The sequence below is a fragment of the Felis catus genome, chromosome X (assembly GCF_018350175.1).
Source record: "Felis catus isolate Fca126 chromosome X, F.catus_Fca126_mat1.0, whole genome shotgun sequence".
Lineage (NCBI taxonomy): Eukaryota > Metazoa > Chordata > Mammalia > Carnivora > Felidae > Felis > Felis catus.
In genome coordinates this window covers 57163344-58234599 of record NC_058386.1, presented here as the reverse complement: position 1 = coordinate 58234599, position 1071256 = coordinate 57163344, and the positions used below count along the sequence as shown (strand labels likewise).

At 41.7% G+C, this 1071256-nt stretch overlaps 22 protein-coding genes and 4 long non-coding RNA genes across 96 annotated transcripts; 12 read left to right on the top strand and 14 right to left on the bottom strand.

The window, feature by feature from the left end:
* Positions 1–7346: 7346 nt before the first annotated feature.
* Positions 7347–37641, bottom strand: ITGB1BP2 (integrin subunit beta 1 binding protein 2). Of its 15 annotated transcripts, none has more exons than XM_011291798.4 (13): positions 36996–37637; positions 36698–36747; positions 36553–36609; positions 36329–36474; positions 35130–35224; positions 34967–35025; positions 34756–34826; positions 34538–34637; positions 34197–34310; positions 33886–33948; positions 30383–30421; positions 12085–12160; positions 7347–7503 (listed from the first exon to the last, which is right to left on the bottom strand). In XM_011291798.4, the coding sequence occupies exons 1-12, from the start codon at positions 37057–37059 to the stop codon at positions 12122–12124; spliced, it is 897 nt and encodes a 298-aa protein (XP_011290100.1). In that variant the 5' UTR covers positions 37060–37637; the 3' UTR covers positions 7347–7503; positions 12085–12121. The 15 variants fall into 15 exon arrangements, 10 of the variants coding, with proteins under 10 accessions (XP_011290100.1, XP_019679511.1, XP_006943870.1 ...); XR_002152606.2 differs by lacking the exon at positions 7347–7503 and adding an exon at positions 13853–14036 and having other exon boundaries at positions 36996–37639; XR_002152607.2 differs by lacking the exon at positions 7347–7503 and adding an exon at positions 28843–29014 and having other exon boundaries at positions 12145–12160; positions 36996–37640.
* Positions 37642–37690: 49 nt separating this feature from the next.
* NONO (non-POU domain containing octamer binding) lies at positions 37691–52902 on the bottom strand. Of its 2 annotated transcripts, none has more exons than XM_019823949.3 (11): positions 52878–52902; positions 46110–46269; positions 44955–45148; positions 43474–43775; positions 42358–42453; positions 41977–42173; positions 41547–41631; positions 41047–41149; positions 40428–40467; positions 40092–40201; positions 37691–38718 (listed from the first exon to the last, which is right to left on the bottom strand). In XM_019823949.3, the coding sequence occupies exons 2-11, from the start codon at positions 46258–46260 to the stop codon at positions 38584–38586; spliced, it is 1413 nt and encodes a 470-aa protein (XP_019679508.1). In that variant the 5' UTR covers positions 46261–46269; positions 52878–52902; the 3' UTR covers positions 37691–38583. The 2 variants fall into 2 exon arrangements, with proteins under 2 accessions (XP_019679508.1, XP_004000663.1); XM_004000614.5 differs by lacking the exon at positions 52878–52902 and adding an exon at positions 52733–52871.
* Positions 52903–67300: 14398 nt separating this feature from the next.
* On the top strand, positions 67301–83256 carry ZMYM3 (zinc finger MYM-type containing 3). Of its 4 annotated transcripts, none has more exons than XM_023248884.2 (25): positions 67301–67337; positions 69157–69842; positions 70837–70880; positions 71216–71288; positions 71698–71992; positions 72206–72383; positions 72731–72949; positions 73242–73392; positions 73637–73752; positions 73912–73998; positions 74134–74284; positions 74575–74747; positions 74951–75116; positions 75782–75879; positions 75963–76125; positions 76410–76522; positions 76672–76846; positions 77031–77177; positions 77647–77750; positions 78076–78244; positions 78624–78775; positions 79259–79373; positions 79881–80135; positions 81542–81659; positions 81778–83256. In XM_023248884.2, exons 2-25 carry the CDS (start codon positions 69176–69178, stop codon positions 81968–81970), a joined length of 4122 nt encoding a protein of 1373 aa, XP_023104652.1. In that variant the 5' UTR covers positions 67301–67337; positions 69157–69175; the 3' UTR covers positions 81971–83256. The 4 variants fall into 4 exon arrangements, with proteins under 4 accessions (XP_023104652.1, XP_006943869.1, XP_004000661.1 ...); XM_006943807.4 differs by lacking the exon at positions 67301–67337 and adding an exon at positions 67704–67756; XM_004000612.6 differs by lacking the exon at positions 67301–67337 and adding an exon at positions 68243–68401 and having other exon boundaries at positions 71222–71288.
* A 14564-nt stretch (positions 83257–97820) lies between these two features.
* GJB1 (gap junction protein beta 1) lies at positions 97821–105583 on the bottom strand. 3 transcript variants are annotated; one of them, XM_019823947.3, is made up of 2 exons: positions 105440–105583; positions 97821–99333 (listed from the first exon to the last, which is right to left on the bottom strand). In XM_019823947.3, exon 2 carries the CDS (start codon positions 99315–99317, stop codon positions 98466–98468), a length of 852 nt encoding a protein of 283 aa, XP_019679506.1. In that variant the 5' UTR covers positions 99318–99333; positions 105440–105583; the 3' UTR covers positions 97821–98465. The 3 variants fall into 3 exon arrangements, with proteins under 3 accessions (XP_019679506.1, XP_044906911.1, XP_004000658.1); XM_045050976.1 differs by lacking the exon at positions 105440–105583 and adding an exon at positions 103128–103357; XM_004000609.5 differs by lacking the exon at positions 105440–105583 and adding an exon at positions 99728–99842.
* A 34383-nt stretch (positions 105584–139966) lies between these two features.
* Positions 139967–167536, bottom strand: NLGN3 (neuroligin 3). Of its 10 annotated transcripts, none has more exons than XM_045050469.1 (9): positions 167184–167324; positions 164425–164499; positions 163846–163989; positions 163145–163204; positions 159085–159144; positions 157148–157297; positions 149727–149912; positions 146868–147657; positions 139967–146236 (listed from the first exon to the last, which is right to left on the bottom strand). In XM_045050469.1, the coding sequence occupies exons 3-9, from the start codon at positions 163949–163951 to the stop codon at positions 145393–145395; spliced, it is 2196 nt and encodes a 731-aa protein (XP_044906404.1). In that variant the 5' UTR covers positions 163952–163989; positions 164425–164499; positions 167184–167324; the 3' UTR covers positions 139967–145392. The 10 variants fall into 10 exon arrangements, with proteins under 10 accessions (XP_044906404.1, XP_044906403.1, XP_019679500.1 ...); XM_045050468.1 differs by lacking the exon at positions 167184–167324 and adding an exon at positions 165063–165902; XM_019823941.2 differs by lacking the exon at positions 167184–167324 and adding an exon at positions 167517–167536 and having other exon boundaries at positions 163846–164499.
* Positions 167537–169330: 1794 nt separating this feature from the next.
* MED12 (mediator complex subunit 12) lies at positions 169331–192557 on the bottom strand. 8 transcript variants are annotated; one of them, XM_004000604.6, is made up of 45 exons: positions 192235–192556; positions 191600–191704; positions 191200–191391; positions 190904–191063; positions 189729–189910; positions 189431–189541; positions 189053–189307; positions 188543–188689; positions 188061–188160; positions 187800–187936; positions 187468–187599; positions 186738–186864; positions 186055–186284; positions 185516–185596; positions 185212–185382; positions 184864–185008; positions 184647–184697; positions 184194–184312; positions 183828–183971; positions 183185–183348; positions 182876–183007; positions 182226–182453; positions 181906–182050; positions 181613–181733; positions 181132–181233; positions 180913–181026; positions 180485–180660; positions 180122–180301; positions 178774–178845; positions 178185–178318; positions 177861–178022; positions 177236–177347; positions 176999–177088; positions 176405–176514; positions 176081–176216; positions 175651–175812; positions 174013–174387; positions 173633–173783; positions 173281–173477; positions 173029–173106; positions 172722–172939; positions 170550–170781; positions 170117–170251; positions 169839–169920; positions 169331–169606 (listed from the first exon to the last, which is right to left on the bottom strand). In XM_004000604.6, exons 1-45 carry the CDS (start codon positions 192331–192333, stop codon positions 169563–169565), a joined length of 6540 nt encoding a protein of 2179 aa, XP_004000653.3. In that variant the 5' UTR covers positions 192334–192556; the 3' UTR covers positions 169331–169562. The 8 variants fall into 8 exon arrangements, 2 of the variants coding, with proteins under 2 accessions (XP_004000653.3, XP_044906400.1); XR_006592876.1 differs by having other exon boundaries at positions 170117–170781; positions 172722–172809; positions 172885–172939; positions 173272–173477; positions 192235–192557; XR_006592871.1 differs by having other exon boundaries at positions 170073–170781; positions 173272–173477.
* A 2070-nt stretch (positions 192558–194627) lies between these two features.
* IL2RG (interleukin 2 receptor subunit gamma) lies at positions 194628–198385 on the top strand. The gene is made up of 8 exons (XM_004000602.4): positions 194628–194789; positions 195010–195163; positions 195378–195562; positions 195801–195940; positions 196356–196518; positions 197084–197180; positions 197438–197507; positions 197852–198385. Exons 1-8 carry the CDS (start codon positions 194675–194677, stop codon positions 198035–198037), a joined length of 1110 nt encoding a protein of 369 aa, XP_004000651.1. The 5' UTR covers positions 194628–194674; the 3' UTR covers positions 198038–198385.
* A 306-nt stretch (positions 198386–198691) lies between these two features.
* CXHXorf65 (chromosome X CXorf65 homolog) lies at positions 198692–201028 on the top strand. Of its 3 annotated transcripts, XM_004000648.5 has the most exons (6): positions 198710–199168; positions 199291–199377; positions 199563–199697; positions 200009–200077; positions 200559–200665; positions 200891–201028. In XM_004000648.5, the coding sequence occupies exons 1-6, from the start codon at positions 199144–199146 to the stop codon at positions 200996–200998; spliced, it is 531 nt and encodes a 176-aa protein (XP_004000697.1). In that variant the 5' UTR covers positions 198710–199143; the 3' UTR covers positions 200999–201028. The 3 variants fall into 3 exon arrangements, with proteins under 3 accessions (XP_006943862.1, XP_006943861.1, XP_004000697.1); XM_006943800.4 differs by lacking the exon at positions 199291–199377 and having other exon boundaries at positions 198692–199168; XM_006943799.4 differs by lacking the exon at positions 200009–200077 and having other exon boundaries at positions 198708–199168.
* Positions 201029–201510: 482 nt separating this feature from the next.
* FOXO4 (forkhead box O4) lies at positions 201511–208835 on the bottom strand. Its single transcript, XM_004000601.6, has 3 exons — positions 207938–208835; positions 203332–204391; positions 201511–203006 (listed from the first exon to the last, which is right to left on the bottom strand). The coding sequence occupies exons 1-3, from the start codon at positions 208397–208399 to the stop codon at positions 202999–203001; spliced, it is 1530 nt and encodes a 509-aa protein (XP_004000650.1). The 5' UTR covers positions 208400–208835; the 3' UTR covers positions 201511–202998.
* Positions 208836–230130: 21295 nt separating this feature from the next.
* On the top strand, positions 230131–240361 carry SNX12 (sorting nexin 12). Its single transcript, XM_004000599.6, has 4 exons — positions 230131–230409; positions 236722–236817; positions 237971–238095; positions 238494–240361. Exons 1-4 carry the CDS (start codon positions 230245–230247, stop codon positions 238594–238596), a joined length of 489 nt encoding a protein of 162 aa, XP_004000648.1. The 5' UTR covers positions 230131–230244; the 3' UTR covers positions 238597–240361.
* Positions 240362–270995: 30634 nt separating this feature from the next.
* On the top strand, positions 270996–273735 carry LOC123383454. The gene is made up of 3 exons (XR_006593196.1): positions 270996–271275; positions 271588–271723; positions 272950–273735. It is a non-coding gene; the product is annotated as an uncharacterized LOC123383454 (long non-coding RNA).
* A 97638-nt stretch (positions 273736–371373) lies between these two features.
* On the top strand, positions 371374–376818 carry SLC7A3 (solute carrier family 7 member 3). Of its 2 annotated transcripts, XM_004000597.5 has the most exons (12): positions 371374–371627; positions 372607–373006; positions 373402–373560; positions 373744–373921; positions 374126–374238; positions 374365–374587; positions 374763–374902; positions 375003–375105; positions 375350–375510; positions 375698–375864; positions 376214–376322; positions 376460–376818. In XM_004000597.5, exons 2-12 carry the CDS (start codon positions 372637–372639, stop codon positions 376588–376590), a joined length of 1854 nt encoding a protein of 617 aa, XP_004000646.1. In that variant the 5' UTR covers positions 371374–371627; positions 372607–372636; the 3' UTR covers positions 376591–376818. The 2 variants fall into 2 exon arrangements, with proteins under 2 accessions (XP_004000646.1, XP_044907022.1); XM_045051087.1 differs by lacking the exons at positions 373744–373921; positions 374126–374238.
* Positions 376819–388839: 12021 nt separating this feature from the next.
* On the top strand, positions 388840–633703 carry TEX11 (testis expressed 11). Of its 3 annotated transcripts, none has more exons than XM_045050778.1 (31): positions 388840–388959; positions 389719–389776; positions 409465–409586; positions 410260–410344; positions 413737–413816; positions 418938–419018; positions 419107–419226; positions 429051–429131; positions 440693–440778; positions 461928–461982; positions 465392–465487; positions 467417–467498; positions 471398–471476; positions 506120–506271; positions 509217–509302; positions 516430–516567; positions 543480–543582; positions 547422–547546; positions 550265–550350; positions 554535–554591; positions 558249–558289; positions 559447–559530; positions 566144–566214; positions 567646–567762; positions 582275–582347; positions 611830–611979; positions 612774–612896; positions 613377–613485; positions 614390–614510; positions 632410–632574; positions 633466–633703. In XM_045050778.1, the coding sequence occupies exons 2-31, from the start codon at positions 389740–389742 to the stop codon at positions 633535–633537; spliced, it is 2877 nt and encodes a 958-aa protein (XP_044906713.1). In that variant the 5' UTR covers positions 388840–388959; positions 389719–389739; the 3' UTR covers positions 633538–633703. The 3 variants fall into 3 exon arrangements, with proteins under 3 accessions (XP_044906713.1, XP_044906712.1, XP_006943859.2); XM_045050777.1 differs by having other exon boundaries at positions 388843–388959; positions 559444–559530; XM_006943797.4 differs by lacking the exon at positions 612774–612896 and having other exon boundaries at positions 388851–388959; positions 559444–559530.
* Positions 633704–650153: 16450 nt separating this feature from the next.
* Positions 650154–708768, bottom strand: DLG3 (discs large MAGUK scaffold protein 3). 8 transcript variants are annotated; one of them, XM_019823936.3, is made up of 20 exons: positions 708065–708768; positions 704426–704476; positions 703882–704006; positions 703515–703684; positions 703079–703215; positions 702596–702740; positions 701832–701991; positions 700055–700211; positions 699539–699641; positions 677827–677941; positions 662533–662709; positions 662225–662300; positions 659378–659423; positions 657617–657658; positions 656222–656272; positions 655502–655603; positions 654724–654896; positions 654195–654304; positions 653470–653561; positions 650154–652382 (listed from the first exon to the last, which is right to left on the bottom strand). In XM_019823936.3, the coding sequence occupies exons 1-20, from the start codon at positions 708419–708421 to the stop codon at positions 652276–652278; spliced, it is 2496 nt and encodes an 831-aa protein (XP_019679495.1). In that variant the 5' UTR covers positions 708422–708768; the 3' UTR covers positions 650154–652275. The 8 variants fall into 8 exon arrangements, with proteins under 8 accessions (XP_019679495.1, XP_011290097.1, XP_011290098.1 ...); XM_011291795.4 differs by lacking the exon at positions 659378–659423 and adding an exon at positions 661305–661404 and having other exon boundaries at positions 708065–708436; XM_011291796.4 differs by lacking the exon at positions 657617–657658.
* Positions 708769–718406: 9638 nt separating this feature from the next.
* LOC123383300 lies at positions 718407–721403 on the top strand. The gene is made up of 2 exons (XR_006592855.1): positions 718407–719104; positions 719793–721403. It is a non-coding gene; the product is annotated as an uncharacterized LOC123383300 (long non-coding RNA).
* On the bottom strand, positions 720011–730621 carry GDPD2 (glycerophosphodiester phosphodiesterase domain containing 2). Of its 3 annotated transcripts, none has more exons than XM_004000595.6 (16): positions 730376–730621; positions 728659–728772; positions 728273–728376; positions 727893–727986; positions 727655–727714; positions 727321–727419; positions 727050–727143; positions 726758–726903; positions 726550–726632; positions 726302–726452; positions 723839–724060; positions 723477–723625; positions 721278–721425; positions 721052–721134; positions 720782–720810; positions 720011–720691 (listed from the first exon to the last, which is right to left on the bottom strand). In XM_004000595.6, the coding sequence occupies exons 2-16, from the start codon at positions 728761–728763 to the stop codon at positions 720639–720641; spliced, it is 1620 nt and encodes a 539-aa protein (XP_004000644.2). In that variant the 5' UTR covers positions 728764–728772; positions 730376–730621; the 3' UTR covers positions 720011–720638. The 3 variants fall into 3 exon arrangements, with proteins under 3 accessions (XP_004000644.2, XP_044906361.1, XP_019679493.1); XM_045050426.1 differs by lacking the exon at positions 730376–730621 and adding an exon at positions 728982–729000; XM_019823934.2 differs by lacking the exons at positions 728273–728376; positions 728659–728772; positions 730376–730621 and adding an exon at positions 728404–728421.
* Positions 730622–732294: 1673 nt separating this feature from the next.
* Positions 732295–853978, bottom strand: KIF4A (kinesin family member 4A). Its single transcript, XM_004000594.5, has 30 exons — positions 853844–853978; positions 853615–853729; positions 849537–849727; positions 848100–848192; positions 844686–844852; positions 844352–844446; positions 808066–808182; positions 807280–807455; positions 801031–801092; positions 793960–794092; positions 792194–792252; positions 791982–792087; positions 787444–787491; positions 785907–786092; positions 777766–777869; positions 776443–776587; positions 775586–775696; positions 772960–773043; positions 772277–772390; positions 752317–752472; positions 752096–752196; positions 747638–747767; positions 746292–746462; positions 745802–745909; positions 744706–744783; positions 744251–744349; positions 743530–743712; positions 734984–735100; positions 733358–733480; positions 732295–733089 (listed from the first exon to the last, which is right to left on the bottom strand). The coding sequence occupies exons 1-30, from the start codon at positions 853961–853963 to the stop codon at positions 732889–732891; spliced, it is 3693 nt and encodes a 1230-aa protein (XP_004000643.2). The 5' UTR covers positions 853964–853978; the 3' UTR covers positions 732295–732888.
* On the top strand, positions 733221–749650 carry LOC123383301. Its single transcript, XR_006592856.1, has 4 exons — positions 733221–733956; positions 739464–739555; positions 739783–739933; positions 749379–749650. It is a non-coding gene; the product is annotated as an uncharacterized LOC123383301 (long non-coding RNA).
* Positions 853979–854452: 474 nt separating the features above from the next.
* Positions 854453–879162, top strand: PDZD11 (PDZ domain containing 11). 11 transcript variants are annotated; one of them, XR_002152598.3, is made up of 10 exons: positions 854453–854582; positions 855298–855397; positions 855847–855930; positions 856203–856259; positions 856556–856654; positions 857121–857181; positions 874725–874829; positions 875770–875918; positions 878002–878042; positions 878806–879157. XR_002152598.3 is itself a non-coding variant. In XM_019823932.3 (9 exons), the coding sequence occupies exons 2-8, from the start codon at positions 855311–855313 to the stop codon at positions 875874–875876; spliced, it is 600 nt and encodes a 199-aa protein (XP_019679491.1). In that variant the 5' UTR covers positions 854453–854582; positions 855298–855310; the 3' UTR covers positions 875877–875918; positions 878806–879156. The 11 variants fall into 11 exon arrangements, 7 of the variants coding, with proteins under 7 accessions (XP_019679491.1, XP_011290088.1, XP_011290092.1 ...); XR_002152599.3 differs by having other exon boundaries at positions 854491–854594; positions 878806–879162; XR_002152600.3 differs by having other exon boundaries at positions 854521–854614; positions 878806–879162.
* On the bottom strand, positions 862889–876840 carry ARR3 (arrestin 3). 10 transcript variants are annotated; one of them, XM_019823921.3, is made up of 18 exons: positions 876455–876835; positions 875751–875812; positions 875480–875517; positions 875176–875206; positions 874781–874841; positions 874537–874581; positions 868349–868548; positions 868163–868222; positions 867915–867982; positions 867137–867272; positions 866863–866947; positions 866528–866600; positions 865993–866130; positions 864337–864432; positions 864076–864099; positions 863851–863903; positions 863566–863575; positions 862889–863057 (listed from the first exon to the last, which is right to left on the bottom strand). In XM_019823921.3, the coding sequence occupies exons 2-18, from the start codon at positions 875751–875753 to the stop codon at positions 862961–862963; spliced, it is 1218 nt and encodes a 405-aa protein (XP_019679480.1). In that variant the 5' UTR covers positions 875754–875812; positions 876455–876835; the 3' UTR covers positions 862889–862960. The 10 variants fall into 10 exon arrangements, with proteins under 10 accessions (XP_019679480.1, XP_019679487.1, XP_011290096.1 ...); XM_019823928.2 differs by having other exon boundaries at positions 864369–864432; positions 876455–876834; XM_011291794.3 differs by having other exon boundaries at positions 864337–864420; positions 876455–876585.
* Positions 879163–884004: 4842 nt separating the features above from the next.
* On the top strand, positions 884005–891341 carry P2RY4 (pyrimidinergic receptor P2Y4). The gene has a single exon (XM_004000592.5). It carries the CDS (start codon positions 887893–887895, stop codon positions 889099–889101), a length of 1209 nt encoding a protein of 402 aa, XP_004000641.2. The 5' UTR covers positions 884005–887892; the 3' UTR covers positions 889102–891341.
* A 19835-nt stretch (positions 891342–911176) lies between these two features.
* On the bottom strand, positions 911177–917239 carry AWAT1 (acyl-CoA wax alcohol acyltransferase 1). Its single transcript, XM_004000591.5, has 7 exons — positions 917036–917239; positions 915980–916087; positions 915640–915710; positions 914559–914763; positions 913703–913874; positions 911950–912149; positions 911177–911730 (listed from the first exon to the last, which is right to left on the bottom strand). The coding sequence occupies exons 1-7, from the start codon at positions 917109–917111 to the stop codon at positions 911576–911578; spliced, it is 987 nt and encodes a 328-aa protein (XP_004000640.1). The 5' UTR covers positions 917112–917239; the 3' UTR covers positions 911177–911575.
* Positions 917240–940429: 23190 nt separating this feature from the next.
* On the bottom strand, positions 940430–965596 carry DGAT2L6 (diacylglycerol O-acyltransferase 2 like 6). Of its 2 annotated transcripts, XM_004000645.3 has the most exons (7): positions 965351–965596; positions 947873–947983; positions 947274–947344; positions 946708–946912; positions 945147–945321; positions 941586–941797; positions 940430–941160 (listed from the first exon to the last, which is right to left on the bottom strand). In XM_004000645.3, the coding sequence occupies exons 1-7, from the start codon at positions 965433–965435 to the stop codon at positions 941006–941008; spliced, it is 1014 nt and encodes a 337-aa protein (XP_004000694.1). In that variant the 5' UTR covers positions 965436–965596; the 3' UTR covers positions 940430–941005. The 2 variants fall into 2 exon arrangements, with proteins under 2 accessions (XP_004000694.1, XP_019679479.1); XM_019823920.2 differs by lacking the exon at positions 947873–947983.
* Positions 965597–977806: 12210 nt separating this feature from the next.
* On the bottom strand, positions 977807–1010981 carry IGBP1 (immunoglobulin binding protein 1). The gene is made up of 6 exons (XM_006943790.4): positions 1010646–1010981; positions 1009969–1010262; positions 1001618–1001813; positions 993941–994020; positions 993154–993266; positions 977807–978301 (listed from the first exon to the last, which is right to left on the bottom strand). Exons 1-6 carry the CDS (start codon positions 1010834–1010836, stop codon positions 978156–978158), a joined length of 1020 nt encoding a protein of 339 aa, XP_006943852.1. The 5' UTR covers positions 1010837–1010981; the 3' UTR covers positions 977807–978155.
* Positions 1010949–1031452, top strand: LOC123383361. The gene is made up of 4 exons (XR_006593020.1): positions 1010949–1011087; positions 1012869–1012939; positions 1028345–1028532; positions 1028919–1031452. It is a non-coding gene; the product is annotated as an uncharacterized LOC123383361 (long non-coding RNA).
* Positions 1031453–1047402: 15950 nt separating this feature from the next.
* OTUD6A (OTU deubiquitinase 6A) lies at positions 1047403–1050474 on the bottom strand. Its single transcript, XM_004000589.4, has one exon. It carries the CDS (start codon positions 1049762–1049764, stop codon positions 1048883–1048885), a length of 882 nt encoding a protein of 293 aa, XP_004000638.3. The 5' UTR covers positions 1049765–1050474; the 3' UTR covers positions 1047403–1048882.
* Positions 1050475–1071256: the final 20782 nt, after the last annotated feature.

The following is a 1071256-nucleotide window of genomic DNA, read 5'->3' as shown; positions in this document are numbered from 1 at the left end:
GTGCTCACAGCTCAGAGCCTGGAGCCTGCTTTGCGGATTCTGTGTCTGCCTCTCTCTCTGTCCCGCCCCTGCTCATGCTCTGTCTCTCTCCCTCTCTCAAAAATAAATAAAACATTAAAAAAAAAAAAAAGAATAAATAAGAGACTCTTAAATACAAAGAACAAACTGAGGGTGGAGTGGGGGAAGAGGGAAAATGGGTGATGGGCATTGAAGAGGGCACTTGTTGGAATGAGCACTGGGTGTTGCATGTAAGCCAATTTGACAATAAATCATATTAAATAAATAAATAAATAAATAAATAAATAAATAAATAAATGCCTGTCAGGAAAAAAAAAAGAATAAATATTTTTAAAAAGATGGGGCGCCTGGGTGGCTCAGTCGGTTGGGCGGCCAACTTTGGCTCAGGTTATAATCTTGTGGTCTGTGAGTTTGAGTCCCGTATTAGGCTCTGTGCTGACAGCTTGGAGCCTGGAGCCTGCTTCAAATTCTGTGTCTCCCTCTCTCTCTGCCCCTTCCCCATTCTCACTCTGTCTCTCTCTGTCTTTCAAAAATGAATAAATGTTTAAAAAAAATTATAAAAAGAAAATGAGCTAGTGAATGAATTAGGGTTACTGTCACTATGTATTAATTTGCATTTTCTAGAGTTTTCTGTAAATGGAATCATATAGTATGCACTCTTTTTTTTAGCAACTTTGTTGAGATCTAAATTCACATACTGCATAATTCACTAATTTTAATCCTGCAATTACAGGGGCACCTGGCTGGCTCAGTCAGTAGACCATGTGACTCCTGATCTCAGAGTTCTAAGTTCAAGCCCTAGGTTGAGTGTAGAGACTACTTAAAAATAAAAAATCTTTGGGGCGCCTGGGTGGCTCAGTCGGTTAAGCTCCATCTTCGGTTCAGGTCGTGATCTCGTGGTTGATGAGTTTGGGCCCCGCGTCGGGTTCTGTGCTGACAGCTCGGAGTCTGGAGCCTGCTTCGGGTTCTGTGTCTCCCTCTCATTCTCTCTCTCTCTCTCTCTCTCTCTGCCCCTCCCCCACTCATGCTCCGTCTCTCAAAAATAAAGACTGAAAAAAAATAAATCTTTTTAAAAATTGTACAATTCAATGCAGTTTTTGTATATTACATTATTTTTTAAGTTACTTTGTTTTTATTTCATTTATTTATTTTTATTTTTTTAATGTTTATTCCTTTTTGAGAGAGAGAGGGAGAGAAGAGCGAGCAAGTGCAAGCAGGGGAGGGGCAGAGAGAGAGAGACACAGAATCTGAAGCAGGTGCCAGGCTCCTAGCTGTCAGCACAGAGCCCAACACGGGGCTCGAACCCATAAGCAGTGAGATCATGACCTGAGCCGAAGTCTGATGCTCAACCGACTGAGCCACACAGGCGCCCCTTAAGTTTCTTTATTTACTCTGAGAGAGAGAGCGAGAGAGCACAGGAGAGGGGCAGAGAGACAGAGAGAATCCCAAGCAGGCTCTATCTCACCAACTGTGAGATCATGACCTCAGTTGAAATCTGGAGTCAAGCCACCCAGGTGCCCCACATTATTCATTTTTTAAATTGTGGTAAATATGTATAACAAAATTTGCCCTTTAAACCATTTTCAAGTGTACAATTCAGTGCCATTAAGTATATTCACAATGTTGTGCAAAATCATCACCATTGATATGTCCAAAACGTTTTTTATCGCCCCAAATAGTAACTCTGTATCCATTAAGCAATAACACCTTATTCCCTCCTGCCCCCAGCCTCTGGAAACCAAATGTCTGTCTCCATGAATTTGACTTTTCTAGCTACTGTTCATCTTTTGATGGACATTTTGGTTGTTTACAATTTTTGACTATTATAAATAATGCTGCTATGAATATTGCCTTACAAGAATATGGTTTTGTTGATTTTCTCTATTGTTTTGTTTTTTATTTCACTGATTTCCACTTTGATCTCCATTAATTATGTTACTATGAGTTTTATTTGCTCTTCTTTTTACTGAAGTGAAAGCTGAAGTCATTGTTTTGAGACATTTCTTCTGTTCTAATACAGGTTTTTAGTACACAAAAATTACCCCCTAAATACTGCATTAGCAAAATACCATAAATTATACAGTGTGGTTTTTTAAATATTTATTGAGTTCAAAATATTTTCTATTTTCTCTTTTGATTTCTTCTTTGACCCATGGGATATCGAGAAGGGGATTGTTTCATTTTCAAATATTGAGGAATTCCCAGAGATCTTTTGGTTGTTGATGTGTAATTTAATTCCATTGTTTTTAGAGAACATATTTTGTATGTCTTGACCCTTTTGAATTCATTGAGTCTTTTTTGTGGCCTAGAACATGGTCTATTCTGGTAAATACTCCATGTGCACTTGAAAAGAATGTGTATTTTGATATTAATGGATGGAGTGTTCTAAAAATGTCAATTGGGTCAAGGAGGTTGATAGTGTTGTTCACTTCTACTATATCTTTGCTGATTTTATGCTTACTTTTTCTATCAATTATTGAGAGAAAGCTGTTGAAATATCTGAATATTCTGACTAGAATTGTGGATTTGTCTATTTTTCCTTGCAGTTTATCTGTTTTTGATTCATGTATTTTGAAGCTCTTATATCAAGTGTACATGTATTTAGAAATGTTCTTTTCATTTATTGACCCCTTTACATTATGAGATTACCTTCTTTTTTTTAATGTTTATTTATTTTTGACAGAGACACAGAGCGTGAGTGGAGGAGGGGCAGAGAGAGAGAGAAAGACACAGAATCTGAAGAGGCTCCAGGCTCTGAGCTGTCAGCAGAGCCCGACACGGGGCTCAAACTCACAAGCCATGAGGGGCTCAAACTCATAAGCCATGAGATCATGACCTGAGCCGAAGTCAGATGCTCAACCAACTGAGCCACCCGGGCGCCCCTACCTTCTTTATTCCTGGTATCTTTGCTCTGAAATCTACTTTCTTCCATACTAATATAGCACCCCCCCCCCAGCTTTCTTTTGAGCAGGGTTATCATGGCACATCTTTTACATACTTTTACTTTTAACCTATTTGTGTCTCTGTATTTAAAGAGCATTCCTTATAGGCAGCATATGGTTGGGTCTTGCTTTTTTTATTTTTACCCAGCTTTACCATCTCTACTCTGTAACTGGGGTGTTTAGACCAATCTACATTAAAAGAAAAAATTTTTAAATGCTTATTCATGTTTTGAGAGAGAGAGAGAGAGAGAGAGAGAGAGAGAGAGAGAGAGAGAGAGACAATCATGAGTGGGGGAGGGACATAGAGAAAGGGAGACACAGAATCTGAAGCAGGCTCCAGGCTCTGAGCTGTCAGCACAGAGCCAGACGCAGGGCTCGAACTCATGAACCATGAGATCATGACCCAGCCAAAGTCAGATGTTTAACCAACTGAGCCACCCAGGCATCCTTAGGCCAATCTACATTTAATGTAATTGTTAACATGGTTAAGGGTTTTTTTTTATGTTAATGTATTTAAGAGAGAGCATAGAGGAAGGGCAGAGAGAGAGAATCCCAAGCAGGCTTTGTGCTCAGTGCAGAGACCAATGCGGGGTTTGGTCCCACAACCATGAGATCATGACCTGAGTCAAAATCGAGAGTCAGACACTTAACCCACTGAGCCATCCAAGCACCCCAATATGGCTAAGTTTGAGTCTGTCATCTTGCTTTTGTTTTCCCTTTGTCCCATCTCTTCTTTGTTCTCTTTTTCCTCTTTTTTCTACCTTCTTTTGGATTGATCAATATTATTTTAATTCCATTTTATCTCCTTATTGGTTTATTAGCTTTACATCTTTGTTTTATTATTCTAGTCGTTGCTTATAGGTTTATTATGTACAACCATAACTTAACAGTCTACCTTCAAGTGTTATTATACCACTTCATGAAGAGTTATAAACTTATGTTAATGTACTTCAATTTCTGTCTTCCTGGACTTTACATTATTGTTATGCATTTTACTTGTACCTCACAATACACTCTTATTATTTTTGTTTAAACAGTTAATTTTTAATAGACTTTTTTTTAAGTAAACTTTACCCCCAGCATGGGACATGAACTCATGACTCTGAGATCAAGAGTCACATGCTCTACAGACTGAGCCAGCCAGGCACCCCAGTAGACTTCACTTCTTACATCAGTTTTAGGTTCACAGCAAAACTGAGCAGAAAGTACAGAGAATTTCCATATACCCCCTGCCTCCAAAAGAGTCATAGCCTACCCCACTATCTCAACATCCCACACCACCAGAGTGGCATATTTGTTACAGTTGATGAACCTACATTCATACATTATTACTACCCAAAGTCCATAATTTAGAGTTCATTCTTGGTGTTGTATATTCTATGAGTTTTGACAAATGTATGATGACATATATCCACTATTATAACAGCATACAGAATAGTTTTCCTCTTCTAAAAATCCTCTGTGGTCTGCCTATTCATTCCCTTCTTCCCCCCCAATCCCTGGCAACCACTGATCTCTTTACTGTCTCCATAGTTTTGCCTTTTCCAGAATGTCATACAGTTGGAATCACAAAATATGTAGACTTTTCAGATTGGCTCTCTCACTTAGTAATGTGCTTTTGAGGTTCTTCCATGTCTTTTCATGGACTGATGGCTTGTCTGGATTTACCACGGTTTATTTATCTGTTCACCCTCTGAAGGACATCTTGGTTGCTTCCAGGATTCAGCAATTATGAAGAAAGCACTATAAACATCTAAGTACAGGTTTTTGTGTGGTCATAAGTTTTGCTCATTTGGGCAAATTGAGTGTGATTGCTGGCCCAAATGGGCAATTATCTTTTTTTTTAATTTTTTAAATCTTTATTTATTTTTGAGAGAGAGAGAGACAGAGCACGAGCAGGGGAGAGTCAGAGAGAGAGGGAGACACAGAATCCGAAGCAGGCTCCAGGCTCCAAGCTGTCAACAGAGCCCAATACAGGGCTCGAACTCATGAACCGCGAGATCATGACCTGAGCCGAAGTTGGACGCTCAACAGACTGAGCCACCCAGGCACCCCGGGCAATTATCTTTTTAAAACATCTTTATTGAAATAAAAATTTACATACAATTAATTCACTCATTTTAAATGTACAATTAATGATTGTCAGTATATTTACAATGTTGTGCTATCATCACAATATGATTTTAGAACATGTTCATCACCCCAACAAGATTCCTCTTGCCCAGTTGCAGTCACTCCCTGTTCCCAGTACTGGGCAACCACTAATCTACTTATTGTCTCTACAAAGGTGTCTTTCCTGAGTATTGCCCATAAATGGGATCACACAATATATCATCTTTTTGTATCTGATTTTTTTCATTTAGCATGTTTTTGAGTTTCACCCACATTGTAGCATGTATCAGTGCTTCATTCCTTTTTATTGCCACCTTACATTTTTAATCAAATTTACAGAGATATAGTTTATATGCCATAAGCTCATTTTAAGTTTACAGCTTGATAACTTAAAAAATTTTTTTTCTAAGTTTTTTATTTATTTAAGGGGCACCTGGGTGGCTTAGTCAGTTAAACATCCAACTTCAGCTCAGGTAATAATCTCATGGTTCTTGAGTTCAAGGCCTGCATTGGGCTCTCTGCTGACAGTGCAAACCCTGCTTGGGATTCTCTTTCTCTGCCCCTCCCCTACTCTCACTTGCTTTCTGTCTCTCAAAATAAATAAATAAATAAATAAACTAAAAAAAAAAAGTTTTTATTGAGACGCCTGGGTGGCTCAGTTGGTTAAGCATCAGACTGTGGCTCAGGTCATGATCTCACAGTTCGTGGGTTCGAGCCCTGCGTCGGGCTCTGTGCTGACACCTCAGAGCCTGGAGCCTGCTTCAGATTCTGTGTCTGCCTCTCTCTGCCCCTCCCCCACTCATGCCATGTCTCTCTCCATCTGTCAAAAATGAATAAACGTTAAAATTTTTTTTTTAAAATACCAGCCAGATGTCACAAAAGATGGCAGAGCAGGACGCTCTAAGAATCCATCCATCCTCCTAAACAATTATTGAATTGGCAGGAACTTCAATTGTAACAATTTGGAACTATACTTGCAGAGTCCAGGGGAGAGCTTGATAAAGAGGCTTATCAATTTTAGTAAATTTCTTCAAACATTGGCCTTTTACCCAGTAGTTTTCATCCCCCAGCACTAAGGCAGGTAGGTAAGGGAACAGTTCCTAGTGCAGCCTCCTGAAGCTTGAGTGGGCAATAAAGACATTGTCCTTCAACTATCAGGATCATGTGGTTTGATTGCTGATTGATGTTTTTGATGGCTGAGAGACTGGCACAGAGGCTGACCATTGTTTCAAACCACGTGGACTGAAGCAGACTACAGGGGGTTTAAAGAAACAGTACTTGAGGGGCGCCTGGGTAGCTCAGTCGGCTAGGCACCTGACTTCAGCTCGGGTCATGATCTTGTGGTCCGTGAGTTTGAGCCCCGTGTCGGGCTCTGTGCTGACCGCTCGGAGCCTGGATCCTGTTTCAGATTCTGTGTCTCCCTCTCTCTCTGTCCCTCCCCTGTTCATGCTCTGTCTCTGTCTCAAAAATAAATAAATGTTAAAAAAAATTAAAAAAGAAACAAGAAACAGTACTTGGGTTTTTTGGTCTTTTGCTTCTTTCCCCACTCTGGGGACAGAGACATTTAAGGAAATCTTTGTCGGGTAACTGGCTGACCACAGAGATAACTGAACAGAAACTTCAGTGACCATGTACAACAAAGTACACACTTTACTATTCAAAATGTCCAGTTCTCAAAAAAATTTACAAAATATACAAATAAATATGAAAGTATGGCCAAGTCACAGGGAAAAGAGGATTTGAAAGAGGAAGCCCAGACAGTGGAATTACTAGTCAAAGATTTTAAATCAACTGTCTTAAATATGTTCAATAAGCTCAAAGAAACCATGGATAAGAATTAAGTGAAATCAGGTAAACAATGTATGTAAAAAATGAGGGTATCAATAAAAGAGAAATTACAAAAAAAAAATCAAACTGAAATTCTGGAACTGAAAAGTACAATAACTGAAATGAAAAAACTCACTAGGGGTCAACAGAAGATGTGAGAAGGCAAAAGAGATCAACAGACTTTAAGATGAGACCACTGGGGTGGAGGATGAGACCACTGGAGGGAGGGGAGATGAGACCATGATTTCTTTGAAATCATTCATTCCAAGGAAAAAGAAAAAAAGGATGATGAAAAATGAACAGAGCCTCAGTTGGTTAAGCATCTGACTCTTGATTTTGGCTCAAGTCATGATCTCATGGTTCATGAGACCAAGCCCCACGTCAAAGCCCCACATTGGGCTCTGCACTGACAGTGTAGAGCCTGCTTGGGATTCTCTCCCTCCCTCTCTGCCCCTCCCTGACACTCACGTGTACTCTTCTCTCCCTCTCTCTCTCTTGCCTTCTCTCTCAAATAAATAAAACATTTTAAAAAAATGAATAGAGCCTGAGGGACCTGTAAGACATCATCAAATGTACCATGGTACACATACTCCACATAGAAGTCCTGGAAGGAAAAAAGAGAGAGAAAGCAGAAAAAATTTTTTAAAAAATAATAGCCAATAATGTCCCAAATTTGAGTAAATACATGAATATATATGCCCAAGAAGCTCAATGAAATCCACATAGGACAAATTCAAAGTTCTATATCAAGATATATTATTAAGTTATTGAAACCCAAAGACAGAATTTTTAAAGCAACAAGGGAAGGGCACCTGGCTGGCTGTCCATTAATCATCCAACTCTTGATATTGGCTCTGGTCATGATCTTGCGGTAATGAGATCAAGCCCTGCATTGGGCTCCATGCTAAGCATGCTGAGCATGGAGCCTGTTTGGGATTCTCTCTCTCCCTCTCTCTCTGCCCCTCCCCTGCTCACACCCTTTTTCTTAAAATGAGTAAATAAACTTAAAAAAAAATAAAAAGAAAGGAAAAAGTAAAATTATCCCTGTTCACAGATGGCATGAGCTTATATGTAGAAAACTCTACACACACACACACAACTGTTACAGCTAATAAACAAATTCAGCAAAGTTGTAGTCTACAAAATCAATACACAAAAATCAGCTGCAATTACATACACTATCAATGAAAACCACAAAGCACTGCTGAACTAAATTAAAGAAGACATAAAAGAATAGAAAGACATCCTGAGTTCATGGATTGAAAGACTTGGTATTGTTATAAAAATATTCCCCAATGTGACCTACAAATTCAATACAAATGTAATCCAAATTAAAATCCCAATGTATTTTTTCTTGAAGAAATAGAAAAATCCATCCAAAAATTCATGTGGAATCTGAAGGGACCCTGAATAACCAAAACCATCTTGAAAAAGAACAAAGTTAGGGGCGCCTTGGTGGCTCAGTCGGTTTAAGCATCCAATTCTCGCTTTTGACTCAGGTCATGATCCCATGATCCGTGAGATTGAGCCCCACGTCGGGCTCTGTGCTGACAACTCAGAGCCTGCTTGGGGTTCTCTCTCTCTCACTCTCTATCTGCACCTTCCCTGCTTGCATGCGCTCTCTCTCTTGAAATAAATAAATAAACTTAAAAAAGAAAAAGAAAAAGAACAAAATTACAGGACTGACGCTTCCAGATTTCAAAACTACAAGCTGCTACAAAGCTACAGTAATCAAAACAGTGTGGTACTGGCATAAGGATAAACATATAGACCAATGGAATACAGAGCCCAGAAAAAAATCCTCAAATATATAGTCTACTGATTTTCAATAAGATGTCAGAAAATTCAATGGGAGGGTAGCCTGGGTGGCTCAGTCAGTTAAGCTTCCGACTTTGGTTCAGGTCATGATCTCACAGTCCATGAGTTCAAGCCCTGCATTGGGCTCTGTGCTGGCAGCTCAGAGCCTGGAACCTGCTTCTGATTCTGTGTCTCCTTCTCTCTCTGCCCCTCCCCCACCTGTCCTCTGTCTGTCTCAAAAATAAACAAACATTAAAAAACAAAAAAGAAGATTCAATGGGAAATTGACAGTCTTTTCAACAAAAGCACAGACAACAAAAGAAAAAATAGATAAACTGGAATTTATATAAAAATTAAAATAGGGGGCGCCTGGGTGGCTCAGTTGGTTAAGCGTCCGACTTTGGCTCAGGTCATGATCTCATGGTCCGTGAGTTCGAGCCCCGCGTCAGGCTCTGTACTGACAGCTCGGAGCCTGGAGCCTGTTTCAGATTCTGTGTCTCCCTCTCTCTCTGCTCCTCCCCTGTTCTTGCTCTGTCTCTCTCTGTCTCAAAAATAAATAAACGTTAAAAAAATTAAAAAAAAATTAAAGTATTGTGTGTATCAAAAGATATCAAGAAAGTGAAAAGATGGGGTGCCTGGCTGGCTCAGTCAGTAGAGCATGCAACTCTTGATCTCAGGGTTGTGAGTTTAAGCCCCACACTGGGTGTTGAGCTTACTTAAAAAAAAAAAGTGAAGGGGTTACTGGGTGGTTCAGTCAGTTGAGCATCCGACTTTGGCTCAGGTCATGATCTCTTGGTTCATAGGTTCAAGCCCAGTGTCAGGCTCTATGCCCCGAGCCTGCTTAGGATTCTGTGTCTCCTTCTCTCTGTCCCCCCTCTGCTTGTGCTCTGTCTCTCAAAAAGAATAAACGTTAATAAAAATTTAAAAAATAAAGTTAAAAGACAACATATAGAATGGGAGAAAATATTTGCAAATCATTTATCTGATAAGAGATTAACATCTAGAAAATAGAACTCCTACAAGTCAACAACAAGAAAACAAACAACCCAGTTCAAGAATGGGCAAATGACTTGAATAGATAGGTCTTCAAAGAAGACATAGCCAAACAGCCAATAATCACATGAAAAGATGCTTAATTCAGTAGTCATTAGGGAAATGAAAAACAAAATCACAGTGAGATAAAACTTGAAACTCATTAGGATGGCTATGACTTAGAAAATGGAAAATAACAAGTGTTGGTGAGAATGTGAAGCAATTGGAACCCTAGTCAATTAATTTATGTCAAAGGAGGCAAGAATACACAATGGTGAAAAGACAGTTTCTTCAGTAAATGGTGCTCAGAAAATTGGACAACCATAGCCAAAGAATGAAACTGGACCACCATCTTACACATTATACAAAAATTAATTCAAAATGGATTAAAGATTTGAAGGTAAGACCTGAAACCATAAAACTCCTAGAGAAAACACAGGTAATAACCTCCCTGATATCAGTACTGGTATTGATTTTTTGAATCTGACACCCAAAACCAAGGCAACAAAAACAAAAATCAAAAAGTGGGACTACATCAAACTAAAAAGCTTTCACACAGCAAAGGAAATCATTACCAAAAAGAAAAGGCAATCTACTGAATAGGAGAAAATAACTGCAAATCATATATCTGATAAGGGGCTAATATTCAAAATATACAAAGAACTCATACAACTCAGTAGCAAAAAAAGAAAAAAAATAATCTGATTTAAAAATGGGCAGGGGTGCCTGGATGGCTCAGTTGGTTAAGCAATCAACTTCAGCTTGGGTCATGATCTCACAGTTCATGGGTTCAAGCCCTGCATCAGGTTCTGTGCTGACAGCTCTGAGCCTGGAGCCTGCTTTGGATTCTGTGTCTCTGCCCCTCCCCTGCTCACACTCTGTCTCTGTCTCTCAAAAATGAGTAAACATTAAAAAAAACTTTAATGGGCAGAAAATCTGAATTAGACATTTTTCCAAAGAAGACATATAGATGGCCAAATTGTACATGAAAAGTTGCTCAATATCATTAATCATCAGGGAAATGTAAATCAAAACCACAATATCACCTCACACTTGTTAAGATGGCTGCTATCAAAAAGACAAGAAATAAAAAGTGTTGTGAGGATGTGGAGAAAAGGGAACCCTTGTACACTGTTTGTGGGAATGTTAATTAGTGCAACTATTACGGAAAGCAGCCAGGAGTTTCCTTAAAAAGTTAAAAATAGAACTACCATATGATCGAGCAATTCCTTTTCTGGATATTTAATTTTCTTTTTATTTTTGTAAGTAAACTCTACTCCCAACGTGGTGCTTGAACTCATGACCTCGAGTTCAAGAGTCACATGAGTTCTACCAAGTAAGCCAGCCAGGCACCCCTCTTCTGGGCATTTATCCAAAAGAAATGAAAACACTACTCAAAAAGATATATGCACCCCCTTGTTAATTGCAACATTATTTTCAATAGCCAAGGTATAGAAACAATCTAAGTGTCTTCCAATGGATGAAAGGATACAAAATTGTGGTACACACACACACACACACACACACACACACACACTCTGAATGGAATATTATTCAGCCACAAAAAAGAATGAAATCTTGCCATTTGTGACAACAAATGTGACAACAAAATAGATGGATCTCAAGGGCATTATGCTAAGTGAAATAAATCAGATAAAGAAAGACAAATACTCTATGATCTCTCTTATATGTGGACTCTAAAAAAAAATAAAAAGCCAAAACCAACCTCATAGTTACAGAATACAGAATGGTAGTTACAAGAGGCACAGTGTGGGGGGGGTGGGAGAAATGGGTGAACTGTTTGTGTGTGTATGTGTGTTTAAACAAATTGGATAAAAATTTTAAAAAATAACTGGAAACATCATGTATTGCTGATGGAAATGTAAAATGTTTATAGCCACTGTGGAAATTGGTTTGGTGATTTCTCAGAAAGTTAAAAAAAAAAGTTACACATAGGATTACCATATGATCCAACACTCCTACATATATACCCAAAGAAATTGAAAGCAGAGACTCAAACAAATACTGGTTCATCAATGTTCACTGCATACTTGTACAGCAACATTCGCAAATAGGCAAAAGGTAGAGGTGATCCAAGTGTCCATTAACAGATGAATGCATAAATAAAATATCGTATATGCATGCAATAAAATATTATTCAGCTATAAACAGGAATACAATTCTGATACATGCTATAATAAATACAAACCTTGAAAACATGATGCTAAGGCACAATAGTTCAGGCACAAAAGCTCAAATAAGCCAGGCACAAAAGTTCAAATATTGTACAATTCCACTCATATAAGGTACTTGGAATAGGCAAATTCATAGAGACAGAAAGTAGAATAGAGCTTACCAGGGGCTGTTGGGAATGGACAATGAAGAATTATTGTTTAATGGGTAGAGTTTCTCTTAGGGATGATGAGCAAGTTCTGGAAATAAATAGTGGTGATGGGTTATAAAACATTGTGAATGTACTTAATGCCACTGAATTGTACACTTTAAAATGGTAATTTCATGTTATATATATTTGCCATTAAAAAATAAGAAAGTAGGGGCACCTAGGTGGCTCAGTCGGTTAAGAGCCTGACTTTGGCTCAGGTCATGATCTCACAATTCATGAGTTCGAGCTACACATTGGGCTCTCTGCTGTCAGCATGAAGCCTGCTTTGCATCCTCTGCCCTTCCCCTCTCTGCTTTTCCCCTGTTTGTGCTTTCTGTCTCTCTCAAAAATAAAGAAAAGAAAACAAAAAAAGAAAAGTCAAAAGCCACAGGATAAACTCAGAAAAAAAAAATATATATATATATTTTAATTTTAGAGAGAGAGAGCACAAGTGGGGAAAAAGGGCAGAGAGAGAGAGAGAGAGAGAGAGAGAGAGAGAGAGAGAGAGAGAGAATGAATCTTAAGCAGGCTCCACACTCAGCATGGAGCCCCACACAGGGGTCAATTCTGCAACTCTAGGATAATGACCTGAGCCAAAATCACGGGATGCTCAACTGCCTGAGCCACCCAGATGCCCCTCAGAAAATATATTTTAAGGGAACCTGGGTAGCTCAGGTGGTTAAGTGTCCTACTCTTGGTTTCAGCTCAGGTCATGATCTTATGATTTGTGGGTTCAAGCCCCTCATCAGGCTCCATGCTTGGGATTCTCTCTCCTTCTCCCTGCCCCTCCCCTGCTCATGCTCTCTCTCTCTCAAAATAAATAAACTTAAAAAAAGAAAATATATTTGAACCCATTTGACAAAGGCCTGATTTTCTTAGTATACAAAAAGCTTTCCAAAGCAATAAGAAAAAGCAAAATGGAAAACTAGGCAAAGGACATGAGCAGCATACACACACACATTCACACACACACAAAGGAAAGACATGTGACTCTGAAGCATATTAGAAAGAAACTTAACCTTACTCCTGATAAAAAGATTGTGTTAAAAATACAATGAGATAACACTCTTTTCCTATAAAAATGGCGACACCAGAAAGTTTGAGAATACATTGTTTTGGCAAGGGTGTAAAGACACAGACACTCTTGTATTTTCTTGTTGGAATTGTAAGTTGGTGTAACTTTTGTAAGCCAACTTATCAAAAACTTTTAAAAGTATATTTGATTTTTTAAAATGTTTATTTTTTATTATTTATTTTTTAATGTTTATTATTTATTTATAGAGAACGAGCCAGGCAGGGAGCAGAGAAAGGGAGACAGAGGATCTGAAGCAAGCTCCATGCTGACAGGAGAGAGCTCAATGTGGGGCTCAAACTCAAAAAATGTGAGATCATGACCTAAGCCAAAGTCCAACAATTAATGGACTGAGCCACCCGGGTGCACCAACATTTGACTTTTTAAAAACATGTTTGTTTATTTATTTATTTATTTTGAGAGAGAGAGAGAGAGAGAGAGAGAGAGAGAGCGAGCGAGCAGGAGAGGGGCAGAGAGAATCCCAAGCAGGCTCTGCACTATCAGCACGGAGTCCAATGCAGGTCTTGAACCCATGACCCTAGCCGAAACCGAGACTCTGGCGCTTAACCAACTGAGCCACCCAGGCGCCCCACATATGACTTTTTTATAGGTAACAGAAAACCCAACTACAATAGGCTCAAACAATAAAGCAGATTTATTGGTTCATACAAATGCAAATTCCAGGGGATCAGAGATCTTTGCAGTTGATTTAATTCCATGGATCAACAATATCACCAAGGACCTAATTTCTGTCAGATCTGTCTTCCAAAGTGTGAGCTTCATCATAAATTTCACTTCCTTCTTGGTAGCAAAAGGAATGCAGCGTTTGCAGCTTCCCATCAGCCACACCACACTGTCCAAAAGAAGAGACAAAGCTGGCTTCTGTTCTCTCTCTCAGAAGATCAAAGAACAAAACCAAAACCAAAAACCTTCCACCAAATACTTCAACAAACATCCTCTAATATTTCATTAACTTGAATTGGGTCAGTGGCCCATTCCAGAACAATCCCCTTGACAGGACAAGGGTATGCATTCATTGGCTATAGCCTGGTTGCCTGAACCAATCACTGAGGCATGAGGGATGGGCTCACCCTGATTGGGTTACAAGAGTGGTACACCCCAGCAGAAGCTGGGGGTGAGTTCAATACCACCCCTTCAAACTTTACCACTGGTAAACAATGGGGAAGACACAGAATGGATGTTGGGCAGGGAATCACATCAACCACTAACTAGTTTGATCCAGCAACCATACTTCTAGGAATTTATCCTATAAATGTACTGGCACTTGTCTGCAAATAAGTATGTTCAAGGAGATTATAATAACAGGATATTGGAAATGACAAAAACGCCTGGGACTGGTCAGATCAATGATGAGGTAGCCATCAAAAAGAAAAGACAGCTATAAATGTTTTAATGACACAATCTCAAAGATATGTTAAGTGAAAAAAGCAGAGTGAATAGCCTGCTGCCATTTGTGAAAAAAAGGGAGAAGAGATGCATATATATATAGATACATTTTTTAAGGGGAAAGAGGAAAGTAAACTTCCATTTTCATCAATAAACCAGGCCAGATAGACAGAGATATCCAAACACATGTGCACGTGTGTGTGTGCGTGCACACACACACACACACACACACACCCATTTATACTTGCATATGCATGATTTGCATAGAATATATCTGAAAGATTCATGAGAAACTGACAATAGCAGTAATCTCTGGAAAGGGAACCAGGGGAACTAGGGACTAGAAGTAGGGGTAATGTGTAACTTTCATTGGGGCGCCTGGGTAGCTCAGTGGGTTAAGAGACTGACTCTTGATTTCCACTCAGGTCATGATCTTCTGGTTTGTGAGATCAAGCCCTGTGCTGGGACCCGTGCTGTGAGCACAGAGCCTGCTTGGGATTCTCTCTCTCCCCCTTCTCTGCCCAACCCCCACTTGCATGCATGCTCTACCAAAGATAAATGTTTAAAAAAAAAAAAAAAATATATATATATATATATATATATATATATAAAACTTTCATTGTATATCCTTTAATTTTTTTATTTCTTTTTTTTAATGTTAATTTTTGAGGGGGGAGGGGCAGAAAGCGAGGAAGACACAGAATCAGAAGTAGGCTCCAGGCTCTGAGCTGTCAGCACAAAGCCCAACGCAGGGCTTGAATTCACAAACTGTGAGATCATGACCTGAGCCAAAGTCAGATGCTTAACTGACTGAGACACCCAGGTACCCCTGTATATCCTTTCATATTGCTTGAATTTTCTTACCATGTGCATGTATTTTTACTTAAAAACATGTATTAATTACAGGTTTCTATGTGTTACTTGTCATGTTGGCAAAGGTAAAAGTATTTATTTGTTAATAGTTGGCAAAGATGGGATGCCTAGGTGGTTCAGTCAGTGGCTCAGGTCTCACAGTTGATGGGTTCAAGACTCGCATCAGGCTCTGAGCTAACAGCTCAGAGCCTGGAGCCTGCTTCCGATTCTGTGTCTCCCTCTCTCTCTGTTCCTCCCCTGCTAACACTGTCTCTCTCTCTCTTTCTCAAAAATAAATAAAGATTTTTAAAAAATTTAAAAAAAGGAAGAATTCTACAGAGCAATGAAAAAGAACTACTGATATATTCAACAAACATAGATGAAACTCACAGAAAATGAATAAAAGATGTCAGAGGCAAAAGAGTACATACCATTTATATGAAATTCAAGTACAGGCAAAACTAATCTATGACCATAGAAGTCAGAACTATTCTTGGGAGTGGGTAATAACAAATAGGGAGCACAAGGAGCCAGCCTTCTGTGGTGCTGGAAATGTTCTGTATTTAGACTTGGGGGGAGATTACATAGATGTATACACACATAGAAAGATCTACTTAAGATTCATGCATTTTACTAGACAAGTTATACCTTATTACATGATAAAAAGGAATGAGGTAGATTATATAGTGATATGGAACAAATTTCAAGATATATTTTTAAGGGTGTGTGATTATATATATATATATCATATCCATTCCATATACACATATATGGTGCACTGACAGTAAAGTAAACAATGAATAACCACAACTCTGCTGGGTAAGTGCTAGAAAAAACTTTTGTTCTAAAGTCCTCTGATTCCTGGTAGCCTACAGCATACATTTAAAAGGCCTCATGCGGGGCGCCTGGGTGGCGCAGTCGGTTAAGCGTCCGACTTCAGCCAGGTCACGATCTCGCGGTCTGTGAGTTCGAGCCCCGCGTCAGGCTCTGGGCTGATGGCTCAGAGCCTGGAGCCTGCTTCCGATTCTGTGTCTCCTTCTCTCTCTGCCCCTCCCCCATTCATGCTCTGTCTCTCTCTGTCTCAAAAATAAATAAATGTTAAAAAAAAAAAATTTTAAAAGGCCTCATGCTGGTGCAGCAGCGTGGCTCAGTGGGTTAAGCAGCTGACTCTTGATTTTGACTCAGGTCATGATCTCTTGGTTCTTGGGATCGAGCCCCAAGTCCAGCTCTATGCTGACAGTGTGGAGCCTGCTTGGGATTCATTCTCACTCTCTCTCTCTCCCTCTGTCTCTCTCTCTTTGTCTCTGCCCCTCTCCTCTCACATGCTCTCTCTCTCTCTCTCTCTTTCTTAATAAAGATGAAAAATAAATAAATAAAAAATAAAAGGCCCCATGCTTACAAGTGTCCAATTGGAGTTCAGATGAAGAACAGAGAAAACAGTGGAACGGCAGTATTTGAAGAAAAAAAATAGCTGAGAATTGATGAATCAATCCAAGATTCACGAATTCCAAACAGGAAAAACACACAAACAAACAAAAAAACAAAAAAAAATCCCCACTCAAACACATTGTAGTGAAACTTCAGAACATCAAAAAGAATATTTTAAAAGAAGCAAGAGGCTTGGTGTCTACCTATAAAAGTATACAACACTATACCTATGACATATTATTGTCCCCCAAAAGAGGAAAAAGTAAAACCTGAATCTAAATCTAATCAAGGCTTAGATCTAATCAATATTCAGGAAATAAAAAGAACAGGGAGTAACACCACAGGGATGCAATCACTAAAATCCATTCTATGGGAAGCACTACAGGACGAACAACCCAGTTTCTTCCACAAATAAATCCCATGGGGGTAAAAAAGGAGGGAAAGAAGGAAGGGGCATCTATAGATTAAGAAATTTAAGAAACAGGGGTACCTAGGTGGCTCAGGTGGTTGAGTGTCCAACTCTTTTTGTTTTAATTTTTTTTAATGTTTATTTATTTTTGAGAGAGATGTTTATTTTATTTTGAGAGAGAGAGTGCGAGCAGGGGAGGGACAAAGAGAGAGGGAGACACAGAATCTGAAGCAGGCTCCAGTCTCGGGGCTGTCAGCACAGAGCCCAACGCAGGGCTCGAACCCACAAACCGTGAAATCATGACCTGAGCTGAAGTCAGACGCTTAACTGACTGAGCCACACAGGCGCCCTGAGTGTCCAACTCTTGATTTCAGCACAGGTCATGATCCCAGGGTTGTGGGATAGAGCCCCGCATTGGACTCCATGCTCAGCATGGAGCCTGCTTAAGATTCTCTCCCTCTCCCTTTGCCCCTCTCCCCAACTTGCTCTCTCAAATTAAAAAAAAAAAGAAGAGCACCTGGGTAGCTCAGTAGGTTAAGCATCCCACTTCAGCTCAGGTCATGATCTTGCAGCCCATGAGTTCAAGCCCCATATCGGCTCTGCTGACAGCTTGGAGCCTGGAGCCTGCTTTGGATTCTGTCTCCCTCTCTCTCTGCCCCTCCCATCTTTCTCTCTCTCAAAAAATAAACAAACATTAAAACATTTTTAAAAAGAGAGATTTAAGAAACATATCAACCGGGGCACCTGGGTGGCTCGGTCAGTTAGGCCTCCGACTTCGGCTCAGTTCATGATCTCGTGGTTTGTGAATTCAAGCTCCATATTGGGTTCACTGCTGTCAACACAGAGTCTGCTTCGGATCCTCTGTCTCCCTCTCTCTCTGTCCCACTCGCGCTCTGTCTCCCTCAAAAATAAATAAAATATGGGCTCCTGGGTGGCTCAGTTGGCTAAGCGTCTGATTTTGGCTCAGGTCATGATATCGTAGTTCATGGGTTCAAACCCTGTGTGGGCTCTGTGCTGACACCTTAGGGCCTGAAGCCTGCTTCAGATTCTGTGTCTCCCTCTCTCTCTGCCAAAAAGAAATAAAACATTAAAAAATAAATAAATACAAGGGTGAGTAGGTGGCCCAGTCAGTTAAGCCTCTGACTTCGGCTCAGGTCACGATCTCACGATTCATGGGTTTGAGTCCCATGTTGGGCTCTGTGCTGACAGCTTGGAGCCTGGGGCCTGCTTGGATTCTGTATCTCCTTCTCTCTGCTCCTCCCCAACTCATGCTGTGTCTCTGTCCCTCAAAAATACGTAAACATTAAAAAAAATTTAAAAGAAAAGAAACATCAACCAATTGCAGTGTATAGTCCTCATTTGGATCCTGACAATCCTTGACAACAAACTAAACATATAAACGTTCATGAGACAACAAGGAAAATGTGAATAGTGACTGCACATGTGATGATATTAAAAGAATTGTTAATTTTCATTATCAACAATAGCCAAACAATGGAAAGAGCCCAAATTTCCATAGACTGATGAATAGATAAAGAAGATGTGGTATATATACACAATGGAGTATTACTCAGGCATCAAAAAGAATGAAGCTTGCCATTTGCAACAATGTGGATGGAACTAGAGTATATTGCGCTAGGCAAAATTAAGTCAGTCAGAGAAAGACAAATACTGTATGATTTCACTCATATGTGGAATTTAAGAAACAAAACAGATGAACATATGGGGGGGGAGAAAAAAGAGAGAGGGAAACAAACCATAAGAGACTCTTAAAGATAGAGAAAAACTGAGGGTTAATAGAGGGAGGTGGGTGAGGAATGGCCTAGATGGGTGATGGGTATTGAGGAGGGCACTTGTTATGATGAGCAATGTGTGTTGTATGTAAGTGATGAATCACTGAATTCTACTCCTGAAGCTAATATTGCACTGCGTGTTAACTATCTGGAATTTAAATAAAAATTTAAAAAGACAAAAACAAGAATTGTTAATTTTTAGAGGTGGTGGTTTTATTGTAACGTTTAAGAGAAGTCCTTATATTTTAGAGATACATACCAAAATATTTATGGATAAAATGAAATAATATGATGTATGATATTTGTTTCAGAATAATCTTGGTGGTGCAGATAGGAGAGCAAGGGTTAGGGAAATATAGATGAAACAAGACTAGCCATGAATCTGGGTGACAGGTACATGGGGATTTAGTATACTATTCTCTTTCACTCTTGTATGTTTCAAATATTCCATAATTAAAGTAGGAAAAAACAGAGCTAGAAAGATAGATTACCTACAACGAAACGACTGACAGCTGATTTACCAACAAAAAAGAAATCAGTGTTTAGAAAGTGTTTATAGTACGACACTCTTTGTGTAAAAAAATAACATCAACTTATATATTTTTTTGCATATATTCTTGTATTTGCATTGATTTATCTCTGGTAGTTCACATAAAAATTGTTAATAGGAATTACTTCTCAGTAAGGGAATTGGGAAACTGGGGAACAGAGATGGCAACTCTTCACGTACCCTTTTGTACTATTTGAATTTTTTCGCTTGTGTTTGTAATACCTTAAAAATATTTTCTCAGTAGGCTAGGAACAGGAGAATTTATAACTTGATACAGAGTATAGGTGACAACTAAAATCATCATACTCAATGGTGAGATATAAGGGGCATTCACCTTTAAGTCAGAACATATCAAGAATATTTTTTAATGTTTATTTATATATTTATAGAGAGAGTGCATGCGTGCACATGCAAGCAGGGGATGGGCAGAGAGGGAGAGAGAGAATCTTAAGCAGGTTCCACGCTGTCAAGGCAGAGCCTGACACAGGGTTCCATCTTGTGACTGTGAGATCATGACCTGAGCTGAAATCAAGAATCAGATGTTTAATTGACTGAGCCACTCAGGTGCTTCCAAATCAGAACTATTCACTTGTTTTTACAAATACCATGCAACACTGCTCTGCAGGTTCTAGTGAAAACATTAAGACAAAAGAAGGTAAAAGTTATAAATATTGTAAAGGAAGAGTCATAAAATGTCCTTGCTTACATAGGATATATAATCTAAGAAAATCAACTGAGAATTAAAATTAAACAGGAAAAGAGTTTATTTTAAATCAATAACTTCTCTATCTAAAACTGCTGTCTATAAAAATATCCAATTAGAAAATATAATGGGAAAGAAGATTCCATTCATAGTAGTGGGAAAAAATGACGGAAATAAATCCAAAAAGAAGTGTATAAAAGGGAGTGCCTGGCTGGCTCAGTTAGTAGAGCATGTGACTTCTAAAAAAAATTTTTTTTACGGGGCGCCTGGGTGGCTCAGTCGGTTGAGCACCTAACTTCGGCTTAGGTCATGATCTCGCGGCTCATGAGGTTCAAGCCCCGCATCAGGCTCTGTGCTGACGGCTTGGAGCCTGCTTCAGATTCTGTGTCTCCCCCTCTCTCTGCCCCTACCCTGCTCTTGCTCTGTCTCTGTCTCTCAAAATAATTAAAAACATTAAATAAATTTAAAAATTTTTAACATTTATTTGTTTTTGAGACAGAGAGACAGAGCACAAGCAGGGGAAGGACAGAAAGGGAGACACAGAATCCAAGGCAGGCTCCAGGCACTGAGCTGTCGCCACAGAGCCCGACGCGGGGCTCGGGCTCATAGACTGCAAGATCATGACCTGAGCCGAAGTCGGATGCTTAACCTACTGAGCCACCCAGGCACCCCAAGCATGTGACTCTTGATCTCGGGGTTATAAGTTCACCCATGTTGGGTGCAGAGATTACTTAAAAATAAAATCATAAAACAAAGAAATGTACAAAACATTTACATGAGTAAAACTACAAAATATTGCTGAAGGCTATATGTATGAAGATATGAAAAATAGACGTACAATATTCCTGAAAGACGTTTCAGAAGTGAAAAAAATTTCAAATAACTATCACTTTCTATAACAATCTCATTGGGGTTTGGGGGATAGGGTGGGAATACCAGACAAGTTGGTTGTGAAGTTTATCTGGAAGAATAAAGTCAAAAACTTGTTAAAGATGGAAATAAGGGGGGGAGGGGAAATAAGGGAAGGCTTGCCTACCAAATATCAAATTACTGTATAAAGTTGTGATATGCTTCAAGAATAGACAAACAAATACGTGGAACTGAATAGAGAGGCAGTTACGTGTGGGAATTTATTTATTTATTTATATATTTTATTTTTTTAAGTAATCTCTACATCCAACGTGGGGCTCAAACTTAAAACCATGAGAGCAGGTCTCATGCTCCACTGACTGAACCAGCCAGGCACCCCTTATCTGGGAATTTAGTGTATGACAAAAATTGCATTTCAGAACCCTTCTGAGATACCACTAAAAGTGGTACATAAAATATGTACCAAAAGGACATTTGGTACCATTTGCCCAAAAGGACAAAAAGTTTCAGGTATTCTCTAGAGGCAGGAAAGCCATTTGAGAAATGGTACCTGAAACAGTAGCTAGGAAGAAATTCTGGTCTAGTGCAAAAAAGGATACAGATGAGAAGGGGCCATTTTGCCAGTAAAACTATGGAAAGGCTCCAGAATCTGAGACAACAAGGTACAGCAGAGGGTGAGCATGACATACAGGACTGAGAACTAAGTGTAATTAAAAGCCTGTACATGAATATTCAGTAAGACAAAAATGTTCACCCTTTCTTGTAATCAGAGGAAATGCAAAATAAAAATGAGATACCATCATTTGCACATCTGGTCGGTAAAAATGTTTTAATTGACAACAAAGTGTTGATGAAGGTACTGGGGAAACTGGTACCTCATATACCGTTGGATGGCCATGTAAATTGGAACAGTCTTTGTGGACGGAAATTTGAGCAGTATCTATTTACATACGTACATACATACATACATACATTTTCAGTAATCTCTATACCATTGCGGGGCTCGAACTCACAACCCTGAGATCAAGAGTAAAATGCTCTTCCGACCCAGCCAGCCAAGCATCCCTCTCTCTATTAACATTTTAGATGTATATGCCTTCTTTCCAGCAATCCCACTTCTAGGAATCTATCTTCAAGAAATATTAGCACAAATAATCAAAGATACATGTAAAATGGTTTTCATTGCTGCTTAATTTGTAATAACAAAAAATTGGAAACAACCTAAGTGTCCATCAGTAGTGGAACAGATAGATAAATTATGGCATATATGTAGAATCAAGTACTTTGCAACACAAAAAAGAATGTCAGTGATGTATACATATTGATGTGAAAATATCTTCAAGGACTATAAAGTGGTATGTTTAATGACTAAGCAAGTTACAGAAAAATATTATAGAATGATTCCAAATTGACCAAAAAGAAAAAAACAAGTTTCTCCATATGTATATAGATAGCTACTCATACTTTTACTATGTTCCTACATGTTATATGCCAATATGCTTGCAAATGCATTGAAAATATTTGAAAGGATATACACCAAACTAACACTGACTTCCTCTGAAGAATAAATTTAAGGATTCAAATATTTTATTCTCCATTTTATTCACTTTTGCTTTTTTTTAACGATGAAGGAAGGTCATTACCAGAAAGTTGAATATTTAATTGTCACATTGAAGATGGTTCTCAAATCTATTTTCAATGCTTTTTTCATGAATTCCAATTTTGCATTTACAATTAACTTTCTGCTAGCAACTCCACTCATGTTTTGCCATCATTTCAAATTCATATCTAAAATAAAGTTCATTATCAGGGCATGTGGGTGGCTCAGTCAGTTAAGCAACCAACTTCAGCTCAGGTCATGATCTCACGGTTCGTGAGTTCAGGTTCATGAGTTCGGGACCCGCATCGGGTTCTGTGCTGACAGCTCAGAGCCTGGAGCCTGCTTCGTTTTCTATGTCTCCCTCTCTCTCTCTAAAATGAATAAAGAATTAAAAAAATAAAATAAAATTCATTATCAGACTATTTAACTATTAGTTCTAGTTCCTGCCTCTATTTTTGTTAAAAGCACTAGCTTCTACCTATTAATATTGAAGTATGCATCTTATTCCATTCCATCCCTTATCAGAAAAAAAAATCACTAAGTCCAAGGTTTATTTCTTCATTTTTAAGAATATCTCATATGTCTTTTTCCTGTCTATTCTTTACCATTCTAATTCAGACCCTTCATTCAACAAATATTTATTGAGCATGTATTATATATGTGCTAGGCAGTTTTATGTTCTGGGAATAGTGAATAAATACAGAATTATATTCTGGTGAAAGAGAGAAATAATGTACAAATAAAAAGCCAATTATTCATTAACAGTGTTAACCTTTTTATAATGCTTATCCTATACCAGGCACTATACTAAGCTCTTTAGACATGTTAACTCATTTAATACTACTAATGACTTTATGATATAGGCACTGTTATTAATCCCATTTTATAGCTGGGGAAACTGAGGCACATAGCTCTTAAGTAGTCTAAGGTCATATAGCCAGTAAGTGGAGGAGTCAAGATTTGAACCCAGGCAGCCTGACCTTGGGTTCATCTCTTTGGTATGACTATAGGATAGACACGATGTCTGACGTCTCTTTATGACCTTAGAAGCTGTTGATCCTTACTATTTATATCTATTTATCAAGGATTGCCAAAGTAATGTTCTGATTTTATTATTTCTTTTTATTCATTGGAATAGTTTTGTAAAAAGATACATCCCCCGGGGCGCCTGGGTGGCGCAATCGGTTAAGCGTCCGACTTCAGCCAGGTCACGATCTCGCGGTCCGTGAGTTCGAGCCCCGCGTCAGGCTCTGGGCTGATGGCTCGGAGCCTGGAGCCTGTTTCCCGATTCTGTGTCTCCCTCTCTCTCTGCCCCTCCCCCGTTCATGCCCTGTCTCTCTCTGTCCCAAAAATAAATAAATGTTGAAAAAAAAAATTAAAAAAAAAAAAAAAGATACATCCCCCCATCTACTATTTTGTTAGTTCAGATTGGAAAGGCAGGATAAATGTTTGATTCTTTTTATTGATGAATTCTCTTTTTAAAAAAATGTTTTAAGTTTATTTGTTTACTTGAGAGACAGACAGAAAATCCCAAGCAGGCTCCACGCTGTCAGCACTGAGCCCGATGCAGGGCTCAAACTCAAAACCGTGAGATCATGACCTGAGCTGAGAGCAAGAGTCAGATGCTTAACCAACTGAGCCACCCAGGTGCCCCTATTGATGAATTTTCAAGATAATGAATTGGTGACCTATCATGAACTGAGACATGAATGACAGGAAGGAGCCAGTTATTCAAAAACCTGGAAGGAGACTATTCCAGGCAGGGGAATCAGATATTACAGAGGCACTGAAGAAGGAGTGAGCTATTTAAGTTCAAGTAACACATTACTTTCACTCCTACCTGTGGAACTATTTTGTTACAGACTGAATATGTCCCCCTAAAATTCATATGTTGAAATCTTATCCCCCAGTATGATGGTTATTAGGAGATAGGGCCTTTGGAAGGTAATTAGGATTAGATGAGGTCATGAATAAGGTAAGATTAGTACCCTTATAAGAGTCATGGGAGAGCTTGCTTCCTCTCTCTGCTCTCCACCTGGTAAAGGGCCCTCATCAGAATTCAACTGTTTTGACACCCTGATCTCAGATTTCCAGCCTCCACAACTGTGAGAAATGAATTTCCGTTGTTTATAAACTACCTGGTCTATAATACTTTGTTACAGCAGCCTGAACTAAGACATATCTCTTAAATCTATGACTCTCTCCTCCATTCTTATGATCACACCCACTTAAGTCTGGGGTCTTATCTTTCTCCCCTGGACCACTGCCAATGATCTTCAATTAGTTTCATTGTCTCCAAATATCTCTTCTACCCTACTCAACTCTTTACTCATCAAAAGTTTTCAATTCAGTGTATCATTATTTTTAGTGATAATGCATCTATAATTTCATAACAGATTTCACTGGCAGATAGGATTCATTTAGTCGAGGGAAGTGTTTGCTGGAAAGTACTACTTGGACACCAACGAACACAGGCTTTGTAGTCAAGACCTAGATTGGAGTCCCAGGCTCTGACTCTTGATAGCTGTGTGACCTAGGGAAATTTATGTAACCTCCCTGAACCTCAATTTCTTCATGTATTATGAAAATGATAATTATCATGCTTTTAGGGGCACCATGCTTTTAGGTGGTTCAGTTGGTTAGCATGTGAGTCTTGATTTTGGCTCAGGTCATGATCCCTGGGTTGTGGGATGGAGCCATACATCAGTCTCCATGCTAAGCTTGGAGCCTACTTAAGATTCTCTCTCCTTCTCCCTCTGCCCTTCACCCCCCACTCTGTCTCTCTCTAAAATAATAATAATAAGGGGCGCCTGGGTGGCTCAGTCGGTTAAGCATCCAACTTCGGCTCGGGTCATGATCTTGCGGTTCGGGAGTTCAAGCCCTGCGTCAGGCTCTGTGCTGACAGCTTGGAGCCTGAGGCCTGCTTTGGATTCTGTGTCTCCCTCTCTCTCTGCTCCTTCCCCGCTTGTGCTCTGTCTCTCTCTCACTCAAAAATGAATAAACACTTAAAAATAATGATGATGCTTTTAATACACTGTTGTGAGAAATAATATATATTATCATTTGAGATACATGTGTATAATATACAGAGAAACAAAAAAGATAAAAGAATAGACAGATTATTATTACAGTGCTTAGATCACAGTAAAGGCTCAATAAAGAGTAGTTTCTTTAATTTTTTGTTACCCCTTCCACCATGCCTCTTGCAGAAGCTCCAATTTTAGTGATGAATTCCACCTGCTTAAAAACCCAGTCATTTGCGAAGAGCTGTTCTAGAACCATTTGAGAATACCCAAAACTTAAGGACCCCACTGGGGTCCTAGAAGAGGAGCTTGATACCATGCCCCTCTAGCTTAAAAGAGTCCCTTTGACAAGCCTATCTAGGAACCAGTGAGGTCCTTGGTTAATCAATGATATCTCACATTGATGTAACACTTTTCCAAACAACTTTTAGGTCTCTGATTTCTTCATCTCTAACCTCAGTGGGACCCTTACATACTTTACCTCTCACTTCATCCAGATCAGTAATTAATTATCTCCCAGTTACACCATATTCAGTGTTTTGGTCTCTGGGATCCCTGCTTCCACTGTCCCCTCTCTCCCTTTCTGCTCTCCAAATCCCAGGATACTGCTACAGGGAGAACCAAGCAGACCAATATAACTTCATGCTGTCCAATTTCAACTTGGCCCTTGCAGCTCTTTTATTCATTTCATACATTCCCTGGCACTCTCCCCACAGAGGCTGTTTCAGACCTTCCTCATTCTCCTCAATCTCCCTGCTTCTACTTCCACAGAATTCATAGTAGACAATTTCATCAGATTACCTGGCACACCTGCAACAGATCAGTAAATTCTTTCTCCCTTCCAGCCCTGTCCTCTAGCCATCCAGTTCCCTTCTTGGAAAAGCAATCAATATTCTTGATCTCTTATTTAACCTTTCAGAGATATTTTATGACCCTACAAGCAAAAATATGGAAAACAGAGAACTTTCACTGTTCATTAAAGATAAATAGGATTTGGATACAGGGAGAGAAAGGAGGTAATATTCTAAGCAGAGGAAACATCCAGGGCAAAAGCACAGAGGTGGGAATGAATGAATAAGTTATATTTAGAAAACAGGGTAGGGGCGCCTGGGTGGCGCAGTCGGTTAAGCGTCCGACTTCAGCCAGGTCACGATCTCGCGGTCAGGGAGTTCGAGCCCCACGTCAGGCTCTGGGCTGATGGCTCGGAGCCTGGAGCCTGTTTCCGATTCTGTGTCTCCCTCTCTCTCTGCCCCTCCCCCGTTCATGCTCTGTCTCTCTCTGTCCCAAAAATAAATAAACATTGAAAAAAAAAATTTTTTTTAAAAAGAACAGGGTATATAGCAAGTAGAGTAATCCCCTGAGAAATAATCCCAACTGCTGCCTCAAGTACTACCTCTCCTTTCCTAGTTCTGACTTCAGCCTGATCAGTGCTTCTTTGCCTGTTCTGTTCCACATACCAACAGAGTGGAAATCTGACACTCCATGGCCCCTCACTCATCCTCTCTTGCCTGGATCTCAGTTACTATTTATTGAGGTCTGACCCCAACCATCTGTTTCAGTGCTGCTAAAGAGTCCTAGCTCTTTTCTGAGTCACTTGCCAAGCCAAACACCTTCCGCTTCTTTGGTCACATGGACAATTTCCCCACCCTACTGAAAATAGGACAATGAATATAGAAGATGCATTGTATAGACATTGATTTTGCCAATATACACAACAGAGGTCAACGAAATATGTTAGACTATACAGCAGAGATGCAATCAGCAAAACTCAGACTGTGTGAAGCTCTACTGAAAAATGATCTGAGTTCTTCAATAAAAAATTGTAAGGAAAAAAAAATAGATGAAAAGGAACCTTTAGTTTAAAAGTGACATACGGGGTGCCTGGCTGGCTCAGTGGCTGGAGCATGCAACTATTGATCTCTGGATCGTGAGTTCAAGCCCCATGTTGGGCATAGAGCTTACTTAAAAAATAAATAAAATAAGATAAAATAAAATGAACAAATAATATATATCCACCAATCACAATGTGTGGACTTTATTTGGATATTGAATCAAATAAAAAACCTGTAAAAATTCCTTGGATATTTATGAAACTATTGGAAATTTAAATACTGATTGGTAATAAATGATATTAAGGGAATATTGTGCTTATTTATGTGTGCTAATGTTATTACAACTATGGTTTTTTCTTTTAAAAAGGATCCTTACCTTTTAAAGAAACATACTGAAATCTTTAGGTATGGAATATCATGTCTGGGATATGCTTCAAAATGATGGGGAAAGGAGGAAATGATGAAACAAGTGCATGGAGTTGATACTAGTTGAAGCTGAGTGTTTGGTAAATTGGGATTCATTATAATATTCTGTCTACTTTTGTACATGTCATAAATTCTCTATAAAGAAGCTTTAAAACAATGTTATTGAATTGTCAAGCATCTTGTGAAAGTGTGTATATGTGTCTAAAGGAGCGGAACAGGAGGAGCTGGAATTTGAGAAGAGGAAGGTCTGTTAAGATCCTCTGTGGGATGAGTGCCAGGGAACGTAGGAGACAAATAAAAGGGTTGCTGAGCAGCTTCCAGGGCCAAGTTGAAATTGGACAGCATGAATTTATATTGGTCTGCTTGGTTTTCCCTCTAGCAATGTTGTGGAACTTTGTGAGCAGAAAGGGAGAAAGAGGACAGTGGAGGCAGGAATCCCCAAAATAGTAACACTGAATCTGGTAAATACATTGGAAAAGTGTTGCATCAACATGAGATAGCACTGATCAAAGGCCTCACTGCTTCCTCGATAGGCTTGTCAAAGGGACTCTGCCAGGCTAGAGGGGCATGGTGTCATGTTCCTCTTCTAAGGCTTCTTTTTTCAGACCCCAGTTGGTCCTTATGTTTTGGATGTTCTCAAATGGCTCTATGACAGCTCTTAGCAATGACTGAGGTTTTAATTAGTAGCTATGTTACTTCCAAAGCATGCAATTTCCTTCCCTGAGTGTTGCTTTCCTCATTTATAAAACTTTGGGATAATACCTACCTCACAAGGCAGGTGTGAAGATTAAGTAAAATAATGTGGGTAGAAGTGGTGAGCACCGTGGCATTCTATACATGAGACTTTATTCCATCAGCAGGTGAATACAATCTCCCTTAATCCTGGAGCTGATGCAATGGTATGTTAAATATGTTATCACTTTGTAGACCAGCAAGACCTGTCAAGAAAATCCTATTTTCTTATTGAAACATTATAAAATTGGATATTGGAGATGTGTCCCTCCTCTCCAAGAGAAAAAAAAAACACCCCAACTTTCCTAATAGTCTGAAGTGAAAGCTTTTAGTAGAGAGAGGAATAATAGTAGTACTAATAATAGCAAACAGTTATATAGTGCTTACTATATATGTCAGGCGCTATACTAAATATGGGTTAGCTATTATTTTTTCTAAGTTCATTAACTTATTTTGTGAGAGAGCACGCGCGTGCACACACAGCAGGGGAGGGGCAGAGAGAGAGAGAATTGTGTCAGCTATTACTACTATAATATACAAATCTGGATCTCAAAGGAAAGATAAGGTCTAAAGATAAAAATGTGTGAGTCATCTACATATGGGTGGTATTTGAAGTCATGGGCATAATTGAGAGTGTCTAGAAGAGTCATATATAAGAAGATAGGAAGATCAGGACTAAGTCCTGAGGACCTTCATCATTCAATGGCCAGGTAGAAAAGGAAGAACCCTGCAAAGGAGACTGAAAGGAATGGCCAGAGAAGTAGGAGGACAACCAAGAGGAGTGATGGGTCATAGAAGTCAATGTATTAAAAGTATTTTATGGAAGAAGCCATCATGAGTGTCAAATTTTGCTTGTGAGATCAAGTAAGACAAGGACTAAAAGCATCCATTAGATTTAGTGACTTGATGGCCAAAAGTGACCTTATCACCACAGACTGAGTGGGTTGGAAGTCAGATAGAGTGTGTTTTGATGGTACCAGGAAGGAGGAAATAGAAAATCAATAGTTATTTCAAGAAGTTTGCTTATAAAGGAGAGAACAGAGTTAAGTAGCAGTTGAAAAGGGTTGTGTAGTCAAGGAAAAGTGTTTTTATAAAATTGGAGAGACCCGAGCATGTTTAGATGTCAATGAAAATATCCAATGAAAGGGAAAGCTTGAAGAAACAGGAGAGAGAAAGGATAATTAATAGTGTAAAGTTTCTGGGAAGGCATGAGGGAATAGGATACAAAGCACAATGGGAAGAAATGAGAAAGTGTAAAGGAGGTAAGGAGAGAATTCGTGCTAATGTGAACGAATATGTACATCTGACGGTGAGAAGTGGGGGAGTAAATGAGGTAATGCAAGCAAAGCACTTAACACAGTGCCTGGCAGGTTAGTTTGTATGAGAAGAGGTAGCTATGGTTATTGCTGTTGTTATTACCATTAATGTTATGTACCTGCTTTACTGTCTTACATTTTAGGCTTTGGACTGCATAAGATGAGGAAGTACACTACTTTATTAATTCTGTGAACTTGAAATTTTATATATCAAGTTTATATACAACAAAGGTTACTTGAACTTTTTGATTTCCTCACCTTCATCCTCTCCAGGAATTCTGGATAGTTGCTGGTCTCCTGATTGTGATAAGATAGAAAAAAGTTGTACATTTAAGGTTAGTGCACTTTATGCACTTTTCTATATGCATTCTACACCTCTAAAAGCTTTAAACGTCCACCAAAGCCCCTATCGATGTCAACTCATCTGTAGAAAAATAACATTAAAAGTAAACTGCCGCCAGGGTTGGAAAGGATCTGAAGGGCTTGAGTCAAGGGGGAAACTTTATTTGCACCTCAAATCCATAGAATGAGAGCAGAGAAATGAGCCAGATTTGTTGACTATCCTGGAGGTCCAGGAAGCCCCTTGACCTCTGATCAAACTTCTCTGTGAGGCAGAGATGCATTCTTTGGATACATTCCCCAGGATCCCTTAATCTTGCCTCAATCTCCAAATCCTCAGCCATGCTATCCTGTGATCCCTTACCTTTGCTGCCCATGTCCATTCTCTCACTCCCATCTTACCTCTAGCTCCCGACAAGACCTTATATTCCTTGAATCGGAACTGAGAGAAAATTGTACTATGAAAAGAACTTGAGATCATTTTGAGGTTTGGTGAAGCTTCCTACTGAGGTTTCTTAGACTTTGAATCTCCCAGATTCCTGGCCACTCTGTTGAGGGAGTAAATCTCGCTCAAGAAAAGGGAGACTCAAGAAAGAGATGATCACTCCTCTGTTTAAAAATCTACATTAAAAAAGGGCCTACACTGCCTTTCTAACTCTGTTTTAAATAATGTTCAAAATCCTTCACCTAGAATTTTAGGCTCCTCCCAATCTAGCTACACTCAGCTAATTTTTTTGTCCCCTCCCTTAAACATACCCCCTGATATGTTAGCAGTGGTTACAAACAGCAAAGGGACTAAGCTTGGAGAGAGTTTACATACTACATACTTCTGCACTGAGCATTTTACAATGACAATGTATTACTTCTGGAATTTAAAGTAAAACACCTTCCTGCCTCAGCTTGGCTCTCCCTACTCTGCCATATCCATCCAATTCTCATTCCTACAAGTTTCCATTAAAAATTTATTTCTTACCCGTTACATTCATGGTCGGTTGATTTTAAACTAGGGTACCAAGACAAGCCAATGGGGACAGAATAGCCTTCTCAACAAATGTTGCTGGGACAGCTAGATATCCATATGCAAAAACAAACTTGGACCCCTACCTCATGCAACATACAAAAAACAACTCAAAATGGATCAAAGACCTAAATATAAGAGCTGAAAGTATAAAACTCTCAGTAGAAAACAGGAACAAATCTTCACAACCTTGGATTAAACAGTGGTTTTTTTGCCTAGGACATCAAAAACATAAGCAACTAAAGGAAAGATAAATTAGACTTCATAAAAATTAAAAATTTTTGTGTATCAAAGGACACCATCAAGGAAGTAGAAAGGCGAAACAGAATAGGAGAAAATATTTCCAAATCATCTACCTGACGAGACTTGTCTCTGGAATATATTTAAAAAATTCTCACAACTCAATAAAAAGACAACCCAGTTAACAAATGGGCAGAGGATTTGAATAGACATTTTTCCAAATAAGAACACAAATGGCCAATAAGCATATGAAAAGATGCTCAACATCATTAGCTATCAAGGAAATGCAGTTAAAACCACAATGAAATTCCACTTCACACCCACTAGGGATGGCCATAATAAAAAGTACAAATAGCAAGTGTTACTGAAGATGTGGAGAAACTGAAATGGTTTTACACTGCTGATGGGAATGTAAATGGTACAACCTCTTTGGAAAACAGTCTGGCAGTTTCTCAAAAGGTTAAAGTTACCATTTGACACATAAATTATACTCCCAGTTATATATCCAAGAGAAGTGAAGACGTAAGTCCACATAAAAACTTGTACATGAATGTTCATAGAAGCATTATTCATAATAATGGGAACAAACCAAACTTTACCTCAATTGATGAAACAAACATAATGTGATATATCCATACAGTGGAATATTATTCAGCCATGAAAAGGAATGGAGTTCTGATACATTTTATAACATGGATGAACTGTGAAAACATTACGCTAAGCAAAAGAAGCCTTTTGCAAAAGACCACGTATTGTAGGATTCCATTCATATAAAACATCCAGAACAAGTAAATCCATAGAGGCAGAAAGTAGATTAGTGGTTGCCCACAGCCATGAGTTTGGGGGTGGGGGAGAACTGGTAGTGACTGCTAACACGTACAGGATTTCTTTTTGGAGTGATGAAAATTGGTTGTGGTTGCACAATTCTGAGCATACTAAAAAAAACACTGCATTTTACACATTAATGGGTGAACTGTATGAAATGTGAATTGTTTCCCAATAAAGCTGTTAAAAAATGTTCTTCCACAGAGCTCTCCCTTTCTAATGCAGTCCACATTAATCGCTCCACTCTCAACTCCTCCAGCTCTTAATAATTGTACCGTACAAGTTAACACTCAGCTAAACTACTTGATGTTTTTTAATATTTCATATAGATTAGCCTGTCGGCCAGACTATAATTTTCCTGAGAGGAGTAAACAAGCTTTCTGTTTCTCAGATAGCTCTAAACCACCTAACACACAACTGGGCATACAGTAAGTACTCAGTTGATAACCCGGTGATTATAAAGAACAGGTTGACTGTGCATGTGCTTGTTTTCACACACGTGTGTTAAACACACACAGAAGTTGGGGGGGATGAATAAAATCTCAGGTAGTGAGGTGAGAGAACGACACTATGTGAAACTGCAGAATACGAGATTTATTTAAGGGAAAAAACAGCACGGTTTGGACACTTTTGTTCTCCCCTCCTTCAGCCTGCTGCTGCTCAATAACAACAGGACATGGCCAACCATATCCTGGTCTCTGACATTCTAAGGGAATCACTGAGGTCCTATCTAGATAGTTGACTGGTGTCACTATTCCCCCATCGCTTCCTCCTCCTCCTCCTCCTCTGTCCAGCTCAGATCATCATCTGAATCCTCAGATTCTTCCTCATCCATCTCTAACCCAGTCCCTGCCTTAGCCTTCTCAGCTAGTGCATCAGGGTGCTCCAGCTGGGCCCAGGATCCTGGGTCAGCCTTGACCAAGGAGATTTCAACCCGAGATGGCATCAAGGAGACAGAGCTCTGCTCCACGTTTATGACCTGAGGAGGAGGAAAAGATAGAGGAACACAGAAGAAAGAGAAAATGAGGGTTTGTGGTCAGGGTGGGGTGGTGATGAATGATGAAGAAAAATAAACAAATGTAAGGTGTAGAAAACAAGACGGGGAGGAATAAAACAATACAGTAAGAAAGAGAGAAAGAGGAAAGAAACGGGAGAAGGAGGAGGGGAGAGAAAAAAGGGAGGGAGAGGGGGAGAGTGAGAGAATATCAAAGCAAATGAAGAGAAAACCTCCACTTTCCCACTATAATTCCTTCCCTCAAGACACCCTCTATTCATTCCAATCTGGTCCTTCTTTTTACCCCATCTTCCTCCCCCTCCTGTGCCCCTTATCTTCACTTACCCCCCAGAGCTTCATCTGTGCTTGGAACACACGGTTACCATCAAAGACAATGTGGACATGAAGCTGAGAGAGAAGAATTACAGGGGTAGTAACAGTCTCAGAAGGTCAGAACAAGTTACTACAACAGAGAACCACGCCAGAGGTGTGATCCCTACATCAACAGGTCAGCCAGACAGCCCTGATCTACCAGCTCTACCTTCCTCTCAGGGAACTACGGAGCCCACATGTTCACTGCACACAGCAACTCTGCCTGTAAAATTGTAATAGCACCCAATCCACCAGCCTCCCATCCAGCATCAGACATTCCTCACCTCAGTTTGACTGGCCTTCACCCAATTGAACGCAGGAAGTGGAATCTGGCCATACACAGTCACCACTACTAAGGAATCTGTCTGGTGCCAATCATGACGGCAAGATGCTGGCAGCTAAAGAGAAGATGTGAAATGTGGGTGGTAAGAATGAAGTCTTAACCCAAGGGGAGGTCTCAAGTGTGTCTAGAGAAGAGACACGGAATCCAAAAAGATTAATACTACTTCATATTGCAAAGCCTCTGGGCTGTTGAGGATAAGGAGAAGAATTTTATCTGGTATAGGAGGGAAAGTTATTTCCGGAATTTGGTTCTAATCAAAAGTTCGGGAAAGTTGGGGCTTACCTGCTTCCCCCAGTCATGCCTACCAACTCTGCATCCTGGCTGTGCCAGGAATGCCCCAAAATCCAGGGTCTGGATGCCACAGCAGCTCCAGGACTTCATCCTGAGGTGGGAAGATAATTCAACTGAATCTCCTCCCCTCTGCCATGAGCCCTAACTCCCACCTTATGATCAACATTGGGAGAAACCTGTCTCATAGGCCCCCCAGTCCCCTCTCTCACCCCTCATGGAATCGAGGTGCTCCTGGGTGGTAGGTACATGGAGTAGCATCACTCTCAGGGCTTTGGTAAACCTAAGATGGATAAAGGAGAAACAAGAAAATAATTAGGTCATTCTAAAGTATACCCCACACAGCCTCATATCTATACCCAGTCATCCCAGGTACAGGATTTCTCGGCCACATGCTTGTGCCCCCTATAAGCTCTCACTCACAGCATCACATCCTGGATTCTGGCAGCTGGAACCACTCCGGATCAGACTACTGTCAAGACCTGGGCAAGGGAAACAGAGTCAGAACCTATCCATTCCCTCCACCTAATTGCCACTTTCACTATATCCCAGTCTGCACAGCCTGTCCTACTAATGACCCACTTACCTGCTCCAGGTTCTTGGTCTAATTCCTTCTGTTCCAATGCCATTTCCAGGGCTTGGGATATATTTAGCGGAAGAAGCTTTGGAGGTAACTCTGACCTAGGGGTTATAGATGGAGTGATTTACTTCTGACCCATTAACTATGATCAACAGGTCCAACACTCCCACCAGTGGTAATGGTGTCAAAGTCTGGTGAAAGTGGGGCAGGATTGGAAAAGTTGGGTAGCAACTCCATCGCCAGTTTTTTTTTTGTGTACATCCCAAGTCCCTGAACCTTGGGGAAATCCCTAGGGCTTTTCTTGCCCATCTACTCAGTTGCTTTAAAAATTTAACATTTCTCTGCAGAACTGTATCATATCCTCATCCTTTCCTAATTGTGGACCTAACATGACTTTCTTCTGTTGCTCATACTTCTTCCAGAAAACTATTCTCTGAAGCCTCATAGCTGCCAACACTACATCTTTTTCTTGATGTAAAACTCATTTCAAAGCTTTTTTCCAAGGGGCACCCTGGTGGCTCCATTGGTTAAGTGTCCAACTCTTGATTTTGGCTCAGGTCATAATCTCATGGTTCGTGAATTCGAGCCCCATGCTGGGTTCTGTGCTGACAGCATGGAGCCTGCTTGGGATTCTCTCTCCTCTCTCTCTCAAAATAAATAAATTTGGGGCGCTTGGGTGGCTCAGTCGGTTAAGCATCTGACTTCGGCTCAGGTCATGATCTCACAGTTGGTGAGTTCGAGCCCTGCGTCGGGCTCTGTGCTGACAGCTCAGAGCCTGGAGCCTGTTTCAGATTCTGTGTCTCCCTCTCTCTGACCCTCCCCCGTTCATGCTCTGTCTCTCTCTGCCTCAAAAATAAATAAATGTTTAAAAAAAAATAAATTTTAATTAAAAAAAGCTTTTTTTTTCCAAAAATAAAAATAAATCAAGTCATTCTCAACAATCCCCCTTGTATTATAACTAAGTATGTATTTGTGAGGGGCTAGCTACCCTGTTGACTCTAACTACCTATCCCATCACCCCATACCAAACTTAAAGCAAAGGACAGTACTCCGGACACAAATTTTCCCTTAAGATCTAAAATATACACAAAGCCCTGACACTTGGCCCTCCTCACACCCCTAGTCCCCAAACCCCAGTGACCCGTTAATCACTTCTAGGAAGCTCCAGAAATGTAGGAAAAACCCAGGGACCTCCTCCTCTTTACTTGGGCCTCTCCCGACGCAAAGTCTCTGCTGACTTTGGAATCGTATTCAGAGGTTTTTGCTCCTGAAGTGAACTGCTTGTGGCAGGCCCCTCAGGTTGAGGGGCCTCAGGGAGCTTCTCAGCACAGTGTGGTCCCACAGTACAGCCCTAGTATAGATAAGGAGAGAAGGATTAGGTATAGAATCCTTCTATTAGGGGCAGAATCCAAGGAAGTAAATAATTTACCTTGATGTTTAAGAACTCAGAGAAATCTGCAGTTCGCTTCCGGCAGCAGGACCAACCCTGATAACGAAAGACCCAGCGCAGCTCAGATTCCCGGGTAGATTTCCTTTGGGAAATGTTCTTACTGTCCCCCCTTGCTACTCCTCACCTTAAGTGCATCATGGAAGATTGGGACCCCAGGGTGATGGCAACAGGAATCTGTGGATACCAGCAGAAGGATCAAAGAAGGGCAACTATACCAACTATCACTTCTTATCTCTCCCCCAGATTTATATGCTCATGGGTTTTCTTTAGAATAAAAAGAAATAAGTAAAGATTGAAGATCACCCACACCAATTAAACTAGGGTAGATACACTCAAATTTCTCTACTCTCTTAATGGGCTGCCCACAGCTGACCACTCCCCCAGCACTCACAGAAACCCCTGGCACAGTCAGGATTACTCACCAGGAAGGTTTGCATTGGGGTCAAAGTGCTGCCCACAGCCTTTGTTATGGCAGAACAGAGACATGGAGGACGTTGGTAGAATTACTCAAAGGGTATTTCAAGGAGTCTGGCTGACGAGTGGGAAACACCTCTTAGTCTGGAGGCTTTTAGCTGCCTGGAAGGGCCAGCTGTTTCTATCTTTAGTTCAGGAGGCGTACACCTCCTAACATGGGCAAGGGAACTTCAATTGGTCTTCTCAACCAATCAGAAGGAGCTCAGGAGCATTTTAGCTCTGAGGCTCAAGAAAAAAGGATCAAGCAGAGTAAGGCTTGGAACTTGGGTGAGGTCAGCTAACCACTGCTGAGACAGTTTTAGATTTACCAGGCCGATTCCAAGCCTCTGACATGCCAGCAGCTGCTCAGAAATGAATCCCAATTTTTAGACCCCTCTCAGCTCAATGAAGGTACCCCAGTTCCTCCAGCTCACTTTCTTCCTCTTTCAAAGCAGTAGCTTTCTTGTCATCCTCATTGCGTCTATGTACCGCCAATAGCACCAATCTTTGTCAACCACTTAAGCCATAGTATCCATCCAACCTCCCCAAGTTTGCCTAAATGGATTCATACTTTTGAGCAAAAGGTGATAAAGGCTTAGCCTTTGCTCAGCTCTTGAGTCAGAACGCCCCTCCCTCCATTCCCTTTCAAAAATAGCACAGAAAATTAAAAGGCTTAAAATGTATTTTAATAAGTTGATGCTGCATTACTGCTCCATTTCTCAGAAAAACTCCAAAGATATCAGGGACAAATCAAACATGGTACACCAATAAAAAAATGCACAGCGTAACTACCTAAGATAGGCAAGGCTAAGAGCTACTGTCCGACCTTCAGCATACAGCAACTCTGTTCCCAAGATTGTACTAGCCTATCAAGAAAAGCTGTGAACAGCAACATCATAGACACAAAAGGGCCATTCCTGGGTTACCCTTACCCAAGAAAAAAGATGGAGGCAACTTAACACAAGATTTTTCTTAAAGATACACTAAAATGAAAATCTCTAAGAGAAAATGTCTTCCTTAGGACACGAAGGGGTAATATATGGGATATAACAGAACCGTATGTATGTGGTCTGTGACCTCTGTGGACATTTGCCTGAATTCCCACCTGCCAAGTGGAGCAATGGGGCTAAGGTCATTGGGGGATGTTTGTTTTTGTGGTGTATGTGGCAGTGTCTCTGAGGTTGGAGGGTTTAAGAATGAGAAAGCAAATAGAACAGGATGGACAAAGAATGGAATGATCAAGACTAACAGGGGGTCTAACTGGATCCATTTTGTCATGGTCCCCCCCCCCCAGGCCCTCAACAATCACAGGAGACTTCAGGAATGCACCACACAGAATCAATTAGTTAGACGATATACCACACAGAACTGATTTGTTAAATTTTATCGCCCCTCCCTTGCCCTCAGCCTCCAGCATACTCCCTTAGAGTAGTACAGGCAAGGAAGACCTAACTATTGGGAGGAATCCCTAACACTTTTTCCAGGGCAGAATTCTGGCTAGTCCAAAAAGGGTCTTTCTTTTAAGGGTTTTTGGGAAACTAGACACTGAAATTTTTATTAGTATCGGCGACGTTTGTTTGGAGCAAATTCAGCTCCAGGAGCTGCACGGTTGAACGCAGGAGGGGTTCCACCAATGGCCCCAATTCCTTCCATGGTAGCAGCCTGGCCAAAGCGTTCAGTTGTTGGTGGGGTCTTTTAAGAGAAAAAGAGAGCAATGTTACAATAGAACCTATGCCCCAAGCTTCCCACTCATCTGTAATACCTCCCCTGAAGGCCATTTCCACTCAACTATTCAAAGCTCTTTTTTTAAATGTTTATTTTTGAGAGAGAGAGAGAGCACAAGTGGGGGAGGTACAGAGAGAGAGGGGGAGAGGATCCAAAGCAGGCTCTGCACTGACAGCAGCAAGCCTGATGTGGGGCTTGAACTCATGAACCGTGAGATTGTGACCTGAGCCGAAGTTGATGCTCAACCAAATGAGCCACCCAGGCACCCCAACTACTCAAAGCTCTTGATGTGCTAGGGGTGACTAAGCCTGTTTAAAATCCCAGTGGACATCCTTGGGGCACCTAGGTGGCTGAGCCGGTTAAGTTTCCAACTCTTGGTTTCACCTCAGGTCATAATCTCCCGGTTTGTGGGATGGAGCCCCATGTCTAGATCTGCGCCATGCGGAGCCTGCTTGGGATGCTCTCTCTCTCTCTGCCCTTCCCCTACTCATGCACTCTTTCAAAATAAACATTAAAAAATAAAGAACTCAAGTGGATATCCCTGAAAAGAAGGCTGTCTGAATTACAGACCCACCCAACTATCCTACCCTTATCTTTTTATCCCTATTCCTATTGATTAAATAATATTACATCCTGAATTCCCAGGTTGAATAATTTCTAGTTAAGTCTTTTCTCCTGAACTAAGTATATGAACAAGGACATGCCATCATTCTTCGGCAACATTAAGCCATCCAGTTTTAAAAAATTCTGATGCGGGGCGCCTGGGTGGCGCAGTCGGTTAAGCGTCCGACTTCAGCCAGGTCACGATCTCGCGGTCCGTGAGTTCGAGCCCCGCGTCGGGCTCTGGGCTGATGGCTCAGAGCCTGGAGCCTGTTTCCGATTCTGTGTCTCCCTCTCTCTCTGCCCCTCCCCCGTTCATGCTCTGTCTCTCTCTGTCCCAAAAATAAACGTTGAAAAAAAAAAAAAAAAAATTTAAAAAAAAAAAAAAAAAAAAAAAAAAAATTCTGATGCTATGACTATTAATTCAGGATTGTATGAGCCATAAAGCCTTGTGGATTTACATCTATTTTATGTGATAATACCTAAGTTTCATTGCCTTCCCTCCAAAAAAAAAAAAACCCATTAACCCAAGGTAGCAACTAAACAGAAGGCATTTACTTAACTCCTAGACAAAGTATAGTTTGAGAATGGGTTTGTTCAAATCAAGACCTTGAGATTCATTTAATGGAAAACAGTGGTCTTAAAAACTATAGCAAAACTGTGGCAGACAGGGACTTTGAAAGCAAAGTCCTTTCTCCTATCATCATTTAGAATTACTGTAAGGCTCCACAGTTTATTACCAATCCCAAGGTTCCATCTGGCATCATAGTGGCAGGTCCTGGAGGAGCTGGGGTACCAGCTGGCACTGGAGCAGGGGGCATGGCGCCTCTGTTGTTTATGCCCATAGCACCTAAAGCAGAGCAGTGTGATCAGTACAGGAGACAGAGATTGTCAATCTCTGTGCGAGAGGAAACAATTCAACAAGACCTCTGAGCTAAGGACACGTTACCCCACCCAAAAACGATGCTCCCAGAAATGTCAGCCCCTTAAATCTGGACAATGTCCGAGAAGCTACATAGTTTACCAGAAATGAAACAAAAAAGGAAATCAGAACCATTAATCTCGTAAGTCCTTACCTCCCATGGCCATCTGGCCCATCCGTATCTCCTGTTCTCTCTGAAAAATAAGAAATACTCAAGACAGTCCAAGACAGCACTGCATTCTACCATTCACAATATACTGAGGACACACACTAAGGGAAGCAGATAGAGTGATCAACACGTTCCAAGTACACGGAGACCAAGCTGAGGAAAACCAATATCTCCTTGCTAGTTGTGCAGTGGGTTCAAGGTTAGACCTACAAGGACTCAAGTCAGAGTCCCCTATTAGGAACAAAAGGAGAGGTAAAAGCCAAGGGGAAAGACAGTTGATTTCTTCTAGGACCCCAGTATGTGCAACAACTCCAAGGACACCAGAGAGCTAGTCAAGGCTGCTATAGGACTGGACAGCTCTCATCGGGCAGTCACTGAGTCTAAACAGTATATACTGGCCCCAGCTCTTCATCCTAAATTGCCTATGAGACAAGAACTCCTCTTCAAACCTTATCTTTCCTTCCTATGAATTCTTCTAAAAGAGGAGTTTCATAAAATACAAAAACTGCTCATAACCTGTAATGTTTTAAAGTCCAAGTGGACATTTGGTGGGTCTGTCATATCAGGACTGCCCTGGCACATCATGGGCACACGGGAGATATACCGCATCAGGGAATGTTCCCTTGAATCCTTCCTGCTGTCGCCGCATCATTTCTTCCTGCTGCCGCCGCATCTCTTCTTCACGGCGCCTGCGCTCTTCCTCCTGCCTACAGAGAGTCACCAAGATATTTAGGCAGAGACATTCCAGAACTTGAGCAGATTATCTTTCAACAGGGACTCAGCCAAGGAAATTAAGAGCCTACTGAAAACTATCATAGCTTTCCAAAAAATTCACTGTAAATGTGTCCAGCCCTAAAGCAAGTTCTTTCACAAAGGAGCCTCATGAGATCGGCACTCAGCTGCTTTACCTTTAGTGCAGCTCTGGATAATTCTTAGAACCATGGGCAGTCAAAACATTTCCCATCCAAAGGGAGAACTTGAGAAGCAGCCAGGAAATATTTGCCAACACATTTACAAATGCATGAGGTAGCACGGTGGTAGGAAACAGTAATGAGACATTACCTTTTAGAGGGATCAGAAAAAAAGGGTTTGAGAGTTAGTTACCTGAGCTCCAGTTGCTTTCGTTTTTGCACCTCTTGGTTGTGCAGCTCTTCCATCCTCCGGAGTTCTTCTTGACGCCTCATCAAATCTAGAAAAACAATAGACTAATTTAGAGTATTCTTCATTCTCTTCATACAGACCCAATAATTTTCCATAAATAAAGATCCAGAAAGCAAAGGGGATATATAATCCCTGAGTGGTCATCTGAGCTATCCAGATTCCAAAAATGAAGTCAAACGTATGATTTCTTTCTCCATAGAATCCAGTATTCTCTGCCCCATCTCCAAGCTCATTTGACTACCAAGATCAACAAAATATTTCAGAAAATAAAAGCAGAGGTTTAGGCCTTTTTCTACTGAATGATACAAAGACCCTTCTGAAAAAAGCCATTTTGTTCTTGTTCTAGGTTTAAGACTTACAGGCCTATACTCACCCTGTCTCATTAACATGACTTGGTGCTCATGGCGAGCAGCCTCCATCTCCATCTCCAGCTTCTCACGAGCTTCCTTGATGTTGCGGTCCACTTGGTCCTGCTGCTGCTTCTCCATCTCAATGAGTGCCTTCCAGCGCATGGCATACTCATACTCAAAGGAGCCAGGCTGTGCAAATCTGGGTGGCTGTTCTCGCTCCCTATAGACAAAGTGCCTGGGCTATTAAAACTCTGTCAAAGATTCCCCCAACTAAGCACTGCATTCCTCCTGAGGGCCATTGCCAGTGAATACATATAGCAAAGACCTGCCTCTTTTATACATCCCTTTACAAGCTTCCTTAAGAATAGACAAACACCTAACACGGAAGTGATGGGACCACATACTTATGAAATTGCTGGTTCTTTATAACCAGCTTCTCTGGAAGTCCCTCTTCATCATCCAACTGGTCCATGGGCTCCACAGTCACAGGCCGAGGAAATCTGGAAGCAAGCAGCTCAGCATTAATCAAATTATACCCTATACCAGGCTTCCTCTCTATACCGGTCACTGGCACAGCAAACCAGTCAGGGGTCAGGACTGAACAATTAAACATATTTCTGAAGGGGTTTTTACACCAAGCCCCAAGTAACCAAGGTCTTTTGATGGCATTATGTGGAAACTGGGGTTGAAAGGATGGAGTCAAGCTTTAGATCTCTGAATATAGCCTCAAAGATGTTCAAAGTAAATAGGATACTTAAGTACAGCCTAAATATCCAGTATCTAGAGAATACCAGACAATCACTTAGAATAAATACATGCACATGTGTTTTGCATGCACAAAACAACTTTTCAGAATTCTTTTTATTACTTTTTAAATTTTATTTTTGAGAGAGAGACAGAGACAGAGAGCAAGCAGGGCAAGTGCAGAAAGACAGAGACAGAATCTGAAGCCGGCTCCAGGGTCTGAGCTGTCAGCACAAAGCCTGACACGGGGCTCAAACCCACAAGCAGGGAGATCATGACCTGAGCCAAAGTTGAATGCTTAACCGACTGAGCCACCCAGGTGCCCCAACTTTTCGGAGTTCTAAGACTTCAAGGTAAAGGGAGATTTAACGCTGACTAAATGACAACCTACTAAAAGACTAAAAGGTTTTTTTTAATATTTATTTATTTTGAGAGACAAAGAGAATGTGTAGGGGGAAGGGGCAGAGAACGGGAGAAAGAATCCCAAGCAGGCTCTGCGTGGACATGGGACTTGATCTCATGAACCAGGAGATCATAACCTGAGCCAAAATCAAGAGTTGGGCACTTAACTGACTGAGCCACCCAGGCTCCCCTGAACGGTTTCTTAATCCTCATACTATTTTCATTAATTTTACACTGAAAACCCTACTAGAGAGCTGAAGTAGTATCCAAAGTCTTTAAGTGAACATAAGAACATGGTTCCTAGGGGCCAGCTCTCCATACCACTGAAAGAAGTAGCAATCTAAATTCTATTTCTAAAAGCAACCCCTACTTACGTGGTTAACAGGAAGGAGCCTTCACTGCACCTGTCCAGAGCTTTCCGAGCAGCTGGCTTCCCTGAGAATTCAACAATGCCTTTTCCTGAGGGCCTTCCTCTATCATCCACGATGACTACAGCCCTTTCCACTTGGCCAAACACAGAAAAAGCTTCCTCCAGCAGTTCGTTAGAAACATACTGAGGAAGGTTTCGGACCGTAAGCGATGCACTATGGCAGGCAAAGCGCACACGCAGCTGCTTTCCACGAAGTGGCATGTTGTCCAGCTCTACTTTGGCAATCTCTGCTAGGGTTCGTGTTTCCTAGGAAGCAGACAGACATCAGAATAACTCAGTTTTGACAAAGACCACATCACAGCCATCAAGAGTCTAAAGTAGCATAGCTCAAAACAAAATGCCTCCCCCCCTAAAACCTTGACAACACACATATAAAGGAACCTTGATAGTACTGAAAGAATAGAGCTAGGTTTCAGATAAATCTTTGGATAATAAATAGATAAACCTAACTGTTCTGATAGCCTTGCAATAAATCAATTGGGAATTCTAGAAGTAAATACTACTTACATGGTCATCAGTATCATAGGTTATTCTCCCAAGTGGTAATAGATCAGTGGGACAATGATGAGCCTAAAACCTACCCTTAAAATAGTAGCCAGAATATTTTAATTTCAGCTAGCTACATACAAGTTTAATGAGAATCATGTATGACCTCTACAAGACCTTTTTAGAACCACAAACCCTAATAGGAACCCCCTCTTATATTACTAAAGAGGAACCTTGAGTCCCGGAGAAAATGACTTGCCCATATACTCTTGTTAGTGGTAGATCTGGAATGGAAATTAGTTCTAACCGCCACTTCTAATAACCTTGCTAGCATATCATGTTCCTTGTTTATGTAGATAATGTCTAGAAAAGATTCCCCCTATACACTTAAACATGTTTCCTAATTAAATCAGATTTTATGAAAAAAGATCTACAGTTAAAAATGGTTACGATAACTTTTTAGCACAACTTAAAAATTTTTTAAAAATAAGATACAAATAAAATTGTCCCCTCGTGATTTTAAAAAGTCCTATGTAAGAACTTTTCAAAGAAATTATATAAACCCTAATCATTACTAAGATAAAATAAACTATGAGTTGATAATTATTGAAGCTGGGCATTAAGTATGTATAGGTTCATATACTACTCTGTCTACTTCTATATGTTTGAAATTTACCAATTAAAAAGTTCCAACAGGCATACTTTAGTTTTAGCGTCCAAGGCAAATAAACCTATGTTGTCCTTGAAACAAAGCAAAAACCTATGAGGAAAAATAAAAACAAAATCTGCATTTTCTGTCCTGTGCTACCAACTCCAACTATAAACATTTAACAAACAGACCATCTGAGAATTGTTTCCACTGTCTAATTTTCCAAGCCCATCATTCCCCAGTTTCCCCACCTTTTAGAGCACACATTCTAAAAACCCATGGTTGCTCACCAAGCGGATAAAGCCAAAGCCCTTATCCTTATGAATGAAGACTTCGCCTGCCTTCCCGTATTTCTCAAATAGTTTCCTCATCTCCTCCTCAGTGATGTCAGGAGGAAGATTGCCCACAAAAAGCCGGCTACGTTGGGTGAAGGTCTTCTCTCCTGGTTTCCTAAAATTCTTCAGGTCAATAGTCAAGCCTTCATCTGAGAGAAGACATACAGTCACTCAAAGGATTGGACAAAGAGATCTACAGTCACTTTCTCAGAGCTACAACTGCTCCCAGATTACTAAACCTAACTGCTGTAGAGAAGTCAAACACCATTTCCCAATGCAATGTATCCACTAACCACTCATCAGTAAATTGTACCTTAAAATGTGAAAGCAGTATGCAGACATCTGAGAGGACTCAATGGCACTACTATGGGCCAGGAGCCACCCAGATTAAGTCAGAGACAGAAAGACAATATAGGATCTATTGGTCAAAGGGAAAATTAAGCAAGTCAAGGAGACTTATGTCAGTAGGGATCAGCTTTTTAAATTTAAAACATAATTGCTCCATTTTCCCAATCTCTCACCAATCTTCATAACCGTTTTTTTTTAACCAATCTTCATAACCTTAACAGCTCCCATTCTTTCATGCTTAGGTTAATGGAATGAAAGGAAATGAGTTAGGAAACAGTATTCTTTGTAGGGATTTCTGGAAATAAAAGACGGGTAGGTTGGTTTTAGTGTTAGAGGCACACAATAGGTGCTCAAAGTTGGCTAAATGAGTGGGAACGTGCCTTTAAAGAATGTTTACTCTGATTAAAAACAGGCTGTACAGACCCCAGGCTAAAAGTATAACACTCAGTACCAGCCTTCTTTTCCATTAAAGGCTTGCTCTGTATTTTCTACCAGTCATCTGATGATCACCTCTAAGAACCAAGCTCTGAGGTAAAATACAGACACATCTGTTTGGCAGTAGACTGCCAACACAGCACAGCAACTTGTACTCATCTGCTATCCAACACGTCTGCTTCTTGTTTCAGAGAATCACCCTTTTTCTATCCTAAGAAGTATTAGGAGATAAGTAGGGAAAAGAAGAACAAAGGTGTGCCACAAAGGCTTATTCTTATAATCTCAAGACACTAATCTAAAACTACCCACTTACAAGTGTGAACTCACTTTGGCTGCTGGCTTGTTGCCCATTTGCAGGTATTGGTGGCGGTGGTGGCTGTTGCTGTTGCTGTTGGTGGTGCTGCTGGTGGTGATGCTGATGATGCTTCCTTGGAGTATGGTTTTGCTTCTCCAAGTTAAAGGTTTTATTGCTCTGCATTTTTGCACCCTAAAAGGAAAATGTGGACCGTCAAACATTATCAGGGCTTATCAGTCACCTTCCTGATGACATAATGTCACAAATCATCTCTGACGTCCTGGCTTTTGCCAGATTCAAACAACCGGGTATGTTGAACAAGTATAGCAAAGGAGTACCATTCAAAAATCTAAGAACAACCAGACATTAGCAGTTATGTTGCACACAGAAACTAGACAAGTACTGAATGAGAACAGGTTCACGAGAGTAACTGGAGGAAACTTCCAGTTCACTAATTCTATACATTAATTGGAAGCTACTTTCCTCAAAGAAGCCATCCCCTAAAAAATGGCCCTAACATAATATTAAAACACAATGAAATAGATTCTAGTTACCACAAGGACAAGAACTAGTAGTAAATCTTGTTCTCCAGCACACTGCACAGTCCTAGCCTATAGTAGATATTGTGGAATCAACAGCAGAAAAAGTATGAACTGTGGAGTTAGACTTAGATTTGAAGCATGGTCCTAATACTTAACAGCTATGTACTACTTAGTAAATTACTTCTTCACAAATTCCTTAAGCTGTTATAAAGGGGATAATAAAAATACCTACCTCTCAAGATGGCTAGGAGCATTCATAAATATGTGAAAACACTAGTTCAGTACTGGAATTTGGTAAGCACTCAGTAATTACTGTTATTAATCACAATAGAAAGATAAAGGACTACTAAAGCAATGAAAGCAATACAAAAAGATGAATATACAATTGTAATTTTAAATCTCATCTAAAAAATCAATGTAAGATAAAAAAGAAAACAAAATGAAAATTCCTGGTACAATCCAGACTGAATTCACAAGTTGGTTTTAAAATGGAAATTTTCTAATTGATCTAGTTAACAAGCTGAGAACCATCTTCCTCATTCAAGGACAGTTCTCCAGTAATTAAAGGAAAAAGCCAATCCTCAATCCTTCCCCCTAAACACAAGACCTTCTAGTCAGAGTTTAGCTGAAGGAAAGATGTGGAGAAGGACCTTGTCATGAATACTTGTTGTTTCCATGATATGAATCCTTTAAAATAAAGAAAACTATTTCTCAAAGAAAATGTGACAATGTCTTGATAACTATTGATTTTGGATGATGGATACATGACAATACTTTATGTATATAAAAACTTTCCTGATATATTTCATCATATCCCGCCAAAACTAGAAACAACAATTATCAAATTCTATATCCACAAATTGTTTTATAAGACAATAATAAGAGCTATCAAGATGTTGGGGTGTCTGGGTGGCTCAGTCGGTTAAGCGTCCAACTTCAGCTCAGGTCATGATCTCTCAGTTTGTGAGTTCAAGCCCCCCATTGGGCCTTCTGTCGTCAGCACAGAGCCATCTTTGGAAACTGTCTCCCTTTCTCTCTGCCCCTCCCCTGCTCTCTCTCTCTCTCTTTCAAAAATGAATAAACATTAAAAAAAAAGAGCTATCAAGATGTTAATATTCTGTAACTTAAGAAGTTCTACTCCTAGAAATTTATCCTAAGAATGTAATTTTAAAATTTAAAAACCACATCCATGAAATAGTCACTTCAATGACCTTTACAGTAACAAAATGACTTAAAATACCCAAAATTAAAAAAAAATTAGAGGTATGGTTTTTAATAAATTATGGTACATCTATTCAATGGAATGTTATACAGCATTAAAAATAATGAAGACTATGTAAACAAGAAAAATGTTTGATGTTTTAAAAGGGAAAGGTTTAATAAAGAGGAAAAGGGTATTTTTTTTTCAAAGATATGAATGAGAAACCTGGGTAGCTCTTGATTTCAGCTCAGGTCATGATCCCAGGTTGTGGGATCGAGTCTCATGTTGGGCTCCATGCTTTGTGTGGAGCCTGCATAGGACTCTCATTCTTTCTCTCTCCCTCCTTCCCCTGCCCCTCTCCCCTGCTCCCACTCTCTAAATTAAAAATAAATAAATAAATAAATACATGAATGTAGACAAGAACAGAAGGCAAGCAAAATGAAAACTGTCCTGTTTATACGTTATTGACCAGTTTTCATATATACATATATATATGTATACACACACACAAATTGAAATATATTTCACTAACTCACCCAACAAATATTCACTGAATGTTTACTATTTATTTGCTAGGCACTATTATAGGTGCTTGGGACGCATCAATGAATAAAGCAAAGATTCTTGACTTCAGTTGTGCTTACCTTCTAGTAAGACAAAATACACATAATTATATAGTACTTAAGAAAAAATAAGTACTACTGGAAAATAAAGAAAAATGAGAGGGGGGAGTGGATAGGAAGTGAAAGGGATAAGACTGCAGGGTGCCTGGGTGGCTCGGTCAGTTAAGTGTCTGACTCTTGATTTCTTCTGACTCCTGATCTTGGCTCAGGTCATGAACTCACAAATCCTGAGATTGAGCCCCTAGTTGGGCTCTGCCCAACAGGGTGGAGCCTGCTTGGGATTCTCTCTCCCACTCTCTCCCCTCCCCTGCTTGCCTGCATGAGTGTGAACTCTCTCTCAAAGTAAACATTTTAAAAAGGAAGTAAGGCTGCAATTTTATTTACTTTTTTGAAAGTTTATTTACTTTGAAAGAGAAAGTGAACTGGAAAAGGGCAGAGAGAGAGAGAACCCAAGCAGGCTCCCCACTGCCAGCGTGGAGCCCAACTCACCAACCGTGAGATCATGACCTGAGCCAAAATCTAGAGTTGGACACTTAACCCGGTTAACTGAGCCACCCAGGTACCCCTAGACTGAAATTTTAAATACATCTGTGAGAGAAGTCTAACTGGAAAGTTGACATTTAAGCCAAGACTTGAATCTTATTTATATCATTTCATCAATCTTATGTTTCTCATTAATAAGGCATCTATTACAAAACATAACTTTAATATAGAAAACTTAGAAATAAAAAAAAAAATCCAAAGATCCACCACTAGAAAATACTCAACATTTACCCTTCCAGTCATTGTACATATACATATTTGTATATTATAGACTATTTTGCAACCTGCCTTTTCTACTTTATTACACGATAAACAACTTTTATTTATATCGCTAAATCTTCTAAATTAAAAAATTTTTTTTAATGTTTATTTTTGAGACAGAGACAGAGTGCAAGTGGGGGAGGGGCAGAGGGAGAGGGAGACACAGAATCCAAAGCAGGTTCCAGGCTCCATGCTGTCGGCACAGAGCCCGACGTGGAGCTTGAACACACCAACTGTGTGTAAGATGATGACCTGAGCCAAAGTGGGACACTTAACCAACTGAGCCACCCAGGCACCCCCAAATCTTATACATTAATTTTTAATGGACATAGTATTTAGCCATCAACCAAGCACCTATTGTGTTGGACACTTGGGTTGTTCCTAGTTTTTCAACATTACATATAAACCATGTTCATAGCTAAATCTTGGAACACATCCATGAGTAAATATTCCTCCTACAATTTTGATTTTTACTTATTTACCTTCCAAAACATACAGTATCATTTCAATATAATGCAGTTATAATTTACCATTGTATATTCAGTTTTTCTTCACTTTTAGTGTCAGTATAATTTTTAACAGCTATACAAAGTCCATGTGGATATACACTAATTTACTAAACTATGAGACATTTAGATTGTTTTCAGCTTTTTCCTATTATAATGCTGCAGTATCTTCTTGCTTATTGCTTTTCTAAATTATTTCCTTATAATAAATTCTTAAAATTAGAATTGAACCTATTTTTGTGACTCTTACCGCATAGTGCAGCACTGTTTCCTCTAAAAAAGGGAAATCATGTTTGTAAAAATAGGATATTATAACATAAAAATTTATAAAGTCTACTCCAGCAACAGTTGGGGTTTGGGTTAGGTGGGCATTAGAATCAGATCTCTATTTGAGTCCCAGCTATTAAACACCTCCCTCTTCCCTGACTCCAAATTGGCCTATCGCAGAAACTTGAGTTATCTTCACAGCCGTTTCTCCAACTAGGTCCTCTTACCTTCTTACCCCTGGCTAGAATGCAAGGAAACTGTTTTTTTTTTCCCTTCCAGTCTTTAGTTTGGGAGTCAGTGGCCCCAACCTCAGTATCTTGCATCCCATTCAGAAATCCACTATATTGTGGATTAAATTACACATTACATTATATATATAATATTACACAATTTACACTATGGATTTATATTACACATCAATAAAAATTCTCATAGAGATCTATTCAAAACAAATATTAAAAACTCTGTATTTGTATTTACATCCTAACCAAACCTCACCACTCCATTTCAGAAAAACCATTTTACAACTTCTAAGAAATGATCTGCTTCCTTGAGGATAAAATGCTAGCACGTTCTAAACCACTTAAGATTAAACTTCAAGGGAGATTATTTTTGGTTTTAGAAAGTGGAGCCTGGTAGTTGAGATGATAATACCAGATATTTACCAACCACTATATGCCAGGCACTGTGCTAAGTCTGCATTATCTCACTTAATGCTCAAAACTATTACTCTCCCGGATAAGAAAACTGATGCCCATCTAAGGTCACTCAAATGTGGAGCAAGGAGTGGAACTCACATCTATTTAACTCTAAAGCTCATACTCAGCACAATGATGCAAGCTTACTAATCAAAGCTTGATTTCAAAGTTTAGGGTCCAACAAACTGACTAGCCATGTCACCTAACTTCTGAGCCTCAGTTTACTCACCTATAAGAAGAGGGTAACAACAGCAACTTCACAGGGCTAGTTCCTTTAAGGACTAAAATGAGATCCTGACCACAGCAAGCATTTGTTCCTGCTGGGAACCACTATCCCTATTCCTACATTTGATTGGTGCTCTAGTTAGACAAATGTCATTAATTTACATGCTTCCTCCTCTCTTTTGGATTCTAGGAAAAATCATTTTTTACAACCAAAGTGCTTACCTTAGTGTTTTTGAATAAATGTCTCCACAATGCTAATCTTTATAATTTTCCCTCCAGTTTATTCTTTCCCAAGAAGGCATTCAATGGTGAAGACTAAATAATATCGTATAAATCACTTAAAACAGTGCCCGGAAAGTACCAAGTACTCAGTTAAGTACTGGCCCTGTCACTTATTTCTGATGATGACCACCAACAGAATTTGGAATTAACTGCAGAAATTTCTTGTGAGCAATAAATTCACTGCCCCCTAACCACTGGGCCTCTGAGAACTAAGCACAAAGATCAGCATCAAGGATTTGTCTACTTACCTGTCCCAATGACTAACTCAGATAAGGACTTTTGAGAGAAAATATGTACTGCTGATTTAGAAAGACTGGGGCTATTGGACACAGTACAGTTGCACAAATGTGGTTTAGGTATAAGACCAAACACTACACCATACATATCTGAAATCCATTTTCAGGAAAAGGATCAACTTTGTAAGTGGAACCTGTGGGGGAAAACTGGTAAACATCTACTGACCTAGATGGCTGCATGGATATGAACTTGCCTGAAAGCTGTACAATGCACTGACATGGTAAGGTACTTTTCTAAGTGTTTCTTAGGACCTTTCATTTATTAACAAGGAAGTTGCACAAACACACAGTATAAATCTAGCCAGATTTACAATATAAAGATACACAATATACAGTTAAATTTGAATTTCAGATAAAAAAATGATCTTTTAGTATAAAGCCCAAGCAACGCATGCTAAAAAGAATTTGTTTCCTATGTGAAATCCAAATTTAACGGGGCGTCCTGTATTTTAGCTGGCAATCCTACCCCCTACACCTACCTCAACTTTGGCTGAAGATAAAGTGCCTCCCAAATCCTCCCTAATCTCAATCTCTCTGTTAAGAACACAAAGAAAGGTTTCAGGGGACAACAAGTTCCCCCAAGGGGAAAATACCCAATAGGAAATCCATGAAATTAATTTTCATTTTTAAAAAGTGATGCTGTAAACGGGTCGAGTAGCTAGGCAACAAGACTTAAAAAGAAAAAAAAAAAAGAAAAAAAAAGAACCTGATTAGGAAAACCGCGGTGTCTGGACTAGGAGATGAACTTCCCAGCTTAGAGTTTTGACAAAGAAACATCGCTGGGGGTGGGGGGGACGGCACTTCTCATTCTGAATTAATGGCCTCGCGAGGCTGAGAGGAGGAGCGCCGGCAAAGCGCCTCCTCCTCCAGCAGCGACTTCAGGGCTCTCGGATAATAGACCCCACACCCTCAGGCCCAGGGCGGGTAAAAGGCCGGGGAACTTACTGACAGAACTCGGATTCGAAGACGAGTCGCATAAAGAAACGGAGCGGGAAAGGCAACGGGAGCCAGTCAAACAAGAAAGCAAAGCGAGCTTAGAGCGATGGGCCCCTGCGGGTGGGCTGAGGACGCCGTGTGGCGGCGGGGACAAGGCCTCAAGGGGCCTTGGAACGAACGGCCAACCTCCCTCCAAACCTAGCCTCGCCCTAGCCTCTTGTCGCAGGAAATCCTACTCCCCACCCAAAGAAGAACTAAGTCGTCCCAAAACTCACCCTCTACCGACTGTTCTCTCCTCAGAGTAACGGCGACGCTACACGGCCTCTACCGTCCCGAGAAAAGAGCGCGCGACCGCCGGAAACGAGACGACGGAGCTCGGTGCCTCCCAAGGGGTACAAAATGGTGTTCTTCATTGGTTACCTGAGTTGCCAATCAAGGTTTATCTCCAAAGGCGGAATCGGTTTTCCGCCATTTCTTCAACCGTATTGGCTACTGAATGCGAAAGGTTTGAGTTCGTGTGAACGACAGATGGGGACAAAGAGCGGGGCTGTCCACTTAATTCGCATGCGCAAACTGCCGCCTGCTCCAGACGGAAAAGGAAGGGGGAGGGGGATAGGTAGGGAGGGGGATGGAGGGTCGGAAGGAGAGACATAAGCGGGCTGACGGAAAGACTGAAAGACCCAGTGATGGGAGCGGCAAAGGAAAGCGGAAAAAAGGGAGAGAGAGGAAAGTGGAAAGAGAAGGGGAGAAAACATGCGCGTAGGCGTGCTCTGAGAAATCTTGCACTGCGCCTGTGCAAAAAGCGGGAGTAACAATGTCATTGTATTCAGCATGGTAGATCTAGCCTTTTCCTTCTGAAAAAAATGCCCCGCCATGTTTCTTTTTTCACACTTCCTCATTAGGGCTTGCACTCTGACACTCCATCCTTAATCAGGTTTCTAGTTGCTTCTGCTGCCAGGTCTACTCGTGAAGCCCAACTGAAACAGTCATCACTATGGTTATGGTTATGATTATGGTTATGGTTCTTGAAAGGGATGGGGGAGAGGACGGGGGGGGGGGGCGGGTTGATACTTTAGTCTCTGTGATTGCACATAATTGTAACCAGCACCTATTTCCATGGTAACCAGGCAACCCAGCAATCCAAACACCACTATTGTCCTTGCAATTTACAGAGATTCAACAGGTGTCTTCATTGCCATGGATACATTGTATCCATGTACAGGTATAGCCTGATTCTCTTTTCTCTAAGATGCCAATCAGGTAGGCACTTTTCATTTTTCAGGATTCAAGTTAATCAAGAGCATAAGGCTCAACTGATTGGTGTTTGTAGTTCTCACTAGTTAACTATTTCACACTCAGGGTTTCAGGGTGCCCAAACTGGCGTCACCTTATGTGGGGTCAGTGATCTAGATCTGCACTGTCCAATGGGAACTAATGCAAGTATAGAAAGGTTATTTGCTCTGTTCAATGCAGTAACTACTGGCTATACATAATGTGGCCACTGAGGGCTTGAGATATGATTTGTGTGGCTGAGGAACTGAATTGTGTCTTTTAAAATATTTTATTTTTTTAAAGAAAGATTCTCTTATTATTTTTTTAATGTTTATTTATTTTTGAGAGAGAGAGAGTGTGAGCGGGGGAGGGCAGAGAGAGAGAGAATCTGCAGAAGGCTACAGGCTCTGTGCTGTCAGCACAGAACGCAACACGTGGAGCACTTAACTCACAAACCGTGAGATCATTACCTGAGCTGAAGTGGGACATTTAACTGACTGAGACACCCAGGCACCCCTTAAGATTTTATTTTTTAAGTTTATTTTTATTTGTTTTGAGAGGAAGAGAGAAAAAAAAGCATGAGTAGGGGAGGGGCATAGAGAGAGAGGGAGGGAGAGAATCCCAAGCAGGCTCTGCACTGCCTGCAAGGAGCCCAATGTGGGGCTTGAACCCTTGAACCGTGAGATCATGACCGGAACGGAAGTCAGATGCTTAACCAACTGAGTCATCCAGGCACCCAGGTACTGAATTGTTAATTGTATTTAATTTTAATTAGCTAAAATTTAAATGCTTTCTTTTGAGAGAGAGAGTATGTGCACATGCAGGCAAGGGAGAGGGGCAGAGGGAGGGAGAGAGAGAGAGAGAGAGAGAGAGAGAGAGAGAATCTTAAGCAGGCGGAGCCCAACAAGGAACTCAATACCATGCCCTTGGTATCATGACCTAAGCCGAAACCGAAATCAAGAGTCGGACACTCAACCCACTGAGCTACCCCAGGCGCCCCTATGTTTCTATTTTCTATATTTGTACTGACTTGGTCAACAAATGTTCATACTTTTTTATATACATAGGATTAAGCTAAACTATACATACTTTTCTGAGTCATGACTTTCTCACTTTAAAAAATAATTTAGCTTTCTTTGCATATAAGTGTATAAAGATCTATGAGGAATTTTTAATATCAAATATTTTACAGACACCCAAATGATGGTTTTTAGTGTCTCTTGAGTGAAAAATACAAATTATAAAAAAAGCTATGAATTCAGTAACACTTCAATGAATGTATGCTTTGTTAAAAATCACAACAGCTGTTTATATCGGAAAATATTTGGTAGCAAAGTAAAAGAAAAATTGTACATTTGTGTATCTCAAGACAATCACAACATAAACAGAAATGTTGATGTAAACAAATAATTGCAATACTCTAGGCAAATAATAACAGCATATTAGAGGTAGCTCATATTAGTGGTAACTCAAAGGTAGCAGGGCTCTGCATGAGTGGATCAGGAATGGTTTCACAGGAAAGAACACTTTTGAATTGGGTCTTAACCAAGAGGTTGAAGTCAGACCGATTTGCAACGGATCAGAGGCAGAATGACCTATGTTTTAGGTAATTTGGCATAGTTGAAGAAAAGTAGGGAAGCTAAGTCATAGGAAATTAGGCAAGAGAGATAGGCATAGGCCAAATTAAGGGCCCGTGCTGTGCTTAGAAGTTTGTACTTTGTAGGTGATGGGGAAACATTGAAAAGTTTTGTTTTTATTTTTTGAGAGATAGAATGAGTGGGGGAGGGGCAGAGAGCGGAGAGGAGAGAGTATACGAAGCAGGCTTTGCCATAACAGGCTGACAGCAGTAAGCCCAATGTGGGGCTCGAAGTCACGAACTGCGAGATCATGACCTGCACTGAAGTTGGACGCTCAACCGACTGAGCCACCCAGGCGCTCCTTGAAGAGTTTTTTTTTTTTTAATAATTTATATTGTTTTTTTCTGATAATAAAAGTAATATATGCTTTTTGAGGGCAAAACTTGAAAAGAGAAGTACAAAAATCATAATCCCATTATGGAGAAATTGTTGTTAACATTTTGGTATATTTTCTTCCAGATTACCACAGACGTGGGCATGCGTGCCTGTGTGTGTGTGTGTGTGTGTGTGTGTGTGTGTATTTATTTGTTCATTTATTTTTTAATTTTTTAATGCTTATTTATATATTTTGAGAGAGAGTGAGCAGGGGAGGGGCAGAGAGAGAGGGAATGAGAGAAAATCCAAGGCAGGCTCCACGCCAACAGCGAGGAGCCCCATGTCAGGCTCGAATCCATGAACTATGAGATCATGACCTGATCCAAAACCAAGAGTCAGACGCTTAACTGACTGAGCCACCCAGGTGCCCCTTATTTATTTATTTAGTTAGTTAGTTAGTTAGTTATTTGAGAGTGAAAGAGACTGAGAGACAGAATAAATTTTTTCTATATCTGATAGGTTTGAACTTCAGAAAGATCACTGTATTACTGTCCTGAAGCTGTTGTAAAAAATTACCACAGATTAGGTGGCTTTAAAAAACAGAAGTTTATTCTCTCACAGTTCTGGAAGCCAGAAGTCTGAAATCACTATCACTGGGAAGAAATTAAGATGTAGGCAGGGCCATGATTCTTCAGTATCTCTCAGGAAGCTCTAGGGGAGACTGTCTTGTCTCTTCCAGTTCCAGTTCTTGGTGGCTGCTGGCATTCCTTGGCTTGTGGCTGCATCACTGCAATTTCTGCCTCCATGGTCACATTGCCTTTTCCTTTGTGTGTCAAATCTCTCTCTGCTTCTCTAAGAACACTTGTCATTAAATTCAGGGCCCATCTGGATAATTTCCCCATCTTAAGAGCCTTAACTTAGTCACATCTGCAAAGTCCTACTTTTTTGCCATGTGAGGTAATATTCACAAATTCCAGGAATTAGGACATGTATATCTTTTGGGGGCCATTATCAAGCTTCCCACAATCACCCTTGCAACAGTGTGTAGAAAAGATTGGAGGAGATAACAAAGGAGATCAGGTCACCAGTTGGAATACAATAATAATTTCAGGTGAAAAATGAAAGCCTGAACTAAGTGGTTGTAGGCATAGAGAAGAGGAAACCGAATCCAAATATATAGAAGGCAGGATCAAAGGGGACTTAATAGCCAATTAAATGCAGGGGTAAGGAGTGGAAGATTAGAATGATTCCCAGGTTTCTGTTTGTGGTGCCTGGTCATCTGATTATGCCACTAACTAAGATAGGAAACAGTGGAGGCAGAGCACCATTGGGAGGGTGGGGCAAGGAGTCCATTGGTGCACTTTGGCCAAGTCAAGTTCAAGGTGAGAGGAGCCAGCCAAGCAACAGAGGAAAAGAGTTTGACCTCTGAGAGGTCAATATTTTATAATTATTATTATCAATCATAATATTTATTGAATACTTTCAAGGTATTGAACATAATAATATGGGATGTATCAGTACTAAGTATGATTTCTGTCCTCAGTAAGTTACCAAGTAACTAAATAAACAGAAAACATTAATCAAGAGAAAGTGGAAAAAGGGGGGCCTGGGTGGTGCAGTCGGTTAAGTGTCTGACTCTTGATCTTGGCTTAAGTCACAATCTCATGGTTTGTGAGTTTGAGCCCCACATCCGGCTCTGTGCTGTGATGGTCTGGAGCCTGTTTGGCATTCTGTCTCTCCTCTTTGCCCCACCCCTGCTTGTGAACTCACTCTCTCTCTCTGTCTCTCTCTCAGAATGAATTAAAAAACTTAAAAAATTTTAAAAGAGAAAGTGAAAAAAAAGCGAATAGCTTGGTCTCCAATACTGTTTTAAGAACTATAAGTGATCATCACCTGCATTCAACGTTGTACTAGAAGTTGTAGCCAGGGAAATTGGCAAGAAAAAAATAATAGGTGTCCAAAATAAAAAGGAAGAAGTAAAACTATCTCTGTTTGCAGATGACATGATCTTGTATATAGAAAACCCTAAGGAATCTGCTAAAAAAATTATTAAAACTAGGAAAGAGCCCAAGTGTTCATTCATATATATTAATATATACACAATGGAATATTACTCAGCCATAAACAGTGACATCTTGCCATTTGCAACGGCGTGGATGGAACTAGAGTGTATTATGCTAAGCAAAATAAGTCACTGAAAGACAAATACCATATGATTTCACTCATGTGGAATTTAGGAAACAAAAATTGGGAAGGGGAAAATAAGAGAGAGGGGGAAACAAACCATAAGAGGATTAACAATAGAGAACAAACAGATAAAAACAAAAAAATTAAAATAAATAAAAAATTAATTTAAAAAAAGAGAACAAAGTGAGAGTTGGTGGAGGGACGTGGGGGGAGGGCTAAATGGGTGATGGGTATTAAGGAGGGCACTTTTATATGAGCACTGGGTGTTATATGTAAGTGATGAATCACTAAAATCTACTGAAACCAATGTCACACGATATGTTAACTAACTAGAATGTAAATAAAAATGTGGAGACTTTGGAAGAAAAAAACTATTAGAACTAATAAATGAGTTCAGGGTTGCAGGATACAAGATCAATATGCAAATGTAAATTGTATTTCTATACACTTACAGTGAAGAATTTGAAAATGAAATTAAACAAATCCATTTACAAAAACATGAAAAGGAATAAAGTGCTTAGGAACAAATTTAACAAAAGCATAAAACTTACACTCTGAAAACTACAAAACATTGCTGGAAGAAATTCAAGAACATCTAAATAAATGGACTTTGATTAGCAGATAACAAGTGTTAGCAAGAATGTGAGAAACTAGAAATCTCCTGATGGATATATAAAATAGTGCAGCTACTTTGGAAGATAGTGTAGCAGTTTCTCAATTAAACATAAATGTACCACATGATCCAGAAATTCTCCTAGTTATATACCCAAGAGAAATGAAAATGTGTGTTCACATAAAAACTTGTATATATGAATGTTTATAGCAGTATTATTCATAATAGCCCAAAGGTACATCAACTGATAAATGGATAATCGAAATATGGTATATCCATACAATGGAATAATATTCAGGCATACAAGGAATAAATTCTGACACATGGTACAACATGGATGGACCTTAAAAACATTATGTCAATTGAAAAAAGCCAGTCACAAAAGACCACATATATGATTCCATTTATATGAGATGTCCAGAATAGGTGAATCTATGGAGACAGAAAGTAGAATGGTGCTTGCATAAGGCTATGGGGGATAGAGGGATGGGAGAATATAGCTAAAGCATACAGGTTTTCTATTTTTTTTAATGATAACAATGGGTGGAGATGCAAACTGGTACAGCCACTGTGGAAAACAGTATGGAGTTTCCTTAAAAAAATTAAAACTAGAACTACCCTGTGATCTGGTAATCACACTACTGGGTATTTACCCAAAGAAAACAAAAACACTAATTCAAAAGGAGACATGCACCCCTATATTTAAACAGCATTATTTACAATAGCCAAATTACAGAAACAACCTAAATGTCCGTCGATAGATGAATGGATAAAAAAAATGTGAGATACATATATATATGTATATATGTATACATATATAAACATACAATGGAATATCATTTGTCCATAAAAAATGAAATCTTACCATTTGCAACAACATGGATGGATCTAGAGAATATAATGATAAATAAAACAAGCCAGTCAGAGAAAGATAAATACCATATGATTTCACTCATATGTGGAATTTAAGAAACAAAACAAATGAACAAAGGGGGAAAAAAGAGACAAAAAACGGACTCTTAACCATGGAGAACAAACTGATGGTTCCCAGAGGGGAGGTGCATGGGTGAAATAGGTGAAGGGGATTAAGAGTACACGTATCTTGGGGCGCCTGGGTGGCTCAGTCGGTTAAGCGTCCGACTTCGGCTCAGGTCATGATCTCACAGTTTGTGAGTTTGAGCCCCGCGTCGGGCTCTGTGCTGACAGCTCAGAGCCTGGAGCCTGCTTCACATTCTGTGTCTCCCTCTCTCTCTACCCCTTCCCTGCTCGTGCTGTGTCTCTGTCTCAAAAATAAAATAAACATTAAAAAAAAATTTAAGAGTACACGTATCTTGATGAGCACCGAATAATATGTGAAATTGTTGAATCACCACATTGTACACCTGAAATTAATATAATATGGTGTGTTGATTACTGGAATTAAAATAATAAAAAAATAAATGATGACAATGTAAAACTGAGGTAATCGTTGCACACATCCGTGAATATACTAAAATCCATTGAATTATACAATTTAAATGGGCAAATTGTACAGTAAATGAATTCTATCTCAATAAAGCTCTCATTTAAAAACAAAGTGTAAATGGAACTCAGAGAAGTAATATTAATGTAAGTTGACTTCCCAAGGGATAGTGCCATAGCAGAAAGTCTAGAGACCTTGGGACCCACATATATCCTAGAGTGTGTCTTATAAAGTCAGTTGATCTTATGGGAGTAAATTGGGATATGTTGCCTCCAAAGTTGGGAGAGATGTTTGGACAGGACAGAGGGAATGTTAAAGAGGGGAGTATAGTCAGAAGCATACTAGGTCAGATTGCCATAAATGGACTTGCTACTAAGGAGGAATTTTTCACTGCATTTCACTAATCCTTCTGTTTTCTAATTTTAATTCCAGTTAGTTAACATATAGTGTTATATTAGTTTCAGGTATACAATATAGAGATTCAACAATTCCATACATCACCCAGTGCTCATCATGACAAATGCCCCATCACCTATTTAACCCAACCCCTTCCCCTCCCCTCTGGTAACAATCAATTTGCTTTCTATAATTAGAAATCTGTTTGGGGGCACCTGGGTGGCTCAGTAGGTTAAGCGTCTGACTTTGGCTTAGGTCATGATCTTGCAGTCTGTGAGTTCGAGCCCCGTGTCAGGCTCTGTGCTGACAGCTCAGAGCCTGGAGCCTGCTTCCAATTCTCCCTCTTTCTCTGCCTCTCCCCTACTCACACTCTGTCTCTCTTTCTCTCAGAAATAAATAAACATTAGGGGCACCTGGCTGGCTCAGTTGGTTAAGCGTCTAACTTTGGCTCAGGTCATGACCTCACAGTTCGTGAATTCAAGCCCCTGATAGGACTCTGTGCTGACAGATTGGAGCCTGGAGCCTGCTTCAGATTCTGTGTGTCTCTCTTTGTCTCTCTCTCTCTCTCTCCCCATCTGCTGCTCATGCTCTGTCTCTGTCTGTCTCTCTCTCTCCCAAATATAAATAAAAAATTAAATAAATATTAAAAAAATTTTTAAATCTCATGTATAAATTCTAAAAAAAATCTGTTTCTTGGTTTGTCTCTTTTTCCCTTTGCTCATTCGTTTTGTTTCTTAAATTCCACATATGAGTGAAATCACATGGTATTTGTCTTTCTCTGACTTATTTTGCTTAGCATTATACTTTCTGGCTCCATCCATGTCATTGCAAATGGCAAGATTTCATTCTTTTTTATGGCTAATATTCATATATATATGTATATATAACACATTTGTCTTTATCCTTTCATCAATCAATGGACACTGGGATGCTTCCATATCTTGGCTATTGTAAATAATGCTGCTATAAAAATAGGGTGCATGTATCCCTTGAATTAGCGTTTTTGTATTCTTTGAGTAAATACCCAGTAATGCAATTACTGGATCATAGGGTAGTTCTTTTTTTTTTTTTCTTAAAGTAAGCTCTATGCCCATCATAAGGCATGAATTTACAATCTCAAGATTGAGTCCCATGCTAGGATAGTTCTATTTTTTAACTTCTTGAGGAACCTCTATACTGTTTCTACACAGTGGCTGCACCAGTTTGCATTCCCACCAATAGTGCACGAGTGTTCTTTTTTCTCCACATCCTCGCCAACACCTGTTGTTTCTTGTGTTGTTGATTTTAGCCATTCTGACAGGTATGAGGTGTTATCTCATTGTTCTGATTTGCATTTCCCTGATAGTAAGTGATGTTAGACATTTTTTCATGTGTCTGTTGGCCAGCTGCATGTCTTCTTTAGAAAAACGTGTGTGTCTTCTGCCCATTTGTAATTGGATTATGTTTTGGCGGTGTTGAGTTTTGTAAGTTCTTTATATATTTTGGATACTAACCCTTTATCGGATATGTCATTTGCAAATATCTTCCCGCATTCTGTAGGCTTTTATTCTTCTGTGCAGAAGGATTCTGTTTTGATGTAGTTCCAATAGTTTATTTTTGCTCTTGTTTCCTGTGCCTCAGGAGACACATCTAGAAAAAAGTTGCCTCAGCCTGTGTCAGAGATTACTGCCTGTGCTCTCTTCTAGGATTTTTACAGTTTCAGGTTTCATATTTAGGTCTTTAATCCATTTAGAATTTATTTTTGTGTATGGTGTAAGAAAGTGGCTAAGTTTCATTCTTTTGCATGTAGCTGACCAGTTTTCTCAACACCATTCGTCCTTTTCTCATTGGATATTCTTTCCTGCTTTGTTGAAGATTAATTGACCATATAGTTGTGGGTTTATACTAATCCTTCTTTTTAAAGATGAAGATTCCTTATTTTTGCCTTCCTGCCTTTGCTCCTCTCTTATTTCACTCTTATCTTTTTCCTTGTTAAGCCTTACATTATAGAAATAGTACTACAATTTGAGTTCATTGGGGGCTTTTTCCCTCTCTCTGTCCTTAATTCACTCATCCACCAATTCATCCAATAAACATTTACTGAGTATCAGGGACTATGCTAGATGCTGGAGATAGAGATGAGTAAAAACTGGTCTCTATTATTGAGGAACTGACAGTCTAGCATTTCCCAATGTCTCCCTAAATACATATTTCCTTTTCTTCATTCCAGGGTACTTCAGAATGGTATAAAACATTAAGAATCCATGTGTTTCCATACTTGGTTCTAAGGGTGAACTTCACTCTATCAAATGATCGCCAAATAGCACTTCCATTTATTTGACCAGGTTATATGTAGGTTTGCCTGTGGTGAAAAAGTAAAAGTTTGAGGGGCGCCTGGGTGGCTCAGTTGGTTGAACATCTGACTTCAGTTCAGGTCATGATCTCACAGTTCGTGAGTACAAGCCCCACATCGGGCTCTGTGCTGACAGAGCCTGGAGCCTGCTGCAGATTCTGTGTCTCCCTCTCTCACTGCCCCTCCCCAGCTTGCATTCTGTCTCTGTCTCTCTCTCTCAAAAATAAACATTAAAAATTTTTTTTAAATTGTTTTAATGTTTATTTATTTTTGAGAGAGAGACAGAGACAGAATGCGAGTGGGTTAGGGGCAGAGACAGAGGGAGACACAGAAGCAGAAGCAGGCTCCAGGCTTTGAGCTGTCAGCACAGAGCCCGACGCGGGGCTCCAACTCACGAGCTGAGATCATGACCTGAGCCAAAGTTGGATGCTCAACCAAATGAGCCACCCAGGTGCCCCTAAAAAAATTTCTTTAATAAAGTTTGACATCCAGGAGTAATTAATTAAAGCATGGTACATCCAAATGATGAAATAATACACAGCCATTACAAATATGTTCTAGAACATATTGTACAAGATAATTCCAATTTTGTAAAAAATATGTATGCAAAAAAAGGACCAGAAAGATATACATCAAATAGAGCAGTGGTTATCTCCGGGTATAATAGGTAGAATATAAGTGATTAGTGCTTTCCTCTTCAGGTTTTTCATGTTTTCCAAAATTTTTGCAGTGAACATTTGTATTTTTGTAATCAGAAAACATATATAAGTATATATATATATGTGCATATATATACACATGTGTATATATTACATATATATGTAATATATATTATAATTATATATATAATTATAATATATTATATAATTATATTATATAATTATATATAATTATATTATATAATCATATAATATATTAATATATATTATATATAATATATAGTATATATAATATATAATTATATAATATAGAATATATAATAATATATAATATATATTACATATATACACATGTGTATATATATTATATATAGACACGTATATACATAATTAAAATGAAAGAGCTCTCACGAGGACAGGGATAGAGATTTTACCTGCCTTATAGGGCTTGCAGCACTTCAGGAGTGCTTTGTAAATGATGACTAACAAGTAACACAATTGAGAACTGTGTGGTAACTAACAAAGCTGAAAATGACGGTGTTGAATTGCAGGCCACACTCTTACCCAACCCCCACCCAGTTCTATATTACAGCCTTTTATCTGTGGCTGGTACATATTCAGATCTATCTACTGTGGGCATTCTTGGCTTAAAGACAAAAAAAAATATTTATACGATATGAAGGTTTCAGGATACAAAGTCCCAGACCATGCATGAGGTCAGATATATTTCCCTTTCTTTTTAATTTTTTTTAAGGTTTATTCATTTTTGAGAGACAGAGTGCAAGCGTGGGTGGGGCAGAGAGAGAGGGAGACACATAATCTGAAGCAGGCTCCAGGCTCTGAGATGTCAGCACAGAGCCCGACGACGCAGGGCTCAAACTCACAAGCTGTGAGATCATGACCTAAGCCGAAGGTGGACGTTTAACCGCTTAACCGACTGAGCCACCCAGGTGCCCCTATTTCTCTTAAAATGACAATAGTAACTGGGGCGCCTGGGTGCCTCAGTTGGTTGAGCTCCCGACTTCAGCTCAAGTCATGATCTCACAGTTTGTGAGTTCAAGCCCCACATTGGGCTCTCTGCTGTCAGCACAGAGCCCACTTTGGATCTTCTGTCTCCCTCTCTCTTAACCTCTCGCCCCTCTCAAAAATGAATAAACATTAAAAAGATAATAAAATTATAATAGTAACCTATTAATCAGTACCTATTAAATACCTACTATAAGTCAGACAGTTGTACACCCCACTTAAGTGCATCCCTATGAGGTATAATCTCCAGTATTTCCTTCCAGTGTTTTTCTGTGTATATATGTACAATTGACCCTTGAACAACATGGAGGTAGGGGCGGTGACCACCCTGTGTAGTTGAAAACCTAAGCAGGGGCTCCTGGGTGGCTCAGTCAGTTAAGCATCTGACTTTGGCTCAGGTCATGATCTCACAGTTCATGAGTTCAAGCCCCACATCAGGGTCTCAGCTGTCAGCTCAGAGCCTGCTTCAGAGCCTCTGTCCCCCTCTCTTTTTGCCCCTACCCCACTTGCATATGCACACATACTATCTCTCTCTCAAAAATAAACATTACAAAAAGAAAATCCAAGTATAACTTTTGACTCCCCCAAAACTTAACTACTACTGTTGACTGGAAGCCTTACTAATAACAGTTGATTAGCACATATTTTGTATGCTATGTGTATTGTATAGCATACTCTTACAATAAGCTAGAGAAAAGAAAATGTTATTAAAAATCATAAATAAAATACATTTACAGTACTGTACTTATTTAAAAAAATCCACATGGGGTGTACCCACACAGTTCAAACCCATGTTGTTCAAAGGTCAACTGTATATAGAATTTCTCTACAAAGTTAGCATCGTATTTTAACTCCTTTTAAAAAAATGTAACATGGTGAAGGGGGAGCCTGCCTGGTTCAGTCGGTAGAGCATGGGCCTCTTGATCATAGGGTTGTAAGTTTAAGCCCCACACTGGGTGTACAGATTTAAAAAAAAATAAAATAAAAATGTAACATACAGGAGCATTTTTGTGTGTCATTAATTCTTTTAATAGATTAAAGTCTATGTTTTTAAAGATTCTTTTTAAAAAATGTTTATTTTATTTATTTTGAGAGAGAGCACAAACAAAGGAGGGGCAGAGAGAGACAGAGAGACTCCCAAGCAGGCTCCATACCATCAGTGCAGAGCCAGATGTGGGATTTGATCTCATGAACAGCAAGATCATGACCTGAGCTGAAACCAAGAGCCAGACGCTCACCAACTGAGCCAGCCAGGTGCCCCGACTAAAGTCTATTTTTAGAGCAGTTTTAGATTTACAGCAGGAGCAGGCTGAAAGTACAGAGAGTTCCCATATACTCCTTGCCCACCCCATACTCACCCCAGGGCACAGCCTCCCTTGACTATCAACATTCCTTACCAGAATTGTACATTAGTTACAATTGATGACGAATCATTATTATTCGAAGCCCATAGTTCACATAGGAGTTTGCTTTTGGGGTTGTACATTCTATGGGTTTTTATGATGTAAATATGTCTCCATCATAATAGCATACAGAATAGTTTCAGTATCCTAAAAATGGTCTGTGCTATGCTGTCATTGGTTTTTTTAAATGTTTATTTATTTTTGAGAGAGAGAGAGCAGGGAAGGGGCAAGAGAGGGAGACAGAGAGGATCCAAAGCAGGTTCTGTGATGACAGCAGTGAGCCAGTGTGGGGCTAGATCATGACATGTGAGATCCTGACCTGAGCCGAAGTCACCCACCCAGGTGCCCCAGTCATTGTTTTTTTAAAATGTTAATGAGTATATCCATTGTATGAATATAGACAAAACTGATTTAACTAATCCCCTATTATTGCACATTTAGATTGCTTTCTTATCTCTGTTTTAAAGATGAGAAAATTAAGACCTGGTGACGACCTTGTGATTTGTCCAAAGTCAACTGACTAAAATGCAAGCAGAGTTGAGATTAGAATCCTGGTCTGTTTCTGTCTCCGCAGCCCACACGCTTTTATGCCACCACTCTGACACCATTAATCCTTCCTTAAACTGTCTCCCTTCAATTTGAAACCGGGTGTTCTGCACAAACAGACCAGCCAAGGATCCAAGTATGGGTTGAGAAGGGCCAGCAACACAAAAGAATGAGGTGGACCAACTGACATGGAACAAATTGAAAATGAGAAGGGAGGTACAGGGACATAGAAATAAGCAGAAGGTGGGAGGTAGGTACACAGAATACTGGTTACAGTATAAAGGACACTGGGTTTGGGAAACTGAAGGGGAAAACTCTTGCTTTTATCTCTGTATGTGGGAGAGAGTAAAGATAATCTCAAGGCCATGTGGGGAGCCAGGAAGGATTAAGGTTTCTGGGAAAGTAAATGAGACGAGGGAGGATAAAACTCTCTGGGACTAGAAGGCTAGGAGAGGCTTAGTGTGGGAAGGAAGGCCCAGAGCAAAGAGGCAAGCTAGAGCAGGCACTGGACACCAAGCCTACACGTTCCTAAATCTGTGGCAGGACTCCCCTCCAGCCTAAGCCTCCTCCAGTATCTCAGACACTAGAAGCTCTCCAGCCCTTAGGGGTTGGAGGAGGAAAGTAGGGGGCAGAGACTGCAAAGTGCACTAACTATAATGGGGACTGAGGAAGGATCCTGGCACACATATACATATTTTTTAAACCAGTAGGCCTAACGCTAGTGCCCCCTCCCCCTCCCCCACTTCTCAAGCTTCACCCTCAGCCACACCCACACGCTAAGGACCATCCGGGAGTGGAGGGAGGGAGGGACAGGGAAAAGCGTGTGTGTGCGCGCGCGCGCGTGCGTGCTCGTGCAAACGAGAGGCAGAGGGACCGGAGACAGAGACTGAGACTGAGACAAAAAGAGACTGGCAGAGAGAGAGAGAAAGAGAGAGAAGGAGGAGGAGGAAAGAGACTGACAAGGACAGAAGGAGGGAGGGAGGAAGAGAGGGGCTGAGAGAGAGAGAGGAGGAAACACAGCTCTCGGCCTTGGTGAGGAAAACTACTGTAGAGATAAGGCAGGGAGCTCCTGCTGGAAGACTCTGGGAGAAGATCCCAGAACTTACCCTAAGACCGTTGAGGGAGTGGGGGAGTGTCTTTGCGGGGCCTGGTTTTGGGGTCATCAGGCAGTAACGGTTACTGCATAGGCGTTGTCACTGAGCCAGAGCCATTTAACCCGCCCTGGGTGGCTGGAAACCAAGCCTAAGACACCCCACAACTATGACATTCAGAATGGTTAGGGGAGCCCAAGGCTGCAGACAAGGGAAGGAGGGGCACGTGAGGGCTGGGTCCCTGCCTACCCCCCCTACTCCGCTGTCACTCATTACCCCAACAGTCTCCCAGGGGGCGGGCCCCGGAGAGGTGGGGTTGGGGGGAGGGTAATCTTGGCAGGCGCCTGCTGCATGGCGTAGGTAGGGACTGTCGGGGGGGGGGCGGACGCTGGGGGGTTGAACACGAGTGGGAAGCGAGGAGAGACACGGGGAGGGGGAGGGGACCGGGAACCATTTGAATGAGAGGAGGGGATCACGGGTAGAGTGGGCTCCAGGAGGTAGGGCGGGCACGGGTGTGACGGGGTGGGGGGGGAAGGGGAGAAGACTCTTGAGCCAGGTAAGAGAAGCAGGTGCGTAGATGTATTTTTTGTGGGTTAGTGTACTCTGCCGTTCCGTGGAGAGGGGGTGCCGCCTTTCCCGAGGGCGGGCTTCAAAGCTCCAGAGGCTAGCTTTTCCTCCTCAACTAACGGGGCCCCGGGCGGGGGCTCAAGCTCCATCTCCAACGACTACGCTCCACTCCGCAATTTCCAGGCGGCCACTGGGCTGGGAGTCTCGCGCCGGGGGCCGGCGCTGTCTCGCGAGCCCCCTCCACGAGCCAGCCAATGGGGTTGGTTGCTGGCGCCGCCCGCCCGCCTGGTGCAGAGCGCTGGGCTCTGTGAGCGGCGCTGCCATTTAAAGGGGCCGCGACCCCTGTCCCGGCTGCTAGGGAGGGAGGTGGAGAAGGAGCGCGGGGCCGTCGCTGTCTGCAGTTCTAGGCTTGTAGCCGGTACACTAACCCTGCCGCAGGTAGGGGTCGGGCCTGATCAAGCCGAACCGAACCTGCAGGCGGGATTTCGCCGTAGCCAGGAAGGGGGGGGGGGTCTAAGGAGAGATCGTAGCTCCAAAATGTCTTCCTGTAAATGCCTGAGGTGGGGGGTGGGCAACAGGAGAAGGAGGACTGGGGGAGCAATAGGAAGGGGGAACGGGGCTGAGGAAGTGGGCGACCCTGAAAGGTAACTGGGGGGAGGGGTTAGGAAGGGCAGTTTGTGGGGGCGAGGGAAGGGCTGAGGGGAGGACCTTGCAACGCGGGGAGGGGGGGTGGGGCCAGACAGGGTGGGTAAAGACTGGGGAGCTGAGGGGCTCTGGGAGAGAGGGGAGGAGATAAGAACTGAGATCGCGGGGGTGGGAAAGGCTCTTGGTGGCAACAGCCCTAGGAGACTCTAAGGGGGGCGTTCAGCCCGAGTTGGGGGGGGAGTGAAAGGTAGAGGGGGAGGGGAACTGGGAGTTGCAGTGGGGTGGCGGGGGCAGGCGGGAGGGTGGAACGACCGACTGCCTGGCTAGTGTGGGCACGGGGCCAGGGCGGGGAACGCCTCTCCCCACAGGGGGCGCTGTATGGGGGGGAGTGGTCATTGGGACTAGAGCCAGTGGAAATGCTTGTCGGTGTGGTGGGGGCTGTTCATGAGAAATCCAAGTGGGTGATGGGGTGTGTCTCAGAACCTATATAAGAAGGAATTCTGGCGAAGACCACCTCTTTTGCCCCTTCTTCTACCCCTAATCTACAGCCCATATCCAGTCATCCTCATGGACCCCAGTGACTTTCCCAGTCCGTTTGACCCATTGACCCTGCCAGAGAAGCCCCTGGCTGGAGACCTTCCAGTAGACATGGAATTTGGAGAAGATCTACTGGAATCCCAGACTGCCCCAACTCGAGGATGGGCGCCCCCTGGCCCTTCTCCATCCTCAGGAGCCCTGGACCTGCTTGATGCCCCTGCTGGCCTGGAAAAAGACCCTGGAGTCCTGGATGGAGCCACTGAGCTGCTGGGGCTGGGGGGGCTGCTCTATAAAGCCCCCTCTCCCCCAGAGGTGGACCATGGTCCTGAGGGGACCCTTGCTTGGGATGCAGGAGATCAGACCCTAGAGCCTGGACCAGGGGGCCAGACTCCTGAGGTGGTACCACCTGAGCCAGGGGCTGGGGCAAATCCCTCTTCACCACAGGGGTTACTAGAGCCTTTGGCTCCAGATTCGCCAATAACACTGCAGCCCCCCCATATTGAAGAGGAGGAGACCACCAACATAGCTACAGGGAGAAGGGGCTCCCCTGGGCAGGAGGAGGAGCTTCCCCAAGGGCAGCCACAGAGCCCAAATGGTCCCCCCAGCCCTTCAGTGGGAGAGACTCTGGGGGATGGAATCAACAGTTCTCAGACCAAACCTGGGGGCCCTAGCCCTCCTGCACACCCATCCTTGCCAGGTAGGTCACCTAATCAGCTGGAGAATCCAGGCTGGGGAGAGGGTAGGGGTAAGTAGGGGTGGTTGTGTGTCTGGGGAAAGCGTAAGGGAGGGGGAAGAGGGTGGACAGACAAGAGTAGGGATATGTATGGAGAAGGAGTTGGGAGCTTGGACGGGAGGACGAGGGGCTGTGATGAAGATTAAGGAAAGTAGGGGTAGGGAGGCAGCTCAGTGGCTATGGGAGGGTAATAGGGGGGAGGTTTCAGGGGGTGGGTTGGGAAGAGTGGATTTGTTGGGAGAGGTTCCCTTTTTCTTACCCCCAGGGGGCTGTTGTGCCAGGGTCCTTTCTTTACAATTTGGAGAGGACACCAGGCTTCTTGGTGCTAAGATCTTTCCAGCTGTTTTGTTCTAGAAGAGAGTGGGGTTTCTGGGTTGGATGAATGATAACTAGGTTCTGGAGCCACCAACAGCATAGTGATTTCAGGGGAATGGTAGAAATGCAGGGCCTGGAATTGTGTCTCTGATAGGGGAGGAAGAGCCTGGGCTTGAGAGTCTCTGATTTCCCCCCTCTTTCTGCCTAGTGGTGTGCCTCTCCCAGGTTGTGACCAGGGTCTTGGGGCTTATATAACCACCTGAGTCCAGGGGAACCTCTCCATACATAATGCTTCCTTTTCCCTTTGCTACCTTTGGGTGCTTGCATTTGTTGTCAGTGAACTATATAAGTTCTCTGATGAAAGACCTGTTATCTGTGTTTCCTTAACTCCCAATGATTGGGACAGAGGCTGGGGGGAAGGCTAAGATTTTTTTTTTTAATGGAGAATAGCTGCCCCCTCCCCTCCCTTAGAACAGAGCTTGAGGTAACCCTGAGAGGGGCCCCAAGAAGCCACAGGCACTTGAGTTTTCCCTTTCAGTTTTGAGTATGTTCTTCCCCAGGAGTGGAGGCACGGAGGTTGGGCCAGAGAGGGGGGTGGTGAGGGCAAGCTCAAGATTTAGGCTGTTTTCTGCTTCCTTTGCAGGAGATGGCCTGACTGGGAAGGCGAGTGAGAAGCCGCCTGAGAGGGTGAGGGGGGGAGGGGACTGGAAGGAGTCTGGTTCCCCCTATAGCTCTGGGAAGGACAGACCCTTCATTTTCCCTCCCAGATGTTGTTCTGGGGAGGGCTTGTGCAAGGAGAGTTAGGAGGAAGCGGGCGGGGGGTGGGTGGGGGAGCTCTTGTGTCTCCTGCTTCTTAAGGAGAAAGTCCAGCCTCCTTTTCTCCCCTCCTCTCAGTCCTGGGCTGAGGGTCCCTACTCTCCCTTCCCCCTCCCATCTCTGTACCCCCCCACACCCTGCACCAGTACAGCAGGCCCTTTAGCCTGCCCCTGGTGTCAGCTTTCCTCCCCTCCCATGTTTCCAAGGTGCAGAAGAGAAGCGAGCGCGTTAGAAGAGTAGAGCCTCCAAAACCCGAGGTTGTGGATTCCACTGAGAGCAGTGAGTAGGACTTGAGGAAGTGTGACCGAGTGGGATGTGGCGGGCCACAGATCTCCTGGCTCCCATAGTGCTGCGCCCTGCAGAGTGTGAAGTGCCTATCTCTGCTGTGGGTTGGCATGGGAACCAGGGGCAGTGGGGGAAATTGAAAACAACAGCAGCGAGAATGGAGTTTCCTGTTTCAGCCATGCCATCCCTGTCCTGAATCTTCTCACTCAGAGCCCTCCTGGGCCCTCCCAGGGAGAGTGCCACCAGTGGCTTAAGATGCCAGCATGATGCGGGTGGGGGCGCAGAGGAAATAACTAGGGGGATGGGGCTCATCCGAGGAGCCAGTATCTGCTGAGCTGCCCGTTGGTCAGAGGAGAGCTGGTCCAGTAGCTTTTGCTCATGGTCCGTGCCCCCACTTCCACAGTTCCAGTGTCAGATGAGGATTCTGATGCCATGGTAGATGACCCCAATGATGAGGACTTTGTGCCATTCCGGCCCCGGCGCTCCCCTCGCATGTCCCTACGCTCAAGCGTGGCACAAAGGGCCGGGCGCTCTGCAGTAGGCACCAAGATGACCTGTGCTCACTGCCGGACGCCACTGCAGAAGGGGCAGACCGCCTACCAGCGCAAGGGGCTGCCTCAGCTCTTCTGCTCTTCATCCTGTCTCACCACTTTCTCTAAGAAGCCTTCGGGCAAAAAGACCTGTACCTTCTGCAAGAAGTACGTGAAGGTCCCCAGGGTGCAGGGAGGGCAGGGATCAGGCCGGGAGTAACTAGTGATCCGGGGACTGTGGGCAAGAAGCTAGCAGAGTGGAACTGGGAGGAGGGTCCGAGATTACTCGGCCCTGTGGTCATCGATCCCTGCGGAGGGGTGGGAGCTGATGAAACAAGAGGATGGTACTGAGTGAACATTCCAACCTGCTTCCACCTGCAGGGAGATCTGGAACACCAAGGACTCGGTTGTGGCACAGACTGGTTCAGGAGGCTCCTTCCATGAGTTCTGCACATCCGTCTGTCTCTCCCTGTACGAGGCCCAGCAGCAGCGCCCAATCCCACAGTCTGGGGATCCTGCCGACGCCACTCGCTGCAGCATATGCCAGAAGACTGGAGAGGTGAGGAAGCTCGATGGGGGCTGATTTGCAGAGCCTGGCTAGCCCTGACCTGCCCCTGCCATCCTGGGGCTGCAGGGGCCAGGCCCTGTGGAAGAGGGGAGTGGGGAGGAAGGGCAGCCATCGTGAGGGAGCATATTCAAGGATAGAGCTTCTCCAGGATGTATGCAGCCGGCCTTCCTTGCCTCCCGGGACCTCACCATCAAGTCGGCAGCCCGATGTGCAGGTTGGGGGGTCCCTGGGCCCACTGTGTGCTGTGAAGGTCTAGGGTGAGGTGGGGCGGGCCGTCCTTGCTTCAGGGTGGGTGGTGGTGCCCAGGCCCTGGCTCAGGGTGTGTGTGTGTACGGCAGGTCCTGCACGAGGTCAGCAACGGCAGCGTGGTGCACCGGCTCTGCAGCGATTCTTGCTTCTCCAAATTCCGGGCCAACAAGGGACTGAAAACCAACTGTTGTGACCAGTGTGGGGCTTACATCTACACCAAGACCGGGAGCCCTGGCCCTGAGCTCCTCTTCCACGAGGGCCAACAAAAGCGGTTCTGCAACACAACCTGCTTGGGGGCGTACAAGAAGGTGGGGCCGAGGGAGTAGTGCATTAGAGGGCTGTGGACGGGGGTGCGGTTCCTGGGTGACAAATAAAGGTGCCTGATGGGTCGAGGGTTGGGAAGAATAAAACAAATAAAGGGGGTTTCAATTGTATCTGTTATGTTTTATTTTTGAAGCTGGCTGGTGGATACACAGGTCTTTGTTATATCATCATCTACCCTTTTTTTGTATGCCTGAAATATCTCATGTTTTAAAAAATTTAACAAATAAAAGCGAAGGGACAAATCCAGCCTCAGCCTCTCCTTCCCCATCCTCACAGAAAAACACACGTGTGTACCCATGTGTCTGGTGCAAGACCCTGTGTAAGAACTTTGAGATGCTATCACATGTGGATCGTAATGGCAAGACCAGCTTGTTCTGTACCCTGTGCTGTACCACCTCTTACAAAGTGAAGCAGGCAGGGCTCACTGGTAGGTGCAAAGCCCTCTTCTCTGAGACCCCTGCTGGCCTTCCTTCTACCTCCCGTACTCCCTTCTAAAGTGATCCCTGCTGCCCAACCTCAGCCCCGACCACATCTTCCCATGGATTTCCTGTTCCATCTCTGCACTGCCTTACACCTTCTGTGTGCTCTCTCTCTCTCTCTCTCCTTCTCTATCTCTCTCTCTCTCTCTTTCTTTCTCTCTCTCTCTTTCTCCTTTTCTCTCTGTGCCCCAGGCCCTCCCCGACCCTGCAGCTTCTGCCGCCGCAGCCTCTCTGACCCCTGTTACTACAACAAGGTTGATCGCACAGTCTACCAGTTCTGCAGCCCCAGCTGCTGGACCAAGTTCCAGGTACTCCAAACCCTGGACCAGGGATGAAAGAAGGGTGTGGTGACACAGAGAGGGTATGAGAGTTGGGGCAGGTAGGCCCGGGCAGAACTAAGAACGAGCCTGACCCCCCCCTCCCCACTGCCCCCACACACCTCCCTTACTTGTCTTCCTTCCCTCCAGCGCACAAGCCCTGAGGGGGGCATTCACCTGAGCTGTCACTACTGCCACAGCCTCTTCAGTGGCAAGCCTGAGGTCTTGGACTGGCAGGTAAGATCCCCACCCCCGCCGACATCCTGCCACATAGACCGGACAGCTGTCTGAAGGGGGCCTTCCCTCCACTTGGCTCTCGCCAGATCGGGATGTCACAGCTCTGTCCTCCCCGCCCTGTGCCCCTCATCTCAGGACCAGGTGTTCCAGTTCTGCTGCCGAGATTGCTGCGAGGACTTCAAGCGGCTCCGGGGTGTGGTGTCCCAGTGTGAGCATTGCCGGCAGGAGAAACTCCTGCATGAGAAACTCCGGTTCAGTGGGGTGGAGAAGAGCTTCTGCAGCGAAGGTAAGGAGGTGGGGAAAGGCGCAGAAGGGCCTGAAACTTCCAGCCAGAGAGGGTGGTGGGGTAAGGAGGAGGGCTTGCAATGTGGCACTTGGGGGGCGGTCGGGGGTCCTCTGGTCACTGTGTTGTCCTCCTCCCATCCCCTCCCCCTCCGTCTGTCTCTCTGTCCATCCAGAGGCTTCAAGGTACGAGAGGCTGGTGGAGGTTTTAGGTGGACCACCTTGGAAAGGTTGGGCCTCCTGGCCATGGTGATCTCTGGGTCTCTGGACTCTCTCCTCTTGCCCTCTTCCCAGGCTGTGTGCTGCTGTACAAACAGGACTTCACCAAGAAGCTGGGGCTGTGCTGTATCACTTGTACCTACTGCTCCCAGACCTGCCAGCGTGGAGTCACCGAGCAGCTGGATGGCAGCACCTGGGACTTCTGCAGTGAGGACTGTAAGAGCAAGTACCTGCTGTGGTACTGCAAGGTAAGGGGGGCAGGACACTGGAAAGGAGGGAAGGGGCGCCAAGGGGCACAGGCTGTTACACTGGCCTCAGGGTGCGGGCCGATCTCCAGGGAGGGGGCTCTGGTTGGCCCGACTTCTGAAGGGAGCAGCACGGCCTCTCCCAGGGCAAAGGGCCCAGCCCACTTTAGGGAGGCAGGTCTGACTGTCCTGTTGACGCCCCCCAGGCCGCCCGGTGCCACGCCTGTAAGCGCCAGGGGAAGCTGCTGGAGACCATCCACTGGCGTGGGCAGATCCGTCATTTCTGCAACCAACAGTGTCTGCTGCGCTTCTACAGCCAGCAGAACCAACCCAACTTGGATACCCAGAGCGGGCCTGAGAGCCTCCTGAACAGTGAGTGCTGGGCAGGGGGCACGCTCTGTTAGCACTGGCCTGGACCCTTTTCACCCTAGGCCCAGCCCCTCTCTCCCTTCTCTCTTGCTTTCACCTCATCCTTGGCCAGACAGAGCTCCTTGTACTATATTCTTTTTCAGCTTCTGGACTGTGCGGGTACTAGGGGGAGCCTTGTTTCAAGGTCCCTAGAGTTCGAGTCTACTCGAACTGTATAAAGGATGTGTTTTGAGGGGATGGACACTGACCCAGGTGGGATGGGGCATGTGGGGGGCTGTGGTTAATTTTCAGAGAGCTGGAAGTGTCGGCATAAGCTCTACCTTTGAGGAGACCGAAGACTATTGTTTCTAGAATGTCACCTCAGTCTCTCCACTGCTTCAGGGGTACCAAACTTCCGAGGGTCATCTGAGTGGAAGGTCTCCAATTGTGCGTCATTGGGGGAACTGTCTTTTGGTCTTCTTGGCAGCCAGGAGCAAAGAACCTTCTTGGCCAGTGTTGCTGGGGCCTAGAGAAGACTACATCTAAGGATGGGGGTTGGTGAGGAGGGGATATTCTAGATCTCCCATTTGCATCTAGTGTGCCTTTCAATGGAGCTCTTGTGGAATGGGGATGAGGAGAGCGGAGAGCAAGTTCCTCAGATGAGAGCATTCATTTGTTTTGATCTATAGGTCAGTCTCCCGAGTCGAAGCCTCAGGCACCATCTCAAACCAAAGTGGAGAACAGCAGTACAGTGAAGACCCCAGAGGAAAATGGGAATCTGGGCAAGGTCAGGGCAGAAGCCAAGGGGGGGGGATGGCCTCAGAGGAGGGTATGCTGGTTGGCAGCTCTAACATTCCTTGGTCTCTGCAGATCCCTGCCAAGACCCGATCGGCTCCCGCTGCTTCCACCCCTCCTCCACCCCCGCCACCCCCAGCAACACCCCGCAAAAACAAAGCGGCCATGTGTAAACCACTGATGCAGAATCGGGGGGTCTCCTGCAAGGTGGAGATGAAGTCCAAAGGGAGTCAAACAGGTGAGCCAGGGTACCTAGACATCCCAGGCTACATTCCATAGTCCTAGGCCTCCAGCCCCGTGCCTGGGAACTGGACAGGGGGTTTATGAGATGGCTGAAGCATTGTGCACATGGTTGTCCCAGAATTCTCGAGTTGTCTCTCAACCTCTGGTTCTAGGGCAGTTTTGTGACACTGAGCACGTGTTAGAGCTTTTGGGGTAGAGGGGGACAGGCAAGCGTCAGGCTCTGGGCCAGATGTGGTACATCTAGCAGAGGCTCTGAGAAGACCCCTTTCTTGTCAACAGAAGAGTGGAAGCCACAGGTGATAGTGCTGCCCATCCCAGTGCCCATCTTTGTGCCAGTGCCTATGCATCTGTACTGCCAGAAAGTCCCGGTGCCTTTCTCCATGCCCATCCCGGTAAGTTTCCCTGCCCTTCCTGGTGTGGTCTCCTTTACCCTTTCAGGATTGAGACCTATGTTCCCCGCCTCCCCCCCCTTAGTCTCATCAGCTGTCCCTCTCATTCGCTGGGGTGGTTGTTGGTGTTCAGTTGGGATTCCTGCCTCCAGGTGCCTGTGCCCATGTTCCTGCCCACCACCTTGGAGAGCACAGACAAGATTGTGGAGACCATTGAGGAGCTGAAGGTGAAGATCCCTTCCAACCCCTTGGAGGCCGACATCCTGGCTATGGCAGAAATGATTGCAGAGGCTGAGGAGTTAGACAAGGCCTCATCTGACCTTTGTGGTACGCCATGGGGGGTGGTGATGAGGGAGACAGGGTGCTACTGGCCTGTGTCAGCCTAAGGGGGAGGAGTGTGGTAATCTTGGTGCCTTAGAAGGACTGGGGAGTAGTTGGGATTAGCCCCTGAAGGCCTGTGAGGGTGCTAGGCAGGAGCTGCAGTGACCAAGCCACCTTCCCTGTCCCCCAGATCTTGTGAGCAACCAGAGTGCAGAGGGGCTTCTGGAAGACTGTGACCTGTTTGGGCCAGCTAGAGATGATGTCCTGGCCATGGCCGTCAAGATGGCCAATGTCTTGGATGAGCCTGGGCAAGACTTGGAGGCGGACTTCCCCAAGAGTGAGTGGGACTTGAAGTGTGTCCACTGGGTGCAGTAGCATTTGTGCCGAGAGGCATGAAGTGTCCCTTGTGATCTGAGCATGACCCCAAAACAGTGCTCCTTGTGACCCTGTGACAGAAGGTTCTCACAGGGACTAGTGCTAGAGATACCGGGACAGGCGCAGTGTTTTGCAGTTGTGTCTAGCTTTTGTTTAATCGCGGCAGAACACATAACATAAAATTTATCATCTTAACCGTGTTTAAGCATGCAGCTCGGTAGCGTTACGAACATTCCCATCATTGTGAGTTTTTGCATTTATGTGCCTCGGAGCGTGTTCTTGGTACAGCTTTGCTGCTTCCTACCGAGTACAGTAAGGCTGTATAGGAGTCTCATCTCCAGTCAAGTGGCCAAGTGGCAGGGGTAGGGTGTGAGGACCACAGGGTTGAGATCTTAAAAAAATTGATTTCTTCCTCCTTTCCTCTCTAACAGACCCTCTGGACATTAACCCAAGTGTAGACTTCCTCTTTGATTGTGGCCTGGTAGGGCCCGAGGATGTGTCTACTGAACAAGACCTTCCCCGCACCATGAGGAAGGTGAGGGCCAGGGCTGCTAAATCCACAGAAGGAGGAGGCTCAAAGAGTTTTTTTTGGGGGGGTGGAGGCGGCTCTTGTAGTCAAGCCGGTGGCCTTAGTTTGACTTTCCTAACCTCCGTTGTCTGCCACTGTGAGTACCAAGAAATAGCCACACTTTCTCTCTTCACGAGGTCACCAGGGCCATTTCTGGGGCTCTGTGCTGTGGAAGCTCGCTGCATTCTTACATCAGGCCCTTGCTTCCCCAGTGGTCAATACTATCCTGACTGGCTTCCGTGGTGCCCCTGGCCCTGCTTCTGCCACCCCTTTCCTTTCTCTTCCCCTCCAGGGTCAAAAGCGGCTGGTGCTTTCGGAGAGCTGTTCCCGGGATTCCATGAGCAGCCAGCCTAGCTGTACTGGACTCAACTATTCATATGGTGTCAATGCTTGGAAGTGCTGGGTGCAGTCAAAATATGCCAATGGAGAAACCAGCAAGGGGGATGAACTGCGCTTTGGCCGTAAGTATGGGGTGGGGGTGGGGAGGAAGGTACCCCGTGCTCAGGGGAGGGGCCCCCACCCATTTACCTAAAACACAGGGCCCCCTCGATGTGGGGAGAGGAGGAGGGCCAGAGCTGCAGTTCAGCTGAGGATGTGAGGATGTCTAGGGGTGATAAGGCCGTGATCACCGAAGGGTGTCCTGTGAAGATGGGGAGGAGTTGCAAAATAAGGGGAGAGGCTGTCTAGGTTTAAAGGCTGAGGGATTTTTTTTTTTGTAATGGGTGGGTTTGTTCTGGAGCTGGATGCACTAAGGGATGAAGGGATTAATGATGGAGCTAAATGAAATTCTCCACATGGAGTTCTCTTAATCCCATCTACCTCCACTGTGTATCACTACAGCCAAACCTATGCGTATCAAAGAGGATATTCTGGCCTGCTCAGCTGCTGAACTCAACTACGGTCTGGCCCAGTTTGTGAGAGAAATCACTCGACCCAACGGTGAACGATACGAACCTGACAGCATCTACTATCTGTGTCTCGGCATCCAGCAGGTATCCCTGGCACGCCGCCTCGCTTGCTGTCACTCTCAACATAGCAGGCAGGATCCCACCGTAAATGACTCTGTCCCGGCCCCTGTTCCTCACCCTGCCTCCTACCCTGAGCAGGTCCCCTTGGTAATCCTCCAGAACCATTCTAGGAAGGGAAAGATGGGTAGAGCTGAACTCTTTGGGTGGCGGGGTGATGTGTAGTTTCCCCTGCAAGAGGTCAGCCGCATGTTGTCTGACGAAGGAGGCTGGGCTTGTGAAGAACCAGTGACAACACAGCTCCCCAAACTTCCTCCTCTTCCAGCAGGGCCCCGGTATCTCAGAGTGGGGGGGGGTATCCCTGGAGAAAAGCACTCTGGGTCACCTAATCAAGCAGCGCTTTCCCATTGCCTCCTCATTACCGAGGTTGCCATGCTCGGGGCCTTTGGCATCACGTCTTTCCTCCAGAACCTAGAGTCTAGCTTTCTGTGCATGTTTTTCTTTCTTCAGTACTTGCTGGAAAACAATCGAATGGTGAACATTTTCACAGACCTTTACTACCTGACTTTCGTTCAAGAACTCAACAAGTCTCTGAGTACCTGGCAGCCCACACTCCTCCCCAACAGTAAGGGACAGGGACCTTGCAACCCCTCTGCCCTCTTCTCCATGCTTTCAGTACACCGTTCCAAGAGTCCTGGGCTGTTTGGTCTGCCACTCTCCACAAAGTGTCTGAGGGCAGGGGTTACATCCCTGGGGGGGCCTCGGGGTTGAGAGCTAGAGGGGCCAGAGCCCCCATCCTTGAACACGACCTAGGTCTAGGTCTGAAAAAGGTGGCTTGGGTTTTGGTGGTGAGTGAAGAAAGAAGAGAAGGCACTGTGGGACTCCTTGGGGTTTACATCTCCCTGCCTGTAACTCGAGGGTGGTAAGAGAAGCTCCAAATGCAAGTGGAAACCATTTAAAAAGCCCAGTTCACTGTCTACTGTAGCAGGGTGTCTGCGTTCTCTGTGCAGTTGTCACTTACTGGCCAGCGATGGGGTGGGAAATGCTCGTGAGCGGGGCGTCTGGGATCGGAAGTGGCTGGGTGGGGGTGTTTGATCACTCCTGACTGGCGTCTCCCCCTTGACCATTGCAGATACGGTGTTCTCCCGCGTGGAGGAAGAGCACCTGTGGGAGTGTAAGCAGCTCGGGGTCTACTCACCCTTTGTCCTCCTCAACACCCTCATGTTCTTCAACACTAAGTTTTTTGGGCTCCAGACAGCCGAGGAACACATGCAGCTCTCCTTCACCAACGTGGTGCGGCAGTCCCGCAAGTGTACCACCCCTCGGGGCACCACCAAGGTGGTGAGCATCCGCTACTATGCCCCCGTCCGCCAGAGGAAAGGGCGAGGTACGAGGCTATCCCCCGACCCCTTTATCTTTCCCCCTCCCTGCTTTCCCCTCTCAGGCCCCTCCATGACTGCTGGCTTGGCCCTCTCCTTGTCTTCCCTACCCCTTCCATTCCTGTGTTTGCCAAAAAGGCGAAAATAGCCAGTCCTGCAATCTGCTAGGCAGTGGCTCTTGCAGAAATAGGAGGTCACTCAGCTGCCTGTATCCTGCTCCCCTCCTTTTTTTCTTTTTCTTTTTCTTTTTCTTTTTCTTTTTCTTTTTCTTTTTCTTTTTCTTTTTCTTTTTCTTTTTTTCTCTTTCTCTTTCTTTTATTTACTTATTTTTAAAGAAATATTTCTTTGTGACCTTTTTTTAAGTTTATTTGTTTATTTTTGAGAAAGACAGAGACAATGTGAGTGGGAGAGGGGCAGAGAGAGGGGGAGAGAGAGAATCCCAAGCAGGCTCTGCACTGTCAGCTCAGAGGCCAATGTGGGGCTCGAACTCATGAACCATGAGATCATGAGTTGAGCCAAAACCAAGAGTCGGATGCTTAACTGACTGAGCCACCCAGGTGCCCCTCTTTTTTTTTTTTTTTTTTAAAGCTCAGTCTTTTTTTTTTAGAGGTTTATTTATTTTTGAGACAGAGAGAGAGTGAGCAGTCAAGGGGTGGAAAGAGGGAGACAGAGGATCCGAAGTAAGCTCTGGGCTGACAGCAGAAAGCCCAACGTGGGGCACCAGCTCCTGAACTGTGAGATCATGACCTGAGCTGAAGTTGGATGCTTAACTGACTGAGCCACCCAGGCGCCTGGTGACTTTCCTCCTTTCAAGGCAATGTACTTTCTTGGGGTGGATGGTAGACAAGTAGGAAGCTGCTGGGTGTGTTCAACTGTGGGGGAGAGTTGACAGGGTGAATAAGAGGCTTTCCCTGGTTCTGTGCTGCTGGGTGTGACAAACTGCACCTTGGTTTCCATTCTGGCCCTGGAGTCCCGTGCCATCTGAGTGCGGTTCCCAAAGTCTCTTCTCTGGACCTGAGCCTCTGCCTGGGCTGAGGTACTGGGGGCTGGGACCATTGCTGTTTCCCTGTCCCGGAAGGCTAGCCCAGCCTTGCCATAGGGTCTGTTTTGTCACTATGCATGCAAAGCTTCTGAGATGATGTCTTCAGGAAATCATTTTGGGGAGATTATAAAGGGAGACCTTGGCAGTGAGAACCAGGGAGTCCCACAGAACAACTCCCCCCCCCCCCCCCGCTGTCACAGGACCTGTTTGCTTGACGTGGGGAGACTGACCGACCCTTCTTCTGCCTTTATTTCTCTGTGAGACTGTATTTGGTGTCCTGAGGCCTTCCCCCTGTGCCCTGGACTGTGCTCTTGGAAGTGGTTCATTGAGGCTGTGCTTGTAATGACTCTGGGTCATTTGCTTCATCTGCAGACACGGGCCCTGGGAAACGGAAGAGAGAAGAAGAAGCTCCTATCTTAGAGCAGCGTGAGAACCGTATGAATCCCCTCCGCTGCCCCGTCAAGTTCTACGAATTCTATCTCTCAAAATGGTGAGTTGGAAGCTTTGCAGGCGTGGCATTAGCATGAGGACCCAGGGAATCTACTTTGCCCTGGTAATTGATCTCTGTCCTCCCACCCCTCCCCCCACCCACCTCGCCACTATTATAGCCCTGAAAGCCTCCGGACTCGCAACGATGTGTTCTACCTGCAACCTGAGCGGTCCTGCATCGCCGAGTCACCTCTCTGGTATTCCGTGATCCCCATGGACCGCAGCATGTTGGAGAGTATGCTCAATCGCATTCTGGCTGTGCGTGAGATTTACGAGGAGCTGGGTCGTCCTGGGGAGGAAGACCTGGACTGAGCCCATGTGCTATCCGTGTCTGTCTTTCACACCAACATCTGGCCTGGGGCCATGTCCCACAGGGCGACTGGCCCAGGAACCAATGCTACTCATCCTGAAGGGCCCTGACTGCCCTTCTCTACTCATCCATTCCCTGCCTTCCCTAGGAACCCCTGGCTCTTACCTTCTTCCACACCACTTGACAACCACAGGGCCCCAGTCCTCTGCACCCAGGGGCTGGTCTCCCAGCGATGGGCAAAACCCAGCTTGGCCATTTCCTTTATGCTTCAAAGTGAACCCCTTCTCCTGGGGGCCCAACTCTGGGTGGAGTGTTGAGAGCTCTGGTGATCCTGTTGGCTTTGGGTTTCCTGACCCATCCCATGTAGGTAAAGCTTCCTGTTCCTAGGTTTGGCCAAGGGAAGAACCCAGCTGCCTTCTCTGCCCTGTGCCCATCCCCTCCGTTTGCTCTTCCCTGGTACCACGCTAGAGGGTCTTGTATGGACGACGGGAAAGAAAGTATGGCAGTAATGAGGGGACCATTTACCTAAACCACAGAGCTTAGATGCTCTTCCCCTCCCATGAGATAACTAGTTGTTGGAATCCCCGCGCCACCTCACTCCCCCTCCCCACCCCTGCAAGCACCAGCCCTTGGTGCCTCCATTTAAAAAACTTCCAAATGCTTTCTTTCCCTCAAAGGCAGAAGATGACTCTAAGTGTGGGGAACTGACTCCTGTCCCCTTGGTTTATGTGTTTGTCGCTCTCTGCCGTCTTAGGTTGGCATGAGCCATGGTGTCAACATGCTTAGCCCCCTTCTGTAACTGCCTCCCTTTAGTTCAATGGACAGAGTTTCCCAAGGCAAAAACTACCTTCTGACTTGGATTGGGGCTGGGTTTCCCCACTCGTGTTCTCCCCCCATCATAAGAGCCAGGCCAAGCCTGTGGGGGCCCTGGGTCATACAGGATGGGATGTGTGGTCAAAGGATAGGTGAAGAACTGTGGGCATGGGTCCTGTGCCCACTGCCTGCATCTCTCTTCCCCATCTTGCCTTCATAGTTCCAGAAAACTATTAGCGTCCAGCAAAGGGGGTACCCAGTTCTTTCCCTGTTGGCTTTGCTGTTCCCCAGCCTCCTTTTTGTGTTTTTATAACTGTTACCAGTTTAGCCACTGTTTAAATTGTATATATTGTTCTGAGGCGCCTGGCCTGTCCCTTCAGTGAGCCATGCCCACCCTTGTGTTGTAGTGAGAAGCTGTTGTCACAACTAACCTCTGTCTCTGGAATTGTTTGTTTCAAATAAAGAGTTAAAATTGTCCTTTGCCTTCTCTGGGGGAGGGAGAGCGGTATCAGGAGAGGTGGGGGCCTTAGTGGACCAGTGCCAGACCACTTCAAACTCTCAAGGGAGTAAAGAAGTGAGATGTCCCACCTCAGTTTCAAGAATCATTTTTACCTGCCTCGCTGAATGAATCCACTAGGAAATATGGTCTTTTTATTTTTCTTTCATTTTTTGAAAATTTACTTATTTTGAGAGAGAGAGAGAGAGAGAGAGAGAGAGAGAGACAGCGCGAGTGGGGGAGGGGCAGAGAGAGAGGAGAGAGAATCTCAAGTAGGCGCAGAGCCCGATGCGGGGCTCAGAGTCACAAACCATGAGATCATGACCTGAGCTGTAACCAAGAGTTGGACGCCCAACCAACTGAGCCACCCAGGTGCCCCATGGTCCTTTTTAATAACAAATTTCCAAATACTTAGAGGGGGAAAAATCAATTTCACAGCCATCTGTTGAGGACCTACTATGTGAAGGACCTAAGATTCCATGCTTCAGAGAAGACAAAGATTCATGAGACCAGGGTCCTATCCCCAGCAGGCTCCCAGGCTACAGGGGAGACAGACCACTGCACAGTTAGTTGTCAGACAGGCAGAATGAAATATCTAGTGCTGTGGGAGAATAGGGAGGTAATTCATTTCAAGTTTACAGGGATGTATGTGCAACTGAGTGAGCTCGCTGGGGGCGATGGCATATAACCGGGGCCTCAGGGAATAAGTGGGAGGGGTTGGGGGGACCAGTACAACCAAAGCCATAGGGAAGCCAAGTGTGAGGCTGAAGTTTTCCAGCCAGGCAATCTGCAGCTTTAGGGAGGAGATCCTCACAACAGTATAAAGGATGGGGGGGGGCAGGTAAGAAGTGTGGCTGATAGATTCTGTGGGCCTTGATGGGGGCTGCGGGGATAAAGAAGGAAAAGGGAAGATGGATTCAGATATTTCAAAGGTCAAGGCTATAGGATCTGGAGGAGAGGGAAGCGCTGAGCATGAATCCCAGGTTTCTAGCCTTGATAACTGGGAGGGAGAGTGAGATGACTTTCACCAAGTTGGGAAACAAGAGCAGGGTTGTTCTATTTTTGTTGATGTTTTTTGCCAGGGAGTAGGGGTAACGGGGTTGGTAACAAGTTGAGGTTTGGGTCATGTTGGGTTTCTACCGAAACACTCAAGTGGTGGGCTGTGCGACATAGCAAAAAGAACACCCAAACTGAAGTTTCTAATCCTAGCTATGCCACTGAGAGTTGGGCAAGCCTACCTTTTTGAGCCTCACCTTAAAAATGCATTCATGAGGCACCTGGGTGGCTCAGTCTGTTAAGCGTCCAACTTCGGCTCAGGTCATGATCTCATGGCTCGTGGGTTTGAGTACCGCGTCGGGCTCCCTGCTGACAGCTCAGAGCCTGGAGCCTGCTTCGGATTCTGTCTCCCTCTCTCTCTCTGCCTCCCACTCTCAAAAATAAATAAACATTAAAAAAACGCATTCATATTCTGCCCTGACTTTCTCACAGAACTGCTGCAAAGCCCAGGTGAGAAAATGGATATGAAAGAGCAGAATCGATGCTAGATGTTACCATATATACTAGGCAGTTGGGAATGTGGGTCTGAGGCTTAGAAAAGAGATGAGGTGTTTATTCTTTTTTTTTTTTTTTTAATTTTTTTTCAACGTTTATTTATTTTTGGGACAGAGAGAGACAGAGCATGAACGGGCGAGGGGCAGAGAGAGAGGGAGACACAGAAACGGAAACAGGCTCCAGGCTCTGAGCCATCAGCCCAGAGCCCGACGCGGGGCTCGAACCCATGGACCGCGAGATCGTGACCTGGCTGAAGTCGGACGCTTAACCGACTGCGCCACCCAGGCGCCCCTGTTTATTCTTTTTTAGGCTTTACTGAGGTACACTTGACATATAACATAGTATAGGTTTAAGGTGTAGAGCTGTGCCGATTTGATACGTTTATATATTGCAAATGATTACCACCATAGTGTTACCTAACACCTCCATCCCATGGCAAAGTACCATCTCTTTTTGGGGGGGTGAGAACGTTTAAGATCTACTCTCTTAGCAACCTTCAAGTATATAATATTGTTAACCATAGTAACCATGCTGTACATTAGATCCCCAGAACTTGGGGTGCCTGGGTGACTCAGTTGGGCCTCTGACTTTGGCCCAGGTAATGATCTCATGGTTCATGAGTTCAAGCCCTGCAATGGGGCTCTCTGCTATCAGCACAGAGCCCGCTTTGGATCCTCTGTCTCCCTCTCTCTACCCCTCCCCTGCTCGCTGTCTCTCAAAAGTAAACATTAAAAATATTTTTAAAAAATCCCCAGAATTTATTCATCCTATAATTGGAAATTTAGAGCCTTTGACCAATGTCTCCTCATCTCCTCTGCCTCCAAGCCCCTGGAAACCACCATTTTACTCTCTGTTCCTAGGAGTTCAGCTTTTTTAGATTCCACATATAAGTGAGATCATACAGTATTTGTCTTTCTCTCTGACTTATTTTACTTAGCATAATGCATGAGATGTCAATTTAAAAGTCACCTGCCAAGAACTAGCTAACTGAAGCTCTGGGATTGGACAGGGTCGTTATTAAAGGAGAAACTGAATAAGAAGAGAACCAAAAGAAAAAGAAAAAGGTACCTTGGGGAGTATCTCCAGTTAACCAGCGAAAGGAACAGAGAGGGAGGGACCAGAGAAATAAGAGGAGCCCAAATCTGCCAGATGCCACCTGATGAAAAGTTGTCCTCATCCCCAGGCTGAGATGAGGTCCATTAAATTTCCCTTCTCCTCCCATCCGCAACACGGCCTAAAACCTTCTGGCTCTCTTCCTTCCTTTCCCTACTGGAACAGAGCAGAGTCTGATGTCATTAGTTCAACTAGATTTCTATCGTGTGCCTAGCCTTGTGCTAGTCATTAGGGATACAGAGCTGAGTAAAAACTTGGGGTCTGCTCTTGCGAAGCCCCTAGTCTAACAGAGAAGACCGGGGCTTGGACTAGGGTGAGGCAATCAAGTGCAAAATATAAGAAGGCCCTCACTGTCAGGGTCATACTAGTACAGGGAAGGTATTTGCACAACCCCAAGAGTGAGTGCCTCCTTAAACTTTACCTTTTAGGTGCCTCAATTGGCTTACTCTAGTCGTGACCCTGGCGAAGACTCACGTGTCAATAAAATAACCAAGGTGGAATGTAATCGTTACTTATTCTCTCCCAAGAAATAGAGAGAGCCCACTGAGGTGACCTGGGAGCTCACTTCCCATGAAGAGTGAGCGTAGTTTTTTAGGCAGAGTAGATGTGTAGGGATTAGTGTGCACCAACGGCACAGAGGTATGAGAGAACACACAGTGTCTTTAGGGAGGGGTGGTTGGGCTGCAGAAGAGGTAGAGAGGGCACAGTAAAAAGGGTGAGTAGTGGTGGGGGTGTTGCTGGGAAAATGGGGATCAGGGTGTGAAAGGCATTGAATGCCATGCCTTGCCCTGCTAAGGTAACCAACCATCTTAATTTGCCAGGGACATCCCCAGTTTGTTTGCTTTTTTTTTCTAATTTTTTAAACGTAATCTTGGGGCGCCTGGGTGGCTCAGTCGTTTAAGCGGCTGACTTCGGCTCAGGTCATGATCTCACGGTTCGTGAGTTCGAGCCCCACGTCGGGCTCTGTGCTGACAGCTCAGAGCCTGGAGCCTGTTTCAGATTCTGTGTCTCCCTCTCTGTCTCTGACCTTCCCCCATTCATGCTCTGTCTCTCTCTGTCTCAAAAGTAAATAAATGTTAAAAAAAATAAAATAAAATAAAAATAAAAAAATAAAAGTAATCTCTAAGCCCAACATGGGCTTGAACTCATGACCCTGAGATCAAGAGTCGTATGCTCTACTGACTGAGCCAGCCAGGGGCCCCAGGACATTCCCAGTCTTGGCAATGAAAAGCCAGCATCCTGGGAAACCCTCTGGTGCTGGCAAAGCAGACCAGTCATTTCTCCTCCAAGTCGTGGAAAGCCATTAAGATATTTTCACAAAGAATCAGCAAGATTCAAGCTTTAAGGGGACTCCAGCGTCTCAGCATGACGTGGAGGAGGACTGGGTACTGAGGAAACCTAGGAAGCCAGTTGCAGGGAGGCAGTGGTACAGAAGTCGTTATGTGCTTCACCTTTGACATCTGGCAGATGTGAGTTCCAGTTCCCTAGCTCAGCCCCTTATTTCCTAGCTGTGGGGCCTGGGCAAGTTACTTAACCTATGTAGGCCTCAGTTTCCTCTCTGTAAAATGGGGACAATAATGGTATTTAGGGGCATCTGGGTGGCTCAGCCATTTGAGTGTCCAGCTCTTGATTTCAGCTCAGGTCATGGTCTCAGGGTCATGGGATGGAGCCCCGCATTGGAATCCACACTGGGCGTGGAGCCTGCTTAAGATTCTCTCTCTAGGCGGGGTGCCCGGGTGGCTCAGTCAGTTAAGTGCCCGACTTTGGCTCAGGTCATGATCTCACACTTTGTGAGTTCAAACCCCAAGTCGGGCTGTCCGTTCTCAGCAGAGAGCCCACTTCAGATCCACTGTCCCCCTCCCTATGCCCCTCTGCCCTGCCCTTTGTCACTCAAAAAAAAAAAAATTATACTAATAATGGTATTTACCTCAACAAGTGATGAGGATTAAAGGAGACACTTAGAAAAAAATTTTTTTAATGTTTATTTTTGAGAGACAGAGTGTGAATGGGTCGAAAGGCAGAGAGAGAGGGAGACACAGAAGCCAAGGCAGGCTCCAGGCTCTGGGCTGTTAGCACACAGCCCAACATGGGGCTTGAACCCATGAACCGTGAGATCATGGCCTGAGCCAAAGTCGGACGCTTAACCGACTGAGCCGCCCAGGCACCCCAAGGAGATACTGTTTACCACAGTGCCCAGCACACACTAAGCACTTAATAAATGTTAGCTTTTATTGTCCAAATGATCAGTTAGGAGATAATTGCAAGGCCTGAAGGAAGGCAAGAGCACAATGGGAGTGCTGAGGAGGAGAGGGGCTTGGGAAAGTTTTGGGAAACACAATCACCGAGACCTTGTTTGTTGGCTAGCTGATTATATTTTAGCATGAATGATTTTTAGTTGGCATGAATTCTCTAGGGAATCTGCATTTTCAGACTAACTTTGGAATGAAGGGCTTTGTCTCTTGAAGGGAAGCTGGAGGAGAAACAGAAAGGGGCAAGGGGAGACTGGTGAAAAACAAAGTGTGACTTTGAGATCCCTAAGGTTAAGGCAGAGAAACAGTGGAAGTTTGAAAAGTTTATCTTGATTTAGGGGTTGGGCAGGTAGGGCTTTTTTGCTTTTGTTTTGTTTTAAATTTATTTTATTTTATTTTAAAATATTGATTGATTGATTGATTGATTGATTGAAGAGCACAGCAGGGGAGGGGCAGAGAGAGGAGGGACAGAGGATCTGAAGTGGTTTCTGCACTGACAGGCTGACAGCAGTGAGTGAGCCTCACGTGGGGCTCGAACTCACAAACCGAGAGATCATGACCTGAGCCAAAGTCGGATGCTCAAACAACTGAGACACCCAAGTGCCCCTTAAATTTATTTTAGTGACAGACAGAGAGTACGAGCTAGGGAGAGGGGCAGAGAGAGAGGGAGAGAATCTTAAGCAGGCTGCATGTTTAGCTCAAAGCCCAATGTGGGGCTTAGTCTCATGACCCTGGGATCATGACCTGAGCCAAAATCAATAATAGGATGCTCAAATAACTGAGCCACCCAGGCTCCCCTTGTTTTGTTTTTGTTTTGTTTTGTTTTGTTTTGTTTTTTAAGTAATTCCCTATGCTCAATGTGGGCTGCAAACTCACGACCCTGAGATCAAGAGTCACATGCTCTACTGACTGAACCAACCAGGCGCTCCTTTTAAATATTTTATTTTATTTTTTTAGGCAGTGGTTGTGAATAACTGTTTCTCCCCATCTTCCCTGCACTCTTCAAATTACCTTGCTTCCTGGGGAGAGAATTTCTGAATCCTGTTCCAGGCAGAGATCCCTGGAGAAGCCTTCTCCCTCCAGACTGCCCTTCCCTGTCTGAGCACAGGACAGCCTCCTCCTCAACTTTTACCATTTCTCTCTCAACCTTAGGGATTCCCAAACGCACCTTGTTTTCAAGCAGGCTACCATTTAGGGATATTTTTATATCATACTGAGGCCCTCCCACCCACCCCTGTATCCTGAAACTTTTCCTAAGGCAGTATAGAGTGGTTACATTAGTATAGAGGAGACAGCTAGATTTTGGATTAGGATAGGCCTAAGTTTTAATTCTAGTTCTGCAGTTTTAGGTTGTGCAAACTTTATTTTTTAAGTTTGTGTATTTTGAGAGAGAGAGAGAAAGAGAGAGAGAGCATGGGGAAGAGGCAGAGAGATGGAGACAGAATCCCAAGCAGGCTCTGCACTGCTAGGGCAGAGCCCATCTCAGGGCTCAATCTCATGAACCATGAGATCATGACCTGAGCCAAAGTCTGACGCTCAACCGATCGAGCCACTCAGGCGTGCCCCTTTCTTTTCTTTCTTCTTTTTTTTAATAGACTCCCTTCCCAACGTGGGCTTTGAACCCACAACCCTGAGATCAAGAGTCACATGCTCTACCAACAGAGCTACCCAGGTGCCCCTACTTACATTATTTCTAGGTCTGGTAATAAAGCTTAAAGTTTCAGACTATGATCGAGGATTGAGACACATCCTTTTCATTAAGTGACATTAAGAATTAAGACACTCCCAGGGCGCCTGGCTGGCTCAGTTGGTTAAACATCTGGCTCTTGATTTCAGCTCAGGTCTTGATCTCAGGGTCCTGAGTTCAGGCCCCACATTGGGTTCCACGTTGGGTGTGGAGCCTACTTAAATAAATAAATAGAAATAGAAATAGAAATAGAAATAGAAATATATGTACATATACGTACAGTCCCCTCACAGCCATTCTCCCACATATCTGTAAATATGATCATACATACTGACATATATGTAAATATGGTCATATGTACTATGACATATGTATGCAAACATACAGACTTGCTTACTTACAAATACTCACATGGCAATTGCCAGTCAAGAAAGCATATTATTGTTTTCTCTGGGTATATACCCCAGTAATGGAATTACTGTATCATAGGGTAGTTCTATTTTTTCTTTTTTTTTAACACATTTTTTTTAAATGTTTGCTTATTTTTGACAGAGAGAGACAGACAGAGCATGAGTCGGGGAGGGGCAGAGAGAGAGGGAGACACAGAATCTGAAGCAGGCTCCAGGCTCTGAGCTGTCCGCACAGAGCTCCACGTGGGGCTCGAACTCACAGACAGCAAGATCGTGACCTGAGCTGAAGTCGAACGCTCAACAGACTGGGCCACCCAGGCACCCCAGGGTAGTTCTATTTTTATTTTCTAAGGAACCGCCGTAGTGTTTTCCACAGTGGCTGCACCAATTTGTATCCCCACCAACAGTGCACGAGGGTTCCTTTTTCTCTATATCCTCACCCAAGACACATTATTTCTTGTGTTTTTTATTTTAGCCATTCTGACAGGTGTAAGGTGATATCTCATTGTGGTTTTGATTTGTATTTTCCTGATGATGAGCAATGTTGAGCATATTTTCATGTGTCTGTTGATCATCTGGACATCTTCTTTGGAAAAATGTCTATTCAGGTCCTTTGCCTATTTTTACTCAGAACGTTTGGGGGTTTCCTGGTGTTGAGTTCTATAAGTTCTTTATATATTTTGGATATTAACCCCTTATTGGATATATCATTTCCAAAAATATATTCACTCCTATGTTCATTGCAGCATTATTTGTAATAGTCAAGACATGGAAGCAGCCCAAATGTTCACCCACAGATGGATGGATAAAGAAGACGTGTTTAACACACACACTAGAATATTACTCAGCCACAAAAAAGAATGGGATCTTGCCAGTTGCAATAGCATGGACAGACCTAGAAGGTATAATGCTAAGCGAAATAAGTCAGTCAGAGAAAGACGAATACCATGTGATTTCACTCATATGTGGAATTTAAGGAACAAAATGGATGAAAAAATAAAAAAAAGAGACAGAAAAACAGACTCTTAAATACAGAGCACAAACTGGTGGGTACCAGAAGGGAGGTAGAGGGGGAGAAATAAAGGGGATTAACAATACATTTATCTTTATGAGAATTGAAAAATGTGTATAGAATTATTGAATCACTATATTGTATACCTGAAAGTAATATAACACAATGTTAATTATGCCTCAAAAAATACACACACACACACACACACACACACAACCCCAGGGGAAAAAAATAAAGTTTAATGTAAAAGTCAAAAAAAGAAAGAAAGAAAGAAGCAAGCAAGCAAGCAAGCAAGCATGTTACTTTGGTGAAACAGAATTTAGCTCAATATCTGAGAGAGTCAGTGAATACGGTTGACCCTTGAACAACACCGGTTTGAACTGCATACACAGGTCCACTTCTATGTGGATTTTTTCCCCAATAAACACAGCACAGTACTGTAATGTATTTTCTCTTCCTTATGTTTTTCTTGATAATATTCTCTTTTCTGGGGCACCTGGGTGGCTCAGTCGGTTGGACAGCCGACTTCAGCGCAAGTCATGATCTCACAGCTTGTGAGTTTGAGCCCCGCATCGGGCTCTGTGCTGACAGCTCAGAGCCTGAAGCCTGCTTCAGATTCTGTATCTCTCTCTCTGTCTTGTCCTTCCCTGCTCACACTCTCTCTCTCTCTCTTAAAAATACATAACATTAAAATAATAACATTCTCTTTTTTTTAGCTGACTTTATTAAAAGAATACAGTACATGATACATATCACATCTAAAATATGTGTTATTCAATTATGTTATTGGTGAGGCCTCCAGTTAACAGTAGGCTCTTGGTAGTGAACTTTTTGGGAAGTCAAAAGTTATACATGGATTTTCGACAGTGCAAGGGGTCAATGCCCCCACTCTCACATTGTTCGAGGGTCAATAGTAGTTGAAGGATGGCACAGGTAGTAAGAGAAAATAATGATAGCACATACTTGTATAGGGCTTACTACCGACTAGGCACTGTTCTAAGTGCTTTTTGTATAATCATTACATCTAATCCCCACTACGACCCTGAGATACAGGTGCAATTATTATCACTGTTTTACTGATGAGGAAACTGAGATCCAGAGAGGCCAAGCAACTTGGCTAAAGTCACACAGCTAAGGAAGTGGAGCACACTCTTAATCACTATGCTATACTGACTTTCCAGAGGGGTTTCAGTTGAAATGGCAAACCATCCTGGCATGTCTGGCTGACTCAGTCAGAGGAACATGTGACTCTTCATCTTGGGGTCATGAGTTCAAGCCCCGCATTGGGTGTAGAGATTACTTAAATAAATAAACTTAAAAAGAAAGAAATGGAGAACCATCCTGTGTAAATTACCCCTTTCTCAGTGAGGTCCACTATCAGACCACTCTGCTCTTTTTTTTTTTTAATTACACTCTTTTTAAAAAAGTTTATTTATTTTGAGAGAGAGAGAGAGAGAGAGAGAGAGAATGAGTGGGGGAGGGTCAGAAAGAGAGGGAAAGAGAGAAAATCCCACGCAAGCTCTGTGCTGTCAGCACGGAGCCCAACTTGGGGCTCGATTTCACGAACTTTGAGATCATGACCTGAGTCAAAATCAAGAGTTGGATGCTTAAATGCCGAGCCACTCAGGCACCCTCAGGTCACTCTGCTCTTTCTTCCATAGTTCATCATCACCCTTAAGGCATCTATTTGTGCCAAGATCTGTCCTGACGTGGATCTCCTCAAGATCTTCACAGTCTGTCTATGGCAGCAGTGAATTGCCTGTAAGTCTAGTAGGGGCTAACTTTAAGACTCCTACACGTGATAGTTCAGAGCCTAGGGTCCTGCACACTTTTAGCTATGGCATATGAGACCCCTCACAGACTGGCCCAAACCTACTTTGCCAGTTCCACTTCCTACTATGACCTACAACCCCATCCCACGCATTCTCTGCTCTAGTCACACTGAACACACTCTACTCTTTCAAGACTCTGAACCTTTGCCCCCGCCTATATCCACTTCCCCACTGCCCTTAATTCAACAGGCTAAGCACCTACTATGTGTTAAGGCTAGGCATGCAATTTCCACACAATTTGATAAGCACTACAATGTACTGCAGTTCAGAATGAGGGGAGGACTCATTCTCTCGGAGGGACTTGGCAGGGGACGGGGAGGGGAGAAGAGAGGTGAATCGTTCACACAGGAAATGACATTTGAACTGAGTCTTGATGATTAGGAGTCTGCCAGTCAAGGAAGGGGAAGGAGATCTAAGTCCTATGATATTCTGCATCCAAAGTGTCTCTCACGTGTGTCTCCTCTTATTCCTTCTGCCACCGTCCTGGTCCTACAGGCACCATGTGGGCTGTTGCAATAGCCCCGCAACTGGCCATTCTGCCTCTCACCGTTTCCATCCCCAGTCCGCTCTCCATGTGGCTGCCAGAGCCAGCTCCCAAACCACAAATCTGAAGGTGGCATTCCTCTACTCAAAGCCCTTAGTGGGGGGTGCCTGGGTGGCTCAGTCGGTGAAGTGTTCAACTTCAGCTCAGGTCACCATCTCGCGGTTTGTGCGTTCAAGCCCCTTGTCAGGTTCTGTGCTGACAGTGGGGACCCCTGCTTGGGACACACTCTCTCTCTCTCTCTGTCCCTCCTATCTCTCTCTCTCTCTCTCTCTCTCTCTCTCTCAAAAAAAATATTTTTTTTTAAAAAACAAGAAAGAGTTAAAAAAAAAAACCTTTAGTGGTTTCCATCACTGGTGGGACAGTCTTAACCTCTTATAGTGACACACAAGGTCCATCATAAGCTGGTCATACTGTCTCTTTCCCATCTCCCCTTTAGCCAATCCTCACTTCTCCAACTCTCCACAGTAGACTATTTGTCTGACTCGAGACAACATCACATCCATACCCTTTCAGTGTTGCTTTTTAAAAAATGTTTATTTGTTTTTGAGAGAGGGAGAGAGGGAGAGAGAGAGAGAGAGAGAGACAAAGAGAGACAGAGCGTGAGCAGGGGAGGGGCAGAGAGAGAGACACATACACACAGAATCCAAAGCAGGCTCCTCTGAGCTGTCAGCACAGAGCGCGATGTGGGGCTTGAACCCACGAACTGTAAGATAATGACCTGAGTCTAAGTCAGATGCTTAACCGACTGAGCCACCCAGCCACCCCCCCTTTCAGTGTTTTTTGCCCACCTTTTCCCCCCTCCCTAGAATAACACAATCCTTTCCCCACCTGATGGGTTCAGCCTTGCCTAATCCAGGAATCCAATGGAGCCCAGCTTGGTGGACCTTTATGGCCCCTTCTGTACCATAGGTCATGTCTGCGTTTGCATATTGTAGAACCAGTAAATGGAACAAGCGTTCTCCTCTAGCTACCACTGTGTGCACCCAGGCTATCTGATTGGGTATCTGAATCAGTTCGTGGTTGCCATGCCAATTCTCTGTGGATACTGCAGCCTGCTTTGAAATCCCAACCCAGCTGGCTGGGGCCTTGACTATTCTCCTAGTGCAGCCGGCCACTGCCCTCATGCAAGAGCTGACTCTTGTCCTTGCCCCCAACTCCTAGGACCTCCACACACGGATGCCTCTAAAAGACCATAAATGTCCCTAAAAGCACCAGTACCGTGAGAAAGAGTGGGTAAGAAGCTCCTGTAACTTGGCTTTTTCTGTTCCCAGATTAGATCCCTTGACTTTGCAACATGTCTTGGACTTTGCTGTTTGGACTGCTGTCCACTCTGTGGGGGAGCCAACCCTGTTATCGCCAAGTTCTTCCCACTAGCCCTGGTCCAGCTGAAGCACCCTCACTCCCTCCTGGCTCACTGCAAGTTCTAGCATGCCTTCAGGCTGTGGTCTCTGTGCTTCTGACATATTATCTTCCCTCCCTTTACAGTTTATAACCAGCTTCTGAACACATCTTATTTGATTCTCACCAAAGCTCTGTGAAAGAAGAGATAGAGAAGTTATTATCAACCCTATATCGCAGATGAGGAAACAGAGACTCAGAGAGGGTAGGCCTAATGTGTCCAAGGGGATAGAGCTAATAAATGGCAAACCAGGTCTCTCTCTCTTTTAAATTTTTTTTGTTATTTATTTTTGAGAGAGAGACAGAGACAGAGACAGAGCGTGACTGGGAGGGCAGAGAGAGAGGGAGACACAGAATCCAAAGCAGGCTCCAGGCTCTGAGCTGTCAGCACAGAGCCCGATGTGGGGCTCAAACCCAGGAACCATGAGATCGTGACCTGAGCTGAAGTCGGACGCTTAACGAACTGAGCCACCCAGGTGCCCCCAAATCAGGTCTCTTCATTGCAAAGCCCTCTTCACTACTGCGGTCACTTAGTACTTTGTGTGGCAGGTACTATGCCCACTTGCCTCCTGTTTCTCCCTTACAGACACTCTGGGGACAAGCCTCAAATAAAAAGTCAATCCTGGGTTAGCCCTACCTACCCTCTCCCCTCCCTGAAACACTGTGTATTCCAGCTTCCCTCAGGGTCCTTTGGCCCTGCTCCCATCTGGTTCACAGGACACAAGGCTAAGTGTCCTCCCTTGGGCTGTAGAGCCTGCTCATAGCTTTGTTGTCCCACCACTGCCCCCTGGAGAGGAAAGCCTCGATCTGGAGTTGGAGCCTCTTTCCAAGGGAGATTTGTAGAACCTTCTGAAGAGAAACTAGATATCTGAGGTGATGATGGATGTAGCGTTTCTTCATGTGTGTAGGGCAGGAGGTTCCTTTGTGGAACCAGGAGGAAATTTTTAAAAAGGATATCTTTTTCTTTTTTTAAAGCTTATTTATTTTTGAGAGAGAGAGCAGGAGAAAGGCGCAGAGAGAGAGGAAGAGAGAGAATCCCAGGCAGGCTCTGTACCATCACCACGGAGCCCAGTGTGGGGCTTGAACCCATGAACCTCAAGAGTCGGACACTTAACCAACTGAGCCACCCAGGTGCCCCATGGAAATCTTTTTCTTGATGGCCTTTCGGATGGAGAAGAAATGCTCTGTGTTTGTTGTGCTCTGTTCTGGGGGCGGGGGCGGGGAACAGGGGGTGGATTTTGATAAGAAAAGGAATCTCTCCCACCTTGGGGGACCTGGGGGTGGGGGCTTGTCTTCTCACAGGATATGATGTCAGTTTCTAAAAGGAAAGGAAATTTCTTGCAAGAAAGGAAATTTCTTGTTTCTAGAGAACAATTCTGACACGATTATGCCTGATTTCCTCTTCCTTCCTTTTTTTTTATTTTCTTAAAAATTTTAAATGTTTATTTTGAGACAGAGTGAAGGCAAAGAGAGAGAGGGAGACACAGAATCCGAAGCAGGCTCCAGCCTCTGAGCTGTCAGCACACGGGGCTCAAACTCACAGACTGGGAAATCATGACCTGAGCCGAAGTCGATGCTTAACTGATCGAGCCACTCAGGTGCCCCTTCTTCCTTTCTGATGTACTTCTCACACAGAGTCAATGTACTCTGACAGGGAGGGGCAGATCTTTTTTTTTTTTTTTTTCTGTCAAGAGGTAGGGGAGCTGAGGTGAGAAACTTGCTGAGGGGGCAACTTTTACTCTGAAGAATCAGTGGTGAGGACAGTGACTCTGACATGGGGAAAATCCTGTGAGCCCGGGGAAGCCTTTTAGGGATCCCAGAAGTCCAGAGTGCTACAGGGAGCTTAGAGATGTGCTAGGCCAGCCCTTTGTTTGCTCACAAGGAAACTGAGGCTTGGGGAAAGGAATGGGTTACTCCTAAGTGACAGAACTAGAACTCAAAGCCAGCTGTGTCAAGTCCCAGGTTGGGGCTTTTCCCCTCACAGTTGACACAAGGCGGGGAGGCTACCTGCTGCTTGGGAGAGTGATGTGAGTGAGGAGACCTGGCTAGGAAATGTCTGACCTGTGTTGGAGACATCTCTGGGGTGGGAGGCATTGATTCCTGGCATAGGAAAACAGAGGAAGAGGATAAAATTAGGGGCTATGTCTAAAGGAGAGGGGTCAAAGTCACTGTGCAATCTAACAGGTGGCTTGTGGGGCATCAGTTTGCAGTGAGTGCTGAGGTTCATGGGAGGACTGGGGTGGAGGGGTGAATATTTCTCCTAGGAGTTGGGGGGAGGGGGATGTGTGCTCCCCTCTCCGACTTGCGAAATTTCTCTATCATTTCCTGTCTCTCTAGATGGAGTTGTCATTTTAATGTTTTTCTGATCAGAGGAAGGGGCCCAAGGAAACTTCCTGAGGTAATGTAAATGTTTTATAATATATTGTGGTCACGTTTACAAAACTGCACGCAACTCTGAAACTGCCATAAACTATACTTAGAATGGACAAGAAAAAATAAAATTAAAGGAAGGGCATAAGGGAATTTGATCCCAATGAAGCTGCTATAAAAAAAAATGGTCCCCCCCAAAAGCCAAAACAACAACAACAACAACAACAGGAACAACAAGGCAAGAATGGCTTGGGGTCTTGCTATTTCTGTTGCCTGTTGCTTTCTAGATCAGCAAAAAAACAAGGCCAGCTCATCTGAGGGTGGGGGGAGGTCAGAGGTTGCAGGAGAAAGAACTTGACAAACACGCAAGCCACCTCTTCATTTACTGTAAAATCCTGTTTAATGTGTAACATTTCAGGCAGAGAGAGGCCTTGAGAACCAGAGGCAAAGGTGGCCCTGACCAACCCCCACTCCAACTTATCTGCCTGCGTCTCCCTCCCCTAATTCCTCCACCCCAGATGTGTCCTGCTTTTCCTTGTGGCCGGCAAGTGCTGTTCCTCCTTCCCTCGCGGGCACTACCCTCCCTTCTCCACCCACATGTCCACGGCACCCTCCTTCCATTCCACTTTGCCCACGTCCCTCCCCACTGATGTGACTCCAGAAATAGGGTATCTGACAACACGGGGTTAAGATTAGTTTCACAATTGGAGATGCTGTCAGAGCATCCTATCTCTTGTCCCCAGCGGCCCCAGGGAGAGGGAGAGGGAAGGGAAAAGGGGGACGGACAAGAAGAGCTGCCCACACCCCCACAACCTTGAGCACTGGCCGTGGGTGGCCTCCAGCTCCCAGCCTGTTCGGCCCCTCAGGCGGAAGGCCCTGGGAGGAAGGGAGATGGCAGGGCAGGAAGATGTTGATGGAGCAGTCCCTAGCAGGCAGAGGCCTGCACGCCGGCAGGGGAGAAGAAGGGGTAGGCCCAGGGCAGGGTTGGGGGGGCGGGATGGGCGGTTGCCTGGTGCGTGGCATCAGCAGGCCGAGCAGCGGTCGCTCTTCTCAGCCAGCCCAGCCCCGGTGCCCGGGCTGCGGCGCAGTATGTCTTTCAGGGAGCCGTCCTGCTCACTCAGCAGCTTGTTGATCTCGTTCTGCTTGTACTCAGGTGACAGGCGGTGGCCGAAGCCTGAGCCCTTGCGGGAGGGTGGATTGGAGCGGCGCTGGGCTCGGCGGGCGCAGGCCCGGATGATGAGGTACACCACCTCGGCCACGTTGAGGATGATGCAGATGCCAGAGGCGGCCAGCATAAAGACAGTGAAGACGGTTTTCTCAGTGGGGCGGGACACGAAGCAGTCCACAGTGTTGGGGCAGGGGTAGGCCTCACACTTGACAAGCCGCACCATGGCGTAGCCCGGGTAGAGCAGATAAAAGACATACATGAAGGCGGCCTCGAACAGCAGCCGGAAGACCACGCTGATGACATAGGTCCACCACAGTGTCCCTGAGATGTGGACCTTGTGCCTCTTCACCTCCTCCAGGTGGAGGGGGTCTCCGTGACCCTCGAGTCGCAGCATTTTCTTTTCTATGTGCTGCTGGTGAGCCACGTGCATGGCTACGAGAAGAGCCGGGGTGGAGACCAGGATCAGCTGCAGAGACCACAGCCGCACGTGGGAGATGGGGAAAAAGTGGTCGTAGCAGACGCTGTTGCAGCCGGGCTGAAGGGTGTTGCAGATGAAGGAGGACTTCTCATCACCCCACACACTCTCTGCAGCCACCACCAGCACCATGATCCTGAAGATGAAGATGACCGAGAGCCATACCCGACCAATGGCAGTCGAATGCCGGTTCACGCCACTGAGCAAGGTGTACAAACCTGTCCAGTTCATCCTGCCTCATTCACACCTGCAAAACAGGAGCCACAGAGCAAGCTGGCAGAAAGCTGGGGCAGAAAAGCTGGGCACCATCACACTGCCTGACACACCCCCCCCCACCCCGTCACCCCTTCCAAGAGCCAGTGACAGGAAGGGAACAAGGATGGTCATCGCTTTCCTCATCACCCCATGTCCCTTGCCAGCCTCTACTCCCCCTCCTCCTCCTCCCCTTCCTCCTCCTCCTCCTCACTTGACTTAACCTCCCTGAGCCCCATCTCCCTTCTTCGCTTTCATCCAACATTCTTTCTTCTCCAGCCCCTTTCTTCGCCAGGCCCTTCTTGTTCTGTCATCAGCCATCCTCTTTAGCTCCCCACCCCCCAGCTCCTTAGCTCTGGACCTGGGGCAAACCCAACAAAGCCCGTTACCTTGGGGAGCGCCTATCCCTGAGGCCACCCAGACAGGTCCCCTATGGTCTCATGTCTGTGCAGGGGGAGTGGTCCCTGGGTCCGCGCCTGCGTCCCAATTCATCGCCGCCCGGTGCTGGGGAGTCATATGCTGCTTTATACCCAGTGTCTGCACAATGGGACCTTTGTGGGGCTCTGAACAACGCCCTTTAGAATTCAGATCAAACGCCCTGACTTCCGCCCACCCTACACACAGAGCACTTGTGTCCCAGCGCCGGACACCCAGCCTGCACCCACCTGTTCTGTGCCCGCCCGGTCCATCGCCGCACCCGCCCCACAGTCCCACCAGAAGAATGGCTACGGCGGGGGGTGGGAAGAGATGGAACAAAGACAGGTGCATGCAAGAGGGGACCCAAGGGGACCAGGAGGCTCTAGGCTGAGGCCCTCCCCTGTGACTCTACTAGAAACTGAGGGTCAGCAGGATTTGTCCTAGGTTGAGATCCCCTCCAGGGTATGGGTGAGCTCTCTTAGCTCTTGAGGGGGAAAGGGAGCTCATATTTCTCAAGCCAGGGACTGTGTTAAGCTTTCTCCCCCCCCCCCCATACATGCTCTCTTTGGACCCACTGGGCAAATCTCTAAGGACTTTCCCCCAGTCTTTCCAGATGAGGAAGCTGAAGCTCAGATGAGTTAAGTAACTTACTCAAGGTCACACAGCTAAGAAGTGTTAGAATAGAATGAAACACAACAGTATCTGAAGAGGAAGTTTAGGCTCTTTCCACGGTATACTCTTTATGCTTTTATAGATGGTGTTGGCAAAAGCAAAAGCCAGCCATTAAGAATGACAACAGGGGCACCGGGTGACTCAGTTGACTTCAGCTCAGGTCATGATCTTATGGTTCATGAGTTTGAGCCCTGCATTGGGTTCTGCATTGACAGTGTGGAGCCTGCTTGGGATTCTCTCTCCCCACTTGCTCACTCTCTCCCTTTCTCTCTCTCTCTCTCTCAAAATAAACTTTTCTTTCTTTCTTTCTTTCTTTCTTTCTTTCTTTCTTTCTTTCTTTCTTTCTTTCTTTCTTTTTTCTTTCTTTCTTTCTTTCTTTCTTTCTTTCTTTCTTTTAAAGAACGACAACAGGGGTGCCTGGGTGGCTCAGTCTGTTAAGCATCTGACTTCAGCTCAGGTCATGATCTTATGGTTTGTGAGTTTGAGCCCCACATCCACTTCAGGCTCTATGCTATGCTGACAGCTTGGAGCCTGGAGCCTGCTTCAGATTCTGTGTGTGTGTCTCTCTCTCTGCCCTTCCCCTGCTTGTGTTGTGTCTCTCTCTCAAAAATAAATAACCATTAAAAAAAATTTTTTTTTAAAAGAACGACAACAAAAGCAAGGACTAATGCGAGCCATAAGATCACGAGAAGAGTGGAAGCTGTTGACCTGTGAGTACTTTCCAAGTCCAGTGTCATGGAGCAAACCCTGACCATCCCTCCTGGAGCTTCCGGGAAAGGAGCCCCTGGTGGACAGGTTGGCACATGGTGAGTACAAACCAGAGGGAGAAAGCAAAAGTTAACCGAGCAAACAGAAGGTTAGAAGATGGAATAGGTAGGAGTCATACACCTTTGGGTTTGAATCCTGGTTCTTCGCCTAATACCACTGTGGGCTACTTACTGAACTTCTCTGAGCCTGCTTGCTCATCTATAAATAGGGTTAATACCCAGGGTTATTGTGAGGATCAATGAAGCAACCTTCAAAAGGTTTTCAGCTCAGCTCCAGTTTTTCATAGCTGATAATCAAGGGAAGTAAGCATCTTATCAGAAAGAGAAAGCAATGTTGTTTTGAGAGAGTGGGTGGTCTGCCAGACCCATTATCCCCTTTTTCTTCCCAAGGCTGATGTTGACCTGTAGTATCTGTCCTGAGATAGAACACACTGTTCCGTGGCTGTCCTACCCCAACATCAAGTGTACATTGTAAACTCCTGGTTTCCTGAGCTTGCCAGTTGCTCTAGGGAAGAAATTCCCCTCTAGGCTTTAGGCAGGCAAAGAAGGCCTCCCTGTACCTCCTACCAGCACTTCTGCCATTAAGTTCAAAGTAGATCATGCTGGGAGCAGGGAACTGGATGTGAGGAGAGAGCACACAGGCCTGGACCTGTAGGAGATGCAGGGGGTTTCCTGCCCCCGAATGCAGGGGCAGTGGTTGTGACAGAAGGCCTGCATCCAGGTCTAGGTGCTCTTCTCTGTTGTAGGAAGGAGGGGGGAAGATATTAGACACAGAAAAGTTGGGGAAGGTGGTGAAAGAAACTAGGGGATGGAGGGATGGTCCATGGGACAGAGATTACTTCTCTGGACAAGGTTGTCTTTTTTTTCATTTAACTTTAAAAAAATGCCTTAGTAAAGAAATGCTTCATCTGGTGAGACACAGTAGGTTCACAAACAGGTGGTCATTCTTGAAAAAAAATTTTTTTTAACATTTATTTATTTTTGAGAGACAGAGCACAAGTGGGGGAGGGGCAGAGAGAGGGAGGGAGGGAGACACAGAACCTGAAACAGGCCCAAACACGGGCTCGAACTCACAAACCGTGAGATCGTGACCTGAGCCGAAGTCAGATGCTTAACCGACAGAGTCATCCAGGCACCCCAACAGGTGGTCATTCTTAAGAATAACCATTTACTGGGGCGCCTGGGTGGCTTAGTCAGTTGAGCTTGATTTTGGCTCAGGTCATGATCCCAGGGTCAGGGGATTGAGCCCCGTGTCAGGCTCCGCACTGGGTGTGCTTCAGATTCTCTCTCTTTCTTCCTCTGCCCCTTTCCCCTGCTCATGCTCTCTCTCTCTCTCAAAAAAAAAAAAAAAAAAAAAAAAAAAGAATAACCATTTACTGAGCACCTGTTACACCAGGCCTTGCATGTGAACTACTTTATATAAACCTCACTACAACTCTGTGAGGTAGGTATTCTTTTTAATCTTCATGTCACACATGAGGAAACTGAGGTAAAGAAAGGTGAAGGGATTTGTCCAAGGGTCACATGGGTCCACGCAGTTATTATGTGACAGAACTGGGATTTTGAGCCAGGCCAAGCTGACTCCAGAGCCCATACTTTTCCCATAAGTTCTACTACCTTGGCTAGAATTATAATTTTTCTTTCTTTTTATTATTATTATTTTTTTTAATTTTAAGTAAGCTCCACGCCCAACGTGGGGCTGGAACTCATGACCCTGAGATCTAGAGTCATGTGCCCTACTGTTTGAGCCAGCTGGGCACCCCTATAATTTTTCTTTCTGTGAGTGTTTTTAGAACCAGGGGGATTAAAAATGGGTCTGGCTTTTATTCTCCTGTAGCTCCTTCCCTTTCCTATCAGCTGGGAACTCTTTTCCTCTCCTGCCTTCCCAGGGCTTTCCACTGCCTCCTGATCTGTTCTGTTTTCCCTTCCTTACCTTTCTTGAGCTGCCTCCTCCAACTCCAAAGCAAATGCCAGCTGTTCTCTCCTCTCTGCTCCTCAGTCAGCCTGGCCTTTCCTGGGTTTCTAGGTTCTTGTAGCTCTCCACCACTCCTCTTCTTGCACGCTCTGGGGCATAGCCAGGAGCTCCATTTGGGGGCCCCTAAGCACCCTTGTGTGGGCACTGGGATCTCAATTTTGCTCTCCCTTTTGGATGGAGAGCTTATGCCTTATCTCAAGGGTTTCATTTTAAAACATCCAGGGGAGTGACCCGGTTTTGAAATCCAAACCGTTTTTGTGACTTTGGGTTAAAGTCCAGGTATTGATAAGCTCTATGTGGCTCCAGGCGTGTTTTGCTCTCATGTTTAACTGGACAAGACTTCTCCGGCTATGTCAGGCCCTGGCCTTGTCCTCGGATCCAGATTTGCCCAGGCATTCGAGCACAGTTCAAAATCAGGAGATCACACTCAGTCCCTACAACAGTCCTGTAATATTATCCCCATTTTTCAGACAAGGAAGTTGAGGTTCAGAGAGGTTAAACAACTTGCCTCAAAGGCAGCTCTGCTCAATGGTAGAGTCAAGTTTCAAATTTATTTTCTCCTGACCTCAAAGCCTTTGTACATCGCACCGCCTTTGATGGCCAGCATTCTGACTGAGACCAGGCCCACAACTCAAAACTTCCACTCCTTCCCACATGTGTTTGCATGTGTGGGCATGCGCGCACACATGCACATGCAAGTGTGCACAGCACACACGTTCATCGAGTGTGTCTCTCTCTCTTTCTGCCCCCACCTCTTCCCTGTCCCTCTTTCCAACTACAGGAAATCCTGGTGGTGTTTTTTTTTTTTTTTTTGTTTTGTTTTTTTTGTTCTGGAGGAGGGCCCCGGCTGGACTGGAGGAGGTTATATTCAGCCCCAGACTCCATACTTCCTCCCCCAGTTCACAAGCAGTCTGTGGCTGGGAAAGGACAAGGGGCTTTCTTTGGGAATTCTTTCTGAATCTCAGGCTGCCTTCATCAGTTTGGTGTGGTTCAGGCCAGACCTCTGTAGCCTTCTCCCTCTTCTGTTTCTCTCCCCTGCCTCCACCCTGTGGCCCCACAGCACCCGTCACTTCCCTTGTCTTCTCCACCCTGCCATATGTATTGTGTGGCCACACTTGGGTCAAGGCCACTCCAGCTCATTCCAGTTTTCTCCTTCTCTCTCTGCCATTGTCTTTTCATAGAACTGTTAATGTCAGCTCCCTTACTCACTGTGTGGACTACACCCTCTTACTCCTCAGTCAACTATCTGACTTCCTGTTGCTCTCCACTTGGGCTTATTATAACAGCCACCATTTATGGAATGCCTATGGTGCTCTAGAAGCACCATATGTATGTTCATTAACTCTCATCCTCATAACAAGCCTGTGAGCTGTGGCTTGCTGTCTGCAGTTCACAGATGGACCAAAGGAAGCTCAGAGAAACTAAGTAAATTATCACACAGCTGGTAAGCAAGTGCTGGAGCTCAACCTGGGACTCATGGTGACCCCTCACCAAAGTGTGGGTCCCTTCCCCATTCCTCATCCATAAGTCTCTCCACTCACGCCCCTCTTGTCTGTATTCTCCTCTCCTCTCCTCCTTTTTTAAGTCTGTGCATACTGCCATGCCATTCCCAACAGCTGGAACAACTTTCAAACAGCTGGGAAGCCACCCCTCCTTTAGATCTCCAAATCATCAGTTACTCAAGCTCAGCTTGAGTCTGCCTACCCCCTCAAGAAAATGGAATCCCATGCCTCTGTATCCCAGCCCTGCTGGCTGTACCTCTGCACCTGCTAAGTGCACTGTATTCACCCAAGCGCAACCCCAGGTTGGTTGTACGCCTGGTGTACCTTCTAATCAGGGAAGGAAAATAGCACCTGGCAGTGCCCAATGGTCCCACCGAACCCTAACCCTCTGTGGCACGAAACATCTTCAAGAGACGAACTTGGCCACCTCGCACCGAGGGGACCCCTCAAGTCTTCCTGGGAATTCTGCCCTCCCTGTGAGGATGAATGGAATCCATGGCTGGGAATAAAGGGGGACAGGGGAAGCAGCTCTGAGCTTGGAAAGAGGATAAGAGTTGAAACTTAGAGAGAGAGGCTAAGCAAGCCTGGAACCTGGCAGGAAGGGCCTCACTCTGCCCAGAGGGAAGCACAGAAGGGGTCTAAGTGGCTTAGTGCTGAGGCCAAGAGAAGGCAAAGCCCGAACCTCTCCCCAGCCCCCATTTCTGCCCTCCTGTGCCACACCAGCTCCCCCTTCCCGGCCCCACCTCTCCCAGTCCCCAGCTTCCTCACCTGGCTGCTGCTGTCCTTTCCTAGGGAATGTCTGCAGGCGTGTCTGCACTGTGCTACTAGATACTGTCAGCCCAGTCCAGGGGAGGGACAAAGAGCCCAGGGCCAGAGCCAGATTATGGCCCACAGCCCAAGAGGAACCAGACAAACATTAACCAGCCCCGCCTCCTCATGCACACAATCATTAAATAAGATTGATCCCCTGAGCTCCCAATGGGTTTGGCGAGACAGATCACATAGCCTGGAGTTACTGCCCTATCCCAAGGGGAAAGAGGCATCATTGTCACCCAGGTGTCCATGTTTAGTCTATCCGGGAGACTAAATGGGACCTAGGCTCATCAACAGCCCTCAGGCTTCCCCCATCCCCCAGCCATATGTAGACCAGTGTGTGGGTAAGTTGCAAGGAGGGCTCCTGCACTGGGTACCATCCCTTCCATCCCTTACAGATCCCAGCTTCTGAAATGATATGACCATAGGGAGAAAAAAAGACATGGGCAGTGCTTATTGACACCTTGAGGTCAAGATAGGGGATGGTGGTGCTTCCTCCGTATGGCAGTACCATGGTGTTCTTTCACCTTTTGCTTATTGTCTGTGTCATGAGTGGCTGGGGGTGGACCAAAGGATTTCCAAACCCATTCTAGAACCCAAACACCTCTTCAAAAATTGCCTTTTACCCTCAGGGCCAAGGCAATTGAACTGCAAAGTATATCATGTGCAGAACAGATCTTGGCAATCATTAAAGTAAACAGAGAGTGTCAACCATTAACTGAATGGTCAGTACAGTTTGAAAGACGATTTACCTGAAGACCCTGCTAATTCTGTGGCCTGAGAGGCTGCGCAGAAATGGGTAAGGTCAACAGAAACCGCCCCCCTGGCTTCTGCTCCTCAACATAGCCTGAGCTCACTGCCAGAAAGAGTGCCAGAACCTCAGCTTCCCTTGGGCAAACCCAGGCACATGGATACACCAACCAATAAATCTTTACTGGACACCTATTGTGCACTCAGCCTGAGAAAAGTAAGGAAGGGGTAGGTGGCAGAAAAGGGGAAAACATCCCAGCTGTTTTTTCAATGTGTTTTAAAATTTAGTTTTGAGAGAGAGAGAGAGAGAGAGGAGCAGAGAGAGAGGGGGACAGAGGATCAGAAGTGGGCTTCTCGCTGACAGCAGCAAGCCCCATGCAGGGCTCGAACTCACAGTGAGATCATGACCCGAGCCAAAGTCAGACCCTCAACCGACTGAACCACCCAGGTGCCCCATGTCCCAGCTGTTTTTAAGGAAGTTATCAACTTCCTGAGGAGACAAGACCAAGACTCAAGAAGTCACCGTGAAAACTATCCATGTATGTTCAGTTATGTGGTTCTGACTTTCACTGCTGAGGAAGTTTGAAGAGGAAGAAGATGAGAGTTGACTGAAGGAATCAGGGAAGGCTTTCTAGAGGAGGTGAGGCTTGAGCACAAAAATAAAGGACGTGTGGGAGTTTGAAAGGGGAAGGGCAAGATTAGCATTGCAGGGAGGAGGAGGAGTGTGAGTAAAGGCACAGTGGAAGGAATGAGAAGGAATGAGTAGGGCGCGTCTGGGGACAGAAAGGAGGCAAGGCTTCGTGGGGTGGCTGTGGAAGATAAGATCAGTCAGCTAAGGGGATCAGAGTAGGAAGGACAGTTAAAGTCAGGTAGGGAATTCCTTTAGTGAGTGTCTGGCAAACTTGGTATAAGGCAAAACTGAGCTACACACCATGGGGGTGAGGCTGACTGCCATTCTTCGGCACCTGGCAGCTCCTGCTGAATGAGTCTACAGTGGTGCTGAGTGGATGGAGAGGAGTAGCACTTCTTGAGTACATAATGCGTGAAAGGCAGCGTTCAAAGTACTCTGCAAGTATTGCTTTGATCCTCAAAATAGCCCTGTGCACTAGGCATTACTAACATTCCCATGTTACAGGGGATTGAGGTACACTGATGTTAAGTAACATAACTGAGGTCATCCAGTTAGTAACAGAGCTGGTTTGAACTCAGGCGGTATAGCTCCAGAACTTGTTCATCTCAACCACTACCTCACACAGCTTGATGAGTTCTACAGGTCCCATTGAGAATCAGAGTGAGGACCAGTTCCTGATGCTAGAAGGTTCTCAGCTAACAGGAGAGATGAGTACCTATAACAATGCAGTATGTCCTAAATGTCATATGTAGATATGAGGTGCCCGAAGGCGTTCCGATGTAGGAGAAAATGATAGGTTTCATGGAAGAGGCAGAGTTGAACTTGGGTCATAAAGGAGATGGAGAGTCCAGGCACTCCTGGTGACAGCAAGCAGTGAGATGTGTTTAGGGAATGGTGGGCAGACCTGTTTGACCAGAAGAGAGAGAGCTCCTACGAAGGGAAACTACGGGCCAATATCAGTGTGTACTCACCATTCCTTGGAGTTCTGACAGGGTTTCTCTGGGGCCAGTGTAGTTCAGCATGTAGTTCTAGGCTTCTGGAAATCTATTTGAATAGTTTACTAATTTTATTTTATTTATTTTATTTTTAAGTGTTTTTTAAAAATTTGTCTTTGAGAGACATAGAGAGAGTAGGGGAGGGGCAGAGAGAGAGGGAGACACAGAATCTGAAGTAGGCTCCAGGTTTCGAGCTGTCAGCACAGAGCTTGACGTGGGGCTCGAACCCATGAACCATGAGATCCTGACCTTGGCTGAAGTCAAACGTTCAACCAACTGAGCCACCCAGGTGCCTCTGAATAGTTTATAGCTGTATTAAAAAATTGTTGGGGCGCCTGGGTGGCTCAGTCGGTTGAGCGTCCAGCTTCAGTTCAGGTCATGATCTCATGGTCTATGAGTTCGAGCCCCGTGTCGGGCTCTGTGCTGGCAGCTCAGAGCCTGGAGCCTGCTTCAGAGTCTGTGTCTCCCTCTCTCTCTGCCCCTCCCCCACTCATGCTCTGTCTCTCTCTGTCTCAGAAATAAATAAACATTAAAAAAATTGTTGCTAGAATTGACTTGTCCTCTTCCTATTTACTGCCACTTGAACACATCTTCTGGATAGGATCCTGCTGCTGCAGGAGAGCAAAAGAGAGAGGAAAGGCAAGGAGAGAGAAGGGACTGGCATGGGCAGCATGGGCGGGGGAAGAGGAGAGGAAAATGAGGAGAGGAGAGGAGGAAAAGTGTACTAGAGTGAGCAATGTAAATCTATTTGCTCCTGGAAAGCAGCTAAAATCAGCTTCTGCCTTGAATCCTAAACACACTTTCTTCTTACAATGGGTGTTTGGGGAGAATATTTTAAAATTTTACATCAGCCTATTTATTTCCGCAGAGTCACTCAGGGAGATCTTCTTTCGGTCTTGAAACACAAAAGAGGCCCTAAACATCAGCCTGCTGCCTCCGGCATGGCTCAGACATCAGCCCAAACAAGGGCTTTCCCTATTCTCGTTCCACCAAGGACCGGGACAGTAGATGGAGGAAACTGATCACACGATTGAAGAGCACATCTCACCAGCCACATCGTCCAAGTTCAGGGCTTCGGACCTCCTCAGCAGAATCCGCAGGCTTGTGGGAGCTCTGATCATTACATCACGGAGAAGTGTGGTTGCCTCAGCACAGCAATCGTGAGGCTTCCTCACATGGCATGCAGCACGCCTGCCTCGCATGTGGAGTCCATCATCTAGCCAATCCCTGGGCCTCATTACCAAACAAAATGGGGTATTTCGTATGGCTTTGATCAATGAGACAGCATTGCTGTATGGCTCAGAAATCAAAGGGGACAACTTCCAATATAAATGTTGCTTAAGACACACAGGCAAAAAACTCTTCCTAAATGGGTCCATAGGATTAAGGAAATGGCTAACCCTGAACATTTGCAAAATATTTCACAAGTCCCCACCCCTACAGCTCAGGCTGTGGAGGGTTATGCAAACTGTTTCCAGTAAGGGCTGCTAGGGAAAGATGGAAGTGGTCCTGTACTCATAATTGGTATTGTTTTTCACAAATCCTTTTCAAAAAGACACATAATTATAGGAATGGGTCTGTGCCCCCAGGGATTCATATCCTAAAAGAGGTCAACTAGAGGGAGTTATCAATATTGTTTCAAGGGGACCTCTGAAGACCTATACCCAGATAGTGCACCAATTCACTTGACAGGAGTATCCCTTTTGATATAAGGACAGTTTGGAGGGGAGAACAAAAGCAAAGTTGTTTCAGACCCTCCCCTCATCAAAAAACTAATCATATGAAATACCCTGAAGCCAGCTTCACATAGGACAACACACTCATTCTACCAACAGTAAAGCCTAAAGGTGAGGTGGTGCTAGTTGGAGCTAATAGATTTCCTGGAAATAGAGCCTTAAGCAACACCATATCCACTCCCTGCAATTTGGAATTCATTTTGCTTCTGTTTTTGTGTTTTATGAAGACCCTGATTCCTGGGGTTTGAAGAATGGTACTATGGTTCGCCGATATCTGATCAGTGCACCAACAGAGGATGTGCTTGCCAAAGATCTCAGAAAGTTCCACATCCTTTCATTAGACTAGGCAGCCAAGTGAAGAAAGTGAAATGGAAAATTGGAACTTTTGGTCTCCTGTCTTTTTTTTTCTTTACGAGAAAGAGAGAGAGAGCACACACAAACAGGGGAGAGGGGCAGAGGGAGAGGGAGAATCTTAAGCAGGCTCCATGCTCAGCACAGAGCCTAACATAGGGCTCTATCTCACATCCGTGAGATCATGACCTAAGCCAAAATCAAGAGTCAGATGCTTAACTGACTGAGCCACCCAGGCGCCCCTTGGTCTCCCATCTTAATGTTGCTTGTTTCAGCCAATACATCTTCATGCCCATTTCCTGATCTTTCTGCTCTTGGGGATAGAGTGTGCAATGTAGCACCTAGAGAGTTCTGCAGGGGTAGCAAGTTCCCAGGTTAAATCCAGTCCTGGATTTTTACCCAAGGGGACTAGAGGTAGCATGGTAGGGGTGAAGAATCAGAGAGAAGTCCAGGTCACAGCCAGAAAAATAGGGCCAAGTGTCAAGTTTGAAGGGTGAAGTGAAAAGGACACAGAAGAATTTAGCTCCTTCTGCTTATCCAAGTTTGGGGAGTCAACTTGATGGGCTGATAGCATGCCCATTAAGCTCTTAGTAGTTTAGTACTTTCCTTCTATTTTTCTTTTTCTTTATTTTTTAAGTTTATTTATTTTGAGAGAGAGAGAGAGCACGTGTGGGAGGGGCAGAGAGAGAGAGAGAGAGAATACCAAGCAGGCTCCACACTGTCAGTGCAGAGCCTGATGAGGGGCTCACACTCACGAACCATGAGATCATGACCTCTGCTGAAATCAAGAGCTGGACGTTGAACTGACCGAGCCACCCAGGCACCTCAACCCCGTTTTCTTTCTTTATATACACATACCCATCATTGAAATTATATTGTATATGCAAGAGATTTTGTTTTCTCATAGGAACCATTTTCAGGTCTTCCAAAAAGACTCTACTGGTCTATCACCCACCCCCTCAAACTAATGACCCAATAGGAACATGTAAATGGGCCCCAAATAGAAGCCATGGTATTCACCCTTTCTGTTTACTCTTTGGACTCCTTGGCCCTTCCGTCCTTGGACCTCAGCCAAGTTTGCCAACAATAGCACCACGAATGCCTCATCTAGAATCCGCCCCCTGCCTCAGTAATCACAACCTCTATTCTTACTACTTCCCTGAACCACCCAGCGCTACGAGGTCAATAGCTAGGGAAGTGCCAGGCTACTGACGACACCCTGAAGGCCCAGGCTTCTGCTGATAAGCACTGCTCATAGGAGATGCGGTGAGCTGGCCAGGTAGGTTTTGTTCCTACCCTACCTGCCCCCACCAACCCTGCTACAAATTAGAGGACTGATTTGTAGGCTCATTCAGATCTGTGAAACCATTAACTCCACTGCCTTCTGCCTGAAGCTGTCCCACCTCCCTGCCCAAGAACATCCACTCAGTCTGGGGCAGAGAGGGAGCCATAACGTGTGTTACAGGGATTCCTGGACAGCCCCACCAATGTGAATTACAGCACCTGGTCCAGGGAGACAACTGCAGGCCAGGGGGGCATCAATAAGAGCTTGAGTTCAACACTAACTCCCATCCGTGATGCTTTGTGCCTTCCATGGAGCCAACTCAGCTCCAGCCTCAGTCAATTCAGTGTGTGTGTGTGCGTGTGTGTGTCTCAAAGGGAAGACAGGATCTAGTCCTGTATACCTTCTTTCTTAAATTTTTAAAAAATTTATTTTATTTAAAAAATTTTTAATGTTTATTTATTTTTGAAAGAGAGAGAGAGAGCATGAGTGGGGGAGGGACAGAGAGAGAGGAAGACACAGAATGTGAAGCACAATCTGGCCTCCGAGCTGTCAGCACAGAGCCCAATGAACCGTGGGGCTCGAACTCACAAACTGGGAGACCATGACCTGAGCCCAAGTTGGACACTGAACCAACTGAGCCACCCAGGCGCTCCTCCTGTATACCTTCTTTAGGCTGCCAAAGCAGTCCCTGCAACAGCTTCTGAGCACCATATGAAAGGGTAAGTTTTGGGGGACGCCTGGGTAGCTCAGTTGGTTGAGCATACAACTCTTGATTTTGGCTCAGGTCATGATTCCAGGGTTATGGGATTGAGCTCCATGCTCTTAGGGATTCTCTCTCTCTCTCTCCCCCTCTGCACTTCTCCCCTCCTCTCTCTCTCTCTCTCAAAAAAAAAAAAAAAAAAGGAGAGTAAGCTTTAATACATCGTCATCTTTTACAGCCTTCATTCTTTTTTTTTAATGTTTTTATTTATTTTTGAGACAGAGAGAGACAGAGCATGAGCAGGGGAGAGGGAGAGAGAGAGGGAGACACAGAATCCGAAGCAGGCCTCAGGCTCTGAGCTGTCAGCACAGAGTCCGACGCGGGGCTCGAACTCACGGAGTGTGAGATCATGACCTGAGCTGAAGTCGGATGCTCAACCGACTGAGCCACCCAGACGCCCCATTATAGCCTTCATTCTAACTAACCTACTTTCCTTTACCTGTTCCTTGCACCTGAACAGGACAATCCTGGTCCCAAGCTTCCCAAGCAAAGATTTTGTCTTCTATGTCCATCCTCATCTTGCCTTTTGTTTAAAGATTATGGTTCTCCTGCATGGCTTTGCTGCCCTGGGCCTCCTCCAGGGAAACCCTCTTCTAGTTGGGTGTCCCCAGGATTCTCTTCCCTCTGCTTCAAAAGCAGACGCATCCAGAATAAGGATTCTATAATCTGCACGGATGTGCTTCAGATGTAAAGGAAGAGTTTCAGATCCTTTGAACAGGCCTCCATTTTGGCTGTTTTTGTTCCTACGAAAGACAAGGATGAGCTACGTCATTGCCTCCCAGGAAATCGGTGCTCAGTGGCGTTGGATTTGCCAGCACGAGGGTGCTTTTCAGAATGTCAAGCAGTTATTGATTTCTGAATCTGAGCTGCTGCTTTACAATAAACACAAACTGCTCTTTCTCACTGCTGATGTCTCACCTCACGGAGCTGGGGCTGGGTTGAGCCGTAGAATGCACTGAGGCTTGGCATTACTCCTAGAGAACAATACTGTCTATAGAACTGAGCTACACACCTTGATAAAGAAGCCCTGACTGTTATCACATGAGTCACAATAACCTCCACAATTATTTCAGACTTATCACAAGCTTTTTTGGGGGGGGCTCTTTTCCAAAAATTCACCAGCTTTCTAAATTATGTAGCCATGTAAGTAGCATTGGAGTGTTTCACTCAGTCTTAGTGATGCTACGTTTGCCTCTGAGGCTTGAAGAGCAATTTCTTTTTTTCAGCGTTTTTATTTATTTTTGGTACAGAGAGAGACAGAGCATGAACGGGGGAGGGGCAGAGAGAGAGGGAGACACAGAATCGGAAACAGGCTCCAGGCTCCGAGCCATCAGCCCAGAGCCTGACGCGGGGCTCGAACTCCCGGACCGCGAGATCGTGACCTGGCTGAAGTCGGACGCTTAACCGACTGCGCAACCCAGGCGCCCCTTGAAGAGCAATTTCTGATGTTGATTCCCTGAGCTGGCCACTGCTCCCAATTCCATACTACACTGTACCACTTACCCTGCAAATATGAATGTCAAAAGGCCTTCACAACCTACCTCTCTTCAGGGCAGTCCAAGCCCCCAGTGCAGCATTCTCAAACTGGATGGTATGTATATATTATATATATATTATTACATTAATATATATAATATATATTTAATATATATTAATATATATATAGAGAGAGTGTGCAAGCTGGGGAGAGGGGCAGAGAGAGAGAGAGAGAGAATCCTAAGCAAGTTCCACTCTCAGCACAGAGTTCCCTAGCACAGGGCTCCATCCCATGACCTCGGAATCATGACCTGAGCCAAAATCAACATTCGGATGCTCAACTGACTGAGCCATCCAGGCGCCCCATCAAACTGGATGGCATCTTAAACTGGGCTTTTGCCCTCTCTCTTTGCCTTCTTAACCAAGTTTTTTGAAAGACACTTCTATACTTGCTGTCTCCACTTCATCATCTCCCGTTCGCTGTTCATTTTCACTCCCATCTGTCTTCTGCCCCCAGCCCCTACACCATTGAAATAGTCTTCACCACAGTCATTTTGTTGCTAAGTCCATGGACACCCCTCAGACAAGTCTTACTGACTCTGACGCATTTCATTCAGTTGACTATTCCCACCTTGAAACTTTCTTCTCCTTTGATTTTTTTCCCTGTCATATTAGTTTTCATGTTTGCTGAATACACAAGTAACACATGTTCTTTGTGGAAAAACTGGAAAAGACACATGCAAAATCATAAGAATGAAAAGTATAAGTCTGTAATACCACCACCCAAAGATAACCTTTACTAACAGGTGTGAAACCTTACATTCATTTTTCAGTGAAAAAAATACACATATATATTTGTAAAATACAATTGTCATCATATGATACATACTTTTTATTGAGGTGTAATGGACATATAACATTATATTAGTTGCAGGTGTACAAGATAATGATTTGATATTTGCATATACTGAGAAATGACCACCACAATAAGGCTAGTTAACATCTGTCACCATATATAGTTTTTTAAAAATTGCTTTAAATCTTTATTTATTTTTGAGAAAGAGAGTGTGAGCGGGGGAGGAATAGACAGAGAGGAGGACACAGAATCCGAAGCAGGCTCCAGGCTCCAAGCTGTCAGCACAGAGCTTGACACGGGTCTCGAACTCACGAACCTCAAGATCATGACCTGAGCCAAAGTCGGATGCCCAACCGATTGAGGTACCCAGGCACCCCTGTCACCATATATAGTTAAAGACATGCTTTTTTTGGGGCGCCTGGGTGGCTCAGTCAGTTAGGCATCCGACTTCGGCTCAGGTCATGATCTCGCAGTACATGAGTTCAAACCCCGCGTTGGGCTCTGTGCTGACAGCTCAGGGCCTGGACACTGCTTCAGATTCTGTGTCCCCCTCTCTCTCTGCACTCCCCTTCTCTCTCTCTCTCAAATAAATAAACGTTTAAAAAAGAGACATGTTTTGGGGCACCTGGGTGGCTCAGTTGGTTAAGCGTCCAACTTCAGCTCAGGTCATGATCTCACATCTCGTGGTTTTGAGCCCCTCCCCGGGCTCTGTGCTGACAACTCAGGGCCTGGAGCTTGCTTCAGATTCTGTGTCCCCCTCTATCTCTGCCCCTCCGCTGATCATGCTCTGTTTCTCTCTATCCCTCAAAAATAAAGATTTTTTAAAAATGTAAAAAAGACGTGTTTTTCTTGTGATGAGAATTTTTAACATCTACTCTTTCAACAACATTCAAATATGTAATTGGCTACAGTTTTGATGCTGTCCACTACATCCCCATGACTTATTGATTTTATAACTGGAAGTTGGTACCTTTTAATCCCCTTCACCTTTTCATCCACCCTCCATCCACTTCTGGCAACCACTAATCAGATTTCTGCAATACATATTATCTTAGATCATCCTTCACTTGCCATTATATCAGGACCATTTAAAAATGTAATTAAAGGGGTGTCAGGAGTGCCTGGGTGGCTCAGTCAGTTAAGCGTCTGACTTCAGCTCCGAAGAGCCTACTTCGGATTCTGTGTCTCCCTCTCTCTCTGCCCCTCCCCTGCTCACGCTCTGTCTCTATCTCAAAAATAAATTTAAAAAATTAAAAAAAATTTTAAAAACTGGGTGTCTGACTGGCTGAGTCAATGGAGCATGTGACTCTTGATCTTGGGGTTGTGAGTTTGAGTCCCGTGTTGGGCGTAGAGACAACTTAAAAATAAAATCTGAAAAATAAAAAAATGTCTTTACATATTTCTCTAAAACATGGTTTATGAGTACATAATCTCCTTCAAATTTTGTTACACTTTTCTCTATTAGTCTCTTTCTTCCTTCTGACTGTTCCATGCTTGTCTCTCACTCTGCCCCTTAAAAATTTTTGCATTAAGTGGAATTTGAGAAACACAACAGATTAACATAGGGGAAGGGAAGGAAAAATAAGATAAAAAGAGAGATGGAGGCAAACCATAAGAGACTCTTAAATACGGAGAACAAACTGAGGGTTGTTGGAGGGGAGGTGGGGAGATGGGCTAAATGGTGATGGGCAATAAGGAGGGCACTTTTCAGGATGAGCACTAGGTGTCATATGTAAGAGATGAATCACTGGGTTCTACTCCTGAAGCCAAGACTAACTGCACTGTATGTTAACTAACATGAATGTAAAAAAATTTATTAAGTAGGCTCTACACCTAATGTGGGGCTTGAACTCACGACCCCAAGATCAAGAGCCACATGCTGTACCAGGGGAGCCAGCCAGGCACCCCTTACTCCACCCCTTAATTGTTGATGTTCCTCAGAGTTCCATTCTCTCTCTTCTCATCACTCTTCAAACTCTCCCTGAGCAGTCTCGTCCACTTCCATGGCTTCAATTACTGACAAATCTGTATCTTCAGGCCACACTGACTCCTGATCTCCAAATACATATATATCGAATGCTAATCTCATCTCTCTTGCTCTCAAACCTGCTGCTCCTCTAGTGTTCCTTAATCCCATTGAACAGCATCACATCCACTGAATTGCCAAAGCCAAGAATCTGGGGCGTCGACATGAACTTCCCTCTCCTGTTCACTCTCCTACACTCCATATTCAATAAAGACCTAAGCCCTGTAGGGTTTATGCCCTCATATCTTTTGACTCCTTCTCTTCTCTCTTTTTTTTTTTTCTCAAGTAGGCTTCACGCCCAGTGCATAGCTGAACACAGGGCTTGAACTCGAGACCCTGGGATGAAGAGCCAGACACTTAGCCTGCTGAGCCACCCAGGCACCCTTCTTGCTCTTTCTTTTAATTTCACCTCCACTGCCCTGGTACAGACTCTGATAATTTTACAATTGGATTGATAAACCAATTTCCTGTCTCCCTATCTCCATTCATGGCCTGTCCCAAGCCATTGTCCATTCTTCAGAGTGGTCTTTCTGAAATGTAGATCTAATCATGTCGCTCCCCTGCTTAAAATTCTCCATTGGCTCCCCACTGCCTTTGGAATAAAATCTGTCTATAACAACTTTTCCCTGTTTCTTTATAACCTCTTCTTCATTCTCTGGAACTCAGCTTAGATAGTCTAGTCTTCACATACAAAGGCGCAGGAGTGGTGAGAGGTAGCCAGAGCCTTTTGTGCTAAATTCAGGAGTTTGGGTTTTATTCCCTCCACTTTCTTGATCTCCCTGTTTCTCCACTGCACTGTATTTTTCTGTGATAGTACTTACAATAGCCCACCATATTGTCTGTTTACCTGTGTGTCTCCTCCATTAGAATAATACTATTTTTTTAAGTTTATTTATTTTGAGAGAGGGAGAGAGAGCATAAGCTGGGGAGGAACAGAGAAAGAGGGAGAGAAAGACAATCCCAGGCAGGCTCTGCACTATCAGTGCAGAGCCGGATGCAGGGCTTAAACTCAGGAACCGTGAGATCATGACCTGAGCCAAAATCAAGAGTCAGACACTTAACCGACTGAGCCACTCAGGTGCCCCTAGAATAATACTTTTTAAGGGCAGGGGCCATTCATCTAGGTATCAGAACCTATGTTCCTGGAACATAGTAGATATCTGATAAATGACAATTGAATGAATGAATGGAGGTGGCCAACAAAGGAGAGAACTTGAAGCCTTTCTCTAAGGTGTCATATGAATGCAGTCATCTTTTATCTTGGCCATACCCCAAGCATCACTTCCAGAATTGGAATGATCTGCATAGCAGCCTTAGCTAAAAGCTGTGTCCAGAATGGTCTGGAACAGATCCTGCTACTGAGAAACCATAAAGGCGTGCCACACATGCCAAGCTACTGGACCTGCATCACCCATTGCAGTTACCCACTCTTCCAAGGGAAATGATCCAAGGACCTCAGTCAAGATTCCCCTTGCAGGGAAAGATTAATTTCTGGATTAATAACCTCTTTTTACAAATGACTCCAAAGAGCTTCTGCTTCCACCTCCTCACCTCCTCAGTACCAATCACTGCTTTTCAGTTATTTGTAACCCACTGGCTGGGTGGCAATGGGCCTGCATAACTTCAGCTTACTTTAAAGAATGTGCGGATAAGAATTTTACCTGCCGGGTTGAAAGCTACCGAGGCTGTTTCAAAGCACATTGTTGGAGATTTACCAACAAGGTTTCCCAGATTTCTCTTCTCTCGACATGTCACTCCATGTTGAACAACAGGAATTGGTCTTGCTGAATTACTAATGAGGTTGTATCTCAAGACTTGGCTCCATAGTTTTCAATTCATTTCATTAAATATTTGCTAAGTGCCTATTGTGTGCCAGGAACTCTGTCAGGGGCCACGGAAGATGCATAGATGAAGGAGACAGGTCTCACTAGTTGTTTAAATAACCAGCTCTTGGGGCGCCTGGGTGGCGCAGTCGGTTAAGCGTCCGACTTCAGCCAGGTCATGATCTCGCAGTCTGTGGGTTCGAGCCCCACGTCAGGCTCTGGGCTGATGGCTCGGAGCCTGGAGCCTGTTTCCGATTCTGTGTCTCCCTCTCTCTCTGCCCCTACCCCGTTCATGCTCTGTCTCTCTCTGTCCCAAAAATAAATAAAAATGTTAAAAAAAATTTTAAAAAAAAAATAACCAGCTCTAGGGGGCGCTTGGGTGGCTCAGTTGGTTAAGCACCTGACACTTGATTTCAGCTCAGGTCAGGATCTCACAGTTCATGGGATCAAGCCCCACATGGAGTTCTGCATTAACAGCGCTCTCCCTCTTTGCCCCCACCCCCAACTCGTGCTCTTTCTCTCAAAATAAATAAATAAATAAATAACCAGCTCGAATATAAGATAGTGACATAAGTGTTAAATAGAGGTATAAGCAATATGTTGTGGGAACACAGGTGAAAAAAAGGAAGGGAGATGGGAACTCATGTTTTCTACACACCTATCTATGATGGCAACTCTTGTCACAGATATTTTCATGGAGAGTATTTCTCACTAGGGAAATCTGAAAAGCCTTCATGCCCTAGGACATTTGAGTTGGGCCTTGAGTAAGAATTTGACAGGAGGGCAGTGCCTGGGTGGCTCATTTGGTTAAACATCCAACTTTGGCTCAGGTCATGAGGTCACGGTTCATGGGTTCGAGCCCCGCATCAGGGTCTGTGCTGACAGCTCAGAGCCTGGAGCCTACTTCAGATTCTGTGTCTTCCTCTCTCTCTTCCTCTCCCCGCTCATACTCTGTCTCTCTTTCTCTCAAAAATAAATAAGCATTTAAAAAAATTTAAAAAAAAAGAATTCAACAGGAGGAAAATCAAAGCGAGGACACTCAAAGTTCAGAGAACAGTATGTAAAAAGACAACAGGGCATGAAAGTACATGAGCTGTTCAAGGATCATAGAGTATTGGCATGGCCGGGCCATTTGGTATAAGATAGTATGGGTCAATGAAGCATGACAAGATTGGCTGAGACCAGATTTTGGAAGAGTTTTGATGTGTAGCTTGGACATTTGAATTTTATTTAGTAGGCAACAAAGAATCACTAAAAGCTTTTTAATGAGGGGAATGACAAGATGGAAATGATGCTTTAGGAAATGGTGGAAATGATGCCAATTAACTAGGCAGAAGGAACTGGGGATGGGGTAGACAAGAGGTTGCAAGAATAGGTACAGATGACTATGTCAATGATCCAGGCATGAAGTAATAAATACCTTATCTAGGGAGGTGGCAGTAGTGACGGATCCAGTAGGGTTACAAGAGGCAATATGGTGTAGTACAAAGTGCACTGGACTGGGGCTTCATTCGCCCTGGGTTCCAGTCCTGACTCCTCTTTGCAGACTATGGGGATTTATTTTTCAGGGATTCAAATTTCTTTTCTTTTCTTTTTTTTTTTTTTATTTTTTTTTCAACGTTTATTTATTTTTGGGACAGAGAGAGACAAAGCATGAACGGGGGAGGGGCAGAGAGAGAGGGAGACACAGAATCGGAAACAGGCTCCAGGCTCCGAGCCATCAGCCCAGAGCCTGATGCGGGACTCGAACTCACGGACCGCGAGATCGTGACCTGGCTGAAGTCGGACGCTTAACCGACTGCGCCACCCAGGCGCCTCTCAAATTTCTTTTCTGAAAAAGGTGAAATTTGGGGAAATCAGTATCATTGAGGTCTCTTCCCCAGTTCTAATGGCCTCTGGTACAGACTAAGTCACTTACCCAAGATCACAGAGCCGGGATTTGGTCCCAGGTAGTTTTGTCCCTAATGGCAGTGTGCTTAACCAGTGGACTACATGGACATTTATAGAGGACTAACCATTCAGATTTAGTAAGTGGTTAGCTGACTAGGAGAATGAAGGTGCCATTAATAGGATAGTGGAGTCAAAGAAAGACTCCTTGTCTCCTTGTGGAGAACGATTATGTTTCAGATATGCTGAGTGTGAAGTATTAATGGAACCTCTAGTTAACTGTTGTAAGGGTGGAATAGCAGCTCTGGAGAGAGGCAGGGTAGAAGATTTCAGTTTGGCAATCAAAAACCTGAAAGCAATCCTGAAAGCTAGACAAACAGATGAGTTTATAGAAAGAGAAAGTGAGTATTGGAGAGTAGAGAGCAAAGAACTGTGGCAAGTGAGAAAAGGGGGGAGAAGACAAGGAAGGAACAAGTGAGTGTGAATCTTGAATAAGCTACTTCCATTATCTGTCTCTTTAGTGTCCTCACTTGTAAAGTGAAGGGGTTGTAGCCAGTAAGCTACAAGGCTTTTAGCTGAGGCACCCCATGCATAATCAGAGAAGATAGAAGAGAACAGAATGCCGTGGAAACTGAAGACAGTTTCTTTAAATTAAAAAAAAAGTTTCTTTATTTTGAGAGAGAGAGAGTGCATGAGCAGGGGAGGGGCAGAGAAAGGGGGGACAGAAGATCCAAAGTGGGTTCTGCACTGACAGCAGAGAGCACGATGTGTGGCTTGAACTCACGAACTGTAAGATCATGACCTGAGCTGAAGTTGGAAGCTTAGCTGACTGAGCCACCCAGGTGGCCCCTGAAGAAGAGAGTTTCTAAAAGAAAGCTTGAAGAGGTCACTTGCATCCAATGCTACAGCAGTGTCAGGGACTGAGGACTTAGATGAAGCCACTTTTTTGGCGATTTGAAGATCCTCTCCAAGGTAAGGCCCTCTCCCTCCCTCTAGTGCTACGGATTTTCTGGACCCTTTCTTCTACCTCTTCTAAATGTGACTATTCTGCAAAATTCCATTCTCTGCCCTTCACAGAGGCTCAGTCACTCTCTGAGATCAACTGTTATCTCTACAAGGTGAGTCGGAAACCTCTGGCTTAATTTTCCTTTTGCACTTCAGTTCACATTTCCCACTGCCTATTGGATATTTCCATCAGTTACTGAAATTTAGCTTGCCGTAAAAGTAATAATACTAAAAATAATAGCTAACACTTATTGAGCATTTACTCTGTTTTGTCCTATATGGTAGGTAGTTTATCATCCCCATTTTGCAGATGAAAAGGCTGAGGCTCGGTGATGTTAAATAACGTGTTTAAGGTCACACAACTGGAATATTGCAGAGCCAGGATTCCTCCTGATTCCAGAACACAAGAGCTTAACAATGTCACCATGATCAGCCTAAAATCGTCACCATTTTTATTTCCTAAATGAGCTCACTGCCTTACTTCCCTATTTCTGCTTCATTCTCCTCCAACATCTTGACTCTCTTTTAGAATGGGTTCTCATCCTCTTGTGCTCAATTATGGAACTTTCTCAGTTGGTCTCCCCACTTGCAGTTTTACCCTTCCAATTCTGGACACGTGACTGATCTAGCTTTAAGAAATTCGGAAGACTTCCCATTATCTACGTTAAAGTCCAAACTTGCTAACATGGCCAAAAGACCCCCTTTACAGTCCAACCCTGCACTTTATCTGAACTGAACCCCTAGGCATCACCAAACATCACAGAGGCATTTATATCTGCAAGCCTTTGCTTACGTGTCCCTCCACCTGGAATGCCCTCCCTACCCTTCACCAGGAGAACTTCCACTAGTCTTTCTTTCTTGTTTTTAAAAACCTGTGTGTTATGTATTTATTTATTTATTTATTTATTTATTTATTTATTTATTTATTTATGTTTGAGAGAGAGACAGAGTGTGAGAGGGGGGAAGGGCAGAGAGAGAGGGGGAGACACAGAATCCGAAGCAGGCTCCAGGCTCCGAGCTGTCAGCACAGAGTCCGATCTGGGGCTCGAACCTGCAAACCGTCAGATCAAGACCTGAGCCAAAGTCAGATGCTGAGTCACCCAGGCGCCCCCTGTGTTGTTTTTTTTTTTTTTGAGTGTATTTATTTATTTTGAGAGAGAGATCAAAAGAGCACACGAGCTGTGGGTGGGGGTAGGATGATGAGAGGGAGAGAGAGAATTCCAAGCAGGTTCTGCACTATCAGTGTAGAGCCCCACGTGGGGCTTGATCTCAGGAACTGTGAGATCATGACCTGAGCCAAACCAAGAGTTGGACACTTAACCAACTGAGCCACCCAGGTGCCCCTCCATTACTCTTTCAAATCCCAACTTTAATATCATTTCCTCTGTCAAGACTTCTCAGATTCCCAATCCTCTGTGCTCCCAGACAGTGATCATTTCTGGATATAATGATGTCCATCATAAGCACATTAAGCTGAGGTGAATGAATTCACCTGAAGATATATATATATATATATATATATATATATATATATATATATATATAGTGAGAGAGAGAAAAATAGTTAAATAGTCCAGATCCCACCTCTGTTCCCCACACCAACTATTCCCAATTAATAAATATGTACCCTCTGGGTGCCTGGCAGGCTCAGTCACTAGAGCATCTGATGCTGGATCTGCAGGTCACAAGTTCAAGCTTCATGTTGGGTATAGAGATTACTTAAAAAAAATAAATAAACATGCACCCTGTAGTGAGGTACATAGGAAATGTGGATCTACTGTTTTTTCCTAATTGATCTCCAGCCCCATGGGAATTTCATGACACCAGTTGGGGCTCAAATTTATGGATTTTTTTCAACAACATGGGTCCTAATTGCATTTCCATGACTCAACTAGGACTCAACTCATGAAATAGCAATCTATCACAACTTGATTGTGTGGAATTTCTTGAGAGATATGTTGGTATCCAGAATGACATCTTCTTCACAGGTTTTTTGGGGGTGAGGAGGGTGAGTTAAACTGTTGTTTCTTAGGAATTTAAACTGTTAAATTCCTTAAAGGCAATTTAAAGGAAAATGTTGATTAAATAATAGTACAAGTGGTCACATGGATATGACAAAAATGTGAAGGTCATTCTTGAATGACTATAGTTTGGGAAATATTACCAGTCATGTGAGAACTGGGCTATTTTATGTCCTTGGAGGGTCTAGAAAGACACTCTTGCACTGACTGGCAGAAATGATTACATTATAATCTAATGGGTTTATGGAGGGTGGATTCCTGGTCCTGACTTGCTGGTCTCTAGTAGAGGGCTGAGGTAGCCTATACCAAGAGGCAGGTACGTGGGCAGGCCCATCAGGAAAAGCTGGGTTGGGGCAAGGACTGAGGCAAGGACAGAGCAGCCCTGACCTTTGTAGCTCTAGATCTGTTTCTCATGGCCTTTTAAACATCTCATGGATGTTCCTCAGCACCTCTATTGTTATGTTGGAGTCAGCTTGTACTGACAACTGATCGTTATTAGTCAGTTAGTTAGTTAGGAGGCTTTGTGCCCAGCATGGCGCCCAATGAGGGGCTTGAACTCACCACCCTGAGATCAAAACCTGAGTTGAGATCAAGAGTTGGACACTTAACTGAGCCACCCAGGAGCCCCTGTTAATTTTTTTTTAAAGACTTAGGTTTTTTAAGAGGTGTTTTAGGTTCAAGTAAAATTGAGAGGAAGGCACAGAGATTTCTCATGTACCCCTGCCTCCATGCATGATGGCCTACTCCATTATCAATATCCCCTACCAGAGTGGTACCTTTGCTATAATTAATTAACTTACACTAACACATCATAATCACTCAAAATCCATAGTTTACCTTAGGATTCACTCTTGGCTTGGTACATTCTATGGGTTTAGACAAATGTATAATGACATATATCCACGATTATAGTGTCATCCTGAGTATTTTCACTGTCCTCCAAATCCTTTGTGTTCTGCCTCTTCATTGCTCCCCTAACCCCCAACCCCTGGCAACCACTGATCTTTTTACTGTCTCCATAGTTTTGCCTTTTCCAGAATGTTAGTCAGAATCATACAGTATGTAGCCTTTTCAGGTTGGCTTCTTTCACTTAGTAATATGCATTAACGTTTCCTCCATGTCTTTTCTTGTCTTGATAGATCATTTCTTTTTAGCAATGAATAATATTCCATTATTTGGATGTACCATAGCTTATCCATTTACCTACTGAAGGATATCTTGGTTGCTTCCAAGTTTTGGCAATTATGAATAAAGCTGCTGTAAACATCTTTGTGCAGGTTTTTTAGTGGACGTAAGTTTTGACCTTTTTTGGGTTGAAAGGAGTGCAATTTCTGGATCATATGGTAAGAATATGTGCAGTTTTATAAGCAATCACCAGACTGTCTTCCAAACTGTCTTGCATTTTGCATGCCCACCAGCAATGTATAACAGTTCCCGTTGCTCGATATTCTCCCCACCATTTGGTGCTGTCAGTGCTCTGGATTTGGGGCATTCTACTAAGTGTGTGGTGATATCCCATTGGGTGATATCCCAAATGCATTTTGCATTTCCCTGATGGCCTATGATGTGGAGCATACTTTCACGTGCTTATTTGCCATTTATATATCTTCTTTAATGAGGTATCTGTTAAGGTCTTTGGCCCATCTTAAAATCAGGTTGTTTGTTTTCTTCTTATTTAGTTTTAAGAATTCTTTGTATACTTTGGATAATAGTTCTTTATCAGATGTGTCTTTTGCAAATATTTTCTCCCAGTCTGTGGCTTCTGTTCTCATTCTCTTGGTATTGTCTTTCACTGAGTGGTTTTTAAAATTTAAGCTTATCAACTCTTACTTTCATGGATCGTGCATTTGCTGTTGTATCTAAAAAGTCATTGCCATGCCCAAGGTCATCTGGTTTTCTTCTATGTTACCTCCTAAGAGCTTTATACTTTTGTGTTATACATTTAGTTCTATGATCCGTTATGAGTTAATTTTTGTGAAGGGTGTAACGTCTGTTTCTAGATTTTTTTTTTTTTGCATAAAGATATTCAGTTGTTCCAGCACCATTCATTGAAAACACTATCTTTGCTCCATTGTATTGACTTTGTTCCTGTGTCAAAGGTCAGTTGACTGTATTTATGTGGGTCTATTTCTGGGCCTTCTATTCTGTTCCATTGATCTCTTTGTCTATCTTTTGCCAATGCAACAAGTCTTGATTACTGTAGCTTTGTTTATTTATTTTTTATTTTTTTTAAGGTTTTATTTATTTTTGAGACAGAGACAGAGCATGAACAGGGGAGGGGCAGAGAGAGAGGGAGAAACAGAATCGGAAGCAGGCTCCAGGCTCTGAGCCATCAGCCCAGAGCCCGACGCGGGGCTCGAACTCACGGACCGCAAGATCGTGACCTGAGCTGAAGTCGGACGCTTAACCGACTGAGCCACCCAGGCGCTTAACCGACTGAGCCACCCAGGCGCCCCAGATGACTGTAGCTTTATAGTAAGTCTTGATGTTGGGTAGTGTCAGTCCTCCAAATTTGTTATTCTTCAATATTGTGTTAGCTATTCTAGAACTTTTGCCTCTCCATATAAACTCCATTAAAATCAGTTTGCTGATATCCACAAAATAACTTGCAGGGATTTTGAGTGACATTGCTTTGAATCTCTAGATCAAGTGGGAAAGAACTGACACCTTTATGGTATTGAGTCTTCCAGTCCATGAGCATGGAGTATCTATTTAATTCTTCTATGCTTTTGTTTATCAGAGTTTTGTAGTTTTCCGCATATAGATCTTGCACATATTTTGTTAGATTTATATCTAAGTATTTCAGTGGAGGGAGTGCTAATGTAAATTAGTATTGTGTTTCTAATTTCAAGTATCTCTTGTTTGTTATTTGTATTTAGGAAAGCGATTGACTTTTGTATATTAACCTCATATCATGCAACCTTGCTATTAGTTCCAGGAGTTTTTTTGTCAATTCTTTCAGATTTCATGGACAATCATGTCATTTGCAAACAAAGACACTTTTATTTATTCCTCTTCAATCTGTACAACTTTTGTTTTCCTTTCTTGTCTCATGTGCATTAGTTAGATCTTCCACTACAATGTTGAAAGGAGCGGTGTGAGGGGGACATCCTTGCCTTATTCCTGATCTTAATGGGAAAATTTTGGGTTTCTCACCATTAAGTATGATGTTGGCTGTAGTTTTTATTTTTAGATATTATTTGTCAAGTAGAGGAAATTTCATTCTATTTCTAGTTTATGGAGAGTTTTTTTTTTTATCATGAATGAGTGTTCGTTCTTATCAAATGCTTTTTCTGCATCAATTGATATGATCATGTGATTTTTCTTTGTTAACCTATTGATGTGATTGATTACATTAATTGATTTTTGAATGTTGTACCAGCCTTGCATGCCTGGAATAAACCCCACTTGATCATGGCATATAATTCTCTTTATACCTTGTTGGAGTTGATTTGCTAATATTCTGTTGAGGATTTTTGGATCTATGTTTATGAGAGATCTTGGTCTGTAGTTTTCTTGTAATGTCTTTGTCTGGTTTGGGTATTGGGGTAATTCTAGCCTCATAGAATGAGTGAGGAAGTATTCCTTTTGCTTCTATACTTTCAAAGAGATTATAGAGAATTGATATAATTTTGTCCTTAAATGTTTGGTAGAATTCACCAAACTAGTGGGTCCTTCTAGGTCTTGTGCTTTCTGTTTTGGAAAGGTTATTGATTCAATTTCATTAATAGATATAGGCCTATTCAGTTTTCTATTTCTTCTTGTGTGAGTTTCAGCTATTTGTGTGTTTCAAGGAATTGGTCCATTTCATCTATGTTATCAAATTTGTGGGCATAGAGTTGTCCGTGGTATTCCATTATTCATTACCCTTTTAATGTTCATGGATCTGTAGTGATTACCCCTCTTTTCATTTATGATATTAGTAATTTGTGCCTTTATCCTTTTTTTCCCCTTCTGTTAGCCTGGCTAGAGGCTTATCAATTGTATTGATCATTTCAAAGACTCAGCTTTTGTGTCACTGATTTTTTTCCATTGATTTCCTGTTTGCAATGTCTTTGATTTCTGCTCTAATTCTTCTTATTTTTCTTCTGCTTACTTTGGATTCAATTTACTCTTTTTTTTTTTCTAGTTTCCTAAGGTGGAAACTTAGATTATTGATTGTAGATCTTCCTTCTTTTGTAACATGGGCATTGAATGTTATAAATTTTTCTCTAGGTACTGGTTTTGTTGCATCTTACACATTTCAATGAGGTTTTATATTAATTTTAATTTAGTTCAAAATATTTAAAATTTTGTCTTGAAGTTTCTTCTTTGCCCATGTGTTATTTAATACTATGTTATTTAATCTCCATGTATTTTGGATTTTTCAATTATTTTTCTGTTATTGATTTCTATTTTATTTTATTTTTTTAAGTTTATTTATTTATTTTGAGAGAAAGAGAGAGCACGAGCAGGGGAAGGGCAGAGAGAGAGAGAGAGAGAATCCCAAGCAGGCACAGGCTCTGCACTGTTGGTGCAGAGCCCAATGTGGGGCTCAAACTCACGAGCCATGAGATCATGACATGAGCTGAAGTTGGATGCTTAACCAACTGAGCCACCCAGGTGCCCGTTGATTTCTATAATTCCATTGTGGTCTGAGAGCAGCCACTGTGTGATTTCTATTCTTTTGAATTTGTTAAAGTGTGTGTGTGTGTGTGTGTGTGTGTGTGTGTGTGTGTGTTTGCCCTGAATGTGAATGTCCCAGTGAATATTCCATATGAGCTTGAGAAGAATGTATATTCTGCTGTTGTTGGACAAGTAGTCTATGGATGTCGATTGTATCCAGTTGATTGATGGTGCTGGTGAATTCAACTATGTCCTTACTGATTTTCTGCCTACTGGATCTGTCCACTTCTGATAGAGGGGTGTTGAAGTCTCCAACTGTAATAGTGGATACATCTATTTCTCCTTGAAGTTTTATCAAATCTTGACTCACATAATGATAAGGAAGACTTTTTCAAGATAGGAGAGAAAGATTGGACTTAACCCTGAATACAAAAAATGACAAGTGGGGATTTATAGCCAATGAGAAGAAAGAATGGGTCAGTGGGTGGAAAATTACCAAGAGGAGATGTCAAGGATGGAGGGTTCTTGTTAAATTCACCTAACAGTCTTGCTAGAGGCAAGCCAAAGACTTGCACGTCAAGTGTAGGCACTGAAGAACTTGATCAGATATCAAGGGTGGGAGAATGACGTAGCAGGAGTCTTTGCTAAGACTGGGTTGCAAAGGCCAAAGACAGAATGAGGGCCATGGTTGAGGTCTAGTGAAGAGAGGACTCACAGGAGCCTAAAGTGTGGTCAAGGAGAGAGTCTTTGTCAATCCTACTGTTCAAAGAAAGAAGAAATATTCTTCTTTCCTGTAAACAGTTTAAGTCCAGGGGCGTCTGGCTGGCTCAGTCGGTAGAGCCTGTGACTTCTGATCTCAGGGTCATGAGTTTGAGCCCCACATTGGGTGTGGAGTCTACTTTAAAAAAAAATTTAAGTCCATTTAAATTTATTATTCATTAAGGACCAGTTGAGATTTGGTAGTAGAAGATATTTGTTGGATGGTGTGAACCGTCAGGCATTTAATAAGGGGAATTTCTACAAAAACAAAAGGAAAGCAAAGATTAATGGTTACAGAAGATTATAAATCCAGTTCCTGAGTCTGGAGGGCAGCTAATCAAGAAAATTTGTAGGCACTGGGCTCAGAGCATCTTTCAATGGTGGAATGAGGACAACAGTGGCAATCTGACAGATTTCCTGGTTTACAGTTTGCAGGGTTATTTCCTGGAGGAGAGCATGGAGGATGCAGATCTTCCAGTGAACGTCCTGCATGGCCCACACAGCAGCAGCACAAAGGTTGCCCATATGTGATCTGCTGTGGTGATGCCTTCTTTGAAGTTTATATCAAGTTGTCCAGCTTCAGCTTATAGGGCTTCTTTAGATCCAGGGAGTAGGCCAGCTACAAGACAACCTGGAGTCCCAATAACATTCTGGGCAGTCAGGTTTCAGTTCTCACTGGCACCAAGTCAGGAGAGTGGGAGAAAAATTGGAAATGCCAGCTTGGAGAGTTATAGCCATATATTGAAGGAAACTAAAAGAATTAAGACTTGGTAAGGACTGGGGTGCCTGGGTGGCTTAGTCAGTTAAAACATCAGACTCTTGACTTCGGCTCAGGTCATGATCTCACGGTTAGTGAGATCAAGCCCCTTATAGGCATGTCCTCAGGGTGTGCGCTGACAGTGCAGAGACTGCTTGAGATTCTCTCACCCTCTCTCTGCACCCCCCCCCCCCACAGGCTCATATGCACAGACTCTCTTCTCTCTCTCAATATAACTAAATAAACATTAAAAATAAGAATTAGTGGGGCGCCTGGGTGGCTCAGTCAGTTGGGCGTCCGACTTTGGCTCAGGTCATGATCTCGTGGTCCATGAGTTCGAGCCCCGCGTCGGGCTCTGTGCTGACAGCTCAGAGCCTGGAGCCTGCTTCCGATTCTGTGTCTCCCTCTCTCTGACCCTCCCCCGTTCACACTCTGTCTCACTCTCTCTCTCAAAAATAAATAAACATTAAAAAAAAAAAGAATTAGTAAGGACTGACATACAGTGTGTAAGACAATAAGATCCAGCCCAATTCACAGATAGATAACAAAGTAGTAAGTAAAATGAGTTACCAAGAGTGGAAAAACAGCTCAAAGACAATAAATGGGAGTAGAATCTAATAAGCCACAAAGGTATGCTATAGTTTTTGATTGAGACATAAAATTTCTCTCTATAGTCACCCCACCTTTTTTATTCTTGCTTTCATAATGAACCTGATCTCATTAGACTTGACCTGATTATTAGCATAATGTGGCAAGAAATAGGCCTTTTTAAGTTTCCTTTGCTGGAGCATCTCATAAGGAATCTCACATTAGACCTTTAAAAGCCTTCTGGAGGCTCGGAAGCCAAGCCAAGAACTTGCCACCAGATCTCACCTGCAATACCTATAGATTTGGGCAAAATCATCTCTTCTTGAGACTCCTCCTCCCAAATAGCCTAAGATTCCTGGGTCTGCCAGAAAGTGCTCCCCCCCCTTACTCACCTGTAAGGCTGGCAACCCTATTAGCCAGGTACCAGGCAGTTTTCCGAAGACGACTTTGTAAGCTTTGGTTCCATAAAGTGAGCCTTAGTTCCTTAAAACTGGCCATATCTGATTCTATGCACATCATTCTCAAATATGACATTCCAATAAAAGTTTTGGTTATATAGGCAATGTTTCCAATTATGTCTTATTACGAGGAGTACAGAGTCTTATTGAACTTATGCAAATAATTATATTGCCACGGAAAATAAAAATACTTAGTAAGAGCAGCGCCTGGGTGGCTAAGCATCAGCTAAGCATCCGACTCTTGATTTCAGCTCAGGTCATGATCTCATGGTCTGTGAGTTGAGCCCTGCATCGTGCTCTGTGCTGACAGTGAGGAGCCTGCTTGGGATTCTGTCTCCCTCTCTCTCTGCCCCTCCCCCTGCTCTCGCGTGCATACTTGCTCCCTCAAAAATCAATAAACATTAAAAAAAATAGTGACAGATTTCAAATTCTGGAGAGATTAGTTAGGGAGAAAAGATAAGTGTTTCATTGCTGTTCACAAAAGAATAATCTACTAGTTGTTACCACTATAGATACATTAAAAGAAAAGAGAAAAGTGTTCTTAAAACCAGCAGCAATATTCCAAACCAAAGCCATAATTATCCTTCAGCAGTTCCCTCAGTCCCATGGAATTCATTCTTGCTCTGCTTGATCTTGTGTTGGCAGTTTTATGAACCCATTAGCTTCTCCACTGGCGTACTAAAAATCTTGACTCAGTCCAGTGGTGTGGTCTCCAAATCATTTAAGCAATGCCAGCAGAAGCCTGTGCCCCAGTCTACCTGGCACAGTCCTTTCCATGGGTCTCTGAGACTGCTAAATTTTCAGGAGTTTTGTGAATGGGTGACCATCACATTGGTAAACTTGAAGTTGACCAGGGTGGTCATTTTTTTTTTCAACGTTTATTTTTTGGGGACAGAGAGAGACAGAGCATGAACGGGGGAGGGGCAGAGAGAGAGGGAGACACAGAATCGGAAACAGGCTCCAGGCTCCGAGCCATCAGCCCAGAGCCTGACGCGGGGCTCGAACTCACGGACCGCGAGATCGTGACCTGGCTGAAGTCGGACGCTTAACCGACTGCGCCACCCAGGCGCCCCGACCAGGGTGGTCATATTTACACCATAGTAACCAATAAATAAAGTCTCTCTCCACCAGCCAGACCTGGTACTTAAACATTTACCAGAACACCACTGACCACTTCCAACTCAACATGTCCCAAACTGAACTTCCTACCTCTTCCCATAAAACCTGCTTCTCATCCTAAATTCCCAATCTCTTTGTGAATGATGTCACCATAGACCTAGTTGTCAAACAAGAAATTTCGAGTTGTCCCTGGTTCCTTTATCCTGGTCACTCACCCTGTCAATCACTTCTGACTCTTGTCAACTCTCCCTCGGGAATGTTTTCCTGAACTAATCCTCTGTCATTATCTTAGTTCACACCCCCATCATCTCTTGCCTTCACAATGGCAATAACCTTTTGAGTGATCTTCTTACCCCCAGTGTATCTGGATGTTATTTTCCCTGTAATCTTCCGAAAACACCCCAGTGCAAGCCAGTCACTTGCCGACATAAAGACTATAGGTGGTGGGGCACCTGGGTGGCTCAGTCGGTTAAGTGTCAGACTCATGGTTTCAGGTCAGGTCATGATCTCACAGTTCGTGGGATTGAGCTACGCATCGGGCTCTGTGCTGACAGTACGGGGCCTGCTTGGGATTCTCTCTCTCTCTCTCTCTCTCTGCCCTTCCCCTCCTCCTGCTCTCTCACAATAAATAAATAAACTTCAAAAAAGACTATAGGTGGCTCTCCTTTACCTGTGGGAGCATGTCCAGGACCTTCAGCAGTACCCACAAAAGCCTGTATAGTGTGGCCACAAGTCTTCTTCAGACTCATATTCCCACCTCTCCCTACCATATACCCCATGGTCCAGTATGAATTGCTTATTGCTCCCTAAATGTGGTCTACTCTTTCAAAACTTTGTTTTGGTCTGTGTTATTCCTTCTGTGTGAATTCTTCCCTACCACTCAGAGCCTGGGAAATTTCTCCTCTTCTTTAAAGATCCAGCTCAGGGCTAATATCATTTGGGAACTCTCCCAAGAAAAGTTAGTCTCCTCCCCCCACCACATACACAGTCTGTGCCTCTAATATAGAACTAATCACACAGTGTTGTCACTACCTGTTTTAAAGGTACATAAAGACACTATACTGTGTCTTACCCCAGAGACTAGCACAGCACTTGCAACATGGTGAGAGCACCAAAAATGTTGAAAAAAGAGACAGGAAGGTGAATGAATGGAGTTGATTCCTAACCCTGATAACTGGGATGTTTCCTGATCTGTTGTATAAAAGCCCCTACCTTAAGTCCCTACTCTGGTGCCCCAGCTTCTTATTCCTACCTTGGTGCCCTGCGTGGCACCTTAGTCTTCACAAAAGTACTTCTTTATCTAGCTCTTGCCAGACCTTTTGATGGCTGGCCTCCTGCTCTGGAAGCCCAGGCCCCACGGCATAGCCTCCTGGCTGTCAACCACCTGCCTGCCTGGGCTTCCTTCTAGTGTGTGCTGCATCCCAGATGCTTGCTCTACCTGCCTGTCTAAATGGCTGGCTGGGGTCCCTGCTGCTGCTCCTGGAAACTTCTGCTTTTCCCTAATCTGCTCTCAAAGTTCTGGTCATCTCTATTCTCCCTTCCCCTGCCACCAAAGGAGTCCCATTTTTACTTGCCGATTAAGTAGAGCACGCCAATTAAATTCATGGGCTCCAGACAGTAACTGCCTAGATTCAAATCTCACCTCCTCCGCTTATAGCCAGTTGTGTGATCTCGGGGCAAGTCACTTCAGCTCTTGGAACCATAGTTGGCTCATCTGCAAAATGGGCATGATAATGATAGCTACACCATCAGGTCAATGTGAGATTTAAAAAGGATGATGTGGTCAACATAGTACCTGGCATATAGTAAATACTCAATAGCAGCTTGCTGTCATTATTATTTTTATGTTTCCAGTATCTAGGACAGAGTTGGCACTCAGAAATGTGTGTTGAGAGGGGAGGAGGAGAAAGAATAACAATCACTGGCTATTCAAGTTTTCCTGATTAAAGTCGCCTCCATCTGCAAATTTCACTCCTACCTCAGGATGTAAATACATTATGACCATCTGGTTCTGTCACTCAGCTGAAGTCCCACCTCCTCTAGGAATCCTTTGCAGTTGAGAGCCAATAGGTTCGTTCATTCCAATCTGCCTGGACCTAAAACTCTCACAATTGCTCACTCCTACTTTTCCCTGCAATTACACACATTTATCCTGATTCCTTAGCCCCCAGTTGCGATGACCCCAGGTGCATCCGTGGGGTGTATCTCTGGACTATACATATTATACTACATCTTAGCCCACTTCTCACTCCCCCACGTGTATGTGCTTTCTGCATTTTCGGTGTCAGTCAGCCCTTGTTGCCACTGATTGTCAGGGCAGGGACTCTGTGTAAACCATGGAGAACAGACAGAGCCTTGGACAGCGAAATGCACCAGAATTGCTCTGTGATGGAGAGAAGGTGGAAGCAGAAGGTGGGGAGGGGACAAGATTTGCGTCTCCACTTACTTTTCACCCCAGCAGGGGCAGAAAGCAAGCCGCCTCTTTCCTGCTCTGTTGGCTACATTCCTCTCAGAGGCCAGAGGGGCAAGCCTGGACAATGCAAATGAGCTGTGGATGAGACTTAGCCAAGGGGCCTCCAAAGGGAGAGCAGAGGGGCTGGCTAGGAGGGAGTAGAAAAGGAAGGTAACTGCCTATTTCTCAGCACCTTCTTTGTTTCCTCAAGCGGAGAGCTACTTCTTTTCTCCTGAAGACACAATACCAAAGTGCAAAAGCTCCCTCTCAATAGATGCCCGAGTCCGAGAGCACTCTGCACACTGGGTGGTCCCTGAGTCTCTAGCCTTTGGTCTGATACTCAGACTCCCAGGAGTTTGTTGTGCACCCACTATGCACAGAACCCTATACAAGGCAGTGTAAAGCCTAGGCGGAACTGGAAGCTTTCACTCACAGGCTTTAGCGGTGGCATAAGAGACACACAGCAGAGAAGTGGTGATGACTGTGTGAGCATGAAAGAACAATTGAGCCTACAAGCGCCCAAAGGGGACCCATTTAGCCAGTTCCTTGCCAGCTTCCTGGCTATAGATCTACTGGCTTCACTTGGCCTTACCCAGGAAAGTGTGCTGTGAAGACGTGCACGGGCAGAGCGTGGCTAGGACCCCTTGCCCAGGTTAAAGTCCATTCATTCACCTGTTCAAGTGGACTGGGTCCAGGACAGCTTCTTGGTTCAGTCTCAGCTCCTACTTGTCCTTGCGTCCCCGCTTCCCTCTCCCCACTCATGAAGGACTCATGGTCTGTCCCCTCTTTAGGGCGGTGGTCTCCAGCAAAGTTGCCATAGGTGCCCAGTACAGATGCCCAAGACCCACAGAAATGTCTGAAAACTCCCAATCCCAATTGTGCCTCCCTCGGTGAGGCCCGCCGTTGGAGCGGGGCAGCTTGACCTTTGCTGGGAACTCAGAGCTGCCCGGGGCTCGGAACTGAATGAGAACAGAGGCAGAAGCCCTGCTGGCGTTTCTCTCTCACCCACCCCCGGCGTGTGAAAGAAAAAGCTGAAGGAGCAGTGACGGGTTAAGCTCCTTATAAGGAAATGAACCTCCTCTTTCCTGTACGGCGATCGTTTTTGTGCTCCTATATGTTTCAAGGACCCTGCAAAAACTATGCCCGATAGGATTCGCCAAAACCATTCCCCCGGGGTTTGGGGGCCAACTAGGAGCCGAGGGAGCAGGGACGGGCGGGGCGGGGCGGGGCTAAGGAAGGCGACTGAGCGAAGATTTTGAGGGATGAGTCATCAAAAAGAAGCTGGGAAAGAGAGCGGAACTAGTAATCTGAGCTGGAAGGAGACGAGCGTTCATTAGTCGCAGATCGTGTCAATCACGTCCGCTCCACAAATGACCTGAGAGCCTTCCGGGCCTCTCAGACCGGAAAAAAGGGTCTCGGTGGGCGGTCTAACGGCTTTGAAATCGGAAAAGACCGAGCGCGAGTGGCCGTCCCCGGGGCCTGATAGCACAGGCAGGCTTTTCAGAAAGATGGCGTTTGCCATCAAGGTCACATGGCCGCTTTAAGGGACTAGACGAAATACTAGCTGAGAATAATAGGGACGGCCCCCGTAGGATCCAGATTTTCAGAAGCAGGCTCAGATCAGAACATTTTCCCTATGAGACCCAGAAGCACACTTTTTTGTCAGAACACACGTCCTATGAAACATCAAAACAGTATGTGAAGGGGTGGAATTTCACCGGGACTCTTCTCTCTCAAGGAGCAGGCAATGGTCGGGGAGCCCAGGGGCCAAGGTGACTGCAGAACCAGAAGGCAGCACCTATGGTTTAACCTGGGACCACCAATCTCACCAGATCCACGTTAGGCTAAAGGCTAGGCAACTTGGTCTAACCTCTGACCTCTCACCTGTTTTGAAAGGTTGCCTTGTACGTTGCACCAGAGAAGGTCACGTACAGTTAGGCTTTAGTTGATCCAGGACAGAATGAGAAATGTGAGTTACCCCATAAACTCATTTGTTTGTATGTACTTTTGTTCATATTCTTAGCCCTTAGTCTCCTAGCACATGTTACTTTTGAAAAGTGGCAACCCTGTTGTCACTGAACTACGGGATAAAAAGGGATTTGTTAACTTCTTGGCCTGTCCAGATAGGGGGCCTCCGCTCCTGCCGCCCTGTATTGTAGACACCAGGGAAGAGTGGGGCATGTAAAAGTAGTGATCCAAGAATGGAATCACTCCAATCTGAGTCCTTCCTTTTGCACTTAAGCCGTTTTCATGCTCCCGCCCACAATGCACACTCCAAACCGAGAGCTGGCCCGGGACTCATCAGCACTCAGAAGAGCCTGAAAAGGCAATGTCTGAAAGGGTAGCGCACAACAGAAAATAAGACTTCAAGGGTACCTGAGAATGGAGGCAGCGGTGTGTGTGTGTGGGGGGGGGCGGAATTAGCCTTTTCACTAGCTCAGTCTTGTGCTTACTCAGCTCTGGCCATCCCAATTCAAGCCACCCCCTCAGTCTACCCTCTACTGTTGTCCCATTGTGAGGCATCCTCAGACCAATCTGCTTTTAGTTTGATTGATGGCTTTGAATCTATTCAAGAATGGAGCTTGAGGGGAAAAGGGGCCACCATGTATTCCATTCTGTGAGGCCCTGGCTCTCCCTCCCCTAGCCTTGCGGAGAGAAGGGCTGCAGGAATGCTAAGTGTGGCCTCAGGAGTGGATTTCTTTTGGGCTCATTCTAGAAGAGCTCAGGAGGAAACAAAGCTTAAACCCCAGCTCAGGGAGGGAACAGACCCTTATACTATGACTCCCTTGGCCGCCCTGGGGACACACAACTATTTCTCATGGTCAAGTCTGAAAGAGAGCTTCTATCATCTGTCACAGATATTCAAGCCATCAGGAGAGTGTGTGTGAGTTAGTGGTGGGTGGAGGGTGGGGGGGGGGGACATGGCAAACACAATCCTGTAGTACTTGGTGGGGGGAGGGAATACACATTCCCAAGGGTACTCTGAGGAAAAGAGAAACTTTGGTGGCAGAGGAAAGGATGGTTATGAGGCCTGGTGTAGCACTTTTCCTTTTTCTCTTGTATTTTCCCTTACCCAGACCCCAGAGTGCCCCCTAAGTGAAGGAAGCCAGCCCTATGTCTAGTAGCTGGGCGGCAGCTCGGTGCTCCAAACATGGGAAGGAGGCTGCGGCAGCAGCATGCTATATTCCATCTCTGACACCAGGTGGCACCAAATTATAACCATAACTCCAAGGAAACCAGGAAATGGACCTTGAGAGCCCTTGAACTATTTTTCTCTCCCTCCCTGCTCCCCACATGGAATTGAAGAAAAAGAAGAAGAAGCCTTTTGGATATGGTGGAGAACTCTGCCTCAGCAGAAACGCTTGAATCCTTGAGCTAGAGCCACTTCCGGCTAAAGATTCCTAGGATTTAAATGTGGCCTTGGTCTCTGCCCTTCCTGGAGACCTGTTTCTCAGCTGCAGATAAGGAAAAAGGTGATTTTCCTGGATTCTTTCCAGATGCCTCCACCCTGCAGAAGAGTTTTTCTCCGAGGAGGTGAGCTGAAGAATAACAGACAGGAGACCGAGGAGGCTGTGCTCAAATGCCAATCCCCATTCGGAAGGACTAAATGCTCCATTGTGGGGATGCTGCGAATGACCATGTCCACAAAGGTGGAGATGTAGCAGGCCAGCCTCATCGCCTCTTGCAGTCAGACAGGACTGCTTCCAGCACCTCAAACACACTCTTCAAATTGCCAACTCCTAGGCTCCTCCACCTCAAATGTTGTCCTCTCTCAGCCATTTCTATTTGTCGGATCGGCCCACTAGATTTCCAGGAAGCCCTCCTGGATTTCCTCCGGTCTGAAGGAACCCCCCACCTCTTCTAAATTACCATAACAACTTGTGCCATTTGCCCTATTCTTTTCCTTCTTAGTATAGCTATTTGGGAACAGACCTCCCCTACAAAATTGTGAGCTCGCTGGGGGGAAGGGCTACATCTTGTCTTTTTATAACATGTAGTCATGAACTTGGTAGGTACTCAATAAATAATAATAATAATAATGTCTTACATTTGGATGGTGCCTACTGTTTACAAAGCACACTGGCATCCGTTTCCCCCACTTAATCCTCAGGACAGCCCTACGAGGTAAGTGTTCCCATCCCTATTCTACAGACGAGCAAACAGAATCAGAGAAGTGAAACAACTTTCCCGAGATCACACAGCTAGGCAGAGGCAGAGATGGGTCTGAATGCAAGTTTTCTGACCCCCAATCCAGCTTTCAGCTTCCTACAGCTGAGCTGTTGGCTGGAAATTGCTTCGTGGAGACTGAAGGCAAGGGACTCATGGCGACGACTGGGGAAAAGGAAGATCTAAAGGTCACATTCCTCTTGTTTCATTTCTGCTTTCTTCTCTCCTTGGTCCCTTGTTTCCTTTCTGGTTTCTTCTCTCCTCAGTCCCTTGTTTCCAAAGAGGATTGCAGAATGCAACCTTATTTTGTTTAAGAATGTCCTGGTGTGAGATGTCTTTGTGGATAAGAAGGGAAAATGTGGGGTGAAGACAGGACAGTAAGGTGTATTCACAGCTGGTGACTAATGGATCTTTGTCAGCCTGGAGGGAGGTCCCTGGCCTGTCCGATAATTTAAGTAACAACTCGGATCAGGACACTGATGGCATGCTGATCAAATTTGTAAATGACATGAAGCTGGATTCCGGAAGATCCCGGGATGCCATAATGAACCAGGCAAAAGAAATGTAAAGCTTCATAGTCTAGTTTGTCAAACCAAATGCTTAAGTGCAAGGTGGGGGAGATGTGACTTAATGATCTGTGTGAAAAACGTTTCAGTAGTTTGAGGTGCCTTTAAGCTCATTATTTTTTGACAGTCACTACCCCAAATGCTAATATGGGGGGCGGGGGGAGGCCAGGATGCAGGAGATCACAGCTGTGCTTTCTTCTCTGCTCTTTAGACCACAGTGGAAGGTTGTCTTCAGCCTCGGACACTACACAGGAACAGAGGCACTAGCAACCTAGAGCATGCACAAGAGAGAGAGACCAGGAGTGTGGGAGGATTTAAAATCATCATATATGAACTACTGGAGCTGTTTAACCTGGAGAAGGGATTGCCAGGATGGTGGCGGCAGTTCAGGAACTAGTTTTCAAATATTGGAAAGTTCATAATGTAGTAGAGGGATTCGCCTTGTTTTCCTTTGTAAGCGGGTGCCATCAGGAGCAAAAGGGCGCATGTTATGGGGAAACGTATTTTGACTCAACCCAAGGAAGAACTTTATAATAGTTTGAAATGCCCAAATATTGTGCAATGGTCTGCGTTGAAAGAACAAGATTTTCACATCACTGGAGGTATTTAAGCAGAGGCAAGATAACAATTTGGCAAGGAGGTTGCAGAAGGGAATCAAGCATCAGATCATAAGGGAGGGGAATTAGGCAACCATTATGGCTGCTTTTGACACTGTAATTTTGAGATGGGGGGGGTGCTGGAGGTGAAAATAGTCTTAGCCTTCAGAGTAGGTACCTCTTAACCTGTTATTATCTCTGCTTCTAGTTTCTCCTTCTCCAGTCTGCCCTGCACCTAGACTCCAGAAATATTTCCCTGAATACTCTACCATGAGACCTTCCAGCTCAAGTATCATAGAATCTCAGTAACCCTAGTCATCTGGTTTGGTCCTTTATCAGATGCTTCCATTGCCTTTGCATCATCCGTATGGAGTGGTTGTCCAGTCACTGCTTGATCATCTCTGGAGCTGTCTACCTTTTGGGACAGGCCATTCTAATTCCAGAGAGTACTACCAATCATTAAAAAGTTCTTCCTGGGGCGCCTGGGTGGCTCGGTCGGTTAAGCGTCTGACTTCGGCTCAGGTCACGATCTCGCAGTCCATGAGTTCGAGCCCTGCGTCGGGCCCTGTGCTGACTGCTCAGAGCCTGGAGCCTGTTTCGGATTCTGTGTCTCCCTCTCTCTCTGCCCCTCCCCTGTTCATGCTCTGTCTCTCTCTGTCTCAAAAATAAATAAACGTTAAAAAAAATTTAAAAAAAAGTTCTTCCTAAACATACCAATACGCTTATATTAGGATGTTGAGATTAGGATCTTTTTTCTGCTGTGTTTTTAAAACTGTTGGTAATAAATTCTACAAAGACTTCAAGAGGCTGAGATCATAAGCTGAAACTTTTATTATGATTTTTTTCATTATAGAAAAGAAAGAAAAAAAGAACCTTCCTTATGTTGAACCAAAATCTGCTTTCCCCTGACTTTCACCCATTAGATCTCAGCGCCCTTGGAGTCATACACAGAACAAATCTGCAGCTTCCTCTTCCCCCTTGAGTCCAGCAATGATTTGCTGACAGTAGACAAATCTCTCTCTGGATTTGCCAGTTCCCTCGCTGCTCTCACCACTTTTTCTCGGCGTATACTTTTGTTGACATCTCCTTTGAGGTGTGATGCCTGCACTGAACAGAGCAGTGCAGAGTGGCACAAGATGATCACCTCCTTTATTATGGACAATATACCTTCAGTAATACAACCGAAGGTCAGAATACTTTTTGTAGCAACAAAACTGTGCTTTTGACTCATCGCTCATGATGAGCGCTCATTTACTCTGAAACCATTTAAGCCATCCCTCACATCCTACATTTGCAGTATTACATTTGGGAGTTCAAATAAATGACTTTATATTTGTCCCTAGTAATTTTCATTTTCCTATAGTGTGTCCATTACACCAGCCTCTTGACATCTCTATGAATTCTGGTTCTGTCATCTCACCTTTTGGGTCTCTCTTTCATTACATCATTACAAAATATATGTAATTTTCAAATTTGATCTAGTGACATGAAAACAGAACCCTTTTGTGTGTAGTCATTCGACTGGCTAATAACCTGCCTAAGTTTATCTTTATCCATTCCACATTTCTCCATATTGTCCCAAGACTGTCACGAGAGGACGTTTTGTTGCACTCACTCCAGATACATTGGAGGTATAGGATTCTCCTCATCTACCCATCCAGGCACCCTAGTGACGGAAATGAGCTGAGTGGGGAATTATTTGTTTGGCCTCCAGGCGAGGGCCGAGAGATCTTTGCTTCCTTCTGTAAGTGCTCACCAACCGTCCTTTTAATCATTTGTTCTAGAATCTTGCCCTCGATCAATATTAAACGTATTGATCTGTAACTTGTGGGATTGATCTCTTCCCAATCCTAAGAGTGTGGAGTCACATTTGCCCATCTCTAAGCTGCAGTGTGCATCTTCTTTGCTCTCCATGGGGTTTCCTAACTTGAGGTGCAAGTCTTTGCGATGCCCTGGGCTGCTATCGACCCACACTATGAGATGGAGTTATCCAGAGCCCCTAAAGGCTCTCTTGGCCTAGACGGCCTTCAGGAGTCTCTCTGTGGTGCTGCTTTGTCCTTTCCACTCTGAAAATCCTCCTTGCAGGAGAGAAGGGACAAAAGGGGAGCTGAGGGGATTCTGTTTTCTCTCTCTAAAGCCATTAGCAAAAGAGTCAGGGTGTCCTATCCCGTGTCTGATGACGGTCAAACGCTTCTGCTGCTTCTGCTGTTATGAAGACCTCCACGACCTGCCTTTCCCATCTGATTCCCCCCCCCACCCTTTAACTTGAACCCTCTGATTCGGTGAAGCCAGTCCCCTCACTGCTCCTCAAGCATGCCTAGATTTTCTCATCTTCCAAGCTCAGGCTGAGGCCTTTCTCCCAGTTTGGAGTGCCCGGTCTTCCAGCTGCCCACTCAAATGCCACTGGAGAAATGTCTCCAGCTACTTTAACCTTCACCATGCAACTGAAGTCACATGCTAGACTCTGCACTTCATTTTATCATAGTTCAGTTTTGTATTCCTTTTTTAAAAAACGTTTACTTATTTTCAGAGAGAGGGAGAGCATCCCAAGCAGGCTCAGCGCTATCAGCGCAGAGCTCGATCTTCGGAACCGCGAGATCACGACCTGAGCAAAAATCAAGAATTGGGTGCTTAACCGACTGAGCGACCCAGGCGCCCCTCAGTTTTGTATTCCTAACAGTGTACACCCCCAAAGGGGCTGTCTTCTATCCCTCATAGTATAGAAACTAGCATCGGGCCAGGTCTACAGTCCTGATAATCGTACTCACTTCCTATGGAGACTTCCACAGTGACCAACCTCTGGCCCTTCACACACACCAGTGGCTAAAATCCCAAGGTAGCTGTGTCCAGCTCCCCGAAGGACTAATCTAGAAACCAGATAAATTGAGGGATGCAGGCTGGACCCAGTCTAGGCACTAATGATTTTTGGATTGTGAAATGAAATCCAACTACACCCTTAGCCCCCCTGCAAACAAGGGGCTGGGTTTTTAGCTGGGGCTCAGGGCTGGTAGTCAGTAATGGGGCTGAGAACACTCAAGCTATTTGGGCACAGCATTGACTGCCAATTAGATTGAAACCTTGCTGTCTTGAAGCCTACCTCTTGGAAAAGTGTGAAAGACTGACTGTAATGTATTATTGATGGGTCCGAAAAACGATTGGATCTGGGTTTGCTACAGCACCTTCAGTTCTTCAGGGAGAGGCAATGTCTAAATCCTCCCCCAAATCGAGAGCCTTCTAATTTGCAGGTATGCGCATGTGCGTGCGTGCGCGCACGCGCACACACACACACACACACACACACCAGAAAAGGAGGCCCAGTTTGGTAATACCTAAGATGGAGCAGTCACAGGATCATAACAACAAAGTTTCTGAATTGACCTGAAAACTTCATGTAATCCAGCCCTCTGCTTTTAGGAAGATGAACACCAGTGCTTTCCTTAGTAAGTCATTTCATTTAGTCACTATTATAGAGGACTTACTGACTGCCTTAGCAAAATTTCTCCTCATGTCTACTGTAATCTTTTCCCTTCTGCCATTCTCAGAAAAAATGGAGAAGAGACCATCAACTCTGTCCTTATCTAGGAGTTCAATTTTTGAAGATGATAGAGCACACTTGGCACATAGTAGGTCTCCACAATTATTGAAGTTTGCCTCATCAGCTTCTTCCTTTCTAAATAATAATAATAATTTATGAAGACCTAGTCCTTTGGCACATTGGTTTTGCTCTTCTCCAGACCCTCTCCAGCTTTTCCACATATGCTGGAAATGTGTTGACCAAGGATAGACCCATTAATGCTTTAAAAGGCCAAAAAAAGAAAAAAAAAATGACCATAGGAAAGGTCATATATGATTGGACTGGATCCTAGGTCTGTTTCTAACACTAACCTTGATGTTGGGCTTTTCTGGGCTCATTTCCCCAATTATGAAATAAGTGGGTTGTACTATAGTATGATTCTGAGGTGATTTCTAATTCTAAAACTCACACTCCGATTACTTCCTAGCAACTCCATGCTATATTTTTGTTATTATAAGCTAGTATTCACATTAGTTTGGGAAAGAAAAAAAGGAGGGAAAAAGGGAAGGAGGAGAGGGGCAGAAGGAGGAGGGAGGAGAAAACCAGTTCTACACTATGGACTCATTCAACTTGTGACCCATCCTGTCACTCTCCCCCCAGTTCTTTCTTTCTTTTTAACTAAAGTGTGTCCAGCCAACCACTGCCCAACTCTCTCATCCCCATGTACCATATTAGCATATTAGTTCTCAGTTTTGGTCTTGTGTTGATCCCATCTGAACATCATCCTGTCGTGTTGGTTCATCTCCCTCATTTTGTCAGGGTCACTTTGAAGAATTCTATTCCTGGTTTCTGAGGTGTCAGCAACCTTGCCCAACTGTCACACTTGATGAGCAGACTCCTGGTTCAGTCCTTCAAGTCGCTGAGAATAATATGAACTACCATAATGCTAACCCTGTGGAGCCCCACTGAATCTGTCCCCCGGGGTTGACAGGGAGCTACTGATGATAACCCTGGAGAGAAATCTCTTCCAGGGGCCCCAGGGCCTTCTCCAATTTTAATTCACCGACCAGAAAACAAGTATCCCTGGGGAGGAGAGGGCCCCTGCTCTGTCAGTCACCCAAGGCCAGGGGGCATCCACATATCTGATGCTACACTGGATTCAGTCATGTATGAGAAAAAATGTCAGCATGTTAGAGGTCACACCTCTTCCTAGCCCGCAGTCTAGGATGAGGGCAGGATGGTGGTGATGGGGGCAGTGGCAGAGGCATTGGTGAGAAAGTGGGGGAGGGGGAGGAGAAGGAGGAAGAGGGGAGGAGGAGGAGGAGGAAGTGTTATTTTTGCCATTTCATTAGGAGACCTGTGGTGCTGAGAGAAGGCTTCAGCTGCAGGAACCCAGAGTGTTGGGGGGACTTGGTGGGGCGTGTTATGGGGGCAGCAACCTGCTTAAGATTGGACAGGCCTTGATGTGTGCAGGGGGGCCAGCAGAGTGCAGCCCAGATTTGTCTCAGCTTAAAGTCATGGGATGCAGAGGCAGGCTGGATTCCGAGCCCACAGGGGTGCCCTGCTGGGGGCATCTGTTGGGGCAAGGCCTGTGCAAGGGAGGCAGGTTGGGAGTGCTAACTGGATTTTTTATTTTTATATCAAGACACTGTGTTTAAAATTTTACAAAGGACAAACTCCATGGGTTTCCGTTAGTGTTTTAAGAACTTTTCTTTTAAAAAAAAAAAAGCCAACAACAACAAAAAACACTGCCTTTTTGAAAGAGAAATGACAGACACAAAAGAGACTCTGTAAAGAAAATGGGGTGAATTTCTGATACCATTACCCCAAGGGCAGAGGCGGAACCCAGATTACACCCAGGGGCCCAATATTGACATGGCCTCCACTAGAACCTCATTCACCAAATCTAGGGTCCCCTGGTCTAGCCAGGCCAGTGCATGTGGCCTTTGGGGAAAGCAGGTCACCCTGCAGTCTCTGCAGCCCTCCACAGGGGCACAGAGATGGCTGGAGGGTTCTCCCCCTATGGCCTCCAACCCCATCCAGAGGTAGCCCCTTCCTCCTTCCACCCCATGGTCTTGTTCGAATCTGTTTCTTTCTTGGGGTCATGTTTCTTGGTCGGATTGTGTGAGTGCTAGGGGTTCCAAAGACAGAGAGACCTGGGCCTGGAGCCTCCCTTCCAGAGCCTTTTGCACTCATGGGTTGGAGAGGCATTTGTTCCAAAATTGTTTTAAAAATCAACAAAAACAAGACCCAGAAAAAAGACCAAGTCTGGGGGAGAAAGAGCTACCCTGCTCTTTAAAGCTCCCAAGTCTGGAGTTGGTCGGTGGTGCAGTTCCAAGAGAGGTGGAAGGCGAGCACCAAGGGGGGTGTCCAGCTGGTGCTTTCAGGCCCCCAGGAATGTCTGTGGTCAGGCTCAGGGAGCTGGCTTCAGCTGCTGTTCCACGGGTCCTCAGTTTCCCAAGGACTCATTTGCGTCCCCGTTTGAAGGGTTTGTTCAGGTTTACTTCCTTATTTGTGTTTTTGTACATGCGGGTGCATGTCCACGTCCATCTGTTTGTGCAGGTGGGTCTGCTGTTGGGTGTGGGTGCGTGCGTATACATATATGTCTGAATGTGTGTGTGTGTATGTGTGTGTATGTGTGTCTGTGGCTGTGTGTGTGTGTGCATGTGTGTTTGTGGATCTGGGAGGGAGGGAGCCAGGAGATAGGCTGTGCTCTAGGCTGGAGCTATACCCGGGTAGTGGAGTGTGAGTGGGGCAGGCCAGTACTGTTGAACCCTGCGGCAAAGGTGTTATAAGGGTGCAATGTCTGCAGCCCTACCAGGGAGTTGGGAATCATAGTGATGGTGTTGGGTGTCATGAGTGGGATGTCATCAGGGGAGCGTCGCAGGGTCAGCGTGTAGTCAGGCAGTGCAGTGAGGCGCAGTGTGTCATGGGGGGGACCAGACTCACATTCATGGTGGGTGGGGCCCAGTTGTAACGCTGCCAGCTCCTCCTCAGGAGCAGCTCCCAATTCAGGGGCCCCAGCTCCCCTCTGAGGGCTAGGCTGCCGCAGGGGCTCCTGACGCCGTTTGTCCTTGCGGTAGTAGAGGGCAGCGAAGGCCAGAACATTAAGGAACAGGAGGGAAGCCCCCACAGCGATGGTGACACTCAATTCAGTGGAGTAGTCACGAGGGTTCTCCACCAGGAGTGGCCCTGCATCCTGGTCCCCGTTCCAGGACCCTTGGGCATTCTCATTGCTGTAGGCAGGGGAGATTGCTGGCCGCTTGGTGCTCCAGGTCTTGCCGTTGGGCCTGCGGGTGATGTGGGAGCTGTGGGTGGTATCCGGGGGCGGCACTTTGGTGGTTGTGGACGTATAGTGGAACATGTCATGCAGGTTGTATAGGTGGGGCACCAGGTGTTTCCAGAAGGCCACCTTAGTGGCCCGGTAATGATCGCGGACCCTTGGTTTCAGCCCGATGTGAAGGTAGAGCTGGTCTCGGGGATTGTATTTGGACCAGGCCACTTCCTCAAAGCGGTTGGCCTTGGTGTGAATGAACTTGGTATCTTGGGGGACCGGCTTGTTGGGATCCCTGAAATACCACATGGAAATCTGGGGTCACCACTCTACCTACATGAGGAAAGGGCCCAGAATTCTTCCTCTCACACCCACTTCTGAACCTCGTCCCTAGTCTGTAACTGCCCACCATTTCCATGTTTTTCAGGGTCCCTCCTTCTGTCCATACCCCTCCTCTTCCCCAAGCCCTGAATTCCTATTGCCCACTGCATCATGGAAACTCATCCTTCCCTGTGCCCATCCTGTAAAGTCATGCTGTAGATGCTTTTTCTTCTCACGTGCTACGTTGCATCCATCAATCTTTTCAGCTGCCTAGTTTTTCCAAGAACCCTTGAAAGGCTCTTTATGCATGTACTTTATTCCCACCTTACCAGGCCTCTGACCATCTAACCTTGAACCCCAATAGGTCTGCTGGTAACTCTCATTCCTGCTTGGTCCTAGTGCTAGGTGAGTTCTGAGCCTCAACAAAATTTTCGAGAAATGGCACGACTCAAAAGGAGGAAGAAGGAAGGGGGTGGAAGAGTTTACCAAGCAAGATTTTGGGAGTATCTTTAAAAAAGGAGATGATGGAAGAGGTTCAGACAGAGGAGCAGAGGGGAGGGCATGCTGGGGTCCCAAAGAAGAACAACCCCCCAGTTTCTCCTTACCCGGTCTTGGCAAAGTTGGTCCAGTAGGTCATGACGACAGCGCTGAGCATAACGTCATTCTTGGAGAAATTGCAGGGGAAGAGGTCAGTGGGGCCTACCATAGGGACACCAAAAACATAGGGTACTTCGTCCCCATGAGCTGCATCTGACCAAGCAGGCTTCATGAGGCTCTGGCAGTGATGGTAGAAGGCGTAGAAGTAGGTAGGTGAGCCATAGCGGGCATGCAGATCAGCGGTCACCACCGAGGGCTCCACCCACTGGTGGTCAGTGAAGAGCGCCACCAGTGTTTTGCGGCGGGTCTCAGGATTGTCACGGTCTGCCCAATCTGTGTACATGAACTTGATGGTCTCCCGCAGGGTGTCCTTACCCTCAGGATAGCCATACAGATTGTCTACGAAGTTGGAGACTGAGTAGTCAAAGTCAGTGCCAGAGACACCATCCTCAGGGTCCACCACCCCTTCCACAAACTTGAGCCCCTCGCCCTGGTTGACACCTAGCATGATGTCATAGTTGAGAAACTCGCCCTGCTCCATGAGAATCTCAGGGTCATCAGGAATGACATCACCATCAATCACAGGGCCAAAGGCCACGTGGTAGCGGGCTGGCTGGATGTCCTGCTCTACCAGCTCCTTGGCACTCTTTTGACGAAGACAGTCCACCATGTCCACCGTGTCTAGCACGTTACAGCCTACCTTGTCTGCCAGCAGGCTGGTATACTTCACTGGTTGGTAGTTCACAGCCCAGCTGGACAGAGCAGAACCACTTTGGATGATGGCCCTCTGGAAAAGCCCTGCAGAAGACAGGCGGCACCACATCAGACCTGTCATGTCACCCACAGCCTAGGCCTCCCTTGCCTGTCCCTGAGGGACACACTACAACACTTCCTCACTCCTTTGTTACTGAGGCTGCCCTATGGGTGGAATGAGCTACACAAGAAGAACAAACCTTTTGGCTGGGATGATGGATTAGGACCAGCAGAGGGGTTGCCGGGCCCCTGCACCGACTGGACCCCTGCCTGCTTTCTTGCTTCCTTGTTCTGGGAGGACGGTTGGTAACTTGAGGGTTAAGGGAATGCCAGAAAGAATTAACCCCTTGGGTCCCAGACATCAGCTTCCTTATGCTCACTCTCTTTATCTGTCCTTGTCTTCCCTCCTTGCTTCCTGCCCAGCTGGGCCCAGCTCTGTGCCAGCGCACCACCAGGGAGCTGGCGCTTCCGCCACAAAGGGGTCTTTTTCATGAGAGATGAGAAATGCAGGCAGGAGAGAGCCTCACATTCTGGGAGTTTGGGGAACGATTCCCGAGGGCAAAGGCCTTGGGGTCTGAAAGTCTCCAGGGAACGTGCCCTCCCAGGGTGTAGTCTCCACAGAGAGTTTCCTTTTGCTAAAGCTACTGATGCCTCAGATCCAGTTTCCCCCTGGCCAACAGAGAGCCAGTCCCCCAAACTCAAAAAGTGGGTGATTTGTCCCCCTCCCCGGGGGGGGGAAAGGGGTATCATGATCTCCTTGGCCCCAACATTCCCAAGTGAGGGATAATAATCTGGCCTCCAGGCACACAATTCCTTTCCTCTAAGAGAAAGGCAGTTTGCATGGGTAGAAAGAGAGGGAAAGAAATATAGATTGCTACTTAAGAGACAGCCTTGCTTTTTCTCCATGAATCAATTGCAGAAAGGCAGAGACCAACCCTTTGCAGCAGCCAGGACCCTTAGGAGACAGAATACAGCACCACTCCAAGAAAGGCCTTCCCTTCCCAGGGAAATCGGAAGAGCCACCGTTCCGCTTTTCAGACAGGGACACCCTCACAGCCAGTCACTTCACCCTCCTTTGTGGAGAAAGAGATTCCCATCCCCATTACTGTCACCTAGAAACACATTCTAAGGCGTGATGCAGGTCCCACAATGGTGTTCCCTCACCAGGGTAGTCCCTGGAGGGACAGAGACAAAATTTCTAGGTCAGAGAAGGTGATTTTTCTCTCTCAGAGTGACAGGCATTCTTCAAAGAGAGACTGAAAGTCTTCCTGTGACAATATCACTAACTCACAGGGTTGACTTCGACAAAAAACCTTGTCCTCTCCCACAGATTTCCTCACTTCAAAGAAGGGCACCTATTTCAGGAAGACCTCTTCTTCATGAGAAGCTCACGTTTGCCTCTCAGAGATAGAATGTGCTCTAGAGTTCAGAGGTGAAGAGAACTTTTCCTGCTGAGCCAAAAAGGGCCTGTTTGGCTCGCTTGGAAGAGTCACTGGCAGAGGGACCCATGGCAAGGATAGAGGCTTTCCTTCCGGTAAAAATGAGAGTCTCCGTAGGAGGGTAATACAGCCCTGGGAGGAGGTCTGGAGTTTGCTAACAGACCCCCAATCCCTTAGAAAAAGCCCACCGCGCAGGTCAGTGATCCTCACTTCAGACCCATCTCCTCGCTCAAGGACGGTTCCCCTCTTGTACAGACTTGCTTTTCAGAGAAACGCAGAGAATGAGTGTTTCTTACACCTAAAAATGAATTCCCACCCCGGATATCTACCCTGAAGTCACATGTCCTTCCCAAACTGAAAGATTTCCCCTGCCCCCCCTCCCCGGCCTCCCAAAAACCACTGTCCCTTCAGAGAGACTGTCTGCTCCCAGTCACCCAAATCTGACTCCCACATCAGAAAGAGGATCTTACTTTCTCAGGATATAAACAGGATTGTCTCTTTCCCTCTCTCACACTGGGCGAATTCCTTCTTCCCCCTAGAGAAACATTTCCAACCCACATCTCCCCACAGGGATACCAAAATGTCAGAAGAGGGCCTGCTGATCCCCCTGGGCACGCTGGAGCCTTGGAGGCCCGACACTTCTCTAGTTCAGGTTTTGCCCCAAGTGTTACTCACCCTCAGAGTGATGCGACAACGTGAGGAGGCTGACACAGGATGCGCCGATGCCTGAGCCAAAGACGGTAATTCGGCGGGGATCACCACCGAAGAAGGCAATGTTCTCGCTCACCCAGCGGAGGGCCTGGATTTGGTCAAGGAGCCCATAGTTGCCCTTGGCAGCCTGATCACCAGTGCTCAGGAAACCTGGATTCAACAGAGGGCATGAGGACAGTGAAGGCAGAGGGATGGCAGATTTGGGTTATAATGGCAGGCAGGAGATGGGGGCACAAGGACAGAGGATGAGCACGCAGCGTGGTTCTTTCTGCCTAGCTACCGTATACCATTGCTTCTTTCTGCAAGGCCCAGCACCATCCATATAGGAAGGACCGGCTCCTGGCCCCCCACCCCCCATTCTCCAGTTTGAAGGGAGGGGTCTGCACACTATCCAAGGGGATGCTTCCAGCTGCGAGTTGGGTAACATGCAGGAAGTGAAGAGCAGGGGCCCTGGAGTCAGATGGTCCTTGGTTCGAGTCCTGGCTCTACCGCTTACTAGCCATATAGCCTTGGGCAAGTTATTGAAAATCTGTGGGCTGTAATTTCCTCTTCTGTACAATGGAGATAAAAATGCTTCAAAGGGTTGGGGCACCCAGGTGGTTGAGTCGGTTAAGGATCTAACTCTTGATTTCGGCTCAGGTCATGATCTCACATGTTGTGAGATCCAGCCCCGTGTTGGGCTCTGTGCTGACAGCACGGAGCCTGCTTGGGATTCTCTGTCTCTGTCTGTCTCTCTCTGCCCCTCCCGTGCTCATGCTCGCTCTCTCTCAAAATCAACAAATAAACTTTTAAAAAATGCTTCAAAGGGTTGTAGCAAGCATAAAATGAACCTAAGCATCTCTAATATGCTTAGCACTTGGTAAATCTAAAGTTACTTCTCTTTCCCCTTCCTCCCCTCTCTGAAGGAAGTAAAGATCCCAAGAGGCAACAAGCTCTCCCTGCCCTTCCTGTATGAGGTAGTCCATCTGCACCTCATTCCCGGGCCTCAGGTGGCCCCTCTCCTCTCATTGTCAGGACAGGTTCTCATTTCCCTTCCTCCAAGACCTAATGAACCAGAAACTCTGGGGAGGAGGCCCAGCAATCTGTGTTTCTAACAAGCTTTCAGGTGATTCTGATGCCTGCTAAAGTTAGAAAACCACTGGGTTGGACCATGTTTTTCATCTGGTGGAGAAATGGGGAAGTCGGTGCAGTGTGTTACCACAGAAACAGGCCTTCCCGCCCGCCCACCCACTGGGATTTGCTGCTGAGGAGACATGTCACCATGGAGACTACCTTCCCACCCACCTGCTGGGATTCGCTGCTGTGGAGACTTGTTGCCATGGAGACTACCTTCCCGCCCACCTGCTGGCTATCCCACAGAGATGTCCTATATTCCCCCCCACCACCCTGCTTCCATTTCAAACTGATCCTGCTGTCTCATTTCATCTCTGTTCCTTGATCCCTAGGCTCCTTGGAAGGCTCTACCTTCTGCCCTGGGCTTTTGGAAGGGTTCTTCCTAGGTGCATAGCTGTGGTACTCCTACACGTTAGAAACCCATACCTGGCTCAGTATTTTTTGACCCTACATTTCAAAGCTCAGTGGCAGCACCTGGGATGAACTTTGTGCGAGGCCATGTTCGAGGAGGCTCCCTCCGCTCACAGAGAGCTCTTTGGCAGTCCAGGGGCAGAAGCCAGGTTCAAATGGATTCAGGCAGGCACAAGACCTCATCACTGTCTTTCTCAAGTCCTTCTGTTTCTAGCTTCTGCAGAAGGGCTCATTTCACCCTCTTCAAGGGCGTTATTAATTTATGTTTGGTACAATTAAGTATGTAAAGCACTTGGTTATTCCTCTCAGGACCTAGCCACAAGCCCTCTTTAGCTTCAGGTTCCTGGCGAGGAAACGTGAAAGAATTAGAGAGAGCCTGAATAAGGATGAACGGAGGAGCCCTTGTTCCTCTAGACAAGGGAACCAGCTTCTCCTTTGCCTGGCCCATTCACAAACTGAAGCTTCTGCTGCGAGTCTTAAAAAGTGTGCTGACCAAGACCCAACCCAGCTGTCTGAGCCTGAGACCCTCTGGCCAAAACCACCATGTGCTTCTCTTAGCCCGCCTGTCCTCTCTCCCTTCCTTTCTCCCTCCTCCATATTTTCTTTCCCTTTTCTATTATTTAAGCAACAGTAGACTTGGCTTCAGCCTTGGCCGAGGTGAGGTATCGTTCACTGAAATGTGTCAAATACATCTGTCCTACCAGAAGAGCCTGCGCTTGAATGTGGTAAAGGAGATTTGTGCAACATGTATCGATTCCCTGGGTTAGGAACAAAGGCCTGAAAGGGCTGGGTGGAGGAGTCAACCATCACTTTCTGCTCCCATGGCTCCCATGAACCTCGGGATGAGAGGCATAAAGCACGTGGATGACGCCATGTCAAATGTCCCTACTACAACAGTCCTGCGTGAAGAGCTATTATCCGACGGGATCAAGCTGGATCTAACGTGACTGGCCACTAGCACACAAAACCTGGCAGTCTGGGAGAGCAGTCACTCGCTGCTAGTTCCCCAGTAACTCAGCCATCCACGGAAACCACGTGAGGGTGAGGGCTGAAATCCCAAACTCCGTGAACTGTCAGAACAAATCTGAGACAGTCTCCCTGGGTCCAAGTTTAAACTGCAGCACATGGTTAGCTGCTTGTCAACAGATGAGGGAATCTGGCACAGTGTACCCAAACCAGATATCTCTGCCACTCAACGCTTGACGTTTACCAGGTTTTCAGTTTGCCTGGAGGGTACCTGAGCAAAGATGTAGGATTAAATTCTGACACCCAGAATTGGCAAGCCCCTACTTCCTCAGCCGCAGGGATGTCCACATCCTATATCCTGCTGGGGTCCTTTTCTTTTGTTGGTCTCAAGCCCCATGGGGGTTCCTCAAATAATAGGATGGGATCCACGGACTGGCCTGTGACATTCTCCAAATAAATGAATCACTCAAGATGTCCAAACAAGCACCTCAGAGTAAGCCATCTTTTTGGGCTCAGTGCTTCCAGAGAAGCCGAAGGGAGACTGAATGTTTGCATGTAATTGGAGTCCAAAACTGGCCGCCTGATCTGGGATGCTTTGAGAAACAAAATGACAGTCTCAGCTACACAGCAAAGTCCCCAAGTGTCAGGGACAAATCTACGTTCTGCATCTGGCATCAAGAGACAAAAACATCTTGTATGGGCCCAGAATCCAATCAGTGGCTCATTGATTACATTTGTGTTCCAGAGCAGGCAGTGTAGGATACACAGGAAGGGGTGGGGAATTTCTGACCGAATCTCAGTTTATGACTCCTGAGGTCTGGGTAATATTATCATGATCATTAACTGCTGAAGTCCAAAGAATAATACGGTGGAACCTTGGATTGCGAGTAGCTTGTTCTGTGAGTGTTCCGCAAGACGAGCAAACACCTCTAATAAATTTTAACTTGATAAACGAACGATGTTTTGCGTTACAAGTAGTACGTGACGCCAAACTGACATTCATGATCACAACTGGAGCCAATGGTTCTTGAAATTCACTTTGATATACGAGTCCTTTGGATTATAAGCATGTTCCCGGAACGAATTGTGCTCGCAAACCAAGGCTTTATAGTATTCCTGCCCCCAGATGTGCTGTTCTGGTTATCCAAATGAAAGGAGGTGGTAAAGTGGCAGTGTGGGGGGGGGGGGGGTCTTAACCTGAGTTCCAGGGATGAGTTTTGGTGGTATCCATGGAACCATTTCTATAGGTTTGTGTGTGCACATTTTTATGGGGCAGAATCCATAGCTTTCATTAGAATCTCAAAGGGGTCCAAGACTCCCCCAAAGGTTAGGAAGCCTAAAGGATATAGAAGCCCAAAGAACAGTTGTGCAGTAATCGGCAAACCAGAATACCATAGGGAGCACTCACTCGCAACAGCCTTCTGTGCAGCCCACAGCTCTCAAGTGATGCTTCAAATCCTGAATCTCTCCTTCTGCCTCCTTTCTCTGTGTCACTCTTTTCCCCATTTCTTCCCCCCGCCCCTCTCCTTACTTTTCTCCCCTCTTTTCCCCGCTCCTCCACTCTTTCTTCTCCTGCAACCCTAGCTGGTCCAATAATATGGAACTGAAGCATATTCTTGGTACTCTCTGGGCTTTCCAATAAAAACAATAGAATGGAGCTTTGTGTTCCTAATTTTTAAAAGCAGCTGAGGCCGCCTGGGTAGCTCAGTTGGTTGAGCATCCGACTTCGGCTCAGGTCATGATCTCACAGTTCATGGGTTTGAGCCCCACATCTGGCTTTGCGCTGACAGCACGGAGCCCGCTTTGGATTCTCTGTCTCCCTCTCTCTCTCTCAAAAATAAACATTAAAAAATTTAAAAAAAATAAAAGCAGCTGAATGGAATATTTTCTATCACTCTCACTAAGAAAATAAAGTAGTACAGGCGCCTGGGCGGTTCAGTAGGTTAAGCGTCTGGCTCTTGATTTCTGCTCAGGTCATGATCCCAGGGTCGTGGGATCGAGCCCAGCATCAGGGCTCCTTGCTGAGTGTGGAGTCTGCTTGAGATTCTCTCTCTCTCTCCCTCTCACCCTCTCCCCGACTCGCAATCTCTCTCAAATAAATAAAGTAGCAAATTACTTTTGGCCTTCAGCTACTGGGTATGTGTGCCTGTATACCTGTGTGACCTTACTCCTGTATACCCTTCAGGGACTGTGCAGCCTGAGTGTGTGGATTTACAGCCACCTTCATGGTACCATTGTTACTGTCAGAGACTCAGATCCCCTTCCTCAACAGGACAGAACACTTAAGGGAGCCTTCCTGTGATGTCTGGGGCAACTCATAAAGACGGAGGAGCAGCGGCAGAATCACGCAATGCAAACCCAGTAGCTAGCCAAGAGAGACCAGGGAGAGAGGCCCTGCACGCTTCATGCCCACTATCCAGATGCCACTGAAGGGACATGGGCTCCACTTTTTTCAGGGAATATCATGCCTCCAGTCTGAAACCAAAAAAAGGTGTCTTGCTACCCCACATAGCGTTAAGAGTAAGTCAAGAAAAGTTTGCCTTTCTGTGTTCATAAACTGCTCCCGGAACTGAAGCACCAGGGCCTCTGGGATTAGAACTGGCAAAAACAGTACACTCAGAAGCAAATTAAAATAAGGTCCTGTAAGCTTGGAGCCTGAGCCTGCTTCCGATTCTGTGTCTCCCTCTCTCTCTGCCCCTCCCCGCTTGTGCACACTCACGCTCTCTCTCTCTCTCTCCCTCTCTCTCTCAAGAATAAACATTAAAGCAAATTATACAAAAATAAAAAGTAAATAAATAAAATAAGGTCCTGTCAGCCAACTGGCCATGGAATAAATCATGCCTTTGCTGGTGCGGCATCCAGGCCTACAGACCTGATGTACAGCCTAGACCCCTCACTGGAACTTTGAAGATACAAGCCCTCCAGCGAAGAAGTTGTCTTCCTCATGAAACTACAGGATATGTGACCGCATGTGCCCTCTGAGGCCTGAGTGGGCATCTGAAAGGGAGCAAGACCCTGTATGTGTAGTCACACACTCTAAGGTACTTGTTTACCTCAGGACCTTGGCCACAGATAGGCAGTAAGAGTCACCAAGGAAAAATAAAAATAAAAAAATTAAATTAAAAAAAAAAGAGTCACCAAGGAAGATACAGCACAGATTTAAATGCATATACATTTAAATCACCCAAACAAGCGGGTGGACGGCAGACTACGGGTGCGGAAGGGCACATGGGTATGGATGAGGAGGCGTTTGGGAAATTAGTGTGTATGTGTGGCAGTACATTTGTATAATGGGGTGGGAGTATAAGGGGAGGTAGGCATGGAGAGAGTAGTAGAAATGTGTCTGTGTGTATATACAGGGTATGGACATGTGGGGTATGCTCAGGTGTGGGGGTGAGTACAGGCGTGTGTGCACAGATGGGTTTGGATGGCCAGGTGTGGGTATATGGATGTGTACGTATTTGTTGGGTAGGGTGGGGGAATATGTACATATGTACACTGGCTGTATGTATCCAGGGTATGTATGGGAAGAGTGTCTATGTATGTATGTGTATGTGAGAATGTGGGTACATGTGCTGGAGGCCTATGGGTATCTACATATGGTGGGGAGATACATAAGTGTAGTGTGCAGGATGCGTACATAGATGTGGAAGCAAGGATAGGAGGTGTGTGTGTGTGTGTGTGTGTGTATGTGTGTGTGTGTGTGTCGTATTTGTGTAAGCGTGGGGTGGGGAGGTGTGGATGTGCAGGTATGGATGTATATGCATAGGGAGGGGGGAATGTTGGCTTGTATTCATGTGGGGAAGGTGAGGGACATATGTGTATGTGTGTGTTGGAGTAGGTGTGAAAGTGGGCTGTGCAGGGGGATACAGGGATGTGTGTGTATGTGTGGAAGGAATATGTATATGGATTTAAGGTATACGTGTGTGGGGTTTATGTGTAGATGTGAATGTGCGGGGTGTGGGTCTTTGCATAGAGCATATACATGGGGGTAGAAGGAAGTGGGAGTGTGGGCGTGTGTAGTGTGTATGAGTATAGATGTGGATATGGAGATGTGGAGGGAGAGATCTATGGGAATGGGGGGAGTGGGAGATAACTGTGTACGTATGGGGTATGGATGTAGAGTGTACAGAGGTATATGGGTACGAGGATATGTGTGTGTGGGAAAACTGTACGTGTGGAGAGTATATGGAGTGGCAGGGGAACGTGTGTATGTGAGAGGGAGTTTGTAGGTGTGGATGTGGGGGGCCTATATGTTTACAGTTGTATGTGTGTATTTGTGGGGTACGTGAGAAATGATCATAAGCATGGAGGTATATGGTGGGAAGTGTGGATGTGTGAACATGTGAGGGTACGTGGGTGTGTGGATATGTGACTGGCTAGGAGGAATATCTCTGTATGTGTGGAGGTTTTAGGGATGTGAGCATGGGTGGGCAGGGATGAGGGAAGGACACCAGAATATTAATGGGCCCTGAAAAACTCAGCCAAGCAAAAGTCTGAAAGCAGAGACCTGGCTTGAGACTTAAGAGAAGGTGTGGAGGTTGCATCGGGCTTGCTGCTGTCAGCACAGAGCCCGCTTAAGATCCTCTGTCCCCCTCTCTCTGCCCCTTCCTCACTTGGGCTCTCTCAAAAATATATACAAAACATGAAAATAAAAACAACAAAATACATTTTAAAAAAAGACAGAGAAGGTGTGGGGGTTGAATTGAATTTCCAGTGGCAGCTGAACATTCCAGGAGCTTCCAGCACTTGGGGAGGGGCCATGTGGTAACAACATTTTGACTATGGGCATTAGCACCAGCTAGAGAACCAAGGCCAGCATTAAGTCCCCAGCATTCTTTCCTCCTTCCCTGAGAACCCAGGCTTCCTTCTAGGCACCTAGCAAGGAACCGTACCTAGCACCCCAACACGATAGTTGAGGGTGATGACGATGACGTTGCCATAACTGGCGAGGACGCTGCCATCAATCATGTTGCCCGTCCCTTCCATGTAAGAGCCTCCATGGATGTAGACCATGACGGGCTTAGCGCCACTGTCCCGAATGTCTGCAAGGAGAAGGGGTAAGACACAGGCTGGGTAGGATGCCCTTCCTCCCTCACCCCCGCCAGCCAGCCCTGGGGGGGTGTGGGTAGCAAAGCTATCCCAGGTGCCAGGACACCACCGCCAGCTCTGAGGGCAGGACTCGTGGGGACTGCTCAGCCTGGAGCTCAAGCATCAGCCAGAGACTTGGCCAGAGTTGGACTTGAGTGATGTTTGTAAAGACTCTGGTTTCAGCCTCACAGCTGAAGGCAGTCAGCCATGCCTGGTACATCCAGGCTCAGGTAGGCCATGGCTGGGCTCTGGGGACGGGGAGCAGGAGGAAGAGGAAGGGCTGTTCTCTTAGGTGAATCGAGTGAGTCCCTGCCCTGGGCACCCAGGGGTCCTGGGACCTGACATGGCTTCAGAGAGCAGGGGCTGGGGAGCCCTGAAACCCCCAAGATAGACCAGTTACATGGAAATACGGCCATTGGCAGCAGCTGGCCCCCCAGTGCAGACAGAGACAAGAGGGGTGGGAATAAGGGGTGGCACAGGGAGAGAACAAGGAAGGGTGTGGGTAAAAGGGGGTGAATGGCAGAGATGGGGTGGGGGGAACCTTACTGACATGGTTTCTCAGCCATGTGCTCATTTACCCCATTCTCCCCGGGCACCAGGCAGACTTAACTGGAAGCACAGGGGATGGGGAAGAGGAGAGGGCCGGAACTAAGAAGGAGAGAGACCCCCGCCCCCAGTCAGCATTAAGATGAAGGTGGAGCCTCCCCAGAGGCCATTCAAGGAGAGACCTTCAAGCCGCCTGCTCCTAAGTCCAGGCGGCACAGCGGCACTGGGGCTGGGCCGTCTAGAGAAAGCTCTCCACCTGACCACCTCCACCTGCAACCTCTCAGTGTGTGAGCTGGACCAACAACACTCTTCCCCAGCAGCACGGCCCTACCAGCCACCAGTGGGGCTCCCCCTGAGCTGCTTGGCCCCCCCAGGGGTGGGGGGGCAGGGCCAGGGCAGGGAGGTGGAAGGGGATGTTCCCTGCTGCCAAGCAAACACACCCTGTTTTCCCAAGGAGGAAGGAAGACTGGTTCAACCATCACGCAAGGATCTCATGCCATCTACTAACTGGGCTGTGGTGTCCTGGCCTCAGCCTGGCACTGTAGCCCTCAGCCTTTCTGGCCCGGTCCTGAGCCTATCACAGCCCCTGGCCCTGAGGCCGAGTCTCTCTTTCTGGGAGATGGCCGGGGAGTTCTTGGTAGTGCTATGCTCCAGCCCCTTCGGTTGTCACTGCCTCACTCCTCAGTGCAACATCCTGCTGGGCCCCTCTCCCAGGAGCCAGTCTCTCCGTAACACACAGGGGCCTCCGCAATGAAACACAGGTATCTCCTCGCCATCCAGTTTCCTTCATGCCTCTCCTCGCCCTCCCTCAGCCCTGCTTTCTCTCCACTCTCCCTGCTGATCAGTAGGGGCAGGTGCCCATGAACCACAGAAGATGGGGGAGGAAGCTGTCTCTGGCAGTGGCTGCTTCTACTGGAGGACTGAGGACGGGGCAGGGGGCGGTAGGGGACCGGGGCGAGGAGGATGCCTTCCCCATGGCTCTGTTTGTGGTCCCCTGCTCCAGCCAGCCGTGTCCATCACCCTGGAACTCCCAGCGGCCAACCAGGCCAAAGATGGATGAACAGCCCAACAGCCTCATAGAGGAACAAAAACACACCAACGGACGGACAGACAGACAGACGGGGCTTCTCCCCATCGAGAGGGGGAGGGGCTCTGTGCCATGCACCAGCCGCCGCACCCTGCAGCCCCCAAATACCTTCATCTTCATCCCCGTCATTATCCGCTAAGTCCTCGCCCTGTTTCTTAGCGCCGGATCCTGGGGACCAGACACGGGGAGACACAACAGCACAGAACAGAGAACAAAACAGAGAGAGAATTCAAAAACAGCATGACTGCAGTGTGGCCCAGCAAGCCAGCTCTGGGCTTGGGCCCAGGACAGGCAGGAGGGATGGCAAGAACTGAGGGAATGGGTGGGCTGAGGCCCAGACCTTCATCAGGAGGATGGTGTTGCAGGCCCCTGTGGTGCTGGCCTCCCTGCACCTCCCTACCCCGCCTCCCTGCCCCCAACAGCCCATTTCAACCAACTACCTTCCCAGTTAGGAAGGAGGTAGCAGCCTGTGGGCCAGGGCACAGAGCCAGAGACCCACTCAGGGAAAGGATTTCCTCCGGGTGGGAGGGGCTGCGCACGTGTACGTAGGCAGGCTGAGCTGGAGAGCAGGGGCAGGCACTGAGGGTGAGAGGTGGCGTCGCCAGCATGTTGGACATGGACATGAGCTATTCGGGCAGAGACGGGTACTGGGGCGCCCAGCCCTGAGCTACCTGGGCCCAGTGGGAAGGCTCAAGCTGGGCCTCAGCTGACCCTGATTCTCAGAGGAAAAAATTGGGAGATGAAGCTTTCCCTCTGGTCTTCCTCATTGGGGCCCCCTGCTCTGGCTAATGGCAAATGGGGTTCCTGCTCACAGGAACCAGGCCTAAGAGCAGTAAGTGCTGCTTTGAGATCTAGAGAGAGCCAGAGAGGGAGGGAGGGAAAGAAGGAAAAGGGAGAAGGAAAAAGGGACGAGAGAGAGAGAGAGAGAGAGAGAGAGAGAGAGAGAAATAATGGTAATAGCTCCTACCATCTACTGAATATTTACCATGTGCCAGACACTCTACTTCTGCCATATGGTTTGATCCTTACACCCCAATGAGGTAGGCACTTGTCTCTATTCCTGTTTCACTGATGGGGAAACTGAGGTTCAGAGAGGTAAAGTGACTTGCTCAAGATCACATAGCTAGGAAGTGCTAGAGGTCAGATTCAAACCCAGATCTACTTGACTCCAAAGCCCATGGTCTTTCCACTGCACCATGCCACCCTTCCAGGATGGGGTTGGTGGGGGGTGTGGGGAAATGGAAGGAAAACATCAGTGAGAAAGAGGTGGAGCATGGAGGGGAGGGGAGAGAAGGGAAGGAGAGAAAAGAAGGGACCGGAGGAGAGAAGAGAGACATTTAGGACCTGTGGGTAAGCTGGCACCAACTCTCCTTCCTGTTCTAAGTTGATGAGAGGTGCATCTTGAGCGTGGCTGTGGAGAAAGAGGACCTACTGCCTGGAAGCTGGTCAGAGTAGGGAGACTGAGGTCATTCTGCCAGCACCCCAGGGCTTACCCTCTTGTCTATGACACCAGATGCTCTCAGCCTGGAGGCAGCAAATAGCCCTCTTTCTCAGCTGGTCCAGGCTCTGGTGACTGAATTCCCTCACAGCTATTAATCAAAACAGGAACCGCCCTCATATTACAAAATGGCTAGGGCAAGAGCCCGGCCCCGAGGGGCAGAAACTGCCTCCGGCTTCCCGAACTTTCAGTGGCACCTACCGTCTTAACACCTGCCAGTTACTGCCCTCAGAAACCCTGTGGGGCACAGGACAGCATCATCCACGCAATGGACAGAACCCCACACGGAAAGGAAGTCCTCATCCCTAAACGTGAATTCCCTCCAGCTTGATGGGGGTGAAAGTGGGGGGATAGGGCAGGTCTTCCCCTGGAAATCCCTTACTTCCTGTGGGCACTGACTTAGAAGGTGAGTCCGCTTTGCCCCCACCTCCTCAGCACCCCCAGCCCCCGCCCCCCCCCAAGTGTCCCTGGGTTGCCTTATGGTCCCAGCCTCCTCTGCACAGATGCCTTTGCTCCTTCAGCTTAGCACTTGCTGAGCAACTCCTTGTTGCCATGGCGGTCACCCGGGCCAGCCCGACCACCATACCCCGTCCCAACACTGTGCTGCTGCAGGATCCCAACCAGGCCAGTCCTACCTACCCTACGCACACCACAATCCTAATGACCTCTGCGGGCGTATCTCCCCCAAGAAGCAGGGACTGTAATTCCGTTCCAAATGGCCACCAGGCCCCAGATAAGGAACTGATCTAAGCAAGGAAAATGACCAAATGCTCTCCCCACACTGTCTGGAACTCACTTCCCAGCTTGGCCTGTGGGGCTTAGCTAAACCAGCTGAGTTCCAATACCAGGACAGGAGCTTCTTTGGAGTAGTGGTGAGGCCTTTACCTATTTCTAAATCTTTCCTCTGCCTCATATCCCTCCACAGCCCCACAGTGCCCAGCTCGCGGGCATTGCCCACAGTCAACAATCATGATAGGGAAATGTTTGCATTTGAGTGGAGCTGCCAGGGAGTGCTATAGCCAAACTCTCAGGACTGGACAGCCCTGGGCTCTCGCTGGCACCCCAGGGAGATCATTCCTCCTAGGAAATGGTTATCGTGAATGTCATTACCGTCCTCTCGCCAACCACCGCCCCTGGAAGTAACCCATGAAGAGCTGGTTTACAAGACCCTCTTCCTGAATTCATTCACAAGCCAACGGAATGTTAAGGCCACAATGGTCCCCTATGCCCTCCTTCACGCCCCCCTCCCCGCAGAGGCAGATGCAGAGGCTCTGACGGGGGAAAAGTCGTGCCTGAAGTCTCTCACTGTGAGTTAGCAGAAGAGCTGCGACTCAGTCAGGCTTTGTGGGTCACAGACCTGTAGTCTTTTTTGCAGCACCGTGAATGCTCCTTCCTTTGTGCAAAGAAGCGTCTACTGATGGCCTAGTGCATGTGAGGTCCTGGGCAGGGTGTGGGGATGTAGTGGAGCACTATCCCAGAGCAGCAGGCCCGCTCGGTGCATCAAGAGCGCATGGAGAACACGCTCAGCATGTGGCTCAGCATGTGGCTTCCCGGAATCTGCCCCTGGAGACACCTCCTCAGCAGGGGAGCATCCGGGCCGAAGGAATCCTGATGGCCCCACTCAGGGAAACCCTGCCCTAGGATTTCAAAGGAAAACAGAATCCAAGCTTGCCAACAGGTTGTACGGAGCAGGCTGTGATCTTCCACCTGTTCCTTAAGTTGTTCCCGGTGCCAATTTGGCCCACCTCATCCACATTTCACCATTTTTTCCAGAGGCAAGGAGGTGAAAATGAGCAGATAGGAGTTGCCTTGCGTTCTACAGTGGAAAGAACACTGCCTGCCCCAAGGGTCAAGAGACCCAGGTTTGGGTCGCAGCTCCGCCACAGACCGGCAACAGGGCCTCGAGCAGCAGCAAGTCACTCCCCTGGGCCCGTTTCCTCATCCGTAAAATTGGGAAACTTATTCCTGCCTTAGAAGCTTCCGGAAACGTGGGGAGGATTTTATGAGCTAAGCATGAAAGCGCTTTGCGGAAAACAAGACGTGGTAAACGGACGGGAAAGATCCTTGACCCAGGGGGACCAAATTCCTCCCGAGCAAGAGGGTAAATTTAAAATTCAGGATCTCATGCCTCCTTCAGAGTCCTTAGTTCCCAGGGACCCCCATCGTCTGCCACCAGACTAGCCAGGGTCAGTCGGCCAGGCTTCTGGCCAGACGTGGTGGCAGGACAACTTTGGTCTAAACTTCAGGGTCAGAGAGCTGAGTCTAGACTTTGGACCCAGGAAAAAGCACGGAGGGATGAGTTGGTGGCTCCCCAGCCAGGAAGAGAGCAGGGTCCCTGGCTCCTCTCAAATGCCTAGAGTTTCCCCCGAGGTGGAACTACCAGGCTCTGTTTTTGGCACATGCACTAAGGCAGAACTTGGGGCGGGGGGCGGGGGGGGCGGGGACCGGCAGAAATGGGGTTGCTGCTTCTGCTCTGAACCTGCCTTAGACCACCAAATCCTCCCTGAAAAGCAGCCAGGGCCCTTGGATAAGGTAGAGCTTATGCCTGCTCACCGACCGCCCCCTGAGCCTGGGCTACTTGAAGGAAGGCTGGGTCTTCAGGGGCAAGGGCAGGTGGGCAGGCAGCCCTCCCTCTCTCTCTCTCTCCCTCCCCGCCGGCTCGCTACCTACCTCCTTTCCTACAAATTTTCTTGTTGGGCTTTCGGGCGCATTCCTTGGAAATCCGCTTTACTGTAAAATGAATAAAAAACTAAAAAATAACAGGAGGCCTCTGCCCAGGGGCATGCACCCCCCACCCACCCCCAGGCCCCAAGAGCTGCTCTGCGGGCGGCACATGGCAGAGAGCCTGTCCGCCATCTCCTTGTTTCTGTCACTTACCTTAGTGTGACCCCCGCGGGAGGAGGCATCGGCTAGCCAAAGAGGAGGCACCTAAGCAATGCCCACCAGGCTTGCCCCCCGCCCCCCACACGCACCCAGCTCCCTTGGCCACACACACCTACCACCTTTCAAAGCAGGCGGAATGGCAACAGGGGGGCCTGGTGGAGCCAGCATCCTCCCGCGGGCAGCTGCCAACAGTGACCCATACTCCCCCGGGGAACCCCCATCCAGCACTCTGGCCCTAGATCTGTCAAAGCTCTCAGGCCTGGCCAGGCCCCTCCTGGTAACAGTGTCACTCACACATGGGAGCTCAGACAATGCTGGGAGAGGGAAGAACAGGGAGGAGGAAGGGGGAGGCCGAGCAGAGTGATGGTTAGAAGCATTTTCACAGACAGACAGATGCATGCTGCAGGGCACACGACCACATGCGAGCCACAAACACAACAGGGCAGGTTGGAGGCGGGGAGGGCACAGTGCCTGGCCACAGCACTCACCATCCTCCGTGGGCACATAGACATTCAGGTAGAGGCAGTCTTCATTGGGCTCCTGGATGTAAGTAGCGACAATATCCAGGTTGGCAGTGAACCAGACGGGCAGCATGACTTCGGGCACAGCCGTGTGGATGTTCTGGGGGCACACTGGGGGAAAGTGCGTGGCGTTCCGGATGCCCGACCAGGATGGGGGTGGCTCGGGGGGCAGGAAACGTTTCTCGCCGATGGGGGGAGCTGCGTAGGGCACCCCCAGGTATTGGTCCACAGGCCCCAGGATCTCACTGGGCAATGGTACCCGGGCACCCCTTAGCTTCCCAAAGTGAGTATTGACTGTGGGCGCTGGGGCCTGGGTACTGGCCCTCAGCACCAAGCTGAGGAACCACAGGGTGAGGCACAGACTCCGGCCAACGGTGGACTTGGGGCTCAGGGACAGCGAGGGCGGGCCAAGCCGCAGCCACATGTTCCGGGCAGGGGGACTGGCAGGAAAGGCAGACTCCAGGGTCACAGCATCAGCCCCATAGGCAGCCCCTTCATGGCCACACTGACTTGAACCTCAAGACTGAGCTCTCGAGGGACACCTACAGGTGCCCCGCAATGCAGAGAGGTCGTCCAAGCACCACAGCTTCACAAAGGGGACTCCCTCAGGGCCAGACAGGCCTGTGGAAAGAGGGAAGCATGCGTCATCCAAGATGGTCAGGGAGGGCTACGGAGCCTAGGAGCCTAGGAGCCTAGAAGGGTCTTTGGGGCCCTGCTGGGCTCGGGCTGCTCTCCTACAGTTAGGAGAGCGCTCCCGTGCCAGGGCTTTGAGGGACCCACGGATGATCTCCACTGCTGGTCAGAACCAGTCTAGGTGCCTGGCATGGTTGGAAAATCCTAGGGAACTGGCACGGTGACAGTTGTTGCCACTGCAAAGCTCCTAGTCCCCAACTCTGACTCCTCAGCTGATGGAGCTCATCGGGGTCAGCTGGAGCCAGAGCAGCATGTGGGAGCAGGGGGTGGGGATGACTGGACATGGAGCCCAGGTTCCAGCATGCCACAAGTGAACACCGAACTCTCTAGACCCCCGGCCCCAGGAACCCCACACGGGGACCTCCCACACGAGGAGAGGGTAAGATTGTGAACCTCACTCTGGGGTTCTGGAAAAGCAGCATATAGGCAAAAGGTCCCACATAGAGACCTCTTCACCCTCAACCAGGGCAAGGGGCAGGATAGCCACTCACCAGAGTCCCCAGACCCTCCTGCGCCCCTCCTGTACATTTCTCTTCAGCCCTCACTGCTCCCAAAGTCTTAAGCCTCGGTCCTTTCTGTCGGCTATCTCTAATTCACACTGAGTGCCAGAACTGAGGCAGAAACCGCTCTGCCTAGCACCCCAGGCATTGTTGATGCTCAGCCAGTGTAAAATAAACAACGGAGTGTGGGGGACACACACTCAGAGCCTCATGGAAATAAACTCACAAAGACTCAAAGAGGGAGTGAGAGAGACCAAGCCAGGATCACAGACACTGCGATATTCACTCACAGAGACATATATTCCAAACCCACAGAGATCCCCTCATATAGTCCCACATTCTGAGACAGAGAGCCTCACAGAGCCAGAGAATCACAGAGAAATACATTCAGAAACACACACAGAGACTTACTGAAGCAGAATCACACACACCACATAGGTAAATATCCAGAGACATACACGGCATAATGGTGACACATAGGTGGAGACAGAAACAGAAATACAGCACACTCAAGATATATGGGCTTTCTGACACACAGTTATACAGTCAACACATAAACACAGGCACACACAGACACTGCTGCATGGACACACACACACACACACACACACACTTTAGTTTTCCCTATTTCTGCCGCCTTCCCAGATTGCCGGCCTGCTCCTTTAAGAACTGGCTGAAGGGGTGGGGGAGGGAGATTGGGAACGCCCGGGAATCGGCTACCAAGAGAGGGGAATGAGAATGTGTGTGTGTGTGTGTGTGTGTGTGTGTGTGTGTGAGAGAGAGAGAGAGAGAGAGAGAGAGAGAGAGAGAGAGAGAGAGAAAGGCAGAGAGACAGAGAGACAGAGAGAGCGGAAGGGAGAAGGAAGGAGAGGGAGGGAGAGGGAAGGAGAGGGAGGGAGACAGAGAGCGAGCTAGAGAGAGAGAGAGAGAGAGAGAGAGAAGGAGAAAGAGAGGGAGGGAAGAAGGAGGAGGAGGAGGGAGGGCGGGCAAAGCAACTGAAGGGGTGGAGGCTCAGAGGAAATGGGGAGCAAAGTATGGGGGTTAGATCCCAGACACTGCCCAGAATGCACCCGGGTTGGGGGGAGGAGGAGAAAGGGAAGGAAGGGGTAGGAGTAGGGAGGTGGGGCAGGGGGGAGTGGGTGTGTGTGTGTGTATGGGGGGGGGGGAATAGTCCGCAGCTGAGTTCACACAATCCCCCCATTCACCGTCTCCATGGCAACTCTGGGGCACAGACCGCTCATTCACACGGCTTCCCCGCCAGCAACCCCCCCACACCATTAACCCCCTCGGTGCCGCCCCTCCCCACAAATTCCATTAACCCTTTCAGGATGCTTTCCCCAGTAACCCTTCAGTGCCAAATGCCAGTCCCCCTAGAGTCAAATCCTTGCAGCCCCTCCCCCGCGAACACCTAGACAAATCCACCGACCCCCAAACGCCCTCTGTACCCTAGGACCCGCTCTGAGTCCCTAAGGCCAAGATCTCCATCCTGGCCCAACTTGCAGTTTGGGAGAAGATAAGGGGAGGAGGCAATGCTGGGGATTAGAGTGGCATCTGGGGTACTTTTGGGGCTGGAGCAGTATTGGGCGAGGGGCATTGTGCAGGAATGGACTGGTATTGAGAACTGCAGTATTGGGGGCTACGCGGTTTGGGAATGGTATTGGGGGACAGAGCTGCATCGGAATGGGGGAGGATAGGATAAAGGCCTGGGGGGGGAGGGGGGCTGCAGAGAGTGGGGGAGGGAGCCTGGCTGTGAGATGCTATGATGGAAGAGGGATGGGGCTGCACTGCGGGGGAGGGGGGACTGGCAATGTGCAATACAGGAATAGGGCTGGGGGCCCTTAGTAGGGGTATTTTGAGGAGCATGCGGCCAGGCTGTGGAAATAGAGGTACCACGGGTGGTAGGATGATAGGGATGCGGGATTCAAGGAGGAGGTGGAGGAGAGAAGCGGAGGGGGGTTGGATTGGAGGGTCATGGGTGCCGATGGAGAACATGGGGTTGAGAAGGATGGGGAACACTGGCTGGGGAGTGGAGAAGCCCGGGATTGGGAGGGGATAGGATCGGGTCAAGGTATGGGCAGCTAGAGGATGAGAGACCGGGGCAGGCGGCCTCACCTGTTCCCCGGGCTGTTGCGGGCGACTGAACCGGGCCGCGGACCACCCATATCGCCTCCAGGCCAAGGGCTCCGCACCTGAATCCCCGAGATCTGCTCTCCGGCAGCCTGGCTGCTGTGCCCGCGCACCGAGGGGGCGCGCTGCGCGTGCCCGGACACGGGGGGGCGCGGTCCCTGCCATTAACTCCTTTTGTGCCAGAGATGGCTCAAGTCCTGGGGCATGGCCCGATTCCTCCTTTGCTCAAGCACGCTCTGCTCACCCTCTCTCCCTCTCACACGCACACCTCTCATTTCAAGACAGGTGATCATCCAGGGCAGCTAGCTCAAACTTTACCTGCAACCTTGAGACAAAGGGAGAAACTGAGGCACTGTCTGCAGGAACCCCCAGTCGTGCTCTACGAAAGACAAGCCTCCACCTGGCTCAGCATCCGTCGCCTCTTCCCTCCTCAGCACCAGCGCAACTCTAGCAGCAACCAGCAGAGGGTGGGGGCACTTTGCTCTCATCCTGTCACTCTCTCAAAGGTCAATGTTGTTCCTTCCTGCTGCTTCTGCTGGAGCACGTCAGACATAGACCAGCAGCCTGCCACTTGTCCCACCACTGGGTCTCTCCCCTCCAGATCCGGCCCTCTTTGGGTCTCAGGGTTGGGTTTCTGTATACGTAGTGCACCTGTCCAGTTTGTTTAGCCCCCACCCCCCACCCCAAGTCCCTCGGAGTGTCCCTTATCCCAGCTAAGCCCCTAACCCTGTAGTCCCTCAGAATGTTCACGGCACGATAGAATAGATTGGAAGAAAGCCCTGGCCAGGTCTGCCTTGACCCTGCCGGGGAGTTCCATTCCTTGTGTGCACAACTCTTTAACTCAGTAAGTCCCATGTGAGCAAGGGCATTGTGGACCTCAAAGTGGGATTTTACTTTATTGTTTTATTTTTTAGAGCTTGGGTATTGATTGGTGCTCCTGGTTTTGCCAGCACACTTGACACTTCCCAGTGATCCAGTGCAACTATGGCTTGGATGTTACCCTGAAGTCGTCAAATCATCTGGTACCACCCATCCACGAGGCTGAGGCTGGTCCTCTTCCAGCCCCAGCTGCGCACACCAGAAGACCCCTTTGTAGTAAACCATTTGGCTCTCCTGAATAGCCTTAGATCTAGGGCCCCAAACCTGAAGGCAAAGGGGTTGAGAATGACCCTGCCACAGTTCCAAATGTGACTCTGGAGCAACAGTTTTGGGTTTTCTCTACAGTAACAAGGGAGTAAGCAACAGTCACCCTGGGAAACTGCCAAGGTGGGTCACTGGAAAAACAAACAGTTCCAGCAACAGAGCAGAGAGAGGAAAGGGTCCTTCCTGTTACTGGGTCTCTCTTCCTCCTATAACCACACCAACCTTCAACCACCAATTCCATGGGGACACTTGCCAACTGAGGGAAAGTCTTCATCTCAGAAATGGAATTCTCAGGAAAGTGCTCTGTCTAGGATACTGCTTGGTGCCCAACAGGGAGCGCACAAGGTGGCAACAAGTGTAGGCAGTGTCTGTCACACCCTCCACCCTGAAGCTTGTGGGATGGGTGGAAGAAGAATCAGGTTCCACCAATTCCTACCCCCACACACACACCCCCCACTGGCCTTCCCCCATCCCAGTGGTATATCTCTCACGGAGAGAAGCTATAGAGAACCTGCAACACCTCACTGAGAAGGTAAGCTGCCCTTCTTAAGAAACTAAGGGCCCTTGGGGCACCTGGGTGGCTCAGCCGGTTAAGCATGGTTAAGAATCTGACTTAGGCTCAGGTCATGATCTCGCAGTTCCCGAGTTCAAGCCCCCAAGTCAGGCTCTACACTGACACGGAGTCTGCTTCCGAGCCTCTATCTCCCCCTCTCTCTCTGCCCCTCCCCTGCTTGCGTTCTCTCGCAAAAATAAATAAACATTAAAAAAAGGAAAAGAAAAAAACCTCAGGGCCCAAACCTATATAATATGTTGCCAGGCTGGAGAAGGAAGGAGAGAGTAGCAATCCAATTAGAATCAAGGAATTTAGGGGATAGACGGCAAACAGGGGACTTGATCTGAACGGAACAGAGGCTCCGACTGGTTAGTCCAGTCCCCAGCACTCTCCCGAGAGCCCGCCCTTACTGGACATGCAGAACTCACACACTCCCTTTGCAAAGAAGCTCTGTGTATTGGGTGCAACAGCTCTGGGGTCTCTATATAAATAATATACAAAACCCAACAGCTCAATGCCTCACGTTAACAAAAATACTAAAAACTTATTAAAAATGGAGCCTGAGGGAAGAGCCCCAACCACTACTGGTGCTAGCCCCAGAGGGGGATTGGGAATTGAGAGGAAAGGGTGGGGCCACATCCAGTGCACAAGCGGTTCTTCCAGGTGGCTCAGTAGCGTCCAAATATGTTGGTACTGGGCTGTGGCTGGGTATCTGTGAAAAATCAGAGATTATCAGGGGTGGGAGACCAAGTAGGGATGTGGGTATGCACGAGGAAAGCTACTCAGGTGCCAAGGGAAGGGATGGGACGCCATGCATCCCCCCACAACCTGGGCCTGAAGCATTCAGCTCGGCTCCTCCCCACATCCTCCTTCCCCCCTCCCCCCCTCCCCCCCATTCAGTCCCCTGGAGGGGGGGCTCTCTTCAGGGAGGAAAGCAGGCTTACTGGAGAGCTGTTGTTGGAGTTGCCTGACCAAAGCTGCTGTCTGTTGCTGTTGCTGTGTCTGCTGAAGCCCCTGGCGCTGGAACTGAGGAGGAAAGGAGGAGTGGAAGATTGAACTTGAACTTTCTGTGTCCTTCCCCATCTCCTGACCCCCTTTTTGGAGCACTAGGCCTTTGTCTCCCACCTCTAACCCTCTGAACACTGTTTCCATCCCAGTTCACTGGCTGTGTGCCCAACCTGGGCAGCTGTCCCTGAGCCAGGGGTCGTAGTCCAGCAGCTACCTGGGGCTGGGACTGGGGCTGGGGCTGGGGAGGGGCCGCCTGCTGCTGCTGCTGCTGTTGTTGCTGTTGCTGCTGCTGTTGCTGCTGCTGCTGCTGTTGCTGCTGCTGCTGCTGCTGCTGCTGTTGCTGCTGCTGCTGTGAAGACAAGAGATACATCTAAGGGGAGCAAAGGAGCTGAGCCCCAGAAGCGGCAGCAGGGAGGGGACCCGGGGCCACTGCCCTCCCTCCTCCCACCAGACAACTCCCAAATCTCTCCCACCAGGAACCCCGGAAAACAGAAGGGGGAGGGGAGGAAAGCGACTCCTTAGGCCCCTGCCGCTTGCCACAGCCACTCTGCCAGAAGGAATGACCTGGAGGAGCTTGACCTGGAGGCGCTTGCGGCCTCTTCCCCTCCTGAGGCTCTTAGGGCCCAGCTGCCATCCCAGGGCCTTACCCGCAGGATCTGCTGCTGCTGCTGCTGCCGGATGTGGTACTGCTGCTGCTGCTGCTGCTGCTGCTGCTGCTGCTGCTGTTGCTGCTGCTGCTGCTGCTGCTGCTGCTGCTGCTGTTGCTGCTGCTGCTCAGGCAGGATGGAAGCCGATCGGACGCCGGCCTGGACGCCCTGTGCGCCCAGCGGTGTCATGGTACCTATCATGGGTGTCTGCTGCAGGGTCTGGTGTGAAAACCTGCAAAGACCAGTGGTCCAAAGGTCAAGGCACTGGAGCGGGGTAGGGACATAGGAGTAGAAGTAGAAGTCCTGGGTCCCTGAACGGAAAGAAACATCAACAAGTCATTTCATTCATTTCTCCTGTCACTAACCAGAAGGACCCCTTGGGTTCGGACAGATTTCGAGGTTGGGGAATAAGGGGCAAAGACAACACCCCATTTTAGTGCCTCATAACCTCCACAGTTAAGAATCTTCCAATCCTGTTTTAGCTGTTTTTCTCTTACAGAAACAAAAACCGGCCTCAGCACAAGATAGGCATTCTATAAACACCCACTGAGGTGGTTTCTGTTGCTGTTGATGGTGGTCCACCGATAACATTCCAGACTATGAAAGATAGGAGTTCTACCGTTCTCATGCCTTCCCATGTACATCACTGCAACAGGCTACCTACCAGCTGGGCCCCCTTGTCTCTGGTCTTCCTTCGCCTTCCCTGTGCATCCTATCCCTGCATCCTATGTTAATCTGTCAACACACCAACACACCATATGGCTTTCCTGATCAAAAGAGCTCTTGGTGGGACTGTGTCTCAAGTCTGTATCGGGCACCCAAGGCCCCTTACCAGCCTGCCCATCCCTGGCCTGTCTCCTGCTACTGCCCCAGCATGAATTTTACACTCTATCCAAGCTCTTCTTCCTATCCTCCCAGCCACCCCCCTCACTCTGGTTCCTATGTCTCTGTTCATGCTATGTCCTCTACCTGGACTCCACTTCCCGATCCTCCACTCAACAAATCCAAATCACAGCGATCCGTCAAAAGCCAACTCAAGGGGAGCTTGGGTGGCTCAGTCGGTCCAGCATCTGACTTTGGCTCAGGTCGTGATCTCATGGCTCGTGAGTTTGAGCCCCGCTGCTTGGGATTCTCTCTCTTCCCCTCTCTCTCCCCCTCCCCTGCCCTCTCTCTCAAAAAGAAATAAACTAAAAAACAAACAAAGGCCAACTCAGATCTAACCCCCTTCGTGAAACTCTCTGATGACTCAGGCCCACAATGCCATGATCTCATACCTTCTCTGAATTCCCATGTACTTCACAGCACACGACTGCGCACCTGATTATCTCTCTCCTCATCGTGTTTTTTAAATGTTTTTCCGTGTCTCATCTTCCCAGCTAGAGTAAAAATTCCCTGTGGTGAGGGACTTTGTATTTTCTAAAATCTCTACTCACCTTACCCCATCCCAGAGCAGTGCTGGCCACACTGGCCACACAGCGGGCAGCTGACACATATCAAACATTTATTTATTTATTTTTGAAAAAGAGAGAGAGAGAGAGAAGACAAGCAGGGGAGGGGCAGAGAGAGAGGGACACAGAGAATCTGAAGCAGGCTCCAGGCTCTGAGCTTTCAGCACAGACCCCAACACGGGGCTCGAACTCACAAACCGTAAGATCATGACCTGAGCTGAAGTCAGATGCTTAACCTACTGAGCCACCCAGGCGCCCCAATTGATACTTCTAAATTAAAGGACTTTTCCTCCAGTCCACTCCCCAGCATTCTAAATCCTAAGCTGCAAAGCCTCAAGACATAATTCCCATGTCTTAACTAAGGCGTGAGGAGCATTCAGCATGGTAGGAGGGCTGGTTGGCTAGCCTGTTCCAGTGTGGAACTGCTCTACTACTAGCTTGATGACTCCTTACCACACAGTACATCTAAGAACCCAGGATCTTTCCTCATCATAGTTGTGTGAATGATTTCTCCTCTCTGGGCCTTGAAGAAATATCGGGCAAGCGGATGTGAGACTATTGGTCAGCAGGGTCCCTTCCAGCTCCAGCATTTCGCGGCCAGGTAAGTGTTCTTTGCCTTTCTGAATGTTCTGACTAGTCCCGTCACCTCCTGGCATGGGTTTTCCCATTTCAGATGCTCCCTGTCATCTCAGTGTGTCTCCATGGCCCCCACTGCCCTGGGTACCTTTGAGTGGAGGTCAGCCCATGTCCGTAGGTTGGGGCCTGCTGGTGCACATAGCCACTGGGCCGCTGTTGCAGGTGGCGAGTAGGATCTACAAGAGTAGGATTGGTAGAAGGGTGGGTGCTCTGATAAGGCTGGCTGGAGTAGCTGGGGGGCACCATGGTACCTGCGGGGCCTGCGTGTTGCTGCAATCCCACATGAGAAACATAAGGAGTATAGCCCTGCAGAGAAGGACAGAGGGGGTCAGGGCCAAGAGTGTGCACAGCAGCCTGCCTTAAGGCCCCTGGCTTGTCACCCTCTGTGCCCTCACCTGGGAGGTCTGCAAACCGTAGGAAGAGCTGGGAGTCATCTGATGGACAGATGATTGTCCCAACATCCCCTGACTCTGCTAAAAGGAAAAAGGAGACAAACTCAAACTCAGGAAATGCTTTCCGCCATCTCGTTTCTCCTATCTCCCACTCTGGAAGTCCTTGTGAAGATCCCATGTGTGTCCTCAGTCCCGTGACCCTCAAAAGCCCCTCTCCCTGACGGCCCTCCCTACTGCCCCTCTCACTATCTTTGCCTGGAGCTGTTGGCGAAGGCGCTGTCCTTGGGGCACCGCGGGCTGCTGCTGTCGGTAGACAGATGTCTTGTAGGAGGAGGGTTCTAGTCCCATGACTCCAGTCATGGCCGTGGGCATCACTCCCGGGTAAGGTGGTCGGGTTGACAGCTTCTGCATTGGTAATCGCACGGGGCGGTACGGGTCCACACGAGGGCCACCTGGAAAGGGGAGTGGGCTGACCTCTCTAGGCTCCTCATCCCCCTTCATCCCCTGCTCGGTGTCCAGGTCATCCACAGATCCTCACAGATGTGGCATCTTCCCTCAGGCAGGAGGAACGTTCGGGTAACCCTCCGTCCTAGGGGCTGGCACTCACCTGCCGGCAGCGGCTGGTTCTGGGTGTACAGGCCTATGGAGCCCTGCCTGTAGCTAAGGTGGGATATGGATCCAGGGTTCGCATGGTGCAGGAGGTCTGGAGGCACTGTCACACCATACGGGCCGCTCCTTCCTGGGCCCATTCCATAGTCCTGTGTGAACAGCAGAGGACGAGGGTGAGTGGACCGCAGCGGGGTGGGGTGGGGTAAGGGGTATCCGGGGTCAAGAGGAGCTAGACCCATGTGGCTAATCTTCTTAATTCCAATGGCACCTCATCCCCACCTCCCTACTCCCGCCCCCAGGAATCAGAAACTGTACAGAATCACGGAGAGAGGGGGGCTGTGGAAGAAGCGTAACAGGAGAGTGGGGGGCCGTGCTAACCTCTGTCTTGGCGGCTGGCTGGCTGCGTTTCTTGCCCTTGGTGGACTTCTTCTTGCGTTCCTCGGTACTAGGTGGAGCGGCCCCAGGTTTGTCAGTTTTGGGGGGCTCTGGAGCCTTTTTCTCAGGCTCGAGCAGGGTGGGAGCAGGGGGCTCCTCATCTTCTGGTGGCAGTGGCAGTGGTTCCAGGTAATAGGCACGGGGCCGGGGCCTCAGATGCGTGTGGTAGAGCAGCAAGCGCTGCTGTTCCTCTCCTCGGGCTACTCGCCGGTCGACCCGGACTGTTCCAAACCAGCCCCAAGAGAGCGGCGCTGATGGCTTCAAGCCTTCAAAAAGATCCCAGGGAGAGATCTTTTGTTTGGTGGAAACCTGTAGACCCTGCTCCAGAAAATGAGAAACAGTGAGCTGCTGAGACCTGGAAAACAGAAGATAGACCTTGAGGACTGGTAAGAGAGGGGGAAATGTCTGTTGGCAGCAAAAGAAGAAAAAAGTCAGGGGTAGATTCAGGGGAGGTGATGAGAGAAAAGACAGCCGGACACGGATATATATATATACCAGCACACATGCACACTCGTGGGGAAGACAGAGAGGAGGGGAGAGGGCGATGGGCAGGGGCAACAGAGACAGACACCGACACTCAGAGGAAGACACGGTCAGAAACAGGAAGGTGGTGAGAGACTAAAGACAGGCAAAGACAGAAGCAGAGACAGGGAGACAGAGAAAAACAGGAAGAGAGAGACAAAAAGGTGAGTGAAGAGACACAGAGAAAAGCAAAGTGAGAATCAGGCAGAGAGAGAGAGAGAAAGAGAGAGAGGGGGGGAGAGAGAGAGAGGGAGAGAGACTCAGAAAGACAGATGGGCTAGGAAAAGAAATGAAGACAATGTATATATGACTGGGTTGGACTGTAGATTTCAGACTCTGCATCCTCCTTCCCCTCTCTCTGTCTGCTCTCCACAATGATTATGGTTACTCAACAAATACTGCAACTGACAGAGGGTACAGAGAAAGTTGTGCAGAGGTGGGTGGGTAGGGGCAGAGGAGTGCAGGGATAAAACAGATATGGCAGTTGGCCAGATGGGCGGGGTACAGGCAAGGGTGGAGGCGGCCAGGAGGCAGGTGGGGCAGAGGAAAGAGGAAGACAGGGTGCTGGGAAATGGGTGGTACGTCAAAAGGTGGGTGGGGATGGTGGGCAGAGGTGAAGGGAGAGACTGAGGAAAGAGGATGAGACTCCCAAGATGGGGAGCAGAAATGTACAAAAAGTTCAGTGATCATGGGACGCCTGGATGGCCCAATCAGTTAAGTGTCTGACTCTTGACTTCAGCTCACGTCATGATCTCATAGTTGGTGAGTTTGAGCCCCGCATTGGGCTCTGCGTTGACAGTATGGAGCCTGCTTGGGATTCTCTGTCTCCCTGTCTCTCTGCCCCTCCCTGCTCACACATACCCTCTCAAAAAAATAAAGAAACATTAAAAAAGAAATTGAGTGATAAGCTGAACACCCCTGAGATGGCTCCCACCAGCAGAGCCCGATGGATTCCCTGGCCTGATGAGCCTGTCGCAGCCACAAGGTTAATGCAGGGAAAGTTCTTTCCCAGAGGGGGAAAAAGGCTAGGTGTGGGGATGGGAGGAAAATGGAACGTGCCTCCTTCTTGAAGATGGAATCGAAGCCGGCAATCTTGTTGCCCTTGGTGTCAATAAGGGAGCCTTGTGGCTCACATGTGATGACATCTCGGGTCTGCTTGGGCAGTGGCAGCAGCTGGCGAACTTTTTCCAGACTGTCCGACTGGCGCTCCCCCAACTCTTTCTGCGGGCAGAGAAAGATGGGATGAGAGCTCAAGAACATGGAAAAAGAGGGATTAGAAGTCTCTGGGGAGAGCCCAGAACCTGGCAGGAAAAAGACACAGAGCAAACCGTCGCCATACAAATACCAACGAGAAAGTGGACGTCAAAGGGGAGGGTGGGCGGCTCTGGCCAGGATGAAGTCCCTGAGGCTACTCGACACCCCCAGAGTCAGGGGACAGGGAGCCCAGATCCCAGTCCCCTCAAGCCTCGCCCTGGCCTCCTCTACTCACCCGCAGCTTCTTCACCAGGTTCATGTAGGCGCGTTTGTTTTCCTCCATGCTGCCTTGAGAGATGCTAGACATGTCCGCAGCCAGGGTCCCATTGATGAGCACGCTCAGCATGTCCAACACGGTGGTGAAGAGCTCGCTGTGATGAGAAGTCAGGAAGAAAACCCGAGAAGGAGAGAAGCTAAGACACAGACCAGGGCCTCAGGGTGGGACGCGAGTGGGGACACCTACACGGATCGCAGCGGGTCGGCGGGTCGTGCACCTGGGGTGGGGGAAGGGAGTTCCTCTCGGGTAAAAAACTGAAAGGAGGGGGTGGGGATGCTTTACTTGTTGGACTGCATGTCGACAGTGCCGCTGATGATGATCTCCAGGAGCAGCACAGCCCACTCCGTGGTCTGCTGGGTGCTGCGCTGCACCGTGTCAAACATGCCCCCCACCTGCCAGGGCCACAAGTCAGTCAGATGGCTCAGGGGCAAAGGCTAGCATTCAGGGAAGGCTTACATTAGAACCTGGCTTGGTTGTGACTTAGGACACATTAGGCCATGGTCCAGCTGTAGTTATGATTTGTTACATGATTTCAGGCCAATGACTCAGTTCTTGACACCTCTGGGCCTCAGTTTCCTGACTTCTAAAATGATGGGAGCTGGACGAAAGGATGTCCAGAATCCCATTCAGCGTTCCACAGTGGGTTTCTAGGGCTTAGTATCCAGAACCTGGGACACCGAGGCAGGGTCCCTGTAAGGATCCAGTCCCTCAACCACTTTTAGGTCCTGCATCCTTAGGAGGGACAAGTTAATACTTGAAGACCCAGAAGAACTTGGGCCCTCCATCTCTGTGCCCACCCTCCCCCAGGCAGGGGGCTTCTTTGCGGTGTAATTCTAGTGCTACCCGCTTCTTTCTTGTCCCCGGCTGCCTTCTCACCAGGTTGAGCCGCAGCTTGAGCGCCTCGTGCATTAGCTGCTTTGGTTTGCAGTCATCTAAGTACTGGTCATCTCGCCAATTATTCACAATCTGAGACAGAAACAAGGATAACACATGGCTCAGGGATCTTCTTGCTTCCATCCCCAAACACCCAAGGCATTGATGAGAAAGTATTGAAGGTTCCTGGTGCACCTTCTCTGCCCTCCCGCCCAGCTCTGCAGTCCCAGAGACCTGTACCTGGTGCACCTGGCTGTAGAGGGAGGTGAGGAGTCCCTCACGCTGCTCATCTTGCCCTTTCAGACATGTCAGCACCAGGGATAAGAAGGGCTGCTGGCTCAACAGGGACATGCTGGAGAAGGGAGGAAAAGAAAAAGAACGGGGGGCACCTGGGTGGCTCAGTTGGTTAAGTGCCTGATTTTGGTTCAGGTCATGATCTCTCGGTTTGCGAGTTCGAGTCCCATGTGGGGCTCTGTGTCGACAGCTCGAAGCCTGGAGCCTGCTTCGGATTCTGTGTCTCCCTCTCTCTCTCTCTGCCCCTCCCCTGCTCACGCTCTGTCTGTCTCTCTAGAAGATAAATAAACATTAAAAAAAAAAAGAAAAAGAGAAAGAGAAAGAGAAAGAAAAAGAACGGGACCATGGGATAGAAGTCAGGAAACTTCCAACCCTATCACTCCAAGCCCCAAACTCCACTCTCCTAAGTTCTAGCCTCTTGCTCAACCATGCCCACCTCCTACCCTCTGGTTTTCCACTCTTCTATGGTTTTTATTCCCACCCCTCTGTCCCAACTCCTCACAACTTTTCTTCTTCCCTGGGCCTGCCTCCTCTCCTGTCTACCCCTCAATTCCAGTCCCCTCTGCTTTACCTCTTCTGCTTTTGGCGATCGCGTTCTTTGCGGGAAGAGGACCCCAGATGCTGACCCTTCTCCAATTCCTCCCCAGCAGCCTTTAACACATGCCCCTGGACTGAGGTGGGCAGTTTGGCAATGAGGGGGGCCACCAGCCATACACCGGAGCGCTCAAGAGAGCTAGAAGACAGACGGAGTACACAGGGTTCCAGAGGGGTCAGGCAAGGGATGGGACATTCCATCTTTGAGGGACATGCCTAGTAGCTCCATGAGGCTGAAATAATTTACGCTACCGGAAGAAAAACCCATACGGGGAGGGTTCCTAACACGTTTCTACCCAACCTGAGCACAGGCTTGGTCTTGCTGCTGCTAGGCATGTTGCTTGCAGTGTTTCCAGAAGACGACCCTGTCTCTGCCGACTGTTGGAAAACCTCGATTGTGGCCTTAGCGATGTTCTCTAAGAGGGAGTTCATCTCCTGGGGAGGGTAAAAGGCACAGGGGTGCTAAATAGTGACTGGGGGTGAATGGAAAACAGATGGTAGGAGGGATAGGAGGTGAGGACAGAGAAAGGCATCGGGAGGGTAACAGGAGGGTAGAGACACAACTCTGCTGGGAGCTGTGCCCTTCGGCACCTCCGTATTTCTCCAATTAACCACTGTCTATTCCTTGTATGCCTCCTTACCGTTGTGACCACAGAAACAGCCTCCACCACCGCCGCCGCCATCAACCTTCCCCCACAGCTCAGAGCCCCAACCCTCCCGACCCATTTCCCTATTCATCGGCCCCATGCATCAGCCATCTTCCCACACTCTCTTATGTCTCCCAGCTCAAGAACCCAAGGGCAGGACACAGGTTCTTCTATGGTAGCCCACCTCCCTGGCACATGGAGCTGGACATGAGCATGGGAAAGAGGGTGCCGGGCACCACTCACATTGTTAGGGGTCTGCTTGATCATCAGCTGCAGTTCCAAGGAAGACTGGCGCATGGTCCACTGGTCCAAGTTCTGTGACAGAGACACCACCCCCACACTAAGTCACCACTGACACCCCCAGCTATTATCACCCCGAAGCCAGTTCCTGATCTCTCATAACCTTGAGACACATATACCTACGAGCCTGAAAGGAACCTCTGCGTCCCAGTCTTTGGGAAAGACTGCACCGAAATGATCCAAGATGGTTGAAAACCTTATCCTATTTCAATTTGTTTTATGTTTGTATTTTATTTTTGAGAGAGAGAGAGAGAGACAGAGCATGAGTGGGGGAGGGGCAGAGAGAGAGGGAGACACAGAATCTGAAGCAGGCTCCAGGCTCTCAGTTGTGGGCACAGAGTCCCACGCAGGGCTCGAACCCATGAGTCGCAAGATCATGACCTGAGCTGAAGTCGGATGTTTAACCAACGGAGCCACCCAGGCGCCCCGAAAATCCTATCCTATTTCAAAAGCGGTTCGAGAAAGGCTTCACATCTCTCTCTAGTCTCCTGTTCCAGAGCCTCACATTCCTTAGCATCAGGAAGTTCTGCCTAACGCTTGCCCTAAATCCTCGATGTGAAAGTTGAAGCCTGCTTCTCCTGTTTTAAACCAGCTGCTCAAAGTCCTTTACAGACCCGAAGGCTACTGTGAGTTAATCTCTCTTTGACATTATCTCCTCTGGGCTGAAAAGACCTCATTCCTTTAGCTCTTCCTACCTAATGGCTTTACTTTCCCACCCCCCAGTTACCCACATGTCTGAAGCAGTACGGCAAGGCAGAAAGGGCACAGGGACACCTGGGTTCCCATGCTGAGTCTAAACTTACTAGTGTGGGACCTTGGGCAAACTATTTAACCTCTTCAAGCCTCGGTCTGTCCCCTCATTGGTCAAACACAGCTACTCCTACCTACTTTACAGGGTTGTATGAATTAAACGAGAAAATGTGCACAGAGGGCTGATCACGATACTCGGCATGAAGCAGACAGTAACTGGGAGCTATTCAGTAGTACTCGTGTTAGTTACTGAGCCGCCAGATGAGTGAGGCCCAAAACTAGGCTTCCCAGATGTCATGCCTCCCACTGATAAGCTATGGTCCCACTCCAGGTAGCTGTGCCCTCACCCGACAGTTTACTCCAGAGTCTAAACCATACGAGCTTGACTTCTAAACCCATGTCGGGGCTCACCACCTTTTGCCCACATCCTTGTTCACCTTCCTACTTGACTCCTTCCCTCTTTTTCTCTCAGGGTTCCCATTGTTTCACCCCAGGCCCGGGCCCCACTGCTTCTTCTAAGACCCCCATCACCTTGGCCTACCTGGAGAATACGCTTAATGCGTTGCCGCTGGGGGTTTTCCCCATCCTCGTTGTCCAGTAATCGATGTGGGTAGCAGATGAGCTGCATGAGGCGCTGAGCCTGGGCGCTACTCAACACCGGGTCTTGTAGGTCATTGCTGTCTTCACACAGTGATTTAAGGCAACGTTCTCCTACCCATTCCTGAAGAAGCTGATAATCAGGGGACTGGGGCAACCAGTGAGTGGGGTAAGGAGTAAGGGGGGGAACGGGCTGGGGTTTGGTGAGGGACATGACGTATGGCAGGAAGGTGGCATGATGGTGGCTGGAAACAGGACTATATTGTATCAAGGCACTTAGGAGGTATGGGGGGAAGGTGAGACTGACCTGTTGGCAGATGCTGCGTAGCACGTACTTGGCATAGACATCCAGACTGGCTGTCTCCACAGAGATGTTGCGGCCACCCTGCCTCCGACCGCCACTGCCCCCTCCTCCCTCCTCCTCTGGAAGTTCTTCTGTTCCTCCTGTCACAGTGAAGCCTGAGCCCTTCAGTTCCGCATCCCCTGTGGTTCACGGGCAGGAGATAGGGAGGGCAGAGTGAGATCTGAACACAGTGTAGAGACCCACCCCGAACCCACAGAAGCAGCAACTCCCCAAATCCTGCCCTGCAGGACAGAAATATACTTCCCTCCCTCCTCGCCTCCCCCAAAGGGCAGAGAGACCACTTTCAGGAGAGAGAAAGACTGTCCTTTGTAGTTTAGCTGGCACTCCACCCTACACACACTTCTGGCACCACTCCCTTCCTACCCCCATACCAAGTACAAACACAGCCTTGAGAACAGCAAACACAGCTCCATCCACTATGCGGTTCTGGGAGGCAGCCAGCAGGTGGCGGTCACAGGAGGACCGGATTCCTACGGTAGGCTTGTCTGCGGAGGGAGCTCAAATCAGGGGAAGCAAAAGTAGAAATGGCAGGGGGTGGGGTAGCCGAGCTTTCTATTGCCCTGACGCCAACTCAGATCCAGGTCACTTACTCCCATCTGACTGGCAAGGATTGAGTTGAGGTGTCTTGAAAAGGTGGAGGAGGATGCGGCAGGTAAGCCGAGCCCCCGGCTCAGAGTCCTGTTCGCTGCAAGCTAAAAAAAGGAAAACAGAGCCAATTGGACAGGGTGAAGGCAGACCGTAAGTGGTTTTGTGGGCGGTGAGGGCCTGAGAGGGAAGATGAGGTCACGCAAAAGGAGAAATAACCAGATAATGCTGGAGGAGAGGTACAGAGGCAAGCTGTCTTGCAGTATAAGGGGAGTACCTCGAAAGGTCAAAAAAAAAAAAAAACTGGAAAGATCAGGGCAGCCGACACTGGGTTAGAAAGAGGCCGCTCCCAGCCTGAGACACACCACAGGACTGGCCTCTGGTGAAAGCAGGGAGCCCCGCACCAAACAACGAGAAATGGGGCCATCGAATGCATAGTAAAATTCGGGGTCCAGAAATTCTAGGGGTTACGGATTGGCAGTTCACCAGCATTAAGGAGTGAAGGGATGGCAGCACAGCGAATCAGATCCTCGAGGAGCAAACACTGGCGAGCGATGAGGATGGCGACAAAGGTAGCCAGGGAGTCGTGAAAAGACAGGTCACTAACCTGGAGGAAAAAGCAGATGGACACCCCAGACTCAGTGTGCAGACAGGGCGCCAACTCAAAATGGTACGCCTCCACTCGATAGCTCTGCCCCCCTACTACCTTGATTACTGTGACCGGTCCCCTGCCCTGGTAACAGTTCCGTGCCCCAGCAGGACCCCGGCCCAAGTCTCACATCCACATTGCAGAGAAGGTCGTTGAAACCACAAGTGCCATTGTTAGAGGAGCAGCACAGGGCCTTAAGAACTCCTAGCCATTCGGCACTCAGTGACTTGCAATAGCCGGTCAGCTCCGCACACAGGATTGCGATGTCATTCACCCTGGGGAGAAGTACAAATGCCCTCAGGAAAGCCCTTGTTCCACAAAACCTCAGACTCATTAACTTTTCATCGCCACCCCAGCAATAACCAAGGTTGCAGTACCTCCCAGGCATCTCATCCCTCCCAATATCAGGCAGGAGCACGGTGCCCGTTCCTCACTCAGTACGCCCCATACCTATCGGGATCATGGTGCCCCACACAGACGTGCATAAGGGCATTGCAGACAAAGCTGTAGCGGTTAGCAGGGTTCTCACTAAGACTCTTGCCTAGCCCCGTGTATGTGAAGGTGTGAGCTGCAGGGTTCTCCAGAGTGTCGATCATGAACTCGGGTGCCCAGCGCATGTTGGATTCTGATGGCTCCACGTTGCAGTAGATAGTGTTCTTCACCTTGGAGCAGAAGTCACTGCGGTGGGGGAGAGAAAGGAGATAGTAGTATCGAAGAGGATCTGGTGAGGTAGTGGGGATGGTCGGGAGAGGGGAGGAAAGAAAAAAAGTGAGGGACCAGCGACCTTGGGACAACAAAAAGGGAGATGGGACAAAGCAGATGGGTCAGGAAAGGGCCTCAGGGAGAGTAAGGCGCAGGGGCCTCTGCAGGCAGGGAGGAGGACTGTGGGCCCCGCAGAGATGGGCTGGAGGCCAGGCTGATAAGGAAGAGAAGGAGGCAGGCCTACTTTTAGGAACCAAGAACTTGTGGAGGACACAGTTCCCAAATGGCCCTGCAGGGACAGCAGGGTCCCGGGCTGTGCTCTGCTCCTGAGTTGAGTGGTAACAGAAAGGAGATGGGACAGGGTCCTGCTCTCCACTCTCACCTCCCACCTCTCTTACCTGAAGAGCTCCCCAAATTTGCTCTTTAAATGGCTACAGGAGGTGTACAGATCATAGAGATAAGCAAGGATACAGCGTTCTGCAGAGGAGCCATCTGACCGGTTCATCCCATGCTTCACTACACCACACAGCCTGTCACGAGGCAGCAAGGTCAGGAGGTTCAGCGGGTGGTGTGCACGGGCCAAGGCACAAAGGTCCCCGCACACGGATGGGTTCAAGGCTCTTGGCAACCTTCTCACCCTGTCCACCCAAACGGCATGCACTTCCCCACAGTGAGAGCCCCCCATGTTCTGCCAAAGCCCTGCTTACCCCTCAAAGACCTGTGCCATCTGGTCCTGGTTGAGGATAAGGCAGGCGTGATAGTGCCGCAGGACAGCCACAATGCACAGGCACAGGCTGGTAGTGTAGCTGCCCACCAGATCCGAGGATTTGAGCAGCAGCTCGGCCTCAACTACGCTCAGTTCATTCAGCAGCTAGCAGAGTGAGTGTGGGGGGTGGGGGAGAGGAAAAAATGAGAAGAGGCCCTACATGGTATAGGTAACCCCTCCTTCCTGCTAGGACACTGCCAAGGCAGGCCTGGGCCCCTTCCTGCTGGAGTTGCCTCAGTCTAGAAGAGCTCTGTTGCCATATGCCACTGTCCTTTATTCTACTAATGACACAAGCCGCATCAATGATCTAACCAGTCTCTAGGATACAATTCTATGAACTCCGCAGTGGGAGAACAGTCTGTGCCCAACGCTCTAATCCATCTCCTAGGCCTCCCTGCGGATCACTTGGGCCTCTATTCCTGCCTTCTTAGCTCATATTCCACTTCACCTTCCAGCCCCCACCACGCTAGCCTTTCTGCCCCTCCAAGTAGCCCCAGGATACCGGCTTGAGCCTCTACTCCTGACCTGGTGGCCCTATCCGGCACAGACTCCTTCCTCCACCCCCGTCTCCCCCACTTCCCCACCTGAATGGCAAAGTCGATGAGGCCACTGATGCTGAGTGAATATTCCATGAGGTCGAAGATGAACTGCACATGCTGCACCAGAGGCAAGTGGTATGACATGCCAAGGGCAAAGCTCGTGATCTGCTCCAGAACATTCCGGGAGACCTGATAAGGGCAGTGTGAGTGAGACGGGAGTGGAGAGAGGTGGGAAGAACCAGGGAAGCAAGAAAGGATGGTGGTGGAAGGGGATGAGACCGGGAGGCTTAGCCTGCCGGCGGGAGGGGGGGGGGGGAGGGGAGCGGGGGGGGGGGGGCAAAAAGATAAGGAGGAAAGGAAAACAGGGCAGGACGCCAGAATGTGGGAAGGGGGCTGGACTTAGGCCCACACCTGAGCTGTGACCTGGTGTTGGTCATAATGTGAGAGGTGCTGGAACTTAGCAAAGATATCTTCAGCAGTGGGGAAGGCTTCAGGCCGGTTGCGCCTCCGCTTCTGCCCGTCCTCCCCACCTGAGGGGACAGTTGAAACGGACCAGTCAGGACAGGGAAGATAACTAGTTGACTGGGGGTAGGGAGGGGGGTATGGAGAGAAGGCTACAGGTGGGGGGAGGGAGGGACAGGGGAAGGAAGGGAGGGAGGAAGGGTGTGAGGGAAGAAAGGAGAAGGGAAGGGAAGGGAGGGTCAAGGAGGGGTTGGGGGAGGGATAAAGGGAAGGGGACAGTGAAGCAAAGGTTTCGAGGACCACAGGCTACGTGGACCTTAGAGGCATACATACAGGGAGGTGCTAGGTCAAGGGAGGGAAGGGAGAGGGAGGGCGGGCAGTATGGGGCTTACTGTGAGGTACCTAAGAATGTCAGGTCTCCAGGATTCAGAGGCACAATAGGAGCAAGCTGGTCTGCAGAGGGGGGGAATGAGGGGGGAAGTTTCAAAAGGACTAGAGCTCTCAGGAGACTCTAAGAGACAGGACATTGGGACATGACTGGGGGTTCCCTGTGCTGGGGAAGGGGAGACTGACTAGGGCACTCTTTTGGGGAGAGCTGTTCAAGGAGCCTCAAACCCACCAGTTTCTGCTGTCCCCTTGCGGTTCAGAACCTTCAGGATATCCTTGGTTATTTTCTTGATGGCATGGCGGGCATCATCTCGCTGCTTTCCCACCCCAAACAGTACGACCAACCGCTGGTTGCACTCATGGCTGCATGACTCCTCCTGCATCCCAGCAGCACCGTCAGACTCCAGCATGGATCTCTTGCCCTCCTCTTAAAAGCATGCTCCATGCCCCTCAGCACCCCAGTGCTCCAGTCCTTCCCAGCACGCCACACCCTCAGGACCAGCTCCAACCCCTCGGCACACTGCTTGGACAGAAACCTGGGCTCAAAATGGATGGTCTCAAGGTGCTTGGGGAACGGTACCTGGGGGATGGGAAAGTGTGTGGCGTACTGCACGTGCCGCGGCTGGTCATAAAGAACCCCGAGGGTCCCTTCTATCTTCTCCTTGGGTGGGGGCTTCACCTCCTTCTCAACATCTGGTTTCTCAGGGGACGGACTGCCCTTCCCCTCACAGGGCATAGTAGGGGAGAACAACTAAGATAAGGCAAAAGGGCAGAACATTTAGAAGAAGAAAAGGGGGCAAGGGGCATAAAGAAACTCCCCAAAGAGGTGTAACAGGAGGACCTCAGGAGCTGAATTCTTCTACACAGGGATCTAACTAACTTACTGAGAAATCAGGCTTCTCCATGTCCTCAAAGAGCACACTGGAACTAGGGTCAATGTCCATAGATTCCGAGAGCCCTGGGTCCTGAGGGCACAGAATATAAGCAAGGTTGCTTTAGCCCCAGGGAGCTGCTCCCCACCATCTAGAAAAGTTGACAGGTAAGTTGGAGAGAGGATACCATGTTGGGAAAAGCAATGGCTCTGTGCTCAAGCTTTTGATGGGTCACACAAACGCCATGGGCCATTGCCTTCAGCTTTAAAATGGGTGCAGGCACCTGGGTAGCTCATTCAGTTAAGCTTCCGGCTTCGGCTCAGGTCATGATCTCGCGGCTCATGAGTTCATGAGTTCCAGCCCCGCGTCAGGCTCTGTGCTGACAGCTCAGAGCCTGGAGTCTGCTTCAGATTCTGTATGAGAGGGCTTTGCCAGCCCCAAAGCACTAAGCAAACACTACCCTCGCTATTAGGTAAGAGATTCGCAGAGGACACTGGGAGCCAGATGGGAATGTCAGAAGAAACTGGCTAGCGCAGGCACAGCCCACTCACCTCCAGCTTGCTACTGCTGCTGCCCTCAGCTTCCTTGCGCTCAGAGTCATCAGCGGGGTCATCAAAGGGAGAGGGGGGCCGGGGACCAGGGGCTCCAAAGGCAAGGTCCCCTCGGGAGATGAGAGTGCAGGTATACATGTTGTGGGAGAAAACATCATGTCGAATCAGTTCACAGAACAGCAGTACCAAGTTAAAGAACTCCACTCGTTCACTCTCACTTCGGGGGTCCGCTGTAGGGAGGGAATGAGAAAAAAGGAATTGAGATCACAAGAGATGGGTAGCAAGGGAGAGAAACACACCTAAGGCACAGTGTTCCCAGAGTACCTGAGATAGGCAGAAGGAATTATCCCCCCAAAAAAGAAACACCCCGAACCTGTTGAGGGACAGAGCACAGTTGGTTACCACCCCCTCCTGCCCCACACCCCATCTTGGAAAGGAATACAGTATCCTTGCTGCTATTTATATGTGAAAACGCTTCCATCGTATGTTCTTGTTTTTATTCTTCTATTTCTTTATTCCATTAAACTGTAAGATGATCAAAGACTAGAATTATGTCCAAAAATCATTCTGCATAAAGCCCAAGACAGAAATATATACCAGAAACCCTTAGTTATGCTTCCTGGTGACAGTGGTGGGTAAGTGGGTCTAGGCAGAGGTAACCAGAGAGTGGCAGGGGTCCATACTCAGCATGGGAGCCTGGGTATCCAGAAACTGCAGGAGGACATCCTGGAAAATGGGAGCACTGGGAGCCGAAAGGGAGCCAGAGGCAATGGAACCCTTCTCATCTGCAGCTTCTGATTCTCCACAACGCTGTAAGATGAGAGAACAAACCATAGCATTGCTTTTGACCCGGGTCTTTACTTCTCCACGTGTAATGCACGAACTACCACCTGTTTTGCCTCCACCCCAAGCTTTTCACTCCCATCTCTGCTTCGACCTCCATTTTCATTCCTGCCTCCCAACTGAAGCTTTGACTGCTTCCCTAACTCTAGCACCAATCTACTCCTTTCTACTTTGGCCTTATGTCCTCAACTTTCCCTTTAGATTCCCTACCACTTCTTTATTCCCACAACTTTATTTTTTAATGTTTATGGATTTTTGAGAGAGAGAGAGACAGAGAGAGAGAGAGAAAGAAATGGTGCACAAGTGTGGGGGGGGGAGGGGCGGAGAGAGAGGGAGACAGGATCCGAAGCGGGCTGCCCGTTGACAGCAGAGAGCCCAATGTGGGGGCTCAAACTCACGAACCATGAGATCGTGACCTGAGCCACAGTTGGATGCTTAACCGACTGAGCCACCCAGGCGCCCCTATTCCCACATCTTTAACTTGGGTTCCACTACCAGCTCAGTTGGTCTCCAGCCCCAGTTGCCCCTGCCCCATCAGCCAATCGCATTCTCTTATCTCTGTCCCCTAACCTCAGCCTCAATCTCGGCCTGTCTCTTCTCCAGCAGCTTGGCGACCACCATAGCACGATGCCGACCAGAACGCTTGCAGCTGACAGCCCACTCACACAGTAATGATACTACGGCATCATCATCGGAAGAGATCTGGAGACCAAAAGGAGTTGGGGGTGAGTAAGGTAGGGCTGAGGATAAAGAACCAAGCTCCCCTTTCTTCAAGACTGGGCCCCATCTTAACACCATCCTAGGCCCGGTAAGATAGTCTCTTCGGACATCCCTGGTCTTGGTGCCCCTCCATGTCTTCCCCTCATATGCTTTTTTCTCCTTCTGTTCCCCTTCTCGCTTACCTCATGCCCATCCTTGCTAGGTCCCAATCCAAAGATTCGGTTGCAAAGGGAGTCAAGAGAGTTGCTGAAGTCAGAGCGCTCAAAACTATGGCTGTCCAACACTTCCAAAGTATGGAGCACCCGTCCAATGGTGAAGCCTCAGGAGGAAAAGTGGTAAAGGGGCCTTAACTAGAGACCCGATGCATTCCATCTCTCAGATCTATATGTCCTTACCATTCTTTCCTCAAACATCCTTCTTTCTATCTGTCCTCTGGCACCCACCTGCAGTAGCTTCCTGGCACTTATCAAAAGACCAGCGAACCTCAACTGCCTGTCCTCGCTCCTTGATCTGCTGTTCAATCTCACGCAACTTTGCACGGACCTGCGACATGGAAAAGGAAGGCTTTAAAGATGCACCAAGGCATGCATAAGGCCAGGGCCCAGGCTAAGAGAATAGCACCAGACTCCGAGTCATTATTTCTTTTGTTTTTTTTTTAAGTTTATTTATTCTGAGAGAGTGTGTGTGTGTGAGTGGGGGGGGGGGTGCAGAGAGAGAGGGAGAGAGAGAATCGCAAGTAGAATCCCATTTGTGCTGATAGCGCAGAGCCCGATGCAGGGCTCGATCTCACAAACCATGAGACCATGACCTAAGCCCAGATCAAGAGTCAGACGCTTAACAGACTGAGCCACCCAGGCACCCCCAAGTCACTACTGCTGAAAGAGCAATTCACCTTCACATCCCAATCCAGGGGTACCAAGCTTACCTGCTGAGTAAAGGCACTGTTGCCCTCTGGCATGGGCAGGTTGGAGGGGGCAATAGGCAGGTGGTCAAGTGGTGAGCCAGTCTTAATGCGGCTATCAGTCAGTGAGTAGTGCCAAACCAAGGCACTAGGACAACACAGGAGGATGGTCTGCCAGACAGGAACAGCTAAGTCAAACTCCATTACCATGTCTGTGTCTCCAGAATCCCATTATAAGAGCCAACCCTTAGGTTTCAGATGCAATGTTATTCTGAGCCCTGAGAGTAGTACCATTCCATCTCTGAGCCCCTCCCCTCATCCACTCTCCTAAAAGGCTTTGGGCCTACTATTTCATCCCGGGGAGAAACTAACTGAAAAGGAACCAGCATCCCATGAATGAAAAGCAGCAATCCCCACGCAAGTACCCGGTGCCTGCTTTCACCTCCAATTTAGAATCTCCCTGTTCTCCAGGACAAACACCCAAATCTTCTCAGAATGCTTCTCCCTACTTCCTTGGGCCCACCCAGTACCTACCTGAAGGATACAGCTGAGGCCAAAAACCAGGGGCCGGTGCTGAGGGCACATCAGCAGGTCACTAAAGGGTGTAGAGGGTGTGCTGCTAGTTGGGGGCTGAGGAGTGGGGGTGGTGGGCAGTGTGCTTGTCGACTGAGCAGACATAACGTGGGAGGAGTGACTGCTCACACCATCCAGTTGCAAGGCCAGTCTCCGGGTACAGAAGTAGGCAAGGCGGCGGGAGAGGTATGCAGACTGAACAAATTCCCCCGAGTACTGTGAAGACATGCCGATCAAAACCCCTAGTTCTCCCCATGGGACATGGCACTCACATTTTATTCCTCCTCCTCCAAGCCTCCCTAGACGCCCCCACCCCGCCCCGCAAATCCCAGGCCTTACTCGAAGCAGCAGGGGCAGCAGAAGTTTAAGCAACTCATCTTCTCCTGGGCGGATTTTCTCAAAACACTCAAGTACCCAGGTCAGGAACTCATGTCTGTCCAGCATTCCATCCTATGGATGCAAGGGGTGGGAAGAGTATCCATGTACCCAGGGACTGTTAGAGCTAAGGCAGATAAAGTAAATGAAAGGAGGAAAAGAACCATGGCTGGGGCAAACTGGCAGGCAGATTCCGTCCTACACTGGCAGAATGTGAGGCCAGGCTCCACCAAGGGCTTGCACGACATGCCCTTCTTCCTACCTGAAACATGAACATGGCCAGCTTCTCGTTGTAGTCCCACTGCCGGATTGCCACCTCTACATCATGGGGCAAGGGCCCTATAGTGGAACCACAGCCCCCACTGCCTGCAGGCCCTGGCCGGTAGTATTCAGCCATCTTTTGCAGCTGCTCCCATAAGTACTTGGTGATGATCTGAGTCCACTCTAGGAGAAAGATGGGAAAAGGGCTATTTTATACCCTCTCTCCCCTTAGGACATCTTCTGTCTCCCCTACCCCCCAGCACCCACGCCCCCAATTACCATACTTCTAAAATCATATTCATTCTCTTAGGCTCTGGTCGAATGCCACCTTCCTAAAGCCTTCCCAGGTGTCCCCAGAAGAAAGTAATCTTTCTGGGGCACCTGGGTGACTCAGTTGGTTAAGCATCCGAGTCTTGGTTTCGGCTCAGGCCGTGATCTCGCAGTTCGTGAGTTCCAGCCCTATGCTGGGCTCCAAGCTGACAGCGCAGAGCCTGCTTGGGATTCTCTCTCTCCTTCTCTCTCTGCCCTTCCCCTGCTCACTCTGTCTGTCTCTCTCTCAAAATAAATAAACTTAAAAAAATTTTAAGTAATCTTTCTGTCCACTGAAGTCTCAAAAAACCTTCTGCTTTCTCTTTTGACAAATATATATACTGTATATATACATACACACACACTTCCTACATATAATTATGTGACTCACACATATGCCTTACCATCCTTACCCGATTATAAGCATCCTAAGGGCAGGAATAAGGTACCGGTCACCTTGATAGCCCAGTACATGCACACAGTGGATAGTCAAGATACCCAATGTTTACCGAGTGAATGCAAGATACAGCAGAAGCAAGGAATACAGGGGCGCCTGGGTGGCTCAGTCGGTTAAGTGTCCGACTCCTGATTTCAGCTCAGGTCATGATCTCACAATTCATGGGACCAAGCCCCACATCGGGCTTGTGCTCACAGCACAAAGCCTGCTTGGGATTCTCTTTTTCCCTCTCTCTTTGCCCCTCCCCCGCTCATGTGCGTGCTCTCTCTCAAAATAAATAAACTTACAAAATAGTTAAAAAAAAAAAAAAAAGAAACAAGAAATACAGAGGAGGAAGGGGAATGATTCCAAGCATCTATCACTCCTTGATGCGATAGGTGGTGGGACCCCTGGTATTAGAAGTTACTCACCCATGAAGGGGTCAATGACATGTCTCTTCTTAACCTTGGTCTCACTGATTGCTGCATAGTAGGCACAGGTCATCTTAATGAGCCAGGCAGCCCGCATCACAGGCACTGTGTATTTGGCTAAGTACCCAAACACTTCTTCCTTTTTACTGAAAATGGGGACCTGGATGGACATCGCAAATAGTGAGACCTCTATTACCTCCACAAACTGGCACCCACATAGCTTAATCTGAGAATAGGATGGTACTTCGTACCCATGCTCCTAACCTTGGCCTGAAGAAGACAAAACAGTACCTCACCTTTTTGGCTAGTTGTGTGAGTGGCTTGGTGCCAGCCAGGTCAGTGAACCAGGTGTTAATGGCACTCTGTGATCGTGCAGTCACCAGCCAGAAGTTGTCCTTTTGGTTCACTTGGGGCTTCCTGCGACCAGTGTCGGGGAGGGTGTTACAGCGTAACTTCTCTGCAATGATGCTGCTGAAGTTGGAACTGATCTGAGGGAATAAAAGTATACGTCAGGGTGGGAAAGAAGGGGCAGAGGGGTGGTCATGCCTTTGATGGGCAAATGCCAATGTGGCAGCATTAGGTTACGAAGGAAATCTCAGCCATTTAGGTCATCCCTTCAGGTCTTCCTAACCCAGGGCCTTTGCTCCCTCTCAGATTCTTCCAGCCTTTTCCCCCAGCCTGGCAGGGTTGTCTCACCTTGGCAGGATTGAAGTTGACGTTCTTGGCACTGCCATGTTCATCCCCAGAGACGGCAGGCTGGTTATTGAAACCTTGTTTTACATTCAAGGCCGTCAGTTCATCCTGAGGCAGGAAAACGTCATTTTAGCTTTTTTTCCCCCTTGGGGGTGGTGGTGGTGGGAGAGGAGGGCAGGAGAAGAGAAGGGAACAACGGGGGAAAAAAAGGTAGGAGGAGGATTCTGAGTAGAACAGATTGTTATTTAAAGCTAGGCCCTTATATTCATTTGGACCCCACCCTCACCCCCACAGCCACTAAGATTTCCAATCACCCGGCGCTCTCTCAACATCACTCTTCCTTGCGAGCTTGCGAGCAGCTGCAGCTCACCAAGCTGCCTCAGACAACTTTCTGAGGTGTGTGTGTGTGGAAGGGGGCGCCTCCAGCGTGGCCCCTACATCATTCCCTGTTCACACCCGGGAACCCACCCCCACCACCCAGGTCGCACTCTCCCACACCAGCCCACTTTACTCTTACCCCTTTTGGGACTTTGGCTCTCACCAAACCGCCCCGCCCCCCCTTCCCCAAACCATCAACGCTTCCTCTTATGCCGATCGCTTGCCTCAGGCCCCTCCAGAGCCCCGATTTTTGAACGCACCTCCTTCTGTTTGGGATCTTGAGGGTACACATCGGGAGGCCCCAGCCGCGGCCGCTTCAGGGGCCGGTGTTCGTAGCTCAAGATCCCGAAGGCCGCCATCTTGCCCAGCCCGTAGCGCCAGAGGCGCCAGCCGGGGCCGGCGGACGGGGGAGGGGGAGAGGGAACCGAAAAGGGGGGCGGCGGTTGGGAGGACGGCAGCCGAGAGACAACAGGGGGCACGTTAGAAACTCTCGATCGTTGCCGGAAACTACCGAGGGGAACCGAGGGACGCCGGGAACCGTCGGACAATACCGACTGCAGCGGGGGCGGGGCCCAGCCTGGCGTGGGGCGGAGCTCCGCGGCCGCGGAGCATTTGGGCCCGCGCGGCTCAAGATCGATTTCATTCCCCAAGTATCTGCGAAACGTCCTCGAGCCGCTCAGTGTGCCGCGGGGTGCGACCCCTTGAGGCGGGAGGCGGCCGCCGCGCCGAGCTCTAGCTGGAACTGGGTTCCCCATGCCTCACGCAGTTCTTGGCTTGGAATCGGTGCTCAAGGGTATTTGCATTGGTGAGGAACTCTGCCTTCTTAGTAAAAACCACTTCTTCGTTTCTGAGTTTATGCATCTGAAAAATGGGTGTACTGTTCCCTCCTTCAAAGGCTATTGTGAAGATTAGAAACTGTTTGCATAAGAAAGCACCTATTAAAACCCTGGAAGGCCAGCTCTAATCCCTCAAGGTCGTTAGGTTCTGGCACTGAGGTTCTTAACCTTTTCTGGTGGGCAACTCCTTTAAGATGCTGATAGACGCTATGGCCCTTCTTCCCAGAAAAATGCAGAGGTGTACAAAATGTTACCTACTTTCCAGGGAGATTCTTAGAGCCCTTTAAAGCTTATTGATGCATCTCCTAAGTGTCCATGAACTCCAGGTTGAGAAGAACACTCGCTCTATCGAAAGAGGCACCTACTAAGTGTCAGATACTTTCCAGACATCATCTCCTTTAATCTGCAAACAGCCCCACTGTTAGGGATTGTAATTGTCTCCATCTTGTGGATGAGGACGCCGATTTTTCAAAGAGTAAAATTTCACTTGTGCGATATTATCCAGGTACTGAGTAACAGAGCTGAGACTAAGATGTCTCCTTGACTCTTGGGCCAGTACCCTTTCTGCAATGGCATCGCCCGTTAAAAGACAGAGTGCTATAATAAAACTCACAGACAACAATTAAAAAAAAAATAAAACTAGCAAATAAATAAAAGTAACACTAACAAAACGCTATTGAAGCACAGTAGAAAGACAATATTATTTCTGACTGGGGAGAGGAGAATATACTGGGGGAGGTAACACTTCCTTAACCCTAAGGAATTTTAACCCACAGAAAATTAAGGTGCATTAGAACATAAGCACAGTGCCTGGCACATATTTAGGGCTTAATAAATGTTTGCTAAATAAACAATTTCTATAAACAGCATCTCCAATCAGATCTTGTGTTTGGGGGAAGAAAAATCTGGCAATAAGATGAAGAATGGGTTAGAGAGCAGGGGGCCTTTAGAAAGGGAGACCAGTTAGTGGGTTCTAGGAATAATCACAACTACAGAGCATGAGAGGCTGACTTAGCACAGTGGCTGTGCTCATGGAAAGGAAGACACTTCTGGGAAAAACAACACACGTAGAGCTGATTGGGTTCTCAGGATGAAAGAGAGGGAGGAGTTGACAACGATTTTGAGGTTTCAAGTCTGGGTGACTGAGAGGGTGATGATACATTAACTGAGATAGGGAACACAGGAAGAGAAGCAGATTTAGGGGAAGATGAGTTCGAAGCCAGTATTGTTCCTCCATTTCCAGAATCTACTTCTAAGTCAGACCTCCTCACCAGTCTCAACAGGGACCCAGATCAGGCGGCAGCTCAGGGTGGATATTCTGGTTTGGGTCAGGTCAGAAGAAAGACAGCTATACATGTGCTCACAGGAGCCAAGACTGTACTTTCCACCCAAGACTGTGGGGCTTTGACCGAGGTTTCAGGGTGACTGAGTCCCGGAAAGAGCATAGCACAGGAGGGGGAGGAAGGACCAGACCCTCCACTCTACAAGATAAAATGACTTAGATGAGAAGGTGGTTGGGAGTGGTCATGGTGATGCTGGTGGTGGTGAACAGATCCTTCCCAGGATCTAGGTGGTCTGAGGATTCTTGAGTCTGTGACAGTATTGTGTGCCCACCCTCAGTCTCTACTTATAATGCCACTTTACAGCAGTGGTGGTACACCTACAGATTAGATTAACACTTAATCTCCCAGAGGATTTAGCCTGTGTCATAGCACACATTTGCCACACCCTCTGTAAAGCCCTGGTTTCTAAGGTTCTTTCCACCGGAAGCTATGACAGAAGGAAATGTGTGGGTGGGGAGGGGTAATGGGTGAGGGGCCCAGGTTCCTGACAGTCGACACCCAGGGAACGAAGAGCAAGCGCCATGTTGAAGCCACCATTGCCACTCAGATCCCTCTTATTCCTGCAGCTGCCTCTGCTGGGGGTGGGGCTGAATTCGACAGGCCCCAAGCCCAATGGGAATGAAGACATCACAGCTGGTGGGAAACCTGGGACTGAAGGGGGTTGGTGAGAAGAGAGGCTGTGGGAAGGGGCCTTACGGAAAGCTTGAACCTGCCATGGGACGTTAGAATGATGCGGGTAGAATTTAAGAGTACTGTGTAGAAGGAAAGGGGAAGGGTTCTCTGCCTCCTGCTGCTGCTTCTCCTGACCATCATTTCTTGTCTTCCCCTCCCCCACTTCGTTTTCTCCCCAACCTAGATTTCTTCCTGACCGCTACACCCCCTGCGGCCCTCAGTGTTTCCACTCTGCCCCTCCCAGAGGTCCAGTGTTTTGTGTTCAATGTTGAGTACATGAATTGCACTTGGAACAGCAGCTCTGAGCCCCATCCCACCAACCTGACTCTGCACTATTGGTATGAGAAGGGAAGAGGGGAGCACAGGGGAGTAAGAGGAGGTGGGCTGGATGGGACTTCGTGGGGACCAAGAAAGAGGGTAGCCAGCATCCCAGCCTCCCTACCATTTTCCCATGGGGTAAGTCATACGTCAGTTCGGAGATGAGGCTGGGCTGTCTTATCTGTAGTCCCCAAGTTTATACCACTGTTCCCCTTCCTCTCAACCCTTCTCTAGGTACAAGAACTCCAATGATGATAGAGTCCAGGAGTGTGGCCACTATCTATTCTCTGGAGAGATCACTTCTGGCTGCTGGCTGCAAAAAGAGGAGATACATCTCTATGAAACATTTGTTGTCCAGCTCCAGGACCCACGGGAACCCAAGAGGCAGTCCACACAGAGGCTGAAATTGCAGAATCTGGGTAATGGGGAAACGGCATCAAGAGTCCAGGGATATATTGTGGGGGTGCCGGGGAAATATTGTGGTGTGCTGGAGTGTCCGGAGTGGTTTTCTTTCACCTTAAGGGTACTTAAGCAGAAAGGAGGAGGCGAGGGATCCAATAGGGAAGGGAGAAGGGATCAGGGGCACTACCTTTAGGATCCTAACTTGTCTAGACCAGGGGAATGACCACACACACACACACACACGCATATCTCCAGTGATCCCCTGGGCTCCGGAGAACCTAACGCTTCGCAACCTGAGCGAAACCCAGCTAGAACTGACCTGGAGTAACAGACACTTGGACCACTGTCTGGAGCACCTTGTGCAGTACCGGAGTGACTGGGACCGCAGCTGGACAGTGAGTGACTGGGGTTATGAATGTAGCAGCTGAGGCCAAGCAAATGGGGATAAAGTATTCAATCAGCCACATAGGGGGGCCTGCTGTCAAGCTCCTGTCCTCTGCCTCCCAGTTCCTCTGCTCTGTCCACCCTCATCCAACTCCCTTTCCTATCATCACCTGTGACTTTCCATTAACATTTCCGTACCCATAGTTTCTTCAATGCCTGTTAAGCAAGTAAACAAAAGGAAGCCTTCAAGGGGATCTGGAGGGGAGGGATTAGATTCTAGTCAGTGAAGGGAGCAATGTGGCTTGAGCAGTCCAGAGTGGAGAGAAGAACTGGGGAGAACCAGATGACATGTGGGGAGGGGCAGCAGTTTTAATTCTTCCTTCTTTTTTAGACACCTATCTCTCTCTCACCCTCTTTCTCCCCAAGGAACAATCAGTGGACCACAGACATAGCTTCTCTCTGCCTAGCGTGGATGGGCAGAAATTCTACACGTTCCGTGTCCGGAGCCGCTATAACCCACTCTGTGGAAGCGCTCAGCGTTGGAGTGAATGGAGCCGCCCGATCCACTGGGGCAGCAATACTTCAAAGGGTAAAATGGGCCTAAGGCACCCCCCTACCCACGAACCCAGCACCCCAGCCTTTCTAGCATCTCTGCCTTTTGCTCTACCGCTCAACCCCTAAGCCCCCAATTTTGGTGGCCCATCTCCCCTCACTGTTGAACCTCAACCCTCAGGTAGCAGGGCTTTTCTGTGTAGGGTTGGGTCAGTATGTTGTTGGAGTGTGTGTGTGTGTTGGGGGGGGGGTTGTTGAGAAGGAGACAGAGGGGATATAGAATGTATAAGATTCCCCTACAGCACTCCCAGAAATCGTGCATGGTAAAGATGGCTTTGGAAGCAGACAGATCTAGGGTTTAAACCTGCCTCTGCTACTTACTGCCTCTTTGACCTGGGGCATATCACTAACCTCTTTGATTCTGTTTCCTCATCTGTAAAGTGGAGGTAACAATTGTTTGTCCCTCTCAGGAGTCATGAAGATTAAGTGTATGGACAATGTCTAGCACTGCGCCAGGCACCAAGTTGGGGCTGTACAAATGTTGGCACATAGTAGGGACGCTACAAATGTTAGGTCTCTTTCTCCTCCTTTTTTTTTTATAGAGAATCCTTTGTTGTTTGCAATGGAAGCTGTGCTTATCCCCCTTGGCTCCGTGGGATTGATTATTAGCCTTATCTGTGTGTACTGCTGGCTGGAACGGTGAGATTTCAGATATACCGGGAAAATGAGGTGGGGGGTTGCCGCTGGGAATAAATAGTAGAGGAGGATTATCACAGGGTCTCCAGGAATAGAGGGCAGGACAGTAAGGAATGAAGGATCACTCCAGTGCGCATGCTGCTAGAAGGAAGCCACAGGAACAGAGAACACAGAGTCCCTTCTTCATTCCATCTGGGAGAACTGGGAGACGGATAATAAAAGAGCATAACCTGCTGTGCCCCCTCTTTCTCCTCTGTCAGGACGATGCCCCGGATTCCTACCCTCAAGAACCTAGAGGATCTGGTTACTGAATACCACGGGAACTTTTCGGTGAGAACATTGTCAAAGGCAACTGCAGTTTGTCAACTAGCGACTGCCTGCCAGCAAGTCAGACAGAGTATGGGGAGCAGAGGGAATGGGAGGGGGCCTGCACTAACAGTCAGGATGTGGCCAACCGATTGGGGGATGGGCTGGATGGAGACACACAGAAGAACTGGTTACAAATTGGTTGAGGCAGATGGAAACAGTGGTACTGGGGGCCCCAAGAGTCTGTGTGTCCCTTCCGTGATCACTGCAGTTGCAGATGTTGGTTGTAAGAGCTCCCTTGGCACAGAGCATGGGTCTTTTACCCCCTGCCCCTAATTGACCCCTGACCTGGAGATATCTGTCTTTAGGCCTGGAGTGGAGTATCTAAGGGACTGGCGGAGAGTCTGCAGCCAGACTACAGTGAATGGCTCTGCCACGTCAGTGAGATTCCCCCAAAAGGAGGGGCTCCAGGGGAGGGGCCTGGGGGCTCCCCCTGCAGCCAGCATAGCCCCTACTGGGCTCCCCCGTGTTACACCCTGAAACCGGAGCCCTGATACCCTGACAGTACCCCAGAGTCCTGTAGTCCTAAATTGTACTAACTTCCCCTCATCCAGCCAGCATGGGTCCAATGCTCACCTCGCCCCACCGTGGCTGATTCTGAATTTTATGCCCCCTATAACACCCCCCCCCGCCCCCGCCAACCCGCATTCAGTTTCTCCTATCATCCAATTGGCCCTTTGCCCCCAAACCGAACCGGGTTTCTCATCTTCCCCAATCCAGCCCCTCTTCCTCACAGGATTGTTTCTCCCCACCATCCTTCCATCCTTCCCTCCCTCTTTTCCATCTACCCTTCAATTATTCTTGAATCAATGAGAAATAAAGCTTCTGTCGATAATCATCAAGAATGTCTGTTGTTGGGGCAGGGGCAAGGGAAACGTGGGGTGCAATAAGCAGGGGAGGCATGGTGCTGACGGTAGGAAAAAGGAGTTATAGACTCACGATGTGGAAGCAGTAGTACCACAAATGAACTAGAGAACAGGACTGTTCCAGAAACTTGGCTTTTCTCTAGGGGTCCTGCACTCCTTCCAGGATGCATTCTAGAATTAGATTTACCAGGGCACCTGAGCGGCCCAGTCGGTTAAGCGTCCGACTCTTGGTTTCAGCTCAGGTCATGATCTCATGGTTCGTGGGTTCGAGCCCCACAGCAGGCTCTGCGTTGGCAGTGCGGAGCCTGCTTGGGATTCTCTCTCTTCCTCTCTCTGCCCCTCCCTTGCTCATATTCTCCCTCTCCCTCTCTCAAAATAAACAGATAAACATTTAAAAGAAGAATTAGATTTACTGTGGTGCTCCCACTCCCAGCAAATCTTTCACAGACCCCACTCAGGTTCTTCTCTCCTTATCCTTACTCCACCTTCTGCCACACATACCACTTCTGACCTCATAATCCCTCAACTGCAGCCTCAGGCCCCACCCCTAGGGATGCTGGTTATCCACAACTGCCAATAGCTCTCTCTGGGCCCCTTCGGCCTATGCAATCCATCTACCTCTCTAGATCCCCACTCCTATGGGCCCACTTCCAGCTCCCCCAGGACCTCTAGAACACTCTCCTTCCAAATGACTCATCAGGCCTCTATCTGAAGAGTGAGAAGATCTTGAGAGCATGTTCATTTTCATCACACATGGAGGTGAGGGGCATCACAGAGCTGGAGTCTGTGTGTAGGGCCTGGGAGGTTTGAGGGCAGTGGAGATCACAGGGATGGCATGTATACTAGAGAAGGGCCACATGGCCCATCCCATGTCTTCTCAGATAATCAGCAGTTTCTGGCCAATATCAATTGCTCTGTCCTTCTGTTGATGCACTACACCCGCAGAAAAGTAGGGTTGCCTAAAACAGGTGAGGAGTTGGGGGAGGGGACTGATGGCAGATGGTCAGAAGTAAGTAGGATCATTTCTAGCTCCCAAGCCCTCTGACTGGCAAGAAGAGAGCTCCTTGAATCTAACAGCTCTCTCCAACCCATTCAGGATAGGATCCCACTCTCCTTCCTTAACTACCCCAATTACCCTATGGCCTCCCTCCAGACACCATCGACTTGTGTGATGAAACAGGGACAATGAAGATGTTTTTCGTGATGAAGACCCCTGGAGACTATGCCAGCAAATTCCTTACAGCTCGAAGCACCTACTACGTTTGTAAGGTGGAGCGTGGAGCACGAGGTAGAGGCTTGGGAGCACTCCTGAGAGAGCAAGGCCCTCAAAATGGATTGTGAACCTTGTCCTTAGCATAGGGTCCGCTCAACCAGATCCAAACTGACCATCTCTAGTCGGCCTAAGAAAGAGCACTGCCTCTATGACAATAGGGTAGGCTTACACATATTATGCCCCCCACCTAGAATTAGTCTTGAGGGGAGGAAATAGGGTACATCAGCTCAAGGTCGTGTTGAGTGCTAGGGTCCTGACATCTTGGGTTTTGGAAGGGTGGAGACTGGGTGGCAGGGGCTGGGGATAGCACACTGCTGTGTTCATAGGAACCCGACTAGAGAATGCCTACAAAGCTTTTGTGCCCCTTCTGAAGAATCCAGAACCTGAGCTAATCGGTAAGGAACATGATGGAGGAAGGAGAAACATGGAAAAGACCTTATGTAGCTGGATGATATAGTATATTCTCTGTATAGAGTGGGAAAGGTGTGATATGGCAGGTAGGATCACAGGATCCTAGGAAAAGGGGAATACAGCCTAGGTCCACTTTAGGATGGATGTGTAGCTCAAACCAGATGGAGTTGTATGTGTCACTCACCCCTACCCCCACCCCCATTTCTCAAGCATTGTCTTGATATATTTCCCTATCAAAACCCCATCGTTTCCATCTTGCTCTTGATCCTTTTCTCTTGGAGTCTTGGTGACCCAATTCGCAATTAAAAGAGCAAAACCTAGGCACCTTCAGATCACTCCTCAGCCTAGCTTTAGGCCCATTACTCCAAGTGATCACCGGAATTATGGGAGGGATGGGATGGGTAGATAAGATCTCTAGTCCTCAGAGGCAGGGGGGATGGGGGGGTGCCTTTTCCTGGTTCTTAGAAAACTTGCGCTCACAATGTGATGTCATGGAGAAGAATCGATTGAAAATGCTTAAAATCCAAGAAGCCAAGAAAGTCGTTGCAATCGAATCCACTGCGAACGCCCCAGTAAGGCTCCCCAAATGTGCTCTGCCCCCCCCCCCACTCCCCCCTCCCTCCCAGCCAACACAAGCCTCCTGCACCTTGGCCCCCTGGAATGAATTTCCTTTCCAAGTCCAAGGTCCAAGCCCAAGACCTACCTCCAACCTCTTTTGGCCTGCCTCTGGCCCTAGTTTGTAGAAAGCTTCCCTGCAGGGGCCTCTTTATCTACTTATGGACGTTTTCCTTTTCCAGTCTAAGTCTACCGGAAGATCAGATGAAGAGGGGCCCCCTCCCCCTCGCAGGGGTCTGACCTTTAAGACCAGAGCAGACGTTTTCAGTAGAAGGGATAGACATCGCTAACTGAATAAAGTGACCAAGTGAGAGCAGTAATATTAGGTATGGAATTGCTGGAATTTTATATGAGGCCCCTTTTTCAAGAAAAGACACCGTCTCCCAATATCTGTACCAAGGCTTGAGTGTGCCAGGCACCGTGGAGGTTCTGAGGGTTCGGAGGAGTGGCAGGAGAGGGCTGGGGTGGGGGAGCACATGGGTGGGGGTGAGGAAAAACCGTGAAGTCTCCTACAATGAGCCTTTGAGGGACAGAGTAGGGGGTGGGGTCTTCTCCAACCAAACTACCTCCCCTCCAGAGAGGCCTATCACTCTATCCAGAGAGCCTGCCTACTATTGCTGGGGTTAGGTGACGGATTGGCATCTTCCCTCCCCACCACCACAATCTACCGACTCCTCCTGCTGAAATTCCCCAACCCCCTACTTTTCTGCCTCCTCGCTGTCCCTCCCGCCCGTCCTCTGCCTTTTCCCCACCCCCCCCCCACCTCTTATCCGAGGGGAGCAGAAAGGCAGCAGAAACCAGAGCTGGTTATAGGCATTTATTGAATTTATTCATTTATTGATTTGACACACTTCCCCACTCCAATCTAGCACATGATACAATCTGGGTAGGCCAGGCGCTGACACAGGAAATGATGGGAACCCACAGCAGGGGCGGGGGGGGGGGGGAGGAGGGGACAATGCAAAGGGGACTGGGGGAGGGGCTGCTTTGGGGTGGAGAAGGAGCCCCAGATGGCCACCCTGGCAGGTGCTAGTAAACCTGATCCACATTCTCCTCCATCCCGCTCATTTCCCAGACCCTCAGCCAAGCTCCCCAGCTCTCCCTTCCCTGTTCCGCCCCTCCCCCTGCCTGCCACCACACACACTTCCACATAACCCCTGTAGTCAGGCAAGGGGAAGAAGGGCAGGAACAGCTGTCAGGGGCCTGGAACAGGGAGGTCTCTGTGCCTAACTTTACCACCCTAAATCCTTCCCTCTTCTCCCCCTCCCCTTCCCCGGCCGCAAACTAATTCCAGGCCTTCAATGCACTCTCCCACCATAGCATTAACCCGCAGTGGGTCATTCGAGAGTGTGGCTGCACCCCAACACCACATGCTCCCAGACACAAGGTGAATGAGGGGGCCTGGCTTAGCTTTTTCCATAGGGAAACTCTAAGCTAGTTCCGCCCAGACCTTGTTCTCCACATCTCCACGTCTCCATGTCATCGTTGCTGGAGTTCTTTCCCCTGCTCTCCACTGCTGCTCCCCTGCCCCCTGCTCTCTGTCGGCCTGGTGTTCTCTCATCCCGTTTCCCATGCTTCCCCGAGTAATGTCTGTAGTGTTTGTATCATGTCACTATGACAAAGCCTTCAAAAAGAAAAAAAAAAGCATTCTCCCCACCACTAGCACCTTGCCACTGTTAAAAATCTCTATATTTGTGTTTATATTTCTTTAAAAGTTTATAAAAAGCCTTTCTGTGATCTGCAGCCTTCCAAGGGTGATTTGGCCTGGTGAGCCTCTCCAGTGCTCAGACCTTGGCCCTTCCAGGTCCCTATTACCCTCCCCCCCACCCCACACCACTGGCCTAGGGGGCCACTGCATAAAAATCCAAGGCTTAACCTAGCCTGGACCAGCTCAGATAAGACTACAAAAAATCCTGCTCCCAAAGGCAGGGGTAAGGCCACTGGTGACTTCACATTTCCAACAGCATTGCCCACCCCTGCTATAAAACCTAGGGAGTGGGAATCGGGGGGAGCCTAGGAAGGCTCCCAAGAGGGGGCCTCACCCCCTAATTGGCACAGTGAGAATAAGCCCTTTCTCCCTTTCCCCCACCCCTTTCCCTCCCTCCCTCCCCCCATAGTTCCCATATGGGGCAGTTTTATCTTTCTAATTTCCTCAACACCTGTGTGAGCAGACCCCACCCTAGCTCTAAAGCAGGGTCCCAAATTCCCAGGGAAGGGTCAAGGGTAAAGAGTGGATATGGGCACGCCTGGCTCCACCTCTGAAGCAGGGGACAAAGCTTCTAGCCATGGCTCAGGGATCTGTGGGAAGAAGAAAATAGAAGACAACATAAGAGGCTGATCTGGGCGTGACAACTTTCCACCATTAAGGTCACACGCCCCCAAAACAGAGACAGCCCTTCCCCACACGTTTTCCTGTGCTAATACTAGGGGTTGGCTTTGCTGAAGGGCCTGGAGGTCTCATCTGGAAACTCCGCCTCTCCACTATGATACCCTCCCAATTCCCCAGGAGCTCCAGCTACTCCTTGCTCTAAATCTCCCTCTTGCTCAGCTCATGGGACTAGCTGGGCACCTAGGGGGTGGCCAGAGGTTGTGAGATGCTACTGTTGATTAAGAGGTACCATACCTGGCTCAAAGTTGAAGTCCAATCCCTCGCCCCCATCCATGAGGTCACTGATGATGTTATCCACGTCACACTCCAGGTTCTCCATGTACATATCGAGATCTAGATCCTGAGGCATTCTGTCTTGGCTTGCAGCTTCCATAGCAGGTGTGAGCACAGGAGTCCCCAGGGTCTTGGGGATGGGAGCACCTGCCATGACTGGAGGTGGCGCTATCATAGAGAGGGTGGGAACCAGACTGCTGGGGCCTGGGGCCTCTAGGGGCTTGGGACACAGGCCAACCCCTGTGGCTAGCTTACTGGAGGAAGGTATGCCCCCCAGCAACAGAAGTGTCGGAGCCTGGGACAGAATGGGATCTACCTGGGTCATGAGGACATCAGCAGGGGGTGGTGGCGTATCAGAGGTGAGCAGGGCCTCCAGAGACTGGGAGCTTGAGAAGCACCCTTCTCCTGCTGACAGGGGCCCCTCTGCTGGGCTGAAGAGGGAGGTGCTGTAGGTGTGTAAGGGACCTGTCACCCCAGGATGCTGCAAAGAGAAGCCAGAGAGACTACTCCGAGATAGCAGGGAATGGGAAGATGTGAGATTGAGCCCATCTAACAGCTCCAGATCTTCATTTAGGGTGGGAGGGACACCCCCTGCATAGCTGCTGACGGAGGCTGGTATCTCCTCCTCTGCCAGCACCTCAGACTCTCGCCTCATGGGGGAGTGCCTTGTGCTGACACTGCTAGCATTTGAACTGCTTCGTGGACGGAAGGTGGTCCACACATCTGCTTCTTCAGGGTTTCGAGAGCAAGGGCTGCCTGACCACTTGGTGAAGTGGCCAACGGGGCTGGTTGGAGTGGCACCTTCAGGCGGGGCTGGCAGCACGGCTGGTTTCTTCTTGGGGGCCTTGCTGCGGCCCCGAAGCAGCTTGCTGCTGCTATCCATGGAGGCTGCCCGGCGGCGGGGAGCCTTGCCGCTCTTGCCTCCCTCAGGGTTCAGCATCCACCAAGAGCTCTTGCCAGTAGCCTCGTTGTGAACCTTGATGAACTTGCTGTGCAGGGACAGGTTGTGGCGGATCGAGTTCTGGAGGGGGCAGAGGCAGCAGGAAAGGGGCATGAGGTATGTGCAGGGGAGGTCAGTGGCCAGCAGTCCAGCCTCAAAGGATGCTGGGACATAGCAGGGGCATTCCTCGAAACTCAGAGCTATCCAAGTCCAGAGGAGAACAGGCAAAGGTAGGGGCGGGGAAGGAGGGTGTGTGTGTGGGGAGACCATACACAGTTCCCACCCAAAGGCAAGACACTCAGCCTCTGCTCCAGACTTTTTGGCACAAGGGCCCAGGAGACAGCCTGAGTAACAACCTACTGCAGAGGGCACTGGGCCTGCTCTGGAAAAGCTCACAGCACTGCACTCCTCCCAGGTCTCTGAGGGGCTGTCTGGTGTTGGTGGTCACTGGGGAGACACACTCCTGGTTCAGCAAGAGCTAGGATTAGGTGGGGAAAGAGAATTCCACAGTTCCAATCTCTTTCTTGAGCGGAGGCTTGGGTGGAGTTTACGGGAAAGTGGCGTAACACCAGCCCAGGACTGACCGACCCTGTGTTGAGCCAGTTCTCTGAATAGGCTGAGGGGCTGGACCCTCAACAGAGCTGGCGCTCTACTCCCCATGGGGCACTGGAGCCCCAGCTCTCCATAGGATTTGCAGATTCCTTTGTTCCTGATTCCTCCCGATCACTGGGCACACACCCTCAACTTCACTCAGGCCAGGCTTCTCACCGTGCCTCAAATCCACAAGGCACATTCCTTATCCTAGGAAGGATCTCCCCTCAGTAAATTCTGCTAGTTCCTCAAGACCAAGCAGAAGTCCCCTCTCTTCTATTAAGTGGCTGCCTGACTGCTGCTGCCAAATTTCTTGTGTGGTATTTTTAATCTGTTCTACACCACCTTACCCAACCTATATTGTACTATTTACCATCTCATGCAATTACACGCATCAAGTATAAGTGCCCATGGCGCAGGCCATGTTGTCCAGTCAGGCAGCCCTCAAACGGTGCCCCCCTCAGAGTGCCAAGCTGCCAGTACATAATCGATATGTTACCTTATTGGTGGGTGGCCCCTTGAGGCTCTATCAGCTTTGGAGTGCCTCGGGTATTGGAAGCTCCATGTTCTCCCTTCCTCCTTTCCTCCCTCTGTTCTCCCTTTCTCCCTCACTGCTGATATTCTGAGAGAGATAAGTTTTTTTTTTCCTCAGGGGCCTAGGGAGCTGAGATTGGTAGCTTCTTGAGCCCCCAGAGCAGCTTATTGCTACTGGTTGCCCCAGGCTAGTTACACCATCCTTTTGTGTCCCCGCCCCCCCCCCCCCCACCTCCCTACTCTTTCCTACCTCCTTTCCCCTACTTCTCCTCAGGAATTTGTGCCTAAGATCTCCAACCTTAGGGGCATTTGACCTCCCACATGGAGCTCTTCAGTGTTTGGAAAATCAGGAGGAGCCCAGAAGGGCTTGGAGCAAAACTAGAGGCTGAGGCTATGGACAGTCAGAAACACATGAATTGATTTCTGACTGGTGCTCCAGATAAGGAGACCCTCTGCCTGGGGAAAGATGCTTAAGTAGCTTCTTGTTCCAGGGCTCTTGAGGCAAAGAACTCCTTGTCTCCCTGGGACCCTTCAGTAATGGCATTCCTAACCACACTGGCTGCATTGGTACTCCTGGTTCTTTCGAGGAATCCCACTTGTCCACCTACACAGTAACTGTCCATCCTTAGTAACTGAGAACCACTGTGACTTCTGGCACTGTGACTCCCCACCCCTTCCATCCTTCAACTCTGGGTCTGCTGAGAAGGTCCGTTCCTTTCTCCACACTCAATACCCATGAGGCCCATTCTTCTATCCCCTCTCCTTTAGGCCTCAGAACTAGTACAACCTCCTACCTGGAGAGGTCAACTCCTTATAATTCTTACCTGTTAGAAGTGGGGGGAGTGACTCCCTATAATTCTTACCTGTTGGAAGTGGGGGGTGACTGGTAATTGTTCCCCAAGCCACCTAAACTAAGCTTTCTTGTTCTAAGTGAGTGCCACCGCCCCCCCCCCCACCGTGGGGTGGGAGTAATCTCAGCACATCCCCAGAGAAGCCAGTTCAGGCTGTGAAGCTTACTCCTTGGAGTGGGGGTGGGGGGTGGGGGATGAGAGCCTTGAAGGCCCAGCACTCAGCCCAATGAAGAGAATTTGGTAGCATGGGCTAGCAGAAAGAATATATGATTTATAGTTAGACCTGAGTTCAAGTCCTCACTCTGCTGATATTAGGCGAGCTTCCTGACCTTTCCATACCTTAGTTTCCCAGTATGTAAAACGTGGAATCTCAAGAATTGCTGGGAAAATTAATAAAACAAAAAATGTCAAAACTACTTTGTAAACTAAAAAGCAGCAAATAAGTGTAAATTATAAGGAGGGACTACACTCCCACAGCATAACTAACAACTCATGATTATTTCTTCTACCCTGGAAAATGAACCTAAGGGAAAAGAAAAAACAGCTGTGTAGGCTGGGTCCAAGGAGGGGAGGGAGCTCTTTATGAGCTGAGACTGTGGCATGGCAGTCTACCCAGAAATAGTGCCAAGGGTCCCAGTCAGCTGTCCTGTTTTCTGTCCTGCCCAACTCCTAGGAATACTGCAGATCTGATCCCTCCGTCCATCTACTCTACCTAGGGGAGGACCCTCTGCTCATTCAACCCTCTGTACTTTCTTGTACGCTGATGTCACCACCTACAGGGGTGCGGGATGTCAAGGAGTTGAAGCTCCCCATTTCACGATTAGGGCCCCTTCTCAGGACAAGTTTTCCGAGCATCTAGTGAAATCTTTCCTCACAGTTTCTTCATGGAAGGCCAAGAGAACTCCCAACCTTTTGCTCTAAAGTCAGAGCCTTGTCTCTCTCTCTCTCTCTCTCTCTCTCTCTCTTTGTAACTAATATTCCTCAACAGTAAATGAAAACTCTTCTCCTCCCAGACTTAGATAGCACCTTACTAGGGAGTTTCTTAGCACTACAGGGTAAACTGAGGCAGGTAGCAGCTCATGCCCCCTTTTTTCCCTCCTGGTCCGTAAGATCAGCTACCTTACCCCATGAATATCACCTTTTTTTTTTTTTAACCTATGCCACTCTACCTCCTCTTCCTGGGTAGAGGAGTTCTTGAACAGTACCTCTACCCTGAGGTATTGAGAAGCAAGCAGGGAATCCAAGTAATCCCACAGGAATGGGAGAAAAGGTGTTGGGGTGGGAGGTGGGGGAGGAGGGAAGGCCAGGTTCATGTGGGGAATCCACACAGTTCCTGCTGTACATAGGATAAAGACTTCTCTGTGGGAATAAGTGTTTGGGGCAGCTCAAGCCAAAGTGCTGGGAGTGCTGAGCAGTGAGCAGAGAATTCAATTTTCTCCAAGGCAAGGACAGTGTCTTATTCATCTGCGATCCTCCAGCATCAAGCACTGAGCGTGGTATATACTATGTCCTAAGTAAATGTTTGTGTAATTGATGATTGAAGGTGGGTCTCTCGGGTGGGGCCGTAAAAGGGGCCCCAGAACGGCAGCAAGGAAGCTAGGGATCCCAGGGGCAGATGGTATTGGGACAGAGGTAAGGGGGTCATAGTTACCTTCCATCCTGCTGAGCTGTTGCTGTCACCCTTGTCCTTGAAGTAGGGCACAGTGCGGACCATCCACTCATAGATCTGGGCGAGTGTCAGTCGCTTCTCGGGGGCGCTTTCAATGGCCTGGCTGATGAGTTCTGCATATGACTGATTTCCCCAGGCATTCCGGCGGGAGCCTCCCTTCCGAGGACCTGTTACAGCCCCCAGGATCCCGGGCTGGGGGCCCCCTGCCGGCTCGGGGAGCTGGGAGGGCAACAGGATCGGGTCTGAGCGCCCCTCCGTGTGTACCTTCTCTCCCAGACCCGGCTCCACCTCGGGCGGCTCAGGCGGCTCGGACGCCTCGGTAGCGAGCTCTGGTCGGGGAAGGGGCCAGGTGCAGGAGCGGGGACGGCTCTGGGGTTCGAAGTCGGGATCGAGGTCTATGATCGCAGCAGCCTCTGTGGCTGAATTCTCATTCCTTGGATCCATACGTGGAGTTGGACCTCCGCCACTCAGCGTTCAGAGGAGCCTGCCACAGTCCCTCACGATGCCTCCCCCCAGGGGGGAAGCACCGAGGGCCAGGAGGCACATTCCTGCCGGTCCTCAGAAAGTCGCGAACTTCCCCCTCGCCCCAGGACGCTAGCCCCCAAGCTGTCCCTTCTACACAGTTCTCTGATCCTCTTCTCGACTACAAGCGGACAGCCTCAGAGCTCTTTCTGAGACACCACCTGTAACCTCCGCCTAGCGAAGGCACTTTTTTTCCAACCTCTCACTCAGCTTCCTGCTCTTTTAAACCTGAGGCACCGTATCCCCTCATACATTGCGCTCCCATCACCAAACGTCTCCTTAGCCGCGGTTCCCTCCCCCTTTTAAGTTGCTGCCCCCCGGACACTCCTCCCAAATTTCCTCCACCCGGATCACTGCCCTCCCCCACGCCCCGCTCCCCCGCGTCACTTGCCCCTCCCCTAGCTGCCCCTCCCCCCGCCTCTTCCTTTCCCTCCACTCTTAATCGGGTCCACGTCCCCGCGGCCCCAGCCTCTCCTATTCCCGCACCAATTCCCCTATCAACCCCCCCACCCCCCGCCCCCCGGGTTTCCTTTTTGTTTTGCTCCCAGCCGCAGCCCCCGCCTGACGTCTCTGTTTACCACTCGCCGGGGCAGCCATCTGCGCACGCGCCTGGAGAGCCAGTTGGGAAACCGAGTTCTTCAGTCGTGCCACCCTACTCGGCCTCAAGGACTACATTTCCCGTCCTACTTCGCGGCCAGGAGCCCGATAAGGGCGGCTGGAGAGCGGCGTGGCAGGATATAGGGAGGTGGAACTTTAATTAATAGAGGTCGTTGCGGACTTTTTCTTTTCTTGAAAAGTCGTTTTCCTCCTTTCTTCCCCCCTTCCCACCTCCTCCCGTGTGACTCCGGGTCGCCTAGGTGACCATGTTGAGGGGTGCTAGACCTTTCCTTCTTTTAGTGGAGAGAGGGCAGGAGGGAAAAATGTGGTCTCTACAAGAAGCAGAAAACCGAGAGGCAAGAAGCAAAGAATGGACGGGCTTGTGTAACATAAACAAATACTGATGATAGTGTCTCCTCTACCCGCCTCTCCCCACCCGCAAGCCCCCAAGTGCAATTCACGGTGACCGTGCGGTGGCTGACCAATCAGTTTTCTCCACTGGCTCTTCTGGCCTGCCCTTAAATATTGATATTTTCCAGGTTCCCGTCTTGGGCCGCTTCACTTCTCATTCAACAGGTCCCAAATTTAACACATCTGTTCTTGCACCCACACCCCTATGCTCTGGCTACCCTTATCTCTGAATTTGGTCAATAGTAGTCCCGATCTACCCAGTCTTCCAAGCTAAAATACCTTTTGCCTTTTCATCTCTTTAACTTCTCACATCCAATTCGCAGTTGCATACCTTATTTATCACAGGATTAAATTGCAATATCATCTTAATTGCACCTCCTGCCGTCAGTCTTTTCCCCCACTATGGTTTTATGTTCCATGCTGCCAACAAATCACCCTTCTAAGAAACACTCCTGGTAATAATAGTTAAAATGTATGGAGCGCTTATTATGTGCCAGGCGCTGTACTAATTGCTTTACATACATTAGTTCATTTACTCCTCAAATCCACCCTGTAAAGCAGGTACTGCTATCAACCCCACTCTACAGATGAAGACACTAATGCTCAGAGATTCGGTGACATACCCAAAGTCACAGCTAGGAGGCAGGGGAACTAGGATCATAACACTTATTTATGACCATAAAATCTCCCTGCTTGAAACTTCCTTTGGTTTTCCCTATTGCCTATGCGATAAAGTTCAAACTCTCGAGCAAGGTACACACAGTATCTTCAGTTTCAGGCCACTTCCCACCTTTCCTGCTTCATCTTTCACTGGGCACACTAAGTTCCAACCAGAGTTTTGTACTGTTTCCTGGAAATGCCATACCCTTTTATACCTCCACCTCCTAGGGTGTCCTCCCTCTCATCGTCCCCTCCCCAAGTCTCTTATTTTGGAACACTCCTATTCAGCCTTCCTTGTTCCCCTCAGGTGGAATTCTCCCTTTTCTGCATTCCCAAGCACTTTGTGCAGGCTTGTGTTTTATACCACAGACCATATTGTATTGTAATTATTTCTTTACACATACATCTCTTCCACTAAACTGAACTCCTCGAGGGCAGAGAGACAAGTTTTATGTATCTCTGTGACCCTTAGCAAGGGGTCACATTGGACAAATGCTGGCAGAATGAACGGGATCCGGAATTGAATGACATTGCATTTGTACATTTGACAACTTTTTAAAAAAATTTTTAATGTTTAGTTTTGAGAGAGACAGAGCATGAGCAGGGGAGGGACAGGAAGAGAGGGAGACACAGAACCCAAAGCAGACTCCAGGTTCTGAGCTGTCAGCACAGAGCCGGACACGGGGCTTGAACCCACAAACTGTGAGAGCATGACCTGAGCCGAAGTCAGATGCTTAACCGCCTGAGCCAACCAGGCGCCCCTTGACAACTTTTTAATAAGCATATCATGTGTACTTTCTGTCTGGCCATGTCTCAATTTTCCTGCTAGACAGCATAACTTGTCTGTACAGTGCCTAGCATTGTACCATTTGCAGTGTTGCTTGATATGTGCTATGTGATGACAAGGCCTTCCTCTTGTCAGGAAGGACAGCTATACAACTTGGCATTTTCTAGAGGTGGCGGTACATCGAGGCTTCAAAGAGATATTAGGCTACTCACGGTAGGTAACGTAACCATCTTGGTTCTATATATTCCTGCCTCCTTCTACTCCAAAGTGCATTTGTGCTCCATTTGTCATGTACAGGGTAAATAGAAGACCATGTATCCCTACCTGAGGTCCAGACTAGAGAGATGGGACATAGTTGCTCACAATGCCTGTAAACATGTCCTGTGTGTGTCTCTTCCTCCTGCAGTACACAGCCTGGTAAGTGCCGCGGGAATGGTGAGTTTGATAGAGGAGAGGGCCTGGTGGCCACTAGGTCACAAGGAGCTCTCTTCGAACTGAAACAGGTGTAGTGACAGATCATGCAGAGCTGCTGAGCCAGGGAAATGGCAAGGGTGGGGCAGGCATCTGTCCTGGCTTGAGTTCTATCTTGTGTTGTCTGTGTATTTGTTTGGAAAGGTCCACTTCTCCACCAACTCATGTCCATCACCTCCTTAAATTTCCAATTCAAAGCTCAAAACTTACATGCTCTTGGAAACTTTCTCCAACTAGTCCAACGTGACAGATCACTTATCTGCTTTGTGTCTCCTGAACTTCTACGAGCTCAGTTTGTATTCTTTAATTTTGTCCTTGTGGTTACATAGTTTTTCATCTCATGAGGGCATATTGTCTCCCCCACTCGATTATAAACTCTGAAATAAATCAACAAATACTTCCTGAGTCTTTACTGTTAAGATGAGAGTATGGCTTGAAATCCCAGAAAGACAAAAATTACCATAACCCATAAGACCAGGTGATTTAGGAGGGAGAGTTAAAGAATCTGTGCAATGGTAAAAAACACTGCTACTTTAAAGCATGTATCCAGAGAGGTCAAGGTTATTCACCTTATTACTGTGGGAATGTTAGAATATACATTAGAGTCACCTGGGTGGCTCAGTTGGTTAAGCATCTGACTTTGGCTCAGGTCATGATCTCTCAGTTCGTGAGTTTGGACCCCATGTCGGGTTCTGTGCTGACAGCTCAGATCCTGGAGCCTGCTCTGGGTTCTATGTCTCCCCCCCCCCTCTCTCTGCCCCTCCCCTGCTCGTGCTCTGTCTCTCTCTCAAAAATAAATAAACATTAAAAATATTAAAGAAAATAATATACATTTGTTGAGGGACAGAGTTAGCAAGGTAGCCTTGGAAAATAGAAAAGACATTGGTCAGGAAAGAAGACTAACAGGAGGCCTCCATAAAACCACTGTAGTAATAAATTATGAACAGATATGGCAGGATATGGGGGGGTGACACAGGCCTTTTTCCCAGTTGCAACCCCTGAGTTTATGGACTCAATTGGCTCCCCACTCAGGACTTGCTTTTTCCCTCTTGAGGATCATAGAGGGGTGTGACTCTCTTGCATCTTTTGCTGCTACTGTACACTTTTCTACCTGGGTGCCACCCCCCCCCCAACCCTGCTGCCGAACTGGCTTTATTAATTTGAATTGAGATAGATATTTCCCCACTTCTTTATTATCCTGCCCAACTCTGAAAAATCACACAACCCCCACCGAGGGTTTGTATAGGATTTTTTTGCTAGTAACTATAGGGAAAGATGCAAGGGTTAACAAAAATAACAATGAGAAAGTTCGAGGAATCTCAGAAAGCACAACCTCTACTTGTCTCTGGTCTTCACAGACACATATGGAATGTACATAGTTTTGGTAGCCCTCTTCCCCAAGTCCTTCTTTATGTGCTTCTGTGAAAGATTTCTAGTCCTTTTCTTAGAAACCAGTACCACCCTCCCAACCCTGTCACTGTTTTTAAAAATCTTCTTAAGAAAGCTTATATATATATATACATATATATATGTATATATAAGCTTTCTTATCTATCTATCTATAATTAAAATACTTTTTGATGTTTATTTATTTTTGAGAGAGAGAGAGAGAGAGAGACAGAGCATGAGCAGGGGAGGGGCCGAGAGAGAGGGAGACACAGAATTTGAAGCAGGCTCCAGGCTCTAAGCTGTCAGCACAGAGTCCAATGCGGGTTCAAACCCACAGACCGAGAGATCATGACCGGAGCTGAAGTTGGACGCTTAACCTACTGAGCCACTCAGGCTCCCCAAGAAACCTTTCATAAGAGCCTACTGTTTTCCAGACACCAGGCTAAGTGCTTTTACATAAAGTGCACCCCAGACTAAAGTCTTCAGGTTTAGCCCCAGGTAGATTTGAGTTGGTACCACTACTAAGTTCAAGGCAACTTTCAGTCCTTTCTGGACCCTGGAACTTAGTTCAACACAGCGAAAAGAACACTAGGGGCTCCTGGGTGACACAGCTGGTTAAGGGTCAGACTCTTTGCTTCAGCTCAGATCGTTATCTCACGGTTTGTGAGTTCAAGCCCCACATTGGACTCTGCGCTGGCAACATGGAGCCTGCTTGGGATTCTCTCTCCCTCCCTCTCTCTCTCTGTCCCTCCCCTGCTCTCTCTCTCTCTCTCTCTTTCTCTCTCTCTCCTCTCTCTCAAAATAAATAAACTTAAATAAATAAATAAATAAGCCAGAAATCTGGATTAAAAAAAAAAAAGAGCACTAGCTTGAGTCAGGATATCTGATACCTTGTCACAGTTCTTTGTTTTAATGTTTATTTATTTTTGAGAGACAGAGACAGAGACAGAGCACGAGCAGGGGAGGGGTAGAGAGACACAGAGACACAGAATCTGAAGTAGGCTCCAGGCTCTGAGCTGTCAGCACAGAGCCGGATGTGGGGCTCAAACTCACGAACTGGGAGATTATGACTTGAGCTGAAGTCAGATGCTTAAATGACTGAGCCACCCAAGCACCCTGAGACCTTGTCATAGTTCTGTCACTAACTAGTTGAATAATGATAATAATTACACTACTATTAAAAAGTAACATTTATTGAGTTTTTATTAAGTGTTGGGTACTGTGCTCAGTGCTTTATGTGGATTATCTGATTTAATCCACACAATACACATGTAAGTTAAATGCTTTGACTACGTTCCTTTCACAGAGGAAAATGAGACTTGGAGAGAGTAAAGACATCTACCTATTGTCCGCTGTTACTAAGTAGTAGAGCAGAGGGACAGATCCAGGCATTCTGACTCCAGAGCCCACACAAGTCAATTTGTCTGCCTTCTGGCTTTGGTTTCTTCAGTTGTAAATGAGCATATTATGTTAGATGACAGCTAACATCTTTCCTAGCTCGAAAATCCTATTTCCTGTGATCTCCGATCTAGGTACAAGACCCCGGATTGCCCTTCTGGCCTCAGGCTTCCCCGAGATTACACTTCACACCCACACAATTCGGTTCTGGCCCCCTGCAGAAATAAGGTCTACAAAGCTTCATCTCTCAGTTTTTGGGCTCACCTGAACTTTCTGGCTCTTTCCGGCTTTGTCTTTTTTTTTTTTAATTTAATGTTTATTTATTTTTGAGAGAGAGAATGAGAGCAGGGGAGGGGCAGAGAGAGAAGGGGACAGAGGATCCAAAGCAGGCCCTGGGCTGACAGCAGAGAGCCTGATGTGGGGCTCGAACTCACCAACCATGAGATCATGACCTGAGCTGAAGTCAGACACCCAACAGACTAAGCCACCCAGGTGCCCCTCTAGCTTCGTCTTTAACCCTTCCTGCAGCCTCAGTGGTTCCAACCTTTGGAAGTCCTACTGGGGAAAAAAAAAAAGAAAGTCCTACCAGCATGATATTTACCAGGGTTATTAACCATAAGAGTCTCCAATACAGGAAAACATGTTTATGTTTTATTTTATTTATTTTTTTTACATGCTTATATTTTAAAGTTATATGAAAAGAGCAGGATGTGATACTTTATATGTATATGCTCATAATTTTGTTTACAATACATTGAGGAAAAAATAGGAAGAAATACCAAAAAGTGTTACCAGTGAGTAGCTTTTTTCTTGTTACTGTCTTATATATTTCCAATTTACTATGTGTATAATTTTTAAAGTGGGAAAAATGCAAGAAAGAAAGAAAGAAAGAAAGAAAGAAAGAAAGAAAGGAAGGAAGAAAGAGAAAGAGGGGGAAAATGCTTTATATTTTGCCTCTTTCTATAAGGGATTTGGGCACTTTACCAAAAAAAAAAAAAAAAGTACGAACATTATAAGATTGTAGAAATAGAACATCAGAGGCATGGAAAGGAAGAAGGAGCTAAAGTGCCATGACCAGTCATTAAGTCCATCTTTTGGGGCAGCCAGGGGAAAGGGGGAACATAACAAATTGTTATTGGAAAGAAAGACACATAGCAATTCCTCAACACAGAGATTCTCATGTCACTAAATTCTTTTTTCTCCCAATCGCAAAGACAGGCTGACAGCAAGCAAAAATTCTTGAAAAAACAAAACATTTGCAATCCCATTGCCCTTGTACAATTTTCATCTTTGCCTATCAGCTTTCGGTCGTCATCCATAGACACAAATAATTTTACATGGCTGCAATTAGAGTCTATCTACCATTTTGTGTTGTTGTTGTTTTCAAAGAACATATCATAAACACGCTTTCATATTTAGTCTTCCAGAATTATAATTTTTAACAGCTACATAATGGTTCATTGCTGGCACTAAATTCCATAAGAAATTTCTCATGTGGGATTAACATAAAGGACAATGTCCTCAGTAACAGTTTCATAGCACATCACAGAAGAGATTTTCGTATTACTTGTTGGTAACTACCCTGGCTAAAAGCCAAGGGTGTAACATTAAAGCATTTCTGCAGAGGCTGAGCTAATATGGTTCAGGCATGTAACCTTCTGGTGCTTTAACTTGATCTGAGGGCACAATTTAAAATGCCACCTAAAGGAGTGGATGGATAGAATGTCCCTTACAATATATTCCATAAATATCTCTTCCCACAGTCAAGCTTTTGACAGGACCTCAGAGGCTGACTACACTTCTCTGGTGAAGGCCAGAAGTGTTGGTATGCTCTGTTGTTGACTGAGGCAGGATCCATATGTTTTGGAAGCCAGCTGAACAGGTGGTTGGGTGACAGGGTTTACATTCCGGCTTGAAAGTTGAGAAGACTGACCAACGTTGTTGTCTTCCACGGAAGTTTACCTCACGTCCCTGTGGAGGTAGGGTGCAGGTGAAAGCCGGATTTTTTGTAGGAAGCAGCTTTTGGATCTGAGTTCCACACAACAGAAGAGGGCTTTTTGATTTGAGCAATTTTCAAAGCCCATAAGCAGTCAAGCGGTCTGTTGTATAAGAAGGGAAGTTTCATAAATATTCTAATGGAACCTCTGGTTTTACGAACTGTAGGTCCCAGTGTGCCTGCCGGTATGAATTAGCTGCAGAGTGGGGTTTTATATTGACCAATTGAATTTTGGAGACTGCCACCAAGGACAATTAACTATTTTTTTTTTTACATAAATGATGTTGAACTGTTATTTCTGGCACTAATCATGTACCAGAGCCAATTGCCTCTTGAGAGCTACACCTGATATGTGATAATACTATGTCTGCAGCAGAAAGGTGGATTCATTTTTTATTTAAAAAATTTTTATTGAATTAACATTACAGCCACAAGACAAAAAAACTCTTTAAAAATAGGGAAATAGAAGAAAATACCCACAATCCCACCATTTCAACATGATTGTCATTAGAGTTTTGTGTACTTTTCTTATTTTTTCACAACCATATTTTTTCATGTTTATATTCATATTTTGTATATAAATTTGTGTCCTGTTTGAATAATTATAATTACACAAGTAATACATGAATATGTTTTCCTTTAAAAATTTAGAACATTACAGGGGTGCCTGGCTGGGTCAGTAGGTAGATTGTGCGGCTCTTGATCTTGGGGTCGTAAGTTCTAGTCCCATGTTGCGTGTAGAGATTACTCAAAAATAAAATCTTTCTAAAAATGTAGAACATTGTAGAAACAGTTAAATGTCCCTTTGGTCCCTTATCCCATTTACCTTTACCCCTCCATTAAGTTACCACTGTCATGAGTTTGATATGTTTTTGTCCAGATCTTAAAAAATAATCCCATGGAGACAAAATACAGTTTTGTTTTGTGTGCAAGAAATGATTACAATCAGCAACTGGCTTTTTTCACACAAACAGTTTTTAAGATTTATCCTTATTGATACATGCAGTTCATTCCCCATAAATGTTATATAATATTTCATTTAATGACTATGCTACATTTATTTAGTCATTCCCTAAAGGAGAATTAGTGTGTGTGTGTGTGTGTGTGTGTGAAGAGGGCTAACAAATCTGCTGAACTTTTTCAACTTCCCTAGTCACTCTGAGCATATCAATGCAAAGAGACAATGTGAAGTAAGAAAAAATAAGTCACGTTACCTGCAGTCACAGAAATGCTTCGTCCCCACATATCACCATTCTGTGAGGCTAGATTCACAGTGCTGTCCAGTAGAACTCTGTGATGATGGAAATGTTCTATATCTGCCCCGTCTGATATGGTAGCCATTAGCCACATGTGCGTATTGAACATTTAAAATGTGGCCAGGAAACTGAGGAGCTGAGTTTTAATTTTATTTAACTTTAATTTAAACTTGGTCACATGTGGCTAGTGGATACTGTATTGGATGGTACAAGACTCTTGCACAGCTCTTGCACAGGATAATGGAAGCCACAATTCTATATACTACAAATTACATGATCAGGAACTCTAAGACAATTGCATCCACCCTCTAAAAGTCAATGGATGATGCTAAGATCTTGTATTGGCACTTTTACATGTCCTTCTTTTAAGGTTAAGTCTCCTTGTTCCTAGTTCCCAGATGGGTTAAAAAGATGGATTATCAGATGGAAAAAACAAAGTTGCCAGAAATCCTGCCTTTCTGGGAATGACAATACTCACACCAAACCATGTAGAAAATCATTTCTAATCCTAACACCTTCCTTGACATTTAATAAAATAAATACCCCATCAGTCATCCCACTAGCCCAGTAAAATCTTCAAAAATGTCAGAAGTAATATATAAAATCAACAGAATAATACAAACATCTTACAAAAACAGTCTAGGCTACGAGTCAGCATTGTTCAGTTAGTTGAGTTGTGTGTCATTGATGGGGTTTAGACCCAGATGGAACTGATGTACTTTCTTGTTTTCCACAAACACCTCTGGGACTCTCTGAATCCCCATCCAGATCTCCTTTATCAACCAGAAGGTTCCTGACTGTCCCATATAACTTGCTAAATCTATAGCTCACACAGATAGGCACGTGGTTATGCAATTTTCTCTTAGAGTAGGCTCCAGAATGTCCAGATCTAATGTCTAGCTGATCTTCCCTGGCAGCATCAGGCAGATATGACAGCACGTGTTGGCTGAAGAAGTACACAGCCTGCCCCTGGAAGGAATAGTGAGGCACAAAGCACAAATACACAAACTTTTAATACAGACAATAATAAAATAACATGAAAAATATGCTAGCTATGCCTGTCATAAAAATCCATGACTAACTCCTCTTTTTCATTCGGATGACAATGTATGAAAGTATACCTATCCTCTTGTCTTTCCTTCCCCCCTCCCGTTTCCTGTTCTTTTATGTTTACTTTCTCTGATCTCTTTGCTTAGTCTCTTTTTTTCCTGCCTCTGGCAGTTTCCACTGTTGATCCCCTTTTTTCTTTTCCTGAGGCCAGTCTTCTAGCATCCTTCCATAAGGTCATGCACCCAGTTAATCCGTAAGTGGTATGAGGCCATTAAGATAGAAGTTAAAGAGAAAGAAGGCTTAAACACAGTCCTGTTTTCCTAGAGACTGTGGTCTGGTGTATACCAGGGGACTTCTACCTCCCTTGAGACTTTCTCCCCCACCTACTATAGGAGTGATGCGTGTTTATTAAAGAAAAATTGTAAAATGCAGTGAAAAATATTTAAAGTACCCATAGTGCCATCACCCAATGAAAACTACAGTAACTTTCACTATATTTCTTTCCATTGTTATTTTTTCCTTCTACATAGATATTTTTTAAGTAAACTCCACCACCAATGTGGGACTTCAACTCATGACCCTAAGATCAAGAGTTGTATGCTCTACTGACTGAGCCATAGAACAGGCGCCCCTGTTCTATGTAGAGTTTTAAAAAACATTGTTATAATCGCACTATATGAATAATTTTGTGTTTCAGGTTCCCCCCCAACATATAAGGATGTTTTCAAATTATTACACAGGTTGATAAATATAATTTTAGTATTGGCATAATAGTCTATCAGTTGAATGTACCATAGTTATTCATTAGCATGTTGCTAGCCATTTATCTGGAAGTAGTATTAAAATGAGGATTTTCGGGGCGCCTGGGTGGCTCAGTCGGTTAAGCGGCCAACTTCGGCTCAGGTCATGATCTCGCGGTCCGTGAGTTCGAGCCCCGCGTCAGGCTCTGTGCTGACAGCTCAGAACCTGGAGCCTGTTTCAGATTCTGTGTCTCCCAATCTCTGACCCTCCCCCGTTCATGCTCTGTCTCTCTCTGTCTCAAAAATAAATAAACGTTATAAAATGCGGATTTTCACAAGCATTAATTGCCAAGGATCTAAGTTAAGTACATATAGATTGCCCCCAACCAGTAACTGCCCATGTAATCATAGGATAATGATAGTTCAATCAAAGCTGCAGTTTTTCGGAGAACAGTATATTTCTCCATAAAGTTTAAGACAGTATAGTAATAGTGAATCTTATAGTAGTGTCAGGACCTTTAAGGACCTTCATGTTACTTTTCATGATGACAGCATGGTGTGGAATCAGATCTTTTTTTTCCCCTTTATTCAGTAAATATTAATTGAGGGCCTATTACATGCCAGGGACTGTAAATACACCAATAAGAAAAAATGCTTGCCCTCATAGAGCATATAGTCTAGTGGATTTCACAGGCAATTAAACAAGCAATTACATACAGCAGGATAAATACTAAGACCGGGAAAATATGAGGGGCTAGGTGTATAAAAGACGGGCATCTGGGTCGCCTGGGTGGCTCAGTTGGTTAAGTGTCTTACTCTTGATTCTGATTCAGGTCATGATCTCACGGCTGATGAGATGGAGTCCCACATCAGGCTCTGTGCTGACAGAGCAGGGCCTGCTTGGATTCTCTGTCTCCCTCTCTGCCCGTCCTCTGCTCACATGCTCTTTCTCTCAAAATATATAAATAAACATTTAAAAAATAAAAGAAGGGCATCTAATTTGGCCTTGGAGGATCAGGATGGATTCTATGAGGCAAGCTGAAGATAGGGAGGGGAGTGGGGCAGAGACCATTCCAGACAGAGTGAACAGCAAGACTAAAGACTTACAAGCATTTGGGGTGCCTGGGTGGCTCAGTCGGTTGAGCATCTGACTTTAGCTCAGATCATGATCTCATGGTTTGTGAGTTCACGCCCCGCATCGGGCTCTGTGCTGACAGCTTGGATCCTGCTTCAGATTCTGTGTCTCCCTCTCTCTGACCCTCCCCTGTTCATGTTCTGTCTTTCTCTGTCTCAAAAATAAATTAAAAATTTTTAAAAATTTAAAAAAGACTTATAAGCATGAGAGAGACTCTCTTTTACCTGAAACTGTCTTTATTTTGCTTTTGTTCTTGAAGAATATTTTTGCTGAACATAGAATTCTGGTTGACAGTGATTTCCCCCCCCAGCAATTTATAGATGTTTTTCTGCTGTCTTCTAGTATCCATAGTTTCTGAGAAGTCCATTGCTATTTGGATCATTATATGTAATGCATTTTTTTCCTCTCATTGCTTTCAAGATTTTCTCTTGATCTTTGGTTATCAAGAGTTTGACTATGTTACACATAGGTGCAGTTTTCTCCATATTTATCCTATTTGGGCTCTGCTGAGCTTGAATCTGTAAACTTTTTTTTTTTTTTTTGCCAAATTTGAGAAGCGTTCAATCATTATTTATTCCAATAATGGTTCTGACCCATTTTCTTTTTCCCCTTCTTCAGGGACTCCAATAACACATATTTTAGACTTCTTGTGCTGTCCCACAGGTCTGCAAGACTCCGTGCACTTTTTTCAATCCTCTTGTCTTCAGGTCACTTTCTATTACTATATCTGAAAGCTCATTGACTCCTTCCTCTGTTACTTAAACCTGCTTTTAAGTCCATCTAGTTAATTTTTTATTTCATATATTGTGTTTTTCAATTCTAGAACTTCCTTTTAGTTCTTTTTTATATTTTCTATTTTTCTGCTGAAGTTTCCTGTCTTTTCATTCATTGCCGGGATATTTTTCTCTCTTCAAGGGTCATCATCTCAGGGTTAGCTTCCATCAGTTGTTTTTTCCTTTGAGAATGGGTCACATTTCCCTGATTCTTTATATCTGAATAATTTTAGAGGGTTTCCAAGACCTTGTGAATGTTCTATTGTGGAGACTTGATTCTGTTATATTCCTCTGAAGAGTGTGGACTTGTTTCAGCAGACAATTAGCTTAGTTAAATTGTAACTGAGAACTCTGCCTTGCCTGTCACAGGTGGCAGCTCAAATCTCAGTTTTGTTTGTCTTAGATTGAAGCTGCTTTGAGTCTGCCCCATCAATGCATGTGTGGTTCAGGATAAGTCTTGAAAGATTTCATACAGATAATGTAAGGCCCTTTTCTCAGATCTGTTTCTGAAATATTCCCTCACTTTCTAGAAACTGTGGTTGCCCCAGGCCCTGTCCTCTTGTTCTTCAGGTTAGACAGATGAGGGTTTCCTGATGTAGTTCTGGTGGTGTGGATGATGACTGCTGTCTGCCCTCAGGCTAAAGCCATAAAAATGGGAAACTTGTTCTATGCTGTTCCCTTGTTCTAAACCCCCTTCAATATCTGCCTGCTTTTTGTTCACTGTCTGGAACTTTCAGGTGTGTGTGTGTGTGTGTGTGTGTGTGTGTGTGTGTTATTCAGAGTTTATAGTTGCTATCTATTGAGAGTTTACTCAATCAAACTGAGAATGGAATCTGTGAGAGATTCTCAGATGAGCTTACTTCATATTTTGGGGGGAAAATTATAGCCCTCAACTTCTCTGTTTTTCACCTTAACGTTTCTCTAAATTATCACTCATACTCTCTTCAGAGGAAAAAGGGGTAACTTGTTTTTCCCATCACCTCCTGTTTTGGGCAGGAACTACAATTCATCCATCTATTCATTCAGCTATGCAAAAAATATACATTAAGTCAGGCATTGTGCCAGGCATTAGGGGTAACAAGAGTAAGTAAAAATAGAGCCTACTTCACTGAGACTGCTCTCTTTAAGGTTGCCAAAGGTCTGTCTTCTTAATCACCAGATCAAATAAATTTATCTCAGTCTTAGAACTGTAACTTTATTGCTCCATTCTCCATTGACTCTGGTGACCAGCCTCTCCTTACAACTCTCTCTTTTGTCTTCCAGATCTTCCTCCTCATTGATTTCTCCTCTCATTTTCCAGGTAGAGGAATTCTCAAAGACTTTGTCCTTGATGCCTTTCTTTTCTTGTCCTTGGCAGTCTTACTCAATCTTAGTGTTTCAACTACAACATACATGCATGCCAAGACTCCTAAATCTCTATCTTCAGCCCTGACCTCTCTCCTGAGATTGAGACCTGAATTTAAGCTGTTTGTCTCCACCTGGTTGCCTAACAATCACATTAAACTGCACGTAGTCAAAAATCCAACTCATTATCTAGCCCCTGAACCTACTCTTCCTCCTATGTTTCCTATTTTGGTTAATTCCTGATACTGGAAGCATATAATTAAATAAGAGCTGGATCAGGGCTGTTGAAAAAGGGACTCTTGTGCTGGGTGGGAAGTTTGACAATAGGGAAAGCTCTAATGTCTCTTCCAATTCTATGATTCTATTATGTTCCCAGCACAGTGCTATACATTTCCTTTGAGGAGCTCACAACCAATTTGAGGGAGATAACAACTGAGTGATCACTAGTCCTGACTTCAAACGCAGCAGGAATTCAGAGAAAGGAGATAGTATGCATTGAGTTAGTAAGAGAAGACTAATCTAAGCTCTTCAAAGGTAGAAGCTGTATTCTTCTATTTCATTTCTGTCCTCACAGCACCATTCTCTACACACTGTAGAAACCCCATGAAGACTTTTTGAATGATTTTGTAATCATTATTAATGTTTAGTAAGTACACATTAAGTGCATAGTTCTTTATTAAATGATGCACGGGTTAACCAAGTTTTGATACAGACTCTGACATTTTTCAATCACTCAGTCAACCAACAAATATTTACTGTCTATTATTTGCAAGACACTGTGCTAAGCATTATGGGGGACACAAGATGCAAGAGAAATAGAAGTTTTAGTCTCTTCCCTTGAAGAGTTTACAGTATGGTTGGTAAGATGAGACATAAAGGCACACAAGGTTGATTAAGAATGCAAGTCAGGGGTGCCTGGATGGCTCAGTTGGTTAAGCTTCTGACTCTTGATTTTGGCTCAGGTCAGGATCTCATGGGTTCGTGACATCAAGCTCTGCATCTGGATGGAGACTGCTTGGGATTCTCTCTCATCCTCTCTCTCTCTCTCTCTGCCCCTCCTGTGCTCAAGCGCACATTTTTTCTCTATCTCTCTCTAAATAAATAAACTTAAAAAAAAAGAATGTGAGTCAGATGGGCGCCTGGCTGCCTCAGCTGGTGGAGCATGAGACTCTTAATCTCAGGGTTGTGAGTTCAAGCCCCACATTGGGCGTGGAGCCTACTTAAAAAAAAGAAAGAATGCGAGTCAGAGCCAAATGAACATTACAGACAAGAAGTCTGTAAAAATTTTAAAATTTATTGTAGACTGGACGGATATGGAGGCTTTACGGAGGAGGTGGGATCAGCACTTGGCTTTGAAGGATGGGCAGAAATTAAATAGGTTTGAAGTTCCCATAGTTATTAAGAAAATAGAATTCAACACAACATGTTTCCGGCAAAAGACCAAACAGATAAAGAACAACATCTAGGCAACAGTAGGCAGCTTATACCAGAATGTTACTGAGCAGTTGTTAGTAACATTCTACCCCTTCCCACTATATACACTTTTATTTCTCTCCTTTTTTCCTTTTCTATTTTTTTCATTTTATTCCCTTTATGGTGACATACAGGGCTAAAAGAATCTTCTTTGAGAGGCAGTTTAAAAACCTGAGCTCCAAAACCAGCCTGCCTGGGTTCAAATCCTGACTTTACCACTTATTAGCTGTGTGATTTTGAACAAGTTGCTTAATCTGTCCATGCATCACCAATAAAATGCAGATATAAAAATGGCCCACATGTCATATGCTTGTTTTGAGGATTAACAGAGTTAAAATATATAAAGTACTTAAAAGAGTGTTTGGCACATAGTGTTCAATGTTAGCTTTTGTTTTTTTAATTAAAAAATATTTATCTTTGAGAGAGAAACACACAGAGCGCTAGCAGGAGAGGGGCAGACAGAGAGGGAGACATAGAATCTGAAGCAAGCTCCAGCTTCTGAGCTCTCAGCATAGAGCCAAACACGGGGCTTGAAACTATGAACCATGACATTAGCCAAAGTCAGACACTCAATCAACTGAGCCACCCAGGCGTCCCAATGTTAGTTTTTATTAAGGAAAGAAAGCTGACTAACTGAAACATTATTATCTTTTCAGGTCTCATTGTTGCTGGATAATTCATTATATAATTAACAAACATCTATACAGAAGCTGCAGGACAGACAGACTCATATCAGCTAAAGAGTTAGGTCTTTGGCAACCCACCCTTGACAAACCTGCATAGATGCTCACACACTTAGGCCACATCACTTTTCCCCAAATTGCTCTCAACCCTAGGCCAGAGAGATTTTAGTAAAATAAATACAAAACCAACTTAAGTAGACAAGTTGGGTATTTAAAGGACACTTCATCAACACAGAGAGGGAACTGACAACTTTCAGAAGGGATTTAAAATACAGACTTATCCCTGGGGAGGTGCCAGTTGAAATTAGGGTTAAATGAACTTCAGGAAGGGGAGAAGTCAATAATAGTAGTAGGCAGCTAGATAGGTGTGTGTGTGTGGAAAGAGAGCAGGGCTCTATAGAAAGGCAGCTAAACTCTGGATCCACATTTCCTGGAGTAGAGATTGTATGTTATAAGTGCTGCTCTCCGGTTTTCCTCACTGACCTACCTCTTTTACACTCAGACCTTCTCCCTATTCCCTCCTTGCAGTTCCAGACTCGTACTCCCAGGAACACAAACACCCCAAATTATGGGGACTTTTGGTTTGCCATTTCCTCAGGACAGCCTGAATAAAGACTAGAAAGAACTTCTTGTCAGTATGATTGCATAACACTGAGTTGGAGATTGTGCAATCTCCTTTTGGAAAAATTGAAGAGCAGGAAGATGGATAGGGTTTTTTTTTAATGCCTATTTATTTATTTTGAGAGAGAGACAGTGGGGGAAGGGGGAGAGAGAGAATCCCAAGCAGGCTCTGCACTACCAGCCCAGTGCCCGAGGCAGGGATCAATCCCACGAACTGTGAGATCATGACCTGAGCCAAAACCAAGAGTTGGATGCTTAACCGACTGACCCACCCAAGCACCCTGATAGGTGTTTGATTAAGGTGCAGTATTTTTTATGGGCAGGAGGGTGAGATTCCTTCAAATTCAAGGGTCCGACATCTCTGTCTTTTGTGGGTTTTTTTTCCCCACTCTGGACTCCTTCTAGCAAAGAATGAGTGTGATCAAGGAAACCCAATGTGACCATTGAGTTTTGATGTCACCTGTTTGCCAAGAGATTTGACTGGGCTATTTTTTTCTTGGTGTGATAATTGAAGTACACAGGATAACTGTGCCTTGTTCAACATCACTTGGTAACTGTGAAGCTCTGTGCCTCTCATGAAAAGCAAAAAATTATGTGTGTGCGCACGGGCCCTGGTAAGCCAGCTGGTAACAGCTGTTATCTGTTGTTACTGCAAAGGATTTAATTAGCCCAGTACCCTCTACTCTGCTTTCCCTCCCCATCAAATCTTTCTCTTAAAAAAAAAAAAAGAGCATGTCTTTACACCTCATTATGAATTTAACTTGCACAATTCTCCTAGGGCTATTTGATTTTAAGCCTTATCCCTTCACTTACCTGTATATTCAACTTCCCACTTTCACTGACATCCCTCCCCCCCACCTCTGCTTTTAAACACAGTCAAGTCTCTCCTCCCTTTAAACAAACAGACAAACAAACAAACAAACAAACCCTTTTTTGACAAAGCATTGCCCTCTAGCTACTACCTTTCTTTCTTAGGCAAGCCTCTCAAAAGAACAGTCTCTACTAAATGTTTCCACTTCTCCATTTCTGATTGGATTCTCAGTCCACTGCAGTCTGGGTTCTACCTCCCATGCTCCACTGAAACTGCTCTCATTTAAGCAATTGTCAAATTTAGTGGACAGCTCCCAGGCCTTATATTATTTGACAGTTGCACTGTGTTAAACACTGTTAACTACTCACTTGCTCCTTTTGGAAAATTTCTTATCCCTCCCGCTCGGATCACTATTGTCTCTTGGTTCTCTTTCTACCTCTTGGACAACTTATTCCTTCCTGGTCTCCTTCACAAGCTTCTCTTCTCGTGCCTATCCTTTAATATGTTTCCCAAATGGAAAATTTTTTTCCGATTAAAAAAGAAATACATGTTCATTATGTAAAAATAAGACCTTTTAGAAAATTATAAACATTCCAACGGAAAAATTCCAATGGAAACCTCACCACACAGAAGTAACCACTATTAACATTTTGGCTTATATCCTTCCAGTTGTTAAAAATTGGTATATATATCCTATCCAGTAATACAAATGGCATCACATTACTATATGTTCTACCAGGTTTTTTCTTTTTTGTTTTTTTGTGGGCATCATTCCACCTCAATGAGTATAGAACATTGTTTTAAATGGATACAAAAGAGGGGGCTTGACTGGCTCAGTCAGAAGAGCATGTGACTCTTGATCTTCGGGTCGTGAGTTTGAGCCCCACGTTGGGTGTAGAGATTACTTAAATAAATAAATAAAAACTTAAAAAAGAGAAATTATAAGTGGATATAAAAGAGAACACTGAATTTGGCCATTTACACAAAAGACTGTTTTATGATGGAAGTGACTGAGATATGAAGTCTGCAAAATGTAGGACCCACTACTATGTGAGACTTGCCATATAAACAAATTTGCAAGTTAGGGGAAAAAATGGCTACAAAAATATTTCATTGCATAAAATGAATAATTATTTACTCTTAGAGACAAGCTCTGTGTACTTGTATCTTTGTGTGCCTGATTATTTTCTCAGGATAAATTATTGGAAGTGAAATTTCTAGTCAACAGTTTCAGTAAATAACATTAAAACTTTAAAAAAAATTTTTAAGTTTATTTATTTATTTATTTTGAGAGACAGAGCACAAGTAGGGGAGGGGCAGAAAGAAGAAGAAACAGAATCCCAAGCAGGCTCCATGCCATCAGTGCAGAACCCGATGTGGGGCTCAAACTCACAAACTGCAAGATTATGACCTGAGCTGAGATCAAGAGCTGGACGCTTAACCAACTGAGCCACCCAGGCCCCCCCCCCCAATTTTTAAAATACAGGGGCACCTGGGTAGCTCAGTCAGTTAGGCATCTGACTCTGGGTTTTGGCTCAGGTCATGATCTCACGGCTTCGTGGGTTCGAGCCCCACATCGGGCTCTGTGCTGGCAGCTTGCAGCCTGCTTGAGATTCTCTCTCTCCCTCTCTCTCTGCCCCTCCCCCACTCATGCTGTCTCTCTTTCAAAATAAATAAAACTTAAAAAAAGTTTTTTTAATACAAAAGTGCTTAAACATAAATGCAATGAAAACGAAAAAACAAGTCTCCCTGCCATCCCTGACTTCTGTTCTCCAGAGACAACCAGTACTACAAGTTTCTTGATGTCAAGTTTTTTTTTTAATAAATACTGCCAATTTGCCTCCCAGAAAAATTGCACAGATTTTATACTCTCATCAACATTGTCTGCTTTCACTGATTTTTAAATCTTTTGTCCTTGCCTCTTCACATTTTTCTTTCTGCACTGTATGCTAATAACTCCCAAATCTCTATCTCTAACTCTGATCACACCCTCGAGTTCCAGGCCAGTATTTCTAGCTGGACATCTCCACCCAGGTGTCCTATAGACATCCCAGACTTTTCTAGACTGAACTCATGGTCTTCCTTCCCACACTTACTCTTCTTTCTGTAATTCCAATTTTGATTGGTGGTGCCAGCATCCATCTCATTACCTAAATCAGAAACCTAGGAGTCATTTTCAATTTCTTCCTCTCCTTGCAAATAGTAATAATAGCTAATAGTTACTGAACACTCACCATTCACACATATTTTGTTTCATTTAATTCTCACGAAAGCCCCAGAGGTGGCTTTTAGTCTTATCATTTCCATTTCACAGTTGAGGAAAACTGGATAACTTGCTCAAGGCTATACAGCTAGGAAGCAGGGATTTAAACCCAGGCAGTTTAAGGCCATAGCTCACACACTTAAGCCCCATACGATACTACCACCATATTTCATCAGGTACAAGTTTTACCTATTTCCTCACTCTCAGTCCTGTTTCCTTTTCTCCATTCCCACCACGACCAACTGATTCCAAGTCTTATTATCAATACTCTCATCATTAGTCTCATTCAATTCATCTTCCATGTTGCCTGAAAAATAATCCTTCTTAAACACAAATATGACCATGTCTTTTTTTCCTGTTGAAAATCCTTCAGTGGCCCCCTATCACTTACTTTGTAAAGCCAGAGATCCTTTGCTTCATAAAGAAGGAGCACCCTCATTGCCTGTCCCCAGCCGGCCTACCTCTCTAAGCACTTTCTTTACAGGATCTGAATTGGTCACAATTGCCTAAAAACATGCTGTTTCTTATTGGGATGACTTTGCACATGCTATTCTCTCTGCAAGAAATTGCCTTTCCCCATTTCCACTCCTATTTGTCCTTTATGTCTTTTCATGTCTGTCAAACTCAGATGTTTCCTCCTCCAGGAAGCCTTCCCTAATTCCTCCAATTATTCATGTCCCATGTGCTGCTTTAAACATTCACTTATTTTGTATTTGTCATTAGTTTTATTTTCTTGTCTCCCTTTCTAGAATGTTAACTCTTTGAGGGCTGGGTCGCTCTTATTCAACTTTAGTATTTAGCATGTTGCCTAGCACATAAGTAGTTGCTTAGTAGATATCGGTTAAATTGAATTAAATAACTGTGAAAATTTGGGCCTTGTACTCTGTTGAAAGGATTTCAGGCATCAGTGGTACAGGAAAAATCAGAAGAGGCAGGTGCAGGGAGGAGAAAGGATGACCTAAAATCACCACTGTTAATGTGGGGCACCACCCCTTCATGTGCGCCATGTACAAATTAATCATATAAATATCAATATGTCTAAAAAATATCAATATGTCTATGGATATTTTCTCATTTAGATACGTACTCTTTCTCCATTATGGGCTGCAAGCAACCTCAGAGCAGTGCCAAGTATGGTGTTCTGCAGAGTAGAGACAGAACACATGAAATAAATGCCTTCAATATGCTGAGAAATATATCTGAGTACATCTGGGCTTAAGCTTTCTGTGGTAACAAGTGGAGGATGAAGCTATGCCCCGATTTTCCTGGAAAGGGAGAATGAGCAATCATATTTATCCCATCCCCGCTGCTTCCCTGGCACCATTGTGCAGAGTGCTCGGTTGCGGGTGGAATGAATTGAAATGATCAGTGGCACAAGTGGCAGGGCTGCGTTCTAAGTTCTTAGTATTATGGTTGGAACCCCTCCCTCTGGAGAACACCCTTCTATTTTCGCGCAAAACCCTGACTTATTCAGGTCACGGGGCTTCGGCCTATCACTGCAAGGTCCCCGTTTGCGGGGCAGTGCCCGCTGCCGATAGATACTGGGTAGAAAACAATTTCTTGGGTTGAGGAGCAGCGATTGGCGGATCCCGCCTCTAATGCTTCCCAGGACATCGGGCGCTGCGTGTCCGAGATGCCGGTTCCGGGGCGGCCACAAACACCACCCGGAAGCCTGAATGAGGCCTCCGAAGTACAGGACTCACAGCCCTCAGCGTGGCCGCTATTCAGGGTGCCGGGCCCGGGGCCAAGGCAGCGTGCGCGTGCGTGCGTGCGTGCGTGGGCGCGCGTGCGCGGCGCCGCTGTCTGTGGGTTGGCTGGTTATTTTGCAAGCGGGAGGGGCTGTGCGCGCTCCTGCCTCCCGCCTCTGTCCCCCACCCCCTTCCCCGGTCCCAGTCTCTCCTTCGGAAAGATGTCGGACACGGCAGTGGCTGACACTCGGCGCCTTAACTCGAAGCCGCAGGACCTGACCGACGCTTATGGGCCGCCAAGTAACTTCCTCGAGATCGACATCTTTAATCCACAGACGGTGGGCGTGGGCCGCGCGCGCTTCACCACCTATGAGGTTCGCATGCGGGTGAGTCACGGGGTGAGGGAGACAGCTGAGGGAGGACCAGGCGGCTGGGCGGGGGCTGCCAGAAGGCGCTCGAAGGGGTCATTTGGGGGTTGGGGGCAGAGGTCTCCAGACTCGGTTGTGGCCCTAGGATACAGAAAAGTCCAGAGGGGGACATCGGACTGGGGTGAGGGAAAATAAGTACCTATGAGCAAGAAGTGAAGCCTGGCTGGATAGGGTGGGGAGGATGGGGAAGATTAGAGTGGGGAATTCAAGGAAATAGGAACCCTGAGTGCAGCGACAGAGGAAGGGAAGGAAGAGTGACAGAGGGCTGCGGAATGGAAAGACAAGGCGATATATCGCTGGGTCCCATAACTAAACTGGGTTGTGGGAAGTCAATACGAAGAGGGAGGGCAGGAAGCCCCGATTTCTTCCTCATGAAGTCTCCCTGGGATGATGGAGTTAAGCAAAGCCTGCATTGAAGGGAAGATAGACCCCAGGAAAGGGGGAGAGTGGGCTTGGTAGAGCAGAAATAAGAAAGGGAGTCTCCCTGACACCGAGTGCTTCCCAGACTTGTGTGGAATTAGCATCTGAAGGAGAGAAATGTTTTCTGCTTAAGTTTTCTCAGGTATCACATGCTGTGTCTTATGGTGAAATCTGGCCTTGCCCTGGGATTGGTGGATTGTCAGTTGGTACTCAAAGCATCCTGTGCTGATCCTTTAGATTTGAAGTAGCCAGTATTTCAGTATTGGCTCCCATTTGGGCTTTCTGTATACAAATGGCCATTTGCCCTTTCTGTTCTAGATTAACTTTTTGGATTAAGACTGTTGTCTGCGGTTACTTTAATGTATGACATTTCGGGACTGCCCAGGAGTGGCTTCTTCCAATGTGCACTACAGAGGACTTTATTCTCTAGTTCTTAGTCCACATTACAAGGATGGAATGTGCAGATAAAGTAGTGGTTTGCACGTTCTTTAGCCCAGTTGAAGTGGTTACAGGAAGAAAAGTTAGAGGCCCATTTTCTAATTTTCCTTATGTTTTTTTTTTTCTCAGACTAGAGGGCCAGAATATTCTCTATGGACAGCATGCTGCTCAAACAGCATTTGAAGACCTATAAAAGAGTGTATGTGCTTTCATTTTTGACTGAATGAATTGAATGAGAGAGTGTGTCTCCTACATGGGCTTTGAAATTTAATTGAGAAATGGTGTCCAAATTCCAAGTTTCACAAAGTCCAAACTGAAGAAAGAAAATCGAAGCAAAAATTGAGAAAAACTCATCTATATAAGAACTACCTGAAATCAACTCTTTGGAGAAGAATGGAAGTTAGATCCCTCAAAATATGATCAAAAGTCTGGAACTGTTAGTGATAGAGAACTTAATTACCTGAGGAAGCTTGGGCATAACTTGTTCAGTGTGAGGATTCTCTGCTGTGGGGTTTTGGAGACAACATCTCCATCCATTACCCAAGAGCCTTAGGGATTATGAATGAAACAGCTCTCTTCTTAAGGCATTCTAATAACAACAGAGACTGTTCATCCAGTGCCTACTATGTGCCAGGCACCGAACTAGGGTTCAGTTTCTAAATCCTTACAAAAATGACATTTTACAGATAGGAAACTGAGGAGGAATGCAGTTTAAGTAACTTGCCCAAGTACACATAGCTAGTAAGTGACAGGGCTGATATTTGAACCCGGATCTGACTGACTCCAAAGCCCATCATACTCTTTGCATTACACTTCAGTCTCTTTGGCAATGCTTAGTTGCAAAACTTTAGTGCACAATATTTTTTTACCCACCAAGCTTTCCATCTATCCTTTTCACAATTTCTAATTGTACGGTAATGATAGGTTTGATGGCAGTTCCTAGTTGTGTGAATTTTAATTTGTATTGTTTATATTAATTTGTATGGCTATCTAGACTTAATATTTTAATTTAATTCTGTGTAGGGGAGAAGTTGGTAAATTCATTTAGTTTTTAGTTGCTATATTAGGTGATTGATCATGGTAGGCATTTTAGGGAGTATGAGACTCAAGAGACTGGGCTTTGGGAATTAAACATTGTGTATGGTAGAAGCAGATGGCACTGACTTTCTTCTTTATATAATAACTAAATATTTCTAAAGGTGTTCTCTTATTTTGCTCAGGAAAGAATTCCCCCCTCCCACCCTTCCAAGAAATTAGGAATCTGGAGAGGTATCCTGGTGACTTCACATAATGTGTATGGAACTTTTCAAATGTCAGTTGTCCTGTGGACTTGAATTTTGTTTTTGTCTCTCCTTTCCCTTGACTTTGTGTTGATCAGAGCCAACGACTCTGTATATCCTGTACTACACAATCCTGTCTTCCTCAAATGATTTGTAGGTTGGAGCTGGGAGACTATCTTAGTACATAGTGGCCCCTTCCTTACATGGCTAGGTGTGAAGATGAGAGGTCATTATTGTCACCATCCTGTGGGGGTAGGGGAAGAATAGGAGTTTTGTGAGTCAAAGGAAGAAGTCCACAAAATGGCAGTGGATGGTTTCACTATGCCTTGGAAGCAGCTACTCAGCATTTTTCCCCCTTTGTTCTGTTAGCTTCTGTAAAAGCCTACTTGTTAAGGTTCTACTCTTTGGGGATCACAGTATTTGTAATGAATTCTGGTGGAAACCTAGAATTACATGATACCAAAGCACTTCTTTTTTTCTTGCAGTATTATTTTTCTCCCCATCTTTGTTGAGATGTTATTGACATATAATATTGTGTAAGTTTAAGGTGTACAATGTGATTATTTGATACTCATACAGATTTCTTGCAGGGTTCTGAGTATTTTCTTTATAATGTTTTCTTTTAAATGGTTAAAATATGCACATGGTACAAAATTCAAAAGATACAAAAAAGATGTACTGTAAAAACTAAGTCTTCCATCCTCTGCCCTCTAGAGGTTCCCTTTTCCAAAGAAACCATTGTTTCCAGTTTTTTCATTTATTCTCCTAAAGAATAGGTTGTAATAAAACATTGCTTTACCTGTATCTCACTCTTCTTCAACTCATTGACATTCCTTGGACCTTGATCATAGGTGGAGTTGTAACTAGTGTAAGTTGGCTAGTTATTTAGGTTTTGATGACCTATACCTAGAACTGGATCCTGGAAAGACAGTTTCCAGACATGAGGACTACAAAGCATGATGTAGTGAGGACTGTGTGAAGCTCTAGCATAACTGGGAGATGTTCTTTTCCTGCCCTGAGGCAGTTGTGGAGGCTCAGGTCATAGTTCAGGAGAGAAACTAGTTCCTTTTATTTCCATCTGCTGATACGAGTTGGCTGGTGGAAAATACAGTCAACTTTAATACATGTGGTTAGCCATTTCTATTTAGAACTTGTAGACAGGAGTGAGGATCAGGGCTTTTTGTTTGTTGGTAGTTCATGTTGCCATTAGAGCCTTGGGAAAATTATCAATGATTAAGATGTGGGAATAAGCTGATCTATATGAGGGAGCAAGATATGGTAACCCAACTTAATGTAATTGCTATTTCTGCAGTACTTTCTAGACAGGGAGAAGGTAAACATACCTAGGGCTTCTATTAATCAGTTGAGTATTTACTGAGTAACTTGCATAGTCTGCATTTAGGGAGATGCAGAAGTAGTGACAGCTTCTGATTTCAATGAAATTATAGTTTAGTTAAGTAGCAAGACTAACATGATGCATAAAACAATAGTGTGTCAGACACTACTAAAGTATAAATGTCATAGGAGTTCAGAGGAGAAGGAGACCAGTAAATTAAGCTGGTGTGTTCAGGAAGATTTCCTGGATGAAATGGGACTTGAGCTCGGACTTGTAGAATGGGGACAATTTGAGGAAATTTGAGGAATGGGTATGATTTGAGGAAATCATACCTTGGAGGTGCTTTTCTCTTATTCTTTTACAGGGAACTTAAATTCACTTTTGGGGACACCTGGGTGACTCAGTTGGTTAGGTGTTTGACTCTTGATTTTAGCTCAGGTCATGATCTCACTCACAGTTCATGAGTTTGAGCCCCATGTAGGGCTCTGCGCTGACAGCATGGAGCCTGCTTGGGATTCTCTCTCACCCCCTCTCTCTGCCCTTCCCCCGCTCACGTGCACTCTCTCTCAAAATAAATAAACATTAAAAAACTTTTCAATTGAAAATGTAATACATGCATATGACAAATTCAAATTGTTCAGTGAAAAATGTGACCCTCCCACCCATTCCAGTTGTTTAGTCTTATACTCCAAAACCAGTCACTGTTATGAATAAATATTTTATTCATAAATACAAATATATACACGTATACATATCCCTTTTTAAATTGAAGTATACTTGACACACATGGTACATTAGTTTCAGGTGTTCAACGTAGTGATTTGACAAGTTTATACATTACACTATGCTTACCACAAGTATATGTGGTATGTATACTGTGTGTGTGTGTGTATATATATGTATATGTGTGTGTGTGTGTGTGTGTGTGTGTGTATATATATATATATGTATATATATAAAACTATATTTCCTGTGTTCTTATTCCTATGCCTTACTCATTCCATAACTGGAATTCTATATCTCCATTCCCGTTCACCCATTTTGCCCATACCCCTAGCCCCCTCCCCTCTGGCAACCAACAGTTTATTCTCTTTATTTATGGGTCTGCTTCTACTTTTGTTTATTTGTCATGTTTTTTAGATTATACATATAAGTGAAATCATATAGTATTTATCTTTATCTGTCTGGCTCATTTCACTTAGCCTAATACCCTCTAGGTCTATCCATGTTGTCACAAATGGCAAGATCTCATCTTTTTTTCTAGCAGGGTAATATTCCACTGTGTGTGTGTGTGTGTGTGTGTGTGTGTAGCACATCTTTATCCCTTCATATTTTTATTTTATTTTATTAAAGTTTATTTACTTATTTTGAGAGAGAGTGTGTGAGCAGGGGATGGGCAGAGAGAGAGAGAGAGGGAATCCCAAGCAGGCTCCGTGCTGCCAGTGCAGAGCACAGTGTAGGGCTTGAATCTGCGAATAGTGAGATCATGACCCCAGCTGAAACCAAGAGTCCAATGCTTAACTGACTGAGCTACCCAGGCGCCCCCATATTTTCTTTTTAAAGTTTATTTCTTTTGAGAGAGCACGCACAAGTGGAGGAGGAGCAGAGAGAGGGAGACAGAGAGAATCCCAAGCAGGCTCTACACTGTCATTGTGGAGCCCAACGCAGGTTTCAAACTCACAAACGGAGATATTGTGACCTGAGCTGAAATCAAGAGTCTGACACTTACTGACTGAGCCACCCAGGCACCCCTCATCTTTTTTTCTGTTTATTTATTTATTTTTGAGAGAGAGAGCAAGCAGGGGAGGAGCAGAGAGAGAGGGATACAGAGAATCCCAAGCAGGCTCTGTGCTGTGAGCACAGAGCCCAACACAGGGCTTGAACCCATAAACCATGAGATCACGACCTGAGCTGAAATCAAGAGTCAGACGCTTAACCGACTGAGCCACCCAGGTGCCCCACATCCATTCATCTTTTGATGGACACTTGGGTTGCTTCCATATTGGGTTGCTTGGCTGTTGTAAATAATGCTACAATAAACAAAGGGGTTCATATATCTTTTAGAATTAGTGTTTTCATTTTCTTTGGGTAAATATACATAGCCTTTTTTTAAACCAAATAGGGGTAAACTGTATGTACTGTTCTGTAACTTGATTTGATGCTTAATATATTTTCATACTGGCACATGTATATTTCACATTCTTTTCATAGCTGTATAGTAATTCTACTGTATAGGCATAGCATAATTTATTTAACCAATTGTCTATTGATGAACATATATAATTATTACAAGTAAAGTACAGTGAAAACCCTTGTATATACATATTTGCATACAACTTCAAGTCTATTTAAAATTTGTTTTTACGTTTTATTTATTTTTGAGAGAGAGAGAGCACAAGTGGGGGAGAGGCAGAGAGAGAGGGAGACACAGAATCCAAAGCAGGCTCCAGGCTCTGAGCTATCAGCACAGAGCCCGACGTGCGGCTCAAACTCACAAACCGTGAGATCATGACCTGAGCCGAAGTTGGACGCTCAACCGACCGAGCCACCCAGGGGCCCGAACTTCAAGTCTATTTATAGGATAAATTCTAAGCAGCAAGTGACTTCTAGTCACCATCTGTGACAAGGCTGGATGTGGTAAGGATTGGTATTTACCTGGTGGTATTTTAAAGGAGTTATAGGAGCATGGTCCACAGGAATTATTTCTTCATTGGGACCTAAATGGTTCTGACAGGTGGTCACTACAGGCTGAACGTTAGTTACCATCTCTCTTCTCTCATTTTTCCTTCCCTGTAGACAAACCTACCTATCTTCAAGCTGAAGGAGTCCTGTGTACGGCGGCGCTATAGTGACTTTGAGTGGCTTAAAAATGAGCTGGAGCGAGATAGTAAGGTATGACCCCATTCCCTGTGTGGAATCTTTGGAGGAGGAGATCTACATAGGCTCATAAGGAATAAGATTCTAGTCTATAAAATATTTAAAAAAATTTTTTTTAATATGAAATTTAGTATACTCTGGTTTCTCTTCAGATCGTCTAAATCTTTCGCCTTTTAATATGAACTTTATTGTCAAATTGGTTTCCTAAAAAAAATTTTAACATTTATTTATTTGTGAGAAACAGAGAGAGAGCAAGAGCAGGGGAGGGGCAGAGAGAGAGGGAGACACAGAATCCAAAGCAGGCTCCAGGCTCCAGGCTCCAAGCTGTCAGCACAGAGCCCGATGCAGGGCCCAAACTCACAAACCGCGAGATCATGACCTGAGCTACAGTTGGCCTCTTAACCGACTGAGCCACCCAGGTGCCCCTGTGGTCTATAAAATCTTAAAGGCAGTGGAGAGGCTGAACACTATCAAATCCCAGCACATTGGATCTGGGTGATACCCTTTGAAACTTGAAAGTGGTAAGTTCAGGACAAATTTTAAAAGAAAAAATATTACTTGAATCAGTGGTGAGTAAAGTCATAAAACTTAACTTATATAGGTACTAAAAATATAAGTGTAGATTGTGTCAGAAAAGACCTAGCTAAATTCTTGGATACTAGTGGATTGTTAAAGAAAGAGGAATATTTGGAGTTTATTTCCTTTTTTTTTTTTGAGGTGGTAAATCTGTCCTTCCATAAAATCACTTGGATTTTTTTATGTTTGTTTATTTTTAAGATAGATACAGAGCACGAGCAGGGGAGAGGCAGAGAAAGAGAGAGAGAGAGAGAGAGAGGGAGAGAGAGAGAGAGACAGAATCCAAAACAGGCTCCAGGCTCTGAGCTATCAGCACAGAGCCCAACATGGGGCTCGAACTCAGAACGGTGAGATCATGACCTGAGCTGAAGTCAGATGCTTAACCGACTGAGCCACCCAGGTGCCCCTGGATTCATTTTTGACCTAAGCCATCATTAACTGTTCTTATGGCCTCAGTTCTTACAAGTTGCCAGCTGTGGGATAAGATAGACCCTGGCTAATAGTCTAATAAGAAATGAGGTATACAGTGCTTCACCATCTCGTTCCCTCTTCATCCTCTCCCATGTGGCTGATATTTTGTGTCTGCCTGCAGATTGTAGTACCACCACTGCCTGGGAAAGCCTTGAAGCGTCAGCTCCCTTTTCGAGGAGATGAAGGGATATTTGAGGAGTCCTTCATTGAAGAAAGGAGGCAGGGCCTCGAACAGTTTATTAACAAGTAAGCCAAGTTCCTGGGGACTCCTCTTGCTCCTTTTGCCATCATGGTCTTTCTGTGTTTTGTCTGTCTCCTCTTTTGTGATGTGTAATAAGATGTGTTGCCGGTTGTGTGGTGAGCTGACTGGACAGTAAAACTCCATTCCTTCGAGCAGAATTCTGATCCTGTACCTCAGGGCCTGTAAAGGCCTTGGATGTGTTTGGGGATTTTTCCCTACCTCACCTGTCTATCTCCCTTCTCCTACAACATCAGGGTTGGAGTGGTGCCTCGTTGCTGTCCTCTACTTACTTGAACCTCTGGAAGAGCTGATGTTGCCCTTTCTCCCCTGTCCACACCCCCATTGCTCTGTGAATTCTCTCTGATCCCAGATACTACTGATAACCATCTTGGTCTCTTTATAGAATTGCTGGGCACCCACTGGCTCAGAATGAACGCTGCCTACACATGTTCCTGCAGGAGGAGGCAATTGACAGGAACTACGTCCCTGGGAAGGTGCGCCAGTAGGAGCCCCTCTCACCACTTGCCCTCTACTTTCCTGCTGAAATGACATTGATTTTTACACTAAGCCTCTCTCTCTGTCTCTTTGATCTGAAGTTGGCTGCCCATCCCCTGGCCTGATAGACTGTCTGGCATTGTGTTTCTTGGTACCTGACTACACCGTGGGCACTCTGCTAGGATCCTCTTCTCTGAGAAGAGGTGGGAGACCACAGGCAGATGCTCTTTGCTTGGGGTGCGGGTGGGGGGATTGGACTGGAAGGCAATTCCTTGGGCATTTACCCTTGCCAGAAGGCTAATCTTATGGGGGGTGGGGGTCTTGTGCTGGTAGGGCACTCGGATACATACTGATGCTGCAAGTCCAGGGGATTTTCTTACTCTTAGGTTTAACCAGAAATGCTGAGCAGGGAAAAACCCTGCCTTTCCTACCTGCATGAACTTTTTTCTTTTGGGGAAGGTGGTAGAGACCCAGAAGTTCTTGTTTTCTCTAGGCCTGCTCCCAGTTTTCTCAACGGTTTCTTTTGTTCCTTTCTCTCTCCCTTGTTGCTTTTCATGGCAGTAAATCCTCCTGAGTCTAAGCAGTCTGTTGTGTGGAGCAAGGTGTGTGGGTTTTCTGGGCCCCTCATCATGGCTGCTTCAGAGTCAGAAGAAAGCCATAGGGCAGTAGGGGAACTCTTGTTGTCTAGCCCCTCTCCTTTGTGGCTCCCCACTCTGGCTGCCTGTTCTCGCTCATCAGCAGGTGAGTCAGTACAGGCCAGCAGTTTCCACCCCCCCCCCCCACAAGCCCTTGCTACTTTATAGGTTACCTTTGTGGGTTTGATGGCTTGAGGGGTGGGGACAACTCACCACTGCCAGGTAACTCCCTAAAGGGTGGGAGTGGATCATTTTCTAGGTACCTCCCAGTGGTTGGGAAGGGCATCACCACCCTCTTCCTTCCATTCTTCCTCCCCACCCCACCCCCGCCATCCCATTTAGTGCTGCCACAAGGCCGAAGCACATGAACAAACCACACAGTCTCTGACTTCTCCTAAGCACTTTGAGCTGTTGAATGGGGCTCAGGGGCAAGAGTTGTCGCTGCCCTCCCCAGCTTGGTCACAGGGTTACTGAACTGCCTGTACCTGTTTCCCATGGAACTCCAGTAGTCTTCCCAGAATTTGAGCTAGAAATAGCAGCTGGGTATGGATGTCCCAAATCTTAAGAGTCTGAAGCAGCTTTCCTGGGCTTCTGTCTGGAGGATAGTGGTTTGTTTGCTGGGGCCTGATATCTCTCTCCAGTGGTGGGATGGGAGCAAGTTAACTGGTGTCATGTCAAAAATGGGGACTCTTTGCTTAGACTCTCTATCATGGAAGGATCGGAATTGTCTGTATGGGGTCTTGGGGAAAAGGATTGTGGAGTTGGACAAGACCCTGATCAGAGAGTTTAGGATTGGATTTTGACATGGGATTTGGAGTCCTTCTCAATGTTGAAGTTCCCTGAGACAGATCAGCTCTCCAGCTGCTGAGCCTGTACCAGGGGCTGAGCAGCCCCTAGAGAGAGGCTGTGCTCCCTTTCCCACCTCCCAAATGTTGGTGTTGTTGCTGCCTTTTTGATTTGTATCCTCTGTTATTGACTTTTTTTTTAAGAATTCTTTCATTGTGCACAAGTGCTGAAAGCCTGAGGCCCCATTTCTGCTGTGTATATATCCTGACTCGGGGCTTTTATTCAGCAAACTGTTCATTCTTCTGTCAGACAATGTCATATTCAACTCTGTTCATATTAAACCACTGTGAAGCAAGCCTCTGTTTTCCTGCTTAAGTTGTAGTATTTTTTAGTGTCTAGGATATTCTTGGTATTGTGCAGAAATCATACAACATGGTCAGTATCCTGAGGTGATAAGTTAAGTTTGGCATTTAAATTAAAAAAACAACAACCAGAATCCTAGCTGCCTGTAGGGATATTTACCTATCCTTGCAACTCCCAATTGACTTTGTCACCGAGGTAATACGTCTTCTTGCAGGAAGTAGCCATAGGGCTCAATACCTGTGGTTTGGTTCAGATTTAGTAGATTTGGTTTTTAACCTTGTGGGTTTCCACTAATTTGGGCAGAATATATTTATAGTGTGTGTGTGTGTACATATATATGCATATGCTATATGTGTACATAAACACGTGTGTGCAAGTGCTCATCATCCAACCTACCACCTACAAACACTATTTCTTTTATAGTTTTTTTTTACCTCAATTGAGACTTTTTTCTTTCAAATAGATTTGATGCAGGCAGAAAGGTGAATGAACTTTGAGAACTTTTTTTTTTTTAACTCTGAGAACATTTTTTTTAGGTTTACTTATTTATAAATATAAATTTATTTATTGAGATAGAGACAGTGTGAGTTAGGGAGGGGCAGAGACAGGGGGAGAAAGAGAATCCCAAGCAGGCTCCACACTGTCAGCGCTGAGCCCGATGTGGGGCTCGAACCCATGAAACTGAGATCATGACCTGAGCCGAAACCAAGAGTCGGACGCTCAACAAACTGAGCCAGCCAGGTGCCCCTCTGAGAACTTTTGATGGGTGGATATTTTCATCTGACCGATGTGTTCTGAAATGGCTTCCTACACAAAGTGGCTTTTAGTAAAGGTTTGGAATGAGAGGAGGTAGGTGTCTTGTCATTTGGGAAGTCAAAGCAAGTTTTAATCATGAAGTTGAGCGTGGAAAGAAGGTATAGAAAGGGATGTGGTCAAAACACGAATTAAGGTGACATAACAATGTACTTGGGTGTAAGTAGAAGAGTGGGGGCTGAATTGAAGTTAAGAGGTTTTGGTAGTTCGGGAATTAGATGACTAAAGGTATCTGAGGGGATAGGGAAGAATAGAAGTTTCTGTGAGATAAAAGAAAAGAAGAATAATTAGAGAAATGCAACCTTCATAAACAGCAGTGTTAGAGAATGAATTAGAGAATAACTAGAAAAGGCAACTATAGAGTAAAGTTTCAAAATTTTGGACAAATGACATTCATTTAACAAGTACCAATTCTTAGCCTTCTGTGTGCCCAGTCTTATGCTAAAAGCTGGATGGGGTGGGGTGGTTGTGGTACAAATAAAAGAGGATTGCATTCTCTTTTCTTCATAGACTTTATTTTGTACACTTTGTAGACTTTATTCCCTCTTTGGAGTCAAATGGGTCACGTTAGCATAGTAACCTGGGTCCTGAAAGAGCCCCAAATCCAAGCCCTCGTACCCACCAACACCAAGGAGAAGGTTTCTTTCATGAGGAATTCACATTTCTGCATGTACCTAAATGTTTATCACTAATTCCTTTTATTCAATTAATTCCTTTTATTCATAGCACTGAAGCAGCTCAACCTTATACTGGGACCTGGGCGACAGAGGCTAACCAAAAATTTTAAACATAGTAGCTAGACCCAAAAGAAGTCTAAATCTTCACATTCTGGAGATGACTTATCTACTACCCTTTGACCCATTCTTTGACATGAGGAGTTGAGCTGGTAAAGGATGGAAGAGGTGAGCGGCCTTCAAACTGCGCTGGAGTTTTTGTTTGATGAGACATCCTAGCTGAGACAGTTCTATCTTCAAATATATGCTGTCATAATTTAAGTAAAATTACTTTTTACTGTGGAAATGCAGACCAACTGCTCACTGAAATGGATATTTCTTCATATCCTGAAGACTTTTGAGTCACCTCTGGTCTTCTCTTCTTAGACACAATAACAGTTCTAATTTTTCCTCACTTGGCTCGTTTTTTACCCTTTTAACTTTATTATTCTGAAATATCTCCAAGGTCCTTATATGTCCCTAAGTCATAGAGTCTAAAACTGGACACCACTTTAATTATAGCCTGAAGGTTAGGTGGTTGTTAGTCCATTTATACATCGTAGTATTCAAGTTTACTTTTAAAATATAAATACTTTGTGACTAATTTAGCTTGTGGTTCTCTGCCACTCCCTTCCCGACCATCCACCACCCTTCATTCCTCTTATCTTTTGTTTTGCTTTGCTTTTACAAAAAGAAATAATTGTTCTTATTTTTATTTTCTCTTGCCTGCCTATCTATCTATCTATCTATCTATCTATCTATCTATGCTTTTGAGAACAGAAAGCTCATTCCTTACAAAACAAATTGGATAATTATTAACATTACACGGAATAAAGGATTTTTTAATTCACAGCAGGTTTTTGTTAAATAGGTGTTTCCTGCAGTGGTTTTAAGTGTTTGTATATAGATCATCAACTACCTGATACAGAGAAACTGAATGTACAGGATTAAGAGGTACTGCCAATTGAAGAGCAATCAGAAATTAGATAAAACAGTTCTTAAGTGAACAGTGAAATACATTTAGAGTCACAGAAATTTATACATTACTTTTCAGGAAAATGTTATTTTACCCATAATGTTTTTTATCCAAATACAGTCAACTTTTGATCATCTGTGCCAATGGAGAGCTTTTTATTTTGTTATGCATAAGACTTTAAAATATTTCCTAATATGTCATCAGAAGGAGACTCAGGAAGATCTGAGAAGTAGAAAAGGAATAGTAGGCCCGGAATAGAAACCTGGGTCCTGGAGCCAGCTATGCTAGTTAGCTGGCTATATAGCACCTACAGGCAGATTGCTTCACCCATCTGGACCTGTTTTCTCAACTGTAAACTGAGGGCATTTGACTGAATGGTTTCTGAGGTATCCTAAATCTCGATTTTTTTATGATTTCCAACTCTTGCCCTAAGGAACTGAGTAAACCCTGGAGGTGATGCTACCAAACAGGCGGAAGCAAAGTTTTTCCCATTTGATGGGGTTTGCTGTAGTGTAGTTTTCTCTCCCAGAAATGAATGACCCTTCACTTACCCTGATTAGAGTTTGTTTGCCCACATCCTGTAGTATCAAGTCATGAGTAGTACCACATTGAAACTCGGTGTTGAATTGATTTACAGTTGCCCTAATTTTATCCTAGGTCTTCTAGTTGAAATTTTTTATGTATTTGTTTTTTAAAGATTTTATTTTTAAGTAATTTCTATACCCAGTGTGGGGCTTGAACAACCCGGGCTTTACAACCTAGACAGGGGTCGCATGCTCTACCCGACTAAGCAGCCAGGCACCCCTAAATTGAAAATTTTAAATGAAATAGTCACCTCATTCCTGTATGGAATTATTCTTATTTAAAATGTAGAAATTGTCATTTTGTTCATTGTTCTTATTACAAAAGTATCTATTTTGTTAAAATGTTTTATGTGGTGATAAAAATTCAAAAGTAATTAATGCTAGTTGACAAAGTTGAAGAAAACATAAGTGTGTAAAAAGTGAGATTTCTCTTTATTCCCCTCCCTACACCCATTCTCCAAAAATAACTTAATTTGGTATGTGTCTTCCTGGACTTTTTTCTATGCACAGATATATGTATGTGAATATATACATATATGTATGTATGAATATACACATACTCATACACATGTACATGTATGAATACCCACACACTTGTATGTCGTGTTTTTTTTAACAAAATGGGATGCTGTATGTATGCAACTTATGTTTTTCACTTTGCAGTGTTTTGTGGACTTCCTCTCACATTAGTATATGGAAATTTACCTCATTTTTAAATATGGCAGCATAACATTTCATGATATGGTTGTAAAACAATTTAGTGATACAGTTACTGTTGGAAATTTGTCTCCAATCATTCATTATTACAAGGAATGCTACATATAACTTTGCTCATGTGTTTAAGTATTTCTGTGGGATAGATTTTGAGAGAAATAAATGCTGGGTCAAAGGATGTGTGTTACATTAGGCCCCCGCTTACAGCAAATGACAATGTCTGTTTTCTTACCAAAAGTGGAGAAATTGCCATTCACCCCTGCCCAAAGCTGCTTTACCCAAATGGCACAATATTAAACAACTGGTAATTATGCAAACTATTTAGTGAAAGTGATATTTCTTAGTTTTAATTAGCATTTTCTGATACTTTTAGTTGTAATGATACCACTATCAGGTTTTTAATTTTTTCCCCCCGCGCACACACACACACACACACACACACACACACACACACACACACCATAATAAAAATTTCCCACCCATTTCATTTTAGTCATTCTGGAAGCAGTATTTATCGCTGCTAATTGAGCATCCCTAACGTTCCTCACTGTAGATAAACCAACACTTCATTGAAGCCCCGATGTTCCCACCTGACTTTGGGGGGAAGTGAAGCAATAAGCCTGGTGGCAAAGCAACATTATCTGAAGCGCTCTCATGACGGATACTTTTCTCAGGTCGGCACTACTTGAGGCGAACGCCAGAGCAGCACTGACAGCTCAATTACAAACTCTTCAGACCTCGGAACCAACCTCCTTGGAAACTCTGGGAAATATTACTTTGCCTCTTGAGCCACCATCTAAAAAGCTTGGGCCTCCTTTTTGGTTATTTCTCTCAGGTCCAAACCTTAGATTCCAGGCAGGGACGGGACAAGGACAGGGACCTAGACCGAGATGATGACTGAAACAAGAGGCCGAATCACCAGGCTCTTCTGGTTGGCTGTCCACACGTCAGTCAGAAGTGAGCAAGTTTTTAGTTGGTCCTACACAGTGGGAAACACAAGACCCTCTTCTGATTGGCCTTTTAACCGAGGGGCGGGCCACAGAGAGCTGCTGGTTGGGCTGGAATGGAAGACCAATGGGAGCGCTATGGCGCTGCTTTCGAAAGCGAATCCTACCCGAGGGCACCTGGGAGAGTCAGCGAGTCTGGCCTCGGAGCTCCTGTGGCTTACTTGGTAACTGCGTCCTCCTGCGGCGTAGCTGCCGGCTACTCTCCGCCTCCTGTCCCTCGGTCACCGTTCCGGTGTTTCAGTGTCTACCGGTGTGCCGTGGCGATTCAGCGCCGTGGTCTCCTTTCACCACCGCCTGCCCAGAACTCTTTCTCAGATGTGGCCGCCGAGGTCCTAGATCAGGACCGGGGGAGTGGGGATCGGAGACGGGGAGTAGGATGAGAGTTACAGGGCCTCAGGGCGAGATTCATGATGGAGAAAGCGGGAGAAGCTGACCTCTGTGGCCGTGCAGGCCTTCTTTGTATTAAGTCCCTGGAAGGAGGTGGGAAGTGTCTGACCCGGAAAGTTCCGCCATCTAGGTGGCCCTTACCGTTTCAGCCAACCATACCCTCCGTCGCCTGATTTCATCCCTCGTGACTCCCTCCTAGACTTCACAGCTGCAGAACAGCTGCAGCAAAAACACTGGTCCTCTCAGCCTGGACTCAAAGCGAGTCCCCTTTCTTCCTCAATGTCTGGGCTTGATCTTGTTGCTTTATTCCTTTCTCCTAAATATTTTTAATTGCACTAGTACATTCTCCTTTTTAAGAAAAAAACCCTCAAAACATTGCACAAAGATGGGGCTAAAGTATGCTTTGGTCATTACCCACACTCCTAGTCCTTCTTTACCTTCCCAAAGGTAGCCGCTCTTTACAGTTTGCTGTGTGTCCTGGTAGCCTTCCAGGTTTTGTGTTGGTTTGCTAAGAAAACACATTGTGTTGTGTTTTTATTTGTACAAAAATTATACCATACTGTACATATCCTGCAAATTTGTTTATTACATGTTTTTGGAAATATTTTTATTTTGCTATATTTAAATGTTTTCATTTTCTACTGGCATAATATGCCACAGTATGGCTATAAAATGGCTTATTTAACCATAGCTTACTGATAGACTACTAGATTTTTTCAATTTTTTGCTTTTCTAAATAGTACTGCTATGAACCTTCCTGCTCACAACTCCATGTCAGAGTTTCTCTAGGGTAGTGGTTCTCAAACTTTTTGATCTCAGAACTCCTTTATACTCCTGAGAGAAAATGTTTATATAGGTTTATATCTATCACTAGTAAATGTGTTAGAAATTAGAAGGAAAAGTTTAGCTGTTTATTCATTAAAATTAACAGCAATAAGCCCATTCAATGTTAACAAAAATAATATTTTTAAATGAAAAATAACTTGTCCAAAGCAAAAGATATTAGTGAGAACAGTAAAATTGTATTGCATTTTCTGAAAGTCTCTTTAATCAGCTTAATAGGAGACATCTGGGTTCTCATGTCTGCTTCTGCATTTGATTATAGTTTTGGTTGAAGTATATATCACACAGATGTGTACTTAGAAAAACAAGGAGTAGTTTAATAGCCTTTAAGATAATTGTGGCTATTTATTAATACTACATCAATCTTTAACAAGTAGTAGTTTCTTAAAGATGACTTTTAATGCGAATTTTGAAACCATATCAATCATAAATAAACTTGTCATACTTGGTTACATTGAAGTCCATTGGTCTGCCTTGTACTTTAATATGTTGTGTTTTTTTTTTAACCAGTGCATGACTTTTTAACATAATGCATTGACAATTTGGAAGATATTGGTTCACTGAGTCATGCAGAACTTTCAAATGTTGATACAGTTCATTATACGGTGTCAAAAAGTTGCATTCATTAATATCACCACTGCTCTCATCAGAGAAGTCTTAAAAGTATTGGAAAGCTGCTAAGCCTATGGTAGCAGTACAAGTTTTCCAAAGTTCTAATTTTTGCTTGAAAACTCAAGTTTTACCATTAGCACCAGATGCTATCAGTTCTTGAAGTGACAGGCTCACTTTGTTTATTTCTGAGAAAGTGTCTGCCAAATACCCAAGTCTGAATAGCCACAGTTTATCTGTCGGTCATTATTTCAAGAAAAATGGTGTTCCATGAGAAAAGTGACTTCAGCGCACAACTCAGTCTGACAAGTGCTTTTCCTTGGGACAAACATTATACTTGAGTATGCAACAGAAGTGCTTTTTCTGTACTTTCTGTTTTGTGACACAGAATGTTAGAAAGCCATGCATTTAGGCATGGAGATTTTAACAACTTTTACTGCCTTATCAAGGACATTCTTAAGTGTGTGATGAGGAAAAATACAATGGCACAGGACAGTTTGGTGACACCACTATCTTTGATGAGCTTTAAGGCACCAGCAGTTTTATACATCTTTGCTTTTTTTTTCCTCCCACTTTTCCTTTTGCATCATCAGTGCAGATGTCAACACAATAAAAAAGGCAAACAACATCTTAATACTATTATGAAAATAGCTTTGAATCTCAAAGACCCCCTGTTTTCAGGGGGAACCACCTGGGAACTCTGGACTACCTTTTGAGAGCATCTGAACAACTCTTCTAGGGCATATACCTAGGAGTGGTATCGTAAACTATGTGCACTTATCATCTTAGTAGATACTGCCCAGTGCCCCTCCAAATGGCTGGATTTGTGTCATCTTACAGCTCTGGAGGTTGGAAGCCTAAAATAGGCATTATGGGCTAAAGTCAACATGTTGGCAGGTCTGTGTTCCTTTTGGAGGCTGTAGAGGAGAATCTTCCTTGTCTTTTCCAGCTTCTAAAGACTGCCTGCATTCCTTAGCTCACAGTCCCCTTCCACCTTAAAGCCAGCAATCTCTGCTCTAATCTACTTCTGTCTTCACATCTCTTCTCTCTTTCACTTTAAGGACCCTTGTGCTTATGTTGAGGCCACTAGGATAGTCTCCCTATCAGATCTTTACCTTAATCATCTCTTCAAAGCCTTTTATTTTTCTTCTGCAAAGTCTCTTTTGCCATGCAAAGGAAGATATTCACAAGCTCTGGGGATTCAGACTTGGACATCTTTTGCTCTTTGGCCTACCACAGTGAGTTACTTCAGAAGGCTATGCTTATTCATTTGATACCAATTCACAGTGAAGAGATAAGTATCTTTCTTTTAGGTTTGCAGGATTATTTGCAATAGAATCTGTAACCCTTCCATAATAATTTTCTAATATTCTCTCTGCCTTTGGTTGGATTATAAGAGGAAGCAGGAGGTAGAAGAGCAGAAGTTCACAAAGGAAGCTGAGGAATGGGAAGAGATGGAGGAGGAAAAACAGGAGAATGAGATATCCTGAAAGCCAAGGGAACAGTATTAACGGAAGGAAGGGAGGAGTACATTTAATACTGTATTAAATGCTGCTGAGACACCAAAATAAGATGAGGCCTGAAAGGCATCTGTTAGATTTAGTGACCTTTGCAATAGCTATTTTCGTAGAGTGATGGGAAGTGGGAAGAACATTGAGTACACAGCTCAAACAAGAATATTCTTTAAAAAAAAAAAAGAATATTCTAGGGGCGCCTGCCTGGCTCAGTCAGTAGAGCATATGAATCTTGAGTTCAAGCCCAAAGCCCCAAGCCCCACATTGGGCCTAGAGCAAATGTTAAAAAAAAAAAAAAGAAAGAAAGAAAAAGAATATTCTATTTTAATGTTTTTTTTTTAACATTTATTTATTTTTGAGACAGAGAGAGACAGAGCATGAATGGGGGAGGGGCAGAGAGAGAGGGAGACACAGAATCAGAAGCAGGCTCCAGGCTCTGAGCCATCAGCCCAGAGCCCGACATGGGGCTTGAACTCACAGACTTCGAGATCGTGACCTGAGCTGAAGTCAGACGCTTAACCGACTCAGCCACCCAGGCACCCCGAAAAAGAATATTCTAAATTTTTCTATGAAGGAGTAGAGAATGACAGAATGGATTTGAGAAAGGACTTTTTCCCCCATAATGTTGAGAGATACTTGAGCCAGTTGAGAGGGTAAGGTTTATGATATGGAAGAGACTTTGAATTCTCATGGTTTCAGTAACCTGATTTAGAAATGTGTGGTTATAATCAGACATCTCTTCCATGTTCCAAACATGTATAATCCAACTCCCTATTAAACATGTCCACTTGGAAATCCTTCTCAAACTTAAAATGTCCAATATTAACCCTCTCTTGTTCCTCGCCTGCCCCCCTTCATCAACTCCCACCCCCTTTTATCATTTCTCTTCTGGATTACTAAAGTAGCTTTCAAAGTAGCCTTTTTGTGTCTATACCTACTATCTAATTCATTTTATGCACAGCAGCTAGAGTGATCTTTCTAAAACATATAGGCAGGGGGGCCTGGCTGGCTCAGTCAGAAGAGCATGTGACTCTTGATCTCAGGGTTGTGCGTTTGAGCCCCACATGGGGTGTAGAGATCACTTAAATAAATAAAACCTAAAAAAAAAAATAAAACATACAGGCAGATGACTTCTATCAGCTTAAAAAATTTCCTGTTGTTTTCAGTGTAAAAGCCAGATTCTGTACTTATCTACATAGATTCTATGCTTTAAGCCTGGTGGACTATTTCCAGTTCTTAGAGGAAGCTATGTTCTTTTGTACCTCCATGTGTTTGCACATACCATTCCCTCTGCCGCTAATACCCTCTCCATCTTTGTGTTCCCACTCACATTTTATTTTTTGGATAATTTCTAGTCATCTTTCAAAACTCATTTGAGGCTTTCCTTTCTACTTCCTCTGAGAAGCCTCCTTGTTTTTCCTAGGATGGGATTGGATACCTCTCTGTATGCTTATAGCATGTGTACTTTCTTGTATACCCCTGTATCCCTACAGGACCTGTGCCGTCTTTAGTTACCATACTACATGTTTTCTGTGGTTGACCCATTCTTTTAATTTTTTATAAAAAACATGTTAATTTTTCAAATAATACATGAATATGTTTTTGTTATTGTTGTTGTTTAAGTCAAACATAGTTCTCCTTTCCAACCCCCTGATGCAGGTCCCTGTCCCAGAGGAAACCAATGTTATCAGATTGGTATTTGTTATTCCAGATCATTTTCTTTGTATTTAAAAATAGAAATATAGGGGTGCCTGGGTGGCTCAGTTGGTTGTCTGAGTCTTGATTTCAGCTCAGGTCATGATCTCATGGGTGGTGAGTTCAAGCCCTGCGCTGTTAGTGTAGAATTCTCTTTCCCTCTCTCTCTGTCCCTCCCCTGCTTGTGTGCATGTGCTCTGTCTCAAAGTAAGTAAATAAACTAAGAAATCCCCACACATATATGCTTATTATTTAATTTTTTAATGTTTATTTACTTTTGAGAGAGAGAGACAGAGCACAAGCAGGGGATGGGCAGAGAGAGGGAGAGAGAGAATCCTAAGCAGGCTCCATGCTCAACATGGAGCCTGACACAGAGCTCGATCTCACAACCAGGAGATCACAACCTGAGCTGGTGTTAACAGTGGGACACTTAATCGACTGTGCCACCCAGGTGCACCCATTTTAAGAATTTTTAAGTATGCAGTTCAGTAACATTAAATACATCCACATTGTGGTGCAATCATTACCACCATCCATCTGCAGAACTTTTTTTTCATCTTCCCAAAATGAAATTCCTTACCTATTAAATAATAACTCCTACTACCTCCTCTCTCCAGCTGCTGGAAACCACCATTGTACTTTCTGCCTCTATAAATTTGACTATTCTAAGCACCTCTAGTGGAATCACATAGAATTTGTTTTATTGTGACTGGCTTATTTCAATTAGCATAATGTCTTCAAGGTTTATCCATGTTGTAGCATGTGCCAGAATTTTCTTCCTTCATAAGGTTGAATGATATTCCATTGTATTTATATACTCTGTTTTGTTTATCTGACTATCCATCAATGAACACTTGGGTTGCTTCTTCTACCTTTTGGCTGTTGTGAACAATGCTGCTTTGAACATGGGTGTACAGATATCCTTTCAAGTCCTTGCTTCTAATTCTATTGGGTATATATACAGAAGTGGAATTGCTGGGTCATATAGCAATTCGTTTTTCCCTTTTGCTGGACATTTAGATCAGTGCCACTCAAACTGTATTCCAGGGACTGGTGCCGGTCATGAACAATAAAGTAAGTACAGAAGTTGAAAGTAAGCATTTAAAACATTTGTAGTGGGGTACCTGGGTGACTCAGTTGGTAGAGCATCTGACTCTCGATTTCGGCTCAGGTCCTAATCCCAGGGTAATGGGATTGAGCCCCATGTTGGGCTCTGTGCTGAGCATGGAGCATGCTTGAGATTCTCTCTCTTTCCCTCTGCCCCTCTCCCCTGCTTTCACTCTCTCTTTCTCTCTAAAAATAAATAAATAAATAAATAAATAAATAAATAAATAAATAAATAAATAAAACATTTGTGGCAATTTAATGTTGCTGTGACATCTGAGCACATGGTCACTCTTCTAGTAATTCCTTTTTCACTTGGAAATTTACAAAAAACAAACAAACAAGGCAACCCCACCCCAAAACCCTGGTCCTTGACTGCATATATCTTGAGAATCCTGAAGGGTAGTTTCTGGGTTTTTGGTTTTTTCCCAAAAAGCACACAAGTGTTTCTCTAGGATGGGTAAATGAAGAATAGAATTCCTGGGTTGAAGGGTACACACATTTTACATTTTAAGGTAATACAAAATTGCTCACCAAAGGCCAAATACTTCTTTGTTTTTTTTAAGGCCAAATTAATAACAACAGTATGTGGGAGCACCTATTTCTATAGACCCCTGCCAATACTCACTATCAATCTTCTTTTTTTTTAATTTTTTAATGTTTATTTATATTTGAGAGAAAGAGACAGAGACAGAGCGTAAGTGGAGGGGGTGGGGAGAAGGAAGGAGATAGAATCTGAAGCAGGCTCCAGGCTCTGAGCTGTCAGATGTGGGGCTCAAACTCACGAATCCCAAGATCATGACCTGAGCCAAAGTCAGATGCTGGATGCTTAACCTGACTGAGCCGTCCAGGTGCCCCTCGCTATTGATCTTCTTAAACTTTTGTTGATCTGTTAGGCAAAAAGCGATGTTTTAATTCATAATTCTCTGATTGCTAGTCAATTTATGTAGCCTCCTTTCCTGTGTTTATTAGAATTTGCATTTCCTCTTAGTGGTTGCTTGTTATATATTTTTCTCATGTTTCTATTGGGTTGTTTTTTCTTATTGATGTGTAGGTGTTCTTTATATGAATGTTAATTATCCATTGTCTATATATGTTACAAATATTTTCTTCTTTATTTTATTACTAAAAAAATTTTTTTAGTCTTTATTTTTGAGAGAGAAACAATGTGAGTGGAGGAGAAACAGAGAGAGAAGGAGACACAGAATCACACAGTAGGTTCCAGGCTCTGAGCTGTCAGCACAGAGCCTGAAGCCGGGCTCGAACTCATGAACCACAAGTTCATGACCTGAGCCAAAGTCGGATTCTTAACCAACTGAGCCAACCAGGTGCCCTGAAATTATTTTCTTCTAATATGCCTTTTCATTTATATTTATTTACAGTGTCATTAAAATAGAAACTTAAGGGGTGCTTGGGTGGCTCATCAGTTGAGCTTCCAATTTCGCCTCAGGTCATGGCCTCAGGGTTCATGAATTCAAGCCCCAATATGGGCTCGCTGCTGTCAGTTCAGAGCCCACTTGGGATCCTCTATCCACCCCCCCCCCGCCCCTCCCTCACTCACACTGTGTCTCAAAAGTAAATAAAACATTTAAAAAAAGAATAGAAACCTAAAATTTTGATATAGTCAAATATATTATTCTTTTCCTTTATGGCTTTTCCTTTTATTGTCTTGTTTAAGGAGGCTGTCACTACTCCAAGGGTTTAAACATACTCACTTATATTTTCTTCTCATCCATTTCTTCCTCCTTTAAAAAATTTGCTTTTAATGTTTATTTATTTTTGAGAGAGAGAGAATGCGAGCTGGGGAGGGGCAGAGAGAGAGGGAGACACAGAATCCGAAGCAGGCTCCAGGCTGTCAGCACAGAGCTGGACGCGGGGCTCCAACTCACGAACCTTGAGATCATGACCTGAGCCGAAGTCGGATGCTCAACCGACTGAGCCACCCAGGTGCCACTTTCCTACTTTTCTAACCTTGTATGTGTGCTGGCGGCTCAGAGACTGCTTCGGATTCTCTGTCTCCCTCCCTCACTGCCCCTCCCCTGCTCACGCGCACACACGCACACTCTCTCTTTCAAAATAAATAAAGAAACATTAAAAAAAATAAAATTTAAAATTTCCTAGTGACTAGTGATGTTGAGCATCTTTGGTATAGTGTGCTCAAATCTTTTGCCCACTTAAAAAATTGGATAATTTGGTTTGTTATTACTGAGTTTTTGGAGTTCTTTTTTTTAATGTTTATTTTTGAGAGAGAGAGAGAGAGAGAGAGAGAGAGAGAGAGAGAGAAAGGAAGAACACAGAATCCGAAGTGGGCTCCAGACTCTGAGCTGTCAGCACAGAGCCCCATGCAGGGCTTGAATCCACTAACCGCACTCAGGTGCCCCGTGAGTTTTTAGAATCCTTATATATTCTGGGTACAAATCCTTTATCAGATGTGTGGTTTGCAAATATTTTCTCTCCATCTGTAGCGTGTCTTTTCGTTCTCTTACCAGTGTCTTTTGAAGAGCAGATGTTCATAATTTTGATGCAGTTCAGTTTATTAATGTTTTCTTTTATGACTCACGCTTTTGTTTCATATCTAAGAAATCTTCGTCCAACACAGGTTGTTCCTGAGTTGGTTTTTTAGGTTTTATTATTTAAACTTCAGCAGCACGTATACTAAAATTGGAACAGTGCAGAGAAAAAAACTGTCTACAATTTGTTTTTGTGAATAGCATGAGATATTCCTATAGCTTTGTTCCAAAAAATAGCTGATTGTCCCAATACTGTTTATTGACTTCCTCCAGTGATTTGAAATACCACCTTTATCACGTACCAAATTCCCTTATACACACGAGTCTGTTTCTGAACATCTATTTTGTTTCACTGATGTATTTGTTTGTACTTACACCAATATCAATGTCATATCAATATTAAAACAACTACTGTGGCTTTATTATATATTTTGATATGTGATAGGGCAAGGTTTTCCTTGTTGTATTTAAAACATTTCTTCGCTAATCTAGCTCATTTTTCCTCCACAAGAATTTTTAGTATCAGTCAATAAATTCCACAAAACATCTTGTTGAGATTTTAGTTGAGATTACACTGAACTTTCAGCCTAGTTTGGGGAGAGTAGATGTCTTTACATTATTGAGTTTTCCCAACTAGAAACATGGTATATCCCTCCATTTATGTAGGTCTTCATTAATGGTATGTGTCTCTTTTTGTTTAGGCTTCTTTTATGTTTTATACTATTTTGCAATTCTTTGCTTCTTTCTCTTTCTTATCTGTAAACTTTTCAAATATAGGTACCTTTTTGTTTCATCTGTGTATGTATAGTGCCTGGCATATATTAGATTGCTCAATAAATGTTTGATGAATAAGTTACATTACAGTAATTCTTTAAGAATTTGATTAAAAACTGTGGGCTTTAAGGGGTGCCTGGCTGGCTCAGTCAGTAGAGCATGCAACTCTTGATCTCAGGGGCATGAGTTTGAGGCCCACGTTGGGGACAGCGATAACTTAAAAAAAAAAAAAAGAAAGAAAAAATTTTTAAAAAACAAACTGTAGACCTTCCCCTCCTGCTGAAAAAACGCCCAGAGATACACAGAATTTTTTATGAAGCTTGAAGGGACACGTGGGCGCTCTCCTTGCTGCCCATCCATAAATCTCATGTTAAGTACCCTAATCAGAAGTGATAACTCCTGTAATAGTGGTTGTATAAGTTGCTGTGGAACTTGAGGGAAGTATTTCATGAACTAACACAAGGTATCAAGGAAAGCCTCATTGAAAGATACTTTTTGGTCTGTCACTTAATGATTGATTAGGGGTTTCTGGACTATCAAGGGTGGGGGAAGGGCATTTTAAGTTGAAGGCTCCAGTTAACTTGAAAGCCAGTTTATCCTGCAAGCCTCTTTGCTCATTTGCCTGTTTATTCACTCTTTTTTGAACCCTTTTGGGCTTCCTGCTACCCTTGTATGCCTTCCTTTACCCCCATTCATCCACCCACTGTTGTCTCTCTTGCCAATCTTTGCACTGTGTTTTCTGGAAAATTGATTCCATTGTAAACAAACTCTACTGTACCCTAGATATCCTCCCCAGATTATCCTTCTACTTTTTTAAATGTTTATTTATTTTTGAGAGAGAGAGAGAGAGAGACAGAGAGACAGAGAGACAGAGAGAAAGAGAGAGAGAGGTGGAGGGGCAGAGAGAGAGTGAGGGAGACACAGAATCAGAAGCTGGCTCCAGGCTCTGAGCTGTCAGTATGGAGCCCTACGCGGGGCTTGAACTCACAAACTGCAAGATCATGACCTGAGCTGAAATCACACGCTTAACTGACTGAGCTACTCAGGTGCCTCTCTACTTTTTTTTTTTTTTAACTGAAACCTCGCTTCTCCTCCCAAAGTATGCCTCCCTTATTGCTGTGGCCCTCCAGTGCAAGTCTTACATAATGTATTTAACCGATGTTACTTACTGATGAAGGTTTCCATTGCTTGCAGTTTTTTTATTTTGGTATTACAAACAATGCCACAATGAACATCCTTACATGTATGTTTGTGTATGTGTTAATGTATTTGTAGGATAGATTTATGGAATTGGAACTGCTGAATTGGATGGCAGGAACATTAACAAATTTGATAAGTACTGCCACATTGTTATCCAGAAAATTTTTTCTTATGTGCCTTCTTACCAACCTTAATGAGAGTGCCCATATTCTAATACCTCACCAATATCACAGGGTTACTAATCTTCTTTAGTCATTGGTCATGGTTATTGGTTTCACAGAAGACATCATTATCATCTTTACCTTCAGATGAAAAGTCTCTCCTTTGAGGCTCCTGCCTTCTGGCAGTATTACCTTTTATTTCTTCTTGATGTAGTCACTTATTAACTTCTTTTTTATTTCCTTATATTCTTTGAGGACTTGGGCATCTGGCTCATTTTCTCCCCTTTACCCAAACTCCTGCCCTTCTTCACCTGCTAGCCAATCACAGTGCTCTGTGCTTGGATTGGCCAAGCAACACTTTAGTTTCACAGGTCCCTGACCAGCTAGTGCTCATCTTCTGCATGCTATTCCTGCAGCAAAATTGTTCCAGCAGATGCAGGATTTGGTCATTTCCAAGAATTACTCTACTGAAAATATAAAATTCCATTATTTCATTCTCTGTCCTCAACTTCAGATTGTTCTAGCTTTCTCACTAATTTAATCCTTTTGTTACTGACCTTCAGACCCATAACCCCTCCATTTTTTCTAAAACGTGCTCTAATTATTTTTAAAATATCATGTATTATAAAAGATTTACTTCGGAGTGCCTGGGTGGCTTAGTCGGTTAGGCATCTGACTGGCTCACATCGTGATCTCACGGTTCGTGAGTTCAAGTCCAATATCAGGCTCTGTGCTGACAGCTCGGAGCCTGGAGCCTCCTTTGGATTCTGTGTCTCCCTCTCTCTCTGCCCCTACCCCACACACGCTCTGTCTCTCTCAAAAATAAACATTAAAAATTTTTTTTAAATACTTTTATTTATCTATTTTGACAAATAAAAATTGTATATATTTAAGGGGTGCAATGTGATGTTTTGATTTATGTATACATTGTGAAATGATTACCACAATCAAATTAATTAACATACCTTCCATAGTTACCTTTTTGTGTGTGGTAAGAACACATGAGATCTACTCTTTTTTTTTTTATTACTGAAGTTTTTCTTTATTTATTTTGAGAGAGAGAGAGAACAAATAGAGGAGGGGCAGAGAGAGGGGGGGAATAGAGGATCCAAAGTGGTCTCTGTGCTGACAGCAGAGAGCCAGATGCAGGGCTTGAACTTATAAACTGAGATCACGACCTGAGCCGAAGTCAGATGCTTAACTGACTGAGCCACTCAGGTGCCCCGAGATCTCCTCTCTTAGCAAATTTCAAGTATGTAATACATTATTAACTACATTTGCCATGCTGTCCACTAGGTTTCCAGAACTTAATTATCTTATAACCGAAAGTTTGTATCCTTTGATCAATATCTCCTCTTTTCCCTCATCTCCCAGCCTCTGGTAACCACCATTTGTTTTCTGATTCTGTACCAACTAATTCACTTTAACATCTGCATACTGTTCCATTGTATACATGAACCATGATTTTATTTAGCCAAACCTACTGATAGGCATTTGGTTTATTCTAATGTTTATTACAAATACTGCTATGTTGTTTGTACAGATAGCTGTGTGCCTCTGTGAATATTTCTGTAGGATAAATTTTTAGAAATGTATTGCTGTATGAAATGGTATGCACATTAGAATTTTTTAACTAATTTTTTAATGTTTATTTATTATTTTTGAGAGACAGAGAGACAGAGTGTGAGTGGGGGAGGGGCAGACAGAGAGGGAGACAGAGAATCCAAAGCAGGCTCCAGGCTCTGAGATGTCAGCATAGAGCCTGACGTGGAGCTCAAACCAATGAACCGTAAGATTGTGACCTGAGCCGAAATCAGATGCTTAACCGACTGAGCTACTCAGGTGCCCCAACAATGATGACTTTTAAAATACATCTCTAGTTCTACATTTATTAGTTAGTATTCTACTGTAAAGAAGAGCTTTCCCTTTACACCGTGCATTGATTGATTGATTGATTATCAGTATGGACTTATGGATTCTTATTTAGTGAATAGGTTGTGTTTTACTGTCATTGTTCAATTTGATGCTTAAATATGGCCAGTGGGAGCCCCTTAAGCTGATGTCTGTGTCCACTGACACGTGCCCACCATTCTTTAGCACTTCCTTACTTTCTGGAACAACAAGAATATCTCCAGGCTTATCCTGTATTTTCCTGCCCTAGCCCTGGAATCGGCTATTTCTTTAAGGAGCTCTGGCTCCTTTAAGTGAGGAATGATATTTAGAAACCAAGATCTGGGTGCTAGGTTATACTTATTGTTACTGGGGTGTCACAGCTTTGGGGCTTTTGTTGTTAGCAGAGAGACCTAGGAATTATCCTAGGCTTTTGAATCCTTCTCGATATCCCTACCAAGTCATTACCTAGGTCTGTACTTGAACACTTCATTATTTGAGGATATTGCTCCAGAGATAGTCTCTGCCACTATCAGTCAGCTCTGATATTTGATAACCCTTTGTATATGAAAACAGTGATCATTGGTTTCTTCTACTAAGTCTTGCTTTCTCTGTGCTAAGTATTAGCAGTTCCTTTACAGCCATTATTCTCCTGGTAGAGTTTTAAGGTCTACTCATCATTCTGGTTATTCCGTTTTGTTCTGTTCATACTTCAGTTCATTAATATCTCTCTTTAAATGTTGACATCTAGAATGGAATGGACTGTTTCAGGTACACGTTCTGATCAGTACAAAGGAGTGGGTCAATGACTTTCTGTGTTCTAGACCTTCTACTACTACTTATGCAGGCCAAGATTAACTTCACTTTTTCTTTGTTTTGACAGCCGCATGAATCACTCTGTTGACTTATATTGAACCTATAGTTAGTTGAAATCTCTAAGACTTTAACTCTGCAGCTTTGTTCATCCGTTTGGTACTTGCACAGTTATGTTTTTTAAAAAAATTTTTTTTAGTGTTTATTCATTTTTGACAGGGGGAGAGAGAGATACAGCATGAGCGGGGGAGGGGCAGAGAGAGAGGGAGACACAGAACCCAAAGCAGGCTCCAAGCTCTGAGCTGTCAGCACAGAGCTGGACGCGGGGCTCGAACACACAGACCGCAAGATCATGACCTGAGCTGAAGTCGGATGCTTAACCGAATGAGCCACCCAGACGCCCCTGCACAGTTGTTTTAGAACCTAGCACAGGTCTTCATTTCTTTCTTTTTGGCTTGTTAAATTTAGTCTATTATTCCTGCTTGTCAAGCTTATTGTGGATCTCAAATGTCATCCAGTATACTAGCTATCTTTTCCAGTTTACCATTTGTAAGGTTGATTAGTATGCCATTAATGTCTTTATACAAGTAACTATATAAAAATAGCAAGAAGGGCAAGGTGGAGCTCAAATCTTTTTAGCCTGACTTGAGACTTTCTCCCATGTTTAAGTCAATCCATCCAATAAGGGTGGCTGCTATTCATCTCCCTTCAGCTGCTGTTGTGTATAGGGTATGAACACACAGACCTGTCACAATACAAAAAAAAAGATCCAATCACTAGTTTTTTCATAGGGTCAGTGCTTCAAGATCATAGGAAGGCTTGTTTATTGTAAAATGGGTGTCTTTCACATAGTCCAGACTTATTCTTGAGTGGAAATTGGCCAGCCTGGCTCAGTCTGTGTCCTCTTTGTTGCCAGAGGCTAAGAGAAATGTTTCAGAGACCCTAGGCTATTCTACCTTAATCATAGAAATTTTGTTGAATCTAAGGAATTTTAGGGGTCAACTAGTTCAAGCTTCAAAAATCTTTCTGATAAAGCCTCCTATTAATGTGCCCTTCATTTTAAATCTGCTGTATCAGTCACGAATACTTACACACTTTATTAAAAAGGAGGAAAGGTGCCTTATAGAAAGGTGCCTCAGAATTACAAATAAGGATTGGAAAAGGTCATTGTCTTAAAGTAAAGTAAAATTAAATGTAATGGATAAAAGTAGCTATCTGAAAGCATACATGTACAGAATTTCTTTTTTTAATATCAAATATAATTTATTGTCAAATTGGTTTCCATACAACACCCAGTGCTCATCCCAACAGGTGCCCTCCTCAATGCCCATCACCCACTTTCCCTCTCCCCCACCCCACCTCAACCCTCAGTTTGTTCTCACTATTTAAGAGTCTCTTAATATATGTACAGAATTAACCTACCCTAAGAAAGAGCTTCTAAGTTTTCTTTTAATGAAACTATTTTTCAAGTTGCCATCAAAGACCAGAGTATAGTTTCAGGAGGAAGAGAATGAAATGTAATAATGCAAAGAAATCCTAATTTATTCAATTGCCTTATAACTTGTCCACCTGAGATAGTGTTCTGGTGAAGAGAAGGGTGATGGGTGGTTATCTGCAAGGAGCCTGGAGGGGAAAGAATAACATTTGGTTTATTTAGCCTTTTCTGGGTGTTCTTCTTGTTGTTTATTTTTAATTATATAGGTAATATGTAAATACTTTTTTTTCATTTTTTGAATGTTTATTTATCTCTTAGAGAGAAAGAGAGAGAGCGTGCACACGCAAGCAGGGGAGGGCAGAAAGAGGGAGACAGAATCTGAAGCAAGCTCTAGGCTCTGAGCTGTCAGCACAGAGCCCAATGCAGGGCTCAAACTCACGAACTGCGAGATCATGAGCTGAGCTGAAGTCATTTAACTGACTGAGCCACCCAGGTGCCCCACCTCCTCTTGTGTTTTTTATCTTAGTGAATGGCACCACTGTTGACTCTGTTGCCCAAGCCTGAAACCTTCATATCACCCTCCCTCTAGTTATTCTACTACCAAACCCTTTCAGGAGCATTTGCTAAATATGCATTGAATCCATACGCTTCTCTCTATTCATACTGCCACAACCCTAGTCCAGCCCACCATCACCTCTCACCTGAACTATTGCAACTGTTTCCTACTTTATCTACCTACCCTTTCTACCTATCTTTCCCTTTCCTACCCCAATTCATTCTCTGTACTAGAGCCAGGGAACGCTTTCTAAAACACACCCTTCAGAGACTTCCTAGTCCCATTAAGAGAAAGTCCAAAATTCTTGGAGTAGCTTTAAGGCCCTACATCTTGGTCCTGCCTCGGTTCCATTTACCAAAACTCTCCATCTTAAACTCTGTATCTCAGTCATTCTAAACTCTGTTTTGCATTCTGGGAGAATGCTATGCTCTTTTCCTCAGAATCCAAACCTTCACATGTGCTGTTCCAATGTCTGGTTGCTCCAATTTTAGTGATGTGATTAAGGGATGAGTACAGATTGGTGACCTCTTGACTCTTCCATTGTAAAGTTTCTCATTTGTCTTTCTCTTACTGGTTTTAGCATCCATTGATGATCATCATTCAAATCAGTGATTTTTCTAGTCCTGTCATTCCTTCTACACCTATTAGCTGGAATTCTTTTGTATAGAATTTTCCTTATTGACTAGATCTATTTGGTATCCTAAAATACAGTGTGTACATGATTGGAAAGGTAAGTGTTTGATTCTTTTGTGATTGTATCTTTTAAGTTTATTTAAATGAATGATTTGGAGTTTGGGGCAATTTTATCAGAGAAACCATTTACAAGTGGGATTTATGTTTCCAGAATAGCAGATAAAAGCCTACTTAACCCACAGCATAAATGAAACATTACACATAAGCAATGAAAAATAAAAATATTTTTGTAATATTAGTTATTAACATAAAATTGAATATGTTTTTAAAGTTTAACTTAAGTACTAGTACTTGAGAGAAAGGCAGCCTTAATTAGAGGAAGAAAAGGTAGATGGATACTTATGGTGATTTGAAGGGATCTGCTGAGTGCTTTCAAGAGCTTTTAGAATTTGATGGTACTTGTTCTTATGCCTAATTTCAGTAAGGTTTTAAGCTATTTCCATTTTTGTGACTGGTGTAATACCAACACTGCTCTTAAACTCAGCAACCAGGGCCCACAATCACGGCAAAATTTCAGCTTGCAAATGGAGACAGGCACATTTTCCAGCATGCCACGTATTAAAGGGCAGTTAGGTGGATGTAAGTGAGTGAAACTGAGCTGAGAGTGGTAAAAGATAAGAGAAAGGACTTTAATGCTAGGACTGTAAGGTCTGAGGAGGGACCAAGGCCAGGACTAGGGAGAGACAAATGAGATGCCTGTAGTGCCCATCCTACACTCACTTGGACCTGAGGGTGAGTGCCTTCGTAAATGTTGTGCCCTATGATAGTGACTCTGAGGTCCGTCAGTGGGAAAGAGAGCAGTGAGAGCCATGGAAGGACTAGATACTAAGGCTTCTATGAATTCCAGTAACAGGGGTCCTGGGGACAGGAGTTCAAACCTAAGCAAAGACTCTAAAGGCTGCAGATAGGAGCCTAGGCATTTTGTGATGGGAGAATAAGTTTCAAAAAAACAAAGTAGACTAAACATTGGAGGTCAAGAAAGGCTTCACGGAGGAGGCTTGTGTTGGAATCAGAAGACTGTTCTCAGGCCAGAAAGGTGTGGGAGGAAGTGTGATAATGAAGATGGAGGAAACAGTAGATGCAGAGGCATGGAGATATGAAATAGGTTTAGTGGCTGTAATTTAGGGCGTGGTAAGTGGTGAGGCTGGGGACCATGTTATGGAGGGCTTTCTAGACCCTGTTGTAGATTTGAACTTCATGTCTGTGAACCTTGAGGAACCACTGAAGGTTTTTTATGATTGGAAGTTGCATGGTCGGATTTGTGAATTTAAAAAATTATTAAGTATTTTCAGGGGCTGGCTCAGTCAGAGGAGTGCATGACTCTTGATCGCAGGGTTATGAGGTCAAGCCCCACATGTGTAGAGATTAATTAAAAATAAAACCTTACAAAAAATTAAAAATAAAAAAATATTAAGTATTTTCAAATGTGCTCATAAGTAGAGCAAATAGTACAGTGAACCCTCAAATGTTAACCACAATGTTAACCACATTCAGTAATTATCAAGATTTGGCTGATCATGTTTCAGCCATCTCTTTTTTTCCTTTCCTTTCTTTTTAAAAATCTGCTGAAAGGGGGCACCTGGGTGGCTCAGTAGGTTAAGCGTTTGACTTTGGCTCAGTCATGATCTCACAGTTCATGGGTTCAAGCCCCACGTCAGGCTCTGTGCTATCAGCTGGAGCCTGGAGGCTGCTTCGGATTCTGTGTGTCCCTCTCTCTCTGCCTCTCCCCCTCTCACATTCTGTCTCTATCTCTTGAGAATAAATAAAATGTTAAAAATTGTCAAACAAAATAAAAATTTGCTGAAGTATTTTAAAGCCAATCTCAGACATTATGTTATTTCATCCCTGCTTATTTCATACGCATGTCTCAGATGTAGACATTTTCTGGTGTAACCATGCTGTCTTACAAAATTAGTAATAATTAATGATAATAATTAATTAATATTAATTAATTAATTAATAATTTCTTAATAGACTCTAATACCTTAGTTCATTATAAAAATTATCATATTATCTCAAAAGATTATCTAACAGTTGGGGCGCCTGGGTGGCTCAGTCAATTTAGTGTCTGACTTCTGCTCGGGTCATGATCTCACGGTTCATGAGTTCGAGCCCCATGGCAGGCTCTGTGCTGACAGCTCAGAGCCAGGGGTCTAGCTTTGGATTCTGTGTCTGTCTCTGTCTCTGCCCCTACCCCGCTTGTTCTCTCTCCCTCTCTCTCTCTCTCTCTCTTTCTCTCAAAAGTAAATAAAATATTTTTAAAAAGATTATCTAACAGTTGGCCCATACATTACATTGGGTTACTGTCTCATTTTTTTCCAACTTTATTGAGGTTGCTCTAGACTAAATGTTTGTGTCTCCCACGCATTCATATGTTGAAGCCTACCCCCCCCCCCATGTAATGGTAATCCCAGGTGGAGCTTTTGGGAGGGGATTAGATCATGAGGGTGAGCCCTTATGGATGGCATTAGTACTCTTATAAAAGAGACCCCAGAGAGATCCCTCACCCTTCCCACCATGTGAGGACACAGGAAAAAGAAAGTCAGCTATGAACCAGGAGGCAGGCTTTCACCAGACACTTAATTTACCAGTGCCTTGACTTTAGAATTTTCTGCCTCTAGAACTGTGAGACATAAATGTTTATTGTTTATAAGCCACTTAATATATGGTATTTTGTTATAGCAGCCCCGACAGACTAAAATAAGGTATAATTGACCATTAAAACTTGTATGTATTTAAGGTGTGTAACTTGGTGATTTCATATATTTGTGAAATATTCACCACAGTCGAAGGGGAAGGGGGTAAAGCGGGAAAAGTTGGTCAAGGGATACAAAGTTTCAGTTGTGCAAAATGATTATTACTTTTTAAGTTTCTTAATCTAGAGCAGTCTACACCTCACTTTTTCTCTTTTAAGCCATTGACTTATTGCATAAAGAGGGTCAGTTGTCCTAGAGAAAATCCCACATTGTGGATTTGTCTCTTCTCTTTCTTATGCTGTCATTTACTCTGTTCCTCTGTACTCCATATTTTTCTATAATGGATGTTAGCTTTAAAGGCTTGATCATATTCAGATTCAACTCTTTTTTTTTTTTTTGGTTAAGAATACTTCACAGAGGTTGCTGTGTAATTCACTTAAAACATTTTTTTTTTCACTCTTATGTGGATCCTGAGAAACTTAACAGAAGACCATGGTGGGGGGGGGGGAAGGGGAAAAAAAGTCACAGAGAGGGAAGGAGACAAACCATAAGAGACTCTTAAAAACTGAGAATAAACTGAGGGTTGACCGGGGGTGGGGGGAGGGGAAAGTGGGTGATGGGCATTGAGGAGAGCACCTGTTGGGATGAGGGCTGGGTGTCATATGGAAACCAATTTGACAATAAATTTCGTATTAAAAAAATAAAAAATAAAAATTTTTAAAAATTATTTTTTAAATGTTTATTTATTTTTGAGAGAGACAGACAGACAGATTGTGAGCAGGGGAGGGGCAGAGAGTGAGGGAGACACGGAAGCCTAAGCAAGCTTCAGGCTCTGAGCTGTCAGCACAGAGCCCGATGTGGGGCTTGAACTCACGAACCACGAGATCATGACCTGAGCCGAAGTTGGATGCTCAACCGACTGAGCCACCCAGGCACCATAATTCACTTTGAATCATATCTGGAGGCACATGTCTATTAATGAACAAGTGACACCTGATTCTTTCATTATGATATTTCTGATCCATCTTTTATCTAATGGTTTAGTCCATTGATGATCATTGGCAAAAGTAATTATTTTACTGGGAGTTTCAAAATGATGATTTCCTAATTCTATCTTCTACATTAATTAGAAGTTTCTGAAAGTAAACTTTCCCTCACCAACTAGGGTTTATGGATTACCTGTAAAGGGAAGGCAGGAGAAATGCTTGAATATTGATCTTGGACTTGATTGGCAATTTTCAGAATAAAGTGTTAGTGCCCTAGTTACTTATTTTCAGTGATATCTAATGTATTGTGCTTGTTCTCTATCATTGTGAACTCATTTTTTAAAATGTATTCGATGGGTTTCAATTGATTGCATTCATTATTCTTGTTAATGCTCAAATTGTCCCATATTTTGCCAGAGCGTTATCTCCTATATCCATCCCTCTGACACTGCTCATTAGGGTTCCATATTTGCTCTATTTCTGGAACAAAGCTTACATGTATATTTCTGGCTCCAGACCTGCCATTTCTTTTTTCTTTTTTTCTTTTTTTTTAATTTTTTTTTTTCAACGTTTATTTATTTTTGGGACAGAGAGAGACAGAGCATGAACGGGGGAGGGGCAGAGAGAGAGGGAGACACAGAATCAGAAACAGGCTCCAGGCTCTGAGCCATCAGCCCAGAGCCTGACGCGGGGCTCGAACTCACGGACCGCGAGATCGTGACCTGGCTGAAGTCGGACGCTTAACCGACTGCGCCACCCAGGCGCCCCAGACCTGCCATTTCTTTAAAGAACTCTAGCTTAGTTGTATTTTCTTTTTTAGCAATATCTTTATTGATGTATAATTTACACAACACAAAATTCATGTATTTAATTTCTTTAACGTTTATTTATTTTTGAGAAGAGAGAGACAGAGCATGAGTGGGGGAGGAGAGAGAAAGAGGAAGACACAGAATCTGAAACAGGCTCCAGGCTCTGAGCTGTCAGCACAGAGCCCGACACGGGGCTCGAAGTCAGGGACCGTGAGATCATGACCTGAGCTGAAAATTCATGTATTTAAAGTATACAGTTCTGGGTGCCTGGGTGGCCCAGTTGGTTGAGCGTCAACTTGATTTCAGATCAGGTGATGATCCCAGGGTCATGGGATCAAGCTCTGCTTTGGGCTCTGGTGCTGAATGTGCAGCCTGCTTAAGATTCTCTCTCTCCCTCTGCCCTCTCCCCAGCTCGCACTCTCTCCCTCTAAAATAAACAAACAATTCTATGATTCAATTTAAATAATATAATTTAGTAAATTTACACAGTTGTGCAACCATGACCACAATCCGATTTTATTTATTTTTTTTTGTTTTAATGTTTATTTTTGAGAGAGAGAGAGAGAGAGAGAGAGAGAGAGAGAGAGAACAGGGCAGGAGCAGAGAGACAGGGAGACACAGAATCAGAAGCAGGCTCCAAGCACAGAGCCTGACACAGGGCTCAAATTCACAAACCGCAAGATCGTGACCTGGGCTGAAGTCGGATGCTCAACCGACTGAGCCACCCAGACGCCCTGACTACAGTCCAATTTTAGAATACTTTTATCAGGCTACAAGATCTCATGTACCCTTTTCAGTCATTCCCCTTTCCCACCCCTAGCTCCAGGTGGCTGCTAACCTGCTATATGTCTCTATTGACTTGAATTTTCTAGAGGTTTCATGAGTGGAATCATACACTATATAGCCTTTTGCATCTGGATGCTTTCATTTAGCATTAGTTTTTTTTTTTATTGAGATATAATTCACATACCATAAAATTCACCAGTTTGAAGTATATAACTCAGTATTTTGTAGTATAGTCACAGGTTGTGCAACTGTGCCAGTATCTAGTTCCAGAACATTTGTTTCACGCCAAAAAGAAAGTCTGTACTGGTTAGCAATCACTTCCCACTTCTCCTTCCACTTAGCCCCTGGCAACCAAGAGTCTATGGATTTGCCCACTCTGGACAGTTCATATAAATGGAATGATACCACATGTGGCCTTTTGGCCTGGCTTCTTTCACTTAGCATAGTGTTTTCAAGGTTTGTCCATGTTGTAGCAGGTATCAGTACTTCATTCCTTTTTATGTCTGAATAGTAGTCTATTATATGAATGCACTGTCCATCTTAAAAGTAAAATAGCCAGTTATTTCACCAGCAAAGGGGGTTTATTCAGGAGTAGCAGAAGAATTGCAATTTGGGACAAACGAGCTATAGCAAAAGCCATAAGCAAGTCCAGAGAACAAAGGAGAGGAAGGCTCCTTTTTAGAGAAAAGGGGAATGTTGGGAAGGGCTGTTATAAACAAAAAATCCATTGGAGTAAACTGGTAATTTGAAGTGTAGTGGCTTTTCATTGGCTGAGTTGTAATAGATTCTCATTGCCTGGGCTGTTGCTGGGCAAGGAGAAAATCTTCCTTCATCCTGCTGGGATAGTAAAGTAAGTTTCTTACCAGTTGGGTCTACAGAGGGTTGCAAGGAGTGGTATGGCACAAGAGCTTCCCCTTCTGGCTTCCTGACTGCTTTTATTTTATTTTATTTTATTTTATTTTATTTTATTTTATTTTATTTTATATGTTTATTTTGGAGAGAGAGAGAGAGTGCAAATGGGGAAGGGGCAGAGAAACAGAGAGGGAGATAGGGAATCCAAAGCAGGCTCCAGGCTCTGAGCTGTCAGCGAAGAGCCCCCCCAACTCAGGGCTCTAACTCATGAACTGTGAGATCATGACCTGAGCCGAATTTGGTTGTTTAACCTGACTGAGCCACCCGGGTGCCCCTGTTTTTTTGTTTTGTTTTGTTTTTTTAATGATTTGCCTGGACTAATTCTGTACATTCTGTTTTCACAGAATGTACACACTGTGTGGCCCATTGATGTTTCTCTTCAGTTTTTAAAAAATTCTTTTTATTTTTAAGCCTGGCTTTATAGGTGTCCTACCTGGGTCAGGGTAACTTAACGGTCGGCCAGTGCTTTTTTAGAGGTTGTCCTTAAACACCTTGGACCAGTATTGTCTTCCACTATTTGTTGATGGCATTGTGTGTGGATTGGGCCACAAATTCAAAGTTCAAGGAGTTTACAAGTCTTCCCTGATTTTTATTTTGTGCTGGGCTTTCTCATGTCTCTTCTGTGCCTAAGCAAGACTTCACATTCAGCCAGAGAAATGTAGATAACTAGGGCCCTCTCCAGTACCCTGAGTTTGAGTGCAGCCTTGCACATATGCATAGCCTTCTAGATCACCAGGGATATGAGTGAGCTTATCAAGTCCCACTAGTGCTGTCTTGTTTTCTGGATCTCTCTGCTGAACTTCGGCAGGCCTGCTCTTCTGTGGCTTGCCCCAACCAATATTGTGACCTCAGGTAACTTGATGTGTTTTTCCCTGATCTAGGGAGTTTGCTATTGTTTTCAATACCCCTGGGCATAGGACTTTTTTGTGCTCATTCCTGAACAAGTAATTCCCCTCTAGCAGCTAAGTTGTTAGTTTTTATGGTTTGTCTTGCCCTGCCCTTGTAAAATCAGCTCCCGTGGAGTTGGGAAGGGGGTTGGCTCGGGGATGTGAACAGCCTCAGGCTAAAAACACCATAGATTCCCACTGTTCTTGCCCAAGGTTCAATAGGTTTTCTTGAACATTTCTCAATTTATTGTTTAGTTTTTGTCTATTTCCAGAGTCCTGAAACGGCTGTTTTTGACAAGTTTTTATGGTTACATTATTGTTTTTGATGTGGAGAGGATTTGCTGAGCCCCTTACTCTGCCATTCCTGAAGTCCTGCCTAATTGATATCTTATTTTATAATTTTATTTATTTTGAGAGAGAGAGCTAGCAAACGTGGGAGGGACAGAGAGAAAGGGAGATAGAATCCCAAGCAGGCTCCCTGCTATCAGCAGGGCTCAAACTCGTGAACTGTGAGATCATGACCTGAGCTGAACTCAAGAGTCTGACACTTACCTGACTGAGCCATCCAGGCGCCCCTAATTGATATTTTATTTTTTAATGTGTATTTATTTTTGAGAGAGAGAGAGAGTGCGCGCATGAGTCGGGGAGGGGCAGAGAGAGAGAGGGAGACACAGAATTCAAAGCAGGCTTCAGGCTCTGAGCTGTCAACACAGAGCCTGATGAGGGGCTCGAACTGACGAACTGCGAGATCATGACCTGAGTCGAAGTTTGACGCTTAACTGACTGAGCCACCCAGACGCCCCCGCTAATTGATATTTTAAAAGATAATTCTGACAGCAGTGGAATGTCAGTTGGGTGGTGGGGAAACTGGTGGTTGTTGGGGGTATAGGATTTTACTCATTAGTACTTTGTTATTTGTAAATAGGAATGGAAAATGTAAATAGTTGAGTTGGTTTGTGAGATTGGCAGAATGGGTATGATGGAAAATCAAGGGAATAGGACAATTGAGAGTGCTGGTTATTGAAGCCTTTCTGTCCCTGGAATGTTTCCTACGTAGAGAATTAAGTGCAGTTCAAAGGGACATGGTGGCCTTGAAGAATAGGTAAGAGGGCTGATGAATTAAAGGCTTTGAAAAAGTTGAAGGGTAAATTTAAGGAGTATAAGATGTAGCAGAGGTAGAAAATCAAGTAGTTCTGAGAGTAGACTTTGTGTTTGGTGTTAGGGGTAGAATCATTCCAGGTATCACTACAGAAACAAATGACTGAAACGGTTGAGATGAAGAAATTAGAATAGAATGTGTCAAGGAGCTGTGAAATTTGAATGTTAGATCATCCAGGGGGGATGATGAAGGCTTTCAAGATGAAAAAGTGAAAGGAAAGCAGTTAGTATTAAAGTCCTCAGTAAATGTAGGTGGGGGAAGAGAGACCTGGAAGTTGACATTTAACATTGAAAGGGTGATAAAATTGACTAGTAGGAACTTGGAAGAAAGAAGGGTTGTTGAGGGAAGATGGTGAAATCATACTTTGGGGATCCAATAAAGAAGACATAGGAAGATGCTAACCTGATTTTGACTTATAGGAAGTGGTGAGTAAAGGAAAATGAGCAGTCTCTGATTAAGAGCTCTGCAAAGGAAACAGTAGAATTTGGGACACAGAGTTAAGAAGAGGGGGTGGAGGCTCAATGGATGAACAAGACCAAAAGCAAGAAGGTTTTAGGAAATGGTGTATAGTTTTGATTTGTTTTTGTTTAAGCATAAGGTGCAATTAGGGGTATAATAGGAGGTAATATTGGAATCTATGTGATTAGTTTGGATCTAAAATATAACTAGGGTTGGGACGCCTGGGTGGCTCAGTCGGTTGAGCATCCGACTTCGGCTCAGGTCATGATCTTGCAGTCTGTGACTTTGAGCCCCGCGTTGGGCTCTGTGCTGACAGCTCGGAGCCTGGAGCCTGCTTCAGATTCTGTGTCTCCCTCTCTCTCTGTCCCTCCCTCGCTCATGCTCTCTCTCTCTCTCTCTCTCTCTGTCAAAAATAAGTAAACATTAAAATATAACTAGGATCATTATTGTTTAAAATATTTATTAGTTAGATGGTATACGAAGGCAACTTTTTGAAGTTCTTTTGCTTAGATCTTAGAGAAATTTTCGAATTGGTATTCGTAGCCAGGAAGCAATTTGACAGCTTTGGAATATTTTGACTGTGACAAGTGGGAAATTGGTATATATTTGGTAAGTTATTAATGCTACCGTTGGAATTGAAATTGACTATGGATCATAATTTTGATAGGAATGTGTCTAGTAGACTGTGATGAATTTTGGCCTTTTTGTAATTTGAAGAGTGGAGCTTTAAAAATGTATTGATTTTGGGGCGCCTGGGTGGCTCAGTCTGTTGGATGTCCGACTTTGGCTCAGGTCATGATCTCACGGTTTGTGAGTTCAAGTCCCGCATCAGGGTATGTGCTGACAGCTTGGAGCCTGGAGCCTGCTTCAGATTCTGTGTCTCCCCCTCTCTCTGCCCCTCCCCTGCTCATGCTCAGTCTCTCTGTATCTCTCAATAAGGCATAAATGTTAAAAAATGTATTGATTTTTTGGAATAATCTTTTTCTGTTCTTTTCCAGAACCATCTGAAACCCACAGTATTTAGGAGACTGTAGGATCTGCTTAGTGTGAGCGTTTTGATCTCAATTGCCCTGACTCTGTTTGATATGATTGTGTCTATGTCCGAGTAAGATATTTAGCTAGAAGCATATGGGAAGAGAAAACATAAAGCAAAAATGAGACTGAATTGGAAACATCAGAGCTCCAGTTATGAAAACCTTAAGAAGATTAACTGCTGTGATGGTAATCTGGCACATATTCAGTTCTAGCTATCATTTGTTATGAACTGAAAGAACATTGAAATAATTGGATGCTGAGGTGCATAATTGCCAGCAACGGGCTGGAGGAGGGGAGTTGGTTAGCTGGCAAGGAGCTGCAGAGCTGTTTTTATATTAATAGTGTGTATTTGGTATTGGTTGATAGCAGCATAAGAATTATTTATGATCATGCTGGGGCCTTATTACATTGATTTCTACTCTGTAATAATATGAAAGAGGTTAATGGTTACTCATAGACGTAATATTTCTTTCTTTTTTCTTTTTTTTGTCATTCTAGCAGCCATCAGGAAAGAGATCACAAAAGAGCTATTGCCTGTACAATCCTCTTCATCACTTGTGACCTGGGATATTGAGCTCTTGGGCTGGCAGAATTCCAGTTCATGAGACAACCTGTGTCGTTCTGGTCTAGCTAGGTGAGTAGTCCCTATGGACTAGTTTCTTGTTCTCTAGAAAAGAACAAGGAAAAATAGCAAATAAAGGTAATATGGAAAAATATAGATATGAATCTTAGGCCCTACAGGATCAGTTAAGGCCTGGGCCATAAGCAAAAACAGGGGGAGAGGACCCTGGGGGTTATGTACAAGTTTGGTAGAGTGGTATTCATGAGATTTTATAAACACTGAGAGAACTAAGTCTGTTTTGGGACCTGGCTTGGCTTCAAGAATGAGGAAACTTAGATTGAACTGCAATAAAAATATCTGTGAAGGCAAGGTTAAATAGGAAGGAAGTATGCTTTTGGAAGTATGCTTTGAAGCTGAAATGGATAGAAATGTAATTGTAATGAAGTGTCTTTTTCCGATGGAATATTAGCTATATAGAGATGATAATCATTCTTTAAGGATTTCTTTATGATTTTTTTCTTTCTTTTTTTTAACGTTTATTTTTTAGAGAGAGAGAAGACAGAGAGCGAGCAGGGAAGGGGCAGAGAGAAAGGGAGACACAGAATCCAAAGCAGGCTTCAGGCTCCAGGCTCCACACTGTCAGCACAGAACCCGATGCGGGGCTCGAACTCATGAACCATGAGATCATGACCTGAGTGAAGTCATTCGCTCAACTGACTGAGCCGCTCAGGCACCCCAGGATTTCTTTATGGTTTAAGAGTTAAGAGAATGAATCCTGGCTCTTACTTACTAGCTGTGTGATCATGGGAAAGTGACTTACCTTCTCCAAACCTCAGTTTCTTTACCTATCAGATAGATTAAGGGTACTTAAATGGTTATTGTAAGAATTAAATGAAAAAAATATATAGAGAGAGTGTGTAGCATGATGCCTGGCACATACTTAGAACTCAATATATAGTCACTGTTATCAGGCAGTGGAAGGGAGAGTTAGCAAGATGGATGTTCAATAATGAGATGAATTATTCTTCACAGGTAGGTATGCAATTAGTTATTTCTTGTCAGAGAGGCTTGTGGCAAGTAGTTTCAGGGTCAAAATCTCTTGGAGATCAGGCTACAGTGAGTGCTAATTAGGCCAATTCAAAGGTGGCTGACTTCCTGTTTCCTGAGTTTGTAACGAACTAGGTCTCCCGTACACTTTCTTTCCGGAATAGTGCTTTTAACATTAGCATTCTTACATAGATTTACCATCAGTGTTTTTTAATATTTGTGTTTGTTTGACTCGGATCTTAACTTTTCAGGAGGAAGGCAAAATGGCGGACAAGTTAGGTGGACAGGGCATGCTGGTTGAAAACACAGAAGATGGTAAGAGTGTAAGAGTGTAAGAGTGTAAGAGTGTAAGTCTCCATAGTTAGTGCAGATCACCTTCTGGATTGGATTTATGAGCTCACTTGTCTGGGAAGAAGAATGCCTGGAGCTGAAGTGTCACAGAGGTTCTAACGAGGGTCTCTGGCCAACCTGTTCAAGTTAAAGAGGAGGAGGTCGGCCTCTCAGTCTATAGCAAAGGAGGACATGGACTGTGCTTTTTATGGACACATAAAAGGCCGAAAAAGGAGCCATGGAAGAGAAAGTTTAAAGGTACAGGATTTTTGTTAAAGGTACAGGTTGTTATTTCACATTCTGTTTGAAGCATCTCTGATTTTCATTTTTTTCCCCCTAAGTGGGCTTTATTTTTAGAGCAGTTTTAGGTTCATGTTAAAATCGAGCTGAAAGTACAGAGAGTTCCCATATACCCCTGACCCCTTACCCCAGCCTCCCTCACAGATCAACACCCTGCACCAGAGTGGCACATTTGTTACAATCGAGGAGCCTACATAGACACACCGGTATCATCCAAAATCCATAGTTTACTTTTAGGGTTCACTCTTGGTGTTGTGCATTCTGTGGATGGTGACAAATGTATAATGACATACATATAGAAATTGTATGACATACATAGACAGAAATTGTATGAATCCTATTCCTTTAAATTCTGTTCTTTAAATTGTTAAGGTGGGTCGCCTGGGTGGTTAGTCCGTTAAGCATCCAACTTTGGCTCAGGTCATGATCTCATGGTTCGTGAGTTCAAGCCCCGTGTCAGGCTCTGTGCTGACATCTCAGAACCTGGAGCCTGTTTCAGATTCTGTGTCTCTCTCTCTGCCCCTCCTTCACTTGTGCTCTCTCTCTCAAAAATAAGTAAACATTAAATTTTTTTTTAAATTGTTAAGGTGTGTTTTATGGCTCAGAATGTGATCTGTCCTGGTGAATGTTCCATGTGAACTTGAGAAGAACTTGTAATCTGCTGTTGCTAGGTGAAGTAGTCTACCAATGTCAATTATATCAAGTTTATTGTTGGTGCTGTTGAGTTCAACTATATCCTTATTGATTTTTTGACTGCTGGATCTGTCCATTTCTGACAGAGGGGTATTGAAGTTTCTAATTAAGACACTTAATTCATCTATTTCTTTGAAATTTTATTAGCTTTTGCTTCACATAATTTAATGCTCTGTTGTTGGGTGCATACTCATTAAAGATTGTTACTATCTTCTTAGGAGAAATGACCCTTGTATCATTATGCAATGCTCTTTTTTATCCCTGATAACTTTCCTTGTTTTGAAGTCTGTTCTGTATGAAATTAATGTAGCTACTCCTGATTTCTTTTGATTAGTGCTAGCATGGAATATTTTCCTCTACCTATTTACTTTTAATCTATATGTCTTTATGTTTAAGGTGGGTTTCTTGTAAGCAACATATAGCTGGATCTTGTTTTTTGATCCACTCAGACAGTCTCTTGTAATTGGTACATTTAGACCATTAACATTCAAGTGATAATGTTTACCACTTTTGTTAGTGTTTTCTTTGTTATCCTTGTCATTTTTTTTTCTACATTTTCTTCTACTCTTTTTCTGCCTTTTGTGTTTTTTTTTTAAATTTTTAAATGTTTATTTATTTTTGAGAGGTAGAGAGACTGAGTGCAAGCGTGGGTGGGGCAGAGAGAGAGGGAGACACAGAATCTGAAGCAGGCTCCAGGCTCTGAGCTGTCAGCACAGAGCCCGACGCGGGGCTCAAACTCATGAACTGCAAGATCATGACCTGAGCTGAAGTCCGATGTTTAACCAACTGAGCCACCCAGTCGTCCCTGCCTTTTGTGGTTTTAATTGAGCATTTTATATGATTCCATTTTGTCTCTGTTCTTAGTATATCGATTATATTTCTTTTTTTAACCTTTTTTTAGTGATTGCCCTAGAGTTTTCCATATACATTTACAGCTAATCCAAGTCCACTTTTCAAATAACAAAATAACAACACTATATCACCTCACAGGTAATGTGCATACCTTATAATAACAAAATAATCTTAATTCTTCCCTCCCATCCTTTGTATCATTGCTGTCATTCATTTCACCTATGTTAAGCATACAGACGTACACGCACACACATACACACACACACACACACACACATAATTGAATACATTGTTGCTGTTATTATTTTGAGCAAACTGTTAGATTACTTAAGAATAAGAAAAATTTCTTCTATTCCTCTTCCTCTTTCTTTTCCTGGTATTCCCATCATGTATACATTATACCTTTTTTGTTTACCCACAGTTCTTAGATTTTTTGTCCCCTTTTCTTAAGAAAGTCTTTTTCACTTTGTTTTTCATTTCTGGAGGTTTTTTTTTTTTTTTTTTTTTTAACTTTTTATTTATTTATTTATTTTTAAGAGACAAAGAGAGACAGAACATGAATGGGGGAGGAGCAAAGAAAGAGGGAGACACAGAATCTGAAGCAGGCACTAGGCTCTAAGCTGTCAGCACAGAGCCTGACGGGGGGCTCGAACCCACGAACTGTGAGATCATGACCTGAGCCGAAGTTGGATGGTTAACTGACTGAGCAACCCAAGCGTCCCTCATTTCTCGATGTTTCTATTGAGTTAGTTTCAAGCTCAGAGATTCACGTCCAGTCTACTAATGAGCCTGTCAAAGGCATTCTTAATTTTCGTTATTGTATTTTTGATCTCTAGCAATACTTTTTGATTCTTTTTTAGAATTTCCATCTCTCTACTAAAATTACTCATCTTTTCTTGGGGTGCCTGGGTGGGTCAGTCAGTGAAGTGTCTGACTCTTGATTTTGGCTCAGGTCATGATCTCACAGTTTGTGAATTTGAGCCCTGCGTCGGGCTCTATGCTGACAGCTCAGAGCCCACTTAGGATCCTTTCTCTCTTTCCCTTTCTCTCTGCCCCGCCCCTACTCGTGCTTTCTCTCTCTCTCTCTCAAAATAAATAAACATTAAAAAATTTTCTAAAAAAAACATTACTCATCTCTTCTTGCATGTTATCTTGCATGTTATGCCCTTGGCATATTAATCATAATTGTTTTAAGTTTATGTTCTGATCATTTCAACATCTGAGTCTGGTTCTGATGTTTGCTCTGTCTCTTCAAACTGTGTTCTTTGCCTTTTGGTATGCCTTGTAATTTTTGGTGGAAACCAGACATGATGTGCTAGATGAAAGGAACTTTGGTAAATAGGCCTGTAGTAATATACTGGCAAAGTGTGGCAGGAGGGTAAGCATTTTATCATCCTATGATGAGGTCTCAGTTTTTTAGTAGCCTGTGCCCCTGGGCTGTGAACTTGTGTCTCTCAATTTTTTCCTTCTACCCCTTAGGTGATACAGGGTGGCTAGAGGGGTCAGGAGTTGGGTATTTCCCTTACCCCATGTTGGTTATGCTCTGATAAAACCCCAATAGGTTAGGCTGTCATAAAGTAGTTTCTTTTCAAGGCCGGTCTTGTTAGGTAGAACAGAATGACATGGCATATTTTTAAATGATTACATTCCTCTCCTCTTGCTAGAATCCTGAGGAGATTTTTTTATTAGTATGCCCTATGAGAATCTGGAGGTAAAACTCACACAATTATGGGGATCCTCCATGACTGGGTCTCCCTGGATTTTTTAATCTCTCAGGCTTGTCCACTCTGAGCCTCCAGCATTTCATCAATTATAGTTCAGATTTTTCTTCTATTTTTTAATGTTCATTTATTTTTGAGAGAGAGAGATGAGGGGAGGGTTAGAGAGAGAGAGGGGACAGAGGATCCAAAGTGGGCTCTGCACTGACAGCAGTGAGCCTGATGTGGGGCTTGAACCCACGTATAGTTCAGATTTTTCTATGCCAGTACTGGTTCCTACAGAAGTTTCTGTTCATGGGTTTCTGTTGTGGCAAGTTATAATTCTCTGTGTCTGCCTACCTCTCCAATTTTGGGGGCAATGGTTAGCCTTGTGACCTTACTTTTCTGACAGATCCAGGAAGAGTTGTTGATTTTTCAGTTTATTAAGCTTTTTACTTGTTAGGACAGAATGGTGACTTCTAAACTCCTTATATGCCAGACTGGATATTGGAAGTCTCCTTTGACAATTTTTTAATTGGACTATTTATCTTATTATCAAGTTGTAAGAATTTATATACTAGCCCCTTAACATATATATATACACATATATATATATATATATATGTTGATTTTATATATATGTATGCATGTGTTGATTATATATACGTTGATTTTTATATATGTTCATTTTATATATATGTTGATTTAAAAATTTTTTTTCAACGTTTATTTATTTTTGGGACAGAGAGAGACAGAGCATGAACGGGGGAGGGGCAGAGAGAGAGGGAGACACAGAATCGGAAACAGGCTCCAGGCTCTGAGCCATCAGCCCAGAGCCCGACGCGGGGCTCGAACTCACAGACCGCGAGATCGTGACCTGGCTGAAGTCGGACGCTCAACCGACTGCGCCACCCAGGCGCCCCTATATGTGTTGATTTTATATCTATATCTATATATACATATATATGTGTGTGTGTGTGTGTGTGTGTGTGTATATATATATATAATTCGCATGCAAATATTTTCTCTCGTTCTGTGAGTTGTCTCTCTCTTTTTTTTCTATTTCTCCCTGAAAGTTTAGTACCTTCTTTCCTCATTGTCCTGGAGAAGCTCAACCTTATCCTCCAAATTTGAGTTATTTTTCCCCATATCTTTGAACCACTTTCTCTACGAAGACCTTTTGATAAGCTGTCATCTCTCAAACAAGATCTGATGGCACTAACTGGGGGATTTTTGTCTTGCATGTGTTTGATAACTTCTTTTTTTAGGTTCTGTGACATAAAAGTCATTGAAGTCCTTGGGTTAGGGAGCCAAGATTCAGGACACATGGTGTGGTCACTAATTTAGAATGGGGAGGTTCTAACACCTCTCACATTTTGACTCTTGAAAGCAGGGAGAGTAAAATACAACTTACTGTTTAAATAAATCATCTTCTGAATTCTCCCTAAGTAAATTTTTATGCTTTAAAACATAGTTTACCTGCTGAATTGTCTTTTTATTTTTTATTTTTAATGTTTATTTATTTTTGAGACAGAGAGAGACAGAGCATGAATGGGGGAGGGTCAGAGAGAGAGGGAGACACAGAATCCGAAGCAGGTTCCCGGCTCTTAGCTGTCAGTACAGAGCCCGATGTGCGGCTCGAACTCACAGACCATTAGATCATGACCTGAGCCAAAGTTGGACGCTTAACTAACTGAGCCACCCAGGCGCCCCTCTTTTTATATTTTTTTTAATTTTAAAAACTTTTCCATAAAGTTTATTTATCTATTTTGAGAGAGAGAAAGAGCAAGGGAGGGGCAGAGAGAGAGAATCCCAGGCAGGCCCTGTGCCATCAGCACAGAGCCCAATGCAGGGCTCGAACTCACGAACCATGAGATCATGACCTGAGCCAAAACCAAGAGTCAGATGCTTAACCCACTGAGGCACCTGTGCACTGCTTTCCCAAAGCAGTTATTCTCACAAGTAAAGTAGTGTCTCTGATATGTTGTATATTTTCTCTGAGCATTCTAAAATTTAGGCATGTGAGATTACATTCAAGGATAAAGTTAGATAAGCTGATTGCATTTAGAGAAAACTTCATAATCCTAGTTGTTTTGGGCTTAAAAACTATAAGAAAATAATTTAGATGCAGTCTATAGCTACGACTTCTTTCTCCTCCTTGTTTAAGCTAAGTCTCTGTTTATATTGGGTATTTCATTTCTTATCCTCCTGGGATGAAGAGGGAGAATCTTTTTACTCTCTTGATATGTCCTTTGAAGCACCAGAGTTTTAAATTTTGGTTAAGTGCAGCATATCTGTTTTGTTTTTGTTTTTGTTTTTTGTTTTTTTTTTTTTTTTGGTTACTTGTGTTTTGGTGTCATACCTAAGTATTCATTGCCCAATCCAAGGTAATGAAGATTTACGTTTATGTTACCTTTAGGTATTTGATCCATTTTGAGTTAATTTTGTCTATGATGTGAGGTAAGGATCCAATTTCATCTTTTGCATGTGGCTCTCCTGGGTACCTTGAATTTCCATATGAATTTTAGGTTCAGTTTATAAATTTCTGCAAAAAACCCCCAGAATTTTGAGGGAGATTGCATTGAATCTGCAGATCAATTGTGGGGATATTCACATTTTAACAATGTTATATCTGATAATCCCTGAAATGGGATGCCTTTCCATTTATTTAGGTCTTATTCCAGTTCTTTTAGCAATGTTTTTTTTGTTTTTGTTTTTGTTTTTGTTTTAAATTTTTTTTTCAACGTTTATTTATTTTTGGGACAGAGAGAGACAGAGCATGAACGGGGGAGGGGCAGAGAGAGAGGGAGACACAGAATCGGAAACAGGCTCCAGGCTCTGAGCCATCAGCCCAGAGCCTGACGCGGGGCTCGAACTCACGGACCGCGAGATCGTGACCTGGCTGAAGTCGGACGCTTAACCGACTACGCCACCCAGGCGCCCCTAGCGATGTTTTATAGTTTCCAGAGTATAAGTTTTGTACTTCCTCGGAAATATATTCATAATTGTTTTATTCTTTTTAATTCTATTGTTAATGGAATTGTTTCCTTAATTTCATTTTTGGGTTGTTCTTTGCAAGTGTATAAGTGTATAGAAAGACACTTATGTATCTCATATTATGCAACCCTGCTAAATTCACTTATTAGTTCTAATTGCTTTTTAGTGGATTTCTCAGGATTTTCTACATATAAGACAATGTCATCTATAAACAGAGATATTTTTACTTTTTTTACAGTCTGGATGCCTTGGATTTCTTTTTCTTGTCTAATTGCCCTGGCTAGATCCTCCAGTACAATGTTGAATACAAGTGGCAACAGTAGACATATTTGTCTTGCTCCTGAACTTAGGGAAAAACCTTCATTCTTTCACCATGAAACGTCATGTTAGCTGTTGGTTTTTCATACATGCCCTTTACCAAGCTGAGGAAGTTCCTTTTGCTCCTACTTTATTGAATGTTTTATTATAAAGAGGTTTCGTCAGTTTTCTGTGTCTATTGAGATGATTATGTGGTTTTTGTTCTTTATTCTATTGATATGGTATTTTACACTAACTGATTTTTGGATGTTAAATCAACATTGCATCTTTGGGATAAATCTTATTTGGTTGTGGTCTATAATCCTTTTTAGTGTGTGTGTGTGTGTGTGTGTGTGTGTGTGTGTGTGTGTGTATTCATGAGAGATTCTGGTCTGTAATTTTCATTTCCAGAAACGTCTTTGATCTTAGTATCAGGGTAATACTAACCTCATAGGGTGAGTTGGGAAGTGTTCCTTCTTTTATTTTTATTTTTTTGGAAGAGTTTGTGAAGAATTGGTATTAACTCATAAGTGTTTGGTACAATTCCCTAGTGAAGCCATCTGTGTCTGGGCTTTCCTTTATAGGAAATGTTTTGAGTAATACTTCAATCTTTTTACTTACTTAGATGTATTCAGATTTTTTATTCTTCTTGAGTCATTTTAGTTATTATGTATATTTCTAGAGATTTGTCCATTTCATCTAGGTTATCTAATTTGTTGACATACAGTTGTTCATAGTACTGCCTAATAATCTTTCTTATATTTCTAATGTGAGTAGTGATTCCCTACTTTCATTCCCAATTTTAGTAGTTTGAGGCTTTTTTCCTTTTTTAAAAAAAAATTTTTTTTTCAACATTTATTTATTTTTGGGACAGAGAGAGACAGAGCATGAACGGGGGAGGGTCAGAGAGAGAGGGAGACACAGAATCGGAAACAGGCTCCAGGCTCTGAGCCATCAGCCCAGAGCCCGACGCGGGGCTCGAACTCAAGGACGGCGAGATCGTGACCTGGCTGAAGTCGGACGCTTAACCGACTGCGCCACCCAGGCGCCCCAAGGCTTTTTTCCTTTTTTCCACATCAGTCCAGCTAAAGGTTTGACAGTTTTGTTGATCTCAAAGAATTGACTTTTGATTTTTCTCTATTGTTTTTCTAGTATCTATTTTATCTTATTTTATTTTTTTAAAATTTTTTTTAACGTTTATTTATTTTTGAGACAGGGAGAGACAGCATGAACGGGGGAGGGTCAGAGAGAGAGGGAGACACAGAATCGGAAGCAGGCTCCAGGCTCTGAGCCGTCAGCCCAGAGCCCGACGCGGGGCTCGAACCCATGGACTGAGAGATCGTGACCTGAGCTGAAGTCCGACGCTTAACTGACTGAGCCACCCAGGCGCCCCTCTTATTTTATTTCTTAATGTTTATTTTTGAGAGAGAGAGAGCACATATGCATGCGTGAGGGAGGGAGAGAGGGGCAGCGAGAGAGGGAGAGAGAGAGAGAATCCCAAGCACACTCTGCGTTGTCAGCACAGAGTCCAATCCAGAGCTCAATCCCACGAACCTGAGATCATGACCTGAGCTGAAATCAAGAGTCAGATGCTTAACAGACTAAGCTACCCAGGCTCCCCAAAAGTGGTGTTCTATGGACGTATGTTTGGTCTAATTTGTATATAGTATTGTTTAAGTCTTCAGTTTCTTTTGTTAATCTTCTGTACTGTTTTTCTATCCATTATTAAAAGTAGGATATTGGGGGTGCCTGGGTGGCTCAGTTGGTCAAGTGTCCGACTTCTGCTTGGGTCATGATCTCCCGGTTTGCGAGTTCAAGCCCTGTGTGGAGCTCTGCACTGACAGCTCGGAGCCTGGAGCCTGCTTCGGATTCTGTGTTTCCCTCTCTCTGCCCCTCCCCTGCTTGTTCTCTCTCTGTCTCTCTCTCCCTGTCTCTCTCTCTCTCTCTCTCTCTCTCTCTCTCTCACACACACACACACACACACACACACAAATAAATAAATAAACTAAAAAAAAGTGGGATATTGAAGTCTCCAACTATTATTGTTGAAATGTGTATTTCTCCCTTTAATTCTGTCAGTTTCTGCTTCACATATTTTGGGGTTCTTTTGTTAGGTGTGTATATATTTTAATTGTTATATATTCTTGATAGCTTTATTATAAAATATCCCTCTTTATGTCTAGTAACATTCTATTCTTTTTTAATGTTTATTTTAGGGGGGAGAGAGATAGAGAGGGGGGACAGAGGATCCAAAGCAGGCTCTGTGCTACCAGCAGAGAGCCCAACGGTGGGGCTCGAAATCAGGAACCGTGAGATCATGACCTGAGCCAAAGTTGGACACTTAACCGACTGAGCTACCCAGGTGCCCCATAACATTTTATTCTTAAAGTCCATTTTGTCCAGTATTAGTCTAGCAGTTCCAGCTTTCTTATGGTTGCTGTTTGTGCAGTATGTAGTTTTTGATCTTTTTACTTCCAGCCTGTTTGTATCTTTAAACTAATGTTTCTCTTTGGGGCGCCTAGGGCACTCAGTCGATTAAGTGTCTGACTTTGGCTCAGATCATGATCTTTCAGATCGTGAGTTGGAGCCCTGCATCAGACTCTGTGCTGACAGCTCAGAGCCTGGCGTCTGCTTTGGATTCTGTCTCCCTCTCTCTCTGCCCATCCCCCTTCACAGGCCGTCTCTCTCTCCCTCTCCCTCTCTCTCTCTCTCTCTCAAAAAATAAATAAACACAAACTAGTGTTTCTCCTGCAGATAGCATATAGTTGGATCTTATTTTTTAATCCATTTGACAATAACTGCCTTTTGATTGTATTCTCTAATTCATTCACATTTAATATTACTGATATAGTTGATTATATCTGCCATTTTAGTTTTGTTTTCTGTATGGTTCATCTCTTTTTTTTTCTTTCTTTTGTTTCTCCAGTCCTCCTTTACTGCTTTGTTTTGTATTAAGTGAATATTTTCTAATGTAACACTTTAATTTCTTTAATTATTTTTGTAGTTGTTGTATCTAATGAAGGATACATCTAATGTGCAGCCTTCCAGGTGGCTTGATATCCCATGAATTTCTCTGTATTTAATTAGGATTTAGAAAACAACCTTCCTAGGGGCACCTGGATGGCTCAGTCGGTTGGGCATCGCTCAGGTCATGATCTCATGGTTCCGGGTTCAAGCCCCCTGTCATGCTCTGTGCTGACAGCTTGGAGCCTAGAGCCTGCTTTGGATTCTGTGTCTCCCTCTCTTTCTAACCCTCCCCCCACTCATGCTCTCTCTGTCTCTCTCTCAAAAATAAATAATAAACATTAAAAAAAAAAAGAAGAAGAAAACCTTCCAGACCACCTAGGTGGCTTAGTTTGTTGAGCATCTGACTCTGGATTTTGGCTCAGGTCATGATCTCATGGTTCATGATATTGAGCCCTGCTTGGGGTTCTGCACTGATGACATGGAGCTTGCTTGGGATTCTCTCTCTCCCTCTCCGCTCTGCCCCACCCCTGCCTGCACAGGGGCACGTGTGTGTGCACTCTCTCTCAAAATAAATAAATAAACTTAAAAAAAGAAAAGAAAAGAACCTTCCTCTTCTTAGAAGGAGTATTAAGGTAAGTTGAAACTAAGATTAAAAAGCCTTAGCTTAGGGGTACCTGGGTGGCTCAGTCAGTTAATCGTCTGACTTCGGCTCAGGTTATGATCTCATGGCTCATGAGTTCGAGCCCTGAGTCGGGCTCTGTGCTGACAGCTCGGAGCCTGGAGCCTGCTTTGGAGTCTGTCTCCAGCTCTCTCTGCCCCTCCCCCACTCACACTCTGCCTCTCTCTCTCTCTCTCTCTCTCTCTCTCAAGAATAAATAAACATTAAAAAAAAAAAGCCTTAGCTTAGAGGGGCACCTGGGTGGCTCAGTTAGTTAAGAATCTGAGTCTTGATTTTGGCTCAGGTCATGATCTCATGGTTTGTGAGATCAAGCCCCATGTCAGGCTCCGTGCTGACAACATAGAGTGTGCTTGGGATTCTCTCTCTCTCTCTGCCCCTCCCCTGCTCTCTTTCTCTTTCTCAAAGTAAATAAATAAACTTAAAAAAAAACCCTTAGCTTAGAAAACTTGTTTCAAATTTCCCCAGCTCCTTATCTTCCAAGACCCCTTTTGGCTAGCATAGTGACTTGTTGCAAAGTGTGTTTAATGGACACCAGAGGGTTTTAGTAGTAGTTGGTAGCACCTAAAACTAATACTAAGAACAGTTTGGGAAAATTGATGATTTGGGCGAAGCACATAGGCAGGAAATTACAGATCTTTTTGTTTCTTCCAAAATGACCTGAGAAAGTAACATACTATATTAAGGCCAGATCACTTCATTTGAAGAATGTATTTATCAGAGTTATTACAAGAAGTTGTTGTGGGGGTAAAAAGTTGTTGTGGGGCATCTAGGTGGCTCAGTCGCTTAAGCGTCCGACTCTTGATTTTGACTCAGGTCATGGTCTCACAGTTCGTGAGTTCGAGCCCCACATCAGACTCCATGCTGACGGTGCAGAGCCTGCTTAGGATTCTCTCTCTCTCTATCTCTGCCCATCCCCTGCTTGCTCTCTCTCTCTCTCAAAATATATAAGTAAACTTAATAAAAAAAGAAATAAATTGGACAGGTGAAGCTGCTACCTATAAAGGAACCATTCTTAAGAGCTGGATTTTGGAATATAGGGCAGTACCTAGTATACTTTTTTCTTCTTGGGTGAAAACCATCTAGCAAGGGTCCTTCTAAAATATTTGAAAATGTAATATGTACAAAACTTTAGGGAATAGAAAGGTCAATGAAATATAGCTAATGGGGGGGATAAAAAATATATTTTGTATTAAAATTAAATTTCCTAGTACAAGCTCAACTTATTCCCAGTCTTGAGTAAAGTCAGCCATGTTCTGGGGCGCCTGGGTGGTTCAGTCGGTTAAGCGGCCGACTTCAGCTCAGGTCATGATCTCGCGGTCTGTGAGTTCGAGCCCCACGTCGGGCTCTGTGCTGACAGCTCAGAGCCTGGAGCCTGTTTCAGATTCTGTATCTCCCTCCCTCTGACCCTCCCCGTTCATGCTCTGTCTCTCTCTGTCTCAAAAATAAATAAACGTTTAAAAAAATCATTTAAAATAAAGTCAGCCATGTGCTTTTGCCCTTATACTTCCAACATGCCCAGCATTGCTGTAGTAAATATCATAGTCCTACTATGGATCATAGTATGGATCATAGTCCATACAGTAGTCCATATAGGAGCACAATTAGTGTTCCCAGATTCAGTTGGGTTTGCCATACTGTTCTGCAGCCTTGTACTTTTCTGTTGTCAACCCTTTCTCACTCTCCTGTCTACCTCTTCTAAGAATTTGTCCTTCTTTTTTTAAGTTTATTTATTTGAGAGAGAGAGAGAACAGGGGAGGGGCAGAGAGAGAGGGAGAGTGAGAATCCCAAGCAGGCTCTGAGCTGTCAGCACAGAGCCCGATGTGGGGCTCGAAGTCACAAACTGTGAGATCGTGACCTGAGCCAAGATCCAGAGTCGGTCACCTAACAGACTAAGCCACCCAGGTGCCCCAAGAATTTGCTATTCTTCTTAAGCCCTCCATTGTGGCCTTATTCTTTCATGAGCCTGTCTTCTGCTTCAGAGAACATACTAATCATCAGATGAGAAATTTCCTCTCTTTACCTCCAAGCTGACTAGTGGTAGCACTCATCTTTCCCTCCTTCTCTTTAGACTCAGGCCTTCTTGTCTAAAGCTAATGCTTCCACCTGTTTTTTTTTTTTTTAATTTAAAGTAATTAACTTGCTGGTTTTACAAAAATGTTACACACTTATTATGGAAAGTTAAATAATATAATAAATACAGAAAAGCACTGTCTATCTTAGCTCTTGATGATCCCCTCCCTGTTTCTCCATATCTTACTCCATCAGATATCATCATCTCTCTTGTATTTTTATTCTCTTCCTCTTCATTGCTTTCTTCTTCCCTCTCTACAAATATATTCAAATCCTTAATTCAAAAACAATGTTCTACTTCTTCTCAAACTATAATTTTCCTCTTTCCTTTCACTCAATTTTTGGATAAATGTCAAAACATTGATACTGAGGCACCTGGCTGGCTCAGTCAGTGACTGAGCATGTGATTCTTGATCATAGGGTCATGAGTTCGAGTCCCACACTGGATGTAGAGATTACTTTAAAAAAAAAACAACAACATTGACACTGGGTATCTGAGTCTGCCCTTTCTCACCTTCCACTAGTTTTCTTCTCAACACACTGCAAGATGTCTTCTACCTCTCCTACTCTAGCAAGGGAGACCCAAGGTAGGTCAGTATTGGTCGTTAGTTCTCTGACTTTGATGAACTTTGGACAGCACTGAGAAGTAACAAGTGGTGAGTGGCTAGGACTACTGGCAACTGCTAACCCCTATCAGTGCTGTGGTCATTGGAGAAGAGTCCAGTAGGGCTCTAAGGAGACTATAAGAAAAGATAATAGTCAGAATTTCATCTTAAACAGATAATTGTGGTGGGGGGAGTGAAGAGCCTTGGCCAAGATCCAAGGCTAGGAGACTGGTGAGGATACAATTGTTATACCATGTACAAGATGATGAGGGCCTGAACTAGGGCAGTTGGAGGGTTGGAGAGGATGCATTCAAGATCTTCAGAAGAGTAGAATAATAGCTAATGAGAGGGACACCTGGCTGGCTCACTCAGTAGAGCATATGACTCTTGTTCTTGGGGTCATGAGTTCAAGCCCCACGTTGGACATAGAGATTACTTAAAAGAAAAGTGAAACCCTAGTGAGGAGTAAGATGTGTATGTTGCTAGCAGCACTGTTGAGTAAGAGGGTGACTTTCAGGTTTCTGGCTTCACCTAGGAGGAAAATTGTACCACCAACTGAGATGAGGAACATAGAACGAACAGGCTTGGTGGTCCGGGTGATAATAAGTTCAGTTTTTGACATGTTTAGGAGTATTCAACAAGAGGCATTAGTCAGGCAATAGGATATGAGATTTTGAAGTTGAGAGGAGAGACGAAGGTAGGAAGTCGAGATTTAAAAACTCTCAGCACTGGGGTACCTGGGTGATTCAGTCAGTTAGGCATCCAACTTTGGCTCAGGTCATGATCTCACAGTTCATGAGTTCGAGCCCCACATCGGGCTCTGTGCTTCAGCTCGGAGCCTGGAGCCTACTTCGGATTCTGTGTCTCCCTTTCAGACCCTCCCCAGCTCACACTGTCTGTCTCTCCCTCTCAAAAAAAAAAAAAAAAAACAAAAAAAAACAAAAAAAAAAAAAACAACTACCTATCAGCACTTACGTAATTGTTAAAAGCATGGGAAATATGAGTTGCTTAGGGTGATTATAACAAGAGGAATGGGCTAAGGTTGGTTCCCAAAAGAATGTTTAGAGGATGGGTTAAGGAATACCCCAGAAAGGAGATTTCAATCCTTGATTCTTTTTTTTTTTGGTCTTATTTACACATTCTCTGTGAGAAAGCTCATTTATACCCATGGCTTTACCCTTTTTTTCAAGATCCATTTTAATATTTAACAAAAATTTTAGCCACCCAGTGCTCATCACAAGTGCACTCCTTAATCCCTGTCACCTGTTTCACCCATCCCCCCATCTCCCCTCTGGTAACCATCAGTTTTTTTCTCTATAGTTAAGAGCCTGTTTCTTGGGTTGCCTCTCTCTCCCTTTTTTCCCCTATGTTCATTTGTTTTGTTTGTTAAATTTCACATATCAGTGAAATCATGTCATATTTTTCTTTCTCTGACTGACTTATTTCGCTTAGCATAATACTCTCTAGCTCCATCCACATCATTGCAAGTGGCAAGATTTCATTATTTTTGATGGGTAATAGTCGTGTGTGTGTGTGTGTGTGTGTGTGTGTGTGTGTGTATCACCTCTTCTGTATGCTTTATCTGTCAATGGACACTTGGGCTGTTTCCATAATTTCGCTATTATAGATAATGCCGTTATAAACATCGAGGTGCATGTATCACTTTGAATTTGTAATTTTGTACTCTTCGGGTAAATACCTAGTAGTGCAATTGCTAGATAGGGTAGTTCAGTTTTTAACTTATTGAGGAACCTCCATACTGTTTTCCAGAGTGGCTGTACCAGTTTGCATTCCCACCAACAGTGCAAGACGGTTCCCCTTTTTCTACATCCTTGCCAACACCTATTGATTCTTATGCTGTCGATTTTAGCCATTTTGACATGTGTGAGTGATAGCTCATTGTAGTTTTTTTTTAAGATTTTATTTTTTAAGTAATCTCCATATGCAATGTAGGACTCAAACTCACAACCCCAAGATCAAGAGTTGCATGCTCCACTGACTGAGCCAGCCAGGTGCCCTGATAGCTCATTGTAGTTTTGATTTGCATTTCCCTGATTATAAGTGAATTATAAATGATGATGAGCATCTTTTCATGTGTCTGTTGGTCATCTGTATGTCTTCTTTAGAAAAATATCTGTTCATGTCTTCTGCCCATTTTTTAATCGGATTATTTGGATTTTGGGTGTTGAGTAGTATAAGCTCTTTATATATTTTGGATGCTAACACTTTATTGGATATATCATTTGCAAATATCTTCTCCCATTCCATAGCTTGCCTTTTAGTTTCGTTGATTGTTTCACTGTGCAGAAGCTTTTTATTTTTTAAATTTTTTGTTTATTTTGAGAGAGCATGAGCAGGGGAGGGGCAGAGAGAGAGGGGAACAGAGGATCTGAAGCAGGCTCCGTGATGACAGCAGAGAGCCCGATGTATGGCTCGAACCCACAAACCATGAGTTCATGACCTCAGCTGAAGTCTGATGCTTAAGTGACTGAGCCACCCAGGCAAGGGCAACACTTTAGAAGGATATTCCAAAATGAGGACAGGTTTACCTAGTAGAATAGAAGAATATTAGTATTCTAGGCAGAGGGAACAGAAAATATGAAGACACAGAAGTACAAAAGGGAAGTTTTACATTCAATATGTTTAGAATATTTTTAAGAGGAAGTGCATATGTATTGAGACTATAGACCTTTTTAGCTGCTCTTCCTTGCCTCTGCTGGTCTCTGTGCCTGCAATGTTTCCCATCATCTACTGAAAACCTACCTATTTGACAAGGGCCAGAATAGTCTCATCTCCTATTGCTACCTTTTCTGATCGCCATGGCTGGAAATAATCCCTTTCGTGTTCTGTTCTCTATTATAGCATGAGATTTTAAGATCAATAAGATCCAAAGATTAATGAGAACTACTCTTCACCTTGAAAACTCTGTCACCGTGGGGGCTCATAACATAGGACAGGGGTTTTCAAAGTCTAGTGAATAAAAGTACCACGTAGAGGGATGGTTGAAAATCTTTGGGGCCCACCTCCAAAGATCCTGATTCAGTAACTGGGGGTGGGACCTGGGAATTAACAATACTTATTTTTTAAGTTTTTATTTAAATCCCAGTTACTTAACATACAGTGTAATATTAGTTTGGGGTATACAGTGTAGTGATTAACACTTCCATGCAATATCCAGTGCTCATCACAAGTGCCCTACTTAATCTGCATGACCTGTTTAACCCATCCCCCCACCCCCTCCCCTCTGGTAACCATCAGTTCTCTATAATTAAGAGTCCATTTCTTGGGCACCTGGGTGGCTCAGTCAGTTAAACGTCCGACTTCAGCTCAGGTCATGATCTCACAGTTTGTGATTTTGAGCCCTGTGTCAGGCTCTGTGCTGACAGCTCAGAGCCTGGAGCCTGCTTCGGATTTTGTCTGTCTCTCTCTCTCTCTCTCTCTCTCTGCCCCTCCCCTGCTCACATTCTGTCTCTCTCAAGAAATAAACAGTTTTATAAAAGAGTCTGTTTCTTGGTTTGCATGAGGGCAACACTTTATATTTTTTAATTTTTTTAATGTTTATTTATTTTTGAGAGAGAGAACACAAGTGGGGGAATTGAGAAAAAAAGCACATTAGGAATAAAAATATGAATAGGACACAGCTTTTGCTGTAAAGGAAGAAAGAAAATGTAGTAGTAGGAGGAACATAAATGTAGAAAATGTGATAAAGTGTAACAATGGAGAATGAGATTAGAGACATCCTCACAGAGAAGGTAATTAAATGGAGATAGAGAGTGGGTAAGCATTTACTAAGTACACAAGGTCAGGAAGGGCATTTCAGGAAGATATTAAATTACCCAGGCATGCTGTCGTAAAGCAGCATGGCCCGTTCTTGTCACTGAGAATGGATTGTATAGCTGAGAGGCACCTGGCAGGCTCATTTGGGGGAGCGTGCAACTCTTGATCTCAGGGTCCTGAGTTTGAGTCCCACGTTGGGTGTAGAGATTACTTAAAAGAAACAAACAAACGTTAAATTGTATAGCTGAACTAAAGGTATGGAATGAGGAATTGATAGAAGACGAAGTTGGATAGGTAGGCAGGGGTCAGAGCACAAAAGGGCCTTGCATGCCAAACCATGAGATATAATTGTTATCTACTGAGGAATTTTAAAGGGGAAAGTGAGCTGTGTTTTAGACACCTGTTTACATTGTGAAGAATAGAGTGGGTAGGGGAAAGATCAAAGGAAGGGAGACAAGCTTAGAAGGCTGTTGGAATTGTCTCAAGGGAGGAATGAGGTCCTGAACAAAAGAGAGGCAGTTATAGATTCAGGAAGGTATTTTTTTTTAGGTTTTTTTAAAAAGTTTATTTATTTAAAGCTTATTTACTTATTTTGAGAGGGACAAAGAGAGAACAAGTGGGGAAGGGGCAGAGAGACAGGGGTACAGAAGATCCAAAGCAGGCTCTGTGCTGACAACAGAGACCCCTATGTGGGGCTTGAAATCATGAACCGTGAGACTATGACGTGAACCGAAGCTGGAAGCTTAACCTGCTGAGCCACCCAGGCACCCTCATTTATTTATTTTGAGAGAGAGAGTGCACAAATGGGGGAGGGGCAGAGAGAGAGGGAGAGAGACAGAATGTCAAGCAGGCTCCATACTGTCAGCGCAGAGCCCGATGCGATGCGGAGCTTGAGCTCCCGAACCGAGATCATGACCCGAGCCAAAGTTCCAAGTCCATACTTAATGGAGTCAGACGCTTAACTCAGACACTTAATTCAGGGAGGTATTTCTGAGGAATTGATAGGCCTTTGCTGACGAAATGAATATGGAGAGTATGAGAAGAGTTAAGGGCTTAAAACCATGAAATGGCATTCGAATGGCTTACAGCCTGAAAGGGCCCTGGTGTAGGAGCCTACGTCTATGGTGAGACCATGAACTAAGAATGAGACTATTGGCAGTAAAACAGTAACTAAGAAGTAAAACCAGTTTGGAGCCTGGTGACTGGGTTATAGTAATTGCTAACATTTACTGAGAGCCCACAGTGTGGCAGGCACTATACTAAATGCTTTATATGTACTTGTAACGTTTAATTCTCGCAACAACCTTAAATGAGGTAAGTAGTACTATACTAGTATTTAAGAGGTAGGTAGAGAATGAGGAGTCAGTGAAGGAGATTGAGTTTATGTTCATTGAATATTTATGAATTTTGTTCATTTAATTTTATACACTCATCAGCTTGGGAACATACTTATTTGGGTTCTTTATGCCCAGTGCCATGCCAGGTGCTTTGGGAGCTCTGAGATACCTTGTGTGCTCAAGGCTACAGTGATTGAAAAAAGCATTACCGAAAAGGTGGGACTAGGGTGGGTTATTAAACAAGAGAGGGTTTAGATAGAGAGAGGTGATGGGAGGGCCTTCTAAGAAGAGGAAACAGTATGACGAAAGGTATGGAGACAGGAATGTTCCTGGTGTGATCCAGGAAGAGTGAGGAGGAAATTGGTGTAACAGTATTGGCAGTTGCAAGTGTGAGAGTAACAGGAAATAAGGTAGTATTGTGTTTGTAAAAGGAGAGCAAACAGTAGAAGACTCAATAGCTGTGTATAAGATATTCTGGAAACCAGCAAAGGGAGACCAGCTGGAAATCTGTCATGGAAATCCTGTTAGGAAGCAATGAGATCCTAGATGGTAGTGGCCCCAATAACATTGAAGAAGAATATATGAGACACATTAGGATGGAATAAATGAGAAATTGTGTTTTTTGTTTTTTGGATTTTTTTTTTAGAGAGAGAGAGAGCTTGAGGGGGACGGGTTGAGGGAGATGGGGGGGGGGGAATCTTAAGCAGAGTCCACGCCCAGCGCAGAGCCCAATGTAGGGCTCGATCTCATTACCCTGGGATCATGACCTGAGCCAAAATCAAGAGTTGGACATTCAAACGACTAAGCTACCCAGGTGCCCCAAGAGATCTGTTTTTGAACCCTGTATCCAAAGATGAGGCCAAGACTTTTACCTAAAATACTGGAAGAATTGTGGTACAAAGGACAGGAATGATATATTTGAGAAGGGGAGCCCAGTGTTAGGGTAAATAATCTATTCTAAATTATTAAAAATTCACAATAGCTGTGGCTTGGTATATGATGTTGATTCTCTGAATTTATCATCTTCCTAAGATACAAGTAGGAACTAGAAAATATTAGAACTCTATATTTTTGTATGTCATTTATTTGTTCACCCAACACCAATTTACTTGTAGTCTGGTGAGATTAGAGTGAGAGTTTGGCACAGTACGAGTTCAGTTGCAGATAGGCTAGACAGAAAGAAGGTTATCAAGGAGGACGATCCATGATGTGCTAAGGAATTTTGACTTTATTTTGTAACGGGGAACCATCAAAGGGCTTTTGAGCCCAAAGGGAAACATAATCAGATCTCTTTTTTTTCAGCACTAGACTTTGAGTTTCTTGTGGACAGAGACCATGTATTATTTATCTTTGAGCTAGTCAGTGGGGATGACATATTGCCTTTTGTTTATTAAACATCTACTACGGACCAGGTACTGTCCTAAAGGTTTAGTGGTAAGTAACAGAACCACTTGCTACTCTCAAACAACAAACAAAAATGCACACAGATTCTGTTTCTCTCCATTTCTACTGCTACCACCCTACTCCAGGTTGATTAAGTTCTACCTGGATTATTATTATTTTTTAAGTAGGCTCCATGCCCAGGGTGGAACCCAACGTGGAACTTGAACTTATGACCCTGAGATCAAGACCTGAGCTGAGATCAAGATTCAGATGCTTCCAACTTCGGCTCAGGTCATGATCTCGTGGTTTGTGGGTTCGAGCCCTGCGGAGGGCTCTATGCTGACAGCTCACAGCCTGGAGCCTGCTTCTGATTCTGTGTCTCACTCTCTCTCTGCCGCTCCCCTGCTTGTGCTCTGTCTCTGTCTCTGTCTCTCTCAAAAATTAATAAACATTAAAAAAAAAAAAAAAGAGCCAGACGCTTAACTGACTGAGCCACCCCTGTCTGGATTATTGCAATAGCCTAGTTTCACTGCTTCCACTTTTGCCCTTCTGTAGTCTGTTTTCTCAGAGTAGATATGCTAATCTTTTCAAAAGGGTACGGACTTACGCTTCTCATTATGGTCGAATAGGAAGGCCTGGCTTACCCTTTGGCCTTAACTATAAAACTGATTAAAATATATGAAACAACAGTTCAGAGAGAAGGAACCTAGCTAGAGCCTAGCAGTCTCTCTAAGTTTGGGAGACAGAATTGAATATTCAAGAAACCTGAAGTGACTACAGTTTGCAGGGCACAGTACCAAAGAGAAGATACCTGCAAAGAAAGATTGAGAGATCGAGGTCGAGAGAGAGAGAGAGAATATTGACTCAGAAGTGGAGACAAATTAGTTCTAGACTAAAGGTTACTCTGGTCCTGCCTAAAAAAACTTAAGAGAAAGCCTTGAAAGGATTAAACTGTTTTTGAGTAATTTAATTGTATCCTAGAACAAATTTCAAAAGTATTTACAAGAGCAATAAAGAAAAGAACCCAGCACACAACAGTATCAAATCCACAATGCTTTGCATCCAATAAGAAATGATAAAGTATACAAAACAGGAAAATATGAGGAAAAATCAATCTACAGTTACAGACCCAGAAATAACACAGATAGTAGAATTAGTAGATAAGGACATTAAAACAGTTATGAATATACTCTGTGTGTTCAATAATGGAGAGGAAAACACTAATGTGTAATCATGTCGAGGAGGGACAAAGAGGATATGAAAGACTGAAATTAAACTTGTAGAAATGATCAATACAATGTCTGAGAAGATATACTTGATCAAATTAGACATTACTGAAAAAAAGATTAGTGAACTTGAAGACACAGCAGTACATACCACATTTTCTTTATCCATTCATCCATTGATGGACACTTAGGTTGTTTCCATGTCCTGGCTGTTGTAAATAATGCTGCTATGAACATGAGGTTACAGATATCTCTTTGACATAATGAGAAACTTTGTGTTTTGAAACAATTAAGACTTATAGAACAGTTGTAAAAATAGTGTATATAATTACCTTATATGTTTCACCCAGATTCCACAGATATAAATACTTTACCACATTTACTTTATCATTCCCCCCCTCGTTTCTCTTCCTCCTCTGTTCTTTCTCCTTCTCTCTCTCTCCAATTATTTCTGAATCACACAAATTGCACACATAATGCCCCTCTACCCCTAAATATTTCAGAGCATTTTTCCTAAAAGAATAAGACATTCTCTTATATAACTATAGTACAATGATGAAAATCAGGAAATTAGCATCAACACGATACTACTATCTGACCTGCAGACCTTTCAAAGTTATAGTTAAGGGATTGAATTATTCAAATTTTACCAATTATCCCACTAACATTCTTTATTTTTTATATGAAATTTATTGTCAAACTGGTTTCCATACAACACCCAGTGCTCATCCCTACACAGGTGCCCTCCTCAATGCCCATCACCCACCCTCCCCTCCCTCCCACCCCCCATCAGTTTATTCTCAGTTTTTAAGAGTCTCTTATGGTTTGGCTCCCTCCCTCTCTAACTTTTGCACTGCAAAGGAAATAATCAACAAAACTAAAAGGCAACCAAGGGAATGGGAAAAGATATTTGCAAATGACATATCAGACAAAGGGCTACTATCCAAAATCTATAAAGAACTCACCAAACTCCACACCTGAAAAACAAATAATCCAGTGAAGAAATGGGCAGAAAACATGAATAGACACTTCTCTAAAGAAGACATCCAGATGGCCAACAGGTAAATGAAAAGATGCTCAACATCACTCCTCATCAGGGAAATACAAATCAAAACCACTAACGTTCTTTATAGCAAAAGAAAAAAAAAAAGTCTAGCCCAGGATTCAAATCAGGATAATAAGTTGCACTGAAGTATCATGCATGTCTCTTTTAGTTTATTTTTTCAAAATTAAGGTAAAAATTCACCTAACACTGTGTTAAAGTAAATGACCAATTGGCATTTAGTACATTTGTGATGCTGTGCAACCACCACCCCTATCAAAAATGCTGTACAATCACCACCCTTATAAATTTTGAAATCATCTTAATTACCCCAAAGCAAACTCCCATATCCATTAAGCAGTGTCTCCCCATTTGTCTCTCTCCTTCCCCTCCCACCCAACACCCAGTGTCGGGCAACCGCCAACCTGCTTTCTGTCTCTGTGGATCTGCCTATTTTGGACTTTCGTACACATGGAATCATACAATATGTGACCTTTTGTGGCTGGCTTCTTTCACTTAACATGAAAGTTTTCAAGGTTCATCCACATTGTAGCATGTGTCAGTGCTTCACTCCTTTGTGTGGCTGAATAATAATAATCCATTGTTTGGATACACCACATTTTGTTTATCCATTTAGTCATTGATGGACCTTTGGATTGTTTCTACCTTTTAGCCCCTGTGCATAGCACTGCTATGAATATGTATGTCAAAGATTTTGTTTCAACACCTGTTTTCAGTTCCTTTGGGTACATACCTAGGAGAGAAATTGCTGGGTCATGTGGTCATTTTATGTTTAGCTTTTTGAGGAACCATCACCCTGAGTTTCTTTTAATCTGGAGCGGTTTTTCAGTCTTTCTTTGTTATTCATGGCTTTGGTATTGTTTTTAGTACAGACCAGTTATTTTGCAGAATTCCCCTCATTTTGGACTTATCTGATTTTTCCACACTGTGAGATTCAAGTTATGCATTCTGGACAGGAATTACCACAGAAGTAATTTGTGTCTTTCTCGGTGTATAATATCAGGAGGCACATGACACCTGTTTGTGCGATTACTGGCGATGTTAGCTTTGATCAGTTGGTTAAAGTCTCCCAGGTTTCTCCGCTGTAAAGCTACTGTTATTCCCATTGCAGTAAATAAGTAATTTATAGAGGGATATTTTGAAAATACCTTGTTTTTCATCAGACTTTCACCCACTAGTTTTAACATTCATTGATGATTTTTGCCCCAAATAATTGTTATTGTGGTGGATGCAAAATATTGCACAATAAAGGCTTTTTTAGTATCCGAACCTTATTTCATACCAGTATTGTGAATACTATGACTACCTTTACCTTCTTGAGAAGATATCCCTTAATCAGTAGCTAACCATATGCTAGGCTAAGGAACAAATAGGGACTTGGAGAGAAAAGAAACAGAACAATTCGTAGAGGGGGAAGCAGATACATAATTTACTCTTCTAAATTCACTGTCACTAATGTCACATCACTGTTGTATAGAATCCATTTGCAAATTACTCATTAACACTTTTGCATAGTAAGTTTTTAATAATATATCATACCTACTATACATAGCATGATTACACAGATGGACATAAAGGAGCATGGGTTCTCGGTAATTTTATTAAAACTCCGAATCCCACTGCACCCTGCTATATCCCACTGGTGGTGTACAGACTGCTGGGTGAGAGGGAGATTCAGAGAGATAAGAAGACAGTAGTGTCAAAGAAGCTAAGGGAAGTAGAATTTCTAAGGTAGGAAAGGTGAATAATAGCAAATGCTGCGAAGGTCAACTGGTTATTCACCCTTACTAGAACATGTCCATGTGATTTGGCTTTTAAGAAGTAGTTGTTGACCTTACTGAGCAGTTTTATTGGAGTGCTGTGGTTCAGAAGCCAGTTTATGGTGGGCTGACTAGTAAGGTAAAGTACAGTCATAAAGGAAATGATTAATACGTTTGACTACATTAAAATGAAAAACTTTTAAATGATGGAAAATGCCAAACTCATGAAAAATTCTTCAGTTTTCAGAGATTTTGGATTTCAGAGTTACAGTTAAGGGATTGAGGACCCGTACAACCTCTTTGGAAAGCAACGTGGCACTGTATATAGTAAAGTTGAAGATGTCCTCACTTTTCAAGCATGTAATTCCACTCCTAGCACAAAAGGACTGCTACAGGAATGTTCATTACAATATTGCTCATAGTAGTGAAAACCTAGAAGCACAAATGTTCTTTAGCAAGTGAATGGGTAAATGAATTGTGGTACAGTCCTATGAAAGGATTCTTTATTAAAATTCATTTAAAATGAATGAACTACAACTCTATGTGAAAATCACATCATGAAGAAGCAATGCCATATATTGATATGATCCTACTGATATAGATACCACTCCAAAACTACTTACTTAAAACAACATTCACTGTTTGCTCAAAATTCTGTAGACAGTTTGGACTAAACTTACCTGGGCACTTATGTTGGTCTTGCCTAGGCTCCGTGATGCTGTGGCAGTCAGTTTGGTGGGGGCTGGATGATTTAAGATAAACTCACTCATGCCTGGCAGTTGGCAGGCCTAGATCTTCTCCCATGTGTGCTCTCTAGAAGGTTTGTACCTCTTCATAAGATGGCAAGCTTCAGTGTACAAATGCCTTTCAAACTTCTGCATGTATTGCATTGGTAGATATCCAAATGGCCAAAGTTGGGGCGCCTGGGTGGCTCTAGCCAGTTAAGTGTCCGACTTCGGCTCAGGTCATGATCTTATGGTTTGTGGGTTCAAGCCCCGCGTTGGGCTCTGTGCTGACAGCTCAGAGCCTGGAGCCTGCTTCGGATTCTGTGTCTCCCTCTCTCTCTGTCCCTCCCTTGCTTGTGCTCTGTCTCTCCCTCTCTCTCAAAAATAAATAAACATTAAAAAAAATGAAAAAAAATCATGCAGCAACCCAAAAGGCTATAGCCAGAGAGAGGCTTTGGAATTCATTTATACAGTTAATACCTACTGAGCACTGATAATGTGCTTAAAGCACATACAAAGAGTAGGGAAACTTTGTTGCTATCACTATGGATCTTACAGTCCAGATGGTGGCTGAATAATATTCCATAGTTTATCTATCCCACTTTTATCCACTCATCCATTGATGGACACTTAGATTGTGTCCACATCTTGGCTATTGTGAATAGTGCTGCAATGAACATGAGAATGTAGATGTCTGTTCTCATTCCTTTGGATATATTCCCAGAAGTAGGATTGCTAGATCAAATAGCAGGTCTATTTTTAGTTTTTTTGAGGAATCGCCATATTGTTTTCCATAGTAACTGTACCAATTTGCATTCCCAACAACAGTGTACAAAGGTTCCCTTTTCTTTACATTCTCATCAACACTTATTATCTCGTCTTTTTTATGACAGCCATTCTTATACATGTGAGATGATTGTGGTTTTGATTTGCATTTCCCTGATGATTAGTGATGTGAGTGCCTTTTCATGTACCTGTTGGCCACCTGTATGTCTTCTTACAAAATGTTCAGTTCCTCTGCCCATTTTTACAATCAGATTTTTTTTACTATTGAGTTGTATAAGTTCTTTATATATTTTGAATATTAACCTCTTATCAGATGTACGATCTGCAAATCTTTTCTCCCTGTGAGTAGGTTGCCTTGTCATTTTGTTGACTGTATCTTTTTCTGTGCAGAAGGTTTTTAGTTTGATATAGTCCTACTTGTTGATTTTTGCTTTTGTTGCTTGTGCTTCTGGTGTCATATCAAAAAAATCATTGCCAAGACCAGTGTCAAGGAGCATTTTCTCTATGTTTTCTTCTAGGAGTTTTATGGTTTCAGGTTTTATGGTTAAGTCTTTAATCCATTTCTAATTTATTTTTGTAACTGGTATAATATAGGGATCCGATTTCATTCTTCTGCATGTGGATATCCAGTTTTCCCAGCACGATTTATTGGAGAGACTATCCTTTCCCCATTGAGTATTCTTGGCTCCATTGTCAAATATTAGTTCACTGTATGTGAGGGTTTATTTTGGGGCTCTTGATTCTGTTCCATTGGTCCATTTATTCTATTCTATTCTATTCTATTCTATTCTATTCTATTCTATTCCATTCCGTTCCATTCCATTCCATCCCATCCCATCCCTTCCCATCCCATCCCATCCCATCCCATCCCATTCCATTCCATTTGTCTATTTTTATGGCCAGTACTATACTGTTTTGATTACTATAGCTTTGTAGTATATTTTGAAATCAGGAAGTGTGATGCCTCCAGCTTCATTCTTCTTTCTCAGATTGCTTTAGCTACTTGGGATCTTCTGTGGTTCCTACTAATTTTAGGATTATTTCTATTTCTGTTAAAAATGCCATTGGAATTTTGATAGGGATTGCATTGATTCTATAGATGACTATGGGAGGTACAGACATTTCAACAGTATCAATTCTTTCACTCCTTGAATATGGCATATATTTTCATTTGTTTATGTCTTCTTCAATTTCTATCATCAAAGTCTTCTAGTTTTCAGTATAGAGATCTCTCACCTCCTTGGTTAAATTTATTTCTAACTATTTCGTTTGTTCTTGATGCTATTGTTAATGGGATTGTTTTCCTCATATCTTTTGACATGTTTTATTGTTAGTGTGTAGAAATGCAACTGATTTCTATATGTTGATTTTGTATCCTGCAACTTTACTGAATTTGTTTATTAGTTCTAACAGGTTTTTTTTGGTGGCGTCCTTAGGATTTTCCCTATATAAAATCACATTATCTGCAAACAGATGCAATTTTACTTCTTCCTTCCTAATTTGGGTGCTTTTTCTTGTCTGATTGGTCCCGCTAGGATTTACAGTACTACATTAATTTTTTTAATGTTTATTTTTGAGAGAGAGAGAGAGAGAGAGAGAGAGAGAGAGAGAGAGAGAGCAGGGGAGGGGCAGAGAGAGAGGGAGACACAGAATCCAAAGCAGGCTCCAGGCTCTGAGCTGTCAGCACAGAGACCTACGCAGGGCTCAAACTCACAGACCATGAGATCATGACCTGAGCTTAAGCCGGATGCCCAACTGACTGAGCCACCCAGGAGCCCCACAATACTATGTTGAATAGAAGTGTTGAGAGTGAACATCCCTGTCTTCTTTCTGATCTTAGATGAAAAACTTTCAACCTTTCACCACTGAGGATGATGTTAGCTGTGGGCTTGTCATATGTGGCCTTTATTATGTTGAGGTATGTTCCTTCTATACCTAATTTGTATTTTAATAGTTTTTATAATGAAAGGATGGTGTATTTTGTCACATGTTTTGCCTGCAACTATCGAGATCATATGATTTTTTTTTCTTTCATTCTATCAATGTGGTGTATCACATGGATTTGCCTATGCTGAAGCATATTAGAATCCCAGGGATAAGTCGCTGTTCATCATGGTGTATGATCCTTTTAATGCACTGTTGAATTCAGTTTGCTAATATTTTGTTGAGAAATTTTGCATCCGTATTCCTCAGGGGTATTGCGCTGTAATTTTGTTTTCTTGTAGTCTCCTAATCTGGCTTTGGTATTGGGATACTGCTGGCCTCATAAAATGAGTTTGGGAGTGTTCTCTCTTCAATATTTGGAAGATTTTGAGAAGTATTGACATTAATTCTTCTTTAAATGAAACCATTGAAACCATCTGGTTCTGTGCTTTTCTTTGTTGTGAGGTTTTTGATTACTGATTCAATCTCCTTACTTGTTATTGGTCTGTTCCTATTTTATATTTCTTCATAATTCAGTCTTGGTAAGTTGCATGTTTCTAGAAATTTATCCATTTCTTCTAGGTTGTCCAGTTTGTTGGCATATAAATGTTCAAAGTAGTCTGTCATGATCTTTTTGTATTTCTGTAATATCTCTTGAAATGTCTTCTCTTTCATTTCTGATTGTATTTAAATTCTCCTTCCATTTTTTCTGAGTTGGTGTAGCTGAAGCCTGTCAATTTTATTTTTTTAATTAAAAAATTTTTTTTAATGTTTTTATTTATTTTTGAGACAGAAAGAGACAGAGCATGAGCAGGGGAGGGGCAGAGAGAGAGGGAGACACAAAATCTGAAGCAGGCTCCAGGTTCCAAGCTGTCAGCACAGAGCCCGATGTGGGGCTCGAACTCACAGATTGCGAGATCATGACCTGAGCCGAAGTCGGACACTCAACCGACTGAGCCACCCAGGCGCCCCATTGTTTATTTTTTTGAAAACCAGCTTGTAATTTCATCTTTTCTATTGTTTTATGATCTCTCTTTCATTTATTTCTGGTCTGCTCTTTGTTATTTTCTTCCTTCTACTAACTTTGGGCTTAGTTTATTCTTTTTTTCCTAGGTCCTTGAGGTGTACAGTTAGGTGGTTTGAGATCTCTCTTTGTTCTTTTTCTTAAGTGTTTATTTATTTATTTTTGAGAGAGAGAAGGAGAGAGAGAGAAAGCACATGGGAGTGGGGGAGAGGCGGAGAGAGGAAGACAGAGAACCCCTAGCCGGTTCCACGCTATCAGCGCAGAACCCCATGCAGGGCTCAAACTCACGAACCGTGAGATGATGACCTGAGCTGAAATCAAGAGTCAGATGCTTAACTGACTGAGCCACCCAGGCATCCCTCTCTTTGTTCTTAATATAGGCATTTATTTCTGTAAACATCTCTCCTAGAAGTCCTTTTGTGGTATTCCATACATTTTGATATGTTGTGCTTCCTTTTTTTCCCCCAAGATATTTCTTGATTACTTTTTATTTTTTCTTTGACCCATCAGTTGTTCCACAATGTGTTGTTTGATTTCCACAAGTTTGTGATTTTTCCAGCTTTCCCCCTGTTACTGGTTTCTTGTTTCATACCATTGTGGTCAGAAAAGATACTTGGTATGATTTTAGTCTTTTTAAATTTGCTAAGACTTGCTTTGTGACCTATCATATGATCTGTTCTAGAGAATGTTCCATGTGCACTTGGGAAGAATGTGTATTCTGCTGCTTTTGGATGGAATGTTCTGTATGTGCCTGTTAGGGCCACTTGGTCTAAAGTATGCCGCAAGGTGAGCATTTCCTTGTTGATTTTCTATCTAGATGATCTATCCATCGTTTATGGTGGGATATTGAAGTCTCTTACTATTATTTTTGTCTATTTCTCTGTTTAGATCTGTTAGTATTTGCTTAATACGTTTAGGTGCTTTGATGCATGATACATATACATTTACAATTGTTTTATCTTGCTTACATACTGACCCCCTTATCATAAAATAACCATCTTTGTTTCTTGTTACCGTTTTTGGCTTAAAGTCTATTTTCTGATATAAGTATACCTTCACTTACTCTCTTTTGGTTTCTGTTTGCGTGGTGTATCTTTTTCCATCCCTTCACTGTGAGCCTGTGTGTGTCCTTAAAGTTGAATTAAGTGTCTTTCAGTTAGCTGTAATTGGGTCTTGTTTGTTTGGTTTTTTTTTAATCCATCTAGCCACTCTATGTCTTTGGACTGGAGGTTCAATCCATTTACATTTAAAGTAATTAGTAATAGTTAAGGACTTACTAATGCCACTTTATTAAGTGTTTTCTAGTTCCCTTTTTTCTTTCTTCTTTTCTTTCTGCCTTCCTTTGTGAATTGATTTTCCATAGCAATATGCTCTGCTCCCTTTCTCTTTATCCTTTATGAATATACTGTAGGTTTTGCTTCATAGTTACCATGGAACTTACATAAAACATCATTCATTTATATATATTTATATATAATATATTCATATTATATATCATATTATATGAATATATATATGTATGTGTACATACACACAGTCTGTTTTATGCTGATAACAATATATCACATACAAAAACTTTGCATACAAAAACTCTATCATTTTACTTCCCTCCTTTTATGTTTATGATGTCATTTACATATTTTTATGTTGTGTATCCATTAACAAATTGTTGAAGCTATAGCACTTTTTAATACTTTTTGTCCTTTAACCTTTATACTAGAGTTAAGTAGTTAACACGTCACCATATTACAGTATTAGAGTATTCTGAATCTGTCTATATACTTACTTTTTACCAGTGTGTTATATTTTTTTATGTTTTCATATTACTAAATAGCATCTTTTGTTTAAGCCTGAAGAACTCCTTTCAGCATCTCTTGTAAGGCACATTTAGTGGTGAGCAATTCCCTCAACTTATATTTATTAAAGAAAACCTTTGTTTCTAAAGGATAACTTTGCTAAGTAAGTATTCTTGGTGTGAAGTTTCTTTCTTTCAGCCCTTTCAAAATATCATCCCATTCTCTCCTGGTCTGTAAGGTCTCTGTTATGAAACCCACTGATAGTGGCATCTGGGTGGCTTAGTCAGTTAAGATCAGCTCAGGTCCTGATCTCACAGTTCGTGGGTTTGAGCCCCCACATTGGACTCTGTGCTGACAGCTTGGAACCTGAAGCCTGCTTCAGATTCTGTGTCTTCAGCTCTGTGTCTGTCCCTCCCCTGCTCATGCCCTCTCTCTCTCTCTCTCTCTCTCTCTCTCACTCAAAAATAAACAAACATTAAAAAAATTTTTTATAAAGAAACCCACTGATAGCCTTATGAGGGTTCCTTTGTATGAGAGGATTTTTCTCTTGCAGCTTTTAAAGTTCTTTTTCTTGATTTTAGATAGCTTTATTATTATATTTCTTGGAGAAGATCATTTGAATTGAAATTTTGAGATGACCAATTAACTTCATGAACTTGGATATCCAAAACTCTCCCCAGGTTTGGGAAATTCTCAGTCATTATTTCTTTAAATAAGTTTTCCACTCCTTTCTCCCTCTTTTTTCCTCCTGGGACTCCACTGATGCATATATTATTTCTCTTGATGGTGTTCCATAACTCCTGTAGGCTTTCTTTATTCATTTTGATACTTTTTTTCTTTGGCTCTTCTGACTGGATAATTTGAATTCATCTGTCTTCTATCTCATTGATTCTTTCTTCTGTTTGGGTCTGCTATTTTAGCTCTGTATTGAGTTCTTCAGTTCAGTTATTGTACTCTTCAGCTCCAAACTTTCTGGATTTTTTTTCTATTTTTTAACTAATTAATCAATCAATTAATAAATTAATTAATTTTGCTAATCTCTACATACACTGTGGGGCTCTAACTCATGGCCCCAAGATCAAGAGTCACATGCACAGGGTACCTAGGTGGCTCAGTCGGTTAAGTGTCCGCCTTTGGCTTAGGTCATGATCTCACGGTTTGTGGGTTTGAGCCCCGCATCGGGCTCTGTGCTGGCAGCTTAGAGCCTGCAGCCTGCAGGCTCCCTCTCTCTCTGCTCCTCTCCAGCTCGCACTCTGCCTCTCTGTCTCTCTCTCAAAAATAAATAAGCATTAAAAAATTTTTTAAAAAGAGTCACATGCTCTACCTCAAATTTCTGAGTTTTTACATTTTTTTTCTTTTCATTGAATTTCTTATTTTGTCCTTGTATTGTTTTCTGATATTGTTAAGTTGCTTATCTGTGTTCTCTTATAGCTCTCTGAGCATCTTTAGAGCAATTCTTGGAATTCTTTATTGCATAATTCTTGGATCTCCATTTCTTTGGGGCCTGTTCTTAGAGATTTACTGTATTCTTTTGCTGGAATCATGCTTCCTGTTTTCTTTGTGAGCCTTGTAGCCTTGTGTAGGTACCTGCATATTTCAAGAAGCAGTCACCTCTTACAGACATTATTGACTATCTTTGGTAAGAGAATCATTTCACCTGGGGATGCATGCTCCCTTGACCATGCTGTGACTCCAGGTCTAGTGGTGTAGGGCACCAAGTGCAGGGGCATGTGATAGCCCTGGGTCCAGGGTTTGTGATATTTCTTTGGCTCAGGCCATGCGGTTCCACAGCATGGACAGCTCCATGGTCCTTGGTGATCACTGTTGGTGGTCCACAGTGGCTTCAAGGGGTATTAGGACCCTCAGCATCATCTTCTGTTACCATGGCTAGGGACCAGGGCATGTGTCAGTACTGGCGGTGGTTGGAGCCAGTGGTTATGTACATTTAGTTATGGAAGTCAGCTGCAGGTGCCTTGGTAATGGCAGGGGCCGGATGCAGTGGTGGAGGCCAAGGCATGTAACAAAGGCTGGGACCAATTATGGACTCTCTGGCATCTGTAGGGGCCCTGGCTTTCTCATGTCCATACAGTCTTTCCTAGGCATGTACACTGCAGTGGAGACCAGTGATAGACGTCAGGCCAGCAGCATGCAGGTACACACCTGGAAGAGCTAGACTCAAATGTGCACGTGGCAGCAAGGGTCAGCTGTGGGGGGCCTTTGCTGGTGTCTTGCACTTATACAGCCACAGAGGCCTGGGCTGGATGCCAGTGTGGTTCCTCGGCTTTGGTGGGAGAGGGGGGTGGAAAAGGACTTAGACAGCTGGTGGTGTCAGTGAGAGTGAATACCTGTAGGGCAAAAAGATGGTGAAATTTGTAGATCTATGGCAGCTGTGTTGGCTTTTAGTTTCTTTGGTGGTCAAATCTCTTGTGTTTTTCTGCAGAGCAAGTCACCATGAACCATGATTGTTTCCACTGTGTGACTGCTTAGGTAACTCCTGCTTTTCTTCCTTGTTCCTAGCCATCCCTTTATGTCTCAGCTTTGCTGGTCTGGGTTGAGCGAAGCTGAAGTGGGACCTTGGTGCAGTGCCCAGAATGCTGGGCACTGACCCTATTCTTCGTTACCTGGTGAAGGGAACTCTTTCTAACTGGAAAGTTCTTTCTTGGTGCTGAGCAATGCTGACTTGGGGGATGGGATGATACAGGCAAAATTAAGCTGTCTTCTTTCTCTTTCTGTGTGATTATTCTCAGGTTTTTTGTTCCACTGTGTTGCTAAAGCTTAAGTGGATTCCAGGGGCCCCTGAGTGGCTCAGATGATTAAGCGTCTGACTTTGGCTTAGGTCATGATCTCATGGTTAGTGAGTTCAAGCCCCACATTGGGGTGTGTGCTGACAGCTCAGAGTCTGGAGCCTGCTTTGGATTTTGTGCCTCCCTCTCTCTCTGCCCCTCCCCCGCACTCTCTCTCTCTGTCTCTCTCTTTCTCTCTCTCTCTCTCAGAAATAAGTATTTAAATTTTTTTAATTATTAAAAAAAAATAAGTGGATTCCAGAGCTCTCCTAGGCTGTTTTTGTTAACAGCTGTTTGTTGATCTATGTTGGGAGACAGAGGCTGGGATCTCCTACATCACCATTTTGGTGACTTAGATAAATTTTATTGTTCGAATTTTTTCTGTTATAGCAGTTATCTTGTTTATTTTAAATTGTTTAGAAAATATAGGTAAGCATGGGACGCCTGGGTCTCTCAGTCAGGTAAACATCTGACTCTTGATCTCAGCTCAGGTCTTGATCTCAGGGTTGTAATTTCAAGCCCTGCATATAAGTAGGCTCCACACCTACTTAAAAAAAAAAAGAGAGAAAGAAAATACAGGTAAACAAAAAAAAAAAAAGAAAAAGAAAAAAGAAATGAAAACTGGTAACCCTATTCCCCAAAGATAACCAATGTTAATATTTTGGTATATGTTCTTCTAGTCTTTTTTTCTATGTGCAATGGCTGTGCATATAGCCAACCCCCAGTACCACTTCCACAGGGCTTCCTTCTTTCAGATTCCAAATGGTCCCACTAAGGTTTCTGTATTATTTATTTGATAAGCCACACAGTTCACTGATTATGATGTTATTTCCTCTGGGAATCACCAGGGAGTCTCACATTTTTGTTTTCTGTACATCCTAGATTTGAAAGCAACATATCACTAAACCATCTGTTTCAAGGATTCTAATTTTTTCTTTCCTGCTACTGGACATGAATATTTTATAATTCTCACTGGGAATTGATTAGTGAATAGATACTGTCAGATGAACTGATTAGTGTTATAATGAGTATGTTGGAAGCTAAGAACTTGGAAAAAGAAATGTTGAAATTTTAATAACAGTAGTCATCTAAGAGATGAGATTAGCCATCTGTAGTAGTGGTTTACAAGTATGTTGCTAACACAAACATGGGAAACAAATATATTAATCAAGGTACAACTTTAGAAATGGGAGATAACAAAAGAAAGCATTTCTGTAAACATTTTATAGGCTTTTAAGATTACTACAGTATTTCCGCATGTCTTTTAGTTTTTAACAAAAAAGTATGTAGAAATATTTTCTTGTGTACATATTACATCTGCCTCATTTTTTTTTACTGTGGTAAAATGTACATAGCCTAATTTTACCATTTTAACTATTTTTCAGTGTGCAGTTCAGTGGTATTAATTAAGTCCACATTGTCATACAACCATCACCACTCTCCATGTCCAGAGCTTTTTTGTCATTCCAAACTGACACTCTGTACCCATTAAACAGTAATTTCCCCATTCCTCCCTAGACCCTGGAAACCACTATTCTTTTTGTCTCTATGAACTTGACAACTCTAAGTATCTCATATCAGTGGAATCATAAAATATTTGTCCTCATGTCTTCACACCTCACCCGTGTATCAGAATTTCCTTTCTTTTTAGGGCTGAATGATATTCCATTGTATGTATATGCCACATTTTGTTTATCCATTCTGTCGATGGACATTTGTGTTGTTTCTGCCTTTTGGCTATTGTGAATAGTGCTGCTGTGAACACAGGTGTACAAATACCTGTTCACATTCCTGTTTTCAGTTTTTTTCAGTCTATACCTGAAAGTGGAATTGCTGGATCATATGGTAATTCTTTCTTTTAATTTTTTAAATGTTTATTTATTTTTGAGAGAGACAGAGTGCTAGCAGGGGAGTGGCAGAGAGACAGGGAGACACAGAATTGGAAGCAGGCTCTAGGCTCCAAGCTGTCAGCACAGGGCCCAACACCGGGCTTGAACCCACAAACCATGAGATTATGACCTGAGCCAAAGTTGGACACTAAACTGACTGAGCCACCCAGGCACCCTTCATAGAATGGTAATTCTATGCTTAATTTTTTGTGGCACTGCCATAGTGTACCATTTTACATTCCTACTAGCAATGCATAAGTGTTCCAATTTCTCCACATCCTCAGTAACATTTGTTGTTATCTTTTTTTTTTAAACAATAGCCATCCTAATATTCTAATGGGTGTGAAGTGATATCTCATTGTGGTTCTGATTTGTATTTCCCTGATGATTAGCGATATTCTCCATGTTTTCATGTGCTGGTTGGCCATTTGTATATCTCCCCAGAGAAATGGCTATTCAAATCTTTTTTTTTTAATTGGGTTGTTTTTATTGTTGATCTCCTTCACTTTTGAAGGATAAATTTGCAAGATGCAGAATTCTAAGTTGGTGATTTTTCTTTCAACACCTTAAATGTTTCACTGCACTCTCTGCTTGCTTGCATAGTGTCTGAAAAGTCTGATGTAATTCTTATCTTCATTTGTCTATATGTAAGGTGTTTTTACCCCTGAATTCTTTAAATATTTTGTCCTTGTCTTTGATTTTCTGTAATTTAAATATGACTTTCCTGGGTGTAGATTTGTTTGGTATTTATTCTGATTGGTGTTTTCTGAGCTTCCTAGATCTGTGGTTTGTTATCTGTCATTAATTTTGGAAAACTATCAGCCATTATTAGTTCAACTATTTCCTCTGTTCCTTTTTCTCTTTCATCTCCTTCTGGTATTCCCATTGTAAATATATTACAACTTTTATAATTATCCCACAGTTATTAGATATTATATCTTTTTCATTCTTTTTTCTCTTTGCATTCCAGTTTTAGAGATTTCTATTTATATATCTTTGTATTCACTGATTCTTTCCTCATATATGTCCTGCCTACTGATGAGCCTATAAAAGGCATTCTTCATTTCTGTTATAGTGTTTTGATTTCTAGCGTTTTCTTTTTATTTTATCTTAGCTTAGAGTTTCCATCTCCTTGCTTACACCACCCTTCTGTTCTTGTATGTTGTCCAGTTTTTCTAATAGAGCCCTTAGCATATAGTTATTTCAAATTCCTGTTCCAGGAATTCCGCAATCTCAGCCATATCTTAGTCTGGTTCTGAGTTTTTCTGTCTGTTTATACTTTTGTTTTTGCCATTTAGTATGTCTCATAATCTCTTGTTCAAAGCTGGACATTATGTACCGGGTAAAAGGAACTCAAGTAAATTGGCGTTTAGTGTGAGAATTTATTTTTATCTGACTAGGAGTTAGGCTGGGTTTGCTGTTTACTGTAGCTGTGTCAGAGATAAAATTCCCTCTGGTGCCCTTGTTTTTATCATCCCTGTTGTCTTTGGATTTCCCTAGAGCGTTGTTTTTAAGTAAGGTCCGAGATGTACAGTTCTTTCTGTTGTAATCCTGTTATTATACAGGAGCCTTATTAATATGGTGGTATGGTGTCAGAGGAGGATTCTATATTCCTGTGTTTAGGTCTCAGTCTTTTAGTGAACCTGTGTTCCTGAACTGTACTCTTTATAAGTGCTTTTCATTCTACCACATCCCCCAGCTTAGGTGAGACAGGGAAGCTAGAAGGTGCTGGGATTGGCTATTTCCATTCCTCCAGATTGGCCAGGCTGTGGTACAACCCAAGGTGGTTAGGCTCTGGTAAAACAGATTACCTTGAGTGCAGGCTTTATTTTGTTAAGAACAGAATATTCTCAACATATCAGAATGGTTCCCCTCCACAACCATCAAAATTTTGAGGGAATTTTTCTCCAGTCTTCACACTGAGAATTTAGTGGGGCTCATGTAGGTAAAACTCAAGAAAAGTGTCGGGGCCTCCCTAAGATTGGGCCCTTCCTCTGGATTTTTTAGCTCATGCTTGTCCACACCGAGTTTCCAGCAATTGGTCAATTACAGCTTAAGTTTTCCTATTCCAATACTAGCTGCGGTGGTGGGCTTCTGTTCTCAAAAGCTGTGATTCTCTGTATTCACCTGTCTCTCTACTTTTGGAGGCAGTGGTTTGCCCTGTGACCTCAATTGTCTGATGAACCTAAGAATAGTTGTTGATTTTCCCATCTTTCAGCATTTTTGTGTGTGTGTAAAGATAGGAGTGATGACTTTCTGAGGTCTTTAGGTGTTGGACCTGATGTTTTTGAAAATAATTTTGTTCATGTTTTTCCCTCATGTTCATCATTTTTTACTGTAGAGAAGATTAGGATGGCATCTAAGGTTCTTTCCAATACTAAGATTGTTTTTTACACAATGAAAGATTTCAATCAGCAGTGAAGTCTTACAGAGTGATGCTTTTGCTAAATGCATTCCTATATCGCAACTGGTTAGATCTACTGCACTTTTATTTTCTCAACTGTGACATAATGAAGCTTAAATCTCATTTGTACTTTGTCATTTCTAATGCTTTCCTACAACCTCTTATATGTGTGAATTTTTCTTTTCTCTTTATGGTTGCAAAAAACACACAACAAAAAAGTTACTGTTTTAACTGTTTTAAAATGTATAACTCAGTGGTTTTAAGTATATTCATGATGTTGTACAACCATCGCCTCTTTCTAAGTTTTTCATCACTCAAAATGGAAACCCTGGACCCATCAAGCAGTCCTCAGCTCTTGGTAACCACTAGTCTGCTTTCCATTTTAGGATTTACCTAATCTGGATATTTCATATAAATGGAATCGTACAATACATTATCTTTTATCTCTGACTTCTTTGACTTAGCATGATGTTTTCTCTTTTTCCCTCCAACTTTATAGAGGTATGATCGGCAAACATTGCATATATTTAAGGTGTACCATGTGATGTTTTGATATATGTATACAATGATATTGTATACATTGTGAAATGATTAGCCTGATATTTTTGAGACTCATCCACACTGTAGCATGTACCAGGACTTCATTAATTTTTATGACTGAATAATATTCCATTGTAGGGATACTCCACAATTTGTTTATCCATTCATTCATTGATGAACATTTGGGTTGTTTACACCATTTGGCTATCATGAATAGTGCTGCTATAAACATATATGTTTAAGGTTTTGTTTGGGCTCCAGTTTGTAATTCTTTTGAATATATACCTAAGAGTGAGATTGCTTGGTCATGTAGTGATTCTATGTTTAACTTATTGAGAAATTGCCAAACTATTTTCCACTGTTTCCCACAACAGCTTGTATCATTTTGCATTTCCACCAGCAATATGTAGGGGGTTCCAATTTCTCCATATCCTCACTAACACTTGTTATTATCTGTTATTTTAATCGTAACTATCCTTGTGGTTTTGATTTGCATTTCCCTAATGATTAGTGATGGTTAACATCTTTTCATGTGCTTGTGGGCCATTTGTATATCTTCTTTAGACAAATGTCTATTAAAATCTTTGCCCTTTTAAAAATTGGGTTATCTTTTTTATTATTAAGTTGTAGGAATTCTTTATATATTCTGGATACACACACACACATGTGTGTATGTGTGTGTACAACCATATATCAGATATATGATTTGCAAATATTTTCTTCTATTATGAGCGTTGTGTTTTCATTCTCTTAATATATTTTTTCAATAGCTGCTTTATTGTTATTATTACATAATTCACATACTATACAGCTTACCCATTTAAGGTATACAATTAACTGGTTTCTAGTGTGTTCACAGAGTTATACAACTATCACCACAGTTAATTTTCAAGTATTTTTATCTCTCCAAAAATAAACCCCATACCTATTTGCAATTGGTCCCCCACTGTTCTGTTCTTCAAGGAAGATTTTACTTGGTGTATTTGTAGTTGACCTTAAGAGCTGCTGAGCTGTGTAGTCAGCCTGAGAGCTTATGGTAAAGTTTCCTAGTCTGTAATATAGAGAAAATAGCTTTCCTGGTATAAATGGGTTTAGAGTATTTGGAAATTATCTCCTGAAATATTACTTTATAAAAACAATAGCCTTGAAATTATATGTCTTAAGAGATCCATACCCTAATTAATCCCATCAGAGGCCAAATACACACACTAGAGTCACTTTCAGAAGACCCATTCATTTCAAGTGGATTGTTTTATAGAAGGATTATACTAATTGACTTCTCATGCTTCTTCTATCTCTGAAATTCATTCAAGAAAGTACTGAAAGGAAAAGAGGTAGGAAATTCCTTATTTCTAAATTTAGTATTCACTGTTCCTAAAGTTGGAGTTACCCACACTGCAGCTTAAAGAGAGATCAGAAAGGAGTCAGTAGGCTGCTTTACACGGAACCTTAAAGATGCCATTATCCTTGTGGCATTTCCTTTTTTTTTCTTAAATGTTTGTTTATTTTGAGAGAAAGAGAGGGAGCGAAAGCGAGTAGGGGAGGGGCAGAGAGAGAGGCTGGGTCCTTGCTGTCAGCACAGAGCCTGACATGGGGCTTGATCTCATGAACTGTGACATCATGACCTAAGCTGAAATAAAGAGTCTGATGCTTAGCTGACTGAGCCACCCAGGCACCTATCCTTGTGGCATTTCTAAGACCAAGGTCTGATCTGTTGTTTTGTAGGTCCAGAAACCTAGTTTGGTCAATTCATGCAAAGATGATCAGATTCAAAACTAACTTGAATTCTGTGGCCAATAGATCAGAAATACCACTGTATTAATTTTTCTTAAACGTTGTAGAATTTTTAAGTAATCTCTACCCCCAATGTGGGCCTCAAACTCATGACCCCAAGATCAAGAGTTGCATGCTCTAAATGTATATATCATTTTTTATCTTTCCTTTCTAATAACTTTTTTGTAATGAAAACTAACACATTTGGGAAAAAAAAAGTAAGTTGAGAGGCAAAATCTAAAATATGATTTAAAATACAAAATAGCAGTCCCACTCCTGGTTATATACCCAAAAAAATGAAAGCAGGGACTTGAAAAGGTATTTGTACATTCATGTTCATAGCAACGTTTATCCACGGTAGCCAAGAGGTGGATGCCACCCAGGTGTCTATCAATGAATGAATAGATAAAGAAAATGTAGTTTATACACAATGAAAACTGTTCAGCCTTAAAATGAAGGAAATTCTGACACATACCACAACACGGATGAGCTTTGAAGACATAGTGCGTGAGATAAGCCAGTCATATTAGGACAAATATTGCATGATTCCACTTACATGAGGTACCTAGAGTAGTCAAAGTAGAATGTGATTGCCAGAGACTAAAGGAGAGGGAATGGGAAGTTTTATCTAATGGGTATGGAATTTCAGTTGAGGAAGATGAAACAATTCTAGAAATGGATGGTGGTGATGGTTGCACAACAGCATCAATGTGCTTAATACCACTGAAATGTATGCCTAAAAAGAGTTAAAATGGTAAATTATATATTTTGTATATTTTACTACAATAAAAAGCCATTCACCTAGATTAAGTTCTAGTAGAACCATTCATACTAGATTAAGTTCTAGTATCATTGCTCTGAAATAAATAGCAGCAGTTGAGAAACAAAACAAAAACATGATGTCCCTAGTGCCACTTAAGGAAGTACATATATGTCATATGGCCCACCATACATGTGGTTAGTAATAGTACCTACATCTTAGAGTTGTGTGAATTAAATTAAATCAGCCGTATCATAGATATAGTTTAATCTTTGAAGCATAAGCAACATTCAGTAATTGTAAGCTATTAGTACTTGTATCTACTAACCAGGTTCTTCCCTTCATGGCTAGCCCTGGAAATACACTGACATATTGTTTTCCTGCTCCATTTTTGCCTAGATGGCATATAGACAACTTCCTTTCTATTAATACTTCATTTTGGGGCGCCTGGGTGGCGCAGTCGGTTAAGCGTCCGACTTCAGCCAGGTCACGATCTCGCGGTCCGTGAGTTCGAGCCCCGCGTCAGGCTCTGGGCTGATGGCTCAGAGCCTGGAGCCTGTTTCAGATTCTGTGTCTCCCTCTCTCTCTGGCCCTCCCCCGTTCATGCTCTGTCTCTCTGTCCCAAAAATAAATAAATGTTGAAAAAAAAATTAAAAAAAAAAAAACTTCATTTCTCCCAGATAGATTACAATAGACTTAATTAGGTTATACCATCCTTCAGTTGATCATACTAACTCATTCTAAATCTAGTACAAATTGGGGCATCTGGGTGGTTTGGTCGGTTAAGCATCCAACTTCAGCTCAGGTTATGATCTCATAGTTTGTGGGTTCAAGCCCCAGGTAAGGCTCTGTGTTGATAGCTCAGAGCCTGGAGCCTGCTTCGGATTCTGTGTCTTCCTCTCTCTGCCCCTCCCCCACTTGCACTCTGTCTCTGTCTCTGTCTCTGTCTCTGTCTCTCTCAAAAATAAATAAACATTAAAAAAAATGAAATCTAGTACAAATTTATATAAAAATATTAAGTTCTCAGTAGCTTATCTACTCATTTCTCTAGTAGGAAATACAGGGAAGTGTCCTCTACAGTGTCTTCCCTTAAAATAGACCCCTTACTACCATACTCTGTTTACCCAGTCTTGGGCAGAACTAATTGCTCTGAGATTTGTATCCCTATAATACTGTATGCATACTTCTACTATTGCATATATTCTGTTTTATTATGGTGTATAGCCTGTGAACTTCTCAAAGATAAGAACTGAATTTTAATTTATTTTTCTATCCCAGATCTTTAGCATGGTTTCAGGGACATAGTAAGAAGTCACTGTTCACTGAATGACTAATGACTTCAGTTTCGAACATGTCGAGTTTGAGGCACTGGCAAGGCACACAGTATCTTGCAAGTAGTTATAAACTTGTTTCTGAAACTCAGAGAGGTTGAGGGTAGAAATAAACATTCATGAGCTGTTCATATGAGTGAGACTGTGAGTACATCAATGGATAAGTTTGCTGAAGGAAAGAAAGACAGAATAAGAGGAAATTCAGAATCCTCTATTAAAATTTTTTTTCACTGTTTATTTATTTTTGAGAGAGAGAGAGACAGAGGGTGAACGTGGGCGGGGTAGAGAGAGACACACAGAATCTGAAGCAGGTTCCGGGCTCTGAGCTGTCAACACAGAGCCCGACAGGGGGCTCGAACTGTGAGATCATGACCTGAGCCAAAGTCAGCTTCCAACCGACTGAACCACCCAGGCGCCCCAAGAATCCTCCATCTTTATACTAAGGATGAGGCCTTAGGCCCATGTTCTCAAAGTGTGGACCTTCTGCATTACCTAGCATGCTTATGTAAAATACAGAATCCCAGATCTACTTAATCCATTTCTTGGGCTAGAATCTAGGAATGTGAATTGTAACAAGCTTCTCTGTTATGTGTATTAAGACTTCATGTGATTTTATGCACATTAATGTTTGAGAGAGCCTGCTTTAGAGAGTGAATATAGACAGGATCACCTGGAGGACTTCATTTGCCGTATTTTCTATAATGAACAGGTTTTATTTTATTTTATTTTATTTTATTTTATTTTATTTTATTTTATTAATTTTTTAAGATCTTATTTTGAAGTCATTTCTACACCCAACATGGGGCTCAAAGCTACAACCCCGAGATGAAGAGTCCCACACTCCACTGACTGAGCCAGCGAGGCACCCCTAAAGCATGTATCATTTTAAATGGAAAACATCTTTTAAAATATTGGATACTGATGTTTAGTGAACTCTCAGGTTCATAGTTCTTTTTACACACCCTATACCTTCACATTTGCCTTTTTTTAAAGTGACGCACATTTCCCTTCTTCCTGTCCCCACATTTGCCTAATCCTGTCTGGCTTTCAAATTCAAGTGGCTAAAGGAAGAAAAGCTTAGTAAAGAGACTTAGGTTTGTTTTTTTTTTTTAATCTACTACTTCTTTCTTGGTACCTTTTCCCATTCCCCAAACAATAACTAAAAAAGCAAACACTAATTCTCAATGTAAACCCTTTTATATTAAGTTTCATGGAAGGTCAGTGTCATACTGCATATTCATGGATTGTGGGGGCTGTAGCCCTGCGTTTCTCAAGACAGGGAGCCCCTAGACAGCTGGAAACATTTGACCTTGATGCACTTATTCCTTTCTCAAGGTGCTCCAACCAAAGATCACACAGAGATAGTATACCACAAGGGTTGGTATTTAGTGTGAAGAGAAAAATAGGCATATAGAGGGATAGCTCCAAGTCTGTTACTTCCGGGACCTGCAGCCTTTTCCCAGTTCTCTCTGCCTGCCCAGTCAGCATTCCTACAGGAAGTAGGACTATCATCATGGCTGACCTTAAGCCAAAGAGTTTAAATGTTTTCTGTGTAAGATTTGTATGGTGATAGTCAACCTAGTTCTCTCTCTTTCCTCTCACCTGCATCTCTGTTCCCTACTACCACTAGCAACCTTTTACAACTACTCTGCCTTATCTACAAGTGAAATACCAATCCAGAGAGTTCCCAACTCCAACACAGAAATGAAACTTCAGCAGAGCAATGTCCATTCTGTTACTCAAGTCCGGGGCCCTTTTTGCCGTTCCCAGAGGCAGGCGGAGGCCATAATTCTTGAGTTTATTCTTCCCAGATAGTCAGAAGAAACCAGACAGACAGAGAAGATGGGCAAGGAGGCTTGGTCCACAGAGACAAGTGAGTGGGCAGAACAGTCAACTTAGTGCCAATTGAAAGTAGATTGGTCTCACCTTAAACCCTTCTAATCAGTTCTGTCCCTATCCTTGAAACCTTCATGACTCTGGCCTTTGTATTATTTTCTAGGTGACCAGAGTGATGTCTAAAAGAACACAGGAAGCTGTAGTAACATGCAAAGTAGACTTGCCTTTAGGGAATGCTCTCCTTGGCTCTAGATTCCAGACTTCAGTCTTTTCCATTTAACTTACATTTTATGTGCACTTCTGTATGCCAGGTATTTTCTGAGACTTTGAGATAAGAAGTTGGGTAAGGTTTAGGCCCTGTCCAGTAATGGTTCATAATTTGGTGGGAAACACAAAAATATGAACAAATAATTACCACATTATAAAGTACAAGTACTGTGGGTCGCTCAGCCAGTTAAGCGCCCAAGTCTTGATTTTGGCTCAGGTCATGATCTTGCGGCTTATGGGTTTGAGCTGTGCATGGGGCCCTGCGCTCTCAGTGCAGAGCCTGCTTGGGATTTTCTCTCTCTCTCTCTCTCTCTCTCTCTCTCTCTCTCTCTCTCTCTCTTTCTCTCTGCCTCTTCCCTGCTCGTGCTCTCTCTCTAAATAAATAAACTTAAAAAAATAAAGTATGAGTACTAGAATAGAGCTGCTATAGGAGTACTGTTAGAAAAAAAATCCTCAAGCCAGAATCCAATTTTAGGTCAGATCCAATCTAACTCTGGCTGGTTTTCTGACCCAGCCCAGAGAAAAATGCTCAGGTGGAGTCTGAAAGCTCTTAAAGCTAATGCTGTGGAGCTGGGATGGGTGTGATGGACTTGCCCACCACCTCCAGAGGCAGTGAGGGGGTGATGAGCTCAAAGGGATCAGCAGGTGCCTTCTGGTTACCTGTTGTTCCTGGGGGCCCTTGGGACTCTCCTTCAGTTCCCTCTTCTGACACTAGTGCTGTTGGAAGATAAACTCAGACATATTAAAAATTTTGGAAGTTGGGGCACCTGGGTGGTTCGGTTGGTTAAGTTTCCAACTCTTGGTTTTGGCTGGGGTCATGATCTCGCAGTTCGTGGGTTCGAGCCCCGCATTGGGCTCTGTGCTGACAGTGCAGAGCCTGCTTGGGATTCTTTCTGTCTCTCTCCCTCTCTCTCTCCTCTCAAAATAAATAAATAAACCTGAAAATATTTTGGAAGTTTGAGCAAAAATCTATTCAAACTGGAGGTGGTTAGGACTGATAGCTTAAAGCCTGGGTGGCTGTTTGTAATTGAGGGTCCTTAATGTTTGGATTTGGTAACCCTGAGGCATTCATAGGCTTAGATTTTGGTTTACTTACGTAGGCCACCATTGGCATGAGAGCGGTCTGATAGCCCCCTTATTTAATTAATTTTACAACATACATATAAATATAAATGTATCTGTATTATGCTCAACATGAGTGTATACTGATGTCTCCAGTTCTTATCTATTTCCATTTGGATCATTTTAGCCTCTTTCCTTTACTTATCTGTACACTCCCATTCCCACAGTGAGACACCTGACTCCCACAGTCCATCATCTGGTTATTTAATTGTTCAATTTCAGTATACACGTATAATGGTTTTTAAAATTATTAGCGTGTAACTTCATAGGAAACAACTGTTTTAACCACAATGGAGTGCTTATATATAGCCCCTTTTGCCTATAATCTTCCAGACCTCGCCCATTTACAAAAGTTCCTTACCTATTTCGGCAAGGTTATTTCATACATTTGTAATATATTTAGATTCTTTTTTCACATTCTACATTCTGACCTTGTATCCCTTGATCTTCTAAGTGATTTTTTGTTTTAATTGCATGCATTAACTTTCACTCTTTGTGCTGTAAAGTTCTATAGGTTTTGAAAAATGTGTAAAGTATCCACCATTACAGTATCATGGAGAATAGTTTCACTGCACTAAAATATTCCCCTGTGCTTCACCTTTCAACCCTCCTCCTCTTCCCCAAATTCCTGGAAACCATTGATATTTTTACTGTCAATCTAGTTTTGCCTCTTCTGGAATGTCACGTAAATGGAATTATACAGTATGTAGTCTTTTCAGACTGGCTTGTTACACATAGCAATATGTGTTTATGATTCATCCATGCTTTTGCATGGCTTGATAGCTCATTTCCTCTTATCACTCAAAAGCATCTCATTTTTTGGATATACCACAGTTTGTTTATCTGGAAAACATCTTGGGGTGCCTGGCTGGCTCAGTCGGAGGACTGTGTGTGACTCTTGATCTCAGGGTTGTGGGTTCAAGCCCCACGTTGGGTGCCGAGATTACTAAAAAGTAACAAACTTAAAAAAATCTTGGTTGGGGGCACCTGGGTGGCTCAGTCGGTTAAGCATCTGATTCTCGGTTTCGGCTGAGGTCATGATCTCACAGTTTGTGAGTTTGAGCCCCACATTGGGCTCTGCACTGATGATGTGGAGCCTGCTTGGGATTCTCTCTCTCTCTCTCTCTCTCTCTCTTTCTCTCCCTTTGTCTCTGCACCCCCCCTTTCAAAATAAATAAATAAACTTTAAAAGAAATCTTGGTTGCTTCTGGGTTTCAGTAATTATGAATAAAGCTGCTGTAAACATTCACATGCAAAAAAATTCCTCACAGAAAGAAATATTTGACCTGAATATTGAAGGGAAAGGAGGAGTTTACTAGGTACAAGAGTAGAACTGCATGAGGAGGGGCAGAGAAGAATGAAAGAACACGGCATGTTTGGAGGTCGTCAGAAAGTTCTTTCTCTTTCTTTTCTTTTTATTAATCTTTACGCCCAATGTGTCAAACTCACAACCCCGAGATTAAGAGTCGCATGCTCCACTGACTGAGCCAGCCAGTTGCCCCAGAAAATTTTTTCTAATTGGAATGGTGCATTTATTATTGTAAATTTGGAAAGGTAGGATGGGACCCAACCATAAAAACTCATGGAGTTGGGCTTTATTCTTGTAGACCAACTTCACTGAATCATATCCTACCTTCACCATTTTAATTTCTTAAATTTAGGCAATAATATCTTAGAAATCTTTTTTTATTTATGTTTTATTTATTTTTGAGAGAGAGAGAGGGAGAGACAGAGAGACAGAGTATGAGCAAGGGAGGGGCAGAGAGAGGGGGAGACACAGAATCTGAAGCAGGCTCCAGGCTCTGAGCTGTCAGCACAGAGACCGATGTGGGGCTTGAACTCATGAACTGTGAGATCATGACCTGTGCTGAAGTCAGACACTTAACCAACTGAGCCACGCAGGTGCCCCAATATCTTAGAAATCTTGAATTTAATACATTTTCTTATGGGTGATGGGCATTAAGGAGGGCACTTTTAGGGATAAGCCCTGGGTGTCATATGTAAGAGATGAATCACTGGGTTCTACTCCTAAAACCAAGACCACACTGTATGTTAAACTAACTTGAATTTAAATTAAAAAAAAGAAATTTTAAACCAAAATATGCCTATTAAAATAAAAATATATTTATTTGTGTACCAACAGTGGTACACTGTAACTGTTTAGAAAGATAATTCTGGGAACATTGTGCAAGAGAGATTGGGTAGAGGAGTAAAACAGGGGATCATTTTAAAAGCTATCGAAACACTGAGAGATGATGTCCTGAACTAAAAAAAAGCCTTATTGGCAGAGGTGGTAAAGAGAGGAAGGGATTTAAAAAGAGATTTAGGAACTAGAATAGACAGGATTAATGATTAATTAGAGGAAGATAGGATATTTATGAACTAAAATCTGGATCTGGTGACTAATTAAGTAGAAGGGTGGAAGATTACAGAAAAGGAAGGATCTAGAATTACTTTTAGGTCTCTTGTCTTGAGAGTGAATGAAGATACCGATTCACTAAAGTAGAGAACAAGAGCAAAAGTAAATTTGAGGGAAAAAAAATTTCCTCAAAAATTTATTTGATTGCAATTTTTCTTTTAAATTACAAATACAGTATGTTCTCACTGTAACAAATGAAATAATCCAAAAATACAAGATAAAGTTAACAATCTTTTTATATCCCCCTCCTGTCCCCCTTGTAACATTGAGGGGACCAATTTGTGTAGCCTTTCACACCATCTTCACGAGAGTGTATGTGTATATATATGTATATGTAGGTATACGTATGTGGCTATGTGTGTATGATTTTGATGATTATTTTTTTTATAAAAATGAGGTTATGGGTAGATATACATATAATCTTGCAACCTGATTTTCTCATGAATACTTCAGTGGATTGTCCCAGATCAATATATTAATCTAACCCATGCTTTTTTTTTTTTAATTTTTTTGAATGTTTATCTATTTTTGTAGGAGAGAGAGAGTGTGAGCAGAGGAGGAGAAGAGAGAAAGGGAGACACAGAATCCAAAGCAGGCTCCAGGCTCTGAGCTGTCAGCACAGAGCCCGACATGGGGCTCAAACTCACAAACCGTGAGATCATGACTTGAGCCAAAGTCGGACGCCTAACCCACTGAGCCACCCAGGAGCCCCTAACCCATGCTATTTTTGATTCAGGTTTGCATGGTTTATCGTTGTACATACTTTTACTTTCAACCTACCTATGTCATTGTGTTTCAGGTGAGTTTCTTATGGACCGCATATACTTACTTCGTGTTTTTTAATCCACTCTGCCAAGCTCTGTCTTTAAAAAAAATTTTTTTTCAACGTTTATTTATTTTTGGGACAGAGAGAGACAGAGCATGAACGGGGGAGGGTCAGAGAGAGAGGGAGACACAGAATCGGAAACAGGCTCCAGGCTCTGAGCCATCAGCCCAGAGCCCGACGCGGGGCTTGAACTCACAGACCGCGAGATCGTGACCTGGCTGAAGTCGGACGCTTAACCCACTGCGCCACCCAGGCGCCCCACTACATTTGTTTTAAGAAAGAAGAGACTTGATCATTTATGCAGAATGAGAGGAGAGGGGAGAGGTTTAGAGAGTTTTTTTTAAGTCTAAAGCAGAACTCCTGATTTCCCTTCCAAACTTGCTTCTCCCCCAAGACTTTCCAATCTTAGTAAATGGCATTACTGTCGCTTAGTTGCTCAACCCCCAAACCTGGATATGACCCTTGAGTCCTCCCTTTCATTCCATTTTCTGAGCAAGTGGGACAGTTCGGAGAGCACCAAATTTCTTTTCTTTCTTTTTTGTAGTAATTTTTTAGTAATTTTATTTTTAAATAATTTCTACACCCAACCAGGGGCTCTAGCTTACAACCTTGAGATCGAGTCATATGCTCTGCTGACTGAGTCAACCAGGTGCCCCAAGGGAGGACCTCAGTTTTTAAATACCCTAACAACTTCACCTTGCCTACAGAAGCCCTGCCAAAGGAGAATGTAGGAACCACGCAGGTCAGGGTCAGAAAGAGTGTGGGCTTGCTTTTTATTTCCTGACCATGTTCAAGGATAATAGTCCATTTTGAGAACAGGGTAGATGCCCGCCTGAACTAGCTAACAGAACTTCTTTTGATTGTTAAGAACAATACATTGGCTTCAGTGCTGTATTTAGAAATAATGATGAGAAGCATTAGCAAAAATGGCACAAACTGGTGATGTAGCTCCTCTTCATAATAGGTATTAATTCTGCTCTTCCTTCCAGTTCTCTGGTAAGGAAGAGAGGATTAGGACCCTGTCTGATAATAATGAAAGGGAAGAACATGGCCGGGAGGGGTGGCGGGACTGTGAAGGAAATGAGCCTTTGTTTGAAAATATACCACGTATGCCTTCAAACTCACTAGACTTGAATCTTTAATAGCAAGCACCCTGTCTCTACCTTCAACATCTGGCACATAGTGTAGGTGCTCAATAAATGTTTGAATCTAAACCATTAAATTACCTCACTGAATCCCTGCAGTAATTTAGGAGGTCAATAATTTTATTTACACTGTACACAGTAGGATACAAAGGCTTATGGAATTTAGTAGCTTGCCCAAGTTCAGGCTCACGGGCATGCACACGCGAAAAATCTCGGCAGTGCAGTGCATATGCTTCACTCTAGAGGTGGGTCAGTGGCTTGGGGTAAGGAGCGAAGCTGTGGCATAGAGGGTGGCTCTTTCTCTTCCCTGATCCGCTTTACAGCAGGGTTTTACAGCCTTGCAACTTGCTGTTTGCAGCTAATTCTTTGTAGTGGGGGTGCTGTCCTGTGCTTTGGAAGATGTTTACCAGTACCTCTGGCCTCTCCCCACTAGGTGTCAGTAGCACACCCTTCCCACCCGACTATGTTGTGAAAACCAAAAATGTCTCCAGACGTTGCCAGGGGTTAAAACCACCCCTAGTTGAGAACCAGTGCCTTAGAGGCTCACAGAACAAGGCCAGTGCTGCCCAGGAGCCTCTTTATACTGAAAGAGGGACTCTTACCCAGCCTTTTCTCCCTACAAAGTCAGTCAGAGGGAATTCGATGTGAGCACTAGTTGACCTCGACCAATTCTAAATCCTAGCATTTTTCCTGTGCCCTTTACACTCCTCCCTTTCGACATAGATTTCTGTTTGTCCCTTCCTTGGGATACCCCACCTCCATCCCTGCCCCAGCTCTTTCTCCCATATAAGGCCAGAGTTGTGTTTTGTATGAGAAGAGCACCCCATGAGCACTAGACTAGCAGTCACTCAGAGTGTGTTTGAATATTCTGGTGTAATCCAGGCCCTTTCTGCTACCAAACTTTTCTCTAAGCCCGGAGGCTGTTTGGCTCTCTCCCTCATGGTCTCCTTTGTCATACGGAGATGCCAGTCATATTTGTGAGATTCCATCCATTGTTAGGAAAAAAGTGGTGGAGTCAGATCTATCTGAATCCAAGGCCCATCTCCTTTACCCCAGTGTTTTCCAAACTTTAGCATGGATCAGAATCTTTTGGAGGCCAGGTTGCCAGATTTAAGAAAAAATAAAACAAAAAACAAACCAACACAATGCCCAGTTAAATTTGAAGTTGAGTATAAGTATGTCCCAAATATTGCAAATATTTATACTAAAAAGTTATTGGTTGCTTATCTGAAATTCAGCTTTAACTGGACTATCTTGTATTTTATCTGGCAACCTTGCCTAGAGGGCTTATTAAAACACAGATTGCTGGGCCCTACCCCCCAGAGATTCTGATTTCAGCAGCTGTAGATGGGGCCTGAGAATTTGCATATGCTGGTAGAGGGAAGATGCTTTGGAGACCCCTTGGCAAATAGGTTAAGTGGTGCAAGTTAAGAGCGTTGCCTCTGTGAAGCTTTCCCCCACACCATCAGAGCAGAAAAGAAGAAAATAGCTACAATGTAAAGCAGAGTTTTACTTTTTTTTTTAAGTACTGAACCACCTGATCAGAAATCTATGTGTGAGAGGGTATATGAATTTGTATTGGTAACAATAACCCTCTAACTATTCAGAACTATGGATTTTAAGCAATAATACAAAAGCAGTCTAAAATTCAGTTTAGGAAACTCTTCTTCTTGCCATTTATCAAAGCCTAGTGTTAGTCCTTGCTTCATTTTGATTAAGTTGATGAGAATGACTCATTTTATAAAATGGTTCTTGACAACTGTGCTATTATCACAGTTCTTTCAAACATTTTTTTCTGAAGTTTATTTATTTATTTTGAGAAAGAGAGAGAGAGAGAGAGAGAGAGAGAGAGAGAGAGAGAGAGAGAACACGAACAGGGGAGGGGCAGAGAGCGAGGGAGAGAGAATCCCAAGCAGGCTCCAGCCTTCAGCACAGAGCCAGCCCAATGTGGGACTCGAACTCATGAACCATGAGGTTATGACCTGAGTGAAATCAAGAGCAAGAGTCGGACACTTAGCCAACTGAGCCACCAGGCGCCCCCAAATGTTTTTTCTGTAATCACTGTTTTTACTAATTACAAAAGTAATACATGCTCATTAAATTTTAAACAACCTAAAAAGTTGCAAGTTTGAAAGAAGAATTCTCTATAATCCAATCCCCAAGAGATCAACCCTGTTAGCAGTTTGCTATAACATTTGTAGACGCCCTTTGCACAGTGCTAAATATGTATAGTTTTATTTCTTTTTTAACAAAAATGGAATCATTGTGACCTCACAGATTTCAACATTTGACATTTCGTACTCATCTTAGACATTTCCTGCCCCAGAACTAGAATCAGCCACTTTTCAGAAAAGCCCTGGTTTATTTTAAGTGAGACATGGTATTTCAAGGCCACAATCTGGATGCTAGCAGTGCTCAAAGCTACAGGCTGACCCTTGTTTCCAAGCCTTTTAAGACAAATGCCTCCTGGGGCGCCTGGTTGGCTCAGTCGGTTGAGCAGCCGGCTTCGGCTCAGGTCATGATCTCACAGTCTGTGAGTTCGAGCCCCGCATCGGGCTCTGTGCTGACAGCTCAGAGCCTGAAGCCTGTTTCAGATTCTGTGTCTCCCTCTCTCTGACCCTCCCCCGTTCATGCTCTGTCTCTCTCTGTCTCAAAAATAAATAAACGTTAAAAAAAAGATTAAAAAAAAAAAAAGACAAATGCCTCCTGAGTTCACTAAGACACTTCAATTCAAATTCAGACCTACAGGGTTTTCCTTAACTTTCATCTTATATCTGAATCTCCTTTCTTTCATGAAAGAAAAGAAGATCTTCCCAAAGATATAGGGGAGAATAGAATTAGAATATCCCATAATTACTCCTTCGCTTTATCCCACTAACATACATAACTGTCCCAGAATAATAGTATTAATACTAGCACCACCAATGTGATTATAAAAACTATTTTATTTTTTTAATAAATTTTTTCATGTTTATTTATTTATTTTGAGAGAGAGACAGCATGAGCGGAGGAGGGACAGAGAGAGACATCCATTCCAAAGCAGGCTTCAGGCTCTGAGCTGTCAACACAGAGTTTGACTCAGGGCTGAAACCCACGAACTGTGAGATCATGACCAGAGCTGGTCAGAGTTCATGACCTGAGCCACAGTCGGACGCTCAACCGACTGAGCCACCCAAGCACGCCTACAAAAACTATTTTTAAATGTCTTTTGGGGCGCCTGGGTGGTTCAGTCGGTTGAGCGTCTGACTTTGGCCCAGGTCATGATCTCACAGCTCTCATGGGTTTGAGCCCCGCATCGGGCTCTGTGCTGACAGCTTAGAGCCTGGAGCCTGCTTCGGATTCTGTGTCCCCCCTCTCTCTGCTCTTCCCCTGCTTGCACTCTGTCTCTTTCTCTCTCTCAAAAATACATAAATGTTAAAAAAATTTCAGATGTTTTTTGCATATTCTCTCTCCATTTTCCCCCTTTTGTGGCAATTACATACCATACTATTAATTAGAACTTTCACTGAATATTAGTTCTACATGTGTGTGTTATATTTATTTTAGTGCTCACTACCAGTACCTATGTCCATGTCTTTCTAGTTATTTTGGTTTTCTGAAGTTTATGCTCTAGTACATACCTCAGGAAGGGTTCATGAGAGCAGTCTTTCCTGAGTGTTTGCACGTTGATATTAGTTTGTAGCCTCTATTTTAGAGAGTCAGTGTATTAGTTTGCTAGGGCTGTCATAACAAAACACCACAGACTGGGTGAATTAAACAACAGAAATTCATTTTCTCAGTTCTGGAGGCTAGAAGTCCAAAATCAAAGTGTTGGCAGGTTTGATCTGTTCTGAGGCCTCTCTCCTTGGCTTGCGGATGGCTGCCTGCACATGGTCTTTTCTGTGTGCCTGCATATCCCTGGTACCTCTCTGTGTCCCATTTTCCTCTTATATGGACACCTGTCATATTGGATTACAACCCACCTTAATGGCCTCATTTTAACTTCATTACCCTTTAAGGCCCTGTCCCCAAGTATGGTCACATTCTGAGATACTGGGAGATAGGGCTTCAACACATGGATTTTGAAGGGACACAGTTCAACCCATATCAGTCAGTTTGGCTGGATATAAAATCTTTGGTTCACATATTCTTTCTTTGTGTGTCTTGAATACATAACTTTATTTTCTTCTGGTGTAAACCAGTGCTGTCAATATACCTGATGCCTGGCTGGTTTTCTCTTTTTTTGTTTAAATTTTGATACAGTGCACAAGTAGGGAAGGGACAGAGAAAGAGAGAGAGAGAGAGCATCCCAAACAGGCTCCACACTGTCAGCATGGAGCCCTATGTGGGGCTCAGACTCACAAACCTTGAGATCATAACCTGAGCCGAATTCAAGAGTATACCAACTTAGGCACCCATTCGCCCCTGGCTGATTTTCTTACCCTTATTTTGTTTTGTTTTGTTTTGTTTTGTTTTGTTTGTTTTGTTTTGTTGCCTGGATCTGTAAGGTTTTTTTCTTTAAAGTGCAGTAATTTTCCTATGATATGGTCATTTTTAGTTATACAAATTTCTCTCTTAAATGTTATGTCAAGCCTCATCAAAAGTTATTTCACAAGGCGCCTGGGTGGCTCAGTTGGTTAAAGGTCTGGCTCTGGACCCTTACAGGGCTGATGGTGCAGAGCCTGCTTGGGATTCTCTCTCTCCCTTTCTCTGCCCCTCCCCTGCTTGTGCTCTCTCTATCTCTCAAAAGAGATAAATAAACAATTAAAAAATACTTTATTAAAAAAATAAATAAAAGTTATTTCGAGAACTTTCTCTTTTTTATTTTTTTAATATTTTATTTATTTTTGTAAAAATTTTTTTTACATTTATTTATACATTTATTTAGACAGATACAGAGCACAAGTGGGGGAGGGGCAGAGAGAGAAGGAGACACAGAATCTGAAGTAGGCTTCAGGTTCTGAGCTGTCAGCACAGAGCCCGATGTGGGGCTCAAACTCACAGACCTTGAGATCATGACCTGAGCTGAAGTTGGATGCTTAACCGATTGAGCCACCCAGGCGCCCCTTGAATATTTTATTTTTAAGTAATTTATTTTTAAGTAATTTCAATACCCAACATAGGGCTCAAATTTATGTCCCCAAGATCAAGTTCTACCAACTGAACCAGCCAGCACCCCAAGAACACTTTTGTATAGTCTTTATTATTCATTATGTTCTCCTGATTTGATTTTCTTCTATGTATGTTGGATTTTCTTTAACTATCTTCTAAATTTATCACTTTTCCTCAGATCCTTTTTATATCTTTCTTTTTTTCTTTCTGGTTTAAAAAGTTTTCTCTTTTCCTTTTCTGCTTCTCTTGGGGCACTGTGTGTCGAGTTTATTTGCTCTTGTGCTCCTTCTAGTTTAAAATTCACTTCTGATATATTCTCTTATTTCCAACTCTTTCCTTAGTTCTATTGCCTAACTTTTGAGTTTTTCTAATTTTGATTCATGTTGTTCTTTTATATCTTGCATCTTTTCCTTAATGTCTTTTTAGTTGTTTTAAAATAGTAGTTTCCATGATGGGTATTGAGGAGGGCACCTTTTGGGATGAGCACTGGGTGTTGTATGGAAACCAATTTGACAATAAACTTCATGTATTGAAAAAAAATAGTAGTTTCCATGTTTTGTAGTGTAATATTTCTGCCATGCTTTCATTGTCAAGGGGTGTCATTATCCTTACTCCCCTTTTTATTATAAATGTAACCTTTATCTTTTTCTGTCACTAATTTTTACGGAAAAAAATTTAATTTTAGGAGGGCGAATTTATTTATTTATTTACTTTTTTTTTCATATATGAAATTTATTGTCAAATTGGTTTCCATACAACACCCAGTGCTCATCCCAAAAGGTGCCCTCCTCAATACTCATCACCCACCCTCCCCTAGGAGGGCGAATTTAAAGTAGATTCTTTAACTTCATGGCTTTTGAGCTCCCTCTTCTGTTGCTTTTGTGTAATATTTTAAAAAATTATATCCTGGTGCTGCTCCCCTCCCCTACTTTCATGAGGCCTTTTCTTGCTGCACTTACCAGTTTACATTCTATTCCCAGCAGCCTCTCCTCAATGTGGAGCTTTGTTCTGGAATGGAGCATTAGCTGGTTAGTGTTGAGAGTTCATGGGACTCACACTGCTCCAGGGCCAGATTATTCTGGCCTCTTTAGGTTTTACTACTGCCCTGCTTTTGAAATATGCAAAAACTTCTTCCACTTTCAACTGCTGTCCTCAAACTGGCCCTCTAAACTTTCCAACAAATGGGGCACCTGGGTGGCTCAGTCGGTTAAGCATCCAACTTCAGCTCAGGTCATGATCTCACAGTTTGTGAGTTTGAGCCCTGTGTGTTGGGCTCTGTGCTGACAGCTCAGAGCCTGGAGCCTGCTTCAGAGTCTGTGTGTGTCTCTCTCTCTCTGCCCTTCCCCCATTCACGTTCTGTCTTTCTGTATCAAAAATAAAAACATTAAAAAAATTTAACTTTCCAACAAGTAACTTTGGCTATTGGGGGGTTCTCTGGCATGCCAAATGCCTACTGCTTCCTTCTGCTTCCTTCTGTACAATTGCTGATTCCATACATGTCTTGTAGCTGTGGTAATTTGTCCCCTTGCCTCATATTTTAGGGTTCATGAAGATATCTTGTTACCTAGTTTTGTTGCAGATACAAACTACAGGTTTTTAGTTTTGCTACCCTATTTTCTCTGTTTTTACAGGACTTGGGGGAATTAAAAAGCTATGTCACCTTACCACCTTTCAAGAATCATCCTATCCATTGAGTTTTAGCTGCAGTTATTATATTTCTCATATTTATAAGTTTTTAAAGCAATTTAACCAACTTTTTGAAGTACTATTTACATATACAAAAATGTACCTATTTTAAACATACAGTTTGATGAGTTTTAACAAGGAAATACACCTGGGTGGCCACCACCAACATCAATAGAGAACATTTCTATTATTCCAGAAAGTTCCCTTGTGCCTTTTCCCAGTCTCCCCACCACCCCTACCGCTGTGGCACCAGGCAACCCATTCATCTGCTTCCTGTTACTATAGATTTGCTTTTTGTAGAATGTCATATGAATGGAATCAAACAATATATACTTTTTGTGTCTGAATTTTTTTTTTAATTTTTTTTTATATATATATATATTTTTTTCAACATTTATTTATTATTTTTGGGACAGAGAGAGACAGAGCATGAACGGGGGAGGGGCAGAGAGAGAGGGAGACACAGAATCGGAAACAGGCTCCAGGCTCCGAGCCATCAGCCCAGAGCCTGACGCGGGGCTCGAACTCACGGACCGCGAGATCGTGACCTGGCTGAAGTCGGACGCTTAACCGACTGCGCCACCCAGGCGCCCCAATAGCCCCTTTTTAAACCTGAGTATATTCCTTTGCGTGGATTATGCCCCCATTTATTCATTTATTCTTCTGTTGATGGGCATTTGGATCATTTTAAATGTTTGACTATTATGAATAAAGCCACTATGAATATTCTTTAATGTGTTTTCTGATAGATATATGCACTAATTTTTCTTGAATGTCTACCCAAAAGTGGAATTGCTGAGTCATAGAGTAGATGCATGTTTAGCTTTATTAGATATTGCCAAATAGTTTTCCAAAGTGGTTGTACCAATTTACATTGCCATTAGTAATTATCAGAGTTCAGATTGCTCCACATCTTTGTCAAAAGTTGGTATTTAAAAAATGTTTTTAATGTTTATTTATTGTTGAGACAAAGAGAGAGAGAGAGAGAGAGAGAGAGAGAGAGAGCATGAGCAGGGGAGGGGCAGAGAGAGGGAGACACAGAATCCAAATCAGGCTCCAGGCTCAGAGCTAGACTCGGGGCTCGAACCCACAAACTGTGAGATCATGACCTGAGCCGAAGTCAGATGCTTAACCAACTGAGCCAGCTAGGTGCCCTAAATTTTTTTTTTAAGTTTATTTAATTATTTTGAGAGCAAGCATGAGAGGGGCATTATTCTGTGAGGGGCAGAGAGAGAGAGAGAGAGAGAGAGAGAGAATCCCAAGCAGGCTCCACACTGTCAGCCCAGAGCCCCATGGGGGCTTGAGCTCACAAACAATGAGATTATGACCTGAGCCAAAATCAAGTGTCGGATACTTAACTGACTGAGCCACCCAGGCACTCCCAAAATTGGTATTTTCAATATTTTTTAAGTTTTTAAAAAATTTTAATTCCAGTATAGTTAACATACAGTGTTATATTAGTTTCAGGTGTACAAATATAGTGATTCAACATCAACATACTTTTTAAATAACCTTTCTCAAAAAAGTAAAGTAAAATAACCTTTCTGGTGAGAGAGAAGTGTGTTTTACTAATTTTTGACAGCTGCTCATTTTCCTTAGAAAATTATTCATGATCATTTTTTTTGGAGTCCTAATGTTCCAAAAAGGAGTTTTATTTTTTTTAATATATGAAATTTATTGTCAAATTGGTTTCCATACAACACTCAGTACTCATCCCAAAAGATGCCCTCTTCAATACCCATCACCTACCCTCCCCTCCCTCCCACCCTCCATCAGCCCTCAGTTTGTTCTCAGTTTTTAAGAGTCTCTTATGCTTTGGCTCTCTCCCACTCTAACCTCCTTTTTTTTTTCCTTCCCCTCCCCCATGGGTTCCTGTTAAGTTTCCCAGGATCCACATAAGAGTGAAAACATATGGTATCTGTCTTTCTCTGTATGGCTTATTTCACTTAGCATCACACTTTCCAGTTCCGTCCATGTTGCTACAAAGGGCCATATTTCATTCTTTCTCATTGCCATGTAGTACTCCATTGTGTATATAAACCACAATTTCTTGGGGCGCTGGGGTGGCTCAGTCGGTTGAGCGGCCGACTTCAGCTCAGGTCATGATCTCGCGGTCCGTGAGTTTGAGCCCCACGTCGGGCTCTGTGCTGACAGATCAGAGCATGGAGCCTGTTTCAGATTCTGTGTCTCCCTCTCTTTGACCCTCCCCCGTTCATGCTCTGTCTCTCTCTGTGTCAAAAATAAATAAACGTTAAAAAAAAAATTAAACCACAATTTCTTTATCCATTCATCAGTTGATGGACATTTAGGCTCTTTCCATAATTTGGCTATTGTTGAGAGTGCTGCTATAAACATTGGGGTACAAGTGCCCCTATGCATCAGTACTCCTGTATCATGATCATTTTTTTTTGAGGCCACAGGTGAAAGGGCATTCTTTCAGAAAGGGTTTGTGTTTGCTTCTGCTAGGCACTTACAGACAATGGTCTGGGACCATGTAAACTAAATGAAGTTTTTTGAACCACCAGCTCGTATGTATTTGAGCTGTAAACTTGTGCAAGGGCCATCTTATTGTTCAATTTCTCAAGTACCTGATTCTCTCTTCTGCTCTGTTCAGAGCAAAAGCAACCTTTCCTTCAGTCCCCTGGAACTGTGGAAGTGTGGTTTGGTGAGGTTACTTTCTAGTTTGCCCTTACTTAAGGTTGTAGTCCTTTCAAGATCGAGCTAAAACCCAAGGGTACAGAAAGAGGGCCTTTTAAAAAGACTCCCTACGTTGCATGGACCTAGGAGTCCATGAATATTTTAGCTGAAGGTTACCAGGTTTGTCCAAGGCAAAGGCAGCTTCAGTGTACCATATCTTTATGGATTCTCTTTTATTTTATCTTAATAATGCCTTACTTACCAGTTCTTTGATGCTTTTAATAAGGTGCTCTGTGTTTTATCCAGTCTCTTAAGTGTTTTTTTTTTTTTTTGTGGGAGAGGTGGTTCAGATACCTAGCCTACCATATAACCAGGAATGGAAATCTTGCCTCATATTTCTGTAACTCTTTTCTTGTATAGTTTGTTGTTGTTGTTGTTGGAGTTTCTAATTGCCTTTTATATTTTCTTTTTGAGGAAAGAGATATGATTCCTTCATATCGTTAGCATTTTCTAGCTTTTTAACCTATCGCTTGGAATAGTCTTCTTGAAGACATTCTTTTTGTAGCACCCTAAATTCTTATTCTAACTTGGAATGGTTGCTTTCCAAGCTTACTTCATAGTTGTTATCTTGGAGTTTTTTGGTCACTGGATTTATGAGTTAAGTCTACTATTTCTTGTCTTTTTCTTTTTGGGATTTACCCTAGTTTCATTGGAATACATCTTCAAGTAACATACAAAGAAAGGGTATATATGGAGATATTCTTTTGAGTCCTTACACCTCTGAAAATATCTTTTTGTATTCCTACTTGATTGGTGATTTGGCTAGATTTTAATTTCCTGGTTCAGAATTGTAAAGTGTTATTCTAGCACTTAGTGTTGCTAATGAGAAATCTGATTTTGGGGTGCCTGGCTGGCTCAGTCAGTGGAGAATGCAACTCTTGATTTTGGAGTTGTGAGTTCAAGCCCCACGTTAAGAGTAGGGTTTATTAAAAAATAAAGAAATCTTGGGGCGCCTAGGTGTCTCAGTCGGTTAAGTGTCCAACTCTAGATTTCGGTTCAGGTCATGATCTTGCAGTTCATGAGTTTGAGCCTCATACCCAGCTCCACACTGCCAGTGTGGAGCCTGCTTGGGATTCTCTCTCTCTCTCTCTCTCTCTCTCTCTCTCTGCCCCTCCCCAGCTTACTGTCTCTCTACCTTTCAAAGTAAACAAATAAACTTAAAAAAAAAAAGATATTTTTTTTTTCTATGGGTAACCTATCTTTTTTCTGGAAGCACTTAACAATTTTCTCTTTTTCTAATATTGCAAAACAGTATAGTGTCTATATTGTTATATTTGGTTTTTTCTCCCCTTTGGTCTTAGTAGGCCCTTAAAATCTTCTCCTCTTTGCATTATCTGTTTCCTCTAGGGTTAATTCTGCTTGTTTATCTTAGCCTTTATTTTCATAATGCTGTTTTTTTTTTAAGTTCTTTTTTTTTCATAATCTTTACATCTAATGTGGAGCTCAAACTCACAACCCCAAGATCAAGATTTGCATACTCTTCTGACTGAACCAGCCAGGCACCCTTTCAATGCTGTTTTTTCACATTTCTTTTTTTTTTTTTAATTAAAAAATTTTTTTTTAATGTTTATTTTTGAGAGAGAGAGAAAGAGAGCATGAGTAGGAGAGGGCAGAGACAGAGGGGCAGAGAATCTGAAGTGGGCTCTATGCTGACAGCAGAGAGCCCACTGTGGAGCTCAAACTAATGAACCGTGAGATCATGACCTGAGCCAGAGTTGGATGCTTAAACGACTGAGCCACCCAGGTGACCCTCTTCACATTTCTTATGGTCTTTTTATAAATGAAAGAATAGGTAATTGATATAGGTTCCTCTATTTCATGTATGTAGATCCACTTTCTCACTAGATTCCTCCTCTGGATAGGGGATTGGACTACATACATCAGTGTAACTGGTCAGGGCTTATGACTAGCAGACTTCTCTTTAGACTTGGATTTGGAAGCTGCCTTTAGGCTGGGGTCCCTAAATTCCAGGTTGAGAAGAATTTTTACTCAGTTGGTAGAGCATACAACTCTTGATCACGAGGTTGTGTTTGAGCCCTATGTTGGGTGTAGAATTTACTTAAAAAATCAATAATTATTTTTTAACAAAAATAAGAATTTTAAAACTTGCTCTGGGGCACCAATACCTATACCACCCTTCACTTTTCTCCAGGTTTCTACTGTTTCTACTGAGTTTTTCTTTCTCTCTTGCTTTCTTTCTTTCCTTTCTTTTCTTTTTCTTCTCATCCCTTTTCTTTTCTTTCTTTTTTTAATTTTTTTAATGTTTATTTATTTTTGAGAGAGAGAGGGAGAGAGAGACAGAGCATGAGCAGGGAAGGGGCAGAGAGAGAGAGATGGAGACACAGAATCTGAAGCAGGCTCCAGGCTCTGGGCTGTCAGCACAGAGCCAGGTGCAAGGCTTGAACTATCAGTGAGACCATGACCAGAGCCGAAGTCAGACACTCAACCAATGAGCCACCTAGGTGCCCCTCTTTCCTTCCTTCCTTCCATCCTTCCTTCCATCTTTCCTTCCTTCCTTCCTTCATTTCTTTCTTTCTTTCTCTTTTGTTAATTAGTAAAGATTGGGTTAACTATACTGAGTATGGGTATGATGGGTGGAGGGATCATAGGGAGCCAATGGGGGCATTTGATTCATAGACAGGCTTTCAATTCACTCCCTAGCTTTCAGACTCCCTTATTTTGACCTTGAATACTTGCCAGCTCTGAAATGGGAGCCTTCCTGGGATTCTGCCAGATACATTGGCTTGTTCCATTCTGTTTCATCAGTTGACACATTTCCAATCTTCAGAAATTTGTTAAGCCCATTTTTTTCACTATTAAGGGCTTATTCCTTTATTAACATTTTAATGGGATGTCAAAATGGAGGGAGATAAGCACATATCTTTAGTTGGACATCTTCAATTAGAGCTCTCTTATCTTTATAATGGCTTCATGGCAAACCTTTGTGTGGATGTAATATAGTTTATTAAATGCCCAGTGGGTCGACATTTGGGTTCTTTCCAGTTTTTCACTCTTCAAACAATCCTGCAGTGAATATCTTTTGTATGTACATCTTTGGGCACCTGTGCAAGTATTTCTATAGGATAAACTCATAGAAGTAAAATTGATAGATATTGCTAAATTGCACTCTTAAAACATTGACCCACTCCATGCTCCAGTTAGCAGTGTATGAGTATCTCCTTCCCCACATCTTCACAACACTATTATTAATCATTTCCATCTTTGCCAATCATGTGAGCATAAGTCTGCTCTCTCATTGTTTCAATTTGTATTTCTTAAATGAGTAAGGTTGAGCATTTTTTTCATATGTAATTTCTTCTGTGAATTGCCTGTTGGTATCCTTTGCCCATATTGTTTCTTTTTCCAATTGATTTGTAGGAGTTTTTTTTTTATATTATGAATCACAATTCTGACTCTGGGTTTATGTCATTTATATGTTTGGAATAAGCAGAGTAAAACAAAAATTAAGGAAACTTTTTTACCACAGGATTTTTTTTAGTTTATTTATTTTAAAAGTTTATTTATTTATTTTGAGGAAGAGAGAAGATGCACATGCATACAGATGCGTGGGGGCAGGGGAAGAGAGAGAAGGAGAGAGAGGATCCCAAGCAGGCTCCATGCTGTCAGCACAGAGCTGGATGTGGCACTCAAACTCATGAACCATGAGATCATGACCTGAGCCGAAACCAAGGGTTGGATGCTTAACCAACTAAGCCACCCAGGCACCCCTTACCACAGGATTTTTAAAAGCCTTTAATGTGATAATGTCCATTGTGAAGACATGAATTCAGTATACATTTCTGAAACTAATCTGGCCACAGAACTTTTTCCTGGAGTATCTTTAGGAACTAGTTTTAAGGGACCAGTTTGGGAACTGCTGTCTCATTTAGTAATTAAACTTAATTGAAAGTGAAGACTGTGTCTGTCTTATTCACCTTTGTATATCCAGCCTCCAGTACCTGGCATGTAGTAAACTTTAAATATTTGTTGAATAAATGAGTGAATATATCTGTTAATGGCCCATAAATGAGCTTTTTTTTTTTTTTTGCATCTACTATATGGTATAATGATAGGTACATTCAAGATGTACCCTTGTTGGGGCTTCTGCGTGGCTCAGTTGGTTAAACAGATGACTCTTGATTTCAGCTCAGGTCATGATCTCACAGTTGTGAGATCTAGCCCCATCTGTCAGGGCATGGAGCTTGCTTAGGATTCTCTCTCTCCCTCTTCCTCTGCCCCTCCCCTGCTCTTTTTTTCTCTCTCAAAAGAGAAGTACCCTTGTTTCATTCATCACTAAGAAAGAACAAGACACTACCAATTAAATTATAATATAATTGGAATTTATATTTTATAATTATTTAGAGTGTTCTTTAAGACTTATTTTAGAAATGGGGGCGCCTGGGTGGCTCATTCGGTTGAGTGTCCGACTTCGGCTCAGGTCATGATCTCACAGCTTGTGAGTTCAAGCCCTGCTGTCAGGCTCTGTGCTGACAGCTCAGAGCCTGGAGCCTGTTTTGGATTCTGTGTCTCCCTCTCTCTCTGCCCCTAACCCACTCATATTTTGTCTCTGTCTCTCTCAAAAATAAATAAACATTAAAAAAAGTTTTTAAAGACTTATTTTAGAAATGGATTTTTATCATATATCATTCTTGTGCATACATTACAAGAACACTGAAATGAAATAAATTGGTTAGGGTATTCCTAAAACATCTTCACATTTGGAATTTGACTCTTCTGAATTACTTTTTGGCTCAGGCAACATGTTCTGGATTTTCCACATAATGTTATTCTCCCTGTCATTAAGAACATTGGTGATGTAGTGTTTATGGGGGGAAAAGTGTTCTATTGTTGTACAGGGTTTTCTTCAAAGTTGCTGACAGCCATTCAGCATTTTTTTAAAGTAATCTCTATACCCAACGTGGGGCTCAAACTCACAACCCTGAAATCAAGAGTGGCATGGTCTCCCAACTGAACCAGCCAGGTGCCCCCATTCTGAAAATTTTGATGCTGGTGTTTTATCTTACCAGAATGTGTCAGACAATGACAGCTATATTACAACTGTTGCCTGGCCAACAGCAGTTGTGAGATTCCATTAATTAGAAGATGCACCTCCATTTCCAAAATTTTAAAAACATTAAGAAATGTGTATCTTTGAATTGATGAAATACGCTATTAGATATTATCACTGTGCCCTTCTTGAATTCTGCATTTCTCTTTAGCTCAGTGTATTTTTCCCTCTTTTCCCTCATAGCCCTGCTTTTCTTCCTCTTTTTTTGTAATATTTATTTATTTTTGGGAGAGAGAGAGAGAGAGAGAGCGAGCAGGGAAGGGGCAGAGAAAGATGGAGACAGAATCTCAAGCAGGCTCCAGGCCCTGAGCTGTCAGCGCAGAGCCCTACACAGGGCTCAGAACTCACAAAGCAGGAGATCATGACCTGAACCAGTCGGATGTTCAAACGACTGAGCCACCCAGGCGCCTCAGCCCTGCTTTTCAAAAGCATAGTCATATTTACTGTCTTCCTTTCCTCCCTTTTTGTTCCCTCCTTAATCCACTGCTTTCTAACCCCTATCATTTCAGCAGTGGGTTGTTTGCAGTCCTTATACAGATCCATTCACCAACCAGTGACTGTGTAGTCTATTTGGAATGATGAGGAGCAAGTCAGAGAATTTCAGAGCTAGAAGCCCTCCTAATTCTGCCCTCTTTCATATGGCAAACCATCAAATATTTGACTACTGTCTATGGCTCCCTTCTCACCTGCCCATTCTTCAATTCACTTTATATAAGTTTAAATAGCTCTAGCTTCTCCAGCAAGTCCTCATGTGACAGTGTTTCCAGAAAACTTACCATCTTAATTTCCTTGTCCCAAACTTACACTGCAGCTGGCAGTGGCCTTCCTGAGATGTGGAGCCCTGGGTGCAGTGCATGATGCTGCCAGTGAAGACATAGTGGAACCACAATGACCGTTACTAGGCAGCTTTTGCTCCCATTCCCCATAGATGCTGCTTTAAATCTCTCACCTCTCTTCTCAGGTTGCCTGCTCCATCCCCATTCCCTCTGTTTCTTTTTTTTAGCATTTGTTTATTTTTGAGAGAACTCATGAGCCATGAGATCATGACCTGAGCTGAAGTCCGAAGGACTAACTGACTGAGCCACCCAGGTGCCCCTTTTTTTTTCTTTTTTAAAGTTTATTTTTGAGAGAGAGAGAGAGAGCACGAGCGTGAGCAGGGAAGGGGCAGAGAGAGAGAGAGAGAGAGAGAGAGAGACAGCACTCTAAGCAGGCTCCAGGCTGCAAGCTGTCAGCACAGAGCCCGACACAGGGCTTGAACTCAAAACCCTGAGATCATGACCTGGGCTGAAGTCAGCCACCTAACGAACTGAGCCACCCCGTTGTTCCCTCTGTTTCTGAAGATGTTCTTGCCTTCCCTTCATAGAGAAAACTGAAGCTGAATACCAGCTTCTCTACTTCAAAATTTAGTTATATTTATGCTCAGCATTTCCTGTCTCCCTCCTTCTGTGAAAAGCTAATCGGCTGCCTGTGCTGAGTCCTATATCCTTCCATCTCCCCACAGGGTCCTGGCTAGGTCAAAGTTATTCTTTTTTTTTTCTTCTTTTTTTTTTAGAGCACAAGCAGGGGAGAGGGGCAGAGGGAGAGAGGGGGGTGGGTAGAGGGAGAGGAAGAGAAAGGCAATGAATCTTAAGTAGGTTCCATGCTCAGCATGGAGCCCAACACAGGGCTCCATCCCACAACCCTGGGATCATGACCAGAGCTGAAATCAAAGAGTCAGGATGCTCAACCTGACTGAGCTACCCAGGCCACTCCTTCTTTTTCTTATATCTTCAATCTTTCTATCCCCTTTATAGATTCTTGCCCTCAGCTAGTAAACAAGCTTTAGTATGTAGTCTTTTTTTTTAGCATATGTGTGAACGTCCCCCCCTCCTTTTTGAGAGACCTGTATGTTCCTCTCCACTTCACCCATTTCACCCAACCCCGCCAACCATCATGGTATATACTATCTTATGAGAAAAAAGTATACTTCATTAATCCTACATCCTAAATTTGCTTTCTTCCTTTTTTCATAGATAAACTTCATTTAAAATTTTGTATTGTTTCCTTTTTGGTTCAAAATTCAAAAGTTATAAAAGGGGAGCACCTGGCTAGTTCAGTTGGTAGAACTTCTGACTCTTGATCACAGGGTTGTGAGTTCAAGCCCCACATTGAGCATGGAGGCTACCTTAAAAAAAAAAAGTTATAAAGGGCATACCAGGAAAAATTATGTTCCCATTCCTATCCCAGCTGGTAATCAGGGTTTTCAGTTTCTTGTTTATCCTTTTGCAGCTCATTCCTAATGCCCTAAAGCATCCATTGTATGAAATAATTGAAGTTACTACCCATGCTTCTAGAATGGTGTTAGTCTTTTGCAGTTCTTGAGAGAATTGAGAGAATAGTCACACAAATAATTTTCTATAGGGCTTTATTCTGTGAACCTTGGTTGAGAAAAGCTATAGAGATAAATTGTGCATATATAAGCAATTGTGGATATATATGTAATTTTTCTTCTTTAAAAGAGAACTGGTACAATCTTACATGCTGCATCTGTATTCACTTAATGTGCATTGGACATCTATCTATCTTCTCTTTTTTTTCTATCTATAATCTATTAGAGACAGATAGGTAACTATATTTACATGTATCTCCAAACCTAAAGAGATCCCTCATTTATTTTTTTTAATTTTTTAAAATGTTTATTTATTTTTGAGAAAGAGAGACAGAGCATGAGCAGGGGAGGGGCAGACAGAGGGAGACACAGGATCCAAAGCAGGCTCCAAGCTCTGAGCTGTCATCACAGAGCCCGACGAAGGGCTCGAACTCAAGAACCCTGAGATCATGACCTGCCGAAGTCAGACGCCTAACCGACTGAGGCACCCAGGCGCCCCAAGAGCTCCCTCATTTAAAAAACTCACCTCTGTCTTGTTATGCCCAGAATTCGTGATCCCCAAAGACCACCAGGGAGCCGAGTCCGATGCAAAAGCAAAGAGCCTTTATTCGAGCTAGCTCGAGCTCAATCCCCTACCTGCACCGACGCAGCGGTGAGATGCCAGGGAGAGAGAGCGAGTTTCAAAAGCACAAAGGTTTTATTGGGGTCTGGGGCAGTTGGTGAGGTAATGGCTGTGGCCTCAGCTGATTGGCTGGGGAAGGGTCGGAGTCCTGTTACGCAGGTCGCCGGGAGTGTTTTGATCGGGAAGTTTGAACTGGTGAGCGGGAGGTTACTCAAGGGGAGGAGGCGTGGTCAAGGTGAAGGACACAGAACAAGATGGAGTCCGCCGGGGTAGGCCCGCCCTTTCATGTCTTTTCTATTTTTATTTATTTATTTACTTATATGTTTGTTTGTTTAATAGTTTTTAAGTTTATTTACCTTTTATTTTATTAGTTTTTATGTTTATTTATTTTTGAGAGAGAGGGAAATAGAGTATGAGCTGCAGAGGAACAGAGAGAGAGAGACACACAGAATCCGAAGTAGACTGCAGGTTCTGAGCTGTTGTAGCAGGGTTTTCGCACAGTCGTGACACTGAGGCTTTTCTTTCCAGGAAGCAACTTTATTCCTACCGGCACAGTTCAGTTGGGTTCCTACCCAAAGAACTGAGCCCCGAATGCCACATGGCTTAGTTTTTTATATATTTTTTACTTCTTTGTCTCCCATATATAGTAACACACAAACATGCAGTCTGATTAAGTGGTCTCATGTTACAAGGTCGTGAGGGATGTTGTCAAGTACTGAATAGCAAGGTTGCCTTGAGGTTTGTTGTTTTTTGTTTTTTGTTTTTTGTTTTTTTTTTACCTTAGGGAGAGGACCCTATCACACTGTCAGCAGAGAGCCCAACGCGGGGCTCGAACTCAAAGACTGCAAGATCATGACCTGAACCATAGTCAGATGCTCAACTGGCTAAGCCATCCAAGCGCCCCTAAGTTTATTTATCTTGAGAGAGGGAGAGAGCACTGGCGGGGTAGATAGAGGGAAAGAGAGAGAGAGAGAGAGAGAGAGAGAGAGAGAGAATTGTGAGCAGGCTTTTTGCTGTCAGTGCAGAGCCTGAAATGGGGCTCCAACCCCCAAACCATGAGACCATGACCTAAACCAAAATCCAGAGTCAGACACTTAACTGACAGAGCCACCCAGGTGCCCCTGTCTTTTCTTTTTTTAAAGTTTATTTATTTATTTGGACAGAGAGAGAGAGAAAGAGTGCATGAGCAAGGGAGGGACAGAAAGAGAGAGAGAATATACCAAACAGGCTCTTTGCTGTCAGCTTGGAGCCTGACATGGGGCTCTATCCCATGAACCATGAGATCATGACCTGAGCCGAAATCAAGAGTCAGATGCCTAACTGACAGAGCCACCAGACACCCCTAGTATCTTTTTGATCATTGCCATCCTTAGTGGGTATGAAGTGGTATCTTACCGTGGTTTTGATTTGCATTTTCCTGATGGCTAGTGACCTCAAGCATCTTTTCATGTTTTGTTCATTTGCATATCTTCACTAGAGAAATGTTTATTCAGATTCTATGCCCATTTTTAAACTGAGTTATCTTGGGACGCCTGGGTGGCTCAGTCAGTTAGGCGTCTGACTTTGGCTCAGGTCGTGATCTTGCAATTTGTGAGTTTTAACCCCCGCATTGGGCTTTCTGCTGTCAATTTAGAGCCTGCTTGGAATTCTCTGTCTCCCTCTTTCTCGGTCCCTACCCAGCTTGCACGCACATGCACTCTCATCCTCTCTCTCTCTCTTTCAAAAATAAATAAACATTTAAAAAATTAAAAATACATAAATAAATTGGGTTATCTTATTTTTTTTATTGTGGCAAAACATATATAACATAAAGTTTACCATTTTAACCATTTATAACTCTACATTTCTGTGGCATTAAGTATATTCATATTGTTATGCAACCATCACCACCATCCATTTACAGAACTTCTTCATCTTCCCCAACTGAAACTATACCAATTAAATACTAACTCTCTCTTCTCTCTCCCCAGTCTCTAGCAACCACCATTCAGTGTTCTGCCTCTATGCATTTGACTATTCTAGAAACCTCATGTAAGTGGGATCTTATAATATTTGTCCTTTTGTGACTTATTTTCCTTAGCATAATAACTTGAAGACTCATCTAGGTTGTAGGATATGTCAACGTAACCTTCCTTTTTAAGGCTGAATAATAGGGTACTTGGCAATCAAAAGAATGAAAGCTTATCATTTGCAACAACATGGATAGAACTAGAGTGTACTATGCCAAGCAAAATAAGTCAGAGAAAGATAAATATCATATGATTTAACCCATATGTGGAATTTAAGAAACAAAACAGATAGGGGAAGGGAAGGAAAAATAAAAGAAAGAGTGAGGCAAACCATAAGAGACTCTTAAATACGGAGAACAAACTGAGGGTTGCTGGAGGGGTGTTGGGTGGGGGGATGGGCTACATGGGTGATGGGCATTAACGAGGGCACTTGTAGGGTGCCTGGGTGGGTCAGTCGGTTAAGCATCCAACTTTGGCTCAGATCATGATCTCATGGTTTGTGAGTTCAAGCTCTGCGTTGGGCTCTGTGCTGACAGCTCAGAGCATGGAGCCTGTTTCGGATTCTGGGTCTCCCTCTCTCTGCCCCTCCCCCACTCACACTCTGTCTCTATCTCGAACAAAAATAAACATTAAAAAGATAATAAAATAATTTTTAAAAAAGGAGGACACTTATTGAGATGAGCACTGGGTGTTATATGTAAGTGATGAATCACTAAATTCTCCTGAAACCATTATTACACTACATATTAACTAACTTGGATTAAATAAAATTTTTTAAAAGGCTGAATAATAGGGGTGCCTGGGTGGCTCAGTTGGTTAGGCATCCAACTCTGATCCGGCTCAGGTCATGATCTTGGGGTTTGTGAGACTGAGCCCTGCATTGGGATCTGCGCTGACAGCATGGAGCCTGCTTGGGATTCTCTCCCTCTCTCTCTCTCTCTCTCTCTCTCTCTCTCACTCTTTTTTCCCCCCCAACCCCTCCCCCACTTGCACTCATGTGTTCTCTCTCTCTCAAAATAAATAAATAAACTGAAAAAAAGGCTGAATAATATTCCATTGTACGTATATACCACATTTTGTTTATTCATTCGTTTTTAATTTTTTTTTAATGTTTATTTTTGAGAGAGACAGCATGCAAGCGGGGGAGGGGCAGAGAGAGAGAGGGAGACAAAGAATCAGAAGTAGGCTCTGAGCTCCGAGCTGTTAGCACAGAGCCGGATGCGGGGCTTGAACTCAAGAACTGTGAAATCATAACCTGAGCCAAAGTCAGGCGCTTAACTGAGTGAGCCACCCAGGTGCCCCTCTCCATTCATTTGTGTATTTGTTGTTTTTTTTAAAATTTTTTAAACATTTATTCATTGTTGAGTGTGAGCAAGGGAGGGGCAGAGAGAAAGGGAGACACAGAATCTGAAGGAGGCTCCAGGCTTTGAGCTGTCAGCACAGAGCCCATGCAGGGCTCAAACCCACGAACCTGAGATCATGACCTGAGCCAAAATCGGACGCTTAACCAACTGAGCCACCCAGGTGCCCCTGTTTTTGTTTTTGTTTATAATAGTCATCCTAGTGGATATGAAGGTGTTATCTTGTTATTATTAGATTGTAAGAATTCTTTTTTTTAAGTTTACTTATTTTGAGAGAAAGAAAGAACCAGAAAGGGAGGGGCAGGGAGAGAGGGAGACAGAGGATCTGAAGCAGGCGCCCTGTCCTGACAGCAGACAGCATAATTTGGGGATCGAACTCACAAACCATATATTCATGACCTGAGTTGAATCGCATGCTTAACTAACTGACTGAGCCACCCAGATGCCCAGAAAGAATTCTTTATATATTCTAGATACAAGCCTTTTATCAGATAAATGATTTGCAAATATTTTCTCCTGTTCCATAGGTTGTCTTTTCACTTTCTCGATGGTATCATTTGAGGAACAAAAGTTAATTTTGATGAAAATTGATTCATCTATTTTTAATTCTTTTGCTAGTGTTTTGTTGTCATATCTAGGGCTCCATTGCCAAATCCAAGGTCAGGAAAATTTATACCTGTTTTCTTATAAGAATTGCATATTTTCTTTATTTTTTAATGTTTTTTAAACATTCAATGTAGGGCTTGAACTCATAACCCCAAGATCAAGAGTTGCATGTTGTACTGACTGGGCAAGCCAGGCACCCTAAGAATTTTATATTTTTCAGCTCTTTGATCAATTTTGAGTTAATTTTTTTAAGTAGGCTCCATGTCCAATGTGGGGCTTGAACTCACGACCCCAAGATAAGAGTGGAATGCTCCACCTACTGAGCCAGCATGATGCCCCAATTTTGAGTTAATTTCTTAAAAATTAAAAAAAAAGTTTTTAAAAATTTTTTAATGCTTATTTGTTTTTCAGAGAGAGAGCATGAGTGGGGGGAGGGTCAGAGAGAGAGGGAGACACAGAATCCAAAGCAGGCCCCAAGCTCTGAGCTATCAGCAGAGCCTGACACGGGGCTTGAACCCCCAGACCGTGAGAGCATGACCTGAGCCGAAGTCGGACACTTAACCGACTGAACCACCCAGGCGCCCCTTTGGTCTTCTTTTTCAAGATTGTTTTGACTATTCTAGGTCCCTTGAACCTCCATACGAATTTTAGAATCAGCTTGTCAGTTTCTGCAAAGAAGACAGCTAGAATTTTAAGGGTTGCCTTATGTCTACAGATCCATTTGGAGAGTATTGCCATCCTAACAATACCAAGGCTTCTGAATCAAAAACATGGGATAGCTTTCCATTTTTTAAAGTCTTTAATTTCTTTCAACAATATTTTTAAAAAGATTTCTAATGTCTTATTTTATTTTTGAGAGAGAGACAGAATGCATGCAAGGGAGGGGCAGAGAGAGAGGGAGACACAGAATCTGAAGCAGGCTCCGAGCTGTCAGCATGGAGCCCGATGTGGGTCTCAAACTCATGAACCGGGAGATCATGACCTGAGCTGAAGTCGGAAGCTTAACTGACTGAGCCACCCAGGTGCCCCTGCTCTTCTTTTGATAAACCTATTACTAAATATTTTTTTGATGTGTTTATAAATAGAATTTTTAAATTTCATTTTTGAGGATGCTTGGGTGGCTCAGTCAGTTAAGTGTTCAACTTCAGTTCCAATCATGATCCCATGGTTTGTGGGTTCAAGCCCCACATCAGATCCTCTTCAGATCCTCTGTTCCCCCTATCTATGCCCCTCCCCCGTCAGAAATAAATAGACATTAAAAAAATAAATTTCATTTTTGGTTTATTGTTTCTGTATAGAAATACAATTGATTTTGGTATATTGATTTTGTACCCTACAACTTAGCTTATTAGTTATTAGAACTTACCTATTCTGTTGGTTTTTAAAGTTAATATATTTTGAGAGAGAGAGAGAGCACAAGCAGGGGAGGGGCAGAGGGAGAGAGAGAGAATCCCAAGTAGGCTCCACACTGTCAGTGCAGAGCCCCACACAGGGCTCGAACTCACAAACTGAGAGATCGTGACCTGAGCCAAAACCAAGAGTTGGATACTTAACCGACTGAGCCACCCTAGTGCCCCTACTTCTTCTTGTCCAATACAGATGCATCTTATTTGTTTCTCTTGCCTAATTGTTCTACCTCAAGCTTCCAATGTTGCATAGGAGTGGTAAGAGTAGACATCCTTGTCTTGTTTCTAATTATAGGTGCAAAGTATTCAGTTTTTCATGATTAAGTATGATGTAATTGTGGATTTTTTATAGTTCTTAAGGACTGCCTCTCCTCCTATGCTGAATCTCTGAACCTCTACTCTGGAGATCTGGACAGGGACAGTAAGTAGCCTCTTGGAGTAATGCCTCTGTTTTATGACCAGGGCACTGGAAAGGACTGGTAGCTGGCCTCTGGTCTTCTTGGCTTGCCAGTGTGAAATTTCTGCCCTACATACTAGCTGGGATGGCCTTCAAGGCTGCAGTATTTTTGCCTTACTGGTACCTGGGAAGAGCCTCCAATCTATGATTGGGATCTGGGTGGAGGAAGGGAGCCCTCCCCCCCCCATCTCATGGCCTCAATTGCTGGGAATTTGGCCTCGGCCACTTGATCTAGGAATGGTTGAGAAATATTGGAGGCCTGCCCCTCCTGGGAAGATACCATAATCCTTGACTGGAACCTGAGAGGAGAGGACATCCTGTTTTTTTGACCACATCTGCCCAGAGTGGATCTTCAGTCATGCTGAACTAAGGTCAGGGAGGAGGTTGTGGGTCATTGCTCAAGTGTCACAGACTCTTACTCTTCTTAATAAGATTTTGGTTTTCTTGAATAATTTTTTTTTCATTTGCTCTATGCCCTTAGGACAATTTCCAGAGAGTTTAAATGGTTGTTTGCATGTTTAGAGAAATAATTTTTACCACTTGTGGGTGTTTCATTTGGGAGTGGGTATGCAGAATTTCCCACGTTGCCATTTGGAAGTGGAATCTCCTCCATTTTAAAAATAACTACAGTTGGGGCACCTGGGTGGCTCGGTAGGTTGAGCATCCAACTCTTGAATTTGGCTCAGGTCATGATCTCACAGTTCATGGAATGGAGCCCAGTGTTGGGCTTAGCTCTGACACCATGGGCCTGCTTGGAATTCTTTCTCTCCTCTCTCTCTCTCTGCCCCTCCCCTAGGCTTGTGTGTGTTCTCTCTCAAAATAAATAAACATTATAAAAAATACCTACAGCTGACCCTTAAACAACATGGGTTTGAACTGCGTGGGTCTACTTATATGTGGATTTGGGGGGATACAGTACAGTAATGTAAATGTATTTTCTCTTATGATTTTCCTTTTTTTAAATTTATTTTTGCCAGAGAGATAGAGTGTGAGCAGGGCAGGGGTAGAGAGAGAGGGAGACACAGAATCCGAAGCAGGCTCCAGGCTCTGAGCTGTCAGCACAGAGCCCAACACAGAGCTCGAACTCATGAACCGCAAGATCATGAATGACCCAAGCCGAAGTTGGACATTTAACCGACTGTGCCACCGAGGTGCCTCTTCCTTATGATTTTCTTAACATTTTCTTTTCTCTAGCTTACTTTATTGTTAGAATACAGTATATAACACATATAGCATGTGTTAATTGACTATTTGTGTTATCCATAAGGCTTCCAGCCAATAGTAGGCTTTTAGTTAAGTTTTGGGGGAGTCAAAAGTTATATGCAGATTAAAAAAATTTTTTTAATGTTTATTTTTGAGACAGAGAGACAGTGCAAGTGGGGGAGGGGCAGAGAGAGAAGAGGACACATAATCTGAAGCAAGCTCCAGGCTCTGAGCTGTCAGCACAGAGCCTGATATGGGGCTCAAACTCGAGAACCACCAGATCATGACCTGAGCCAGTCAGATACTCAACCAACTGAGCCACCCAGACACCCTTAAGATTTTTGTAAGTCAACTCTATTCTCAACATTGGGCTCGAACTCATGGCCCCGAGAACCCATGACCCCAAGATCAAGAGTCACATGCTATACTGACTGAGCCAGTCAGGTACCCCTATATGCAGATTTTTGTGCAGGGGTTGGTGGCCCAAGATTATACAATGGTTGGCTAGCTAAAATCAAACATGGAGATTTGTGGTGGGCTGCAGTTATGCTGTTAGGCTTGGGAGGGACCTGGGTCTCTTGGAATGCCAGAGGCCTGCTTAACTGCCCTGACTGAAGAATGCCCCAAGGTGGGCTCTCCCAGGTGTTTCTTGCAGTCCTTGGGGAACTCAGCTATCTACACATAATATACAAAGTTTAACAAAACAATAGGACCCATAGACCCTTGCTGTGTATCTCTGATTTGATTAGTCTCTTGTGAATGTGCACCTTTAAGTCCTGCTCCCTTTGTTTTTGCATGCCTGAAATGTTATACGCCCTGTGTACACAGCAAGGCAACTGAGATTTGTGATTGGCCTGACACTGCAAGAAAGGAGAATATGAGTGAAGTGAACCATGTCTTCCACCACGAGTGTTGACCCCATGCCTTCTCCTCTCTTTCTTAGCAAAGTGTGGAGTAATCTTTCATCCATTGGCACAGAGTTTGCTGGCCATTCCCGGCACCTTGAAAGGACCATACTTTATGTAACCAGTCCCATAGGGATTAATATTTAGATTTTTAAAAATACTTTACCATTGGGGCATCTGTCTGGCTCAGTCAGCAGAGCATGCTACTCTTGGTCTTGGGGTCATGAGTTTGAGCCCCACACTGGGCGTAGAGATCATTTTAATTAATTAATTAATCAATCAAAATACTTTACCATTAAAAATCATGTGTAATTAATAACCCCTGTGTATGCTAGTGTAGCTGTAATACAGATTTCAATTTCTGGGTCAAATAATATGAATAAAAATAGCTTTGATAGATGTTGCCATATTGCCCTCTGAGAGGGCTTCCACCAGGAACATAAGGGACTATCTATTTCTTTATACTCTGACCACCATAGTGTGTTATCAAAATTTGGGGTCTCCACTAGCCATATTATGTGACAAATGATTTAATTTTTTTTAATTTTTAAAAATTAAATTTATGTATTTATTTATTTAGAGAGAGAGAGTGAGTAGGGGAGGGCAGAGAGAGAGAGGGAGACACAGAATCTGAAGCAAGCTGAAGGCTCCAAGCTGTCAGCACAGAGCCTGACAAGGGGCTTAAACTCATGAACTGCAATTAAGAGTTGCAGGCTTAACCGACTGAGCCACCCAGGCACCCCTCTTTTATTTTTATACTGTAAGGGTTAAATTGTAGTGTAGGGCTAACCTGTAGCCTTAAGACATAACAGCTTTGTTTTAACACTATAGGTTAAGAGATGACAGCCTTATCCTATCAATCCAAGGATGGATTAGTGTTTGATTGGATTGGGGCAAGGGCCTGTTTGAACTGTTTCTACTTGGGAACTATTCCTTTGTTCTGTTCCCAGGTGATAAGACGATGTGGTCAGCTATAAAAACTCTGTACCCCGACTCTGGTCAAGAGTGTCGATCCCTATCCATCGGTTTGCCTTGCCTCTCATTGCAATAAACTTTGTTGTGACTGTCACTGGTGCCTGTAGCATTCTGTTTCAGGAGTTGTGTGGATGCAACAATATGGTCAAAGTCATCAATCTTTTATTATATGATTTCTAGGTTCAAGTCATACCAAGAAAGGCATCACCCCTCCCTGCTCTGAGATAAGAAAAATTTTTTTCCCATGATTCCTCCTAGTACTGTTATGCGAAACAGGGTGCTGTCGAAAAAAAAACACCAGACACCGAATAGAAGCGAGGCAAGATTTTATTCACGGCTGTGCCAAACCTGATCTCCTGATCTTAAGGAGAAAAGTGCGGAGAATGGCCCCGAACAAAGGTAGCAGTGAGCTTATATGGATTTTAGCAAGTCAGAATACGTCGTTATTTAGTTAACCAGTTACAATTTACAACATTTCATGGTAGCCAATTATATTGTGACATACAGACGTTAGTTTTGGCGGGAACCTATCAATTTAAAGTTCTTTGTCCTAAGAGGGTTTAAAATGACTAATCATAGTTAGACACCTAAGATACCCCGGGGCAGTGAGTTCGTGACTTTTTACATGTTGGTCTTTGCCTAGGCCAGATCTTGGTAGAAGGGATGGGGGAGCGTTTTGCAACTTAAGTTATCCATTTAGCAAGCAGGCGAAGTTACAGAAGTGAGATAGGGCAGTTAGTAATTTCCGATAACCCTAATAGGGAACTACATAAACTTTTATCTTAATTATTCATGAGAGGTGAGTTTAAGCTGAACTTATATACAATCAGCTTTCTGATATCTTATAAGTTGACCTATTACATTATGGTTTCATTTTTATATTAAAATTGTTTTCATCCAAACGTAATCTATTTTGCTGTATTTTGGTGTAAGTAGTATCTATGTATCCAACTTACTTATTTCTAGATAGCTACCTATTTGTCCTCAAGTATAGGGATGAAGTTCCTTGCCCATTGCAATCATCTGTAAATGTTGTTTGAATGAACAATATGGATACTTTACTTTTTTTTTTTTTATCATATTTAGAGCCTGCTTTACTATGATGGACATACCCTAAAATGACCCCCAATTCTTCACCCACTGTATAATCCTTTTCTCTTGAGTGCAGGTAGAATCTGTGACTTGCATCTAATCCATAGAGTATGGCAAAGGTGGGGGCACCTGGGTGACTCAATTAGTTGTCTGCTTCTTGATTTCAGCACAGGTCATGATCCCAGGGTCGTGGGATCGAGCCCCGCATTGGGCTCTGCACTGAGCATGGAGCCTGCTTAAGATTCTCTTTCTCTCTTTCTGCCCCCTCTCCCACTGTTTCTCTCTCTCTCTCTCTGAAAATAAAATGAATCTTAAAAAAAAGAATATGGCAAAAGTGATGATTTTTCATTCTCATGATTACTTTAGGTTACATAAGAGCCGGAGAAACAGAGCTGGAGAAACTCTCCTGTTAGCCTTGAAGAAGCAAACTGCTGTACAATAAACTGTCTATGGAGAGGGCCATGTGAAGGGAACTGCTGGTGGCCTCTAGGAGCTGAGAATCTCAGTCTTAACAACTATAAGAAACTGAATTCTGCCAACAACTATGTGAGCTTGGAAGAGCATCCCAAGCTCCAGATGAGATCCCTGGCCCCGGCCTATACAGATGGTCCCCGATTTATGATGGTTTGACTTACGATTTTTTGATTTTACAATGATGTGAAAGAGATACACATTCTGTAGAAACCATATTTTGAATTTTGATCTTTTTCCAGGCTAGTGATACACTAGCATCTCATGATGCTGGGCAGCAGCCGCGAGCCACGCTCCCAGTCAGCTATACAATCACAAGAGTAAACAACCAATATACTTAGAACCATTCTGTAGCCATGAAAACATTGTTTTTCACTTTTAGTACACTACTCAATAAATTACATGAGTTATTCAGCACCTTGTAAAATAGATGCTGTGTTGGATGATTTTGCCCAACTATAAGCTAATGTAAATGTCCTGAGCATGTTTAAGGTAGGCTAGGATACAGATCTTCCTTGACTTAGAAGGAGTTTATGTCATAAGTTGACATATTATCGTAAGTTGAAAATATTGTAAGTCCGAGCTATGTAGTTTAGGTGTATTAAATTCATTCTCGACTTAACAATATTTTCAACTTATGATAAGTTTATTGTGCTATAACCCTCTTCTAAGTCAAGGAAGGTCTGTATCTTGATTTCAGCTTAGTGGGATTCTAAGCAAAAAGACCTAGCTAATCTGTGATGGGATTCCTGACCCACAGAAAGTATGAGGTAATAAATGGGATCCTTTTAAGTAGCTAAATTTGTGGTAATTTTTTACACAGGAATAGAAAACTAATACATTTAAATTGTTGACCCATTTAAAGCTTGTCATAAATGAATACCTACTGGTTTTCTTAATATCATTTTAAGTCAGTGCACTCCATTTAACCCCTTTGAGGTTAACTATTCATTTATTTTTAATTTTTTTTTAATGTTTATTTCTTTTTGAGAGACAGAGAGAGAGCATTAGCGGGGTAGGAGCACAGAGAGAGGGAGACACAGAATCTGAAGCAGGCTCCAGGCTCTGAGCTGATAGCACAGATCCTGTTGTGGGGCCCCAACCCATGAACTGTGAGATCATGACCTGAGCCGAAGTCAGATGCCCAACTGACTGAACCACCCAGGTGCCCCAAGGTTAACTGTTTATTTATTTTTGTTGTTTATTTATTTTGGGGGGGAGGGGCATAGAGAGAAGGGGACAGAGAATTCGAAGTGGGCCCCACACTGACAGCAGAGAGCCCGATGTGGGGCTCGAACCCATGAACTGTGAAATCATGACCTGAGCAGAAAGATGCTTAACCGACTGAGCCACCCAGGCACCCCTGAGATTAAGTTTTTAAACTGAATACATGAGGGGCACCTGGGTGGCTCAGTCGGTTAAGCATCTGACTCTTGATTTCAGCTCGGGTCATGGTCTCAGGTTCATGGGTTTAAGCCCTGCATTGGTGCAGAGCCTGCTTGGGATTCTCTCTTTCTTCCTCTCTCTCTGCTCCTCCCCTGGCTCATGCTCTCTCTCTCTCTCTCTCTCAAAATAAATAATATATGATTTTTAAAAATATTTATTACCATTAAATCCCATCTTCTTGATTTAGAATCAGTATTCTAGCGTGTAGATTATTTGGTAGGTTTCATCTCCTCTGTGAGTTCTCCCTGGATGGCTTTTCTCTGCCCTTTTCCCTGAATACACTGTGGATTATTCTTTCTTTTGAGATTTAATAGCCCTTATTATAGTGCATTGGAAATATCTGCTCGCATGCTCATCCTCCCCACTAGACTGTGAAGTCTTTGAAGACCTTGACTTTTCACATCTTAGTGCAGGGCCTGACATGTAATAGAAACTCAATAATTATTTTTGTTGAATGAATAAAATGTAAGACAAGGTAATCAGCAACAAGAAATTCTTCAGAGGACTTAAGCATAAGATATCTAAGTGACATATGATTTGAGGTCTCCATGAAAAAAAATTCAAGCCCCCTCTGAGGTACGTTCTGATCTTATTTTCTTTTCTAGTAATTATTCATTCATTCATTCATTTAATTGCAGAATAATTGACATACAAAGTTTGAGGTGTACAACATAGTGATTCAATATTTATACATGTTATGAAATGGCCACCACAATAAATCTAGTTATCATCTCTCACCCCCTGCCCTCTGGCAACCATTAGTTTGTTCTTCCATATTTTCTCACTTAAGGATAGAGTTATGATCATAGGCCTCCCTATGTCCTTTGCAGCTTATGGGGCCCCTTCCCTGACCTAGCTGTACTTGACAGGTACATATAGTTCAAGACTATGCTTCTGTACCCAATTGCAATGTGTCAGTTTTCTCCCACACCACCAAGCAATTCTGAGACACCACTGGGGGTCCTACAATTCCACACAATTCTGACATTATCTACTTGGAGATAGCATTAGATCCCATAGGCTCAGTCCTACAAGATTGTACTCCCCACAACTTCGGAAACCAATTCCAAGTCCAAATTGTCACCTGTGCTTCTGACCTACCAGCTATAGATTGGAGGTTCCAATGACACCCTCCTTGGGTTTGACTGATTTGCTAGAGTGGCCCACAGAACTCAAAAACATATTTTGCTTACCAGATACCAGTTTATTACAAAAGGATATAAGTTAGGAATAATCAGATGGAAAAGTTGCATAGGGCAAAGTACAGGGAAAAGGCTTGGAGCTTCCAAGGGTATCTAGGGTATCAGTCTCTCCAAATCTCCACATGTTCACCAGCCCTGATGCTCTCTGAACCCTGTCCTTTTAGGCTTTTATGGAGGCTTCATATCATAGAATGATTGATTAAATCACTGGCTATTCGTGATTGATTCATCCTCCATCACTTTCCACTCCCCTGAGACCAGGGGATGGAAAAAAGTTCCAACCCTGTAATCACGTGGTTGGTTTTCATGGTAACCAGCTCTCAACCTGAGGTGTGGTCCAAAAGCCACTAATTAACATAACAAAAGACACCTTGATCTTTCTAATCACTTAGGAAATTCCAAGGGTTTTAAGAGCTCAGTGTCAGAGGGGTGAAGACCAAGCATATATATTTATTTTAAATTATGGTATCACAAAGACTTTCTCGTGGCAGAAACTAATGGAGCCTGAATACCTGAGTCACAGTGGGATAGGTTAAATATACTACACTGTCTATGGAATTGTTGCCACCTTCTCCTCTAACTCAAATTTATACCCATGTTTATTTCCTACTTTGGGGTAGTGCATTCCCAAGAGTGGGGAGCAGACTTAAGAAATGTCACCCTCTGAGCAAAGCGTAGTACTTATGAGACAAGGACATTCTACAAATTTTTGTCAAGAGAACCTGAATATCTTCTCCCCTCTAAGGAAGAGCCCAGAGAAATTCTCAGATCTAATGGAGGGCTAATCCTCACAATGGGAATGTGGAATATAACTGATATAGAATGAATTCACTTCATCGTATTATAGTCAGTTTGAAGTTACCAGAAAGTTGTGTTCTTTGAGAATAGGAATAATGGAACCCAAAGTGAGAATTTGTGAGTGTATCACTACGCTTGACCTTGAGAACAGACATAAATTTCTGCAGAGTGCAGTAGAGGAATTAATCCAATTATAATTTTCTTAAAGTAAGCCCCATGCCCAAGGTGGGGCTTGAACTTGGGACCCTGAGACCGAGAGTCTGATTAGCCACCCAGGTGCTCCTCAACTATTCATGTTTAATGAAAAATATGTCAAAGAGGGGGCACTTGGCTGGCTCAGTCGGGTAGAGTGTGTGACACTTGATCTCAGGGTCGTGAGTTCAAGTCCCACATTGGGTGTAGAGCTTACTTAAAAAAAAATTTATATATATTATATATATATATGAATATCCAATTTCCTATTCATTGAAACATTATTTATAATAGTGAAAATGTGAAAACAGCATAAATTTACCTTAATGGTTATTTTAGGATACTTTATTTTTTTAAGTTTATTTATTTTGGGAGAGAGAGAGCAGAAGAGAGGCAGAGAGAAAGGGAGAGAAAATTGCAAGCAGGTTCTGTGCTTTCACTGCAGAGCGCAATGCAGGACTCGATCTCACTGTGGGGCTCCTTCTCAAGAACTCTCAGATCCTGACCCAAGTGGAAATCAAGAGTCAGATGCTTAACCGACTGAGCAACCCAGGTGCCCCTTAGGATACTTTAAAAGGATATTACAGTAGATTTTGTAGACTATTCAATGGCAAGTTTAATAGTTTACTAGAACTGCCACAATAAAATAACACAGACCGGGTGACTTAAAGAATAGAAATTTAGTTTTTCATAGTTCTGGAGTCTAGAGGTCCCAAATCAAGATGGCAATTTGGTTTCCTCTGAGGCCTCTCTCCTTGGCTTGCAGATGGCCGCCTTCTCGCTGTGTCTTCACATGATCTTTTTTCAGTTATGTGCCCATCTCTGTTGTCTCTCTGTGTCTGAATTTCCTAAGGACTCCTGTCAGATTGGATTAGGGCCCACCCTAATGGCCTCTTTAACTTCACTTCTTTAAAGGCTCTGTCTCCAAATACAGTCACATTCTGAGGTACTGGAAGTTAGGGCTTCAAGATACACATTTTGGAGAAACACAGTTCAGCCCCTACAACAGGAAAAATTTTCAATATGAGTAAAAAAAGCAAGTTGGTGTGACCCTAATTCTATAAACATATGCAGGAAAATATTGGAAAGAAATACTCAAATATTAACAATGGTTTTCTTAGGGCTTGGGAGTTATGAATAATTGAAACTTTTTTTCTTCTTTATACATTTCTATTTTTTTTCCATTTTCTAGAGTGATCATATGGGTATTCTATAATGAGAAAAATGCACTACAAATTACATTTAAAATTCTAAATTCTAGTTCTTGAATTAGAGACACTTTACCTAGTTAGACAACCTAAGCTACCCTCACAGAGAGCAAATCAGAATGCACCCCATCTGCTGGCACTATGGCCTCAAAACCGGGAACACAGGAAGAGCTGAACTATGCATACCCAGTACGCATAGTCTTAAGTCACGTTCATCAGTTTTCTTTCCATAGAGGAGCAGTGAGGAGGCAGAAAGAAAAAAAAGGTTCATTTTCCTTACCCTTTCTGATTGTGTAAGCCAATACAGTCTCCTTTTTGCTTCTAGTAATTTGAGTTGGATTTCTGTTTCTCCTTTTTTAAAATTTCAATTCCTGGGGGCGCCTGGGTGGCTCAGTTGGTTAAGCGTCCGACTCTTGATTTCAGCTCAGGTCATGATCTCACTGTTCCTTTGAGCCCTGTGTCGGGCCCTGCCCTTACAGCACAGAGCCTGCTTGGGATTCTGTCTCTCTCTCAGCCCCTCCCTTGCTTGCACAAGCTCTCTCTCTCTCTCAAATAAAAATAAACTTAAAAAATGTTTATTCCTGTATAGTTAACATACACTGTTATATTAGTTTCAGGTGTACAATAGAGCAAAGGATTTTTGCCTGTTGTAATAGAAAAAAGGCCTGCGTAATACAGTCTCGAAACGTGAGTAGGCACTTTTAAGCTGAGAAAGGAGGAACATTTTAAACAAGAGACAGCATGGGCAAAAGCCTAGAGGTTTGAAATGTTCACTTGTGGCTGACATGATGCCAAATAAAAGAAAGAATTGAAAATGAAAGAAAACATCTCATGTGGAACAATGTTGTAAACATCTATTCCTAATAAAGTAATTTTAAAAAATAGAAATAGAAGGATGTTTTCTTTTTTCTTTCTTTTTTTTTTATTGAAGGATGTTTTCTCAGTGTGGTACAGAGAACCCCAAACAGTCACCATATGTACTCCCTTTTAAATTGCAAATAAAATAAGGATGCCTGTTATTGCCATTATTATTCAATATTGTGTTGGGTGTCCTGGCTAGTGCCATAAGATTTGAAAGAGAAATGAGAGGAACCAATATTTGAAAAGAAGAGACAAAACTAATACTTACAGATGACGTGGTTGTATGCCTAAGTATTTCCCAGGTAAGAAAAATATACAGAAATCAGTAGCAATCTTGTACACCATAATTAACCAGTTAGAAAAAAAAAACAAATAAAAGAGATCCTATGCATGATAGTAATTAACATATATGCATACAATATTTTGAAATAAGCTCAATAAGAGATACGTATGGCCTAAGAAAAACTACAAAGCTTAACTGAGAAATAGAAACATCTTTTGTTTCCGGTTAGAAAAACTAACTATAGGGGTGTCCAGGTGGCTCAGTCGGTTATGCATCTGACTTTGACTCAGGTTATGATCTTGAAGTTCCTGGGCTCAAGTCCTACCTTGGGCTCTCTGCTGTCAGCACAGAGCCCACTGCAGGTTCTGTGTCTCCCTCTCTCTCTGTCCCTACCCTGCTTGCTCTCTCGCTCTCTCTCTCTCTCTCAAAGATAAACATTATAAAAAAAGAAAAACTAAATACAAGAATATTAGTTCTATAGGGGCACCTGGCTGGCTCAGTCAATAGAGCATGCAATTCTTCATCTCAGGGTCGTGAGTTAGAGCCCCACATTGGGTGCAGAGTTTACTTTTTACAAAAGAATATTAATTCTCTTAAAATAAATTTATGAATTTATTGTGATTCTACTCAGAGCCTCAACAAAACTTTTCTTGAAACTCAATACAGTCAATTCTGCTCTAAGCAACATGTGCATTTCTTTTTTTTTTTTTAACATTTATTCATTTTTGAGACAGAGAGAGAGACAGAGCATGAACGGGGGAGGGTCAGAGAGAGAGGGAGACACAGAATCCGAAACAGGCTCCAGGCTCTGAGCTGTCAGCACAGAGCCCCACGCGGGGCTCGAACTCACGGACCGCGAGATCATGACCTGAGCTGAAGTTGGATGCCCAACCGACTGAGCCACCCAGGCGCCCCTCTTTTTTTTTAAGTTTATTTATTTTGAAAGAGAAAGAGAGAGAGAGAGAGAGAGCACACGTGGGAGAGGGGCAGAGAGAGAGGGAGACACAGAATTCCAAGCAGGCTTTGCACTGTCGGTGTGGAGGCTGGTGTGGGTCTTGATCTCACAAACGGTGAGATCATGACCTGAGCCAAAATCAAGAGGTGGACACCTAACCAACTAAACCAGCCAAGTGCCCCAAAATATGCATTATTAAAAATCACCCAGCTATGCAGAATTGTGCAAAGCCACATGGGTTATAGGTAAGGTAGGATTAGAGGTACAACGCTAAAAATCTGTGTCAGTGACATAAAAAAGATAGGAGGCTAATAAAAATGGATATCACAACTTTACACATGTTAAATGATAAGAAACCTATGAATACTACAATAAATATGCAAGTTACCTTGAAGAAGACCTAAAGTGCACTCGTGGAATTGGGCATTGAATGGTTTTAGCTTGTGAATTATTGTGAAGCTGTGGAAAAGGAGTTTTCTGAAATTTGACAGAAAGCTGTAACACCAGATGTGGGTGGGTGTGACTCATAACATACTGATGTAGCTGGTAGATGTCTGCAGTGTATGTAGTGTGTTCATTATGTGTATTCCTGCATGGCTTGGTTAATCTGGGTGCAGTTTGCTGCATTCATTTACTGTTTCCCACACATGAATTACACATAAGCAAAGGCGAGATTCGCATTTTGCTCAAATTGTTGCCTGATACATCACTTGCTTTGGAACAAATTCTCATTTTCTAAATAAGCATTATAGCAGAAATGACTTAAAATGACTTTGAAAAATAAACTGCTTGAAGTACTTTGTGAAAAGAGCAAGTCTTGCTTTAACAAATGTTAAAATATGGCAAAGCACTTATTATTTCCAAGGTTGTGCTGGGAAAAGAAACTTAGAAACTACATGAATGTGCATAAATAGGGCAGTGGCTAAATAAATTATGGGTCCTCCAAACTGTGGAACAGGAGCGAGCCATTTAAAAAAGTGAGGGGGGGGTGGTATCTATGAGTACTGGTTTGGAAAGTACCAAAGTATCCAAAGTATACTTTTAAGAAAAAAAAGTAAAGAGCAGAAGAATATGTATATTATAATCATATTCATATTTTTAAAGAATATATGTGTTTATATTACACATATAGTTTCTTATATAAACACAGAATCTGGAAGAAAACAAAATAAACTGTTAACAGTGGGGCTATCACACTGGGTGGGAGTGGATTTTTACTTTCTTTCTCATGAACATGTTTTGCTTTTGTGATTTTTTTTAATTAAAAAAGTTTTAATTTGAGCCCCCAACGTGGGCTCAAATTCATGACCCCGAGATCAAGAGTCACAGGTTCTACCCACTGAGCCAGCCAGGTGCCCCTAGTTTTGCAATTTTTAAAATTTTAACTTAGGTGTACCTGACTGGCTTAGTGGGTAGAACTTGCGACTCTTGATCTCGAAGTCATGAGTTCAACCCCCCCTTTGGGCATAGAGCTTACTTAAAAAATAAACAAAAAAAAAAAGAAAACCAAATTTAATGTGCTGGCCCAATAGTAGACATAGATCAATGGAAAAATGGAAAATTCATACTATATGCTAGTATATTTAAGAATTTACTATATGATAAAGTGGGCATCATCAAACAGTTCAGAAAAGAATGACTAATGAATTGTATTAGGCCAGCTGATTTGTATTTTGACAAAAATTCAAATTATATATAATACATATGGATATTATATATAACATATATATCACATTTCATACACCAAAGAAAATTCCAAATGGATTACAAAGTAGAAAAAGTGAGATATTATCTATAAAAGGGTGATCATTCTGAAATTTTTTAAAACATTCAAACTTCTGGATAACTTGAGTAGTATAATGAATACCCGTATACTGATCACCTAGATTCATCAATTGTCAGCATTTACCATGTTTTTTTAAGAATTTACTTTTAATGTTTTTTAATGTTTATTATTTTGAGAGAGAGAGAGCACAAGTGGGGCAGGGGCAGAGAGAGGGAGACACAGAATCCGAAGCAGGCTCCAGGCTCCAAGCTGTCAGCATAGAGCCCGACCCAGGGCTCAGGCCCACAAACTGCAAGATCGTGACCAAAGTCAGATGCTTAAGTGACTGAGACATCCAGGCACCCCAGCATTTGCCACGTTTTGCTTTCTCTTCTTCCCTCTAAACACACTTTTCATGTGCATGCATGTTCACACACATATATGCACATTATTTTGCTGAACCATTTGTGAGTTCATGACACTTCATCCTTAGCACATATCTCCTAAGAAAAAGGACATTCTGCTACATAACCTTAATGCCATTTTCCTGCAGAAGTTAATGTTGATACGATATAATCTAACACACGATCCACATTCAGATTTCCCCAATAGTCCCAATAATGTCCTTTATAGCTGTTTTTTGATATCAAGTAAAGTTCCAATTAAGGCATATGCACTTTATAATATCACGTCTTTTTAGTCTCCTTTTTAAAAAATGTTTATTTAGTTTTGAGGAGAGAGAGAGAGAATGTGTGCAAGTGTGCCAGTGCATGCACGTGGGTTGGGGAGAGGCAGAGAGAGAGGGAGACAGAGAATCCCAAGCAGGCTCCACACTGTCAGCGCTGAACTGGAAGTGAGGCTCAAACTCACGAACTGTAAGATTCATGGCCTGAGCTGAAATCAAGAGTGGGATACCTAACCAAACGAGCTATCCAGGTGTCCCAAGTCTCCTTTTTTTTAAGATTTTATTTTTTTAAAGTAATCTCTACACCCAATGTGGGGCTGTAATTTACAACTTTAAGATCTAGAGTCACATGCTCTTCTTTTTTTTTTAAGTTTATTTATTTTGAGAGAGAGAGAAAGTGCACCCATGTGTGCAATTGGGGGGGGGGCAGAAAGAGAGAGAGAGAGTCCCAAGCAAGCTCCATACTGTCAGTGCAAAGCCTGATTCAGGGCTCGAACTCATGAACCTCGAGATCATAACCTGAGCTGAAGTTGGACACTTAACCGACTGTGCCACCCAGGAGCTCCAAGTCACACACTCTTCTGACTGAGCCAGCCAGGCGCCCCTCTTTAATCTTCTTTAATCTAAAATAGCCCCTCTGCTCTTTTTCTTTTGTCAAGACATTTGCAGAGTTCTGGCTAGTTGTCTTTTGTCTTGTAGAATGTCTCACAAGCTGAATTTGTCTGATTATTTCCTTGTGACTAGATTCAGAGTAAAAATTTTTTGGCAAAAAAATGTCGTAGATGATATGTACTTCTCATTACATCATACCTAGAGTCCCATAATGTCAGTTTGTTCCAGTATTTGTGATTCTAAGTTTGATAATTTGGTTAAGGTGGTTCCCCCAGATCTCTCTACTGTAAAGGTTCTGTGTTGTAGGCAGAATTTTGACCCCCATGATCTTCTCTCCCAGTGAATGTGTTACATAGCAAAAAAGGACTTTGCAGTTGTAATTAAGGTTACTAATTCTTAAAATAGGGAGATTGCCTTGGATTATCTCAATGAGCCCACTGTAATCACATGAGGCCTTAAAAGTAGAAGACGAGAGGGGCACCTGGGTGGCCCAGTCAGTTAAGTGTCCAAGTCCTGATTTGGCTCAGGTCATGATCTCATGGTTTGTGAGTTTGGGCCCTGCATCGGCAGTGCGGAGCCCGTTAGGTATTCTCTCTCTCCGTGTCTCTCTTTGCCCCTCCCCTGCTCATGCTCTCCCTCTCTCTCTCTGTCAAAATAAGTAAATAAATCTTAAAAAAATATATCTAAAAAAGTAGAAGAGTGGAAGTGACAGAGATTCAAAGTGGAAGGATTTGATGCATTGTGGCTTAGAGATAGAGAAGACTACATGTTAAGGAAATGGGGACCTCAGTGCTACAGCTGCCGGGAACTAAATTCTGCCAACAACTTGAATGAGCCTGGCAGTGGATTCTTTCCCATAGTATCTAAAAAGGAATGCAGAGACTTCGGTTTTATCCCTGTGAGACTCTGAGGAAAGAATCCAGTAATGCAGTGCCGGACTTCTGACCTACATAGTGTACAATAATAAATTTGTGTTGTAAGCCAGTAAGTTTGTAATGTGTTACAGCATAAACAGAAAACTAATAGAGGTATCTTTTCCTGTGTAATTAACATGTAATCTGGGGGCACCTGGGTGGCTCAGTCAGTTAAGTGTCTGACCTCAGCTCAGGTCATGATCTCACAGTTAGTGGGTTTGGGCCCTGCATCACTCCCTGTGACAGCTCAGAGCCTGGAGGCTGCTTCAGAGTCTATGTCTCCTTCTCTCTCTGCCCCTACCCTGCTCATGCTCTGTGTGTGTGTGTCTCCCTCTCAAAAATAAGCATTTAGAAAAAACTTAAAAAATATGTAATCTGTGGGGTAGTACTTTGGGATCATGTGACTATCCTGTTTCCCAACATTCAAGGATCATTTATTAAGGATCCTTGTCTGAATCAGTTATTACTTTGGTCAGTGTAAAATAATGATTTTCTTTCTTTTTAAAAACATTTTTTTATTTATTTTTGAGAGAGAGAGACAGAACATGAGCAGGGGAGGGGCAGAGAGAGAGGGAGACACAGAATCCAAAGCAGGCTCCAGGCTCCGAGCTGTCAGCACAGAGCCCGACATGGGGCTTGAACTCATGAACCACAAGATCATGATCTGAGTTGAAGTTGGACACTTGACCAACTGAGCCACCCAGGCACCCCAAAATGATGATTTTCTAATTCTAACATTTTTTGTAGATTTATTAGCTGGCATTCTTCTATAAAGAAGAGCTCCCCACCCTGGCCTTTTTAAAGTGTTGCTATGAACCTATGACATCTTTTAAAATTCATTGTATTAGTACTATTAACAGTCTTACAAAATTGAGATGGGCAATTTTGAACATAAAATTTCAAAAATTGAATATATTCTCTGACTCAGCAAGTCCACTGCTAAGTCTATATCCAACAGGAATGTGCACTTGTGTCCAGCAAATAATATGCACTAGAATATTCATAGCAGCACTATGTATAGGAGCTAAAAACTGTAAACTAATGAAAAGTTAATCAACAAAGTAGGAGGAATAAATTGTGATATATTCCCACCAAGGACTACTATACACCTGAGAATTAATGACCGGCAATGATGCACAGCAATATGGATGAATCTCAGAAAGTTAATGTTGAGTGAACTTCCTCAGTCTGGTAAAGGGTGTCTACAAAAACCACACAGCTAACAACATACTTAATAGTCAAAAACTGAGTACTATCCTCCTAGGATCAGGAACAAGATAAGGATGAGTACTCTCACTATTTCTGTACAACATTGTACTGGAAGTTTGAGCTAGAACAATTAGGCAAGGAAAAGAAATAAAAGGCATCCGTATTGGAAGAGAAGAAGTAAAATTATCTCTATCTGCAGATGACATGAGCTTGTATATAGAAAGTCCTGAGGGGCGCCTGGCTGACTCAGTCAGTGGAGCATGCAATTCTGGATCTCCAGGTCATGAGTTTGAGCCCTATATTGGGAGTAGTGATTACTTAAAATAAAATAAAATTGGGGATAGAGATTACTTAAGATAAAATCAATAAAATGGTTAAAGTGGCAAAGGTTATGTGTAATTTACCCCAATTAAAGAAAAGGCTTAAGGAATCCAGTAAAACATTATTGGAAAGTAGTAAGTGAGTTCAGCCAGGTTGCAGGATACAAAATCAATATACAAATATCAATTATATTTCCTTCTTCATTTTTTCTTTAAAAATTTTTAATGTTTATTTTAGAGAGAGAGAACGAGAGAGAGAGAGAGCAGGGGACGGCCAGAGAGAGACACACACACAGAATCTGAACCAGGCTCCAGGCTCTGAGCTGTCAGCACAAAGCCTGATGTGGGGCCTGAACCCATGAACTGGGAGATCATGACCTGAGTTGAAGTCGGACACTTAACTGACTGAGCCACCCAGGCACCCCTTTTTTCTCTTTTTAGAGAAAGAGTGTGTGTGTGTGTGTGTGATGAGGGAGAGGGTCAGAGGGAGGGAGAGAGAATCTCAAGCAGTCTCCATGCCGTATGGAGCCTGACTTGGGGGTCAATGTGGTTCTTGATCCCACGACCCTGAGATCGTGACCTGAGCTGAAATCAAGAGTCAGATGCTTAACCAACTGAGCCACCCAGGTGCCCAGTCTTTCTTTCTTTTCTTTTCTTTCTTATTTTCTTCTTATTTTATTTATTAAAAAATTTTTTAAATGTTTATTTATTATTGAGAGACAAAGAGAGACAGAGCATGAGCATGGGAAGGGCCAAGAGACAGGGAGACACAGAATCTGAAGCAGGCTCCAGGCTCTGAGCTGTCAGCACAGAGCCCGACAGGGGGTTCGAACTCACAGACTGCGAGATCATGACCTGAGCCGAAGTCAGATGTTTAACTGACTGAGACACCCAGATGCCCCATCTTTTCTTTTCTTTTTTAAAGTAATCTGTATGTTCAACGTGGGGCTCAAATTCACTACCCTGAGATCAAGAGTTGCATGTTCTACCAACTGAGCCAGGCAGGCTCTCCTCAATTGTATTTCTATAAGGACAATGAACAAACTAAAAATGAAGTTAAGAAAATATTTATATTTGCAATAACATCAAAGAGAATAACATACCTAAGGAATAAATTTATCAAAAGTAGTACAAAACTTACACTCTAAAAACTACAAAATATCGTAGACAGAAATTAAAGAAGACATTAAATAATGGAAAGACATCTCATGTTCATGGATCAGAAGCTTTGACATTGTTAAGATGGCAGTACTCCTCAAATTGATCTATGGATTCAAGGCAATACCCATCAAAATTCCAGCTGTCTTTGCAGAAGCTAACAAGCTGATCCTAAATTTCATATGGAAATTCAAGGGACCTAGAATAGCCAAAAGAATCTTGAAAAAGAAGAACAAAGTTAGAGAACTCACATTTCCCAATTTCAGAACTTACCACAAAGCTAACAGTAACCAAGACAGTGTGGTACTGGCATAAGAACAGACATATATGTCATTGGAACAGAATTGAATGTCCATAAGTAAATCCTCATTTGTGGATTTGTGGTCAATTGATTTTTGACAAGGGTGCCAAGACCATTTAATGGGGTAAAGATTAGTTTATCAATACGTGGTATTGGAATTCTTGATATCTACATGCCAAAGAATGAATTTGGACCCCAATCTCATATCTTGTACAAACATTAACTCAAAATGGACCAAAGACCTAAATATATGAAAAAAAAACCCATAAAACTCTTAGACGGAAACATAGGCATAAATCTTGGTCACCATGGATTACGCAGTGTTTTTTGACGTGTGATACTTAAAGCAGAAGCAATGAAAAAATAAATAAATTGAACTTCATCAAAATTAAAAACGTTTGTGCATCAAAAGACACTATAAAGAAAGTGAAAAGACAGCCCATAGAATGGGCAAAAATGTTAGCAATGAGTGGCCGGCTGGCTCAGTTGATAGAGCATGCGATTCTTGATCTCAGTGTTGTGAGTTCAAACCCCATGTTAGGCAAACAGCTTACTTAAAATGATTCTGTTTTTAAGTAATCTCTATACCCAACATGGGCCTCAAACTCATAACTCCCTGATTAAGAGTCACATTCTCCACGACTGAGCTAGCCTGGTGCCCTGCAAATCTTATATCTGCTAAGGATCTAGTGTCTAGACAATATAAACAATTTTTAAAACTCGACAACTAAAAGATAACCCAATTAAAAATGGACAAAAGAGGGGTGCCTGGGTGGCTCAGTTGGTTAAGTGTATAACTCTTGATTTCACTCAGGTCACAGGTTTGTGAGTTGGAGCCCTGAGTCAGGGTCTGCACTGACAGCGTGGAGCCTGCTTGGGACTGTCTCTCTCTCCTCTGCCTCTCCCTCTCTCTCTCAAAAATAAATAAATAAAAACTTTTAAAAAATGCAAAAAAAAGGGCAAAATATTTTAACAGGTTCTTCTTCAAATAAGACATCCACATGGCCAATAAGCACATGAGAAGATGCTTGATGTCATTAGTCACTAGGGAAATGCACATCAAAGCCACAGTAAATACCACCTCACAACCACTAGGTTGGCTATAATTACAAAGATGGTGTATAACAAGTATTGGGGAGAATGTGGAGTAATTAGAACTCTTATACACTACTGGGGGGGGGATGTAAAGTGGTACAGCCTTTGTAGAAAACAATCGGTCAGCTCCTCAAAAAGTTAAACACAGATTTACCATACAATCCAGCAGTTCCACTCCTGGGTATGTACTTTAAAGAAGTTAAAACATGTCCACAGGAAAACTTGTACACTAATATTCATAGCAATGTTACTCATATAGCAAAAAACCCCAGAAACAACCCAATGTCTATCAGTTGATGAATAGATAAAATATGGTATTTCCATACAATGAAACATTAATTGCCAATAAAAAATAATGAAGTGCTTATTAAACATGGTACAACGTGGATGAACCTTTAAAACATTATGGTAAATGAAAAAATCTGGTTCACAAAAGATCTCATACTGTATGATTGCATTTAATGTGACATGTCCAGAACAGCCACATTATAGAGACTGAAAGTAGAATTGTGGTTGCCTAGGAATGGATGGGGTGAGGGGTTGGTAGGAAATGGGGAAAAACTGGGAATAGGAAAAGGTTTTTGTTTTTTTTTTTTCTGGGATGATGAAAATGTTCTAGAATTTATTGTAGGGGCACCTGGGTGGCTCAGTCAGTTGAGCATCTGACTTCAGTTCAGGTCATGATCTTGCTGTTTGTGAGTTTGAGCCCCACATCAGGCTTGCTGCTGTCAGCCTGTCACCGCAGAGCGCGCTTCAGATCCTCTGTCCCACTCTCTCTACCCCTCCCCCACTTGTGCTCTCCCAAAAAGTAAATATTTAAAAAAGAAAAAAAGAAAAATGTTTTTAAAATTAAATTAAATTAAATTAAATTGATTGTAATGATAGATACACAGCCCTGATGATACTAAAAACTACTTAATTGTGTACTTTACAAGGGGTGAATTTTATGGTATGTTAATTTTATCTTAACAAAAGAGTACATACTGTATGATTCCATTTATATAAGGTACAAAAAACAGGTTTATAAAAGTCTATGCTGTTAGAAGTCAGGACAGAGGTTGCTTTTGTTGGGGATGGGAGTAGTAACTGGAAGGAAGCATGAAAGGAATTTCTGGGGCACTGATAATGTTTTGTTTCTTCAATTTTTTTGATGTTTATTTACTTTTGAGAGACAGAGCATGAACAGGGGTGGGGCAGAGAGAGAGGGACACGCAGAATCCCAAGCAGGCTCCATACTCTGAGCTGTCAGCACAGAGCCTGAATTGGTGCTCGAACCTACAAACCATGAGATCATGACCTGAGCCAATGTCAGACGCTTAACTGACTGAGCCACCCAGGCGTCCTGATAATGTTTTGTTTCTTGATGTGGATGCTGTTACATGTGTGTGTTCATTTTTTTGTGTGTATGTTTGTTTTGTGAACATTTACTGAACTGTTTATTAATTACAAACAGAATGAATTTCTTTCTAATTTTATTTTGGTAGCAAATAACTTGTTAAAGTGATAGCTATGCTGATGGAATTGTGGTAAAGCTGGTTTACTCTAACATGACTGATAGCTCTCTAAATTGAAAAAACATTCCCTTGGTGAAGCACTGTAACAAGTATCAAATTTTATAAATATCTTCATTATGTTTGACTCAATATTCCCACTCCTGTGAATGAAGCCTAAGAAAGGAATTCAAGTAAATAGAGACATTGTGTTAATGAAGGTATTTCTTAGAATAAAGGAAAACTGGAAACAACCTGAATAAATGTTTAAATGGTTAAATAAGTAATGTTGCATCAATGCTGTGCAATATGATGCAACTACTAATAATGATAATTTTGAACAGAAGTAGTAATTAGAAAAAATATTTGATCATGAAAAAAAGGGAATGCAAAATTGTATGATAACTGAATATAGACAAAGACCATAACAACAACAAAAGAGAGATCATTACAGAACATACAGAAATATAAAGAGTTGGTCTGTTAGGAATTATTAGTGAATTTTTGCAGTTTTCATTAGTGTTAAATTCTTTTATAATAAAAACAAACAGGGGCGCCTGGGTGGCGCAGTCGGTTAAGCGTCCAACTTCAGCCAGGTCATGATCTCGCGGTCCGTGAGTTCGAGCCCCGCGTCAGGCTCTGGGCTGATGGCTCAGAGCCTGGAGCCTGTTTCCGATTCTGTGTCTCCCTCTCTCTCTGCCCCTCCCCCGTTCATGCTCTGTCTCTCTCTGTCCCAAAAATTAATAAACGTTGAAAAAAAATTTATAATAAAAACAAACAAAAACTTTAGTGTTTGGGGGCATCTGGCTCAGTCAGTAGAGCATGTGACTCTTGATATTAAGCCCCATGTTGGGTGTAGAGCTTACTTTAAAGAAAAAGATTAGTGTTCACACCTGGCCATTGTACTACAAGAAAGAGATATTGAAGTTGGAGGAAGTCCATAATAATTGAGGGCACCATGGGATTTCTGGAAATATAAAAGCTGTGGAAGGAAATATAGTTGAATTCTACAAATTCATGAAAGGGATGGATAGGTCAATGGTGATAGTTGTTCACAAAATCTGGGAATGCTAGGATTGGAGGGCACCTCCTGATGCTTCTATTTCATTGACCAAAATTTTTTTTTAACTTCTGAAGTTTATTTATTTATTTTTGAGAGACAGAGAGAGAGAGAGAGAGAGAGAGAGAGCAAGCAGGGGAGGGGCAGAGAGAGATAGAGAATCCCAAGCAAGCACCACACTGTCAGCACAGAGCCTGATGCAGGGGCCAAACTCATGAACCCTAAGATCATGACCTGAGCCAAAACCAAGAGTCGGACACTTAACCAACTGAGCCACCCACGTGACTCCATCGACCAAATTTTTATTGAATAATTGAGTACTTATTAAGTCCACTGTTCGACTTCACTTGTGTGAGTTTATGACCAAAGGTAAGTATTACCATTTACATATTGGATAATAAATTTATGACACCCATTACTCCAAGAGGGAGTGGTCCATTACCCAATCTTATCTTTCACTGCTGACTAACAAACACTACACTTGCTAAGCTTGTCTATGCTACTTCATGCCTCTGTAGGTCCAGAGCTCATCCACCTTTCGTCCTTCAAGGCTCACCTTAAGTTCCCTGCCAACCTCTTCTCAACCTCTTACAAACTAAGAGGTCTTCTTTATGTATTCCAGTCTGTTTTGATATCCTCTTCCTGAATATTTACACCAGTTTGTCAATCTCATAGTCGAATCAATCAGCTAATCTAAGCAGACAGATGATTATACACTAATATATATTACACACCAATATATTATTCTAAATATGTATAAGTTTCCATTGAATACTGCCCATTTGCCAGGCATGAAGTATTGACTTCATAATTTCACCTAAGCATCACAACAACCCTATGAAATATGTATATTATATCCAGAAACTGAGGCTCAGAGATGTTAGGATAATTTTGCTCAAGGTCACAGTGGATGAACAAGGACTTTAACCTAGATCTAACTCCAAAGACTCCACTCCTAACCATTATGTAAAACTGTTTTAATCATATTGTGTGTATTTTATTTCCCTAACTAGATTTTTGGTAAAGACTTTACTGGTTTTTTTTTTAAGTTTGTTTGTTTGTTTATTTATTTATTTATTTATTTATTTAGAGCACGAGCAGGGAAGGGCAGAGAGAGAGGGAGAGAGAGAATTCCAAGCAGGCTCCCCACTGTCAGAACTCATGAACCCTGAAATCATGACCTGAGCCAAAACCAGGAGTCAGATGCTTAACCAACTGAACCGCCCAGGCGCCCTGACAAGGATTTTATTTTGTTTATTTTGTAATCTTTTCGTTGCTATACTAGCTGCTTATACACATAGTCAGTGCTCAATAAATACTTATGGAATGCCAAAATGGAGATGTAGCTAGCTGAAAATACAATTGCTTTTAAAAGGAGTTAGATTTTAGGGGCGCCTGGGTGGCTCAGTCAGTTGGGTGTCTGACTTCGGCTCAGGTCATGGTCTCACGGCTCGTGAGTTGAAGCCCCACTTCGGGCTCTGTGCTGACAGCTCAGATCCTGGAGCCTGCTTCGGATTCTGTGTCTCCCTCTCTCCCTGCTCCTCCCCTGCTCACACTTTGTGTGTGTGTGTCTCTCTCTCTCTCAAAAATAAGTAAACATTAAAACGATTTAAAAATAAATAAAAGGATTTAGATTTTAGTCAGATTCATGGGTGACATATTCATAATGGATGATGTAAAAGGGAGCAGGGTTATTTGGGTCCATTTTTAATACCTGAGATGTCTTGATGGAGGAGAACCACACCTTCACAACCCTTGTTGCTCCATTATTAGTAAGAACTGACTAAGTTGGATGGGATTATGGGTCTGACACCAAATTTGATCATTCTTTGATTCTTCAGCTCTTCTGTTTCCCAGAAACTCCTAGCTTAAAAGGGCCTGTCCCCCTCAAAAAACTAAAAATAGAACTACCCTATGACCCAGCAATGGCACTACTAGGCATTTATCTAAGGGATACAGGTGTGCTGTTTCGAAGGGACACATGCACCCCCATGTTTATAGCAGCACTATCAACAATAGCCAAAGTATGGAAAGAGCCCAAATGTCCATCCATGGATGAATGGATAAAGAAAATGTGGTGTATATATATACAATGAAGTATTACTCGGCTATCAAAAAGAATGAAATCTTGCCATTTGCAACTACGTGGATGGAACTAGAGGGTATTATGCTAAGTGAAATTAGTCAGAGAAAGACAAAAACCATATGACTTCACTCATATGAGGACTTTAAGAGACAAAACAGATGAACATAAGGCAAGGGAAACAAAAATAATATAAAAACAGGGAGGGGGACAAAACAGAAGAGACTCATAAATATGGAGAACAAACTGAGGGTTACTGGAGGGGTTGTGGGAATGGGGATGGGATAAATGGGTAAGGGGCACTAAGGAATCTACTCCTGAAATCATGGTTGCACTATATGCTAACTAATTTGGATGTAAATTAAAGAAAAAAAAAAAAAGGCCTGTCCCAATGCTGGTGCTTCTCCCTGTTTGATTTTGCTGGCTGTCACACCTCCTCTTCTTGTGCATTTTTTAAAAGCTTTATTTATTTATTTATTTATTTAGAGAGGTGGGGGCAGAGAGAATCCCTAGCAGGCTCTTCACTGTCAGCACAGAGCCTAATGTGGGGCTCTAACTCACAAACGGTGAGATCATGACCTGAGCGGAAATCAAGAGTCGGGTGTGTAACGGACTGAACCACCCAGGCACCGCTTGTGCATTTTTTAAGTTTATTTGATTTATTATTTATTTATTTATTTATAGCACACATGTGCATGGGGTAGGGGCAGAGAGGGTTGGAGGGAGACAGAATCCCAAGCAGGCTCTGCCTGGTGAGCTGGCAGCCCGATGAATGATCAGCATCTGGAACTCACCAACTGTGAGATGATGACCTCAGCGGAAAGCAAGAGTTGGGCAGGTAGTGAGCCACCCAAGCGCCCGCTGCCACCTTTCTCGTGCATTCAAATTAAGTATGGTACCTATAGGAGGCAGGCATTGAAGTCTAATAGGCCAGGTTTATCAGTAAGATGGTCAACAAATAATTATGGTGTGATGTCAGATGAGTCATGCCTCTGAGCCTCAGCTTACTCATCAGGAAAATGGGATTAAACACACCCTTTCCTCCAATAATTCAATATTGTTACTATTTCATATTTAATAGTTTAACATTTATAGGCAGCCAGAAATACACCATGGAGAGACTGGGGCCTGAAAATCTAAATGGGATTAATTATCTGTGGTGGTTGAAATCATCTTCCATTCTCTTGCTGACTGCAATAGAAATACCCACAGCTGAGGGTGAGAGCTGAGAGATCAGAGTCAGATGGCTGTCCATAATCTGGTATAGTCCTTGGGAAAGATTTAAGAGGTGAGGAAACCTCGTGTAGAAAAGCAAGGCAAGGAAGACTGAGGGAGTGGGAGTTGGAGACTTCCTGTGCTGTTTCCTCCTCCACTTCTCCCCCTCCCCCACTCCCACCAATCACAGATTCTGACCATTAAGGCATAAAGGTAGAAAATCCCATGGAGTCTCCGGCCAGGCCAGTCTCACTGTCCTGCTCTGACTATAAGCGCGGAGAATGGGAAAAGGCTATCCTCCACCCCCCCCCCACCCCCCATCCCCGACCCCCGACCCCTGTCTCGCTCCTTGCCATGCCGGGCTGCTGTTGCAAGTGGGAAGCAGTCTCAGGCCGCACGCAGTCCTTTTTGCAAAGCCAAGGAGTGAATGAATGAGAGAGGGAGAGAGAGAAAGAGAGACAGAGAGGTGGTGTAGGGAGGATTAGGGGTGGGATTCCATGACGTTACCGGCTCCGCCTCCCGATGTATATAAGGGGGCGCTGGGCGCGCAACGACCCCAAGCAGCAGCTTTGAAGCCTGAGCTCCTGAAGTCGCTAGCCCCAGCCCAACTCGGTTTAACTCAGCCTCACCCAACCCGATTTGAGACTCTCCTCTCCCTGGGCTTGCAACAGCTCTCCGGTAAGCCTTGGGGGCCGACAAGTGTGTCGGAAGGGGATGGCGAGGGTCTGGGCATACCTAGGATTCTCTGGCATCCAGAGCATGCAGTTACATCAACGCGGCCGTGACCTGTTGCTGGCGAGACCCCGGCCCCAAGAACCAAGGTTCCCGTCTCCACCTCAGCCCCAGACCGTTTCTAACGGGGACATAAGAATCTGGGAGCTGAGTTAGGGGGCATAGGGTGGGACCGTCTCTAGTGCGAGCAATTTCAGGCTGCTCTGGGGCCCCTCTGGGTGCATCTCCAAATCTTTAGATGTCGAAGCCCCGCCCCACTGTTGATTCTTGCTGGTCAGCCTAGCAAGGCGGGAGGAAGTGGGGGAACATTTGCTTACTCCCCTGGGCGACAGTAGCACGGTTTACACGGTGTGGGCAGGGTGAGTAGGGATGGAATTGAGTCGGTGCTCACTTTTGATCAGCAGTGGAGGTCAGTCCTCTCCTCCCTCCGGGCAATCTGGGAACCTTGCCTATTAAGTAGCCCTTGGGATAAGCACTGAAAAGGAACGTGGAGAGTGGATGTGAGAAGGGCGTTCTGCCCAGAGTTGCTGGCTGCTTCTGGGATGAGTTTGTTTAATTCCCAAACAGCCACAGGCCAGAAAACGGACACAGAACAGGTTCCATGGTTCCTGGGTTGGGGTCTAGGATAAACCCTAGTTTCTCCGTCAGAGAAAGAGACGGATACTGACTGAACACCCATGAGGTGCCAGGCCACTGTATCATAGGGATCTTTCACCTGCTTTTTCTGCAAATTACTCGTACAAACCTGTGAGGTATTATTTTTCCTACTTGTTAAAGGAAGAAACTGAGGTTAGAGGAAGAGACTTGAATATCTTCCCCATCCCCCACATCGCTCCTGAGCTTGGTGGAGTGTGTATTGTAATGCGCTCTTAGAGCTTAGGGATAATGAGCCCTATTGAAGGGCTTTTGTCTTGTTTCTCACCAGATCCTAGAATCCTCTTCAATTCCAGCTAGAATGCTGTGGCACGCACTTCGCAGATTTGGTCAAAAGCTGGTACGCAGACGTACCCTGGAGCCTGGCATGGCAGACACTCGCCTTGCCAGATGCCTGAGCACTCTGGATTTGGTGGCCCTGGGTGTGGGCAGCACGTTGGGTGCAGGCGTGTATGTCTTGGCTGGTGAGGTGGCCAAAGATAAAGCTGGACCATCCATTGTGATCTGCTTTTTGGTGGCCGCTCTATCTTCTGTGTTGGCTGGACTGTGCTATGCGGAGTTTGGTGCCCGAGTTCCCCGTTCTGGCTCTGCGTATCTGTACAGCTATGTCACCGTGGGTGAACTCTGGGCCTTCACCACTGGCTGGAACCTCATCCTCTCCTATGTCATCGGTGAGATGGTGGGGCAGGGAGGGGCTTCGAATCAGGAAGTGGTGAAGTGATGTAGTCTTCAACATTCACAGGACTCCAATACCCTTAAATGTGTTTGTTATGGGGCTGGGAGGGTTGAAGGTGTGGTGAAGAAATTGTTCCTTCTACTTATCTCTGCCCTGGTTTCCTTAATTAACTGGTTTGGGTTTTTAAAAAGTAAGATTAAGGGTGCCTGCCTGGCTCAGTCGTTGGAGCACGTGACTCTTGATCTAGGGGTTGTGAGTTCAAGCCCCACGGTGGGCGTAGAGCCTACTTAAAAAAAAGTAAGAATAGATGAAAACAGTAGGGATTATTTGTGTGACTGGTTTGGGGGAGGGAGGAAACTTGACCCCCTGTTTCTCCCTCTGCTCTACCAGGTACAGCCAGTGTGGCCCGGGCCTGGAGCTCGGCTTTCGACAACCTGATTGGGAACCACATCTCTCGTACCCTGCAAGGGAGCATCTCACTGCATGTTCCCTATGTCCTCGCAGAATATCCAGACTTCTTTGCTCTGGGCCTTGTGTTGTTGCTCACCGGTGAGGGAAAAGACAGGGTTAATGGTGGGAGGCAGGGCTAGGAGGGACCAAGCCTGAGAAGGGCTTGATGGAGGTGATAATGGTGAGAAAGCAGAGACGCTGGGCAGGAAAGGTGTGCACTGAGGCGGGGAAACAAATCTTGGACTGAGGACTTCATGAGTCCTGATTGCCTCTTTCCCACAGGATTGCTGGCTCTGGGGGCCAGTGAGTCAGCCCTGGTTACCAAAGTGTTCACAGTGGTGAACCTTTTGGTTCTTGGTTTTGTCATCATCTCTGGCTTCATTAAGGGGGACTTGCACAATTGGAAACTCACAGAAGAGGACTACAAACTGACCGTGGCTCGACTCAATGACACTTATAGGTTAGGAGATTCACTCTCCGGAGATTCGGAGCTGGGAGCATGATGGGGAGCCAGGGGCGTCTGCGCTAAGGCATTCAGGATTGGGTTGGGGAGGAATGGGAGCTTAGGTCTTGAGCACCTGGCTGAGTAGTTTGGCATTAGGGAAAAGGCACAGAGTTGGCTGAACACACCTTTTACCTTTTCCACCCTTTTCTTCCACTTTAGCCTGGGCCCTCTGGGCTCTGGAGGATTTGTGCCTTTCGGCCTCGAGGGGATTCTCCATGGAGCAGCTACCTGTTTCTATGCATTTGTTGGTTTCGACTGTATTGCTACCACTGGTAACACAGTCATGCTGGTTCTGTCTGGGGCTTGGACACAGCGAATGCTCAGTTTGCATGCAGATTGGGGGTGGCAGAGGAGCAAACCTGCTTAGCTGATTCATAAACTTGTGCCCCTTCCTGCAGGCGAAGAAGCTAAGAATCCCCAACGTTCCATCCCCGTGGGCATTGTGATTTCACTGTTGGTCTGCTTTTTGGCATATTTTGGTGTCTCTTCGGCACTTACGCTTATGATGCCTTACTACCAGCTTCAACCTGAGAGCCCCTTGCCGGAGGCCTTTCTCCACACTGGATGGGCCCCTGCCCGCTATGTGGTGGCTATTGGATCCCTCTGTGCTCTTTCTACCAGGTCAGTGGTAAACGTTTGTTCTCCTCTGCGGTCAGAGTCTTAGGCTTGAGCATTCGGTACCTGAGAAGAACCCTTAAAAGGGCTGTGAGGAGAAGGGGGAGACTCCTTAATCTCACAGGCTCAGGGGATAGAGATTGCAGTCACTTCACGCCACTCTGGGCATTCCTCCCTCCAGCCTCTTGGGCTCTATGTTCCCCATGCCTCGGGTGATCTATGCGATGGCAGAGGATGGCCTCCTGTTCCGTGTCCTCGCCAGGATCCACAGCGGCACACACACCCCCATCGTGGCCACTGTGGTCTCTGGCATTGTTGCAGGTAAAACGGTTGTCTCTGTCCTTCCCCTCGTTCTTTGACCGATTCCCTCAACGTTGCTCTTTGCTTCCCTCACATCTTGCTTTCTGCCCATCAATTCCAGCATTCATGGCATTCCTCTTTGAGCTCGCTGATCTTGTGGACCTTATGTCAATTGGGACCCTGCTTGCTTACTCCCTGGTGGCTGTTTGTGTCCTCATCCTCAGGTGAGACTCCCTCTGTGAGCTAGGATTTGGGTTTTTGTTCTTGGATGAGGAGTGATGGGGATGTGTTCTCCCTCCTCCTTCCTGTGCCTTCGTTATCCTGAGTCTCCTGGAGGAATATGGATATTCCTCCCCGCCAAAAGGAGCTTCCACCCTTCTGGCTTATGTGGGAGCTAGAGCTGCCTGCGAGAAGATGCTCAAGTGGTGAAGGGTTGTTCCTAATACTGCCTTCTTACTCTTGCCTCAGGTATCAGTCTGAGGTGAAGAATGAGGAGGATCAGGTGGAGCTGCAGGAGGAGAAGACAGCTGAAGCCGAGAAGCTGACCCTACAGGGACTATTTTGTCCACTCAACTCCAATCCCACTCCACTCTCTGGCCAAGTTGTCTATGTTTGCTCCTCATTGGTTGGTGAGCGATAGAAATTTTCTCTGGGGTGGCTTTGAGGTCAGCATGATGGGGGGAGAGAGGGTGTGGCATTTGGTGGCCGAGTTCGGCCTAGAGAGAACGGTGACCCTCCTTGGAACGGGGTGGCCTAATGTCTTAACGTGTTGGTCTCAAGAGTTGGTTTTGATGTTTCTCAACTTGACCCTTGAAGCTCTGCTGCTGACTCTTCTTTGCCTGGTGCTGACCAAGTGGCCCGTTCCACTGCTTTCTGGAGACCCAGTGTGGACTGCAGTGGTTGTGCTGCTCCTGATGCTCATTACTGGGATCACTGGGGTCATTTGGAGACAGCCACAGAGCTCCACTCCCCTTCACTTTAAGGTAAATGACCTCTTTCTTTCCACCTACCAACCCATGTCAGAAGACTAGGCTCCAGATGCCTTGTGATCTAATGGAGTTTGTAAGTGTCCTTTCATTGGACAAGAAAGGAAAGATACAGGAGATACCTAGGCCAATGACTTCTTCTCTCACCCTCCATAGTTCCTTTCCAGTTCTATTTCCCCAAACGTTGTATTCTTGGAGTCCTATACAATGTACATTCAGTGAGTGGGCATTGAAATACACAATATGAGTAGGAGTTGGACCCTCCCTTTCCTGGCCCCAGTAGGTTAGGGATCTCTTTCTAGGTCACCGCATGGTATCTACAAAGGAGATTTTGTTTTGTTCTCAGGTACCTGCTTTGCCTCTTCTCCCACTAATGAGCATCTTTGTGAATGTTTACCTTATGATGCAGATGACAGCTGGCACCTGGGCCCGATTTGGGGTCTGGATGCTGATTGGTAGGTATCCACTTGGGAAGGGTAGTCCTCTTGCGTATCCTATCCCAATGCTTTTCCCTCTTGGTCTCAAGTAGGGAGACCTATTAAGCCTTTACAGGTCACTATTTCCCTACCTCACAGCTACCTTTCCCCACTAGGATTTGCTATCTACTTCGGCTATGGGATCCACCACAGCCTGGAAGAGGTTAAGAGTGACCAACCTCCACTCAAGTCTAGAGCCAAAACTTTAGACCTTGATCTCAGCAGTGCCTGTACACCTTCGATTTGACATCGTCATACCTGAATGCTGTCTGGTCCCCCTGCACAATAATGGAGAGTACTCTTGAGCACATGGGAAGCTAGGCCTCCCATGGGATGTTGGTGGGGGAACACTAGAGCTCTGTATTTATCGTGGAGTGAAAGATGTGTCTTTGCTGTGCCTCATTCCTTTTTTTTTTTTTTTATACTGGTCTACTTCTCAATTGTGTCTGTAGTTGCTTACTGGCTTTTACAAAGTTATTATTAAAGGAAACTAGAAAAAGAAACTATGTCTTGTTCTTTGCTTGCTAGAGATGATGTGGAGCCTGACTTTCCATGTGGAGAGCTTCAGATGAGTGTCCTCTGTGCACTCCAGTCACCACAAAAGTATCTTGTGCCTGTGTGTGTTTCTTGTTGGCTCAGGTTTTGAGGAGGGTGGTGGGACCACTTGTCAAGTCTAGTCACACTTGAAGGAACGATCTTGAGATAGGTTTCCTTCTTGCTGTACTAAAGGTTAGATTCTAAATAAGTAGGACAGCAACACTTGTCTTTGGGATTTGGGGGTGGACTCTGATCTCAACACTGGCATTGGTTGGGACCTACACTGAGACCATTGTTTTTGGTTCCACCCCTTCTAGTTGGACCAGACCCAGACTCTTGTGATTTCCTGGGCAACAGAAATTTTGGCTGGGGTATTTGGCACTGCCGGGAGGAGGGGTGGACAATAGGGGGGTAACTGGTAAAGGACTGGTAAAGGATAGTATACATACACACTATGTATGTATAGATAGTGATTGCTATAGAAGTAGTAAGGGAACAGAGGTCAGAGCTTTGCTCACACCATGAACTATTCATTTGTCCATTTCTTCAACAAACATACGTGGAGCTCTTATTAAAATGCTAGGCCCCATGCTGTGTCCTAGGGGTATAAACGTGAATAAAACAGTCCCTGCCCTCAAGGAACTCAAAATCCAGAGGAGGAGACAAGCAGGTGAACACGAAATAATGTGACCTGGACCAGGGCAGGGTAAGTGCTGAGTGCTACAGAAGCACAAAGGACGTTCTTGACCCAAGTCTTGAATAGGTATTTCTGAAGTGGACTGAGGGAAGGGTTCACTTGTCAGTGAATAGTGTGCACAAAGCCATGTGCATGGTGAAAGAGCAGATTGTATTTGGAGGTATGACACGTAGTTCAGTGTGGCTAGAGGGTAGCATATAGGGGGTTGTGAAATACAGCAGAGACCATATGAATGGCTTTTGTATATCCGACCAAGGAATTTAGGTACTCCTTATAAGTGGTGTGTGTGTGGAGGGGAGGGGGACAGGTTACTGAAGGATTCTAAGTAAGGAAGATGGTTGGATTTGTTAGTCTGGCAGCAGCAAGGAGGATGGCTTGGAAGAGGCTGGGGGAAGCTAGAGCAGTGAGCTAATAGTTACCATTTGTTGAGTATTAATGATATGCCAGCCCTTGTGCATACAATCTCATTTAGTCCTTGCAATAATTCTATGATATAGAAGTTACGAAAATTCATTTCTACAGATGACGGGGACAGGCTTTGGGTAAAAAATATGCTCTAGATCACATAACTTGGAATGGTCAGTGCCAGGATACAGAACCCAGTTCTGCCTGACTCTGCAGTCTATGCTCTTTAACCATTGTGTGACATTGCTAGTAGTAATTAGTTAGGAGGACAATTGTGATCATTTGGGGGTTCTCGGTCAGTTGGATGTAGGAGGTAAGAAAGAAGCAGATGGCTTAGGTTTCTGGGTGGAGTTTCTGATCGAATGATCAAATTATTAGCTGAGATAGCAAAAGAGGAAGAGCATATTGGGGGAAAGATGAATTCAGTTCGATATGCTCATTTATAAGTGTATGTAAATTTAGCTTCCTACGGGTGAAAATAATGTAATCAATAATTGGAACTTGAAGCTAGGTTAGAAGTCTGGGCTAGAGTTACAAATTGAGGGGGCATCAACTCAGGACATACATGTATGTGAAGAAAATTTTGGGAGCACCTGGATGGCTCGGTAGAGCATGTGGCTCTTGATCTTGGGGTTGTAAGTTTGAGACCCACATTGTGCGTAGAGATTACTTAAAAAAGTTTTTTTGTAGCATAAATTGTATAATTTTCTTTATATATAAAGAGCTCTTACAAATCAATAAGATGAATCACCTGATGAATGAATAAAAGATGTAAATAGTTTTCAGAAAAAACATATAACACCAAACAAATATTAAGATACTCAGTCTCACACATTAAAGAAATGCAAATCAAAACAACAATGAGATCTCGGTTCTTACCTTACAGACCAGCAAAACAAACTTTTTTTTTAACGTTTATTTTATTTTTGAGACAGAGAGAGACAGAGCATGAATGGGGGAGGGGCAGAGAGAGAGGGAGACACAGAGTCGGAAGCAGGCTCCAGGCTCCGAGCCATCAGCCCAGAGCCTGATGCGGGGCTCGAACCCACGGACCATGAGATCGTGACCTGAGCTGAAGTCGGAGGCTTAACCGACTGAGCCACTCAGGCGCCCCTAAGATTTTTTATTTTTAAGTAATCTATACCCAACATGGGGCTCAAACCCACAACCCCAAGATTGAGAGTCTGAGAGTCTGTGATGTACTGAATGGGCCAGCCAGGTGCCCCACAGCAAAACAAATTTCAATGACTAGGTGTTGGCAAAAGTGAGGGAGAATAGGCAGTCTCCTGCATCATGGGGATGTACATTTTTATAACTTTTTTGGAGAGTAATTTGCTAATATAACAATTAAAAACATTCTTTTGGATCTGATGGCTCCACTTATAGGGGTTTATTTATTTATTTTTTAATTTTTTTAATGTTTTGTTTTTTGAGAGAAAGAGACAGAGTGCAAGCGGGGGAGGGGCAGAGAGAGGGAGACACAGATTCTGAAATAGGCTCCTGGCTCTGAGCTGTCAGCCTGGAGCCTGATGCGGGGCTCGAACCCATGAACATGAGGTCATGACCTGAGCCAAAGTGGGAAGCTTAACTGACTGAGCCACCCAGGCACCCCCCCACTTACAGGAATTTAAAAAATTTTACATATATATAAGGATATGTACTATGACATTATAATACAATAAAACTTGGAAGCTACCTAGTGTGCATCAGCAAGGAACTAGTTAAGTTACAATGCATTAATTCATTGAAATATTTATAGAGCCAGTAAAAAAAATGAGAATTATATGTGCCAAGAGGTGATATGGAAAGATCTCCAAGATATACTATTGAGTAGGAACAAAACCCCCAAGGTGCAGAACATTTGTGTGAAAGTGCAAAAGAGGATGTATTTATACATTATTTATTTTCTGGGAAAATATATAGCAAACTTAACCTCTGGGTTTTCTTCTGTACTTTCAGTTGTTTTTTTCTTTTTAACCCAGATACAAACAATACTTTTTTTCATCCCTTTTATGATCATAACAGTAAAAGATTGGGGGAATTCTAACATTTAAGGGATAGAGGAGGAAGACTCAGCACAAAAGAGAAAGAATGACTGAAGATACAAGACAGTGATGGTGGAAGGAGGGAGGAAAGCACTTTGCAGGAACAGTCAACAATGCCAAATGCTGCCTTAGGGAGTCAAGTTAAATAAGGACAGAAAAGGGTTCATTGGTTTTGTCAGTTAGTAGTTCATTGAAACTATTTCAAGAGTAGTTTTGGTCAGATGGTGGGGAGTGGAGGCCACATTGGAGTGGGTTGAGTAAATGGAGGGTGAGGAAGTGGTTACAGCATTTCAGGCCAACATCTGAAGGGAATTTCTAGGATGGGCAGTTTTTGTATTTATATGCTTAAAAGAAGATTGTCAACAGGGAAAGTGAATACACTTTGTAACTACTGTTTAAATAAATCATTTGTGGGGTTCTGCGTGGCTCAGTGGGTTAAGTGTCTGACTTCAGCTCAGGTCATGATCTCATGGTCCCTGAGTTCCAGCCCCCACGTCGGGCTCTGTGCTGACAACTAACTCAGCCTGGAGCCTGCTTCGGATTCTGCGTCTCCCTCTCTCTCTGCCTCTCCGCTGCTCGCACTCTGTCTCTCTCAAAAATAAACATCAAAAAATTTTTTAAGTAAATCATTTGTGAAGGAGGGACTACTTCTCTGATTTGGTGTTCTAGTCTTTTTTCATTCAGTGCAATGTTTCCCAAACCTTAGACTTTCATGAATTTTTTCTCTATTTGTGTAATCTTGTAATGTTAAAAAACCCTCACTTTTTAAAGCTTAAATACATTTATTTTCTATATGTATTTTTAAAAAGTTCTCTTAAAAACTTTTTTTTATTTAATTTTTTTAAAAATTTACATCCAAGTTAGCATACAGTACAACAATGATTTCAGGAGTAGATTCCTTAGTGCCCCTTACCCATTTAGCCCATCCCCCCACCCACAATCCCTCCAGCAACCCTTTGTTCTCCATATTTAAGAGTCTCTTATGTTTTGTCCCCCTCCCTGTTTTTATATTGTTTGCTTCCCTTCCCTTATGTTCATCTGTTTTGTATCTTAAAGTCCTCATATGAGGGAAGTCATATATTTGTCTTTCTATGACTGAGTAATTTCACTTAGCATAATACTCTCTAGTTCCAACCACGTAGTTGCAAATGGCAAAAAAAAATTTTTAATGTTTATTCTTGAGAGACAGCATGCGTGCGAGTGAGAGAGGGAGACAATCTGAAGCAGGCTCCAGGCTCTGAGCCGTCAGCACAGAGCCCACTGTGGGGCTTAAACCCACGAACCGCGACATCATGACCTGAGCCAAAGTTAGACGCTTAACCGACTGAGTCACCCTGGCCCCTAAACATTTTATTTATTTAAGTAATCTCTTCACCAAACGTGGGGCTTGAACTCATGACCCCAAGACCAAGAGTCGCATGTTCTTCTAACTGAGCTAGCCGGGCACCCCAATACACTGATTTTAAAAGGAAAACATTTTACCACTATCATACATGGAAAGCAAGGTATTTTCCTAATACATATAAGGATGTCCAAATAAATATCCAACTATTAAAAAATGTTTGGCTCCATACAAAATAATCCTTATCTGCCATTTAGCTTTCCATGGTTTTAGTTATCGCTGGTCTGGAAGCAAATGGTCTTCTTGATGTATAGTCAGAAGGTCAATAGTATCCTAATGCTGCATCACAATGCCTATGTCATTTACCTCACTTCATCTTATCATGGAGGCATTTTATCATCTCACATCACAAGAAGAAGGGTGGGTACAGTACAAGATATTGTGAAAGAGACCACATTCACATAACTTATATTGTTATAATTATTCTATTTTATTAATATTTATTGTTTATCCCTTATTGTGCCTAATTTATAAATTAAACTTTATCATAGGTGTGTATGTATAGGAAAAAACGGTATATATAGTGTTCAAGACTATCTGGGAGGTATTTACTGGGGGTCTTGGAAGATATCTCCTGTGGATTAAGGGGGACGGACTATCATAACCACACTTTAGAAATACTTAGGCTGTCGGGGGCGCCTGGGTGGCTCAGTCTGTTAAGCGTCCGACTTCGGCTCAGGTCATGATCCTGTGGTTTGTGGGTTCGAGCCCCACATCAGGCTCTGTGCTGACAGCTCAGAGCCTGGAGTCCGCTTCAGATTCCGTGTCTCCCTCTCTCTCTGCCCCTCTCCTGCTCACACTCTGTGTATGTGTGTGTGTGTGTGTCTCTCTCTCTCCTTCTCTCACTCTCAAAAATAAACATTGTAAAAAGAGAAATACTTAAGCCATCAATGAATAATCTCTGTAGGATGTTATGCTTGAAGATGAGTAGAAAATTGCTTTAGGCGTGGTCTAATGGCCAAATATGTATAAAGACAGAGCAGGAAATAGTGAGTATCCTAAGAGAGGTATGCATGAGAGTTCACATCAGAGAGTTCTGGGAAATCTTCATGGAGGTTGAGGCTCATTGGGGCACAAAGGATAGGTAAAATATGTAATTTCAGAAATCGTGGGGAGAGTGTTTCAGGAAGAGGGAAACTTGTGCACAAAGACAAGAAACTGGGAAAGTTCATAATTCAGTTTGCCTACAGCCTAGGATTTTGCTTAGGGATAAAGTGGAAAAATAAGGCAGGAAAGATCGATTCCAGTCAGACTCTTGATGGCCATTCATTTCAGGGCTTGCAATTGAAGGGCAAGAAGTGTGTGGATGCATGTTCTAACATGTGAAGGAAAGAGTGGGTCTGTGATTTGCTTCAATGAATTACACCTCAGTTACCTAGTCACACAGTTATACTCTAGATCTTGTCGGAATGTACACCTCTGAAATCACTAATTCAAACATCAGAAGTAACCCCACTACAATAATTCTTTGACCTCATGAATTCCTTAATTCATTCTCCTCTCCCACATACATTGTCTCTTTTTATCGGTTTCCTCCAGTCTTCACTTGCTCCCTTACCCACTTAAATTCCTGAATTTATTATCATTATGAGTCTTGCAAATATCTTCACCTCCCTAGGTGATACTCTGGCATACTTACACCCTGCTCCCCAGAGGAATCCAAATAACACACCTGTGCAGTCCAGGATTGTTGGAGATAATCATATATTGGGCAGCTTAATGATCATCAACCTTCATTAGGTCCTCAAGATTACTGGGGAACCTTTTTTTTCTTACTGATTCCCCAGAACTCTGAAACAACTGTTTCTTACCTTATTCACATTCTTCAAATCTCTCCCTCCTACTCTCTGCTATTGACTTTGTTTCATATTTTATTGAGAAAACACATGCCCATCAGATAAAAACTCCCTCATCTTCCTGTGGATTTTTTTAAATAAAAATAGCTTCTCCGGGCACCTTGCTGGCTCAATTGGTAGAACATGCGACTCTTGATTTCAGGGTCATGAGTTCGAGCCCCACTCGAACACTTGGGCATAGAGATTACTTAAAAACATTTTTAAAAATGACTCAAAAGATTATTTTTTAAAAAAGTTAAAATAGCTTCTCTTTTTTTCCCCAATGATAAAAATATATGTTCATTGTAGGAAATTGAAAACTATAAATATAAAGAAAGTAAAGATTCTCCCAGATTCCACCACTCAAAAGATAAACACTGTTAACCTTTTGGTAAATACTGTTCCAGATATTTTTGTTGAAATATTCATACAATTTTACATAAGTGTATACCTTCTCTGTAAACTTTTTCTTTCCCTTTCGTTTCTTTTTATGATTTATGCAGTTCATACCCAGGTGGAAAGCATCCCAAGAGTTTTTTAGTCACTCAAATCTATATAATTACATCTTTTTGAGCAGTTACTTACTTTTTTCTTTTTTAATCTCAATGGTAGCATATAGGCATCTCCCTAGTTTTATACCATTAGATTGTTTTCACAGAAGTGTTTTTAGAGGCTGTGTAAGTCTTCCACTGTATGGCACTAATTACCTTAAGTTGTATAACTAGTCCACATTTAACTAGATGAACATTTAAGTGGTTTACAATGCTTCAGTGAATGTTTCTGTTTATCTTTGCAAATTTTTCCAATTTCATCTTGGGGAAGATTTCTAGGAGAAGAATTGTTAGGTAATAGTACATACATGTAAGATTTTGATATATATTGTCAAACTGCCCTCCAGAAAAGTTGCAATAATTTGTACTCCTACCAACAGTGCACAAGAGTGCCTGCTTTGTTTATATTGTTAATTTGAGGTATTGTTAATCCTCCTTTCAACCTTTGCCAATCTGATAAATGATAAAATCTTACCTTGTTTTAATTTTCACTTCTTTGATTACTGGTGAGGTTGAATATCTTTTCATATATTTATATGTTTCTACCTGTGTAAATTGTCTGATCATGTCCTTTCCTGATATATTTGCTAGAGTAATTCGTTTAATTTTAAGAGCTTTTTTTTAAGACCTCTTTTTATGTTAGATATAGCAACTCTTTATCTGTTATATATGTTGAAAAAATCTTTCTCTGGTCTGTGGTTTGTCTTTCAAGCTTGCTTCTAATGCCATTCAGAAGATTTTATTTATTTTTAAAGGTTTTACTTATTTATTTTTGAGAGTGAGAGAGTGGGGGAGGGGCAGAGAGAGAGGAAGAAGAGAATCCCAAACAGGCTCTGTACCATCAGCATGTAGCCCTATGTGGGGCTCGAACTCAAGAACCATGAGATAATGACCTGAGCTGAAATCAAGAGTTGCATGCTTAACAGACTGAGCCACCCAGGTGCCTCAGAAAATTTTAATTTTTATGTTGTAAAAGTTACTAGTTTTCCTTTTTGATTCTGGTTTTTGGATGATGTTTACATCTTGCCATTGTGTTTATAAAATATTCACCCATATTTTCTCTGAGAAATTTTATGATTCAATTTAATCTTTGATTAATCCCATATTTGTTTATTTATTCATTTATTTTAATTAATTAATTTATTTTTTTAATATGAAATTTATTGTCAAATTGGTTTCCATACAACACCCAGTGCTCATCCCAACAGGTGCCCTCCTTATTTATTTATTTTTAATGTTTATTTTGAGAGAGAGAGAGAGAGAGAGAGAGAGAACACGGGGGAGGGGCAGAGAAGGAGGGAGACACAGAATCTGAAGCAGGCTCCAGGCTCTGAGCTGTTAGCAGAGAGCCCGATGCAGGGCTTGAACCCCTTGAATTGTGAGATTATGACCTGAACTGAAGTTGTATGTTTAACCGACTAAGCCACCCAGGCACCCTGCCCAGTATTTATTTGGGTATGTGAAGTGAGGCAGGGACCTAGTTTCCTAATATTTTATTTATTTTTGAGAGAGAGAGAAGCAGAGAGAGAGAAGCAGAGAGAGAGGGAGGCACAGCTTCTGAAGCAGGCTCCAGACTCTGAGCTGTCACCTGATGCGGGGCTTGAACTCATGAACTGTGAGATCATTACCTGAGCCGAAGTCCAACATTTAACCAACTGAGCCACCCAGGCCCCCCTGTTTACAGTAGTTTTAATATTTGGTAGAGCCAGCTTCTCTCCCTTACTCCATTATCACTGTCGTTTTTAGAATTTTTCTGACTATAATTGCATGTTTTTTGGGAAAGTGTTTTTGTTTTTTTTTTAACAAGGTGTAATGCTACCTTATTAACTAATTTGTATTCTTGGTTGCTTACTCTCTTTTAACCCACTCTATTAATGAGAGTCTTAATAAGCTCTCATTAGAGTCCGAGCTGTTCACCTGTCTTATGTGCTATTTATTTCACCACTTCTGCAATAATTTGTCAAAGAGCAGGAGAATGAAATTTATAGTTTATGCTAGGGTAAGGGAAGATAAGCTACAGCCTGTTGAGTGCCATTTAACGGCATTTCACTACTCATTCTTGCACGTCCTTAATATGCACCTGCTTCCTTTATTATCCCCTTTCCTCTTCTTTCTTTTACTTTTTTTTCTGTCTCTTTTAATTCTTCTTCCTTACTTGTAACATCTACGGAGGCTATCTAGATCAAAAACAAAAACATTGGAGAAACCCATACGACGACATAAGGGGTTTAACCCTTTCTGCATATTTTTCTTTACTCACTGGCCCTTTCAATGGAGTAGTAACAGTTCAGTAAGTCCTGAATTTGGTGGCATATTTACAACCAGTATTAATCAATAGAGCCATTTGATTCTTGTATGCCTTATATAATCTTGGATAACACAATATCCATTCTACTACAGACATTATATTTTGTAAGTAATCTGTACACCTAACACGGGGCTTGAATTCATGTCCCCAAGATCAAGAGTTGCATGCTCGGGATGCCTGGGTGGCTCAGTCAGTTAAATGTCCAACTCTTGAAGGGCACCTGGGTGGCTCAGTTGGTTGAGTGTCTGACTTTGGCTCAGGTCATGATCTCATGGCTAGTGAGTTCGAGCCCTGTGTTGGGCTCTGTGCTGACATCTCGGAGCCTGGAGCCTGCTTCAGATTCTGTGTCTCCCTCTCTTTCCCCTTCCCCTGCTTGCACTCTGTATCTCTCTCTCTCAAAAATAATAAATAAACATCAAAAAACTTTTGAAGAAAAAAAATGTCCAACTCTTGATTTCAGCTCAGGTCATGATCTCAGGGTTGTGAGATGGAGCCCTGTGTCTGGCTCTGTGCTGACAGCAAGGAGGCTTCTTGGGATTCTCTCTCCCTCTCTCTCTCTCTCTCTCTCTCTCTCTCTTTCTGTGCCCCTCCCCTGCTCGTGCTTTCTCTCAAAATAAATAAATAAACATTAAAAAAATTAGAAAAAAAGAGCCGCATGCTCTTCTGACTGAGCTAGCCAGGCACCCCTACTACAGACATTATTAATCACTAAGAGCTCTAAGATGTATGTGAAAGGACCACCCTGGGCTTGACAGACAAGGTCTAATTTTCTCCCTGTTCCCTGTTCACTTATGAACAAAGAAGTTATGGTAGAGCCAGGGTCCTTGGTGGGATGATGGAAGTTGGGAGCCCTTAGTTTGTCAACAGAGAAATGGGGAACAATAATGGGAACTAACATTTGCTATCATATGTTAGCCACTGTTCTAGATGCCTTGTGTATACTATTCTATTGAACGAGAATCCTAGAACTACTTTTATTTCCATTTTACAGAGGCAAAAATTGAGGCAGTGAGACTGTAAGTAGCTAGCACAGAGTATGTGGTGCATGAGGATTCAGTCAACTATGCGATACTCTACCGCCCTTTTCCACCAGACTTCTTCCCCTAATTTAGCAAATCTAGGATTGTAAAATGAATACCAAATTGCAGGATGCAAAAGAAGAGGAGTAATAGCTGTACTTTCCCTGTTTTCCCTTTTTTGTTCACTGTACTATGTGATCTGGCAGAGAATTTTGAAGAGGGAAAAGAAATTATTTTTAGAAACTCCATCTTTTCCATGATAAGTAATGCCTGACTCTGAGACTGTCAGGGTCAGGAGGAAACTTTCAATGTTCCCAGAATTGAGGCCACAACCTCTTTTTAAAAAAAATTTTTTTTAACGTTTATTTATTTTTGAGACAGAGAGAGACAGAGCATGAACGGGGAGGGTCAGAGAGAGAGGGAGACACAGAATGGGAAGCAGGCTCCAGGCTCTGAGCCATCAGCCCAGAGCCCGATGCGGGGCTCGAACTCACGGACCGTGAGATCGTGACCTGAGCCGAAGTCGGACGCTCAAGCGACGGAGCCACCCAGGCGGCCCCACAACCTCTTTTTTTAATCCTGCTAGCCAGCTTCACATCTGGCTTGACTGAGGTGCACAAGACTTAAAAGAGGGGTATGTGAGGGAACAAACGGAAAGCGTGTTAATGTTTTGATTTTGGATTTTCCCCCCAAATTTGGAGACTTCATGCCTTAACCCTGTTGTCTCTGAATAGAGATTTCAGTAAAAGGCCACTCCTTGGTTGCAAGCATCACTCCATAGATTTAGCTGGAACCAAACATGTTTCTTTATATATTCCACTCCCATCCCTAAAACCATTTGTTTGGAAATGGATGGGACCCCTGCCCTTACTGCGAGCCTTGCAGGGGAATCATTAATTTCCCTCCGATTTGACAAAGGCATGGCAGCAGAAACATGTTTTGGAACTACAGGGTTTTTCATTCCTCTCAACTTCTAATATTTCTTCTTAATTAATTAATTAATTAATTAATTTTTTATTTTTATTTTTGGGACAGAGAGAGACAGAGCATGAACGGGGGAGGAGCAGAGAGAGAGGGAGACACAGAATCGGAAACAGGCTCCAGGCTCCCAGCCATCAGCCCGGAGCCTGACACGGGGCTCGAACTCACGGACTGCGAGATTGTGACCTGGCTGAAGTCGGACGCTTAACCGACTGCGCCACCCAGGCGCCCCTCTTCTTAATTTTTGTAAAGTTTATTATGAGAGAGAGAAAGATGCAGAGAGAGAGGGAGAGAGAATCCCAAGCAGGCTCTGCATTATCAGGGCAGAACGTGATGGGGCAGGGCGGGGCTCAAACTCACCAACCATGAGATCATTAACCTGAGCTGAAACCAAGAGTCAGACACCTAACCAACTGAGCCACCCAGGCATCCATCTACTTTTGATATTTCTGACCTTTAACAATCTAAAACTAGTGGGCAACACTGTTTATCTTTCTTCCTCCCTTTCTCTTTCCCCTCCCTCCATCCCTGTCTCCTTTTTCTTTGGAAGGCTTGCTCTGCTTGCCTGCACCCCTCTCTCAATAACTGTAGTATACTTCCGGTATTGCACGACATTCCCTTACTCTCAGTGATTCTCACCCTGGCTCTCTAAACTGCAACCCCTGGACTTAAAGGGCCTAGACGTTTACGACGCTTACGTTCCCCATCGTAGGTGAAGGCCAATTGGGCGTGGCATTGGTGACGTCGCAATCGGGGGAGGTGCCTTCTGAGCGTCGACTGGCACTGTGCGCAGAGTTTGTGGAGAAGAGGCTTCGGCCGTGGCGTTCTCCGCTGAGGTGCGTGATTTAGTAGGTAGAAGGGCTAAAGGTGGGTCAGCCATGGGCTAGTTGAGTAGTTTATAACTAGAAGGAAGATGTGGCCCTCATTTAAACACTTTTTAGAGTGGCCCTGAGGCAGTGGTTTTGAACTACAGAGTTGCTGTAGCTGACTCTCAGGTGAAGGAAAATGGGCAAAGGCAGTTTTTTTTGTTTGTTTGTTTGTTTGTTTTTACTTGGATGAAGTATGGGATTGGTTCGCGGCCACTGGAAGCAGTAGATAAAAGTTTGGATGCGAATGACCAAAATTCTGTTAAAGCCGGAGGGTCGGAGATTGTTGGGGGCGGGGAGCTGAAGGCGCTAGCTGGCTCTGCGAGAGCGGGAAAAAAGACAGTGAGTGATTGGATACTTTGAACGTGTGGGCAGTGGAGGGGGGGGATTTTGAACCAATTAGGAGACAATGTGTATCAGCCGGACCAATCACAGGATACCCCGGGCCCTGGTTTCCTTGTCGTGGGGCAGATTATGAAAAATTACCCCAGGTCGGGTTCCGAGCCGCCACCCCCAATGGATCGCCACAGCCTGGCGCCGCGCCTGTTGGGCGTCGCGCATGTTTGGCGCTGCGGCAGCCTGGGCCTGGCCCCCCCATTAACTGGTTTTTCAGGGTTTTAAAATTTCTTCAGCATTTTGCCCCTTAGGACAACAAGTAACTGGAAAATTTGAAAAGAAATTTATTGAGGATAAAGGACAGAATATTGAAAATATTTTCTTATTTCATAGGTCTGAGCCAGAGATTTAATAATGGACGAAACGGATTTTCGTTTCATGGACTTTAAAGGTATATAGCTTTAGATGGTAATCAAGAAAAATGTCACACTGTTTGTTGCCTTATCTAAGATCCTCTAAATGGATTTTGTTTCTGAATTTTATCACTTTGGTCCAAACTTTCCAAATTTAGGTCCAAAGTTTCTCACTTATGTACAGGAAAAACAACATAGATGTTTAAGACACTGGAACCCTTTTATAAGCTGGTACAGGGAAACAATTCACAACTCATCGATTATTTTCTGACAATTTTTATGGCATGCAAAATAACAATGGTTTACTCTGAATTAGATATCAATTGTGTTGAAAGTGCATTAAAAATATTACTGCAAGATCCTGAAGTGACTTGCCATAATTAACAGTTAAAAATAAATTCTATCCTGCGTAGTTTTATTTATTTTTTCTGTGTAGTTTTAAGTTTAAGTGCATTTTATTGTATCTTAATTATTTTGAAAACTGGTAATCTAGGTATGGTATTTATGGGAAATCATAATAAACAAAAGCAATTTGATTTGACCAGAACACCAGATTCCTCAATCATACCAGACATGAGAGAGTTTATGGTATTTCCTTTTTTCTGGGAGCATGATTAGACCTGTGGTGCATTCATATTCATATTATAGTGAAGTATGTTTTAACCAGCATGGCTATAAATCTATTAGGTTGATGTTTCATTAATGCTTGTCGTTTATTATTATTTTTTATTTATTTATTTTTAATATGAAATTTATTGTCCAGTTGGTTTCTATACAACACCCAGTGCTCATCCCAAAAGGTGCCCTCCTCAATAACCATTACCCACCCCCCCATCAACCCTCAGTTTGTTCTCAGTTTTTAAGAGTCTCTTATGGTTTGGCTCTCTCCCTCTCTAACCTCTTTTTTTTTTCCTTCTCCTCCCCCATGGTCTTCTGTTAAGTTTCTCAGGATCCACATAAGAGTGAAAACATATGGTATCTGTCTTTCTCTGTATGGCTTATTTCACTTAGCATCACACTCCAGTTCCATCCACGTTGCTACAAAGGGCCATATTTCATTCTTTCTCATTGCCACGTAGTATTCCATTGTGTATATAAACCACAATTTCTTTATCCATTCGTCAGTTGACGGACATTTAGGCTCTTTCCATAATTTGGCTATTGTTGAAAGTGCTGCTATAAACATTGGGGTACAAGTGCCCCTATGCATCAGTACTCCTGTATCCCTTGGGTAAATTCCTAGCAGTGCTATTGCTAGGTCATAGGGTAGATCTATTTTTAATTTTTTGAGGAACCTCCACACTGTTTTCCAGAGCAGCTGCACCAGTTTGCATTCCCACCAACAGTGCAAGAGGGTTTCCGTTTCTCCACATCCTCTCCAGCATCTATAGTCTCCTGATTTGTTCATTTTAGCCACTCTGACTGGTGTGAAGTGGTATCTCAGTGTGGTTTTGATTTGTATTTGTATAAGGAGCGACGTTGAGCATCTTTTCATGTGCCTGTTGGCCATCCGGATGTCTTCTTTAGAGAAGTGTCTATTCATGTCTTCTGCCCATTTCTTCACTGGATTATTTGTTTTTCGGGTGTGGAGTTTGGTGAGCTCTTTATAGATTTTGGATACTAGCCCTTTGTCCGATATGTCATTTGCAAATATCTTTTCCCATTCCGTTGGTTGCCTTTTAGTTTTGTTGGTTGTTTCCTTTGCTGTGCAGAAGCTTTTTATCTTCATAAGGTTCCAGTAATTCATTTTTGCTTTTAATTCCCTTGCCTTTGGGGATGTGTCAAGTAAGAAATTGCTGCTGAGGTCAGAGAGGTCTTTTCGTGCTTTCTCCTCTAGGGTTTTGATGGTTTCCTGTGTCACATTCAGGTCCTTTATCCATTTTGAGTTTGTTTTTGTGAATGGTGTGAGAAAGTGGTCTAGTTTCATCCTTCTGCATGTTGCTGTCCAGTTCTGCCAGCACCATTTGTTAACGAGACTGTCTTTTTTCCATTGGATGTCCTTTCCTGCTTTGTCAAAGATTAGTTGGCCATACTTTTGTGGGTCTAGTTCTGGGGTTTCTATTCTATTCCATTGGTCTATGTGTCTGTTTTTGTGCCAATACCATGCTGTCTTGACGATTACAGCTTTGTAGTAGAGGCTAAAGTCTGGGATTAGGATGCCTCGTGCTTTGGTCTTCTTCAAAATTACTTTGGCTATTCGGGGCCTTTTGTGGTTCCATACGAATTTTAGGATTGCTTGTTTTAGCTTTGAGAAGAATGCTGGTGCAATTTTGATTGGGATTGCATTCAATGTGCACATAGCTTTGGGTAGTATTGACATTTTAACAATATTTATTCTTCCAATCCATGAGCATGGAATGTTTTTCCACTTCTTTATATCTTCTTCAATTTCCTTCATAAACTTTCTATACTTTTCAGCATACAGATCTTTTACATCTTCAGTTAGATTTATCCCTAGGTATTTTATGCTTCTTGGTGCAATTGTGAATGGGATCAGTTTCTTTATTTGTCTTTCTGTTGCTTCATTATTAGTGTATAAGAATGCAACTGATTTCTGTACATTGATTTTGTATCCTGCAACTTTGCTAAATTCATGTATCAGTTCTAGCAGACTTTTGGTGGAGTCTATCTGATTTTCCATGTATAATATCATGTCATCTGCAAAAAGTGAAAGCTTAACTTCATCTTTGCCAATTTTGATGCCTTTGATTTCCTTTTGTTGTCTGATTGTTGATGCTAGGACTTCCAACACTATGTTAAACAACAGCGGTGAGAGTTGTTCGTGATCCCTGTCGTGTTTGTGATCTCAGGGAGAAAGCTCTCAGTTTTTCCCCATTGAGGATGATATTAGCTGTGGGCTTTTCATAAATGGCTTTTGTGATGTTTAAGTATGTTCCTTCTTTCCCGACTTTCTCGAGGGTTTTTATTAAGAAAGGATGCTGAATTTTGTCAAATGCTTGTTCTGCATCGATTGACAGGATCATATGGTTCTTATCTTTTCTTTTATTAATGTGATGTATCACATTGATTGATTTGTGAATGTTGAACCAGCCCCGCATCCCAGGAATGAATCCCACTTGATCATGGTGAATCATTCTTTTTATATGCTGTTGAATTCGATTTGCTAGGATCTTATTGAGAAAATTTGCATCCATATTCATCAGGGATATTGGCCTGTAGTTCTCTTTTTTTACTGGGTCTCTGTCTGCTTTAGGAATCAAACTAATGCTGGCTTCATACAATGAGTCTGGAAGTTTTCCTTACCTTTCTGTTTTTTGGAATAGCTTGAGAAGGATAGGTATTATCTCTGCTTTAAATGTCTGGTACAATTCCCCTGGGAAGCCATCTGGTCCTGGACTCTTATTTATTGGGAGATTTTTGATAACTGATTCAATTTCTTCACTGGTTGTGGGTCTGTTCAAGCTTTCTATTTCCTCCTGATTGAGTTTTGGAAGTGTGTGGGTGTTTAGGAATTTGTCCATTTCTTCCAGGTTGTCCAGTTTGTTGGCATATAATTTCTCATAGTATTCCCTGATAATTGTTTGTATTTCTGAGAGGTTGGTTGTAATAATTCCATTTTAATTCATGATTTTGTCTATTTGGGTCATCTCCCTTTTCTTTTTGAGAAGTCTGGCTAGAGGTTTATCAATTTTGTTTATTTTTTCAAAAAACCAACTCTTGGTTTCATTAATCTGCTCTACAGTTTTTTTAGATTCTATATTGTTTATTTCTGCTCTGATCTTTATTATTTCTCTTCTTCTGCTGGGTTTGGGCTGTCTTTGCTGTTCTGCTTCTGTTTCCTTTAGGTGTGCTGTTAGATTTTGTATTTGGGATTTTTCTTGTTTCTTGAGATAGGCCTGGATTGCAATGTATTTTCCTCTCAGGACTGCCTTCGCTGCATCCCAAAGCGTTTGGATTGTTGTGTTTTCATTTTCATTTCTTTCCATATATTTTTAAATTTCTTCTCTAATTGCCTGGTTGACCCATTCATTCTTTAGTAGGGTGTTCTTTAACCTCCATGCTTTTGGAGGTTTTCCAGACTTTTTCCTGTGGTTGATTTCAAGCTTCAGAGCATTGAGGTCTGAAAGTATGCATGGTATGATCTCAATTCCTGTATACTTATGAAGGGCTGTTTTGTGACCCAGTATGTGATCTATCTTGGAAGATGTTCCATGTGCACTCGAGAAGAAAGTATATTCTGTTGCTTTGGGATGCAGACTTCTAAATATATCTGTCAAGTCCATCGGATCCAATGTATCATTCAGGGCCCTTGTTTCTTTATTGATCCTGTGTCTAGATGATCTATCCATGGTTGTAAGTGGAATATTAAAGTCCCCTGCAATTACCACATTCTTATCAATAAGGTTGCTTATGTTTGTGATTAATTGTTTTATATATTTGGGGGCTCCTGTATCGGCACATAGACATTTATAATTGTTAGCTCTTCCTGATGGATAGACGCTGTAATTATTATATAATGTCCTTCTTCATCTCTTGTTACAGCCTTTAATTTAAAGTCCAGTTTGTCTGATATAAGTATGTCTACTCCAGCTTTCTTTTGAGTTCCAGTAACATGATAGATAGTTCTCCATCCCCTCACTTTCAATCTGAAGGTGTCCTCAGGTCTAAAATGAGTCTCTTGTAGACAGCAAATAGATGGGTCTTGTTTTTTAATCCATTCTGATACCCTATGTCTTTTGGCTGGAGCATTTAATCCATTTACATTCAGTGTTATTATAGAAAGATATGGGGGGGCGCCTGGGTGGCGCAGTCGGTTAAGCCTCCGACTTCAGCCAGGTCATGATCTCACAGTCCGTGAGTTCGAGCCCCGCATCAGGCTCCGGGCTGATGGCTCGGAGCCTGGAGCCTGCTTCTGATTCTGTGTCTCCCTCTCTCTCTGCCCCTCCCCCATTCATGCTCTGTCTCTCTCTGTCCCAAAAATAAATAAAAAACGTAGAAAGATATGGGTTTAGAGTCATTGAGATGTCTGTAGGTTTCATGGTTGTAGTGATGTCTGTGGTACTTTGTCTCACAGGATCCCCCTTAGGATCTCTTGTAGGTCTGGTTTAGTGGTGATGAATTCCTTCAGTTTGTGTTTGTTTGGGAAGACCTTTATCTCTCCTTCTATTCTAAATGACAGACTTGCTGGGTAAAGGATTCTCGGCTGCATAGTTTTTCTGTTCATCACATTGAAGATTTCCTGCCATTCCTTTTTGGCCTGCCAAGTTTCAGTAGAGAGATCCGTCAGGAGTCTTATCGGTCTCCCTTTATATGTTACAGCACATTTAAATCTAGCTGCTTTCAGAATTTTCTCTTTATCCTTGTATTTTGCCAGTTTCACTATGCTATGTCGTGCAGAAGATCGATTCAAGTTCTGTCTGAAGGGAGTTCTCTGTGCCTCTTGGATTTCAGTGCCTTTTTCCTTCCCCAGTTCAGGGAAGTTCTCAGCTATGATTTCTTCAAGTACACCTTCAGCACCTTTCTCTCTCTCTTCCTCCTCTGGAATCCCAATTGTGCATACATTATTGGGTTTCATCGCATCACTTAGTTCTCTAATTCTCCCCTCATACTCCTGGATTTTTTTGTCTCTCTTTTTCTCAGCTTCCTCTTTTTCCATAATTTTATCTTCTAATTCACCTATTCTCTCCTCTGCCTCTTCAATCCGAGCTGTGGTTGCCTCCATTTTATTTTGCAGCTCATTTATAGCATTTTTTAGCTCCTCCTGTTTCTTAGTCCCTTGATCTCTGTAGCAGTAGATTCTCTGCTGTCCTGTATACTGTTTTCAAGCCCAGCGATGAATTTTATGACTATTATTTTAAATTAACTTTCTGCTATATTGCTTAAATCGTTTTTGGTCAGTTTGTTAGCTGTCACTACTTCCTGGAGTTTCTTTTGAGGAGAATTCTTCCGTTTTGTCATTTTGGATAGTCCCTGGAGTGGTGTGGAACTGCAGGGCTCTTCTGCTGTGCTGTCTGGAGTAACTTGCGTTGGGGGGTGGGGCTGCAGTCAGACCTGATGTCTGCCCCAAGCCCACCACTGGGGCCACAGTCAGACTTGTGTGTACCTTATCTTCTCTTCTCCCAGGGGCAGTACTCCCTGTGGAGTGGTGTGGCCCCTGTCTGGGCTACTTGCACACTGCCAGGCTGTGGTGCTGCTTTGATGGGATCTGGAGTGTTAGCCGGGGTGGATCTGCAAGGTGCACAGGGGCGGGAGGGGCAGACTCAGCTCCCTTTGCCTTAAGTGGTCTGCTTTGGGAGGGGCCCTACGACACTGGGGGGGAGGCAGACCTGTTGGAGGGATGGATCCACAGAAGCACAGTGTTGGGTGTTTGTGTGGTGCAATCAAGTTCCGTGATGGGAACTGGTTCTCTTTGGGATTTTAGCTGGGGGATGGGCCAGGGAGATGGTGTTTCCCAGTGCCTTTGTTACCTGCTGAACTGAGCTGTCCTCCGGGGCTCAACAACTCTCCCTCCCGTTGTCCTCTAGCCCTCCCACTCTCCGAGCAGAGCTGTTAACTTATAACATTCCAGATGTTAAGTCCCACTGGCTGTCAGAACACACTCCGTCCGGCCCCTCTGCTTTTGTAAGGCTCTGCCTTGCCGGGCGGGCTGCCCCTCCACCGCCCCAGCTCCCTCCTGCCAGTCTATATAGCGCGTACCGCCTCTCTGCCCTTCCTACCCTGTTCCGTGGGCCTCTTGTCTAAGCTTGGCTCCAGAGAGTCTGTTCTGCTAGTCTTCTGGTGGTTTTCTGGGTTATTTAGGCAGATGTGGGTGGAATCTAAGTGATCAGCAGGACGTGGTGAGCCCAGCGTCCTCCTACGTCGCCATCTTCCTCCTTATTCCCTTTCTGTAGGTTTGTATTGAAGTGGTACAGGCCATATTTGAAGAATCTGGCTCTTCCTCTTTCCTGGACAGCCCTTCAGGCAGCTCCAATGCTTGTCGTTTAAAAACAACAATAAAGCCTTAAGTATTTAAAAAAAACTTTTAATTTATTTTTAATGAGGGTAATTTAATTTAATTTGTTTTTTAATTTCAATTTTTTAATTTTTAAATTATGTTTATTTATTGATGCAAAAAGGTGGTTTTATTCATGGGGACAGGACCTGTGGGCAGAAAGAGCTGCCTTTTTTTTTTTTAACTAAAAATATTTTTAAGCTTATTTACTTATTTGAGAGAGAGAGAGTGTGCAAGCAGGGGAGGGGCAGAGAGAAATGGAGAGAGAGAATTCCAAGAAGGCTCTGCACTGTCAGCACAGAGCTGTATGTAGGGCTCAAACTCACAAACTGCGAGTTCATGACCTGAGCCCAAACCAGAAGTTGAACACCTAACCGATTGAGCCACCCAGGGACCCAAGAGCTGCCTATTTTTATTTTTTAAGTAAACTCTACACCAAATGTGGATTTCAAATCAGGACCCTGAGATCAAGAGTGGCATGTTCTACTGAGTGAGCCGGTGAGGTGCCTCCAAAGCCTTAAGTTTTAAGTTAGGATATAGTATCTTATTTATTTATATTATTATTTTATTTATTTTATAAAAAATTTTTTTTTTTCTTCAACGTTTTATTTATTTTTTGGGACAGAGAGAGACAGAGCATGAACGGGGGAGGGGCAGAGAGAGAGGGAGACACAGAATCGGAAACAGGCTCCAGGCTCTGAGCCATCAGCCCAGAGCCCGACGCGGGGCTCGAACTCCCGGACCGCGAGATCGTGACCTGGCTGAAGTCGGACGCTCAACTGACTGCGCCACCCAGGCGCCCCTATTTTATTTATTTTAAAGTAATCTCTCCAGTTATAGTGGGACTTGAACTCACAACTCCAATATCGAGAATTGCACACTCCACTGACTGAGCCAGCTAGGCACACCAAGAATAAAGTATCTTAAAGATACAGACATGGAATAAAGATTATGACTTTTAAGTACAATGCAGGTTTGAACTGTGGAGGTGCACTTACGTGCAGATTTTTTACAGTATGATATTATAAATATTTCTCTTCTTTATGATTTTCTTAACATTTTCTTTTCACTAGATCACTTTATTGTAAGAATACAGTACATAATATACATAACATAACAAAATATGTTAATTGACTGTGTATGTTATTGGTAAGTCTTCCAACCAACATTAGTCTATTATAGTTAAGTTTTTTGAGAGTCAATTCATAGGCGGATTTTTGACTGTGTAGGGGTCAGTGACCCTAACCCCTGTGTTGTTCAGGGGTCAATTGTATATGGTATTTGAAATCTTATATTTACATAAATATTTTTAAGCACACAGAAAAGTATAGAGAATATCAGAACTAACATCTGTATACCTATCACTAAGTTTTGTTGAACTTTTTTTTTAATGTTTATTTATTTTTGGGAGAGAGACTGAGCATGAGTGGGGGAGGGGCAGAGAGAGAGGGAGACAAAGAACCTGAAGCAGGCTCCAGGCTCTGAGCTGTCAGCACAGAGCCCAATGCAGGCCTCGAATCCACAAACCATGAGATCATGACCTGAGCCAAAGTCACACAGTTAACTGACTGAGCCAGCCAGGTACCCCAAATTTTGTGGAATCTTAACAATTTGCTATATGCTTCAGACAGTTCATTGTTTCAGAGAACCAAAAGATTACATGTACCACTTTTTCATCTTTTAAAATTTTACATAAATTATATCAGTTTGTGTAATGTTTTTTTCTGCAGCTTGTCTTTTTTTGCTCAGTGTGTGTTTTTAATATTTACCCATATGGATAGTTTAGTTCTAGTTGATTTGTTTCCACTGCTGATGATTACTATTACTTTGAATACAGGTGTTTCACAATTTATTGATCCAATCTCATTTGTTGGCTGTGAGTTTTGTAATATTTGCTATTACAAACAACAACACTACAATGAACATTGTGTTTCAGAGAGTTTAACAGGAGTTTTTCTTTTATTTTTTTTAAGTAATCTCTACACCCAAAATGGGGTTTAAACTCCTGACAGGGAGCCAGCCAGGCACCCCTATAATTTGGATTGTCAGAATTTAACCTAATTAGCCTTTTTTCGTGTGGCTACTAAAAGCTAGAAAATTATTTGTGTCTGCATTGTTTCAGTCGGACAGTACTGGACTACAGCCTCACCCACCAGTGCTCGAGAAATAAATTTAGTGGGTAATAACCAAGATTTTTAAATGGAAAACCACAGAGCAGAAAATGTCATCGTGTACTGCATGTGATAAGGGTAAAATCATTTCATTAAACTTTTGGTCCAGAGTGTAGATGTGATGTAAAATATATTTCTTTGCCATAGGTGGTGGTCAAAAAATGTCTGAAAACCTCTGCCAGGGGTGCCTGGCTGGCTCAGTCAGTAGAGCATGCAACTCTTGACCTCGGGGTTGTGAGTTCAAGCCCCATGTTGGGTGTAGACATTATTTAAATAAATAAATAAACTTAAAAACAATACAAATTATATAGCTCAATATATCTAAAATATATTTATATAATCAATATAAAAATCATTAATGAGATATTTTACATCCTTTTTTTGGTCCAAAGTCTTTGAAAAAGTCAGATATGTATTTTATACTTAAAGCACATCTCATTTTGGATTTGCCTCATTCTGAGTTCTCAACAGTTACATGTGGCTAGTAGCTACCCTATAGTGGCAGTGCTGTTCTAGGGTATACATTTAGGAGTGGAACTGCTGGGTCAAAAGCTATGAGCATCTTTAACTTTATAAATATTGCCAAATTTCTGTTCAATGTAGTTTTAGCAGTTTATACTCTCTCTTCCTTTCTCTTTGCCCTTGTATCCTTGCTAAGAATTGGTATTGTCAGGCTTAAAAAAATTTGCAAGTGTGAAGAGTATTGTTGTTTTTATTTTGTATTTTATTTTTTTAATTTTTTAAAAAAAATTAAAGTTTATTTTTATTCATTTTGAGAGTGAGTGAGCTAGCAGAGGAGGGGCAGAGAGAGAGGGAGAGAGAATCCAGGCAGGTTCAGTGCTGTCAGCACTGAGCCCGATGTGGGGCTTGAACTCACTAACTGTGAGATCATGACCTGAGCTGAAACCAAGAGTCAGACACTTAACTGAGCCACCCACGTGCCCCTAGTTTTTAAATTTTTTTAATGTTTATTTTTTTTGAGAGAAACAGAGTGTGAGCCGGAGAGGGGCAGAGAGAGATGGAGACACAGAATGTGAACCAGGCTCCAGGCTCTGAGCTGTCAGCACAGAGCCCCATGTGGAGTTTGAAGTCATAAGTGGTGGGATCATGACCTGAGCTGAGGTCAGACTCTTAACCAACCAAGCCACCAAGATGCCCCTGTTGTTTTTAATTAACATTTTATTTTGGAATAATTTTAGATTTACAGAAAAATTGCAAAAAATAGTGCAGAGTTCCCATATTATCCCTAGCCAGTTTCTGTTTCATTAATGTTACCATCTTATGAGTGTTTTATTTATTTATTTATTTATTTATTTATTTATATTTATTTTAGAGAAAGGGTGCAAGTGGGGGAGGGGGCAGAGGGAGAGACAGAATTTTTTTTTTCTGAGGCAAATTTTATTGGCAGAACACAAATGTTTTACAAATGCAAGATATTTAAGCAACAAATACATTTTATTTTATTTTATTTTTTATTTTTTTATTTTTTGACTTTTTAAACAGTGGACTTTATTTTTTAAAATCACTATTTATTTATTTATTTATTTATTTATTTATAATATATGAAATTTATTGTCAAATTGGTTTCCATACAACACCCAGTACTCATCCCAAAAGGTGCCCTCTTCAATACCCATCACCTACCCTCCTCTCCCTCCCATCCCCCATCAACCCTCAGTTTGTTCTCAGTTTTTAACAGTCTCTTATGCTTTGGCTCTCTCCCACTCTAACCTCTTTTTTTTTCTTCCCCTCCCCCATGGGTTTCTGTTAAGTTTCTCAGGATCCACATAAGAGTGAAAACATATGGTATCTGTCTTTCTCTGTATGGCTTATTTCACTTAGCATCACACTCTCCAGTTCCATCCACGTTGCTACAAAGGGCCATATTTCATTCTTTCTCATTGCCACGTAGTACTCCATTGTGTATATAAGCCACAATTTCTTTATCCAATTTGGCTATTATTGAGAGTGCTGCTATAAACATTGGGGTACAAGTGCCCCTATGCATCAGCACTCCTGTATCCCTTGGGTAAATTCCTAGCAGTGCTACTGCTGGGTCATAGGGTAGGTCTATTTTTAATTTTTTGAGGAACCTCCACACTGTTTTCCTGAGTGGCTGCACCAGTTTGCATTCCCACCAACAGTGCAAGAGGGTTCCCATTATTCCACATCCTCTCCAGCATCTATAGTCTCCTGATTTGTTCATTTTGGCCACTCTGACTGGCGTGAGGTGATATCTGAGTGTGGTTTTGATTTGTATTTCGCTGATGAGGAGCGACGTTGAGCATCTTTTCATGTGCCTGTTGGCCATCCGGATGTCTTCTTTAGAGAAGTGTCTATTCATGTTTTCTGCCCATTTCTTTTTTTTTAAAATTTTTTTAACGTTTATTTATTTTTGAGACAGAGAGAGACAGAACATGAACAGGGGAGGGGCAGAGAGAGAGAGGGAGACACAGAATCCGAAACAGGCTCCAGGCTCTGAGCTGTCAGCACAGAGCCCGACGCAGGGCTTGAACTCACGGACCGTGAGATCATGACCTGACCCGAAGTCGGACGCTTAACCGACCGAGCCACCCAGGCGCCCCTCTGCCCATTTCTTCACTGGATTGTTTGTTTTTCGGGTGTGGATTTTGGTGAGCTCTTTATAGATTTTGGATACTAACCCTTTGTCCGATATGTCATTTGCAAATATCTTTTCCCATTCCGTTGGTTGCCTTTTGGTTTTGTTGATTGTTTCCTTTGCTGTGCAGAAACTTTTTATCTTCATGAGGTCCCAGTAGTTCATTTTTGCTTTTTAATTCCCTTGCCTTTCGGGATGTGTCAAGTAAGAAATTGCTGCTGAGGTCAGAGAGGTCTTTTCGTGCTTTCTCCTCTAGGGTTTTGATGGTTTCCTGTGTCACATTCAGGTCCTTTATCCATTTTGAGTTTGTTTTTGTGAATGGTGTGAGAAAGTGGTCTAGTTTCATCCTTCTGCATGTTGCTGTCCAGTTCTGCCAGCACCATTTGTTAACGAGACTGTCTTTTTTCCATTGGATGTCCTTTCCTGCTTTGTCAAAGATTAGTTGGCCATACTTTTGTGGGTCTAGTTCTGGGGTTTCTATTCTATTCCATTGGTCTATGTGTCTGTTTTTGTGCCAATACCATGCTGTCTTGATGATGACAGCTTTGTAGTAGAGGCTGAAGTCTGGGATTGTGATGCCTCCTGCTTTGGTCTTCTTCTTCAAAATTACTTTGGCTATTCAGGGCCTTTTGTGGTTCCATATGAATTTTAGGATTGCTTGTTCTAGCTTCGAGAAGAATGCTGGTGCAATTTTGATTGGGATTGCATTGAATGTGTAGATAGCTTTGGGTAGTATTGACATTTTGACAATATTTATTCTTCCAATCCATGAGCACGGAATGGTTTTCCATTTCTTTGTATCTTCTTCAATTTCCTTCATAAGCTTTCTATAGTTTTCAGCCTACAGATCTTTTACATCTTTGGTTAGATTTATCCCTAGGTATTTTATGCTTCTTGGTGCAATTGTGAATGGGAACAAATACATTTTAAAGACAGAAGTGAGCATAGCTCAGGGAAACTCAACAGTATGTCTTCTAAATTATATGAGAGAGAGAATCTTAAGCAGGTTCCACTCTCAGCATGGAGCCCAATGTGGGGCTTGATTCCACAACCCTGGGATCATGACCCCAGCTGAAATTGAGTCAGATGCTCAATTAATTGACTGAGCTCTCCAGATGTTTCCATGAGTGTTATTTTAGTTTTCATTTCCCTGGTAACTAGTGAAGTTGGGTGTATTTTTATAGATTTACGGGTCATTTGTGTTTTCTCTTCTGTACACGTAATGTTTTCAGTCAAATTTTGTTAAAATGAACCACAAAAGATCATGTGGCAGTTCTAGGTCATTTTCTTGTCAGGGAAAATTGATATAACATCCATCTTTAAAAAAAATTTTTTTTAATGTTTATTTATTTTTGAGAGAGACAGGGGCAGAGTGTGAGCGGGGGAGGGGCAGAGAAAAAGGGAGACAGAATCCAGAACAGGCTCCAGGCTCTGAGCAAGCTGTCAGCACGGAGCCTGACGTGAGGCTGGAACTCACAAACCACGAGATCATGACCTGAGCCGAAGTTGGACGCTTAACCAACTGAGCCACCAGGCATCCCAATATCCATCTTTTTGTATAAACAGTTCAGTTTCAAGACCAAAAGGAAATTTGTCTCAGTTATATACCCATTTGGGCTAAATAAGTGTAATTCCTTTTCTGTATGCCAGCTCTTCAACTATTTGAAGAGCTATTATGTTGCCTGGGAAGTCTTCTTCAGATTAAGCATTTTCAGTTTCTTCAGTCATTCCTCATATTCCATGGTTTCTAGTCCTTTCAATGTCTTGTGTGCTGTCCTCTGAACATGCTCTATTCTTTCATGTTATTACTTAAAGCATGGTACTCATAACAACACAATTCTTTAGGGTTTATATGATCAGCACAAAACAATCCTTTATAGATTTAGGAGTGATCATTCTGTTATATACTGATGTAGTTAAGATCAAATTTATGTTTTCCTTTTTTGGAGTGTGTGTGTGTGTGGCCAGTCGCACTACCCTAGTGATTCATTTTGAGCTTTTTGCCCCCAAAAGACCCTCAGTCTTTTTTTAGTACAAGCTGCTGTTAAGCTACATCTTGCCTGTCATATATTGGTACAGTTAGTTTTGAAGATTTAAATGCAGGACTATACTTTTTTTTTTTAGCAGGTCCTATACCTAACATGGGGCTTGAACTCATGAACCTGAGATCAAGAGTTGCTTGGTGTACTGACTGAGCCAGCCAGGCACCCCTAATAATTTTTTATCTGACATTAATCCTATTGCTACAAACTGGAGATTTCATTTTTATTGCTGATTATATCATCTATCTCAGCTTCTTCATCTAACTCATTGATAAAATTGTTAAATAGGACAGGGCTAGGAACAGAATGCTATGCCATGAAAAACCTCACTTAAGGTTGACATCAGTCTGTTACTCAGCATGCTTTGGTGTGCCTGTGCCACCTGCCTGATTTGTTCTTGTCTCCAAAGTCTAGCAGCTGTCTTATTTTATACTTGGCTTTGGCCCTAGATTTAGAATCTCTGGTTCATCTTTTCAAAGGACTCTTGGGGCTCTTTGTATATGCACTCCAGTTGCCAACTCTCCTGTTCACCATTTTCCCCCCAGTTTTACTGAGATATAATTGACATAAACATTGTGTAAGTTTAAGGTATACAGTATGGTGTGTGTATATATATATATGAATGATTACCACAATAAGGTTAGTTAACACATCCATCTTCTCTGTCCTCTCACATAGGTTACAGTGTTTCTGGGATGTGGGGAAATGGGTAAAGGTTGTCAAAGTGGACCAACCTCCTTGACCTTTGAGGCTGCCTTTTGTTTTTTGAGTTTTTTGTTTGTTTTTAGTAATCACTGTACACAACATGGAGCTTAAACCCATGACTCCAAGATTAGGAGTCGGATGCTCCTCCCATTGAGCCAGCTAGGTGGCCCTGAGGCTGCTTTCCTGATGTTGAACAAAGTATGATGCCATATTGTGCATCCTGCTCTTGACCTATAGCTTCCAGGGATTTCAACTCTGTAGAACTTTTTCTTTCTTTCTTTTCCCCTGCCTCCCCTTCCTCCCTCCTTCTTTTTCCTTTCTTTTTTTTTTTCTTTTCTTGTTCTTTCTTAGAAATCAGTTTTATTTAGGCATACTTTACATACAGTAGAATTCACATATTTTAAATGTACAGGTTGATGCCTTTTTTGGGCAAATGTATCCCATATAAACAACATTTGAATCAAGAAACCGAACATTCTCTGGATGCCTGGCTGGCTTATTTGGTAAAGCATGCAGCTCTAGATCTCAGGGTTGTGAGTTTGAGCCCCACATTGAGTGTGGAGCCTCCTTAAAAAAATTTTTTTTTAAGTAAAGAAAGAAACAGAACATTTTCATCTCAGAAAATTCTGTCATGCCCCTTTGTAGTCAGTCTACCCCTCCCTCCACTCTAGGCAACCACTGTTCTGATTTCTCACTGTAGATTAATTTATAAATGAAATTATACAGTATGTATCCTTTTTTTCTATGCTGTCTTTCACTAAGCATAATTGTTTTTCTTAATGTTTATTTATTTTTGAGACGGGGGAGAGGCAGAGAGAGAAGGGGACAGAAGACCCCAAGTAGGCTCTGTGCTGACAGCCAACAGCCAGATGCTGGGCTCAAACTCACAAACTGAGAGATCATGACCTGAAGTCAGACGTTTAACCGACTGAGCCACCCTGGTGCCTTGAAGCATAATTGTTTTGAAATTCGTCCATATTGTTGCATATATGGGTAGTTGTTTTTTTAGTCCTTTGGTCTCCAAAGTTTAGTGACTGAATGTGACTGGATGTATTTCCTTACCAGAATCAAGCTGGAAATTCCTTTTTGGTTAGCATGATACTGTCAGCTCCTGCTTCCCCCACACTCCCAGCCACTTGCCCTCCAACACTTTATATAGCTTTTTACCTCCTGTTGAGCTCAGGCTTAGATTTGCTCCAGTCCCTGAGCTGGTACTGTCCAGGGCAAAAAAAGAATAGTAGTAAAGTGGAGTAGGGAAGAGTTTGGTTTGAAGTGAAGTCATACTGGCCATCAGGTTTGAGATTTAACATGCTGGGGACATACTCGAGGAACCTGTTGAGCTTTGGAGCTAGCTGTATCATTTCTGTTTGTCATGATTTTCATGGAGTTAGCCTGCCCTGCATCCTTTTCTAGTCCTCTAGGACCAAGATGCTGCTGAGAAGTACAATACATTGCTGTGAATAGTTCTCTTTGAACTGTGGTGCATGCAGTTCCACCTGACTTCTGCGTTATGAGTCACTGCTTGGATTCCCTTATACCATACCCAGTTTGTCAGTTTGGACCTCCTGGAATATTGTATAAAAAATGATTATCTTTTTGACCACAGAAAATAAGATCTACACTCTGATTTTAGTGTAAGACTAAATCTGTTTCCCTGAGTTTGCCATGCCCTTTTGACACTTTGGATATTTGGCTCTCCTCATTCAAGCCAGTCTGTGCTGGAATACCTTTTCTTAGCCCACGATGAAAATTATAGTATGGTACTCTGAATGGTATTGGCTCATTTTTTCTTTCCCTGCTGTTTTTCAGTTGTGCCAATCTTGGCATATCACTTGCTTCAGGCTTTTCCCTATAGAACTAGTATAGTTGAAAGTATAGGATTTCAAATGAGAAAGCCTGAGTTCAAATCCTAGTTTGCTACTTTTTCTTTGTATCACCTTTGAGAAGTCACTGCACTTTTTAAATTTCAGTTTCTGCATCTTATAAAATAAAAAATGCTCCCTTGCAGAGTAGATTGATGAGTAAATGAGAATGCAGGTGAAAAAGCTTTGAGACTGTAAAGCACTATGCAGATGTTAATTTCATTGTCATTTTTGTTTTTTTCTCACTAAAGAGGTTGCAGATAATCATTGTGACTCGGAGTAAAATCTTGAATTGACCCTGGCAGGTCTTTGAGCTGCTTTGGCTTTCAAATGACTGGTTGAGCTGATGGAGGCCATAGGGAGAGACTTGGCAGGACTTTTGATAGATTTTTTCCATGTTGTAATGGAACCTCCCTTTCTCAAGGATAGGGAAAATGCTTATTTTATATTATTCCATACCTAGAATGCTGTCTACCAAATCAGAATTAATTGGTACTGATTAACATGGCTATCTCAATAGAGTGACCCCATCAGGATGAATCTCATTTAAATTAAATTGACTGAAGTCATGCTGTAAATCATAGTTTATTTCAGCAGCTAGGAAGATAATTTAATTATTTTCTTTCAAAATGTACAATCTTACTTGATAAAACGTTAATACAGCGTGTTGTCTTCAGATCTCGGGAATAGGCTGTATTTATAGAAGCTCTTTTCTGAGCTTTTCTCCCAGAAGTGTCTCCTTCATAATGTAAGTCAACCATTCAGCTCTGTGATCTCTACTACTTACCTAGCTTTGCTGACTGCGTTTTATCATAAAGCACTGCAGTGCTGTCATTGCCTCAGCTGGTGTCAATCAAGTTGCTCAACTGAATGACATTGAAAATATGTTTTGAAAGTACCAGGATTATACTGACAATGAATTCTATAAAACATTAAGAGAACATCCACAAGTCAGAATTAATGTCTTTACAATCTCATGTATTATGTAACCACAAGTTATAATTAGTATTCTACTAAAATATATTTGAATTTTTTTAAAAAGGAGCTCAAATTAAAAATTTACATTGGGTTTTTGTTTTCTTTCCCAAAACATTTCAAGAATCTGTTTTTAAATAATATTTGGATACTTAAAAACATTTTTAAACTTTCCTATTTTTTATTGAGGTATAATTGACATACAACATTCTATTAATTTCAGGTCTACAGCATAATGATTTGGTAATTGTACATATTGTGAAATAATGACTACAACAAGTCTAGTTAACATCTGTCACCATGAATAGTTACAAAGTTGTTTTTTTGTGATGAGAACTTTAAAAAAATTTTTCATGTTTATTTTTTGAGAGAGAGAAAGAGAGAGAGACAGCATGAGCAGGTGAGGGGTAGAGAGGGAGACAGAATCCGAAGCAGGCTCCAGGCTCTGTGCTGTCAGCACAGAACTCAATGTGGGGCTCGAACTCAAGGACCACGAGATTATGACCCGAGCTCGGTGCTCAACTGGCTGAGCCACCCATGTGCCCCTGTTGTGATGAGAACTTTTAAGATTTACTCTTTTAGCAACTTTCAAATACACAATACAGTATCATTAGCTATTGTTGCCATGCTGTACATTACATCCCCATGACTTACTTTATAACTAGAAGTTTGTACCTTTGACTCCCTTCCCCCATTTTGCACCCCCCACTGCCAGCAACCACCAGTCTGTTCTCTGTATCTATGAGCTTGTCTTTTTTTTAAGATTCCACATATAAGTGAGATTATATAATATATGTTTTTCTCTATTTGACTTATTTCACTTAGCATAATGCTCTCAAGGTCCATCTACGTTGTCACAGATTGCAAGATTTCATTCAGATAAAAAGATTTCATTCTTTTATGGCTGAATAATATTCCATTGTATGTATTCTGCAAATTTTTATCCATTCATCTGTTGATGTTCACTTAGGTTGTTTCCATATTTTGGTTATTATTGTAAATAATACTGCCATGAATGTGGGGGAGCATATATTTTTTCAAGTTACTGTTTTCATTTTCTCTGAATAAATACCCACAAGTAGAATTGCTGGATCATATGGTATGTCTATTTTTAATTTTTTGAGAAACTTCCATACTGTTTTACGTAGTGGCTACACCAGTTTACATTCCCACCAACAGTGTGCAGAGGTTCCTTTTTCTTCACATCCTCGCCAACACTTATTTCTTGTCTGTTTGATATTAGCCATTCTAACAGGTGTGAGGTGCTATCTCATTGTGATTTTGATTTTCATTTCCCTGATGATTAGTGATGTTGAACATCTTTTCAGGTACTTATTGGCTTTCTGTATGTCTTCTTTAGAAAAATGTCTATTCAGATCTTCTGCCCATTTTTAAAGTGGGTTTTTTTTTGTTTTTTTGTTTTTTTTTTTTTTTTGCTTTTTTTATTAAGTAATCTGCATCCCACATGGGACTTGAGCTCACAACCCTGAGATCAAGAGTTGCATGCTTTACTAACTGAGCCAGCTGGGTGCCTCTTTGCTTTATGAAGTCTTAATATGAATCTATTTTCTGATGCTTAACTGAAAGTTTTTAATTTAGCAGATTTATTATTGTAGCATGTTAAAAATTCTTTCAAAATGTGCTCTTATAGTATTGTTAAGAATATTAACATTCTTGCTAGTTGATGCTCAGAAATGTAAGAAATTAGAGACGTATAAAGGTTATGGAGACTTCTATTACATGAGTTTGGAAAAACCTCAATTTGATAAGATGAAGGGCATTAATTATGATTTTACATCATGCTTGGGTTTTAAGGAATTCTGTGGCCTAGTAAGATTCAGTTATATGGAATCTGGAACTTAGATTGTTTAGAAAATGGTGATATCACTTGTACAGATTCAATAACTGGTTAATGTTGTTGGTAATTGGGCATGTCATTTTTTTTTTCTCACAAAGTAAGATCAAGACTCCAGTGCCAGCATGAGTTAGTTATGTCTGTCTAATGCTTAAAAATATTAATAAGTATTTCAATTTTAATGGGTATTCTCAGTCTCCCTTCAGAATTTCTGCATTTTCTAGTTTTGAAGACATTGTTAATTTAAATCTTGCAGTTTTAAGATGACCTATTTGTGAAGTCAAGGCATTTTACTTTCTGACAATGAGTGATGATTAAGTTATTAAACACGTGACTTTAGGGAATGCAAATTTTATTTGAAATTGTACTCTACCCTTACCTAAAAGAAACTTTATCTCCAGTTTGGTTTTACTCTAATGATAATTCAAGTTTCTTCATGCTATATTTATTTTACCAAAGATCTAAGAACAGATTTAAAAATGATTTTCTACTTTTTCCCAATGGTGATAGTTCACAGCACTTGTATCATCCATTGTTATTTCAGAAATTGTTGAAAACCTGATTGTAAGAGATAATTCACCTAGCATACCTGAGGCAATTGAAAGACTCTTCAATGACATAGCAAATATCAACAGGGATTCTATGGCTGAAATACAGGATGCTCAGGTTGGTATAAAAATAATTTTGTTTATGAAAAATTTTTGAAAGATTTTATTTTTAAGGAATCTCTACACTCAATGTGGGGCTTGAACTCATAACCCCAGGACAGGAGTCACATGCTCCACTGACTGAGCCAGCCAGGTGCCTCTGATAAGTTTTGATGATTCACCATTTTAATTATATAAAAAAATAGCCGTTGTGATTAACCATTATAAATACATAGAAATCTGTCTTTGGATTTTCAAGCCTAATGGCTGAAAAACAACTAAAGCAAAGAATAAATTATACAAAGTGGCATAATTAATTGCTCAATTATGTGAAATTTAATGAATATAGAAGTTCAAAGAAGGGAGAGATCAATATAGACTATAGTGGTTGCTGAAAGCTTCATGTGTGAGACTGAACTGGATTTGAGTTACATAAAGACAAGGGGAGGAGGTATATTAGGTAAAGCCAGCAGTATGAATAAAAGTGCATAGATATAAATAAACAAGTTGTGTTCATGGGACAGTCACATAATGTGACTACATTTTTGGGAGGCAAGGTAGAATGGGATTAGATTATGAGGGGCCTGTAAATGACCCACAATAGTCACATAAGCATAAAACATGCAAGAAAATCCATATCATTGGAGGTGGATGGTATTTTAACTGGCTAAGAAAATGTTTCTCTTGTCCAGGTTGAAGAAATGGCAGTAAACCTATGGAACTGGGCAGTTACCAAGAGAGTAGGTTCAATTATAAGTGAAGAGCAGAAAGCTAAATGTATGTATACATTCATTTTACAAGGAATATTTTTATTATACATTAGGTTGTGTTCCTGAAGTTTAAATACTATTTTGACTAGTTCATAAATGGGTATTTATTAAAAGAAAAATAAACAAAATGATCTATACATAGAAGTTTCTTAAGCAAACATCTTGAATTTTGTGATTTTTCAGAGGTTAGCTCCTGATTAATAAAAGTTTAAAAGCATCACTGCTTCTTTATCTATTCATCAGTTGATGTACATTTGGGCTCTTTCCATAATTTGGCTGTTGTTGATAATGCTGCTATAAACATCTGGGTGTGTGTAAAGAAGCTGTGGTGTATATATACAATGGAATATTACTCAGCTATCAAAAAGAATGAAATCTTGCTATTTGCAATGACATGGATGGAGCTAGAGGGTATTATGCTAAGCGAAATAGAGAAAGACAAACACCATATGATTTCACTTATATGTGGAATTTAAGAAACAAAACAGTCAACATACAGGAAAGAAGAAAAAGAAGCAAACCATAAGAGACTCTTAAATTGGAGGACAAACTGAGGGGTGATGGAAGGAGGTGGGTGAAGGATGAGCTAAATGGGTGATGGGTATTAAGGAGGGCACTTGTTATGATGAGCACTGGCTGTTGTATGTAAGTGATGAATCCCTGAATTCTACTTCTGGAACCAACATTGCACTGTATGTTAACTAACTAGAATTTATTTTTATTTTATTATTTTTAAAAAGTGTTTATTTTTGAGAGAGAGAGAGCATGAACCAGGGGAGGGGCAGAGGGAGAGAGAGAGAATCCCAAGCAGGCTCCACACTGTCAGCACAGAGCCTGATGCAGGGCTCCAGTTCACAAACTTTGAGATCCTGACCTGAGCCGAAATCAAGAGTTGGAGGCTTGACTGACTGAGCCACCCAGACACCCCAAATAAAAATTTGGAACAAAAAAAATTAAGTGGGAAAAGTGGAGATTACAAATACACATCCACAGAGTGAGTAAAGAGTAAAAGAAAATATATTAATTTATGAATGCAGTTTAACACACACACAAATACACATAAATAAAAGCATCACCTCAAGAAATTGTCTGGTGGTGAAAAACAAAGATGATTAAAGGATGGGAAAATGAGAACTTGACACGTTAAAGGACACATGGATTATCTTTCCTAGAGAAGAGATGATCAGAATCTTCAGGATTCTGAAGGGCTCTCAAATAGCAGTTTCCTTTCTCCATTAATAATAGAATGAGAAATGTTGCTATGTGAGAGATTTAGATTTAAAAATTGGTAAAGAATAGTTTCCTCATGAGGTGGGTTGATGGACTTTGGACTGAGTTACTTGAGAACAATTATAGGATTTTTTTCTACCTGTGAGAGCAAACTAAAAGAACAACAACAAAACAAAATCCCCAAAGCAAACTCATGTGCTTGGATGCATTAAATGTGGTCCACTGTCTGGCAGAATTCTAGTGCTTTAGCTAAATGGCTGGGTTAGTGTGCTGGCAGTTTCTCATTTCCAACAGTGATAGCGACAGTTAATGCATTTGTGGAAAGTATATTGCTCCATTATAAAGGATACATCGAGGCAACAAGCCAAAACGTGAATCTCTGGCCTGCTTGGCTTTCTGAAGACAAATGAATTTTGTCTGCATGCAGCAAATGGAATTCATTGCTAAGTATTTATGTTTATGAATATAAACCAAACTGTATACAATTTCATTGTAGGTCTAGGGTAATTAATTAGTGGTTAATACAGTCAATAATATACTTACTCATTAGTCTATTCCTCTGTTAGGATGCTTAGAGAATAGGTCTACCTCTGTAACTGTCGGATAAATATGGATATCATTGCTCCTAGGAGTCTTGGGTCTTGTAGTTATGGGGAGAGAAGAGTTAGAAGTTTATCTGTTGAAGAAACATAGTACATAGTTGAACTGTGTGATATTAAAATGCATTAATTCTAAACTCCTACAATTCTGCCTATCAAGGAACATTGTTGTAGCTATTTTTCACTACTTGTCAAATAGAGATTTGGTAGATGGATCTCTCCCAGAGAGGGAAAATAATTGAGAGATCAGGTTCCTTGAGAATACCAAAGAATTAGTAAACTTTCGAAAAATAAAGGAAACATTTTCAAAACTGGAAATGTAAGACAAAGTAAATACATGATTAGGAATTAATTTGATGAAAGTTTTTTTTCAGAAACCACTTTATTAAAGGATGAATAGAATGTACATTTCATGATGAATAATAAGAAACTGACTTTAATTACCCCATAATTTCACCTGGGCAAATCTCTTTTTCAATGGAATATTAATTGAAAATGGTATTAGTATAGGTTGAATGGCTGCTGAGATCATCTAACATCAGGGCAACTAGTTCAGTTACTTGTGAAGTCATCTTTATTGTTTTTTAATTTTTATTTACTTTTGAGAGAGAGAGAGAGAGTGGAGGAGGGGCAGAGAGAGGGGGACAGAGGATCTGAAGCCAGCCACATGTGGAGCTCAAACCCACGAACCGTGAGATCATGATCTGAGCCGAAGTTGGACACTTAACTAATGAGCCACCCAGGTGCCCCTGAAGTCATCTTTAAAATGTGGACATGTTGTCTGATGAGAGAAACTGTGTAAATAAAGAGCTTACAGTTATTCAGACTTTCCTATTTTCAGGGGAAATGAACTGTATGAAGAGGATATCTATATTTTCTGAGTTATACCTCAAGAACTTTTACATCATCTATAGAAAAGAATATATTTAGACAGATTCACAGTTTAGGGGAATAATCTAAAACTATGCCCGGGGTGCCTGGGTGGCTCAGTTGGTGAAGAGTCCAACTTTGGCTCAGGTCATGATCTCGTACTCTTTGAGTTTGAGTCCCACATCAGGGTCTGTGCTGACAGCTCAGAGCCTGGAGCTTGCTTCAGATTCTGTATCTCCCTCTCTCTCTGACCCTCTCCTGCTCACACTCTGTGTGTCTCTCTCAAAAGTAAATAAACATTAAAAAAAATAAAAAAAACCAAAATTATTCTAATGTTCAGAAATTTTGTCAGATGTTGAATATCTTTAGATTCCAATTGTACTTAGAATTATTTTGCTGTCAGCATGGTACATACAAGAGCATCAAATGGAATCAGGTGTCTTTAGTAAGTCTTCAGAATTTAAGACCTGCAGAAATTAAAATTTGAAAATTAAATATCTGATTGGAGCATTAAACAAATAATTCATTTGATAATTTTCAGGTCATTTACTTTTGATAATTGATTTTTTTCAAAAAGACTTTAAAGTTACTACTTTAACAACAAAAGTGCTTGCACTTTGCTCCTCATTTCTTTTTGTAAGTGTATATAAAAGGAGAATGAATGTTTTGTGTTTATGGGCATCTAATTACTGTTTTGCAGTACGGCATGTTGCTTGCAAGTTGGTGTGTATGTGTGAAGGCTCAACTGCTTCAGAAGATGCTATTCGAAGACAGATTTTGGTAAGTCCGATTTAAATGAGGAGAAAGTGCAGATGCAATGAGATAGTCGTTACTCCTTATGAAGATGGTTAAAGTTAGTGTGAACCTGGAAGGGGGTTATATCCTTTAGTGCTATCCATGTTCCTTTTAGGATAATTATACCTATTACAATTAAAGGTCTCAGCAGTACTATTGTCATTACAGTGATTCAGTGGACTAAATGTTGAACTTAAATTCAGGATTTATGATAAGTAAAAAAAATAATAGTTCTCTGCTCCATCCTTCCCACCTGTCCTGCTCCCTGGAAATAAGTATATTTTTTTAGTGGAAAATATTTTTCCAGTGTTGTAAAACACGATTTTATTGAAAAGCTCAAGTGTATGCACAAAGATAGTACAATGATTCCCCCATTTACCCATCGCTCAGCTAGAATAATCTCCAATTCCTGATCACTCATTTTTTCTATATCTCCTCCAACAGCAAATCCCTGGCCCTGTGGATTATTTTGAAACAAATCCAAAATACAGCACTTTGTTCATAAATATTTCAATATGTGTCTCTAAATGACAAGATGTCTTTAAAAAATTTTTTTAATGTTTTATTTTTATTTTTGACAGAGAGTATGAGTGGGGGAGGGGCAGAGAGAGAGGGAGACACAGAATCCAAAGAAGGCTCCAGGCTCTGAGCTTTCAGCACAGAGCCCAATGTGGGCCTTGAACTTCCAAACTGTGAGATCATGACCTGACCCGAACTCAGATGCTTAACCGAATGAGCTACCCAGGTGCCCCTAAGGTGTCTTTTTGAAACATTTTTTTAATGTTTATTTATTATTTTTGAGAGAGAAAGAGTGTGAGCAGGGGTAGGGCAGAGAGAGAGGGAGACAGAATCTGAAGCAGGCTCCAGGCTCTGAGCTGTGAGCCCAGAGCCTGCCGCAGGGCTCGAACTCACAAACCATGACATGAGATCATGACCTGAGCCGAAGTCGGACGCTCAATCAACTGAGCCACCCAGGCGCCCCTAAGGTGTCTTTTTTATTCAGACAAACCCAATGCCCATTATCACACCTGCTAAAATTTAACAAAGATTTCCTAAAATAATCAAATATCCAGTCTTCCCCTTCTGGCTGTATGCTCCCACATTCTTACTTTCTCATTTGTTCTTGCTCAGTTCTTTCTCTCCCTCTTTCCCGTTGTTTTCTTAGAACCAGAATTAAAGAAAGTCCACATCTTGTGTTTTGTTAATATGTCTCTTTTAATCTACATGGTTCCCCTCCTGTTTTTAATCTGTTGAAAAATTTATTTGTTGAAGAAACGAGATTGTTGGTACTATAGAGTTTCTTAAATTCTGGATTCCGATGACTGTATCCTTACGGTGTCATTTAATATAGTCCTCTGTTCCCTGTTTTTCCTGTAAACTGGCAGGTAGATTTAGAAACTTGATCTGATTCAGGTTTGATTCTGTCAAAAATAATTCATAGGCAATATGGTGTACTTCCATCAGGAAGCACCAATGTCTGTTTGTCTCTTTTGTGTTAGTGCCCTTTGATGATTATTGTCCTTAGATCCATTATTTCTGTAGGTGTTTGCATATTCTACTTCTATATTCCTTCTTTGTTTATTTACTGGAATAGAGAGAAACTTTCCCTCATCAACTATTTGGCTACCTTGAAGTATACCTTTGTAAGAAAGGCGGTCTTGACTCTTTCCCTTTATTTAGCAGTTTTCAGAACAATGACTTATTTCTCTAACATCCTTAAATGATACTCACATAGATTTTTTAAAAGTTTCGTTGTGAACTCATGGATTTTTAACATTTTTAATGCATTTCAATCCATTGTAATTATTCTTATTGAAGCACCTATCTTTGGCCAGAAGGAGCCTCTGGAAGTGATTCTGAAGCCTTTTGACACTACTCCAGTAATCTTTAATAGTAAAACTGAAATAATAATCACATAAAATTTGATTTCTTTTTAAAAAATTTTTATTTATTTTTGAGAGAGTGACAGAGCACGAGTCAGAGAGGGGCAGAGAGAGAGGGAGACACAGAATCCGAAACAGGCTCCAGGCTCTGAGCTGTCAGCACAGAGCCTGTCGCGGGGCTCAAACCCACAAACTGCAATATCATGACCTGACCTGATGTTGGACACTTACCTGACTGAGCCACCCAGGCTCCCCTAAAATTTGATTTCTAATGTGACAAGATGTCCAGGCTCATCTTGTGTAGTTCTTGCCCTAGAGCAGAAATTATTCATTCTTTGAAGGAGCCCTGTTTCCTTTTAGTGGAGAATGTTATTTAGAAACCACAATCTGGAAATTACAAGTGCTCATTGCTATTGCATTGGTCATTGTTCCTAGACCTTTTTACTGGACATAGATATGAAATACATATTTTTTGAAAGGGAAAATATATGATGAATTCATAGTGATATTTCCAGTGATATTTAGGATTATAGGATTTTACTTAGCTTCTTAATTTTATATTTGTGTCTCTTTTCCTAGTCCTGACAATATTGGTGCCTAACAACATTAATATAGTGAATAACTGGTTTTATCCAAAAGATGTATGGTAGTTTTATAAGATAGCAATGTCGATAATAAAGAATGATTTCTAAAAATAGTTCAAGAGATTTTTTTGCACTGCTTTTATTCTTAGGATCTGTTTCACTAGGGGTGTATAGTCAAAGTATTGTTTTAATATTATTGAAGTATTGTTTTAAAAGTACTTGAAATAATTTCCTTTTCTGTGATGAAACTATAGATTGACTTGATACATAGTTAGATTCATTTATTTTTGTTTGCTCTTGCTTTTTAGCTGTTGCTTTTTTTCTGCCATTTTGATTGAATATTGTTTTATAATTGTGTCAAATATTTACATGGTTCCAAAGTCGAATCTACTAAGGGAAGTATATTCATTAAGTCTAGCCTCCATCTGTGTCCTCTCCACCCTGTTCCCTCCCTTCCCCTGTGGATAGCTATTTTTGTTTATTTTATTGTTTATCCTTTTGTTTTTTAAATAAAAGCAAACATTTGTTTTATAAAAATAAAATTTTCCCCTCCCCCAAAGGTTCTTAGATAAATAGTAAGTAGCATTCCATATATATACTTTTCTCCACTTTTTTTTTTTACCTCATTTAACATTATAGCCTAGAGATCACTCCATAGCAGTATGTAGAGATATTCCTCATTTTTTTTTATAGCTACATAGTATTCGGTTGGTACATGTACCTTATTGTGTTCAACCAGCTTCCTTCCATGGACATTTCAGTGCTGCAATGAATTGCCTTGTACATACGGTTTTTTTTTTCTTCCTATTTTAAGGCTATTACTTGTAATCATTTCTGTTTTCATTTCTCATGGTTACCTCAATATATTTTATTTTATTTTCTTAAATTTTTTTTAAAGTTCATTTATTTATTTTTGAGAGAGAGAGAGATAGGTGGAGCAGAGAGGGAGAGAGAGAATTCCAAATAGGCTCTACATTGTTAGTGCAGAGCCTGACGCAGGGCTCGATCTCACAAACTGTGAGATCATGACCTGAGCTGAAATCAAGAGTCTGACACTTAACCGACTGAGCCACCCAGGTGCCCCTACCTCCATATATTTTAATCATATGCTAGTATCACTATATTAGTTTTCTAGGGCCTCCATAACAAAATAACATAGACTGGGTGGCTTAAACAATGCACATTTATTTTTTCACAATTCTGGAGGCTGGACATCCAAGATCAAGGTGTGGGTAGGTTTGGTTTCTTCTGAAGCGTTGGGCTCTGCACTGACAGCACAGAGCCTGCTTGGGTTTTTCTCCATCTCTCTGCTCCTTTCTCTCCCTCTCTCTCCCCAAATAAACAAACATTTAAAAAAGCTTTAAAAAAATGATATTTCCCTATTTCTATGTTAGTTCTTTTAATTCTATTTCTTCAGATATTCTTCTGTTTGTTGAGTGTGATGTCCTTTCATGGGGTTGGTTTCCCTCAAGGGTTTGATGATTCTTGCTCATATTTGATTTGAGATTCCTTGATAGTTTAATAGTCATGCTATTTATTATAACCCTGATCCAGTGACTGATGGAGAAGTAGGACTGGATGTTTTGCTGGAACTCTATTTTTCTCCAGCCTATGTGATTGTACTCACTGTTCCTTCCTGGGGAGGGGAGAAGATACCTCTTGGTGGGGAAGCCAACTGCCTGATACTACTGTTTACATCCAGGATGTTTCCACATTTTGCATTTTTATACATTTTAGTATGTGGGTTTTTGTTTCACCCCATTTGCTGTCTATTTTTCAGAGGTTCCTTATAATTTCAGGTCAACTGAAAATGCCACTTATTTTCCAGGACTCTTATTGAATAAGAAAAAGTATATTTTCTCTTATTTCTAGGGTGTATCCCTAGAGATTATATTTATCATTACAAATATATGATATGACATATGTAATCTAGGGATTTATAGTATATAAAAATTTACACTGAAGTTTATAGTGTACTTATGTCCTATATATAAATATATAGGAAAATGTATAGTATATCTATTATATATATTTTATATACACATACACATCATTTCTAGGGATTTGTGGTAGAAGGGGTAGGGCTGCAGTGTTTGCTCAATCCTCCATCTTGATTCAGTTCTTGTTTGCTTCCATAGCATTTTTCCATATTATACATCAACTATTTAGATGTCTGTTAGTTACGATATTGTGAGCTTCTTTAGTGTGCCTGGCTTGTAAAGGATACTTAATAAACATTGTTGGATTAGTAAAAATTTTATTAGAGATATAATTAAGAACTGAACTGAGATGTGTTGACTTATAGTCTAGTGCTTATCATATAACTTTCTTCAAGTATGTGAAACATTAATTTTTCAGAAATGTCTGCTCCTAAGTTATCCCAATGTTTTCTTTTAATATTTCTTAGAAGATGTGTTTTCAAATTATTAATTTTTTATTTTTGCTTTTCTTGAGACCATTTCTATTAAATTATGGAATTCAAAGCAGAACATAGAACTATAATAAATGCTGTTACTTTATTTTTGTGGATTACACTACTGAATATGGACAGATGATTAAATATTTTATCTACTACCTTCCTCAACCAGTTTGGAGAAGTTGTGAATTTTAAAAATTATTTTCTTTCTTCTCTCTTCCAGATGAATATGAAAACAGGAAAAGGGTGGGTGGATGTTGGAAATGCTATGATGGCTGATGGATTTTTTCAAGCTGCCATGGTTGTAAGTTACTGATTTTTAGCTGTGGCCATTATTAGTAACAGTTGTGGTTATTCTTGTCATGACATTGTATTGTGATTTTATTTTCCAGGGTCTAGAGCAGTTATATTGCAAATTAATGCAGAGAGCCTCCACTGAGGCCGACATAACTTTGCAGAAGAGTGCTATGGAGAGGGACCTTTTCAAAGTGGTTTCTTACCAAGCAGAGGCGGTAGGTATCATAGTCACTACAGTCTTATAGTGGTGCATTTTGTATATATAAATGCAAAAGTGATGAGATATAACTTATTAGAAGAAAGTCAGGTGTCATTGGATTTTTATATAGGATATTATATTTGACCTTTTATTTTATCTCTGTTTTATATCTGAAGGTAACATTATTAATGGTGATTGGTATCTGTGTGGGGGTGGTTGAAGTTAGAAAGGCTGATATATAACTAAACATCGTTTTCAATCATTGCATGTAATATCCATCATTTATTTATGGCAGTAGCCTGTACTTGAAATACCTGTCTGTTTGTGACTCTCTCTTACCTTCACAGTCTGCCTAAAATAATTGCCTGAAAAGAGTCTTCTCATTTGCAATTGTTCTGGGTTGTTTGCTGATGTTTTCTGAAAGTCTGCTGTTATCAGTGTTTAAAGTTGTATGTTACCTCTGTTTGGCTTGTGGATTTCCTCCTTTGTCACCATGCAGTTAGGTATGCGTTTTTAGTTGACAAAATGTAAGCCATGATGAGTTTGCTGTCTGTAATTATGTAATTCTAGAAATGAAAGAGACTTTAAAAATCATCTAATATAATCCACTTATTTTTATTTTTTTAACATCTTTATTGAGATATAATTCATATACTATAAAATTCACACATTTAAAATGTACAATTCAGTGATTAAGTATATTCACAGAATTATGCAACCTTTACCACAATCAAGCCAGCAGAGGGAAGGAAATAATAAAGATTAGAGCAGAAATTGGGGCGCCTCTTTGTAGCAACATGGATGGAACTGGAGAGTGTTATTATGCTAAGTGAAATAAGCCATACTGAGAAAGACAGATACCATATGTTTTTACTCTTATGTGGATCCTGAGAAACTTAACAGGAACCCATGGGGGAGGGGAAGGAAAAAAAAAAAAGAGGTTAGAGTGGGAGAGAGCCAAAGCATAAGAGACTGTTAAAAACTGAGAACAAACTGAGGGTTGATGGGGGGTGGGTGGGAGGGGAGGGTGGGTGATGGGTATTGAGGAAGGCACCTTTTGGGATGAGCATTGGGTGTTGTATGGAAACCAATTTGACAATAAACTTCATATATTGAAAAAAAAAAAAAGAAAGAAATTGGGGCACCTGGGTGACTCAGTGTGGTTAAGCGTCTGACTTCAGCTGAGGTCATGATCTCATGATTAGTGGGTTTGAGCCCGTGTCGGGCTCTGTGCTGATAGCTCCGATAGCCCGGATTCTCTGTCTCCCTCTTTCTCTGCCCTTCCCCTGCTCATACTCTATCTTCCTCAAAATAAACATTTAAAAAATTAAAAAAAAAAGATTAGAGCAGAAATAAATGATTTAGAAACTAAAACAAATAGAACTGATCAATGAACCCAGGAGCTGATTCTTTGAAAAAATTTAATAAAATTGATAAACCTCTAGCCAGACTTATCAAAAAGAAAAGGACCCAGGGGTGCCTGGGTGGCTCAGTCGGTTAAGTATCCTTCGGCACAGATCATGATCTCTCAGTGAGTTTGAGCCCTGCCTTGGGCTCTGTGCTGGTTTTGTGGAGCCTGCTTGGGATTCTCTCTCTCTTCCTCTCTCTCTGCCCCTTCCCCACTTGTGCTCTCTCTCTCAAAATAAACAAAAAATGATAAAAAAAATAATTTTAAAAAATAATAAAAAGGGCCCAAATAAAACCACGAAAGAAAACCAGCACCACAAAAATACGATTATGAGAGAATATTATGAAAAACTATGTGCCAACAAATTGGACAATCTGGAAGAAGTGGATATATTGCTAGAAACATATAAGCTACCAAAACCGAAACAGGAAAAATAGAAAAATTGAACATACCGATAACCAGCAAAGAAATTGAATCAGTAGTCAAAAACCTCCCAACAAACAGAAGTCCAGGGCCAGATGGCTTCACAGGGGAATTCTACCAAATATTTAAAGAAGAGTTAATAGGGATGCCTGGCTGGTTCAGTCAGTGAAACATGCGAATCTTGATCTCAGGGTTGTAAGTTCAAGCCCCATGTTGGGAGGAAAGATTACTTAAAAGTAAAATTTTCTTTTAATGTGAAAAGTAAGAGGATTTTATTAACTTTTGTATGTTCTTGGGGAAAAACCATTCACATGTAAAAGTTTAACATTTGTTATAAGATATATTCAACTTTATTTTACACAAAGTTTTTCATTTGGGTTGGACATAATTTTTCATTTCAACAGGACTGCCATGATTATAGTGAGAAGCTCTTGAGATAATTGCATCATCATAGGGGTCAAGATAAACTGGTAGGGATTTTACTCATATCTGTTATTCAATTACTGTGGTATAATGGAACATATGCTATAAAGTAGATACAGAAGAAGCTATCCATAAAAAAGGTATAAAACACAGGTAAAGAAAATATGCAAATTATAGTATTGCATATGTATTTTAATTAATGGAACTAACATTTTTAACTCACATGGTCTTTTATGTGATATAAATGTAACAAGGGAGGATGCTTTTAAAGTCCTTTTTTTCTTTATAAATTTTTAATTTAAATTCTAGTTAGTTAACATATAGTATAACAATGTTTCCAGGTGTAGAATTTAGTAGTAGTGATTCATCGCTTATATGTAACACCCAATGCTCAACACAATAAGTGTCCTCCTTAATACCCATCACACATTTAGCCCATACCCCACATACTACCTTCCATCAATCCTCAGTTTGTTTTCTATCATAAAGAGTCTTTTATGGTTTGTTTCCCTCTCTTTTTTTCCCCTTTTCATATGTTCATCTGTTTTGTTTCTTAAATTCCACATATGAGTGAAATCATCCAGTTGTCCCAGCCCCATTTGTTGAAAAGACTATTCTTTCCCTATTGAATGATCTTGGCACCCTTGTCAAAAATCAGTTGATCGTAAATGTGAGGGTTTATTTCTGGACTCTTGATTACTTTTCATTGATCTACATGTCTGTTTTGCTTCTGTTCCCTTCCCCCCTTTACTAGGGTAAGACCACTTGTAGACTCTGGCAGGGTCACATGGATATAGGAAACATGAGTTTATCCATAAAAACTGATGGAGGGTACCCTGACAATACAAAGCAAGTGGAAAGCCCAGTTTTTCTATTATACCAAGGGCTGTGGTCTACTGTCTCTCTCTACTAGTTAAAAAAGTAGTAATGGGGTGCCTGGATGTCTCAGTCAGTTGAGTGTTTGACTCTTGATTCCGACTCAGTTCGTGATCCCAGCATTGTGGGATTAAGCCCTATGTTGGGCTCCAGCTGGGCATGGAACCTGCTTGAGATTCTCTCTCTTAGGCACCTGGGTGGCTCAGTCATTAAGCATCTGACTTTGTGAGTTCGAGTCCCACATCGGGGGTGAGCTCGAGCCCTCCTTCAGGTGAGCACAAGCCCCACTTTGGGTGAGCATGAGCCCTGCTTCGGGTGAGCTGAATTAGCTACTTCTATTTTCACATATCACTGTTTTTACTGGAAAGAGTGACTGATAGATAAATTGTGTTCATTCAGATTTGGGTATTTGGTATAAATTTTCATTAAAAAATTTTTTTTAATGTTTATTTTTGAGAGAGAAAGAGACAGAGTGTGAGCGGGGCAGGGGCAGAGAGAAAGGGAGATAGAATCCAGAGCAGGCTCCAGGCTCTGAGCAAGTTGTCAGCATAGAGCCTGACACAGGGCTCGAACTCACAAACCGCGAGATCATGATCTGAGCCGAAGTCAGACGCTTAACCAACTGAGCCACCCAGGCGCTCCAGCATATATTTTCATTAAAATGAATAAAGTGAGAATGTGACTTCAAGGAAAGCAACCGACAGTACTTGTTGATGGGGATAAAATTTAAGCTTTTAAGTAAAAGTTAGAATTTTGGAAAACTTCTACCTCCATCATGAATTTGACAGCTTCCAGATACTTAAACTTTTCTGATGAAATTGATGATATTAACTAATGTGATTAAAAAATTTTTTTCTTAGAAGACCTTTCTTTTTAAAAAATTTTTTTATTTATTTTGAGAGAGAGAGAGTGAGCAGTGGAGGGGCAGAGAGAGAGGGAGAGAGAGAATCCCAAGCAGCCTCCATGCTGTCAGCACAGAGCCTGATTGTGGGGCTTGAACTCACCAACTGTGAGATCATGACCTCAGCTGAAATCAAGAGTTGGATGCTTAAACTGACTGAACCACCCAGGTGCCCCTAAATTTTTTTTTACTTTGAAATAATTTTAGATTCACAGGAAGTTGCAAAAACAGTAAGGAGAGTTCTGGTGTACCTTTCACCCAGTTTTCCTCAGTGGTAATGTCTTATGTAAATATAGTGCATTATAAAACCAGGAAATTGACATTATTACAATCCATAGGCCATATTCATATTTCACCAGTGTTACATGATAAACTTCTATGTGTGTCTGTAGTTCTATACAGTTTTATCCCATGGATAGATTCATATAACCACCAACAACACAATCAAGATCTAGAGCAATTCCATCACCACAAAGATCCCTTGTGCTTCCTCTTTGTAGTTATACCATGCGCATTCCCCCATTCCCAAATCCCATCAGCTAATATTCTCTCTCCCAGTAGCTAATTCTCTATATTAATATCATAGAATATTAATATTCTAAAATTTTGTCACTTGGGATTATATAAATAGAATCATATAGTATGTAACCTTTTGATATTGCTCTTTTAAAAGTTAGCATGATTTATTGACATCCATCCAAGTTTTGTGTATCAATAGTTTGTTCTTTACGGGTACTTGAGTGGCTCAGTTGGTTAAGTGTCCAACATCAGCTCAGGTCATGATCTTGTGGCTCATGAGTTCAAGCCCCACATTGGGCTCTGTGCTGACAGCTCAAAGCCTGGAACCTGCTTCGAATTGTCTTCCTCTCTCTATGCCCCTCCCCTATTCACACTCTGTCTCTCTCTCTCCCTCAAAAATAAATAAACATTAAAAAAAGTTTTGTTCTTTATTTGTAAGTAGTATTCTATGGTATGGATGTACCACAGTTTGTCTAGCCATTCAGTATGGAAGGCATTTGGGTTTCTCCAGTTTTTGGCTATTACAAATAAAGTCGGTTAGAACATTTGTGTAGGTTTGTATGTGGATGTAAATTTTCAATTCTATGGGATGAATGCCCAGCATTGCAATTGCAATTGCTCGGTTGAATTGTTAGTGTATGTTTATTAGTTTGTTTTTTAAGAAAGGACCAAACTATTTTCTAGAGTGGCTGTGCCATTTTATTTTATTTTATTTTATTTTATTTATTTTTTAAATGTTTGTTTATTTTTGAGAGAGAGAGAGAGAGAGAGAGAGAGAGAGCAAGCATGAAAGTGGGGGAGAGGGGCAGCAAGAAAGGATGACAGAGGATCTGAAGCAGGCTGCATGCTCTAAGCTGTCAGCAGAGTCCGACGCAGGACTCAATGAACCGCAAGATTCTGACCTGAGCAGAGGTCGGTCGCTCAACTGACTGAGCCACTCAGGTGCCCTGAATGGCTGTGCCATTTTAAACCCATGAGCAATATATGGAAGATCCCATTTTCTGCATCCTTGCCAGCATTTGGTATTGTGACTAATTATATTACTTATTCCATTAGATGTCTAGTGATATTTCATCATGGTTTAATTTGTAGTTCCCTAATGATTAATGTTGAATATTTTTTCATGTACCTATTTGCTCTCTGTATATTCTCTTAAGTGAAATGTAGGTTCATGCTTCTTATCCATTTTCTAATTGGATTATTTGATTTTTTTTATTGTTGAATTTTGAGAATTATATATTCTACATTTGAGTCCTTTGTTGTATATGTATTTATAAATATTTTCTAGTCTGCAGCTTGTCTTTTCATCCTTTTAATAGGGTTGCAGAGCAAAAGTATTTAATTTTGATAAAGTTTAGTTGATTTTTTACAATGGATTGTGCTTCTGGTATTCTGTCTCAAAAGCCTTCACCAAGCTCTAGATCTGAAAGATTTTCTCCTCTGTTTTTTTCTAAAAGTCTATAGCTTTGGGGCACCTGGGTGACTCAGTTGGTTAAGTGTCTGACTCTTGGTTTTGGCTTAGGTCATGATCTCACAGTTTGTGGGTTCCAGCCTCACGTCAGGCTCTGTGTTGCCAGTGCAGATCCTGCTTGGGATTTTCTCTCTTTCTCTCCCTCTCTGTCTGCCCCTCCCGTGCTCGCTCGCTCTCTCTCTCTCTCTCTCTCTCTCTCGAAATAAATAAACTTTAAAAAAATAGAAAAACCACCTAAAAAAAGTTCTATAGCTTTACCTTTTCCATTTAAATCTATGATTGATTTTGAGTTACTTTTTTTTTTTATAAGGAGTGAGGCTTAGATTAACTCTTTTTGTTGTCATTGTTTATGGATATCTAATTGCTCCAGTACCATTAGTTGAAAAGACTATCCTTCCACTACTGAATTTCTTTGCACATTTGTTAAATATCAATTCACCACACTTATTTATCTGGGTGTATCTATTTCTGGGATCTCTTTTAAATCTATGGATCTATTCTTTCAATACCAAATAGTTTTGATTATTGTGGCTATCAAGTTTTAAAGTTTAGTATGGAGATTCTTTCAATTTTATTGTTTATCAGAATTGTTTAATTCTAGTCTAATTCCTTTGCCTTTACACATAAATTTTATTTTTTATTATTTTTTTGTATTCATCATTTTTTTATTTATAATGGGCCAAAAATGTAAGCATTTTACAAAGTGAAATTACTATCACAGGTAATGATAGCACATCTATATTTGAAGGATATTTCAGCCATTAAAATATCTGTACAAAGTTTTTTTTTTAATTTAATTTAATTTTTTTAAATTTACATCCAAATTAGTTAGCATATAGTGCAACCATGATTTTAGGAGTATGTTCCTTAGTGCCCCTTACCCATTTATCCCATCCCCACTCCCACAACCCCTCCCGTAACCCTCAGTTTATTCTCCATATTATGAGACTCTTCTGTTTTGTTCCCCTCCCTGTTTTTATATTATTTTTGTTTCCCTTGACTTATGTTCATCTGTTTTGTCTCTTAAAGTCCTCATATGAGTGAAGTCATATGATTTTTGTCTTTCTCTGACTAATTTCACTTAGCATAGTACCCTCCAGTTCCATCCATGTAGTTGCAAATGGCAAGATTTCATTCTTTTTGATTGCTGAGTAATACTCCATTGTGTGTGTGTGTGTGTGTGTGTGTGTGTGTGTGTGTGTGTGTATATATATATATATATGTATATATATATATATATATATACACACCACATCTTCCTTATCCATTCATCCATGGATGGACATTTGGGCTCTTTCCATACTTTGGCTATTGTTGATAGTGCTGCTATAAACATGGGGGTGCATGTGTCCCTTCGAAACAGTATATCTATATCCCTTGGATAAATGCCTAGTAGTGCCATTGCTGGGTCGTAGGGTAGTTCTATTTTTAGTTTTTTGAGAAATCTCCATACTGTTTTCCAGAGTGGCTGCACCAGCTTCCATTCCCACCACCAATGCAAAAGAGATGCTCTTTCTCCGCATCCTTGCCAACATCTGTTGTTGCCTGAGTTGTTAATGTTAGCCATTCTGACAGGTGTAAGGTGGTATCTCATTGTGGTTTTGATTTGTATTTCCCTGATGATAATTGATGTTGAGCACTTTTTCATGTGTCAGTTGGCCATCTGGATGTCTTCTTTTGAGAAGTGTTTATTCATGTCTTTTGCCCATTTCTTGACTGGATTATTTGTTTTTTGGGTGTTGAGTTTGATAAGTTCTTTGTAGATTTTGGATACTAACCCTTTATTTGATATGTCATTTGCAAATACCTTCTCCCATTCTGTCGGTTGCCTTTTAGTTTTGCTGATGGTTTCCTTTGCTGTGTAGAAGCTTTTTATTTTGATGAGGTCCCAGTAGTTCATTTTTGCTTTTGTTTCCCTTGCCTCCGGAGACGTGTTCAGTAAGAAGTTGCTGCGGCCAAGATCAAAGAGGTTTTTGCCTACACATGAATTTTAGAATAATATTATCTACATTCACAAAAATATTGTCTACATTTACCAAAAAAATCTTTTTCTGGAATTATGATGGGAGTTGTGTGAAGTCTGTATATCAATTTGGGGAGAATTTACATCTATTAATTTTTTGTTTTTGTTGCTTGAGCCTTAGTTTTCATATTTAAGAAATCATCACCTAACATGAGGTCATGAAGATTTAACGCTCCTGTATTTTAATCTAAGAATTTTATAGTTTTTAGCTTTTATATTTGAATCCATGATCCATTTTTAGTCAGTTTTTCATATGGTGTGAGGTAGGTATCCTACTTCATTCTTTAGCATTGGGTATCCAGTGCCAGCATCACTGTTTTTAAAAGACAATTTTTGCTCATTGAATTGTCTTTGCACTCTTATAAAAAGTCATTTGATCTTAAATGTAAGGATTTATATCTGGACTCTGTTTTATTCCATTGACTTATACGTCCCTTGTCACTACCAATCTCGATTACTGTAGCCTTGTGGTAAGTTTTGAAATTGGGAAGTATGAGCCCTGCAACTTTGCTCTTCATTTTATTTTTTAATTTTTAATTATTATTTAATGCTTATTTATTTATTTTGAGAGAACACATGTGCATGTGAACCAGGGAGAGGCAGAGAGAGAGGGAGAGAGAGATATTTACAGCAGTTCAGACTGTGAGGTTATTAGGAGCCTATTTTAGGACAAAAAGCTCCTATTTAACATTTAAAAATCCCTCTAGGGATGCTTGTCTGCCCAACTCTTTTTTTTTTTATTTAAAAAAATTTTTTAATGTTTATTTATTTATTTATTTATTTTTTAATATTTTAAAAAAATTTTTTTTAAGTTTATTTATTTTTGAGACAGAGAGAGACAGAGCATGAACGGGGGAGGGTCAGAGAGAGACGGAGACACAGAATCGGAAGCAGGCTCCAGGCTCTGAGCCATCAGCCCAGAGCCCGACGCGGGGCTCGAACCCACAGACCGCGAGATCGTGACCTGAGCCGAAGTCGGACGCTTAACTGACTGAGCCACCTAGGCGCCCCTAATGTTTATTTATTTTTGAGAGACAGAGCACAATTGGGGAAGGAACAGAGAGAGAGGAAGACACAGAATCTGAATCAGGCTCCAGGCTCCAAGCTGTCAGCACAGAGCCCAACGCAGGGCTCAAACTTACGGACTGGACCGTGAGATCAGGACCTGAGCCAAAGTTGGCACTTAACTGACTGAGCCACCCAGGTGCCCCTATCCAACTCTTGATTTCATGGACTGAGGTCATGATCCCAGGGTCGTGGGATTGAGCCCTGCATTAGGTTTGTACTAAGCGTAGAGCCTGCTTGGGATTCTTTCTCCCTCTCTCTGTCTTTCTCTCTCTGTCTTTCTTTCTCTTCCTCTGCCTCTCTCCCTTGCTCATGCTCATGCATGTGCATTCTCTCTCTAAAATAATAAATAAGTAAATAAATAAAAATTAAAAAATATTAAAAATCCCTCTAATGTGGAGATAAATGCAAGAGCTATTCAAGCTGGGTAAACATCTATTAGACATGGCATAATATCATAATATAATATAAGATTGTACACCAGTTTTGCCATTTCCAGAACAAAGTAAATGACTCCCATTCACTGTCAACTCGTGTTACCCAGGATTATTTTTATTTTTCTGTATTTAGAGCTGGCTATTGTGTGTAGTTAGACCAACCAGTGTTGCTAAAAAGACTAGGAAACAAATTAAGACTTTCTAACTCCAGTTACAAATATGTTAAATTGACTTATAGACAAATAGCTTGTCATTTTATTTTAACCAATTATTGATGTTTTTCCACTTTCCCAGGCAATTGCTCTAGGGGATTTTCAAAGAGCATCTTCATGTTCACTGCGCTGTAAGGATATGTTGATAAGGCTCCCCAAAATGGTGAGTGAAATCTGCATTTATTCTCCAAGAGTTTGAACATGAGCTATATCAAGTTCTAGGAAGAATCATTACTACTTCATGCAAACTGTTAGAGATTGTATTTGAGTCCATTCCACTTACTTAGCTGATCTTTGAAATATTTTTTGTTCTTTACTAGAAAGGGGGTTTAAAAAAGCAAAAGGTTATTTCTTAAAATTTCTTTGCTTTCCTTTTTTGTCAAACCATTTTGATAATACTTCCTTCATATTTCAAGCTCTGTGATGAACAAAATGAAAAAAAAAGAGTTTTTTTTCCCTGGTGGCAAGGTTGACAACAGTCATATCACTGCCATAGTGTTTTTCTATTTTGGGTTGTGGAAGTGTGAGAAATTTGATAGGGTAAATAAAGCCTACTTCCCAGACCAGTTCTCATCACAGTTCCAGGGTTGAAAAAAAATCCAAGGTTGATAAGTTTTAATTTTTCAACTTCATCTCCTATTCTTATCCTGTTCTTTTTGTTTTCTCACTGACTATGTCTACTTCATTCTCTACTATCACATTGGGAATTGATAACAAAGATATATCTGGATATTGGGGTGAATGTTCCTACTTGTGAGATTGGTGTTACTTTCCCCCAAATACTCTGTTATAATATAGAACTTAATTTAGTAAATATTTACATATTGCCAGTTATATGATTGTGCTATCCCCTGTGCACTTCTCTCTCTCTTTCTCCTCTTTCTCTCTCTGTCTCTTCTTTTTGTCCATGACCAGGGCTCCATCCCCTCTGCAACGTCTGCAGCTGTTCATCCCCCAAACCATGTCTCTGCATCTCCTACCTTCCACGATGTGGCCTCTTCTCTCCCTGTAGTTGTGCAGTTCTGTCAGTCCTCAGATTGATTTATTGGGTATTCATAATGATTTTATACTTATCTAGCTGTGTTCAAGGGATGAGGCAAGCCTAGGGTCCTCCTACTACTCTGCCATCTTAGCTCCTTATTAGCTTTAATACTATACATAAACTCTGTTACTATACATCTGTGTTCACAAATGACATATATTTTGTGCCCAATAGATTTATACTTATTATTTTTTTTTTCAACGTTTATTTATTTTTGGGACAGAGAGAGACAGAGCATGAACGGGGGAGGGGCAGAGAGAGAGGGAGACACAGAATCGGAAACAGGCTCCAGGCTCCGAGCCATCAGCCCAGAGCCCGACGCAGGGCTCGAACTCACGGACCGCGAGATCGTGACCTGGCTGAAGTCGGACGCTTAACTGACTGCGCCACCCAGGCGCCCCATATTTATACTTATTTTTAAACATATTTTCCCTTTATATCATATAGAAAAAAAGATTTATAAATTGAAACTACAATAATACTTATATATTTACCTAGTTACTTTTATCAGTTTAAAATATTTTTATTTTAAAGCATATTTATTTATTTATTTATTTTGAGAGAGAGAGAGAGAGAGAGACAGAGACAGAGACAGAGACAGTGGGCGAGCAGGGGAGGGCCAGAGAGAGAGGGAGACACAGAATCTGAAGCAGGCTCCAGGCTGTCAGCTGTCAGCACAGAGCCTGACATGGGGCTCAAACCCACGAACTGTGAGATCATGACCTGAGCTGAAGTCGGACACTTAACCGACTGCGCCACCCAGGCGCCCCCATAAGTGATATCTTAAATATTATATTCTTAAATTGATTGTCATTGATGTATAAGAATGAAGCTGCTTTTGATATCCAGCAACTTTTCTGAACTCTAATTAGTTAAAAACTTTTTTCTGTAAAATCTCTTGGATTGTTTGCATTTTAATGTTTTTACTATCTCTTTCTTTTGGCTCTGGCTCTGTTGCTATCTATTTCACATTATAATTTGCTTTAAGTCAGAGACCTTTCTTTAATATGCTTTGGAGAATAAACGGACACTGAATAGTATATTGAAGATATGAAAGGAGACTCTTAGGTGGTGTTTAGGAAAAGAAAGTTTTTGGTATCTTGCAAAGTGTTAGAGGTGATAAAGGGAAAAGCACATGCAGAGAGAGAGGAAAGGGCTGAATTAGAAGATCTAGTATATATAATACAAGAGTAATTATGCCTTTGTCAGGATGGGGCTACTAGTAAATGACCTTTAATTCTAGAGTTCAGAGTTTGTATTTTATGTGGAAGGTGGTTGATAGAATTATATTGTTAGGACACTAACAGTTTTAATTTTTTGAAGCTTATTTATTTATTTTGAGAGAGAGAGAGAGAGAGAGAGAGAGAGAGAGAGAGAGAGAGAGAGAGAACGAGTGGGGAAGAGAGGCAGAGGAGAGAAGAGAATCCCAAGTAGGCTGCATGCTCATGGAACCTTACATGGGACTCAGTCCCACAACCCTGGGATCATGACCTGAGCTGAAATCAAGAGTCAGATCTTCAACTGACTGAGCCACCCAGGCATCCCAGGACACTAACAATTTTAAAGGTCAATGAAATTATGTAGTGTGTGTGTGTGTGTGTGTTTTTTTTAACATTTATTTATTTTTGAGACAGAGAGACAGAGCATGAACGGGGGAGGGTCAGAGAGAGGGAGACACAGAATCTGAAACAGGCTCCAGGCTCTGAGCTGTCAGTACAGAGCCCGACGTGGGGCTCGAACCCACGGACCGTGAGATCATGACCTGAGCCGAAGTCGGCCGCCCAACCGACTGAGCCACCCAGGCGCCCCTATGTAGTGTGTTTTTGATGGGCTTAAGGTTTAGACGGGACTTGAAAATCTAGAGCAGAAAATCTTATGAGAGGAAATGATCAGATACAGGTTAGAGAAGAGCTAACATAAAGTTATTCGCTTAAAAGGAATTCATGAATTAAATAAACCAATCCTCTTTTTCTGAGACATCCTTCCTGTATGCAAAAACTGGGTTAGGAATTACTGTAAAGTGTTAACATGAAGGCAGAAGGTGATTCTGTATTGGTTCACCAGAGAAATTAAGTGCTTGGAAAATTGTGTCTTAGGGTACAAGAGAAGTAACTAATGACCTATTGTTGGTTATTATTGAGCTATCTGAGGATTAAAGAAAGCTAAGTCAGGGAGGGATTGGAAGGTAAATGTCTTAAAGCCATTAAGGAAGAAAGCCAGGCAATTATCATTCAATTATTGCTACACCGTTATAATTGAACAAAATTAAAAAATACATGATCTATAAATGTATAAAACATAACAGAATCACAAAAAAAATAGCTTGGAACTTGGGACTGGAAAAATAATAGGAGGTTTGTTCTTTTCTGAGTTAAAATCCTAATATATAAAGTAATATGTAGAAGATTAACTTATCTGGTTAATTAAAAATACAAAACCTCTGATTGAACTGAAAAGTTAGTGATCAAATTCATTTGTAGCAGCAGTATCTAATAGAGTTTTAAAAATCATCCATATAATCTCATGTTGGCATTGTAAAGTAGATATTCAGTTGGAGCTATCATTTCTGGGCTGGTAGATATAACAGTGGCTGGAGGTTCTAGAGATCCCATGGGTCCTGAATCTTGCATAAGTCCCTTTCTGTATGACCAATATACAACAGACTTACAGATCTCTACCTTCTTTGTATTTTTTTTTTTGCCATGTGTATTGCTTGCAAAATGAAAGGTTAATACTCCATAAAAGGCTGGGAACATATATATTTTTTTATTTTTATTTTTTTCAATATATGAAATTTATTGTCAAATTGGTTTCCATACAACACCCAGTGCTCATCCCAAAAGGTGCCCTCCTCAATACCCATCACCCACCCTCCCCTCCCACCCACCCCCCATCAACCCTCAGTTTGTTCTCAATTTTTAACAGTCTCTTATGCTTTGGCTCTCTCCCACTCTAACCTCTTTTTTTTTTCTCCTTCCCCTCCCCCATGGGTTTCTGTGAAGTTTCTCAGGATCCACATAAGAGTGAAAACATATGGTATCTGTCTTTCTCAGTATGGCTTATTTCACTTAGCATCACACTCTCCAGTTCCATCCAAACTAGCATATGGCCTATGCTACAAAGGGCCATATTTCATTCTTTCTCATTGCCACGTAGTACTCCATTGTGTATATAAACCACAATTTCTTTATCCATTCATCAGTTGATGGACATTTAGGCCCTTTCCATAATTTGGCTATTGTTGAGAGTGCTGCTATAAACATTGGGGTACAAGTGCCCCTATGCATCAGCACTCCTGTATCCCTTAAGTAAATTCCCAGCAGTGCTACTGCTGGGTCAGAGGGTAGGTCTATTTTTAATATTTAATATTTAATTAATATTAATATTTAATATTTAATAAAGCCACTGTTTTCCTGAGTGGCTGTACCAGTTTGCATTCCCACCAACAGTGCAAGAGGGTTCCCGTTTCTCCACATCCTCGCCAGCATCTATATAGTCTCCTGATTTGTTCATTTTGGCCACTCTGACTGGGGTGAGGTGATATCTGAGTGTGGTTTTGATTTCTATTTCGCTGATGAGGAGCGACGTTGAGCATCTTTTCATGTGCCTGTTGGCCATCGGATATCTTCTTTAGAGAAGTGTCTATTCATGTTTTCTGCCCATTTCTTCACTGGATTATTTGTTTTTTGGGTGTGGAGTTTGGTGAGCTCTTTATAGATTTTGGATACTAGCCCTTTGTCCCATATGTCATTTGCAAATATCTTTCCCCATTCCATTTGTTGCCTTTTAGTTTTGTTGGTTGTTTCCTTTGCTGTGCTGAAGCTTTTTATCTTCATGAGGTCCCAGTAGTTCATTTTTGCTTTTAATTCCCTTGCCTTTGGGAAGGCATGTGTCAAGTAAGAAATTGCTACGACTGAGGTCAGAGAGGTCTTTTCCTGCTTTCTCCTCTAGGGTTTTGATGGTTTCCTGTGTCACATTCAGATCCTTTATCCATTTTGACTTTATTTTTGTGAATGGTGTGAGAAAGTGGTCAAGTTTCATCCTTCTGCATGTTGCTGTCCAGTTCTGCCAGCACCATTTGTTAACGAGACTGTCTTTTTTCCAATGGATGTCCTTTCCTGCTTTGTCAAAGATTAGTTGGGCATACGATTGTGGGTCTAGTTCTGGGGTTTCTATTCTATTCCATTGGTCTATGTGTCTGTTTTTGTGCCAATACCATGCTGTCTTGATGATTACAGCTTTGTAGTAGAGGCTAAAGTCTGGGATTGTGACGCCTCCTGCTTTGGTCTTCTTCTTCAAAATTACTTTGGCTATTCGGGGACTTTTGTGGTTCCATATGAATTTTAGGATTGCTTGTTCTAGCTTTGAGAAGAATGCTGGTGCAATTTTGATTGGGATTGCATTGAATGTGTAGATAGCTTTGGGTAGTATTGACATTTTGACAATATTTATTCTTCTAGTCCATGAGCATGGAATGTTTTTCCACTTCTTTATATCTTCTTCAATTTCCTTCATAAGCTTTCTATAGTTTTCAGCATACAGATCTTTTCCATTTTTGGTTAGATTTATTCCTAGGTATTTTATGCTTCTTGGTGCAATTGTGAATGGGATCAGTTTCTTTATTTGTCTTTCTGTTGCTTCATTATTAGTGTATAAGAATGCAACTGATTTCTGTACATTGATTTTGTATCCTGCAACTTTGCTAAATTCATGTATCAGTTCTAGCAGACTTTTGGTGGAGCCTATCTGATTTTCCATGTATAATATCATGTCATCTGCAAAAAGTGAAAGCTTAACTTCATCTTTGCCAATTTTGATGCCTTTGATTTCTTTTTGTTGTCTGATTGTTGATGCTAGGACTTCCAACACTATGTTAAACAACAGCGGTGAGAGTGGACATCCCTATCGTGTTCGTGATCTCAGGGAGAAAGCTCTCAGTTTTTCCCCATTGAGGATGATATTAGCTGTGGGCTTTTCATAAATGGCTTTTATGATGTTTAAGTATGTTCCTTCTTTCCCGACTTTCTCGAGAGTTTTTATTAAGAAAAGTTGCTGAATTTTGTCAAATGCCTTTTCTGCATCGATTGACAGGATCATATGGTTCTTATCTTTTCTTTTATTAATGTGATGTATCATGTTGATTGATTTGTGAATGTTGAACCAGCCCCGCATCCCAGGAATGAATCCCACTTGATCCTGTTGAATAATTCTTTTTATATGCTGTTGAATTCGATTTGCTAGTATCTTGTTGAGAATTTTTGCATCCATATTCATCAGGGATATTGGCTTGTAGTTCTCTTTTTTTACTGGGTCTCTATCTGCTTTAGGAGTCAAACTAATGCTGGCTTCATACAATGAGTCTGGAAGTTTTCCTTCCCTTTCTAATTTTTGGAATAGTTTGAGAAGGATAGGTATTATCTCTGCTTTAAACGTCTGGTAGAACTCCCCTGGGAAGCCATCTGGTCCTGGACTTTTATTTGTTGGGAGATTTTTGATGACCGATTCAATTTCTTCACTGGTTATGGGTCTGTTCAAGCTTTCTATTTCCTCCTGATTGAGTTTTGGAAGTGTGTGGGTGTTTAGGAATTTGTCCATTTCTTCCAGGTTGTCCAGTTTCTTGGCATATAATTTTTCATAGTATTCCCTGTTAATTGCTTGTGTCTCTGAAGGATTGGTTGTAGTAATTCCATTTTCATTCATGATTTTATCTATTTGGGTCCTCTCCCTTTTCTTTTTGTTCTCAAAAAGAGAAGAGGTTTATCAATTTTGTTTATATTTTCAAAAAACCAACTCTTGGTTTCATTGATCTGCTCTACAGTATTTAGTATTTTTAAATTCTATATTGTTTATTCCTGCTCTGGTCTTTATTATTTCTCTTCTTCTGCTGGGTTTGGGCTGTCTTTGCTGTTCTGCTTCCATTTCCTTTAGGTGTGCTGTTAGATTTTGTATTTGGGATTTTTCTTGTTTCTTGAGATAGGCCTGGATTGCAATGTATTTTCCTCTCAGGACTGCCTTCGCTGCATCCCAAAGCGTTTGGATTGTTGTCTTTTCATCTTCATTTGTTTCCATATATTTTTAAATTTCTTCTCTAATTGCCTGGTTGACCCATTCATTCTTTAGTAGGGTGTTCTTTAACCTCCATGCTTTTGGAGGTTTTCCAGACTTTTTCCTGTGGTTGATTTCAAGCTTCAGAGCATTGAGGTCTGAAAATATGCATGGTATGATCTCAATTCCTGTATACTTATGAAGGGCTGTTTTGTGACCCAGTATGTGATCTATCTTGGAGAATGTTCCACGTGCACTCGAGAAGAAAAGTATATTCTGTTGCTTTGGGATGTAGAGTTCTAAATATATCTGTCAAGTCCATCTGATCCAATGTCTCATTCAGGGCCCTTGTTTCTTTATTGATCCTGTGTCTAGATGATCTATCCATTGTTGTAAGTGGAATATTAAAGTCCCCTGCAATTACCACATTCTTATCAATAAGGTTGTTTATGTTTGTGAGTAGTTGTTTTATATATTTGGGGGCTCCCATATTCGGCGTATAGACATTATTAATTGTTAGCTCTTCCTGATGGATAGACACTGTAATTATTATATAATGCCCTTCTTCATCTCTTGTTACAGCCTTTAATTTAAGGTCCAGTTTGTCTGATATAAGTATGTCTACTCCAGCTTTCTTTTCACTTCCAGTAGCATGATAAATAGTTCTCCATCCTCTCACTTTCAATCTGAAGGTGTCCTCAGGTCTAAAATGAGTCTCTTGTAGACAGCACATAGATGGGTCTTGGTTTTTTATCCATTCTGAAACCCTATGTCTTTGGCTGGAGCATTTAGTCCATTTACATTCAGTGTTATTATAGAAAGGTATGGGTTTAGAGTCATTGTGATGTCTGTAGGTTTCATGGTTGTAGTCATGTCTCTGGTACTTTGTCTCTCAGGATCCCCCTTAGGATCTCTTGTAGGGCTGGTTTAGTGGTGATGAATTCCTTCAGTTTGTGTTTGTTTGGGAAGACCTTTATCTCTCCTTCTATTCTAAATGACAGACTTGCTGGATAAAGGATTCTCGGCTGCATAGTTTTTCTGTTCATCACATTGAAGATCTCCTGCCATTCCTTTCTGGCCTGCCAAGTTTCAGTAGAGAGATCCGTCAGGAGTCTTATCGGTCTCCCTTTATATGTTACAGCACGTTTATCTCTAGCTGCTTTCAGAATTTTCTCTTTATCCTTGTATTTTGCCAGTTTCACTATGCTATGTCGTGCAGAAGATCGATTCAAGTTCTGTCTGAAGGGAGTTCTCTGTGCCTCTTGGATTTCAGTGCCTTTTTCCTTCCCCAGTTCAGGGAAGTTCTCAGCTATGATTTCTTCAAGTACACCTTCAGCACTTTTCTCTCTCTCTTCCTCCTCTGGAATACCAATTATGTGTAGATTATTTCTCTTTACTGCATCACTTAGTTCTCTAATTTTCCCCTCATACTCCTGGATTTTTTTTATCTCTCTTTTTCTCAGCTTCCTCTTTTTCCATAATTTTATCTTCTAGTTCACCTATTGTCTCCTCTGCCTCTTCAATCCGAGCCGTGGTTGTCTCCAATTTATTTTGCAGTTCATTTATAGCATTTTTTAGCTCTTCCTGAGTGTTCCTTAGTTCCTTGATCTCTGTAGCAATAGATTCTCTGCTGTCCTCTATACTGTTTTCAAGTCCAGCGATTAATTTTATGACTATTATTCTAAATTCACTTTCTGTTATATTGTTTAAATCCTTTTTGATCAGTTCATTAGCTGTTGTTATTTCCTGGAGATTCTTTTGAGGGGAATTCTTCCGTTTCGTCATTTTGGATAGTCCCTGGAGTGGTGCGGAACTGCAGGGCACTTCCCCTGTTCTGTCTTGGTTGGTGGACGGGGCCGCAGTCAGACCAGATGTCTGCCCCCAGCCCACCGCTGGGGCCACAGTCAGACTGGTGGGTACCTTCTCTATCCCTCTCCTAGGGGCGGGATTCACTGTGGGGTGGTGTGGCTCCTCTGGGCTACTTGCACACTGCCAGGCTTGTGGGGTTGGGGATCTGGAGTGTTAGCCGGGGTGGATCTGCAAGGTGCACAGGGGCTGGAGGGGCAGGCTCAGCTCGCTTATCTGCTTATCCTTTGGAGATCCGCTTCGGGAGGGACCCTGCGGCACTGGGAGGGAGTCAGACTCGCTGCTGGAGGGATGGATCCGCAGAAGCACAGCGTTGGGTGTTTGCCTGGTACAAGGAAGTTCCCTGGCAGGAACTGGTTTTCTTTGGGATTTTGGCTGGGGGATGGGCAAGGGAGATGGTTCTGGTGAGCGCCTTTGTTCCCCACCAAGCTGAGCTCTGTCATCGTGGGCTCAACAACTCTCCCTCCTGTTGTTCTCTAGCCTTCCTGCTCTCCGAGCAGAGATGTTAACTTATAACCTTCCAGATGTTAAGTCCCGCTTGCTGTTCAGAACACACTCCGTCTGGCCCCTCCGCTTTTGCAAGCCAGACTCAGGGCCTCTGCTTGGCCAGCAGGCTGCCCCTCCCTCCTGGCTCCCTCCCGCCAGTCCTTGTAGCACACACCGCCTCTCCGCCCTTTCTACCCTCTTCCGTGGGCCTCTCGTGTGCCCTTGGCTCCGGAGACTCCGTTCTGCTAGTCTTCTGGCGGTTTTCTGGGTTCTTTAGGCAGGTGTAGGTGGAATCTGAGTGATCAGCAGGACGCGGTGAGCCCAGCGTCCTCCTATGCCGCCATCTTCCCAGGGGCCAGCGGAACATATTTGTTAAAGACCTATTTTTATGAGTTTTAGTACTTCATACCCCATTTTGTCTGTTTTGTTTGCTGATCTATCTGTAATGACTAAAATAGTGCCTGATAGATAGGAGATGCTTAGTAAATATTTATTATTGAATGTATAAATGAGTACATGGAGCAGTATTGGTAGTTAAAAAGATTTTTTTTGTCATTACATTGAAAATAAGCTGTGAGTCTCTTGAAAGATATTTTAGTATTTTGTAGCTTTGTTGTTGTAAGTTTATTATTTTCTATTCTTTTTTTTGTTCCTAGCAAGTAACATTTAACGTTAGTATACTTGAAGGTATTGTGAGGGCTGAGACAAATACTAAGGAAACTGAATGAAGACTCAGTACAATTAGATGTTCATAGAAAGTTTTATTTTCCATTTTCTCCTGTACAAGTTAGTTGCAGGCTTCTCTGTTGTAAGTGGATGTGAGCTGCATTATACCAATATAGCTGTATAATTGGTGTGTGAACCTGTGGGATCTGGGGCATGTAATGGGTAAGCTTTTTCTGCTGAAGTGTCAAGAATGCATTTAAGTACTTCTGGATTCTTGCCAGACCCACATTACCAAGACTGTTCTTTATTTTAGATTCAAATATACAGTAGGTCTGAAGTGCTCAGGCATGCATATTGAATTTCTTTGTGAATGTACTGTAATTCAAAAGGAAACTTTTTTGAAGGAAGACAGGTCTTTACACATTACTTATGAATAACTTGCCTCAGATCTTGGATTCGTAATTTAAGGTCTGCTTCTGTAGTCTCAGGTAAAACTCATAAAGGATTCCATTATATGGGTATATCAGATTTTGGATAGATGGTGTCTATAAATATTGAAGGGATAGTTGGATAAATTTTTTTTCTCTTATTCTATTTCCTAATATTTTGGCAGATGAAAATTATGTACGATATGGCATTGATGCACGCACAAAGATGCTGATAATCCATAAAAAGTATTTTCCAATGGCACCATTCACATACTCATTTCTACTTTTATCTTAGTGGTAATTTATGTAAAGAATATTTTGTTGTGGGGGTGCCTGGGTGGCTCAGTCGGTTAAACCTCCAACTTCAGCTCAGGTCATGACCTCACGATTTGTGGGTTTGAGCACCATGTTGGGCTGACTGACAGCTTGGAGCCTGGAGCCTGCTTTGGATTCTGTGTTTCCCTCTCTCTTTGCCCCTCCTCTGCTCTCACTCTGTCTCTTTCTCTCTCTCAAAAATGAACATTAAAAAAATGAATATTTTTTTGTTAAAGAAGGTTCATTAAGCTATTTGTAAATTAAATAAGTCCTATGACTTGTGTTGGACGCATTTCAAAACTTTAGAATTTTTTAAAATTTATTTTTGAGAGAGAGCTAGTAAGAGAGGGCAGGGGAAGGGCAGAGAGAGAGAGAGAGAGAGAGAGAGAGAATCCAAAGCAGGCTCCACTCTATCAGCACAGACCCCCATGTCAGGCTGGAACTCACAAACTGTGAGATTCGTGACCTGAGCCAGAGTTGAGCGCTGAATGAACTGAGCCATCCAGGCACCCCAAAACTTTAGAATTTTTTAAAAGTTGTCTTGCTCTAAAAAAAATCCCCTTCCATAGTGATTTTTTTTTCTTTTGACTATACTTGCTCACCTAATAATGCCTCTTACTGGATTTGTCAACCTGCAGAGGAGGTTGTTGTTTTGCTAGGCAATGATTAGGTTTCCCATTTCCTGTTACAAAGTACCTTCCAAGTTCTAATAGTAATGTATTGTATTTTCCATATATAACTAATGCCTCAACATGAATATTTTGTAACTCCTCTTTACATAATTTTGGAGGTTTTGATAAGGAAGATTGGGTTATTTTGATGCACAGAATACTTTAAAAGAAATCATGAATCTGACTTTTTTTTTTATTATTGCAGACTGGATATCTTCATATTCTCTGTTACAACTTTGGAATAGAAGCCTACAAGCAGAATAAATACGATGAAAGTTCTTTCTGGCTTAGGTAATATAAATAAAAAATTTAGGGATATCATACAGTTCAGTTAATACTTACTATATGGTACTTTGTCAGTTTAAACATTCTCTGACGTTAAAAGCCAACATGCTAAATTTATTTATTCCTTTAACATGTGTTGTTTATTCTTACATGTTGCCAGTTGATAGGAAAATGTATTCTATTATTGATATAACAGAAGTGTATGTTCTTCTTTAATACCTCCTTTGTATCACCATCAAGAACATGGAATTAAAAAAAAAATTTTTGTTTTGGTACATATTGCTGTCTGCCAACCCCAGAGTGTAAGGTAGATGGGTGAGAATAGGATCAGGATCAGCTAAAATTGTTAGTCTTTTTTTTTTTAAAGACATGAATTAAAAAAAATTTTTTTTAATCTTTGTTTATTTTTGAGAGAGAGACAGAGTGTGAGCAGGGGAGGAGCAGAGAGAGAGGGAAACACAGAATCTGAAGCAGGCTCCAGGCCGGAGCTGTCAGCACAGAGCCCAACATGGGGCTCGAACTCCCGAACCGTGAGATCATGACCTGAGCCAAAGTCGGACGCTTAACCGACTGAGCCACCCAGGCGCCCCTAAAATTGTTAGTCTTAAGTGAATTTTGGTATTTTAATATCATTGAAATAAGTATATATTTAGCACTTACTATATGATCAGTATTATACTAATATTTATACTGTTGTGTTGAATCTGAAAATATTAAGGGAATAGTGTAAAAATATAACAACTGTATACAAGAACTCTGTCTTTGGCCAAATACCTAGGCACAGCACAGGTTCTAACACATAGTAGATACTTAATAATTGCTAGTTAAATGAATTTGTGTGAAAAATGAATTTTTCTGGAGATGTCACATAAGGTGCTTTGGACATCAAAAGATTATGGAGTGAAATACATCAATTCACTGAATGTTTCTCCATTCTCAGTATAGGGTTAGTTCTGGTTATTTGGAGATATTTTCAGGGTTAGTTTGACTATGGTGAAAATTACATTTGCCATTAACAAAATAATACATATATGGATTAAGATTATAGCAATCACAGGTGTATATATCTCTAACAAAATATTTATGCAAATAACTTTTTATGTAAAAGACTTTTAAAAGTGTGAAGAGTTATCAAAGTCTATGAAGAACCATGTCTCGCAGAACAGGCTTATACAGTTATAAGAGATATACTTGTCTCAATTTAGAATGTTTCACACAAGTGGAAATCACTTTATAATTATATAATCACATTTTAATAAATTGAATTATTTCAATTATAACCAAAGGAGCTGACTAGTTTAGCATGGGTTTTATACCAGGTTTAATTTATTTTAATGTTTTTTATTTTTGAGAGACAGAGAGAGAGAGAGAGGGAGGGTGAGTGGGGGAAGGACAGAGGGGGGAGCCTGACACATCTTGAATCCACAAACGGATCATGACCTGAGCTGACTGAGCCACCCAGGCGCCTCTATCAGATTTTTACTGTATATTTATTGGCTATATTTTTAGGAATATAATTTGAACCCACAGTCATATTTTCATCAAAATCTATATGATAAATTTAATAGAGAACCATTGCATTTTGGGTCTTTTGTGTTCTTGTAATTAGAATGAGATTGGAGAAAACAGGAAGAGCTTGAATTCTATCTAGTTCTAGTTATTATATATGATTTTAATCTCTGCCTGATTGTATTTTTCTCCTCTTTTGGGGATATAAAAATAACTTGGTGAAGTATTTTCAAATGCCCTGAAAAATTATATTTTAGTGTGTTGTAAAAGAGGCAAAAAATATATCAATCTTATTAACAATAGGAATTTTAGCACAATGGATAGTTTTTCTAGTATTAGATCAACTCAGTCAAAATTTGAGTCATCTATGATTTTGGTGTGAAATTGTTAATATTGTGATACCTACTTTTTATGTTTATTGCACAACTTAAATATGTTGATATGTGTATTGTAGAGCATTCAATAACTTGCTTGGGAAATAGAAAACTGCTTAGTAAATGGTAGCTGTTGCTGCTATCTCTAGATGATATGTTTGCTATTTACAGCAAATGAACCCTAATGTGGCCAGTCCACTAGTTTATTCTGAAATTTATGACAGTCATATCAAATGTGGATTACTTATTGATTTCCCAGGTAAGTATATCGTAAAGACAAACACCTACATTTTCTATCATACACTGCTAATCTTTGGAGCCATTTTTCTTTGTGCTTTAATTATCCATGTGTTGACTATTGGGAGCAGTTGGTGATACAGCAGGAATAAACAGCTGCTAATTAAGCATCCTTCTCTATAAATTTTATACCAGAAGGAGGCAATGGAAAGTGAGTGTGCTTTCTACAGGCTTAAGTCTTTTGAAGTTAGTGAATATCTTAAGGTACAGGTTATATACAATTTGAAAGTACCCATTTAGTCTAAAAGGAAAAACCACAGTTTTACACAAATAAGATATAAAAATTGCTATAATATATTAGAATTTTGTTGAAATAGAAGCCTAGAACATAAAGGGTGGTGGTGAGTATTATTTATAAAGTTCTTTTCTGTCTCTCAATTCTTGTTAACAGATCTCACTCAATTCAGGACCTTTCTCAGTTTTTGTCTCTCCCTGCCTTTTATTTTGCTATGAAAAGTTCATGAACAGCTGCTATTATTCCTGCTTTCTGCCATATTCTTTTGATCATGTCCCCTTATTAGAGGTCCACAGATTAAGGGAATCTTGCTGTAATTATGAATGAAATTTGGGAATCCTTTAGGTTACTTTACTATAGGAATCAAGGTACCCACCTCAGTGTATTCAATGACAAATTTAGTTAGGACTCTGTTCAATATAAAATTTGAGGTCTTTGAAATCAGAATGCTAGCTTTGGAAATAATATTTAAGAGTTCTTTTGTTTAATAAAATGCATTTTTGGGGGCCACCTGGCTGGCTCAGTTGGAAGAGCATATGACGCTTGATCTTGAAGTGTGGGTTCAGTCCCCATGTTGGGTGTAGAGATTATTAAAAAATAAATAAACTTTAAAAAAAAACTTCCTCCCTCCAACTCCTCCCCTTTTGTAGTTCTTGCCTATTGAGCTCCGCTCTCTGCTCCTAGCAGAAGACACGCATAAGTAGATGGGAAGAGACTATTAATAGATATAGAACTTTCTTTCTTCCACAATCTAGGGGATTTCAGTTGTCCTGGTGGAATTTAAATTTAGTGTTGATCTTTTAAAGTCCTAATAATTTGTACATATATTATGCTAAATTTGGCTTTTTATAAAAGGTGTACAGAAATTGCACTGTAACTAATTAGTATTTTAAAAGAAGCACTATAAACCAAACAAATACAAATAAGTCTAACTCAAAAGGCTTCGTGGTTACACTGATTTACTGCAGAGATTTTACAGATATTTTTTCTCCCTGGGAGAAAAGTACTTTAATCCCAAACCTTAGTCATATTCTTTTTTTTCAATATATGAAGTTTATTGTCCAATTGGTTTCCAAACAACACCCAGTGCTCATCCCAAAAGGTGCCCTCCTCAATGCCCATCACCCACCCTCCTCTCCCTCCCACCCCTCATCAACCCTCAGTTTGTTCTCAGTTTTTAAGAGTCTCTTATGCTTTGGCTCTCTCCCACTCTAACCTCTACCTTAGTCATATTCTTAATCATGGATAATTTTTCTTTTATGTCTAGTAGTTTTTTTTCTAAATCATTCAACTATGTTACTTGGAGCTACTGGTTGGGAAACACTTGGGAGGCTCACTTTTTTTTCCTTTTGCTGTAAGAAGACCTATTTACTAATTGTGGCAAATTAAATATAGAGGAAAACTGTCAAAATGAAAGGGTAATACCCATGGATATAGTAACAATGTTTAAAATTTCTTTGCTGATTAAATAAAATAAGATTTCTTTGCTGATTAAAGAAGTTATATATGCTAATTATAAAAATTTAAATGTTACAAAAATATATGGTAAGTAAAAGTCCTTTGTAATCCCACACTCATAAATGTTCAGTATTAACATTTTTCAAAGTTTAAAAAAATGTTTATTCATTTATTTTTAGTGGGGAGAAGGGCAGAGAGAGAGGGAGGGAGAGAGAAAAATTCCCAAGCGGGCTCTGTGCTGAGTACAGATCCCGATGTGGAGCTTGAACTCACAAACCATGAGATCATGACCTGAGCTGAAATCAAGAGTCCAGTGCTCAACCAACTGAGCCACCAAGGTGTGCCACAAATAGTTTTTAAAAGGTTTTTTAATATGTTAAATGACAAGGAAGACATGACAATCATTGAAATGCATTTGGAGGATTTAAGGAATTGAGGAGTTTTTTCAAAATGGACTGTAAATAAGGAAAATTAATGGAATGAAACCAAGCCAAAGAGTATACATGGGACAATTCTGATTTGGTGATCTCTTGTTAGAGACAGTGAGATAGATTGAGAAGATGACAGAAGACATTTGAATTGAACAAAATCATGGAGAATTGGATAAAGCCCTGAAGGTGTTCTATAAAAAATAATCTAATTGATCTTAATAAATGAAATATAAATGACCCTATTTCTTTAACCTATGGGTCAGAGATTGCTTATAAATTCCTGACGAGTTCTTTGTAGGTTAAATTGAGAGTATTTCTCAACCCTTTGTGCGAGAGCTCTGTGCTGCCCTTTCCCCTTCAGAATCCAAAGAAAGCATGCGTGATTTCTTCAGCGTTCTTCTGAGACCGTGATTACAGTTTATATTTTCTTTTTTTTAATGTTTATTTATTTTGAGAGAGAGAAAGAGAGCGAGCAGGGGAGGGGCAGAGAGAGAGAGAGAGAGAGAGAGAGAGAGAGAGAGAATATCCTAAGCAGGCTCCACAGCTGTAAGCGCAGAACGTGACGTGGGACTTAAACCCATGAACCGGGAGATAATGACCTGAGCCAAAACCAAGAATCGGATGCTTAATCAACTGAGCTACCTAGGTGCCCCTAGAGTTTATATTTTCTTTAAAAAAACCCCACAACCTAGACTTAGTGTGCTAGACTTTTTGGATCAGGTAGACAGTATGTTAGAGGAGGAGTAATTTTTGAGGTCTTCTTCTAACACCACTTAAAAAAATTTTTTTTTAAACATTTGTTTGTTTTTTGAGAGACAGAGAGAGAGAGCATAAGCAGGGGAGGGGCGGAGAGAGGGGAGACAGAATCCAAAGCAGGCTAGGGCCTGAACTCAAAATACGCGAGATCATGACCTGAGCCTAAGTCGAACGCCAACCGACTGAGCCACCCAGGTGCCCCCTAACACCACTTTTAATTTCTCTAAAGCTAATCTAAAACCTGACTCAATTGGTAGCTAATGTGAGTTGCTTCCTATTAGTTAGGAATAGTTTTTACTCTGCATGGGATGTGTGTCTCTTTCCTGCTTCTGTAAAACTTCTTGCATCTCTCATGGGATCAAAAGAGAATTTAGTAAAAATTATGCTACTGTTTTCTAAATTCATAGTGCTTAGAGGTGGTGAACTAGATTAGTTAGAAATTTCCATGTTGGTTTTCAAAATAGCTATTATGTTCACAATAAGGTAAGTATTTATGAGATATTTTTATTTATCAGTGCTTAGCCTTTACTGTGGTTATACAGGAATATATATTACCAGAGGTCTTCTGTTTTTTTTTAAAGATTTTATATTTTTAAGTAATCTTTATACACAATGTGGGGCTTGAACCTACAACCCCAAGATCATGCATTGCATGCTCTACTGACTGAGCCAGCCACACACCCAACCAGAGGTCTTCTAATAAGGAAAGAACAAAGGAAATAGAAATGTATTTTATGCACAAATATTAATGATTCAGTATATGAGCCCAACGAAAATTTGTATCAGTTTTTTTAAAGTTTATTTACTTATTTTGAGAGAGAAAGAGAGAGAGGTAGGGAGGGGTAGAGAGAGAGGGAGAGAGAGAATCTCAAGCAGACTTCACACTGTCAGTGCAGAGCCCAATGTGGGGCTCGAACCCATAAATTGCAGGACCATGACCTGAGTGGAAACTGAGTCAGCCAGCCAACTGATTGAGCCACTCAGATGCCATGTATCAGTTAACGCTCCTTAATGTTTATCCCTTTATTTTCCCTTTTCTCTCAGCCCAAAATCTTGAGAATTTGACAGTATTATTAGTATTTTTTAAAATTTTTACTGTTTATTTATACTTGAGAGAGAGAGAGAGAGCTAGAGAGCATGAGTGGGGGAGGGGCAGAGAAAGGGAGACAGAATCTGAAGCAGGCTCCAGGCTCCAAGCTGTCAGCACAGAGCCTGACGTGGGGCTTGAACTCACGACCTTAGTTGAAGTTGGATGCTTAACTGAGCTGCCCAGGTGCCCCAGCAGTATTATTTATGGTCAGGCAATGTGATCTAAAGAACGATCACAGAGCTAGCAGTAGAAAATCTGTTACTAATCAATTGTGTGACTTTGTGTCATTCACCTAACAATGTGCTTGCAATGTCCTTATCTGAAAAATGGGTACAGTATTATCTGTGTTACAAGCTTGTAATGAAGATGACATAAGTGACAGAATAGGAGTTTGAAAAGTTAAAGGTATTATATAATCATAGAGTATCATAAAATTATTAACTATAAAGTTGATCATATATAAGACCTATTTTAATGGTAACTGGAATGTATTAGCACCATCTTGTGGAAATAGAATGAATTGTATAACAGCAATTTTAACAAGATAATTTACTAAACACTGTAATAATCTTTACTAAACAGCTGTAAGAATCTTCGTAGATCATCTGGTTCAGTAATTTAGGAACTATATTCTGTGGTGATCTCTGGTTCTACCAGAACAACTTCAGAATCTCCTTTAAAAGGAAAAGGAGACTTAGCTGCAATTCTCTAAGATACTCATCTTGTTTTAGAGAAGTTAGACATTAATCATTTTTTAAAGTAGTATATCCTTGTAAGATTTTGTTTGAAAAAAACGATTAGCTTGCTTACAGTTTGAAAATGACGAATTGATCAATTTCATCTTGTGTAGATATGAAAATGTACATTTAGAGAGATTTATACAGGGACATCTAGCTGGGACACAAGATCTCCAGTCTTTTTTTTTTTAACGTTTATTTATTTTTGAGACAGAGAGAGACAGAGCATGAATGGGGGAGGGTCAGAGAGAGAGGGAGACACAGAATCTGAAGCAGGCTTCAGGCTCTGAGCTGTCAGCACAGAGTCTGACACGGGGCTCGAACTCACAGACCGTTGGATCATGACCTGAGCCAACGTCGGACACTTAACCAACTGAGCCACCCAGGTGCCCCAAGATCTCCAGTCTTTTAGGAATAGTTTTTCTCCAAAGGTCAGTAATGATGTTCCATCTTTGATTCCTGATTTTGACTGATATGAGTCTTTCCTTTTTTTTTGGTCAGTCTAGCTAAATGTCAATTTGTTGGATCTTTTCAAAGCATCAGCTTTTGGTTCTATTGTTTTTTTCCTATTGTATTTCAGTTATTTAACTTAATTTCCCCTGTAATCTTTATGGCTTTTCCTCTCTGTGCTTGTTTTAGATTTAGTTTGCTCTTTCTTTTCCATTCTCCTAATATGGAAAGTTGAGATCTTACTTCTCTTTTAGTATTATTATAGGTATAAAATTTCCCCTAACCATTGCTTTCCATCCTATAAGTTTTGGTATGTTGTTTTCCTTTTCACTCAGCTCAAGGTATTTTCTAATTTCTCTTGTGACTCATTGATTATTTAGGAGTGTGTTGTTTAATTTCCACATATCTACTTGATTTCTAATTTAATTTCACTTAGGTGGAGAACATACTTCCTATGACTTCAATTCTGTTAAATCTGAGGCTTTTTAATATATTTTATTCTGGAGAATGTTCTGTGTTCACTTGAGAAGAAGGTGTATCTGTTGCTATTGGGTGGAGTATGGTATAGATGTCTGTTATGTTAGTAGGTAATATAGTGTTGTTCAGGTCTTCTCTATCCTTTTTGATGCTCTGCCTACTTCTGTTATTGAAAGTGGGGTATTGAAATCCTCAACTGTCATTGTTGAATTATGTATCTCTTGATTCAGTTTTGTCAACTTTCATTTTATGTATTTTGGGGACTGTGTTGTTAAGCTTATATATGTTTATAATTGTTCTATTATCCTGATAGATTAGCTTTTTTATCATTATAAAATATCCCTCTATCTCTGGTAATATTTGTTTTTTGTCTTAAAGTCTATTTTGTCTGATATTGGCATAGCCACTCTAGTTAGTGCTCTTATGGTTGTTTACGTGGTATATCTTTTTCCATCCTTTTCTTTCAACCTCTTTGTATCCTTGAATCTAAAGTGTGTTTATTGTCAACAGTATGTAGTTGGATATTTTTTAAAACTTCAGTCTGAAATCCCTGCCATTAGATTTTATTGTTTAATCCATTCATCTTTCTAATGTTGACATTATTGTTGGATTTATAGCTGATATTTTGCTTTTTGTTTTCTACATGTCCATGACTACATATTTCAAATACCCTTTTCCTCCTTTACTACCTTTTTTATCCTAAGTGAATATCTTTTGAAACTTAATGAATTTATTTTTTATTGTGGTAATGAATATATATAACATAAAATCTGCTATTTTAATTATTTTAAATGTACAATTGCATTAATTACATTCATGGTGTTGTACAGCCATCATTACAATCTATTTCAAAAAATTTTTTCATCACCCCAAACAGAATTCTAACTTTTAAAACAATTTTTTAATGTTTATTTATTTTTGAGAGGGAGACAGAGTGTGAGTGGGGGAGGGGCAGAGAGAGAGGGAGACACAGAATCCGAAGCAGACTCCAGGCTCTGAGCTGTCAGCACAGAGCCCGACGCGGGGCTCGAACTCATGGACCGCGAGATCATGACCTGAGCCGAAGTCGGACGCTTAACCGACTGAGCCACCCAGGCGCCCCCAGAAACTCTAACTTTTTAACGTTAACTCCACCTTCCTCCTTCCCCAGTCCCTAGTAATCTTTAATCTACTTTATGTCTTTGTGAATTTGCCTATCTTAGGTATTTCATGTAAGTGGAATCATATAATATTTGTCTTTTTGTGTCTGGCTTATTTCATTTAGGAGAATATTTTTCTTTTTTTTAATGTTTATTTATTTTTGAAGGGGGGAGGAACAGTGAGAGAAAGGGAGAGAGGACCTGAAGCAGGCTTTGCGGTGACGACAGAGAGCACAATGCCGGGTTTGAACTCACAAACTGTGAGATCATGACCTGCGCGGAAATCAAGAGTCAGATGCTTAACCGACTGAGTCGCCCAGGTGCCCCCTAGGAGAATATTTTCAAGATTTATCCATGTTGTAGCATGTATGAGAATTTCATCCCCCTCCCTTTTACCAATAATTTATTGTGGTAAAATATGCATAACATAACGTTTACTGCCGTTTTAATCATCTTTAAGTGTACAATTCAGTGGCATTAAGTACACTCACAGTGTTGTGTAACCATTACCACTGCCTACTTCTGGAATGTTTTCATCATCCTAAACAAATTCTGTACCCATTAAACAGTAACTCCCCTTTCCGCTCACCCCTAATAACCCATTTTCTACTTTCTATCTCTATGACTTGGCATATTCTAGGGTCCTCATGAATACAGTCATACATTATTTGTCCTTTTGTGTTTGGCTTAGTAGCATAATGTTTTCAGTGTTCATCCATGTAGTAGCATGTATCAGTATTTCATTCTTTTTATGGGTGAATAATATTCAGTTTTATGGATTTACCATGTTTTGTTTATCCATTCACCAGGTGATGAAAATTTGGGTTATTTCCATCTTTTTTGTTATTGTGAATAATAATACTGTAAACATTGGTATATATGTATCTGCTCAAGTCCCTGTTTTCACTTCTTTTGTGTATATACCTAGGAGTGGAATTGCTGGGTCTTGTAAATGGATATCTTAGAGTATACCATTTTAAATTGTTAAATAGGGGCGCCTGGGTGGCTCAGTCGGTGAAGCCTCCGACTTCAGCTCAGGTCAGGATCTCACCTTCCGTGAGTTTGAGCCCCGCGTCGGGCTCTGGGCTGATGGCTCAGAGCCTGGAGACTGCTTCCAGTTCTGTGTCTCCCTCTCTCTGCCCCTTCCCCATTCATGCTCTGTCTCTCTCTGTCTCAAAAATAAATAAACGTTAAAAAAAAATAAATTGTTAAATAATTTTTAAAATTATATATTCTTCATTTTCTTTATGGTTGTTCTTGGGCTTACAATTATACATCTTAATTTATTAGAAGTTACTTCAGATTTATATTAACTTTCAGTAAATTACAGAAGTTTTACTTCTATATTGACTTGATTCCCTTTTCTCTTTTTTTGCTATGCTCATTGTACATGTGCCTACATATATTTAAACACGCAACAATACATGGTTATAATTATTGCTTCATATAATTAGCCTTCTCATCAGTTTTGGTTTTCTTCATTTATTCCTGTAGATTTAAGTTAACATTTGGTCTTATTTCCTTACCCTACTTATATCTTTATTTCCACTCATTTCTTTGTGTTGTCATAGTAAAAATATATTAAATACGTAATGCCCCAACAATAAAATTTTATAGATATTTATGTAGCTGCTTTCTAAATAAGGGAGGAAATAAGAAATATGTAGTCATATTGTCTTTTATAATTATTCAAATAATTGCTAACACTTTTCTTCTTATGAATTCACATTATTTTCTGGGGTCATTTGCTTTCAGCCTGAAGAATGTCCTTTTGTATTTCTTGTAAGGCAGATCAGCTAGCAAGAAATTCTTTCAGTTTTTGTTTATCTAGGAATGTATTTAGTCTTCTTTTGAAAAATAGTGTCTCTAGATATAGGATTCTTAGTTGACAGTTTTTTCTCTTTAAGCACTTTGAATGCGTCATCCCTGCTTTCTGGTACTGATAATTTGTGATAAGGAGCCAGCTTTTAATCTTATTATTTCCTTTTAAATGATGAGTCATTTTTCTCTAACTGCTTTCAAGATTTTCTCTTTATCTTTACTTTCAGTAACTGGACCATAATGTGTCTGGGCATGGATTTGTTTATGTGTGATCCTCCTTGGAGTCCATTAAACTTCTTGGATGTGTAGATTATTGTTTTCCATCAAATTTGGGAAGTTTTCAACCATTATTTCCTTGAATATATTTTCTATTCCTTTCTCTTGCTTTTCTCCTTCTAGTACTCTCATGCATATGTTATACTGAATGATGTCTGACATGTCTTTGAAGCTCTATTCTTTTTTTCCACTCTTTTTCCCTGTTTGTTCTTCAGATTTGTATAATCACTATCAATCTATCTTCAAGTTTATATATTCTTTTTTTTTGCCTGCTCAAATCTATTTTTGAGCCTCTCTAGTGCATTTTCTATTTCGGTTATTTTACTTTTCAACTTCAGAATTTCTACTCAGTTCTTTTATAATTCCTGTCATTTAATTGTTATACTCTTATTTTTAATTTTTTTTAATGTTTATTTATTTTGAGAGAACTTGAGCAGGGGAGGGGCAGAGAGAGAGAGGGAGACACAGAATCTGAAGTAGGCTTCAGGCTCTGAACTGTCAGCACAGAGCCCAATGTGGGGCTCAAACCCATGAACCGTGAGATTATGACCTGAGCCAAAGTCGGACGCTTCACCGACTGGGCCACCCAGGCGCCCCTTAATTGTTGTACTCTTATTCTCTGTTTGCATCATTGTTATCATGCCTTCCTTTAATATTTTAAATATGGTTTCCTATAGTTCTTTAAAGAACTATATGTTTATAATGGCGGCTTTGAAGTATTGAAGTGCAATATCTGGGACCTCTCAAAGGCAGTTTCTGTTGCCTTCTCTTTATCCTCTGTATAAGTCACACTTTACTGTTTTTATTGCATGTATTGTAATATTTTGTTGAAAACTAGATATTTTGGGTAATATCTGGCAGCAAGTCTGCATACCAATTTCTCCCCTTTCTGGAACTTACTGTTCTTTTTATTGTTCGTTTATTTATTTGGTCATTTGACTGGACTAATTCTGTTTATTTTTCTCACAGTGTGTGACCTATAATGTTCCTGCTCAGAGTTTTTCCCCTTGTTTTTGTCTTTCTGTGGTTTTCTAGGCTTCACCTCTGCAGCCACATAAGCCACTTGTTGGTCAAAGGTTGTATGTAAGGTCCCGTAGCCAGTTAGATATTCACTCTTTCCTGTTGGATGTGTATTTGACTTAGAGGTTGTTTTCATAGTTCAGTGAGTTTATTATTTTGCTCTCCATTCAGCCAGGGGCTAATAGCTAGTAGGTTATTTTTCTGATCATGCCTGAGAGGGCAGTCTTGGGCATGTGCACAACCTCCCAGACCCTCAAATATGAGTGCAATATGATTTTTGAATAAAGACATGTTTTAGAGAAGTTTCAGGTTTGCAGCACATTTGAGAGGTAGGTACAGAGATTTTCCACATGCCCCCTGATCCTGCACATTCATAGCCTAACCCTAATCAACATCACTCACCAGAATGGTACATTTTTTACTAAGAATGAGCCTACATTGACACATTGTAATCCCCCAATTCTATAGTTTACCTCAGGGTTCACTCTTGTTGTATATTCTACAGGTTTAGACAAATGTATAATGACATATATCCACCATTACAACATTTTAGTATCATACAGAATAGTTTCACTTCCCTAAAAATCCTCTGTGCTCTGCCTGTCCATCCCTCCCTTTTCCCTAAACTCTATAAACTACTGATCTTTTTGGTCCCGATAATTTTGCCTTTTCTGGAATGTTGGAATCATATAGTATATCATTTTCAGATTGGCTTTTTGTTTTCACTTTGTAATAATGTTTCGTGTTTCCTCCATGTGTTTTCTTGTCTCAATAGCTCATTTATTTTTAGTGCTATATAATATTCCATTGTCTGCATGTTCCACAATTTGTCCATTTCCCTACTGAAGGACATTGTGGTTGCTTCCAAATTTTGTCAATTATGAATAAAGCTGCTATAAACGTCCACGTGCAGACTTTTGTATGATCATATGTTTTCCGTTCTTTTGGGTAAATACCAAGGACCGTGATTGCTGGGTTATGCTAAGAATATATTTTGTTTTGCAAGGAACCACCCAACTCTCTTACAGTGGCTGTATAATTTTGTATTCTCACCATCAATGTATGAGAGCTTTATTACTCCACATTCTCACCAGTATTAGGTGCTTGTCAGTGTTTTAGACTTTGGCTATTCTGATAGGTGTGTACTGGCATTTATTTTATTATTGTTTTAATTTACATTTTCCTCATGACATATGATGTGGAACATCTTTTAATAGTCTTATTTGCTGTCTGTATATCTTTTTTGGTGAGGTATTTGTTAGGAACTTTGGACCATGTTTTAATTGAGTTGTTTATTTTTTTTTACTGTTGAGTTTTAAAAGTTTTTTTTTGGTATATTTTACATATCAGTCCTTTATTATATGTGTCTTTTGCAAATATTTTCTCTGAATCTGCGGCTTATCTTCCAATTCTCTTGATGCTGTCTTTCACAAAGCAGTTTTATTTTTACTTTTTACTTTTTTACAGATTTTATTTTTAAGTAATCTCTATACCCAACATGGAGCTTGAACTTACAACCCCAAGGTAAAGAGTTGTATGCCCTACCAACTGAGCCAGTCAGGGACCCCAGGAAGTTTTAAATTTTAATGAAACCTAGCTTATCAGTCATTTATTTCATGGATTGTTTCCTTGGTATTGTATCTAAAAAGGTATCACAATACTCAAGATCATCATCTAGGTTTTATCCTATATTCTAGAAGTTTTATAGTTTTGCACTTTTCATTTAGATCTATGATCCTTTTTGAGTTAATTTTTGTGAAAGATGTAAGGTCTGTGTCTGGATTCTTTTTTTGTGGGGGGAGCATGTTGATGTTCAGTTGTTCCATCATCATTTGTTTGAAGAGACTATCTTTATCTTTGATCCATTGTATTGCCTTTGCTCCTTTGCCAAAGATCAGTTTAAGGTATTTATGGGGGCTCTCTATTCTGTTCTACTAATCCATTTGTATTTTCTTTAGCCAATTCCTTGATTACCATAATAATGCACTATCTTGATTGCTGTAACTTTATAATAAACCTTAAAGTTGTGTAGCTGCAGTCTTGTCCTGCAATATTGTATTGTCTATTCTCATCTTTTGCCACTTCATATAGACTTAGAATGTTGAACCAGCCTTGCATACCTGAGATAAATTTCACTTTGTTGTTGTGTATAATTTTTTAAAATTATTTTTTGGATTTGATTTGCTAATATTTTATTGAGTATTTTTACATCTGTGTTCATGACATGTATTGGGTCATAGTTTTCCTGTAATGTCTGACTGGGGTAATGCTGGCTTCATAGAATGAGTTAGGCCGTATTCCATCTGCTTCTGTCATAAAGAGATTGTAGACAATTGGTATAATTTCTTCCTTAAATGTTTAGTAGAATTTACCAGTGAGCACATCTGAGCTTGGTGCTTTCTGTTTTGGGATATTGTTAAGTTTTTATTCAATTTCTTTGGTAGATAATGGCCTATTTAGACTGTTTTTGTGTGAGTTTTGGCTGCTTGTATCTTTTTTTTCAAACATTGTTAAACTTTATTTTGAGAGAATGAGAAAGTACAAGTCGGGGAGGGGCAGAGAGAGAGGGAGAGAGAGAGAATTCGAAGCAGGCTCTGCACTGTCAGCACAGAGCCCGATGTGGGGCTTGAACCCATGAACTGTAAGATCATGACCTGAGCCGAATTTGGACCTTTAATAGGCTGAGCCACCCACACTCCCCTGCTTATATCTTTCAAGTAATTGGTCCATTTAATCTAGGTTATCAAATTTGTGGGCACAGAGTTATTTAGTTATTTATAGTATTCCTTTATTACCCTTAAAATTTTCATGGTATCTGTAGTGATGTCCCCTTTTTCTTGGTTTGGGGTTTTTTTTGTTTGTTTGTTTTTTACGATTTTTTTAAAAGTAATCGCCACACTCAACATCCCACTCACAACCTGATGATCAAGAGTCACAAGCTCTACCAACTGAGCCAGCCAGGCGCCCCTCATTTATGACAGTAATAGTTTGTGTCCTCTCTTTTTTTCTTAGTTAGCCTGGCTAGAGGCTTATCAGTTTTACTGATAATTTCAGATACCAGCTTTTGGTTTCATTGAGTTTACTCTATTGATCTCTGTTGATTTCTTGTTTTCAGTTTTATGATTTCTGCTCTAATTCTTTTCAGTTTTTCCCTTCTGCTTTCTTTGGATTTAATTTGCTTGTCTTTTTGTAGTTACTTAAGGTGGAAACTTAGATTATTGATTTTAGGTCTTCTTTTCTAATCTATATTTTCAGTGATATAACTTTTTCTTTAAGCACTGCTTTTGCTGCATCTCACACATTTTAATAAGTAGTGTATTCATTTTCATTTAGTACAAAATATTTTTAAACTTATTTTGAAATTTCTCCTTTGACCCATGTGTTATTTAGAGGGGTATTGTTTAATCGCCACATATTTTGGGATTTTTCAGTTATCTTTCCATTATTTACTTCTAGTTTAATTCCATTGTGGCCGGAGAGCAGACATTATATGATTTCTATACTTATAAATTTGTTAAAGTCTGTTTTATAGCCCACAATGTGGTTTATCTTGGTAAATGTTCCATATGAGTTTGGTAAGAATGTGTATTTTGTTGTCATTGGATGTAGTAGTCTATAGATGTCAGTTATATCCAATTGATTGATGGTGTTGTTGAGTTCAACTATGTTCTTACTGTTTGTTTTTTTGCCTGCTCTATTTCTGAGAGAGTGGTGTTGAAATATTCAACAATGATAGTAAATTCATCTATTTTTCTTTGCTGTTCTATCAGTTTTTGCCTCACACAGTTTGATGCTCTGTTAGGCTCATACACATTAAGAATTGTATGTCTTCCTGGAGTTTTGACCCTTTTATCATTATGTTATGCCCTTCCTTATCCCTAATACTTTCCCTTATTTTGTTTTGTTTTTAATTTTTTATGTTTTTATTTTATTTTTGAGAGAGAGAGACAGAGCACGAGCGGGGGGAGGTGGAGAGAGAGAGAGGGAGACACAGAATCCAAAGCAGGCTTCAGGCTCCAAGCTGTTGGCACAGAGCCTGATGCAGGACTCGAACTCGCGGACAGTGAGATCATGGCCCAAGCCGAAGTCTGATGCTCAACCAACTGAGCCACCCGGGCGCCCCTCCCTTACTTAGAACTCTGCTCGCTGAAATTAATATACCTACTCCTGCTTTCTTTGGATAATTTTAGCATGGTATATTTTTTCTTTATCTGTTTACTTTTAATCTCTATGTGTCTTTATATTTAAAGTGGTTTTCTTATAGACAACACAGAGTTGGGGTATATTTTTTGATCCACTTTGACAGTCTGTCTTTTAATTGGTATATTTAGACCATTGAAATTCAAAGTGATGATGATATTGTTGGATTAATATCTACAATATTCATTACTGTTGTCTATTTGTTGCCTTTGTGCTTTTTTCCTACTGTCATTTGTGGTTTTAGTTGAGTATTTTCTATGATTCCATCTTTCTCTCATTAGCATTATAGGTTATACTACTTTTTTTAAAGATTATAGTTTTAAGTAATCTCTATACCCAGCATGGGCTCAAACTCACAATCTCGAGATCAAGAGAAGCATGCTCCACCAACTGAGCCAGTCAGGTGCCCCACTTCTTTTTTATTTTAACTTTTTTAGTGGCTTCCCCAGAGTTTGCAATATACATTTACAATTAATCCAAGTCCACTTTCAGATAACACTATACCACTTCATGAGTAGTGTCAGTACTTTGTAAGAATTCTTCAGAATTCCCCTTCCCATCCATTTGTATCATTGCTGTCATTTATTTTACTTTATTCTAAGCATGTATATATATATATACATATACATATATATATAGCCTATAAATAAGCATACATAATTGAATATATTGTTGCTATTATTTCAAATTGTTTTCTGTTAGAAAAATTAAGAAAAATAAAAGTTTTTATTTTACCTTAATTTCTTCCTTCTTTGATGCTCTTCCTTATTTTATACAGATACGAGTTTCTGACCTGTATTATTTCCCTTCTTTCTAAAGAACTTCTGTTAACATTCTTTATAAGGCTAGTCTACCGACAACAAATTCTCGCAGTTTTTGTTTATCTGAGAAAGTCTTTATTTTTCATTTACTTTTGAATGATATTTTCTTAGGGTTCAGAGTTCTAGGTTAGTGGTATTTTTCTCTCAACACTTTAAATATTTCACTGCATTCTCTTCTTGCTTGCATGGTTTCTGAGAAGTTGGGTGTAATTATTTGTACTTTTATAGATAAGGTATTTTTTCTTCTAGCTTATTTAAGGATTTTTTCTTTATTTTTGATTTTCTGTAATTTGAAAATGATATCCCTAGGTGTAATTTTTTTTTTTTTTTTTTTGGTGTTTATACTGCTTAGTGTTCTCTGAGATTCCTGGATCTGTGGTTTGATATCAGACATTAATTTAGGGAAATTCTCATTCATTATTGTTTCAAAGTATTTCTCCTGTTTCTTTTTCTCTTTTAACTCCTTTTTGTATTCCCATTATACTTACGTTGTTACTTTTGTAGGTGTGCCATAGTTTTTGGATATTCTGTTCTGGTTTTTTTTTTCAGTCTTTCTTTCCTTTGCTTTTTTGTTTTCAAGGATACTCATAGATTGTTTCCTCAGCCATGTCCAGTTTATTAAAAAGCCCATCAAAGACATTCTTCATGTCATTTACAGTCATTTCTAGTTCTAGCAATCCTTTTTGGTTCTTTTTTAGAATTTCCATCTCTTTGCTTACATTGCCCATCTGTCTTATTTTAAATTTCTGGACTGTTAATTCTAATATCCTTGCCATATCTGGTTCCAGTGCTTTCTCTGTCTCTTCAAATTGTGTTTCTTTTTGCCTTTTGGTATTCCTTGTGATTTTTTTCTTGATAACTTGACATGTTGTACTGGGTAAAAGGAACTGCTGTAAATAGGTCTTTTTTAAATGTTTATTTTTGAGACAAAGAGAGCCAGCATGAGCAGGGGTGGGGCAGAGAGAGAGGGAGACATAGAATCTGAAGCAGGCTCCAGGCTCTGAGCTGTCAGCACAGAGCCCGACTTGGGGCTCAAACTCATCAACTGATGAGATCATGACCTGAGCCGAAGTCAGATGCTCAACCGACTGAGCCACCCAGGCACCCCTGTAAATAGGTCTCTACTAACATGGTGGTTAGGTGTTGGGGAGGGTAAGAGTTCTATAGTCCTGTGTTTAGTTCTTAGTCTTTTGGTGAGTATATGCCTCTGAACTGTGAACTTCACAAATATTTACCAGTTTTTTTTTTTTTTCACTCCTAGGTAGTATAGCCTGGCTAGAGTAGTCTAGAGTTGAGTGTTTCTCTTCCCCAGGTCAGTTAGTCTCTGATAATACCCCAGGAAGTTAGACACTAGTTTCCCTTGAAGGCAGGCCTTGTTAAGAACAGATTGGTTCCTTATCATCAATTCCTGACAGAGCCCAAGAGGATTTTCTTTGATATTTACTATGGGAATCTTGAGCTCCTGGGGGTAAATCTGACAATATTGTCTGTATCCCCCTAAGACTATGTTTTCCTGGATTTTTAAGTTCTCAGACTTGTTCACAATGAACCTCCAGCAATCTGTCAATTATAGTTCACAGTTTCCTGCCTCAGCACTGGTTCCCTTGGCAGTTTCCACTGGTGAGTCCTTCCTGTGGTAAGCCACAGTTCCTTGTATTTGCCTGTCCATCTCTCCAATGTGGGGGCCAGTGGTTTGCCCTTTGTCCTCCCCTCTCTTAGAGATCCAAGAAGAGTTGTTGATTTTTTAGTCTTTACAGCTTTTTACTTGTTAGGATGAAGTAGTGACTTCCAAGTTCCTTACATGTGGAACTGAAAACTGGAAGTGTGATTTGATTTTTAAGTTTAGCTTCCTTACCATTACCTTGGATCAGAGTAGTTAAATTTTCTGCATTTGGTAAGAGGTTCTACTTAAGTCACTTGAGCCACTCAGGCCCAGGGTTGTTTTGTTTTTTTAAGTAGGCTCCACTCCCAGCGTGGGGCCCAACTGTAAGGCTTGTACGTAAGCATGATCCTGAGATCAAGACCTGAGCTGAGATCAAGAGGATGCTTAACCGACTGAGCCACCCAGGCGTCCCAGGCTTAGGGCTTTTTGCTGATGTATATGTGTGTGCCTTGAGGAATGCTTTCTAGTCTGCCCCACATATCCTTCTGGTTGCTCCTGAGGGGGTGCAGCTAGAGCATATGCATAGCCTTCTGTATCCCCAGGGATGAGTGTGACCTCCCACATTATTCTTCTTGGCTATCCCTTTCCCTGGTTCTCTCTGTTAAAAATCTTTCTGGTCTGCTATTTCATTTGTTGCTACTATTACCACAGAGCTACCAACCCCCTCTTAAATTGCTCACTACCAAAATTTCCCTTGTTTTTGACAGTGTCCTCAGGCAGGAACTTTTTGCTTCATTCCAAATAAGTCAGTCCTCTCAAGCATAGATGCTGAACTCTTTTTTCTTTATTGCCTGTTTCTTCCCCTGGGCAGAACCTGTGTGCCACACCACTGGAGTTGGTAAGGGGAGCATGGCTTGCTTCTTTTGGTAGCATCCACAGAGTGGATGTTGGGGAGATTGGTAACCGCTGATCTTCTTAGCATGCCCTCCTGGCATAGAACCTCTGCTTAATGAGTCTGGTTGAAGGTGATCAGGGTATCAGTATTCTTGACCTGTCACACCTAGGGTAAGAGTCCTTACCCTGAGAGTGAAAACTGGGTGGGTAAGGGAAGATCCTGTCCTCTAATTGTGCCTGACCAGAATAGCACTTCCACAGCACAGGCCTGGAGAGGATAAGACAGGCTAGCAGTCTGCCCCTCCGAGGTGATACCATAGCCTAGGAGTCTAGGAGCTGGAGGGAAAGGGAATTACTACCTTCTTGACAGCACCCATCTGGAGTAGTTTTCATCACAGGGAGCTGGTGTGGATAGAAGCAGATTGTGACTCAAATGACACAGACTCTCACTGTTCTTACTGAGATTTAGTTGTTGTTGTTTTGAAGAAATGTTTTTCCATTTGCCATATGCCCTTAGGAAAATTCCCAGAGACTTTAACTGGTTGTTTTTTTAATTGATTTTTCCAGGCAAATTGTTGTTTCACTGGGGAGAGGGTCCAAGAGCTCCTTATACCACCATTGCAGAAGTTTTGTCCTCATTGGTTATTTTAAAAACTGGAAGTAGGTTTAATATACCAAAGGAGACCATTCTATGGGATAGAGCTTAGAATAACTAGGCTCATGTTGTATTCTTGTTAGTGATCTGAAAACTCAGTTTGGTAATTTTGAGTCTTTTAGAGTTTTTTAAAGGGAGTATTTCAAAGTAATGTCTTCAATTTAGTTCAGCTCACCAAAATTTTACTGACATCCTTCCTTGGAATACCAATTTTATGGTGAATAATCTTTGTTTTGCTTTTTAAGTTTTAGGTTTTAAAACCCTGAGGCTCATATTAATGTATTATTTGTGATTATTGGAATGTCCCATAGATAATATGGTTTGCTAATTAAAGCATAGACTGGAAATCAAATTTCACTACTCCCCAACCCTTCACTCTCATTTTCAGTACCAATCTAGGAAATATTAGAAATCACTTAACTGCTAAATTGGTCCATTCAGCTGCAAAATGGAACTAATAGTGCCTCACAAGGGTGTTGTGAAGCTTAATAAATATTGCTAAAGCATTTGTTTCTGTGAAAACTCCTGTATTTATTTTAAAAATGTATTCCTATTTCTTAGACTTTAAAATGTGCTCATTGAATAAGAGCTTATGTACACAAGTGAACTAGTTTAATGCAGCAAAATACTATATATGTAGGACATCTATATAGGAACAATATGGAAAAGGACAATAATATGGTATTGATTTATTGGCTATACATCCTGAGGAAATTGTGTTTTTTTTTTTACAGCTTGAAAGAATTGCTTTATATAATTGATATTCCTATATTAATTGGCTAATAATATATTGTAGTGCAAAATAGAAAAGTTGGAATAAAGTCTAATTATACCATGTCTTCTTAGTGATACATAATCTTAAAAATATAATTTGAAATGAACATGTATTTTTTTTCCTTTTTTTAATGATAGCCAAAGCTATGATATTGGGAAGATGGATAAGAATACTATTGGGCCAGAAATGCTGGTAAGGATCATGTTAAATATTGCAGAAGTAGGTTGAAGAAATACATTTTATGTTATTGTTACTAAATTATAATAGTCTATCACCCCTTTTTGAGTAGATTATCCTTTGGGCACATCATTAATATCTTAGTACATTAGTTTCTATAAAATTACATACTAATAGAATCTTACCTGTATGGTAGATTCTTATACCCATGAGTTAATATATGTAAACACTTGGAACAGTGTTTAGCTATGTAAATTTTAGATTTTATTATTGCATGTTAAAAATATAGATTTTCCCCTAACTACCCATATAGAATGTGCTTGGTATTTTAATATTTAATCAAGTAAAATATGATTAGGTAAGTAAATCTGATGTAAAAGTAATTTAAAATATATACCGTAGCAAAATGGAATTTTGTTTGAATATTCATCTTTCCTTCCTATCATTACGGTATATCAATCAAAATATAACTGAATACCTATGTATATCTAGCAATGCGATAGTTGGGGACTAAAAGAGAAGTGTGAAACATGACTTCTACCCTTAAAAAGCTTCTGTTTGAAGCGTACAACTAATAGAAATGAATATAATGGAATATTATTCAGCCTCAAAAAGGAAGGAAATTCTGACATATGCTACAACATAGATGAACCTTGAGGACAGAATTATTTTTGTTAATGTTTATTTATTTTGAGAGAGAGAGAAAAAAAGTATGAGCAGGGGAGGAGCAAAGAGAAAGGAAGAGAGAGAATCCCAACCAGGCTGCAAGATCAGCATAGAGCCTGACACGGGGCTCCATCCCAAGACCCTGGGATTGTAACCTGAGCTGAAATCAAGAGTCGGATGCTAAAAAAAAGTTACAGAGAGGGAGGGAGGCGAACCATAAGAGACTCTTAAATACAGAGAACAAACTGAGGGTTGATGGGGGGTGGGGGAGAGGGGAAAGTGGGTGATGGGCGTTGAGGAGGGCGCTTGTTGGGATGAGCACTGGGTGTTGTGTGGGAACCAATTTGACAATAAATTATATTTAAATAAAAGAGTCGGATGCTTAACTGACTGAGCCAGACCAGGTGCCCCTTGAGGACAATATTCTAAGTGAAATAAACCAATCACAAAAAGAAAAATATTGTATGATTCCATTTAAGTATCTTGATGTAGTCAAATTCATAGAGACATAAAGTAAAATGGTGGTTGAAGGAGTTTGGAGGGAGGAGAACATGGGAACCTATTGTTTAATGGATACGGAGTTTAATTTTGCAATATTAAGAGTTTTGGAGGTGTGTGATGGTAATAGTTGAACAACAGTGTGAATATATTTGATACTACTGAACCATACACTTAAAAAATGGTTAAGATAGTCAATTTTATGTGTATTTTAGCACAATTAAAATAATAAAAGAATTGTTATAGTGTAACATGGAATATTATATAGGAATGAGAATAAATGAGCTACAATAATTGCAATGATATATTCTCACATACAATGTTGAATAAACAGAGCAGTTTATAAAGTAGTACATACTGTATGATTCCATAAATGTAAATGCCAAAAGCAAGTAGAGCTAAAGTTTACATGGTACTGGAAAACAAGTAATTGGTTACTCTTGTTTGGAAATCATGTCAAAGAGAGTCTTGAGGTGAACCTGTTGCTGTTAATGTTATGTTTCTTGATTTCTATGTTGTTATCATACACGTGCTAACTTAGTGAAAATTCAGAGCTGTACTGTTGAGATTTTTGAACTTTTTTGTATGTATTGTATACTTCAGTTAAAGTTTCAAAAATAGATTTTAAAAACTATCATAAATGAAACAATTGGGAAAAATAAGTGATAAACTGTGTGGTACAGTAAAGGGAAATATCAGGGTTGCCAGAGCAGTTGAAGAAGCTTTCTGGTAAGAAGGCCATGAAAAGTAGATGGGGTCCATACAGTGAAAATGGAGAAAGAAGAGAATACCAGGCAAGGGACCAAGATGAGATGATGTCTGGAGGAGGGATTAGGGATGGAAGACTACAGTAGTTAAGCATGATTGAAATGTCATATTCATATGGTGAAGTATGGAGAGGTAAGATCATGAAATAGATTATGAAGTAGTTTTTCTTTCATGCTAGCAGCACTTTACTGAAGTATAGTTTATATATACTAAATTGTACAAATCTTTTTTTTAATTGTACAAATCTTAAGTGTACAGCCTGATGAATTTTAACATGTCTAGATAGTCTTGTAACTACCATACAGATCAAGATACAGAAATTTCCATGACTCTCAAAAGTTCCCTTGACCCTTTCTGGTTAATAGCCATTTATAGCCCCAAGATAAAACCACTATTCTGGCTTCTGTGGCTGTCGATTATTTTTGTTTTTTCTTGAACTTTGTATAAATGGAATCATATAGTATCTACTGTTTTATGTATGGCTTCTTTTCCTTACATAATGGTTTTGAGATTCATTCATTTTGTTACATCTTTCTGATTATTTGACTCTTTTAGTATTATGAAATAGTTACAGGTTTTCTTAGAGATGCCATATTTACTCCACACAAGCTCTGGGGAGTTTATAAGTTGAGAGTTGTTCCATAATAATAATAATAATAATAATAATAATATTAAGTACATTGTATACATCTTATTTGATCCATCTTTTTGAATTTAAAAAATCAGAAATAGGACACACTAAGTACCATTTCTCTAGATTTACAGAGCTCTAATATGTTAAGATTATCTTTGCCTGGTCCCAACATCCTCATTATATTTAGAGGCAGATTCTTTAGTGAAATAGAGCTCCTTCTTTCAAAATCTAAGTCTGTAGTTAAATATATCAATGCTGGCTAGAGTTATTCCCCTTATCAATGTAAACCTAGTTGGAGAAACTGACTTATTCAGGAATACATTATTAATTTTAAAACTTAGCTGAGTTAGGAGAGATCTTCTTTACAGGAAAGTATATGAGTCACTATTAAAATGAAGGTATGTGTGCTCTTGGTCCAATTGGTTAATCTCAAGTAGGCTGTAAAGTATTTGAGAGAGGGATTGTGTCTTTCTATTTATCTCTTTTGATGAAGGCCTAATGCAGTGCTACCTATACAATAGGTGGGAAGATGATTAAATTGAATATTGCTGTGCTTTAGTTTCCTTTATTTTTAAAGTGAGAATAATAAAGTACTTCAGTGCTAAAACACTGTTAGGAAAATCATTATATTAACACAATTGTATTAAATTGAAATAAGCTGTTATAAAATTCTTACAGTATTTGATGTGGGCAGCATAATGATGAGACGTAACCCAAGACTATGTGGTTACCTAAGGAAATGCTATTTCATAACAATGACTTAAGTTTGAGAAGATGCCTGTCACTTTGTAAGTGCTAGGCAGCTGTTGTATTGCAATTTAACCCTCGACCGAGTGCTTTTTCTATTTTTAATTCTAGGCTAAAGTTCTTCGGTTACTAGCCACTGCTTATTTGGATTGGAATGACAGAGAATATTGTGATAAGGCTCTCCATGCTGTAAACCTAGCAAACAAGGTATGAAAGGTTTTTAGTTTTGCATATTAACTTAATGAATTTTTAAAGCTTTGATTCACATTTTGAAATCTAGTTTAGCCATTTGCTTCAGTATTCCTGCTTTTTTAATTTATTTGCTCTTTATTTAAAAAAAAAATTTTTAACATTTTAATTTATTTTTGAGAGACAGAGACAGAACACGAACAGGGTAGGGGATATAGAGAGAGGGAGACACAGAATCCAAAGCAGCCTGACACAGGGCTCGAACCCATGAACCCGGAGATCATGCTCTGAGCCAAAGTGGGACGCTTAACCGACTGAGCCACCAGGCACCCTGCTCTTTATTTTTTTATGATATACAGATTGCATTATAATGGAAAATTAGAAGTAAAAAAGAAAATGGTGGTATTTTTTAATGTCTATTTTTGAGAGAAAGAAAGAGAGTATATGTGAGCCAGGGAGGGGCAGAGAAAGAGGGAGACACAGAATCCAAAGTGGGCTCTAGGCTCCAAGCTGTCAGCACAGAGCTCAACGTGGGGCTTGGACCCACAAACTGTGAGAGATCATGACCTGAGCCAAAGTCGTATGTTTAATGAACTGAGCCACCCAGGTGCCCCCAGGTGCCCCTTGGTGGTATCTTTTATATTTAGTAAAAAATAACATATAATTAAATTGCCTTGACTTAGTGACGATTCACAGATGATACCAGGTAAAACAAAAATGCTTCTCTCATATTAAGAGCCCTACATTTTTTTTTTTCCCCGGGTGATTGCCAGAAGGGAGGTGGGTTGGGGAATGCGTGAAATCGAGTGAGAAACACCAGTGAGAAAAGTTACAGAAAAGAAAAGAATATTGTAGGGAGAAAGTTGATGGATTTAACAGGTAGTTATGATTTCTGAAAGTGTAATTTCAGGAAACAAGGATAGACACTATAGTGCAAATGTTATACAAGTGAATCTATGATTATACAATGAATGCAAAGTGTTGTCCATTCTCTGGAATTGTTTGTTAATGAAATCAAAGAGAAAACCAGAATGTCAACTTGTGTGAGTGTGGTAGACTGAAGAAAAACAGATCCTGCCAAGATTTGGGAGACATGTACATCTCTGAAGGTAAAAGGGAATTTAATCCAAGACCTATTTCAACGTATCTTTTAGGAAATGAAGTAATGCAATAAATTAAAATTTGCAACCTCAGCTTATTATTTGTATTTATGTCATCTATATTTGCAAACCCTTTTAATACCAGTGCATACTTTCCCTGACTTTCCATTCTTAAGGCATCTCATACATGAATTGCTATAATTATTTGCTGTGTTTAGAGCTGAGTACAATGTTCATGTAGAAGCTGATTGGCTTTGTAGAGAGAAAGTTTCTCTTCTGTGGGCCTAGACTGCACTTTTAATTTTAGCCAGCTGTGTAAAGATGTGTTCTGTCAGGCAAAAGTGGACCTAGGCAAGAAACCCACAGATGGTGTAGAACCAGCTAACAAGGATTTGGAAAAACTGTTGAGAGTACGTTGTTATTAATAGTAAATCTGACAGGCATGTCCTGCAGGGAAGACAGTATATTTTCATTTCATTCAACCATGTTTCCAAAGGACCTTAATTGTTATTAAAATCTCAAAAGAAAGCAAATATAATTGACATTGAATTTTGCTTACAAGGGTAAGAATACAGCCTTATATTTATACAGTTTATTGACCTACCATTAAATACTTGCCACTCAATCAAATGTGTTTTTTTCCCTTGTATTATTTCATTTAGATTGAATAAAATGTCAGAAAATATCCTCAGGGATAAACTGGATTTTGTGATCTGATCTTTTATAATTTTGATTTTCTTTGATCATGAGTTATTCTGCTATGATGTAACAAAACAGGCAATTATTTGAAAACTGTGTTTTACATTCTACAGTTTTAATGTCTTTGTGATTTCTCTGTTTAAAATAGGAACATTTAAATCCAGCTGGGATTTTCCTAAAGATGAAAATCCTCTTGAAGAGTGAAACAGCCAATGAAGAACTCCATGAAGGTATCATCTGTGTGAAGAACACACAATTTTGGAATATCATAACCAATTTGTTGAATATCAGATCGTTTATAGTATGCTAATAATAGGTGCAATTTGACGGTGACTGAGAAGGAAATTGGTCACATAGGAAAGGGAGAAGATTGTTAGCCAGGAAGAAAAAGAGAAGGAAAAGGGAATAGTTACAAATATACTAGGTAGTGAAAAAAGCTGAATAAGAATTACCAATTTTTTTTAGCTTAGCAAAAATTGCAGCTGCCCAACCCTTCTGAAGTTGTTTACCACAGTGAAAAAAGATTAACTTTGGATAGAAAAAGCCTTTGTAGTTCTGTGCTTTTTATAATCACTTGTATAAACACTGCTATTTATTTTTCAAAATTCTTAAGGGACTAAAATTTACACCTCACAGGGTAAACATCCTGATATACATCTGTGTGTCATTTGGCAAGTCACTGAATTTTTCTGTGCTTCAGTTTCTTCATCTTCAAAGAGATATAATAATAATGTCTACCTGATTAGTTAGTTTGAGAATCCAATGAGAAAATGTATATAAAGCATTTCACACCATACCTGGTGCAGAGTGTGCAAAACATGTTACATATTATTGTAGCTATTATTGCTGTTACTACTACCAAAAGTCTTTCTATGCACACTGACCACTTAATAGTGTTTCAACTATGTTTAGTCATAAAATAATTGACTCTAAATATTTTAATGTGTACCTGCTTTAATTTTATATAAAAATATAGTTGCATTATAGAGCTGCATTATTTTTACTATATTAAAGTATATTCTAGTATAATAATAACTGATTATCCATTAAACAATAACAATTTGAAATTTTTTTAATGTTTATTTAAAAAAAATTTTTTTAACGTTTATTTATTTTTGAGACAGAGACAGAGCATGAACAGGGGAGGAGCAGAGAGAGAGGGAGACACAGAATCTGAAACAGGCTCCAGGCTCTGAGCTGTCAGCACAGAGCCCGACGCGGGGCTTGAACTCACAGACCGTGAGATCATGACCTGAGCCGATGTCGGACGCTTAACCAACCGAGCCACCCAGGCGCCCCTTAATGTTTATTTTTTGAGAGAGACAGAGAGCAGGAGCAGGGGAGCAGGAGAGACGGAAGGGGACAGAGAATCTGAAGCTATCAGCGGAGAGCCAGATACGGGGCTCAAACTCATGAACTGTGAGATCATCCCAGGCGCCCCAACAATAACAATTTATAATAAATAGGACAATAATCAAATTTAGTAGTAGCTCTAAATTTAGTGCTAATTTAGTTTCTTTAACTTTCTGTGCCCTCTAAAATTTTAGCTAATCAATAAGAGACCTCAGGCTGAAATATATAGAGGATTCTGTATCTCTAGGTAATGGTATCATCTCAGTATACACAGGCTGAAAAATGTTAGGAACCAGGAGGACAACTCCACTTGTTTTGTAGTCGGAGAATAAACAAATCAACTAACCAATTAGAGGAATAGGTTTACTGAAACCAATACAATATAGGGAGACCAGAGAGATTTTTGGAGTCACCTACTTTATATTTTTATGAAATTTTTTGATGTTTATTTTCGAGAGAGAGAGAGGCAGAGCACGAGCAGGAGAAGACAGAGAGAGAGGGAGACAAAGAATCTGAAGTAGGCTGTAGGCTCTGAGCTGTCCGCACAGAGCCCAACGTGGAGCTCAAACTCACGAACATGAGATCATGACCTGAGCTGATGTCGGATGCTCAACTGACTGAACCACTCAGGCGCCACAATAATTTTTTTAATGTGTATTTATTTTTGAGAGGGAGAGAGAGAGAGAGAGAGGCAGAGAGAGAGGGAGACACAGAATCTGAAGCAGGGTCCAGGCTCTGAGCTGTCACCACTGAGCCCGATGTGGGGCTCAAACTTGAGAACTGCAAGATCATGATCTGAGCCAAAGTCAGACACTTAACCGACTAAACCATCCAGGCACCCCTGGAGTCAACTACTTTAGAGTTGATTAATTTTAGATTAGAATTCTCCATTACAAATTTTACCAAAACACAGATAAAAAGCAGAGCTTAAAATGAAATTATTCTTTATTCCCAGATTGTTTTTATTTAATCTAGTTTCTTGGTATTCAGAGTGATGAAGTTGCTATGTCGGATTACAAATTAAGAGACTTCTCTGAATCCAAGTTTTCTATAGCTTAAAATATTAAATTATCTTTTACTTTGTTGTGTTGAGAGAATATATGAAACTTGCATTTTTTATAGTCTGTTCATTTCTTTGCTAGTGAAAGTACTTTACACTCAGAATGGTCAATCTTGGGGCACCTGGATGGCTCATTGGGAAAGTGTCACAGCTCATGTCATCATCTCATGGTTTGTGAGATTGAGCCCTGCATGGGACTCTACGCTGAAAATGCGGAGCCTGCTTGGGATTCTATCTCTACCCCTCTCTCTGTTCCTCCCCTGCTCACTCTTTACCTGTCTCTCAAAGTGAACATATAGACTTAAAAAAATAAAATGGTCACTCTAACTGCTGGCATTAGCATTTCACCAGTATTTTTTGTAAATAAAAAAAGTGGAAATGAAAAAATATACAATTTTTTTTATTATGAAAGAGTAGCAACACGCATTAAAGAGAACTTTTGGAAAAGTTGTCCGTATGCATTCCATGAGACTATGGAAAAGATATTCATAGTCTTCATCATTCACTGTACAATTCCTGTACAATAAGGATTTTTGTGTTTTGTCCACTACTGGGTTCTTAGCACTGATCATAGTTCCTGGCACAGAGAATACACTTGTTAGTTATTTGGTATATAAATAATCTGAACACAATCACTTCTGGCAGTTTGATCATTTGATTTCAGCATTTTTCTATTTTGGTTAAATTTGTTTGTTTTATAGAATTTTGACCATATAATACATGCAGGCTTTATTTTCTGATTTTTTTACTTACTAGTCTTATAAACATTTTTCATATTAGTGCATATTCAGTTTTTCTATGTTATTTCATATTCAACACTTTTAATAGTTTCATTAATAGTTTATCATCTGCCTATAGTGGACATTTGAGAATATATTTCCTTTTTATTGTTATTATATCTACACTGATTTTAATATCTTTGCTTATAAACATCTTCCCATATTTCCGATGACTTTTCAGAAGTATACTTTCTGCATTAGAGAGGATACATAATAACAACAACAGGTGTCATTTACTGAGTCTTACTAAGTTCTAGGTGTTTTACTATGTAATTTTCATTCATTATCTCATGTAACACTCTCAACAGACCTAAGTGGTGATATATTCCCCATTTTACAGATGACAAAACTAAGGCTCAGAAAAAACTATAGCCTATATGGCCTATAACCATATAGGTGGCAAGTGGTTTCAAATATAAGTCTATCTGATTTCAAGTCTCAAGCTTTTAACCACTGTGTTCATAGCATATAGTATTACCAAACTGCTTTTCAAAAAGATTGTATCAAGTTACTTTAACATCCTTAGAAGAGTACCTGTTTCACTACACTCTAGCATTGGATGTCTTTATAAAAAGATTTTTTAAAGTTTATTTATTTTGAGAGAGAAAGAGCTAGTGGGGTGGGGGGGGGGAGAGAGAGAGAGAGAGAGAGAGAGAGAGAGAGAGAGAGAGAATCCCAAACAGTCTTCACACTGTCAGCGTAGAGCCCAATGTGGGGCTCGAACCCATGAACTGTGAGATCATGATTTGAGCTGAAGTCTGGTGCTTAACCTACTGAACCACCCAGATGCCCCAAAAGATTTTGATAAATTATTAGGCAAGATGTGGTGTATGGCAAACGTTTAGAAAGTAGATTTTTAACAAAGGAAAGTTACTGAAAATAGCTAAGTTTCCTCAGAAATGAAACTGATATGATTATTTCATCTTCTCTTTTTTAGCTGTCATGGAAATACTACATCTTGACATGTCTCTAGACTTTTGTCTGAACGTTGCTAAACTGCTGATGGATCATGAAAGGTACAGAATTGATTTTCTTTTCTCTAAAGACTAACATTTTTTAAGGTTTCTATTAATATGTATTGAATATACTCATTTATATCCATCCATATTCACATAGCACCATATCTGCCATTATGCTGATAAAATTAGAAGATGGAACTGCTTGATTAATGATTTAAACAATCAATAGTCAAGTTAATTTTAAAATTTACATTAAAATTTTGAAAAAGAAATAAAATGAAAAAGGAATAAGGTAGTTGGTGCTTTATAAAACAGGAGTTAGGCCTAGGTTAACCTACAGGGCAGTGTCATGTGGAACAGGAAGGCATGAACGAGTGCAGTTCTATGAGTAATACACCTCTCTGGCTCTGTCTTTATGTTACCATTAATGTCAAAAGGGACCTTAAAGTACATAAAGACTTCTTAATCGTTCCCAAACTTAAGTGTGCCTCAGAATTACTGAGGAATAAGCACTTGAAACAATGTTCAACATCATTAGCCATCAGGGCAATGCAAATCAAAACCACAATGAGAAACCACTTTGAACCAGTAGGATGGCTATTATCAAAAAGACAGATAATCACATATGTTGGCAAGGATATAGAGAAATTGTAACCCTCATACACTGACGGTGGGAATGTAAAATTGGGCAGTTGCTTTGGAAACTGTTAGTTCCTCACTAAGTTAAATAGTTACCATTTGACCCAGCAATTCCACTCCTGAGTTAAATAGAAAAAGTATGTCCATAAAACACTTATATGTGAATGTTCATAACAATATTATTCCTAATACTCAAATGTGGAAACAACCAAAATATCTAATAACTGATGAATAGGCAAACAAAATGTGGTATACCCATATCATGGAATATCATTTGCCAATAAATGGTGTAACGTATGGAAGTGTTGAATTACTCTATTGTACATCTTGAGATTAATATAACACTGTACATTAACTAACTGAAATTAAAATAAAAACTTAAGAGGTGCCTGGGTGGTTCAGTCTTTTGGGCGTCTGGCCCTTGATTTCAGCTCAGGTGATGATCTTGCAGTTTGTGGGTTTGAGCCCTACATTGGGCTCTGCACAGCACGGAGCCTGCTTGGGATTCTCTCTCTCCCCCTCTCTCTGCCCCTCTCCCCTCAAAATAAATAAATAAACTCAAAAAAAAGTAAATAAGAAAAATTTAAAAATATTAAGAAAAATAAAAAGAAACAGAATACTGATACATGTTATAACATGGATGAACCTTAAAAACATGATGCCAAGTGCAAGAAGCCAGTCACAAAGATCACATATTGTTTCATTCCATTTATATGATATTTCCAGAATAGATGCAGTTATAGAGACAGGAAGTAGACAAGTGGTTGCCTAGGGCTGTGAGAGTTGGGGAAGATGGGGAGAGACTGCTATTGGGTATGGCACTTCTTTCTGACGTGATGGAAATGTTTTAGAATTGATTGGGTAATGTGTGCACAACTCTGTGTATATATTAAAAACCACTGAATTGTGTACTTTAAATTGATGCATTGTATGGTATGGGAATTATACCTCAATAAAACTTATCAAAAATGTTCACTAGGGTACTTTATAAAAATATAGAGATCAAGCTCTACCTTATTCCAGTAAGCCCTGACCTCTATTTTTTATTAGTTCTTCAGGTGGTTCTGAGAACCACTATTTTAGGTCAGTTAGTAAACTATCTATAAAGGGTGAGGTAGTGAATATTTTAGCCTTTGTAAGGCATAAAGTTTCTGTCACACCTACTTTACTCTGCTGTTGTAGTGTGAGAAAAAAGTAGCCACAGAAAATCTGTAAATAAATGGAAGTGACTGTGATAGAGCTTTATTTATAAAAACCGGTCGCTGTTTAGATTTGGCCTGCAACTATATAGCTTGCCAACCATTGTTGCAGACCGATCTCCTACCTGACACACGACTTTTGGATGAGAAGTCATTCAGCCTTTTATAGAATATCTATGGAAGAGGAGATGATGATGATAACATCATGTTTTTACAAAGCTGGAACACAAAATTTTTTCTTATATACAATTGATACATATTTGCCAGTAATTAAAAAAAATTTTTAATGTATTTATTTATTTATTTATTTATTTATTTATTTATTTATTTATTTATTTATTTATATGAAATTTATTGACAAATTGGTTTCCATACAACACCCAGTGCTCATCCCAAAAGGTGCCCTCCTCAATACCCATCACCCACCCTCTCCTCCCTCCCACCCCCCATCAACCCTCAGTTTGTTCTCAGTTTTTAACAGTCTCTTATGCTTTGGCTCTCTCCCACTCTAACCTCTTTTTTTTTTTTTTCCTTCCCCTCCCCCATGGGTTCTTGTTAAGTTTCTCAGGATCCACATAAGAGTGAAACCATATGGTATCTGTCTTTCTCTGTATGGCTTATTTCACTTAGCATCACACTCTCCAGTTCCATCCATGTTGCTACAAAAGGCCATATTTCATTTTTTCTCATTGCCACGTAATATTCCATTGTGTATATAAACCACAATTTCTTTATCCATTCATCAGTTGATGGACATTTAGGCTCTTTCCATAATTTGGCTATTGTTGAGAGTGCTGCTATGAACATTGGGGTACAAGTGGCCCTATGCATCAGTACTCCTGTATCCCTTGGATAAATCCCTAGCAGTGCTATTGCTGGGTCATAGGGTAGGTCTATTTTTAATTTTCTGAGGAACCTCCACACTGCTTTCCAGAGCGGCTGCACCAATTTGCATTCCCACCAACAGTGCAAGAGGGTTCCCGTTTCTCCACATCCTCTCCAGCATCTATAGTCTCCTGATTTGTTCATTTTGGCCACTCTGACTGGCGTGAGGTGATACCTGAGTGTGGTTTTGATTTGTATTTCCCTGATAAGGAGCGACGCTGAACATCTTTTCATGTGCCTGTTGGCCATCCGGATGTCTTCTTTAGAGAAGTGTCTATTCATGTTTTCTGCCCATTTCTTCACTGGGTTATTTGTTTTTCGGGTGTGGAGTTTGGTGAGCTCTTTATAGATTTTGGATACTAGCCCTTTGTCCGATATGTCATTTGCAAATATCTTTTCCCATTCCGTTGGTTGCCTTTTAGTTTTGTTGGTTGTTTCCTTTGCTGTGCAGAAGCTTTTTATCTTCATAAGGTCCCAGTAATTCATTTTTGCTTTTAATTCCCTTGCCTTTGGGGATGTGTCGAGTAAGAGATTGCTACAGCTGAGGTCAGAGAGGTCTTTTCCTGCTTTCTCCTCTAAGGTTTTGATGGTTTCCTGTCTCACATTTAGGTCCTTTATCCATTTTGAGTTTATTTTTGTGAATGGTGTGAGAAAGTGGTCTAGTTTCAACCTTCTGCATGTTGCTGCCCAGTTCTCCCAGCACCATTTGTTAAAGAGGCTGTCTTTTTTCCATTGGGTGTTCTTTCCTGCTTTGTCAAAGATGAGTTGGCCATACGTTTGTGGGTCTAGTTCTGGGGTTTCTATTCTATTCCATTGGTCTATGTGTCTGTTTTTGTGCCATGTTTTTATTTATTTTTGAGAGAGAGAGAGAGAGAGAGAGAGAGAGAGAGAGAGACAGACAGAGCGAGTGGGGGAGGGGCAGAGAGAGAGAGGGGGAGACACAGAATCTGAGCAAGCTCCAGGCTCTGAGCTGTCAGCACAGAGCCCGATGCGGGGCTTGAACTCACAAGCTGTGAGATCATGACCTGAGCTGAAATCAGACACCTAACCGACTGAGCCACCCAGGCACCCCTCCAGTAATTTTTTTAAGAGAGAGAGAGAGAGAGAGAGAGAGAGAGCAAGCCGGGGAGAGGGAAAGAGGGAGAAAGAGAGAATCTTAAGCAGGCTTGACGCTCAACATGGAGCCCAATGTGGGGCTTGATACCATGACCCTGGGATCATGACCTGAACCAAAATAGAGAGCAAGACATTCAACCAACTGAACCACTCAGGCAACCCTCCAGTATTTTTTTTAAAGTTTCTTTATTCGAGAGAGACAGAGACAGCACAATTGGGGGAGGGGCAGAGAGAGAGGGAGAGACAGAGAATCCCAAGCAGGCACATGCCACCAGCACAGAGCTCAATGTGGGGCTCGAACCCATGAACTGCGAGATCATGACCTGAGCTGAAATCAAGAGTTGGATGCTTTATATATAAAGAATTTGCTTTCTTTTTAAGGCTGAGGAAGATTTTATTGTATGTGTATGTGCCACATTTTGCTTATCCATTCATCAGCTGATGGAAGGTAAAACTTCCACATTTTAGCTATTGTGGATAATGCTGCGATGAATGGGGGTGTAAAAAAAAATCTTTGAGAATTTGCTTTCAGTTTTTTTGTGTGTATATTCAGAAGTGGAGTTGCTGGATAATATGGTAATTTTTAATTTTTTGAGGAATCGTCATACTGTTTTCACAGTGGGTGTACATATTACGTTCTCAGCAATAGGGCACAAGGGTTCCAATTTCTCCAAATTTCGGCCAACACTTGTTTTGTTTTGTTTTGTTTTGTTTTTTTGTAGTAGTTATCCCAATAGGTGTGAAGTGGTATCTCGTATAGTTTTGATTTGCATTTCCCTAATGACTAGTGATGTTGACCATCTTTTCATGTGATTTTGGCCTATTTCATCTTTAGAGAAAAGGCTCAGGCCTGGAGCCTGCTTCAGATTCTGTGTCTCCCTCTCTCTTTGCCCCTCCCCCACTCGTGCTCTGTCTCTTTCTCTCTCAAAAATAAATAAACATTAAAATTAAAAAAAATTTTTTTTCATGAAATCCAATTTGTGTTTTTTTCCCCTTTTATTTCCTATTCTCTTAGTGTCATATCTGAGAGATCTTTGCCAAATATAATATGATTTCCCCTATGTTTTCTTCTGAGAGTTTCATAGTTTTTATGTCTTACATTTAGGTCATGGATCCATTTTGAGATCATTTTTCTATATGGTGTGAGACAAAGTTCCAACTTAATTCTTTTGCATGTGCTACCCAGTTTTCACAGCATCATTTGTTGAGAAAACTATCTTTTCCCCATTGAATTGTCTTGGCACTCTTGTTAAAAATCATTTGACCTTATATGTGAGAGTTTATTTCTGGGTTTTCTATTCTGTTCTATTGCTTTGTATGTCTATCTTTATGCCAGTACCATTCTGTTTTTATTACTTTATGTTTGTATTGAGTGTTAAAATCAGGTAGTGTGAGTCCTTCACCTTTTTTATTTTCAGAATTGTTTTGCATATTCAGAGTCCTTTGAGATTACATATGAATTTTAGGATGAATTTTTCTATTTCTGCCAAAAAGCATCATTGGGATTTTGGTAGGGATTGCATTGAATCTGTAGATTACTTCAGGTAGTATTGGTATCTTAACAATATTAAGTCTTCCAATCCATGAACATGGAATGTTTTTCCATTTATTTATGTCTTCTTTAATTTTGTTTAAAAATGTCTTTTTTAACTTTTACTTATTTATTTTGAGCAAGAGAGAGAGAGAGAGCATGAGCAGGGGAGAGGCAGAGAGAGGGAGAGAGAATCCCAAGCAGGTTCCACACTGTCAGTGCACAGCCTGATGTGGGGCTTGAACTCATGAACCGTGAGATCATGACCTGAGCTGAAATCAGGAGTCGGATGCTTAATTGACTGAGCCATCCGGGCACCCAGAAATATCTTATAGTTCTCATTGTACATGTTCTTTACCTCCTGGCTGAGTTGATTCTTAAAGTTTTTTCTTTTCTTGATGCTATTATAAATGGGGCTGTGTTCTTAAAGTTTTTAAATGTTTATTTATTTTTTTCGAGAGGGAGAGAGTGTGAGTGGGGGAGGGACAGAGAGAGAGGGAGACAGAGAATCGCAAGCAAGCTTCATGCACAAGTTTGGAGCCTGATGTGGGCTTCATCCCATGACTAGGTGATCAGGACCTGAGCCAAAAACCGACTGAGCCACCCAGGCGCCCGTCTTAAATTTTTTTCAGATGGTTTATTGTTAGTGTATAGAATTGCAACTGATTTTTGTGGATTGATTTTATATGCTGCTACTTTGCTGAATTCGTTTATTTATTTTAACAGGTTTTGTTTTTGTTTTTGTTTTGTTTTGTTTTGTGGAGGGGTGCCTGGGTGGCTCACTTGACGGCTAAGCATCTGACTTTGGCTCAGGTCATGATCTCAAGGCACTCCTGAGTTTGAGCTCCACATTGGGCTCTCTGCTGTTATTGTGGAGCCCGCTTCAGTTCCTGTCTCCCTCTATCTCTACCCCTCTCCAGGTTGTGCTTTCTCTCTGTCTCAAAAATAAATAAAAACATCAAAAAAAAATTTTAAACCCTTAACAAAAAAATAGTTTTTTTGTAGAATCTTTAGCATTTTCTATATATAAGATCATATCATCTATGAACAGAGATAATTTTATTTCTTACTTTCCATTTTGGATAGATGCTTTTTATTTCTTTTCCTTGCCTAATTTCTCTGGCTTCCAGTACTGTACTGAACAGGAGTCACTAAAGCAGACATCCTTACCTTGTTCCTGGTCTTAAAGGAAAAGTTTTTAGTGTTTTACCATTGAGTATGAGATTCACTGTGGGTTTTTCATATTACTATGTTCAGGTAGTTTCCTTCTATTCTTAGCTTGTTGGATGTTTTAATTACGAAAGCTTGTTGAAGTTTTCAAATTATTTTTCTGCATCTATTGTGATGACTGTGTGATTTTTATCTTTCATTCTGTCAATGTGGTATATCACATTTACTGATTTTTATATGTTGGACCATCCTTGTATTCTAGGAATAAATCCCACTTGGTCATGGTATATGATCTTTTTAACATGCTGTTTAATTTTTTTTTTGTTGAGGATTACCTTATTACTAGTATTTTGTTGAGGTTTTTTGTATATGTATTCTTCAGGAATACTGGCCTGTAGTTTTCTTTTCTTGTAGTGTCTTTGTTTAGGAAGAAGTTTTTTTTTTTTTATTGAAGTATGAGTGACATACAGTATCCTATTAGTTTAATGTACATATTGTAGTGATTTGATATTTTTATACATTGAAAAATGATCCCTGTGATTAGTTTACTTACCATCTGTCACCATGCAAAATTATTACATTATTATTCATTATATTTCCTATGCTGTTTATTACATCCCTGTGACTTATTTATTTTATGATTGGAAGTTTGTACCTCTGAATCCCCTTCACCTGTTTCACTCACCCTCCAAACCCCCTCCACTGTCATACTCTGGTAACTAACAGTTTGTTTCCTGTATCAATGAGTCTGTTTCTGTTTGTTTTGTTTGTTCATTTCTGTTGTTTTTTAGATGCCTCATATAAATGAAGTCATACAATATTAGTCTTTCGCTGACTTATTTTGCTTAGCATGATACCTTCTAGGTCCATCCACATTGTCACAAATGGCAAAATTTTATTTTATTTTTTTTTATGGCTGGGTAGTGTTCCATTGGAGATAATGTACCACGTCTTTATCCATTCATCCATCACTGGACACTTAGGTTGTTTTTATAGTTTGGCTTTTATAAATAATGCTGCAATGAAGATAATGGTTCAAATTTCTCTTCAGATTATGTTTTTGGGGCACTTGGTTGGCTCATTTCGTTAAGTGTCCAACTTTACCTCAGGTCATGATCTCATGGTTGTGAGTTTCACCCCCACATTGAGCTCTCTGCTGTTAGCAGAGCCCGCTTAGAATCCTCTGTCCCGTCTTCTCTCTGCCCCTTCCCGCTTGTGCTCTTTCTTGCATGTGCTTGCTCTCTCTCTCGCTCTCTCAAAAATAAACATTAAAAAAAAAATTGGTGTTTCCATTTTCTTCAGATCCTCAGAAGTGTAATTGCAGGATTGTAGGGTAGTTCTATTTTTAATTTGTTGAGGAAACTTCATACTGTTTTTCATAGTGGCTGCCTTGATTTTCATCCCCTCCAACAGTATATAAAGATTCCTTTTTCTCTACATCCTTGCCAACCCTTTTTATTTTTTGTCATTTTGATAATAGCCAATCTGACAGGTGTGAGGTGATATCTCATTGTGGTTTTCATTTGCATTTCTCTAATGATCAGTGATACTGAGCATCTTTTGATGTGCTTACTGATCTGTTTGTCTTCTTTGGTAAAATGTCTATACAAGTCCTCTGCCCATTTTTAATACAGTTTACTTTTTTAACATCAAGTTGTATAAGTTCTTTATATGTTTTGGATATTAACCCCTTATCAGATGTGTGATTTGCAAATATAGTTTCTTAGCCAGTAGGTTCTATTTTCATTTTGTTGACGGTTTTCTTCACTGTGCAAAAGCTTTTTAGTTTGATGTGATTTCCTTAATCAATTTTATCTTTTATTGCCATTGCCTGAGGCGTCTGGTCCAAAAAAATATCACTAGGACTGATGTCAAATAGCTTATTGCCAGTGTTTTCTTGTAGGAGCGTTATGGTTTCAGGTCTTATATTCAAGATTTTAATCCATTTTGACTTTATTTTTGTACATGGTATAAGATAAAGGACCGGTTTCATTTTTTTGCATGTACCTGTTCAGTTTTCCTAACACCATTTATTGACGAGACTGTCTTTCCCCCATTATATATTCTTGCCTCCTTTGCCATAGATTAATTGACCAAATATGTGTGGGTTTATTTCTCAGCTGTCCATTCTGTTCCATTGATCTATGTGTCTGTTTTCATGTCAGTACTGTTTTGATTACTGTATTGTATTGTACTGTATCTATGTAAAATCCAGGAGCATGATACCTCCAGCTTTGTTTTTCTTTCTCAAGATTGCCTTGGCTATTTCTGGTCTTTTGTGGTTCTGTACAAATTTTGGGATTTTTGTTCCACTTTTGAAAAAAATTCCATTTGTATTTTCTTTTTATTGTTGTTTGATATCAGGGTAATACTGGCTTCATTAATAAGTTTCAAAGTGTTTCCTTCTCCCCAATTTTTTACAAGACTTTGAGAAGGATGGCATTAATTCTTTAAATATTTGGTAGAATTTGGGAGTAAAGCCATGTGATCCTGAGCTTTTCTTTGTTGGGAGATTGTTGATTACTGCTTCAGTCACTTTACTAGTTCTAGGTCTGTCAGATTTTCTTTATTATTATTATTATTATTATTATTTATATTTGAGAGAGAGAGAGACAGTGCATGAGCAGGAGAGGGACAGAGAGAGAGTTGGAGACAGAATCTGAAGCAGGCTCCAGGCTCTGAGCTATCAGAACAGAGCCTGATGTAGAGCTCGAACTCACAAGCCATGAGATCATGACCCGAGCCAAAGTCGGACACTCAACCAACTGAGTCACCCAGGCACCCCAGGTTTTCTATTTCTTAATGATTCAGGCTTAGTAGGTGGTTATGTTTTTAGGAATTCATGAATTTCTCTAGGTTTTCCAATTTGGTATATGAGTTTTCATAATAGTCCTTTATAATTCTTTTAATTTCTGAGACATTAGTTGTAATTTTTTTCTTTCATTTCTGATTTTATTCAAGTCTTCTGTCTTTTTTTCTTAACCTAGCTGAAGATTTGTCATCACTTTTGTTTGTCTTTGCAAAAAAACCAACTTAGTTTCATTGATTTTTTTTCTATTGTTTTTCTGATCTTTATTTCATTTATTTCTGCTCTAATTTTATTATCTCCTTCCTTCTGGCAGTTTTGTGGTTAGTTTGTTCTTCTTTTCTAATTCGCTACATTGTAAAATTAGGTTGTTGATTTGAGATCTTTCTTATTTTTGAATATAAGCATTTATAGACATAAATATCTCACTTAACCTGGCTTTTTCTGTTTTTTGTAAGTTTTGGTAATTTGTATTTTCATTTTCATTCAGTCTTAACTATTTTCTAATTTCCCTTGTGATTTCTTCTTCATTTCATTGCTTGCTTAAGTGTGTTGTTTAACTTTTTAAATAATTTTTTTAATGTTTATTTATTTTTGAGAGAGAGAGAGAGAGAAAGAGAGACAGAGCATGAGCAGGGGAGGGGCAGAGAGAGGGAGACACAGAATCTGAAGCAGGTTCCAAGGCTCTGAGCTGTCAGCACAGAGCCCAATGCGAGGCTCAAACTCAGGAGCTGTGAGATCATGACCTGAGCTCAAGTTGGACACTTAACCAACTGAACCACCCAAGTGCCCCAGTGTGTTATTTAATTTCTACAAATTCTGAATTTTTTCAGATTTTCTTCTGTTACTGATTTGTAACTTTATACTTTTGTGGTCAGAAAAGGTAGTTTGTATAATGTCTAGCTGTTAAACTCTATTGAGACTAAATTTGTGGCTTAACTTATGATCTATCCTGGAAAATGTTCCATGTGCACTTGAGAAGAATGTATATTCTGTTATTGGGTAAAATGTGCTGTATATGTCTGTTGGTTTATTGTGTTGTTGATATCCTCTATTTTTTACTTATCTTCTGTCTGGTTGTTCTATTCTTTTTTTTAATTTTTTTTTAACATTTATTTACTTTTGAAAGACAGACAGAGGCAGAGCGTGAGCAGGGGAGGGGCAGAAAGAGAGGGAGATACAGAATCTGAAGCAGGCTCCAGGCTCTGAGCTGTTTGTCAGCCCAGAGCTTGACACAGGGCTCGAACTCACGAGCTGTGAGACCATGACCTGAGCTGAAGTCGGACGCTCAGCCAACTGAGCCACCCAGGTGCCCGATGGTTGTTCTTTTCATTTTTGAGAAGAGGTCTTGAAGTCTCCAACTATTATTGTAGTATGCTGTTTTACCATCAGTTCTCTTAAATTGATGCTTTGTTACTAAGTATGTAAATATTTATAATTGTTATATCTTCTTGCTTTATTGGATTTTTAATTAATGCATCACATCCTTCTTTGTCTTTTGTAACTTTGATTTAAAGTCAGTTTTGTCTGATACTAGTATAACCACCACTGCTCACTTTTGGTTACTATTTGCATAGAATATCTTTCTTCATCGTTTCATTTTCTACCTGTTTGTATCTTTGGGTCTAAAGTGAGTGTCTTCCAAACAGTATGTAGCTGGATTCTGTTTATTCATTATTCCAATTTCTGCCTTGTGATTGGAGTTTAATCAATTTACATTTAAAGAAATTACTGATAAGGAGGGACTTACTTGGTTATTTTAGTTTTTGTTTTATATATGCCTCATGGATTTCTTTGATCCCTCATTACCTGAATATTATCTTTAAGAGTGACAAACATTTTTTCCCAATTCTACATTCTAAAGGAATCTATCACATAGGAAAGAGTTTGCAAATCAGTGAACCATGAGCTGGGTGGGTGTGGCCAGAGATGTGTTGCATAGGGATGAATTAATTGCCAATATTTAACAATTTCACATGAAAATCAGGGTTTCTGACTTCTTGAAAAAAATTGAAAGATCTGGAAACACTTGGCCAATATTTCCCACTAAGCAACAATCATTTGGGGCTAAATGGCTATTGCTATCTTTAGACATGGGGCATGTATTCTCCAGTTTGACATAGTCCCCACACTTCTTTATTTTCTACCTTAACCTATGTGTCAAGTTGTCATTTATCTTTTTTTGTGTTATTATTTTTATAGCAAATATAAGAGGAAATTAAATGTTTATGGCACACACATCTCTTTCAAAAATGAGAGAATGTGGGGCGCCTGGGTGGCTCAGTCGATTGAGCGGCCGGCTTCAGCTCAGGTCATGATCTCACAGTCTGTGAGTTCGAGCCCCGTGTCGGGCTCTGGGCTGATGGCTCAGAGCCTGGAGCCTGTTTCAGATTCTGTGTCTCCCTCTCTCTGCCCCTCCCCCGTTCATGCTCTGTCTCTCTCTGTCTCAAAAATAAATAAACGTTAAAAAAAATTAAAAAAAAAATGAGAGAATGTAAGCTAGCCTGAGAGGACATTTTAAAATGAGAAAGAACAAATTTCTTTGTGATGGAAGTAAAAGATTTCTGTGTTTAATGTACAAAGTGTGCCTGTGTCAAAATATAATTATAAGAGAATATTATGAAAAATTATATGCCAACAAACTGGGCAATCTGTAAGAAATGGACAAATTCCTAGAAACATACAAACTACCAAGACTGAAATAGGAAGAAATAGAAAATTTGAACAGACCCATAATCAGCAAAGAAATTGAATCAGTAATCAAAAATCTCCCAACAGAGAAAAGTCCAGGGCCAGATGGCTTCTCAGGAGGAATTCTACCAGACATTTAAAGAAGAGTTAATACCTATTCTTCTTAAACTGTTCCAAAAAATAGAAGCGGAAGGAAAACTTGCATCTATTTCTTAGAGGTTAGGGGGCTTATTGGATGAGATGCTGTCAAAGCTCGTGTTGCCCTAGAAGCAAATTTTAAGATGGTGGTTAGTGTGCAGATAGCTTATAAAGGAGGGCTCTTAGGATCAATACCTATGAGGGGAAGAAAAGGAGACTAAACTAGATAAGGGGAGAAATTGGGCTAATTTAAAGTTAGAAGGCTTCAGCTTACCCCATGGGGAACTCTGAAGCTGGGATGGCCCTTCAGAATTGTTTTCAGTTAGAATAAGATGGTATGTCTTGAAGGCCAGTGTTAAGTAGTCTTGGATGTCAGCTGCCCTGGAAAGGGGGCATAACCTTGGGTGAGATGGCTCTCTTCAAGGGTAGTTCCTAAAGAGTCACCTGGAAATAAATACTTCAGTCCTGAAGGGGAGATTTGTGTGATATAGCATTCATGACAAGGTACTAATATTTTTGGAACTGTTGAAAGAATTCAACTTGTTCATGTCATCCATGGGAAAAATCTCTGCCTTCGCTCAAAGACTTGACCTCTTTGGTGAATATGACAACCCATATAAACACTCTGAATCTGCCTCTGCAAATGCATTCATAAGTAATTACACAAATGTAAATTGTAATTCATATGTTCTTAGTGAAGTAATTTCTTTGGGAAACTCATTTAGCAAAGAATAATCTGACTCACTTTTCTATGCTGAAATTGGTTTCCAGAGATAGAAATGATTACCTTAACTACATATTCAAAGATTGAATTCTTAAAATGTTTTCTCATTTCCAACATCATGATAATGAAAAACATTATTTATTTTGACTTTCTCAATTAATACTAACGTGAATGAAGAACTACAAATTGAACTGTAGTGTAGTGTGGTATTGAATTCTAATTAGACAACTTTAGCATATCAGATGTAGTGGACATTAATTGCTCTTGATCGGCTGTCAGTCGTTCATTCCACTTTTCTCTTGATGACAGTACCCAGATTTTCATGTAGGCACCTACTTTTTCCCTATCAGCCATATGAATATTGACATATTGGTATAAAAGAGAGAGAAGAAAGAATTTCAGCTTTCTATTTCCCAATCAACAGAGAAATCAAAGTCAGAAGAAAAATTTGGTAAATTAAGTATATTTATTTTTAAATTTCAAAGTTAAAGTATAGCTTCTATTTTCTTACCTATTTGTACTATGTTAACATACTTATACCATTGTTTAGTTAATACTAAAGGTTCATTATGTATCTGGCAGTTGCTTTTTCTTACAGTCTATTTCACTCATTTATGTTACATATTTGGCATCTGTAGACAGTATAGGAAGTTGCATTATATAATGGACAATGATAATTTTATAGCAAAAGCATAAGTATATTTTATGTATAGAAGTTTGTTTTAGCAATTAAAGCTAAGAGCTAAGTGTGCAGAGCATTAACTGTTAGAAAGTGAATGCAGTCCTGCTATGTACTATAAGCTAATGTAGTACAGATCTAAGCTTCTGATGATCTACCTTGATGCAAGGATAAAATTTAAAAATTTTTTTTTAATGTTCATTTTTTTTTAAGAGAGACAAGAGTGTGAGAGGGGGGTGGGGCAGAGAGAGAGGGAAACACAGAATACAAAGCAAGCTCTAGTCTCTGAGCTGTGAGCACAGAGCTTGACATAGGGCTTGAACTCACAAACCGCGAGATCATGATCTGAGCCGAAGTTGGATGCTTAACCTACTGAGCCACCCAGGTGCCCCATGGATAAAATATTGAATGCATTGATGAATGGATGGAAATACCATGTCTCTTAAGTGATTTTTTTTTAATTTCACCTCTTACAGTCAAGCTTTATTAGAAGTCAGAGTGTAGAGAATTCTAGGCTATCCACTTATGAGATCCTGGTACTATGTGGTGCTAAGATAAGGGAAGAACATATGCTTTACATTCTAGAAAAACAGTTAGATGGCTTGATACTCTGTTATTATGAGTCATTTTCCTGAAATTGTTAGGTTATGTCTGTTTACTCTCTGACTTTATCATTTAAGTAAACTTGTCAAAAGATAAAGTAAGTTGAATTTGCGTGCCCTTTTCTGAATAAATCCTTGATGTTTTGTTAATGGTTCTCAGACTTTAATGTGTATATGATTAGCTCAAGATCTTGTTAAAATAGAGATTCTAATTCAGTAGGTCTGGAATGAGGCTTGAGATCTGCGTTTCTAATAAGCTTTCCATGTGATGCTGATGCTGTTGGTCTGTAGACCACACTGTGAGTAGCCAAATTTAGGACTCTACTGCATTCGTTTATTTATTTATTCATTCATTCATTCATTTTAAAGGGGTGGGTGGAAAGACAGAGAGAGGGAGAGGGAGAGAGAGAATCTTATGCTGGCTCTGTGCTCAGCATGGAGCCCAGTGCTGGGCTTTATCTCATGACCCTGAGGTCATGACCTTAACTGAAATCAGGAGTTGGACACTTAACTGACTGAGCCACACAAGTGCCCCTCTACTGCTCTCTTTGTAAAACAAAATCAAAGTTTTCCTTCTCTAGTTTTCATTACCCCTTCAGTTTTCTGTAATTTTCTTAAAGACATCTGTAACTTATAAGTCTCATTTATAAACCTAGGGGACCTGAACTCTTTTACAACAGCTAAGTTTCTATTACTGGCTTCTCACCTTGAGCTTTAATTCCTTCCTTTCAGAATTTTTATCTATTTTATTTTTTACTCTGTAAACATATGATTATAATAAAAAATGAAAAGAAAAAGATCATATCTAGTTTTATTATCCTAACAAATAATCTGTATTTAGTTTATTCTTTCCTTGAACTCCTTGTCTGTATTAGTTTTTTCTTTCCTTCAACTCCTTGTCTGTATTAGTACATGCTTTTTCTTAGTTGTAATTTTAACATAGATCACTTTATCTTGTTATTGGCAAAAAAGGCTCAGACCCTTTCTTTTGTACTGCTTAGGTGGGGTTAATCAGTTACTGTTCATTCCAGTAATAAGAATACTGAATCACATAATCAAACTAAGAGATTTTGAATTGGAATGAGACTTCCAAGATAGAGGCAGAAACCTTGAGATAAAGTGATCTAGAAATGTCTATGCAACAGAAAAAAAATTTGAACAAGATTGTAGGAGATCAGATTGACATTGCCAAACTAAAATCAAGAATAGAGAAAAGCGGGGACTCTGGGTGGCTCAGTTGATTAAGCATCCAACTGTTGGTTTCAGCTCAGGTCATAATTGCAACAGTTTTCGTGGGTTTGAGCCCTGTGTAGGGCTCTGTGTTCAGAGTGCAGAGCCTGCTTGGGATTGTCTCCCTCTCTCTCTGCCCCTCCCCCGCTCATGCCATCTCTTTCTCTCCCAAAATAAATAAATAAACTAAAAAAAAGAAGAATAGAGAGAAGCAAAATCAAGCTTCTAAAGTCAGGATCAGAATTTTTGGAAGTCACAATTAGATATAGGGAAAGCAGTTTGTTTAGGCTCAAGTAAAAAGAAAGACCAAAAAACCTTGTAGATTAACTACTTTGTTCTCAACCTTCCTGTTATAAAAGACCTGATGTTTTATCAACAGTTTTTGAACTCACTGTTGAATATTACAATAAAATTTTTAGAGCTCTCTCAATTCTACACAATGAATGAATTCCAGAAAAGTTCTGTTTAGAAAAAATTTCATACAGTAAATATTATTTTTCCATGGATTAACATTATAAAATAAAAATGACTTACCTCCAAAAATTTTTTTGGCTCTAATATATAATAAAGTTATATTTGGGGATGCAGCATATTTTTTAAATCATACATTTAAATGAAATTTACTCTTCTGATAATATAATAACAAGTACTTGAATGGGTTGCACAAATGGCATGCTGAGATGAGTGAGATAATATCCTGAAAATCTGGAGAAAGAGACAGATATAATATTGAAGACCTAATACTCTCAACACTAATTCCTTCCTGGGATAGATCTAAAAGGTTGTCACCAGACACTAGGAAGTAAAAGCAAACATCACTGGCTCTTGGGATTTAATTTAATCATGTTTGCATGGATATTCTCATCTAACAGCCACTGTCAAAGCTCTCTGTTGGCAAGAATTATCACCATAGATCTTTCATCTCCTCTCCCATTTCAGGTCAAGTATCCAAACAACATACTTTGTAGGGAATCTGTTAGAATTGTTTATTCTAATAAAAAATTTTAATGAGTTTATTGTTAGAAAAAATAGTTCCATTTTATAGGAAAGGAAGGTGGTACAGAATATGTATTCAGTTCTTGCATTTTCACTGTATGTGGTTTGGATCATTGGTTTATGTGTTTTCTTCCCCCCCCCCCCCCGGGGGTTTGGTTTTAGGGTACTTGAGATGGGAAGAGGAATTGAAGGGATTTTTAAGGTTTATTGCTTCTTGGAGACAAGAGTTGGATTTTCCTTAGCACATTGGATACATTTAAGTTCATTTTATCAACAAAAATTTTGCCTGATGCAGCATGTTGTATGGGGTCTGGTTGGAGATAAAAAGAAACATAAGAAACAGACATTCCTCTGGGCACCTGGGTGGCTCAGTCTGTGGAGTGACTGGCTTTGATTCAGGTCATGCTCTCAGGGTTTGTTAGTTCGAGCCCTGCGTCAGGTTCTGTGCTGACCGCTCAGAGCCTGGAGCCTATTTCAGATTCTGTCTCCCTCTTTCTCTGCCCCTCCCCCGCTTGTGCTCTGTTTCTCTCTCTCAAAAATAAATAAACATTTAAAGAAATTAAAAAAAGAAATAGACATTCCTCTAATGAATTTACAGTCTGCCACAGCAAGTTAAGCATATATATGATCAGTTAACTGACAATAAAATGCAGGAAATGAGAAATGCATGGTATAGGTGATAAATCCTATATAAATTTAGAAGGAGGAGCGAAAGATCACTGTAGGCTCCATTGATCAGAGAATGCTAAGTGGAAGAGATAGGGACTTAGAGAATGTATAAGATTTGTATAGGTGAATGAATTAGGAATTCCTGGCAGGAAGATTAGAGTGAGCAAAAATGTGAGCACAAGGCAGGTTTAGAGACATTAATTTAGTCCAATTTAGCATCTTTTATGTAAAGAGCAGCATATGGAAGGCATAGGCACTTCTTTTAGGGAACTTACAAGCCTTATTGGAAAGAGTGTATGTGTAAAGATAACAATATAAGATAGCACATAGAAAATGGGGATAACTGCCAAATTAGTGTAGGAATTCAGAAGAGGCATAGATCATTATAGACTGGGAACGTCAGAAAGAGTTCTTTGACTGTGAGACTTCAGCTGGGCTTTGAAGATGGGAGAGAATTTAATAAAGTGGAAAGGAGGAGTTAAGGACATTTGTAGTGAGTAGATAGGAGGACAGCATCATCTGTTCAGAATATGATGACTAATGGATCAGAGAGGTTGTAGCGTACATTTTATATAAAAGGTGTAATGAGATATAAAGTTAGGTACATTGGAGTCATTTGTGAAAATCCTTGAGAATCAAACTAAAGGACTTTATGCTGTAGGCAAATCAGGACCCACTGGAGGTTTTCAAAGGTAGTGACATGCTAATGAAAACATATGCAAGAAGTTGACTGGGGTGAGATTAGAGGTAGGGAAATCAATTAAGAATCATTGCAGGTAGCTCACATATGAAGTGATAAGAACTTGAGTCAGGTTGATAATAGTGGGAATTCATTCTTTCCCATCTGAGTTCTTATTATGTACTAGCATTTTTGTTGCTGGGCATTAAAAATACAAAAATTAAATAATATATAGTCCTTGGTCTCAAAGAGATCACTGCCTCATGGGGAAGAATAGCTCATAATTATGAAACAAATACAATCACGGAATATTTTGGTGTCACTAAAGAGGGCCTAGTAAGTAGATGATTATAAATATAAAATTATTCTTACTTACATATTTGGCATTAGAATTACATTGTTTTGAATTACTGTGCTCTCTTGCTATATATGCTTTTTTTTCCAACCATGTTAGTAACTAATTTGCCAGTCCCACACTATCTTCAGGACTTATCTTTTTTTTTAAAACATTTCCACAGAAAAGCCATGAACTATTTTAAAAAGTTCTTGCCATAAACTATACAAATAAGGAGTCTTGTTCTCAGAGCTTCCAGTATAGAAAATGGAAGGAAGTGATGGAAATGAAAGACTTGAAAAATAATAATTGCAGGCTTCAGTACCCTACTTTCAGCAATCCAGACAGAAAACTACAAGGAATCTTTGGACTTGAACCATATGTTACACCAAATGGACCCAATAAACATTTATAGAAGAACATTCCATCCAACAGCAGCAGAATATACATTTTTCTTAAGTGCACATGGAATATTCTCCAGGATAGATAATATCACAAAACAAGTTTTAACAAATTTAAGAAGATTGAAATCATACTAGTTATCTTTTACATCCACAATGGTATGAAATTAGAAGTCTGCAACAAGAGGAAAGCAGGAAAATCTACAAATGTTCAACAGGAGTATGAAATTAACACACTCTGAAACAACCAATGGGTCAGAGAAGAAATCAAAAGAGGAACAAAAAATATCTCAAAACAAATGAAAATGGAAACACCCCTCCCCCCCAGTCTGTGGGATGCTGCAAGAACAGTTCTGAGAGGGAAGTTTATAGCAATACATGCACATATTAAGAAAACAGATTGCAAATAAACAACTAACTTCATAGTTCAAGGAACTAGAAAAAGAAAAGCAAACTAAGCTAAAAGCTGGCAGAAGAAAGGAAGTAACAAAGATTAGAGAAGAAATAAATGAAGTAGAGACCAGAAAAACAATAGAAAAGATAATGAAATGAAGAGGTGTTTTTTTTTAAAGATAAACAAAATTGATACAACTTTAGACTAAGAAAAAAAGGAGACAAGACTCAAATAAAATCAGAAATGAACAAGGAGGGGTGCCTGGGTGGCTCAGTTGGTTGAGCGACTGACTTCGGCTCAGGTCATGATTTCATGGTTTGTAAGTTTGAGCCCCGTGTCAGAATCTGTGCTGACAGCTCAGAGCCTGGATCCTGCTTCTGATTCTGTGTCTCCCTCTATGTCTGCCCCTCCCCTACTCATGCTCTGTCTCTCTCTGTCTCAGAAATAAATAAACACTAAAAAAATTTTTAAAAAAGAAATGAACAAGGATCCATTATAGCTGACACCACACAAATATAAAGAATTATAAGAGAATATTATGAACAATTATATGATAACAAATTGGATAGCCTAGAAGAAATGGATAAAATCTTAGAAACATACAACCTACCAGGACTGAATGAGGAAGAAATAGAAAATCTGAACAGAACAATAATGAGTAAGGAGATTCATCAGTAATCAAAAACCTCCCAATACAGAAATGCCAAGGATCAGAAGGCTTGACTGGTGAATTCTGCCAAATATTCAAAGAAAAATTAATACCAATACTTCTCAAACTCTTCCAAAAAAATGAAAAGAGGGAACACTTCAAAACTCATTTTACTAGGCCAGCATTACCCTGATAACAAAGCCAGATACAAGAAAACTATAGACCTATAGTCTTAATATATATGTAAACATTCTCAATAAAATATTAGCAAACTGAAATCAATACACATTAAAATGGCTAAACAGCATGACCAAGTGGGATTTATCCCTGGGATGCAGGGATGGTTCAATATATGCAAAACAGTAAATGTGATACAGTACACTAATAGAATGAAAGGTAAAAATCATGATTTTTTATGTGAGGAATGGGGAAAATAGGTGGAGTTTAAAATATACAAACTTCTAGTTATAAAATAAATAAGACTCAGGGATACAATATTCAGCATAGGGAATACAGTTAATGATATATAGTACATTATATAGTGACAGATGGTAGCTAGATTTAGCATGGTGATCACTTTGTAATGTATATAATCACTATATTGTACATCTGAAACTAATACAATATTGTATCTCAACTGCATATAAATGTAAAAAATCATGATTTTCCCTAGGTGCAGAAAAAGTGTTTGACAAGTTACCATATCCTTTCATGATAAAAAAAGTCCTTGAACAAATTGTGTATAGAAGGAACATACCTATATGTCTGAGGATTAAGTACAGTAATTCATGTAATATTCATGGGACATAGTAAGCATTCGATAGATTTTGGCTATTATTAATTTTGAAGAATTATTGGAACTAATATTTTATTTAGTTGAGCCATGTGTCTCCAGAATATAATTCATGTTTACCATTTTATATAAGGCTAGTAGTACTGGACATGATTGAGATGCTACATTTAGCTTGTTAAGCAGTTTTATGAGCATCACTTGTGAGTTGTGCATAAGAGTAAATTACAGGACACTTTTACTAACAGTGAGCCCATTTGCAAGCATTGAACTGATGATTACTAAAATGCTATTTAGCATGAGCAATGATTATATGTCAGCAAGAGACAACGTGTAGTGTATTGGAATGAGTTCCTGCTACTAACTGAATGACTTCAGACGCATCATTTAATTTCTCAGGGACTTTGAAAAGCAGAATAATGGGCCCCTAAGGCCCATCCATAACCTAATTCCTGGGATTGTTAAGGAATCAAGGAAGGCAAAAGGCAAAAAAAAGTTAAGGCAAAAGGAATTAAAGTTATTAATCAGTTGAATATAAAATAGGGATATTATCCTGGATTATCTGGGTGTGCCCAGTATAATCACATAAGCCCTTAAAAGCAAAAGAGGTATGCAGAAGGTGAAGTCAGATACATTCAAAGCACAGTGTTCAAAAGGAATTCAAGTGGCCTCGAGGGGCTGAGAACAAATCCCAGTTGAAGGCCAGCAAGAAAATGAGACTCAGTCCCCAGAACCTTACAGAACTGATTTTTTGCCAATACCCGAATAAGCCTAGAAGCAGATTCTCCTCTAGAGCCCCCCAGATAAGAGCCGAGGCCAGCCAATACCTTGACTTGGCCTTGTGAGACTCTAAGCACAATTCCCGGGTGAGCCTGCCTAGATTTCTGACCTACAGAGTTGTGAAATAATAAATGGGTGATTTAAGCTGCTAAATTTGTCATAATATGTTACAGCAGCAGTAGAAAACCAAAGCCTCTAGTGCTTCTGTTAATGAGGGGTTAGAGGACGTTGGAATAAATAAACGTTAAGGTTCTTTCTAGCTCTAAATTGTGGTTGCAGGACTCTCAGTTAGCTGCTGGTCTGTGAGCTAAAGCCTAACAATCATAAATAGGATGGTCACATAACACACAGACAAAAAAATACTATACTGGATACATATCTTTAAAGGTTACATATGGCAAAGCTACAGGTTTGGGGGACACTGTAATGCCAGATCAACTAGATTGCTAAGTGGGTTTTTTCAACTGCAAAGCAAATAATTGCAGCCAAAGCCAGGTTCTTCAGGTGTAGCCTAAAATTAGTGTTCAATGAAAAGTTTACTTTCTATGTGTAGATTATTTATACCCTTAAATGGAAAATTATTGTTACTATTAAACCAGAAGATCAGTGATGTCTATATACCTACTAGCATTATAACAATTTGTAGTTCCTAATACTTTAAGGAATCAGTTATATCCTATATTTCTAACACATAGCAAATTCTCACAGTTCATTATATTTGGCTTACATATCCTTTTTTTGTGTGTGAAACTAACTCCAGGGAGCGGAGATCTTGATATTACCTGTAAATAAGTAGAGCATTCCTTAGAAATGTAACAGTATTTTTAGAGCAATCTTCAGGGTTCTCTGTGCAAGGTGGCAGTGAGTTTGTAATGACTGACAGTTCTAGCTGGCCTTCCCATCCACTTCTAGCAATTATGTAAAGTAATACTGGAGCACCTGGGTGGCTCAGTCGGTTAAGCGTCCGACTTGAGCTCAGGTCACGATCTTACGGTTTGTGGGTTCCAGCCCCGTGTCGGGCTGTGCTGACAGCTCGGAGCCTGGAGCCTGCTTCGGATTCTGTGTCTCCTTCTCTCTCTGCCCCTCCCCCACTTGTGTTTTGTCTATCAAAAATAAAAAAAAATTAAAAATGCTGAATATCCTTTATTTTCTTATTTTTTAAACAACAGCTTTATTGAGGTGTAATTGACATATAATTCACAGTATATATTTAAAATAAGTGCGCAATTCAATAAATATTGACATATATAAATGATATGTACCATATATTCATGTATAGACATACATTTGTATATACATATATTTTTGTATACATAGGATGAATATATGTTTTCACGTGTGTATATACACACATGCATGGATATACATATGTGTGTATTTACATACATACATGCATGCACAGTTATGAACTCATCATCACAATCAGGATAATGAACATAGTTATCACCCCCAAGTGGTTCCATGTGAACTTTAAAAAAAAATTTTTTTTTGACATTTATTTATTATTGAGAGACAGAGAGAGAGACAGAGCGTGAGCAGAGGAGGGGCAGAGAGAGAGGAAGACACAGAATCCAAAGCAGGCTCTAGGCTCCGAGCTGTCAGCACAGAGCCCAACAGGGGGCTTGAACTCACAAACCGCAGGATTATTACCCAAGCCGTAGTCGGGCGCTTAACCGACTGAGCCACCCAGGCGCCCCCCTTGTGACCTTTTATAATGCCTCCTCCCCCTGCCACCTCCTCTTTACCAGGTAACCATTGGATCATTTATTGATCACTTATGTCACTATAGATTAGTTTGTATTTTCCAGAATTTTGTATAAATGGAATCAGAGTATTTATTCCTTTTAGTCAGGCTTATTTAACTCACCATAATTACCTGAGATCCATCCATGTTGCTATGTCTATGAGTAGTTCTTTCCTTCCTGTTGATGAGTAGTAATCTGTTGTATGGATATATAGCAATTTGTTTATCCATTCATTTGTTGATGAAAACATTTTGGTTATTTTCAGTTCAGGTCTGTTACAAATAAAATTGCTATGAATATTCATACACGTTTTTATATGGATATATACTTTTTCTTAGTAAATACCTAGAAGTGAAATGGCTGGATTGGATGGTAGGTGTATGTTTAACTTTTTAAGAAACTTTTAGTCTCTTTTCAAAAGTAGTTGTAACAATTCACATTCCCACCAGCAATGTATGAAAAGTGTCAGTTCCTCCACATCCTGGCCCACACATAGAATGTTCAGCGTTTTTAATTTCAGTAAGTACAGAATGACATCTCATTGTGGCTCAAATTTGCATTTTTGTAATAACTAATAGTGTTGATCATCTTTTCATATGCTTGTCATCTGTGCACCCTTTTTTTGTGAAGTGTCTGTTCAGGTCTTTTGCCCATGTAAAAATTTGGGTTGTTTTCTCAATATTGAGTTAGAGTTCTTTATTCTGTAGCCAATCTCTTATTAGATACATGATTTCCAAATATTTTCTGCCTGTGGTTTGGATTTGTATTCTCTTAATAGACTTTTTTGAAGAACAGAAGTTTTTAGTTTGATGAAGTCTAGTTTATCAATTTTCTCTCGTATGGAGGCTTTGGTGTCCTATCAAAGAAATCTTTGATTAGCCCAGGTCACAAATAATTTCTCTTATGTTTTCTGTCAGAAGTGTTTTTGGCTCTAGGTTTTACATTTAAGTCTATGATCCATTTGACTTAACTTTTGTATGTTCATTCTTGGAATGAACCCCACTTTGTTATGATATATTATACTTTATATACTGTTGAATTTGTATATGTGCTGCCGAAGTGAGCACTATATATTGTTGGATTTGATTTGGCAAAATTTTGTTCAGAATTTTTGCATATATGTTGATGACAGATATTGATTAGTAGTTTTATTTTTTTATAATTTATGTATCTGGTTTTTGTATCAGGGTTAATGCTGGCCTTATAGAATAAGTTGAGAAGTACAACCTCCTTGTCAATTTTCTGAAATAAATTAATATTATTTCTTCCTTAAGGATTTGGTAGAATTAAGTAGAGAAATTTTGGGGCCTGGAAGTTTCTTTGGTGGCAAGGTTTTTCACTACATACTCAATTTCTTTAATAGATATAGTGTTATTCATGTTACTGATTTCTTCTTGAGTGAGATTTCATAATTTGAGTCTTTTAAGGAATTTGTTTCACTGAAGATGTCAAATATATTGGCCGAAAGTTCTTTATAATATTCCCTTGTTAACTTTTTTTTTTAACATTTGTAAATGTCTATAGTGATGTCAACCCTCTTGTTTTTGATATTGGTAATTTGTATATTCTCTCATTTGTTTTGATTAGTCTGGCTAGAGATTTTCCAATTTTATTGATCTCAAGGAAATAGCTATTCATTTCATTGATTTCTGCTTTGAAGTTTATTTATTTCTTTATTGTGCTTACTTTGGGTTATATTTGCTCTTGTTCTTAGAATTCTTTAAGATAGATGATGATATGATTGATTTGAGAACTTTCTCTTTTTTTTGGTAAGAATTTACTACTATTAATTTTCCATGAAGTATCACCTTTTAGCAACATCCCACAAATTTTAAATGTTTTTTTTTTCATCTTTACTCAATTCAAAATACCGTCAAATTTCCCTTTTGATTTCCTTATTTAGCCCATGGGCTATTTAGAAGTGTGCTAGCTTCCAAATATCTGAGCATTTTCCTAAAGATATTTCTGTTAATTGATTCCTAATTTAATTCTATGTGTCCAGAGAATATACTTTGTATGATTTGAATTTTTTTTGAATACACTGAGACTTGTATTATAGCCCAGAGGATAATCTATTTTGGCAAATGTTCAGTGTGTACTTGAGAATAAGGTATATTTTGCTGTCGTTGGGTGTGTTTTCAGTATGAGGAGAGCTGTAGATTTATTGTAGATGTTCTTTATCAAGTTGAGAAAGTGGCCTTCTATTTTCACCTTTTCGAGATGATAGTTTTTTAAAATCACGAATTGGTATTGAGTTTTGTCAAATCCTGTTTATGTATAAGTTGATATGATCATGTGATCTTTCTTCTTTACTGTGTTAATATGGCAAATTGCAATGATTATTTTTCAAATACTAATCAGTCTTACATTCCTGAAATAAACCCTCTTGGTCGTGGTGTTACTTCTTTGAATGTATTGCTTTTTCCTACTTGTTAATATTTGCTAAGGATCTTTGCATCTGTATTTGTGAGGGAAATTGGTCTATAGTTTCTGATTTTGTACTGCCTTTGTCTGACTTTGTTACCAGGATAATATTGTCTTGATGAAATGAATTGGGAAGTGTTTGTTTCTCTATTAGGTCTGGAAGATATTTTATAGAATTTTTGTTAATTCTTTTTTAGATATTTGGTAGAATTCCTCAGTGAAACTGTTTTGTTCTGAAACATCTTTTTCGGGAGTTTTTATTTATTTTTTTTTCAAGAGTTTTTATTTTTATTTTTTTATGTTTATTTATTTTTGAGAAAGAGAGAGCACATGCAGGGGAGGGGCAGAGAGCGGGGTGGACAGAAGATCCCAAGCAGGCTCCACACTGACAGCAGAGAGCCCAGTGTGGGGCTCAAACCCACAAACTGTGAAATCATGACCTGAGCCAAAGTTAGATGCCTAACTGACTGAGCCACCCAGGCGGCCCTTTTACAGGAGTTTTTTTGTTTTTGTTTTTGTTTTTTTTTCAACGTTTATTTTTATTTTTGGGACAGAGAGAGACAGAGCATGAACGGGGGAGGGGCAGAGAGAGAGAGGGAGACACAGAATCGGAAACAGGCTGCAGGCTCTGAGCCATCAGCCCAGAGCCTGACGCGGGGCTCGAACTCACGGACCGCGAGATCGTGACCTGGCTGAAGTCGGACGCTTAACCGACTGCGCCACCCAGGCGCCCTTACAGGAGTTTTTAAATTACAAATTCAATTTCCTTAATAGTTGTAGTTATTCAGTTTTATATATTTTATAAATATGTTGTTATTCAAATTATATATTTTATATTTCACTGGTGAATTGTGTTAGTTTTGTTGCTTTGGGGGGAATTGGTCCATTTCATCAAACTTATTAAATTTATGTATGTGGAATTGCTCATAGTATTCTCTTGTCCTTTTGATGTATTTAGGGTCTGTAATAATATCCCCTGCTTCATTCCTGATACTAGTAATTTGAATCTGGTCTCTTTATTTCTCAGTCTTGCTAGATGGTTGTCAATTTCATATAATATATATATATATATATATATATATACACACACACATATTTTTTTTTCATTTTTAAATTTGACACACAATGTTAAACTAGTTTCAGGTGTACAGTATAGTGATTCAGTATCTTTATACATTGTGCTTTGCTCACCACAGTGTAGCTACCATCTGTCACCATACAAAACTATTACAATTATCATTGACTATATTGATGCTGTTCCTTTTATTCCCATGACTTTATCTCACAACTGGAAGCCTGTATCTCCTACTCCCCTTCACCCATTTTACCCATTCACCCACCCCGCTTTTGTTTATTTATTCATTTTTTTCTGTTTTTAAATTCCACATGTAGAATCATACAGTATTTGTCTTTGACTTATTTCACTTAACTTAATACCCTGTAGGCCCATCTATGTTGTTGCAAATGGCAAAATCTCATTCTTTTTTATGGCTGCTTAATATTCCATTGCATATATATTAATCTATTCATCTGTTTATGGACACTTAGGATGCTTCCATAACTTGGCTATTGTAAAATATGCTGCAATAAACACAGGGATGCATCTTCTGGCGTTGTTTTTGTTTTCTTTGAGTAAATACCCAGTAGTAGAATTATTGGATCATATGGTATTTCTATTTTTAAGTTTTTGAGAAATCTCAATACTGTTTTACACAGTGGCTGTACCAGTTTACATTTCCACCAACAGTGCATGAGGGTTTCTTTTTATCAACATCCTCACTAACACTTTTATCTTGTCTTTTTATTTTGGCCATCTGACAAGTGTAAGCTGATATCTCATTGTGGTTTTGATTTGCATTTCTCTGGTAATGAATGATGTTAAGCATCTTTTCATGTATCTTTTGACCATCTGTGTGTCTTTTTTTTGTTAATATACATTTTTTGAAGAACCAACTTTAGCTTTTAGATCTATTGATTTTTCTATTTTTTGTTTTAATTTTATTGATTTCTGCTCTTATGTTTATTATTTACTTATTTCTGCTTACTTTAAGAGGTTTAATTTGTTTTTCCTTTTCTAGTTTCTTCACAGTGATAGCTTACCTTACTGATTTGAGACTTTTTTTTCTTTTCTAATATAAGCCTTTAAGGATAAAAAACTTCCCTGTCAGTGCTGCTATATCTGCACCCCACAAATTTTGCTATATTGTTTTCAGTTTAACCCGGTTATCTTTCTGGTACTGATTTCTATCTGATCTGTGTTACCAGAGAACATACTGTATGTTTTTACTTAAGCTTCTTAAGGTTTGTCTGATGGCCCAGAATATGGTCTATTTCAGTATATATTCTGTGGACACTTGGAAAGATCGTGTATTCTGCTACTGTTTGATGATGTCTACTGTAAATGTCAGATCCTGTTAGTTGATGAGTATGTATCTTAACTGGTTTTTGTTTAGTTCTGTGAATTTTTGAAAGGGAGTGTTGAAGTCTGCAACTCTAATTGTGGACTTATTTCTTCTTTTAGTTCTATCCGGTTTTGCTTCTTGTGCTTTGCAGGTGTGTGTGTGTGTGTGTGTGTAGGTTTATAGCTTCTTTTTTGCTAGTAATAATCATGGCAAAGCTTTCTTTTTTAAGAATATTTTTTAATGTTTATTTTTGAGAGACAGAAACAGAGTATGAATGGGGCAGGGGCAGAAAGAGAGGGAGACACAGAAGCTGAAGCAGGCTCCAGGCTCTGAGCTGTCAGCTCAGAGCCAGAGATGGGGCTTGAACCCATGAACTGTGAGATCATGACCTGAGCTGAAGCTGGATGCTTAACTGACTGAGCCACCCAGGTGCCTCCATGGCAAAGCTTTCTTAACAACTAAAAGCTACAAAGCACAATCAGGAAAAGTAAAGCTAAAAGGCACTAGGACCAAAGTCTAAAGGACATTGGGAACAAGCTTCCAAGAGTTCCTTCCCAATAGAGTTGCACAGGACATGCTTAATTCTTCTAGCAATGAGTATGACAACACGTGTGAACCGTTATCAGGCAGCTCATTAGAGACTAAGTCCCTAAGGCTTTACGGTACCCCTCCCTAGCACATACCAAGATTCCAGACACCCAGAAGGGAAGTAGATGTTCAGTATAAACCATTTTGTTTGCACAGTCCAGGCATAGTGAGTCACCCTTATTGTTAAGGGAAAGTTTTATATCAGTGTAGGGAACTCAGCCAAGGGCCAACCTTGCCAGCAGGCCTTTCTTTTTTTTTTAAGTTTTCATTTAAATTCCAGTTAGGTAATATACAATGCAATATTAGTTTTAGGTGTATAATTTAGTGTTTTAACACTTACATATAACACCTGGTGTTCTTCAGAAGTGCATTCCTCAATCCCTATCACCTATTTCACCCTACCCATCCCCTTCTGGTAACCATCAGTTTATTCTCTATAGTTAGGTGTCTGTTTTTTGGTTTTGCCTCTCCCTTTTTTCCCTATGATCTTTTGTTTTGTTTTATAAACTCCACATACAAGTGAAATCGTATGGTATTTGTCTTTGACTGACTTATTTTGCTTAGCATAATACACTCTAGCTCCATCCACATAGTTGCAAATGGCAAGATTTCATTCTTTTTATGGCTGAGCAATATTCCATTGCATATATATACCACCTCTTCTTTATCCATTCATCAGTCAATGAACACTTGGACTGTTTCCATAATTTGGCTATTGTAGATAATGCTGCTGTAAACATTGGGGTGCATGTATCCCTTTGAATTTATTTGTATTTTTGTACTCTTTGGGTAAATACCTAGTAGTGCAATTGCTGGATCGTAGGGTAGTTCTATTTTTAACTTTTTGAGGAACTTCCATACTGTTTTCCAGAGTGGCTGCACCACTTTGCATGCCCACCAACAGTGCAAGAGGGTTCCCCTTTCTCCACATCCTTGCCAACACCTGTTGTTTCTTGTGTGCAAGCAGGGCTTTCTAATAATAGGCAATCTCAGCTTTGCTATGTGTACTCTTTTCTGCACTGTGTCATTTACTGATGTATATATCCTTACCAAACATAAACATATAACTGATGGGTATATACCCCTAAGGCTGTAATTTCTGTAAAGTAGCATTTCCAAGTCCTTTTTAATATGCCTGTTTCAAGATTCTATATATGTATTTATCTACATTTTTATTCCATTACCTGAATTGCTTCTCTAGTTTTTCAGCCTCAAAATCTTGTTTTCCAGTTTTTTTATTCTAATATAATAATGCATTCTAGTTTTTTTCTCCTTTACTGTATCTTTTCCCCCCAACAATTGTTTCTTCTTTCAATTATATTTTGGTAAAATACTCGTTTTCCTTTACAGCTAATGGTTTATTCACATAGAAAAAAAGAAAGTAAAGGGCCATTGGCTTTCGGGAGGGGTTGTTGAGGAGCCTTTCCTTCTCCTTCAGATCCCTGAAGGGATGAGAGCTCCAGGGAAAGCTAGAGAGGAATCATGCCCAGGTAACAGATTCCTAAGAGCTGACACTAAGAGACGAGGCCTGTGGATAGGGGCTGAGTCTGTAGAGAGAAGGGGAAGTTGCTGAAAGCGTGGATCTGGTAGAGGCAACAAATAGCCTGGATTTGCTGTTAGGTTCTGAGCTGTGAAAGCCCTGAGCAGCCTGGTTGGGTGAGTGAAAGGGCTTAAAGAAATGTGGAAGGCCTGACCCATCCTGTCTGCCTCACCCTGTAGATGGAGAGTTTGTATATGGTGGCATATTCCTGGCAGCAGTTCATATGACTTTATTATATCCTAATTGTCAGCATTTATTTTGACCACATCTTTAGCATTTGTACAGATATCTCATGGGAGGAAGAGGACTCAAGTAAAATGATTTATAGGTAACTTAAATTAATGAAAACATTTAATAGGGGAGTTAAATAATTTTCCTTTGAATCATATCTATCACCATTGTTATTGTGACCCTGAATATTATTTTCACAGGAAGTCGGAATAAAATGGGAAAAACTCTGGGGTAAACAGAGTTGGCTGCAAATCCTGCATGCTGCTTTTGTGTCTATTTTCTGGACTTTCTGAGCCTCAACTGCAAAATGAGTATGATGCAACACACTTTATGGTGTTAATATGAAAATTTAATAAGATAGGGTGTATAAGGTGCTTAATGCACTATTTAGCATAGAACAAATACTCAATATTTGTAACCTTTCATTACTTTCATGACTGACTCTCCTTATGCCCTTTCTACGAACAGTATCTTGTATCATGCCATTAAATATTCTTCATTTGTAATGTTTGAAGAAAATTTGGGCTTTTCATGGGGAGAATGATTTTAATAGTTTTTTAATTATTTTTCTCCAGAATTGATGACAGGAAAGGCCAAATTGGGAGTTCTGGTTTTCTTTCCTATAGATTTCTGTGTAAAAAAGAAATCTATATTACATGATTTATATCTATATAGTTATCTTCTGATATTTGGATAGCAATTTTTTTCTTTTTCCTCTTTCTTTTTAGGTGTTAAGGAGACTACTAGGAGAAAAGGGATAGTGAAAGTTTAAAAATCAAGCAGAACTAAAAAAATTTAAATAAATAAAAACCAAGCAGAACTTTTAGGTAAAGCCTTCTGATTTGAGATGGTTGACAATCAAATTGGCCAAAACTAAAGTTTCATTATATTAGGTGATGCTGGTGGGAATTTAAATTTTTATATGCACCGATTGACATTTCCAAGTTGCCAGCTTCTCCAGCACCCATTCTTTTGGGGGACAAATTGACGGGATCAAAATTGAAAGTGCTCATACTCAGCAGTTTTATTCCTTGGTATTTAAATGTGGTACCTCGCATGTTTACAAGGATATTTGCTGGAACATTGCTTGTAATAGTGAAATATTGAAAGCATCCTGAATACCATCAATAGAGGAATAGATTAGAAAAGTAAGTTATCTCCATACTATAAAAATACTATGTGGGAATTAAAAAGGGTAAGGTAAATCTATATGTGATGAACTCTAAGACATGGTATTGAAAGAAAAAGAAGCAAAGTATATGTAATATGTCATTTATATATTGTAAAAACTATGTTTAAGTACAGACATATAAATGTACCAGGGAAGGCCCAAAGAAGATACTTATTAATCTTACAAGTGTCTACCTCTTAGCAAGGGGCTGGTACAGGGTAGGGGTCCAAGGAAATGTAAGCTTTATCTTTGTTATTTGTACTTTTTTATTAAATTTTTAAAAATTTTCGTAAAATACACATAACATAAAATTTACCATCTTAACCATTTTTAAGTGTCCAGTTCACTATTGTTAAGTACATTCACATTGTTTTGCAACCAATCTCCAGAGCACTCTCTTCATCTTGCAAAACCGAACCTCTATGCCCACTGAACAATAACTCCTGAGTCCCCCTTCCCCAAGCCCCTTGCATATACTAATCTACTTTCTGTCTCTATGAAGGACTAGTATAGGTACCCTATATTAGTGAAATTATACAGTATTTGCCTTTTTCTGACTGGTGTATTTCACTTAGCATAATGTTCTCAAAATTCAACCATTTTGTAGCATGTGTCAGAATTCCCTCCCTTTTAAAACCTGCATAATATTCCATTGTATGTATATACTACATTTCATTTATCCATTCAGCTGTTGATGAGACTTAGGTTACTTCCATCTTTTGGCTATTGTGAATAATGCTATGAAAATGGATATACAAATATTTATTTGAGACCCTGCTTTCAGTTATTTCTGGTTTATACCCCAAAACAGAATTACTGGATAATATGGAAATTCTATTTTTAATTTTTTAAGGAACTGCTATATTTTTTTTCCATAATAGCTATATCATTTTACATGCCCACCAACAGTGGCACAAGATGTCCAATTTTTACATCCTCACCAACACTTGTTATTTTTTGGTTTTTTTGATAGCACCTATCCTAATGGGTGTAAGGTGGCATCTCAATGTAATTTTGATTCGCATTTCCCTAATGGTTTGTGATACTGATTATCTTTTCATGTGATTGTTGCCACTTGTATGTCTTTTTTGGAGAAATGTCTTTTCAAGTTATTTACCATTTTTTAAATCAGGTTGTTTGCTTTTTTTGTTGTTGAGTTTTAGGAGTTCTTTACATATTCTGGATATTAATCCCATATCAGATACGATTTGAAATTTTTTCTCCCATTCCATAGATAGCCTATTTTACTCTGTTGTATCCTTTGTTACACAAAAGTTTTAAATTTTAATGTAGTCCAGTTTACCTATTTTTGCTTTTGTTTCCTGTGATTTTTGTATCATATCCAAGAAATTCTTATCAAATCCAGTGTTATGAAGATTTTCCCCTATATTTTCTTCTTTGTAATGCTTATTTATTTTGAGAGAGGGAGAGAGAGAGAGAGAGCACGCACAAGCATGGGAGGCGCAGAGAGAGGGGGGCAAGAGAGAGAGAATCCCAAGCAGGCTCCACACTGTCAGTACAGAGCCTGATGTTGGGGCTTGATCCCACTAACGGTGAGATCATGACCTGAGCCAAAATTGAGTCAGGTGCTCAACTAACTAAGCAACCCAGCCCTGTGTTTTCTTCTAAGAGTTTTATACTTTATCTATTCTGTTTAGGTCATTTGATCCATTTTCAGTTCATTTTTGTGTATGGTATAATATAAATGTCCAGTTTCATTCTTTTGCATACAGATATCCAATTGTCCCAAGATCATTTATTGAAAAGACTGTTCTTTCCTCTGCTGAATGGTCTCAACACCCTTGTCGAAAATCATTTGATTATATGTGAGGCATTTTATTTCTGAACTCTGTTCTGTTCCATTGGTGTATATATCTGTCTTTATGCCAGTACCACACTGTTTTGATTACCTTTGCTGTAAATTTTGAAATCAGGAATTGCTAGTCTTACAGCTTTGTTCTTCTGTTTCAGGTTTGTTTTGGCTCTTTGGAGTCCCTTGTAATTCCATATGAATTTTAGGGCGGAGTTTTCCATTTCTGCAAAAAAAAAAAAAATCATTGGGATTTTCATAGAGATTGATTACATTTATTTTTTTTAAATGTTTATTTATTTTTGAGATAGAGAGCACATGTGAGCCGGGGGAGGAACAGAGGGAGAGGGAAAGAGAGAATCCCAAGCAGGCTCTGTGCTGTCAGCGCAGAGCCCCGTGCTGGGCTAGAAATCAGAACCGTGAGATCATGACCTGAGCCAAAATCAAGAGTTGGGCCCTTAACTGACTGAGCCACACAGGCGCCTCAGTAGGGATCACATTTACATCTGTAGATTGCTTTGGTAGTATTGGCATCTTAACAATATTACATCTTCCAATCCATGAGCTGTTTGCATTTTTAAATAATCCAGATATATTGGTGTACTATTTGTGTGATCAAGCATAAATAAACTTTTTAAAGGAGCTGTTGGCAGAGGGAACTGGTAAATTTCTTTTTTTCTCTTTCAGTTTTATTGAGATATAATTGACATTCATCACTGTGTAAGTTTAACGTGTATATCATAGGGGCACCTGAGTGGCTCAGTCAGTTAAGCATCTGACTTCAGCTCAGACCATGATCTCACGATTTGTTGGTTCGAGCCCCGCATTGGGCTCTGTGCCGACAGCTCAGAGCCTGGACCCTGCTTTGGATTCTGTGTCTCCTTCTCTCTCTCCCCCTCCCCAGTCCGTACTCTGTCTCTCAAAAATAAATAAATGTTAAAAAAATTAAAAAAAAAAGTATATCATAATGGCCTAAAGTGGTCAAAATGCACAAACCTCCAATTATAAGATAAATAAATACGGGGGTATTACATACAACATGACTGTAGTTAACACTACTGTATGGTATATTTGGAAGTTGCTAAGCAAGTAGACCCAAAAAGTTCTCATCACAAGGGACTAGTAAATTTCTAATGTTAGTTCATGTGTCTTTGCTTGATCTCATGTTCCAATTTTTATAAATTGGCATTAGTTCTGGAGGCAAAAGCATAAATTAGACATTAGGAGAGAGATGATTATTTGACTGTAGGTGTTCATGACAAGAAAATGTTTGTGGCTGAATAAACTGAAATTGAATTAAATAGTTTATTGTTTTTTTAATGTTTATTAATTTTTGAAAAAGAGAGAGACAGAGTATGAGTGAGGGAGGGGCAGAGAGAGAGGGAGACAATCTGAAGCCTGAAGCAGGCTTCAGACTCCAAGCTGTCAGCACAGAGCCTGACCCAGGGCTCAAATCCATGAACCATGAGATTATGACCTGAGCCGAAGTCGGACCCTTAACCAACTGAGCCACCCAGGTGCCCCTAAATAATTTATTGTTAACAAATTGGCTTATTTAGACATGTAATTATATTACCTAAGCTCAGATACAGTTTTATCTTGCATGTTTTGCTCACTGTCATTAGTCCCATTGATCTAAAACCAGTTATTCTATTCATGCCATTTAAAATTGTGTTTCATTGAACAGAGAATTTGTTGGGTTTGATTTAATGAAGATTATCTGTGAGCGTTTTAAGTCATCAGAAGATATTGGAAAAGCTCTACTGCTCCACATTGACATGCTTTTACAAAGAAAGGAAGAACTGCTTGCCAAGGAGAAGATTGAAGAAATCATTATAGGTCAGTAGGATTTCTGCAGGTTTTAGAAAGGTGTTAACATACATATAATTCTTAGAATAGATGTCAGAACAGTGGCAAAATTCTTAGGTCAGAGGATCCATTTTTCTAACTTCCTTTTTTTCTCCCTAATCGCCATGAACTGTAACACCTCACGGATCCAGATTCCACATGTTCAGCAAGCTAGAATGAGAAACTAAGCAGAAATAGCAAAACAGCAAAAACATACAAACCTCTGAGCTTAAATCCTTCTATGTAGTGAAAAATTGTGAGATTAGAGACCTAATATCATGATTTCAGTGTGATCTCAAGTAAGCTGTGTGCCTTCTGGCAAGTTAATAACATCTCTGGATCTTGTTTTTTTCTAACTATAAAATTAGAGGTTGTGAAATACATTCCTATTTTTTTTTAAGTTTTTATTTATTTATTTTGAGAGAGAGAAAGCACAAGTCGGGGAGCAGAGGGGGTGGGGGAGGGAGAATCCCAAGAAGGCTCCACACTCCATGCAGAGGCAGATGCAGGGCTCGATCTCACCAATTGTGAGATCATGACCTGAGCCAAAATTGAGTTGGGTGGTTAACCGACTGAGCCACCCAGGAGCCCCATTTTTTTTTTTTTGCATTCCTGTTTTTAAATTCTTTTTTAACCCCATGATCCTTTCTTAATGCAATCTTATTTGAATCCTGTCCCAAATAAAACATTAGAGTTTCTGTTAAAGCAGAGATGTAGAACCAGATTTCATCATTTCCCTGACCCTCTATCTCTCTGCAGATCTCTATACCTTGAAGAACACAGATAAATATGATCCCTTTCTTAGAAAATTCTCACCCCAATACATCCTCCCAACTCTACACATATACAGAGATATAACAGGAGTGATAGTAAATCTTGATACTGGGTTGTATTCTGAGTAATGGTGTTGTAGGTGACTTACTGCTTTCTTTATATTTTACCAGATTTCTTGAATTTTTACAAGTTTGTATCATGTTTTTATAAAAACATAATCATTGATACTTTTTAAAAGGAAATATTTTGAGTAGATAATCTCTAAGAACCTTTTGAACTCTAGATTCTGTGAACCATATTTTACTGATAATACACTCCTTGCAGACCCTCCCTAAGTATCCAGTTATTTTTAGACCCAATTTTGATAAGTTTGATTACCTGGTTTTCCAATCCTTAGGATTTTTATTTTATTTTTTTTTTTATTTTGTTTTTGTTTTTTTTTTTTAAAGAAAGTGAGGTTCTTTTTCTTTTTTTTTCTTTTTTTTTCTTTTTTTCTCAACGTTTTTATTTATTTTTGGGACAGAGAGAGACCGAGCATGAACGGGGGAGGGGCAGAGAGAGAGGGAGACACAGAATCGGAAACAGGCTCCAGGCTCTGAGCCATCAGCCCAGAGCCTGATGCGGGGCTCGAACTCATGGACCGCGAGATCGTGACCTGGCTGAAGTTGGACGCTTAACCGACTGCGCCACCCAGGCGCCCCTCCTTAGGATTTTTTTAATGTTTATTTATTTCTGAGACAGAGAGAGACAGAGCATGAGTCGGGGAGGGGCAGAGAGACAGGGAGACACAGAATCAGAAGCAGGCTCCAGGCCCTGAGCTGTCAGTACAGAGCCCAACACAGGGCTTGAACTCACAAACCGTGAGATCATGACCTGAGCCAAAGTTGGTCGCTCAACCTACTGAGCCACCCAGGTGTCCCAACCAATCCTTAGGATTTTAATGGTAGCATATTACAGAGAAAGGGTCTACAGGGAAATACACAGATAATGTGACTACGAGGAAGGAGAAAACTCTACAAATTTTATAAATCAGTTTCAAATACTTTTAATTTAAAATAATTTTTAAAAAACAAAAATCTGTACTATATAATAATTCCCAAAGGTATCACTATGATATGTTAATAGTACAGTAAAATAGAATAGTTGTTACTGTTGACCTTGAATGAGCAAATGTTAAATTGCGCTTCAGAAAACTAGAAAGTATATTAAAAAAAACATAATTTATAAAACATAATTTTTAGAAAAATTAAGAACTTTAGTGAAATAATTTAGACTTTTTAAAATAAAAAATCTTACGTTTAATGAAAGTTAACTGTCACATTACTAGAAAATGTGTTCATCCAAAATGACTAATTTTCCTAAGATTATAGTTAGCCAGTTTTGTTGTGACACCTAATTATAAACTTACATTCTCAAAGTATATTTTAAGTAATATTTTAAGTGTAGTATATTCAATAGCTTTTCAGTCTCATGTGAGTTATTTTATCTAAGCCATGGAACAAATTATGTCTGCTGACTGGGCTGGGGCGTCAGAGATTCTTAGTGTTCTTATTAAGAGTTTTGTGGAAATTGATAGTGCCAAAAGGGTAGAAGAGAAGGGACTATAGAATTCTATTACAGTTTAAACTTTACCTTAATCTGTGCTAATGTATTTGAGCCCTGTAAATGTCTAGACCAGAAACAATCAGACATGAGTTACAATTTAAAGTAATAAAGTTTATGTGTAAACGTCATCTTAAAGCATTTTACAAAGGCTTTAAGGTATAATTGGCCTTTCTTGTGAACTTGATCTGATCTTGTTAGTACATAATAATATAAGCAGTTCTTATTAACGATTTTTAACATTGCTGTCTGTTCATTCACAATAACATTAAAGCACCAGATGATGATCAAATTTGGAACATGGAAAATACGTTAAAAAGAGACTAGGCTGGGAAACTATCACAAATTGATAGAAGAATTACTGTGATTATAGCAAACTCTGATTGTATTATATAATCAGTTTTGCTAGTAAATCTAAAATTGATGATGAGAACCTGTCTGAATATGATTGTGTTTGTAGCCATTACTTAAAGATTATAGGTTCTGAATATAGTTAGCACTCTTCATTTAATGTAATAGATCTTGATTTTTGTTTTTAGAGCTTGGGTTTTTATTTTCAGGTCACCGAAGAGGAAGAAAACTGAAACCAGAATTAGTGAGCTGTTTTCACAACATTCTGTGGCAGAAAGCTGCCAGAAGTTTTGAGGTTTGGGAGCAATCTATTTTCATTCTTTATCTTTCTCTAATCTAACAAATAAGTGTGTTCACTGAAAAATAATAGAGCATCAAATACTTGAATAATCTCTTTGTTTAGGTACCACCTATGTATTAAATATTCATAATGTAGAATGTTTTTTTTTGCTTTTTTTTAAAAAATTTTTTTTCAACGTGTTTTATTTATTTTTGGGACAGAGTGAGACAGAGCATGAACGGGGGAGGGGCAGAGAGAGAGGGAGACACAGAATCGGAAACAGGCTCCAGGCTCTGAGCCATCAGCCCAGAGCCCGACACGGGGCTCGAACCCACGGACCGTGAGATCGTGACCTGGCTGAAGTCGGACGCTTAACCGACTGCGCCACCCAGGCGCCCCATAATGTAGAATGTTAATGGGCATTGGATAAGAATTTATTTAAAGCTACTAAGATGTGGTTTATCCCCATTGGGAGCTTACAGTGAAGGGGAAATGACATATCTGTATTAAGATATAGGAAAGTAATTTATTGTAACATGATGAGCAAGAAAGAGTTATATTCCCTTTAAAAAACTATGATTTAGAGTACAGGGGATTTGTAGGGCAATGAAAATATTTTGAATGATACTATGATGATGGGTACTTGTCATTATACATTTGTGTAAGCCCATAGGATATACATCACCAAGAGTGAACCCTAATGTAAACTATGGAATTTGGGTGATTATGATGTGTCCATGTAAGTTCATCGGTTGTAATAAATGTACCAATTTGGTAGAGGATGTTGATAATGCGGGAGGCTATGCATGTGTGGGCGCAGGAGGTATATAGCCAATCTCTGTACATTTCCTCTCAATTTTTCTGTGAATCTAAAAACTCTTGTTTTTAAAAAATTTTTTTATTAACTTATTTATTAGAGAGAGAGAGCTCACAAGCTGGGGTGGAGAGCAGATGGAGAGAGAGAGAAAATCCCAAGCAGGCTCCATGCTCTCCATGGAATCCGACACAGGGCTTAATATCATGACCCTGGGATCATGACTTGAGCCGAAACCAAGAGTCAGACACTCAACTGACTGAGGCACCCAGGTGCCCCACACCTAAAACTGCTTTTTAAATAGGTATTGTGCAATAAAAATGCCAAAAAGTAGTAATATTTTTTCTCTTTACAAAAGAATCCAGGTTTATTGTAGAAAAATTTGAAACTTCAGACAAGTTTTTTTTTGTTTTTGTTTTGGAAAGTAAAGAATACGTGTGCCTGGCTGACTCAGTGAAACATGTGACTCTTGATACTGGGATCGTGAATTCAAATCCCATGTTGAGTGTAGAGCTTACCTTAAAAAAAAAAAAACTTAAGAATACTCAAAAACACAGGCAGTAATTTATGTGACATTGGTGGTAGCAACATTTTTCTAGATATGTCTCCTGAAGCAAGGAAAACAAAACCAAAAATAAACTATTGGGACTGCATCAAAATAAAAAGAATCTGCATAGCAAAGGAAACAGTCGACAAAACTAAAAGGCAATCTTTGGAATGGGAGAAGATACTTGTAAATGACATATCCATTAAAAGGTTAGTATCCAAAATATATATAAAGAAGTGATACAACTCAGTCTCCCCGCAAATAATCCAGCTAAAAATGGACAGAAGACATGAAGAGACATTTCTCCAAAGAAGACATCCAGATGGCCAGCAAACACATGAAAAGATGCTCAACATCACTTATCATCAGGGAAATGCAAATCAAAACTATAATGAGACACCACTTCACACCTTTCAAAATGGGTAAAGTAAAAAAGATGAGAAACCACAAGTGTTGGTGAGGATGTGGAGAAAAAGGAACCCTCTTTCACTGTTTGCGGGAATGGTACAGCTGCCCTGGAGAATGGTATGGTGGTTCCTTAAAAAGTGAATAATAGAACTACCCTACTAACCAGTAATCACACTACTGGGTATCTATCCAAAAAATTTAAAAACACTAATTCAAAGGGATGAATGCACCTATTACTGTAAATAATAACAGCATTATTTACAATAACCAAATTGTGGAAGCAGCCCAAGTGTCCATTGATAGATGAATGGATAAAGAAAAAGTGGTATATATATACAATGGGCTATTAATCAGCCATAAAAAAGAATGGGATCTTGCCATTTGCAATGACATGGATGGAACTAGAGAGTATTATGCTAAGTGAAATAAGTCAGGCAGGGAAAGACAAACACCATATGATTTCACTTATATGTGGAATTTAAGAGACAAAGCAAGTGAGCAAAGGGGAAAAAAAGAGAGACAAACCAAGAAACAAACTCTTAACTATAGAGAACAAAATGATTGTTATCTAAAGGGTGGTATGTGGGGGGATAGGTGTTTGTAGCCATAGGTGAAATAGGTGATGGGAATTAAGGACTGCAGTTGTCATGATCAGTACTGGGTGATGCATGGAATTGTCGAAGCACTGTATTGTACACGTGAAACTAATAGAACACTGCAAGGTAGCTACACTAGAATTAAAATAGAAATAAAAACAATAAACAACCTAACTTTATACCTCAAGGAACTAGAAAAAGAATAAGCCTAAAGATAGCAGAAGGAAGGAAACAACAAAAAGCAGGAGCAGAAATGAATGAAATAGAGATTTAAAAAACAGTAGAAAATTTCAGTGAAAATGAGAGTTGGTTTTTTGAAAAGATAAATGAAATTGACAAATGTTTAGCTAGACTAACCAGGAAAAAAAGACAGCAAACTCAAATAAAATTAGAAATGAAAGGGGAAACATTACAATTGATACCACATAAATACAAAGGATTATAAGAAGCTATAGTGAACAATTATATGACAACAAATTGGATAACTTAGAAGAAATGCATAAATTTCTAGAAATATATAATGTATCTAGGTTGAATCATGAACAAATAGAAAATGTGAACAGATAATAATGATTTAAGGAGATTGAATCAGTAATCAAAAATCTCCCAATGAAGTAATGGCTACTACCAAATGGTTTCGCTGGTAAGATTCTACCAAACATTTGAAGAAGAATTAATGCCAATTTGTTCTCAAACTCACACTTATTCCAGACACTTCCAAACCAATTTTACATGGCCAACATTGACCTGACAAAGCCAGACAAGGACACTACAAGAAAAGGTAACTACAGGCCAATATCCCTGATGAACAAAACCCTCAACACAATACAAGCAAACTGAATTCCACAGCATTTTTAAAAGATTTTACCCAATGACCAAGTAGGATTTTCCTCTGGAATGCAAGGATGGTTTAACATCTGCAAGTCAGTAAATATGATACATCACATTGAACAGAATGAAGAATAAAAATCATATTATTATCTCAATAAATGCAGAAAAAACATTTCACAGAATTCAGCATCCTTACATTATGAAAACTCAACAAATTAGGTGTAAAAGGAATGTACCTCAACATAATAAAGGCCTTACATGACAAGCCCACAGGTAACATCATACTCCATGGTGAAAAATGGAAAACTTTTCATCAAAGATCAGGAACTAGACAAGGATGTTCATTCTTACCACCTCTATTCAACATAGTATTGAAGGTCCTAACCAGATCATTTAGGCAAGAAAAATAAATAAAAGGCATTCAAATTGGAAAGGAAGAAGCAAAATTGTGTTTACAGATGACGTAATATTATATATAGAAAACCTTAAAGACTCCACCAAATAAAACTGCTGAAGAAATTCAGTGAAGTTGCAGGATATGAAATCAATATACAAAAATTAGTTGCCCTTTTAGGTATAATCCATGAACTATCTGAAAAAGAAACTAAGAAAACAATCCCATTTAACATGGCATCTAAAATACTTAAAAATAAATTTAACCAAGGAGATGAAAGATCTGTACACTGAAAACTGTAAGACATTGATGAAAGAAATTGAAGATACAGATAAATGGAAAGATATCTTGTGTTCGCAGATTGGAAGAATTAATAGTGTTAAAATATTCATACTACCCAAAATATCTACAGGAAAACCTGTCATTTGTAACAACACAGATGAATCTGGAAGACATTATGCTAAGTGAAGTAAGACAGACACAGAAAGACATATACTGTGTGATCTCAGTTTATATGTGGAATCTAAAAGAGTCAAACTCAGGGTGCCTAGGTGGCTTAGTTGGTTGAGTGTCCACCTTCAGCTCAGGTCATTATCTTGCGGTTCATGAGTTCGAGCCTGCGTCAGGCACAGCACAGAGCCTGAAGCCTGCTTTGGATTCTGTGTCTCCCTGTCTCTCTGCCCCTCCCCTGCTTGTGCTCTGCCTCTCTCTCTCTCTCTCTCTCTCTCTCTCTCTCTCTCTCTCTCACAAATAAACATTTTTTAAAAATTAAAAATAAATAAATAAATAATTCGAACTCCTAAAAACAGAATAGAATGGTAGTTATCAGGGTTTGGGAATTGGGGGAATTGGGGGTATGTTGGTCAAAAGATACAAACTTCAGTTTTTGAATGAATAAGTTACAGAGACCTAAGTTACTTCATGATGCCTATAATTATAATAATGTATTGTGTACTTGGAATTTGCTAAGAGAATAATTTTTCGGTGTTTTCACCACAAAAAAGGTAACTATTTGAGGTGGTGGATATGTTAATTAGCTTGATTGTGGTGATTATTTCACAATGTATTCATATATCAAAATGTCTTCTTTTACTCCATAAAATCAGGTACTGCAAAATAGAATGGCATTCTTGTTTTCTTTTAGAGGGCCTGTATTTCTTTACTGAGCAGATGTAAAATTAGTTCAGAATTTTCTTCTATTATTCTGTATCCTTCCCCTCATTTTCCAGTCTTGCAGGATGTTTATTTTTAAACTCCCACTTCCATCACTGGAGAAGAATATAATCTTAATTCTAAATAGTCAAAGGCAATGTTGGAGCTACACAGTATAGCTGTTTCCAGTTGAAGAATGTTTTATTCCATTTGGGTCCTAATGGCTCTTGTTCTTCATTTAAAAATGTGAAGCTTCATGATAGAGGGTCCAAGGGACTCATCTTCCTTACCTTAGTGTGCATGAGCAATCCGAATTTTCTTAGCTTAAAAAAAAGTTATCCAGGTTATTTCTATCATTTTTCCTAATGGTGTCTTACCACTGAAAATTTCTTGGTGCCTCAAAAGTGAAAAAAAAGCAAAACAGACGTTCTACAAAAACACAGTGGCATTTTATTATAAGAGTGAAAACCTAGAAATCAATGAGATATCCAATATTAAGAAAATCATTGCGTATTAACTTAATATAAATATTCCTTAAATTGACAACTGTTGAGACCCCATAATAACATAGTTTAACATTTACAAAACAAAGTCAAATGGAAAGAATAGGACATGAAACTCTAACATAAGCTATGATTGCAACTATATACAAATACAGAAGGACAAAGTTAAAATGGAATGTAGAAAAATAAAAACAGATGTATTAGCATGGTGAATTATGGATACTCTCTTTTAAAATTTTTATCACTGTCATTTTAATAACTTAAAAATTAGATTTTGAGTTTTCTAGGGTAGTTCATTACCCCTCAGACTTTTCATCCTACATGTGACGTTTCTTTTTAAAAATTTATTGAGGTAAAATTGAGAAAACTATATATAAGTGTACAATATGATTTGGTTAGGTATATGTATACATTGTGAAAGAGTTCTAACCATTGATTTAATTAACATATTTGTCACCCTTTTCTGGCGAGAACACTTAAGTCCTACTCTCTTAGCAAAACTCAGTTATACAATACAGTATTATCAGCTATAGTCACCATATTATACATGAGATCTTCAGGCTTTTTTCATCTTATAACTGAAAGTTTGTACCATTTTACCAACCTCTACCCATTTCCCCTACCCCTTTCCACTCACAACCACTATTGTACTCTCTGTTTCTATGAGTTTGACTGTTTTCAGATTCCACATATAAGTGGTCACATGAAATATTTGTCTCTTTCTGGCTTATTTCACCTAGTATACTAGTCCTCCAGGTTCATCCTTGTCTCAAATGGCAGGATTTCCCTCTTTTTTATGGCTGAATAAGATTCTATGACATACATATACCATATTTTCTTTATCCGTTCATCAGTAAATGGACACTTGGGTTTTTTATAGCTTGACTAATTGTGAATATTTAACATGGGAGTACAGGTATCTCTTTCACATAATGAAGTGGGATTGCTGGATCATATGGTAGTTCTAATTTTAATTTCTTGAGAAACCTCGATACTATTTTCCATGGTGATCCTACCATTTTACATTCCCACCAATATCATACAAGGTTTCCCTTTTCTCCACATCTTCACTAACATTTATTATCTTTTGCTTTTTGATGATAGCAGTTTTTTTTTTTAATTTTTTTTCAACGTTTATTTATTTTTGGGACAGAGAGAGACAGAGCATGAATGGGGGAGGGGCAGAGAGAGAGGGAGACACAGAATCGGAAACAGGCTCCAGGCTCTGAGCCATCAGCCCAGAGCCTGACGCGGGGCTCAAACTCCCGGACCGCGAGATCGTGACCTGGCTGAAGTCGGACGCTTAACCGACTGCGCCACCCAGGCGCCCCAATGATAGCAGTTTTTGATGTGAGATGGATGACATCTCATTGTGGTTTTGATTTGCATTTTCTGAAAGATTAGTGATGTTGAGCACATTTTCTTGAACCTGGTGATCATTTATATGTCTTTGGAAAAATGTCTATTCAGATCCTTTGCCCATTTTTAAATTGGATTTTTTTTTTTTACTATTGAGTTGTAGCAGTTCTTTGTATATTTTGGATGTTAACCCTCTATTGACTATGTGGTTTGCAGATATTTTCTCCCATTCCATAGGTTGCCTTTTAGTTTTGTTGATGGTTTCTGTGAAATTTCTAATATGGGGAAAGGAGAGAATATTGATTGCCACTTTATCTGTAACTTACACGGATCCAGATGGATCATAAAATTTACTTATAGCTCAACTAGAGAGGGTGTTGTGGTTTTGTTGCCTGAAAAGGAAAATAAAACAATCTTTTGTTTTTTTTCTAGAGGTGACTTAGAAAAATTAAGGTCAAATGTGGAGATACCTCTGTAATTTTCTTATTTCTTTTTAAACTTCAGGTACAAAATTTTCTTATTTCTTTTTAAACTTCAGGTACAAAATTATGCTGAAGCCCTAAACTGGTACCATTATTCTCTGAGATTTTATGCAATCGATAAAACGGATCTGGACTTGGCCAAGCTGCAGAGGAATATGGCTTCCTGTTACCTGCATTTGAAACAACTTGATAAGGTCCTTTGATTTATCTATTTTTCAGTGGCAGAAAATGTCATGTGCAATGGCAGAGAGATAGACACAGTTTGGTGTGACATCTTGGCTATTAGGTTAGGATGTCTGAGAGTTTCTTCATATAAGATAAACTCAAATTGATATTTTCCTGATTGGGACTTCCCAGAAGGAGAGAATTAGGAAAACCATTAATTCCATTAGTTACTGGGGGAGGGGGGGGTTTGCACCTTTTTCTGAAAAGTAATAATATATCATTGGAACTTTTAAGCAAAGTTGTCTGCTACTAACCATTTGCAACATTGTCCTTTGAAACAGACTAAATTATAAGGTATGCTTTTATTGGTCAAACATTCAGTGTGGGAAAATACTTGTATAAAATGGTCTTTTACTTACTGGGTAACCTGTTGCCTATACAACCACTCTAGAAAATGTTTAGCATTTGATTGCTTATCAGGACAAAATTCTAGGAGGTGAATGAGAAAACAACTTATTTAAGGATAAACCATTCATATTTCCCAAAGCAATTGGGACATTTCTTCCTTTGGGTATCATGTAGTATGCACAATATTGGGGAAGTGTATTGACTTGTGGAAGAACAGGTGAAAAGGACAAGTGTGGACCCAGATAAAATATGAAGGCCTTTGTTGCTTTTCAGGTTTTAATGATAAGTTTAGGGGGGAATATGTGATTAAGGGTTGTAATTCCAGACATTTTCTTTGAGTTTTTGTTTACTTTGAGGGGTTGTTTATTTGACTAAATACTTCAAATTTTCTTTCAAAAGAATATTTACCATTTAGTTTATATATTCAAAATTCATAGTTCTAGAAGAGAAGTTGAAATGTTACTTAGTTCATGATATTTCAGCACAGGCTAACACTTAAGTGTTTCAGAAAGACAGTTGACTACTGTTTACTGAAAGTCCTGAAAAAGTTATCACACAGATTTTGTTACCTAATTCATTATATTTCTGCATAGGATACTATTAACTATTTCAGAAAGATAGTTGCTTACTGCTTACTTGAAGACTTAAAGAAGGTGATAAGAAAGTTACTGTAACTTCCATGATTTATGTTGGCCTGGCAGATTGCGAAGGACCTGCACCTGGAGCCAGACATGCCATTTGTGGGGGATGGTTGCATTTTCACACCAAGGAAGGATATCTGTTCAGCTAATACCAATGGAAAGGGCACAGCACAAGATACTATGATAGCCTCTGAGGTTACAGACGTGAACAAGACGTAGTTGCCTTTGATTCAACCAAGCAGTTGGCATCAGGGTATCTTAATAGGCAGATAAACAGATCATGGCAAGGAAGAAAATCTAAGTGTTGGAAATATTCTATAAGTTAGGCATGCAAATAGTTGGTATCATATATCAGCAGGGAACAGGTCTTCAGCCATAGAGATTTGGATTCAAAGGCAGAATTCAAATCTTTATGTAGACAGACTAGAAAGAGCAAGGTAGAGTTCCAAACCTAAAGGGATGAGAATACAAGGCTGTTTTAAAGGTCAGGAATAGCAGGCCAGGCTGGGATGCAGTTCCTAGGAGAATATGAAGTGAGTAGACACAATCTTTTAAGACTTGAAGCAGTGCTTCTTTTTTTTTTTTTTTTTTTAAAGTAATCTATACACAATGTAGGGCTCGAACTCAAGACACTGAGATCAAGAGCCACATGTTCCACCAATTGAGCCAGCCAGGCACCTCGAAGCAGTGCTTCTTAAGTCTCCTCCAACAAATATGAAGTTTGATCCTAGAGCCTAATGTAGGACTTAGTCTATAATTTGGAGTTCAAATGGTATTGGTAGAAGGGGAAGAAGAAGAGAGCAGGAAACCAGGCCCATCCTAATAGTGTATGTTCAGTATGCGATTATATCACTTTAAGGCCAGATTGGTGGTGAAGCCAAAGGTTATTTTCAGTATGATCAATGTAATCTTGTTTGATTACTGTTAGTGTATTTTTCTCTTTCATCCTTCCTGTCTTGAACTTAAACATTGATTTGGTACCCTTCATATGTAATGAATACTCTCCTATGCACTAAGACAGAAAGGTGAAAAGAAGTAACACAGTCCATTATATTTTACTATTTTACTGTTCCCACCTTGTTAATTTTCATCGTCTGCTTTTTTTTTTCACTCCTTCCCTTGAGCTGTTTGAATGCTATTCAGGAAATTTATGAAACCATGTTTATTGGATCTGCTAAAATTTCATAGTTTTTCAGCTAGGCACTCTGTAAAATGGACTCTTGTTAACTTTCTGTCATATTCCTCACAATGGTGATTCCAGGATTTTTTTGTCTTTAAGCCCCCATACCTTACCCTTCCCTTTATCAAACAACTTTATCTTAAAAAAAAAAAAAAACTTTTATCTTGTGGCGTGCCTGGGTGGCTCAGTCAGTTGAGCGTCCAGCTTTGGCTCAGGTCATGATCTCATGGTGTGTGAGTTCGAGCCCCGTGTCGGGCTCTGTGCTGACAGCTCAGAGCCTGGAGCCTGTTTTGGATTCTGTGTCTCCCTCTCTCCTGGATTCTGTGTCTCCCTCTCTCTCTGCTCCTCCCCTGCTCGTGCTCTGTCTCTCTCTGTCTCAAAAATAAATAAATAAACATTAAAAATTAAAAAAAAAAAACTTTATCTTGTAAGTGTCTGAACTTGGAGCCACTAACATGAACTTCATCAACTTCTCCTTTCTTTACTCATCTCTTTACTCTTTCTTCCTTATCTCTTAGAAAGAACGTTCTCTGGAAACCTTCTCTACCAATCTCACTTTAGCTCTTTAATATTTTTCTCTCAACTATTTCTTTCCTTGTCACTACAGTTATTTTGAGGTCTTTTTTATTCAGAAACCTTTCTTCATTCTTGTCATCCTACTCAAATTACAGTTCTCTCTTTGTCCTTCCTTTTTTCACCAATATTTTTAACCTAAAATTAATGCTGACATTTTTTTAGTGTCCATTTATTAAAAAATGTTTATTGACTATTATACGTTAAGTACTGTCCTAGGCATTGGAGTATAGTAATGAACAAAGTAGACATAAACACCTATACCCATGGAGTTTATCGTTCTACTAGGAGAGACAGACAATAAAAAGATGAATATTATGGTATATTACAGAGGTCAACAAATTTTCTGTAAAGAACCAGTTAGTAAATATTTTAGGTTTTCTAGGCCATACAGCCTTTGTTGTAAATACTCAACTCTGATTTTGTACCATGAAAGCAATTGTAGACCATATGTAAACAATTTGGCATGGTTGTGTTGTAATAAAACTTGCTTAGGAACACTGAAATTTGAATTTCATATAATTTTCATGTGTAATAAAATATTATTCTTCTTTGGAATTTTTTCAACCTTTCAAAAATGTATAACCCTTCTTAGTTTGTGGACTGTACAAAAATAGATGGTGGTCTAGAAGTGGCCCAAATGCCATCGTTTTCTGACCCTGTTATATTAAATAGTGGTAAGTGCTAAGGAGAAAACTAAGCAGGAAAGGGTGGCATTAAATATTTTAGAAGAGGAATGAAAGGTTGAAATCTTAGATAACAGTGGCCAAGGAAGGCCTCAGGGAGAAGGTGGCTTTTGAATAGAGACCTGAGGAAGTGAGGGATCTGGCTATGTGGATATCTGAAAAAACAGCAGTCCAAATAGTGGGAATTCAAAGTGCAAAGGTTGTGGGGATAGGAGCATACCTGGGGTATTTGAGGGATAGCAAAAGGACTAATGTGGCTGCAACAGAAGTAATATTAGGAAAAGTGGGAGCTGTGATCAGGGAAGTAGTGGGGAAACAGATCCCATAAGAAAGACATTGTAGTTCATTGTAACGATTTATGTCATTAACTCTGAGTGAGATGGGAAGCTATTGAGGGGCCTTGGGCAGAGGAATCACATGATATGACTTGCATTTTAATAAGATCACTCTTACCACTGTGTTGGATAGACTAGGGTGGGTGCAAGGGTGGAAGCAAGGAGACCAGTTTGGAGGCCATTGAAATAACAAGGCAAGAGATGAGGTGGCATGGACCAGTGCAGAAGAATTGTGGATCAGGATCAGATTCTGGATAGATTATAAAAGTAAAGATGATAGAATTCCCTGACATACTAGACAGGGTAGAAGAGAAAGAATAGACAAGGCTGACTCTAAGGTTTTTGGCCTCACCACCTACTCCCCACTTGATTTTTACATCTATGATTCTATAAACTGCTCTTTTGAAGACTAGTGACCTTTTAATGATCAAGTCTAATCTTTTCTCAGTCCTTCTTGTCTTCTGATCTCTCTAGAACAAAACAGTATAATACTGTCAACCACTTCATCCTTCTAGAAACCTTCTCTTTGGCTTCTATGACATCTTCTCTTAATCCTATTTATTATTCTGACAATTCTTTCTCTATTTCTGTTACTGTCTCTTTTCACCAAATAAATATTGGATGAGGGCAAGTACTATGTTTATCCTGTTCACTATTTTATCCCTAACACCCACAACCATGCTTTCAATAAACATTTGTTGAATGAATTTATTCTCTGATCTCTTTTTTTCCTTCTGTACACTCTACCCTCAGTAATCCGTTTTAGTTCAACTCTTCATTCCCAAATCTGTATGTCTAGCCCTGATCTCTCTCATAGCCCACATTCACTTTTATACTATCTTTGGGTATATCCAGCTCTTGTCTAAGACTGAAATTTTAGATTCATGGATTCCTTCTTTTCTATTCATCATGTGCCATGTCTGATCAATTCTACCTCTGCAATATTTTTGCCAGCTGACTCCTCTTCCATCTTTACCTCACTACTCTAATCCAAGCTTTCATCACTTCTATGACTATTAGAATAATATTTTAACAGTTACAGGGAGCCACTCGCTAGTCTTCAGTGGCTCCTTGTAAATAAAGACCAAATTCCTTAGTTCTAATGTCCTCCAGAATCCATAAATAACGATCCTGTTTTATTTCCATTACATGTATACTATGTTTAGCCTGAATTGAATTATTTGTAGCTTCCTAACCACGCTCTATGCTTTTCTACCTCTGTACCCTTTTCCATGCTTCTCCATTGCAAAATACCTCTTCGCTGCATCCCTACATTATGAAATTTCCCTTTTCAGAGCCTATGTCCTGATGACAGTCTTAGCTTTATAAGGAAATTTCTGAGTCTTGCTCTTCCACTAAAACTTTGTAACACTTCTGTTTATACCCAGGTGCTTATGTTCTGCCTTGTGTTCTAGTTATTTATATACCTGACTTAGTCCCCTATTAGATTGCCACTTCCTTGAGGGAGGGACCATATCTTACCTTTATTTTCCCTGATAGCTAGCATAGAGCCTAATGCATAGTGAACACTCATTACATAAAGAATAGTCATAGAAACTCAATAAATACCTGTCAGTTTCTTGTGATGAAAGGAATTGCACTTGTTCATGCTATTTCTGATAATTGGAAACTAAAAGTGATCAAGATCTGTGCTTGATTATCAGAACTGAAGGAGATTGTATTATATTAGAAATCACCCTATTATTCCTTTCTATAGCTCATTTCTTTTCCTTTTGGAAGAGGGAAACACATTTTGTTTTATTTTTCTTTAAAATGAAATACTAAATCATATTTCGGAAGTTAATTTGGGTGGGTCAAAGGAGTTGGAGAATATATTCCTCTAAACTCTTAGTAGATTATGTTACAGATTCCTTAGTTCATGCATTTAGCAATATCCTTTTGAGATAGCAATTCTAAATATAGGTAATTTCTTTGGTTTATTTTTGAAATCATATAAATGTATATTTTTCATTGCCATTATCCACTGAGTATCTCCAGTACTTTGTTTGAGACAATATTAAACTATGTAGTTTCATAGTCATCAACTCTGAGTTTCTAGTACCTTAAGTCCAGTATCTTAATTTTATTATATCATTTTTGAGAGTTTTTAAGTGGTTTGTGTAAGTCATAGGCTTGAATAGACAGACTTAGTGGGTCTAAGTATAGGAGCAATTGATCAGAACTTGATATAATGAGATTTTGTTGCAAACCATAGCAAAACCTTAATTTTCATTAAGAGATGGGTAATATTTTGGTGATCTTGGTAAACAGTAATGTTCAGCTGAGCATTCTTTAACTCAGTGCAGAAATCTCATCCTCAGGTAACAACTGCAGTTTAGCTACATGAAATATCATTAGTACTACTCTAGATTGATGATATTAAAGCACATTCTCAAAGCACAGTGTGGTGATAAGACTTACAAGATAAGACTTTTTATAGAATATTTATATAACCTAAAGTGAAAACAACCACGTCTCATGTGTTGGTTTTACATTGGTTCTATTTACCATATAGAGTTTTAAAATCATGCCATTCCATTGTAGGACTGAAAATGACCTTGTGATCAGAAGAAATAAACTAGTAATGTTCACTAGGTGGCACTGTGGGCTTTGTTTCTATTATAATAGCTTTTCATTGATTTTGTGATGCTTTGGCAGGTATAGCCGTTCCCACAAATGTATCTGTACGAATATAAAAGAAAACACAAGTAAAAATGAGACGAAGTTCTGTTGTAGCTCATTCTTGATACAGCTATACCATAAAAATACTGTAATTGAGGTTTCAAGTCAACAAATATTTATTGAATGCCTAATTTGTGCCTGGAATTATAGAATAAGTAGAATACATGATCCTTTCTATATAGATCAGCTTAAAGTATTACTGTAGAAACAAAGTTTACATGTACAGCATAATTACAAAGTAATAAAAGTACACATTCAAATATCAAGTAGTGTGGTATATATGTATCATATGAATTTAGAATCAGAATATGTCGATGAAGCTTTATGAATACTGACTGAACGTACATATGACCTAAAGCTGAAAAGAGTAACTAATATGTCAGAAGACAGAGTCAGATAGATAATCACACCTCAATAGGCTGAAATGGTGATCCCATTTGAACAAGATGCAGACCCAGTTATGGGAATAACAAAATATTCCATACTTGGATCCCCCAAAACAACTGTACAAGAACAGAATAGATGAAATGTCACTTAACAGTAGTACAGGTAGGGGCGCCTGGGTGGCTCAGTCCGTTAAGCATCCAACTTTGGCTGAGGTCATGATCTCGCGGTTTGTGAGTTCCAGCCCCACGTCGGGCTCTGTGCTTACAGCTCAGAGCCTAGAGCCTGCTTTGGATTCTGTGTCTCGCTCTCTCTCTGCCCCTCCCCTGTTCACGCTCTGTCTCTCTCTGTCTCAAAAATAAATAAAACATTTAAAAAAATTAAAAAAAAAAAACCAGTAGCACATGTAAAAGATTTGTTGTTTTTAGTTGACTGTGAGCTCAACATAAGCCAATAATGCTAAGAAAATTAATTCAAATTAAGTTGTGTCAATAGAAATGTGAAGGAGTGGTAATCGCCCTGTATTCTGCTCTGGTTATAGCATACCTGCAGTATTGTGTAGGACTAGGAGGCAACACTTTTGAAGGATGATTTTGACAAACTCTAAATAGAGTGCCAAGGGGTAGGCACTCAGGGTGGTGAGACCACTCAAACCATCTTACTTGAAGAATAGTTAAAAGTAGATAGGGATTTTAAACTTGGAAAATGGAAGATTTAGAAGGAACATTAATAGCTTCCTCCTAATATTTGAATGAATGCCAATGATCAAAAGAATTATATTTATTTCATGCATATTTCCATGGGTGAGACATATAGGGAGTAAGATTTCAGGTCATCATAAAGAAACTCTGTCTAATGATTAGACCTGTCCCAAACTGAAATGGATTTTCTTAAAATATAGTAAGTTCCCTCTCCCTGAAGGTATTTAAGCAGAGACTGAATGACTGACTACTTGGTGTGAGTGTTATAAAGGAGATTCAAGTGTCAGAAGAATTTTTTTGACTAAGAGAATCTTCCAACCATATCAGTCTAAGATATTATAGTCTGGCAAAATCTATAAATAGTCAAAGAAGATTTTTTGGAGTTCATAAGTTCAAAGATTGTTGAATTTTTAGAACCAAAGGGGCCCTTACAAATCATTATTAATTTACTTTAAAAATTGAATTTATTGAAGTATAATTTACACTAACAACCACCCCAGTATACCTACCTCAATCTAGTTATAGAATATCTTCACTACCTCAGAAGATTCCCTTGTGCTCCTTCCAAGTCAGTCCCCATCTACACTCTCGGCCCCAGGCAATGACTAATACACTATCCATCACTATTGATTAGATTTACTTATAGATTTATCTAGATTTACAGAGTTTCATATACATGTAATCATACAGTCTGTGCTTTTTTTTTGGTCTAACTTCTTTCATCATAATGTTTTAGAGAATCACTCATGTTGTTACATATATCAGTAGATTGCTCCTTATTATTCCTGAGTAGTATTCCATGGATATATCACAATTTGTTTATCCATTCATCTATTGGTGGACATTTTGGTTGTTTCCAGTTTGAGGCTATTATGTATAATGCTACTATGAACATTCAAGGCAGAAGTCTCTGTATAGATATTTGTTTTGATTTCTCTGGGGAAGTATCCAGAAGTGGAATTGCTGAGTTATATGGTAACAATATTTCTAAGTTTATAAGAAACCACCAAAGTGTTTTCCAAAGGAGTTTTACATTTTACATTCCTGCCATCAATGGATGAAGGTGCCAGTTCATCCACATCCTTGTCAACATACGGTATTTTCAACTTTTTAATTTCAATAATTCTAGTAGGTATGTTGTGGGTTTGTTTTAATAAAGTCAAATTTATTATATTTTCTGTTATGGTTTTTTATTGTGTCCTTAGAAATCTTTGCTTGCCCCAGGATGAAAGAATTTTTCTTCTGTGCTTTCTTTTTTTTCACTTTTGATATGTTTTATTATAGCAGTCCTAATAAGCTTGGCTGTACATTGGCTGTACATTTCTTCTATGCTTTCTTATAGGCATTTTATAGTTTTAGCTGTTTTTAGACCTGTGATCCATTTTGAGTTAATCTATGTGTGTGTGTATTTGTGTGTGTGCACATAAAGAAGAGAGAGACAGAGATAAAGGTTAAGGTTCATTTTCCCCCCATACAGATTCCATGTTCTTCTAGTACCAGTATTGAAAGGCTGTCCTTACCCAATTGAATTATCTTGGCACCTTTGTCAAATATCAGGTGATCATAAATATTGAGATCTGCTTCTGTACTCTATTCTGTTGATTCCGTTGATTTCTTCGTATATGTCCTTATGCTAATAATACCTCACTGTCTTGATTATTGTTGTATTACAGTAAGTCTTGAAATCCAGTTGGTAAGTCCTCAACTTTGTTCTTTTTTAGAATCTTTTGACTACTCTAAATCCTTTATATTTCCACATAAAGTGTAAAATCAGCTTATTATTTACTACAAAAAAATGTCTGGTGGGATTTTTATTGGGATTGCATTGAATCTTTAGGTCAATTTAAGAAACAGTTAACATCTTAACAGAATTGTATTCAAATCCATTAACACAGCATAGCATTTTACTTATTTAGGTCTTCTTTAATTTCTTTCATCATTATCTTATAGTTTCCAGCACAAGAATCTTGCTTATATTTTGCTGACTTTATCCCAGAGAATCTGTGTTTTTGATGATATAGTAAATGGTCTTACTTTATTATTTCAATTTCCAAATGTTCATTGCTAACATATAGAAATATAATTGATTTTTCAAATCATGGTAAAATGTACCATCTTAACCATTTTTTAAGTGCACAGTTCTGTGGCATTAAGTACATACACAATATTCTGCATCCCTCTCCACAACTCTTTTTAGCATGCAAAACTGAAACTCTGTGTCCACTAAACAATAACTCCTTGATCTCTTCCCTGCGTAACCCTTGGCAACCACAATTATGTGTTCTGTTTCTATGGCTTTGACTACTTTAGCTACCTCATATAAGTGGAATCATACAATATTTGTCCATTTGTAACTGGCTTATATCACAGAGTGTAATGTCCTCAAGGTTCATCTGTGTTGTAGAATGTATCAGAATTCCCGAACTTTTTAAGACTCAGTGATATTCCACTGTATGTATATACCACTTTTTGTTTATCCATTCATCTGTTGATGAACCCTTGGGTTGCTTCCTTTTAGTTTTTGTGAATAAAATTGCTATGAGCTAGGTATACAAGTATCTGAGTCCCTGCATTCAGTTCTTTTGTATGTATACTTAGGATTATATGGTAATTCTATGTTTAACATTTTGAGGAATAGCCACTGTTTTACATGATGGCTATGTCATTTTACATTCCCACCAGAAAGCAGAAGTGTCACAATTTCTCCACATCCTGATCAATTTCTGGTTTTTTGATAATAGCCATCCTAATGGGTATGAAGTGGTCTCTTGTATTTTGATTTGCATTTCCCTAAATGAGCACTGATGTTGAGCATCTTTTCATGTACTTATTGGCCATTTGTATATCTTCTTTGGAGAAATTCCAAGTCTTTCTGCCCATTTTTTTTTTAATTTTTTTTTCAACGTTTATTTATTTTTGGGACAGAGAGAGACATAGCATGAACGGGGGAGGGACAGAGAGAGAGGGAGACACAGAATCGGAAACAGGCTCCAGGCTCTGAGCCATCAGCCCAGAGCCTGACGCGGGGCTCGAACTCACGGATCGCGAGATCGTGACCTGGCTGAAGTCGGACGCTTAACCGACTGCGCCACCCAGGTGCCCCATTCTGCCCATTTTTTAATTGGGTTGTTTATTTTTTAGTTGATAAGTTGTAGGAGCTCTTTATGTATTCTGGATATTAATTTATTATCAAGATATAATTTGTAAATATTTTCTCCCATTCTATGGATTGTCATTTTCCTTTCTTGAATAATGTCCTTTGAAGCACAAACATTTTGTACTTCTGATGAAGTCTAAGTATCTATTTTTTAGTTTAGTGTCTTATCCAGGAAATCACCACCAAATCCAATGTCATAATTTCCTCTTATGCTTTCTTCTAAGACTTATAATTTTAACTTTTACATGTAGGTCTTTGATCCATTTTAAGTTACTTTTTATATATGGGGTACAATAAAGATCTGACTTCATTCTTTTCAGTGTGAATATCCTATTTTCCCAGCATAATTTGTTGAAAAGACTGTCCTTCCATTGAATGGTCTTATCAGTCTAATAAAAAATCATTTGAACATATATGTGAGGGGTTATATCTGGGCTTTCTATTCCAATTCATTGGTCTGTATGTCTGTCCTTATGCAAGTACCACACTGTTTTGATTACTGTAGCTTTGTACTAAGTTTTGAAATTAGGAAGTGTGAGTCATCCAAGTTTGTTCTTTTTTTTTCCAAGTTTTTTTGGCTACTCAGAGTCCCTTAAGATTACATATGAATTTTAGGATGAGTTTTTCTATTTCTACACACACAAAAAAAACCAAATGGCATTGAGATTTTCATAGGGTTTGCATTGAATCTGTAGATCACTTTGGTTGTCTTCTTTTTTTAATGTTTATCTTTTATTGTGGTAGAATATATATAATCTTCAATTCTAGTTAATTTTAAAAATTTCCTCCTTTTAAATTTTAAAATGTTTCCTATGTTCTTATGACATTATTGACTGTGTTTATTAGTCTCATATTTCTTTTTGTCAGTCTTCATTTCTGAAGTAATTTCTTCTAATTTTTTCTGAGATCTAACACCTCATTTCTGATTTTTTTTAATTCTGATTTTATGCCATTCTTTTATATCTAGTATAATTTTCTTAATGTTTTCAACCTCATTTTGAAATGGTTGGTTACAGTTTTGACCTTTTATAATTGAAATATAATCAACATACAATGTTATATTAACTTCTGGTGTACAACACATTCAGTCAACACTTCTATAATTACTCAGTGCTGACCGTGATAAGTGTAGACACTGTCTGTCACCATACATTATTACAATATTACTGACCATATTCCCTATGCTGTACTTTTCATCACTGTGACTTATTTTATAAATGGAACTTTGTACCTCTTAATCGCATTTATCTATTTTGCACATCTCCCCACCCCCCCACACAACTTACACTTTGGCAGCCACCAGTTACTTCTCAGTATTTGTTGTTTTTGTTTGTTTTGTAGATTTCACATATAAGTGAAATTATGTAGTATTTATCTTTCTCTGATTGACTTACCTCACTTATCATAATACCCTTTAGATCCATCCATGTTGTTGCAAATGGCAAGACCACATTCTTTTTTATGATTGAGTAATATTCCAGTGTGTGTGTGTGTGTGTGTGTGTGTGTGTGTGTGTGTGCGCACGCACACACACTGTATACACCACTTTATTCATCTGTCAGTGAGCACTTGGGTTGCTTCTGTATATTAGCTATTGTAAATAATGCTGCAGTAAACATAAGGGTGCATATACCTTCTTGAATTAGTCTTTTCATTTTATTTAGGTAATACCTGCAGTGGAACAGTTGGATCATATATTAATTTTTACTATAAAAATAGTATTACTGTTTTTTTTTTTTTTGATGAGCCCCTGTACTGTTTTCCACAAGAGCTGTAACAATTAACATTTCAATCAACAGTGCAATGAGGATTCCCTTTTCTCCACATTTCTTGCCAAAACTTGTTCATTCTTGTCTTTTTAATACTAGCCATTCTAACAGATGTAAGGTGATATCTCATTGTGGTTTTGATTTTCATTTCCCTGACAATTAGTGATGTTGAGTTATCTTTTCATGTGTCTGTTGGCCATTTGTATGTCTTCTTTGGAGGAATATCTATTCAGGTTTTCTGCCCATTTTTAAAAAATGGGTTGTTTGTTTTTTGGTGTTGAGCTATATAAGTTCTTTATATATTTTGGATACTAACCCTTTATTGGCTATGTCATTTGCAAATGTCTTTTCCCATTCCATAGGTTGCCTTTTAGTTTTCTTGGTTGTTTCTTTTACTATGCAGAAGCTATTTATTTTGATATAGTCCCAATAGTTTGTTTGCTTTTGTTTCCCTTGCTTGAGGAGACACATCCATAAATAGTTGCTAAGGCTGATGTCCAAGAGATTACTGCCTATGTTTTCTTTTAGGAGTTTTGTGATTTCAGGTCTCACATTTAGGTCTTTAATCCATTTCTATTTTATTTTTTGTATACAGTGTAAGAAGGTGGTCCAGTTTCATTCTTTTGCATGTAGCTGTCTAGTTTTCACAGCATCATTTTTGAAGAGACTGTTTTCCCCATTGTATATTCTTACCTCCTTTGTCAATAGATTAATTGACCATACAGGTGTGGGTCTATTTCTGAGTGTTCTATTCTGTTCTATTGACCTATGTTTCTGTTTATGTGTCAGTACCATACTGTTTTGATTACTATAGCTTTGTGGTATCTTTTGATATCTGAAATTTTGAAACCTCCAGCTTTGATCTTTCTTAAGATTGTTTTGGGGGTGCCTGGGTAGCTCAGAAGGTTAAGCATCCAACTTCAGCTCAGGTCATGATTTTGTAGTTTGTGGGTTTGAGCCCCACGTCAGGCTCTGTGCTGACAGCTCAGAGTCTAGAGCTGGCTTCAGATTCTGTGTCTCCCTCTCTCTCTGCCCCTCCCTCTCCCCCACTTGTGTTTGCACTGACTCTCTCTGAAAATAAAATAAACATTAAAAAATTAAAGATAGTTTTGGCTACTTGGGATCTTTTCTGGTTCTATACAGAATTTAAGATTATTTGTTCTTGTTCTGTGAAAAATGCTATTGGTATTTTAATGAGGGATGGCATTGAATATATAGATTACTTTTGATAGTATGCACATTTTAATATTCTTCCAATCCATGAATGGGGTATATCTTTCTGTTTGTATTCCTTTTTTTTTTAATGTTTATTCATTTTTTTCAATATATGAAATTTATTGTCAAATTGGTTTCCATACAACACCCAGTGCTCATCCCAACAGGTGCCCTCTTCAATACCCATCACCCACCCTCCCCTCCCTCCCACCCCCCATCAACCCTCAGTTTGTTCTCAGTTTTTAAGAGTCTCTTATGCTTTGGCTCTCTCCCACTCTAACCTCTTTTTTTTTCCTTCCCCTCCCCCATGGTCTTCTGTTAAGTTTCTCAGGATCCACATAAAAGTGAAACCATATGGTATCTGTATTTCTCTGTATGGCTAGGAATTTACCCAAGGGATACAGGAGTACTGATGCATAGGAACACTTGTACCCTGATGTTTATAGCAGCACTCTCAACAATAGCTAAATTATGGAAAGAGCATAAATGTCCATCAACTGATGAATGGATAAAGAAATTGTGGTTTATATACACAATGGAGTACTACGTGGCAATGTTTATTAATTTTTGAGAGAGAGAGAGAGAGAGAGAGAGACAGAGTGCAAGTGGGGGAGAGGCAGAGAGAAGAGGGAGACACAGAATCTGAAGCAGGCTCCAGGCTCTGAGCTGTCAGCACAGAGCCCGACGTGGGGCTTGAACTCACAGACCATGAGATCATGACCTGAGCTGAAGTCGGATGCTCAACCGACTGAGCCACCCAGGCACCCCTGTATTCCTTTTTTTATGTAATAAATAGTTTCTTTTATTTTTCATAAATGAAAGTGACGAGGAAAAGTAGGCTTAGAGGAAGAAGAGGGTGCTTTCAAAGGTTTTGGAGGTTCTTTACCTCGTCTAATGGGACTTCAAAAACTTTAAACTTAAAAAAAAATTATATATGATTTATAGTCAAGTTGGCTAAGATACAGTGTATACAGTGTGCTCTTAGTTTTGGGGGAAGATTCCCGTGATTCATTGCTTACATACAACACCCAGTGCTCATCCCAACAAGTGCCCTCCTCAATGCCCATCACCCAATTTCCCCTCTCCCCTGCCCCCTCCATCAACCCTTAGTTTGTTGCTTGTATTTAAGAGTGTCTTATGGTTTGCTTTCCTCCCTCTCTGTTTATAACTATTTTTTCTCCTTCCCTTCCCCCATGGTCTTCTGTTAAGTTTCTCAAGATCCACATATGAGTGAAAACATAGGATAACTGTCTTCCTCTGGCTAACTTATTTCACTTAGCATAACACCCTCCAGTTCCATCCACGTTGCTGCAAAGGGCAGGATTTCATTCTTTCTCATTCCCAAGTAGGATTCCATTGTATATATAAACCACATCTTCTTTATCCATTCATCAGTTAATAGACATTTAGGCTCTTTCAATAAATTGGCTATTGTTGAAAGCACTGCTATAAACATTGGGGTACATGTGCTCCTATGAATCAGTACTCCTGTATCCTTTGGATAAATTCCTAGTAGTGCTATTGCTGGGTCATAGAGTAATTTTGTTTTTAATTTTTTGAGGAACCTCCACACTGTTTTCCAGAGTGGCTGCACCAGTTTGCATTCCACAAACAGTGCAAGAGAGTTCCTGTTTCTCTACATCCTCGCTGTTTGTCTTCTTGGATTGCTTTCATCAGTGTTTTATAGATTTAGAGCACAGGTCTTTCACCTCCTTGGTGAAATTTATCCCTAGTTATTTTATTCTTTTTAGTGCAGTTATAAATCGGGTTTTTTAAGATTCTATTTAAATTCGAATTCGTTAACATACAGTGTAATATTAGTTTCAGGTGTATAATATAGTGATTCAACACTTCCATACTACACCCGGTGCTCATCACAAATACATTCCTTAATCCCCATCATCTGTTTGACCCATCTCTCACACACATCCCATCTGGTAACCATCAGTTTGTTCTCCATAGTTGAGTCTGTTTTTTGGTTTGACTCCCTGTTTTTTTTTCCCTTTACCTGTTTGTTTTGTTTCTTAAATTTTCCACATATGAATGAAATCATACAGTATTTGTCTTTCTGTGACTTCCTTCATTTAGCATAATTCTCTCTACCTCTATCCACATTGTTGCAAATGAAAGATTTCATTCTTTTTATTTACTGACTTTGAGACAGAGAGAGCTGGGAGAGGGACAGAGAGAGAGGGAGAGGATCCCAAGCAGGCTCCATGCTCAGACTCCATGCTCAGGAGCCTGATGCAGGGCTCAATCTCATGAACCGTCAGATCATGACCTGAGCCAAAATCAAGAGTCAGACTCTTAACTGACTAAGCCACCCAGGTGCCCCAGGATTTCATTCTTTTTGATGATTGAGTAATATTCCATTATATTTATACACACACACACACACACACACACACACACACACACACACTACCACATCTTTATCCATTCATCAGTCGATGAACATTTGAATTCTTTCTATAATTTGGCTATTGTAGATAAGGCTGCTATAAACATTGGGGTGCATGTATCCTTTTGAATCAGTATTTTGTGTCCTTCGTGTAAATACGTAGTAGTCTAATTGCTGGATCGTAGGACAGTTCTATTTTTAATTTCTTGAAGAACCTCCTTTCCGTTTTCCAGAATGTGTGTACCAGCTTGCATTTCCACCAACAGTATAAGAAGGTTTCCCTTTCTGCACATCCTGTCCAGCACCTATTGTTTCTTACATTGTTGATTTTTAGGCATTGTGACAGGTATGAGGTGGTATCTTATTTTAATGCTTTTGGTCTTATCACTGACTAATTTTAATAAACTTAAAAAATTATATTTCCATTCTTTCATTGTTTCAACATTATAATTTCCCTTTTTTGTTTCAAATTTTTAAACTCTAGTTAGTTAACATATAGTGTAATATTGGTTTTAGAAATAGAATTTAGTGATTTGTCACTTACATATAACACCCAGTGCCCCACAGAACAAGTGCCCTCCTCAATACCCATCACCCATTTAGCTCATCCCCCACCCCTTTCCTCCATTAACCCTCAGTTTGTTCTCTGTAGTTAAGAGTCTCTTAAGGTTTGCTTCCCTCTCTTTTTTTCCCCTTTGTTCATCTGTTTTGTTTCTTAAATTCCACATATGAGTGAAATCATATGGTTTTTGTCTTTCTCTGAGTTATTTCACTTAGCATAATACACTCTAGCTCCATCCACGTTGTTGCAAATGGCAAGATTTCACTCTTCATTCTTTATCCATTCATCAGTCAGTGAACATTTAGGCTCTTCCCATAGTTTGGCTATTGTTGATAAGGCTTCTATAAACATTGGGGTGCATGTGCCCCCACTGAATCCGTATGTTTGTACCATTTGGGCAAATCCCTAGTAGTGTAACTGCTAGATTGTAGGGTAGTTCTATTTTTTTAATATTTATTTTTGAGAGAGAGTGAGAGAGAGCATGCGGGAGGGCCAGAGAGAGAGGGAGACAGAGGATCTGAAGTGGTCTCCACGCTGACAGCAGAAACCCTGATGCAGGGCTCGAATTCACGAACTGTGAGATCATGACCTGAGCCAAAGTCAGATGCTTACCCAACTGAGCTGCCCAGGTGCCCTGGGTAGTTCTATTTTTAACTTTTTGAAGAACCCCTATACTGTTTCCCACAGCGGCTACACCAGTGTGTATTCCCACCAACAGTGTAAGAGGTTTCCCCTTTCTCCGCATCCTTGCTAACATCTATAGTTTCCTGTGTTGATAATTTTAGCCATTCCCACAGGTGTGACGTGCTATCTCATTTTGGCTTTGATTTGTATTTCCCTGATGATGAGTGATGTTGAGCATCTTTTCATGGAAACATGTCTATTTATGTCTTCTGCCCATTTTATAAAAACTTGGATTATTTGTTTTGAGGGTGTTAAGTTTTATAAACCCTTTATATATTTTAGCAACTAACCCTTTATCAGCTATGTCATTTGCAAATATCTTCTCCCATTCCATAGGTTGCCTTTTAGTTCTGTTGATTGTTTCCTTCACTGTGCAGAGGACTTTTATTTTGATGTAGTCCCAATAGGTTGTTTTTCTTTTTGTTTCCCTTGCACTGGGGACATATCTAGAAAGAAGTTGCTTATGGCCAGTATCAAAGAGGTTGCTGCCTGTGTTAAGGTTTCAGGTCTCACATTTAGGTCTTTGATTCATTTTGAATTTATTTTTATGATGTTGTAAGAAGTGATCCAGTTTAATCCTTTTACATGTTGCTGTCCAGTTTTCCCAACACCATTTGTTAAAGAGACTGTCATTTTTCCATTGGATATTCTTTCCTGTTTTGTTAAAGATTAGTTGACCATATAGTTGTGGGTTCATTTCTGGGTTTTCTATTCTGTTCCATTAATCTATGTGTCTATCTTGTGCCAGTACCATACTGTTTTGATCACTACAGCTTTGTAATATAACTTGAAATATGGAATTGTGATACCTCCAAGCTTTGCTTTTCTTTTTCAAGGTAGCTTTGGCTATTTGGGGTCTCTTGTGATTCCATACAAATTTTAGGATTGTTTGCTCTACTTCAGTGAAAAATACTGGTGGTATTTTGAAAGGGATTGCATTAAATATGTAGACTATTTTGGGTGATATATACATTTTAACAATATTTGTTCTTCCAATCCATGAACATGAGTGTCTTTCCATTTCTTTTGTGTCATATTCCATCAGTGTTAGATAGTTTTCAGAGTATAAGTCTTTTACTTTTTTCGTTAGGTTTATTCCTAGGTGTCTCACGATTTTTGGTGTAATAGTAAATGGGATCTAGTCTTTGATTTCTCTTTCTGCTTCTTCATTTTTAGTGTGTAGAAATGCAACAGATTTCTGTGTGTTGATTTTGTATCCGGCAACTTTACTGAAATTGTGTGTCAGTTCTAGCAAATTTTTGGGTAGAGTCTTTCGTGTTTTCTATATGGTGTATTGACTTCCTTGCCAATTTTGAGGCTTTTTATTTTCTTTCCTTTTTTAAAAAAATTTTTTATGTCTTTATTTTATTTTGAGAGAGAGACACAGTATGAGTGGGGGAAGAGGTAGAGAGAGGGAGACACCGAATCTGAAACAGGCTCCAGGCTTCGAACTGTCAGCACAGAGCCTGACGTGGGGCTCCAACTCACAGACTGTGAGATCATAACCTCAGTTGAAGTCGGATGCTTAACTGACTGAACCACACAGGTGCCCTTGGAGGCTTTTTATTTCTTTTTGTTGTTGGACTGCTGAGGCTAGGACTTCCTGGACTATGTTAAATAACAGTGGTGAGACTTGACATTCCTGTCTTGTTCCTGACCATAGAGGAAAAGCTCTCAGTTTTTCCCCATTGAGGATGATATTAGCTGTGGTATTTTTTGATATGGTGTTTATTATGTTGAGGTATTTTCTCTCTACTTTGTTGAGGGTTTTTTTTTAATCAAAAATGGATACTGTATTTTGTCAAATGCTTTTTCTGCATTTTTGAAATGATTATATGGTTTTTATCCTTTCTTTTATTAATGTGGTGTATCACATTGGTTGATTTATGAATAATGAACCACTCTTACAATTTAGGAATAAATTCTAGTTGAGCATGATGAATGATTCTTTTAATGTGTTTTTAGATTCAATTTGTTAGTATTTTATTGAGAATTTTTACATCCATGTTCATCAGGGATATTGGCCTGTAGTTCTATTTTTCAGTGGAGGTTTTTTTTTTTCTTTTCCTTGCTTTGGAGTCAGAGTAATGCTGGCTTCATAGAATGAATTTGGAAGTTTTTCTTCCATTTCTATTTTTTTGGAATAAGTTGAGAAGAAGCCATCTGGCCCTGGACTTTTGTTTGTTTGGGAGATTTTTGGTTACTGACTCAATTTCTTTGCTGATTATCAGTCTGTTCAAGTTTTCTATTTCTTACTGTTTCCGTTGTGATAGTTTATATAATTCTAGGAATTTATCCATTTATTCTAGTTTGGCCAATTTGTTGTCCTATAATTTTTCATAATATGCTTTTAGAATCCTTTGTATTTCTATGGTGTCAGTTTTTATTTCTCTTCCCTCATTTCTGACTTTATTTCAGTCATCTCTCTTTTTTCCTTGAGAAGTCTGGCTAAAGGTTTATCAATTTTGTTTATGTCTTCAAAGAACTGGCTCTTGGTTTCATTGATCTTTTCTATTTTTTAAGACTATTTCATTTATTTCTGCTTTAATCTTTATTATTTCCTTCTTTCTACTAGTTTTAAGCTTGTTCTTTTTTTTTATCTTTTAGGTATAAGGTTAGTTTGTTTCAGATTTTTCTTGTTTCTTTAGAGAGGCCTATATCACTATAAGATTCTTTCCTAGAATTTATTTTGCTGCATTCCAAAGAGTTTGCACCCTTCTGTTTTCTTTTTTATTTGTCTCCATGTATGTTTTGATTTCCTATTTGATTTATTTGTTGACCTATGTGTTTAGTATCATGTCGTTTATCCTCCATGTGTCTTTTTCCTCCAGATTTTATCTTTTTTAAAAAAACAATTTTTTAAATGTTTATTTATTTTTGCAAGAGAGAGGCAGAGCACCAGAGGGGGGAGGTAGAGAGAGAGGGAGACACAGAATCCGAAGCAGGCTCCAGGCTCTGAGCTGTAGCACAGAGTCCAATGGCGGGGCTGGAACTCAGGAACCCTGTGATCATGACCTGAGTGGAAGTCAGATGCTTAACCAACTAAGCCACTCCAGATTTTGTCTCTCACTTCAGTTTATTGTTGTCAAAAAAATGCTTGGTATGATTTCAATATTCTTAAATTTATTAAGACTTTTTTTGTGGGCTATCATGTGACATATCCTGGAGAAAGTTTCATATGCACTTGATTTTGAAGATTTTGATTACTTATTAAATTTTACCTGTTATTGGTAACAGGTTCAGATTTTCTATTTCAACCTGATTCAATCTAGATAGGTTGCATGTTTCAAGTATTTATCCATTTTTTTAGGTTTTTCAATTTGTTGGTATATAATTATTCATAGTAATAATTTATGATCATTTGTATTTCTGTGGTGTCAGTTTTCATGTTCTAAGCCAAACATGATGCGTCCCATAAGCTTGGATATGCTGTGTTCCCAGTTTCTTTTGTCTCAAAATACTTTGTGATTTTCCTTTTGATTTCTTCTTTGACTCATTGGTTGTTCGGGAATGTGTTGTTTAATCTCCATGTATTTATTAATTTTTCATTTTTCAGTCATTTATTTCTAGTTTTTTACCATTGCGTTTTGAAAAGACACTTGATAGAATTTCAGTCTTCTTAAATTTGTTAAGGCCTGCTTTCTAGCCCAACTTATGGTCTATCCTAGAGAATGATCCTTAGGTGCTCTTTAGGAGAAGTATGTATTCTGATGCTATTGGATAGAATGTTCTGTAAATATTTGTAAGGCCCATTTTGTCTATAGTGTTATTCAAGTCCACTATTTAATTTTCTGCCTGGGTGATCTATGTATTGTTGAAAGTGGGGTGTTGAAGTCCCCTATTGTTTATTATTGCTCTCTATTACTCTCTTCAGTTGGTTAGCATTTGATTGATTAATTGTTAAATTCAAGTATAATTAATATACATTGTTATATTAATTTTGGGAGTACAATATAATTATTCAACAATTGTATACATGTCTTAGTGCTCATCAAGATAAGTGTACTCTTGGGGTGCCTGGGTGGTTCAGTCAGTTAAGCGTCTCACTCTTGGTTTCAGCTCAGGTTGTGATTTCATGGTTTGTGAGATTGAGCCCCGTGTCTGCTTGGGATTCTCTCTCTCCATAGCTCTCTGCCCCTACCCCACTCACTCATGCACACATGCTCTTTCTCCCTCTCTCTCAAAATAAATAAACTTAAAAAAAAGATAAGTGTACTCTTAATCACCTTTGTCTCACTTATCCCCTACCCATCTTTTCTCTGGCAGCCACCAGTTGGTTGTCTTTATTTAGAGTCTCTTATTGTCTGTCCCCTTTTTCCCCCTTTGTTTTGTTTCTTAAATAACACATATGAGTGAAATTGTATGGTATTTGTCTTTCTCTGACTGATTTCACTTAACATTATATTCTCTAGACTCTCTAGTTTCATCCATGTTATTGCAAATTGCAAGAGTCCATTCATTTTTATGGCTGAGTAATATTCCACAGTGTATATATATATATACTATTTTTTTTTTTTATCCATCAATGAACATTTGGGTTGTTTCCATACTTTGGCTATTTTAAATAATGTTGCAATATACTGTAAATAATGCTGCAATAAGCATAGGGGTGTAATGTTTTCAAATTAATGTTTTCCCTTTTTTAGGTAAATGCTCAGTAGTAGAATTACTGGATCATATGGTAATTTTAATTTTAAGTTTTTGAGGAAACTCCATAATGATTTCCACAGTGGTGCTACCAATTTTCATTGCAACTAACAGTACATAAGGGTTCCTTTTTCTCCATATCTTTGCCAGCACTTGTTATTTCTTGTGTATTTGAATTAACCGTCCTGACAGGTGTGAAGTGGTATCTCACTGTGGTTTTAATTTGCATTTTCATGATGATTAATGATATTGAATATCTTTTTGGTTAATATAAGTTTTAAATGTTTAGTTGCTCTAGGGGCACCTGGGTGGCTCAGTCAGTTAAGTGTCTGACTTTAGCTCAGGTCATGATCTCACGGTTCGTGGCTTTAAGCCCCACGTTGGGCTCTGTGCTGATAGCTCGGAGCCTGGAGCCTGCTTTGCATTCTGTGTCTCCCTCTCTCTCTCTGCCCCTCCCCACTTGTGCTCTGTCTCTTTCTCTCTCTCTCTCTCAAAAATAAATAAACGTTAAAAAATTTTAAAAAATAGTTACTTGCTCTAATGTTGAGTGTGTATATATTTACAATTGTTATATCCCCTTGATTAATTGACCCCTTTATCACTATATAGCGGCCTTCTTTGTCTATTGTGAGCAATTTTGACTAAAGTCTATTTTATCTGATATAATCACTGCCACTTTTGCTCTTTTCCTCACCATTTGCATATAATATCATTTTCAGTCCTTTCAGTTTATGTGTTTCTTTAAAGATAAGTTAGTCTCTAGTAGGTAGCATACTGTTGGAGTTATTATTATTATTATTATTACTATGATTATTATTATTATTATTATTAAAAACCCATTCAGGGGCATCTGGGTGGCTCAGTTGGTTAAGCATCCAACTTCGGCTCAGGTCATGATCAGTTCATGGGTTTGAGCCCCGTGTCAGTCTCAATGCTGACAGCTCAGAGCCTGGAGCCTGCTTCAGATTTTGTGTCTCCCTCTCTCTTCCCCTCCCCCGCTCATGGTCTGTCTCTCTCTCTCTCTCTCAAAAATAAATAAACATCCAAAAAAATTATTAAAAAAAAACCCATTCAGCCACTCTGTGTTTTTGATTGGAGAATTTATTTCATTTATATTTAAAGTAGTATTGATAGGTAAGTACCTACTATTCCCATTTTGTTAATTGTTTTCTTAGTTTTTAATTCCTTTATTTCTTTCCTTCTATTGCTGTCTTTTTTTAATGCTTATTTATTTTTATAAATTTTTAATGCTTATTTATTTTTGAGAGAGAGATAGAGAGAGAGACAGACAGAGCATGAGTGGGGGAGGGGCAGAGAGAGAGGGAGACACAGAATCCGAAGCAGGCTCCAGGCTCCAAGCTGTCAGCACAGAGCCCCACGTGGGGCTCGAACTCACGAACCATGAGATATGACCTGAGTTGAAGTCAGACCCTTAACCGACTGAGCCACCCAGGCTCCCCAATGCTTATTTATTTTTGAGAGAGACAGACCGCAAGCACAGGAGGGGCATAGAGAGAGGGAGACACAGAATCCCAAGCAGGTGCCAGACTCTAAGCTGTCAGCACAGAGCCCAAAGTGGGGCTCGAACTCATGAACTATGAGATCATGATCTGAGCCGAAGTCAGACATTTAACTAACTGAGCCACCTAGACACCCCTCTCTTGCTGTGTTTTTAAAAATTATTCTTGTAGTAGTATGCTATAATTCCTTTTTGTTTATCTTTTAATGTAGTATGAGTTTTTTCTTTGTGGTTATCATGCGGTTTACGTAAAACTTCTAGATATAACAGTCTATTTTAAGCTGTTAACTACTTATCTTCAAATGCATAGAGAAACTCTACACTTCTGCTTCTGCTCTCCCCACATTTATGCTATTCATGTTACACTTCACATACTTTTATATTGCACACCTGTTAACAAATTTTTATAGCTATAGTTGTTTTTAACATTATTGTTTTTAACTTTTATAGTAGAGATAAAAGTGATTTACACAGTATCATAACAGAATTGGGGTGTTCTGAATTTTATATATTTTTATAACCTATTGAAGGATATTTTGGATGCTTCCAAGTTTGCACAATTTTGAGTGAAGTTTCTATAACCATTAACATGCAGATTTTTGTGTGGACATTAGCTTTCAGCTCATTTGGGTAAATGCTAAGAAGGACAGTTACTGGATCATATTGTGAGAGTATGTCTAGTTTTATAAGAAACTACCAAACTATCTTCCAAAATGGCTCTACTATATTTTTTCTTACTAGAAATGAATGAGAAGTATAATTTCTCCACATACTCACCAGCATTAGCTTTTGTCAGTGTTTTAGATTTTAGCCATTTTAATAGTTGTACAGTGATATTGTTCTAATTTGCATTTCCTTGGTGAAATATAATGTTGTGCATCTTTTTCTGTGCTTATTTGCCATCTGTATGTCTTCATTAGTGTGGTGTCTGTTCGAGTCTTTCTCCCAATTTGTTTGTTTGTTTGTTTGTTTATATTTTGGGAGAGCACTCACGTTCCCTCTCCCTCTCTCTCAAAATAAATAAACAAACATAAAAAATAAAAATGCAACATCAAAAGCACAATCCATGAGAGAATAAAGTGTGGGTTGGACATCATTAAAATTAGAAACCTCTGATCTGTGAAAGACTGTTAAGAGAATGAAAACATAAGCCATACTGTGAGAGAAAATATTTGCAAAATATGTATCTGATAAAAAATTGGTGTCCAAAATATGCAAAGAATTCAACAATAAAGCAACAAACTACTAAATCATAAATTGGGGAAAAGGGGGCATTGGGGTGGCTCAGTTGGTTGAGTGTCTGATGTCGGCTCTGGTCAAGATCTCTCAGTTCATGAGTTCAAGCCCCACATTGGGTTCATTGCTGTCACCCTGTCAACCTGTCAGCACTGAGCCCACTTAGGATCCTCTGTCCCCTCTCTCTGCCGCTCCCCTGCTTGCTCTCTCCCAAAAATAAATAAGTAAATAAACAAACAAATAAATAAATAAATCAGGGAAAAACAAATACCATATGATTTCACTCATATGTGGAATTTAAGAAATAAAACAAATGAGTATATGGGGACAAAAGAGAAAGGCAAACCAATAAACAGACTCTTAACTATAGAGGAGAAACTAATGGTTACCAGAGAAGAGGTGAGTGGTGGGTAATGGGTTAAATAGGTGATGGGGATTAGGTAGTGCACTTGTGCTGAATACTGGGTGTTGTATGGAAGTGTTGAATGTTCACACATGAAACTAACATTACACTGTCTGTTAACTAACTGGAATTTAAAGAAAAACTTTAAATAAATAAGTAAAAAATAAAGAGTCATCACCAGATCAAAGATCACTTCAATTTTCTTCTGTGTTACTTTCTAAGAGTTCTGTTCATTGGGGTTTTATATTTAGGTTCATGACCCATTTTGACTTAGTTTTTGGAAGGTTTATGGTCTGTGTTCAGATTCTTTTTTTTCTTTTTACTTTGCATGTGGATTTCCAGCTGTTCCAGCACAATTGGTTGAAAGGACTATCCTCTTTCTTTTTTTTAAATTTCTGGTAACCCCCTCTACCAGTGTGGAAATTACTTAGTGTTTCAGTTCTTTTAATGGTTGTCTTAAGAAGAGTAGAGTCCTTATTTAACTGTCTATGTTTGCAATGTCTGTACTGCACTTTTGCTAATTTATGTTGTCTTATTTTTCAGTTCATTAATTTTCCCTTCTCATGTTTCTAATCTGCCATTAAGCCTATCGATTATGTTTCCACTCGGGTTATTGTATTTTTCATTTCAAGCAGTTCCTCCTTTTCAAATCATCAAGGTCATATTTTGTGTTTTATATTTCCTACAAAGTTCTGTGATATACAAGATGTGTAACAACTAATATGGCATGGGCAGTAGTCAGTCAGAATTGATATCAGGTGGAAACAACCACTGTATTGTATCAAAATGTCCTATTGAATATCAACCTATATATATATCAAAAATACATATATATCTTTTATTTCCTTGAACTTTGCAAACAGGTGTTTTATAGACAGTTTTTGATAATTTTGGTGTCTGCATTTTGAGAATCTGTTTCTGCTATTTGTTGTTTCTGCTGAGTCTCACTTATGGTGCCTTGCTTTTTAGTATGCTTGATTTTTTTTTTATGTTTACTACTCATGATTCTTGAAAAATTATTTTTGGAAACATTTTGAAGCTTAAGATGAAGTTTCCTTCCCCCAGAAAGGATTTACATTTGCTTCTTCAGATGCTTGGGACCAACGTCAACTAAATTCATCACTTGAGGTCTTTTGGCTTCCCCTATGATGTAATTTGGTGCTGTAAATGTATGAGAAAGCCTGTGTCACACCACAGAGATTGGTTCTCCCCACCCCATTCTGCTATGTTCCTCTCAGAACCAAAGGAACTTTCTTTGCAGTCCCCTGGGGATGTGGGTGGGAGTAGTTTACTTGTGGTTTGCCCTTAGCCTAAGAGTGTGATCCCTTGGGTCTTGATGTCTTTTTCCCTGACCTAGTGAGTTTCATTAAATCTAAGCTAACATTTGTTTAGATTTATAAATGCCCCCCAGAAAAAAAGTGGCTTTAATTCTCTGCTTGTTTTTCTGGAACCTCACTTTTCCTTAGGTTTTAGTGTCTTGTAAGTTGCTTTGGAATAGAAAAAAATGTTATCTAACATTTTTCATTGTTTTCAGTAGGAGGGTCAGTCTGATGTATTTAATGCACACTATTTACATAAGCAGAACTCACTGCTTCTTTAGTGTTTTAAGAGAACAGTTCTTTAAAAATTTTACTTAGAATCACATCTTTTCATGAGGAGTATCCTCAGCCGTTGTGATTATGTTAATAATATTAGTAAAATATGGTAAGGTCTTCCTTATTACTTTTATAAAAGAGGTCCAATATTTCTCTTTTTCAGGCTAAAGCATCAGTGAGAGAAGCTGAACGACGTGATCCTGCAAATATTTTCACTCAGTTTTATATATTCAAGATTGCGGTTTTAGAGCAAAACTCTACCAGAGGTATAAATGTTATTTATGAATTATATTTGACTATTAATACAAATAATAATAATCCTTTTGTACTTTAAAGAAAAAAAACATTGTTTTTAAGACAGCGGAGTTGTATATTCTATATTCTAGCTTTCCTATGTAATTAAAAATTAAGTTTACAAAACTGTGGGGTAAGAGGGAGTTTATACTGCAAACCCAATTCAGTTAAGAATTGTCTTAGACAATCAAAGCCTCCAGCGTACTTTTATTTTAATTTTTTATTAGTGTTTATTTATTTATTTATTTATTTATTTATTTTTAAAATTTTTTTTTAACGTTTATTTATTTTTGAGACAGAGAGAGACAGAGCATGAATGGGAGAGGGTCAGAAAGAGAGGGAGACACAGAATCCGAAACAGGCTCCAGGATCTGAGCTGTCAGCACAGAGCCCGACGCGGGGCTCGAACTCAGGAACCACGAGATCATGACCTGAGCCGAAGTCGGATGCTCAACCAACTGAGCCACCCAGGCGCCCCTGTTTATTTAGTTTTAAGAGAGAGAGAGAGAGAGAGAGACCAGGAGCAGGGAAGGGTCAGAGAGAGAGGGAGACAGAGAATCTGAAGTAGGCTCCAGGTTCTGAGCTGTCAGCACAGAGTCCAATGCAGGGCTTGAACCCATGAACCAGAGCTGAAGTCAGACGCTCAACAGAGCCACCCAGGTGCCCCAAAATAGATTTCCTATTAAACTTTGTCATATTCTATTAAAATAAAATAATTTTACTTCTTAAACATAACACCAGCTCAATCTTTTTACTTTTTCCCCAGTTATCTGTGACCATTTTTTAAAGCCATGTTTATTGATGATATATAGAATAAAATTTACTAGTGTATGATTCTATGGGGCTTATTTATATTAATAATTCTGTGAATAATTCTATTTGTTTTGACAAGTATATACAGTCAGGTAACCACCATTACAATCATGATACAGAACAATAAAATTACTCAGGCTCCTTTGTTGTCATTCCTTCCTGCCACTTTTAGCCCTGGGAACAACTAATATTTTTGCCTTTTCTTGAATGTGATATAAATGGGATCATATAATATGAAGCTTCTTGTGCCTTTTTTTCACTTAGGATAATGCATTTGAAACTCATTCATACTGTTGTTTCCGTAGTTCTTTTTTATTGCTGAATAGTAATCTATCGTATGTATGTACCACAGTTTGTTTCTTCATTCACCATTTGAAGTATGGATGGTTTCCATTTTGGGTGACTGTGAATAAACATGCTATAAACATCTGTTTACAGATTTTGTGTGATGATAAGATTTAACTTCTGTAGGGTAAATTTCCAGGAATTGGATTTTTGGGTTTTATGATAAATATGTGTTTAACTTTATTAGAAACTGCCAACCTGTTTTCCTAAGTAGATATACAATTTTACATTCTAACCAGCTATGTATTAGTGTTCTAGTTGGTCTACATTCTCACCAGCACTTTGAATTGTCCTTTAAAAAAAATTTCTACCCATTCTAATAGTTGGGTAGTGATATCTTACTGTGGTTTTAACTAGCATTTTTGTAATGTCTAATATTTGACATCCATATATCTTCTTTGGCAGAGTGTTTTTATAAATCTTTTAACCAGTTTTCTATAGGGAACTTTGTTTTCTTTTTCTCTAATTCATCTCTATATGTTTTATTCATCTTATACCATAGTAGCTCGAACATAGGAAAGAAATATATTTTGGTTACTGAGATATAGGGAACTTTGTTTTCTTATTGAGATTTGAAAGTTCTTTATATGTTTTAGATATAAATTATCAGATGTGTTTTATAAATTTTTATTTTTATTTTCATATCAATGTCTTTCATGAGAAATTTGACAGTCTAATTTATCCTTTTTCTTGTTTTATGGATTGTGTTTTTGGTAATATACCTAGGAAATCTTTATCTAATCTAAGGTCACAAAAATTTTCTCCTATATTTTCTCCTAGAAATTTTATAGGTTTAAGTGTATGGTTAGTTCTATGATCAATTTCATATTAATTTTTGTATTTAATTTAAGGTATGAACCAAAGTTATTTTTTATTTTTTATTTTTTTGCACATGGCTATCTAATCATTCGGCATCATTTTTTTCAGCATTATTTATTTTAAAACTATCTTTTTTCAACTGAATTGCCTTTGCACATTTATTAAAAATTCAGTTGTCGGGGTGCCTGGGTGGCTCAGTCGGTTAAGCATCCGACTCTGGATTTTGGCTCAGGTCATGATCTCATAGTTTGTGAGTTTGAGCCCCAGCCCCATGTTGGGCTCTGTGCTGGCAGCATGGAGCCTACTTGGGATTCTCTCTTTCTCACTGTCTCTCTGCCCCTCCCCTGCTTGTGTTCTCTCTCTCTCTCTCTCTCTCTCTCTCAAAATAAATAAATAAAACTTTAAAGAAGAAAAGAAAAGAAAATCAATTGTAATATGTGTGTTTGGGTCTCTTTCTGGTTTCTTAATTCTGTTGCATTGATCTATTCATCTATCTTTACACCACTTTTGCACTGTCTTAATTAGTTTAGCTGTGTAATAAATTTGAAATCATGTAGTCAAAGATCATAACTTTATGTGACTTAATACTTTTAATTATGTTGAGGCTTGTTATATGACCCAGAATATTGTCTTTATTTATAAATGTTCAATGTGCACTTGAGAAAAATGTATATAAACTATAGATGTTTATAACATTCAGGTCAAGTTGATTAATAGTGTAAAGTGTACTATATCCTTGCTGATTTACTACTTGTTCTATCAATTAAGAGAAGGTACTGAAATCCTTGAATACAATTGTGGATTTGTTCATTTTTCCTTGTAGTTCTATAAGTTTTTGCTCTTTGTGTTTTGATATGTTGTTATTAGATGCATAGATATTTAGGATTGAATATCTATCTAAGGAGTTAAATGAATTAACTCCTTATCATCACAGAGTAACTTTCTGTCACTGATAATATTCTTTGCTCTGAAATCCATTTTGTCTGATATTACTATAGCTACTCCAGCTTTCTTTTGATTACCTTTACCATAATACATATTATCCCATGGTTTTTCTTTTAACTAATTTTGGCTTTATGTTTAAAGTATGTTTCTTGTAGGTAGCATGTAGTTGAAAGTTGCTTTCTTTATTTCAGCATGACTATCTGCCTTTTACTCAAGTCATATAGACCGTTTGTATTTAACATGATTATTGATATGGTTAGGTTTAAGTTTAGCATCTTGTTATTTGTCTTCTGTTCGTCCTGTTCTTTTTTGCCACTTTTCTTTTTTCTACTTTCTTTTGGATTATTTTTTATGATTGTATTTATTTCATTTTTGGCTTATAAGCTCTCTTTGTTTTGTTATTTTAATTGTTACTTAAGTTCTGTAGTGCATATACTTAACTTACTGTATTCTACCTTTAAGATACATAATTGAATGTAATACCACCATTCGTTTTTCAGTTTTCGTTCTGTTTTATAATCCATTTTATGAGTGTACCAAAATGTATTTAGCCCATCCATCATTGATGGAGTTTAGGTTGCCCCTATATTGCACTCTTAAAAAAATTGCAGGATGAACATATTTTTATGTTTTTGTTCACTTTTGCAAATATATCCATGGGATAAATTCACAGGGGTGAATTGCTCAATTGGGCATTTTTCTGACATTCAAGTCTTCCTTGACAGTTTAGCAATTTATATGAATTTATGAAAATTAATATTTTAAAGCTGTTACTGCTCATAAAATGAGTTCCAAAGTCACTGTGGTATAATTAACCCTAGATTGCTATTATCTTTGATAAGAGTATCTCCTTTTCTTTTTTTTTTTTAACTCTTTCCTTCTCTTTCAGCTTTGCGGGCAATTAATACATTAGAGAAGTTAATAACAGGTGTAGTACCAAAAGAGAATGCGCTACGTATGGACAAAGATTCACCTGTCACGCTTCTCAGTTTAGTTGCCCAATTTGCTCTAGAGGTAATTCTTATGTATTTATCTATAAGATTTTTTTACCTCTTTTCCTTTTTAAGATATAATTAATGGAAGTCCTTAGAGGAGTTTGCTACAAAGAAAAGAAAATTGGTCAGTTGGTTGTGAGAAGTAGGATCAGGGGTTTGTTTGTTTGAGATGAATGAGAATGTTTATATGCTGATGGAAATGATCCAGTAAGAGAACAAAAAGTTGACATTGTGAGAGAGAAAAGGGAAAAGTGTTAGAGCAATGTCCTTAAGCAGGGGGAAGTGATGGACACAAGTGTGTACATTCAGGGATTGGCTTTAGGAAAGAACATGCATAGTTCATCTATGCTAGCAGTTGAGAAGTTGGAGTATGTGGTGTGGTCCCTGGTGTTTGAATAAATGTAGTAGTGGGAATCTGGAAGTTTTTTTCCTGGCTGCTTCAGTTTTTTCAACAAAATAGGAAACAAGATCATCACCTGAGAGTGAGAATGGGAGAGGAGGTGTTGGGGAGTTTGAGAAGTTAGGATAAGGTGTACACTAATCATTCAGAAAAGCAAGAAAGTGAATGACAAAGGTAGTGTGGGATGCTTGCCCAGTAAGAATTGAGGCCTATTTGATGAATTTTTAAAATAAAACAAATAGTTATACAGGTTTTTATCCAGCCACTTTCAGCTACATGGATGTAGGCACAAAAGTCAGTGGAAAGTTGAATTTAATCAGGCTTGTCGTTTTGCCAGATGAATACAATGAAGCAAAAAAGGAGTAGGATAATCAAGGAACAAGGTAGTGGTTATAATAAATTCCCATGGAATTTCACCTGGCCATGGAGGAGGACATCAAGGAGATGAGAGACAATGAAAAATTAGTAACATGAATGGATTGGAGGTTTAAGTGCAGTTGAAGGATTGCTAGAGTGAATAGAAAGGAGTGAATTAGAAAGGTAGGAGATAGTGGTCAGAAAGTAGAATACATGAAGCAGAGCAGGGTGTAGGACTAGGGTGAGGAAAGGAGGCATTTAAGGAAGCACTCACTTTGTGAGTCATGCAAGTGCAGAGTTAGTTCTTGCATGATCCTGAGAGCGAGTGCTTCCTTAAATTTTGCACCTTAGGTGCCCCACTTGCATCAGTCACCTAGCTCACCTTAGTCCCAGCCCTGACTATGAGTATGGAAGGTTTGCAACCATTAGTATTGACAGGGTCCAACATAGAGATCAATGGAACAGAATAGAAAACCCAGGAATAAACCCACAATTATATGGTCAATTAATCTTCAACAAAGGAGGAAAGAGTATGCAATGGGAAAAAGTCTCATCAACAAACAGTGTTGGGAAAACTGGACAGATACATGCAAAAGAATGAAACTGGATCACTTTTTTACACCATACACAAAAATAAACTCGAAATGAATTAAAGACCTAAATGTGAGATCTGAAACCATAAAAATGCTGGAAGAGACTACAGGAAGTAATTTCTCTGACATCAGCCATAGGAACATTTTTCTAGATATGTCTCCTGAGGCAAGGGAACTAAAAGCAAAAATAAACTATTGGGACTCCATCAAAATAAAAAGCTTCTCCACAGTGAAGGAAGCAATCAACAAACCTACAAGGCCACCTGTGGAATGGAAGAAGATATTTGCAAATGACATATCTGACAAAGGGTTAGTATCCAAAATATATAAAGAACTGATACAACTCAATACCCTAAAAACAAACAATCCATGGTTAGAAGACATGAACAGATATTTCTCCAAAGAAGACATCCAGATGGCCAACAGACACATGAAAAGACCCTCAACAATAATGATAGGGTCCCATTGATGACTATGCTAGTGAACAGCTAAGGTAATTGACAGAGTAGAGTTCAAGGAAATAAGAGACAAGGATATTAGGAGGATAATCTATCTATATATCGAAAGTGCCAAAAACTAAGACAGGAGTAGTGTTTTGAGAAAATAACTGTGCAATAGATAGGTCATCAAGAAATAAAAAGAAATGGCCTGAGAGCTGATAGATCAGCACAATGAGGAGTGGTGGGTGATATAGTCTGATGACAGGAAATTCAAAGCTGGGGAGTTTAGGGAGGAAGAAGGGAGAATAATTTTAAAACAGCAATGAAGAACAAAAATGACACCTATCCCATCTCCAGGTCCATGGATAGAAGGGAGATCTGAGAAAAACCACCACTACTTGAGAGGGCTTTTTGGAAGCAGTATCCTTGGTGGGACCTAGATTTCCATTATAGAAAGAATGTGGAGGGAACTTTAGGGAAGATGTTGCTCCTAGAGAAGATTTTGATGGTAATGAACTGAACTTCAGAGACTGTAGTAGAAAGATTGGGGGAGTTGGGGAGAAATGGGAAAAGAGGAAAAAAGAAAGGATTTATAGAGCTTTATCATGATTGGAGTGCTGGAAATGAGAGTCCGGGGTTCTTTTGGTTACTGCTAATAAACTGGGATAAAGAGCACAATAAGATTAGTCCTAGTGGATTCAAGGCAGTGTTGGCAAGGCAGTGAGTATTTATGGATAAGAAGGAGTGGGTTTCTGGGGCCAACATGACCTGTTCTGTTTTTGTCAATGAGTTATTTCTTCATTCTACCATCTTGCATTAGTTCTTTCGATAATAAAAAATGAACAAATTCAGAATCTTTTCTTGTCATTAATGGACAGGAATATAGATAACATTTTCTAAGTATCACGTTGAGATATAATTTAACATATTATATTTGTCCTATTTAGAATGGACAACAAATTGTGGCAGGAAAAGCTTTGGAATATTTAGCTCAATATTCAGAAGACCCACAACAAGTCCTTTCGGCTTTAAAGTAAGTAATTCACATCCTATAGATGTGGAAGGATTTCTTGTAAATCTTATTCTTAATCTATATGCTTTGTCAAAAAGGTGCTGATGTGATCAGGTCTACTATACCAACTGTTGTTTTAAATTTTTTTCCAAGCTTTATTGAGATATAATCAACAAATAATATTGTGTAAGTTTAAGGTATATAACCTGATACTGCGAAGTGGTTTGCACAACAGAATTAGTTAACATATCCATTACCTCAAGAAATTACAGTTTCTTTGGGTTTGGTGAGAACATTTAAGATTTCGTCTCTTCCCAACTTTCAAATATGTAATAAATACATAATACAGTCTTGTTAATAACCATAGTCACCATGCTCTACATTATAGCCCCAGAACTTGTGCATCGTATGATTTGAAGTTTGTACCCTTCCTCCACACCCACCTTCTAGCAAACATCATTCTATTCTCTTTCTATGGTTTTGGCTGTTTTTTAAAGATTCAATATGTAAGTGAGACAATACAGTATTTTTCTTTTCACTTAGCACAATGCCCTCAAACTTGATCCATGTTGTCACAAAAGGCAGGATTTCCTTTTTCTGTATGGCTGAATAATATTCCTGTGTGTGTGTGTTGTATGTCTGTGTGTGTGTGTGTAAATATCACATTTTCTTTATCCATTCATCTATCAATGGACATAGGTTATTTCCATGTCTTGGCTGTTGTATATAATGCTGCAGTGTACATGAGGGTTCAGGTAGCTCTTCAAGATAGTGATTTTCTTTCCTTCAGATCTATACCCAAAAGTGGGAGTGCTGGGACATAGGGTAGTTCTGTTTTTAATTTTTGAGGAACTTTCATGCTGTTTTCCAGTGGCTGTACCAAGTTATATTTACACCAACAGTGTTCATAGTTTCCCTTTTTTCCACATCCTCACCAACACTTACCTCTACTTTTTGATACTAACAGGTGTGAGGTGATATCTCAGTGTGGTCTTGTTTTGCATTTCCCTGATTATTAGTGATGTTCAGCATCTTTTCCTGTATTTGTTGACCATGCATGTCTTCTTTGGAAAAATGTCTATTCTGGCATTTGGGGTCTTTTGTGGTTCCATACAAATTTTAGGATTGCTTGTTCTAGCTTCAAGAAGAATGCTGGTGCAATTTTGATTGGGATTGCATTGAATGTGTAGATAGCTTTGGGTAGTATTGAAATTTTAACAATATTTATTCTTCCAATCCATGAGCATGGAATGTTTTTCCATTTGTTTATGTCTTCTTCAATTTCCTTCATAAGCTTTCTATAGTTTTCAGTATACAGATCTTTTGTATCTTTGGTTAGGTTTATCCCTAGGTATTTTATGCTTCTTGGTGCAATTATGAATGGGATCATTTTCTTTAATTGTCTTTCTGTTGCTTCATTATTGGTGTATAAGAATGCAACTGATTTCTGTACATTGGTTTTGTATCCTGAGACTTTGCTGAATTCATGTATCAGTTCTAGCAGACTTTTGGTGGAGTCTACCGGGTTTTCCATGTATAAGATGTCATCTACAAAAAGTGAAAGCTTGACTTCATCTTTGCCAATTTTGATGCCTTTGATTTCCTTTTGTTGTCTGATTGCTGATGCTAGGACTTCCAACACTATGTTAAACAACAGCGGTGAGAGTGGACATCCCTGTCGTGTTCGTGATCTCAGGGAGAAAGCTCTCAGTTTTTCCCCATTGAGGATGATATTAGCTGTGGGCTTTTCATAAATGGCTTTTATGATGTTTAAGTATGTTCCTTCTTTCCCGACTTTCTCGAGGGTTTTTATTAAGAAAGGATGCTGAATTTTGTCAAATGCTTGTTCTGCATCGATTGACAGGATCATATGGTTCTTATCTTTTCTTTTATTAATGTGATGTATCACATTGATTGATTTGTGAATGTTGAACCAGCCCTGCATCCAGGAATGAATCCCATTTGATCCTGGTGAATAATTCTTTTTATATGCTGTTGAATTCGATTTGCTAGTATCTTGTTGAGAATTTTTGCCTCCATATTCATCAGGGATATTGGCCTGTAGTTCTCTTTTTTTACTGGGTCTCTGTCTGGTTTAGGAATCAAAGTAATGATGCTCAACGTTGCTCCTCACCAGGGAAATACAAATCAAAACCACTCTCAGATACCACCTCACGCCAGTCAGAGTGGCTAAAATGAACAAATCAGGAGACTATAGATGCTGGCAAGGATGTGGAGAAATGGGAATCTTCTTGCACTGTTGGTGGGAATGCAAACTGGTACAGCCGTTCTGGAAAACAGTGTGGAGATTCCTCAAAAATTAAAAATAGATCTACCCTATGACCCAGCAATAGCACTGCTAGGAATTTACCCAAGGGATACAGGAGTACTGATGCATAGGGGCACTTGTACCCCAATGTTTATAGCAGCACTCTCAACAATAGCCAAATTATGGAGAGAGCCTAAATGTCCATCAACTGATAAATGGATAAAGAAGTTGTGGTTTATATATACAATGGAATACTACTTGGCAAGGAGAAAGAATGAAATATGGCCTTTTGTAGCAACGTGGATGGAACTGGAGAGTGTTAATGCTAAGTGAAATAACTCATACAGAGAAAGACAGATACCATATGTTTTCACTCTTATGTGGATCCTGAGAAACTTAACAGAAGACCATGGAGGAGGAGAAGGAAAAAAAAAGGTTAGAGAGGGAGGGAGCCAAAGCATAAGAGACTGTTAAAAACTGAGAACAAACTGAGGGTTGATGGGGAGTGGGAAAGAGGGGAGGGTGGGTGATGGGTATTGAACAGGGCACCTGTTGGGATGAGCACTGGGTGTTGTATGGAAACCAATTTGACAATAAATTTCATATTTTAAAAAAAAGAAAAGAAAAATGTCTATTCAACTCCTTTGCCCATTTTTTAATCACACTTTTTGCTTTTTTTTCCCCTATTGAGTTGTATATGTTCCTTATTTGTTTTGTATATGAACCCCTTATCAGATACATGGTTTGTAAATATTTTCTCCTATTCCATAGATTGCCTTTTCATTTTGTTTCCTTTGCTGTGCAGAAGCTTTGTAGTTTGATGTAGTCTCAGTTGTTTATTTTTGCTTTTGTTGCTTGTGCTTTGGGTGTCATATCCAAAAAATCATTGTCAAGGAGCTTTTCCCCTATGTTTTCTTTTAGGAGTTTTATTGTTTTCAGGTCTTCTGTGTTTAATCCATTTCAAGTTAATTTTGTGAGTAGTGAAAGATAGTGGTCCAATTTCATTTTTTTTTTGCATGTGAATATCCAGTTTTACCAGCAACATTTATTGAAAAAACTCTTTCCCCACTGAATATTTTTGGCTCTCTTATTATTTCTGGGCTGTCTATCTTTTGGTCTATGTTACTATTTTTTGTGCTGTTACCATGCTGTTTTGATTACTAATGTACTGTTGCTTTGTAGTATAGTTTGAAATCAGGAAGTGTGATGTCTTTAGCTTTATTCTTCTTTCTCAAGGTTGCTTTGGCTATTCAGGGTGTTTTGTGTTTCCATATGAATTTTAAGATTGTTTTTCTATTTCTGTGGGAAATGTCCTTGGAAATTTGATAGGGATGCTTAAAGTTAAAAAAAGATACCAGTTGAATTTGATTTCTCCCCTCTCTCTTTCTGTGAAGAAAAATGGTTTATCAAAAGGTTTATCAAAAGATAGATGTACACCTCAGATAAATATCTAAAATCATTCAGGATAGATGGTATTTTTAAAAAGATTTTTAGGGTTTGAAACTTTATAAACTACCTTATTTTGTCAGTTCATCATGATGCTGTCATATTCCCTTGAAAGAATAGTCATCCTAGTTTACGTGGAACCCAAAGGCCAGTTCCAGGTTCCTTAAAAAAATAGTAAGATTTCTACATTGTACCTGATGTTCTATCAGGTGATTTGGATATAAACTGGGGAACTATTTAAGAATTTGTCATAAGCATCACTTCTGTTTTAAATTATTTTCTTAAATTACTCTTCCAAAATTATAAAATTTATGTTTTCATTACCATCATTAAAACAATACAAAGATCTATAAGTAAAATAAACTTAGTCTCCTCCTTACCCTCTCTTTTCTCACTTCTGCCTCCTAGGATAATAAAGATTAATAACTTGGTAAATATTCTTTCACATGTTTTTCCTAAGCATCATTTTTTGTATTACTTTATCATACAGGTGTTTGTTTTGTCTGGCTCTTCCAAAAGTTTCTCAGATGTCAGAATTTGAAAGCAGGTAAGTTATTTCAGTAGAAGTGGTGTACTTGCCATTAGAAAAATTGTAGTAACTTTCAGTATAAACCTTATGTTGAGAGATGTATTGTCTTGTGGGTAAGATTAATATAGGCTCTGGGGCCAGTCTTCCTGGGTTCATAGCCTATCTCTGCGACTCATTAGATGTGTAACCTCGGCTTTTGTTTCCCCATCTGTAAAATAAGAATATAATAGTATCTACTTTCTGGGGTTGCTGTTATGACTCAATGAATAAATATGTGAAAACACTTCAAAGAAGAGTGCCAAGGGGCTCTCTTATTCTGTTGAATGTCCAACGAATGATTTCAGCTCGGGTCATGATCTCACAGTCGTGAGATCAAGCCCCATGTCAGGCCCTGCACTGGGCATGGAGCCTGCTTGGGATTCTCCCTCTCCCTCTCTCCCTCCCCTTTCTCTCAAAAAAAAAAAAAAAAGAGTGCCAAGCACTTACTAAGCTGTCAGTAACATTAGCTATGATTTTACTATGATATTGCATCTGTTTTCCCCCTCTTTTTTAAAAATTCACCCATTTAATTTTTTTAATGTTTATTTTTGAGAGAGAGAGAAAGAGAATGCGAGCAGGAGAGGGGTAGAGAGAGAGGGAGACACAGAATTTTAAGCAGGCTCCAGGCTCTGAGCTGTCAGCACAGAGCCTGATGCAGGGCTCCAACTCATGGACTGTGAGATCATGACTGGAGCCGAAGTCAGACACTTAAGTAACTGAGCCACCCTGACAGCCCAGTTTCCCCCTTTCTTAACATGAGGCATATATAGACATATCTCTTACTTTCCCACAGAAATGTATAACCTGGTTGACTTGTTGATTGTGAATCTGTATTAGCTCAGCTAAGAGTATTCAAATACATTTCTGCTCACAGCTTCTGTGGCATAAGACATCAGGAACTTAACAATTGGTGGAAGAATTGGGTCACCAATTTTTCATTCACAAAATCCACTACCTCCTAATGATTTGAAAGAAAACTCCATCAAGGTCTTGATTAGGTATATAACTTTTAGAGAAGTAATTATTCATCTCTATATTCTCTGCTTAGGTAAAAACTCTGTAACAGTGTATCTATACTTTGCTTTTCCTATATATATAATTTGTACTTGGGATCAATACATTTTTTCCAGCTGAATTCTTTAGGAAATGTCTGACCGATATGACTGATGACATTTTTTATAATATAAATTTGGCCTCTTCTTTATAGGTTGTATGAGTACATTAAGAGGGAACCCAATCGAACTAAAAATAAAAAAAGAGACAATTGGAAATTTTAATAATGACCAAATATTTTATGATATTAAGAAATTAATAATTAAACATAAGATGAAGTGTGGTTATGTCTTTTAAAGGAATTTTTATCTCTTAGAGATACATCCTAAAATATTTATTAATGAAATGATGTGATGTCTGGAATTGGCTTAAAAATAGTAGGGGAGGGAAAGGAGTGGGTGGAGGTATCATTGAAATAAGATTGATGATGAGTTTAATAATTATTGAAACTGAGTAATGGCTACATGGTAATTCATTTATCTGTTAACATAGAAACATCTTGGGAATTTTCCACAGTAGAAAATTTAAAAACAAAATGGTATGATGATAGCATTGTATGGTGACTAATGGCAGCTACACTTGTAGTGAGCATTGCATGATGTATAAACTTGTCCAGTTACTGTGTTGTACACCTGAAAATAGAGTAACATTATGTGTCAATTATACTTCAATTAAAAAAAAAAAACTTTACAAAATCATCTTAAAATTTTTTTAAATAAAAGAGGAAACTCAGAGACTAAACATAGCTAATAGATTATAACAGCTATTTGAGGGCTAGGACTATTTGTATTTATCTTTGTATCTCTGAAACCTAGGACAGTATGTGACACATAATATTCCCTCAGTTTATTGAAATGGCTGAATATCAGTTCTTCACAAGAAGATCTTTAGCACTGGTCTATATACATCCCTTTCCAGGTCCTCATTCTTATTTATACTATTTATTTGCATTAATGACCCTAACTAGATTATTTTATATAGTGACTGAATTAAATAAGTGAAGAAGTCAACTTTAGAGCAGCTGAAATTCAAATTAATAAAATTTACTTTAAGAAGTTACTTTATAAAAACCAGACTTCTAATATTTATCCCTGAGAAAGCTGCTACTTTTATTATAATACTAGAGCTCCTCATGATGAGGCTAGTCTTATAGTATGCTCTACCCTATCTCCTGTTAACTTCCTTAGTTGAGTTGGCCAGTATTTCCATATTCATTCCTTTGTTTAATAAAATGGCATGTTTTCCTCTGTTAAAATGTATATATCCCTTAAAGAAGTTTGACAAAGGGTCAAGAACCTGTGTAGTAGTCTTGAAATTGTCATTAATTGCATGACTTTGGACATATCATCCCCCATTTCCAGATCTATTTCCTCATCTGTAAAATAAAGGATCTGGACTGGATAAGTGGTTTTTAAAATCTGTTCCTCAGAACTCTGGAAATTCTGTGGCACTGCCTCATGGACTTCCAGGAAGATGAGGCTCTAGGCCTCTACCCACCACTGGTTCAACCAGAGCAGCTAAACTTGTATCTTTTCTCATATATATATTTTCATAAAAGTTTATTTGAAATAAGGGTTCCACCTCTTGCACTGTTGGTGGGAATGCAATGGTGCAGCTACTCTGGAAAACAGTGTGGAGGTTCCTCAAAAAATTAAAAATAGACCTACCCTATGACCCAGCAATAGCACTGCTAGGAATTTACCCAAGGGATACAGGAGTACTGATGCATAGGGGCACTTGTACCCCAATGTTTATAGCAGCACTCTCAACAATAGCCAAATTATGGAAAGAGCCTAAATGTCCATCAACTGACGAATGGATAAAGAAATTGTGGTTTATATACACAATGGAGTACTACGTGGCAATGAGAAAGAATGAAATATGGCCCTTTGTAGCAACGTGGATGGAACTGGAGAGTGTGATGCTAAGTGAAATAAGCCATACAGAGAAAGACAGATACCATATGTTTTCACTCTTATGTGGATCCTGAGAAACTTAACAGGAACCCATGGGGAGGGGAAGGAAAAAAAAAAGAGAGAGGTTAGAGTGGGAGAGAACCAAAGCATAAGAGACTGTTAAAAACTGAGAACAAACTGAGGGTTGATGGGGGGTGGGAGGGAGGGGAGGGTGGGTGATGGGTATTAAAGAAGGCATCTTTTGGGATGAGCACTGGGTGTTGTATGGAAACCGATTTGACAATAAATTTCATATATTTAAAAAAAATGAAATAAGGGTTCCAATTCCCCCTCTTCAAAAAAAAATAAACAAAAAACTTGAACATCACAAAGATCACTGTCTGCTCCAAAATTCTGTGACTCTGTCATAAAACCTTACCAGCCATTGAAATGCTTTGCTGAGAGTGGGAGTAGAGGGGAAGAGAGAAAAAAACTGTGAGGGCACTGGGGAATGAGAAACAGTATCGTATAGTGAGGAAAAATGGTGTTGAAATGATAGGTTGGAGCCTTGAACAATAAACTTCACAATTTTATGTTGTCTTTGTGCAGCTCTCTTGGGGTCTCTTTTTGGTACTTTTTTTTATAAGTAAAGCCTTGGAACAGTCAGAAAACACTCTTTATTTTTTAGGAAGAAAGAAATGGATCGACTTTTGGCTTGCTTGAATAAAGGTAAATATCATCTTGTTTATTTTCAGTTCTTCATCTTGCCTCTGTCTTCTATTACATTCTCCAAGTACATGGAGCACACGGACTCAGACTTCATGTTTGAGTTAAACGTCATGCTTTTATTAATGTTTGCCACAGCAGTCTACTTTGGTTTCTTTATTCACAAGCAGAGAAGAGTTTGTCATCACTAACATTCATCTCCAAATGTGATTTCAGCTCTCTTTTTATTCCAACTTGTTTTAAAGACCTTTATGTCCTTTCTTCTTCCCTCTCTCCCTTCCTTGCTTCTTTCCATCCTTCCTTCCGCTTAATTTTCATGCCCTCTGAATCAAAACTTGATTATTTACTCTGTTATTTTGAAACTTGTTTAACTACCCGAGTCCATGTCATCTCCCTTATCTATTAATAATTCTTCCCTCTGCACTTCAAGCTAACGTCCTAGCCACCACAGCAAATTCTTTTTTCCAACTCTATGCTTTCTTACCCACTGTCTCTTTTGCCTAACCGGTCTTCCTATTTCCACTACTCATGTACCGATTTCCTTTTGTCCAAACACATCCCCAAGTCCCTATCTTAGAAACTCTATTCCATTTATTGCAGCCGTTCAATTTTATAACTCAAATATCTGTCAACAAGGTGTCAAATGTAGCAAAGTGGTTTAAAAGTTTTTAAACTTTGCTTGTTGGTATTCTTTTCTATCAGAAGGGGGTGTGGGTATGTAATGAATGCCTTCTGATGATGACAGCATGATTTGGTTCTTTACCATGCTTGCTCTGGGAGCTCAGTAAGTATTAATGCCAACCTATTGATACTCTTCCAGTTTTCTATCTCCATTTCAGTCTTTTTAATGATTGTTCCTACTCTTGGTTTCTTTACATGTAAATACTATCTTTCTGCCTCAGGTGTTGAGTGATTACTCTAATTAAAATTTTAAACCTCTCCAAGGATGTGTTTGTTCCTGAAAATTTGAGTTAACGGCTTCTCAGAGCTTTGGTAATGCTGTCATTTTAATTACTTTTGGTATGGGCTTGTACACACACAGACCAAAAGAACGTTCTACTTTCAAATTCATGTTTGAATTTTTAAGGCAGTATTAACAATTTTGCTAAGGATTAAAGTAAAAGACTTCAAATATAAAATCTTTCTGTTCAATGCAGCAGTCCTGAAAATTGCTCATTCTTTTCATGACGAGAACTCGACTGAAGACTCAACGGTTAATGAAGCTCAGTGGTTTCGAAAAATAGGTAAAAGGAAATTCCGTGGTTATGTATAGAATCAGAAATATATGGATTCAAATTCTGGCTCTTTTATTTGTAGCTATGGGTACAAGGATAACTTAATCTCAATTTCATTATTTATAAAAGGGGAACAATTAAACATACTTTATAGGGCTACTAAGGATTTTAAGTAAAACTGTGTATGTACCTGGACATAGTAGGTACTTAATAAATGTTAGTTTTCTTTTTCTCTAGAAATGGGTCTAAGAATAAAATGATGAATTATAACTGCAAGTTCCCAAGGGTGTGCTCCTAAATTTGGTCTAGAATGCCTAACTTATCTGTAAGTTTGATTTATCAGAATAAACTACATTCAGAGCTCCTGGCTGGCTCAGTCAGTACACCATACGACTCTTGATCTCAAGGTCATGAATTCCAGCCAATGTTGGGCATAGAGATTACTTAAAATAAATAAATAAGTAATAAACTACATGCAACAAAATGGATGAATCTCACAAACTAATGTTGAACAGAAGTCAGACATGGATTCTATTTATATGTAGCAAAAAAAACAGGCAAAACTAATTGATGATATTAGAGCTCAAGATGGTGGTTACCCTTAAAAGCGGTTGGACTTGAAAAGGGGTAATTGGGTTGCTTCTGAGTTTTTGCTAATAATCAAGATCTGTCTTGATCTGGATTGGTTACATGGATATATTCACTTTGAAAATTAATCAAGATGTCCAATTATATGTTGTGTAATTTACTTTTTGTAGGTTTAATTTCAGTAAAACCATTTTAAAAATTGTGGAGGCAATTCCTTCTCAGCCTTTTGGCTAAAATCAAGTACAGAAATTGTGGAGGCGGTAACTACAGTGATAAGTAATCAAGAGCAATTAACCAGCAATGTCACAAAGTAGACTCATTCTACATGAATCTTTTTCTACTTTACAGGGTTTACTGGGACTCTAATCTAGGAGAAAATGGAATAAACACATTGGTCTGGCTTCTAAAAAACCTATGGAAATAATGGAAAATAACAGATATTTAAACTACATAAAGGATCAATGACTTTGATCTTTTGGACGTTTGAAAAGTTATTTTCCAATACTTCTTTTACTGAATTTTCATTTTCATTTTCCAATGTGAAGATTATACTAAATGTTGCCTAATGGGGTCTTCCAGTGCTCTATGAAAGATATGAATCTTTCCAGCAATTTTCTTCATCCTTTGATTCTAGTGTATTGTGTTCTTTGCTGAATTTTTTTTCTTTTCAAGTTTTTAAATTCCAGTAGTTAATATATAGTATAATATTAGTTTCAGTTGTAGAATTTAGTGATTCATTACTTGCATACAACACCCAGTGCTCATCACAAGTGCCCTCCATAATACCCATCACCTATTTAACTCATCCCCCACCCACCTCCCTCCGATAACCCTGAGTTTGTTCTCTGTAGTTAAGAATCTGTTTCATGGTTTGCCTCTCTTTTTTATTTCCCTCTATTCAGTATTTTGTATCCTTTGGGTAAATACCTGCTAGTGCAATTGCTGGATTGTAGTGTAGCTCTATTTTTAACTTTTTGAGGAACCTCCATACTTTTTTCCAGAGTGGCTGCACCAGTCTGCATTCCGACCAGCAGTGTAAGAAAGTTCACCCTTCTCCACATCCTTGCCAATATCTGTTGTTTTCCTGTGTTGTTAATTTTAGGCAATCTGACTGCTGTGAGGTGGTATCTCACTGTACTTTTGATTTGTATTTCCCTGATGATGAGTGATGTTGAGCATCTTTTCATTTGTCTGTTGGCCATCTGGATGTCTTCTTTGGAAAAATGTCTATTCATGTCTTCTGCCCATTTTTTAATTGGGTTATTTGTTTTTGGTGTGTTAAGTTGTATAAGTTGTTTATATATTTTGGATACTAACCTTTTATCAGATGTGTCATTTGCAAATACCTTCTCTCATTTCATAGGTTGCCTTTTAGTTTTGTTGATTGTTTTCTTTGCTGTACAGAAGCTTTTTATTTTGATGTAGTCCTCATAGTTTCTTTTGCTTTTTGGTTCGCTGGCATCCAGAGAGATATCTAGAAAGAAGTTGCTTATGGCCATTGTCAAAGTGATTACTGCCTGTGTTCTCTAGGATTTTGATGGTTTCCTGTCTCACAATTAGGTCTTGCATCCACTTTTTATTTACATGGTGGTGAATTTATTTTCATGATGGTGTAAGAAAGTGGTCCAGTTCCATACTTTGGCATGTTGCTGTCCAGTTGTGTCAACACCATTTGTTGAAGAGACTCTTTTTCCATTGGGTATTCTTTCCTGATTTGTCAAAGATTAGTTGACCATATAGTTGTGGGTTCATTTTTGGGTTTTCTCTTCTGTTCCATTGATCTATATGTGTCTGTTTTTTTTTTTTAAACGTTTATTTATTTTTGAGACAGAGAGAGAGACAGAGCATGAACGGGGGAGGGGCAGAGAGAGGGGGAGACACAGAATCGGAAGCAGGCTCCAGGCTCCGAGCCATCAGCCCAGAGCCCGACGCGGGGCTCGAACTCACGGACTGCGAGATCGTGACCTAAGCTGAAGTCGGCCGCTTAACCGACTGAGCCACCCAGGCGCCCCTATGTGTCTGTTTTTGTGCCAGTAACATACTGAACTGATCACTACAACTTTGTAATATAACCAGAATTCTGGAATTGTGATGCCTCTGGCTTTGCTTTTCTTTTTCAATATTGCTTTGGCTGTTTAGGGTCTTTTGCAGTTACATTCAAATTTTAGGTTTGTTTGTTTTGGCTCTGTGAAAAATACTGGTGGTATTTTGAATAGGGATTGCATTAAATGTGTAGATTGTTTTAGGTAGTATAGATAAATATTTGTTCTTCCAATCTATGAGCGTGGAATGTCTTTCCATTTCTTTGTGTCATCCTCTGTTTCTTTCATCAGTATTTTATAGTTTTCAGAGTACAAGCCTTTTATCTCTTTGGTTATGTTCATCCCTCGGTGTCTTATGGTTTTGGATACAATTATGAATGGGATTAATACCTTGATTTCTCTTTCAGCTGCTTCATTATTGGTGTATAGAAATGCAATAGATTTCTGTACATTGATTTTGTATCCTGTGACTTTAAGGAAATTGTGTATCAGTTCTAGCAATTTTTTGGTAGACTCCAAAAAAGTGTGGCTAGGACTTCCAGAACTATGTTAAATAACAGTGGTGAGAATGGACATCCCTGTCTTGTTCCTGAGCATAGAGGAATAGCTCTCAGTTTTTCCCCATCAAGGATGATATTAGTTGTGGGTGTTTCATATATGGCCTTTATAAGTTTGAGATATGTTCTCTCTATCCCTACTTTATTGAGGGTGTTTATCATGAATAGTTGTTGTACCTTGTTAAATGCTTTTTCTGCATCTATTGAAAGGATCATGTTTCTTATCCTTTCTTTTATTAATGTGGTATATCACATTGATTGGTTAATGAATTTTTTTTATTAATGTGGTGTATCATATTGATTGATTTACGAATATTGATCCACTGTTGCAGACCAGGAATAAATCCCATGTGATCATAGTAAATGATTCTTTTAATGTGGTGTTGGATTCAATTTGCTAGGATTTTGTTGAGAATTGTTCACATCCATGTGCATCAGAGATATTGACCTATCATTCTCTTTTTTGGTGGATTTTTTGTCTGGTTTTGGGTAATGCTGGCCTCATAGAATGAATCTGGAAGTTTTCTTTCCTCATAGAATGAATCTGGAAGAATAGATGTTAGCTCTTCTTTATTTGTTTTTTTAAAATTTTCTTCTAATGTTTATTTTTGAGAGAGAGAGACAGCGCAAGCAGGGGAAGGGCAGAGAGAGAAAGAGGGAAATACAGAATCTGAAGCCAGCTCCAGGCTCTGAGTGGTCAGCACAGAGCCCAACATGGGGCTCGAACTCACGAACTGTGACATCATGACCTGAGCTGAAGTCTGACACTTAACTGACTGAGCCACCCAGGCACCCCATTAGCCCTTCTTTAAATGTTATGTAGAATTCCCCTGTGAAGCTGTCTGGCCTTGGACTTTTGTTTGCTGGGAGTTTTCTGATTGCTGATTCAATTTCTTTGCTGGTTATGGATCTGTTCAAGTTTTCTATTTCTTCCTGTTTCAGTTTTGGTAGTTTATATGTTTCTAGGAATTTATCCATTTATTCTAGGTTGTCCAATTTGTTGTCATATAACTTTTCATAATATTCTTTTATAATTGTTTGTATTTCTGTGGTGTTGGTTGTTATTTCTCCTCTCTCATTTGTGATTTTATTTATTTGGGTCCTTTCTCTTTTCTTTTTGATAAGTATGGCTAGCGGTTTATCAATTTTATTAATTTTTTCAAAGAACCGGCTCCTAGTTTCATTGGTCTGTTATACTGTTTTTCTAGTTTCTATATAATTTCTTTCTGTTCTAATCTTTATTATTTCCTTCTTCTCTGGCTTTAGGCTTCATTTGTCGTTGTTTTTCTAGCTACTTTAAGTGTAAGGTTAGGTTGTTTATTTGAGATTTTTCTTGCTTCTTCAGGTAGGCCTGTATTGTTATACTTCCCTTTTAAGACCACTTTTGCTGCATCCCAAAGGTTTTGGACCATTATGTTTTCATTTTCATTTGTTTTCATGTATTTTTTAATTTCTTCTTTGATTTCCTGGTTGACCCATTCGTTCTTTAGTAGCATGTTGTTTAATCTCCATGTATTTGTGGTTGTTCCAATTTATATCTTGTGGTTGACTTCAAATTTCATAGTGTTGTGGTCAGAAAATATGCCTGGTATGATCTTAGTCTTTTTGTACTTGCTGAGGCCTGATTTGTGACCTAGTGTGTGATATGTTCTGGAGAATGTCTTATGTACACTTGAAAAAAATGTGTATTCTGTTGCTTTAGTATGAAACGTTCTGAATATATCTGTTAAGTCCATCTAAACTAGTGTGTTATTCAAAGCCATTGTTTCCTTGTTGATTTTCTGCTTAGATGATATGTCCATTGCCCTAAGTGGAGTGTTAAAGTCCCCTACTATTGTGTTATTTATCAATAAGTTCCTTTATGTTTCCTAGTAATTGTTATATATATTTGGGTGTTCCGAGTTGGGGGCATAAATATTTAGGACTGTCAGATATTCTTGATGGATAGTCCCCTTTCTTATAATATAGTATCTTTGTTCATCTCTTGTTAGAGTCTTTGGTTTAAAATTTAGTTTGTCTACAGAGAGGGAGGGAGGCAAACCACAGGAGATTCTTAAATACAGAGAACAAACTGAGGGTGGATGGGAAGGGGTGAGGGAGAGGAGAAAATGGGTGCTGGGCATGGAGGAAGGCACCTGTTGGGATGAGCACTGGATGTTGTATGTAATCCAATCTGACAACGAATTATATTTAAAAAAACATTTAGGGGGCGCCTGGGTGGCGCAGTCGGTTAAGCGTCCGGCTTCAGCCAGGTCACGACCTCGTGGTCCGTGAGTTCGAGCCTGGCTCTGGGCTGATGGCTCGGAGCCTGGAGCCTGTTTCCGATTCTGTGTCTCCCTCTCTCTCTGCCCCTCCCCCGTTCATGCTCTGTCTCTCTCTGTCCCAAAAATAAATTAAAAACAAAAAAAAAACAAAAAAACATTTAGTTTGTCTAATATAAGTATTGCTACTCTGGCTTGCTTTTGACTTCCATTTGCATGATAAATATTTCTTCATCCCCTCATTTCAATCTGTAGGTGTCTTTAGGTCTAAAATGAGTCTCTTGTAGGCGCATAAAAACAAAACTGGGTCTTGTTTGTTTTTTTTTTTTTTTTTCACTCTGACACCCTGTGCGTTTGATTGGAGCATTTAGTCCATTTACATTCACAGTAATAACTATTGATAGATATGTAGTGCCATTTTATTACTTGTTTTGTCATTGTTTCTGGAGATTTTCCCTAATATTTCTAGTCTTTGTTGCTTTTGGTCTTTCTTTCCCACTTAGAGTCCCCTTTAATATTTCTTTCAAGGTTGGTTTAGTGGTCACAAACTGCTTTAGTTTTTGTTTGAGGAAACTCTTTATCTCTCCTTCTATTTTGAATGATAGCCTTGCTGGATAGAGTATTCTTTGCTACAGATTTTTCTCATTCAGCATGTTGAATGTATCATACCCCACTCCCTTCTGACTTGCTAATTTAATTACAGGATGTCTTGATGTTGTCCTGCTTTGTTGATTTTCGTGGGAGTTCTCTGTGCCTCCTGGATTTGTATGTTTCTTTCTCCAGATTAAGGAAGTTCTCAGCTATTATTTCCTCAAAAAACTTCTGTGCCCTTTGCTGAATTTTAACATACTTTTATCAACTCCAGTGGTGAGCTCCTTGGTGATCCTTATTTTTTTAGATAGATTTATTCCATCTAAGAATATATTGTATGTCCCCAGTTTTTAAAAAATAATCAGCACTACCTCCATTAGTTATTGGCTAGAATCAAAGATTGGAAGTGACAGAAGTCTTTAAATTTACCTGGAAAAAAATTCTCTAAAAATCTAAAGGTAGCTTTTTTAGCCCAAGAAATACCTCAGCATATTAATATTAAAGATGCAGGTAGTGAAGATTATAATGGTACAGATTAAAGAGTAGATTTCCATAATTACATTTCATATTTGTTAACTTTCAGCTTGGAATTTGGCTGTGCAGTGCGACAAAGACCCAGTGACAATGAGAGAGTTTTTCATCCTTTCTTACAAGGTAAGTCTCTTCTAATAAGAATCTCATGAAAGGACCGCAACAAGGGTATGTCCACTCTGGCTGTGGCCAAGGACTAAATATAGAGTGGTGTTGACTTTTACACTGGGAACTTTTAGAATACACATCTAAACAGGAATGGCCTACGGAGAATTAGATCCCTAGGGGAACAATGTGCAAACATGGAGCAGTTCTCCCCATACCAAAATAGCACGAACAACAATCAGGGAACCTAAAGTTCTACCATGAGAGACTTATTCCCTTACTTTTGAAGGAATTTCAGTCTCTCAGAGTCCTATATTAAAATATAACTCTCTTTAGGATTGGAATACTCTAACTTGTCAACTAATAAAGTTTTGGAACAGTTATAAGTCAATAGGAGTATAGAATAGGTAACTGGGGTCATCAGGATGTGAAAAGAATGCTAAGAATCTTAGGCCTACTTTATAATTTTTCCTAGAACAGGTTCTGTGTATAAGTATTTGTAAGATTATTTTGCAATTAGAAACATTTTAAAACCGTCATTAGCCTCCAAGTTAGATCAAATGCCAGAAAGGAAACAATATTGATGAGAGAATAAAAGAAGAGGGGCTAAGAATATCTGTCTTACACATTGAGGAGTACACAGTCTGATATGTTGATATAGGTGAAATGTTAAGAGTTTTAGAACTGAAATGATCTATAGAGCTAATCTAGTATACTCTCTCATTTTATATACAAGTAACCTGAGACCTAGAGATATTGGGTGTTTTGAAATGCTGTTAATTCAATGACAGTGATGATTATGATCACTAAACATTCTGAGAGATTAAGAAATAGTCTTTCACAGCTTAGGTATAATTGCTATTTAAATTAGGTGAAATAAATTAGTTTTAGTTTGAACATTTTTGATAGTACTAGCAGGGTTCTATGTAAGAATCCCAAGTGGCCTAGTGGTTTATTGTAGTAAAAGCTGGGAGCTTTTTCTAAAGTTAGAGGACAAGGTTTAATGATTAGGTTATCCTAATGCCTGTCAAGATTTGGTATTGTCTCTTTCAACCATGACAATATATATGGTATTTTCAGCTCTATTCAATACAAAGGAGAAATCTATTTGCCAGGGGAAAAATCACTTAGAAATTACAACATAAAGTAAGAAGTAAATCACTAGATAGAAATACAGGGCCAAATGACAGTACTTATCACTGGGAAGATAAGAAAATTGTGAAGACATGAAGCTTTTTATCTCTAGAAAGTTCCTTAAAAACAATGGAAAGTAATATAAAATTAAAACCGTAAATCAGTGTTATAGTCTGTATCATTTTTAAGGTGAGGTGTGTTTTTCCAGCTGAATTTTTTCATTCAGACAGGATGTTGCTGATTTTCATTTTGATTGTTTGTGTTCACCTGGCAGAATTCGCACTATTCATTGATGTTCTGGTTATTTCTTATCAGCTGTCCCAGTTTTGTCCTTCTGATCAAGTAATTCTGATTGCACAGAAAACATGTTTACTTATGGCAGCTGCAGTTGATCTAGAGCAAGGGAGAAAAGCTTCAACAACTTCTGAACAGGTAATGTGCAACCTTCAAAGAAAACACAAGAGTTTAGTGTGCTATTTGGTGTGTTTGCCTTCCCTGATGCAGTTCTTTCTGATTCTCTTTAAAGAATCCTTTCATCCTTTCCAGCAGCATCTTGATTTCAAAGGTTTGTAATGGCTCATTCCTCCCTAAGGAAAGGTCACATTTGGCTTGGCCTCTTCTTTTAAAAAGATTGAATATCTCTTCTTTTAAAATGTCTCTTTCCATGGACCACTCTTTCTGAATCTGTTTTTAGCTATTCTTCATCATCTCCCTGCAATCATATGTGGCCTATAAGAATGAGATTTTTTTCTATTTTTGTTTCCTTTTACACATTCTCTAAGGAAGAATTCATCTACCTCCACAGCTTTGATAACCATCTGATTATTTACTTGGCTTGTTTTTCTTCACTCTAATTGGATTTGCTTTCTTTGGCCCACACCCTTAAATATTTTATCAGTAACTGAATTTTAACAAGAAGACAGAATTACTGTCTTTGCCTGAATTCCACTCTTAGCTTTGTAAATCTTACCCCTTTTAAGAAATACCAACATCAACATCGCTGTCTCCCATGGACCAGAGTATTGGTTTGTCTTTAGGTTTTTTACCATCTTTCTTCCAAGCTAAGAAAATTGTCTCCAAGTTAGACCAGTAGCATTTTGGTATGATTTTAAAATCTAGATCTCTCTGCTTGTTATCTCTTACCTAGACAAAGAAAACTTCCCAATTTCCCATATTTGCCAGCTTTTCTTTCCAAATGGTATAAAATCCTTCCTGCTGTTTCTTTCTTTCCTTCTGTTAATTTCTTCTTTCATATTATTCTTCAGATCTGGAACAAACTGTCACCACATCTCTGCCAACATATTTCCCTTCCTTTCTATTCCCTTGTTGAGTTCAACTAAACATTAGAGGAGCACCTGGGTGGCTCAGTCTGTTGATTCTCCGACTCTTGATTTCGACTAAGGTCATGGTCCCAGGGTCGTGGGATTGAGCCCTGTGTAGGGCTCTGCACTGAGCATGGAACCTGCTTGGGATTCTCTCTCTCTCTCTCTGTCTCTCTCTGTCTCTCTCTCTCTCTCTCTCTCTCTCTCTCTCTCCCCCCGCCCCGCCCCTTCACCTACTCGTGCTCATTCTCCCTCTCTCTCTAAAAAACAACGACAGAAAAAAAAGAAGGAAAAGAAAGCCATTTGAGTACCAAGTACTCTGCTAGGTACTGGAGATAAAGAGGACAAAATCCTTATCCTTGAGGAGTAAAGGGGCCTCTTTTTAGAAATCTTTCCATTGTAAAAGATGAGAAAAGAATCTTTGTGCCCCAGAGCAAAATCAAACCAACCATTTTGCTCCTTAATAAGTATGAGTAAGTGTGATTTTATCCTCGATAGGGTCTTTTGCTTTACTTAAAAATAGTAATAACATCTTGTTTTTGCATAGTGCTTTTAACCTTTTAAAAGTTTTTCCTTAAGTTGATAGTCCTGACTTTGTTAAATTTTGTATCTCAGTGAATAGAGATCAAAGTGATGTGAGGGAAATTTCACACTCTTAAGTTCATTCCTTTGTTTTGTCTTTTTCCAACAACTGTTCTTTTTTTCTGTATTCTTTCTCTTGCATACATTAATGTTCCCTAAAAACTCTAACCTAGTAACCCTTCTATAATCTTCTTTGCTTTTGAAAGAATAGATCATTGAAGATGCACTTCTTCCTATCGCCATCTAAGTCTGATCCCTATGAATTAGACCTTGGTGCTGTCTCTCAATAAAGACTTGTGGAATTCTATTATATTTATCTACTCCTTGTTTTCTAAGTACTCATGAATTAGAGTTTTCCAAATAAATAGATGATGAAGGAATATAGATGGAATATGTAATGTTATCAACATTGTCTGTACTCCCCTGAGTATGAGTTAGGGGGAAGTAAAGGATGCTTTAAAAAATACAGCAGGTTGGGGCGCCTGGGTGGCGCAGTCGGTTAAGCGTCCGACTTCAGCCAGGTCACGATCTTGCGGTCCGTGAGTTCCAGCCCCGCATCAGGCTCTGGGCTGATGGCTCAGAGCCTGGAGCCTGTTTCTGATTCTGTGTCTCCCTCTCTCTCTGCCCCTCCCCTGCTCATGCTCTGTCTCTCTCTGTCCCAAAAATAAATAAACGTTGAAAAAAAATTAAAAAAAAAATACAGCAGGTGTAATATATCTGTGTGTGTGTGTGTGTGTGTGTGTGTGTGTGTGTGTGTGAGAGAGAGAGAGAGAGAGAGAGAGAGAGATATTGCATCTTATTCATTCACCTATGAATGAATACTTGGGTTCTTCTATATCTTGGCTATTATAAAATAATGCTGCAATAAACAAGGATACATACATCTTTTTAAATTAGTGTTTTTGTTTTCTTTGGTCATCCAGAATTACTAGATCATATGGTATTTCTATATTTAATTTTTTTAACTCCTTACATCTGTGAATAGGCTTATTTATTTCAGGTGAAAATGAAATCTGCACTTACCTTAAGCTCAACCAAGAATTGAGAACATATTAAAGCACATTATAATTAATGTATGTCATCTAAGAATGTTACACTAATATGCTTTCAATTTTCCCTTCCATCTTTTGTACTACTGTTGTTACACATTTTACTTTACATATGTTATAAACCTTCAGTATATTGTTCTTATTTTTTATTGGGCCATAAATTTTTAAGAGCTATGAAATAGAAGTAAAATGTTCTTTATATTTATGTACATTTTTTTTCAATATATGAAATTTATTGTCAAATTGGTTTCCATACAACACCCAGTGCACATCCCAAAAGATGCCCTCCTCAATACCCATCACCCACCCTCCCCTCACTCCCACCCCCCATCAACCCTCAGTTTGTTCTCAGTTTTTAACAGTCTCTTATGCTTTGGCTCTCTCCCACTCTAACCTCTTTTTTTTTTTTCCTTCCCCTCCCCCATGGGTTTCTGTTAAGTTTCTCAGGATCCTCATAAGAGTGAAACCATATGGTATCTGTCTTTCTCTGTATGGCTTATTTCACTTAGCATCACACTCTCCAGTTCCATCCACGTTGCTACAAAAGGCCATATTTCATTCTTTCTCATTGCCACGTAGTACTCCATTGTGTATATAAACCACAATTTCTTTTTTTTTTTATATATGAAATTTATTGACAAATTGGTTTCCATACAACACCCAGTACTCATCCCAAAAGGTGCCCTCCTCAATACCCATCACCCACCCTCCCCTCACTCCCACCCCCCATCAACCCTCAGTTTGTTCTCAGTTTTTAACAGTCTCTTATGCTTTGGCTCTCTCCCACTCTAACCTCTTTTTTTTTTTTTCCTTCCCCTCCCCCATGGGTTCCTGTTAAGTTTCTCAGGATCCACATAAGAGTGAAACCATATGGTATCTGTCTTTCTCTGTATGGCTTATTTCACTTAGCATCACACTCTCCAGTTCCATCCACGTTGCTACAAAAGGCCCTATTTCATTTTTTCTCATTGCCACGTAATATTCCATTGTGTATATAAACCACAATTTCTTTATCCATTCATCAGTTGATGGACATTTAGGCTCTTTCCATAATTTGGCTATTGTTGAGAGTGCTGCTATGAACATTGGGGTACAAGTGGCCCTATGCATCAGTACTCCTGTATCCCTTGGATAAATTCCTAGCAGTGCTATTGCTGGGTCATAGGGTAGGTCTATTTTTAATTTTCTGAGGAACCTCCACACTGCTTTCCAGAACGGCTGCACCAATTTGCATTCCCACCAACAGTGCAAGAGGGTTCCCGTTTCTCCACATCCTCTCCAGCATCTATAGTCTCCTGATTTGTTCATTTTGGCCACTCTGACTGGCGTGAGGTGATACCTGAGTGTGGTTTTGATTTGTATTTCCCTGATAAGGAGCGACGCTGAACATCTTTTCATGTGCCTGTTGGCCATCCGGATGTCTTCTTTAGAGAAGTGTCTATTCATGTTTTCTGCCCATTTCTTCACTGGGTTATTTGTTTTTCGGGTGTAGAGTTTGGTGAGCTCTTTTTTTTTTTTAATTTTTTTTTTAACGTTTATTTATTTTTGGGACAGAGAGAGAGACAGAGCATGAACGGGGTAGGGTCAGAGAGAGGGAGACACAGAATCTGAAACAGGCTCCAGGCTCTGAGCTGTCAGCACAGAGCCCGACGCGGGGCTAGAACTCACGGACCGTGAGATCATGACCTGAGGTGAAGTCGGCCGCTTAACCGATTGAGCCACCCAGGCGCCCCTGGTGAGCTCTTTATAGATTTTGGATACTAGCCCTTTGTCCGATATGTCATTTGCAAATATCTTTTCCCATTCCGTTGGTTGCCTTTTAGTTTTGTTGGTTGTTTCCTTTGCTGTGCAGAAGCTTTTTATCTTCATAAGGTCCCAGTAATTCATTTTTGCTTTTAATTCCCTTGCCTTTGGGGATGTGTCAAGTAAGAAATTGCTACGGCTGAGGTCAGAGAGGTCTTTTCCTGCTTTCTCCTCTAGGGTTTTGATGGTTTCCTGTGTCACATTCAGGTCCTTTATCCATTTTGAGTTTATTTTTGTGAATGGTGTGAGAAAGTGGTCTAGTTTCAACCTTCTGCATGTTGCTGTCCAGTTCTCCCAGCATCATTTGTTAAAGAGACTGTCTTTTTTCCATTGGATGTTCTTTCCTGCTTTGTCAAAGATGAGTTGGCCATACGTTTGTGGGTCTAGTTCTGGGGTTTCTATTCTATTCCATTGGTCTATGTGTCTGTTTTTGTGCCAATACCATGCTGTCTTGATGATGACAGCTTTGGAGTAGAGGCTAAAGTCTGGGATTGTGATGCCTCCTGCTTTGGTCTTCTTCTTCAAAATTACTTTGGCTATTCAGGGCCTTTTGTGGTTCCATATGAATTTTAGAATTGCTTGTTCTAGTTTCGAGAAGAATGCTGGTGCAATTTTGATTGGGATTGCATTGAATGTGTAGATAGCTTTGGGTAGTAGTGACATTTTGACAATATTTATTCTTCCAATCCACGAGCAGGGAATGTCTTTCCATTTCTTCATATCTTCTTCAATTACCTTCATAAGCTTTCTATAGTTTTCAGCATACAGATCTTTTACATCTTTGGTTAGATTTATTCCTAGGTATTTTATGCTTCTTGGTGCAATTGTGAATGGGATCAGTTTCTTTATTTGTCTTTCTGTTGCTTCATTGTTAGTGTATAAGAATGCAACTGATTTCTGTACATTGATTTTGTATCCTGCAACTTTGCTAAATTCATGTATCAGTTCTAGCAGACTTTTGGTGGAGTCTATCGGATTTTCCATGTATAATATATATTTATGTACATTTTAAGTACTTCTTCAAATCTTAATTTCTTTGTGGAGATCCAAATTACTGTCTGATACCTTATTCCTTCTACCTCAAGAACTTTATGAACAATTTTTTTTGTAGTTTAAATCTGTTGAATTTCCCTAATTTTTTTCTGAAAAAGCATTCTTCCTTTATTTTTCAAACATTGTTTTGCTGTGCATAGACTTTAGAACGTTAAGGTTTTTTTTTCTTTTTTCCTTTTTCATCAGTTCTTTTTAACTTTAGCACTTTAGAGATATCACTCCGCTGTTGGGCTTGCACAATTGCTGAGGAGTCTGTTAGTCTCATCTTTATTCGGTATATAGATATCTTATTTTTCCCATTGATTGCCTACAAGAATTTCTTTTCATCTTTAGTTTTTAGCAGTTTGAATACAGCATATCTAGGTTTTTAAAAAATTTCTTTTTAAATCCTTGCCATTCTTTGAGCTTTTTGCAATTATGGTTTGATGTGTTTCATTAATTTTGAAAAACTTCTTGACTACTATCTTTTCAAACATTTCTTCTGTCCCATTAATCTCTTTTCTCCTCCTAGGATTCAGTTTACACATATAGTAGACTATATGGTATTTTGTACCACAGGTCTTGTGTGTTGTGATATTTCTTTTTTTCTCATTTCTTCAATGTAGATATTAAATATTTAATATGTAAACATTAAATAACACACTGTTGCACAAGCAATGGGCCAAATCAAAAATCAAACTGCAAATCAAAATATGTCTCCAAACAAACAAACAAAAAAGAAAATACAATATTCCAAAACCTTGAGGTGCAGCAAAAACAGGTTTTAGAGAGATATTTATGCTATAAATGCTTGTGTTAAGAAAAAAATTCAGGGGCACCTGGGTGGCTCAGTCAGATTAAGCATCCAACTTCAGCTCAGGTCATGATCTCACTGTTCATGGGTTCAACCCCCCACCTTGGGCTCTCTGCAGTCAGCACAGAGCCTGCTTTGGATACTCTGTCTCTCTCTCTCTCTCTCTCTCTCTCTCTGCCCCTCACTCTCAAAAATAAACTTTAAAAAAAGTTCTCTAAAGGGGTGCCTGGGTGGCTCAGTCGGTTACGTGTCCAACTTTGGCTCAGGTCATGATCTTGAAGTTTGTGAGTTTGAGCCGGCATCGGGCTCTGTGCTGACAGTTTGGAGCTTGTAGCCTGTTTCGGACTCTGTGTCTCCTTTTCTCTCTGCCCCTCCCCTGCTCGCACTCTATCTCTTTCTCTCTCTCTCTCTCAAAAATAAGTGAACATTTTTTTAAAAAGTTCTCTAAAAAAAGTTTAAATAAATAATACACCACAAGGAACTAGAAAAAGAAGAAACTTAGCTGAAATTTAGTAGAGGAAGGAAATAAAGAAAAATAAATAAATAAAATAGAGACCAGAATAAACAGCAACATAACATTGAAAGTAATTACCAGTTTTTCCAAAAAAATAAAATTGGCTATGCTTTAACTACATTAACTAAGAAAAAAAGAGAGAAGACTCAAAAACCAAAATGAGAAATGGAAGAGAAATAATACAAGAGTTAATCACATTATTATTATTATTGTGATAATAGATTAGGATAAACAATTATATACTAACAAATAAGATAACTTAGAAAAATAAAAACAGATAATTCCTAAAAATGCACAAGTTACCAAGATTGAATCATGAATCTTGAATTCAAGAAATAAGAAATCTTAGACCATTAACAAGAATGAAAGTTGAATTAGGAATAAAAAATTTCCTAGCACAGAATAGCCCAAGACTACATGGTTTCCTTGGTGAATTCTACCAAACTTTAAAAAACATAATTGATGATAATCTATCAAAATCTTACAAATAATAGAATAGAGGGAACACATTCAAAATCATTCTATGAGGTCAATATTACCCTGATACCAAAGCAGGATAAAAACAGTACAAGAACAAAAAAAATTCCAATTTGATATAAATATTACTACTCTGGCCTTCTTTTGACATCCATTTGTGTGATAAAGTTTCTCCACCTCCTCACTTTAAATCTGTAGGTGTCTTTAGGTCTAAAAATTAGTCTCTTGGGGCACCTGGGTGGCTCAGTCGGTTAAGCATCTGATTTTGGCTCAGGTCATGATCTCATGGTTTGTGGGTTTGAGTCCCGCATCGGGCTCTGTGCTGACAGCTCAGAGCCTGGATCCTGCTTCAGATTCTGTGTCTCCTCCATCTCTGCCCCACCCCCCCGACCCCTGCTGTCACTCTGTCTCTCTATCAAAAATAAATAAACATTTTAAAAAATTTAAAAATGAGTCTCTTATAGATAGCGTATAAATAGTTCTTGTTTTTATTATCCATTCTGACACCCTGTGTCTTTTGATTGGATCGTTTACTCCATTTACATTCAGAGTAATTCTTGATATATATGCATTTAATGCCATTTTATTACTACTTTTGTCATTGTTCCTGGAGATTGTCTCTGATCCTTTTTATGTCTTTGTCACTTTTAGTCTCTCCTTTGTACTCAAAAGAGTCCCTTATAGGGGTGCCTGGGTGGCTCAGTCAGTAAAGCATCCAACTTTGGCCCAGGTCATGATCCCATAGTCTGTGGGTTTGAGCCCTGCGTCGGGCTCTCTGCTGACAGCTCAGAGCCTGGAGCCTGCTTCAGATTCTGTGTCTCCCTCTCTTTCTGCCTCTCTCTCTCAAAAATAAACACTAAAAAATTTTTTTTTAAAAAAGAGACCCTTATAATATTTCTTCCAGGGCTGGTTTAATGGTCATGAACTCCTTTAGTTTTTGTCTGGGAAACCCATTATCTCTCCTTCTATTCTGAAAGATAGCCTTGCTGGATAGAGTATTATTGGCTGCAGAGTTTTCCCATTCAGCACTTTGAATATGTCATACCACTCTGTTCTGGCTTGCCAAGTTTCTGTTGAGGATTCTTCACCTAGGCTTATGGGTTTTCCCTTGTAAGTTAAGGACTTTTTTGCCTTGCTGCTTTTAAGATTTTTTTCTTTATCACTGTATTTTTCCAACTTAATTACAGTATGTGTTGTTGTTGGCCTGCATTTGCTAATTTTGATGGGAGTTCTCTGTGCCTCCTGGATCTGGATGTCTGTTTCGTTCCCCATATTAGGAAAGTTTTCTGCTATTATTTCTTGAAATAAATTTTCTGCCCCCTTATTTCTTCTGGGACTCTTATAAAATGAATGTTACTACATTTGATGGAGTCACTGAGTTCCCCAAATCTATTCTTGTGTTGCTTAATTCATCTTCCTCTTGTGCAGCTTCATTATTTTTCATTATTTTGTCTTCTAGTTCACTAATTCATTCCTCTGCTTCTAACCAGCATACTGTTCATTGTATCAAGCAAGTTTTTAATCTTGTGTATTACACTCTTCATCTCTGATTCTTTTTTAGCTCATTTATCTCTGTGGTAAAGGTCTCACTGATGTTTTCTATTATTTTCTCAAGCCCAGTGAGTACCTTATGATTGTTGCTTTACATTCTCCATCAGGCATGTTACTTGTATCTGTTCCATTTAGATCTCTGCCTGTGGCCTTATCTTCTTCTTTCATTTGGTATAAATTCCTCCATCTTTGCATTTTGTCTGAGTCTCTGCCTTCTGTGTGTTAGAAAAGCCAGTTATGTGGGGCGCCTGGGTGGCTCAGTGGGTTAGGTGTCCAAGTTCAGCTCAGGTCATGATCTCCCAGTTCGTGAGTTTTGGCCCCACGTTGGGCTTTGTGCTGACAGCTCAGAGCCTGGGGCTTGCTTCAGATTCTGTGTCTCCCTTTCTCTCTGCCCCTCCTCTGCTCACACTCTATCTCTCTCTCTCTCAAAAATAAACATAAAAAAAATTAAGAAAAGAAAAGCCAGTTAATGTCTTCTGCTCCTGAAATGCCCTTTTGAAGAAGAGGTTATGTAGTACCCAGGACATGACACTTCAGGGAGTGTCTCTAGTGTGTGCTGCATGTGATCTGCTTTTGTGATTTGGCTGCTCTTTTAGGCCACTTGTTTGCAGAGGTTCTCCTTGCCTTCTGTGGGCAGTGTTTGGTCCTTGGCCTGAATATGGCAAGTTTTAAACTAGGTGTGCTTCAGTCTTTTTGTGAAACCAGACCTGACACCAGCTCCACCAGAACTGAGGCCTTACAGAACTCTCTGGTTGGGAGATGTGTGGGCAGGGGTTTGTGCCGGTCTTTTGGGGGAGTGGCTTGCTGTGCTGAGACTGAGGCAAGCTTAACTGAGAAGGGCAGTCCCACTAGCGCACAGCGGGGTGGGAATTGGTGTAAGCAAGTCTGGCAGCCAGTGTCAGTTCTGAGCTGCATCCCTCAGGTGGCTCTGTGTTTATGCTGAGGGGCTGGGGAGGGAAACAGCGCCAGCTAGCTCTTTCATTCCCAGAGAGGCCTGAAGGAATAATCTTCCGTCTGTGTACCCCAGGCGTTCTTCAGATTGCTGTTTCCATTCTGTCTTACCCCAGGTTATTTGCCTGCCTTCTCTCCAAGAGCAGTGCAGTGCCCTCCATTTTCTATCCCAGCGAAGCCTGCTGACCTTTAAAACTTCACTCTTTAAGCCCACTGGTTGCAAAACACGAAATTCTGTGGCACCTGGGTGGCTCAGTTGGTTAAGCAAAACACGAAATTCAGCCCTTCTCATTTTCCTCATTTTACAAGCCAGTGGCTTTGGTGAAACATTTTCCTTGTGCATTCCCCTATGTGCCCACCGCCCCCCCTGCCTCCCTCCCTCCCTCTTCTCTGCAACCACAGCTCCCTCCCTTCCACAGCACTCATGATCTGTTTCTCCCCTAAACAAAGTCTCTGTACTACCCACCTTCTTCAGTGTGGTCTCTTCTGTCCTTTTATTTGTGGTTTGTTCTGTCAGTCTTCAGGTTGATTTCTGGGGAATTTAGGATGATTTGATAGTTATTTTTTTAAGTTAATTTATTTTTGAGAGAGAGCATGCACACATGAGTGAACAGGGGAGGGGCAGAGGGAGAGGGATAGTGAGAATCCCAAGCAGGCTCTGCGCTGTCAGTGCAACGCCTGACATGGGGCTTGATCTCAAAAACCATTAGATAACGACCTGAGCCGAAATCAAGAATCAGATGTTTAACCAACTGAGCCACCCAGGTGCCCCTGATTTGATAGTTATCTAGTCATGTTCATGGGAAGAGACAAGCCTCGTGTCCTCCTACTCTCCTACCATCTTCCTTTCCTCCTTCTCTGTTTAATTTTTTGACCCATAAAAAAAGAATGAAATTTGATGATTTGCAACAATATGGATGGGTATAGAGTATATTATGCTAAGTGAAATAAGTCAGACAGAGAAAGGAAATATATACCATATGATCTCATTAATATGTGGAATCTAAAAAAGAAAACAAAGGGGCGCCCTGGCTGGCTCAGTTGGTTGAGTGTCTCTTGAAGCGTCTCTTGATTTCGGCTCAGGTCATGATGTCACGGTTTGTGAGATTGAGTCCCACATCAGACTCTGCACTGTCTGCTTGGGATTCTCTCTCTGCCTCTCCCCTGCTCGTGCTCACATGCTGTCTCTCTCTCTTTCTCTCAAAATAAATAAACATTAAATAAAAAGAAACAGCAGGAATTTGTTGGGGGAAAGCTGGTGTCAAAATAGAAACTGAGCAAATCATTCAGCATTTTAAAAATAATAATAAAATATAATGGGGCACCTAGGTGGCTCAGTCAGTTGAGTGTCTGACTTTGGTTCAGTTCATGATCTTGTGGTTTGTGAGTTCGAGCCCCACATTGGGCTCACTGCTGTCAGACTGTTAGCACAGAGCCCACTTCGGATCCTTTGTCCCCCTCTCTGTACCCCTCCCCTGCTTGCGCTCTTCCCAAAATAAATATGTATTTAAAAAATAATAATAATTAGGGGTGCCTGAGTGGCTCAGTCAGTTAAACATCCCACTTTGGTTCAGGTCATGATCTCATGGTTCATGGGTTCGAGTCCCGTGTCAGGCTCTGTGCTGACAACTCAGAGCCTGGAGCATTCTTCAGATTCTATCTCCCTCTCTCTCTGCCCCTCCCCGACTCATGCTCTGTCTATGTCTCTCAAAAATAAAGAGTAAACATTAAAAATATGTATATTAAAAATAATAAAATATAAAAAAGAAAACAAGCAAGCAGAGTCTTAAATACAGAGAACAAACTGGTGATTGCCAGAGGGGAAGTGATTATGGTGATGGGCAAAATAGATAAAGTAGATTAAGAGGTATAAACTTTCAGTTATAAAATAAATAATTCATGGACATGAAAAGTACAGCATAGGGAATATATTCCATAATATTTTAATAACGTTGTATGGTGACTACACTCATCATGGTGAGCATTGAGTACTGTGTAGAATTTTAAAATCAATATGTTTTGCAAATGAAACTAATAAACATTGTATGTCAGTTATACTTCAAAAAAAATATACAGCAATTTAAATATATCAAGGCACTATATCACTTTCCTTGAATGGGGTGGTTAAACTACTGCTGACTGGCCAAATCAGGCCCATGGCCTCTGTTTCTACAGTCTGAGTGTTAAGAATGGTTTTTACATTGGTAAAAGGTTGTAAATGAAAATTTTTTTTAAATGTCAATGAAAGTTTGTGTGGCTGGCAAAGCCTAAAACATTTACTGTTTGACATTTTATGGAAAAATATCCTGACCCCTATCCTAGATTATTTTTTAACAGATTTATTGAGGTATAATTAACATACCTTACAGTTTACACTGTGAAGTATACAATTTAATGATTTTTAGAATATTTAGGTTTGTGGAACCGTCAACACAACAGAATTTTAAAACATTTTCATCAATCTAAAAAGAAATCCCTTACCTATTAGTAGTCATTCCCCATCCCAAGCACAAAACCTAGGCAACCACTAATCTATTTTCTGTCTCTATAGATTTGCCAATTCTGGATATTTCATATAAACTGCATCATAGGACTTAGTCTTTTCTGACTGGCTCCTTTTATAATTTTTCAATAATGTTTAATAGGTTCTCCATGTTTCAGTTTGGATTGGTACTCCATTCCCATTGATGGCTGAATGATATTCCATTGTATGAATATACCACATTTTGTTTATCCACTAATCCTTTGATGGATATTGAGTTTTTCCAATTTTTAGCTTATTTTCCAAAGAATGCTATGACGATCATTCATGTACAAATTTTGTATGGATATGCTTTTCATTTCCCTTGAGTATATACCTAGGAGTGGAATTGCTAGGTTTTATGCTCAATCTTTTGAGGAACTACTAGACTATTTTCCAAAGCAGCTACACCATTTTTCACTCCCACCAGCACTGGACAAGGGTTCCACTTTCTCCACTTCCTTGCCACCACTTGCTGTTCTGTCCTTTGGATTATGGCCATGCTAGTGACTATGAAGTGCTATCTCATTGCAGTATTGATTTGCATTTTTCTTTAAAAATTTTTTTAATGTTTATTTATTTTTGAGAGAAAGAGTGAGACAGAGTGTGAACAGGGGAGGGGCAGAGAAAGAGACAGGGAGACACAGAATCCAAAGCAGGACTCAGGCTCCAAGTTGTCATCACAGAGTCTGACAGAGGGCTCGAACCCACGAACTGCAAGATCATGACCAGAGCTGAGGTCACTTAACTGACTGAGCCACCCAGGCACCCCCTCTCTGTTAACTTCTAAACTATCTTCTGTTGGTATTACACCCAGATGTTAATCTTGACTAATTACTAGGGTGGTTGCTTTATGTGTAGGTTGTAAGTGTGTGTGTGAGCACATGTGCATTTGTGTGTGTTTAAAAATGCTTTTTGGCATAAATTGTTCCAGAGTCTGATCCAATTAATGTAAGTCCCTTTGAAGTAGTAGGGATCTTCTTAACTTTCTCTTTCTCTGGTTCCCTCTGTAAACCTGTGGCTGATCTTCTGTTTTGCATGTTGATATCATTGAGCTATCAGACTCTTTTTAAGCACCCAATACCAGAATCTCCTCTGTGTTTTTTTTTTTTTTTTTTTTTGTAGTGGTCTTAGACTTGAACATCCCCAACCTCTGTTCCAATTAAAGTCAGTCCCCTTATGGGGAGATATAGAGCTTACTCTTCTTTTTTCTTTTTTTCTTTGAGACTCACACACACACACACACACACACACACACACACACACAGGTGAGCAAGAGGCAGAGGGGGAGAGAGAATCTTAAGCAGGCTCCACGCCCAGCATAGAACCTGATGTGGGGCTCAATCTCATGACCATGAGATCATGACCAGAGCCCAAATCAAGAGTTGTACACTTAACTGGTTGAGCCACGCAGACTCCCCTTAAGCTCGTTCTTCTAATAACCTGCCCCTCCTCCTGAGAAGAAATTTTGTACCACTGTTTTAGAGCTGGAGGTGGGAACAGCGGCACATTTCTCTCAGAGTGACAGTGCAGCTGTATGAGTAAGGGGCTGGGCAGGAGTCATAGTACCTGTCATTCTGAGCTTGCTTCTTCCAGCATGGAAATCCTGTCCTATAAGCAAGCTGAAGTGAGGGAAATTGAGACCAAATAATCCTAGTTTTCCATGCCTAGTTATTGGACCTGGGTAGATGAAGAGAGCTCCAGGCCTCTCATTTGTGCTTTTTTATAATAGAGCTTCTGCAATACAGACCTGGGAGAGGAGGAGGAGAGATGCTGGCAGGATGCCCTTCTGGAAATCCCTAACCTGGAAGCTGAGAGTAGAGGGCCATACCCACCTAAAGTAGCACTCATACTGAGCTTGGGGTGGTTGGTGGGCAAATCATGGTTCCAACTATCACAGGTGCTTACTGTTCTTACTGAGATTAGTAGATTTCTGTAAATAGAGGTTTGTCTGTTTTCTCTTTGCCTTTTGGATAGTTTCCTGAGAGTTTATATAATTGTGTTTTATAATTCACCAGTTATGGTTGTTTTGCTAGGGAGAGGGTCCATGGAACTCCTCATACTACCATTCTGGAAGTGATACTTTTTTCCTAGATTATTAAACAGATTGGTAGTGCTCAAGATTTTCTATTTAATCTTCATTTCCTGGGACATTAAGAAAACTACAAATAGAGTTATTTTTATATAAACTATGAAATGTCAGGTTTCAACTGTTACTTTTTTATCATTGTATTTTAACTGTTTTTAATGAATAAGATATATTATTTTAACTTGCTTAAAGTTTTGTCTGGTTGAGACTAATTTTCTTGTTGCATTGTTGCCAAATAGACCCAGCTACTGAATCGTGCACTTGAGGAGATAAATGAATGCAAACACATCTGGAATATTCTGAAAGAAACAGGTACAGTGGGAACTAGGAGTTTGGTAACACAGTTATGAAAGGCATTTCAAGTCTAAATAACCCAGTCTTTATTACCAGAAATCTGTGCCACTTCAGTGCTTAATAACCAGTCAAGTGTTTCTTTGAGGACTAATTTTTCCCTACTGTCTGTATGTAGTTTGACTCTGTGACACACTGCTTGGACTAATAATTTTTTTACTTTGCTTTTTGTGGAGGTATAGTATTGAGTATAAATATAGTATCATTATTGTTCAATATGACATGATTGCCCTTAGGTCACTAGATTTTGTGTCTAATTTAATCAAGCTCTGATTCTGAGTGAATGTAGGCTACAGAGCCTTCCAAATGATAATCATATCAGATACTATTAACATTTTGTTATGAAATAATAAAAATAGTAGTAAACCTTTTAAAGTTATGTAGTAACTTGCTAATGTTTCTTCATTAAGGATGGTAGTGGCTTTTAGGTTTAGACAGACTTTTATATATTTTGTCCGTCGTTCCTATTTCACTTAGAATTTTAAAAAATCAATATTGAATTGAATTACATACCTTTTCAGCTTCTATAGAGATAACTATATGGTTTTTATCTTTTGAAGTATTAATATATTGAATTAAAGTAATAGATTTGCAAAATTAAGTCATCATTGCATTTCTGGAATAAACCCTATTTGATCATGGTATGTTATTATAAATGTCGATGAATTTGGTTTCCTAATATTTAGAAATTATTGTTCTGTTATTTTCTTTTTGTGTATATGTGATATCTTGATGAATTTTGGTATTTAGCTCTAGGAATTATAAGGAAGAACATAAACACATAAAATTTAATTCACCTCTCTCAGTCTCTGACAGGCATTTAAAAGAATTAAAACAACCAAAAGAAATGATAGAGAATACCTGAGTAACATTTATAGAAGATTTATTAGAAATATACACTATAGCCTGAAAATAGAAAATTAATCTTCTCTTTATGTGCCCTTTGAATATTTACAAAATTGATCACAAGGAAAGCTTGAATAAATTCCAAGACATAGAAGTAAAACAAGTAATTGATGGAATCTAGAAACAAAACCCTTGACCACTTGGGACATTTTAAAACACAGAAACTACAAAATACTTAGAAAATACTGATCATGAAAATACTTTATAACAGAATATAAAGTACTAAAGCAGTTCTCAGAGCAAAATTCATAGCTTCAATGACTTTTATTTAACAAGTATGTCAGAATGCCAACTGTCCACTGAGAAAATAATTTCTTCTTTCTAGGAACATAGCCGGACTATATATATACATATATATTTCTATATCTGTATCTGTATCTCTGTCTATCTGTATGTTATTACAGAATTGAAAATTAAAACAACAATGAAATACTACTACATACCTATTAGAATCACAAAAATCTAAAACACTAACAACACCAAATGCTGACAGGTATGTGGAGCAACAGGAAACTCCTATTCATTGCTAGCAGGAATGGAAAATGGTATAGACACTTGGAAGACAATTTGGTACTTTCTTACAGAACTAAACATACTCCAGGCACCTGGGTGGTTCAGTCAGTTGAGTGTCCAACTCTTGATTTCAGCTCAAGTCATGATCTCACAGTTCATGGGTTTGAGCTCCACGTCAGGCTCCATGCTGAGTGTGGAGGCTGTTTGGGATTCTCTCTCCCCCTCCCTCTGCCCCTCTCCTGCTTGCCTCCCTCTTTCTCCCAGTAAGTAAGTAAGTAAGTAAATAAATAAATAGCATTTAAAGTAAAATAAAAAATTTTTAAAAAGGCAACAGAATTGAGTTTTAGGTTTTGATGCTGTCGTATGTTAGATTAAATGGAATAGCAGATCTTGAGTTCATTTATAATGTTTATTTAAAAAATTTTTTTAATCCTAGTTAATTAACATACACTGCTACACTAGTTTCAGATGTACAATATGGTAATTCAACAGTCCCATACATCACTCTGTGCTCATTAGGACAAGTGCCCTTCGTAATCCCCATCACCTATTTAACCCATCCCCCCCACCACCGTCCCCCCTCGTAACTATCAGATTGTTCTCTATAATTAAGAGTCTGTTTCTGGCTTTATCTCTTACTTTTTTCCCTTTTCTTGTTTCTTTTGTTTCTTAAGTTCCACATATGAGTGAAATCATATGGTATTTGTTTTTCAATTCTGTTGTATAAAAATCTACAGTATTCAAGCTTAATGATAATCTACTGTCAAGTCTCTGTAACCATGATAAAAATACAAAAACATAAACTAATAAACTATTATTTAGAAGTTTATAAAAAAGGACAGATTCTTATACAACCAATGCAGATAACTATACTGCCATGAAAAGTAGGGAGACTTTGTAAAAGAAGGAAGGGTAAGATAGGGAAGAGATGAATGAGAACCATATTATTTTAAAGTATTTTAATTTAATTTACAGATATAGTGTCTACTAAATTGTTTTGAGTTACAAATAATTTACTAAGATTTTCTCCTGTATTCATAAAATAGAATATTAAAACAACATCAACAATATTCCAAATACATAACCACAATAAAATTTCCCACGTCAATTTATTCAGTCCTACGTAATTGATGTTCTGCTGGATCTTGGGCCAGCCATCTGCTTTCATAAAACTGTATGCTTTTAAACTAGAACAAAACCTGGAAATCCTCATTAAGTGCACCGGTATGGTCCCAGAGTTGTCTATGCAGTGTCAACTCAGAAACTTGTAATCTAGAGTCTATTCTGACATGTCGACAGTTTGAAGTACCTGGTATAGTCCTTTCCTGTGAGGCTCTGAGACTATAGTACTTGGTTAAATATACAAACTCTTGCCTGTCATTTATGGTAGAGTTTTCGTCAGGAAAACATCAGAGTAAAACAAAAACTGTTTGTACATTACAGAGATTTAATGTCTGTGGTTAATTTAGTAAAGTAACCAATAATATCAGAATGGAAGGAAAGTAAAATTCTCTGTTGGGGTACAGTACATAACTACATCATGAGAGTTTTTTAAGTTTATTTATTTGTTTTGAGAGAGAGAGAAAGTGGGGGAGAGGCAGAGAGAGATGGAGAGAAACAATCCCAAGCAGGCAGAGCCTGATGCAGGGCTTGAACTCATGAGCCTGAGATCATGACCTGAGCCAAAACCAAGAGTCAAGACATTTAACCAACTGAACCACCCAGGTGCCTCTGATTTTTTTCTCTGACCCGCTGATTATTTAAGATTATGTTATTTAATTTCCATATATTTGTGAATTTTCCACTTTTCTCTCTGTTACAGATTTCTGTATTCTATTGTGATCAGAGAATATGCTTTGTATGATTTTAGCCTTATTAAATTTATTGAAACTTGTTTTGTAGCCAGATATATGGTCTATACTGGAGAATATTTCATGAGCACTTGAGAAGAATATGTATTGTGATATTGTTAGGTGGAGTATTTTCTATATGCCTATTAGGCCTAATTGATTTATACTGCTGTTCCCATCCTGTATTTCCTTGTTGATCCTCTATCCTGATATTCTGTCCATTGAAAAAAAACTTATAAGACTTATGATTAGTTTTCTCTTGAGGTTTTACTCAAGATAGTAATCTCTAGGAACTGCTCAGAAGGTGTACAATTTCCAAAAATTTTTATGTTAGTAGAGTTTTACTTATAAAACTTTAATATAAGGAAGGCTAAGTATCACTTCTGATTTTGCAACTCTTACAACTCTTAAGGAATACTAACCCATCAAATGAACCTAATTACTTCTCACATTTCTCTCTTTATGAGGAGAAAGAATGAATTTTTGCATTTTTTCAGGGTTCCTTTTGGAAATCTGAAAGATAGTTTTAGGTTTAAAAGTTATCCTGAAACCTTTATATCTTTTATATCTGGTAAAGTGGCTTTTTGGAAGGCAAAATCAAGAGTTGTTAGAGGGGATTTGGGTACTTGATTAAGATAGGATCATGGATGCCTCAGAAACAACACTTGGTTACCTGTCTAAACAAACTGACATCAAAACATTTAACTTATTTATTTTTAATTTTTTTAATGTTTTTTGAGAGAGACCGCGAGTAGGGGAGGAGCAGAGAGAGAGGAAGACACAGAATCGGAAGCAGGCCCAAGACTCTGAGCTGTCACCACAGAGCCCAACATGGGGCCCAAACTCACGAACCATGAGATCTTGACCTGAGTCAGATGCTTAACCAACTAAGCCACCCTGGTGCCCTGACATCAAAACATTTTAAAAAGAAGCGTAGGAGATAACACAATTATAAAGAAATTTAGCTCTTTGATAAATGAGGAAACTTTTGTTCTTTGCCTGCCATTAAATGATCAAGCATAAAGACAACATAAAGATCAGAAAATTATGCAAGTAAAACACAGAATCTGTTATCTAAGCAGATTACATAGAAAATAAAGAATAACCTTTCTTATTATAAATGAAGGCATTAATCAGTGAACTAAAGGAAGCAGGCCCATCAAAATCAATATAATTTTGCTACATTTAAATATGTTACAGAGCTTTATTTCAGACTCAGGTTTAAACCAGTGCAAATAAAATTTACTTTCCAAATCATTCCTTCATTATATGCTCTTTTATATTCTGAAACAAACTGACAATCTATTCTGTGGTCTGCCAGGTCAAAACTATTTTCACAGTACTAAGACATGTAGTTTCCCAGAGTCTATGTGATATGTGATACTGTAATAGAAGGAATACAGAAGCATATATAAGAATCTAGCTATTTCTATTAAGTCAGATTAAGGAGCTTTTCAGAAATTTACAAGTCTTCTCACTGATTTTTTTTAACATTTATTTATTTTTGAGACAGAGAGACAGAGCATGAAGCGGGGAGGGTCAGAGAGAGAGGGAGACACAGAACCTGAAACAGGCTCCAGGCTCTGAGCTGTCAGCACAGACCCCGACGCGGGGCTCGAACTCACGGACCGTGAGATCATGACCTGAGCTGAAGTCGGATGCTTAACCGACAGAGCCACCCAGGCGCCCCTCACTGATTTTTGAAATACAATTTTATTTTGAAAATTGACATTAGCATTCAGTGATTTTGTCTCAAATAAGTTCAATCAGTATATATAAGTTTTCTGTTCTAATTTCTAATATGGAAGTTATTGGTAGATATAATCTACATATGAAAAATCTCTTTGGAAGCTCCTTATAATTTTTCCAGAGTGCAAAGGGGTCCCGAGAACAGAAGTTTGAGAATTACTGCTTTAGGAATAAACTACATTTTCCGTTAAAAACAAAAACACATATCCATTTGTTAACTATTGCTTATAATATAATGTCAGCCACTTGTTTTAATTGTAACTTTTAACCAAAATAATTTTTATTTCAAAAAGAAAATTTAGAGAGGTGCAGTTGAGAACCATCTCTTACCCATAGCAAAGTTCATGAGCACACATAGCATAGCTTTCTGTGGCCACCCACATCCCTTTTATTTATTTTTTTAAAGGAAAAATGAACACGTTCATTAACATCACTCAGAGATATCAACTCTGCATAAAATAAGAAGTGATAGTATAAAACTTAAATCTGTGCTTTGTAATTAATATTTAAGTATTCGATTTTACTTAAAATTTGTCTTTTTATCCAGTAATTATTTATTAATTAACTCAATAGTAGTCTAACATTTTAAGTTGACTAAATTTCTTGGAAATTATCTTAAATCTAACATGCTACAGCATATAGATACTGCTGAAATCAAGTTTGTCACAACAGTGATTCAATTTTAGTCAAATACACTTTACATTTTTTATAATCTTAAATGTTATATATGAGAACTGTATAACATTTAATCAATAAACCTGTATACATTAGGAAAAAGTAGACCCAAGTAAAATTAAATATATGCTTGTTTTATACTTTATACAGATAAATCTCAAAAAAGGCCACTCTTTATTTTAAACCAAAATTATTTAACTAAGCTCATTTGCCAAAGATTTACCCTAACCTTAAAATGTTTCTGAGTTGGCAGAATTTTTTTATAAGAATACTCTGGATTAGCATGTTTAAAGTATTAGAAGTTCAATTTCCTTTTTGTGGGAATTTTAAGAATATTTGTATATAAGTGCTTACTCATGTCTATAAACCAGAACAGAGCTCCTTTAACGTACAAGACTTTATAATATTTTGTGGGGACCAGCCAGACATGAGAAAACATTTCACACTCACATGATGTGAGGTCAAGGCCTTTCTCAATTATTGACACAGAGACACAGACATAGGGAGCTTATGGATTCAGAACTACAACTTCAGTAGCTACAGGTCAACAGTAAACACAGTAACTCACCAGTCCAGATACCATAGTGCTGTTTTCCCTTCCAGAAGACTTGAAATAATTGTATAATTTGAGCTCAAAATGGGCAAAAAGAGCAACAAAAAAGACTAACAAATTAAATTGCCTGTTGTTTCTTACCCAGGGACATAATCCATTGAATCCATTTACAGAAGTCACCAAATGGTCTGACCACATTCCCATTCATTGCTGCTACTGGGGGCGGAGGGAATAGCTTACTGGCTCTATGCAAACCAGAAACAAAATGAAACATAAACTCAATAGGAAAGAAAAAAGTATTCATCAAAGTTTTGTTGGCGCTTGAATTCAACCTGGGAGCCAAGAGAAGATGAGTTTAAGCAGTCCATGAAAATGAACATGTGTTAAAGATTTTATTTAGGTCACTAATTGATGAAGAAGCCTAAAGATTTTAGAACCAATTTCAATTTTAATTTCACTTTGCTTGTTTTTCTCTTGTTTTCTATATTCTTACTGTTAATTCAGCAGTATCTCTTCTCTCTTTTGTTGTTTCAAGTTTACTGTTATTTCTGTGATGGTTTTATTTTGTCTTCTCATTTCCTTTTATATGTCTGAAATAGCTCATATTTCACTTTCTTTGTCTACAAGCCATTCCTGAGCTGTTGAATCCCTGCTTTATATTCTTATTTTATAGACATGATTACTTAATTAATATTTTGAAATTCAGGCTGACATATTTGGTCACTATTTTATTCTGCTTTATAACAATATTTCTCTGGTGAGAATTTTCTTCCTACCATTTTTCCTTATCTCGTTTTCAAGTAATATCTTCTACTGTTATTTCTTTTATCTTTTTTAAAGTTTTATTTTGTTGTGGTAAGAACACTTAACATGACATCTATCCTCTTAACAGAGTGTGGAATGTACAATATAGTAGTGTTTACTATAGGTGTTGTGTTGTATAGCAGATCTCTAGAATGTATTCATCTTGTTCAAATGTAACTTTATGCCTGTTGACTAGCATTTCTTCGTTTCCCTTGCCCCCCAGCTCTTAGCAACTACCATTCCACTCTTTGATTCTATACATTTGACTCTTTTAGTTATCACATATGAGTGGAATCATGTAGCATTTGTCCTTTACTGACTGGCTTATTTTACTTAGTGTAATGTCCTCAAGGTTAATCCATGTTGTCACATATTGAATAATTTTCTTCCTTTTTAAGGCTGAATGGTATTCTGTTACATGTAAATAACACATTTTCTTTATCCATTCTTCCTTCAATGGATATTTACATTGTTTTCACATCTTGGCTATTATGAATAATACTGCAGTGAACATTGCAGTGCTAATATCTCTTCAAGATCCTGATTTCAGTTATTTTGGATAAATACTAGAAATAGGATTGCTGGATTACAAAGTGGCTCTATTTTTAATTTTTTGAGGAACCTCTCTACTGTTTCCTATAGTGGCTGTACCATTGTGCATTCCAACCAACAATGTATAAGAGTTCCAATTTCTCCACATCCTTACCAAAACTTGTTATCTTTATATATATATATGTATGTCTTCATATATATAGTAGCCATTCTGAAAGGGCGAGTGATGTCTCATTGTGGTTTTTCTTTATAGATTTTATTTATAAGTAATCTCTACACCCAACGTTGGACTTGAACTCACAACTCTGAAATCAAAAGTCACGTGCTCTACTGACTGAGCTAGCCAGGTGCCCCTCATTGTGGTTTTGATTTGCATTTATGTGATGGTTAGTGACGTTGAATATCTTTTCATATACCTGTTGGCCATTAGTATGTCTTCATTGGAGAAATATCTATTCATGTCTTTACCTCATTTTTGAATTGGGTTATTTTTGCTATTGAGTTGTGATAAGTTATCTTTAATTGAGTTACTTTTGTTTTTTGTTTTTTTTTTTTTACAACTAGTGTATTTGCAGAAGATTCATGTGGAAAGGAGGCCAGGGCCATGATTCAGTCTTGTAGAAATTAATGGTTATGACATAAGGTTGTTGTTGTATAAATGATTTCTTGTAGTCTCTACGTTTGATAGAGGTGGCTATAGGGCTTCTCATAACAGAGATTCTTCTCTACTGCCTCACTAACTAGCTACATACTCTTCAGCGCTTTATCTTCTGTCTTCCAGATATGTTCCTTACACCAGCCTAAAAACTCTGTTTTCGTTATTATAGATAAGGGAAGTGCACCTTGGGGTGTGCCCTTCACTTTGGAATGTTATACTTTTCCTGGCCTTTTCTGATATTCAGTTTTTATCTTTAAAACATATATGTTTGTGCATATTTGTATGCATATATGCTAGACTATAGGCCCCATGAGGAAATATACTGTGTCTGCTTTTGCTTATCTTTATATATGCAATACCTAGCGCATCCATGATATTTGGTTCATGCATGAATGAACAGAAGAATATGTATATATTATACACAGATACATATGAATGCATATAGCATATATAAAGTCTTGGAAGAATACACACAAAACTCAACATTTGATACTGCTATCTCTTAGCATAGGCTTTAGTGAGATTGGGAGATTTAATTTTATTTTTTATTTTATTTTTGTATCATTTGAATTTTTCAGTGAATATGTAGTACCTTAATAAATAAAACAAAAATACAGATGACAAGATGCTCTTTATAGAAAGCCCAAAAGCCACCAAAAAACTGCTAGAATGAATACACAAATTCAGGAAAGTCAGGACACAAAATGAACATAGAGAAATCTGTTGCATTTCTATACATCAATAATGAAGCAGCAGAAAGAGTAATCATAAAATCAATCCTATTTACAATCTGAAAATTATAAAACACTGATGGAGGAAATTGAAGATGACACAAAGAAATGGAAAGACATTTCATGCTTATGGATTGAAAGAACTAATATTGTTAAAATGTTTATATTACCCAGAACAATCTATACATTTAATGTAATCCCTATCAAAATAGCACCAGCATTTTTCACAGAGCCAGAACAAACAATCCTAAAATTTGTATGGAACCACAAGAGATCCTGAATAGCCAAAGCAACCTTGAAAAGCAAAGCAAAGCTGGAGGTCTCATAATTCTGAATTTTAAGTTATATTACAAAGCTATAGTGGTCAAGACAGTATGGTACTGGCACAAAAACAGGCACATAGATTAATAGAACAGAATAGAAAACCAAGAAATGAACCCACAACTATATGGTCAGTTAATATTCAACAAAGCAGGAAAGACTATCCAATGGGAAAAAGACTGTCTCTTTAACAAATCATGTTGGGAAAACTGGACCGCAACATGCTAAAGAGTGAAAACTGGACCAGTTTCTTACACCAAACACAAAAATAAATTCAAAATGGATTAAAAGCCTAAATGTGAGACCTGAAACCATAAAAATTCTAGAGGAGAACATAGGCAGTAACCTCTTTGACATGGACCATAACAACTTCTTTCTAGATATGTCTCCTGAAGCAAGGGAAACAAAAGCAAATATAAACTGTGGGACTTCATCAAAATAAAAAGGTTCTGTACAATGAAGGAAACAACCAACAAAACTAAAAGGCAACCTATGGAATGGGGGAAGATATTTGCAAGTGACATATCTGATAAAGGGTTAGTATCCAAAATATATAAAGAACTTATAAAACTCAAAACCCAAAAAACAAGTAATCCAGTTAAAAAATGGGCAGAAGGGGCACTTGGGCGGCTCAGTCAGTTAAGCATCCATCTCCTGACTTCAGCTCAGGTCATAATCTCATGGTCATTTCATTGAGCCCCGTGTCAGGCTCTGCACTGGGCATGGAGCCTGCTTGGGATTCTCTCTCTCTCACTCCCTCTCCCCACCCACCCTCAGAAAAGAAGATTCTTTCTCTCTCTCCTTCTGCCCCTCTCCCCCACTTGTATGCACTTTCTTTCCAAAAAAATTGGGCAGAAGACATGAAGAGACATTTTTCCAAAGAAGACATACAGATGGCCAACAGACACATAAAAAGATATTCAGTATCACTCATCATCAGGGAAATGCAAATCAAAACTGCATTGAGATATCACCTCCCACCTGTCAGAATGGCTAAAATCAACAACACAGGAAACAACATGTGTTGGCAAGGATGTGGAGAAAGGGGAACCCTCCTGCACTGTTGGTAGGAATGCAAACTGGTACAGCCACTCTAGAATACTGTATGGAGATTCCTCAAAAAGTGAAAAATAGAACTACCCTATGATCCAGCAATTGTACTACTAAGTACCCAAATAATACAAAAATATGAATTCAAAGGGATACATGCGCCCCAATGTTTATAGCGGGATTATCTATAATAGCCAAATTATGGAAACAGCCTAAGTGTCCATCAACTAGTGAATGGACAAAGAAGATGTGGGGTGTGTGTATGAGTGTGTTTGTGTGTGTATGTATATATACATGCATATGTCAGAGAATGACAAATACCATATGATTTCACTCATATGTGGAATTTAGGAAAAAGACAAATGAACAAAGGTAAATAGAGATGCAAACTAAGAAACAGACTCTTTTTTTTTTTAATTTTTTTTCAACGTTTATTTATTTTTGGGACAGAGAGAGACAGCATGAACGGGGGAGGGGCAGAGAGAGAGGGAGACACAGAATCGGAAACAGGCTCCAGGCTCCGAGCCATCAGCCCAGAGCCCGATGCGGGGCTCGAACTCCCGGACCGCGAGATCGTGACCTGGCTGAAGTCGGACGCTTAACCGACTGCGCCACCCAGGCGCCCCAAGAAACAGACTCTTAACTATTGAGAACAAACTGATGGTTACCAGAGGGGAAGTGGGTGGGGGGACAGGTTAAATAGGTGATGGGGATTAAAGAGTGCACTTGTTATGAGCACTGGCTATTGTATTGAAGTGTTGAATCTCTATATCGTACACCTGGAACTAAAATTACACAGTGTGTTAACTAACTGGAATTTAAATTAAAACTTTAAGAAAATGGTATAGGATCCCCCTTTATAAAAAAATATATCTTGTTACCTTTGAGACTTACATGTGTGGTATTGGTATTTATGCTCAACCTGTTGATTAGATACTTTAAGATTAAGCTGGAGAGTAGGGGCAGAAATTATCAGCAAGTTCTTTTAGATAATTCTGTTGATTCATGTAATTTTCAAATTTAAACATAAGGCATTTATTTAAAAAAGAATGAGATGGGAAAAAATACATTTAGAAAAAATGAATCTGACTTGTTAAAAGTTTTTATTTCTTAAGACTGATTAAGACTGGTAATTTCTAATGAAATAATGCCTAAAAGTATGAATCCAGCTTGTGAGTAATGTAAATAAATCATTAAGCTACCAACTGTAAATAGACAAATTACGTGAAAGTGTAAAGCTGATGAATCATAAGCTTCTGGGGCAAAATTGGAAAACACTAACCTTCTAAAAATCTATTCCAAATCAAAGTTAATTAAGAACTATATAAACAGTGATTGAAATCTAGTACTATGTGAATTAGCTTTTACAAAAGGATTAATCCTGACATGTCATTATATTAGTAACCTAAGGAAAGCTGCTTATCACATTTATTTAAAAAGTACTTATTAAATTCAAAATGCTACTAAGTATTGTGGAAACATAAGGAAATGTTTTATTGTCTCTGTCTTTAAGAAATTTACAGTGAAGGGAAGGAGGTAAGAAACCTAATTCGTTGCACATGTACAAAGCAAAATGAAGTAACTTCACTAATAGAAATATAAAGTGTGTGGGACCACAGAGCAAGAAATGGTCCATTCCAAAAGGTAGTATTTGAATTTATTCTTGAAGAATGATTAAGATTTAATGGTTATAAAAAGAAGTAGAAGGTGTTAAAAGCTGTGGGAACTGAATAAACAAAAGCCAAATATGTAAGAGAGCATTGTTAGTTTTGGAGCTCTTGTTCAGGGTTTATATAGTGGGAGGTGAAGCTGAAAGTAGTGTGATTTATGATGTGTCCTTTCCAAACAATAAATCAGGCCAGCAATATTTCCTTAGTCCAAGCTACCTTGTCTCTCATCTGGATCACTGTAATAGCTTCCCAACTATCCCCTCTGCTCCCACTTTTGCCCCTTTGTAAATCCAGTAGCCACACAGCAGTCAGAGTATTATAAGTCAGATCATGTCAGTCCTCTTGTACTTCCCATTTGCCTGGACTTAAAATTCAGTCATTGCCATGATCTACAAGGCCATGGATTATCTGGCCCTTGGTTACCTCTCTGACCTCATCTCCCATCACTCTGCCTCTCAGCTCACTGTACTCTAGTCCTACTATATCAATAATACATAGTACCTCCTGTCTCTGAGCCTTTGTGTTTGCCATTCCTTTTTCCTAGAATACTCTTTTCCTGGATATTCATATGGCTTGCTCCCCCACACCCTCTTCTCAAGTGTCATTCCCCCACCTCAGAGAGATCTTTCCTGACCACACTTTTTCTAAAGTAGCAACTTTAATCACTACTTCCATAGCCTATATATTTTTTACAACACACATCACATCGCTACTTGATATATTATATATTATTTCTCTCCCCAACTAGAATCTAAGTTCCATACAAGTTGAAAAGTTGTCTGTCATGTTCATTCTTTATCTCTACCTTCTAAAACTATCTGGCACATACTAGGGATTAATAAATATTTACTAAATAAAATGTTGCTATAGCACCAGAAATTCTATCATTAGGGATGCCTGGGTAGCTCGGTTAAGCATCTGACTTCGGCTCAGGTCATGATCTCACAGTTCGTGGGCTCTGTGCTGACAGCTTGCAGCTCAGAGCCTGGAGCTTGCTTCAGATTCTGTTTCTGTCTCTCTGCCCCTCCTCCACTCAAGTGAGCTCGCTCTCTCGCTCACTCTCTCTCTGTCTCTCAAATATAAGTAAACTTAAAAAAATAAATTCTATCATTAAAGAGTCACTCATTTGAGTATTAGAGTATTTTGGTCTTTGAGAGCCCTCTATGCAAAAATCACTGAGAAAGCTCACAATTTAAGTCATTATCAGCTTGTACTTTGGGAGAGGAACATTTAGAAACAATACCTCAATAAAGATTCAACTTGGGATATAGGTATAGGGCAGAGAAAGGCACATCAGGTGTCCAGGAAAAGAAAAAGGAAATTTAAGGGGAAGTAGGAATTATGCCAAAGATGACTGCTTATGATTATAAGATACTCCAAACCTTTCTAACATAAGGGAGCTCACTGCTGCTTAATAGGTCTTTCTGGTTCCTTTTCAGAGTCTCCATTGAAGAACATAACTTTTAGATGTTGCTAGGAATATCCTTGGAATCATACTGTACATAAAGTGTCATCCAGTGTTAAGTCTAGAAGTAATCTTAGTGATTAGAATTCTTTAAGCTATTTTGTACCATGAGTAATTTTTTATCTCAAAATAATGAAGATAGAGAAAAGCCTTTAGTTGTTTTTTGGGTCCTTGCAAGGAAGAATTTAACTTATCTCCAGTGCTATAATTTTGACCTTAGTATAAAGTATTCATCTAAAATGTCATCATTCAAAATCTTAGTGGTTATAGTAAACAGAATAAAACCCAGCATGAATCCTCTGCCAGCAGAAAGGCAGTTCAGCTGACAGAATTACCTATGTATCTATTATTTATATTTTCATACATTTATATTTATATATTATAGTCTCCTCAGCCCAGAACTTGAAGGGTCATTCTAATTTATCCAAATGCAATAGATAGAAGCTATCATTTATCAAGGCCCATGTTGGAATTACCTGTTTCACTTGCACACACCAAAACTAGGATTAAATGCTTATTCCTTCATCAGGCATTCTTTGCTTGGTTCCTCCATTGGCTTAATAACTAGCAGTTTGTCATGAGTTGCTTTTGGCTCAGAGATTAGTTCTCATTGGATAAGAAATTCTCAGAGATGATAGTTTTGAGATTAGCCAAGAGGAAAAGCAATTGGAGCTGATCCTCAGGCACATTAAACAAAATGAAAACACTTGCATGGATTTTCTAGTGTACATTTTGGGTCAGGTCTTAGGCCCAGAAATAGAAGAACCTGAACTTAAGATTTTCTCTACAAAGGAAATTAAACAATTATCTGGAGATACCCAAGTAACTCTGATAGAAGTTGCTCCTGAAAATCTTCAATTTTGGCAGCATTCCATTTGAATCATGCCTCACAGGCAGCACAAACTTACCCTAATAATACAAAGCAAAGCCCTATGGCAGTGAGTAGGGATTTTGATTACATTACAGGGCTATGGAGTCACTAAAGAAATGTAGCAGGGGTCACAGTTCAGGAGACAGATTTTTTTGTGGTTCTCAGATATTTATCATGATTTTTACTATTCCTTCCCCCAAATGCCTGACCTAATTAGGAATGTCATTCAAGTATCCTTGTACCTGACATATTTCCTTGTGTACATTGTGGTTTTCTTTTATAAAAATACAGATGTGAATCTGGAAATTTTTCCATACAATTATCATGGCACGATGACTCCTGGTCAGAGTAAAGTGTATGTAATAGCTCACCCATAAACCTTCATTATTGATTTCTAGGTTTCCCAAACATTAAACTTCACTTCAGTCCTGATATGTATATAGAACATTATACTTATTAATTATAGAATACACATTCTTTTCAGGTGCACTTGTAACATTTACCAAAATAGATCATATGCTGAGTCAAAAGGCAAGTCTCAACAAATATCTAAGGATTGAAATCATACAAAGTATGTTCTCTGAACCAAGTAAACTAGAAATCAACAATAGAAAGATGATTAGAAAACCCCCACTGTTGGAAATCTAAAAGAAACACTTCTACATAACTCATCAAAGAAGAAATCAAAATGAAAATTATGGAATATATTAAACTTTCAAAAATGAAAAAATATGACATGAAACCTTGTGAGATACAACTAAAATAAGGGAACATCAATAGCTTTAAATGCATATATTAGAAAAGATGAAGAGTTGAAAATCAATAATCTTAGCCTCCCACTTGAATCTAGGGAAATAAGAACAAATTAAACCCAAGGAAAATATAAGGAAGAACATAACAAAAAAAAAAGAGAAGAAAACAATGAAATAGAAAGCAGATATACAAAAGAAAATCAACAAAACCAAAAGTCGATTTTTTGGAAACATTACTACAAACTGAATCCAAGCTAGATGGAGCAATAAATAGAAAGAAAGGGCACAAATTACTAATATCAGTAATTCAAATGTAGAAATCATTACAAATCTTTCTAAAGATCTAAATCTAATCTAAAAAGGCAATAACAGATACTGTGAATAACTTTATGCCAATAAATTTGATAATCTTGACAAAATTAACAAATTATTTGAAAAGTATACCTATGACAATTGGCACAAAGAGAATCTGAATAGTCCTATTTAGAATATTTCAATAGTGCTATACCTGTAAAGAAATTTAATCTTAAATACCTTCCCACAAGGAAAATGGCTTCAATGATATAAATTCTTCTAAATATATAAGGAAGAAATAATATCAACCCTGTAAAAGTATCTCCTATAGGAAATAGAGAAAGAGGGTAACACAATGATTTTATGAGGCCAGCATGATTCTGATGACAAAATCTGACAAGTTTCAAGCCAAAAAAAGGTATAGGTTAAAATATTCAATAATAGATGGAAAAATCCTAAAAATCCAGGAAACTGAATCCAGAAATATATAAAAAGGATAACATAAACAAGTAGGGTTTGTTCCAATAATTCAGCCTTTAAAAAAACATACACAAAATGGTTTTCTATCCCTCTGTTTTATTTTAAGTGGTAGTTTTTTTAATGTTTATTTATTTTGAGAGAGAGTGAGTGAGCACAAGCTGGGGAGGGTTGAAGGGGGGCAGAGGACCTGAAGCAGGCTCTGCGCTGACAGCAGACAGCCTGATGTGGGGCTCGGACTCACGAGCCATGAAATCATGACCTGAGCTGAAGTCAGACATCCAAGTGGCCTTCTGTTTTATTTTAAATAAAAACTTAAAAATAAATGAATTTGGTGTGGTTGCTGGGTACAGGTCAATACACAAAAATTAATTGTATTTTTGTGTACTAGCAAGAAATAAGTGGAAAATTAGCTTTTAAAATACCATTTTTAGGGACTCTTGATTTTGGCTCTGGCATGATCTCATGGGTCATGAGATTGAGCCCCACATTGAGCTCCATTCTGACAGCTCAGAGTCTGCTTGGGATCCTCTCTCTTCCCCTCCCCCTCTCATTCTCTCTCTCTCTCTCTCTCTCTCTCTCTCTCTCTCTGTCTCTCTCTCTCTCTTTCTCTCTCTCAATCTCTCTCAAAATAAATAAACTTAAAATAAAGTATCCCATTTTTAATAGCATGAATACCCATCAAATGTTTAGTAATCAATATAGTGAATGTATCGAATCAATATAGTGTAATCAATACACTGAAAACTAAAAAAACACTGAAACATTGCTGAGGGAAAACTTTAAAGGCCTAAATGAATGAAAATACATACCATGTTCATGGACTGGAAAACTCAAATTTGTTAAAATGTCAATTTTCCCAGTTTGATCCATAGACTCAAGACAATCCCAATTGAAATCCCAGCTGATTTACTTATGGAAATTGACAGGATGATATTAAAATTTCTATGGAGATGAAAGGATAATTTTGAAAAAGATGAATAGAGTCTGAGAATTTACACCACAGAATAGAGTCCAGAAATAGACTCACACATGATCATTTTATTTATGACAAATGTGCCAGTGCTGTTCAGTGGGGAAAATATTTTTTTAATAATAAATGATGCTGAAACAATTAGATATCCATATGGAAAAAAATGAACCTTGACCCTCCCTACTGCCATACAGAAACATTGATTTGAGATGTATCATAGTGAAAGGTACAACAGTAAGGTTTCTAAAAACAAACAAGAGAATATCCTCATGACCTTGGAGACACAAAAAATTCCAACTGTAAAATAAAATATAGATAGTGTGGACTTCATTACAATTGGGAATTTCAGTTTGTCAAAAGATATAATCAAGATAGGAAAAAGACAAGCCATGGATAGACAGGCAGAAGATGTGTTAATACATAAGCTGGACAAATTCCAGAGTATATAAAGAACTCTTAAAATTCAATGAGAAAAGACAACCAAATAAAAAATGACAACAGAATTAAACAAGAACTTCACAAAAGAAGATATACAAATGGGCAACAAGCAAAGGAAAAAGATTCAACGTCATTACTCATCAAGGAATGCCAATTAAGTCAACAGTGAGGGATCATTACATACTCACTGAAATGGCTAAAATTAAGATACCAAGTGTTAGTAACGATGGGAAGCAATTGGAGCTCTGATACATTGCTGGTAGAAATGTAAATTGGTACAGCTCATTTGGAAGGCCTTTTGGCAGTATCTGCTAAAACCAAACATGCTTCTGTTATAGCAATGATCCAGCAATCCCACTCCTAGATATATACTCAGGTGAAATGAGTGTATCTGTTTACCATAATGTGTACCAGAATGTTCAAGACAGCTCTATTCATAAGAGCTAAAGATTGAAAATTTTAGTGTCATCAACAGGAGGATGGATTAAATGAATTGTGGTACATTCATGTAACAGAATACTACAAGGCAATAAAATAAAGGAATGTACTTCTGACACAGAAAAATATAAATATCACAGACATTATCATGAATAAAAGAAGTCAGGCAAAAAGAATTATCTCACAGGGTATAAATTAATTTTAGAAAACAGCTTTATAGAGATATAATTCATATGCCGTACAATTCACACATTAAAGTGTATGATTCAGTAGATTTGAGTATATTCACAGATATATACACCACCACCAACAGTAAATTTTAGAACATTTCATCCCATCAGAAAGAAACCACCATCACATTCCTATCCCTGCATTTCCCCCAATAGCCCTATGCAACCACCAATCTACTTTGTATCTCTCTAGATTTGCATATTTTGGACATTTTATATAAATAGAATCATACAATATGAGGACTTTTGTGACTTCTTTCACTTAATGTAACACTTTCAAAGTTCATCCTTGTTGTGGCATGTATCAATATTTCGTTCCATTTTGTGGCCAAATAATACTCCACTGTATTGATTACCACATTTTAAAAATCCACTCATCACTTGATAGATTAAAATTAAAATTAATTTTATTTTTTGGCTATTTTGAATAATGCTGCTATAGACATTTGTATATAAGTTTTTGTGTGAGTGTATGTTTTCATTTCTCTTGGTTAGACCTAGGTAATATGGTAACTGCATTTTAATCATATGAGGAGCTGCAGGACAGTTTTCCAGAGTGGCTGCACTATTTTATATTGTCATCAGCAATATGTGCGGGTTCTGATTTCTCCACCTCCAGCATACTTGTATTACCTGATTTTCTTTCTAGCCATCCGAGTGAGTGCAGAGTGATTCTAATAGGTATGTAGTAGTATCTCATTGTTGTTGTTTTTCATTCTGTAAGTTGTCATTTCCCTTTCTAGACAGTGTCCTTTGAAGCACAAAATTTTTTAACTTTGATGAAGTACAATTTATTTTTCTTTTGATATCATGTGTAAGAATCAACTGCCAATTCCAAATTCATGAATGTTTATGTCTGTGTTTTCTTCTGAAAAGTTTTATACTTTTAGCTGTTACATTTAGGTCTTTGATCCATTTTTAGTGAATTTGTGTATGTGGTATGAGGTAAGAGTCCAATTTCACTCTTTTCCATGTGGCTATCCAGTTGTTTCAGAGCCATTTATTTTTTTATTTTATTTTATTTTTTTATTTTTATTTTTTAATTTAACTTTATTTTTTATTTTTAAAATTTACATCCAAATTAGTTAGCATATAGTGAAGCAATGATTTCAGTAGATTCCTTAATGCCCCTTACCCATGTAGCCCATCCCCACTCCCACAACCCCTCCAGCAACCCTCAGTTTGTTCTGCATATTTATGAGTCTCTTTTGTTTTGTTCCCCTCCCTGTTTTTATATTATTTTTGTTTCCCTTCCCTTCCCTTATGTTCATTTGTTTTGTCTCTTAAAGTCCTCATATGAGTGAAGTCATATGATTTTTGTCTTTCTCTGACTGACTAATTTCACTTAGCATAATACCCTCTAGTTCCATCCACGTAGTTGCAAATGGCAAGATTTCATTCTTTTTGATTGCTGAGTAATACTCCATTGTATATATATACCACTTCTTTATGCATTCATCCATCGATGGACATTTGGGCTCTTTCCATACTTTGGCTATTGTTGATAGTGCTGCTATAAACATGGGGGTGCATGTGTCCCTTCGAAACAGCACACCTGTGTCCCTTGGATAAATGCCTAGTAGTGCAATTGCTGGGTCGTAGGGTAGTTCTATTTTGTTTTTTAAGAAACCTCCATACTGTTTTCCAGAGTGGCTGCACCAGCTTGCATTGCCACCAACAATGCAAAAGAGATCCTCTTTCTCCGTGTCCTCGCCAACATCTGTCGTTGCCTGAGTTAATGTTAGCCATTCTGACAGGTGTAAGGTGGTATCTCATTGTGGTTTTGATTTGTATTTCCCTGATGATGAGTGAGGTTGAGCATTTTTTCATGCGTCAGTTGGCCATCTGGATATCTTCTTTGGAGAAGTGTCTATTCATGTCTTTTGCCCATTTCTCCACTGGATTATTTGTTTTTTGAGTGTTGAGTTTGATAAGTTCTTTGTAGATTTTGGATGCTAACCCCTTATTTGATATGTTATTTGCAAATATCTTCTCCCATTCTGTCGGTTGTCTTTTAATTTTGCTGATTGTTTCCTTCACTGTGCAGAAGCTTTTTATTTTGATGAGGTCCCGGTAGTTCATTTTTGCTTTTGTTTCCCTTGCCTCCGTAGACGTGTTGAGTAAGAAGTTGCTGCAGGCAAGATCAAAGAAGTTTTTGCCTGCTTTCTCCTCAAGAATTTTGATGGCTTCCTGTCTTACATTGAGGTCTTTCATCTACTTTGAGTTTATTTTTGTGTATGGTGTAAGAAAGTGGTCCAGGTTCATTCTTCTGCATGTCGCTGTCCAGTTTTCCCAGCACCACTTGCTGAAGAGACTGTCTTTATTACATTGGCTATTCTTTCCTGCTTTGTCAAAGATTAGTTGGCCATACGTTTGTGGGTCCATTTCTGGGTTCTCTATTCTATTCCACTGATCTGAGTGTCTGTTCTTGTGCCAGTACCATACTGTCTTGATGATTACAGCTTTGTAGTATAGCTTAAAGTCTGGGATTGTGATGCCTCCTGCTTTGGTTTTCTTTTTCAAGATTGCTTTGGCTATTCGGGGTCTTTTGTGGTTCCATACAAATTTTAGGATTATTTGTTCTAGCTCTGTAAAGAATGCTGGTGTTACTTTGATAGGGATCACGTTGAATATGTAGATTGCTTTGGGTAGTATCGACATTTTAACAATATTTGTTCTTCCTATCCAGGAGCATGGAATCTTTTTCCATTTTTTTGTGTCTTCTTCAATTTCTTTCATAAGCTTTCTATAGTTTTCAGTGTATAGATTTTTCACCTCTTTGGTTAGATTTATTCCTAGGTATTTTATGGGTTTTGGTGCAACTGTAAATGGGATTGATTCCTTGATTTCTCTTTCTGTTGCTTCATTGTTGGTGTATAGGAATGCAACCGATTTCTGTGCATTGATTTTTATATCCTGCAACTTTGCTTAATTCATGAATCAGTTGTAGCAGTTTTTTGATGGAATCTTTTTGGGTTTTCCATATAGAGTATCATGTCATCTATGAAGAGTGAAAGTTTGACCTCCTCCTGGCCGATTTGGATGTCTTTTATTTCTTTGTGTTGTCTGATTGCCGAGGCTAAGACTTCCAATACTATGTTGAATAACACTGGTGAGAGTGGACATCCCTGTTTTGTTCCTGACCTTAGGGGGAAAGCTCTCAGTTTTTCCCCACTGAGGATGGTATTAGCGTTGGGTCGCTCGTAGATGGCTTTTATCATCTCGAGATATGATCCTTCTATCCCTACTTTCTTGAGGGTTTTTATCAAGAAAGGATTCTATATTTTGTCAAATGCTTTCTCTGCATCTATTGAGAGGATCGTATGGTTCTTGTCCTTTCTTTTATTGATGTGATGAATCACGTTAATTGTTTTGAGGATATTGAACCAGCTCTGCATCCCAGGTCTAAATCCCACTTGGTCGTGGTGAATAATTTTTTTAATGTATTGTTGGGTCCGGTTGGCTAATGTCTTGTTGAGGATTTTTACATCCATGTTCATCAGGGAAATTAACCTATAGTTCTCCTTTTTAGTGGAGTCTCTGTCTGGTTTTGGAATGAAGGTAATGCTGGCTTCATTGAAAGAGTTTGGAAGTTTTCCTTCCATTCTATTTTTTGGAACAGTTTCAAGAGAATAGGTGTTAACTCTTCCTTAAATGTTTGGTAGAATTCCCCTGGAAAGCCATCTGGCCCTGGACTCTTGTTTTTTGGTAGATTTTTGATTACTAATTCGATTTCCTTACTGGTTATGGGTCTGTTCAAATTTTCTATTTCTTCCTGTTTCAGTTTTGGTAGTGTATATGTTTGTAGGAATTTGTCCATTTCTTCCAGATTGCCCATTTTGTTGGCATATAATTGCTCATAATATTCTCTTATTATTGTTTTTATTTCTGTTGTGTTAGTTGTGATTTCTTCTCTTTCATTCTTGATTTTACTTATTTGAGACCTTTCCTTTTTCTTCTTGATCAAACTGGCTAGTGGTTTGTCAATTTTGTTAATTCTTTCAAAGAACCAGCTTCTGGTTTCATTGATCTGTTCTACTGTTTTTATGGTTTCGATAGCATTAATTTCTGCTCTAATCTTTATTATTTCCTGTCTTCTGCTGGTTTTGGGTTTTATTTGCTGTTCTTTTTCCAGCTCCTTAAAGTGTAAGGTTAGGTTGTGTATCTGAGATCGTTCTTCCTTCTTTAGGAATCCTAGGCCTGGATTGCTATACACTTTCCTCTTATGACCACCTTTGCTGCGTCCCACAGGTTTTGGGTTGTGGTGCTATCATTTTCATTGACTTCCATATACTTTTTAATTTCCTCTTTAACTGCTTGGTTAGCCCATTCATTCTTTAGTAGGATGTTCTTCAGTCACCAAGTATTTGTTACCTTTCCAAATTTTTTCTTGTGGTTGATTTCGAGTTTCATAGCGTTGTGGTCTGAAAATATGTGCGGTATGATCTCAATCTTTTTGTACTTACTTAGGGCTGATTTGTGTCCCAGTATATGGTCTATTCTGGAGAACGTTCCATGTGCACTGGAGAAGAATGCATATTTTGCTGCTTTAAGATGAAATGTTCTGAATATATCTGTTAAGTCCATCTGGTCCAATGTGTCATTCAAAGCCATTGTTTCCTTGTTGATTTTTGATTAGATGATCTGTCCATTGCTGTGAGTGGGGTGTTGAAGTCTCCTACTATTATGGTATTATTATCGATGAGTTTCTTTATGTTTGTGGTTAATTGATTTATATATTTGGGTGTTTCCACATTTGGCACATAAATGTTTACAATTGTTAGGTCTTTTTGGTCTATAAATTTTTTTTAACGTTTTATTTATTTTTGAGACAGAGAGGGACAAAGCATGAACGGGGGAGGGTCAGAGAGAGGGAGACACAGAATCTGAAACAGGCTCCAGGCTCTGAGCTGTCAGCACAGAGCCCGACGCGGGGCTCAAACTCACGGACCGCAAGATCATGACCTGAGCAGAAGTCAGCCGCTTAACCGACTGAGCCACCCAGGCGCCCCAGGTCTTTTTGGTCTATAGACCCCTTGATTATGATATAATGCCCTTCTGCATCTCTTGATACAGTCTTTATTTTAAAGTCTAGATTGTCTGATATAAGTATGGCTACTCCGGCTTTCTTTTGTTGACCATTAGCATGATAGATGGTTCTCCATCCCCTTGTTTTCAATCTGTAGGTGTCTTTAGGTCTAAAGTGGGTCTCTTGTAAACAGCATATAGATGGGTCTTGTTTTCTTATACATTCTGTTATCCTATGTCTTTTGATTGGAGCATTGAGTCCATTGACATTTAGAGTGAGTACTGAAAGATACGAATTTATTGCCATTATGATACTTGTAGAGTTAGAGTGTCTGGTGGTGTTCTCTGGTCTTTTCTAATCTTTTGTTGCTTTTGGTATTTATTTATTTATTTATTTATTTATTTATTTATTTATTTATATTGTCATCTTTTCTCCCCTCAGAGAGTCCCCCTTAAAATTTCTTGCAGGCTGGTTTAGTGGTCACAAATTCTTTTAATTTTTGTCTGGGAAACTTTTTATCTCTCCTTCTATTTTGAATGACAGCCTTGCTGGATAAAGAATTCTTGGCTGTGTATTTTTCTGATTTAGCCCACTGAATATATCCTGCCACTCCTTTCTGGCCTGCCAAGTTTCTGTGGATAGGTCTGCTTGCAAACCTGATCTGTCTTCCCATGTAGGTTAGGGACTTATTTTCCCTTGCTGCTTTCATGATTCTCTCCTTGACTGAGTATTTTGTGAATTTGACTATGATACGCCTTGTTGATGGTCGGTTTTTGTTGAATCTAATGGGAGTCCTCTGTGCTTCCTGGGTTTTGATGTCTGTGTCTTTCCCCAGGTTAGGAAAGTTTTCCACTATGATTTGCTCACATAGCCCTTCTACCCCTATTTCTCTCTCTTCCTCCTCTGGGACCCCTATAATTCTGATGTTGTTCCTTTTTAATGAGTCACTGATTTCTCTAATTCTTAAATCGTGCTCTTTTGCCTTCATCTCCCTCTTTTTTTCTGCTTCGTTATTCTCTATAAATTTGTCCTCTATATCGCTGATTCTCTGTTCTGCCTCATCCATCCTTGACGCCACTGCATCCATCCGTGATTGCAGCTCAGTTATAGCATTTTTTATTTCATTCTGGCTAGTTTTTACTTCTTTTATCTTTGCAGAAAGGGATTCTAATTTATTTTCGACTCCAGCTAGTATTCTTATTATCGTGATTCTAAATTCTGGTTCAGACATCTTGCTTGTGTCTGTGTTGGTTAAATCCCTGGCTGTCGTTTCTTCGTGCTCTTTCTTTTCGGGTGAATTCCTTCATTTTGTCATTTTGAAGGGAGAAAAAGACTGCTAAATTCTGTGGTTCTGGTTGTGCAGATTGTTGTGTTAATCATCCAATCAGTTTTCTAGGTGTGTAGGATGGTTTAGTGTTAGTCTGGCTGTATTTCATGGACGCGAGGCACACAAAAAGCTTCCATACTATTCCACCATCTTCAGAGCCATTTTTTTTTAATATTCTTTCCACATTGGATAATCTTTGCCTCTTTGTGGAATATTAGTTGATCATAGGCAATGTTTTTATTTCTGGATTGTCAATTATATCCCATTTATATGTATATCTGTCCTTATGCCAGTACCACACTGTCTTATCACTGCTTTGTAGTAAGTTTTGAGGTCAGGAAGTGTTAGTCCTCCAAATTTGTTCTTTTTTCAAGATCATTTTGGCTGTTTTGGGTTCCTTGAATTTCCATATCAATTTTAGAATCAGCCTGGCAATTTCTGAAAAAAGAAGAAAGCCAGCTGGCATTATGATAGGTATTATGTTGAATCTGTAGATCATTTTGGGGTATATTACCATCTTAACAATGTTAAGTCTTCTAATCTATGAACATGGAATATTTTTCCATTTATTTACATCTTTAACTTCTTTCAATGATGTTTTATAACTTCCATTGTATAAGTCCTGCACTTCTTTTGTTTAATTAATTCCTAAATATTTTATTGTTTCTGATGCTATTGTAAGTAGAATTACTTTCTTAATCTTATTTTCAGTTTGCTCATTGCTACTTTATAGAATTTAGAATTGATTTTTATTTGTTGATCTTAAACTTATCGTTCTAATGGTATTTTACTGAATTCCCTAGGAATCTTATTTACAAGATTACATCCTGTACGACTAGAGATAGTTTCACTACTTCTTTTCCAGTCTTGATGTCTTTTATTTTTCTTGTCTATTTGGTTGCAATTTCCAGTACAGTGTTGAATGGCAGTGGTGAAAGTTGACATCCTTTTCTTGTCCTATATCTTAGAGGGAAGGAATCCAGTCTTTCACCAGTAAGTATGTTGTTTTCTGTGGGTTTTTCAGAGATGCCCTTTATCAGATCGAGGAAGTTCCCTTCTAGTTTGTTAAGTATAATTCTTTTCTACATTGCTGAATTAAGTTTACTAGTATTTTGTGATTTTTTTTACTTGTGATGTCTTTGGTTTTGGGTATCACATTAATACTGGCCTCTTAGAATGAGTTGTCAAATGGTCTGTCCCCTTCTATTTTTAAAAGAATTTGTGAGAATTAGTATTAATTCTTCTTTAAATGTTTGGTAAAGTCCAGTGGTAAAACTGTCTAGGCCTGGGCTTTTCTTTTTCTATAGTTTTTAAAACTATTGCAATTACTTTATTCATTATAGGTCTATTTAGATTCTGTATTTATTCTTGAATCCATTTCAGTAGTTTTTCTTTCTAGAAAATTGTCCATTTCATCCAGTTTATCTAATTTATTGGCATAAGGTTGTCCATAGCAGTCCTTTGTAATCTTTTTTATTTCTCTAAGGTTGGTAGTGATGTCTCCTTTTCCATTTCTGATTCTAGTAATGAGGCTTCTAAAGATATGTCAACTTTGTTGATCTTTTCAAAGAACCAGCTTCTGGTTTCATTAGTTTTTCTATTGTTTTCCTATTGTCTAGCTTATTCATTTCCACTCCAGTCTTTGTTATTCTCTACCTTCTACTTGTTTATGTTATTTTTCTCTTAACTAAGTTGGAAGTTCAGATTACTGATTTGAGATGTTTTTCTTCTTTCTTAATGTAGGTGTTTACAAATATAAATTTCCCTCTAGGCACTACTTTAGCTGTATCTCTTATGTTTTGGTATATTGTGTCTTCATTTTTATTCATTTCGAAGTATGTTCTGATTTTTCTTTTGATTTATTTTTTGACCTATTGGTTGTTTAAGGGTGTGTTTATTTTCCATATATTTGTGCATGTCCCAATTTTTTTCTGTTATTAATTTGTAATTTTATTACATTATGATCACAGAAGATACTCTGCATTATTTTATATTTTGAAATTTATTGAAGTTTGTTTTATGACCTAGTATATGTCTATCCTAGAAAATATTCTGTGGGTACTTACAAAGAATGTATATTCTGCTGCTGTTGAGAGGAGTGTTTTATAGATGTCTGTTAGGTCTAGTTGGCTTACAATGTTTTCATTTTTTAAATTTCCTTATCTTCTGTCTAGTTGTTCTAAGTACAATTCATTTTTATGAAGTTCAAGAATACCCAACTATATCAATAATTGCATTGTATATAAATGGTCTAAATCAGAGGTCAGGGAACGTTTTTTAAAGTGCCAGTAGTGAATATTTTAGGCTAACAGGTCATACAATCTTGGACACAACTACTCAACTCTGCTGTTGTCACAGGAACACATGGGCCATATTTAAACAAAGGACATGATTGTGTTCAAATTAAACTTTATTTGCAAAACAGGCAGTCAGCTCACAGATTGTAGTTTGCTCACCCCTGGTGTAAACATACCAATTAAAAGATGAAGAATGTCAGATTGGATAAAAATCAAGACCCAACTACATGCTTTCTATTTTTAAAATAACACTTAAATATGAAGACATAGATAGGTTGAAAATAAAAGGAATTGGAAAAGGTACACTAAACAAATGCTAATAAAAAGAAAGCTGGAGTGGCTATATTAATATCAAAATACAAAAATATGAATTCAAAGGGATACATGCACCCCAATGTTTATAGCAGCATTATCTATACAAAATTAATAAAGATACAAATTAATAATGTCAAGAATGAAAATAGAGGCATCACTACAGATCCTACAGACATTTAAAAAGATGATTAAGGACTATTATGAACAGCTATATGCCCATGACTTTGACAGCTTAGATGAGATGGATAAATTCCTTGAAAGGCACAAACCAACAAAGCTCCCTCAAGAAGAAATAGATAATTTGAATAGTCCTATACCCATTGAATTTGTCGTTTAAAATCTTCTAACAGAAAACTCCACTAAGGAAGTCTGCCAACCATTTAAAGACAATACCAGTTTTATACAAACTCTTCCAGAAAGAAGAGGGCATACTTCCCAGCTCACTTTATGAGATCATATTTACCCTGATACCAATACTAGACAAAAAATATGATAAAAAATTATGAACCAATATTCTTCATGAAAATAGATGCAGAAATCCTCAACAAAATATTAGCAAGGTGAATTTAGTAAAATTTGAAAAGGGTAATAGACCATAAGCAAATCAGGTTTCTCCTAGGTTCAATATTGTAAATTCAATTAATTTACCGTATCAACAGATTAAGTGAAAAGATTGAACATACATTTATGATTTTAAAAAAAGCTCTCAGGAAACTAGGAATCGTATGGAAGTTTCTCAACCTGATAAAGGGTATATACAAAAATTAAATCACAGCTCATATCATATTTAATGATGGAAAACTGAATGCTGGGACACGTGGGTGGCTCAGTTCGTTGAGCATCCTTTGGCTCAGGTCATGATCTCGTGGTCTGTGAGTTCAAGCCCTGCGTCAGGCTCTGTGCTGACAGCTCGGAGCCTGGAGCCTGCTTCGGATTCTGTGTCTCCCTCTCTCTCTGCCCCTCCCTCACTCATGCTCTGTCTCTCTCTCTCTCTGTCAAAAATAAATAAACATTAAAAAACTGAATGCTTTCCTTCTAAGGGCAGGAAGAAGTCAAGGTTTTCTATTCTCAGTCTTGTTCAACATCATTCTAGAAGTCCTAGCCAGTGCAATAAGGCAAGCAAAAGAATGGAAAAAAGACATAGAGTGAAAAAGAAGAAATAAAACCAACTGTATTTGCAGATTACATGATTGTCTACATAGAAAATCCCAAAGAATCTACAGAAAAGTTACTGAAATTAGTGAGTTTTAGCAAGTTACAGAATACAAAGTCAAATTTTCAGAAGTTGACTATATTTTTGTTATACTAGCAATGACATTGAAGAACAGGCAATAGCAATCAATAGGAATAGAAACCAAAATAGTTGTTAACTCTGCTAAGGTGATTTTTTTAACATTTATTTTTGAGAGAAAGATACAGAATGTGAGTGGGGGAGGGGCAGAGAGAGAGAGAGACACAGAACCTGAAGCAGGCTCCAGTCTCTGAGCTGTTAGCACAGAGACTGACAAGGGGCTCGAACCCACGAACCGTGAGATCATGACCCGAGCCAAAGTCGGATGCCCAACCGACGGAGCCACCCAGGTGCCCCAATACTAAGATGATATTGACTGGAAAGGAACACAGGTGTTAGAAGTGTTCTATATCATGATCTGGGTAATGGTTATATGGGTTAAACATCTAAAAACTCAATAAGCTGCTTGTTTAAGATGAACATGCTTCATTCAGTTTATTTTATCGGTGCTATACCTCAAAACTTTTTTTTTTTAAATTCAGTCTAACAAACATGAATGAAAACTATCTCATATCATGTGTTATATGCCACCTGATATAATATTCTGCCCATGGTGATACCCAAGAAATATTGACTGACTAAATGAAACGATTTGGAAACTCTCTTTTACTTTGCTTGAAATAAAACCACAGTTAGTTTATACAGCACTGTATCTTTCAGTTAACTCAGTCATTAAAGTGAGGCAGATAAACATTGGATTTGGATTGAGGCAGATGAACAGCAGGACTTTTTCAGGCTATTCAGGAACATCATGGCAATAATTTCAAGAAATGTAAGCAATGCTACTGAATGCATTATAGGGTGCTGAAAGAATTGATGAGTTTATAGATTTAAAAATATAAAAAATCTGGGTTGCCTTGGTTGGTTAAGTTGGTTAAGTTTCTGACTCTTGATATCAGCTCAGGTCATGAACTCACAGTTCATGAGATCGAGCCCTGTATTGGACTCTGCACTATGCAGAGCCTGCTTGGGATTCTCTCTCTCCCTCCCTCTCTCTGCCCCTTCCCCTCTTGTATTCTCTCTCTCTCTGAAAAAAAATAAACATTTTTTTATAATTTTAAAAATGTAAAAAATCTATATACAGAACCTGGGACAGTCTTCAAATTGTAAATAAAATTAATTTTCCTCAACAGGAAAATCTCCCCAGAAGAGAGCTTGGAATAGAATAATAAAATGTAATCACAGAGAATGTTGCATTTTTGCCTCCTTCTTAGGGAACTTCTCAGGTGATCCATGTGAGACACTGCTTCTGCTGTATGAGTTTGAAGTTAAAGCCAAAATGAATGATCCATTACTTGACAGTTTCCTGGAATCACTGTGGGAACTGCCTCATTTGGAAAGTAAAACATTTGAAACAATTGCCTGTAAGTGCTATATTTATGTTTTTGGTAGGCTGGTACCTACCCATTTGGATTGTAATACTTTTTATTCCAGTCTCTATTCTTCATTTTTTGCCCTTAGATGGGAAATAATAATAATGTGTCTCCTTCTCTAATGGCATTCTTGAACTGTCATGTATTACAATCATTTATGTATTTATCTTTTTATTTATATGAGACTATAAACTCCTTAAGGTCATGAAAAATAAGTGCTTGTATTTGTTGTACTTATAAACCTGAGTGAAGTGCATTAATCATAATCAATGCTCATTCTAGGTGTGGAATTGAATTATATAACTACACAGTAGAGGGAGCTTAACCTTCAGAAAGTTAGTTTTACTCAGGTAGCTAGAAGTGACAGTCAGCTGCTTCACTAATCAAAGGTAATGCAATCTCAGCAATTTATTAAAGTGTACAAAGAGGAGCACCAGGCTGACTCAGTTGGTAGAGCATGTGACTCTGGATCTTGGGATTGTAGGTTCAAGCCCCATGTTGGGTGTAGAGATTACTTAAAAGTATAATCTTTCCCCCAAAAAAGTATACAAAGAAATACTGGTAATATTTTTTTAACACAATTACCACTCTCAAATTTTTGGTTGGGCTCTAAGTAAGTAGTCGTTGGGGTCTCAGAGCCTGTATGGGAATATGCTGCAGGAAATAACCTAATTATTTTCCCTTTTTTCTCTCTCACCCTCCTTGGGAGCCTATGTGTGGTTAATAAAGGTATTAGATAGCCCCAGGTGCACAAAGGTCACATTCGCCTTTCCTTATCTTGCAAGACAAAATTCTAGAGACATGGAGCCTGTGGTGTTTACTTTGTAGACATGTGATGGTGACCACTTCTCCTTGTATAATGGATCTCCAATTGCAGAGGCCTGGTAAATGCATTTGGAAGTTACAAGGTTTGTCATCCCTGACACTCACTCTCATGTCAAGTGATTCCTGTTTATAGTATCAGACCAAAGCAATATATTGTATAAATCTGTTTTTGATTATTGCTCTTTTACTGGTATGCTTTTTGTTTCCATTTTGGTGTGCCCCTCCTTGACTCTGGTTCATAAGATTATTGCTTTACCTGTATGACTATGTGTAGGGTCACAGAAACAGTAGGTTCTCTTGATGTTTGCTGAATAAAAGACAATCCTGATAACCCTACCATATTACTTTGCCCAGAAACTATACACTTTCTCTGAAAGCCACCATGGACTCATCATTTCATTAAATTAATTTTTGTGGGTTTTTTTGTTGTTGTTGTTGGTTGATTGGTTTGTGTTCATCTGTTTCAGGCTAGTTTCATTAGAAAAATCAAGTTGTAGCCTGGGATGAAAATGGTGATGGATGAGACTATGGTGTTCACAGCCTTTTTTCTTTCCCTCCTATAGTGTTAGCAGTGGAAAAGCCTGCACACTATCCTTCCATTGCTCTGAAGGCCTTGAATAGGGCTTTATTGCTCTACAAAAAGAAACAATCAATTGATGCTGTGAAATACAGGTTAGTAAATGTAACTCAACACTGAAGCCAAGCTTTTCGATAGTCAAAAGAGCTATATAAGTCATCAATCATACTCAACTGGTCCAATTTAAAAGTTGATCAGGGGCACTCCTGTAAACTCTTGAACTAAAAAGCCCTCAGAACAGCTTCATATTTAGAGTTGTATCATAGGCCAAGAATTAGTTATGTCAGAGTCTGGTTTTCCCAAAAGGGAAAAAAAGGGAGAAAGTTGCTTCTTTGTTGTGAGACTATATATATGATAAAATTATTGAATACCTTTCAGAGATTAATATAACAAACACCAGTGTATCCACCACCCAAATTTAACAAATGTTGACATTTTGCTAGTTTTGCCCCAGACGTTTATTTTTCCTAAGCACCTTTCCTTAAGGACCAATAAGTGCTGTACATCATAATACAAAATATTCTTTATTACATATTTTATGTTTTCTGTACCTAGACATGGAGGAAAATGATGCTATGTGAGTTTTCTGCGGAAAACTTTATTACAGACTTTCTTTTCTGAGACATGAGAAACAGTTCTCCTGGAATTATTCCCAGGTTAAATCCCAATTTCCTTGCCCATTTGAGGATATAAAGAGATGCTTTAAAGTGCCTATAGATTGAACCAGCTCATAAAATATAATAAACAGCCACTACTCCTTGATGCAGGAAACTAAAAAAAGGTGAAAGAAACCATAGGCATAATAAAAAGGAGGATTGGTCAGCCCCTTTTATAGCTTCAAAAATCTGTCTTCTGAGGTTGGAGGCCAGATAAAAATGAGGGAAGAACAGAAGTGTTTTGAAGCTCGTAGTCTGGGATGAGATCCAGATTTTACTTATCTTAGCCACGAAGCCAATGATTTATTTCCTTATGGGATGAGTTTTCTCTTTTTGATTTCAGCAAATGTGTGCGAAACTTGATTAACCTCTTGGTGCCAGATGGGGTGCCAAGTACAGAACTCTGTCCCCCAGAAGAAATTTGGGGTTATTTTGAAGATGCTCTGAGCTTTATTAGCCACACCGTAAGTCGAACAGTGATATTAAGCTATCAGCTAATTTTAAAGAACTGTCTTTTGTGTTAGAAATTACACAGAATTAATGCTTTCTGGTATGAATTTTAGGGTAAATAAATTCATATTACAATATACTTAAACATTATAAAATTTCCCTTGGTTTATGAAATGTAAATAGTTAAAAGTAGACAATTTCTGATACAAGTATACTATGGATTAAGTGAGAATAACAGTACCACCTGGTATTTTAAATTATTTGTGTTTTCAAAACCTGGTAGAATTGTTACTTCCCAGTGAGGTACTAAGCCTTTGAAAAACATTGTTATTCCTTCCATTTCTCAGAGGCAGGTAATAGAGAAGGAGGAACACTGAGGACCTGTATTTTAGTCCCTCCTCTGTTGATTTTTTTCTTTTCAGCACAGGTTTATTCAATGATTTTTAAATTAGCTTTATTGAGGTGTGATTTACATATCACAAAATGCACCCTTTACATGTGTACCATTCAGTGATTATAGTAAATTTATAGTGTTATGCAACTGTCACCACAATCCAGTTATAGAATATTTCTATTACCACAAAGTTTCTTCTTACCTATTTGCAGCCAATCCCTGTTCCTACCTGCAGGCCTAGGCGACCACTGATCTGCTTTCTATCTCTGTAGATTTTCTCTTTCTGGACCCTTGATATGAATGAGACCATGCAATACGTGATCTCTTGTGTGTGGCTTCTTTCAATTTAGCATAATATTTTTGAGACTGGTGCATGTTGAAGCATGTATCAGTATTTTAATCCTTCCTATTGCTGAATAAATAGAATATTATATTCTACTTAATGGGATATGTCACATTTCTTTTTGCACACACTCAATAGCTGGTAGACATTTGAGTTGGTTCCACTTTTTAGCTATTATGAATAATACTGCTGTGACATTTGTGTACAAGTCTTTATGTGGACATATGTTTTCAGTTCTCTTGAATACATGAATTTCTGGGTCATATGGTAACTTCATGTTTAACTTTTGGAGGAGCTACAATCTGTTTTCCAAAGTGGTTGCACTATTTTACATTCCTACCAGCAGTGTATGAGGGTTCTAATTTCCCCACATCCTCATCAACACTTGTTACTGTCCATCTTCTTTGTTATAACCATTTTAGTAGGTGTGTGGTGGCAGCGTGTTGTGATTTTGATTCGCATTTCCTTGATGGTTAATGGTGTTGATATTTTTTTTATGTGTTTATTGATCATTTGTCTACCTTCTTTGGAAAAATGTCTATGGTTATTTTCCCATTTTAAAAATTGGGTTCTTGTTCAGTTGTAAGAATTATTTATATATTATAGGTATAAATCCTTTATCAAACATACAGTTTGTAAATGTTTTCTCCCAATCTTTGGCTTGTCTTTTCATTTTCTTAATGACATCATTTGAAAAGCAAAAGTTCTAAGTTTTTATGAAGTCTAATTTATCAGTTTTTTATTTTATGGTTCATATTTTGGCCATGATAAGAAATCTTTGCCTGTCTCAAATTTACAAAGATTTTCTCCTGTGTTTTCATGTAGAAGTTTTTATGCTTTTATCTCTTAAATACATGTTTATGATCCATTTTGAGTTTTCAGTTTTGTTGATGGTGTAAGGTAAGTCTTTTATTTGTTTGACTTTCCATATGGATATCCTTCCTATGCTGTTTGACTTCAGTTTTCTCATTTGTAAAATGGAAATAATACCTTCTCTGATTCCCACACTGAGGTTTTAAGGATCAGTTGAAATAATAATGTGTTGTAAACCTTATATAAACAGCTCATACACATGTAAGGTGGTATTGTTACTATAAGGGAGCTATAAAATATTAAGGTTAAACGACTTGCTTAAAGTCACTCAGAAAGTCATTATTTGAGTCCATGTTAATAACTGAGGATCCTGACCCTGCTTTAGGCTCAGTTACCTCTTCATATAAAAATATCTGCAATCCACAGCAGATGGCAGAACAATATAGTAGGGTGACAACCTGGTACAAACCAGCATCGACTTCAAAAACCTAGAATTCTCCTGGAGCTATGTAATTATGGCCTGTGTGAATTTAAGTTTTAAAAAGAACTTTAGCATTGAACATTTTGGATGTGTATATTTTTTTACTTTCTTTTGGGAAGAAGAGAAAATTCTATTTCTAAGCCATGAGCCTCATCTGGACCTTCAGATGTGTTTGCCATAGTAACTAATACAAACTAAAATTAAATTTTACTGTAAATCCAAATTGATCCATTTCCATAGTCTCTATATAAGGCCGAAACTACTCTGAGCATTTTTGTGCCACTTATATTCTGTCTCTTACTGTTCCATCTCTCTGGCTCTTGGGTTTCCTGCTGGAGAGCTTAATGTTTTTTCTACTTTTTTGATAAGTCTCCCATCCATTATTGCTCATCCCCTGAAACATGATGGGAAGGTATACTTTCTTATACAGAGATTATTTTAGTAATACCCTTGGGTCTTTGTAGAGTATATGTTGCTTTTTCCTTTCAATTGGATGTGTTGTGTATCTCCTTTGTTTTAAATGCTTGAGAGAAAATTCTGCCCTTGTTTGACTTTTCTAATGACCAGGCACTCATTCATTATTTATTGAGCAGATAACCTTTATCAAATGCCTCCATACTTGGCAAAATGGCTATGGCACAGATATAAAACCTCGTGTCTCACAGTATCATGCTTTATATTTTACAAAGCATTCTTACCTCCATTATTTCATACGATCCCCTCCTTCCCCCCCGCCCAGCAATTCTGTGAAGTAGAGAGTGCTGTATTATTAACCTTGACAATGAGGAAATTTTTAAGATTTAAAAAAGTCAAGTTACTACATTGGTCATATAGTGGTGAGCATAGCTGCCTTCCAAAAAAGTCAAGTTACCAATTTGCCTAAGGTCATATGGTTAATGAATGAGAGGACTAGAACTCAGATCATCTGACCTCAATTCCAGGGCTCTTTCCACCAGAACACACATCTTCCTTACCTGCTCTTACTAGGATTCAGTTCAAAGGAAAAGGCTCAAGTTGGTATTCAGAAGCTACTGCCAATGAAAAACTAGGTTGGATGACTTTTATGCTTAAGCAGGCAAGATTATATACAGTAGGTTGATGTTCTAGATTATTTTTAAGAGAAAATGGATTGCTCTGGTTGTTTTTCTAAGTTAAAATTTTATTCTGAAATGACTGTAGATTCACTTGCAGTCATAAGAATTAAATATAAGAGATCTTAGATATGCTTTACCCAGTTTCCCCTGGTGGTAAAATCTTATAAACAGTATCACAACCAGGATGTCGACATTATTACAGTCAAGACACAGAACTTTTCCATCACGGGGATACCTCATGTTGCCCTTTTATAGTGTCCACCCAATTCTTTCCCACCCCAGCCCCTCCTTAGTTCCTGGCAACCATGAAGCTATTATCGATTTCTATAATTTTGTCATTTCCATAATGTTCTATCAATTGAATCTTACAGTATATAATTTTTGAGATTAGGAATCATATAGTATATATATAACCTTTTGAGATTAGCTTTTTGTCAGCAGAATTCTCTGGAAATTCTTCAAGTTTCAAGTTGTTGGTTACATCAGTATTTCATTTCTTTTTTTGCTAAGTAGTATTCCATGGTATGGATGTAGCAGAGTTCACTTAACCATTCACCTATTGAAGGACATCTGTGCTGTTTCCAGTTTGGGGCTATTACAAATAAAGCTGCTGTCAACATTTGTGTACAGGTTTTTGTGTGAGCATGAGTCTTCATTTTTTTTGGAATAGTACCTAAGAAGGCAATTGCAGGCTCATATGGTAATTGCATGTTTAGATTTTAAAGAAACTACCAAACTGTTTTCCAGAGTGTCTGTAACATTTTACATTCTTGCCAGAAATGTGTGAATAATATGGAATCTCTACATCCTTGTCAGTATTTGGTGTTGTCACTTTTGTTTTATTTTAGCCATTCTGATAGGTGTGTCACAATATCTTACTGTGTTTTTAATTTGCATTTCCCTAATTGCTAATGATGCTGACCATCTTTTCATGTGCTTATTTGCTATCTGTATCTTCTCTGGTGAAATGCCTGTTCATGCCTTTTGTCCATTTTGTAATTGGATTGTTTTGCTTGTTTACTGTTAAGTTTTGAGAATTCTTTTTTAAAATGTTTATGTATTTATCTTTGAAAGGGGGGAGAGAGAGAGAGCAAGTACGTGAATGGGGGAGCAGCAGAGATTAATGTTTATGTGTTATACCTGTTTCCGTCTTTTTCTTTCAGCCTGCCTGCAATTGTATATATTTTTTAATGTTTTATTTATTCTTTTTTTCTTCAACGTTTTTTTTTTATTATTATTATTTTGGGACAGAGAGAGACAGAGCATGAACGGGGGAGGGGCAGAGAGAGAGGGAGACACAGAATCGGAAACAGGCTTCAGGCTCCGAGCCATCAGCCCAGAGCCCGACGCGGGGCTCGAACTCCCGGACTGCGAGATCGTGACCTGGCTGAAGTCGGACGCTTAACCGACTGCGCCACCCAGGCGCCCCTATTCTTAAGAGAGAGAGAGAGAGACAGATCATGAGCGGGTGACGGGCAGAGCGAGAGAGGAACACAGAATCTGAAGCAGGCTCCAGGCTCTGAGCTGTCAGCACAGAGCCCGATGCAGGGCTCGAATCCATAAGCCATGAGATCATGACCTGAGCTGAAGTCAGATGCCCAACCAACTGAGCCACCCAAGTGCCCCTAAAATTGTATATTTGAGGTGAATTTCTTGTAGACTGCATATAGACAGCACATTTTTTAGTCCACTTTGCTAATTTTTAAAAATTTTTTTAATGTTTATTTATTTTTGAGAGAGAGAGAGCACGAGTGGGGAAGGGGCAGAGAGGAGACACAGAATCCGAAGCAGGCTCCAGGCTCTGAGCTGACAGCACAGAGCCCCATGTGGGACTTGAACTCATAAGCTATGAGATCATGACCTGAACCAAAGTTGGATGCTCCACCGACTGAGCCACCCAGGCGCCCCAACTAATCTCTGTCTTTTAATCAGTATGTTTAGATCACTAATCTGTTAGGGTGTAAGTCTGCCACTTCATTTTTTTGTTTTTTGTTTTGTTTGTTTTGTTCTCTCTGTTTTTCATTTCTCTTTTCTCTTTCCTGCCTTCCTGTGAATTACTTGAACATTTTTTAGAATTCCATGTTGCATCATCTGTAGTATTATTAACTGTATTTCTTTGTACAGCTTCTTTTTCAGTGGTTGCTCTAGGTATTACAGAGTGCATACGTGTGTGTGTGTGTGTGTGTGTGTGTGTGTGTGTGTGTGTAAAACTTATTACTGTCTGGTTCTGTCATCATGTGACCAGTTCAAGTGAAGTATAGAAACCTTACTTCTCTTTACCTTCCCCCACTTATAATTGTCCTAAATTTTCCTGTACCTACATTTAGAACTACATCAGTGTTATAATTTTTACTTAATCCTTCAACCATAATTTAGAAAACTTGGGATGCCTGGGTGAGTCAGTTGGTCAAGCATCCAACTCTTGATTTTGGCTCAGGTCATGATCTTGCAGTTTGTGAGACCAAGCCCCAAATTGGGCTCTGCACTGTCAGTGCAGATCATGACCTGAGCTTAGGAGAAGCTTGGGCTTCTCTCTCTGCCTCTCCACTGCCCATTTGTGCCTTCTCTCTCTCTCTCAAAGCAAATAAATAAACATTTAAAAAATATAAATAAAATAATTGAGAAAACTCAAAAGAAGAAGAAATTGTATTTTATTGTATTTACATATATAAAAATGCAGGCTTACCATTTTCTTTCTTCCTTTTTGATGTTGCAGGGTACCTTTTCTATCATTTCTTTTGTTTAGAGAGCTTCCTTTAGACATTTTTTTAGAGAAGCTCCGTTGATAAATTCTCATAGTTTCTCTTTATCTGATAATGTCTCTATCCCCCCTTCATTCCCAAAAGATGTTTTTGTTGGTTATAGCATTCCAGGTTGATGATCCTTTTCATTCAGTACTTCAAAAATACTGTGCCACTCCTCTCAGGCCTCCAAGGCTTCTGGTGAGAAATCTGCTAATCTTCAACTTGTTTTCTCCCTATAAATAAACTGTTATTTTTCTTTGACCTCCTTCAACATTTTTCCTTTGTCTTTGGTTTCAGAAGCTGGACTGTGATGTCTCTTGGGTAGATTTCTTTGGGTTTGTATTGTTTGGGGTTCACTCTGCTTTGTGAATCTGTAGGTTTATATCTTTGCCAAATTTGGTAAGTTTTCAGATATAATTTCTTTGAGTACTTTTCAGCCCCCAACCTCTTTCTCCTTTTTCTGGGACTCCAATGAAAGGAAGGTTAGAACCTTTGTTACTGTTCCACGAGTCCCTGGTGGCTTTATTCTATTATTTTTTGCCTATTTCTCTCTGTTGTTCAGATTCAGTAATTTCTGTTGTTCTGTCTTTGAGTTCACTGATCTTTCCTCTGCCTCCTCCATTCTGCTGTTGAACCTATTAGTGGAGGTTTTTGTTTCAGCTATAATATTTTTCAGTTCTAAGATTTCCATATGATCTTTATATCTTCTGGTTTTTTTTTCTGAGACTTTCCATTTTTTTCTATGAAGTATGTACATTACTGAAGCATTTTATGATTTTTTAAGTTTTAATTTATATTTTTTAATTTTTTAATGTTTATTTTTGAGAGAGAGAGTGAGACAGAGTTTGAGCAGGGGAGGGGCAGAGAGAGAAGGAGACACAATCTGAAGCAGGCTCTGAGCTGTCAGCACAGATCCCACCATGGGGCTCGAACCCACAAACTGTGAGATCATGACTTGAGCTGAAGTCGGATGCTTAACCACCTGAGCCACCCAGGCACCCCAGTTTTTTTTTCAATGTTTATTTATTTTTGGGGGGACAGAGAGAGACAGAGCATGAACGGGGGAGGGGCAGAGAGAGAAGGACACACAGAATCGGAAACAGGCTCCAGGCTCTGAGCCATCAGCCCAGAGCCTGACGCGGGGCTCGAACTCCCGGACCGCGAGATCGTGACCTGGCTGAAGTCAGACGCTTAACCGACTGCGCCACCCAGGCGCCCCTTGGCACCCCAGTTTTAATTTAAGTTGCAGTTAGTTAACATACAGTATAATATTAGTTTCAGGTGTACAATTCAGTGATTCAACACTTCAGTACAATATCCAGTGATCATCATAACAAGTGCATTCCTTAATCCCCATCACCTATTTAACCTATCCCCCTCCCTCCCCTCTGGTAACTGTCAGTTCTCTATAGTTAAGAATCTCTTTCCTGGAGCACCTGGGGGGGGCTCAGTCAGTTAAGCATCTGACTCTTGATTTCACCTGAGGTCATAATCTTACAGTTCATGAGTTCAAAGCCCTGAATCAGGCTCCACGCTGACAGTGCAGAGCATGCTTGGGATTCTCTCTCTCTGTCCCTCCACTTGTTCTCTCTCTTTCTCTCTCTTTTAAAAATAAATAAACTGTAAAAAAAAGACTCTGGAAAAAAAACAAGGAGAACAGATTCTTTGAAAAAAAAAAGAATCTTTCCTGTTTGCCTCTCGTTTTTCCCCCTATGATTGATTGTTTCTTAAATTCCACACATGAATGAAATTGTATGGCATTTGTCTTTTCTGACTGACTTATTTCACTTAGCATAATAGTCTCTAGCTTTATCCACATTGTTGCAAATGGCAAGATTTAATTTTTTTGATGTTTTTATTTATTTTTGAGACAGCACGAGCTAGGGAGGGACAGAGAGAGGGGGAGACAGGAACCCAAGTGGGCTCTGTGCTGACAGCAGAGAACCTGATGCAGGGCTTGAACCCACAAGCCATGAGATCATGACTTGAGCCGAAGTCAGATGCTTAGCCAGCTGAGCCACCCAGATGCCCCAAGATTTAATTCTTTTTGATGGCTGAGTAATATTCCATTGTATGTATATGTGTGTGTGTGTGTGTGTGTGTGTGTATATATATATATATATATATATGCACACACCCCCTCTTCTTTATCCATTCATCAGTCATTGGACATTTGGGCTCTTTCCATAATTTGGCTATTGTATATAATGCTGCTATAAACATCAGGGTGCACGTATCCCTTCGAGTTAGTATTTTTGTGTTCTTTGGGTAAATACCTAGTACTGTAATTGCTGGATCATAGGATAGTTCTATTTTTAACTTTTTGAGGAACCTCCATACTGTTTTCCAGACTGTCTGTACCAGTTTGCATTTCCATAAACAGAGCATGATGGTTCCTCCCCATTCTCCATAGACTCACCAACACCTATTATTTCTTGTGTTGTTGATTTTAGCCAATCTTACAGGTGTGAAGTGGCATCTCATTGTAGTTTTGATATGTATTTCCCTGATGATGAGTGATGTTGAGCATTTTTCATGTGTCTGTTGGCCATCTGTGTGTCTTTGGGAAAATGTCTCTTCATGTCTTCTGTCCATTTTTTGTATTGGCTTATTTGTTTTGAGGGTGTTGAGTTTTACAAGTTCTTTATATATTTTGGATACTAACCCTTTATTGGATATGTCATTTGCAAATATCTTCTCCCATTCTATAGGTTGCCTTTTAGTTTTGTTTTGTTTCCTTCACTGTGCTATAATGGTTACTTGAAAATCTTTGTCAGATATTGACATTTCTCTAACCTTGGTGCTAGCATCAATTGATTTAATTCAGTTTTGAGTTCTTCCTGGCTCTTGGTCTAATGAGTGTTTTTTTTTTTATTGAAACATGGACATTTTCATATTATGTTTCTGAAATTCTGGATCTCATTTAAACCTCTGTTTCAGCTGGATTTTTCTGACACTGCTATGCCAGGGAAGAGAGTATGACCTTATTACTTCTAGGTGGAAGTAGATGCTCAGGTTCCCCACTTGGCCTCCATTGATACTTAGGGTGGAGGATTCCTTGTTACTGCTGGGTGGAGATAGTATCCCACATGGTCTTCATTAACACCATGATAGAGGTGGCCTCATTATCTGCTGTGTGATGGTGAAAGTCCTGCCTCTTCACGAGTGTTTACAGACTTTGTTCCTCCTTTGTTCCACATTCTCTGGGGGTGGAAATGTAGGTTCCACTGATATTTCAGGGGGTAGGTGAATGCCTTATTACCAGCCATTGGATATGAAAGTCTTGTCTCCCTATCTGGCCTTCTGATACTATGCAGGGTGCCTCCTTACGCCCTCACAAGGGGAAAAATTTAGGCTCCCCAGTTAGCTTTTTCTGGAGTGGGTGGGGCTGGGATCACAGGCTTTTCTGTGATGTTCAGCTGTATTAGAGCCGTTAATGTCTAAAGGTTTTCTGTCTTGCATTGCTGCCCTTTTTCTGGTCCTTTGTCTATAGAGAACAGTCTTTTCTTGGGGCTTTGGTTTGTCTATGCCTGTTGGCATCTGTAGCACCAACTCTGAGCTATATGAAGCAAATAAAAACCCAGGGAACTCACCACTGTATCATTCCTTGGCCCCAAGGTCTCTAGCCAATCTTTCTTCTCTCTACCTTTCAGTCTCCTTATGTTTATGAATAGTGTCTTTTTTGAGTCTTATGTTTATTTTATGTCTAGGGTTTTAGTTGTACTTAGTAGAAGGAATAGGGATGAGTACATCTACTCCATCTCATAGAAGTGGAAGTTCCCTGGTTCATTTTTCTCACCATACAGAAACATAGATAATGGGGGGTGGGGAATTTTTACACTTAAATAGAAGGGACAAACCAAACCCTCGTAGCTGACATCAGAGTCACAAAGAGTCACAAAGGCATGTTGCATAACCAGGAAGAAGCCCAGAAGAAATCAGCCTCTATTCTTTCACAAGGGAAGCTAAAGGTGGTCCAAACTACTGAGCTACATTTTCTAGGAGTTTGCTCCTCAGAGTATAGTCCATGGACCAGCAGCATCAGCATCCCCTGGGAGCTTATGAGTAGTGTAGAATCTCATGCCCCATCCCAGACCAAATGAATCAGAATCTACATTTTAACAGTATCCCCATGTGACTTGTATGCACTTTAAAGATTGAGAAACACTGCTTACTCATTTGTCGGTATCATCTTAACATCTCACATTTGATCTTTTAGTTCAACTGAAAGAATTACTACTTCTGCCAATCATAAAATAGTTTATAAACAAGACTTGGGATCTAAAGGAAATGAAAGGTAAAGTTTCATTGTCTGATAGAATTTAGAAGTGAAATTAATGATCTTTGAAAAAGGTTATTTATTCCATTAATTTGTAAACTGAGGCATTGAAAGATTAAATATCTAACACAAGCTCATACAACTATGTAACAGCAAAGCTGAGAATTGAACCCAGTGCACTTTCTTCATAGCACAATGGTCCTTGGGTTTTTCTTCATCTAAATCTTTCTTCTTCCAAGCTTCACATCTCCTTGAAACTGGAATTGAGGTTCAGGCAAATATATCTTTGATTCAGGCTTTGATATTGTGTCTCTTCTGGATTTCTGTAGTTTGTTTCCTAAGTGGTCTGTAACTCTTTCTTCTCTTTTCCAGTTTTACCTGTTCATCTCTATTAAATATATCTCCCTAAAACACAAACTTTACTGTATCAGTGCTTTTCCCCCAAATCTCTTTTTCCCTCTAGATTTCTAAAAGCTCTGCATTTTCTAAATCCTTACCCTCACTCTAAAGGCTACCTCTAATTTCATCCACCACCACCACCCCCAAAAAAGACAGTGTTTTCCCCCACACAAATGTAGGCAATATTCTCCTTATTATCAATCTTTACCTCTTCTCCCTCTTCCTCTTAGAACAAAGCAAGATCTTTCCTCAAGACAGGTCTGTCACTAATTGTTTTTGTGGAGGTCTCATCTTCTCCCATTCCCTTTTTCTCAGACGAAGAAGGAACTAAATTACCTGAATCCTTGCTTCCTTTGTACTTGTTACACACCATCTTCTTGCTGCTTCTCTTCACTTGTAATCTGTGTCTTCTATCTCTTAGTTATCAGTGTTGTCATGAACTAGCACTTTCTGAGCCAGTTTTTCCTTCCTTGGTAACTTCAGTTTATTATCCTAAGTGACTTTGGCATCCCTGTTATCAGTTCATCCACTTCACAGTTTTTTGCCCTTCTTTAGCCTCTGTCTGTACCCCATATAAGGTCCACTTCCAAGATTGTTAACTCAAAGTTTTTCGAGTTACTATAATCTCTCTTACTTTTCCGTACTTGTTCTTTGCTGTCACTTATACTTCAAATAACTCAACCCTTCCCATTCTCTTATGGTCCAGTCTAGCCACATTCCTTTTTTTCCCTTTCCTTTTTTCTTTCTTTCTTTCTTTCTTTCTTTCTTTCTTTCTTTCTTTCTTTCTTTCTTTCATTTGGTTATACCTCCCGTTTAATTTTTTTCTAGCCTAACGACCCACCACTATCAGTTCTCCTGATACTAAGAAGCAGAATCACTAGAGAAAAGCACAGAACTAATACAAATTTATGTTGAGGTTTTTTTTAACGTTTATTTATTTTTGAGATAGAGACAGAGCGTGAACGGGGGAAGGTCAGAGAGAGGGAGACATAGAATCCGAAACAGGCTCCAGGCTCCGAGCTGTCAGCACAGAGCCCGACGCGGGGCTCGAACTCATGGACCATGAGATCATGACCTGAGCCGAAGTCAGCCGCTCAACCGACTGAGCCACCCAGGAGCCCCTATGTTGAGTTTTAAATGGGTTCTTAACACTCCTCAGAAATCCTTGCACTCTTGTCAAGTTTTTTCCAAACTCAAGTAAAATGGCTGCTTCAGGTTTTTTCTGCCTTTCCTACTTCCATAAAAACTTAGAACTACTTCACAATGACCCCAGTAGATGGCCTCATTGTATCTTCCTAATTGAGAAGATCAAGGACATCAAGTGTGAGTTCCTCCATTGCCCCATGTCTCAAACATAATGTTTTGCCACTGTACCTCTTTACTCATCTTAACCTTTTTCTCAAAAGAAGAGAGATTCCTTCAACCTTAAACTGTTAGTTCAATCTCCTTATACTTCTTGAAGTACCTTAGTATCTCTCCATTATTTTCAGTCTCTGTCTTTCTACATATCTTCCCTTTCTACTCTAAAAAAAGGCATAGGTCTCCAACAAAATACCATGTTCCTGGATGGCTTAATAGGAATCAGTTTCCCTAAATTCAATCAAAATAAAAATCTTAATAAGATTTCTTAATAAGATTTTTTTAGTGAAACTTGATAAGTCTAAAATTCTTCCCCCAAAGGAAATAAGCCACAATAGCCAATACATCTTTGCAAAAGAACAAGGCAAGATTTGTCCTATCAAATATAAAAATTATAAAGTGTTATTAATTTTAAGAATATGGTATTAGTTTATGGCACCTGGGTGGCTCAGTGGTTAAGCATCTGACTTCAGCTCACATCATGATCTCATGGTTCAAGAGTCCCACACCGGGTGAGCTCAAGCTGTTCTTCAGGTGAGCACAAGCCCTGCTTCAGGTAAGCCCCACTTCTCTCTCCCTCTCTCTCTGCCCCTTACTCACTTGCGCCCTCTCTCTCTCTGTCAAAAAAAAAAGTATGGTTTTCGCTTAAATGAAATCATAAATAGTAATAGGAGAGGATAGAACCCAGAAAAAGACCACATACCTATGAGAATTTAGTATGCAATGAAGGAGGTGTATTAAATCACTGAGAGGATGATCTATTTAAAACATGACATTAGGACAATTTAAAAAGTAAAGTTAAATCCTTACCTGTAAACTGAGAGGCATTGTAACATGGTGGTTGAGCACAGACTTTGGAGCCAGACTGCCCATCTTAAAATCTGGCTATACCATTTATTAGCTGTATGTGAGTTCTGTTACCTAACTCTCTGTGCCTCTGTCTCCTCATCTGTAATATTACAGTGTTGTTAGTAGTATTAAATAATACATGTAAAGTACTTAGGTGTCTAGCACATAATAAGTAGTATATAAGTGGTAAGTATTCACACTGTTTTTACCTCATACCATGTACCAAAATGACCACCAAAAGAAAAAAAGAATATCCAGATGGATTAAGAAACTAAACATAAAATCAAAGCTATAAAGGTATTAGGAGAAATATAGGAAAGTACTTTTTTTTAACTATGGGGTGGAGAGGACCCATCCAGAAGCTGGTACAGAAAAAAAAATAGATTCAGTTACATAAAATTAATAAATGACCCAAGATACCATAGAAAACTTCAAAATAAGCCACAGACTTGGATAAAATATTTGTAACATTTTTATTTTTATTTTTTTTAGTACAGTTGACACATAATATTGTTAGTTTCAGGCGTACAACTTAGTGATTTGACAAGTGTATACATTATGCTGTGTTCAACACAAGTGTAGATACCATCTGTTCCATTATATCACTATTACAATATCATTGCCTGTATTCCTTATGCTGTGCTTTTTATTCCCGTGAATCATTCATTCCATAACTGGAAGCCTTTATCTCTCTCTCCCCTTGATCTATTTTGCCCAACCTCCCACCTCCCTCCCCTCTGGCAATAATCAGTTAGTTCTCTGCATTTATAGGTCTGATTATGCTTTTTGTTTGTTTATTCATTTGTTTTTTGGGTTTTTTTTTTCTTTAGATTCCACTTATGAGTAGAATCATATGGTGTTTGTCTTTTTCAGTCTTACTTATTTCACTTAGCATAATACCTTCCAGGTTCATCCATCCATGTTGTCTCAAGTGGCACAATCTCATCCTTTTTATTGCTATGTAATATTCCATTGTGTGTGTGTGCGTGTGTGTACCACATTTTCCTTATCCATTCATCTGTCAGACATTTATGTTGCTTTATACTTGGCTATAATGCTGCAGTAAAACATAGGGGTGCATATATATATATTTTTTTTAATTAATATTCTTGTTTTCTTTGGGTAAAATACCCACATGATGGAATTATTGGATCATATGGTATTTCTATTTTTAATTTTTTGAGGGATCTCTATACTGTTTTCCACAATGTCTGCACCAGTTTGCATTCCTACCAAGAGTGCATGAGGGTTCCTATTTTTTCACATCCTTGCCAACACTTGCTATAACTTGTCATTTTGATTTTAGCCATTCTAACTGGTATAAGGTAATATGGTTTTGATTTGCATTTCCCTGATGATTAGTAATGTTGAACATCTTTTCATGTGTCTGTTGGCCATCTGTATGTCTCCTTTTGAAAATGTCTACTCAGGTCCCTTTTTTTAATGTTTATTTATTCTTGAGAGAGAGGGGGAGACAAAGATCCAAAGCGGGCTCCGTGCTGATAGTAGAGAGCCCGATGCGGGGCTCGAACTCACGAACCATGAGCTCATGACCCAAGTCGAAGTCAGACACTTAACTTGTTGAGCCACCCCGGCACCCCCTCTGTCCACTTTTTAATTGGATTGTTTGTTTTGGGGGGGTTGAGTTGTGTACGTTTTTAATATATTTTGGATATTAACACCTTATCAGATAAATGATTTGCAATATCCACCCCCCCCATTCAGTAGGTTGTCTTTTTGTTTTGTTGATGGTTTTCTTTGCTGTGCAAAAGCTTTTTATTTATAAGTAGTCCCAATAGTTTATTTTTGCTTTTGTTTCCCTTGCCTTTGGAAACATCTAGAAAAATGTCGCTATGGCCAATGTCAGAGAAGGTAGTGCCTGTGTTCTCTTCTAGGATTTTTACGGTTTCAGGCTTACATTTAGCTCTTTAATCCATTTTGAGTTTATTTTTGTGTATGGTGTTAAAAAGCGGTCCACTTTCATTCTTTTACATGTGACTGTCCAGTTTTCCCAGCACCATTTATTGAAAATGCTGTCTTTTCCTCATTGTATATTCTTACCTCCTTTGTCATAGATTAATTGACCGTATAATCATGGGTCTATTTCTGGGGTCTCTTTTCTGCTCCATTGATCTATGGATCCATTTTTGAGTTAAAAATCAATAAGAAAAAGATTACCTACACTAGAAGAAACAGGCAAAAGCTGTGACCAGGTAAACTACAAAAGACATGCAATTGCCTAATAAAACACATGCAAAAGTTGTTCAACCACACAATTAATCAAGGAAATCTGTATAAACAAAAATACATTTCATTGATAAATCAGGTGAAAATGGAGAGATTTTTCTCTAAATTAGAGGGTGTGTTTGGGATAATGTTAAAAATATATAAGGTCAGAGGAGCACTCAATCAAGAGTAAGTGCCCCTGGCCTCTACTCTCATCTGTGCCACAGACACACTGTGTGGCCTTAGGCAGATGGCACTGCCTCTCTTGGCGTCAGTTTCTTTATCAGTAACAAAAGGTTTCTAGAGACTTCTACTTCTGGAAGATCTAAATCTATGAGAATCTAAATGGATATGTTCCCCAGAAAAACAGCCATATTGGTGAAAATTATAGGAAAAACAGCTATTTAAAGTCTTTGGAAATTTTTTTAAGAGCATATAGAAGATGAAGAAGGATCCATTCAAGAAAATCTACTAAATCTTGATAAGAACCTTGAGAGTCCGTAGTACTGGAGCCATGACCTACTCCCTCCCTGTCCTACCCCCAGCTCAGCATAATGCAAGCTCCACCCCAGGAAAGTGTGGCCAAGGAAACAATGCTCTCACTTCCCTCAGTCTCCCAGTCAAGGGATATGGTGTCCCACAAAGAACAGCAGGCTGCCAGGACTTACTATCCCACCTTCAGCTCCAGGCTGCAAAGGCTCAATTTTGAGCAAGTATGGCCGAAAGAACGAGGCCTCCCTTCCTTTACCCAACCCCACTTGTGGGGCAAAGGACCTACCTTAGGCAAGTCAGACCACTGGGGCCCTTGTCTCAGCTAACTCTTAGGGCAGAGGTTTCACACCCAAAGAGGCAAGCCAAGAACACTAGAAACTACCACCCTACCCAGTAACCTCTAAAAGCAGGTGTATCACTCAGAAAAAAAGGGGTCCACTGTCCCCCCTCAAAGCTCTGGAGCAGGGGCTTAGAGATTTTTCCCAAGGGGAAGGGCAATCTATGAGAACAGAGTCTGTGTCCTCTGAGAAGCAACATAAGAAGCTTCACATGTGAGGGAAACAGACTTTGCCATAAAAAGGAATTAATTATTGCCACATGCTACAACATGGATGGATTTGGAAAGCATTATGCTAAGTGAAATATGCTGGTTATAAAGGAGTACATATACTGTGTGACTCCATTTATCTGAAATGTCCAGAATAGGCCAATCTATAAGAGAAAGAAATTAGATTACTGGTTGCCCAGAGATGTAGGGTGGGTATGGAGGGAAATGGAGAGTGACTGCTAATGGCAAAGGGTTTCCTTTAAAGGGGATAAAAATTAATTGTGGTGATGATTACAGAACTCTGTGAATATACTAAAAACCACTGAATTGTATACTTTAGGTAAATTTTATGGTATGTGAATTATATCTCAATAAAACTGATGTACACAATTATCACTTCAGGAACACTGAAGAGAGCCTATAAATGCAGGCATTCGTGTTCCAGAACACCTACAGTTTTATTAGAGATATGCACGATGGCCGTATTTATTATGATGTTAAAGATAGAGAAAACTGGCTTCGATCATGAGCCCCAGAAAGTCCTAAGAGCAAACACCTCTATTTGCCATCAGTGACTTGTATTTCACATAGGCCAGTCCATGTCACTCTGGGGTGAGTAGCTGCACTGATGCATTACTTTACTGAAGATTAATGATTCTCCTGAGCAACACTGGACATGAGGGCAGCTAATACAAATGAAAATAAAACTCCTGCAGTGTTCCCTAACTCATTGAATGGCACCATCATTCTTCCAGTTGCCCAAGCCAGGCATCTAGGAATCATCCCCCATTTCTAATATATCACCAAGTCTTGTCAATTCTGCCTCCTAAATATCTCAAATTCATTCACCTCCCATATTCCACTGTCCCAAACCTAGTTCAAGTTATCATCTATTTTTTTAACTTTTTTAAATGTTTATTTATTCTTGAGGGAGAGAGAGAGACAGAGTGTGAGCGGGGGAGGGGCAGAGAGAGGGAGACACAGAATCCGAAGCAGGCTCCAGGCTCTGAGCTGTCAGCACAGAGCCCGACGCGGGGTTCGAACTCATGAGCCGTGAGATCATGACCTGAGATGAAGTCGGACATTCAACCGCCTGAGCCACCCAGGAGCCCCACAAGTTATCATCTTTTACCTCAGCTACTGTAGGAAACTTTTAGCTGGTTTCCTTGCATCTCTTGCTTTCATTTATACCTTTCTCCATCCAGCAACCAGAATGATCTTTTAAATTTTCAAATATGTGACCTTGCTTAATCTTCTGTGGTTTCCCATTGCTTTTAAAGACCGAAATTCTAGGGGTGCCTGGATGGCTCTGTTGGTTGAGCGTCAGCTCAGGTCATTATCTCATGGTCTGTGGGTTCAAGCCCTGTATTGGGCTCTGTGCTGACGGTTCAGAGGCTGGAGCCTGCTTCAGATTCTGTGTCTCCCTCCCTCTCTGCCCCTCCCCCACTCATGCTCTGTCTCTCTCTCAAAAATAAGGAAATATTTTTTAAAAATTTTAAAAACTGCTTCTTGACACACTTCTCTGAAAATTAGGGGTAGGTGTTGGTGAGATAATCGACAGTACAGCACCAAGGGAAGCCCCAGACAGGATAGAGGCTTTTCTCCTGCTTAGAGGAGACCAGGAATGAGTCCAACCAGGCCTCAGAGCTTTTTCAATTTATGTGTCCCTTCATGAAGTCGTCTTGCCTTATGTACAGCTGACAAACTTTTAAGATGCTCTCCTCCTACCTTCAAGGAATACAGGATTGTTCATGGAGGCTGTGGCTCCTTCTTCGTGTTAGCGGAGCACCCATTGTTTGCTTAATAACAACACTGATACAGTAACACTGATACAGTCAGTACTACAATGACTGTGACAGTGATAACTGTAAACCCACTGTTCTTGGATTTCAGGAAGACTACCCAGAATCAGAGACTCTCTGGCTGATGGTCAAGTCCTGGAATATTGGGATATATATGTACAGCGGAAAGAAGTATGTATCTGCAGAAAAATGGTGTGACCTTTCACTGCATTTTCTTGACCACCTTGGCTCCCTCAAGAGAAACTATGAAACTCAGGTGAGGAGGGAGAGAGTAGGGGTGGATGATATGACTCGGGGAGCAGAGAGGCTATCTGGGCACTCAGTAAAGAGTCCTACCTTCCTTGGCTGGGAAAGAATCTTGATCATTGTTCCTCACAGTGGTTCCATAGAACAGTAAGAGTTAGGGGACTGTAAACAGTAATGTTTTAGAGTGGAAACCAGGAAGGGCGATGAACAGAGGAGAGCTTAAGGATAGCAAATGGAATCGAAATAAGAAGAATGCCGAGACAAGGGCGCCTAGGTGGCTCAGTGGGTTGAGTGTCTGACTTTGGCTCAAGTCATGATCTCACGGGTTCGTGTGTTTAAGCCCCACATCAAGCTCTGTGCTGACAGCATGGAGCCCACTTCGGATCCTCTGTCCCCTTCTCTCTCTGCCCCTCCCCCACTTGGGCATGTGTGTTCTCTCTCTCATTCCCCCCACCTCTTCCTCAAAAATAAACATTAAAAAAATTAGAAGAATGCCAAGACAGAGCTCTGGAAAGATGCATCACTGTCAATGCCAGTGCAAGTAGGGAAGGACTGAGCACCATGCAAAAGATCACTGTTTACGAAAGTATTTTCTCTAGAAACTAGTTGCAGACTTTTAGGCCATTAGGTAACCAGGAGAGGCTTGGTGGGGGAAAAAAAAGTCTTGCTACCAAATAAGGGCAGAAGATATTTTATGTTTTAAGTACCACCACCCTTACAATAGCTGCCTGTCCCTAGCAAATGTACCTAGTGCTATGGGGTCCTTCTTCCCTAAGAGAGTACTATATTTTTTCCCCAAAGTGGAACTCAGAACTTCCTCAGAACTCAGGAGGTCAAGGTTAGGCTTCCGTGCTATCACCTTGCGTCTCTCAGGAAATCTATTTGCTGTTCTCTTTCCTAGATGAATACTCTGTATGGCGACCTGGTGGAAGCATTAAGCAAAAGCAAGGGCTCAGTTTTCAACGAAGAGTGAGAAGAGCTGGAATAAGGCATCTGAGCAGGCAAGCTGACATCTACTTGAAGATGTTGAATACCTAAATTCTTGCCAGACTTTATCTTGAGTTCTTGTTTCTGTTTTTTCAAACCCTGTTTTCTTGTTGTTACATGAAGTTTTCTGAATTAAAGCATTTTGACTGTTACTGCTGTGGCCAGCTCATTTCTGGTAGACAAATTTTCCAAAGTACCAAGGATGTTATTATATGTTGAAATAGCCATATGAAGTAAGAGTATTCATGGCCCATGTGAGCAAAAACATTCTAGTCCAACACAAGTTGCATTCTATTCCAGAAGTGCTTGAATTCCCACTACCTGAAGGTAACAGAGAATCGCGGACTATTCAATAGAAGAACCTTAGTCGTCAATGGGCCCAGAATTGATCAGATTCATAAACTTGCTCTATGACACCCTTGAGAATGGGTCATCCAGCCTCTATCGGAGCATATCGTATGACAGGAATGCCCAAGATAGCTCAATCCACCTTTTTTGCTAATTGGGAGACAGAAATTTGTCTCCCTATAACAAGTCTGCTTTCTCTGCCCCAGATACACTTTGGAGAACTGAAGACAGAAGTCAGTCTCCTCCCTGTATTCCTGGATTTTTCTTCTTCTGCTTGAACATTCCCAGACCCCTTCACTGTTCCTCATATGATACGGGCTCGTACCTTCCAAGAGCCACATCCCACGTTCCAGTAAGGTCTGACCCACACAGAATTCAGCAGCCTCATTCTGGCAGGACTTGAATTAGTGTACTATAAGATCACATTGGCTTTTTCCCCCAGTTGATCTGGATGAACATCTTTAGACTTTTGATTTCGAAACAGTTTCATACTTACAGAAAAGGTGCAGAGAAGCACAAAGAACTGCTATATACCCTTCGCCCAGCCTCCCTATATGTTGACATTTTACCACATTGCTTTTATCATTCTCTTTGTGTGTTTCTTTCTAAACCATTTGAGATTAATTTGCAGACATCTTGCTCTGTTACCCCTTAATACCTCAGTGCATATTTCCTAAAAACAAGGACACTCTCATACAGGACCACAGTTAATCCATCAAAATTAGGAAATTAACAAGGATGCAATTCTAACATCTAATCTACAGACCTCATTCAAATTTCACCAATTGTCCTAATAAAGCCCTCCCTAAGTTTAGAATCATAAGTTGCATTTAGTGGTCATGTCTCTTTCATCTCCTACAAATGGAAATAGGTTCTCAGTCTTTCCTTGCTTTTCATGACCTTGACATTTTTAAAGAGTACAGGCTAATTACTTTGTCGCATGTACTGCAGCCAGGGTCTGTTTGATGTTTCCGAATGATTAGATTCCATTTACGTATTTTGGGAAGGCCTGCAACAAAATTGGTATGTTCTTCCTGGTGCATTGTACCAACAGGCACACAATGTCAATTTGTCCCATCACTGGTTAAGGTTAAGATGGCATCGACCAGGCACTTAGTAATTAAAAAGTAATTATGAAGTGCTTTGTGGAAGATAATTTGAGACCAGATTTCCATTCCTCATTAAGCTTCCACTTACTAGTTTTAGCATCCATTGATGATTCTTGCCTGAATCCATTTTTACTGTGATGGTTGCTAAATGTTGATTTTTTAATTTCCATCATTCCCACTTCATTTATTAGTTGGCGTCTGTTAGGTGGAACATGTTCTTCTCCCCCATTTATTTATTCATATTTTTAAAACAATTTTTTGTAAGTAGGCTCCACACTCAATGCGGGCTGGAACTCACAACCCTGAGATCAAGACCTCAGCTGAGATTAAGAGTGGGACGCTTAACTGACAGAGCCATCCAGGCGCCCCTAAAAATGTTTAAATACAGACTGACAGATTTCTGGTTTACTCAGTGAGTTATAATCCACTATATCTTTTTTTTTTTAAGAAACTGTTTCTTTTCTGTCCACCTATTTCCATTTCATTTGCCTTTGTGGAAGAGTAGCTTAAGGCCACTCAGTGGTTGTTCCTCCCCATTCAGTGGTCTGAGCCATGGGAGCTGAGGACCAGTCTTCAGCAGAGAACCACTGAATAGGCACAGAGGGCACCTGCATGCCTTCAGACCAGTCTGTGACTTCAGGTTAAGTAGCAGCGGATTCAGGAGCTGGAGCAGTCCATTCACCCTCATGTTCCACCTTGGTCACAGCCTTTTCAGCAGCGGCCTGCTCTTCCTTCTCAATCTCTTCAGGATCTCTGTAGAGGTAGAGATCAGGCATGACCTCCCATTGGTGTTCGTGGGAAATGGTGCCACGCATGTGCAGAACTTCTAGATCATCATTTTGCTCAAAGCTGGCTCCTATGTCCTTTTGACATGTCCCTATCAGTTTTTGAACACTTCCTTTCTTTGTGACACAGTAAGATGTTCCAGCCTCATGTTATAGTTTCCCTGCCCCAGCACTGGAATCAGTAATTTCTCCAAGAATCCCTGGTTCCTTTTTAATTGAATGGTAGCTAGTGCCCAAGATCTGAGGCACTCATTACCGGGACACCATTGTTTCTAGGTCCTCTCAGTGGACAGAGCTAGGAAATAGTAGCCAGAGATATTTTTTTAAGGTTACTTACTTATTTTGAGAGAAAGAGAGAGGCAGGGAGGGGCAGAGAGACAGGAAGAGAGAGAGAATCTAAGCAGTCTCCACACTGTCAGCACAGAGCCCAATGCAGGGCTCATACTCACCAACCATGAGATCATGACCTGAGCCAAAATCAAGTCTACTGCTCAACCGACTGGGCCACCAAGGCACCCCCAGAGATCTTTTTTTATGTAATCTGCACAGCCAATGTGGTCAAACTCAAAACCTCAAGATAAAGGGTCACATACTTTCCCAGCCAGGCGCCCCCCCAGTGCTAGGAAATAAAATGTGTGTATGTGTATGTACATCTACACATGTACATGCATATCTATAGACAGATATAGATACAGTTGACCCTAGATAGGGATGCCAATCTCTGCGCAGTCAAAAATGCACATACAATTTTTGACTCCTCAAAACCTAACTACAAATAGCCTACTGTTGACTGGAAGCCTTCCCAATAACAGAAACAGTCGACCAACATATAATGTGTATGTGTATTATACGCTGCATTCTTAAGCTAGAGAAAAGAAAAATTTATTAAGAAAATCATAGGGAAAATACATTCACAGTACTGCATCGACAAAAAAAAAAAAGCCTATGTGTACATACGTATGTTAAAACTGAGTTCAGACCAATACCTCCATTTTCAACCCAACACGATACTGTTCTAGCCATCTTCCCCTTCCATATTTGCAACTGTCTCTTCCCACATTGAGAAACTTGGCTCCTGTGACTCCCAAATAGCCACTTACTGGCTCAATCTCCCTGTTTGAGAACACTCTCCCAGCCATCCTGGCCTGTGAGGGCTGCCCCTTTGGCAAGCCCTGGAAAACACACTGACCAAGTCATCAGCCAAGCCCCCATGCCTCTCTAGGAAGCAAGTTGAGCCGTTAGCTGAGTCACCATCAAGGTAAAGAGCAAAGGACCCCATTCGCATTTTTTTTCCTTTTTTTTTTTATTTTTATTTTTTATATATGAAATTTATTGTCAAATTGGTTTCCATACAACACCCAGTGCTCATCCCAAAAGGTGCCCTCTTCAATACCCATCACCCACCCTCTCCTCCCTCCCACCCCCATCAACCCTCAGTTTGTTCTCAGTTTTTAACAGTCTCTTATGCTTTGGCTCTCTCCCACTCTAACCTTTTTTTTTTTTTCCTTCCCCTCCCCCATGGGTTCCTGTTAAGTTTCTCAGGATCCACATAAGAGTGAAACCATATGGTATCTGTCTTTCTCTGTATGGCTTATTTCACTTAGCATCACACTCTCCAGTTCCATCCACGTTGCTACAAAAGGCCATATTTCATTTTTTCTCATTGCCACGTAATATTCCATTGTGTATATAAACCACAATTTCTTTATCCATTCATCAGTTGATGGACATTTAGGCTCTTTCCATAATTTGGCTATTGTTGAGAGTGCTGCTATGAACATTGGGGTACATGTGCCCCTATGCATCAGTACTCCTGTATCCCTTGAATAGACACTTCTCTAAAGAAGACATCCGGATGGCCAACAGGCACATGAAAAGATGTTCAGCGTCGCTCTTTATCAGGGAAATACAAATCAAAACCACACTCAGGTATCACCTCACGCCAGTCAGAGTGGCCAAAATGAACAAATCAGGAGACTATAGATGCTGGAGAGGATGTGGAGAAACGGGAACCCTCTTGCACTGTTGGTGGGAATGCAAATTGGTGCAGCCGCTTTGGAAAGCAGTGTGGAGGTTCCTCAGAAAATTAAAAATAGACCTACCCTATGACCCAGCAATAGCACTCCCATTCGCATTTAAACAGGCATTTCTTATTGTCGACTCACTGGACTTACTGTTGACTCTCCCCGGCCTTCACCTTAGTTTATTCGTACTTAGCTTTGAGAAGTCAGCTCAAAGGCAAGTTCCTCAGAGAAAACTTCCCTGCCTGGGTCAGGTTCCTCTGTCATATGCTCTCCTAGCACTCAGTTGTTATTCATCATAATTTGTCAATATATATTTGTTCGTGGACTAGTTTGATTAATATGAGTCTCTCCCAATAGTGTTTAAGTTCCGTAAGGGCAGACAGTATGTTTTCCTCACCACGGTATATCCCCATTGTCTAGCGCAGTCCTGGCACCTTCAGCAAATAGTTGTTGAAGGAATGAGTGAGAACTTGGTTTGTTTTCATACCTTCCTGTCATTAATTAGCACTTCGGTTGTACTTCCAGTTTTTTCATCTAATTGCATTCATCCCTATTACGTTGCTCTTGCCAGTTATTCTTTTTGGGTAGAGTCTATCTGTATTATGTCATTATGCCTCTCAGACCTACTTTTTATCTTGAATAAAATTTTTTTAAGTTTATTTTCAGAGACAGCACAAGAGAGAATTCCAAGCAGGCTGTGCACTGCCAGCACAGACCACGATGTGGGGATTGAACCCACGAAGCCATGAGATCACGACCTGAACCGAAATCAAGAGTCAGATGCTTCACCAACTGAGGCACCCAGGCACCCCTGTCAGACCTACTTTATCTGCATATTCTGTCCACATGCCATCTAATGCCTTTATCCAAATAAATGATCAAACGTCCTGAATAGGGAGAGGGCTGAGACAAAGCTTGGTGACATGCCTCGCGGTCCTACTTCCAAGTTTATTCATTCTTGCAACAAGCACTTCCTGAACACTTGGAGAAAGTACATGGTAGACCGTATACTGGGCACTACGATAGGTACTGGGGATAGAGTGAACAAAATAGAAAACAAAGTCTCTGCTGCGAGGAGCTTGCTTTAACATTTGAGTGGTGGGGGCAGGACAGATAACAAACTAGTACGTAAATAAACATTGGCCCATCAGTTAGCACACTTGCGGATGATCACTCACCCATTCGATAAAGGTACTAAGGTACTATCTACATTTTCCCAACTTTTTCACAAGGATATCATGAATGACTTTGTCAATGCCTTGCTGGAATCCGGATACACTATGCGATGTTCCTCTGCTTTACCCATTTACTTACACTTACTAAGGTCGTCTCAGCAGAGGAAATGAGCTTAGTCTGTCTTGAGCTATTCTTAAGTAAAGGGCTTTCTGAACCCTTTGTGATCACGAGTTCCCTTCTAGGTGTCATGCAAGCCATTCCTTCCCATAATGTATTCTGGAAACTTGCCTGTGATCAAGATGAAACGTACCTGTCGGAAGCTTGTGATGCCTACCATCTTCCCTTTAAAAAGGAGCATACGGCCTTCTCTAGGCTTCCAGCATCTTTCTTATTCCCCCTGGCTCCCCAAGGGTCACAGACTCCAGTGCAGTGATCTCATCTGTGGGTTCTCCCAACATCCTGAAATACAATTTGGGCCAAGAGACTCAAAATCATTTAAAGCACCTTGATGCTTCTTAGAATTTTTGAACTTATGGGGGCACCTGGGTGGCTCAGTCAGTGAAGCATCCGACTCTTGGTTTCGGCTCAGGTCTTGATCTCGTGGTTTGTGAGTTTGAGCCCCACGTCGGTCTCAGCACTGACAGTGCAAAACCTGCTTAGGATTCTCTCTCCCCTCTCTCTCTGCCCCTCCCCCACGCACACCCACTCTCTCTTTCTCTCTCAAAAATAAACTGTCAAAAAAATTTTTTTAAAGAATTTTTGTACTTACTTTGATGGTTCCCTCTTAGCAATGTCTGCTTGACCCTTTCCAGGCTCACAGGCAGTTTGTATGACAGAGAAGACCAAACAAAGCAAAGTGGGAATTAAAGAGGTTTCTTGATCTGTGTTGTCTGACAACAGTACTCCATTTCCTTTTTTATTTTATACCCTGTGGCACTACTGGAATTCTTTTGGCACATGCTTATAATTTTAAAAAACTAATTTTAATTAAAACAAAATGTACTATCTGCCCCATCTTGCAGACTTCAAGGTCGCCTTCATTTGCTTTTTCATGCAAACAAAAGTGAAAGCAGCCTCTTTTTCTTACTCCTGGAATTAGCTCATTTTGGGTCAGGCCTTCCTAATAGGATTTTGGCGGTTCTGGTGTTACTGTTTCATATTTGGCATTGGTCAGCTGCCCTCCTCTCTACCTTTCTCATTTCTCATCATCAAAGAATTCTCTGTGCATCTACATCATTTCCTTTAGATACCTTTCCTTTTATTTCTTCATTAAAATATTTCACAATTACATGGTCAGAATTTAGTTTCTAAGAACCTTTCAGCCCTTTGGAAGGGTGGCCAAACAGAAAATGCCAGAAAACTTAGTAGATATGAATGAATACCTACTAAGTGCTAAGCACTTCACATGTGCTATCTTATCTAATTGTTATAACAAGCCCAGAAAGTAGTGGCATTCTGTTATTGTTCCTTCTTTCCTTTCTTCTTTCTCCCCCCCTCCCTTGTCATTTCTGTGAGAAATGGAACCTCAGAAAGTATAAGTAACTTAACCAAGGTCACACAGCTGCAAAATGACAGAACCATGATTTGAAGCTAAGATCTATTGGACCCCTGCTTTTTCTTCTTTTTTTTAAGTTTATTTATTTAGAGAAAGAGAGAGAGAGCACAAGTAGGGGAGGGGCAGAGAGTAAAGAGAGAATCCTAAACAGGCTCTTCACCTTCAGCACAGAGCCGGTCAAGGGGCTTGATCCCAAGAACCATGAGATCATGACCTGAGCCAAATTCAAGAGTCAGGCACTTAACCCATTGAACCACCCAGGCGCCCCTGGACCCCTGCTTTTTCTTTGCCCTCATGCTACCTTTCTTTTCTCTGAGCTGTTTGAAGTCTGCCTTCTTAAGTTCTACGGCAAAATACCTTACTGTGTCCAGCCTTACATTCTTACAAACTTAGCTAAAATGGTTGCTCTTCAAATTTCCCCTTCACCAATCAGCTCTTCATTACTAGTCAGAATTAGGACCTAAAGAACAAACAGTCCCTCTTGCTGATTTGTTGACTTTTTTTTTTTATATTTAACAAAAGAAATTTTTTTTACTTTTTTTTTTTTTTTTTTTTTGAGAGTAAGACAAAGCATGAGCTGGGAAGGGGCAGAGGGAGAGAGAGACACAGAATCCGAAGCAGGTTCCAGGCTCTGAGCTGTCAGCACAGAGCCCAATGTGGAGCTTGAACTCACGAACAGTGAGATCATGACCTGAGCCGAAGTTGGACGCTTAACTGACGAGCCACCCAGGCACCCCTCATGTTTGTGGATTTCTACGCAGACAGCACTATGTAACCTCTCATTCTCAAAGCCATTGGTTTTCTTAACAGTGTGTTCCTCTAGATGCAAAATTCCAGTTGTAAGTTTCATTCCTTCAAGTCTTAATAAACTAAAATTTCATATTTACTTCATATTAGGTGGTACCATATGAAGTTGCAAATTTATAAGCCCCAAATGGTTGAATGTTGGCAATTTCATATGGTTCAACCCGATGCATGTGCTGTGCATTGATGCAGAAACACCTTAACCCCGTAAGTTCTGTTTATGACTCTGACTCTTTTCCCAGATGTATTCTGTGACTGAATGGGCACCTCTTACAATAGTGCTCTTGTTGTCATATCTGATATCATCCATAGTAATTGATTTTATAATATTATCAGGGCATTTCTGCTTTCCCTTCCATTTTCAATTTCAAGTTCTCTTTATCAGATCAGCAAGCCTCTGGGTAAACACATTTTTTTTAGTTATCATAGAGAACTCTGTCCCTAGCCAAGAGCCAAGCAATCTGGTATTTTAAACTATGGTCCAGACAAAACAAATCCTATTCTAAAATTCCATTTCTAGAGGCAGCCATTTCATCTTCCACATATTCTTTTCTATTCCTAAGTACCAGTTTTCCTTTGTAAGAAGAAGAGAAAACACCACATGGTCCCCCAAGTCCTTGAATTTGCTACCCACAATTTCATAGTATTGAAGATGATTTCCATGTCTCCTTTGGTGGGCACCCCCCCCCCAGAAAGCGTACACCTGTTAGATTAAGAGGTGGAGGAAGGTGAAGGCAGCCTGGCTGGCTCGGTTGGGAGAGCACGGGACTCTTGATCTTGGGGTCATGAATTTGAGCCCCACGTTGGGTGTAGAGATTACTTAAAATCTTTAGGGGCATCTGGGTGGCTCAGTCGGTTAGTGTCCCACTCTTGATTTTGGCTCAGGTCATGACCCCAGGATTGTGAGATCAAGCCCTGTGTGGGGCTCCACGCTGATAGTGTGGAGCCTGCTTGGGATTCTCTCTCTCCTCTGCCCCTCCCATTTCTCTCTCTCTCTCTCTCTCTCTCTCTCCTCTCAAAATAAATTTTAAAAAATCTTTTTTTTTAACGTTTATTGAGAGACAGAGAGAGACAAAACGTGAACAGGGGAAGGGCAGAGAGGGAGACACAGAAACTGAAGCAGGCTCCAGGCTCTGAGCTGTCAGCAAAGAGCCTGACATGGGGCTTGAACTCACAAACCGTGAGATCATGACCTGAGCTGAAGTCAGACGCTTAACCGACTGAGCCACCCAGGTGCCCCAACTTAAAAAAAAAAATCTTCAAAAAAAGAGAGGTAGAGTCAGGTGGAAATGAGCAGCATTTGTTTGATATGATAGCTTTCCCACAGCTCTCTGTTAAACTGCAATGACAATACATCAAGGAAAATATTCATATATATATATGCATATTTATGATCCCTCCGTATTGTCAATCAGGAATTCACCAACCATTCATTCATCTGTTTGTTCATTCATTCATTCGTTCTTTCATTCATTAATCTATCTACAGCCAATGAATAATGGTGGTCTAGACCAAGATCTTGCCCTCGATGAGTTTACGCTCTAATATAGGAAGAAGTTAGGCTTACATTTACTGCATTAGAGTGACTATAATATTAAAGATAGAATATGAATCTTATAAAAAGTGAAGGGAAAGTGCTGAGATTCCAAAGGAGATGATGAGAAAGTGCTTTATGGGGAAGGTCGAACTGGACTTTAAAGATGTATATAAAATTTGAACATAAGGAATAAGAAGGGTATTCCTGACCAAAAAAAAAAAAAAAAAAAAAAATGACAGCATGGCAAAGGCATGCAGTCCTTCTATCCGAGGAACAGTGAATGGTTCTGTATATTTGTAGCATAGAGTGCTTGGGGAATGGTGGGGAAAAGCTTAAAAAGCTAGGTTGGAACCAGATTAGGGAGGATCTCAAATATCTGGGTAAGGAGTTTGGACTTTATTCTGTAAGTCACTGAAGGAATTTGAGCTGGCGAGTGGTAGGGTCAGAGATGGACTCTAGTAATATTAATTTAGGCAATAGTAGGTACATTGGATTGGAGAAGGAAGAGTGTAGAGGAAGGAAGACTTATTTGGAGGCCACTGTAATTTTCCTATTTCACCCTTTTATAAAGCCCCATGTCTTCATTAACAGCACTTATTGGTTTATAAATATGTATTTATTTGTGTGATTATTTGTTTAATGTCTATCTCCTCAACAGTAAGCTCTCTAAGGGCAGAGACCTATATGTTTGTTCACTACTATATCCGCAGGGCCTGACATACAATTAGGGGTTTGTTGAAAGAATGGAAATAATGAAGAATTGAACTGGAATTACAGTTGTGCCAACAGTGATGGTGAATGTGAGGACTACTGTAGAGTCATAATCAGAGATGAGGTTTCAATTCTGGGTGGGAGAATATTTCAACAATGTTGAATATGGCAGACAGGTTGATGAGTATGAGGCCTGCAAAGGCGTAAAATCTGGTAACTTGGAAGCCATACTGACTTTGGAGAGCACAGTTTCAGTGGCATGCTCAGGGCAAAAGCCAGACTGCAAAGAAAAACTGAGATGGGACATGGTAAAAACTAGACGAGGCAGCGTAGCACAGAAGCATGCACCCTGGAACAAAATCACCTGCGTTCAAGTCTTTGCTCTTGCACTTATTTGCTGTACGACCTTGGGTAAATGACTCAACTTCTCCATGCTTCAGTCTCTTCATCTATAAAATGTAGTCAGAGTTTTTGGAAAGAACAGATGAGTAAACATGCCAAGCTCTTACAGTGATGTCTGATTATGTGTTTTTTGAATGCTATTCGACTCATGCCCTGTGGTAGGGGTTCTGTGTTTCCCCACACCCACTAAATCTTGACACCCTCTTGTTCTCTCATACTCTGGGAGATCTGTATTTATCACCTCCTGGAAAGGCTTCCTACCTATTATGGGGCAACTCCAGTGATACAGGTTAACTTCTTTCGTGTTTTGTGTTCTTCTGCTCATAGTAGTCCCGACTGTGGTTTTTATTCCCTCTGTCTTCCTTATTGTTTGTCATCTCCAGAATGATTCAAATCAGGGGGGCCGAGGTGGCTCAGTCGATTAAACATTCGACTTTGGCTCAGGTCATGATCTCACAGTTCGTGGGTTTCAGCCCTGCATTGGGCCTCGTGCTGACAGTGCGAAGCTTGGGATTCTGTGTCTCCCTCTCTCTCTGCCCCTCCCTGACTCATGCTTTCTCTCTCTCTCAAACTTCATCTGGAAATCCTGCCAGGAAATGCTATTTGCCACCGTGGGGCACCTGAACCCTCCATACAAGGGCATTGAGTGGTATATTTGGCATGTCCATTCTCCTAGTTCCCTAGAACCATTTCTTTTTTTTAAATTTTTTTAACATTTATTTATTTTTGAGAGAGAGAAAGAGTATGAGCGGAGGAGGGGCTGAGAGAGAGAGAGGGAGACAGAATCTGAAGCAGGCTCCAGGCTCTGAGCTCTCAGCACAGAGCCCGAAATGGGGCTCAAACTCATGAGCTATGTGATCATGACCTGAGCTGAAGATGGCCACTCAACCAACTGAGCCACCCAGGTGCCCCTTTTCTTCAGTTTTTTATTTAAGTAATCTCTATACCCCATATGGGACTCAAACTCACAACTCCGAGATCAAGAGTCGCATGCTCTTCCGAATGAGCCAGCCAGGCACCCCGCCCCTCTGCCGTGTAGCACCATTTCTTTGTCCAGCTGTAAGTAATCGGAATCTGCACTCTGTTCTATGACAAAATTTTCCATTTTTTTAAGCTGTTCTGGAATCCTACCCATCTTCCCAGCTGGGGAAAGGATATTTGCCCTGTCATAGTCCATGCATCTCTTCTGTATCCTTTGCTCTCTCACAGCAGGCACATGGCCTCTGTGTGTGTGTGTAATGTTTAATTGTGTAAGAACCTAATGTGCTCATGTGCCATGTTATTTGGCAGCTGTAGTTAAACCCTCTCTGTCATCTCCATCACTGTTCATGTTTTTCTGAACCAAACATTGCAAAAGGCATGAACTTTCTTTTTGAGGATTCATAGTGCACGTCCCTTAGGATTTCTCTTTATCATCATTGATGAGAGAGGCCTTGGAGCTCATCTGTGCAACTTCCCTCATGTTTTAGATTAAGACAGGTCCAGAAAGAGGAAGCTCACTCAAGAATCATTTATTGAGCGTCTGGCACATTTTAGCTGCTGTGAGGGATGCAAAGATACCAGATGCAATCCCAGCCTTCTAGAAGTTTTTTGCCTGGCTAGAGAAGTACATAATGGACAGCTAGCTAGCATGCAAGGAAGAACAGGGTATGTTCCCTATAACCTGGTGGAGTGGTGCAAAAGAAGGCAAGGGGAAGGCTCTCCTTGAGTGATCAGTGACATCTTCGTGGAAAGTGACATTTGAGCTGGAGCTTGATAGATTCCATAGACATGAGGACCAAAAACACTCCACACAAAGACCTGGCTCACAGGTCAAAAAAAAAAATACAAATAGTCTAGAGTGGTTTGTAGAGAACCATCAGGAGATAATCCTGGATAAGCACAATGGGGCCAGTGGAGGGTGGTAAATAATTCCGTATCCCACATCTCACACCCCCTCTTCCACCAGGCTGATCCTACTGATCTTACAAGTCTCAACCTGAATGTCACCTCCTCAGGGAAGCCTTCTCGGGCACCTTCCCTCAGCAGGTCCTCTCACTATATTATCCCATTGCTACATCCTGTGTACGCCCTTCAGAACGTTTCATATAATGTGTAATTATATACTTATTGACTTATTCGTTGCTCTCCCCCAACTAGACTATTAGCTCCTTGAGAGCAGGGACTGTATTCTTTGACTTGCCGTTGTATTTTCAGCAGCACTCACAGTGCCTATCACTAAGTGCTTACCAGGCTGTGGCTCTTGTTATTGTGAGAATAGGAGCAGCGATGATGAGAGCAAAGGACCAAATTGAACAGATACCATAAAGAATCAACACGTTGTGGTAAGAGGTTGAATACAATGACCAAAGGGGGATACATCAGGTTTGGGGCCCAGGTGACTAGGAAAATGGTGGCACTCAGGAAGTGGGAGAAGAGTGAGGGAAGGAGTAAAAAAAAAGCCCAAGTGGCCCAGGGAGAAATGACATCGACGGTGAGAGCAGGGACATGGCATTTTCTTCTTTCTACCATGTTAAGACTCAGAAAGGAGTCTTTGAACTGAACATCATGCTTGGGAGGTTGTGGCTGACATTGAGAACTTTCTGGCACTCTCGATAAGCGTGTTGAACACACGGATGGTAAGTGGTAGAGTAGGGAGATTGTTGAATTCTTGGTGAGAAGACAGCAGAGTGAAAAGAAGGGGGTAGGAGCTAAAGGAGAGGAAGTGGTTGGAGATGAAAAGGAGTCATAATTGATGGAGCAAGATCCCAGAGGAAGTTGCAGGGACTCCAGAACGGAAGCTCTCCATAGACCATAAAAACAAAATTTGTATTCCCCACAGGTTTAGGCCTAGTCAAATCTCTCCCCAGCAAGGTTGAACCAAAGACTAGTGCATCTCTTCTTTTTTACTGAGCACCTGCTACATGACAGATATTGTGCTAAATGCTGCAGGTTTACAGATGAATAAGATGTGGTCTCTGCTCTCAAAGAGGAGTCAAGGGCAGGAAGGCAGAAAGAGATAAGGGCAATAAAATGTTCCAAGTGTGGCAAAGTGAGAGGCAGCACAGTGTAGCACTTAAGAGCACAACTACTACAGCCAGACAGCCTGTGTTTGACTCAGCCCTGCTGGTTATTAGCTGTGTCACCTCCTTGTGCCTCAGTTTCCTCATCCGGAAAATGAGATAATATGAGCACCTATCTCATAGGGCTGTTGTTGGCAATAAGTGAATTAAAATGGGCAAAGCAGTGGGGTGCCTGGGTGGCTCAGTCGGTTAAGCATCCAATTCAGCTCAGGTCATGATCTCACAGTTGGTGGGTTCAAGCCCCGTGTCACACTCTGTGCTGACAGCTCAGAACCTGGAGCCTGCTTCCGATTCTGTGTCTCCCTCTCTCTGCTCCTCCCCCTCTCATGCTTGGTCTCTCTCTCAAAAATAAACATTAAAAATTTTTTTCAATGTGTAAAGCACTTGGTACAGTGCCTGTCACATAGGAACACAAAATAAATGTCAGCTGTTACAGTGACAAACGGTTTTAGAGGGTCTAATGGAGCACAGAGGAATGGACAGTCAAGTTGACCTAAGAGGTGGGAGGGAAGAAGAGGTACTTCAAGAAAGGCAGTGTAGGAGGGTAACTCTTGAGTCTGAAAACATTAAGAGGAGTCTTCAAGATGGGGTGGCCACACTGCGCAGAAAAAGAAGTGTGAGCAAAAACATGGGGTTGTGGTGTTCAGGGAACTCACGGTCAGAGCAGATGGGGACATAGCAAAAGATAAAGCAGGAGAGAAGGGCCAAGGCCTGGTGGCAGAAGGGCCATGCTAAGGCTTGAACTTCTCCCTGTGGGCCCCATGGGAAGGGGAGAGCATAATATGGCTGGTTCTGTCCACTACGGGGAGGATGACTCTGGGGACAGGAAGGCCGGTCAGGAGAACATCCTCTTGCACATGCCCTTCACGGTGACCAGGAGGGTCTGAATCCTTGTTCTCAAACCACCCCTTTTCCAGTTCCTCAAACTACACTGGGTACATCCGGTTAGAGTGCCAGTGGCGGGACAGGGACCGGACACACAGGTAGTTCATCTGCAGCATGAAAACCACCAGTGGGTGTCATAGTGTGACAAGGGGCACGGCTCTGCAGAGAAAAATCTAGGGCATCACTGCTAAAGCAGCTCCTCTATTCTCGGGCAGAGCGCGTGGTACGGAGACCCCATTTGCTGAGGAGGGACAGAAGCGTTGTGGCAGCCAGTTCTGCTCTTTCTTGGAAGTGATGGGTGGGGGAGGTTTTTCCACATGTGTAATTTGAGCTTCAGAAAGTTATTTGTAGGGGCCTGGGTGGCTCGGTCGGTTAAGCATCTGACTGCGGCTAAGGTCATGATCTCACGGTTCGTGTGAATCCCACGTCAGGTGAGCATGAGCCCGACTTCTGCCTCTCTCTGCCCCTCATTCGCTTGCACCCTCTCTCTAAAAAAAAAAAAAGTCATACAAAAAAAATTATTTGTGTGGTGGCAAAATATCCTAGCGGTGCCAAGGCAATGACTAAATGGATAAAAAGATCAATGGAACCAAAGCCATGAAATCCAAGGTAGGAATGGGCATGAAGGACAGAACTTGAGAATATGGAGACTAAATGAATCCTGCCAGGGCCAGGACGGCTTGGTGCACTACTCCCCAACTTCAGCACTCATTTGTTGGACTGGATTGCCTCGAGAAAGCTAACGGCTCTCTGAACACATGCTCATCTCATTCCTACAAGGTTCTCTGACACCTTGGGCTTCCAGGGGTTGGCACCAGGCAAGCACTGTCCCTTGGAAAGGGCTCCATTCCCTTTAGCACTGGCCTTTCTGCTTGAGTCCAGGTTCCCTACAGTCCCATCTTTTTGCTTGACCCTTGACCTCCAGGCCCTCTCCAGTCCTGCTGCTCGACTCCCACTTTCTTCTGCCTCCATATCAGCTTCATCCTGGAGCACAACTTCTACACACATTTTGGATAAAGATTTGGCTTTCACTAGCTAATTTCTAGCAGTGCTTTCGCCTTAAGACAAAGTTGGTCATGTGTCTCTGAACAAATGTTTTTTGTAGTCATGAGTATGATCTTACGAATGTTTTCACTTAAGGTCTGTTAGAGATAAAGAAAGTGAGGTGTGACTAGCTGGGCCGTCAGCAGCAGAACTGGGGAGAGATCCTGGCACGGACTCCTCACGGAGATGCGGCTCTATCCCTCTGGTCACAGCAGAGCTTAGGGTTGGTGAGGTAGTATACTTTGGGGGTTTCCAAGTTGCTCAGTATGTTCCCGCTGGGGCTGAATTTTCTTCAGCTGAGTCTCCCCTAGGATGAACAGCTGCTGTCAAGACAGACTGAACCTCACATGGTGGGGTGACAAGGCCAGTTCTTGTTCCCTTTGCACTTAGGAGCCAGACTCCCTTAAGCCCTCACAAAACACTTGGGGACTCTCTTTTGTCGGCCTACCTTCTAGCAAATGAGAGAGCATGTCAAAAGAAGCACCTTGCAAACTAGAAAGTGCCATAAACAGGTAAGGGTTATCGCCCTTTGTGTGGTTCAGCCCACATGTCAGGGATGCTCTTCTGGTCAGTCATTGCTCTTGACGATAATCACGGTGGTGCCTCCTCAGACTGTTCCACAGAAGCTTGCAACGCCATCAGCCATGTCGCGCATTCCTGCTCTCGGTGCTCCTGCTGTCTTCAGGAGGCGGCAGGGGGATGGCCACCTGCCCTGCTCATCGGGGCCTCCCCTGAGCCCTCAGTGCTTTCTGGAAACATTGGGAGCTGGCAGGCCAGGTTTTTCTTGCCATATTTATGACTCAGCTTCCTGCTGCTAGCTTGGCCCCTGCTTTCTCTACCGAATGTCTTTGCTGCAGCAGGCGGCTCACATCTTTTGTACCTTTGGGGGAAATGTCAGCATCTTGCCACCAAGAATACGGACACGCCCCCCACTGGCTGGTGCTATCTGAGGCAACATTTGGGGGCTACGGCAGAAGACCAAGCGTACAGCCTTCACAAAGGAACTGGTGCAACCGCAGGGGTCTCGAACCATCCAGAGGAAAACCTGACTTAGTCAGCAGACGGTCACTGAGGACCCCAGAGGTTTGAGCCTTTCTCCCACCCTCCCTGTGCCCCCACCCTCCCTTCTCCACTCCTTCAAGAAGGTCTCCAAACCACAGTTCATTGCAACTATCATTTATTAAAAAATATATGTCTCCTTGGAAGGAACACTGGTAAATCAACTAGTGTCATGCTTACTTTGAATCTTGATTTTCTTCCCTGGGAGGGGCAGAGGGTTGAGCACCACTCAGAGTACATCAGTTAACACTGGAGAAATCAACACTCCCTGCTCACCCCCCTCCTCACCAGAGTCACCATCGGCCATTGCCTTATCCCTCTTTGCCTTCAATCCAGTGAACTGCCCAGGTAAAGCTGCTGCCCTTTCTTTACCCTCGGTCTGGACCCCACACTTTACAGTTGGCCTCATTATGCTGGTAGGAGGACTGTTAACAGATTTCCTATGTTTGGCTGGTGGTGCTCAAAGCGTCTTCAACGTGGCATCATCTGCACTGGTCACAACCCAGTGGGCTAGGAAACAAAAGACTCACCCCTGGGGCCAAGCATCTCCACCCCTTCCTCCCCTGCATGATGCCTCCATTGTGGGGGCGAGAGAGGCTTGGTGGCTTCCAAAGGGCACGGAGGGGCAGGGCCCGACCACCTGCTCTCGTGGTCAGGGAAAAACTCCTTTGACCACAGTCACTGCCTTCTGACTCTGGGGAAAACCAAGAAGGTTTCATGTCTCGCCAGTGAGTGACTCTCAGCTCTACAGGTCAAACTGACAGCCTTAAAGTCTACTTTCTTGAGGAAACAGTAAGCTACCAGCTGTTGGTGAGGGCGCAAGGGTAGGGCATATGAAGCAGCTGTGAACAAAACCCAAATCAAACTCCTTGTTACGTGGCTGGCCAAGCCCAGTGCTGTCCCATGATCCCAGCACAGAACTGGAAGGCAAGTGACACCCCGTCCCTGTTGGGGGGGGGCACGAAGGGGTCTTAGTGGAGTCCAGTGCGTCCCGGGTGCATGAGTAAAGAAAGGGACACATCGCAACACAGAGCCCCAGCTCCCACTTCTCAGCAGCCCCCACTTCCCCTCTGCTGACTGGACGGCAGAGCCCGGGTCACCTACTCTATCACAAGGCCCGGCTCCTCCACATCATGAGCCTTTAAAACACGGTCAAATTGGATTCTACGCATTCACTTAAATAGTAAAAGTAAAATTTGGAATAATGAAAAGGCTGACACGATAGCACAACATGGTTTTGGTTTAACAGCAGCTTAAAAATGAACAAAAAGGAAACCTCTCATGCAGACACATCAGGTGGCAGAAAACAATAGGCAATTTAATATGGAGCATCGTTAGCCATTCTCTCTCTGTCCACACACAGGACTGACCGCACCTCGAGGGCAGCAGCGCCTTTGGGTCAAGTCTCCAACCTTCTCGCCCCCCAGGCACAAGCCCCACTCACGACCAGTCCTAGAGCAAACCTCCGCTTTCAAGAGAATGACCATATGCGAGTGCCCTTGGTACAGCACTTACTACCGCTTTCGATCCCTCCCCAACCAGTTGGGATATAAGATGCCATCTGATTGGATTATGAAAATTAAAGCATTTCTCTAATAACACAGTACCATTGATGAAGTCTCCATAGATTTTCTAGTCCAAATGTGAGTGAATATATATATATTATATGAGAGTGTATAATATATATATATAATAATTTCTATATATTTTATATAAATTACATATATATATCTATATATAAATAAGATACTTTCTGTCACCATACGTTACACTGTTCAGCGTCGCGTGACAGCAGCACGACAGGCAGAAATGCCCGGGGCATCTCGGCACGCGGCGCACTGAGCTCGCCTCACAAGCCGTGCAGCTGTCCAGAGCCTATCTTTCTGGCAGGTCCTCTTCTCTTCTCTTCGCTTCTGCTTGGTTCTTATGAAAACAATGACTCTGATGGATTTGCACCTGCGCTAGCGCTTGGGAAAGGTCCATGCAGGAATGGGCACAGTCACATGATGAAGTGAGATGGCATCATCCCAAAAAGTAAACTAAAATCAAACGAAAATTTAAAAAAACAGAACAGGACTAGAAAACTCAATTTTTGGGACATATCTAAAAAAGGGGACAAGAACAGTAGTCATTTGTTCTCCTGGTGGGGACAGGACTGAAGAGGGAGGAGGGAAGAGGGACTTGATGTCTTCTGTTCACAAGAGAGTGCTTGGTGGGGATTCTTCAGAGTTTTTCAGGGGATGGGACCCAAATGTAGTGCCCAGACTGGTCCTCAATGATCTGTTTGATTTTGTTATAAATCTCTTCCAGTGAGTCACCCTGTACAATGGCTACAGTGAAGAGGAAAACAAAATTATTAATGTGCTCCACAGCACCCCCCAACCCGGCAATCTAGCCTGACCCCGCCACCCTACAGCTCAGTCCAGCAGAGATGCCCACGTGGATGCGGGCGCCAGTCTCACCAGCCTGTGAGCCCAGGGCAGCGAGGGAAACTGGCAGGTGCTCCAAGCCCAGGGCTTAATGTCAACTTGCTGAGACAGTGAGACTAAGCAGCAACGAAGAGGAACATGTATTGCTTAAAAAAGGTTTACTGAGCATCCATTAGATGCCAGACCTTGTGGCTCATGTTGCTCTTGGCTGCCGTCAGGCCAGCAGCAGGTCATTCTCAACAGCCTTAGCAGAAGACTAGGAAAATCTCAGTTATCCAAAGAAAAAACTGAAAGAAACAGTTTTCAGCAAGAGGCAGTGCTCCTGGGGTTGTCATATCTGCTCCATGCCAGAGGCCAGCCCAGCACATGAGGAAGGACAGGGACATAATGGTAAAGGGAGCTCCAAAAGCCCAGGTCTGAGAAGTATGGCCATGCATACTTTCCCTACTTAACCTGGTGGCACCACCAGCAGGGGTTTACTTAGCATCAACCTGCACACATAGGGCACTGTCCTTTAAAGGTAAGCAACATGGGACACAGAAACCGTCACAACCTTTTAGGAACTGACCTTCCGGGATAGGTGAGCAGGTACACACACACACACATGCTGCCAGACAACTTGAATACCACACAGAGGAACCAACATCATCAACAAACATATATTCAGCACCTACAACGTGCAAAACTGAGTATTGGATCAGGGAGGGGACAAGTTGGGAAGGAAGCAAAGTGACACAGGGAGCCTTAGATGTGGCAGGGACACGAAGATAGGATGAACAAAATGATCTAAAGCAGCTGGGTGGTGGTGGTTGATACTGAAAAATGATTATCCTCCAGCTGGATGGGAGGCACCTGAGTATTTTCAAAAGGTGTGACCTCGAAAGCATCCAGAAAGTCTGTGTCGAGTATCTAAGCCTCTTGGAGACACTTCCAGAATAGGCGACTGGCTTGTCCCATGTTACCCAAGCCGGGCAGCAGGAACTCTTACCTGTGAAGTATTCTCCAAACTCCTGCTCCAGTTTCATGGCTTTGTCATAGATCTTATTTGCTTGTTCGTATGTCTGCCGTCGGTTCATTTCCCTGCCACAGACACGGAAGAAAAATGGTTAACAAACTGGATTCTACGTTTTGATTGACATAAAGGGTTGCTCCAGGCTCCTTGAAAAGCTACTCAGCTGCTCTCTGAGAGCAGCAGTGGCCCATAGCTAAACATCTTCCACAAACCTTCCAGGTTTTAGAGCACAACCAGGATGGGGCGCCTGGGTTGCTGACTCGGTTAAGGGTCTGGCTCTGGATTTCGGCTCAGGTCACGAGCTCACAGTTCGTGGGATTGAGCCCCATGTTGGGCTCTGCACTGATGGTGCAGAGCCTGCCTGGGATTCTCTCTCTTTCCATCTCTCTCTCTCTGCCGTTCCCTTGCCTGTGTTCTCTCTCCTCTCTCTCAAAATCAATAAGTAAACTTTAAATTAAATAAATAAATACATAAATAAATAAATAGTAAGTAAGTAAGTAAGTAAGTAAGTAAATGCACAACCGGGAATACATGCACAGGCACTCAAATCAGAAGGAGCCTTCAGTGACCAGAGATGGGGTACAGACTTTCCTTTGACCTTCCACTGGGGCTCACCCCTGCCCAACAAAACAGTTTATTTTCTTGTTCCTTTCTAGGGCCCTCTCCTAGCTGGAAATGTCTGAGTCTCAGCAAATACTTACATAAGTGCTTCGATGGACTTGGGCTTGATGAAAATGGCAATGGGATAAAGTTGTGCTTGCTGCAGCCTCTTGATTGCATTGCCGGAAACATCTAAGATGCAGTGCTTGCCCTGAAAAGGCAAAGACTTGTTCTCAGCCCACCCAGTCCCTGTCTACCCAGTCCCAAGCACTTACTGGGTGGCAACCCAAACATCTGCCTGGGGGGGGGGCGCAGGAGGAGGAACCTGGGGCCACCCAGAGAGGCCTAGAAGATTCTACCCCTGAGGCACCCAGGTTCCACCTTTTTCTCCTACCCCAGAAAAGGCCACATCTGCAGAAGGGTCCCTATTCATGTGGGGGACACGCTGGGGTGAGCTGCATGGAGGAGACAGACAGCCACCTCCTTCCAGCGGCTGGGAACACACAGAGCCGACACGCCTCTGGTTGGCCCTGTGCCAGGAGGAGGAGGATCCTAACGGAGAGTCAGCAGGAACTTTTCTGTTTTTCCTTTGAGGGTTATATTTAGCAGGGCCATCTCCTTTCCTCTTACCCTCTCTGCAACTGCCCGCACCGACTGGATGCTGGTCCCATAGAGATTATCATTGAATTGGCCTGCTTCGATGAACTTGTTGTCCTGAATATCCTTCTCCATTTGTTCTCGGGAGACCACAAAGTGGTAGTCTTGTCCATCCACCTCATTATCACGCCGAGGCCGAGTAGTATCTGAAGGAAGAGAAGAAATGCTGTGTGGTTGAGGACAATGACCTACCCCAGGCCCAAAGAGATGACCTGTTCTTCTCTACCTGGGTCCCGGGGCTACTCAAGTATTTTCCAGATGAGTGGTGGGGTGAGGGGGGAAGCAGCTGAAAAGAAGTTTGTCTTGTCTACTTCTCTTATAATTACCAGGTCTCACACACAGGGAGCTATTTGCTTTAGCTTAAACTGGACCAGAAAGGTGGGGTTTCCTGGGCCAAAACCTGGCAGAAGATGCCTAATGTGGTATGGGAACCAACAAACCTAACAAGCTGTCCACCAGGCCATGTCAACACCACTCGGGCTGCCCGCCCCCCGCCATTAGTCCAATCCTTCCTGACCATTGCCATTCAAACTTCTCTCCAAGGAAGGAAGCAGGCCAGACTGATGTCTTAGGCCTCCCAACCCCATGAGCTTTGTGGGGATCTATTGCTACCTAATCTCTTCCACAGTGTTAGATATACCCTGTACCCAGAGAACCCTAGAACCTGGCCCCAGACCCTTTCCATAAAACATCAGAGCAATAGTTCTCTGGGCACTGATGCCTCACTCCCAAAACCCTCCTGGGCTCTTACGTGGCACACAGGATCCAAATTTATGCGGGAACTCCGAGATCAGGTCATCGTTCACTCTGTCCTTCATTGGGCCCAGGATGATCACAGGCCTTGCATAGTGAACTGGAGAGACAGAGCATGGAGGCAGTGAGTGAGGCCTCCCACCAGACAGCCTATTCTACCTCCAAGTCTGCCTAGAACACCTAGGCTCTGGAGCCGCCAGTCAGACAGAGCAGAGCGTATGCAGCCCATTCTCTAGCTTTTAACTACAAAGACATCAAAGAGCCTTTAATTTGAAAATATCTAAGGCTAAGGCAAGTCTGAAGTCAGAAACATCTCCCCTCCCAGCAGATTCAGGAGAAATCTCTGCATGGGCACCCGCAGCTAGGCAAGGTTTTCTCAGAGGAGCCACTGGAGGGAGGGACCAGAACCTTTCTTTTGGCAACGGTCACGCCCACCAAAATTGACTTTTGCCATCTTTGCAAACCTGCCCTATCTTCTGGAAGGCACCTGGGGCAGCAACAAAGGTATGGCAAGGGGTGCACACTGGGTTTCCTTTCCCCCTTCTCTATGAATGATAGAAAGTTGTCGAAGAGAAGGAGGTGCCCAGGGGCTGGGTGTGCAACGAGCCATGCCTTCATACTCCACCCACGCTCTCCCCTCTGCCCACACGGCCAACCGCTGTGCTGGCCCACGACCATGACACTAGCTTGAAGGCAAGACTCTCAGAAGGGGGCTTACTTTCTTGCCGCGTCACTGGCTCATATGACAAAATTGCATCCTCTTGTCCTTCTGCAACAAAACAGGGAGACATGTTAGCACTTTATAATCTGCCTCCCTGTGTCCTGGTCCCCCTACAACATTCACCCCACCCCCACCTCTGCCAGAAAACAGCCTGGTCAGGCAGTACTTGCTAACACCTGCCCTGTGGGCCTGTCTGCTTCCCACCAACAAGAAAGGACGGGAAGCCCTTCACCACCCCTGGGACAGGAATCAGGAGTCCTCTTGTTCAGCAAAATATAGCTGACCAAAGGGACACGACCCGCCAGCCAGGAAGCCTCCACCCAAACCCACCCCAATTTCTCAGGAACTGTCCTTAGAGGTCACAGTTACCCTCAGTGCTCAGTTACCCTCTTGCTCTGGTAAGGATTATGAGGAAGCTTCAACAGGTCGAGAAACACTACCCACATCCCATAATTTGCAGGCAGGGGAATCAGGGCACTCACGCAGGCCCCCAAAGCTGCAGCCTAACTTTGCCCTTTTAACGGTTTACCTCTCCCTCCCCCCTACACTGGGACAAACATCCAGACAAGTGGCTCAAGGCTGGGCTAAGGTCCCCAGCGCCCTTTAGAGCAATGCTGAGCCCTGTTCTCTCCTCATGGTAGAGCTCTGTATATCCAGCAGTGACAAGCTTTTCCTAAAACAGTCACCAAGCCACTTGGTGCTGGGTGCCCAGAGGTCCCCAGGTGGCTGGTGGCAGTGCTGGGGAAGGCAGCAACATCTGCATCAGGCCCTGGGATGCTTGCTCACGGGCTTCCTCTGAGCCTAAGACTCGTGGGCAGACTGTACAAGGCCCTCTCGCCACAGCTCCCAAGAGGCCAGTGCTCTCAAAGGTCATAGGGTTTCAACTGTGGCTTCTCTGGCTTGGTCATAGGATCTCTGAAGGAAAACTAGGCAGTTCCTGGATCATTTAAGTCAGGAAAAAAAAGACAAGGACACCGAGCCTTAACCCAGGAAATCCTAGAGACCTGGAAAGGCAATTCAGGACAATATCCCATGGGAGCCATTTGCCTTTTGGTCTCCAAACCCATGTGTAAAACTGGCAGCATTTATAGCCCGTGAGGCCCGTGGCAGGGATTGACTTACTGACAGCTCACCCTTCCCAGGGCCCCAGGGACAGCTTTCAGTCAGGTCCTGGCCAGAAGTGCGGGGCTTATACTCTCCTTTAATTCATGGCCCGAACCCCACCCCATAAGGACAAAATGGCCACAGCATTTCCAGGATCTCAAAGTGTACATGACTAAAAGAAGCAGTAGCCTCTGAACGGAAACGGCAGCCATGCAATGCTGGAATGAGGATGATGGCCAGGACACGTGGTGGAGCTACATGACATGAGGGAGAGCGACACACACTTACTGGAACTGCTTTCGCTGTCACTGGTGTTGGATGTCACTCCCTCTGCAAGCCAACAAGAAAGAGACTCCGATTCAGAACACACCACTGAGAGGTCACACGTGGCACAAAACTCAAATGCTCCAGGAGCAAGACTCTGAGCTGCCAACCAAGTCAGGCCACGAGAGGCCTGCCACATCCGGGCTACCAACTGGGAGGCACAGCTCCAATCCAGAGCCCCTGACCATCTTGCACTTGTCCCCAGAGCCCTCTCAGTCTGCCAAGTCCCTCCCTGGACACTACAAGCCTTCCATTCTTTGGCAGCATCTTCTTCGTCTGAATCAAAAGAACTGACTTGGGTGGTTTCCAAATCCTATCTCAAAACACATCTCCCAAAGCTAACAATAGGAAAGGCAAGGCAGGGACAGCAGCAAAGAGAAGTCCAGGGACCAGGTTGCTCTTGAATTTCCTGCCCAGACAGAGCCCCTGAAGTGTACAGAACTGTGCAGTGCTCCAGAAATAAGAGGCTAAGCACTGGCTAAGTTGAGCTGTCACCAGGGAACAATGCTCTGACCATTCGGTGGCACCAAGAGCCCTCCTGCCACCACTGTCTAGTTTCCTCCTCCTAGCTTGGCCTCAATGGTGAGGGATGATGCTCCTCCAGCCACAAGAAGACAGACATGTCAAAACACAGAGACAACAAAGAACATATGGAGGCCACGGCAACCCTCCTGCCTCGGACCACCAGGACTTGTCCACATCTGAGTGTGGGCAGAGCAGCCACGCTCAAAGGAGGCACAAGGCACCGTGTGGCCCAAACAGAGCCCACTGCTCCCAAGACAACAGGCAAATGAAGATGGGACACAGATACAACAAACTATGGACAGAGACACTGCTCGTTTCAGCCAAGATGACACTGTTCCAGACTGTGATATGCTGTGGCCCCCATAGGAAGGACTGGCTGTGGTGGCCCCCAAGGCTAGTTCCTGAGCAATCCCCTGAGGAAGCTCCTTTGCCTTCGTGACTTTATTACTTATTGAAGGAGAGTATACCTGGACGGAACCTGCCCAGCAGAGCCGTGTGTACGCGCCCCTCTGTGCACAGAGGGTACGCTAAGGTCCTGCCATCTAGGTTCCTTCATTTTCAACTCCAGAATTATCTTCCAGACGGGAGAGGTCAGAGTTTTCCCAAGCTAAGGCATTAGATATATATGGTCCATAAATGCTACTGAGACCTGCCCCCCAGCTCAGCCCCTTAGAGATGCTCCATGGAAAGCCAGCCCACAGCTGTTTGCTGAGGCCCCTGGAACCTGCTGGGATGTCCCAGATGCATGTTGGGTAAAGGGCTCCATAGTACTCTTGCCCTCAGAGAGACTGAAACACCTCATTCCTAAGCCCAATTCTTTAATGTTGTGTCACTAGGAGAAGAATCCAACCAGCAGGCACCCCTCACCTCAACAATAGGCTAGATGAGCTGAGTGGTCACCCCTGAAGAAGTACTTCTTGCCCACCTTGTTTCTAAGGCGGGGAGCCAAGATGGCTCCCCACTCCTTCAAGGTACAAAAGGAAAACACAGACATGAGTGACAGGCTTTTATTAGGGTACCAGGGATCCAGAGCAAAAGTGTGACACTCAGAGCCACTTGTTCCTCTTCCTGCTGTGGTATGAGTTCTCTCAACACTGTCCTCCCCTCACCCTTTGCCCTCACCCACGTTCCCTATACCCCCATCCCCAGCACCTCCACTCATGCCAGAAATAGAGTTAGTGGTGTGTAAGTTTGACTTACTCAGGTTCTTTGCTCCATAATAATCGTCACTTAACCCAGGGAAGTCCTGATTTCACAGACAGCAAGGACAAAGAGGGAGGGAAGGAGGGGGTGGGGGAGGGAGGGAAAGAAATGGGGACAAAAGAGAAAATTGAGAAAAAAGACAAGGGGAAGGAAGAATACAGAGCAAGGTGAGCATTAGTGACAGAAGTATGAAATACTATGAAGACCTATAATTATAGTGAGGTTAAGAACTCTGCTACAGAAAGAATGCCCCAACGTCAGATAAGATACCTGTATTTTATGCTGTCCAACTTGCTGCCGGAGGGCCTTTCTGAAGTGATCTATAGTCTACAGCCCAACAGGACCGGCCTGGTGACTTTCCAAGGCTTAGAGTACCTGGTTTGACTAAATTTGTAGCTACAGAACCCAGGTCTCTGCTCTGCCCCTGAAATCACCATTTCCCTCCGAGGGTGCACAAAAGAGCAAGCAGAATTATCATCATCCCAAGGAGCTTTTTGCCCAATACTGACTCACTCTGTCCAAACCCTTCAAGGAAAGCTTCATGCAGTGTGAGATATGGCCTTCAACACTGACCTGAGTTGCACAGACCACAGGGGATGAGCCCAGCTTCTAGACAATAAGCGCTAGGCAGTTTCAACTCTCACCCCAACCCTTAGCTGGGCAACCCAACAGCAAACCCTCCCCAGGCTGGGTCTGGCATGAAGGTTCTGAGGCTGATCCAGTGAACTGAAGTGAACTGATCTCACTTTAGACCACCTCCTACTGCTCACAAGCAGAACTAACTGCACCTAGTGCTTCTTACTGAACTGGCCAGGATTATGAGACTTAACCTCCATTTGGATGAGGGCACCCTTGGATCTAGTAGCTACCAGTCCAGGTGGCAATGACCTATGTAGACCATGACTGTGAATCAGGCTGGCCTAGACAAAGGATCTTCCCAACTGGAACTAGTCCATCTCCTGCCAGTCCCCACAGCCCAGGACCCCAGAGCCCCTCCTTGCGGGGCAGCAGGGGAGACGTTTACAATTCACCATGAGCCATATGAGAAATATTTCACCAGCGTGACCTGGTGTTTACGGTTAGGGTCAGAACAGTTAGTTTCCAAGGCATATGGCAGAACATGAGTACTTCTCAGGATTAAATTGGTTCTTAAAAGTTTATATAGCTCAGTTATGGCCTTTTCTACTGTTTATTGTTTTGCAATAAATCTTTACTTAGACAATGTCAAGTAATCCCCCTTCCATGTCAATTCCTGTGAGCAGGAAGGAATTTATTTTGAAGGCTGGCTCTGTGATCATTCTGGGATGACACTGAGTCTGTTGGAGCCGTGTGGACACCCTGGGTGCATATGCGCATGCATGTAATTCAGGAAGCAGGTCCCACTCCAGGTGTCTAGGGAAGAGAGAGCTCTTCTCTTAACATAGAAGAGTGAAGTTCAGGGAAAGAAAACACAAGAGGAAGAAGCCAGGAGAGCAACACTGTGTCCCTAGACCTGGTTCTCTTAAAAAACATTCTTCCAAACCTGACACTATAGCTGAATATTGCTCATCACCACCGTGGCAGAGCTCAGCCTGGCACCCCCAACACCAGTGCCAGGGACTTCCTGCTAGGGCAGGCTTGGAACCATTTCTTCCTTAGAGCCTCCAACATTCTTTCAGAGTGAGCAGCTGGACGAGAGACCCAGTGTCTCGCTCTGCACACCAATTTCTACGCTGACTCTGCAAATGAGAGAGTATGCCCGCACATGCATGCACACATGGATGGATGGACAGTCACGTGTGCGTGCCCGTGTGCACACACACACACATGTACACACACACACACACACACTCTCTCTCGCTGTCTTCTCATAGGGGGAGGTGCAAATGAGGAAGAGAGGGCGGGGCTGTGGGCAGTCTGCTCTCTGTACCCTGCTGCTACTTACGTTCCTGTATGCTGCTCTCCTGGGCCATGTTTTCTTTGCTCTTGTAAAATGGAAACTTTCGAGAGAGGCGGAAACTCTTTTTACGTTTCGTTTTGATCGACTGTGAAAGAACATGAAGATGGAGGGGAAGGACAGAAGAAAAAAAAACAGAACAATGGATTTTAAAGCATGCAAGAAAAACTAAAATGGAGACAATGGTGAGCTAAATAAAAGACCATCTCTCACAAATGGAGTCTATGAGATTAAATGAAAAGTTGATGTAAGAGGAAAATTATGTTTACAGGAAAATGTTGTAGGGATGTTAGAGGTTTCTACCTAATCCAGACTCACAGCACTCACTGGAACTTTCTAAAGGACAAACGTCATGGTAGCCTCCTGGACACATGCCCTAAGGAGCCACTGATACATTCACACAGAGGCATCTACTCCGTGTCTCTTTTCCCTCCTACTGCTCCAGAAGTTCTTTGGCCTGTGAATCTCACAGAAGAAAAGGGGTGAATGACTGAGCCCTCATGGCTCATTGGTCTGAGGGGTTGGTCGGAGCTCTGAGGCTGACCTTCCTCACTGGACAACAAGGCCAGCTTCTGTTAGGGGTCCCCACAGCTCCGACAGGGTCTGCAGCCAGGGAGATACCCACAGGTGGTTTTTTGTGTTCCAAATAAGTCAGCCTTCCAGACAGTCCAACTCCAACACATATTCAAGAGCCAGTAACCCAGGGGGAGGGAGTATACACTGGACACAGAGTTTGAGTGCCCTCGCTCTGCTTTCTGAAAAGCAGTCAGTATTCTGATATGACAGAGCCAGCCCGCTGAAAGAGAGATATTCTGTTGTGCTCCCCAGTTCTCTTATCCACCGGACAGACTCCAAGCTTCTTACTCCTCTTCAATGTTGGCTGCACTTCCTTGGGGATCCCCACTTACCCTGTTAGACTCAATCATCCCTGTCCTGGCATGGAACTTCACAGTTTTCAATCGAGCTCTTTCTTTCTTTTCCACCCTGTTTTGGAGTCAGAAAGAAGTCCTGTTACTTACTGCCAGTGCATGGTCTCAGAAGCCACTTTTTGGCTCACCGAGTCACAACCACATCCTGAGCACAAACTCTCTACTAAAAAGGAATAATAGAGCACATCCATTGCTCTCAAGCAACTTACTTACAGTAGAATAGGGAAAAAAAAAGAAATCAATACCAAGAAGAAGGCAGGGAAGGCCTCATGATCATGACAACTCACCTCTTCTTACTGGGGATCACACCGATTTGCTCGCTTTCTCCATGTGGGGTCACCAGTCTCGCCTGCCACCACTCATCATCAGAGGCATTGATGACATGCAGAATGTCACCATAGGAGAAGCTGAGCCCCTGGCTTGGCAGGCAGCTGTCCCGAGTTCGATCGTAATCAAATAGGGCCCTGAAACACACAGCGAAAGATAAGTTACCATCCTACCCTGGCAGTCTTGAAAGGATTGTGGAGGAAGAACACCCCAAAGAATGAGTGCAGACCCAGCAGCCTCAGAGAAGACCAAAGGGAATTCTCCAGGAGTCTGCATCCTCTTTTCCATCTTGATGTTATAGATATGTGCCTCTTCTCAAAGAGACATCCCACTCTCCCAAGAAGGGGAATAAGAAAATCTTTCATGAGTCCCATCTCCTCGAAGCTTCCAGATACAAGGTGGAAGTCCAAAGTAGAACACACTCAGTGGTCCTCTCCCTCACCCACATCCTAGGGAAACAAGTTAGTCTACCAAAGGGCTCTCTCAGTTTACAAACATCTCTTCAAAAAGTAGTTGAAAGCAGGGTAAACATGTTAACAACCATCTCAAACAACAAATGGTAAATGCTGCAGGGACACAGAAAAGGGCCCTGTGCCCTGGGGCCACTAAGGAAAAAATCTAAGGCTGATGCTCACCCACAGAATGGTAAAGTTCAAAAGGACCCCACCAAGAAGCCTCCTAGTCCAGTCTTTTGCTCTTACATGGGGGGAGGGGGGATGGAGGCTCAGGGAGGAAGAATAATGTGACCTACATCCCACACCTAACTAACCTAGGATGGAGGCCAGGTCCTCTGGCAGGACATACACAGTAAAGTGATAACAGGAAAGGTGGGAAAAGGTGGGAAGGGAGCTATACCATCCAGGCTTGAGGAAAAGGAGGAGCCCAGCATGGCTGCAGCTGGAAGTCCTAGGAAATGAGGTTGGAAACAAATGTCTGGGGCCAATTTTGGAAGGCCTTGAATATTACCCAATCCAGTGGCCCCTGAAGGTTTCAGAGTAGGGAAGTGACACATCAAAAGAGCTTTAGGCACATTAATCCACCCTCACATGTAATTGGATAATCGCAGAGTGGGGTGGATTTTGAAGGCAAATTTAAACCAAAACTACAAGCTCAAATCCTTCAGGATCCACTGCTGACTTTGGCTCTGGTGAAGGTGACACTTCACACCTGAGCTCCCTGCTCAATAAACTCACCTGTGTTTGAAAGTGTCTACTTTTCTCATCCACTGGATCTCTCCTTGTAGAGTCACTATGGATGGGTGATTTCAGTGAGAAGTTTGTATTTTTCTACTTGCAATCTAGGCTCTCTTTTTTATATTCTCTTTAACACCTTACTTGTACACACAGCCCAGGGGATTTCCCAGAATTAGTTCCAAGATTTAGACTTCTACCTGCAGTGTGGTGGTCTGTGGCTCACCTGGAAGCTGCAAAGTAAAACACGCTATTTCCCCACATGCAGGCCCAAATGAAATACAGAATGTAGTAAAACTGTGCAGAGTGAAATACCCATCTACTTTTTAAACTCTGTGAAACAGAATTCTTAAGACATCAGTATCAGATTATCTGAAAATGAAAATACTCAAACTCTGACACAGAGCCCTTTACCTCCCTCAATTTATGCATGTGAAGCAATATGGAGAGGGGCTGAGGCCAGCCGATTAAGGAGGCACTCTGCCCAAGAGGTTCTTTCCCAGCTCTGTGGGACAGGATCAAATCTGAACGCATTTGCACTGCATTCGAAACTGAGTTTCCTAAAGCAAGGAAGGCATTCTGTCAGATGTTCCTACAGACACATGCATGGGGAAGACCTTATTCTAAGTGGCAATGAGAAACACTAGATGTCATTCTGGGCTTCACAGGTGAAAACAAATGTAGTGAGGAAAATAACAGAACTTGGATTAAGCACAAATTAGTTTTGGTGGGGGAAGAAGGAAAGATGTTAAAATGAATTAGGAGAGGGGCACCTGGGTGGCTCAGTCGGTTAAGCGTCCAACTTCCGCTCAGGTCATGATCTCAAGGTGCATGAGTTCAAGCCCCACATAGGGCTCTGCGCTGACAGCACAGAGCCTACTTCAGATCCTCTGTCCCCCACTCTCTGCCCCTCCCCCACTTGTGTTCTCTCTCAAAAATGAAAAAAATAAACATTAAAAAAAATGAATTTGGAGAGATTAGGATGAGGTTGTAGAATGCTGGAAGGGAGAGCTTACTGGTTACAATCCAGGGACAATCCAATATATATCTGAGCACCCCACAGAACCACCCTGACCTGTGCCAACGGCAGTTAAGAAGTGGAGTACATATGATAAAGCTGATATAAGAAACATGTTTTCTGGATATCAGGAATCCAATTATTGGTAATTTTTTAAACATCTGAGATTGAAATAAAACCAATAAGCCAGTGTACTTCCAAGATGAATTTCCGATACCTTACAATATTAAAATACATATAACACAAGCTAAGGAACAACAAACTAAGTGTGGAATCCAAGTCAACAAGAATGCCAGCAGTGGCCACCGCACGCCAGGAATGGCACTGTCTGCTTTGGTTTTTAACCAAAGGCACATGTTCCTTTTACAACTTTAACTTTCAAAAACGTAAGTCTCTATAGGGGCGCCTGGGTGGCGCAGTCGGTTAAGCGTCCGACTTCAGCCAGGTCACGATCTCGCGGTCCGGGAGTTCGAGCCCCGCGTCAGGCTCTGGGCTGATGGCTCAGAGCCTGGAGCCTGTTTCCGATTCTGTGTCTCCCTCTCTCTCTGCCCCTCCCCTGTTCATGCTCTGTCTCTCTCTGTCCCAAAAATAAATAAACGTTGAAAAAAAAAATTAAAAAAAAAACAAAACGTAAGTCACTATAAAAAGAAACTGCTTTCAAATATTTAAACTCTTTCTTTTATAACACATTTCTAAATAATTGCTTCTTCTTGCTGTTTATTACTTTTTTTTTTTTTTACATTTCAGGAATTGCCTATTGGTTTTCAATAGCTCTCACTTATCCTTCCACCCCTCCTAATTTATTAATATCACATTTTTGAGGTAAATAATAGTTAATTTTACACCATTGTACAAATAGTGTCCACAGAGAACTACCCCCTCCTTTCCTATAAGCTTTTTCTATGGTTTCCTTCCTGGTGGAAATACTTTTTTATCTGATTATTTTTCTATGACCCTACTGTCTTTTAGCTCTGTTATGTAACACATAGAGGGCTACTTAGATTTACTATTTCTTTACTTTGGAGAGCCAGAAAAGGAGAGAACAGGAAAAGGATTATTTTTTTAATATGTTATTGTAAACATTTGAGATTTTAAACTATTCATATGCATTCATTTCATTAACTATTAATTAATATAAGCTTATCATAGAATTTTTGTAAAACATAAAATCTAAAAAAGGAAAAAAATCACATTTAATATAACTCAGAACCACTCTTCATACCATTGTGATACTGTATAATACTGTGTAATAAGTAAACAAAAAACAGGTTTCACAGAGATGGAAACATGCTGTGTACATACAATTCGGCAACTTTAGTTGTCACTTGAAATTGTATCATTAATATTTCCCATCTCATTGATGATTCATCAAAACTAATATTTAAAAAAAAATTTAATGTGTACTTATTTTTGAGAGAGACAGAGAGAGAGAGAGAGAGAGAGAGAGAGAGAGAGAGAGAGAGAGAGACAGAGCGTGAACAGGGGAGGAGCAGAGAGATTGGGAGACACAGAATCAGAAACAGGCTCCAGGCTCCAAGCTGTCAGTATAGAGCCCGACGTGGGGCTCAAACTCACAAACACACAAGATCATGACCTGAGCCCAAGTTGAAGGCTTAACCGACTGAGCCACCCAGGCGCCCCAAAACTAGTATTTTTAAAGATGATACAATATTGTATTCTTAAGGACATCCATTAATTAAACAAGCATTTTTGAGCATCTAATATGATCAGGCCCTCCTCTGGATGCTTAAGGGAAAAGAAAAAAAAAAAGAAAGCAAGTGGGGAAATCAATTTACCAAGCACCTGGCTTGAGTCACTTACTTCTGATAAGGAACATGTTTGGCTCTAAGTTCCCCAGCCAACAAGGCAAAAAAGGCAATTTTCCAGTAAAAAAGTGGTACCAAAGGGTACCCGGGTGGCTCAGTATAGGTTAAGCATCCAACTCTTGATCTCTGCTCAGGTCTCAACCTCATTGGGCTCCACAATGGGCATGATACCTAACTTAAAAAAGAAAAAAAGTGGTACCCAAGTTTATCTGGATTTTGTTTGATGAATTTGTGGATGAGGAACACTGAACAACAGAATAAGCAATGTTTTTAAACTATGATCTTGTTATCGCTTCTCGGCCTTTTGGCTGAGATCAAGTGTAAACTATGCTTTTGTTAAACACACAGCAGCACATTTGAATTTGAAATACGAGAAAAGAAATCAAATTTGAAATTCTGAGCTACAATGTCATTCTCAGTTGAGAATGTGAAATGAATTAACAAGAATTTCCTTTTCTATCAATCAGAACTACAAATGAAGAAAGAGCTTTGCAGGACACCGGAGCCTCAGAGGTCTCTAAGTTGCTTTCCAATTCTAGCATTTAATGAGCCCAAGTCTTTGTGAGGTATTCTCTACCAGGCTAAAGATGCCCAATTCCCTCACCAGTCCTTCCACTGTCATGATGGTGATTTGTTTTCTGAATCCATAATGGAGATGTTCTCTAAATCCACTTTTTCTGTTTTCCTGCTGAGACTGTATTTGACTAAGAGCTAGAAAACTTCCTCAGAGATGACACAAACCAGGCCGAAAGTCACACAGGGCCTCATCTAGAGTTGTGTGGTGGGCAACTTCACACCAGGGCTCTTAAATCTCAGAAAAATGTCATGAGGTCTAAGTCACAGTCACATTACAAACAAACAAAAGCTAACTCCCCACTTGGCTATGTCTAAAAAATACCTTTCTGGATGGAAGACACAGAAGAAAATAAGTCCTGGCCTTACAGAGTGTGCTGGCCAAGTATGCTGTAACGAGAGGCAGGATAAGTCAAGGCCTAAAAAAGCATTCAGGGAGAGTGTAGGTCACACCTACCTTGGGGAAGTTATGAGGAAGGGTTGACTTTTGAACTGGGCCTCAATGAAGGTTCAGGATTTCGAGGGAGAGAAGGGAGGCACCTGTCTGGCTAGAAAGAACAGTGTGAGCAAGGACTTGGAGGCGAGCAACCAAGGCTGTGTGGCAGGGTCAGCAACACCCATATTTGGCTGCAGTGCAAGGCACTCAGTCTGCAGTCCAGCTAAGGAGTCTGGCATCCACTTAGTAGGCCTTGTGAGACTGACTCCATGGCCTCAGCCTTTTGATCATTACCAGGTTAAACTTTCATGTGGAAAGTAAAATTAAAAGCGAACAAGGGCACCTGGATGGCTCAGTCGGTAGAGCATATGACTCTTCATCTCAGGGTCATGAGTTCAAGCCCCACGTTGGGTATAGAGAAGGAAGGAAGGAAGGAAACTAAAAGAGAACAAGCCTGAATAGTAACATTGAACCACCTTTCAAATGATACATATTTCATGTAATTGAAAAAAGTATGTAAATTAGACCTTAATAAACTTTGAAAAAGTGTTGGCTACTTACCTGAGATCTTTCAGAAGCATGCTAAACTGTGGCCATCTAGCTGTGACAATCTCTCTTAGGAACAGCCTGGAAACCTAAGAAAGTGACAGGGACTGGCTCCTTGTTACAAATGCCTCAGGTTGGATCTGGTAAGAGGATGAAGGAGCACCTTTTTTGCAAACACTGTTATATCTTCCTACCCACCCTTCTTTATCCTTAGGGCAAGAACTAGAGAAAGTCAAGGCATATAACATACCACCCCTTTTAAATCAGACTGAACCACTGTCCTAAAACTAAAATTCTACACATGCAAGGCCCAGATGACATACCAATGAAACTTTTCAACCTCTGACTCAAAAAGAGTGAGCAGGAAAAAAAAAAGCAATACCTATTTGTCTCCAGACACCTAAAACCATATTTGACCACTCTGGCACCTTGGTTTCACCCCGTGTATGTGAGCTTATTGACAAGATGGTGTGTTGGGAGATGAGCAGCCTCAGAAACCCCTTATTTTTTCTGGGTCTAGATAAAAAGAATTCCATGAAAGCCTCCAAGTGGTGGACTGGTCAGCTCGGAGGGAAACCCTATGTCAGGAGAGAACAAAGCTTATGGAAAAATTACCATCTAAAGCCTAAGATCACAGTAAGTGGTCTACATAAAAGATTATCCTTCAACCCTGAATATGTTCCTCCTTGGTTATGGCTGCACAGTTCTGTGAAGCAAGGGAAAGCCACAGATCCTGGGTTTTCCTGCAACTTCTCAAACACTGTGGCCAGGCCAGGAAAACATTAACATCTTTTTTTTTTTAACGTTTATTTTTGACACACAGAGAGAGACAGATCATGACCAGGGGAGGTGCAGAGAGAGGGAGACACAGAATCCGAAGCAGGCTCCAGTCTCTGAGCTGTCAGCACAGAGCCTGATGTGGGGCTTGAACCCATGAACTGTGAGATCATGACCTGAGCCAAAGTCGGACACTTAACTGACTGAGCCACATAGGCGCCCCATGTTGTCTTTAAACTTAAAAAAAAAAAATTTTAATGTTTATTTATTTTTGAGAGACAGGGAGACAGAACACGATTAGGGGAGTGGCAGAGAGACAGGGACACATTGAATCATAAGCAGGCTCCAGGCTGAGCTGTCAGCACAGAGCCCGATGCGGGGCTCGAACTCATGACCCTTTGAGCAATGAGATCATGACCTGAGCCGAAGTCAGATGCTTAACCGACTGAGCCACCTAGGAGCCCCCCACCCTTTTTTAACGCTTATTTTCTCTTTTTATGTTTTAAACACTGATTTATCTTAAGAGCAGGGTAAAGACTGTGCCCCAGAGAAAACGTGGCATGTAAAATCAAAGTGAAAGTGGGTAATGCAGCAACCTTCCAGAGCCAAGTCACACCAGCATGAAAAGCAGATGCTCACTTCCCAGGGTCTGCGGGTTGGAGTTCCCAAGCTAAGATTCAGCACGTCAGCTTTAAATGCTGCTGCCTATCTTCTGACAGAAAGCACTGCCAAAGGTCTTCAAAGATATGTTGTGTAAGTGGTGACCTTTCAAATAGTATCCCCTACGAGCTGCGTGCACCTGCCCACATGATGCACGTGCTCTGGGGGACTTTGCCTAATCTTCCTTTCAGCTGAGACCTCACTGCTGGAGGGGAAAGCAGGAATATAATCAGCTCAAAGTAAACAGATTACTAGGCTAAAGTCTCTGGCAGTTCAGATCCTAAATTGTGAGGTTTGGGTCTAAAAAAGCCCAAGAAATCAGAAGCACCTGGCACAGTCACATCGGTGTCTTGGTGAACAGGAACGCAAAGAAAATAGCAACTACCAAGGAAACTGGTCAGGCGGGTTTCTCGAAGCAAAGTAAACGAGAGCACTTGAGCCCTTCGGCCTCCAAGAAAAATGGCTGCTTCTGCTGCACTGGCCTAGTAGCCGTGCCCACCTCTCTGCCTGTGGCTCCAGCCATCTATGGTGGCCTGGGAGACTCAGCCTGTCCCCTCTCGCCCTCATTAGTTCCCCTGAGGCCCAAACCAAGCCCCACTCTTCTCTCTGTGACCCTGCCCACTCCAAATGTCTTTCTCCCAAATTCATCCTACATATTTTGCAATGACTTTTCTTAACGTTTTCTATTTATTGCTATTTATTTAAGTCCTGCAGTTTTAAATTATTTCATAGTGTATCACCAAAGGGGAAGCCCTCTGAGGATGAAGGCCATGTCTGAGGCTCATGAACAGTGCAGGAGATCAGGCTAGGGCAGGAGGGCACAAAACACACTTCCAGTTACTCTCCAGTTAGTTACTATCCCTCAGAGGGTTCTCTCACTGTATTTCCCTCCTATACCAGATGGGGTCTAAGACATTGCTTCCTTCCTTTCATCTGTGTTATGGGCTGAATGTCTGTGTTCCACCAAAATTCATATGTTGAAGCCCTAACCTTTAAGGTGATGGATGGTATTTGGAGGTGGAGCCTTAGGGAGGTAATTAGGTTTGGATGAGGTCGTGAGGGAGATAGTTCCCTTATGAGAAGAGGAAGAGACAAGGAGAGACATCTCTCTCTCTCTTCTTCTTTTTTAAATGATTACTTATTTTTGAGAGAGACAGAGTATGAGCAGGGGAGGGGCAGAGAGAGAAGAAAACAGAGGATCAGAAGCGGGTTCTGTGATGACAGCAGAGTGGAGCTCGAACTTAAGAACTGTGAGATCATGACCTGAGCCGAAGTCAGAAGCTTATTAACTCACTGAGCCACATAGGCGCCCCACCCCCCTCTACTTGCACACGTAGCAAGAAGGTAGACACCTATAAGCCAGGAAGTGGGAGGGAGGCACTCACCAGAACTTGAATCTGCTAGCACTTAGACCCTGGACTTCCCAGTATCCAGAACTGTGAGAAATAAATGTCTGTTGTTTAAGCTTCTCGTCTATGGTATTTTGTTATAGCAGCCTGAGCCACAGAAAGTACCAGATAAAAGGCACCTATTATTTGAAAACTGAGCAGCCCCTCCCTTGCCCCGTCCTTATGAAGCATGCACAGAGAGCCGCAAAGCAACTGTCACTTATGAGCCCTTGACTTTAATGTGTGAGTTAAAATGTCTAGCAGCTTCTGAAGACCAACCTAAAAGCCCAAACTCGAGCAGTCAAGTAGATACAAGATGGGTCATCACAAGAGGAACAAATGTAGCTGACAGCAAGTCGGGTCTTCCTGACACTCCTTGCAGACAGGAACATGGAGAACAAGGAAAGGGGCACTGTTCTCCTCAGTCTACCTCAAAGTCTCAGGCCTTAGAGGTCAATTATGAAACTAGAGGGGCATTCAAGGACCCATCAGCCCACGATATGTGAACATTTGGGGTTCACACCACCTTTTGGGTCACCTGGGGGGATTATGAGCACAGGTCAAGGAATGGTGACTGGGGAACATGCTCTAGCAATAGGCAGTTCAAGAATCGCTGGTATCAGAAAGTCTTCCCCATCCTCTGGTAGCCCAGAACACTACATAAATTGCTGTTGCATTTTAAGATGTATATTAATGTCACCCTCAAATTCTGTTAGATAGTGAAGCCTGCCCAAATCGCCTCACTGGCACTTTAATCCACTACTGAGACTCATTAATGAATATGTCGAAGTCAGGCTCTCCCCAGCATCACCCTGGGCTATCATCACAGAACACTTTCACAATTCATGTCTGCTTGATGACAAGGAGCATTCTCCAGCCTCCTTTGATGACCAAGCCAATATTTGTGACACTGTTTCTTGAATTGAGACTGCAGATGTCCCAAAAGGATTTCCTTCCCAGAGTGGGGAGAAGACTGGGATGGTAGATGGCCATCCAGGAGGCCAGGACTCCTAAAATGCCTGCCTGATGCCACCCTGTGGCTGTGAAGAATGCACCCACCTGGCCAGAACAGACTTGCAAAAGCCATTTCTACAGATGTACTCTCAAGCCTCTTGGAAACCTTTGGACAACAGGGTCTTTTGTTCATTCACTCAAGAAACAGACAAAAGAAAATCCAAGTTTAGAACTTGGAGGTTCCTGGAACTCTCACCTATCCTGTGTCTTTTTGTACTACCTTCACATCAGAATGACCTGAGTTAAACACCCAACCATCCTGACCCTGAGCAAGAGGCTCAAGAGAGGCCTATTTCTGTGGACTTTTCCAGTGTGGAAGGCAAGTTCAATAACAGAGCAAAGACCCTGGAGTAGGCAGAAAGACGGGCTCTGCTCATCCTACCTGTACCATTTAAGAAGTGATTCTAGTATGGTGAAGGGTGGGGAAGGTCTTTCCATTAAGTCACTAGTGATTTTAAAAACAAGTTGCATTTTCCAAACACAGTCATCTTTCCTTCTTTCTCCTCTCCAGGCTCCACAAATCCCATCTCCCCTCTCGTTAGTACAGCTGCAGCTCGCTAGGGCTTTACCTGCTATAGCCTCCATGTTGCTGTAAGAAGGTGCTATTTGCTTCAAAATAGCTTTGCAACCCATGCAAACCAGAGAATGGAGACTCAGGAGAAGGGAAAGGAGGAGAAACATGTCATAGGGGAAACAACAGCTAAAAGAATTAGAGGTGAAACCCTAATGGAAAAGGGTTCCTTCACTTCAACCACCTGCTGCTCAGTGTCTACTGCGTAGATGGCAAGCTACTGGAGGGCAGGAACTGTGTGTGCCGCTTCCTTGAATCTACCCCCCAACCATGCCCAAATTCTTAGCCCTACGATTTCCTGCTTTCCACATAGTAGGAGCTAAAGTAAGTGTAATGTGGAGCGCCTGGGTGGCTTAGTTGGTTAAGCGTCAAACTTCTGCTCAGGTCATGATCTCGCAGTTTGTGAGTTCAAACCCCACATCAGGCTCTGTGTTGACAGCTCAGAGACTGGAGCCGGCTTTGAATTCTGTGTCTCCCTCCCTCTCTGCTCCTTCCCTGCTGTACTCTGTCTCTCTTTGTCTCTCAAAAATAAATAAACATTAAAAAAAAAATAAAGTAAGTGTAATGTTCAGCTGTTCAAGCGAAACAGACACAAATACCTATTGTGACAAACAAGCAGTTATTCCTGAGTGTTCAGATTGCTTGTTAAAAACATACATTTGGGGGGCGCCTGGGTGGCTCAGTCGGTTAAGCGTCCGACTTCAGCTCAGGTCACGATCTCACGGTCCGTGAGTTCGAGCCCCGCGTTGGGCTCTGGGCTGATGGCTCGGAGCCTGGAGCCTGCTTCCGATTCTGTGTCTCCCTCTCTCTCTGCCCCTGCCCCGTTCATGCTCTGTCTCTCTCTGTCTCAAAAAACAAAAACAAAAACAAAAAAAAACGTTAAAAACATACATTTGGGGTGCCAGGGTGGCTCAGTTGGCTAAGCACCTGACTTTGGCTCAGGTCATGATCTCACAGTTCGTGAGATGGAGCCCCACATCAGGCTCTGTGCTGACAGCTCACAGCCTGGAGCCTTCTTCAGACTCTGTGTCTCCTTCTCTCTCTGCTCCTCCCTTGATCAATCAATCAATCTCTCTCTCTCTCAAAAAGTAAACATTTAAAAAAATTAAAAACATACATTTCCCAGGGCGCCTGGGTGGATCAGTTGGTTAAGCATCCGACTCTTGATTTTGGCTCAGGTTGTGATCTCACAGTCATGAGATGGAGCCCTGTGTCAGGCTCTGTGCTGACAGCACAGAGCTTGCCTGGGATTCTCCCTCTCTGCCCCTCACCTGCTCATGTGCACTCACTCTCGCTCTTTCTCTCTCTCTCGTAAAATAAACATTTAAAAAATTTAAAAATGGTTTTTTTAAATGTTTATTTTACTAGGGAGAGACAGCATATGACCAGGTGAGTGAGCACTGTAGTACGTCAGCGATAAATCATGGGACTCTACCCCCAAAACCCCCCAGAGTGCACTGTATATACTGTATGTTAGCCAATTTGACAATAACTTATATTTAAAAATACATGTATATAACTTTCGAGTACTAAAAAACCCCCCAAAACCCATACATTTCCCAAATCCAGTGAATCCAAGTGTATAAAAGAGGGGGACTAGGTATCTGTATTTTTATTAGCATGCCAGCAGATTCCTATCACCAAGTTTGGGAAATGCTGAAAAAAGCCACACTCTGTGGTCAGAACAACCAGGTTCAAATTCCAGTTTTGGAACTTCTTGGCTATATAACTGGAGTCTCAGTTTTCACACCTGTAAAATGAGAATAATGTGTACTTTGTAGCATTATTTAAAGGATTTAATCCCAATTTAAAGAGAATAACAAAGGCCTGAATGCACAGATGTTCCCTAAATGTTAGTTTGCCTTCATCCTAAAGACACTAGGGAACTAGTGAAAGCTTCTGAGTAGCTTATGTCCAGATTGTTGCTTTTAGCTTTGACCCCCTCTGCAACAACCAGTGAAATGGGTGCCCAGCCTCTTCTGTAACACCTTCAGTAACAAAAGATCAAATTTACTATCCCCGGAAGCAGTCCATTCCATTTTCAGACAGTTTTAATCATTAGCTCTTTCTTCCTTCTGTTGAGCTGAGATCTGCCTTGGGTGACAGAACAAATCTAATCCCTTTTCCACATGACAGGGTGATGCAATTAACTTAGATAAGGAAATTGAGGAGCAGTAGGTGTGGAGGGGGGTTCAATTTTGAACACACTGCTTGTTTGAGACACTGTGGGAGCGCAGCTTCATGCACATGCCCAGCAAGTAGTTGATATGCAGGCCTGGAGTTCACTAAAAAGATCAGGGATGTCATTTATACAACAACAGGATCTGAAGCTGTGAAAATAAATGACATTGCCATTTAGGGGGCAGAGCTAATGAAAGGTACTGAGGAATGGTTAGCAAGACAGAAAGAGAGCCTTTAAAGAAGCAAGTAGGTAATTTGTGGGAACAAATGTGGTGAAGAGGTCACACCAATGGCAGAGAATCAGTGAACCAGTCATTGAATGTGATGACTAAGAGGTCACCGTGGATCCCTGACGGAGTTGAGCTTCTGCTCCTCCGGAGCCTTCCGGACTTGCTTGGAACCACACCACCATGCTGAAAACCAGATGCACACTTCCTTTCCTACCGAAAGAGAGGTGATTTGAAGACATAGCAGGAATAGGTACAGAGGACTCCAACATTTCCCAACATGGATTTAAGATGGACTTCTCCAAATAAGGCTCCCATGCTCCTATCCTTTGGCGAAACACTGCTTAGTGCAGACCCTCCTGGAGATGAATCACAGTAAAAGACTCTGTTTTACTCTTTTCACATGGCATTGGCCCAACTTACTGAACCACTGATTTTGCACACAATACTTAACATCTTGTGGAACTAGTGTTTCTTGGCACATAATTCAGCAAATGTGGTAAGCAGAAGAGAGATAACAGTTTAAGGGACTACTAGTATCAAGGGAATGTTTTTCTTTTCTTTTTAAGAATGGGAGAAACTTGAATACATACTGAACAATAGGGACGAAGTACAGCATGGAAGGCCAAACAGGCATGAAACGGCACAGAGCAAGCCAGGCTCTGGTAGAGAGGTTAGCTTAGCGAAAGACCTCTGCTCACTGCTTTAGCCATAAAATATCATTTCCCTTGATTAATTCTAGTGATCACAAATGTTCATTGTTCTAAACAGTACTTACTCTCCTCAGAGGACACTGATGTTATCTAGATAAGGTTAGGGGCAGATGATATAAACTGTATAAACGGATTTGCTAGAAACAGAGTGCAGTCTCCACCCTCCTCCCCAGAGTTAGACATGATGTATCCCTTCCCCAGGTCAGAAGGCTGTTCTAAGTCTTTTAGGTCTTCCAGGTCAGGAGCTAATGCCCCAATCCCCCTACCCAGGCAGGGAGAGCTCTAGCACAGGATAGGTGGAGAGAGGAAATCTAAAAATAAAGCTCTCTGAAGAAACTGTCTTGCCTAAAGAGCAGCTTCCCACGCACCCTGGAGTGCCACATCTGCGGGGGCTGGCAGCACGGGAACGGAACAATCCTGACCAAGTCACATAAGTATTACCCTCTTGCTGGGGGCAATATCACATTTCTGATTCCCCCGTCTCAGTGCCCCAGCATCTAGGCTGCAGACCCAGAGCAGGGGCTTAGTGACAAAAAACAGAAGACTGAAAAGATCATCAGTGACTAGCCCAGCCTTCCTCCAGCTCTCCTCCCTTCACAGCAGGAGGTGAGCACGGCAAATGTGAAGAAAGCTGCTCTCAACAAACAACCAGTCAAGTTGAGGGTTCATTTTTTAAAAAGAACCATGAAGGGTTCTAGTGGGCTTCAGACTCAAAGCTGGGCTCCCTTGGCTCGGCTCCCTGCAGTAGTGTCAGGGACTACCAACTGAGGGAAAAGAAAATCAAGCACCATGACAAGAACTGCAATTAGCGTTTATATCCACTGGCTAGCATCGAGTCAAACCCCAAAGACAGACCAGTTGTCCCACTTCCAGGCAATCAGCAAATGTAGCCTTCCTTCCTAACCTCCCCCAGCATGTATCAGAGGCCACCAGAAAAGTTCAACCCAAGAGTTTAATACAAGTCCACACCTAAGCATTAAACACACACACACACACACACACACACACACACACACACACACACGACTATCTCTGGCTCAGGGGAGTAATCCCACCACCTCTTACTCTAAGGATTTTAACCTTGGAGAGATACAATATGTACTTGCACCACACTGTTTGGAGTTTTGCCAAGAAGCTTGGACAGGAAGAAGAAAACTATCCCTAATTCTAACGAGTCCATAGTGTTCATTTAGCAGTCCAACTCCCCAAGAGGTTTGTACTTTGACCTGACAAAGTATCATAATGGGCCTCAAGGGTCAAAAGCTCAACCTTGGGCAGTATCTCAGAATAGCTTTCAGCAGCAATACACCCAATGCTATCTATATATCCGTTCCCTCTACCCACCCTTCCTGGGAACCATACAGCATCGCATCCCATGTCCCATGATTCAGATATAGCAGACCAGCACAGCAGGGAGCAAGAAAACACCATTAAAAAAAAAAAGACCCTGGGCACCTGGGTGGCTCAGTCGGTTAAGCGTCTGACCTCGTCTCAGGTCATGATCTCGTGGTTTGTGATTTTGAGCCCCGTGTCAGGCTCTGTGCTGACAGCTCAGAGCCTGGAGCCTGCTTCAGATTCATATTCTCTCTCTCTCTCTCTCTCTCTCTCTCTCTCTCTCTCTCTCTCTCTCTCTCTCTCTCTCTCTCAAAAATAATGACATTAAAAAAAGACCCAGAAGCAGCAACCTGTCAGTTTTTGGTCTCCTGTAAAAGACCTTCGACCAGAATAGAGTGATAGCTGATATGCTCAGATACAAATCCTGATGTCTACTATGCATATGTGGAAGGGAGGGAATGCCAAGCTTTCTCCTCAAATCACAGAATGCAAGCAAAGGACTCTGAACATTTGAGTGCTATTTGAATACTGACTAGCAATAATCACTCAATAGTCTTTTACAATTAGAACAAACTGAAAGTTTCTCGTACTGAGTCATTCATGAGCAAAGAGGAAGAAGCCAGCTTGCAAAGGGGAGAAACACTGACCATAAAGTACACAACCTGAGCATACAGTACACAATGTTGCTTTAGTACTGGGAGTACACACTCCCTACCCCACTAGTTAAACAGGAAGGGCTGTGTTGGCACAGAGCTCCCCTCGTGCAGCACAAGGCCTGGTGCTCAGAAGTGTGACTTACCTGACATACAAAGACCTCTTCTCACTTGTTCGGAGGGACCCAGACCCAGAGCTCATGCTGCTGTTCATCATTTGTTCTCGCAAGTCATGTATCTTCGATTCAAAGCGACTGTACTCTGTCAGGGAGACAAGGGAACAGACAGGAAAAGAATGAACCCAAGAAACCGCACCAAGCCTGTGTGCCAGTGGCTAAAGAGCCAGGAGGACACTTGACTTCAAAGCAGCCAGAGCCAACACAGTCAGTCTCTGCTTTGATAAGCAGAGTCCTTCCTCCAAGCACAGACTTCTTTCCAGCCCCCAACTAAGAGAAAGAAAAAACACACCTGAAAAAGGAATAACATTTGTACATATCAAATGGAAAAAGCTTTTATCTGCCTTGAAATCTCATGTATCATTAAAAAAAAAAACCAACAACACACAACAACAACTGGAAAGCGCTCCAGTGCAGCCTTCATAAATCTTTGGAGCAGGCGGCTAAGGCCCAAGGAGAGCAGATGGGAAAGGAGACTTTCCCAAAAAGTGGATTGCAGAGAACAGATGGCCCTGAGACACAGGGTGGAGGGGCTGGGAAGGACCTGAGGCCATTAGATCATTGTTAGGCAAGAGAGATGACTGGTTTCCAGATGACTTTGTTTTTGGAGGTTGGGGGGGGGGGTGGAGATTGAACTCATGACACAAAGGTAAAAACAAACAAACCTCACAATCAGATAAGAAAATCTTCCCTTTTAACAAACAGGGTCTTTGGTTTCAGTAACAAACATTAAAACAGAAATTCTCCCAAACCAAGAAATCTGCTGTCACCTCTCTCCTCCAAAATCATCTAGTCCGTGAGGTTGTAAGTCCATATGCCCAGCTTTATAGCCCACTAATACCATCACAACAGCCTCGAAACAGCCTTATCACTCTGGAAAGGCAACTACAGATTTACACCGAACTTAAGAAAACCTGATGGAGGAAAGCTCCCTAACCGTACAATTATTTTAAGAGGCTTTTTTATAGGGATGCTTTGCTGTGACATTCTCCTAGTACATTTAAAATATGATATTCGCCTTTTTATTCCCCCTACCCAACACATACACAGTATTTTTCAGGTCTGTACTGGCTGCATAAAATGGGATATATCTAAAGCACAGGCTGTGAAAATGGTAGAAAATAGGCATACCTCATTATGACAAGATGATTTCAAAGGAAAACAGAACTGATAGTTGGGGTTGAAGGTTGTGGAACTGTTTTAAAAAACCAAACATATTTCCAGGGAAAAAGAATTCCACAAAAGCATTTTCATGCACCATAGAGGGCTGGCAAGAAGCATCCCCATCTAGTCTGTATGACTCTACAGGCAGAAAACAAAACACCTGTTCCAACACCTGACACTCCCCTTCCCTCAGCAAAGCAACCTGACCTTCAGCCGGCTATAAAGGGAAATGCTAAAAAGCCTTAAGGGGATGGAAGGAGTTCTAATTCACACAGATCCTCAACAAAGTTTCTTTTTGTTCACTCTGGTACCAATGAAGCCAACCGGTTAAATCCATGCCATTTAGCCATTTCTTCATTCATCACACACTGGTGTTAATGGTGATTTGTCCTCATTACCTACTCCAGTCCCTGAAATCCTGCAGGAAGCAGTTAAGTCACTGACTCACCCATTAAGTGTTGGGGGAAAAAGACAGCAGCTGGACAATGTCCCCGATCTGAGGGTTACAAGGCAACACATCAATATCAATGAGGCGTCGCAATCTAAATGCAGAGGGTGGTGACCAATCTGTCATAGAAACCCTGGACTGCCCAAGAGTGCAGCAGCAGAGCCGTCTACCTCTCTGCCTGCCTGGGGAACTGGCCCTACTCCAGAGCTCAGCCCTCCACCCTGGCCCTCTAGTTGGCTCCTTTTTGGTCGTCCTCCTCACTCAGTCCTCCTCACCCGCTAGGAGGAGTACTTGGCGAGACAAAGAGATTTCTGACCAGGCAGCTCTTTCTTGGGGAAGATAAAGTAGAAGGCAGAAATATGAATTGAACCCAGAAAAAATAGATAACAAATCTTTTTTTAATGTTCATTTATTTTTGAGAGCGAGAGAGCACACAAGCAGGGGAGGGGCAGAGAGAGAGGGGGAGACATAGAATCCAGAGCTGGCTCCAGGCTCTGACCTGTCAGCACAGAGCCTGATGCAGGGCTCGAACTCATGAACCGTGAGATCATGACCTGAGCTGAAGTCGGACGCTTAACCAACTGAGCCACCCAAGCACCCCAAAAATATATACCAAATCTATCTGTAAGCCATTCTTCCCCCATCTCACAACTTGTTTATGTATTCCCTTCTTTGGAATGGACTTGCCTGCTGAACTCCAACTTAGTAGCAGGTCATTGCAGTTGCTTAGTAACTACGTTTCTTTAAAAATCCTTTAAAAAACAACCACCAAACCACTATTTCCTCAGAGCTCCTAATAGGTGGTTGATAATGCTGGGCCAGAGGGCCCACTTAAAATAGACTACAGAAAGAGAACAAGGCTGTTGCTTTAAGGGATCCACTTTCTGTTTTCTATGTGCTACTAAGCTTTCAAGTCTATTAAATTGTGTTTTATTCATTTTTTTCCCATTCAGGTGAACCCTTAGACTTCCAGCCTACCCATCAGTCTCTGGCTTTTATTTGTAGAATTACCTAATGTCCACCAAGCACAAAGTAGCCTCTGAATAAATGATTGTTGGGTAAATGAGGAGCAAATTAGAAAACTGTGCCCAAGTCGATGCTTCTGTTCTCAAACTAATAAACCTAATGGTTTATTTAACTGATGGCTGCCAGTTTCACTGAGGGCTTGGGAAGGTAGTTAACAAGTACTCCCATTTACTTTTATTCCCAAGGTTAACTGGGGGGAGCAATTGGGGTGTATGGTTTTTAAACACCCTTTTGTGATGTTAATAACCCACAGTGGGCATCTGATTAACAGACTGTGTCTAACAAAGAAAAAAATAATTCTAACCAAAAAAAAAAAAAAAACCATTTAGAATAGTCTTAACCCTCATCTTAATATTAGAAGCATCATTTTCCAAAGACAAAAGCTCCACTTAAAAAACATCTGAATTCTGAAACCTCACAGTTTGTCAAGGTCCCTCCTCCCCTTCTTCCACTTATAACTAATGAAGCCATTGCTGGAAGGCATCTCCTAGGCTGAAGTCACTGCCTAGTCACTGCCCACCAGACCAGCCTCCTACCCAAAGGTCCCCACTTCAAATAGACTACTTTAAAGAACCAACACTTATTACTTAACTCTCAAGTCTACTAAACTGTGTTTTATTCATTTTTCCCAGATGAACCCAACCATTTGTGACCCACAAAGATATCCACAGTGAGTCATCACTCCCTCGTTCCCTTTGCTAATCATGGAGAGAGAAATGAGGGGGTGGGGGCACAATCAGACGTCATTCCCTGAAACAGGGTTTCTCACTGACCACCTGGGATGCCTCTGAAAGATCAGGATTTTGGATACAACCCCAGACACACTGACTCAGAATCTATTCAGCAGGCCCATGAATCTGCATTTTCACCAAACATCAAGGTGATTCTGATGTCCAGTAAAGTTTGAAACTGCTGGTCTTGGCTTACAAAATTGAGTTTTGTTTTGTTAGTTTAGGGAAAAGATAAGGTAGCTATCCTGCACTGTGTATGAAAAGGAAGATAGGGCAAGAGGGCTGGAAAATTCTCAAAAAAATTGGCAATACAATTGCAAATCCCACGGGAAAGGAAAGTGCTAGAGGCCTCTGTCCAATGTGCCTGCAAAGAAAGCTGATGAGTTTTACACTTTTTTATAATAGTAGCACATGATTTTTAAGAATCTTTAACTTTTTCCTTTAGACATTCCTGTATCACTACCCCACCCCACTACCCAAAAGTAACCAGTTAGTATTTCTAGCATGTATCCTTCTCAACTTACTTCCCTGTATATATTATTTATATACATATATTCACAACTCATACAGATTCCCATAAATCAACTTTTTTTCATCCTCTAATAAGTCATGGAAACCCATCAATGTCACTACATAGAGATATATCTCATTCTTTTTAATAGTGCAGAGTATTTCATATTATAGATAGAGCATAATTTATTCAGTCATATCCCAACTGATGTGCATTTAAATTGTTTACAATTTTTTACATTTATTTTTATTTTTTATTTGAGAGAGCGTGTACGTGTGTAAGCATGCATCAGGAGAGGAGAGAGGCAGAGGGAGAGAGAGAGAATCTTAAGCAGGCTCCATACTGAGTGCAGAGCCCAACATGGGGCTTGATCCCATGACCCTGGGATCCATGACCTGAGCCACCCAGGTGCCCATAAATTGTTTACAATTTTTAATATTACCCCCAACGCTGCACTGTATATTTGAGCATTTCTATAGAATAGATTTCTCAAAGTAAAACTGCAGGGTCAAATTATATGCACACAAAAACATTTGACTGGCACTACCAAACTGAACCCCAACCTTCTGAAACCTTTATGACTGGAAGTGAGGATAAATTGCTATTCTAAATCTTCCAGCAGCTTTTCTGTTTCTGAAGAAGTAGAGGCAGAATCTACCTTTGAGGATAGATTGATCTTTTTTTGTGTGGGGAAAAACACTTCAATGAGACTTTTGGTTTGGCAAAAATAAAGGCAAGATTGTATTCTGGAATGGACAAAGACAAAGGGGAACCTCAAATTTTCTCCCTGCATAATCACAGAAAAGATCAGCCTCCTGTGGGTGGAGCTGCTGATTCAAAAGGCTTGTGCTACCACCTATATGATGCTCTACATGCACTCTGGAAATACTTACCTCTGTGCTTCCCCTACTTGATAACCTCCCTGTTACTATAAGCAACCCCCCCTTTCCCCTGCACACAACCAGTGTTTCCTCAAGTACTGCTGATGTTTGCTCCTAATTGCTTCCTCAATCCACCTCTTTCTAACTTTCAGTGTTCTTGCCTTACTGTTGATTTTGCCTCTTCATTTTCTCTTGATTATCCTGAGTGATAGAAAGAAGCTATTCAAAGATTTTAAACAGATGACATGATCATGGGTGTGTGTGTATCACATTGGCTATTGTGGGGAGTGTGGTGCCTCACATGTAGATTTAAGTTTCTTAACATCAAAGGACCATGCTTTCTCTTTTTCTCTAGTTCCTACAGCCCCTAGTATAAGTAACCCCTGCTCAAAAATGTCCAACTTTGGAAAGCTCTCTATTTGTTCATTATTAGACTAGACAACAGTATTCAGGAGAAAATTCTTGGGTTAAGAGCCATCTCTTTTGCCAGCTGGTCCTAATTTTGGTGTCTAAAACAACACAAAAAATGATGGATTTCTTCTTCATAATAGTAGTATGAAGGAATAGTTTAAAGAAGGCCAAAGAGCTGGGAAAGCCTAGAGCAGGTTCCAAGAATACTGAATAAGCCTGAATAGAAGGTAGAGTATGAACAGGTGAAGGTGGGCGGCCAGACTGTAAGAGTTTGAGATAAGACTTTTTTTTTTTTTTTAAGTGTGTGAAAGGCATGGATGGATTTAATTTATTACCCTATATCTACAATTTAATTTGAGGTAAATAAAATATAAGCAACACATAAAAATGCCTATTTCTGCTACCATGTAATATAATTCTCCATCGTGAATATTGTGATAAAGCTAATGAAAACTCTATGCCATCACGTACTCTAGTTTCTTATAGCTGGTATTTTACAACTCTCATTGTCTGTGAAATCCCAACACACATAAGATTCTCCCATGAAGGGTGCAGGACTATCAGAGGGCGCAGAATCAGCTCGTGGACCCCTCCCTCCCCACACTGGAGCCTCAGTGTTACAAGTCGAGATCTAAAATAGCGAAGGCGATGGAAATGTGTGGGGCCTGACTAGATAAGACTTTTCTTGCTAGGCTAGGGGAACCACTGTTAAGTGTTTAAATAGGGACGTGATACAATCAGAACTAGGTTTGGGGGAAGATTATTCTGGGAATGTAATATAGAATAGAGGACAGAGAAATAACAGAGACCAGAAACCTCTTCTAATAGAGACAATGACCTGAAAGGCCTGACACAGCAGGGGGCAATTGAGAATACAAAGAAGGAACAAGAATCAAGAAATATGTTGGAACTAAAAGAGATAAAATTTGATATCTGATTTGATGAATGGATCAAAGGCTTCTGAGTTTTTCCCTGAAAGACCAGGAAAAAAGTACAATAACATCAGCCATAATAAAGAATAGTCATCATGGCCTCAAAATCAGCTATCCCTTCTCCAGGCAACATATTGTTACTTCTGTAAGTATTCTTCATCTAACATGGTTTCCAGACCCTGTACTATTTCTCCCTTTTAAAATCCAGTGCCCAGGGGCGCCTGGGTGGTGCAGTCGGTTAAGCCTCCGACTTCAGCCAGGTCACGATCTCGCGGTCCGTGAGTTCGAGCCCCGCATCGGGGTCTGGGCTGATGGCTCAGAGCCTGGAGCCTGTTTCCGATTCTGTGTCTCCCTCTCTCTCTGCCCCTCCCCCGTTCATGCTCTGTCTCTCTCTGTCCCAAAAATAAATAAACGTTGAAAAAAAAATTAAAAAAAAATAAATAAAATAAAATTACAAGTGTGGGGGTGCCTAGATGGCTCAGTCGGTTAAGCCTCCGACTTCAGCTCAGGTCACGATCTCATGGTCCCTGAGTTCGAGCCCCGCGTCGGGCTCTGGGCTGATGGCTCAGAGCCTGGAGCTTGTTTCCGATTCTGTGTCTCCCTCTCTCTCTGCCCCTCCCCCGTTCATGCTCTGTCTCTCTCTATCCCAAAAATAAATAAACGTTGAAAAAAAAAATTTAAAAAAAATAAATAAAATAAAATCCAGTGCCCAGAATTTGTGCTGATGTCATTTCCTTTACAAAATTATAAGCTCCTTGATGTGGTTTTTGTTTCCTTCTCAAAGTTTGGCAATCGGCACCCTTGTTGAGTCAACAAACTTTTATTGAATGTGTTAACTCATGATAAAGATCTGACAGGACAAACCCGGACACTAATTCTCAGTTCTGGCTCCTCGGGAACTAAGGTAAGAAAAAGTACAAAACTTTATCCTTCCACCCACCCAAAAATGCTAAAAACTGGCCAACAAAACCACAAAGCATTTATGCAAAACTCTGACATGTCAGAGGTTTCAAGATCTACTTAACAGCCTAATAAACCATCAAAGGGGATTGAAACTGCAATTTTCACTAATATGAACTGGACACACATCCAAGCCTCCAAATCCATCTCCCCTCTAAGACTTTGCTCTCAAATCCATCTGCTTTCCTAATGACAAAATTGTCCTCAGAATAAAAAATGACATTTGTCACTAATTCAGAAAAGCTGAAAGGGGCTCAGTTTCTCAACCCACAGAACATTTATTTGGGCCTATTTGATTATGGGTAGGAAAATGTTGTAGAGATAGGAAACAAATGGTACCAACAAAGGGTGCTTATTCTGCGTGTGGTATAGACTACCAATGATTTGAGTGACGATAGAAAAGGGAAATGGTACAAAATAAAATAAAAGCCATGCCTATCAAATGTGGAAATGACAACAAAGCTGGGGAGACAACTGGATGACAGACTTCAGACACACAGACTGTGACAGGTAGCAACAGTAGGAAGACACACAAAAAAGAAATGTAACTTCCTGACCTTGAGTCCCCACACAAATACTAGGCAGGGAAGAAAGGGCTGAATAACAGCATGTATATTGATTAGCTAGAAACTCCAAATAAGTTGATAGCTGCCCAAAGGCTCATTTATTCTTACAGAAGTACAGATGTTCGAATCTCAAACTCACACAGCTCTTGTTTGCCATTAGCTGAGCTGCCATGAGCTCAAGGGAATCACCCATTGTGAAAATGTACAGAACTGTGGTGAAAATGAAACAACCACCTCATGAGAGTCACAGATTTTGATGAGTATGAATGGTATGTTAGGTTTCTACAGTTGCCTTTGGAGTACAAACCCTCAGGACTGTTTGAATTACAAGCATCTGTCTCAACAATATAGCTCATGTTTTCCAAAGAAATGGATGGACCTGAAAGTAAAATAAGTCCACCAGGAAGGTATCTGTCATTATGCAGGTAAGTATATGAGTAGCCAAATAGCATGTTTCTACAATCACAAACTGGTCTCTAGAAAAATAATATGAAGCCTATTGCTTGGGTTAGTTTTTATTTTTTTAATTTTGATTTTGTTTTTAGTTATTTGAGAGAAAGGGAGAGAGAGAGTGAATGAGGGGCAGGGGGGTGGGGGAGAGAGAGAATCCCAAGCAGGCTCTGCACTGTTTGCACAGAGCTTGACACGAGGCTTGAACTCACCAACTGTGAGATCATGACCTGAGCCAAAACCAAGAGCTGGACGCTTAACCAACTAAGCCACCCAGGTGCCCCTACTTGGGTTAAGTTTTTAATTATGGGGTTTACTAATTAAAGAATCTAAGACCTCTAAAACTAGTCAATTCCTCAGGTCCCTTCTATTTTTCACATAATTATGATTTTATGACCAAGACAATGAGGTCTATAAGGAATCAAACCTAGGATGAGTCTAATTTAATTTCTAAATATGATCTATAAGAAGGAAATCTTCACATCTGCAAATAATCCTAAGTTCTCTGGGTCAAAAATAATACCAAATCAATGGGTAGAAATTGCAAAAAAAATTTTTTTTCTTAAGGCTATGTGAGAGGCAGAAAAGTGGCAAACAGGCCTCAATATGAGCAAATATTGCTTGAAGGAAAATAATTTCTGCTCTACTTTTAGAACAACGGGCTCAGAAGTATGACTAACCCAGAACAGACACCTCAGTGTCATTGTTCTGGTCCCTGCACTGCCACAACGTGCTTCCTCAGCCATACACACACATAGCCAGGGTTCTGGATAGCATCCTGATACTGGAAATGAAATAGAAAACAAGACATGCTAGATCAGCATGCCATGAAAGATTCCAGTTTATCTCTATATAGAGACTGGTTGTCTCTGTCCCCCAAAGAGCTTACTGAGGATGCAGGAAGAGCTACTGAGTGAAAGTGCTATAGTATATAAAGGTTTCATGACATTCAGCCACCTGGTCTGAAATGAGTAGAGTGAAAAATGCTTTGATCTCACATCAAGCTAAGAAAAGGTTATTCACAGGACCTTGCCATTGGTCCTTATCACCTATCCCAGGTGACCCAGCAGACTGGGGTAAAAGCCTCAAATAGGGCCTTTTCTCTATTTCAAAGGAACTTCATGTAGCATATTCAAATGCAAGATTAACAAAGCCTTTAGCTCCTTTATCCATAAGTCAAATTGTATGTAAGAACCACCCCAAGACAAAAACCTCATCCAGAAAACATGAGAATGAAGTCAGAATATACCTTTCCCTGTTCTCAAGGTAGTGGGTAATCTCATCCTGAACAATCTTTCCCACATAACAGAGATGCTACAACATGGTGACTGAAACACAACATTTTATGACTAAGCTTGCTAACCTGAGTTAATGTTAACAGATTTCTACATTTTACCAGGTCAACTGAGAGTCTAGAGTCAAAAGTTCTTCAGAGTAGTCACTCTGACAGGATCACAAATCCACTGGTAATCTTTATTGGGGTATCAACTGATTTTTCGGGTCAAGTTTCTGTAGAAGGAACCCAGAAAATGGGACCTAGAGAAAGCCTCTTCCTGTTAATGTGGTCATCTGTGGCCACTTTTCAGTAACTGATAATTCCAGAGTAAAATGTTACAGAAGAGAATAAGAAACCCAAAATCCAAATTGTGTGTGTGTGTGTGTGTGTGTGTGTGTGTGTGTGTGTGAAATAAAAGATTAAAGTAGGATTTCAAAACAGTAGGGAAATGATGTTTTATTTATATGTAATAAATACTACTGAGGAGCGCCCAGGTAGCTCAGTCGGTTGAGCGTCCGACTTCAGCTCAGGTCATGATCTCTCAGTCTGTGAGTTCGAGCCCCACATCGGACTCTGTGCAGACAGCTCAGAGCCTGGAGCCTGCTTCTGATTCTGTGTCTCTCTCTCTCTGTCCCTCCCTGACTCACACTCTCTGTGTCTCTCTCAAAAAAATAAATAAATTATCAAAAAAATTTTTCAAAAAAAACGCTACTGAGATAACTCATTAAACATTTGGAGCAAAAATAAGGTACTATCCTGCCTTACATCATACATAAACTCTAGGCAGGTTAAGGTTTTAAATGCAAAAACAAAAACATTAAATAACTAGAAGAAAACAAAGGTGAATATTTATTTGCTGTCAGGATAGGGAAGGCCCTTTTAACCTACAGGTAGACGCTAAATGCATAAAAGACAACAGTGATAAGTTTGACTACATAAAAACATAAAATATCTACACATCAAATTAAAAAGGCAAACTACAAACTGGGAAAAATCTTTGTAATATACATGACCAAGAATTATTATTCTAACTACATTTAAGCTTTTACACATTCATAAGTACTGATGGGGTGTCTGGGTGGCTCAGTTGGTTAAGAGTCCAACCTCGGCTCAAGTCATGATCTCATTGTTCATGGGTTCGAGTCCTACATCAGGCTCTGCGCTGACAGCTCAGAGCCTGGAGCCTGCTTCAGATTCTGTGCCTCCCTCTCTCTCTGTTCCTCCCCCACTTATGCTCTGTCTCTCTCTCTCTCTTTCTCAAAAATAAATAAAACATTAAAAAAAATTTTTTAAGTACTGAATACACCTCAGCAGAGAAATGGGAAAAAGGTGTGAACAGGCAATTCACACACACACAAAATGACCAATGAACATATACATACACACACACACACACACACACACAACACACACACACACACACACACATTCAATTCTATTATTAAAAAAAGAAATAGGGGTGCCTGGGTGGCTCAGTTGGTTAAGTGTCCAACTTTGGCTCAGGGCATGATCTCATGGTTCGTGAGTTTGAGCTCTACATTGGGCTCTGCGCTGACAGCTCAGAGCCTGGAGCCTGCTTCAGATTCTGTGTCTTGCTCTTTCTCTGCCCCCCCCCATTCTCTCTCTCTCTCTCTCTTTGTCAAAAATAAACATTTAAAAAAGATATAAAACTGAACTATATATGATAAAGTAAAATTAAAATATAAGTTAAATAACATTTTTTACCTATCAAATTTGCAGAAATTTAAAATAATACTCCATGTTAGCAAGATCTCAAACTACACACTCTTTATACTGTTGGTGGAGGTAGAGCCTAATTTGGCAAAATATATCAAAAGTCTTTTTTTTATTATTTCTTTTAGAGAGGGAGAGAGCTCAAGTGGGGGAGAGGAACAGAGGGAGGAAGGAAGAGAGAGAGGGAGAGAATCTCAAGGAGACTCCATGCTCAGTGCAGAGCCCAATGTGTGGCTCAATCCCACAACCCTGGGATCATGACCTGAACTAAAACCAAGAGTTGGATGCTCAACCGACTGAGCCACCCAGGTGCCCCTCTATCAAAAGTCATAAACATGTTCATACCCTTTGGACCAATAATGCCGCACAAAGGAATTCATTCTGAAGAAGCAATACCAGATTCACAAAAGTCTCATACAAGGATACCCATCAGTGCTATTTATAAGATAAAACTTGGCAACAACTAATGTCCACCAAAGGGAATGGTTACAGGAATTATGGCAATACCTGAAGAAATATTATTTAACTAGTAAAAACCATTTTAGTAAGATATCCATGACATTAAGTTAAAAGAAAGGATACAAAACTGTCTAAATTCAATGATTTCAGTCTTGAAAGAGATTCATACATATTATATGATACATAAAAGTTTGGAAGGAAATGACACCCAACATATAGCCACAAATACACAGACATAAACTGGTTATTTCTGGAGGTAGTTTTACAGGTGATTTGAATTTTTTTTTTTTTACTTTGTATTTTTCTATATTTTCCAATTTTCTATAAATCTGAATGCCATAGTTTTTAAAAAAATTGTTTTAACGTTTATTTATTTTTGAGAGAGACAGAGACACAGTGTGAGTGGGGTAAGGACAGAAAGAGAGGGAGACACAGAATCTGAAGCAGGCTCCAGGCTCTGAGCTGTCAGCACAGAGCCCGATGCGGGGCTCGAACTCATGAACAGCAAGATCATGACCTGAGCCAAAGTCAGAAGCTTAACCGACTGAGCCACCCAGTGCCCCCCCAAATGCAATACTTTTATATCCAGGAAAATATGAATATAATTTGAGGACGGTGGGGAGGCAGACTGAATAGGACAGGCCCAAGGACAAAGTCAGGATGCACAAATGCATTAGAAACTCCCCTCCACACTGCTCCTGGCTCATTCATCATTTTCCTCTGGGACTGATCATTCAACCAGTTGCAGACAAATCCCCTTAGACATATTATCACCTCACATCTTATTAAAAAACGGATCAAAAAAGTGTTGCCAATTCCTTGCCAAAACCTAGATATACCACATCTACCCTATTTCCCTGATCTACCAGTCCCACAACCCTGTCCCATGAAGGCCATCTGGCCCGTCTGACATGACTTGTTCGAACCTGGTAAACCAATACCAGTTCTTATGCTTACTATTTCTTTTTCTGAGTGTTTACAAAATAACACTTGATAATCTAGTCTGGAATTTAACCCAAGATTTGCAACATTCTTCCTTTTTGAAAATCTGAAGAACATGTATGTAAACCAGACCCTTAATGTATTTAAATAAAATATATTATTATATTTACATCAAATATATTTATATAAAATATATTAATTTTCTTCTTTTGGTCTATTCAAATTTTTATCATTAATTTCATCAAGTGGAAAAACTCCCAAATCTTTAGGGCTCTTGTTTTTTTTAAAGATATCTAAATTCAATGAAAAGTAAACAAAGGTCCATTTCAAAGCAATGAAATCCTCATTACAGAAAAGAAGAGGGGAAGACAAGACCCTTATTAAAGCAAGACTGTTATTAGCTCAAGACTTTGTGATTCAATAACAGCCTAGGTACAAGCAACTGTAAATTGAATTTTCAACTCAATTCCATTTATCTAACACAAAATTTGAGTTAGAAGAAACATTTTGCACAGTCCCCTCATTTTAAAGATCAGAAAATTGAGGCCCAAAGAGGTTGACTAGCATAAGATCATTCAGCTAACTTAACGTCAGAACTAGAATCCAGGGCCCTGGCTCTCCTCCTCCAAGATGATTCCCATAGAATTTAATGACCTAGTGTGTGTGTGTGTGTGTGTGTATGACATATATAGCATATAAATATATATATATTTGCATATATATGCACACATAAAAATAGATTTATATATGTACACATATACATATGTTCTTAACATAAGGGAGCAAAAACTGTATTTTTTAATTTCAGTGACAATGACAAGCCCAAGTTATTCTACTTCTCCTACTTCTCTAAAACAAGGAAACAATTTCCCTATTACAGAATATAAGGCTAAACCTTTAAAGAAATCAACAGTGTAAGTAACACGGTCAAGATTTCAACAAGCAGAATGCCTAACTAGCTCAGTCAGTAGAGCATGTGACTCTTGATCTCAGGGTTATGGGTCTGAGCCACATGTTGGGTACAGAGATTACTTAAAAAAAAACTAAAAAAAAAAAGATTTCGACAAGCAATACACTGAATTAAAAGGATTATCTTTAATTTTTAAATGGTTTTTAAATTTCTTTATTTTTTTTTTATTTTTTTTAAAATTTTTTTTTCAACGTTTATTTATTTTTGGGACAGAGAGAGACAGAGCTTGAACGGGGGAGGGGCAGAGAGAGAGGGAGACACAGAATCGGAAACAGGCTCCAGGCTCTGAGCCATCAGCCCAGAGCCTGACGCGGGGCTCGAACTCCCGGACCGCGAGATCGTGACCTGGCTGAAGTCGGACGCTTAACCGACTGCGCCACCCAGGCGCCCCTAAATTTCTTTATTTTTGAGAGACGAGAGACAGAGCATGAAGAGGGGAGGGGCTGAGGGAGAGGGAAACACAGAATCTGAAGCAGGCTCCAGGCTCTGCACTGTCAACATAGAGCCCAACGGTTGGTGGCGGGGGGAGGGCTCAAACTCACGAACTGTGAGATCATGACCTGAGCCCAAATCAGAGGCTTAACCAACTGAGCCACCCAGGCATCCCAGGAAATCTTTAATTTCTTTATTTTTGAGAGAGATACAGAAAGTAAGCAGGGGAGGGGCAGAGAGAGAGGGAGACAGAGAATCCAAAGCAGGCTCCAGGTCTAAGCTATCAGCACAGAGCCCAAGGCAGGGCTCAAATCCATGAACCACGAGATCATGACCTGAGCTGAATTCCAACACTTAACTGACTGAGCCACTCAGGCACCCCTAAAAGGAAATCTTAAAAAGCTATAACTAAATAAGAATTCATTCTCATTACTATATATTATTGTAATCATTCTACAGTATCAGTAAAACTGATGTTTTATAAGATTTTGTCTCAAACCATCAAACAAGGCCAAGAAAGCATCTGTCTAGCTAAGTGCAGAATGCTTTGCCACCTCTAGCTACCATGTCCCTGGGCTACATGGAAGACAGAAAACCCCAGCATAAACACACATATCTGTATATATAAAGTTCAGCCCAGGAGGCAAAACTGGAAAGAAAGCTAACATTTTTTCTCTTCTAAGTTTACATACAGGGTAGGCCTAAAAGGGTGCAGCCACTTTAGGAAAAAGTTTGGCAGTTCCCCCAAAATATTAAATGTTAAGTTACCTTATGACCCAGAAATTCCATTCCTAGGTGTGTATGTATACGTGTGTGTGTGTGTGTGTGTGTGTGTGTGTGTGTGTCTCCAAGAGAACTGAAAATATGACCACACAAAAATTTGTCCATGAATGTTCACAGCAGTAATAGTCAAAGGGCAGAAACAACTCAATTGTCCATCCTGATGATGAATACATAAACAAAATGTGATACAGCCATAGGGTGGAATATTATTCATCCATGAAAAGGAATGAAATACTGACACATGCTACAACAGGGATGAACCTTGAAAACATTATGCTAAATGAAAGAAGCCAGACACAAAAGACCACATGTGGTATGACTTCATTTATATGAATCAGCCAGAAAAGGTAACTTTATAGAAACAGAAAGTAGAATAGTGGTTGCCTAGGGCTAGGGGAGGGGAGAAGTTGGAGGAAATGGGGAGTGACTGCTAATGGGACAGGGCTCCTTCTTGGGGTGAGGTAAATGTTCTAAACGCGATTGTGGTGGCAGGTGCACCACTCTGAACATTCCAAAAAACACTGAACTGTATGCTTTAACTGGGTGAATTGTAGGGCATGTGAATAAGCTGTTTTGTTTTTAGGTAGGCCCTATCACTTCTATCGGGTCAGCATTCCTAGCTAAAATTATCTACACCCAAGACTTCAGCCCCTCCAGCACACAGTGATAAGAGTGAAACGTAGTCCCTTACCCTCCTGGTTCCCTCTAATCACCTGAGTAATAACATAGTTGGCCCGCTCTGGTCTTGAGTCAATTTGGAAACAGGGTGAGAATCAAATCAGGGGCTCAAGCAAAAGCAAAAATGAATGGCAAACAACAAGCATGCGAAAAGATGCTCCATGTCACTAGCCACTGGGGAAATGCAAATGAAAACCCCAAGATATTACTTCAAACCCACCAGGATGGCTAGAATCAAAAAGACTACCACTAACAAGCATTGGTGAGGATGTGGAGAAAGTGGAGCCCTCACTCTGCTGGTGGGAATGTGAGGTGCTGTAGTTGCTATGGAGAACAGCCCAGCCATTCCTCAAAAGGCTAAACATAGAGTTGCCATATGATCCAGAAAGTATACACCCAAAAGAAATGAAAACACATGTCCCTGTAAAAATTTGCATGTGGATGCTCATAGAGCATTATTCATAATAGCCCCAAGGTGGAAACAACCCAATTATGTCGGCTGGTGAAGGGATAAAATGTGTTGTATGCATATAATAGAATATTATTCAGCCATAAACAGAAATGAAGTACTGATACATGCTACAACATGGATGAAACTTGAAAACAGTTTTAAGTGAAAGTAGCCAGTCATAAAAGACCATATATTATGTGAACCCATGTATATGAAATGTCCAGAATAGGTAAATCCATAAGAGATGGGAAGTAGATTACTGGTAGTACTAGGGGAGATGAGGACATGGTTACAGCTAAAGGGTATAGTTTTCCTTCTAGGTTGGTGAAAATGTTCCAAAATTGATTGTGGTGATGGCTGCAGAACTCTGTGAATATTCCAAACACTACTGAATTGCAACCTTAAATGAGTGAACAGTAAGGTCATAAAAAAAGGAATGATAAATACGACTCCATTTCACTTGAAGAAATAAGAAATGCCTACTTACTGAATTAATATTCTTAAACCTGCACACATTTGCTATCATAGTCAAAGTAAACCAGCTCCCACCTTTTTGTTCCTCCTGGGTTCCCCCACAATACCATTCTGTAGCAGACTTCCTGAGTCCACTTGCCTTTTTTACGAGCCTGTAGGTCTCCCTCAGGCCTCCAGCGGCTGGTCTACTCCCTGGTTACTTCTTCCTTTGGTGCAGGAGTTTGGGGCCATCAGGACTAAAAAGCTGACATTTGCTAGTTGGTTTTACTCCGTTTGTTAACAGCTTCTGGCACCTAAAGAGTCTCAGAGCAGTACCTTCTGCTGTGTCCAGATGTATCTGGGTAGAAAGGGGGGCTCACAGCTTCTCTGCTGTGATGGGAGGTAGTTGTGGCCTAGAGGCTAAAGCCCTGGACCTAAAGTTCTCAGGAAATCTGATTTGGAACTTTGATTCTGCCCTTTACTGGCTGTGTGACCTTGAGCAAGTCACTCAACCTCTCTGACCCTCACCTTCCTCATCTGTACAATGGGGATGATACCACCTATCCCGCAGGGATATCCTGAAGATTGATATTTACAAAGCCATCTGGAACACAGACATACTCACTAATTCAGTACCACAAAACATGGGACAGGCTGTAGACTAAGTGGTGGGGACACAAACATGAATGCAATAGGAGCTGCCTTTAAATTGTTCGGTGCAGAAATGCTGTTAACAGGACTTCATTTTCTGCCTTCCCTACATTAGCCTTCTTTCAGGATAGCAGAAGGAGTTTCAAAAGTTTAATTCTTTGCCTTGATAAACTTTCACCTCTGTGCTCTCAAGAGAGATCATGCTGATAGGGCAGCAGCTATGTTTACATCTTTCATTCTCAAACAAGGGGAGATGGGATGGTTACTTAAGTGTTATGGGAAAAACACTCCTTTTATGCCTTCAAGTCCTTATCACCACTAATCCTTAACTCTTTCAAGCCTTACCTGCAGGCATTTCCAAGATGAAAGTGTGCTTACTCAGCGCTTTAAAGTTAAGTATGGAAAACTCATTCTCTCTCACTCCCTTGCCCCCAGCCTGTCCGGATTTACATGCCAGGTGGAAAGACTGGTCACAAAAGATCAGTTCCCAGTTTAGCTACCTTAGTGACCAATTTCTGGCTCACCTCCTGACTTGGGGCTCAGGGTTTACTCTAAAAACAAAAGGGCTTTCCAGAAAAATACTAGCTCAGCTTATAAACAGAGGCTGACATAAAGTAACTAGGGGGGGCAATGTAGGAGATAGTTTCTAAATTAAAATGTTAGTACACGAAGCCCATCCTTCCCTTGGTGGAGCAATTTCACAAATCACAGAAAAATATTTTTCATTTTAGAATAGATTGGGAGAGAGCCTTTGCCAAAAGCCAGTTGTTTAAATTTTCAATTTGAATTTTAAGCAGGATTATACGTGCCCAAGAACATCATGCTATTTTTAGCTAATAGGTAGGATTGCTGTGTCCACAACAGTTTAGAGCAATCAAGAGTGAAACTATTAAATAGCATCTCTCACTGTGGCACCTTATCATTTAGCATTTCTATTCCTATTTTAATATTTTCCAAAGCTTCATCATAAAAATACACGTAAAGCACCCATGCTAGGCACAATACGGAATTAAAATAGACATGGTTTCATATCTTCATTATAGGTTTAACCCACACTGAACAAACCAGATACATGAAAGAACCTCAGGGTTAAAACATTCCCATCAAGCTGCCATCCAGCCCCTAAGTGCTGAGGGGAGATAAACTAGGAAGCAATTGTCCTACCTACACTTACCACCCTTCCAATGCTTAAACACTCTCTGTTTTAAAAGGAGAGGGGTAATGAACATGTTCTAAAATACACTGAAAGCCACTGAATTGTATACCTAAATGGGTGCACTGTACGGTATATGAATTTTATTTAAGCCATTAAAAAAAAGAAAAATTATTCTTACTCTGATTGTTCCAATTAGTCAAAGCTATTTTTTATGTTTTATTCATTTTTGAAAGCGCACAAGCAGGGAAGGGGCAGAGAGGGCGGAGGATCCCAGGTGGGCTCTGCGCTGACAGCCACGAACCCGATATGAGGCTTGAACTCATGAACTGTGAGATCATGACCTGAGCCGAGGTCGGACGCTCAATTGACTGAGCCAACCAGGCACCCAAAGCTATTGCTTAAGCTCTCATGTTAAATGTATCTAAAGGCTGCACTGGCTTGGCAATGGAGCTCAGTGGCCACTATGGAGCTCACTCTAATCTACCCCTGCCCATACATCTTTCTTTCCCTCAGTCTTTCCCTAGTCTCTCTTCTTTATTCCCCCAGTTCCTTTCCTGTTGTTCCTCCACTCCAACTAGGTCTTAGGTCCTCTCAGGTATTCCCAGGCACAGTTTGTCCTAACTGGTGGACCTCCAAATTAAACCGACTGCTGACCACCAATCACTCCCCCCCCCCCACCCCACAACATTCCCTTCATGACCTTAGGCAAGTCATGTCCTTGCTCTCCTGTTCCAGTTTGCACAAAGACGAGTTGGACTACTACACAAACCTTTCCAGCTCCCACATTCTATGTGAAAATAATACAAATAATGAACACCTATTTGGTCCATAACATGCAAAGTCTTTGCCATTTTAGCCAACAAACATATAGTTGGATTATTCATTTTGTAAATGGTCATGTGATACAATCTCTCAAAGAACAGTATTTAATATGTTCATAAAGTGATCAACATGGAATCTTTATTTTTTAAAGCTATCAGTTTATCAAAGAAAATACAGAGCCCAATGCGGAATGTTTCATAGTCCCTCTGGACCTGTCTCTAAGGGTCCATTTTTGAACAGGACGACAACAAAAAAAGCTTTTGCATGTTGGGCCCCTGCTGGGTTTACCAAACCAAAGAAATAAATAAGGCTGGAGTGGCAGAGCCTTAACAGTGGTTCGACTAAATCCTAAGAAAAGCTTTGTTTAGCAAGTGGCAGAGAGACCTAACATAGGACAGCACCTCAACATACATTATAAACTCTCAGAAATATGCGCAGAGAGCAATAAACACTGGCAGGAATGAATCCTTTTACCATGGACAACTTGCAGCTTTTTATGCAAACCAGTTACATCCTCCCAACAAAACTCATAGAAATATGTAGTCACCAGTTTCCAACACACTACCACCAGACAAATTCACAGTATTGTTTCCATGTGCCCAACATCACAGAGCAGAACCGAAAGAAATGCATCAATTTCTCCTATACACACGCTCGCGCGCGCGCGCGCGCGCGCACACACACACACACACACACACACACACAAATATGCAAGAGAAACCATTTTCTTTGCAGAACCTACCGTTATCTAAGTTATGGGCATGAACTGATAAATACTAGTTGCTAATAAAACTCAGATGGATAGCTCTCCACTGAGAAGCAAAGAGCACACGCAGAAATAAAAAGAAAAAACAAAACAATAACCCTAAGGTGTGTTTCTTGTCATTAACCGACCACCAAACATGGAGAGAAATGACTCAAAGTGGCCATTTGCATTCCTCTTTCCCATTACCTCAGACTTACAAGTTCTCCTGTTAGCTACCTCCCACACTTCTGCCCCCACCAAAAAAGCCTAGAGCAGAAGGTGGCAGCCCCTCTCTTCTTCCCCTTTGGGTCCTCGGCTGGAGGCACTGAAGGAGAGTGGAGGGCGGGGGAGGGGGGAAAGGACAAAGGTAGGCGCTTTCTATCTCTTAACAGCTTTGCGCCTGGGCTCCCGGCCTCTCCCCTTCTTATCACGGAACCGTAGCACCTGCCCGAGAGAGGTCCCTTCCTCCACCTCAGTAACCGGCTCAAGGGGCTTAGGTGTCCAAGGAGCCCGGGCGCTGCAGCCCTAAGGGACAAAGGCTGGGCTTACAAAGAGGAGGGGGAGGCGAAAGAAGTCGGGAGCAGGATGAAAACCCTTGCAAACAAAAGCGGAGGTGGGGGTGGGGTCCTGAGACTACCAAACCAATCTCGGGTGTTCCCAGAGGTAGCCAGGTTTGGCGGATTAATGCGCGTGGGGGAGGGGGACAGAAAATTCCTCTGAGGAAAGGGGACTAGGGAGCTGTGGGGACGCGGAGGCCGAGGGGAGGGCACAGGTCCTGGGACGAAAAGGGGTACAGTTCGTGAGTGAAGAGAGGTGATGGCCAGGAGGTGAAGGCCAGACAGGGCCCAGTGGCGGGAGAGCGGGCGCTCAGTCCCGGGCGGCGCTCCCCTGGAGCCGAGAGGGGGGCTCTCGGAGTAGGGGGGGGGGACTCCAAAGCTGCGCGCCACACGGGGCTGCGGGCGTGCGGCAAAGGGATTCCGGGAAGAGCGCAGAGTTGGGGGCGCAGTGTTGGAAAAGAGAGAGTTTGAGAACAGAACCGTAGAGAGGCTAGGGGGGACTGCGAGGGGGCTTGACCCTCGTCCGCCCCACCTCACCTGGCGCCGGGTCGGAGTCCAGATCTAGTGCTGAGAAAGCGCCAGCTCCGGACAGCCCCTCCGTCCCGCGCGGGAGACCACGGACACAAAGCGGGGCGCGCGGGAGGAGGGGAGGAGGGGGAGGAGAGGGGAGGGAGGAGGAGGAGACGCTTGAGGCGCGGAGGGGGGGGGGAGAAGGAGGGGCGCCCGCCGCCCTCCGCCTGGGTCACGGGGCGGAGCGTGCGGCTGGAGGCCGCGCTCGGCCCGCCAATGGCCACTCTGCCGGCCGGCTGACTAGGGCGCGCCATCCCGCAGCTCACCTCGGCACCTGGGCCTTGGCGGGCCCCAGCCAATCAAATGCCCTCATTTGCATGTCCAGCCCCGCCCTTTCGCCCCAGCCAGGGGCCCGCTCCCTGAGAACACAAAGAAGGCCCCCCCGTAGCGGGAGGAGGTCCACTCCGGACTCCCTACCCCGACGGCCTAGCATCACCTTTCCGGTGCATTTATGGGTCTTTCACAGTCACCCTGATGATAGGAAGGAAGTGGGGGGCTTAGGGGTTTGGGCCAAGATCTCCTAAGAGGTCAGATGTCTTCTCCCTTCTAACCAAGAACCACTCTTGTCCTGGGCCACAGTTGCGACTCTGGGTCTCTGAGCCCTGCGCCTCCGCCCCTCTCCCCCTCCCCTTTTTCCAGTCGCCCCATCTCTGTGCTTCCTTCCGTAGGCTGCTGCCCACTACTGGCCTTGTGCTGCACTGCAGCCCTGATCAGCAGGCTCTGAGCACAGCCTGGATAGATGCTTACAAGCTACCCAAACCTACCCCTCCCCATTCCCCGTCCAGAAGGAAAACGAGAGAGAAGAGGTTACTGCACTAAGGTGGAAGGGACCTGATCAAGTGGCTTGGATACCTATGATGGCAAAAAGTCAACACTTAAGTCTAAATTCCCCAAATCATCTCGTGCAACCTTCCTTCTCCTACCTTCAGGTCTGTACTGGGCCACAATGGTGACGGACTGGCCAGCCCGTTTTAGAGCAGCTGCAGCCTGCTCGTGAGTTGCATTCCTCAGGTTCACACCATTCACCTGTCCAAAAAGAGGAGCTATGAGCCACCCCAAAAGCAAGAAAGGCAGTCCTCTGTCATAGCAGTCAGGAGAGGGAGCTCATCCCTAAGCCTAATCAGATGTCTTTCTCAATTTCCCATCCTTGTCCCTAAGACAGGACCTAAAGAATATGACATGTCTAGTGTCATAATTATCTTTGTGCAGGTCAAGTGCCAACCGTGGTTAAGATCCAACGCACACTCATTTTCTCTTCACGGCTAAGTCTGGTCTCAGTCCCTGTCTTTCCCTAAGGTCATCTATAAAGAGAATATAAGTTTTCTCCAGCTCAGCCTTCCCCCATCTCAAGAAGTGTTCCTTGGAGAAGGCAACATCTCCCCTCCTCCCTTTTCGATTGGCACAGCTCCCATCCTCCCACCTCTCCTTTGTCTCCTCACCGATAAGATCCGGTCTCCCCTGCGCAGCTCCCCACTCAGGTCAGCTGGGCCTCCTGCCAGGATGAAGGAGACAAAAATGCCTTCTCCATCCTCTCCTCCTACGATGTTGAAGCCCAGGCCTGTGGAGCCCTTGTGCAGGATGATCTTGCGGGGCTCTCTGGTGGGAAAGAAGGTGAAGCGTCAGGACAAGGTGGATATAAACTGTCCTCCCTGTCAGGGCCAGCCTAGGGCAAGGCCCACATTGCTGCAGAATGACTTAGGTCCCTATGTATGATACCCTGTTGCTTCCTTCCTCTCCTGAAACCTGCTTGGCTGCTGTTTTCTGCCAGGTGCCAAGTTTCAGTTCCTCTTCTCTCCCTTCTTCCTGAGGCCTTGGAGTCAGCTTCCCTGTGGACAGTCCCCTACTCTCTCAGTTCAACACACCCCTACCCTGTCTAGAGACCATCATCATCTCAGGGCCCATTTACTGGTCTTCTTTCTCTCCAGATTCTCCTATCCTACCACCGGTGTGATGGACCTGGGTCACGACAAGGGGAACCAGTTAGGAGCAATGGAATCACCGGGGGTTGACTGCACTCACCATCCACAATATGTACATACTTACTTTACACATGCACCTCCACAGTCTCAAAATTCCACCCACCATGACCCCTTCTATCTTCCCCAATGACAGATTTGGTCACCAGCTACCACTATGTGCCCTTGCCAGGTGATGTGGGAGACAGATAAAGAAATCCCAGGTGCCTGGAAGGAGCTTAGGAGCCTAACTTAAGAGAGTTAACACAGGAAAACTTCAACTGCAACTAATCATGTCTAAGGAATCCCTGTGGAAGTGGTCAGTGTCATCAGGTAAGAGTTACAGCCACTCCTGTATACCCATACAACCCGACTCCTGGCACACTTTCCTGGCCCACCGCCTTCACTTTAACATCTTTCATCAGAGGAGCCCAAAGTCCAAGACTCCTCCTTTGTTGCCTCTAGTCTAGGGTGCGAGGCTCCCTCCCTGAGTCCCGGATGCTCTGGCTCAAATCCCCCCTCTCCTCCTACCTGGCATCCCCTCCAGGCCGCAGGGAGCGGAGCGGCCAGGCCCACCTCTGCGAAGCCCTCCTCCAGGCCGAGGCCGAGGCCGGGCCCAAGCCCAGGGCCAAACCGGAGCCTGAGAACTTGCGTGCCCTCTCCATGGCGCGTCCAGCTCTCCCCCCGTCCGCCTACCCTTCCGGCTCCACTGCAGCCTGCCCAGTAGTCTACCAGGCCCCACCCCGCGGCAAACCTGTCCCCCGGAACCCGGGCCGGCCCGACCAGTTCCACGGCCGCCGCCGCCGCCGCCGCCGCCGCCGCCGCCGCCAGAGTGGGGCGGGGCCGTTCCCTGGGAGGCCACCGGGCCCGCCAGCCTCCCAGCGTCCCGCCAACCCTGAACTGCTTTTTTTTTTTTTCTAATTTAGAATGACTGCAGCAGAGGGGGCAGCACCTGTGTCGGGGAAGGAAACCCCCGCAGCCGCCACCTTCTCAGCCCCCTAAGCGCTCCATCCCACCCTTTCTCTGTACTTTCCGATCGGGGCACACACTTGGCACTCCCCCTGATGGTGGAACTTGTCCCTGCAGCTACCTCAGTCCCTCCCTAGGGCCCTAAGGGCTAAGAAAGGGCCTCAGACCCCAAAGACAATTGATGAGGGCTGTATCTCTTCTTTGCCATACTACAAGGGAAGACCTGTGGCTAGCCAGAAACGGAGTCCCATTCTCCTCATCCCTAGAGAGGATGAAGCTGTGGGAGTCTTACCTGGTGAAGTCCTCCTCAGTCATCATGTGCCTAGGGATAGGAGAGTAGCGGGCAGGGGGAACCTGAGGAGGAGCAGGGTAGCTGACCTTGCTCTCCACAGCCCCAAGGTAACCCAGGCTGGAATTATGGCTTATGTGGTTATCAGCCAAGGCAGTAAAAGCTAGAATCAAGAAAAGGAGAGAAAAGTTCAGAGACCATTCCATGTGGGTCCCTACCCCACCCCGACAAGGACTGTGCCCCACACCCTACCTCCAGTGCAAAAGCCACCAAGGGATGTTGATTCCTCAGGGCTCTCCTCCCCTCTCCCCACCCCCACCCCCGGGTTCCTCCTCCACAGTCCCTTTCTGAATCCTGGGCTCACTCCTGTGAGTCTTAGAAAGAGCTAAAGTCAAGCAGTCTACAAAGAAAGGCATGACTAGAGGTGTGACTAATAATAATCCCTCACATCTCTATAGCCTAATACGGTTTTTCAAGGGCTTTCTTGTCCATGATCTCATTTGATCCTTGCAGCAGTCCTATGAGGAAGGCAGCACATATATCATTAGCTCCTTTTTGCCAAAGAGGAAACTAAAGACAGGTGAAAGGGACTCGTCCAAGGGCACCCAGCTATAAGGGGCAAACAAAGCTGGAATGTGGACTCAGTTCTCCTGAGCACTAGTCCTCTGCACTCACTCACTCTCTGAATGGGGGGTTTGAATTCTTTCCCCTCCAGAAAGCAGGGGGGCAGGGGCTTAAGGCCAGGGACAGGGCAGATGGGTACGTACTGCTGGCGTAGTCAGGGGGTGCATACATGTCGTTGAGGTGGAGGCTGCCTGGCTTGGCCACCTTCAGATACACCATATCAGATGTGTTCTTCAGTGAAGCCACAGCTTCCTCGTGCCTCACATCCTGCAGATTGGTGTTGTTCACCTAGAAGAGGAGAGGCCTTAGGGCTGGCACTTGGGAGAAGGGAGGGCCTTTCCAGGTAACCCTGAAGGGTGCCCTTTCCGTGAAATTCAATAGTGCTCTAGCAGGGGCCCAGTATAGCGCTGTGAGAAGTGGAGAAGCATGACATAGAACAGGTGAGAGAGTCTTAGCCATGAAAAGAACTGGGTAGGGCCTTAGTATCTGAGTACACACAACTCAGATGATGCTCTTGAAATGCCCCATGATGCTAGTCCCTGAGTGAGGTTCAGGCGGAGGGAGAGGCTCCTAGAGCCCCACCTCCCCACCCTACCATTTGGGCATCCCCAGGAAGGTTGTCTCACCGCCAGCAGTCGGTCCCCAATCTGTAGGCGTCCATCCTTCTGAGCAGCACCCCCCTCGATGATCTTGGTGATGTAGATGCTATTGTCTCCCGGGATATGCTGGTTGCCAATCCCCCCAGCAATGCTGAAACCCAGGCCTGGGTGGGGGCCCGAAGGGAGTGGGAGAGGGCCACAAGGAGAAGTTAGCGCACTCAGTCAATCCCAGACCCAACTCCCCACCACAGCCAAACCCCTGACCCCACAGGAGCTCCCCCCAGGGATCCCAAACACTAGGCTGCCATCCCGAGGTCAGTAAGGGTGAATGAGATGTGAGGTCAAGGAAGAAGCCTGTGAGCTAGAACAGGGAGTCAGGCAAGGAGTAAGGCTGTTCCCTTCCATTTCCTGAAGAGCCAACCAGGGGCTTCTGGCCAGAGCACAGGAACCCAGAGGGCCGCACCTTTGGGACCTTTGAGCAGGTTGACCTCCATGATGGTCTCGGGTGGGGGCTGTCTCCTCCGCACCACCAACCGCACCACAGGGCCCGCCTCCTTCAGCGCCTCCACGGCCCGGCTGTGCACCACCTCCGACACGTCCACCTCATTCACCCGAAGCACACAGTCATTCACCCTGCAGGGGAAGCCCAAGAGGCATGACATCCTGCCACTGCCCCTCCACCCCCTCTTCCACCACATCCTCCTTCCTTCCCCTCCCTTCCCCTGCCCCCTCTCAGCTCTAATAAAAAGGGTCATCCTGCCAGGTAGCCCTCTTCCCCTCATCTCCATCTTGCCCCTGCTACCCGCAGCCTTGCTTCCAGGCCACCTCACCCCAGCCTCCCGTCCATGGCAGCTGCTCCACCAGGGATGATCTTGGTAATAAAGATGCCAGGGTCATCAGGGACATGGGGGTTGTCGATGCCACCTGCAATGCTGAAGCCCAGGCCAGAATTGCCCTGCAGAAGGGGGCAAAGGGGAGCACAGTCTGCTCACTCAGAGGGCATGAGGTAGGGTCCTTGATTTCCTCACTTCCTCCAACCCCTCAGAGAGGGTTCTCCAGGCCTCAGAGGGGGCCTTGGCAAACCAGCACACAGCTTCCCAGCCTGTGCTGACCATTATAGCACAGAAGACTCAGCGAAGCTAGCCCCTCCCCAGTTCCCCAGGCCTCAGAGCAAGGTCAATTAGTATTTGTTAGTTGGTTGATTGATTGGTGCAGTATGTAGCCTCTGAGGGGCGCTGTTTCCCCATCCTCTCAATGCAGGTTCCCCCCTTCCCCGCCCCCACCCCATGAGTCTTGAGACCCAGGTTCAGGGCCCTTCCTTTTCAGGTTTGAACCCTCCCCTTCCCTTTCATCCTGACCCACTGGCAGACTCACCCGCTCAAGTACTATCTCCTCATACTTGAACATGCCGTCGCTGCCATTCACCTAGGGGGAGACACAGGCTCTGAGTGATTCCTGCCCTCCCCCCCATCTGCTCCTGGTCAACCTACTCCTCCCCCACTCCCCAAAGAGTAGGAGCCCGAATTGCCCTGAGAACCCCTCTTGGCCACCGATGGGGACAGGCTGACCCTGAGGAGACCACATCCTTCCCTTGCTTCCAGCCATATCAGGCCAAACCCATTTAGCCCAGATCAATTGTCTGGGACTGAGCCAGCCAGTGGTGCACCCACTGAGAGGCTGGGCTCCAGGGCTTCAGAGTTCACTAGGAGGGGTGCAGGGCTGGCCTGAGGGGGATGGCAGAAATGGAACATGGCAGGCAAACCACGCCACACCTCACATTCAGAGGGGCACCCAGTGGCCTCAATGGGGACCTAGTCCCCTTCTGAATCATAGCTCTCCCTGACTCAGGGATCACAGATTCCCACCATGTCAGAACTGGTAGGACAGCAGACACCATCTTGTCCAACCTCCCTCATGTGACAGATGGTGACACTGTGGCCCAGAGAGGATACAGGTTGTACCTCAGAGCACACTGGGAGTTAGTGGCAGGGCAGGGGCTAGAACATGGATCTCCAGATACTCTTTTTTTTTTTAATTTTTTTTCAACGTTTATTTATTTGTGGGACAGAGAGAGACAGAGCATGAACGAGGGAGGGGCAGAGAGAGAGGGAGACACAGAATCGGAAACAGGCTCCAGGCTCTGAGCCATCAGCCCAGAGCCCGACGCGGGGCTCGAACTCACGGATCGCGAGATCGTGACCTGAGCTGAAGTCGGACGCTTAACCGACTGCGCCACCCAGGAGCCCCCAGATACTCTTTTGATTACATCAAGCTGCCGGGGCTACTGATGTTTTGGCTGCTCATTTCCTTCCCCAGCAGAACTCATGAGAAAAGGAAAGTTGCACCCTTCAGAATACCCCAGGAATCCTCATTCTGTGTCTCCTCTGTGTTCCCAGGAACCCAATTCTTCAAATGGGCAGAAGGAGTCAAAGTCTGACTCCATTTTCTACCAAGGGGCTTTTGATCCAGAACCCTTTGTGTTTCCCAGCAGAAAAAGCCAGGGTAGGATCTGGTTGGGAGTCAGAGGCAAAGCCAGGGGCAGGAAAGGAGTAGAGGGGGCAAGATTCCCCATGAGGGAGAAGCTAATAACCCATTGGACGACTAGCAGCAGTGTCCATGGCCTCCAGTATACAGTAGCCATGGGAGGAAAGGCAAGGGAAGGGGATGGAAACAAGGATTGTTCTGACCAGCCCACAGAAGTGGCCTCCCAGACAAGACATATTTGGTGGCCATTGTCAAGTGAAAATGTGATCCTGGAAAGACAAGTAGTACCTGCTTCCTGGCTCCCCCTCTCATCCCCAAGAATGGAGGAACTCCCTTGCCTCTCTCCCCGGGTATCCCAGCGCCCCCTCCTTCATCTTTCTCTGGCCACATTGCCCCTTTCCTGACCCCTGGTGTCATCCTCTGAAGGGAGCTGCAAACCTAGGGTGGGGGGCTCCTTCTCATGTCCTGTTCTGCTCTCCCTCCACGCAGCTTTGGCTTGGAGAAACAGAGAGGGCAGGAGGAGGGCTGACTAGTCATGCCTCCACCTTTTCAGGGCCTGACCCCAGGACTTTACGCCCTGCAGCCCTGGGAGTTGGTGGCATTGACTCCAGCTGCAGCCCCACTCTGGTCCCTGATCCCAGGAGGAAGAACCGATTGCCTTTCAGAGCCCTGAAACCAAAACAGCTTCCTAAAGAAAGATGCAACAGACACACAAGCAAAAGTACACCCATGCAGCTCTCGTATGCATCTGGTATGCCATGTGTTTCCACATGTGATAAGCCATGCTTCCAGCCCAGCTCCAGTGAGGCCCAGAGGCTCCCAGCTCCTGCTGGTCCATCCTCCAGCCTCCCACTGCCCCGCTCGGGGCCCCAGCCTCTGGGGCCAGGAGCCATCTAGGGAGCAGCCCTGGCAAAGAAACCTTGACCAACTTGCCTAGCCTTGGGACTGGCACCTGTCTGCCAGTTGAGCAGGACAAACATGAGAGAGTGTTTGCAAGGGTAGGGCTCCAGGATGCAGGGGAAAAGGAAAGAGGGGGACTCACTGGAGAGGGCAAGAAGCCAAGGCAAGGGACACGGGAAGCAGTAAGTGTGGACAGACAGAAGGCCAGTACTGAGGACTCCTCTCCCCGGGAAGTCCCCACCCTTGCTCCTGAGTGAGAGCACCTTCTATCCCCAGAGGAGGACAGAGGTGGCCAGAACGGTCACCAGCTTGGGGCAGTCAGCACCTGCCCTCCACAGCAAAGCCTCCTTCTCCTCTCTCCCTAACCTGGGGGCCGCAGAGCCAAATAACCAGACAGGCCCTCCGCTATGCATGCCAAGGACCTCGCTCTGCCGGCCCAGCCTCCATTTTGCTGCTTCTCCCACAGATGCTCCTTCCATTTTCTAAGCTGGCAGTTTAGATTGGGAGTGGAAGCCGGAGTTGTGCCCAGCACCCAGGGGTTCCCAAGCTGTGCCAAGTCAGGGCTCGGGGGCCAAGTTCTCTCACATCTGGAGATGCCCAAGGGGGACATGCCCCACTGGGGCCAGTCCTGCACCAGGACAGCTGCCCCTTGCTTGGCTCCAGGCACCATGCCTGCTCTGGAGCAAAGAAGCTTGCTTCAGTCCCCCCACCCCCTCCCCTTGGACCCCCCAGCACACACACACTTCAGAGCTGCTTGGACAAAAGAGACCGTCCTTCTCAGCAGCCTCTCAGCCTTGCTTGGGACGTGTCTCTTGCCTCCTCCCGCTCCCCTCCCTTGCCTGTCAAGCGCCTCTCACCAGGGACACCACACACACACACACACACACACACACACACACACACACAGGCACACGCGTGCACACACTTGAGCCACATGCTCACACACACATACATGTAGCCACACACACTGGCAAACACAGCTATCTCTGCAGCCTCATCTACAGAGATACCTCCACATTCAAAGAGACATCCCCACATGTCCATGTGCACATTCACACACAAAGGGACTGGGACGGAAAGGGACCCATGGCATTGAGGGAAGAAGCTCAACGAGCCGGGCACATGGGCTCCTCTACATAGATTCACAGGAGCTCCATTGCCTTCCTCCCCACACCTTAACATACATACACACATACACACATATGTCCCCCCTACGCAGAGCACCATGCCCCCTCCTCCTCTCCTGTGGAGACACACACCACACACAGCCCCCGCAGAACCTCCCGCCCCCTGCCAGACACAGAGACGCTGCTAATTCCACCCCCCACCCCTCACTGAGACAAACCCAATTCCCCCACACAGGAAAATGTGCCCCTCCGCCATACCTTCACCTCCTGACACACACAGCTCCTCCCAACCCCCTCCAAATGGAGACCCCCAAACAGACACACACAGGGAAGCACACATTTCTAACCGCCTCTCTTGCCCCAGGTGAAATGCTAGGGCACAGGGTCCACTGGCTTGAAGCCTCCAGGAACCCCTGCTGCAACCCCAGGCCTCTAGGCCTCCACTCTCCAGACCCCCTGGGTTGCCCCACCGCTCCCCCCCCCAACCACTGCTGGTCCATACCTGCTCATACCAGTCCCGGTTGGTACAGGTGCACTCGGGCCACCAGCTGGGGCCACTGCCGTTGAGTTTGGGGGTGCTCTTGCCCGGGACTGCCTTAGGGGGCACTGGCCCCACATCCCGGCCGGTGGGGATGAGCTTGGCCTTGGTGCGGGGCGTAGGGGTAGCCCCTGCCTGTGAGGGCAGGGTCTGCGAGCTGTAGCCCCCATAACCCGCGCTGGCCCCATTGCCCGCACCTGGCCCATAGGGGTCGGGCACCTGCCAATCCCCATAGCCAGGAGGCTCGAGGCGCCGCAGGGCAGCCAGGCGGGTCACCTCATAGCACTCCGGGCACTTACAGCAGTGCTGGTGCTTGTGCATGGCACTGCCCCCCGCCGCCCGGACCCCCCAGCCCACGCCGGTTTCCACACCGCCGCCGCCGCTGGGCTCCCGGGCACACTCACACTGCTCGGACCAGGAAGGGGGGGGCACCCGTGGGGGTGCTCTGGCGGAGCGGGGCCTGGGGCCGGGCGGGCGTCCCGGGGCTTCTGCCCCCACGCTGCCCCGCACCCACGGCTCCCCCTCCAGCACTGGCGGCTCCGTGTCGCCCGTCGTGGCTCCTGGGCCAAGGCCCAGCGGCAAAGAAGAAGCGGAAGCCTGGGCAGAGGCTGGGTGCTGAGAGGACCGCTCCTTCACTGGTCCCTAGGATGGATCTGAGTGGAGTCAAGAGCATCTCTCCCTGGCTCCCTTCTCAGTTGATTCCAGCCAATCAGCGTGCAGAGTCAGGCAGCGGCAGCGGCAGCGGCAGCGGCAGGAATGCTAAACAGCGGCTCCTTAAAGGAACAGAGGCAGTGGCGCCCCCAGGCTCAGCCCTAGCTCTCCAGATATCTGGGGTACCGCCGACCCTAAGGCGGGGGCAGGGGACTGGGGCCACGGGTGAGCTCAGCCCCTAATCTAATGCCCCCATATCTCCAATTTCAGCCCATCCTCTGCCCACTCCACCCCACCCCACTTCCAAGAGGGAATTGCAGGGAGATGCTCAATGGGTCCCTGGGCTTGCTCTGAGCTGGGGCTACCAGAAGTAAAGACTTGAAGCAGCAGAACGGACCAAAGGGACGTTGGAGCAGGGCCAGGAAGGTGATCTTTCTTAACAGGGGACCAAGGAAGAGGGCAGCGTATGAGGCTACTCTCCTGCTAGTGCCTCCTCCTCAAGACTATTGTTCTCTCAACCTCTAGGCCCTGAAATGACCGCAATCTCACACTTGACCTGCTTCCATCACTAGTGGGGGGCTCCAGCCTAGAACAGAAGGAAAAGAAAGTTGTAAGCTCTTGTCCCTGGCCCACAGGCTCCTGTCTCCTTCGCCCCTCTCCTGCACGGTTATGATGGGAGAAAGAGCTTCAGGATGCCAAGAGGAAAGAGAGTCTAGGGCAGAAGGAAAGGTAAGAAGACATCTGAAGTGAGAGAAACCATTCCAGGGGGCCCGGAGAAGAACTTAGGAATACTTGTCAAAGGACATCTCTTTAGCCTCCCCGGAGCAGCCTGTTGGGGGATGGAGGAAGAATGACATGCAGGGAAGACCGTCTTTTTGCTGTTCTTGTTTTGTCGTTGGCTACCAGTTATTGAGTCTTTACAAAGTCCTAAGTGCTTTACATGCAAACAAAAATCTTACCAAGGTGCTACTGTCATTATTTTAATTTTACCAATCGAGAAATTGAGGGTCAGAAATGTCACTACACCTATTAACTCTATATTGAGGCTCAGAGATGGTAATACAGCTGGAAGTGACAGAATCAGGATACAGATCCTGGCTATTTGATTCAAGAGCCCATGCTCTGAATCACTCTAGTACAACAGGTCTATTCTAAGTTCTCCTGTAGAATGTAGATCTCAGTTCAATCCCACAAACAGTCATTGCACACCTACTCTATGCAAGACTTCCACCTAGGTCCTAGGGATACAGAAATTCATTCTTAATTCAGTGAACATTCATCTGACACTTGCTATGTGCAGACACTGTTCCATGATTTGGGGTCATAGAAGCAAACAGAACAAAACACGATAAATCCCTGGGGAGCTTACATTCTAGTGAGAGGATACAGACAAAAACTAGCATAATAAATAAGAGAATTATAGAATATGTAAGGTGGTAACTGCTGTGGGGAAAAAGAGAAAAGTCGATCAGAGAAGAGGGTGTTGGGAATGCTACGGGGAGGACACTGGGCTGTGATTCTCTTTCTTCAAGTTTTTTACCTCTACATTTTCACATGAAAATTTTCAAACATACAGAAAAATTGAAAGAATTTTACAGGGAATAAACACCCAATTGCCACCTGGATTTTCATTAACATTTTACTATGTATCTATCCTCCACATATTCTCTCCAACTTTTTTAAAATGAAAATCCACAAACATACAGAAATGTTGAAAGAATAGTACAATAAGAGTCTATCTTCCTCATAGACTCAACAATTGGCATTGTCTTATATTCGCTCTATCCATCTATCATCTAGCTACATTGCTTTCGGAACCATCTGAATGCAAGTTACAGATTTCATCACACTTTGCCCCTAATGCTTCAGCATATATCTTGTATTCTCCTACATGACCACAATATTATTATGACATCTAAGAAAATTAGCAATAATTTCCCATCATCTAATAGCATCTAATGTCTAGTCTGTATTCAAATTCCCCCAAACCGCCTTTTATATTTTTAACATCAGAATCTAATCAATGCTCCCACATCATATTTGTGTCTTTAACCACTTTTAATCTAGAACAGCCACAATCTTAAAAAAAAACTTATTATTTTGAAATAGATACAGATCTGGGGGCGCCTGGGTGGCGCAGTCGGTTAAGCGTCCGACTTCAGCCAGGTCACGATCTCGCGGTCCGTGAGTTCGAGCCCCGCGTCAGGCTCTGGGCTGATGGCTCGGAGCCTGGAGCCTGTTTCCGATTCTGTGTCTCCCTCTCTCTCTGCCCCTCCCCCGTTCATGCTCTGTCTCTCTCTGTCCCAAAAATAAATAAAAAACGTTGGAAAAAAAAAAGAAATAGATACAGATCTACAAGGAAGTTGCATAGATAGTACAGAGAAGGCCCATGTACCCTTCACCCAGTTTTCCTCAATGATTACATCTTACATAATTATAGTACAATATCAAAACTAGGAAAACCACACTGGCAATGTGTGTATAGTTCTTTGCCATTTTACCACATGTGGAGATTCCTGTAACAATTGGGGCAACAAAGGTACAGAATTATTTTGTCACCACAGAGATCAACCTGTCAACATTTTATCAGCCTGAGGGAACTTTAGAAACCTTACCTCCCTTTAAACACCTTTACTGGTCCCACTTATAGCATGGCATTTTACAGCTGTCTTAAATATTTCCTCTACATATATCGAGCCCCACGTCAGACAATGTTATATGTATTTCTTCCACTATCAAACATGATTCAGACAACTTAAAAGAAGGAGAGTCTGTTGTGTGTACTTCCATTTTTACTCATTCAATTATTTCTTCTTTCCTGATGTTCCAAGATTTCTTCTTTCATCATTCTTTCTGTTTTGAGAACTGCCTTTAACCATACTTTTAGGGTGGGTCTGCTGGTGATATAGTCTCTTAGCTTTATTTTGTCTGAGGATATCTTGATTTCCCCCCATTTCCAAAGGATATTTTTACTAGGTAAAAGCATTCCAGGTTGACAGCTCTCTTCTTTTAACACTTGACATATTTTGTGTGACTTCCTTCTGGCCTTTGTGGTTCCTCATGAGAAATCCACTGACATTGGAATTGTTTTTCCTCCATAGGTAAGTAAGGTGTTGTTTCTCTTTTGCCTTTTTCAAGATTTTTCTCTTTGTCTTGTTTTCAAAAGTTTGATTATGATGTATCTTGGCATGGGTTTCTTTGGGTTTATCCTGTTTGGCCTTTTTCAGCTTCTTGAATTTGTAGGTTTTTGTCTTTTGCCAAATTTGGGAAATTTTCGGCCATTATTTCTGGAGGACTTTTTTCAGCCCTACCTTCTTTCTCTTCTCATTCCGGGACTCCAATGACACAAATATTAGGTCTTTTGGTATAGTCACCACATGTCTCTGAGGTGCTGTTCATTTTTTAAAAAAATTCTATTTTCCCATTGTTGTTCAGATTGGGTAATTTTTTTTTAAGAGTCAACTTTATGATTATTTTATTTATTTTTTTTCTTTTTTCTTTTTTTTATATATGAAATTTATTGACAAATTGGTTTCCATACAACACCCAGTGCTCATCCCAAAAGGTGCCCTCCTCAATACCCATCACCCACCCTCTCCTCCCTCCCACCCCCCATCAACCCTCAGTTTGTTCTCAGTTTTTAACAGTCTCTTATGCTTTGGCTCTCTCCCACTCTAACCTCTTTTTTTTTTTTCCTTCCCCTCCCCCATGGGTTCCTGTTAAGTTTCTCAGGATCCACATAAGAGTGAAACCATATGGTATCTGTCTTTCTCTGTATGGCTTATTTCACTTAGCATCACACTCTCCAGTTCCATCCACGTTGCTACAAAAGGCCATATTTCATTTTTTCTCATTGCCACGTAGTATTCCATAATTTCTAATGTTCTATTTTCAGGTTCACTGATTCTTTCCTCTGTCTTCTCCATCCTGCTGATAAGCCCATCCACTGAGTTTTTTAGTTTGGTTATTGTATTCTTTGGTTCTAAAATTTCTATGTGATTCTTCATTACATCTCCTATTTCTTTGCTAAGACTTTGTTCTTAAAAAAAAATTGTTTCAGACTTCTTTGTAATTGCTCATTGAAGCATTTTTTTTATGTTGGCCACTTAAAATTTTTTTTCCACGTTTTTATTTATTTTTGGGACAGAGAGAGACAGAGCATGAACGGGGGAGGGGCAGAGAGAGAGGGAGACACAGAATCGGAAACAGGCTCCAGGCTCCGAGCCATCAGCCCAGAGCCTGACGCGAGGCTCGAACTCACGGACCGCGAGATCGTGACCTGGCTGAAGTCGGATGCTTAACCGACTGCACCACCCAGGCGCCCCATGTTGGCCACTTTAGAATCCTTGTCAGATCATTGAAAGCTCTCTGTCATCTTGGTGTTGACATCTGTGGATTATTTCTCATTCAAGATGAGGGTGTCTTGGTTCCTGGTATGATGAGTGATTTTTTTTATTGCATCCTACACATTTTTGGGTATTATGTTATAATACTCTGATCTTATTTAAATCTTATTTTTGGTAGGCTCTTCTGACCCTGTTGCCATCAGTGGAAGAGGCTGCTGCCTGGTTACTGTCAGGTATTGACACAAGTTCAAGTTCCCCCCTTGGCGTCAGTTGACACCTGAGGCAGAGTTCTTGCTACTGGGCAGGGTTGGGAGTTCCAGCTCCCCACCACACCGCCACTGACACCTCTGTGGCTGGGAGGGATTGAAGTGCCTCTTTCCTGCTCCCCAGGTGGCTTCCACTGACCATGGGTGGGGGGTACAGGTAGGGGCAAGGATGGTAGGACAGTGGAGGGGGATGGGAGGAGACAGAGCATAGCAGTTAAAAGTCCTGAGTCTCCACTAGTCCTCCTCTGACATTCCCATATCACTCAACAGGAAGAGGAAGCCATGGTACCCTGTGGGAATGGAAGTCCAGCCTCCCTATTCAGCCTTTTTTTTTTTAAGTTTATTTATTTTAGAGGGAGAGTGAGAGTGAGTGGGGGAGGGTCAGAGAGAGAGAGGGAAAAAGAGAGAATCCCAAGCAGGCTCTGCACTGCCAGCATGGAGCCCTACGCAGGGCTCAAACTCACAAACTGTGAGATCATGACTTGAGCAGAAATGCGCCCCCAGCCTTTTCTGACACAAACCCAGAGAGTGTTGGGGGAACCTGGCAAGAGTAACACTCTGGGTTTCTACTTGGCCTTTGCTGGCATGGGTGGGCCTGCAGTTTGTTTCTATGATGTTTGATTACAGTAGAGTGGTTATTGTTTCAGAGTTTTCTGTCTGGCTAATCAGCCCATTTCCCGGTCTTTTGGCTAGAGAGAGCAGACTTTTGGGACATCTAGGTGGCTCAGTTGGTTAAGCGTCTAACTTCAGCTCAGGTCATGATCTCGTGGTTCATGAGTTCAAGTCCCATGTTGGGCTCTGTGCTGACAGCTCAGAGCCTGGAGCCTGCTTCAGATTCTGTGTCCCCCTCTCTTTCTGCACCCCCTCAAAAATAAATAAACATTAAAAAATTTTTTTAGAGAAAGCAGGCTTTTATTGAGGTTTTTTCTGGTCTGTGTCCACTGGTGCTTCTAGGCTGCTGGCTTCTCCAGCGCCAGTCTGGGATATAGGGAGGCAATGAGAAAACCTAGGGAACTCCCCACCTTGAGTTCAGGTTACTTGGGTTCCTAATAAGCCTGCGCTTTCCTCCTCCTTTCAGAGTCTTCTTATACTTGTTTTATATATAATGTCCAGGATTTTAGCTGTAGTTAGGAATAGGGAGAAGTTTATTTACTGAAACTGGGTCCAGAACTAGAAGTGTCTCATCTTTTTGTTTTGTTTTTGTTTTTGTTTGTAATTAATGACATTGCTTTGAAGAGTACGAGTCAGTTGTTTTGCAGACTATTCTACTTTCTGGATTTGTCTCTCCCCAACCCCCCGCCATGGTGTCATTTATTTCAATACTTTACACCCTGTATTTACTGTAAATTGGAAATTAGAATAGAGACCATCTTAAATAGCTTGGTCAGGGTAGGCGTCACTGAGAAGGTGACATTTGAGCAAAGATTTGAGGGAGGTGAGGAAGTGAGTCATAGAGAAAGGTATACCTTGTAAGGGAACAGCAAGTGCAAAGGTCCTGAGTAAGGAGTATACCTGGCTTGTTCAAGAAACAGTAAGGAGGACCAAGTGGCCAGAGCAGAATGAGAGAGGGGAAAAGTACCAGGAGATGAGATCAGAGGTTTAGTAGGGGACAAGATTGTATAGGGCCTGTAGGCCATTATAAGTATTTGGGCTATGGGGCGTCTGGGTGGCACAGTTGGTTAAGCATCCGACTTTGGTTCAGGTCATGATCTCATGCTTCATGAGTTCAAGCCCCACATGCGGGTAGAGCTTGAGTCCCACTGTCAGCGTGGAGCCTGTGTGGGATTCTCTCTCTCTCTCCCTCTCTCTGCCCCTTGCTCACTTGCGCCCTCTCTCTGGAAAAATTTAAAAAAAAAAGTATTTTTGGCTTTACCCTGAGAGACATGGGGAGCCATTGGAGGGTTTTGTGCAGAGACTGACAAGATCTGACTTGGTTTAGCAAGATCACTCTGGCTTCTGTGTGGAGAATAGGCCACAGAGGGTAAGGATGGAAGCAGTGAGACCAGTCAGGAGGCTTCTGCAGTGGTTCAGGGGAGAGATGATGGTGGTTTGGACAAGGGTGGTAGCACTGTAAGTGTTGGATTCTGGATGCACAGATATCCCCCACTTTTCAAAAGTTTGCATCACACCACTTTGCTTTTATGAAAGACCTGCAATGGTACCTGTTTTTGCTAACTGAAAGAAATCCAAAGAGGATTTTTGCTTGTTAAAAAAAAAGTGGCAATGGCACTCAGCATTTGTTGTGCAGCGAGCAGTTATATAGGCAGCAGCAAGAGCAGCCTGGCTAGGCTCCTTCCTGGAGAACTCCACTCAGCATCTCAGCATCAAGCCGCCATAGCTTTGAAGTGTGCGCGCATCTGTGCTTTACGTTTTTTTTTTTTCTTTTGTCCATTTATCTTGTGCATTCATTAGTGAGATGTGCCTTAAGGTAAGAGAGGTTATGTTTTGGGTCTGGGAATGCCCCCCAATTTTTCCATATACATTAATGGTAATTGTGCTTGCTTTGGCAGCACATATACTACATTAATGGTAATTGCTTTTTTTTTTTTTTTTTTTTTGCCATTTCAGCTTATTAAAGGTTTCACGGGAACCTGTATTTTGAGGAGATGGTCACTAGGATTTGCTGACAGAATGGATATGAGGTGTGGTTCCAAGGTCTTTTGGCCAGAGCCACTGGAAAGGTGAAACTGCCATTGACTGAGATGGGGACAGCTTTAGGAATGGTCATTTTGGGGGGAAAGATCAGGTGCCAGATTTCGACATGTTGAATTTGAGATGTCTATTAGACATCCAGATGGAGATGACTGGTCAACAGACCCTGTCACTGAGGTGCTCAAAGTTAGAGAAATGGAAATAATCATAGGGTTTTTTTTGGGGGGGGGGGGAGGATTAAATGTAAAACACTTAGCACATTCCCTGGTACACAACGGTTATGACCAAGTCTAGGCTAGGCTGGTAGCCCAGGAGCTTGAAGCTTTTATATATGCTCAGCAGTTTGACAATATAGAGTGCTAGACTCTTTTTTCCACATCCTATAAGTGGCTCAGGAAAAAAGCCTCCTATAGCCTGGGCCCTCTGAATTGCTCTGATTGAGGAATAAGCATTGTTAAGCCTGGAGAGAATGGAGAGTGTCAAACTGCTCTCCCCATGTCCCATCCGTACTGACTGGTTCTCTTTCTCTCACTCACTCGTGCTCTCTCTCTTGCTCTCTTTTGCTCTCGATCGCGCCCTCTCTTTTTCGGTCTCTAGCTCGCTCTCGCTCGCTCTTGCTTGCTTTTGCTCACTCTCTCTCCCTCGCTTTCTCTCCCCCTCCCTCCCTCTCTCTTTCATCTTTTCATTTTTAATGAATATGAGTAAAATCCCTTTAGAATCATAGTGAGCTTCTCCTCCACTCACTCCAGAGAGACTCCAACTGGACTTGGGTTGGCGAGGCTGGGAGGACCCGACAGCCCTGAGATGCTTTGACACTTGGCACACCCTCACAACTGCTAGAGCTCCAGCCTGAGGCCCCAGGGGGACAGGCGCCCCCTACAGGTCAAAAGCAGCCCCACGCCCCTGCAGGCGGCTGCGGTTGCTAGGCAACCAGGTGGCCTGTGCAGAGGCTGCAGCCACCAAGGAATAGGCAAGGGATTTTAGGAGGAAGAGAGACCACTTCTCATCTCATCCACCGTCTCACTGGGGTCCTCAGCAAATTGACCCAGTTGGGGCAAGGGGGCCCGCTGATGATGATCTAGGCTCATTCTTGAAGGCAGAGCTGTGTACAATTTAGACAGATTTTGTGTGTGGAAAAACAATCAGCTTTGTCCAAAAGCCCTCTGGTTTCACCTGGGAGCTGGAGATCTAGGTCGCTTGAAGGCAGAAGTTTCTGGTTTGCGAGTAGGGTGCATTGCTGTAGGTGTGCATCCTCGGTGAATGGGAATTCTAGCACATTGGGTGTGGGTGGGAATAATTTTGGTGATTAGTCCAATAAAGTATCAAGATTTCCCCACCATTCTCAATATGTGGATTAAGGAATTCTTACTTTAGCCCACTGAAATAAAAACTCTCCATAGAGGAGTGCCTCGGTGGCTCAGTCAGTTAAGCGACCGATTTCGGCTCAGGTCATGATCTCACAGTTCATGGGTTCAAGCCCCACGTCGGGCTCTGTGTGGACAGCTTGGAGCCTGGAGCCTCCTTCAGATTCTGTGTCTCCCTCTCTCTCTCCCCCCTTCCCCCCACTCTGCCTCTCTCTCAAAAATAAATAAATATTTTAAAAAATTAAACAAACACCTCTCCATAGAAATGACAATGTATATAAAGGATCATTCATTTCTTGGTGGAGCCAAGTTTCTCAGTGGCTTTCCTGAATTAGGTTCCTCTATGGAGTTGGGAGAGATCCTGAGGTCTGTTGACTCCTGTGAGCAGGGACAGAGCCCAACAAGAGGGAAAGAAAAAGAATCGGCAGGTGATAAACAGAATTCAGCAGCTTCCTAGTGCTGTGTCTGGTTTGGGGCTAGCAAATTCTCGGCTCCATGCCCCCTCTCTTAGGACCATCCTGAAGCACCCCATCTCTATGAGGGCCTTTGGGGACCAGAAATCCACAGTTTTTCTTCTACAGCTTTTTTCCCACACAACCTAGTATTTCAGCCCAAGAGTAGGTCCAGGCAGGCCAAGGCTGTAGTCACAATAACTGCTCTACTTGGGACACATCTCCTCACTCAGCTAGTACAACAGGAGCTTTGTTGTGGCAGGACTCCAAGCCATGGCACACTTAGGGGAGAGCTGTGCTCAGAAGTATCACTGTGGGCCTTCCCTTGAGAGTTCCAAGGTAGAGATATCAGGCTGAGGTACTGGTAGCCAGAGAGGTACTGGTCCAGCTACTGCCTCAATCCACAACATCTCCACGGGGCGTAGTGACAGAGGGAGCTCCTTGCTCTCTGTGCTTCCGAACTGAACTGGGTCGGAGCTGTGCCTCAGCTCTATTAATAGCCCCCTAGTCCAGCCTGCTAGCCCCAAACCCTGATGCCAGGAGCTGTGACTCAATACCTAAAAATAACGGAGAGCAACTGCACCTCAACCCCAATGAGCAGCTCCGTGAGGCCCTCCACCCTCAAGTTTTTGTCAGTCCCAGTCTCCAGTCCAGGGCCTCATAGAAGTTAAGTGTGCCACTGCTGTCCTGTCCTCCTAGGAAGACAGTAAGGGTAAGCGGCAGCAGGCTCAGGGCCAGGAACTCAAGGCTAGGGGCTAGGCGTAAGGGTTTAGGGTCTGGGACTAGGACCTGGCATTCTGGCCAGGAGCCTGGACTCTGAGGTTACAAGACTGCAGCTGAGAGCCTGGGAGCTTAGAGGCTGAGGCCGCGGGGGTTGGAGAGCCTGGAGGTTGTCAGGATTAGGTCGTAAGGGGAGGGGAGGAAGAAGCTGCAGGGCTGTGAGGCTGGGCGCCCCGGAGGGGACAGAAAAGTAGGGGTGCGGGGTGGAGGTACACGCTGAGAGGTGAGAGCCCTGCAGTATCGGACAGGCTAGGAGCCCCGGAGCTGAGGCCGGCAGTCAGTCAGATTGAGGGGCGGATCGGGAACAGGGAAAACTAAGAAAATGCAGTTTCAAAGGGTAGTGTGTGAAGGAGACCCGCCCTCTACAAGGCGGCGTGGACGCCCAAGGAGATTGGGACCGGGCAGCTGCCGCGGCGTTGGTTCCCGATGCGCCTACCTCCTTCCCGCCGGTCGCGCGCCGGCGCCCCCGCCCACCGCGCCAGCTGCAGGCCAGGTTTGTCGGCTTGGATGGCTGCCTGTGTGTGTATGTGCATGTGTGTGCATGGCGGGGGCGGGGCGGCGAGAGGGGAAGGGGCGGGGTCCGGGAGGAGGAGGGGGCGGGAACACAAATTCAAACGCGCTTCCGTCAATTCCGCGACCGGAAGCTGTCAGGGGCACCTTGGGAATTGTAGTTCCCTGGGTTGCTTTGCAGTCCAGTAGGGTTTTGTCCCGAGGCGCTAGTGCTGCCCCAGGTCCCAGTCTGGCGAGAAAAAAGGAATTGTGACGAGCGAACCTCCTGACCTCGCCAGCGTCTTAATTCGATTTCCCTTCGTGTGGGGACGCGAACCGGGGTGACTTGGTGCGGTGGGAGGGACGAATGGTCAGCCACAGAGCCCGCTCGGGTCCCTGTTTTTGCCTTAAGCTCCTCCCTCCCCCTTCTACCAGACGCCTCATCCTAGGTCAGCTCCTCACTGGTCTCCTTAAATATTTTAGCCCAGGAACTCGCGAGCAGCAAACACATTGGGGAAGGAGGGCCTGGGAACCAGACCCTGCACGCAACAGCCCACGGAGGCGAGAACTTGTGGAAATCGGACTATACCCTCAGGGTCTCGAGTCAAGGACACAGGTCCCCAACCGGCACGGAAAACAGGTGACATTCTTACGTCATGGTGATGACTGACGCGGCCCTCTTTTTGCGGCAGGTGACCACAAGGTGGAGCTACAACGCAACTCTGCGCAGCGTGCCTTGGCCACCCAGAATATCCCCTGTGACGGCTGCTCTCCCGCTTCCCCTCTTGCAGCAACCCCTCCAGCCCAAGAATCTCTCCGTGATGACCCCTCAATGTCATTAATGTCACAACCGAGGATGGAATGTGCATCCCCCACCAAGCCCCGGCGCGGAAAAGATTAGACTATGACAAAACAGGAGTTAAATTCATTGAATAAGCAGATTGACACCATACAGGAACCAACCTGTCTTGAAGAAAAGGCTGTGCACAGCAAAAAGCCAGTTATAGTCACAGAATTAAATGGCTAGATGGGCTCTTTGGCCCTCAGCGTCTAGGCAGGAAAGCAGCTAAATTGCAGAGGTCAGGGGAGACAGTGAATGGAGTGGGGATTGGTGACTCTATCATCTTAGTTCTCCAGCAAAGGCCATTTTGTCATCTCCTTCAGTCATAGGTCCAAGCTATCCCATCCCTGACACACCTTGTGTCTTCTACTCGAGAACACGCACACACAGGTCTGAAACATTATCTTGGCAACCTCCTTTCCACTTCCTCTGTTAACATTTGCAGAGAAACTTCCTATGAGTCACTGTCTTCCTAACCTAACCTCAGGTCAAAACCCTAAGAGGAGCAGATTCCATGGAAGCTTGCAGCATGCGCACCATCTGTGCAGAGGGCCCTCATGGTTCAAAACCTCCTGTTGACAAAGTTTACCCCACCCCAACCCCACCAACTTTCCATCTCAGCTGCTCTCTCTTCCTTGCTGTTACCCAATCCAGAGAGGCCTCAGACTCTGGTAGGTGGGGGTCCGGGGCTGGGCATTCACTCCATTATGAAATTGTTGATCCTGGTCAGCAGCACTGCTGTTTCTAAGCCTAGAGCAGGGGGTGGGGAAGACATATAGGGAGTGACCAAAGAGAAGGCTATAGGAGGAGAAAAATGAGGTGAAGGGAGAAAGTTCTTACCAGTTTTCTCTCTCTCCTTCTTACATCTCCTATAGAGAGAAAAAGCTTCCCATTGTGAGTTCAGCCAGCTGCAGGCATGGCCTTTTGATCTCAGGTTCCCCCAAACTGCCTTTCCCAGGTTCAGGCCAATTTGGTGTACAAGGAAGGGTCCAAGAATCTCAAAGGAACCAAATCCCAAGCTCCGGGCAGCATGTAGGAGTCTGAATTGGCCCTATCACCAGGACCCTGGGGGGCATGAAGACCCAGAAAGCTGAGGCATGAAGCACTCACCCTTGCAGGAGGAAGGTCCACAGAAGCAGCAGGGTGGAGACACAATTGGTAATGATCCACATCATTAGGTAGGTTTGAGGGGGCTGTGGGAATAGGAAAAGGCTCCTGTCGGTGGCCAGAGTCCCAAAGGTAGCATATGGAGGGAAATGTGTAAGGAATAGAGGAACAGGGTTAAGGAGAGCCAGGGATGGGAGAAAGGGAGGGGTGACAGCCCCAGAGCCCTTACGATAAGCCAGACGGGGTAACGCATTTGCTGTAGCAGCTGGCAGTCGTTGGTGGTGACCGAGTCCACCCCTGCACACCAGAGCAGGGAAAAGAGCCAGGGCTTGTTCACCACAAATAGGTTCACCGACACATTATCCTGGTGTAGTGCCCTGGGGGGTGGGTGGGAAAGAAACAGGAACATCTAGTATCATGGGGCATGAGGCACAGGAAGCAGCCTTTGTCCGTGCTTGAAGCCACAGTGTCACTGCCAAGGAACTCTCAGTCCTACTTTTACATAGCATCCCCTGAGCAAAAGTAATTTTCTTTGCATAGCTCAACTTTGTCTCCTGGCGGATTCCACCTGCGGATCTGAGCTTTGCCATCTGGGGCTACACGAATGTCTCTCTTCTTTGTCCCATGACAGACCTTCAGAGGTCTGAGGAACAGTGACCATGTCCCTGAGTCATCTCCTCTCTAGGCCCCACAGCCCCAGTTCCTTCATCCAGGGCTGGGACCTGGGTTATCATTCCCTTCACCATACAAACCTCTCCTAATCTGATCTTACTTCAGTTGATGAATGTTCCTTTCTTTTTTTAAAAAAAATTTTTAATGTGTATTTATTTTTGAGAGAGACAGAGACAGAATGCGAGTGGGTTAGGGACAGAGAGAGAGGGAGACACAGAATCCGAAGCAGGCTCCAGGCTCCGAGCTGTCAGCACAGAGCCTGATGCAGGGCTTGAACTCACGAGCTGTGAGATCATGACCTGAGCTGAAGTCAGATGCTCAACTGACTGAGCCACCCAGGTGCCCCTCCTTTTTTTAATTTTTAAAAATTAATTTATTTATTTTGCGAGAGAGAAAGAGCATGAGTGGAGGAGGGGCACAGAGAGACAGCCAGAGAATTCCAAGCAGGCTCTGTGCCATCAGCTCGAACTCACAAACCGTGAAATCACGACCTGAGCCAAGATCAAGAGTCAGATGCTCAACCGACTGAGCCACCCAGGCGCCTCTATCAGTGTTCCTTTCATAGTATGGGGGCTTGCATCTGAACATGATATCCCAGGTGGGCTTGGCCCAGATTTGAGTACAGCAAAACTTCCTCCTGCCTTCTGGGCACTGTGGCTGTTTGAAGGCAGCCCGGGGTCAGGTTAGTTTTGGCAATGCCACATGCCATTGATGACTCATTATGAACACTATTCAATCAAAGCTCTGGTTTTTCACACATGTTCATGCTGATGCCAGTCTCCTCTCTTGTCGTTGTGCAATTGAACTTCTTTTGGAGTGCAAATGTAGGTAGGTGTTTACATCTATCCCTGTTGTGCTTTATCCCGGTATATTTGGTCCATCATCTTAGAGTGCTTAGACCTTTCGGGGCCTCAATTTCATTACCACTGTATTCATTACTAATTCATGTCTTTTGAAAACTTGCTCAGCAGTTGAGGTTGACCAGGACAAGTCTAAAGTAAGGGCCAAACCCCATGTCGTGTCTCGCTCCATGGTGACAACTTGGGGAAAGGTCCTTGAAATACTTATGCTAACTGGGCTACCATACAGTGCACTTTTTTTTCCTATCTGACCACAGGGACATGAGAAGAGACCTTGGCAACTGCATGCTTTGCAGTCCATCATGTTTATGGGCTGGGTCAGCTTCAGGGGCCTGGCTCACTTCTGGGACTCTCTTGCTTCTCTCCTCTCGATCCATCCTCCCTTGCACTTACTTCTTTGGTGGAGAATGAAAGCTAAAACTGTTCTTGTGGCCCACAAGGTCCTACCCAATTGGGCTCCTGCCTATCTCCCCAGCCTCACCTTTCCCTTGCTTATGGGGCTGCTGTTTCTGCTCTTCTCACAGCTCTTCTCCTCATTAGCTCCTTGTGACCTGTCAGGTCTCAACCCAGACATCACCCCTTTAGCTATTTTTCCGGATGTGGCCCCTCTCTGGCCCTCACTCCCAACCCTAATTGCTCTATTATATCTCCCCATTTTATTATCTTCATATCACTTATCCAGTATGCATATAATTCGTTCAGTTTATTATCTCTTTCACTAGTATGCTCAAAGCCTGCAACAATAGTGCCTTTCACATAGCAAGTGTTAAATATATATATTGATAAATATTTGTTGTATGTGTGAATGAATGAATGGCCTTTGCCCTCCCTGAGGTGGCTCTTCCCTACCATTAAGCTTCACGGGGTCCCCTTGGCTCCTTTCCTCTGGCACTCACTTGATATCCAACAGTGGCAGGTCTTGATAGGGGAGGTTGAGAAACTGGGGCCTCTCAGTTCTGTTGCTTCCCTGCTGTCCATATATCTGGCGCATTCTAGGTGCCCGTTGTTGGACCTTAGCCCGATCTTCATCCGGTAGCCAAAGGACCTGTGGTTCAGGGAAGATGGGCATGAAGCTGGGGAAGGCTTGGGGATTCTAGGGGCAGGGCCAGGGGCAGAGAGGTTTGATAACAGAATGGGGTATATGAGTTGAGGTGGGGCCCTGGGGCAGGGGGCAGCCTCAAAATTATCACCGTGGCCTAGGGAAGGCAGGGGTGGGGAGATGGGCAAGAGGGGGCACTTGGGGTCCTGGACATATCACCATGGCTTGGGGCACCCTTGCACTCAGCACAGTCTCCAGTGTCTGGTTCACAAATGTGTCATGGTATGTGTGATTTCGTGGGGGGCGGCGCAAGTCAAACATGATAGAAAGGTTAAGGACTGCAGCTTCCTTCAGCAGCTCTTCCAATGTTGGGACTGTCTGGTTCTCAGCCTCCTTCCGATCAGGGTCAGACAGCCGTTTGGCCCCCCAGAAGGGTTGCCTCTATGAGAACAGGAAAATTATTTCAAGACCAGAAGAAGCCTTTAGGCCATTCCCCCATCCTCACGATCTTCACTCGTTTCCCCCACTTGGCGCCAGGCTTGTGTGCACCCCTGAGCCACAGTCTTTCTTTCTCCAAACTGTGACCCTTTCCAGACCCTCTAACACCTTACTCTGTGACCCTAACCTCCTACCCCCCTGGTTTCCTAACTTCCTCACATTTTCTCTTTGGTCTCACAGAGACCTCTGGGACCTTGGCCCTTTGGTTTCTGCCCAATCCATCAGCCCCTGTCTGCCACATCTACATCCCCTACCCATGGTCCATCTACAGCTCGCATTACTTTTTTTTTTAATTTTTTTTTCAACGTTTATTTATTTTTGGGACAGAGAGAGATAGAGCATGAACGGGGGAGGGGCAGAGAGAGAGGGAGACACAGAATCGGAAAACAGGCTCCAGGCTCTGAGCCATCAGCCCAGAGCCCGATGCGGGGCTCGAACTCACAGACCGCGAGATCGTGACCTGGCTGAAGTCGGACGCTTAACCGACTGCGCCACCCAGGCGCCCCTCGCATTACTTTTCCATACCACCTTCAACTCCTTTCCTGCCCTGCCCGCCCCACAAATCCTAAACCCTGATTCAATTGTGTAGCAGTCTGCCTCCTCCACCCCTAGAATTGGGGGGCAGAGCACATCATGTGGACTATATAGTCTTTTACCTTCATTGCCACTTAATCATCCTTTTTTTTTTTTTTTTTTTTTTTTTTTTTTTTTTTTTTTTAAGTAAGCTCTATACCCAACGCAGGGCTTGAAAGCACAACCTTGAGATCAAGAGTCACATGCTCTACGGACTGAGCCAGCCAGGTGCCCCACTTAATCATCCTTTCACTTGTTCTTGTTTTGCTCCTTCTTCCATTCCTAGTGGCTCTTCCAAACCTCTGCCACTCTCCTCCCTTCCCCTTGTAATCAACAAATGACCTTACCTCCTAACCGCTGACACGGAAAAAGCAAGCTATCTGATACTTATTATAAAGTATTTACTATGTGCCAGGCAGCGTTAGAAGTACTTTATGTGTGTTGATTTATTTAATCCTCCCCAAATCCTACAAAGTAGGTACTATTATTATGCCTATTTTACAGACGAGGAAAGTAAAGCAAGAGAGACTAAGGAATGTTGCCCAGGCTCACATAGCTAGTAGGTAGTGAAGCCAGGACTCAAACCCAGACAACCCTTGGTCTTAATCACTCTGGCATGTCATTGTATATAGAGTTAAATGAAAAGACAATCAAGTTGCAAAAGAATATATGAAGTGATCCTATTTGTGCAAAATGACATGTATGTGTGTATACACATATGGAATATGTACCCAACTGTTAGCAATGATTATCTCAGAGGAGTTGGATTATGGGAGACTTCCAATTTTTACATTATTTCTCTAATGTTTAATTTTTTTTATGCGGAACAAGTATTACTTTTATTTTTAAGCAGGCTGTGTACTGGGTGGGGAACCCAATGTGAGACTTGAACTCACGACCCTGAGATCAAGACCTGAGCTGAGATCAAGAGTTGAATGCTTAACTGACTGAGCCACCCAGGCCCCCCAACATGTATTATTTTTAAAGGTAGGAACACAGGAACTGAGAAAATAAAGTATCCTTACGAAATTTTCCATCACCTACAGAACCGAAGCCTGCACTTCTGGGCCTGACATTCTTTTTTTTGGGGAGGGGGGCGGTTCTGGCATTCAAAGCCCTCTGAAACCAAGCCTCTGCTCCCCTTGCCAGTCTCAGCTCCCACTGCTCCCACAAATTTTATCTCCCAGTTGCACTGAGCCACTTTTTGTTTCCTGAGAACACTTCTTCATACTTCTGGGCTTTACATATGCTCTTCCATCTGACTAGAATTGCTGATCCCTGCTTTGCCCATCTTAAACAGCATTCTCATTTCATGTGCTGCTCAGGCATTCTCTCTTGTGAAACCACTCCTGATCCTCTTCCACACCCACCCTGCCAAATAGTGCCTTTGCTCTCTCTCCTCTCTGTTTACTAAGGATATTGTTATTGCTCTAGGTTTCCTATTCTGATAGCCTGTTGGCTAAGCTCTCTTCTTTCAGCGGAGGGAGTGACTTGAGGGCAGAGCCTCTACACCTATTGCTCAGCACAGGGATCAGAAAATACTTATCAATGAATGAACCCTCCCCTCAGCACCCCCGCAGGTGGTTGCCTCTTTTGTGAGGCTGTCTTCACCTCTAGGAACCAGGTCCCGGCATTGAGCTTCTTCAGTTCAGCACAGGAGAAGTCGCTGCTGTGGGAGGAGGTTCGGGCTGGGAACACTGAGGCCACATCTGTGGTCCTGCTCAGGTGCTCATCATGCATGAGGAAGGGGATCCCGTCAGAGCTGAGGGCACAAGAGGTGTCAGAGGGCTGAGCTCTAGGGCTGATCATCATTTCCCAAGCTCCCCAAGTGTGTCCCTCTGTCCCCTAGTGTCTCTCACCTGACCATCACATCAGTCTCGAACACAGCAGCTCCACATTCGGCTGTTTTCCTCAGTGACATCAGGGTGTTCTCGGGGGCCAGCTGGGAAAGGGAATTGGTAGGGGGGTAGCAGAGAAGGGTGCGAGCCTTGGAACCCACAGGCCTGATTGCTGCAGCCTAGAGGAGCAGACCCTTCCCACCCTACCAGCATTCTACTCAACACTCACCATGGGGGCCCCTCGGTGTCCCACCAGACCAGGCTTGGGGGGTAAGTCTCTGGGTTCCATGATACAGGGTGAGGAGATGCACAGTGGGGCCAGGTAGATGGCCAGGGCAACTCCAAAAAATAAGAGCAGTAGCAGAACCTTGGGACCTGTGGGGAATGAGGGGCAGGCTATGGAGAAAGGGCAATGGGTGAGCTCTGGGGACAGAAAGCAGAGTGTGGGTGCAGTAAAATGGGCAGCAGGAGGCAGAAGCATTGATGGCCAGAGAGGGTATGTTGGGGAGTGGAATTGGCACCTCTTCGATGGATACGGTAGAAGGTATCAGCAACAGGCCAGGCCAGGAGGGTGATGCCAGCAACTGCTCCAATATGAAGGAATGGGGCTGTGGCCTGTGGACAAGAGTTGGTGAAGAGGGTTCTTCTCTCCAGTGCCCCACTCCTTCTCCTAGGACCTGACTTTTGGAGTTCAGAGCTACTTGCAGTCGTGGGGGACCAGGGAGCAAGATATGTCCAGAGGTTGGCCACAGGCCAAGGCTCCCACATAGGCACTGGAGATCAACCACTCACCTGCAGTGACAGACGTAAGCTACGCCACTCCTGCTGCCATTGGACGTCCAGTCCCACGAGGCCAGCGGCCACAAGAAGCATGATGAGGAGCAGCAGCATCTGGGGGACCAGAGATGAATGGGGTCTTCTTTGTGAGCCTGGGGGTCCCTGGGCTGCCCCTTCTCTCTTTCCCCTGGCTCATCCACGTTCCTTCTTTCACTCAACAAAAATTTACTGGGCTTCAGGTCCTGAGCTTGAGTCCATGGGTAGAATATTGAGGTGCTCAGCAAAATAGCTGGCCAAGCCCTGGGCCCAGTGGTCCCCGTTTCCCGCTCACTCCCACCCGCACTCTTACCTTGTGGACACTGTGCAGATGCAGAGGCTGGCCGCAGAGCCGCAGGAGCAGGGCCAGGAGCTGGAAGCAGAGGGTGGTGGGAGGTATGAGGTGCCAAGAGGGGTCACCGAGGTGGGCTTCCTGGGTTCCCAGGCTGACACCGTCCCCCTCCCCTCCCCTCCCCTCAGTGGCCAGGGGTTGAAGCTGAGCAGGAAGGGAGGACTGAGGTAGGGGTTAGATGGGCCGCTCCCTGACCCACCAATAGCAGGGATGCATATGTGACAAGTAGAGAGATGACCAGCAGAAATGCCAGGGACCAGTCCATCCAGTGTCCCCAGTGTTGGAACAGGAATCTGTGGGAGGGGAGAGAGAGGTGTCTGAGTGGGGGAAGGGGTGTTAATAGTGGCCTGAGGGGAGTTGGGGTGGGTGGGTTCAGAAGGAGGACTAGAAGGGAGTGAGAGGGAAGCCTTTCATGGGGCCAGGGGCTCCAAGGACTGGGGAGACTTCGTGGAGCAATTTTCTAAGGAGGTTGGGTAGCAGGACAGCTGGGCAGGGCCGGGAATGACTGAGCACCCAGGGGTCCCAAGGTGGGGCATAGATTAACATGTATGCAGAGGAAGGGGGGGATCTGTGACACACTCATTGAAGTTGTGCAGGTCATTGAGAAGGATGAGCCCGATGTACAGCCAGCCCAGGGAGAGGAGAAAGGTGAGGAAGAGCAGGCCAAACCAGATACAGTCGCACTGCAAAGGGGCAGGAGAGAAGCTCACAGCCGATCCCCACTTCCAGCTCAGAGTCCCCAACAGATGACAGCTCCATGGGGCTTCCCGCCAGGAGTAGGGCTGCTCTGCTCTGCTCTGCTCCGCAGGCAGAGAGAAGTTTTCTTCCTGGGGAAAGAAAGTCCCTTCCCACCCCCCCACCCCCGCTGCCACCCCCCACCAGCTGCCTCTGAGCACACTTGGCTTCCTTATCCCCTCCAGGCGGCCTCTGCCTCGGACTTCCAGTCCCCCCCATCCCTACTCCACCTTGCTGGTTTGCATCCTCTCTTTGGGGCATTTCCTCCAGTGGCAGCTATACAGGCAGTGGAGGCAGCGGGCCCAGACGGAGCAGCAGCCGGGGGACTCGGCCATGGCGAGGGCCTGGGGGAAGGGATACTGGGCCATCAGGGACCCTAGCAGAAGGCAGATCCCAGCCTCCCTCCCAGTGTATCTGAGGAGCGCGGGGGAGGAGCAGAAGCCTGGACCGCTGCTCGGCAACGGAGTTCATAGGGCTGAAGTCCCAGATTAGATGAGGAGGTGAGCAAAGGGGGATAATCTCTGGGGTCTTTCTTTCCCTTTAATCTGGATACCTGGAAAGTCGGTGGGACAACCAGGAGATCGGGCCTCTTTGCAGGCAGGGTGCATACCCAAGCTCTCCAACTCCTCCCCATTTAACAGCATGCATCCAGCTTTGGGGATAGGGTGCTTGCCCAGGGTGGGGACTCAGGAGAAACTGCCCCAGGGTGGGGCAAATTCAATTTAGCAAGTTGAGGCAGATCTGGCCAAGCTTTAGGCAGCCCCAAGGTAGGGAGCCTTCCACCCCAGGAACCAAGAGTAACCTGAAGCAGAGGTTCTAGTTCTGACCTGGGGCTAAGGGAGGCCGGCTAGTTGGCCAGTTGCTATGGATACAGAGATTGCACACACCACAAAACCCCGACTATAAGATTCTCAGTCTCCACCTCCCAGGGGCCAGGGGACACTGCCAATAACAGGAAGACTTGAGGGAAATAGGTTGCCTGGGTCACTCCCAGCCTTCTGAAGGAACCACTCTCCTGCCCGCACACACCTGGAAAATCTAAGCCCTCTGGCCCCAGTCTTGTCCCTTCCAGTCCAGTCATTCTGCCCCCCCCACCCCCCAGCCAGGAACCAGTCTCCACCACCTTCCCCCTTTTAGGGGCCCCACCCTCTGAGATCGCTTGGGTGAAGGTACAACAAATACTGGTCAAAGGTGTGTGTGTGGGGGGGTGTGGTTGTGTTGGGGCTGGGGATCATTGGACCTTGTGCTTTTGGGTCAGGCTGAGACCTGGCTGGCTTACTGATCCCTAAACTAGGTTGTGTGTGTGATTGTCATTCTACGTGAGAGGGTGTGCGATTTGTGTCAGCTTTGTATGTCTGTGTGCACTAGTGGCTGTCGGTAGTGGGTTTCAGTGTGTAAAGGAGTCCCTGGATATACCCAAAGTGTGTGTGTTCTGAGGGACATGACCCCTTGTCATCTAGGCTCCCCTAAGGCTGTGGAGTCTTAGAGGGTACACAGTGGTGGGCTCCCTGAAAGGAGGAAGGGTGTGGCTGCTCCTGAAACTGCCCTCCTTATCACATGCTTGCCTTGGGAAAGGAGAATTAGGGGATAGGGGAGGGGTAGGGATCGTAGCTGGGGGAAGGAAAACTCTCCCCTCTCTGAGACCCCTCCCAGGAAAAAGCCATCTTAAAGGGAGATCCCTGCTTCTTCCCATCCCGGGACTGGCTTCCAGTAGCCTGCCCCGGGCTCTATCCACACTCCCTGCCTCCCTTAAGGTTCTGCCCCTGTACCCCAGACACTGCCTTCCAGAGTCCCACCTCCCTCCAGGATCTGAGCAGTCTGAAAACCCCAATCAGGGGAGCTGAGCAGGGGCGCTGCTCAATCCTTGAGCCCAGTTCCTGCCAGTGGGAGCCGGTCTCCACCCCACCACCCCCGGCTATAACCCCCAGCCTTCCCAAGTCCTCACACCTTTTCTCAGCGGCAGCTCCACTCTGCTCTCTGCTCTGCACTGCACTGCTTCCCAGCTCCTCTCCGACTTGTCTGCCTCCTCCCTTTTCCAGTCCTTGGCTCAGCCCCACTGGTCAAACAGGTGGCAGTGTTGCCACCTACAGGAGTCTGCGCGGGTTCTCTCCGAAAGCCCTCAGCTGCTCTATGGCCAGTGCCCAGCCGGGGTGGGACGATGGGAGGGAGGAAGGAGGAGGGGGAGCAGAGCTGCTTCTTTACTCGCTGCCGGTCCGGGGGCTTGGAGTGAGGAATTCTTTTGTGCAGCCTTCCCCATCCCTCTGTCCCTCCTCCTGTTCCCCTCTCAGTCACTGCCGGGGCTTTGTCTGGGCTCGGGGAGGCGAGGGCTGAGGGCACCGGCGGGGGTGGGGTTGGGGGGTGACCACACAACTGCAACTTGGCAGTGAGAAGAGGGGGCCCAGTCAACCCCCTGGGAAGGGGTGTGTGTGTGTGTGTGTGTGTGTGTGTGTGTGTGTGTGTGTGTAAGTCTAGCATTTCCCTCAAGCTCCCTGGGAGGATAGCCTTGATTCATCAGCTTCCCTTTCCTCCGGGGATCCTATTTCTATTTCTGTAAGGTACATCTAGAAGATACAGGGTTTCAAGCTACTTCCTGAACTCTGGGCAGCAGGTTGCCCTGTTTCTGGACCAGGGGTCTCCATGGGCCTTGTGACTCCCGAGAGACACTAGCAGCCCTCCCCTTCCCCCTATCACCCCAGACAGGAGCTGATGATTCAGGATGTAGAGACTTGTGTCATTTCTGTTGTCTTGTCCCCAAGGTATCTAAAGTCTCTTTCCAGGAATCATTTGCAGAGTGTAGTGTGAGGGTCACAAGCTTTTGGAAGATGAATTTTGAAAGATGCTGTTACTATACATACCATCAGCAGGAGAAGGCTGGCTAGCGTGCAATAGTCAGCTTAGTGCTAACGCACACACAGGGCTCGGGTGAGAGGAGGGCTGGGGTACTGGCTTGACTGACCTTCCCTGTTTACCTTTTGGCTAATGCAGTGGCTCAAAGCCTGGGGGGCTTGCAGTGTTGGTGGGAAAAAAGTCTTCATTGGGGATAAACTTGCTTACCCTTCCCCCGACACGTACTGGATTTGGAACAGTGAGAAGGAAGACTAGCTCTCTTATGCCAAGAGCTGCCCCCCCTCCGTCTTCCCATTGTATCCAGGGGCTCTAGCTGGCAATGGCAGAGGCTCCTTTGCTCCCCGGTCATTAAAATGCAAAGAGAAGCTGGGCTGCTGGCTGGCAGGACGCCAGAGAGGGCTGCGTGGTCACCTAGTCCTCCTGCAGGCTTCATTTTAGACAGGTTATCCTTCAGTTTCCTTTGCTTGGGGTCTGGTAAATTCTAGAGGAGCCCTGGCTTTCATGTGCCCAGTTCTAGGGGGTGCTTTGGGAGCTTTTAGTTGGGTGGGGGGAGGGGACTGGGATTCGTAAAGCATGGATAGTTAGCCCAGGGCTTGCAAGCTCCTCAAAAGGCTACAAGGCCAGTCAGCAGCCTGTTTGGCATTCCACAGCTGGCCTCGTTTTCGTTTTCGCTAGAAGCAGAGATGGAGAACCCTGATGCATAGTAAGGAGAAAGCAACACCCCCTTTTCCCTTTTCAAAGGAGAAAACAAGCAGCCAGTACTGTGCTGTCCTGGGAATGGGCAGCAGTGTGGTCCCACACCAGTGCTATGCCAAGAAATCAGGCTCTAGGGCATTAGGAACAGCTCCCATGGTCACCCTAGATTCCCACAAGAAGCTTTGGTGTAAGCTAAATGTGGGTTCATGTTAGCTGTCACAAGGCAATGAGGCTTGGGTATTTGTACCGATTCTCCTTGATAGCATTCCCGGGGGCTGAGGAGCACAGGTATCTCTCCTTGTAGCACAGAGGATCTTTCCAAATAGTGGCTAGACTAAGATTTATTTATGTACTTAATATTAACATTTTAAAAGATTTCATTTACTTCAGCAAAATGGAAGACAACTGAGTGCACTGTTAAAACACCTAAAATCCAGAGATGGTCAGGGCAGGAAATCTCCCAAATAGCGCCTCCATGCCTGATGTGGGATGAAGGATCGGTGCCAAACCTCCAACCTTGGCCAGGCTCTGCCATTAAGCTGAGACAACCCAGAGGTAAGATGGCTTTGGCCTCATCCCCATCAGTGGGGAGGCCTTACCTGCTCACAAATAAGAAACGGCTAGATTGGTACTGAGGATTTGATTCCCAGTGAGTCATCAAGAATGTTAGTTGGTTCTCTCTTCAGCAGGTGGCTTAGCACCTTTCTGGAGAAGAGAGAGCAGTAGTCTGGGGCCAGGGGGCTCGAGAGTGAGGGCCAACATCCAACAAAGACTTCCTCCCTTTTGGTAACAGGCTGTCCCTTTTTTTTCAACAGCAAGAGCCTTGAAATCCAGAGGAGTCATTAAAAAAACTCCTTCTGGCTGCAACTTGAAAGTATCTCCCAAGCCAGGCTGGGGAAGAGATGGCAAGTCCAACTTCAGTGGGCTTCTTCTTCAATAGGGGAGCAGCCAGAGAAGAAGCTGGTATTGCTGGCCAGAGCTCGTTTCTTTTTCTTCCCTGGAGCTTTATTTTCTTGGGATTCTGCTACATGTTTCGATTCTGGGAGGCCAAGGGAAGAGGCAGCTGGAGTCGTCTTCTTTAATAGCACCTGCTCCACATCACACATCTCTTTGAGGAGCTAGAAAGGACAGAGACAGGTATGACTAGATCCTGGGTAGGGGCAGAGGCTCAGCTCAGCCTTGCCACTACAAATGCTCAGCACACTGTAGTATGAGGTGTCCCCCAAGATTGGTCTGTCGAAAAGAAAAAGACTGGCCTATGCACAAGTCCCACTTCCCAGCAAGCTGATCGTACCTCTGTCCCCTTTTCTCCCACTGCACCCTGTCTTAGCTAATGCAGAGAGGAATGCTAATAGAGTTGAAAATGCCTGCCTTTAGCCCACCTACCTTGCTGTTGGGAGTGGCACAGACAGGGTTAAAGAAGCTCAATCCTGAGGTAACCTCTGTGGGGTCCTCCAGTTTGAAAGAGCCTTCGGAATCCTGGGTGGGCTCAACAGTGCCCAAACTATCCTGAGAATCAGACAGACCTATTAGAAATGTGGCTACCAGGGTTACAAAATCAGTCTGCTCCCCTTTAACCAGTGAGGTACCAGCTCTGAGTGCCTCATCTGCCAGGCTAAGCAAGTCTCAGGGAGACCCCTGCTTGGGGTTTCTTGCTAGCAGCCTCTGAAGGCAAAGGACTGGGTAGGATATCAGAAAGCAAGGTTGAAAACAAGGCCAAGCCTTAGTCATTTCTTTGATTAATCTTCCACCCTCTATAATATGCAGTACCCTTGTTAGCATGTCTATAGGGTGTTGCCTGTATTGGGTCTTCCTTTCAGAGAAGCAACTAAGGCCAAGAGTGAAAAGTTACTTAGGTAACAAGGAGACTCTGTGGTAGAGCTCAGATTAGAATTATAGCCTGTTGTCATGGAAACAGAATTGGATTGAGAGTCAGGAAGCCTGAGGTCTAATTTTAGCTGTCATGACCAGCTGTGCAATATCAGGTGAGTCACTTAAGCTTATCTCTCTCTGGGTCTTAGTTTCCCTCTCTGTATAATGGGAGCATTGGACTAGATCAGTGGTTTTACAACCAAAATTCTTAAGAGGAAGCCCAATACATAAACAAGTAAAGAGCAAGTTGCTTTGATTGACATGAGGTCAAACCGAACCAGGCCATGGTCCTCGGTTCAAGAAGTACTACCATGGAGCCACTAGGGTAGACTCCAGAACCCAAATTGAAAAAGCCATGGGAACAGAGATCCCTGCTACTTCTACAATTCTTAGCCTGAACCCCAGCTTGTCACGTTAGTCCTTTAATGACTATCTTCCTTAGAAGTCATTTTAATAGAAGAGCCGGCAGAACCGTTCACATGCAGATGTTCAAGAAATGTATGATGAACGAACGATCATTATATCAAGCTTGCTAGAGTTGTTGTACATCACATAGAGAGCTGTAGGAACAGACTTTTGCCATGAGCACAGGTAGGTGTAAGGCAATCTTTGTTTCCCTGAGTTTGCTATTCCTGGGAATATAAGGAGGACAGGTACAATTAACTTGGCTCACAACAGTGACTATTTGAAAGACCAAGTTCCTGTGGGTCTTTCCTAGAGCCATGGAGTAACTGGTTCCCATGGAGAGGGTCTAAGCAACTAATTTCTCAAGATGTCAGAAGGATTAATTTCCTTCCTGGAAGCTGCCACGTGGCCCTTATAGTTTCAGCTAAGCCTCTGGGCTAGTTTGGTCCTGCATGTCTATGTGCCTGTAGTTGCCTGCTTTCCTATTCCCTGTTTCTGCCTCAGAAACAGCACCACAACTTTACAGCCAAGGCTTGGGGTGGGGAGCTGCATATCTGGAAATCTCCTGGGACAGGCTGTGGTTTCTGAAAGGGGTATGTGAACAGGCTGGCAGCGAGGAAGAAGGACCGAGAAGTGAAATGTCTCTGGTTGCAGAGGGCCAGAGAAGGGGCAGGAGACTCCAGGTTTCACGATGGTGGGAACTGGCGGGATGTCTGAAGGGACGGCTGATCCTACCTTGTCTTGCTGACGGTTCCTACACTTTGTGGGGTCACAGCTGCAGTCCGTGCCGCAGTCCGACTTTTGTCTCCTGCACCCACACTGCTTGTTCCCACACCAGCCCTTGCAGGAACACTGCAAAAATGGGTGTGTAGAAAGAAAGACACATTACCAAAAGAGTTAGAAGACTAATTTAACATGCCTTCCCTTCCTTTGCAAGCCTTTTCAGAAAAAAAAATGGAAAGTACCATTGACTTTACCATGCTTCTATCTCCTCAGTCCCCTCTTCTTTAGTGAAACAATGATCATCAGCACCACGAGAGGTTGTCTAAGAACAAGTCATGGTAGACAGATCCATTTTCTTGTTTTGATACCAGAGGGATACCATGATAACACAGGCTAACTGGCAAAGATGCTCATGACAATTTTATGGTCAAAGTGAAGAACTGCAAGTTGGATGGTAGGAGTGTTAGGTATATTTAAGGACTGAGTATAGTTGCTCGATATCTTTCGATCTACCCAGCTGTACTTGCATCCAACTCACAGTTCTACAGCTTGTTCAGTGTCAGCCTGGGCTACGTCTGCAGCCGTTGAATCAGTCAACGTTTTAACAAATCACCGATGATATGAAATAAAGTCATTTACATTTTATATGGCACTTTACAGTTTTCAGAGTACTTTCATATATATAAATACAGAATCTCATTTGAATCTCATAGCCTGTTGACAAGGTAGGCATGTTTATTGGCTGTAATGACGACACAAAACTGGAAGGGTGATTAATAAGTAAGATATCAGAATCACAATTCAAAAATATTTTGACAGGCTGGAATTATGGGCTGCAAGTAGAAAGAAAAGTTATAACAAGGATAAACATAAGTCTGGCATCTAGGTTCTCTCCACATCAGCCATATAAATATAGATCTGGCTTAAAAGCAGTTGGTGCAAAAAGGGCCTAAGGATGTGAGGTGTCAGGAAGCTCCATGAGTCAACAGTGTGAAATGCCTGTCAAAAAGCAAATGAGTCAGGGGTGCCTAGGTGGTTCAGTTGGTTGACTCTTGATTTCAGCTCAGGCCATGATCCCAGGGTCCTGGTATCGAGCGCCTGCATTGGGCTTTGTGCTGACTGTGGAGACAGCTTGATATTCTTTCTCTCTCTCTCTCTCAAATAAAAAAAAAAAAGCAAATCAGTCACGTAGAAATTTGGAGTTTGGAAATCATGGGGAACAATTGCTTCACTAGACTCAGTATCAGTCAGATCCCATTTGAAATGATGCATCATCTTATATTGGGCATGATCATTTTTTTCAGGTATATCAAAGCACAGACAATAAAAAAATTTACTCATGTTCTTATTCTTCCCTTAATAACTAAAATACAGATATAACTGAAGCCTCCTACCTACCCTTTCTTGATCCCATTCACCTCCCACTCTCCCAGGGGCAAAGTCTCTTGAATTAGGTGTTTATCACTCCCCCACAGGTCTTTGTACCACGTATGAGTTTCCATAAAAAAACAAGGAATTATCTTACGTCTTTTAAACTTCATATAAGTGGAATACTACTATATGTTGACATGCATTGCTCCGGTTCCACTCATTTTATTTCTTTTTTTAAATGTTTATTTATTTTTGAGAGACAAAGCATGAGTAAGGGAGAGGCAGAGAGAGAGAGGGAGACACAGAATCTGAAGTAGGGTTCAGGCTCTGAGCTGTCAGCACAGAGCCCTACGTGGGGCTTGAATTCATGAGCCGTGAGATCACGACCTAAGCCGAAGTTGGACGCTCAACTGACTGAGCTACCAGGCGTCCCCAGTTCCATTCATTTTCATTCTACGAACACACCATGATGTAGTCACACTCTTCATCGTGCCATGAGCACACTTACCAACCAGGCTGAAATAGTAATAGCTGGCATTAATGTATGCCAAGCACTGTTATAAGTGCTTTCTGTGTATTAAACCCATTTAACCAGTAAGTATGTTTCCTTGTGGACATATTCAGGAGTTCCGTGTGGGTATGTGTTTAATAAAGAGGACATTAAGCAAAAAAAGAGGCAGGTGACTAGCATTATAGGAAGCTATGTTATAAGAGAAATGGTGGAAGGAAGGAAGGAAGGAAGGATAGTTTGGCTTGGAAGAGACATAGGTGGCAGAGCTCACAGAATGACAGACTGGAGTCAGAAGAGACCTCAGCAACCATCTAGAGCCTGATTTGAAGCCCTTCTCTCATGTCCCTGGTCTAATTATCTGAAGCTCTATTTATCCTGAGATGAGGATAGTTTCTATGTAACTTCTGACCAGAGGATCCAATTCTGCCATGTGGAATGATAAGGGATCAGTTTAACTCCACTTTCACAGCATTCTTGTTCTTATACTGAATATAATTTCCACTCCCCAGTCCCCCTCTGTTCAGATCCTCTCAAAGCTAAATGGACCTAGTTTCCTCAATGATTCACCACATGACATTGTTTCCAAGAATCCTCACCACCGTGGCTATATGCCAATTTGTCCAAGTTCATCCTTAATTGTGACATCCAGACATGAGCATAACTTTCTTTTTTTTTTTTTTAATTTTCTAATGTTTATTTATTTTTGGGAGACAGAGCATGAGTGGGGGAGGGGCAGAAAGAGAGGGAGACACAGAATCTGAAGCAGGCTCCAGGCTGTCAGCACAGAGCCTGACGCAGGACTCGAATTCATGAACTGTGAGATCTGAGCTGAAGTCTGACGCCTAAGTGACTGAGCCACCCCAGTGCCCTGAGCATAACTTTCTAAATGTGGTGTGGCCGTTGTGAGGTAGATTGACACAAACAACTTCCTTAATACGGATCCAACAGTCTTGTTAATGAGGTCTAAAAAAAAAAAAAATCACAGTAGCTTTCTTTCTTTTGTCAGATCTTTGTGAATCCATACTGAGTTTACAGTTAAATTCAAGTCCTTATGTCTCTTTCATATGACAACCATCACCACTGTTCTGTAGTTGTGAAGGTAAAAGAAACCATTATAATATCTTTTTTCCTGATGATCTTACTATATATCTCTTTATAAAATGTGAAAATCAAAAGCGTGATTTTTGATATTTAATAGCTGTATATAGTATTTTGTCATGTGAAAATGTCGACTTATTTAACCAGCCCCCTAATGGTAGACATTAAGATTGTTTTCAAAGAAAGTATTTCCTATTACAAAATCGTGTTACCACATATATCCTGCTACATAAACACAATCTAAATCTTCCCACCATTGACAAGGCCCTCCATGATCTGGCCCCTAACTACTCTGGCCTGACCTTGTATTACGCTCTCCCACTTCTCAATACTCTCCAGCTACCCTGGCCTTTTCAGCTGTTCCTTGGTAAACCAAACTCATTCCTGTCTGAGGCTTTTTCCTGCATTTGCTGTTCCCTTTTTTTGAAATGTTTTCCCTCTGATACTTTTCCCTGACTTATTCCTTCACTTTGTTCAGATCTCTGCTTAAGCATCTTCCTCCTTGGAGAGGTCTCTCCCAAGCACTCTTTTCCTACCCCAGAATTCTCTATGGCTTCACTATATTTCTGTTTCTCTCTTATCATCATCTAAAATTATTTTATTTATTTGTCATGGTGTGTCTCTCTTCACACGAATGTCTTTAGTTTTGTAAGGCCAAGGATCTTACCTGTCTTGTTTGTTGTATCCTTAGCACCTAGAAACAGTGTTTGATATATATCTAGGTGCTCACAAAAGATTTGTTGAATGAATAAATCTTTTTATGTACCAGTGACTATTTTCTTAGTATAAATTCCTATGTGTATAATTACTGGACCAGAGGACAGGAACATTGTTAAGATTAAAAAAAGTTTTTAATGTTTATTTATTTTTGACAGAGAGAGCGAGAGAGAGAAAGAGCATGAGTGGGGGAGGGCAGAGAGAGAGGGAGACACAGAATCCAAAGCAGGCTCCAGGCTCTGAGCTGTCAGCAGAGCCCGACGTGGGGCTTGAACTCACAGACTGCAAGATCATGACCTGAGCCGAATTCGTACGCTCAACCAACTGAGCCACCCAGGCACTCCTCATTGTTAAGATTTTTGATAAGTATTTTTAAAAAATATTTTTATTTTTAAGTAATCTCTACACCCAACGTGGGGCTTGAATTTATCAACCCTGAGATCAAGAGTCACATGCTCTACTGACTGAGCCGGCCAGGTGTATTTTTGTATTTTTGATACATATTTTCAAAGTGCCTCTCAGACGCACACCAATTTTCATACCTAGTAGCAATAGAGAGGAATGCCCACATTAGTCGCCCTTGCCAATACCGGACATTATGACGAAAAAAATCTTGTTTCTTTGAGTAAGACAGGACAAAAGACAAAGTTCTATGACATGTCCTAGAGACAACTCACTAGATGACAGTGATCCACTGATTACTATAGCCTGGGTATGGTCCTCTGACCATTCACAAATTCATCTAAATGCCTCACACTCTATTATCCTGTCAATGTGTCTCTATTTTATCCAAAGGGATAATACAATGAGAGTGGTATCTGAAGGGCTGTCGTGAGGAAGAACAACTAGACTTTTACACAGCCATCTCCTATTGGGATGATTTACAGGTCAGTATATTTTATCTCAACAAGGAACAACTTCCTAACGGTTAGTGGACTATGATGCGCTGCCCTATGAGGCTGTGAGCTTCCCAGTACTAGAAGTTTTCAAGCAGGCGGAGGCTAAACACCTGATAGTGGTATTATGGGAACAGTCATGATACACACATGACAGATGCATTCGCATGAATGCCATTTCACAAGCTATAACCTCACGTTATTCTCTTTCCCACTAGGACCCAGATCAGAACGTACGAGAGGGAACATGACCTTGCCACAGCCATGACTTCAAATATATATGTTTGTGGTACATGGCATGTGTGTGTGTGTATACATGTGTGTGTATTGCAACAGCCAGCAAGCCACCAGCATGTCCCAACACCCCAGGTGAGAACCACTATAATAGAGGGATTCTTTATATAGAGTGGGAAGTAGAGCTGAAAGACCCCTGGGGTTCCTTTAAGCCAGTGATTTGCAACCCTGGCTACATACAAATCTCTGGGGAGCTTTTCAAAAAGACCAGGTCCCACCTCAGACCAATTAAATCAAAATATTTGGGGGTGGGTCCCAGGCTCCTTATGTTGGAAAGCTCCCTTGGGGATTCTAATGTGCAGCCAGGGTTGAGAACTATTGCTTTAGAGTCTCTAATTCTTCTAGCACTGATTTCAGTATTATACTGTATCTCAAAATAAGATCTGGTAAAAACATTAACATAAAGAATACCAGGCTATGACAGGAGACTCAGGCTCTATTCCTACATTTAATACTTGGTATGACCTTGGACAAGTCACTTCATTCAAGTTTATCTCCATTTTTTCATCACTAAGGTAGAGATTAAGAATACCTGCCCCTTCTTTTCTGCCAAAGGGGACAAATGACTATTTGTAAAAATGCTTATGGTGCTTTAATTTTTTTTAATGTTTATGTATTTTTGAGAGAGAGAGAGAGAGAGACAGACCACGAGTGGGGAGGGGCAGAGAGAGAGGAAGACACGGAATCTGAAGGAGGCTCCAGGCTCTGAGCTGTCAGCACAGAGCCCGATGCTGGGCTCAAACCCACGAACTGTGAGATCATGACCTGAGCTGAAGTCGGATGCTTAACCAACTGAGCCACCCAGGTGCCCCGCTTATGGTGCTTTACTAATAATACCTGCATGATATTTGATTCTTCACAAGGTGTTTTTGCATATATTCCTTCTTTTAACTTCTCACATACCATAAAACACCAGATAAAGGTAGTATTACTAAAACTCATTAATTAATTAATTAATTAAAAAAACCATATTTATACAACTTTGTTACTTTGACTCAGGATATTAGTGCTGGAAGGGACCTTATACATCATCTACTGTAGTCTAATCCCTTCATTGCATAGATAAGGAATCTGAAGCCTAGGGAGATTAAGTGACCTGTTTTAGGTCATCCAATTAGCCAGTGGCAAACTAAAGACTAGAACCCATGTCTACCTGGCTTTGAACCTATTACTTTTACTATAGCACATGGCCTATCCCTCAGCATCTCCTTAGTACATATAGGAAACATGGCTGAGTGAGGAAGCCTACTTTTTCAGCATTAGCTCTAGACGAGTCCTTAGTTTGGTACCTGCTGCAGTCTCCTTTGAAGCAATCTAGTGCTATAACACCAGGCCATTTCAGCTGGGTAGGAACAATAAATATGACGGCCTTCATGCAAAGCATCAAGGTCTGTAACTAATGTGTCTACACATCTGATCAGAGAGCAGTCATAGCATCCACGTACTTTGAGGTTGCCAAAAGGGAGAAACTAGATTGTATGCCAACTCCTTCCCCTTAATGCCCAGTTATATTTTCTCAAGTTACAAAATCAGGAGAAAAGCCTAGAAAAGAATAGTCTCTCACTGTTTTAGACATAGAATTTATCACTGATAGCAAACACTGACTTGCAATTTTTACCAGACTTCTATATTTCCCTTTTATGCTTGGAGCCACAGTGCCATAATACATAAACTTGTCTACAGCACAAATATACACACATTTACTTCACATCTGGAAATGCCTTCCCAGGGGTTTTAGGTCCTCTACCATTTGTTTCTGTGTATACTTCTCAACTCTGCTTCCTATTACTTAGCTGACCCTTGTGTCTACATTCAGCTCATGCTCTCCGCTTCAGTCATAGTAGAGTCCAAAAACGTTTGTTGAATAAGTGAGTGAAAAGTCAGACATATTCTGCCCCATTTTCTGTAAGTGTCCCAACCCCCTGTCCCTCTATAACTGAGTCTTTCCAATATGCTATTCATTGTGTCAGAAATGGGCTCTCAATTTGCTTCCAAGACTGTGTTTCCCTGTCTTTTTTTTTAAATTTTTAATGTTTTTATTTATTTTTGAGACAGAGAGAGACAGAGCATGAGTAGGGGAGAGGCAGAGAAAGAGAGGGAGACACAGAATCTGTAGCAGGCTCCAGGCTCTGAGCTGTCAGCACAGAGCCCGACGCGGGGCTTGAACTCATGGAGTGTGAGATCATGACCTGAGCCGAAGTCGGACGCTCAACTGACTGAGCCACCCAGGCGCCCCTCCCTTTCTGTCTTATACTGCAACAATAGTCATCTCTTTCATGGTATCTTCCTAAGTGGTATCTACTTGATTTGGCTTTATAGTCACTCTTAGGGGGTGCCTGGGTGACTTAGTTGGTTAAGCATAGGACTCTTGATATTGGCTCAGGTCATGGTCTCACAGTTCGTGTCAGCTGTCCTGCTAAAAGCACGGAGCCTGCTTGGGATTGGGTTTCCCTCTCTCTCCCTTTCTCTCTTCCCCTCCTCTGCTCACACATGTGCTCTCTCTCAAAATAAATACATAAGCTTTATTTTAAAAAATCCCTCAGTCCATCTCCCTGAGATGAATAGGCTCAGGTTCTATGGTATGCTTCTATTTCTTTGCCTTGTTTTCCCATTAGATTATGAGCTCTCTGAGGCTAAGGATGAGCTCTTAGTCCCACTAAGAGCACATGACATGTTGCATTCTTGATGACTCTTCCCAAATGACTTAATAGATAGTCTATTCCTCATGACTTGCTTCTCTCTGGTGTTGTGGCTTTCTAAGGCTCAGTTCCCTTTGTGGGACTCAATCAGCTGATGAAATCAAGTAACCTTCCAGGAAGCTGGCTAGGGTTAATTTGTGAACTGTTCTCTTTAAGTGGAATGTGGCTACAGGGCACATCTGGGGTAGTGGTGAACTACAGTGCCTGGGAAGTTAATATTTCACAACATGAAACATGTAGGTTTGATAATTATGTAGGACTATCATCGTGGAAGTAAATAAGCATGCCTCAAAGTCAAATTGTTTCTAACTGACCTTAACTTGGTGTGTTTGAGCTTAATTATTATCCCTTTCTGTAATTCCTATTGGCCCTCAGCCTAGGGAACACAATCACTCTAGTAGGCAAGGAAGATGAAGTTCCTACTTAGCTTCTGGTCTGCAACTGTTACTGGTATGACCATGATATGGTAGAAACTGACTGGATTTGGAGTCGGAATATTTGGTTTCAAATCCTGTCATTTGGTTTTATGACCTTAGGCAAGGTCATTTCACTCCTGTGGGTCTCAAATCTATCTGTAAGATGCAAATAATAAATACCTCACTGGATTTTATTTGTGATGATGAAAAGGGAGAACATATATGAGAATGGCTTCTAAACTGTAAAGTGTTATAAAAATATGAAGGATTATTATGATCCCTCAATCAGCCTCAATGAAATGGTATGGAACACTACTACCCATTCAGACTTAGTGAGAACCTGAAAATACGAAAACAGCCATCTTGTGCACTCAGGCAACCTTCTCTGCCAGCCCCAGGTTCCATATAGAGCTGGCCTGACAAGGACTCCTCACGGAGCCAAATGCCTTCGAACGGGATTCAGGGGCTCAGGGGCAGGGTATGGGGCCAGCACCTTCCCACTGGCAGTAGAGACTAATGACTAGGACCCCTGACAGAGATGAGAGCTGCCTCCTACCCCTTGGATGTTCTTCTTGGACACCTTAACTAGTTTTGTTGGCTTCCATTCCTCATCATCTCCATCATCATCGTCACCAGCACTGTCCTCAGGCTCATTCACGGAATGCTCTGAATAATATTTTAGATCCTCGATATCCATGCTTTGCTCCAGGAATTTTTCTTTAAAACGAGAAGGTTTGGGCTAAGAAAAAAGGTTTGGAATAATTATTTAATAAAATTTAAAAAGTACATGTAGATCATATCTTCCCAGTAGCCACTGCCAGCTATATTCTCAGAGCTGAGCTTTCAGACTCCCTCAAATATATGCCCTTGGCTTTACCAATCAGAAGAAATTCTGCTTTAGCCTTTGGCCTTGCAGAGTCTTTGAAGGGATAGAAACTGAAGGGATAGAGGCTGAGCAGTCTGAGGGAAGAAAGAGGGACTCATGATATGATGAGATAAGTATCTCTGGATGGACAGCTGAACACTGCTCTTTTCTCCTGTTTCTCCTCAGTTGTGTTACATAATGCCTGTAAATGGCCCAAAGTCAGCCTTCTGGGGAGGGAGAATGCCTATTTTCCTCGAGATTGTACTGTAGTTTTGTTTGGGACTCCAAGGAAAATTGAGATGCTGGAATTTGGGCTTTTTAACTCTCAACCTCTTCTAAGAGATGAACTTAATTAGCACACTCACCCCCAACCGTGGCCATGTGCAGGTATTACCAGCACTGAGCAGTTTACCTTAGGTGGGATATATTCAAAAGAAGAGTCTGGAGATAGAAGGGTATCTTTAGGAAGATGAGGTTTCTGCCTGCTGGCTACTTGGAGGAGGGTCAGTTTCTGTTCAGAAAGAAAACACATAGTGTATGCTGCAGGGCAGCCACTGGGAATCTTAATGGCTAAAACATAAAGACTCCTAAGATAGCTTAATTTAAACCATAGTAAAGTGAGGCAACTTAATAGTAAAGTAGGTTGAAGGACTCATTTTAGAAGATCGGCATTAGATTCAGAAAAGAGCAGATTAAAAAATGTGTGTTTATACCATTTTGAAATGCACACGACTGTATTACATGGAAACTTGACACAGACCTCAAAAATAGAGCCAACTTATCATACTCAGGGCTGCTCCCAAGAGCTGACCTCAATTACAACAGGGTCTCCCAGGGCTTATTAAAGTGGGTGGGAAGCTGTGTTACCTGCTTGATGATTTCATTCTCTCGGAGAAGCTGCTGATTTTGCTCACACACTTCTCGCATCTTCTCAAGTTCTTCATCCTATTTCCAGATAGTGCAGTGATAGGTGGGGTTATTTTGGGCACTACATGTGGGTTACCAAACAACTCACATAGATGAAAACATACTGCTGCCAAGTCGCTGGCAGCAGATGGTTTTTGCACAGCAGGCATTGGCAACCAGAAAAATGCCTGATTCCCACCAGTTCCTAGGTGTCCTGAATGCCACTTCTATTCCAACACTCCCAAGTCGTCCTGACCACACTCACAGGAACCATGTGCTCTGCCCTAAATGCTTTCCTTATTCTTTTCTGTTTTCTAGCCTTGCATCCCTTATTCATTCACATCAGGATGCTGATTAAGAGACCAAAATGGACAGTTAGCTTTGTTTCTTTCAAGTCGACAGATGCTTTTGTTCACCGTTCTAAACACAGGCTAGGCATTTTATTTGCTACTCTCATAAGCCTACTTAAACTTCCTGGCACTTAAGACAACTAGATTCATGATTCGTGCATACGACCTTAACTAGTTTGGTTATGTCTTCGATGGGAGGTGCCAAGGAAACTCTCGAGACTGGTGGTTCAGGGAAAAAAAAAAAAGATTCTAAGTTGGATAAAATAGTGCTCCAACATGCTACTAAAGGGTGTGGTGTTCCCAGCCTCTGGAAGAGATTCAGACCTCAGGCACTTTACAAACATGTCAGGTCTCAGCTCAAAACAAGCTCAGGAAGAGACAGCTGAATGCCCCTAGGATTCTGTGGGATGATTGAACTTTCTCAACTCTTTTAGGGCTCAGGGCTGAGGCAAAGAACCAGGAGGCCTCAAAGTCTGGTATGGAGTATGTACCGTCATTTCTGTACCGCAAAGGAGGTTATTCTATGTGTGGTTACATTCTAAATACCTCTAAATTGATCAAATAGGGCCAAAAGGCCACTGAGGTTACTAGTATAAATCTCTTTTCAGTGGTTACTCTCTGCTGAAAGTACAATGGTGTAAATCAGACAGGATTCTCAGCCAGGCTTGTGGATCCCACCTCTGGAGACCTTTGCCTCGTTATCATACCTGACACTTCAGTGTGCTCAGCAGCTGTTGTTCCTTTTCACTGACCGACTCCTCTAGCTGCTTCTCTGCCATTTGGCTTTGCTGCAGTTGGCTGAGCAGGTATAGTACCTAGGGACAAAGGAGTAAGAAAGAGGAAAAAGGAATTCCGGCTTAGTTCAAGCAGGGACCCAGATGACTCCTCTGATTTAGAAGTACGGGTTGCATTTTGTTCTCATGGCCTGAAGTAGTAAGCACGGCCGCAATGTTACTCTCAGTCTTAACGCTGGAGCCTAAGAGTCACTGTATGTGTACACTTCGACAAGTAATTTCTCTCAAGTTCCTCGCTTGCAAAACTTGGAAAAGACTACGGGGTCTTTTGAAGGGAACTTCATATCCCCTCTACTATCTTTTTATTAAAAAAATTTTTCTCCCCACTATCTTTTTAAAACTAATAACAAAAAGCAATGACCCTTTGTTTCTCAGTATAACTTCTTGGCTTGCCAGAGTTTACCTTCTCTTGGTGCTGTTGCTCCACTCTGACCAGCTCTGCCTGTAACTCTGTCTCTATTTCAGCAAAATGATTTCGTTCCTCAAACAGCATCTTCTGCATGTCAGCACAGCTGGCCTTGTTCTGTTTCAGGCTGCTTTCAAGCTTGCTGACCTGTATTTTGGAGGAAACCAGCTGGAAGGGATAAAAGAAGATCAGTTTATTTGGAGAATGGCCACCTTTCCCCATTCATTAGGCAGGAAAATGTCAGCTTTCCTGAAATGGACTGAGAAGAGTTCCTCCATGTCCAAGTCCATTCTTCTTTTTCTATGTCATATGAAATCTCCCACCGAATAGTAACAACGCTACCCAGGCCAAGAGCCCATATTTCTGTTGAGATAGATCTCTTAGAGTTAGAAGCCACTGCTGAGGTCATTTAATCTCTTGCTCTGTCTCCAGGCGAGAATAAACTGAACACAAACAGTATCTGACAACTCCAAGTTCTGATATTTAAGATTTTCTTCCTTCGTCTTAAAGAGAAACCCATAGGACACACCCTTATTGCCAATTATGGCCCATCTCAGAATGTCTGTGTTCACATGTTGGAACTAGTAGACACATTCGCTGGGACTGTTGATCTGGCTCTTCAGGCTAGAGTGATATCCTTTGCTGGCCTAGTTTTATAGTCTCTGCTGGCCCACACTGTGAACATCATAAATACCACTGTTCATAAGACTAAACAGGATTGCCTTGGTAGGGCAAATATGGTCACCCAATAAAAAAATGTATAAAGGATAACATTGCTCAAACTTCCAGAGTTGGAGTTTGTATGCTTGTCTCAAAGTGAAAATGCCTCAGTCACCAGAGTTGATCAACTTCAGTCCCTCTTGTGGCAATGTAAGATGACACATTATTTTAGGGTCAGTGAGGATGGATTTTCCTTAAGATGGATTCATCTTTACATGTGAAAAGATGATTAGGTTTCCTCTTTTCTAGATTGTATCTTAAACTTTTTGAATATACATTTCATAGGTGTTTCAAAAAGCAGTAAGTATAAGAGCTTATGTTTAATGAGTGGCCTACTATGGCATCCTGATATTTTCCCAATAATAATAGCAGATGTTTAATGAGTACTTTCTACGCGTCAGGCATGACAGGTATCAGTTTGTAAGTCCTATATTTTTCTAAGTGAATGGCTTGTACTTGTCCACACCAGCCTTTACCCATAAAACGATTTCTCTAATGCTAGTGTCATTGCAGTTTCCAGCATGAAAAGTGGCAATAGCACTATGACAGTATTCCAAGATAACATCTTATTTCAACCTACCAAGACAGACCCCTAATTCTTGGTAGGGAAGAGTGATGCTTACCTCTCCAATTAAATATTTCAGGGCACACTTGGCTTCCAGAATGGTAGTGATACTCTCCCAGCGGTGTTTTGGCCTGTCTTCACTTTCTGCATCCAGCAACTTCTGCTGTAGGTCAGCAATCTGAGCACTCCTTCAGGGAAAGAAACAGTGAGACTCATTGCTAGTATCCCTAACACCAAGGAGAGGGGAAGAGCTCTATGGAGAAACTTCAAATAGTTTTATGGATGGAGGTACCAGTTAAATATCTTTTTTTTCTTATTTTTTAAAATGTTTGTTTATTTTTGAGAGAGAGAGAGAGAGAGAGACAGAGAGAGAGAGAGAGAGATAGCGCGCACAAGTGGGGCAGAGGCAAAGAGAGACAGGGACATAGAATCTGAAGCAGGCTCCAGGCTCTGAGCTGTCAGCACAGAGCCCAATGCGAGGCACGAACCTGAGCTAAAGTCGAGATCATGCATGACCTGAGCTAAAGTCGGACGTTTACCTGACTGAGCCACCGAGGCGCCCCTCAGTTAAATATCTTTTAAATAATGATTGAGTCATCTGGTTAGGATTTTATACAGTATCTCCATTCTTGATGCAAAGGGAATCCAAGAGACTATCTTGGTTTTATTTCATTAAATACAGGTCGAAATAAATGGGTCATATAGTGGGATTTGGAAATATTTGTATCAGTAGGGCTTTTGTTGTAGTGCACTGACTGTAATGTGACTTTGTCTTGAGGCCATTTAAGTTCAGACTGTGATATAGTGGCTCAACCATGCAAGAGTAAGAGTCATGTTGGAGACCTCAAGGAAAAACAAAATCTCAAAAGAACAAGCAGGTAAATGTTCTTTGCTGGGACCGAATACCAAATTGATACATATGGCTAATGTTGCGAGAGGTTACCTTGAAGTGCCTGGCACAGGACTGAGAAGTTTCTAAGAAGACTGGATACCATTGACCCTGATTATAACTTACAGATACTTTCAGATCAGGTATGGCCTGAGACCAAGGTTTACACAATAATGCAGTTTCGTTAATAGCTTCCTTCTCAAATTTGCTATGTGTCTGGTGAGAGGTAGTATACCAGCATATGTGTGACGTGCTGCTCTGTAAGGTACTATAAAAGATGGGCACCAAAATAATCTAAGGTGGCAGTTCTCAAATCTTGGAGTTTCAGGACCCCTCTACACTCTTTTTTTTTTAAGTATTTATTTTTGAGAGAGAGAGAGACAGAGCACGAGCAGGAGAGGGGCACAGAGAGATGGGGACAGAGTCCAAAGCGGGCTCCAGGCTCTGAGCTGTCAGTACACAGCCCGATGTGGAGCTCGAACCCATGAGCTGTGAGATCATGACCTGAGTTGAAGTCAAATGCCCAACTGACTGAACCACCCAGGTGCCCCAGGACCCCTCTACACTCTTAAGAATGACTGAGGACCTCTGAGAAACTCTGTTTATATACATTATACCTATAGGTATTTACAGTATTGAAAGTAAAACTGAGAAAAAATTAAGTATTTATTAATTCACTTAAGATAACAAAAAGCCATTGTAATATATTTTATGAAAAATATATTTTCTAAAACAAAAAATAATTTGGTGAGAAGAGTGGGATTGTTTTACATTTTTACAAATCTCTGTAATATCTGGCTTCATAGAAGACAGCTGGATTCTCACATCTCCCTCTGCAACCAGTCTTTTGTGATGTGTTCTGGTTGAAATTAACATGTTTATTAATTGTCTTTAATCTGGCCTCTCATAGATATGTATTTGGACAAAGGAGGAGCATTTTAATAGCCTATTCAGGTAATTGTGGATAGATACTCTTCTTTGTGGTTATACTAAAACCCTGCAAGTGGTAGTTCCCTAAAGTTGAAATGTGGAATTGGAAACCATTACTAGTAAACTTTTCTTACTCCCTTATGTTAAAATCCATCGGTCTATCTTGCAATCTCTATGGTTCTTTTACCCTTACAGGCTTCTGTAACATCATCTGGAGGATGTTGAGTGATGCAAAGTCTCCAAATGCGAACACATTTCATGATGCAATATAAAAAAATAAAAAATTGTTAACATCACTACTGGTCTCATCAGAAAAGTTATGAAAAACTGTCAAGCTCAATAGTGGCAGACAAAAATTTTCCGAAGTTCTAAGTTTTGCTTGAAAGCTCAAATTCTAACTTTGGTGATAAACACTGCCAGTTGTTTTCCTTGAAGCGACGGGCTCACTCTGTTCACTTTTCAGCAAAGTGTCTGCCAAGTACTGAAGTCTGAATAACCATAGTTTGTCAGTCATTCTTTCAAAGACAACTAATGTTCCATGGAAAAACAATCGTACAAGTGCTTTTCCTCCAGACAACTCTCAGACTTTAGCACAGAGCACAAGTAGTCTGTGTTCTTCCCGTTCTGTCATGCAGAATACTAAATAGATTTGAACTCAAGGGTTGAGATTTAATGAAATTAACAATTTTTACTGCTTTAACAAAGCCATTTTTTTTTTTTACTACTTAAAAAAATGTGGGGCTTGAACTCATGACCCCAAGATCAAGAGTATCATATTCTACCGATTGAGCCAGCCAGGTGCCCCTATCAAAGCCAGTCTTAAGTAAAACTGACTTAAAAATAAAAGCTGAGAGTGTGTGGTGGTGACCGCTAGTACAGATTGGTGCCACTGCTCTAATTCAAGCTAACGTCTGAGCAGTTTTGTCCACTGTTGCTTTGCACGGTCATGGCAAATGTCAATATGGTAAAAATGGCAAATGTCATAATATTATTATGAAAATAGTTCTGATTGCTCAGAGACCCCTACGGGTTTGTGGGCCACGCTTTGAGAACTCTGGTGTAATATATAGTCCTTTCCTTCAACAAGCTTATGATCAATTTATATCAACAAGACTAATAAATGTAAAAAATTAACAAATATAAAGATGACACATCTGTTGTACCATATGATTGGGTACTGTAAGTTCTGAAGGAGTTTAGAGAAGAGGAGGATTAATGGGAGATGAAGAGTCAGGGAAGGCTTCTCGGAAGAGGTGAGCTAGAACACTTCAGAACTGTCAGTTGGTCATATGGCCTTTCCTGTCTCCTCTGATAATTCATGTCCCTTAGGTCTTTTAAAATTTAGTTTATGTCTCATCAACTTTAGGAAAATCCCCTTGGATAAACTCACCTCTGTTTCATTACTCTCTACTTGGTACCTGTTTAACATTTAATCATTTAATTATGCACAGTGGTGTGCAGGTAAATGTTTAACAACCAACACTTAAAAAACCAGACCTGATTTGTAGCTTTTGCTAGTTTCTGTAGCATAAATGTGTGGCAAGCTATCAATGGTTTACAACAGTCCTGAAATTTTAACAAATGATTCCAACACACCACTATATCATTATACTATTTCTACTTCAGAGCAAGGAATGCCACCTACTTTCTATATATCCCAACTGCATACATCCAGTGCAACACAAAGCAGACACTCAAATGTTGAGTGATTTATAGATGTATCCAAAGATAAACAGCTAGTGTGTGTTGCTAAAAACAAATTAAATGATCTTTAAGGTCTTCTGGGCAATACAATTCTATTATCGTAAGACATTCTAAAATCTCTGTCAAAGTTTGATTCCTTCTAGATATCATAGATACTTAAAAGATAGTAATAGTAACTAGAGCAGCATAAGTTATGGTATTAGAGCCAGAAAAGGAGAAAAAGAGAACGTTCACTGAGCACTTCTAATATGCCAAGTACTGTGTTATGTACTTTATTTACTAATGTAATTTAATGCTTATGATAACTTTCCTTATATATCTACTTTGCTGATGATATCTAAACTTCTCTTCCTTCTGTACTGTAGCTCTTTTAGTATCAGTTCTTGACTTCCTCTAAAATTTTGTTTTTAGCCAGTTCTGCATTTCAGAGATACTAAGATGTGGTGCATCATAAAGAGCATGTGTTTTGGAATTAGACCAGGTTTCGAATCCCGACTCTGTATAACCTTTAGCACATTTCTTAAGATTTCTGAACTTCTGTTTAGATCTTTATTTAAATTTTATTTGAGAGACAGAGAGAGCGCAAGAGAGCATGCAGGTGGGGGCCATGGGAAAGAGAGAGAATCCCAGGCTCCATGCTCAGCAAGGAGCCCAATGCAGGGCTTGATCCCACAACCCTGGGATCATGACCTGAGCCAAAATCCAGAGTTGGACGTTAACTGACTGAGCCACCCAGGTGCCCTGTTTAATCTTTAAAGTCAAATGAATAATACCACATAAAATGTAATAATACCTCATAGGGAGGGAATGAGAAAATGTACCCAACATGTCTAGTGAAGTGTGTGGTTCAAAAGAATTGCTATGTTCTCTCACTTCTCTACCATCAGAAAGCCTTTGAAAAACAAACTTTTGAATCACTGGATTGATAGGTTCTCTTTTGATTCTAGGCATAAATTTTTATAAATTACAATGCCTTAAAGACAGTCCCATTACCTGAGTTCCATTTCAGTCTCTAGGCTTTCAATGTTCTTTGTAATGGAATCCTCGGACTCAGAAACTTGACCACGCAGTTCAGCAAGCGAGAATGTACGCCTCTGTAAAGAACAGTGGGAATGAGGGTGAAGTGCTAAAAGGAAAGTAACCCTCCAAAGCTGTGAGGGTTTCTGGGGAATGCAGTCTGATTATTGATCATGTATTTCCATAAGGGCACTTACCCGGAGTTTTGGAGGTGGATTCTCCCCAGATTCCTTTTTTTCTTTGAGTTGAGCCACATCCTGAGCCAGGATCTTCCTATCTTCAAGAAGGTCATTTAGATGGCGTTTGGCTTCCTCAGTACTGACCATAACCTCAACTTCATTTCCAAGCCAATTCTAGAAGAGAAATTAGTGATGTTGGGTTAGGAATGAGGAATCACTGGCCCATGGGCTAGATTCAGCTCCAGACTTAAATTTCACTCAGAACAGAGCCCACATAAGTAGAAGTGAGATTTCCATTCATGCCCACACTCACCAAAAATTGTAATAGTTCTCCAAGAGCCTTAAACAGAAATCTCCCAGAAGGTCACAAGAAAGAGGCTTTCTGCAGAAAATCTTTCTCTAGATATCCTAGTATTTTTATACATCGTCTTTGCCTTCTCCATTTTCTCCTTAACTTTTGTCCTTAACTAGTCCTGATAAGGAATTGAAGTATATTTTGATCATCTGATAAAGAATTGAAGTATATTTTGATCATCTGTTGATTTTAATAAAGATACCCATTCTTGTTTTAAAATTTTTTTAGTTGACACATAATTTTACATTCGTTTCCTATGTACAACATAGTGATTCAGTATCTTTATATGTTATGCTATGCTCACCACAAGTGTAGCTACCATCTGTCACCATACAACACTATTACAATATCACTGACTATATTGATGCTGTTCCTTTTATTCCCATGACTTCATCCCATAACTGGAAGCCTGTACCTCCCACTCCCCTTCACCCATTCTGCCCATCCCTCCATCCCTCTTCCCTCTGGCAACCTTCAGTTTGTTTTCTGTTTTTGTAGATCTGCTTTTTGTTTGTTTATTTGTTTTTTTAGATTCCATATGAGTGAAATCATATGGTGATTGTCATTCTTGATCTGCCTTATTTCACTTAGCATAATACCCTAGAGGTATTAGGTTCATCCATGTTGTTGCAAATGGCAAGATCTCACCCTTTTTATGGCTGTGTAATATTCCAGTGTGTGTGTGTGTGTGTGTGTGTGTGTGTGTGTGTATGACATCTTCCTTACCCATTCATCTATCAATGGACACTTGGGTTGCTTCCACATCTTGGCTATTGTAAATAACACTGCCATAAACATGGGGTGCAAATATCTTCAAATCAGTGTTTTCATTTTCTTTGGGTAAATACCCAGTAGCAGAATTACTGGATCATATGGTATTTCTATTTTTTAATTTCAGGAACCTCCATACTGTTTTCCACAGTGGCTGTACCAATCTACATTCTCACCAACAATGCATGAGGGTTCCTTTTTCTTCACATCCTCGCAAACACGTGTTATTTTTTGTCTTTCTGGTTTTATCCATTCTGACAGGTGTAAGGTGATATCTCGTTGTGGCTTTCATATGCATTTCTCTGATGATTAGTGTGATGTTGAGCATCTTTTAGTGTACCTGTTGGCCATCTGTATGTCTTCTTTGGAAAAATGTCTATTCTGGTCTTCTGTCCATTATTTGATCAGATTGTTTGGATTTTTGGTGTTGACTTGTAGAAGTTCTTTATATATTTTTGATATTAATCCCTTATCAGATATATCATTTGCAAATATCTTCTCCCATTCAGTAGGTTGCTCTTTTGTTTTGTTGTGAATTCGTTTATCAGTTCTAGCAGTTTTTTGGTGGAGTCTTTAGGGTTCCTATATATAGTATCATGTCATGTGCAAATTGTGAGTTTTACTTCTTCCTAACTGATTTGGATTCCTTTTATTTCTTTTTGTTGTCTGACTGCTGTGGCTAGGACCTCCAGAACTATTTTGAATAGAAGTGTTGACAGTGAACATCCTTGTCTTGTTCCTGACCTTGGGGAACAGCTCTCGGTTTTTCCCCATTTAGGATGACATTAGCTGTGGGTTTTTCATATATGGCTTTTATCATGTTGAGATATGTACCCTCTAAACCTACTTTGTTGAAGGGTTTTTATAATGAATGGATATTGTACTTGGACAAATGTTTTTCCTACATCTATTGAAATCATCATATGGTTCTTACTCTTTCTCTTATTGATGTGATATATCATGTTGATCGATTTGTTAATATTGAACTACCCTTGCATCCGAGGAATAAATCTCACTTGATCTTGGTGAATGATTCTTAATATATTGTTGGATTCTAGTTGCTGGTATTTTGTTGAGGATCTCTGCATCTATGTTCATCAGAGATACTGGTCTTTAGTTACTCTTTTCTTTGTGATGTCTTTGTCTGGTTTTGTTATCAGGGTAATGTTGGCCTTATAGGATGAATTTGGAAGTTTACCTTTTTCTATTTTTGCAATAGTTTGAGAAGAATAGGTATTAACTCTTCTTTAAATGTTTGGTAGAATTTGCCTCTGAAGCCATCTGGCCCTAGAATTTTGTTTGTTGGGAGTTTTGTTTTTTGTTTTAATATAATTTATTGTCAAGTTGGCTAACATACAGTGTATACAGTGTGCTCTTGGTTTTGGGGGTAGAGTCCTGTCATTTACTGTTTACATACAACACCCAGAGCTCATCTCAACAAGCGCCTGCCTCAATGCCCATCACCCATTTTCCCCTCTCCTCTGCCACCCCCCCCCGCCCCCAGGAGTTTTTGATTGCCAATCCAATTTTTAAAAATTTCTTTAAATGTTTTTATTTTATTTTTGAGAGAGAGACACACACAGTGAGAGCAGGGGAGGGGCAGAGAGAGATACAGACAGAATCTGAAGTAGGCTCCAGGCTCTGATATGTCAGCGCAGGGTCCGACATGGAGCTTGAACTCACAGACTGCAAGATCATGACCTAAACCAAAGTCAGATGCCTAACTGACTAAGCCACCAGGCACCCCCCGATCCAATTTCTTTGCTGGTAAGTGGTCTGTTCACATTTTCTATTTCTTCCTGGTACAGTTTTGGCAGTTCATATACTTCTAGGAATTTATCCATTTTTTTTCTAGGTTGTCCAATTTGTTGCCATGTAGTTTTTCATAATATGCTCTTAGAATGGTTTGTATTTCTGTGTTGTTGGTTATTTCTCCTCACTCATTTGTGATTTCTATTTTAGTCCTTTCTCTCTTTTTCTTGATAAGTCAGTTGAGAGGTTTATCAATTTCATTGATTTTTTTTTTTTTTTTGCAAAGAACCAGCTTCTGGTTTCATTGATCTATTCTATTGTTGTTGTTGTTGTTTTACTTTCTATATATCATTCATTTTTGCTCCAATCTTTATTATTCCTTCCTTCTGGTGGTTTTAGGTTTTGTTTGTTGTTCTTTTAGCTCCTTTAGGTATAAGGTTAGGTTGTTTACCTTGGATTTTTCTTGCTTGTTGAGGTAGGCTTATATTGCTATAAGCTTCCCTTTTGGAATCACTTTTGCTGTATTCCAAAGGTTTTGGACATTGTGTTTTCATTTCTATTTGTTTCAATGTACTTTTTAATTTCTTCTTTGATTTCCTGGTTGATGTATTTATTGTTTAGTAGCATGTTATTTAGCCTCCATGTAGTTGTGGTCTTTCCAAATATTTTCATGTGGTTGACTTCCAGTTTCATAGCATCGTTGGTCAGAAAAGGTTCATGGTATGACTTCCATCTTCTTGAATTTGCTGAGTTGAGGCTTGTTTTGTGGGCTCATATGTAATCTATTCTGGAAAACGTTTCTCTGTGCACTTGAAAAGACTGTATTCTGCTGTTTTAGGATGGAATATTCTGAATATATCTGTTAAATTCACATGTTCCAGTGTGTCATTCAGAGCCATTTTTCCTTGTTTATTTTCTACTTAGATATCTGTCCATTGGTGTTAAGTGGGGTATTAAAGTCCTATACTATTTTTGTGTTATTATTATTTTGTGTTATTATACTATTATTGATTTGTTCCTTCACATTTACTAACTGTTTTATGCATTTGGGTGCTCCTGTTCTGGGTGCATATTTACACTTGTTATATAGTCTTGTTGGATTGTGCCCTTTATTATTGTATAGTGTCCTTCTTTGTCTCTTGTAACATTCTTTGTTTTTTTAAAATTTTTTTAATGTTTTTTTACCTTTTGAGAGAGAGAGCGAGCAAGCACAAGAAGGGGAGGGGGAGAGAGGGAGGGAGACACAGAATCCGTAGCAGGCTCCAGGCTCTGAGCTGTCAGCACAGAACCTGACATGGGGCTCGAACCCATGAACCATGAGATCATGACCTAAGCCAAAGTTGGACGCTTAACCAACTGAGCCACCCAGGTGCCCCCAACATTCTTTGTTTTAAAGTCTATTTTGTTTTATATTAAGTATTGTTCTTCTGGCTTTTTGCCAGATAGATGTTTCTCCATCCCCTCACTTTCAATCTGTAGGTGTCTTTAGGTCTAAAATAGGTCTCTTTTAAGCAGCATATAGATGGGTATTTTTAAAAATTATCCATTCAGCCACCCTGTGTCTTTTGATTGGAGCATTTAGTCCATTTACATTGAAAGTTATTATTGATAGATATGAATGCATTACCATTTTATTACTTGTTTTATAGTTGTTATTGAACATTTTCTCTGATCTTTTTTTTGTTCTTCTTGCATGGTTTGCTGGGTTTTTTTTGTGATACATTTGGATTTCTTTCTCTTTATTCCTTGCATATTTATTAGTGGTTTTTGATTTGTGGTTACCATGAGGTTTGTATATAACATCTACTTATAGAATTTTATATTAAGTTGATGGTCCTTTAAGTTTGAACTCATTTTTTACTCCTCTCCCTCCTACATTTTGGGTATATGATGTCATATTCTACATCTTTTTGTGAGTTTCTTGACTGATTTTTTACAGAAATATTCACTTTTACTGTGTTTGTGTTTCCTACCTTGATACTGTCATTTTTGATCTTTCCATTTCACACAAAGGGTCCCCTTTAATATTTCTTTCTGGTCTGGTTTAATGGTTATGAACACCTTTAGCTTTTGTTCTTCTGTAAAACTCTTTATCTTTCCTATTCTGAATGATAACTTTGCTAGATACAGTATTCTTGGCTGCAAATTTCCCCCATTCATCATTTTGAATATATCATGCACTCTTTCAGGCCTGGAAAATTTTTGCTGAAAAATGGGCTGCTAGCCTTATGGGGTTTTCCTTGCATGTTACTGTCTTCTTTGGTCTTGCTGGTTTAAACATTTTTTCTTTATCACTGTATTTGGCAATTTCATTACAATATGTCTTTGTATGGATATCCTTTTGTTGATTTTGTTGGAGGTTTTCTATACCTCCTGGATCTGGATATCTGTTTCCTTCCCCAGATTAGGGAAGTTTTCAGCTATTTCTTTAAAAAAATTTTTTTTAATGTTTATTCATTTTTTTTGAAAGACAGACAGCATGAATGGGGGAAGGGCAGAGAGAGATGGAGACACAGAATCTGAAGCAGGTTCCAGGCTCTGAGTTGTCAGCACAGAGCCTGATGCGGGGCTTGAACTCATCAGCAGTGAGATCATGACCTGAGCTGATGTTGGACACTTACCTACTGAGCCACCCAGGCAACTCTCAGCTATTTTTTAAATAAATTTTCTGTCTCCTCTTCTTTGTCTTCTTCTGGGACTCCTATAATATGAAGATTATTGTTTGATGGAGTCATTGAGTTCCCTACTTCTATTCTTGTTTTACATAATTCTTTTTTCCTTTTTTGTTCAGCTTGATTACTTTTCATTTCTCTGTCTTCTAGGTCATTAATTCATTTTTCTGCTTCTTCTAGCCTGCTGTTCATTGCATCAGGTGTGTTTCTAATCTTGTTTGTTGCACACTTCATCTCTGATTGGTTCATTTTTATCTCTGTGTTAAGGGTCTCTCTGATATCTTCCACTCTTTTCCAAAGTCCAGTGAGTATCTCCATGATCATTGCTTTAAATACTCCATCAAGCAAGTTACTTATGTCTGTTTTGCTTAGATCTCCAGCCATGGCCTTGTCCTATTCTGTCATTTGGGACAAATTTATCTGTCTTCTCGTTTTGTCTAAGTCTCTGTGCCTATTTCTCTGTGTTAGAAAAGTCAGCTATATCTCCTGTTCTTGAAGGTAATGGTGTTATGAAGATGTTCTGTTGTCTGTTCCTTGTAGTGTCCCCTTTCTACAGGGCCTGGTGCTTTTGGGAGTGTCTCCAATGTGTACTCTGTGTGCACTGCATCTGTGTCCTGGCTGCTTTATCCTTCTGCCAGTTGTCTGCAGAGGCTTTCTTTGTTGGGGGCAGTGTTTGGTCTCTGGCCTGAATCTGGCAATTGTTTACTAGGTATGCTCTGGTCTGCTTGTAAAATGGGACCTATTGCCACTGACACCGGAATTGAGGTTCTGCAAAACTCCCAGGTTGGCAGACACAGTGTGAGCTGGGGTTTGGGACAGTCTTCTGGGGGAGGGGCTTGCCACACTTGGACTGAGGTGAGTGAGACTGAGAAGGGGGGTTTCACCACAACATGGGTGAGCAGAGCTTCGTGTAAGCAAGTTAGGTAGTAAGTGTCAGTGCTGTGTTCCTGAAGGTGCCTTTGTGTTTATGCTGAGAGATAGCAGAGGGAAATAGTGTCTGCCAGTTTCTTTATTCCCAGAGAGGTCTTTCCATGAACGCTGCCTTTCTGGGCAAATGAGCAAATACCGAAATGAGCAAATACCCACTCCACTGTGTGCTCAGGTGCTCTTCAGATCACCATTTCAATGCTGAATGTCCAGGCATTGTTAGCCTTCCTTCTCTCCAAGAGCAGTACAATGCCTTTCAGGGTCTATCTGAGCTAAGCCCATTGACCTTTAAGACCCCAGGCTTTAAGCTCCACTGGTTGTAAGAACTCACAAAATTTGGCCCCTCTCACTTTACAAACCAATTGCTATGGGGATTCATTTCCCCCATGTTGAGCTGCTCTGTGTGCTAGTCTGTCTCTCACCCTTCTCTACACTGCAGCTACCTCCCCACTGCAGTGGCCATGATCTTTTTTTCTCCCAAGTCCCATCTTTGCATTTCCTACCTTCTTTGATGTGGCCTCTTCTCTACCTTTAGTTGTGGAGTTTGTTCTGCCAGTCTTAAGGTTGATTTCTGGTCTATTTAGGATGATTTGATAGTTATCTAGTTGTGTTCATGGAATGAGGAGTGTCTAGGGTGCTCCTACACTGCCACCGTCTTCCCCTTCTCTCCCCTAACTCCACAGCTTTTAACACTTTGATCGTGTGATAGGATCAAGCACAGTCTTCCCTCCTTTTTGTCAGTGTGAACCATGATTTGAGATGTTGTATCATAAACTGGTGAGTGAACCACTGAGTTGCCAGAGGGAAGGGGGTTGGAAGGATAGGCAAAATGGGTGAAGAGCAGTGGGAGATACAGGCTTCCAGTTATGGAATGAATAAGTCATGAGAATAAAAGGTACTAGTGCTGGAATTGGTATTAAGGAAATGCTTGCTGACTGAAGGAATCATAACTATACAGATCCCTATATCTTATCTAAGAAAATTTTCAACATTCCTATATTCACGCATCTTTAATGAACTTAAACATAATCAAAGGCCTAGTGACTGAAGAGTGTATCAGAGAGAGACCGTAGAATGTATGTAATAAGGTTATATAATGATTATGAGAATATAATTCTAGATCCAGATTACATTGTAGCTCCTTCTATTCTTTTTTTTCTAAATATAATTTATTGTCAAGTTAGCTAACACACAGTGTATACAGTGTGCTCTTGGTTTCAGGAGTAGATTCCCCCAAGTAGCTCCTTCAATTCTTAGTGACTGGACCTGGAAGCAAGTCCTTTAGTCTCTCTGTGACTCACTTTTCTCATTTGTAAAATGAGGATCATAATCATCCCTATACCTCATAGGGTTGTTTTGAGAATTACATGATTAATATATAAAAAATATTTGACACTTCTTACTACATAATAAGTACTCCATAAATGTTAGCTTTTCTTACCTAAATCAAATAGAGTAATCCAGCATATCTATGGACAAGGCAGTTTGGAAGAAGTCTAGTGATCTCTTTAACTTCAAAATTACTGAAAACAGCTATTTCCTGAGTGCCTGCTATGAGCTAGGTACTGTGACAGAGTTGGGTAAAATTTAGTATCTGCTGCCTTCAGGAATCTTTCCTTCTTGTTTTGAAAGATTTTCCTGGTGAAAGTCCTTGATATTCTAAGATTTTGGTCACACATGCTAATATGTTAGCATCTGTCATAAGAGTTTCTTGTAAAAGTTTCAGTAGTTCAGCATGTGATTACTCAACAAAGAGTTTTTTCTTCTGCACACAGCTATAGCTACTGGTATATTCCTCAAAGATGTCTGCAGGCTTTCCTAAGGTCTCAATTTCAAGTTCGTTTACCTCAGGCAACCACTGATTTGTTTCTATTCCTAAAATTGTGTCATTTCGAGAATATTCATTAAATGGAATCCTATAGTATGTGAACTTTTGAGATTGGCTTTTTTCACTCAGCATGATGCCCTTATGATCCACCCAAGTGTATCAATAGTTTATTCCTTTTTTTTTTTTTTTTTTTTGCTGAATAGTGTTCCACTGTATGGATATACTAATTTGTTTATACATTCTCCAGTTGAGAGACATTTGGATTGTAGTTTTTGGTGAATACAAATATAGCTGCTTTAAACACTGTCATATAGGTTTTCATGTGAATGCAAGCTTTCATTTCTAGAGGGTAAATGCCCAGGGATGGGATTGTTGGCTCATATATATACATGTCTAATTTTATAAGAAAGTGACTAGCCATTTTCCAGAGTGGCTATACCATTTTATATGCCCACTAACAATGTATGATAATTCTATTTTCCCAGTATCCTTGCCAGCACTTGGTATTGTCACTATATTTTATTGTAGCCATGCTAATAGGTGTGTAGTGTATCTTATCTGGGCCTTAATTTGCTTTTCCTTAATGGCTAATGATGTTGAATATATATCTTTTATTATTTTAGAAAGAAAGAGGGAGAGAAAGAGAGAGCGTGAGCAGGGGAGAAGGTCAGAGGGAGACAGAGAGAAAGAGACAGAGAGAGAGAGAGAGAGAGAGAGAGAGAGAGAGAGAGAGCATCTTAAGCAGGCTCCATCCTCAGCATGGAGTCTGACACGGGGCTCAATCCCAGGACCCTGGGATCATGACTTGAGCTGAAATCAAGAGTTGGATGCTCAACCAACTGAGCCACCTAGGTGCCCCTGTTAAATATCTTTTCATGTGCTTATTTGCCATCTGCGTATTTTCTTTCATCAAGTATCTGCTCAGGTGTTTTGCCCATTATCTAATTGAGTTATTTGTTTTCTTATTTTTGGGTTTAATAAATCCTTTATGAATTCTGGATATGATTCCTTTGTCAGATATGTAATTTGCAAATATTTTTTCTAGTCTAAGGTGTATTTACTTATTTATTTATTTAAAGTTTATTTATTTATTATGAGAGAGAGAGAGCCCACATGAGTGGCAGAGGGACAGAGGGAAACAGAGAGAGACAGAGAGAAAGAGAGAGAGAGAGAGAGGGAGAGAGAGAGAGGGAGAGAGAGAGAGAATCCCAAGTAGGCTCCACACTGCCAACGTGGAGCTCAACACGGGTCACAAACTGAGATTATGACCTGAGCCGAAGTCAAGAGTTGGAAGCTTAACTGACTGAGCCACTCAGGCATGTCGCTTATTTTTTTGAACATTGTCTCCCTAGGGTCTTTACCAGAGCAGAAGTTCTTAGTTTTGGTGAAGCCTAATATATTCACTTTTTCTTTATGTATTATGCTTATGATGTCACTGAAATTTTTATCTTATGTTTTCTTGTAGAAGTGTCACAGTTTTAGGTTTTACATGTATGTATGTATGTATGTATGTATGTATGTAGGCTTCATGCCCAGCACAGAGCCCAATGCAGGGCTTGAACTCACGACCCTGAAATCAACACCTGAGCTGAGATTAAGAGTTGGGACACTTAACCAACTGAGCCACTCAGGCACCCTTAGGTTTTACATTTAGATCTATGGTCTACTTTGAGTTCATTTTTGTATAAGGTGCAAGGTTTAGGTTAAAGTGGTTTGTTTGTTTTTGTCTATGGTATCTAATTGCTCCACAACATTTGTTGAAAAATCTCTGCTACTTACTAATTGTGACACCTTGGGAAATCATCTAACCTCTCATGGCCTCACTTTTCTTTCCTCAAAAATGGAGATGATAATAGGACCTAACCTCTAAGGATGAAGTGAGGATTCCAGACTCTATGTGTAAACACCTAGCACACAGTAGATAGTAGTAGCCATTATTATTACTTACAGAGTTTCAAATTTTGGTATTTTATGTTATGATTTACAAAATTTGATAACATATAATACACTGTCTCTTTTTAATCCCTTCCATGGATGTTGGAGAACATGGATCAGTGCTAAGGTAGATTCTGGCAGATGGGTTCTACTGAGATGATGGCTGAAAGTACTTGTAGTGAGGAAATGGCAGCAATTCCCAGTTGGGAGGGGCGCTGAGGCCAAGGCCAGTTCAGTACAAGTCAAAAGTGTGTAGCCAAAAACAGGAAATAAGAAATGAAGGTAGATATTATGGAAATCAGAAAGAATTCAAGAATTTTCTTCTGAATAGGTAAGGGCAAATGGGGTTCTGGACTTTGAGTGTGTATAAAGCAGAATACTGAGATACACTGTTACTGAGTTGTGGCCTCACAGCCTTGTTTAAAGGTCTTGGCCTTGGCTTTTCACTTCAGGACGCTCTTTACTAGCTGTGTGGGGAGTCTTTTGCCTTCTCTTCTCTAAGCGAATTTAGTCCAAGACCGTGTTTTTCTGTGAACTCTCTTACTTTGGTGCCAACAGTGGGGTGATGTGCCAGGTACCCTCTGGGAAGTCTTTCTAAAACATTCTGCTTAGCAGATCTGAAAAGGCTGAAGAACCTTCTCAGGAAGCTGATTGTGCCTGTGGTAGGTCTTGGTCTGGAAGCCGTTTCGAAAGCTGGATACCACTGCCACTTTGTTGATTCCCACTATGCTCTCTGGCACTGCATACCTTGTTGGCGCCCCAGGAACTCTCCTTAGTGTCCCTGAGAAAGAGCTGGAAGCTTCAATGTTTTTGTTTGTTTGTTTGTTTGCTTTTTACTTCCTCTTTGATCTGTGTTCTGAGATCCTACATGAATTAATCTTTTGTGATAGGCATGTGTAAGATACCTTGAAAGCAGTATACTGTTATTGGAAAAGTTATAATCACAATCAGTCAGACCAGAGATTCCTACCAGTCTGGTCAAGTGTGAAGGTTTATGGGCTAGGGGTGGTGTCATTGGAAACTGATAGTGTAATTGAAATTGCTTCTGAGTTGCAAGATATAGCAAAACAAATATGTTTTATAGCACAGTACTGAGTATCAACTTATTGTGGTGGTTTATGTGTAAGCCTCCAAGATAATAATGGCACCTGACTTCAGTCAGTCCTTTGCAAGTTTAGAAATCCTTGTGTTGTTCCCTATTTAAATTGATTCTTACAACAAGGATGAGAGAGGCAGTGCAGGGATTATTATTCATATTTTACAGATATGGAAGCTGTCAGGGACTTGGAGCTGCAGGGGGCTGGGATATCATCCATAGTGATCAAAAGCAGAGGCTCTGAGGCAGATTGCCTACTTCTTTTTTGAATTTCTGTATTCTGGTAAAATATATATAACATCAAATTTGTTATTTTGAACACTTGTAAGTATACAATACAGTGGCATTACATTAAAAATGTTGTATAACCATCACCACTGTTTCTAAATTATTTTCATCACCCCAAACAAAAACTCTGTAGCCATTAAACAACTCCCCATTAGACCTCCCCTCAGCCCCTGGTAACCTCTAATCTACTGTCTGTATGAATTTGCCTATTCTAGATACTTCATATAAGTAGAACAATATAATATTTGTCCTTTTTTGGCTGGGTTATTTCACTTAGCATAATGTTTTCAAGGTTCATTCATTTTGTAGCACGTATCAATCACTATGTCATTTCTTCCTATTGCCAAATACAGAATGTTCATGGTGTATGTGTGTCTATGTGATATATATATATATATATACCACATATTGTTTATTCATTCATCTGTTGAGAGGCATTTAGGTAGCTTCTACACATTGACTACTATGAATAGTGCTATTATGAACATTTGTGAACAAGTTTTTGTTTGAATACTTGTTTTCATTCTTTTGGTATATACCTAGAGGTAGATTTGCTGGGTCATGTGGTAATTCCATGTTTAGCTTTTTTTAATGTTTATTTTATTTTTTGAGGGGGGGGCAGAGAAAGAGAGAATGAGCACAAGTGAGGGAGGGGCACAGAGAGAGAGGGAGACACAGAATCCGAAGCAGGCTCCAGGCTGTCAGCATAGAACTTCAACTGTGAGAGCTCATAAAGTGTGAGATCATGACCTAAGGTGACGTCACACACTTAACTGAATGAGCCACCCAGGCTCCCCTTATATTTAGCTTTCTGAGGAACTTGCAAACTTTTCTACATCAATGGTACCACTTTACATTCCCACAAGCAATATACAAGGGTTCCAACTTCTCCATATCTTCAGCACTTGCTACTTATTTTTTTTTTTGTTAAAAACCACATCCTAGTAGGTGTGAAGGGGATATATTATTATTGATTTTATTTTCATTTCTCTAATAACTAAGAATGAGCATCTTTTCATATGTTTATTGGCCATTTCTATATCTTCTTTGGAGAAACGTCTGTTCAAGTCTTTTACCCATTTTTAAGTTGAGTTGTTTATCTTTTGTAAAAATGTTTATTTTTGAAAGAGAAAGACAGCATGTGTGTGGAAGCAGTGGAAAGGGCAGAGAGAGAGGGAGAGAGAGAAAACCAAGCAGGCTCCATGCCATCAGTCCAGAGCCTGATGTGGGGCTCGAACCCACAAACCATGAGATCATGACCTGAGCCAAAATCAAGAGTCAGACATTTAACCAAATGAGCCACCCAGTTGCCTCGTTGTTTATCTTTCTGTTGCTGAGCTGTAGGAGTTCTCTATGTTCTGGTTATTAACACTTATCAGATATATGACTTCCAAATATTTTCTCCCATTCTTTTTTTTAAAGTTTATTTATTTATTTTTAGGAAGACAGCATGAGTAGGGGAGGGGCAGAGAGAGGGAGACAGAGAATCCCAAGCAGGTGCCGTGCTGTCAGCATGGAGCCTGATGCAGGTCTTGAAATCATGAAACTGAGATAAGACCTGAGCCAAAACCAAGAATCAGACACTTAACTGATCGAGCCACCCAGGGGCCCCCAAATATTTTCTCCCATTCTCTAGGCTATCTTTCACTTTCTTGATAATGTCCTTTGATGCACAAAAGTTTTTTTCAAAAAAAAATTTTTTTTTAATTTTTTTTTTCAACGTTTATTTATTTTTGGGACAGAGAGAGACAGAGCATGAACGGGGGAGGGGCAGAGAGAGAGGGAGACACAGAATCGGACACAGGCTCCAGGCTCTGAGCCATCAGCCCAGAGCCTGACGCGGGGCTCGAACTCACGAACCGCGAGATCATGACCTGGCTGAAGTCGGACGCTTAACCGACTGCGCCACCCTGGTGCCCCAAAAAAAATTTTTTTAAGTTTATTTATTTTCAGAGACAGAGACAGAGTAGAGGCAGAGACAGAGAAGGAAAGAGAGAATCCCAGGCAGGCTCCATGCTGTCAGTGCGGAGCTTGATGCGGGGCTTGAACTCCCAAACTGTGAGATCATGATCTGAGCCCAAACCAAGAGACAGACGGTTAACTGACTGAGCCACCCAGGTGCCCCAAAAGTTTTAAATTTTGATGAAATCAAATTTATCTATTTTTCTTTGTTGCTCATGATTTTGCTATATTTAAGAATTCAATGTCAAGTCCAAGGTCATGTTGCCCATGATTTTGTTATATCTAAGAATTCGATGTCAAGTCCAAGGTCATAAAGATTTACTCCCATGTTTTCCTCTAAGAGTTTTATGCTTTTATCTCTTATTTTAGGTTTTATTCACATAGAGTAAATTTTGGATGAGGTGTGATGTAAAGGTCCAAATGCATTATTTTGCCTGTGGAAATACACTTGTCCCAGCCCCATTTGTTGAACAGATTGTTCTTTCTCCATTGAATGGATTTGGCATCTTTGTTAGTTTCTGACTTAAAGTCTATTTTGTGTGTGTGTGTGTGTGTGTGTGTGTGTATGTTTATTCTGTGTGTTAATAGTATATCTACTTCATCTCTCTTTTGGTTACTGTTTGCAAGTAGTCTCTTTTTATGGCTGAATAATATTCCACTGTATTTATACATATACATATACATATACATATACATATACATATACATATACATATACACATACACATACATAGCAATTTACACATTCAACGCAATCCCTATCAAAATAACACCAACACTGGGGCGCCTGGGTGGCTCAGTCGGTTAAGAGTTCAACTCTTGGATTTGGCTCAGGTCATGATCTCATGGTTTGTGGGTTTGAGCCTGGTGTTGGTCTCTGCACTGACAGTGTGGAGCCTGCTTGGGATTCTTTCTCTCTCCCTTTCTCTTTGCCTCTCCCCTACTCGTGCTCTCTCTCTCTTTCAAAATAAATAAAAAAATTAAAAAAGAATAACACCAGCATTCTTCACAGAGCTAGAACAAACAATCCTGAAATTTGTATGAAACCAGAAAAGACCCCAAGTAGCTAAAGTAGTGCTAAAAAAGAAAATCAAAGCTGGAGGCATCACAATTCCAGACTTTAAGTTGTATTACAAAGCTGTAATCATCAAGACAGTATGGTACTGGCACAAAAAACAGACACATAGATCAATGGAACATAACAGAGAACCCAGAAATGGACCCACAAATGTATGGTCAACTAATCCTTGACAAAGCTGGAAAGAACATCCAGTGGAAAAAAGAGTCTCTTCAGCAAATGGTGCTGGGAAAACTGGACAGTGATATGCGGAAGAATGAAACTGGATCACTTTCTTACACCATGCACAAAAAGAAATTCAAAATGGATGAAAGACCTAAATGTGAGACAGGAAACCATCAAAATCCTACAGGAGAACACAGACAGCCACCTCTTTGATCTTGGTCATAGCAACTTCTTATTAGACATGTCTCTGGAGGCAAGGGAAATAAAAGCAAAAATGAACTATTGGGACCTCATTAAGATAAAAAGCTTCTGCACAGTGAAGAAAACAATCAATAAAACTAAAAGAAAACTGACGGAATGGGAGAAGATATTTGCAAATGACATATCGGATAAAGGATTAGTATCAAAAATCTATAAGGAACTTATCAAACTCAACACCCAAAATACAAAGAATCCAGTGAAGAAATGGGCAGAAGACATGAATAGACACTATTCTAAAGAAGACATCCAGATGGCTAACAGACACATGAAAAGATGCTTATCATTACTCATCATCAGGGAAATATAAATCAAATCCATAATGAGATACTACCTCACAGTAGTCAGAATGGCTAAAATTCACAACTCAGGAAACAACAGATGTTGGTGAGGATGCTGAGAAAGGGGAATGCTTTTTCACTGTTGGTTGGAATGCAAACTGGTGCAGCCACTCTGGAAAATAGTATGGAGGTTCCTCAAAAAATTAAAAATAGAACTACCCTGTGACCCAATAATTACACTACTAGGTATTTATATAAAGGATACAAAAATGCTGATTCAAAGGGGTACATGCACCCCAATGTTTATAGCAGCTCTATCAATAATAGCCAAATTATGGAAAGAGCCCGAATATCCATCAACTGATGAATGAATAAAGGAGATATGGTATATATATATACAATGGAATACTACTTGGTGATCAAAAGGAATGAAATCTTGCCATTTGCAACAACGTGGATGGAACTAGAGGGTATTATGCTAAGCAAAATAAGTCAGGCAAAAAAAGACAAATATATGATTTTGCTCATATGTGGAATAAAAGAAACACAACAGATGAACATAGGGCAAGGGAAGGAAAAATAAGATAAAAACAGAGAGGGAGGAAAACTATAAGAGACTCTTAAATACAGAGAACAAACTGAGGGTTACTGGAGGGGAGGCGGGTGATAGGATGGGCTAAATGGTGATGGGCATTAAGGAGGGCACTTGTTGAGATAAGCACTGGGTGTTATATGTAAGTGATGAATCACTGGGTTCTACTCCTGAAACCAATACTATACTGCATGTTAACTAACTTGAATTAAAATAAATTAAAAAAAATAACTTGACAAAATTTATATGCTCTGATAATAAAAACTTACAACAAACTAAGAATACATAAGAACTTCCTCAATCTGATAAAGGGTATCTATGAAAAACTTAAGGTAATGTCATGCTTAATGGTGAAAGACTGAATCCTTTCCCCAAGATCAGGAAAAATAGAATGGTTTCTACTATCAACACTCCTATTCAACATCATCCTGAAGGTCCAAGCTGATGTAATAGGGGAAGTAAGAGAAATAAAAGACATACCGATTAGAAAGGAAGAAATAAAACTGTATTTACAGATGGCATGACTGCCCATGTAGAAAATCCCAAAGAACCTACAAAATAGCTACTAAACTAATAAAGTCAGAAGACAGAAGTTAATATACAAAAATTAATTGTATACCAGCAATGAACAACTGGATAAACAACTTGGAAGTTTCTTATAAAGTTAAACACACACTTAACACATGACCTATAGCAATCCTAGGTATTTACCCAAGTGAAATGTTTATCTATGTTTACACAGAAACCTGTATGTAAATGTTTTTATAGCAGCTTTATTCATAATCACCAAAAACTGGAAAAAATTCTGCAAGATATCCTTTAATAGGTGAACAGATAAACTGTGGGTCACCCATACAATGGAATACAAGTTGGCCAAAAAAAGAAAAAAAAAGGCAGAAACTACTGATATAAGCAATAACATAAATGAGTCTGAAACACGTTATGCTAAGTGAAAGAAGCCATACTGTATGTTTCTATTTATATGACACTGATGCAAAAGGAAAACAATAACAGAATACACATCAGTGTTTGCCAAGTGCTAGGGATGTGGGAGGAGCTGACTACAAAGGGGGTGAGGAATTTGGGAGGATAATAGAATTATTCTATACCTTGACTGTGATGGTGGTTATACAACTGTATGTGCCATCAAAACCCTTGGAACTGTACACTAAAAAAGGTAAATCTTACTGTATGTCAGATATGCCTTAATAAAATTGAAAAAAAATCAATGTCACTTGCCATACTAACAGAATAAAAACAAACAATAAGATCATCTCAATAGGATTCGGAAAAAATTTTTGAATGTATGTTCATGATATAAACTTTCAGGAAACTTGGGATAGACAGGAACTTCTTCAACCTGATAAAGGACATATACAAAAACCTACAGCTAATATCACACTTACTGGTGAATCTTTCCCTAAGATTGTGAACAAAGCAAGGATATCCCTTTTCACCTACTCTATTCAGTATTTTACTGGGGGTTCTAATAAGTACAATATGACAAGGTCAAGTTAAAAAAAAGAGGCGTACAGAGCAGATAATAAAACTGTTCCCATTTGCAGATGACATGATTGTCTATGTAGACTCTATAAGCTATAAAGAATCTAAAAAGCTATAAGAACCAACAAATATATGCAAACAATTGTAAATTGAAATTAAAAAACACTTCCAATATCATAAAAATATGAAATACTAAGGAATATATTTGACAAAAGATGTACAACACTCATATACTGAAAATTAAAACACAACGGAGAGAAATTAAAGTTTTAAATAAATGGAGAGATGCACTGAGTCATAAAACACTTAATATTGGTAAGATGTAAATTCTCCTCAAATTTATGTATAGATTCCGTGCAGTCCTAATCAAACTCCCAGCAGACTTTTTTGTAGAAAATGACAAGCTTATTCTAAAATTTATATGAAAATGCACAGAACCTACTTTTCCCAAAACAATTTTGAAAAAGAATAACAACTTTGGAGAGCTTATACTACCTGATGTCAGAACTTATTATAAAGCTAGTATAATCAAAACATGTTGGTACTGGCATAAAGATAGACATGTACATCAATGGAGTAGAATCTAGAAAATGACTTATGGACAATTGATTTTCACAAAGGTGCCAAGTCAGAATGAATCAATCATAGACTTAAATGTAAAGCTTAAAACTAAATTCTAGAAGATAACTTAGAGGGAAATCTTAGTGACCTTGGTTTGGCAAAGATTTCTCTCTTTTTTAATTGTTTTTAATATTTATTTATTTTTGAGAGAGAGAGCACAAGCAGAGGAGAGGGAGAGAGAGAGAGAGAGGGAGACACAAGATCTGAGGCAGGTTCCAGGCTCTGAGCTGTCAGCACAGAGCCCAATGTGGGGCTTGAACTCACTCACGAACCATGAGATTATGACCTGAGCCAAAGTCAGACGCTTAACTGACTGAGCCACCCAGGTGCCCCTGGTTTGGCAAAGATTTCTTAAACAGGACATGAAACCCATTAAACATAAAAGAAAAAAATGTCACTAAATTGGATGGCATCAAAATTATAAAGGCTTGCTCTTCAAAAGACATTGTTAAAAAAGGGAAAGGCAAAAAAAGGGAAAGGCAAGTCACAGACCAGGAGGAAATTTTTAAAAAACATAAAAGTCCTTTGTTGGATGTATCTAGTATATATAAAGAATTTTAACTGAAAAGTGAGAAAAAAGACAACCCAGTGAAAAAATGGGGATGATCTGAACATATATTTCAGAAAACATACATATGGCAAATAAGCACATAAAAAGATGCTCAACATCATTAGTCATAAGGGAAATGAAAACTAAACCCACAATGAGGTACCACTACCCCTTCATTAGACCACCTAAGGTTTAAAAGACTGACCATACTCAATATTGGTGAGAATGTACAGCAACAAGAACACTCATAAATTGCTAGTAGGAAGTTATACCACTTTGGAAAACAATTTGGCAGTTGCTTAAAAGTTAAAATGTACACCTACCATAGGAGACAACCAGCCAGTCCACTCCTAGGTTATCTCCCCAAAAGAAATAAAACATATATCCACACAAAGACTTGTACACAAATGTTCAGTACACTATTTGTAATAGTGAAAAACTGGAAACAACACAAAATGTCCATCAACAGGTGAATGGATAAACATATTGTGGTATAGCCATACAACAGGAGGCCATTCAGCAATAAAAAGGAAAGAGGTATTGATACACACAGCCACATGGATGAACCTTGAAATACTTACACTGAGTGAAACCCAGAAAAAGAAAATATACTGTATGATTCAATTTTTGTAAAATTCTAGAAAATAAAAAACGAGTCTATAGTGACAGCAGATTAATGGTTGCTTGGAGATAGGGAGGTAGAGGGGTGAACTAGGGAGAGGAGAAAGGGTTTACAAAGGGGAACAAAATTAAGTTTTTGTCATGATGGACATTGACATTATCTTGATTGTGGTGAGGATTTCATGAGTGTATATCTGTGTCAAAGCTTACTAAATTGTACATTTTAAATATATACAATTTATTGTGGGCCAATCATACCTCAATGAAAATGTAAAAAAATTAACTGACCTTCAATAGAGGCAGTGATGGAAAGGGTTCTCTACTCTTAATTTTTTTTTACCTTTTATTTTTGAGAGACAGAGAGAGAGCACGAGCAGGGGAGGGACATAGAGAGAAAGGAGACACAGAATCCGAAGCAGGCTCCAGGCTCTGAGCTGTCAGCACAGAGCCTGACACAGGGCTCGAGCTCACAAACTGTGAGATCATGACTTGAGCTGAAGTCCGATACTTAACTGACTGAGCTACCCAGGTGCCCTAGGGTTCTCTACTCTTGGTCTTTCACATTTGTTCAAAGATATTCAAAGGTATCATTAGGAAATCAGGCTTTCAGGTAGAAGAACTTCATATTCTGAAGTGTTTAATTCTAAACAAAAAGGAAGCTATTTTCCATTTTTTCCTATCCCCAATGTAGACAAGAGAAATGACAGTTCAAGTTGTCCATACCTTCACTCGAGCTGCAGTGCCTTCCATTCCACGGCTCTGAGTCTCTTTCCGCTTATCTGCAACCTCCCGTTGTTTTTGGAGAGCATCCTTGAGACGCTTGTTGGCAGCAGCTGCCTAAATAAAAACAGCTCATAGTAATGTTGAATTGAGGGTTAAAAAAAACCATTTTAATTTCCAGCATATTAGTAAAGAAAAATGAAAAAAATCTTTTAAAAATATTTATTTATTTTGAGAGAGAGTGAGCAAGCACAACCGGGGGAGGGGGGGAGGCAGAGAGAGAAGGAGAGACAGAATCCCAAGCAGACAGCACAGAGCCCAATGCAGGGCTTGAACTAACAAACTGTGAGATCATGACCTGAGTCGTAATGTGTGACCCAAGGTACACATTTCAAAGTACCACAGACTGAAAGTGTCTGGAAATGTCACAAATTACTCTGTATTTCGTTTGGAAAGAAGCAAGCCCAACTGGGGAAAAAATCCTTATCCGAATGGTACCATTTTCTTCAGATTTTTATCTGTGCACAGTTTGTGACATATAAACAGGGATTAAGACTTAGGAATTGCTGGTCAAGATTGATATCCCTGGTTTCTCAGGACACTGGCTCATTTAAGGGATATTACTATGTCAGCATTTAAGCCTGAAGGTGACAGTACACCTGACCTAGCAGATTGGGTTTTCTTACCTCCTCAGTTTTACGTCTGAGCACATTAGACTGTTTCTGGAAGTTTCTTTCAAGTTTGAGCAGTTCATATTGCCTCTTACGGTCCTGAGAAGAAAAAAGTCAGACTTTTAATTGCTATTCAGCTAGCTGACATAAAACCTTATAATGTAACTAAAGAGTCTTTCAGTATAACAGTCAGTATGGAAAACAGGATTTAATTTTCCTCAAAAAACTAAAAATAGAACTACCATACGATCCAGCACAATCTCACTACTGGGTGAGATTTCAAAGGAAATGAAATCAGTATCTTGAAGATATATTTGTATGCTCATATTCATTGCAGCATTATTCATAGTAACCAAGATATGGAAATAACCTAAGTGTTGACAGATGAATGGATAAAGAAAATGTGGTATATGTATACAATGGAATATTATTCAGTCACAAACAAAAAGGAAATCTCACTATTTGCAACAACATGGATGAACCTAAAGGTCATTATGTAATTGAAATAAACCAGACATGAGAAAGATGAATACTGTATGATCTCACTTATATGTGGAATCTAAAAAAAGTCAGACTCATAGAACTAGAGAGTAATGGTGGTTACCAGGAACTGGGGGTGGGGAAAACATGGAAAGGTTGGTCAAAGAGTACAAACTTTTGTTTATAAAATGAGTAAGTTCTGGGGATCTATATATAATAGTGACTATAGTTAATAATACTGTATTGTATAATTGAAATCTGCTAAGGAATAGATCTTAAGTGTTCTCTTTACACTGAAAAAAATAGGTAACTATGTGAGGTGATGGATGTGTTGCCAATGGGAAATGTGACATCTCCAAATTTATTCTTCTGAGATTGTTACGACTATGCTGGGTTACCTCCATTTCAATATGAATTTTAGGATCAGCATGTGAATATTTGCAAATAAGCCAGTTGGAATTTTGATTGAGATTATACTGAATCTGAGATCAATCTGGGGAGCATTCCATCTTGAGTATATTAAATCTTCCCATTCATGAACATGGGTTATATTTCCATTTATTTTGATATTTAATTAATTCAAAGATGTTTTATAGTTTTTAGTGTATAAGTTTTATACTTGTTAAGTTTATTCCTAAGCATTTTATTCTTATTGATGTTACTATAAATGGAATTATTTTCTTCATTTTCAAATTGGTTTCTAGTGTAAGGAAATACAACCGGCTTTTGTACATTGACGAAATGTACAAATGCCTCGAACCTTGCTGAACTCATGTATTAGTTTTACCAGTTTTTGTAGTAGATCTTCTAGCATTTTATACATACAATATAAGATCATGTCATCTGCTAACAGGGAGATTTTTGCTTCTTCCTTTCCAATCTGGATGCCTTTTATATATTTTTCTTGCTTAAGTGCCCTGGCCAGAACCTCCAGGACAATATGGAATAAAAGCAATGAGAGTGGATATTCTTGTCTTGTTCCTGATCTTAGGGGGAAAGTATCCTGTCTTTCCCTATTAAGTATGATGTTAACTGTGGGATTTTCGTAAATGCCCTTTATCAGGTTGAGAAGTTTCCTTTTACTCCTAGTTTCTTGAGTGTTTTTTATTATGAAAGGGTGATGGATTTTGTCAAATACGTTTTCTATGTCTATTGAGATAATCATGTGGTTCTTATTCTTTATTTTACTGATATGGTGTAATACATTAATTGATTTTCAGATCTTAAGGAAGGCTTGCATTTTTTCAGATGAACCTTACTTGGTCATGGTGTATCATTCTTTTTATATGTTGCTGGATTCAGTTTGTTGATTTTGGAGATTTTCACATCTATATTCTACAGTTTTCTTGGGATGTCTTGTTTTGGTGTCAAGGAAATACTCATAGAATGAGCTGGGAAATGTTTCCTTTGCTTCTGTTTTTCGGAATAGTTTCCAAAAATTTGGTATTATTTCCTCTTTAGTTTTTTTAATTACAAATTTTTTAATGTTTATTTCTTTTTGAGAGAGAGAGTGAGCGAGCAGGGGAGGGACATAGAGAGAGAGAGACACAGAATCTGAAGCAGGCTCCAGGCTCTGAGCTGTCAGTACAGAGCCTAATGCTGAACATTTCTGTTCATCTGCTAGCTTTGGGTTTAGTTTGCTTTTTTTCCCCACTGTCTTAAAGTGGAAGGCTTTTTTTCCCCAGTGTCTTAAAGTGGAAGTCTAGGTTATTGATTTGAGATATTTCTTCATTTTTTAAAAATGTTTACTTATTTTGAGAGTGATAGTGCAAGCAGGGGAGGGGCAGAGGGAGAAGGGGAGAGAGAATCCCAAGCAGGCTCTGCACTGTCAGCACAGGGGCTTGATCTCACAAACCATGAGATCATGACCTGAGCTGAAATTAAGAGACAGACGCTTAACAGACTGAGCCTCCCAGATGCCCCTCACCTTCCCTTTTAGATAAGACATTCTTCTAGGTGAGAGCTCATATAATACTCATCTATTTTCCATGGTATCTAGCAGATAGTACCTTGCATGTAGTAGATGTTTAAGAAATAGCTGCTAAATTCATGAATGTGTCACATTTTTGGAAATAACTAGTTGTTTGAAGAGAGGCTTTAATGCTAGTCAGCCCCGAGAAGGCTTTGTTAGGTAGGCCTTTGAGAAGCTGTAGTTACTTACTCGTTCTTTTAACTGGATTACTTCTTTGTCTTTTTGTTGTTTCCATTGTCTAAACTTCTCAGCATCCTCTTTCATCTGACGCATCAACTGTACCCGCTGGTTTTTCATCACCTGTAAAAACAAAAACCAATACAATTATTAGTCATCTGCACTTATTCTAGGCTGATGTGCAGATGGATAGACTAACTATTAAGAAGAGAGAAAACCCAGAGCTAAGCTGAGAAGGCTGCCAACAGATTTTCTGATTAGGCTTGCAATACCCCTTGCTATGCTTGGGTTTCCAAGTATAGACTACACAGATGAACATGTTGAAGAAATTTTTTAAAAATGTACCGACAGCTAAATTCAGCCCTAAATTCATTGTACATAAATGAAATTTCAGGGAAATATCTACTAAGCCCCAAGGACAAATCCACCTAGCAATCACTGTATTCTAAAGGTTTCCGTATAAGTGGCCTGCCTGTTCACTCCACTTTGCAGATGTCAGAAGTTGAACATTCAATATCTGAAAATATTCTCCAGGTGTCTGTCAGTTTGCAACTAGTTTATGAAATCCTTCTACATAATCATGGAAGGTGGTTAGGATATCACCACAAAAAACTAAGGTATCTTTCTCCTTTGGTTTCAGGGAATCTAACATTAAACTGAATGTTAAAGCAGGGTTTCATTGTTCAGACTCTAGATGACTACCAGCACAATGTCCTGTAAAAGGGGCATTTGTGGAGATTCACACATTTGCAGATGACGGCCCTGCCTGCTACTTTCTCACCTGACAATGCCTCCGTAGTATAATTCTAAATGGAACACCTATGTTTGTAAGTTTTAATGAAACAAACCCAAGGATGAGCATTTATTACCCGTATCTCCTGGTTCAGTTTGGAAACGGTATGCTCTGTGGATTCTTTCAGCTTCAGAAGTTTGGACTGTTCATTGAGTTTCTTCTTCAGATCGGCTATTTGACCCTCTAGCTCCTGGAGACGTTTACGGCGGCGCTCACTCAACCTAAAAACAGACACTATAGGAATGAAGACTAGCAGCAGCAAAGCCTGACTTCAAAAGACATAGACTCCCAGGTTCACAATCCTGATATATATAAAATAGGTGACCAGTTGCATAGTCATCTTCAAATAATGAATACCACCCAAACAACCAAAACTGTCTCAATAATGGGAGCTCAATACCAAGAGTAAAACAATAAATTTTTTGAGGATATAACAATGAAATTGCCTCAATACTTCATTCCCTACTACTAGGTTAAAAGGATGGTTCTTTGAAGATATTTCACTTTAGTTTAGCTGTAAAGGAATAATTTTGGTGATTATTACACTAGTCTGAGATAGAAAGTAAACATGCAGCATAATATTTAAGAAGAATAACTTTAGGGGAGCCTGGGTGGCTCAGTCTGTTAAATGTCCGACTTTGGCTCAGGTCATGCTCTCATGGCTCGTGAGTTTGAGCCCCACATAGGGCTCTCTGCTGACAGAGTGGAGCCTACTTCGGATTCCGTGTCTCCGTCTCTCTCTGCCCCTCCCCTGCTCGCGCTCTGTCTCTCCCAATCTCTCTCAAAAATAAACATTAAAATTTTTTTTAAAGAACATGAACTTTAGACTCAAAGGAGATATAATAGAGTCACAGACTAAAACATAAGGTAGAATAGCCAATAAGGCAGAGGTCTGAGGAAAAGCAGAATATTCTGGTTATCTGCCTTAGTTTTATTCTTAACTGAGGGATGGCTAGATTGGTTTTTCATTTACTAGCCTGGACATTAATTCTATTCACAAGCTAATTTACAGTCTGTACAGGGACAAAGAAACTGTAGCTGTGTGGTAGGTCTGATAATCTTTCAAAATCCAGCTCAAATGCTAACTTCTTATAAGGTCTTCCTTGATCATGCCAGTCTAAACTGATATCCCCTACCTCTGAACTCTTAAAGCAATTACTGCCTAAGAAATTCATTTAGCTACTAATCTACTAATCATATGCTGTGACGGCATTCTTTCACTATCATCATGAGGTATTGTTGAAAATCTCAATTACTTTTCTTTTGTTTAGATCTTCTTTCCACAATTAGGTATAAATCCTGTGGGGGCAGGAAATGGCTCTTTTACTTCTCTATTTCATTTATAACTTCCTCACACACAGTAGGGACTTGAAATAATATTTATTGGATTTATTCTTACTTGGCTTGGTTGACATCCTTCTTTGTTGTCTGAAGTTCAAGAACCAATTCTTCTTTTTCCTTCTGCAGATTGATGACTTCCAACTCTAGATTTTTTATGTTATCCTAGAAATGTTATGGGTCAGAGAGAAAAAAAGCATTGAAAGGCACGAAAGAAAATTTACTTTAAAAAAAAAAAAAAGAAGGGCCACCTGGGTGGTTCAGTTGGTTAAGTGTCCAACTTCGGCTCAGGTCATGATCTCGTGGTTTGTGAGTTTGAGCCCCACGTGGGGCTCTCTGCTGTCAGTGCAGAGCCAGCTTTGGATCCTCTGTCTCCCTCTCTCTCTGCCCCTCCCCCACTTTCTCTCTCAAAAATAAGCAATTACAAAAATAATAAATGAAAAAAGAAAATCAACATTCCACATCTTAAGGAACTATGTGTTCAATTTTACCACTTCAATTACAAACTAAAAACATCAGTCTGTACTTGATTTAAGGAGATGAAAGTTACACCTAGTGGAAAAAGTATAAACTTGGAATCCAAAAGTTTGAACATTGAGTCCAGCACTTAATATCTAAATGTCTTAACAAAAGTCATTTCCTCTCTTTTTAGCCTTAGTTTCAACACATAGGAGAGTTCATATAGCAGGCCTGAGATTGCTATTCTTAAAAAGTATTGCTTGCAAGATTGGCCCTTGGCTCAGGTGTGTGAACTTGGTAGGGTTCTTACCCTTTTGATAAGAATGGCTCATTATGCCAAGAAACAGACTCTCTTTTTAAAGTTTATTTAATTATTTTGAGAGAGGGAGAGAGAATATCCCAAGCAGGCTCCGTACTGTCAGTGTGGAGCCCAACACAGGGCTTGAACCAACAAACTGTGAGATCATGACCTGAGCCGAAATCAAGAGTCCAACTCTTAACCGACTGAGCCACCCAGGTACCCCAACAGACTCTTAACTATAGAGCACAAACTGATGGTTACCAGAGGGGAGGTGGCTGGGGTGAAATGGGTGATGGGGATTAAGGAGTGCCCTTGTGATGAGCACTGGGTGATGTACGGAATTGTTGAATCACTATATTGTACACCTGAAACTAATATGACACTGTATGTTAACTAACTGGAATTAAAATAAAAACTTAAAAAAAACACCTGGACTCCTAGACTCCAGGGAGGTTCCCTGATAGACAACATTTCACACATGTCACAAACCATTGCTGGAGGAATTAAATAATAACTTACTCCACTAGGAGAAGACTCTTGGAAGCTTACATCTGGTTCCCTTCAGACTTTGCCCCATGTGCTTTTTCCTTTTGATGATTTTGTTTTGTATCCTTCTACTGTAATAACTCTTAGCTGTATGACTATATGCCAAGTCCTCTGAATCATCCTGGTGAATCATCAAACCTTGGGGTGGTCTTGGGGACCCTCGAGAGTTTCCCTATCTATGTGAACAATTAACAACACAACTTACCTCACAGGGTTGTTGGGAAGATGAAATAAGATAAAGAAGGGAAGACATTCTGTAAATAGTAAAGAGCTACACAAACATTCTTATATTCAGAACTTTCAAACATATATATTCAATACCTTTTGCAGTTCTGCATACATTTAGGAAATGAATTCTAGAAACTGAAGTTTAGTAGTTTCCAAGATTGGGAAAACCCAATAGATTCCTTCCTGTTCTCATAACCAAAAAATTAAAGGACACCGGCTGAATGAGCAGTTGGTAGCCAAGAAGATTATGTGGTGGTCTTAGACCGGTATTGAAACGACACAAAGAGGCAGGTTAGGTGGGGCTGTATCAGAGAAGCTTTCTAAACAGGCAAGAGCTGTTTTCCACAAAATATAATGAACCACGCTAATACCCAACAAAAATCAGTCTCATTGCTTTATAGCTACCCTGCATATTTAAACTGGCAATAATGTGTGTATGTGTGTGTACACTTAGAGAAGTAACACATGAAAACATTCTGGTTAAAATATAATCCAGATAGTACATATAAAGGGTGAGTCCCCTCTACTGCCCTACTCTTCCAAAATGCCAGTCCCCTATCCAGAAGTAACCACTGTTAACAGACTGGTCCAGACTTCCAGACATTCTTCCTAGACATTTGCATATTATATATGTGGACATTTACATATTCTAGACATTTAAACATATATGTAAATGCCTTAAAATGCATAACTGATAAATATATAAATATATTGTGGCAAATGTCTAGAGTATTTATTTAAATAGATACAAAAATAATATCTGCATATTTGTATGTGTCTATTGGAATGTGTTAAAGGTAAGCAGAATTATACTAAAAGTGTGTATTATTCTGTAACTTTTTTTTTAGTCTTTGAAATTTATTTATATCATTGCATAGAGATCCACCTCATTGTTTTGCCATAATGGAATATTCTTGTGCATGCCTTCTGTACACGCATGCAAGGTTTTTCTAGGGTAGGAACAAGTGGAATTACAGAGTCATGGGGGTACACACTTTTAATTTTTTAAAATTTATTTATTTAGAGAGAGAGAACCAGCGGGGGAGGGGGAGAAAGAGAGGGGAAAATAGGATCCAAAGTGGGTTCCACACTGACAGCAGAGAGCCTGATGTGGCGGCTCAAACTCACGAACTGCAAGATCACGACCACAGCTGAAGTCGGATGCTTAACCGACTGAGCCATCTAGGCACCCCCACACTTGTAATTTTAATAGATACTGCTAAGTTGTCCTCTAAAGTGGCAATTCCAATTTCTATTCTTGCTAGCTAGGTAGGAGAGTACTTATTTCCCTGCACCCTTGTCAACATTTGATATTACTACACTTCAAAATTTTTACCAGTTGGATGGGTGAGAAATAGTATCTTTTCATTATATATGCCACATTTAGTCAAAACTGTCTCACTGACTCCACAAAGGGAGTTAATTGAGTCTTGGGTTACTATAACTCATGGCAATCTTCATTAATCAGATGTATACCTCCTCAAATTTTTCTATAGCAATTCTTCAGTGATAGAAAAACTATTTAGAACAAAAAACTACCTGTATTTTTTAGAAAGAGACAGTGATTTACAGGTGATGGAAAGGTACTGTTTACAATAAGAATTTGTTTCCTCTTAACTTTAAGGTTTGGGAGCTCAAGCATATTGGGTTCCAAGGGAAAAAGGGACAAGATATGTTACTACAGCTCTAGCTCATTCCTAGCACCTCCTCATAGAGTTAGAAGTACACTGGGGATCATATGTCCCCATGTTTCCAGGAGTAAAAGAGTAAAACAGTAAAAGAGAGGAATAATTTCTCAACCTGACCATTAATCCTTTGTTTACCCTGGAAAAGTCAAAATACATTCAACTTTAAAAAGGTGGGGCACCTGGGTAGCTCAGCGGATTAAGTGTCTGACGCTTGGTTTCAGCTCAGGTCATGATCCCACGGTTCGTGAGATTGAGCCTGGCATCGGGCTCCGGGCTGAACGGCATGGAGCCTGCTTGGAATTCTCTCTCCCTCTCTCTCTCTGCTCCTTCCCTACTCTCTTTCTCTCAAAATAAATAAATAAACTTAAAAAAAAGTAGGAAAGCAACCTAAAAAAGGTTGCATTTTATGTCCTGCTAACCTGGAAGCTTGAGCTGCATATTTAATTTGTTCCCCTTGAAATCCCACTAAAATGACCCCCCAAAAGGGTATAAATTAACAAGGATGAAGGAGCAGTCAAGAAATAAACAAATATTTAGAAGAGGAAAATAGTTGAGTAGTGGTAACTGACTTAGCAGAGTGGAAAAAGCTAAAATATGACTCCTATAGGACAAATGCCAAGAAGAAACAAGCCAATTTGTACCATAGAACCACAGAGAGGAGCACAGGTTTCCTCTCTGGAGAGGCCAAATCTGAGAGGCTGGATTCACAGACAGCACATACAGCAGAAGGCAGGGATAAGGTATCATACTGCTGAGGGAATTAAATAAAAGTCTGTACATGACTGGACGGACTCCTTCAACTCCCTTATTTTCTCTAGGTTGCCAGAAAGAAGGCATACCACTACTCTGTCTACACCACTGCAGAGAGAATGACAAATTTCTTTATTGGAAACTGACCACCCAAGATAAACCCATGCATACACAACTTCCTACCAGCTTTTAGTGTCCCACTGTTAAATATGAATGGGTAGCCAAAGATCACTGGAAATTTGAGGAAAGCTTCTTATATGAAAGAAAAGACCAAACACACTAAAGACAGGAATTTGGAGGACCCAGAGGCAAGGCAGGAAGAAAAAGAAAACCTCAAAAAAATGTAATTTCCATTAGAGATGAGCATTGCATCCAAGAAAAAAAAAATAGAAGCATATAAAAAATTAGAGGATTAAAAACATCTTAGAAATTAATAGGCAAATAGGTGCAGAAGGAAATCACCCATAGAGTGGAATAAAGAGATAAAAAATAGAAAATAGGAGGGAAGAGATAAGAAAAGCAGAGACTATATCTAGGAGATCTAATATCTGACTATGAGGAGTGCAAGAAAAGAGAAATGGGAAAAACAGAAAGGGGGCATTATTAAAGAAATAATATAAGAAACCTTCCCATTAAAGAGAATACAAATTTCTAGTTTGAAAGGACCCACCAAGTACAATAAACAAGAAAAGTCCCATACAAAGGCACATCACTGTGAAATTCATTCACACTTGGCAACAAAGAAAAGGTTCTTAAAGTTTCTAGAGCAGGAGTGGTGGTGGCAGTGGAATACAGATCAAATAAAAAGAATCAGGCATTATAATGAACTTCTCAACAGCAATACTGAAAACAGAAGACAGTGAAGAAAAGCCTGCACATTTCTGAAGAAAAGTGATTTCCATTGTAGAATCTAAACCCAACCAACTAACTAACAACAACAGCAACAACAACAACAACAACAACAACAAAAAGCTATTTTCAGGTATGCAATGGTTTAAAACATTTCTCTTTCATGAACACTGTCTCAGAAAGTTATTGGGGTTGTATTTAACCAACACAAAGGGGTATCCCAAGAATGAGGAAGATACAGAATCTGTTTCAACACAGAGATGAGAAGTGAAGCAGATTCCCAGGATGACAGTCCCAGGTTGCCAGCTGGGCAGCAGGCCTACAGAAAGAAAATCAGGACAGAAGATTCCAGGAGGGTTGTCTTCAAGAAAGAAATGGATTGATAAATTATCTGGTATGTTTGACCATATTAGAAGGAGTTTTATAAGTCTGTAAAGAAGTTTGGAGATAAATTATTGACAGGTACATAGAAGACTAAGTAAATGAAAAAATGAGATTATTAACTCTGGGAAATAGAAAAAGCCAAACAAGAAAGGAAGTGGAATCATATGCTATGTGGCTCAGCTGTAAAACATATTTACATAATCATAAAAATTTAAACACTAAATATTCCTTTAATCAAAACTTGTGAGATTACCATTATGAGAGATAAGAGGTGAGGCGGTGTACATGGGTGGTTTTATAAGAGAGCTTTTTCCTATCTTCCATAGTGGGAAATCAATTGATAACATCTGAAACTTTTTTCACAACTGTACTGAACTTATTATTTTTTTATACATAAAGATTAACATTTTAATCATATTAAGTGGACAGTTCAGTGACATTGTGCAACCATCACCACTCTCCATCTCTAGAACTGCCTCATCCTTTTGAGAGGTAGTGCCTACCCATTTAATCAGAATTTCTTGAGACCATTTAATCAGAATTTCTGGAAGCACAGGAAGCTATCCACAAAAGATGTTACATTACAAAATTATTGTGGTTTTAATCAAACCCTGAGTTATTCTAAAATGTAATAGTAACCAGCTATTATTTTCTTTTGTACTCTTGATCCCCTTCACCTATTTCACCCATCTGCCCACCCACTTCCCCTCTGGTAACCACGAGTTTGTTCATTATATTTGAGAGTCTGTGTTTTTGTTTGTCTCTTTTTTGCTTTGATTCCTAAATTGTACACATGAGTGAAATCATATGGTATTTGTCTTTCTCTGACTGACTTATTTCACTTAGCATTACACTTTCTAGATCCATCCATGTTGTTGCAAATGGCAAGATTTCATTCTTTTTTATGGCTGAATAATATTCCATTTGTATATATACCACATCTTCTTTATCCATTCATCTATCAATGGACACTTGGGCTGCTTCCATAATTTGGCTATTGTAAATAATGCCGCAATAAACATAGGGGTGCATATATCTTTTTGAATTAGTGTTTTTGTCTTCTTTGGGTAAGTACCCAGTAGTGGAATTACTGGATTATATGGTAATTCTATTTTTAATCTTTTGAGGAATCTTCACACTGTTTTCCACAGTGGTTGTGCCAGTTTGCATTCCCACCAACAGTGCGTTCCTTTTTCTCCATGCCCTTGCCAACACTTGTTTCTTGTGTTTTTAATTTTAGCCATTCTGACAGGTGTTGAGGTGATATTTCATTATGGCTTTGATCTGCAATGTCTAAAATTTTTAAATTAACGTGTTATACTGCCAACTCTTACCTACAAAAAAATGAATGTAAGTGTCAGATGAAACAGCTTAAAGAATGTAAAGTATAAACCTAGGGAACTGGGCAGAAGGTAGTAGGGCAGGAATTGATTCATTTTTCTGATTATTGTACTGTTTGGCTTTTTAAAATGATACACATGCATTTGCCATAAATATTTATTTTTTTGCATTTGACATAAATAAAAATTAAGTTTTAAAAAAGTTAAACATGACTGTAATAATAAAAAAAGGAAATAAAACCTCTAATGGCAACTCAGTTATTATTTTGGAATACCCTGGGGGAATTCTCTATCCTAAGGAAAAAAAGTGACGAAAATTATTTAGGAGAAACACTTTTCTTGTTTTTACTCTGAAAACTTAGGGGAGCTGGGGGAGAAGCTGCATGATTTCTATAGGGATTTCTTGATATGAAAATAATGACCCGAGGATGGTAGGATGTAGCTTGATGGGGAAACAATCCACCCTTCCCTCTACCAGCCCTGCTAACATCACTTTGTGGATGGGAAACACTGGGCTACAATGGAAAATAAGGTCTGGTTAACCTTGTGGAATAACCTGAAAGCCAAAGACTTGTCTTTCAGTAAAGATCTGATTATTAATTAGCAAGGGCCAGTTAGAACTACCACTAAGTGCCTGGGTGGCTCAGTCGGTTGAGTGTCCAACTTCAGCTCAGGTCATGATCTCCAGGTTTGTGAGTTCAAGTCCCACATCAGTCCCTCTGCTGTCAGTGTGGAGCCTGCTTTGGAACCTCTGTCTCCCTCTCTCTGCCCCTCCTCCTCTGTACATGTGCATCTGTGCTCTCTCCCTCTCTAAATAAACACTAAGAAAAAATTTAAAAACATAGAACTACCACTAAGAAAAACAGTTTAGTCATTTGCCAAGTCAAGTGATATCCATTATTCCCTCTCTTTAAAAAAAAAATTTTTTTTTATAGAGAGAAAGAAAGCACGAAAGCAGGGGAGGGGCAGAGAGAGAAAGAGAGAAAGAGAGAGAGAGAGAGAGAGAGAGAGAGAGAGAGAGAGAGAGAATCCCAAGTAGGCTCTGTGCTGTCAGTGCAGAGCCCAATGTGGGGCTCGAACTCACAAACTGTGAGATCATGACCTGAGCTGAAATCAAGAGTCAGACACTTAACCGACTGAGCCACCCAGGTACCCCATAAGCCTCTTCCTAATTCACACTATAGCCAAGACCATCTACTAAGAGATGTACCTTTCTCAGAATCTCAGTATTGGTATTAGAACAAAATTTCTCCACAAGTAGAGACCACATTTATTATAACATCATTAAACTATTTATTAAATACCTGTTGCATAAGGTAAGGTGTTAGATTAAATGAAACAAAATTGCAGGTTCCCTATCCTGAATGTATCCTTTTTTTGAAACCAACAATACAATTCCAGTTGTACTATGAACATTATGTTGTCTCAACGTCATCAAAAACAGTGTGCCTGGGGCACCTGGGTGGCTTAGTCATTTAAGGTCATGATCGGGTGGTCCATGAATTTGAGCCCCATGTCAGGCTCTGTGCTGACAGCTCAGAGCCTGGATCCTCCTTCGGATTCTGTCTCCCTCTCTCTCTGCCCTCCACCCGCCCCTGCTCCACTCACACACACAAGTGGCAGACACAAACAAATGCTGCTCTGGTAAATATTTTACCTGGTACTGGAACTGAATGGGCTGCAGTTGGTTGTCATTCTGAGTTATCTTTCTGGCTAGGGCCTCTTTCAGTGCAAGAGCTTTATTCAACTCAACCAGCTCCTTAGACATCTGAGCTTGACGTAGAGCATGCTGAGTAGTGAAAGCATCAGAAGACCTGCTGGTTTCTGGACTGGTTTCCACTTGCTGGAAAAGATCAAAATGATGACTTGTAAGAGAAACAAGCAATTAGAGATCCTTAGGCCCTACTTCATCAGGTCGGTCTCATAGCCACTTCTCCATTACTGGTACCCCTGTTCTTTTAAAAATATGGCTTCTCATACATTTGCTTTAAACATCTGAAATGAGTCGAGCCTAGCCTCTTTCCCTGTTCTCACAGCACCTTGTTTCTTACATCTTTTAACTGACTCTTAGAGTAAACTGAGTTTCTTGCTCTTTCCTTTATTGATCTAGCTAACATTTCTTACTTTCATCTCATTCTAAGGGATCTTTACAAGAGAAAGAGTTCTGGAAATGGCACTTTAGGAATGGTGGAAATGGAGAAGAGGCTTCATTATCCCTTTATAATCCCGAAAGATTTGGGAACATAATGGTTGCCTTCATAACTGAAAAGGGGGTGTTCACCCATCACTTAAAATAAAAGTTTTTTTTTTAAATTTTTTTTTTCAACGTTTATTTATTTTTGGGACAGAGAGAGACAGAGCATGAACGGGGGAGGGGCAAAGAGAGAGGGAGACACAGAATCGGAAACAGGCTCCAGGCTCTGAGCCATCAGCCCAGAGCCTGACGCGGGGCTCGAACTCACAGACCGTGAGATCGTGACCTGGCTGAAGTCGGACGCTTAACCGACTGCGCCACCCAGGCGCCCCAAAATAAAAGTAGTTTTAATCCAGAATGAAGGGCACATGCCAGAGGTCACCTGATTTATCTGTCATCTTTCTTTCAGAATACAAAAAATACCGATACATGTTTGTTTTAAGGGCAAAAAGATGTCTCAAGGAAGCCACTGTCTAGCTTTTCATTTTGACTTGGCTCTCTAACCTTTAGCCAACATCTAATACATTTTATCTATTCTTGCAACTTGAACACTCAAAATATTTCCCTTGGTTCTTTTAGCCCCTAACCATCCCATCCACAAGCAAAGTATGATGAGGAAAAAAAGTCTCTTCCATTTCTTCTCTACTACTTTTTTGACTCTGCCATAATTACCTAATTTGTTTTTTTTCCCTCCCTTAACTTGCTAGACAGCTGTTGCAGAATACTAGCATCTAACAAGAAGTCAGCAAACCAGACTGTAAATAAGGAAAATGACATCCTTGAGAAGCCCTGCCATCCATTAGCAGTCATACTATTAGAGATGGAGTCTATCCAACTTCGGGATTTTACACAACTGGCATTTATACTCAAGATGTCTGGATTTCCAAGGTACTCTATGGAGGATGGTAGCAATCAGGGATTCTCTTCCTCAGCTGAGTGATAAATTAACAGGAAATGGCACAGTTAAATCTCCTACTTCTACACAAAGCCAATTACTTACAGCTTCTGGTTCTACTGCAGTATCAATGGTTGCAGCAACAGTTTCATCCTGCAATGACAAATGATATTTCAGTTTAGGAAAAGACCCTGAAGTGAAGCTTACTAGTGGATTTTATATTGGTTACTTAATTTTTTTTCAAGTATACATAGAGACCATTTAAGGTGCTGGACCCATTTTGTGGCACATAGCTACACCCAAAACCACACATTTCCATTTTCCACCTCTTAAGAGTCTATCCTCATTATAAGGTTGATGGTGTAGTCTATCTAAAAAGAAAAATAGGGTCATGTGGCAATTGACATATTTATTGCTCCTCTCCTGCTCTGCCAGAGATTATTGAGCCAATGAAGCATTAGTCATTCTAACAGGCCAAAGTTTAACCCATTTTATAGACTCTATCTTTTATGTTTTTACCACTAAGTCTACTTCTATAATGTACAGGTCTAGTCAGTTCACATGGACATGCCACCTAAAAAACAGACATATGAAATAAAGGCAACGCAGTAGAAAAGTGAATAGAAGCAAGGGTTATTTTGTATTTTTTTTTTTTACAGTCCGTCAAGGTAGCAAGAGCCTACTCTAGAAGGAAATAAATTCCATACAGGCTGATAACCCAGAAAAATGTGCTCATGAAGTCAGACAAATCTCCCTCATATATCTAAGAATGAATCAATCTTATGCAGCTACTGCAGGTAGTGGTTACATGAAGGGAAAGGGCAAGCGCTGATTCCCTTCCAGAGAAGGGCAATTCCTTTTTTGGGCACTGGAATGACAACCATCTAAAAGGGAAACCTAAAACCACTTATTAGGACTAATTTGTTTATAGGCTATCATATGAGCAAGCTCTCTTCTCCCCACTGGAATTTAGGCTTTATTTGGTATTGCAACATATGGATTACCACTTCTGTTTAAGTGATTCCGTGAGCCTGGGAAGAAAGGATTTCCAGGAAGTCACATGATTAAAGAGGTCAAAGGTGAAAGAGCTACTGGCTCAACAGCAAGAAAATAATTTAGGGTTAGCACATGGAGTCTCTGCATCAGCCCAGTGAAACCTTACATAGTTGTTGAAACTTGAATCTCATACCTTCAAGGCGAGGAGTGAAGAGGCCCTTAGTAAGTGCTATTTGTAAAGCACTTCCCCTGCCCAGAAATTCCCAATCAGTGAGACTCAAAGAAAATTCAAAGGAAGCTCCAGTGTTCTCACATCCTTTTTCATCATGACTTAGAATACTGGTGATTCTCCAAGGACCAGGCATATGAAATCCTTCTTGAAAAACAGAGCACTTCGATATATTATAGGTTGATGGTTACCCTTTCTTCCCTCCCATGTTTTAAGTTTCAGTAAGCGGACTACTTACAGACCTATCCTAGATGAGTAAAGCCTGTAACGCTGGCTTTTGGAGACATTTTCTACTACCTTCCAGGGAGTCAGGATTGAAGTAGATGGGTTAATCTTTGAAGACGACATATTACTGTGGTTTACCTTTTGGCTTTTGGCCTAATACAATTTTATAATGCCAAAGGTTAAGCTTTGGTGACATGTTTTACACGAACTTGGTAGGATTCTGCCTTCATAATCCTGAATATAAATATATAATGATGGGATTTATTTCAACCTAAAAGCCTCTTTAGCTCTCATTCTCAGGCTACGATGGAGAACCTCTTGTAAGTTAAAAATACGTGATTTGCTGAAGGTGGCGGTCAGGGGGACAAGGCTAGGGTACATTGAGCTACATTAACCAGCAATGCCCTTCAATAGGAAGTTTGGGCTTGTAGGCTGTAGGCAATCCCATTACCAGGCATGCAAAATGGTTTTTATGGAACTGGTCTTAGAGGAGGGGATAAAAACAACAAAATTTGATTTTGTGGGAACTGAAAGGACTGCATGCATTTCCTCACAGGTGACTGCAGCAAGGAGGTTTGTTTGAATTGTATTTTTAAGGAAGAAATGGTACACTTTAGTGCTTAAAGCCCCAGGAGGAATATTTAGGAACAATGGCTGCCTTCATAACTGAAAAAGGGGTGTTCACCTGTCACTTAAAATAAAAATAGTTTTAATCCAGAATGAAGGGCACAAGCACTTACATCTGAAACATTTTGCTTTCACTGTAGTGAGTCTTAATAAAAACCACAGGATACATTGTTGTGTATTTCCAAAAAATACATAGCTGGGAGGGTCTCGAAACAATAGACATGGAAACCTCTGATTCAAGAGTCCAGCAGGAGCCCTTGGGCAAAAGGGTTTACTCTGCCTAACTGTGACAGTGGAGGAAAGCCAGGGACTTTATCAGCTCATGGCAATCTTTAGTACCTTCTGGCTGCATGTGCCAAGTGACTTTCAGTGGCAGACACAGAGATTCTATAGATTTCCTCTGAGTCAGCCACCACTAGCAATTTCCTCTACAGGCACAGCAGTCACCAGTCATATCACCAGATCCTCACCGCGGATATGCCTTCTCTAACGTTATTAACTTGTTTCCATGGGTTTCCTTCATCTTTCCCACGTGACCCAAAGCCCCAGAAATGAGATGGTGTGAAATCCTCTAAGATTGCTGTGGTGGCCATGAACAACGGTGTCCTGGATCACTCTTTTGTAATCATATAAGCTTCGGTTCCAGTATGGTTCTGCAGCCTAGATTATCTTAATTCTGAGGCAGCTCACACAAGGTTTTCATACATCAGATGTTTCAGCTACATTTAAGTGGAGTTATAGATGGTGAACTTTAACCTTGTGATAGCCATTCTCTGGCATGCACTCTATAATTCAGCCACAGCGAGGTCCTTATCACATTCTGAACTTTCAACCATTTTTGCTTTGACATGTACCTTTTTCTCTGTATAGACTGTATTTTCCCCATTGTCTGTGTGGCAAACTTCTAATTCCTTTTTTAGGGCCCATTGTCTTCTGTACTGACTTCCTGAATTTTCTGGGCAGTTAATCACCCCTTCTTTTGTGTTGTCAGTGCCTTTTGCTCATATTGGTAATGTAAGAGGATTAAAACAGAAAGAGAGAGTTCCTAATTTTCCTTGCCTCCTTCCCCCTTCTTTGCCATCTCTCTCACTTATGAACCTTAACCAGCGAACAAACTACAAGGGTTGCAAGAACGACTCTTGAAAACAACTGGAGAGCTAGTAGGATGGATTGCACCAATGTTCTTAATTTAAGCCACAGGCATGAAAACTGGAACAGCCTCAAACCAAAAGTTTCACAGCAATTAACAACAAAACTCCTACATGAGCCAAACCACAAGGACACACAGCCCTCCCTTCTCACCTTATAAAACTCCAATTTTGCTTCCATTCAAGGAGTTACCTGGAGTTCAGGTGCTCCCTGAGTGCATCAGCTTTTAACGTCCTTTTTGAGTCACTTAAATTATTTTCTTTTGATATTAATACAGTACTTAGCAAGGTTATACAGCTACTGAGTGGCAGAATTGGCTTCAAACTAGGGTGTGTCTGGCTCTGGGGCCCAGGTTCTCAACTGCTGTGGCCTGTTTGTTGGATACATGAACTGTTCTGTTGGACTGCTCGTGGCAGTTTTGTATAGCACTACTTGTTCTAAAACACTGCTCTCAAGTCTTTTGGGAATTAACTTACTTAACTTATTGGAACTCATCCTAACCCTTCCTCCCACAATACTGTAGGATATTTTTAAACGGACTCTTTAAGAGTAAAACATAGGTGTAGATGATTTTGTGATACCCTTTTGAAAACTCTAGAAAACACTGGGCAAGACCTGAGATTTTACCACTGTTGTGGTGAAGTTAAAGCCTCTGCCCAAGAGCTAGAAATTACCACCAGTCATTTACAGACATGTCACAGCTTCAGAATGATGAATAAGAGGGTATAGATGGAACAAAACCTACTATAACCCCTTAATCAACCACAGCCCCTTAACATGACTTCAGTTAAAAAAAGAAACGTATATATGCCTAAGGGCTAAGATAGAGAAGGAACACCAAAAATAAAAGAGGTTTTTAGGGTGGTGGGATTGTAAGAATTTTTCTTCCAGGAAAAACAACAAATACCTGCAGCCCAAGCCCACTCACAACTACTGTAACAGTTCTAAAAATAAATAAAAATGGGGACTTACAGAACGATCATTCAAATGAATTTATTACTGGTTATAAAAAAGAACTATGGTATTCCCTGGTTGCTCTAAGCTATCTGTTAGAACCCAGGTTACTTAAGATCAAGGTAAGAGGTACAAGGCCTCTTATTAAGTTAGCCTGCACTGAAAGGACAGCAAATCAATGCCTGCTGCCTGTTTTACCAGGCAATTTTGCACTGCTGTGCTGCTGCTTCCAGTATTGGATTACAGTACTGAAATACTGATGTGCCATTGCATATGTAACTTGGGAGTGTTTTGACTTAACAAATTCAATATTCAGATCATACGCAATGATCCATGACCTCTGTCCTCAAACAGCTCACAATCTAGTTGTTTTGGCCAAAGGCACAAGTTAGATATGTTTATATGCATCAAGAGAAACAAATGAAAGCAATACATCTATCTACACTGCCCCTACTTGGCTTACCGATAGCTGGGTAATCACTTGCTGCAGGTTACGAATTGTCTCTACATTTTCTTTTAATTCCCGGTCTTCCAAAGCTTCCACTAGCTTTTGAAGATCCACTTTGCAGCTGAAAGTTCAAACAAAGGAACCCAAAGGTTAATCATACTGCAAAGACCAGAACGTCGGTGATTATATACTAAGGTGGTATAGGAAACATTTGGTATGAAACTTACGCTGCATGCTGCCTCAGTTCCTCTAGCTTGGCATTCATTTTTTCATTCGCTTGTTCTGTCTGCAACAGAGACCCAGGAGATCATCAGTGGCAACGCCTAACAGCCTCACCTAATTATGCCCTCTCTCCTACTCCAATGGATCAAAACCTAGGTAGAAAGGTTGGCTCCTTTGCTATAATAAGAGGATTTAGTGGGCTTTGGTAATTTAGTGAGAAATGTATTTTTTTTAACAGAGTCATGGAAATTAGCCCTTCAGTCAACATGAGCTACTAAAAACAGCATCTAAGCAGCTGGGTCTTATGCTTGCCATGAAGCTCAGACTATGGTGTGGAGTGTGAAGCCTTAATTCCATACAGAACTTTGCAATTGGGGGAAAAAGCAATACTTCCTGGCATGCTATTCCTTGTTTGCAAAAAACCCACTTACTTTAAAATGCCTCCTACACTATACTGTTTCCTAGCCCCAGCATAAGGGCATTTAAAACATAAAAGGGTCTCACACTGAATATGAGCTGAGCTTTTTTCCCCAAGTTACACTATCTGATATGGTAGGCTAGTTTTAGTAGGAGAAAGCAAGAAAAAGGGTGAGGCACAAGAACGGTAGCAGAGAAGAAATGGCCGAGGGAGCTACAATTTGGGAAGGGTGATTGATATTTTCCATTTTATTTTAATCACAGTATCTGTAACGTGCTAGATGCTGTGACAGATTTGGGAAGGGCAGGTTATACAGGACAAAAATGTGCTTGTTATGACATTCCAACGGCACATCAAATAAGAAGCTTTCTTGAAGCCATTATGACAGCCTTATAAAGTTCAAATGGGTATGTGGCTAGAGTAACAGGTACTGTCTGTTATATGTCAGCCACATTCACATATGTGTGAGACACAGCCTCTAGAGTTACTCCCAAGACACAGAATACAGCACTGGTGACAGAAAACTGTATATAAAAATCCTCTAGCTCCCATTTTCACCCTTTCCCTAGTAATAGACAATGGATATAGGGTTTGGCCCCCTTTAAAGAATCTTTAAGCAGCTTACACTTCCTTGACTAGAGAGCACACTGATGCATGAAGGTGCATAAATTACAGATGTTCAAGTACATTTTGGTGGAAACTCATTTTCGCTTTTGACAGTCATTGTGCTATTAAAGATTGAGTTGTACTTAGACTAGCAGAAAAACATTAGCTACAGAGGCAGCATGCACTGATCCAGGTTACTATCAGACAGGTAGTAGCATACAGAATTGGTGTAATCAGTTACATAGTGATCCACTATTTAGAAATGAATCATATGTAAAAGAATTAACATTAATTTCCCAGCTGTTCTATCTCACCATGGCAGCTGTTAGGACAGAGTATGAAATGTGATGATATTAGAGGAAGGGAGATAGAGAAGAACTAAAATCTTACTGAGGGGACAGTTACTTGGTATTACGGATAAAGATTAAGTAGGACTTAAGGTGACAGGAGGTCCTGGTTCTTTCCTCTCTGGCATTTTAGAACAAATGTACTTTAAAATACGATTCATGTGGATTCTTTGTGATGGATATACAGGTGCTCACCATACAATTCTTTTAACTTTTCTGTATGTTTGATCATAAGCCCATGTATGTAGAGGGCTTAAGAGGGGCTCCATGGGGGACATAGTAAAATTAATCCATTTATTTCCAGATAACTTGTCTCTCATAATGAGAAGCATGTTAAACATTTCAGAAACTAAAGCTAGTAAATGTCCAGATTGCTAGTAGCTTAGTCTTGGGTCCTCACCAAAATGATCCTCTCCAACATCTGGGCTGTCTGACCAGCTGCCTCGCTTAGACCACGACTTAATTTTTCATTTTCCTCTGCCAGGGACTGATTCTTCTCCATCAGGGACTGTAGATTTTCTGATGGTTCCACACTAAAACAAAGAAAGTAACATATTAGAAAAATACCTGTTGCTAACACCTATATCAAAGGTAGATAAAAATATACCCCACAGGCCTTTTAGGTGTGGGGGACTGGTTTAAAATTAACTCCCAAAAATCTGGGAAAAAAGTGTGTCCGTTCCAATCTACCCTTCCAGTCAGGCAGTATATTGAATGAATAAGAAACATATGCCTGAAATATGTTGAATTAATGATTTGTGGGACGGTAATAATTCAGAACCAGACACGATTGCAACAGAAATGACTAACTAACCTTTACCCTTGGCTCTTGGTTTAAGATCTATTTGTGCCATGTAGTTAAGAAGTAAAGGCTAACTGCAGCTAAGATAGGTGTTCTCTTTCTTCTTCCCACCCTCATTCCCTCATTAAAGGTTAGGGAAGCAGGGAAGGAAGAGGTATGGGGGAGGTAGAAGTGACACAGCTCAGGGTGAAATTTAACCTCAAGAAAAGTCAACTGCTTATTTACTGAAGTTTAGGGAAATAGCATTTAGGAAGTCAGAAAGTTGATGTAATGACCAGCAGCCACTGAGAGCACATTTCACAACCCTCCATAAATAAGTGTTCCCTTCTAAATGCCTGCCTTACTCAAAACCTCTTGTTCATTTGTCTATCAATTTTAAATTGCTTAGAGTGGGTGGTGACAATTGTGTCCATATCAAATAGGCGTGGGTGGGAGGGAACAAAATAGTTTGAAGGAATACATATAGAACCTTTGGGACTTATGCAGATTACTTGATATCATTTCCAGACTAATGGAAAAGACCAACGAGAGGTGCAGTTTTTGTTTTTGGTAATCTACTGGGATTAATTGTTTAAAAGACTGGAAAATAGGACTGGTGAAAAAAGATCAGAAGAAATATGAAGATTTGAATCTGAAGGAGACTGAGGGGAAAAATGAATAGTTGTCAAGGCTATAATAAAGAGGAAAAAAAAAAAAAGGACAGGGAACATCTGTTCTCAATCTCAATAAAGGATCGAAAAGGATTTTGGAAATAGATGCCCTCTCACCCAGCTTAAGACCTCAAGGAATTCTCACAGAAAATTTTAGCATGCTTTTCATCAAAAGGTTAATAGCAAGGCCAAACCATAAGGTCTTGTGTTATACTACTGAGAATTTACTAAGACTCTTATGAAAGAATGTTCAATTAAAATGTTGATTATAAAAATAAACTATTGGGGCGCCTGGGTGGCTCAGTTAAACGTCTGACTCTTTTCTTTTCTTTTTTTTTTTTAATGTCTGACTCTTGATCTCAGCTCAGGTCTTAATCTCAGGGTTGTGAGTTCAAGCCCCATACTGGGCTCCACGCTGAGCATGAAACTTACTTAAAAAAAATAAAAAATGAAAAAATAAATGGGGGTGCCTGGGTGGCTCAGTTGGTTGAGTGTCTGACTCTTGATTTTGGCTCAGGTCATGATCCCAGGGGTTGTGGGATTGAGTCCTACATCGGGTTCTGTGCTGAGCGTGGAGCCTACTTGGGATTCTATCTCTCTATCCCTCTCCCCCACTCATGTGCTCTCTCTAAAATATAAACAAACAAACAAACAAACAAATAAATAAAAACTGTTGGTAAATTTAGTGTTATTTTAGATTGCTCTGATATTTCCTTATAGTTATTAAGCTGAAAACCTCCATGTTTCATTCATGTAAATTGACAAACTCCAAAGTAATGATACTTTTAACTCCATAGTTTTGCCCTCCTAAAAATTTCCAAGATTTCTTTAAATGGGTGAAAATACAATGGAACACCAATGTTTCCTCTTTCACAGGCTATTTAATTGCCTATGCTAGGAATTCAAGTTAGCCGAGCATGTGCAAATTGACAAACACAGAAAATCAATGCAAAAGCTTCCATGATACACATTCAATAAGAAAAGAATATAATCCTAGGACAAAAAGCAAAAAACATTTCAGGTATATGAACTGTACATTTTGTGAGATCTTTTATGAAATGTTTCTTAAAATATACACATACATTTTTGAGAAAAGAAGTAGCATCTTTATTTTTCTGTAGAACACTGAACAGGTGAGTTCACTATTTGATTCATCATCAACTGTTTCTTAGAATCTATTCTATTACTTGTGTAGCTGAGACTATATCCTGTAATATATTCTAGGTGGTTGGAAGTGTGGAATAGTTTTATTAGCCTTGTGTTCATTAAACTTGTCTTACATAAAACAGGTCTATGCTAAACCGAAAGGAAAGGAAGATGGGTCAATTGCTTCTAAACTGGTTAAACTAGAATAGGTCTTTAAGAGACCCTTTAAGGGAACCCCACTTTCCTCTGTTTCTTTACTCAACATTCTTAAAATATTATCAGGAAACCAAGACTATATTACCCAAAGATGGAAAATTATAAAGGGTGGTAATCTCTGGGTGATAAAATTATGGCAGTTTTAAGATTTATTCTTTATATTTTTCATTTTAAATGTCCTACAAGAAGCAACATATCAATTTTATAATAAGAAAAAAATGATTAAGAGTTATGGAAAATAAGGATATTAAAAGAAAATAAGCTCACACATACATAAGAATAAACTCCAAATGAAAATACAAAATGCAAAAAATATAATCAACATAGGTACTAGAAGGACACAAATTCCTCTTTAACCCTGCTATAGGGAAAGGCATTCTAATTATGAATCAAAATCCAGAAGCATGAGAATATAAACATCATACCCACTTTGGAAAAGTTTGGTAGTTTCTTAAAAAGTTAAACATATGACCCAGCAATCCTACTTCTAGATATCTACCCAATAATGTCTGTGCAAAAACTTGCAGGTAAATGTTCATAACAGCATAATTCATAATAGCCAAAAAGTTGAGGGGTGCCTGGGTGCCTCAGTGGGATAAGCATCTGACTTAGGCTCAGGTCATGATCTTGCGGTTTGTGGGTTTGAGCCCTGCATCTGTTATCAGCAAAGAGCTGTTGTCAGCAAAGAGCTTGCTTCGGATCATCTGTACCCCCCTCCTCTGCCCCTCCCCAATTTGTACCCTCTCTCTGTCTCTCTCAAAATAAATAAACTTTAGGAAAAGTTTTTTTTTTATAGTGGAAAATAGCAAGTGTTTGACAAGGATGTGAAGAAACTGGAACACTCGTGCACTGCTGGTAGGAATGCAAAACGGTATAGCCACTATGTAAAATAGTATGGCAGTCTAATTTAAAAAATCAAAGAAAAGAGTTACTATATGATCCAGCTATTTAGCTTCTGGGTCTACACCCAAAAAGAATTGAAATCAGGGTCTTAAAGCATTCATGGCAGCATATTCACAACAGCCAAAAGGTGGAAGCAACCTGTGTACAATGAAGGATAAACGGATATACAGCATGTGGTATACATACACAATGGGACATTTTTCAGCCTTTAAAAGAAAGGAAATTCTGACACATGCTACAACATGGATGAAACTTGAAGATATTATGCTAAGTGAAAAAATACAATCAAAAAAGGACAAATATTGTATGATTTCACTCATTCTAGGTGCTTCAGATAATTAAATGAAAGTAGAATGGTGATTGCCAGGACTGAGGGGAGAGGGGAAATTGGGGTGTTATTGTTTAACAGGTACAGAGTTTCAGTTGTGCAAGATGGTGTTGATGGTTGTATAAGATTGTGAATGCACTGAATTCCACTGAACTGTATACTTAAAAATGGTTAAAGTCGTGAATTTTATTTTATGTATCTTTTACCACATTTTTTCAAAAAGGGCCAAAGGATCAAAAAAATCTGATAGAAAATGAGACACATGAATAGACAATTCACTAGAAAAAGAGATAAAAGTGGGCCTGAAACATGAAAAAAAGCTGAGATCCACTGATAAAGAAATAAAAATTAAAATGAGATACTGAGATAGTATTTCTCACCTATTGGATTGGCAAAAAATTGAGAAGTACAACAACACATTCTGCTGGTGAGGATATGGGGAAACAAGCCTTGTCACACCCTGCCACTGGGAATGCATACTGGCGTAACTCTTTTGGAGGGGAATATGGCAATATCTAACAAATTCACACATGCACTTACCTTTTGTCTCGGCAATCCCACTTCTAGAAATCTACCCTGAAGATAAGTCACTAATAATATGAGAACTGAATAACACAAGGTTATTTGCTGCAGTATGTTTGTAATCACAAGATACTGGAAACAAACCTAAGTGCCCATACATAGGAAAGAGGATGAATTAGTATGTACAATAACAGAAACATGCAGCTGTATAAAAGAATGAGGAAGGCTTTTATGAACTGATAAGAAATGATTTACAGGCAATACTGAAAAGAGCAAAGCCACAAAGACCATCTATGGCATATTACCATTCATATAAGAGGACATGAAAAAAATAAATAGGTATATGCTCATTTGTAGAGGAGAAATATAGGAAAGCTAGACCAGAAACTAAAGACATTGGTTCAATATGGAGGAGGGAGAATAGTGGTAGAAATAAGGGTGCAATGGGAATAGGGTAGCAGGGATAAAGAGGGAATGACATTTCACAAAATATATTGTGGTAAGAAACACGTTAACAAAATTTACCATCATAACCATTTTTTAAGTGTACAGTTCAGTAAAGTATAATCACATTATTGTGCAATGGCTCTCCAGAACTTTCTCATCTTGCAAAACTGAAACTCTATAGTCATTAAACAACTCTGTTCCCACCACCCCCACAGTCTATTCTTTTACAGTTTTTTGGCATTGCTTTTATTTCTACACTGTTTTTCACCTTTATCTATAAAGCACATAGACCTTTGCCTATGTTTTCTTCTAGTTCTGTTGTGGATTTTTCTTTTTCTTTTTCTTAATTGTGGTAAAAACTTATTGTCTTAACCACTGTTAAGTGTACAGTTGAGTGGTTTAAAGTATATTTACATTGTTGTGAAACAGATCTCCAGAACCTTTTTATCTTGTAAAACTGAAATCCTCTGCCCATTAAACAACTCCCCTTTTGCCCCTCCCCACCCCCAGTCCCGAGTCACTACCATTCTACTTTCTGTTTCTATGAATTTGACTAAGTATCTCATATAAGTGGAATCATACAATATCTGTCTTTTTGTGATTGGCTTATTTCACTTAGTATAATGTCCTCAAGTTTCATTCATGCTGTAACATGTAATAGGATTTCCATCCTTTTTAAGGCTGAATAATATTCCATTATATGTATATGCCACATTTGTTTATCCATTCATCCACTGATGGGACATTTGTGTTTCTTCTACTTCCTGGCTATTGGGAATAGTGCTGCTATGAACATGGGTGTGCAAATCTCTCTTTAAGACCCTGCTTTCAATTCTTTTGGATATATTACCCAGAAGTGGGATTGCTGGATCATGTGCTATTCTTATTTTTAACTTTTTGAGGAGCCTCCATACTGTTTTCCATGGCAGTTATACCATTTTACAATCCTTCCAACAGTGTACAAAGATTCTAATTTTTTCCACATGCTTGCCAACATTTGTTATTCAGTATTTTTACTACTAGCCATCCTAATGGGTGTATGGTGATATTTCACTGTGGTTTTGATTTGCATTGCTCTGCTCTGAGTATTTCTTCTTTGTATAACTCTGACTCTTAGAGCATGATAATATTTCATATACCCTTTGCATACCTGAAATATAAACTAACAATTAAAACCAACCAAGACGTAGGGGGAACCCAAAATGGAATACAAACAGTAACTGTGGGAAACAGTATCTTGCCTGGATACTCTAAGCCTAAAGACAAAAAGAACTGTACATAAATGCTGTAATCCAGTTCATAAAAGTGTTTCTCACAGGGGTATGGGCTAGCAATTTTGAAACTACTGTATGTATATCCTGGAATTGAACAAATAAGTAAATAGATTGTAGATAATAAGAGTTGGTGTCTTACTGTTGGAAAAAGGAGTTATAAATAGGAGGAGGAAGAAGGCTAAAATGAACCCTGTAGTGTTGGACTGGAATCAGAGGTATTTGGTATAAAATCTGGCTATTAATATATAGAAAGACAGATATAAAAATGTAGATATGAGTATATGTGTGCATTACTAGACATACAGATATTTCCTCTCTACCAGCTGAGAGGGCCTAGAAACAGTGACACCCCAGTAACAACAAGCACACCCAGCACCCAGATTGGGTTTCTAAACACTATTTTCCAGTAAAAAAATCAGGGCTCTTTTGAGATATGGTTGATTCTAGAACTGAGGAGAGGAAAATACAAGATGGGTGTGGAACATTCTGTAGAAATGCTTAAAAACTGGAGGGTGAAAAAACAAAAAAACTAGAGGGTGTATTGAAGAACATAAAATCACCCTGAAGGAGAGCCTATTGGACAAAACAGGAACAATCTGAGCAATAAAACAAATAACGATAGCATTGGATGTTAGCCCATAGAATAAAATAAATACCTATGATTCTATATGGATATAAATAAGTAATCAAATACATAAATGGGGGAGAATAAACAGCCACAGTAAAATTCCAATTAATAAGTTTCTGAGGCTAGAACTCATCACATCAGGCTGCCTCAAAGCTAACTAGAACGTTTGGCAAGATCCCTACCTTGATGCCAAATGCTACCAGAAACTTTAGTCTATCAGGGTAAAACAACCATCAGAAGAAATGGCCTCTGTTAGAATATACATTTAAAATTTATCTACGACTCTTTTAAAAAAATTTAAAAAAAAGCAGGGGGGGGGACACCTGGGTGTCTCAGTTGGTTAAGCATCTGACTTTGGTTCATGATTTCATGGTCTGTGAGTTCAAGCCCCACGCCAGGCTCTGTGCTGACAGCTCAGAGTCTGGGGCCTGCTTCAGATTCTATGCCTCCTTCTCTCTCTGTCCCTCCCCCACTCATGCTCTGTCTCTCTCTGCTCTCAAAAATAAATAAACATTAAAAAAATTTAAAAAAATAAAATTAATCTATGGCTCTTACTTTATAGATCCGGGCAGGGTACCTCCATGGGCTTGTAGCAACAAGACCTGTAGCTGTTGTACCTGGGAAAAGCAAAGAAAAATAGTAAGCTAATCACCAGTCAAAAGCTACTTATCCCTTGTCAGCTAAATTACTACAATTAGCCATAGAGTAATTCTACTCAGTGCCTATGAAATCTAAGGCATATTTAGGCCTTACAGAAATCATCAAGGTTGACGATTCAGTGACAAAAGTCCAAACAGCACTATATGAATAGCTAGTACTTAGAACTTGAGTTGTTCCTTTTACCTAAGCATCTCAATGACTTTTACCGAATGTCTATTTTTAAAACATTTTTCTAAGTTGGGGCACCTGGGTGACTCAGTTGGTTAAGCATCCAACTTCAGCTAAGGTCATGATCTCACAGTTCGTGGGTTTGAGACCCGTGTGGGGCTCTGTGCTGACAGCACAGCCTACTTTGGATTCTGTGTCTCCCTCTCTCTCTCTGCCCCTCCCCCCACTCATACTCTGTCTCTCTCAAAAATAATCATTAAAAAAATTTTTTTTAAAGTTTATTTATTTTTGAAACACAGAGAGAGAGAAAAAGTGAGGGAGGGATAGAGAGAGAGACAGATAGACACAGCATCCAAAGCAGGCTCCAGGCTCTGAACTGTCAGCACAGAGCCCGATGTGGGGCTTGAACCCACAAACTGCGAGATCATGACCTGAGCCCAAGTCGGACACTTAACCGACTAAGCCACTGAAGTGCCCCTTGAGCATCTATTTTTTTTAAAGTCAAACTCAGCTCTAGGCCAGGTAATATGAGGAGGATACGAGAATAAACTCCTGTGTTTTATTCTCAAGTTTATAATCTAGTTGACAAAGACAAGCCTATGGCCTGAAATAGTAAGAGACAAAGAAGATAGAAGATGTGAATTCATAAAACACAGTTAAGTACTTTAGGGGTCTGAGAAGAAGCAAATTAAGAAAATTCCAGAACAGTCAAAAGGAGGCTTCTTGGGGCTGGTTCTTAAACCAGAGTGCATGCACATTCATCCTCTCTCATTCCCTCCTACGATGAAAGAGGAGCTGTGCCACCTCTTACAACCAGTCTCCTTGCTTGTGCTTTGGATCCCAAACTCTTCTTGCCTCCTGATGAATCACACTGTTATCCCCTCTCTCTTCTGTATCTTCCACGTCTCCCTTTCTACAGGATCCTTTCTATCAAGATTAAAACATGTTCAAGTCTCTCCAATCTTAAAACAAAACAAAAGCACCCTTCTCAATCCCACTTCCTATCTTTTGTCCTATTTCTCTCCTTCACAAAGTTTGAGAGCATCGTCTATACCTGTTGCCTCCATTTCCTTTTGTTCACCTCTCTCACCTGCTCAACCTATTCAAATGTGATTTCTGCCTACAGCATTCCACTCACAAAACTCTTGCTAAGGTCACCAATGATCTGCAGGTCACTATATCCTATGGGCATTTTTCAGTCTTCATTTTACTTGACTGTTTGGTAGCAGTTGGCTTACCAGGTACCATACTTTCCTGCTTTTCCTTCTATTCTTCTAACTGATCTTCTAAGGCTCTTTCTTGGCTAATCTTCACACCAAGTGCCCTTTAGATGATAAATCCTCAAAACTCAGTATCAGTCTTCTTGCTTTATACTCTCTCCTTAAAGTCTCATCTCTGACTATGGTTTCAATTACCATCTATGAACAGGGGACTCCCAAATTTATCTCAAACACAAGTCTTTTTTAATTTAGAGCTTTATATTCAACTATGTACTTAATTAATATTTCCACTTAGTTGTCTGCTATCCCCAAACCTGGTCCTTTTCTAGCGCACTCAAGGTCAGTGAACATGCAGCTTCACATGCCAGAAATTTGGCTGTCGAACCCTCATGCCCTTATCTAAGCCACTGGTCATTTCTTTCCATCACTGTCACCATAACCCTAAGTCTAAGCCACTATTTAGGTCTCTCTTGGACCACTGTAGTAACTTCTTTTTTAAAAAATTTTTAGAGTTTATTTGTTTATTTTGAGAGAGAGACCACGTGTGCAGGGGAGGGGCAGAGAGAGGAGAGGGAGAAAGAATCTCAAGCAGGCTTTGCGCTGCCAGCACAGAGCCAGACACAGGGCTCGAACTCATGAAACTGTGAGATCATGATCTGAGACGAAACCAAGAGCTGGACGCTTAAAAAACTGAGCCACCCAGGCAACCCACACTGTAGTAACTTCTTAAAGTGGTCTCCGCGAATCCACTCTTGCTCCACTATAATCCATTTCCACACAGCAGCCAGCTCATCTTTTAAAAACATAAATTATGAATAGTACCACACGACTTAAGATCATTTTTAACACAGTCCATGAGGTCTTGATGAGGTCTCTGCTTCTTCTTTAGTCTCATACTGGAATACTCTTTCCTGGCTCCCTCCACTTTAGCCACACTGGCAGTCTGTCAGTTCTTCAAGGGCACTATATGCCTTCCTAAATCAGGACCCTTTCAGACTTGGTATATGCCTGGCACTGTTCTAAGTGCTTTCCATGTATTAATTCATCTAACCCTCACAAAAACCCTATGAAGCAGGTATAATTATTCCCATTTTATAGATAGGAAAACTGAGGCACAGAGAACTTGCCCAAGGTACATAGCCAGTGAGTTATAAAGCTAGAATTTGAATGTGGGCAGTCTGACTCCAGTGTCAATGCTCTTAACCACTACACTTTGTTACATATGGTTTTTCTTCTCCCTGGATGCCTCTTCCTTGTTTTCTTTCCTTCTTTTCCTACTCAATCCCTGAGACCTCAGCTCACACATTGCTACCTCAGGGAAGCCTTCTCAGCTTAGATGTATAACAGAAGACCCTGTTCCATACGGTCATACTACCCTACATAGCACACTATCTCATTTTATAATGATATGTTGGTATGAATACGTGTTTGATGTTTGTCTCTCCCACCAGGCAATAAGTTTCATGAAGGCAGAGACTGTGTCTCCTTTGCTCAACAATGTATCCCAACACAATACCTGGCACATAACAGTGTACAATACATATTTATTGTTGGAATGAATGAACAAATGAATGACTAGGAAGAAGAGCATTTTTGGCAATAGAAATACACATGAAAGAAAATGGAGGGACAGAACTGAGTATGGTATTTTATAATTGAGATGATACTGTTAACAGGTAAATTACTTGTATTTTGTACAGTCACCCCTGGGAGGAAAGGAGATAGGGGAAGAGAAGGGAAGGGAAGATTCAGACTAACTGAATAGTAGCTATTATCACCAAGGAGGAAGGCCAGAGATGGAGTGAACACTACACAGTTGGGAAAATACTAGATTCCCAGTATAAAGAGTACCCTGGAAGGTAAGAAAACTTGACCCCTGCAAGCCTGGGTTGATCCAACTACTCACCTTCTCATCTCCTCTACCAGAGCTACTGAGCTGTTACACAACCAGTTATATTGATACCACCACAAATGCATGCTCCTAGTCAGCTACCTCTTCCATTTCCATGATTTCAAGCCTCTGTGATCTCTTCAGTCCCTCTACCCTATTATCTGGTTGCTTGCTCTTAGAAGATGACCTTGCTTCCAACTACACTGAGAAGTTAAAGGTCATCAGGCTGAAAATCCCTCAATTTTCCTTCTTTTCCCTCTAAATTATTATCACTGTATTCTTCCTATTCTGACTTTGTTTCTTCTAGTCTTGGTGGTAGGTATCCCCTCCATGGTCAAAAGCAAATCCCTCTTTATTTGTGCTCAGGATCTCAACTACTTAGAGATGGCCTTTTAGCAACTAGTCCCTATTCTCAGTTTCAGTCTCTCCCAACTGGTTCTTTCACTTGCTCAAGTCTCTTCCATTTTTTAAAAAATGTTTATTTTATTTATTTTGAGAAAGAGAGAGAGAGAGAGAGAGAGAGAGAGAGAGAGAGAGAGAGAGAGAATATATCCCAAGCAGGCTCCAAGTTCAGCACAAAGCCTAATGCAGGGCTTGATCCCACAAACCATGAGATCATGACCTGAGTGGAGAACAAGAGTCAGATGTTCAACTGACTGAGCCACCCAGGTGCGTCCTGAGCCTCTTTCATGTTTAAAAAAAATTTTTTTAATGTTTATTTTTGAGAGAGAGAGAATGAATGAATAGCAGAGGGGAAGAGAGAGAGGGAGACACAGAATCCAAAGCAGGCTCCAGGCTCTGAGCTGTCAGCACAGAGCCTGACACGGGGCTTGAACCCACGAACTGCAAGACCATGACCTGAGCCAAAGTCAGATGCTTAACCGCCTGAGCCACCCAGGTGCCCTGCTTCTTCCATATTTTTAAAAACAAACAGACCTATATCCTTTGACCCTTGACTACCTAGCTATTGCCTTCTTTCATTTTGCCTTCTTGAAAGAAGAGCCTACCAACTTCCTCCACTTCCTTATCTAGTATTCACTGTCGATCCCACAACAATCTGAACCTCTTCTTACTGAAGTCACCAATAATCTCTTTGTTGATTAAAAAAACCAATGGATGCTTTTCAGTATTTATTTTGCTCTACACTTCTTTATAAATTTTTACTTTTAAAAAAATAACTTTGTACTTTTGATGGTCCTTGAAACTTTCTTCCCTTGTCTTCCATGATACGACTGTTTTTCTTCCTACTTGTTGGCTCTGTCTTAGTCTCTCTTTTTTGCTTAGTCTCTCTTTTTTGTCTTCCCTCTTTTCCCCATTCCTTAAAAACTGCTGTTCCCCCAGTGTTCTGTCTTTGGCTTTCTTCTCTTTGTGGCCATTTACTCATTCAGCAAATATTTAGTGAGTACCTTGAATGTGCCATTTGGTCTCATCCATTCTATAATAATTTCAGATTCCATCTAAATGCTAATGGCTCTTAAATCTGTATCTTCAGTTCAGACCTCTCTACATTAAACCCAAAGGCCAGCTACGTTTGAAAAACTCTACTTACATGTCCCCCAAGTTCTTCGAATTCACAATGCCCCAAACTGAATTCCATCATTTCCACTGTGTGTCTGGGTTCTTTCACACAACATTATTTTTATGAGATTCACCCATGTTTTTCACTGTGATTACAAATAGTTAATTTTATTAATTTTTAAAAAATTTTCTCACTTTACCCTGTGTTTTCTCCTGTATTCCCTGACTCAATGATTGGTACTACCATTTTAATCAGTTGTCCGAGCAAGAAACTTGAGAACAACCTTGATTCTCCCTACTTACTGACCCTTCCACATCAAATTTGTTACCAAGCAAGCTCTAGACATCCTACCTCCTTGGGTTATTTTCTTTCTAATTTGTACCCTTCTCTTTATTTCTATGGCTACTATCTTTAGTTTAGGCCATAGTTCTCACCTGGGTTATTATAATAGCCTACAGTAGATCTGTGGGGGATATGTTCCAAGACCCCTGGTGGATGCCTGAACCTGCAGATAGTACTGAACTCTATATATACTATGCTTTTTCCTATACATACATACCTATGATAAAGTTTCATTTATAAATCATGCAAGTAAGAGACTGACAGTAACTAAAATTAAAATAGACCAATTATAATCATATACTATAATAAAAGTTACGTGACTGTGATCCCTCTCTCTCAAAATATCTTATTGTACTGTCCTTACCCTTTTCCTTGTGATGATATGAGATGATAAAATGTCTACGTGATGAGTGTCTAAGTGAGGTGAATGACATAGGCACTGTGATGTAGTGTTAAGTTACTATTAACCTTCTGACAATACGTGAGAAGGAGAATCACCTGCTTCCAGTCCATGAGTGACCATGAGTAAACTGAAACTGTGGGAAGTGAAATCATGGATAAGGGGGGTACTATTGTAATTTGTTTTCCTACTTCAAGTTATACCTACTTCTAATCTATTTCTGTATACTTGCTAGAGTGATCTCCCTGAAGCACACATATCACCATGTAGCCCACTTACTTTCAACAGCTTCCCATAGCTTTCTGGTTGAATTTCAAATTCTCTAAGCAGTCATGTAAGAACTTTCGGGATCTGACTCTTGCCTACCTCTCTTGCCTTGTCTCCCACTGCTCACTTTTTTATCAGTGAAATCTCCAATGCCACCCCCAGATCTTAAAGATGACAATAAACATGTTAACAGGAATTACTTTAGAATTTTCCCAAACCAACAGAATGCTTAGCTAACATCTCTAAACTTCTGGTAGAGGAGAAGCTGAGAAACAGAAGCTCTATCATTCCACGCACACACTTAAATTTTTCCCATCAAATTTTAAGTCCCTTTTACCTGTTGCTTCAGATGATTAAGTTCAGCCGTCTGGGGATCGATATTAACAACAGGTTTATTCTTGATTTTTCTTGCTCTGTCAGCATAGCGAAGGGTATTTAATGTTTCTTCTAGATTGGAGTCAGCAGGACTCACACAGGCTATCATAAGTGTATGGCTATTACCTCCTAGAGAATCTGAAAAATAACAATAGGAGGAAATAAAATCAAACAAGCAGGATGCAAGGAAAGCTGTCCATTTAGGTGGGTGCCTTCAAACTCAGAGCTCTAAGAAAAAAATTTTTAATAATCTGCAAATTTCCTGTTAGTAAAAATACTAAGATTTTTTGTTGCATAAATGATATAGTTTAGAATCCTATTCCATGTGTCCCCATTCGTAAGACTGTGATTTTGGCAGTTAGTTGGGTTAAAACAACTCAGGCCTAGCACAAGTAAGTTAGGAGCCACTAGTGGAATTAAACATTCTTAGGATGCCCTCTCTAGGTAGGTTTTAATTATTCATGGAATTCTGCTTATCAAGTACTAATAAACAGTAATCAAGTTCATTTTCGGTTACAAAGTATAAAGTTCAGTTGGCATTCTGTAGATTTCTTGGCTTTCAAACCCATCTATGAAGACACCTTTCCATTATCTTACAAGCCTGCCTACTAATTGGTCTCTTTCCGATTTATCACTTAGATAGCTCTGTATAGGATAGTCCAAAAATCTGTTCACCAATCCCGTCTTTACCTTCTCAGCACTATTACTCTGAGTTACTCTCTTATTTTTAGAGGCACTCTGGGCTTACCTTGAAGCAGTCGAGTCAACTTGGAATCTCTGTATGGCACAAAGCCACCCTTTTTGTCATCTCCAAGAGCACTGATCACATTTCCCAAGCACAGGAGGCCTCGGTTAATATTAATGCCTAGTAGCAGGAAACACAATTTAAATTGCTTGGTAAAGCATTGAACATACACCTACATAAAATAAAAACCCCACAGAAATATTAAATCATCAGTCTTAAGGAGACTTCTTGATCTTCTTCACTTTTCTGAAAACAAAGGTCTAAATGTTGGATATGCACAACTGAATTTGTTGAGACTTCTTGCCCTTTCCCATGGAAACAAAGTAGAAAGACAGATAACTATCACCATGACAACAACAATTTGTATATTTACTTTTTATATCCATTACCACTTTTAATTCTCAAATTAGTGCTGAGAAATTAGATGAACAGCTATTTTTTATCATGTCACTAAATTATATTTACTATCATTCTCACTTTACAGATAAGGAAACTAGATGAGAGTTTCTATGACTTGTCTAAGGTCAAACAGCTGGTGAGTGGTAGGCCTGACATTCCATCTTAGGATTTCGGTTAAGTCCTATGCTTTTTCTTTCACACCACAGAGGAATACATTTTCTCTTGTTGCTTTAAAAAGGGTAAAGATTTTTTTCCACTTCTTGAATTCCAAAGTTTGCTTTTTAAACCCTGTAATAATTTCTGAGGTCCTTCTAAAGCCTCTGACCTTCCCATGATTATGTTTACTGTGAAAAGGCTACATAGTATAGTGGTTAAGTGCACAGGCTTTGGTGTCAGATAGACTTAGGTTCTAATCCTGGCTCTATCACTGACTACCTATATGATTTTGGGTTCTGCTCTAAAATGAGGCACATCTATCTACCTCATTGGGTTGTGGTGGAGAATGAAATGATATACAAAGTGGGGTGCCTGGGTGGCTCAGTCAGGTGAGTGTCCGACTTCGACTCAGGTCATGATCTCATGGTTCAGGGGTTCGAGGCCTGCCTTGGGCTCTCTGCTGTCAGCACAGAGCTTACTTCAGATGCTGTCCCCATCTCTCTGCCTTTATCCCACTCACGCTTTCTCTCTCTCAAAAATAAAAAAAGATAATTATACAAAGTTAAATGATAAATAAATGGTATCATTTTTGTTTAATGCTACTCTACCTTTTTATTTACTCAGCCATACTGTGGACTCCCATACAACCAGAAATAACTATATATCTACAAGATCCTGAGCTCCAAAACTCCTCTCTGACTGCATTCTACTAGCTTTTCATTTCTTTCATGGGTCCTGCTCTTCACCCTTATTATAGCTACCAATTTACTGACACTTTCTAATACTCCCAGTAGATCATCCTCCCCTGGGCCTTAAACTACGTATTCTGGACACTATGATCGATCATTTCAGTTAGGCTTTCTCAAGCACTCACTAGACCCATGACCTTCTGCCTTCCCATGATGTCAATTCCCAGTCACACATTAAACTAACTGTGGTGTGTGTGTGTGTGTGTGTGTGTGTGTGTAAGTTACTGTAGGCTGCAATGCTGGAGAAAGTCACATAACTAAATGGACTAGATCCATTCATTATAAAACACTGCTCTCTGACTTTTGCTGAACACTTCATCAAGCGGCAATCTTTTCTTCCTCATTCCTACTTCACCACAGCAGCTAAACACTCATCATTTTCAAGACTGTAAATCTACCTTCACTCTATTAGTGGATGATTTCAACAAATACATTGTGGAGACCAAAGTTATCCACAAGGGAAGGTTTTCCCTCTCCTCACCTCACAGTCTTTTCTTTGCTGTTACTGATTCCTTCATCCTTCTCCTTGTTTCAGAGGGGTAAATAACCACCTTTATTTCCCCTTTAGTGTGCTGGTGTCTCTAGTCCCCCCCATTTTCTCTGGGACCTTGAAACCTTTGATCTTCTCTCTATACATGCTCAAATCTCCCAAATCTAAAACAAAACCAATCTCTTCAAGCAACCATTCCTGTCTTTTCCTTTTATTGCCAGCTGAAAGGGATACCATTTTTCAGGGCCATTTATCCTACCCAGGATGTGAAGGAGAGTCTGCTGAGATTTATCAAAGCTGCTCACCAATACCTGTACTAATCCTTGTATTAGTTCATTCCTTTCTTTTCTTTCCCCTTTGAGCCAAACAGAACACAGTTCCATCTCATTGGCTCATATCCCATCTGGGATGTTAAGGAATAGACTGCTGAGGTTTTTCAAACCTGCTGAGCAAAACTTCCATCTATAGTGTCGTACAAGAACAACAATAAAAAAATCTAGATGAACCCTGAGAAGAATCTATGGCAACTTTGATCTAAGCAAGAATCATTCACTTGGGTATAAAGAGGCTGTTTTTTTTTTTCCTTTTTCAAATGAGAATTGGGGCTTTGGAATAGAAAGAAGCAAGGGAAATGAATGTCTCTCTAGAAAGAACCCATCACAAAACAGGATCTGATTTTCTGTTAAGAGATTTAAAATGATGAGTTCATGACATGGATGGAGTGTACATCATAAAGACTGGGAAGAACATGTTTGCAGAGGTTTAAATTTCTGATTAATGATGGCTATGGAGAAAAAATGTCCAGATAAAATTATAAAACCAGAAGTTATTCTAAGATTGAGACTAGATCAAGCAAGGAGAGGATCAAGAATACTAGTTGACATTTTTGGGTGTTTATTTACTATGGCAACAAACAAATTTTGCTTTTTAGGGGACATCTGGCAATACCTGGAGACATTTTGGTTGTCACAATTTGTGGGGTGGCAGCCAGTGCTACTGGTATCTGGTGGGTAGAGGGCAAGGATGCCACTATCCTACCAAGAGACTGGACAGCCCCCCCCAAATGATCTGATCCAAAATGTTAATAGTGCCACAGCTGAGAAACCCTGCTCTACAGGTGAAGAAAATATCTGCAAGCCTAAGGCAGATAACCAAGTAAAATGGGGTGAAAAATGGAAGTAATATAGTACTGATATGGTCTGCCTAGTCAGAGAGAAAGGGAATGATCTGTTACTGCAATGGATCACAAAACTTATAGGAGTAAGTACTGAGAAGGGACAGAGTAGAAGGGAATTTGATTAGGAGACAGAATCTTCACTCAGACTGCCTCTGCCACTTACCAATATGTGTGAGCTTGGATAAGCCACTGAAACTCTCCTCTATTCATAAAATAGGTGTAATACATACCTTACCTCAGGGGACTATGATAAAAATCAAATTTGATCTACAAAGTGCTACCTACATATTTTTATTAATAGGGTAGACAAACTTGAATTATTTGGATCTCTACTAAATTACATGAGGCTGAAAGTAGACAGCACCTGACAAATTCCTAATCTATTCTGATAACAGTTTCTTCACTTAGAAGATACTGTGAGTGAATAAGGAAATGGCTGCTTTGGCCTTCAAGCTGATACACATGGAAGAACTGATTATAGAAGTAAAATGATGGGAATCTGTTTGCTGGGGACTGAGGGGCACAGTCATACACCAGTATGGTAGATGTTAAGAAAACAGATCCACAAAATTCAGGAAAAAAGACAGCTAACTTTCTGGGAACAGGAAGTCTAAAAGAGAAAAAGGATAGAAGGCTTTCACAACATAAAACTGTAATTATCTAGTCACAAATTATTCCAATAAAAAATTCGATGTGGCTTCACAGAGATCAACGTAACAAATAAATTCATATACAAAAAGAACACAGAGCATTATAGGAAGTTTGACCACCAGCATTTCTCTCCTCTCCCTCCTTAAAACACCACTAAAAGGAATTTTAAAAGTACTCACCCACAAGATCACAGAACATAGGAGAGAAATATCAGTATAGAGGAGGTTTCAACATATTTTTAGAGTACACGTAGACAAGCAATAACGGACTTAGCAAGATGGAAGAAGCCTCAATCTAAAGAGCCTTCGGAGGGACGATAATGACGACAGTGACAATAACAGCTAAGTTTATATAGTGTATACCTATTCTAGGTACTTTATACATATTAACTCATTTAATCCTCACAATAGTCCTATGAAGTATGATCATAGTTGTATTGACAGATATGAGAGTTGAGGCACAAAGAGGTTAGGGAAGTTGCCTAAGGTCATGCAGCTAATAAGTGGCAGAGTCAGGACTCAAATAAAGGCAGTCTGGCTCCAAAGTCCATGGCCTTAATCTCTATGCTCTATGAAAATGAGCTGATTTATTCAGAGGCACCAGGTACATTGGAAAGGGGACAGACTTGAGGCTGATAAGAGGGGATAGGTAGAAAAAGCATATAAAGAACTCTGGAACTCTCAAGTCTCTGCCCCAGAATCATGCAACTAACGTGTTCCCCATTCTCCATCATTCCCAGGCTACTTAATGGGATGGTTTTTCTAATATCCACCCATTAAATGTTGATATTCTCTTGAAACTGCCTTAAGCTCTTTGCTTACTATATATATTCTCCCTGGGTTTATACAGCCTAGAGTTCCAATAAATACCGATAAGAATGACTCCCTAATCTGCATCTCCAAACCAGACCTCTTTCCTGTTGTCCAGAGCTGTATTTTAGCTGCTTACTGAATAACCTCCAGTGGGCTGTGCCCATGAGGCATTGTATAAAAATACTGGACAAAACAGAATTCATCTTTCAGTGTAAATCTATTTCACTTCTACCACTGTTCCTTCCCATTTTTTCGCCATCTAACCAGTCATCCAACAAACAGCAAACCTGAGACATCCTGGACTCGTCTCTTTTCTCACCCCACACATCTGAGTCCTTTTCATCGAACGCTTAGTGAACATGCACAATGTTCCAGGCACTGTGCTAGGTACTAGAGATACAAAGATGAATAAGTCACAATCTCCACTCTCAAGGAGTTCATAATCTACAGGGAGAGATGGATGCACAAACAAAAATAATTGCAAATATAACATTAAAGTATACATATAGTCGAAATGGGTTCTCATAAGAGGGAGTGGTAAACTTTACCTGGGAAGGTAACAGACGGCTTCAGAAAAGAATGAAAAATTTGAGCTGAACTGTGAAGGATGACTAGAACAGTGCCAGTGGAGGACGGAAGAGTAGGAAAGAACAGTGCAAGGGCATTCCAGGCAGAGGAAGTAGCATATGCCAAGGCACATATTTGTGAAGAACTACGGGTAATTCAGTATGAATACAATGCAAGTTATAAGATGGAGAGTGACAAATAATCAGGTTAGAGGGCAGCTCAGGAGAGATCATAAATGCACGACAGATAGGTCGGTCTCAGGTATTTGTATTTCTCACGTAGGGCAGTGGTTTTCAAACTGTGTCCCTCAGAACCTTAGGGATACTTTAGGGAACCACAGAGATTCTTCAGAGTTTCTGCAACGGTCATTTGGGTTTTGTTTTTTTAAATTTTTTACTGTGGTAAGATAGGGGCACCTGGGTAGCTCAGTCAGTTAAGCGTCTGACTTCAGCTCAGGTCATGATCTCACAGTTCGTGGCTTCAAGCCCCACATTGGGCTCTGTGCTGACAGCTCAGAGCCTGGAGCTTACTATGGCAAGATATATGTAACATAAAATTTACCATTGTAACCATTTTTAAGTGTACAGTTCAGTAGCACTAAGTACATTCACACTGTTGTGTAATCATCACCACTACTTACAGTCATTTTAACTATTTTAAAAACTGCCTTTACACAGCTCACTCCAGTGTGCTGTATTTCAAATCTTAACATGCTGAAGTCTACCAGCACATTTTTTTGTGCAGCAAGGTTAATTAATTTTTCTACAGTCTTTGAAAATACCTCTAATATGTGTGCATGTCTTAATGTTTCGCAAATGTGTATTTTAAGGCTGTGGCTTTGCATAGACTTTTCCCTGGTCACATACTCGCTCATGGAAAATCGTGCAAGTTATTATACCACTATAGTACAAGTTTGTACCGAAACACCAGGCAGAGGCAATTCTTCAAATTCATGCACTTATCACTGCATCATCATCAGTTGTATAGTACCAAATGGATGTTCACAATCTACATGCCCACTGATAGATGAATGGATACACAGAATTCGGTGTACACACACACATATACATACAAAGGAATATTATTCAGCCACAAAAAAGACGGAAATCCTGCCTTTTGCAACATGGATGAACCTTGAGAACATTATGCTAAGTGAAATAAGTCTGATGGAGAAAGGCAAATACTATATGTTCTCAATTATACGTGGAATCTAAACAAGCTGAACTCACAGAAAGAGAGTGGAATGGTGGCTGCCAGAGGCTGAGGAGTGAGAGAAATGGGGAGGTGTTGGTCAAAGAATACAAACTTCCAGCTATTAGATGAATAAGTTCTGGGGATCTCATGTAAAGCATGGTGACTATAATTAACATTACTGTATTGTATACTTGATAGTTGTTAAGAGAGTAAATCCTAAATGCTATCACCAGACACACACACACACACACACACACACACACACACACACACGGTAGTTATGTAAGGGGATAGAGGTGTTAACTAACCTTATTATGGTAATCATTTCACAATATATACATGTATCCAATAATCACACTGTATACCTTAAACTTACATATATGTCAATAATATCTCAATAAAAGCTAGAAAAAATGATTAAATGAGAAAGTGCATATGAAACACTTAGCCAATGGCACTAAAAAAAGATAGTTTCAGTGCTTCTTGTAAACTTTGCAAGTATCCTGTTAAAAGCATTTAAAGTTATTACATAACATAAACTAGAAAAGATATTGCTAGTGATACAACTTTCGATTTAAATGTCCTATCATGTGAAACTCCCAGATCAGGTAAATAATTGAGGAGAATCCTGAGGTTGTAATTTGGACTGTTACAAAGTGTTTAGGGGCATTGGGGTGGCTCAGTTGGTTGAGTGTCCCACTCCTGATTTTGGCTCAGGTCATGATCCCAGGGTTGTGGGACCGAGCTCCATGTAGAGCTCTGCACTGAGTGTGGAGCCACCTTAAGATGATCTCTCTCCCTCTCCCTCTGCCCCTCTCCTCTGCTCATGCGTACTCTCTCTCTTTTCAAATGAAAAAAAAAGTGTTTATAATTCACAGCTACATATGATGAATCAGGATACTCTTGGTAATGTGTCACCAGAATAAATTATAGGAAAAGTTAGATGCAAAACCTTAAATAAGGTTCTGTCATCTAGAATCCCCATCATGTCATATACTAAGAATGAAGAATGTTCACTAGAGCTTACTTTGTAATGGTGAAAGTCTAGAACCAATCTAAATGTTCATCAGTAAGGGAATGGTATAATAAATACAATGGTCTATCTATACAATATATAGACATAAAAAAGAATGTGGTAGAGCTCCACATGGAACAACCTCCAACATATATCCTTCAGTGAAAAAAATAAAGCATAGACTAGAACAGAGTACATTATACGCCTCTATTTGTATAGAAAGAGAAAATATCTAGAAATGTGGACTAGGGATTTGGGGAAAGAGAAAAAAATGCTTTTTATTATAGTGCATTTAAAAAAGTTTTTCTTTCAAAATAATTATTTAGATTCACAGGAAGTTGCAAAGAAAAGTACAGGAAGGTCTTATACATCATTCACCTAGCCTCCCCAATGGTAACATATTGCACAGCTATAGCACAGTATCAAAACCTGAAAATTAACATTGGCACAATCCCCAGAGCTTATTCAGATTTCAGGAGTTTTTACATGTACTCTGTGTGTGTGTGTGTGTGTGTGTGTGTGTGTGTATGTGTGTGTAGTTCTATGCAATTTTATCACGTGTATAACTTCAAGTAACCAACACCAAAATCAAGATACAGAACTGTCCCATCACCACACAGCTTTCTCGTGCTACCCTTTATATGCACACCTACTCCTTTACTCCCCAATCCCTAGCCCTTGTCAACCATTAATCTGTTCTCCTATTTAAGTTTGCTATTTCAAGAATGTTTAAATGGCATCACACAGTATGTAACTTTTTGAGACTGGACTTTTTTTTCCCCACTCAGCATAACAATAATCCATCCAAGGTGTTGTCTGCATCGATAGTCATTCCTTTTTTTTTTTTTTAATACTTTTTAAAAATGTTTATTAATTTTTGAAAGAGAGAGACAGAGACAGAGCACAATCAGGGGAGGGGCAGAGAGAGAGGGGGAGACCCAGAATCTAAAGCAGGTTCTAGGCTCTGAGCTGTCAGCACAGAGCCCAACGCGGGGCTGGAACTCATGAACCACAAGATCGTGACCTGAGCTGAAGTCGGATGCTTAACTGACTGAGCCACCCAGGTACTCCAGTAATCATTCCTTTTTACTACTGAGTAGTATTACACAGCATGGATGAACTACATTTTTGTTTAACCATTCGCCTGCTGATGGACATTTTGAATCATTTCCAGTTTTTGGTTATTACAAATAGAGCAGCTATGAACATTCACGTACGAATTTTTGTGTGAACATACACTTTCTTTGGGATAAATGTCCAATAGTGCAATTGCTATATTGTTTGATAAGAACATATTATTTCCCTGAGTGTACCTTTCTACATTCCCACCAGCAATGTATGAGAGATTCAATTTTTCCACATTCTTGGCAGCATTTGGTATTGTCACTATTTTTTCTTTTAGCTATTATGAGAGGTGTGCAGTAATACCTCATTGTGGTTTTCATTTGTATTTCCTTAATGACTAAGGATGCTGAACACCTTTTCATGCAGTTATTGCCATCTGTATGTCCTCTTTGGCGAAACATCTGTTTGTGTTTTTTGCTTACTTTGTACTTGGATTGTTTTTTTTTACTTTTGAGTTTCCAGAGTTCTTCTGAAGTCTGATATATTCTAGATACAAGTCCTTATATATATTCTAGATATGTCCTTCATTGTACTTCATTTTTTATTACAGAAAACTCTATGCCTGTTAACATAAAGAAAGAAATTGTGATCATAACTATAATGTTCTTCTTGTTTGAAGATTGACTTATACAGTGTTATACATTTGAACTTATAAAATAAATTAACATGAATTTAAAATCTGTTTTTTAATTTATTTCAACTGTTATAATTTGTTGTAAGATTTCACTTAAAGAAGAGTTCCTCTGCTTTAAAAGGAAGGCATGGGGCGCCTGGGTGGCACAGTCGGTTAAGCGTCCGACTTCAGCCAGGTCATGATCTTGCGGTCCGTGAGTTCGAGCCCCGCGTCGGGCTCTGGGCTGATGGCTCAGAGCCTGGAGCCTGTTTCCGATTCTGTGTCTCCCTCTCTCTGCCCCTCCCCTGTTCATGCTCTGTCTCTCTCTGTCCCAAAAATAAATAAACGTTGAAAAAAAAATTTTTTAAAGGAAGGCAGATAAAAACATCTGCTGTAGATGATGGAAACAAATGAAAAGTTTTAAAGAGGGGGTATATGTGATCGAATTTGGATTTGGTAAATATTACTTTGGTCGTCAGTTGGGAGGTCAATTTGGGAGTAAAAAACTGGTGTTTTAAGAAACCATTTAGAGGGTGCCTGGGTGGCTCAGTCGGTTGAGCATCTGACTTCGGCTCAGGTCATGACCTCGCAATCTGTGGGTTTGAGCCCTGTGTCAGGCTCCGTGCTGACATCTCAGAGCCTGGAGCCTGCTTCGGATTCTGTGTCTCCCTCTCTCTCTGCTCCTCCCCACCTCATGCTCTGTCTCTCGCTCTCTCTCTCAAAAGTAAATAAACATTAAAAACAGGAAACCTTTTAGGAAGTTATTTTAATAGTTCAGGTGAGAGATCTCTAATGACTGGAACACCAGAAAAGGAGCCTGGGTGGCTCAGTTGGTTAAACGTCCGACTTCAGCTCAGGTCATGATCTTGCGGTTCATGAGTTTGAGCCCTGCGTCAGGCTCTGTGCTGACAGCTGAGAGTCTGGAGTCTGAATCAGATTCTGTGTCTCCCTCTCTCTCTGCCCCTCCCCTACTCATGCTCTCTCCGTCTCAAAAATGAATAAACATTAAAAAATTTTTTTTAAAGAAAGGTATCTGAGACATAAAAATGACATGACCAAGGAACCTTTTAAATGTGGGAAATGAGAAAGAAAGAGAATGAATACAACATGTGCTCATATTCCGGGGATAAGGCAGATATGCATTCATCCGGCCAACTAACAGTTACTGAACGCCAAATGTGTGCCAGGCACAGTGCTTGGCACAGTTAGTGGGAAAATAAGAACTGGTCTTTACCTCCAAGGAACTCAAAGTCTAGTGGGGAAAACTGACAAATAATTACAATGAAAAGGAAGAATGCAGTGAGATGTGGCAGGGTGACAACTGACTGAGAAGGGAAGTAATCTGTATCACGATAAGGTGTTAGGTTATAGGCTTTTAGGTAAATGGATTTGTCAAAACTCAGTATACACTTAAAATTTATGCTTTTTTTTTCAATATATGAAATTTATTGTCAAATTGGTTTCCATACAACACCCAGTGCTTATTCCAAAAGGTGCCCTCCTCAATACCCATCACCCACCCTCCCCTCCTTCCAACCCCCCATCAACCCTCACTTTGTTCTCAGTTTTTAAGAGTCTCTTATGCTTTGGCTCTCTCCCACTCTAACCTCTTTTTTTTTTTCTTCCCCTCCCCCATGGGTTTCTGTTAAGTTTCTCAGGATCTACATAAGAGTGAAAACAGATGGTATCTGTCTTTCTCTGTATGGCTTATTTCACTTAGCATCACACTCTCCAGTTCCATCCACGTTGCTACAAAGGGCCATATTTCGTTCTTTCTCATTGCCATGTAGTACTCCATTGTGTATATAAACCACAATTTCTTTATCCATTCATCAGTTGATGGACATTTACGCTCTTTCCATAATTTGGCTATTGTTGAGAGTGCTGCTATAAACATTGGGGCACAAGTGCCCCTATACATCAGTACTCCTGTATCCTTTGGGTAAATTCCTAGCAGTGCTATTGCTGGGTCATAGGGTAGGTCTATTTTTAATTTTCTGAGGAACCTCCACACTGCTTTCCAGAGCGGCTGCACCAATTTGCATTCCCACCAACAGTGCAAGAGGGTTCCCGTTTCTCCACATCCTCTCCAGCATCTATAGTCTCCTGATTTGTTCATTTTGCCCACTCTGACTGGTGTGAGGTGATATCTGAGTGTGGTTTTGAAAAAAGATAGTCTCTTTAACAAATGGTGCTGGGAGAACTGGACAGCAACATGCAGAAGGTTGAAACTGACCACTTTCTCACACCATTCACAAAAATAAACTCAAAATGGATAAAGGACCTGAATGTGAGACAGGAAACCATCAAAACCCTAGAGGAGAAAGCAGGAAAAGACCTCTCTGACCTCAGCTGTAGCCATCTCTTACTCGACACATCCCCAAAGGCAAGGGAATTAAAAGCAAAAATGAATTACTGGGACCTTATGAAGATAAAAAGCTTCTGCACAACAAAGGAAACAACCAACAAAACTAAAAGGCAACCAACAGAATGGGAAAAGATATTTGCAAATGACATATCGGACAAAGGGCTAGTATCCAGAATCTATAAAGAGCTCACCAAACTCCACACCCGAAAAACAAATAATCCAGTGAAGAAATGGGCAGAAAACATGAATAGACACTTCTCTAAAGAAGACATCTGGATGGCCAACAGGCACATGAAAAGATGCTCAACGTCACTCCTTATGCTTTCCATTCTTTCAAATTTTACATTAAAAAATATAAGCAAATATTAAACTCCAGTTAATAACACGTAAGCTTAAGTATTTAGGAGGAAGTGTACTAATGTGTGTGATTTACTTTAAAATGCATTTGAAAAAGAATACTACTTGGCAATGAGAAAGAATGAAATCTGGCCATTTGCAGCAATGTGGATGAAACTGGAGAGTGTCATACTAAGTGAATTAAGTCAGTCAGAGAAAGATAGATACCATATGTTTTCACTCATGTGGCTCTTGAGAAACTTAACAGAAGAACATGGAGGAGGGGAAGGGGGGAAAAGTTACAGAGAGGGAGGGAGGCAAACCATAAAAGACTCTTAAATACTGAGAGCAAACTGAGGGTTGATGAGGGGCGGGGGAGAGGGCAAAGTGGGTGATGGGCATTGAGGAGGGCACTTGTTGGCATGAGCACTGGGTGTTGTATGGAAGCCAATTTGACAATATATTATATTTAAAAAATAAAAATAAATTTTAAAAAATGAAAAAGAATATGGCTTAATGAGTGGCTAGATATGTCATAAAGCAAATAGACTAAAATGTTAATGGCGGAATCCAGATGCTAGGTTTAGGGCTGTTCTTGTAAAATCTTTTAACTTTGCTGTATCTTTGAAAAATCTCATAATAAAGTGTTAGGAAAAAACACTATGGAGCACCAGCTGATGCTATGCTTCATATTAGAGATTTCACATTTGGGTGACATCTAAATTGTGAATTGAAATATTTTTTTTTAATTTTTTTTCAACGTTTATTTATTTTTGGGACAGAGACAGAGCATGAACGGGGGAGGGGCAGAGAGAGAGGGAGACACAGAATCAGAAACAGGCTCCAGGCTCCGAGCCATCAGCCCAGAGCCTGATGCGGGGCTCGAACTCACGGACCGCGAGATCGTGACCTGGCTGAAGTCGGACGCTTAACCGACTGCGCCATCCAGGCGCCCCTGAATTGAAATATTAATAAGAATTGCCAGTCAGATCAAAAGGGAGCAAGAAACTCAGGCACTCAGTCAGGACCAACTACGTGTCAGGCACTATGCCAGGCCCTAAGGATTCAAAGATGAATAAGACACCTTTGCCTGGCTTGCTGCCTACTGGGGGAGTCAGTCATTTTAGGAGACGACCGTATGACAGAGTTGGGTTAGTGTTACTGTAGGAAAGAGGTTACCCCGAGATGGCGGGGGGACCGAAGGTGGTCAAAGAAAGTTTCTTCAAGGGGATGAAATCAGAGTTGAGCATTGAAGGGCAAACAAAATTAGCCATGTGACGACAGAAGGAAGGCATTTCCGGCAGAGGGAGCGTGATGTACAAAGAAGCACAGACAAGAGAGAACTTGGCACACTTAGAACGGCTAAGCAGATTGCCAAGGAAGGGGTGAGGACAGGGGAAGCCAGCCAGGTAGGCAGGGCTAGAGCACAAAGGTCATGCCAAGCAGTGTAATACAAAGTAAGGAGCCATGAGGAGAGCTCTAAGCAGGGATATCCAGTTTAGGAAAACATCCTGGCTGCTGATTGGTAGAAGGCTTGCAAGGGTGCCTGAAAAAGATAGGGAAACCAGTTGGAAAGCTTGCTATAAGCTAAGCAATGATGAAGGCTTGAACTAAGGTAGTGGTTGTAGGGTTAGAGAAAAGAAAGTGATTTGAGAGATGAGAAAGTAAGACTGGAAGAACTTGGTGAATGATGGGATTGGGAGAAGGAGCCAGAGTGAAGGAAGAGCATGGCTTGATGCCCTGGTTTCTGGCATGGGTGACTAAGGGCATATTGGTATTATATACTGAAGGTGATGGAAGGGCAGCTTTCACACAAGCAGGGAGGGATGAGGAGTTCAGTTTTAGATATGTGGAATGGGAGGTGTCTGTGGGACATCCGTGAGCTGCCCCACAGGCAACTACATTTAGAGGTTGAAATGTAGTTGTAAGATATGGGCTGAAGGTAGAGGTCTGGGATGGGCAGCGTGTAGGTAGGAGTTATAAGCACCTAAGTTGGTGAGACCACCTACAGTTGTGTGAAGGTGGCAAGGTGATGGGCTTGAACAGTGGGAAGAAAAAGAAAAAAAATCCAGGACAGAACCTGAGCTGGTTCAGGTATGGGTGGGTGGAAGAGGAGCCCGAGAGAGTCCTCAGAAAAGAGGAAGCCCAGGAGAGGGCAGTGTCACACATCCAAGCGAGGAAGGAGACTGTCTAGATAAAGGGGAATTGAGGAGGGCACCTGTTGGGATGAGCACTGGGTTTTGTATGGAAACCAATTTGACAATAAATTTCATATTTAAAAAAAAGGTGGGGGCAGGCTGTCAGGCACTGTGGAGTCACCAAGTAGGAGGAGGACTGAAAACAGCCTAATGGATCCAGTTTTTCAGGTCACTGGGTGACCTCAGCATGGACAGTTTCAATGGGATGAGGATGGGGGGCTGGCAAGCAGAGTGAAAGGTAAAGGGAAGAGAACCGTAGTAGGAGGATGAAGGATTTTGTTTTGTTTTAAAATGGGTAAAACAGGGGCGCCTGGGTGGCGCAGTCGGTTAAGCATCCGACTTCAGCCAGGTCACGATCTCGCGGTCCATGAGTTCGAGCCCCGCGTCGGGCTCTGGGCTATGGCTCAGAGCCTGGAGCCTGTTTCCGATTCTGTGTCTCCCTCTCTCTCTGCCCCTCCCCCGTTCATGCTCTGTCTCTCTCTGTCCCAAAAAATAAATAAACGTTGAAAAAAAAAAAAATTTATAAAAAAAAAAATGGGTAAAACACATCAGTATGCTTCTATGTTGGGGGGAAGCCAGTAGAAAGGGAGAGGTTAAAAACATAGGAGGAAATGGGCGCTTGATGGAGCCAGATTTGCGAGGCAGTGAAGAGGGGAAAAAAAAATCTAGCAGAGAACATACAAGTACAACAGCACAGAGATCTGAAACGAAATTACTGTTTGGAAATGATGAGTAGACTGCTGTGGTTGGAACCTTGTCATTTGTAGGCAGGTGGTGGGAGATAAAGCTGGAAAGACATAGGGGCCAGAAACTGACAATGTTGTCCCCTGGTACTAGAGAATCTCAAGGAGACAAAAAATACATTAGAAGATGGAATGGTTACAAGGGCAACATCGAAAAATCTAAGACTTAAATTGGACCTTGAAAACATGGCTATGTTGTAGATAGTTTGATGGGGGAGGAGAGCACGACAGCATTCTGGGAGAGAGGAGGAGATGGCTGTGATGAAAGTGCACAGAAGCCAGAATTAGCTGGGTATGTTGTGAAGGCTGTGTAGCTGGGGTGGCGAGTGTGGGCAGGGGAAGCTGTGAAAGACAGTTGAGCAGGTAGGCTGGGACCAGGGTACATGGGGTCTGGAAGGCCTGGCTATGGTGTTTAGAGTTCATCCTGGAAGCAATGATGTGCCACTTAGTTTCTAATCAGGGAAAGTACCATGTACAAAGTAGTATTTTTTTTTTTTTTACGAAGTGGTATTTTAAGGAGGTTAATGTAGGTATGGTATTTAGAATGGAATGCCTCTTTGGAGCCTCCTAGGAGGCTCGTCTCCAGGTGTGTAGGGTGAAGGCAGGGATTTTGCAGAGGCAGAAGGAAGTGGGTGCATCTCTACAATATTACTAAGGAAGAGCTAACAGCAGGCAGTGGGTACTCATTCCTAATCGAGGAGATCATGCTGGGTGCAATAATTAGCATGACAGAATGGGAAAAAGCAAAAGCAAAAGAGAATGAAAAAGAATAGTCCGAGTTAGAAAAAGAACCAGGAGAATGAAGATTTACAAACCAAGAGAAGTTTCAAGAAGGGTGTGTTCAAATGTCAAAGCCACTAAGAGGTCAGGTAAGATGAACACTGGAAAGAACCAACTTGTTTTGGTAATTAAGATATCACTGATGATCTTTTACATAGTGGTTTTAGCAAGGTGGGTAAAGATAGATGACTAGGAGAGGGAATCAGGTTCCTAGACAGACAAAATCAATATTAAAAATAAGTTTTATTTCCATACCAAAAATAAGGTTAGAATATAAAATTTTTAAATATTCTACCTACGCTAGTTACATGAGTTTGTTCAATTTGTGAAAATTCAGCAAGCTATTTGCTTACATGTAATTTCCTGGTTTTATATTATATTTCAATAAAAAAGATTTTATAATATCACTTCTAAACCCACAACTACATGGTCAATCTTCAACAAACAAGAAAGAATATCCAACAGGAAAAGAACAGTCTCTTCAACAAATGGTGTTAGGAAAACTAGACAGCTACACGCAAAAGAATGAAACTGGACCACTTTCTTACTCCATACCTCAAAATAAATTCAGAATGGATTAAATGTGAGGGGCACCTGGATGGTTCAGTTGGTGAAGCATCCAACTCTTTTTTTTTAATTTTAATGTTTATTTTTGAGAGAGAGACAGAGAAAGAGAGAGAGAGAGAGAGAGAGAGAGAGAGAGAGCGAGCAGGAGAAGGGCAGAGAGAAAGAGGGAGACACAGAATCCGAAGCAGGCTCCAGGCTCTGAACTATGAGCTATCAGAACAGAGCCAGACGTGGGGCTCAAACTCACAAACTGTGACATCATGACCTGAGCTGAAGTTGGACACTCAACCTACTGAGCCACCCAGGTGCCCCTAGCGTCCAACTCTTAATTTCAGCTCAGGTCATGATCTCATGGTTGGTGAGTAATATTAAGCCCTGCATCGAGCTGTGCACTGACAGCATGGAGCCTGCTTGGGATTCTCTCCTCTATTTCTCTCTCTCTCTCTCTCTCTCTCTCTCTCTCTCTCTCTCTCCCCCCTCCCCCCTTCTCATTCTTCTCTCTCTCTCTCAAAATAAATAAATAAACTTTAAAAAAAGACTTAAATGTGAGACTTGAAACCATAAAAATCCTAGAAGAGAGAACAGGCAGTAACCTCTTTGACATTGGCCATAGCAACTTCTTTCTAGATATGTCTCTGGAGGCAAGGGAAACAAAAGTAAAAATAGACTATTGGGACTTCATCAAAATAAAACGCTTTTACACAGTGAAGGAAACAATCAATACAACTAAAAGGCAACCTATGGAATGGGGGAAGATATTTGCAAATGTCATATCCGATAAAGGGCTACTATCCAAATATATATATGTGTATATATATATATATATATACTATATATATATATTATATATACTATATATATATATACTATATATATGTGTGTATATATATATATACTATATATGTGTATATATATATATACTATATATATGTGTATATATATATATATATACTGTATATATACACATATATATATTTAAAGCTTATTTATTTATTTATTTAGAGAGAAAGAAATCGCAATTGGGGGAGGGGACAGAGAGAGAGAATCCCAAGCAGGGTCCGTGTTGTCAGTGTGGAGCCCACCACAGGGCCCAATCCTACAACCTTGGGATCACGACCTGAGCCAAAATCAAGAGTTGGAGGCTCAACTGACTGAGCCATCCAGGCACCCTAATATCCAAAATATAGTAAGAACTTATAAAACTCAACATCCATAAAACAATCCAATTAAAAAATGGGCAGAAGACATAAACAGACATTTCTCCAAAGAAGACATATCGATGGCCAACAAACATATGAAATTATGTTCAACATCACTTACCATCAGGGAAATGCAAACCAAAACTACAATGAGATATCACCACACACTTGTCAGAATGGCTAAAATCAACAACATAAGAATACAGGTGTTGGCGAGGATGTGGAGAAAAAGGATCCCTCCTGCACTGTTGATGGGAATGCAAACTGGTGCAGCCACTCTGGAAAACAGTATGGAGGTCCCTCAAAAAGTTAAAAATAGAACTACCCTAAGATCCAGCAATTGTACTACTGGGTACTTACCCAAAGAATACAAAAACACTAATTCCACCCCTATGTTTATAGGAGAATTATCTAAAATAACCAAATTATGGAAGCAGCCCAAGTTTCCACTGATTGATGAACGAATAAAGAAGTGGTGTATATATATAATGGAATATTATTCAGCGGTAAAAAAGAATGAAATCTTGCCATTTGCAATGACATGGTTGGAGCTAGAGTATTATGCTAAGCAAATAACACAGAGAAAGACAAATACCATATGATTTCACTCATATGTGGAATTTAAGAAACAAATGAGCAAAGGGAAAAAAAGATAGAGACACACCAGGAAACAGATAATTATAGAGAACAAAATAACAGTTACCAGAAGGGAGGGGGGTCGGGGGTCGGGTTAAATAGGTGATGGGGATTAAGGAGTGCACTCTTGATAAGCAGTGGGTGATGTATGGAATTGTTAAATTGCTATATTGTACAACTTGAACTAATGTTAACTAAATTGAATTAAAATAAAAAACTTAAAAAAATATCTTCTAATACTGTCAAAATATAAATTACCTATAAATAGAACAACAGATACATGGGGCGCCTAGGTGGCTTCAGTTGGTTAGGCAACCACCTTCAACTCAGGTCATGATCTTGTGGTCTGTGAGTTTGAACCACACGTCAGGCTCTGTGCTGACAGTTCGGAGCCTGGAGCCTGCTTAGGATTCTGTGTCTCTCTCTCTGTCCTTCCCCCAATCATGCTCTGTCTCTCTTTCAAAAATAAACATTAAAAAAATTAAATGTTAAAAAAATAACAACAGATGTATAAGACCTCTACAGGGAAAACTATTGCCCAATATTAAAGAAGTCCTAAGTAAATGGGGAGATATACTATGGACATAGATTTGGAAGATTTAATTAGACTTAATGAAATAGACTGCCCAGAAACAGACCAAGACATATTTGGGCCTTAGTATATGACAGAAGTCACACCGCTCAGCAGTGGGGAAAGGACAGACTTTTTAATAAATGGTGCTAGGAAAAATGGGTATTTATGTGGAAAAACAAAATTGGATCCTCACACCATACCATGTACAGGAAACAGTTCTAGGTATATTAAAGACTTAAATGCGAAAGGCAAAACTGTGAAGCTTTTATTAAAGAATGTAAAAGAATATTTTCAAGACTGTGCACTACTGAAGGATTTCTTTTTTTTTTCAACGTTTATTTATTTTTGGGACAGAGAGAGACAGAGCATGAACGGGGGAGGGGCAGAGAGAGAGGGAGACACAGAATCGGAAACAGGCTCCAGGCTCTGAGCCATCAGCCCAGAGCCCGACGCGGGGCTCGAACTCACAGACCGCGAGATCGTGACCTGGCTGAAGTCGGACGCTTAACCGACTGCGCCACCCAGGCGCCCCTGAAGGATTTCTTAAACAAGACACAAAGTAAAAGGATCATAAGAGAGTGAAAAGACAAGCTAGAGAAGAGGGAGAAGACATTTGCAAAACATGTGAGAGTGGGGAGGTTTGCAATAAATATAACTAAACAGTGGCTAGAATCTACAGCATATAAAAAACTACTTTTTAAAATCAGTAATAAGACAGACACAATAGAAAAACGAGAAAGACTACAACAAGTATTTTATAGAAAAGAAAATATATGTGGCCAAAAAATATAGAAAAGGGTTATCTGGGGTAGGTGGGTGGCCCAGTCAGTTAATCGTCTGAATCTTGATTTTGGCTCAGGTCATGATCTCTCAGTTTGTGAGTTCGAGCCCTGCATCAGGCTCCATGCTGATGGCGCAGAGCCTGCTCGGGATTCTCTCTTTTCCTATGCCCTTCCCTCTCTCTGTCTCCCTCGCAAAAATAAATAAATAAACATTTAAAGAAAAAGGTGGTTAATCCTTTTAATCATTGAGGTAATGAACATTAAAACCACATGCAGAGTGCCTGGGTGGCTCAGTTGGTTGAGTGTCCGACTTCGGCTCAGGTCATGATCTTGCAGTCTGTGGGTTTGAGCCCCACGTAGGGCTCTGTGCTGACAGCTCAGAGCTTGGGGCCTGCTTCTGATTCTGCCTCCCTACCTCTCTGCTCCTCCCCTGTTCACTCTCTGTCTCTCCCTCTCTCTCAAAAATAAACATTAAAAAAAATAAAAAATAAATATGGGGCGCCTGGGTGGCGCAGTCGGTTAAGCGTCCGACTTCAGCCAGGTCACGATCTCGCGGTCCATGAGTTCGAGCCCCGCGTCAGGCTCTGGGCTGATGGCTCAGAGCCTGCAGCCTGTTTCCGATTCTGTGTCTCCCTCTCTCTCTGCCCCTCCCCCGTTCATGCTCTGTCTCTCTCTGTCCCAAAAATAAATAAACGTTGAAAAAAAAAATTAAAAAAAAAAAATAAATAAATAAACCACATGAGATTTCTCACTCCACACTCACTAGATGGGCAAAAATTTTAAACTCTGACCAAACAGTGTTGGGGAATGTGGAAATACAGGGACGTTCATACACTGAAACACTTTGGAAGACAGTTGAGTATGTACCCTATGATCCAATAATTCTCTTTCTCAGTATATACCCCAGAAAATTCTTATACCTCTGCATCAAGGTATATAAACAAGAATGTTCATAAGGGTGTTGTTAATAATACCCCCAAACTGGGAACAAATTTACTATTCATCAACAGTAGAAAGAATAAATAGTGGTACAGTCAAACAATGGGGTTCTCTACCAAAATGGAAATAAAGGAACCACAGCTATATGCAACATAGATGAATCTCTCACTCACAATGTTGAATGGAAAATGTAAGACACAAAAGATTACATACAGTATGATTTCCAGTTATATAAAGTTAAAAAATAGACAAATCTAAACTATGCTACTTAAGAGATTTATACACAGGTGGCACTACCATCAAGGAAAGCAAGGGAATCACCATCATAAAAGTCAGGAGTGGTGACCTCTACATTTTTTTTAATGTTTATTTATTTTTGAGAAGAGAGAGAAAAGGAGAGAGAGACAGAGAGAGCATGAGCAGGGGACGGGCAGAGACAGAGAGGGAGACAGAATTCGAAACAGGCTCCAGGCTCTGAGCTGTTAGCACAGAGCCCAACACGGGGCTCGAGCTCGGGAACAGTGAGATCATGACCTGAGCCGAAGTCGGATGCCCAACCGACTAAGCCACCCAGGCACCCCTGGAGTGGTGACCTCTAGAGGGAAGGGAGGAGGTCATGACCTGAGAGGGGTATACACAGGCACTGGAAATGTTTGGTTTTTTCATCCTATGTGATAGTTACATGATTGTTCACTTAATAATTATTAAACTATATACATTATATATGCAATTTTCTTTATGTGTTATATCTCATCAAAAAATGTAACTAAGAGTGAATCACATGTGTTGCTAAGCAGTGTTAACTTTTTTGAGGACTTGGCTCTAAAGGGAAGGAGATAGGGTAGAAGTTACAGGAGGATTCAGGATTGAAGGAATTTGGGTACATATGTTCACCAAAATATATATACAAGAATATTCATAGCAGCACTATTCATAACAGCCCCAAACTGGAGATTACCCAAATGCTCATCCAGCAGTAGAAAGGATAAATAAACTGTGGCATATTCACCAATGGAATATGTATAGTGATGAAAATGAATGAAGTACAACTACATGCAATAATATGGATTAATCTCAAAAGCACAATGTTGAGTCAGGATTACTAGATTTAGCAAAAGAAAAAAAATACAGAACAACCAGTTAAATTTGAATTTCAGATAAACGATGAATCATTTGTAATATAAGTATGTTCCATGAAAAATGATTCATCGTTTATCTGAAATTCAAATTTAACTAGTTATCCTATATTTTCTCTGGCAACCTTACATTGAATGAAATAAGTCAGGCACAAAGGGTTACCCTGTAGAGAAGATAGAGACTGGAAGTGGGCATAAGTGGTATGCTTGTAATATTGTTTTTTGATCACCACTTATGCATCAAGCTGTATAATTAAGATGTGGGCACTTTTCTGTATGTATATTATACTTCAATTGAATGATCTATGCTATCCATCTGTAATTTATTTATAACCTATCTGGCAGGGATCTGAATATGTTTTATAGAGAAAAACTTCACAAGAAATGTACAGCACCCACACTGATTAAAGGGAGAGAAACACTTTGAATGGGTGATTTAAACCAGAATATAAATGGCCTATAAATATAAAAGTATGCTTGACTTCACTAATAACTATAGAAATGAAAATGAGATACTATTTTCACTTATCAAATTGGTAATAATACTTAAAGAAGTTAAAAAACTTTAGAAAACTGAATGATCTCATTTCTTCATGGGAATTTAGTAGTATATTTAAGAAATTTAGATGGATTTTGGGCAGATGGTAGGTTAAAGATATCCCAGGATCCCCTCTATTCCCAAGTCTGATCCATCCACTCTGTTCTTGAGCCAAGTAGGTACTGTAGTCAGCCAAGAGAATGAGGTCACAGGATGGGCCTGAGACCTGATAGTAAGGGGTGATGCAGAGATTTTCATCTGTGGAAGAGATGAGAACTCTGAGCCAAGGGCTTAGGGTCTGATGTAGTAGAGCCAAAGTACAAGGATGGGAACAGGGCTTTTGGTGAAGGGTCAGCCTTCAGGACTCTATGAACTCCTAGGGGACAGTTGATATTGTCTATGGGAGTATACCAGGTTTCTCTGGATGTGAAAATGCTGAAAAAAAACTAAAGAGTTAGGCTGGGTGCTTTCCACCTTGAGACAAGGACAGCACCAGGGAACAAGAGTACAGAGAGACTTCTTCCTGATACCTCGCAGTGGTGTGAGCAGCTTACTGACATGACAACATGCCCACTGCTACAGTGCTGGCTTATGGGCAGAAACTACTGTGCCCTTTCCAGTCACACAGCTGCTGGGACCTAAGACACTTGAGTCCCAATGAGCAGACAAAGGAAAATAACAATCCACATAAGGGGACTCCAAAGCCAAAGAAAGGACAAGCAGAACAGGCCTTTAACAAAACAGGGTTGCTGAAAGAAACAGACACTTGAGCTTAAAAAAGACCTCTCTAGGGGCACCTGGGTGGCTCAGTCAGCATCCGACTTCAGCTCAGGTCTGATCTCACAGTTCATGAGTTCAAGCCCCGCATCAGGCTCTGTGCTTATAGCTCAGAGCCTGGAGCCCATTTTGGATTCTGTGTCTCCCTCTCTCTCTGTCCCTCCCCTGCTTGCACTCTGTCTCTCTGTCTCTCTCTCTCTCTCTCTCTCTCTCTCAAAAATAAGAAATAAAAAAACATTAAAAAAGATCTCTTTAGGTGATTAAGTACAGCATAAAAAAGACTTTCTTGAACTAAAAGAATTAAATACTATTTACCAAAACCAGTAGCAATTATCATTCCAAATATTAAAATACCAAAACCATTCTAATTTAAATCAGAAACTAGATCCTCCTGAAGAAAGCAACTGTACAAGCCCAGGGTGTATCCTTCAACATCCTTCTTCTTGCTAATAAACAAAAAATAAGAGAGTCTTAGGAATAAATATTTGCAAAGCAATCATTTTCTTTTAACTGATATGATTTTACGGTAATAAAACCCAAGACTCTAGTTTAAAAAACTTAGAACAGAGCTCTATGTATCAGGATGAATGAATCTCACAGACATAACAGTGAGTGAAAACAAAAAAACAAAACACCAGGGACAAAAGAATGAATACATTATCACTATGTATTGTTAAGGGATCTTAGAATAAGGAAATGAATGGATAAGATAAACACCACATTTAGAACGGTAGTTAAATGCACTCCCCATCCCCACCACACCCGTCAGATACAACCTGCCCTAATTCCATACCACTCAATGACACCACTCTGGCAAAGATCACCAAAAACCTCAATGGACAAATCCATCTGTCTCTTCTCAGTCCTCATCTTATGTAACCACTCTGAAACATCTGACACAGGTGACAATATCTCTTTTCTAGAAACTCTTACCTTGGCTTTTAAGCTACTACTTCTCCTGCATCTCTTCAACTGCTTTAAGTGGCTCATTTACTCCTGACTCTTTTTTTTTTTTTTACTTCTCTTAAATATTAGTGCTCCTCACTAATATTTAGTGTTGGCTCTCTTGTTATCTAGTCTTTGTCTACACAACTCTCCCTGGGCAACTTTACCCATGGATTTCAACTATTTATCTCCAGCTCAGATCTTGCTTCCTTTTTTTAAATGTTTTATTTACTTAAGCAATCTCTACACCCAGTGTGGGGATCGAACTTATGACCTGGGGATCAAATTTACCACCCCGAGATCAAAAGTCGCATCCTCTTCTGATTGAGCCAGCCAGGCCCAACCCCCACCCCACCCCCAGATGTTGCTTCTAAGCTCTAGTTCTGAATTTCCCATTTCCTCCTGGATTTTTCTAATATGCATTTCAAATCTGACATGTACAAAATCAAATTTATTATCTTTCTCTTTGTAGTCTGCTCTCTACCTATGTCTTCTTTTCTTGCTAATTTCCCTTCAGCTAATGGCATCTCCCCCTTGACCTGAGGCCATGATTTTATCATAAACTTCTTTGCCTCATAAATCAAATCTACTTGAGTACATTGCCTTCCTCCACCCCCAATAATGCAATATGCAACAAAATTCTGATGGGCCGTATCCACCCTCAGAAAATATCCAAGAGTGGCTAGCAACTTTCTTTGCTCTCAATAGGTAGAAAATTATTCCCTCTAATAGTGGGGAGCTTGGCTTTGGGAATGATATTTTATTAACTAAAGAAAACTTAATTCTGCTAGGACAAGTCACACCCTAAAGCTTCTTCCACCCTCAAAATCTACCTCAAATGTTGACAAGCACCCTAGCAAGCTTCTAGGGTCCTTAGTTCAGCTGGGCTTGTCTATAAATATCACTAGGGCCCCTATACTCCTTATTAACCACCATCCAGAGCAAGTAAAACACAGGAGATGGAATTGATGATTATTAAGAAGCTACTATATACCAGGAATCACACTGCATGTTTTATATATATGAGTTCACTTAATCCTCACATCCCTGTGGGGGTATGTATATATTCGAATCCTATTTTACAAATGAGGAAAGTGAAGCTTTGAAGCTAAAATGGGTAACCCAGAATGTGTATGCAAAACTCTAATGCAGTTGAGTGAAATTCCTTTGAGAACCCCTAAAAGTCTTTGAAGATGCTGCCAAGTGAGAAGCCACTAACCACCTGTGAGTCTATCACTGGTGGGCTCAAGACTGCAAAATTCTTGAGAGATTGAAAGCAGATGTATAAGACTAGCAGAAGAAAAAAATACATACAGGAGAGAACTGCTGTGAAAGGTGGCACCAACTCTAGGGGTAGTGCAGACTTGAAGGTAGGGGATTCAGCAAAAAAGCTTTGGGACAATAGTCCATGGTAATTGGTTGTGGTACCAGAGTAGGAGCAGACCCCTGGGCTAGCAACCAGCGACACAGCAGGAATAACCAAACACAAACATAAGATATATGTAGGATAAAACCCTCTGTTAAAAGAAAACATCAGGGTGGGGGGTGGGCACCTGGGTGGCTCAGTCGGTTAAGTGTCTGACTTTGGCTCAGGTCATGATCTTGCGGTTATTGAGTTCAAACCCTGCATCGGGCTCCGTGCTGGAGCCTGCTTCGGATTCTGTGTCTCCCGCTCTCTCTGCCTCTTCCCCACTCGTACTCTGTCTCTCAAAAATAAACATTAAAAAAATATATATGTATATAATTGTAATAACATTGTATAGTGACAGATGGTGACTATACTTATGGGCACTGAGTAATGTATAGGATCATCGAATCACTAAGTTGTACACCTGAAACTAATATAACATTGTATGTCAACTACACTTCAATTAAAAAAATAGCTGCAAAAAATGTGTGTGTATACATATATATAATGCATAAAATGCATATATATACATATATCTAATATATAAAGAAATACAAGGAGAAACTGACAAATCCTTGGTCATACTGTGACAAAATAACTTATTAAGCAAATAACAAGAAAGAACATGAAGGATCTGAATAATATAGTTAGAGAGTTTATCTAATAGGCACATATAGAACTACAAACCCAACAGAAAACACACTTTTTTCAAATACACATGGAATATCAAGAAAGACCAAACAAGAATCAGGCCAAATTTCAAAAACCAGAAGTCATACACATTTATTGGTCATAATGCAATGTATCAGAAATAAGCAATAATAGGGTACATAGAAACACCTTCTACATAATTCTTAGGTTAAAGGAAAAATGAAAAAGGCAGTATGGTCATCTAACTTAGAAATTAATAGAGGACTATTTCTCAAAATTATAGGACCATATCCAAGTGGTACTTAGAGGAAAATGTATAGTTTTAAATGTATCTTTTTAGAGAACAATTGAAAACAAGTGAACTATGCTACCAAAAGAGAGATAATCAAATGGTATACATAAAAGGAAAAAAAGAAAAAAATCTATCCTGAATGTCACTTAGGCTCTAGATCTAGCTACCAATTCGTAGGAAATATAAAGGAAAGAGAAACATATTAAAACTACATGGGATGCAATCAGCAGAATTCAGACTATGAGAAATTCTGTAAGACAACCTGATTTCTTCAATAAATATTCCAGGAAATTGAGGGGTAAGGAGAGATGGAGGCGATACTCACAGATTAAAAGAAACTTAAAAAACCTATCAAGTAAGATCAACGTGTGGACTTTGCTTAGATCTTGATCCAAATAAACAGAATTTTTTTTAATGTTTTATTTTATTTTCGAGAGAGACAGAGACAGAGTGTGAGCAGGGGACGGCAGAGAGAGAGGAAGACATAGAATCGGAAGCAGGCTCCAGACATTGAGCATGTCTGCACAGAGCCCCACGCAGGGCTTGAACCCACGAACTGTGAGATCACAACCTGAGCCAGAGTTGGATGCTTAACCAACTGAGCCACCCAGGTGGCCCCAAATAAACAGAATTAATGAGACTATTGGAAATTTGAACACTGACAAGATATTTAATGATATTAAGGAATTATTATTAATTTTAGGTGATTATATTCTTAAAAGTTCTTATTTTTTCAGATACAAACGGAAATTAATAAAAAAATATATCTGGGATTTGCTTCAAAATAATATCAGTGGGAGAAAGTAGTCAGGATACAGGTGAAACAAGACTGGTCATAAATTAGCCATTGTTGGAACTGTAGGACAGGTACATGGGGTATTCATTATACCATGCTGACTTCTCTAAAAGCTTAAAAAAAAAAAGAAAAAAAAAGAACTAAGCTTTCAACTCAGGGAGCAATACAAAAAATATAACAAACAAAATAAAACAACTGAGGAAGAAGTCATTAATAGAGAGCAAAAAAAAAAAAAAACAAAACAGAAAAAAGGACAGTTAACAAATTTGTCAAATGTGATAGAAAAAAAGAAAATACATAAACAAATGAACTAAAAGGAGAGACATAATTACAGATATAGAGATTAAAACTATAAAGTAAATCCATATGCAAAATTATGCCAATAAATTTGACAATCTAGACGAAGTGAATAGTTTTCTAAGAAAATATAAATGATCAACATTGGCTCCAGATAGAGAAAAATCTAATTATTCAAGAAAACTTCAAAGATAATTCCCATGTTATTTAAACTGTACCAGACCACAGAAAAAAAATCAAAAGTTTCCCAACTAATTTTATACAGTTGGCAAAACCTTCAAACCAAAACTGGACAAAAGGAGCACACATATAAAAAAAAGTTACAGGCTACTCTCTCATAGGAACATATATGTAAATGCCCTAAATTGAAAATTAGTACATGAAACCCAGCAATGTACAGGAAGAATAACTTATCATGTTCAATTGGGGACGATTCACTGATAGAAAAGTTATTTTTACAATTCATTCTAACAATAGGTTAAAAGAAGAAAAACTACATGATCATTAATTCCCAATGATAAACTCAATACTCATTTCTTATTTTAAAAATATGTAATTCTTAGCAAACTAGGAACGAAAAGTCACTTCCTTAACTTGACAAAGGATAGCTGCCAGAGCTGTACTGATAATTAAAGGTGAAACACTGGCAATATCCCAGCTAGAGTAAAAAAAATAAAAAAATTAGAATGGCTACTATCACTAGTACTATTCAATTTTGTACTGAAATAAGAAATAAAGTACGTTAGGAAGAGGCCAAAGTGTCTACTTGAAAATAATATGAATACCTACCCAGGAACCCAAGAAACGCAACTGCCAAATAATGAGAAACTAAGAAAGCAATTCAGCAATGTGGTAAGATACAGAATCAAAATTTGAAAATTAATACTTTTCCTAGACAGGATTAAAAAATAAAATAGAAGAAGGGATATTCAAAATAGCAACACAAACTATAATACTCCAGAATATGCCTACCAAGGTAGGTGGTGTAAGAATTATATTAAGAAAACTATAAAAGCTCACTGAAAGACATAAAAGAAGACTTGAATAAAAATGCAGAGATCATGCTGCTGGAGGAGTAGGCACAATTCTCCTCAAGTTAATCTATAAATTGAATTCAGAATTTATGAAATTTGTGAATTTTTCATAGAACTTGGCAGCCTGATTCTAAAACTCATCTGGAAGAGAAAATAATCAAACTGGTTCTGATAAAAGAACAGTAAGGAGAAACTTGCCCTCCCAGAGATTAAAATACACTATAAACTCTATCTATTAAAGGGCTTAAGAATAAACAGATATAATAGGGCAGAATGAAGTCCAGAAATACACCTACACACATATCTTCAACCCAACATATCAAGATACCAAAGTCAAATCAGTGGGTAAAGGGACTTCTTTTTAATAAATGATGCTAGAACAACCAGATATCCATGTGGGGTCAGGGGAATGATCAACCCCTATCTCACTTTATAACCAAAAACTAATTAAAGATAGATTACAAAACTAATGTAAAAGTTAAAACTATAAAGCTTCAAGTAGAAAACATGGGAGATTATCTTCATGACTCTGGGCAGGCAAAGATTTCATGGACAGGACACAAGCTTTTGTGCTAAAAGCTTTTAGAGCTTTTCTAAGCATTAATGAAAAGAAATGAGAAACCGCACTTCACAAAAATTAAAATTTCTGCTCAAAGATATCATTAAAAAGACAGACAAGCCACAGATTATAAAAGAATATTTGTAATATACACTGTCTGACATTTGAATCCAAAATATATAAAGAACTCTCACAAATCATCAATAAAACGATGAATAACTCAATTTGTTAAAATGGGTACAAGACTTGAAGGACACTTCAAAAGATAAGATACATAAAAAGACAGTAAGTACATGAAAAGAGACTCAACATTGTCATCTTTGAAATGCAAATTAGAACCATGATGAGATGCCAGTTGACACTCACGCTAATGTTTCTAAGACTGTGATGAACTGGAACTCTCATACGTTGCTGAAATGATACAAACTGTTAGAAATGGTACAAACTATGTTAGAGAACCATTAGGCATTTTCTTATACCGTTAAGCATACATCTACCTCTTCCATTCGTAGGTATTTACCCAAGAGAAATGAAAACATATATTAACAAAAAGACCTGCACATGAATGCTCAAGGCAGCCTTATTCATAATAGCTAACAACTGGGAATGACCCAAATTTCCATCTAAAGGAGAACGGAAAGACAAATAGTGGTATAATTATATAATGGAATACTACTCAGCAATACAGAGGAACACATCATTAATCAAAGCAAGAACATGGACGAATCTCCAAAAAACCCCACAACTAACCACATTATGGTAAATAAAAGCAGCCAGGCAAATAAAAATGATATGATTCCATTAATATGAAGTCTAAGAACATGCAAAATTAATCTATGGTGACAGAAGTCAGAAAGAAAGTGGTTGCTTAAGGTGGAAAATGGGTAGGGTGGGTTGACTGGGAAAGGGTACAAGGGAATGATAGTTACACAAGTGCATACACAACTATCAAAACTCAACAAACTGAACATTTAAAATATGTGCATTTTATTGTATATAAATTTTACCTCAAGAAAAAATTAGGAGAACAAAATTGGGAAAACATGAATGAAAAGATTACAAAGTTAAAAAATGAGACCGAGAGGGGCGCCTGGGTGGCGCAGTCGGTTAAGCGTCCGACTTCAGCCAGGTCACGATCTCGCGGTCTGTGAGTTCGAGCCCCGCGTCAGGCTCTGGGCTGATGGCTCGGAGCCTGGAGCCTGTTTCCGATTCTGTGTCTCCCTCTCTCTCTGCCCCTCCCCCGTTCATGCTCTGTCTCTCTCTGTCTCAAAAATAAATAAATGTTAAAAAAAAAATTAAAAAAAAAATGAGACCGAGAAAAATATATGTAATATATATGCAACAAGTCATTAATATCTGGAATATATAAACAACTTCTAAAGTCAACAAGAGAAATATAACCTGAAAGAAGAAAAGTAATCAAAGGGTATGAACAGGCAATTCACAGAAATGGAAAGAGAAATGGCCAATAACATGAAAAAAATGTTCAATTTCACAAGTCATTGGGGGAAATACAAATTTTTAAAAATAACATGCAATGTTCAAGATGGACAAAAATAAAAAGATCAATGATATGAATACTGTCAACAGTACAGGGAAACATTCTCATATAGTAGAGATAGCATGTATACTGGGACAGATATTTTGGAGAACAATATTTAGCAGTATTGAAAATCTCAAATGTGTATGTCCTTCACCCTAGCAATTCCTCTTCCCAGTATATAATCTAGAGAATACTCTCAAGTATATATCATATACATTGCTATCGACTGAGGTATCAGTCGATACCTCAGTTTCTAGCAATAGCTAGAAACTGGACAACCTAAATGTCATTCAAAACAGGAATAGTTAAATAAACATGGTAGACTTTGAACACTGTAGAATTCTATATAGCAGTTCTAAAAATGAGGCAGATTTATACAGTGATACAAAGAGATTTCAAAGATATCTTATTAAGAGACAAAAGGAAGTTGAAAAATAATATATGCAGTATGATAGCATTTGTCTTTAAAAACAACAGGGAAACACCAATTAAAAAACCAGGCAGGTGGAAGTAGTTATTCCTAGATTAGGATTGGGAGGTAGATCAAGGGGGGCTTTTCTCTTCATCTGCGTTGCTTGTGTTTTTATACTAGGAATTTATCCATACATTACTTGTGTAATTCAAACAAAATTAACTTAGCAATACTAAAACCTGTAAAGGCATATAACAAATATATTACTACATGTATATGCACACTTATGTACAGAAAAATATCTGGTGACAATACACACCAAACTTAATAGCCACAGTTTTAAATAAGAGCCTGCTTGAAAACTTAAAAGGAAGATCTGGGGAATGAAGTGTCCACAGGGGGCTTTAAAAAGCTAGGATATATTTCTGGAGATCTAGAAAGCTATGTGCATGCTCAGGAAAGACCTAAAAATGGCAGGAAATACCTAAAAAGCCCTTATCTTGTACCCCTGGCTGACTTTGAGGCCCAGTTCAAGAAGTGACTAAGATAGAGTTGTAACAAGTCTGAGTGTGAGGGACAAGCCCCAACACCTAATACAGAGCCCTAGGCAAATGCTGGAAAAGTTATAGTTCAAGGCATTTAAGGAAATCTGAGACCAATCATTGACTAACCACTAACCTTCTGTGACTGTATACTACTGGGAATTACAGAATTAGTCCAAGAAAGTCACTAAATATACTAAAGCAACAAGTTAGGTTTATTCTAGGAAAACAAGATTGGTTTAACATCCAAAAATCATTTAATGCAATAAACCATATCAACAGAATAATGAACAAAATAATATGATCATGCCAATAGATGATGAAAAATCATTTGACAAACTCATGATAAAAACACTCAACAAACTAGATATAGACAGAAATTCCTCATCCAGGTAGGGGCATCTATGAAAAACCCACAGCTGGGGTGCCTGGGTGGCTCAGTCAGTTAAGCGTCCGACTTCAGCTCAGGTTATGATCTTGTGGCTCATGGGTTCAAGCCCTACTCCAGGCTCTGTGCTGACAGCTCAAGCATGGAGCCTGTTTCCGATTCTGTGTCTCCCTCTCTCTCTCTGCCTCTCCCCTGCTCGCGCATGTGCTCGCTCTCGCTCTCTCTCTCAAAAATAAATAAACACTAAAAAAATTATAAAGAGAAAAGAAAAACCCACAGCTAACGTCATACTTAGTAGTAAAAGACTGAGTGCTTTTCCCCTAAAATCAGGAACAAGACAACAATATCCATTCTCACCACTTCTATCCAACATTGTCCTAGAGGTTCTAGCCAGGACAATGAGGCAAGAAAAGGAAATAAAGGCATCCAGACCAGCAAGGAAGAAGTAAAATTATCTCTGTTCACAGATGACATGAACTTGTATATAGAAATCCTAAAGAATCCATTAAAGACCTATTAGAACTAACAAATTCAGCAAGGTTGCAGATACAAGATCACTATACAAAGCTCAATAAACAATTTGAAAATGAAATCCCATTTACAACAGCATTGAAAAGAACAAAATATTTAGGAATAAGTTTAACAAGTGTAAAACTTATACTCTGAAAGTTAAAAAAAGTATTGAAGGATATTTAAGAAGATCTAAATGAATGGAAAGCCATTTGAGGTTTGTGAATTGAAAGACTTAATATTAAGATGGCAATACTTCCTAAATTGATCTACAGATTCAACACAATCCCTATGAAAACCCCAGCTGCCTTCTTTTCAGAAAATGACAAGCTGATCCTAACATTCATATGGAAATGCAAGGGACCCAGAATAGCCAAAACAATCTTGAAAAAGAACAAAGTTGAAGCACTCACACTTCCTGATTTCAAAACTTACTACAAAGTTACAGTAATCAAGATAGTATAGTACTGGTATAAGGATAGACATACACATCAATGGAATAGAATTGAGATGCCAGTTGTTCTTGACAATGATGCCAAGACAGTTCCATGGGAAAGAATAGTCTTTTCAACAAATGATGCAGGGATACTTGAATATCTACATGCAAAAAGACTGAAGTTTGGACTGCCACTTCACACCATATACAAAAATTAACTCAAAATGGATCAAAGACTTAAATACAGCATCTAAAACCATAAAAGTCCTAGAAGAAAACAAGCATAAATCTTTGTGACCTTGGATTAGGCATTTTTTTAAAGATATGACACCAAACACACAAGAGAAAAAGTAGATGAATGGATGTCATCAAGTTTTTTTAAACTGTGTGCTTCAAAGGATACCATCAGTAAGTGAAAACATAACCCAGAGAATGGGAGAAAACATTTGCAAAGCATGTATCTGATAAGGGGTTAGTATCCAGAGCATTCATAAACTGATAAGGGCTTAGTATAAAGAACACACATAACTCAACCATAAAGAGATAAATAACCCAATTAAAAAATGGGCTAAGAATCTGAAAGAACATTGTTCTAAAAAGATATATAAATTGCTGATAAGCACATGAAACAATGCTCAACATCATTAGCCATTGAGGAAATGCAAACCAAAACCACAATTAGTTATCACTTCACACGCACTAGGATGGCTACAATTAAAGAAATAATAGGGGCTCCTGGGTGGCTTAGTCGTTTAAGCATCCAACTTCAGCTGAGGTCATGATCTCACAGTTGGTGAGCTCGAGCCCCATGTCTGGTGAGCCCTGCTTCTCTCTCTCTCCCTCTCTCTTCCCCTCCTGGGATTCTGTCTCTCTCCCTCTCTGTTCCTTGATCACTTGCATCCTCTCTCTCTCAAAAATAAAAAATTAAAAAGAATGGGGGGGAGAAGTATAAATAAAATAAAAAACAAAAAAATAATAAAAGTAAGAATATGAAAGAATTAGAATCCTATTTTTAGAACTAGAATTAGATTTCTAAAAATAACAATCCTAAGAAAGTTAAAGTGGTATAGTTCCTGTGAAAAACAGTCTGGCAGTTCTTCAAAAAGTTAAACACAGAGTTATCACATGATCCAGCAATTCCACTCTTAGGTATAGGCCCAAGAGAAATGAAAACATACACCCACTTGAGAACTTGTACATCAATGCTCATCGCAGCATTATTCATAAAAAACAAAAGTGGAAACAACCCAAATGTCCATCAGTGGATAAATATATATATATGAATATGTATTAATAATTAATAATAGTATTAATATACTCATGTAATAGAATATTGTTCGGCAATAAAAAGCAATGAAGTAGTGATACATGTTACACAACATGGATGAGCCTTGAAAACATTGTTAAGTGAAAGAAGCCAGTCACAAAGACCATATATTGTATGATCATATGTGTATGAAATGTCCTGAATAGGCAAATCTGTAGAGACAGAAAGAAGATTAATCATAGACAGGCAGGGTAGGAGTGGGGGGAGGTTGGGAAAAAATAGGAAATGACTGCTAATGCGTGTGGGTTTTCTTTTTGGGGTGATGAAAATGTTCTAAAACTTACTGTGGTGATGGTTACACAACTTTGTGAATATATAAAAATTACTGAATTGTACAGTTTAAAGGGGTGAATTTTATGGTATATTAATTACATTTTAATTAAAAATAAATAAATTTGTTACCATACGACCCAGCTGTTACACACTTTGGTATATACCTAAACGGAAATTAAAACATGTCTACATTGGGGCGCCTGGGTAGTTTGGTCAGTTGGATGTCTGACTCTTGATTTTGGCTTGGGTCATGATCCCATGGTCATGGGATCAAGTCCCATGTTGGGCTCCATGCTGGCATGGAACCTGCTTGGGATTCTCCCTTTCTCTCCCCCTCTCCCGCTCTCCCCCACTCATGCTCTCTCACTCTCTCTCTAAAAAATTTTAAAAAACAAAAACAAAAAAAAAACAAAAAAACCCATTTGTCTACACAAAAACTTATACACAGATGCTCAGAGAGCAATATTCAAAATAGCCAAATTGGATGAAACTGATACAAACAAAATGTTGTATATCCATACACCAGAATATGATTCTGCAGTAAAAGTGAATGAAGTATGGATGATCCTTAAAAATCTTATGTTAAGTGAAGCAAGCCACTCCCAAAAGACCACATATTCTATGACTATATTTATACGAAATACAGGTTATGGTTGCCTAGGGCTAGAGAAGGGGGTAGGAATGGGGAGTGACTGCTAATTGGTATGGAGTCTCTTTTTGAGGTTGATAATAATGTTCTAAAATTAGATTGTGGTGATGGTTGCACAACTCTGTGAATATACTAAAATCCACCGAAATGTACAGTTTACATGAGTGATTTTTATGGTATGTGAATTAGATCTCAATAAAGCTGTGAAAAAAACTCAGAACTGTAAACCTAAAAAAAGACAGAGGCAGAAGAACCTTTAAAAATAGTATTAAGAAGGCTAAATCTCACAGTGCAAACACAGAACAAAAAGGGCACTTTCAAATACATTCAGAACAAAAAGCTGAATGAGGAAGAAATAGGTCTCTGCCCTGTGCCAGCAGTATAATAATGATGTATGACAGAGGTAAAATTCCTCAATTACTATTTTTGCTTCTGCATTCTCAGTTCCCCAGAGGGAACTGAAGCCCAATATGAGTAAAGGGGTAGTAAGTGAGAACTGAACTACTTTAACAGGAGTTCAAATATCTTGGGCCAGAGGAATTATTACCAAGAAAAATGAGAGTAATTTCAAATAAGAATGCTGAAGCTATGTCAATGATCTTTGAGGAAGCACAGAGAAAGACATTCCAGAAGACTGGACAGATGCAATTTCAATTTTCAAAAAAAAAAAAGAGGTATAAGTTAATTCTATAAATTACAGACCAGTAAGTTTGATGTAAGTCTTCTAGATTATTATGGGACAGAATATTACAGGGATGGCTTGCAAGAACCTAGGAACGGAAGAATAAACACTAGAAGCCAGCTTGAATTCACGAAGTCAATTTAGGCTAATCCTTATTTCTTTTTTTTTTTTTGAAAATTTTTTAGAGAGCACGTGTGAGTGTGGGGAGAGGGACAGAGGAAAAGAGAGAGAATCCCAAGCTAAGTGTAGAGTCCAACAAAGGGCTCAATATCACAACCCTGAGATCATGACCTGAGCTGAAACCAAGAGTCAGATGCTCAACTGACTGAGCCATCTGGGCGCCCCTATTTCTTTTTTGTACTGTTACTGAACTGGTAGCTATGAGAAATATGGCAGACATAGTATACCTGAACTGTGGCAAGGCATTTGGCAAAATCTTTTATGAGATCCTTAGGTACAACATTGAGAAATAGGAGCTGGTTGTTAATTTTTGTTAACTAGATTAATTTTTGTTACCTAGAATAATCATTTGAAAGATCATTCCCAAATCATGCAGATTACCAGGCCACTATCATGCTAGACAAATGTGTCTAATAGCATACACCACGTGGTTCTTTCAGCCTTAGGAGCTTCATTGTGTATATCCAAAAACTTAAATGAACATCTGGAAACCATGCTGATGAGGTTTATAAGTGACAGTGTCTGATAAGGACAGTGAATGCTTCAGATGACAGAATCAGGATACTGATTTTAATCATAAGTAGCTGGGGGGTAAAACAGAACAAAAACTAAAACTTGCTTGGACCAGATGAAATCAAACCCAGGGCCAGATCCAAATCTCATCCCTACATTAGAAAATGAGTGTAAGGGAAAGAAACAATGTTTCACTATTTCTGAAATCAGCCTCAAACTTGAATTGCAGCTACCTTTAGAATACGACCTGAAATACTTCAGTCAAGGCAGCAACAACACAGTAAGAGTACTGCAAATTTTCATCTACAACTGTGGCCTTAATTTCTCTCACCCTCTTTTAGACGGTCCCCTTCAGCCTTGGTTTTCTTCTGTCTTTCTGATCCGGCAAGGTCTACAAGATGCAACTTGGAGCGAAAACTGCTATTCCTGTGATGACAAGAAGACACCAATGAGAACAGTACGTGAGCTTGAAGGCAGCTGAGTGTCAAAGCTGACCTGCTGGCTCTCATGTTCTTCCAAGTCAGCTCAAATGGCTCCACTGGTTACCAGTACTCAGAGTACTGATCTCCGAGGAATTGTCAATCAGCCAAAGAAGCAACTTAATACTCAACTTCAGTTGAACTAAGTTAAAAATGTTGACTCTTGAAGCTGTAACTGTAACTTACTTGTCGCTTTTCTTTCTTTGTTCGATGGAGATTGTAAAGATGGCATGAGATCGGGATGACTGGGAGTTCATAGCTGTGGAGGCCACAGTCCTACAGTTGTTACCCTGTTCCAAACAGGAAACGGTATCCAGAGCAACTAAAACAGTCTTCTCGGTGAGTCCCACAATCTAATTCAGAGAAAGAAAAAAATTCCTTAATATTCAACTTTATTTACTTATTTTAAATTCTACTTTAAATACTTCATCACAGATATAGGGATTGGTAGTTTAAAAAAATAATGCTTTCATGTTCCAATAGAACCTCAATAAATAGAACAGTTGTGGTAAGGAGGACTGTTTGACTAGCAACTCTGTGATCACTGCAAACCAAGGTCTCTAATCTCCCCTAGGGACTTCCAAAACAAGGGTACCAGACAATACTGGAGCTAGAAGAGATCTCTAGATTTTAGGATAAAGCAATGAATAGGTGTCTTCTGGAGAACCCCCAAGTGAAGGTAAGCTTTGGCCCCAAGAAGGGCAACACAAATAGTTATGGTATTTCTCTTTACTACTTTCTCCATGTGACCCTATGATCCTTCGTATACCTCTGACCTGTTTTATACTTCATTTTCACTAGGGGAAATAGCAGGAAAACAGAGTCCTAGGCTTGGTACATATCCACCCAAGAGAATTTGTACAAGTTGAAATCTCTTGGAGTCTCTGAAGATTGCCCTAGATGATTATAATGTCCCTTCTAGCCCAAATATGCTATTATTTTATTACTCCATGGCTCCCAAATCTACATCTGTGGCCCTAATTTCTAGTCTTTCATTTCAAATTGCCTGCCTCTTACACTTTGAAAACAGTGAATTATAAACCAAACTCATCTTCCTTCCACCAACACTGATTCTCTCCACTACTTCTCCACTTCTATCAGTATCTCTGTTCTCAAAACCTCAGATTCACCTTCAATTCTTTGCCTCCCATTTCTCCCTGTCTCATCTATCACCAGCTCCTAGTCATTTTTCTTTTGCATCCATCACTTCCTTTTCCTTTCCACATCTACTTGCCTAGTCCAGGCGAATCTTACTTCATGCGTGAAGAATAAGGCAAAGTTTCTCCAACTGGCCTTCCTCATCTGTCTTCCTAGTCTGTCTCCTTTTCAGTCTACTTCTGTTCAGTCTCCCTAAAATCCTGCTTCCTAAAATGTCACCAAATTACTAAGTTCTGCGCTAAATAATGAGGATCCAAGGAGATTTTTCTTTGAAGTGTATGTATTTATTTTGAGAGAGAGAGAGAAAGAGAGAGCACATGCGCATACATGAGTGGTATAGGGGCAGAGAGAGAGGGAGAGAGAGAATCCCAAGCAGGCTCCGCACTGACAGCAAACCACAAGATCATGACCTGAGCCGAAATCAAGAGTCTGCTGCCCTACCGAGCCACCCAGGTGCTCCCAAGGAGATTTTTAAGACACTCTTAAACTTCAGGAGCTAACATAGCTGGAGAGATACACACATAAGACAAAATCTTGGTAAAAGTGGCCACAGCAATCTCATTTATAAACTGTTCACAGGGATGGAACACATGATGCTTTAGCCTGGTTTCATAATCTGGTCCTAACACATCTATTAATTCCCAACTCAAATTCTCTAATCCAGACATACCGGTGTAGTCTTATTATCCCCAAGAGTATATTTCCTGTTTTCCTGCTTAAGCTACTCCTTGCTACAAGAATACCCTTACTTCTTTTCTCTACTTATATTCCATCCATCCCATTTGAAGAGTGTTTACAAACTTGTTCTTACCCACTCTAATTTAAGTCAGATACTCACACTTTGAGAATTTTACCTCAAATAATGCTTGGGATTTAATTCCTGCCTTGGCATGCATATAAAAGATCTTGGAAATGGGCCAAAACCTGGCTCAGTACCAATATTCTTTCTGGCAATAGCACACATTTTGCCCAGGTTTTGTATCCCCACTATCCAAATTGTCTCCCTATATTCCAAATTTTTCAGGCTTTCAAATAAGTCTGACCTTTCAAGCCTTGCTTTAATACCTGGCTAATGACCAGAAAAAAAAAATCATAAGCACAGCTGCTCCTCATGTACCTGTATCCTAAACCTTCAACTTTCCATGCAGGGAAGAGAGGAAGGAAAAGGAGATGGGTAAGATACTATTTTACCAATTTTTCCTAAGTTATATAGACTCATCTACTTCCAGCCTTGGATTCTCCACCCCTGAATACTCAAGCTGGAGCTAGATCCAAGCTGTGCATGTTTTTGATTCTAGCTTCTGGATTTGGTCCACTCCCGTATACTAAACTCCCAACCTTGCCTTGAATTTTCTGTTCAGCTCCTCATCCCACATCTAAACCATATGACAGAAGCCTCTCATGTAAGTGATCTCTTCTTCCTTTGGTACTTATGGATTTTAAATTTTTTATATTATTCACCCTTTTTCCTTTTTAAATATCATCCCACTGCCTAGCACAATGTCTGTTACAGTGCTGTCCCAACAAATTTTCTGTGACCATGGTTATGTTATCTGTGCTGTCCTACAGTAGCCACCAGCCACATATAGCTAGTGGGCACTTGATATGTGGCTGGTGTGATGAAGGGACTCAATTTTAAATTTCATTATATTTTAGTTCATTTAAGTTTAAATAGCCATTTGTGGCTAGTGGTTACTGTACTAAATAAATAGCCTGGTCTTAGAACTCTGTAAATAATAAATATTTAATTGATTGATATTAACATTCCTTCAAGAGGTAACAGGAAGATAACCCTCAGTTTGTTCTCTGTATTTAAGAGTATCTTATGGTTTGCCTCCTTCCCTGTTTTTATCTTATTTTATTAGGGGAGTGGGATGGGGGGATTGGGCTAAATGAGTGACAGGTATTAAGGAGGGCACTGGGTGCTATATGTAAATGATGAATCACAAAATTCTATTCCTGAAACCAGTACTGCACAATATATTAAAGAATTTAAATAAAAATGAGAAATAGGTAACAGGAAGATGATAAAACTTCCTTCCCCACAAGAGCTCCCATTTAGGAATTCTAGATTAACAAAGGGAATTAAGATCACACAAAACCCAAAAGACTGAGATGTCAGTAGTCATTTAAAACCACAGTGGCGGGGCGCCTGGGTGGCGCAGTTGGTTAAAGCATCCAACTTCAGCCAGGTCACGATCTCGCGGTCCGTGAGTTCGAGCCCCACGTCGGGCTCTGGGCTGATGGCTCAGAGCCTGGAGCCTGTTTCTGATTCTGTGTCTCCCTCTCTCTCTGCCCCTCCCCCGTTCATGCTCTGTCTCTCTCTGTCCCAAAAATAAATAAACGTTGAAAAAAAAAAAAACCACAGTGGCAAATAAAAGAGATGTAAATGTTAGTGGTGGCCAACATTTTTCAGTAACATTAAATGAGAGACAAACACACCTTTATGCCTTCCTTAGGATCTTCCCGTATATTTATTTGAGAGGCTTTCTCACGAGACGGGCATAGAAGATCCAAGATTTCTTCGTTGTAAATCTGGTATTGTTAAAAATAAAGTGGCAAACACAAGATGTTAATAGTGGTAATCTTGGGTGACTTTTAAAATTCTTTGCGACTTCCTGTATTAAAAATATTTTACAACATTTTATTCTTATAATAAAGAAAAGGACTTTAATTCTACATGTAACCATTTGATACTTACAAGAATGAATTCACATATTAGTTGTAACAAAATTGAGACTGCTCTTAAGACAGTTTCTTGGGAATACTGGACACAATGAAAAGTTACATGGGTGCCCAAATCCAGTTCTTTGATGGTGGCATGACAGTATCACCTTCCTGATTGTTAAAATGTAAGTAAAGGGTCCTTATTGGAGGGAGGAAATGAAAAGCAAACAGGAGAAGTGGCAACCAATATTTCAACAACCAGAACTCTAAGAACTTAGAACAGTGTTTAGTGGATAGTAAGCACCATATTTGTTTGCTATTATGGCTGTTGCTACTATTTAACATACGAAGTTCTTAAGTAATTTTTACATTTGATTACCTTGACCACAACTGGGTTAATCAAGATATCCAAAAAGGCTAATCTTAATGATGTTTAACTCCCCATCTTCCAACTCCACACCTCCTATACATATTAAGATTCAACTCCAGGATGAAGTATTCACATACAATATATAATTGCATGCTTAATTATGTAAGTTTAATTATTGCTTATTAAAGATATCACTACTAAGGAACTAACCAACTAGTTTCCCAGAAGCCACAAATTTCTTAAACATAGGTTTGATGTCATAGGTTAGATATAACTGGCCCATCTACTTGTATAGTGATATTCACTAGAATGAAAACACAACAAGGGTAGGGATTTTAATGTTTTGTTCATTGATATATCCTAAGTAGCTAGAACAGGTCCTGTAACGCAGTAGGTATTTAATAACTATCTGTTGAATAAACACATTCTATTATCACACACACAGCTCAATACTTCACCCACTTTTTATAACATTCTTCCTGAAACTAGAAGCATTATCACTTAGGCTTCAAAATAATAAAGGGAAATCAGATATTCTTCTGCATACTCTACAGGGAATCAGCAGTGGAAGCCAAATTGGAATTAAAGAATTCCTATTATCTTTTTATACGGCAATGCCAACTCCTCTAACAATCAGATTAAACAGACTCTTCTGACAAGAAAAGAACTGGGTGGGAGCCAGATCCAACTGAGCCAGTAAATTTTCTCTATCAATTTATTAAAATGTAATTTACTAAAAATGCAATTTACTAATTTGAGTCATGCCGGGAAAAACATGATTTGGATTTTTTTTCCACCCAAGTTACATTTGAATTCTATATAATTAAAGATAAATCATTTACCTCCAAGTATGATACTTTCAGAGTAAATTCGATGTCACTCTTTTTATCAATTTCTTTGAAGAGCAATTGTATTACCCTAGGAATAACCCCAACTGTTGGTTCATTCTCTTGCTCTGCAGTGTATGCACCTCCCATTGAATAGGTTTTTCCAGAGCCAGTTTGCCCATAGGCCAGGACGGTTGCATTGTATCCTGGCAAAACAGAAGTCACATACATAGTGGTGTTTAAATATTTTCAACCAATCAATATACTCAACTTCTTTCAGCAATTATTTGCAACAAAATTGAGACTGCTCTCTTAAGACAAGGGTCTCTTAGGACTAGCAGACATACAGAAAACTTAGATGGGTGCCATGATTTTGCATCAGTCCAAATAAGCAAAGAAAAAAAATACCAACTCCAGAATATGTGCCCCTCTTTGTGGCCCTTAAAAGCTAGGAAGTAAAACATTTATTTAGTTAGTTAAATGTTATTTTTGAGAGAGAGAGTGAGAGCAAGCGAGCAGGGGAGGGGCAGAGAAAGAGGGGGACAAAATCTGAAGCAGGCTCCAGGCTCTTAGCTGTCAGCACAGAGCCTGATGTGGGGCTTGAACTCATGAACCATGAGATCATGACCTGAACTGAAGTTGGACGCTTAACCGACTGAGCCACCCAAGTACCCCAAAGAAGTAAAACATTTAAAGATATGAATGAGGTAATAAAGGTGGCCCAGTCACTGTCAAAAAGCCATTCAGAGCTTTATAATTCTACTTCTAGCAATTCTAAATTATGGGAATTAAATGAAAGTCTTAGAAGTTGCATAAATAGAAGGAATTCCAACATATATGTTTTTGATTACCAGTCTTCATCTCAAAAGGCAACAACATAGATTTTTTATAACCAATGAAAGCATCCACTCCCTATTTAAACTCTCAGTCCATCTGGACCATATTATCAGGCTTCTTATAGACATGTCATCATTTAAGTATGATTTAATGTGATATATGTTCTTGGCCTTTTTTTTTCTTTTTAAAAGAACTTGTATGTCTAAATGAAGACCTTAATATTCTGAAAGATCCTAAGATGTTAAATCAAGATTTCCACTGTAATAAATAGCTAGTGTCAACTGGCACAACTACAGGGCAAAAACATAACATTCCATAATCATCTACAATACCACAGATATGTGTATATAGTAGTAACTGGGGAAACCAAGTTTCAGTACTTTTTCCAAAATATTCAGGGCTCTCTGGTATTGGGAATTCAGAGTAGAAGAGGATGTCACTGAGCTGAGTGAAAAAATATTGGCTTTGCCTTTGCAACTGAGAGCAATGTTAATCAAACATATACATATTAGAATCACTACCTACTTTATATTGCCTCTAAAGACTATAATTTGATTCTTATAGTTTCCCAAGTTAAGATAAAAGTAGAACTATAGGGCTCTTACTAAACCGTGAAGGTACATTCTGAGGAAGATGACCAGATGATGAAGGGCCTGGGAACCATATTGTTTCTGGAATAACTAAAGGAAAGGAGGGATGGTTAATTAGAAGACTTAGATAGAATCATATAATTGTCTTCCAAATGTGTAAATAGGAAAAAGTTTAACTTTATTAGTGAAGAAGCCTCGCAGACAACACTGTAATCAAATGATCAAAATGAACATCAGCAGTAACGAAATAAGTCATCATGTGCTGCTTAATAAGATTCAAAGGAAAGAATACAGCACCACTTCTGTGATATTCCTACTGAAGATATGCAACCTGAATCTAATCATAACATCAGACACACCAAAACTGATAAACAGTTTACAAAATTACTGGCTTGTGATCTTCAAAAAAGACTGGAAAAACTTTAAAATGAAACAGACTATACGGAGGCAGTACAACTATATACAATAAGTGCTTTTAAATGAGATCCTTTTACTCTAGAGGACATTATTGGGACAATTGGTGAAACTTGAAAGAAGTCTGAGGGCTAGATGGTAGTAATACAGCAATGCTTATTTCATGATTTTGATCTTTATATTGTAGTTATGTAGGAGGAAGCCCTTGATTGTAGCCAATATACATACACATTCAGGGTGCATCAGGTCAACAATTCATCTCAAATGATAGAGGAAAAAAAGTTCTTTATGCTGTTTTTGCAACATTTCTATAAGTTTGAGATTATTGCTTTAATGTTTTTAAAAAAATTTTTAAGTTTATTAATTTACTTTGAGAGAGACAGAGAGAGAGAGAGAGAGAGAGAGAGAGAGCGCACGCAGGGGAGGGGCAGAGAGGGAGGGAGACAGAGAATCCCAAGCAGGCTCTGCACTAACAGTGCAGAGCCCAACTCAGGTCTTGAACTCACAAGCCACAAGGTCATGACCTGAGCTGAAATCAAAAGTCCAATGCTTAGCCAACTAAGCCACTCAGGTGCCCCTGATTTAATATTGAAAAAATGTAAAACAGTGTTCAATGTGTCCTGAGCCATAACATCATTTAAAAAAGTGGGGAAAAAAAACACGTGAATAGCTGTTGCCTGTAAGAAGGCTTCTATTTACCTAGAGGGATGAACTAACATCACTGGAAATTATAGGGAAGCAAATTTCATCTCAATATAATCTAACCCAATTAGAGTTGTCCAAAATCCAACCAATAGGACCCCCTATTGCAAGTTAGTGAGTTCCCTATCCCTATTTAAAAGAATTTTAAATAGATGGTGTAAGTTCACTTAGAGATATTGCTGGAAAGTACTTTTCTTTGGATACAAAGTAAGACTAGGTGATGTACAAACATGCCTTTCATCTTTAAGGGACTGGTGTGCCATGCTTCTACTTCTACGTAGCTCTCTGCTTTGAATCCTGAATAACCTCTGTACTAAAATAACAATAATTAGGGGTGCCTGGGTGGCTTGGCCGGTTGAGTGTCCTTTTAGCTCAGGTCATGATCTCACCGTTCTTGAGTTTGAGCCCCATAATGGGATTGCTGCTGTCAGCACAGAGCCCACTTTGGATCCTCCGTCCCTCTCTCTCTCTGCCTCTCCCCTACTCACTCTCTCTCTCTCTCTCTCAAAAATAAACATTAAAAAAAGAATAACAATAATTAGACACCTCTCAGACATTGCTCCCTTCTTTAGAACCCTGCTATGGTCTTCAACAACACTAAAGCCTTAGCTTCTTTAGTAAAGATTATTAACTGGTCAGAGTATTTGGGGGCTTTAGAAAATATCCTTCTTCACCTAAGGATTCTACTCATCATTCAAGACCTATCTCAAAGATTTCCTGTGTTGTGAAATTCACCCCTAATCCCCCAGCAATATTAGTGCTATCCTTTAGGTTATCATACCACTTTGAACACAGTGCTACTTCTATAGCAGGATTGAGTCTATTGTGCATTTTTAACTTTTAAAATGTCTTTTCTTAGGAGTGCCTGGGTGGCTCACTCAGTTAAGCGTCCGACTTCCACTCAGGTCATGATCTCACAGTTGGTGAGTTCAAGCCCCACATCAGGCTCTGTGCTGACAGCTCAGAGCCTGGAGCCTGCTTTGGATTCTGTGTGTGTGTGTGTCTCTCTCTGCCCCTCCCCGACTTGTGCTCTCTCTCAAAATTCAAATGTAAATAAATATTAAAATAAAATAAAGTGTCTTTTCTTAAAGGTAAGTGCAAAAAGGTTAAAATTTTTTATGTATTTAAAATTATGTATGTAGTCATCCACTTCCACTCCTACTCCTGGACTTTGAACTCCTCCAGGGCCTGAAAGCTATATGATCTTTCTCTGAATCCCTCAACAGGCTTTGCAGTACCTGGGCCTTAAGTAGGTTGGCATACCGATCATCTTCAGCACCCATAAAAGAACTTAGAATCTAATGGAGTTCCAGGACAAACAAACAAAAAATGTATATACAAGGCAAAGATGAGCAGAACCACCTACAACAAATACGGTATCAAACTACTTTCAAGCGTACAGACTTTCACAAATGACACTGGGTTAGTTCCTAGGCTGTGGGCTTTTTGAAGGCAGGGCTCATGTTTCATTTGTTCCTACATTTGCAGCACCGAGGCACAGTGCCTGACATAATACACGCTCGAGGAGTAGAAGAATTACATAGCCTCACCTTTAAATATGCCTTTTATGAGTGGTGCTACTGCTGTATTGAAGACTTCTTCCTGTTCAGTAGAGGGGTCAAACACAAAATCGTAGGTAAAGGATTTGTCAGTACCAACCACCACCTAGAGAAGGCAAAGAACAAGGAGTAAGAAAAAAAAAATGAAAGGCAAGACCACGCCCCTCACTGCCATTTGGCCCCAGCTGTTCAGAGGCCAGCCCAGGACTCGCCTACGCACCTGTGGCTCCCCGGGTACGAAGGAAAGGCACATCTGGCAGCCCTCACTAATCTCTTTGGGGACCAGAGGGCGACATCGCAATGCCACTCTTACTGGAATTCCCTTCACCTCTTCCTTCATGATCCTACCGCAGCACCGTCTCTGAGGGGAGAAAAGAAGACACTTGCTGATGAATTTTGGTAGGTCAGGAGGGTGGGAGTTCCAGTCCTCCTCGGAGGCTGGGATGGATTGGTTACGGAACTCAGCAGAAGCGGCGGCAGCCTCCCCATCCCAGGGGGGATTGCTGCCTCAGGAAAGTCACTGTCCCTCAGACAGGGCAGCCCGTCAGCCCGACACTCTGAAGCGAGCGAAGTGGAGTCTAAAATGAAAAGGAAAGCCCCCGGCGGAGATGACGACAAAGAACCAAAGCCCCACGGTACCAGGAAAGGCAGATCCTGAGCTAAGGTGTGCCCCCTTCACTCACCAAACTAAACGTCCCTTCCCCGATCTCCCGCCGCCCTATCTCAGCCGGAGCTTTAACCGCCAAGTTTCAAATCGGTCCCTGAGACGCCAGCCAATCGAAGCACAGACAGCTTGCGGGCACAGCACACACGTCGGCGCGCGCAGGAAGACGCGTTGGGAAGGGGCGGGCCTGCGCGCCGCACCCTGATCCCGCCCTTTGCGACCCATCTGAGCATCCGCTTCCGGCTTCCAGAGTGAATTGGCGGCGAGCGGAGGCTGAAGTCCCGGAGGCCTGCGGGTGGGTGAAGTGGTACGGCGTTTGCGCGTCGTGTGCGTGAGACTCAGGCAGGATGCGGGGCGGGGACCTGGGAGGTGGCTGGTGATGAAGGAAGGCTCGATCTGGGGACCCCCACCATTACTGATCACATGTAGAGAATGTGGGGGCGGTGCCCTGCCCCGAGCCCCTGTGGACAGTTGGAGTCAGCCCTCCCTTGGACTCCGAGAATAGACAGATCTTTTTAGATGCTCCCGATTTCCTGTTCTCTAGAATGAAGATGGTAACATTTATTTGCAGTATTGTTGTGAGAAAGGAGATCATCTCTATGGATTACCTAACCAGTTGCTTGGCATCCAGATCTTAAGCAAAATTAAAAGTTTTCTTCCATCTTTTTTCTTCTTTCTATCTCTCAATCTTTATCACTTAGAAGTGGGCTGAGTGCATAGACCAACAGCCTTGGGACGGATTTGAAGCTTTTTTTTTTAATGTTTATTCGTTTCTGAGAACAAGAGAGAGCACAAGCGGGGGAGGAGCAGAGACAGAGAGAGGGAGACACAGAATCCGAAGCAGGCTCCAGGCTCTGAGCTGTCAGCACAGAGCCCAACGCGGGGCTCGAACTCAAACCATGAGGTCGTGATCTGAGCCAAAGTGGGAAGCTTAATTGACTGAGACACCCAAGTGCCCCTGCTTTTTGAACCGTTTTTATCAGCTTTGAGTCACCCTTCCTTCCATTCAGGGCTTTGCTGGAGATGGACAGCCGGATTCCTTATGATGACTACCCGGTGGTTTTCCTGCCTGCTTATGAGAATCCCCCGGCATGGATTCCTCCTCATGAGGTGGGAATGCTTGAGTAGGGGGTTTATCCCTTTGGGCATGAGATGATATATGAAAGGCAGGATGCTGGGGTTAGAAAAAAGCTCAGTGGAGAGTGAATTCTAGCCTTTGTTGTAGCCAGGGGACCCAGAAGTTGGATTCTGAGCAACTGGGCCCATTGGGGACTTCTTATGTTATTGTCCTGTCACAGTTCATTCACACCAGAGAATTCTGGAAATTCAGAGCCTTAGTTTCTATCTTGTCAAGGTAAAGAGATGGGGAGCTACTGGGCTGTTGACATTTCCCTGTGCTATCCATCTACCCATTTAGACAGTGTTATCTGTTTTACTTAAAACTGAGTCCATGACCACACCTTTTCCTGACTTCAGGGTGATACATTTATATTCAAGATGAAGGTGAGTGTAAAATCTAAGGCTGGTAGTAAGATTTCTGTGGTTGCTATGTCTTGCAGAGGGTATACCACCCAGACTACAACAATGAGTTGACCCAGTTTCTTCCCCGAATCGTCACACTGAAGAAGCCCCCTGGAGCTCAGGTGAGCTTATGGAACAGTTGAGTCTTATTCCAGGCTAGCTCTGTCTGTACCAGGCCCAGAAGTTGACAGTGGTTGAGGAGATGGATGGTAAATCTGGTAGGGAGGTAAGGAAACTTTCTAATGGGCAGAAAATCTGAGATACCACTTCCACAACTTCGACTTCTCTCTGAGGAAGGAACACGTAAGCCGAGCTATCATGTATAGTTACGCTATTAGATGTTTTTGTGTTTGTGGTCTATATTGAGTCACCTCTCCTTTTTGTGCCCTTACAGTTGGGATTTAATATCCGAGGAGGAAAGGCCTCCCAGCTAGGCATCTTTATCTCCAAGGTATGTGTGCCTGGTAAGCGACCATATTGCTACTTCCCTTTGTTAAAGTTATCAGAATGCAGAATCCTGATGTCCTAAAGCCTGGGAGAAGGATGATTCAGTAGACTTACAGAAGGTGCATAATGGGGACACCCTTTCCCATTTAAAACTTCTCACCCAGCAAACCCTCTGTTTCCCTACACTGTCACACACACAAAAACAATAGCACCTTACATTTGAAGAGCACTTAATTTTAATTACAGCCTTTGAAATGATGTCACCTCAATCTTACATATTCTCTCCTTACCAACAAACAGGTAATTCCTGACTCTGATGCACATCGAGCAGGACTTCAGGAAGGGGACCAAGTCCTAGCTGTGAATGATGTGGATTTCCAAGATATTGAGCACAGCAAGGTGAGCACAGCATTTGTGCTGTGGTGAGGCAAGAAGCCATCCCCAGTAGGAAGGTTGGACAGGATTAGACTGATCTGTAACTTGATCAGAAGGAAGCTCTGCTGGGGTGCCTGGGTGGCTCAGTCGGTTAAGCATCCGACTTCGGCATGGGTCGTGATATCGCGGTTCGTGAGTTTGAGCCCTGTGTTGGGTTCTGTGCAGACAGTGTGGAGCCTGCTTGGGATTCTTTTCTCTCTCTCTCTCTCTCTCTCTCTCTCTCTCTCTCTCTCTACCCATCTCCTACTCACGCTTTCTCTCTCTTAAAATAAATAAACTTTTAAAAAAGGAAGGAATCTCTGCTGATGAAGTATACTAGGAAGAAGCAGCTATTAGTGACCCAGAAGGTTGGAGTGGCCAACTTTCTCCTGTTATGATACTGTCCTGGGTCATATCTCTTCATTTGTACAAGCTGCTGTGTTCCTTCCAGGCTGTTGAGATACTGAAGACAGCCCGCGAAATCAGCATGCGTGTCCGCTTCTTTCCTTACAGTAAGTGCCACTCTCTTTTTTACTTACCTGGCAGGGCCCTGGGTAGGAACTCTTTAAATGCTGATTACTAAAGGCCCCACAAGTTGGGGAAGGGGACTTGGGAGCTCAGGCCTATAAATAACCTACTCGTTCCTTCCTTTCCTTTCTTCTTTTCCTCAGATTATCATCGCCAAAAAGAGAGGACTGTGCACTAGAGAGTTGCAGCCCATAGCCCTCCACATTGAATCTTCTAGGATAAGCTGACTAGGCCTCAGGGAAGCCTCTTGGGAAACTGTAGTCTTGGCCCCACCCTGGCAGAGCAGAGTGGGGAGGATGGGGACACAATGACGCCCTGCCCCAAACCAGCTAGCCATCTGCATTACCCAAACTGTATTGCAGTTTTTGTTCCCTAGTGTTCCAGATAAGCTTCATTCCCTGAAAGAAGGATGATGATACCTAGGTATAGCCTGTGGAGAATCCCACTAGAAAAGGCAACTGACATTTATTGAATACCATGTGCGAGACAATTATGCATAAGTCATATCGTTTTCATTAGCATATAGAAACCAAAAGAAAAAAGAATCTCGGGGGCCTTCCACCCCATCTACCTGGCCATCTCATCCCATCCTTGCACTACCAGTCTCATACACTCTGGAGATTCCCTGGGACTGTTCCCCCTGCCCCATCCTCTGCCAAAAAAAGTAAAAGGCAATGCTGAGGAAATGCTGGTTTGACTTTTGGATGATACTGACTGGGTTTGCAATGCTATTGAGTCCAAAACAAAAGTTCTTCCAAAGAGAGGAAAACCAATGCAAGTAACAGCAACACTATACCTACTTCACAAACATCTCTATCTGGCCAGTCCATTAGAGAGGCCCGGAAACCTTACCTTCAGTGTAACTGAGGAATGGTATAGGGTTAGGGGTACTGGAGGAAGCAGCACCCCTTCCCTCTTGAGCTTTGGACGTTTCTCTGCTGAGGATGGTATTAATGTCATTATCTTCTCCTTCCCCAGATTCTTGGATCTGGTACACAAATGAAGGGGGAGGTTTGGATGCATTGCTTTCAGGGACAGCAGTAAGAAATTGGTTCCCAATTTCCACCTTGTAGGTTGAATGGTACTGTTGACCTCCTTGTCTTCTTTACTCCAGCCCCCAAATAACCTGCCATGTTCTTTGTTGCCAGTCCGTTGTTAGAGATTCCAGGCCACACCTTATGCCGTTTCCGTTGGCATGTTTAAAATACCCATTCAGAACAAAGTTTTCTAATGAGATATGGGGTGAAGTACCCCATAATGAAAGTCCCAAATTTGCCTTGAAAGAAGCCTGGGAAGCTTAATTATGTATTTCCAGGCCCTTCCCTTGGGAGTGATTTTTGTTGATCTGAGGTGGAACTTGGAAATCTGAATTTTTAAATCTTCAAATATGGAAACAGTCCTAAATAGTGTATCTCTATGAGGAGTTTCTGGCTTGTTCTATAAATCCCATCTCAGCTTTACTATGCGCTATTGTCAAGTAGCAACATTCTAATGAGTAGAACTGAAGGTAGAATTATTAGCTGTCTGCTTCCTCCGAAATCCCACTCCTAGTCTATGCTCCTATTTGCTGTGCTGCCCCCCAGTGGCCATCTGAAAAACTGGAGGCTCAGATACTTGCACAAAGGCATATTGGCTGAGTGAGTCTACTGAATGTTGAGGTCCAAGACTCTCCCTGACTCTCTCTGTGGTGAATGGGTTTTTTTTTTTACCGTTTATTTATTTTTGAGAGAAAGAGACAGAGCATGAGTGGGAGAGGGGCAGAGAGAGAAGGAGACACAGAACTGGAAGCAGGCTCCAGGCTCTGAGCTGTCAGCGCAGAGCCCAACATGGGGCTCAAACTCACCAGCGGTGAGAAAATGACCTGAGCTGAAGTCGGACGCTTAACCAACTGAGCCATCCAGGTGCCTCTGTGGTGAACAGGTTTTAAGACAACTCATCTAAGAAGTGTGGTAAACGTGGTAAAAAGTCCCAGCAAGGTGCCATGAGCCTAAGAGGCAAAAAGCCTTCTGCCCTAAATTGGTTCTCACTTTGAGATACTTGGAATGGTTCTTTGTTGGTACACTAGCATGATGTAGTTGCATTGTAAAGGTACAGGTATAGTGTGGAGAAGACATGAGCAATAACAGGCTGAGGCAAAAGGACCAGTCATTTATTGAGGGTGTAGATAAGAAAACAGTGGGGAATGAACTGTATTGGCCTTTGAGGTATCCCAGCTGTTGTAGACCTGCATCCCCTATAGATATCTTTGAGCAGTAAGAGAAAGTAAGGTGGGGTTCCTGGGCCCTGCAAGAACTTTCCACCCCATAGCTGCAAGAAGCAGTCAAGAAAGAATGATAGCATTTTCAGGGGTTTTGTTTTGTTTTAATTTTAGAGAAAGAGAGAGCATGAGCGGGGGAAATGGGAGAGAGGAAGAGAGAGAGAATCTCAAGCAGGCTTCATGCTCAGCGTGGAGCCTGATGTGGGGCTTGATCCCATAACACTGGGATCATGACCGTAGCTAAAATCAAGAGTAGGACGCTCAACCGACTGAACCACCAAGGCACCATTCAGGGTTTGTTGTGCTCCTAAGTTCAGGAATTGTATGAAAGCTTAGTAAGTATCCAGGTATTTAAACTGTAAGTATGAGGGGCAGGGATGGATTACTGGGAAGCCCAAATGCAATAAATTAATCAAATTAGGCAGAGACTAAGTTATGAAAAGGAGCAATAGATTTTGATGCCTGACTCCATGGAGGGCTCCAGTTGGATTTCAACCACTGAGGTGTGTGTTAAGGTAAGAGTAATGTGACTGGGGTCAAATCTCAACTATTCCCAGGGAAGCTGCTAGGAGACCCAGAAGAGGAATTCTGATCTTAAATCTGTTGCTTGAAGGCAAACCAGGGAGCTACTTTTGGTTAGTCCCATTTTCCCTTAAATAGTCAGGCCTGGCAATCAATTCAGCAAAGGGTTTGCCTTCTCTGCTTTATACTCCCTGTCCCAGCAAAGCTGGGAGAAAGGATACTCCTCTTCCTTCAGTGGAAATGAATTCTAGATAGGAGGGCAGAAGCCATGTGCTAGAATAGCTATGTGTGTGTATGTGAAAATCCAGGTTCAGAGACAATCCCAGGACTTTGTACTGCATGATGGGAAAATGACCCTTATACCAACCCCAGGATAGGACAAGCCAAGGTTATCCAAAAGAGTAAGCAGTGGGGGGGGGGGGGGGGGGGGGGGGGGGGGGGGGGGGTTAGCTAGAGCTAAGAGTGCAACAGAAATATTATAAAGGGAAATGGGTATTACATATTTTACGTTGTTACCAGTTTTGGCACTGGTGTCAAACATCCCATTGAGGTCTCTGGATTTTTCCTTCCCATTGTCTGCAGAGATTTGTCTGGACAAATGAGAACTGATGTAAGGGACCAGATAGCAGTAAGTGGTAACTCAAAGTGGATACGGATAGATCCTTCTGAGGTATAATGATGCCTCCCCAGGACAGGAACCATAGAAGCCTTCAACCCATCATCTTTCTGGTCCCTGAAACTGGTAACTCCTTCCATGTCAATACAGCACAGTAGACCCTCCCCATAGAGATGGAACCCTAGGTGTGCCAGAAGTTGTAGTTATACCTTACCTTTTGTTGTTCAGATCAATGTTAGCCACTAACACGATGATGATGTCATCATCTCTTTCTGTGCATACATCTTGTACCCACTTATGTGTCTCCTTTAAAGCATTGATGTCTACAAGACTGTTGCGGAGAGTTGAAACACTTAGTAAAGGTTTAGAGAGAATAATGTTCTTGCACTTCCACTCTGCTAGTCTTACCTTCCTATTGTTTCCCTCAATCCCTTTTTCAAATAAAACATGCCATAACAGTCGTGATGTCCTAGACAGCCACAGCCATAGTCGAACCATGTATGTAGCTAGGAATTTAGGCTTCAAGAGCACTCCTGTCCAGCTGTGTCCCATAGCAGCAGCTGAACCTGCATAAGAAAATGTCTAGAAAGGAAAGACACTTGCTTTTTAAAGGCTAGAACTTAATAAAGGAAAAATAAAAAGAACCAAGGGAACAAGGTCCCTTAAAGGTGGCTGCTATGGCCACAAACCAAGTGGCCTACCATCCTTGCACAGGTCTAATCTCAATATACTGTTTTGATTAAGGAAGACCCTATAGAGCAGCAGATTTAAGGATTCAAAGTCTCTTGGATTTTGTTACAGGTGGAGATTAGATGAAGGCAGAGAAAACAAAGCAGGGTTTGGTAATTTGGGGAAGCTTCATATTTTTCTTCCCCTTAATTTTTTTAAGTTTATTTTTTAAGAGAGATACAGAGCGCATGAGTGGGAGAGGGGCAGAGAGAGAATCCCAAGCAAGCTTTGAGCTGTCAGTGCAGAGCTGGACGTGGGCCTCTAACCCATGAAACAAGATCATGACCTGAGCCAAAGTCAAGAGCAGGATGCTTAATCAACTAAGCCACACAGATGCCCCTTGTCTTCCCCTTCTTTATCCACAGATAATCTAGGCTGGTGCTACTCTACTGTTATGAATAGGCGTAAGAGGTTGAGGTTAGTGGTATGAGAGTAAACATTCACTATTTGTCCTCCCAAGTACTTGATCTTAGACAGGAAATCAATTCCAATGATTGTCTGCAAATGAGAATCAGATACTCCACCCCTCTACTTCCAATACCAGGTAGTCTCAGAACCAGAAGTGGAGAATGGCCCTTGAGAAGGTTGTCCTGGCTCAGCTTCTCAGTGCTTACAATAGATAACTGAGAAGATTCCCTAGGTGAACTGGCTGAGGAGTAGGCAAAAATGTATTGTGTGAGGGGCACCTGGGTGGCTCAGTCGGTTAGGCTTCCGACTTCAGCTCAGGTCAGGATCTCACAGTTGGAGCCCCACATCTGGCTCTGTACTGACAGCTCAGACCCTGGAGCCTGCTTGAGACTTTTGTCTTCCTGTCTCCGTCCCAACCCCACTTGCGCTCTCTCTCTGTCTCTAGAAATAAATAAACATTTAAAAATGTATTGAGTGATGCCTTGGTGGTGAGCTCACCTGGCAGGCGCAGTTGAAGCTGTATGTAGTACATGCCCCTAGTGGGGAGGATGAGCGGTATCCTCCCCACTGTGTGGTAGGTAAGTAGGCCAACCATCACCCTGAGCCAGGAGGAGGAAATTGGTTTCCCTGACTCTCCCCCACGCTCCATACCGTACAGTACCGTCACACCTCTCGATCTCCAAAGCCCAACCAGATACCCCCCTCCCTTCTCTGCTCCCCCAGATTTGTGCAGAGACTGTCTCAGTGGTTTCCAGGAGAAGCCTCTGGCTTCCCTGTGGGCCTCGCCTGCGAGGGTGGTGAGAGAGATCATACAGCGCTCTCAGTCCAACCGCTGGTCTTTGCCTTAGGCGCTGCCTAGGGCCTGGGAGCATGGCCACGCCCACAGCTCTTGCGGCTCAGGGCTCCGGGAGTAGAGGTCGGTGATCACCAGTGAGGTAGTAGGGTGCTGCAGTGGTAGCGCTGGGGTAGGGATGGCCAGGGCCCTGAGGGAGAATTGAAGGACCCACGGAGGGTGGGTAGCCTTGGCAGAGGAAAGTCGGGGGTCTTTTAGGGGAAAAGCACACGCTACCGAGTAACCTACTCACTGACAGGGGCAGAAAGTGCTGTTCTCTAGTGCCGTTACCCTCCCGGAGAAGGAAATACCAAAGATATCGCCAGGTATGTCTTGGACAAGCTGATTTATTAGAGCGTTACAGTAGGGCTCCCACACAGAGGCACCAGAGCTTGGTGCTCAGCTTCCCTCATCCCCCTCCGCCGCCAAAGCCTCCTGGCTCTCCTCCCCACGGTGCTCCTGACGAGCGAACTCCTCGATGACTATGTCCTCAGAGCTTGCAAAGCAGAAGAATGGAATGGAGGGTTAGGAACAACTTGTTGGGCATCGTCCACGTTCACTCCTTTTTTGTGATCCCTTCCCTGCTTCCCAGCTCAGATCCTCAGCCCCCTCTCCAGAGCTAACCACTCTAGCTTGTTTCCCTAAGTTCCCTCCCCAACCTTCCAAACACAAAAGTCCCTCCCCACCCACCCTCTAGAGCGCTGGAGGGGAAATAAAAATGGAGGGTCAGAAGGAAGGAAGGGATCGAAGAAGTAAGGGCGAGGGGGTGGGGGAGGAAAAAGAAAAAAGGAAAGGATGAGGGGGGAAGGACGATTCTGAAAAGAGCAAGGGGTGGAGGGCGTATGAAAAGCACTGAACTATGACACGAAGCTAGACCATATGTTTGCACTGCACAGTATTGAAAGCAACACTCCAGGGAAGCTTTTTAACATTTCCATCGTCATAAAATGGAGGGTGGCAATGGGGAAAGGGGGATGGGGCATCCAGGCCTCACATTACCTTACCTAGCACCCTCTGTAGCAAGCATGGAGTGGGGAGAGGAAAATGGAGTTGAAGCTGATGTGGGGTTCTTCAGTAGAGTGAAGAAGTGTTTCTCTTCCCCCTCCTTTTTTAACCCTCTCCTCTCTACCCCCCCCAACACACACACACACCCTGAAAACCTAGGAACCCAACCTGCCTATTGCTATATAGTCTCTACCCAAACTGCCAGTCCTTGATTCAAGAGATCAGAACTGCTTGGTCCCCAACACTCAGGACCACCACTCCTATGAGTCCCACCCATCACTCACCATGTGATGGCTTTGGATGCATCAGGATCAGGGGCAGCTCCACACCAACATCGCTGGGAGGATTCCAAGGGAGAGTTATGGATCTCCCCCAAGGCAACTCTCTGAACCTCCCTCCCTCAGTTTTCTGGTCCTGGGATGTCCTCAGACACTCCCTTGGCACTCTTTTAGTCTCCCATTCTTGCCCCCAGGCCCCTCTCCCCATGGCTTCCCCATAGCATCTCTTACCTGGTGATCAGGTCGCCTAGGATGCTGAGGGTAGAATGACACCCTAAAATTAGCAGCTGGAAATGAAAGTGGCAACCTAGGTTTACCGGGGGATAAGGGATCAAAAGGCCGACCCAGCCGCAGAATGGGCTTCCAGAAGGGAAGGTGGCTTGCTCACTGAGCTCACAGGTTTGGGAAACTGGTCTGGGGAACAGCTTGATTGGCTCCCCACAAAGGTGGCTCCCCAGCCCCTGCCTAGACAGACCCTGACCCCTCACTCACCCTCCACCAGACACCATCAAGTTGACTCTCACTTTGTAGGACACCAGGATCCCCAGCAGCTCCTTGTTCATTCCAGGTTGAAGACTGGAATGAAGACTGGTGGTAGTATTCGTTTTTGTGTGTTTGTTAAGCGGGGGGGGGGGGGGGGGGGGGGGGGGGGGGGGGGGGGGCGTAATTTATTCAGTCCCTCAGTCCCTTCCTGTGCACCTTTTCTAACAGGCCTCCCATGCTCTAATCTCTCCTACTCATGGAAATCACATTTCTGCTCCTTCCATCCAGTTTTACCATGTCACCCTCTGCTCAAGAACCAACATCTCTGAATATAACTACTTTCTGCTTGGCTTTCACGACCCTTAACAAACGGGCCCCACTCAGCCTCTTTAACCTTTTCTGCCCTAACTCCCTAACACCTGGGATACAAGCTGAGCAGACCCAACCTCTCTCCATACTCAGAACATGCCATGCAGATTCCCACCTTTCTGGCCTTTGCCCATGCTGTGTTCCCAATCTGGAATGCTCTTTCCTTCCTCTGTTGCTATCTAGATCCTGCGCATGCCTTAATATCTAGCTCATTTAGTCTTCTCCGGGAAGCCCACTCCAGCTATGGTGTCTTCTTTTAACTTCTGTTGAATTTCTAATCTGAGCCATGTGTGCTATCATTTAACCTTTCGATTGCTTTTGCATTCCTCTTTGTTCCCCATCTGGGCCATAAATTGACTGAAGGCAGAGCATATCTAAAACTTCTATATATCCTCCCATATTACCTAGCATAGGAATGAGCATGTAACAGGTACTCAGTGAAAGCTCACTGATTGGAAAGTAAGACACAGAAAACTGTATGATATTGGGAAAGTCTCTTCATGGCTCTGGAATACTGATCCTTTATCTATAAAATAATGCTGTTTGGATGATTTCTAAGGGTCGGTCTAGCAATGACAATCTATAGTTATAAGATTGATAAGGCATGGAGAGGGGCAGGGGATGATGAGCACTTGTCAGATGGTGGCAGATGGCTTTTGGTGGAAGACACATCTAACCCTAGGGCTTCTAAAGGTATAGGGCCAAATGAATAATTGGATAGAATTCTATCAATTCCTATTATATCATTCTCCTTCTTTGGCCCTTTTCCTCCTTCATTTCTCAGCTCCTAGCCTTTTCACTCCATTTCTGTCTTCACTAGAGAGTAGCCACTCTAGAGATCATGGCGCTACAGCCAGATGACACATAGTAGAATCCTTTCCAACTCTGCCACTTATTAGCTGTGCAAGTTTGGACAAGTCCTTTCGTCTCTCTGAGCCTCAGGGTCCTTAAGTGTAAAATAGAATAAGAACACATATCCAGCCTACTTTAATGGGATTCTTACAAAGATATAGTATATATATAAGACTTTGTGAGCTGTGAAATATTAGACAACACAAAGAATTTTCCTCTCTTTCCTTTCTTGCTGTCTGTGACCTAAGCCTGGCATTGGTCCCATGGACATTATTTAGCTTATTCTTGGCCCTCAAGCCTGCAGGGATCTCTGAACACTGGCCTAGAGCCACTTAAAAAGAAATAGGTAGACTTCATTGCAGGTGAAACCTCAGAACTGTATACATGGCATGCAGAATGGGTCACAGATAGAAAATGGAGGCTGGTAATTACATTTGAGCTTACATTGTGCTAGAGGCCAGATTAGTATCACCATGCTTGAGTTTGCCATCCAGTGCCAGGCCCTGTTTCTGGCAGTTGGCAGCCAGGAGTGGGGTTACTGCGAAGCTCTTAGAGAAGTTGGAGTTAGCAGCTATAGTCTCCCTTTAAAAGGAGAAGAAGAAAAGAACTTAGACTAGGCTTGCCAATTACATGTACTTTCATTCCCAAGAGTATCTTGCACAATTCCACAAACCTACTGGAGTATCCAGGAGAGCTGGCATGCCTGACTGTGCAGAGGGGGAACAATTTGCTCTGGTGGGAAATCCTTATGCCCTTGACCTCTCTCAGCATTTTGATGGTCCTGTTATGGGTATCCTCCCTCTAGTTCTCCTGGGAATCCCTCCCTTTCTCTACATCAGCCCTCACGTTGACCTTCCTCAGTCCTGGGCTCTTACCCTCTTCCTTCTTTCCTGAACCCCCTTCTTTGCTTCCAGTCCCTGACCCTTTTCCCACCAACCCACCCCTTGGCTCTCTGACCCCAGCCCCAGTGCCAGCTCACGTGAACTCCTGAATGAACACGGTCTTGGTGTACTTGTCTAGGGAATACAGGACAACGTCTGTGATCTGGTCGACTGAACAGCCAGGAAAAGCACATGACTATAATCAGTTAGTCATCCTCAAGGTCCCAACTCACCACCCTCAGATGTGACCTTATTCATGGCTACACTATGCATGATGTACTAAGATATGCTTATGGACAAAGATATGTATTTTGATAAGCCTTCATTAAAGGGAAAGTCTAGATAAATGCAGCCTGGATAGGTGAGGCAGGATTTTGGAAAAAAGATGTGTGGATTATGGACCAGGTGCAGAGGGATAGGAAAAGAAACTCACCTGAAATCTTGATTTTTTTGATGACCTTGTTGGTGCAGTTGTTGATAGAAACATTGACAGAGATGGGTTTGCCATGGTAGTGAACCTGGAGCAGGAGGAGAGGCTCATCATGAGGTTGGAGGGAGAACACCCAGATCAAGACCTAGAATTCTGTTTCCTTAGCACTATTGCCACCCTGGCTTCCATCTCTGTCTACCCAAGTAGGAAATCAGTGAAGAATCAGGGTTTCAGAGGGCTTGCAGGGTAGGGGGTAGGAAGTGGGGGGGTCACAAACCTCCCTGTCCATCCAGGCCTGGAGTTGTAGGGGCTGAGATGACAAAAGGAAGTGGCGGACGGTCTGGGCACAGGGACCAGGGCCTGGTTCCAGGGGTGCAAACTGTACTTTTCGAACCACCAGCCGCACAGAGTCTCTGAAGAGAGGCCAAGAGGTCAGCCAGAACATCTCTGGGACTCATAGAGCTCCATGCCAACCCCATGGCCCATTCCTGGCTTGGGGTTGGGGTGGAGGTGAGGTAAAACCTCCCTCAGAGAATTCCAGTAGACCCTCAGTGTTGACATCTAGACCGTGGGTCAGCAGACTATGGCTCACTGGCCAAATCTGACCTGTTTTTGTATAGCCCAAGGCTGAGAACGGTGATTGCACTTTTAAATGGTTGAAAAAAAATCAAAAGAATGATAATATTTCATGGCATGTGGAAATCATATAAAATTCAAATTTTAGTGTCTATAAATAAAGTATCAGAAGACAGCCCGGCTCATTCATTTACATACTATCTATGGCTGCCTTTCACACTCCAATGGCAGAGTTGAGTAGTTGTAACAGAAACAGAAACCATAGGGCTCAAAAAGCCTAAGCGTTTATTTTTTGGCCCTTTACAGAAAAGTCAGTTTACTGCCCTGGAGCAAAGAAGAGAAGTCAGAGGGGGATCGGAGCTGGACATCTGAGTTGGTGGCGATGGTACTATGGAGGTTAGAAGCTGGGCTGTTTCTGTCCTGAGATCAAGATCTGTTTCCTGGCACAGGCAGGGACTCTGGAGAGGACCAAAGACTACCTCTTGGAGATTTTCTCCTCCACGTTTTCAGCACAGAAGCTCTTCACTTCAAAGTCAATCCCACAGGCCTGCAAAGGTGAAGGGGCCAAGAGAACTCACTTCTAACACTGCCTATCCTTTCCTCTTGGGTCTATAAGGAAATGCCTGACCCCATCCCTTAGCTGTCCATTTTGCCAGTCTTTTTCATTTGTCCCTCTGTCCTTCATCCTAGCACTGACTATCCCTCTTTCTCAGAACCCAGACCTCACCTTTCCCGCATCTTCGGGACCTGGCTGCAGTGTCACCGAACAGGGCAGGTTAACAACCATCTAGGGGATCAGAAGGAGGTCAGCAAACAGAAGAAATAGGGATCCCCCCCCCCACTTTGTTTTCCTTCTGTAGCTTCCTCTCTTAACATTCCCTGGAAACCTTGCCCAGGATTTGGGGGCCAGTACCTGCAGGGTAAAGGGGTAGGCATTGTCCCCCAACTTTTGCAGCAGTCGCTCCTGTAGTACTGTGAGGGGCCCCTGGGTGCTGGTGGGCTCAGGTGGGAACACTTGCTGCACCTGTACATACAGATCTTTGCGGAATGTCAGACCGATCACGTCCAAGTCATCATGGCCATAGCGAAAGGCACATGTCAACATGACAAACACTGCAGGCAAAGGAGGAAAAGAGAGTGAACTGTCATGCCTGAGGGAGAAAGGAAGTTCTTAAATGGCTCATAGGAAGACATGGAGAGACAATGTAGTATGATTGAAACCATATGGCCATGAAGAAAAGGATAAATACATTTGACTACAGTAAATTTTCAAACTTCTTTTCATTAAGAGTCTTTATAAATACTGAAACAAGCAAAAGCCTGGGAGAAAATATTTGCAACATATATAACAAACAAAAGTTTAGCATTCCTAACCTGAAACTAATGTAACACTGTGTGTCAACTATACTTCAATAAAAAAGCTTCACATTTGTGATACATAAAGAACTCCCTCAAATCAATAATTGAAAAATACCAATATAGGAGTGTGCAAAGAATATGAATAAGCTCTTTGCAGAAGCACAAAATAGAATGGCCGATAAGACAGGAAAACATGTCCAGTCTCATCAGTAATCAGATAAATGCAAACTAAAACCACAATAAGATAACATTTCACACACATAAGACTGTGAAAAAATTTGAAAGTCTGCCAATACGAAGTGTTGGTGAACAAGTGGAGCAACAGGAGTTCATTGCACACTCCTGGTCTGAGTATATATTAGTACAACAACTTTGGAAAACTGGCACTATCCAGTAAAACTCAATCTGCTTGTATATTATGACCTAAGAAGAATTTAGAGGAACTCTTGCTCATATTTATGAGGAGATACATATGAGAATGTATTTGCATCAGTATTTGCCATAGCATAAAATCGGAAATAATTTCAATATCTATCAATCAGTCAATGAAAGAATGGGTAATACAGTTATGGTGTGTTCCTATAATAGAATGCTAAGCTGAGCTTAAAATAAGTGAACTAGCACTCCATGTATTAACGTGGGTAAGTCTCAAAAACTATTGAGTATAAAAAAAAAGCTAGTTTCAGAATGATATGCATAATCTGATATTGTGTATATAAAGTTTAAAAGCATGTAGAGCAATCGAGCAATACCAGAGCTTCTCACAGATACATAACTATTAAGTAGAAGTATAGGAACATCAGAGGAATAATAAACACCAAATGCGAGATAGTGATTCCCGGGGAGGAGGAGAGGAGGACGGAGGAGAGGAGGAAGGGGAATGGGATTAAGGAAGGACACATGGGAGACCAGTTTCTGTAGTTCTTTTTTAAAGCTAGGTGGTGGGTACAGGGTATTTATTACATAATTCTAGGGTCAGACTATCTGGGCTTGAATATGACTTGTACAAATCCCTTGAGTTCTCTGAGCCTCAGTTATTTCACCTGTCAATAACAGGATTGCACTACAAGCTCTCCATATGTTCTTTAGCCTTTGCAACAATCCTCTGAGGTATTATTATCTCTGCTTTACAGGTAGAGACAATGAGCTCAGAGCCATTAAGTGACAGCCCAGGATTTCAACCCAGGCCTTTTGACTCCAATGCCCACGCTTGTGCATGCCCAATCTAACTCATAGGAATTAATGTGAGGAGTTGATGTATGAGAAATCACTTTGGAAATTGTAATTATAGATTTGAATGATGATGATGATCATGGGAATATTGGCAGAAATTGAACAGTTATAAGTGAACTCATGCTTTGCAGCTGATGCCTAAAATTAGGGGAAAATAGCTGCTTCAATGAACTATGAGGGCTTCAATGAAGAGTGGGATGGGGTACAGAGGGCTACCTGTCCAAGGACAGGGTGATAGAGATTGAGGGAAGAAAAGATGTAAAACAGGGGTTTGGAATCTTACTTCTATCAGGAGCCCTGACCCAAAGGAAAGAAAACTACCAACAGCCACACACTAGTAGAAAGCAACTTAATTCAGTATTTTTAAGAGATCAAAATATCTACTGAACAGCCAGATTATCTGCTTCTAAAATTAAGCACAAGGAAAAGGAATCTATATTCAAAAGATACAATGAGGACTGAGAGTAATGATAATGGTAGCGTTTATAAGGACTGGGGCAATGGGCAGTCTCATGTACTGCAGGAGGGAGAGTCAGTTGATAAACAATTGATTTTGTAAGGCAGTTTGGCAGTAGAAATCTTTAAAAATGTCTGAATGCCCTTCGGCCATTGTTTTCTTCTCTAGGCATTTAATCTAAAGAAATGATTGGACCAATACAAAGGACATATATATGTTTGTGTACACACACACACACACACACACATACACACACACGAAGTATATATTTTACAGGGTTATTTATAATGGCAAAAAATGTCCAATGATTGAAGGTTGGCTAAATATATTATGGTACCCCCCATGCAATACATTGACATAGGTGAAAAAGAAGATTAGAAAATATTTATAATATAGTCTATTAAATAAAAATATAGCTATTTTTGCACGGAAACTATGAATGAATAGGAGCTAAAATATTATTAGTGATAATCTTTGAGTGACAGGATTGCAGTCTCTTTTTACTTCATCTGTACTTTTTAATTTTTCTACAATGGAGACATACTTAACAATTTTCAAAAGATATGACAAATTCCCCCCTTGGTTGTCAATTACAGCCAATTAAAGAGGGAGAGAAAGTGGGGCACCTGAGTGGCTCAGTTAGTTAAGCGTCTGAGTTCAGCTCAGGTCACGATCTTGCGATTTGTGGGTTCGAGCTCTGCATCAGGCTCTGTGTTGACAGCTCAGAGCCTGGAGCCTGCTTCGGATTCTGTGTCTCCCCCTCTCTCTGCTCCTCTCCACCTTGCACTCTGTCTCGCGCTCTCTCTCTCTCTCTCTCTCTCTCTCTCGAAAGGAAATAAACATTAAAAAAAAATTTAAAAAGAGGGAGAGAAAGAAAAGGAAAAGGAAAGAAGGAAAAAAGGAAAGGAAAAGACAGAGAAGATGAGAAGGAGAGGAAAAGAGGTGGCTGGAAGGAAGCGTGGGGAGGGAGGAAATGAAGATGAGGAATAAGACAGAAAAAGATCAGGAGGGGTGAGGCAGAAGGTATGTATGTAATAGCCCGAGGTGAGGGCGGTAAGCAGATGAATTGTTATTGGCACATCCCCCTGTTTGCAAGTGGGGAGGGCATCACCCCCCTCATCCTTCCTGGTTCTTCAACAGTTTAGGATCATCCTTTTTTCGTGCTAGAAAATAGCTTGTTTTCATTTTTAAAAATTCAACATCTATTCTAAAGTTACTTATGTTTGGGTTTATTTTACAAATAATACGTATTAATTGTGTGAAAATCAGAAACTACAAACAAAAAAATCAAAGCTCTGCCATCATACATTATATTCCAGAGATAACTGCTGTTAATATCTCTTGCACTTGTGGGGTGCCTGGGTGGCTCAGTCAGTAGTGTCTGACTTCTGCTCAGGTCATGATCTCATGGTTTGTGGGTTCAAGCCCCATGTCAGACTCTGCACTGACAGCTCAGAGCCTGGAGCCTGTTTGGATTCTGTGTCTCCTCTATCTGCTCCTCCCCCACTCTTACTCTGCCTGTCTCTCTCTCAAAAATAAAAAAATTAAAAAAATTCTTGTACTTGGTTCCCAAATTTGTTTCTATAATTAAACATAAGGGTACCTTAGCTATTTATGACTTCTTCCTCATTGCCTTTTTGAAATTGAAGTTTTTACCTGAGATCATTGTAGATTCACATGCAGTTGTAAGAAATAATACAGAGAGATCCCACATAGATTTTTGATAAACAACATATCTTTCACACAAGCACATATGCTGCCCTACCACTGGCCTTTATCACTCAGTAGTACAGTGTAAGCATGTTTTACATCAACAAATGGAACTTGATAGAAAAAAATGTCAGAAAATGTGATGCAAATATGGGGCACCTGGGTGGCTCAGTCGGTTAAGCATCCGACTCTTGATTTCGGCTCAGGTGATGATCTCACAGTTTCGTGGGTTTCAGCATGTCGGGCTCTGTGCTGATTCTGCAGAGCCTGCTTGGGATTCTCTCTCTCTATATTTATCTCTCTGGCCCTCCCCAGCTCGTGCTCTGTCTCTCTCAAAATGAATACATAAACTTAAATTATTAAAAAAAAAATATGATGCAGATAAAATTATCTTCAAAAAAGTAGAAAAAACATAAAATAGCTAAGGAACAAACTTAAGAAATATACACAACTTCGGGCGCCTGGGTGGCTCAGTCAGTTGGGTTGCGGACTTAGGCTCAGGTCACGATCTCACGGTTTTAGAGTTTGAGCCCTGGGTCAGGCTCTGTGCTGAAAGCTCAGAGCTGGGAGCCTGCCTCGGATTCTGTGTCTCCCTCTCTCTCTGCTCCTCTCCTGCTTGTGCTCTCTCTCTCTCTCTCTCTCTCTCTCTCTCTCTCTCTCTCTCTCTCTCTCTCAGAAATGAATAAACATTAAAAAAGAGAAATATACACAGCTTAAATGAATAATAATGTAAAACTCTACTAAAGGACATAAAAATGATGCAAATAAAAGGAAAAAAACACATCTTATTTCTAGATCAACATGTATTTTTTAAACTAAACATTTCTTCCTGTAGGTTATTCTGAAGATGTGCTAGGAATGTGAAAAATGACTTAGGTTTTAGAAATACAGAGTAATTGAGAGTCTTACACAAGTTGGTTAATTTACTGGTTATTCCCCAGAATTCCTCTGATATTTAAAACTGGCTGAACTGGGGCACCTGGGTGGCTCAGTCGGTTAAGCGGCCGACTTCGGCTCAGGTCATGATCTCGCGGTCCGTGAGTTCGAGCCCCACGTCGGGCTCTGTGCTGACAGCTCAGAGCCTGGAGCCTGTTTCAGATTCTGTGTCTCCTTCTCTCTGACCCTCCCCTGTTCATGCTCTGTCTCTCCCTGTCTCAAAACTAAATAAAACGTTAAAAAAAAAAATTAAAAAAAAAAAAAACTGGCTGAACTGCTTATCCACACTGTTTGTTTGTTTATTATGTTTGTTTATTTTTCAGAGAGAGAAGGAGTGAGGGAGAGGCAGAGAGACAGAGAATCCCTAGTGGCTTTGTCCACACTGTCAGCATTGAGCCCAATGCAGGGGCCAGCGCACACAAACCATGAAATCATGACCTGAGCTGTGCTTACCTGACTGAGCCACCTAGGTGCCCCTATCTCATAATATCTTAAAGGTTATGTTTGAACTAGTATTCATCAATTTGTTCTGAGCTTTTTTCAAGTCAAACCCAATTTTCAATCTAATTGGATCAAAGAGTAAAAATTATTTTAAAAAGAAATGAGAAAATATTTCAATGGAATCTTGATCTATAGTACTGTGGCCATAGTAATGTCTCTTGTTGTTACTTGCTAGAGTTATTGTTTTCTCTGTTTCTTGGGATTTTTTTTTAACAGAAAAGATAGGGGGTTTCCTTCCACAGAAGAGGTGGGAAGATAATACCAGAAGTTGCAAAATGGCAATATGAGGGTCATATCCAGCCTAAGAAAAAATAACATTTTTTGATCTATCCAGGCCTTTAAAAATCTTTTAGTTAGTTGCCAACATTTGAAAATTAGGAAATTTGCATAAAAATATGGATTTCTGGAATACTGGATATTTCCATAGCCAGTGTATGCCCATGTTCATTTTAACAATGAAGCAATAGTACTGCTGACAATAATAAAGAAAATCAGAAATTTTAGAAAGAAACTATTTTAAGTCCAGCACACATGTCAATTCTGTGTAATTTTGAAAAATAAGATTTTATTTCTGGTTTAGAAATCTATTTCTATTTCTATTTTGAATATTACTTGGGGAAGAGGTACCATCATCTGTTTAGGATTTGGGCCTCTGAAGGTCTTATTCTGAGCTTTATTTCCAGTTCTTTTCCAACAATCAGAAAATTTGGCCACACTGGGCAAAAATCCCCAGTTGTTAGCCCCCACCAGATGAGGCATCCACAGTTCCAACCACTTTTTGGTTTTCTTATACCCCTCTAGTCTACTTGCCCAGTCTACTCACTCAGGTTACTTGTCTGGTGTGTGTGTGACATTTCAGTTGGGGGTCCCTGGCACATACAAAGGCCAAAAGAATTTTTACTTACTCTTTCGACCTTTTAAGTAATCAGGATCAACCAGGACTACACCATCTGTGTAGAGAAGGAAAAACAGCACCCTGGTCAGGAAAAATCCTTAGACTATGAAACAGAATCAATCTCTGAAATACTTCCTCCCATTTTTCCCTTTAATCGGCCTTATCTTCTGCACGCCCCTCTTTTTGTCTTTCTTTTAGTCCCTGGCTCCCATTCCCCTTCTTCCAAGGATCGTTCCCTCTTTGGACTCACTGACCAATGGGATCCACCATGTCCACATGGTCCACGAAGTCCCGTTTCCCCAGGTAGATGGCAAGCTGTTGTGGAACAACTCTGCATGTTATTCTCTTAGTCATCTTTTTTGTTTGTTTGTTTTATTTTATTTTTGAGAGACAGAATGCAAGTTGGGGAGGGGCAGAGAGAGAGGGGGACAGAGGATCTGAAGTGAGTGAGCTCTGTGAGCCCGATGCAGAGCCCAAACTCATGAGCTGTGAGATCATGACCTGAGCCAAAGTCAGATGCTCAACCAACTGAGCCACCCACGCGCCCCCCATAATCATCTTTGAGTGGATTTCCCCCTGAGACCTTGAAGGATGTACCCAACTATCCCTTTTGCCCCCTCATTTCCCCAGCTAGGCCAGGTTCTCTCACCTTCCCATTGGAGCAGGTCTTCTTATACACCCTATAAAAAGAAAATCAGGAAGAAAATAGGGATGGTCATTGGGAGAGAAGGGAAGAGAAGAAGGGAGAGAAAAGAAAGGGAAGTGGGGGAGAAAAAGGGAAATGTTCCTAGGATTAGAAGAGGCCCAAGGAACATGAAATGGTGCAAATTGGAGTAGAATTCAAGCTATAAGTTGGGGAAAAGTTGGAGACTCCACTACCCCAAAGGCAAATACTTGGATTTGGGTAGGGGACAAGTCACAGAATCAGAGAATTAGAAGGAGTTCTTACTTACCTTGACATGTTGGCCATGGAGTTGATGTTGAGCCTTTTCTGAGAAGAGGGAAAGAGGAGGAAGGCTCATTCATTTGGTCCCTATTCTTGCCCCACTCTGGGATACCATCCAGACACACCTAGTGTGGTGTAACCTTTCCTCCTTAAATACATGCCTCACCACCATCAAGTGCCCTATATTCTCCCTCCTGCCAAGGTTATTTATTCAGTCATACTCTCACCCACCCAGACACTGGGGGAAAAAAAACAATTTTTACAAATTGTTGACTAACCATATTGCCTATTCTCCAGAAGGAGCAAGGCTTCCTGGGATAGCTGGAGCACTCTTGAGCACCTTCATTGAGAAGAAACTTGTCTGGAAGGGGGCTCAAGAGAGGCCTCCATCCAGACAAGTATGAGGAAAATTCGACTGGATGAGGCTGGACATCACCTAACACACAGTAGGTGTCAAGATATGTTTGTTAGATACATGAATAAATGAATGAATGAATGAAGAAAAATGGATTCTGTCTGCTTTTGCTCCTGCAGTGGATTCTGAGCCTGAGTTCACCTCATGGTGGCCTTAACTCTCAGCTAAGAGAGGAGAAAGGTGTGGGAGAGAAGGGGTTGGTGTCCTCATGCTCTTGGCAGAAACTTCCATGGAGGTTGAAAGCCTTCCTTGAATCTGTTCATCACTCTCTTCACCTTTCCCTAATTTTCCCAGTCTTATCCCCATCCACGTCCCCAGGTGCTAGGCCTTGGAGTAGGGACCCTGAGAGAGAGGGAGATGTCTGTCTAGTGCTTCTCTTTGATGCATATTAGGTATGGCCTGAGGGGTGAGCTTAAGGGAGATTCCAGAGGTCTCTCACAGGGTTTTCAGCCCAAGTGCCTGCTAGCTGTGTCAAGAAAAGTGCTCCTTGATATATTAATGGGGATGCTAAAGGCAAGGGATATGGGACCTAGTACAGGCTAGAAATAGAGGACTTTGGACTGTTACCTTGGGAGAGAGATGAAGCTCACATCCGTCTCCAGGTCTGGTTGCTATGCTCGCCTCCTCAGCCTCTTATACTTAAGGTCCTTTGAGTTTAGATTGGTGGGGGTCAGCGAAGAAGAATAGAGTTATGGGAGGGGGGCATAAAATACTTCTTTATAAATAGCTCAGGTGCCAAGAATTTGGAAAGCAGATTAAAGACTAAAAGATTAGTGGCTAAAGATTAGCAAGTTCTTGCTGCTGGGACAAGGTGGGGGTAGGTGTTGAATCTGGTGTTAAAGTCAGGGGAACTTGTGAAGAAGAACTACAGAGTTTTGGCTTTATGAGGCATTGAACCTGAGGACTGGGATCAGAGGGGAGTCAGAGACATTAAAGGAAAAGCATGGTGAGGGATAGAAATAGGAGGACTCAAAGTATAGGCCTTTGTGATTCTGAAAGGAGAGTGTTGTGTCACACACTAGTGTTTCTGTATCTCTTGATCAGTTATTATAGGCCACACAAAAGCCAAAAGTTTGGGAAAGAGTGCCCCTTTCCCAGCCCCACACCACGTGGGACTTAGGACTCTTGAAGCATACTGTTCAGAAGCCTTGATTATCCCAGCTTATGTGCACAGCAGGAGTCAATCTCCTGTAAGTGGGGGTGGTGATTGGGGAGGGGAGGTTGAGTGTATTGAGCTGTGTGTGCACATGTTTGTGAGCCTTGAACTTTTCTTGTTGGAGAGGAAGGTATCAAAAGATTCTTGGCCCAGGAGCAGGTTCTCCGGAAAGGATGTTGCATGTGGAGGGAATAGGCAATTGACATTTGTATCACCCCCACCTAACGTAAACCTTCCCCCTCAGTTTTTGAGTCTCCCCAATCCAACTAAGTCCGTGTTATACGCTCTAAGCAGCTTCACTTGCCTCGTATGACCACTCGTGGAATTAGAGATATTTCTGTCCTACAGCTGCCAGGACCCCCATAGTGGCAGCAGCAATAGTAATCTTCCTTTCTTGGCTGTCCTTCTCATAGGGGCCAGGTCCAGGCTTTGTGGACATAGAGAATGTAGAGACAGAACCTCCAAACTCTGGGGATACAGGACCCTACCCTGCCTCCACCTCCCCATAGAGTTGGCTGGTCTTCAGTATCTATCCATAGATGCCAGCCCTCAACCCTCATTCCTCAGGGGATGGCTATGGCTGTGGCTCAGAGGGCTGGGCCTTCCCTGCCTCCTTCTCCTTACTGTGGCTGCTGACAGCTGACAGCTGTCCCATATTCCTTTTGTACAGCTAACTATGTTAGCCTTTGCCATTTCTTGCCAGTATATGACCCGGGGGCTTGTATTTTAGTTGCTGTTACTCTGCCCTTCTCAGGGATTTTCAGTTAGAGGCAGAAGCCCAGACTCTGCAGGGACCATAGTGGGACTGAAACTAATGCTGGACATACAGGAGAGTTATGTACTTGCCAAAGTTGGTGTCTGTGGGGAAGGCAAAACTTCAGAATGAATGTACTTTTGGACTAGCCTTCAGCTTATTTTTGTCTCCAGACCCACACTTGAAGCTTTTCCCCTCTTTCAGCTCAGATCCATGGTCCTCTCAGCAGGAAGAGAGTAGATCTGGTAGGTCTTTAATTCATTACTATGATTGAACTTAAATCATTATCTCTTTTCTGGGAGTATGTGCATTGCTTGACTGAGGTATAATTTACAAACAGAAAATTACACAAATCATAATGGCACAGCTTGATATATTTGTATTTACTGTGGTAGGCTAAATTATAGACCCCAAAGGTATACAGTCCTAATCCCTGGAACCTATGAATGTTACCTTATGTGGCAAAAGGGACTTTGCAGGCATGATTAAATTAAGAGTCTTGAGATGATTATTCTGCATCATCTAGGTGGGCCCTAAATTTAACCACTAGTATTTTTAAAGAGGGAAAATTCTGTTTCCGTCTATAGCTTCTCTGTAGCTAGAAGGAGATTGGGCTACCTAAACAAGGCAATATGAGAACTGAAGCAAGATGCTATGTTATTGGCTTTGAAAATGGAGGAAGGGGCCACAGTCAAGGAATGCAGCTCTCGAGGGACAAGGGCATGGATTCAAACCCGTAGTCTCTTATGGTCACAAGGTGGCTGTTGCTGTTCAGGTGTAGCCTGGCTGACAACTTGATTTTGGCCCAATGAAACTGATTTTGGATTTCTTACCTCCAGAACTGTAAGAGTAAGTACTTTTTTTAAGCCACCAAGTCTATGGTAAATTGTTCTACAGCATCAATAGGAAACTAATATACCTGTGTGTACATGCATGTAACCATTACCTGGGTCAAGATATATAAAACATTTCCATCTCCCCCCAAAATTCCCTTGTGTCTCTTTACAGTTTGTAGTCTCCAAAAGAATTATCACCAGCTTCATTTTGATCAAGACTATTTGCATTTTCTAGTAGGATTTATTCCTGGGCTTCCAAGGTGGTTCAATATTTGCAAATCAACCAACATGATACACCACATTAAGAAAAGAAAGGATAAGAACCATATGATCCTTTCAATAGATTCAGAAAAAGCATTTGACAAAGTACAACACCCATTCATGTTAAAAAAAAAACCCTCAACAAACTAGGGTTAAAGGAAACATATCTCAATATAACAAAGGCTATATATGAAAAACCCACAGCTAATATCATCCTCAAAGGGGAAAAACTGAGAGCTTGTCCTCTATGGTTAGGAACAAGACAGGAATGTTCACTCTCACCACTGTTATTTAACATAGTACTGGAATTTCTAGCCACAATCGAAAACACAAAGAAATAAAAAGTATCCAAATTGGCAAGGAAGAAGTCAAACTTTCACTATTTGCAGATGACATGATACTCTATATAGAAAATCCAAAAATTCCACCAAAAAATTGCTAGAACTGATACACAAATTCAGTAAAGTTGCGGAATACACAATCAATGTACAGAAATCTCTTGCATTTCTTTACACCAATAATGAAGCAGCAGAAAGAGAAATCAAGAAATCAATCCCATTTACAATTGCACCAAAAACCATGAGATGCCTAGGAATAAATCTAACCAAAGAGATAGAAGACCTGTCCTCTGAAAACTATAAAACACTGATGAAAGAAATTGATGACACAAAGAAATAGAAAAACATCTCATGCTCATGGATTGGAAGAACAAATGTTGCTAAACTGTCTGTACTACCCAAAGCAATCTACACATTTAATGCAATCCCTATCAAAATACCACCAGCATATTTCACGGAGCTAGAACAAACAATCCTAAAATTTGTATGGAATCACAGAAGACCCCAAGTAGCCAAAGCAGTCTTGGAAAAGAAAAGCAAAGGTGGAGGCATCATAATTTCAGACTTCAAGTTATATTTCAGAGCTGTAGTAATCAAAACACCATGGTACTGGCATAAAAATAGACACATAGATCAATGGAACAGAATAGAAAACGCAGAAATGAACCCACAACTATATGGTCAATTAATCTTCGACAAAGCAGGAATGAATATCCAAAGGGAAAAAGATAGTCTCTTCAACAAATGGTGTTGGGAAAACTGGACAGCAACGTGCAAAAGAATGAAACTGGACCACTTCTTACACCATACACAAAAATAAATTCAAAATGGATGAAAGATTTAAATATGAGGCAGGAAACCATTAAAATCCTAGATGAGAACACAGGCAGTAAGTAACCTGTTTGACATTGGCGATAGCAGCTTCTTACTAGATACATCTCCCGAGGCAAGAGAAACAAAAGCAAACATGAACTATTGTGACTTCATTAAGATAAAAGCTTCCACACAATGAAGGAAACAATCAACAAAACTAAAAGGCAACTTGCTAAATGGGAGATGTTTGCAAATGACATCTGTTAAGAGCTAGTATCCAAAATCTATAAAGAACTTCTAAAACTCAACACCCGAAAACCAAACAATCCAGTTAAAAAATGGCCAGAAGACATGAATAGACATTTTTCCAAAGAAGACATTTAGATGGCCAACAAACACATAAAAGATCCTCAACATTACTCACCATCAGGGGAATACAAATCAAAATTACAATGATACCTCACACCTGTCAGAATGGCTAAAATTAACACAGGAAACAACAGGTGTTGGCGAGGATGCAGAGAAAGGGGAACCCTCTTAGACTGTTGGTAGGAATGCAAACTGGTGCAGCCACTCTGGGAGACAGTATGGAGATTTCTTAAAAAGTTACAGATAGAACTACCCTAAGATCCAGCAATTGCACAACTTGGCATTTACCCAAAGGATACAAAAACACTAATTTGAAGGGATGTGTGCATACTGATGTTTATAGCAGTATTATCTATAATAGCCAAATTATGGAAAGAGCTGAAATGTCCATCGATTGATAAATGGATAAAGAAATGATGGTGTGTATATATGTGTGTATATGTGTGTGTGTATGAATATTACTCAGCCATATAAAAGAATGAAATCTTGCCATTTGCAAAGATATGGATGGAGCTAGAGAGTATAATGCTAAGCAAAATAAGTCAGAGAAAGACAAATACCATATGATTTCACTCATATGTGGAATTTAAGAATCAAAACAAATGAACATGGGAGAAAAAAAAAGAAAACCAAGAAACTGACTCTTAACTATAGAGAAAAACTTATGGTTACCATAGGGGAGGTGAGTGGGAGGATGGCTGAAATAAGTGATGGGGATTAAGGAAGGGGTGCACTTGTGATGAGCACTGGGTGTTGTATGTAAGTCTTGAGTCATCATATTGTACACCTGAAACTAATATTACACTGTATGATAACTAACTGGAATTTAAATAAAAATTTGGAAAAAAAGAGTATTTACATTTTCTGAGGAGGCCAGAGTAAGAAGGCAAAGGAATGCATCTTTGATTATGGAATTTCTGGCCCCTATGATAGATTGAGGGGAGAGTTTTTTCAGGTCCTAACCCACCTCACTTGCACACCCCAATGATTTTCCCAACCAGGCCTTCCAATTAGGAAGTGATGATAAGATCTCTGAATGAGAAAGGGATGGTTATTCAGTAAGGAGTTGTAGCAGACAGAATTGTTTGTTGACTCAATAGCCACCTCCCCCTTCTTTCTTGTGGCCAGAATCTCCATTTTCTATGCCAATCATGGTCATTTCATCCCCCCTGCTAGTGACTGGTTTAGTTATAGGCATGATGTAATTCAGGCCACTGAGATGTGAAAGGAAGTGTGCTAGGGAAATTCTGAGAAAGGTTTCCTGAGTAATAGCAGTAAACACACAGGAAGAGAGGCCTTCCTCTCCTACCATTGAACATTGCCATGTTTGGATACAATGCCTGAAGTGTAACAGCCATCTGGTGACCATGAGAGTTGCTAAACAAACATGCTGAGGGGTTGTAGATCAGAAAGATGGAAAGAATCAGTATTTTTTTAGCTTATTTAGTTTTTGAGAGAGAGAGAGAGAGAGAGAGAACATGAGGGGGGAGGGGCAGAGAGAGACACACACACAGAATCCGAAACAGGCTCCAGGTTCTGAGCTGTCAACACAGAGCCCAATGCGGGGCTTGAACTCACAAACTGTGAGATCATGACCTGAGCTGAAGTCAGATGCTTAATCCACTGAGCCACCTAGTCGCCCCTAGAGTCAGGATTTTTTTATGACATTGTTGAGCTGTTGAATTAGGCAACTCCAAAGCTGCCCACTCCTGGATTTAGATGCAAGATAATAAATTTCCTCCTTTTAAAATCAGCTGAGTTGGAATTTTCTGTTCTTTCAATTGAAAGTATATACCAGCAGACTTAAATGGGATCTGCACAATGGCAGTGACATTGGGAGAGGATAGAAAGGAAACAGATGAATCAAATGGTAGGAACAGAGACTTCCTGTGCTGTCTTAGGTGCTGGACACAGCGGTACTAGCCTCTACTTTAAAGATTTGTTTAAAAAAATGTTTATTCAGGGTGCCTGGGTGGCTTAGTCGGTTAAGCGTCTGACTTCGGCTCAGGTCATGATCTCATGGCTCATGAGTTCAAGCCCTGCATTGGGCTCTGTGCCAACAGCTTAGAGCCTGGAGCCTGCTTTGGATTCTGTGTCCCTCTCTCGCTCTGCCCCTCCCCTGCTCATGCTCTGTCTGTCTCTCCCTTTCTCTCAAGAATAGATAAACATTAAAATTTTTTTTTAAAAGTTTATTCATTTATTTTGGGAGAGAGAGCATGCAAGCAGGAGAGAGGCAGAGAGAAAGGGAGAAAGAGAATCCCAAGCAAGCTCTGTGCTGTCAGCACAGAGTCTGATGTGGGGCTCAATCTCACAAACCTGTGAGACCATGACCTGAGCTAAAACCAAGAGTCTGACACTTAACCAACTGAACCACCCAGGCACCCCTCTTCTCTAAAGCTTTTAATAGCCTTGCTGGAGGTAAAGAACAGACATTTAGAAAGACTAAAAGGGCATACTACAGAAAAGACACCTGGACAAGGCTAACTTGGGCACAATTATATGGAGCCAGTCATTTTCCCATGATTTTATTAATAACTTTGGATTATTCAGGGTTTCAGATTACAGTTCCTTTCCATCAAGGTTGAGTGACTGTCTTGTCCCACTCCACACTGCACCTTATTCTCATTAGGTGACCTCATTATTTCACTTCATAAAGAAAACCCAGGCAACTGGGGTGAACTTTCCAATCTCCCACACCCTCCAAATTCACCTATGTTTTAATTCCTAATGATAAAGAGGATGATAATTGCCAGACGCTGTCTCATTTTCTTCACACAACCAGATAGGTGCTCATAACTTCATTCTACATATGAGGAAATGGAGGTTCAGGAAAACTTACCTACAGTCATATAGCTAGTGGGTGATGGAGCCAGAGTTAAACTCTAGGTCTGACTCCAAAACCTGCATTTTCTCCTGTATTTCACTTACTTTTTCTCCTTCGTTTCTTTCCTTCTGTCCTTATTTCCTTCCTCTGTTCCTTCTCCCTCCATCTCCTTCCTTCTTCCTCCCCCACCCTACCCCTACTCAGATGAAAAGATTAGAAACCGTACTTTTCCCTCTTTAGGCCCTAAGGCAACAGGAAGCATTGCAGAGAAACTGTCATCAAGGCCTGAATATTAGATGTGAGGGGCCAAGAGGAGGAGGACTGGAAAAGACTGGAGGAATAGGGGAACAGAAGGATATCAGTAGGAAAGAAAAAACTTTGCCTGGCATACTAAATTCTAGATTATCAATTAGGTACCCAAGTGGGTATGTCCTAGAGCAAACAATATATACAGGGCTTAGATTGTAGCTGTGGGAACCATTCAGTTCAACAAAGTATAACTGAATCATTCATTCAATAAACATTTATTACACACCTACTGTGTGGAAGGTATCTGTTTCCTTAACTCTGAATTGGAACGCAGTTTTATAGACAAGATGTATAATTTGGGAAAAAAAAATGCCTGGAACATATGGGTTTTTTTAAGTTTATTTATTTATTTTGAGATTTTGAGAAGTCGGGAGAGGCAGAGAGAGAATCCCAAGCAGGCTCTGCGCTGTCAGCGTGGAGTACAACTTGGGGCTCAAGCCCATGAACCGTGAGATCAAGAGTTGGATGCTTAACCGACTGAGCCACCCAGGCACCCCTGGAACATACGTTATTATAACTTTACTGGGGAGGCTGCAGGAAAGACAGAGGTAAAACCAGGAGCTTTTCCTCAAGGAGCTCTGGGTCTGATGTGAGGGTGGGAGAATGAGGAGATGGACAAAAATACAAATGAATATAATTCTATGCAGTTTGTGGTATGTGCCATAATCTCAGTAGAAATCAAATGTGGTATGAGTGTGAGAGAGACATAAATTTTGATTAGAGATCTGCATGCTGTAGTCTTATTGGTCATTATTAATCATTATGCTTTTTTTGAGAGAGGGAGGGCACAAGTAAGTGAAGGGCAGAGAGAGTGAGAGAGAGAGAGAGAGAGAGAGAGAGAGAGAGAGAGAGAGAAATGGGGCTCATCTAAAACGGGGCTTCATCTCACCCGATATGGGACTCGAGCTCATGAACTGTGAGATCATGACCTGAGCGGAAGTCATATGCTTAACCGACTGAGCCACCCAAGTGCCCCAATTATTCATAAGTTCTAAGTTAAATCATGAGAGTGGATGTTGAGAGAAAGAGGGAGAGAGGGAGAGAGAAATGGTAGAGTGAGGAGAGAAAGGAGAAGAGAAAGAGGGAGAGGAGAAGAGAGAAAAAGCTGTAGGGGAAGGGTCACATATGGAGGAAGGAGGAAAAAAAGAGCCAGGGAAGAAGTCAGAAGGGACATCCAGAGGACTTAGGAGAATCAGAGTAATGCAAAGTCACAGAAACAAAAGTGAGAGGGAGTGTCAGAAGACTGCAGGTGTAGCCTGCAGCATTTCATAAGGCACAAATCATTCCTTTTGGCCCAGGTGATGTTGGGGGAGGTCTTTTCCTGAAGTAGCCACTGGGCGGCAGCTGTGTCTAGGGACTAGCAGAAACCTAGCTGAGCTAAACCAGCTTGAAGCAGGAAAAGCAGCAAGCTGGCTCAGGTTGGGGCTTCTCTAGTGTAGAGGACGCTGGAGTGACCCCCTGGGTGTATGCCAAGCCTCAAATCACACTTATTCTCCTCTGAAGAGATCAGCTTCATTCCTAGGAGCAAAGTAATAATACAAAATACTGTATGATGAGAAACATTTCATGCTTTATGAAGTGTTTTCACACCTATTGACCCATTCGATATTCAGGAAACCGTAATAAGTTGGTGGCATTATCCCTATTTAACTGGTGAGAAAACTAAGTTACAAAGAGGTGTCCAGCATCACACAACTACTACGTGGAGAAACAAGGATTTGAATTCATGTCAGTCTGGCTCCAAACACCTGGGCCTTTTCCACAATATCACAGCAGTCAGCTGTCCAGGACTCAAGCTATGACTGCTTGTTCCTCCATGCCTCCCTTTTATCTACCCCCACCCTGCCACAGGGCAAAGATCTCCAAGTTTCCCCTATCCAGATTTCTGGGCCTCCAGGAGATCTAGATCCTAGATTCTAGAGCCTCCCTTGCAGGCCTGCCTCCTCCTCTCACTCCCAGAATCCATCTCGGCAACATTCTCAGGACCTGAAGATCAGGTTCAAAGTCCACATTGCTTCCAGTTCCCTTCAGAGTGGATTCTGCTCCAGACTGCACCCCCTCCCCAAGAGCACTCACTACTCACCTCATCTTCTGAGTCCACCAGCCCCGAAGCTTGCCCCTGTGCCTAAGAACCCCATAATCCTGGAACCTTAGCCCCAGGGGTCCCAGATCCAGAGCTCCTGACAAGTTGGCATTCTCAGGCACTTAACCTTCAGACAACTAGGCTTGGTTTCTATACTTTCTCTGTTGTATTCAGACCAGGGTCTCCTGGAGTGATAGAGATGAGAGGTGATGTGTAGGAAGGGGTAGAGCCTGTGAGGGAGGCCTGTCGGCTAGCATCCTTGGAGAGAAGTGAACTGCCTCCTCTCCACCTCCTCTTATGTGTGCAATAGGTGTCTTGAAATTGACAGGCTGAAAAATGAACCCCCAGTCTTTCCCCAAACCTGCTTCTCTCATAGCTTTTCCCATCTCTGTCTACAGTAACTCCATTCCTCCAGTTGCTCAGGTCAGAAATCTTGGAGTCATTCTTGACTCCTCTCTTTCTCTCACACCCCACATCAGTAAATCTTGTCTCTACTTTCAAAATCTAGTCAGAGGGTGCCTGGGTGTCTCAGTCAGTTCACCTGATTTTGGTTCAAGTCATGGTCTCGCGGTTTGTGAGTTTGAGCCCCGCATAGGGCTCTGTGCTTACAGAGGAGCCTGTTTGGGATTCTTTCTCTCCTTCTCTCTCTGCCCCTCTCCTGCTTGCATGTGCACACATGCTCTCTGTCTCTCAAAATAAATAAATAAACTTAAAAAAATTCTATATAAATCAGACCCCAACACTTATCTCTTCTAAACCTTCAAATGGCTTCCCATTCACTGAAAGTAAAAGCCCAGTAGCCTTCACAATGGTTTGCAAGAACCTTCATGATCTGGTCCCTGCCACACTCTCCGACCTCATCTCTACATGTCCCCTTCCTCACAACCACCTGGTCTTTATCCAAAGTAGCCCTAATATTTAAAGCAGCAACCTTCTCTATTCCCCATGTCTTTTCTTCTCTATTCCCCTTCCTGCCTTTATTTTTCTCTATAGCAATGATTACAATCTATATATTTTACTTGTTAATTTTATTTTCTTTTCCCTCCCACTAGTATGGGAGTTCCATTACAGTCAGAGTCTTTCTCTGTTTTATTCACTACTAGTGAACTGCCAGTACCTAGATCTGGACCAAGCACACAGTAGGGTCTCGGTAAACATTTGTTTATCGCTTTGCTGGATTATGGGCACTGGCTTTAGAGAGGCAACTAAGCATAGCAATTAAGTACCAGGATGCTAGAGCCTGGTTCAAATCATGACTCTCCCCCTAAGTAGCAGAATACATTCTCCTTGCCTTAGTCTCCTCATCAGCACAATAATAGTACCTCTTTTATAGAGAAGTTGTTGGGCCATCAATAAGTGTAAAGCACTTAGAATAGTGTCTTGCACATGGTAAGTGCTATAGAAGCAGTGTTTATAATTGTATGCACCTGGAGTTAAGATTTATATCAGTAGTATAGATTTTCCCAAATCTTTTCGTGTGTTATCTTGCATTTGCCCACGTTAACATTCATTCATTTCCCATGTTTCTCCTCACTTAACACAGATTGATATGATTTACCTGTAGTTGTAGTCATCTCCTGTGGCCTGGCTCTTCATCTATAAACTTGGATGTTTCCTTGTGTACTCCCTCTTATAGTCATTTAGAAACTGTTAAATAGTAATCTTGCTGGGCCCCAGTTTCCCAATCTGTACAGTGAGTGGGTTGGACTAGATAATCTCGATGGGCCTTTCTAGCTCTGACAATCTCCCGGGACAGGACGAAGGACAGGCTCCACCCCCAAACCCGCCCTCTTGGATATGCCCTCTGGCTGCCAAGGGGAAAGGTGACAGAATCAGCTGGGCTCAGCTTCAAGGGGACCAGGTAGGAGACATGCCAAGTTTCTTGGGTGAGGGTGGCGATGGGGTACCTGGGCTGGACCAGGCTGGGGGAAGGTGTCAGAAGTAACTGTTGTGTGGAGACACTGGGAGCAGGGTGAGGGGAAAGGTCATGGCACCATGGGGAGAAATGTTGTAATGGGCTAGGACACAACTTGGGTCTGGGCATCTTCCCACATTGGACAGTCCTGCTAGCCCTCCACCCCTTCAGCTAGCCAAGATCTGGAGGACAGAGTCAGCTGCAGAATGAGAACAACCCAAGCTCACTGCCTGCCCTACGAGGCCCAGCACTGCCTGCTGCCCACCACTCCAGGCTAGACCAAGGGGGCTTGGGCAGAGGCCAGGCTAGCCTGGGTGCACCCAGATGTACTCCTTTTGCTACCCCTAATGCTTCAATCATGGCCCTTCTCATTCTCTGCTTTCCGGCCTCAGGGCAGAGCTGGGAGGCCAGGAAATCCAGCCACCCTCACTTCTTCCCTTTCTACCTCTAGGGGGACCATGGCCAGTGCAGAGTCCCCTCTGCTCACAACCCTAGTCCCCAGCCCGGATCCTGGTGACAGTGAGGTAGAGCTGAACTGCTGGTTTGATGAGGAGTTCAAGTTCGTCCTGCTGCCTGTGAGCTACACAGTTGTCTTTGTGTTGGGCCTAGGTCTCAATGCTCCGGCCCTCTGGCTCTTCCTCTTTCACCTTCGACCATGGGATGCAACGGTCACCTACATGTTCCACTTGGCCTTATCAGACACTTTGTATGTGCTGTCACTACCCACCCTCGTCTACTATTATGCAGCCCACAACCACTGGCCCTTTGGTACTGGGCTCTGCAAGTTCATCCGCTTTCTCTTCTATTGGAATCTCTACTGCAGTGTCCTTTTCCTCACCTGCATCAGTGTGCACCGCTACCTGGGCATCTGCCACCCACTGAGGGCACTCCGCTGGGGCCAGCCTCGCTTCGCAGGCTTTCTCTGCCTGGCAGTTTGGTTGGTTGTAGCCGGCTGCCTTGTGCCCAACCTGTTGTTTGTCACAACCAGCCCCAAGGGGGACACCATCCTGTGTCATGACACCACTTGGCCTGAGGAGTTTGACCACTATGTGCACTTCAGTTCAGCAATCATGGGGCTTCTCTTTGGTGTGCCCTGCCTGGTCACTCTTGTCTGCTATGGGCTCATGGCCAGGCGCCTGTACCGGCCCTTGCCAAGGACTGCCCAGTCATCTTCTCATCTGTGCTCTCTCCGCACCATCACTTTGGTGCTGACCGTCTTTGCTGTCTGCTTTGTACCTTTCCACATCACCCGCACTATTTATTACATGTCAAGGCTGCTGGAAGCTGACTGCCGCGTGCTGAACATTGTCAATGTGGTCTACAAAGTGACTCGGCCTCTGGCCAGTGCCAACAGCTGCCTGGATCCTGTGCTCTACCTGCTCACTGGGGACAAGTATCGCCGTCAACTCCAGCACCTCTGCAGTAGTGGTGGGCCCCAGCCCCGCATGCCTGCCTCCTCCCTGGCGCTGGTGTCCCTGCCTGAGGATAACAGCTGCAGGTGGACATCCACCCACTGGGACAGTGGCTTCCCTACCTCTGGGGCAAATAGACTGTAACACTGGGAGCCAGAAAGTAGGAGGAAAAAGGATGAGTGCAGGGCAGAGGTGAGGGAACTCAATAGTTACACCCAATATGGCTGCTTCTTCCTCTTTTCCAGGTTCTGGAGAGGCCAACACCCTGAGGATTGAGAGGAACCGGGGAAATCATGTGTGACTCCATCTCTCATAAACCCTTTAGCCGCTCTCTCCTTTTTAGCCAAAGACAATAACAGCCACTCTTCTTTCTCTTTGTTTCTGTCTCCTTCCTGTATCCATTGGTCCTGTCTCTTGATCATACAAGGCTTCCTAAAAATCTCACCCAGTCCTCTTGCCTCCTCCCTTTTCCCACATATATTTGTATAGCATGTGTTCCTTCAACCAGACCAGAGCATTAGACTGAAGAGGTGGAGAAGTGGGATAACCTCAGGATTGGTCTGATTTATCTGATGGTGATAGCCAGAATCAGGAGGTGGGGGCGCCAGCATATCACAGATGCCAAGGATGTGGCATATGTAGTGCCCACACCCACTTCCTGGTTTCCTCTGAAAGACAGCATAGTCTTGCCTACTGAAGTGCTGAGATAGGGCTCAATCTCAGGTAACCTGCATGTCGGGGTCCCCACATGCAGCTGGAGGCATGGCACTGTTGAACTGGTATATAGCCACGAGGCAGAGAGGGAGCCCTGAGTTTTACCATGGGGTGGGTATCTTGCCTCAAGGGGCAGGGCCCAAGTCGATGACAGCCTTTGGAACAGGACCTCCTTTATGATGTTTGCTGAGAGCATATTTGACTGTTATCCTGTACTTAATGAAAAGTACAGAGGATGGCTTAGAAAGAGATGGGGAAGCTCTCATATTTGTGACTGTAACTTCCAGCATGAAGAGGTAGAGCAGGTTTGTGCAGAGTTTGGGGTGGTGGCAGGATTGACGCCCAGAGCTGGCTCTTCACTGGTTTCTCCCCTTTCTCTAGCTCCTGCCCTAGGTGAATAATAAATCTGTCACCAACTCTTTCATATCAGGCTTTAAGGCTTCACTGCCAGGGCAGAGCATGGGGACTAGGACAGCTCCCTTCAGAGCCTCCCATCCAGTTATTCCCCCCTAGCACCATCTTGGTGCTTATGGGCTTACAGGAGTCGGGGGGTGGGTACAGAACTTGGGCAGCTAACCCCCAAACCTCAGGAAGTAAGAGTGTCTAGGCAGCCATTCATAAGAAAGGAGGGCTCACACTTCTAGGCACCCCCACTCTGAAATTGCCTTCTAGCCCACTGGTCCTCTGAGTCTCCAGCCTGACTTTTCTTTTGCCCCACTATTGCTGACCTGTATCGGATCTCTTACTTGTCTAAGGGGTCTCTATGGAGAGTAAGGCTGAGGCTAGTCTTCAGAAAAAAAAATGACTTCAATGCCCCTGAGTCTCCCTTTGCATCCTTCCACGTGCTCCCTCTTTCTGCCTGCTACCCATGACTCTTTCCATTAGGAGTAAATGGACTGGCCTTTTCTTTACTAGTTTTGCTGTCTCATGGCCGCTTCCTAGACTGTTACATATCTCGTTTTTCATCTGTACTCTTTCTTTTATTCCTATGACCATACCCTCCTTGCCCATCACCTCTCCTATCCACTGACTCCACCAAGTAAAGCTGCTTTCTCTATCACAACTACCCAGTCTCCTCCATTTCTCCAGTACATTTAATTCCCATATGTTTTATCAAGACTAACTGCCCAGACTTTGTGGTCTGCTACTTTCAGGCTGTCTTCCCTTATACTCTAGTTAAACACATTTTCACCTTGGGTCACTTTTCTCCTCTCTCCTATACTGGAGTAGATTGCAGATGAAGCCAGTGGCTGTTTTGACCCACTGAAACTTTATGTCTTGGAACTTCATCTAAACCCCCATTTTTGTTAGCCTGCTGAATTCCTAGTGAAAATCCCAGAGCAAGTGTTTCTTGTATTTTCCACCTTCTCAAGGCTCCAATTTCGTCCTACCCTATGACCTTCTAAGAGTTACCTTGCTTCTAATGAAACTGAGAAGATCTAATACCTTAACTTCTTTCTGCTTCATTCATGATAACTCTACTTTTATATCCATCTTGCCTTTCTTCCTTTCTTCCCTGTAGACCCCACATAAGAGGTGGCTCTCTTACTTTTTCTTTTGTTTATCTCTTTTCATCACTTTTAGTCTTTCCATAACTGATTTCATCCCATATTAAAAAAATTTTTTTTCAACGTTTATTTTATTTTTGGGACAGAGAGAGACAGAGCATGAACGGGGGAGGGGCAGAGAGAGAGGGAGACACAGAATCTGAAACAGGCTCCAGGCTCTGAGCCATCAGCCCAGAGCCCGACGTGGGGCTCGAACTCACGGACCGCGAGATCGTGACCTGGCTGAAGTCGGACGCTTAACCGACTGCGTCACCCAGGCGCCCCATCATCCCATATTTTAAAACACACACACACAACAGGGGCACCTGTGTAGCTCAGTCGGTTGAGCGTCCAACTCTTGGTTTCAGCTCAAGTCATGATCTTGCAATTCATGAGATCAAGGCCCACATCAGGCTTTGTGCTGACAGTGTGGAGCCTGCTTGGGATTCTCTCTCTCTCTCTCTCTCTCTCTCTCTAATTAAATACACATTTTTTAAAGACCACACATGACAAAACCCAACCAAACAACAATAAAGCATTATCACCCATACCCTGACCATGCTGTTTCTTGTAACTAACATTCTACTCACCTTATTCATTTCACTGTCAGATTTCTAGAAAGAGTACCATACATATCATTATAAAGTCACCCCTTAACTCTCTGAACCTGGTTTCCTTCTGTACCTGGAAGAACACAAATTACTTCATAAGCAAGATCTTTAATGATCTCTCCTCTATATTCCTCTTTGACTATCTCTACTTCACTTTATCCTCTTGCATATCCTGTTTAAAAGCTTAATGAAAACAATTAAAAAATTCCACTCTGACAACATTAAAGAAAATTTTGAAAGAAAATATTCATCTATACTTCCAAACCCTAGACAATTATTTTCATTTATCTATGTTCCATGCTTTTTCAGTTGGCATAATATATACTTATATTTTATATAAATGTAAGCATAGTGTGCATATATTTTAAAATTTTGCTTTAAAATTTTTTATTTTAAATACTGTCCTTGTACTACAGTCTTTCATGTTTATCATTTCAATAGCCACATAAAATTACATCCATTAGTAGATTGTATTTTATTTGACTATTCCCCTATTATCAGACATTTAGGCGACTGATTTTTCTGTGCTTTGAACATCTTAATGGATATAGCTTTTTTCTTCTTTGCAAGAAGAAAACTTGTAGTGTTTCTAGGACAAGTTCTCAGGAGTGGGATTACCAGATCAAAGAGCATGAATATTTTTATGGATCTTGATTTTCATTCCAATTTTAGTATATGTGCTGCCAAGGTGAGCATTGGATCTTGATTTTCAAAAAGACTGCACAAATTTTCAATGTCACAATGGCATGTGAGTGTTCCGTCTCCCTTGCAGCTGTAGCATTGGACTTTATAAGAAATCTTTTTGGATGGCTTAAACATTAAATTGTTAACTTCACCTTTTTTTTATTACTCATGGGATAGAACACTTTACATATGTTTACTATTTGCATTTCCTCTTGTGTGAACTCTCTGTTCATATCCTTCACCAATTGGCATTAATGGTCTTATACACACTGATGATCTTATATCTAAATGCATTCTTTAACATACATGTTAGGGGTGCCTGGGTGGCTCAGTCAGTTAAGTTTCAGACTTCGGTTCAGGTCATGATCTTGCTGTTCCGAGTTCGAGCCCCCATTCAGGCTCTCTGCTGACAGCTCAGAGCTTGGAGCCTGTTTCAGATTCTCATTCTCTCTCTCTCTCCCCTTCTCCCACTCATGCTCTCTCTCTCTCTCTCTCTCTCTCAAAAATAAACATTAAAAAAACTTGAAAAAAACATACATGTTAACCTTTTGTCACATTTGATATAAACATTTCTTCCATTTATTATAATTTTTACTTTTAATTTTGGTTCCTTATTTTATCATGTTGCCTTAAATTTCTCTCCTCCCACTTTTACTCATCTTACTACTTCCTCTCCCTTTGCTGGCTTCTCCTCTTTTACTCCCTAAGTAAACAGAGTTTCAAGATCTGTCATAGTCATAGCATTTGGGGACTATTTAATCCATTCCCCCTCCTACCATCTTGACCCTTGATTTTCTGTTGGAGAGAATATATGCACACACGAATACAAGTCAGTTGACTTAGAGTCCTTGAGAATACTTTGGAAATATTCTAGGGCCTAGGTAACCTGTCACCTTACAAAGCAGGGAACAGACCCAAAGATATGACTTGCCTATTACTTAGTAAATTAGTGGCAGAGCAGGAACTAGGCCTAGCCCCCAAGACCCATGACTCCCAGATCTCCTTCCATTACACCATGCCAACTCAGGTCTAAACTGTCCTTCCTCCCAAGTTTCACCTCTATATATTTAATTGCCTCCTGGACAGTTTCACTCGGATCTTCCATTGTTACTTCCAACCCAAGATGTCAAAAACTAAACTCTCTTGGGTGCCTGGGTGGCTCAGTCGGTTGAGTGTCTGACTTCGGCTCAGGTCATAATCTCAGTTTGTGAGTTCGAGACCCACGTTGGGCTCTGTGCTGACAGCTAGGAGCCTGGAGCCTGCTTCAGATTCTATGTCTCCCTCTCTCCTCTGCCCCTAACCCACTCTCATTCTGTCTTTGTCTCTCTCAAAAATAAACATTAAAAAACAAACAAAAACTAAGCTCTCTAAACCAGTTTCCTTATCTGTCTTCACTTCTTTTCATGGCATTTTTCCTCAAGTCACCTAGGCTCAAAAATGCTCAGGTAACTTCAATTCTTCTCTTTTTATTTCATGAGATTCTGGCATTTCTTTAGTTATCATGTCAATTGGCCTTCCTTTATGATCCCATACTACCATTCGAATACTGACTCTTGTCACCTTATCCCTAACTGACTGATACAGCCTCCAAACTGGTCTTTCTTACCTCCAGTGTCTTCTCACACAAATGCATCCTATATAATGCATACTGCCAGATTAATCAGCTCTAACACTGCTTTCACAGTTTCACTCTCTTACATAAAACTCTCTCATTGTTCCCTATTGTCTACAAGACAAATTTAAATCCTTTAGTCAGAAATGAAAGAGAGCTTTTTCAGTCTTATTTTCCATTCCTCCCCAATACAAATCTTTCTTCTCCAGCTAATTTGAGCTCCCTATGCTTTCTCCAAATGAGACTTGCACTTTCTCAGCTCTGCACCTTTAGTCTTCCTTTCCCCTGCCCCAGAATGCCCTCCCTTTCTTCTCTCACTGTCCTTTTCTTACCTAGTTTCCAAAGCCAGGATCAAGCTCCACTTCCTCTTTTAGGCTTTCTCTGGTGACTCTTGCCCATAGTGACTTTCCTGGTCACTCCTGCAATAATTACTGTTTATATCAGTCACTTGGCACTTTTATTTTCTTTTGAAATTATACTATTATTGCTACTTGACTCTTTATGTTTGTTTTGCATTCCCTCCTATAAATTCCTTGAGTTGCTGTGATAGAAAGGAAAGAGCATAGGACCGAAAATCAGAAGAGCCAAGTCTGAGCCCTAGTTATGAACGTAGGGCTTAGGTGTGTCAGTTGGGTGAGTCATTCAGACTCTTTGAGCCATAATTTCATCACTTGTAAAATGAGGATCATAATCTCAGCTTTAAGTACTTCAGATTGTGGTAAGTCTCTGCAAATCTAGACAGCTAAACAAATATGAATGGTTTTTATTATATCATCTCATTTGTTTAATAAATGGTGCTTCATAAATATTTGCTGAATAATTACATGTAAGTAATTCAGTTTAATGTTTCTGTTCCTGGGCATATTTCTGTGTTAAGAGGCCACAGGAAACCCAAGAAACCTAAAGACCCGAGGGCACTTTTTAAGAACAGTGAAGACAGGGAGGGCATTGGAAAGATATTATAAAGGAAAGTGGGTCTGTCCAGCATCTTCCACATTCTACTAAACTGGCTACTCATTATTTGGACTGCCTGTAAGGCGGATCTGAATGTGGAGATGGGGAGAAGATGACACATCAGAGCTTTCACTTTCCTCACATTTTCTACTACATCCCATAATGCCCAACCAGTTAGCCTAATGTTTTTCCTAGGATGCACCTAGGACTCTTTTCTCCTTCACTGATGTGATGAAAGCCAACATTTTGGTGAAGAAGGTAATGAGAAGTAGTAGAGAGAACAAGCAATGTACTCAACCAGAGGTGGCTTTAAATCTTCAATATGCTACTCACTAGTTGCATGATGTCAGACAAGTTGCTTAATCTCTCTGAACTTCTGTTTCGTCATTGGTAAATTGGGGATAGGAATTACTCATTTAGTAGGGCTGTTGTGAAGTGTCAATGGAGTAATGGATGAAAAAACATCATTTACAGTTCCTGTGGGTAGGAATTCCTTTTCAACAGTTCGCAACTTTAGTGTGGCTGGATGAGGAGCCAAACTTCTAAATATGGATTTGGAGCTGCTTAGAAGTGATAGTTAAGATCATGACAAAGACTGAACCCATGAATGTGAGAAGCAGGAGGCTGAAAACTGATCAGTGAGAGATGACCGTAGCGATGAACTGGGAGGAAACAGATTGAAATGTTGGCATTGCATCAAGGGAGAAGAGAGTTTCAAAAAGAAGGACTTATAAAAGTTATTTTTTTAAAAAAACTTTTGAATGAAAGAAAAAAAGAAAAATTAAGGAAGTAAGCAACAGTGAATGCATAAGAGAATTCAGAGAAGATGAGACACTCAGAAAGATAATAAATACTTGATTCCTTGCCAACTTGTATACAAGACATATTAGCCAATGACATTATCTAAAGAGGCCAATCTCAAATAGTTTTTGTAATCAAGATCTGTTTACATGTATTTATACTCCTCCTTCCCTTTTAGTTCCTACATGCCTCTGCCTCTTTCCAAAGATTTCAGAATAACCCACTGAATGAGTTACTTGCCATAACCTACAGAACTTATATTTCTAGTATGAGCTGGGATGGGATTTGTCACCAAAAGGGAATACAGAAATACTTGAGCACAACAAAAGAGTGAGTCTGTCTATGAGGGCACCTTGGTGTATGTTTGATTGGCAGAGCTTATGCATTTAGGTCATAAAGTGGGAAGAAGACAAATTATCTCTCCTTGAGTCAAAGGGTAAATTATTAAAATGTGAGAACTCTTCAAGACAAGATGAAATCCTTTTTGGGGCTTCCTGGTTATTACAATAAATTTTGTACCACAGTTTGAGGCCTTAGTCATGCTGCTGGATCTACTGATGGGAAGAAGAAACCAGATGTACTTGGAAAACTCAAGAGAAAAAATCAACTAATGCTTTCATTGTGATGCTGGCACCTGCTCAATTGGTTTACTTCTCACTGATATTTAACTTACTGCTCATTGTAAACCCCATCCTTTTTACTATACCAACAGCTATTTATCTCCAATGTGAATAAAACATTTATTTTTACATGCTCTGATCTTGCTGGATTTCTTTCAGAGGGTAGTCATTGCTCTGGGTCTTTGAAGACTTAAGCTAGCTTGATTTTATATGTTTCAGTCTTTATTCATGTCTCTAATGCAGTTTCCCAAAGCACATATTCTGGGGGCAGTAATACATGTTACTAAGACTTAAGGGGTGGGGTTAGAATGGAAGGTCCAACAAAGTGACATGGGCAGACCTTGAACTCACCTCCTGCCATGGACACAGCAAATCTACACCTACATATAGAGTAATTCCTCCTGAAGAAAAACTGAGAGCTGATTGAATTGCTTTGGCACAATAAAGGATAGAGGGACTACAAAGAGAATAGCAGGAGAGATTGTGACACAGTAACAATGTGACCCTCTCTCCCAATGCTGCAAACTGCAGTGAGGAAGGATAGCACTGAGGAATCTGTGCACAGGTTTGCCCACCCTCAGGCACAGAAAAAAAAAAGCCATGGTTTAAAGGGAAACTAAACTGTAAGTGAACTAACACTAGAGCATCCCCTAAATGGCAGGGGAACTGCTGGAACACTATCCAGGGTTGGAAGTGCTGGTGAGCACCATTTTTTACATCCCACCCTCTACCTTGACCCTGCAGATGGGAACGGGGTCTGGACACTCTAGCCAGCCTGCCACCTCAGTGAGCACAGAGCCCCTAGTCCACACCAGCTCCAGTCATTCCCCCAACGTGGCCTCCCCTACTCATGACCACCTGAGCTCCAGTTGTCCCACCCACCTGGCCTCAGTGCAGTGTACACCAAGACACCCCTGTACTCCAGCCATCTCACCTAGGTGGCATGGGTATAAAACTCTCCAGGACACACCAGGTCTGTGCTCACTTCAGCTGCAGCCAACTTGCCAGAGCAGGCCCTTCCTGAAGCACCTTGGGAAAACCTCTCCCACCTGTGTCCACTTCACCTCTGCCTGTCCCACCAGGGTTCCTCCAGTGCAGAGTGCCCCACAGTTCCCAGTCTGTGCCTATTAACCTGGGGAAAGAAACAGATATCCAGGTCCAGGAAGCAAAGAGAGCCCCAAACAAGATGAACTCAAGCAGGTAAACACCAAAACATATAATAATTAAAATGTCAAAGATTAGGGGCGCCTGGGTGGCTCAGTCGGTTGAGCGTCCGACTTCGGCTCAGGTCATGATCTCACGGTCTGTGAGTTCGAGCCCCGCGTTGGGCTCTGTGCTGACAGCTTGGAGCCTGGAGCCTGCTTCTGATTCTGTGTCTCCCTCTCTCTCTGACCCTCCCCTGTTCATGCTCTGTCTCTCTCTGTCTCAAAAATAAATAAACATTAAAAAAATTTAATAAAAAAATGTCAAAGATTAAAGATAAAGAGAGAATCTTAAAAACAGCAAGAGGAAAGCAACAAGTTACATACAAGGAAAACCACATGAGGCCATCAGATTATTTTTTCATCAGAAATCTTGCAGGCCAGAAAAGAGTGGCATGATATATTCAAAGTGCTGAAAAAAAAAAAAAAAAACACCTACAACCAAGAATACTTTACCTGGCAAGGTTATCATCCAGAATTAGAGGAGAGATAAAGAGTTTCCAAGACAAACAAAATTTAAAGGAGTTCATCACCACTAAACCAGCCTTAAGAGAAGTGTTGAGACTTCTTTAAGTGGGAAAAAAGGTCATAAGTAAAAGTAAGACATTTATAAAAGGAAATAATTTCACTAGTAAAAGCAATCATATAATAAAGGCAGTAAATCAATCACTTATAAAGCTAGTGTGAAGGTTAAAAGACAAAAGTAGTGAAATCAATTATATCTAAAAAGTAAAGAGATTCATAAAAGATACAAATTATGGCAGAATATACATAAAAGGTGAAAGAGGAGAATACAAATGTAAGGCTATTAGTTTGTGTTCAAACCTAAGTGACCATTTACTTAATATCAAAAGTTATATACTTAATATGATATATATGAACCTCATCATAACCACAAACTAAAACCTATAATAGATACACAAAAAATAAAGAGAAAAGAATCCAAACGTAACAGTGAAGAAAGACATCAATCATAAAGGAAGAGAGCAAGAGAAGAAATGAATAGAGATCCACAAAAACAATCAGAAAACAATGAAAAAAATGTCAATAAATACATATCTATCATTAATTACTTTATTTTTAAATAAATATTTATTTTTGAGAGAGAGCACGAGCGGGATAGGGGTAGAGAGAGAGGGGGACAGAGGATCCAATGCATGCTCCACACTGACAGAAGCAAGCCCACTGTGGGGCTTGAATTCATGTACCTCAAGATCATGACCTGAGCTGAAATTAGATCTTTGAGCCACCCAGGTGCCCCTGGACAAAATGACTTTAAAACAAAGACTGCAGTGAGGACAAAGAAGGGCATGGCACAGCGGTAAAGGAATCAGTCCAACAAGAGGATATAACAACTATAAATATCTATGCATCTAACATAGGAGCACCTAAAAATATAAAGCAAATATTAACAGACATAAGGAGAGAAATAGCCAGTAATACAATAATAGGGGACTATAACACCACACTTACATCAATGGATAGATCATCCAGAAAGAAAACCAATGAAGAAACAATGTCTTTGAATGATGCATTAGACTAGATGGACTTAACGGATACATAGAGAAAATTCTGTCGATAAATAGCAGAATATACATTCTTTTCAAGTGTACATGGAACATTCTCCAGGATAGATCACATATTAGGCTACAACACAAGTCTTAATAAATTTAAGAGATTGAAATCATATCAAGCATCTTTTCCAAACACAATGGTATGAAACAAGAAATCAACCACAAGAAAAAAAACTTGAGGAAACACAAACACATAGAGGCTAAACAACATGGAGCCAAACAACCAATGAATCAATGAATAAATCAAAGAGGAAATTAAAAAGTTCTTGGAGACAAATGAAATTGGAAACACAATAGTTTAAAATTTAGGGGATGCAGGGGTGCCCAAGTGGCTCAGTCGGTTAAGTATCTGACTTTGGCTCAGGTCATGATCTCGTGTTTCTTGAGTTCAAGCCCCAAGTCAGGCTCTGTGCTGACAGCTCAGAGCCTGGAGCCTGCTTCGAATTCAGTGCCTTCCTCTTTCTCTATCTCTCTCCCTCTCTCTCTCTCTGCCCCTCCCCCACTCATGCTCTGTCTGTCTCTCTCAAAAATAAACACTAAAAAAAATTTAAAAAAATAAAATTGGGGGATGCAGCAAAAGCAGTTCTAACATGGAAATTTATTTATTTATTTTTCTAAGATAGAAGTTTATGGTGATACAGGCCTACCTCAAGAAACAAGAAAAATCTCAAAATAAACAACCTAAACTTACACTTAAAGGAACTAGGAAAAAAAGAACAAACTCTAAAGTTAGCAGAAGGAAAGAAATTATAAATATTAGAGTAAAAGTAGATAAAATAGACTTAAAAATACAATAACAAAACTAGGAGGTGGTTCTTTGAAAGGATAAAGAAAATCAATATACATTTAGCCAGATTCATCAAGAAAAAAAAATGACTCAAATAAAATCAGAAATAAAAGAGAAGTACTATTTGTAACGACATGGATGGAGCTAGAGTGTATAATGCTAAGTGAAATAATTCGGTCAGAGAAAGACAAATACTATAAGATTTCATTCATATGTGGAATTTAAGAAACAAAACAGATGAACAAAGGGGAGAGAAGAGAGGGACAAACCAAGAAGCAGGCCCTTTTTTAAAATGCTTATTTATTTTTGAGAGAGAGAGAGAGAGAAAGAAAGAAAGAAAGAACACAAGCAGGGGAGGGGCAGAGAGAAAGAAACACAGAATCTAAAGCAGGCTTCAGGCTCTGAGCTGTCAGCGCAGAACCCAAGGTAGGGCTTGAACCCACAAACTGTGAGATCATGACCTGAGCTGAAGTCAGATGCTTAACTGACTGAGCCACCCAGGTGCCCCAAAACAAACTTTTAACTATAGAGAACAAACTGATGGATACCAGAGGGGAGGTGAGTGTGAGGATGGGTTAAATAAGTGATGGGAGTTAAGGAGTGCACTTGCTATGATGTGCACGGGGTGATATGTGGAATTGTTGAATCACTATATTGTACACCTGAAACTAATATAATGTTGTAAGTGAACTAACTGGAATTAAAATTTAAAAATTAAAAAAAAGAAATAAAAGAGAAGTAACAACTGACACCATAGAAATACAAGGATTATAAGAGACTACTATGAAAAATTATATGCCAACAAATTGGACAACCTAGAAGAAATGGAAAAATTTCTAGAAACATACAGTCTTCTAAGAGTGAATCAGGAAGAAATAGAAAATCTGAATAGACTGTTAACTAGTAATGAAATTGAATTGTAATAAAAAAAATTCCCAACTAATAAAATTCCAGGACCAGATGGCTTCACAGGTAAATTCTACCAAAAATTTATGAAAGAGTTAATACCTATCATTCTCAAACTATTCCAAAAAATAAAGAGGAAGGAAAACTTCAAAATTCATCCTATGAGGACAGCATTACCCTCATACCCAAACCAGACAATGACACTACACACAAACACACAGAAAAGCCACTAAAAGCCAATAATCCTCATGAACATAGATACAAAACTCTTCAACAAATATTAGCAAACTGAATTCAAAAACATATGAAAAAGATCATTCACCATGATCAAGTGATCTTTATTCCAGTGATGGTTGAATATCCACAAATCAGACAGCATGAAACACCACATTAACAAAATGAACAATAAAAACCATATGATTATATCAGTAGATGCAAAAAAATCATCTGACAAAATTCAATATTCATTCATAATAAAAACTCTCAAAAAAGTGGATTTAGAGGGAACATACTTCAAGATAATAAAGGCCATATATGAAAAACCCACAGCTAACATCATACTCAATGGTAAAATACTGAAAATGTTTCCTCTAAGTTCAGGAACAAGATAAAGATGTCCACTTATTCCACTTTTATTCAATATAATACTGCAAGTCCTAGACACAGTAAACGGAGAAAGAAAAGAAATAAAAGGCATCCAAATCAGAAAGGAAGAAGTAAAACTGTCACTATTTGCAGATTACATGGTACCATATATAGAAAATCCAAGACTCCACCAAAAAACTATTAGTACTAAAAAATGAATTCAGCAAAGTTGCAGGATACAAAATGAATATACAAAAATCACTTGCATTTCTATATACTAATAATGAAGTAACATGAAGAGAAATTAAAACAACAACCCCATTTACAATTGCACCGAAGAGAATAAAATACCTAGGAACAAATTTAGCCAAGTAGGTGAAAGACCTGCACTCTGAAAACTATACGACATTGATGAAATAAATTGAAGATGACATAAATGGAAAGATGTGTCATGCACGTGGTTGGAAAAATTAATATTGTTCAAATGTCCATACTATCCAAAGCAATCCACAGGTTCAATGCAATCCCTATCAAAATACCAATAGCATTTTTCCCAGAACTAAAACAAATACTCCTAAAATTTGTATGGATGGCACAAAAACAGACACATAGACCAATGGAATAGAATAGAAACCCCAGAACTAGACCCACAAACGTATGGCCAACTCATCTTTGACAAAGCAGGAAAGAACATCCAATGGAAAAAAGACAGCCTCTTTAACAAATGGTGCTGGGAGAACTGGGCAGCAACATGCAGAAGGTTGAAACTAGACCACTTTCTCACACCATTCACAAAAATAAACTCAAAATGGATAAAGGACCTGAATGTGAGACAGGAAACCATCAAAACCTTAGAGGAGAAAGCAGGAAAAGACCTCTCTGACCTCAGCCGTAGCAATCTCTTACTCGACACATCCCCAAAGGCAAGGGAATTAAAAGCAAAAGTGAATTACTGGGACCTTATGAAGATAAAAAGCTTCTGCACAGCAAAGGAAACAACCAACAAAACTAAAAGGCAACCAACGGAATGGGAAAAGATATTTGCAAATGACATATCGGACAAAGAGCTAGTATCCAAAATCTATAAAGAGCTCACCAAACTCCACACCCGAAAAACAAATAACCCAGTGAAGAAATGGGCAGAAAACATGAATAGACACTTCTCTAAAGAAGACATCCGGATGGCCAACAGGCACATGAAAAGATGTTCAGCGTCGCTCCTTATCAGGGAAATACAAATCAAAACCACACTCAGGTATCACCTCACGCCAGTCAGAGTGGCCAAAATGAACAAATCAGGAGACTAGAGATGCTGGAGAGGATGTGGAGAAACGGGAACCCTCTTGCACTGTTGGTGGGAATGCAAATTGGTGCAGCCGCTCTGGAAAGCAGTGTGGAGGTTCCTCAGAAAATTAAAAATAGACCTACCCTATGACCCAGCAATAGCACTGCTAGGAATTTATCCAAGGGATACAGGAGTACTGATGCATAGGGCCACTTGTACCCCAATGTTCATAGCAGCACTCTCAACAATAGCCAAATTATGGAAAGAGCCTAAATGTCCATCAACTGATGAATGGATAAAGAAATTGTGGTTTATATACACAATGGAATACTACGTGGCAATGAGAAAAAATGAAATATGGCCTTTTGTAGCAACGTGGATGGAACTGGAGAGTGTGATGCTAAGTGAAATAAGCCATACAGAGAAAGACAGATACCATATGGTTTCACTCTTATGTGGATCCTGAGAGACTTAACTGGAACCCATGGGGGAGGGGAAGGAAAAAAAAAAAAGAGGTTGGAGTGGGAGAGAGCCAAAGCATAAGAGACTGTTAAAAACTGAGAACAAACTGAGGGTTGATGGGGGGTGGGAGGGAGGAGAGGGTGGGTGATGGGTATTGAAGAGGGCACCTTTTGGGATGAGCACTGGGTGTTGTATGGAAACCAATTTGACAATAAATTTCATATATAAAAAAATAATAATAAAATAAAATAAAATTTGTATGGAACCACAAAAGATCCTGAATAGCCAAAGCAATTTTGAGAAAAAAGAACAAAGCTGGAGGTGTCACAATCCCAGATTTCAAAAAATATTACAAATCTGTAGTAATCAAAACAGTATGTTACTGGCAGAAAAATAAACACATAGATCAAAGGAACAGGATAGAGAGCCCAGAAATAAACCCAAACTTATATGATCAATTAATCTATGACATAGGTGAAAAGACAGTTTCTTCAATAAATGGGAAATTGGCAGCTGCATGGAAAAGAATGAAACTGGACCACTTTCTTAGACCATACACAAAATAAACACAAAATGGATTAAAGAACTAAATGTAAGACCTGAAAGCACAAAACTCCTAGAAGAAACATAGGCAGTGATCTGTTGGACGATGGCCTTAGCAACATTTTTCTGTGTCTTCAGAGGCAAGGGAAACAAAAGCGAAAATAAACAAATGGGACTACATCACACTAAAAAGCTTCTGCACAGTGAAGGAAACTATCAACAAAATGAAAAGGCAACCAAGTGATTGGGAGGAGATATTTGCAAGTTATATAGCCAATAAGGGACTAATATCAAAATATATAAAGAACTTGTAAAACTCAACACCCAAAACAAACAATCCAATTAAAAAATGGACAGAAGACATGAATAAACACTTTTCCAAAGAAGACATTCTGATGGCTAACAGACACATGAAAAGATGCTCAACATCACTCATCATCAGGGAAATGCAAATCAAAACCATAATGAGATATCACCTCACACTTGTCAGAATGCCTAGTATCAAAAAGACAGGAAATGTACACCTGAAACTAATGTAACATTGTATATCAACTATACTCAAAGCGGGGAGAAAAAGGACAAGAAATAACAAGTGTTGGCCAGGATGTGGGGAAAAGGGAACCTTTGTGCACAGTTGGTGGGAATATCAATTGATGCAGCCACTACGGAAAACAGTATGATGGTTCCTCAAAGAATTAAAAATAGAAATATTTGACCCAGTAATTCCACTAGTGGGTATTTACCCAAAGAAAACAAAAACATTAATTAGAAAAGATATATGCACCCTTATGTTTATCGCATTATTTATAATAGCCCAGATATGGAAGCAACCTAAGTGTCCATTGACAGATGAATGAAGATGTGGTCAATATATACAATGGAATATTACTCAGCCATAAACAAGAGTGAAATATTGCCATTTGTGACAACATGGATGGACCTAGAGTATATTATGTTAAGTGAAATAACTCAGAATAAGACAAATACCGTACTATTTTACTATATATAGAGTCTAAAAAAAAAAAAAAGAAGAAATTAGCAAATACAGAGCACAAACTGGTGATTACCAGGAAGGAGGGGGATGGGGAATAGGTGAAACAGATGAAGGGGATTAAGAGGTACAAATTTCCAGTTATAAAGTAAACACATTACAGGGATGAGAAGCACAGCATAAGGAATGTAGCCAATAATTTTGTATAGTGAAAGATGGTAACTATACCTATTGTGGTGAGCATCGTGTAATGTGTGGAATTATTGAATCACTATGTTGTATACCTGAAACTAATATAATATTGTATATCAACTATACTTCAATTAAAAAATAGCTTATTAAGGGGTTGAGTCAAACAATGTTAAGGCAATTTGTTTACTACAGGATTTATTCAGAGCTTTTAACATGATAATGCCTGCTGTGAATTTCTAAGAGGAAGGGGTTCTACATTCAATATCCATCAAGCTTGTTGACCAAGAAGTTTTTTTTCGTTTCTTTTTTCTTGACGTACATCTCAAGAACCTATTATGTCATGACACATTTTAGGAGACACTGCTCTAGTAAACAAAATCTAAGATCTTGATCCCATTTCATCAGAGGGCAGGAGTTAGCTTGTGTTTCCTGCTTTCCTAGATATCTTGCTCTCCACCATGGGCAGATACAGAACAAGACAAGAAAAGTACTTTTCTTTTTGCAGGAAATCCCATTGCTTTTCAAATCAGAAGACTTTTCCTCATTCTCCTAATAAAAGTTAAAATACTTTCCTTGCAAACCTTTTCCTTTTGAGGTAGAGTGTATCAGTTAGGACTGCATTTGACTGCATGCAACAGAAAGGCTTTGTGGTGGTTAAACAAAATAGGTGTTTTTTTTTAACAACAAAAAATCCAAAGTAGGCAGCCCAAGGGTGGGTCCAGTTGCTCAAGATAATGCTTAAGGCTTTGTGCTCACAATCTTTGTAGTGTGTGTTTTATGCCTTTATGGTTGTAAAATGGTTGCTCAGTTTCTAAGCACTTTGTGTTCTACACAGGAAGAAAGGGGTAAAAGCATAAGGCAAAGCCTAAAGGATCTAATAAACTAAATTATTTTTCTTTATTAGGAAAACAATGGCCCTTTTAGACTCCCCCTGCCCTCTGTAGATTTCTGCTTAAATCTCATTGTCTGGAGCTATGTCATATGGCCACTCTGAGCTGTGTATTTGGGAAGTTGGGTTTATTGCTGCCCCAAGTAAAATTGGGGTTCTCTGAGTAAGGAAGATTGAGATAATGGGTATTGGGTAAGATACTGTCAGTCTGTTACATATTGTTTGGCTTACTTCTGATTTAAAAGCTTGTTTTCCCCTAGTAAAAATTTTTAAATATTTTTATTTATTTTGAAAGAGATAGAGCATGAGCAGGGGAGAGGCAGAGAGAGAGGGAGAGAGAATCCCAAGCAGCCTCTGTGCTGCCAGCACAGAACTCAACTTGGGGTTTGATCTCAGGAACCATGAGATCATGACCTGATCTGAAATCAAGAGTCAGATGCTCAACCAACTGAGCCACCCAGGTGCCTCTCCCCTAGTAAACTTTTGTAACACATTAAACTCCTTTCTAAAAAAGCTCAGTTACAAAACTGATGGACAGTTGATTTCTTTCCATATTTTGGCTATTGCTGATAATGCTGCTATAAACATCTGGGTACATGTATCCCTTCGAATCTGTATTTTTGTATCCTTTGGGTAAATACCTAGTAGTGCAATTATTGGATCATAGGATAGTTCTATTTTTAACTTTTTGAGAAACCTTCATCCTGTTTTCCAGAGTAGCTGCACCAGTTAGCATTCCCACTAACAGTGTAAGAGGGTTACCTTTTCTCCACATCCTTGCCAACATCTGTTGTTTCCTGTGTTGTTAATTTTAGCCATTCTGACTGGTGTGGCTGATATCTCACTGTAGTTTTGATTTGTATTTCCCTGATGATGAGTGATGTTGAACATCTTTTCATATGTCTGTTAGCCATCTGTAAAAACTCATTTTGTATTAGTGCAAAAGCACCACATTTGGATCAGAAGATATGGACAAACAAAGAGATCCCCATGGGATACGAAAAGTTTTCTTAGGATTCAGAAAACAACAACCATACAAAAATTTGATAAATTAGACTTCATAAAATTTTTTAATTGCTAGAGACAAATCTCTAGTACAGAAGAATTCCAAATAATTTATTTAGGTTCTCCACCCTCAAGGAAAGGAAGCATAACTCCCCACTCCTTAAGTGTGGGCTGTGTGTGCATAGACTTCTTTCCAAAGAGTGTGGAATGGAAAGAGAGAACAAAGAGTAACTTTATAGTAGTACAGAATGGCAGCTTTATTTATAATTGCCCCAAAATGGAAATAGTTCAGGCACCCATTGACAGAAGAATGGATAAACAGACTGAGGTCCACTTAAACTAGATAGTGATAACAATGAATGAACCACAGATACATACAACGGTATAGATGGATCTCAAAAACATTATGCTATATGAAAAAGCCAGACACAAAGAATTTATACAGTATGATTCCATTTATATGAAAGTCTAGGACAGGAAAAACTAATATATAGGGTGAAAAGTTGCCTGGGCGGTGGCTTAGGGCAAGTATTGATAGGGATGAAGCATGAAGGAACTTTTTGCGTAATGGTAATGTTCTATGTTTTGATAGAGGTTTAGATTATGTACATGTATGTGTTTGTCAAAACCCATAATATGGCACACTTATAATTTGTGCATTAACTGTATGTAAATTTTACCTAAAAAAATAAGACTGTAAACAAATATTAACTCTACCTAATGATATGCATGCTGAAGTATTTTTGGGCAAGGTATACTGCTGTCTGCTACTTTGAAGTGCCTAAAAACAAGATGGATTGATGGATAGATGTGATAAAGAGACCATAGTAAAATATCATTGTATTCATCTTTTATCTTGTCTACACCCTTGATGGGGTTAGCCATTGAGTAAAGACTGACAAAATTGAGTTCTGTCGTAGAGCCAACAAAAGGCTATGGAAGAATGGAGAAAGGGGTTATTAATTGTGCCTGGTGAAGGCTTCACTGAGAAGATGATATTTGATATGGGCTTAAAAGATGAATATGTATGTTCACCTCCTGCGAAGTTACTGGCATCCAGAGTGAGGAGCAAAAGTTTAGAGTATTAGAGTATCTCAAAAATATTCAGGGAGGGAGAAGGAGAGATAGGGAGAAAAAGAGATTGCATTGTGGGGTGGAGGCTGAAGGTGAGAAGAAAATATATGGGAGGACTGAAATTTTAAGAAGCAAGTGGCTGATGCTAATAAGAAAGCAAAGGCTTAAACTTGAATCTCTGTGTTTTGTTTGTTTGTTTGTTTACTTTTTTAAGGTATAGCCTCACTCTCATGTGTGCCCTTGAGACTCTTTTCTAGAAAAATTCTGCTGTAGTTTGCTCTTCCTGGACAACCCAAACAGGTGAGAACCATTCAAATCCAATTCCTCCTTTTATTCAGTTACCTATGGGTCACCCCTTATGAGGTTTTGACCCATTTGGTTAGCCCTAATGGCTCCTACCAAGGCTTCTCCCAATCTGATAGACTCCAAAATCAAATCAGCCACTTTATATTACCAGCAGCCTTCTCTGCCATGCCAAGGTGTCTGAACTTTATCTTGTAGACCAACATTTGCAAGATTGTATTTAGAGAAGCCCTAAATGTTCCATGAGATGGTAATAGGTATTATTTGAAACAAGTGTTCCATTATTTGGGAATGTCAGATACTCCCTCTTGGATAGTCACAATGCCCATTAGTGTAGTGAAGATTCTGAAAATATTTCAGTAAATACATCTAACTCTGTTTAATCTAGCATCTCCCACAGTTATTTAACCACCTAATAATTTTTTCTGTGCAATATTAATTAACTTTGATGGGACATTAATGGTACCCAGAACATAATTCAGGATATGCTGGGAGAAGCACTGTATGAACAAAAAAGGCTTTTAAGCAGAGGACTAACAAGTCAGTGTTACACATTAGTAAGAGCACTCTGGTACCAGTGTGATGAATGGATTGATTAGAGAGGACTTTAGTAGAAGGAATGGAATTGTCTAGGAATGTTGGTGAGGGCTTTGACTAGGTTGTGACAGTGGAGAAGAGAAGAGAGCATGTTGGATTAATATTAAGGTGGTAAAATTAATAGGACTTGGCAATAAAATGTGAGAATAGGAAGGGGAAGGTGTTTCACCTGCCATTGGGTATGTTGATGTTAAAATGTTTGTTAAAGACTGTTAAGTTGGATATATTGGTTTTGAGGGAAATAACTTATGAGTGAAACTGGGTTAGAAATAGATATTTCAGACTGAAGAGAATTGGTTGGTACCCCACCAAAACTGAATATTTAAGGATTAAGGAAAGGAAAAAAAGCCTGATCTAAAATTTCCCCTTTTTTTCACTTTATTGGTATATAACTGACATTGTGTAAGTTTAAGGTGTACAACATTTGATACACATATATATTGCAACATGATAACAATAAGGTTAGTTAACACATCCATCACCTCACATAATCATAATTTTTTTTTTGGTGAGAACATTTAAGATCTACTTTCTTAACAATTTTCCAGTATATAATACATTATTATTAATTATAATCACCATGCTGTACATTAGGTTCCCAGAACTTATTCATCTTGTAACTGGAAGTTTGTATTCATTCACCACTATCTCCCCATTTTCCCCATTCTTCAGCCCCTGGAAATCACCATTCAATACACTGTTTTTATGAGTTTGGCTTTTTTTCCCCTACATATAAGTGAGATCATACTGCTTTTGTCTTTTTCTGTTTGACTTACTCCACTTAGTATAATGCTTTCAGGGCCCATGCATGTTGTTGCAAATGGCAGGATTTCCTTCTTTTTTTTTGATGAATAATATTCCATTATATTCCACATCTTATTTATCCATTCATCTCTCAATGGACACTTAGGCTGTTTCCATGTCTTGGCTATTGTGAATAATGATGCACAGAATATGGGGGTGCAGATATCTCTTCAAGATAATTATTTCACTTCCAATGTATACCCAGATGTAGGATTCCTGAATCACAAGATAGCTCTACTTTTAATTTTTTGAGGACCCTCCATACAATTTTCCACAGTGGCTGCACCAATTTACATTCCCATCAATAGTGCAAGAAGATTCATTTTTCTCCAAATCCTTGCCAACACTTATCTTTTTTCTTTTTGATAGTAGTCATTCGAACAGGTATGAAGTAATATCTCATTGTGGTTTTTATTTGCATTTCCTTGATGATTAGTGATGTTGAGCATCTTTTTATGTACCTGTTGGACATTTGGATGTCTCTTCTTTGTAAAAATGTCTATTTAAGTCCGTTGCCCACTTTAAAATCATATTATTTGATTTTTTGATATTAAGTTGTATGGGTTTCTAAATGGTCTTTTAACTTTTGTTCCTTTGATATTTTTTTTTTAGTATAGTCGATACTATAATAGAATACTATAATACTATGTTAGTTTCAGATGTGTACCTTTGCTGTGTTTTTAAGTGTGTCTTTTGTTGGTTGCCTTGTGAAGGAAAAGACATCTGTATTTTTATTTACTCTTTCAAAATTCTCAGAATACAGCTTAAAAAAACATTTAAACAGAACTTAGTAAGACTTTAAAATATAAAGTGGATTCCCCAGAGTATACTCTTAGGATGGTAGCAAATACCTTGGGATTATCGTGTTAGAGGACCAACATGAGGACAAGGTGACCTATGTGAAATGCCTCTGCCAAATGAAAAGTAATCCTGAGTAAGTTGCTTTTGATCTATCTGAAAGGCATGCTTGTTAGCTTATTGGTGTGGAGATAAGGTAAGCCTTTATATTTGGAGATAGCCGATTACCACACAAAAACCTGTACATGAATGTTTATAGCAGTGTTATCCATAGTAGGCAAAAAGTGGAAACAACCCAAAACTCCATCAACTGGTGAATGAATAAAAACTGCTGTGTATATGTGCGATGAAATATTATTCAGCTCTAAATAGAGTGAAGTACTGATACATGCTACAACATGGGAGAATCTTAGAAACATGCTAAGAGAAAGAAACCAGTCCTAAAAACCCACATAGTCTATTATTCTCTTTATATGAAACGTCCAGAAATAGCAAATTGGTAGAGATGGAAAGTAGATTAGTGGTTGCCAGGGGCTGGGGGAGATAGAGGAATAGGGAGTGACTGCTAATGTGTACCGGGTTTCTTATTTGGGGTGCTGAAAAAATGTTCTAAAATTAGTGGTAGTGGTTGCACAACTCTGTGAATATACTAAATACCACTGAATTTTACACTTTAAACAGGTTAAATTTATGGTATGCAAAAATTCCCAATGAGAAAATGCATTATGACAAAATAACAACAACAAGAGAGGTGGCTACTCAGGTTGTTTGGCTTTCATTTCAGTCCTTCAGGACCTGGGGGGTTGGGCTCAGGGAGGAAAGCCAGTACGGGGAGAAGTAAGAAGATTGCCTGTGCCTGTGGCTGGACCTGAGGGGCCTCAGGATGCCTCCTTTTGCAGAAATACTAAGTGAAGCTCCTCAAGACAGCAACTATGAGGGCTTTGGGGCAAGGAAGGAATACCTAATGTCCTCCCCTACCACACATTGCCTTCCCTTATCTCCTTTTCTCCCCCTTTTGGTTAGTAGCAAATGAGTCTCTTCTCCAAGGCACATGCTCTTGACCATGCAGTCCATTCAGTCACAGGAAAAGCAGCTTTTGGTTCTCTGAACAGCCATACTGGGTCTTATGCTGGTCAAACAGTTTGCACAGGGCATCCATATAGAGTGTGTGGTATTTTTCCACCATTTCCTGGCTTGGTTTTTCTATTTTGGGCAGTGGCAGAGGCTCCCCAACTGCCAAGATAGATGGGAAAAGAGAAGGGGCAAGTGTTAGAATCTTCTCTTTCTTTAACCTCCTTCTCCTTCCCTGGTCAGGATCCTCTCACATGCCAACTTAGGTCCCAGATTCTCCCTCTTTGCTGCCCTTTTCTTTGGTGGGGGGTGGGGTGGGGAGGGCTGAAGCTGAAGTCAAGAAAGAGCTGAGGTGGCCTTGGGGCTGAGAGCAGCACTCACCCACAGTGACGATAGGCAGCGAGTATGGCAGGAGCCCGGTGGAGCCTTGGCAGAAACCTCGTCCATAGAAGACACAAAAATAGAAACCAAAGATACTGCGGAAGCAGCTCTGGAACTTGTGCATCCAGCTGTCCTTATGGAATAGCACCTGATCATATACCTCAGTTTCTCCAAAAGTGAATGTGGGGACCAGATGAGCCCTGAAGGAAAACCTCAATTTATTTCTCAAACACAGGCTAGGGTGAGAACTGCCTAGGAAGAACATTTGCTCCTGGCCAGACTCCCATCTATATAAAATCCCTGTGACATAAAGCATTTCTTCTTGCACTAAACAAGACTCCCATATTTATTTATCTCTTGTCTTGAAATTTTCAAGGCCAGTGAGAATGCTATCTCTGGGCCAGGATCACAAGGGCAAGATATGCGGGTGTAGGGAAGGATGAGGGGTTTGGGCAAAGATCCCCAGAAACCCACATCATGTAAAGAAAAGCTTCCAAGAGGTGTCCTGTAGGGAAATATCTGACTCTGTTTCTACTGGTAGGAAACATAGAGAAGATGATGATGATATTGAACAAATGCATATATATATGATATGCCCCTCACCCACAGGGACTATTCATAAGGTATTCTGCCCTTGAGATTAGAGCAGAGAAAAGTTGTTTTCCTCTCAAGCCATCCAAATCCACCCTGACAGTGCTCTAGATACAGAATCAGGCTCCTTACGTCTTCCTGTGAGAGAAGGGTAAAGAGAGCACTGTCTGTCTTATACAAATCTTTGTGAGTTATTAGTAACAATCTCTCAGCACTCTGATGTATGTTACCTTACTGGTCCCTCACAGCAGAGAATGTGCAGGGCACAGTAGGGGGCTTATTTTCTTTACCTTACAGATCCAGAAGCCCAGGTTCTGAAGGGGAAAAGACACTCAGGCAGTGAGTGAGTGTCAGGACTTGGACTAGAACCCAGGATTCTTTCCTTCCAGCTTAGAACTCTCTCCCCTACATTATGCTCCAAATTGATGAACAGGCCACTCAGGCAAGGTCCCTAGAAGAACTACTTCCCTTTTCCCTGAGTCTGCAATAGGGCAATTGTCCTTGTGTCCAGTGGGCTGGCCCCTTGACCTGATGGTACACCCCACAGCTCCAGCTTTGGGCACCTGTTCTTTATCTCCTCTCTTTATCCTTAAGTCAGAGTGGCTAATAATTATCCACCACTTACTGTGTGCCAGACACATGTAGGTGTTTTAAGTGGATGACTTCCCACAATAACCCTATGGAGTAGGTACAATTATTAGTAGCCACATTATGAAAATTAAAACACCAAGATTCAGAATGGTTAAGTAACCTGTCTCAGACTGCACAGTAAGTTTTGGAGCCAGGATTTCAAATCAGGCCCCTGACTTCAGATATTATGCATGTACTCACCATAGTGCTCTGCCCCCTGCACTTACCAATAACAAACAGATGTAGGTATCGATATTGATAAAGATGATGTGGGCATTAGCTGTATTCTAGGAGAGTCCTAGCCAAGCCCCGTGATAATGAATCTGGGTTTCTGATTTGGTTTCCTGAGAATTGGTCTAGCTAGGTCAGAAGGAGGGGATGGTGTAAACCTTTTTAAAATTCTATGCCTGTCTACCCTATGCACTAGTAAGTTCCATGAGGGCAAGACTCAGATCTGATTCATCTTGGCATCACAGAACAGGTCATGCTGCTCAGAGAAAGCCACCCCCACTGCCCTGGGAGAAACACCTACCCATGTTGGAGGGCTGTGCGCACAAATCCCTTGCGCTTCCGGAGGATGAGGGTGGTGGTGTTGGGCACACTTTGTAGGGCCTCTCCCACCCCTCCTACTACGATGCCCACGAGGTTGCCAGTGCCATGGCTTAGCAGGTAGTCAATGGCTGGCTGACTCACAGAGCATACACCTAAAGAGAATCAAGGAGCAGAGAGAGGAGCAAAATAAGGAGAGGGGAAAATGGCTGAGACGGAACATCCTCTGCTTTACTCCTCATTGTGATTGCCCACTGTTCCTATGAGTCCTACGAGGAGAGTCAACGAGATGGGACAAAGGGTGTGGAGAAATGAAGGCTGTGGGAAAACCCAACATGTTTCACTTTGAGGCAATATTTCCACTTCGTAGGAGGCACTGGGTCAAAACTATAGTAGGAAGGTTTCCAGAGGGATAACCAGAAGGACTTTCTGAATCCCAAATGTAATCTTACTCTTTTCTTGTCCTCTATTGCCACTAAATGGCAAAAGTTATTCTTTACTGACCATATACTCTTGTGGCAGGCACTATATTGAAAGCTTTACTTGTATTATCTCATATAGCATCACACCACATCTGAGGTTGGATTATTATCATCAATATCACCTTACAGATGAGGAAACAGAGACCAATGGGAGTACAGTAGCTTACCCAAGACCACACAGTTGGTGGCAAAGCCAGGATTCAAACCCAGACAGTTTAGTTCCTGGACACACTTTTAACTACTATGCTATGATGGGAGTGGGTGAGATGTGGTTGAGAGGTGGGGGTGGGGCTTAAAAAGGTACATCTCTCAGCAGAGAAATGGGCCAGAAGCTCCAGTAAGTATGGTCAGAAGTACCTTTGGCCATGAGGTACTCCCTAACAAATGGGATCTTGAAGAACCAAGACAGTGTGGCTAAGTGGGGAGTGATGCCTGGGAAGATCTTCGAGAAGCCTGTGGCCTCAGTGCAGAAATTGCAGAAGGCTCCAAAGGTCAAAAGGCCATGGGGGTGAACTCCCATGAGGTAGTTGTGCTCAGGTGACAGATCTTTTGTCTTCTGGATCTGCAGCCATGGAAAGAAGTGAAATGAGATCACATGAAGAAGCAAGAGTGAAGACACTTCAGGGATCAGGGCACTCTCTAAATCAGGGCTTTTCAACATATAGGTAGGCCATGAGTGGGTTTCAGGGGCCAAGATATTGGTCTCCTCAGCCCCTGGAAACCAAGCACGATCTATGGCAGCTAGAACTGCTGAGCCTCTTGCCTACAGCTGCAAGTACCTTCAGCCATTTATCTCAGTGCACTTCATGCATGGTATCATTTTGTCTGAGTGCTGCTATGTGAAAAAGTCAGAAAGCTCTGCTCTAAAAATTGAGGCAGTGTTTGTTGTCTACTCCAAAGAATGCTCAGAGGATCAGCATAGCAGTACATTTCTAGAACCTCTTCCTGATATTTTCTCTTCCCAGCCCCCTTCCAGTTTCTGCCCAAGTAACTTCTATTGAACTTTGAAAACCCTGCTTGAATATCACCATGTCTGTGAAGCTTTTTCTTACCCCTCATCTGAACTACTTGTGTACCTTGTACCAAACCATAAATACATGTCTGTCCTCATTAGATGTGAGCACCTTGATGGCAGATTGTATCCTACTCACTTCTCTGTACTCTAGACATGTGGTACAGAGTAGGCTTTCAATCAATATTTGTAAAACTGAACTGTTTTTGCATTTCTGCCTGTGCTATCTGGTAGGTCATGCCAAGGGTGTCCAAAGTATGCTAGGGGAGTAGCAAGTACCCAGTAGCAATGTTGAGTCCTGAAGAATGTCTAGCCTGCATGGAAATTTCTCTGGTATGCTTATTTTTCTTATGGACAACCCTGGTTATTTGGCATAAATGCCCAGTACTTTGGGAACTGTGGGGATGCTTCAGAAAAGACACTTACCGTAATGGGGAAATAGTCCTTGATATGGGTCCAAGCACACCAGTTCCTTACCCAAGCTGAACGCCTTCCACCTGAGAGAGAAATATCAGTAGGGGATGGTGTCTGTCTTGCTAACCCCATCCCTCCTGCTCACCCAGGGCTTTCCTAACAGCATGGAGAGACCATGGCTCTGCTAGACAGGTGGAAAAGGAAGAGACCCCAAGATGGTCCTGGCTGGCCCAGCTCCTGTGGCTCTGAGAACTTGGATAAGAGGCCTGTGACATGTTGAGTGGGACTCCCTGGTAACAGGTTAGGGTGGAACATTCATAGGCCCTGTGCTTTCTAGGTCCATGAGTCTTACCTTGCTCTGGGGTCTTCCAGTCCAGGAAAAACCAGACAAAGTAAAGCACTGGTAGTGGCCACAAGGATGTAAATAGCAGGTAAATGAAAAATGGCTGCAAGATCCAAACTGATGAGGAAGCAGGTCAGACCAAATTTGTGCTGCTGGCAGAACGTGACCACATGCATCCCCATTAAGAACCCTCCAAACTACCCAAGCCCCTGGTCCTGGCCTTCTGCACAGTCCAACTCCTGGCCATCCGGTATCCACGTCTACTTGTTCTTCAGACATTTCCTTTATCATGTACCAAACACCAGCCCTATTTGTCTACTTCCCTATCATCCCTGTCCACTTGCTTCCTTGCCCACTTACCATTCCTCTACTCCTGCTCCCTGCCTGCCACCTGCTTCCCCCACCTCCTGCGCCCATTTCATCCACCATCTTTTCCTTCTTGTCTCCTGTCTCCTTTGCTATCCATTATCCCTGAACCCTTGTTAAACCATCATCCTTCCTTGCCCATATACTACCCATATCTCCCCACACCTTGCCCACTCAACATCTGCATCCCTCTACTGTTTCCCATTCATCATTCCTGTCCTCTTGCCCATTCACCATTCCTTCCATTATCAGCATCTCCCCACACGCTACCACCCCCACTCCCAAGAATGGAAAACTCTATGGTTTAAACACAGGCTATATTCCTCCAAGTCTGTAATTCTAATGCTTTCTCTGTCCCACTACCCATGCTTCCTTATGATCATGGACACATCATATGCTTATTCGTGGGCCTTATTTCCCTTCTCCAGATAGGGTTAAGAAGTGGCTAAAATTAGCTGCGTCTACTCATATCCATCATGATCCTGTTCTACCCCTCTGCCTGTTCTGTCTCCTGTGGCTCTATGTCTTCCTTCTCCAGGGCACTCGTGGGACTCAAGACTCCTTGGCTTTACTCTGTGGTACCATCTGAGATGATCACAGGTTAGAGGTGAGACTTCCCATGAACATGAAATTCACCCCAGACCTGGCCCTGGCCTCTCACTCTGGCTTCTTGCCGTGAAGTCTTGGATCAGTACTCACACATGGCAAGGTAGCTCAAGGGCCATTGCAGAAGCATCAGACTCTGGAGGTGCTTAGGCTGTTTGAAATAAGGCATGATGCTCAGGAGCCTGAGGAAGACAAAGATCCCAGAACACTCTTCCAGCCAATGGTGCCACCAGCCTCTGGAAGCTCGCTCGATAGGGAATGCATATGACCAGAAGGATTTCTACCTGCCTTCTCCCTTCCTTATCCTGCCCCACACCTACGACCCACTGCAGGGGGCAGGCTTTGGAGTATCAAGGCCTGCCCTATCAGGTTTGAGCCCTGGGCCCTGACCATTTGCCCTTTGACTCATTCCTGAGATTATTAAGACATCAGGATGAAGAAAGATAAGAAGGATTGTCATCTAGACCTAGTGACTCAGAGATCCAGAGAGGGGAAAAACCTTTCACAGGCCACTCGAAGATTATAGAGGTTGTGGTCTCAGAGAGATGGCTGGTGGGAATGGAGCTCTGGGGGGTTGTGGGGTGAGGAGCACCTGGGATTAGGTTTTTGTTGAGATAGACTATTGCCCTGAGGCAGCCTGGCTGGGGATGTCCTCCTTTTTTAACTTTCTATTACAAAAATTTCCAAATATACACAAAACCGGAGAATGCAACAAATTGTTACCTTTGTGTTCATGTTTTTTGATCATCTTCGAGAACTATGAACATTTTGCCATACTTGTTTCATCTATTGCCCCATTCTTTTTTTGCCTTGGGGTATCTTAAAGCAATTCTAAGATATCATGTCATTTCACCCCTAAATACTTCACTATGCATACAAAAATATGAATGTTTTCTTTCAGAGAGATGCCGCTATCACCTTTAACAAATTTCATAAATCTTGAATAATACCTAATATCCGGTCCACATTCAAATATCTTTTTACAGTTGTTTAATTTGAATCAGAATCCAAACAATATTTACTGATTATATTTGAATGTTATGTCTCTTAAGTCTCTCTCTCTCTCTTTAATTTTTCATTGTAAAATAAAACTTAGATACATAAAACTACCTAAAAAAATGTATGGCTTAACAAATTATTATAAGACAAATACCTTGCAGCCACCACTACATCAAAAAACTAAACCCCAGAAGCCTCTCATGTGCCCCATTTCAATCACAACCCTCTTCCTCCTCCCCAAATAACCATTATTCTGGCATTTAGCGTGATCTTTTCTTTGCATTTCTATGGTTTTATTACCCAGACATACTTCCTTAAAGATTATGGCTTCATCTGGCCTATTAAAAAATTGATATGTTCCTTAAATTTTTCTTTTTTAAAACTTTTTATTTTGGAAAGTTTTAGATTTATGGGAGAGTTGCAAAGATGGTATGGAGAGTCCCCTATACCCTCCACCCAGCTTCTTTTTATGTTAACATCTTATGTAACCATGGTATCGATATCACAGCTAAGAAATCAATACTGGTACATTACTATTAACTCCAGAATTTATTAGAATTGTGCTAATTTTTTCTACTCATGTCCATTTTCTGTTCCAGGATTCCATTAGGTCTCACATTGCATTTAGTGATCATGTCTCCTTAGACTCCTCCAATCTGTGATAGTTTCTTGGTCTTTCCTTTTATGACCTTAGCATTTTTGAAGAGTTTAAGTCTGTTTTCATATACAGTTTCCCCCTCCATCCCTTTCTTTTCCTGACATTATTTACCTCTTCAAGAACCCACATATGACCTAGAGAATTTCCTGCATCCTGGACTTTGTTTCCTGCATGCTCATGGTGTTCCTCTGTATTTCCTGCAGATTGACATCTGGATTCAAGGACTGGATCAGACATCCAGTTTGAGCCCTTTGGCAAGATCTAAATTTGCTTTTAATACAGAACAATCCTCCTTCCACCCTCTTTTTTCCCCATGCCATTGGACTGTTGAAGACTGTTCTTCCTTAGAGTTAGCTAGTCTTCCAAGCCTCAGCACCAGCTCCCCTAAGCAGGGGTGATGGTGTGGAGCCTTGTCCCTAGGTGAGTCCCAAATACAGGCTAAAATGGGAAGGGGGAAGTGAAGCCTTCATTCCTCTCTCTGACTTCTGTCTCTTACCTTTTTGTAACTTCATGCCCAATGAAGCAAATTGAGTTGTAGATTTGTTTTTATTTTTGTCTGTTTGTTTTTCACACCTGAAGTCTCTATGCTTCTAAAAGGGGTAGGGACTATATCTAATTTGTCATCACCTCTGCCCCTAAGGCCCTTAGTGTTGAATGAATGATCAGTATCTTATTTGTGATCAGGATCATTTTTTATGGATAATGAAATCACAGAAGTCCTGTAGAGTAGTATAACCTGGAGACTTGAGTGGGGGCCAAGAAGTTGTGCAGAAACAGAAGACAAGGGACACATTACAAAAAGGGAGAGGAAGAATGAGAGAAAGGAAAGACAGTTGCTGACCTTTGCGTCAGTTTGGCAAAAGATGTGGAGGGCCTGCCCCACTCCAAGTCTTCCTGCTAATTGGATAGCAGCCTGGCCCTTGAGCAAATGATAGCATTCAGGTATTACAGCATCTCACCCTACACAGGTGTTGACATCCTTATGATTGAGGGTGAGGACTAGCCTCTGGCAATATAGGGGAGATTAGCATTCTGTCTTTCCATAATAGAATTTTCTGAGCCTACAACAACTCCCTCTCCATATTCTCTCATCTTTCTGAATTGTCTTCTCCTGGATTAATTTTTAATAATTTGTGCATTTCCCCTCCATTTCCTCTCATCGCTTCTGAGAAAAAGGAGATAAGCTGTCGAGAAGACACTCAGGCTACAGAGCTGATCCATACATATATTTGTCCTTTTTTAAAAAAAAATTTTAACGTTTATTTATTATTGAGAAACAGAGCATGAACATGGGAGGGGAGGACAGATAGAGACACATAGAATCTGAAGCAGGCTCTGAGCTGTCAGCACAGAGCCCGATGCAGGGCTCAAACTCACAAACTGTGAGATCATGACCTGAGCTGAAGTCGGATGCACCCAGGTGCCCTCATATATTTTTCCTTTTAGCAGCAAATCCCATCCCTTGCTTTAGTGTTTAAAATTTATGGACTTCCACGTGATAATAGTTGTATTTTTTATATTCATTGATTGAGAGATATGTAATAAACTCAAGCACTATGGGTATACATCATGATAGTATACAATATGACATTTGAAAAAAATATATGCAAACATATTTATTCATTCTATTTTTATAAATGTTTATTTTAATTTATTTTTGAGAGAGAGAGAGAGAGAGAGAGAGAGGCAGAGAGAGGGAGACAGATAATCCTTAGCAGGCTCGTCAATGCAGAGCCTGATGTGGGGCTTGAACTCATGAACTGCGAGATCAAAAACTGAGCTGAAAACCAGAGTCAGACACTTAACTGACTGAACCATCCAGATACCCCTTATTTATTTATTCTAGACAATGGTTGGATCATGTGGGAATTTCCAGAACCCTTGTGATAGTTTACTCCCTCCACTCCCCAGAAGTTTGCCACTTACAGGTTGGAAACAGTTGGTATTCGCTTTTTTCAAACTGGAAATTTATTGTTTTTCTTGATTATAAACATAATCCACGTAAATCACAAATGTTTCAGACTACTCAAGAAAGCATAAAGGGAACAAAAGTCACTCACAATCTCATCACCCAGAAATAACCAGTTAATGTTAACATCTTGGTATTTCTGTTTCTTGACTTTTTTTTTTCTGTAGAAATATAGACATAGTATCACTGTAAAATTTGGGCTTTTTTTTTAATTAAAAAAATTTTTTTTGAGAGAGAGAGAGAGAGCATGAGCAGGGAAGGGGCAGAGAGAGAGGGAGATACAGAATCCGAAGCAGGCTCCAGGCTCTGAGCTGTCAGCCCAGAGCCTGACGTGGGGCTCGAACTCATGAGCCATGAGATCATGACCTGAGCTGAAGTCGGATGCTTAACTGACTGAGCCACCCAGGGGCCCCAAATTTGGGCTCTTTTTTTTTCAGTATATGAAATTTATTGTCAAATTGGTTTCCATACAACACCCAGTGCTCATCCCAAAAGGTACCCTCCTCAATACCCATCATCCACCCTCCTCTCCCTCCCACCCCCCCCATCAACCCTCAGTTTTTTCTCAGTTTTTAAGAGTCTCTTAGGCTTTGGCTCTCTCCCACTCTAACCTCTTTTTTTCCCCCTTCCCCTCCCCCATGGGTTTCTGTTCAGTTTCTCAGGATCCACATAAGAGTGAAAACATATGGTATCTGTCTTTCTCTGTATGACTTATTTCACTTAGCATCACACTCTCCAGTTCCATCCATGTTGCTACAAAGGGCCATATTTCATTCTTTCTCATTGCCATGTAGTACTCCATTGTGTATATAAACCACAATTTCTTTATCCATTCATCAGTTGATGGACATTTAGGCTCTTTCCATAATTTGGCTATTGTTGAAAGTGCTGCTATAAACATTGGGGTACAAGTGCCCCTATGCATCAGTACTCCTGTATCCCTTGGGTAAATTCCTAGCAGTGCTACTGCTGGGTCATAGGGTAGGTCTATTTTTAATTTTCTGAAGAACCTCCACACTGTTTTCCAGAGTGGCTGCACCAGTTTGCATTCCCACCAACAGTGCAAGAGGGTTCCCGTTTCTCCACATCCTCTCCAGCATCTATAGTCTCCTGATTTGTTCATTTTGGCCACTCTGACTGGCGTGAGGTGATACCTGAGTGTGGTTTTGATTTGTATTTCCCTGATGAGGAGCGACGTTGAGCATCTTTTCATGTGCCTGTTGGCCATCCAGATGTCTTCTTTAGAGAAGTGTCTATTCATGTTTTCTGCAAATTTGGGCTCTTGAGTCCAACATATCTATGTCTGTATTTCAGCTCTGTCATTCAAGTGAACTATGGCAAATTACTTACCTTTTTCCTGCCTAGTTTCCTTGTCTGTAAAAACATAATACCTGCTACCTACACCATAGGATGGTTATGAGGATAAAATCATTAATGCAAAGCACTTTGCTCAGTGCCTTGCTCATATATATGGTTATATTTAAAGTTCAGTAAGTGTTAGTTATTATGTATAATTTATTAACCAAACTGGAATCATATTATATACAGTGTGTTGTAACCTGCTTGTTCACCCAGCCATGTATCGCGGACATTTTTCATGTCAATTTTCTTCTCTAACATCATACACAGCATTTCATTGTATGGATATGGCATGATTCATTCAAGTAATCTCCTATTATAGAGGAAGCACAAGTCTTCAGACATGCCTTTTCCATTATCTGGTCAGACTTCTAGGTCCTCTAATAATGAAAGGTCACTGATCAGACACCTTCACGTATCTGCAGCTTTTTCAGTGGCACTGCTCATTTTCCTTTCTTCCAATAGTTTTTAGGATTTACTAGTACAGAAAGCGGGATGCTTTCTAGAGCCTCTGTCAACCTGGGAGGTGTCCAGGTAGCCTGGTCAGCAGAATCAGCCTCTCTCTCCAAGGAGATGACTGGGTCTGAAGAGAGGGCTTGGCCCTTTTCTTCAAACAACTCAGGAAATAGGGTTTCATGAAGGCCCCTCCCAAATCCTACTAGACCCAGTGGAGCTGCCACTCAGATTTACCTCAGCTCAAGGTCAGGTTATATTTAAATGTAAGCCAAGTCCAGGGCTGTGATGATGTGTGGGGAAATGGAACTTGTAAGCTGGGGATCACTGAAATCAGCCTGTACCCAGGAAAAATGAGGGTAAGAAATCTGTTTTATCAATACCTTGGTTTCTATGCTTTCATACTGTTTTCTTTTATTTTTAAGAAAAGAATTAATCTAGTCTCACCTGAACTAAGGATGAGAGTGACCGCAGTTTCCTAGGCCAACGACTTTCTTGGTATGTGGGTAGTCCTGGTCACCCTGAATTATATTGAAGAAAATGGAGTGATGGCCAAAAGAAATTAGGAAACCTGGGCATGTGAGAACTGGTTGTTAGTAAGCATACTGATCCTCCCTTTTCTTTCTCTTTTTTGTTAGTATGACCTCACAGAATTACTCATGATCCTTGGCTAATGACACACTCTTATCATTGTTTTATTATGTCCCTCTTCTCTATCTGTCTATATTTATTGATTCATGTTTTTCTAGTAGGGATTTCCCTCTTGGGCACTGCACATGAGAAGTACTGTCTTGTCTCTGGGTCACAACTCAGCAGCTAATTTGTCTGGTCTTGGCCTTCACTTCCTTTTCAGAGGCCTGAAGATACCTTTTTGATGCCAGAGCTTTGGTAATAGAGTTCTTCTTTCCCTTTTCTTCAGTCCCTGGCCTGGTAAGGATTTATCAGAGCGGTATCAAATCCTTGAGTTCTGCAACCATAGGATGTTGACAGCAAATAGCCAAAGTAGGTCATGGAGAAGGATGGGCAGGCATCAATATTCCCACAAACTAATTCCTGTTCATGTGGGGATCTAGGTATCAGAAACAAGTTGAAGTTCTAAAATCTGGGACATCAACTACACGTGGAGGTCAAGGCAAGAATAAACCAAAAGGCAAGGCCATTCCAAAAAGTAACATGGCCAGTAGAAACCATTCAATTCTAGTCCTAGGTCAAAGGTGAGTGGGGATCAGAAGAACAAGTGATCTTGACCTCCCAGTCCAGGTGATGACAACAATCAGACAGGGATCTTGCCATTTCCCTGACTTCTTTGGCATGCTGATCCAGCTTGTCATGCAGTATCACTAGCCAACCACAGCTTATTCCCCAAGTGACATTGGCTGCCTCTGGATATCTGCCTATTCCTTCTAATCCTGTTTTGCATTCTAAACAATTGCATGAATTCATGCTATATGGTGTGTGCAGAAATAGCTGAGCTGGGGGTGGCAGAGATCAGGGATTTGTTTAGTACAGTGTGATAGCTGCAGGAATGAAAACCAGAGTTTGCAAAGAAAGAAACTGTCATATTACAGAACATGGCAAGACAAATGCTAACTGGGAAGCTGCTTCAGTTTTTCTAATGTAATTGGTCTCTGAGCAACTAAATCCATCAGTCTGAAGAGAAATGGTTTATTGACCACAAACTTTCTGGTATCTATTCACCCTCAAGGGATTCTTTCTAATTCACAAGTCCAGGCACAGGTAACAGCCATTTATCTCAGACATTATATACCCGATACAGTAGTTTACTCCCACTGGCCCCTTGATGTTGCTCAAAGATCTTACTTTCCCACCCTTTTCACCTTTGGTGTCAGAGAGACTACAGGAGGCATAAAGAATCATAAAATTCTTCATCTTATCTTCTGGGAGAAGCTAGCTGGTGTGGCTTGCCTGTTTCAAGGCCCCACCTGTATCTTACAATGTATAGTACAGTTGCCAAATTTACTGTAGCTGCTGGATGTGGGTACTGTGGTTACTGTAGCTGATGGAGGGTCTCCTTCTCCACCGCAAGGTAGTGGTGAATTACAGCAGTTTGTATTGTCCTGAACCTGTTATAAAAAACAAAACTTCAGGTATGGTTTATTCAGCTTAAGGAAATGAGAGAAACGCCTGTCATGTCCCAACACCATGACCTGCTTACATTTAGGAAGCAGGGCGATCTAGGAGGGGCCAAGATCTACAAGCTGAACCACAAATTACAAACTCCAATGTCTCTAGGGAACAGAGGTACTAGAAATGAGGGAACAGGGGCGCATGGGTGGTTCAGAGTTAAACATCCGACTTTGGCTCAGATCATGATCTCACAGTCCGTGGGCTCGAGCCCCGCATCAGGCTCTGTGCTGACAGCTCAGAGCCTGGAGCTTGCTTTGGATTCTGTGTCTCCCTCTCTCTCTGTCCCTCCCCCACTCACTCTCTCTCTCAAAAATAAACATTTAAAAAATAAAGAACTTCAGAATTGGTTTGTCCAACTTTTTTTGGTAAAAACATTCAAACAAATGAAAGTTGAAAGAATAGAATAATACACAGCTGTATATCATCTACCTCTTCAACAATTGTCAATACTTTGCATATGTATTTTACCTTTCTATGTTTGAATGTATGTGCATATGTGTGTGCATGTGTGTGTTTTCTTTTTCTGACCCATTTTAAAATTCAAAAACAACAATCACTGTACTGTCTAAACAAAACACTACTTCAAACAGATTTGGCACAAAGGCTGCTAATTTGTCACCACTGGAGAAGAACTGGTATGAAGGGCACACATCAAGTGTGGCGTGCCAGGAGGCAGTCCCAGCAGTTCAGTCGACATCAAGAAATCTGACATGAAACAAAGGGTGGACCAGCAGAAAGAAGCGTGGGCTTCCAGCTTAATGCTTTTCAGATTTTTTTCTTTGTATTATTGTGAAATATATCACATGTATAAAAGAGTTGAAAGAATAATCACGAGAATGCATGTGTATATACCACCCAGCTAAAGAAATAGTATGCTGTCAGTAGCGTCGAAGGCCCTCACATGCTTCTGCCTAATATTCCCCTCATCTCCTCCCCCCACCATGAAAAACCATTATACTGATGAGTTTGTCTATTTGTCTCTTGCTTTTATTGGTAGTTGTGTCATATATGTATGTATGTGTCCCTAAACAATAAAACATTGTTTAGTTTTGCATGTATATGTATATATTTGCATATATACATATGTGTGTATGTGTGTGTGTATAAAATATGATATTCTGCTGTGGCTTGATTGTTTTCACTGAACACTAAGGTTTTGAGATTAATCTTTGTTGATATATGTAGTTCTGTTTTTTTTAAATTTTTTTTAACGTTTATTTATTTTTGAGACAGAGAGAGACAGAGCATGAACGGGGGAGGGTCAGAGAGAGGGAGACACAGAATCTGAAACAGGCTCCAGCCTCTGAGCTGTCAGCACAGAGCCCGATGCAGGGCTCGAACTCACGGACCGCGAGATCGTGACCTGAGCCGAAGTCAGCCACTTAACCGACTAAGCCACCCAGGCACCCCTGTAGTTCTGTTTTTTATATTCTATTGTATGAATATAGATGGATATGCCATGATTTGTTGATCCATGCTCTTATTGATGGACATTTGGGTTGTTTCCAGCTTGTTTTTGTTGTTAACCATGCTTCCAGAACATTCTTTTTAAAATTTTTTAATGCTTATTTATTTTTTAAAGAGAGAGACAGAGAGCAAGAGGGGGAGAGGCAGAGAGAAAAGGAGACACAGAATCTGAAGTAGGCTCCAGGCTCTGAGCTGTCAGCACAGAGCCTGATGCGGGGCTCAAACGCATGAACTGTGAGATCATGACCTGAGCCAAAGTTGGACATTTAACCGACTGAGCCACTCAGGCGCCCCAACTTCCAGAATATTCTTATACATGCCTTCTGGTGCTCATGTGTAAAAGTTTCTCTAGGATATATGCCTAGGAGTGGAACTGCTGAATCATAGGTTCTGTGCATATTCAGTTTTACTTGAACTCACTTTTTAATTTTTGCCAATCAGTTTAGTGTTGAATGCTACCTGGTTGTGGTTTTAACTTGTATTTCCCCAATTACTAAAGAGGTTGAACATCAGTTAATATATTTATGGGCCATCTTTCTTCTGGAAAATACCTGCTATGTCTCTTACTCATTTTTCTGATGCTTTTCTTTTACTGCTTTGTAGGAGCTCTTTGACACAGTCCATATACTAATCCTTTGTCAGGTGCTGTGAATGCTAATATACCAATTTGTGCTAAGGTATAGAGGACATAACCTCTGGAGCCAGACTGCCTGGGTTCAAATCCCAGCTCCACTCTTCATTAACTGTGATCTCAGGCAATTAACTTCTCTGTGCCTGTGCCCTTAACCTCTTTTAGCTTCATTTTTCTCATCTGTGGAATACCTAACTCATAGACTTGTGCCAATTACAAGAGTTAATATATGTAAGATATTTACAATGTACTTAGTCTGTAGTAATTAACATATAGATATAAATATAGATATATAGAATGCTCCTCAAGGGTAGGGATTTTTTGTTTGTTTTGATTTGTTCATTGATTTATCCTAAGGACCATTAACAGTACCTGGCACATAGTAGGTGCTCAATAATATTTGTTGAATGAATGATTTTTCTCTTAGTTTGTAGATTGTCTTTTCCCTTTCTTTAGAATTTTTCAAAGTTATTAATTTTAATGTGGTTGAATTTATCAATCTTTTCCTTTAAGGTTTGTACTTTTTGTGTGTTGCTTAATAAATTCTTCCCCACTTTGTGGTTATGAAGATATTTTTCTATATATTTTTCTAAAAATTTAAAAGTTTATTGTTCTTAAAATTTTCATAACTTTGGGGGAAAAGACAGGGATGCAAAACTAGCAGGTTTAGTTACAGAAAACTTACTCTACATGGGGCACCTGGGTGGCTCAGTCGGTTAAGCATCTGACTTCAGATCAGGTCATGATCTCACGGCTCAGTTTGTGAGTTCAAGCCCTGCATCAGGCTCTGTGCTCACAGCTCAGAGCCTGGAGCTTGCTTTGGATTCTGTGTCTCCTTTTCCCTCTGGCCCTCCCCCGCTCACATTCTGTCTGTCTCTCTGTCTCAAAAATAAACATTAAAAAATTAAAAACAAAAAAACAAGAAGAAAAGTTACTCCACAGTTTATCTGAATGCATTTCAGTCTGTAAATTGGACTGGGCTAAGCCTCTTAGCTCCTCTTCAATCTCCTTCCCTTATGTTTTTAGTCTCTGAGTCTTCCATCTTAGCCCTCCCCTACTTACTTTGGTTGTCTCTTGGTTTCTCCATTCCTTGAAGTAAAATATTAGTATAAATACTTAAAAGAAGTCTATTTTAAAAATCATTCATTCATTCAAAAAATATTTATTATGTGCCATCTATATTTTAATGCAATGTTCTAAGTACTGGGGTTATAGCAGCAGTGAGCTAGACAAAGTCCCTGTCCTCATGATGCTTATACTCTAGGGAGGGGAGACGACAACAACAGCAGCAGCAACAAAATATATAGCCAAGTGGTGATACATTCTGTGAAGTACCATAAATCAGAGTAAGGGGGATGGGAAACGGGCTCCCATTTTAGGTAGATTGCTCAGGGAAGGCATGTGGCCCTCTAGGGGAAGAGTCATTCCAGACAGAGCATACAACAACTACAAAATCCCTGAGGCATGAGCATACTTGTTCAAGAAATTTATCCAAGAAACAGCAAGCACATCAGTGTGGCTGGAGTGGAGTTAGCAACAAGTAAAAAAAAAAATATATATATATAGTAGGAAGTAGAGTCAGAGAGGTGGTGGCAGTATTCAGGAAATATTCAGTATTTGAGGAAATAAATAATTTTGGCTCAATGACTGCCTGTTGGGTAGAATCAAGGCCTGGAGTGGATTATTATTATGGTCTCCTAGTCTCTAGTTTATATAGTACTATCTATTTAATCTTCTGAAAATTCCTTTTGTACTTCTCACTTTCAGGTGCTCTCTGTTGCTTGTAAGATAAAGGCCAAATTACACTGTCTCTACAACCTCACTCATGCTGTTACCTCCACCTTGAACACCCTCCTACTTCTTCTTTGTTCAAGGTGACATGACCAGTACTGTCAAGACAAGAAGCCAGTTGTTGTGACTCCCAGTGGTAATAATCAGAGCTTGTTAGAACCAGAATGATTTGTATTAGTTAGAATGTGGTTCAGTGCATGTGACAGAGATCCAAACTAAAATGTAGGCTAAATAAGGTAAATATGTATTTCTCTCTCTTTTGGACACCATGACATGTCTGAACTGCTCTGCAGGTCTACTCAGGGAAGCTGTCAAGGGCCCAGGCCCCTCCCTCCCTCATCTGAGTTGTCTTCATTTACATCATTAAAAATGGCTCAAGTCCCTGGACTATTGTAGCAGCCTTTTCATGATCTCCATGCTTGGGTATTTGCCATTTTCAATTCGATTTTTTCACAAGGCAGCAAGAGGAAGTCTTCTAAACTGCAAACCAGATTTTGCCATTCCCCTGTTCAAAACCAATGATGAAGATCTTCCAGTGATGGAGATCTAGAGACACAGATATGGAGTGATTTCCAGGATATATTTAAGTGAAAAAAGAAAGATACAGAATAGGGGTGCCTGAGTGGCTCAGTTGGTTGAGCAACCAACTTCGGCTCAGGTCATGATCTTGCAGTCCATGAGTTCAAACCCTGTGTCGGGCTCGGTGCTGACAGCTCAGAGCCTGGAGCCTGCTTCGGGCTCTGTGTCTCCCTCTCTCTCTGCCCCTCTTCTATTTGTGCTGTCTCTGTGTCTCAAAAATAAATAAAAATTAAAAAATTAAAAAAGAAATATACATAATAGCATATACAGTAATGTAACCTTTTGTCAAGAAGGAAGGGATACAAATATATCCATATATACAAATATATACATACAAATGTTTCTAATTGTAAGAAGACCGCTAGAAAAAAACCCTCAAAATATCAAAAATACTTGCTTGTAGGGAGAGAGAAGGAGCAGGTCAGAGGGGGGTGGAGTTAGAAGTGAGATTTATCAATATACTTCATTATGTGAGCTAATAAATGTGGATGGAATGATAGAAATAGAAAAACATTATTGTACAACCTCTGATGAAATAATTGTGTCCTGAAATGACCGTCATTGACTGCTAAAATCACGGTGTGAAAGGTTGATGTGGAATGTTATGATGAAAAGATTAGGTCATCAGCACACATATTTTGGGTCAATCTTAGAAACACTATAAGGAAGATAACTGCAATGTGCAGCCTTACACCTACCTTTAGAGTATTCTCCCTTCCAAAGGTGAACCTGAATCTAAAGAAGCCTCTGGCTAGCCTCTAGTTTACAGGAAATAGGAGAAATAAAGGAACAAGTTAAAAGACACCATGAGGAGGCTAACAGACTAATCCAGAATATGGGACCTTACATAGGAAAGTTATCTAAGTTTCTTTTTTTAATTTTTTAATGTTTATTTATCTTTGAGAGAGAGAGCATGAGTGTAGAGGGGCAGAGAAAGAAAGGGAGACACAGAATCCAAAGCAGGTTCCAGGCTCTGAGCTGTCAGCACAAAGCCCAACATGGGGCTTGAACTCACAGACTGTGAGATCATGACCTGAGCCAAAGTTGGATGCTTAACTGAGCCATCCAGGTGTCCCAGTGATCTAGTTTCTTTAAAAAATCAATGGTATAAAAAAAGGGGGGGAGTGGAGAGGCAGTGCTGCTCTAGATTAAAATAATTTATTTAAAATAATTTAAAGTCGAGCCCAAATGTCAACTGACTGATGAATGGATAAAGAAGATGTGAGATGTACACACACACACACACATATACACACAATGGAATATTACTCAGCCATCAACAAGAATGAAATCTTGCCATTTGCAATGATGATGGGGGAAGGAGCTAGAGTGCATTATGCTAAGTGAAGTAAGTCAGTCAGAGAAAGACAAATACCATATGATTTCATTCATATGTGGAATGTAAAAAACAAAACAGATGAACATATAGGAAGGGGAAAAAAAGAAGAGAAAGGAAATAAACCACAAGACACTCTTAACAACAGGGAACAAACTGAGGGTTGCTGGAGGGAGGTGGGTGAGGGATGGGCTAGACGGGGGATGGGTATTAAGGAGGGCAGTTGTTATGATGAGCACCAGCTGTTGTATGTAAGTGATGAACCATTGAATTCTGTTCCTGAAACCAATATTGTACTGTATGTTAACTTACTAAAATTTAAATTAAAAAAGGACTATAGAAAAAAACACAATAAATAGGAATTATAAATAAACAAACAAATAAAGAAAATAACTGAGAATATATTTACATTATAAACCAACAGTTAAAAACATTTTGAGGGGCGTCTGGGTGGTTTAGTCAGATCATGATCTCACAATTTCAAACCCATGTGTCAGCCTCCGTGCTGACAGTGCAGAGCCTGCTTGGGATGCTCTCTCTCCCTCTTTCTCTGCCCCTCCCCCACTTGTGCCTTCTCTCTCAAATAAATAAACTTAAAAATTAAAAAAAATATTTTGAAAGCAATGAGAGAAATTTGACTATGAAGCAAGTATTAGATGGTACTAGGGAATTATAGTTAATTCTTTAGGTGTGATAATAACTTTATTGTTACCTAAGAAAATGGTCATTATTTTAGATGTGACCCACATAAAGGTGAAATTTACAACACTTCAGCTAAAAAAAAACCCTTTGGAATAGATGAAGCAAGCAGCAGTATCTTTTTTTAAATTGATTAACTTATTTGAAATAATCTCTCCACCCCACGTGGGGCTCAAATTTACCACCCCAAGAACCAGAGTTGTAAGCTCCACTAACTGAGCCAGCCAGGAAGTGGCAGTGTCATGACAACTGTTGAATCTAGGTGATAGTTTATAGGTTCACTATTCTTCCCTTCTTTCCCTGTTCATTCCACTCCATCCAGTTACCAGGAAATCTTGCTGTTCTCTGAACCTGCCAACTAGATTTCCTCTCAGGCTTTTGTCCTTACTGGTCCCTCTGCTGGGACTGGTTTTCCTCCAACGTTAACAAGACTGGCTGCCTCTGCTTAGTCAGATCTCTATCCAAATAATACCTTTCCAAGGAAGACCTCCTTTACCAGCCTAGGTGAAGTAGGACCCCCTGTCACACACTGATCCCTTATTGGCCTTACTTTTCTTCATGGCACATATCACTGATGGTGTTGCTTGCTTGCTTGTTTTTCTGTCTCCTACAATTAAGATGTAGTCTCTGAGAGGGCAGGGTCTGTTTTATTCAGTGCTACAATGCCAGCATCTAGAACAGTGCCTGTCACATAGTAAGAAATCCATAACCAGTTAAAATATTTACAGAATATTGTTATGATAGCTTGAAAGCACTAGTGATGTGGGACAAATAACAATTTAGGCTGACACGTTTGCTGAATTGCTAATCCTCTAGGAACAACCTGTGCCATAATGACCTGTATATGTCATATGGTGTGAGAGATCCTGGGGATAAAAAGTGAGGCATCTCCCAGACTCTGCTTGTCTTCTGGGAGGACTTGTTTGCACAGATGCTTTTGGGCTGTGTCACCTGGCTTACCTCCAAGCGGTTGGGTTTGTCAAGGGGGTGGAGTCCCCCTCCAGCTATTCCTATAAGCTCTCTGTTTTCTGACTCACCCATTCCTTGTCCTAGGCCATCTCTAAGCTGAGTTTTCTTCCAGTTAATGGGGAAGAGAGAAAAGCTGGTTATTAAGATAAAGCTCCACCAGGTCCTGAGATCCAGAGATTAGGCTCTAAAAATATCTTAGTTTTTCCTCAGACATTATGTCTTGAGGCTGTGGTGATTTCTGTTGTGGAGGTCCAAAAATGATGGGTTTCCTACTGTAGTCTTGGACCTGGGGGCAACTGTGAGTCTGAAGGTCTTTTTCCTCCCCCCCAGCAAGGAATGTTCTCCATCTATTTTCCCTCCAACCCCTCTCCATTGTCCCTCCTGATACTTTCATTATGCAGCCACCAGACATTCGTGAGCCTGGGTCTGTGACATGGGAGGGAAGCCTGTTCCGGGATGCCTGTGCAGAGATTCCAATCAACTCTAAAGCTCAACAAATTTTTTTTTAAATTTATTTTTGGGACAGAGAGAGACAGAGCATGAACGGGGGAGGGGCAGAGAGAGAGGGAGACACAGAATCGGAAACAGGCTCCAGGCTCTGAGCCATCAGCCCAGAGCCTGACGCGGGGCTCGAACTCACGGACCACGAGATCGTGACCTGGCTGAAGTCGGGCGGTTAACCGACTGCGCCACCCAGGCGCCCCATGAATATTTATAATGTTTTTTAACATCAAGTTGTGCTAATTTCTCCACATTACACTTAGTTTTCAAAAATTGCCTTGTTACTTTTTGACTGTTTATTCTTTTGGATGAATTTTAGAATAGTTTTCCTTTTTTAATGCTTATTTTTGAGAGAGAGAGAGAGGGAGAGAGAGCAAGTGGGAGAGGGGCAGAGAAGGAGGGACACAGAGAGTCTAAAGCAGGCTCCGGACCCGGGGCTCCATCTCACTGTGAAATCTTGACCTGAGCTGAAGTGGATGCTCAAGTGACTGAGCCTCCCATGTGCTCCTAGAATAGCTTTCTTTGTTATTAAGTTTATTTATTTATTTTAGAGAGAGAGAGCATGAGTGGGGGAGAGGCAGAGACAGAAGGGTAGAGAGAATCCCAAGCAGACTCCATGCTGTGAGCAAGGAGCCTGATGTGGGCCTGAACCTACGACTGGTGAGATTATGACCTGAGGCAAAACTGACTTGGATGCTTAACTGACTGAGCCACCCAGGTGCCCCTAGAATAGCTTTCTTAAGTGCTAAACAAAACTATTAGGATTTTAATTGGAAGTGCATTAAAGAAATTGTGGTTTATATACACAATGGAATATTACGTGGCAATGAGAAAAAATGAAATATGGCCTTTTGTAGCAACGTGGATGGAACTGGAGAGTGTGATGCTAAGTGAAATAAGCCATACAGAGAAAGACAGATACCATATGGTTTCACTCTTATGTGGATCCTGAGAAACTTAACAGGAACCCATGGGGGAGGGGAAGAAAAAAAAAAAAAAAGAGGTTAGAGTGGGAGAGAGCCAAAGCATAAGAGACTGTTAAAAACTGAGAACAAACTGAGGGTTGATGGGGGGTGGGAGGGAGGAGAGGGTGGGTGATGGGTATTGAGGAGGGCACCTTTTGGGATGAGCACTGGGTGTTGTATGGAAACCAATTTGTCAATAAATTTCATAAAAAAAAAAAGGAAGTGCATTAAACATTCAACCTAATTTGGAAAAATTTTTTGAAATAATGAATAATTAATATCTTCACAATATTGAGTTTTCTCATCCAGGAACATGGTTTGTCTCTCCACTTATTTACACATTCCTTCATATATCTCAATAAGTTTTTGTACATCTTTTTCCTATTATATTTACTAATTGGTTATTATTAGTATACAAGAAAAATTGATTTTGCATTTATTATTTTGTATTTAGCTACTTGACTGAACTCTCTTACCAATTCTAATAATTTATCAGTTTATTCTCTTGAGTTTTAAAAGTAAATAATCATATTGTTTGCAAATAACTTGTAACCAGTTGGTTCCTGGACCAAGTTCAGGCATTAAACTATCATAAACTCATATCTTACTGGTGCAATATAATATGTTGTAATTTGTTTCTGAAAATTCATCTTGCTCTGTAAATATACCAAAATTGGTAATGAAAATAAATAAAAAGAAAATCCAAATATATGTTTTTTAAAAAATCTCATTAATTATGTAAAACAAAACACGATTAACTATATAAAACAAAACACTAAATAGAAATGCTGCATTATAAATGTTTCTTTTGAGGTGTAATTATTCCTCATGGGCTGGCCTAAGCTGTCCATTGTGACTATATGAAAACCACTGAATTGTACACTTAAAAGGGTAAATTATATGGTATGTGAATTATATTCCATTTTTTTCAAAAATAAAAATATAAGTCCTTGAAGTTCACAATGAAGATGTCATATTTTTCTGCTGAATATTCCTTAAGTAAACATCAGCATTCTTTATTTCTCTCAGGACCTTCCAAGTACATTTTAAAATAGGGTCATCTTTCTGGAATGTTTTTGTTGTCAGTGAGATGTGTATTGATGCATGACAAATATTTGGAGCAGGATAATTTCTGGAGCATCTCTAACAGTGACCCTTTGCTCTCCTATTTCAATGAAATCTTTATGGCTGAGTTCCTTTGAGAATCTAACAGTTCAATCTCCTCTGATTTATAGCTAAGCCTTGATTTGTATTTCTTGGCATTGTAGATTTGTGACAGCATAAGATTACAAAAAACCCTGTTTTGTTGATATTAAACACCTGTTTGGAAATAGTAGCCTTCCTCTTCAATGATTTCAGTTAACTTTGCCAGGAATTTCATTAACGCTTCTACAGATAACCCCGCCCCCAATTCTGATCTTACAACAAACAGTTCTCTTCCTGTAGCTATTAAACCAGAGGTATACTCTGTTCAGGATAAAATGTTTTCCTTTAATATCTCACTCTGCCGATTTTTATGTGTTATTGAGAGACAATATTTTTGTCAAAATTGTTGCTCAGTTTATTTTGTGTAATGGAATCAAAAGTCAAAATATCATATTTTAGTTTTAAGTTATAGCTTTTCTTGAGTTTTTGAATTGATTTGGCATTTCTTTTCTCATATATTACAGAAAGTGAAAACAGTTGTTTTAAGCCACGATAATGTAATTTGTTACAGTTGTAACACTAAACTGATACAATTCATAAAAGAAAAATTTGGTAAATTCAACCTCACTAAAAGTAAAAATATTTTCTCTGCAAAAAACCCTGTTAGGATAAAAAGACAAGATACAGTCTGGGAAAAAGCATATGCAAACCATATATCCAACAAAGAACTAGCATCTAGAATATATAAAGAACTCTCAACAGTAAAATTCTGAAATGGACAAAAGACATGCAGAGACATTTCACTGAAGAGGATATATAGACAGCAAATAAGTACATGAAAATATATTTAACATGATTAGCCATTAGGACAATTGTAGTGTAAGTGCCTGACAATTAGCTTTTGATTACCAAGACCTCCGTATCAAAGACCTTCATCTCTGGGAGCCTGGGTGGCTCAGTGGGTTAAGCGCCCTTCAGCTCAGGTCATTATCTCACAGCTCTTGAGTTAGTGCCCCGCATTGGGCTCTGTGCTGGCAGCTCAGAGCCCGGAGCCTGGAGCCTGCTTCAGAATCTGTCTCCCTCTCTCTCTGCCCCTCCCCCAAGTAGTTCTCTGTCGGTCTCTCTCTCTCTCTCTCTCTCTCAAAAATAAATAAACATTAAAAAAAACCCACAAAGACCTTCATCTCAAACACATTACCAGCTACACAATGAGATAAAGAGCCAGGCTGCCCCAACCATGAAGCTCCCCTTTTAGAAAGCCCTGGGTGACATAAATGACTGAGCGACCCTGCTTTTCCCTTCCCAAGTTTTAATTCCCACTCTTATGTCTTAAATTCAATTAAGAATGAACTTGCAATGCCCTAGGCACCCCACCTTTGACCCCAGTAAAGGCAGAACTCCAGGTCTGCATGTTGTCTTTACCTATGACCTTACTGTGTGGCAATTCATGTGCTGTGGACTCTCCAGAACCTGAGTAATAAACCTTGTTTTTTTCAAAGTTCCCTGATGGTTGCTGCTGAGGTATGTCTTGCAATCATAATAAAAACCACAAAATCTGGGACGGCCACATTGGATCCAGGGGGAAATGTCTTTGTGGGATCGCTGCAAGTAGTCTGGGCCCAGGTGAGTGTCCCCAGGCATTTCTAGCTAGCAGAGACCGATCCAAAGCAAAAATGCAAATTAAAACTACCATGAGGGGGGCGCCTGGGTGGCTCAGTTAAGCTTCCGACTTCGGCTCAGGTCATGATTTCATGGTCCATGGGGTCGAGTCCCGTGTCAGGCTCTGTGCTGACGCATGGGCTCGAGCCCTGCGTCAGGCTCCATGCTGACAGCAAGGAGACTGCTTGGGATTCTTTCTCTTGCTATCTCTCTCTGTCCCTCCCATACTCATACACTCTCTGTCTCAAAATAAATACACCTAAAAAAAAAAAACCAGTGACAATACTAAATACTGGCTAAGATGCTTCATATATTGCTCATGGCAACTCAAAGCGGCACAGCCACCCTAGAAAATAGTGTGAGAGTTTCCTATAAAACTAAATGTGCAATTACCATATATCCCAGCAATTGCACTCCTAGGCATTTATCCCAGAGAAATCAAACATCCTATTTATACAAAAATTTGTACATGGATGTTAATAGCGGCTTTACTTGTAATTGCCAAAAACTGGTAACAATCCAGATGTCCTTCAATGGGTGAATGCTTAAAGAAACTCTGGTGCATCCAGACCATGGAATCTTACTCTGCAATAAAAAGGAATGAACTATTGATACATGACAATTTGGATGGATCTTAATTAAGGGCATTATGCTTAGTGAAAAAAAAAAACAATCTCAAAACATTACATACTGTATGATTCCATTTATATAATATTCTTGAAATGATAAATCTAAAGAGATGGAGAATAGATCAGTGATTGCCAGGGCACAGGGATGAAGGCAGAGGTGTGTGATTATATAGGCGAGATATGCGGTACTCTATGGTGATGAAACAGTTCTATGTCATGATGGTCATGGGGGTCATACAAATCTATATTTTTTAATGTTTATTTTGAGCGAGAAGGAGAGAGAGAGACAGAGTGCATGTGTGAGCAGGGGAGGGGCAGAGAGAGAGAGAGGGAGAGACAGAAACTCAAGCAGGCTATATGCTGACACCCAATAGGGGGTCTTGATCCCATGAACTGTGAGATCATGACCTGAGCTAAAAATCAAGAGTTGGATGGTCAACCAACTGAGCCACCTAGGCACCCCAGTCATACAAATCTATATATGAGATCAAATTGTATGTATACACGCACACATACACATGCACAAATAAGTGTGCATAAAAATGGTGAAATTGAGTAAGACCTATAGTCTAATCAGCAGTACTGTACTGGTGTCAATTCATGGTTTTGATTTTGTACTCAATTATAGAAGATGTCACCATCGTGGGAAGCTGGGTAAAGGGTCCAATGGACTACTTTTGCAACTTCCTGTGAACTGGCAATCATTTCAAAATAAAAAGTATTAAAAGAATTATTGTGTTTTTTAAACTCTGATACAACTATTGTTTTTTTAGAGAAAGAAAGAATGGGGCAGAGGGGCAGAGGGAGAGAGAGAGAATCCCAGGCAAGCTCCAAGCTCAGTGCAGAGCCCAACGTGGGGCTCAATCCTATGACCCTGGGATCATGACCTGAACTGAAATCAAGAGTTGGTCGCTCAACTGAGTGAGCCACCCAGGCACCCTGAAACATTTATACAACTTTTCATAGAACCCACACGTTTTTCCTTAAATTAAAAGGCTGATTTTTCATAAACATTACTTTTTCAAGATACAGTTGACCTACTATAAAATTTGCCAGTTTAAGGTGTACAATATGGTGAGTTTTAATGATTCACAAGGTTGCACAGTCATTGTCACTAATTACACAACATTTTCATGATCCCATTAGTAGTCACTCCCATTTCCCCTTTCCCCCAGTCCCTGATAACCATTAATCTACTTTATGTCTCTGTCTCTTTATCTCCATTGTTGCATATTTTGGATATTTCATAGAAATGGAATTATGTAATATACAACCTGGGTTTCTGGCTTTTTTAAATTAGCATGATGTTTGCAAGTTCATCAATGTTGTGGTGCATATCAGTACTTCATTCCTTTCGTGGTTGAATAATATTCCGTGGTATAACTATACCACATTTTGTTTATACATCAATTGATGGGCTTTCTGTTGTTTTCATTTTTTGCTATTATAAATAATTGTGCTATGATCATCCATGTACAAATTTTTGTAGAATCACGTATTTTCAAAATTGGGAGTATATATTTAGGAGTGGGACTTGTGGGTCATATGATGACTCTCTGTGTAACTTTTTGAGGAACTGCCAACCTGTATTCCAAAGGGGCTGCACCCCTTTATATTCCTATCAGCAATGCCTGAGGGTTCTAATTTATCCATATCATCACTAATATTTGGTACTGTCTTTTTTGTTATAGTCATCCTAGTGAGTGTGAAATGGTATCTCATTGTGTTTTTTATTTGCATTTCCCTAATGATTAATAATATTGAGAACCTTTTCATTTGTATGTCTTATTTGGAGGAATGTCTTTCAAATCCTTTGCTCATTTTGAATTGGGTTGTCTTTTTGTCATTGAGTTGTAAGAGTTCTTTATATGTTATAGATACTAGACTCTTATAGACACATGATTTGCAAATTTCTCCTGTGGGTTGTCTTTTCACTTTCTTGATAGTGTTCTTTGAAGCACAAAAGTGTTTAATTTTAATGAGGTCCAACTTAGCTATTTTTTCATTTGTTGTTTGTGCTTTTGGTGTCATATCTAAGAATCCATTGCCAAATCCAAGGCCAGCAAACTTTACTCTTATGTTTTTTTCCAATAGTTTTATACTTTTAGCTCTCACTTTAGGTCTTTGATCCATTTTGAGCTAATTTTTGTGTATGGTTTGAGGCAGAGTTCCAACTTCATTCTTTTCCATATGAATATCCAGTTGTCCCTGCATCATATATTGAAAAGACTATTCTTTTTTAATATATGAAATTTATTGTCAAATTAGTTTCCATACAACACCCAGTGCTCATCCCAAAAGATGCCCTCTTCAATGCCCATCACCTACCCTCCCTTCTCTCCCACCCCCCATCAACCTTCAGTTTGTTCTCAGTTTTTAAGAGTCTCTTATGCTTTGGCTCTCTCCCACTCTAACCTCTTTTTTTTTTCCTTCCCCTCCCCCATGGGTTTCTGTTAAGTTTCTCAGGATCCACATAAGAGTGAAAACATATGGTATCTGTGAAAAGACTATTCTTTACCCCTGTTGAATTGTCTTGGTACCGTTGGCAAAAATCAACACCATACATGTATGGGTTTATTTCTGGATTCTCACTTCCAATCTGTTGATACAAAAAGTTTTTTTTTAATTAATAAACTACTTTCCCTGAGGCCTAACCTGGATCCACTCTGAGTAGAATCCATGTCATTTTTGCCCACACTGATAAACTACTTCAAGAGGGGTGCCATGAACTACTTTAAATTTTCCTTCTTTAGGAAAATGAAGCTGATTAATAGGTTTCCAGGAAGCGAGGAATAGGATGTGTGATGGTATTAGAAATAACTTTGGATTAGAATTAGCAAAGCCTAGGTTTGAATGCTAGTTCTATCCAAAGCTATGTGGCTTTGGGCAATTTACTTAACTTCTATGAGTTTTAGCTACTGTGAAATGGAGGTGATGGACTCTCACAGGTTTGGCGTTAGCATTAAGAGACAAAGACTGTGAAAATAATGGCATAATCCATGTTACACAGTAGGAAGTTGACATAAAGTAGACTCACAGTCTGTGCATGGTCTTGTGGCTCCCTTCCTTCTGACTCTGGATGGCTATGTGGGGGTCAGGAGAGATGGGCTATTCAGTGGGTACCTATGCCAGTTCTCATGATTTTGCCTCTGTATCCTACACTGTGTAGCAGTTCTGGTTCCTCTCCATCACCTCTTCTGTCAGAGGAAGTATAAAGGGTGGATGAAGAGGAGGAAAATGGCTTTCCACAGACCAGCTTTCTGGCCAGGTTTGAGGGAAGGCCAGTAGTGAACCACAGTAATTAGAAAATAGTCATAGCCTCTTTTATACATCTAGACCTTTATTTTTAACTTTTTAAAAGTTTATTCATTTTGAGAGAAACACAGCGTGAACAGGGGAGGGGCAGAGAGAGAGGGAGAGAAATAGAGAATCCAAAGCAGGTTCCACAGGATCAGCACAGAGCCCAACGTGGGGCTTGAACTCACAAACTGTGAAATCATGACCTGAACTGAAATCAACACTCAGACACTTAAGCAACTGAGCCACCCAGGTGCCCATAGACCTTTATTTTTATAGAAGAAACAGCATAACTGCATGTGGCAAGCTTTTGCAGTGTAGAATTGTGTCACAACTGAGGGAATCCTTTCTGTTTGGATCAGCAGCTACAGTTCAGGTCCCTGGTTTACCTGGTTGTGGGTCCCAAATTGTAAGGAGGAGAAGGAAACAAACTATTCTTGTTCTCAACAAGGCTTCTAAGCCTAAATCTAAAGAGTGATGGTGTCACTAAGGTTTGGTAAGGGGGAGTGGTGGTGGTTTTTGGCTTCTCATTCCTTTGGTCAGAGGGTTGGCTGGAATCAGGGGGCAAAAAAAAAAAAAAAAAGAGCTTTGGATTAACAAGACTCTGCTTTCTACAGTGGGTTGTTGCCTACTCTTCTGCTCCTTTGGTTTCTTCTGCAAAACCCCATTCATTAAGTACTTTCTGGCTTGGTTGGCCTCCTCCCTCATGCCTGAGATTCTCCTCTCTCCCTAAGTTCTTCCTTCTGGGTTACCCTATTTGGATCCATCAATGCTTTAGGACTTTAGTGATGGGGGAATCTAGTTCCTGTTATATGATTGTCAGCTCCTGGGCCTCAGGAAAGCCATACTGAACTTTGTGCTGATCAAACAGCTTGCGCAGGGCACTGATGTAGAGTGCATGGTACTTGTCCACTGTCTTCTTGTTTGGCTTCTTAATCCTAGGGATTGGCAGGGGCTCCCCAACTATGGAGAAGGAGAAGAGACAAGAATCTGAGCCTCCCTTCCTCAACTCAAATTACCCATCCCTCAGAGGGATCCACATACTGAAACTCAGTATCTGTGTCTCCTCCCTTTCCTCTGTTCTTTCCCTCTGCTCTAGCCCCATCCCATCCCATATTCTCCAAATACCTAATCTCATGCATGCTGAAGAGAATGAGAGTAAGCTCATAAGAGTGTTGAAGGAATGCATGTGAATAATGATGCTCTCTTGGCAGCTACGGAATGGCAACAACTCTTATCTGTTTAGTTGTCCTGCCCACCCTGCCCTCAACCATACCTACTGGAATTCCCAGTGCCCATCCCAGCTGTGTGCTGGGTCTCCTGGACTTGGATGACCTGGGTGGTGGGAATCAATGACCAGAGTGGTCCAGAGGTATTGGAAAGCTTACCAACAGTGGTAATGGGCAGATTGAAAGGAAGGAAGCCCCAGGATTCTCGAGTGAAGCCCCGGCCATGGAAGGTACAGAAATTTAGTCCCAGGATTTTTTTGAATGTGTCCTGGAAGGTTTTTTGGAAGAACCTTATCCATGTGCCCTCAGGGAAGGTCTCTTGATTGTGAACCTCATTCTCTCCAAAGGAATAGGAAGGAACAAGGTACGCTCTGCAAAGAAAGGAGCATAAGTATTAACTCTCCCAGGTAGCTTCCCCCCAGCAAAACCCTCTCCAAGGTGGGAAGACTTTCCAAACATCCCACTGTAGGACAAGAACCCAAGCACCCAAACATCTTCATGTCTCATTCTTGCCATGCTCCACCCTTCTAAATGAACCCTTCGTGGGGAGCTGCTGCACCTTGTCCCCTGATAGGAAGAAACAAATTTTAGACACTCTAACTGCCTTCACTGCATCCAGCATCCAGAGTGATCTTCCTAAACTGCATATCTGGACATGTCATTTCTCTCTTTAAAACTCTTCCAGAGATCCTCACTTTGTATCATGCTGCTTACCATGGTTTTTGTGCTCCAGCCCTGCCTACCTGGCAAGCTTCCTCTCTCCCCACCACTTCCTTGCAATCTGCTTAGCCATTCTAAATGTGCCAAGTTGCTGCTTGTCTATGCTGCTTCGTACATTCTGCTCCCTCTGCCAGAAATGCTTCCTATGTCTTCACATAGTTAATTCTACTGTGCCCTTCAATGCTCAGCTCCAATTTCAATCTCTTAAAGAAACATTTTTTGACTACCCCCAGTTCCCTCCTCCACAGTGTAGATTAGGTACCCTTCATCTACGGCTTCTCTTTCTCCACACTAACACTATTCTGACTCAGTTATTCCAGTCATCTCCTTACCTGTCTTCCTCCCTAGTTGTCTGTCAAGCTGATCAAAGGTGGGAACTGTGTCATTCATCTTTGAATCTCTAGGGCCTGACAGAGTGCCTGATACATTGTAGGTCAACTGAGTTCTTTCTCCTATTGTGTCTGATTGGCAACTCCTACTATTTTAGCTCACAATTCAGATGTAACCCACTTATGAAACTTCTACATTGGGAGTGAAAATTTTTTCATCAATTATTGCTACCATAGCACTTTGTATATATCTCCATTATAGCACATCTACTGAGTTTTTTCTATGTGTCAGCACTGTTTTGAGCCCTAGGGACACATCAGTGAATAAAATGGATTAAAACAATTTTTGTCAGCAAAAATGAACTACTGGGACCTTATGAAGATAAAAAGCTTCTGCACAGCAAAGGAAACAACCAACAAAACTAAAAGGCAACCAACGGAATGGGAAAAGATATTTGCAAATGACATATCAAAGGGCTAGTATCCAAAATCTATAAAGAGCTCACCAAGCTCCACACCCGGAAAACAACCCAGTGAAGAAATGGGCAGAAAACATGAATAGACACTTCTCTAAAGAAGACATCTGGATGGCCAACAGGCACATGAAAAGATGCTCAACGTCGCTCCTCATCAGGGAAATACAAATCAAAACCACACTCAGATATCACCTCACGCCAGTCAGAGTGGCCAAAATGAACAAATCAGGAGACTATAGATGCTGGAGAGGATGTGGAGAAACGGGAACCCTCTTGCACTGTTGGTGGGAATGCAAACTGGTGCAGCCACTCTGGAAAACAGTGTGGAGGTTCTTCAGAAAATTAAAAATAGACCTACCCTATGACCCAGCAATAGCACTGCTAGGAATTTACCCAAGGGATACAGGAGTACTGATGCATAGGGGCACTTGTACCCCAATGTTTATAGCAGCACTCTCAGCAATAGCCAAATTATGGGAAGAGCCTAAATGTCCATCAACTGATGAATGGATAAAGAAATTGTGGTTTATATACACAATGGAGTACTACGTGGCAATGAGAAAGAATGAAATATGGCCTTTTGTAGCAACATGGATGGAACTGGAGAGTGTGATGCTGAGATAAGCCATACAGAGAAGGACAGATACCATATGTTTTCACTCTTATGTGGATCCTGAGAAACTGAACAGAAACCCATGGGGGAGGGGAAGGGAAAAAAAAGAGGTTAGAGTGGGAGAGAGCCAAAGCATAAGAGACTCTTAAAAACTGAGAACAAACTGAAGGTTGATGGGGGGGTGGGAGGGAGGGGAGGGTGGGTGATGGGTATTGAGGAGGGCACCTTTTGGGATGAGCACTGGGTGTTGTATGGAAACCAATTTGACAATAAATTTCATATATTGAAGAAAAAAATAAAAAAAAATAAAATCAGAAAAAAAAAAAAAAAGAATTCCCCTGGCGGGGGGGGGGGGGGAATAAAATAAAATAAAAACAATTTTGTCCTCATGGAGCTTACATTTTTTTCTTGAGGGAAGACAGACAGTAAACAATGATAACAAATAAACAAAAAACAGATATATAAATAAATAAAATCAGTGATATATAAGAGGATGATAAACACAACCAGAAAAAGTAGAGCAAGATGGTCAAGATAGACCTTATTGAGAAGCAACATTTAAGCAAATACCTGGAGGAGGTAAAGCAATCAGACAATTATTTGGAGGAATAATGTTCCAGGCAGAGGGGACAGCTAGAGCAAAGGTCGTAAGGCAGGAGCATGTAGCTTGTTTGAAGTATAGCAAGGAGCCCAATGTAGCTCTAACAGAGTAAGCAAGGGTGAGACCAGGAGGTGATGAGGACTGGCTAAGGACCAGATTATTTAGAGTTCTGCAGGCCCTTGTAAAGATTTTGGCTTTTGCTCAGAGTGAAATGGGAGCCATTGGAACATTTGGAGTAGTGACATAATCTCACATTTAATGTAATCAGCTACAGTTGAGAATATTATCTTGGATGTAGGGGAGAGAGGGAAAGAAGCAGGTAGAGCAGTTAGGAGACTAATAATCTAGGGCAGAGATGATGCTAGTTTAAACCAAGGAGGGGGTTGTAGTTGAGATGATAAGTGGTTGGCTCCTGTATAGTTATATGTGTGCATGTCTGTTCCCACTGGACTGTCAGTTTCTTAAAGGCAAGAACAAGGTCTTATTTATTTTTATACCCTCAATGCCTAGTACTATGCCTGATACGTAGTAAGCATTGACTGCTGAAGGAATGCATCCTATTCCTGAAACCAAATTATATGCTGTTTGGGGGCAACAACCATATCTTCTGTATTTTTGCAACCCCCACAACACCAAGCCTAGTGCCTTCCTTGCCCCGGGTAGGTTCTCTGGGCGTCTCAGTTAATGGGTTGATATAGAGTGAAGCTCCACTTCCCCAGACCTACAGCCAACTAGGATAATGGGAAGGAGGTAAAGGTCTTTTCCTACTGTTCTTTCTCCAACTTCAAGTAAAAGAAATGACTACAAATGTATCTGGAGGCCCAAACACCATTAAGACACAGTGTGAAGGAGCAGAGGGAAGCAATCATAGTAAAGAGGGAGCCCCCTTTAAAGGGTTTCCAAGGGAGGGAACCATTCTGGAGAGGTGCTACAGAGTACCTATGGCACCCTGACAATAGGGTACAGAACCTGGGGACCCACCCTGTCTTCAGTGCCAACTTCACAAAACCTTTACGTTCTTTAAGGTAGATGGTAGAGGCTCCTGGTTGGCACAAGAGGGCTTCAGCAGCTCCACCAACCACAATAACCACAGCATTTCCTGAGCCTTTTTGGGTCAGCAAATACTTCAAGGCCAACTCACTCACTGGGCACACACCTGTGAAAGCAAAGAATCAAGTAGCATAACAAACTTGGTGCCTGAGATTGGGGTGAGGGGTTCCTCTGGGCTCTTCCTGCTGGAGACAGTTCTGTTTCCTGAATATTGTTTCCACTTTTTTGTCTTTGACCTCCACATCCTGGGTTAGCCGTAGCCTGAGGTTAGTCCTTAGGGTCAGCTTCTGGCATTGGAGGTTCTGTACTACTACAGTTGGGGATACCTTGAGTTCCTCTGCCTGCTTCCTCTTAGCTCAATAGTATTTAAGCCCATCGCTTCCCTTTCTACCCATAAACCATAGCCATCTTTGACTCTCCCCAGTCTTACAGGTCTGGAGACTCTCCAGAGTTTTCTCCCTCAGGGGTGATCAGGACTAGCCACCAGAAACCTGCTTTCTCCCTAGAGCAACCTGCCAACTGGGAGCCATTGGCTTGGGTTTCTGTAGAGTATGCAGATCCAGGAGCTTGTACAAACCAAACTGAAATGTAGACAAACTATGGAATGAGGGTAACACCTTGCTGTTCCACAACAGTCATGGAGTCTTTCCTCACTTCTGCTTTTCATCTTTACTCTGGGATTACTTTTTATTCTCTCTTGAGATGGCAGAAGTTGCCCCCAAGCCTTAATCATTTGGTTCATGCCAAACTCAGAGGGGAGCAGAACCATCCTCTGGGACTCAGTGGTCCCACCTAACCTCTCCAGATAAATGTATCTTTTTAATGTTTGGTTTCAGTTGTTTTCTGGTGTCCAGAAGTGGAATATTCATCCAGAGATAAGGACATTTGTCACAGTACCCTGGCTTAAAGCCTGGCATGGGGAAGTTATCTTGGATTCTGATGTATGCCTATCCTTTATTCCTTGACATCTTATGCAAGTTTGAAGGGGTTCCCAGGAAATGAAGATCATGGGCAAGGATGGTACAAGCTAGTATGAGAGACTTTAAAATGTCTTTAAGAGATTTTGAGAGCTGCTATACAAATGGCCAAAATAGGCCAAGTGACATCCCAGAAAGAATCTAGCAAAGTTCATCTGAGCTGCCCCATTCATGTCTGATTTTTCCTACATTTGGGTTTCATATTTGGCTTTTGCCTTTTGCTTTCCACTTTTGCTTTAATCCTGAGATCCAGTCTTCTGCTTCCTCCTCTGAAAGGATTCCTGGCAACTCTTATAAATGCCTGTAACTTATCCTACTGCCTAACCAAACCCTGCCTCTCAGATCTTGGACAGAACCTGATGTTTAGCCACATATTCTTTTTACTGGCTTAGTGTGTTCTGGACTCATTTTCTACTAAGTTCTCTCCTAGCAGGATGTGAGATGTGGACTGTTAGGGCTTACTGGGGCCGGAGCCCTGAGGTAGGTCAGAGGATGGAATGATTTCTTATACTCACCCATTGACATCACATATTCTCGCACAATTGGGATCCAGAAGATCCCTTCCAAGGTCCCTACTGAAGGAGTGATGCCTGGGAAAATCCGAGAAAAGCCAGAGGCCTCAGTAGCAAAGTTGATGAACACACCATAAGAGACAATGCCATGGGGGTGATTGGCAATGATATAGTTATGTTCCGGAGAGATGTCATGAGTCTTCACCAGCTGTTAGAGGGAGATTAACTCAGAGAAGTGGATAAGAAGAAGGAAGAGAGGACATGTGGACCCATATACTAGCACATAGCCTATTTTCCTTGGGGAGCCTCAAATCCCTGTTCATTGGGATATAATCATTGTCATAGGATTGCCAGGGGTTATGATGCTCAGAGGATTTGCCACTGTGAAGAAAGGCTGCTATCTATCCATCTTCCCACCTGCCCATCCATCTTGGGTGCCTACTCTGCATTATGCCCTCTGGGCCTTGACCTTCACTGCTGGCCACTAAAGCCTTTGAAAACATGGAGCTAAGTGGGAAAGGTGAGTCCAGGCAACATAAACCAAGGGCACTCAGAGGAAGGGTGGTTACCTTTATTGGGAAATAATTTTGAAAATACTTCCAGAGGGTCCAATTTCGTACCCAAGCTGAACGCCTACCACCTGTGGATACAGAAGGGAAGGAAAGAGCAGGTGAGATATTGCCAATCCCTCTACCTATCCCAGAGGTGGAGGGTTCTTTCTACAGTCCTCAGGTCACAGAGGAGTTCCCATTTTCATACTTCCATAATTCTAGAACACAGAGCTGTAGGTACTATCCCTGAATCCAACCCCCAAGAAGATATAGGAGGTTCGTGCTCTCCAGGAGCCAGCCAAGAAGGTGATGGGAAGATATCCCAAGGCTGGGGGCACATTCCCTGAAACCTCTTAATTCTTCTTAGGAAGCCTGGGAGAGATCTCTGTTCCTTGCTGAGATTTGCTCCTCTCTCTCCCTCTCCTTCCCTCTACCCGTATTTGCTTCTTTTAATTTTTCCTGCTGTCCACCTTCCTATCTCATTTCCTTTCCCTTTCCCCATCTTTCTTCTTTGCACCCCTTCTCCCTATGCCTCTTCCACTCTCTCCATCCATTTCCTTCTCCCTGTGGTTCCATCCTTGGCACAGACAGGTACCACCATTCTTCCCATCTCTTACCTTGACTGTGAGTATTCCAATCATAGGCGAGCCAGGTTAAGGCGAGCACAGACAAGATCCAGAATTTAGTGAACATCAGAAAGTAGGGTATAAGAATAATAGGAATTGCTCCTGAGGGGACACAAAGGGTTTATGCCCTTCAGGTTCCTTCAAGTTTAATATAATTCTAACTACCATCTCTGCTCTCTACTGAAGGAGCAGGTCAAGGCTGGTGTGAGACCCTTCTTTCCCACTTCCCTCACAAACCCTCCTCACTCTGCTGTAGTCCAGGCTGACCTCTGAGTCCTTGGATCTGGGTACTTTTGATGGCTGAGATCTTAACTGAGGAAACTGTATAACCATGACATTCTCAGAGCAGGCCCTCAGCTGGGGTCAAAGGACAGCAGCCCTCCTTGGCAAGTGGCTTCTCAAGAGCAGCACTTGCACCAGTGGCTGAAATCCCCATTCTGGGACTTCAGGAATTCCTTTCTAAAAGCTCAACGCTCCTTTCTTTGTGGGACTGCTAAACCAGCACATACCAGCGGAGAAGGGCTGTCTGCAGTACACAGGCTGTTTGATGCTGAGAAGAAAACATGTATTAGAAACTGCTTTACTAGGTTCAATTTTGTCTCATTCAAAATGTTTCAAAAGTTCAGAAGGGGAAATATTATCTCTGTTAGCAAAGGGCCACAAAAGGCTATGAAATGTAAACATGATGCATCTCACAGCAGTGGGAATTCCCATTTTAAAATCTGCAGTCATGAGAAAGAGGGGCTAAGTACACATATTGTTAATGAAAAAAGACCCAGCTAAGGGAATGACTTCTTTGACCAGATAACCACATCGCGAGAGATAAAATTTCCAGAGAATGGAAAGAAACTCAAAAATTACTTAGAAGTGGGTTTGTCTCTTGAATTTTGTACATAGATGAAAATAATAGGAAAAAAGATAGAACAGGCCTTTCTTTAAAAATCATGTTATGGAGTAGAAGAAATCTTAGTGATAGGCTGAATCCTCTTTGCAAGAGCTGGCTGAGATAGTTTTTATAAGCATGCCAATTAAATAGAAAATAGTGGTGGGAGAAATTTTATAGGAAGCTTGCCATCTATAAATGTCCTACTACCCCTGATCCTCATAAAAGATGAGAGTAAATTTGCTAGGTAAGCTCCAGAGGAAAACTCAGCAAAAATCATTAATTCAAGGTAGTCTGAGTGTATAATTTCTCTTATATCTTGCTTCAAATAGATTTAGTTTGCATCACCATTATTTAGAACAGTGCCCTGCACACAGTAGGTGTTTAACAAATATCTATAGACTGGCTAGAAGATAAAATAAGTGTTTTCTCTTTTAAATAATAGGTAAACTTAAATGTTAGTGTTTTGCCAGATTTGTGCTATTTAAATGTGATGTTATTTAAAAAGCATGGATGGATTGTGTACCTTATATCTGATTTCTTTCAGTTATTCACAAGTCCTAACGGTAGTCTAACCAAGAACCATACCTTGATAAACACCATCCTCCTTGTGGAATCTATTTGAACTGCAGGTGTGGCACCTCAGGAGACCATAAACGTCCTTTGAGGAGAAGCCTGCCAGACCTGGTCTGCTCGAATGTCATTGGCATCACTCACAGTGACAGAAGTGGGATTTAAAGACATAAGAGAAACAGAGGCCAAACATGAAAGAGATAAAGTTCACGGACCAAGGAGTTCTGTGACAGAAAGCAAAGGTATCTGAGGCAAGAATGATGGAGAACAACCATTTGTGTGTATGTGTACGTGACCCTCCCTTACATATTATGGCCTTGACACCAGGAGATGCTTCCAATATCTCGTCTGTGTTGAAGGGAGAAGTCGTAGTGTGGATTATCATGGAAGAGGTTCACATAAGGTAGGCTCCTAATTTAGTTTATATTGAAGATGGCCAAGCCATTCTAATAGATGTGTAGTGTGGTATCTCATCATAATTCTAATTTGCATTTCCCAAATACTTAATGATGCTTCCATTTGCCTTCTGTATATCCTCTTTGGTGAGGTGTCTGTTCATTTCACTTTAGTCCATTTTTCTTTTTAAAAAAATTTTTTTTTTCAACGTTTATTTATTTTTGGGACAGAGAGAGACAGAGCATGAACGGGCGAGGGGCAGAGAGAGAGGGAGACACAGAATCGGAAACAGGCTCCAGGCTCTGAGCCATCAGCCCAGAGCCCGACGCGGGGCTCGAACTCACGGACCGCGAGATCGTGACCTGGCTGAAGTCGGACGCTTAACCGACTGCGCCACCCAGGCGCCCCATCTTTAGTCCATTTTTCAATTGAGTTGTTTTGTTTTGTTTTGTTTTGTTTTTAGTGGTGAGTTTTAAGAAGAGTCCTTTATATATTCTGGATACAAGTTCTTTGTTGGATATGTGATTTGCAAACATTTTCTCCCGGTCTGCTTTATCTTTTCATTGTCTGAACAGGCTCTTTCTTAGGGCAAAAGCTTTTAATTTTGATGAAGTCAAATGTATCATTTCCCCCCTTTCCAGATTGTGCTTTTGATGTAAAATCTAAGAACTTTTTACCTCACCTCATGTCATGAAGGTTTTCTTTTTCTTATTTTTAATGAAGGCTTCTTTATAAGTTTTTTACTAAACATTTTACAGTTTTGTGTTTTACATTTATGTCTCTGATCCACTTTGAGTTATTTTTTTTAGTAAGATGTGAGGTTTAAATTTTTTTTAATATTTACTCATTTCTGAGAGAGAGAGAGAGAGAGAGCGAGCGGGGTAGGGACAGAGAGAGAGGGAGACACAGAATCTGAAGCAAGCTCCAGGCTCTGAGTTGTCAGCAGAGGGCCCAATGAGAGAGGCTTGAACCCACGAATCGCAAGATCATGACCTGAGCTGAAGTCGGACACTTAACTGAGCCACTGAAGTGCCCCTAAGATGCGAGATTTTGATCAAGGTTCATTTACTACATGTGTATATCCAATTGTTCCAGCATCATTTGTTTAAAACACTACCCTTCTTCCACTGAATTACTTTTGAGTCTTTGTTAAAGATCAACTGGCCACAGGAGGGTTCAACAGAGAGATCTTGAACTCACCTTCTCCCACGAACACAGTATCTCTACAGCTACAGAAGGAACAATTCCCTCTGAAAAGGGCCTGAAGCCTAGCTGAACAGAGACTCCATGACAAAGAATAAAAGGGCCACATTGAGATAGGTAGGAGAGGTGGAGACACAGTCTAGCAAGAAACCCCCACCTCAGGAACAGTGACCCACAATTGGAAGGGGTGTCAAAATCTGGAGCTCATCCCTAAGGACTGAGGGGTTTGTGCCCCATTTCAGGCCTCCAAATCCTTGGGAACTGCACCAGAGAGATGAGACCGCACAGCATCTGGTGTTAAAAATCAATGGGGTTTACTTTCAGGAGAACCATAGGGCCATAGGAAATGGAGGATTCATTCACTCTTGAAAGGGCTTATGTACAGACCCTCTTGCCCTGGGATCCAGACAAAAGCAACAGTTTGAAAGGAGCCTGGATCATATTTTGAGGAGACTCATTTGTTTTTGTTTTTGTTTTTATGATTTAACTTTTTTTATTTTTTAAGATTTACATCCAAATTAGTATATAGTGAAGCAATGATTTCAGGAGTAAATTCTTTAATGCCCCTTACCCATTTAGCCCGTCCCCCCTCCCACAACCCCTCCAGTAACCCTCAGTTTGTTCTCCATATTTATGAGTCTCTTCTATTTTGTCCCTCTCCCTGTTTTTATATTATTTTTATTTCCCTTCCCTTACGTTCATCTGTTTTGTCTCTTAAAGTCATCCTATAAGTGAAGTCATATGATTTTTGTCTTTCTCTGACTGACTCATTTCACTTAGCATAATACCCTCTAGTTCCATCCACGTAGTTGCAAATGGCAAGATTTCATTCTTTCTGATTGCCGAGTAATACTCCATTATATATGTATACCACATCTTCTTTATCCATTCATCCATTGATGGACATTTGGGCTCTTTCCATACTTTGGCTATTGTTGATAGTGCTGCTATAAACATGGGGGTGCATGTGTCCCTTCGAAATAGCACACCTGTATCCCTTGGATAAATGCCTAATAGTGCAATTTCTGGGTTGTAGGGTAGTTCTCTTTTTAGTTTTTTGAGAAACCTCTATACTGTTTTCCAGAGTGGCTGCACCAGCTTGCATTCCCACCAACAATGCAAAAGAGATCCTTTTTCTCTGCATCCTCGCCAACATCTGTTGTTGCCTGAGTTGTTAATGTTAGCCATTCTGACAAGTGTAAGGTGGTATCTCATTGTGGTTTTGATTTGTATTTCCCTGATGATGAGTGATGTTGAGCATTTTTTAATGTGTCGGTTGGCCATCTGGATGTCTTCTTTGGAGAAGTGTCTATTCATGTCTTTTGCCCATTTCTTGACTGGATTATTTGTTTTTTGGGTGTTGAGTTTGATAAGTTCTTTGTAGATTTTGGATACTAACCCTTTATCTGATAAGGACACTCATTTGTTAATCTTAAATCATCTGCTGAAGAAGCAGAAACTTGTTGGGATGCTTTCCAAGGATGGAGGCACTGGTGGGTGTCATTTTTGAGTTCTTCTGCTTTATTGGTTGGCACTAGCAGGTGACTTTTACAAACCCTACCTCTAGCCTGCTAGCTCCACTGGGAGTGCCACCCATGAACTGCAGGTGTAGCCTACCCCACTGCAGCTGGGCTGGCCAAGTGCTCCACCCTCATGTTCACAGTTGTGGCCAACTGAGTCAGCAAGCACATGCAGCCCACACAAAAGACACCCCCTGAGCACCTGGCGTGGGTGGCCAGGGGGAATTGCATTTCTGGGCCCCATGAGTCCAAAATAATTGGAGAGATAGTCTTTGGCAGGCTACCACCCACAGGGCACTGCACAAACAACAGACTGAAACAAATCCCCCAGTCTTCATGTGAAAAAGTTTTATTTTCTTGTCAAGTTTCAGCTTGAGGGGCAGGTTCAGGTTTGTCTCACATCCAGAGGCACCCCCAGGGAACATGGGCAGGGAGACACCACTGTTGGGGGTAGAGTTTACTTTAAAAAAAAGAACACGGGGGGAGTAAAAATACAGTTTTTAGGATTGTTCAAGACAAAATGAAAAAAGAAAACTGCAAAGCAGAAACATACCCATAAATATAGAGAACAAACTGATGGCTATGAAGGGGGATGGGCAAAATGTGAAGGGGAATGGGAAGCACAGGCTTTAAATCATGGAATGAGTAAGTCATGGGAATGAAAGGTACAGCATAGGGAATATAGTAAATGGTATTGTAATAGTGTGTATGGTGACAGATGGTAGCTACACTTGTGGTGAATATAGCATAACTATAGAGTTGCTGAATAACTATGTTGCACACCTGAAACTAATGTAACATTGTATGTCAATTGTACTTTAATAAACATAAAATAAAATGTCAAAAAAGAGCCCTCAAAACAAAGACTGCAAAGACAAAGAAGGATATTACTTCATGATAAAGGGGTCAATCTAACAAGAGGATATAATATTTGTAAATATTTACACACCCAACGTAGAAGCACATAAATATGTAAAACAAATATTAACAGACCTAAAGGGAGAAATTGACAGCAAGCAATAAAGTAATAGTAGGGGAGTTTAATACCTCACTTACATCATGGATAGACTATCCAGACAGAAAAGCAATAAGGAAACATCAGCCTTAATGACACATGAGACAAGATGGACTTAATAGACATATACTGAATATTTCTTCGCCAAGTAGCATAATACACTTTCTTTTCAAGTGCACATGAAACATTCTCCAGGATAGATCATATTAGGCCACAAAACAAGTCTCAGTAAATTTAAAAAGATTGAGATATCAAGGATTTTCCTCCAATCATAATACTATGAAACTAGAAATCAACTACAAGAAGAAAACTGGAAGCATCCCAGTATGTAGAAGCTAAACAACATGCTACTGAACAACCAATGGGTCAATGAAGAAATCAAAGGAGAAAATTAAAAACACCTGGAGACAAATGAAAATAGAAATACAGTAGTCCAAAAATTGTGGGAAGAAGCAAAAGCAGTTTTAAGAGGGAACTTTATAGCAATACACGGTTACCTCAAGTAACAAGAAATATGTCAAACAACCTAACGCTACATCTACTGGATCTAGAAAAAGAACAAATAAAGCTCAAAGTGAATAGAAGGAAGGAAACAGTAAATATCAGAGCAGAAATAAATGAAACAAAGAGTAAAAAGACAACAGAAAAGATCAATAAAACTAAGAGCTTGTTCTTGTTTTTTAAATGTTTATTTATTTTTGACAGAGAGAGAGAGAGAGAGAGCACGAGCAAGGGAGGGGCAGAGAGAGAGGAAGACACAGAATCCGAACCAGGCTCTGAGTTGTTAGCAGGCTCCAGGCTATCAGCACAGAGCCCACTGTGGAGCTTGAACTCATGAGCTGTGAGGTCATAACCTAAGCCAAAGTCAGCCGCTTAACCAACTGAGCCACCCAGGCACCCCAGACTAAGACCTTGTTCTTTGAAGAGATAAGCAAAATTGACAAATCTTTAGCCAGACTCATCAAGAAAAAAGAGAGGGCTCAAATAAATAAAAATAGAAATGCAAGAGGAGCACTTTAACTGATATCATAGAGATACAAAAGATCACAAGAGACTATTAACAATTATTATGCCACAGGGGCACCTGGGTGGCTCAGTTGGTTGAGCGTCTGACTTCGGCTCAGGTCATGATCTCACAGTTCGTGGGTTCAAGCCCTGCGTCAGGCTCTGTGCTGACAGCTTGGAGCCTGGAGCCTGCTTCACATTCTGTGTGTCCCTCTTTCTCTGCCCCTCCCCCACTTATGCTCTGTCTCTTTCTCTCTCAAAAATATATAAACATTAAAAAAATTAAAACAATCGGGGCGCCTGGGTGGCGCAGTCGGTTAAGCGTCCGACTTCAGCCAGGTCACGATCTCGCGGTCCGTGAGTTCGAGCCCCGCGTCAGGCTCTGGGCTGATGGCTCGGAGCCTGGAGCCTGTTTCCGATTCTGTGTCTCCCTCTCTCTCTGCCCCTCCCCCGTTCATGCTCTGTCTCTCTCTGTCCCAAAAATAAATAAACGTTGAAAAAAAATTAAAAAAAGAATGAGAGTACTCTTTAAAAAAAAACAATTATTATGCCAACAAATTGGAAACCTAGAAGAAGTGGATAAATTCCTAGAAGCATACAATCTTCTAAGATTGAATCATGAAGAACTAGACTGACTGGTAATTAAAAATCTCTCAACAAACAAAAGTCCAGGATCAGATGGCTTCACTGGTAAATTCTACCAAACATTCACAAAAGATTTATTACCTACTCTTCTCAAACTCTTCCAAAAAACTGAAAAGGAGGGAACACTTCCAAACTCATTTCATGAGGCCAGAAGTAACCTGATACCCAAACCAGACAAGAACAACAACAACAACACACACACACACACACACACACACGAAAAAAGAAAAAAAGAAAAAGGGAAAAAATTATAGGCCAATATCCCTAGTGAACAAAACACAAAAATCCTCAATAAAATATTAGTAAATTGAATTCAGTAACACATTTAAAAGGATCATATACTATGATCAAGTGGGATTTATTTCAGAGATGCAAGGATGGTTCAGCATCCACTAATAAAACAACATGATACACCACATTAATAAAAATGAAGGATAGAAATAACATGATTATCTCAATAGATGCAGAAAAAGCACCTGACAAAATTCAACATCCATTTATGATAAAAACTCATGAGGGAATGTACCTGAATATAATAAAGACCATATATGACAAACCCACAGCTAACATCATACTCATCAATGAAAAGCTGAAGGTTTTTCTGCTAAGATTAGGAACAAGACAAAGATGCCCATTCTCACCACTTTTATTCAACATGATATTGGAAGTCCTAATCACAAAAATTAGACAAAAAAAAAAAAAAGAAAGAAAGAAAGAAAGAAAGAAAAGGGATACAAATCAGAAAGGAAGAAGTAAAATACTCACTATTGGTAGATCACATGATACTATATAGAGAAAATCCTAAAGACCACAAAAAAAACTGTTAGAACTAATAAATGAATTCAGTAAAGTTGCAGGAAATAAAATCAATATACAGAAATCTGCTGCATTTTTATACACTAACAACAAACCATCACAAAGAGAGTGTAAGAAAACAATCCCATTTACAACTGCATAAAAAAATACCTGGGAATAAATTTACCCAAGGAGGTGAAAGACCTGTACACTGAAAACTACAAGACATTGATAAAGGAAAGTGAAGAAGACACAAATATATGGAAAAATGGTCTGTGCTCATGGATTGGAAGAATTAACATTGTTAAAATGTCCATACCACCTTAAGGAATCTACAAATTCAATGCAATCTCTATCAAAATCCCAATGACATTTTTCACAGAATTAGAATAATTCTAAACTTTGTGTGGAACTTCCAAAAATCTTGAATAGTCAAAACAATCTTGAGAAAGTAGAATAAAGCTGGAGGTATCATACTCCTGATTTCAGACTATACTACAAAGCTATAGTAATCAAGACAGTATTGTATTGGCATAAAAATACATAGATCAGGGGCACCTGGGTGGCTCAGTAGGTTGAGTGTCCAACTTCAGCTCATATCACGATCTTGTTGTTGGGGGGTTTGAGCCCCATGTCAGGCTCTGGGCTGACAGCTCAGATCCTGGAGCCTGCTTCAGATTCTGTGTCTCCTTCTCTCTCTACCCCTCCCCTGCTCACACTCTGTCTCTCTCTCTCTCTCAAAAACAAATAAACATTAAAAAAAAATAGATCAATGGAATAGGATAGAGAGCCCAGAAATAAACCCACACATATATGATCAATTAACTTATGGCAAAAGAGTCAATAATATACAATGGGAAAAAGTTTCTTCACCAAATGGTGTAAATATAAGAACATTGGGGAGCAAATGGTAATTTAATAATTCAACATCTAACATGGCTTCCTATGACTTAGGGTGAAGTCCAGTCTTGCAATCTGGGTTTCAAAGGCACTCTGTGGTGGAGCCCCGGGTCACCTCCCTTGTCCTCTGCACTCCACCATACTGTTCCGTCAGTTCCTTCAATTCATTCTGCTCTCTAGCCTCTGAGCCTCTGTGCATTTTGTCCCTTTTACCTGGAAGAACCTTTCCTCAGCTCTTTCCTGACTAGTTCCTATTTATCTTTTAGGCCTCAAGATAAACGTCACAGTTTCAATGTTTTGGCACTATCTTCGACTTCTTTCTCTTTCCCATTCATTCTCCTGCCTGTATCTCCATTGCTACTGCTATGGTTGAAGTCTTGATCTCCTCGGGTTTGGACTGCAATCTTGAGTCTGTTCTTTTTGCCTGCGTGTCCCTTCCCCTCTGGTCCATTTTCCATGTTATTGCCAGATTGCTTTCTAAAGCACAGTCATAATGTTGTTTGCCTCTGAAACCTTCAATATTTTCCCACTGCAACAGAAAAAAAGTGTAAACATGTAGTCCCTCCGTGGACTAGCCCCAAACACCTTCCTCACCTCATCTCTCACTACCTGCACTCATACTGCTTATGCTCTAGCCCAGTATTTCTCAAAGCATTGTCCTTATATCACTGTAGGTACACTAGATGATCTGAGGTGGTGTATGGATGGTAAATCATTTTAATATATAGTGAATAAAAAGTGAATTTATGGTAGTGATCTAAAATATCTGTTATAATACACTATTTTAGGTAACAGCAATGAGTCAATTTGGAAAAAAATGTTAAGTCATAATAACATAGGTGGTACTCAACTGTAGAAAATCCAGAAGGTGGAATGTGAATGACTGAAATATGGGAAACAGGGGCCCAACCACCTTAGTGTACTCCCCATTCCCAACTCTATACCTTTGGTGGTGCTGTTCCTTTATTCTGACTACCCTCTCTTCAACTTTCTGCCTATCAAAGTTCTTTCAGCCTTCAAGGATTTGCTCAAATGATACCCCCTTGATGATACTTTTGGTGATTCTCTGCTCAGAATGAAGGGTTCCCTCCTCCACACAACCACAGCACATTACTTATGCTTCTGTTTGACCCTGTTTCACTCTGGTGCTTATGTAGTTAGTACCTCACAAGTCTAGCCCTGTCCCTATTAGACACTAAGCTTCTTTTGTTTTATAAATTTTTAAGTTTATTTATTTATTTATTTATTTATTTAGAGATAGAGAGACAGAGATCAGGGGAGGGATAGAGAGAGAGAGAGAGGGAGAGAGACAATCCCAAGGAGGCCCCATGCTGTCAGCACAGAGCCCAATGTGGGGCTCAAACTCATGAACTGTGAGATCATGACCTGAGTTGAAATCAAGAGTCAGATGCTTAACTGAGCCACTGAGGCACCCTCAGCCCTTATTATTAATAAGCACTCGTTCAGGACTTAATGTACATTATCTCATTTAATTCTCTCATAACCCTGACAAATAGATAATTTTATTATCCCCATTTTATATATGTACAAATGTGATGCTCAGAGTGGTCAAACTTTGGGGGAATAAAAAGTTCCAAGCTTTAGGAAAAAAGTAGGTAGCATTTGTGGAGTCTTTACTATGTGCCAAGAGCTATTTTAGACACTTTGTGTGTGTTACCTCATATTAATACCTGTAGGAAAGAAAGTTCATGCCTTCCAGGAACTGACAGTCTAGTGGAGAAAATTGATACCATAAATAGTGGATAGATTCCAGAGGGTAAGACTATATAGTCAAATGTTATTTTATGTGAACCCAAGCAGAAGACCATTCCTTACTGCTGGGGAACCTGGAAAGGCTTCTTGTGGAGGGTAAGATTTAAGTTGAATTTTGGAGAAAGAGTAGGATTCTGACAGAGAGATTAGTGGAGGAAGGGCTTTCCATGCATGAGGAAGAACTTGAACAAAGATCTGTAGATGGAGGAGCCCAAGGCCCATAACACCATAACCTGAAAAAGTACAGGGAGACCGGGAAGACATGGAATAGGAGATGGAACTGAGAAGGAAGCTGGGGAGATTAGGCTTCATGCTAGAGGAAATATGAAGCCAGTGAAGGTTATCAAGCAGAGGAACAGCATGATCATATCTGTGTATCAGGAAGATAATTTGAGACAACTTTAGTAGCAAGAGAAACTGTAGGCACTAATTAAGAGATGCAGTAATATATTTTTAAAGTGTTTATTTATATTTGAGAGAGAGAGAGAGAGAGAGAGCAGGAAAGGGGCAGAGAGAGGGAGAGAGAGAATCCAAAGCAGGCTCTGTGCTGTGCTGTCAGCACAGAGCCCAGTGTGGGACTCAATCCCATGAACTGAGATCATGACCTGAGCCAAAATCAAGAGTCAGACACTCAACTGACTGAGCCACTCAGGTGCCCCAAGATGCAGTAGTTTAGATGAGAGACAATGGGAACACGAAGTAGGTTACTATTTCTCAAACCAATTTGAAAGATACTATGGAGGTAGAATTTTCAGAGTTTGGCAGTTGATCAGATGTAGGGGGTGAATGAATAATGCCTTGAAGGATCTGGGAATGCTAGGAAAGTATTAAAGTCTCTATTTGCCTAATTTTCTAGGATCTAGTTACTCATTATTCTTCCTGAAGGTGCAATGAAATCAGAATGTAGGGTGCTTGTCTCAGAAGTGGTTGGCTTTCCTCTGTTGATTAAATGGCAAGGTTTAAATGGCAGTGTCTTATGAGTTGGAGTGGTTGGACTTGAAGTAATGTCAATTTCTATAACAGAAAGAAAGAAAATGAACATCTATTGAGGATTTTTTTTTGGCTCTTTGATCTTCAGAATGGTCTTTAGAGGCAGATACTATGCTCTGTTTCTACAATGGTGGAGGGTGAATGGCTTACTTGTGAAGATCACATAAAAATAGTATTGATGGAGGCACCTGGGTGGCTCAGTCAATTAAGTGTCCAACTCTTGATTTTGGCTCAGGTCATCATCTCACAGCTTGTGAAGTCAAACCCTGCATCAGGTTCTGCACTGAGAGTGCAGAGCCTGCTTAGCATTCTCTCTCTCCCTCTCTTTATGCCCCTCCCCCTCTCAAAATTAGATAGATAAACTTTAAGAAGAAATAACATTGACTTACTTGCACAAGGTCCAGTAGCAACAGGTGGCAGACCTGGCCTATCTGATTACTAAGACTATGTTCTATTTTATGTAGTACCAGAAACCAGAGAAAGAAGGCAGACCTAAAAAAAGTGGGGGGTGATCAGAGGTGATCAGGTGAAAGAGAGGAAAAAGAAAAAGAGATGGACTTAATGATCTCTACTGAGGGAGAATTTAGAATTTAGTGTCAATTTAGTGTCAGGCCTGGTCTGTGAGAAATATCACTATGACAAGATATGGCTCCTATTCTCATGGGGCTTATTGAGTAGAGGGGGCAAAGGATACAAGGGCTGCTACCTAACCTATTTTTACAAAGTGCTTTAGACTTTCAGAGGTGATACGGTCTTGGGTTGGCTAGAAAATGTTGCAGAGAAGATGTGAATTGAGAAATATTTCAAAGGACAGGTTGTCCATGATTATTAGTCCAGGGAGAGGGATCAGAACATCTTTCCAGTGGAGGGAATAGTCAGAGCATAGGTGAAGGAGTGGGAGAGTACCCTTTATGTTTGTTCTACGAATAGACTGCTTGGAACACAAGCTTCTTATAGGGGAAGAGTGGGGGGATGAGCTGGTTAAAGGTTAGAGCCAGAGAGTGGAGGAGGGCCTTGAATGCCCAGGCTAACACATTTGTACGTCACTGAGTAGGCAGTGGGAAATCACTGACTATTTTTGAGCAGGAGAGGACTGTAATTAAAGATGTTTTCAAAAGACTCTACTGGGAGAAAGCAGTGGAATAGATTGGAGAGGGTGAAGACTAGAGGGTAGAGAGCCAGGAAAGCGGATATTGCAACAGTTTAGGTAGATGGTGACACATGCCCAGAAAAGAAGAGACAGAGAGCCATCCTCCAATGGAAGCTGGCCCTCAGAGGGCCTCTCAGGGCCATTGCCTAATTCTAAGGGTCACGAATATTTGTATTTTACACCTCCCCCAAACTGTCTTTTCATTCATCTCTTCTCCCTTCTTCCCTCCTTCTTGTTCCTCTCCTTTTTCTCCTCTTTCCCCCTATTTCCTCTCCCATTACTTTCAGGGATGCTCAGTAATCAGGCATGATTCTAAACGTCATTCAGGAAAGTGGAGAGGTGCTGAGGGAGGCTCTGAGCAAGAGATAGGAATGAAGGAAAGCAGGTGCATGAAAAAATTAAGAAGGAAATTAAGGAAGGAAGGAATTTAGGAAGGAAGGAAGGAAGAAAGGAAGGGAGGATGGAAGCTATTCTATATGGAGCATTTACTGTATACCAAGCTAAGAGGATGGGGATACTGAGGCTTAGAGGGGTCCAAATACTTGTTGGAAGTCACACAGCTAATTGTTATCCAAGTTTGACAAACGAGAACCCATGTCCTGTTCATCATGTTTCACTGTTTCTATTTCCTGCTTTTCCTGATCCCCTCAACTTGGTGTGATAATTTTCCCCTGAAACCCTAATATCACTTTGTTGTGACTATTTCTTTCACTTACTACAGTCTGTCTTACATCGTAGTGACTTCTGTGTGTGTCCAGCACTGATGCATAAACTGTGTACAGTGGTGGAACTAATGATTGCTTTATCTTTGTTGCTAGATAGTAAGGAGTTTGTACTTGATCCATGGTAGTTTCGACAAGGACCGTCACCACCTTGTAATTAGTATTTGCTCTATAACTATTGAACAGATTTGAATGTCGTAGGCACTTCTGGGGACATCTTACACTGTTACAGATGCTCCAACACCCAAGATTCATGTTGTATTTCTAGCACAATCACTAAAATGATAGAAACAGGATGTATAACATCTAACCTAGTAGAGGAAGGCAAATGGAATGATAAAAATAATCAATGTAAAACAAGACAAGATAGGGGCACCTGGGTGGCTCGGTCAGCTAAGCATCTGACCCTTGGTTTCCACTCAGGTCATGATCTCACACTTTGTAGGACCGGGCCCGGTGTCGGGCTCCGTGCTGGCGGCGCTGAGCCTGCTTGAGATTCTCTCTCTACCCCTGCCTGCTCGTGCTTGCTCTCTTTCTCTCTCAAAATGAATAAATAAACATTTTTTAAAAAGAAAAAAAATAAGTCGACAAATGGCTAACAAGCATATGAAAAGATGCTTAACATCACTAATTGTTAGGGAAATGCAATCAAAATCCCACAATGAGATATCACCTCACATTCATTAAGATGGCTCCTATTAAAAACCCCCAGAAAATAAAGAAGTGTTGGAGAGAACGTGGAGAAATTGGAACTTGTGCACTGTTGGTGGGAATGTAAAATGGGTGCAGGTGCTGTGGAAAACAGTGTAGCTGTTCCTCAAAAAAATTTAAAATGGAATTTCCATGTGATCCAGCAATTCCACTTCTGGGAATATATCCAAAAGAATTTCAAACAGGATCACAGAGATATATTTGAACACTCATGTTCACAGAAGCATTATTTACAATATTCACACAATAGAATATTATTCAGCCTTAACAAGGAAGGAAATGTTGTCATGTGATACAGTGTGGGTGAAACATGAAGATATTATGTTAAGTGAAATAAGCCAGTCGCAACAGGACAAAAAGTGTATGATTCCACTTATATGAAGTACCCAGAGGAGTCAAATTCACAGAGACAGAAAGTAGAAGAGTAGTTGCCAGGGGCTGGGGGGAGGGGACAATGGTGAGTTCTTGTTCAATGGGTACAGACTTCAGGAAGAGAGCTCTGGAGGTGGATGGTGGTGACAGTTGCACAACACTGAATGTACTTAATGCTGCTCTAATGTACACTGAAAAATAGTTAAAATGGTTGGTTTGATGTTATATGTATTTTACCACAATTAAAAAAAACTTTTAAAGGTGCAGGTGAAAGAAAACATTCACACTTATTATTAGTGTTTTCACTTAAGACACGTAGGTGCCATCATTTGTCCATAACATCCCCACCCCACACCTCCAGCTCTTCCAGAAGAAGTGGAAGCTGGTAAGATGGTGGGGGGGGGGCGGGAAGTGGGCATTACTAGGAGGCTAACCCTCACCTCTGGGCCCTTACATATTCAGTGTTGGATATGCCTTGTACCCTATCCCTGTCCACAGTGTACTTTGAAAGGGGGAAAGGAAGAGAGAAGAAAATACTTAAAAACAAATCATTTTCTGGGAGAAAAATGAAAACATTTTATTGAGGAGTGCTCCCTAGAAGAGTCAGAATAATCTGGGCACTTGTGTTCGAAGACCACACAAAGGGTTTTTGGGTCAGTACAGACTCCACACCTAAAGGGAAGAACTTACACACCTCTTCCTCTCTCTTTTATTAAAATTTTTTTTAATGTTTATCTTTGTGGGGGGAGGGGCAGAGAAAGGGAGACACAGAATCCAAAGCAGCTCCAGGCTCTGAGCTGTCAGCACAGAGCCAGACTTAGGGCTCAAACTCACAGAGTTGGGAGATCATGACCTGAGCCAAAGTTGGACGCTTAACTGACTGAGCCACCTGGGCGCCCCTCTTCCTCTCTTGACCTCTTTTCCCTGCTCTCTAGTCCCCAGACTTGCCCACTCTTTCTAGGATCCAGACTTGAAATGGTGGCTGCCACCGTAATACCAAGACTTTTAGGACATTCCTGTGCCCCCCTCACTTTCCTAACTGAGGGCTGCAACTTGTCAAAAGGGTCTGTTTGAGGACGTTAAGACAAACGCAAAGGAAAACAGAAAATATGAAAGACTAGAAGCAAGTTTACAAAAAAATCGCTTTTTTCCCCCTTAATACAGCTAGAGTCACGCCATTGATGAACTAAGTGCTCAGCATGATTTGATTTCAATAAGGCTCAATAAGTCATCATCTTTGGCAGTCACAGATGCCTTTGGCAGTCTGGTGAAGCCTATGGACCCCTTCTCTGAATAATATTATAAATGCACAAAATAAAATATATAGACTTACAAAGGAAATGCAACATATTAAAACACAGTTCTCAAAACATCACCAAAAATGTGTCATAGTAACATGGGCTTCTTGGTTTACGCATCAAATAACCAGACCCAATGGCAGTTCCAATAACCACTGGCATTTTGAAGTAGTCGTGAGCATAAATGACATTTCGAGATGCCTGCAACAACTGGCAAATGAAACGCAAATCTGTGATGTCTATTACTGACAAATTCACTGGTGCTGTTAATGTTTCTGTGGCTTGTTGCCTACATTCATTATTTCAATTCGAAGCTAGTGAAAATAAAGGTAAATTTTGCTATATGAATTCAAAGTTGTCCACCCCTACCCCCAATTCTAGGTCCATAGGCCTTTGGTTAAGACCCTCTGCTCTAAGGGATCATATAGTCTCCCATAGATTGGAATTGGCTGCCTTCAGGGTGACATTTCTCCCCATCCAGTTTCCAAGCTTTGGCCCTGGAATTGGTTGCCCATGAAGTCCTAGATTCCGGTTGGGAAAAGCTTAGCACTCTCAACCCATTTGTCCAGCACTGATAATTGCCATGCTCTGAGTCTGCTGCGCAACTTGCCTTTTATTAAAGTTCTGTCTGGGGTGCCTGGGTGGCTCGGTTGGTTAAGCATCCAACTTTGGCTCAGGTCATGAACTCACGGCTTGTGGGTTCGAGCCCCACGTTGGACTCTCTGCTGACAGCTTGGAGCCTAGAGCCTGCTTCAGATTCTATGTCTCCTTCTCTCCCTGCCCCATCCCCACTTGCACTCTCTCTCTCTGTCTCTCTGTCTCTCAAAAATAAATAAATGTTTTAAAAACTTTTAAAAAATGTTTGTTTAATGAGTCACTAGGGCAGCTCCCAGATTTTCCAGAATTTTCTCCCCATAGTTTTAGACTAGAAAATCACCTTATGCCTACCTAGCAATACCAACTCTGCAAGCCACCATCACCTTTGCCCCCAACCCTGAATAGGACTCTTTTTGGCAAGTTCAGAGGGGGTGAGCAGGGGGATGCATAAAATGGGTGATGGGCATTAAGGAGAGCACTTGTTGGGGTGAGCACTGAGTGCTGTATGTAAGTGATGAATCACTACATTCTACTCCTGAAAGTGATATTACACTATATGTTAACTAACTGTAATTTAAATAAAATCTTGAAATTAACAAAAAAAAAAAAAAAAAGAGGGGGCAGTCCTGGGAAGGCTGCGGTGATCTTTAAACCAGAACAACCAAAGGCTCACTCATGGCCTTCATGCCCTCAGTTGGAAAGAGGGAAATCTGATGATTTCATTAGAAACCTAATGATTTCATTCTTGCTCAACAGCATCCATCTTTCTGGGTGAGAAGCAATAGTCCTTCCCAGAGAGGGCGGGTGGGGTGGGGGGGGGAAACCAGCCAAATGATCTCTTTGGAGCCTTCCTCATCTGGGATTCTTGCCCTCGTTCTTGGCCTGTTCTCATGTGCTCTCCAACCCCTGGTGTTCACTTACCTAAAAATACGTAGACGGGGAGCCACTGCAAAACAGACAGGGTTTGGAGGCATTCGTGAAGATCCAGTCGGGAAAGGAAGGCCATGGCTGTTGTGGCAAGAAGCCCAAACAGAAGGCCAGCACTTCTAAAGCTGTGCTGATTATAGGTGCTTTGCTTTCATCTCTTATCACTGAGTCCCTTTAGCTGCTGAAGGTTTTAGGCTTGACCTAACCTTTCCTCCAGTCTTCCTTGTTCTCTGTCCCGCCCTGGCTTCCTACACACACATGAGGTTTCAGATCATGCTATCTAATCTCCCTAATATATATCCCTTCTCCTTGTGTGCTTCATTGCAATAAGGCAGATATCGCTTAGGGGTGGTTCTTGCTGTGTGTGGGGAGGTCCCTGATAAATGAGTGCAGGAAAAGAGAATGGCTTAGACTCCAAATAAGACCTCTGAAAAGCAACCTACTTCCCTGCTTAAGAAAGGAGACCTGGTAACTCCACTTGTTTCTGCCCTAGTGGCTGCTCTTTGGCTCCTCCTGTCTTCTGCTGAGAGCCACCTCATCAACTTGGGCCTTTTTCTGCACAGATATCTTAACTTCTCAGATCCCTCCTTGTGCCTCTATTTCACAGGGGCTCAGTATCAGCGGCCAGATACCACATGGTAGAGTGGGAAAGGCACTGTACAGAGAACATATCTTGGGTTCCAGTCCGAAGTCCACCATGTTATTCCCGTGACACCTTTGCCAATTGCTCCATCTCTCTAGATCTCAGCTTGAGCATTCGTTGTTGGAAGGCAGTGTAGTGGTTAGGAGCACAGATTTTAGAGCCAGATAGCTGGGGTTCAAATATCAGCTCTGCCACTTACAAGTTGGTGAACTCCTGTGCTTCGGTTTCCCCATCTGTAAAACAGGGATGATAGTAGTACCTACTTCATAGGGCTTTTCTGAGGATGGGATGAGTGAATGAGTGTAAAGTGCTTAGCATAGTGCCTGGCACACAGTAAGCATTATGTGTTCCCTGTTATTATTTGTTGAGTTTAGTTCGTGTCTATTGAATATCTACTATGTTTCAGGCTAAGAGGCTTACTTCTACACACTGGCCTTTACAAAATTAAAGATTGTTCCCAGGTCCCAGAACTCTGGATTTATAATTTTTTTCTGCAACTATCTATGGAGTGACTACTGTTTGCCAGGCACTGCTGTAGATGCTGAAAATTCAGTGGGGAAGAACATGGACATGATTTCTGCCTTCATTGACCTTACAGTCCAGTGGGGGAGACAGACATTAAGCAAAAGAAAATCATAAAAGTGTCTATGCACTTGAATTTGTGGTAAGTGTCTTAAACAAAAAGGCCAGTATTGTCAGCATAAGGCCTTGGATATAGAAGGTGCTCAAAAAACATTTTGAATGTAATCAAAAAGGCTGCTAGGAAAATCAAATACAAAAATGGTATCAAGTATCTTACAAGTGCAAGGAAATAGATTCCTTAGGCTTTTCCATGCAGATTAGCAGAATTCTGTCTTCCTGCCTAAACTCCACTCTGGTTTTCACCTGCCTGATTAGACTGACTAAGATTTTGCAGAGTTAAGCTTAGGGAACATTTTTGGTATGTTGTGGGGGTGGTGTGATTTCATTCCCCAATGTACTCTAGATGGTCACCAAGCATGTCACCTCATTTTGTCTAATTCCTCTTTCTTTTCTTCCCCTGGCTTCCTGGGGTTCTCAATCTGCTTATTGGGGCTACTTGGCCACATACAGGATGAGATGTATTGGAGCATGTCCACTCAGAATTTTCACAAGAGGAGGGAGAGAGTTAAGTTAAGTGGGCCTCGGTCTTCTAGGGGAAAGCACAGATGTAGAAGGCTGGAGTATCCAGAATGGACAAGATCCACAATGTTGAGAGCTCCATGTCCCCTTATAGATTAGGTCTCTACCCTCCTTCACCTTCAGATGGGTAAATGGAAGAGGCCTAGAAAGGACTCAAAGTCACACAGGGTGTCCAAGGCAGGGCAAGGACAGATCAATTTCCATTTCTCTCTCCCTAATGTCCAGCTCAGGGCCTGGTACAGAGTGGATACTCAAGTAAATGTTTGTGGAACAAATGAAGGAGATCTGGTCTCCTGGTTCATCAAGCAAGGTGGACAGGCAGGGATGAGTCAAGCCCCTGATTGGTCACCCTTTTCTCCCCAAAGCAGAAATCATGCTTTGGAGCTGGAGATTTCTAGAGCCAAGTGGACAAGTGTAACATAAATACCAGGGAATGCAGAAAAGGCAGGACAAAGTGAAGTAGGCCAGCAGACAAACCCTGAACAGTCAGCACTCATGATTTCCCAATTACAGTTCATTCAGCCAACAAACAAAAGCTTAGCTGTCTCAGAGTAAGCAGTACCAAAATAAAGGTGGCCAAGAAGCACAAAGGTCTGCCAATTTCATTCACAAACATTTAAGGCTGACATGATTCTACCCCTCAAGAAAGTCACAGTCCAGGATGTGAGGTAGACATAATCACCAACACATCTGGGGTACTATGAGGTGTGCAGAAGAGAGAAGCGCCTACTAGCCTGAGAAGATAAGGGAGGACTTTATAGAAGAGGAAGTGCTGGAGTGAAGGGAAACAGACTAGGCACAAAAGGCATGAAGGACAGTCCAGGAAAGACTGCAATTAGTTTCTCAAACCAACAGGAATGGGGTTCTGGGATAAGCTGGCAAGCTAAGGAGTGTCTAAGGAGCAACAGAAAAACAAAGACAGGAGAAAAATGGAAGGAAGAGAAGGTCAAGGGGACTGGGGGGTTCAAAAGGAATGGTGGAAGTGAGGGAAGCTCTGAGAAAGAAGCAGTCCCAGGATTCTTCTTCCTGGATTCAAAGGTCCACCCTCAGCCTTCAGAATGACTCGTTTCCAGAAAGCTTTGGATAGCTGAGGTTTTACCATAGTGCTCTATCCTCTGATCTTTCCCCTTCTGCCATACTTTTTTCCTAAGTTTATTTTTTGAGAGAAAGAGAGAAAGAGAGAGGGGGGAGGGGCAGAAACAGAGGGAGAAAGAGAATCCCAAGCAGCCTCCATGCTGTCAGCACAGAGCCTGACAGGGGGCTCAAACTCACGAACCGTAAGATCATGACCTGAGCCGAAATCAAGAGTTGGATGCTCAACCAACTGAGCCACCCAGGCACCCACTTCCCCCGCCTTCTGCCATATTCTTATTGGGTTAGGTGTTGCAATTTCAGTTCAGTTAAAAGTACATATGGAGAACCTATTTAATGGCAAGCACCAGACTAGGTACTATAGAAGGTACACACATAGTCCTTCATTCACCAAATTTTTATTGAGGTCTGGTTATAAGCCTGGTATTGTTCTAGGCTGACAACTGTGCATGTGTGGTGTGTAAGGGAAGAGAGGCAGAGAGTAAAAGAAGTGCATAGGTCATCAATACAAGGATTAGGGCCATCGGAAAATTACAAAGACAGAAGGAAAGGCTAGTGACCTTGGACAAGATACTTCTCCAAGTCTCAGTTTCCTAATCTGGTAAAAAAAGGACTAATCATATTTATTCACTGTGACGATTAGTGATAATGTTTGAAAAGCTCCTTGGGCAGTGTCTGACACCCAGGAACTGCTTGATAGGACTGGTATTCAGCTGTAGGGAGGTGGTGTTTGCAGTGGGCTCCAACAGGCAGAGAAGTAGGGAATATGATCCTTCCTGTGGTGCCCAGTAGACACAAAAGTCTGGAGGGTTTTGCTTTGGCACAGGGACTGGTTTAGTTTGACTGGAGTCTCAGGTTCGTGGAAGGGAAGAGGACAGAAGGCTGGAAATCATACATGGGATGTTTTTCTTACAAATCTCTTCATGTCTGGAGGTCAGGGGTTCTAGAATCTAGTGAAAGTAGATCCTGGAGAGGTGGTTCCAAGGAAGGGCCTGCAAAGGTGGAGGGTAGGGAAGAATAGGGTGGTATTTCAAAATCTCATGAATGTCAGTGGATCACTTCTCAGGGCAGGCAGGCCTTGGAGTACAATGGCATCTGGTACCTTGTTCGGGCTAAGGTGACCAGCCATGTCTGTTTGCCAGGCACTGAGGATGTGGGATTTTCAATGCTAAACCCAGGATGGTCTTGGGCAAACCAGGCGGTTGGTCCCCTAGTTCAAGTGATTGTCACTGTCTCCTGGACTTTAGCTTCCGCAGGTCTCCCATCCTTTTCAGTCTCCATGCTGCTGCTAGAGGATGTCTGTCAAATACAGTTCTTTGCATCTGTCCTGTTTCAAACCGTCCAAGGTCTCCCATGGTCTTCGGGATCAAGTTGGAACCCTAGAGCCTGGCATCCAGAGCCCTTTCTACACTGGTCTCTGCCTTCCTTGAGAGTCTCATTTCCCATCACTTTCACAACCCATTAAATACAGCCTCCTTCCCCAAACAGGAAGTGCCCTCTCCTCTTCTGGGCCTTACCAGCTTGACTAACTCCTACCCTTGCTATCTCTACCCTGCTCTCCCCTCTGGATTCCCAGGGTACATTACACCTATTTTGGGGAGAGTATATATCAGGGAGTTAGTCTGGGATTGTGGACCCTACCTCTACACCCAGCTTCTAGTACAATGCTTGGTAGGCTTTTGGTGTATATATTTTGAATAGTTACTATATTCATGTGATTCAAAATTCAAAAGGGACTATAAGGAATTCAGTGAAAAATCTCCTTCCCACTCCTGGCCTCTAAGCACCCAACACTGTTTTCCCCTCCAGGGATATTTCATGAGCACAAGGCAAATAAGGTAATTTACTTTGTTAAATGAATACAGGAGCAAACCAGTAAAACCCGGAAATAATTCAAATGCTCACGATCTGGAGCTGGCTAAGTAAGCTATTATATAGCAACATTACAGACAAACCTGCAATCATTAAAAGTCACTAAAATTACTGTAAGACAGACTCTGTAGTATGCGATATGTTATGCTGTAAAAGCAGAATATAAAGCAGACCTCTTTGTTGAATGCACTTTGTACAAATGTGGTCTCTTCAGTGATAGGATGAAAGGATATCTGAGAGAGAAAAATGAACCCTGCTGTAAGGTGAAGAGATTCTGGGTTGTCTTTTATGTCAAGTTGTTTGAATATGAAAAGAGAGAGGCTGGATTATTATGAATCTGACTGATGAAGAAGTGTGATTCATGATGGGACTCATTCACTCAGTAATTCATTCCACAAACACTGACGGCTTGCTTTGTCAGGAGGAAAGAGCGTGAAACAATGTGGAGCTTCTTGGGATGAGCACTAAGTAGTCTGTGGGTACCTAAGAAGCTCTGATGGAGTGAGAGGGGTGGGAATGTGATGATTTCATTTCAAGACTGTTGAATCTGAGTTGTGTTTGTTTGTCAAGAGAAGCTGTGTAGTAGATGGTAGGATCTAGCTCTGGGAGCTCAGCAGAAAGGTTGTGGCTAGCGCTAGCCATCAGGGTACCTGTGGTCAGGGAAGCTGGAGGTGGGTGGAGCTCACCCAGGGAGAAGGTAGACAGGTAAGGAGAAGACAGGTTACATAAAGCTGGTGATAGGTCATTCTGCAAACCTCTCAATGTGTCTGAGCCAGGGCCAAGGGCACCAGGATAGAAGAGGTGGTATCTGTTGCTGAGTGTTCAAAGGCCCAGAGTCCAGGAAAGAAATCCTTCCTGCCAGCACCTGGCCTCTAAGCCTCTTGCACTTATAGCCTGGGTCTGGTTTCAATTGTTTAGGAAGGCCTTGGACCAAGGGGGGCTTTGACAGGCTTAAAAATATGTAGAAGTCCCTAAGCCAGAGGCTAGGGTAGAGGGTTTAAATTTTTTTAATGCTTATTTATTTTTGAGAGAGAGAGTGAGACAGAGAGAGAGACAGAGACAGAGCATGACTGGGGGAGGGGCAGAGAGAGAGGGAGACACAGAATCTGAAGCAAGCTCCAGGCTCTGAGCTCTCAGCACAGGGCCCAATGTGAGGCTCAAACCCATGAAACATGAGATGGCGACCTGAGCTGAAGTCAGATGCTTAACCAACTGAGCCACCCAGGTGCCCCTGGGGTAGAGGGTTTAAAAGATTAAAAATCAGCTAGGACTGGAAGGGGAGAGCAGATGGGCCTGGCATTGGGAGTAGGAATGTTCCCTCCCCCAACAGACTGCGCGATGTGGGGACCCCAGGAAGGGGAGGTTTCTAGGAGGGGGGTGTTTCCCCCACTGAGCAGGTATCAGATGTGCCCTGGAGTGCCTGTCGGGCAAAACTGATAGAATTGCCCAAAACTTAGAGAAAGGGAAAGGGTTACTCCCAGAGCAGTGTGCCACCAGGGTGTTATTGCCCACCTGCATAGGTTCCCTGTGCTTTGTGCTTTCTAGGGAGGCACTGAGGCTGACTAGAAGGGTGTGGCCTTTGGAGTCAGGCCAACCTGGAATCCAGGCCTACCTATACCACCTAGGGCTGAGTGATCTTTGGGAAATCACTTCTCTGAGCCTCAATCTCCTCATTTCTTTTTTTTTTTTTTAATGTCTATTTACTTTGAGAGAGTGAGCAAGCAGGAGAGGTGCAGAGAGAAGGAGAAAAGAGAATCCCAAGCAGACTCCAAGCTGTCAGCACAGAGCCCGATGGCGGCACTCGAACCCATGAACTGTGAGATCATGACCTGAGCTGAAACCAAGAGTTTCTTAACTGCCTGAGTCACCCAGGCGCCCTTCAGTCTCCTCACTTCTAAATTGAGGTTATAATATCTTATTTGGGCTGTTGTTTGTGAGGATTAGAAATAATGTAAATCTCCTGGTATATAGTATAGTATAGCATAGCACAGCATAGCAACTATTATTTTTATTGGTGTTACCACACGGGAGTAGGCTAGCCTAAGTTATTGCTGAGTCATCCTGTCTTTGAGGGATTTATTGCCAGTTGTGAAAAGGAACTGAAATCTAAGACTTTGTTCACCATCCTACACATACATCTGTCAAAGGTAGCCTGGTGAACAGATGTGTTAAAACTGGTTCTCAGGTTCCACTGCACATAACTGTGCTCTCTTGGGCTGGTCATTTCAGCCCACAAAGCAGAGCATTTCACAAACCCTTTTGCTGGTGGTGATATATAGACAACAGATTGAGAAAGCATTAGAGGGGCAGGGGTTACAATAAAGTTGTGAAAGACTTAATAAAAAAATTCATCCCCTCCTCTGTCCCCCTAGCTTACCAACAGCCTACCACTCTTATTCCTCACTCTTGTGCCATACTTTGTCACTGAAGTGTGCTCACATATTTGATTTCATTTGCCCCTCACTTCTACCTGTGAGGTAAGTAGGGCAGATGTTGTCTGCATCTGGATGGGGCTAAGGCAATGACACAGATGGGATTAGAACCCACGTCTCCTTGTTGTGGAATGTGAGTTAAGCTGTACCTTCAATGAATGGGTTAAAAACAAACTGTGAGGAAATGATGCGCAGGTGTTGTAGGGCTGTTTGGGCAAGGAGATAATGGTAACAATACTATCTTGCTGTAGGGCATCCAACAGAAATGGGTGGCAAGGTGTCTGTGGTCCTGATAAGCAAACTGCAAGGCCCAGAGTAAGCAGAGGAGGACTGTGGTGTTTAGGTGATACAGAGAGGTGGATTTAGTTCCAAAAGTTCCCCCACCCTTTGCAAGTTGTTTTAAATGACAGAAGTGACCTGAGTGACCAGGGTGGCCTGGGGTGATTCTGCTAGGGAGTGGCAGATTGAGACCCTAGCTCAGTACTCTTTTTTTTTTTTTCAACGTTTATTTATTTTTGGGACAGAGAGAGAGCATGAACGGGGGAGGGGCAGAGAGAGAGGGAGACACAGAATCGGAAACAGGCTCCAGGCTCTGAGCCGTCAGCCCAGAGCCCGACGCGGGGCTCGAACTCACGGACCGCGAGATCGTGACCTGGCTGAAGTCGGACGCTCAACCGACTGTGCCACCCAGGCGCCCCCCTAGCTCAGTACTCTTAACACCAACCTCTTGGTCTTGAAATCGGCTCATTCAGTCCTCTGCCCCATCTTTCTCACAGGCACATCCAGAGGAACAAGAGTGGAAGGGACAGATCACTGCAGAATGGCACGAAAAGACAGTGCTCAGCACTCATCTTTTATTTTTTTAAGCTTATTTATTGAGAGAGAGAGAGAGAGAAAGAGAGAGAGAGAGAGAGCACGAGAATGTAAGGGAAGAACAGAGAGAAAGGAAGAGGGAGGATCCCAAGCAGGCTGTCAAAGAGGGAAGAGGGTGAGGCTGGGCTCCATCCCATGAACCATGAGATCAAGAGTCTCACGCTTAACTGAGTGAACCACGCAGGTGCCCCTCAGCATTCACCTTTTAAAAATCCCATTGGCCTCCAGGCACCTGGGTGGCTCAGTTAAGGGTTGGACTCTTGATTTTGGTTCAGGTCATGATCTCTCAGTTCATGAGTTGGAGCTCCCCATTGGGCTGTGACAGTGTGGAGCCTGCTGGGGATTCTCTCCTTCTGCCCCTCCTCTACTCACTCCCTCTCAAAATAAATAAATAAACTTAAAAAATAATCTGGCCTCCATGTGAGAGCTACTGAGGGCAAACATTTTGGCTACACTGATAGGTTTGCACTTTCTACTTATTAGCTGTGTGACTGAGCCGTTTTTCCTGAACCCGTTTCCTTCTTTGTAAAACAAAGATATCATCTCCTTCCTGACAGGTTGTTAGAATGAAATAAGCAGTCTGTGTGAAAGCATTTGGTAAACCATGATGCAGTATTACTATCTGGTGAACTCACCTCCAGGAGTACATCAAACCCAGCTCTCTCTAGGACCCTGAAAGGGCCAGCTGTGGTGGGAGTAGAGAAGGTGGTTCTTTTTTGGGGCTGACTGTGGCGAGGAGGAAAATGGAGGAAGCTGGGCTTGCTCACCGCCTCTGTCTTCATATCCCCCAGCTGGGGGAGAAATGGCAGGGGAGCTGACATAACCTTTTCCTTGGTGAGTCAGCTAAGAAGGAATTTCTAGAGCTCCAATAATGTATAAGTGGTGGTTTGGGGTTGGGTTTTTAAAGCTGCTCCCTCTTTTTAAGCAGCTTTAAGACACAAAAAAGCACAAGCAACTGGGAAGCTTATGGAAAATGACAGAAGCACAGCTTAATAGTGTGAACTTGGGGAAATCAGTATTCTGGAGCCAGTGCTACCTATTTTGCAGCGCCATTGTATTAATAGTATGTGAAAGCGCTGGGTTCAGTGCCCAATACTTGTCTGTCTCCTTTCCCTTCCTAGTGAACAGACTATAATCATGGAGCTCAGACGAACAGAAAGCATTTACTCTTCAGCTGCTCGAGTGTATTATAATGGCTGCCACTATTGAACATCCCCATGATACAGCTCATGTCTAGACATCGAGGAAACAGGAGCAGTTCAGAGAAATTTTATCACCCGAGATCACATAGCTTGCGATTTGTAAAGCCAGGATTCAAACTCACCTCGTCTAATTTACCTCTTAGGTATCAGAATGTGTGAAGGGGTTAATCAAGCTGGATCTTCTAGGAGGCCCATCTTTAGATAGACTCAGAACAACCTGGTCCATTTTGAGAATGCACTCTGGGTGGAGTTTCAAGAGCAGGAAATGGGCCATTACTACAGGAAACTGGGTAGTAATTGGAAGAGAGCTAAAAACAAATGTTTGCAGGGCACCTGGGTGGCTCAGTTGGTTGAGTGCCTGACTTCAGCTCAGGTCATGATCTCACTGTTGGTTTGTGAGTTTGAGCCCCATATCAGACTCTGCTGTCTAGACGAAGCCTGCTTCCCATCCTCTGTCTCCCTCTCTCTCTCTGCCCCTCCCCCGCACCTGCTCTCTCTCAAAAAATAAACATTAAAAAAAATAAAAACAAATGTTTGCTTCCCAAATTCTTGGGGAACTTAATCTGTGCTCTCCCAGTTTCAGGAGCTTATGTTGTGAGGGTGAGGTCAGTCCTTTATTAAACAGTATACAAATGGGGCACCTGGGTGGGTGGTACAGGTCGTCAGTCGGTTAAGCGTTTGACTCTTGATTTCAGCTCAGGTCTTGATCTCGTGGTTTGTGAGTTCGAGTGCCACATCAGGCTCTATGCTGGCAGTTCCAGCCTGCTTGGGATTCTCTCTCTCTGCCCCTCCCCTGCCTTAACTCTCAAAAGAAATAAACTTTAAAAAACATATTTAAAAAACAGTATACAAATATATTATTGGTAGTCTTCTGTCTGCTCCCACTAAACACAAACCTATTTCTCGTCTGACAGCCCTCCACTTACCACTCCATAAATAAGAGGGACGTGAGTCTCCTGTTCAAACCCTTCTCCTAAGTTAGATGGCAGAAGCTACAATAGGAAGGCCGAGTCATCTCCCTCTTGAAAGAAAACCTAAGTGTACCTAAGCCACATAGAAAAAAAGTATGTTTTCTATACAGATCATGCCTCGACACATGGCTGCTTTTTTTTCCTGTATTAACCCAAGAGCTGAGGACTTCCACAACAGAAAGTAGGTACCCTTCCATGTCATCTGAGCCATTGTCCTTCCTCCACACCCACTTACTGACATGGCTGCAGGCACCTCACCAACAGCACAGTGACTGCCATGGCACATTTACCATGGCAGACTGTGCCAGCACAGCATCGCACAGCACAGACAAGGAGAGCCCAAATGGTCTTTTTTTTCAAGTCTTTATTTAAATTCCAGTTAGTTAACACACAGTGTAATATTAGTTTCAGAAGAATTTAGTGATTCATCAATTACATATAACACCCAGTGCTCATCGCAACAAGTGCCCTCCTTAATACCCATCACCCATCTAGCCCAAACCCCACCTGCCTCCCTCCATCAACCCTTGGTGTGTTCTCTTAACTGTAGTTAAGCATCTGTTTTATGGTTTGCCTCCCCCCCCCCCCGCCCATGCTTGTTTCATTTCTTAAATTCCACATATGAGTGAAATCATATGGCATTTGTCTTTAACTGGCTTATTTCACTTAGCATAATAGTCTCTAACTCTATCCATGTCATTGCAAATGGCAAGCTTTTTTTCTTGTGGCTAAGTAATGTTCCATTATACTACATCTTCTTTATCCATTCATCATTTGACGGAAGTTTGGGCTCTTTCTATAATTTTGCTATTATTGGTAATGCTTCTATAAATGCTGGGGTACATGTATCCCTTTTTTAAAATTTTATTTAGTTTTTAATTTACATCCAAGTTAGTTAGCATATAGTGCAATAATAGTTCAAAGAGTAGATTCCAGTGTTTCATCCCCTATGTATAACACCCAGTCTCATCCCAACAAGTGTCTTCCTTAATGCCCCTTACCCACCAAATGGTCTTCTTGATGAGGTTCTGGAGTGGTGGGGGTTCAGAGCTGATGGCCAAGAAAGAATTCTCCAGAAGTCTTTGGTGCAAAAATGTGATTTTATTAAAGCACTGGGACAGAACCCGTGAGCAGAAAGAGCTGCACTGGGGTTGTGAAGAGTGACTGGCTGTATACAATGGAGTTGAGGAGGTAAAGGCAAAAGGAGGCCTCCAGAAGGACTTTGATCTGCTAAAGAAGACTCCTTAGAGGCCCTGCTGTTGTCAAGCTAAGGTTGTTTTTCCTCTAGTAAGGCATTAATGTTAGGACAGTAGGGGGTTCTTGGAGACATGTTATACTCTGTATTTGCCTCAAGTATTTGTCAATGGGCAGCAGGTGATAAAGAAATTTAATTTTACCTGCTATTTCCTTGCCTTGTTTCCCCACATCACTACGGAGGGGAAGGCGATATTACGGGATCCAGGAAATTGAGTGTAGAAGTTTCTGGAGATTAGGCTATTTGTAAGATTGCCTTTTTCTTATAATTTACTAAGGTATTTGTAAACTGATGGAGATTCATGTCCTGCATGACTGTGATCTCTATCAGTTAACCATTTGTTTCCTTTCCTCTCCTTTGTTCTTGGGCAGCCAGGAGTGACTGAGGAATATCACACATATCCCACCTGGGGGGGGTGCGGTATGCTAGGTTGTACTTTGCCCTCAGTTTGCCTTATGCTCCCTCATCATTAAGACAGCCCACTTAAGAGCTGGGCTACAGCCTGAGCTGCTCTTTACCCTAAGGGTTCCGGCAAATAGTTCCAGGAGAGTAAAGGCCCCGGCGCCAGCCGTGTACACAAGGATGACTCTCACAGCACCTTATCTGCTTCCCTCATTTCTACCAGTCAAGGCAAGGAAGACTAGGTAGACAGGACTGTTATGGTCCATTCATTTACAGCTCTAATAATTCCTGAACACAGTGCTGTGTCTCAGGCAGGGAAAGTCCCAGCTTTCACACCTGCCCCTTGTCAAGCCATGTTGGGTTATTTCACAGTGCTACGGTAGGAAGGAGAAAGCAAGTGCCAGCTCATCTGGGTTGTTTTGATGCTGGGAAAGTCACTGCCCACGTCAAAGATGACCAGGATCCCCTTCAGAAGCCCGGGGACCCACAGTTGACTCTCTCCCCCTCAAAAAAACAAAAACAAAAACAAAAAAACCTGATACCTCAATTTCTGCACAGGCTCCTGTAATAGAAGGGACTTTATTATTTTTTTTAAAGATAATTCATACAGCCATTGATTATACAGAGCAATTTCTCAGTACTTCTGTCTTTCTACTTAAGAAATTGGAAATACACCATGATGAGGATGATAATGCCAAAACAAGATTGCTGGCTCATCACCTAAAGTACAAATACATACTTAAATTGGCTGACACTTTATTGAACACAAAGCAAGATTAAGCATCTTTTCCTTCATTGAACACAGCTGAAGCAGGAGTCCAGGGAGAGGAAGACAGCACGGCTTTCCTTGTTGCAGAAGGTGTGAGCCCCTGTAGTCCCGTCTTGTTGTGGGAAGACTAACCCATGTTCTGTCGGTTGCCATACCCTCTGGGATGGGTGTCCTTCCAGTCATCCCACTCCCGAGCTCTGTGGAGTGTGTGTTCATCATCTTCTTCCTCCTTTTGTTCCTGATCTTCATGTTCCTGAGCAGTTCTTTTGAGCTCTGCCAGAGTGGAAAAATGGGAAAGCAGAGGTGAGGAACTGAGGGAATGTCAGGAGCCTTGGCTCCACTCTGAACACAGCTGCCCAAAATGAGAACAAGGACTAGTACCTAGCTGCCTACCCCAGGGCCAGCAGAGTCTCGGAGGATACTTCTATTATTTAATCAGTGACATGTTAAATGATAGATAAGAAACGATGCACTGAGTGGTTTTCACAAGAAGACAAAAACGTAACAGTTGAATTCTCAAAATCAGTTCTATATTGGGAAAGAATTCTTGCTGAAAAGGCCAAACACCACCCCTTACACACACACACACACACACACACTCCAAAAACACCAACTGCCCAACAGAACCCCAGCAAGCCAAAAACACTAAAGTAAAAAATATTTATGATTTACTGATTTATGGTATGTCTGGAAGGAGGGACTGCAGGTGACTTTTTCTCCTCTATCCAGTTTATTACAGTTCTACAGTTCTGTGTGTGTGTGTGTGTGTGTGTGTGTGTGCGTGCGTCAAATTGTAAATCACAGGGCAGTTGAACCTACCAGAAACGAGTATCTGTGCTATTTGACACTTGTTTGGAACAGGGTCTGAAATCCAAAAGGCACACCCAAAAGAAATTAAACCAACTGCTACATCCCTTTTGCATTAATTGTGTTTTCTCTTTGCGAGGTAAAGGAGCGTTTCTTGGCTACCCCGACTTCGCCCACGAGAAAGATGCTCATTACTATGATAACAAATGAAATACACGGGAATCTAATCTCTTCCAATCTGATCTATGTTTTTTTTTTTTAACACTTTTTATTGTAAAATAAAAGATACTGGAAATCACACAAAAATATATATAACTTTAAGTTTTTATAGGGAGGCTATACCTTTGTAGCCTCCACTTGGGCCAAGAAATAGAGCTTCTGGGGGCACCTGGGTGGCTCAGTCGATTAAGCATCCGACTTCAGCTCAGGTCATGATCTCACAGTTCGTGAGTTGAAGCCCCGCACTGGGCTCTGTGCTGACAGCTCAGAGCCTGGAGCCTGCTTCAGATTCTGTCTCCCTCTCTCTCTGCCCCTCCCCTGCTCATGCTCTCTCTCTCTCTCTCTCTCAAAAATAAAAACATTTAAAAAAGAAAAGAAATAGAGCTTCTGTACTTATCCCAAAAGCTTCTTCAGGAGCATCTTCCAAATAGGAATGCCCCCTTTCTCCTCCCAAAAGGTAACCACTAAACCAACTTTTATAGTAATAACTTCCTGGAGTTTATTATAGCTTTACTACCCAAGTGTGCATCCCTAGACACCAGAGTTGTCCACTTGTACATTTTTGTGCTCAATGATCTTTAGTACAGAGTTGTGAAACTATCAGCGAGAAATGATTTCCTTTGCCTCAAAAAGATCCCTTGTGCCCACGTTCTGTTGATTCCCTTTCCTTCCCTCCCCATAGCCCCTGGCCGCCAGCAATCTACTTTCTGTCTCTATAGATGTGCCTATTTTGGAAATTTCACATAAACGGGATCAAACACTATACGGTGTTTGTGTCTGCCTTCTTTCGCTTAAGCGTAATGTTTTTAAGGTTAGTCTTACTCATTTAAACATGTTTTCCGATCAGGGCACCTGGGTGGCTCAGTTAGTTAAGCATCCAAGTTTGGCTTGGGTCATGATCTCACAGCTCGTGAGTTCGAGCCCCTCGTCGGGTTCTGTGTTGACAGCTCAGAGCCTGGAGCCTGCTTTGGATTCTGTGTCTCCCTCTCTCTCTGCTCCTCTCCCACTCACACTCTTTCTTTCAAGAATAAAAAATAAAAACATTAAAAAAATATGCAGTCAAAAAAATAAAAATGTTTTGTGATCTTCTTAATTTACAGGCACCAATTCCATCCTTTTCTTTCCTTACAAGTTATCTATTGAAGAAACTGGGGCATCTGACCTGTATAGTTTCCCCAAATCTGGATTTTGCTGTGTACTTGTGCTGCAGTCCAACAGGGTCTTCTGTATTTCTGCACATTGGCAAGTGGATACAGAGGCTTGATCTGACTCAGGGTTGAGCCCTTCCACATGACTCCAGCTGGTACTGTATTCCCTCATCAGGTGGCACATAACATCTATATCTCATGTGTGGTGATGTTAGCAATTGACACTTGATGCCTGGACTCACTGACTTTCTGGAGGTTTCAAAAAGTTGATACTCCTCATTTTAACATTTCTTTTTTATTAACTAGAATGCTTTTATGAAGACAGGCTTCCCCTCATCTCCTATGTAGTTACTCAAGAAAAAAAGACAATGTAAATGCTTCTTTCACTTTGTTTACCACTTGCGAAGGTAATCAATTGGTTCCTTATCATCTTCTGAAATTGAACAATTTCTACTTTAAAATATAATTATGACTCATGGATTTAAATATATATATATATATATATATATATATATATTTTAAGTAGGCTTCATGCCCAGTGCGGAGCCCAATGTGGGGTCTGAACTCACGACCCTGAGATCATGACCTGAGCTGAGATCAAGAGTTGAATGCTTAACCGACTGAGCCACCCAGGCGCCCCAACATATTTGATGGGTTTTAACCCACTGCAATGATTTCTTACAAAATAAGTAAATAAGCTTTTAATAGAATAGTTTTATATTTACAGAAAAATTTAGAAGATAGTATGGAATTCCTATACATCTGTACCCAATTTCCCCTATGATTAGCATCTTACACTATTTTTTCCCTGAGGTTTTATCTAGTGTCCTTTTTTGGCCCCAGGATCCCATCCAGAGCGCCACATTACATTTAGTCCTCTGTCTCTTTAGTCTCATCTTGGCTGTGACAATTTCTTAGATATTCCTTGTTTTTGAGGACCTGAGCAGTTTTGGTGAGTGCTGATCAGATATTTTGCAGAATGTCCCTCAATTTAGGGGTACCTGATGTTTTTCTCCTAATTAGACTGAGGTTATGGGTTTTGGAAGAGAATATCATAAAGGCTGAAGCACCCTTCTCATCACATCAAATCTAGGCTACACAACCATCAACATGACTTCTCACTGTTGATATTAATTAACCTGGATCATCTGAATAAGACAGCATTTGTAAGGTTCCTAACTGTGAAGTCTGTCAGTCCCCTTCCACACTGTAGTCTTTGGAAGTCACTAAACAGCCCATACTTAAAGGGGAGAGGGAGTTGTGCTCCATGTCTTTGAGACAGGAGTATATACACAGATTATGTAGCACTTTCCTGTCTCTTCTCCATTTATTTATGTCATCATTTATTTCTATTGCTATAGACTTAAGGATATTTATATATATTTTTTGGTAATCCAATACTGTTATTTTCCCGCTCAAATTCTTCCAGTTTTGGCCAGCAAGAGTTCTTTCAGCTGGCCCTTGTGTCCATTAACATACTTAAATTGTTTTGTTTTTTGAGTCCTTCTTCATTTTCTAGTACTAAAAGATTCTTCAGGGTCATCTTGTTTATTCTCTGCCTCAGCCTAGAAGCAGCCATTTCTCTAATGGGCTCTGGTTTAAAATTTTTTTTTTTAACGTTTATTTATTTTTGAGAGACAGAGCATGAACAGGGGAGGGGCAGAGAGAGAGGAAGACACAGAATCTGAAATAGGCTCCAAGCTCTGAGCTGTCAGCACAGAGCCGGACGCGGGGCTCGAACTCACTGACTGTGAGATCATGACCTGAGCAGAAGTCGGATGCCTAACTGAGCCACCCAGGCGCCCTGGGCTCCGGTTTTTTTAAATTAGAGAATGATATTAGAAACCCAAATTTGTGCCCTGGATGTGCTTGTTGCTACTGACAATTACCCTTTTTGAAGCCAAACTGTCTCTGGCTAGTGGAAACTTTCAAATTGGCTTCTGAGTCCTTTTGATAGGAACCTAGTTGTCTTTCAAAATGTCTTCCGTGCCTTTTTTTTAAGGATGTATGTATGTATGTATGTATGTATGCATGCATGTGTGTATGGATTTAGAGGCAGTAGGGAGAAAAGGCAGAGAGGGAGAGAGAGAAATTCCCAAGCAGGCTCCCCACCATCGGCACAGAGCCTGAACTCACGAACTGTGAGATCGCAACTGGAGCCGAAATTAAAAGTCAGATACTTAACCGACTGAGCCACCCAGGCGCTCCTCTTCCCTATCTTTCTAACAAGATGCTTCCAGCTCATCTTGTACATTTCCTGCCCCAGACTAGGAATTAGCTATTTCTCTAAGACATCATGGTTTCTTTTAATGGGAATGGTATTTCAAGACCACAAGCTGTATGCGTGTATTTACTTATAAATAAAATTTCTCATGAGCTCCTATTCAGCACTTTATTTCTAACTTAAACTTTTTTGAATTTCATCTGTGTTCTTCCACACTAAAAGTCTTACTTTTCAAAGACAGAAGATGATAGAATTAGACTATCTCATAATTACTCACATTATTTCACACACAGTCTTAGAATAACACTAATGTTGTCACCAATGTAATTGCTGAGAACAGTTCATTATTTTTTGCATATGCTTTCCCCAATTCTCCATTAAAAAAATAGTTGTACTGTATCTACATTATCTGAGCACTGAACATATAAACATTACATACTCTACTGTCTCCCTGTTAACCCCTATTTAGTCTTGGTTCTACAAGTAACTAGTGCTCATCACCAGTACTTAGTTGAGGTCTTTCTCATCATTTTGGCTATCTGAAGCTCATTCTCTAGTAAATTCCTTAGGAAGGGATCCTGGGAACAGTAAGTATTTCCTGAGCTCCTCTATGTTGATAAATGTCTGTACCCTTTATACCTAACAGTTTTACCTGATATAGTGTCCTTGGCTCATATTCTTCCCCTTGAGTATGTTAAACATATGTTACTCCATTTTATTCTGGCATAAAAGCGCTGGTGTCACAAGAGTTTAAAATCACAGGCTATTTTTGCTGAAATGTCTAAGGCATTTTTTCCTCTTCTTTAAAGTCTAGTAATTTTATTATAACATGTCTTCTTGTCAGTCTCAGGTACACGGTGTGCTTTATCAAATTGTATCTTTTTTTTTTTTACCACCAGGAAAGTTTCCTTAACATTAGTTTTTGGCATTTATTCTTTCTCCTTGCTTTGGTTTTCTTCTGTAGATAATCCTATCACCCATAAGCCAGGTCTTCTCTGCTATCTTTAACACTGGCCACTTTCCCCCAACCCCCAGTCCTGTTTATCTTTGTTCTTTATGTAAAACATTTTCTTTTTTACCTTAGTAAGGCATTTTCTGGTTTGTTCACCCATTCTTGCTTGTTTCCGGTCTAGCTTTTACTTCTGAAATAATTCTTACGTCTCCCAAGTTGTCACCGCATTTCTGTGTTTTATGAATCCTGATTTGTATGGTTCTCCTATGTCTTATACAGTTTTCCTAATGCCTTCCAACTAATTTTCAAACAGTATATATTTTTTAGCAGTAAAAATATATTAAATGTTTAAAAACAGCATATATTTTAGATTTGTTGTTTTTTTGAGTGTGTCTTTCTGGAATGCTTTTGATTCTCCCCCCCCCCCACCTTTATAATAATTTTGTGTGGGATCTGACCTTGATAATTTTGTGTTCAAATTTTTTACAACTTTATTGAGACAGATTTCACATACCATAAACCTCAGCCATTTAAAGTGTACAGTTCAGTGGTTTGAGGATATTCAGAGCTGTGCAACCATCACCACCATCTGTTGTTCATTCTTACGTGTAATAAGCTTTCCTGAACTTTCAGAAAGTATGGTTCAGGGTAGCTTTTCTCACTTCACGGAGGCTCCCTTTCTGCTATTTGTATGTACGTTAAAGAGATAAGATGACTCTTGCTTCATTGGAGTTCTTGGCTCCAGTCCTCTCTCCCACTTTCATCTGACCCTTCTCTTTCCTTTTTTTAAAATTTTTTTTTAATGTTTATTTTTGAGAGACAGAGTGTGAGTGTGGGAGGGGAGGGCAGGCAGGCAGACACACACACACACACACACACACACACACACACACACACACACACACACACAGAATCTGAAGCAGGCTCCAGGCCCTGAGCTATCAGCACAGAGCCCGACACAGGGCTCAAACTCACAAGCCGTGAGATCATGACCTGAGCTGAAGTTGGATGCTTAACCAACTGAGCCACCCAGGTGCCCCTCTCTTTCCTTCTTTATGGTCCCTGTTCTACTCAGTTTCAATGTTACTGTCAGCAATTTCTCCTTAGTGTGGGACCTTGTCTTGGAAGCAAGATCTGCTGGGTCATTTTCAAGAGTTCATGGAAGATTAGACTTCTCCATATCTTTCGGACCCTCTGGTCCTTTGTATTTACCCAGTTTTTGTTGGAGTGAAAAACCCCTCCCATTTCAACTGCTGTCCTTAAACTGGACTGCCACATGCTTAGTGAGTACTTGTTTGCTGTTTGGGGATTCTGCTGTTTGTCAGCTCTTTCAGATGATCTGTCAATGCTTCCTGCTTTCTCCTACACAGATGCCAATCACATGCTCATCTTGTGGTTATGAGTGACTTGCCCTTACTGTTTTTCTTGTGAAGTTCATGGGGATGTGCTGTCGCCTGGCTTATTGAAAATGTTGCTCATGAGGTTTTTTTGGTGTGTTATTATTGAAACATACATGTACACATAGACACAAACATAGCATTGCCCAAAAAATTTTCACATCTGAACACATCCATGTAATCGGTACTCAGATTAGATGCAAACACTAACTCCACAGAAGTCCCCCTTAGGTCCAATTCCACTCATGATCTCCCACTAAGGGTAAACATTATGCTGGCCTTTGACCAGCATATACAAGTTTCACCTGCCTGTGTACTTTATATGAATGGAATCCTATAGTATATCCTGTTTTGTGTCCGGCTTGTCTCACTCATAATTACATTTGCAAAATTCTGCCATATTTGCCACTGATACCTCAAAAACTAGAGTTAGTTTAACTTTTGCTAAACAATATTTTGTTATGTCAACACACCAGAATTTCTTTATCCATTCTATTATGTAAAGGCATTTGAGAAGTATCCAGCTTGGGGTATCACAAATAATGCTGCTATGAACATTCTTGCACAAGCCTTTTGTGGACATACAGTCTCATTACTCTCAGGTATGTACCTATGAGCAAAACCGCCAGGCCATGAGGGTACACATACGGGCGACCTTTGTGCATCACCACCAGCACCTCTAGATTCTCCACGTCTTTATTTTTTCTTTTCTTCTATTTACTTTGGGTTTCTTTTGTTCTTGTTCTTCCCAATTTCTTAATGTAGAACCATAAGTGATTAATTTTATCTTTCTCTTTTTCCTAACATAAGCACTAAAAGTCCTACATTTCCCAGTCAGCACTGCTTTAGTCGTATGCCACAAATTGTAATGTATTTTCATTGTTACTCAGTTAAAAATATTGTCTCACTTTCTTTGTGATTTCTTTTTTGACCCATGAGTTATGTAGAAGCATGCTTTTTAATTTAAAAATATTTGGAGGGGTAGGGGCACCTGGGTGGTCTCAGTCAGCTGAGCTTCTGACTTCAGCTCAGGTCATGATCTCAGTTTGTGAGTTCGAGCTCCACTTTGTGCTCTGTGCTGACAGCTCAGAGCCTGGAGCCTGCATCACATTGTGTCTCCCTCTCTCTCTGCCTCTCTCCCACTCATGCTCTGTTTCTCTCTCTCTCAAAAATAAACATTAAAAAAAATTTAAAAAAAGTATTTGGAGGGGCGCCAAGGTGACTCAGTCGGTTAAGCATCCAACTTCAGCTCAGGTCATGATCTCACACACAGTTCGTGAGTTTGAGCCCCGTGTTGGGCTCTGTGCTGACAGCTCAGAGCCTGGAACCTACTTTGGATTCTGTGTCTCCCTGTCTCTCTCTGCCCCTCCCCTGCTCATGCTGTCTGTCTGTCTGTCTCTCTCAAAAATGAATAAATATTAAAAAAAAATATTTGGAGCGTGCCTGGGTGGCTCAGTCTGTTAAGTGTCTGACTTTGGCTCAGGTTATGATCTCGTGGTTTGTGGGTTTGAGCCCCACACCAGGCTCTCTGCTGTCAGCACAGAGTCCACTTTGGATCCTCTGTCCCCCCTCTCTGCCCCTCCCACATCGTGTTCACTTTCTCAAAAATAAAATAAGCATTAAAAAAAATGCCTATATTCTTGGGAATGCAAATTGGTGCAGCCACTCTGGAAAACAGTATGGAGGTTCCTCAAAAAATTAAAAACAGAACTACCCCACGACCCACCAATTGCACTACTAGGTATTTATCCAAGGGATACAGGTGTGTGGATTCAAAGGGGCACATGCACCCTGAAGTTTATAGCAGCGCTATTGACAATAGCCAAAATATGGAATGAGCCCAAATGTCCATCGATGGATGAATGGATAAAGATGTGGTATATATAATATAATATAATGGAATACTACTCAGCAATCAAAAAGAATGAAATCTTGCCATTTGCAACTACGTGGATGGAACTAGAGAGTATCATACTAAGTGAAATTAGTCATAGAAAGACAAATATATGACTTCACTCATATGAGGAATTTAAGATACAAAACAAATGAACATAAGGGAAGCAAAAATAATATAAAAACATTACTTTTTGTTTATATATATACAAATATATATGATATATATAAGATCTTAAGATATATATACACATTAAATATAGATTTATATTTTATAATTTATATATATTAAATATAAAGAAACAGAGAGTTGCTGAAGGAGTTGTGGGAGGGGGGATGGGCTAAATGGGTAAGGGGCATTAAGGAATCCACTCCTGAAATCATTGTTGCACTATATGCTAACTAACTTGGATGTAAATTAAGAAAAAAAAACAACTATAGTCTAAAAATATTTGAAGACTTCCTAGGTATATTGTTATTGATAATTCCATTGTGTCAGAGAACATATTTAGTGTGATTTCAATCCTTAAAACATATTGAGACTTATTTGATGGCCCAGAATATCATCTCTTGGTGAATGTACCATGTGCATTTAAAAAATGGTGTATTTTGCAATTGTTGGATTTATTGTTCTGTAAATATAAAACAGGTTAAGGTGGCTGCTAGTGTTGTCCAGATCATCTACATCTTTACTGATTTTCTGTCTAGTAATTCTTTCAATTAGTTACAGAGAAGTATTAAAATCTCCAACTATGAGTGTAGATTTGTCTATTTCTCCATTTTGGTCTGACAATTTTTAATTCTTGTAATTTAAAGCCTGTTATTAGACATGAAGATGTTTATTACTGCTAGATCTTCCTGATAAATTTCCCCTTTTATTGGTATGAAATGTTCTTGTTTACATCCAGTAACACCTTTTGTCTTGAAGTCTACTTTATCTGACTTTACTGTAGCTACTACAGCTTTCTTATGCTTACTGTCAGCATGGTATATTCTTTTTCATCTTTTCACTTTTAACCAATCTGTGCCTTTACATTTAAAATGCATCTCTTGGGGTGCCTGGGTGGCTCAGTCGGTTAAGCGGCTGACTTCGGCTCAGGTCATGATCTCACAGTCCGTGAGTTCGAGCCCCACGTCGGGCTCTGTGCTGACAGCTCAGAGCCTGGAGCCTGTTTCAGATTCTGTGTCTCCCTCTTTCTCTGACCCTCCCCTCTTCATGCTCTCTCTCTCTCTCTCTCTGTCTCAAAAATAAATAAATGTTAAAAAAAATTAAAAAAAAATAAAATGCATCTCTTGAGGTGCCTGGGTGGCTCAGTTGGTTGATTGTCTGACTCTTGATTTCGGCTCAGGTCATGATCTGATGATCTGTGATCTCACGAACTGTGAGACCAAGCCCTGTGTCGGGCTCTGTGCTGACAGTGCAGAGCCTGCTTGGGATTCTCTCTCTCCCTCTCTCTTTACCCCTCCCCCACATGTGCTCACTCTTGCTCTCTCAAAATAAATAAACATTTAATAAAATCAAATGCATCTCTTGTAGACAGCATGTGGCTGAATCTGAAATCAATTTCTGATTTCTAATTTGGAGGTTTATTCCATTTAAAGTAAGACTAATTACTGATATTACTGGAATGGGATCTATTATTCTGCTATTGGTTTTCTGTTCACCGCATCTATTTTTCTTGTTTGTTTCTCTATTTGTTCTTTTTTGCTTTCTTCTCTTTTAATTTCTCCACTGACTTTATAGCTTTGTCTATCTGCATTATTTTTAAAAACAAACAATACACAGTGTTGCCATATACTTCCTGCCCCCACAGAGGCATAGCTTCCCCCACTATCAGCACCTTGCACCAGAGTAAAATACTTGTTACAATCAGCAAATCTACACAGACACATCAGTATCATCCAAAGTCCATAATTTATGTTAGAGTTCATTCTTGGTGTTGTACCTTCTGTGGGTTTGGAAAAATGTATACAATGACATGTATCCACTAGTATACATGCAATAGTTTCACTGCCCTAAAAATCCTCTGTGCTCCACCTGTTCATCCTTCCTCCTCTAACTCCTGGCAACCACTGATCCTTTTACTGTCTCTCCAGTTTTGCCTTTTCCAGAAAGTCATATAGTTGGAATTGGATTAGCATGTAGCCTTTTCAGACCAGCTTCTTTCACTTAGTAATATGTTATTTAAGGTTTTTCCAAGTCTTTCTATGGCTTGATAAGCTCATTTTTTTTTTTTTTTGTAGCAATGAATACTATTCTATTGTCTGGATGTACCACACTTTATCCTTTCAAGCTACTGAGGACATCTTGGTTGTTTCCAAGTTTGGCAATTATGAATAAAGCTGCCATAACCACTTGTGTGCAGGGTTTTATGTAGACCTAAATTTTCAACTCATTTGGGTAAATACCAAGGAGCAGGATTGCTGGATTGTCTGGTAAGAGCATGTTTAAGTTTTGTAAGAAATGGTCTTCCCAGGTGGCTGTACCACTTGGCATCCTCATCAGTAGTGAATAAGTCCCCGTTGTTCCATACCCATGTCAGCTTTTGGTGTTGTCAGTGTTTTGGATTTCGGCCATTCTTCTAGGGGTGTAGTGGTATCACTGTTGTTTTAATTTGCAATGCCCTAATGACATATGATGTTGAGCTTTTCATATACTTATTTGTCCTCTGTAGATCTTCTCTGGTGAGGTGTCTATTCAGGTCTTCTGCCTATTTTTTAATTGGGTATTTGTTTCCTTGTTGTTGAGTTTTAAGAATTCTTTGTATGTTTTGGAGAAGAGTCTTTTATCAGATTTGTCTTTTGCAAATATTTTCTGCCAGTCTGTGTCTTGTCTTCTCATTCTCTTGATCCATTATTTTTTAAGTGGTTGCTCTAGGTAATACAATATTCCTTCCTAACTTCCCAGTGTACTTGGAGTTAATACCAAACCATGTCAGAGACAGCCTCAAAGATGGACTCTATCTGTCTCAGCCTTCTGGTATTCACGCTTTTCTGTAGTCCCCTCCCATACTATGTGACCCACAGAATATGGCAGAAGTCATGGTATGTCACTTCCAATGTTAGGTTATATAAGATACTGAGGCTTCTGTCCTGGTCATTCTCACTCAGATCATTTGCTTTGGGGAAAGGAAGCTCTTAGCTGTGAGCAACCTCAGAGAACCACAAGGGGAGGCCCCCTGCCAATAGCCACATGAATGATGAGTCCATGAGTGGGAAGCAGATCCTCCAGCCTCAGTCAAGCTTTCAGAAGACTGTATAGCTTATGTGTCAGCTGACACCCTGACTGCAACCTCAAGAGATCCTAAGTCAGAGTCACCCAGTAAAGTTGATCCTGGATTCCTCACCCTCAGAAAATATGTGAGACAATAAATGTTTATTATTTTAAGTTGCTACATGTTGCAGTAACCTGTTACACAGCAATAGATAATATGTACCACTTCACATAAAACAGAAGAATCTCACAAAACAAGATCCCATTTACTCTGTTCTTTTTGCTATAGTCATCATATGTATTCCATCTACATACATTATAATCCCCACAGGACGCTATTATAATTTTTGCCTTAAGGAAGCCTTTTTTCAAAAGGCCCTTTCAAAAAGTTGGGAGGGAGATAGTCCTTTGTATTTACCCACATAATTACCATTTCTGCTGCACTTTATCCTTGAATATCCAAGTTTCCATCTGGTATCATTCCCTTTAGCCTAAAGAACTTCCTTCAGAATTTCTCATAATGCCAGTTTCCTGGTGAAGAATTCCTTCAGCCTTATCTGAAAATGCCTTAATTATGCCTTCATTTTGATGTATATTTTCATTGGGTATAAAATTCTGGAGTGACAGGTCTTCCTCTTCCCCCAAAACTTTACAGATGTTGCTCCACTGTCTCTGGCTCCCACTGCTTCTAATGGGAAGTCAAAAACAACTCCTATTGTTGTTCTTCTAAATGTAATGTGTACTTTATCCCTGGCTGCTTTCAATATTTTCTCTTTTCCTTTGGTTTTCAGCCATTTGACAATGATGTGCCTGTGTGTGGCTTTCTTTGTATTTAACTTGCTTGGGGCTTGATACAATTTCTGAATCTGTAAATTTGTGTTTCATTGATTTAGGGAACATTTCAGCCATCATTTCTTCAAAAAATTTTTTTCCTGGCCCCTTTTCTCTCTCCTTTCCTAATGGTATTTCAACTGTACATATCGTGAACCTTTTAACCTTGTTCCACAGGTCACAGAGGCTCTGTTCACCTTTTTTTTTTTCCAATTTGTTGTTTGTCAGACTAATTGGAATTAATCTATTGTCAAATTCACTGACACTTTCTTCTGTCACTGCCAATTTGCTATTATTAAGCTTATCCAATGTTTGTAAACTTCAGATACTGTATTTTTCAGTTTCAGAATTTGTGTATAGTTCACACTTCTCCACTGAGAGTTCTTTCCTTTCTTTTCTTTTTTTTGAGCATGAAAATAAAATCTTTATTTTTAGTTATTACTCACCAATAACAGAAAGTTAGGTTCACAGTTTTAGCTCCTGACACAAAGTGAACTAGGAGGCAAATCTACATCCATTGGATACAACTAAATGGACCAACTTTTTAAAGTTCAGGCTATCTTGAAAGCTTGCAACACACCAGATATCACTGTATTCTCTAGGGACAGAATGTTACCAATGGCTGACACAAAGTAGAACTTGTGAAGTGTTTTTGATTGGAGGTGTTTCTATATGTTGCTAAAAATTGAGAGGTTTATCAACATGTTACATGTCCAGGAACAAGTTAGGATACTTGAAAATCCAACCACAATGATTTAGGAGCATGTATGTTGTAATCTCAACAGGGTTCAAGAGTCCATATGGGCTACATTAATACTTGTCTCTGGGTAGCAGGTACTGTTTGTAAATACAAAGTTAGTGGATAATAGATATTATCTACTAAGACTTCTTATCTTCTCACTTATTACAAGCATATTTTCCCCTGTCCTTGAACATGTAAATAAGCTGCTTTAAAGTCCCTGTCTGCTAATTTCAGCATCTGTGTCATCTGGGGTTTGTCTCCACTGATTGCTTTTCCTCTTGAGCAGAAGTCCCATTTTCCTGTTTCTCTCTATGTATAATAGTTTGGAATTAAATCCCAGACTTTGTGAATGGTATGTTGTAGAGATTCTGAGTTCTGTTTCATTTTAGCAGGCACTTCATTTGTCTAGAACCAAAATTCCAAATTCTATTTCCTCTGCACTGGGCAGCAGCTGAATCCTCCATTGTTACTTTAGCCTTATCTAGAGCGCTTGGAATCTATCCTGGGCACACATAGCTTAGGTGTCAGCCTGAGATTTGGGCAAGGTTTATACAGAGAATCAGGGCTCCTCCTCTGAGGTTCTCTCCTTTATGAGATATCATCTCATTTTTCAGTTGCTATGGTCACCTTGAAGTCATTTCTCTCATTCCTCAACCAGTAAGGTTGTAAGTTTCTATCCAAGTTTCACCTACCCCCACATCACAGTAACTGCAGACTGCCAGTGGGTGAGAAGATGTAAGAAACAGGAAACCCTTTCAAATGACTTCTCTTCTCTTCTCTTCTCTTCTCTTCTCTTCTCTTCTCTTCTCTTCTCTTCTCTTCTCTTCTCTTCTCTTCTCTTCTCTGTGCTATAGTGGAAATAGCACTGGAACTGGGGGTTTTAAGACCTGAATTCAAATCCTAGCCTGGCCACTTTCTAGCTATGTTGCGTTTGGGTATGTCAGTTCTCAGACACCATTTCCTCATCCTAAAACGGGAATAAGGATATTTGCTTCATAGCGTTGTTAAGAGGATCAAATGATATAAGAAACAGGCTCAGAGGGGCTAGGTGATGTCCCATCTATTAAGTAGCAGGAGTAATTGGTTACCCCAGGTTTGTCCACACTTTTTCTAATATACCATGTTGCTTCCATCTTTATAGGGACACCCGTCTCCACCTCTCCCTTCCAAAGATGACTCCAAGTATGTACTGTGATCTAATTACCGAGTTGGACACCAAGAATACAGTAAGTCAAAGTCCCTGTCTTCAAGAAATTCCAAGTACCATTCCCTTCTTCTAAGTGTTGACTACTCTCCAGTCTATGTCTGCTTTTGGTCACTCTCTAGTTCCTTTAGGTAGAGGTTTTATTTTCTTCAGTTTGTAATTATCATCTGTGGGAGGGATTGGCCTGATACAACCTACTCTGCCATTACCAGAGGTGCAAATGCAGTCCATGGATTTTTGGATTTGCTATCTAGATGCTCAGTCTGTTTTTATGCCACGACATCTGGAAAGATTCCAGAATCATACAGCTGCTCCCTACATCTTTCCCAAATCATCTGCTCTTTATCTTAATAATAAATAACATAAAATATTGCCTAGAATCTCTGTTCAGATTCCTTCTGCTCCTAAAGGGCAATAATACTTGGTCTGAATTTAACTGCTAGGGAGTAAGGGACCAATAATAGTATAACTGCTTTCCTCCTACCCCTTCATACCTGGTGTTGTCACGGCTATGCCCTGATCTGGTAATGCTCCATATTTCCGATGCTGATCATACCAGTCATTCACTGTCATAGATGCCAGGCTTGGATAACCAGCTCCAAATACTCTGCAAGAATCACACCACATTTAGAAAACTAAACACGCACAGCACTACTAAAAAGCCTCTTCTCTTTAGTGACAAAGGCTGCGTTTATTTCATCCTGGCTCCCCTGCCCAGCTATCTTCTGAGGAGCTATGTAAACTGGAGGATATGTAACAAGAAGCATCCAGGAAGGGGCATTATAGTCAAGAGCTTTCACGAGAAGATAAATAGGTCAGGATCATCACTCAGAAAGCAATCCCAGAGTCCAGTGTCCCACAAAGCAGATGCTTTGTATTTATAGTTGGTGGGTCTGAACAGTACACAGAGGAAAGGAGACTTTCCTGCCACCCAATCGAAGAGTGTCTTCTTTCAAGAACTCAGAATTAAATCCGAAACAGGCCAATATGTCCTTTTGAAAACTGTAGCTGAAGGCAATGGGAAACAATTGAAGTGTACAATTCTCCACCAGATTCCTTTCCTCTGTTTTATTTTTGTTAGTTTTCTTTTGAGCCTACTTTTAAGCTTGAGTTTGAGTGATATGTCTGATGAAGACAGACATATAGAAAATATTAGAGGTAACATCGCATTGATGAAAGAACAGCCACCACAGATGAGGACATGGCCTTTTAACATGCACTGTAACTGAACCATAAAAGCAGGGTTCCTACAAAGGCAACCCACTTTTTAGTACTACCTACTTGGCTTGGGTCATGTTCCGAGTGAGAATGAAGGGTTTCATTGGAGGCCTGTCCTGACGAGGTGAGTAAGAAGTTGGTACCTGGAAAGGAAATTCATTATCAGAAACACATTTGCCATTCTGCTTACCCCATGATACAGGCTCTTAAGGCTTCAGGTGCCTGAAAAGCCGTGGATTCAAACGTTGCCCACTCCCTATTTATCAGTCTCTAAGATACAACAGCAGAATACTAATGGTGGAGGCTGTTTAGCTCCCCTGAGTACCTTGCTGAAAAGGGAGGAAAAGAAAGTTCTCGCAGAAATCATCTCGCCAAAAGTAAAAAATCATTTGTCTTTAAAATATTCCCCTCTAGGGCGGCCCGCTGGCCAAGCAGAGCCCCCGAGTCTGGCTTGCAAAGTGGAGGGGCCGGACGGAGTGTGTTCTGACAGCAAGCGGGACTTAACATCTGGAAGGTTATAAGCTAACAGCTCTGCTCGGAGAACGGGAGGTCTGGAGGACAACGGGAGGGAGAGTTGTTGAGCCCGGACAACAGAGCACAGCTTGGCGGGGAACAAAGGCTCTCGCCAGCGCCATCTCCCTCACCCATCCCCCAGCCAAAATCCCAAAGGGAACCAGTTCCTGTCAGGGAACTTGCTTGCACCGCGCAAACACCCAACGCTGTGCTTCTGTGGAGCCACCCCTCTGGCAGCAGGTCTGACTCCCTCCCAGTGCTGCAGGGCCCCTCCCGAAGAGGATCTCCGAAGGAAAAGCGAGCTGAGCCTACCCCTCCCACCCCTGTGCAACTTGCCGATCCACCCCAGCTAATATGCCAGATCCCCAGCACCACAAGCCTGGCAGTGTGCAAGTAGTCCAGACGGGCCATGCCACCCCACAGTGAATCCTGCTCTTAGGAGAGGGGAAGAGAAGGTACACACCGGTCTGACTGTGGCCCCAGCGGTGGGCTGGGGGTAGACATCAGGTCTGACTGCGGCCCCGCCCACCAATGCAAGTTATTCAAGACAGCACAGGGGAAGTGCCCCTCAGTCCCGCACCACTCCAGGGACTATCCAAAATGACGAAACGGAAGAATTCCCCTCAGAAAAACGTCCAGGAAATAACAACAGCTAACGAACTGATCAAAAACGATTTAAACAATATAACAGAAAGTGAATTTAGAATAATAGTCAAAAATTAATCGCTGGGCTTGAAAACAGTATAAAGGACAGCAGAGAATCTACTGCTACAGAGATGAAGGGACTGAGGAACAGCCAGGAGGAGCTAAAAAAATGCTATTAATGAGCTGCAAAATAAAATGGAGACAACCACAGCTCGGATTGAAGAGGCAGAGGAGAGAATAGGTGAACTGGAAGATAAAATTATGGAAAAAGAGGAAGCTGAGAAAAAGAGATTAAAAAAATCCAGCAGTATGAGGGGAAAATTAGAGAACCAAGTGATGCACTAAAGAGAAATAATCTACGCATAATTGGTATTCCAGAGAAGGAAGAGAGAGAGAATGGTGCTGAAGGTGTACTTGAAGAAATCATAGCTGAGAACTTCCCGGATCTGGGGAAGGAAAAAGGCATTGAAATCCAAGAGGCACAGAGAACTCCCTTCAGACGTAACTTGAATCGATCTTCTGCACGACATATCATAGTGAAACTGGCAAAATACAAGGATAAAGAGAAAATTCTGAAAGCAGCTAGAGATAAACGTGCTCTAACATATAAAGGGAGACCTGTAAGACTCGTGACCGATCTCTCTACTGAAACTTGGCAGGCCAGAAAGGAATGGCAGAAGATCTTCAATGTGATCAGCAGAAAAAATATGCAGCCGAGAATCCTTTACCCAGCAAGTCTGTCATTTAGAATAGAAGGAGAGATAAAGGTCTTCCCAAACAAACACAAACTGAAGGAATTCATCACCACTAAACCAGCCCTACAAGAGATCCTAAGGGGGATCCTCTGAGACAAAGTACCAGAGACATCGCTACAACCATGAAACCTACGGACATCACAATGACTCTAAACCCATATCTTTCTATAATAACATTGAATGCAAATGGATTAAATGCGCCAACCAAAAGACATAGGGTATCAGAATGGATAAAAAAACAAGACCCATCTATTTGCTGTCTACAAGAGACTCATTTTAGACCTGAGGACACCTTCAGATTGAGAGTGAGGGGATGGAGAACTATTTATCATGCCACTGGAAGTCAAAAGAAAGCTGGAGTAGCCATACTTATATCAGACAAACTGGACTTTAAATTAAAGGCTGTCGGGGCGCCTGGGTGGCTCAGTCGGTTGGGCGTCCGACTTTGGCTCAGGTCACGATCTCACAGACCGTGAGTTCGAGCCCTGCGTCGGGCTCTGGGCTGATGGCTCAGAGTCTGGAGCCTGCTTCTGGTTCTGTGTCTCCCTCTCTGTCTGCCCTTCCCCCGTTCATGCTCTGTCTCTGTCTCAAAAATAAACGTAAAAAATAAATAAATTAATTAATTAATTAAAGGCTGTAACAAGAGATGAAGAAGGGCATTATATAATAATCACAGGGTCTATCCATCAGGAAGAGCTAACAATTATAAATGTCTATGCACTGAATACAGGAGCCCCAAGTATATAAAACAATTAATCACAAACATAAGCAACCATATTGATAAAAATGTGGTAATTGCAGGGGACTTTAACACTCCACTTACAGAAATGGATAGATCATCTAGTCACACGGTCAATAAAGAAACAAGGGCCCTGAATGATACATTGGGTTAGATGGACTTGACAGATCTATTTAGAACTCTGCATCCCAAAGCAACAGAATATACTTTCTTCTCGAGTGCACATGGAACATTCTCCAAGATAGATCCCATACTGGGTCACAAAACAGCCCTTCATAAGTATACAAGAATTGAAATCATACCATGCATACTTTCAGACCACAATGCTATGAAGCTTGAAATCAACCACAGGAAAAAGTCTGGAAAACCTCCAAAAGCATGGAGGTTAAAGAACATCCTAATAAAGGATGAGTGGGTCAACCAGGCAATTAGAGAAGAAATTAAAAATATATGGAAACAAACGAAAATGAAAACACCACAATCCAAACGCTTTGGGACACAGCGAAGGCAGTCCTGAGAGGAAAATACATTGCAATCCAGGCCTATCTCAAGAAACAAGAAAAATCCCAAATACAAAATCTAACAGCACACCTAAAGGAAATAGAAGCAGAACAGCAAAGGCAGCCTAAACCCAGCAGAAGAAGAGAAATAATAAAGATCAGAGCAGAAATAAACAATATAGAATCTAAAAACACTGTAGAGCAGATCAACGAAACCAAGAGTTGGTTTTTTGAAAAAATAAACAAAATTGATAAACCTCTAGCCAGGCTTCTCAAAAAGAAAAGGAAGATGACTCAAATAGATAAAATCATGCATGAAAATGGAATTATTACAACCAGTCCCTCAGAGATACAAGCAAGTATCAGGGAATACTATGAAAAATTATATGCCAACAAATTGGACAACCTGGAAGAAATGGACAAATTCCTAAACACCCACACGCTTCCAAAACTCAATCAGGAGGAAATAGAAAGCTTGAACAGACCCATAACCAGCGAAGAAACTGAATCAGTCATCAAAAATCTCCCAACAAATAAGAGTCCAGGACCAGATGGCTTCCCAGGGGAGTTCTACCAGACGTTTAAAGCAGAGATAATACCTATCCTTCTCAAGCTATTCCAAAAAATAGAAAGGGAAGGAAAACTTCCAGACTCATTCTATGAAGCCAGTGTTACTTTGATTCCTAAACCAGACAGAGACCCAGTAAAAAAAGAGAACTACAGGCCAATATCCCTGATGAATATGGATGTAAAAATTCTCAATAAGATACTAGCAAATCGAATTCAACAGCATATAAAAAGAATGATTCACCATGATCAAGTGGGATTCATTCCTGGGATGCAGGGCTGGTTCAACATTCGCAAATCAATCAATGTGATACATCACATTAATAAAAGAAAAGATAAGAACCATATGATCCTGTCAATCGATGCAGAAAAGGCCTTTGACAAAGTTCAGCAACCCTTCTTAATAAAAACCCTCGAGTAAGTCGGGAAAGAAGGAACATACTTAAAGATCATCAAAGCCATTTATGAAAAGCCCACAGCTAACATCATCCTCAATGGGGAAAAACTGAGAGCTTTTTCCCTGAGATCAGGAACACGACAGGGATGCCCACTCTCACCGCTGCTGTTTAACATAGTGCTGGAATTTCTAGCATCAGCAATCAGGCAACAAAAGGAAATCAAAGGCATCAAAATTGGCAAAGATGAACTCAAGCTTTCGCTTTTTGCAGATGACATGATATTATACATGGAAAATCCGGTGGACTCCACCAAAGTCTGCTAGAACTGATACATGAATTCAGCAAAGTTGCAGGATACAAAATCAATGTACAGAAATCAGTTGCATTCTTATACACTAACAATGAAGCAACAGAAAGACAAATGAAGAAACTGATCCCATTCACAATTGCACCAAGAAGCATAAAATACCTAGGAATAAATCTAACCAAAGATGTAAAAGATCTGTATGCTGAAAACTATAGAAAGCTTATGAAGGAAATTGAAGATTTAAAGAAATGGAAAAACATTCCCTGCTCATGGATTGGAAGAATAAATATTGTCAAAATGTCAATACTACCCAAACCTATCTACACATTCAATGCAATCCCAAGCAAAATTGCACCAGCATTCTTCTCGAAACTAGAACAAGCAATCCTAAAATTCATATGGAACCACAAAAGGCCCCGAATAGCCAAAGCAATTTTGAAGAAGAAGACCAAAGCAGGAGGCATCACAATCCCAGACTTTAGCCTCTACTACAAAGCTGTCATCATCAAGACAGCATGGTATTGGCACAAAAACAGACACATAGACCAATGGAATAGAATAGAAACCCCAGAACTAGACCCACAAACGTATGGCCAACTCATCTTTGACAAAGCAGGAAAGAACACCCAATGGAAAAAAGACAGCCTCTTTAACAAATGGTGCTGGGAGAACTGGGCAGCAACATGCAGAAGGTTGAAACTAGACCACTTTCTCACACCATTCACAAAAATAAACTCAAAATGGATAAAGGACCTGAATGTGAGACAGGAAACCATCAAAACCCTGGAGGAGAAAGCAGGAAAAGACCTCTCTGACCTCAGCCATAGCAATCTCTTACTTGACCCATCCCCAAAGGCAAGGGAATTAAAAGCAAAAATGAACTACTGGGACCTTATGAAGATAAAAAGCTTCTGCACAGCAAAGGAAACAACCAACAAAACTAAAAGGCAACCAAAGGAATGGGAAAAGATATTTGCAGATGACATATCAGACAAAGGGCTAGTATCCAAAATCTATAAAAAGCTCACCAAACTCCACACCCAGAAAACAAATAACCCAGTGAAGAAATGGGCAGAAAACATGAATAGACACTTCTCTAAAGAAGACATCTGGATGGCCAACAGGCACATGAAAAGATGCTCAACGTCGCTCCTCATCAGGGAAATACAAATCAAAACCACACTCAGATATCACCTCACGCCAGTCAGAGTGGCCAAAATGTGTTCATCAGGAGAGTATAGATGCTGGAGAGGATGTGGAGAAATAGGTACCCTCTTGTACTGTTGGTGGGAATGCAAATTGGTGCAGCCACTCTGGAAAATAGTGTGGAGGTTTTTCAAAAAATTAAAAATAGACCTACCCTATGACCCAGCAATAGCACTGCTAGGAATTTACCCAAGGGATACAGGAGTACTGATGCATAGGGGCACTTGTACCCCAATGTTTATAGCAGCACTCTCAACAATAGCCAAATTATGGAAAGAGCCTAAATGTCCATCAACTGATGAATGGATAAAGAAATTGTGGTTTATATACATAATGGAGTATTACGTGGCAATGAGAAAGAATGAAATATGGCCCTTTGTAGCAACATGGATCAAATTGGAGAGTGTTATGCTAAGTGAAATAAGCCATACAGAGAAAGACAGATACCATATGTTTTCACTCTTATGTGGATCCTGAGAAACTGAACAGAAACCCATGGGGGAGGGGAAGGAAAAAAAAAAGAGATTAGAGTGGAAGAGAGCCAAAGCATAAGAGACTCTTAAAAACTGAGAACTGAGGGTTGATGGGGGGTGGGAGGGAGGGGAGGGTGGGTGATGGGTATTGAGGAGGGCACCTTTTGGGATGAGCACTGGGTGTTGTATGGAAACCAATTTGACAATAAACTTCATATTGAAAAAAAAGGAAAGAAACTGAAAAAAAAATAAAATGATTTGCATTATTAAAAAAAATAAAAAAAATATTCCCCTCTAAAGAAGGAGATTCCAAAGGCTTTTTCCATGTTCCAGATAAATCCCTCAAGCTGATTTTGAAGTCCCTTTCCTCAGCCTGGCCTTCAGTGCTAAAGTTGAATGATTAAGACCCTTTCCAATGTAACTATGCAATTAACTGTCAAGAACTTCCAGGTTTTTAGAAGACGGTGTTCCTAAATGCAAGGGGGGAAGACTGTGTTAGTAACTTTCATACAGTGTCATATAACAATGTTTCAGGGAACCTCAGCTGTACCGAGCATACTGAAACAAAGTATGGTTAGAGAAAAGGTGTTCACTTGGGTTTACGTCCATCACTTCCAGAGCTGATCCCAACACCAAATAAGGGAGTGTTTAACAACAACAACAACAACAACAACAACAACAACAACAACAACAAAGAAGGGGGGCAGGAGAGGATCCAGAAGAGTCCAGCCTCAAAATGCTTGAAAACCATTCATCTAGAGATGCTCAAGGGGCCTCCTGGTCTTAGAATATTGTTTATTCTTTGATCGTTTAACATGAGGAACTAGGTTGATGTTACCTGGAGGCATAAGCTCCTGGGCTAATAATTAGCACAAATCCAATTTGGAAGAGGTTTCTCTGAGGACCGAAATAAATGCTTGCGACTAGCTGATAAATTCAACTCAATCCATGCTTGTATCTTGAACCAAAAAGTAAGTGGCAGAGGAGCCTAATCTTTTGAAGCAGCAGCTCCAAAACACGGTGATGATCTTCAAAGTTGGCCAAAGCTGCCTTACATCAGGTTTTATCAGTACACCCAGTATTTTGTGCATGGAAATGTCCTTCTGTGTCTCCTACTTGGGAGATCTAAGGGTGTAAGAGAGCATCATTGTCTAAGGTTAAATTTGGATTCCTCCCCAAACCTAAATATATTCCTGATCTTTCCTTTGATCTTCTTCCTACACTTTTCTTTCTCTCCTCCAGTGCTACTTTCCTTCTCAGTTCCCATCCCATCCCTCTTCTGATTTGTTTATTACAGTCAAACACAGATTTTAAAGGCCCACCTCCGTGTGCATTCCTTAGGCAGTCATGACCTCTAATGGCCAAAACCAATTTTTACTTTAAAGAAGTCTCCCTACCTGTGGCATGTCACAAAATTACAAATGGCTAGAAGTGTTTTACAGGTTAGAAATCCCTGGGAAACAACACTGTAAGCTAGAGAGAAGGCTACGCCTAGTGAATCTTCAGCCTTCTCCACTAATCTTAAGAAGAACAATGATTTTATGGAGACTTAAAAGGATTTTAATTTGATTACTCTCTTGTAGAACGTCCAAATGTCTAACAGCTTTTTGAGCTATATGGGCAGTGACCAGGCTTACCTGTTTTGAGGAGTCTTTTTCTCTCAGGATCTTCATCTCCTGGTCAATGCTCTCAATCTCTTCTAAGCTGATACCAATCCACCTTTGAAGGTGAAGGAGGTAATATTCACGAACACGCTCATCATCTGCTTGACCACTTTCCACAGCAGATTTCAGTGCGGACAACCTATGCTCCACCTCCTTCTTCTGCTTGTATCTGTTGCACAGAAAAGCATTACCCATGAACTCAAAAATAGAGCGCTATTCCATCAAAGAAGGCCACAATAAGAGTTTACCTTTGCTGATGACCAGGCAGTGAGTATGCCGGTTTCCCCTTTGGCAAAAATACAGATTCTATACCCCAGAACTCACCACCAGGGCAGTTCCCTCAAGACTGCAAGGCAAGGAATGGATGAATAGGGGCTCAGAAATACATTCTAAAGCTGGAAAATTACAGATATAACCTGATCTGAGCAACTCCTCCCATCATCTTCCAGGTGGAAGCTCAAGGCTTACTAGGTTAGATACTTAGTATCAAACAATGTCCACTTGGGAAGTACCACTTCAAGGAGTCACAGATTGCAAAACAGTCCCAGCTCTTCTGGCTCATCCTTTTGCTAAGGGAATCATATGGTTTGAACCAAGGAAATACTCTATTATATTTTTCTCAAGTACAAGGTGCTACACTAAGTGCTTTTATTTACACTATCACATTTTTTAAAAGGTAAGCTTTATGCTTAACATGGAGCTTAAAATCACCATCTGACCCAGCCAGGTGCCTAATATAAAGACTCACAACCATCCTGCTTGCCTTTTTCAGGATACATTCTACATGTCATCTATCATTCATCTGAAAAATATTTACTGAGTACCTATTGTGTGATAGGCACTCTTCTCAGTGCTGGATATACAGCAGTGTATACAACAAAGTCCTTGCTCTCCTGAAGCTTTCGTTCTAGTGGAAGCAGACAAAAAGAGATGATGAGTCAGGTTGTGATAAGTGCCATGAAGCAGCAGCAAAAAGCAAGGTAAGGTGAACAGAATGATGGCATAGAAGTAGAACTGCTATTATATACAAGGTGATCAGGAAGAGGTGACATCTGAGCAAAGACTTCAGTAAGGAAGCAAGCCATGCCAATATCCAAAAAAGTATTCTAAGGTGGAAAAGCAATACGAAGGTCCTGGAGTGGGAGAGAGCCTGACTTGACATGTCTGCAAAACAGATAGGAGGCCGGTGTGGCTGGCGTGAAGAAGAATGACAGTAAATGAGGTAAGAGAGATAGCCAGGACCACAATTTGTAGAACCCTGTGTGCTCCAAGACCCCAAATATTAAATACCAGGATATTTTGAGATAGGAAAGCCACTGGAGGCTTTTGAAGAGAATACATGACATAAATAGAGTGACATGAAAATTTTTCTTATAAGGGCCAGTCTGGCTGCTGTACTGAGTATAGAATGTGGGGCGGGAGGTGGGAGGCAAGGATGGAAGCAGGGACATCAATTAAGAGGATATTGCCACAATCTAAATGAGACAGTGACTTGAAACAGGGAGGTGGAGAGATGTGGATGTATTTAAAATAGAAAACAGATTTATTGGATGTAAGGGCTTGAGAGAGAAAAGTCAAGGAAAAGAATCTGGAGTTCTTAACCTGAGGTCCATGGATAGAGTTTGAGGGGAGGAGGTCCTTGAATTCCCTGAAATTTAATATAGAATTCTACCTTTTTATTTTTAAAATTTTTTGGCCTGGGAGAGATCTGTAGTTCTTATCAGATTATCAACAAGGTCCATGACCCATGTAAAATCAAGAACCACTGCTCTGGAGACATTCTTTATTATACAAACTTTTAGGATCTTCTGATCCTTTTACCCAACAAATGGGGCAGTTTATATGTTACAAATAACTGTCACAGCATCGTCATTGGCAGCTTCTGAGCAAAACAGCACAAAGGTCAATTCCTAGTTCATGAATGCTATTACAGACATTGCTTGAGAACATTTCATTCTGGTCCCAATCCTACCCCCACCCTCTTTCCTGGATGTACCTACATCAGGAAAAAACATACCAGGGCCTTAGAATGTATACAACCCAGGGTAAATTCTGGGTCAGTTTACTGGTCCTCTGAGTAACGTTCTTGTACTTCCTCTCCCATTATCTAAATGCAGTGTAACCGTGCTCTCCAGCTGCTTTTTCACTTCCTTACTCCTACGATTTCACTCCTTGTCATCTTTGAAACTTCTAGCTCTTCCACTCCTGCTTTTTTGGCCAGCGTTTTTAAAACCGTTTTGTCGTAGTAAAAGAACCCTTTCTTCTTCCTCTCCTTCCTCTCCTTCTCCTTCTTCTTTAAAGTAGGCTTCACACCCAGCGCGGAGCCCAATGTGGGGCTTGAACTCACGACCCTGAGATCAAGACCTGAGCTGAGATCAAGAGTCGGACCCTTAACTGACTGAGCTACCTAGGCACTCCAAGAACCCTTTCTTCTTGTAAGAGTTTATTTGGAACTCCGTAAGTAATAAACAGATAAAAATCCACCCTAGTTAAAATAGAGGAGGGCTCCCAACATCCCCCCTTACCCAGGCACTGTGGTGGAATCTTACAGCTCCAAGGGACAGATTGAAAATCACCATCCTAGACCTTCAGCACTGTTCTAGATTTCCCATGGTGAGCCATTACATGGAAACACTCCCTACCACCCTAGGATCCCCGATGCCTGTCACCCTTCTGACTCTGGACAACTTTCCCCATTCCCTTTTTCTGGTCTCAGGCTGCTGCAGAGAGCTCATGAATTACAGATTTGTGTCAAATGAGTCAACAACAAATTCAAATGATCAAACTTTGGCCAAGCGGTCACTCTTGCTCATCTCTTTTTGTTCATCTTTTGTGGATTCCATGCCACCATCACACGTGCCAGATGGCCAGACAATGGCCATCAATCTCCTTCTTTCCCTTAAAATCTCTGTAGTTTCACCTTTCCTCCTTCCCTCGTCTTTAAGGAGCTAATGCTGTTTTTACCAGGGCGATGTCTTTACCATTCCACTTTTGCTATCAAACCTGTCACTACCCACATTTTCCCAGGACTCACGCTATCAATCATCCTGGCATCAGCAGTTACAATTTTTCACTCTACTGGTGCCTTTCCCCCATCCTAGAAACACCTTCCTTCAATCCATAGTCTATCCTTTCAAATGACCATTCTTCTCTTTCTGTGCCTTGCTGGAATGAGCACGAGAACTGGGAATTTGAAGATCTGCATTTAAATCCTAGCCCGAACACTTATGAGGTAACTCTGGACAAACAAATTCTCATATCCCATTTCCTTATCTCTAAAATAGGGATAATAAGCTACATTTCCTGGGGTTGTTAACAGAATCAAATGGAACAATACACATGAAAGTACTTCATAAGCAGCAACAGAATACAAATATTGTTAGAGGATGGGAAAATGGAGGCCAGGAGGGGCTAGATGATGCCCCACTTATTAAGTGGAGGAAATCAGATTGGTCACTCCAAGTCCAGGCTTTATGTGCAATACTGTATTGCTTCAATTTGTCTTATGACTACCATGTAACTGTTCCTCCCACAGAAATTTCATGTACTTACTATAATCCTCTTGTTGTCTTGGGCTCTAGGGATACAGTGATACAATTATGACACTAAAGATACAATTAGTCAAGGTCTCTGACCTTTAGGAGTTTGCAGTTTACAGAATGACAGATAGTTACACTGTGATAAGTAACAAAAACTAAATGTTACAGTATTTAGGAGGGGAGCTTGGCAGAGAGAAGCTTCAAAGAGTACTTAACATTTGCTCTCTCTCTTTCTCAGGCTTCTAAAAGCACTTCTATCTATACTTTGCTGAGTGTCTTACTTCTGATTGCTCTTTCCCGCCTCTTTCTGCTCCCTTAATTTGCCCCAAGGTTTTATCCTTGGCATTTTTTCCCTCTCTGAACGTTTTTCCTTGGTAAACTATCCATACCCACCAAAAGCTCCTAAAGTTTTAGCACTAGCCACCAAACAGTCTCCTCCCAGTTTTAGTTACATTGCCCTCTGTCTATGGACATGGCTACCCAGCTGGCACTTCGGAATCTAAGTTCAGTGAATCTAACACTAGACCCATCCATTACTTACCTAGCTTCTACTTCTCTATTTCTGTCACAAGAATGGAGGTGCAGATAATCAAACCAGACTCATACTTACTGTCAAAGTTGAGAATCAGTAGAGAGGATATGTGAAGAAACAGGTTTTGAGAGAGACGATATACCATTTAGGTGTTTTATGTAGGATGGCCTCAGTAGGTAAAGAGGGAAGACTTACAGAAAATAAACAAGGATCTCAACAATGTGTTTTCTAATCATACAAATGTTTCCTGCAAAACTAATGTCTTTGATAGCTGTCACTTCATTTTTATCTCTTCTTCCCAGCTGAAATACTATTATAACATATGAATTTGTCTTTCTGCCTCTCACTTTCAGGATTCTATACACACATTACTTTCTTGTGCAGACCTCCGACCACAGTACTTTTAGCTTCTGCCTAACTGGACCATTCTGCATTCCCTGTACATACCTCAAGCGCCTTGGGCTTCTGCTCATGTTGTTCCCCCTGCTTGTCAACAATAAATATTTCTTGAGCACCTCCTCTTTGCCAGGCCCTGTGCTAGGTATACCACAGTGAATAAGAGAGAAATAGCTTCTGCCCTCAAGGAGTACACATTCTAGAGCAGAGGAGAAAGACAAAGCCCAGGACGACAGAAAAGTGAGGAGCATGTCATGCAAGGAGAACACATACAAAGACTGTAGTAGGAAGGAACTGGGTTTGTGCAAAGAACTGAAAGAAAAGGCAACTGGGGCTGGAACCTAGCGGAGAGGGTAAGCCTGAAGAGAAGCAGGTGCCAGACTGTGCAGGGCCTCATAGTTAGTGGTTTGGCTATTTCAGGTGAAGTGCTATTGGCCTACACTAAGGTATGATAGTGGAGACCCAGAGAAACAGAAGAACAGAAGATTCGTTTTGTAGCTAGAACTGGCAGGCCTGGCTGGTGGATGGGATGTAGAGATTCAGAAGGGAGGAAGTGAAGCTAACTCCTAAGTGAATGGTGGTGCACTCAATGAGATGAAGACCTGGGTGTGGGGGCACATTGGGAGTTAAAAAACCAAGGGTTCAACTTAGGCCATGTTAAATCTTAGACGTCTGTGAGTCTGAAGGTCAGGAAAGGTCTGGGTTCATGACATAAATGTGGGAGCCATTAGCATAAAGATAACGTTGTTATCTTGTCTGGTAGACATTTTTAAAAAATGTTCAAAGACCAAGCTTTCCAGCCAAAGAAATGCAAGTAAAAACAATGAGATACCTTTTTTGGTTTTCCCAACTGGATTTTCTAAGTGTTAACGTGCAAGCCCAGTGTGGTGGGGCATATTCTAAAACTTTGTTATTGTGGAAAGCAATGTTGCTACCATCAAGTCTTAAAATATCCAAACCCTTTGATCTAGTCACTGGTCCTTCTAGAAATCTATCCTAATGAAACAGTGACAGATGCAGTTAAAGATGTCTGTTCATACCACTACTTACAAGAGCAAAACCAAAAGAAACAAACGAGCCCCCCCCAATCTATACATAATCTAAATATTTGACGATAAAAGATTAAATAATTGTGGCACAACTATAGGATGGAATATTATGTAACCATTAAATATCATGGTTTCAAAAGACACAGGGAAATGCTCACAATATGATGTTAGGCTTGAAGAGGATAAAAAAACTATATATACAGTATTATTCCACACTTATTAACTAAAGTAACTATATATCTGGAAGCAAATACATCAGGAAGTTAACAAAGATCATCTTTGAGTGCCAGGATTAAGGCCTTTTTTTTTTAATTCAAAAAATATTGGTTTTCCAATTTTCTACAATCAGTATTATTTCTTTTACATTCAGGAAAATCTGTAATTTCCATTCTTGACCATAATTCAAGGCTCTTCTCAAGTGCATTGCATCCTGAAACTTCATCCTCATCCCTCCAACCAGATGTGCTCACTCCTTGGTCTTTCTCTACAACACTGTATCTCTATGGCATTTATAGTCCTTTTTGGGGTAAAGTACAATTATTTGGATACCAAACTCACTGCTTAAACTACCTGTTACGTGCCAATGAGCTGCCCCCACCTTCTTACAAAAGACATGATGCTGAATTCCACTTCCTATCAGTTTATCCCATTTCCTCAAAAATTATTCACTGTCACTAACCCTGAACTATATATACCACCTGAAATTATATTATTATTTACTACCTTATTGTCTGTCTCCTCCACCAAAATAAAAGCTTCATGAGGCCATTGACTTCATCTGGTTCTCCATTACCTAGAACAGTTCCTGGTGCACAAGAAAGGCTTAATACATATTGGCCAAGTGAATGAATCAATTTTCACCTCTCTAGACCAGGCCTCTCCTCTGAGCTACATACTACCAGATACCTCTATCTGGAGGACTCCTAAACACCTTAAATGGCTCAATACCAAATTTTTACACTTTCCTATCCCCTGATTTGTTCTTCCTCCTCATTCCCCATCTTAATGAGTTCCACAAGCCATCTACCTATCACACAAACGTGGAAACCTTCCTTGTGTTGCTTCCATCTACCCCACCTCTCAGAACTAACTGATCACCAAGTTTTCTGCCGATTCAACCCTTCTAAATAAATCTATCCCATCTCTTCTGCCACTGCTGTAGTGAGGCCTCATTACTTGTGACCTAACTGGATCTAATATTCTCCCTCACACCGCTTCCTAACTGCTACCAGTGTATGCTAGTTAAAATGCAAATATGATCGTGCTACTCTTAAAAAAAAAAAAACCCAAAACTTCCAGTGAATCCCAGTTAGCAACTGAAGTTTAGGTTCTTTAGCATGGCCTACTGGTAAGTGACATTTATAGACTAGTGACTATGTGCCAGATACTGTGCTAGCTGTTTTATGTGCTCTTATTTATGTTTCTTAATCCTATAAAACAGGTACAATTATTATTTTTACATGATTTCACATGAGGAACCCTGAGGCTCAGACAGGTTATATAAGTTACCCAAAGTCCAATGGCTTACAGGTAAAGCTGGGTCTCAAACCCCACTCTGACTCCACAACCTGTACTCAGCTACTAAGACATAACAGTAGCTGACTTTGAGTATTTACTGTGTCAGACACTGTGCTAAGCGCTTTTTGTGTATTTCTCTTTTCATCTTCAAAACTACTTTATGAAGAAAGACCTATTGTTATCCAATTTTACAGCTGGGGAAATTAAGGCACAAGTGATGAAGCAACTTACCCCAATCCAGAGTGATTAAATGGTGGAACTGAGACTAAAACCCCTCCCCACGTTCTTAGCAGTAGGGCTGTTCCTTCACCTTCCTCACACCCCAAGTCTCCTTGGTCTGGACCCCACAACATTCTTCAGCATCGCTCCTTCCCCTTTTCCCTCACCCCTTTCATGTTCTAGCATCATCTGATTGCTTACAGTAGTTCCCCACATACATTCCAAGCCCAGCACTGTGCTCTTTCATGCCCCTGTAGCTTTACTATTTCCTCTGCTGGAAATAGTGTTTCCTCTTCCTCTAGATGATACTCCTATCCATCCTTAAACAACTCATCACAGGAGTCACCTCCTCCAGGGAGACTTCTGTCTCTCCTGCTCCTTCTTTGGTTAGGTGCCCTTCCTGTCTGTTCTCACAGTACCTGTGCATTTCTCCATCACATCCTTTTATATTGCTACTCTGTTTCTATGCCTCTTTTCCTCACCATACTGTAAACTCCTCCAAGGTGGAGACCACCCATATTCCTACAAACACACTCAGTTTGTACCCCCAGTGCCTAGCATAGATCCTGGACACTGTGAGCACTCATCAAATGGTTCTTTACACTAAACTGAGAGTAAGCAACTTCAAGGTCACATGATGAAGCTGTGCAGGACTAACATTAGCTCAGGATGTTACACACCTGAGCCATTACTCAGAACAGAACTTCTCACTCAGTGGACCATAAATGGATTATAGCTACAAGACACTGTGCCCTTCAGAGATATCTACCCCATTGTACCATATGAATATTGCTGTGCTGTGCTGTGGGATATGAGCGGGAGACGCTATGCTAAAGAATGTTCTGCTGTTGGCAACCACAGGGTACCAGAGGTCCGACAGGTATGACCATCTCAACAAAGGCAGAAGCTTCTTGAAAAACTCAGGAGAACTTCCTCTCACCAGGCCTAATGCTCAACAGGAACCAAAAGAGTGACAGACACCACTGTTCCCCTCCCTCCCAAAAACATGCACACACACCCCCACAATAGCACTGCCATTGGGCAGTCCTCAAATTATAGCTATTGACCCACCTCTTTATTTTAGCCTGTCTTTGAGATGCCATTGCAACGAGGCTAGGATAGGCCATGGAGGAACTAGCAGTATTATTATCAGGTGAGTTGTTCTTCGTTTTGGGCAGCTCAAACTCTGCCACATGATAGTATTGGCACTGAGTTAAGTAGTTTAAAAAGTGTTCTCGAGCCCACTGCAAATGATCTAGACGCTTGCTGGGGTTGACTTGTTTCATGGCGAGCGCTCCTTGAAATGCTGGCACCAGCAGGTACTTCAGGTCGGTGGAAGCAATCTCTTCCAAATCTTCATTTCGGCTGGAAAGAGCAAAGAGGAGGCTGTGAAGCCTGGATGGGCAATCACACTGTAGCCCCTTGCTGCCTGGGGGAGGGGAGGGCGGTGGGTGTGCAAAGGGAGAAGGCCCGAGGAACAGTGGCCGGTTTTCTTGAATGAAGGTGGCTGACGGCTCATACCCAATGCCTTTGCAAAGAGTCGACACTAGGGAGCAGAGTCGCGGGATATCAACTATCTCGAAGTCAGGTGGAGAACGTAAACAAGGTACACAAGATCGCAGCGGGAGGTGGGAATGAAAGGTTCCTAGTCCTTTTTAAAAGGGTCTCCTCTACCCAGACTCAATGACTCCACCCTTGGTAACCATTATTACCTCCGTTCTTAGCCATTATTACCCTGTCCCCCATACCTGAACAAGTCGAGCTGTGCTAACATTTCAACAGCCTTCTTAAGGAGGTCTAGTCCCTTGAACACCTTATCTTGGATTATCCGGGAACCGGTGGGCTCAGTCGCTACTTCGACTTCGTCCAGAAGCTGCTTGCTGGTTTCAAACAGCTCGGGAAGCCGCGGTGGCAGTAACTCGTCTTCGGCTGTTGCCATCTTGCTGGGAGGAAGGTACGCGGAAAACCTCACTTCCGGGGTCAAAGGCAATCTTGGAAAAGGAGAACTCGGCGAGTGTAAACGAGACCGGAAAGAGCGCTGTATTGGTCCAGTCGCTCCGTCGTTACCAAAGCGTCAAAGAACTTCCGGAAGCCACTGGTTGCAGACACTAGCCACCGGTTCCATAGGCTTATTTTTGCAGGCTGCTGCCTATCACAAGTAGTAGGGATCTGCTAAAAACAAGCAAACAGGTACATCCCTGGGTGCTGTTTTACGGTTTGCTCCTCGTGGCCGACCCCTAGCCGGGATGTTCCGTGGTCTCTGAGCTTAGCCCCGGCGGGACGAGGCTGAATTCACTGCGGGGGCAGACCAGGCGCACGCCTCACCTCACGAGGTGCTCCCTTTGTTGAGGGGCCGGGGCAGACAGGGGCTCCAGGCGCCCCCTTGCTCCCTAGGTTTGGTCGTCTGTGCGCTTGAGTGCGAAGTGCAAAGGGCGCCCCCCCTGCGGTTTCCATGCATCCAGCCTCGGGAGCCCCAGCCTTCTCCCAGCCAATTCTGGGGCCCGCCCTCTTCCCATTCACGTCACCCTCCTACACACACACACACACACGCACACACGCACGCACGCATGCACACTCTACACCCCTCCCCCGCACCCCTGCGACCTATCGGCGGGGCTCCTACACGCACCCACCCCTCCCTCACACACCCCTGGTAACCTGCAACTCTAGTCACTCCACAGTTTCCTTTCAAAAGTTATTTTGTGAAACCTTCTTTTATACCCCCCCCCAAGCCACTGAAAATTTCCACTTTCTGTGAATCTGTCAAGACACCAACGACAATGGATTACAGCTAGCGATTTACAACTATATTTCCCTTACAAGAATGAGTCCGATTAAGTTTTACACCCTTCCAGCTAACCTAGTGCTCAGTGTCCTAAGAATAGAAAAAAAAAGTGGCCGGTTTGGAAAGCAACCCAATCATGCAGAACTGCGGTGTTCAACAGGGTAGCCTCTAGCTACATGGGGCTACTGAGCCCGCGGATGTGGCTATTTTGAAACGAAATGTGCTGTAGGCGTAAAATACACAACCAATTTCGAAAACTTACTACGAAAAAGGCATATAAAATATCTCGATTTTCACACTATGTTAAAGTGCTAATATTTTGTATATGTTTGGGTTAAAGATAGGGTTACAATTAATTTCACTTGTATCTTTTCACTTTTTTAACGTGCCCACTAGAAAACTTAAAATTACATATCGGGATCACATTATATTTCTACTGGACAGCAATGATGTAAAAACAGAACTCCAGGTCTTTGAAAGAAGGGATGTCATTGCTTTGAATGAATCAATATACTGATTGCCTTCGGACACACCACAAGTTGCCCTAGGGGATTTAAGTTAAGCAGAATGCACACTGCCTAACCTGGAAAATAAGTTCTTCAACTAAATATATTTTAAACTAACTTTGGTTGAGAAGAAAAAAAATTCATGTGAAAACAACTAGAGGGCAACATAGGACAGTACAGAACTAGGGGATATGCTGTATTGCACAGGCTGTTGGAAAACTAAGAAATGACAAGTCATTCTATGCTAAGAGTACTTCAGAAAGCTTTTTAGACAGGATATGCAGTCTGAGAATTTCAAAGCTGGAAGGGGACCTCAAAGAGCAGAGGAAAAAACTGAGACCAGAAAGAAGTGACTTGCCCAACCAGTTGTGACAAAGCCAGTGTCTTCTATGTTCACTTGTTTTTAACCTATATCTATCTTAGATCGAGTAGGATTTAAAAAGATGGACAGGCCCTTTTAAGTGGGACTCCATGAAGCCCCAAGCTAAAACAGCGCTTTGCAGGAGGGAGAGGGGTGTGGGGCACACTAAGTGTAGGTTGGAAAGGCTTCCCAGATGATTCTAAGAAACCTCCCCTGACAACCCCCCAGCTTTAGAAGCTGAGGAAGAAAGGTGGCTCTGGAAAATTACTTATTTGATTTGTTTGGCACCTCTAATTACTCTAGTAAACTTAACTTTCAGGGTCAGTGACTACAGGAATACAAAAGAAGATACAAAGAAGATAGTACTTGTGGAGGAGACTTGGAAACTCGGTAATTGTGGGACTACAGATAATGTGTTTCTGTGCATTTGCTTGGATTAAGACACAGATTTGCTGTTGCCTCAGAGAAAAAAAAAGTATGCAGAAATTGAATTTGCTCCTCAACTTTGTAAGCCCTTTTTCTATGGCTTTCAAAATAATAGTCTTTATGGGAGTTGCCAATTGCATTCAGAGTGCATATTCAAATTGTTGTGCTAAGTAGTGCACTGCATCCTATTCTGAGGTGATCCCCAGATTAAAAAGTGGTTAGAAAAAAAAGCAACAATAAAATTGAGTTGTTTATTGTGTTTCTGTGTGTAAACACTATCACATTAAAACATCCTAGTGATTTTAATTTTAAGTCCTAGTTTAAGGAAACAAGAAGGGCCCTTGGAAATCATGGAAATAAACTTTTTGAAATAGCAGAACTGGCTTTCCAAACCAGGTTTTAGGCAGGCCCATAACTTCTTTTTCTTTAAAAAAAAAAATTTTTTTTTAATGTTTATTTCTGAGAGAGAGAGAGAGACAGAGTGTGAGTGGGGAGGATCAGAGAGAGAGAGGGAGACACAGAATATGAAGCAGACTCCAGGCTCTGAGCTGTCAGCACAGAGCCCGACATGGGGCTCAAACCCACAAACTGTGAGATTATGACTTTAGCCGAAGTCAGACACTCAACCGACTGAGCCACCCAGGCATCCCAGGCCTATAATTTCTAAAAGGGCTGCTGTGTTTGAATGGATACACAGAGGCCTGCCAACTTAGCCTCTGGCCTACCTTTCCTCCAACCTGCTCAGTGGCACCAAAGGCACCAAGGTACCTCTGTGGGATTTGAGGACTCTAACACAGTAGAAAGGACGGTAATCTAGCACAGCCACCTCATTTAGCAGATAACGAAACAGACCGAGAGGTTTGGTGATTTGTCCAAGGTCACAGAGCTGAGAAAACTGACTAAGCAACAGTATACAGAGCGAGTTGGGATGAGGAGAAACTAGAGTCCAGGAGAATAGTAGAAAGCATTTTAAGTAATCTATATATGACTACAGAAATGAGATGACTTTTCAAGTATTTTCTGATGTGACTCCCTGATAGACATGACAGATATTCACTTGTCATGTTTGACTCTTTTTAAAAAATTTTTTTGATGTTTATTTATTTTTGAGAGAGAGAGACAGAGCACGAGTGGGTGGGGGCAGAGTGAGGGAGATACAGAATCCGAAGCAGGCTCCAAGGTCGGAGCTGTCAGCACAGAGCCCAATGCAGGGCTTGAACTCACCAACCCACAAACTGTGAGATCACGACCCGAGCTGAAGTTGGATGCTCAACCGACTATGCCATCCAGGTACCCCTGTCATGTTTGATTCTTAACACAAATTTGTCAACTTAGTAAACCAGTTGTGTGATTCAAGAGAAATGTTAAAGCAGACCTTTTCCTGACTATCTGAATTGGTGTGCTTGGCAGCTTAGACCTTCTCCAGTCTGCTTTAGAGGATCAACTGCTGTTTTGTCCTGAGTGAGTAACATTCTACTGATAATTGTACCTGTAATGCCAGCAACAGCACTAGATGAGATCTACTTGTGTAGGGGGCAAAGCCAAGAGCAGGCTGTAACTGGCCAAAAATTATTTGTGGAATAATTACTTTCTCATTCTTAGTGTTTAAACTATCTTCAGCAAGTCCAACGTGGGGCTTGACCTTATGACCCCAAGGTCAAGAGTCACATGCCCTACCAACTGAGCCAGCCAGATGCCCCTTCACCAATTGTTTTTGAGATTAGAATTTGTCTGACTAATGGCAAGAAGCTTACTGAGCCATGAAAGGAAAAACTCCAAAACAACAAAGACTGCATTAAATCAAAGATTTCAGTTCCTACTTCTATATCTAACTTTTAGGAATGTGGTTCTGCAGTTATAAAAATACTCTGGACACTCAGATTTGTGTTCCACCTCCTCTGCTACTGAGTAACTGTATGACTTTGCAGAAGCCCCTTCCATCCTTCTTTCTACATTCTTTGTGTGCTACCACAATGTTAGGCACTGGGAATTCAAAGAGCGAGGAAACAGGGTTTGAGCCCTTAAGGGGCCCATAGTTCAATGGAAGAGACTTGTAAACAAATAACCAAATAATGATTGGGTAAGAATGGAGGGAATAACTTTGGCCCTGAGGCGGGGGGGGGGGCATTCCCATATAGGTCAAACTCTATACCTGACTTACAAGATCCTTTCTGATCTAATGCTGACATCTTTTTCATTCTCTTCCTCCATGGACCCTAAGCTCTACCTTTAGCAAACTCCTTGTTCTCCAACACCTATCGTGCTACCTTAGGCCTTCATGCATTGATAGGGGCTGTGCCTTCTGCCTGGAATGTCCTTCTCTCCCTTGTCTGCCTGGCAAATTTCTATTCATTACTCATGACCTAACTCAAGAATCCCTTCTTTCAGGATGTATTTCCTGATCTTTCACCTGTAGGTGAGACACCCTCCTCTAAGCTCTTACAACACTTCACTCATCTCCCTATGATAGGTAGTACTGGGTAATGGTTTTCTCTATCCACAGCTGTCTTTCACTAGACTGAGAGCTCCTTGAGGCCAGGTAGAGTGTCTTATTAGTCTTTGTTTACCTCAGCATAGCACTTCACACCTGTTCAGCAGGGACTCAGTGTTAAAGGAAAAATGTTCCATAACAACAACACTTAACCTTCTCCAAGCACTCACTACTGCCAGGTGACCATGCAGAGTTCTTCACATGCATTTTTCTCAACAGATTCTCACAACTTCCATTAAGAAGCTGATGTTACAACCTGGTTTTACAGAAGAGGAAACTGTGGCTCAGAGACGCTGAAGTAACTGGCCTAATGGTGTTGGCTTATACTGGGATTTGAACCCAACTCATTGAATTGAGATCCGATTTTAGAGCTCAAGCTCTTAACCACTATATTGTACTATAGAAAAGGGGGGGGGGGATTTACAGACCTAGTGAAGAACAATTTACAGACCTAGGCCTGAACATGACATGACAGACCTAGGCCTGAACATGAGGACACGAACATGTAACAGACTTGTGTTAACAGTAAAAGGAAGTAAGATCAAATCAGTAGGCTGGTCCGCATTATGGAGAACATATAGTCAGCCAGGGGAGTGTAGATGTGGTATAAACAATAGGAAGGCATTTGGTTCAATTAAACATTTATTGAGGACCTATTACATGCCAGCCACTGTGCTAGCTACTGGGATATGAATTTGCATAGTCTTTGCTCTCGAGGCTCCAACAGCTAAGGTGAAGGAGAGAAAGACAACAAATGATTTCGGTGTAATGTGGTAAATGCCTTTATAGTGACACATGGACGGCATGATGGAAACACCCAGGAAGGAAGCCTAGCAAGGGGGGTTCACAGAAGGACTCTCAAAGGAGATGATGCCGAAACTGAGTCTTGAATGGTGACAGCATGTGTAGGGGAGCTTGAACCATTCTGTTATTACTGGAACATACAGTCAGAGGCAACAGCAGATAGGTGATTAATTTATTCACGATGTATTTACTGAATGCCTGCTATATGTAAGACACTGTTCTAGGCACTGGAATGAACAAGACAGACAAAACCCCTGTCCTCATGGATCATGAAAAGCAAGCAGGGGCTACTGCATGCTCATTTGTATAACCCTTAATTCTAAGAACTTAGATAAACAATGTCTTAACTGAGCTCCATAGTAGCTCTGAGAGACTAAAGTATATATACTTGTCCAGCCTTTCCCAAAGTATGGAGGCATACAGGTGATGTGACAGATGAATTTAGGTGGTACACAGAAGAACACACAAAACATTTCAATAGGTCTAAGTGAACCCCTAGTAGCCCTCTAAGCATCAGAGATAGAAAGCTTCACTTCCCACGGTTCCCTAGGTGACTCCACTCCACCCCCATCTGTCGCCATGGAGATGAGAGGCTTCATTTCTCCAATTCCCCTCCTCCACCCCTAGGTGAGCCTCAGAAAGCCCCCTCCCCATCTTCATGGAAAGAACTCCACACTCCCCAACCTTTCTTCCAAATCACATCCCCACTTCTCAAGCTGTCTCCATAGAAACTAAAAGCCTCTGAGAACAAACTGAGGGTTGATGGGGGTGGGAGGGGAGGGGAAAGTGGGTGATGGGCATTGAGGAGGGCACCTGTTGGGATGAGCACTGGGTGTTGTATGGAAACCAATTTGACAATCAATTTCATTAAAAAAAAAAAAAGAAAAGAAACTAAAAGCCTCATTCATCCCCCTTCCTCACTCATCTCCATGGTGACCCTCAGCCCTACCCCCAGGACAGTACCAGGATCAATCTCTACTAGAGGTCTAGAACTCAGAGAGGGCTGGAAGGAAGGTAAGGGTGACTCCTTGCTGTGGCTTCAGTCTCTGTCTCTCCCAGCTTTGAAGGCATGGTGACCCCTCTTTCAAACAAAGGGGGTTAGGAAACTACAGTTTACAGAGTATCAGTTAATTAGGTGCCAGGCACTGGGCTAGGTACTTAAACTCATAACCAGCCATTTTACAGAGCTTAAGGAAGAGAAGCTCACAAAGATGAAGGCACTTGGCCTTGTTGCCCCCACCGAGCCCCTTATCATCCTCACTGAAACTGGGCACCAAGAGGATTTTACTTCCAACATTCTCCTTTGCTATATATGACCTTGGACAAGTAGCTTCCCGTCTCCATGCCTCACTTTCCCCATCTGTAAAATAAGACTGTTGGACAAATTGTCATCTTGAATATTAATGTCAGGTCATAATAGTTCTGATTTTTTTCATTGATTTTTCAGGTATGAACACTGGAAAATCTTTTAAGGTGTTTTTGTTGTTTTTTAAACTGTCACAGTGGAGGTCTCCAAACTTTTTTGATCAAAACACTCCAAGTTTTTGTTTAGAGTCTCTCATGGTTTCTTCTAGGGCTTTTGGTTTTGTTTCAAAATTTCTATTTTGAAGTAATTCATAGGAAGCTGCAGGGTCCCAGTCTTGTGCATCCTTCACCCCACTTCTGCCAATGTTGGCATCTTGTATGACTGTATGACAGTATCACAACCAGTTGACTGACAGAGAGACATTCCACAGAGCTTATTCAGATTGCACCAGTTTTACATGAACTTATTTGGGTGTGTGTGTGGAGTTCTGTGCAGTTTTGTCACACGGGGAGGTCCATGCATCACAGCCCCAGTCAAGGTACAGTACTGCTCAGCATTCACAAGGAGTCTTCCTGTTGTCTTTTTTATAACCACATTCACCTACTTCCTTCCCCTCATCGCTAGTCCCTGGCAACCATGTATCTGTTTTCCTATCTATAATTTTGTTTCTTCAAGATTGTTACACGAATGGAATCATATTGTATGTATCCTTTTGGGATTGGCTTTTTTCACTCAGCATAGTTCCCTGGAGATTCATGCAAGTTGTTGCCTGTATCAATAGTTCATCCTTTTCATTGCTGAGTAGTATCCCATGAATGTACCAGTTTGTTTAACCATTCACCTGATGAAGGACATCTTGGTGCTATCATAAACAAAGCTGATAGTTTTGTTTTTTATTTTGGTGTGTTGTGAACAAAAGATGTCTTTCACAGAGCAGAAGTTTTTACTTTTGATGAGGTCCAATGTATCAATTTTTCTTTTTGTGAATTATGCTTTTGGTGTCAAGCATAAAAAAGCATTAAAAAACGCATAAAAATCCTTTCCCTAGCCCCAGGTCCCAAAGATGCTCTCCTAATTTTTTCTAAGAGTTTTACAATTTTATGTTTTACATTTAGGTAATGCATTTTATATTTGAAGTCATCCGTAACCGATCCATTGTGGGTTCTGTTTTGTATAAGGTGTGAGGTTTAGGTCAAGGATTATTATTTTTTTTTTTTGCCTATGGCTGTCCGACTGCTCCAGCACCATCTGTTGGAAAGACTTTCCTTCCTCTACTGAACTGCTTTTGTGCCTTTGTCAAAACTCACTTGGGCAGATTTGTGTGGGGCTATTTCTGGGTTCTCATTCCTGTTCTGGTCTATGTGTCTATCCTATCAGTATTGCAGAGGATAGGCTTTTGAGACAGAATGCCTAGTGCCACTTGCCAGCTTGGGTGACCCTGAGCAAGGTACTCTCCCATAGCTCCCCATGTCACTCAGTATAGAAAACAGGCCTTCAGAGCCCCACACGATCTAACCGCTGCCTACCTCTCTGTGCTTATTTCCTATTATCCCACCCCTTACTCACTCTGCTCCAGCCACACTGGCCTCCTGACTGTTCCTCAATCACATGTGCTCCTACCTTAGGGTCTTTCCTGGGCTGTTTCCTTATCGTAGAATCCTCTTCCCACAGACATCTCCATGGCTAACTTTCTCACCTCCTTCAGGTATTTTCTCAAATTTTCCCTTCTCGGTGAGGCTGTATTTAAAATGGCAAAGCCTCTGCCGCTCCCCTTTCCCTGATTTTCCTCCATAGTATTCATCACCATCTAACACACTATGTCATCTACTTATTTTTTGTCTGTCTTCCACGGCAAGAATATGAGCTCAGTGACAGCAGGCATTTTTGTACTATTCGCTGCTGTATTCCTAGTGCCTGGACTGTGCCTGGTATTAATACACCTTTATTGAATGAAGACATGAGTGGAAAGATGGATGGATGAATGACTGAATGAATGCTGTGAACCAGGGCCCAGCTCACTTGAGCAGCCTCTCTGCCCTTTGGCTTGTGCCAAGACAGGACCCTAGCCCCATCTACTTGTCTCTCTAAGGCTGACCACCAGGTGGCAGGTGGAGCCTGAACTCTAGCTTCATTTGCTCCTCCCCACCCCTTCTCCTAGCCACCTGTCAGTCTTGCTCAGGACTGTTTGACCTTCTCTGTCTAGGCATGGCCAGGGGATACTGTGTGAGCTGTTGAACAGCGTCAGTACCTCAAGCTTTGCATCTTTTTCTCCTGGTTTCTTTCTTCACCCTGCTCTCTGTCTCAGATTCTGGCCATTAGGCTGCCCCAAGGTCACTTCTGTAACCTCTAGGACATCAGGACACATGGACCTAAAGAATTTCATCTCTGCTTCTGCCCAGCCTCAGCAAGCCTCTCCCAGTATTATTACACAAGTTGAAGGAATAAAGACTAGATACTTTAGTGCCAGGGTCAAGCCTTTTGAGTCAGCCTGCATTTGGATCTCCACTGTGCTATTTATTAACCCGATATCCTGGGTGATGTTGGGTAAGTGACCTAGATTCTTCAAGCCTTAGTTTTCTTAGCTGTAAAACAAGGATGATAATGGTACCAAACTCACAGGGTTATGTGACGATTCAATGGGATAAATGTGTACATTGTTACCAGAGTGACTGGTATAGAATAAAGCTCATGAGAAAAACAATTACGGGCTGGGGTGGAGATAAACGAGACCAGATGTGACAAGAACTGGCCAGGTAGTATGAGGAGGGTGCCACCTAGGTGACAAGGAGCCTGAAGCAAAGAAAAAAAAAAGATAGAAGATCAAGGAAGGCTTCACGAGAGAAAACACGTTTCAGCTGCAGCTTATAGGAAAGTCAAACTGCCAGACAGTCAAGCTGGAAAGAGCATTCCAAGGAGAAAGAATGGTATGTGCAAACAGAGAGAGGTATCAAAAAGTGTGGGCACATTCCAGTAACTGTAATTAGTTAAGTATGACTAAAATGCATGTTTCTTGTGGGAGAGTGACAAGAAATAAGGACAGATAAGCAGGGGCCAGATCACAAAGGGTGTCATGTGCCAGGTGAAGGAGGGGGCACTTGATCTGGTGGACAGTGGGGAGTCATCAAAGAGCTTAAAGCAAGGAAGTAGATGGTCGTAATTGCCAGCTTGGTGGTCCAGCTGCTGTGAAGGAGCCAAGAGACTAGAGGCAGGTGAGAGATGAGTTGGGCTTTGCCTAGAGAAGTATTAGAGATGGAGACCAAGGGATAAAGTCCAAGGACTGTTCTTCAGAAGAAGAAATCAGCAATCAAGTTTTTCTAAGAGCTTGCCTGAAAAGGGAAGGAGAGCTAGGGCCAGAGAAGGATGTCATAGAACAGTTGTTATGTTTTAATACATGTGAGACTTGAGGCTCTTCTACCCCCCACGGAGCTTGGCATAAATGAATTGAGTGAGTGGGTGGAAGGCACCCAGCACAACACCTACTAAGTGGTGCTATCCCAGATCCAACCTGGCCACCCCCCTCAGACTTTCTTCTCATCTCTGAGCCAGAGTCCCATGATACAGCGGCTGAGAGGCTGGGCAATTTACTCAGAGCTTCACTTTCCCTTCCTCTGAAGGAATTTCCCTATGACAGCCCCATAGAGCTGAGGAAAACATAGGCCAGTCAGGGAAGGGATCCCATGTTGCTCATTTCCTGGCACCTCGAGATGTTAGAAAAGCCTGGCAACTGTTCTCTATTTCCTTTTCACTTTCAAAGGCCTTCATCCCCATCCCCAAGTTCTCTGCCTTATGAGAATTGTTGGTTATTGGTCTCTAAGGCCTCCTGCAGCTCTAACACTCAAGGACTGTACTGAGTGTAGGATCCCCTGATTCATTCGTGGATAGAAACACATTTCCTGTTGCCATAGATAACAAGGGACTTTTGAACTAGAAAAAGATACACTTGTTTGTTCTTGTGGAAAAAGCACTTCCTGCCCTGGCATGGGCCTATTTAAAAGTACTCAAGGTCCATCCAGGTTCAGGTTTTGGAGGAAAACTGAAGGAGCCTAACGGCAAGGCCCAACCAGAACTCAGCCCGCTCCCGGCCTTGCTGTCTCTGAAGCTCATGGGTGGCAGCCCCAAGCTTGCTGCCTTTCCCATGCTGGGGACCTTTGCCTTTCTGGTCCAGTCTGGGGTGAAAATATGTGAGTCTGTGGTGGATAGGACAGAGACAAATGAATATCTATGCTTACGTACTCTGTGTTAAGAGCTTTATAGGTATCATTGAATTTTATCTCCACAGCAAGCCTATGAGAGAGGTATTTGTATCATTATTCTACAGATGAGCAAACTGAGGCTCAGGGAAATTACAGAATTTGCCTAAGATTATTAAGCTAGTTACTGATAGAGTGAAGAGTTGAACCTCATTTGTTTTTACCTCGAAACTCATTTTTACCCAGTGAGTTATATTTGTGGGGCAGGGTGGGCAATGGGGGTGAGCTGGAGGATGGGAAAAGAACCTCCCAGGATGACCCTTTTCCCAGGAGAAGGGGCTAGAAATAGGGTTCTCCTGTCCTGGGTGGATACCCCATCTCTAAGAAAGAGTAACTAGGAGTAGGCAGTATCTACCCAAGGAATCCAGAAATGGAGTCATTGTTGCCTCTCTCCTTTCTTCTCCAGCCCTGATTAACTCCTGGGGCAGCAGGTGAGCGGGCAGACTCAGGTTTGCTGTTCCCTTAAACAAGTCTCTTCCCCCTCTCTGAGCCTTTTGTTCCAGCTATAAAATGAGAGTGTTTTCAGGGAGACATGGTCTCTAAGGTCTCTTCCGGCTCTAACACTCAAGGACTATATTGATTGTATCGTACTGTAGGATCCCCTGATTCATTTGCAGATAGAAACAAATTTCCTGTTGCCATAGAGAACAAGGGCCTTTTGAACTAGAACAAGATACACTCAAGGAGGCAAGATAAGTAATGTAAAGGGCATGGGCTTTGAGTCAGTGAGACTTGGGTTAAAATTCTGTACACTGGGCAGGTCACTTTGCTTCTCTGAGCGTCTTTCATCATCTCTAAAGCAAGAACAACCACCCCTACTTCTTGGAGCAAGGTCATGTATGTGACAGTGCCACAGGAGGTACTCAAAAGTGAATGGGGTTCAGCTCTTGTTCCCTGATTCCACCTCACTGTCTAGCTCACAGGATACTCTTTTCTCTCCCCCACCCTGATGCCCAGGCTATATTTCCTGCCAGGGTCTTGGCTTCCAAACTTCTCTGGCAGGGCTCCCATGAACAACTGGACCTCTCTCACAACCTTCTAAAAGCCCTAGCGGTGGAGATGGTGTAACTGAGGCCAGACCAACACTTGGCACTTCAGGGAAACTAGCTGAAGGTTCTGGCCTCAGAGGCCCTTCATGAGCTTCGTTGGTCCAGCCCCCTCATCCTGGCATCCAACCTCCGGGACCATCCAGCTAATGACAGAGCACTCCAGTCCTTGGGTCACCTTCAGGCTTTGGACCTCTCAGCCAACTGCTTCAACAGTGACATGACTGCTTACTAGGTGGCCAAACTCAGCTCATTCAAGAGCCTCAATGTCTTAGACAACCACATGCCTTGCCTGGCCTGGGGCACCTTGTCAGATCCTCTTTGCTGTTGGACATCCACCTGAGCAACAACTACATTCTGTGGTTCTGCTGGCTTGCTCCTGCTGTAGGAGCTCGACTTGGCCAGGAATTCTATTCACTGCACCTCTGCGTCCAAAACCTGTGGCAGCTCCACTTGAGCCCCAGTGGCCTGCAGTTACCTGCAGCCGAGGAATGGGATGGGGCATATCAGTCTCAGGTATTAGACCTGAGTCATAACTGACTGAGTACCTTTCCGTTTCTCCCCATCCAATACCATCTCCTCTATCTTGATCTCTCTGACAGCTCCCTGGCCTTTCTAGAATTAAATCCCTTGTCCCCAGCTTAAGGAGGCTGCCAGTTGGTACCAAGAGATGACTAGGTGGAATCTCAGAGTGGCCATGACATAACATCCAATCTAAATGGCATCATCTTGACATATCCCACTTGGCCAAAGTAGGCAGAATTCCCAAGACACTTTCTTGGTAAGCTTCCTGCCCTTCAGCACCTCAGCTTGGCCTGGAACTGTCTCCAGAATGTGACAACCCACTGCCTCATGGCATCCCCAGTTCTGAGGCCAGTCCCTATTTCTATACTGTCCTTCTGCCCTTGACATCTCTGGATATCCAGAGGAATATTAGTATTTGCTCAGCTAGTTCTTTGAGATTATGCCCAAGCTGGAGACTGTGGACTCAGGGGGCCAGAACCTGCACCTGTGTTGGAAGTATGGTTCCATGGGGGAAGAACCATTCAAAAGGTACCCCCAGCCCTTCAGGACAGCTTTCCTAGTGAACCCTTAGGGCCTTCAAAGGAACAAGCCCACAGTCTTATGTTCAGGAGTCTGCTTCTGCCTCCCTTCATTCCATAGATCTCTCTGGCAATGCAGGGTGACTTTAACCATGAACACCTTTCAGGGTCTGTAGTCCTCTTTAAGCCATGGAAGATTTTTCTGTAGCACAATGAAATGAAAAGCTCCCAGGCATGGCCCCCTTGCCTACAGGAGCTCAGACCCTTGGCTTCTCTGACTACAAACTGATTAGCCTTCCCAGGGGCCTTGGTTGCTCTTGCTTGGCCAGTCTGGACTTTCCCTACCATAGCTTGCAAGCCATGAAAGGGGTGACCTTGAGGACTGTGCCTGGCCACCTCACGAGCTTGACCATTTCTCACAATCTTCTCCACTGCTGGATGCTTTGGTTAGCTGCCAATGTGAGTGTGCCACACTTAGAGTAGGTATCTTGGGTGCCAGGAAGTCTCTTGGGCCAGACTAATGGGTGACCACAGTTCACCCTGTATGAGGCATGAGAGTTTGTGGGCTTCGTGGACCTGGGTGGTGGTGACTGGCTTGTTAGTCACCTGCTGTGGTTTGATCATCCTGAGAAAGAGCCAATGTCTGTCAGCTCAAGGCCTGACTAGGAAACTGCGGGGGGGGGGGGGGGGGGAGACTGGGGGGGAATTCTTTTGCAAGGCATGGCCCCAAACCCTTTGGGAGCAGACAAATGAAGAGAATTAGGAAATATGTGATGGAGGATGAGCACAAGCAGGCCACAGATTCTCCCTATATATAGAGGTAGACACGTGGCAGCTACAGTGTGAATTCCCAGAGGACTTTAAAGAGGTCATGTTTGGGTCTTTAAGCCAGTATGTAGCCTCTGAGAACTATAAGAGACCTTTAGGCACATCTTCCCTTCCTTCCTACCTGAATGCTCATGCAGCCTCTGCTTAGACATCTCCCTCCCTTTCCAGGAAGCCTCTTCTAGCTATGGACAGTTCTGACTCCTAAGACAGGTTTTTTCCTTGTATGAAGTCCAGATCTGCTTCCACTCTTGGGTTCCAGCTCTGCCCTCTGGGGCCACATACAAATACGTCTGTTCTCTCGGACTCTGATGGAAGTCTGAAGACAAAAGGCCCACGTTCCCTTGAATCCTCTCTCCTCCAGGCTAGGCAGCCCTAGTTCTTTCAATCAATCCTTATGGTACTGAAGTGTCACCAAATGTAACCTGTGTGTCAGTTTCCTCATCTGTAGAATGGGGACTAGACCAGATAACACATGGAAAAAACTTAGACCAGTATGTGGCACATTTGTAAGCACTCAGTAAATGTGGGTTATTATCATTAAACTTGTATGTCTAGATTTGATCACTTTTTGAAGTCAAAAAGACTGTGCCTTATTAATCTCCATATGGCCAATGCTTTGTCCAGTGTCTGGCACACAGAGGCATTTAATTTTATGTTGGCTCTGAGACAGTGATGTGGTCTCTAGTCCTTGTTCCATTCTACTCACTCTCCTTTGAACGTAGTTTGTAATACTTAATGTACGAAGCCTAGAACTGACCCCCGTCTAGTCATTTCAGGGTCAAGTAAATCACAAGTGTAAAATCTCAGAATCCTAGAATCTCACATCGGGGACAGACCTTAAAAGTCATTAATCTACTCCATGGAGTCCACCTTCATTCATCCCCCAGCTCCTCCATCTGATGCTACAGGCCCCAGCAAGTTGTCATCCATCTCACGGATATCCCAGTGAACCAGTTTCTGGGAGGACAATAGTTCCTTGGGGGGGTTGGAGCCCTGTGACCTCAACACACACCAAAGGAAGAGTCAAGGGGCTTGGTTGAGCATCCTGACTGAAGCAGACATCTGTGCTCTGGGCCACTTCCTTTCCCTTCATTTCTAGTTACCTTTTTAAATGTGTGTTTGCCAAAGGGACAAAATGGGTGTTTCTGTGTCTGGGCATGTGGAGTGAGCAGTGATGAGTGAGTGAAAGAGGAGTAGTGAGTGGGGGTGGCAGAGAGAGGGAGACAGAAGAGAGACAGAAAGCCGCAGAGAGAAACAAAAAGAGACACATGTACACACACAGAAACAGAGAGAGCCAGAGAGGGGAAAGACACACACACACACACACACACACAGAGAAAGAGCAAAGAAAGAAATGTAGACAGTGGAGAGGGAGACTGAGACACATATATAGTCAGATACAAAAAGAGCAAACGAGTGAGAGGGAGAGAAAGGGAGAGAGAGACACTTAAGTCACCAAGGGCAAGTGAGCATGGGATTCAGGCTGTCTATGTGTGGAACCGGGAACCCTTTCCCACCCAAATGATGGCCCTGAAACCTCTTGGGAAAAGATAATCAGGCTCCTAGATTTTCCAACCAGAAAAACTCCAAAGGCCAGACCCTATAACTAGCCACATTCTTGTCTCCCTCCTATCAGCTGCGTCCTGAATGCAGTTCCCTCAGGTCTTGGTCAATAGACTGGGCATCACAGGGAACAGTCAGACAGTCCTTTCTCCAGCCACCCCAAGGCAAGAATATACATGCAGGCATCTCTGGTGATGCTGGCCTGCAAAAAGTACGCCAGTTTCCCAGACCAGAGTGAAACTGTGGCACTTAGAACCACCGACCAGACAAAAATATCCCTTGTGCCTGAAGTCCGGGAGAGCTTGGACTCCTTGCCACATATTGTCCCTACAATCAAGTGGCTTGGCCTATGGCTCCCTGAGCTTTCATTCTCAAAGGACCCATATTAAGCACCTGGACAGGAGTGGGGTGGGGATGAGCCCTGCATGAGAGGAATCCAAGGCCAGGCCTATGCTCACAAAGGGGTCCCAGAAAGAAAATAGCCAAAGCACTTTTCAGGCATAAAAGACATGTGATAAACTGAGTGAACAGGTAAGCGAGGCAGAATGAATAATCGACAAACACATCTACATTATGTACAAGAATAAGGATAAATGAATACCTGACAGCAGAGTGTGAACAGGCAGGGCAGAGCCAGCAAATTGGCCTCTCTTCTAACTAATCAGGAAAGGCTCTCTAGATAAGGTGGAATTTCAGATTGCTGAGCATGTCTGCCCTCTCTGTAATGTGATTAAAATTGGTTTAGAAATTTGTGCTATATTTCAAGTGAGTGCTGTGCTTAAAATGTAATTGCATTTGGCCGCGTATTTGACATTCTTGAAATTAGAGCAGCTTGCATGCAATAAGGAAATTTGTCTAGAATGGAATTTGATTTTTAAGCCAACGCACAGAAGAGCAGTTGCAATCTGAGCCTCTGATGGATGGTTCCTTCAGGGCTGACTCTCTCTTTGCACTTCCCGTTCATTCTGGGACTCTTCTCCGGCACTCAGCAGGAGGGAAGCTTCTTGACCTCTGACTACAGAAACCTCATTTCTGCTGGCAGTCAGAGTCTGAGTTATCGTGACTCCCTGATCTAGGCCTCTCTTACACATCTGCCAGCCTCAGACTGTATGCCAGGCTGAGGCAGTTAGTCTTTGTCACCCAGGATTTAAGACCTTGTTCTGGGATCTGAAATACCCAGATCTGGCGCTATGTTCATCCTGGTTTGTTCTTCTTTGTCAGAACCCAAAAGAGCTGCTGGGATTGCAGGCTAATTCTCTCTCTTCTCTGTGGTGGAGGCTGAATGGCTGCTCAAGATTAAGAGAGAGGAGAGAAAAGGAGAGAAAAAAAGAGGTGTCACATTTCAGGGTGTCCCAAACCCTTTTCAGACTAGACTCTGGCTGGTCAGCTGTGCCCATGCCATTGGTGGTTATAGAGGAACAGCCTGCCTAGGTGATCCTAGAATCCTAAGGCTGAGAGGACTGCAGGGATCGTCTAGTCGGTCACCAAATATTTGAGCATGTACCATGTGCCAGGCACTGTGCCAGGTGCTGGGGTTATGGAGCTTTGTCCCTCTCTCAGGAGCTTCCAGTGCAGTGGGGATTACAGCCTTGATACACAAATGCACAATCATTTCATTATTTGCAGGTGTGTAAAGTGTTCAGGCAAAGTACATGTACTTGGCCTAGTTTACTAGTCTGGAAGACTTCCCTGCAGAATTAATAATTAAGGTCGAGGCTAGTAGGAGGAGAAGTTATCCAGGAGAAAGAAGGGTAGGGGATGGGAATTTGTAAGGGCTCATCGTAGAAGGGAGTGAAGTTCAAAGTACTTCACAGACTGATTAGCTTCGCATAGAAAAACTGTCTTGCAAATAACTGCTTTTAGTCACAAGAAGACCAGACTGCAGTGAGCCTGGTGTAGAGACATGATCCCCTGCCTAAGCAAGCCCATGGCTCAGGAACATCAGCTACATATCTGATGGACAGTACACTGTCAAGCTGGCAGGTAGGTGGAGAGCAGCTTTACCTAACCTTTTTCTAACTTTGTTTTTCTTTCATAGGCATAGAACCTAGAAGCCTCCAAGCTGGCACCACTCCAGGGGATAAGGCTGGCCTTTGTGTATCTCAACTTACCCTAGTAAACATATTCTGCCAAGCCACGGGAAAGTAAGGAACACTTACTAAGCACGTGCTCTGTGTCAATTATCTTTACAAATACCTCATTAAATCCTCACAGTGCACTTAAGAGGTAAGTACCTCTTTGTTTTTGTGGGTAGGGAAACTGAGGCACAGAGTAGTGAAGTAACTTGCCCAAGGTCACAGGACTAGAAAGCGGGGATGTTGAGAGGCGCCCGAGTGGCTCAGTCGGTTGTCTGACTCCTGACTTTGGCTCAGGTCATGATCTCACGGTTTGTGAGATCGAGTCCCATGTCGGGCTCTGTGCTGACAGTGCAGAGCCTGCTTCGGCTTCTCTCTCTCCCTCTCTCTGCCTCTCCCTTGTTCGCACTGTCTCTCTCTCTCTCTCTCTCTCTCTCTCTGAAAATAAAGAGATAAACATTTAAAAAAGAAAAGAAAGTGGGGGAGTTGGAACTCCAACCTGATGGGATTGATTCTCAGAGCAAGCTTTTCCTGCAGTTCGACAGGCCCTGCGACAGCTGTGATGTTCCTACCAAGCAGAAGTTTATCTGGGAGCAGACCTCACTAGGTCCTGTTAGCTGTCCATCCTGGGGCCTAACTTCAAGCCCAGCTGGAGGTGCCATCACCATTCTCATCATACCTGTGAAGGACCAGCTGCCAGAGAACTTGGCTCCTCAAATTCTAATCAGGCTTGATCTAGCACAGAGGTGCAATCTGCCAGGGAGGGTGCCAAGACAAAGGCTTGTAAGGATATCATTTGATGTCTCTGGGGGGGTGGTGAGACTCCCTCCACGTGTCCAGAGCATAGTGTGAAAGGGATAATGCTCTGGAGACTTGCCAGCAGCTCCTCCTTCCCTCAGAGGAGACAGTGAGTTCTTGGAGTCCTTTCCACTCCTTGGGATCCTTGGTGTTTCCCACTCCTGGCTCATCTGGCTCTGTGCCCAGGTTGTGCGCAATGTTGGACTGCCCACTTTTAAAAGTTAGCACAATTTTTGGGGAGGTATTTGTGCTTTTATTATGAAAGAGGTTTGAGAAAATATAGCACAACATCCTATCTCTTCTGTAGAGTGAGCTGGGTTTTACTCTCTAATGCCACTTCCCAAGGGTCCCAAGGGAGTTGAGGTAGGCTTTCCTATCAGTGATTATACCTGGGCTTTTTTCCCTACTGTCATTTTTCTTATTGGATGTGTTTCTTGTGGAAGAACAGTGCTTTCACTTAGCATTGTGACTTCTAGCACCTGACTCTGACAGTAAATAATGGACCCTGAAATAAAGGGCTTGTGCTTATTGAAGACTGACCCATACCCATGAACTGAGCCCAAGAACAGTGCTTCCCTGGCAGGTAAAATTCTTGTTTGGGGGAAAAAGATCACTTGGGAAAATAAATGCCAACTCAAAAAAGCCACCTGAGGAACAGAGAAGACATTGGGGCATTGCTGAGTGGGAGGGGACAGTGGTACACTGGACTAAAAGCCATACTCTAAGATCTCTTCCAAAGAGATCACAAGCTTGTTTAAAGAAGAGTCAAAGTTGTCGCAAAAATCAGAGCAAAGGCAAATGTTCACAGTGATCCTTTGATCCGACTTGAGTGACAGCTTGAGAAACCATCTTTTCCCTTCTCAAATGAGTTTCTCTCCCCAAACCTAGACACAGAGTACTGGGCTTGGGACTGGATTTCTAGAATTAGAACACAGTCTCTTGGCAAAATATGTTTTCCCATCACCAAGTGTCCACATCATTACAACCACTCTCTTTTCATATTTCCCCCTTTTCTGGAGGGAGAACTAATGTGCAGGATTCTCCTGTGGCTCAGAGCCCTAACCTAATTCACTTCTTACCCCTCTGACCTGGGGTCTGTTCTGTAGTCTACTGGCCAAAATTGACCACAGCAAACATTCTGTTTAACATGTGCGTACAGGGGAGGGGGGAGTTTGAAATAGAGATACCCATTGCTAATTGTGTTGAATGAAGATAAATGAGTCCTTTGTTTCAATGAGAGAAATTTGAGGAAAGTGCCCAAGAAACCTTCACTTGGACAAATGAGGGGGTATGTCTAGGTTCCAGGAGTCCAGAGGCACCTGAAGAGCAAATGGTTTATCCTTTTATTCTCCTCTCAGAACCCCTAGGGCCTCTGCCAAATTGAGATCAAGATGAGGGGCTTCTCACAAAGAATTAAATACATGTACACATACACACAGTGTGGATGTAGACTCATAGAGCTCCCAGACTGGTGGCTGCTAGTGTCTACCCTCTGTATTTGCTGTTAGGTTGGGTCTCAATCTGAACAGCTCAGAATTCACTGTGTTAGTGGCTTCCCTCGCCCATTTATATTAATCCTGACAAGCGTTTGAGTTTGCAACCCTTATTACAACTCTGCCATGGAACAATGTGATAACTGCAAACATAGCAACAACCCTGATATTTGTATAAGGATTTTGATCTGTGGCCCAGCAGCATCAATAGCACCTGGAAGCTTGTTTAAATGCAGAATCTCAGGCTCCTGAATCAGAATCTGCAGTTTAACAAGATCCTCAGGTGATTCAATTCACATTGAAGTTTGAGAAGCACTTGTTTAATAGACCATGGACAACGGCCATGGGAACCTGGGCAGAGTTCTTGGGCCTCTGGATTACTTGTTTCGTGTTTTGTCACCTTCCATCAGTGACTCTATATTCTAAATCCTAAAAGGCCTATGAGTTTGTTTCAGGGACAGCAAGAAAACAGAGAGCTAGAGAAATGTATCCGATGTTGTAGGCAGTTTGGAAAGGGAGGTGATGATAGCTAAAAGGGAGAGACACACATGGAGCCAATCAATTCCTGGGTCCTATGGGATACTTAGAGTGCTCCCCAACATCCACTCCCTAGTATATTAAATATGACCTGGTTACCAGATACTAAAGCAGGACTAAGAAAGCCAAGGGTTATAGAAATGAAACCAGGCTGCTGAAAACACACACAGGACAAGGGTTTTAGCCATAGAGTTCAACCAGCCACTTAACTGTTGTCTGCTATAAAGTTGTCACCCAATCACAGCTTGCACTCCTCCAGTGACGAGGAGCTCATTACCTCCCAAGGTATCTATTCTGATTCATGGTTGATCAGTTAGTTCTGTTAAAAAGTTAATTCCTTGTGTTGGGGTGAAATATGCTTCCCCATGGTTTCTATCCATTTATGGGTCCTAGTTCTGCCCCTCAGGCCCCCCACCCCACCCCATCTGCTCTTGCTGTCTTGTGACAGCCTTTCGGAGGTACAGAAACCACACTGCCTTCAGTCCTCTCTAAGCTAAACAGCCTCAGCTCTTTCAACTGTTTCTCATGGGACCTGAGTTCCAGCTCTCTCCCCAGCCGGTCTGTGCCAGGGGGGTAGGTGGGGAATGAAGCAGGATTGAGTGCAAAAGGTGCATAAAGGGAGACAAGAGGCTAAGCAACAGCCTGAACCCACAGCTGGAGACAGAGCTCCAAGTACCTGACCAAGAGGCTCAGTGTAGAATCTAAGGGCAGGCCTCTCGACAGAAAAGTAATAAAGGACTTCTGTTCACAGGGAACATTTTTAGAATGTGGGCTTCCCATCAGAGGGAAAACAAGGCAGGTTTTAAGCAGTTAGCCCTTGATGAAGTACTGGTTCCTTGGGGAGGACAGAGCAGCAGTTTTATCTCCACCTCCCCACGACTCTCACCAACCCCACTTTGTTTTCCATCACTAACTTTGTAGGGGGTAGCTCTGGTGCACCTTGTCAGTGGCTATCTCTGCCAGCCAGGGAAGCCAGTAAGTGGGTACAGCCCTCACTTTGCCATGTCCCGTTTGCCTTGTGAGCTCTTTTCTGGTCACAGGACTGTCTTCTCCACTCTCTGGGTGATTTTCACGAATCTGCTCAAACATTCCATTGCCTAACCTACTTTTCATAGGTTACACTGTCAGTGACCTTTGGCCCTCCAACTATGGTGAATAATAACCAGAGCAATACTAAGAGCTAATATTTATTGAGTATTGAGTGTTTATTATGTTTCAAGCACTTTACATGCATTAATTTATTTAATCGTCACAACAACGCAATGAAGGTACCATTAGCTCCATTTTCCAGATGAGGAAATTGAGGCACAGAGGGGTTAACTAACTTGCCAAAGGTAGCATGGGAAATAAATAGTAGTATTCAGACTCCAGCTCCAAAGCCCACATGCTTAGCCACTGTCACCTTTGAGACAAGTTTCCTCAGTATATCCACAGACAACCTATGTCAGAATCACTTGGAGAGTTTATTTAAAACTTCCAATTCCTGAGGAAAACTACCCCTTCGTGCTCTATCTCACAGGTTGGACCCATCTTCCCTTGATCTTCTGAGGCCTGTGGGTCTCATAAACCAATAAACCAATATGTTTCTCACACTCAGGGGTCATCAGAACTGCCTTCAGAGTTTGTTAACACACACACACACACACACACACACACACACACACACACACACACACACACACACAGGCACTGGGGCTCTACCTCCAGAGTCTGATTCAGTAGGCCTGGGGTGGGATCCAGAAATGAGTATTTACCATCATTTTAGCTGTCATAAACACTGAGTAATCCTCACTTCAAATTTTCTTCAGCTTTCTTTATCCACTCCTGGCCTCCCTATGGCTCAGCAAAGGTCCTTACCATCTCTTTTAGCTGATGTGGGATCTCTCAACTCTCCACTGCACAGACCTTTCCTTTCTTCAGCTCTTAGAAGGCACCTTTCCCTTGGACAAAAGTGTATGTATATGGGTTCTTGATCCACCCTCTGCTGGCCTCCTGGGTGAGAATCAAGCATTTTTGCTCTCTTTCCTGTTCTCTCTTGCTTCTCTCCTAAATTATAAATGCGCTCAACACTGCCTGCAACAACAAAAAACCCAAACATTCTTTCTGCGTGAATTACTGTTCTGTCTTTTCATTTAGCATAAATTTCTTGAAAGAGTAGTTTATAACCTCCTTGGACAAGTTACTAAGCCACTCTCTACATCAGTTTCTTTATCTGTGAATGAGGATTATAATAGTATGTACTTCACAATTGGAGAGGATTACGTTTATTAATATATGTAAAGTGCTTAGAGCACATGGTTAAGTGTTCATTGTAATTATTTGTCATATACATGGTAGCTATTATTTTATTATTATTATTTCTTATTTTTATGTTTATTTTTGAAAGACAGAGAGACAGACTGCAAACAGGGGAGGGGCAGAAAGAGAGGGAGACACAGAATCTGAAGCAGGCTCCAGGCTCTGAGCTGTCAGCACAGAGCCCAACGCGGGGCTCAAACACACGAACTGTGAGATCATGACCTGAGCGGAAGTTGGACACTTAACCACCTGAGCCACCCAGGCGCCCCTATTCTATTATTATTATCCACAATATCCATCAACCAAGTCTCAATCCTCCTCCTGAAACTCTGTGACCTTCAATTCTGTTTGACTTACCCCTCTTTTTTGTTTTTAATACTATTTATTGAAGAATAACACACATACAGAAAAGTGCCCATTTCATAAGGACACAACTCTATGAGTTTTTCCAAAAGAATATACCTGTTATGGGCTCAGATCAATAAATAGAGCAGTATCACTACCTGTAGAAGCCACCTTTTATAAAAATTTACTTTTTAACCTATTATGGTTTTTATGTAACACCTAAAAATTTAGAAGGACAATGAATTTTATGGTAAATTACCTATTTGCTTGTATGATCTTATTTTACAAATTACTTTGTAGCCTCATTTTTCTATTAAGTTCTGAAAACATAAAGCTATTTGTAGGAAAACATTGAATTAAAAAAATTTAAACTATTCATTATAATGATGCAGTGTCTTAAGGAAGATTTTCACTCAACAATTTTTTTAAATGTTTTATTTATTTTTGAGAGAAAGAGAGACATGGCATGAGCAGGGGGAGGGGGGCAAAAAGAGAGGGAGACACAGAATCTGAAGCAAGCTACAGGTTTTGAGCTATCAGTATAGGGCCCAATGTGAGGCTCGAACCCACAAATCACGGGATCATGACCTGAGCCAAAGTCAGACGCTCAAATGACTGAGCCACCCAGGCGCCCCAGGAAGATTTTCACTTTTAATCATGTTAGCTATTATAGAGTTAGCATACTACAACACTGAAATGTTTAAAATTTAAATTTTATAGCAAGCCTGTTCGGGGAAATTTTTACTCACTGAAAAATATCATAGCTGATTATTTTTTCATTTAAAAAAAAAAGAAAGCATTTGAAATTAAAATGTCTTTTTTTCTTATTTAAATAAAGGTATTTTGTTTGAAGAAAAAAATACTACAAAATCATTTTAATGAGTCACGGTATCTAGGAATTTGTACACTGACTTGTTTTTACTGAAATACAATGTGAAATAACATGTGAAATATGCTCACTGGTAATAATCTGGAGAAACTCAATTCACCTATAATTCCACTGGGAGAAAACCTCTGTTAATATTTGGTGTCTATTCTTGCCAGGCTTATTCTATGCAAATGGAACTATGAGAGCTGCTCCTGATTCCAATCTGCCTATCACCCTTTCTGCTTTGGTCTCTGGGGACTTTCCTTTCATTTTCAAAGATGAGTGAGGGGGACACATCAAGGCTAAAAGAACTTGACCTGACTCAAAGTAAAGAAAAAACAAAAACAAAACAATAAAGCAAACAAAAAGTTCTTAAATTTCAAAACTTCTGGTGCAGTTTGTGTCTAAACCAGGGTTTAATGAATCTGCTTTTAGACGAGGCATTGTAGTTGGCCTCAGGTCTAGAGCAGCAGAAGCAGAAGAAAGAAACAGAAACTGCTTTGCAAACTATTTAAAACTCAAAATCCGTTGTGGATCTGAATTCAGAAAAAAATTATTTGCTTTTAAAATGTTGAATTAGACTTTATTATCTCTCAGAACTGGTGCTTTCTTGAAAGGGGTGGGATGTACATATGACAAAGAGAGAATGTGAACTCTGATCAAACAGTTTATCCACTGGAGAATTATGGGGGAAAAGATGCAGAGCATATTACATCTGCAGAAAGTGCCTCCATTATCCTGCTGAAGTTCCTGTCTTATTATTATCAACTGAATAATTCTGAGTTTGGTGACAGTACTGTTGAGAATTACAGCTGGGTGACTGCTGACATATGCTTGCCTTGCGACTGACTTTATATAATTTTAATTACATATTTAAAATTTGAAACTACATTTTGAATAAGCAATGTATTCACACCCTATTCTCAGCACTGAGTTTGTCTCCTTGGAGTTTCTTGTGTATCCATTCTAAGATAGTCTGTGTTCGCTCATTCTTACATATGCCTCCTTTTAGTTTGGCTGGAAGGTACAAAAAGCTTTAGGGTACAAAGGTGGTATGCATGAAACTGGGGATACTCTACTTCATTGGCAGGCTTAAAGGATTAAAAAAATTTTTTTAGGTTTACTTATTTTTGAGAGAGGAGAATGAGAGAGAGAGTGCAGGCCCTCACTTGAGTGGGGGAGGGGCAGAGAGAAGGGGAGAGAAAGAATCCCAAGCAGGCTCCACGCTGCCAGCACAGAGCCTGACCCAGGGCTCAATCCCACCAACCCTGAGATCATGACTTGAGCCGAAATCAAGAGTCAGGCGCTTAACCAACTGAGGTACCAACCAAGGCACCCCGGGTACCCCTGCAGTTTAAGGGATTTTTAAGGACCAATATCAGTGAACCATTTCCTGAATTACTCCAGCCAAAATCAGGGAATCACCTCTGATCCTGCCTTTCTCCTTACTCTCCGCACAAAACAAATGTTAATTCTACTCCCAGTGTCCATCACTGGTCCCCTCTTCTCTCCTTGCTGCCACAGCCCCAGGTCAGGTCAGTGTCCTCTGTCATGGATTTAAAAAGAGCCTCTCAAATCACCTTCTTGTCTCCAATCTCTCTCCTTGCAATCCATTCTTTCCCCCAAATGCCATCAGATGCCTTATCCCTAAAGCATAGCTTTGATGTGTCATTCCTTCTGAAAAACAAACTTTTAACAGATTTTATCGCCTCTACAGCAACATTCTAACTCCTCAGTAGGGAAGATTTTTTTCCTCAAAGGGTGGAGCAAGTTGCAGAAATTTTATCTCTTCACAGGTATGGCTGGTCGCTGAGTCTGGGCCCTATAGGAACTCAGCTCATGAATCTGCGATGGAAGCTGGTCCTCAGGATCAGAAACCAGATACTTCCAGAACCGAGCTGCCCATCCCCCCACAGTCATGCTTGCATTCCCAGGAATGGACAAACTAACTGCCACAGACCCCACAGTTCCCACAAACTACTTAGAGAGGGCACTCCCCATGAACTAGAATACCCTAAGTATTCCCTTCTTGGTTTCGAAGTAGCAGAGAAACCCAGCTCAAGTGGCTACGTGAACAAGGGGAAACTATTGTTGCCACTCGTTTCCATCCTACTTTCTTTCAAACAAAATTATGATTGAGATTCTTCAAGAACTTAGAACTCACTTCCAATTCCATAAGGCCTTGCTAGCCTCTTCCTAAGAACTAATTCAATTTGGTGATTTCCCATGGTGGCATCACCAGAGGCCGCCTTGTAACTGCAATCCTGGACTGCCCGCCCCACCCAACGGTTGCAAGATGGCTGGGCCCCAGTTTCTCACAGGTTTGAAACAGCAACAAAGCACATGTACTCACCAAATTCTGGGCTTCGCTCTGATTGGACAAACCAAGCCACAGATTTAGCTTCAGCCGGCCATTGTGGCCAGGGAGAAGCAGTGCTTTGATTGGTGGGCCAGAAGGGAGCGGGCCCTGGTGATGAACCCCTTTTCACACCAAGTAGGTGACAGAGGGATGAAAGCCCAAAAGGAAGGTGGGGACTTTTGCAGGAATGGGGGAATACAGATGAAGAGATGTGAACAACTGTTCTCTACTCATTTCTCATGCACTGTCACTTCTGTGGGTTTGCCTAATGTGGTCCTCTCAGCCTGAAGTACCCTTCCCTTTAGGGCTGCCCACCTAAATCTAAGCTGACCTTTCAAGACTCCCAATTCCCTCTTCCACCTGGCTCCAATCAGTCCCAAGCTGGCCCAGAGCATTCCCACTTCGTTTCCTCATCTTACGGGACCACAACACCTATTGGTGGACCTTTGGTAGGCAGTCGCTTGGATTTGTGTGGGTTTCACCTCTGAGGCCCTAAGGCTACCTCAGAGAGCAGGAACGCAGTATTTGGGGCTCCTCGCTTGGACTTCTGGGGCCCTACCCAGCCAGCTGTGCCTGCTATTGGAGATACTCAGTACATTTAGTTGAACTGAATAGGATACTTAAGAGAACATGTTGTTTTCAAGCCCCCTCAAATATTTCCAGAAGCATTATTTACACACTTGAGAATGTGTCCCAGTCATTCTAGGCTATTCATTAGAACAAGTGTCTTGAGCAACGCTCCAAGTGGGCTGAAGCAACGGTTTTGTATTTACGAACAAGGGCCAGAGTCAACAATGCAGTTCTGGCTACTCCTACAGCTCAACAATACTGGTGTGTTCCTAAACTCCTCAAGACTGATCAGGGCCTGGGAGAGGGAAAAACATTTGCGTGGTTCTAGAAGTAGGGCTCAATTGGTTAAAAGAGGCCTATCAAACCTCCTTTAGGGCTCCCTTAGCTCCCAGCTCAGACTTGCCATGCCCTGGGGCTTTCTGTGCTTCCCTTCCGGTTCATACCCCACCACCAAGCAAAAACAAACAAACAACAACAGCAACAAAAAAACGACCCTTTTTCATTTTCTAATTTCTCAGGCGAGGTGGAAAGCTTCTAAGTGCCCCATGAGACACTTGAATTACCTGAAAACCTCTTTGAGGTGGTGGTTATCCAGCCTGGGCTTACACACCTCCAATAACACAACCTCACTGCCTTGTGAGATGGTTCTTTATATTGTCAAATACCTCTGATTATTAGCACATTCTTTCTTATGCCAAACCCAAACTGGCTTCTGCCTTATAGTGTTGTGAGGTCACACACCATGTTCAGAGATTTCTGTGTATGCGGGTGTATGAAAAGGAATGAGAGAGACAGGCACAAAGACAGACTGAAAAAGACATGGAGAGAGCTGGAAGGGCCCAGAGAAGGCCTTATGTCGGTGTTTAAAATGGTTTTGGCAAAAGTAATTGAGAAGTAATAAACATATCTAGGGGGCACATTTCCCATTCAAACTGAAGTTGGGGTGTGATGGTTGAGTAAATGTGTATTTGTATAATTGCCCTAGGGAATACCCACTAAAATAAAAAGGAACCAAAAAGATGGGGCACCTAGGTGGCTCAGTTGGTTAAGCACCAACTCTTGATTTTGGCACAGGTCATGATCTTACAGTTCATGAGATAGAGCCCCACGTCGGGCTCTGTGCTGACAGCACAGAACCTGCTGGGGATTCTCTCTCTCCCTCTCTCTCTGCCCCTCTCCCACACGCATGTGCATACGCATCTGCTCTCTCTCTCTCAAAATAAATAAATAAACTTTAAAAAAAGGAGCCAAAAAGAGATAAGAAGACATCTTTCTGAAAGTAGGTATAGGCCATAGAGGCCTAGAACAACCTCTGTATTTTCATATGCAAAATAACTGAAACCAAAGTAAAAACACGACACTAGGAGAAAAATGCATAAGCTACCCTACTCCTCTCTAACTCCCCACCCCCACCCCATGACAAAAGGCCAGTAAACTGTTTTTTTCCATCTCCTTTGTTTTCTATTTGTTGTTCCAAGGGCTAGGTTTTCTTTTCTTTCTTTTTTGTTTTATTAAAAAATCTTCTAAATGGGAACATAGGCATGTTTTGTTTTAGTTGTACTGGTGGTTATTTTTATGATGTTAAGCACCATGCTTAAGCCTATCATTCCCAATTGTTCAACTTCGAAAGTGAAATGGTATCCTTGATTTACCCTCTGAGAAATAAACTTGTCACATGTACTCTTTACCTCCTGATTTTTTGTTCTTCCATCTTTGTCCCTATCTAGTTTAGATAAGTTATGATTGTTTTCACATTGCATACCTTTTCTTCCCAGGACTGTACCTGACTGCCAAAGACTCACTTTCAAAAAGGCCCAGACCCAGTTTCAAGAGTGAATGGGTTATTTCAAACTTTCGAGGAACAGATCACTCCTATGCTACTTAAAATATTCCAGAGCAAGAAGATAAGAAAACTGTCTTAGCTTTTTAAAATTATTTCTTCAATTTTTAGACACAATTTTCTATGTAGAAATTCAACAATATTATGGATAGATGAAATGTGATATATATATACATAATGGAATATTCAGCTTTAAAAAGGAAGGAAATTTGGGGCACCTGGGTGGCTCAGTCGGTTAAGCGTCAGACTTCGGCTCAGGTCATGATCTCACAGTTTGTGGGTTTGAGCCCCGCATTGGGCTCTGTGCTGACAGCTTAGAACCTGGAGCCTGTTTCAGATTCTGTGTCTCCCTCTCTCTCTGCCCCTCCCCTGTTCACGCTCTGTCTCTGTCTCAAGAATAAACATTAAAAATTTTTTTTTAAAAAAAGGAAGGAAATTCTTATGCTACAATGTGGGTGAAAGTTGAGGATATTATGCTCTGTGAAATAAACCAGTCACAAAAGGACAAATATTGTATGATTCCATTTATATGAGGTACCCAGAGTAGTAAGACTGAGAGACAGAAAGTAGAATGTTGGTATGATATATATATCATAAAACTATATATCTGAAATATAAATATATATCTCATAAAAGTTATACACTTATATAAGTGTATATTTATATACATTTTTATATCTATAAAATTTTATAAATATAAATTTAATATAAATCTAAATATTTTATATTTATAAAATTATATATATTATATATAACCTCAAATGTATATGTAATCATAATAAATAAATTCAACCCTATAAAAGTATATAGTTTAAAAGTAAGAGCTCACCATATTTCTCCTTCCACCCACCCATTTTTACCCCACTCCCTACATGAAACAATTCATATGGAAGATTCAAAAATTATTCAACTAGTCTTTACCAAAGATATTTAGGTTGTATCTAGATTTTTGCTTTGACAAACAATGCTGTAGTGAACATCCTTGAAATATAATGTCTTGTAATATGTATATATCTGTAGTATATATCCCTGGATATAGACTTCTAGGTCAAAAGCTATGTGCATTTTATTTAGTGAATTCGGTTTAGATTTATTTATTAATTCATATAGTTCAAAATATCAGACATTCACGAGATTATATGGTGAAAAGCTGCCACCCATTCTTTTCCCCCAGCACCTGGTTCCCCTTCTCAAAAGCAACAAGTATTATCATTTTTAATATATACTTTAGTCATGCACAAGTGAAACTGTGTATTTATATACATAAAAATACAACTGAAAGTGGTTTATGTGCTTTAAATTTGGTAGTTATTGCCAAATTGTCCTCCATAGAGACTGTACCTGTTTGCACACCATCCACAGTGTTTGAGGGTGCCTGTTTATGCATTTCCCCATCAACATATTGTCAAACCTTATTTCTTTGCTAATCGGATGAAAGTGGTATCTCATTAATTTATAATACTGTGAGTAAAACTCATGTTTATTTAGTAAGACCAGGCCACTAGGCCTGTCTCCTCCAGACTCTTCCTACAACTATCTCACCTCTCACATCCACCCCTCAGCTCCACTGAATAGGGAGACACGGTGTTCTTTCACTCCCACCTCCCCTCTCTGGCTTTGTTTTCTGGAAGCTCCTCCTCAGCCTCCCTGATGCCCCAGGTGCGATGAGATGTCATTCCTCTGTGCCTCCTTCCATCACAGCACTGGACAGGCTGCTTTCGGTTTATTTCTGTCTGTTGTCCTGTGTGCCATCTCCACTAGATGGTGAGGGCTGGGACTGGATCTTTTATCTCTCTTTTTCTATTGTTTATCACTTCTATTGTTTATTCTCGTCAGTAAATATGGAATGAATGGATGAATAGATAGCTGGCAGTTGTAGACTGAGGTCACTGGAATGCAGCTGTTCTGTGTGACTGACTGAAAAGATTTACCCTTGTACTATAAGAATGTAATATGTGGAAGGTTGTACTTCAAAGCAGGGGTGAAATGGTGGATTATTCAATAAATGGTTAATTACTATAATTGGGGAAAATCAATGTACATCCTTATCTTACACCCAAGTAATTTACAGATGGGTTTGGTTTGTTAAATATTAAGAGAAAGCATAGGGGTGTCTGGTTGGCTCAGGCAATTAAGCATTCGACTCCTGATCTGAGCTCAGGTCATATTCTCATGGTTTGTGAGATTGAGCTCCGCATTGGGACACTGCCAGTGTAGAGCCTACCTGGAATTCTCTCTCTTCCTCTTTCTCTGCCCCTCCCCTACTTGTTCTCTCCCCCCCCCCAAAATAAATAAATCAACCTAAAAAATAAGAGAAAGCATAAAAATCTGAAGAAAAGAAAAGAATATTGATTCAAACTCAAGATGGGGAACTTTCTAAGCATGATACCAAAAAAGAAACCATAAGATTGATAGGTAGACTCCATTACAATTTTTTAAATTATTTTTTTAAGTTTATTCATTTATTTTGAGAGAGAGAGAGAGAGAGCAGGGGAGGGACAGAGAGAGAGGGAGAGAGAGAATACCAAGCAGGCTCCATACTGCTAGCATGGAGCCCGATGTGAGGCTCGAACCCATGAACTGTGAGATCACGACCTGAACTGAAATCAAGAGTCAGACGCTCAACCGACTGAGCCACCCAGACGCCCCACTCCATTACAATTTTAAACTCAGCATATGCAAAAAGTCAGAAACAAAACTGAAAGGCTAATAAAGTACGAGAAAAAATTTTATAAATATCCAAATGACAACTGGAAAGACCTGTTAAAACTCCATAAGAAAAAGACAAATAGAAAATTAAGCAAAGTTCAGGAATAGGCAATAAAATAAGACTTATTTGCTCTTGCATGAATGAAATGAACATGCTAATAAACACTCAGAGAAATATTTCCCCTCACTAGTAGTCAACAGAGGGTCAACTAACATCACATTTTTCACCTAACAAATTAGCAAAGATGATCATTTTCAGTGTTGGCAACCATATGGGAAAATAACACTCTCATACCCCAAGAGTATAAATTGGTGCAACCTTTCCAGAGGACAATTTACCAGTATGCATGAAAAGACTCCTTTTGACCTAGATCACTTGTAGAAACCCTATCAAAAGGAAATAATGAGAAATATAGACGAAAATTCAGCTACAAGGATATTACAGTGGCATATTGAAGTGAGAAATTGAAAGCAATCTAAATGTCCAACAAAAGAATAGGATAAATTATGGCACATTCACAGGCCAGAATGCAGGCACTAAAACCATCATATTGAAGACTGTTTAAGGACACAGGGAAATGCTTATAATATATTGTTAAGTAGGGAGGAAAAAGTAGCTTGAATATAATGAATGATACCAATTTTTTTTAAATGTGTATCTATGTGTTTGTGTAGGAAAAGCCTAGAAAGAAGATACTGACTGGTGGGGGGGGGAGTCCCTGCATGTAGGCCATCCTGTCCCCAGGAGGGCCCTTGGGGTGAGCTCCAGTGGTTTCTGCTTTCACACTGCAGCCCAGGAAGCTCTGGCTGCAACAGCTGGGGCAGGTAGCCCTGGCAGAAGCTTTGCTTCCACTGTGAGATGTGGGAAGAGGCCAAGGGGCCCCCAAAGTTGCCATAGACAAAATCAAGGCTCTTAGATAAGGATACTAACAGCAGCTAACATTTATTGGGCACTTCACGTGGATTTTCATTTAATGCACTTAACATCCCCAGAGATAATCTCTAATACAGGTTTTAATTTTCCCATATTATGGATGAGGAAACTGAGGCCCAGAAGGATTAGGTGACTGATCCAAGTCACAAGGCTAGGAAGTAGGTAGATGAGCTGAGCTTCAAACCCAGATAAATACATGCACCTTATATTTGGCTGCTATGGCAAGAGGGGGAGGGCATGACAGAGAGCAAAAGAAAAATAGTAAATGAATGAAAGTTGCTTCCGGAATTGGATCCCCTTGGGAACAATGCTCATGGCTTTTGCACATGAAATTGCCCAGAACAGTCAGTGTCTTCAGTGATTGTGGTCACACAAATGGAACAGACCGTACATGCCTCATGTCCTAGCAGATCCCACAATGAAGACTCTCTCTTGGTTTGTGCTCTGTGGGCCTGTTTAGGATCTGGCCTGGGAAAACTCCCCTCCTCCTCTACAGGCCGTGTCAGATTTTAAGGGTTCCCAAGATAGGAACAGTTATTTCTCTATTCAGGGATAGCTTGTAAAATGGGACTCGGCTGTCTTTATTTAGTACCTTCTGCCACAAAATTCTTTGGGCAGCACCAACCCTCCCTCCCCACTCCCAGCAAGGCCCACATCATCCAGGAGTGCCTGCTTTCCCAGACAGGGCCCTTGCCCAGCCCGTGCTGCAGTGCTCAGCCAGCGTACCCTTTCACCTCAACCCATCCCCATCCCATCCGGTAACCCCCTACTTTATACACAGAGAACTCTCCAGTATCCTTTCCCTAGCAAGTATCTCCTCCCCTAGCAAGGTCCCACTCCTTAGCCCTTCCTCCTTCAAGAGCCAGGAATCCTTTTTTTTACCCTATATTAATTTATACTGTATATCAGCCAAGCCCCTGGTCCTCGTCACCAGCCTATTCCCCGTTCCTCACCCAGGTCCACTTCCCTAACCTTGTTTGTCCCATCAATACCCCCTTAGAGCTAGGTCCCCTTTTCTAGGTAGTCCTCCTTCCCCATGTTATGCAGCCTGCTCCAGCAGATTACCCCTCCCCCATCAGAAGCCCTTAACCTACCTACAGTGTAGAACCCAGCCATGCCTTCTTTTTCTCAGCCAGGTCCCCTCACTTGGTCAGGCTCTCTTCATCTACTTATGCCTTCCTCCCCAACTAAGGCCCCTTCCCCAGCCACGGTCAGGTCCCCAGGCGGGCTCCCTTTCCCTGCTAGGCAGGCTTCCCCTACACCTACCTACACCCACCCACACCCACCCCCTCTGCAACTGAGCCACATTCCCAGCCAGTATCCCCATCTGCAGCAACCCTCCCTGGGCCCCATGCCCCAGCTAGTTATTCCTCCTTAGCCTGTGCCCAGCTTTTCCCTCTTCAGCTGGATCACTTTTCCAAGGAGCTGCCCCTTCACTGGCCTTTCAGAGCCCGTTCCTCCTTCCCCAGCCAAACATCCTCCTCTTGAAGCTCTGAATCACCTTTCAAGTCCCTCCCCAGCTATGTGACCTTTCCCTGCCAAGACCCTTTCACCAGCAGGTGCCCCCATGCTGAACCAAGTCTCCTTCTCCAGATAGGAGCTCTTTCCCAGCCAGACTCCTCCCCCCCAGCCAGGGTCTTTTCACTGAAGGACCCACATCCTCTTCCTCAGTCTATGCTCATCTTCCCAGACAAGCCTCTTCTCCAGTAAGGCCCCCTTCCTCAGCCAAGTCCCTTCTCTAGCTTATTCTTCCTCCTTGGCCAGACCTCCTCTCATCCCTATCCTGTGCCCCCCTCCTCAGCTAGGTCCCTTTTCTCAACCATGTGCCCTCCCTCAGCCATGACCTCCGTCAGGGCACATGCCTTCATTAGAAGGCAGAATCCCTTTCCTAGCAGGCTCCTCCACCTGCTAGGTCCCCTCTCCTAGCTAGGTCCACTAGCCTGCCTACTATTCCTTGCCCAGTTTATGTGGTTCTCAGCATTCAAACCTCTCCCACCACCAGCTTCCTTTCTTAGTCTGTCTGTACCTCTCCAGGTAGATCTCCCCCAGGTTCTATTCCCCTGCCAGAGCCCTCCCCAGTCAGGCCAGCCTTCCCTGCCAGGGTATTTTCACCCCCCCCCCCCCAGTGCTCCCTATTCCAACCAGTCTCTTGTCCTCAGCTTATGTCACCCTATCATGCCTATGCTCCCTTTACAAGACAGGCACATTCCTCATCTAGGTCCCTTCCCCAGCTGATGTCCTACTCCCCAGCTTATGCCTACTTTCCCAGCCAGATTTCTTTCCCTGGCTGGGTGTCTTTCCCCAGGCTTTCCCCACTTTAACAGTCAAGAACTCCTTTATTATCCTTTGCCCCCCAACTCAGCTAGGTCTCCTTCCCTTGACCAGCCTCTCCCCCTTAGCCCCTTCCTGGACAAACCTACTTCCCTACCGTGTGCCCCAGTCCAAAGGCAGGTTCCCTTGCCTACTCCTGTCCCTTTCCCCTGCCTGTTCCCTTTTCCCCAAGATATTCCTCCTTGCCCTGCCGGGTCTACTCTCCAGATAAACATGCATTCCTGGCCTGGCATCATTTGGCCACCTAAGCCCCTATTCCCAGGCCTCCTTTCCCAGCTAGTGCTCCCCAGACATCTCCCCAGTACCAGCCAGCCTCCCTTCCCCTTCCAGGACCTCTTCCACACCATATGTCCCTTCTCCAGCCTGTGTCCCTTACTATCTAAGCTCTCTTCCCCATCTAGGCCCAATTTCCCAGCAAGGACCCCCTCTGCTGCCTCTACCCCCTTCTGGGGCAGGTCCCTTTTCCCAGCCACACCCCTTCTCAAGCTGGGTCCCCCTCCCAGCCTGGTCCCTTTCTCCAGCCTCGTGCAACTTTCTAAGCCTGGTGGCTCCTTCATCAGCCAGGTTTCTTTCTCTGTCCAGTCCTCCCCCAATCAGACCCTGTTTCCTAGTCAATGCCTCTTTCCCCAAGAAGGCCCCTTTTCCTTCCAGACCCCTTTCCCAGGCAAGTGTCTCTCCCTTGGATAGGCAGCCTGGCCCAGCCATTTCCCCATCCAACAGCCATAGACCCCTTTATCATCCAGTGTGCCCTTCCAAACAGGCCTCTTGCCCCAATGGGCAGTCCCTTCACCAGTCTATTCCTCCTTCCAGTGTGTCCTTCCCCACCCAGCCTCCTTTTCAGTCCTATTCTCGCTCCTTACCCTGATCCCTTCCCCAGAATGTGACCTAGTTCCCAGCCAGCTTCCCTTCTCCTCCCTGTACAACCCACCTCAGCTGGGCCACCTTCTCCTACCAGAAGCCCTTCACTAGCCTATGCTCCTGATGACAGCCTGGACCACTAGGGAAGTGGAATCCTCCTGCAGCCCAGGCACACTTCCCCAGCTTGTGTCCCCCTACCCATCAAGGTCCCCTACCCTAGCCAGCCCCTTCCCCTACCCAATGCAGCTCATCCCAGTGGAGCACCCTTCCCATTTCTAGAGCCCGTTACCAGCCTCTACCTATGTCCCCACTCAGGTCCCGCTCACCCACCTGTGCCCTATACCCCATGCAGCTTCCCTCCTCTACCCAGGCCTATGCTTTGCCAGCTAGTCCCCTTCCTCAGCCTCTGCCCCTTTCCCCTGCCATGTCCCATTCTTCCTCCTAGGCTGACCCCTTCCCCAATTATCACCCTCCTTCCCAGCCAGGCACCCTTCTATAGGTTATGCCTCCCTTCTGGGCCTTGTCTCCCTTCCACAGCCAGGATTTTCACCCTTATAAAAGGCCTTCTTGTTACAATGCACCCCAATCCCTGGTTTTCTCAGGGGCCCTCCTCTCCTCAGCTAGCTGGCCATGTGAAACTTATCTGATGCACATTTATACAGTGAGCTATCTGGTAGGATTTCCCTATTTGCATTTTGGGACCCCTCCCCCCAAACAGTGGTACTTCTTTCCCTTCTGCAATGTAGCCCTGGATCGGTGAGTTTTGGGAAGTGGGAGTTCTTTTTCATGCATAGCAATGAGAACATCCCTAAACAAAACCATTTCATGATGTTTTTCACCAAGTGAAACATCAAATCAGGGCAGCCTCTAGATAAAGCTCCTCCCTAAATCCTTTTCTGGGAAACACTCCACTCCAGGCTGCCACCAAGACCTTGGGCCAGGCCTCTTCTCCAAAGTCTCATCTGTCTCCCAACTCCTCTCCCTAACCCTCAAGGATTCCTCTGCTGAAGTAAATCCTGGGATGCAAACTCTATGTAAACTAAGTCAGCTACACAAAAATAGAGAACCAGATATTTTTAAAACTTTTATTTTTAAAACAAGCTGCATAATATTTAAAAAATTCTTTTGAATTTATATATTTTGTTTTACAACATTTGCTGTGTACAATAAATTTTTTCAATGAATTTAAGTAAACTCACTGAAATACAGGATCTCAAGATTTAAAACATTGTAAGTTGTTTATTGCAAATCATTTCACTTATACTATTCTATTAGCAAATTCAAGATATCAATGAGCCTCAACCAACAAAAGATACCAACAAAAGTATCTTGCTCACTTTTTTTGCCTCATGCCAGTTGTAGATGTAACAAAATGTATCAACTATTTTTACTTCTTAAAATCTTCTAAAAAAGTTTTCTATCTCTAAGAATTAAGGAAAACATGCTAAGTTCAGATCTTTCAAACTTTATACCACTTGTAGACACAGCAAACTGGATCAACTATTTGAAATAAAGTTGTATCTTTTTATGTCACAGACTAAAGAAAACTTACTGGTTCAGATCTCAGCCTTGTAGTAAGTTAAGCTACTTATCAGTATGTCTCCTTTTGCTTCATATTTGGTGTAGACACAATGAAATGGATCAACTACTTGAATGAAGTCATATCCCTTCCTATCTTTAATAAAGGAAATTAAATTGATATCTTTCGCATCTTAGAGCAAACCTTATCTAACCTGCCAATTTTTGTAAATTTAATTATTTAACTTCTATGTTTAGCACTTACATTTAATTTCTAAGTTTAACAAACGCTTTAAGTAGAATTTAGCAAATACCTAAATAACTAAAATTAATTGGGAACCACACAAGTTTGTATGGAAAAAAAACAAAGCAAAATACTAGAGGAGCTCTTATCCATAACTTGAGACATCTCCAGAAGAGCCCAGCTGGGCTCTAAAAAGTAACCGTCAAAATAGACCAGGATACATTTTTTCCCAAAGAACTAGTAAGCAAAAGGCATTCACAAAGCATTTCGATCACAGAAACTCCAACTTTATCTAAGTAATCCAATATAATACATTCATGGGACAATCTGAAGATCCTGAGCTCCACTGCTTTTTCCCAAGTTAAGAAGGCATCAAACCAAATTTCTATTTTTATCTCAAAGGTAAGTGCAACGCGAACAATTCTCACTGGTAAGGGAGGCGAAGCCCCCTAAGGGCGAGAGGCGGTTCAACTTTAGCAAACCTACTCCCTCCCCTTGGGTAGAACAATACAGATATTATATTACCCGTGTGCTGAGCCTCCCCGCCCCCCTACCCCTCAAAAGCAACACAAGGGTGAGAGAAGAAAGAACTGCCAGGTAGGAGAGCGCGGGCGTGGGGGTGGGGGAGGGGAGGGAGAGAGGTGTTCGACATTCGAGTGAAACGAACCAAGAAAAAAACCGAGAAAACCGAAGGCAAAAAAAAAAAAAAACAAAAACAAAAAAAAAACGGAGCCTACTGGGGAGGTGCGGCGGTGGCTTCGGCTCCGGCTCCAGTGGCCACGGCAGCTGGCGCGGGGGCCTAGAAGAGCCGCGGTGCCGCGCCCCCGACGGCGCCGGCCTCCAGCGACCTCACCGAGTTGTAGTGCTCCCCGAGGTTGCAGGTGTAGTGCAAGTAGACGAGGGTGAGCGGCTTCCTGGTATACTCCTTCCCAATGACGATGATGGGCGATTCGGCCTGGATCACCTCGATGGGGGTCTGCAGGACGTGCGAGAGGGCCCTCAGCTCCAGCTGGCTTCCCCACAACGACTTGCGCACGATGTCGTCGCAGTAGCTCAAGAAGTCATCGCGGCTGTAGGCGTCGCCAGTTTCGGGGTCACTGAAGAAGGGCAGAAAGTCGTCGACGTGCTTGCGCATGTACAGGGCGGTGCGGTTCCGCAGGCTCTCCACGGTCACGGAGAACACCAGCTGGTCTTGGATGGCGCGGTACATGCAGTGGCGGTCGGCCGGGATGTCCTTCATCTCCAGGTTCTTGGGTCCCAGTATGGCGGCGAGCTTCTCCTCCTCTTCACGGCGGAAGCTGGCCAGATGCTCCATCTCCACCTCGGCGATGCTCCCCTGGCGCTCTCTCTGGAGGGCCGCCCTTCTTTCGCGCCTTTTCTGTGCCCTCGACACGCTGGGAGGCCGGTTCTCAAGATCCATCTTGGCAAGATCTTCTGTGATGGAATCGAGGTTGCCGTTACCGTTATCAGGGCAACTCTCTTGGAACCTCTCCATTTCCTGCCGGTGCTTCTGCTCCATCTCAGCCTCGAGGCGGGCCACGTCTAGGAGCAACTGCTTTCTTCTCTTCTTGTCGCTCTTGGGGACCGAGTTCTTCATGCCCTGGATGCGGGCCTGAAGCTCTTCCTTCTCGAGAAGGTGGCGTCGTATCATCCGCTCTTGCTCTCTCTGAGAATCTTCCATGATGTTTAACGGCAGCTGAGACTCGAAGTTTGGTGGTAGCTGAAGTACCAGCTACACTTAAAACTAACAGCTCAAGAGACGGAGCACGCTATGGGTCCTTACGTCCTCAGCCTCGCCCAATTGCTGCACTTGGCTCTCTTCACCAGCTGGTTGCCCCACCCTATTCACGTCCCTGTCATTGGCTACTGTCTCCCCACGGCCACGCCCCCTTGAGAACGTTTGGCACTAGGATTGGCTGTTGAGAGCCCCTAAACACGCCCCCGTTAGACCCCGTAGCAACCGTTTTTTTCTGCTTTTAGCATGGCCCCAAATCCCATGCCTAAAATCTCGCTTTTGAATACGTGCAGCAATTAGTCTTGTAGAATTGTTAACGGACTCTCACTCCCTACTTCATTTCCAAACCTGAACACAGTTTAGACACTGGTCAGGCTTGAATCATGTGACAAATACTATCCCACTGGAGAAATGTGCTCTGACGATGGACTTCCCATCACTCCTAGTGTTCAGATGGCAATGCTGCCTTCTCGTTTTTTCAGGTTCCTTGAATGGTGAACCTTTACATTTCCCTATGTTCCTGGGAACACAGACTCCTCTCATGTTAGGTCTCACAGTAATTCACACTGTCCCATCTCAGTGTAGGAAGGCAACAGCCACAATTCTTTTTTTTCCCAATGTTTATTGATTTTGAGAGAGAAAGAGAGAGGGCTGAAGGGGCAGAGAGAGAGAGAGAGAGAGAGAGAATCACAAGTAGGCTCTGCACCATCAGCACGGAACCCCATGTGGGGCTCAAAAATCACCAACCCTGAGATCATGACCTGGGTGGAAATCAAGAGTCCCACCCTTAACTGACTGAGCCACCCAGGCGCCCGTATGAAACATAACAGCTGGCATTCATTGAGGCACTCCTGATGATTTTGAATCTCTAAAAGTTCTAAAACATAAAATAAAATATAAAATAAATATAAACCCTAAGCTATTCCAAATATGCTCTCATCCTGCCCCAATCTGGTCACCTGTATCTTGAATTCTGAACCAGGAAGACCCTTGAGACCCACCCCCTCCATACCTTTTTACAAATGAGGCAAGTATTTGTCCAAGTTGTTGTGTATATTAAATTTCACACCTTTTAATGTTTTTTTTGAGAGAGAGGCCACAAGTAAGCAAGGAGCAGAGAGACAGGGTGAGAGAGAGAGAGAGAGAGAGAAGCAGGGCTCACCCGAAGTGGGGCTCATGCTCACTCGAAGTGGGACTCAACTCAGGAAATGTAGGATCATGACCTGAGCTGAAGTCAGACGATTAACCAGCTGAGCCACCCAGGCGCCCCTAAGTTTTTGCTTTATTTTATTTTTTAACTTAAATTTTAGTTAGCCAACATACAGTGCAATATTGGTTTCAGGAGTAGAATTCAGTGATTCATCACTTATATACAACACCCAGTGCTCATCACAACTCATGCCCTGCTTAATACCCATCACCCATCTAGCCTATCACCCCAACCTCCCTCCATCAACCCTCAATGTGTTCTCTATTGTTAAGAGTTTTTTGTGGTTTATTTCCCTTTCTCCTCTTTCATCTGCCTTCCCATGTGTTCATCAGTTTTGTTTCTTAAATTCCACATATGAGTGAATTCATATGATATTTTTCTTTCTCTGCCTGACTTATTTTGCTTAGCATAATACCTGCTAGCTCCATCCATGTCTTTGCAAATAGCAAGATTTCATTCCTTTTGATAGCTGAATAATATTCCATTGTATATGTGTACCACAACTTCTTTATCCATTCATTAGTTGATAGACATTTGGGGTCTCTCCATACTTTGGCTATTGTTGATAATGCTGCTATAAACATTGGGGTGAATGTACTCCTTTGAATCCATATTTTTGTATCCTCTGTGTAAATACATAATAGTACAATTGGTGGATCATGGGGTAGTTCTATTTTTAGTTTCTTGAGGAACCTCCATACTGTTCTCCAGAGTGGCTGCACCATTTTGAATTCCCACCAACAGTGTAAGAGTGTTCCCCTTTCTCCACATCCTCGCCAACACTTGTTGTTTCTTGTATTGTTAATTTTAGACATTCTGACAGGTGTGAGGTGGTATCTCATCGTGGTTTTTATTTATATTTCCCTGATGATGAGTGATATAGAGCATCTTTTCATGTGTCTGTTAGCCATCTGGAAAAGTGTTTATATATGTCTTCTGCTCGTTTCTTAACTGGATTATTTCTTCTTCGGTGTTAAGTTTGAGAAATTCTTTATAGATTTTGGATACTAAACCTTTATCAGATAAGTCATTTGCAAATATCTTCTCCCATTCCATGGGCTGCCTTTTAGTTTTGTTGATTGTTTCCTTCACTGTGTAGAAGCTTTTTTCTGGATAAAGTCCCAATAGTTCATCCATGCTTTTGTTTCCCTTGCCTTCAGCGATGTGTCCAGTAAGAAGGTGTTCTGACAGAGGTGAAAGAGGTTGCAAAATCCTCTAGGATTTTGATGGTTTCCTGTCTCACATTTAGGTCTTTGAGCCATTTTGAATTTATTTTTGTGTATGGTATAGGAAAGTGGTCCAGTTTCATTCTTTTGCATGTCGCCATCCAGTTTTCCCAACACCTAACACTTGTTGAAGATACTTTTCATAGTATTCTCTTATAATTATTGGTATTTCTGTTGTGTTAGTTGTGATCACTCCTTTTTATTGCTAAGTGGTAGTCCATGATATGAATATATTGTAGTGTGTTTAACCATTCACCTGTTGAAGACATCTTGGTTGTTTCCAGTTTGGGGTTACTGTGAATAAACCTGCTATAAACATTTGTGTACAGGTTTTTGTGTGAACATGTCTTTATTTCTCTGGGGAAAATGCCCAAGAGTGCAATTGCTGAGTCATATATTTTTTAATTAATTTATTTTTGAATTTACATCCAAATTAGTTAGCACATGGTGCAACAATGATTTCAGGAGTAGATTCCTTAAGTCCCTTACCCATTTAGTCCATCCCTCCTCCCACAACCCCTCCAGCAACCCTCTGTTCTCTATATTTAAGAGTCTCTTATGTTTTGTCCCCCTCCCTGTTTTTATATTATTTTTGCTTCCTTTCCTTTATGTTCATCTGTTTTGTATCTTTAAGATACGTCTTTCTCTGACTAATTTCACTTAGCATAATACCCTCTAGTTCCATCCATGTAGTTGCAAATGGCAAGATTTCATTCTTTTTGATTGCCGAGTAATACTCCATTGTATATATATATACCACATCTTCTTTACCCATTCATCCATCAATGGACATTTGGGCTCTTTCCATACTTTGGCTATTGTTTATAGTGTTGGTATAAACATTGGGGTGCATGTGCTCCTTTGAAACAGCATACCTATATCCTTTGGATAAATATGTAGTAGTATAATTGTTGGGTCATAAGGTAGTTCTATTTTTAATTTTTTGAGGAACCTCCATACTGTTTTCCAGAATGGCTGCACCAGTTTGTATCCCCTGCTTGGTTATATTTTAAGGGTATTTTAATTTTTTAAGACACTATTTTCCAGAGTGGCTGTACCATTATACATTTCCACCAGCAGTATATGAGGAATCCAGTTTTTCTACATTCTCACCAGCATTTGGTGTTGTCATTATTTTTTATTTTAGTCATTCTGATGCCTGTGTAGTGACATCTCACTGTGGTTTTAACTTTGATTTCCCTACTGGCTAATCATGTTCATTTTTGCATGTGCTCACTTGCCATCTGTACCATATCTTCTTGGGTAAAATATTTATGTCATTTGTCATAATTGGAATGTTTTTTACATTTGAGCTTTGAGAGCTATTTATATATTATAGATACTAGTTCTTTGTTGTATATGTGGTTGGCAAATATTTTGTATCACACTGTGACTTGTCTTTTACATCATTTTACCTGCTGTTTCTCAGAGCAAATGCTTTATATTTTGATGACGTCCTATTTATCAATTTTTCCTCCTCTGGGTCATGTTTTTGGTGTCAAGAACTCTTTGTCTAACTGTAGATCCCAAAGATTTTGTTCCTGTCTTTTACTCAAAGATTTATAACTTTAGGTTGTAAATTTAAATATGTGATCTACTTTGTGTTTATTTTTGTGTACTTTTTGAGGCTTAGGTCTCAGTTTGTTCTTTCGCCTGTGGTTGTTCAGTTGCTCCAGCATCATTTGTTGGAAAGGCTATGCTTCCTCCATTGAACTGATTTTGCACCTTTGTCAAAAGTCACAAGTTTTGATATATTGTATTTCCATTCTCATTCTGTTCAATATATGTTTTGGATTCCCTTGAGACTCTTTGGCCTGTGGGTTATTCAGGAGTGAATGATTAGTTTCCAAGTGTTTGCAGATTTTCCTGTTATCTTTCTGATTTTGATTTCTACTTTGATTCCTTTGTGTTTGGAGAACATATGCATTTAAACACAGTTCATTTACATTTGTTAGTTTGGGGGCACCTGGGTGGCTCAGTCCGTGGAGCATGTGACTCTTCATCTTGGGGTTGTGAGTTTAAGCCCCATGTTGGGCATAGAGCTTACTTAAAAAAATAATATAAATTTGTTGGGGTTTGTTCATGACAAAGAACATGTTCTATCTTGATATATGTTCCATGGGCACTTGAAAAGAATGTGTATTCTGCTGTGGTTGAGTGACATGTTCTATAAATGTTTTTCAGATCACATTGGTTGATAGTGTTGTTGACTTCTATATCCTTCCTGATCTTCTGTCCAATTCTGTTATCATTGACAGAGGAATGTTGGATGTCTCCCACTGTAATTGTGGCTTTTTCTATTTCTCCTTTCAGTTCTATCAGGTTTTGCATCATGTATTTTGCACCTCTGTTGCAAATTCCAAATACCTAGGATTGCTTTGTCTTTTTGGTAGATTCACTCCTTTCATCATTATGTACCGCCCCTCTCTGTCTTTGGTAATTTTCTTTGCTCTAACATCTACTTTATTTGATATTAATCAAATCCTTTTTATTTATTAATGTTTGCATGATATATATTTCCATACTTTTACTCTCAACCTCTCAATATTATTTTACTTGAAGTGTATTTTTTGTAGATAACATGGAATTGGGTCATGTTTTTAAATCCATTCTGCCAAGCTCTGTTTTTCAATTGGTGTATACAGATCATTTACATTTAAGCTAATTATTAATATGTCAGGGCCTAACTCTGCAATTTAATATTTTTGTCCATTTGTTCTGTGTGCATTTCTGTTTTCCTTTTTCTGTTTTCCTTTGGGTTCCTTGAACATTTTTTAGAATTCAGTTTTGATTTATCTATGGTGTTTTTGAGTGTAACTCTGTATAACTTTTTAAGTGCGCATTCTAGGTACATTTGTGTGTGTGTGTGTGTGTGATCAAAAATCTATGATGTTGTCATTTTTACCAGTTTGAGTGAAGCATAGAAACTGTATCTCCTTTTGCATCTCTTTACCCTCACCCATTTATAATACAATTGTCTTAAATGTCCTCTATGTAAATTTAGAACATTAGTTTTCTAATTTTGGCCTTGACCTTCAAACAATAGATAACACAAGGGGAGAAGGAAAGTCTATTATATTTGCCCATAGTTTTGCTTGTCATGTTTTTCTTCCCAGTTTTCTAAAATTTCTTCTTTTATTTTTACTGTTGAGAAAACTTCAGTTAGCCATTCCTTCAGGTAAGTCTGTCACAAATGCTCTGAGGTTTCATTTGAGAATGCTTTGATTTCCCCTTCATTTCTGAGGGATAGTTTCACTGGAGGTAGAACTCTAGGTTCACTATTTTCTTTCAGTTCTTGAAAAAGGTCGTGTCACTTTTTGTTGCCTCCGTGGTGATGGGTTTCAGAGTGATGGTGGGTTCAGAGTCGATGACCAAGAAAGTTCATGGATATCTTTGGTGCAAAAAAGGTGATTTTATTAAAGTATGGGGACAGGACCCATGGGCAGAAAGAGCTGCAGTAGGGCTGTGAGGAGTGACTGGTTATATACTATGGAGTTGGGGGAGACAAAGGCAAAATGGAGGACTCCAGAAGGACTTTCATATGCTAAAAGGACTCAGAAGATGCCACAGGCCCTGCTGTTGTCAAGCTAAGGTTGTTTTTCCTCTACTAAGGCATTAATGTTAGGACAGTAGGGGGTTCCTGGAGACATGTTATACTCTGCATTTGCCTCAAGTGTTTGTCAATGGGCTGCAGGTTATAAGGAAATTTAGTTTTACCTGTCATTTCCCTCGCTTTTCTTCCCCACATCACTATGGAGGGGAGGATGATGGAGCTCTAGAAAACTTGAGTCTACAGGTTTCTGGAGATTAGGCTATTGATAAGACTGCCTTTTTCTTATAATTTACTAAGACATTTGCAAACTGGTGGAGACTCCAGTCCTGTGGTCTCTATCAGTTAACCATTTGTTTTCTTTCCTTTCCTTTGTCCTTGGCAGCCAGGAGTGACTGAGGAACATCACACATAGCCCACCTGCAGGGGATGGGGTATGCTAGCTTGTGCTTTGTCTTCAGCTTGCCTTAAGCTCCCTCATCAATGGTATGCGATGAGAAATTTACTGTTTTTTGAAATGCTATTTCTTTATTTCTCTTTCTTCTTTGAAGATTTTTTTCTTTGTCTTTAGTTTTCAGATATTTGACTATGATGTATCTTAGTGTGGATTTCTTCAAGTTTGTCTCAGCTTATTGAATATGTAGGTTGTATGTCTTTACCAAATTTGAGAAGTTTTGAGCCATAACTTCTTTGAGTACTTTTTCAGCCCCACACTTTCTCTTCTTCTTCAGGGACTCTGTCAGGAATTTTAGGCCATTTGTCACTGTCCCACAGGTCCCTGAGGCTCCTTTTCAATTAAGAACAATTTTTAGGGGTGCCTGGTTTGTTCCGTCGGTTAAGCATCTGACCCTTGATTTTGGCTCAGGTCATGATCTCACTGTTCATGAGTTCGAGCCCTGTGTCAGGCTTCATGCTGACAGTGCCAAGCCTGCTTGGGATTCTCTCTTTCTCTCTCTCTCTCTCTCTCTCTGCCCTTTCTCCACTTGCATGCGTGCTCACTCTCTCTCTCAAAATAAATAAATAAACTTAAAAAAAATTTTTAAATAGATGTTGGTTTTTAGGGCAGCAAGATTGAATGGGAAGTACACAGAGTTCCCATATGCCTTTTGCTCACACACAGATACTGCCTCCCCCACTATCAATATCCTGTACCAGAGTGGCACATTTGTGGGTTTTTTAATTTTTATTTTTTAACATTTTTAATTAAAAATTTTTTGACATGTAATTGACATACAATATTATATTGGCTTCAAGTATGCAACATAGTGATTTGATATTCATATACATTACAAAATGATTACCATGGGGTGGGGCCTAAAGCTGTTGGTGTCAGAAAAGAGGCTGCAAGTTTTATGATCTTGGGGACCCTAAAGGCCTCAGCTGTTTGTTTGTTTGTTCTGTTCTAATTAGGATGCATTACATATATATTTGAAAGGCAGGTGACAGCTAATAGGTTGTTTTTAAAAGGTAATTTTATTAAGCACTTTTTAGAAATGCAAAAAAGTAATCACCATGACAATTCTGGTTACCATTTGTCACCATACATAGTTTTTACAATATTATTGATCATATTCCCTATGCTATACCAGAATGACACATTTGTTACAGTTAACCTACACTGATACATTATTATTATCCAAAGTTCACAGCTTACTTGATTGTTTATAATGTAACCTCTACCCCCCACAACCCCAAGACAAAAGTGGAATGTTATACTGACTGAGTAGCCAGTTGCCCCTCACAGCTTCCTTTAGAGTTTATTCTTCACGTTGTACATTCTATGGCTTTGGAAAAAGATATTGACATATATCTACCATTATAGTATCATACAGGGCAGTTTCATGTCCTTAAAAACTCTCTGTGCTCTACATGGTCATCCCTCTTTCTCCTCTAATCCTTGGCAAGCACTGATCCTTTTACTGTCTCTATAGTTTTGCCCTTTCCAGAATGTCATATAGTTGGAATCTTACAGTATGTCGCCTTTTCAGATTGGCTTCTTTCACTTAGCAATACATATTTCTAGTTGTTTCATGTCTTTTCATAGCTTGATAGCTAATTTTTCTTTAGTTCTGAATAATATTGCATTGTCTGGATGTACCATAGTTTATCTATCCAACACCTGAGAACATCTTGTTTGCTTCCAAGTTTTGGCAATTATGAATAAAACTGCTATGCCCACTGAGGAGTTAAGATGACAGAGGAGTAGGGAGACCCTAGGCTTGCCTCATCCCTTTAACACAGCTAGATAAACATCAAATCATTTTGAACACCCATGAAATCTATCTGAGGACTGAGAAAGCAAAAATGCACAACTAGAGGTGATTAGAAAGATACAGACTACCAAAAGTAAAACAGAAGGAAACAGAAAATTTAACAGACCCATAACCAGCAAAGAAATTGAATCAGTAATCAAAAAATCTCCCAACAAACAAAAGTCCAGGGCCAGATGGCTTCACAGGAGAATTCTACCAGACATTTAAAGAAGAGTTAATACCTAATCTTCTCAAACTGTCCCCCAAAATTGAAATGGAATGAAAACTTCCAAACTCATTCTATGAGGCCAGCATTACCTTGATTCCACAACCAAAGATCTCACTAAAAAGGAGAATTACAGGCCAATATCACTAATGAACATGGATGCAAAAATTCTCAACAAGTTACTAGCAAATCGAATACAACAGTACATTCAAAGAATTATTCACCGCAATCAAGTGGGATTTATTCCTGGGCTGCAAAGGTGGTTCAGTATTTGCAAATTAATCATTGTGATATGCCACATTAATAAAAGAAAGGATAAGAACCATAGGATCCTCTCAATAGATGCAACAAACAAACAAACAAACAAACAAACAAAAAACAACCCACCAATATTTGACAAAATACAGCATCCATTCTTGATTTAAAAAAACTCTCGAGAAAATAGGGTTAGATGGAGCATACCTCAACATCACAAAGGCCATATACAAAAGGCCCGAGCTAATATCATCCTCAATAGGGAAAAACAGAGCTTTCCTCTACGGTCAGGAACAAAACAGGGATGTCTACTCTCACCATTACTATTTAACATAGTACTGGAAGTCTTAGCTTCAGCAATAAGACAACAAAAGGAAATAAAAGGCATCCAAATCAGCAAGGAAGAAGTTAGACTTTCACTCTTTGCAGACAACATGATACTCTATGTAGAAAACGCAAAAGACTCCACCAAAAAATTGCTAGAATGAATACATGAATTCAGCAAAGTCGCAGAATATAAAATCAACGTACAGAAGAAATCTGTTGCATTTCTATACATTGAAATGAAGCAGCAGAGGGGCGCCTGGGTGGCTCAGTTGGTTGAGCGTCCGACTTCGGCTCAGGTCATGATCTCGCGGTCCGTGAGTTCGAGCCCTGCGTTGGGCTCTGTGCTGACAGCTCAGAGCCTGGAGCCTGCTTCAGATTCTGTGTCTCCCTCTCTCTGACCCTCCCCTGTTCATGCTCTGTCTCTCCCTGTCTCAAAAATAAATAAAACGTTAAAAAAATTAAAAAAAAGAAATGAAGCAGCAGAAAAGGAAATCAAGGAATCTAATCCATTTGCAACTGCAATAAAAACAGTAAGATACCCAGGAATAAATTTAAAGAAAGAGGTGAAAGATCTGTACTCTGAAAACTATGGAACAGTTATGAAAGCAATTGAAGAGGACACAAAGAAATGGAAAAGCATCTCATGCTCATGGATTGGAAGAACAAACATTGTTAAAATGTCTATACTACCCAAAACAATCTATATATTCAATGCGATCCCTATCAAAATACCACCAGCAGTTATCACAGAGCTAGAAACACAATCCTAAAATTTGTATGGAACCATACAAGACCCCAAATAGCCACAGCAATCCTGCAAAAGAAAAGCAAAGTTGGATGCATCACAATTCCAGACTTCAAGCTATATTACAAAGCTGTAGTCATCAAGATGGTATGGTCCTGGCACAAAAACAGACACATAGATCAATAGAACAGAATAGAAGACCCAGAAATTGACCCACATCTATATGATCAACTAGTCTTTGACAAAGCAGGAAAGAATATCCAATGGAAAAAACACAGTGTCTTAAACAAATGGTGTTGGGAAAACTGAATAGCAACATGCAAAAGAATTAAACTGGACCACTTTCTTATACTGTACACAAAAATAAATTCAAAATGGCTCAAAAACTAAATGTGAGATGGGAAAGCATTGAAATCCTAGAGGAAAACACAGGCAGCAACCTCTTCTACTTCATCTAGAGCAACTTCTTACTGGACACGTCGTTAAAGGGAAGGGAAACAAAAGTAAACATGGACTATTGGGACTTCATTAAGATAAAAAGCTGTTGCACAGCAAAGGAAACAATTAACGAAACTAAAAGGCAACTGATGGAATGGGAGAAGATATTTGCAAGTCACATATCTGATAAAGAGTTAGTATCTAAAATCTCTAAAGAACTTATTAAACTCTCCACCCTTAAACCAAACAACCCAGTTAAGAAACAGGCAGAAGAGGGGCAGCTGGGTAGCTCAGTCGGTTAAGCATCAGACTTGTCTCAGGCCATGACCTCACCATTTGTGAGTTCAAGCCCTATGTCAGGCTCTGTGCTGACAGCTTGGAACCTGGAGCCTGCTTTGAATTCTGTGTCTCCCTTTCTGCCCCTCCCCCAGTTGTTCCCTCTCTCTCAAAAATTAATAAACATTAAAAATTTTTTTAAGAAGAAAAATGGGCAGAAGACATGAATAGACACTTTTCCAAAGACATTCAGATGGCTAACAGACACATGAAAAGATGTTCAACATCACTCATCATCAGGGAAATACAAATCAAAACCATGATGAGATACCACCTCACACCTGTCAGAATGTCTAAAATTAACACCAGAAACGACAGGTATTGGTGAGGATGCAGAGAAAAGAGAACTCTTTGCACTGTTGGTGGGAATGCAAACTGGTGCAGCCACTCTGGAAAACAGTGTGAAGGTTCTTCAAAAAATTAAAAATAGAACTACCCTAAGATTCAGCAATTGCACTATTAGGTATTTACCCAAAGGATACAAAAATGCAGATTCAAAGGGATACATGCACCCCTGTGTTTATAGCAGCTTTATCAACAATAGCCAAATCAACAAAGAGCCCAAATGTCCATCGACTGATGAATGGATAAAGAAGACGTGGTGTGTGTGTGTGTGTGTGTGTGTGTATGTATATATGTATATGTGTGTGTATATATGTGTGTGTATATACATATATACACACATATGTATATATATATATATATACATGCATGTGTGTATATATATACATACTTTGGAATATTACTCCACTCTCAAAAGGAATGAAATCTTGCCATTTGCAATGACGTGGATGGAGCTAGAGTATATGCTGAGCAAAATAAGTCAGGCAGAAAGAGAAATACCATGTGATTTCATTCGTATGTGGAATTTAAGAAACAAAACTGAAGAACATTTGTCAAGGGGGAAAAAGAGAGAGGGAAACAAACCATGAGACCCTTTAGGATAGAAAACAAACTGAGGGTTGATGGAGGGAGGTGGGTGGGGGATGGACTAAATGGGTGATAGGTGGGCACTCATCATGTTGAGTGCTGGGTGTTTTATGTAAGTGATGCATCACTAAATTCTACTGAAAACAATATTACACTATATGTCAACTAACTAGAATTTACATAAAAATTTGAAAGAAACTGCCATACCCATTTATGTGCAGGTTTTTATTCGTGGACCTGTTTTCAATTCATTTGAGTAAATACCAAGAAGCATGATTGCTGGATTGGATGGTAAGAGTCTGTTAAGTTTTTTTTTTTTAATTTTTTTAATGTTTATTTTTGAGAGAGAGAGAGAGAGAGAGAAAGAGAGACAGTGTGCGAGCAGGGCAGGGACAGAGAGAGGGAGACACAGAATCCAAAGCAGGCTCCAGGCTCTGAGCTGTCAGCACAGAGCCCGACACGGAGCTCGAACTTACAAGCTGTGAGATCATGACCTGAGCCAAAGTCAGTTGCCCAACCGACTAAGCCACTCATGCTCCCCAGGTATGTTTAGTTTTATAAGAAACTGCCAGACTGTCTTCCAAAGTGGCTATACCATTTTTCATTCCCACCAGCAGTGAATGAGTTTTTGTTGTTTCATATCCATGCCTGTGTTTGGGTATTACCAGTTTTTTGGATTTTGGCATTTCTAATAGATGTATAGTACTGTCTCATTGTTTCTATTTACATTTCTCTATTGACATATGTTGGGCACCTTTTCATATGTTTACTTGCTATCTTTATATTTTCTTTGGAGAGATGTCTGTTCAGGCCTTTTGCCCATTTTAAAAATTGGGTTGCTTATTTTGTTATTGTTGAGTTTTAAGATTCTTTTAGTACTATGGGTAACAGTCCTTGATTAGGTATGTATTTTGCAAATCTTTCCTGCCAGTCTTGGCTTAACTTCTCATTCTCTTGATTCCTTTTTTTTCAGTATGTTCTCTCTGTTCTTCAGGTGGGTTAATTTTTGTTGGTCTGTGTTAAAGTTCATGAGTTATTTTTATCTGCCCCTCCTACTCTGTTGAGCCTGTCCTTTGAGTTTTTTATTTTGGTTATTGTATTTTAGTTCTTAAATTTCCACTAGGGTCTTCTTCATATCTTCTATTTCCATGCTGACACTTTGTATCTCTTTTTATTTTTCTCCAATGTTCTCTTTCTCTTTCTTTGCTGAGACTCTATATTTTCATTTGTTTCAAGCATGATTGTTGCTTGTTGAAGCATCTTTAGGATGATCCCCTTACAAATCTTTGTCAGATAAATCTCTGACAATAGCTCTTTCATTTCAGTTTGGGCATTTGTCTATTGACTTTAAAAATTTTGTTTTAATGTTTATTTATTTTTGAGAGCGAGAGAGAGAGAGAGAGAGAGAGAGTTAGTTAATGGGGGAGGGGCAGAGAGAGAGGGAGACAGAATCTGAAGCAGGCTCCAGGCTCCAAGCTGTCAGCACAGAGCCTGACATGGGGCTTGAACCCACAGACTGTGAGATCATGACCTGAGCCGAAGTTGGATGCTTAACTGACTGAACCACCCAGGCGCCCCTGTCTATTGACTTTTTTTCATTTGATTTATTTCTGGTTTCTGAGTAATATTTGATTGAAACCTGGACATTTTGGGTATCTTGTCCTGAGACTCTGAACCTCATTTAAGCCATCTCCTCTGACACTGCCATCATCAGGGAAGAGGGGTGTCATATCATTACTACCAGATGGAAGTAGAAGTCCAGGTTCTCCACTTGGCCTCCACTGATCAAAGGGGAACTCTTCATTATAGCTGGGCAGGGCTGAGAGTTTCTGCTCCACACTAGGCCTCCACTGATAACCTTTTGAGGGAAGGGGTTGGAGTGCTGAATTACTACTTCCTTTGTTACTACCTCCCCTGACCCTCTTTATCATTGAGCAGTGGTGAAAATCCTAACTCTCTGCTAGGTCTTCTCTGACATCATCTCAGGGGCAGTGAGGAGGTACCTCATTACAGCCAAGTGGGGTTGGATTCTAGGCTCCCCACATTGTTTCTACTGACATAATACATATGTGGGTCTTGTTACCTGCCAGTGGGGATGAAAGTTTCTGCTCTGTACTTGGCCTTCTCTGACACCATGCTAGTAGGAATGGGGGTGGAGTTGTTGGGGCATGTCATTACAGTCTCATGAGTGTGGAAGGCTAAGCTCCCCACTGGATCTTTGCTAGTGGGGGTGGGGATGGGGCCAAATTTGTTCTCTGGTTTTGGTTGGAGTAGAGTGGTTATTGTCTAAGCACTTTTGTATTGCTAGGTTGATCTTTTCCCCGTCCTTTGGCTAGAGAGAACAGACTTTGGGGCTTTTTTTGTCTGTGCTCATCTCATCTGGGTTGTGGGCTTCTTCACCTCCAAGTCTGTGATATATGAAGCAAAAAGAAAATTCATGTCATTCCTCTTGTCCCGAGAACCTAAGTGGTCTGTCTTCTTCTCTCCACCTTTCAGAGACTTATGTTTGTTTTGTCCATAATGTCCAAATGTTATTTTTTAGTTGTAACAAGAGGAATGGGGCAAAATACATCTATTCCATCTTTCCTCTTTTTATTTTAAATGAACAGAAATACTTCACACTCTCCTTTACTGTCATTTTCATTTTCAAAGAAATTAAATACTGTGACTTAAAATGCATCAAAGCAATGGTAATTTTAGAAAACCATTATGCTGATCCTGAAAGAGACATATTTTGGACTTTGATAGCATGATAGCAATGGTCATGTAGAGTCTGCTTGTTTGTTGCAATCAAGAGTGCTTTTTCAGATTTTGCAGGAGGGATGACAGGTCCCTTTGAATGTCAAGCCCCATTGCATGGGTTGGTTTTTGTGGCCTGAAGTGAAGAAAAACCAGCTTTGCAAATGTTGAGCTTTACTGTCTGTAGTTTGTGTTAAGGAAACCATAGTTACTATAATACGGAATGTGCCTTTCCCAGCTCTGCACTCTCTATCTCCACCTCATAACACCCTAGGCCACCTTCCCCCAACACAAACTCTCCCATACGGACATTATGATCTGATTTCCAGGGGATATGCCACACATCTTTAGCAATGGATGGACTGCCTGCTTTTCAGGCAGCTCTCTATGAATATCATTTCTTTTTTTTTTAATGTTCATTTATTTATCTTTGAGAAAGAGAACACAAGCGGTGGAGGGTCAGAGAGACACACACACAGAATCTGAAACAGGCTCCATGCTCTGAGCTGTGAGCACAAAGCCTGACACGGGGCTCAAACCCATGAATCGTGAGATCATGACCTGAGATGAAAGTCGGATGCTTAACCAACTGAGCCACCCAGGCACCCCTATGAATATCTTTTCTCACAGTTGAGCTTTTGGTAAAGATTAGATTGCAGGGAGTTCAAGGTTACCTTTTCCAATAATAAGCTCTGGGAATGGTGATAGGTGGTCTTGTTGATGAAGAGCAAATGCTTTGCCAATCAGTGAGGTGGGAGGGGCAAGAGGATTAATGTCTATCTTGCAGGGGGCTGTAATGATCACATGTGTGTCAAGGACCCAGCTCAGGGCCTGGCACCAAGGAAGATAGTAATAAAAAGCAGTTTCTTCCCTCTACCATACCTTAGTCCCTACCTACCAGCTTCTGCTCCCCATTCCACTCTCCTACATCCTCCCCTTTCCACTTCATCACCCCCATTTCTCCTCCCCCTCTAGAGGCCACCAGATATGGCAGTTTCCATGGTAATCAGCTTCCTCATTAGTTTGGAGTTCAATGGTCCCTAAGAGTCTGTCTGGACTGGGTTCCCAACTCACATCAGAGGGAGCTTTCCAGTGAGCTCAAGAGAAATTGTCAAACACAAGTCACTATATTTAAGTTGTCCTTATTAGACACAATAGCACACAATGATATTTCAGTGTAAAGAGAGAGGATGTGAAGAAATTATTTTCATCTTGTCCAGTGCCTATAGCTCCTGGACATCTGGGGAATTACTGTTTCCCCAACACTGGCTGATGAGGGATTACCTCACTGGGCTGTAACTGTCGGAATGTGTAAGGGGCAATGCGAGATTTGACAACAAGGAAGCTGTCACTGAAGGGTTTATAACCCATCACTGAGTATTTGCTCTTTCCTCATCCTCCCACCTGGCCCTTAAGGATCTAAGGTCATGTGAGTTTCCTGCTCGGCTCATGCTTGGTTTCTGTTCTGACCCCCTTGTTCCTGACCCTGTTCTTATCCCTCCCCTGCTTTGCTACTCTATTCATTCATTACGTTGCCATTTATCAGTCCTATGATATGCCAGGCATTATTCTAGCCACTGTGGATATATCAGTGAACAAAATGGACAAAGATCCCTAACCTGAAGGAGCTTATAGTCAAATAAGGAAAGACAACAAAAAACAAGTAACTACATAATGACATACAAAATTGAAGCTGAACTTTGGGACAGGGGTTCACAATTTCTTGACTAGGGTTCTAGTCCTGTTTCTCCCTTTGTTCCTTCTCATTGATGGTCTATATACTCAGAGTAGCTTCTCTTATCTCCCTTCAACATCTGCTAAGGGAATGAATGAAACACACATGGGAGAGTTTGAGACTCATTACTATCGCCAGTGGCATAAGGTTAGAGGTAGGGGTGAGTTGTCTGGAGGAAATGGCCATGTAGGGCCCCCCAAATCCTGGGGCTATTTGGAAATAGGAGAGGTAGCCATTGTCCACCAGGGCAGAGGAGAGTGGCTATCTCCAATCCTCTGAGGCATTAAGGACTGGCTCTGGCACCTTCCAACTGCTTGAGTATTGGCCTTTCTTTTCCCCCATCAGTAACCTTCCATTCTGGTTTCTTGCTCAAGCCTCTATCCCCTGATCCTTCTTAGTTTGCCAGATAAGAGAAAGGGAAAACGGGTACTTGAGCCAGAATGCCTGAAAGCCTTGACCAGCAAGCAGAAGAGATGGATGGGATGGGGGTGAGTGTGGGGCATGCAGGAAAAATCCCCTAGCATAGTGGCAACACTTTGAGAGAATTTAACTAAACCATTAAGTGCAAAGGATGGGAGCTAACCTGATTTCTGGGGCGGCTGAGAAATCAAAGGTGACACACAGGCCTCCTGGGTCAGAGTGGAATTTGTTCTCTGGATGTGGTAGACAGGGCTTGGCCCTGGCTGCCACAGTATGGCAACTGCTGACCACATAATCCTGGGTTATAGGGTTTCCAAAATTAGCAAATAAAGGTAAAATAGAATTAAATTTGAATTCCAGATAAACAGTGAATAATGTTTTAGAAGTATGTCCTATGCACTATTTGGTATGTACTTCTACTAAAACATTATTCTTTGCTTACATGACATTCGAATGTAACTGGCATCCTGTATGTTATCTGGTAACCCTACCTGGGTAAAGTGAAAACTGCTATGTAAGGGAAGGACTGACTTTACTTTTTGTCTGTTTCCAGAGGCCCAGAGTAGGACCAGTGGGGAGTTGGACCTGGTTCAGAGAGCAGGAAGAAGGATTTCATTGGCCGGGGGCTCAATGAAGGCCCTGAGGAGCCTTCCTTGGGTGGCTTGCAATTAGAAGCTGAAAGAGCTTTTCCTGCTCTGACAGTCTCTGAGCCTCAGAATCTCCAGGGATTTTGAGAGGGTGGGGTGGGGAGGTAATGGAGAGGGATAGGACTGAAGACTTGGAAGCTCCCAAACAGTCCTGTTTCTCTCTTTGGTGTTGGTGATGGGGTTTGGGAGTGGTGGGGGCTCAGAGCCGATGGCCAAGAAAGAATTCTTGGTGCAAAAAGGTGATTTTGTTAAAGCATGGGGACAGGACCTGTGGGCATGATGAGCTGTGCTGGGGTTGTGAAGAGTGGTTATATACTATGGAGTTAGGGGAGATAAAGGCAAAAAGGAGGCCTCCAGAAGGACCTTCATATGCTAAAGAACACTCACAAGATACTGGAAGCCTAGCTATTGTCAAGGCAAGGTTGTTTTTCCTCCAGTAAGGCATTAACGTTAGGACAGTAGGGGGTTCCTGGAGACATGTTATACTCTGTATTTGCCTCAAGTGTTTGTCAGTGGGCTTCAGGTTATAAGGAAATTTAATTTGACCTGTCATTTCCTTCTTGCCTTTGTTCCCCACCTCACTATGGAGGGGAGGGTGATGTTGGGGCTCCAGGAAACTTGAGTCTACAGGTTTCTGGAGATTAGGCTACTGATAAGATTGTCCTTTTCTTATAATTTACTAAGACATTTGCAAACTGGTGGAGACTCCAGTCCTATGGTCTCTATCAGTTAACCATTTGTTTTCTTTCCTTTCCTTTGTCCTTGGCAGCCAGGAGTGACTGAGGAACATCACACATAGCCCACCTGCAGGGGATGAGGTATGCTAGCTTGTGCTTTGTCTTCAGCTTGCCTTATGCTCCCTCATCATTAGGATGGTAGGACACTTGCAGGTGCATCAGCTGGGCACGTGGCTTTCTCTGTGCCCATGCAGAGTGAGTTTCTAGAAGATTCCAAATGCTCACACTGTTGTTGATTCTGTTTCTCTGAGGTAACACTGCTTGGAGGGAAGTTCAGCCCAGGGCAGGCCCAGTTGAACTCTGGGCCTTCTTTCCTCAGTGCCCTGTATTCCCCTCCCCACTCCTCTCAATCATAGTGATAGCAGCAACCTACATGTGAACACCATTTCACAGTTCACAAAGTGGCCATCACTTGTCTGGATTCTCACAAGTCCAAGAGGCAATACTCATTTATTTACATTTGAGGAAACCAAGCCCCAGAGATTTGCCCAGTGCCTTCCACACAGGCCGAGCCTCACCCTACTTGGGCATTTTTATAACTCATGTCAGTGTCTGCTACTGTGTGGCTTGTGTTAGGAGCTGGGCATATGAGAACAGTAAGACCCAGTACCACCCAGTTTCTGCCCCCAAGAACTCCCAGACTAGGTTGCAGGGGCTGGAGGGTGGTGAGGAGTCAGGGTTGGTGGACAGATGCATGAAGAGGCACTGGAATAACAAAACAAGTCCTCAGGGCCAGGCTTAATGTGAATGATGACTCCCTCAGGGATGGCTCAATAAAGGGGGTAGCATACACGGCCCCCACCCCGCCCTAGCCCCCTTCCTACATTCTTCCTCTCTAGCAGGCAGCTCTTCCTCTTTTCAGGCAGGCCACAATGTCCACTTGCTGCTGTATTGCTGGCCCTTGGGACTGTCCCTGGGCCCCACGCGCTTGGTGCAACAGCCCATCCTGGCCAGGCTGAGGCAACTTCTCCTTGGCAAGGAAGTACAGATCCTTTCCCTGCTAACTCCCCAAAGGCCTTGCGGCACCTTCTCCTCCCCCACTCACTCTTTTGTCAAATACTGTCTTCTGTGGAATTCCAATTGAAAGCAGATTAAAAGAGAGCTGGTGCTCTCTTTCAAGTGGGATCTGGCAAGTCCAGAATCCTATGCTTGGTTTCCACTGTAGTTGTCCCTGGAGCATGTCTCTGAAAGCCTGGGGTCAGCAGGACACATTTTAGAGACCAGCAACTAGCTTTGCTAGCCATCATAGGTCCTGCTCTTCTCACAGACCCCTCTCCCAAACGGTGGCCCAAACTAGGCTTACCATTTGCTCCACCCACCCTGCAAGAAGTGCTCCTCCTCCCACATTCCCCATCCCCACTATCCACCCAGGGTTGGAGCCAGAACTTTGGCCATCACTTGTGTGGCTCCTCTTCCCACTCACCTCCACACCAAATACTCAGGTTGGACTATTTCCCATTGGTCGGGCCTTCTCTATCCCTCACCACTCATCTGTATTCAGTGTTCATGGAGTTTTCTTCCCCAATAGGGGATAGTCTCAGAAAGTTTCCCTAGCAGGAGCCTAAATAAAGAGTGGGCTACCTCTACCCCAAACCATAAAGTCAGTCTAATGAAGAGAGAGATTTGGGCCAGCAGGCTTTTCTGTCCTAGGTAAGGTCCCCATGAGCCAATCAACTCACAGTCCATGGACGTGGAGCTGGTCCTGCAAGTCTGCATTAGAAAGTTGAAAAGGGTGAGCCTATGTGTCAATCACAGGGACATATGGGACCCTAGGCTTTGACATTCATCTCATGCCCTGTAGTAGTCCTCATGTAGCATTTGGCACAAGTCACTATCCCTGCTCACAAGCTGATCTTGCCTCCTCGGCGTCCACATGATTAAGACCAAACTCCTCATCCCTGTGCCAGGTTCTTTTGGAGACTGGCTCTGCTGCCCTTTGCAGCCTGAATTCCCACCAGCCCCTTCAACAGAACCACTATTCCAGCCAAGCAGGTGAATTGCACCTAACACCCTCCACATACTTCTTGCAAAACTGGACAGGACACGGCTGAATGCAAGGAAGTTACCCAGGCCAAGACCCAGGGGAGCTGCTCCCCAATGGGACTCCCCTGTAAAGGCATCAGAGCATCAGAGAGGAGAGTGCCCACATGGGATCTCTGCTTCAGAAGAGACATCCAGAATCCAGCCACTTCTCACCATCCTGACTACCACCAATCTGGCCCGAGCCACCATCATCTCTCACATGGATTATTGCCCTAGCCCCTCAAAAGCCTCCTTCTTCTTCACTGGCCTTTTTTTTTTTTAATTTTTTTTAACGTTTATTTATTTTTGAGACAGAGAGAGACAGAGCATGAACGGGGGAGGGGCAGAGAGAGAGGGAGACACAGAATCGGAAGCAGGCTCCAGGCTCTGAGCCATCAGCCCAGAGCCCGACGCGTGGCTCGAACTCACGGACCATGAGATCGTGACCTGAGCTGAAGTCGGAGGCTTAACCGACTGAGCCACCCAGGTGCCCCTTCACTGGCCTTTTAAAACCATAAGGAATCCTGTCTCTGTTTGAATCTGTCACTCAAAACCTCACAACAGTTTCCCATTTCAATCAAAGTAAATGGCCAAGGCTGTACACCATCTGACCCTACCATGCTCTCTGGCCTCTCCTTCCTCCTCCTTTCTCCTCATTCAGCTCAAGTCTTCTGCTTCTCGAAACCTGTCAGACACACCCCATCTTAGGGTGTGTGCATTGGTTGTGCCCTCATCACAGAACATTCTCAGTCCAGATGGCCATGTGGCTTGCTTCCTCATCTCTTTGCCCAAATGCCAACTTTTCAGTGGCCTTTTAAAATTGTAGAGTCTGCTCTCCCTACCTAATCCCCACCCCCACCCCCAGCACTCTGGCTCCTTCTTACTCGGTTCAAACTATTTTTCTTTTCTCATAGCACTTACCACCTTAGAACACACTATATAGTTAGGTAATTAATTAATTTCTATCATCTGTCTTTGCCTATCAAAATGTAAACTTTACAAAAGCAGGAATTTTTAAAATGTTTTGCTCACTGATATAACCCAGCTGCCTAGAACAGTCCCTGGCATATACTGTGCCCTCATTAATTGTATGTTGCTTTAAGAAACCCTTCCAATCTTTCACAATTTCATCTACTTGGCCCATAGCACACACCTGGCTGGACTTAGATGCTTTCACAGTCACACATCCCCAGAGCACAGAGACACATGCTCAGAGATGGCAGATATATATGTGGATATACAACTGTAAGTTGACAACTAGATACTTTTTTTTTACCTTTTTACATATATTCACATATGCAAAGTCACATGTACATGCATGGACAAATCACATTTTTGAAATAAATTTTTTATTATGATTTTGAGGCACTTTTTTTGGCAAAATTCTATTATAAAATATTTCAAACCTACAGAATAGCTGAAAGAATTGTGAAGTGAATACCCACTACATGGATTGTACAGATAAAATTTTGCTAATTTGATTTATTGTACATTTATCTATGAATGTATTTCTCTATCCATCCATCAATACATTATATATGCATTTAAGTATTCTTTCCCCCTACTCTAGCATTAGAGAGAATTCAATATTTGTTTGCTTTTTAGGTAAACTTTACATACAGAGAAATGCACAAATCTTAAGT

Bases quoted from the DNA above. Each gene is read 5' to 3' on its own strand.
- IGBP1 (XM_006943790.4), bottom strand. From the start codon at position 1,010,836: ATGGCAACAGCCGAAGACGAGTTACTGCCACCGCGGCTTCCCGAGCTG. The intron at 1,010,263-1,010,645 runs GTATGGGGGACA...TGCTCTTTCCAG, and splicing joins GCACAGCTCGACTTGTTCAG to CCGAAATGAAGATTTGGAAG. The intron at 1,001,814-1,009,968 runs GTGGGTCAATAG...TCTGTGCAACAG, and splicing joins AGACAGGCTAAAATAAAGAG to ATACAAGCAGAAGAAGGAGG.
- IL2RG (XM_004000602.4), top strand. From the start codon at position 194,675: ATGTTGAAGCCACCATTGCCACTCAGATCCCTCTTATTCCTGCAGCTG. The intron at 194,790-195,009 runs GTGGGAAACCTG...TCCCCAACCTAG, and splicing joins GAATGAAGACATCACAGCTG to ATTTCTTCCTGACCGCTACA. The intron at 197,181-197,437 runs GTGAGATTTCAG...CTCCTCTGTCAG, and splicing joins GTGTACTGCTGGCTGGAACG to GACGATGCCCCGGATTCCTA.
- SLC7A3 (XM_004000597.5), top strand. From the start codon at position 372,637: ATGCTGTGGCACGCACTTCGCAGATTTGGTCAAAAGCTGGTACGCAGA. The intron at 373,007-373,401 runs GTGAGATGGTGG...CTGCTCTACCAG, and splicing joins CATCCTCTCCTATGTCATCG to GTACAGCCAGTGTGGCCCGG. The intron at 375,865-376,213 runs GTAAATGACCTC...TTTTGTTCTCAG, and splicing joins CCACTCCCCTTCACTTTAAG to GTACCTGCTTTGCCTCTTCT.
- NONO (XM_019823949.3), bottom strand. From the start codon at position 46,260: ATGCAGAGCAATAAAACCTTTAACTTGGAGAAGCAAAACCATACTCCA. The intron at 40,202-40,427 runs GTAAGGACTTAC...GCTCTGCTTTAG, and splicing joins GGGCCAGATGGCCATGGGAG to GTGCTATGGGCATAAACAAC. The intron at 38,719-40,091 runs GTAATAAACTGT...TTCTCTTAAAAG, and splicing joins CAGATGGAACCTTGGGATTG to ACCCCACCAACAACTGAACG.
- P2RY4 (XM_004000592.5), top strand. From the start codon at position 887,893: ATGCTTCAATCATGGCCCTTCTCATTCTCTGCTTTCCGGCCTCAGGGC.
- PDZD11 (XM_019823932.3), top strand. From the start codon at position 855,311: ATGGACAGCCGGATTCCTTATGATGACTACCCGGTGGTTTTCCTGCCT. The intron at 855,398-855,846 runs GTGGGAATGCTT...TATGTCTTGCAG, and splicing joins CATGGATTCCTCCTCATGAG to AGGGTATACCACCCAGACTA. The intron at 856,260-856,555 runs GTATGTGTGCCT...ACCAACAAACAG, and splicing joins TAGGCATCTTTATCTCCAAG to GTAATTCCTGACTCTGATGC.
- GDPD2 (XM_004000595.6), bottom strand. From the start codon at position 728,763: ATGGCCGAGTCCCCCGGCTGCTGCTCCGTCTGGGCCCGCTGCCTCCAC. The intron at 727,144-727,320 runs GTGAGTGGTTGA...TCTTGTCCACAG, and splicing joins GCTTACGTCTGTCACTGCAG to GCCACAGCCCCATTCCTTCA. The intron at 726,453-726,549 runs GTGAGAGACACT...TTGTGCCCTCAG, and splicing joins GAGACTGATGTGATGGTCAG to CTCTGACGGGATCCCCTTCC.
- NLGN3 (XM_019823941.2), bottom strand. From the start codon at position 164,302: ATGTGGCTGCGGCTTGGCCCGCCCTCGCTGTCCCTGAGCCCCAAGTCC. The intron at 157,298-159,084 runs GTATTTGGGGGC...TTCTCCTTGCAG, and splicing joins TGACGGGGATGAAGATGAAG to ACATTCGGGACAGTGGCGCT. The intron at 149,913-157,147 runs GTACGGTTCCTT...TGTTGAATCCAG, and splicing joins CTATCGTGTTGGGGTGCTAG to GTTTCCTGAGCACTGGTGAT.
- TEX11 (XM_045050777.1), top strand. From the start codon at position 389,740: ATGGACGAAACGGATTTTCGTTTCATGGACTTTAAAG. The intron at 461,983-465,391 runs GTAAGGATCATG...TTTTAATTCTAG, and splicing joins CTATTGGGCCAGAAATGCTG to GCTAAAGTTCTTCGGTTACT. The intron at 611,980-612,773 runs GTAAGTGCTATA...TTATCTTGCAAG, and splicing joins AACATTTGAAACAATTGCCT to ACAAAATTCTAGAGACATGG.
- ARR3 (XM_019823921.3), bottom strand. The intron at 866,601-866,862 runs GTGAGTTTCTTT...CTGGCTGTTCAG, and splicing joins CAAAAAAATCAAGATTTCAG to TCGACCAGATCACAGACGTT. The intron at 864,433-865,992 runs GTAAGCTCAAAT...TACTACCACCAG, and splicing joins AATCTGGCCTCTAGCACAAT to TCTTCATTCCAGTCTTCAAC.
- DGAT2L6 (XM_004000645.3), bottom strand. From the start codon at position 965,435: ATGGCCTTCCTTTCCCGACTGGATCTTCACGAATGCCTCCAAACCCTG. The intron at 947,984-965,350 runs GTAAGTGAACAC...GTGTCCCCTCAG, and splicing joins CCCCGTCTACGTATTTTTAG to GAGCAATTCCTATTATTCTT. The intron at 941,798-945,146 runs GTGGGTCCCCAG...CTTTCTTTGCAG, and splicing joins AAGTTGGCACTGAAGACAGG to AGCGTACCTTGTTCCTTCCT.
- SNX12 (XM_004000599.6), top strand. From the start codon at position 230,245: ATGTCGGACACGGCAGTGGCTGACACTCGGCGCCTTAACTCGAAGCCG. The intron at 230,410-236,721 runs GTGAGTCACGGG...CCTTCCCTGTAG, and splicing joins CCTATGAGGTTCGCATGCGG to ACAAACCTACCTATCTTCAA. The intron at 236,818-237,970 runs GTATGACCCCAT...GTCTGCCTGCAG, and splicing joins AGCTGGAGCGAGATAGTAAG to ATTGTAGTACCACCACTGCC.
- FOXO4 (XM_004000601.6), bottom strand. From the start codon at position 208,399: ATGGATCCAAGGAATGAGAATTCAGCCACAGAGGCTGCTGCGATCATA. The intron at 204,392-207,937 runs GTAACTATGACC...TGCCCCCTCCAG, and splicing joins ACAGCTCAGCAGGATGGAAG to AACTCGATCCGCCACAACCT.
- DLG3 (XM_011291795.4), bottom strand. From the start codon at position 708,421: ATGCACAAGCACCAGCACTGCTGTAAGTGCCCGGAGTGCTATGAGGTG. The intron at 703,216-703,514 runs GTGCGGCCCTCT...GCCCCCACCCAG, and splicing joins CCTGCTCAAAGGTCCCAAAG to GCCTGGGTTTCAGCATTGCT. The intron at 662,301-662,532 runs GTGAGTTGTCAT...ACTCCAAAACAG, and splicing joins GTGATCCCCAGTAAGAAGAG to GGTGGAAAAGAAAGAAAGAG.
- OTUD6A (XM_004000589.4), bottom strand. From the start codon at position 1,049,764: ATGGAAGATTCTCAGAGAGAGCAAGAGCGGATGATACGACGCCACCTT.
- MED12 (XM_004000604.6), bottom strand. From the start codon at position 192,333: ATGGCGGCCTTCGGGATCTTGAGCTACGAACACCGGCCCCTGAAGCGG. The intron at 191,064-191,199 runs GTGAGGTACTGT...ATGTCCATCCAG, and splicing joins TCACACAACTAGCCAAAAAG to GTCCCCATTTTCAGTAAAAA. The intron at 183,349-183,827 runs GTGGGGAAGTGG...TCACTCTGCTAG, and splicing joins TCATCGACTTTGCCATTCAG to CTGCTGAATGAACTGAGCGT.
- AWAT1 (XM_004000591.5), bottom strand. From the start codon at position 917,111: ATGCCTTATTTCAAACAGCCTAAGCACCTCCAGAGTCTGATGCTTCTG. The intron at 914,764-915,639 runs GTAAGTGTCTTT...CCATGGCTGCAG, and splicing joins AGGACTATTTCCCCATTACG to ATCCAGAAGACAAAAGATCT. The intron at 912,150-913,702 runs GTAGGTGTTTCT...GTTTTCCTTCAG, and splicing joins CGCACAGCCCTCCAACATGG to GGCTCATCTGGTCCCCACAT.
- KIF4A (XM_004000594.5), bottom strand. From the start codon at position 853,963: ATGAAGGAAGAGGTGAAGGGAATTCCAGTAAGAGTGGCATTGCGATGT. The intron at 853,730-853,843 runs GTGCGTAGGCGA...TGCCTTCTCTAG, and splicing joins TCGTACCCGGGGAGCCACAG to GTGGTGGTTGGTACTGACAA. The intron at 752,197-752,316 runs GTAAGTGCCCTT...TGTTCTTTACAG, and splicing joins ATCCACCTCCAAAACTCCGG to AGGCGTACATTCTCGCTTGC.
- ITGB1BP2 (XM_004000616.4), bottom strand. From the start codon at position 37,059: ATGTCTCTGTTCTGCCATAACAAAGGCTGTGGGCAGCACTTTGACCCC. The intron at 35,026-35,129 runs GTAAGTGGGTCA...TCCCTTGCCCAG, and splicing joins AGACCAAGAACCTGGAGCAG to GTCTTGACAGTAGTCTGATC. The intron at 34,827-34,966 runs GTGAGTGAGAGC...TATCCATCTTAG, and splicing joins AGAATCCAGGATGTGATGCT to GTTTACCAAAGCCCTGAGAG.
- GJB1 (XM_019823947.3), bottom strand. From the start codon at position 99,317: ATGAACTGGACAGGTTTGTACACCTTGCTCAGTGGCGTGAACCGGCAT.
- CXHXorf65 (XM_004000648.5), top strand. From the start codon at position 199,144: ATGTTCATTTTCATCACACATGGAG. The intron at 199,169-199,290 runs GTGAGGGGCATC...ATGTCTTCTCAG, and splicing joins CATTTTCATCACACATGGAG to ATAATCAGCAGTTTCTGGCC. The intron at 199,378-199,562 runs GTGAGGAGTTGG...GCCTCCCTCCAG, and splicing joins AGTAGGGTTGCCTAAAACAG to ACACCATCGACTTGTGTGAT.
- ZMYM3 (XM_023248884.2), top strand. From the start codon at position 69,176: ATGGACCCCAGTGACTTTCCCAGTCCGTTTGACCCATTGACCCTGCCA. The intron at 72,950-73,241 runs GTGGGGCCGAGG...CCATCCTCACAG, and splicing joins GCTTGGGGGCGTACAAGAAG to AAAAACACACGTGTGTACCC. The intron at 76,847-77,030 runs GTACGCCATGGG...CCTGTCCCCCAG, and splicing joins GGCCTCATCTGACCTTTGTG to ATCTTGTGAGCAACCAGAGT.